Source organism: Balearica regulorum, chromosome 6 (assembly GCF_011004875.1).
Source record: "Balearica regulorum gibbericeps isolate bBalReg1 chromosome 6, bBalReg1.pri, whole genome shotgun sequence".
Lineage (NCBI taxonomy): Eukaryota > Metazoa > Chordata > Aves > Gruiformes > Gruidae > Balearica > Balearica regulorum.
In genome coordinates, this window is record NC_046189.1 from 31,456,114 (window position 1) to 32,548,152 (window position 1,092,039).

Sequence of the window (1,092,039 nt, forward strand, 5' to 3'; positions counted from 1 at the left end):
ACCTCTAGGGGTGATGGAGCAAACCACAGTCCAGGGTCTAATTCTTTCTCTCCCTTCACTCTGTTTCCACTCAACAGCAGTCAACTCAGGAAAATGTGGCCAAGATAAGCAAGTCACAACAAAGCTGTACTCTGCTGCAGCAATGTCAGTTTTATATTTGCAGAGACCTCAATGTTTGTCATTTTGATCCTGAGGTGAATTTTTCAGCCATTGATAGAGGACATGTCTTGCAACCTAAGTATGCTGTACAAGGAGGCTGTGAAAGATGCTGCCTTTTCCTGGTACATTGTTTGTATTACTGAGCACAAGCCTCTACAAAGGATGAGAGCAGTTACCAGTACAAGTCCATGGAAAGTCGTAGCCATCCCTTTTGACTCTTTCTCTCCTAGGCGCAGTACAAAGTGAATGAACTAGGAGGAATTGCCGCTGCCTCTTCAGGAGGAAGTTGTCTGCTGGCAGTGATACTTTTCTTACTCCTAATTCCCTTAGATTGACTACCTGTTAGGAGCACAAGATGTTTTCACTTTTTTAAAGGCTGTAGGACTTTGAAAACAGATAAATAGAGACTTTTTAAAAACCTGAATCACTGAAATGGGAGTCCTGAAGAAAAGTGACTTTATTTCCGACGTTCTGAATACTTCAGTTCTCACTGTCTCTGCTGAAACTGCCTCTTCAGATTTTTTTTTTCTGTGAAGTCACAACAGAGTTTCAAGAAAATTTTAAGAATACCTGTAAAGTAAACCTATGAGTTGGTAGAAATAAATATTAAAGACAGCTATCAGCCAGTTTACTTCACAGGTAATCTGGTGCCAGGTAACACGTACATAGCATTAGCATTCAACTGTACTTACATACTATGTTAATTACATGCAGCTAGGCTGTTACTCCTAGGCTGTTTCCTCCTCAGTGTATGGTGGTGACGTATCCTGGACTGTACAGATGTGTTCCCTTTAGTCCAAAAAAAACCCAAAAAACCCCAAACAAACAAAAAACCCCCACGTACATCTCTGATCTCTGCTGAAATGCATAGTCTGTCTATAGTTGATCCTACTCCCCTTTTCAAATGGCAGTGCATGTGTACTGAATCCACCCATTGGCACATGAGCTCTTAAAAGAAAGGTGCTTATCGTCTGAACATTTTCTTTCTGCAGATAAATGTTTATTTGGCATTAGAATACAGAAAGAACATGAATTCCAAATATACCCACACAGAGGCTGGCACGAGCTCGCTTTCACCTTTTCCATGCCACATGTCTTTGACCTTTTCTGTGAACAAAGTCTATACTGGCAACACTTTTTGGGAAAGAGTTTTCTTCTCAATATTTTTAAGCATTCACTCCAAGAAGATGCTGCTCTGCATCATGCTTATGCTTTTCTTTGCTGATTTCTAACCTAGACTTCATGAAACTCCTTTCTTGTAAATGTTCTCATGTCTTACCAGTTGGGAACTGCTGCGCTAGACAATCTTGTAATAGTATCACTGTCTCTGCTTTCAATTTAAAATGATTGCTCAGGCCTTAAACACTCACAAAAAACAAGGCCCAGCGTTGCCAGTGAACCCACATCTGCCTTCAGCTGAGAGGGAGGAGTAGAAGACACTTGAATTGGGATGAAAGCCACTGAGCTCCATAAGGAGAGCAGACGGTGCCCCTGCTGGGTTTCAAGGGATTGACTCACTCTCAGCAGAGCTCATGTATTTCTCTCTTTTTTCCTGGGGTTTTTTTTTTTTTTTTGATTGCACAAGTCAGATCAAGAACTAAAAAAAAAAAAAAAAAAAAAAAAAAAAAAGAGGGATCTCCCATCCTAGTAGAAGCCAACGTGACAAAACACTTGATGTCCGGTCACAGTTTGTCCCCAGAGTCCTTGCTAGGACCGCTTACCTTCTAAGAGCCCTCTACGATGCTGGAGGTCAATAGTGCCACTTCTTTAGATGCTGATCCTAAATCAGATCAAGCTCAAGATAATGAATGTTCAGATATGACATATAATGAATGCTGCTGGCTAGAATAATCCTGTGCATTCTTAACTGGCTGCTTGAGGTTTTTTTTTAATTGTAAACATCCTTCATGCAGCTGCTCCAGGGACATGTTTAGGAAACAGCGGCTGGCTGTGTTTAAAAGATTTCAACTCATCTTGACCTACATTTAGATTTTTGTAGCTTACGAGCCACGGACTGTAACCAGCAAAACCCTCAGAGAGCTTATATAGCTTCTGTAGGGCAAGGCACAGGAAACAAATGAAGGATGAAGTTACCCAGCTGAAGTGTTTGGAAAAGTGAGTTACTGAAGCTGAACTATAGAGTTCAGATGATTATCAGGTGATTAAGAGCACAAGGAGCAGAGCTGCATAAAGGGAGTAAAGATAACCTCTCCTTTTGCCTTGTGCTTTCTTCCTGATTCATTCTCTCACTTGCAATCTTTCTGTAGAATCTTTTAGGCTCCTTTCACCATAAAGTTCGGAAGGTGCCTAAACACAATCACACTTTTATATGTGCTTCTTTCTCACTCAAACTTCTGCTCCAGAAACTGCTTAAGTATAGGGCTTGCACTTGATACGACCCCTTATTAAGCAGGGAAATGGGTAGAATCAGATGCTTAGGAAGTAACTTTGTTGGGAAGGAACACATTCCATTTCCTAGACCTAGTTCTTTTTTTTTCTCTTTCTGGTATGTGAGTGCCTGTTTTTGCAGCATGTAAGCACTCATTTTAAAAAGCAATGCAGCTTTTAGCCTCTTGAGATTAGAAGATAATCTTCTAAAAGTGAGCCACTATAATAACTTCCCAAATCTGCAGTCAGACTAAATTCTCAACCCCAGTCCTGCTTGTGTCTTTGCTGACCATGAGCACAGAAAGCATTGAGAAGCCTGGGAGTTTCATGCTGCAAATAGAGATTGAGTATCTAGGGAGGGAGGAAGCCAAGAGGTCAGACACAATGTAGTACTAACATTGACATATAATGTTTAGGCCAGCATTTGTTCACTCAGCTTGGGAGCAAGAAAAATGAATTAGATGTGTCAGCAAAAAACCACATAGGCAGTTTATGCATATCTGGTAACACATACAGGTATCTGAGTCTTTACACATTTCGGTTTGTTGGAAAAATGCAACAGGGCTGTAAGCATTTGGCTGTTGGGGAAATCACAGATTTGGAAACTCAGCAGCTGTTTTATCCTCTTGTATTTAGAGGTTGGAATCATGTATAAGCTAGCGACATAAACAAGGAAAAGCTAGCAATTTCATGGATTTTAATAGCAGCTAAACTGTACAACTTGTGTTTCAATCTAACAAACTCTTCAGACTAACAGACCAAATATTCGATTGGACTGCAAAAATTCTGCACCAGCATTTTTCTAAAGCCACTGGTGGTGGCAGAGAACTTCCACGTTGATACATTAAAGCGTTAAAAACACTAACTACTTCTGACTCCTGCTGAACGAAATCCATCGGCAGAGTACGATTGGTTTTCATGTGAGTCAAGTGATGGACAAAGGGAGTGGTTGCTCTGTGTTATGCAAAAAGACATTTAGAAACAGGTACTGACTGAGGCTAGATTGACCCCACAAATGAATGGATGAATAGAAAGCCACTCAACAGAAAGACAATATTGCCACTCTGTATCATGCAGCTAGCTTTATCCTTTTCTTCGTGAAATGGAAACAGATAGTACCTGCACATACAGGGAAGACACAGGTTTTTGTCATGAAGCTCTCACTTCAGCAGAACTAAGTTCAAATCAACAGGGGTTTTCTGAGATGAATCAGAAGCTGGAAAAATTCAGCAAATATGCTTACTACCCACTTCTACCAGAGCATACTTATGTTCTGCTCAAGTACTAGCCCAGAACTAGAGAGCTTCCATTATGTATGCAGTTAGTGCCCGATCCCATTCCATACGGAGACCAGCCAAGCTAGCTACAGAGTATAATTTACTTTTATTACAACCTCCAGTCTTTAATCTCCATTTCTAACCTAAAGAAAGAAGTACTGGTAATGGCTACATGGCTCCAGCATGATTACAGAGACACACAATATTCTTGCCTTTTTATTTATTTATTTATTTATTTATTTAAAATACAAAGCTTATGAGCGTCCATGCAAATAGTCTAACCCTTGGGAATGAAAGGTAAGAACAGTGTGATAAAAACAACTGCCGGTAAGTCTCACATAACACAAATCTGTTACCCTGAAGAAGTAAAGATGATATATTGAAAAGGTACATTTGAAGGTTGCCTAATTCATGGCAATAATGTTGTTATTTGACAAAGCTCAGAGTAGGTAACGTCAACAGTTATAGGAGAGTAACATCGCATTTGTAATTAAAAGGTTTTGCCAGGCAATTCTGTTGCACTTATCAACCAATACTCAAACAGTGGAAATGCGAGAGGACATTAGAGTTATCTGGCAATGCAACACATGCCAGACCATGCTCGAGCGCACGTTTGGGATTGACAACCACCCACAGCAGGAGTTCCACAGAAATAGTTCACCATCTACATTTTGGAAGCCAGCCCCAGTTACACTGTAGATATACCTAGGCTTCTGGATTTATAGCTAGACTTCTGCTGTAGAGCAGGTGAAAACTTGCAACTTGTGGAGGGGAATGCTTCACAACATAGGGTTTCCCAGGCACTTTCAAAACAACTGTATTTGCACATCATTCATATATGGCACAGATGTCTCAAGAGACCATACAGATGTAGCTAGTACAGTTTACAGATCTAGGGAGAGAGAAAATGAATGTTTTCTTTACTTGTCCCCCTTCCTTCTTTTTCCCTGAGAGAGAAAAACATTTATTCTTCCCAAATATGAGAAAAACCAATCCTGCTATATCAGTGCCATAGCTGAGAGTATTGTCAGCAAATTCCATCTAGACTAAAAACTTTAAGTCCCTGTGGTGTGTCAAATTTCTGAGACTTTAAGCTAAAAATGAGTTTGAACAGATTAACTAGCTGGGACTTGAAGATAAAGCTGGCTTCTCTGAAAGAAATGTGTTTTACAGAGTGTTAAGTGTGCTTGGTTCCTCTTTTATTCAAAGAAAGCAAAGGAGTTTTGTGAAAAGAGTCTTCAGTAAGGTCTTTTCCTTTTAAAACTGTGGAAAAGTTCCAGTCAGTCTGTAGCATTGGCTTGAACTTTGTTTTTCTCCAAAGCAAGAACCCTTTAGTTTTCAGTGGCTTCCACATTTTTTCCTCCTCCTTTTGTAAAATGTGCCAGTGAAGTCAAGTGGGTTGTATTAACTTAACATTTTCCCAAACATTCACACTTAGGACCAAAAAAGGGAATATTTAATAAACATAACCAGGAATATGTTGGAATGTTGATCTTCTGATGATCATAAGAATTTTCAGTCATAAGGTCTAATTAAATATCCCAAGTTGGAAAGGCTTCCAGTGACTGTTACGTCTCCTTGTTATCTGGTCAAATATTTTTAAGTGAGCCCAAGTGCCTTCTGTGCCAAAGTGGTATTTTTAATGTGCATAACACACATGCAGAAGACACTGCATTAAAATTCACCTAGTCTACTGACATTTTGGCATCTCAAGTTAAATCTGAAAGCATCGACTTATCTTTATGTACAAGGGGCTAACTGGCAACGAAATAGCTCTGCAGTGGTAATCATGTATGTTTGTTTATATCAAAATTTTTTAGTCTAAGAAAAAAATTGCCTGCATGGGAATTTGGACCACCATTGCTGACATTCTTGAATTTCAATGGAATGGGATTAAAGAGAAATAAAGACATCATGCAAGACATTTTTTCCAAAAGTATCATACGATGTTGTTTTCCAAGAATAAAGCATTTTAACCAAGATTAGATAAAGAAAGCAAAAATGAAACCCAGAGTTAACAAATGACTAATTAGCCATTTCTTCTGATTAGGAGCAATAGAATTCCAGTAGCAACCAGAGCTGCTTTGTATTAACTGATAAAACAAAAAACATTTTAGAGACAATCAGTGCCCTAAGGAGCATCTCATCTAAGTAGACAAGCCAGACAAAGGAATATCATTATTTTAGAATTAGGGAACTGAGGCACAGCATAATTGTCTTGTCTGCAGCCAGTCTGTGGTAGGACAGTAATTGAATGCAGATCTCCTTACCACATGCACATTCTCTATCTATATTCCAACTGGTCAGCTGAAACAGCCTTTCATTACTTCTCTGTCAACATACCAAGAATTACACAAGACCATGAACATTTCATATGTTTGCTTCAAATCCACTTCTCCCACCACAGCATTTAAAACCATGTAGCCACTGAGCAAATACTTACCATAGACACAATAATTTCTCAAACCCAGAGCACAGGTTGGAAGTTTACAGTCCTTCTGGAGACTCCTTCCTCTGCAAAATTCCACTGACTTTCTGTTTTGGACTCCAGCTTCCTTTTGCAGGATCAAGTTTTTCTTTAAAAGATCTTTAAAAACATTTGCAGCTTTTATTCCTATGGCTAGAAGATGAACCTTCATTTACTTTAAGCCAAGGTCTGCCTTCTTAGTGTACTTTTCCTTGTACAGCGAACGGCACTCACCTGTCCAAACACAGTATCATTCATAGAAAGAGTAAGCACCCCTAAAGGCAGTATATACAATTCTCAGCCCTAGCAGCAACCAGCAGAAAGTAGGAATTAATCCTATTCATCAGCGTCAATATAGTCTTTGGAAAAATTAAGCAAGGGAATAACTACAGGAAAGTTTCAGGAGACCGAAGAAAGTTGCAGCCTGGCGACTTATCTGAGCTCATTGACTCCAGATAAAAGAGGCAATTCACAGTGAAACTCTACTTGTAGGCTGTAACACAAGGAGGACACAAGGTGTTCCCCAGCTCCTTCCAAAGCAAAGTCTTTTCTTTTACAGACCTGTGAAAATACCTCGCCCAGTGGGGCTTCACAGGCCTCCTGCAGTAAAAATAACCGATTGCCCAAAGTCAGGCCATTTGCTTTACTAAACGCAACCTTCTCCAAAGCATTTTTATGTTACACAACTGTGTATTTTGTTCATATGCATCTTAACCTACTGGAAATGAGGCGGGGAGAAAGCACTTCGAGAACTAAGTGTGAAGACCTCCATTTGCTCACCGGAAAAACAAGCCGCTATTGAAGAACTTGGGCACATTGGCAGTGATATAAACAGCATTTCAGATGCCTAAAATGAGGAATAGTAATAATAAAAAGTAAAAGCAATAGAGAACATTTTGGTTCCTGCTTGTCTTAGCTTGAAATCTAGAACTTGCTTGATCTTACTCTGCATGACAAGAAGCTTAGTCAGCACAAGGGAAATTTTACCAATCAGGAAACAAATTGATGGCTCCTAAGCAACCTGGGGATGCCAAATCAGTATTTGTTACCCTCACCACCTTTGGCTAATGCTCCAGGTACAAGCTTTAACACAGGGATACTATAGGATATGTCTACATGGCACTATGAAGAAAGAGCTGGGCAGAGAGACTGCCAGCGTAGCTTGGTGCTGACGGTGGTGCAGCCACGTTAGCACAGCGCTGTGCCACCTACCTGGTACTTTCCAGAGTAGCACAACCACCATGGAGTAGGCAACACATAACAGCAAGCACCTACATGGCTTCGCTAAAGAGATGACTTAAGCTTTGAAGTAGAATCACTAATACACTTTTAAAATTAGTTGTATTAATGTTGAAGTCAGTGTTGCTGGTGTCCATGGACATGAAAGAATTCAGATTCTTTTAAGTCATACTAGTTTTCTGATCCCAACATGTCTTGCGGCAGGGAGTTCCATATCCTAGCCTTGTTTTGAGAAAATATACGTTAAACTAATGCTGGTTACTGCCTATCCAATACAACTTAAAAGGAAACAGAGAAGTAATTTGTGCTGGCTTAAATTTTGTTTCTTAGAAAAAACACCCCACCCCTTTCTTCCTTCCTCTCCCCAAGGAAGGTGAAGGCACCCCTAGAACCTGGGTGCGGGGCTGAGAACTCCGCGAGACAAGCTGCTGTTCATTTCGTGCCATTGCAAAGCGATGGGTGAATCACAATGGTCACGTTCCTTATTAGTAAATACACAATTAATATATCCTTCTGCTACCAGCATCTTACACCACCAGAGGAGGTGAGCCGAAAGTATAACTTTAAAAAGTATAATTGTTTGCCAAGCATTAAGACGTTACTAACTCTATAATATTCCTGCAAGGAGACCATGTTTAACAGTGCCCTCTCGTGACTGACGGAATACAAAACCCTCGTTACAAACCAGGTGCAGAGTGCTTTGAAGAAGAAGTAGGGCAGCGTGCAGGTGAGCCTAGTTTTCATTATGGGTAGAAAATGAATTAACAATACCCTACATAAAATCATTCCCCATCTAGACAACTTTCAAAGCAGCAACTGGCTGACAGAAAGGATCAGTGAGCTCCATCTACCAGAAAATAACGATGATCAGAGCTTGCTACATGACAACTATTGCTAGATTGTCAGCAGTTGCAGAGGGCACAGTTGCATTTTTAATGTGACGCCTAGGAAACATCTTGGTTTTTTGGGCTAATGAGCTACTACTGCAAGCCTGGCACACCACCATCAGCATATGCACAGCCGAATTCTTGTTCCTGGCATTAGACCTGCTCCTCCAGCCTCAGAGGAAGGGCTCCCTTCTCTGCTAGAAGCAGAACAGGGCTCCCTGAGGAGAAGGAAAGTAGATGAAAAGCAGCCAACTCTGCCACGTGTTCACCCTTAAGCTAAGTACAGAATGACTTGAGAGTGTCCCTGAACTTTTGGGCTGAAAAAGGGGAGAGACTGAGCACAAAAATGAGTAATGAACAGCCCAGAGATACACATAGTACTGAAAAGAAATGCAACTACTTTTTTCCCTAGATCTTTATCTGTTCGTCTTCCTGGTCCCATCCCACATGTACCATATCTGCTTACGCTCGCTCGCAGCGCTGCTCTTCTAGTACAGTGTCACTATGAATTACAGTTCCAGGGGCAGCTTCTTAATACCAGTCATGCTCTTCCTTTCACCCGTGCTAGGAAAAGTCTTTTAAAAATAGCTTCATTGTCTTCCTTGCAGCAGAGAATCTGCAGACATCAAAGCTGGCATGTCTTTTCTCCACAGCCCTGCAGTGAAACATTGGGTATTGAAGTCACCTCTGATCAAAAGATCTACTTTTGTCACGGGCTGCTTTACGCCCTTGTAGTTCCTAAATTTTTGGCAGCCAAACCCAAGTGAGTACACTTACAGTAAACACTCTGTTTTCACACTGCATTTATGGAGCTTGGTGTCTGTTCCAAGCTGTGCCAGCTCCGCAGGCTGCCCACTCCAGCCCCTGTGGCCGATCCCCAGCCCAGCGTCAGGAGAATCTGATCCCTGTCCCGCTGTAGTGTTAGCTCCTCCTGTGCATCGCAGCGTGCATTGCTGGTTTTCGGCAGATAAACAGGCTAATTCCCTGGGCACCAGACTAAAAAAGCTGGGGTTGCTGTTTATTTGTATTTCTTGTCCAACTGCAATTTCAGATTCTAGGGTTTTTTTCCTGCACAGGGGAAATATATGAGATCTTGACTGTATAGATTCTTTAATCTCGGACTAGATGTGCATTCTTGCAGCAGGCTTTCAGGGCATTTATAGCTTCTATCCGACTTTGAATTTTCACAAAACCTGTAGTAGCTTAATTATCTTGTTCCCTCAATTCTGTCAAATTAGCTTGGAATCAGACAATGAGTTCAAAAGTCGTTAAGGGGACACAGACAGATACCAGGATCATGTAAGCCTCATTGCCCTAATAAACTAAATTAACATTTCAGATGGTGTCTGGTTCTCATTGCTCACAGTCTAGACAAAACAGGCATACACAGGGCAGGCAGGGTATTAGAGCTCAAATTTATCTTTACTCCATTTGCACGGAAAAGAAATTGTAACTTCGCAATAAAGATAATTTTAAGTGATTTTTTGGGGACAGCTCAAGAGAATGGTTACAGAAGTAGCAGCTTTTCATTTCTATGTTTCCAGATTCATTCCAGCATAAGACAATAATGGTCAAAAGTCAGGAGTGTCTAAATTAATTTCTCATTAGATGGATACCTACTGCAGACAGCACTGATTGGTAAAGCCATTTTGATTTTTAGAAGCAATGTCTAAATTGTCTTTTGGGGCTAACCAATCTTCCCACCGCTTCCAGATGATGAGGAAGAAACCAGTACTAAGGTAAATATTAAGGTTAATTATAAGGTAAATAAGGTATATTATAACATTATAAGGTAAATATTATATAAAACATTATAAGGTAAATATATAAATATAAGGTAAATATTATATAAATATAAGGTGAATATTATATAAAAGTTGCAAATAGATCAGTATGTGTATGTGTTGTGGCAGAACATGAGCAGTAACTTGAAAACTAACGCTAGTTTGAAAAGGTAAAAAAAAAAGGGGGGGAGAAAAGCAGACAAAGGAGTAGCTTTGAAGTACACTCCAATGTCACAGCTGAAGGATTCCATCATCAGAAATAAAAAAAGGAACATAGATGGATATTGCTTTATAAGTGCTCATAAAAACTGGATATGCAGTGAGACAGCTATAATAAGCTGAGTGCTGTGAGTTAATCCATACTTTTTTCGCAAGAGCACTGAAGCTAATCCATACTGGCATTAGCTTCGGTAATTACTCTATGCAGGTGCATGCATTCGCTATGCCTGTAGCCAGCTTTGATGCTGCTCCAACACAAGCTGTTAGCTGGGAAAGGCAGGCAGCTGTGGGGAGGTATTTTGTACCTGGCATTCATTAAGCCATCCAGTGCGTATCCCTGCTGGAGGAGCTGGAATTTGACTCTGGTGAAAGTGTGTACTTTGTGGATTTTGTTTCTGGAAGTGCTTCTGATACAGAAAACTGTGACTAATGCTCTGTTATTCCACCATAAGGATTAACAAAATATTAGAGTCTTTTAAAAATAATGTTGTGGCTGTAGGATTATTTTGTCTCTAGATGCATACATATATAAATACATTTATGTGTATGTGGGGGACGACAACTGTTTTTTTAGCACTAAGGCAATATTTAGTCATTAAGCAGAGGACTGAGATCTTTCTAAGCCTTAATCTGGACAAATGGCTGCTAGTTTACCTCCCTGACCTCCAAAACAATCTAGGATGTCATTGCAATGCAGATGCCAACTCTGATTATTATTTTCAAAACCAATTGTTTTGAATGAGCTTGAAGTATTTGAAGATTGAGGGCTGTGACAGCTCAATGGGCTAAATATGTTTTTGGTGAACGATAGAAATAAAGGAGTGGAGCAGAGTGGAGCAGAAATGCTGTAACCAGAAGATTCTTCCAATGAAGGCTATTTTCAAGATTTTCCCAAAGTTTATATGCACCAGCCACAGCTTGCTTACATCCCCAGACCTCTAATGTCATTCCATCAGGACAGATGTTTTTACTCGAGTGTTGCAAAAGAAGAAATAAAACAAGCCCAAAATAAGACAATATTACAGGTGTGAGATCCAGATGAATTGTGGTAATATATGGCTGTTTATCAGCACTCTTGCTGAAACAAATGAGATTCAGTGTTTCTTCCACACTCAGTAGTCTACTTTTACACAGAAAGCTTTATCCATGTCTCTTGGAAGGTACCTTGATAGTTTTATGAAGTGGTGTGTGTGGGGGGGGTTTAAGATCTAGAAGCATTTCTGGTACATCTTAACTATTCTTAAATCGGATTATTGCTCAGACTACTTATCTCACCAGTAGCACTGATTTAGCACTCCCAGAGGCCACCTTCCCAGAAATGGCGAGTGTTTCAATAGGAAGAACACCCTTGCCGGCCACGTACAGTTTCTAGACACAGGTGACAAGCATAGAAGAGGAACGGACATCTCCATACGTGAATAGAAAGTGTCAGTCTCCAGACTTTGCCATTTCCCAATGCTTTTGTAGGCATTAAAAAAAAAAATCAATTGCTTTTTTAACCCTTAATGAAAAAGAGACAGGCTTCCTACCAGCTGTCTGTCTTTAAATACATATAAGTTGGAAAACATGCTCACTCCACTTGAAACATGGCATTTATTTCACCCTGAAACATCCAAAAGGCTGGGGTTAGAAACAACAAAAAAAGACTTCAAAATTAACCCCCAAAATAAACTGCAGAAAAAAACCCCCTCAGCCTATATGTTTTGCTGCCAGAGTTCATTTTCAACTGGAACTGTTTGACATCTTTATATGTTGCACATATTGCCTTTATCCTGGCGTATGAGTTCATTAGTAACATAAATGTGTCTCTCATGTTACCTGAAAATTGGAAATTGGAGGTAGCCTAGTCACATCAAAGTGAAATGTTTTCACCACATCTGTGCAGCTCAAGAAACATTTTAATTTCTTTACCGCAGACTTGCAATGTAATTTGATTTGGGCAGCTTTCTATATCTCAGCTTCTCTGCTTTTAAATGGAGGTTCTAATAATAATTAATTACACATATTCTTTGCCTATTTGTCCTAGACTTTCAGGACTACAAGATTTACGTTGTCTTTTTCTCTATATGTGTCCCTCATCTTCTAAAACCGAGTCTAGTTTGCAGGTTTTTTTAGCCACATATCAATATGAATAATTATGTTGACTTCACAGAAATATGGCCTAAATTAATGAAAAGAATAAGCTAGAGACTCAGACTCAGATCAGACCCCTATTCATCAGTAGAGGCATTCAAGTGCTAAATGATTTGCAACAAATCTTGTAATAAAAGCTTTAACAGTTTCTCCAGTGCAATATATTTTTTTTTTCTCTGAGAACATTTCAAAAGAATTTGTTACATGTCTAAAGAACTGAGCATGTGAATTAATTAGTTTATTCATGGACCTACGGCTTTTAATAAGTTAATCTCATTAAGACAAATGTAATGATAGGTTGAAAACAACAATTAATCAAATAGATCTAAAAACACAGGCTAAGCAAAAAAAAGAAAATCCAACCAAACCTGGTTCATTATATATTGAAACCTGCTGAAGCACTAAGATTGGCTGTTGTAAACACCCCTCTACCTGAGGCGTTAGGATCTCCAGCTGCTGTTGGAAAGCCCATTTTCTCTTTACACACAATCTTTGTCTGGGGCATCAGCTTCGTCCAGAACTCATTTGGCTTCAATAAAGCTGAATAACAAATTTTAGCGTTTTTATGCAAGTAACATCATCTGCTTTTAATGTGGCTATGCATGTGTGCAGTCTAGAGAGAAGGTAATTAAGAAAGGACAGTAGAATTGTGAAATTATGTATGGGACTAAAGAAACCATGTCAAGCTGTCCCGTTATCTTGCCTGCCAGTACAGGACTAAGGAATATCAACTGAAACTTCAAGGCAACGTACTTACAACTGAACGAAATATCACTTTTATCACAGAATATAAATAGCTTCCAAAGTGCTCTGTCTCGTATCATTGAAGCCAAAAGGCTAAAAGAATTAAAAACCCAAACACTTAGCTACCTGTTTGGGTATTAAGTATTTCTCTAGTTTCGTTAAGGATTGTATGAGTGCATACAGGATATAGACTCATGGTTCAGGATTTACTACTTGTTGCATAGGAGCACTGCAGTCAGACTGCAAGTTCTCTAGAAGATAGGTAACAAGCAGTGATGCAGAGCCAAATTTAACTTACTTAGAAAAAAAAAAAAGGAGAAAAAACAGAAAAATAGTTACATCTTAAATTTACAGTACATTGGGAATTGTTGCAAAAATTTAAAAACAAACATAAAAGAAGGAAAATGTAGTTTTGGAAAATATGAATTAATAGATCTAAGAGAAAATAATCTTGTCAAGAAGTAGGAAGGAGCTTGGAATGCCTCACTAGTAGAAAAAGCTTAAAAGCTTTGCTGAACGATGTACTGAACAGCAATGTGGCATCGCAAGAGAAAATAAAAATGCAAAATAAAAAGAGTAGTTTGGAGAAGTACCGACTGTGCGGGTAGGGTGTCACTGCCAAGGAAGTGCTGGTTGCCTGTATGTCTCTGGGATGGCTGCAGCTGGGAGCTCTGTGTTCAGGTCTGGGCACTTCCTTCACCGCTACGGGGCTGACATCGCCAAAGCGTATCCGAGGAAGTTGTGTAGGAGCTGGAACCTGGCTCATGAGCAAAGGGAGTGAATTCCTCAACAGTTTGGGTAAATTACACCTACTGGAGCAGTCAAACAGTCACTAACAATAAATATTTAAATAGTGTTAGATGATGACAATCTAGGGCTTCCTGATGTCACTGGTTACCTCTCCACTTTCTGTCCCTTGCTTGAGGGCATTATTAACATCTGGCTTCTCTGAGTCTTGGAAGGTGATGCCACTAGTCCCCAAAATGACCTTTACAGATTGATGAGAAATTATCCCATCTCCCAGCATCCCAGATATGCCTTGGGTTGCAGGCAGCCAAGGGCATTATATCTGCACTACCGTTTTAATTAGATTTGATGTTTCCGAAGAAACAGCATACCTCATGCCTGCTAGAGCTAACTGGAATCCTTCATAGGACAAGGCATGCTTAAACAGAAAACAAAGGCATTCTAGCAACAATTCTTTGAAAAATAAAATTACAGAGGAGAAGACTAAAATTAATAGAATATAAATTGTGACAACACCTAACTGTGAAGTTGTGCTTCAGGTGTTTCAGTGACTCAGCCATCCTGGAAATGGAAAGACAGATGATCTAACCAGCGAGCTGTCGGCTGGTGTCGAATGTGCAGGATGGTTTTTTTTTCCTTTATCTACAAAATAAATCTTCTCCCTATCTCATCTGATTTTTTCTCTGTCTCTCACTCTGTCTTATCTGGGTTTTTTTTTTGTCCCAGCCTGACTTTCACTGTTGTTCACTGTCACTGTGAAAAGTTGGCCCCAAGCCCTTTCCTTGAGCAATGAGGGAAGAAGTGGTATTCCCAGATGCGTGTACCTAATAAGATAGGCAGCACTATCTTACTTTGCAATGCTTAGAGCATTCATTCATGCTTAAATGACTTTCAGATGATCAGAATGACACTCAGACAAAGATTCAAAAGTCATAACAAAGCAAGTTTTTACTGTGTGTGTGTCTTACAAAACTTTCAGTCTTCACTTTGCCTTGAGCTCTTCAGGAAAATTGCATATGAAATGTAATGATGCAGGCAGCAGGTCCAGCATTAGACCTCAGCAGTGCTTGAGAAAGGCCTTTCCTAGAGCAGCTCCAGCTCTACATGGGAATTTCTTCTGAGAGACCAGGACCATCACAGTCACCAACTCACACCCTCTCCAGATGGCTAGTGCTTAGTTTAAGAAGCTTGTCTTTCTCCAAAACATATAAACTAGTTGAAAAGAAAATAACAAAACTCAAATATTTCTGTTAGTAGTAGAACTAATGAAGCATGATTTCCTACAAATGTGTTTGGTCCATCCAATGCTCAGGGAAAAGATTGCTGGCAGAGTCTTGCTGTCAGACAAACCATAGAATCACGTAAGGAAAAGATGCGCGTGAAAAATCCTGCTGAAACCTGGAGTGTAGCAAGAAATTTAACAAAAATTCCTTGCTCAACCTACTTCGAAAAAGTGGGAATATTCAAGGAACTCCTCAGTACAAGTAATATAAAGCTACCAGGAGCTGTTCCTGCATGCTAACTCCTGGGACCCTATAGATCTATTGGCATTTGCCAGCCAAAAAAGAATGCGGTGAAGCGAAAGTGCTTTGATTTATAGCTGCCTCAACAAATAAACACAAAGTCGGTACTCTAGGCTTTATTTTATTTACTCTTTTGTAGGGCTGGTCAAATTTTTAGCAGAAGAATGAAGGTATAGGGTCCAGAAACTGGTTGCTGTAATTAAACCTTGCTTATGTTTTGTTGGCTTGTTTTACAGATAAGAATTTTATCATTCTTTCAATTACTTGTTCTGTATTTCTTAGGTCTTTGTTTAGTCTCCAAAGACTTTGCTTCATTGAAAATATATACTGCAATGATAACTCTAGTGAAAAGTTGTATATATTCTTACATTACATATAAAGCCTCTTTAGAGGTATAGTAATATTTTTCCATGGCTTAGTTTTGAAATGCATAAGAGGAGACTGTTCATTTTGCTCTCATTGTTAAAATGTATTTAGCTGTATACAGAGCTTATCTCTATCATCAGGGTTAAGGTAGTGACTTGTGTTTGTCTTTAGCGACAGAGTGAGTGGCCCAGAAAGCAAAGCTTTAATCTTAAAACAAAATAAAACAAAACAAACAAACAAAAAAACCCCCAAAACCAGAACTAAAGCTTTCTAGCTTATAGTAGTGATGACACACTGCTGGAGTTATTTTTACAGTATTTCCTTAAAACTGGTTTTCTATTACTAGATACAGGTTATAGCTAGTGCATAACTGAAAAGGGTAAGAAGGACTTTTTTTAATTTAAAAAACATGCCTCAGTTTCATATCTTTTTGGATCGTGAGTAGCTTCACTAGTATCTGTACTTGATCTAACTGGAAGCAGATTTGGAATGGCTGTGCAAAGGCAGCCCCTTAATGTTATAATAAATGACTGATTTGAGTACATTTCTTACTAGAAAACTGCCTCTATTTTTTTTCCAGAAGCATCAAACACACAAAGCTGTATTTATCACAAAGTCTTGATTTAATTTTTTTTTTTTTCATTTGTGTTAATCTTTTTAGTATATGGGAAAGCTCTCCCTTGTAAGAAATGGATCAGGAGATGTGATCTTGGTCCTGATCCCTCGGGGGAAGTGATAATAAAAGAATAACATGGAAATTCTGAATTAACCAGCAGAACACACATATAAGGGTTGCACAGACTGCAGTGTAGTAATTATTGCTGGTTGTGCTCTATCTGTAGATAAAATATTTGCTGCCCTCAGCAAAGAAAGCTAAAGAGTATGGAGTTAAATCTTTCTCCTTAACTATTCTGGGATGACCCTTTAAGTCCTTTCCTGCCTGTGGAAAAGAATAACTATTCATTAAAATCTGGATACCTCTCTAGCAGTAGTCTTAATGTTCTCTAGATCAATGGAAGTCTTTGGTAAATGCATTGGGACTGAAGTATGAGAATATTGCTATTTATTAATGATTATGCATGGAGTAGGAAGGTCAAGACTAACTGTAAGCTTAGTGAAAGCATCCCTTCAGCTATTAGTTTCTCTATTAAATAGCATAAGCACTGAACAGTCTAACAAATACAGGTCCTGAACCCAAAACGGATATCCAGAGTGCCTTCACAGGCTTGGAGCCCAGATACACTGATCTCAAGCACACTAACTTTTATGAGCGTTCTTTGGGGAACTTGGCTTGGAAATAGAGTGTCCCTGGAACTTGGAGCCATAATTTATAATAAACTACCCACAGACATTCAGATGCCATTATGGTAAGAATTTGTTTCCTCCAGTGGGTAACCAAGGAAGACTCTTATCCCAATAAGGGTTGCATTGGACGGAATATGGGAGCAGAACCATGCACAATATGATATTTGCAAGGAGAGAAGTATGGCAGGAAGGAAAGGGAGAGGCTTTAATGTGTAAGCATAAAGCCACACAGATTAGACCAAGAAATGCACGACTGCTCCAGAAAAAATGCAGTGTCTTCTCAGTCTTAATGGAATGATGTTGCAGATTTGATCAACCATCAGTGCAACAATGCACAGAAAGAATGCACAAATAGTAATCTTGATTTAATTGTCAATATTTTCAAGAGGTGGATGGGAACAGCAAGGCTAGTTAATGTCCCCTTAAAATGTCAGAGCAACTCCTTTAGCAACTGAAATCCTGCAAAACCACAAACATGAAATCTTTAATGACTAGGCGTACTACACAGCCAGACTGTCTAGAGCATAGGCTGAGACTGATCAACTCCAAGCTTTGTGACCCAAGTAATGAATCTTCTTTCAAGCCTGTAAAGTAATCTTCAAAAGGAGAAGTTTTTTGGGCTTATTTTTGGAGCCCTGGCTGATATTTCAACCAAACCCAGACACAGTAAAATGACTTTCATTTGCAGTCCTCCCAGGTCTCTGTAAAAGGCATACTAGTCTTTCAGGACATTTAGGCTAGGTATGTTCCTGTTTTAAAGGTGAAGAAGCTGCTGCCCAGTTCCTTCAGCAGAGGGGATCCAGCTGAAGAAGCCAGCTGGGGGAAAATCTCTAGACTTTTAGAAGTGGTCTCCGGATTTTAGAAGCAAAATGTTTCTCATTGTGGCTTCTTCTGTGGGACGAAATGACTGATGAAACAGTGTATTTGGAAGATGTGGCCAAATCCAAAGTAACCACTTTCTGCAGTAGGGCTGGAGGACAACAGCTTTTGTCGTAGCTGGGTAAAGCAGTGTTTTAGAAATGCCCAGAGCTGTTTTCAAAGGAAGAAAATTAAATGAGCATCAGATAACTTTTAGAAATGGCCCCTTTTGTACTGGCATGGGCATGGAATGTAGAAGTCATGCAAGATCATACTTGAAGACCCCTAAGCAAGAAGGGGCTAGTATTGCAAGCACAGGACTACGTCCTATCACTTTTGGAACCTTTGGTGGAAGTTTCTAAGAAGGCTGACAGAGTAGATTTTTAAAAAACATCTCAGTAATTTAAAATATTAATGGTGACCATGTGTTGTAACTGCAGTTAATTAAGCATTGATAAAAGAATCTGAGCGTAAACAATTACACACTCCCTAGAACATTTCCTGAGTGGCACTAACAATAGCAGCGCTTCCGTACATGGCCTGAGACAGTCTGCATGAACGGTGTCTGAGGCTCCTCGGCGGGTTTGTGGTGATGATTCCTGCTCTTGTTTCCACAGCCAGCTGCTAGGAGAGAGGCTCTGCTGTAGTGAACGCGCTCTGAGCCTGGCTCTCGAAGCGATGCTTTCTTGGGGGATGCTCTTAACCCTTTTGTAAGGATTAGGGTCAGGCTATGAGATGGCAGAGACAGAAGTGAGTAACGACGGTGATGGCGTGCGAGGGAGCATTCAGCGTGCATTTACCAAACAGGGTGAATGAGTGGGGCTGGGCTGGGACTCCTTGGTCCATGGCTGCTGCCATTGTCTCATTGACATGGCAGTTGGTGTTGCTGCCTACACTTGCAGACGCAAGGTAGGTATTTATTACTCCTTGAGGTGGGGCATCTCAGAGGCTTCTTAACAGCAGAGCAATGGTTGCAGGACCCTGTTCAGGAACACTCCTAGGAAGAACAGGGCACAACAGGCACATGCCTATATTTGGATTGATGTTGAATAGCCTTTTTTGATAAAAATAGTATGGGCTTTTGAAAGAACTCACTTCAAAATCTGATCTGAGCTTGCCATTCCTTAGTCAATAGCTGCTGTGTAAAAGTAATCACTTGAACTCTAGCTTCATTATGTACAGGGAGGCTCCACCGCTCTCTCGCACAGAGGGCCATGGTATAAAAGCTGGGCTAAGTGGCAACATTCCCGTGTGCTTGGTATTACGGTGGGAAGGTGAAATCGGTAGCCCTTGAATTTCAAGCCCTGGCCCAGGGGCCAGTGTGAGACACAAAAATGCCATGGTGAAAAAATATTTGAACAGGCATGCAAAATTTGGTTGGAGACAACACTAGTGCTGGAGAGAGCCCAACGTCATGGCGAGCTGCTGCATCTCTGCAGATTGGGAGGGAAGGGGGATGACGGCTGAGGGAACATCTACATAGAGCAAAAATTCTGTGTTGTCTGTCTGAAGTCTTGGGGAGCAGAGTTCTTGGCCCTGCTTGGCTTGTGTTTCTTGGAAAGGGGGCGCTGGGGCAAGGCTGATGTTGGGATGATCTTAGTTCCGAGACTAACTATGAAAGAGAACTGGCATTCCCTAGGGGGAATAAAGAGAACCTGAAACTGATGTTAAAGCTATTTGTATTCTATATTATGCCAAGAAAAATATTTTACACTTAGCTTAATATCATAATTGCAAGTCCAAAACCATCACTGCTAGCTTCTAAATACAGAATAGAATCTGGGAGGAGGCAGTAAGAAAATATATGTTTTGGCTGTATGATTGCAGCAGAGAAGTAGCCAGAATTCATCATGGGCTTGGACAAAACCAGAAGTCTTAAAAGAAATAATACTTCTAAGTAGTCTTTAGGCATGCAGATGCTTAAAGGGCCTATAAACCACATAAGGTTAACTGTAGCACAGGCAGCCACTACCCTTTAGCTTGTTTAAGCTGCTCTTTTTCCAGTCAGTAAAGCACCATTTTTACACTGTCTTTAGAGCACAGCGTAAAAACTTCAGTAATGGATGTTCACATGTGTGCAAAAGGAGATTTTCAGAGTGTCTCATTACTGGTGACCTTGCACTACTACCGGTATCACCTCATGACTAGGGGGTTGCTGCGTGGCTGTGCACTGTGACTGTGTGGGGCCAGGACAAGCATTTCAGAGTAAAACTGGAGAACCTATGGGATAATATTCTCTCCACTCTGTGTCCTGATAAACAGAGAATGTCTGCAAAAGCATTTGGTTTTCAGTTCAGCTTGGTGTTTGCTCTTCAAACAGCATGTGAAATCATTCACTGAAGATGCATTTAGGTATGACAACAGCAGTTCACAGTTGACACAGCTTGTTTACATACGATTTCATTCCTGAAAAAGCTCACCATGTAACTGTGGCACTTCTGTCAGGGGTTGGAAGGGAAAGCAGTGCATGACCATGGGGATTGAGTAACCCACATCCACACAAAGATAATCTGATGAATACCGCTCTCCCCACAGCTGCACCATAGTTTACCAGGAAGCCTCCTGAGAACTCCTGAGAACTCCTGACAAGTAGAACCAAAGGTGAGGACTGCTTACGGAGATGTACCTTTCCCTTGCCTACGCTGCAGTTACAGATGAAAAGAGCTAAAGTGAATACACTTACAAAGATTGTTAAAGATTGCAGAAAGAGTCCATTTTCATAGATTAAGAGAAATCTGGAAACTAAACCAGAGAAAACTATTTTCCTCTCTACCAAAAAGATTTCTCAGCGTATGGACTATGTATGTGTGTATATGTATCATACGTGCACAAGTGTGCACCTTAAAAAAAAAGCAAAGAAAGCATAAACTATTCTTATGCTGAAGAAAGACCTGAGCAATTATAATACTAATTGAAGGCTGGGGGGAAGGACAGGTTGTTCTGTTCAGGCTCCTGTCTGGTTACAGCTCAAATCGTAAGAAGAGTCATGGAAGTGACTGTCACTTTTGATTTCACCTTAAAAGCAGATAGGCTAAAGTAAGCTCAGCAATAAGACCTCATCTGCTGTTTGTTTGGCTCGCCTGTACCTAAGGCTCTGGAGGCAAAATCTCTGACTCGCTCATATACCCAGAGACTACGGAATATCCCTGAATCTGGCTGAAGGAAAACTGAGTCTAGGACTTTTTTGTGCAAGGAAAATATTGAAGGAATTCCCTTAATTTTGGGGAAGACAAACACTAATCTTGATCAAGAAACACTCGAGATGGCCTGCCTGACTTTAATAGGAAACAGGTCATTAACGTGGGTAGTCTCATCTACCTAGGATGATTTAGAGCTAAATTTGTGTTTGGCCTCAGTTGTCTGTCATACCCACTTGAATACCCCAAAGGTGACTTTCTCAACTCTTCTTGTAGGTTCTGGTGCAATGGTAGGTGTGCAGTCCTGTCCTGGCTGGCCCATTTAAACTTGAATAGTCCTCTGTCTTATTTGGGGAGATCATTGAAGTGACTAAACCTATGATTTTTTTTTTTCTCCTTAATCTGTTTCTCATCTAATCGGTCAAATTCTAACCAGGGAAATGTTTCTTTCCCTGCTAAGAGAAAATAATAAATCACCCTTGTTAAGGATGCCTACGTAAGTCAATGGCTTAAGTACTTGATGTACTAGTAGCAATCACTGTTATTTTGCAAAATGCACCATGTGCTTTAAAATCTTCTTTCCATACAGACGTGAATGATGTTGCCACTTGACCGCAAGTGGTGTCCCAGGTAGCTGGGACACACAGATGCAACACTGGCTTCACTTCAGCGAATAAGGCGGTTTTTGTTCCTTGTGAAGACTTGGACACAGTAGTAAGGCCAGGATCCTTTCTGGCTGCAGGGAGATATCACCATTCCCTAGTTCTTTGAATGAGATTCATTGCTCAAGAAGTCAGAGCAGGGAATAATATATGGTTAAACTCAGGTAACCCAGATTCTGGAGTATTGCCCGATCTTTTCACTTTTCCATAAGGAAAAGTGTTCATAAAAGGCAAAATGACTGTTAAGAGCCTGAGGAAACATGTTTTGAGTTCCTTTTCTTTGCACATTGCTGGAAAGCACAGATGTCAACTACACAGAATATGCTTTGTAAAAATGAAACTCCTGTTCTTCTCTCTGTGGCTACAAGAAAAATCTAGAGGAGACCACATGATCACTGATGTTGCAGCTGCTGCTTTGTTCCTTGAAAGGTAATCCTTGGAAGAGGAGAGGTGTTTCACAGCAGTTATTACTGAACACAGAACAATGATTTTATGTTCAATATACAAATTTCAGATATTCCATTATATTTGGAGGCTGATACAGTGATGGAAATAATCTGAAAACAACTTTGCTGGCCAAACTGGAAAGTTCTGCTGAGACTTGTTAGGCTATATGATCAGCTAGCTACCTGTGATTAAAACTCCTCGGCCCCACTAGTTGCACTTTTTTCAACCTGGCATTATAAGTTTCAACTGTAAATCTTGTTATGACTGAGAATATACTGTAAAATAACTTATAACAACTAACAATACAGCAGAAGAAAAATCTTAAGCTGTTTTTTCCATAACCACAGTAAAACAGCAGGTGTGGAAAAACAGCTCTTCAGCCATGGAGGAGACTGTTCCTTTTGAACCATCTCTAATACCTCATGGCTATTTCTGCTACTGTTAGCCATTCAAACGTCACCTCCTCGCTACTAAGAAACTAAGGCACCACAGCTGGTTGCCCTTTGTCTGATCCTTCAGCTCAGAGTGAGGTCCATCCTTTTCTGAGACAATAGATCTACCTGAATTTAAATACTATCCATTTTCCCCTAGAAACAACAGCAAAATTCCATGTGCAACACAGAAATTACTTGCATAGTTGACACTGTGGTCCAATTCGTTACTGTGAATACAGTATAATGAATAAGAGAATGATGAATACAGTATAATAAGAGAATTCTTGCCTCTTTCATACTATCTCAAAGTATCCGTAACAAACCGGGAACAGAAACAGAGTTTGAATTCTGTACCCCAAATACACTTTGACTCCTCTACCTGTCATCACTGTCCCTTGTTGGTGGGATACGCCCAAAACCAGAAGTCAACTGAAGATTGTATTGCTCTTATTGGAGTAGTTGACATGAGCGCTGGATTTAGGCAGGTAAAAGTTCTATCCTGCTTCCAAATAGAAAGTTACAGTTTTTGGGAAGTGTAACTGCGGAAGCAAAGTTTGGTGTTGGAATCCAGCCAGGAAGTTCAATGGTTAGATGAGACTGAAAAGTTCTTAGAAGTAGTGGAGAGGAATGTGTCTAAGTCCATGAAAGATACAGGCCTGAGGTCTACCTGCTCGCAACAAAGATGAATCCTAGTAACTCCCAATTTATGCAATGATGACAAGCACATGTCATATCCTGACTGGTGAAGAGCAGCAATATGTGCTGCAGCATGAGCTACCCCAATGTTCCAAGGGTTGGCATTAACAACGGTGAGGCCTTTGGTGCACAGTGATTTCTACCTTGTTACTACAGGAATGAGAAGAAATAACTTTTAAGCTGTTTAAGCACCAAAGATAAATATTTCTTTCCACTCAGTCACTTGGGATCTTATTTACCATGTAGAATATATATTTACTATGCAAATTCGACTGGTCAAAATACGTATGTGACAAAATGTGCAAATTCTAGATTTTTCCCTTATTTTCTGTAGGGATTATTTACTACACACAACACATTGAAAAAAAAAGTTTGTATGACACCTTACCATTATTTGTCTTCTACTGAGCCTATCTGAACACTAGAGTTATGCTGACTTCCTTTCAATGCCCTTGTCACGAGTTGAATGGTGGAAGCCTTTCCCACCTTTTCAAGACTTACATATTTGATCTTGCTGGCTTTCTCTTCCACAACAGTTCCCATTCATAATGCCTGTATATGGGAAATCTTGTATTTCATTTAAAGTTGCTGTAGCTCTGATGGACAAGTCTGCGTACGAAACAAAGAACTGTATTAAAGACGACTCCTTCTTTCTGTTTCTTCTTCTTAGCTTCTTCTCCTTCCAAGAGAATGACACACATTACAAACCTACTCATATCTCATTATCCCCAGAAATGTTTTCCAGTAGCCATCTCATGCTCTGACAGAACTAACTTTGAAATGATGAACAAGACATAAGTAAGATGGTATAATATCTCTTCTGCTGAGATAAAAGTGAATATAAACGCTCTCAATGCAAGAACAACATGCTTGGGCATCTTGACACCACAGCTGCTTTATACAGATTGCAACTAGCTGTGGCCAGGACAAATACCGTCCTTCAAATGGAGTTACAGTCCTAGCTGCAAGAAGAAAGCTCAATTAGTTTGTCTATTAATAAATATTCTTCCAATCTTCTCTCAGCCTTCTCCTGAGTTTTAAAGACTAGAATTTATTGTAGCTTGTCTTTAATCATCGTTTAAATCTTCCTTTGCTTCTACACTGAAACTGTAAATATTTAATTAAAAAGTGTTCACTTTTATACCGTCAACCTTATTTTGAATCTGAGCATGAATAGTGTGGAGAGTAACCAGAAATCCAGGCCAAGCCTTAAAAGCATTCTAAATCACTGAAGTCACTATTTAGTCTAACTTTCCTTTTTTGAAGCAGGAGTGCCAGTTGGCATCTTCCGTAGCATGTGTTGTCTTCATACCTTTCTAGTGCTCAGTTACGAGTAACTAAAATAATCACAGAACTACTCCACAGCACAACGTATGGATAGTGCCCTAACTTTAAAATGTGTTCATTCAAGCAACTAACCATGGAAAAAAATAAAATTCCTCAAAGCGGTAAAACTTGAAACTTTTGTCCTACATGGAAATGTAAAAGAAAAGATCAGCACCAGGAAGCACAGTAATGTTTTCTGGGAAAACAATAAGCAACGCTGCAGAAAAGTCAGTCTTAAATTCAGGTCCTTATACTGCTGTTCCCTTTCCGAAGATACTTTCCCTGAAAGAACATGAGTCATGAAAACCAGCATTCAAGCACCGCTAACCAATTTGGATTAGGAAGCAATGTAGCTGAGTAAGAAGTCCTGTTCACCTGCTTCTTTGATGTTGATGCTACTCCTTGCACACTTCATGGTGAACCAGAACAAGGAGTTAGTTTCTTGAAACACATGGTCATGACCATGCATCTAATGTTGTAACAGTCAAATTATAATGACATAAAAATTCCTCTTTATCACATCTGTAACTGACTTCAAATGCATTCTCTCGATGTTGTTCTTACTACTTTGAAAAAGCACGCAGAAAAAACATGCAAGTGTACTTTATCATTTAATAGAAAATCTCTATTGCTAAAAGCACACTGGTTTCTTAATCAATTACCAAGTGCTGTTCTAAGAATTAATTTTGCAATTAAAGAGTATAAACTCTAAGCGATAATTTAAAAAAGGCATATATACCAGTTATCTCAAGTTGTACACGTCAAGGGAAGCAGCATCATAGCTTAATGAGGAACAAATCCCATCCATAATTTAAACAGCTAGGAACAAGTCATTTTATATGAAACCCACAAATATTCATATCATTACCACACTTATTAGTATACTTCAGAAAAACATAAATAATCCAAACAAGTGCACCCCATTTTGTTTCCTCATACTCATTGTTTCATAATGCTATTTTGCAGAGTTCTTTGTAACCTAGCTATGTTGGCATCCAAGGCTGCTAAGCTGTTCTTAAAGTCCTCTTCATCTCGAGAAGTAAATGTTGAGAAAGAGGATGCGCTCCACTCAGATTTCCCCGATACATCATCAAATGAAATGGAACTAAAATCAACTATTTCGCTGCCTTTTTTCTGAGAAATCTCTTTCAGAAATAGCATTGGTACATGAGGGTATGTACCAGGCTGAGGCTGGTCTGTTTTATCTGTCAAGTCCTTTGCAGCTCCACATGGAGTGCATTTTGGCCTCATTTGGATTTTTTCTCCTTCTGGCTTCACTTTATCCCTTGTAACTTCAAGCGTGTTTTCCAAAGTCTTTTTCACGCTGTACCGAGCACTTAATTTATCCAGAATAGTTGGATCCTTTCCAATCTCGCATCCATTCTGCTGCACAGAGTTTGAGAGCTCACAGTGGTAGTCCAACATCTTACAAGCCCCTCTACTTTGGGGTAGCACACCAGTTCTTTCAGAGATTGGCAACTGTTTTTTAGAGGCACTGCTAGTCAGTGGAATATAAACAGTCTCATCTAACTTGTTTTGGTCATCGAGTAAAGTCCCAGAATCGCTAACCGTTTCTGCATCTTGCTTAGGAGATATCTGTAGTATTCTGGGAGTTGATGTTCCTTCTGAGAAGGTACTATTTATTTTACTTCCTTCAGCAGCCAACTTTTCACAGGCTAGATTTTGCATTTCTAATTGTCCACTTTTATTTGAGAATTGAAACTCTGTATCTGTCAAAATATGATCCATTTCTAATTTTTTAAGGTAAGTCATTACTGAAGTGCTCCCAGGAAATGGATCAGGTTGCATCTGCTTTTCATGGTCTTCTAAAAGAGACTTCGAGAGACCTTTTTCAGGTTTGGGTCTAATGTTGTCTACTGTGAGGTCAGACAGAAGCTTGGCCATACTGCCCTGCAAGGTCCTGTTAAGAGAAGATCAATTAATCAGATTTCAAAATAGTCACTAAAAAAATAGTTTAAAACTTTTATATAACCCCAAAACATTACATTTGTCAGACTGTGGCAAAGTTACAATTCTCTTTTTACATCTTGTCATAAAATGCAGTATAAATGTGAACCCATTCCACATTTCTGTAATTTCTTTCTTCAGCTTAGCTCAAATAAACTAACTAAAATAGCACAACCCAATGAAGTTCTCGAAGTTATTCACGATTTACCTGCTTTGAATACTACAAAATGAAATAAATTGATGTCAAGAAACTGTTACAAAGCATATAAAAGCAGTTATCAAAAAAACAGCGAGAATTTTCTGAATTATTCTTCCCATTGATTCTAAATAAAATATATAATAAAAGAAATAATTCTTCTCATTTTCTGCTTTGTACATCAAAAGAAAAAGAACACTTAAATGCTTACATATATAGCATATACATGTACACATGTAATAAGACATCATTAGACTACCATCTGGTGGTCAGTATCGTAGTCATAGAAGTGTGCAATGTGTCTAAACTTCTACTAAAGATCTGAAGTGTTGCTTAAAAATATTCTGCCATTCCAATCAGTATCAACTATAAACAAGAGACACAACAGTTTAACTTCCTGTGCCCAAACAAATTTTATGTACATACCACTTTGCATGTATAAAAAGCTATTTAAGTCTTCCAGCTTGCCACTATAGTCATCATAAAAGATCACGATGAAATAAATTCACAGTAATAGTTCTAAAAAAATTGTGAGTAACACCACCTTCATTCAGTGATCCAAGAACTCCCATCTTTACCCATAATATCCAGGCATATTCTACTTCAAATGTGTGTACAATTAAATAAAGGACCGCTCGTTCCCACTTGCTGTGGGTCCCAAAGACAGATTTTTCTGTGAGTTGTTCTCAAAATAGACCAGTTTCTGAACCAGTGTAAAGAAAGAAAGAAAGAAAAAAATAATCCCTCCTTAATCCATGTTAAGAGTTAGTTTGCAAATCTACAGCTTCAAGGGAAATATCATTAGGTTTTTAGGTCCATGCACTTCCCATGGAGCTATTTATCAGCAGGTCTGCTATTAAAACTTTGCACAAGTTACGGCATATAGCATTTTACTTTACAACAGAATTCAAGTGATGGAGCATGACAACTCTGTTTTAACAAAATTATAGCACCATTGTAGCAAAATTAACTGCAAAGAGAAGTTTTAGCCTATGTGACCTTCTGCCACCAAGACACTAAGATTACAATAATCCAAAGTATAAAAAAAGAATAGAGGAGAGAGCAGAGGGAGCAACGTCAAGAGGCAAAAAAGTGGCTTAGCCAATAGTACCTGGTCAATTCACGCAGTCTGTTAACTTCTGCATCACGCTGACGTAATGTTATGCCCAAAATTTTATTTTCCTTCTCTGAAGCTTCCAGCTTGAACTGAAGGCTCTTCACATTTGCTAATGCCTCTTCCACTTCTAAAATGCCAAGAAGATTTTACCTTATTATTTAGTTTAAGTTTTAGAACACTAAATGAAGAATAAAAAATTCAAAACATGTACCAATCTTGAGCTTGGTGGAATGAATGTCATAATGCTGTTTGTTTTCAAGTAATTCTTCTTCCTTATCTTGAATACCTTTTGCAAGATGTTTATTTTCTTCTTTCTGACTTTCTATTATTTTAAGTAGTTCTTCATTTTTAGCCTGCAGTGACTCAAGGCCTTTCAGTGATTCTTTCAATTGACTCTGGAGCATCATATTCAAGGACTGCAAAGAAACTACTACCAAAAGTAAAACATAAAAATTTTAAGTGCTTTGTGTAGTACAGCTTGAATTTCTAAATCAAACTAAGTTTTTAAATAATTTTGATAGTATGAATTTTGCTTACAGATAGAAGCATTTTTCTGAAGCAGCAAAATAAAAATCAAGCTTTCTTCTTAATTATCTGTCATCTTCATTTATAGATGCATATAAGGAAAATTAACCTGCTCGGCAGCTGAAGAGCTGAGTCTCACTATGTGGAGTCTAAACAGCCACAACAATCCATGTAAATGCAGCTGCAGGATTAGACCCACAACACTTAGCTCAGATGCAACTAAAGGCCATAATATGTACCGGTATTTTTTATTTATATATCTGTATCTTCATATGTCTGTATCTATTTAAATAAAGCTTCAACAAAAATGCCTCTAACATCATTCTCTATTAGTACTTTACATTCATAGTTGCAGCTCTGTCCAGATGTCTTCTCACTTCTTTCTCGTTCCCCGAGTTGCTGGTTTAATATCCTTAGTCTCCTAAATGTGAATTTGGAAAAAGTACAAAATCAGAAAGTTCAGAATAAATTCAAAACCACTGCAGTTTAAATGAGTTTGGTAAGAAGTTGCTACTGAGAATTATATGTCACAGAATGTTTCAGAAACATAAAAAAGTTTTAATAATGCATTTTTCCTTACATTCCTCTCTTTCTTCAAAAGACCCTTTGCAAGTTCTGGTAAATATCTTTCCCTCTGTTCTGAAGTAAAGTGCTACCCAGTTATGTATTTGAGAGCTCCCCTGAAATGAGCCATTTTTGCATTTGAGAATACACTACAAAAAGAATGTGAGCAGGCTAACTATCTTGATGCTGCAGTTTTCAGAGACACAGATACATTGATCCCACCTAGATGAAGGCCCAGTCATAACATAACTGACATGACTGAAACATCAGTATTAACTGAAGTCTTGCCATGTGATAATTTTTTTTTAAACTATGTAGCCTTACCAACACACTTTCCAAGATATAAATACTGCACAGACAAGAACGAAAGGGCCGTAACACTCACACTGTAACAATGATAAAATACGCAATTTAGAACAGACCAGTTAAAGATGCTTTAGGCACATCTGCAGTAAATACAGAGTCAGTGACAAGTTACTAACCTACGCAGCTGGGCGTTTTCACTTCTGAGAGGCTGTAAAGCTAGCGCTATTTCAGCTTGTATATTCGTGCTTCCCACTACAGCTGGGAGCAATGATACGCAGTCTTCTATTTCACTCATCAACCTTAACATTTCTGAATCATCTGCAAGAGGTGAGGGGAAAAAAAAGATCCCATAAACATACAAACCTGTAATATGACAGTCATACTTTAAATGCAATTAAGCGATCTATGAAGTGATATAATAGTATCTACTTATTTTTTTTCCCCCCAAGAAAACCTCATCTTTATTTTTAACTATATTTATTTAAAATTTTTAAGCTTGCCTATGAAAACTATGTTTTACGTTCTTGATAAATCACAACCCACCATCTCTCCAACCAACCTTGGTGGGACTGCTGTTGCAATCTGTCTACACTGCTCCCTTTCTCAGGGGAAAACACCATATAAGAAATGAGAACAATCTTTATCCTAGCTGTTACTACAATGTTAAAATACTCCAAAAAATAATGTAATGCTTATCCAGAGTGAAACACAAAGCTTATAAAGCTGTGGAAATCCACTCTAAGATGTCACATATCATCTGACACATACAACTTCCAGAAACTGAAGCGCTCACTCATTTAACACAGCTCTTGTGTTATTTGTAATCACTCTACTGCACAATGAAAACATGCTCACCTTGATCTGTTATCAGTGCTCTGAGCTCTCCCAGAAGATATTTTACAGTCTTAACTTTATGGGCTGTTTCTTCTGGACTTTCTTTTCTAGATTTCAAAACCTTCTTCACAAAACTTGTCTTACAGCTTGTATCTCTCACTGCGGCCACGTCAAGTACATTCAATTCCTCTTCTTCACTGACTGTGTCCTCACTGTGTTCTTCAGAAGTATCCTCCTCCTTGTTACTTGAAGCACTATGTTTTGCTGGACAATGATGATGGTGCTTCTGTTCAGTGCTGCCATTCATCATTTCGTGTGATTGTAACAGGGCCAGGTGGGCTTGTATGCATCTTATCAAATCTGCTTCTTTTCTCTGTTGCTCGTGGTTTGGGGTCATCTCTCTGCCAGAAGATGACCGGATGAATGTCGGCACTGCAGAGTTATTTGATACACCTGATGCTATACAAGGGATCACAGTAGGAAGAACAGTGGCAGACTGTATTTGTGCAGCAGTAGTAGGAGCAGCAGAAACTACTGGGCAAACCACAGGTCCTCCCATCTCTGGCACATGCTCATTGCCACTGTCTACAGGAACGTCCTGCATAAAGAATATTCATAGTGAACAAAGTTAACTTTTTTTAAAATCTTAAAAAACACCAAAAAACCCTTTTCTGACTCAATGTAGTCTTGATCATTCTTTGCAAATTATAAAAGCAACGGCAACTCATTAATTGCATAATTTCCCAGTACATTAATTACAGTAATTGAAATGTAAATCTGGTTTAGATTACTTTTATTTTAAAAGTTACTGGCAACATTAAAGCACAGTTCTTTTCCAGCTGTTCTATAAAGAAAAAACCTCAGCAGTGTTTTCATCCTGGTTTTTTGGGTTCGTTTTTTTTTTTTTTTTTGCTTTATGAACAATCAGTCCTTGAATCAAACCAGAACAGGGAAGAAAAAGAAATAAAAGACAACACTGTTACCTTTCAATATTTTAAGTAGATGAATTTCCTAAAAGTCAAGGACAGCACTAGCTATACATGGACTGCCTGCAGATGGAAGGTAAGTCTACAACCTTACAGTTTCAAGGTGCAAGCCCTTTACCACATTTCCCAAGGTGGCAGTTGGTACTCTCCATTAGTTTTATTCTATACCCTGAAACACACAAGTATTTTAAAATGTGGCTCTAAGATAATACACAGTGTCCGAAGAAATAATCAACTTGATCATTGGCAGAGGAAAAAACTACATATGAGATATGATTTCTTTTACCAGGAGTTGGTTGATGATCGTAATGTGCGTTACTGAGAATGTAATTATTAACAGTAATGAATAATTTCCTGCACCTTCCATGTTTGCTGTCCATTACAGAATTCAACATGCAGAAACAAGCAGCCAGCTGAAATGCTTCTAATTTCATTTTTTGGTGTCTATATAAAATGTATTTTAAATAGCAGTATTTTCTCTCATTATTCATTCTGTTCATCACTATAGGTTGAAATATGCAAAGTTTTCCTTTAAGGAAAATTGTTACATAAAAACCAAGAAAACCCACGCACTTAAATGTATAAATAAATAGTCAATGCTAATTTAAAATGTGTATTAATAGTCAGAACCAAACTTTTACTTACTGACTGAGTAGATAAGGTATTAGTTGAATGCTGCAGGGACAGAGCTGATGTGGAGGTAGGTAATCGATAATTAAAAGCTGTAACATTTTGACATCCTAAAAGAAAACAGCCCTCATAGATCAGGACAATTTCAGGCAAAACTCATACAGTGAGATAGCAGGCTCTACATTAATAGTTCCACTAACCGTGATTTGAGGTAGGAAAAGGAGTTACAGTAGGAATTTCATTACTGTTCTGTGGTGGTTGGCCAGTTATCAGAGACATCTGAGTTTGCACATGCTCGCACAGTTTCTGATGCATCACAGGAGAGTGTTGACTGCAAGGCACGTGAATTGGTGGAACCATCTGATTCTGCACTGCACTGGAAAGTTCCTTCTCAGTAGAAGGTGTGGTGGACAAAGCAAGTCTTCTATTTGACATTGGCACTATAGAGAAAGAAAGAACAAAAAAACCCAGCTGAAGTTGTCCATCTTCTCGGTCTACACAAACTCACTGTGTTGTCAGGCAGACTCCGGAAGGTTCCTTTGAAAAAGAAAACCAAAAGACCTTACAGCTTAAGATTCCAGTCAGATTTTTACTCACCAGCAAGTCAATCCATCATTTTTTAGTTCCAGAGCAACCTAACTCAGTTGGACAGACTGCTGTCCTTGAAGGAAGCAGAGAGATGTAATCCTACAGAAGGCCAGTTCTAACATGCAATTCTTGAAATCTCTGCTTAGCTGCTTCCTAAGCTTTTAGGCCATTTGGAATAACCCATACCAAAGCAGTCTCCAAACCTAATTTTCTTATGTCGGGTACAATTAAAACTCCATACTTTTACGGTGCTGGAAAGATATCAGCTAGGTGCTCACCTTCTACAATTCACAAAATAGGCATTCTGCTACATACCTAGTCTACAGGCCCCACTTGTCTACTGGGTTAGAAATCACACGGTGTGGAGAGAGGGAGAAATGCTAATAAAAAGTGAACTATTTCAACTGAGAGAAATTCAGCCTAGAGCACTCCATCTCCCTTTCCATTCAAGTGCTCTGGCCATAAAACCATTTCAGTTCTTGTTATTTATTGCTATACTTTCCTGTTTCCAGAAACTGATCTTTGAGAAAAGCCTGGTTGGACACCTAATTCCGGGACAGTTTATAGCTGTGTATCCCAAACGGAGACGAAGCACTGTAATGCTTCACAGTCCAAGAAAAATGGGGCACGGGTATTATCATTCCCCTCCACAGTTCCTACCAGCTAAACTTGATGATGTTGGCATTTGTAAACGTACTCAACTTGCTTCCCTGTACATGAAGCTCAAACATTTGTCAATTTTAATAACTGTTTAGTAAACATTTAAGTTTTCTAAAAGGCCTAAATCCTTCTGTGGATCCAGTCCTGGATCAACCTATAACAAATGACAACAATTACCTGAAGCCTTGTTAGATCTTCTCAATACGTTGAGGAGTCTCTCAATGTTGTTTGAGAAAAAAGCAAGTCCAAGAAAGTCCACTTACCAATTTCTTTTCGGATGTGGGCAGGAGTAATGGTTTTTTTCAGCCCTTTCTTCTTGGAAGCATTTCCTTTGGTTAGCAAAGGCTTGGAGGTAGTTTTAATGGAAGTTGCTTTCCCAGGTTGTTTATGGATAGTCTCCCTTCCTAGTATAAATCAAAATAAAAAAAAGTCAACAACATAAATCAAGACAGTCTTACAAAAATTAAAAACATAACTTCAAATTTTCAATAGATACAACCTGTAGCCTCATTTTGTAAGATACTCTTCAGTAAAGCCGCACAACGGTCAAGTCCATTATGAATAGTATCAACCTGCACAAAGAATACTGCAGTAAGAAAATGAGTATCACACTTTTCTTTCAGTAAACCAAGAGAGTATTTTAGAGGGGAGTATTCCCCACTGTGTGACGTGAAAAAGAACAACTGATAGCCAGCACAAATATGTAATTTTTCCATGTGTTACTTTGCAATTACGTAGAGGCTTGCAAACATGCAAATTTTGCAAAAAAAAATAAGTGTTGTCGCACACACGTCCATTTGCTGGATTTTATGTTTTGGTAATTGCATGTGTGGAGGTTTTATTCTTATTTCCACGTACAGTTAAGCCATTATCTACAGCCTATTTCTATTTTGGAGATAATTGACTCAGCACTACACAGAAAACAGCACTGCAGCATTGGCTCCACACAACTCGCTCTTTTTGGCACAAAAACCTAATAAATACAGCTATACTTCTGCCAGGGCCAGCTCTAGTCCATAAACAGCACAGTTGCGTTTGCAACATATATCCTGTGCCTTAATGAGACTTGTCAGAGCCAAACTCACTGCACACAAAGCCAACTTGCATGCATCTGCAAGATGCAGTACAAACACTCTTGCTAGCTTTGCAGGAGCTATTTCTAGTCCAGATGTAGTGGTATCTAAATTAACCAGGTTTTCTTCTATTATTCAAGGTATTCCAATTTCCCTTCTCTTCAGGTAACAGAGGTGACTCTATTAAAGGCATTTAAGTACCTGATCATCAGAGTCAGTGGAATAGAGAGAATATCCAGACTCCACATCAGAATGACGTCCTTTTCTTGAGCCAAACCTGAAAAAGTCAAATTCGCTGTTTATACTACCTCCTTAATATGCAGCAAAGCAAAAAAATTACTTTTATTCAATAATATAGCAAGCTAAATTAAATTAATTTTATCAAGAAACAAAATATATTTCTGAAAATTTTGCATTGCTGCAACAAACACGTTTAGCAGATATTAACAGGTTATGTCAAAGGAGAATTCAGTCTTTACTCAGTCTTATGTACAGCTAGTAACTATACAAATTCAAACTTTTATAACTAAATCACACAGTGAGAGTCAATCCTGCATTTCTACAGGCAAAATTTCTATTCGGTTTGTGTCTGTCTATTCACAGGCTTCTCAGAACCCAGCTGCACTGCCTTTCAGCTAAAAATGTTTTCTGATATATACGAAGAATTTTTGCCTAGTTGTGAGGTATGACAAGTATAAGGTTCCCCAACACTCACACACGCGCTCAATCTTAGATAGTATTCATGATAAAGGTCTTACTGTTTTCTTCCATTTGTTAATTTAGCTGCTCCTGTTAGCCTTCCAGAAGACAGTACCTGTTTATTACAGAAATATACTTTGATTTTCATGAAGTACTTTCACAACATAACTGAAGACTACCTTTGCTCACTAATTCCAAGAACTTTTGCTGAGGCGTATCAGTTAAAGGTAACTTACAGCTCCCAGAACAAGGAGGGAGCCCACTGCTGCCATTAGGGCCTGAACCTTCTATTTTTCATTTCACAAAACGTACCTTTACAGCGCAAAGCTTCATTACTCTCCGCAACATTCCACATACATAGTAATTCACTCAATGTCAGGGGCTGACAAACAAACACACGTTCCAGACTGAAACCAAGCTCTATAAATACAGACCTAAACTTTGGGGATTTTAAGACTAAAGTATGGTCACTGCTCAAATCACAGATACACCAAGGTGCAAGAAGAACCCCCGAACAGAAAGCTTGCTGCGGTGCCCCTTACCGACACACATAACCCCGCTGAGCCCCGAGGAAGGGTTGCTGGGCTAAGCCCAGGGAAGCAAAGCCATTCGGTGCCGAAGGCCCCGACTCCCCCTCAGGAGCCGTCACGCTGATCGCCCAGCTCCGCGCTCGGCGGGGACACCCCCTCGCCCCCCCCTCCGAGTAAATCTGGGGCCTAATGAGGCACCGGAGAAAGGGCTGAGACCCGACTGCAGACAAGGAAGGGCTCCGCACACCCCCGCCGCGCTCCCCCCGGTCCCCCCACCCCAACGCACCTTGCAGGGCCGCGGAGCCGCCGGCCCGGCCATGGCTCCAGCCCCGGCCCACACGGGGGCGGGGCCACCCACCGTCCCGCTCTGCCCCCTCCCGCGGGACACGTGCCCCGCGCCGACTAATCCCGAGCCTGCTTGGCTGACGGACGGGACAGCCGTTACGGAGGGGCGGGACTAACGGCCCCCTGACCTGCCCCGCTGGGCGGCTACTCACTGCGCGCCGGCGGCAGCTGCAGCGGGAAGGGGAAGGAGCGGCGTTGCGGAGCGCGGTCGGGGATTGGCGGAGAGTGGGAGCGAGGAGCCAATGGGAGGAGAGAAGGGGAATGGCGGAGCTGATGCGGGCTGTGAAGCACTCTGAGGTGGTGGCTGTTCGGGGGTGGGTTCTTCCCTTCGGGGCTCAGCACTCGCCCCGCTGAGCAGCCCCGGCACCTGCCTCTCCGATAATAAGAAATAAAATCACCTCACATAGCTGGGACTTCCCGTCTCAGTGCTGTCCTCCAACGGCTGTGCCGTCTGGTGCCTTAGGGATCCTTCGGGAGGAGCAGGCCCTGTGGGGCAGGGGCTCTGCTCCCATAAAATACGTGAAAAAATGGGTCTCGCAGCTGGGTGGGCCGCCTTGAAGGAAATCTGACATCTGCGTGAGGGACTCGTCATAAAACTACCTCACGGTGTGTGCATGCCTGTGCAGTGTGTGTGCTTCAGGTCCTCAGGCACAAAAGGTAAAAGCAGGCTGGTAGCAAGTCAAAGGGAACTGTTACGTTTTGTGTACAAGCTAAACCCATCAGTTCTTTGTTCTCCACGCTGGCTTTCAGCTCCTGTTAAATCTCTGGCAATCCCTGAAAATACATGAGTACAGGGATCATAAAGGATGGCGCTTCAGGTTTCACACACACACGGGCATGTTAGTATTCTGCGTATCGTCGCTTTTATTACATGAATAAATAGACCTCCTGAAAACAGTGTTGAAAGCAATTACGTTTACTCAGGCTGAAAATGTGGTTACATTACTATGTTATTAAGAGTACTATAGCAGAAGTGCATATAAATATTCAACATCTGTGCTCTCCCAACGTGTAAATTGTGTTGTTATTAGGTATTACCTAATGTGTTAACATTTGCATTGAAACTATGCTTAACTTGAAGTAAAACTGTATTGTGAAGATACTTACAATATTGTCAAAAAAACCCCCAAAACCAGAAGGCTTTTCAGGCAGGAATTTGGAGACTGCTTCAATTTTTTTCTTTGAAGAATTTAAAATGGGAAGATCACTGTAATAGGAGACCAGCTGAAGGAAGGAATATAAACTCAAAAAATGGAAGAAAATGAAGAGCGCTCAAAAAGATATGTGGCAACTACCAAACCAGTGCCAGAACCATTAGTATACTTTTTTCTTAAGGGAGTTTATGGAAGTTTATAGATAAATTCTCATTGAACTGATAGATGTGAGTGCAGCAATTTAAGTAATTGAGGAAGAATTATCCCAAGTTGTTCTGCAACAAGTAACAGATATAAAGAAAAAAACAATCCCCCCCCCAATCTCATCCTTTGATTTGATGTATTATTTGAAGACACACAGAACACCACTTCATTTTTTCATCAAAAGGAAAATTAATACAGAAGACTATCAAGTTCCATTCTTGTCATCTGAACCACTTTGAAACAATGGATGAAATAGCAAGACTGTCTTATAAATATTTTTTAAAAGTGCAACTTCAAAGATGAAAAAATTGCATAAAGAATTAAAATTCTCATGAAGTCACAGACTTCCAAGTGGTCAGTCTTAATGAAAAGTGCAAGCTGTCGTGAGACGTGATAAAACTACAAGAGTTAGCAGCAGTGTATTCTGAGCATAGAGTTAGCTGTCAGAAGAATTAGATATTTTTTCTGACATTGGCTTTCTTCATTGAAACAATTTGGGGAATCACTGAATACCTCTGGACTAGTCTGCTTGTTATGGTAAAATCGTGATTAAAAAAAGTTTATTCTTTTCTCTTACATACTGAAATGCTTCAATGTCATGTGCTGCATTCATACATAATATTATATTGTTATTTATACTCATGATCAAGCTATGTTTCAGAGAGAAAATTAAATTCCTTGCATTCCATTGCATTTCATTAAACCTATATAATCTTTTCTTCCTGTTTGATAGATAACTAACATTCCCCAAACATTTCCAGGGACATGATTTTTAGATGCGGCCAAGGCTAGGTTTGCTCAGCCTTTGGGAAAGCAGACCGTGCCAATCTTCCAGGTTCCAACACTATTTGGTGTAGAAATAATACTAAAGGCAATTAAAAAAACAACCTGGTAAACGCAACATAAAGAAAAGTATCACGATAAGCAGCATTGTCCTGAATAGATGAAGGGACTTCTTGGATTTCTGTGATTTATCTCGAATTTGATGCTGTGCCATATCTAAAGAATTAGTTTGTGTAAAGAAATAAGGATTTTATTGTTGTTAGTGAGGAAGAATCATAAGTTATTTTTACAAATACTGTACAATGATGTCCAAGTAGTGAAACAGAACAAGGTGTGAAGTGGGATATGATAGCTTAACACAGGTCATCATGCACTGGACCATCTACACAGAAAAAACGTTATAAACTAACTGAAGTGTGACAGAACGCACTCTCCCTACCAGAAAGCAGTTGACAAATTGGACATAATTTAGAGAATAGTGACAGGACCAATGTTAATACAGGGCAAAAATGCATGTGGATGAAAACACTCAAATCATTAACCGGGGAAAAGCTGCCTGAATTGTGAATAGTTAAAACATATATGTGGTTGTATTTGCAATCTTAATGCTTGAGGTACTATCCATGTTGCATGAAGCATCGCTGAAAATAACAAAAAGCTTATTCTTACCTTAAATAATTTATAGTTTAAGTTGAAATACCAGGGTAATACAGCAAACTGTATAGAAGACTGATGTGCTTAATAATCACAAACAAATAAATATATTTAGAATGTAGCTTTTGGGGACCAAAGATTTTTGAGAGGATGATTCTCAGATAAAGTGAAACAAAGGTCTTTCATTTCAGGAAGGAGAGAAAGAAAACAAAACGAAGCTTATAAAGATGAGAGGAGACATTTGTCAAACAATCAAGTTTCATCAGAAAATGGGCCTTTTTCGGTACCTACCTAGGAAAACCAAGTCATGTTCTCATTCAGTGTAAGTTCTGGAAGTCTTCCGCTACAAGTACTGTAAGGTCTAGTGATCTAAGTACTCACCTAAGCACGATCAAGCACTAGCACAAACTATTATTAAGCTTTCTTCTGAATGGGTTACAACCAAAAATTTGTGTGGATCTAACAAGGGAGTATGTCACAAAATTAGGAGCTTTTTATGAGACAAGTACACTGAGAATATGAATGATAACTGGTTATTGTTTAAGAATATTTTGGTAGGTGCCCAAACCCCCATAGATCTATAATTAAGGAATAAAGCTACAACTTGGCTAATGGAAAGAGAATAAACTACTTTTTATGTCTATCCACCTATCCCTCAATGTATGTATACAAACAGAAAAGGGGCGATGAATAGCAATGAATATGTAGTTAAGAATACAGAAAACAGGTACTTCGTTTGTCAAAGACAGGCTTAAGAGATGTCTTGATTACAGTAAAAATACTATTAGAGGAAGCAGAAATTCAGTAAATTAACTTCTCAGTTTCATAGCTAAAGATATAAAGAGAAGGTTAAGCTGGACATTACGGACTCTAGAGCTGTGGTGCAAATTTAAAATAGGTTTGAGAAGAATCTGCAAAGTGTTCTGCTAGATTTTCAGTCAGTGTCAATCAAAGATAGGCTTTAGTTCAACCTTACATATTGAAAGCTTCAGCAGGAGTTGCTGTATCAAAGACACATGATCTGTGTGGTTCAGCAGATCTGTCATCAAATTTTCATTTTGTGATGTCTTTGGAATGAATGGGTGTATAAGCCATTAATTTCTTCTTCCTATTATGTAAATACAGTGGGAAAAATCAAAAGAACCTGGTTTTGGCCTGCCTGCCCACATTTAAGTGAAGTATCCTATGTAAAGCACTTTAAATGCTCTTCGCCTCAAGTTCTCACAAAGACAAGCTCATAAGGGTATTGAGTTATGAATTGTAGGAAATATCACTGTATACAAGTGTATAGAAGGAAACATCACTAAGATTCAAGCTGGTTTGACCTTTATGAGCTGATGACAGTTAAAATAACAACCCAGATTTTGAGAAAGCTGGTGACATCGTGCTGCACAAAGTGCTTGTACATGAGTTTTGAAACCCACAAGATGGCGCCACGTGAACATAAAATAATAAGAACTGCATCTAAACCAAAAAGTGACTCGTCATTTCCTTGAGAGAAATCGATGCACATTTTTGTTTAAGTAACATTAGGACAATTCCAGTAGTATTTCATAGAATTTGTGTCAAAACTTGTCTTTTCAGGCAATCCTACTGGCAGGAATAATGTTTTACTAGTGAAAATGTATGTATGAAAATAGTATTTTTTGGCTAAAACTTTATGGCACTATTTATTTATTGCTCTACTAAATATAAAATCTACTGTGACATCAAAACGATCCCTAAAAATACACATTAGGATATTTTCATAGTATGTAAGTTTAATAGCAGATCTAGAATCTGATGGCTTTAGGGGAGGAACAAACTCTTAACACCAGAAGAATTTCTCAAAACTTTTCTCATTTTCATTCTAAGTTACAAAAAGAAATGAAGCAAGAGAAGAACAGCAAATAAAATATCTAAAGAGGATTGACTTTAATTAGAATTTTTGTCCAAAGTTCCCATGAGGCAGGTTTTGGAATTAGTACAAGAGGTAAGAGAATTGAAGACAAGGGTCAATGAAGTTTGTCCCACCAAGGTTAAATCTGGTAACTCTTGTTGTTTGGGGAGCAGATTCATAGCTAAATAAGTTATAATATCTAAAAGATTTTTAAAATAATATACTTCTATTGCAAATAGCCAATAGAGCTTTATCCACAAATTTGTGCTTGAAGCTTTAACTTCCATTCGAGCTGTACCCGGTAATTCAGATCTCAGGAGGTCCCTTCCAAGCTAAAGGATTCTATGATTCTGCTTCAGAACTTTTTTTCTTCTTTTTTTTTTTTTTTTCAAGTCCACTCTTGATTGCCTCAGTGTAATCTATTGCCTTGCTTACATCCATGGCCTAATCTAATCTGAATTAAAGCTTTCAGCTAGAAGATAAAGTTGGTTATACCAGTATAACAACACTGCTATAACCAGTGCCCTGCTAATCCTCCAAATGGCCCCGCATATGAATTATGGAACTATGCAGTCTTCTGTGTGTAAATGCTTGCCCAACACTGGTATTTGGGATGAGAAAGAGGGCTCCTTTCCTAAGATCTGCAGGTGAATCAATCACACTGATATATCTAACTTGTTATGTCAGCTCAGTAACTCGTTTGTCTTCCAACTGTTAATAGGAAATCACAAATCCATTTTCCTTTCTCTATTAAATGGCTAGAAAAATTGAAGCAGCAACACATTGCAGTGCTGTGAGAAGTATCTATGTACTTTTCTGAATCCATAGTGAGATCTGTGACTGTATTTGCTGGGTTGTCAGCACTAACTGATCGGCATTTACATTCTGGTTTCTTGAGGTTATGCGAGAAGACTGCAATCTGCTTCCCGTACGCATTGACTATCAATTGGCATTAGATCCAGACCCACTATTTGCCCTTTGGTTTTCTTAGTAACTGAAAACACATGTTATGGTACTAAGTTTCCCTCATGTTCTTGGGTTTCTTTGACAGAGATTGTCTGAATATTAGGTAGTGGTGAAAAGATGCTCATCTGTTTCCTTTGACACAAGGAGTTTGCTCGTCGTCTGCAGTAACTACAAAATCAGAGTGAGTGGAGAATAGCAAGACAGAGCCAGGATACTTTTCATCAGTCATATCTGCTGAGAAACAAAGGAACTCTGTTGGGCTTACCCTCACAGCTACAGCATAGTGCTGCAGAAATGGCTTTAGCCAGTTGTTAGATTCAGCTTATAACCTTTGTACCTGTCTCTCCAGCTGTCTTCCCCAATGCTTAATCTGTTGTGAATTGTCTGGAAAGGAAAAAGCTGGAAAAGAGCCTGCTACAAAAGTTCTAGCTCCATTGATACCTGAAAGAATATAAAGTAATTCCCTTATTCCTAAAAAAAAAAAAAAAAAAAAAAAAGATTTCCTTCTGACTTTAAAAAAAGCAGCTGGGCTAGTGCTTAGGTGGTTAAAATGTGGTTACTCAGTCTCGTCTTTCAACACAAACTTTAACTCAAAATCACAATATACAGCATATTCATCCAGGACAACATGAAACTATGAACAAACTACAACTCCAATCAGTCCACATGCCAGGGCTAAAAACTTCAGCCACTCAATTTCTTCAGTAAAACATCCAATGCTTATTACACTTGCAAATACGTCTTCTGGGAGATTCAGTGCCTCCCACGTGTGAGCCAGTCCACCTACGTGCATTCTAGCTCTCCCTTCCACCTGGAGATAAACTCAAATAAAAATACATCACAGGAAAATGTGTGCTATTTTGCCTCCAATCAGAGGAAGACAAAGTTTTCCCTAACTCAATATCATGCCCAAAATACATGAATTGGCCTTGACCTGGGCTTTTCTTTCTGATGTGTGCTGTGATGATTAAGGGGCTAGATATATAGGGAGCATCAGTGGTATCAGAGACTAACTGTGCCTGAAGCACGTTTGGTGGGTACAGTTAAGAAAGATTATAACAAAAACACTCCAGAAGTAAAATGGGAGGAAAAAGTAGAGGCACATAATGATTGCAAGTTATAAAAATACAGGTAAAATTAACAGTGAGAGTACAGGAAATAATTACTTCTGTAACATCTGGAAGGATGTCAATTTTACAGAAGTGTGGCCTGACTATAATTTTAAATTTGTGGACATTAATTCATGCTTATTCTTTCTTTGGCAACAGTGGTATGACTTGGGTGAGCAAATGATCTGAGTATGAAAACTATAAATCTACAGGGCCAAAGGAAGCACAGCTGAAGAAATAATCTACTTTCTACTATGTAGAAACAGCTAATACGTTACTATTCGCCCTCCATTATATTTATATTAACCATATAGAATATTTATAGACATAGAGGTGAAAGCAGATTACCCAATCTGAAAATGTATTTAGTGTAACCATATTGCTGGAATAATAAATATAATAAAAAGCCTATGCATATAAATTATCAATGTCTTATATATTTGTCCCAGAAGTGGGGAAGATATTTCTTGCTCTTTGATCCAGGACCTTTAAGAGCTCTGGTGTGACATCTTTCCATTCTGTCCAAGGCATCCCTTCCTGATAACTGGGGGGAACATCACCACAGACGACTGTGATTCACTTTTTCTCATCGACCTCCAACACAGTCTTTACTTGGAAAGTCTGCCTTTGATCTTCCATTTCATTTCAATATTTCTCAGCTAAAATTCTCAAGCAATCATCTTTACTTCCACTTCTGGAACAGCTATATAAATCCTTCAGTGATATCATCCTCATCATATTTCCTCAAACTTTTGGGCAAATATTTACAAAACCTTTCTCAGGATCTGTGTCATATCTCTTACGGGAAAAAAATTTATAAATAAATCACCTCAAAATCAGTGCCTTCAATTTTGCCCAGCCTGATACTGAAAGTGACTGGCGATCTTTTCCTATCTCATGACTGTTTGTTGTCTTATGAGAAATGAATTTAGTGATCTCACTCTGCTTTCTAGTGAATACGTTAGCATAATTTCTGACTCCCACAGCAAAGGCGGCTGAAAAATAAAGACTTGAAAACAGATTTTTCTTTTTCTAATATGAGTCATCTCAGATTACTGCTGAGGGACATTGTCTGGCTTAGGCCAGGGAAGCTTGAATTCCTGGTGTCTGTGCTTCTCCATATGGAGAGACACAGAGGAGCTATATAGGAGAATTTCTCTAAGGCAATTGCTACGTCCTCTGTCCTTCTCCAACAGCTTAAATTGCCAACATTGAGTTTAAACTCAGACACGTTGTAACACTTGTTATATCATGGGACTGGCTGTCTTGTGAGCTCTGTGAGTCCTGCCTCAGGTGGACAAGGGTCTCCTTCTCAGGGTTGAATTAGGCTAAGGTGACCTGATATCTTGCTCATACAGAGGATGACCTGACATCCAGAGACTGTCCTGGCTTTTGAATAAAACTTACTGGATTTTATTCCCCTATTGGGCTTCTGCCAAGATGTTGGATTTTCTCCCTTTTTTGATTTCCAGAGCTATAACTTATTCACAGCTTCACTTCCAGTTTCAGAGATGGAAGTGGTGGCCTCAGTCTTAGCACCTGTGTCAGAACACATGAAAGAAATTTGTTGACCTAAAATAAGCTGTTTCTGTGCTCATTGTCTCACACTGAATCCCTCACTTTCACTCACAACTCTAAGCCCCATTCCGAGTCCAGTAGTTGTCATCTCCCTTGGTTTATTTTCTCTTTCTTTGCCTTTTTCTTGCACCAAAAGTGTCAACCTTTTTGTTACGGTGGATCTACCTTTACAAGGTTTGGTGCGGGCTTCTTGCTTCCTGTCCCATCTGGTCTCCTCCGGAGAGCAGTGTAACTTACACTATCATGTTGTGACCTTAGTGGGCACTTCAGTATGCAGGGGATAGACCTTCAAAATACTGGCTTCTAAATGTGCTTGAATTGATGTTATGTACCTTAGGCTCAAAATGCAGGCTTTTTCTAAAGATTTCCAGAGCCTGATATTAAAGAAATGTCTTATTTCTTTAACAAAAAAGTCAGGAAGGCAGATCTGACTTTAAATATTTGATTTAGTGTTTGGATTATGTTTCTGCACGAGAACCAGAGAATGAAACTGAAAACAACTGTTTACAGTCTTGAAACTTATTCATCTACTTTTGTTGTTCAAAGTGATTAAAAGTGAAATGAATGAAAAAAAATATTGTAATAATCTACCAAGTGATTACTAACAAACAGACAAAATAGGACTTGGAAAGTGTTAGCTCAAAAAGAGTAAAGGAAAGAACATTTCTGGAGTTGAATTTCTACTGTGCAGAATGCTAATGAAACAGGTGGATCAAGAAATCATGCCAAGAAAATTGTATTCACTTGCTAAAGATTTGTAAGTCACACTGAAAAAATGACAAAAGAAAAGCTGACATCCCAAAAGCTTGAGCTCCTCTGGGCCTTGAACATCTATATTTCCACACTTGAAAAATTACCACCTTGTATGACATTACTACCTGTTTTCTTTGCACTGCTTAGTGGAAGTTCCCGGGTATAAGTCTGGTAATTCCCACCTTGCTGCTGTCAAGTCAGTTAGCTCCTTTTCCTCTACTATTCCACCCGCCTATTCTTGTTTCACTTCCCAACACTTTGCAAGTCCTCATCCTGAAATATGTCCCTGAACTCTTAAGCATACAGTTCGCCACAAAACTGTCCTGCAGCAGATAATTTCCTCGCATTCTGTGACCAATGACCACACAGATATCACACCTCTTCACAATTTTCCCACCTTAACAGCACCCTCTCAGCCACTGTGCTCTGCATAGTAAGTTGTTCCTGCTCCATGCTCATCCTTAGTCCAGTTATCTTCCTCTCTACGTGCCTGCCCATCCGCTGGCCCTCTCTCTCCCCATTTCCAAGCTGTTCCTCATTTTCCATCATTCCCAGAGGCTGAGGTTTTCTCCATGGAGCTTGGCCTGTCTTAAGGAGATGAACCACTGGACCTGTCTCTAGCAGCATGTCTGTGATCCCAGCTGTAGTCTGCAGGTGGGAGCCAGGCTCCACATTCCCTTCATCCCTGGGTGAATCACGAACACCCTGATCCCATCAGCTGTGTGTCTCCCAAGCAGAGGTGAGGCTGCGGAGCTTGGACAGGTCACTGGGGCTCCAGAAAAAAGTTGTTTGCAGTCAGGCTAGAGATCAGCAGAGAAGAGAATGTTTGAACCCTTCAGGGTGGTAACCTCAAAATATTGTTGTGACTCTGGGGATAGGCAAGGAAAAGAAGACTTAACTTTCATTTTGCTTGAGAAGGAGGTGCGGTTTGAAACTAATATGTAGGGTGGGTGGGCAACAGACATGAAAGTAAGTGGAATGGTCCAAATGAGTAAGGGAAAGAGTTGTCTGAGAAGGAGGCTGTGTGCAGTCTACACGGCAGAATGCCTAAAGGTAGCGCCTGGGCTGTATAAATTTAGCAGGGTGACAGGAATGCTGTGTGCAGTTCTTCAGGGAACTTGCAAACAGATTTGTACAAATAGAGTGGCCCTTGGTTCAGGGAGCTCTGTGTCTGGGAGACAAGGGCTCCACTGGGATCAAGGGAATTGGGGGAAAAAGCAAGAACAGCCTGCAAATGTGTTTCTCAGCAAGCACACAAGCACATGTGTGACGGAGGGGACAGCAGCGCAATATGATTTGAAGGTCCAATTGGGGTGTCAGCTTCTAGAATTGTATATTTAAATTAGGGCCTGTTCTATGTTAAAATATATATTCCTAATGTTTGTGTATCCCCCAAATTCCCTGTTTAAAATCATGATTCAAGTGGAATGATTTTAGGCAGACAGCCTAAAAGCAATAACTTCAGAAGGTCATCCAAGCTCTGAAATGTGAAAGCTTTCCAAGGGGAGGCAGGGTCATGGTAAGGTCTGGTTCCTATTCATTTACCCTGAAAGGACACATAATCTTAGTTCCAAACCAACAAACAAGTATGCCACAAGTAACTACCACAGATTGTGTATCACCTTTGTAAATTGTTTGGGTGCTTCAGTCAAAAACCTTCAAATGCAAAACACCTTAAAGGATGAAGAGTTAGAGTCAAGAAGTGCAGTACCTACCTTCTGGATTTTGCCGTCAGTACCTAACATGTCAGACACAAATATATTGATGCAGATATAAACTAAACTAGTAATCTGGCAAAAGAGAGCTGTAAATAATAATAATGTACAAATCTGGAAAAGGGATAATTCAGTGATTAGAGCAGAACAACTACAGAAATTGTACATTTTGGTAATGGTTACAGTAGAAAAACTCAAAAGCTTTTATAGCAGAATGTTATCATTCCTGCAGTCTTCCCTCACGTTTGTGGGAGTCTGGTGCCTTCGTTTCAGGTGACACGAACTGTGCTGTACCCAGACTGCAGTGAGGTTGGTCCAGAGGTGAATCCTATATAATTTCCAGCAGAAGCTGGCAATACTTCTTTATGTGGCTTTAGTCTACAAATGAAATAGAAATGGTTATTTTATTTCTATACATGAAGTTTTTCTCCCTTCCTGATGCTTTTGTCTAAAATTGCATCTTGGCATATCTTTGGAGGTCAGGAAGTGCAGGGGAGATAGCCTGCTGCTTATGGAAGTGAAACAACGTGAATATACAACTCTCTTCTTTCAAGCAGTTCTTTTTTTCCCAGATATAAGAAGCTAAATAATGTTGCTAAATTGTTGTTCACCAAAACGTACTGGTTATTTGGTTTTAGCTAGCTCAAGTCTGTGCTGAACTGGTTGCAGGCTTGCTGAGGATTCTTGATGGAGTTCTCATGCTCAGTTACATGTTCCCCTATGTAACTGTTTCAAGTTGTGAATAGGCTTTATATGTCCCAGAGAGATTTGTTGCTAACCAATTAGCACTAATAATATTACTTTCTCTTTCCTATTGATGTCAGAGTAGGCTTTTGTACTTGAATGTAGTGGGAAGAGGATGGGTATCTTAATTACCGAGGGCTGGATCATGCTGCCTTATAGGAAACTGTGGGAGGAATACAAAATAGACCGAGATTCTTCCATCAGAAAAGAAGTAGTAGAAGGCCAACTTCTCCTTCCCCACTGCACAGAAGGTGCAGGGAACCCTGTCCCTACACTTGTACACAATCTGCAAGAGACACTGGCCTCAGCAGCAGTTGAACTTTTTTCTCTTCAGGTTCATAAAGCACTGCTTAAATAAATTAAAACCTGAAGATTGGTTTTATCTTCTTTGTAGACTCCCCGTAGCACCTGGGAAATGAACAGCTATCTCTGGGCTTCCTCACCTTCAGGATTCTCAGAAATCATTTGAAAGTCATCTGAAAATATTCACCCTGACTGCATATACATAATTATTTTTATCTAGATATACATAATTGTTTTTAAACTTACTGCTGTATAAGCTGGTTTTAACAGGCAGGTAATTTTAAATCATGTTTTGTGTGTTGTAATAAGGCAGAATATAATGACAAAAACATCACGTTTCATTCTGTTTTCCCTTCAAGACATTTTGTGATATAGCATTGCCCCGGGGTTAAAAAAACCCACAGCAATAACCTGCAAGTATTGGGCAAACTGTCAAGGGAGCTTAATAGCATTTATACCACTGTGGAGAGGGTGCAAATGCAATAGAACGTGGTCACAGTAACTTTTTTTCTGCGGACTGCTAAGAGTAGAAACAAAGCTTATGGAGAATGAATTAAATCAACCTGAGAAACTGCAAATATAGACACTTCTTCCTTGAGAAAATTAAGTTAAACAAGTTTTATTGGGGTTTGATTAAATAATCCACATGATTTTTGTTATGATTCATATTTCTGTTTTATTATTCTTTCCCATAATTTCTTACTATGCAGAATAGTTCATAAACCTTATTTAATAGGAATGTATTTAATTAATCTACAGAGAAACATGAATTCTTGATTTACCATAGCACAGTAACGTTATGATAAAAACAAAAGCTTAATAATGATGAGTGGGAGAAGGTGTGCAAAGGAAGTGTCTCTCAGAAAGCTGCTGTGCGGTAACCACATTACTGCTAATGGAAGTAAGTAGTCAGGAGGTTGCTATGGCCATGCACGCTGCTAGTGTTAGGAAAACTCTGCTTACACTCCTTCCTCCCCCAATCTGCCCCTGATGGTTCACCCTTCTTTAATCTATGTTTTGATAAGAAGGTGAGCAGGGAAGAGGGGCTAATCACTCCTTCATGGGTTGGAGCACTGGGATCATTTGATAGAAACAAAATAAAAATGAACTGCCTGGGCAGTGGAGGCATGCTGTGTTTGTATCCTGTCTTTTGGAAAGAACAAATAGTCTGTCAGAGATACAGGAGAATGATAATGCAGAGGAACTTGCTGGTTTTGTATCACCATATCCTTAAATAGAGAGGGGATGCTTATTATTTCCCTATTTGTAGCCATTGCCAAGGGAAACAATAGCCTTGCATACAGCCTTGCATATATTGTTTGCTCGTGGACCTTAGCAGCATGCAATATGTATGTAGGTGGAGGGTTTTGAATACTGAATACATTTTTGAAGCTCAGATGCTCCCATCTTCATCTCAAGGATATATCTTTCAGCAAGCCTGGGAGGTCTAAATCAATTATTTACTGTAAGTTCCCTGCTTGATCTTGTTTTTTTGCCATCCAGTCTGACAATCCAAGGGCAGCAAAATTCACTAGGGTGTCTCCTTCAGGCTGCAAATTTTTCATTCCCGAATTCTCTGGTGCAGGTGGGATGACACAGGGATGGCATGTGGCCATAGCTGAAGCAAAGTGTGCTCTCACTCATCCTAAGTGACCCCTGAGCCTTTCTAGCCACCTGCTGCAATGCTGGCTCCACCGACACTTGGCAGGAAAAGAAAAAAATGGGAGTTATGGCCTGGTTGCTGGATTTTCGTATTTCATGGCCCCTAGGCTTACCTGAGTGCAGGAGGGAGCCTGTTTATCACAGTTCATTTGGATCCCATCAGTTGTTTCTTTCCTCCAGTTCTCCTGAAAACTCCATGCTTCAAAGATAAACAGATAATAAAGCAGCCAGAGCAAGTATTTTCTCTCTCCCCTCTCCATGACCCAGCCAGCATCCAGCAGAGAAGCTGCTATACACCTGCAGCAGGGAAGGGGCATTGGCTCAGATGGCCTCAGGTGTACCCTGCAGCCACTTCCCAGCTTGTTGGGGAGGAGGCAGAAGAGGTACTGTGCAAGGGGTCACCAGCTACAGCGATAATGACTGATCACTGATCCTATCAAAAGTTTCCGTGTTTTCAACTCATCATCAAATACAATTTTTTCTTAAGTCAAATTGGCACCCCAGGGACTACAAGTTGGCAGCAAGGTGAAGGCACAGCACCTCTGCCATGCTGGTGTGCAAACACACATTTCCTTTCTGGCTCTGGCTTCAAAAGTTGGGAGGCAAAGAATGGAGGTCAGTGTGAGATGGAGGAAGATTTAGTGAATAAGCTGTGGCTAAAAGATAACTTTCTGGATATTCACACCAGTTCTGTGCACCCATCTCACAGTCACAGCTGCTCCTTGCCTTTCAGTTTCTCCCTTCTTCTGCCCTTTGTGGAGTCCTCACTCCCCATATCTGTATCCCTCTGTGTCAGGGAAGAGACTGCAGCATCCTACTGCACCTGCCCAAGGTGTTCCTGGGCGCAGAAAAAGAGCAAAACAGCCCAGTGGAACATTTTTCCATAGAAGGGTCTGTGTGTGATGGAGTTATATTGCAGAGTTACAAGGCTGTATGGCAGCTTGGGAGAGGACATTCCTGGGAGGAAATTCAGTTTGAGGACATCTGTGGACCATGTATCACCCCTTCAAAGAATCCACTGAGACTTAGCCACCAAAGTATCTACTGTAACTTCTTGGGCTACTTGGCATGTGATCAGGAGGTGTAAGAGCCCAAGCTAGGAGTGCAGTGAAGCCTCCACAACCACTGCCACAACTGGCAAGAGCACTACCGCACACTGAGCCACAGAAGGTGAGAACACATTGGTCTTCAAAAATCATCTGTGTGCCCATGTGGTATCAGTCTGCACAAACTTGTTCTGGTTGCCCCCCCAGTCCTCTTCTACCACCACAGCTCACATTAAGAAATTATTTACTGACAGCATTACAGGGTTTGTTGATCCTCTGTTGTCAGAAGTTCAGCGAGTACAACAGAGGAGGCCTCAACATTATAAGTAGAACTCAGACATCCATCTGTGTTTTCTCTTTCACAGATGTTTAAGCTAACATGATTCCTCTCATGTTTTCCACAGGTTAAGTGCAAACATGAAGAATTACTTCAGTGTGATTGTTGTGCTGCAACTTATTAAATCACAGCAATTCAGCCATGAATCTTAAGGTAGATAGTGATGTACATCGAGTTGATGTTGACACTAGGATTTAGACCAATCAGTCAGATCCATGATTAGTAACTTAATAACCAAAAAAAAAAAAAAAAAGCCAGCAGAACTTCTACTCCATTAAAAAAGAAAAAGAGGCTGTTTTGAATGTTGCTGAGCACATAATCTTTCTGAGACCAGTATCTTGACTTTAGACATACAGTATGAGCCAGAAAGCCTGTGAAGGTGGTGCTCAGAGACCAGCTCAGACAGCGAAGAATGTGGAGCATGCGAATTCACTGAGGCTGTGCCTTAACAGCTCAGCAACTGAGAGCTGCTGTGAAACCTCTCCAAGGCTTCCCAGCAGATTAGAGATGCTGCTACAATTACCTTAGAGGGCTTACTGCTTGATATAAACCTAAAAACATTTCTCACATATATCTGAGCCTTTGTGTAAGCCTCATAATGTCCAAGCATGCAACCGGTGCCCCAACGAAGGGTTGGACCTTGGTTTGTGATGAGGTCTGCCTGAGCACTGCCTTGTGCAGAGACCTCACTGCAAGATGTCCCTTGAAACTGGCCCAGCAAAGTACACGTGCCGAGCCAGGAAACTCACACAGACAGATGTCTTTGTGCAACTCCAGTGAGCTAAAGGAAGTTAAACGGGTAAAACCGAGGCAGGGAGGATGGGAGCACAGCTACATTTTCTTTGCTGGAAGTTTTAGGGATTTTTTTTCTCTCCTTGCTGTGGGTTTGGTAAAGCTAATTTACCTGTTCTAATCATGATTTCTTGTGTTTTAACTGGGAACTTGGTTGTTGGGGAAATCTTTAAGAACAGGATAGTTTTAGAAGTCCTTTGCTACCAGTAGGTTAGGGGGAACACAAGTCTGGGGAACCCAGTCTCTTTTCCTTCTTTTATAGGAAAAGCTTTCAGCTACTTTTTTATCTACCCCACTCAGAAATTTGAAAACATGAGGGTGAGGTAAAATTCCTCTTCTACTTTTGTAGATCACTCTGTGGGATCACGCTGAATGGTTTGGGTGGCCCACACTGTGGAACCTGTGAGCTGAGTGCAGCGTCTGCCCACACGTGCTGTGTGACAGAGGACATTGACAAACGTTACGTTCCTGACTTTTTGTTCTCCCATTGTGCAGCATGGTCAGCCTCCTGCCTGCCAACAGAAATCTGCCAGTTTGGGTAACCATTTCCTGGTTTGGTCTGCCTTAACTATTTTTTTTATTTTTTTTTATTGCTAATGTAAAGAGACCAGAGAGTTACAAAGAGCAGCACATAATAAAAGATGGAGATGCTGTGTGTATCTCTACATCTATACATAATTTTAGCTAATATCTAAATTAGGAAAATATCTAAAGGATCTAAATTTTGCTTTGCCTTTCAATCCTTTACCATGTAACTGGAACTCTGATCATGGTGCATCAACATACTGTGAAGTGGAAAACCCCAACAACTCTATTTTAATAGAATCCCTACTGAAAATCAGATTAAAGATGATGTTTTTGACTTCTGGGCTTTATCAGGCTCTAGGAAAAATTTTACATTTTCAGCTGAAGAGAAAATAGGAAGCCAGAGCACAAAGACTAAGGAAGATAAAAGCAGTTGAGAAAGATGAGGAGGAGGTGAATAAGGAAAAAAGGGGTGGAGGAAGCCTAAAAGGGTCAGGTGGCTTATTAGGAAGGCAAAAAAAGGATCAAATGGTAGGAAGCCAAGTACTATGAGAAAGAATTGTAATTTTCAGCAGCTGAGGAGAAGACTAGAATAGAAGAGTCTTAATAGTGCACAGTTGGAGAGGGAAATGGAAAGGTACTAAATCAAAAAATGATAGTAAAACAGAACTTGGGGGGGGGGAAACAGCAAAGAGCAAAGAAAAGTAGCTGCTAAATGAAGGAGCATGCTGTCATTTATATCAAGGGATGGTGGCATAAAAACAGTAATGGCTTTAGCTTCAGCTGTTCTGAGAGAAGTGTTGGAAATCCTTTCACAGTGGTGCAAAGAGAAATACACTTTCAATATTATGTTCAGCTGAGGCTCTTCAGCAAACTGGTGGACATAATTAGCACAGCTGATTGCTTTAGCATTCTTTGAATACTGGTCTGCTGGACCTCTTTTTGCCTGACATGATATTTACGAACATTTCTTTCAAACCATTAAGTTACAAATCAAGAAATTAATGAGAAACTCCTGGTAAATATGATCCTGCTTCTAAGGACTTGAGCTTGATGTCAGGGGCTGGATGACAATCTTCAGGTAGGAATGGGTTAACCTTCAGGAAAGTCATCAAGTGGGAATGGGAGAAAATCAGTGACCTTTCTCATTTTCTGACTAGCTTTTTTTCCTGTATCAGCTTTTGTTGCAATCTTTTTCTGTAGGTAGTGGAGAGATTTGGGCTCTTCATCATGGGATCCTGCAGTGGAATCTGTATTTTCCTTAGATTCCTTGCATATTTATGCTGAAAATGATAAGCAAACCCACTTTCTATGCATTAGTTTTGCTTACAACTTTTTTTTTCTACTGTATTTTGCAGAGTTATTTCTGCATTTTCTACTATGTGACAATCTTTTGTGAAGGTTTTATCCCCATATTGTCTCAACAAATGATCAAGATTTTTAGCACCTGTTCTAGATTTGGTCCAAACCAAGAACATGGCAGAGAAAAATAGGGTTATTCTCCCTCTAATTGCTATGATGAAAGTAAGAAAAAAAAAATCCAGAAAAATTAGGCATAGACACAGTGTTTTCTCTGGAGAAAAGAAAGACAGTGCCAAGAGAGAAAAATGTATTGTTTTAAAATAGGCTCTCTTCACTAAATCCTAATTAGTGATGAGATTCCAGCCTGTTTTCAATGAACTGAATAACAATATTAATATTTGCAGTTTCAGTGCCATTAATGTAAATGGCAGAAGGCCTCCATTTCACCCTCCCTCCCCACAGTGTTTTGTCCGCTAACAAGGGAAATATGTCAGGGAAGATACATCAGCAGAGAAACACTGAAATCAGCCTCACTCACAAAATACTGAAAATTTGATGGAATAACTTATCTGGCATGCAGGCTGCAGAAAGGCCTCAGAGGTAGTAAAAAAAAAAAGTCAGTGGTATTGTTAAATTTTGATCCAGATTTTTTAGCCTCTCCACAGGACTTTCTTGTAAGGGTGTGACTCAGTTTTGAACATAACCCAATGTAATGAAATGTCAGCAGAATGTGCTCCGTGGGAATACCTAGTTGCTTGAGATACTTAAAAGAAAACTGATTAAAGTGGAAAAAAAACTAGTGGAGAATCATATATCCTGAAAGGGAAATGGAAATAACAGTCTGACTCCTTGTACTTCGGAAAACCCTCGTACCGTTCTGATGGTAAATATGGGCAATAAGATGGGAGGATTTTATGTGCCTGTGCAGGAGATGTTATTCCCTTCCAGTGATGACTCTAATTATTTTTACCTGGTGGGAATCTCAGCAGAGTAATTTGTAGAAGACCTGTACATGTGTGTTCGCATGTAGCACAAAGGTAGTTGAAGAGAAGAATATCACAAAAATCAAGAACAGACAGACAGTGGTTATTCTCTATCACAAAAAGAATGGGCAGACAAAATATTTAATGGATATACATTGGCAGACTGAAAAAAAAATGGTCATTGCCTTGCAAAGAACCTGCTAATTTTCTCCTTTTGACCCCTGTTTGTGCTCACCTCCAGTTGTCATGTGCCTGTCTCAAATCATGAGGTCTCCTGTGCAGATGCATGAATGTACAAGAACTCCAAAATGGGTCCTGCTTAAACAGCATTAGGAAAACAGAAAGTATATGGAAACTTGTCACATGTTCTAGTGAGCTATTGCATGCTGTAGCAAGCTTCTATAATGTTGCATGTGGCAACTGAGGCTGAGCATCAAAAAGCCAAGGCTTCTGGCCACCTTCTGCCCAGGAGGGAGTAGTAGCTGGGGAGTTTTACAAGGGCTTCCCAAATGGAAGTGGTAACCAAATGGAAGTGCTCTGTAAGTGTAATCTGGGGTTCAATCCTGCTGGTTATAGGCATCGGTGACCCCTTTGGTGCTGTCATCTTCTTACAATCAGGGCTTAAGCTTGGGACCTTGTCCGCGGGTTTTGTATAGTGTGCATGAAAGCCTGTAGGTAGGATATTGTGTTTTCAACTCCCTGCTCTACAGTATCTTTTTCTAAAGTGTCCCTACTGTCCCACATCTTGCCCAGTATGACTCTTTCTTGCCCAGTTTCAAAACTCCTAGAGTTCTACAGCCAAGACAAGAGTTTCTTGCTCTACAATGCTGGGGAGGAAAGATGTTCTGGGACAGTGAAGATGATGACTGGGGTTAAAGTGTCACTTTGTTTGTTTCCCAAATTAGACGCAGGGCTCATTTCAGTAAGTGGCATTGTAAATGATCCAATTAGAATGACCTCATTCTTACCATGTTATTTTAATGTAATTAAGGTTTGGAAAGACTCTGGAGCTTCTCTTCCATAAGCAAGAAGAAATGCAACGCAAATACAAACTTTGTAGTGAAACTAAAATAAAACCTTGCCTTTTCATGACCTTGAGGAGTATTTTAATGAAATTCTTTACCAACTCAGGTACTATGCTAACAAATCCTTTGAGTCCAGAAAGTCTGTCTCCTACCTTTGCCTAAACAAGATGAAATAAAATATAATTCTGTGTAAAGTTTTGTATTAAACCTAAATTACAATTCCCTAGAAGGAAGGTTAGGGGTTGAAGTGGGGCATGGGGAAAGAGGTAGACCAGGGTGGAGCCTGGAATGCAGCAAGTTGCTGCGGGGCCGATGGGAGGTAGATGCAGCGCTGAGAGATGAGCCCTGGGGTACCCTGGTGCTGAGCTGTGTGGTGTGGGAGAAAAAGACCACCCCAGTGGGGCAATTCCTTCACTTTGAAGATGAAGTGGTCAAAGGGGCACAAGCTGGAGTCCTGCCTCAGGTGATCCCTGCTGGCAGAGAAGCATTGACAAAAACAACTTCTGCTTAAAAGCAAGGAGCCAGAAATTTTAGCAATTGCCTTCAGTTGCTAACAAGGGAAAAGGATAGAGTCTAATACTGATACTTAAACAACAGACAAATCTTGCTATATAGCAGTTATTTGCTAGTCAGGAAGGCTACTAAATCACAGCTTTAATTTAGAAAAAGAGCTGATGTATCTGAACACACAGTGAAATTACAGAATCATGTAATTGTGTCATTACAGAACTCAGCCCTTCTTTTGTCTGCCCTGTGCTATTTGCCACTTTTCTCTTCTGGATCATTTGAAAATGAGAGCCTGATTTCTCTTCTGGCACTGGAAAGGCAATTGAACGTACCTGGACAAAGCCCCTTTGTGTGAGCCCGTCCTCACAGGTCTGAGATGTGGTCCTCCCATTGCCTATTGACACTGGCGAAAGGAGCAGTGTCTTCTACTTCTCCTGTAAAGCCACTATCGCTGTACAAATAAGAACATAACGACCACAGGAGGAAATAACTTGGCAGTGGAAATTGGAAGGAAACTATTGTTGATTGAACTAAAAAAAATAATGCCACTGTTGTTCGGAATATTTAGCCTAGCTGCAGCCAGTCTGTTCTTTTCCACCTTTTGCTTTGCAGAAAGTGGTTGGATTTCTTACAGCAAATAGAGGCATTTTTTGTAAAGACAAGTTGTCAGTAGCATAGCTCTGCCCACACTGTGCAAGCACCATATATTATGTATATGGGGGAAAGCTATGAAAACATAAGGAATCTGCATATCCACACTTTATGTTCTGTGGGTTCAGGCTTCATCAAGCTTTAAAGGAGCATCTCCTCAGGGAAAAGCAAGTGAAGCAAGTTTTATGATGCCAATGAGAGATAAATTCTTTACTGACTGAATCAGATTAGCTAATTGAGGTGTACCCAGAGTCCATGAAAAGCTAGTGAAAAGGCAAGCGTTGGATCAGGTTAAGAGAAGGGCTACAAAGCCATGAAAACACAGCCTTGATAAGGCATAGCACGTATGAATTAAAGCAGTTGTAATGACTAAATCAGAGTCCTGAGCTTTGGACATATACCTGATGTGGAGGTTTCTTTTCTTATCACCTCAGAGTTCTTTGTCTCTGGAAATCTTTTAAGATTATTATTTGAGAACTATTTCTGAGTTATGAAAGGATGCCAGTGCCTGCCGAACCTGCTCCTAAGCTAACAAGTGTAGAATTCAGTCTTGCCATAGCATTACAGTGTTGTAGCTGTGATGATCCAACCTAAAGGTATAAACAAGGTAAATGGTGTAGCAAAATGTGCTATGTTTTATTAGGTCAGATGGCATTACTGGGGAAAACCAGACCTGTTTGGGGGAATGTGTACCTCTTTTTAGGGAAAAGTATTGCAAAGGCCTGAAGGAGAACTTACGCACCCAAAGGCATATCTGGTGTTTCCCAATCACATCTGCTGAACTAATAAAAGATATTCCTTGTCTTTATAGACCATATCTCTTTTTGTGATAGCAGTATAATTTAAGATACAGGAGATTTGCATTTTAGTTCTGCTCATCATCTGTGATCTGGAGCAGCTGCAGCAGTCCATTGCTGCCCCACCTTTAATCTACCATGGGAGAAATGTCAGGTGAGTTAATAAATTAGGGTGGGGAAGAGGGGTTTTAGTAGGAACTCACTATTTTCTAGCTGTTTTGTCTCTTGTGATCCAATGGAGAGCAAGGAGTGGAATAGCTGCAAGGTTTTGGTAAAAGCCTGAAGCAGGAGGAGCATTAAGGTAGTGAAAAGCCACTTTGGCATTACATTTCACTTTAATTTTTTCTTGCCTTTAGATAAGGAATAAACAAAGTAGAAGGGAGGTATACATAAAGAATGAATTTTATCTTGCCACCTTGTATTTTAATGTGTGTTTTCTCTTTACTTGAAATAAGTGGGTTTTGTTAATTCAGTCAGTGGTTAAGCATCTAGCTCTTTCAATGCTAACTTAAGACAATAATCTGTGTGTCTAAAGACAAACACACCTCAGTCCCAAATCTTTCTGGCTACATCATGAAGACACTTTAGAAGTAAAAGTTGTCAAATATTTCCATACTTTGCCAAGTCTTTCTTTCACACCAAAACTTCCCTTTATTCTCTGCAGATGCTTTTCACTTTAGTGTGGTCTGAAATACACAACTTTTTCTTTAATTTTATTTTTTACCTTCTTTCTTGATGACTTATTTCCTTCCTCCTCTAAAATGAAAAAAACCGGGTGGAGGAAAAAAATGTGTAATTGTATGTGCTCATTAATCCCTGTGACTCTAATTATATGCAGGGCAGGATAATTGTAGTTTGAACTCAAGGCTGGCTGTACAGGTCTCATTGAATTTTAAAATATGTTTCTGACAAACGGTTTTAATTAGATTCAAGTGATGGTGCAGCTATTTTGGGTATGTAATCTTCACAAGCTATTTGTCTGTGAAGATTCAAAAGAAAAAAAAAATGTTTTTGAACTTTAAAAGAAGTTTTTATCCCTAGAAAAAGCTGTCTTAAGAGTGGCCAGTGACATACTTTAAATATGTAGCTCTATGGTGTTTCTTATTCTCAGTCATGATAATGTCAAATTCAGAAATTCTTAGAAGTGATATTGAACTTGTGTTCTCTTTCACTAGCTCTGAAATCTTAGGCTAATGATTCACATTCATATATTTTAAACTAATGCAGATTTATGGGACTTCAAACACAAAGAGCCATATGCTTCCTCAAGCAGCAGAGCAGGGAGTGAATAAGACACTTGAAACGCACTCCCCAAAGCGCCTGACACATGCTTTCTTGCACAAAAGAAAAAAAAATCTGAATGTTAAAATACCATCACAATTTCAGATCCTTAAAGGCTGCAGAGCGCAAAGATCTGATCCATAGCTCAGTGAAATCAGTGAGGATTTTTCTATTGATTTCAATTGGTGGTAAAACGAGAAGAGGAGCTTTGTCCAAACTGAAGTGGAGAGCGTGTTAAAACAAATCGGCTGAAGAGCCTTATCCTGTGTAATTAAAATTAGTAGAGAATGAGAGTTATCTCATTCCTTCCTGTAAAGAAATATTTTAGAGAAAGGATAAAAGGGCAATTAACTTCCAAATTGCTCTCTAAATAGCTGGGAAATTTGAAGGTGTATGAATCTTCTCTGTTCTGTGAATCTTGGGGATCTTTGTCAAAGATGATGCTGTCTGTGCAAACGCCAGCCAGGACATGGTGATGTTCCCGTGCGTGCCTGCCCTCGGCCCCTTCTTTGCTGGGCTCCCCTGGCTGCTGATTGCTTTGAGCCATAGCAGGGACCGAGACAGAGGGAAGGCAATTTTAAATTACCTCCCAGCAGAATTTTGTACTAAAAATCTAGCGGCTACATTCTCTTTCTCTGTTACTATAATATTGCAGAAAAGATGCAAGAGGCTTTTTTCTTAAATTACAAATCTCTAGTTGCAAAGGAATAAAGCCTCTGAAGAGAGCAATTTGGTGCTGAGGCAACTTCTTTCTGTCCTCTGCTCAATAGTGATCTATTTTTAGATGGTTTGGATAAAATAATGTTCAGCCTCTTTGGTCTTTGACAGAGGATCAGAGTTTGTTTGAAGACTTTCTGTGTAAGCCTGGTACCTCAGCAATGAGCGCGTTTGGTTGCTGAGCTGAGAAATAAGGCGGTTCTGGTAACAGAAGGCTGTAGGTTATTCAATAATCTGCTTTCCCCATGCTCGTAGAGTTCAGCCTGGTAAATCTTGTTATGAATCACCTTCTTGTTTATTTTCCACTCTCCCTGATTAATTCCCTGAATTCCTCAGTGCCAGTGTTCGTAATGGGAGGCTGTTCAGAAGGTCAAAATACCTTTCACTGGGCGCTTATTATTTCTGGTTTCCCTTTGCCACTAGGAAGCAAGAGTGTGATCAGTGGCAGAAAGGTTTGCTCATGTGTTTATTTTCTTAAGGTAGTGAATGCAGCTATCCATTTAACGCTTACCTATGACTGCAGCTAGAATTAAAACCTACAGATACCTTGCTGGTTTTTTATATGTTTGTTTTGTTGTGGTTTGTTTTTTGGTTTTTCTTTTTTTTTTTTTTTTAAGACATCTTACTTCATTGTATATACTTTCCATTGCATTACTAGGGAACATAATAATTTGGTTATGCCATTCTGAAAACATGATTTTTTTTGTTGCCTTTTTTTGATTAGTTGAATTATTTGTAATGACTTGGACTGTACCACCTGTAATAAGAAATAATGAATATTTACAGTAGAGGGAGCAATAGTACCATTACTGCTCTATTTCTCTTTGGCTATCTGTCAGTTGTGTTATAGCTTTCTATAGCATATATATAGAGAAACAATAATTATCTAGATGAAATGAGGTGGTCTTTTCTGTAGTAAAGTTTACCTCCTGATTCATGTTAACTATTAAAGTAATACTTTTATAAGAAGCAGAAAATTTTGCTTAGGGAGTTGTGTTACAGTACGGCTGGATGAGCTGAACAGCAATATTCTTTCTACCTGAAAGATAGTTCCTTTTTCAATTGCTACCTTAAAATTATGCTCTTATCAGGAATTTTAAATTACAATCAGTGTATTTGGCACCTTCCTTTTGAGGCTTGCAGAATGGTTTAAAACCTTTGTGAGTGTTTGTGCTACCTGTGGTTAACAAGACCCTTCTGGTGTTGCCATGGAAATTGTGAGGTTACAGTATGTGCACGCTGGATCCTCTGCACACCTAAATGGGAGTGGGAGAGGTGATGGTGGTTCAGCATCTCTTTGTTCAACCAAATGACCCGTAAGTGGGAGGTGGTCAGAAAAATTAGGAAATTATTTGGGGAAAGGCATCTTAATACAGGATGTGTCTTAAGATTTCTGTTCAGTGCAATGTGCCTTACAGGTTATTTGTAATATGTACATCAGCCTTCCCAGACTGGACTTTAACTGCAGATCGAATAAAAATCAATTCCATTACTGGGCAACCCATTTTCGCTAGTCCTTTGGGTGCTCACTTGAGAAAGATTTCTGTATAGTACAATACATTTCCTTACACAAAAGAACCTCCTGAAGAGGAGGAGGATGTGTTTGGCACTGATGTGTCAGCTGAAGTTTTTGTGGGAGGCTGCAGTGGCTGCACACACCAGTGTAAGGTTCAGGCTGGTGCCTCTCCGGATGCATGGGGCTGAGAACAGAAATGTGCCTAAATGCTGGTCTGAATTGCAGCTTCTGCAGTTCCTCCTATATGGGTTGGGATTTCTGAACAGGTTGGCTGCTGCAGCACAGGGTGGCTTATTTATGGCAGAGATGTGACATATCACGGGATGTAGTTCAGGCTGGAGGAGTAATCTTAGGTGAAAATGGAGAGGTGAGGAATTTGGCCCGAGAGTAAGAAACAAACAAATTTGGATTTTTCCATCACAAAATAGAAGAAAAAAAATCTGGAACTTTCCTATGGGGAAATTTTGAATTTTGGAAGACTATTTTTCCTTAAAATGTAATACTTAGATTGAAACTTCCCATTGAGTTCTGCTGTTGAGGTTGCAAACTCTTTCAAACCAGGGACTGTCTGCATATACAATCTAGATAGTACGTGGCAGGGTAAGGCTCTGTTCTTAGCTTGGTCTCTAGCTATTACAGTAAAAATGAGACATTATAGGCCAAAAAATGCAAGAGTAGAGCTTTTCTCTGGTGGTCACTGACAATAAATATTGATCTCCAGAGTGCTGTCTTTATGAAACCACTCTTCTTACTAGAAATGCACTTTACAATCTCTTTGGAAGGTGATTAAAGGAAGGGATAAAAAAAAAGGCTCATGGCTCAGATGATCCTCTTGCCATTCAAGATGAACTGTCAAAACTTTGTCATTTATTGTAACTGACTCATTTAAAAAGCCGAATCATAAATGCATAAATGGCTCTTGTTCATAACATGATTTAAATGGAATGTCTCTGATTTTGTTTTATTTAATTTGGACATCATGCCATCTTTGCAGAATCGTGTTGGTGACACTTTCATTTTCTTGTTAAAGGTTGCTCATCTACAATTCACAGCATCATCCTTTTATTTCACTGTGATAATTCAGTGTTGCCTCCATACGTGCGCACTGACGTTGTTTCATTCTGGTATCATAACACCACCTCGATAGAACCATGGAAACATTGTTTTGTCTCCGTAACGGTGTTGTAATTACATCATAATGTCTTGAAGCAATTAGTGTTACAGTAATGTGTTACAGAAAGTATATGTGATGTGCGCATAGCAGTCTGTGCTGTAGTGTTTGTTAGGATTGTACTGAAGTTTGTTTGCAGGTCTCCAAAGAGTGGTAGTTTGTAATAAATGTTTACATACTAATTAGTGTTTGGGTACATTTCAGCAAAAAAAAACCCCAACTTCCTACCTTGTCATAAGTAATTTCCTTTTTCTGTGTTAATTCAAAAAGAACTGACTTATTAAAGCTATTTTTAACCTAGAAGATGACCGCAAGGTTGACAATTTATGAACCAATTAACTCTCCACTTTTCTTTAGCACTCCTTGAGCATCTCAGAACACTATAAACTGGAACAAGGGCTCCTTGCCACTCCTGTGAGGCAAGTAAGTATCACTATAACCATCTTACAGAAGTATAAGAGAGGCACAGAACTATGAATTGCTCAAGGTCATTTTGTAAATCCATAGCAGAATTGTTACAAGATTCAGAGATTCCTATGTGTGTGTAAAAATGTTCGTGCATGCACACACATAGAGTCACTCATACACACGCAAATCACTCAGACACTTTATGTATGAAAGTATGGTAGTATTTAAAATCTTAGAAATGGCAAAAAAAAAAAATCTTTGCGCATTCCGTGTGTTCCTTCTGACCAGAGCTGCCCTGTTTCTCCATTGTGGACAGTATAACTGGAAGGCAGAGAAGGGCACAGGACTGGGAGGGAACTTCTAGGTCATTAAGCCCTTCCACCTTCTGCTGACAACTCTGTCACACAGTTGCTGAGTTTTACTGATCAACCAACTTCATATTTTGTTTAGATACTTTGTCTTTCATTAAGATGATACAGAAGATGATGGGAAAATGAGATTTCTAAAAACATGGGTAGAAAACTGCCAATTGCAGGGAAACAGAAAGCATTGCCCTAAAGAATCAGAAACTACAAATGAGACTCAAACCCTGCAGTTCTTCTCTGTTTGAAATCTGGAAGAAGGCCAATGGCAATTTTGCTTTAGCTGAGAGTATTTCCAAAATGACTAAGTGACAGCCCTGCAGCTTGAACTGTCTTTCTGTTGACTTCTATGAAAATTATACTGGGCTCTAAAGAAGTGTGTGTCTGTGGTTGGGAAGTGGACAGAAAGCAATGTCTGTTGGGTTGGCTCAGCTGGAGGTTTCTGAAATCTTTTCATGGATCAATTTCTCAGAGGCTGCAGAAAAGTCTTTTCTAGAGGGAGACTTTGGAGTTGACTCCTGTTAGTTGAAAGTTCAGAGCAGATTCTGAGTCAGTAGCTCCTCTGCCTGATGTTAGTGTCTAAAAATGTCCACCCACACTGTTACGGACAAAACTATAACATAGCAAGGAGGCAGATCCTCGCCTTGGCAAAGTGTGGCAGATATAGTCATTTCTTTAGGGATTTTTGAAATTGTTTTCATGCTCTTTGGGACTTCATTTCTACAGAACTGTAATGGGAGTGGAGTGCCTGACTGCCAGGCTCTTGGCATAATCCCAGTGTGGTGATGCTTTCCTTCCCTCCTCTTTTCACTTATCTCCCTCTCCCCGCCTGGGTTTGCAAGAGATGGCAAGAACTCCTAGAAGGAAGGAGAACATGTCAGTGAGCAGTATCAGGCTCACGGTGCTCTTCCCAGGCACAAGGAGGACTAAAGCAAACACCAGCACCGCTGAAGCAGCAGGGATATTCAGCTCCCTTTCACTGGAGAGGTTGGAAGCACCAGTCTCTCTTTTAAGGGTGTGCTGTTTTGTTAGCATACCATAAACCACAGAAAGTGCTATTGGGCCTGGAAGAAGAAACCACTGAGCCCCTGGCGAGGATGGGAAGTCCATGTAGCTTTTGTTTTCTTTAGGGATGTATTTTTCTAATGCTGTCATGGTTGTGTTTCTTACAGTGCTAAAATTACCACAGCAAAATCCAATTCAATCTTAAGAATAATCACTTTGTGGTGTAGAGAATATACCTTTCAATACACTTCATAATGATCTAGAAGATTAATTGAATAACGGGGTGGTGAAACCAAGCAAGAAAGTATGGAGGAATGGGAGGACGTCCAGGGGGATTTAATAAAACTGGATGATTGGGCAATATGATGGCAAATGAAATTCAGTGAAGATAAACACACGATAATACATTGGGGGGAAATAATTTAAACTGCTTATGTGCACTGATGAATTCTGAATTAGCTGCAACTTTTCAAGTGTAAGAACTTGGTGTTATGTGGATAGAGCAAGGTTTAATAACTGATGCAGAAGCAAGCAGTGGGGGTGATCCTGGAGCACATTAGTACAAGGTGGAAGGATAACTTTCTGAACAATACCCTTTACTAAAAACATATATAATGCAACAAATGTTGATTTTAATTCAAGTAAGAGAAATTGCTCCTGATTAAACTTTCTAAGATTAGTTCCAGTTTCATAACTTAAATGGATGATGAGTTGTGCTGGTTAGTAGTATTTGAACCTGGGATTTTCAGCAATAAAAACATCTTATACTGATCAGACTGAAAAGCATTTGGATGAAATCTGGTCTCCTTGATGTAGAAGGACTTTTGCTTTTAATTTCACCAGGCCTGGGACTTTACTCCAGTTCCACAGTTAAAGTCAATAGTAGACTTATGACACTTATGTACACTACTGACTAAAACTAAATGCTGTTGTTGTGCCAGTGTTGTAGATACAAGGCATAAAAACCGTATATCGTCTGATAAGTTAGACAAGACAATAGCCATTGGTAAATAAAGAAAAATATTTAGTAGACAACTTTAATCTTCATTGCCAAAATTTGTTTTAATTTGGTTCCCCACGCTTTTAAAAAAATTATGTGTGTATATATATAAAATGTGTGTGAAACATCTTTCCATCTACTGGGGGGGAATGAGCCCAAAGATGCATGTATATACCCACGTATATAAAGGGAGCAGGAAGGACAGCCTTGGCAAGAGTTTAAAAATAAAAGGATTAAAATGCCATTACATATAAACAAATATGAATTCATGGATTTCAAATGATATTTGACTGCGTGAATGATAATAATGACTGCAGTGTTTACTTCTGTTGCCTAGGAAAGCCGCATATGTTTACAATATTGACATTTGCATCTTAAATTCATCTGTAATGTTGTGCTGTTCAATTTTATAACTGATGAAGAGATTTATCTTTGAGATAAAAGCTTCTCCTGGCAGAACTTGCAATCGGATATTATTTAGCACCTGCAGAACCTCAGACTTGGAGCAGGGGTTGTGGGTTTTTGGGTGTCACTCCTGTGAGCAAACGGGGACTGCTGTGGCTGTGACCAAGACCGTGCTTGCAGTGCCCCGTGGGAGGAGTAAAAAGAAGCTGGAAGGGGTATGTGTGTCTTTTGGGCACCAAAATATCCTGCTGTAGCTCTACAACACCCACCATAAATGGGAATGTGGAATTCACCTCTGTGCAAAGGATCCACCAAGGCTTCTCATAGGAATATAATTCAGCCTGAAGTAGTATGTCATTCAGCTGTAGATCTAAGAATATTTTGCTGAACCATAATGAATTTAGCCTTTCCCTGAAGGTAAGAGTACACTATAGCCCTGTTTCAGATAGGTTAATTATTATTTAGAGGGGTAATTTTTGTCCGGAAGGTCACAGTTCACAGCACAAAGAAACCTTGGATTTGAATCGAAGAATCCTTACTCCTAATATTTGTTTCTACCTAATATATATTTATTGTTCTGGCTTTGGCACTGGAGTAAAAGTATTTTTTCCTTTGGCTGCATACCAAACTGAATATCACTGAGCATGTACTGCATGTATGTACACAGGTTCAGAGTTTTTCCAGTAGCCATAACTGCTCGAGCTGCACAGGCATGCTGTATTTGTTTCACTTTCAGGATACTTGGCTTGTCTTTAACCACCAACCATTTACAACAAAAGTCTCTGAAGCAAAAAAACCCACACTTTCAGATAGAGAATCAAAATGTCGTATTTTGAAAGAAAAACATTCTGAATTCTTTCTTGCTATTTCTAGCAGAATTGTTTCAGTCAGTTTTACCAAAGCTATGTGTTACAGCAAATTTATTAGATATTAAAAACTGATATTAGCCCAACTCTGCCTTGCACTGAAACAGGAAAGGTTGGCCAGCCTTCTCTTTCTGGGTATTTATTTGGTATCCTGAGCTCCCTGCTGCTGCCCCAGACAGCTCTGCCCAAGAAATGGAATCCTGATGAAGTAAGTTACGCTTTTTCTAATCACTGACAAGACAGTATATGAAGGCCTTTGTAGATTTCTGTCTGCATTATACACCAGGTCTGCTGGTAAAAAACCCTGTTCTACCAGGACAAAAGAGGCTTAGTCCAAACACGCTGGATCGTGGTAGCCAGATGGCCTGTGGCCTATCGCTCGGACTTCTTGCAGCTCTGGAGTGTGAGCTGTCTAGTGCTGTCTGTGCAACAAATTGTGCTAACATAGCATAGCAGGGGTTTGGTCTCTTCCAGATGTTCACCAGAGTACAAGGAAGAGCTGACATGCCATAGTCAAAGAAGGGAAGATAGTTGGTACTTGTGTATAGTTTCTAGATTCCTTATATCAGTCATAACGATACAGAGCTTCCTTTTAGCAGATATCAGTGTTTCTAAACAGATCCAGATGACCACTGAAGGTTCACTCCTTGAAGGAAGGCAGTACTTCAGCTCCAGCAGCTGTGAGGCATTATGTTTTCAAAGATATTCAGAATCATGTGTGGTCCTTAGGAATTTATAGCACAGCTTCCCTGGAGGGCAATTTTGATACCAGACTCTATCAGACTGATAGATGGGGCTGTAGAAATACCTACCTTGAAGGCAGCTCTTCTACTGCAGGAAGTATGTTAGCCTTACCTGCTGTCATATGAATGACCTCCCTTTCAGAGCAAGTGTCCCAGTGGCTAAGAACAATATTGTTTTGCAAATAGTATCTTCAGATACTGTCTTGTCCCTTCTGCAGAGCAGTATCAGCTGTGACTTCCCAACTTGTTCCTAATTTTATCTCCTCCTAAGCTCTTAGCACACCAGATCTTTACTTCTGCGTGAATCTTGGTCCCATCAGCACTGTGACTAAAATACAAATATCAAAGTGGCAATTTGAGCTGAAAACCCAAATTATACAGAGGCTTTTGGGCCTCTCTCTGGTGCTGAGGTTCTTCCGTGAATGTTCTGCCACTGAAGCAGCTCTTGTAGGGTGAAAAACATGCATATCTGCAGTGTCGGAACTGGCACAAACTTCATGAGGAATCTCCAATATACCGTATGTGCATTATCATCTCTGTCTAGGTCTCCTTGTGAACTATGGGAATCCATCCCTGACCTCTTAAAGCATGGGAAGTGTAAGATACCTTGAGGAAGATGTGGTGGCAGTAGAGACCTACTTTTAAAGTTCAGAGTTAAGCTGGGCTTTGAGCTGCGTGAGATCTGAAGTACCACTGCAAGCAGCTAAGTGCCAGGTCTGTAATCATTGTGGAGTGGGGTGGAAGGCTGGCCTTCAGCCCTGGGGTGGAGGCAAGGAGCACAAGGATGTGACTGGTTGAACACATCTTCCTCTTAGCCTAGTTACTAGTCTTTGGTTGCATTCACGTGTGCTTCTCTTGTACTCCCAATATCCCACACCTTCCCTCCTTCACACTTGCCTGTAGCAAGCAATACTGGGAGGAGGCTGGAGCTACTTTCCATCCTCATGAACCTCTGTTTATAGGCAGCAGAGAAAGGAGACCTGCTACTAGGTGGAAAAGAAAAAGCCAAAAGGACAATAAATGAAGGACAACATCTGGAAACTCTCCAGCCATAGCTGTAAGCCAGGCTGAAAAGATATCTGGGGAAAGTGGTAGAAGAGGAGATCTGCTCAGCAAGAGACTTAAAGCTCTCTAGAGAGCAATAGTTACTGGAAAGCAGGGAGATGCTGAATATCCAACCCCTGCTCCTGGTGTCAGGAAGAGTTATGACTGCCCCTGAGATCTAGTGGAAGGAACGGCTGTGTGTGCTTGCAGGAGTGTGGGTGAAAACTCAAAGTCACTGAATGACTCTTGTACATCAGATTTGGCCTCAGTGATTTACTGATTCCTGCCTTCAGTAACACTAATTTGTTTTCAAAAAAAACCGAAAACACAAAATCCAAACTGCCACCAAAAAAAAACAACTGAGGGGTATCTTGTGACAATTCCTCATGTGAGGCTCTGCAGACAAGAGTTATCCAAATTTGTTACATGAGCGATACTGTGATGTTCACTTAAAAACAAAACAAAATTTATTTGATTAACCTTATTCATTTGGGTAATTCAAGAAAAGATATTCTGGTTACTGGGTGGAGTCTGGTGTGAACTTTAGAATATATGTTTTTTGTGTTATAGATATTGTAAAGCACTAAGCAGGATAAAGATCTGCCAGGTACAGGGTCCATAAAGATTGCTGGCAGGATTTGTGTGTATAGTGTAGTTTGTGGTAAGGAGTTCTAGGGGATTTTGAAAGGTTGTCAAAGATGACACCACCTGATTCAGTAAGAATGCATGAATCATTTGATGTCCTAAGGATACTTTTAATGTGTAGCTGATTAATTTTAGGTTTACTAGGGCTTCTTAGGAGAATCCAAAGCCTAAGTAATTTAATGAATTTAGAGATCCAATCATTTAGTTTTCTAACTTTTTATAAAAAAATAATAAACTGAGCTCACATTGTTTTTATTTTTGCATACAACACCACTATTTTTCTTTTATCCCAGGAAGAAACTTTTTTCTCACACTAATTTATACTGGTGAAATGGAAAACAGGTTAGTATTTATGTCCAACCATGTGTGAAATTAGTATCCTACAAGTGCACTGAAATGAATGCTTGTGGTAATAAAGTAGTAGTCACTGTTTAATTTTAATGCATGCTTCACCTTAAAATTGGTTTTCTGAATAGCTACTATGTACATTTACATTCTTCCCAAAACACTTCAATATTTAATACTTCCTTTTTCTGATCTAGTTCTGTAACTCATTCTGCACTGGGCAGAACTTGCTGTGGAGGTTGCATGGAGTTTAGGAGCTCCTGGTAAATAAATGCTGCTCAGTATTGCTAAGAATCTGGCAAAATTGCAGAATCAGGATTAAATGTTTGCAGGAAACTTAGAATAAAATGTTCCAGCTTAACAGTGCTTAAGACTGATGTTCTTTATGTACATAAAAGTACAGCATAGACTTGGCCAACACAAGCTTCTCTTTTCTACCCTGCTGTAGCAAATGGAACCTGGCTGAGGGATACCACCTTTGTGATTAGATTTTTAAATTTTTTTTTTTCATTAGTTAACAGAATTTGTGATCCATTAGCACTTGCAACTTATTTAACAAATGTATCCAAATAGTTACTGGGGAGAAAAGGATTTTCAGTAAGTATTGACTCTTTCCAGATTCATACCTGTAAACTTAGAGAAATACCTGTGTCATCATATTGGATATTCCCACTTCAACTTTGATCCAGATGGGGAGGATAACAATAGCAGGGATGATGCTGGGACAAGGGCTTTGGCATGGGATTAGAGCTTGTTCTGTGCCTGCCCATACAGCTGTTCCACATCTGAGCAAAGGGTAGAGCTAACCTACGTGTGTAAATGTATATGTGGGTGCTGCAAAGCCGACCTTGATGTGCATTTGCTGTCTGCTGAGCGCAGAAATAATCTTTGGCATATTTGTGGGTATTTGAGTCTAAGAATATGAAACATGCCTTCTGCCTCCTCCATCCTGCCCTAGAGGCTTCTCTGCACACCATGTTTCTGGGGACTTGAAGGTTTTCTGTTGCAGCATTCCTGATAGTCTAGAATATGGATGGAAACTTCCACACCACCCCCCGTGCCTAGTCCCATTTAATTTCATAGTAATGCATAGTAATTTCAACTCTAATGCCTAGACATAGGTCTGAACAGGTCTCTGGGTGTGAGAAATTCTTCTCACATACCCCAGAATGTAGCTGCAAATAACTTATTAACAAGGCAGCCTTAGGTGCTTTTAAGACTTATGCTTTCCTGCTCTGCTATTCAGGTTTTCTCTTTGATCCTACCTATTAACAGTCTGTATTTAGACGTTGCTGTGACACAGAAAGGGAGGGATTTTCTGCACAAATAACGGTCTCTGCAGCACCTTGCAGACTGCAGCTCCTCTGCTGAGCCTGGCGGTTTTCCTCCTTGTGCCTTTTTGAATGAGAACCCTTGGTGCATGTACTGTGTTTTGCAGCACTTGACTCCTGATCCTTTGTCCAGGACACCCATGTTGCATGTGCTTTCTTGGAGTCCTGTACTGTTTCTAACAACTGTCCTAGAGCCTTCAAATGCATTTTTCATGTCTTGCATCTGCTGTCTTGGAAAGATGAATTTTACTTATTTCCTCTTCAAATTCTTCGCCCTTCTCCCATCCTATAGTTTGCGAGCTCATGAGATTTGGCTAAAAACCATTTCATCTCAGATGCAACCTATTGTGTTCCCTTTGGAAAACTTGACTATAGCAGAGGTCTTAAATCAAAAACCTGTGTGATAGTTTCTGATCTTTCAGCAGCTTTAGGGGCTGTCACAAATAAAAATATTCGTACCTAAGTTTAACTAAGTTGTTTGGTATGGATTGAGGTATTTGTCAAGTAGAGCCATACAAAAGATTAAAGCAGTGTCTGTCAGTGAAACTAGTGTATTTTGGCTTATATAATTCTACAGGGTTTAGGGGTTTTTTTCTGTTTTGTTTTTCAAGGAAACTGTAGGTACCTTCAGCATTATATCTAAAAAGTGAATTATACATTGCAGAAAGTATTTCATTCTATATTTAACAGCTCTTCTTTGAACAACAAAAACTGTAAACTTGTTGCCGAGACTTGAACTGAAGTCATGGTGGTTCCTAGTTGTTAATGATATTTTACAGTGACAGCCCTGTTCTGCTTGCAATGTTAATAAAAATAGTAGCTCACTCAATGTCTGGGGTTGTGCTAAAATTTACTGATATCTGAATGCGGTACTCCCCATCTTGCATTGCCATGGTGTATGCATATGAGAGGTGTGTGCAAAATGTGACAGCAGGACTGTTGCTTCACTGATAATGCCATGAAAACAGTGAATATATTGTGCAGGGCTTCCCTGGCCAGTGGAGCTGCAAGCACAGAACAACAAACTTGCTGTGCCTCACACAGCAGAGATGGGCAAGAAAAATGCATGGCTAAGTCTTGATATGCCTTAATAAAACTGGATAAAAAAACCTCCAAACACCTTTATACTTTGACAAGTGGAAATTCCCCATTGTTTCAAAGTGTGAGAGATCAGGGACCATTCTTGTTCTAATGAGGTTGTTCTGCGAAGAAAAAAAATTGTTTGTTTTCAAAAGATATCAGTATTTTATATGGTTAAGTATAAGTGCATTAACTGGTTTAATCATTAACCAGGAATCCGTGTAGGTATCAGGATGGCAGGTCAGCTAAATGAACTGCTCTCTAACTCTCAGCATTTTCTAATGTGTTTGATTGCAGGTTATACAGACAAAGATGTTTTCTGTAGCATATATGATTTCTACAACTGATGCTGTAGGCCACGCCTGCAGGGTTCATAATGAAAGGGGAATATAAACTTCTCTGTCATTGACAACATTAATTCCCTTAGGATGATGCTAAACCTTCCCTGCTTAAGGGTAACTCCTGACTAGCTTCTAAGGATGCTCCTGAAGAAGGAATGCTTTGACTCTAAAACCCACCAGACTGTATCAAATTCTGAGCAAGATTCCAAGTGCTTCACAAGGAAGCCACATTCTTCCCAGCTACCGAGGCTTTAGCCTGCACTCACAAATCAACCTGTATGTAAGAGTCTGGGTGAGAATGAGGGTTAAGGAGGGAACCTGGGTCGTGAGTAGGGAATATTCAGAGATGAGATCTTGAGATGGGATTTGAAATGATGCAGATTGCTTAAGCCTGGAAGATGGAAGGCTTTTCTGCATCGTAATATGACGTGAAAGAAGGGGTGAATGGTCACTGAAGGAAGTCTGGTGCTTGAAAGACTGAATGTAATCAGGTGCTTGTACTGTGGTAATGCCCTCCTGCTAGAGTTCCTGGTACAGGGGGTGGTCCTGGCATCCTGGTTGTCCTAAGGAGGAGAGCTCAGAGGCAGCACAGAGCTCTGCCATGAGCTTCGGCAGCCTGGACATAGCTTTTGTGTTGATATTTTCTGCAGATAGTTGTGAAATGACCCTTTTTATCCATAAACATAAAAAAAGTAAATGGCTTCAGTTAAAACCAGTTGGCATTAGGCTTGGGAAATGGGCAGTAGATCAGAGATCAAAAGGGAGGGAATAAGGCAGCCAGAGGGAAACTAAATGCTAGATAGATCTTTATGGGATGTAAATAGATCTCCATAGGATGTTTGCTCCTATTTCTGCAGTCCCTAGGCATGACACATGATTTGCTTCTGAATTCTGTTTCAATTCCAGTAGTAAACAGTAAGGTCAGAGAAGATGTAAGTGGGATCTCTGTGCTCAGCCTGCCTGCTCAGTGCCATTTTGACAGTTCGGTTTCTGCAGGGAAACTTTCAGCCCTTTTATCTAGTCAGTGAGCATACATCCAAATCCAGCTTTCCTCTACACTCCGTTCAGAAGAGATCAGATGGAGGAAACTCATGTTCCTCTGTTGTCTAAAATATTCTGGGCTGAAACAGGAAAGGTTCTCCCACCCTCAGCTGCTAACCTACCTGCCAGATTGAGATCTGATCCAAAGACTGTCACTTACAACCAGTTGGCTCTGAGATTTCTGCTATTTGGAGTATTTTCTTTCTTGAGCTACACTAGACTGATGCTTAGCTCTTTTGAAGTGCTCCAGTGAGTCCCTCTGTGGTGACCAGGTTCCTAGAAATGTTTTGTCCTTGTCTTCTACAGCTGACTTCCTCCTGTGCACCTATAGAGTCCCTTAAACATCAGAGGTTTTCAGTGGCAAAGAGTCATGATTGGGCATTACCCCTGCAGCATAATGACAGAGGACGTGGGAACATGCTGGTTAAAAGACTCTTGTTCTTGAGAGTGGGAGATGCTATTTTGCAGCAAGGATGGGTTGTTCAAGGGAAATACAGCCAGAGGGGTGATTACTCCAACAGTTGCTCTTTCTTTCTAGTGGTAGAGGTAGCAAAGATGAACAACTGTGAGGTGTGAGAGTAACACTCCTGTTTTACAATGTTGTTTTGAATAGGTGGAACAGCAACATTTCTCCTTAAGCAGGCTGCTAGTTTTAGAGCTGTTACGTGATTATAGAAGAATGAAGAGCTGGTGAGACTTCAAATAGGTGAACAGGAAAAGAAAGGAAAGTGCCCAAATAGCAAACATCTGTCTTTCTGTCTATCTCTGCCTGTCTGTGCTTGAAATCTTGATAGCTGGGCACAGGGAATAATATTTAACACAGCTGCTAACAAACTACAAGTATTCCTCACAGCACTCCTTTTGTGACAACAGTTATTGTCCCAAATCACAAATATTGGAGCTATAGCTGAGAAATAAAAATCATTTAGCTAGCTGAATCAATGTCTGAGCTGGGACCTGGATCTTGGCTTTTCAAACTCCTTTTTGGCTCTCTAGTCACCTAGGACTGTAAAGAATAAAACATGAAGGCATACCTGCAACAACATGCAGTTTCACTGATTGTTTCCAAAGCAATCGTGCCCCACAGCTCGTGAACAGCAACCAAAAAAAAAAAAAAAACCAAAAAAAAAAAACCCAAAACGAAACCTAAACCCAAACCACCGAACTCCACAACAAAGAAATGTTTTTCCCTGTAACCACACCGTTGTTCACTTTCTCTCCCCGAGTACCTGCCCAGCTGACAGGCGGGCGCTGCGCCGTGCCCCCGCGGTTATTCATCAGAGGGGAGAGACATGGCAGCGGTGCAGAGCGGTGATGCACATCAATACGGCTGCGGAGCGCACAGGGGTAGGAAATAAAAAAAAAATCCACCTCCCGCTGGGCTGCCCATGCCCGCACCTGTGCCCAGCCCGCCCCGCCGGCAGCAGCTGGACCCCCGCCGCGCTGCTGCGCGGAGCGGCCGCGCCCCGCGGAGGGGCTGCCCCGGCAGCGGGGGGCGCCGCAGCCTCCCCGGCCTGGCTCAGGAAGTGCCGGTAGGGAAGCGGCGGGGGCGGCCGCCGGGGGCCGGGCCGGGTTGTCAGCGCGGTGAGGGGCAGCGGCGGCGGGGGGGAGCGGAGCAGGTCGGAACAATAGCGGGTGGAGGGGAGGGGGCCGGCGGCGGCGGGGCTCGGCACCCCGCCCCGGGCCGCGCCGCACAGCGCAGCTCAGCGCAGCCCGGGGGCAGCGCAGCCCAACCCAGCCCCGGGGCAGCCGCCCCGCAGGCACCGCGGAAGGGATGATCCGGGCGGCGCTCGGCTGGGCTCGCTGCTAAACGCGCCTCCATCCCTCCCTCCTCTTCTCCCTCCCTCTTTCTCTCTCTCTCGGCTCTCCTCCTCCCTAACTCACTGGATATTACCAGCCGCCGCGCTCGCCGCCGCCTCTCCCCCAGCCATGAATCCCGCCGAAGGGGCGGCGGAGGAAGGCGCTGTCCCCGACTCCGAGGTGGATGCTTTCTTCCGAACAGGTAGGGGAGCCGCGGGGAAGGGGCAGGGGCAGCGCCGGGCCCTGCCTCCGCCGCGGGATGCGGGGCTGGCGGCGGCGCGGGCACCGCCGGCAGCGGAGCCGCGGGGAGGGAAGAGGAGTAGAACGGAGGGGGTCCCCGCCTGTCTCCTCGCTTTGTCCGCCGCAGCCCCTCGGCTCGTCCGTGCCCCGGTCCCTCCTCCCGCCCCCGGGAGGATGCTACCGCGGGGCTGCGCTCCCGCCGCCGCCCGCCTCGGGAGGGGACCGGCCGGGCCCCCGCCCCGGACAGGCACAAAAGCCCCGCGGGGATGCTCGGGGAGAGCCGCCGCGCTGCCGCCGCCGCGGGAGGCTGCGCCGGCTGGGCCCCGCGAGCCCCCGCCCCGGGAGGCTGCGGCCGCCGGGGGTACTGGCCGGTATTTGGCAGCGGAGCCGGCTGTCTGCCCTGCCAGCCCCGCTCCGCCCGGGCGCTACCCCTGCCGCTCTCGGGTAGGCAGTGAGGGCAGCGGCGTCCCGGGCAGCGCTCGCCCGCAGCCCCGCTGCCGGCCGGGGATGCTGACCCCGCGGGGACGGGTTCGCAAAGTATCTCAGGGCTGGGCGAGAGCCGTGTATTTCGCTCTCCTGTTTCAGAAGATGCTGAAGTGGAGCAGAAGTGTAGTTGGGCTACAGCAGAGCATGGTGTGGGGCCTTCGCTAACGATGCAGTGGTTAATTAAATTCGCTGGGCAATGGGTACGTGCTGGGGTCTCTGCTGCACCACCCGTTTGTGAAGTGGTGTTTGTGTGGGAGCCCTCGGCTCTGAAACGTGGCTTTGCACAGGATCAGCATCTCAACTGAATCAACTTGTGGTCTGCCTTTCCCCTTCACACCCCCCCCCCCCCCCCAACAAAATCTTAAGAAAGTATTATAGGCTTCTTGGTAGATTTTTAATTAAAAATTGTAAAAGATTAAATGCTTGTTTCATAAGGGGATTGACCCTTTTAGGCTAGGACTGACACTTCTTGCCACAGCTGTTTGTCAAGACTTTGCTTTTCGGCTGTTTTCCTCCTTCTACCTGCTCATTAGCTACACACAGTGCTTTGAGCTCCAGTTACAAAAAACAATTATGTAATCACCAAAAGTTTAAAGAAGTAAAATCCCGAAGGCCTGCAGCACCTCCCTGCTATGGTAGACTGCACCCCATTTATGTGAAAACCCTTTGATCTGGAGGGTAACTATAATAAGGTCTGGCTGCGTGTATCTTGTGATCCATAAGCCATAGGATGTTTGCCTGTTGACAGCCTGCCTGGTTACAAGCTAATTGCTTAAGTCTCAACAATGACAGATTTGTTTAAAAAAAGAAAAATGACCCACCAATTTTCCTTTTAAAAGGCACCTGTTACTTAAGGTTCCCCCACCTTTTCTCTCTCTCCCCTCCTTCACCCAAAGCTGAATCATTTCTCTGTGACACTGCCTTCCTAACATAAGCATGTTAGCAGAATTGAATTTGGAGAGAGCCAAGTCTGTCTAGCTTATATGAAAAAGGCATTCCTAAATGAAGAGAAAGCACAGAGTGCCATGTGACTAGACGTTTCTCCTAATCTGCCTCCTTCACCTGTAATTTCACCTGTAGATCCACTTGTCACCTGCCTTATACATTTAACCTGGAGATTTCAGAAAGTCTCCTAACATTTCTGCTTCCTGAGGAAGCAAAATCACAGGAACCTGGGCCTGGAAGGGATGTCCAAGCCACATCCTTGCACTGAAGCGATGTATGCATAGGCCGTCCCTGATGGGGTTCTCATCTACCTTAAGCTTCATTGAAGGACATGGCAAAATTCTTGTTTCTGCACCATTATGTAGCATCATGTGTCCAAAAAGATGACATGGAAAAAAATCCCACAACCTATTAGTAATTCATTTTGATTGTCAGGTGTTACAATGGCTGGGGAACATCACTAAGAAACGGGGAAAAAGTACGAGAGCAGGCACGACTCGTGAAATCGCGCTGTTGGCTTCCTGCATCGTTTGTGCGCTGTTCAGTTCTGGGGTGCGTGCACTGCTGTTGTGCCTGTCTGAAGTTGGTTTTAATGGATGGCAGAGAGAACAGCCGATGTTGGGCTTAGGAGAACGGCTGTAGACAGGACACAGCTGACTCTCCCGCTCCTCTTTTCAGCTGTCAATGGCAATCTTGCCTGAGTAAGGACTGTGACATAGGGTCTGATTTGTAATAGCTGCAGAGACCTGCATTGACTTAGCATCCTTTTCCCCTTGATGTTAGCTTTTTTCTTTTATTCCTTCTGTCCTGACTTGTATTCTGGATTTGTAAAGCATAACTGTTGTGGCTTACGTGCCCTTGTACGTTCACATCAAATAAAAAATGAATCTATGTGGTTTAAAGATTAGCTACTCCAATAGCACAAGCGTACACTAAACTGCCTAAACTCTTCCCGAGTTCATAGCTACTGCATGGAAAAGCATGAACTCATTATTCTCGGTGAAAAAAATAGAGTCCAAACAACTAATATCTCACTCAGAGGCTTTTAGCAACCAGCTGGGCTTTGCACTGAGCCGGGAGGATCGATAGGCTGCTCCCTGGTACCAGCAGAGGAGGCTGATGCTGGGAATGGCGCCGTGCACAGAGCGCCTCACCCAGCAGCACCCAAACACTGGGAGGTCGCAGTCCCTTATCAGCGATGACAACTGAGATGGCAGCTCTCCGAGCTGCACCTGGAAAGCAAAACTGAAGGAATTAACACAAGGTAATAAAGGAGGCTCTGTTCTGATACTTACACTGAGAACTAGGAGTGACTTTTAAGAAAAGGGTGGATTTAACACCTGTGTGGTTGAAGCTGGCAGTCTGTTAAGCCTTACCCAGAGACTGGCAGGGTAGGGACTATTCTAATTTTTACAATCAGATATATGCAGAGAGTAATTCAGTCGTCTTTTAGAGAATCACTCCCATGTAATTGGGATAAAAATTAACAGGCAGAAGGACTTTAAGGGCAGAAATGACTATTGCAGTCTCCAGCTCTGATTTCTGGGATAACACTGGCTGCTGAATTGAGGCAGTAATTTCTGCATGACATCTATCGCTTCTGTTTGAGTAAGAAACCAAATCTTTGCCTAGGTATGCCTTATTAAGTTTCTTATGTCTGTTTTGGTGACAGATAAAATATGAGCAAGTTCTCTGGAATTCTCAATGGTCTATATTAAATGTGTACCGAGACTTTCATATTGCATGGAACTGAATCCAAATACTTGTTGTTTCAAACATAAAGTCAGTCACTTTGTAAATCATACAAATGACGGATATCCCTTGGATACAGACAAAGAGGGAAAACTTTACCTTTGTGCCTAAGCTGCAGGAATTTCTGCAGTGTGTTTTGGAAACAGAGGTGAAACATATAAGGAATTCTTTTACCAAAATTTTAAATTTTTATAGAGGTCAGTGACAGAACAATTTAGCAAACTACCAATTACTGGCAAGGGTAATCATCAATATTTCTTATCCACTAGCAGGTACAGTTTTCTTTTCTAATTTATTTTTCTGGCACTTAAGTATAACATTGATTATGTCTGATACGAAGATGCTAACTTTGTCATGGATACTTCCTGTGAGTGAGCTGAAAATTGATATTGTTCCATGTCCTTTGACTGCGATGAATTATGCTGTTTGCTTTCTGCTCTCCACCAGCCGGTTATACTTCCAGCATTGTTCATTTGTGCATGAGTGACTGGCAGCTCCATTACTAAATAACTTTAAAATGATTGGCAGTGGCCAGGCTGTTTGATCAATAGATGTGCTTGAAATGATGGCTACAGAGAAGTGCTCCTCGAGGTTGATGGAATCAAGTGTCTCCTCGTAGAGCAGATAAATTGATTCAGTTGAGTTGTCACTGGGGGTGAGGCGTTCATGTGACGCCTGGCTTCCTCACCTTGAGATTTTTTAAGGCCTGGCCTGGTAATGTGTCCTGATAAAGGAGGCTCTGTTGTAGAAAAGACTGTCCAGTTGTGCCTACCACTTGGAAAGCTCCTGTGTTCTTTAGGGTGATGCTATTAATTAAAATCTGTACCACTCTCTGGAGGCTTTGACCTCTGACCCCTTCAGGAATATGAGTTTTGTTCCTTTCTTTCCTTATTGTTTAATGTAGGTGTTTTTTCATGTGATTGACGTGGGGGAGGAGGACAGTTATCTCGCTACATGTGGGGACGCAGATCCTCCCAAGCCTTTATTGCCAGGTAGCTCTGCCCTGCTGTTGTCCCATCTCCTCTTCCTCAGGACTCTTGGAGGAAGCTCTGCTAGTCTGGGAACTGACACATTGACATGGCAAAGGACACATAGGTGGACCAAAAGGTCTTGATGGGAATGCCTGTCCTCTTCCCCCCTCTCGTCCTGCAGGCGCTGCTCAGAAATGGGGCAGAATCTGCTGATTTGTGGGGCCTTGTGACAAAGGGAAGAATCTCTTTTTATCTGATCCTAGAGGGGAACAATTTAAATTGGTGATTTATGTTCAGGAAAGCGTTTCTTTCCTGTACTTCTTCCTTCCTTCTCACTCAGAAGTACATGCAGGGCAACAAGGGTGACATCTGATAGTCATTTACAATGTGTTTCTTCTGGGCGAGACTGCATTGTGTTATAGGCCAGTAGGAAGATATTTATTCTATTTGATATTAATTCAATTAATGCTGAACAGAATTACTTCCAGAGGAAGAGGCCTTTCACACCCAGCTTCTGTTCAGAGCTGGTATATACTGAAGTTCACAATCCTTCATTGCCAGGGCAGGGTGCAATAGGGAACATAGGCTTAGAGCACAGGCGATGCAATAAGGCTTGATACGGCACCTGCAGAAGTTACTGATGGGGGCAAAACCTGTTGTTTAGGGGCTGAAACTCTGAAGAAAGAAAAGTGCTATCCCAAAGTCATCAAACAGGAGCCCTGTACAACCCTCCTAGTGCTTGTGTAGACCATTTTGCATGTGTTAGATGGCTATGCATGTCTTGGGATGATGAGCTACAAGGATACAAGTGAGCATCAAACTTGGCCAGGCAAATATAATTATCACTGTTTCCCAACACCTGCTTCCAATAGTGTGTTTTCAACACCTGCCTCCAATAGTGTATTTTATCAAGTCTCATAATAATAACAACCTGCTGGGAAACATGAGGGTTTAAAAATGGGAGCAACTTTGATGGGTTTGGTGGGGGTTTTTTGAGTTTGATTTCCAAGCACACCCTCATGTTAAGAGCCCGCTGGGGAGTCCTCCGGCCGGACAGGTGCTCTGGGCCTCTTGAAGGTTGGGGATGAAGTATTCTGTTGATTCAGCTGCTGTGACCTTATGGTCCCTAGGAAGGTTGATTATTGATGTATAGCAGCTTTATGGCTCCATGGCGACATGTACTGTACAGTACCCAGTGGTATTTTAAGTACTTCATAGTTATATCAAAGAAAATGCTTACGGAGTATTAGGCCTTATAAACCCATAGCGCTATGCATTTTATGGCTGGAACTTAAAGTTTAAGTCATGAAACAACTTAGAGGTATTTGTGCTTTTGTTTGATTTGGACTGGTATCCTGCTTTTAATATTTCTTTGGATAAACAACTCCTGTTTTACAGCCTTGCATGGCACACGCACCCTGTGTTTAACTGAAGGGACTCTGCCGCTTGGGGAATTTTGCCTAGTGAATCTGGCAACAATAACAGCGAATATTACAATATACGTGTTGCAAAAGAAAGCTGGATACGAAAAGAGAAGTAAAATATGATTGTCTGAATGGAGAAGCCTAAAGCGTGGAGGGCTGTAAAAGAAAGAAGTCATTTTGAATTAGTTTTTTTCTACTCAGTTCTGGGACAGGTTGTGTTACTGGTACGCAGATCCAGAGGACTTCAGAGAAATTGTTTGGGAGTTTTCATGGATGTAACTGAAAACAGAACTTGGCCTAGGCACCTCAATGGCAATCATAAACCCAGGTTCGAGTCAGTCACCTGTGCAATATGTGGACTGCAGTGTGTTGAAATGGGATTTAGAGCATTTCGTGCTAAGAATACTCTAAATTCCAGCAAAATATTTAAGTTTTCATGTTGTATTTCAGATTTGGTTCAGAGTGAGCCCAGTATTTCAATCCAGGGCAAAGACTTTCCACTATTCTAAGTCATTGCGAAAGTCGTTATGTATGTGATTACTGTGGAATAACATTAGTTTCAGTTGCTTTTCATTTATTTTACTTTGAACTATTCCGTGAAGATTCAAAGTCGTATATTAAAATTATGTATGTTCAGTGCTGGAGTGTGAAATACCATGTAAAACATTTATTGAAGTTTAAATAATTTCTGTTTCCTAATCAAGGGCTTAGGAGATAATTCTGTTTCTCCTTTTAAATATAAATATTCATTTTGTTTGCTCATTTTCATTAACTAGTGCCTAGAATAAATTGCGGTTTATTGGGGTTCTTTCTCCCTTATCAACATGTGTGGCTTTGTTACTAAAATCTAGGAGAGTTTTCTGTTTCTTCTGAATTACACAATATAATGACTGAGAACATATAGGTACATAGGCGTAACTTGCCACACTCTCACTGCAAGGCAACAAATTGCCTTTAAAACTAAAAATGAAACTTCTTTTTTTGGTACCCTTAATTATATGAACCAGCATTTCAGTTTCACTGATGGTACAAAACTACCATAATTAGGCAGACTGTAGTTTTTAGCATAAGGTCAAATCATGCTTTGCTGAGAATAATAAGAGGAAATGATCTTCAATTTAACATCTCGGTGACTGGCAGACCAGCTGCTCTGGTCATTTCTGTTAGTGAAGTGGCCTTGGGAAAAAGGGTGAGTGTGTGTTGTTTGTGAGTGAAATTAAATTAACCTTGTCACATAATTGGTACCCATGTAGACTTAGTGAAGTTTTCATGTTTTTTAAACTCTTTTTTTCATCTGTGTGTGTGTAATAAGCTGTGCTGAAGTGGCAGAAGACATGCTTTACCTTTAAAATAAAAAAAAATACAAGGAAAGATTTGACTCCAAGATGTTGCTCTGTTCTTTGCAAGGTGAGTGCTTGGTAAAACAGCAAAGGCAGTAGGTCAGGCATGCTCTGGTGCAGCGGGGATATGAAGAGTGATAGTTGGCCTAGGTTGGTTTCTTACCTGAAATTAGAATGAATATATATAGTGAAAAGAGCTTTGTAAAGGTTCCCTGGTAATATCAGTGCTGCTGGCATGGTTCCTGACTCCTGGAGTGTGTACCCTGGTGCTCCCGCTGCTTTAATGGCAACTGGCAGCCTACACTGGGAGCAGCATCATCAGCTGGAAACAATAGTGTCTGATTCTTGTTTGTCAGCTGGGACAATAGCCCTGCTGATGGGCTGCGGTGGAGGAGAGCGGGCTTCCTTTGTATGGCAGTGCAGGCATGGCAGATGGCTAATTGGACATGATAAACCACGGGGGCAATGGGGGAGAAAAAGGAGATCTGCAGGGATTATCGGCTTGTATCCCCCACGTTAGGCGGGAAAAAAGAAGTCATTTAAAGATGTTATCAACTTTAGCTCTTTGCTGTGAATATATTATTCAACAATGAAGGCGGCAATACTGTAACTAAAGTCTTTCCTTAGCTGATGTGAAGTCCACTTTATTAGCTGGGAGCAAATCATATTACTGTATGGGAAGGTAGGCAAACACATGGCCCCCAGAGACGTTGGCATGGCACTTAGGAAAATTAGCAGTGCATATTTTTCACCAGTCTTGTAAGTGAATGTCAAACTGTTGTGCCAAACAGCATCCAAGCTGAACACAAAGAGCTTTGCAGCAGTGCTTTTCAGGAGTGGAAAGTTATACTCTACCATAGTTTGTCTTGACACAAATAGACGTCCATCAGTGCTGAAGCACTGAAAAGCTAAGCTGATAAATGAAGACAGAATTTATTCATTAGGGATGCCATTCAGAGGGACCTTGACAGGCTTGAGAGGTGGGCCTGTGTGAACCTTATGTAGTTCAACAAGGCCAAGTGCAAGGTCCTGCACATGGGTTGGGGCAATCCCAATCACAACTACAGGCTGGGCGGAGAACGGATTTTGAGCAGCCCTGAGGAGGACGACTTGGGGGTGTTGGTGGATGAGAAGCTCAACATGAGCTGGCAATGTGCGTTTGCAGCCCAGAAAGCCAACCGTATCCTGGGCTGCATCAAAACCAGTGTGGCCAGCAAGTTGAGGGTGGGGATTCTGCCCCTCTACTCCGCTCTTGTGAGACCCCACCTGGAGTACTGCAACCAGTTCTGGGGTCCCCAATATAAGAAGGACATGGAGCTGTTGGAGTGAGTCCAAAGGAGGGCCATGAAGATGATCAGAGGGCTGGAGTACCTCTCCTATGAGGAAAGGCTGAGAGAGTTGGGGTTGTTCGGCCTGGAGAAGAGAAGGCTCCGGGGAGACCTTGTAGCAGCCTTCAAGTATGCGAAGGGGGCTTATAAAAAAGATGGGGACAAACTTTTTAGCAGGGCCTGTAGCGATGGGACAAGAGGTAATGGTTTAAAACTAAAACAGGGTAGATTCAAACTAGATACAAGGAACAATTTTTTTACGATGAGGCAACTGAAACACTGTGAACGGGTTGCCCAGAGAGGTGGTAGATGTCCCATCCCTGGAAATGTTCAAGGTCAGGCTGGACGGGGCTCTGAGTAACCTGATCTAGTTGAAGATGTCCCTGCCCATGGCAGGGGGCTTGGACTAGATGGCCTTTAAAGGTCCCTTCCAACCCAAAGCATTCCATGATTCTAAGGTATGTGTCAATCCCAGGTAGTTTTGGGTATGAGATGTGTAGGCTTAGCTGGTGGCTTAGGTGGCTGTGGGCTGTGAGCCCAAGGCTGTGCCCACAGCCTGGTAGCAGCAGGCAGAAGTTCATCCCATTGGATGCATTTGAATTCCTTTTTTGCTTCCCCTTAGTTAAACAGCAAGAGAAAGCACACCACAACTTTGGGAGTAATTCCACAGTTTTTGTTCTGATTCCCTCTGTCCACAGAGGAGGTGTAAGAAGTAAGGGTGAAAGAGGCTCGTGTATCAGTGGCTGCTGCAGTGATCTGCAATCATGACTGGCTTTAATTCCCTGTTTCGTAAAATGGTATCAAGTGCCTAGAATACTTTGCTATTTTAGTGTCTCTCATAATAATAATGTTATGGCATATAACAGATACGTTTAAATTGCAGTAAAAATAAATCTGCAAGAGGTTAAAAATAATAGCTAGCAAGAAATATGCAGTACTCTGTGGAAGCAGATTTACTTTCTGTGGAAATGTCTGGACTGTGTTTCTTTTCCACTGTTTACTACTGTCTTTTCCCATGGGACAAGTTTAGTGGAAACTCCAGATGAAAAGTTTCAGCAAGTTGCCTTTGGTTTCAGCAGGCCCTTCAAGTGCTCTGTCTGTCAGTCTGCATAGCTTTTGAAGCTAAAGGTGCCAGAGACCATTCAAAGGACTGCGAGTGGATGCAATAAAGCTTCCAATATCCTCCTGTAAGACCTACAATATTGTCATTAAGTTACCATGGTTCTCTACCAGAGTTTATTATTTGTATTATTGTCTCAGTCACTGATTAGTTTCTTCTGAAGCAGATGCTGCGTGAACACTGAACAAGAAGATGATCCCTGCCACCGAGTGCTTTGATACAAAAGCTGTCAAGTGGACTCTCAATTCATTTAACCAAAGACTTGTCTTTGGCTTTGCTTTTAGATGCATCTGAAGGACAGCCAGAGGACTTGCAGAGTCTAGATCTTGGTGTGGAGCAGAGGGAATGGCTGAGAACAAACAGAAAAATAGGGAAGAAATGATAAAACTGTAGGGAAACCTAAGAAGCCCATGGAAGAATGCAACAAAGTTACCTAGCAGAGCACTTCAGATCTGGAGGGCACTCGGCTGAGAGGCGAAATCCAGCCTGCATGCCTGCATCCTCCGTGGAAGGGAAGTGGGTGATGTCAGTGTGGGGAAGGTCAGAAGCCAAGGGAAATCACAGAAATGAGACAGTAAGAGCTTTGATTGGAGCTGTAGCTTTTGGGATGGAAAGCCAAAGGTAGGTTTTCTGACACGTTAGAGAAAAAAATGGCAGACTTTGGTGAAAGGAGGGAACAGGCAAAGCCTATGCATGTACCATGCTCAGAATGGGGAAGGCAGCCATAGGAGGTATGCAAAGCACAGGAAAAATAGGAAGGTTTTCTAGGAGCTGCCCCTCACCATCGAAGACCATTATTATCACCCTGCAGTCTTTTAACAGTGACTGCACCAAATGCCTGTCTTGCTTTGATGCTGCAGAGAGAAGGCATTTCCCTATGAAGCGAAGACACGCAGCCAAAATCCTTGGGTGTTCTGCTTCACGTTTAATGCTTCTTGTTCACAGAAATATGTCATGAAGAGGCAGCCTTCTTGGATCTAACTGCCACTGTGTTCACAGCAATTTAACTTTCCTGCTCTGCTTTTCTGTGCTGAGGTGGAGAGTTCAGGAGTGATGCTAATAGAGTCAGTCTGAAGCATTCAGATAAATTTAGTCCGAAGGAGCAAGTCAGGCCTACCGGGTAAATAGTAATGATCCTGTGTGCTTCGAGGACTTAGATCTATGGTGTGCAAATCTCCCGTTAACAGCTTGCTCCTATTCAACTCAATCCTGCTTGAAAGTTAGCTGGGGTGTTAAATAGGTCAGCTATCTATTACAGATTCTGTTAGTCTGTCATCTGTCTGCTGCTTCAGGTTATTTATCAAATTCCTAATGAGATGGTCTTGAACTATCTGAGGCCAGGAGAAAGTTGTTAACACTGTCTCAATTTAAAACATCTCTGGTGCTAAAACTGAACAGAGGGAAAACCCTGTTGGTTAGATGAGTTCAGATCAATTAAAACTGATCTGCATGGCAATGCAAGATTGTAAAAATGACACTTCCAAGCATGTAAACCCTTCTCATGGGAAAAGATTATTTTTTTTTTTTTTTAAAGAGAAAAAAACCCTGCTTGTCTTCATTGACGAGTTGTGCAGTAAGGTGTAACTGGCAGCTTGGACCTGGTTGCTGTGATTGGGATTGATTTCAGTGTTTGATGCAGCTTCAGGTCTGTTGTGATGTTTGTGCCGGGGAGCCGTACATTGCTCACGTGTAATAGTTCAAAACCAATGGCTGGTAGGTTCTCACTCTGGCAGTCAAAAGACAGGTTTCTACAGCGTCCACCTCAGAAGTCAAGCAGTGCTTGAGATGTGCAGGATGAGCAATAATTGCTCTGCTTGGCTCAGCCATCCTCAGCATCCCTTGCTGTGCAGTATTAATGGAGATAATCGTAATTAGAAATAATACACAGAGTTAGTACAGCATTTCAGAACACTTAAATAGTCACAGTCTTTGCATAGAATAGGGAATTCTCATCAAGCCCATCTATAAAAAGGGGATAATCAGGCACAAAGCTGTAGTAAGTGTTTTTTCTTGAGGTTGTATGGACTTTGTGCACGTGTTCTTGAAAAAACCCATGTCCTGGTGGTGGAGCAAACCCTGACAAAGCGCTGCATGGCTTTTTCTTCTGTTGGCAATGCATGGGCCAGGAAAAGCACACCAATCCCTTTCTACTGTTGGATTGCCAAAAGTCATGACTGAAGTGACAGGTGAAATCAGAGAGATGTGCAAACACTCGGCTCTTCTTAAACCACTCGATATGGGTACCTATATATGGATGCAGGTGACCTACTTCAGACAGGTTGTACGTCTTGGCCTTAGTCCTGGAAATGGGATTAACACACCTTGCCTATGTCCATACCAACCAGTCAAACGGTCTTAAGACTTTTATTACACTGACCCTATTTTTAAATATACGTAGGTCAGAGCCACATCTGGTATAAAAAATGGCCCAATGCCAGTGACAGCAGAGGAGCTCCAGTAATTTACACAGACGGAAATTTTGGCCCATGTTCAGCTGACAGACGCATATGGGGATGGGGCCAAAGAGGACTGGTAGCAGAGTAAGGATATTTCTAATTTAATGTGTTAAGACATCCAGATGATTTTGCTCATCACCGTGGTACCTGAATGCTGACAAAACAAGGCACTTGGGCTCTGGATCCATCCTGCTCTCGATTTGGTAGGGTCCCTTGTGCCTTTTTTTGTAATGAGCGTGCTGCTGTGAAAGTTACATCTATTAAATGCTAAATGTAAGAGAGATTTAATGACATGCTATTAAAAAGTTCCACCTACCTAAAAATGCTTTGCTTTCCAGCCCAGGTTTGCTAATATATTCCATATTTCAGAGAGATCTCTTCACGAAGGGAATGCTGTCAGGAGCCGTTTACAGCTCTGATCCTGCTTTTGTTGTCTTTTACGAGTGCCAGATTCCCTTTGACTGCAGAGCCAACTGCTCTGCCATGAAGTTTATGCTGCGGATGTCTCCCGTGGGCACGTTAGTTACTCGGGGCATGGGAAGGTACCTCCTGACTGGTTCCATACAGCAGAGTTTAACGGAGCTATAACCATAGTATATGATTTCCTTTTCTTGGTCTCATTTTTCCTCATACTTTTTCCTCTTGGAATATATCTAGCAAATGTAAAACCTGTGTGTCGCTATTCCAAATGGGGTTGTTTGCTTAACGTGGCGTTGTCCAGGGCAGTATAAACACCCATGGCCTTCTGAAGAGCACTGAATTGATTGCACATTTATATTTACCAGTAATGTTCCCCAGCTAACATGTCAATGAGAGAACTGCAAAGACTTGTAATTAAGCGCTACCCCAAAGAGTAATTTTCACGCTGACAAGAAATAGAAAGTCATGTTGCATCTTCCCATGGGAATATATAGACGAAGGAAAGCTTCCTCTTTGGAAGTTATCTTTGTATTTCTTTTCTTTAGAGACAGAAGCTGTGGAGATATAGCACAGGCAGTGGACACAAGTTTGTGGACTGCAGAGATTGGTGTGGGAACTCTCTCCCCAGTGCCACCGCCTCTCCACTGCTCCCCAGTCCAGAGTACAGTCCCTACGTTTTGCTGGTCACAGCTCTCCAGCAAAGGCTTCTTTTGGCTTATGTATACCTGGAAGATTCGAGAAGGAGCAAACCTACTCCCTGGCTCTGTTTTCTAGATGCCCCCAATCCAAATGGGCCTCTGTCTTGTTGAACAGAATGAGAGTGTGCTGTGGGGAGCATCTGTCACTCCTTTTCCTCTTGTCCCGCCCTTGGGGTGCACAGTGACCTGTGCTTGCACACAACGTAGCTGAATGTCAAATCGACAAGATAGAAACTTTATACATATTAAACTGAAAATCTTGAAACTAATAGGATAGTGCGGAGGGCAGATTTAGGGTGCCTAACTACTAGGCATGCAAACTGCACAAGCAAAGAAAGCAGGACTAAGCTCTTTTTTTTTTTTTTTTTTTTTTTTTTTTTAAATCTAACATGCAGCTATGTTAACAGCTGCAGCTAATGACTTCTGAAGGGATCTTCTCTCCTGGCTCCCTTTTTGTTCTTCCAATCTATGTATGTATTTTCCCTGAGAGCTGTTCCAGGAACTGAATTAAAACCTCCCTAGTCATTACTTTTCCTTTTGGTGTGCAGACACCCTGCAAACGGTGGCTCGGGCAGCAGCCTGAAGCAGTTAGGTTTCGGAGGAAGCCAACTGTAACAATCTATTTTTAAAAGGTTATTTTGAAGAATTGGATTTTATGACCTGATTTGAACTGATCTTGGGCGCCCACATGTTGTGCTGTCACAGCCTGAACCCACAGGAGCGTCACTCTTTGCTGTTTTGCCATTGCAATCCCATCTGCTTTCTGTATCAGACAGCAACGAATTATTCTCTCCATCCTCAAACCTGCTTGTCCTGTGTTGATAGTGGAGAGTTGCAGATCTTTTACTGGGGGAAAGTAAAACTATGCTTGTCATATTGCAGTTTCTTGGCTGTCCTGTTTCCCTTCAAGGAGTGGGAGTCTGGACCTGGGGCTGTCATCTTTTATGAAACATTATTACATTATTTTTTTTTTATTTTGACTATCTGTAAAAAATTTATTTAAAAATCCTCCATGACCAAATAGTTTATGCAGGAGTTTACATAAGTTTCATCCTTAACTTTGCTATCGAGTTACGGATATAGGCACTACGTAAGACCTTAAAACACCAGTTACAAACACCCACACCTCTCAGCTACAGCAAATGGAACCTGAACAACCTTGATCCAGAAAGCCACGGGCTGTTGCAGCATCAGTCCCTGATGCCTTGTCTGGACACATCCTTGCACAGCTTTTCTTAACATCAGTGGTGCAAGAGCTTTACAGTGGGACTTTGGCGGGCACCGGCCTGGGTTTGTACCTCCTTGTAGGAGGCATTCAGCATGTAGGAGTGAATATAAATCTTGTATTCAGTCTCTTGAAACTGTCTCAATATTTCTATTGTGTAATTCCACACAATATTTCTATTGTGTTGAAGTAACTTGAGTTTATTCTTAATCCAGAAACAAATGGGAAAGCTGTAACGGATTGCTTTGGATTAGGTATTGATGTTCAAGAAGGCTCTTTGTTTCAGAGTCACATTTTTACACATGGATAAATAAATGAATGTGTTATTTTGGAAGTTTAGGACTTGTCATGGTGGTGTTTATCATGCTGTAGTCCTGCTGGGACTCTGCTGATAAATGGGTTTTTTTTAGATAAAAAGCCTCCATGGATGAGTAGGTGCTGATGGCTCTGTTGTTGGCACCCATCCATTTGAGCCCCTAAGAGGCACTTAGATATTAAAACTGCACTTTTTTGAAGTTTAGACTTGAGGTTCACAGTTTTGAAGCTGTTGGTGCAACTAAGGAACCTCCCCAAGCAATTTCTTGAAAGGAAGGCTGCATTCCTAACGTCCTGGCCAGATTCCTCTTGGAATAGCTATATTCTCTCATCTTTCTACATTTCTACTCTGAGGTTATGCTTTGCAAAGCTGGTGTGCATGAATAGTTGCTGAATTTGACTGTATGAATTGCTGCATTTTAGTGTTGAGAAGTAATTTGTATCTGTGACTTTTCCATAGGGTGAAGATCCTGTTATTCTTAGCGCCTCCCCTGTCTTTGCATAACCTCTCTCGCTTTAGGCAAGGTAAACCGAACACAGCCTCTGGCAGCTCTGTGTCAGGAACAGCACACGCAGACGCCACGTCCAGGCACCCCATCCTTCCCGGCTGCTACTGAAGCCATCCGGGAACATGCGGGCTTCCCCTGCGTCACGCCCCAGCCTGTATGTCTGAAGGAAACCACCTTGCATCTTCAGCTCTTCCTGTCCAGCTGCGCACAGGTCCAGCATGTCGCAGCTCATTGTTTAAGATGGCAAAACGCGTTGTGGTCCTGCAGCATGAGAGGGGCTGTAAAATGATGTTGTTAAAGAAATTTATAAGCTGTTAAACACCACATGTTGGTCAGGCAGAGCTTTCCTATTTCCACTGCTTGATAAGAGGCTTGTAAGTGTACACCTGCCATTTGCAAAGAGGAAAGGCTGGTTCTCTCCAGCATCCCAAATCAATGGGTGCTTTTTCTGGTGCTGGCTGGAGCTGAGTTCCCAATATCTCAGCCCTCTTCTGCTTTTTGGTGTGTGGTTTCCATATAGGGTTAAATTAGGGTGCAGCAGCTGAATTGCAAGCTTTTCTGACAGGAGCTCTTTGCTTCTGCATCCATGACTTTCCTACAGCTCCCTTAGGTAAAGCCTCCATGCTTTATCTGACAGACAGCTCAATTGATATTTCTAACAGCTTACTCAGCTGTTGTTGGTGTGTCTAGATGCAGCCAGAAACTTTAATCCTAAAGTTGTAGGTATCCTCAAGTTACATGGACAAGTGGCAATGTTGCAATAGAAATGCCTCAGCAGCTAGGCTGTGATACAGGAATGAGTGTTTCATCCCCATAAGATGGAACATTTGTGCTTTTTGGGGTAGGAACCATAACTTGGATACAGGAATCTTATGTGCTAGAACAGCGTCTTTTACCAGGCTTTTAATTTTATGCATCTTATCTCTTCTGGTCTATGTCAGACCAGAAGGTTCCTCAATTATTCTTGTTCATCTTAAATTTCACAGCAAGGGGATAACTGATGCATTGCAGAACAAGGATTTTTTTTTTTTTTTTTTTGCATTGGAGTAATCCTAAGAGAAAAGATTGCTGCTGTGAAAAGCAAAGCCCTTGGTCTTGTTGTTCTGTGTTCCTCTTGTCATCATTAAAGATCTTTGTGTTAGACCATGAGCAGCCCACATCATCACCAGCTTTCCCTGCTGCTGGAGCCTGCAGTGAGACGGTAATCCTGCGTTTGCCATCACAGTATCTTCCCATATAGTGTGATTTTACAAATGTAATATTGTGCTTTCTCTGCAGGAACAACAGCAGCAACAAGATAGGCTGCAAATAGCAGTGTTAGCAGAAGTAAGCAAGTATCCCATCGTCTGACAGCGCTGCACAAACAGCAAGCTAATTTTCACCTTGTAGTACCAAGGTTGTAGATAAGTTTAGTAAACAATATAAAATTTTGGAGGTGAAGGTCCTACTTCTGCTGCGGCCTCCTGGATGACATTAAGCAAGTAGCATTACTCCATGCCTCAGTTTCCCTCTGAGAATTGGGTAATTGGCTGCTAATGAAAAGCCCTATAAAATAATAACACTTAAAGCAGTGCATATAACAGTTATTTACACAGAAAGCTGTCATCATCTCCACTTTACAAATGTGAGGAACTGAGGCAGAAAATGGTTTGCCAAAAGCTATTGATGTAGTCGGGGCAAGAGTCCTCATTAGACCTCTGGAGCTGGCGGCCGCCTGGCCAGCCTGCAGGCTCCGTGCTGCTCATCACCTCCTGCCCCTGCCTTTGAGTACCACAGCGCTAGTTAAATGCAGAGGACGTTGGTGTGTGGAACAGATTTAGGCTCATTCCTTTCACTGTTCCTGCTGAGTGAATTGGAAAAGTAATAAACAAAATGGTTTTTATCTAGGAAAAAGGTTTTAGAGCCCTCCATTTTTAACAAGCATATGTTAATAGTACAAAGTATATGGGACAGCATTGTCCTAATTAGTTTTCTGTTGAAATTAACAGCCCTTGCGTTCAATAGGAACAGATTTAGGCCAACACAGTGTCTTTGAAAAATTCACAGGAATTTTGCCCTGTGGTTTTGAATATGAGCTTCAACATCATGGAACCTCCTCTGTGCAGAGCTTTTACTCTTCATTTAACATGTTCTCCCTCTTTAAAAGCCAGCTTCTTAGTGTAACTTGAATCCATCTTATTTTAGGGTATATATTTAGTATCCAGCTGATTTTTTCCCTCTAAAGTTCTTGGATAGCAAATCCATTAAGAAATCTCAGTGTTGCCAAACCAGTTTAAGACATTTGGAACTTCAATTACCTGCTGAACTCTTAAAAAGTAATTTGGTAATGAAAGCAGTGAATGCATTCTGCAGTGTTTAAGGGTTGCTTACAGAGATAAAATGGTTTTGGCTGGATGTCAGATAAATACTTTTATGCTGAAACATATGTGCAACCAGTTTTTCTCCTTTTTTTTGAATGAATCTGAAGAGTCTAATCCTTCAGAATATCCCCAAACAAATTCTGGATTACTAGATCCTGTGTTCTTAAATGAAGACAAACATTTAGTATTTTGCACCGAAGGAACATCTTTCATCTCTGGATATTGATGTATTTTACAAAGCCAAATATGTTCAGTCTAACCGAACTTCTGTGAAACAAGAAAATACCGTTTCCAATTTACAGCTGTGTTAGCCAGCAGGAGGACATGAACTGGTGCTAACGTCAGGCTGGCAGCAGAGATTGCTGGAAGATGGTGTGGGATGGTGTGCCTAGGTAAGAAACTTGGGGAACAGATTGTTAGAGTCTCGCTGTTTCTGACATCGAATCGAATGTGATCCTGGGCACGGGTCTGATGCCTCTTGCAGATGAACAAAAGAAGGGTGCAAAACTGTTTCACTCCCACTCTGAGCTGCAGATTATATTTGCATGGGTCCCTCTGCCCATGCCTGCGAAGCCAAGCAAAGGCTCTGGTGTGCGAGACAGTGGCCAGCGCAGGGGGAGAGATAATGCTGAACTGCCTTCCTTACCGTACAGGTAACAGATGGCATTTTGCTTATGGGAGAGAAGCTTCTCAGCTCTTCCAGTGTGCTTCCGTTTTAAAATTCATCTTTCTGGAATTGGGTTGGCTGAAACAAATACACACTTAGCTCCGTTTCAAGAGGTGACTGAAACCATGCCCTGTACTGTGAGATGCCTATCCGTGTGTGGCTACATAGTATAAATAAGCCAATCCTAGATACCGTAAAATGAAGAATTTAGTTGAAAAATTAAGACCATTAGCATCAGCGTATTTTTTTAGTTGTGATAATGGAATCCGAAGCTGAGTGGTGTTTCCCGTGAATCATACCCTAACTTTTTACACTCCATAGTTCATCTGTGACACTGAATGCAACCTCATATGCCATTTTTTTCCTAAACAGTATCTACAGCTGTGTCCAGATGTGCTGTTTGGCTTGCAACTGAGCTGGGTTCAAAGGCTTTGAACCCAAGCCAGGCTCAAAGTGGTTGGGCACTGTCCCTACTGCTGCGGGGTTAGTATCTGCAGGCGTAGCTGCACGTGTGATCCTTCTCTAACCCAAATCAGTCAAAATGATCTGGGTTAAAGAAAAACCTCCATGCTTTTAAATAGTAAGCCAACCTGGATCATTTTGACACAACCGGGTTAGGGAGCGACTGCGTACAGATATAGCGACAGATTGGAGGGGGCGGTAACCCAGCTCTGCCGCAGCCGAGCTGTGAGTTGGACCACAGCCCGAGTAACGCTCACTGTGGGTGCGTTCAGTAAGCTGCTCTGACTTTTGTCATATACAATAGCCTTGTTTTATAGGAAAAAATGTAATAGTCTAAGGGCTAGAAATGCAGCTGATGTTTCCCAGGTTTGGCCTCTGATTATCATTATGCAGTCTGATGCCATCTATAGTAGATGGACTCGTATGTTCCTGCCCAAGGGCCTGGTAGTGGCTGGTTTTTCCCCTACAGGCAATTTAGAGCAACTTCAAGGTTCTTCTAAGCTGCATGTGCTTTCATGGGCTGTAAGGAAGCTGCTACCCAGGCAATATTTTCAGGATAACAGCAGTTTAAGCACATGACTGACATATACATAGTTTTGACATGAGAGATGCTCTGTGGGCTTTCACAGCCTTCTAAACATGCTGATAAGGGGCAGATATAGCAAGGCTTTCTCCAAAAACTGAATGGAAACATTCAAGATTTTAGTTCACAGAGGATAGTATAAAAATCCCTCTAATGCTATCTTGGGCAAGTTTGTAACTGTGTGTGACGCTGGACTTGACAGTGATCTCATTGATTTCTGCTGTGCTGAGACTCAATTACTCTGGTTTAACATCAGTGCGCGTGAGAGCAGTTAGGCCCGCTGACAGGATGGATACTTTTTCTCTCCCCTCGGGGAACTGGTTGGTAGTGGTTATGCAGGTCATGTACACATGCTGTGATCTGTCTGCACAACAAGCCACCGCTCTGTGTGGCTTGTCAGCAGACATTTCTAAGACACCATCAGCTATAAAAGATCATCTTCTCACCCCATCTCCCCTCCCCAGGAGACACGATCCCCTTGTTCCCATAGCATGCACACACTGGATGCTGTGATCCAGCTCCTCACGCGCTGTATTCTGGACAACATGGGACCTCTCTCAGTTTCTGGCGAAGCCAACGGTAGGGAAAACCTGTTTTGCTGTGTAGGCTCATTCAGGAGAGTTGAGCATCCATATAAATAAACGGAGGAAGCTCCGCTGCGGTGAGGTATATGATGCATGGTGGTGAGGAGAGATGCCCGGGCCATTGGACAGGGTGCTCCTGGAAGGCTGGGGTCCATCTCTTTGCCCTCAGTAGTTCCATGCAGTGCATGTTGCAGGAGTGTTGATGATGGCATGTGACAGCTTCACGTCTTCTAGCCCTGAAGCTGATGACAGCCAAAGAGAAATGACTTTCCCTTGTTGGTGTTTATTTCCAAATGCATACACAGCGCTACTCGGTGCTTCCTCTGGCTGAGGCGAAGGCTTGACCTCTCCTTCTTTCAACCTTCTTGACATTTACCTGTAATGAACAGACCTAGATGTTGCAGTATGTTTTTCTGGGTCATCGAATGCATTATATGCTTGTCCTTCACAGAAGAAATACAGTATCTTTCATCTTAGCCCATCAGGTTGTTTTTGTTGGGTTTAATTCTGTTGTAGTTGTTTAAACCCAGTCATTTTGTCAATAGCCATTATTCATATGGGGAGAAATAAATTGATTCATACTTGAAGCACACGCTCATACAGGGCTGTAGCATGAGGCAACAGCCATGAGTCCAACCCAAAGGGCTGACTCTGCTGCTGTGCAACCTGTGGGGTTGTTTACACCTGTGGGGACAGGATGCAAAATCCCACGGCAGTGCTCAGACACCAGTGAGTCTGGCCTCAGCTGGTTGCATGTGGCAAATCTGCAATTTCTCCTGTGTTACGAGCATGTGCTCCCAGTCCAGGTCCTCCTGCTTGCTGGGTTATATGCAGAGACAAGTCTATACGCAACCTATGGGCTGTCTTCATTTTGGAAACCTCTGTGCATGAATGGTTTATCTGCATTTCTGGAAGCGAGCTCGATTGACACAAAAGCACAGGAAAAGCTGCATCCCAGATGCTTTTGCTATGATTTGGTTGTGTTTTCTGGGAATACTTGGCATTTGTAGCACTGTCTGGTCTCCTTCAAATCATATACCTGCCCGGAGGCTAGGACTCTGTGAGCTCATGGCTGGAGCTGGAATTGGCTACCTTCAACCTTAAACACTACTTTTCTGCAACAACTGTCTTTTATTTGTAGAATTTCAGTCCAATTTCATGGTATTCAGGCTGTTTCACTTAGCATTTCTCATGATTTTCTCATGATGTCTCTGCATCTCAGTAGTGCAACGGTCTCCACATCATCTCGTCCCAAAAATTCTGGTAGTAACAATAAAAATGTCCATGTTTATTGATGGTTTCGGGAGCAAACTCTTCAGCTTTCTGCTGAAAAAAAGAAAAAACAGATAACTTGACACGTTTGGACAAAGACACTAGTAACTGAAAAATTTTGTTTGAAAACTTCCCAGAAAATGAACCCACAATTTCTATTCTAATGAGTGGTTTACATTTCCCAACAAAAATACTAAGTTTGGAGAACAAGGGGCACTTTCCTTTGATTATTTTGCTGAGTCAAAGCTGTATTTCATAGTAAGGAGAAAGTTTTGCTGGAAACGCCTTGTTCAGCCCTGCTCCCTCCAACTAGTTGGTTAAGCATCTCCTAAAAAGACATTCTGCTTGCATCACCAGTAAATTACCATGCTTTAATATTTATGTTCAAAATGAGTCTGATATGTATTAAAAAACAAGCAAGCAAGCCTGCGACCTGCACGTGCCGGAGTGAATGGAGCCGTTGGCTCTGTTTGTGCCGTAGTGACTGACAGGCGCTCTGATGGAGTTACCTCTTCCCTCCCTCTGTCTTGTCTGCATGTTAACATCTCCACTCGTTGAATAGTGATGCACTTGAAGACAGATTTGTCTTATTTTTGTTTCTGAGTGCTGGTAGGGTTGGGGCTGTGTTTGTGTTTCTGTGAAGTACCCGGCATGCTTCTGGTCAGCTGGAATAATTATGCAGGAAGAATTTTACCTGGAGATGAGTATGCCCCTACCTTATGGGAACATCAACCAGTGAAACCAGTTGCCATGTTGTATTTCAGTGAATCTACAGATTTGGTACTAGGGTAGATGGGGGTCCATATCTCAGAGCATATGGGATTGCATGGATGTGCGTGGCTATGCCTGGCATTTTGGCATGGTTTCAGCATGACAGATGTGGGTTAGAGGGTATGAGGAGCACACAACGGCCTGTTGGTGGGCTTCTTGCAGGAGTTTCCCCAGGCAGCTTGCAGGGGGAGCTCCCTGTAGAGAGCTGACAGGCAGATCTACGCCTGTGTTGTACTTGTGTCTGCTCCTGAGCCAACTTGTGGGAGGACTGTGTGGACACAACCAGTGGAGTTGTACATAATTCCCTTGTGGATGCACCAGCTGAGGGTATACCTTACATGATGGATGCACTTGGCTTTTACACTTCCTGTATAGGCATCCGAAGCTCATGTAAACCTTCAGAAGCAAAGTTTCTCTCTGTGGATGTGATTCCTTGTAGAAAGACGTTCATAACGCCTTCAAAAGAGCCTAGAGCTTTTCCTTGTCACAGAGATGCTCCAGATCACTATTTATTCACTCCTCTGTGGGATTAGGGCAGGTAGTCTCCATGATGCAACATGCCTCCAGTTTGTCCTACTTGATATTACTCTCTTTAATATAGTTATTTATGCTAGGGCCAGCTCAGCATGTTATTAAATTTACAAGCCCTTGGTTACATCATTAGTAAGAATAAATATTTTAAAAGACAAGGGCAATTTAGAGATCCTGGGTTAGGTGTAGCAATTTAAGCAGCAAAGACAACTGATACTTTGAATAGCATGTACTAAGACAACAATGATTTAACAATGTGGGAAGAAGGGGGCTTCAGGGACCTATGCCACCTGTGTATATGGGATAGTTTCAAAGACTGCAGAATGATGTTAAGATACTTGGATCAACTACTGCCTGTATAATTACAACGTGTGAGGAAGGTATACAAGAAGTAGAAGGAAAAACAAGATTCTCACTAACAAAACATCGTTCCCTGCATCTTTTTATACTTCTTTTTTTTTCTTTTTAAATTTTATTTTATTTTGGGAATCTGGTGGGTCAAAGAGGTCCTGGGGCTGCTGTCTGTGTAGGATACTTGGAAATACTTTCAAGATGGCAATTCCCCCCTCCCTCACTTATTTACTTCAAAGACAAGTGTTGAAATAAAAGAAAATCCCCTGCTCCCATTGAAGTATTGCAGAATATAGCATGAATATATAGTATGTGGGGGGGAAAGCAGCAATTTACCACATGGCTGCAGTCAATTTTCTAGCTATTTGGAAGTCATGAAATATCACGGTTCCAGAAGGACAACAGAGGCTGCAGTTTGCAGTCTCTGCTCCCTCCTGCTCTCCTGCAGTATTTATTCACCAAATGGTGCAAAGTGCTGTTAGCCACCAAGGCAGTTTGGCATTTATCTCCCTTGCTTGCTTTGTTTCACTAAGGGGTATGGAGCTTTCATCCCTTCATCAAGCTACTCTGGAGAGGTTTAGTATTGCGAATATGCCAGTGCATGGTACAGCTGTCATATTCCTGCTGCTCAAGCAGAAATTTATGGCAAGGAAAGGCAGATACATGTGGTGTTGGGTTATGAGACTGACAGATTTGCTGTCATGTCTCATAGCAGTTTAGGTGAGATAAAGCTGGTTTTTATTTATTTTATTTTGTCACGGAGTGCAAGACTTGAGCAGAAATAAGGGATGTTTAACAAGTAAATGGAGCCTAATTTTCCTATTGGTGTGAATTTGGAATTTCCCTACTGAGTACAGATGATTAAAAAAAAAAAAATTAAAGCTCACCTGAATGAATCAGAGGAAGGAGACAAGGTACAAGGCAGTGATAAGCACAACCTCTGGCACGCTGGGGATGGTGTCCCAACCCTCTCTTGGGACAACGTGAGCGGCCCTCATCTGCGATGAGGTTATCGCAACTTTATTGAAATTGTTTTCATGTGTGAATTGTTGTCTTCTTTCCAGCAGCTGTCAAAATCCTGCCTTGGGTAACGTCTGAGAGCAGTCTGATCCTCTGCAGGAGGCCACCCGAGCCTGGTTCCCCTGAGAGTTTGTTACATGTGGCTGATCACACAGAAGGATGTGCTATGCCACGTTAAAATGAAGCAAATAGGGGAAAAAACTGGAAATTGGGTTTTAATCTGAGATTTTTGAATAGTTGGTAACAACTTCTTAAATTTTTTGAGTCTCTCTGGTAGTTCCTAAAAAGGTGTTTAGAAACCAGGGCTAGTCCATGCTGTAGCATCTCTTGTGGTGGTTTTTGGTTAATATTTACGTTCTGAGGCCATATATGCGACTGTGTCAGAAGCTCTTGACTTAAGCAAACCAGGTAATGAAATAAAGGTCACTTTCCTTCTGCTATTCTGTACCTTCACAGTAGGTCTCTGTGCCCATAATCTGTCCACTGAATGTGATTTAGGATGTCTAAGAGGAAAAGGATATTTTACTGTATATATGCGTGAATTTTTGTCTGTGAAGTAAAATGTGAAGAATTAAAAGGCAAAAAAATTCCATTCATTATGTAATTTCCTCTCCCACTTATTGTATTTCCTTTGAAAAATGTAATCCATATGACACTTGGATGTTATAGTGAATTTGTTTTAAAAATCTTACAGGTGATTCCAAATACTTATTACTTCCTTAGTGGAAAATCAGTTTCTAGAGACTTCTTGGCAAATATCTTCCCCCCCCCCCCCCATGATGGTCACACTTTCTTGTCTAATTTATTGTCCAGCTCTTTACAAAAATAAATGAATCTAGGAAGGCTGAGTTTATTTGCTCTGCACCTGGTTTGGGTATCATTCAGCCTTGCTCTGTTTGGATAGTTCCAGCTTTTTAACTTGTCTTCATGTCCTCTTTGTTTCTATGGGGTGGATTGTGTTACGCTCCTCAGTGCTTCTTCATGTGTTTCAGTATTCACACAGCAGGGCTGGTCTGGATAGCACAGCATAAAAGCATGGACAATTACTGGCTTTGCCCTGGCAGGGTGAACAAAAAAAATTAAGACAAATACTGGAGATTGTGCTCTGGAAAAAGCAGCAGTCTGGAGTAGGAGAACAGTAATAGTTGCATGGCTTGCAGAAGATGTGGAATATAAGTCGTCTTTATTCTCCAAGTTTTAGTTTTGCATTTAAAAAATAGATACATTCAGACGTACTTTTTTTTTTTTTTTTTTTTTTGACTTGTCACACTGGCATGACCAGAGCCATAGAAAGAACATTGAACTGGTTGTGGCTTAAAGCATCAGAAAACGTGCTCCATCCTTCAGGCTGGGATGATTCCTTTGGGATTGCTTGGAAGAGCTGGCAATAGTTATAGCCCCATCAACTCCAGACATGACTTACATGTGCATGTTGGAGTGCCTTGGCATTAGTGCAGATTCTGTATTTACCACCTTGCCAGAGTGGCACAGTGTATTGCTACGACCTGTCTTTTGTAGTCTTTGTTCTGTAGGACTTCTGCCAAAAGTATTTTTTTCCCCTTTGTCTTGCATATCTGTCTGTATCCCAACAGAAAAGCTGCTCTGTGTATACATCTCAAATAACAGTGCTTTTCTGATACAGATACTCAGCCCTCTGAAAAAGAGACCACTCTATTTTGGTCCAAGATAGATGTCCTAAAAAGGAAAAAATATAACCTTCATGATTGCTTTGAAAATCTTGACATTCATTGCCATTTTTTAGTGAATGGATATCTTAGATGCCTTTGCCCATAGAAGAATGAGAAATTGAATGTCTGCAATATTTGCTTCTTTTTATTATTTGTATATTTTTGGTACTTCAGGAAGAAATTCTGGTATTGGGGAAAAAGAGCCTGAGATGTGTTTTCCTGCTCATGTGAAGCTCTGTTCTTTAAAACCTGATAGTAAAATGTATTGAACGTCATCTGGTGCCTTTGGTTGCGAATTGGCATCATTTCATATTGTGCCTTGGGCGAGGCACTTTGTTCTTAGCTTTCTGAAGGTTATTTTCTGCTTCACCTGGAGTATTCCCTCAGCTGACGCAGTACTTTATGGTTATCCTTGTTTCTTTAGACCAACAGGAATTGTTGACATCTGAACACCTTGAAGTCAAATATCAAACCTCATTGCTTCATTCACTAGGTTGCTAAAGTATACATATGCTGGCAGATTTGCTATTTACTATGTATTGCCAGTTAAACAAAACCGCAAACAACTCCCCCCCCGCCCCCAGCCTTACTGAGTACCTAAAGTAACCCAATTGTTATAAGCACTAAATTTATGTGAGCAACACATAAAGGTCTCTTCTTCTCTGTCATTGTGAAAATGAGTTTCGATACCAGAGTCTTATGGATGGTTAGGCTAAAAGATTCAGATTGCAGTTCCTAATACTAGACATATAAGTACATTTTGGACTTGTGTTACGAGTTCAGACTGCATTTTGGAAAAGAGCAATAACACAGCTTGCTCTCGCTTCTGCAAATGAAGTCACTTGTTCAAGAATGTGAAATAGGTGTCCAACGTTAAGTAGCCAAGATCTTGACTGTAGCTTCCAGAGTCTATGAGGTGCAGAATAACTTATACTGGTGGTTAGCTGGAGCATCCCTACACCCACCGTGGGGGCAGGACTTGTGAAGAGCAGCAGCCTGTGGTGCTGTGCCGAGTGCTCGTGCAGCACAATGAGGTAGTTTTGTCTGTTCTGAACAAACCGAGAGACACAAATACTTCTGGTCTGATTCATTAATAATGGCATGTTTGAGCTTCCACACCAAATAAGGCTGTGGTAGCAACAAAAGGTCAATTTTCTGTGACTTTTGCTATCCATGGTTGCAGTTATTGCTTAGTTTGGTGATCAGGTGCTGTGAAAGAGCAGTTCGCTTAATGTCTCAGACATGCAGCCTAGGGCAGAGAAAATTTAAGAAGGAAAGATACATTTCTCTATACAGTGCAATCAGGAGCTTAGAATGGCAAGTATTAAACGGTGTGTCTCGGACCCTTTTCTGCCCCAGTTTGCTCTTCATGGGGTGAATTCATAACCGGCTAAAATGTCAGTGTTGTAAAAGGTTAACACCCTTTAAAGAAACAAGAAGCACGGCCTTTGGAGCTTATTAAAATACTAGTTAGAATCCAGGTTCCTGACACCTCTAGTGTAGCTGTGTTCAGTAATCCTCCCAGTGAAGTCGATGAGAGCTTTGCCACTGCCTTCAGTAAGGTTAGATGATTCTGCAGCAGAGAAGAACAGAAAGAGCAGTGATTTACGGAGCCAGCCAGATCTGCTCCAACCACCAAAAATTCCCTTTCCTGTAGTCGCCCGATCCTTTCTTTCATTGCTGTTCTAGCACAGATTAAAAGCAGTAGCGTAGCAGTGATATTGGAGGCTTGGTCAAATTCACATCCGTCTGCTGATTTATCAAAGCTCTACGCCCTGCTATCTGCAAGTTTTCCCCAAATTATGAAGTGTGCACATGCAGAGAGGTTTCTCTCTGTCTCTCCCCAGTGCCATCTGGGCTTTGTTTATCTGTGTGTGAACTGGGGGATTTTATGTGGCCTCCTTGGGTGTAGCCTGGTGAAAGAAGTGGCTTTTGCATCCTGCGACAGAGGCACTAGAGATCGTGATTTGATTTTTTTATCCCTCCCCCCCAGTTTCCATTGCTTGTGACTGAGGGAGCATTGCCTTCATTTGCAGTGGTGCAGTGGGTCAGGGTGTAATCTGGGTTGAAACCAGGCTCAGTGTCCCTTGCTGCTGCACCGTCCTTTTGCATGCGGACTCAGCTAACTCGCACATGAAATAAGCCGGGTGCTGTGAGTCACAGCCCCTCAGCCCTGCAGTTTTCACCAGGAAAGTGAAGGCCCAGTGTGTGCCCATGGGGTTTGGCTCCATCCAGGACCAGCACCAGTCTCAACTGGTGCTGAGCTGCTCTCCAGACCTGGATCTTCTCCATTTTGAGGATGTGGTATGAGCAGTTTGGCGGCTATTGGGAAAGCAGCTGAAATGCTTGAGTTTTTATTTGGTGTTTTGTGCTCCAGTGAGCCTAGATCTACTCCATCTTCCCTCCAGTTCCATCCATTGCAGTTTATTCACAGTTGTCCCCCTACAAAATAGCCTATGCCAATTTACTCAAGCTGAAGAATTCCTCCTGTCTGTAATTTTGCCTTCATACCAAGTCATACAGTGCTTTTAAAATCAATTGAGGACCAAAAAAATAGAACCCAATGTTACAAGAGGTCATTTTCCATGTGTGAAACGAGGGGCTGCCTATCTGTCCCTCTCATCGTATCTGCAGCATTGCCCACCGTCCTGAGTGCCAGGGCTGAAAAGTGTGTTCATGGTCTGCAGTGTTTTCTGCTGCTCTTTACTGGACTGGGAGGCTGCAGTAGGAAAGTTACAATTTAAACTTTAAATCACATTCCTACAAGGTGATGATATGGAAATATGGAAAGTGAACTAAGTATATTTATTTGGTGGTTGTTATTTGTTGACTATGGCCTTTCTATGTTTTGTTGGGGTTTTTTTGTTGTGGTTTGTTTGGGTTTTTTACTATAAATTCCAATTCCAGTTTTTCCAAATTCTTGAATCTCCAGTCACACTTTCTATGAAGCAGAGCATGACCCAAACGGGACTGCAAAGGCTATTCTTGCACAAGTCGCAGGGAAACCACAGGTGGTCACAAACCTGATCTTACTTGAGATCATGTGAGATCTCACTTTACCCCCCACCATCCTGAGCTGTCAGATTTACATTAAAGCTGATAACAGAAATTTATTTCACCGGATTTTCCTGCTTTGGAAGGAGCTGTATATTTTGCTGACATGGTTTGATTTTGCTGAAATTGTGACAAAAGTTGGACCTTTCCTGGGTTCCCCGGTGCAGAGCCAGCCAGCTGTGCAAGCCGCTGTGGGGCTGGCGATGCCCTCCTGGGAGGGAAGGTGGTGCCAGGACAGCCGGGCGTGCAAACCGCCATGTGGCTGAGGATCCTGGCATCACAGGATCTGTGGCTCAGGAGCAGGCTGCCAAGCCACTAGGGCCCCATTTTTCTTTTGGAAGAAACCCAGGTTTTTAAATACTAAAATACTACATTAGGCAACAGCCTTCCTCTTCCTAACTCTAGTTATTCCTGACCCAGAAGGAAGAGGACCATCCCAAATTCCCTTTTCTCAATAGTTCACTGTTCCTTGGATGTTTCCCATTTAAGTATTTGTTTAATGTGCTCCTTAAATCCCAACAGAAGGAGATACAGCCCAGACAGTGTGAGAGAAGTCCATTTAGCCTGAAACAAACTGTATGAAAACTTCCTTGGTCATTCCATGAAAAAGTTCTGCAAAAGCTACCATGACTGCTTTTTACTTTTTAGGGTCTGCTATGGTTATAGAACTGTTGCTGTTTCCCATTTAGGAAGCTGAGTGAAATATTTAAAATAAACATGCACTTTCTGTGTGAAGGGTTATCCAGTACAACTGAAGGATGACGGCTTTGGGCTGGCATCATCTCCCATAGCAGAACTGTGCAGTACCAGTCCAACAGAAGACACAACCGTAAGCAGCAGTGGGTAGCAATACAGCAACACCCTTTAAAACAGGGTGAAAATTATATATTGATTAGAAGTTTTGTCATATCCAAGAATGCGACAGATGGTTGATTTATAGGCAGGGAAAGGTTATTTGCTCTCATTTATTTATTTATTTCAGCCATTAAAACACACTCAGTTGCAAGACCTGGAGAATATGTGCAGTAATTAATAAGCTGCCAGAGAAAAGAGGTGATGTTGTGTATGTCCTGTTAGCTCCTGTCACCAGTACTGAAACACCACTGAGCCCTGGTGAGTTAATTCCTAGAACAGCTGTGAGACGTGAGGGATTATTAGCATCTCTGTTTTACAGATGGCACCGAAGCATGGAGAGGTGGATGAAGCGCTAGGATTTGACAGTGGTGGGGGAACAGAAATGGATCCAATTTTCTTATGCTTAACTGCAGGACCTCCTTTCTCCCACCATAGCCTCTTGTAATAAAAATTAGAGCCTGGCTCTGACGTGGTCCAAGTTTTGCTTGAGCATTTTGTCTGATGCTCTTTGAGTTAGTAGTAAAGGAGTACAGGGAAAGGCTTTCACAGAGCTGGAGCCAGAGCCTCAGAGGGATTGTTGGCCTGTTAATGGGTTGGATTACAACCAAGAAACCAGTGAGAAGCTGGTCGAGCTGGCTGCCTTAAGCTTCGTCTTCCTGTTGCCCCAAGCAAGCAGAAAGCTGCTGGTTGTTTTAGGTGAAATAACCCCTCTGTCACCCGTGTAGTAACGTCAGTCAGGGTCTGGGACAGTAATGGTCAGAAAAGCTGTCTGCATTGCATGGAAGTGAGAATTGAAGGGAATGTATCTGCCTATTTTGGCAGCCTTACATGCACATTTCCAACGAAAAGATGATCTCTCATATATGATACACTGGTGCAGATCACAACAGCCTGAGCCTGCTTTGTTGGATTTCAAAGAAAAAAGCAGAAACATTACAGTGATAATAGCTACCCTTATGAGCATCTGCCAGGCAGTCAAGAAAACCAGGTTTTCAGCACCAAGCCTTTGTACTGCCCCGTCAATGTAAGCGCCGAGACTCCTCCATGAGCTTACTTGCCTCTTTTTCCTCTAAAAGAAGGCAGAACGCCTTGAGACCCTCACTGGTGGTAATGTTGTTACCCTTGTGGTTTCATGGCAAGCAGAGGTACTTGATTTATTTATTTATGGCAAATAATTTGAGGCCTTGGTGAGGTCTGGCTGTATTGGTCATTCAGGTGGTATGTGACAGTCTGCACCAGCAAGTGTTGAGCTCACCAAATGCATGAGATGGGACAGATGAAGGTGAAGAGTTCACATGAGTATGGAGGGAGGAGAAGTTGGGAATAATGATGATGGATCTATGAAATAGTGTACATGGTGGTTCTCTAAATGAATGACAACTTGTAAATAGCAATAATTTAAAAATCTCATCATCTCTGGGAATGCATGGTTTGCTCCATAAGCTTACGTGACTGCCTGGCATCACTATGGTAAGCTATGCTCTGTGGTTGCATTTTTTAATCTTTATTTTAATATAAAAAACAAATTCTTTGGGTGGTGTTTGTGTTTCCTGAGTGCTGGCATTAGCAACACACGGTTCCAAACAGTCATTGCATAAATAGGAGGCAGTGATCTCCAGAGAGCTACATGCTAGTCTTAAGAAACAATAACTTAGCTTTTAGGAATAACATGTTGGATGTCCCTCTAAGCTGGTCTGACTGCAGCATTTGGCATGTATGAGTGAAGTTCTGAGGTTCCACTTAAAGCCATTGTCTTCATCCATCCCTCAATGATGGGACCACTGGGATTCCCCTCTCTTTCCTTTTCTTTGTTGTCTTACAGTGAGTTTCTCTGTATCCTGGGCACATCTGTCTTTTCTAGCACTGACAGTTTTGGAGGGTGATATTTAACAGGTGAAGATCATCTTCATGTCTAAAGAGCTGGTGGATTAAGAGCTGCTCAAAATCTTTTAAAAGGGCTGAAATTCTCAAAGTTCTAGTTTCAGATTTCTCTTTTAGACAAACAGTGATGGATGAGATTTCTTGTTCACCATTGTGCTGGAGCATAATTGTAAAAACAAGGTGAGGGAGGTAACCAGTTTGCTGTTCTTCTATGTGTATGATAAAGTCAATCCCCAGTTTGCCAGATCCGAGCTTCAATTTTATAATTTGGAGTTAGTCAAAATACAGTTTGTTCAGCATCCTCATTAGATATTTGCATTTATAATTGCTGATTTAAACAGATACAGCTTGCAAAGGGCCTCAGAAATCTTCAAAGAGTATTTACCAAAGGTCCAAGACAACAAAGTTCTTCAAATTGTATTCTAAATTCAGTAGGGACATTATGCTGCTAGTTTCATGCTAAAAATATTATTTGTATTCAACAAAAGAGACACTTCCAATTTGCACATCTATCACTTCTTACAGAGCGCAGTTATTTTCACAGGATATTTCTTACCTGCACGCTAATAAATAAATAAACCAGCACAACTTGTAAAATGGGCTGAGAAATAGAATTTCTCTGAAAATACACAGAATGCCAGGTCAGCTTGTGTGTGGGCTAGATGGCGATACTGCATGGTGTAGAGGACTAAATGGTAGTGTATCAGATCCTTTAAAATGACATAAAACAAAGCTACTCTTCTGATCATCATTTTGGAGAGATTGTGTCGCCAAGAGCATAAGTTTTATAGCACTTCTTTAGTGGTAGCTTTTGTCTGTGACACTGTTTTTAGGAAGCTGTAGCTAAAAGTGGGAGAGATATAAAGACTAAAAGTGAAACTCTAACATTCTGGTCTAACTTTAGGTAAGGGGACACATTTTAGTGAATTGAGAAGAATGAGATTTCTTGCTGAGTAAACCCAGGCTCTCTAACACCATGTTTTATTCTATTACAGCATTGCTCATCTACAGTGAATCCATTTTTATCAGTTAAGGTACTGAGTGATATATTAGAGCCAATTTTACTGCTCTGGGGATTAAAATGACATAAAAGTGGAAAGCTGAAAGGAGTACTTGCCTGGTGTACTTTCAATGAGTATGTGTATCTAAGTAGGGCAAAACAGCTTTCTGTCATCCTAGAATTCCTATAAAACAGCTTAGTCACATTGAGGTATCGTTACAAAAAGTACAAAACCAATTTTGAATGCACTTCTTCGTTTGCTCTGTTGGAAAGTATAAAGGTCAAGTTAACCAAAGGATGTCATGAGATGATACTGAAAAGATACAGTAGGAGAAAATAACTGAAAGCGAGTACCCAATTATTTGTTCCCATCCGCTTTGTATGTGGTAAGAGAGGGATGGAGTAATGCTGTCAGTGCACAGTCACTGGGCTGTGACTGAGATCCATCCCTGTACTGTCATGTTGAAGCACATCGGTTAAAAAACAGAACAACAAAAAAACCCCCACCAACTTTGCAGACTGTTAAAGCATATTAATTTATATTAAATGTTTGGGAATTACAGATTTTAGTAACAGAAAGTCCTTACTGTGCTAACTTGTCCTTATTTTGGTGTTACAAGTGAAAATAGAGCTGTTAAGTAGCCCACAAGAAGGACATGACAGAATCACCCAGCTGACTTGCAAACGTAGAGCTGCTTATCAGGTCTTGCATCTCCTGAGCTGAGTAGGAAGGTCTTTATCACATCCAAACGAACATCATAAAGATGCGGTGTTCACCCATCTGTTCACCCAGTAATGATTTGAACCAGACAGTGGGTACTATGAGGAATTATCTTGAACATGAGAATTTTTCCTCCTTTCACTGGGAAAGCTCAGCAAGCTCTTACTGAGTCACTGGTGACAGGTGAAGCAACCATCACGGTGATATCTGCCCTGGGAAAAAAGCAAAGGAAGTTTCAGGGGGTGGCATGCATCTCAGGGAAAGCAGAGCAGCATCTGAAGTGCGTTGCTTGATGATGTCTTTGGCATACTGCTTGCTTGACAGGTCCCAATAGGCATCTTCTGAAAATTGGTCCTTTCAGTAGTTATTTTGTGTAAAGGTATAAACAAGGTTTGCTTGTCAGGATTTTACATGTGTTTCTCATAAACTCCATGTCCAGGTATCTAAGGAACAGTTTACAACTTAGCAATATGTGAGAATGGAAAATATTATCTTTGTTGTAAGTATTACTGGCAGGGTGACTGAAGTTTCTCATAAAGCATCCAGTGCTTCTGAAGTGTCTGTGTCCCTGAGGAGCCTCTGTGCTTGGAAATGGTTGTAACTTGTGGCTCAGGACTCCTGCATCCCACACTTGATAGGAATTTGAAATTTCCATAGGAACTGAAATGCTGTATGTCATTCTAGCTAGACATATTTTGGCCTTTTGAAGGTTTTTGGTGTACACAGGCTGGGTCTGATCCTGCTCTCATTAAGGCTAATGGGAGCTTTGCCATCAACTTAATAGGAGTAGGAAAGAATCTGTCACAAGCTGTGCCTATCCAAGCTATGGATTATTTTGTACAAGTCAAGGTCTTTGCATTAGTTGCTCTTTTTCTCATTGTTAGGTTTTTCATTATTATTTGTATTCTGAGTGTACCTAGAGACCGTGACTGAGCTTTGCTATGCTGTGCACTGTACAAACAGGTACTTGGAGGGGAAACCTGCCCCAAAGAGCTTATAATGTAAGCAGGAAGATAAGGGAAAACTGGCAGGTGAAGGAAGAGGGGTGTGCAGCATTCTGGATCTATTCTGATGGAATTGAGGGAGTTTTCAAACTGATTTCAGTGAGAGCACTATCTGCCCTTTGCTGTCTGAGGGCCGCAGGTGAAGGGAACAGACTCTTGTCTAATGGGGAATTACAGTGCCTCTTTTCACAGGGAATAGAAGCCACTTACGCCATTTCTCTTTGGCTTATCTGGTCCTGTGAGTAACCATTTGCCTTCTCGGAAAAGTTGTCCTGATGCTGAATGGTGCAACGTGCTGTGCAGTAGAGTGCTGATAAGAAAAACACAAATAAATTGAAGTTTTTCCTACCGGCTTTTCAGAAATGCTGAAGATCCATGTTAAAACAGGAGGGAAGGTAAGGCTCCTGGAAACAAAATGCACCATTGTAATTAGTCTTAGATGTTTTCAAGGCGGCTGTCATTTGGGGGTTTCTTTATTCATTAGCTTGTGTTGGAGAGAAGGAAATGTATATTTTCATTTGGTTCATTATTAGTGGAAGTTCCTTAACTTCATCAACTACTGTGAAGTTTATTACTTTCATCCCTGTACTTGTATTTATTTTCTCTACAGCTCTATGGCTTTAAATATCCACAGCTTCTTCAGGAAAGGGGCTGGTTTATTCCCTGGACCAGCCTTCACCTGTTGGAGAAATGAATTAAAAAAGCTTAACAAGTTCTGGGTTTGCCTCAACTAATTCATCTAGTCTCTTCAGGGCAATATCCCAGAGTTTTTCTGACCATAGGGCAAACATAGTATCTGTTTAGCACAGGAGAACATGAATTTCAACTGTGAACAAAGACAACATTGCCCACACAGGTATAGTTATTTTAAATATGTTGGTGTCAGACTTTATGCCAGGATGAAAATCACTTTCTGCTTTCCAAGGTTTAGAAATGGCTGAAAACTCATTTCCCAACTTAATGTTGGGGGACATTTTTGCACTAAATTTCGAGTGAAATTAATTCACTCTTGCAATAAGACAGATTACAAACCAATCTGCTTCTTCCCTGTAGCAAAACTTGCCAACATGTACAACATGACAAGTTGGTATTGCTGTTAGGAGCTTTCTTCAGTATGTGATACTATTTCAGAAATGGAATGCTATGGTGTATTTAAAGGCTGTGTTGTAAAATGCATATGCACGGGGGGTAAAATTAAGGTTGCCTGGGCAACCTTAATTCTGGCATTTCCTGATTTTTGAATGCTATTTTGTGCAACCTTCTCATTGCCTCAGAGTGGTGCTTGCACTGTGTTCTATTTATATGCACACAGTAGAAACTAAAATAAATGTTTTGTGATGTTAGTGTTGGATTTCAGCTAGTTATTTGTTCTTCATTTCCTACTGGAGTTGTTTTGTCTTTTGGGTTTGCTTTTGAACATTTTAAACAGTTAATAGTTGAAGGAAAATGTTACCGAATTTGTCCTTCCTGTACTGAAGACAGCTCTCTTCATTTGAACCTGGTTCTGCAGGGGTAAATCAGGAAAGAATTTGGCTCAAGTGATTTCTATTTCCTTTGGTATTTTTCTCCCCGTTTTGCAGTAGTTCTGTATGCAGCTTTTCAATGAGCAGTATGTTTCTCCTACAGTTTTACTTTACTAGAGAGATCAGGGTGGAAAACATAACATCCAATCAAAGTGATGTAATTGCCAAGGGAAAATTTTCTTCAGCCTGCTATAAGTAGAAATTACGTTTCTTTTTAGCAGGTCTCCTGGATCAAGCAGGGCTTCTAGAACAGAGCCAGTGAATCCAAATGGATTTTCTCCAAAGTAAAATGTTCTCTTTTTTGGCTGTGCTTTTAATAGCAAAAGTTATTTTAACACTCATCAATTTCTAATAAGTCAGAACAGTGAAGTTCACTGAATCATCTGAAAATGTAGCTGATAGGTAATCTTAAAAATTTCACTGAGGAAACAAGGACTGCAGCGTAACCCATGATGTATGGGGAACTCATGGAAGCAAAGATGAATGAAATTAGTTTTATTGAAGGTGGGAGTGGGAAGGAAGCAGGTTGGATAGACCTAGCTCTAGATAAGATAGTTGTAAATATAGTCCAAGTTATTTTTAATATTATGCCACTGTTTCTTCTAATGTTGGGGAAAATATTTTGGTTTCCTGAGGCCTGATGATTGAACAGTGAAACACATGTTGTTCGCAGCCATGACTGATGGTGAAATCAGACTTGCAAGATGACTAATGGAAGAACCAGGTCAGTAATTAATTCATCTTGACTACCAAGCTCAGTAAATCTCATTGCCCTTTTGAACATGACGTGGGTAAACATCTTCCCAAAGGTGTGGAGGGGTGCAGTGCTGGGGTAGCACCTCCATCCACAAGTTCATGGCTTTCAGCAGCCCTGTGTCCAACCCACTAGACCTCCTTCTAAAAATGTTCGCTTGTACTGTGATTTAAAATTAGCATTCCACCCAGTCAGATCATACGATTTTCTAGCAGGGGTAGAGTGAATAACAGTGTTCAGGACACTCCCAATATCAGCTGTTTTAATCTAAGTACGACTAAGGAGGGGTTCGATGTCCTTCAGACCTGCTTTCTAGGCTGGAACATGCTGTTCCTTTCTCCCATCCTGAGCTTTACAACATACTGTGGGCCAAATTGTCTGCTGAAGTAAACAGTCAGAGTACCATTTGAGTTTATACAATCCCAGACAGGTCTTCCTCCTCATGGGGGCTGGGGGAGGGTGGGGAGTATTGTATTGTAATTTCCCCAAATCTAAGCACTGCAAGCACAGGGAGTTTGGAGTTAAGGAGACATTTAAAATAAATCACTATGATATTATAAGAAATGCACAATTAAGTCAATCAAATAATCTACTTTATACTAATGCACCACAATAACACTATGTGATTAAGGCATTTTAGTGGATGTGGTCCTAGAATAGATGTAATAGGTTATAAGGCACATTTGAGTTATTTCTTCTTCTCCTTGTGGTATCTTGTAAGGCAGAGACATTTCCTGCAAGACGGAGGAATTGAATCCTTGATTTAATTTGCAAAATGAAATTCAGCCTAAGTATTGATTTGCTCAGAGTACTGTCATAATAAGAAGATGCAATGACTTGCAGTGTTTTGTGCCAGCTTCTGTTTCCATCAAGATCACTGGGAACTTTGTCACTGACTTCCTTGGGAGCAACTCTGAGCTGTTCACGTGTACTTGTAGTGCTAGCGCTCCCACTTACCAGGGCCTGAGGACAAACTGTTCTTGGCGGTGACGGTTCGTCGCTCAGAAACCCAGTGGGGAGAGATGCCGATTTTTGATGTTAAATTTTCAATCGCTTCACGGACCAGTTGTAGCCTCAATGCCATGTGGTTGTCACCGTTGAGCTCCTATATCCATCACAGCTCTTCTGGCCAAAGGCTCTTGCACTGCTGTACCTCTACCAGCACAGCTGCGCTCATCCTGCCCTGGAAAACACTAGAATAAATCTGACCAGCAGTTTTACTTTTTTTTTATTATTATTTATAATTACTGTGTCCACAGCCCCACCAGCACAGTTGTCCTGGTTTAATTGCATTGATGTGAAACTCTTGCGCTGGCACAGGTCTGTGAGCTGGAGCAAAGACCTCGGTGCATCCCTGATGGACACAGCGTGCAGGCAAAAATACGTGGGCATTTCAACACCTGCTTTGTGCTGCTTTTAGCTTTCACTTTCCTGTTTCCTTTTCTCCAGACCATGACATCCCTAGTGATTAAAATACAGTTCCTTGTGGGAAAAAAAAATGACATGAACTGGTCTTGCTCCAGATGTCTGCTTGCTGCACACAGTGAAAGTCAGATCTTGGAGTCTGCCACTCTGCTCTACAGACCCACCACAACTCTGACCAAAAAAACTTGAAACGTTTCCTAGTTTATACACTATCAGAACTACTGTTATCTGCATTTATCTTGCAAAGCCACCTGTATAAACTCATTGTCTTAAAATTTACAAACTCATTGTCTTCAAATTATGCTCCCAGTGACACGTGTACAACCCCAAAGAAGGAAATAGGGTTGGCCAGATGACACAGAAGACATAATTCACGAGTAATGGATTTACACAGGACTGCACCTTGAAAGGATTTGCATTATTACTGATGATGCACGAGCCAGAAAAAAATTGAACTTGACTTCCAACTCAAGGTGAAGTTCGCAGCAGTGTTGTTTTACTTTTAATCTCAGCATCTTGCCGTAATGGTTCTTAATAGCTGTACAAGCCGTGTGGACCCATTGTGCAGAGTCACGGCGTGGGGCTGAATGACACCGCACAGGAAGACAGCAACGCTGAACAAAAGGAAAGCTCTTCCTAAAGACGCAACAGTCTTTAGGAAGGAAAACAAAGCTTTTTTTTTTTTTTTTTTTTTTTTTAAAAACCATGAAAATATGTGATAGAATCTGAAAGTCAGGAGTTCTTTCTATCTCTTAATTCACAACTTTCAGATCAACATCAGGGTATGTCATTGTTTGGAAAATTAATAGCTTCAAGCTGAGTTTTGTCACAATATCCACAAGTTCTTTACAGCCCAGCAAAAGCACAGACAGGGCTGGTTAAGTTGCTCTCTTAGTCAAGTCTTCTGGTTTATTTACTTCAGCATTAGTTACTAAATGTAATTTTAAGGCCTAAATTTTCACTGTTAACACTTGGGTTTACTCTGTTATAATTCATTTGAATCCAGTGATGCTACATTGTCCTAAGAATGAAGTAAAAGAGAAATCTCTCACTTCAATCTAAAGAGCTATCGAGTGCTAACAGTTACAAGGAGAAAGAGCCAATATTGTCAACGCAGCATCCTAAAAAACTTAGACATTTAAATCCATATATGGACATGTCATTAACACATGCCTACTTTCAGACATACTGAATCTCTGCAGCCCTTGTTGACATAAATGGAAATAAAGATGTTTGTTGCTTATGCTCATGTAAGGCTTTGGGTCTGCTTTACACATGTGCATGCCCAGCACTGGAGCATCTAGGACTTTGAGCCAGATGCTGAGCTCTCAGCTCTCTGGGCTGGGTGGGTTTGCCACTCTCTCTTCCTTTTTGATTGTCTTCCTGTACCAGCCCTCAAAATTTGTGAGCAAATAAACCAGCTTGAAGGCACAGAAGACCATGACAGGGCTTTCTTCAAATCTCATCAGTGCTTTGCCTTACGGTCTAGTTTCTAGCCCACAGACTGTAAGATTGAGGCCAAAGTGGCCTATTGCTGAACAACATGAGATGTACCCTTTTTTGAAATAAGCTGCTTCTGTTGCCTCTTGAGTGCTCTCAGCCTCGGGAGCAGCAGACAAGGACCGTTATTCAGACGTGGCTTGGCACAGAGATGCAGTCACTAAGCTTCCAGGCTGGCTACAAGTTGGTTCAGTTGAGCAATTTTACACAAGGCCAATGCAATTTATACTTTTTTTTTTTTTTTCTTTTAAGAGAAGAAAAAATTCAGATTCTTGGAGCTTGATTGGAAGGAAAATGATCCTTTACTACTGGATTTCCCAAACTGCCATGTAATCCAAATAAGTCTGGATTTGACCGAATTCCTATAAGAGGCTTAGTGATATCTGAGCCATTGTTTTAACTTAATGCTGTCTGATGGGTTGATTATACCTACTGCTGCAATGCTCAGAGTTTTGTTTTGTTTCTTAAATTGTGGATAAAGAAGCTCATTTGAAGTTGAGGTCCTTTTCATCTCTTTCAGAAATTAACACATCCAGTATTTGTTCATTTAAAGAGCCACAGTTTGTGGCATGTCTCACTGCACGAGCTTTTCAGGTTGCTTTCCAAATTTGCATTTCTGATCAAGGATCTATATGATTTTGGTGGAGCTGTGTGCATCAGGCAGGATGATTGTTTGGCTGTTTCAGTTCTTTACGGCAAGCGCCTCTCAATGGGAGTCAAATTCCTCACTTCCACAGCTACAAATTTATTGTAAAAACTCTCCAGTCTAACACATCCTTGCTTCCTTCTTGTCATGGATGAGATTCACTGGCATAGTGTTCCTTGTTTGTTCTTGGCTAGTGGTATGATTTGCTGAATGATTACCTCTAGCTGCCAGATCTGAATTATATGTCTTCTTACACCTTGTGAGGATAAAAACATGACAAAGTATCAATCAAAATGTTGACTCTGAAACTATTGTTAGTAAACTGGAACTGTCAAAGGGCATATTACTAACAGCAGAAGAATAGCTCTGTGCAGATCTTATATTGCATAGTAAGGCAGTTTTTCCCAAGAACTTTACTATTAACTATTGATGTCAGGAGAATATTATAAATTGGCATCATTATAGCTGCAGTGCACGAGTTGTGCTCCCACTCATATTAGATGTAAACGAGCAGAGCAAATTCACAGCAGAATGACAGAGTTATTAAACACTGAACCAGATTGTGTCCTAGTTATTACCATCATGAATGTGTTCTGACAAAGTGGATATTTTGGGAGGAGACGTGCACCTGTCTGGTTGCGTGGCAGGAAAGGCACGTGGCTTGTGCCTGCGCTGGGCTCCCAGGGTTAGCCGCGCATCCTGCCCCGATGCCAGGCCTGTCCTTGAGATGCTGGATGGAAAAGAGAGAGAGTTTTGCATCATGAGAGCTTTGGAGTTCACAGAGCATTTAATTATAACATCACCTGGCCAGGAGACAGTTGGTACCAGTGCAACACATGAAACAAAACCAGAGAGTCTGGAGAAAGAGGTAACGTTGATTTGCCCTTGTGAAGGTATCTTGTGTGGTATTTCAGTGACATTTACAGTGATTAAATAGAGAGGATGTGTAAACTTGTGATTTAAGTTTTTTTAAAAAAATATTTTAAAAAAAAAAAAGTCATTGGGGATTTGGAAGAAAGCCTTTACGATCTCTTTAGTTACCGGTAGGGGAAGAGTTCGTACTACACCAGCTCATGAGAGACTGGCCTCGTGGCCTCTCTTTTCCTGAAGAAATAACTCTTAGCTATCTCAGCTATAATTTGAACTAACCAAAAAATATTGCACACTGGGGAACTGCTCTTTCCAGCCTCACTTCTTTCTGCCATTTGTATGAATAATGCCGTGTCTCTGACAAAAACATGTCATGTGTTAGCGTAATATACTCACCATGTTCTTGCTGTATTTTGAAGCATCGACTTGATCTTTCATTCCCCCCTCCTTGATGGTTTCAGTGCTGTTGCATTCGTGGTGTTTCAGATTGATCCCATATGAGCTAAGGACAGCAGGCAAAGTTATAATTCTGATAATTTTATTTATCATTTGGTGATACTAAAAGCCTCAAGGAGAGTCTAAGGTCTTTCCCAGGTCCTGTACAGGTGACTGCTGCTTGGCATCCAGATTTGAGAAGGTATTTAAGCACCTAACCTTTATTTTAGGTTCCTAGATCCCTACTGAAGTGAGTTAAGAATTTAGGGTCCAGATTCATCAGAATATTTAGATTTTCATTTTCCATTGATTTCAGTAGCTAGAGTCTTTTTATATATAGTTACTAAGAAAGGCAGTGAGCATGAAGTAGGTTGTGTGGATGCAGGTTACGGAGTGAGTGCTGTAGACTTGCAAGTGTTTTGATAACAGTCCATAAGTAAACTCTTAAATTAATGAATCACATGTCAAAATGCCTTTTGAAATCCATGCTTTGCCACATTAACTGCTGCAGCTGAGGCACACGATCCTCTCAATGTGGCCTGGCAGCAGGAGAGACAGCACACCAAGTCGTGCTCATGTTGATTAGGTACCTCCAGAAGTGATAGGTCTTTCCTTGCCAAAATTATAACCTCTACACCTGGACACTAGTGCTGTTATAACTCCAACAGACACATATGGAGCTAGTTTTCCAATTGGCAACAGCAGCTTATTTTTATTTGATGGCACTTGAGTCCTAAGTGGGGAATATGCTATTATTAATGACTTACTGAAAATCTTTTTACCCAATTTATTGCTAATGCAAAATATATTTTTCTTTTTTTGGAATAGTTTCTCTGATTGCTTGTTGCACACTGATGGATCTGGGTGCAATGGCCTATGTAGAAACTTGGGTTTGTGGTAACAATTTCTTCTCTACTGACTTTGAAGCGATTACATTGGAAACTTATTGGTTTCATTTTGTCATTATTATTAATGTAAATCTGAACTGTAACTTCTAGTTATTCACCAGATGTTTCTCATAGGTATGGCAACCAATAGCTAAATTTGGCAGGGAAGGGGTCCTATCCAAAACCCACAGTCAGCAGTGAGGTAGAGATCGCATTGTCACACACAGTGGTGTTGCTGGCATTATGGTATATATGAACAGCCACGTTCAGGGTCCCGTTATCTTAGTGGCTTCTCATCCATGCCTGGAAGAAGAGGTAACCCTCACCTGCCAGACGGAACTTCATGTCTTAATATACAAGGCATACAAATTGTGGGAAGGAGTGATTGTGTTATAAAGCCCTAAAAGCTGGCAGGTGACACTCCTGCTGCCTGTACCTCTCTGAAGCATTTTGTTTAAGACTGAAGGTGACTTCAGGGCAGGATCAGGAGATTTTGGTCACCAGCTAACCTTTGAGGGGAGAGAAAAACCGTTGAAGGACAAAGTGCTTATTTACTCACTGTGCTGTACATCTGCATGCTGCTTCTCAGCAGGTTTTTATTTAAGAGGGGAACATATGGTATCCCTCTGCCCCTATGGTATCTCTCTGAATCTATTCTTTTAAATTCATCTTGCCACAGTCTTCGAGTTCCTGCCCCAATTTCTGTGACACTAGAGTCAGGGCAGCATAGCACGTTGCGTGAATGGGTACCCATGCACCATCAGTAGCGGCTGCCCTTGTTCAGGCATCATGAGGCCTCCGTGACTCACGTTGCAAGGCACAGATCCTCGATGGCATTTGCAAGAGCTCTTTAAGGCACTCAGTGTCCATATCCCTTTATTTTCAGTAAGGTCTCAATGCTGTTTCACCTTCCCCTGGCCCTCTTGGAAATTTCAGCCTGACTCCTTCCTGAGCAGGGTAGAGGAGCTGTGCCCTGCACGCAAAACTGATGTTTCATATCAACAAGGAGGACTGAGGTGCAAACTGAGTTAAGAAACCTTAGCAAATCTCCATTGATGTTTTTCAGTCCTAATAAGCACTTCTAATATAATCTCTCAGGCTGCTGGAGCAAGGCACTGGGATGGAGCTAGTATACAGTCTTACACCTTTGAAGGGAAATAATAAGTAACTGTGCTCAATGAAGTAGGCTGGTACCCAAATGCAGTCGGTTCAGCGGTTAAGAAGGGCTGTTTAGTGGCTTGCTGAATCTGCTCTGTGCTCTGAGGTGTCAATTCACCTGCCTTAGCTCTCAGTTAGGTTCCTGTGCCATCAGGTGCCTCTCAAAGCCTAGTGGTAGTTTCGATGCCATCACAGCAGGGCAGTGGTACCCATGCCAGCGGTGGGCATCTGGCGCAACCGCTTCAAACACGGCCGCAAAATGTGCAGCCCATTCATGCTGGCAGGGGAAAAGGGCTTGTGAGGTCCTGCGTCACTCCTGCAAGCACTAAATTTAGAGGGTCCGTGTGTTGCTACAGATAGATTTGTTGTTTGTAGGCAAAAGAAGTCATTCTGGAGACCTCCCCTTTCCACAGATGTTAGTTTTTCATTAATATCAGAGACTATTTGTGCTTCTCAATTCAAACATGGGGCCAAAGTGGTAACTGCTCTTACTCTTACAAAATACTTCAACCAGAAAGAGAAAATGTCTGAATTTGTATAGTCCAGCTTTGAAAAAAACATTGGCTTCCCCTTTATAAGAAGAAAGATTTTGTGTCGAAGGAGAAACGAAAAACATTCCCAGACCTGGGTAAGGCTCTTACATAAGCTGTCCTTTCTTTTCAGATGCCCAGCAGTAAATGATGCAAATGAAGAAGATACCGTGTGGGGAGTACTGTTTCAGTGTAATCTTCCACCTCACGACTGATGCCTGAATGATTTTATTATAAGAACAACATGATTTGGGAGACGGTGTCAGAAAGTCAGCTCTTGCCTGGAGCATGCATTTAAACGTCAGTAACCCCTCTGCTGCCAATTGTCCAGAGAAATCCCGTTTCCTTATCTTTTGAAACTTTTTCTCTCTCTTTCTGTGCTGAATCCTACCACCGAATTTCTAACACAAACCCACTGAAAAGGGAAGTGCCCTCATGTGGACTGGCTTTGCAGTGGCATTACTGAACACACAGTAACATGTGTGGATAGATTCTTATTAGTGTAAATTAATATTAGGCATCAGTGTTTGTAGTGTGACTAGGTCTTACCAGGTTGTGACCAGAAGGCTTTGCCACTGTCACTTGCTTCAGGAGAAGCCTGCAGGTGCTCTTTGGGATGGTCTGTGTTAGGGAGAAGCACACGAGGTAGGCTCTACCAGTGGTTTGTGGCACTGCAGGCGTGGGCAGGTGAAAAGGTACTGCATGAGTGACTTTGGGGTTCAGCCTTCTCCCAAGAAGGGCTTTTCCTTCAGAAAAACGCATGCTGTGTTGGTACTGTAGGAACAGTTTGCTCACACCAGGGACAAAATACAATCCCAGAGACCATGTGGAGGGGTAAATGAGCATCAGTAAGATTTACCTTCTGTAAACATATACCAGGCAAACTGTCAGTGCTCAGTAGTTTGTGCTGTCCTTCAGGGGCTACGCCAAAGCCTCTTTATTTTGGGAGAAAGACTTCCTGTCTTGACTCATGAGTGCCAGCTCTATGGAGGGATATAATTAATTTTAAGTATGTGGTCACTCCATACCATATCTTACCTTCAGGCCACTGCAGAAGCATTGTGCTGAATTACAGCCTCCCGCTGTAGGAAGTAGCTTGTAGAAGTAACCACCTTCCTAGGACAACATAGGTCCTGTCCACCTGGAACAGCTTTGGTTGCCCTGTACTGCTCCCCGGTTGGGTCGTGGAGATGCTGACACCCAAATTCTCTCAGTCCTTGCTTGTCATCTTATTTCAGACGTTAAGCTCTGTGGAGCGGATGTTGTCTTTACTGCATGTATGGTGGCCAGCTCAGTTTTGGTTGAAAGCTTTAGCTGTTGCTGGAACACAAACAGTAGTGGAAAGGTGCTCCAGCTGCTGCTGGGAGGAACGCAGCCTGTGCCGCTGACCCGGGGCAGCTGTAAGGATCGTGTCAACCCTCGGAGGACAGCAGCCTTCCTCACCCAACAAAGGCGCTGGCCTTTGTTTTCTGGGAATCAAATAAACCCCGAGGTGGCTGGGATGAGAGAAGCAGCAGCGGGAGTACGAGGAGGAGCAGGAAGCAGTTGGCTGGCGTACAAGAAGGGGTTTACGTTGCCTTCAGTAGCATGTGAGGAAGGTTGCAGTTGAGCAACCGCTGCTCAGTGGAGGGGTTTGAGGGCTGGCGAGCTGACGGGTTAAATGATGATTCAGTGGCCAATATTCAGACCTGCTCACCTGGCCACTCTCGCCAATAAAAAAAATTGATGAATCTTTTCTCAGGTGTAATATTTAACTAAAGCATGTTTCCTCCAAAAAATGCTTCCTTTCCACCTTCCTTCTCTGTTCGGTGCCCAGCCCCAGGTAGCGAGTGATTCCCAGAGCTCTAGAGATGAAGTTCTCAGCGCTTTTCAGCTTGTGCACTTTTGAACTTCACATTAAAACCTTTACTCTTGGCTGGCCGTGTAGGGTGCAGCACATTTTGCAAGTGTGAGGGTGTCTTGCACAACAGGGAAGTATTGAAGTGAAGGAAATAGTTTTTCTGTCCAGCACATACATAGGAAATTCATTGTCACAGGACGTTGCAGGGATCGAAATTATAAATGGATTCAGAAAGGAACTAAATGAATTCGTGAAGGAAAAATTACAAAAAAAATTACAAAACAGTTTCATTAGAATCTGTTTCTGAGGAAACTCTTAAACCACTGCTTGCTGGAAGAGCATCCTAGAGAGGGGTCGCTTGTTGGATGTCTGGGTCTTATACCCCCTCCGTGAGGTTCCTCTAGTTTGATCAGTCTCTGCTTTGGTCAGGCTTAGGGCTGAGCAGGTACAGAGCTTCAGCACTGATGGTCTCTAGTATGATGCCTGTTTCTTGGTGACTTAAAAAATATTTTTGTTGCTACGTAAATTATGAGGATAAAAAGCAAAGCTGTTTCCTGGGACCCGTGTGCACACATATCTCATGGATGTGGATGCCCTGTTCCTGCTCTTGGTGCATACTGTGCAAACTGAGCTTTAAAGACAGCACAGAAGCACTATTTCTCTGCCTAAACTCACTGTATGGATATTATTTGGGAAATAATATTAAGCAGCAACACATTTGAGAAAATCTGCAAGGTTTTGTTTCAGCAATCTGTAAACAAATTTAGAGGCTTAATTTGGCAAGCGAATTAGTTACTGTGAAGCTTTTGCTGGCCTCTGATTTTAGACCAGGTAGTGTGATTTTTTTGTAGTTGATATTGCTTATATACATACTTAATGTTATTATGCCTTATTGAACTCTAAATTATGTCACCTGTAGTAATGCGTAAGGAGTCAATGTGTTGGGGTTTTTTATCAAGCATGGGAAAATACTGATGTATAAACATCTTGCAATCTTGATTTCCTTTACAACTTCTTTAAGTGCTTAACAACTGCAAAAATCCAACTTCAAATACTTCCTGCAACTACTTAGGGATTAATTTGAATTAAGATAATTCAAGTGTTGGCATATAACTACGCGTCAGGCTTTAAAAAAAAATAAAAATCTTTGCAAAATGAAAGGATTCAATTTTTTTTCCTAATAAAAACAAACAGCTGTGTCTCCCATATGGTATTCTCTTGTAAAATATTTACATTTGAAAGGCGCCCAGACTCCTTGCAGTAGAATACAATTTAAACAATGAACGTAAGTGAACAAAAATCTATTGTTGTCAGCTCTGATCGCAAAGGTTTTTAGCATGCACCTTCCCCCTCCAGACCCCTCTGTGCTCAGCGTTAGACTATCATCTTAGTGTTGGAAGATTTCCCTTGTCGAGTAACTCGGTGTTTCCCTTTCTGAAGAAATAATAATTTTCATCAAGGCTCAACCTGGTGTAAGTCAAAGGGTGTGTGTGAGAAGGAGGATATTATGAAGGAATTGGGAGGGGAAAAAAAACAATAAAAGAAGGGAATGAACTATTAGTACATGAAGTTTTGTAATGGTTCACTACTCTGAACTGCAGAAAAATTGGCTGTAGGAGAGTCCCCCTGGAAGCACCATCGCTCCTTGGTTAGTGGAAGCAGTTTCCTTGGCTGCGTGGCTGCCAGAGTCTGTCTTTTTTAGCCTACTGCAAGGATAAATGTTAACTTTCCAGCTGGAATTGCTCTGTTTGCTTTCACAGGGAAAACAGAACTAACAATTCTGGTAATGTTATTAAAAAATATTTGTCATGTCAAAAAGTCTTGCTGCCTGTAATTACATTTAAACATCCCAAACTGAATAGCAACATTCAAACTCAGCTAGAGTATTTGATTAGGCTCGGTTAATAGTTACTAATGGGTGTGCAGCTTTTATGTATGGCTCGAGGGAGAGAATGGGGGAATTAATGGCAAGCTTACTTGGAAAGCTGTGAATGACTGAAGAGCTATGAGGTCTTGAACCCTGTCCTGTCCTGTGCATGGGAGAGGGGGGCAAGGCTAGTTCCAGGCCTGTTTCATGAAGCAAAGGGTCTGACTTTATCAGATTAAGGCAAGATCTTAATAGAAAACTCTGCTGGTTTTGGCTGGGGTAGAGTTAATTTTCATTCTAGTAGCTGGTATAGTGCTGTGTTTTGGATTTAGTACGAGAATGATGTTGATAACACCCTGATGTTTTTAGTTGTTGCTAGGTAGTTGTAGTGCTCACAGAGTCTTTTCTGCTTCTCACACCACCCCACCAGCGAGTAGCTGGGGGTGCACAAGAAATTGGGAGGGGACACAGCCAGGACAGCTGACCCCAGCTGACCAAAGGGATATTCCATACCATATGATGTCATGCTCAGCATATAAAGCTGGGGGAAGAAGAAGGAAGGGGGGGACATTGGGAGTGATGGCGTTTGTTTTCCCAAGTAACCGTTATGCCTGATGCAGCCCTCCTTTCCTGGAGATGGCTGAACACCTGCCTGCCGATGGGAAGTGGGGAATGAATTCCTTGGTTTGCTTTGCTTGTGTGTGCGGCTTTTGCTTTACCTATTAAACTGTCTTTATCTCAGCCCACGAGTTTTCTCACTTTTACTCTTCTGATTCTCTCCCCCATCCTGCCGGGAGGGAGGGAGGGAGCGGCTGCGTGGTGCTCAGTTACTGGCTGGAGTTAAACCATGACAAAAACAAAACGGTTTTTATGTCTGATGAATGTGAGGGTGATGGGAGTTTCTTTTTTCTTGTCTTTTTTTTTTTTTTTAATTTAAAAAAAGTTTCTGTTTTGTCTCAAGCTCGCAGAAATCTCTTTGCTGGCTGTGTTTGCTGTTGATGTTATGCTCTGCAGAGCAAAGGGGACCTCAGTCTGTAGCATTTCAGCAACAAACTACGATTACAGGCTCTTTCATGGTACAGGACACATCATCTCCTGACTTTGCCAGATAGACACAGGAGTTTACTGAGGCCTTGCCTCTTGGGGAGTTGTATCGCTAGTAAGACTGCTAGTGCTACTAAAGCAATGCATCGCTCCCTAATGTAGGCACGGTTTGGATAGTTAACGGTGCTTTTCACAGAAGAGGCAGTTCCCCAGGTCAAGGTCTACCTGCATGGATAGAGGTTGAGCACTGCAATCATCCAGTGATGTCCACAGCAGGGCTTAAGCTGGGACAATGTATGTATAACTATATTGGTATAGAATCACATCCCTGGACAGCAACCACGTGTGGAGGAAAACTGGGTGCAGACCTGGCTTTGGTAATTAGAGAAATCCATGCAGTTTCACTACTTGTTTTAAGTCACTTTTGTTTACCAAGGCTCGTTGGCATAAGCGTTGCCAAGCTCCCCTGCAGTGCATGAAGATGCAGAGGTGTATTATGAAGGCAGTTGTTTTACCCTATGCGATGTCATCGTGACATCCGGAAGAATTAGTTTCCAGCACAACTTCATCCTTTCCCCTGGTTTTCCTGTTTTTCCCATTCTGAGTGAGCTGAGTCGTAGTAAAAGAGTATTTCCCTTTTGAATTATTTATCAGCTCCAGCCAGTGCATGTTGCTTCTCAGGAATAAATATGAACTCCTGATAGGAAGATAGTTTTCTGCTTTTTGGCAGTAAGCCACAAGATGGTCCAGAAAAGCTGCATCTTTTTATTATATGTGATGTTTGGACTTTGGGAATGGTTTATATTTGGAAATAATATATTGCCAGTGCCTTGAGAAAAGCCATAAGACTAAAGAATGCTTGTTTTTGTTGCTTAAAAAAGATTGTAAGATAATGTTTATGACACATCTGATGTTCGAGATAAACTTGTTATTGGGGTGTGAAGCAGCATGCTGGTTTACTTGCTGTTTTGAATGGAGGAATTCAAAGTTCTGGGTTTACAAATGCATTTTTTCTTAATTGAAAAAGAGAATCTCAAGAAGTCAGAATACACGAGCAGATTATCTGCATGCTAAACTGTTGCTGTTTTTGAATAAATCCGGATGATGGATTTCTGACACAAGTGCTAGAAACTAGCGACTGTTTTAAAAGAAACACAGGAAAGGCACAGCTATTTTATACTGGAAAGGAAAGCACCTGGCGTGTTTACATTTATTTCAGAGACCTACATCACCCGTCTGTGTTTTTGGACAGGTCTGGAGGAGGTGGCAGGAAGATAATAGCAAGTTCAAGGGGTGCTGCTTATAACACAAAAACCCCAAAGCAACGGTTTTAACCCCTCGCTGGCTGCTGCTTTTCTCTTTCGCCATGTGTTGCCCTGGAACAGCTGTTGGCAGCTCTGAGCACACCAGGCTCAAAGCACACAAAGGCTCGGCGACACGGAGGTTATGACCTAATGTTAATCGCGCTGCCATTTATTGTGTGGCTGCCTTGGGACTTCCCCTGCTTTGTCTAAGGTCCTGCCTAACCTAATATTCTCTTTAAAAGGCTTCCTTGCACAAGTAAGAATTATGAAATCAAACTTTCTCTTTTATTGAAGCAGCTTGTGTTTACTCTTGATGTGCTTGCTCAGAAAAGCTATTTTTGTCACTGCTGGGGAAAAGAGAGTAGGTTCCTGTGCATGCCATTTAATCAGAGTTTCAAATGGTTGTTTTCTAGGGGACAAAAACCAAAAAATCAGGTCAGTAGTCAAGGCATCTTTTTATGTTGATGGTGACGGTTTTTATTCTGCAGGAGTTATAATCTAGCTGAGAGAGGCAAAAATACTTGGGGACAGATATTTGGCTCTGTAGAGTAAAAATGTTAAGTGTTGCTGCAAGGCTGAATGTAAGTCTTTTTCACTTGAGTGCTTTACTGTATTCAGTCAGATAGTGGTGTAATTTTTCACCATAGATTTTTTTCCTTCAAATTTGCCTGTTGTCTGTAAAGTCTATGCACATCTATTTTAAAACTAGCTGTAGTTTGTTGCTTCCTAGCAATCAGATGGTGGGAGGTATATGTTTATTACATGCTTGAGGGTCCCTATTATATTCCCGCAACAACAATGTGAATAAATACAGTAGAACAGCTGTATGATAATAACGATGATAATAATTAAAAAATAGTCCTTAGATATCTAGAAGATATCTATCTATCTATCTAGATACATCTTAGATCTAGATAGATCTATCTTATCTGCAATGGAAGATGAGCCTAATTCCAAAAGGGCAGCAAGGATGGAGCATTGTCCTCCAGTTCCAAACGCACAAGCCCTTTGCTAGCAACATCCATGCAGATTTGTCTGTGGTCATTAACTTATAGCTGACCTGTAGTAGGTATTTGGGCAGTCCTTTTCTATATGGTGAAGGGCAGTAGTGCATATACATGCTGGCCAATTCATTATAATTAGTTTTGCAGACTGGGAAATCTAGAAGAGCAAAGGTTGATTAAGCACAGGATAATCGGCGCTGCAAAATTTGGTAAAATTCTATTAGGTTTTTTACTGTGCCCAAGGGATACCTAGGGGGAAAGCAGATTACAGATACATCATGGTAGAGACAATGGGATATGGTCTAGAATTATTCTTGATGTTTTTAGTCAAGTCTGCAGTTAAACTTTGCCTTTGGTTAGACAGATTTAACTTGAGATTCAAATGCTAGATGAATAACATCTATTTCAAGTTCTTTCTTCTCTTGTCTCTAGCTGGTGCCTAAAACTGCGGTGCCTGAAGTAACCATGTGCTTGTTACAATCTTTGTCAGGTTTTCATTCAGAAAATGATAAATGGATGGGCAGGAACAGGAAATGTTTAAATCCTATGAACATAAAAGCCTCATGTGGCAGCAGAAACAGAATAATGGCTCTTTGCCAAATGCCTGGGACAGACGCAGGGACCTGAGCACCCCCACATACTTGTGATGCCGGCGCTCAGCCACATGGTGAAATTCTAGCTCGCCAACTTTGTTTCATTACTTGGAGAATCTGTTTCAAATTTACTTATTAAAAAAAAATCCCAACCTATTAAATATGGTTCATTACCAAGTTTAAAGGATATCTGTAATGGATATTTCTCAAACTTGCAGGTAATAGAGGCTACCCTTTGGAGAGTTACCTAAAATGACCCTTTCCATGTTTAAACCATTTGCTACCACCACTGCAAAATGAATCATAAGGATATTTTAAAGGAAACGTATTGATTAAAAGATTCCTTTAGCTGTGGTTCAGCTTTGTCACAATGATGCTGCTGTCAGGTGTCTGATGTTTCACAACTGGATGTGGCGTAGGGGGATACTCATGTTTTATATCACCAGAGGTATATGAAAGCCCAGTGTCTCACAGGGGACATTGTTGTGGCCTGTTGTTCAGCATCAACATATCACCTTCTGAAAAAGTTGCTTACCAAAGTTGGTGGCGTGCTTTTTGCAGAGAAAATAATAGAAATTGTGGTCCTCAAGACGTTGTCTACTCTATCCTCTACTTGATGGTGGGGACAGTGACTCTTGTGCTATATCTGGCAGCTCCAGCAAGGAGATGGCACAACCCTTGCAGTGGGGTCTATTCCAGCACTTCACTACACCCTGTTTTCAAATGTTTTTCCTAAAAATTTTTCTTATTTGGAGAAATTTAAGCAGGAATCTGCAAGTTTGAAACTGTCCTTCCACGAATTTGTTTGAAAACCCTTAGTGTGTCTTTTCATAGTCCTCTCTGATGCAATAACCCCAGCTCTTTCAGTCTCTCCAAGGAGCTCGTGTGCTCTGGACCTTTGTGCATTTGCACTTTTCTCTTCTGGCCTCTCTCCAATGTGTCAATATGTCCATCTCTCTCTCTCTCTCTTTTTTTTTTTTTCCCCCTCCCCTCTTTTTCTGGTGAGTGGGGAAGTTAGAAAGTGTTTGAAAACAATTGATTGGGTAAAATAGAAGGCAAAACTGAAGAATTAATATTTCATTATTTAGTTAATTCAGCTTGTTCCAGGTGGCCCAGTGCCAATTTAATGAATTTCTTGTAATTCTGATGCAAGTGATTGGGATGCCTTCATTTCCTGAATGTTGTAATTCACTTATTGTCTCTTTATTCTCTCCTGCTCCATTCTATAGTATTTACTTGCTGCTAGTTTTCAGATGGGATTTTTGAGTAACTGAGAATGGAGCGGAGAGATCCAGCACAAGAAACTGGAAATTTACTGGCTTCTCCGTTCCATCCCATCCGCAGGCTGATTTATCTCTATATTCATCTGCAAACCAGCTGCCCTCTCTACTTTCTAACTCTGATTCAGTCCTCCTTGCTATTGTTGCAGTAGTCTGCAACATAAGGAAACTTCTCTTGTGTTTCCTTGCTACCCTAAGACTGTTGAGGTTGTATCATAGCTTTTCCTTTGTGTCCAAGAACAAACATTTCAGCCACAGAAATAACCTGACCTTAATTTTTCTGTGTTTTGTGAATGTAAGTCTTGGATGGCTGTTTGCTGAGGGCAGCGATCCTTACGGCTATAAATGAGAACAGAATATGGTCTTGCTTGTTTATAGGAAAAAAAAAAAGAAAACCCACATGGTTTGGGCTTTCAGTGATGTTATCTTTTGGTTGCTGATCTGTCCAATGGTTTTCAAATTATGATTTCTAAAAAGTTACTCATAAGGCATCTGCTGAAGGATTTTTGGCCTAAGCCGTTTGGCAAAGTGCTGGTTATATAGGATCTGTATCTGCGATTGCTTCTACTGGCTTATCGTTTCTATGTTGATTTGCAGCTCTGAGTTGTGGTTACCTGCGGTAATAACGTTGGCCCTTTCCACTGAACAAATGGACCAGATTCAGAAGTGGAGTTGCAGAGAGGTTGCAAATCAGGGCCACATGTATAGACTTACTATTTGCAGGAGTATGGATTGAAGGTGCGTTTCTGTCAGGGGAAACACGCCAAACAGGATGGAGTCTCATGGAAGCCAAAAGTTTGGGTTCTGCAGTGAAAATGCTACAGTTGCAGCGATGCTGAGATGACTTGGAAGAACGCCTCTTACCTAAGTTGGCAGCAAGACCACGAAAAAAACATCTCAAAAAGCACAGACCTTTATGAAAGAGAGGCAGCAAGCCTTGCCGTTGTGCAAGCCTCTGAACGAAACAACTCCTGTCATGGCTGCATGTCTCCTTCAAGTATTCCTGGTTTTGTAGCAATATGTGGGAGAAATTCTCATTAATTTAGTATTGTAGAATAAATTTCTGTCTTATCTGCCTGGAGGAAGAAAAGAAAGAAGAAAAAGCACTGAACTTTCCCAAACCTCAGAGCGGTGTCTTGGGATGATGAAATGGATGATGGAGACCTGTGCATGACTGTTCCCTCTTCGGCATGTTTAGTAGCCACAGGGCGCAATGTGGTGACAACAGGCATTTCCTGGCTGGGCTTGTAGTTCTTAGAGTAGAATATTTTTCATGCCTAGAATATGATAAGATCTGAATTTCCTCTTTTTATAACTCAAGAAAACCATCTATCTGACCAATCATTTTGTTCACTTAGTATCTGTGCTCACCACTTTCCAATCCACAGTTGACTAAGTGATAGAGAATAGTTAGATCAGACTTTCAGTCTTGAAAAATGCCATCTTGTGGAAGGGGCCACATGCTGTTTCTGCCTTTGGAGCTCAGGACACTCAGAAATAGTGAGGAACTGTCAGCTGGTACATGCTGCTACATGTGCAGTAGGAAATAGTGTGCAAGAGGGAGTGAATCTGCAGTGAGAGACAGGTGGTGTGGAGGAGCCCGTGTTTGCACACTGTGCGTTTCAGCTGTTGCACTTTTGACTGGGCCTATGGATTCCCAGATCACCCATTTGTGATGGGTATATGTCAGCCATTTGAGCATCATCCAAAAGGATGCACTTTGGATGCCCCAAGACCACTCTGCAGCACAAATCAAAAGCACAGTAAGTGGGGCCAGTTGGGAGATTTTTTCCAAACTGCATTCCTGACCCGTGCTGTGATGCTGAAGTAGCTGCACCTACTCTCACCCTAGTGAGTGTGACTGCCCGCTACCTGTGCACAGTTTATCACTTCTGTTCCTCTAACCAGCGATGATAATTATTGTGGTTCTGAGGGATGAATGCCCCTCCAAAACTTCTCCTCCTTTATGTTCCCCTTCTTCAGTGTAACATGTTTGCCTCTGGCATCATCTCCTCGCAATGCAGCCCCTATCATCTGTCACGTGGGCTGTGCTCTGCCTCCTCAGCCAGGCGAGGTGCAGGCACCCAGCTTCCCCTGCCAGCAGCTCCACCTCCATCTCACGCAGGGACATCCGTGCACACATCAGCACTGCTCCCACTCAAGTGGTTGCTATTTTGGAAAAGAGCAGAGAGGGTATCAGCCCCTGTGTAAAGCGCTTACTGGAAGTGGCTCACTGACTCATAGCAATTACTGGGGGATCTGAGGTTAAGGGAGTGATGAGTAATTGAGGTCTTTTTCACTTCAGGGATGCCAGATCCTGGCTCCTTGTGCACCCTGTGGAGAGGAGTAATTTGCAAGCCTTAAGTAAAGAATTTATAATAGGTGGATTTTTTTTTCCCCCAACAAGACTAGCAGTGTCTCTAAAATGTCCCTTTGCATTGACTGGAGGTGTTAGCGAGGGCAGAGACGATTGCACACTGCATCCTCCATGAGAGGAGTGCAGGGCTGTGTTGTCTACCAGACCTGCAAAAATTGCCCTGAGACCTGACCTTTTCCTGTGTAGCCCCTGGGAAAGGTAATTTTTATATCACATACAACACAGGGTCATGCCTAAAATTTACGTCTGGGTCAGCATCTATGGAACAGGAGCCCAGTGAAACCAGGGAGGATCAGATTCATGTTGATAATCTTCCAAGAATGCTGTGTGCCTCTTTATCAACTGGTGCGCCACATCCTCAGCAGACTAACGATTGATGCCTGATAGCAGACGTTCCTGGGAATAGAAATCCCCACGCTGCCATGTTATGCATTCATAAGGCAATTATCAAAATGGAGGTGATCTTGCTGAGCGTATAATTTGGATGCTGAATAATCTCACTCAAATGTAGTATCAGTGCAGAGTGAGGGAGGTGTTGTTCATGCCTGAATATGTATATCTTAAAGCAGAAAATACAGCCCAGCACATCTGGTAGCTAAAGCTTGTTAGTACTCTGCACCCACAGACAGCATCTATTTACTTCAATTGCCTCACCCATTCTTCCTGAAGCAGGTTATGTTGCAGAAATGCTTAGCAATTTATCTGACACTATATATTCCTGTGATTATTGACTCCACTGATTATTGATGGAATTGCATACAGCAATTCCATCAGATGTACCAGATGGTTGCTCCTCCTTTTCTTTTTAGACTTGACTTTGGGCTTTTCCATGTGTCTATAAAATTCAGAGCAAGTTTGGCTGTCGTTAGTCTCTTGCCTGCCTTCCGTCACCAACTTTCCTTTGTGCCATCTCCTTCTGGAGGATGCCTGCCACAAGGGACTGGAGCTGCAGCCCATACAATTTTAGTTCTCAAACTGAAAATACAGAGATGTCATTCCAGTCACTTCTACCCTGAGGCCAGACTGGCTTGTGGGGATTTTTATCATGTAATGAAATGCTTCCAGTGACACAGTCTAAATGAAGAATAATATCTTATGTGTCTTCTGGAAATAAATTCAAAACTGAAACATAATTAAAATTGCTTTTAAAGGAGGAGAAGTCATACTGAATTAAAAATACAGAAAATTTCTTAACACTCGCTTTTTCTGAAGAATGTTGGGTTTGGGTCTGATTCATTGAAATAATGAGAGGCTTTCAGAGATAAATGTTTGTCTAAAAAAATACTGGCTTCCAGTTATGTAGACCGCATGTAACCTGAGCGGATGAGACCTTTCACTGGAGAACCAGTCTTGGTATCGCTATTTAAAAGCAAGTCAAGCAAAGAAAGCTTTGCTTGAATGAAAACCTTCATCCTAAGCTCTGGGCAGAGTGGATCTGGGACTGAAGAGTGGCTTGGAGGGTCACAGCTTCATCCTTTCTTCTCCTTAGGATCAAGGCAACGTGAGCTGTGGCTGCTCCTGGGTTTTGTTGCTTTATCGGGCTTTATGCATATAGTGTGGGCTGACAAGGCAAACCTCCTCTGGCATCACGCTTCCCAAAACTTTCTGAACTCAGAGACTGTCTTCTATCACACTCATAAGGCTTGAGATCTAAACCCAGCCAAATCAAAGCATTTTTTCCTTGGTGGTACTAAGCTCTGGTTATGCAGGGTGGTTTTCTGACTCTATTTTTTGGGGCTTAAACCAGGACCCACCATGGCTCTTGGGCTTTCCCCATCCTGAGCAGGGAGCAGGGGCACTGACCCTGGGCAGACCCAGCTTTCTGCACCAGTGCCCGTTCAACCACAGTCTGGTAATTGTGCAGCTGATTAGTCTTTGTTGCAAGTGTCTGTGACAAAATACACTTTGTTTTAATAACAATCATTATTTGACAAGCCACTAAAAATTAAAACAGATGCAGCCATTATGTAGCTGCTTACATTTGCGTGGCTCTACCTGCTTTCTTCAGTCATGAGTGAAATTGTAGCTTGTTCAGGGAATATGACAGCCCCCTAAATATGGTGATCAGGCAAAATATTTTCACCCGGCTGCCTTCACACAGAGGAGCTCACACGCGCCTGTGCTCCCAGTGGCTCAGGGTGAGGCAGCGAGCTGACAGATTTCTGAATTCAAAATAAATTCAAGTCAGCCTCAAAGGCAGCGACAGGAGGGAAGCCTGCCTCTCTTTTTCCCCCCTCTTCTCTCGAGTGAGTGTTAGGTCTTGGTGAAACTCCAAATTAAAATATAATATGCAGGTTATAGTTGTATGAGCATTTTTGAGCTTTTGAAAAATATTCTCCCAGGAACTCAATTAAAAAAAAAAAAAAAATTCTTTTCTCCACCTGTAATGGTGGGAATGTGTTTTCTGGTAATAACAGTACCAGCAGTTATTGCTCTTTACACTGTTTAGAGACCATACGTTATTTTCAAGGGAAAAATGCGTGAGAAAAAAATGCATCTCTCTTTGTATGAGAAATACCGTTTGAAAATGTCTAAGTCTTGGTTAAGAGAGCAATGTCTTGTCTCAAAGTCTGTGATTATATTCTTCCATTTTCTTAACATGCTCTTTATCAGATAATGCTGCAGGGGGTCATAGAACAAACACTTATATCTGCCATGAGAAGTAATGGGGATTTGTTGAATGTTTTCACTGTATTGTTGTCTAGTCAATATGAGAGGAAAGGACTTAAACGAAAGAGATGTCTCGGTTTAGTACAAGCCACACTTGTTTTTACCATGTTGGCCCTTATTTCCCAAAGTTCCCTTCCTTTTGGTGCACAGTCCGTGCCATGAGCTCATGTGAACAGCAAGGTCCATATTCTTCATTTGCTAAGGAGGAAAAAAAATGGTATTCTCTTCTTTTTCTAACCTTCATCCTTCACATCCTTCTTCAGAAATCTCTCTTCCTCATCTGTTCTTCTTGCCTCCTTTTTTTCTGACTGTTCCCTGAAGTTCCAGTTCTCAGTAACGACCACTAGTTACAGATGTACGTCATCACAGGCAGCACTGGGTATGTAAAAAGAGAGATAGTCATATCGTGATCTTTGGTTGTTCCCCCTCATTCTCCTTTTCTTGATATTTCCCACTGTATTTGCCATGTATCCAGTACCATCCAATTAATCCAGTACCTGAACATTTCCATTAAAATCCATGGGATGAGTAGTGTCAGCAGCAACTACTCACCCGAGGAAGATCTAAAGCATTACACTGGAATTGCAAGTTAGATCTCCTTAGGGACCTATTGGCTTTCATTTCTATATGCTTAATTTTGTAAGGCATAATAAGTGTTGGTGATATCAGGGAGATGAAGTGAGGAGATAACACTCCCGAGCAAACACGAGTGCTGAATTTGTGGTCTCTGGCAGCAGAACATGGAGGTGGTACGATGGAGTTGGTACGATGGAGTTGGTGCTGGGCGTGTGCCAAGGTCTGCCTGGAAGGGCTCTCAGCATCTCCTGGCAGTGCTGCCCCCGTTCAGGGTCTTATCAATCTTTTGTGCGGGATCTTTGCAGTGGGAAAGAAGATTCTCCATTGTTGTTCCTCTGGATGTCAATGCTAAAAAGATCCTTCAATGACTTTTATTAATTAGAAAAACAAACCCACAACAAAACAATAGAGGAAGAGATGTATACACAGAGTATTTAACTTTAGAATGTTCATTAGGAACTGTAGAAAATCTGTTAAAACTATCTTAGGAGACATTACAAGTGAATCACCCAGACCTTTCATAAAATAATTGATCCTAACCATAGTTTTGTAGTGGAAGTTGCTGAGTAGAAACTTTTTTCACATTTTTCAAGTGATAATCTGGGATGCAGTCATGTTAGTGGGCTCGTCCAAAACGCAGACAGAGTTTCAGAAGGAGATTAAGACAGCAGGAATTCCTGGCTCTTGGCCCTGCGTTCAGACCGTTTGCCCTAACGGAGAAGAGGAAACCACAACACACCAGGCACTTGGAGTACACTCCATTAAAGAGAACATGAGACTTTTAAATTAGACCCTATTTCAGCAAGGTGCTTTCAGCCTGCACTTAATGTTCTGTGATTTATGCAATGACTTCACATGTTTTCCACAGGGTTACTCATGCTTAATGTTATTTGTTTGCTGAATCAGGGCCTAAATCAGATCTTCTTTTAAAACTTCCTAGTTAATTAGCTATCTCATCTTATCTTGTGCCCAGAGCAGTTTCCAAACTGGCATTTTAGAGCCTGTGGGTACAGTTAACTTAACGTAATCAAGATAAATGTTAGATTTGGAATGCTAGTCCTATTCAAATTGCATGTTAACTAAAAATACTGTTTGGATAAGCACTATTGAATGCAAATAACATTAAAGAACTGAACTGGCCTGTGTGTACAATTTAGGAGATGTTAAAGATCAGGAAGATGAGGGAATAAAAAAGAAAGCTGTTGACATATTAAAGAATAAACCACTTATTTCTGTCAGATTTGTGACACGAGGTTTTGTAGTAACTAGGGACCAGTATTTTTTCCCAGCTGTTGTAACTTGGCTTAAACTTAAGGTTAATTTGTCAGTTAAAGTAGAGGCGTAAGATGATGGAGGAAGAGTGGTAATATGTTTATACTACGTGACAGAAAGTCTGTGTTCAGTTCTTGTCCTTGCTATAAATGTCCTGTTGGACCGTGGGCAAATCTCTTAAGCTCTGTGTGCCTCAGCTCTCTGTCTTTTGCTTCAGGTTTCGTTTATCCTTTGGTTGCACATCCAGACTTTGGGCTTTCCAGAACAGAGCCCAGTGTGCATATACAATTTTAGCACAATGGGCAATACATCTGATTAATATAGGTCAGTGTTTCTGAAATGCAAATAATAACACGCAATTTACAATAATCAGACCATAAAATTATATAAACTACAATGTTCTGTCATTTTTATTTGTTTAGAACTATCCAGGACTACAATCTCAGACACAGTGCTCCGTTGTTTTACCTCACCATGAGCCTAATCTAGATCACAGCCCAAACGGTTTATTTTGCTTTACGGTATTCGGTGTGATCAATATGCCATTTTGTCTTGTTCGAAATGCTTTTAAACTTTAAGTGCCAGTGTTATTTAAGGTGAATATTACATGGTAGAAGTAATTACTATCATGTGTGGAGCTGTGAAACATGATTTTTCTTTTGTGTATGCACTGGACAGCATCTTTACATTTCTAAAAGTTCTGCCTTTAGGGAAGGGTTGTTCTTAGGACTCATGTTTGTCCATTGCCATCATTCTTTATATCTAAAATAAGCTTGTTTAGATGGAATATATGTGTTTAGATCTTGGGATATGGAACTATCAGAAGCAGTGTTGAAACTTTTTCAGCTTCCACAAAACCTACATCTGGAAGAACCAATGACACTGAGTTTCCATAGGACATTTAACTTGTACATCTTCTTCCTGGTCCCTGTGTGGCAGGATTGAACAAATGTACTGTGGTTTGGTCTTATTTTGAAATTGAAAGAAAAGTGGCGCCTCATCATTTGTAAGATTGCCCATCTTCATTTTCTTTCAAATTGGTTGCTTGAAGGAGACCTAGCTTATGAAACGAAATAATCCCAATTACACTTTAGAAGCACCACAGAGTAAGTTCAGATGAAATGGTTAAAGAATGAATACCATCTTGTCATCATTTTAATATTTTTGATATAATAGTAAAATTGTGTTTGTTTATTTGCCATCGGTACCGACATAATACTGTTGTGCATTAACTCTGAAAGCATGAGGATGTATTTAAAGTTCATCTTTATCACATAGGGTTTCAATTTCAATGTGATATAGCTTCCAAATCAATTAGGAAGTATGGAAAAATTTACTCACTGGGTACAATCTGTCTATTAATTTGAACTGCAATAGAAGTCTGTGTAGATGATTTTAATCTCCATGTTTCTAGTAGTTCTCTATGGTAGAGTAAGATAACATTTTATGATCTGCCCAAGTTGTTTGCATTTTTGACACAGATACGTGGCATTACTGAGGTTAAGTGAAAGGCACCTGATGGAATTAAGTATGCAAACTTTATTTAAGGCAGAGAGAAAAATGTTCTTAGTGTATATAAAATGAGAGCCACCCATCAATGAAAGTCAGAAACTGCAATAGATGGACTTTTTATTTTCCTAGAGTCCTTGCAAAATAGTACTGGAACTATCTCAGACTGTTCAGGAAATCTCTTTATGGCAAGAAGTATCAAAATGTATTGCAAATCTTGGACCGCTTTTCAAGCTGTCATATTAAGCATTGCTAAGATATAGAGAAGGAATTTCTAAATATCCTCATTGTCAGCCTGCCTCAGCCTCTCTGATTGTTGAAGTTTTACCAATGATATCTGTAGGGAAGCCTGACCAACAAAGAACTCTGAATGCTTCCTTTTCATCTTACACAGACAACCTATAGATGATTTGAGTGCTGTTGGGTCCTGCATATATTCAGCCCCAGGAATACACACAAAAAAACCATTGCATAATGCATAAGGCTCCACATCAGTAGAAGTCTTGAATGCCAATTTAAGCACAAAATATATATTTTTTTTTTACTAGTACATGAATAGACATTTACAGGGGTTGCAGTATTGGGGCTGTAGTTATTTGGCCAGCAGTATGCACCTGCACTAATACAGAACTTAAAGTGTGATTTGCAGCTAGAACTGGAAAAATTAGTCTCTGTCTTTTATACATGTATATTAATCTGAGACATGTAAATACCTCATTTGTAAGTTCATTCAGATATAAAGACAGCTAAATAATCTCTCCAGAAAAAGTCACAAGTGTAAAAAGGTACTTAGCAATATTCCATGAAAATAGAGAAATAAAACAGATGCCTAGCTAATACAGCTTGAAATTGTAGGTCTTCATGGTTTACCTGAAAGTCCATTGAACTTGATGGAAGGATTTTCATCGCATTACCTAGGACTTGCATTTGAGTACAAGTGTACACCAATATTTTAGAACTGTAAAATATGAATAATTGTCAAAGCAGCATATGAAAATACAACAAACAGTCTAAAAAGCTGACGAATGAATTAATTAAGGGGATTCTCCACAGATTCTCTATTTTGTGTTACAGTGCTGGAAGTTTGGAGATTACAATATGTGAGGTATAATTAAAGGATTTTCAATTTAATGCTCCGAAGTTTGAGGTCTGCATGGTAGATTATCAATCACTTAGTGAGGATTTTATTACATGCCCTATGCAGCTCAACAGCTTCTGAAGAATACTAATGTAAATGCTCTGGAATGTAACAATGCGGTATTGATTTGATGTATATCCTATTTGATTTGAAGAGCAATGTTAGCCTCCAGTCTTTTTCCTGGATTCCTGTGGCCAACACATGGTATCTTCCACCCATGAAGCAATCATTGATATCAACAGTTTCATGGGCAGAACAAGCGCAGGGTCTGCGGTGCTGCTCCCCAAGGGCCTTCCTGGCTTTCGGCAGACCAGCGCTCCGTTCTGCCATTTGAGTGAAGACATTATCAGTGGGGAAAAAAAAATCCCATTCTCAGTTAAAATTGCATAAACTAGTTGACATCGCTCAGGCTAAAGGGAATTTAATTGCACAGGGGATTTAACTGCAGGAAGAACTTGGCAAAAATAGGAAAAATATATGGAAAATAATAAGTTTTGAGCTTGGGAAGAACTGATCAGTCCTTGCGAGCATTTGCTGGATAATTTTTATTCATCAGTCCCTTTTTTCTGCTTTCTAAAGATTGGTCATCGTGACTTGTGGATTTTTTTTTTGGTTGGTTGGTTAGAAAGATTTCTTCTGTCAACTGGTTGGTTTGTTGTTTGTTTGTTTTGTTTTTTTGTTTTGATTTAAATCAAACCATGTTGCAAAGGTTCCCTGCAGCAGGGAGTGATAGCGTCCAAATACTCAGAGTAGGTTTTGGACAGTACTTTGCTGAACTGTATGTAGTGGGGATGCTCCCTCATGCAGAAAACGTTCGGATGCGAATGCAATTGTACAGGTGTGAAAAATATATCCGTGTTATAGAAGTGGCTCAAACCAGCTGTTGTTTGATATTTATAGATTCTTCTTTTGCGTTTAATGCCGTATGGTATCACTAAGGAGATGCAAAAGGTTGTTGCCTGAAGTTACAATGGCACTAATGCTCATGGGACTGAGATGATAAATGTTGACTAACGTGAGTAAATGGACTGGATAGTGAAGGGCTTCTCTGTATTTCTGTGTCAGGGGTGCAATAATAATCTGCATTTTATTCTTACTTTGTGGGAAACCTGCAGTTCCTGAGGAAGTATCATTACTGGCACGGGTCTTCTCATGTTGCATCACGAGCTGTTTCTATCAATAGAGTGGGATTTTCAGCATTTCCATTAATGAAGAAGTAGTTTGAAAACTTGTAGAACTTTGCAAGCTATGTTTCACGCTGCCTTGCAGTGTGCCTGCAAATACTCAAAGCAGCCTATAGCAAGTCAACAGGTTTAGGGTGAAATTTTGCGTGATTTACATGAAATAAGATACAGGAGATCTTGAGCAAAGACTTGGTGTTGAATAACAGAAAAGGCTGTGGGAAATGCAGCCAAACAGCTTTAAGGTGCTTTAGGGGAACGGAGGAGGTTGTCAGCAGTTGAAGGAATTGGGAGGTTTTAATCATTTAGAAATGTGGGTGGGACTGTCATCACCAGCCACCGCTGACCGTAAAAGCCGATTCCTGCAGCCCTTAGGCAAGGCTTTACTTGCCTGAAATATTTGTATAATCACACCTAAAATGTCCCATCAGTGTTAATGTCCGGCAGGTCTTTTCACAAAGCAGCTTTTAGTTATAACTATGTAAGCATCTTTGAGCTCCCAATAGTTAAACATTATTATTAGCTGGTGGTTAGCAGCTTGTATCTTGTGTTGCCTGTCCACAGACGAGACCAAATGTATTTACATTTCAGCACGGAGGCAAATTATATTGGGGTGCTTTGGTAAGCATTTATAGATAGGCTAATAGCTCCCATGCCATAAAGAACCACATAAAAAGGCTGTTTCTTGACATGGCCCACACAGTTATGTTTGATGAACCTGAAAATGTTTCGTATGTAGAGACCTTGCAATGTTTTGTCTAATTGTCACAAGATAATAATGATATATCCAAGTTGCTGTTGTTTTACAAAATACAGCAGTAATAATGAATAAGGAATCAAATCTTCCCAGAATCTTGTGGAATGATGTAATATGTTTAAATATGTAAACTGTGTAAGTGGCCCTCCGTATGATTTGAAGGAAGTCTGTAAAAAGAAATTGATCGTTACCCTTGTTTGCTGTGCATTGAGGGGCCTGCTCAGCATTTCGGTGTGCCCGTGGGACGTCCCTGAGTGGGTGCTTGCTGCTACTCTCTCCATTTCTCAGAAGGTTACACTGAGGCAGAGACCATGCCTGCCGCCGGCTCTTGAGTCCCCATCATCCACAGGCTTGCTGAGCTGGTGATTTATGTTGTGAAACGGCAGTTTAGCGCTGGTGAGAGCCCCAAAGGCTGAAGTCATTTATTTATGCAGGGAGCCATCCTGCAGACAGCAGGGTAGTGTCTGGCCCCGCATGAGCAAGCACCCAGGGCTGCCTGCACGGGACCCGGTGGTCCAAGTCATCCTGGTGACTCTGACACGGATGTGTGCCTGGAGGAACCGGCCAAAGGCCACTAACACTTCTCCTGTCCACCCGCAGTTCCCAGGCTGAGCTGGGAGGACATTCACTGGGATGGGTGGTCCCTTGGGATGGGTGACTCACGCAGCCGCCAGCTGTAGCCCTGCTGCCAGCTGCCAAAGCACCTTGTCGGGTCCATGAGTTTTCTGTGTGAGCAATGGCCAGAGCTGGCACACTTGTGAATGGCTTGGGAGGTGTCTCCTAAATGAGAGCAAAAGGGAAAGTGATTTGGGAAGGTCTGAAAAACATGGGTGCTATATACAACCTTAAGGCAGCACAGGGATTTTGCTGCTGGGAAACCTGAAATAGACTTGAACTGGTGGCATGGAAGCGACCATGCACTGCTTCCAATGCCCAGAATTGTCACACTCCGCCTGAGGAATTGCTGTGATATATATTGGCATTTGTCGTAGTTCCCTAAGGCAGGCACAGACTGGCAGAACAGTTAATTTATGTGTTGTTTTTTACTTTGTCCAGTCCATATTCTGCTTCTCACTGGAAACAAAGATCTTTACAGTCGAGCTGGATTACCAAATTGCCACTGATGTTATGAGGAGTGATGATTTAGCATTTATTTATACCCATCCATTAGGAAGTGATGGACAGTGATGCTTCTGGCAATCTGTACCCACTATTATTTAAAGGAGCCAGTCACAATTTCATGCAATCGTAGCTTCTTGTTGTTGTCTCAGAAAGCAATTAAAAGTTTAATTAAAATCAGCACTGTCTTTATTGGCTACAACTGTAAATATCCTAAAATGATCAGACATGTGTCTGCAGCCTTTGGAATTGTGAATAGTGAACGGTTGCCAAACACTGAAATGAAGGAAAGTGTTGGCATGCATTTAAAACCCATATAAATGCTAAATTAAATCCTTTAGATTGGATAATAATCTCCATATTTTTAAAAAACTATTTTAAGTATATCTGTCTCAAAATAAAGCAAGGAGGCAAAGGGAACGACATATACTTTAGACAGAACAACATTACTCATCAAACTTTTAATGTCAGTGATCACAAGGCTTTTAAAAGACTCTCTGTGCAGTACTGTAATGTAGACCATATTTTCAGCCGAATATTTAGGACAAATAGAGTCAGTTGCTACAAGCCAGAATTAAGCCTCCAAGAATAAGCTTTTGAGAGGTGCTGGGACAGCACCGCAGTGGAGAGAAGCTGATTGCTTCTCGTGTAGTTCTCTTCTCCTCCCCATTACACTGGAGTCCCGATTTAAAGCTCAGTAGATTAAGAAGTTAAATTATGTTTACTTTTTTAAACTGTAATAGATTTTTGTTGAATTCATATTTCTTGTATTTTAATTTATGTCTTTAAGAAGGTTTTGGCATATATTATAGGCAAAGAGTCTTGTTCAGGAGAAACGTTGGTTTGAGGAGGAAACTCTATCAGCATGGCCTGGGTCTAAGTGAGTGCAGATGTATAGATTTAAACTAATGTGGATATACGTTAGAAAACTTCGCCTATTTTGCTCATTAAAGGTTAAATCACAGGCTCAGTAGCTAACCTCTCCTTGATTAAAGGAAGCTGTAGAGCCAAGGAATGTCTGCGTTCATGAGGTGCCAGGCTGTCAGCAAAATGGAGGAAGGAATCAGAGACAATGTATTAAAAAAAATATTATTTTTTTTTTATTCATGTCCCTTCTGTTTTGCACCCTTGAGTCTGACGGTCTGACCAGGCCTGCAGGAGAGGAGTGTCCTTCATTTTCAAACAACATCTCAGTGTTACACAACGGATCTCACCCAGGATGTCGTAAAAGCACTTATGGTCCATGTCATGAGATTTAAAGCAGCTTGAGTGTTTGCCTTGTTTGTTGTGGTCTTTTTGCATGCGAAAAGGAAACCTCAGAAATGTGTATAATTACTAATATTAAACAGTCAGCATGCAGTAAAAATAACATTAGATCTTGGTGGAGTTAGAGCCGCAGAGCTGTTCTTGCTGGTAACAGCCGCAGGCTCAGCCGCTCCACCGGATTCTGTCTGCCAAGAGCCCGACTATTCTGCAGTCTATATGTACATAGAGACTGTTGCTGTGGACAGAATTGTTATTAAAAAGGCACAGAAATCATGCTTTCTGTTTTTTCCATCCCACCCCGAAATTGCCCTCCCAGTGCCCATTGCAGGAGTTGGTTGGTGTGAGAAGTCAGAGGCGCAGAAAGGAAAGAGTTTGCATTTTCTTTTCTGTACGTGGGCTAGCAGTTGACTGCAGCACGATAGTGCTGGTTTCTCCATGTTAGAAGATATTAAAAAATATCTTAAGTGTTCTGTGCTTATAGTTGTAAACATATGTACATTGAACCTCTGCTTCTCATCTTCCTATCAGTAAAAAAGTATCACCAGACACAAGGATGCTTAGGTGTGCAAGGTTTCACCTTCCTTTCTAGCATGTGATAGGGATCATTTAATAAACGTAGTTAGCTGGAAACCTTATGCAATGGTGAGAACCTCAGGCTTTCAAAAATTGTGGATTGGGTTCACCGATGACTTAAAAATGAGATTTATGAACGGTATGTGTTTCCTTGCTTTTTGTATATGTATTCCGGACTTTAAACATCTAGGATCTGACCTTTTAAAGTTTACATTGAGAACTAAATTTCAAGAAAAGTTTCAGGAGGCTTGTGGTAGAATCAGGAGCAATCCAATCTCTGCTTTGTAGTATGTTAAGTCCAGTATGAATAGTAATACAGAACTAAAGTTTTACATCTTTTTCACTTATGTGTAATATGTATACTTCCAGATGAGATGCAAATGGGACTTGATATTCATCCAACAAAATGCACTGATCATAATTTAATTGTATGCAGTAATATTTCACAGATTTTATTGAGATAAAATTTTAGAGTTTGGAAACAAATTAGTCTGGCTTATTTGAACACATTCAAATAGACACTCTGGGAACCTGCAGAGTTCTGGGTGTTTTCCATTTCTTGTAAGATCTCCAGGGCCAAATTAGAGCAAAACGCATCATTAAAAGGCCATACAACTGCCACCATTGTCTCTCACCAACCTGTAATTACAAAACGTTCCCACCGATTTGCCCCACTGACCTCCAATGAAGGCAAATGAGCGTTTATTTGGCATTATGTTGCAAATTGTCCTGCGTGTTCTTTGCTGTACATTGAACTTTTTATTCTTTCCGCTTTGTTTCTTTGTTTCTTGGGGAAGCTTGAGTTGGTAGTGTTTGCCTGAAAGTTATAAAGACAGGAGAAAGAAAAATTTAAAACTGAAGAGGGAATGTGTTGGCAGAAAAAATCCGTTTGAAGCCACTGGGGAATTCCTACTGTCACTTGAAATGGCTGTTGTGGGGGAGGATAACACAAAGGCCTGGATTTTTAAATGTGATTAAGATAAACAAGCAGTGTTTCTTATCCTTGAGCTGGTTACAATCTAATCCAAGCAGCTCAGTGTAAAAGTGCATTTTTGGCCTTAATTGATATTTTTACTAATGTCAGTGCACAGTCTGGAACGATCACATTTTGCTTTGACAGCGTAAAGTGTTGTGTAAGTTCTCATCCGTACCACTGAACTATAAACATTGCCTTAGCCGGCCCACCAGAGCTTGAACGTTTGAACTGGGAGCCATCTTGCCACGAGAGCGGGAAGGGAGCTGTTTTTCTTGCCGAGAGCAGAGTTGTCAGTGGTGGCTGGGGGGACATCAGCAGGGGCTGGTTGCAGGAGTTTAATACATGGGTCTGATCCCGTAACCTGCCTGGCCCTGAACTCTGAGAAGAGCAGAAGTAGTTGTGTGTGCGTGAAAGCCGGGTAGGACTAGACTGAGAGATGGTTTAAGGTTAATTGCCTGTTTGTGGTGCAATTTCAATACTAACTGCGAAGAGAGAAATTCTTTAAATACCAATGGATGCTAAAGCTCCTGGGTGATGCCTGTCACAATGTATCCTCCCTGGTTATTTGCTTTAAGAGTGTTAAGTCCATCTCATTTCTTTTTAAGTTTGAGGCTGAATTTTTTGTTGGAATCCCTACCCATGAGCAGTGCCTCCACTACTGGTGGGCTATTCCTCCTGGCCCTGGAGCATGCTCACTTCCAGCCAAACAGGGACTTTTGCCAGAGGGTGTTTCCCTCTTACTCAGAGCCACACTGCCCTCTGCTTAGAGGGGCAACAAAAAAAGAAGGATCTCAAAAGAAAAAGTGAGTCCTTATTTTTTTTATCCATGGTGCAAATCGAGACTTTGCTTATTGCTGTCCCCAGGGTGTGGGGAGCAGATAGTGTTTGGGGAAGCTGCTGTGGGTGCTGGGAGCCATCCAAGCTTCTTCTCTGGGTTTATATGCTCTTGAAAGCTTTTGGTAGCAGAGCGTTGCCCCCAGACTGCTACCCCAGTGCAGTGGACTTCTCTGCTCTGGACCTGGCTAAAATGATGTTGACATAGGTAATAATATATTGTGGGGAGATTTGTAGGCTTTCTGCAGTGATTTCCGTCATTTGAGTTCAGGTCTTCCATTTCAGTACTTTGGCACCTTGGCTTCTACCTTGTCCCCAAACCCTGGAGCACAGAGGGTGAAATCTACAGGAGGGAGAAACTACAACTCTTCCCAGCAGCAGTTATGGTTTGGTTTAGAGTTGACTGAGGGGAAAAACCCCAACAAATGTCACCAAGAAACAATAGAAAACCAAAAGAAATCAAGGCAGAATGCAACAACATTTAAAAAAAAAACAAACAAACAAAACCAGGAAGGGAAGATAAAGTAATTTTTTATTTGATTTTGAATTAAAAAAAAAATAATCAAAATTATTTTGACAGGCCACACCCAGAGGGTGGTGGTAAATAGCTCTGTTTCAAACTGGCAACCTGTGACAAGTGGGGTCCCCCAGGGATTGACACTGGGCCCACTGCTGTTTAATATCTTTACGAGTGATCTGGATGATGGGATCAAGTATACCCTGACAAAGTTTGCTGACGATACCAAACTGAGTGGGGAAGTGGATAGTTTGGAAGGAAGAACCGCCTTGCAGGAAGACCTGAGTAGGCTGGAAGAGTGGGCTAACAAGAACCTTATCAGGTTCAACAAGGACAAGTGTAAGATCTTGCACCTCGGAAAACAATCCAGTAGTGCAGCACAGGCTGGGATCTGCCCAGCTGGGGAGCAGCTCTGTGGAAACGGACCTGGGGGTCCTGGTGGACAAGAAACTCAATATGAGTGAGCAGTGTGCTGTGGCAGTAAAGGAAGCCAACAGGATGCTGGGCTGCATCATCAAGGGCATCACCAGCAGATAAAGAAGTCATTATCCCACTCTACTCGTGCTTGTCAGGCCACACCTGGAATACGTGTTCAGTTTTGGTCCCGCTATGCAAAAAAGATGTGGACAGGCTGGAGAGGGTCCAGAGAAGGGCCAAGATGATGATCAAAGGACTGGGCAGCTTGCCATGTGAGGAAAGGCTGAGAGAACTGGGTTTGTTCAGCCTTGAGAAAAGAAGGCTTAGGAGAGACCTTATCACGTTCCAGTACTTAAAGGGTGGCTACAAAGAAGATGGAGAATCCCTTTTTACAGGGAGTCACATGGAGAAGATGAGGGGTAATGGGTACAAGTTACTCCTGGGGAGATTCCAGTTGGACACAAGAAGAAAATTTTTCACAATGAGAACAATCAGCCATTGAAATAATCTCCCCAGGGAAATGGTGGATTCCCCAACATTGGACACCCCTGGATGGGGTGCTGGGCCTTCTTATCTAGACTGTACCTTTGCCAAGAAAGGTTCCTTACAACTTGGCATTCTATGATTCTATGAAATGTCATAATGCTATAAAACTGTATCAGTTTTATCTTACTCAACCCATTTTGTTTATTTGTAGTAGGAAAACTTTTTCCTTGTATTCACTTACTTAAACTAATTTTTTATTTTGGTGTACTTAGTGTTTATGGGGGTGCAGGACAATGTTGGCGAGAGCCAGGCACTGTATGCAAACATTGCAGGCTCCCCACCCCAGCGTTCAAGTGCGAGGCTCTGACCCATTTAGGACATTTATAACTCCCATGAAGTCATTTAAAGTTCTGCCATCTAGTACCTTCCACCTATATTTTCCTTAAAATCTATTTGCAGTGTATCTGTCTTTGTCCTTTTAAAATAAATTTCTCAATACTTCTGTTTGTTTTCAGAAGCATGAGATCATTGTTTTTGATGGTTAAGAGTTTCAAAAGAAAAAAAACACACTAATTTGCTCCATGTAGTTTGTTTAAAGAAATGAGCAATGGTATTCTTTGTATTATTACTGCTTCATTCTAAATCCATATATCTCTTTTACAGTCTTTGATGGCCTAAAATGATAAATAACATTTTAAAGTTAGTTTGCCTGTGGGAAAAGAAAACCTGAGACAAGCTGGCTGTGCAATCATCAGGCCAAACCTAAAGTGTCAGATGAGAGCTGAGAGCAAGCGCTTGGTGAGCAGAAGGGACACAGTTGGGGTGGGAAGGCATGAAATGGGTTAAGCTTCAAAGCTGCTGCTCATGAGATTAAAGGGGAAATAAGATGTGGAAATGCCCTATCTCTGTGTCTGTAAGAATGCAAATGAAGTTCGTCTTGACCCTAAGAGCTGACATTGACATGGCAGAGCCCATCCACACGTGTCCAAGGCTGGGCTGCGCAGTGGAGAGCACTGGGCTGTTACCAGCTTGTCCCCTTCATCCTCTTATGTGTCTGTGAGAGGAGAGGAGCCATGGTTATGGTTGACCCCACCACGTGAAAACTCAGGGCTCTGAGAGCTGAGCTAGCTGGGATTTTAAGAAAAGGAGTAGCTTAGATAGGTGTGTTTGCATCCAGGGGCTGCTACTGTGCGTGCCCGCCTTTTGCCTCCTTCCAATGCTGTAAAGCACGGGGTTGCTCTGAGTTTCCTCTCGGTTCATCGCCCCTGGTGTACAAGTGTTTCAATTCATTCAAAATATAAAGTCAGGAATCCCTCTGGACCAGTTTCCTCTTGCTCAGTGAGTTATATAGTAAAACAAAGAAAAATTGGTACTACCATGTGAAATACTGTGCTCAGTGTGTCTGTGCTGACTCTGCATCACCAGCCAGCTGGCTCCTCAAGAGGAATTTTAGTCCCCTCTGAAACCTGTGAAACACTTCACAAGTTCACACAGCCTCCGTAGCCAGATCTTGCCAAGGTTGGCTGCGATACACGCCACCTTGCATGTGTGTAGTTTAGCATGCCAGGCTCCTGAGCAGTGTATTTGGAGCTGGTTGATGATTGTGTATTTACCAAACAAACCTTGTCTGATTATATTAATTCACATCCTCTTTGTCTGTCATTATCAATTGACGAATTAATCTCTCCTTAGTTTCCATGGCACCCATCTGCTCTGGGATGGGAGCCCACACAACTGTACACAAACTCAAGGTCTGGTGTCTGGCTAAAGACTGTCTCTTCACATTGTCTTCCTATGTCCATCTTGCTATCTTCCATGCCAGTTAACACCTCTTTCTACTGTCTAATAAAGTCCGTACTGATCCAGTGATCAGTGGCAATGTGTTCATGATTCTGACTGCACAATATCTAATCCATTGCACCAGATCCTGGTTTATTTCTTCACAATTTCCAGATCGTCACGGAGGATTGTTCCCTGAAGGCACTCTGTAAGATATGGCTTTCCAGAGGGCAAGACAACCTGGCCAGCCATCTGAGCAGGAAGTTTATTGGCAAATATGAATAAACTAAAAGTAATACAGGCAATATTCCTGCTTTAGACCTGTCTACTAGCAAGGAAACAAAAAATATTATTACTTCTGTTCTGGGATGGCCAGGGCCAATTTGGGACTTGGAGCTCCTATATGTGCACCAGCCCAGGGATCTTCAAGAAAATCAGAAAGCTCTGACTCAAATGGATTTAACAGCCCTAACACAGTTAAGACATTTGGTTCTTCAACCTTTCATGTTACCCTCTACAGTTTCTTACAATTATGCTCTTAATCACGAATTTAATCTGTCGGAGACAGGGCAAGGCTCTGCACCCTCCATCTCCCCAAATGGATGTCGAATGGCTCTTTGGAAGAGGGAGCTCACATAAATATTCAAGACATCCTTATCATCAGCAGAATAGGTTCAATTAAAAACACTTACCTGGCAAGGTAGGAGAGGATTTTAGTTTGGCTCAGTGACATTTCTGTCTCTATCCAAAGCACAGAGCCAAGGTATTTTGGGCCTGCCAGTGCTGAAGAAGTCAGGCCCCCCAACAAGATCAACAGAAGTCCTATTTTAGAAATGGTCTGGTTTTGCCTTCTGCAGAGATAAGAGTTTAAAATATTTAAGAAAGACACATGCATCTTCCAGGGCTAGTAACTCAATCTTGATGGGGCTTCTGAGACAAATTTTGCAACCGGTGTCATTCTTTCCATTCCACTTATAGGTGAATGGGAGAGCTACAAAGTTTTAACAGCAGGGCTCCTTTCCAGTCTTTATATGCATAGATCACATAGAGGCCTCTGAGGCGCTGATCAAAAGCTATCTTAGAATTCCATCCAAACTGACCAATATAGCCATCAATATTCTTCCCAGAACTTGAAGAAACATGGAAAAGCTGAGCTTATAGGACATTTGAGTACAGTGGACTTTATACAGACCTATATTTTATATCTACTCCTTGGCTTTTTTCACCTTCTGCAAAAATAATAATAAAAACAATAATAATCCTATCTATATCAGCATAAGGTAAACTAAGCCCAGCTCAGCCTGCATTTTGGGGACATCCTCTTTACCAGACAGCTTGTGGCACATGTAGGGCTCAGCTCTGCATGGGCTACTCAGAGGACCAACACTTCCCAGGCTGGGTGTCTTATTCCAAGGGTGCTCATGACTGCAAAGCCCTCGGTCTTTCTGCAGTGGGTTGGTAGAAATACCAACATTTAACGTGGGTACCAAAGCAGCCTCGCTGCAGGAGGGTGGAGTTCCCAACAGGCTTGTTTCTCAGAAAAACATAGGTGAATTCTGAGCAGTCACAGCTTTAATGGTTCTGGTGCTCATACTATCTCATTTGCACTTTAGAAATATTCTGTGACTTCTTTAGGCTGGATACAAGTTTGTAATAATCAGATACAGAAGCAAATGCAATCCTGATGATCCATCACAAGTGTGCAGGTAAGTAACCGTTTAGATTTGTTTTGGTAAATTATCAATTTCATCATTTTCTGTTTGTGGAATGTATGAGTCATGACTGAACTGATCAAAACTATTCACTACTATGTTGAAGTGTCCTCCATCTGATCTTCAGATCATGGTATTGAAATTGTCCTACAAGCAAATGTATTGTAAGTTGTTCATTCCTCAGTGTCCAAATATACCTCTTGCTGGAAACTGCAAAGAAATGAAGACAAGAATTGCTTAAAGTTAAAATATGCCTTTGTGACAGTTCGAATTAATGCTTGTTATGAGTTTGGGGGAAGGGGTTTGGAGTTTTTTACTCAAGCAATGTGTCAGAAGAGCACACTTGCTTACTGCATTTCAACTATAATCTGTGATGAAAATGAAGATTGGTTTCTTAACTCAGGATCAGCTACGGTAAACTTCAACAATGTGTGTGTATGTGCATGACAAAGTGAAAGAAAAAGGAAAAATTAAGAGAATGACTTAATGAGTAGAAAGCCAGGAGCTGTGTTAGTTACAGTGCAGTAACCCTTTTGCTTCAGACAGAAGTGGTGGAGGCTGGTAAAGGGTAGTTGATTGAAGAAAAAGACACTGAAGTTATTGAAAACATCGAGCAAGGGGGTAACTTCTTTGTTCATGGCGATGCATTTCCCTAAATCGGTTTGCTTAGAATGAGTTATCTGACAACAACTTTGCTTGTTGTTGGAATGAGAAGTAGGGATATTTAATTTGTGTAATCAGAGGTTAGATAATGCTAAATCAAGGCGACTGTACTGACAGATGGGAATGCTTAGTTACAACCAGGCGCTCCTGGAGGCCGTAAGTCTATGATCTATCAGTACAAGTACATTTGTTTCCTTACAAATGATAAGGGAACAAGAGAGCCTCTACAGAAGCATTGATTAGGTATTATTTTCTCTCCTGATGCCTTGAAGTTCATCTGATCCTTCGTAAGAACTTGTGTCTACCTATCCTATTTAATGGAATTCTTTAAGCCACTCAAGTTATCCACAGGTAATACAGAAGCACTGATAAAAAGCTGATGTGTCTCCCAGAAGCAAAATTTTCTTATTTTGCTGAGCCTTGGAGGAGAAATAGATGCTGACACTGAGAGAAAACCCTGCTGGTATGCTGGATGCATTCACAACAATTAGTCAAGGAGCTATCAGCAGGAATTCTTCTTTTGTCTGTGGCATCTTGAGAATATCCTTTCCTAAAGTACAGTAAACTTAAGGAGGGAAAGAAAGCTACAAGGAAATTCCAGATATGAAATACAATGTTTCTTCAGTGTTATGGTGAGGAGAATATTGACACTTGTAAGAGTATGGAGACTGCAATACTAGATCAGACCAATAATCCCTTCAGTGAAAATTTCTGGGTGTTTTTTCTGTGCTTTTTAATATTCTTTTGGTTTTTCTGGGTCTTTTTTATTTATTTCATCCCTGCTTATTGAGAAGGAAGTGTGTATTAAACATGTTACAAAAGCAGTGGTGCTATTGTATTTCAGGGTGTTACATGTGTCATATAATTATGAATCTCTTCGTTGGAACAGTTTCACAGCATACTTTGCACCAGCTATTGAGAAATGGAGGTTTCCATCAGCTTGTATGTCCACTTCTTTTCCTTAATGACTGCCACTGAAATTCATTGTAAATCTTAGCAGAAACAGGATTTCACCTAATGTGTGTGTGTATGCAGAAAGATCTAATCATCTAGCCTGATAAGACACACAATGAATACATTGACACGAGGTTAGGATTCATAAGGAATGTCTCATGAAGGCATTGTCAATTTGGGTCAGAATTTGAACTTTTTTGAACTGACATCCTCCCTCCCAAAAGCCACAAGAAAGTTTTCAAGGCCAAATGATTTCTCATGAAAAACTGCATCTGGCTCAGTCTGGGTTCCCCTGAGCTGAGGTTGCTTAGGCGGCCACAACAGCAAAAAAGAAAATATCCTCCATTGCTGGACACTTTGAGGGGAGAAGGAGTGGAAAGGAATTTGTCTCTGGGGAGGGGGAATTTGCTGGGGAAGAGAGGAGGGGAGCAAATGGAGGAATTACAGGGGGGAAAAGGGTTAATTTGTGCACCTTGTGTTCTCTTTTGATGATGTGTTTAGGGGTTCACCACTGTAAAAGCTGTAAAGGGTGTATGGGTACGTGAGTGTCCCTTGGCGTATACACTGGTCGTGGTGTAGCACTGTATCCAGAAGCTCCCAGAGCAAAGAACTTTTCCTTCGTTACTGTCCTCTGAAGACTTTGCTGCTGACTGAGATGGCATTTGGGTTCTTTCCTCAGCATACTCTTTTGCAACCTCAATTAAGAAAAAGTTCAAGCAAAACTGTGTACGCAACGCCATGAAAAAGCCACTGTGGCCTTGAATCTTTCCTCCCTCTTCAGATGTTGCTGGGGATGCATTCTTCCAAATGCTGATATTGTGTTGCTTCCAGACTGAGCCGTTTTAGGATTGTGGTTAAATATCATATTGTTGAAATTACTGCTGTTGATATTAAATTGGCTGGATGGTGACTCTTGCTTGGGGTTAGCACAAGAATAAATTCCTTCTCTAACGATTGCTTTCAGGTTCAGCGCCACTAACATTGTGCAGCAAATCTGTTCTGAATGTGCTTAACTAAACCTCTTGGCATTAACAGATGTGTTGCTTCCACTGGTGTACACAAAACAGATCTTGCAGAATTTCTTTGTTTTGGGAAATCTGGACTCTTGAAATCAAAGAGATGAACTGAATGTTTAGAATAGATTTATATATGTTTTAATTCTTGCCCTGTGGAAATACCGTACTGTCTCTTAGATGAGATGATACCTTTAGATTTACGTCCAGTACCATTGACAAGATGTCTTGTGGCAGTACTGTGCCACATACTGTTTCAATGTGGAATATTTTTCACTCATTTTATATTCATTTAAAACCTACTGGTGCCAGCAAAGAACCCCCTAAAAAGTAGTACTTCTCTGCCAAAGTAGGCTTGGAGATACACAGGGGATAGAGCATGAGAAATGCAATGCTCTACTCTGATTTGCTTGTTAGAAGCAACATTTCCATCTTGGTGGTTCTGTTTGGGTTGTCTGATGTATGTTGATGTTGCTGTGTATTTGTTAAGCACTTGTAATTTTCCCAACACTGTGTGAGATGCAAATATCACAATAATCTCTTCCTTGGGGATTTCACAGCCTAGAAAATGGAAAAACAAAATAAGCACCTGAGTCAGTATGTAGGTAAGTTGCCCAACCTAACTCAAGGGGACAGAGCAGCCCTATAGAAAATTTACATGTGTACGTGAAATGTATATTCTGATCTTGGAAAAGAAATGAGCCTTTTGGAGATGTCAGTATAAATGGGGAACACGAACTCTCTGTACCACGGTTTGGGTGAGGAGGGAACTATTGGATTTTTTGGGGGGGTAGTAGCTGCAGAGCAAGAGGCACGGAGGCAGACTGAGATGGGAGAGGTGGGACCTCTATATGCGGCAGTTTCTCAAGCACATGAAGTGACAGCAAAGGTAGTAGGTGGGCAACCCACAGTAAATGGACTGGTGGGGTATTCTCTTGTGATGCTCAAGGTTGAGCTGTCCTTGAGATGGTGGGTGATGGGGAAGCCATGGCTCAGCTCGAGGACAGGGTGGCTGTGGTCAGCATTGAGTGTCTGCTTTAGGCAGTGTCGTCTTAGCCATTCTGTTTAGCTCAAAGGTCCTTTGAGGGGACTTGCAGCCTTGCAAGAGGCCCTGCCTTCTGAATGGAGGAAGACTGGATTGGAGAAGATCATAAAGCAGAAAGTGGTTTATTTTGATGACGACTTTCTGCCTGGTGTTTACACTACTGATACATAAACTCTCTCCTCTCTCTTTCCTCTCTTTTGTACTATCTCCTGCAATATGCAGCATCCAAGTGACACTAGTTATTTGTTATTTAAACAAATTTTTATATACTGTCTGTCTTACATCTTGCTTCAAGTCTCTGTTTTCTTAATTGAGCCACTCCTAGTCTGACTCCAAAGGGCAAATAATCTTTAGACTTATTCCTGGTGCCTATATGGACAATGCGGGAGTCAGTGTCTTAACAGACCCTTCTGGATTCTAACAAAAATCAATTGCTTGACCAAGGGGGAATCAGCATGTACTCTATATACATAGAGCAATTTTGGGGTGTTCTCTTAGTAGGGGAGATTGCTTCATGACAACGGCTCTGCTAGAGGAGTTCACTGTGCATTAAAAAGTGTCAGATTTTTATTTATGATGTGAAACTGAGTAATTTGCTCCTTTCATTAACCTGTAAAAGTGCAGTTGCCAGAGGTCTAACAAAATCAGCAGAGCTGAGGCCTCCCTAATAATTACAATCAGTTTCCAGCTTTAACATATGAAAAAGAAACACGATAGTATTATGTGCAAAGCCATTATTAACTGCGTAAGTCTTTGTAATTAGTTTTCTGCCTTCTCTTAACAGTCTTTTTGCCTTGGTCATTTGCATTATAAATCTTTCCTGCAATGCCATGGGTTTAAATTTTTAAAATTGAATGTAATTAATGTATACATAAGTCCCTTTGTGTTGTAAACAACACTAGGAATTCTGACTGAATAACTAAACAGATCTTTTAATTCTTCTGTTGTTACAAGACTACCAAACACTGTCAAGAATTTTAACACCATCATCCCTAGTGATGGGTCTGATATAAATTGCTAGACAAAAATCTTCTTAAAGTCTAAGTTTTCAGTTGTTTATATAGTCCTAGTTAGCTATTCACGAAGCATAATCAGCTCAGATAAACTTCTGGCATGTTTAGAAATACCTGGGATGTGCAAACTGTGACATCTCTATACAGAGCAGGAGAAGATGTAGAAAAGGCTTTGCAGAATGGATTGATAAGCAACTGAACAAATCCAGTTTGTTTCTTAGCCCAGTTTCTGAAAGACCAATGCCATTGTGGTGGTGAAGAGATACTGCCAGTTCTCTGGATAGTAATTTTTGAGCCCAGTGGGAAAAGGCTGAATATGAATCAAGTTATATCATTACTAGACCGCAGAGAAGTCCTGTTGTAAAGGGCGGTCCTGAAAGCCTGAGCTGTAGAGAAGGCTTTGGATCGAAATGCTTCTTACACCCCAGGGAACCCCTCCACAAGACAGAAACTCATAAGAAATAGGCATTGTTAATACTAGCGTTGATTGTATTTAATTAGAGCATGAGGCTGGGAAGCAGTAAATCGGTTGGTTGGTTGAGTTTTTTTCTCCTGAGTGTGACCTTGACTTGCTTCAACTGCTTGGGTAATTTTTTTTTTTACCCTCTTGGATAATCTTTAAAGGATTAAAAAGTCTTGCTGTCTGTTCTACTCATGGCAATCACATTACGCTTTACCTAGAGAAATAGCATTTAGCCTTTGCGTCATCCAGACCCACTTTTCAGTACTATGAGTGTGATAGTCTCATTAACGGTGATGTTCCTGGAGAAGGTCTTATTCAGCCAAATGAGAAGGGCAGTGTTACTGAGCTTGGGTACTTACAACTTATTTCACCATACAGGAAGCTTGGTCTAGCATTAGCATAAGGCCCTTTCAGAGGTTGGAAGGGCATTATTTCTGGGGAAGCACAAACACTAAGCCAGTGTTAAGGTTGGGGCAAAATCCTTCTGAGGCAAATCAGTGGAAGCTTTGCCAATTGCTTTGGTAAATCCAAGCTTTTAACATATTGATTAATTAATGAGAGAAAATCCTCACAGGGAAACTCAAGAAGCACACTTGCTACCTTGAATGTTCAAACTCAATTTACACTCTGATGAAGACAAGAGAATGTTAGAAAGTTTGGAAATACCCACTGGAAATCAACAAACCATAAGCCTCTCCCTGACTATGCTTTTCATCCATACTTCAGGCTGTTAACCTAATAAGAACGCATTGATAAGAGCCTTAAAAACCTATTGATAAATTGACGAGAGAAGTTGTGAGAAACAGACGGGCCTGGGAAGACTCCCTTCCCAGCTACACATCAATCTGCAGATACTTTCCAGCCTTCCAAGCAACCAATCTGAAAACCCGTTTACTTTCAGACATATCAGGATGGAGTTCCAGCAGCTGGAGCTGAGTGAATAATTACTTTAATTAAAATGGATTCAGCAAGAGGTCAGTGAATATTTGGTGTAACAACATATATAGTACTTAGCAGCTTAAATGTGTGCAGATTTTTCAGCTATGTATATATACAAAGTGTCACTTTGGGCCGGTTGTGAGAAGCTCAGGATAGCAGCCAGGAGATCTGGTTTTTACAGTCTTGCTGTCCAGTGGCGGTTGTGGTGGGCTGTGGGGCTGGAGGTGCGATGAGGGGTCAGCGGCTGGGGGCGAGGTGCTGCCCTCCCTGGGATGGGACTCAGAAAAAGCTCAGTCACGTTGTCTTGGGGTTGGACTGCAGACTTAGTGACACCCGAGACATGATGTTTGAATGATACTGAGCATGCAGATGGCTTGCCCTCTGTTATTATTATGCAATAACTGCACAAAACTGCTATTAAGCTACACATGAAATTAATTGAAGATAATATGGAACAGACCCATGAACTGTCTCCATGATCTGTCTGAGACTCCATGGTCTGGTATCCACAAATCAGATTTATTTCTAGGTCTTATAACCCATTTTAGTTGTGACAAGTAGTTAAGGTACCTGACAGGATGGTCAGGGAATAGCGTGTCCTAACTCCTCGGTGACCCACTTGTCTTATTTGTGAAGTGGAGATATTAATTCAACCCACCATCCAAAGACCATGAGCACTTTAGATGAAAAATATTATTAATTTGAAAGCATTTTCCTTTCCTCTTTTTTAGCCTTAGTATCCCTGTCTGCAAAATCTTTACTCCTTTCCCTCTTTTTGTCTTTAAAATCAAATGGTTCAAATTCATTCACCAACTGGAGGGCAGAAGGGTGCTGCCCAGGTACGGGGCCCAGACCTGAACTGCAGCAAGTGCGCCAAGTTCTCAGTAAGTCATTGAGGAGTCTGTTGTGTGACAAACGGGATCACACCATTGAGCTTTGCTGCTGTCTGCTGGATTAATTAGGAGACTGTGGGTCAGGATGCATGTGTTGACTTTCATGCTGATTGCACAACTTTTTAAAGGAATAGATTCTACTCAGCCAGGGTCATTAAAGATCTGAGCCTTAGCAGTTCAATTCACTTGGCTTTTTTTTTTTTTTTTTTTTTTTTTAAACCCTGGAACTAAATCCCATTTCATACAAAGATAGCGAGAACTGGAAAATTAACTTAGGTCTTCCTATTGTCAATCATCTGTCCAGTCATGCTCCTTCTTTAGTCTTTCTCATCTGAAGGGGTTGTTTTCATATGTGGCAGGAGTAATGCAGTCAGATGTTTTATTGCTGGTAAACTCTGTAAACTAAGTTTTTCAAGTCTCATTTTCAGATTTTTTTCTGTACCCTGATTTATTTTTTTATGCCAGTTTTCTGCGTCACTATAATTTCAACCTCACCGTAACAATAACGATTATAATCTGAAGTAGTTTTCCAGTTATTCTTCCAGTTCTTCTAATTTTGCAGTCCTCTCTTTGCAGATCTCTGGTAACGTTATTGAATAAAGGACTTGGGTTCAGATGCTGTAGCTCATTAACTTAAATTCCTTCAGAGCTGCTGCCTTCCAGAGACAAGTCCCACTTTCCTGCGCTCTTTCTTTCTTGTATCATTTTTTCTCTTTCTTTGTAAAAATACATGGTTTTGGAATGGATTCCCAAGCAATGCAGATTGTTGCTGTAGACTATCCTGCCTTCATTGCTGCTTGCTGCTTTACCAGACTCTGTATCAGTCAGGCATTATATTAGCAGCAAAGTTGTTTTTACCTCCTGAACACTGATAAAAATATTCTAGGGCTTCAATCATCATAATAGTTCCTGAAGAAACCTCGGCAAACACCCCATCCCTCGCGTGTGATTCCGCACTGATAAATACTTTTGAGATCTGTCAGTTAGCCAGGTCTGAATTCATTTAATGCCTGCTTTATTAGTACTTTATCATGCTAATTTTTAATATGAGTGTTGCACCACACTAAATCAAACATTTTATAAAAAATAAGTGCACTGTATCGATACAACCATATTTCAGCAACCAAATTTGCAACCTCATTAAAGAATGAAGTCGGGTTTGTTTGACAAGGTATTTCAGTGACTGAAGTATGAAGTGCTCTATTGACTGTGTTCATCTTTATCAGCTGCATTTTATATTAACTTTTACATTCATCTGCCTGAGGTTGATGTCAGACTCTATAGTTTATAGTTGTCCTAACTGTCTGTACTTTTTCAATGTTGGCATGGCATTAATTCTCTGCTAAAGATTTTTCCCTAGCATAATAGCTAACTTCTTAGCTAGCCTTTAAGACCTTCGGTTCTTGCTGAGTTATGCTTTTTTTTTTTTCTTTCCCATACATGCTGCCTGACAATGTTTTCAGTTTTTCATAATCTTGAGAGGGGTTCATCATCTTTATCTGATGGGAATTCATTGTCCTACTTCTTTCAGGGCACAGTGCTTTTGTCAATAGTAACAATTCAACTTCTGGTGTCTAGCAAGAAGGGCCTATATAATTGCTAGGATTATAATTGCTGGAGTTTCTTTTTCTGTAGAAGTTTATATCAAAATTTAAAGTGTACAGAATAATTTACTGTAGGAAGTAGATGAGCACTCTGTTCTTACAGAATGCTCATATCTAAAATGAAAGTTCAACTTGGCTTCTGGAGTAGCGTGCTGGGTAGTTTTCCCTTTAAAGACTTTTCCTCCTTTTGCAGTGAAACCTTTTCAAGTAGGGCTTTGCTTCCTTGAGAAGATCTCATGCTGCTTAATGTCAGTAGATACACCCACAGCTAGTCAGGAGGTCGATGTCAGAAAGGCATCCTGCCGGGTTTGGATTCCTGAGGCAAGCCGGGCACCCTGCTCAATGAAAGGAAAGAAGCTGAATGCTGCCTTGTGCAGCAGTCAGTAATTTTCCCTGGTTAAAATCAAGCTTTGAATATAAAGCCCCGTACTCCCTCCCCAACAAGCCTAATTGAAATACTTAGTTCCTTTGTTTAAAAAACATAAATCACTATCATTTCATGTACTTGTGCATGGCATAATCCAAAGCTATCTACTTGCCCATTATAAAGTTACATATTGCGACTTGTATTATATTTGCTTTTTGCTGTTTGAACTTTTAGTTTTTGATGTTATTGTGATCTGTAACAGCATGGTTAGTAACTTGTGTTTCCTTCTGTCCTGTCCTATTATACCCTATCCTGTCCAACATTTGTGTACTGTGCTCATCATATCCAGAGCTGACTGACTTCCACTGGTGCACTAGGCAATCTGAAGAAGAGCTGAAACATATGACAGCATTACCACAGCTTAAGGAATTACTATGATTTAATGAATAACTGACTACTACAAATACACAGTACTTCCAACATCAATATAAGATGCTATTAACAAATATGCAGAAGCCTGGACATCTCTGTTCAAGAAGGGTGCCAAGAAGGGCTACTAGGATGATCAAACAACTGGAAAAGATATATCGAGGGATCTCATGGAAAAGATACTAAAGATGTGGCTTGTTTATTTATCTAGAAGAAGGAAGACTGAGGGTAGATAAGGTTTGTTTTCCTGTAAATACAGGAGGAGATAATCTATTACTCCACCACTAAAAGAGATTGAACTCCATGTTCTTGTCTAATCCAGATTGTCCCAGAATATCAGGTCAAGTTAGATTGGGTTAGTAGCTGTTTTTTGAACTTTTCTACGCGTTTTCCAGGGAACAGGAAGCTTGATCTTGGTCGTCATTTGTGAGAACATTGAGAAGTTCTTCAAAGATCCAGATAGATCCTTTCAAATCATGGCCAGTGTCTAGTGGGCTGGATCAGACATCTTGGGGTAACTTAGTTTCCTGTGGCTTGCAAGCATCTTGTAAATACTGTTAACGATAGACAAAAGGAGAAGATGGAGGGTCCTGTGACCTACCAAGCACTAGGTATGTGTACTGCATGGCTCAAACAGTGCACAGACATGACTCTTGTTTCCGTCAGCCTGTACAGAAAGTGGGAGACTTTGGGAACCGTGGGTGGTTATTACCTAAACGAGAAGCAAATCCTGGGCTGTGGCCAGTCATCATGGATTGGTCTTCCCCTTCCTACGTGGCTGGACCCTGGGCCCAGGAGCTCAGCCTTCAGAGAGCATGGCTGGCATTGCTTTGCAAAGGCTGCAGTTATAGCTAGTCCTCCTGTACCCCTAAATCCCTACAGTTTCTACCACTGCTGGGAACACAGCAAAGCCAGGCACAAAAGTTTACAGTGGTTTTAATTGTCGTCCAGGCAATCGTCTGCCTTCCCCCTCAATGTTTTCTGACTGATTGGTAATTTGATAGATTCAGGATGATCCTGGAAATATGCTTGAATGGCTTTTTTTGTCTTTTGTTTTGTTCAAAGAGAAATAATTAATTCCCCTCCTGCTGAATTCAGTTCTGTTGCAACTTAGTTTTTATACCTCATCTTACCACTTGACAGGCAAATATGTTTGTGTAAGAACTGGCTTATTAAAGTGGGATAGCCCAATAAACCAGAAGTAAACCCATTGAATCCCAGTAATATCCTTGCCTAACAAATGCCAAATCCCATGCAAGTGTCATTGTTTATTGTTCCAGACTACATAAAAGTTGTGCCAGCCAGTGATGGGAAATAAACTCTTATTTTTCTTCTGATATTTGAGTTTGCGGATAGAAGAAAAGAGGAAATATTCAGTGCTCTGAACAGGAATGCCATCTAACCCCAACCCTGAGGTAGAAGCCAGACGTCTGGATGCTGTCTGTGTGCCTGTCCTCGAGGTCTGCGGGAGGGTAATTTCAGGGAAGAAACAATCCAAATGTTGGGTGCCACATAGCTGGATACTGACCACAAATATTGAGCCACATTTGGATGACCGATGTTTGTGTTATTCTGGAGGTAGGTGTTTCTTTTTGTCTTTTCCTACTGCCAGGGCTTTGCCTTTTTATGAACGTCTCTAGTGATGAGGAGGCAGAGTGGTTGAGCGCAGCAGTCCCGCAGCAATTCCGTCATTTGGAGTAGTCTCAAGCTGTTCAGAGAGAATAACCTTCCTTTCTCCTTATTAAATGCTAATACCACGTTGGCTTTTGAAAACCTTTCTCTGCTCAGGTATTTGGCTGGCATCTGCGAATCCTGGTATTGTATGGAGGTGGGCTGAATATTTCAGTAGCTGCAGAGTACTGTGTTCCCATAGCAATGGAGAAACCTTCGTACCTTGCACAGGCATTTGCATGATTCACGGTAAGGAAAGGCAATCAAGGGAAAACAGTGGTAAATCCTACATAATCGTAGTTCTTTGGGCCAGTTTGTCGTGTCTGTTCCTTGCTGAGGGGGAAATGCTGATGTGGCAGTACTTGATGAGTTGATGAAATAGCTGAAGACAAAGGCAGCTGGTATGATTGCACATACTGGGTGATGTGTTTAGTATCCTGGCTGTCCTGTCCACAGCTGACAACAGGTGGGGTTGTCCTATTTGTGTCTGACCACCACACCTTGCCTAAGGAGAAGGAATCTGGGGACAGCACTTTCTCTGTAGTGCCATTCTTTGCTCAACCTTCCTTTTAATCAATGCAGAGTAAAGAAACTATGCATTGCGAATACTGATGCACTGAGCTATTGAGCATACAGCTGCATAATTGTGGATTTGCCAACTTTCAGGAGCAGCCAAGTTTGGGAGAGGGTCTGACACGATGGATTGAGAGAGAGAAGTTTCTGAGTACATTTTCTGTAAAATAGTCTTCTGTTATTTTTATAGTTTCTTTGCTTGATAAAACACAGAACCAGAGAAGTAGGGAAAAAAGGGAATCTGGATTGTATGGCCAGATTGTCTTCTTCTGAACAACGGATCTTAAGCAGGCTGGAAAGCCACCCGCATTTCTGCCTTTGGGAACAGAGGTTACAGCCCTATCTGGGTTTGGTGGCAGAAAGGTTTGCTTGGACAGGGACATCACTGACCGGATGCCGTACGGTACTTGAAAGCAGGTTAGGGCAATTTGCGCCCTATCAGTAACACAGCGGGGTTGTGCCAGGGTGCGTTACTCTGGCTCACCCTACAAAAGCAACCACAGCTTTGCATCTATGAATGTGCAAGAAGGAACTTCAAGGGCTTCTAGACAGCACAACCCTTGAGACCGCTACTGTAGTGACCTTTAAGACCTTTTGTGAAAACAAGGCTCAGAAATGACCCATGAATACTTAAAGAAAAGTATACTATATTAAAGAGTTGTTTAATTAATATGAACAGGCATATTGAGATCCCCTATCTGGAAGCTGAAGTCAGATAAATTGAAAGAGGAAAGATGAGTAACACTTTAGCAATCAGGGTTATAGCATGTGGAGTAGTTTACCAGCGGATGCGGGAAGTTCTTAATTACCTGGAATATTTCAATAAAGATTAAATATCTTTCTGAAGTAAATGATCTAATGTGACCACAGCATGTAGCTTCATTTCTCAAGAAATGCTAGGAAGTTTCTGCAACTTGTCTGAAGTGGAGGATCTAAATTCCTGTGCTTGTGATAGTCTCCTCTTGCTTCAGAACAAAGGTATCTATGCTTTGATTATTTCTGCACATACCTAAGTAGTAAAATTAAATGGGTTAATAAGGCAATTGATTGACACCAATTTCTGGACTTTGTACTTTTAGACCTAAAGAATTCTCAGGATGAATTTCAAAACACTTTGACTGAGGCATATTTATTATATATGTCTTACTGATGAAGAGAAAAAGCATGCTGAAGTAAAGTGCCTTGCTTAACGTCACACAGGAGGGCTGTGACATGACTGAGACTGGAGACGTATCTGGATTTTTTTTTTTTAATATTTTTTATAGCACTTAGGAGAGCCTATAGCATCTGTACTGATAAATTCTCTCCTGTTAAATTAGCTCAGTAATACTGATACCTCTGGAGAATTAGAGTTCTCTGCCCAAGAAATAATGGGGAAAAAAAGCAAGACAAGTCTCATTCATTTTGCAAGTCTCATTCATTTTGCATCCTATTCCTGAGCTGAAAGAAGGGTTAGCTTGTGAATTTAAATCAGTGTTAGCAGATAGTCTTAGCAGGCTGGCTGAAAGAATCTTGACAGAAGTAGTAAAGGCAGATGAGAGATGTTGAATATTTTTCACTACATATAACTTTTGACTATCTATACAGGTCTACCGATAGATTCTGGCAAAGATAGACTAACAGAATCATCATGTTCTTGTTATTTTTGTATTTAATAATATGATATTTCCTCTATCAAATCAGAAGAGGTGAAGTTTGAAACTCTTTCATGAGGCTGCCCATTGTGTTCCTAAACAAAAAAATGCACAATCGTGGCTTTTTACTACATTAATTAATAAACAGCAACAAAATGGGAATACGTATAGCGCCTTTTGTCTCTCAACTTTACAATACTTAACAGAGACAGATAACCTTCTAAATTCATTCAGAGGGAGAAAAATAAACGTGAGAACCACATAACTCAGTGAATCAAACAGTGCTAGAGCTGACAACAAAGTTCCTCAAGTTCAGCTCCACTTACAAGTGGCTGTCAGCTACCAATAATCAACCCATTCAATCATGACTTGTGGCTTCTGTTTTATATGACTAATGACAGTGTAATGCATAAGTTGAGCTCATTTTCAGAGTCTGAGCCATAAACAATTTTAAGAGCAAGTCTTCTTAAATGTCTCTCAACATCACCTGCCATTTTTAAATATTCAGGCCCATTTTCATGTAAATGTTGTTGATCTCTTTGTCTTCTCAGGAAAATAACATGTACTTTTGGGTTGGTTTCAATCTGAGGAAAGCTGAGCTATCACAATCATTCCCTCTAGCAGAAAGAATATGTTGTTAACTGAACTATCAGAGGGATGAAGTTTAGCTTTTCAAAGAATTTAATCTAAATCTAGAAATGTATCAAAGAGCATGGTGAATCAGCAGAGCTTACCTACAACCTTCTAAGAGTTCTCCTTTAATGTTCACTCTACTGAACTTCTGCTTCTGAAGGTATTTGAGAAGTCTGAGAAGTCGCATTCTCCTTTTACAGAAACCTCTTTTGATTTAGCCCATGAGCAACAACTGTGAAGATCAATAGCCCATTGGTGGCAAGGAATAAATTATATTGGCAGGTTTTTTTAGCAAGAAAGAAAAAAAAAAGTGGTTGATAATGCATTTCTGGTGCATTAATATGATTTCCTAAGAGCTTCTGTACAGACAGATTGGTGTAATTCTTAACCCAAGTGGATATTAGAATAAATATTTAATCAAACCACTTATAATGTGAATCATAGAGTGAAACATAAATCTCATGTACAAACTTTCTATTTCTTGTTCTGAATTTTGATGCAATATTTATTGCATAAGATCAAGTTAAATAATTTTGGCTAGCATGGCTGGATTTCCCAGAGTTATATGTACTCTGCTTGTCATTTACCCAGCAATCCACCTATGGACATACATGTTGTTCCTTCAGGAACATTGATGTCGTTCCTTCAGGAACAAATAAAATAATAAATCTCTCACTATTTTTGATTTCTGCATCATGAACTTACAGTGAGTAAAACTAAAAGTAGAGGCAGTGTCAATAGGTTGCTCAGTAACAAAGGGGGAAGAAAGCAAATCCAGCTGTAATTCATTGACATATTTTTTGTCTCAAGTATCTCTTCAGCAGGTTGGTTCTGGTTTTATAGGCTGGTTGTGCTATGAACAGCATTAACACTATAAACAAATGCATACCTGCATTGTTATTAGACCAAGAGGCACTTTCAAAATGAGTGTTTCAGGAGACTGGACTGTCCCAAAGCTGTCTGTTGGAGAAAGTAGGACAGTTTGAGCATCTGATGTCTGCTGATGTAAACTCTTTTTGGTTTTGTAACTCTAGAGGCAGGTACCTGTTCTTCCTCCCAACTCTCTGATACCTGAAGACGTTTCTGTGGCCTGGTGCCTTAGCTCTCTCTTTGGACGTATAAAGTTCCCAGCTGTCTACTGGTCTTGTGGCAATAGAGCATTTGTTTTTCTTTTGGCGGTGGGGGTGGGGGGTACTTGATATCTTTAATTTTAGACTAAAGTGATTGCTTGTAGTCAGTTTCTTGCAGAGGAGATGTTCTGATCTATGTTCAAAGTACTTCTGGTCTGATCCTTCACTTAGTAACTTGAGAGGATACAGAGCCGCTTTCCTGACGTGCTGCTTACAAATAAACATTTTATGCTGCTTCTAAACCAAATCTTGAGACTTCCCTGCACTTATCATTCAGTGCTGTCACCCTAGTGCTACAGGGGAAAGGGTGAAACCTGGTTTTTGGTGTGAGAAACTGAACCTTGAGTAGGAGGCCCCTAAGTGATACGGTGAGCGTGTTTGAGCTCTGGAGTGGAGTGGGGTTTTTTTGTAAGTTGGCCTGGCTCCTTTGCTACTCAGATACTTCAGTGATAAGCATAGTATAAGCATTAGGATCAAGAAGTTAGTCAGAAAAGAAAAAGAAGCAGAAAAAGGAATTTTGAGCACTGTGGATAAAGAAAAAGCTTTTGAAGGATTAAAAAAAAAAAGTGTTTTTGACCCTAGGGATCTCAGATACCAGATTTTGATTGGCAAAGTAAATCTGTGCTTTATGCAGCACAAACATACAGAGCAGCAGTGACCAAACAAAAATGAAATCTATCTCTTGTCATTGAATTATAAATAATATCTAACATATGCATGTAATTATGACCAGGATTATGTATATACAGAGAGCCAAAGAGAGCTGTAAGATCTATGCTTAAAGAACCAGCAAGATCTTTCAGTTCTGTAGGGATTACATGACAGCATGTTCACTTTACAAATATGTTTGTCATCCTAATACGCCAATTTCTGTTCTGTTGAGTTACTTTTGTCTTACCTTTCTTCTTGACAGATGTTTAAGCTGGAGATCCTTAGTTATATTGGCTGGGGGACCTGGAAAACTCAGGAGATAGATAAGGGCTGAACTTCAAGGCCAGGTAGTCCTCAGATGCCATGTGTGCACATAGCCTGCAGAACAAAATACTGACTGTGGCAAGGATTGAGCAAGTGAAAAAAATGGGAGAGAAGAAAACTTGTTAAGAATGTAACCAAAATGGTAGCAAATCTGTGGTTAGTTTTGTAAGTGGTTTCTTCACTTGTGACCACATTATTGTATAGTTCACTGTTATCAAAATGGCAACACCTGCACCACTCTTACAACTCTGCTACTGGCATAAGTATCAGACGTAATGGAGAAAATCCAACTGCCCAACAGAGAGGTAAGGAATGCCTCTCACTTGATAGCAGCTGAGCTGCTATTGCACGTAGTATTACTGATACTTATCCCTTAAAAACCACGTATATCATTTGTTTAATCAGGCAGGGAAAGTCCATTAGTTTTCTCTGGTGCCTCTTGGAATGGAAGAATTCAGTTAGTGCTTGGTTGCTCTTAGGAGAGGTGGTCAGCTTGAAACTCTTCCTGTTAGAAAGGTCTCTCCTTACTTCATGAGTCCAGATACATCCTGCCTGAGAAGTATCTTGCTCTCCCTGACGTCCTGGGCCTCTTGGCAATGCTGCTAGTGTGAGCTGCTGGTCAAGGAACATGAGAGAGGATGGAACCTGCTATTCCTATAGATTTGGAAAACTGGTCAAATCCTTGCATACTTTAAGTCCTGAGTACTTTCGCACCAAACCTGCTAATGTTTGCAGTTGTAATTTTTGAAAATCAGTTATTTGTTTGCATTTCTGGTCATGATCATGCAAAACAGAAAAAAAATAACAATTACCTTAGATTTCCTACCAGGATAAGGCAGTCAATTTTCCCCTGCAGCTTAGTTGTAGCTCCTTAGGGACTAATACAAATTATAATACTGTATCTTGTTTAAATCCTTAAGTAACTTTATCCAGTTTTGTAGAAGAAAATATTGTCAGATTATCTGCCTGCTTTGATGTAGAAACTTTTCCTTGGGTAAAGCTTTTTCCATTGAAATCTTATTCATGTCGCTTTTATTATTTTATTGTTTTCACACGTGGGCCCTATTATCAGCTTAGGGATGAAATAGTACTTCTATATTCCTTTAAATAGAGAGTTCAATGAAAATATTATTAATCTTCCTGGGATATTTACCCAGCATTACGAGTAGCATATCTGTGGCGTCAGTGTTAATGATTTTATGTAGGAAGGAATGACATCTCTCTGTTGACCCTAAAGCACTGTGGGTTTGCCAAGTATTATTTTGTAGCGCAGACATCTACTACTGATTACTCTGGTCCCATGAAAGGGTGTATTAGCTGTAACATTGATTTTTCTTGTGCTCTTACATAGATAGGAAAAAATGTGTTTGCTACAATTCATTTGAAGGGGAATCAAACAGGTTTTTTGTGTTCCCCTAGCCTCAGCTGACAGAAAAGTTTGGGTCCTGCCTTCCTAGGTGATGCTAAGGTCGTAGCGCAAGAAAGGGTAGATTTTTAAATCATGGGATAATGAGCTCCTAGTGAAACGTATTGAGCCTATGCTGCCTTGTTCTACTGGAGACTAGGGTGGAAAAAAGAAAAAGTTGGCCTTCCCCAGGAAAAAGTAAAAGTCAGGCTCCGAAACGGAGGGTGGCAGTGTGAGCTGATGGGGCCTCCTGACCAGGACCTGACCACTGCACATAGTGGAGGATGCCAGAGAAATACTTACAGGCATACTTGTCCTCTGAGCAGATCAATTCTGTAGTTCCACGAGGCGTGATGGGCCCCCAGTGCTGCAATTTAACTCTTGTCATGCTGTCAGGCCAGGATCTTGCTCTCAAGTTTATTTTTAGAAGTGATTTGACAGAAAGAGAAGTGCTGGGACTTGCCCTTTCCCTGTGGAGGGGAGCTCTGGTTATCCCTTTAGCTGCGGCATTCTTGTTTGGCTGTCTCTAATCTAATCTACCTCTGGAGGCATTTCTATCCTGCGCTCATTACTGTGGTATGTGAGCACTTCGTGCAGCGAGCTGAAGAGCAGAAAACCAAAAATCCCCTGGGCAGGATCCTGCACCACGTTCCACTACTGCTTCTCTGTTTTTAGGGAGGTGGTGGGTGGCCGACTGTTGAGTTTGCCATCCCCTTTCTGTACCTTCTGTATCTGGCCCTGGGGTGGCTATTGCTTGCTGTGTTTCCTGTCCCATCACCATGTGCTGGTGGACTTCTTATATGGGGGTTTCCACCAGGACTTATAGGTCCAACTCGCCATGATGACATTGACTGTGGATGGGGCTACTCCACCTCTGCCCAAGTAGTACCCCTGAGCTGCAAACCAGTGATATCCCCCATTAGCAGCAGCATGTTTCCTCCTGTGGACCATTTCAGTGATGGGTGTTTTAAAGTCTTTTTTGTTTCATGTGCTTTGAATTGCTGATTCACCCTCCTTCTCCAGCTTGGACAGCAACATAGCTTCCCGTGACCTGTGACACTTCCCTTACAAACAGGTCTTTATCTTTTTCCCTCTCATGAGCCTGTATGATCCTTTAATTGCAGTGCAGTCTGCCCATGCCTGGGTTTAGTCACAAGGCTTGAATGTGTGTTTGCTTCATAGGCTTAATACCCGGAGGAGAGTGTGTTTTGACCTGTCCCTTGATGAAGATGTGAAATGCTGTCAGATATGCGGAGCGGAGAAGAGCCACGCACAGAAAAGTAGAAACGCAACCAGCTCACACACTTGATGGCAACCTGGCAAGTTAGGGTGACATTTTCCCGCAGCATTCCTGCTGTTATATCCAGTGTGTTAGGAAAAAAAAGAGAGGCTGAAAGGTGCCGGTTTGGCTTGGAGCCTGGGTCTCCAGAAGATGCAGTTCGCTACGCTGACTACCCACCACTGTTCATGGTGCTCGGAGGTGCCTATCTTCTTCCCAGCTACGTCTCCCCATGCAACATTGCAAAGAAATGTACTTGTCTGTGATGGTTCAAATGCTCTGGTAACAGCTGAAGTGTTTCTTTTTTTCCTCTCTTTGGCAAGGGATCCCTGTGAGGTGGAATACTTCTGTTTTCAGCAGTGATGGAGAGAATAAGAGGTACTTGTTTTCCATCTGCTGAGCTCCACTTAAATTGTTAGTCCTTCATGCTTTATCCACCCTTCAAAACATAAAATTGGCAGAAACAAATGAAGCTGTAAAATAACAGCTCTGAATTAATAAAGTGTAATTGTGCCAAGTGCTGTTAAAAAGAGCATTTCCCTCAGTGCGCTCTTAACACTTCAGCTGTTACGGCTGCTAGGAGGAGAGGAAAGTTGTTCATTTTTACCTGCCTGGGTACTGTTGGGTTAATAGACCCCATGCTAGGGCTGTCAGTGTTAAAGTCGTTGTCTGGAACAAGTGGAAATCCTGTGGTAGCAGCTACAAATGCAGTTGAGCAGCACCAGCTAATAGCCTGGCTGTCAATACCCGAATCTACGGATTGTCAGTGAAAACACCCAGAAATGGGCTGGGCACTGCTTAGATGAAAAACCTTAGTAGGAGCATGCACAGTGCTGCTGGGCAAGGGGTGCAATTTTTACTTGAGTCATCAAAGACCGATGTGGGCGTCACATCTTTTGGACGAGACATAAGTGAGCAGTGGAACGCTGAACTATCATGAACATTTGTTTAAATTTTTCCAAGAGACTAACCCAAACCCAGGCAGGCGTCCTGGTGCTTTAGCTGATTGTCAAGTAAAACTGCTTTGTATTCATAAGTAGGTAGCAGCATGTTTGAAAATCTGCTAGATTTTCTATTTAATTATCTGTGAGGGCTGTTTCACCATTAGGGCTGTTTCCTATTTTGTGTTCTCTGAGAAAACGCAAGAACACGCTCCCTCTGCCAGTGACAGGGAAATTCAAGGATGCCAAGGAATAGTGGCTTTGCTCAGCCTGCAACTCTGTTAGGGATGGTCAGAAAAATTTTGGCAGAGTCCACGCGCTGTGCATTGAAGCTGAAATGTTTTGTGGTAACATACTGGTCTCAGGGTTGTTTTCCAAAGGAAAGATTTGGGAACCAATGTAGACCCTGCTTGGTTCTGAAAAGAAGGAGAGAGAACGTCTCCATCAAACCTCTCATCTTTTCTAACTTGAGATAGGTATTTTGACTGTACTGGTTTTCCTGTAAAATTTGGAAAGGTTTTCAGTCCAATGAAATAAAACAAAAGAAAAGAAATTATCCTTGGTTTAGCTCTAGGTTATGTTAGGGCAAGGAGATTCACAGGCCAACACATCTGAGAACCTAAAAGCCCATCCTTGTTTTTTGTCAGTAAAGAGGATGCATTTCCTGTGAAGTACAGGCTGAAAAATCTCTTTAAAGACCCATGCTGATTTTCAGTGAGGTTGAGGTTGTTTTTTTTCTTCCTTTTCCTTTTCCTTTTTCTTGATTATTAATTGTTAGCTTTCTCTGAGGTAAGGAAAACTGGTCACTCAGAGCAATAATCTCAAGCCTGTGCCTGTCAGATCAAGATATGTGATTAATTGGCTGGAGCGAAAGGGTGTCTCATTTACATTATTAGTTTGGTGATACTGTCATGGGGCTACAGGTGAGATAGCTGACCAGCTAAATACAGCCACCTAAACATCCTGCAGCAAGATGGTGTTGCTTATAGGTAGCAGTAGGTCTGGAAGCAGCACTGCACATTTATTTGCATGTCAGGCCTATGTGCTAAACATGATTTATTAGAAGCCTGCTGGAAATATTAAACAATACAATAAAATGAACAGATCTAGTTGCCAGTGTTCTGAGTTTTTTAAATAATTCAAACTGGAGGTCTTGGAGTGCGGTGCTCCCAAGAAGCAGTAACATCCAGGGGATTCGATAAAGAAGAGCTGAACTCAGATTCCAGCTCCACCACTGACATAATGGTAGTGAAAATAATTTTCCTTAATGTTTCTCAAAGGTGCCATGTGCCTAGTTTTCAATGCCAGAGCTAGAAGCTGGTGTAAATGCTTATGGCTTGCCACTGCTGAGAATTTGTCACGACCATCCTCATGTTTGACATGAGGATGTTAAAGAGCCTAAAGTCGTGGATGCCTTTTGAAAACTCTGGCGATGGGCATGTGTAGAACTGGGGTGGCAGGATGTGCCATAGAGGTGCTCCGAGTTATCCTTCAGCATCTTTCAATCCCTCATACAAGTACTGAGAAAAATGGCAGATTAAATGGAGAAAATGGCAGCAAAGATTTTGGTACAGTAAAGCAAGTAGAAAGATGACATTTGCACACTTTATGGTGTTTCAGCTTGAAAGCCTTTGGAAATGAATGGGAGATACAAGATTTAACAACTTAGGCAAACCAAGTTCTTGGTGTTAGTGAGTAAGCCTTGGTTCAAGAAGTATATCTTAAGAATGATTAAGTCAGAAAGGAAAAAATAATCAAGTTTTATGGACATACAGGGAAACTTATGCTGAGAGCAGGTCATGATACAAAAGAGCCCACTACTCTACCCTTTCCCTGCAACTTCATACTAGTAATTGGAAAAATACATTAGTAGATGCTGCACTTTTCTGAGGAGAGTGAAAGATGCCATAATTAAGAGAGGACTGATGTATTATTTACGAGTAATTTGCAATTAGTGTTCCTAAGTGCTGAACTTAGTGCTGAACACTAATTAGTGTTCCTTAGTTTCTTCTCTCTGACTTGATCAAATGCAGTTGGATAATCTGCAAATTAACAATGATGGAAAAATCACTGTGAGCACAACTCTGGCTCTCTGGACTTGAAAGGAGCTGGAAGAGAAATTGGCAGTTTGCTACGCTGGTTACAGAGGGTGGCAGAGCAGTTGCCGTGGGACCCTGGGGCACCATGAGTGTGAGAGATTTATAAGTAAGTTGGTGTCTGGGACTTTTCAGCCAGTCTAACTTGTGACAACAGGGCTGGGAGGGAGGGGATTTGTGCAGAGTTCCTGTGGGACCACATTTCTAGGAAGACTTCCAGGGATGGGATCTCTGCACAGCAGGAAAAGCAGAGCTTTGCTGTCAGACCTCCTGGATGTTTGCTTGAGGAGAAGCCCACCTGTCCCCACGTCTCTCATCCCTGCCTGCGCGGTGTGCTTATGTCACCTGCTCCTTACTTTATATTTGTGAATTCACTGGAGAAGGTCATGATTATGCTTCAAATGCCTAGTGATAACTGGGCAAATGCCCATGGCTTAATTATTTTCCTTAAGTTACTGATGTTGCAAAAATGGATGTCTCTTCCAGTGTCCATGCTTCTCCACTTACATGCTTTGATACCACAGAGAAGTTTTTGGAAGTCTGTTGGAAGCTCTTTCTTCATGTAGACAGGAGGAGGCACATGTCGCCGCTGCCACATAATGGCAAATGAACAAGTTTCTCAATCTCTTTGTCACCTTCTTGCTTTGTCACTTTTTCCTTTCCTTTGGCAAATTTATTCTTGCATTGGCTATGGCCAAGAATAATCAAATATAATTGATTTTTTCAGTCTGTTCCCTACTGTTCGTGGCTTTAATAATGTGGTAGGAATATAAAAGTGTTCAACCTGTAATGTCAGTGCAAGGAATTAAATATTTATCATATGTATAGTATTCCAGGGAGTGATTCAGAAATGATTAACATGTCGATTTGCATACAGGAGTATTAAAAAACCCCACAAAGTGGACCATTCATTTCTAAAAATATATGCAGAAACATGTTTTGTTTTCAAATGTTCAGATATATGTGTTTAAAAGAAACCTAAAGAACTGTGATTGACATGATCCTATAATTCTACTGGCTTCAATGTCTGATTATGCTCCATATCCTGTAGGGCAGCTATCTCAAAAGCTTTTGGTTTATGACTGTCAATCTCGGCTGTTTCTGAATCAGCAGCAGTTTTAATTTGAGCTGGTGTCACTGTGAGCACCTAGTCTTTCAGCTAACAGGGTAATGGTGAATTTGCATGGTTGGAAGCGGTCAAATAGCTGTGGCTTAACAAATTCTAGTTTATCGGGCAAAACATTCTAATCTACTGTTAGTGTGCTCTTAGCTTACTCCAGTCACTAACGAGGTGAGTTTAAACCTCCGTGAAACAGCTGCAGATATCCCCTGAAGCACGTTTTCAGCAAATGTATTTTATTTCAGTATTGAAGTGGGCTTAAAGTGCACACATAGTTATTGCAACTCAGTGGATGGGAAGTAAATTGCTGAGCTGTAACAGCTCAATCATTTTTGGTTATGGGGAACATACCTACGCTTTCTGGTTTTATTAAGAGTTTGATTTTTTGTTATAGGCCAAATTTGACTTGGCAATGGCAAGCTGGAAATGCTTTTGATTCTTTTTTCAAAATCAAGCAGAACAACTTCACTTGCAATATTTTAAAGTGTTTTATATTCGTTGTCACTAGTGCTACCTGGCTATATAAGCAGAGCCTTCTAGGAGCTCATTTCTTCCATCTGGGTGAATGAACTTGCTACCCAAAATAGAAAACCAGGCGGGTTTTAACCCCCTTTTCACTAAAAGGGTATTTAAATTTCTCGTATGTTTAGGCTGGCAGTGAGATACACACCGAGAGTTAAAGACCTGGGTTTTTTTCTCTAAGTTGGGTTTATTGATGCGTTTGACCCTGGTCAGGCTTGTAGAGCTTGTGCTGAATCCTGCTGTGGACCTGGCAGTTCTCCTGCAGAGATCATGTCCCACCGTCCTGTTGGAGGTTACTCCAGATGGGAGATGTGGCTGTTCTGTACCTCTCAGCTATCCTTCCCTCTCCCGAAAGATAGGAAGAGATGTCTTTGATCCCACAAAGCTCTACAGCTTTTAAGGGGAAATACAAAATAGTACTGAGCTAACTTACAGTTATTGCAGTATCTACCTTGCCATCAAGTTTTAACAGAAATCTGTGGCTTTCAGAAAGCCTTTTGCATTTAATGGAAGAACTGCAACTGGCATCCCTCATCATAGCTGTAATTCTAATAATAACAATTTCCAGCATGTTTGCAACAGTAAGAGTGGCTTGAGGTGTTTACAAATCATAACTAGTCAGAATTGATGCAATCTCTTGTATCTAATATTCCCTCCATTTCAAGTTTTTCACCTCCCGGGGCAACAGTGGGTACCTACCAGTGACCAGAGGCCCAGAGAGGCACCTCATATTACCTTATTTCCTGTCTTATGAACTATATTGGTTCTAAGCAATGGCTGCTTTCTTTTTAAAAACTGATTTCCCCTAGAGTTATGAGGGTTATTCGTTACAATAGGCATTTCTTGTGAGAGACTTGTCTTGAATTCCAAGATCTGTAAATGTTTATGCAGAAATGTTTCTGTTTTCTTTCATCTTTTAAGTGTTCAGAGCACCGATGTGATACGATGCTGGGAGTTTGGTTACTAGTAATAGATATAGCAAAGCCAGTCTGAGGATGAAATCAGATTTAAGGTACGGCCAACAATGCTCATTCAGTTTCTGTCTTACATGATTCAGACTAATGAGGAACAAACCTGATAGAGAATTATTATTTGTATGTACTATCTTGTGCATGATGAGGTAGCATGTGGTTGAATCAGCTGTTTTTAGAGCCCAGGTACTAATCCTGTGGTGTCGATGAAATTCCATAAAAAGGAAAAATAAATGGAAAAGAATAAAACCATGAACTAAGAGTTGAAATATTTTATGAAACACATGCTAAATCTCCCTGCTTTAGGACTGGTGGCCTACAATGGAGCAGAGCACCAGGCCAAAAAGAGTAAATTTTACTGTAAATGAGTGAGACAATTTTGCACACAGCATGAATTTAGAAGGGGAGGAAGGGAGGAGGAGGCCATAAGACCAAGAAAAAGCTTAGCCAGAACCAAACGAGGTAGAATATATCTGCGAGAGAATGCAGTTGTAAAAGGAAGGTAAAATTGACACAATATGAACAAAATAAGATGAACTTGCTTTTTTTTTTTCTTCTGTAGCACTTTGTCTTCCACGTCAACGCCTGTTAATACCATTACATCATTCGTGTGCTGAGTACTAAACTGTGCTTTCACTGGGTCATCTGTGGTTCCCAGTAACTTAACTACTAATTCAGATTAGCTTGAGGCTTGATTTTGCACTGCATTGGTGACACTGGGGTTAGTCCTGATTTATATCGTTCTAATTATATAAAAATCACACAGTTCATTGGTAACACTTAGCATTTCTTTAGGATTTATCATTCATTGATCTCAGAGCACTCTGTGATAGTAAATAATGATAATTTCCAACATGTGGCAGATGATTAAAAAGAAAAAAAAAAAAAGCAAAGCACAGAGCACTAGCAAGTTTTGCCTGTGATCACACGGCATGGCAGGGAACACAACCCAGATCTCCTGATGCCTTGCCTATGAGATCATGCTGCCTCCCTAAATAAAATTAAAATGGAGTTCCACAATAAAAAGGAACAACTCTGCTCTGATACCAGTCTCAGTGAGATCAGCAGTGGGCCTCCACTTAATAAGACCGCACTACTGCCGGGTTCACTGGGAACAGTATTAGTCTCCCTCAATAACTGGAGAAGAAAGTGTCTAGGCTTTGGTTCCCATCTGTACACAAAATGCTGTAGCACATCGCAGCAGGAGCACTTAAGCAGGTGAAAAAACAGACAGTCACCTCACGGTTTACGTAGCAAACCAAGTATTTGCTATATGCAACCCATTTATATAGCAGCCCAAAATAAAACCCTGTATTTTTTTTTCCGCTGAGGTGGCAGTACCCCCACATTTATCTGTGACCTTCTGAGGCTCAGCTGTCTTCCATGGGATCCATGTGTATCCCACTACGTCTCTCCCTCTCTTTCTACCCAATTCTGACTGGAAAATGTGTTTTTAATATTGTGAAACAGAGGTTGGTTTCCACGCTACAAGCGCCACAGGAAATTCAGCCCTTACTAATAATAAAAAAAGACTTAGTGATTTCACTTGGAAGGGGGTTCAGGACAAGTGCAGCGTGCATGGGAGCTGGTCTGGTGTCCCATGACAGGGATGCGAGGACGTGGGAGCTGGGCAGCAGTGGCCATTGGCAAGGGCTTTGGCCGCGTGGAAAATACACCGCAATAGAGAAAAGGAAAAGCAACATTGGTGTAAGAAGCAGCCAAGGTGGTTGCCTAGGCCTGTCCCAGTCGATCTGCTCACCTGTTGAGTTGGCACATGTTGCTCCTATATGGGAATGCTTCATGGAGAAATCAAGGTGCTGGGTTCACATTGCTGAAGGACGCTGAGCTGGTAAGTTCCTCGGTCTCAATTATAAATTAGGGTTTCCACACTCTGAGTGATGTATTCCATAAACTAAACTATGTTTGTGCCAGTGTTTCCCATATGAAAAAAAAAAAAGGGAGAGAGAAAAAGAGGTTACTGTTTCACTATTTGTAGGTCTACCATTTATCTGGTTTTCCCTGGAAATACACTCTTTTTTCCTCCTGGATTTTTTTTTTCTCTCAACAAATGCATTATATCAAAAGATCTGGACAAATGGTCATAGCAGATGTTTAGGCCACCTTGGTGTACATGTATTTATTTCTGTGGAACCTGTTGGGCTCTGTGCCGTGTGTGGGCTACAGATCCTGCACACCCTAGGCAGAAATGTTTTGCTTACAGAGAACAGAGAGTCTCTGCTCCACGGTGCAGACAGGATCCCAGTTCTGGTCACTTTTCCTTGTGTGTAGCCCATGCCTAATTGTAGAGGCATGAAGGGGCTCAAGGGTTTGTGTCAAGCAGCCTGACCCCAAGATATCTGCTGGTGACTTCTGCAGTAAAGCTGCCTCATGTCAATGCAAATGGGAGGGTGCCCTGAATTAAGATGCAATTTGCTGGGAAATAATAAACTTAGGGGCAGTGGAGCCTATGTATGTGAACATAAAGTAGTCTGTGATAAATGGCAGGGCAAAGGCATAGTGCTGGTTCACTGAAATGGAGCCTCTGTTTTTATACCTTTAGAAAATACAACTCTGATTCATCTTTGTGGATCAAGGTTTGTGACCCAGTAGAGGAATGTGTAGGAATCTGACCATGAAATATCTTAATATTGCAAAATTGACCTGTAATACTGAATTCCTGTGGTGGCGTGCAGTGACCTATTGCACTTTCACGTGCTTCTTCCCAAGTGTGCCTGGTCGGGGCATCTCTTGAGATACTTCTTTTGTGGTAACATGTTCAATGTGTGACAAACTACGTCTGTAGTGGGCCTCAGGTGCTTTGCAATGACTAACCATGAGGGCTGTGTTTTCTTAAACGGTTTAAAAGACATATTAAATATGTTTGCTTGATGGCAGTAAAATATTTTGATTGCTTTAAGACATCATAATAGGAACAAAGAGCAACTTTGAAGTTGATGTGGACTTCTGGCCTTCCTCTGCTTCAGTACTTCAAGTTTATACAGAAAAGAAATACTAGGTTGCCATGGTAACTGCTTTTTCACAGGTTCACCCTGTGTAACATGCTATAAATCTTTCTTATGTGCTAGATGGATGAAGGAAAGATAAGGCGGTAAAATCTAGGCTCAGAGATCAACGTGTGGAAAGGTAAGTATAAAGTGTGGTCACGTGGTAAGTAATTCCAGCAGTGCAGAGCACACAAACTGTGCCGAACTATCTGTGTACGGCTCTCGGGAATACCTGAGTTCCCCTTATTCGTAGGCCATCCAGTGGAACCGAAATTGTAATGTTACGACTCTGTCATGTGGCTCGTGGTTTTCTTAATAAACATTGCCACCTACTTATTAATGGGATTTGCTCAAAGCAGACTGATAAACAGCGTCCGTGATGACCTCTGTGGGAAATCATTACTGCCTTGCAAGGCAGTTAGTGTCCCATAAATCAGTAAGATTATAACTCCACAAAACCCAGCTCCTGCCGCCTCCTCCTCAGTGGCCCTGCTGGGCTTGCACGTGTGTGCTGGATAATACTGGTGATGGGGTAATCTTCCACTGCAGTAGCAGGTTTCCTGCTAAGTTTTTCAGACCTGTTCAGCATGTAATTTGTACCTAGTGTCTAAATCCTAGCAAGGAAACGCTTTAAAATACCAAAACCCATGTATCATAACTGGTAAACATCTCTTGTTTATTTTTGGTATTGTGGAGCACCATTCTGGCATTAAGCGGTTTCTCTCTTGAAAAACTTCCAGACTAAACAAAGGCAGCAAACAAAAGCTTTAAGGGTAAAGAGAGACATGCAGGGGAGAAAGATGGGGGTGCAGCAACATAGTGGGAGGACAGAGGGGAGCTGAGCCCTTGGTCCATCTGGCTGCAAGGCATCCCCCAGGTCATTTTAACATTGATGTATGTTGCAGGGTGAAGCAGGCTGAAAACTCTAGAGTAAATTTTTTGAGTGAAAAAATATGAAATGGTTTATTAGCTTTTGTCCCAGATTTTGATGACATCCTGGATGCTTACAGCGCAATATGAAAAAAACCTGTCCAAATGTGGTGGTGGGGCTCTTACAGGCATCTGAGAACCTGATATTCATGAGTTTCTCTAGCTCACCTCATCTTCTCACCATTTTTCCTTTATGAGGAATGTGTTCATAGTGACATGCAGCATGGAAGACAGTACATTAAAACATGAATAACTGAGAACATACTGTACTTCTCTGCAACAGGTTGATCAAAACAACCCAGAACCTCCAACAAAAACTTGGCTCCTTTTCTATTTTTACTGGTGGCATGGAAGCCTTGATAGAAAGCCAGCACGTGTAGCTGTTTGGCTTCATCTCTTTCAGATAATGAAAGGCAGTTTTGCTAGAACTCTGAATTCTTGATCTGTGCTTCACCAATTTGGTATAAAGTGAGATGTGACATCTGAAATACTGGTTTCAAAGGCTATCCCACATTTCTCTGATGGTCTGCAGCAATGTGGTCTACAGCACCACATCGGTTTTCACCAGTGAGATTCTTTTTGCCAAGCTGAGGAAATTACCAACATTTCATAATTATGTTAGAAGCATTATGGCAGATTGTAAATATCCATATTGTCTTTAATTATTCTGGACCTTCGGAGCAGCACAGACAAAAACCTAAGATTCAGACTCTACTTAGTGAAGGAAAAAAGTTGGACAGCATCTGATTTTGTTTGTATTGATTGCTTTATCCATTAAGCTTACGTACAGGAAAGCTTTTGTGAATGAATATCAGGGTTTAGGTAGGCAACACAAAAGAGAGCTGCTAGCAGGATGGCTTGCTTATTACCAGACATGCTCTGGATGGGGGCACCAGTTGCCAGGAAAGTATTGAACGGTGAGACAAATGGCTGACCTTGTAATGGGCAGTGTTAGGGACTTGTTGTGGACCATTTCCTCCATGAGTCAGGCACTTTGGCACAGGTCTCATCCCCTGTCAACACCAGAAACAAAACTGCCTGAGAACCAGAGTTGGCCTCGGCCGCCGGGATGTTCCCAGCACAGGGCAGGGCCACTTGCTGAGATTGCTTGGGAGCTTCTGTGTGTAAAGAGAAGGAGCTGCAGCCTTCACCAGACCCCAAAAATCCTTAAATAAGGGTGACAGGTATTAATAATTAAAAAATAATAATAGTGTGCATTCTAGAGAATAAGGTTGCAAAATGACAGAGCAGAGGTGGTTGGGTCATCAAAGACCTTTATAAGCTTCCTGGGTGCTGAGTTTTTTCAACTTTCTATAACAATTTAACTGGTGCCAAAGCAGGCAGGGCTGTGCCTTGCAGTCCTGGTCATTCAATGTGTTAGAGTATAACTTGGGTTTCCTGAGTTACTAAGGTTTTCCTCCAATTGAAAACAGGACCTGGAGAGGAGACAGTGGGACTTAGCACTTGCCCTGACATTAAGTTGGGATGTGGCCAGAGTATACATCCAGAGTAGGAGCTGGGAAAATTTCCCAGACACCATAGTTTAGATGTGCCCATGTAAACACTGTCTGCTTTTCCTGATTTATTTGATGGTGTCACCTGGATAAACTTCTACAATGCTAGGCAGTACCTTTGAAACTCAATCTCCAACAGGGAATACTCGCATCCCAATTTTAGGCATTTGATCCAAGTACTTCAAGGAGCAACTTCAGTGATCTGTATAAACTCACTGGAGTCTCCAGAGGCAATTCAGAGCCTCTAAGCATCAAAATAGAATCCACTTCTAAAGGGTAAGGTTTTTTTACATGCCTTTTTCTAAATCTGAAACAATGCAATAATGCTGTTAACTGCATTGTAGGAATCTTCTAAGAACTCATTCAGTGACTGTTACGAGAGATCTGGGACAAAAAGATAAAAACCATCTTCACTCAGTGCAGCTGACTGTTTTGCAGCCAGATGGACGGTAATTCCAGTTAACTATGTCTCAACAAGAAGAGTATTAGGTTCCTAGGTGGTTTGACGTTAGAGGGAGCAAAGCACAAGGTGACACTAGTATCAGAGATGATGAGGATGTTGACTTTGAACATGCTCAACAGAGTAGAGATTATGATATTTTTCTCGTGGTTGAATAAAGCTTTGTTAGGAGGTGGAAGTGAGGCCTTCTGTCTAGTTTAGGTCACTCAGTTTCTGCATTAAGAGGTGAAATCTTACTCAACTTCTGACCAGCTTGAAAGGTTTCTTGAAGTATTGATTATCTTTTCAGCCTAGGTCTCATACAGTGCATGACATAGTGAAACCCTCATCTGGAAAGGGATCTTGTGTCGTCATTGTGCATGTAATATGTGTGCTTCTTGGCTAAAACTTCTTGGGTTTGTTTGCATTTGATTGAACTTCGTGTAGAAGTTCCAGATGCATCCACAATTTTGTTAGTAAGAGAACTAAAACCAGTCTACAAACAGAAGGCATCCTCTCCTGTTGTCATGGTTCTTTTTAATGCATCAATAAAAGATGATAGAAATTTTTTCTAGAGAATATGTTTTTCATGCACTGAATTTCACTCATACTGTCACTTCTTCAAAAGGAAAAAAAAAAGTTTGGTTTGGTTTTGCTGGGTGCAATCATCAAATCATTAACATAAAAAAGGATAAAGCAGCAATGAAATGGAAATAATTTAAATGAATCATATTTAAAGATTTATCATATATCTGCCTTATTCCTGTTTGTCTGTCTTTTTCTTTTCTAACGCAAATCTATGGAAGATTGCAAAAAATGGGAAACTTTTCTTTTCTCCACCTTCTAGAAATCTGTATGGTAGGCAAAACATACAGGCATATGCACAAAACTGTTAAAGAATTAGCATCCTATTTGATTTTAAAGGCTCCATCAGGAGACAAACCAGAAACAGTCAATTATGAAATTATGTCTTTATATGTAAATTACCTACCAGATTCCCTCAAAAGAAGGTTTAGTACCAATGAAAATTCTTTGCCTGTGTCCCTGTATATCCAAAGCATGTAACATAACCTTTCCTATAAACTTCTCTAGTGATGAAATGTAAGCTCATTGTATTTTTTGAAGTATCCATAATTGATTGAGATTATGGAAGTGTGACAGCAATTCCTCTTTTAGGAAACTATGTTGCTTTGCATTAATCATACTTAGGTGCAGGGAGAAGAGTGGGTGTGACTTTTCAAATTAAGCAGCCACAGAGAAAAACACTTAGTGATTTTGTTCAAGTAAGTTAATGTTTTGAAACTTACTTTAATTTGAAAGCAAACAATCTTGAGATCTGGGTTGGAGAAGGAGGAGCGATGTTTTATTTTTATTCTCGTTTAGTGTTCCAGCCTCTTCCTTGCCATTTTTGTTGCACTGAAAAAATTAATTAACTTAATTGAGTTCATTTGAAATAGTAACAGAAGGATGACAGACGCGTTTGTCGCCCCTCTCCCTAATGAGGGAGCATTGTCTCATTCAGTAGCTGCCCAGCGCCATGCGTGCGTGGAAGAAGTACAGCGGTGGTCCTGCTCCCTCTGACTCTTAATGAGCAGAAAACGCTCCCCCACTTCATCACCAGTCTGTAAATAATAGCAGCAAAGATGGTCCTGCTGGTCCCCCGCTGGGGTGGCAAGGACCGTCTCTCTGGTGCCCGTTCGGGGACTTCGTTCTCTAGGCATCCAGATTGAACAACTTTTAGTAGGACAAAATTCACTTGCAAAAATAACTGAGATGAAAAAATCAAGAAGGACGAGGGGGATGTTTCCAGCTGGAGGCAGGAGGCAGATGCCTCGGTCCTCCTGTGTCCCCACCATCTCTGAGCAGCAGGCAGTTGGCGTCTCTGCTGCGGGCCCCCTCCAGTCGTGCCTTTCTCTAGCTGTGTGTATTTACACAAAAAAACCCCATTTTGTCAGGCTTTTAGTGTTGTGTTTGCACAGTAATGAGCGTGCTGGCTCCTGATTTCTGATGGGCTTCCAGCTGCAACCAGTCTGTGAATAATAATTCTGTACACCTGAGTAAAAAGCATCACCTGTAACAGGAGGTTCACTTGGAGGGATCCATCCAGCATGAAGTTTTTAGTTTACCTGGGAGTCTGATCATGTAGTTGCAGCTGATTAGACAGAAGACTGAAATAACCATTTGGGGATTGAGTCTTTTTACTTACATGGATCATCCTTTTAAAAAATACATAATTTTCCAGTTAATTTCAAAGCTGAAACTGAGGTTTTTTTGGGTTTTTTTCTTCTCTGTTTAAACACAGACATCCAAGGAGACAGCCCAGAAGTCAGGAATGGGCACAGGGGGGTTGAGGGCTGTCTTTTGTGGCACATATGCCCCTGGGGTTCAGGCATCCTCCTCTTCTTCCCCCTGACCGCAGTTGAGTGGCTCAGTTGCCTGCATTGGGGCAGCCGTGCAGGCATGGGCGAAGGCTGCTCCCCTCCCGCATCAGGCCTCGCACAAACCTCCAGAGGTCCAAGTTTGTTTCATCATTTATGGTTTCAGCCTGGATGTTGAAAACATCTGCTAACCTGTCCACAGGCATGAAAAAAGGGGGGATTTATGTATTTTAGTCAACTTGATTTAAAGGGGAAGAGTTATTGCAAGACAAGGAGGTATCAGCTGTTCTTCCTCGTAGAAGGAGAACCACCCCATGGCCACAGTAGACTGTTTTTGGCAAGAACAGCAGAAGTGCAATAATGTGCTTTTTCCTTTGAAACACGGGGGATCAGCCATGAAAAATGCCGAGCAGCTCTGCAGGAGGAAGGCACGCTTGGCTTTCCTCACCACCGAGCCCTGCACCCCTGGCGTGCTTCAGCTCCTGAGAGCCTGGTTTACCGCACCTCCCCTGTGCAGCAAAACACAGACACGCATGCTTGATGTTAAACCTACTCCTAAGTCTTATATAACTAATTAAATACAAGCATATGCATTTAAATGCTCTCCTGAGTGACACCCTCACAGCACGTGCCAGCAAGCACGTATTTAATTTCATGCATTTGGTGAAATGTTGATTTTGTTTTACTTATTTTTGTGTCTGGTGAGAAGGAGAAGTTTTTTTAATTTAATTTTTCTGCAATTTTCTGTATAGGGAGTGTTGAAAAAAAGGGCTCTATACCATGTTAGAAGCTTTGTTACCTACGAAATGTAATTTCTTCCCCCTGCAGTTTTTGAATTGAATGGTGATTTCTAAATTAGTGCGGTATATAATAAATTAGGTTATTTTCATGGCAGCTTGTATCTTTAATATCTGACTACAAGATAAGAAGTGTTAATGATTGGGCATGATGTGTAAAAGAAGATGCATCATTCCCAGTGCCGGGTATATATTTGACAATAAATATGCAGTTACCTTTATGCATTAGGGAAGGAACATGTATTCCTGCAAACGAGATGCTACCACAGAGTCCCACCTCAGCAGAAAACATCCTGGCTTTGCATGATCATGGCTTTACTGGAACAAGGGAGGATTTTGAGGTGATTTCTCGTACACTTCTTCCCAGTTAACACCAGCTTCCCCCTCGCATGAGCTGTGTGCAGTTTCCCTATTTAGATTGGGCTGATCATTACAGATTTAGTTCAGCAAACCTTTTAACTCTGTTCTTAATTTCAGCGTGAAGTTAACGAGCATGCTTTGATGCTTGTGGGTTCATCGCTGTCCTACCTGCCGCTCTGACTTGAAGCCAGGTAAAACAATTGCTGAGGCACGACTAGGGCTACCATGCTTCAGATGTGTCCGGGTCCGACACTTCCAGGGAGTGGGGGATGGACCTGCTCGGCATCTGCTGCCCAGTTGTGCTGCATGTGAACAGCAAATTTGGCATGTCCACAACACCTCTTGATAGTTTTCTGGCCTGGATATCCCACACAGGAGTGTTAGATGGATAAAACTCAACTACTGAAATTTCTGTTCGGCAAATGAATGGCAGTAGGTCCTGTAAGAGCGGAGTAGAAAGCACAGTATCTTAGATCTTACTGCCGGTAGGCAGTCTTTAATATTTCTATCAGTGATGGAGGAAGGAGACTTTGGCCTAATTGCTGGACACTAGGTACGAACTGGCAGCACGCCTGTCACTGGGAGCAAACGTTAAATTTGTATCAAGGATTGGTACAGTTTTAATTAAAGTCATATAAAATTGTGTTAGTCATCAGGCAGCTGAAAAAGACCACTAACCAAAGTCCTTACAGCCTTTAATGAATGTTAGAAACATCACTGTAAAGCATCCAACCCTTCTACTGGGCATCTTGCCCACAGATCTGATGGTATTTTGTAAAGGGTGTGTCAGTGATATGTGAATATGTCGTCTGGTCCTTTAGACTTTTCTCCTAATGTACATTTGAAATAGCTTCAAAACAAGTCAGTGTAGGTGGACTTTGTGAAACTTGCATGAGGGAAAAACTGGGCCACGAAGGAAGGATCTAGAGTAACCTGCAAGGGCTTGAGTATGTGTGGGTTTGGATCTGTGGTGCTTCAATATGCAAGTTCACATGGGATGGAGCCCATTTGTCTGGGATGCTCAGGGAGACTTGGATTTATCATGTCTCTGAAAACCTCTGGGTTTGTGGCATTATCTGCCAGATGTTGGTTTTAATGTAACATAATATATTTTCTTTATAATAATATACTGATATCTAAAAAGATAAGAGGAAGAACAACAAAGGAAAAAAAATGACACACACATTTTTTGCCAGTAAAGCTGTGATAAGAGCTCTTGACTTAATCTAGGTGGGCCAGTTTGTATCAGCGGAGGTTTTGGCATAGGGTCTCCATGGGGAAAGATGAAATGCTTCTGCTTTTCTAAAAGTTGTTTTACTCCCTTAGTGAGATTTTTATCTTTAGCTTTTTAAATAATGTCTGCCAGGTCTGGACAGGAAGCCCCTTTCATCATTCGACGCGAATGTGCGAGCGGTTTGGTGAACTACAAAAAGACTCTTGAACCATGAACGCGGTCTTTCCCCAGAAAGGTTTCTGAGGACCATGAAGTACCAGACAACATATTTTTTAATTCTTTTTTAAATGGTTCAAGAGATGAACCAGAAAACTCTAGGCTAGTTTGTTTAACATCTACTGTTAGGGCAGGAAGCTTCTTGGAAGCTTTCTCAAGTGATGTGGTAAGAAAACACCTGCAAAAGTGTGTAATTTTTTTTTTTGTTCTGGTGCAAAGGTACAAATTGAAGCAACATTAAAACTTTCCTATTTATTTTTGTCTTGCCAAAGCGAGAAATATAAGATGACATCTTACATTCAAAATCTATATTGATACAAATGCATGTAATTGCATGTATTCATCTCTTTTGGACACAGGAGGGAATTCTTCTTGCTTATCTTTAAAGGTCATTGTCCCCAGTCTAACTAATAACAAAATATTAATTAGGGTAACTAGTATAATCCTCTTTTATCCTTGAGAGTCGTCTTAAGCCTGCATAACCTTGCAGGCTTACTGCCAATTTTTAGTGAGTGCAAAAGATCCCTTGGATTTGTGGTTGTGATCATTTCTTGTGCTGTAAGTAAATGAAATGATCAAAATGCACAAGCAGCGTCTGACATTAATTGCATGAAATACAGTTCTGTTGAGAGTTAAACAGAAGAGAAATTCACTGCTGGAGACTCCTTGTCTTTAAGATTGATGATACGTGGGACAACAGCCTTAAAGTTCATTATTTGAAGTTCATTGGAGGCTGCTGACAGGGGAGGCCATCTCGATGAAATGCACTCTTCATGTGGGATTCCCTAGTTTCCCAAACGGGGCTTGGGCTTTAAAGAAAACTGTGTTAATAGAAGTTAGATCTTTTGGGTTTTCCTTATGGTCTCTGTAATCCCCAGTAAATCTGTGCTGCTGCCTCATATTCTTAGATTCAGAAATGAGGTGGTGCAGGTATAGACAGGTGCTTAATGCACTCTATTTTAAAAATGACATTTCCATTCCTGTTTGGAAGCAAAAGCGCTGTGAAGCTTATTAGTGCTCAATTAACATAATATATTGCAGTTATTATTCTCAGAATGATACCAGACATCCCCCTTGGAGGGGGTAAATTGAATCCTGATAACTGGCAGTTAAACAAAACTGGAAACCAGCACTTAATAATAGGCGGTAAAAATACAGAATATCATTGTTCCGCCTCTTCTGAATTCAGTTAAGTCTGGTTGTGGGTGAAGAATTAACCACAGACTTCCATCTTTTGTTAAGGAAAAAGTAAAAACCAAAGAAAACCATAGGCTGAAATAATCATTATACTTCATAACATGGTTTGCTGTCAATACAGAGTTTAGAAGAAGGAAGGTTTTATGGTTGTCAGCTTAGTGCTTGATGGACTTTTACAGACTTTCTCGGACATTTCTTCCCAGGCCTTGCTCTCATTTTTTTAAAAGACAAGGATAATAATTTTTCAGTCTGCTGCAATCTCCTAGACCTCTTAATATGATCCTTTAGTGCTAATACAGAAAGAAAAAAACAAGTGTGTTCCAGCTGAAGCCTTAGGCAGAATCCTCAGTGTCCTCTGCAACATGATGCTGAAAAAGTCCAGTGTTAACATTAATGCCTCAGAAAGAGAAATTCAATGGCGTCTATGTTGTCCACAAATCAATATGATTTTCAGGCTTCTGAACAGAGCTTGGAAATGTTTTGGTGTTGTAATGACCAGTTTATGTGAAAAATCTTTTCCTGTATATATGGGGTTTTTTCCATGATCCCCAAACCGCGTTCTTTTAAACAAAATCATTATTACAGATACAGGAAGTTTTAAGACACAAAAGTGAATTGCATTTAGTCAGTTCTTCCTCATGCCTTAAAGAGAGGTCACCACGGCAAGCTCCCAAAGCCGTGTACATAGATCGGTGTGCTCCGTAGGCTTAGCTTGGTGCCGCAAAAACTCAGGTTGGGAAGGACCCGTTGTTTCCCTTCGAGAGCACTTGGGTGGGAGGTTGTCCCCTTGCTTCACCCAGCCGCACCTCTCTGTTACACGGAATGCTACTCAAGTAAGAACATTCGGCACAGAAAGTTTTGGAGAACTATCCTTGATTTAAAATGTAGTCCCTTCAGGAAAATGTCAGCTGGAAAATTTGTCAGTTGGAAAACTGGAAAGTACACAGGGAAAGAAAGCTGAGTTGCAAGACCTGTTAAAGATGCGGGGATTTATGAAACAGAAAAAATGGTGAAGGGTCTGAAGGTAGTTAGTTATTTTCATCTAAAACGTAACTAAAATAACTTACGAGTTACTTCACGTAATTAGGAAGTAATTATGACAAATAGATGGCAGGGAGGAGCTGCCTTCACAGGCCAGTAGTGACCACTCTCTCCTCTACACCACACTTTTCCCAGGTCCTTGTTCACCACACACATTCAGCAAGATGCTTGAGGCTGTGCTTACATCCACTACAGCACATTTACACATATGATTAAGTACTTTATTAAATAGAAACCTTTGTAGAATTGAGGCGGTCGGTACCAAGTCAGCCTTTACGCCGATTTGCTGCAGTTCACCCCATCTTTGGGGCTGTGTGCCCTCACAGAGCAGGTCCCCTCCGCTCTGCAGCCGCTTCGCAGGGTGTTGAAGGCTTGATTAGTGTTCGTGAAGTGATTTGAAATCTGTGGAAGGAAATTGTCACAGGAAGGCAAAATATTACAAAATATGTCTGTTCTGCTGTACTTGTTAATAGGTTCTGGGATCCCTTGGAGATGGAAAGTGTTACATAAAGTGCAATTTTAATTATTTCATGTAGCATTACTCATGCAAAGGTACTGCAGACCTACTTCTATCTGATTAACATCTGTGCTGTTTAATTTCAAATATGTTTGAATATCTTTATTGGACAAATTGAAACTACAGACAAAACCTAATTTGTTGTTTTATATGGATGGTAAAACACCATTATTATTTTTTATGTAACTTAATAAAGATTATATGCATGTATTAATTATGACTAAAACTGTACATTGGAATGGGTCGTGAGTGTCCAGTATTTCAGCGATTAAAATAACAAAGCGCAGGGGAAAGGACATAAATAAATCGAGACCCATTTTTAATTAATATCAGTCTCTTTTGAAACATGTCATGCAGGTCCAAGAGTGGTGCTGCCGATGTCCATTGCAGTTTAATAGCCTCTTTTGTGTGCTCTCAATTTGCATGAGATTTACTTGGGAATTGATTCTTCTCTAGCCCTGCTAGCTGCTATTTTGGGAAGACAAAAGGGACCAAGTATGGTGCTGTAGCTCAAGCATAGGGCAGGATTTCAAGAGCTGAACCCCGATGGGCTTTGTATGGTTGTCAGGCTGCTTTGTTTTCCTGAGCTGCTCCGATCCAAACGCTGAGTTTGTGAGCTTTCCGTCTTACAGAATAGAAGTAATATTAGTTCAATGATTATTTCTAAAAATAGAAGTAATAGAAACTCCAATTTTCATTGGACCCCAGGCATTTAATAATCTTTTAATGATTTCTGCAAGCTTTGAAGATGGGGAATTGCACCTTTTTTATAGCATGTGAAAGACAAATGAGTGTCTGTATAAGCTCCTTAATCCTGCCCTGGCATCCTGTTCCTGGTGCAAGGAGTGGGGCAGTGCCTGAGCCCCGCTGGGGCAGCTCTTTCCAAACCTGGGAACCAGCTGCCTCCCCAGGGTCCAGTGGGAAGGGAGTGAAGTGTGTCGGATAGGAGGCGAGGACATATAAGGGACATGGATTTGGTAAGGAGGGTGTGACAGTGTATTTGACAAACTGCAGTATGACCATAGCCCACCGGACAGGCTAGAGAAAAGGCTGTAACATTAGGAAATCACCACTGAATTACGGTCATGGCCTTTCCAGCCCCAGGGTGGTGGGATCTGAGGTGAGCAAAGAGGGCTTTGAGCCACCCAAGGTTCCTCTGCCCCATCGTGTCTACTTTATGCTGCAGGCTGTGACATGATATTATGGCAGGTCATCTTATTGAAGTGACTCTTCATGGGCATTGCATTTTATTTCCATAGGGACTGCAGTCTTCTGGGTTTTTTCCTTTATGACGCTGTCTGAAGCCATCTTCTTATGCAGGTGTGAACATGGCTGTATGTGCATGTAACACCAACTTGATATGCCTGTTAAGGGGTACAGGTGTGGTACCAGTCACGTCAAGGGCACCATCCAACAGAAGATCAAAGGTGGGAAGTGCAGTTTACACCATAGCCCTTGACATCTCTGTTGAGTTTGCAGACAATGTTGCCAGGCAGTGCTGGTGCTAAAGCGATTTTTGGGATATAAGACCTAGTTAGCAGCATCAGCATGAAAAGATTACAAATTTGAAGTGTCCGAAGAGGTAAAACCTAAATAAACAGAAAGAAAAGCTCAGCTGAAAAAAATGAGGGTGTTGTGACAGGGTTTCTATACAGTCTTCAAAGCAGAAACAGAACTCTAGCACCATCCGAGTCTCTAGGAGAGGCCAATCCTGCACGGTCCAGATTCTTGTAGGAAGCAAAGCGTCGGTGGGAACTGAGATGACGGAGCTCCTGGCAGGATGAGACCAGGAGCTGGCATGTTTCACAAGTGGCTCTTTTTGCTGTTAGCAACCAGCTCTTCTTTGACGAGTAGCAAAATAAAATGAGTGATGTGCTTTTTTGGTTCAAGGAAGGGTTTTTAAATGTGATGGAGAGCTGCCAGGATAGGAGCAGCACTCCTCCCATGCTTTGCTTTTGATGTGCAGCAAAGATGAAGGCATTGCCTTGAAATAGTCTCCTGCACTGGGCAAATAGAAGAAGATGAAAGAGAAGAAAAGTGAGAAAACAGTCCTGGGTTAGACCATGGCAAAGGCACTGTGCAGAATAGCCTCTGTAAAATGTGTCATGATAGGAAATCAATTTTGAATTACACTATGTGACGCATACTGTATTTTCCATCCTTCATTATAATGAGCTAGCACACCCTTACATAATGATGGCTTTTTAAGAGATTGCCTTTGGCTGAATTTATTGCCAGACAGACCTATCCCATGGCATTTAAACTTCATAATGCTATGAAATGTTGCAAGCTGGCTGAAGTGGTGGGAGGATGCTTGTAAAACTTCATGCCGGTGAGGGCCATCTTTCTTTTGCTCTTACGCCTCATTGATCTCTTGCAATGGGTGAAAAACAACAGAAGTCGATGCCACAGATATCTTGTAGGAGTTGTGTTTCACCTCCCTTTCTCTGTACCGCAGCAGCAGCAAAGGGGTTTTCCTTAGCATTAAGGTCCTACGTCCACATAGCATGTCCTATGTGTCTGTACCAGCAGGGAAGTCTGAATAGCTGGTGTGGCTGAGCATGAAAAGATTGTGACAATTGTTGAAATATCTCTTTGCACAACACTGGGTAGAGAAGCTTGTGCTGTCTGTGTGGAAATCCCCAAACGGTTTGGAAGTGACTTGCCGAAAGCTGTTGGTGTACAATGTCTGCAGTTTCACATTCCTCCTCAAGATGTAGGGGCATATTTGGCCGTGTTATCCCTGTTTTGAAGCACAGAAGTGGCCCTGAGTGAGCCTGTTGGGAGCAAACGGAGGGGGAGACACGCTCATCTTCTGTGCACATTTGCTTCCTCAGCCCTGCAGCTGAAACTGCCAGCAAAGATGCAGGTTGTGATAGTGGCTTTTCGTACATGGGCACCTGTCCCTTCCAAAGCCTGAGAATGGATGGAAATCGTTTCATGGAAGCCAGATACTGCGTGAAGATGATAACTTTCAAAGGCTGGATTTAATCTGACCACCACAGAGGGAGGGCTGTGCTAGTCGGTTCCTGCCTTCCAGCAGCCAAGCAAATGCACTTTTAGATGAAATTGCACTGAATTGTCATCATCGTTTTAGGGTGTATTCATAATTGACATGACAGATGAGATTTTCACGTTTTCTGTATTTTTGTTACTAACTCTTTCTAAAAGTAATATGGTGAAATCCCCCATCTCTTCCTTTCTTTCCAGAAATTGAAGTAATATTTAATGAACTCCCTTTCAGCTTGGGTGACATTTTCAGCAATACTCAAAATGAAGCTCAGTGATTTATTTACTTCTGGAAATTTTAGCTGGAAATTGCTAAACATCCAAAATTCACCCTGGAAATTCAGAATGCTTCTCACTGAATCATGTTAGAACACCACACAGCTCCATGAGATGCTGATTCATTAAAAATAGAAAAACTGAGGACCCAATTCCTGGTTTTATACAGTGGATTAAAAAGATAATTTAAATTAGAAAACAAATGTTTTTGACTTGCCATATTGGAATCTAAACTGGACTCAGTTGGATTATTCACAGTTTTTGCAAATTCTTTGAAAAATGTTGGTATTTGTTCTACACTTGTCCACTGAAATGAGGAAGTATCTCCTGGGTCTGAGATGGATGAGAGGTCCCCAGCATGAAGCCTTGTCCTGACAGGTGTACAGGAGCCCTTCAGCGTAAATATTCTCTGCAGCCCCGCTTCACTGGCTTTTTAAGGGTTACTTCCCTCACGTCGAGAAGGTCAAAACGCCGGGAGGAAATTGAACATAACTTCTTGACATTTGAGATTGTGAATTTTCCTTTCGAATAAGAGCAGTAAATTTGCAAGTTAGTAAGAATAAAACTAAACCCTTCAGATGATGGGGCGGGGGGGAGCTCTAATTAAATCCTCCAGGTCGAGCAGTCCTCGCTCGCCTGGTTTGATTTTGGTGAGCTGCCGGAGTTGGTGTGTACAGAAGCACGCCGCTGTTTGTTTTGTTTCCCAAAGCACAACTGTTACAAATCCCCCAGTGACAACAGCGCACTTGGACATGCTCAGCTGTGGCAGATTGATCCTCTCGGCTTGCCCGTGCGCTACCCTCTGAGTCACTGGCTGTTTGCATAGCGCGTAGGGATGGATATACATCACTTTATCCCTTAGACATGTGGTAAGCTGGAGCTCCCCAGCAATCGAGACTGGGGGATGCTTAAGCGCAGATCTGGTTTGTACCTGAACTTTTCCTGTTCTCGTCATCCTCCCTGTCCCCTCTGCGCCTTTGCCTTGTCTCAGCTGGTCCAGAGGTGTGTAAAGCGGTGGGGGCAGGACTTTGGCTTACTCACCGGAAGGACACGCAGTCTGTGCAAGGCTGCTCTCTCCATCCTAACGTGCACAGGTTTGTGCGCATGATCTCTTGATGGGGAAGGGGAGCCACCACCAGAAGCCAGCATCCCTCTGTGTGTGCGCACATGAGGTGGCAAGGAGAAGTAATTCGCATACCACAGCATAAGGCTAATTAATCACCATCTTACTGAGAAAGCCGCTGAACTTAGGCTTGGGAGTACATCTGGACCATCAAGTTGAACGTGGTTGAGACTGTTCTCTAGCAGTGAAAGCATCTGGCATGGGGCAGCCCAGGTCTGTGCTGATGCCATGGTTTAGTCTCCAAAGCAGAGTGGCTACATGCAAATTGCTCATAGGGAATGGTCCGTGGCCTGTGCTGCCCTGCTTGGAAATTGTTTAGGAAAGTGCTACTCAACCCAAGCCGAAATCCTGCCAGGCACCGTTTATTCAGCAGCAGAGAGCATTAACTTGCAACTTGCATTTAGTTTAGTCATCAAATGTGGCCTGTGTAGTCTGAGTTCAAACAAATGACCGTGTCACTGGCAAACCATCTACTCCAGCTTCTGGAGGAGGCAAGAGGAACTGGCTGCTCCCCAGCTCTTGCAGGCTCCAGGAGGCCAAACTCTCCCAGCATGTCCTGCGAAGTGGGCAGGGAGACTAGAGTTGTCTGGAGAGAAGCACGAGACCTGGGTTTTGACCAGTCTGAATGGGATCGAAAAGTGCCGCACCAATGCAGAATAGCACGGCTATTTTATTAGAATTTTCCCAGGGAAGCATGGAGTGGTCAGTGAGGGTGTCTGGAAGCAGAAATGGGCTCTGTTTGATCCGCTTGTGTAAACAAGTGGTAAATCTAAAGCCAAATTCAGATCTGGTTTGCAGCATATAATCCCACTTGGTTTAACTAGGGTTAATGATGTCTAACCCTGGGCTGGTAATGGTCCCTGAGAGGTTCCTTCTCATCTCTGTAACAGACCATAGATTCTGCCTCGCTCACTGTTAATTATTTTGACAACAGCGTTGGGTCCGGAGCCAGGAGATCTATTTGTTCTTCATAACAGAACAACAATTTATCTATGTGTTTTACATTGCTATTTTGTTAACACTGGACTTACCCACTCAGTCTCTTCCAGTTCCAATTTCTATAGGTATCTGCAGTACAACTGCACTGCAGATACAAATATGGCAGCATTTCTCATACCTCTACTGTCTCCTGTATGGGGTTCCCCCAGATTTTGGGTGGGTTTTGTTATCCCTTCCTACACAGATACGTTCCAGCTCACAGTCACCACTTCATCCCCTTAGCTCTTACAGGAGAGCAAATCCCTTACTGTGTCTGAGCAAAGCAGGGACTCTTCCTGGCTCTTGGTTTAATGTGGGAGCCTAGGAATATTACGCACCTAAATGGAACAAACATTAAGTTACGTATTTTCTAAGAACTACTTCTATCTACTTTCCTGTATAGTGTCACATCTTCCAAGATTTTAATGACTTTTTGTTTTCTTTTCAAGGACAAATATTTCCTATCCTTTTACATGCTTCATGCAGCTTCTCAGAAGCACGCAGGGGAGTTTGAAACACCAGCTGTTTCCTTTCAAAATCTCTTTGAAGGTCCCTGCGCCATGTACTCCTTACTCAGCTCCTGGGTAGCTGCAGGGTCCATGCTCCATGCAGACTGCAAGGGAACAGTTTCCAGCCTCTCAACCTCACCCATGGGTACCTGGGGCTGCCTTGTCTCTGATTTGTGACAACTTTGTCATCCTGGTCCCACCATGGTGGAAGGCAAGTAACATACATTTGACAGTCATTGATAAAAATTCCTGTTTTTCATGCCCTGTGAGATGTGCCTTCATGTTAAAGAGCAGCAAGGCAAAACATTTATTACAGTGAGAAAATGCATTCCCATGCAATTTGCAGTCAGAATTTGGATAAAAATTATATAGGAGAGGTGGAAATTATCACAGCTGGCCTGTCCTAAAGAATGAAGGACTACAGGAGATAAAATGTATTCAGCCTTCAAAAAGTCTAAAGACACCTGCTGAGAACAGCCATTGAGGAAATGTAGGAATGGTAATGCCGGACTTGCTCCTGGAAACGTCCCATTGCAGTCACACAAAGACTGTAAATGGTTGTCAGGATAATGTCCTGATGGGCTCCTGGCACATTTCTGGGCATGCCCTGCATTTGGGGTCATTACTGGGATGCTGGAGCTTCCCCCTCGAACACTACTTCCAGTCCCGTGACAAAGATGTGTTAGGTGTCCCCATTGCATTGATGCTGCCCTTGCCTGGACACAGCCCACCATCCTGGGATGATTGTTCCCGCAGAGGTGGCCATCCATCCCTACCGGCTCAGTGCCAAAATTTTCATACAGCCAAGAGCCTTGAAATGTGTTTGAAGCTGAGAAGAGGCAGGCGGCAACTTGGTCTCTTCATGAAGGAGATGGCATTGCGTGGGTAGGTGATGGGGTCCCTGGCTATGCTGTGAATATTGGCCTCCACAGTCCCACCTAATTCCCTCCATCCATCCCTCTGTCCCACAAAGAGGATTTAAGGTGCTCTGACTACCTCTGTGTGGTTGCAGCTCTGCACCTTGGCCACTGATGCCATCCTGGCAGCAGAGCTCTCTCTGAACTTTGCAGGCACCACAGAGGCATGGGTTGACTGTGTCTGTGCTGGTGCACCCGTCACCACACAGTGCAGGAAGTTTTCCCCTTGAATGATGCTCCATCATTAAGAATATTAGCACCAGCTGTAACTATTAAAGCACAATTATGAAATATTTACTCTAATGATAAATTCCTAGCATTGCTTTTGTTGCTCTCAACAATGGTAATCACTTGGGTCTGTGGAAGACCCTGCAGCTAAGACATAACCATGGCCTTCTACTGCAAATGTGCCGATGGGTAACTTTTTACGCATATGCAGCCTCATTAAGCCATCTGTAGAAAATTAGACTGCTTACTGTGTAATTGTTTGCAGGAACAGGAACTGGGTTCATCGCCTTTCTAACAAAAATTGTATATCTGTCTGGAGAATGATGACTTTATTTTAATTTGCATCAAGGCCATGGTAATGAAGTAGGCTTGATGAAAATGAAAAGCAGGCTATGAGAACCTGGCATCAGTAGTGAACTACTGATAACATAGTCTCATTTGCAGTTCATCCTGAGATTGTGCTGTGCTGGTGCTGGGAAAGGGTCAGCTCCTTACTTGTATCCTGAGAACATCAATCATTTAAAGATCTGCATACCAATACTGATGCTACGTTCTCACTACTTATACTCTTATACACAAGTGCTTTCTTTGTAAAGAAAACATTTATTAGAATTTTCCTTGTTTTTCTTTTCTTTTGGGAAGGAAGGACAGTCCTTTACTTGGAACACTTGACTATGCTGGATTGAAATGGTTTCGCTCCCAGCTTTTCATCTCTCTGATACTACCGTTTGCTCATGGCATAAATAGGATCATGTTCCTTCCCTTCTCCTACTCTGTGTGTATTGCCTTTAGCGATTGTCTTGTCCTTGGAAGCGTCAACTCCAACAGGCTCCCAGCTAATGCAAGCAGAGGTTGCCAGAGGAGGGGCTGGCATATCCCACGTGCCCAGACCTTCATCCCAAGTGCAGCCTGACTCACCTGCAGACAAACCTCGAGATGTGAGGCTGCTGGAAAGCAGAGCTCATTGCTGTGCTGGTGACCACACTGCCAGGCAACGCACATGTGTTAGACACCCAAAGTTTGGCAGCTTAGGTTAGCCAACACAGAGGTTTCAAATATATGGATGGTCGTTATACCATCAGCTTTTCCCTAAACTGTTGAAAATCTTCCTTTGTGACATAGTTAAAAACTCGTGCTGTTTTCCAAAGTGTTCACCCTCTAAATCAGCGTGGTTGTGGTATTGGGCCTAAACATGTTGGTTTGCTACTAATGCCAAAACTCTGGGCAGAGGAAGCTCAAAGACACCCAAGCAGCTCAGCTCTCTGAAGGTGCTGTGGGTGGGACTGATGGATCCCGCTTCAGGCATTTACACCTCTATCTGGGCTAATCAGGAATCTCTTTGTTGTTAATTACGAGATACAGACGCTCTTAGAGAGTGATGCATCTGATTTTTTTTTAGATGTCTCCTTCAATTAGGATGAATTGTCCCCTATATTGCCCCATTTCTCTGTTCTCTCCATTGATTCTATTGTAAGCCATTTGCAGCTGATGAAGGAAAACCACCAAATGTTGGCCTCTCCAGTTGTCTTCCAGCACCCCTCTGCAAAGGGAGCACTGTGGCCCTATGCAAAGTGAAGGCTCAGTAGGAACCGAGGAGTTAGGAACACTCCAAAGTGTTCTTAACTGAAAAAACAATGATCAAAACCCACGACTGAACATATTCCTGAGCCCGCACAGTGCCGTATGGTTTTACTACTTTATGTGCAGTGCACCCTTGCAACCTACTCTATTTCCCTCACTTCTCTCCTGCTTTACTTGATGAAGGAGCATCTTTGACTTTGAAGGAAGCAGTGAGAGACCGCAGTGATCCACACTCTTCCACTCTACGTGCTATTTGCAGCTGAAAGGGAAAAGCTACTTGAGGTGGAAACCTCCTACCTTGCATTTTGCCACAACGCGCAGCCATATATTACAGTCAGGGAAGCAGATACTGCAAATGGGACACTGATTTATTTCATACCATGCTTTTGTGAGGCAACCATGGATTGAAGTGGAAGCGCACAAATAGGCCAGCGCCATTAGAGGGCCTTAATAAATATTAATATAAGCGCATGCTTTCCTGCTAAGAAAGAGTGACTGGTGAGCAGAGTGCATGCTGGCAGCTGTGCACAAATTAAGCTTTTCCATTTGCTGAGCTCATGCGTGGCCGCAGAATTACAGGGGGAGAGGAGATGCACCAAAGTGGGCAGATGCACCTTTAACGTCATCACACCGAGGAGTCCATCTAGTCTCTATAATTAACCTGAGAAGTGTCTTTGTTTTTCATTTTAGCTTTTTGATATTTTTACGAGTGAGGCTTTGTTTGATGTTATTTAGTAAACTTAAGGACACGATGATTTGTCAAAGTACATAATTTACACCTGATCTGGCAGGTTTTGCCAGCAAGAGAATACATTATACACAAATGTAAGTAATTATATAGCTTTAAATTTATTTTTCATATTTTCAACTTTTAGGCTTAAATCACTTAGAAAATAGTGAACAACTTCATTTTATTTACCAGCTTACTTTTAATTCATGATTCATAACAAACTTGCTAAGGATGCAGATTTGATTTAAGTTAAAATGCAGAAAACCTGCACTGTAAAATTGCTTTAGTATTAGTTAAGTAAAGCTACTTTACTTGTGCTGGATGCAAGATATTGTTGTTTTTATTTTACTAATGCAAGTATATTTGTATTTTAAAATGTTTAAAATATTATTTCTAGTTAATAAACTAGACTGATTATTTTTGGTCAACCTGTTCTTCTGAATGATTAGATGCCAGTTCTCCACACCTATTTCTTTTTCATGTATCAGAAGGAGAAAACAAATCTTCCTGGGTTTGGTTTTTTCCTTCCAATACTCAGTCCTTTTCTTAATCCTGGGTGAACTGATTACAGTGACTTTATTGAACTAAATTAACCTAAGTGGATCGTTCCACTGGGACAATAAATGTTTGCAAGGGTGGCAGAATCTGGCGCTAGTGACAGATAAAGCAGTATCAAAAGGAAATATATGTACTAGATTTTAACATTTCCAATACTTGATGATTATTTTCAAAACATTGAAATGTTAAAGTTTTCTGTAAAACTGTATTTAACTGAATGCATAAGTCAGTCATTCCGAGGTCCCTAATGATTAATTGGGTGCTATTTGTTATTAATTCCCAGTGCTGGTTTTCATGGTCCAGATTTTAGAATGGTACATAACACTTTCAAATGAGGTGAAAGGTTTTTTTTATGTCCACTAGGTCCATGTTCACTAAGAGATCTAGACTAAGTGAACAACCATCGTATGATTTCAGAGGTGAATATAAGTGTAAACTGAAAGACTTTATCACTAGCAAAGATAACAGTTAATTTTTAATACAGAATTCTAATTATTTATCTTTAAGGTTTGTAAAGCTAAGAATTGTTTATACATTGGAAGTCAAATACAAAATAAGTATTTTATATGCAAAAGAAAAAAAGACATGTAAATAGATTGAGTTGGATTTAGTTGAGAGAGGTTATTAAATTATTCAGTTCTTCATGTGATATTTAGATAAATAAAGTCTCATTTTCCACTATGCAGCTGATCTCATTAAAGGGGGGAAAAAAACCCTTTAATGTTTAAACCATCCTCTAATTCTGAGCAAATCCCTAAGAATGTTCTAAGGAGACAGAATTCTTAAATCACTGGATTTTGTATCCTAATTAAATCTCCTGACAGCTCTCTGGATTATGAGCAGCAGTGGCTCAGTACTATACAGGAGGTGGAGTTCAGCTTTTCGTAGCTCTCCTTTTATACAAAATAAGGCTTATATTTCCTTTTTATTCTGTGTACTGAGGAGCCCGATTTCCGGGTGATCCAAGTTCAGTTACTCCTTGGAGGTCTATGGTTTTGGGGATTTTTTTCTCAGGTGGGAAAGGGGGACTATCCAGAGGAGGGATGGATGTTGCTAGTAGTGCAACAAATTAGGAGGAGGAGTGGATCCATTTCTGAAGTTGTCTTAAGAATGAAGTATGGGATTTGACTGATAGATTTTTAACTATAAATGGATTAATTAGAGTGTGACTGAGGTCATGTATAAAAAAGGAGCAAGCTAATTAAGTCTGAGCGGTACTCCAAATGCCTTTTGTACTGATGACTGGAGATCAAAGGATAGAGCAAGCTTTTTAAGATTATATTTCTTTAAATGAATAAATGAACCTTACTAAGGGTGGACAGGGTGTTCTTTTCAGAGGAGCACAGACAATTCAGGCATATTTTGTACCTGGTTGACATGCTTAGAAGTGTCTGGGTTTTAACTGATGCTTGGGTATTCAGATATATTATGCTCCCATGCATTGTGGCAGAATAAATTTGTAGTTTTGTATTTTCATGCTTAATTTAAATGCAAGGATTTTTTTCCTATGCCTTGGGCTCAGTTGTCAGAGATTCTGGAAATTGTGTTTATTATGGTTAGATTGTAGCTGCACCAATCCAGGAGTTGCAAGCTGAGAGACTTGCTCGTCCTCCCTTCTTTTGAGGGATGCAGTCAGGTATTCTCCTACACTCTGTCCCATGTCTCTGCTGCGTGCTCTCCTTTCTTTCTGCTGCTACATGAGAGGTGGCTATAAATACACAACCAGATTTGGATTTAGTGGAAGTTTATTGGGGCCAAGGTATAGTCATCTTGTATCTCTTTGTAATTCATTTAGGACAAACTACACCCATGCCTTCTTGTTTTGCACTGGGTTTTTGAAGAGTTATGGATTCAAGGCAATAGTAATGCACAATAACAAGCATCTCCTGTGATGTGCTGAATGGCTGCAATCAGCACTGAAGTCAAGGGAAGCTAAGGGCACGCAGCTCAATACAAAGGAGCCCTGAAGGGTGGCAAGGATTAGGAGCCTAAGTGCCAACTTAGTTTTTCTTTAAAATTCCATTACTGCAATTTAAATAGAAATTACGATTTCCCTAAGCAGAACAAGCCAAACTCAGATACAATCTTGTGGCAGGCCTTGTGCCAGTAGCAAGGCAAGTTTGGGGCAGGACAGTTGTACACCTCACTGAAAACTGCTTCTCTCTGTTAACCGTCACAATGAACCTATTTAGTATAGTTTTCATACGTTATGTTTGGAGATGTTTTTGCACAGTTATTTCTCATTTTTTGATCTGATACAGCATGGTACTTAAATGTTGACTTTTGGATTTCCACACGCATGTAATTTTGATGTAACTTTTCTGTGTTGAGGGAATTTTCTTCTAGAAAAGAAAAAGGCAAAGAGGGGGCTGCTAATTTTTGACAACTCCATTCTAAAATGAGAGCTATTTCCATCTGGAATTTTAAGTGAAAAGAGTAGGGTTTTGCCACTTGTGGGGTGGCATAGACCAAATGATGTCTTGAGGCCCTGTGTTTTGATTTTGCTAAGTATGTCTTAGAAGTGACCTGACCAGAGTTATACCATTTAATTCATGAGGTTTATCCCTTTTCCTGTCCTGTGGTTCAACTACCAAAATTTAAAGGATCATTTCGGACAATGAGAGTCACTGGCTGATGCCCAGGTGGACCTGCAGAGTCTCCTGCTGGGGGTGTTGAAAAGCTGGACAGCAGATGAGGTTTATAAGATATTGCTCCTGGCAATCTCATCGGTAGGATTTAGTCTGATGTGCAAAGACTTGTGAATGGGATTGAAGGAGGATTTATTGTCCTCCTGCCCTGGATGGCCCGAGGTGGAGTGCTGCTCTCCAGTCTATGGATTGTTTGCAACACCCCTGTTGCTTCCCATGCATCACAGTACAAACTGCTCCAGTCTGTAATGCTCTTAGAGCGATGTAACCTTTTGATGACAGTAAACATCACTTGATGGATATTCCAAAAGAGGTTTTATTGACCTTTGTGTCTTTTTATATTTTCTGATTTGTTTCTTTTTCGGAAAATCATGGCTGGGATAATCCATTGTAGAACTATATAGTTTCAGAAATGAGAGTAGCTGCTAGCTGGAGTCTTTAAAGCATCTCCTATTGACAGATTTGACCAGCAACATAGGAAAATAAGAAATAGCTGGTTCCTCAGCATTTTCCTCCTGTGTGCAGAATGAGTTGATGTTTGATGTCTTTCAGTTCTCAGCTTTGGTTTAAGCCGAGAAGCGCTTCCACCTCATTCTTTGCAGATGGGTGCTCTGCAAGCACCACTTTTTTTCTCCACCTCAAAATGGAGCACCCAATAAATGGCTGCAGATGCCAACAGTGGTATTCAGACACCGGTGAGTCCATGGCACAGCCTTCAGGATGGTGTTTTTTAAACCCACTCTAATAGCAGAGGGGCCCTTTGAGTATCCAAATCAATAGCAGAACTCCTAGGCTTGAAAAAAAATCCCAAATACAGCTAAGGACGTATCTGTGTACAAAGAAGTGTAAACATTACCTCGTGTGTCTTGCCAAAGCCACTTAAACAGCCTTCCTATATCTGCAAGCAGTTTTTATTTGGAAGACAGATGACTATCAGCCAGTGCTCAAGCCATATCTGCCTTTCTCAGGGGCTAATTAAATGAAATGATGCCTCCCAAGCATTTTATTTCCAAATAAAAACTGCTAGAAAGCATATTATGGACAAAGGAAGAATTCTGTGGTGAGGGAGATGGGATATATTATGCCTGTTCACAGAAATTTAAACTGGGTTATTCAGAGAGGCACAGCATGCATACAGCTGCCTGCATTATGGAACATTATTACTGTATGTAATAGAAACAAATCCAAGTGCTGTTAGATAAAAATGTTATAATCTCTGTTATTCTAGGACCAATGGCCATTTTGCCCAGTTCAGGTGCTGTGAAACAGCACCGGAGCCACTCTCCAAGCGTATAAAGGCGTTTAGGTGGCAAAAAGCTGTTTGTTGCTCAGTTGCTTATCACATACTGAGGAACAAGTCTGCAGTAAGGTCTTGTATTCAGGTACATAGCATGAGCAAATCTGTTATAAAATTGGGATGGTATTTCCATTCTCTGCAGAGATGTTAAGTGAAAGTGCATTTGGGAGTTTGAAGTTATCAGGAGTTACAGTGGAAAGGACAGTTCATTTCTGGGTAAGAGTACAGCGTTACTCAGCCCCTGGAATCAACTGCGTCACTCACAACATCTTAATCAGCTGGCAGCCACAGAGAGTCATGCCATGGATGCAGCGCGACGTGCTGCTGGACATATAGCATACGCAATCCGGGGAGCCAGAGCAACACACAGTGAGTCTACGTGCTGTAGAAAGCCAGATATCTCACAGATATGGGTGGCAAAGCAAAAAGCCCCTTCCATGCAAAAGCATCTCCAAAAATTGTCTCTCTCAACTACTAGCAGTGTTGCACTTCTTTTATATAGGCTGGTAATTTGACATATTTATACCATGCATACCTATATATACGTGCACACACACACACATATATATAGGTATACATGGTTATACACACATGAATATGCACACACACATGCTCAAAAATTATGTTATTTGATTTTTTTTCTTGTTACCTGGATGAGTTTCTAAGCAGCGCTCTCCCTGCCTTTGCTGAGCCGTGCTGGTGACTACGAGCTTGCTTTAACAAGATACGAGCAGAAATCTGAGTTTGATCTACGTACCAAGTAGTCAAAGCAATTTGAGATTATTGCATGGAAGAGGCAATGGTTAATGCAGAGCACTCAGGTATGGCTTTTGAAGCCCTGAGCCTTTCTGGTGGTTTTGAACCTTCTACATGAATTTAGGGTGCAGAATATTCTCTGGGTCTTTGATTTGCAGCCACACAGAAGAAGCACAAGTATTCAGCCTGGCTCTTCCTTCTCAAGGGCCGGCCCACAAATGGGGGTGCCCTGATTATGCAAGAAGCAAAAATACCCCTGCAAAATGCAATCCTCATCTGAAATCTAGCCCTGTATGAAATGCAAGATGGAAAGGAAATCTGGTTTTGTCAGTGAATTGGGAAAATGTGGAACTTAAGTCAGAGGAACTGCTCTTATATGTGCTGCTGCTGTCCGTCTTTCACAGGAATAAAATTTAACATGAATATGTTTATTATTACCTCATAAAGCCAACCAGCATTTTAGAGTGGAGTAAGTGAATATCTTTGATGGATTGTTTTCCCCCATTGGAATGAAATCCTGGTGAAAACAATAACATGTTTAAGGAGTCCTTTGGGAAGCAGAGGATGATGGGGCTGGAAAGCCGCCTGCTGTTTCACACCGGTCTGTAAATAAGCTCACATCTCTCTTCTGACTCTTCATGTCTCTATCCACCTGGGAAGAGGTTTATTTTTAGGACACTACCTATATTTATATTACTGTCTCTGGAACTAGAAGCAGTTGTGGTACTTACAGGATTTATCTTTGAAACCGTGGACATAAGTTAGAGTTGTCCTTTTTAGAGTTACTTGGATGTGAAAGTCCCAGTGTATTTCTCACCTCCAGCTGCTTGTAGAGCAGAGCAGAATGCACGATGTTCACGTGTCCTCTGTGTGTGCTGGGGGGCGTTTTGCAGCTGAGAGCTGGAAGCACAGGGAGGTGGTGATGGTACTTCTCTAGTTCTCTGCTTGTAAGACTTAGGCATGGACACATCTCTTTGAAGTTTAAAGGGTAACTTCATTGATTTTAATGGACACTGGCTCTTCACTGTCCTTTATCTCTTGAAAACACTTTGACATCTTCAAATGAAAAGTACTGAAAAGGTGAACAGTATTTTTTGACCTGCACGTACTAGAATGACCTGGTTTTTCTGCTTAGTGATTTGAAGGGTTGGTTCTGTACCACTTGGTAGAAGACCATCATAATCTGTTCCTGTCTATACAGAAATATAGGCAATTTGAGTAAAAAACCCACAGCTAACACAAATAACCTTCACTATTAGTTATCAAAGGTATTAGTAAATAGAGCACATAAATTTTATGTTGACTATGTGTCTTAAATATTACAACTCCCACAAGATAAGCTTCACTATAAGGATTGACCTGTCTCTGTGTGCTGGAATTTTTATGGAATTGTAGCAGTGCCCTGAGCAAGGATTACATGGAGAAGCAGTTAAATTACCTGGAGATTTAAAGATTTAAAAAAAAAAAAAAAAGACAAAAGCCAAACTCATTGCCACAAGATTCGGGGGGGGGGGGGGAACCTTTATAAAAGGAGAAAATTTAATTAAAAGATTCGGCTTGGAGGCGGCAGCTGAATCAGATTTATAGTCTGAAGATCTAGGACACCGCTGTATCTCTTCAATCTGGATCACTTGCCTATTTGGAAAGGAATTTTTGTGCTGTAGATGGTTTACTATTACTAAAAACACAGCTAACATTGATAAAGCAACTGAAATGAAAATGCTTTAAAAATAAACAAAGCAAAGAAATACCCCAAAACCAGTTTAGGGCAGTGAGATATCTTGCCCCAGCCCTTGCTGAAGGTCAACTTTGGTTGTGAAGTTTTCATTTGTGTCTTGCTGCACTCTCATAGGAGAGCCCTTTTCTGTTCAGCCTGTCAGAGACATCCCTCTCCTCCCAGCAAATCTCTATAGTGTAGAAGCTAGAGATGAAAGTCTAGGTGGTCCTGTCCTCCATCTGTCCTTTGCAGAGTATTGTTCTTTGGTATAGTTATCATTTGCTACTTCATTATGTTAAAACTGGGTAAGTGGACACACTGCTGGAGATGAAAGTAATTTGAAAGTGCTGTCTTTCAAGGTGTTGAGCATCCTTATGTCCATTAAAGTCAGCGGGAGTTGATAGCACTTAGCACCTCATAGGAGGCATTTAACATCCCAGAGGGTTTGACCTGTACATTACAAAGCCCCTCAGGGAGGGTTCTGTCATGATTTATTTGTCTTTGAATCTCCAAAGTCCCTTATGGTGCTATACAAATAACAACACGCTTCTGGAAATGCCATTTACAGACTTGCATAGCTGACCCACTTATCTTAAAGATCTTAAACTTCTTTACTACTGTTAGGCTTGAGGGTGCAATGTTTATGCTCTAAGTGTGCTGAGCAGGGAGGTGCTGGTGGAGATCTGGGGCACCCAGCCCAGCAGCCCTCTCCTTCAGCATCAGGCTGTGAAGGCCGCATGGGCCCAGGGGCTTCCCCTGCCCCGGGAGCACTCAAGTGCCTCATTAAAAGTTTAGCTGGAAACTAGTTTATCAAAAAGGTGACCTGAAGAACAAAGAATTTTAGGACAGTGTTTCAAACGTCTCAAAGACTGAGCAAGTGGGGGAGATTCACAGGTTGTTTTCTCCCTGTCCTCGTTAACGGGCTCCCAGCTGGTTTGGGTGTCTGGTGCAGGATACACTCTGCTGCATGTGCTGTGGCATCGGCGCAAGCGCTCATCCTCCACCACTGAACATTACTGTGTTTTGCTACTGATTTTGTCAGAGTTTGGTTTAAATGGTATAGCAGACTAGCTCAGCCTTGCCTTGGCATCCTGCTTCCAGCCTGCGGTGGGGTGTCGTCATGACTAAGTGATGATGTTGGCTTTCCCCTGCGAGGTCGGGTCCCTCAGGGTGATCCACACAAGGTGCATCGTTGCTCATTTCCACGAGCCAGATCAAGCAGATGTGTCCCCAGGTGGGAGCCTGTGAGACCCACTGTCTAGACTTGGAGGACAGGAGGAAAAAAAAAAAGATAAAATCTGACATCTGTTCTGTGTCAGATGCCCTTCTTATCCTGCTGCTCAGCACGTCGACTGAATTGCAGATTTACTGCGGAGAATGAAGGCTCCCCCTTTTAACACAGCCTGATTGATGCAGGTTTAGAGGGCTAATTTGCTAGCTCCTTCGGATAGAAAGGTCAAATATTCCTTTGTTCGTAGCAAGTGAGGCCTCAGCGCACAGAAACCCTCAGAGCAGTGCTGCCGGTGCGTTCCGCACTGGGAGCATGCAGGGTGGTGAGGCAGGACACCAGCTCCTGTAGGAACTGATGTGCGTCTTTGCGAAATTGCATGTCATGTGTCTCTTTTTTCAGGGAACGGCAAAGAGTTTGCGTTGACTTCAGTGGGGCAGGGTGGGATTTCAGACTCATCTCTCTGCAGCTTGAGGTGACTGTGTGCTCTTTAGTTAAGCGTGGTAGATCAGTGGTAGATCATGATGCAACCAAGGCACTATAGGCACTGTGTTGTCTCTATGACGGTTATTAGAGCAAATTCGTTTGCTGCTCACCCACCCTCAGCTCAGGATGGGGCTACCCTGTGGCTTGTGGCACAGCAGTGAACACAGCTGCTCAGGAGGGAGTTTTGCACTTGTTTTTGCACGTTTTGCATTCCCCAGTTTAGTTGCCCTGGTCCTTGGTTAATTTATTTTTTTTTTTAAATTTTATATCCTGCTGTTGTTTTCTCAAGGGGTGCATGGAGGCTGAGCAGAAGCATCGTTTTCTTCTAGCCATGCCAGCCCCACCATTTCAGCAATGGCAGGAGCTCCATAAAAGCTTTTATACGTAGAGTACAAGAGGATCACTCCACACTAAAGTGCTTTCTGATCAATGGCTATTGAGGTCAGCTATTACTCTGTAGAAGTTTCAAACCTACTTGTTAAATCAGGAAATATTTTAGGCATGCAATCCTGAAAGTGCTGCAGATCAGGTGTGTACAGTGCTCTGGCAGAAGCAGCTTCCAGTCTAACTCAGAAATGCTTACATCTGTTTTTCAGTTGGTTTACAGCTTTCTTTTTTTCCTCTTTATTACACGTTCATCACCAATTAAAAAAAGGAGAATCTAAAATCCAAAGTTCACTTCTGTGGTCAAATAATTTTTTTGTCTCATGTGGCAGAGTTTTGCTGCTAAATGCGTTATCTGCTGCGGGAGACAGAGCTGACAGGCTCTGGGCTGGGAGTTTGACTGTTAAATCCCACCGACAAGGTTGTTGATGACTTTGACAGATAGCATGGCTTTTATGTTGCGGCTCAGCTTCACATTCAGATTTTCTTAACCTCATAATATCGAGATCTTCTCACAAGGAAATGCTCTGACAAGCTGAAATATTATTTCAGTGATTGCCCACCACACACACCTGCTTATCAAAAATAAATCCTTTCAGCTTTCTCGGTAATTATGCGATGGGATGGAGAGGCCCGCAAGCTGCATGGCAAGGGTCGGGGGCTTGCTTGGGGACATGTCTGTTGATGAACCACTCTCTTGCTGAGTTTTTTTCTGAGGCTTTTCTTTACTGTTACTTTGTGAGGGAAGTCAGGACCACACAGGGGCCGTGGGACACCCTGGGAACAGGATGCATCACAGGCTGATGTGATACCCCACATGTAAGTGCAGAAAGGGGACCCAGAGGTAAACTGTTGTGGGTTGTACACCCTCCTCCTCGTGCTGAAGAGCCCTGAATAGCAGGAGATTTTCTCCCTCTCTTATGCAAAGGGATGGGCTCATCCATGGATTTTGGAGACACTTCTCCCCTGAGAGCCTGGCGGCCTTTCCCTGCACAACTCTTCCTCTCCCCACACAGCCATTTCAGCTCCACGGCTGGTGGCTCTCGCCCTCGGCACAGGAGCAGGCCCTGAGCATCATGCAAACGCCCTCTTCTCTGCTGCGGCACATGCACTGCCACAAACGGGGGTAGGCCGTCCCCCCAGCATTTGAAGGGTACACATCAGAAAAGCAACAGAATGAGACCAAGGAAAACCACCAAAATGTGGGGGTTGGTCTGTGAAAATATATATGAGAACGGTCATGTTGGCTGTCCAGGTTAGTCTTGCACAAAGTACCATCAAGTTCATCTCTGCCTCTGATGTTACTTCCCAAGTAGCTCACAGCCTTGTCTGGTCATTGCTTTGTGCTGGATTTTGGAGAAAAGCAAAAAGGCTGCTTTTTCTCCTTTTTATGTGTAGGGGATTAAAATCTGTAAAGTGCTGAGTTTTATTTAGGACTCACTTGTGCCAGTGAATGAATTAGAGAGTCGCAGTGATGCAGCTAATTTATGTGTTGGATGCTGTAATATAGAAAAATGCACTGGAGTTATCCAGTGCAACGACTGGTGCTTCAAAAGCTCCCACGCAGGGGTTTATCTCCCCACCCAAATGTGGTGCAGGGTTGCACAGCCAGGTAGCAGCTCAATGGAGTCTTTCCTTCCTCTCCTCCCTTTAAAGTGTCAACCCCTTGTGCTGCAAAGCCAGATGGCAGACTCGATGGCTCCGCAGCCTTGCTCCCCTGTGAAACTGTTTCCCTTATGATGTGATATCTCTCATACTGTGGGCCAGATCTTCAGCTGGGACAAATCATAACAGCTCCCTGGGTTTCACTGAAGCGATGTGAAATTACAGCTGCTGACTCCAGCTGCTGAGGATCTGGCCGGTACCAAACAAAGAGCCCAATGAAAACCTTAGCTCATGGAGATGGCTGCCAAAAATTCAGATAAACAGCTGTAGATCCAAAAGCAAATCTGGGCTATGATTTCATTGCTCACCATTGTACCGTTGTACCAGCGCTTTAAAAACTGATGTTGCAATAAATGAAGTAAAAATCTCGGCTACACCTGCACAAATCCCTTTCCAAACGCAGGGCTTCGCAAGTCTGCACAGACGTACCTGAAGTCAAAATCTGGCTCTTGGCTTTCCACCTCGTGCCTTTGCTGCGTACTGTTGGCTTCCTTTGACAGATGCCAGCTGGCCTTTTGCCTTTGGTCTGGCTTGGTTTGGGTGAGCAACACTTTACCCCCATGCTGTAGGTGGACAGCCATTTATGACGTGTTTATTCTTGTTGAACTGGTGAAACACTCCATTGGGAGAAAAGCCTGCAGTCAGTTTGGTACGAACAGGACCGTTTCTTGTGTTGTGCCATTCCTGATGTAAAATCCCCCAGTCTTCTCCCACCTGCAGGAGATGCTCTGGGGTACAACTTCGTGCAGGGTTTTGGAAGATGCCCACCAAGCTCTGAATGAAGGGCTCTGGTGGATTTCAGCACAGCTTTGGTCCCACAGCATCCAGGGTTTCTGGCAGCAGGCTTCTACCAGCATCACACTTTATATATATACATAAATATATATATATATTGGATCTCAGTTGAGAGTGTTTTTCTTTTACAGGAAGGAGGAGATGCACAGAAAGGAAATGTAATGGCTGCATGTAGGAAAAATGTTACTTTCTTTGGCTTCAAAAGTTGAGTCCCTACTAACCTCAGGAATATTCCTCCTCTCACTGGGAGAGTCAGGTTTTGTCTGGGTATCGTGTCATCTGTCCACATTTATTTTGGATCCAGAAGAAATTATTAAAAGTGATTGAAAAATCAGGCTTTGAAACAGTTGGTATAGACGTGTGAGACCTGTCTATCACCTTCCATCAAGGAAGTCTTGGCACCTCTCTCTCCATCTGACAGTTCCCCTCACCCTGCTTCTGTAAAACAGAAATGTTGGCTGCTTTGGTGGGGGAGCACAACCTAGCTGATACCAGCAGACAAGCCATGCTTACCATGTGACCTGTTGGCAAGTAGCCTCATTAGAAAATTAATCCTTTTAAAAGAGAATAAAGGAGACTGGAGGCTACTACTCTTCCCTGCAAAACATATTGGTCTCTGGGATATGGTCCACAGAAAGCTTTTTTCTACTTTTTGTAAAGGAAGTGCTGTCTGTTCTCCATCATTGGCCTGTTTTATTTTTTTTGCTGTAGGCAATGATGCTTTCTTGGTCAACATCCTGTCACCAAGGTAGCTAGGTGTTATCCTTTCAGCTATTTGTTTTCCAGCATTATCCTCCCTCTCTTCTGTTCTCAGAAGTGCGTGATTGACCTATTTTCTCATTTCTTTGTGTGTCTGCATCTAGTCTTCCCCTGTGTTGTTATTATTAGCAAGCTGAAGCGTCACTCACTAATTTAGGAAAACAGCCCTGTCCCAAAGAGGCATAGCCATATGCCCAAGTGCCTTCTCGAGTTTAGACCTAAATCCATGGCCTCCTCCTGCCGTCCCCCGCCCAGAGCAAGCTGCTTCCAAACTAGGACTCATGTCGCAAAGCCGGGGCTGCTGCAGGATCAGTATGCAGAGTTGGTTTGGCAGCCCCAAGCCGTGATTAAGTTAGAGACTGGGATTCGGAGCCGTTAACTGCTCTGCTAAACAGCTCATAGGCAGCTGAGCGGCTGCAAGATGGGAGCAGCAAATTTGGGCTTGGTGCTGACACAGCCTTTCAATAACCAGATGTCATGGGCACAGAACACCTCTGTATACAATAATATATATACAGCTCTATAGACAATAAGGAAAATTAGCCCACATAGGTTACTTTTTTCCCCATCTGATAAGTAACCACAGTCCTACACTGTCTTCACTTGCTGTCATTGATTATAGAGATAGTACTTGCCTGCTGAAAACCAAGTCAGCAAGACTGGCTTTTTCATCCTGGGTCTGTCTTCATTGTCATGTCCCTACAGGAAAAAAAGATAGGTCTGTCCACCTTGACATCCCTCCTGTGAATGCGCATGTCACTCTTTATTCAAGTTACTGCCAGTTACTTTTCCCAGTGCCAAGGCCAGGCTCAGGCAGCCTGATGTTCCCCACTCTCTGTCCTGAATCTGAGCTCGCCCAGTTTCTCTTCTGCTCTTCATGGGGAGTTAAAGGGCTTCCACCATACGAGTTCTTCTTCAGACTATCGCTCCTGCCTTGCTGATCCTCCTGACCCCTTCAGAGCATTGTCTGATTTTAATTGTTCTTATCCCTTTTTTCTTTCATTTCACATACTCGAGTGTTGCCTAGCATTTCATTAATTTTTCATTTTCTGCCCCCGGGAAATTTCTCTCCATTTCTGGCATGTTTCCCTCATTCTCCCCGCAGAACACTGAGTCAAAGAAATCATTTAGTTTCCTAGCAATATCCGCCTCATCTGTCATCGAGAGATAAAATTACTAAAACAATGAACAAAAGGTTAAAAAAAACCTGGATGTCTCCAACTGCCAGATTGTAGGTCCCTGCAGTCAAATACTGGTTGCGTGTGTATTTTCTCTGTATGCCTTCACATTTGCCTCCTGCCCACTCCCTCCCCTGTGCTGATACAGCTTGGTTTGATCAGATCCATCTTTCTTGTCTGGAGAACTGGGTGGAAATCTCTTCTGAAAGCATGATTTTTGCTGATGGGCAGCTGGAAGGTTTTTCTGGGGATGTCTCGCTGTTGACTGTCATTAAAAGGAAGTTTGGAGTGGTTTGTAGCACTAGAAATTTTACTGGGATGCTTGTGAGTGGGAATGGGCAAGCGCCTTTGTCTTCTCTAAGCATGTAGGTAATGCTCAAAATATTAGGCAGACAAAGCTGAACGTTAGGAGGAACAAGTGGGGCTGCTTACTGGAAAAAGAGGAAAATCTTGATTTATTGTTATTCATATGGTAAATGAAAGTGGTTTTCTTGGCCAGCAGATTATACACAGCAGAGTGTTAGTACTGAAGACAAGGATTTCCAAGTGGATATACCTACTGTCTATGGGTTCAGAAACGCCTTTGGATGGCAGTGGTTTACACAGGCATGATGGATGTAGTGAATGACTGATGGCTTCCTCTGGTTTGCCTTCTGGATCTTGAGAAGGCAGTTGTTAAATGCGGAGTGCTGTGAGGTCCTTGTGGAGCTGGGAGTGGGAGGAGAGCACTGGGGCCATGCGCTGCCCGCTCCTGGGTGGGTGCAAACCCAGAGGTCTTGGGGAATTTACACCGGATTGACACCCGTGTAGCTCAGGTGTGCTTTCTTCTAACTGGGAATTGGTTGAAGATCTTTGAACCTTCAGAGATCTTCAGGTCTCTGAAAATTAACTCGCAGGTTTTTCACAAGCAAGTGTTACATCGTAAGTTAGTAAATTTGAACAAAATGTTGTCTGAGTCATCTACAATTGGTATACTGGGGAGATTTTGTTCAACAGAATGAGACTATCTGATAGGTTTCAAACAGCTGTCAGGCTGATGCTTGCTTTATCCCAGATGTGTGAATTTCCAGCAATGTTGTTAGCTGGATTGTTCATCCTCAGTGCTGTATGCAACGCTTTCCTGCTATTGCCATTGAAAGAAACCAATAAGGGAAGAAAAGGCTGTGTGTGGGGGGGTTGCAGGGCGTCTTCTGCTTGCCTAGAGTGATTATAGAATAAAGCTTCTCACAAAGCCAGACTCTCTGCAAGTCAGTGGATATGATTCATATGAAAGGAAAGGAAAAATAGGGGGAAACCCCTCTAATTTTGTGTCAGTTTTGAGAGTTCTGCTTTGGGCTTCCGGTAAATTTGGTGGTTATTTTAAAGGTGGAATCCAGGCAGTGTGGAAGTTTGTGGTGGCTTCGTGGTGTGTTAGTACCAGCCAAAGCCACCGAGTCATCCCTAGTAAATGGGGAAAATGTATTTTTCAAGCCTTGACGGCAAATATCTTTGTGGTTTATGTTTTGTGTTCAAGCTGCAGTTCATTTTGCACTCTTTGAAGATCTTCTCCCATGCGCTTCTCTGGGTTGGGATTTTCTCTTTTAATATGTGACAGGGGATTTTTCCTCATTGAAAAAAGGCCGTGACCGTGTCCTTATAGTCTATTGCTTTCCATATTTTTTAAGCACATGCTTAAATAACCCTATGGAGCAGAGAAGTATTACCAAATCATGACCTTGATTTACAGACAAAGTAAACATTGGTAACCATCAAGTTTATATCATGAAGTCAGAGGACAGACTTGTGTCCAGTCACTGATTCTCCAGAAAGCATGTGTGTGGTCTGTCCTTTACAGCTTGTGGCCATACTCTGTCAGAAATTTGCCAGAAGAATCAGTCTTTTTAAAATTGCATATTTTTCCAAACTGCTATGGGAGCAGTCCTAGACCACTTTCTATTCCATAACTCAGGTTAGTAAACCACTGTAAGTTTGCTTTTCTCATTTTAGCTTGATGACCTGCGATGAACAAAAATTGTGCAAGATATTCCAGTTTATTTCCCATGTGCATTTTAATTCTGCATCTAATGCAGGTTACTCCATCAATTTATATTTTTCTTAAATCAAGAGTTATTTAATTTTTCCAGGTATTTCAGCTGTTTCAGATTTGCTCTTTTAAATGCCCACTGAAGAATCAGGATGACAGCGAGTCAACATTGGAAGTCTGTTTTATGGAAAATTTTGACATTATCAAATTTGTTTTCTTTCAAAATTAGAATAAAAACAACCTTGTTTGAATTTCCGTTTGGAACAGAATTTGCAAAGCTAGAGGTGAAATACCACTTCTTCCACCATAATTAAATCTGGCAGAGGGCTAAAAAAGGCTACGGGAATCAAACCCCATCTATTGGCAGCACAGAGGGAACTCCACTACTTTCTAAAAGACAAGAGGAGCAGAGGGATTGCACAGGAGACCTGACTTTTAAATCCATCTCCATGGTGTGTACCCATTATTGCTATTGCTTTGTTCCATTGAGCTTCAGTGCGCATCAAGGCCCACTCCCCATCCCTGCAAATGTGGCAGATGGGGACAGGGACCTGGAGAACAGCAGGACTCTTGAGCAGATCACCAATTAGGCAGGAGCTAAAAGCACCTTTCAGGAAGACCTGTCCAGACAGTCAACATCCCAAGGGGACAAGGGTTTGTCTTTTTGCCTCCTCTCTCTCTCTCTTTTTTTCTTGTTTTTAAATGGATGACTCCAGTGAACTGTAGTATGCATCACCAGAAGAAAATATGACTCCTTTTATGTTTTTATTCAAAGGAATAGGGATTCTAAGGTGACATTTCTGGTGGTCTCTAATGAGCAGGTTTATAACATGCGTGAGCATATGTATCCTCTAGTATAAAATCTCTACATCATGCTGGGGCACCACATGACTTCACACTGTAAATGTCATTAGTGCCTTGTACGTTAACAACCCTAATTGTTTTCAGTGATCTGTTGTGAATTGTTAACTGAGAACACTAGCTCTTAACAGGAGAAGTTGCACTAATTGCCCAGTTTTCACAGATTGGCTAAAACCTGTTGGCCTTTTGAAGTTTGTGTGTGTGTATATAATCTTTGGTAATGGCATATAGATCACTAATAGAGCATTCAGCTGTGCTAGCATCCTCTGACAGGGACTACAGACCTTAGTGGTTACTACCAGTGAGTTCCTGGGAAGAGACAACCAGATGATAACTTGACTCTGGCTGCACTCTCTTTGTGCTCAGAAGCTCCTGTAAAACAACAACAACAAAAACCAAAACCCATAAAACAAAAAAAAAAGCCAACCCAAAAAAACAAACAAAAAACCCACACACACTACAGGACCTCACAGTTTAGCATTTGTGTGAGCTCTTGTTTAGCTTTGAATTATTTGGGATCTCATTTCTTGGAATCGGGGATCACATTATACAAACACTTCAGCCATAAATTCTGCAGATTTGTAGAAGTGGTTACAAAAACCAATGCTCTGAAGTGGTGAAAGCCCTTCTTTGGTGCTTTAACTGTCTCAGTTATTTGCAGCTGGTGAAATCCATCTATAAAAATTCTTTTTGTAATGAAATGAAATTCTGTAGTAAATAACTCTGACATCCGTAAAACGACCCAGAATAACAGCCATCTTCAAAGTAACGTGACTTACAAATTGCTGGTTACTTGCAGCTCTTTCCTCCTTTTTTTTCTGAGATACGGGATGTAGCAAGCCAAAATAACTTGCTGCTGATCTGACTCGGCAAAATGCAATTTTGCAGTTTCAGGATGAGGGCCATGATGAAAAAGCTATTTCAGCGTGACTCTGATCTTCACCTCTGGCATTTGCTGGCTGTGATGGCTTCAAGTTGCTGTAATAGTTGGGTGCTACTGTACGTGCATGTTTGTTTTCACTTAGGTCATCTGCAAGACTCAGGCAATCGCTGTTGGTTTTCAGATGTTTTTTTGGGGTGGAATTACATGCTTCAGGGACTCGTATAGGAGGTGTTGATCCCTCTGAAGAGCACTCACTATTATCAAACAGCTACTGAGGGCTGGTGGTAATTAAACAAGCCTCTGTGAGTTCATGTCACTTCTTTGAACTTATTACTGCAGGTTTTAGGTAGGTAGGATCCAAAACCAGATGGAAACGGTTGTGCGGTGCACTGATGAAGTATGAGCATTTGTCCTTGAATCACAGGCAGAATTTCTCCATAGGAAGATTGTAGAGATGATCCAGGATGGTAGAGCCATTAGCAGATAAAATTGTGCTGACCAGCTTTCTTATTTCTTGAGTACAGCTGATAGGGGATTTTCTAATCTTCGGCTCCATAAGCTGTGCCATTACTCTGGACCTGTCAGCGTAAAGATCTCGTGAGAGTAATTTAATGGCGAAAGAGGATTTGGACCAGAGGAGCAGGAAAAACAACTTAGGGGACAGAAAGCATTTCTCTTGCTGAGCAGCTTCTAGAGCGGATCCCGCTGCTGCCTGGTTCAGCACTTCCCCACCTGTGGTAATTCAGTCCTGCCGTACCAAACCTGACTGTAAGGTCCCCTGAGCCAGGCTTGTAATGGTGATTTCCCTGTCCACAGCATCCCTCCATGCTCCTCTGCGGTGACAAATAGCAAAGCTGACAGGAGGTGCCTGGACCAGGGAGGTGTGCTTGGCCAGCAGCAAGCCCTCCTCAAACCGCCGTCCTGGGACCAAAGGATACCAAAGGCTGGGATGGGAGCACGGAGGGAAGGAGCCCAGCAGACAGGCATGTTGTACTGGGCAGCAGTCTGCAAACAGCAACCCGATGGTTGCTGGCAGAAAATGAGCCAAGATTTGGGAAAGTCATCTGTTTTTAAAGTAATAGGGGGGAAAAAAAGGGGTTATTTTTTGGGCACAAAACTTGGTTTCCATCAGCCTGTGTCAAAAGAGCAATTGTGACTCCCTCATACGTGTTGCATAGATTTTTTTTCCAAAGAAACCAAAAAAGTAATAGATTCTGAAAATGTAAGACCTTGCAGTGCTTGTGTTTTGATTTATGGCTTCTAATGGTGAAGGAAGCAATACTGTGTGAACAAATTATTCAGGGATCAGAAGAAGTCAGGCGGGAGGGGGAGATGGGGGAAACAAGAGGCCACTAAAGAAATTTGTGTGAAAAGGCACCGAAAGTGATTCCTGTTTCCCAGTGGAGGGCTGGGAGAAAGTGTGCAGCACTGAAATGCAACTGAGCAGGTCCCAGATGTATGTTCAGCAATGCAGAAAGAGGAGGCAGAAATGGAAAGCAGAAATGTTGTTAAATGTGGGAGGAAGGGGGATGTTTGGTGTTTGGGGGGGAGCAGAGGATTTTTTTGTGCGTTACACTGTGCTGCTCTTGCAGCGATGGGAATTATGAGGCTGCCTGGTACCACAGCAGGTCTATTGAGGACTCTAGTCTGAACCAGTACTTTAGCATTCATGATACATAGACTGAACTGCAGACAGTCCATTCAGCAGGGCAAGTGAAAAGGACAAAACTGCCCTGTGTTCTGCTCAGCTGCGCTGCTCTCTGTTTCAGATTAATAGAAAAACTCCCCTCCAACAGTAAAAGGAAACTCACATCCCAGTGTAGGGTCTGATTCTCCCTAGCAGTAGATTCAGCAAGCCTTGGTTGTGTCTGATATTCCAGCTGCTGGAGCGTGGGGTGGGATGCCAGAACGTTATGCTTTCAGAATTGCAGGTTGAAAGAGTTTGTCATTCGATAATCCAATCTATACAATTCTCTTTAATCTCTTTTCCTAGTGGAGTCATTAAGTACATGGGAATGTTTGGCAGAGAAATGATGGAGTGTGATATATCTTATTTTGGGAACTGACTTTGCTTTTTAATAACAATGAACATTTTTTCCGCCTATCACTTTTGTGACTGACACAGGAGATGTAATGAAATTCCTGTTTAGAAGAAGCGTTAGGTCAATCTGCAGCATTTCCTACATGCAGAAACAGCTAACATCACTGTCTGGAAAAACCCCTCAGATTTACAGCCAAGTGCTTGTTTGAACTTCCTAAGCGTGCTGAAAGATTGATTTTAATGGAAACAGGATCTGCTTGCAACACTGACAAAAACACCTATTTGCTTTAGTGGGAGCAGAAGGAGGATGCAAAGGGGATCAGATACAGAAGGCTGTGCCTGATACGACACCAGGGATGAGATTTTGCCAGGGGAAGCAGATGTTTTGAGGGTTTATATTTTCAAGTTACCCTGCTGGAGCCTCCTAACAAGAGGCTAGGTTTAGAGCATGCCCATTGCTTGTCTTCTTGAAATCTCTGCTCCTTAAGAGGTCTCCTGCAGTTGCTAAGAAACTAGGTTCCCCAAATGGACATCCCTTTGAAAATCCTGGTCTATTATCAGAAGCATTTGTGGTATTTCAAAACAGCCACAAAATGCTCAGTAGTGCTTTTTGTTATTTTTGGTTTGCTGCTCTGGGCAAGAACAAAAAGAACCATCGTTTCTCATAGAGACACCTGACAGATGAGAAATTTGGCAGAGGAAAGGATGTCCGTCATTGCTGGGCTTAGGAGGATGGTGCTTCTCTCATAATACAAGGAAATCGATCCATGTACACAGAGCCAATGTAACACAACCCCACCTCACTCAGGTCTCTTTTCCAAGCCTGCATGGCTAATACTGGTGAGGGAGGACTGTCAAGACAGAGCAAGGAGCATCTCCATCCTGAAGCCATAACCAGCTGTTGCTGCTCCAGCTCTGCTTTCTCACTGGCCTGAATATCTCCATTCCAGACCCAAACTCCTGTAGTGAACAGGCTCAAGGAATAATTTCCAGATGGTAGAGTTATTCTTGTGGTTACAGTGGCAAAGAGACCAAGAGATTGGCTCAAATGGGGGTAACTTGAGCACTAGTGACATAGCAGGCTGGAGCAGTCATTTCTTTTGTCTAGAAGACGGGCAATGGCTCTGCCAAGCTTTTTCCTGTGGTAGCTTCTAAAGTCCACTTATAGCTACTTGATTATCTGTACACTCCACTGCTGTTTGACGTGAAGACATCCTCATGTGAGCTGTCCCCAAAATCCTTCTCTGCTTCTCCACTCTGCACCCACAGAAGTGGAAAGACATCATCACCCTTTGTACTAACATGGTTTTGTGTTCTTCCCTGAGAAAACAGCCATCGTTTGAGCCTATCACCAGCCTCTAGCTTGCTCCACTTTTGTTTAGACACATTTTCTTCAAAAAAATAAATGAAGGGCCAACTTCTTCTCTGATTTATACACTCCATGCTACCACCTGGTCCTGAATCTGTAATCACTCCATGTCAAGATTTCCCATCTCTTTCAGAGGGTGTTTCATGCGTGGATTGTATGTATTGACTTGGCCTTGTAATTATATGTTTGCTTGCAGTATGTTATTTAGCTGCTAGTTATCTTTGCATACTGTAGAGAAATTCAGACAAGATTTGCTACTTGGTAAACAGGGAGGCAGGGCCCAAAGCCGTTTTATTCATGTCAACTCCTTTAGGTTTTTTCTTCAACAAATACCTTCTGTTTAAGAAAACAGTGTGTGACAGGAGTAAAATGGGAACAAAATGATCATGAATTTTCAGCTTGGGCAAGAAATTGCATACTGCTTTTATTCCAGAAACTGTATTTGAATATTATCTTGTCTGGAAAGGTTTGATGAGGTTTTACTGCCAAATATCAGCACATTCTTATCAACCCCGCACCCTGTCTTTTGATCACCATGGAAAAATGGATCAGTTGGGCCTATTTTGTGTCCAAAAAGGCAGTTTATAACTTGAGCAAGTTAGCCTGGAATAAAGAATGATGGCTTGGGTGTATATCTTCCTCATCTGCATGAACTTACAACATCCATTTGAACTGGCACTGATTTATAGTCTTTAAAATAGCACAAGGCATTTAACTGAAGAGGACTGACAATATGCAAGGAATAATAGGCTGTGAAGGGAATAATTGGTTATGAGGTTACATTGCTAGAGGTTTTCTTTTTCTTTGTAATTTGCCTGTGAGCCCAAGTTAAATTTCCTTTTCTGTGCATATAAGATAAGCAGTAGTTATTGGTCTTGTTTGAAACGATTTCTTGATTTCATTAAGGGTCAAAATCATCATTCTGCAAAAAAGAGAGGCACAGCCTCTGCACAAGTCACACTGAGCCAAGACTGTTGGTCTGTAATGATGCATTGGCCTCAGACTCCGGTGGATTCCACCCTTGGTTTCCAGATCTCCTTGCTATACTGTTTTCTTCTGTTTAATCCTTTAAGTAACTGACAGGTAGGTTACTAGTCTGTAAGCAGAGAGAAAGGGGAAGAAAAAGAAAGAACACTTGGATTCAACAAATTACTCTGAAGCTTTTTCCCATTGTCTTAATTGTTAGTTCCTCACGATTTCCTTCCATAAGTAATTATGAAGGAGAAAAGTCATAAATTATAACTTAATTTGCCCCAATTAATGTTGAATGATCAGTGCAGTTTGCAGAATTGAGTGATTCAGCTGCACTAATGGATTGTGGTAAAAATGGGTTTCTGTCACGTTATATAATGCTCTGCTATTGTCTTTAGCTCAGCTCATGAGATGCTAGAAAATCTCTTGTTTGTGCTTGCTTGGAAGCTGGAGTCTGTCTCAGTTTGCCAAGGAAATTACGTGGGTTTTCTCTTCAATGCTGTTACCAGGAATCCTGACAAAATCCAAACCAGGAAATAGCTGGATTTCTTATTCAAGGGTTATCTTTATGGCAAAAAACCAGCATGGGCTCATTACAGATAAGTGTTATTTGCTATATCCTTCTCTAAGATCATGATCTTATGTATTAATTTCCAAGACTACCAATTTCCCAACTGTTTGACTGAGATCTGCAAAAGCCATTGGTAAGAGTTTATTTCCTGTCATGGGACCAGACTCTGTTTCCAATTACCATCCTACAGTTTTATGTGCGACAGATTATTGACTATTTAGAAGACAGGATAAGAAAATATGTATAAAAATGCAATTCTTTTAACTTGTGTCACATTCAAATTTTCTTCTTTTGACTTTTATTCATCTAATTTAACAGGATAATATTTTCATTAAAAAGCATGAGTCTCTCTCACTTTCTCTTTTTTGACTCATTGTCTTCATTTTCACTGATTAACTGTCTGTTTTCACCCCAGCTTTCAGCTGGAAAGGCCTGGCAATTCTGAGCTAGCACGCAATCTTGTTCTTTCAGGAAAGTCCTATGTATTCCATTAAATTCCTATAAATTCTGGTTGGGTTAAAGGAACAACATGGGGTAGCCATGGGGATTACCCTGTTGTCGAGCAGTAATATGTATCTGTGGCTTGAATAAAAAAGTGTGCAGCCTGAATAAATGATAAACATCTTCTCCCAGATGACAAAAGTTCCCTAACAGGAACCTCCTATAAACAGATACAGCTCCAGCCTGGAGAGCTCGGAGATGAGCACATCTCTTCATGACTTGCTTGACTGGCTTTCAGCACAAGTTCCCTCACAGTAAAATCTGAGTATTGGCCTAAAAAAGGCCTTGGAAAGGCCTTGGAATTTGGCCTTCTGTTCCAGAAATATATGTGGCTGGGACCTGTTGTAGTAGAGATGTGTCAGAGATCTTGACCACTCCTCCTGTCTGGAAGAACAGATCTGACGGCTAGAAGTAGTCCTGTGCGAGACCTGGTTTCCCTCACAGCAAAGTGGGATGAAGGACAAAGATCATCTAGTCGTTAATACCTTCATATAACATTTCTCTGCTGCCCATTGACATTTTTCCCCATGTTTAGTATGAATTTCCTTTGAATTTCTTTGGCCACATTATTGGGTTTGGTCTAGATATGACTCTGACTGGAAGACTGGGAGCAGGGAGAGTTTTTCTTTTCTGAAGCCATCTTTGGTTTTTAGCCACACGTCAAACACCGCTGACTGCCGGCTTCCTCTCTATGCCCTGCTTAGCATCTCACATAGAGCCATATCGAACGAGCACTTTAAATGAGAGAATTTGGTGTCAGTGCTGCTTCACCCGAGTCTCACCTGAGTAGACACCAACAACCGATTACTCCAGATTTCAGTGTGTAGGTTTTCCTATTGAGGACCAAATCTTCATCTTCATTTCATGAAAATCCTACACAGAGTTGGGGCATATGTCTTAAAAGTTGAAGGTGATAGCTTTGGTGACCAGGTGTTCTCGCTTCTGCAAAAAACTTCTTACAAAAGACTTGTGCTTGTTGCCCCACAATGCAGCTCCTTTCTGCAACTGCATTGGCAGCTTTCAGGCTTGTTGATAGAGAAATTATATGCTCCAGTACCCAGGTGATTAAGTGTGTGGTTTCATGTTTTATTTTCAAATCTGCCAACTTCTGGAGCTGTTATTGCTCAGAAATTTGGTGCAGTCATTGTCAGATGTAAGGAAGGCTTGAGGAGGAAGAGATCTGGGCTAACGCCCACTCTGCGCTTAAATGCCTCTTCCACCACCCAGATTCCATACCATCTGAAGGTCGGTATTTGCTGTGGTGGGAATTTCAGATCTAATGAAATGTTTGAAAGCTCAGAAGATTGAGAATGTGTAAACAAACTCCTGAGACAAGTGCCTTTTTAAAGTGTTTAGTAAAAAACGCCTGTAAACATCTGCAGTGTGGAGGATAAGCAAGTGACTGATCCAGTCCTGGTTTCTGTCAGGGGCGGCAGTGCAGTGCATGGCACAGGGCTCTGCGTGGGGGTGAGGGGCTTATCCTGAGCCTGTGATAACCCCATGCGTGACCTCAACGAGGGACTTGGCTTTCCCATGCCGCTCTTCCTTCACCCACACGTAGATGCATTTTGCCTCCAAGCACACAGTTCTCCATGGCATCTGCTCTGGGACATGAGCGATGCTGCTTATCGATGGACTTGGCTTTCCCATGCCGCTCTTCCTTCACCCACACGTAGATGCATTTTGCCTCCAAGCACACAGTTCTCCATGGCATCTGCTCTGGGACATGAGCGATGCTGCTTATCGATGTGTGTGTTCAAAGCTCAGGGATGATTCAGACAAGGTGGTTTTCTTTCTGGATGTAGTATTCTCCACTCTTATTTCTCATTTTCTCCATTAAAAATTGGCACTAGATGGTGGGTTGCACCTGAAGGTCTTCACTGGGTCAAAACAGGCCAGTGGGGCAGTTGAGAATAGCGCTCTGTGACCACTGTGTGCTAGAAACGTCCTGTGGCTTGGACTGATAGTAAACTAGATTACACCCAGCAAAGTTCAAGCAGTCAGCAGACTAATTGCTCAAGACGTTACTTAGCAGCATTGTTAAATGAGTAGCACTTGAGTATTTTTTCAGTTTTCTAGAGATGGATGTGTTTTCATTCCAGAACAGCTTTATATCTTTTCTTTCTGCCTTTTTCTTTCCCTTTGAGCAAACTGTACAAAGAAAACACCCACTTACCACTGATGGTAAGAAATTTTCTTGGCCAGTGAAAAGACAAGATGCTGCTTCCAGGCTCTGCGGCTGCTCTCGGGAGGTAAGGAAACACGCTGTCCCCAGCATATGGGTGAACCGAGAGGCAGGAAGAGTGAACGATTTGCGTGTGATCACACGTCACGTCTGTGACTGGGATTCAAATGCAAATGTTTCAGGCTAACCCCGGTAACCGTTATCCTTCCTTATCTTGGGACCATCAAGGAAAATGTCAGAGCTTCCTGCAGACCAGAGTTGGCACAGCGAGACCCCAGGCAGAGCCGTATGGAGCTGAGGGAAGGTCTCACATATGGGGCCACAGCTTTTATTATCTTCGCTGTGACATGGGTTACTTCCTTCACAGGCATTCGGAGAGGGTACGCCAAGGAAGAGAAGGCCATTTCCTCCAAGGAATAAAACACAAATGTGGGTTCAGTGTTAATTTCTGGAGAGCGCTCTTGTATGAGTCATGCAAAGTGGTTGGGACCTGCACTGATGTCTGGGCATCTTCACCATCTCTCATTTTTTCAGGACAATAAGTAAAGGAAGGGTTAGAAACATCCTATGTTTATGAGGCTGTTTCCCAGGCTAAATTAATTTATAAGCAGCTTTTGAGTAAGATATGAATCCTGAGGGTTTGAGCCAAGGGATTGTCTATGATGGCTTTATTGCCAGATGAATGTGGTATACCTGCATGATACTCTTAGCAGACAGATATGTGGTCTCCTTTTTCTCATCCTAAAATAATTTAATAACGGAAAGATAAAAAATGAAATGGGCTTTCAATATCAATTTAATCTGCAGTTATCATCAGTAGTACTGCACACTAGCCATAGCTGTGCACTTCTTTCCTGGCATCCCTGAAGGCTCTCTGGAACTTTGCTGGTGTGCCTTAACACTGTTTTTCATACCTGAGCCATCTTGGTTTGCTTTTACATTTAACTCAGCTCCAAATTTTCTGGATTTCTCTTGGTTGTCTGGAATAATTACAACTTCCCACAAAATACTATTTGTACTTTCAGATATCTGAATTTACTCAACCTAAACTCCAATTTAATGTTATTTTTCTTGGGAATCCAGCAGTAAGCATTCAGCTCTGAGTCAGTAACTGTGCAAAGTCCTGTGCTGTAAATGGCAAGGCAAATCCATTTCTTCTTATAAGGAATTAAAATAATTCACAGAGAAACCATGAGGAAAGTCACATAGAAATGTGGAACTGAAGGATGATTTCAGCAGGATAAACCTACAGTTCTGTGAAAACTGTGTAGAGCTGCTCCTCTCTGCACTGACCAAGGACAGGGTTTAATCCAAAGTCTAAAGCCAGTGGTATTGGGAGGGCTCCCTTCTCCCTTCATCCCAGAGTATTTCATTGCCTACCATCCTACCATCCCATCCGTACAAGGTCCCTTCTCCAGGCATCGAACAGCCCCTGGCTCTTCAGGACCCAGCTCAGCTTGAAGCATTGTGAGAGAAGCCGAGCTCTAAGCCTGCAAGCAGAAATGCTGTATTACTGGTTGGGAACTATTTGCATTCTCAGATGAGGATGACTCAAATAGCACGAGCTGTGACTACGTGCTGGGAAAATATCATCCGGAGGATGGAATGAGCCACAAGTACACCCGTTCCTTCTCACTGTGCTTGTTTCAGCATCCCCCTGACAGTTTATGAAGGCAAGTCAGCAGTGACTTGTTTGCAGGAGCAACAACCTGGGCTCGCGTGACTATGAGTTTCTAAAATCTCTAGGCAGATTTCATCATTGCGGGCAAGACCTTGACTGGGACTGGAGTGGGAAAGGATTGGCAATTGCCTGGCACTAAATAGCTCTGTGATTGAAGGTGCCCTGGAAGGAGCTCCTTGGGAGTGAATGTGTCCTAAGCAGCGCAATTAGCATTTGAGGTTGCACTTTCCTTTGCTTTATACCTGAATACGTAATGAGAGCCAGAGAACAGAAATACATCTCTCAGCGCCATAACCACCGTAATTGGCCTGATGTTACATTGATCACAGCGCTCCTTAATGATGAAAACCAGGCTCAGTTCTTTCCAAATCAACAATTTTACATTTAGCTAAAAATGATAACATTTGGATTTAATTAAACACCCTTACTTGTCCTTGATGGAGGGGGATAGGAAAGGGAGGAGAGCCACAGTAAAGCTGCCAGGATGACCTGGCAGGACTGCCCTTGCAAGCAGGCACCTCCACCTTGTGAAACTAGTGTGGAAAGGCTGGGTGTGTAAAACTGGCTAATATTTTGGAAAGTTCCTCCGACTGTAAATGCTAGCCATGTTCCCAGCCCTTATTTTCAGCCCACTTTTCCTGTAAGTTCTTATGCATTATCTCCTTGGTTGCCATCAGATATTGTTATTAACCCCCAAAGGCACAAGGCAGGAGGAGGCAAAGCCCAGACCCAGATGGGGTGGTCAGCATTAACACGGCTGTACCATGGGTCATGGAGGAATGCTTCGTGACAACTGGTTAACAGGACAAACATTCCCTCAGTTTACCCTCAATAAATCTGTGTGTCACCTATAGCTGTTAGCTAAGGCTCCTTCAGATCCTTTGCAAGGCTCAAGGCATCCATCATACTGGGGTCCACAGAGCAGCACTGGGGGCTGGAGCACCTCTCGTGTGAAGACTATGAGACAGTTGGGGTTGTTCAGCCTGGAGAAAAGGTGGCTCTGGGGAGACCATATAGCAGCCTTCCAGTACCTAAAGAGGCCTACAAGAAAGCTGGGGAGGGACTGTTTACAAGGGCGTGTAGCGATAGGACAAGGGGGAATGGCCTTAAGCTGAAGGAGGGGAGATTTCAATTAGATATTAGGAAGAAATTCTTCACTGTGAGGGTGGTGAGGCACTGGAACAGGTTGCCCAGAGAGCTGGTGGATGCCCCTTCCCTGGTAGTGTTCAAGGCCAGGTTGGATGGGGCTTTGGGCAACCTGGTCTAGTGGAGGGTGTCCCTGCCCATAGCAGGGGGTTGGAACTAGATGATCTTTGAGGTTCCTTCCAAGCCAAACCATTCTATGATTCTGTAATAATATATGTTTGACCAGTGGCATCCAAGACCAGTTGGCACAGGAGCCCTGAAGGAAAGAGCTGGATGTATTGAGGGGATGGAATGGGGAGAAGCAAAGGCATGTTTGAAAAGTGTAAGGTTTGCTGTAAGGAACTCATAGGGCATATGACAAAGAGTTGGAGAATCTGTCTGTCAATGTGGTAGGAAGCTAATCCATAGAAAACCAGGTTTCAGGAGTTCCTCTGCCCCTAGAACAGCTTGTTTCTTTCATGTGCGTGATAGTGGGGCTCAGATACCTGATTACGACCTGTAGGAGTTGCCACGAGGGAAACCTGATAACAACTACAACTCTGAGTTTTTATAGACAGACTGCTGGGGAATGTTTAAGTTACATGTACGCACACGTGTCTGTGTAAGCAAGTTGGCGATGTCTGTAATGCAGTAATTTGCAGCTGTCAAATAGTTAATACAAACTCAGCTTGCGGACTCATAAATTTTAGTTTAACATGCAATTCTGCTCCGACAAGTGTCTATATAAAAATAGCACCTTCCTACTGAAATGATCTGCTATCTATGTGTAATCACATGCAAATCTGATTAATTTGCTGACTAAATTAACGGGAACGGTTTTGAAAAATGGGTGCCTAAAGTTAGGTACATACTATTTAGGTACCTAAATATGCAGTAAGATTTTAAGTGGTACTTAAGTCTTTGTCACTTCAGGCTGCCCTTGGAGTAGCTTTTAAAATCAGATTACCTTTCTGGAGCCCTGAAGCACAGGATTAGATAAGTGGGTTTGAAAATATTGTCTTCATTTTTATTCCTTATTATCTCTGTTGAAGCTGGAAATACGCAGCCGCTCCAGGAGTGGGCGAGCAGAATTCGTTTTCGTTCCTTTTGCAATTGTACAAGCCAAAAAGATGACAACTTGACTTCTAGATCCCAGCATGAGTTTGTAGACCTGGTAGTTGGAAAAACAAACCAAACATCTTTTTCACTTGTAAACTGACTGTGTTTAACTGGAAATCATTGAGATGCAATAAACATGAACTCCATGATCCTATTTTTATGGAGTCAGTTTTCCGAGTAGAACCACACTTAACAAAACAATCATTATAATTGAATAGCAGTGCTTGTGAAAAGGGCTGGATAGAAAACACTGATGATAGAAGCCTTCTGTTTATCCCTGGAACAGCAGTGACAGTGGTAGCGTGAGCTATAACACACTGTTTCTTAAACAATTGACACCCAAGGGACTAACTGGTCTTACAGCTTCAAGTGCACCATTTTGCCAGGTACCTGTTTTCCAGCAGTGGTGGGTGCTTCTGAGCTAGAAGTAGTGTAAGTGGTTGCATAGCCACGTTGCTGAGCAGGTGGCGGTGACTTAGGGCACTGCACCTTACTGGCACTTTTGTACCTACACTATTGCTAAACAATTTTTGGAAGCAAAGGGGTGAGGAGGTGGCTTGGTTGCTGTTGCTCTTTTGGTCTCCACACACAAGCCCACTGCTGTTTTGTCAATTACAGCTAGCTGCACAGAGCTTGGACTTTCTTTAACACACCCCCCCCCCCCCCCTTTTCTTTTTATGCTGACATCTGTCCGTTGGACATCAAAGTGCAGTCTTTCAAAGCCACAAAGTCATATGACTTACCGAACGCTCAAGTGATGATCTATACAAATGCGGGCAGGCTCGCTCCTGGAGGAGGCATTCTTCTGGCGTGATGCGTTAAAACAGCTCTTTGTATTTGGGCAATAACAAAGATTCATTTGAAAGTATTAGCTATCATCAGGGCTTGACCTCTTTGGAAAGTATTCTTTAGTGAGGGTTTTAAAGTGGATTTGGAAAGATAATTATTCTTGTCCTCGGGTAGAATCTGGGCAATTTATGTGCTCAGCTGACTTGCCATTTTGGCTTCAATGGATATTTATTCCCATAACGTAGGATTTCTGTGCATGGTCGTGTTGCGGCGGCTGAGGATGATGATAATGGGCAGATTAGATACGTGCAGACAGAGATACTGCTCAGGGTGACACATCCTTAATTGTCAGTAGTCTTATAGCAGGCAGTGTGCTCAGTACTGTAGCTCTTCAGTGCAGGGGAAGAAGAGACTATTTATCTCTTTGTTTTACTCTCAGTATGCAAGTTCACAAAACATTTCCAAAGAAGCATTTCATGGCCGTGAAAAGGTTGTTTATCTGTATCATTTAAGCCAGTATACAACTCAGAAAATTGTATTTTGTACGTTCCTGCATGGTAACTTTCTTTCTGTAATATTTCAATATGCCTTTTTTATGCACAAGCATGTCATTATTGCTTTATCCTGCAGCTTTCATTAGTAGTCATTGTCATGTATCTCGACTTTCTGGAGTTAATGTACACCTTCCTATAAATGGATATTGCAACATTTGATAGGGCTTCCCAGAGAAGTGATAGAGAGGGTAGACATATTTCCACAGGCCGCATTTTCATCAGATCACAAGATTTAAGCAGGCATTACCAAGAGGGTATTTTTCTGGTCCCAGGTAATATCCCTGAACCCTGCTGGTGGGCACTGGGCCAAATCCTGCGCTGGGATCCACCGGATGAGATATAAAGCAGAGATCTGTGGACTCATGAACATTTCCGTGATATGTTCCTCAGGAACAAGAGTTCTGACTGGGAAGTCCTAGCTACTTTTCCAGTGCAGGTTTATAAATGTCAGGTTTAGAAAAGTTTATTATAAATGTCCTGCCTCAAATCCCTGGCCATGACACTTGCGCTTTGCCATCAGTCAGCTGGCATGAAATATGAGAAATGCCATGTTTGGTTGTCTCCAACCATAGCTGGCTCTGGCCATTTTAGGCTCTTTTGGGTAGGAGCTGGTCTCCATGATGTGTTTCTGCTGCCATGTACCCGTGATGCTGACCGGACCCCATAACAAAGCTGCAGTCCGGATGCAGATGTAAGACGGATGGCGAGGGGCATCAGCACAACTGCTATTTCCCCTGACTGACACACGCATGTTGCACCAGCTGGTGGTGGCAGAGGGGTGGAAACACACCTTCTTAATGTGCACCTGCTAATATAAATTAATTATTATAATAATGAAGCCAAAGCATGATGAATCTGTTCTCTGCAGCCCATCTTTCATTCTGTCCTTGCTTTGGAAGCAGACAGGAAAATATCGGTGTATTTCTTTCTTTTCCTTTGTGCAGTTAACTTGCCATTTTTGTTTTGTCATCACTCCTAATGTTTCATTGACTTCTGACTGTGACTTGTCATTTATTCAAAGCTGTATTAGCATGGTAGTGCCTAAGAGTTATTGAACAACTGACATAATGGACAAGTCATTTCAGCAGCAGAGCTGGAGTTTGCAGGAAAAGGTCATGGAAACCCCAGGCTGAGTTGTAGGCTGGAAACATAAATGAAGTCTGTCCTTTTATCAGCCAATCCAGAGCCAAAATATGAGAAGGTGTGTGTGGGTGCATGTTTGTGTTGGAGAGCAGGGATGCCTAGAATGACATGTGTATGCAGGATGGATTCCTGGCTGGGGAAAAATATAAAAATAGGTTATTAAAACTGGTGTGAAGTCTCAACTGTAGTAGGAGTGGTGGGGGAAAGGAGGAGCTGTGTTTTCTCCTCATTCCTAATTTACTGAAGGTAATAAATGTCCTTTTGTTGGCTTAGCTGGGTTTAGATTGGGGTCTGCTCCTCAGTATTGTACTCAAATGAGGCTCGGTGGCTGCCTGTAGCAAGATCCTGGTAAGAAACTGCAGGCTGCAAGAGGTCGTCTGTGATCAATGTATAATTTCAGTATGTTTAGGAGACCTTTCTAATGAACTTTGTGGGCTATTACCACCGCTTTGCATGTGACAGTTCCCTGCTGCCTGGAATTGCTGCTTTTTGCAGACTGTGCCATTCAGTGAAACTGAAATCAGGGAAATCATCAACCAGTAAAATCCCTTCAGAAGAAGGGAAGATGTGCATGGGAGAAGCATTTTGTAATGAAATCTGCAAAATTAAAAAATAATTCCAAATATATAGCACTTCTGTCACTTCTGTTGAAAAAAAATCAGGAAACAATGTCAGGTCTGTGGCTTTTGCATTTGCAACCTGGCAGTGGGCTGGAAAGAGGGTCCCCAAACTATTTCCCTGCGTTTTAGGGATGAGTTGGATGGTCATTTGACTCCAGCTGTCAGGGATCTATAGAGCAGCAGCTTGCACCCTCTGGAGATCAGTCAGATCTCATTAACCTGTAGCCGGTTATTTGTGCAGCTCTGAGCTTCCCCTTAGTGAAAAGAAGCCTATTTACTGAGTTTAGGCGATAATCTTGTTAGATATATTTTAGGCCCTTCAGTAAAGAAAAGTATGTTTGAGATGAAGAACATATTTCTGGTAACTCTGGCGTCCAGTCTCACAATCTAATGGGATATGTGAGATGAGATTAAATGCGTATCCTCTGTCTTTGAAGGCTGCCCAGTGGCTTTGTGTACCTCTACCTTCTGGTGAGTACCATTTCAGCAAATTTAAGGACTGCTTGTCCAGGAAGAGATCCAGACAGCTAGTGAGGCTTTAATCCCAGTCATCTCTTTATATGTGTCTTTAGCTGGAACAAACTCAAGGAAAGCTGCATTTTCAACCCATTGGTGATCGTTTTCTATTCAACATTACACTAACATTGCACGTTTTTGCCACAAAAATGTCAAGCTTCTTACAACAGTAAGTCTTAGGGCTATAAACATTTATACTAGCATGTTAAAGAGATTTGGGCATAAGGGGCTGTACTGGCATTAGGGAGCGGCTGAAAATATGAGTAGGCTAACATTAGATTAAACAGAGGCAGGCAGTAATTTAATTGGCATTTATACATTAGGAGAAGGAAAAAATAGTAAGTTAAAATGTGGCTAGGAAGCTTTTAGAAATCAGGGAGGTAATTTGCTTTCCAAAATGATTCACAGCATCTCGTGTTAGCTAATTAACAAAACAGCAGGTTTGTGAATTTAACAGCAGCGGGGTTAGGACTCGGTGGGCTCGGTTCTCGTCCATGTGTTTGTTAGGGTCTGTTCAGCCCCCTCGGTGCTTTTGCTCTGCTCTTTGGCATCTGGGGGAGCCCGGCCTCTTTTGGGGGCAGAGTTACAAGTGGCTGTGCTCCGAGATAGGAGCCAGATGAGGGTGAAAGGGGCAGGTGGAGAGGCAGGAGATTATGCATTGACTGGCATGACTCAGCCATCCATAAAATGATTTTCATTAATGTTTAATGTGTGTCAAAAATGTCAGCATCCTTAAGAGAGGCAGATAAATTATTTAGTCCTGTAAGCGTCTTGCCTTCCCCCTCCTGCTGATGTATGTAAAATGTTTGCCCTGGTTTTGTTTAGATTTAGGATGTTGTTGGGGAAGTTAAACCGATCACTGTTACACCCAGAGTGTTTCCTTGCGAGACCCTCGGAGGAGCTACTGCCGCCACCGCTTTACAGTTCAGTGCTTCGTTAGAGAGGTCTGGGCAATCTGAACTCAGCTGCAAGTGGGTTATGCACGGTCCCTGTCAGTGGGCTGGGGTTGGTTTTAGATTGGTTTGCAGAGGAGGAGACCCTGGGAAACTGAAACAAGGACAGGAGAGTGGGCTGTGAAGGGAGGTCCTGCTCTCCAGGTAAGGGCTGCGGGGAGCTGCTGTCGGAGCAGCCCAGCATCACATCGCAGCCCTTGAGCCTTCCCTGTGCCCCTGCCAGCACCTGCCGTTAGCTGGCGTGCTTTCTTCTGCCATTCTTGCTGCCTTGGTTTTGCTGTTTTTGTCTGGAGGTCCGTCACCCAGAGACCTGCGACTGCCTAGTCTGGATGATCTGTGTCCCACTCGGGTGGGGACAGCCCCTGCAATCCCGGCAGGGCTTTGGCTGCTCTCCCACGTACCCCTCTGCAGGGATGGTTTCTGCTGGCCTGTCCCATTTCAAGAGCTTAGGGCATGGATCTTGCTTTATCCCTAACCGGGGAATTCGTGCACGGGAAGGGAAACTCCCCTTTGAGTTGCAGGTTTGGGTTTTCGTTTTGTTAATTGTTTTTAAAAATCAGCTTCACAGGATGACACGGTAGCTGCAAGATGAAATCATAAGCCCTAGCAGAAAGAAAGAGGGACTGAAGGGGATGAGCAAAGGAAGAAATGTATCTGATCAGATGGGATTTGAGGCGAGGTGAGACAGAGGGAAATGTAAGCCTAATTAATAGTGAGGTGTTAGTTTGTGAATGTTGGATGAACCACAATCAAAAATGACAAATTTAAAACCCACCCCGCCACTCGCACTAGACACAACCTTCCTTCCTGGACAGGGATCTTTCTGAAGGCAATGGGAGCTTTGTCAGCCTGTGCGTCTGTTCAGACGTTGAACCCTGTCAGAAAAATTAAAAAGAGAACTCTGCATTAGAAGAGAAAATGTACAGATTGTTTTTAAACATGGAGACAAATGTGATTGCTTTGTTTGTTTGGGATTTTTTTTTCTCTTTTTTAGGGAAGTCACAGGCCTTGGGACAAGGATCTCAATTGGCCTCTAATTAAAGTTGCTTTCTTACTGTCTGGCATGAAATCCCCCTGAGAGGCAGATGTTTGCAAAGCACACTTGAGGCACTGGCATATGGTTCCTTTGTAAGCCTGGCGTTTCAGCAAAGTGCCTCCTGAATGTTGTACATAATTAGATATTTTATTTTATTTTTTTTGTCCTAGAGAAGTTACTGGCGGCTGGGGACCTCCAGGGTCCGAGAGGGAGGCTTTCTGAGAGAGGGGTGGGAAGCCCTAAGCACGTCACTGATACGTGGCAGGTGCTGGCAGATGCCCTGCTGCAGCTTTTTGGAAAAAGCCTGTCGACTAAACCAATGCCAGTTAAAGGAAATTATTCTAACCTACAGAATTTAGTAGAGGGTGAGATCCTGGGTACCCAACCTCTATAACTTCACAGAGGACTTGCATCCTTCCTACGGGAATCCGTCAGCTAAACTTTTTACAGGATTATAAAATTCTGAGGAATGTTTCCATAAGGAATCCAATTGTAATTGAGAAGGGAGTGAAATGAAAAGAAAATATTCATGCATGCTAGGCTTAGGTAGAAACCATGGCCATGCTTAAAATGTGACTTCAGATTACAAATGGCCCATAATTCTTTATTAACATCATAAAAGACTGTTGTGTCTGGGTGGTCACTGATGTGTAGTGCAAGACACTTAATGACTAAAAGCTCAAGGTGCTGAACACTCATTTCCCTCTGGGGCAGCACATCCATCCCTTGCACATTTAAGAAATAAAGCACAGGAGTTTGTGTCAGATGACCTAATTTTTCCAATTCTCTTAACATCTCCCTTTCCTGCCCAAAAAGTCCTTACTGTGATCACCAGGGCAAATCTTTCCTACTGTCGGTGCCTCATTTTTGCCTGTCTATAAAAGTACACTGCAACAGTTCGCTGCCTCAGAAAGGTGTTTGGAGACAAAATTAATTCGTGTTTGTAAGGTGCTTTTGAGGTCTGTGGACCTGACTGTTCTTTACTAATGTGGACAGTCATTATTTCTGTTCTGTAGAGAGGAAAACCAAGATCTAGTGCCATTAAAACAGCTTTTTCAGGATCACAAAGCAGTTTAGGAGCAGAACCACAAATAGAGCCAAGTCTTTTGACTAGCAGTCAGATGTGCTATCCACGGGGCTACCTATAATGTCTAATTATTTTTCTAAGGGTAGAAAGTGAAAGATCTCAGCCTGATTCCAAAGTCCTGATGAAAATAAAAAGGAAATGCATAGAAGATTGACTCGCAGTCATTGCATTCTCTTAGCATCTGTATTAGTGTATGTTTAAAATGAAATGAATAAAATCCCCCATGGATGGAGATGAAGCAGAGCCTTCACCGCAGATTGTGCATTAATTTGGTATCCTTCTGATGCTTTGAATGGTTTTGTGCCACGTATGAAAAGGCAAAGCCTGGCTGTTGGCTTAGGTGGGACGCACCGGGTGCAATGTTTTTAGGCTTCAGATGCTGAACACAGCTTATTAGAGGCCACATGTGCACAGAGGCTAATGAATTTGCGTGCTTGCTGCGAGTGGCTGTATCTTTCTTGAAGCCTTGCCTATTCTTTGGCGTGCTTTCAAGCCGAGGCTACTGTTTAAATGTGTGGACATTCAAAGGCTGTGCTGGGAGGCTCGATGCTGCCAAGTACCTCGTGGAAGGAATAACAATCTCAGCAATTAGCAAGCTCCCCCAAACCCCAGCCCTGCCTCTCCCAGTGTCACAGGCAGGGGAGAGAGGGGGGCTGTGCTGGCAGTGGCTGGCCCTTTGCAGGGATTCAGGCAGTGGGAAATCAGAGGGACCGACCGGTCGGTGTAGAGCGGACAGAAAAGCAGCTGGACCTCTGACAAGCACTGGTAAAACTTGGAAGCGGAGGTAGCCTGTAGTATTGCCGCCCGATAGCTGTGCCCAGAAGGATGTTCTAGTGAGCAGTAGTGGTGTATAATTAATAAAAGGAAGGACAGAATAAGGAAACGCAGAGAAAATAATATTAGTCTTGGACTGAGCCTCAGTATTACATTTAAAAACAACATTCACTTTTTCATTTTAGAATAAATGCAGCAATGTAATGAGTGTAACTTTTGTCTTGGCTGGGATAAAGTGCTTGGCGTGTGGCACAGAGGGGTTAGTCTTCTGTGCAGACCATCTATTTGGTGTCCGTGGTTCTTGCAACTTTTGAGGCTATGGCATGGGTCTGTGTGTCAGTCTGCACACTAGATCTGGTGGCATAAAAACACTTACTCCGTACAAGACTAACAGGGGTACTAGATATCAGATTCAGAGCAGATTTATGGTTGGATCCTCTCTGAGGTACCTGTAGCCCACTTTGCATACCTGTATGTCTATAATCCTGTGTTTAAATAGTTACCCATGCAGAAATAAGTAGGCTCCAACCACAAGTTTAAATGCTATGTGGATCTTCAATTATATGGCAGGAAAACCATCGCAAGTCTGAGAAGGTCCCAAGGATTATTTACATTTCCATTGCAGAGCTGAAAGTAAGCTCTAGCCCCGGCTCTGCGTGGGGTGAGAAGCACATCCAGTGCCAGCTGTGCTTCCACGGAAAATATCAGCAATGTCCGTGTTAGCTTTTGCTGGTCTCCCCAGATGAGCGTTGCGTGCTGCGGCCATGCTTACTGCTCAAGGTACCTTGAAAGCAGACAGCCTGGTTGCTGCACTCATTCATTTAGGAAGGGCAGACGTGTCAGGAGCACCAGGTAAGAAGTTCTTGCCTGAGACAGCGAACTGAGGATGGAGGGGGACAGCTACCATCCTTGCCCAGGGCTGTGGTGCTAGTCCAGCCTGCCTTTCACCCTGTCCCTGCCACTCTCTGACCTGCAGGCCTAGTTCTGTAAATGCTTCCTCTGAGGCCGGGTATCACTTTTTATTGATTACTAAGGAGACGAATAACCTGTGTTAGTGAGGTATATAGTTCTGGGTTGGTCTTCAGTAATAGTTGGTAATGATGTTTACAGATTAATTTTGTATTTTTTCTGGCTGGTGCTACCTTTAGATTCAATTCAATTCAATCCCGCCTTCCTTCCTCTGGGAAGTCAAAACCCATCCTCCCGCTGCCCGCAGCGGGGAAGCGTGGCAGGAGAGCCTCGCAGGCTCCTGGGGGGGCTCAGGGCACTGAAATGCTCTTTCTTTTGCATCAAGGAACAGGCTGTTGTCCGCAGAGGAGCGATGGGCAGATGCACAGTGTCCAGCCCCATTTATCTCTGCCAGATGGTGCTAAAATACTAGTCCGGAGCACATGTTGCTTCTATTCAACCAAATGCTTGTGCCATGCTGTGGCCTCTCTGCCTCTCAACCAATGAGCCTCAGCCAGAAAAATCCCAGCGGCAAAGGCCCCGGCAGCCCTCAGTTAAGCCCCTCTCCATCACTTGTAGAAAATCAGAGAAATCAAACCAGGAAGGCTCACAGCCCTGCGGGGACAGACAATAGCGTGCGGGAAAGGGAGGAAGGGGTTAAAAAGGGTTTAGCATACACAAAAAGTAAATATTTGAGGCAGAAATGCAGAAAGAAGGAATAATAGGGAGAGAAGGGCAGGAGGAGGAAGCAAGAGTGTAAAGAGAAGAAAAAGGAGGATTATATTCTGCCAGAAAACAAAGGGATTGTTGTATGAGAGAAGCATTGGGGAAGCATTGGGGAAATGAAGGTTCAGGTCTGCACAAAGTTTCTGGCTGACACTGGACAAGTCAATGTCTCTGTGTCTCCGTTTGCAAAGGCTACAATGGGAATAATAAAGTCTTCTTTGTTCTGCCCCTCTCTGCTCACATCAGACGTCCCTTCTGTTTGTATGTTGTAGAAAGCCAAGATGCTACCGACTGCAAACAAAAATAAAATCCACTGAGACTTCGAGGGGGAAAAAAAAAGAGGTAGGAAAGCAAATAGGCTATGACAAACCTAGGAGATAACTACTCCAAAAACAAGAGTGGGGGGGAAGAAATACAGGAGAGGCGTTTACTGAGGGAGGAAGAAAGAAACAATATGGAGCAGATTAATCCTATTGTTGCCTCTTGGACTCCAGTAGAGTTCCTCGAGCGATGGGTTTAGCCCAAGGAGTTCAGTTTTGTTTGGTTAAAGAAACTTCATGCCAAAGTTTTTAAATAGTCAAATCTGTTCTGAGAAGTATGAGAATGTGGGCTGCCTTTCCTGAAACATTGCATGGGACTTGGGATGAACAACTCCCGCTGAAGGCATCAGGAGCCAAGTGATTAAGCCCCATGCAGTGCTCTGACAGGAGGCCTTCTTGCCTACGCATACTTTTTTTAAGTATAGAAAGTATTTCCATATTTCTAGCAGCTGATCTTTATTTGAAGCCAAGAGCTGCATTTTTCAGATTAGAACTGAAGCTTTTCTAGGAAAAGCCACTCTGGAGCCGACCATTGGTCCATCTAGCCCAAGACGGTGTCTCCAACAGAGGCCCTGCACTCTGCTCAGAGAAAGAAATCCTAAAGCCTGCAGGGCTCTCTCCTGGGATATTTTACATTTCACTCTAAGAGTTAGAGCTTGGCTTTCACTCCAAAGTCTGTAGGCTTATATGCTTTCCAAAAACTCTTGCTTATTTTATTAATCTTTACAGTTCCCTGGAGATGTTTGTTGTTTGCAGATCTCTAACCCGTTTGGGAAGCCCCTTGAGTTGCTGACCTCCGTGTCCCATAGCAGCGGGTTCCCTGGGCCAAGTGGGGCATTTGTGCAGGGAAAAAGGAATTTTATTTTCTCAATTTCAGGTTTGCTGCATTTAATGCAGAAGCATGCCTTAAGCTTCCCGTCTCACCCACCTGGCTTCTCATTACAGCATCTCACCTAAAACTGTGAGCTGCTTCTGCTGCGCAGGGAATCCCTGCTAGGAGACGGGCTGTGCATGTGTGATGCCGCTCTGCCCTGAATTGTGACTCAGCCGTGCTGAGGATCCAGTTTTTTTATTTTTCAGTGCTTCCAAGTTTACAAGAATACATTGTTCTGTCAGCTACCTTTGCAGGCATGGTGTGTTTTCTTCTTGTGTCACTGGGGTAATAAAAGTTTTGTGGATAGTCATAGTGGTCCTGCTATGTGGATAGCACATGAAGCCAGGATGTGATAAAGGTGTGCCTCTCTTTTGGTAAAGAGGTGATTGTGATGCTCAAGCTTCTTTGGAGACCATGGTGAGACTTGCAGGTAGAAGGGCAAGAGGGGCACTGTTGTGTAGTCCTACGCCTATGATGATGGTGAACCAGCAAACAATGGGCAGGATGGCTCAGTGCTCAGCCTGCCCTTCCTTCATCCGTCTGTCCTTCTTTATCCTTCTGCTGCAGAAGGGCTTGGGTCTTACAGGGGTAGGAGAGAGGTGTGGGGCAGGATACAAAGTACAGCCTTCGTCACCGTCTAGGAATGAACTGGCTAGATGGTTGTATACCCGAGGCTCTGCGGCAATAATTAGATGGTGCTATGCAGACATGGCTTCGGATCCAGCACGCAAACAAACAAAACAAATATATTAGAAACAGCTGGAGGATAGGATGAAAATGAGCATTATTAGGGGTATGCTTATAATTTATGAACTGGGGAATGCATCATTGCTGCGCTGGGCCCTCCTGGAGAAAGATTTGCTGTTGCTTTTGGAGCCCTTACTGCAGCCATTGGTTTTCCCATTTATGCATGCCTTTTGCCAGCCCTTGCTGGAAAGCCTGACAGCATGCTCTGAGATGTAGCTGCTAATATGAGGATTTTGTCAAGAGCTGGAGTGACCTCTGAAAGCAGTGGCCATGGCCTCATCTGCAGGTCATGAGCTGGCACTTGGGTGAACATGTACATCACCCAGAATGGGAGCATTGCTTTAGACACTGATCTACCTTCAGGAGTTTCCTCCCTCATCCCGAGGGAAGTTTTGCAGCTCTTGGGAGCTTTTGTTGATTCCCTGGCTGTAGGATGGACTCATGCATATTACCTCTGTGAGATGCAGTCCTTCCTTGTGGGAGAGTGTTTGAAATTGTCCTTCAGCCTTCAGTATAGTGGGCTTTTGCTCAGAAGTCCTTATTGTGTGTTTCACATATACGAATACCACACCTACTGACATTTTTTTGGTAACTTTCACTAAGACTTCAGTTGTATAATGTCTAGTGCCTAAGAATTGACTTTGCTGTTTCCCTGACAAATTTAACAAATATTGGCCAAAACTCAACTTGCACTGACACTGCTCATCGTGCAGCTGGAGAAATTTGGCCCAGTACTCTGCTTCAGTGTCTTCGAGCCATCGTGATGTGTCTAGCACGTTGGCTGTTCTCATTTGCTTCACGGTTGGATGAGATGCTTATATACAAAGCTGCTTAAATTCCAAACGTTGCCTGTGGCTGAATGATTCCTGCCTTTGATGTGAGAGCTAGCCACGGCCTGGTATCTGAGGGGTTATTCCTGTTAAGAGGATAAGTTAATAGCAAAGTATATTTAACACAGAGTGCACAAAGTCCTCCTTACTTGAACATGGAGTTCAGCAACCAGAACTAGTTTCCCTGATCCAAAAAAAAATTTAGGCGAAGTGCTCTTTAGGGATCTCTCAAGACCGTGGTCCAGTGCCTGTTCAAATTGCAGTTACATTGGTCTTGGCCTTGCATTGAATTACCTCACTCCTTTGTGTGCTGATTTTCATGAGCGTAGGCTCAGCTGGTGAGCTTGCTCATCTTCTGGAGCTGAGTGTTGTGGAGGTGAAACCTGAGAGCATGTGGGGACATAAAGAGGTAGTTGTAGCCATTGGTCACTGGTGAGGGATGTATTTGAATGTACAAGACCGTCTTGTTGCACAAGCTGACTCTGAATGGCAAATGCTACCTCATTTGCCATTAACTCAGCCATAATAATAATAATAATAATAATAATAATAATAATAACAATAATGACACTTGTAGGTACACAGGTTCAGTTGCAGGTGAAAATGGCTGTTATGGTCTTCATCCTGTCTGTTCCATGTGTCTGCATGGATCAAACCACTCTACCTTTGCAGGCTGCACAATGCAAGAAATAGATGACAATATATAGGAGGTGCTTTTATCCCCATTCCCCCTTCCAGACCCAGATGGTTAGGTATCATCTGCTGGGTTCAGCAAGGAAGGTGTGATGGCTGGAGCAATGTTGCTCTGTGTCTAGCCAGTCAAGAAATCTGCTTAGTGAGAAGACTTTCTCACCCTGGTACCATCTCAGAAGAATGGTGGTTGCTGCCTGCCTGTGAAAGGCAGAAAGTAAAAGTACAGGGTTTCAAATGTGTTGTACTCTTTGACAAGCTGGTATAGATTTAAGGCCATATTGAAGATCACTTGTTGTGATGGGTATTCACTACCCAGTGATGGATGAGTTATTTTTCAGAGCAACTGCAGAAATGTCCTTCAAACCCACCTTTTGTTTTGTAATAGCACTGATGGAATAGCAGTGTCCAGCCTGCCATGGGGCGATGTGTTACCCTGGTCTTTTGCAAAGCAGAAAAATGCTGCTGGTGGCTGAAACCATCGGCAGTTCTTTTCCTAAGGCTTCCAGGAGAGTAAAAATCTATTTCTTTGGTGAACTTTCAGGAGACATGAAATAATTTGGCACTGCAGGGAAGGCAAATGGCCTGTGCAGGTATATTTAACATGTAATCAAACAGCATGAATTACATGAGGATGAGCTGTGGCTTCAAACCACTCCTTACCCAGGGAAAACTTTGGCTAGCTCATAAGGAGCACGGCCTTCCCCCGAGCGCAGTCCTCACCTTGAGCCGTTCCATCTCCAGCTGTGCTGTGTATAGCAGAATGGGGGGCAGGGGGCAAGACTTTTTAAAGCCAGCCCATGTGCAAATCTGTCTCAAGGGCTGATGCTGAATGGATGTGTATGTTCTGTCATGTTCCCTGGAATTTTGACTGGACTGTGTTCAAAACAGTGAGGGGAGAAGGCTCCTGGCTCGGTGTGCAAGCTGGGCATCTTGCCGGCTCAGTAGTATGGTCTGTGAAAAAGGCAGTGGGGATAAATCTGGTTCCTTGGTGGGAAATTTGTTAGCCTTTCAGAACTTCTAAAGGATAAAGTGATGAGTTGATTCTCTGTATTTTCTTTCTACAAACATATCTCTATTGATGCTAATGCTGTTTGTGTATCAGCCATTAGGGTCTATCTCTTGGTGCTTTTATGTAATTTATAGACTTTCTCCAGTCTGATTTTGAGAAAACACGGAGTGTCTGTGAAGCTGGGAGCAAGGACATGCTCTCCTCTAATGTGGCTTTCCTGTTTTCCTCTGTTTCGCAGGTTCTTTTCGAAATGATGGTTTAAAAGCTGCTGATGTCCTTCCTATACTAAAGGAGAAAGTGGCCTTCGTGTCAGGTGAGTACATCTTTTCTGGATCTTTCCAGCCCAGCATGAGCACTGCCTGTCACATCCTGGTCCTTAGGGGGCTACAGAGCCACGAGGGACCAGTTTCATGTTTGGACTTGGTACTACTTAAATTAGCTCTTCTGCTAAGAAAAGGGCTGTATGTGGAACAGGGCTGTCCAGTAATACTCACAGTGTTAGAAACTGGCCCATGGCGATTTTTGTCATATTCTGAGAAACAGGTAAATGGGCAGCACAGGTGGGATGAAATGCAGCTTCTCGGCTCCAGCCCAGACCTGTGCTGTCTCAGCATTCAGAATGGTTCAGGGATCCTGCTTTGGGTTCAAGGTCAGTGAATAGCATTCATTCCCATTTGTAGGAAGCACTCAGACCTCTAAATCACTGATGTTTCATTTGCAATCCCAATCAACTTGCAGTTAAAAGTACCATTGATGCTGCATTTACATAATAGCTCAGATGCTCAAAGGTCTCCTGCCATCCTGTACAAGGATTTACAGCCTTCATTCAGGAGACAGATCTTGAGGACCTGGGGGTGGATGAGGACAGGACAATATGAAAAAGGCTTTGAGAATGGCTTGGATGATACTGTTTCTGGGGTGAATTACGACTTGTCAGGGAGAGGGGGAAGAGAAAGTCTGAAGCAATCATAATCTCGCATGAAGTCACTCAAATTGGCAGCATAAAAACAGGGTATTTCCAGTGACAGTGTCTCTGATGATTGCAAACCACTCAAGCTGCTTTTGGTGGTCTTCCCTGCTGCAATGAGAAAACCTGCATGGAAAGCAGCTGGCCCCTTGTTTGCAGTCTTCGCTTTTTGTTTCCTTTGTCTCCGCCGTAATGCTGGCTGCAGAGGGGAAGAGAGCAGCAGCGAGGCCGTTAGGTGCCCGGACTCTTCCTCCTCGGCTTCCCCCTGGGTGCTGGAGCAGGGCCCATAAGGAGGAGGCTCGTTACCCTGCTGAGCCATGGAGATGCCTGGCCAGGAAGGAAAATCTTTCACCTTGGCTAATGGTTGGTGTAAGATGCCTTCCCATGTAGCAACAGTTAAATGGTCTAGGGATCACAAATCCAGCAGTGACTTGGGAAAACGATTTGTGGCTCTATAAACCCTAAACTTTCTGACCAACAACATGAAAATCTAGGACTTTGAGGAAAGTTTGTGAGACACCAAAAGCCTTGTGTGAAAACTCAGTTTCCCACGAGTTTTCCCAGCAGTACTCGCATGCACGACTACTTTACCTCACACCGGTGTCTCATTCTGAACATCCTGAAATATTTTACGTGAATGTTTTCTTTCACTGCTCTGAAGAGGGGAGTCATGAAAACACATGGTACCTGCAGACTTGTTTGCGACACAAAGCTGAACCAGGCACTATGGGGAAGGAATTTATGCAGGGACCATACTGGAATTTAGTTCTTGGCTCCTGCTGTTGCTTCACATGGAAATGACTGCAGGATCATTTGGTAATTCATGGAATATTTAATAATGACAACCTGTCTGGATTGTTTATATAGCCCCTTCCACTGACGGTGCCTGTGTTCAGCTGTGAGCCAGAAGGTCTCACACCAAATCATCAGCTCGTTAGATGCTGTCCTGGGCCAAGTTTGCCTTGTGGGGGGGTGTTAAAAGAGCAGCGCCAACATGGTTTCACACCGTGATCTGCTGCAGACAAGGGACAGCTCGCTCCTCATGGATTCACCAGCCTCCAGACTTGTATCTGCTCAAAATGTGCCTGTTCCTGACACAGCTAGCTAGATAGCGGTCCTAGGATTTACACCTCTCCATGGTTTCCAAATGCAACAACTATGGGCGACAATTGTCAGGGGCCTTTGCAGATAAAATGCTCTGAGCTGCTGGTGTCTTACTGCAATAGCCCCAGCGTCACCCTCCAGCCCAGATTTTAAGTACTGTTCAGTCTTCCCCTGGGTTGTTGTAATAAAGCAGATTAAGAAAAAGGATTTGAGCACTTCAACTGATGGCTAGGTTCTTTTTAATGAAAATGGAATAACTTCCTAGAGCATGCTTTGAGCACAGAAGAGAAAATGTTTGCCAAAACAGAAAAATCAAATAGCTGGACTTTGCAAGATTAAAAAAAAAAAGTCATTCTGTAGTTAGCACAGACCCTGGGAGCACATTGCATTTGTAATCAGGCTTCCTTGAGGAAAAGGAGAGTTTTATTGAGTCTTCTTCAGAGTTTTATACTACAGTTAATTTTAATGATAACAGTACAATAAAGTTGTCAAGGGGGTTCTCCTTACACCAGCAGAATTTATCAGCACACACAAAAAAATCTCAGTTACATAGTTTATTTCTTCTCTCATCTGCTGCGGCTCACCAGCTTGTCTTTCAGTTTGTGATTGGACAGGAAAGCTGCAGAGAACAAACAAGCTCCTTCAGGCAGGGGCTGTGCCATACTTTGTGTGTCAGTGCTGTGGATGCTCCACACCTGGACCGTGCAGAGCAGCAGGGCAGAACAGGCAGGGAGCGACACCGGCTGCTGCCTGCTCCAGAGCAGGCACAACAGGACCTGCCCGCACAGCCACGGAATCTCAGAGGAGCACTCAAGCTTTCAGAAGTGCACTTAATTTCAGAGCTGAAATACAGCTCTAACTAGCTGGGCACGGATTCATCCAGCCTAAATGCCGTCTGGGGCTCTGTGCCTGGCGCTTCCCCTTGGCTGGCTCAGCCGGCAGTGAGGAGCAGGCGCAGGGCTCTGCATCCGCATCCCTGTGCCGCGGGAGAGTCGAGGGGCGGATAACGTCGGGATTTTTTCCTGGAACTGGTTCTTGATTTCTTCCAGTGATCTCATGTATGAGCTTGACTGAACCCGAGCAAAGTTCATGAGTGCGTGTGTCTAAACAGCACCTGAAAATCCCATTCCAGCACTCATAAGCAGAGAAATGGCCTGAGCAGTCGGGAGCGCGGTGCATCCCGGCCATCGCTGTCTGATTGCTTCCATCACTGACCTCGTGGAAGCAGATTAAGCAGGGGCTTGGCAGGGGGGAGGCTTTGGCCGCCTGCTTGTTGCCTAAACCCTAATAAAGTCTTGGCTTTGCCTGGGTGGTTCACTGTGTTGCTTCCAGCAACAGAATGGCTTTGGGAACCATTAGGGAACGAGCTACAGGCCAGAGACTGATTTTTGTACTCTGGGAAGGAGATGAGCACAGAAGAAAAGAAATAAAACAGGTTGTACATTATTTTAGGTGGGTTTTTTCAGTGAGAGGTGGTGAAATATTTTGGAAGGTGGGCTTATAGTCTTTCCAAGGAAACACAGATGCTGTTTTAGAAGAGTGGTTTGACTTGGGACGTTGTTCCGCAGTTTCATTATATTTATAGGAGATTTTCTGTTGATCAGTGCAATACGGGAGGCAGTGTGTGAGGCTCTCAGGAGAGGGAGGGGAGCGTGTTACCCTGGTCCCTTCCCACGCGTGGAGCTTTTCATACACTTAGGCTATGAAAAGCTCGTTAGTTGACTAATGCCGCGGGTCTTGCTGGAAGCATTTGCCTTTTCCCCACATCCCACCCAGAAGAGTTTCTCAGGATCCTTCCCGGTACTTCCGATTCCCCGGAGGGCTCAGAAGAGCGGCAGCGCGTGGGCTCCCGCCTGTCACCCAGGTACCATCCACTCATCTGCCGAGGCAGGAGTACAAAGGAGGAGGCTGGCCAGGTTTCTGAGAGGGTGGTTGAGCACGGAGGAATCAACAGCAAAAGGCAGAAGGGTGTAATAAGTCGGTGAGCTGCTGCAGCTGTGACAAACAGAGCTTGTTCGGCAATACAGGAAGGTTTTCCAGGGACTTTGGGCAACAAAAGGCGCAGTGCCGGGAGAAGCGAATGTGGTAACAGCTTGGCCATCTCTGTCCATCAAAAGCCCACTGTCCCCAACGCCACATGTCTTGGGAGCAGCCTTGTGAGCTGGGTCACAGCGACGTCTGAGCCTGGCTGAGAGCCTGAAGGGAAAACAGAGACTTCCCGAAAGGTCTTTCAGTGGAGGAATTTCAGTGTAAATAGATCAGATGAAAGGACAACTTTGCAATTAGGTTTCACTAAATTTAGGCCAGCAGGATGAATCAAAGAGGAAGGCTCAGAGGGGAAGACACTGACCTTCCCAAAAACTTGTCTGAAGACACCGCAGGTCACTCACAGCCATAGGCACATGGGACCACATGTGCAGGAGTGTGTTTTTCTTTTTCTGCAATGGATGCACTTCACTCTTCAGAGGAAGGGTTGAAATCAGATCCCAGGGCCCTCCAGGCACTGGAAGAGTTCAGATCCAGGTTTCAGGGGGTCTCAAACGCTGATTTGTGGACACTGCAATTTGTATTGGGTTGGGAATAGAACTAACCAAAATATTTCATTTTTGAATGAGGTAAACATCTTCTATTTGCACAAAATGTTTTGATTTAAATTAAAAGTCCGCATTCTCCTCTTCCTCTGGAATGGAAATTTCAAATGAAACATCAACAATTCTTCTATATTTTGTTACAGAAAAATGTTTTCCATTTTATACCATTCCCTGATGTAGTTTGAAATCAATGGAAATTCCAAAAAGGGGAAATATGTTATTAGAAAAACACAGCATTGCTTGACTATTGAATTTTCCTAGTGATTTTGGGCCATCATGCTTTCATCTAGTATTTGCTGCTGCATTGATATAGAATTTTCTTTGAAGAAGAAAACAAGGAAGTTTAGACTGTAAAGTTTCCAGGTCTTTTGATGAGGTCTGAGCCTGCTGGGTTTTTGTTGTTGGTTGTTTGTTCCTTTTTGTTTTTCAAGAGTGTTAGGCCATTTTTGAGGATAGAGAAGAGCCTTTACCTATAGGGGCCGTTTAGACTTGGGGACTCTAAGGTTAAAGCAAAAATCAAAATGTTTCTTGGGATTTCTGATTTCATTTACAGGTTGTAAACGTAGTGTGCAGAATCAGTCGCTGTATTTCTTTCCATACGTTTTAACCGTAGCCATGGACTAAATTAAACAATTTCTGTGGAGAATGTCTAGTCACTGCCAGCACTTACTGTCCTGGCGCTCGGACGCTAGCAGCTTGCCAAGATCCACCAATATCTCCGTAGACCAGGGAGATTTCTTCTGTATGCACTTCCTTAATTAGCATGTGTGAGTAGTGATGCAACCTGTGCTGCCTTGTGGAGAGGCAGAAAGGTTCAAATGCCTTACAAAAGTGGGCAAAAAATCAACGCAATCAAAATTTGTTTGCAAAAAGACTCACAAGAACTTGTGGGATGTAAATAACATCTGCGGGTGTCATCCCAACATGCTGGAGTCTGACCGCCTCCTGGTCAATGGGTCCCTGCATCCTGTCGCATAGGTATAGCTTTTCAATTAATGATAGGGACTTTCAAAATAACAATAAGAGGAAGGAACTGAGCCTGTGAAGCAAGAAGGTCTGTATACATCCCATCCTGTTCCAGCTCGCAGGGTTTTCTAGTCCTTAAAGACACAGTTGAGCTCCAGATGTATTTCAGCAAAGGTCTCATCTTCATTTATTTAGGCAATCGAGAGTTGTCCTTATACAGAAATCAAGGCTGGGAGCTTATAAATCAATGTAAGGACCCAGGGATAATTAATACAATAACAACCAACCATTCTGGTCATTTTGCAGTAAGGTGTGCTCTTCTGTCCTGCTAATGAGACTTGTCACCTCTGAAAACTTCCTCATTTCTGTGAAAGTGCTTTGGTGCGTAAGCTTACGGGTTTTTCCCTAATGAATCAATTTTAACTGACAAGAAGCACTGAAATTCACAACTGGATATCCTCTCTGTATTAGCAATGGTTGGGGTTTTTAATATCTTTTTTTTTTTTTGGTGGGAAAATATAGGCTTTTGAAATGGAAATACTTTGCTGGAATGTGCAATTTCAGAAACATTTTCATCTGCCAGTGTTTTCCAGCTCTAAGCTGAATTTCTTCTTAAAACCAGAGGGGAAAAAGACTTCCTAGTAGCAATTATGTAAGTTCAATAGCTTGAACTCTCCCCTGAACTTTCATTAATTTGCAAGATCGTCTATTTGGCTGTAGCTGTTGAGGACTTACCTGCTGGGGATGTGGCAAACCTGAGCAGCCAGTTACATTAAATCAGCTTATTACATATTTCAGTTGGTTGATGAACATTAGAAACTTTGCCATTGCTTTTTCTCTGTGCTCATCTCGAATCAGGAAGACAAACAGTGTACGATCAGGGTAAATATGGCCTCTCTTCTTGTCTCCTTATTCTGTACAGCTTCCAACATTCTGCTCAGTGGCGTGAGTTTGGAGTGCCCGTCAGTACTGCCATCAGCAGCATGACTGGCATCACCGTGTGCTGGTTTGTTCCTTTCCCTTCTGCAGGGACAAGGCGGTGTGCAGTGGCGTGTTTTGTTTTAGAAGATTTTGGGTTTATTTTACCCAGTTTCTCTATTGTTTTTTAAATATATACAGCTATTCCCATACCTCTGTGATAGAGGAGGTGAGATCAAAAAAACTAATGTCACAGAACCATAGAATGGTTTGGGTAGGAAGGGACCTCAAAGACCATCTAGTTCCAACCCCCTGCTATGGGCAGGGACACCCTCCACTAGACCAGGTTGCCCAAAGCCCCATCCAACCTGGCCTTGAACACTTCCAGGGAAGGGGCATCCACCAGCTCTCTGGGCAACCTGTTCCAGTGCCTCACCACCATCATGGTGAAGAATTTCTTCCTAATATCTAGTTGAAATCTACCCTCCTTCAGCTTAAGGCCATTCCCCCTTGTCCTGTCACTCCATGCCCTTGTAAACAGTCCCTCCCCAGCTTTCTTGTAGGCCCCTTCAGGTACTGGAAGGCTGCTGTAATTTGCAGCTGGGGCAAAAGGCAGGGAGGGTTGCATAGGTGTGAGTAGGGGTCAGTGTTGAAGAGGAGGTTACTGGTGCGCCCTTGATACTTCACAGCAAACCAGCTTCTTCCAGAGGAAGAAATGGGCTCCTCTGGACTCCCTCTGGAAGTTTTGCCTTCCTTCGTTTTAACGAGTCTCACTTGTCCTTAGTTTTGCTTTGCTGGGGCAGTAACTTTCTCCATAGGAAATGAGACAATTTTCCCATTGACTTGTTGGCAAGTAAACATATTAAAATTAAAGAAGTATCCCAAAATATTTGCATAAACCAGCGAAGATGTATTATAAACCATGACAGGTGGTCTCTTCAAATCCATACAGTGGCTCTGGGTGATTGTGGAACAAATTTACCTGGTGGGAAATGGATCATTCAGTGGCTGCACTGAGTGTCCCATCTACAGCCTCTGATCTGCTCTGCCAAGAGATCTTCTGGTGGGAACGTACAGCCTTGTTTTTGGAGTCAGTAACCCTAAACATAATGCAAATGTTGGCCATTAGGACTTGATTCAGGCAATTGACTCTGGGATATGGGATGCTGCAAAGAGGAACACACTGGAGGATCAGGCCCTGGTGACTGCATTGCAGCTGTGTTAATTTGCAGGTGGGCTTGTTGCGGGAGCTTAAATTTCCATCACTGGTGCACTAGAATCACCTGCTTTGGAACCAAATGAATTTATGGGTGGTCATACAGATAATCCTACATATGACCCTTACAACAAACTAGTCTGTCTTGAAGCTGGAGGAGTTTAAGTTACAGAGATTGCTCACAGGAGGGCTGGTAGCAAGCAGGCTCTCACAGAGTTCAGCTATGGTAAGGAAAGGACTATTATTTTAAGACTTTGGTTACCAATTCCTTGGTACTTTGCTTTCCTAGGAAGTCTGTCAATTAGATTTAGAAATCCAGAGCATATTGTTTGTCATTTTATTGAGGTGCCTGACATCAGCTGAGCTCATTCTGTCTCCCAGTTGTCTTCATTATCATTCATTTTTTTCCCCACCATATTTTGGACTGAAATACCTTTTGAGGAGTATTTCAGTTCTTCTGGAAACTCACTTATAGTCTCAGAAGAGTCTGCAACATCAAGATTGATCAGCTTATGATCTGCAGGGGTCAGTTGAAGCAGCACATTCATTTGAACTGCAGTAGACATCTGAACAGAAGCCAGAGACATTGTGTACTACTCCTGTCTCCATTGCTGATGTGTTGCAGGACCTTAGACAAGGTACTCAGGAGCCTTTACACGTGTGGACGTTTGTCTGTGTCTATGGTTAATCCTTGTGAATTCATGCTTATAAAGAGAGTGCAAAAGGAAACAGAGGACTTGAATCCCTTAAATTTAGATAAATGCAAGTGGGTGTTATGGTAGAATGGCTGATAGAACTGAAAAGAAGCAGCTTGAAAACAGAGCTTGATAAAATCATTATCTGTTGTACACAAGAAGTCTGCGTTAAAGGAAACTGATAATTTCCTGGCCTAAACAGGATTACACAAAGCTGGAATTTCAGCTTTTTGCCTGTTATCAGGGACGGCTGTGCCTCAGGACTTGAAATTGGGAAAGTCCATTCACAGAGTTCACATTAATAACACTCAGGGCTATCCAACATCTTGACTTAGTTGTAGCTACCGTAGCCAGAAATGTTTGTGCCCACAGCTGAGAGGATTAAGATGTCAGTTCAGGCAGCTACCAGGACGGGCATCTTGTGGCTGGAGTCCCTTTCGTCTTCGTTGCAGGCTTGACCAGAAAAGTGGTCATCAGAAGGTCACTGACTGTGCTACCTGCTTCTATGCAGGTTTTTTTGAGGTTTCTTTAATGTTTTCTTTTAATGTAGTATGCATCACGATGCTTTGTGCCATCCCTGCAATATCCCCTGTATGATTTGTGGAGGAAAAATGATGTAATCCTACTTCTGGGAACAAATGCTGAATTTAGCAATGGTTTCTGTATAGGCCAGAAGAAAGGGAGATGGGAAGAACTGGCAAGCAGACCACTGAAAGGCAAGGACATCAACAAAAGATTTTGTAGGATGAATGCAAGACATATATGGCTAAATATTTGTTCTCAGTCTACTTTGTGCCCTAAAGAACATGTGTTTTTCTGACTCCTTTTTCCAGAGCACTAATAACTAGACCATCTGTTTGCCTCTCTAAATCAGAGCAAAGCCCATGAAAACCCACCTTGAAAAACAATCAGAAATTATCAGCTGTTTGTTGTAGCATTTAATAACTGTAATTAGCAAACCTAATGACATGTTTGATTATTGCATCCCATGTCTGTGAGCCCAGTGGGAGGCAGGAGACTGGATGTATTGATTAGAGCAATTGAGACTCCTTCTTCCATTTTTTATTTTCTTTTAAAACAATATGCTGGGTAGATCTCTGAAGACACTGTGCATGTAAAATTGGTGTTGAGATCATGGCTGACTTGGGGCAAGATTAGTCTCCTTGGGTGGATTACTAACAAGCAAAGACAGTATCTATAATGTTTTTAGTTGCTGACTTTTAGCCTAAGAACTATGAAGCTCTAACACAGACTAAAAGTCAGAAAACCTTATTTCTACTCCTGGTTCTTCAAGTGACTTGCTGTGGGATCTCGGCTGAATTTCTTCCCCTCTCTGTACCTCACTATTCCCCTCAGTAAAAAAGGAGATAATAAAGCAGAGGAAAGGTGTATACTCCTGGTACAGCCATTGCCAAAAGATTTTCTTCTCTTCTAGTTGCTGTTGCTACCCAGCTGGAGACTCTGTTAGAGGAGATGAGTCCTAATATAGGCATATTAGGTGTTCAAAGTTTGATTGTGGTAATATCCTATTTGGTCTGCCTTGAAAAGCTGAGATTTGCAGTTATAAAGTGGAATGGAAAAGCTACATATTATTAGTATTTAAGAGAGTAAAGCACAGTTATTAAACTCTGCAAGTCTGGTGAATTAAACGTACTGTGGTTTGTTCTGGAAGAAACCTGATGTTTCCTCATACAGGCTCTTCATAAGATTGTAAATTATGCAGGCATTCATAAAAATTAGGGATTGCTCATGAATAATTTGGAAACAAGTGAAGGATTTTAATATGTACGATGCACTTGTAATAATAATTTCACCCTACTGCTCAAAGCACAGAGCAGTATTTTTATCACAAATGAGAAACATTTGTTTCTTAACATCACATTTCTTGAGATTTGCCCCATGTCTCCTTGTTCTGTGCCATAGGACTAGAAGAAATTGGTCCAGGCACTTCTCTATCCTTCCATCGTCCAGAAACCTTCAACTGGGTCATCATGTAACCTTTTTCCTCCAGCGAGAATTAACCCATTTTCTCCGCTCTGTCCTGGTAACTTCTGACTCTGCACTAAAGCCTTATTTATCCTGCTCACCTGAGGACAGTTTAGATGAGCTATTGAGGGACAATTTTTATCCTGAACCAAAGACAGGACAGGAATGTTCTGGACCCTGTTTCCTTTATTGTAGCCAAAATCCTTGTGTTACTGTTGGTAAAAGGGTCAAGAATTTTCTGATTTAACTGTTTTAGCCTACCAGAGTTTAGATAACTTTTGATTTTTTTTTTATTTTTTTATTTTTTTTTTTCCCCCAGAGCTCACTTTGGTGGAATTGTAGGTGGGAAAGAGTTCTCTGGCCAGAAACACAATTTCTGGTTTACCAAGCTGAGGTGAATGGGCAGCATCAGAGCAATCGGGGCTGCTGGGCTGTGGGAAGCTCATGGCCCTTCCTGGGTTTCATATCCTGGGAGAGGATTATAACTGTGGGCTTGGATGTCTCCTGATCTCATCTCTCAGCGCTTTTCCACTTTGTAGAACTATTTAAATATTTGGGAATGGAGGAGGAGAGGTAGCCTGACTGAGTAGTGGGTAGTGTGTTCCTCTGGGATGCAATTCAAGTTCAGGTCTCTGCTTCAGTGAATATCTGGAAGCTTTTGAAAGCCTTGGTTATATCTTGATATGACGGGAAATTTTTCAAAACCTTGAAAAGCTTCCTGTGTTGAAAAAATATTTCCCTCCAGCTTTAGTTACTACATTGGTTTGCCATTCTATAGGCTGGTTTGCTTTTCTGTTGGACACATCATGCATGAAATAATGGTTTTGGCATTGTTACAGTATGTGAAATAATCTCAAAGAAGGGAGAATGTGCTTAACATGAGGATTTTTTAATATGTATATAGGTCTGAAAATAAAAATGAGCTTTTTTCTTGTAAATTGAATCCTTGTTACGTTGCACCCCCGTTCTCTTCCTATGTGGTGGAGGCGTGGATCAGCCAAGGTGACACCAAATTCCCACGGACCTTCCTCACCTTCACAGTCTGAAGCCAAAGGCAAACATCAGGCACAGAGATTTGGGTGGAGATTAGGCAGGATGGTTTTTGTACCCCATACATACCCATACCTATATGAGGGCTCGAAATGAAGATGGCATCTCTTGTTTGCCTTTCTGTTTGTACCCCTGCAGAAATCAAACACGACCTGGCTCCAATGGGGAGTTGCATGACGTAGCCCTTCAGGTACACACAGCATCCATTGAAAACTATGGCAATTTCAATGCTGATAAACTGTTTGTTTTTTAAAAATGTATATATAGTAACAACTTTGCTATTTTTAGCTGCTTCTCTGTGACTCTCGTCAAATAGAGAGACACTTTGCGCTAGAAGGTAAGCTTGTACCTAGCGTGGCATCAACTGAGTGGACAGTTTCAGAATAGAATGGATAGAGGATATGTTATCAGATGGGAGCTGCATTGTCAAGTCAATTCTCTGTTCTGTCACCAAGGCCAGCTGGAAGACCTGTGCCTTGGGGGTACACGCGTGTATCTCATTGGTTTGGTTTCTGTTTTGTCCACCTGAAGGAAGTCCTGCCATGCGAGGCACCTCCTTGATTCCTGATCTAAACTCTGCCTTTGTCCTGTGGTGATCCAGGATACTGTTTTTCCAGGTGCACATGTGCTCTCATGCTCATCCTGCTCTTACAACAAGCCTCTTGGGAGTCTTTCTCCTGAATTAGAGTGTTTAGGACCCCTACAGAAGTAATGGCCCCATAGAGTGCGGGTGTCCTGCGTTCTACACAAGAGAATGCAGCGTGGATCAGTGCTGGAGATGTGTGTGCCCTTGTATAGTTTTTTCTTCTTGTTGGCCAGGTAAACTAGTTCAGGGAAGCACGTAATTTTCCTTTCTCAGAAGTGATATTTCTGTTAGAGGGATCATACTTGCTATTGAAAAGCACATTCATCTGCATTTTTACAGCTTGTACGCAAGGTCCTTGCAGTTCTGTGCTAGTTTTTTGAACTGTAGTTTTGCAATGACTTTTTTCTTAGATAGCAATGTAAACATGTGTCTAACAATACACAAGTCCTGAAAAAAATCCTGTGATAATACGTGAAGAAAGAACAAGACATTGAGCGAGGCACTAGATTTCATTTTCAAGCTTATTAAACTTTATTCACAGCAGAGAATAAAATAAGGTGCTTTAGAATAGATTGTATTCACCCCTATATTTGTGATTGTATCCTTCAGGGTAAAGCCATTCTTTTATGCCAAGTCTTTTGACAATTGCTGTAAAACACGAAATGCCAGACACTGGCAGTTTAAAAGGAGTGGATTTTAAGACAGGAAAGCTTCAGGAAAAAAACAAACCAAAATACATCCCTATTGCCAACAACGCTCTCTAAATGGAAAGCATAGGAGGCATGAACTTCTAATCAAAATTTCAATTTCTAATGCATTGCCAGATAGATTAGAACCTTTACTGCATAAACATTAGTGGGATGTATCGCTTCTAACTGGTGGGACACTGTAAACTATCTGGCAATGAATGATGCAACACATTGAGTAATACTGAAAAATACTTTCACTTTCTTGGTGCTGACCAGTTAAAACTACCCCCACAGTAGGATATCATTAGCATTGCCTGCTTGGATTGGCAGTTACATTAGATTTGATGGGATTAGCTGAAAGTCAGAAGAAATGCTAGTAGCGATTTTCCTTTGTGTGGGTGGTGATTATTTTTTTTTTTTATTTGCCCCCTTTGGAGCTCCAGCAAATGCAAGTATGTCTTCCTCAATTAGGCAAGTCTGAAAGCGACAAAGAGTGCACGGGCTCTCGAATGTGCTGTAATTTATGTTTATCAATTCAGCGCACATAGTTTTTTTTGACGTGTGCTTCCTGCCTGATTTTCTAACAATCCTTTATTTTCCACAGGTGGCCGTGATAAACGAGGTGGTCCTGTCTTGACCTTCCCAGCCCGCAGCAATCATGACAGAATAAGGCAGGAAGACCTTCGGAAACTTGTGACTTATTTGGCCAGCGTGCCAAGGTAAAGCTAGAAAGAAAACACTTCAAAGCTTAGGGTGGATGGGTGGGTGGGGAACTTGTTCTTGGCAGTTGCTGATTTCCAAGTATTAACATTTAGTACCTTCAATTCTTGGGACGGAGAAACAAAAGTTTTCCCTTCCTCCTCCTGTGTGTGCTCTGATGGTTTTTATTGCACGCTCGGTAATGCAGGAGCCCCAGAGCGGAGGCAGTGTGAGCAAACCTGGCCTTCAGGCTCACGACAGCAAGGAGCAGGAGCTCTTGTTCCCCGTGTTTCTGTGCGGATCTTCTAGAGGAGTGGAAAGGGAGGAGAGTGCTTAGAGGTCTGCAGTTGTATGTAGCAACCTGGCTGCTGTTGCTTTCCAGTATCTTGTGGGAGGTTCAGGAGAGCTGGGGTAGGGGACTGTAGTTGCTGGGGAGGAGAGCCTTGCTCCATGCAAGGAGGGGGATCTTCCTGCTCCAGCACTTCCCAGAGATTTCTCCAGGCTTGGGAAGGAACATGGGTGGACTGAGGGGGAAGTTTTCAAAGAAGGGCATTTCAAATGGTTCTGCATGTAAACCAACACCTGCATTAGTCTCCATGTCCCTCCTCCGACACATAGGACCCCATCCCTTTCCCTGGGGACATTGGAGGAAAGGTCTGTTGCCAGTGCATATTTATCTTTGCAAGCTTTGGGAGACAGTTTATAGGGCTCAGTGTCCAGGTAGGTATTTCTGAGCCAATGTTTAATGCCTTTGAGAGTATGAGGCTGTGTACGCCCTCATCCAGCTTCCTTTCCCTATTTTCAAGCTTGCCAAATATCCTTACCCAAGAACCACTGCACCAGTTATTGAGGTGAAGGTTATCCCAGGGCAAGTGAGGGGCTGAAGAGGAATGTTCAGGGTTGCAATAACACACCCTGTGCCACCCAGGAGCTCCTTATTTAAACCCAGGTGTTAAACAGTGCTCATTTTTGCAAAGAGTGTGAATTTAACAGCTGGAGGGCAGAGGGGTTGGCTGCATCTGGAAGTCAAGAGGTAAGGGTCTCAGTAACACACTTGATTCCTTAAATGTGGGATGCGCAGAGAACAAAGATCCTGCGTTTGGTACGGGAGAGAGTTGAAGGCTCTTGGGAGATTGATCACTCTGCTCTGACGAGTGGGGGGCAAATGTAGCCGTGTGTGCCAGATCTGCCAGTGCTTGTTTCCTGGACTTCACCAGTCCTCTGGTGATGCATTTTTTGCTGAGTTGGACTGTTGCTTATCAAGATTTTACTAATAAGCTGAATTGCTTTGCCCCCCCCCCCCCCCCCGCCCTTTTTTTTTCCCTGTAGCGAGCTCTATTTTCAACCATATTGTGAGAGAGATTATGGACGTGGTGCGGGGCTGGGAGAGTGCACGTCCCAGGGCTTGGCAGTCCCCCTCCAGCTGCTGCAGTTAATAAAACTGCTCCCTTATATCTTATCATTCTGTGCACGGTCACAAGTACAAAGATATGACATTGCTTGGGGTTGCAGGCAATTGCACAGCAAAAATTACCTTCTAACACGTCAACCTTTTCTATTAATTGCTGCTCCCTCATGGAGGTGCCAGTAATAGCAAGATACATCTCTTCTGTTCCCCACTTTCACACAACTAAACCTATTAGCTCAATCTTTGATGCTGCTTTCAGTTGCCTCACTCTGAATCAGGCCAGCGATGACTTTTCTCTGACGATGCAGAAGCTGGGGGCCAGAGGTGTGTGCTGAAGGAGCTAATACAAGACCCAGCTGCTTGTCTCTCTAGAAACAGTAAAAAAGCATTCCCCTTCCTGGTCCCCACTGCAAAGCCTTGTTCTGCCCTGATGTTTGAAGCCTTTGAAGGACATCTCTCTAGTTATACCAGAGAACATTTCTTCCTCTATGGTACAGCCTCCCATCATAAAAATGTGCCCAGCAGTGCACTTTGACAACTTCCTACAGATCCTTTCGGATTGGTTCTGTGGAGTACTGTTTGGGATATTACACGTTGAGAGGTGTGGAGCAGAAAGCAGCAAGAGTGATCAGAGGTCTAGGAAAAAGTGGCCTGTCATGGAAGGATTAAAGGGTAGAGGTTGCTCAGGCTAGAGAACAGAAGAGAGTGAGAAGGGACTTTGAAAGCATGTTGTGATGCTGCAAAAGGAAAGGGTTTGTAGTGCTAGGGCAAGAAACAAAAGCGTTACGCTGAAGCAGGGGAAGCTTAGGCTGTAGACAAGGAAAAGATGTCTCATGGATTCCCATTAGCACTAGAATAAGTCATCTAATTTCTTCTTAAATTCCCACATACCTCTATAGGCAAACCTCTGGTATGGGTATAAATGTTAGGGAGAGGGGATGATAAATCAGGAGGTGACTTCTTCAGGTTCCTCCTAGCTCTGTTTTGTCTGGTGCCGCAGCTGTGAACTCACTGCTGTCAGAGGGAAACGTGACCACAAACTCTGTGGGTTTGGCATGAGGGATTGGGTAACCTATGTGGTGTGAGAAAACACTGAAAACTCGTTTTCCCTCAACATTTTGTTCACTTTAATAAGGGCAACCAGCAGAGCTTTCAAATTTACTTACTTTTTGGAAACAAATATATGGAAGGAGCAGTTTGAATTCATATCACTGGCTCCCAGTTCATACTTCTTTCAAGATAAGTGCTGTAATGAATAACTGCTTCAGCCATCCACCAAAATAAACAGTTTCATTAGCAGAGACTCTGAACAGAATGTCAGGAGAAACTCTGATGTTCAGAGTGCTGAATAGGGGGAGAGTTTTCTGTGCTAGTTGAAAAACTAGAAATTCTTTAGGAAAAAAGAGAGACTGTAATTTATCATATTGACACCAGTATAATAATTCTTTCTTTATTCCCGGTGCAATGGTTTCTGAGTGAGACAGATTGCTATCCACATTGATAATATCTGTCACTTAACCCTTGTTTTATATCTTAATGGAGGGGACAGAGGGGGCACATTGCTGGGAGCTTTGAGCAGGTATGAGATTGGTGATGAAATACGATGATAGATTAGCGTAAGTGAAACCAGGGTCTTGCTAGCAGTCTTCAAAGTTTTTGATTCAGCTTTCCGCAATTCCTTCTTCAAACCCAGAATAATAATGTGGGTTTTCTGAAAGCAGCAATGTGTGTTTGAGTTAGAGCAGAATAGTGAGTGCTTTCATGCAGCTGCGAGTCGCCGTCAGGCAGGTGCCTGCGGTCAATGAGGTTTCCCGTGTGGCTGAGGGTTACTGCGTGGGGGTTATGACATCAGATCTAGGAACGCGGTTTGTTCATATCCCAAAATGGTAACCTTGCAATCCATAGTACCTGGGGTGATTTGGGGGTCCTGGAAGATTCTCAAAAACCTGATCCTGCAGCCTTGGGTACTCGGAGGAGGTTGCGAGTGGGTGTCTGATGCTGTGGACAAATGTGGTCCTGGTTCGGTGCTGTGACAGTTCTTTCAGGCGTATCACAAGGTCCTTGTCTCCAAACAGTTCCACTATAATTAGTTACTAAGAAATGAAGATGCTGTTTATTAGAAGTAAAGATAATTGCCACAGATTTCTATCACTCTGCCATTTTCTGCTTATTTTACGTTTATGCTAGTGCTTTCTGGATCAGCAAAGCTGTATTTCTTGTGAATCAGGATAGCCCCTATTTACATGCAAGTTTAATTGGGATGTGATGTTTAGAAATTTGGAGGCTGTGACTGAATCTAGGATAACATGGTGTGCATGATCGGGGAGCTGAGGAGGAATTTTCTGGCCTCGCTGAGGATTTTATTTTTTTTAACACCAGTGCAGTGCTATCTATTCCGGTAGACTGAGTTTTGATTTATATGTGTGTAAATGAAACTAGCACCAGGCCAATCTCCTCTGCAAGCCCTTTGGAATTAAGAATTAAGTTATGCATAGGCTATAGGAAGATAAAAAGGAGACAGAATATTATTAGCCTGAGTTATCTCCTTGCATGGCGAAGCAATACGATGAAGGAAATGTTCTCTGTCAGCTATAGTGAATCCTCCGGCTGAACACATCAATCTGTTTGGGAGCCAAGACAAGCAGTCTTCTGTGCTCGCTGCAGTGGGGGAAACCTGAGATGCCTCGGAGGCCTGTATTTTTAAAGACATCTACTTTTTATTTGCCCTCTGTTTAAAAACCTGCTCAAACATTTCCCTGTTCTGGGGGACATCCAGGGCTCCTAACAGCAGCAAAATGTGTCCAGGGCCAGCCCCGTGTGTTTGAGCATCTCCTCAGAGCTGCCTGAGTGCGACGAAGGCTGCTAGGATCAGTAAAACAACTTAAGTGCCTCTAATAATTAGTTCAGTGATTGGGGCTTTATAAAATTAGAAGAACAATACAGGGGATGGCACCATGTAGCAATACTCATCCGCTCTTGGATTTATTTTAAGCTCTTCTCTGACGATCTCTGCTATTGTGTATATTAGCTCCTCTGGCCGGGAGTAGTGTGAAACTAATTTTGTTGATTGATAGGAATTAAACCCTAGAGCTCTAATTTCTGTTACATGATCCTAGCACTGAAGAAGCTTTTGAGGATAACTTTTTTTTTTTCCTGGAGGCTACTGTAGATCTACAAAAATAATCATGTATTTTAAAAATAACACCAGGGACTTCATACTAATTTTAGTAACTAAATATCTGGTGCCATCTATAAGATAATTATTCCACCATACTCTTGTATCAAAATACCACAGTAAAAAATGAACCTAATGAGGCTAATGGAGGTTTAGTATTTTCTTCAGATATAATTTGATTTTTTTTTTAAAAAAATTGTAAGTGTATTTTGGAGAAAGAACCTCATTAGAAGCTGACATGAATGCTAGTGAATTTAAGAGCCTTTTGCCACTCGATAGCCGGTTCAACTTCAGCCTTCATTGTACATGGTATTGGTACGTGATGCTGTCATCACCATCTGTTAGGGATTGGGGGACTTCTGTGGGAATAGTTGGTGGTCTCACCGTGTCCTGTTAAAAGGCTTCTGACCACATCACCTCTGCTTTGCTTCCTGTGTCCCTTTACTGACCACCTCAGGACAAGTTATGTGTTCACCTCTTGTTGGAGATCAGCTCTTCAAAAGAGGATCTCTGATTTCCTTCCAGCTGCTGTAATGACCTGTTGAGACATTTTATTCCTAGGTAAGTGGTCAGTGGCTATAATTGTTGTCGAAACTCTGCAGTAGGTGTCTACAGCTGCCAGCCTGGCAAGCTCCCCTGTTTGCCAGAAGCTGCTAGAAAATGTAGACTTCTCTGAAGTGCAGAAGGGAGCAAGAAGAGCCGTCAGAGCCTGGGGGGCAGGAGCTATAAGAAAAGATTGAAAGTGCTGGGATGCTTAGATTAAAGAGGGTGAAAGTAAAAGTTACGGGATTACAATCCAGTATGTGAGACTGAGCTAAAGAAAACAGTTTGGTCTCAGTGTACATGGTAAATGGGATAAAAAGAAATGGATTAAAATCATAGCCTGGAGAAATGAAGCAGGTTTCTATAGCATCTCCATCTTGGAGACTGTTAGAAGATGTACCAGGAGTGAGCCAGGTATTGTTGCTCCAGTCTTGCAGTACAGGGATGAAAACAAAAGCCTCTCCAGCTCTCATGACACTGTTTTGTATAAATCTGTGGTGGCGTTTTTATTAAATAGGTACAAGATTTTCACTTCCCGTGTTTGTTTATTTTTAATCTTTTTGAAAATTAGCCCAAATCCAAGATAAATGGGAGCTTTTGTTTTCAATTTCCAAATTTATTTCCTGCTTTCATTGCCTGTTGCTGTTTTCCTGGATAGAGTAAGGACTGATCTTGTACAGCTCTGGACCTAAAGCAAATGTCCCTTATTCCTCTGTGGGAGCTGAGCACTCTCAGACTGGTTCTAGCTTGGTTAGCTGCTGAGCCCTGCTCTGCCTTCCAGCTGGATAACAGTGCAAGTGTTTGCAGACTGGTTTTATGATGAACACCGCAAATAGCACGATACAGAGCTTTGTAGTTAATGTACTGTGAATTGCACAGCTCATGTAGCTTTTTTCTTCTAAAGACTAAGAGAAGGCAGGGTAAGCTGGGCTCTGCATGTCACTTCTACCAGCAATCATCAATATCTTTTTTTTTCCTAGCGGAATTCTCTCACATCTCTCTATTGTGAAATAGAAGCAAATGAGAGTAACATAATGGTACTATTGAAACAAACTCATGGAGATTTGATTGTTTTATTTCAGAACATGAATTGGGGACTCAAAGTAAAGGTTGATGTTATTTCAAGACTGAATTCCGTATTTGAAATAAATTCCTTAAAGGACATAGAAAATACATTGCAAATCCTGAAGTTGTCTGTCTTGTATCCAAAAACATTTGCACTATTTTGGAAGACCTGAAAATCTGTTACTGTTTCTTCATGCTAACTTCTTCAATATTTCTATATTCCTAAGTAGTAGCTTGCTCCATTTTATTATATATATTAATTTTATTCCAATAAATAATTGAAATTACTTATTGCCACATGCAGAGAAACTTGCCGTTGTGTTTTTAAGCATTCTGTTCAACACTCAACATCTGCTTAATTTTAGACTATAAATCTGCAATTGAAAACAGTTAATATGAAGGAATCCCTCATTTATTGTGTCTGAATCATTTCCAAGGCAATTGTTCTTTTTTACCGGGTAGGGGAGAGGGTCCAGTTTTCTCTTGCTGCCAACCATACAGACTCATGCTGAGATTTCAAAGTCATATTGGGTTCTTTCTGGTTCATCTACTGTCTCCAACATAAAGATTCTCCAACAGGTTACTCATTTGCAGATTTAGGGCTACAGAGGTAGCCCGACAGGCCAAGTTTAATGTACAAAGAAAATGCAGAGGTCTGGATAAGAAGTTCCTTTTTCCAGCCCAGTGAGAGCTCAGTCATGTCTTTTTCAGCAGATAGGGCTCAACAGGGGGATGCATCTGATGAAATAAAGGTCATTGGTTTACTCTCTGCTCTTTCCAGACAGCAAATCAAACGTTTCTACCTGGTTTGGGCCCAATGCCTTTTGGTTTTACTGATCTGGCCTTTTTTGCTCCAACCCTACCCTCCTGGCTGCCGGCTGTTTCTCCTCGCCACAGGCAGTGTGTTCAGGCTGCGAGTTAGAGCAGCCAGGATGGCAGCAAGTGGAGTCCTCCTCTGCAGCCCCATCTTCCCATGTCCACTGCACAAACCAGGCGGCTGCTGCTGCGTTGTAGCTCCACAGCATCGCTGGACCTGGCTTCTCTCTACCTCCCTGAGAGAGGAGGGACGGGAGGGTTCCTAAAACCCATCGGCACAGCCTCTCAGCAGAGGTAGGGATGCCTGTGGCAGTGCTTCCCACCAAAGGCACGGATGAGGGGGCTGATCTGGAAACAGCGACCTCCTGTGAGGATGGTGACCCCATGCAGCAGTATCGGCTGAGCCTCCTCAAGGTGTTGTGATGGGTTGATGGCGCAGCGGTCTGAGCTTTGTCAAGGTGCTGAGAAAACCCCTGCTGTCTTCGTGGGGGAGATGCTGCTCAGCTCCTTGGCACAGGCTGGGGACTGCTGATCTCTGGCTGTCCCACACAGCCCTGTCAGTTGCTCCCCATGTCACCATATTTTTGTTAGTAATGCTGTAGGTAGTGTCTGACTGCACTTCCAACGTGAGGTTTGGGCTGAGAAGGATTCTGCTCAGATTTCTCCAAATCTGAAGCAAACAGCAAAGCAAACCCCCCTGCCACACGCACTGCCACTACTGGGATGCAGGAGCCACCATGACCGAGTGACACCTGGCAGCACTCGTGGGGTCTGGGCCATGATCCCATCCCCTGAGCTGTCTCATGTAGAGCTGCACTGCCACACTGTGCTTTTTGAGGTCCGTCCAAGCCCTCGATCTGGGGATTAGATCGACATTGTTCCTCCTAGCTCAATGGCTTTTGCATGTTGATTGTACCAGTGTTTGCTGCCTGGAAGAAGGAGCCAAGGTGATGGAAAAAAGGTAGAAACTTGTAAACTAGGATACATCCTGCACCCTTTCCCTGGTGAGGGAGCTGGTGGGTACCGCAGCCTGCTATAAATTTTATGCAGAGCATCATTTTCTCCATCCTCTTCCTTAGCGGCTCACTGACAAGTGGCTTGTGAGTCTCTGCAGCACACTTCACCGTGCTGCCCTCTCTGGCCTTTTCCATGCTAGCGTTGATTTAAAGCTCTTGCCTGCTCCTTGTGGGCTTTTTAACCATCAGATTTGTGGCTCTGCTGTACTCCGAGAGGTCCGGGCAGCAGCGACCTGGAGACTTCTGTGGAGAAGGCAGGTTTGCGCTAATGTGAGCAGTAATTCAGAAGAGTTAAAATTAGGAAAGAGAGACCTTTTGTGGGAGCGGCACACTGGCAGCAGAGTTGGCACCGGCCGTGTGCGGTTCCCTCCTGAAGCTGTCAGCAGCCGTCGGTGGAATATGCAGCGGTTCAGCCAATCCTAACTTATTTTCAGTGATCTCTTTCCTACAGTTTTTGCAGAGACTGTAAAATGGTTTTTGTCTCATTCCAGCATGGGTGCTTGTGTTCCTCATCAGTAACTCCAGTATGTGCTACATCCTTTTTTACTCTTAGAAATTATTATAATTTGGAAGCATCTTATGCCACCCTCTTAATGGATGACATTAGAAACAGGAAAACAACTGCTGTGCTTTGCAGTCTGCTTTGTAATGGGAATACTGTCAAAGGTATCGTAATGTCAATGGAAAGCTCTTCTAAACTCCCATGGAGAATGGATGAGACTTTCACTGTGTGCCAATATGGAACAAATAATGGGACACACAGAAGTGGAGTCATCTCAGTCTAGACTGCCTGGTCCTTATCCTCATTGGATGGATGGAGGAAGTGTGGATGCTGCTCCAAAGTCTGGATTCCCCAGTGCGCAGCTTGGGTAGGACTGAAGATGTGTTTTCAGGAACATATTTTTAGCCTTGTCTCCAAATGACAGAAAGCTTACACAATCGTGCTGTCTGTCAGTCACTGTTTAAACCAAGTCTGTCAGATAAGACTCTCAAGAATATTCAATTCCTATGAATTTAATGAGAATAGACAGCTGTGTCAAGGAAGGGAATTAATTAGTGTCCATAGAGAGGGAGAGGTGGTCTGAACTCACCCCTTCTTAGAGACTGGAGGTAGAGGGGATATCTCCAGAGCATGTGAGGCATATTTGTTATTAAACATTAGAGAATCAATGTGCAAACTACTACCAAGGGTTCGGCAGTTCCCATGCTCATAAAATGCATGCTAGTTTATGGTATTAGAAAATTGGATCATACAAAAATAGAACAATGACCAATTCACGGTAACATATGGTATTGAGCAGGCTGATGCTCTTACAGCATGGAAAGTATGGGTTGGGACTGGCAAAATTTGTCTCAGAGGTGGGGATGCTCAATTCCCTGCTGTTTGCAAAGGGAATTGGTATCCAGGTTTGGTAGACAGTTATAAATCTCATCAAATGGTTTCTTCTCATTTTCCACAAGGTGCTCCTAACCAAGTCAGTCTGTGGTATTTTATGTTTTCCTTGTGGATCCTGTAACGCTGTGTGCAGCAAAACGTAACTGTAACTATGCGGTGTGAGGCTGTTGGGCTACTTAAATTAAGGGGGGGAAAAAAAAAAAAGGAGAGACATACCTTAACACAAAATAAAATCATAAATAAGAAAAATAATTCTAGAATCTCTCCTTCCTCCCTCAAGAAAAGGCAGAAAAGTGTAACTCAAACATGCTTTTGGCTCGGCAGATGTTGTCTGGTCTGCAACATGTGCCACAGTGTACTTTTCTACTGTTAACAAGGGAGCGTTGGTTTCCCTGCCTGTGTACACAGGGCTTTATTTTATGTCTAAGTTTAAAGGGAAACTGTGGTCTCTGCAGAATTTTCCAGCAACGTAGTATTTTAGAAAGTTCCTTTGTGGTACTTCACCAAAAAGTGAAAGCACCGAAACACCTTTCCCTTGTCCTGCAGCTGCATTCCAGGAAATATCCTGCACCTCTTCCACATATCCCCGCTACAGTGCGAACAAGGGAAAGTAGGAACCTGCTGGAGGCTCAGTGCAATATTTACAAGGGACAGCTTTGCTGAACGGTCCTTCTGGTTAAAGTCATTGAATAGAAATTGTAGTAGAACATTGGCTTTGCAGAATAATTGCTTCTCTCTCTGAAAATTGTAGCAGCAGCAGCAGTAGTTCATCTCCAGCCAAATTCAGGCTGCTTTCATATGCCTTTCCTGTGCACTGATCAAGTGTGGATGCGATGTTGAGCTGCTCTCTATCACCCTGTTTCCCATGGGAATACAAGAACTGACAATCTCTAATATCTATCCGGTGTTATTAGCGCTTAGTCTTTTACTAGAAGGATGAGTTAAGTTTGATTGTTAATTTATTTATTTGAGCATCTGGCAAGCCAGATGCTTCTGCTATTGATGTTGTCATTGAGGATCAAATAAATATTACTTTTTCAAATTTAGTTTGAAATTTACTCATTAAAAACTTTTGCTTGGTAAAATTCAGTCCTTCTTTATCCCCCAGACCTAAACCAGGGTCCAGTATCCAAGCAGTTATTAAATGTATCCAATTAAGGAACACAGATAATAAAGATACCATCACAGCGTTAATATGGAGATGGGTGGGATCCTTAGTAGGCACTTTATGGCATTTTAAGATACACATTGTACCCACACATGGGGCTGTGATACCTTGGAACTCCGGGGAGTGATTTCAAATTTTCTCTGCAGGTTAACATTCTGCAATGCACGGTAAACAGCTTTGGTGCTCCTGAGGGATGATCAGCAAAATACTTTGTTTCAGGTCGAGAATGAATGTGATGTTCTGAAGTGCTGTTGCATGGTATTAAGCAGCTCCATGGGCAAATACCAGGTCCCACTAGGATAAACGGGCTTTTTCCCTTAGAAACTTCAAATAGGCTTCCTGTACACATTTCATCTACTGTGCACTTACACTTTGTATGTCACATGAAAAAGGCACACCATCAGTAATAGTGGATGGACACTTTTGTATTCCATATTTTCAAATATTCCTTAATACCATTCCTCTTTATTCACATGTTAATTTAATGCTGATGAAAGATTAGCTGCAAGAAAGGTAGGCTTATGCTACTGATTACTATTCTTTCTTGGCAAAGTACCGACAACATCCCCGGCTAGGATGAGTTAATAGGTTTCTTCTATCTCAATCTTCTGTGATTCAGCAGCTGACCACCCTAGAGGCCAAAGTCCTCTGCTAATGCAGCAATGCAAATTTTTCCTTCCATTGTTTTTCTATCAGGCCTAATTGGAGAATAAAATCGTGTTTCCTTTTCATTAGCCTTAGCAGCTCTGGTTAGACCACCAACTAAGGATCACGTTTATTAGCAGCTCTGCTTGTGTCTTTTGTGATCTTTGTAGATGGTAATCAGATGGGAGCCTCAGGTTTCATTTAGGCCACCCATTTATGTCACATTTGCATTAAGGTAGGTGCCATCCTGGAACATCAGGGATGACACGCAGTCAGAGCTTCCTGAATTTTTGTTCTGGACTCAACATTGAGTTCTATTCCCCCTTGGTTTAACTGTATAACCTGAATTTACCAGTCCATGCAGGAAACACCTCACAAAGGTTTGGGAAATCAAATTAGCTGATATTTTTACATCTTGAAGATAGAAGACCCTAAGTGGTTTTATTACAGTTATGCTGCATGAGGTGGAAATACAGGTCCTTTTAATAGTACGCACTGATTAGACCTCTCATTTCTGGGAAGCAGGGTCTCTAAAGTTGCATTTCCCAGTACTGTCTTGGGAGCACTGCATAAGAAATTGTCCATGTACTGTGTCACCTCCTGACCTTAGAAAATGCACTTGACAAAAGCGTCTCATTACAAATGTACCATTTTGCCATGCAGCGAGTCTAGGGAGTAGAAGAAGAACTTACAGAAGAACTGTAATTCCAAACCACAATGTAAGCAAGCAGGTACCTGAGAAACTTACTGGGCGATCTTACACATAGGGAGAATGGCTGGAAAAGCTGCCTTGTTAATAAACTGTTAGTCTAAGAATTAATCAAATAGGCAATATGTTCTTTTTCTTTAAGACCTCTTTTTCCTCCATTCTCAAGACAGAACTGAACTCTTACAACACTGATTAATCACATCCAATTTTGTGGTTATGTCCCCTTATTTCTCCATTCTTCTGTTTCTACAACATTTGTAATTTAGTTCAGAAACAGCATCTGGAGAAGCAAACATCTCTGGGATCACAGATTAGTTTAGGTTTTGCTTCTCTCACTGGAGATTTGTGGGTAGGAGCTGCAATTCCATTCCAAAATCTAATTAAAAAGCAGGTACATAGGAAAGTAGCGGACAATCTTACCCATAGGAAGAATGTCTGGAAGCTCTCCTTTGTTAATGAACTGTTAGACTAGGAATCAAATACACAAGCAATATGTGTGGGTTTTTTAAGGTTTCTTTCTTCTCCGTTCACAAGGCAGAACTCAACTGTTATATCATTCCACACTTACCAGGCTTACTGGAAATCTCAGTTTCTCCTTAATTTCCACAACAGCCACCCCAATGATTTTGCAGTGTCAGATGGTATATGGTAGGTGACAGGAAAATAGGATCAGCTAAAAAGGTTTCCTGGGATTTTCATTTAGGAATGAATTCTGTAGGACACTTCATCTCTGCAGGTTTATGGACTGTTAAATTGCATCTGTGGTATATTAGCATCGGCAGGACTGTTCTGATGACTTGTTGGGCACTACTAATTATAGAGAAAAGGCATGCGCTTTTGTTAGCTAAAATCAACTCAGTACCTTTGAGAAAGAGGCTACTTGAAGATGCACCTGCTCTAACTTTGACACTACATTTAGAAATATTTGCCTTAGTGAATAAGATGCTAATTGTCTTCATGTTAAAATATATATTTCGTACATTCCTAGTGGCACTTGGAAAATTAAAGCAGACACATTTGAATAAGGTACAGAAAGTGGAGCAACATAAATCAAATGAATGTATTGATGCAGTACCAGCACAAAGTTGTCTTGATCTCCATTTCTAGGCTATTAAAATTGGTGACAAGTCAGTATTTCCAGAAGCTGAAGTCCACCTTGCCAATATTTGCTCACTTTGCCCACTTAGAGGTAGTTGATTTATAATTGTTTTTACAAATGAAAACACATTTTTGCCTTTTTGGTGGGAGGACACAAATGCACAAAAGAACTTTAACTCTGAAAAGATGCCAAAAGTCAGATGTGTAATTAGGGATTCTGTTAAAAGTCTAATTCCTGCACCTGTGAACATTTTTTGGCACATAGCTTTTTAAGTCCTTGCATTTCTTCTCGGATTTCTCATTGTCTTGGCCAAGAATTAAGTTCCTTTTCAAAGGAAATTGTCAAAGATCTTCTGGGATGGATTTTGTTCTTTGTCTAAATCCAATACAAAAAGGCAGTTCCCTCTGCTTTTGTTGTTGAGTGAAATACTCTAAAGCGTAATATTAGACCCTGTTTTATTTAACACCTGATTACTCCTGGCAAAGCTCTTTAAGATCCTTCAGGATGAAAGATGATACAACAGGCTATGACAGCATTCTTATAATGTAGGTTTGTTCTTCCAATGCTAAAAGTAATGTACAGGGCTCTTTATCTTTTGAATCATGTAGATTCAAATATTGGTCAAGTTCTAACAAAGATAATGATAAACTATTCTGGTTAGATGGGGCAGAGAGAAGAGCAAAAAAGTCGTTATCACCAGATGAGGTAACAGGATTTTTTTTTTTTTGGATGGATTTTAAAATAGTTGGAAACAAATTGATATCTCAGGTAATTTTATGAGTGGGTCTGGATTGATTTATCAAATCATTAGTTCTTCCTGCCTTTGATAGGTGCCTCCTGTGAAAATCACAGGATTCATCTGTTGGTTCTTCCAGGCTACAGCTGTCTTCAATAGAATTTGAATGTAGTGGGAATATATATCTGCTCTGCAAACAGAATCAAGCAAGAAATGTCTCTCAACAGACTAGAGAGGATCTGTCTAGGTAGCCATTCACCAAGCCTAGGACTTTTCCACAACTTTTTTATGTCTTATGACACAACAAAGATATTTATTCATTGTGTAAATTGCCAGCAGCATAAGAAGGAAATCATCAAGGTGGAAACATGCATTCATCATATCTGCTCTTAGTCACAAATGAAAGGAGGGTATCAATACTTTTTTACACTAACACATTAACATACTAAAATAAACTTGGAACTTGATGCAAGAGGTCAACTGAAGCAGTAAAAGGTCTGCCTGGCCTGTAGGCTTCTACTTCCCACGTCCTTTTCCTAATTCTTGTTCAAGTACTGTGATCCTCCAGAAAAGCAGTCAAGTGCATATGTAAGTCCATCCATATCCAGCAAGTGTAAACATATGCTTCATGCACCATCTTAATTCCTTAATCAAGCTCCCTATATTGTGAGGCACAACCACACAAATAGGACCAGATGGAAGATGTATTTATCAGACCATGGGATTAAGGAAGCATGGCCATTTAACATTGCTGTCCTTTGGTCATGTAACATTGCTGTCCTTTAAAAGCCCAGTATCAGGGTATGACCGCCTCTATGCAGCATCCCCACAATGTGATAATTCAGGCAGCAACCACTGTCATAAACTCAGACTCGGTCTCACCTCTGTTTTCAGATGTTAACAACCTGTGTGAGCGTGCCTGATGGACATAAACACTCATCGTTACTGATTTTAGGAGAGCTTATAGCAAAGATGGTTGAAACAGTTATTCAAGTTTGGAAGCAGTAATTACAGAAAATGCAGAAAAAAATCAGTTCTTTTTAGAGTAATTTGTTTTGTGGGTATTTTTAGCATTAAAGTACTACAAATTGGTATGGCGTCACTCTCATAAGAGACTAGGGCAGTATTCTTATTATAGTAGTAGGAAAAAGTCTGAGCCTATTTGAGCTGTTTTCTATGCTGTTTGTAAAGCATGTCATAGCAACACAGATTTTAATCTGTTTTCCTTAGTTTTATATCATAAAGCACTTAAAATTATGTATTACGTTAGCGCTCCTGTGGGTTCTACATCAAATCAAAATAATTGTGGTTTTGCAATCTTTTCCGCTATAGGCTTCTAGTATTAGTTGTCTGATTATACTGTGATCAATGCTTTTACTCCACACGTTAAAAAAGGAGCAAAATCCTTGATTACAATTGAAGGTGTATATATTTGGCCAGGTACTTGCTGGGTCCTAATTGACAGCCTGAATTATACAGCATAGTCATCAAAACAGGCAAGAGCTTATGTGAATAATTCAGGGAATTGACAAAGATTTTATCCGCAGGTTTTGTGGCAAAATTAACAGCAATGAAATAGTTAAGAATCCTGGTATTTAGGCAGTCAGAATTGGCTTTTTAGTTAACACTCCAATAAGATGGAGGGTGCAAGTTCACTGTTCTCCTAGTCTCATTGTTTCTTCCCACTGGCTGCAGACTCAGCAAGACAAATGTGCATTAGTTTATATTGTCAAGGCTATCTTTGCAAGCAGATGGGCTGGAAATCTAATTAAAAAACCCAAAAGCTTTGATTCTGGCAAAAAAATAGCAAAATCTGTGGGACGACCCTAAATCCTCTGAATTAAATGGATGTTCTATGTCAATGCAATTCTATTGTCCCACTTTATAAATAAAATATGAAGGGCTCTACTTTCATATAGACTCATAAATGTGCTCATTTATGAGTTTAATAAAGCATGTGTATTCAGTACAATTAGATAAGCATATGTATAGAGCAATAAATGCTCCCTATATAAAATCAGCACACGTGTAACAGAGAATATAGCCCAGCACAGATAAATAAGCACATGCTTAGATTATTAAGTGATCTCTCTTAAGCTTGTGTGAATTAAACATGAAGTGGCCATGACTATTTGCAATTTGTAATTCTCGTGCAATTATGTATCCTACCTGTGTCTGAAAATGTTCTAAATATAATACATTCGTTGGAAGAATGCATTAGCCTCGGTAAAGAAAAGTACAATAACACCCATTTTCCAGATGAAAAAAAAATGGAAGTAGAGTTGGGCTATGACACAGAAATACAACTAGCAACCCAACTAGGATTGCCTCTCAGTCTCATCCCCTGGACTGAAGTGCTCCAGCCAGATGTAGAAAATGAAGAAACTGTGAAGCTCTAATTGAAAGGAAAATGCTTATATTTATTTGTGATATCTCAGTGTCAGGGGGTTATACTTAGTAGGCTTTTCTTATACTGGTTGATGTGTCCAATGTGAGGCTAGAGGTTTGCAGAGCGACTGTGACATGCTTTCTGTTGTTTCTCACCAGTTGTTGTCCAGGGGGGTGACTATGGTGGTTCAACTTGCTCCAGAAACTTGCTGCATTAGGCTCATTTCTACTCAGGATTTTATATTGCATTAGTTTAACTCACAGGTAGGAAAATCATTAGTCTGGTGGAGTATATGTGGCCTGTGATGTATCTTTGTTGCGTCTCTTCCAGATCAAATGAGCCACTCAATATTAGGCCAAATATCCTTAGGTGCAGTGCTCCATGAACCTGCTCTGTGATTTTTATTACCATGGGCTGGCTAATATCTACAATAAATTGTAAGAGTTTTCTGACTAGCAGATTCCTATCATTCCTATCCTGGTGTATGTTAATTTGTCGATGTAATTTCAGGTCTGGCAGCAGAAAAAGCACCACCTGGGGTATGCAGTTCCTGAGATGAATAGGATGATGCACGTTCACATGTGGCACTTGTAGATGGACTTTCCTGTGAAGTTTTATTGTGCTTTTGATTAAGAAGCAATATAGCTAACAGGGGAAAGGGAACAGGCAGTTGAAACCAGGCAATTACTTTTCGGAGCATTTTTCTGAACCTGGCTTTAGTTGATGAAGCAGTTGCTCTAGGTTTTTCCAATTAGTGGTGACTGATGGGAAAAGCTACTGATGGAGAACTGAAATTATTAGTGGTCGTGATGGGAATTCAGGATCATAAGGGAAGCAACCTTAAAACTGTGTTGGCATGACACCAATATGTGAGTTCCCATTAGGGTGGGAAAGTGCCTTAGCATGATGGACTGTCAAACTGAGGGGACTGCACACAGGCATCTAAGGAGCTCAATCTCCTACAAAGGTGAAAGCATCTGAGGCTGCAGAAATACCTCAAATGCTCTTGGGAAGACAGGCAGAGTGTTAGCTCAGACACTCAGTCAAGGTCTACATGGTTATGGCCAGGTTTGGATTCTATTATTCAGCCGTTGGATCTATCTTTGCTCTCCAGAAGATTTTTCCATCCAGCTTTCTCACTCCAGGGGTCAATGGTATATTTTGGCTCTTGTATTCCCTTCAAAATACCAAATTAGCGACTTGTTTGTGCTCAGTCAGCATCAGTGATTTTGATCCATCACACATTTGTGCCTCCATACAAATAATAAGGGATATCTCACGTCAAATAGCTTCATTGGCAAGGCTTAGTCCACCTTGCTGGACAGAGTGAGAGAGCCTGGCCTTGCTAGGAGACAGGTTCAGGAAAAAATCAGATGTGAGCTTCATGTTTTGAAGCTGGATTGTGAATACCGCATCAGTATCCACTGTCTCTTGAGGGCTCAGTAAAAAGGACTTTTTTCTCCTCTCAATGCCATCACGGTAGTTATTGAAAGAGTGAGTAGTGGCTGCTGTATAAAGGAAGAGACAAAAATTGATTTTACAAGGGTATCTTATAACATAGGTTGATTCTGTAGCTTCAGAGCAAGCCCCTCTGGATGTAATACCACAGGCAGTCTTTGGCCAGCCTGGCATGGCAGGAAGTATCTATCTGATAAGTGAACTATTTTGGGTAAATCATTGTGCCTACAAAGACCCACTTTGTTTGTATACGGGTGGAACTCAAAAAAAAAAAAAAAAAAAGAGAGTACCACTGATTTACTAGTCATGGTCAGTCCTCATTGTCCACCCTGGGGAAAATGGAGGCATCGGCTTTTAAATCGTACACTTCTACTAAAGAGAACTCAAATTCTCACATAGTGTCTTAGCAAAACAGACTCATTTCAGGGACCGCCGAGTGTTTCTGGGATGTAGCACTCAACCCTTCCTCCTAACAGATGCACTTGAATGCATCATGTGCCCTTAAATGCAACGAGTGTGGACTCCGGCCAAAATCTTCTAAGCCTCAAAGAATGGTTATATCACTTCTGCTTAGGAGATAAAAAGTGCAAAGCAAATCTCATGCTGAACTCTGCACTGCAAATGGGCAGAAGCTAAAAGTTACTTGTTTGTGGAAGAATCTACTATTTTGAAGTGCAGATTTTTAAATGAGGAAAAATCCAAAAGCTTTAGAAATTTCTCACCAAAAATATCTCTAAAATATTATGTCAATCAAAATATTTAGTTTTGATAACATTCAAAGGTTTTGTTCTTTTATTTTTGTCTGATCAAAAAAGGAACAAAATGAAAAACAGACATTTCACCTGAAAAGGCAGAATAAACAGAATATTTTGCTGTTATAAAAGCCTTTTTTCAGTTTTTAATTCAGTACACACAATCATGAGAACCTACACTCATGAAACATCTTATTTTGAATTAATGTGTAATTTTTCATCTTTTCTCCTTAGTTCCTTATTTTAATTACAGCTCTTCTGTACATGGATGTACATTGCTCTCCTGCACTGGCAGGAGCAGCATATGAGAACTGATGAGTGCTTACTGCAAGAAATGTCAATAGTACTTAGAAAAAGTGATTTTAGCACCTTTGAAGTGTATTTTTTCCTATCCTCATCTATGAGCCCCATTGAGCCCTGGATCAAGCGTGCTAGTCCCAGAGTGGTTATACCTGCTTACATCAGGACTGAATTTGGCACGGTGTCTGCCTCTGGACATATATTGGATTTCACCAGGTGCTGCTGTCTGTTGTCTAAACCTACATTAATCACTCTTTGCATGAGCCGAACATGTTTGCAGGCTTATTTTCTATAAAAGGTTTTTCCACTATGGGTGACTCTGCTTCCCACAAAGCATTTCAACGAAATATATGTATTTGCAATCTGGAGACTTTCCATTCTGGGGTGCCTGTGTTTTACTATGATGACTGGAATTCCTGGAGCTGCTCACTGTGCTCCATTCACTCACTGGTAAAGTCACTGATTCCTTGAACTGATAAATCAGGATCCCGGGTCTAAGAGCCCCAGGCAGTCATTGCCCAGATGAAGTATCCTTTTCCTTACGTGAAAATCTGGCAGTGTTGACTGTAGACTAAACTTTAGAGCGACTGCATGTGAAATGGACTTCATAATCTCCTTGCCTGAACTACAAAAAATGCCTAAAGTGCAGGCAAAAAGATATATTTATTTTTGAAATCTTACTACTTTGACTGTGCTGAGCACAATCATATATATTTCTCACCTGGAATCCAATGGATTTGAATCTCGAAACATACTCTCAATAGCCTCTGCTCATCCAAACCTTTTCAAGAATGGTGTGTTTATATTTCAACGCAACTCTAATATTTATTTTTTGCAGCAGATGTCAATAACATATAATTTTCATTTAGTAAAGCATTTTTGTTTTGTTTCTACTAAATCATCTCAAATACAAGACTTTAAATGCTCGAGAGAGAGCTGAATGGTACTTACTGTTCAAATATTTCTTTGTTGTAGTAACAAATCTTGAAATGTAGCCCTGCTTCAACAAAAACAAAGCCCTGATTAATTTCATCTTTATCTCAGCAGCTGTTTCAGGGAAGACCTGCCAGATATTGATCCAAATATAGTAGACGTGCAACAACAAAAGGGGAAGAGGGTAAATGGGTTTATATGAAGGCATCATTTACCAGCAGAAACTTAATAGGAATGTGAAAAATTATAATATTCGTCCTCCAGATTTGGCTTTAACAGCTGCAATCATGCATTCTTGGACACAGCTGTGTTTTATATCTTTGCTATTTGAATGAAGACAGGAAGCTTCTCAAATAGTGTTTATTTGCTCAATTAAATAGGAGGACGAATGCCTGCAGAGCTCTGGGTCCCAGTTCTGGCCTGGGGTGTAATGATGTAGATCAGGATTTTTACCTGGGTAGAAGACAGGACAACACAACCCTGCTGAATCCTGACAGAGATACCATATGGGACCTGCACCTCTAACAACGACTCTCAGGAGCTCACAGGATCATGGTTACATGTTGGGAAAAGGTTCTCTTATACCTAACCGGTGTCTGAGTTCTTTCTAGCTTATATAATTTTACAACAGTATTGCTTTGACTTCAGAGCCTTTTTTCTTAGAAATAAAAAGAAAATACCGAAATAAGTTACTTGCTTGAGAATAGTAGGAGCACCCGTTCTGGCACCAGTTAGCTTCTGCCAAAATATTTGGGTTTTTTTCTGTCTTTCTGTTCCCTCCTGTTGACACGGGGCCAGAGGAAGGGGTTGAATGTGGACATTGTGCAGCCCACACATCTGCGTTCTTGTGCCATTCGCAATCACACCTCATGTCCCCTAAGAGCAGTGGCTGGAAACCAGAGACAGGAGGTTTGTCTCTGACTGGACCTCACTGGCTCCAAGTCTTTTTACAACATGTCACTGAAATTTCTCTAGATTGCTGCTTTATGTCCAGCTTCAGCCAGTGTGAAACTGGCTTTGATTTCTTTCTTTCTCTTTTTAAAAAAGAAAAGTGAGAATGAGTGATTCCTTTTCAGCGCTGAAAGAGAAGAAACAAATTTAGGTCACAGTAAGGAAGAAAGGATTAATTGGAAATGGAGGCTGGGTGACTGTTTCTCCTCTAATTACAAAAACGCTTTGTGAAACCAAGTTAGAAAATGTAAGAAGGAAAATTTAGGATGAAGTCTGTCTGCCTACAGTCTTTTAGAGCTGAAGTTCTCTGGTGGGAACTTTCTGTGAATTGTTATTCCAGAGTAATGGTGCTCCTAGGATGAGCATCACTAACTTCCTCTGCTGGTCACTGATATACAGGCATGTAAGGGAGATGCGAGGACCAGCAGTCACAGGTGTCCTAGGATCTTGGAGAAGACAAACTGCCTCATCACACCAAACAGCCACAGTTACGAGGGGGTGTGGGTGACAACTCAATCTGACGGTGTGAGAGTTCAGGAACATACCTGCTAACTGTGATAATGAGCAAGATACATTTTGCTGAGAAGTATTAAATGGAGTAAAATATTTTAATAAATAATGCTGATTCAGGAGTGCTTGACAAACAGATCTACTAGAAAGGACTTTATCTGGTCCTCTAAATGTCTTGGAAAGTACGTCATAAATATAGATGACTGACCATTTCTATTGACAAAGTGATCTTCAGGCTCAACATGGAAATGTAGAACCAAAGCATGCAAGTCAGTAAGTGATGCTGATTATAAACCTCCCTATCTAACTTTATTTTCAAACTGAGTAAGCAAACTACAGACAAGACAAATAAAAAATTGCAATTGATCAAAAATATTAAGACGTAAGTTACTGAAGTGATCCTTGGCACATTTTGATATGGAAACTAGGCAGCGGAGTTAGTTTGATCTCAGTATGAAATGTGGCCTTTGGGATAACAGTCTGTGCTTGGAGGCTTTCACATACCCATTTTTCTCCTGTTCCTCTCCCTTTTCCACCCTCAGCTTGTGATTCAATTGGCTAACTACAGCCACATTTGTCAAAGGAATGGTGATCTCAAAAATAATTAAGTTCCTGCAGATTTTGTGCTTACAAATTGATGCTTGTAGAGCTACTTGTTATGCTGAAAGCATCTCCTGACAAGGTTATGCTGACCCTCCTTAAAGGAGATCTTGCTTTCATTGTTAACAAATCATATTTTGAATGAGATGCTATACGTGTCAGATCTGTGTTTTTAGTGGTCCAACAGGCATGCTAAATGTGCTGCTTTGTCATTAACTCATGACTGCAAAAGGGGGATGGAGATATTATGTTATTTCAGCTAATCAAGTGCAGAAGCTTCTAAATGCTAGAAGCTTTGGCCAAACCATAAGGATGAAAAATACACATAATCAATGATAGGTATTTGAAAGATTAATCAGAAAGCATGAAGTCCTTAAACTCATTTGGTACCCAGCAAGCCAGCTCTTGCCAAAGAAAATACAATTTAGAATGTGCCTGAATTAAAGAGGAAATTTGAGAAAATAACCTTATGAAAGTACCCTAGAAACCAAAATAGAGGCATTTATTTTGACAAAATTATCACATCTGCTTCTGAGTTTCAATTTTATGCTTTTTTAAAAAAAAATCTAGATCATAAGTATTGTTTTCACAAATATTCTAGGGTATTTTTATTAAACTTAGAAGCTGGTCTTTGTCTTTGCTTAAAAGTAGTGTAGCAACTGAAATGACATATCAACTATGAAATATTTCGTGCTCACCGTTGCAAATCTAGTCCAGATGATCACAGCCAAAAGGCTGATGGATTGTCCAAATACCTTAATCTGAGTGTTTTCTCCAGTTTCTGGTCAAATATCAATACCGGAAAAAATTAAGCACCACAATCAACATTAATTGCCATCCTAAAATGATTACTTGTGCATAATAGATATGTGGATTGATGTTGCATCTTGGGAGCCAGGGATAAGGCATGTCTTGCTCAGGCAGTGTGGAGGAAGCTTGATTGCTACTGATGCTTTTCCCGATCAATTGCTTAACTGGGAAGGGTTTGAGTTGTTGCTTTTAAACAATAAATTTAATAAGTATGGCTAGACTATTGAAAAGGAACCTAGGGTCATTTCCTCAACACATGTTGAGGTAACTGAAGAAAAACGACTGACTGTCAAAGATGACAAATCTTCACAGATTGCTTTGACTCACCAGACTTTACGGGTGCTTCGTTATGTCTACACAAGGCCAACTTTTTTAAGACTTTATCAATAGCTGTAAGTATTTGGATATTGCAACTTAAATTTTGGCTTTTTAAAGTTTTTTTTTAACTAAATTGCCTATGAGGTATCCCCACATTTATATAAGCCATTTGTACTTTCACATACATGTTCAGTTGTGGTTTTGCAGACTGTTAATTACTCATTATTTTTAATTCTTTGGATTTGCATCTACAGTTTCCTGAAGAGTAATTTTTTTTAATTCATTCTAGACAGCTGAAGACTAGTATAGATACTTGGGGATCTCCACCAAGGCACCTCCTTAGACAAAGACAGCATGGCAGATGGTCCCTGCCCTGGAGAGCTTACAATTGAAATAATTTTCTTATGTCCCTCTTCTTTCTCTGAGGTATTAGTACCTGATTAGTATCCAGCTGCCTGCTTGTATAGTGTAAGTGCTCTCAAAGGCACCCCTCTCTGCAGCATGCTCAGCCACTGAAAGTAGAAATAATGAGCAGACAGCTTTCTGGCTTGCAACAGTTTAAACACTGTTAAATAATAGTTTTTGACAAGCAGGTTTAGAAATCAGGTGCTAATTTTCTGCAAAGAGTCAGAGAAGGATGTGTGGAATTATCACTGTGCCAGGGAGATCCAATTCTGTAGATGAGACTACACACCCACAGGTCTTGTTACAGGTTTGTACCATTGGTATCATTAAAGAAAAAAATTGCAAGCAGAGCCACTTCTGCAAGACTGAGAGAAAGGTTCTTGAAACAGATATGCTTAAAATGATAAATACCAACCATTTGTACATTATCTGCACTTTAATTGGAAAAGGATACCTGTCTTCTCACTTATTTTAGTTCATACAGGAATTTACATGCCTATGTGACCAATTAACTAGGGGAATCCTCTTTGTAATTAAGAGCATTGTATTCAGGTTTGTATTATTAGTGAAATTGTTGTTACTTGTTGATGTATTTTGAACCTAGGACATCTATGATTATTCTCCTTCCTTTCCTCCTTCTCCATCCCTGCATCCTATTGGTTTCATACTTGAAAATGTACTAAGCTTATTGAAAATTTGGTCTAGTTACAAGGAGTGTGGATAGTGCCAGTAGGGAATGACTGCTTATTGCCTCTTCCAGGACCGGAATCAGGAGGCATCTTGACCCCTGCCCATGGGCTGATGTCTCAGCCTGGCCCGCAGGGTCAGTGGCTGTTCTCCTGTGTCCACTAGAAAAAGCTGGGGAATCATTGCCCTTTCTTCTTGCACTGAGAACATACTGTGAAGTCTCCAAAAGCCTGAAAGTTTCTGGGATTTAGGGTGTTGTGGAACATTTTTTCACACATGCATGCTTAGGCATAGTGTGCTGATGGGAATGGGCAGGGTCCGGAGAGGCTATGTAAACACAGAATCCAGCCCATAGTTACATCTCTTAGTTCCCTATCTGGAAATCTATCTTACTGCAGGCTGAACTTCCAGTCATGGTGGTATTTAATCATGAGTGTCAAGATGATATCACACTGGCTATGCTCTGAAGCTGGGGGCAGGGTCTGATTTTGGGTCTGCTTGGGTCTAAGACTTTGGTTCAGGTTCATAAATGGAAGACTTCAGTGCCTCAGGACATTCCTGTTCTGCTTACTGAAACAGGTTTTTCTGTTGTTCATCAGTAAGTATTAAATTAAGTTCTTGTTTTAGATCAGATTTGGTAAGTTGTCAGGTTTGCAGCAGCTGTGGGGAGTTGGAATGAAGTTACTGGCTATGCTTTGCTGTGGTTGCAATGGGGGAGGTGTAGGTATTTATTTATTTAGATCAGAAAAGACAGATTGCACTTACCTGTTACTGTGCCTGCTCTTGGGGCTCTCCATGTGCCCTTATGGCTCCTGGATCTCTTTGTCAAGCATTTGAAGAAAAATCAATCCTTGGAAAAGTCAGTTCATTATAGCAGGGATCGTTGACTTGTCAAAAGTTACTGAAGACCCTATCAAGCTTTGCAAGAAAAAAACCCCAAAACACCAAAACGCCCCCACAAAACCAAAACACAAACCCCGTTCTATTCGTCCCTTTCTGATTTGATTCTTTGTCTCAGCTCTCATTCCAAAGGGCAAGAGGCAGTAGCACCACCAACAAAGCTTCTTTTACAGCCTTTTTTGGCATTAGTTATGGAGGGATCAGATGTCTGACCTTTCAGCAGTAAGTAAAAGGAGAATAGAAAGATCTATATTCCTGACAGTGTTTGGAAGTGCCTGGTCTCCCTAGTTTTTCTTTGCACTGACAGTTGTATGCGGTGTGCTCTAGATGTGCCAATAATGTTAAGGCAGAGGACCAAGCTTGTTGGCTTTGGCTGCTCCTTCCTGGCACTAAGTTGAGACTGTTGAAGTTAGCGAACTCTCTTAACACGGCAAAATCCGCTTTGCCATGGGGTGGTCCATCTGTGCACAAATCTTTCTAAAGGTCACCAAGGACTTTTAAGTTACATATGTTAATCCAGAGTGCCTCCTATGAAGGATATCCCTGTCCTCGTTCCAGCCCAGAAACCTAGTTGTAAGCTTTATAGTTTTCAGTAAGATATATAGGAACTGGATCTTAGTAGCAGAAAGAGTGCTTTAAGAATTCCAAGAGGTACGGTATAGTGAAAATCATTGTGTGTGTTTGTACACTGAGAGTATGTGTGTGGAGGCTAAACAGAGTCTTACAATTTCTGCATTATAACCATATTTAATAATATCATGTACCATGCCAGTAATATTACCGGGGATGGGGAATTTCACATTCTGTGCAAGTGCTTGAGGCCTAAAGCAGATACCATAGCTCTCAAGACTTCAATGCCATGCATGGCAGATATATTAGCTGGCCAGAGGAGTAGACACTTCCTAAATCTCATCAAATGTTGGGTGCTGCAGACGAAGGATGACACTTTTGAGCCATACCTCTTTTTCTGAGGAGCAATACTACGTCCCTGGAAAAGCTATACTGAAAGCTGCCCAGATTTTACTTGAATCAACATATCCTTTTATTCCTTCTCCCCTCTTCTCCCAAGGAAAAAGGGAAGATATGTTTGCAAGCTAATGCTCTGGTGCTTTGAGCCCCCGTGCATTGCCAATGACCAGGCCAGACAACTGTCTTGAACTTTTGAGAAGGGAGGAGCACAGGCTGGCACAGGCCGCTGAGCGAAAAAGATCCTGCAACGTTTGGAAGATGAATCAGGAGGGAAAAGGGCCCCAGTTATAACAGTGCACATGCTGAGTCACAAGGACCTTCCTTTCAGGGAATGATTGCCAGGCACTTTTCTGGAAGTTACACTTTTTAAAAAGCCCTTAAAGGGGCCTCTAAAAACAAAGGCACCCAAATTTACAAGTGGCCAGCAACGTTAAGGCACAGGACCCTGCTTGTTGGCTTTGGCGTGCATTGAGTTCAATATGTTGAAAGCAGAATCCATTGTAGGTACACGTAAATAGCTTCTATACAGATGTATTTGATTCTGTTTTCAATTGTGTGAAAGTATGTATGTTTTCAGTGAAAATTTGAATTTTATGTATTTAGGAAATTAGAGATTAGACTGTGATATATGCACTTGAATTTCATGTAAATTAGATTATGGTAAAATTAATACAGCCTTTCATATAGCCTTTATGCTGTACTATCTTTTGCCTTTTATTTTGAAGTCTATCATTCCTTGCTTTGCTCTGAAGTACTGAACAGTAGCAACAGAAGTTAACTCTCAGTGTGACTGTCCACAATGTTAATTATCTGGATATGCTTTTATTCCTACAGCGAAGATGTTTGTAAACGAGGATTTACTGTTATTATCGATATGCGGGGATCCAAATGGGATTTGATCAAGCCTCTTCTAAAGACCCTTCAAGAAGCCTTCCCTGCTGAGATTCATGTTGCCCTGATTATAAAACCTGATAATTTCTGGCAGAAGCAGAAAACGAACTTCGGCAGTTCCAAGTTCATCTTTGAGGTGAGAGCCCTGTGAGATATGTATGGTAAAACATTATCTCTGATAAGAAATTTCCTTGAGGTAAAAAAAAAAAAATCCAAAGCCCTGTGATTGAGAGAAAACAAGACATCTGAGGACTGTTTGCAGGAGTGGGCATCAGGTTGCCTTCTGAGCACACTGGTGGAACAAGGTGCACGTTTCATCTCAGAGGTTCACATACATAGTTCACTTTGGTGAGGGTTCTTTTGTGGTATTTATTTTTGGTGGTGCTGCATTCAGTCTTTCCTTTGTTTCTCTTAGAAAAAAAAAAAAACACCACCAAATCAGTAAATATACTAAAGACAAAGTTCTGTAGATGCTAATGTATGCATTTGTTAGTTGTTACCCAACTTCAGTGGCTTTGTTTTTATAAAAGAGATTTATACTAAATTTATCTCTATATTGTCACCCCTTTAATTGAGATTTACAATTCAGGGGTAACATTAACAACTCATGTTAATGTAAGGTACCTCAGGCAGGTTAATTGAGAAGTAACCAATATGCAACAACTGCATAATTAAAGGGAATTTTACTAACTTTGTCATTGGTGAAGACAAACCAGTAGTGTTCCCTTAGTGCACTTTAGTTATCTGTGAATTTCAGCTTCTTGCCCAAAGAGAGGCAAAGCTCAGGTCCATGAAGTGCTCATACATCAATCATGCCCAGCCATGAGTTAGTCATGTGTTGGGTTTTTGGGTTTTTTTTTAATTTGCTGAGAAACAATTCTATTGTTGGCTGTCTTTCTTACCAATCCATTAATTTCAGACACTCGGATTTTGCATCTCCAGAACTCAGAAGAGAATGTGGCTATAGTTTTAATGTTGACTGCAATGGAAGAGTATATTTAAGTATATATTTAAGATCTGTTGAAGTCAGTGTGATTTAAATATGTCCTTATTTTCAACCTCTTCTTAAAAGCACTCCTGAATTGTAGTGGGCAGCTAGATTGGTGTGAAGCATTAACAAACTTTTACATTATCACAATTTAAGTATTTGTACATTTTTTCCCTCTGTCTCACAAAAAAACCACTCAACTCATAAATTTTGCTTTGTTTAAATGGCTCCTCACCTTCCTTGGCTACCTATGAGGACTCAGCCATCAAAATAACTTCCACTTGTGCCTTTGAAAGCGAGCCTGACTTCAGTATAGGTTTATGTCACCTCCAGACATGCCTCACACTGAAATCACTGCTCCTGGCAGAAGTGGCTGCCCTTGCAGTGCAATGAGATTGGCAGTTCCCTGTGGGGAATGAGAGGGATCAGGGCAGTGGGAAGGAGAAAAGACATGTATGGATACAGAAGAATGTGGAGCAGGAGAGAGGCTGTGCAGAGGCTTGTAATAGAATAGCTTTTGGGGATGGGGAGCTTCTGTTTAATATATATATGGGCACTAAGGCACAGTCCCGTAATAGCCCAAGAAGAGACACCTTATGCATGTGTATCCAACACTGAATAGTAAACAAAAGCAATGTCTTCCTAAAGCTTCAAAACCTACAAGTAAAGTAACAGAGTTCAAATATAAATTTTAGAATTTTTTTTTTGTTTTTAAAATGAATTGATACTTTCAGGAGGATTGACTTGTATTTTTTTATTGTGTGGAGTTGGTGTGATGATAGTGAAAGTAAACTGTGGTCAAGCTATTCTTCATAGTTACAGCTCTTGAGTCTGTTGTGTTAAAAGCTTGGACTCGTTTGCTGTACATGCTGGCTTGCATTAAGGATATCTGCATTTTGTGTGTGTGCCTTTGAGCCTTTGTCTGCTGGGCTGTTCACATGGGTGTTTGTAAAGGTTCACAAATTTTTGGACTGGAGGAGAAGAGTAAGTGCTTTTGCTGTCGACTGGGCCACCCGCAGACACTCAGAACTGATGAGTCCTTCAATTCTATGATTTTAAATAAATTTCTTAAGCTGTGGTCCACTGTACAGTAGACCCCCTGCAATATACGCATCACAATCCAGGAAATTCTGTTTAAAGGACTCTTGTGGCTGCTGCTGCTTATTGGCAGGCTTGGGCTCTGGGGCAGCTCATCTCTCTCATAAGAACTGTGAGTATCAAATAAGCATCACAGTTCAATATGACTCACATTTATTTGATTTATGTGGGGTAACACAGCGGTACCCTCTCTGCTCTGAACCATCATGGTGATTTCCCACAGCTGTGATCAAACACGAGGTCCTTGGCAGGAACAGACTGCAGTGAGAGGCACTGGAAGTCTCTGCTGAATTACCCCGTCCACAAACTCAGCAGTAACCAGTGGCGGATTTAAGGCCAGATTCTGCTTTTCAGCTTAATGGAAGCATTATGCATGTGCCAGGGCAGTGTATGACCCTTAGTGGAGTCTAATGATCTGCATTTTGTGTTGTGAGATGCTGGCAGAATGATCCTGTGTCATAGTCCAGAGAGTGCAGCATGCCTGCAGATCATCACACAAAGAAAAGAGAAAAAAAAGGGTATGGTTGACATATGTGACTCCAAAGCTTCCTGTCACTTTGAGGAATGGACCAGGCAGCTTAGTTAGCATTAATTTAGAGGTGCCTTCAAGATTATTTTCTTTCTGCTGCTGAAAGGGTTTAAATAGTGGGCAGCACTTTTAAAAGTGATTTCTAAAAGACAGACGGGTGATGCCTGAGAGACTTTATCTCTCAGGTTAAAGCCTGAGAGACTTTATCTTATTACCTACCTACCTACCTAAGGTTGTTTTCATGAGAGTTTCAAGAAATCCTTAAAGAAACAAATCTGAATAAAGAAATTTGCTGCAGAATTTGTGAAATGGAAAGCCTTTCTGCTATATCATCTTGTCATATTCTGCTCATGATAACAGCAGTGCTTGCATTAGCTAGACACACTGCAGGCAGAACGCCCAGGTATTAGCCATGAAGAGGAGTCTTTTCTTGACAGGCAATTAAAGTCTAAATTGAATTATCTTCAAGGGGTCAGTGTCCAGGTCAAGAGGTTTAGAAATCTGAAATCCCTCTGAAGCTACACACTTACCTTCCCATTGTTTGTTGGCTCTTCCCTCTGTCCTCCCCCTTCCCCAAAGCAAGGAACACTGCAAGAAAATTTTAAAATAATCTTTCTGCTGAGCATAAGTTCAATACAACCCCAACTTTAATACATTGCAGAATGCCTGATTTTTTTAGATGGATACAAATTGGAAGAAAAGCCTATTACTAACTTTAAACCAGTGGGCAGCCTGATATTTTGGACATAATTCAGGATAATGGACAGGACTTGAGGTATTTTTCTTTGTAGATGACTTTTACAAGATTGCTGTGATTATTGGGTGCTTCCACTTCTGAAGAGCACAAACTCTGACATTCTTTAGAGGCCTGATCTTTAGGGGATAGATGTGCGGTCACTGATGAACATCACAAGCCTTTAAGGGCTGCCAACTTGGGTGTTAACATGACTGCACTGAAAATCTCTAGTAACATATGAAAGTCTATGCTCATATTTCAGAAAAAAAGTAATTTGTCTAAAATAAATGGGAATCGCCATCAGTTGTTGCGTCCTTAAACTGTAAACTGCTTTCCAGACTCCCAGTGCATTTCTCTATCACTGATTACTGAGTCTGAAAGAATTAAAACCATCTCTCATTGATTGTGTATGATTCATGAGCAGTACTTTCTATTAGCAATAAATTCAAATTGTTAATACTCCAATCGCATTTCACTTTTACATTGATTTTGTCTTAATTACATTAGAAATTACTAATATGAAAGAGATCTGCCTGTGGCAAAAGCCAACTGGAATAATCGAGAAGAAAAAACCAGCATATTCTGTGTTATGGCAGTTTGCAATACCTGCTTCAGTTCACGTGCCTAAAACTTTTGCTGCTGTATAGCCACTAGCCTGAGCGTAACACAAGTAGCAGAATCCCTGTAATACCATATACCTGTTTAGTGAACAACCATGTCCAGATACCCAACAGCTGTAGTAAAAGTCTTCATGTCCAACTGGGTTAAAGCAATCTGTGGCAGAAGCATTCTCGTTATATGTTTTCGATAGGCAGGCCAGCTGAAAAAGACAGACATCATTCCAGTAAATAGCATGTCTTCTAATAAATAAATAAATCAGTGCCGTTAATAGAAAAGTTTTCAATCCAATTAATTAATCAAAATTAAACATAGTCCTCAGCATCTTTTACAATGTTCCCTCAGTTATGTATTGATGAGGAAAATAATCCCTTCATGCTATTTATGGATTGCACTGTTATTTCTGATTAGACAGTCACTGATTCAAACGCTGTCGTTTTCCCTTCCTTAGACAAGCATGGTATCTGTTGAAGGCCTGGCAAAACTTGTAGATCCTTCTCAACTGACGGATGAGTTTGAAGGATCCTTGGATTACAACCACGATGAATGGATAGAGTTGCGCGTCTCCTTGGAAGAGTTTTTCAACAGTGCCATCCATTTACTATCAAGGCTGGAGGATCTCCAGGAAATGTTGGCTAGGAAGGAGTTTCCAGTTGATGTTGAAGGCTCAAGAAGGCTGATTGATGAGCACACACAGCTTAAGAAAAAAGTGATTAAAGCTCCTGTGGAAGAACTGGATCGTGAGGGCCAGAGGTTATTACAATGCATAAGATGCAGTGACGGTTTTTCTGGTAGGAACTGCATTCCTGGAAGTGCAGATTTTCAAAGTCTTGTGCCAAAGATCACCAGCCTTTTAGACAAGCTGCATTCTACCCGGCAACACTTACATCAGATGTGGCATGTCCGCAAGTTGAAACTGGACCAGTGCTTTCAACTCCGTCTTTTTGAGCAAGATGCTGAGAAGGTAGGGAATAATCTGTTCCTTTCATACTTGAACCAAGACTTCATCACAAGGACACTGTGACCATTTTTTCTATAATTAGCAACATGAGGTATTTGTCACAGGTGTAAAACTCATGTTGCCAGCAGATGTACTTTATGTGACTCGTGAACCAAATTCGCTGAACTAATTGTTGGATGTAGCAGGCATAATGATATCCAAGAATAACTTGTCTGTGTCACTTTTGATGAAAGTTAATCTGCTTTTTTATGTCACAATGGGTACATTTGGTAGACATGAGCATGAGAATCAGGCTTTTTTTTTTTCAAGTTTCTTTTACTAAGCTTATGAATATATTTATCTACATGTCACAGCACCTAAAGAAGAATGATTTTAGGGTTTGATTCATGGTGATTGTTGTTTGCACTTCTTGCGAGTCTATGGGAAATTTGTAGTTTAAATCCTCCTAATTGTTATCTCAAACAACATTTTCAGTTTCCCTTTCCTGAGAAATCACAACAGGATTTGCAACTGGTAAAATCTTTAGTGATGGCTTTGTACCAAGCACATGGCCACTTAGTTCCCACAGCACGAGACTGGAGACTGTGTTTAGGTTAAACATATAAACAGGCCATGAGAAGTATTCTGAAATGACAGCAGCATGCAAACCTCAGTGTGGCTGTTTTGCATTAAAAAACACATAAGGATGGCATTTGAATTCATACCTGACTCTCAGTCAGTGTCCAAGATTCCTTTTCATCAGCGCAAGACCTTATGTGAGAAATATTTAGCATTAAATTATTCCATTGCAACTTCATGTGTCCTAGGCGTTTGTAATGTAGCGTATCAGCCTGAAAAGCACTTAGTGTCTCAAAATGAAATACAGTGTACAGAAGTACTTAGAGCAGCAGGCACACAGGTAAGTAACGTGACTTTAGAAAGTTGTAGTTCAACAGGTGTGCAGTGCTGCTGCAGGGTTACATCCCCATTCCCTGCCTCTTCAGAAGATACTCATTCAGGAACCTGTAGTAGATAGGGAAGTCCCCTGCAAGCAAAGCATAGCAGCTTGTCATGTTTGTTGAAAAGACTGGCTAAAAACCAACCAGTGTTCCCTAACCAGGTCTCATACACACCACTGCCTACAAATTTCACTAATACACAATAATGCAGGCTTCTCACTACTTCCAGTATTCCTTTGCTGTTTGCCTCTGGAAGCCTATGCAAGTACTGATTTTGGTGAACTTATTTTAGAAAACTGTGTTGTGCTAGAGTCATGGCAGCCTCACTTTCTTAATGCAGAAGTGGTTGACATCTTGTTAGGTGGTTTTGTGAGAAGTCTTTGCTGCACATTTAAAATTCTAGGCCACAGAAGCAGGGTGTTCTCAGTGGAAGGTACTGAGCTCTTGGACTCATGTTCATCTAGTCTGTACATCCATCAAAACCACCAGTCTCTGAATCTTCTCCACCTAATGTATGATCCAGTTGTTTCACAAATGTGTCTGCCTGGACCCGGGAGGAATAGCAAAAGAAACACAGACCTCATCTGCAGGGTGATATCACTGAAGATGATTTTTTTTTTTTTTTAATCAGCTGCAAATTAATATTATTTTTAAAACATCAGGGAGAAGCACATTGCTAAAACATATAATCTTCAGTAGTGCAGAGCAAGACACAACGCATTGTTTTTCGATGCATGTACTAAATATCTCTAAGGGATGCTAGGACTGAAAGGGCTCCATCATTGTATAATCAACCCTCCTATTGGGAAAACCTTGAATTCAGATGAGTCCCTCTAAAATGAAAGTCACTGCAGCATCACTCAAGAATGCACAAAACCAGAGTTTTTCTTCCAAACACTACAATTTCTTCTTCTTCTCCTTTTTCCTTCTGTGCCATAAGGAGATACTCACTGCTGTCCTTCCCAGCGGTGGCTGTATTTCAGTCAGTGCTTCAGTTTGGATTTTCAGTTTCTTTGGGATTATTCAGATGACCACTGCTTACTAACATCAATTTTTATTTTTATTTATGATTATTGTTTGCTAATATTTTTTGCAAATTATTATTATTCAGCAAATTGCTATATTAATAATAATAATAATTTTATGAGCTGAAAGGCTCTCATATCAAGTCAGTGTCTGAGAAATTCTTGTTGCCAAGCACCGTTCTGTAGTGTTGAAGGAAGTCTCCAATATATTTTTCCTTTCTAACCCTGAACAGGCATAAAAGGATGGTGTGATTCAGTTCTGAGCACTGTGACAGCGAGGTTCTTTGTACGTGTTGTTCTGAGGTTAAGTGTAAGGTTTAGGCAAGTCCACAGATAAATGAAACTTTTGAGGTGAAGGAAGGAGCAGTGAGAATGTGATTCCTGCCTTTTTAACACTGGCTATCTCGAGCAATTCCTGATTGACAAAAATGGCATTTTGATATTCTCAATATCTCTTATTCATCTACCTCACATTAACTAATCACACAGTCTTGCTTTGGCTTCTCTGAGTAGCTCTTCTTGCCTTTCCTCGACTACTACATTTTCCCAAATAATAGAAAATACTTTCTTGTTTTACACTCTCAAATCAGTGTTTTTAATTTTTCAGTTTGTGAGTCCCTAAAATTCTTCCAGGGATGGCTGCAGATCCTTTTACTTACATATCGCACATGTAGCCTGATGTAAAATATTGATGTGCTTATCCTCCTTAGCTGCCTTTTGCAGATCTCTTTGAAGCAGTCTGACCATCTCAGACTGGAAAGTACTTGTCTCATGAAATGTTCAGAGCTAAATCCAATCTGAGCGCTGTCTCCACTGTATAAATAGCCACCACAGTGTGTCTGTGTATTGAATTTTAACTTTTTCTGGTACCTCCATTTGCTCAGTTGCACTTTACCCTCTACAATTAGGCATGGTAGCAGAGCCAGGATGGTCTTCATCTCCTGGGGAGAGGCACAGCTCTTTCCATACAAGCTGGATATGTCATTTAGTGCTAATCAAATGATGACTCTAATACCTTGTGCGAGCTCAAACTCCAACATAAAATTCTGAATATAAATAAGGGTTTAGAGTCTTTTAAAATACCTCTGTATACTCATTGGGTGATATTTTAGGAAACCTGTTCTAATAAGGTGAAAATGGACAAGGACTTTCCATTTTCTGGACACCTCTGATTTTAAAAATTTCAGGTGTCCTCATTGCCTGGAAAGTTCTTAAAGGTGGGAAAGAAAAAAAAAGAGGGGGACACAAGAAGGAAAAACACACAGTATTTTAAAGTAGGTTAATTTTTGAACCCCTTACTATTAAAATACCCAGGATACTCAAAGCAAATCAATTCACTTTTTCCCCTCCTATAGATCGCCTCTGTTGAAACATTTAGAAATGACAGTCACTGCCTGGACACACAAATAATTCAAATTACAGGTATTACAACTTACAGAAGGTCTGTATAGCTGTGCGCTGAGCAACTCATTTTATTGGCAACATAAAGAGGGGATGGCAGTCTCACTCTGGGCTTCTCCCACTCAAATCAGTGGGAGAGAGCAGAGCTGTGTGTGGAGAAGATTTGTCTCCAAGTCAAGCCGTTAGGGTTTTATTTTCCTGTGCCGGAGAGGAAAAGCTGGGCTCTCACATAGACACAAGCAGTGCGGTGAGATTGAATGCCCAGATGGAGACTGGAAGCTCCCTGAAGCTCAAGTCAGGAGGCAGGTCAGTGTGTGGGGAGCTTTGGCAGAGTGGTGCGAGGAAGTTCACATGCTGTGCAGCGCTGCCTGTAACGATCTGCTGATAAATAACACATTTCAGCCGCTGGTGTAGCCCTGACCCTCACTGTTCAACAAATTCATTCCTCACCAACTAATATATACATATGTATGTACATTTGTACATACATATGTAATTTTGAAACTAGAACTGAGGCTTCACTGTGTTTTTACTGGGTGACAGGGAAAATATTTTTAGCCATCATGAAAAAACAAGAAAAAATGTAGCCCAGTCTAAATTGAATGTTGTTTAAAACAAAAAAACCACAATCAGCATTGATCCAACTATTAGAACTGTCTGAGAAATGTTAATTGGTTGGTTGAAATCTGGACAGGGAGAAGAATTCAGGCAAGAGTCTACATGTTTTGCACTCGAATAAATACCAAAAGAGAAAAAATTATCCTTACATTCTGCTCTTTCCAGCTTTTCTGGAAATCATTTGTAACTGGCACCCAACTTGACTTTTGTAGGAATTTCCCCATCATTTTGGGTTGGTTCCAGATCAATTTTACTACCCCGGCATGTATGTGAATGAAAAACAGCTATCATGATGTAATCAGTGTTGTCCACATTAAGTATAAACAATATAGTCATCAGCTGGACTGAACCAAGGATCTCTACTGTAAACTTGTAATACCAGAGCAAAGAAGGAGCAGGCTGCTGTAATATCATCCAGGTCAGCCTCTAACGAGAAGCAGAGGAGACTGCGTGTTCTGTCTGTCCTCACCTCCCCTCCTCCTTCCTGACGCTACAGAGTCCACTACACAAAGGCAAACGCCAAAAGATGGCAATGGTAGTTAGAAAATGCCACGAGTGAATTTCATGGGAAGTTTGCAGTAGGAGAAACATTTTATTTGGATAGGGCCAGCTTTGTAGAAAGTCTAGTGGCAAACCACAGGCCACATCTAGTCTTAAAGCAGCAGCGAAGTAGTGGGCTTGCACTCAAAACCATCTGCCTCATCCATACTAAATCTTCCCTTTGAAAAGCACGGCTCTGCCCGTGATTTTCCCTGTGGAGCAGGCTATGGGAAGCTGCACTGCTGCTGGGGGCTGCCGTGGTTCTGCTGCCCTGTGAGCAGCTGCAGCGAGAGGGAGCAGAGGGCATGGCCTGCAGGTCCTACCCAGAGCAGCTGTTGCTCCCATTTCCCAGGTGATGTGACCAGCCTCGAATGACAGAAAGATTTCAGTGGGTGCAAGAGTGATCGGAATGTGATGACAATGCAAAGGTCATGCGATAGAAGACAAGTTTGGAGGAGGGGGAGTAAGCAAAATGGTTGGGGCGGAATAGGGTGGAATAACGTTGCAGCAATTCTCTTGCATCCCACCTCCTGTGCAGGTGTGGGCGATGAGACCGTGGCACCAAGGAGTACCGACTGCATCCCTCCCTTCTCACACACAGCACTGCTTCAGGCCTCTTCTTGGTCTGGTCTCCTTAAATAAGGGAACTGATGTGTTATTCTACTGGGTAGGTGCTATTAAACTCAGCCCCCATTTAGTGAAATAAATAATGGGGCATTTGGTGTCTGATGGAGGAAAATCACAGATACACCAGCTGTGCAAAACTCCCGGCCAGTGTCCTCTTCCCATTCCTAATGAAAGTATTGGGAAGACTCCTACTGAATTTCAGCAGAAGCATAATATACCCATTAACGCTTATTTTGAAGTGCCAGATGAAATTTAGGAGTTCCTGGTTTAGAATCTAACAACACTATACAGAGTTAGTCTAGAAAAATACAGAGACGTTCTAGCTCCACAGCAAAGTCAGTGGGAGATAAGATTATCCCAGAAGTATATAATCTCAGTATTTGAACCATGCCCACGCTATTATTGGAGTATCACACCTGCCAAAGGTTCACGTTCCTCAGAAAGAAAGAAGGCTCTGCAAGCTACTCTTTGTCAAAAAAGACGTAGGGTGACTTTGATGGAATAAGAGAATTTACTATGTGGTTTAGGGGGGGAAGATCCCTTTAAGAAAGAAACATTGGTATCTTGATGTCTGAGAGAAAGGAAACTATTGGTGCATTTGTGATTCTGTGATACATATCCACTTTAACCATTTCATACATTACTTCCCCTTATACTGCACTTAAAACTTCTGATGCTGTATGTTCTGTAATAAAATGCATTACAAATCTGATGATATGATCCTTCTTGCTAATAGGAAGCAGTTTATTTTATTACAGTCCATTAAGTAGAGCAATTGTAGCTGCTCCTTTAGTCAAGTGATGCTGCGTGGGGAAGCATTTCCTAGAAATGGGTCTTAGCTGACTTTCTGGAAAAGCAGCATAAGAAAGATTTAAAATATCAGCGACATCTTCACTTCCTCCTTCATTTCCCATCACCTCAACATTTTATGCTTCTAGCAGTGTCAAAAGACCCTGGAAGTGATACGTAAGCAGATGATAGAGTTTTCCCATTTACAACATGTCATATTAACCCCTAAGGATTTGTGTAATGCCAAAAGGCATAGCACCTGGGACAGACTCATCTGACTGAGATACAATCCACTTAGTGAAGGACCATTTCCCCTCTCTTATTTCATTGCTGGAAGCACTCGGTTTCTTTGATCTGTTCTACGTGCCATATATACAATTGCCTCCAAGATTTTGTGTGAAATGTTTGCTTAGAAATTACTGTAAGGGGGATGCATCCCAGGGAATGAGACTGGGAAACCAGTGAGGAAAGTACTGAGAAGCTGACAGAGGGAACTGTCGTATGTGAAATGAATACAAAGCGAATGAGTTCTGGGGAGGTGGTTAATTAGGACTGGGGAGGAGGCAGGAAGCATATTAAGAGGGGAAAGAATCAGAATCAGGATTAATAATGAGAGCACATCCTTTGTGTCTTGCACCAAGGAGAAGGATATATATGCCCCCTGTGCTGTTTCACTGCGAAAGGATTTATTACTGAATGAATGGTATTTAACAGTTAACAGTAATAATCATACAGGCATAATAAGTATGGATTAGACATGGATTTTTGTATAGGATTTAGATTTCATTTAAGTTACATGAACACCACATTGGTGTACAGAACTCAGCATGCCCTGGATTTTCCATCTAAGTACTTACACCATGGATATCACAACAGTACAGTAAGTGAGCATCACAGTAAGGAGCTTTCCTGGAGATTTTGAACACAGGGGGTGTTGTTAGGCCTGAGGTAAGCTCTGTGAGACTTCCGCAATAAAAGGAGTCAATAAGCTTAGCGTCTTCTGCAGATACATTTGACTGATGGTCTAAGTGAGGTCTTTGCAGAGAGCTATATAAGAGTGACAAAGAATTTACTGCTAAGTATAAATGAAATCCCTTACCCATAGTCTTAGAAGAAGAGCTCTCAGAGATCCCAAGGGCTCAATTTGTTGTTGGTACCTGCCCCTCTCAGCCCAAAGCAGCTGCTTCTCTCTTCATTGGGTGAAATAGCTCAGTTTCAGGCTAGTTTTAGCTGCATCCCTGGACCTGATTGCATTTCGGTGCTTGACATCTCCCTGAGTTGTCTGCTAAAAAGACAGAGGCCTGGTCCTGTACAGCAGAGAGAGTCTCAGCTTGTACTGAAATTAGTGAAAGACTCACGGTCTCTGTAAGAGTTCCCGCTCACAGATCCTCAGCGAGCCAGTGCTGTTAGAGCCCTGCACCCGGGAGCTGCGTAGCCTCCTTCTCTAGCTACTGTCTCTGGCTCCAGCCTTACTGATGGCGTGGTTAGCAACTCTGTCACCCGCTTACAGAAACGGGACCTTATTTCCAGCTCTCTGTGCTGGGGTGTCCCTCCCTGTCCTCGTGTTCCCCCCTGCCCAGTGTTCCAGTTATGTTAGTACACGTTTGCAACATTGTGGGCAGCCTGTTTTGCCAGGACTTGCAGTAGTCCTAATATAAGAAAAACACGCTTTGAAAACGTTCCTGACACAATTGGTTCTTATCTTTAAGCTACAGAAGAAATACACAGATCTCTACATTTATGGATCTGGACTAGACATTGCTCAAGAGCAACATTTAGTCAAAGCATTTCAAGGTGCTTTAGCATAATTTTCTCTGTCTTTTCTTATGCATATGGACTCTTGCACAGAGCACATAGTGTCTGTTCTCTCCTGAAACCTTGTTTCCATATCTGGCATCTCCTCTCTTATACTGCCAGTGAAAAATGCTTTCTTTTATAATCTGATGTTTCCCTTAGCATATGGTGCCTTTTTTGGTATAAAGATTCTCACTAGATGACTGTTCTTCCCCATTAATAAAATTAGACTTGGGATGCCACTGCTAGTAGGGAAAGTCAGCTATCAGCCTAAATAAGTTGCCATGTGAATAGGAGATGATCATCACATGCCATTCTTTGTACTTAAGTCCACTCAGAAACTAAAACAAGAGAGGACAAGCCCCATGTTCAACATAAAGTGTTTGCTCTGACACAGAATTTCTAATACCAGGCAGAACACAAAAAATGGGTGCACAAATTGTTGAACTGGCAGACACCATCTTAGAATATCAGATCTTAAAATGTCGGAAAGATAATTACATAGATGATGTGGAAAGGAGGCTTAAATTGAGACTGAGGTGGGTGCATAAACAATAGTTAAGTGCATGTTCGTACGGCACCTAGCACAGTAAGGTACTGAGTCAGGCTGGGGTTTTGGCTGTTTCCAGCAAAGAAATGCAGATTTGCAGTTGAAAAACGCCCTTGGAGATGTAAGGGTATGGAAACATTCCTACTAAATAGAGATATGTATTCAGTACCCAACATGACTGGGGTTGCTTTAGTATAGTAGTGGGAATATTCTGCTTCACTTAAGATGTTTTGTGCAAGACCTTTCTAATAGCATCAGTGGAGGACAAAGGATCAACACAGGAAATTCTTACCAAAAGGGGAAACTGTATATCCATTCCTAAAAGTCTGTGTATTTCTCCAAATGAACCTATGCCAGCTCTAATCACTTTTGTTTAATTTCTTTACACATCTTAGAACAAAGGAGGCTCTGATAAAACAGGTGACAATTGAAAGCATGTAGCAGTAACTCTATTGTAACAGCAGTTTTTCATTAATTTTCAGTGCTTATTCAAATGTGTTCTCTGTCGTGTTTCTCTTTTTTTGCATTTTAAAATAATTGAACTCTTGCTACTGAGTACTGCTCCTGCTTTGTCTTGAAGCACATCAGTGCTGTCTGTCATGGATAAGCCGCTATAAGGTGTTCTGATGCAGCGGAATAAACAGTACGATGTTCTGAATGCATCTTTACTGATGATTTCTCTGAAGCTTGGTGGTAGCAAAACACAGCTTAGGCTCATGGATTCCCCAAATTACAGGGTTTACCTGGTCTCAGACTTTTTTTTTTTTTCATTTTTTTTAAAGAAACAAAAGACCAAAGTTTGCCTAGAAGCAGAAACAGTGTTACAACAAGGGGTGGTTGTGCACTGAGTGTGTGTTCACAGTTCCTTGTGATGCTGTGAGCATAGCTGTCATGTGCTAAAGAGATTTCAGAGTGGGATCAGCACCTTCCACTTTGGAAGGCTCTGAGAGTAGCAGCTAAACTGTGTCAAATCTGCAATCCCCCTCACCTAGTCATGGCCACGAAAGAATTATTGGGGAACTGTGGGGTAAATCCTCTTCAGCATCTATGAGGATAAATTACTTGCAAAAACCTTCATTTTAACAGATAGATGAATCCTGCATAGCCTATATCTCTCAGTTCAGGAACCTGCATGCTGGGACTTACAGGCTACAGCTCGGAATTAAAGATGCAGCTAGCTGACATCTGCTCTGTTTAATATGAAGTAGGCTTCTGACAGGTTGCTAATGCCATCCACAATTTGTTGCCCCCAATCTAAAGTGAAGAGTTGCCGGCGTGAGAAGTTATCATGGGGGTCTCTGTTGGAACCGTTCATTACTTTGACCACTGCTGGTCACACTTATTAAGATCCTGTTCTTGCTATCTGTAGGAAAGAACAGATTTTTGCAAGACCAGGAGATCATTATAGAACTTTTTAACTTTCCTCAAAGCACAAACAGAGCCCATTTCTGCTAACTGGATTGTAAAATCAAAATGTCTTCATTATTAGTGATGTTCCAAAGGAGCTCGCAGCTTTTTCACAGTGTGAAGCTTGTATCCTGCTACTTTCTTATTTATCAGTCAAGGCCACAGGGGGTCTTCCCCTTTGTACCAATAGCATTGTGAACATTTGCTTTTCTGCCTTTTCATCCACCAGTAGAAAGCTTGGGGATAAATCTAGTAACAACAGGAGAAATTCACAAGTATGCACCAACTGCTTTGTGCTGCTCCTACAACTGAAAGCGGCTACAAACCCAGTTTTGCCATCTGGTTTGAGGAAGTGTGGGATTGCCTTGCCTGCTGAGCAGAGCAGTACAGGGAACTGGATAAATATATACCAGAAATCCTCTTCCGGGTGGATGTTATTCTAGTGGTGAATGTCACCTACCCTTGTTGCAACCATCATTTCTTTCCCTGTGGAGGAGGGGGCAGGACTCCTTTTGGAGCCTACCAGTGACATTTCTGTTTCTGCTGCAACGAGTCTGTTGCTGGTTTGACAGCTCCGAGGGTATAAACTTCCTCCCATAACATTTCCGTGACCCAAATTCAGGCTCCACAAGCAAAGTGAGTAAGAATCTTCTGAAGGCATTTGTGGTGCTGAATTTTCAGATGTGGACAGTTGTCTGTCAGGAAGGGCAATCGTCTGCCAGAGACGGATTGCTGTTGAGCTGAATTGGCTTTGGAGCAGCAAAATGAAAGTACAAAGGATGCAAAGTTCAAAGCTAAAAATTGGGAATTAAAAACCACAGGGGTTAACTGCCTTGCCTCCTGTCACACAGGAAGCCTGTCCTGCAGTGGGAGTCCTGATCTGATGTGTAAAATAGATACCTCCGTGCTTTCTGTCTTTCTTTAGCAATTCGTTCTGCCCTGTGCTGCCAAATCTGCTTCTTTTTTTTTTTTTTTTTTTTTTTTTCCAGGCAGCTAAATATGTTGCCTCCACAGCACTTGGAATTGAACCTGATCTTTTTGATGAGAACGTAAAAACAATAACAATGCCTCGCTCCAGTGCTGCAGCTAGGGATGAGGAAGACTTGCGCATTTCCTTCATGCGAAGTGTGCCCTATAGCATAGTTACAGCACTCTATGTGATGTGCACTGGATTATCCAACGCACTTGTGACCTTTCAGTGCAAGAGGGCAGAACATGAACCGAGTGATGGCGTAGTTCCTGCTTTATGCTTCCAGACTCTGGCAGCAGCCACCTCACAGTCCGTCCGCTCCTGACTGTAAGGAAACGGCTCTGAAGCCTGCCGCTGCTGAAACTGGAACATGGTGTGCTGTGCTATTTGTAGTTTCCTGCTGCCGACACTGGATACGCAGTTACTATTCCTCTTGCTTCCTCCGTGAACATTAGAATGGGTCCAAAAATAATTGAAGGCAGTATGTTCCGATGGAATATTTTTGCATTTGCACAAATTTCCTCTTTATTTTGCTTGCCAATTTTGATAGGGAGCATTTTGAGGCTGTTTCAGCTTCTCCAACTTGGCACCGCTGGGAGGCACAGGAATGCTCCCCTGATCAGTACAGCAGGAGAAAGAGTTTTGGCATCTGAATACAGCCTTAAAACACATTTTTAAGGATGAATATAGCATATTGTAACCACGAAGTTCTGCTTTAACTAATGAAGACAAGACGACCCAAATGCTCTAAAGGGCAACGAAGCCCACACTTCTAGAAAAAGAGAAGAAAGAGGCCCTCACACATAGAAAAAGAGAAGAAAGCTGCTTTTTTTATCTATTGCTTTGATCCTCAAGAAGGTTAGGTGATAAGAGCCTAGCTGTCAGGAAATAATGTAATTAAACTGTGTATGAGGTTCACAGGCTTATTGTGCAGCATCTTTCAGATGTAGCTATGTGATTATTCCTAAATGAATGTCTTCCTGGCCTGGCTGAAATGCTTTAAATGGCCCACACTTGGCAGAGCTTGGGGTCTTAAAAGTATGGCTTAAATTAGCCTTCATATCTATTTATAGGGAACACAGAAGGGTGGGTATGCAGTTGAGAGATTGCCTCCTCAGGAGCTGGTGATGGTTTAAGAGGTGAAACCAGGAGCATGGTCTGTGGGTCACTTCCAAGAGTATCAGTCTAATTTTAAAGCAGGTCACTCTGGCTTTTCTTATGATTTTACATATCATGCATGTTACATTCAGAAATGTTCCTTGAACCTCCATGTATTGCAAGGCCCCTGTGTATTACCTGGTATTGAAATCCTGGATGCCTTACGTTGTACACAGGTGCTGAAAAGGTGTCACAAGCCAAAGAGTCACGAGTTGAGGTTTTCTGGTCAATTTATTGCTAATGAACACAAATTTCTGATCTCAATTTAGGTGTTGAGAGGAAAAAGTAGGACACACTCCCATAAATACCTATTCTTCCCCAGATTCAATTATTTCCCTGATTTTGTCATGGTTTATACCTAGTCCATCAAAATTCTTCTGGTGAGGTGTCCTGGTTTTGGCTGGGCTAGAGTTAATTTTCTTCATAGGAGCTAGTATGGGGCTATGTTTTGGATTTGTGCTGAAAACGGTGTTGATAATATAGAGATGTTTTTGTTACTACTGAGCAGTGCTTACGTGGAGTCAAGGCCTTTTCTGCTTCTCACACCACCCCACCAGCGAGTAGCTGGCGGTGCACAAGAAATTGGGAGGGGACAGCTGACCCCAGCTGACCAAAGGGATATTCCAGACCATATGATGTCATGCTCAGCATATAAAGCTGGGGGAAGAAGAAGGAAGGGGGGGACATTGGGAGTGATGGCATTTGTCTTCCCAAGTAACCATTATGCGTGATGGAGCCCTCCTTTCCTGGAGATGGCTGAACACCTGCCTGCCGATGGGAAGTGGGGAATGTATTCCTTGGTTTGCTTTGCTTGTGCGCGAGGCTTTTGCTTTACCTATTAAACTGTCTTTATCTCAGCCCACGAGTTTTCTCACTTTTACTCTTCTGATTCTCTCCCCATCCCGCTGGGAGGGAGTGAGCAAGCAGCTGTGTGGTGCTTAGTTGCTGGCCGGGGCTAAAGCACGACATGGGGTGACAGGCAGTGAGGGATGTTGGGGATAATATTTGCATGAGTTTCTGCTGCTGTTACAGCTATTCTCTGATTCACAAATTTTTTCTGCTGCTGTTCCTTAGTGTCCCTGCCCTGGCATAGGCCACCCACCATCCCTCAGGGATGTCTCTGCCCCCTTTGCCATGGAGGACCCCACAGAGTGTCACTGTGAGGAGTGCGTTGGATTTTCAGGTTTTTACCAACAAGACTGTTCACTGAGGTGGGCTCTAAGGCAGCCCCTGAAAACCAGGGGCATTGCCAAGGGGGTGGCAAGGCCCGGTGCCATCTGTAGAGTGCGTGTCCCAGGTGGGGGGGAACATCCCAGCTTGCCAGGTTTGCTAGTGTCCAGGAAAAGCATTGAACCAGTTGGTTCTTGGGATGGGGAAATAGGTGGGGCGCAGGGATACGGAGCAGTGGGAACCCTGAAATCCAGCAGAAAGCTGATGTCCTTGCCTTTCAGTCTGCACAGAGATCCTGGCTCCAGCCTCAAAGTGTCATGATATATCATAGAATCATAGAATGATTTGGGTTGGAAGGGGCCTTAAAGACGTCTAGTTCCGACCCCCCTGCCATGGGCAGGGACGCCCTCCACTAGACCAGGTTGCTGAAGTACCCATCTTAAACCTATGATTACTTCACAGCTGTATCTCTGGGTCTTAGACATGGGGGATTTTGGTAGGGGAAATGCTACACTTCTGATACAAAACAGTAAACATCTGTCTGGTTGTTTTCTTTTTTAATGGCATCTATTTGGAGTCACCGGAATGTTGCACAATAAACCAGGAATAGAACCAGGGTCCACAGTGAAGTCACCAAACTCATGCCAGCATTGTCAATTGAATGAAATTGTATCTCTCAGATTCTGAAAACTGAGAGGAAGATCCCTCATCTGGGGACCCGCTCTGATCTTTTCATAGTTCACACTTTCTTCCATTCACGAGACTGTTGTCTATTTATCTCTTTTAGTATTACATTTCCTATCCAGCCAATGAATTAATTTGCACTTAGACAGCAAGCAGTTCTCTGTAGATGATCTGTGCCCAGGAAAGGCCATTTCCATTTTAAGGATCAGAAAATCCTTTCCCAGAATGCCTGAGTGTTTGATGTCACTAAGTGCAGTGGAAAGGTACAATATTTCAAAAAAGTGAAGCAAACATGGATGCATAAAATACGCCCAGATATCATTAGTCATATTTATGTGTTCAGTATGTATAATTTTCTCCCACCTTCAACAATAAAATTATTGCTTCTCTATAGAGCATTACAGCAATCACATGCCTTTGTGCATGGCTGTGGCTTGATACCTGTCAGGAAAAAAACACAGATCTCTTACTCTGGCATTTAGTAGGAACATTCAGCGTGAGTATGTTGGAAGTGGTGCTCTGATATTAATACAAAGCTATTTGTCACATCACACATCTAGCTAATTTTCTAGTGGGTTGACAGTTGGGCCCATTGTCTGGAATAATTTTATGTGCTGTAGCTTAAACTTACTGTACTCTATGAATCATATACACAGATATTTATAATGGAAAAACTGTGTTCATGCAGCATTGAGGTTACACAAATACAGCTGTGGGTCTGAATCTTCAGCTGGTGTAAATCGGCCTCATTGGAAGGACACCAATTTACCCTAGCTGCGGACCATGCCGAACACATGTGAAAGGGAAAGATCTGGCAGAAGTATTGGCTTGTCCGTCACCATCTGTAAACAAGAGACAAACATAAAAACAAATACAACTTTGTATTTAGGCCCTGGCTTAGCGAAGCATTTAGATGTACGCTGAGTTGTATTTTAAACCTACAAATACTTTGATTTAATTAAGGCTGTATTTATAAAGCAGTGATGGGAATTATAGCAGATTGGGATTTTTTTCTGTCGAAGCAGTGTTCAACAAGTTCGTTGATTCATGGAAAAAATGAAATGTACTATCAAAGTTTTCTTTAAGTCCAATATTTACTCTGAGGCCAGTACACTCCTGTCTGAGAACAGCCATTTCCCTGGTGACCCTTCACGTAACCAGCCCAGTGTCAGGGCCCTGTGGGCACTGATGGGCGTTCATGGCCCTGACCAGCCTCACCTGGGGCCTCCCCAACCTCCACCCATGGGCCAGGAGCCCCACTGCAGCTCAGCCATGGGATATTGGCCTCCAGCTTTGCCACAGCCCAGCCCTGCCTGGCCAGGCACTGATCCATCGGCTGATTTTGCAGCATGACCTGGGACCTCTCTTGTCCCTGTGGGCCTGTGCTGCGATCATGGGGCTGTGTCTGAGCCTGGTTACCCTCACTGGACCTGATCCTGACCTGCTGATTGACCTCCTGGCTTAAGCTTAGAATTGTCACTACAACTTGTCTGATGATCTCTTGATTAAACCTGGCTGCTATCAGCACTCAGAGGCTGTGGGATGGGCTCTGACTAATGAGGCCCATGCCCTGGCTGCTGGGTTTTTGTTCCTGGCTCCTCAGACCCCCTTAGGGAACAGCTAGCCTAGGCAGCCAGCATCAGCTTTCTGTTCTGCTCAATTTAGCTCAGAGGCTTGAGTGGATGGATTTTTCTGTATTCCAGATAAATGTCCTGATTCTTTAGACTGTTGGCTCTTCTCATGTGCTTCTTTGTGGAGGTGTTGCACTTCTGTTGGCCTTTTCCAGATGTATAGGTGACCTAGGTATGGCTGGTTCCAATTAAACTGTAGTTACGATTCCTGTCTGGAGGTACTAGGGGGCTTTCTTGATAGATTGCCTTTTATAAAGGTAGCTGACATGCTAATCTTTCCAGGATCAGGCCCTTGCATATTAGCGTAGGCTGTGTATGTACCACAAGTCCGTTGTATGGTATTATTTTTATTCAAATACTGGCTAAATTCAGTTGCAAGAGATGTAAGGAATATGGCTTGATTTATCTTTAGTTGAATTGCTGTGAATACAACTCACTCAATGAGATAGGAATAGACCTTGTAGCTGGAAACTTAGTAAACCTCAAGAGTGACTCTGGCAGTTACCGTTCTATGTGTGTTATTATTTTGTTTATATTGTGTAAATGTATGAAAATGAACTTGCTCAACTGTAGATGTCCTCGGAGTGAAACTTTCCACTTTCTTTTGTAGATTAGCCAATTTAACACTGGTTGGATAGTTTTGAAAATCCAAAAGGCACATGAACTCTTATATGGACCTCTTTTTAGTAAGCAATGTGTGCTTATCTCCAGTATTTTCCAACCTGTGGATCATCAATATTAAATTCCTTTAGTAGGTGGTAAAGGTATTCGATAGAACAGATTTAACATCGACTTTAATTTGCTATAGGACTTGCCTTGAAAAATTTTACGGAGTCCACAAATTGGAAGAGATTGAAAAGCACTGATCTGACAGGGATTTCATCCGGCATATAATTAGTCATCTGCCCTCTACTCAACTACAGGCAAGACCTTATTTTAGATTAACATGTTTTTTTCTCTTTGTTAGCAGCATATGGAGTCATAGTGGGAGAATACATATATGCCTGCTGCCTTACATGTGAGACTGACTTGTGTTTATTACAAAACCGTGCCTCACATTTTTTCTAAGTGCTCTTGAATTTGTTTTTCTGGAGTTCTGCTTGTCAGAGGAAATCCAGTAAACACTATGGGTCTTTGTCAATATTTATGCAGGAGGCTAGCAAGAGAAAAGATAGTGAGGTAATGCAGAAGGTACTGATGTTGATCCAGTAGCTATCACTCTCTCATTTCTGTATGTTTTTTCCTAAAGTTGATGCCAGAAGCACTGCACAGGTGATCCTAGATGGTGTCAGCTGGAGTATTTCCAGCACAAGAATCAACATTCCACGAAGTGCTGTTAGAGCCTTAGCTTGGATAGAAAGATAACCATGAACTAAAGTTCAGAGAGCAGAGAGAGCTGTGTAGCTTATGAAGAAATACAAGAGCTGGGCTCTAGTAAAACAAACAGCAGGAGAGACAATGAATCCTCCCTGTCCACATCAGAAAAGGTTAAATACCTGGGAAGAGAACTTTTTTAACTTAAAGGACAGTGTTGACCTAAGAGCAAATGTGTATAAATTGGCCATAAGTCTGATTTAGGTCAGAGAGTGTATGAGGAGTTCAGTAATGAGCAGAAAGTTTCTGGAACTGCTTCTCATAGGAGGACCTGAGCTGTAGCACTTAACTAGTTTTCAGGTGAAGCTTCATCCCTTTATGAAAGGAAATTTTACACTGAGGTTAGCTGCCAAAAGCAGTGATTGGGCTTGACCTGAATGTCCCTTTGGGACCGTTTTCTTGATATGTATCCTATATAGTTCTTCAAGATGGTGTGGTTATAACGGTTATCATTCTGCCCTTACTTACCCATATGAGTTTGATATTTATGGCTCAGAACTTACAGAGAGGATGATTTGCTGCAAGCACATTCACAATTAATTCCAGCCCTAGTTATAGTGTTAGATGGATTTGGGATTTATTATTTTTAGCATGTATAAACAATTTCATTAATAAATATATTCAGTTCACTTGCTGCCAAAACCATGAGCGCTGTAACCCTCCCGTCAGTACCACTTGGCATAGGGTGTGCTACCAGCTGTGTGATGGGAACATCATCCTGTGGTGCTCTGCACTGCTGTTTCAGAATCCAATGCTAGAGCTCCTCAGCGAGCTCTGACAAACGCCAGAGAGCAGAGGTTATTATTTGAAATGACGTTACAAATCTCATTTTATCTGAGGTAGGGCTGGACTGCACACAGTCTGCATGCATGCTGTTCCATATCCGTGTGTTTCTTCTCAGTTCTCAAACAGCTGTTCTCACCCTGTACTCACTAGCCTGCCAGATGTTACAAATCCAGGGAAAGTATGGAGTCACACCCTCCCTCCGTAGGACTTGGTCATGACCAGCTTGAGACCTGCTGTTTGGACTAACACTTAACCTGGGTTTTCTTGTAACTCATCAACTATGATGACAAAACATGAGGTTAAGAACTCATTGTTGCCAGCATGACTGATGTTGGAGATACGATCTGATACCCTAACTATCAAGTGAAGTGGCCTCAAGACCACATGTGTAATAATTACCAGTGCAGGTGTGATCATTAATGACAGTTAGGGTAGATGCTTTAGCAAAGTGTTGGGTGGAGGCCCTTTGGATCACTTTTAGTTCTTCTGAATCTTTCATAAGACACTAATTTTCTTAATTAAATGTAGCACTTAACATTCTTCACCATATACATTCACTTTCCTTTATGCGTTGTTAGAAAGAGGGACTATAAGAGAGAACCACATGGAAAGTTTATCTTATTATTGAAAGTATGCTTAACCCATCCCCTAGCTACTCAGTCACTGGAAAACTCTTAACTACTTAATTGCTTTTAAATGGTGAGGCACTAGAACAGGTTGCCCAGAGAAGTTGTGGATGCCCCGTCCCTGGAAGTGTTCAGGGCCAGGTTGGATGGGGCTTTGGGCAACCTGGTCTAGTGGAGGCTGTCCCTGCCCATGGCAGGGGGTTGGAACTAGATGATCTTTGAGGTTCCTTCCAAGCCAAACCATTCCATGATTATCTACAGTGATGAGGAGAAGTGCCAGTCTGAAAGACATTGAGGACAGTTGGTCACATGTTTTAAGTGATACAATGTCCAATCTTAGTTATCTGCGCTCCTCTTTAGTGTGAACTCATGACTGCAGGAATGATTAGCAGACTTAACAGAAGAATTAACTCACTGGCAGTCAGCACGACTCCAACTAAGAAGTAAGTCAAAGCAATAATTAAAGAGCCATTAATTTTATGATAATCACTAGTCTAGGTTCGTTAGAGCAGTCTTTTTCATGAATGGGGTGAGATCAGTTGATACAGTGCTGTATAGCAATGTTCTAATGACACGGAAAATCTCAGCTGAGATGCTGTGTCTGGTTTAAGCTGATCTCACAGAGCACATTCTCCAGACTCTGCTATTTACTGTATTAAAAAAATCATTCCTTTGACAGGGAAACTAACTTATCAAATGATGTTGAACACTTTTCCAGGAGCCCAAGGTAGCCCCTTGAAACCTGGCATACCTCACAAGGTTGAGTAAAATAGCAACTGTTGGACCGTTGCCATGCTCACATCCTTCATGGTCTGCTTTAATTAAGCAAACTAGGCAGCACACTCACTTCAGGAACACAGGAAGCATCAGTGTTTCTCATGTGGAAAACAAGTTTAACTTGAAAGCTTTCTGGAACTATTGCTAGTAATATGGGCCGGGCCAGACAATGTTGACAGACCTTCATATTGAAACCTCCTGGCCACACATTGAAAACTCTCACAGCATCATCATGAGTCGCCCAACATCTGATATTTTCAGAGCTTCAACTTCCAGTCATATTATTATGAGATAATTGTTTAAGTCCATTTATAGACTTGCTGGTCAAAGAGAAAAATTTGAAAACACAATCCATTAGATCTCAAAAGCAAAGAAGACCCCATTTTTAAAATTTATTTATTTATTTTAATCCCATTATTGTTAAGCAAATCTTGTGATCTGTGGGACTGTGTGACACTTATAATTTCCATGCATCCTTTATTAGGACGGTAAAAGTAAAAAAAAAAAGTAAAAAAAAAAAAGTTTCCCATGATGCCAGAGCTGTGCAATAAAGTAAAAAAAAAAAAAAAAGTTTTCCACGATGCCAGAGCTGTGCAATAAAGAAACCCCAATATTATCTTCTGGGTACTTGGGAGAATGTCAACAGTTAAGTAAGCATTAAGCAGAAATGCTTGAGAAGTCTCTGAATGAACCAGCCCTGGAAACAAAAGCAATGTAGACAAATCCAAGTAGCACTGTGCCCAGGCTGTGCTGTTTTGGAGAGTTAGGTTAGTATTTCCACATAGCGCTGGACTGTGCCATGCAGAGGTATCAATTCATCTGGAACTTTTTTGGGTGTCTCAGATACAGTAATGCATTGTGTAAGGTAGACACGTCTGCAGTCTTGCAAAGCCCTGGTTGCTGTGCAAAGCAAGAGTGATTGTAAATACTGCTTATTATTCACTAAGAGCCAAGAGCAATGAAAGTTTTTACAGAGCAAAGTGCACCGTTAACCCTGCTTTAGACCGTAGTGAATCTGCATCTCTCTTCTCTGCACTCCTTCCTAGGAATCTTGATTTTTCTCCCTGCTGCAAACCACATGAAACTCAAAACTCTTCGTTTTCTGGGCTTTCAAGTGGGAGTTGGGGAGAGACCCAGACCATGTTGATGGGCGATAATTTGCTACAGGCATAGGCCAGCTGAAACCAAAGTAATTTTTTATGAAGAATATAATAGAAAGATTCAAAGTCTAAATTGCAATTGAGTCTCTTCCAAAAATCTGCTATTGTCCATGAGTAGAAGTTTAAAAAACATACTGTTTTGGGAGGTGGTACAGATGTCATCATTGAGGTCTGTTGCTCAAAATTCCTGAAGGTCATCTTTTCAACTGCTATTGTGTATTTCAGTTGATTAAACAAAACCAAAACATAAATCATCTTTTAAATTTCCGGTTTTTTTTCCTTGATAGTGTATTATTGCATTTTAAAAGGCAGAAGCATGGTTTAACTTAACCTAGATTCTCATCCAATAATATGTTTATAGATTAGATGGAGGAAATGCTCCCTATCCACAGAATAATAGATCACTAGTTTAAATTACTTGTCTTAAAAAGATCCTGATTCGGCTTTGCTGAGCATAAAATACTAGATTTACTGTTTATTTTTAGTGGATTGCTGCCAGTTTTCTTCTCCATGAGTGTCTTTAGATTGTTTAAAACATTAAAAAATGTTCACATTGAACATATATCTACTTACAAGAAATCTGTGTTGGTTTCTCAGCAGAGATGTAAAAGCTTGTTGTTGGGACATGAACTTTGCTGTTATGGAATTTTCCTTTCTTTATTGGCTTTATGGTTTGTTTGGTTTTTTTCCAAGCTCACAAGTGTGGCAAATTATTTTGCACTTATTTGGCTTATTAAATCTTAATAAAGTGAGAAAAAGGAATCCGATGAGAAAGCTTTAGGTGTCTCTTCAGGTTGTTGCATTCTGTTTAATTGGCAGAAATCCCTGACCTCATCCTTGTAAAAATCTTGTTATTTATACTTTCTGAAAAAATGGTGATAGGTCTGATTTTGATCAGCTCCATGGGTATAAATTAGAAAGTAACGGTGTCAATGGACTTGCATCTTTGTAACTTGAACCAAATTTGGCCTTTAAGACTATTCATCAACACAAAATACAAGCTAGTATAGACATTGTGATTGCAATTGTTTTTTCATAAGTAAAAGATTAAGAAGTCAAGCTCATGTGACAGATTTTTGGGACCAGGTCAGCGTAGTGTGTCTGGTGGCATTGGAGCACTTGCAATGTTTATTTGCATTTTGATGAAAGGGATATTCCATATTATTTCTGCAAATCCCCTGCATAAAGCAGTACACTCCCATGCCAAATTGAGTGCTCAGCACAAAATGCTGAGTTCATTGCAGGAATCTTAGATGACCCATACAAGGTCTTTTCTCTGCTCTTAGGAGCACCGTTTCAACAGGGAACAGGTAACTGACCCTGAGAAACTACAGCAACATACAGAGCCTGAGCGATGGGCTCTGAGTGTTCTTCAGCTGTCACTGGTCAAAAATTGCTATTCAATGCTAAAGAACAAAACAGCTCTTGACTGGAGGACACGTAAATGTCATAACAAAGATCTAGACTGATCCTTTGACTGTAAGGTGGATGCTTAGAAGCTGCATCACTTGCCTTTTTGCCTTAAACCACTTTCTTTAACACCAGGGACTGTATTGACATGACTTCCACTGCTTCTATAATTAATTTTTCTTTCCTTATAATGAATTAATAAATTGAGATTTTTTTTATTATGAAAAGGTCCTTATTAATGAACAGTTTCCCAGCTTTCTGGGACAGAGATGAAGAAACATGATTTGAAGGGATTCTGTAACAAAAATGTTTGCAGAAAAGAAGAAATCTGAGCTTGTAATGCCTGCAGAGCTGTAGACAGGAGTAAAGAATGAAAGGTTCTCACTTTGAATGCATTTAGACTCTAACACAACACAGAACAAGCCGAAACATAAGCACACTACCTCCTAGCTGACTTGTGACAGCTTATAATGAATGAGCGTGCTGCAGATTGAAGTGTCACATTAACGTGCTACAGCATAAGAAGTGAGTTTCATTGGCTTTATTCAATATATTTCTATCTGTGTCTGAAGTACTGAACTATCCATTTTGCTTGGAAATACATTTGGAAGTGGCAGAAGTTGAAATGTGTACTCTTTATAGGTATTAATAAAATCCCTTTTTTTTCTTTTTCTCTCTTCATCCCAAAAATAATAAGTGTAAGGTAGACTGGGTTCTGGCTTTGGAATTGGAAAGATTTCAGAAATATAAGTGTAGGAAGTCAACTGGCTATTTGGAAGTAACATTTGGAAACTTTATGTATAGACGAAAAAGAAAGGGGGGTGAGAAAATCCCATCAATAATATTTATGGAATTTTTGGTCCATTTCTGGATTAAGGGTACTTTATGAACTGCTATATCTTCGGTCAGTGAAGCAACCCCTGATTTTAGGTCCCTCTGCTGCCATCTTTCTATATATGAAATTCCTGTTACTTAAGGGAAAAGACTATGGGATCAGCTTACTGAGGAACATGCTTTATGAATTATGTTTCCTGACCTATCATTGTGTTAATAACGAAATATTGTGATAACTTAAATGCTTCCATTGCTCGACAACAGCTTATTTTCATGAGGAACATAGATGAATGTTTTTTTGTCTGTGTTGCATATACATCTGCCTCAGAACTGTGGATTTTTATATTTTGAACTGTCTCATTTTTTTCATCTCTGTCTAACACTCTTTTTTCCTCTGTCCTGTGTGAATACTTCTAGATGTTTGACTGGATCAGCCACAACAAAGAATTATTCCTGCAGAGTCACACGGAGATTGGCGTGAGCTACCAACATGCCCTTGACCTACAGACGCAGCACAATCACTTTGCCATGAATTCCATGGTGAGTTGAGGGTACAACGGGTCTGTGTGTGTGAGTGGGGAAAGGGCCGGCACGTGAGGCCACCTCCAGTTCAGAGACCACTATGAATTTGTGAGAGGTGAAGTAAGGAAGGTCAGGCTGGGCTCTGGCAGCAGCCCTCTTTCTGAGAAGCAGAGTGTTGGTCTGTCCACTCGGACACTGATACATGATTATTTCCTTGACTTAAGAGCAGCACAGTCCTGTGGAGTTTGTTTACATTTTGAAGAGCAAATACAATATTTTTTAAAGTTTTTGACATTTCTTTGACTGGGAGTTAATGAGAGCTGTAGGTGGCACCTTAAGAATTTATACTCCTTCCCCCACACCCTGCTAAGGTACTTTTCAAAACCTTGAAAAAGAGACACTAAGGAAGCTGTCACTTGTGGCCACAGTGGGACTTTGGCTTTTTTGGTAGTTAATTGGTCAGTCTTTTTGAACACAACTCAATTTACCTTAGCTTTTTTTTTTTTTTTTTTTTTTTTTTTTTTTTAAAAAGAGCATCATTATACATTTATAAATGCTTTGCTCTCTTTCTTATTCTTTCCAGGCATAAGGTATTTGTTCTGGAAACTGCTCTGCTTTCAGCACAGAAATGAGGACAGAATGTATTGATGTTTTGATCGTTGCACTGGGTTAGAAAAATGCGTGCATACCTCCTGCTGCAATTGCACAATGCAGCGCTGAGCCCTCTCTGAGTGCTCTCTGTCATCTACACAAAAGCTTGCCCTGAGTAAACCAACTCCTACAGGTGTACCTCTTCATGCTGTGCATGGTCAGGCTACAGTTGCACTGGGGCTAAGACCTCAAAGGTGGCAGCTGACGTTTAAGGTGGTGGTGTAAGTCAGTAGAGCTCCACACCCTACTTGCCACCTAAGGGCAAGGTACTTGAGAGCAGCCGTCTGAAACATAGAAAGAGGTCCTGGCTACTGGAGGTCGTTAAAGACCACACACTGCTTTCATAAGATTACAGGTGGTATTCTGGCCAAATTCCAGATCAGGTAATTAACTTCTCTGACCTAAATTCCACCCACCATTTCCACTTACCTAGCTATTGCTCACTAAAGCACCGTGCGTCACTAGGGCATTGTGTAACAGTGGAAGATGAGAAATGTTTATAATGTTTGTTAATATTTTTATTGTGATTATAATTGAAAGGAGGACTGAGAAACAGGCTCTAGGCACCTGATTGTTAAGCTTGCAATCACAATGCCATCTAACAGAATGCAAGATAGCATGGCCTCCATATGACACTGCTGCTCACAGAAACCTAACACATAAATGTGTCCTGAAGGTTAGTGCATTAAATTTCTTTTTTTTTTTTTTAAATGCAAGATGCAAAGTCAGTCGTAATTTTTCAGAAAACACCATTAGAAGAATCAAGCTGGAAGACCTCCCTTTATCCATTTTATGGTACTGTTTAGTATTATTTTCTTAGAATAACTGGGAGCTGAACTTGGAAAGAAGTAATTATTGTTAATAGAAAATTAACGAGTGACAGGGACGGTGCCACCTAATGGAAGAAAAATTATTTTCCTCCATTCTTCTTCTGTCTGTCCCCAAGTGAACTTTTGAGAATGAGAAATGCACTGTCTCCAGTATAACTCACACACATGTATAGTCATACAGAAGCCCATACAGTCAGCCTGTATCAATCTACAAAGAAGATTGTCTCCTCCATCTCTTTAGCATAGAGGATCTATGTGGAAGGGCATGAATACTGGGCATCTTTAACTTTCAACCTATAAGTGCGGTGAAAGATGGCACTTAATTCTGCATTAATTAATTGAACTGAATGGACTCAATGGAGGAACCCCACAATATAACAAATATGCCAAATAATATATATGTTTTCAGATAATCCTCTTTATAGGAATATAACTCAGAGACCAGTACACCTGTCTGTCATTTTCCATATACTACTTTTCTTTTAGCTTTAGTTGAATTTTAGATCTAGAATCCACTCTGATGATGGGGTGATGGCTTCCTTTTAGTTTTGGATCAACATCTGTTCATGCAGCAAAAAGGCACAGTTCATTCAACTTAGATTTCTATTTTAAAAAATTCTTGTGATATGCTGTCTCAGTGAGAACTTTTTAAAAAAATTCTTCAACAGATTTTGATTGTCAGAGGTTACATAAGGTGTTGTGGTATATTATTGACAGTATGGCAAAGTCAGGATAAAAAAAAGACTGTAGAAATATTTCAGGATATAGGTGCAACTCAGGGCTATACTTTTCTTTTTTGTTTTCTTTTTTTTTTTTTTTTAATCTAAATGAGGCCTCCATGGTTTTTATCAGAAATATCAAGAGTTTTACTCAGTGCTTGAAATTCTTCATGATCAAATAGGTTTCTTGAGACTTTCCATATTGCTGAGAGGCCTGTATTTGGGCTATATGTCTGCACTATGGCCTTTCTAGAGGTGATTTCAATGCCAGGGTTGCACAGGCTGGCAAATGAGATGAATTTTATAGCCTAGTGAGGTTGCCTTGGGGAATTAAACAGGGCTGCTGCCTTGCAGAGGGCTGGGCATCCTATTTTTGGAATAGCAGACTTGGGGGGTATATCAAACTGAAAGGACATTTGGAAAGTAGTGGGAAAAGGGTAATAACCTTAAGCTGCAGGGTACTTGAACTAACCTGGAGCTGCTGCTCTTATGTTGGTATAGTGCTGCTGTCAGCAGTGGTGCTCTTTTTTTAGGTGGAACAGAGTCTTTGCTAGAAAAATGTGGAATGACTCCTGATGTCCCCAAAAGTCAGTATGGTGAATATGAGAGTGTTAGCATGCAGGAGATAGCAGCTTGCTGCATAGGGCTGTTGAGTTGCATACTAGCCACTCCGTTTGCGGTATAACATGCAGGAGGAGCAAGAAGAGACCGAAACTAAAATGACCCTTTCCTGGCCACAGCCCAGCTCCTGTGGTAGATGGTAGTTTTGTCTCTTGGCACGTACAAGAACTCTATGCAACCCTGTGTGGAGACACTCTGTAGTAAGGATGAAGCCCTGCATTTGTTCAGGGCAAGAGCCAGTGATGGTCAGCAATGGACTCAGGACAGATCGACTTAGTTGAACGAAGCTAAACCAGAGAAAATTGGGAGATGACTCTAGTAAGACATTACATACCCCAAGCCTACACAGCAATCTAAGCCATACTTTGGTTGTCGGGGAAGTGGGGCTAGAAATATGGATCAGGTCTGTTTCATGTGAAGCAACACTTTGGTGAAGGAGACTAAAAGTCAAAAGATTTTTTTTATATAAGTCTTTTGAACTAGATCATACTGTAAACTTTTTCTCTGAGAATTTGCTTTATAATTGTGATGCTAAAAATCTGCTTTATAATTTGGGTAGATCTTTTTTTATGCAACATATTAGTCCCAGCAACAGTTGGATTGAGAATAGTTCAGCTATCATGAATCTGAGCAACGAAATAATGAAAACTTGAAGCACTCTTATTGGGACTTGCGGTTGTTTATGGCTTCGGGGATTGTTTTGTCAATACATTAAAATCAGTATTGAGAGAAGATATGAAGAAGGACAATGTAGCTGAGGATGGCTGTATGTTTTGCAGGGAAAAACCCTAGAAACTTCAGTGGAAGTTGGATCAGATCTTGGATATCTAAGGTGTTTTGTTTTATTTTTTTTTTCTTTACACTATGCCTAGTGTCCTTTAAGCCTGGCATGACTGATAATAGTTAAAATATTCTCTTCAGTTCCTCTAGAAAATACACTTTCCAAATGTTTATTGGGTCATGCCTTTCGTTGCATGCTCTTCCTATACATATCTGTAGGCATGCTGTGACCAAAGCTCCTTCTTGGAAAAACAATTTGTTTCTCTGTTTTTTACAATAATAATTCTTCCTTTCAAATGAACAATGTGGGATGTGGAGAAGTCATGTATTTGAGGTAGTAAACTGTAGTGTGGTATTTTTCTTTCAAATAAGAACCATAGATAGTTTTTTTTCTGTGATTCAAAGCTGTGCTTGTTTTCACTTGTTTCAAAATAAATTATGTTAGGCTTTATCACAGCTGTATAATGTTTATACTAAAGCAATAATACTTTTCACAAAGATGAATATTTAGCTCCAACATTTTTTGTGAGTAATCCCAATAATGTAGTAAATTCACTAGAGAAAAAAATGCAATGTTTCAATATGACACAAAGCATACTGGTTGTTACTGTGCATTTGGATACATGGTGTACGTGCCATTTGTTCTGACAGAAATTATTCGTATTTCCTTTGCCAAGACTTTTTTATACCTGGATCCGTTAACCTCCTTAAAGAGTGAGTTATCACTTTCGGTGGAACATTCATAACAATGGCAGTGTTCAGTGCTGGCATTGCTGCCTATCTTGCTGTCCAGGAGTTAGCTGTCTGATACTAGATGGAGATGCATGTTGTCCTAAGAAAGTCGCAATATATTTCAAACACGTTACAATTATCATGTAAAGGCTAATGATGTCTGTTGAATATTCCCAGTGTTTGTCTTAAATGAATGGTATTTTTCTGTATGTAGGCTGAACTAAAATGCCATCCAATATTATTTTGCAACAGGATACATGTAATTGGCCTTGTAATAGAAAGTTAAAGGTCTTAAAGATATCTCATAAGTTTATTTGGCACTAATACATTCTGCTTTGGATTTATGTGTTAGATTCATTTCACAGATGGTTTCTCTAAACTCAGTAACCCAGTGCAAGCTGGTTATTTATTTTATTTTATTTTAAAGAAGAACTCTTCAACAATCAAATTTCACCTTCAATTAATCTGCAAAACCCTTCTCTTGCAGCCCACCTTCACTGCTTGCCATCACAATATCTCAACTAGTTCTTTAGGAAATGAGATGAGCACAGCCAAGTTCCTTGCAGATTTAATGCTTCTCACTGCTCATTTTTCTTTTGTGAGTGTAAGGTATTCTTTTTATACATGTATTAGGAGAAAGTATTGTTCCTGCTAGAGTTGGAGGGTTGAATTAAGAGGGGAGGTCTCCCAGCATGCTCGCTAGATGATCAGAGCTGAATTAGTGTATTTCCCTGTGGGAGATCATTCCACAATTGAAACTCCACTACTGTCAGTGCTTATTGCTGAGACTGAGGGCTGTTACCCTACCCAGTGTTAGGGACCTTAGCAGTGATTGCTTACACTGGAAGGAACAGCTATGATATAGACATTGATGACCAGAATCAAGGCCTTTTTTAGGTGACAGAAATGGACTACGAATTGGTGGACAAAGAGGGGTATGTGCACTTGCAAGGCATTGCACAAGGCTTTCCTAAACTGTAAAAGAAACTCTTGCGTATCATGATGCTGATGTAGATGTGGGGAATTTTTTTCTTTTGTTTGCCAGTCAAGTGATTTTTAGAAGGCAGAAATCCCCTTTTTTGACTAATGTTTCAAAGTTGATACAAATTCAATGCAAAATTAACTGTAACATGAGGAGTGCTTTTGGAAAGTCTGCAACTGCATGTAAAATAAAGGTTTTCCAATTAAAAAGGATATATATTAGCCAAAACTTGGGTGTATCCTAGTGTCACGACAACACAATGTCAACCGAAGTGCCTTTACCCTTACTTCTAGACATTAATATATTGTTTTCTCATTGTTTGACCTATTGTATTCTTGTATAGCCATAAATCAGTGATCCCTTGCAGTCTTCTTTGGGGACACCTCTCAGTTTTGAAAAATAAAAAATAAAAAAAAAAATGAGGCCTTAGGTTATATTTAAAATGAGACTCTCTATGAACCTGCTAATAGTGGATTTCCCAGCCTAAAGGAGAAATAAAGTCACAGACATTAGTTGCTCGATTTAATTTATTTCCTATTAGGATAAAAAGATCTATGTCGTGACATAGAAAAATCTCAATTAATTCAATTTTTAGAGACAAAAAAACAGAGGGAAAGGATGGTTTAACTTTGAGAAATGTCAACAGTTGAATTTTGGCAGCATAGATTTTTGTTCCATTTTACTCAGAACATTACACATTGGCAGATAAAGATGAAAAAAAGTGGCTTACAATTTTATTCTACTTCAAAGTGGAAAAGAAAAGTCTTACATTTTGTGGATTGTGGTCAATTGAATGTTTTTCTCCTGAAACTAAATTCTGGAGTGCCTTGAAGTCATACTGCATTTTACCTCAATCCACAACAGAGATCCCATCTGTCCCAATAACAGTGACACTGAGTAAAGGTCCTGAGATCGTAAAATGTGTTATGTTTGGTAGGATGTGCTATGCTGAGTTCCAGATATTTAGCCAAGTTTTTGCTCTGTCTTGTTTTACTGTGAGACCTTGGACAAGTCTTATGTGTCCAAGCTCCACTTCAGTGTCTCTGCTTCACTGAGGTGGGACAGATAAAGCTGAGGTAAACAGTGCATGTGTCTGGAAGTAGGTAGTATCTCCATTGCACTACCTGTTGGAGCTATACAGAAGAGCACATCACATGCGATATTGCATTTGAATCCATTTATTGCTCAGAAGGCAACAGGGGAAGCTCAGTAGTATCTGTTTCCTGAGCCAGTTCCACTTGGTGCACTAAGAATGGAGGTGTGAGCAGGTGAATCCCAAACTGCACCTTGCTTTCTGCTGGAAAAGCTATGGAGTTAGTGGGTTGGCTACAGGATGGGTTGGTACTCTTCCATGAAAAATTCTCATCTAGGAAAGTGAAATTTCATCCATAAAAATCCTCATCTCTGTATAAAAATAAAACAAACAGACTTAACAATATATAAATCTCCCTGATTTAAAAAAACAGACTCTAAGAATACCTGCTGTATTTCAACTAATCTTACCTTTACTCTTCTACTAGTTAATACATCTATATACTGTAACTGTAAGGAACCAAGGAATTCACAGTTGTTTTCCTCCGTGCTCATTGCAGTGCAATGGCTGAGATAATTCTGCAAGGAAAAAAATAAGTAAAAGCACGATGGAAGCACCTACTTTTTACATTGAATCAAATAATTTTCAGCAACTTTTCTTTTCCTTCAAACACAGCAAAGTTCCATGTCTTCATCTGGCGCAACTCATCCAAGTTTACCAACTGTAGTGATGTTATACTGCTTTCCACCAGAAGAGCTGACCTGAAATGTTGCAAAATGATCTTGGCTGAGGCTCAGTCATGAAGACTTTCTGGGAGAAAGGCTTAAATATTTAGTCTAAATTCCAGTTTGTATACCCTAGAGGGATACAAAGAAGTGTTTGACTGTGGCTGGTGGTCAAAATTCCAAATCATATCTTTTTTAGTGTACTTTAAACTGCAGAACAATTTTGATCGGTTTCTCTAATTGTACTGAAAAAGATATTTTTATTTCTTTAAAATTAATCTGACAATTTTGAGCCAAATTCAATGTTTAAGAAAAGGCTATGTGATAAGAGGAAAAACAAAACTGGAGGCTGGATATTGCTTTAGATCTGTGTTACTTATGTGACAGCTAGCACTGTCATGGTTCTACCAGGGACAGCAGAGTGGCTGTAAGGGCCGTGTCCCCATCTTTCGTTCCTTTAGCACCTACAGGTATGATGAGTGTACTTTGTAGTTATCCCACCTAATTTGCAGACATACTTTACCCTGCTTTGCTACTTAGTTTGGACCTGTGCCTGCCTGTTGTGTTTCACGTTTGGATTGGCAGATAACTTTCCACATTGTGCTCCTACTCACTATCATGAGATCCTGCTCCATCAAACACTTCCACCTCTGATTTATTATTTGCCCATGAGTAATACTGTTAAAATCATCAGGGCTGTGTCTGTCCTTGTGTGTAAAGGTCTTACAGATTCTACTCTCTGAAATTCCTAAAGCCCTCCTGAAATCCTTCAGTGAGATAAGAAACCAGTGAGCCAACATTAGCTAAACATTTCAAATTTTGGGATGTTCCTTTCCTCTGGTGAGGAGGAAAGAGAAAGGAGAAGTGTTTACATCAAATGACATTCCAGAAAGCTGCAAGACAGCTGTCATTTGTCTTTTGATGGTGCATCTTTGTAAGATATTGTCATGATGGCTGTTAATTTTCAGGTTAACATTCCTATGAAGAATGGGGATATTGTAATGCAATTACATTGCTGTCCACAGTGCAGTTTGAGAAAGAACTATCCTTTTACTGCTTGAAGGCTGAATAAAAGCCATCATGGAAAATTCTTATGAAAGAACAGAAAATATTACCCTTTTAGTAGACTTTTTAAAATTCTTCTAAATTCAGAATGTAGTTAAATGATATCTCTGCTGGAGAATAGCTTAAAATAACCTGCAGAAAAGATAACATTTTAACTGAAGAATATAATTTAATAGACATTTCTATGGAGACTCTTACATTTCTGTAGAATATCCGTATGAGTTCTTTTAAAGTCTATAAGACTCTTCCATTTGTTGACATTGCATGTCTATAAAGGATTTTCAGAGAATTCTCAAAAGACAGAAAGCAAACATTTCACGTACGAATATGTGGATTTAGTGTCCAGAAATATGAAGTAATGCAACAGAAATATCAAAAAATAAGATAGAAGCAATGAGTAGAGCCTAACAGGTGAGTAAATAGGTAAAGTATGGCAAATTAGTTTTACATAAATAATTTCAAGGGGAGAGGGGGAGATAACAGTGTTAGATAATGGCATAAATGTGCAATAAGATTCCTGAGGGATGTATTTTTAGAGAGGAAGGTAGTATGCCTGCTATTCATGCACATTTAAGCGCGTGGTTGATTGCTGTCACTGAACTGCTCAGCTTTACTCCGACTGATGGTGTTTGGAATGTGTAATGAAGGCAGAGGGTGGCCACGGTTCTTCCTTCTCTTTATTTATGTGTGCTTTTTAATTTTCAGAATGCCTATGTCAACATCAATCGGATCATGTCTGTTGCGTCAAGGCTTTCCGAGGCAGGCCATTATGCTTCCCAGCAAATTAAACAAATATCTAGCCAGCTGGATCAAGAGTGGAAGAGTTTTGCTGCAGCTCTGGATGAGCGCAGCACCATCTTAGCCATGTCTGCTGTCTTTCACCAGAAAGCTGAACAGGTGAGCTGCTTTTGTGACTGGCTACTTAGATAATGATGATGCTGCAATATTACCCGATGGCTTTTGGCTTATATGCAGTGTGGTTAAGAGCCTCGTTCCTGCTGGATCAGTGTCTCAAAACCAAATAGTAACGTTTCCCCCCAAAAACTGGCACATGTTCCCTGAGTGGGTAAGAAAATATGTTCATGCCTCAGTGATGAGAAACAATCTGATCATGACTGAAGTGCACTGGTGCAGTAATATGCTGCCTTATTTCTGTTTCCTAATATTTCATCAGTGCTGTGGATAAATTCAGGATTATTACAGCTAGGAAAACAGCATATATCTGCACTCATATGCATATGTGGTATGTGCTATGTGCACAGGAATATTGACACATATGACATAGACCCATACCAGCAGACAATATCTAGGAGCCAAAGCACATTATTGTTAATGAAATTTAAGGAATTCATTGCATCACTTACTCCTGGGGTGCTGTCCATAGCCCCAAACTTCATTAGACCTCACTAAGTAGAGACTTCAGAGCGAGGAACATCCATGAAAATTTTTCATGTCCCTGAACTCTGGTTTGTGTCTTTAACAACTGTTAGAATTGTTTCATAATTTCATAGCTCCAAAACATTTAAAATATGTTAGTGAATAAACCTTCTGCTATTTTTACACCTAAACCAGGTTCACCTAATGGTGATGGTTCAACTTTGATCATACTGATTACATTAATTTTCCAGTGACAAACACTGCTTTGGGGCTCTCTTCAGTATTGTTGTGTGCTTGTTTTTCCAAGTAGTTAATGTCAAAGCTACTGAGTGGGTGTGCTTGATGTTTATAAAATGACCCATTCTTCAAGTGTTTGACAAAGAAATTATAACTGATAAACCAGAAACTGTGCCTCATATTCCAGAATATATGTATGGAACAGTTTAGCTCAAACAGTAAAGATTTTCTTTATTGTTTGTTGCTGACCATAGAATTATAATGGATTTTTCTTTATTTTGTGTTTCCTATTGACAACAGGCCATAGCATAGAGCAATTACTCACCCTACTGGGCACTTACTCATGTCAGCACACTCAGTGGCTCTGATGGACTGATACACCAAGAAGATGTCCAGTACAAGTACTTTGATCTCAGTACAATGGGCACTGTAGTGTTTGGGTGTAGTCTTCATGTTAATAATTGTCAATCATATGTTCATAAAGAAAAATCAAAAAAGAATTTATATGCAGTCACAATGAGAATGTTTAAGGTCTATTAATGAATTAGTTCTTTCTTTTTTGTTTTGGTGTGTTTGGTGTTTGGGTTTTGGGGGTTTTGACCTTATTTTTTTTACCAGTGACCCCCTATTTTTCTGAAGTGACAGTCTTGTTTGCAATTTATGAGGAGTTGCCAAGGTATTGTATAGCATGAAAGGCAATAAAACAGAAAGCTGTATTGAACCGTCTGTCAAGCTAGAAGTGAATTTTTTTTTCTTCCTACCTTTTGAACAGTGTCAGTGGGTATTTTGCCTCAGCCTTAACTTGAAAAAAAGCTACACTAATGTCACTTTCAGCTTTGGGTCTTTTTTTTCTTTAAAATTGGATTGATGGGTCTAAAAAACCCAATCCTGCCTTAGCACCTCTTCATAAGGAACTCAAGTTTATGCTGCCTGACAGAAACCAGTCTCTCACTACTAAGCAGATAGGAGAACTGGCTAATTGTGAACAGGAGTTGCTCCTCACTTGTGGTAAGAGACAATTCAGTGAAAGATAAGTGCTGATGTGAAGTCTGTAAACTCATCTGCAAAAAAGAAATGTGGGAGTCATTGTATCCATTATCCAGGACCAAAATTTCGGCCTTGCTTTAGTAACTCTGCTGGATAAAACAATGACTTGAATGCTAATAATTTAGTGATTTGACCTCTGTACAGTATAAAAAGTGAGGTGTTTGCGATTTGGTCTATAACCTCAGTCTGTTGTCTATCAAACATTCATTCCAAATGTGACATTCTATTGTTTGGCACCAGCCAGGGTTTGTTTTTTGGTTGGTTTTTTTTTAACTTATTTCAGGGCTTCATTATTTTACAATAAATAAGGCTTAAATCTCTGAAGCAAAGATGTAGATAAACCCACTATTTCCTTTGTCCCAGATCAAATCTTTTTTTTGCTCCCTTTGTTCTGTCAGTAAAGGTAGTCTTGTGGCGGATCCAACCATTTCTCCCACAGTGTACCCCTGCTTCCCTCATACCAATCTGATACGCAGATCATCTTTCCTTCTCTAGTGCAATAAGCTGCTACAGTCTTTTTGTTCATTCCTTCCTATTGATTGAAGTTCTCTGTGATGCCAACAGGAAGCAAGTCTATTAGGACTGTAATCTTTCAGCCTTTGGCACACTCCAGCCTGCAAGGAAGTTGTTGGCTTGGGACAAAGATTTATGAAAAGCTGCACGATCTTTATAATATGCAAGCTGAGCAGGAAGCAACTTGTTTTTCAAGGTCTCTTCCTAAAGACCCCACACAGAAAACTGCACAGAATACAATTTGTCTGGCTTGGAAGGATGAAAGGCTGAGTCAACCCTGCTGGGAATTGAACCTCACATCTGTCTTCATGTGCCTCAGAATCACATTGCTTTCCTGGCTCTTATTGCAGATACATGTGGCATGTTGAATGGAGTTCAGCTGAATGAGTTCCTGGATCAAAGCTTTTTTTTTTTTTTAATTTGTTTCTTTCTTTTTGTTCTTTTGTGTGTGTGTGCGCACGTGTGTGTCATCTTTGAATTTTTTTAAACACAGTTTGTACATACTAAACCATCCTCAAGAAAAGGGAAGAAAAGGAAAGAAAGAAAAGCCAAATATTGCCAACGTAGCCTTCAGACAGACTTCCATCAGCACACGTGTATGATCAAAAGCCAGTAAACTAAACTTCAGACAACCACTACATCCAGGTTAAGATGCAACTCAGGATATTCGGTGGAGGTGTTTCCTAAATGTCCCTTAATTCCACCTGCTGCAAATGTTTTGGATTTGTGGAGTTTTTTTCTTCTTTTGTCTTTCTTTTTACCCCTCCCTTTCTCCTGCTAGATGAGATATCTCATGGAGATATTCTAGTGCGAAAGAGAATCTGCTTCTGTACCTTTAGGTATGTCTGAGGCTATTCAAAGTCGCAAGAGAACACAGGGGAACATGCTTTATCTCACTGTGCTGATTTACACCAGATGAGATTCCAGCCCAGTAACTGCCACATGGGGGAAGCCGACACACTGGGTGTCCTCCCTTTCTTGGATGTAATCTCTGAAAGTGTGCTAAAGTATTCATAAGATGCTCACTGTACAGATCCTGTCAGAATGAACAAATTAATGTCTTCAATCAGCTGAGAGGTCTCAACCAATTAATTCTGTGTCAGTCCACCCTCAGAAGCACAAGCAGAATTACTATTTAAAGTAGTAGGTGTTAGGTGTACTTGCTAGACATTTATGCTGATTCTCTGAAAACTGACCCCCTGACGATTTGTTTTATATTACCTTACTCCCCAAGCAGGAAGACTACTGGTCACTGAGGAAAACATTTTCATGGCCTTCTTCCCATTTTTCCTCACGGCCATTCTGGAGCGTGAAATTACGCTAGAGTTTGGTTTTAATTTCTCCAGGGCCTAGGAGAACCACCCTGGTTATCCTGTAGCTTCCACGCAGAGGCCTAGCCAGCAGTAAGCAAGGATTGTGCAAAAAGTGTGGAGAAATATGGACTACAAAATGTCTGAGCTGTGTGTTTTGGAGCAACCACGTGATACAGCAAAGCAGTCCCTGACAAAAGCTAGTAAGAAGTGGTCTGAGAATACATTATTACCTGACCTAATACAGAATTTGCAACTTAAGTTGTGAGTTGGGAGTAAGCGGAGGTCATAACTCTAAAGATTCTTCTGGATTGGATCAGAGGCACAAAGGTACCTTAGGGAAGTTTTTATTTTTTCAGAGAAATTTTTCTTGATCTTTCCTGAAGTCTTGAAAAACATATTTAAGCAGCTTTTATATTCCCAAATGGAGCTATTCTAGTCTATGAGCTAATTAGAAATTTAAGCAATTAATTTAAATGGTATTGAGTATCCAGTGGACAGTATCAGCTCCTGTTCCAACCTAACAGTTAGGAATTTACAATTTTAAATGCATCTTTTTTTCAACCAGATGGTGATTTTGTGATATGAATAGGTTTCTAGCATGAAGGGTTACATTTATTAAAGTTTTTTGTGTCTGCCACACTGTGACAAATAATAAAAATTAACACAGCTGCTTTTTTTTCAAAATACCCACAGAACTTTTCAAAAATTCTTAAAAACCCCCATTTGCTCTCCCTGTGTGAATTTACACACACAGCGCAGACGACCATGCACTGTTTCAGGGTGTCAGAGTAAAACAGTCAGGCTGCATTTCTTAAAGCTTTTTTAAAAAGTTTTGAAAAAGTTTTTAAAACAGATGATGTCAACTGCTCCTGCTAGTGGCAGAAATAAAATTACTGATGTAATTGTTGATGTGACATTGTCTGTATACAATAGATATACAAAAGAAAGATGTGAGACAACAAGGTGGAAATGTGGTTATGTGCATAGGATCTTCTTGAGGCTTCTCCCACCTACTGTGCAAATCATAATCTGGGGATATGGCAGTATATGAGTAACGTAACTATAAGAGCTTGTACTAAAATTGGTAGAATTCGGCAGTTTTGATAAGAGCCATAACAGTGTGATTCCAGCAGCAGCAACACTGGTCTATAAGGTGTAAAGGTCTTTTGTTCACCATTTCGACCAAGAGGTTCATGTAACAGCCCCAAATGGGATTGATCTCAGCTCCATGCTCTTAAAACTGCATAGGAAATGATATGAATTCCACTACCTTGGCACAAAATATGATGACTTCAGCTTTATGCAAGGGTGTGTGGGGATTTCATCTGAAGAGATTCAACAGATCAGGAGTCAAAGCAATGCAAGAGAACCTGCCATCCTTGGCTCCAGTCTTCTAGAAAGCACAGTTCGCACTGGTAGATTTTTACTTTGTAGACATGAACGTTTAGGAATTCATCCTTGTCACTGACTCTTTGTGCACTGAAAAGAAGTGTTTACAATGCAAACACTTTATAGCCTTGATTACACAGCAGCATGGTGAATAGCTTTACACTGCTAATAAGAAAGGATGCTGATGCCAGAGCTGAAGTTGACTTGAAATTCTTTGCTTTGAATCTCACAGCCCTTCATGCTGTGAGTGAGTGCTTTACTAACAAGCCACAGGTGAACACTTCAGGAGTGGATAAAGCTGTGATCCTGAGGGTGGTTTTGTGGCAGTATACATTCACCCTACAGGGCACTGCATCTGTTGTAAAATTAGCTGTTCTTTTTTATAAATAGCCCCAAAGTATGGTAGGCTGGTTTAACAGAAAAATGGAGGAAGACAAAATATTAATGAGAAGTAATGAGGTGGCATTAGGCAGTTAGTATGGACAAAATATGAACATGCGAGCTGTGTCATTGAATTAAGCCCTGCTTAAAAGAAAAACAGGACGGGAACCTTAGAGACTAAATTCCTCCTTTCTTTTACAGAACAGGCAGCACCCAGGAGAGCCTCCCCAATTTGTTCTGCCAAAGTGCATCAGCACTGCTCTGGAGGCCTTTAAGAGTGGAAAAATATTTTTTTCCATCCCTTTGCTCCCCGAAGCTGTTTAGTTTCTGGCTGTCTGTTAAGGCTTCCAACCAAGGTGCTAAACCATATCAATTGCAATGGTGATGATTTTTTTCTCCCTTTTTGTGGATGTCTGCCCACCAGGAACTGGACTGAGACCAGCAGCTCATTTTGCATTGGCTGCTTAGCAGCCGTCAGATGGTAATGGTATCTGATCACTGCTGACCTGGGCCAAAATCAAATGTGTGACCCTGGAGTTTAAAGCCTTGGTATCCTATTAGCAATCCCACTGAGCTGGCCCTGGGTTGGGAACTGCTCGAATACAGGCTGTCTGCCTTTCACTGAAATGAATGTCAGCATTGATTTTAATGGGAGTTTGCTATTGCTCAAATTAGTAGTGTTAAGGACAGGTAAGCGACTAAGGGAAGGTTGACAGCAGAGACACTGCTAAATACAACTGGAGCTGTAACTGTGCCCTTCTGTGCTTCACGCTGATGTTTTTTTCTAAACATGTTGCAGCCTCCCTTTTTGAAATGCAATGTTGTAGCCTCTTAGAATGGGTGTTTTCTGAGCCTGGTTAAAGAAGTTTTTTTTTAATCCAGAAGAAGAAGAAAACATTCCTTTGGATCTAGGTGTTGTTCAAGTACCAAGGAGGTGAGAGGAATGTGACAGGGTCCCCAAAAGGACTCCTTTATAACTGTTACATTTTCTTCAGTCCTTGCTGCAGTTGTATGTGGCACTCTGCAAACAAAGTTTTCTGATATTGATGACATATTGTTCTGTGTCACTGTTGCTCATTGTTCTTGGAATTGTTTCAGTTCCTTTCAGGTGTGGATGCCTGGTGCAAAATGTGCAGTGAAGGAGGCCTCCCCTCAGAAATGCAAGACCTGGAACTGGCCATCCATCATCATCAGACCCTATATGAACAAGTAACACAGGCTTATACAGAGGTATGTGCTTCCCAGAGAAGCATGGGAGTACTTTATCCATTCTGCTCTCTGTTATTCATGTCTCCAGGACTCAAGATTGTTGGGAAGTAATCCAGAGATCACCTGAATTGATCACCTTGGGTTTAGTTGTATTTTTCATTTCCCTGTACTGTGCTGTGCTTGACTGTCTGTCTGGGTATCAAGGGATTTTGCTCCTTGCAGGGTTTTCCAAGCTGGACTGGAGGGCTGTGGACTGTGCTTGCTATACTTAGTAAGTTACCAAGTGAAGACTCCAGAACAGAACATAACAACTCTCCTCCATACTCAGCCCTTGCTCTGGTCATTCTGGTTCTTGGAAGAATCTATAGTATAAAATAGAAGAGAAAAGGATTTGCTAATCTAGACTTGGTGGTAGGCACTCACACATACACAGTGAAGTTGTGCAGATACCTTGATGATAAATGTAAGGAATGTTAGATAGAAATCTCTTATTTTCCGAACACTTGTAAGAATTTGGGAGTTAGTCAATTAGAATGATGAAATCTGGGTTGCAATCACAAAAGGCAATTCCTTATTCAATACTCAAGCTTCTCAGGAACAGCAAGTTGTGTGAGCAAACACAGAATAGTCCTGTTGACCTGTAGTTGCAACTGTGAATTTTATACAAGTGCCTAATCAGGTGAAACTAAGGTTTTTTTGATTCCATTTTAAAATTATTTCTAAAAATTAAGTCAAATTGGGATTAAATAAAAAATAATAATGTTTGAAACTGTCATTTTGTTTATCAGCCCCAATCTTAGTTTTTGTGAAATGAAAATTCATTTAAAAATCATTACCAAAAGCAACCTTTAACATGCATATTGCTTTTGCTGATGCTTCCTCAAAAAGCTATAACTTGTTGCAGACACAGCTGTTTAAAACATTTCTATATTATTACTAATAAGTACATTTTTAAACAGTATGTAGAATTGCCAGAAAGGTTACAGCCTGTTATTTCAAAAACGTTCATCCCTTTTCCCACAGCTACATGGTGCGCTGAAAAGCCTGGATTAGACTTAGGAGTCCTGCCTCCTATACACATGCCTATTTCCCCAATCTAGATAATGCCCCTTGCCCATAGAAAATAATGTTTCTTCCCTCTGAGCTCTCTCTGGTGGGATGAAAATTGTAGCTTTTTCTTTCCTTTCTTTTCCTGCAGAGTCTTTGAAAATCTCTATTTCTATAATTGTAAGAGATTTGGAATAGAATGAACGGTCCTTGGAATAACCATTTAATATGGATATTTAATAGGATATTAATTAACATTTAATAGGATATATGGGCCTACTCTGTTCTTTTACAGAGTAACAAAGCAGTTCAGATTCACTGCAGGAACCTAAGAAAAGATGCCCAAGAATCTTAGGGAGACTTTTTTTTCCATCTTGCCATGGTTGTAGCCATAATTATTTGCCTCCTTTCCTTTATTGCAGTTGAGTGAAGCTCAGAAATAGTGGAGGCAGAGATCATGGGCCTGACATGCAGTCCACAGCTAAGCAATCCTCTCCTGTGCTAAGCTGAGCTGCTGGCACAACAGGCCTTCTTTCTTCTGAGGATCAAGTGGTGCTCTTGCTTTTCCTTTGGGTACAACAGTGCTGGAGGGCGGAGATGCACGTGAGATGTATGCCTTTGGCAGATTCCCCTCTTGAAAAAAGAGTTCTTCTAGATGTCCGTAGCCAGGGTGTGTTTATGTTGCTCCACCAGTGTTTCTAGTGGATGAACAGCAGGAGACAAACTTGGGACACCCCAACTGAGGACTGTACTGATTTGGTAAAGGAGGGAGAAAGAGAGACAGGTTTTCTCCAGTCAGGCTTGAGCCTGGTTGATAGTGAGAGCATCTTGTTCAGTGTGACTTCATTAACTGCACTTTACCATCTGTTCCCAGAGGCATGATATATTTGGTCTAAAGACAATTTTTTTTTTTCTTAGTGCAAATTGTAGCTGTTTCACAGATGGCACCGTTAGTCTAGGCACTTGCAAGGCTTTGGAGTTCTTTCTGACCCACTGTATAGAATATCTACAGATTTTAACTTATTCCCAAGCTATGTATACAGCAACCACGCAGATTATTCCACTAGCACAACAAAATCTATTTTTTGGTTCACCTAAGGTCACATAACTTCTTACAGAAGTATTTGCATACTGCCCATCCTAGCCCTTCTCCTACCACGAATGCAGGAATATCCATATGACAGGAGTGTATGTATGTGTTGTGTCAGGTGGTGAGTTAAACCTTCCCAGAGAGCCCAGCGGCAATTCTGTACTTTTCAAAAGAAGTGAAAAATGGTCAAATTCACTTTGACAAATGCAGCACTGGCACTTACACCTTACAGGGACTGCAAGTCACGCTGCTGCAGGTCCATTCAGTTTAATACTTTTGCAATACCCCTTAAAAATACATCCTAAGTGAGCCGTAAGTGAAGTGGTGCAACTAAGCTGGGTTGTTGGTGCTTGTCTCTTTGCACAGTCCTTGAAAAATTCCGAAGATTCACATGAAAAGAGATTTGGTGATTTATTTTTGCAGTTATAAGGAGAACACATAAATGGCTGAAAGAGCACAGTAGGTAGCGTCTCCATTTGTGAAACTGTTCCTTTCTGAAATCTGTTAAATGGTGAACTCTGAGAGCACAAACCTTCTGTGCCCATTGATTGGGAATGCAGTAATATTCACAACAAAAATATTTTCAGAAAGGAAACTGTTTTAGCCAAAGAACTTCGGAGCTGCAGAAGATATGAAATCCTGGAAATTGTACGTAGTCCTTGCGAATGCTGAGTACCACTGGTTACCTCATTGCTGCTGTGCTGCTTGCCATATATTTATTCCAGCATGACCAGACAAGTATGTAAATTGGAGAGCAGGAGAACACTTCTAATAGCCTCTCATTTGTGTTAATGATTATTAGCAGGACAACAGAAGCACTTGAAGTCTGGCATTTATCTCTGGCTGTGCAGAGAATAACTGGAAGTGTATGTCCATCAGGGGAAAACCATAACTTGTAATCTCTGAGGCTTTTTAGACAGACAACAGGAACAAATTATTGTGTGATAGATGAAAGCCTAAATCCTATAGAATAAAAAGGAATGAAGGAGAATGCAGAAGTGTATTTGGTCTTTACCTCACACTACAGATCTGGGAGAACGTTGTCCTGCCTCCGCTTCGGATAAAGCAGGAGCATATAAACTGTTGTGTTTGAAACATTCCTTTTGCTCTGCATTGCTTCCGCCACTGAGACCTTTTTATTGTAAAGGCCTTGTTGGCTGTATTCACCTGCTAGTCAGCTCTGGAAGAGCACTTTTTTGTAAGATGACTGAATTTAGTCTGGTGTTTTGATTAGTTGTGATTAGCATACAGAATATTTCACCCAAAGATCTGACCCCACAAAATGGTTGAATTGCAGGATTATACCTCCGGGGGGCAAAAACCTGACATGCAGGGCCTGCACTTGGGAGACGGTGTAGGCACGAATAGGTCTATATTATGGCACGAAGTTTCCAGGAAAGTTCTCCTGAGTAAAGCATGTGTCTCAATATTGTCTGTGCAATCACATATTTCTTACTGGTAAACTTTTGAATCTTTATTGTTAATCATGATTCTGCTGTGATTTCTATCAGTGTAAATCAGCAGGGACTATACCGTTCATCGTAACACCACCCAGGGACATATTCACAGGGACATTTTCAGACCAACTGTAAGCCTGAAGGCCAGTAACAGGAACATAGTGAATTCACACAGTGAATTTAGCCAGTGCAAAGAGTGAGTTTCTGGTCTAATAAGCTGCTCTCAAGTGTGTGCATAGCCTTGGTTTCCTGTTCCCAGTGATTAAATTGTTGCTGATTATCTTCCCACAGATAAAATAGGATGTAGTATGCCTTATGTCCTTCCCTGTCTAGAAGCTGCTTCTTCCTGCCTAGCAGCTATTGCCACCTCCATAATGTTGCCAAGGTAACACCTGTGCCACAGTGTTTCCTCCTAAAATCCTCCCTCTTATCGCCAATATCCACGGCTGTTGGCAAGTACAGTCATTCCCTTTGTGACCCCAGCAGGCTCCAGCACGTGCAAATGGTTCCAGCTGGTCTTCAGCAGCAACTGAATTTGAGTATGGAAAGCCACTCCCTACGGACTCTCCGGTTATTTTCTGATTTAATTCCAAATTTCCCTGAATATTTAAAAAATCTCCAAGGACCTACCTAAGCCTACCTAACAGTCATAAATATGATGAGATTTGACTCCCACTTTTGCCAGTATCAGTCTCAAAGGCTCTCTTGATTTCTCTGAAAATGCACCAGATATACACTGCTACAACAGACTGAGACGTGGCATGGCTTGCCAAAAGACACAGGTTTGGGTATTAAAGGATATTTGCTACATTTGAACAAGCAACTTATAATACAGAAATAGATCAGACTTGGAAATCCTTGAGATGTGTTTTAACTTTGGCTGATCATGTTCAAAATTTAAACTGGATGAAAAACATTCATAAAGCCATTTTCTGGCAAGGTTGGTGATTGTGATTGCATAGAAATAAAAACACTTTTCAGAAAATCTTGTCATTTTCCACTGCAGTTTGTTTCAGAGGAAAAAGAGAAAAGTGGGCTGGGAAGAGGAGAGGGATTCCAATAGTGTCCTCAATTACCATTTCTGTTGAACAAAATATTTTATCTTTGCAATCTGCAACATATTTCAAAAAGCCATTTTTAGAGAACCAGTGCACACACGCATTTGTTAATAGCAGTTTGGTTTTTATGGTTCTATTTTTCATTTTGCCCCTGCAATATGAAAATGCTCCAGGACTATTCTAGGAAAAAATCTGGTGTTAAAAAATATGGCATTCTGGGTTTTTTTAATGCCCAAATGCCTTTGCATCTGCAAATGTGTTTTAATATGCTCAAAAAAGGTTACACGTGTGCAGAGGGCTTTGCGTTTGCCAACAAACTTTGTAGCTCATTGAAAACGGAGACTGTAGATCCCTCTGAGCTGTTCCTGGGGAAGAAAAGAATCACTGTCATATAATAATTTATTTTTCACTTGCACTGAATGAACTACAGAGTCAGAATGTGACACTTCTCAACATATATACCTACTTAGTAATCCTACGAAGAAAGGACTCTCCCTTATCATACAGAATATGAATGACTCTGCCATCTGTGGTTTTCTTAAAATGCCACCTCCTCACAAAAATAGGCCCGCTATTGCAAATGCCACCTGTCATCAACTACTATATGTCAAGAATTTTCAGTGCCCGAGTGTCAGAACGTAATATAGGCTTGGGATCTCTGTCTCTATGTGTGCAGTCCCAGCAGTGCGGTATCTGCGCTCCTGCTGAGTGACACAGCAGGCCCACTAGGAAGCAAAGGCAAGTGCTGAATGTGTAAGTACAAGTCAAAAAGAGATGTTATAAGGTCTTTCTTCCTTTTTGGCTAGAGTAAGGAAAACACACAGGGGAAAAAGAATCAGCTAGACTGTTCTCTGTTGACTATTGGATGTTTAAGTATCAGTGCAGTGAAGTAGATGTGTTTCTTCACTCAGGTGAGCCAGGATGGAAAAGCCTTGCTGGATGTCCTCCAGCGTCCCTTGAGCCCTGGGAATTCTGAATCCCTCACTGCTACTGCAAACTACTCCAAGGCTGTTCACCAGGTGCTGGATGTGGTACATGAAGTCCTGCATCACCAGCGGCGCCTAGAGAGCATCTGGCAACACCGAAAGGTCCGGCTACATCAAAGGCTGCAGCTCTGTGTTTTCCAGCAGGATGTTCAACAGGTAATGTAATTACTAAAGGAGATAAAGAATGGCCCCTTCTTTGCAGCCATAAAGATTGTTTGGTGACTTATCTAGAGGATACTGCTATAACCAAGATTTCACACGCAGCGCTACCTATGCTAGAAATATGCTAAAATCCTAATGCACCTTTCAGTACCTCTTGGTTTCATGTTGGAAATCATCAATCAGTCCATTGATTATTGATCAGTCCATTCCCCACAAGAATGTGACACTGTTTTCAAGGGTTAATTTTTCACAAGTGAGCAATTAGCTGTAGGTGCTCTACTGTTCTCGAGAAAGTGATGTTTAATAGAAAAAAGAATTTCAAGTGTAGAAAGCAATTGAACTGTAGTGTATTTCAGGTTCCTATGTGGAAACAGTACAGATACAAACCTTTTGGTGGTGGTATTTAGATAATCTTTGCATTATTACTACTTCTGGAGTCCACGTACCTGTGCTATGAGGTTGCTGGCTCAAATGAACTGTGCACCCCAGTGTGCAGAGCCCACCTCACAGAAATACAGTTTGTATGGTGCAGGCTTACCTCTGAGAACTTGGGCTCCAGGTGAATAACTTTTGTCTCCTGAAGGAATCCACTTGAATACCAGCACAACAGCGTAATTGACAGTAAGTATGAGGTGCCATGTTTGTAGCTGCCAAATTTGCAAGCACAATCAACAGAGGTTACAGGACTCTAGTCATTCAGGATGGTGTGGTTTGTTTAAGGGCCCCATCACAGCCCTAAGCAGATGTTGGTAGCAATATGGTACTTGCTTTAAATGAAGAGGCTGAATGCTCTAATCATTTTAATGAAGCATTCAAATGTCCCTGGGGTTCTTTACGTCATTGCCTTCCTCCAAGTGAAAAATGAGGTGGAGACGGAGCAACAAAGCTGTCACATGTAAAATAGCAAGGATAGGAGACAGGCAACATATTCAACATGCAAATTTGTGATCTTGTTAGTGCCATAGTTGAAGTGGACCAGCACAGATAGAACTGCAGCCGTAGATATTCTTTGCAAATATGTACGACCATTTCTTTGGCAATCTTGAAAAGTTTGCCAGAATTTCTATCTGCTCATTTTTTCCTATAAAACTACACAAATATTCATGCCATATATATAACTAAAACTGGGATTGAATGTAACAGATGCTTAATTTAAGCAACTTCATTTTTGTTATGTATCAGCAAACATACTGCATGGTAATGAAATTCATAAGCTATACATTAAATAGAGCATGTACTTGGAATTCAGTTAGACTACTCTGCAAACTATATGAAGTTAATGCAATTTCAGAGTTAAAATCTCAAAAATCAAGGGTTGTAAATTCTGATGTTGTTATGCGTTTTCCAATTGTGGTATATAATGTCAATAAGAATCCATATTATCTCAGGTATTCTTCATCCCTTAGGGTGATTTACACTTTTGTTCAATCTTTCCAACCCAAAACTTTCTCTCTTACATCCCCTGAAATCCATAGAAGTGTTTATGAGGTTCATTCATTAAACCCATTCAGACTTTTACTTCCCACATAGGCAAGGCGATGAGGCTGTGTCACTGGTTTTCAAAAAGAACAGGTCTTTTGTACACACTGTGACTTTTGGTGAGAGGAAAAGAAACAAGCAGTAAGAGTCACTGGAGTACAATCACTTTAGAAAGCATCACTCCGTGTGAGATCTGTTGGCAGCAATCTTTCAAAATTTTTCTCTTAATGGGTAGTTATTATCTGGGAAGCAACAACTTTATGAAAGACATGTTTCTGTCCTAGCACACGCTTACTGGAGGCATCTCTTTGTCCTACTTAGAAAGTAGAGAGGAAGAGATTAATCATTCTCTTCACTAAACATCTGTACTATTCAAGATAAATGCTTTGTAACTCATAAATGAAATTAACAGCTAAACAGAAATATGAAGTGTAGATTCCATGAAGAGGAGGAAGATATCTGAGTATGTTGATGGGATTATTTTGAAAATAATCACCTCCTATATATCTGTCATGTAATTCCTATTATGCTTCATTAAATGCCTATCAGTTGGCAGGCAAAGCTGTCTACCTGTATGTTGTCACTAATCATAAGTAAAATTTATCTATAATAATTTTTGCCTTGTCAAAATTTAATAACCTTTAACTAAGTTCTTCCTGGTTCAAGTCTAAAGAGAAAAGATGTGGGAGAACAAATCCTGACAGGAGAGCCCTGAGTTTATTAGACTTCGCTGTCTTCTAGACAAGTAATGATACAGTGTAGTTTCTCTTAAGGAAGATGCTCGTCTTCCCTTTCCACCCAGCTCAGAATTAAGCATGTTCTCACAGATGCAGTTTTCCTTGTCAGGATGTCCCATGGCTCACCCTCTCCAGCTGTTGGCCAGTGCAGTAAAAATTGCGGTGAAAGATGATCTCTGCGTCAGAACTTGCACTCCCTCACTTGTTCATCTATACCTTTCTCTTCATGTCAGCTGTTCTGTATCCATCTTGTCTTAAAAGCAGAGGTCTCATGTTCTTAGTATAGACTCCAGGATTATTTAGCATACTCTTACTCTGCCGTTAACAGCATTAATAGCTTTTGGTAAAGACACATCTCCAAGAAGAGATTCTTATGAACCTTGAGAGATCAATTATTTCTCACATAACTACTCTAGTTAGTCTTGCTAGAGGAATCAAGTATTTAGGCATGCAATATCACGTGTTCATAGGGAGGGGTTACAAAGCTGGTTAGCTGGATGAAGGCTTTATGTAGGCCATGTGTGTGCCTTTTGAACTGGATTTAAGGGTTAAGCTGTGTTAAACAGGGCTTGTTCATATCATTCCTGCTGTATTCTGCACCATTTGCAAGGCCAGAGTACATGCTGTATGCATTACTGGCAGGTCACGGCTATGTTCTCAGACAGTTTCACACTGTCAAGAAAATCCTTTTGATTCTAGCTGGGTTTCAGTCTGAACTGCACAAAACCTGAAAACATTGAAAATGACAGATTAAAAGATACAAAAGTATTTTTTATTCTGAGATAGAAAGTCAGGCATCCTTACAGTCATGTCATAACCAAAATACAAGTGTGCTGTAGAAAAAAAAAGTTTAAATAAACCCTGTGGATTGCCAAGTTACAATATTAATGTAAGAAATGTTATGCTATAAAATGTCATTAGAAGTAATCACTACCTCACACCATCAGACATTTTACAAGATTATTTGCTATTACATCTATGTATTAATACAATTACATCAATTTGCACATGTGAACCAAGGTAAATAATGGTGTGCTAAGGACAACAAGTTATTAATATATAGCATTTTAAAGAACAAAATAAAATAAATGGTGTGCAACTGCATTTGCAGCCTTCACAGGAAATGGAGCACCATTCACACAAAAGGGATAGCAGATAAGACAATTTGTGAGCTGTGATGAGGCTCTACACAGGCACAAACTGACAAGGAACTCTTTTAATACCAAAAGTATTTAAGATCATTATAAAAATGTTGGGTTGCCAAGTGTGTAAAAAACTTCATTGCTTCAGTTGTTTTTTAGAAGTTCTCTATCCTTTCAGATAGGGAAGAGCTGTGCTGTTTGATCCTTTTAGAACACAGCTGTGGGAAGAGATGCTGAGATTCTGTCCTCCAAGGGAGGAAGAAAATCCCTTTGACATTCATACTGATATTCTGTAATTGCTGCAGATGCTTCAGCCCATTTTTAGGAGCTTTTCCTTTTTGCCCCTCCCTGCTCCAGGTCTTCCACTTCTGCAGACTATTTACCAGCACATTAATACTATTTCCATTTCTGTTGAGATTTGAAATTGTTCTCATGTTGTCTCCAATTTCCACTGCTTTCCAGTGTTACATCCCAATTTATCCTACCTGCCTCTGCATGCATCTCTCCACTTTAATATGTTCCCTTTGCCCCTGCGAACAGCAACAGCATGAAATAGCAAGGGTAGCATAAGAGTCGTACCATGAGCAGATGTTACCAAGCAGTCTTAGAAATAGCTGAAGAAGTTCTTCACCCCATTGCCTCCCCCATCCCTTTTGTTTCATATGGGCAAGAATTTTGTCTGAATTCTCTCACTCCATAAACTCATTCAAGTGAAGCTGTAAAGTCTGAAGTGTACCTCTTACAGTAGAAAGAAAATGGAGACCCATCAGATGCATTATTGAAATGGTCTGTGCAAGCCTTGAACTCAGTATGTTAAAGCATTTTCGTGGTAGAATAGTTAAACTGCTATTCTTATTCTGCAGGCTTCATTCCTTCTCACAGAAATTCTCAGTCTTTCCATCATTTCCATACCTACACACCAACACGTAGTCTGACATAGGCAGTCTTTTTTTCCACAGATTCACATGATTCTCTTGAGGTCACTGCTGGTTCTGCTTCCTTCTTGCTTCACTTTGGTTGTGATGGTTGCCTGTAAAGGAAGAGCTGGAAAATAGGTGGATGTGTGTGCTGGTGTTGGTTCTTGGCTGTGTACAAAGCCTTGAGTTAGCTGAGGTGGCTCTGCATGGCAAAATGGAACAGGCCACTCATGCCAGATGAAGACCAGTGGTCAACAGCAAGGTGACACTAACAAACATTTACTGGCAAGAGGGTAGGCATGTACTAAGAAAGCTAGGACTGTTGCCATGCCAGCTGTAGTGAGGTCTCAAATCCTCTTTGTGATTGAAAAGGTCAAGCTGGACCAGTGTCAGGTTCACCTGGATGCCTCTAAATTTGTGGATCTGTGTTCTGTTGGCTTCATGCCCAGATACATTAATGGACATAGCTTTGGTTTCCTTGTGTGCTTATCTGCCTCTGGTGATGGATAAAAAGGCCATGTGGCCATACTGATATCATTACATTTACCAGCTGCAATTGTGGTGGGAGACTACAAAGTATTGCAGAGGAAAGGCTGTCTCTCTTCATAACCAAGCACTTTAACTTGTAATGTGTCTGGTTTTTACTGGCCGAGAAAACAGACCAGGGCAGGATCCTGATATCACTTGTATGGAAAAATATCCTGCCAACATCTATCTGTCTCCATACACTATCTGAGAAGACCGAACACTTCATGTGATGCATATGATCTATGTAGTCCATTTGCAGAAGAATGCTAGGATATTTGAGGCAGTTCATGATTCATTTAGCTCTCACACCAGATTTTAGAGGATTAGGTCTGTACATGCCCCCACACATGCACGCATACATGCAGTTGTTTTCATCACTTCAAGGCAATGAAGAGTTCTCCAAAATTCTGTAGTTTTCCAACTTGTCATAGTTTGTTTCAAAGACAGAAAAAAATCAGACTATATATCTCCTTTTATGCTTTGTTTACAATAATACCTTCACTGGGTCTTGTAAAACAAGAGATTTATTTGCAAACAATTGCTAAGAAAAAAGAACATTATAATTAAGCCAAGATTATATTTACTACCATATGACTTCAGCCACAGCACCCTGCAAAAATACATCACATGCTCTGTGCACCATCTGAGCAGATTTAGCCTGTAAATAGCTACCACTGACAGATGAGTAATAAAAACATTACAATTCAAAGCATCCTAGAGAATTTTCACAACCCCTTTGGTAAATTTATCAAGTAATGAGATGCACTTAATGTTTGCACTTAATATGTTTACATTCTCAAAGTATTACTGCTGTACTTTATCTGAGCTTTGAAGATGTGACCTTACCAGCCATAAGGTTGAAGTATTACTTGATAGTGAGTAGAGGTTCTAACTATGGTTGCATTGTCCCCAAAAATTAATGAAGAAGGAACTCAGGAGTCAATACTGATGAAACTACTTGGCAACCTTCTCCCAATGGGATGTAACAGGAGAGAAAACAACCTTTTGTTATCTGTGACTGAAAGAGAAATACTTCTGTTTTCACTAACCCCATCGCTCCAGCAGTTGTTGAGGCCAGAGTGTCCACATGTGGTTTATTATCTGATATAAATATCTCACCACACAATTCTGATTGACCACATCACTTTTTTCTTATTGACCATACAACTTTTACTTACATAGCTCTAATGGACTAACTTAATAAGATATGCATGCATTTCCAAACCAGTGTTATGTCCCTAACAGCTTCATATTTAGTACTTGTCTGCTTTATTATTTATGCAGTAAAGGGTGGTACATTTGTCATAAAAGGATTTTTTGTTTGTTTGTTTCCATCCACTCTTCATCACAGACCATGCAATAAAACATCTTGGCAACTGCTTCTTTAGAGCAATTTTCATTCCATTCCTTTTGTTCCTGCCAAAGGAACTGGCGCATTTTCAGGCGATGTGAGTGCAAGTCCAGGCAATAAAGAGATTTGTGGCCCCACTCATCTCCTGAAGAGGACTAACAAGTAACCAACACTGACACTGATTTGAAAGTAAAGTGATAGTATATTTGTGCTGATTAGCATCCTGCAGATACTATAAAATGAATCAATAATGACATGGATGTTTAAATAACACAAATGTTGCTGAGTGACTTAGTTGCTTATTCTGAACTCTTAAAAAAGGACTGCCGTTCCTTAACGCCACCCCGTGGCATGGGGTTATGCAGGAGTTTCAGATGATTTCTGCTGGCTATATATGTATCTCTAAGCTCTGGTGGCAGCAGAGAGAGTAGTAGAATAAGAGCACCCTGCACAGCTGTACAATCCCAATTACTCAACAACCAGATTGTGTTGGATTTGCTGCACAAGGCAGCCGTGCTAGGAAGGAGAATATTGCCCGCATATTTCTTCAGTATCTGGTGATTTCACACACATGTTTCTCTAGTTCCTTTAGCTTGCAAAGACATGGAGCATTTATGGAGAGTGTGCTTAGGGTTGTCCAAACCAAACAGGACAGGGTTCTTGGAAAAAGAACACAGCTGAAAGAAACAACATGCATTTTTCCTCTTTACCAGTAACTCTGGCATAGAAATCTGCCCTTTGAAGAGCCATAGCATAGCTTTCCAAGTGAGGAGTGCAAATATGTGGCACTTCGATATTTGAGCATGTTCACACAATAGCTGTTGCTGTAGAGCTAGGCTGTGTTTCTGTCCAGGCAGTCACATTTGCACCCTGTAACCAGTGATCAGCGTATGGTATAAGAACAGCTCAGAGATGTCTCAGGCAATCAGCCAAAGAAGTTAATGGCTTTAAATACTTCAAACTCACGTGAGAGAGAGGGAGCTCTGTTCTAAACTTCTGACAATGCTCTTTAAATATAGATAAGTATTATCCTGTATTTTTGGGCCAAAACTCTTCACAAAGAACTATAGATAGATATATATCATTACATAGAATGATATTTATTCTGGAAATTCCTTAAGGGTTGCTGATGAACAATACTCTATCCTCTTCATAATTTGATTTAAAGTATAACTTGAAATTATCTGGAAATAACCTTTGTATCTTTCTTTTTCTGTATAGTTATTAAGCCAAGCAGACAATTGTTCTTTGTGCTTTTAAAGAGTCACTGATTAAAAAATAATAATGATTGCTTTTTAATTTACACACAGAGCAGTGCTAGGGATATCAAACTTCAGGGGCCAGCTTCAGTTACCAACTGAAGTTTACTTAGCATTGATGTACGAGCAGTGCGAGAACACTTTGATGAGCTCCACAGCTGTCTTGGGAAATAGGATCTGAAGAAATCTGAACCAGCCAGCTTGATTTCTGAACCCACTGAAGTGAGAAAAGGAACTGAAAAAAAAATCCTTTGTGCCCCAAAAGGTGTTTTTCTTGTTTAGAAAACTGTCTGTCCTTCAAGACCTAGTCCTTTCAGATGGTCTGTTGTGCTATTTCCTGAACTGCAAATGTTTGGATTCTTACTGAGAGCTTAGGAACTTCTAAGAAGGCCTTCTGAAAACCCTCTGAAATCCTACTGACTCTTTGAGGTTTGGGATCTACCTCACAGTGGATGAAGAGGACATAATTCACAGAATGAAGAAATGGAGAGGGTGATATAAAGATACACTTAGCACTCCGTAGGTAGATGCAATGATGCATGGTCTGGATTTATCCTGCCTGTCTTTAGAAGTGTAACTGAATCATCCAAGTCAGGAGCCTAATGCATAGTCTCCTCTTATAGTCAACGGAGAGACACTGGCATCTTCAGAGAATGACTCAGTCTGTGTAAGATCTGAATCATACCCCGGATATTCCCTCTCTTACTGTTGACTGTCAGGTAAATAATGATAAAGTCGCTCTTCAGACAAGACCTTCAGTTTATTACCTAATGTTGGGTGAGATGTATTAGGATGAAAGAGCTTTGCAGCAAACTGCAAGGAAGTCAGTCCTAGGCAAACTGCTGAAATTTGCTGTTACACTTAAGCAGAATCATCCTCCTTATATAGCATATCCTCATTGTCTATTTCTATCCCAGGATTGTTTACATGTCAGCATCCCTGAAAATATGATGTGTAGTTTATTGTTTCTGAAAGGCATCGTTGGCTCTCATTGTTGTGGCAAAGGAGAAAGAATCAGGCTTGTCTGTTACTGATTAGGCCTACAAAAATAGAAGGGCTGCAGTGGTGAAGGAAGAGAGATAAAGTAGAGTTTTCTCCAGAAATATGTATATTTTTGAAACCAGTTGCTAGAACGAGTAATTGTCACCAAGGACATGGAGAAAAATACGGTCTTTGAACAAAAGTAGGCTGGAATCCCAGAAGTCTTTCTCCTCTGTAACTTTAAGAAGTAACAATAACAGTAGTACTTCTCGCGTATTGTAGTTTCTTTCATCTCAGGATTATAGGTTTTCTAAAAGGTTGATGTTGAGTGACTTGCCAAAGGTCACTGAAAGCTTCACAACTAGAACTGTTCATGTCAGGATGTCTGATTCACAAATCCCTGCTTTAAAACCTCAAAGTCATTGCTACTCCAGCTTTACCTCTTATGAAAAGGTCTTATAGGATTTATTGGGACTATCTAAAAATGAAATAAGGGTCTGTTTTGCTAAGAAATAAATATGCTATTTTAGGCATTGGTTTAGGAGTCCAAAATGGTCACTTTTTTCTATTACGTTTGTTTCCCTTGATCTTTCCTCCCAATTATCTCCTCACATGGCCTCCCAGCTTTTTCATGATCCTGCCTGTCACTCTCTATGATCAATCCTCTTTCATACTACTTTTGACTCATGGCCAACAAAAGGTATTTTCATTAAAGTGAGAAAAAACCTAGCCAGACAACAAAGAAGGTAATGATAGCTAGTTCCTAAACTATAACAATTTCACAGTGTTTTCCTCCTTGGAGCAGCTGCTCAGCCAGCTGGTTACTTCCCCCCTCTGGTGATGAATTGCGCTCATGATTTGAGATTATTATGTCTTTGTGGGTAGCAAGGCCCAATTTAGGTTGAGCTGATCCGGCACGATGACCTGTTCCTGCTAGCTGCTCCTCTCCATGCTAGTCATTCCCACTAGCTCTTCCTCCTCCTCCTCCTAGCAGCTCTACCTTACTCCATGCCACGAACTACTTTTACTAGCTCTGCTCCACACGGCTGTGTTCTGCAGCAGATCTTTGCTCTGTTAGCATCTCCTGTTGGCTGTGCCTTGTTTCAGTAGCTGCCCTACCTAACTTGACTGAAGAGTTCTGGTATTTCTGTCCTTGGAAGAGAGGTTGTGCACTATTTAGGACTAAACACAGTTAGCTCACAGGAGACTTTTAAGCAACTTCTTTTGTTTCATATTCCTCATAGGGAACTCTTACACAAAGCTTCTTGCTTGTTTTTTGAAGTTGTAATCTTTGGATTGTAGTTCTGGAAGCTATTGCCTAGGCTGGGGTGACCCTTCAGGGATATTTAGACAGAGCTGGTTGGCTCCAAGTCCTGTATACTATTACAGCTATAAACTTTCTTTTATGTTACGCTATGGTTCCCTTTTAACAAAAATGTCCTTCAAATGTAAAAATATGCAAACCAAATATATTTCAGGCCTGTGCGTTGGTCTTTTACCTTTCTCCTCCCTTTGTTTTGATAGTTCTTCACTTGTTTCTTTCCTGCCTTTTGGATTTTTTTGGATGCAATGTGTGTTGAGAGATGGAGAAAATTACTTTTCTTTTTGGCTTCAGCAACATAGAAAACATTCTGACCTTGAGACACTTCCCTTCCCAAATAAGGAGGAAAAGTTGGGGGGAGGGAACCAAAAAATTAAACTTTTTTTTTTTAATTTATCTCTCCCTCCAGCAAAAAGTAACTTTAAACAATCAAAATGTATTTTGGGGTATTGTTTCTGCTTGCTTATCTCCTAGGGTTTTCAAAGTGCATGAGGTGTCAGGAAAACAGAAGAGAAGGAAGTTCAGGATGAGGGGATGCCATATTCTGGGAGCTAGGAGAAAAACATAAGAAAGCAAGCAGATTTTTTCACAGAAAATTTCAGTTTTGGGGAAACTGAACTTTTCATTAAAAAAGTGCTCTCAGGGGAAGTCCCCAACCACTTCTGCCCCTCACTGTCACTCATGGGGTCTTTTAGGTGGCTCCTCTTCTCTCTAGAGCTGCTCAGGGTTGTTCCTTACTGAAGGAGATTTTTGTAAGTCTGGTCCTGCTTGCACATATATTCTAGTTTATTATTACATTGTCTCTACCAGTCTGCCAAGGGACTCAAGGCTCAGCATCCATTTGTTTGCCTCCCCACAAACAGCTTCGCATTGCCATTATCCGTGGCCTCTTTTGGTGAATTTGAAAGGTCATTGGTCTTTCACCCTTCAAAACCCCACAGGATCCATTTCTGTGGGGACACGTAGAAGAAATCGGCCTTACAGTTATGGGTAGATTACACAGTGATGCAAACGTCCTGGGCTTTTTATTTCAGCTCGGCTGTATCTTGCATACTGAGTGCCTAGCTCAGCATGGGGTCTGTGTGCTACACGCAAAGCTTCTCACGCACCACAGCAACTTAGCCCTTTCCCCACTTACTTGCAGTACTAAGCTGTGACTTCTCTGCCCTGGGACACCATGTCAAGCGCAGCTGGTTTGCCTGAGCAGTGACTGACAGACAGGCAGTGCAAGCAGCAGAGATGCTGCAGTGGCCCTACAGCAGGAGAAATGCTGTGGTGCAGGTTTGAATCCCTGGGCAGGACCCAGTGGCAGAGGAGCCCTGCCAGCAGGTCAAACACAGCCTTGCGCTGCATTCCTTTCTCCCTGCACACAGCCTGACAGAGTATCTTAAACTGGGAGACAAAATGTTTGAGATATCAGGCTATTTGTTTAACAGACAAAGAACAGATCCTAGAAAAGTCCCTGATGGAGAATAGCCGCTCCTGGCATTCAAAGCACTTCTTTCATCCTTGTTCTCCTACTTCTCTTTCCCCATATGGTTTGCATTCCCATATTTTGCCTCTAGTCTCCAATCAATTCAGAGCCCCATGGGGAAAGGTTATGTTTTCCTAGGGGTTGGCATGACACTCAGCCCCAAGGGGCTCTGACCCTGGCAGGGGTATTTAAGGCTGCTGCAGCGTTGTACCATCCTGGTGAGTTTTTCCTGTTACTGGGATGAGACTATGTAGCAAGACCCTTTTGTCCCAGTTGGGATTTGTTCTCTTACTAAACCTGTCTTTGCTGTGTGCTGTGATTACAAGCCTTGTTAAACCAAGATGATTAAATCATCTGCTCCCAACAGTAACCTAAAGCAGCGCTTTATTTAATATCCTGGTCAATCAGCAGTTTTCTCTGTGGTGAAGCAGACAACTCAAGCACAGTGGGGAGTGCCTATATGGGGCCTGGAGCATAGTGATTGCATTAAAGACTACTCTGTTGTAAAGCTCATCCTTGCTTTATCAGTCATTTCTAATTGTTAATTGCCTTTAAACATCTTGTTTAAACTAGTAACAGTTTAGGTTCGTTGATACTATCAAAATGTAGACAGTACTGTCTTAATTCACATCTAAATTAGGAGAGCAATCTCAGGTTAGCACAGTGGTAGGAGTTCCCGACAGTGACCCAGAGCACTGAAATTAGGAGCCAGCCATGTAGGTTGCTCTTTTCCTACTGAGTAGACAAGGAGTGTATTTCCCAAGGTAGGTGCCCACCCAAGTTACCATTATACTATTATATTTCTGCCTACACTAACACAGTTATGCTCTGGTTACAGCTGGAGCTGGAAAAATGCATTGTAAATGTGTTCAGGGTTTATTTTGTTGGGTTTTGGTTTTTTTTTTCCTGAGTGTTTAGCAGCTACCACTGAATGTTTAATGGTCGCAGTAATGAGATCATTATCTTAGTCTGACATTTATCTATCAGTGGATTTCTTTCTTCGTTTTACAGACAGGGAAACTGAGGCACTGAGAGGGGCCATAAAGCAGATCAGGGTTAGAACTGAGAAGAACAGTACTTTTTTTTACTGGATCTTTATCCACTCTCTATTCCTTTTGTTTTGTTTCCTGTCTTAGAGCCTGTAGGCACATCTGTCACTGGCAAGGTTAAAACCAATTGCTCTATTTACATACTTGAGGATAATGTACTTTTCTAAAGAGTTCGCGTAGCTTCTTTTTTTTCTCCTGTCTACTTGCTGTATTTCTTGAGGACCTTTTACATTTTAAAGACAGTCCCATTGAGAAAAAAATGAAGCAAACACATGGAAGGAAAATACTTGAGAAGCCACAAAGGGCCACACTTTCAAATGCACAAATTTCTCTACAGGATCAGAATGTTTTTCCTCACAAACATAAAAATCACTGTGATGCTGTGTTCACAAACATGAAAATCAGCTGTGATGATAGCTGTCATTACTAACAACAACTTGGAGGTCAACACCTCAAAAGTCTAAATCAAAGCTTCCATTCAGAAATCTATCTGTTAGAAATCACCTGGGTCCTGCAGGTGTCCTTACTTACTATCAGGTCTACAAATGCTGGTTTTCTGTTGGTCTCATGCCAGAGAAGCAAAATAGAGTTACTAGAGGTAGGAGGAAACACAAGATGCTAAATAATTATTTGAGGAATTAAAAAAAGCTGCTAGTACACATGTTCATAGCATAGTCTGAGCACTGTTAACTCAGCATACAAGAGCTTTCTAATAATTAGGGTATTGTTTCATCTGTTGGTGCTTATGAGCTGTAGAGATCCCCTACTTCAGTGCACATGAGGAAGAAGCTAGGCCAGACATTGAGCGTGCTCAGATACTTCTCTTCCTGGGAGCTCCAGAGCATAAGCTACAGTGGTGGAGACAACCATAGTGGAAAATGAAAGGGAGGTTTGCTCGAGCAAAAAATCCAGAGCTTTTTAGGTTGCCTTTGCTTCAGTGCCTACTCTGCCTGGGACAATGCTCTTCCTATCCACTTGAGCTGTGAGACACCTGGCATATTCCTTCAGAAAACTCTGATTATGTCCAAGCAAACAGCCCAGATGGAGGGGAGCCAGACCTAAAACTAGAGCTGGCCCCAGTCCTGGGGCCTGTGACTGATGGGCAGTTGTGCCTTGTAAAACTGATCTGAAATGACAAACATGGGACAAGAAATGGAGGCCTGGGGAAAGTGTATTAGCCTCAGAAGAAGCAAAATCACTGTTCTAACTAGTGCTGTGGACAGCAACAACCATTATCTCCTATATGCCTTAGGTAAGGAAATATTTCTGTATTTCTGAATATTACCATTGATAAGAGACTGATAGATCTGATTAGTTGTATTGCTAATTCATCACACCACAGTTAAGTGTCAGGTATTATTCCTGAGTTTTGGAGAAAAGACTCACAAATAGCGACACCAGCAGCATAACTGCAAAAGAAATAATCTACCTGCCAGCCTTGAGAAGCCTCATGCAGAGCACAGCAGCGTCTTTCTATGCTGATGCTGAGCACATTTTCTGTGTCTTGTACAGAAGGAACATGCACAAATATGGTTATTTATAGCTTCTCTACCCACACACAGCTTGGAAACTTGCTCTGAAAGTTCAGCATTTAAAGAATACAACAGGTTTTTTAACCTGAAGATTATTTTTTTCCTTTTTTTTTTTTTTTAATTTCCTTAATATTCTGGGAACATTAGTAACAATCCAAGCATTAAGGAAGAAACATTAGTTCTTCATTTGTCTGTCTATTGTTCTCTTACTTGGAATGTTTTTAGAGAGGCAGTTGCCAAATTTTATCAAGTAAAACATTTAATCAAGAAAGATAAGTGGAATATATTTGATGAATGGGAAGTTTACCAAAAGAAAGCAATGTTAAGTTGAAAGAAGTTCTTTCTCAGGGTGAGAGAAACATGTGTATTCCCACTCCGTTTTGGGGAGCTTGCATCCTAGATGACAGCATTTAGTGAAGGAGCAGGTAGGGGCTGTGTAATGTCAGCCAATGCCCAGAGGAAATGGGCAAGTACTGCTCTCAAATTGCCCAACCTACACCCAGCCAGCTCTGCCACAGCCCTGAATTGAACGTGCTGTTCCCAAGGGAAGAGGCATGACTAAACTCTGCATCTCCCTAATTACTATGGCTGGGATCAGTTCTTTTCTTTACGTGAAGGTGGATGGGGCCAGAACACAACATATTCTCACTCCAAATGCATGTCAGTTTTAAGCCATCATAATATATTTGTAGATGTGAAGAACTGTACAGGTACATAACAGCCATCTGCAGAAAGCAGACATGAGGTTATTTTTGCCATATAAGCCTGTGAAAAGGGAAGGAGTTAAGTTGGAGCAGCTGTGTGGGAGACTGTGCATACCCCATCATCACATGAAATGAGCAGCCACGCTGCCCATGGGAGGGCGGAATATCTGGGAGCAGGCAAGAGTATTTGTGACTATTGTACAGGTCCACAGTAATGTGGAAGCCCTTGGAGAGGGGTGGGCAATGGAAGAGCAATGCTACTGCAACTAAGGCCTGAATCGACAAGTCACTGTGAACCTCTGAGACTCTGCTAGAAAAGTTGAGAACAGTCTTGTCGGTGCTCAGGCCATTGCCATGGGAGATATTTAGGATGTCTTCACTTAGTTGTACTGTTAACTTCAGAGCCCTTTCATAACTAACTGCTTTTGAATACTTTTGCAACAGAAGCTGCTAAGAAGGAGTTAGCCAGGGGGAGTTGTTTTTCTGTAGTGATTTCCACTGCAGAAGCTGTTGATGAATAAGGATCCTGCTGCAGGGACTGTCTTGTCTGGACAAACTCCTACAGTCCTGTTTCCAGATGGGCTTGTAGGATATCTGTGGGTGCTAGAAGCAGCGAGAAGTCTGAAGAAGACTATATGCATGTATTTTTGTGTATTGAGGACTCTTCTGACGCTCTTCTAAATTGGTGGACCCACAAGTCTCAGTAGATGTGTAATTTACTCAGATGCATTCACTAATACCAGCTTTGTTTTGCAAGGCTGTCCCCACTGCAAGAAAATGAATGTTCTGCTTTTGGCAAACTAGTGGGGTTTTTAACTACCGAGGTTAGATTTTTGTTGTTAAAATGAGAAATGGTGCAGAGGTGAAACTTTCACATAATGTCCAGGAAGCTCATAAAACCACCTACAATCTGATTTCACGGGCACTTCTTTTTTCTTTTTTTTTGGTTGAATGTAGACAAGGGAATAAAGGAAGTTTTTTAAATGTTATAATTGGCTCTGCATTTAATTCTCCTTGTTAATTTAGTTGCACTGTGCAGCAAAATACTGATAGGTCTGTAAGGCTGCTTTTCCCTCTAAGGGTAAAAGAGACTGCATGCTTTTTCTTTTTGAAAAGACCTCTTTAATTATGTGGTAGTATTTGGAATAACTACAATTAGAGGGGAAAAGCAGGGAGTGATTAAAAAATCATACTTAATAGCAGCTGAATTAGTTCTCTGGCTTTTGAAAGAGACCTAGGCATAGCAGAGTGCATACATACCACACGGAGGGGTTGTGGTGAAAAGGAGAGGCAAAATGGAGGTGACAGACTTGTGACAGACTTTTGACTGACTTCAGGGGACGTTGTCCATTGTGGCATTTTAAGAGATCTTCCTTGAAAAAGGATTGAAGTAGTATCAAAATTCATCTTGTCCAGTCCTCAGGCTGTGTTAATGAGTGTAGCTCTGTTCATTCAATTCTACCTCTTCTTTAAAAGAAAAAACAAACAAACAAAAACCCCAAACAACCCTGTAACCTCAGATTGCTTGCTTGGTGATAGTGGGATACACTGATTAGGTCTCAAGCCAATTTGAAAGAAGTGACAATTATGTCTGACCATCTGAGTTGAATGACATATAGAAGAACTTGTTTGGCTGGCTATATTATTTTCTGAAGATGAATTAGTCATTGCCACACGGACAGGATAAGCTGTGGTATTTCAGGATTTATAGCTATATGCTCAGCAATTAGGCATTTATGCCACAGTGAATTTGGAGCAGCTTACACCTTATTTTAAAGCCCTGCCTTACAATGGATTGCCTGCTCACTTTTGTACAGTTGATTAGTATTTATGATATTTCAGTATCTTCACATATTGAAAAAGGTTCCTAGAATCCCCAACCAAATTTGGAGCCACATATTGCTAGAGGCTGTAAAAACTTAAAGGCAGCTTTTACTCCAAATACTTTCTTTGTCGGTCTTGTTTGTTTTGACTGTAAGTGTGGTTAATGTCATTTTAGAAATGCGAAGTTGAGTCATTTGCTGAACTGCAGTGCTGGGCATGGAACCAAATCACTCAAATTCCAGTCTACTTTTGATATGAAGTCCTTGTTGCTTATTTGCTTATTTCTTAAAAGTCTTTCATAATTTGATATGCTTAACCAAAGAGAGTGAACAGAGTAAGGCACTGTTCCCTTCCACTGCTACTGAACTGCATTAGCAGAGCTGTATCTGTATCTGAGTGCACTGATCTGTATTAACCTATGCAGCTTGTAACATGCTGTCCTATGAACCACATTTGATCAGAAGTTGTGTAATGGGAAATAGAATGTTGTGTTCAAGGATGTGTCCAGAGGCTCAGATTCTTCTGGATGCTTAACTAGCCCCTGCCTATTAACTTGACAAACATGGGGCCTTTGATCCATGTTTACTCAAGTCAGTTGAAGCTTTGCGGTGGATTTTGGTGGGTACACAAAGTTTTAGAGTCCGATATAGATGTCTCTGGCTCCCATGACGTTATTTTTAGTGTCAAAGATGATGTTTCTGGTTTAAACATGAGATGTGATTCCCGTCTTCAAAAAAAAAAAGTTTTTAAAAATATTTTACTATGCGACCATCTTAAAATTATAATGAAGAAAGAAGTGAAAAAGGCAGCTCAGTTTTTATTAGGAGGTAAAAACCACAAATGAGAATGGCTGAGTTTTGTTTTGGGTTCTATTATAAACCATTAATAATAGCAGGAAAAGCCAGAGGATAAGTTCCTTTGTATTTTGGTGTATTTTCTCAGCTAGACCTTTACTTGACATTACCCTGCTGTGACAGGGCCAGGGATAGGAGGGAAAAGAAATCTATTTTAAGCAATGATTTGGAATACAACAAAGAAACTATATTTTAATTTAAGTCAGACTTGGTGTGCATTTTATTCATTAAAGAGGATTAGGATTTATTAAGTCTCTTTGAGTTGTTGTGGGTTTGGGGCAGATTTTTTGTTTTGTTTTTCTTCTGATTGTCAGTGTTTGTTCTGTCTTCCCTGGTGCTGTTGCTGACACCAAATTCTCCTGCAGGGCCTGGTAGCAGGCCAGGGGTTGGGCTGCCTACACCAGCCCGCACAGAACGACGATTCCAGGAACAGATGTAATTGTAATGGATAGACACTAGCTACTGCCTCCACCCAGAGATTCAGTGGTCTCCCTGGCAAATGTGCACTCTTTATTGCTCAGTGGCCCTTTCCTTTTACCTCCCAAGAAGGGAGTGATTTGTGGGTATCCTGAGAGCATGCCTACTTTGGATTGTATTGCTCATAAATACATATATGATGTGGAGCTTCTAGTTCTTCTATCGTAAGAAAATCTTCCACCAAGAGATTCTCTGTCTTGTATTTGCAAATTCTAATTCAGCTGGTGTTACAAACTAGGCTTGCACAAGTTTGAAGGGCTTTGACAGAAAAGACCGGATTTTGTTGCTGTGTATAACAAAACATTTACAATAAACTTTGGATGTAAAGTATCTATGAAAGCATGATCTGAAACATGAACCTTGTAACTACACTTCCTGGTTACAAAAAAGCATGGTTGGGAAAGGCAGAGTTCCTGGAATAGGGATTTCAGACGTGCAAGGCCTTGGAGTTACTGAGCATTCATAATAGCAGCTACAGAAAAGGTAAAGATAAGGTTTCATTCCTGTGAGTGGAAATGGTGATGAGACTATAAACACACAAGTTTTGAAGTGCCATATGAATTCCTGGTATCACACCAGAACTCCAGTTAGCCCATAGTATCTCAAGAGCAAGCAATGAAGTGCACATAGTGGCAACTTGATACTGTTTGGCTTCCTTTCACTGGCATAAGCCTAGCAGATTTTTGAGGCTCTATCCATGTGTTTGAAGTTAGGCAATGCTTAGGCACCTATTTGAAATGGGGCCTCATTTAAAGCTGAATAAATTGGGTGTACTTCACTGGAATTGCTCTGGAATTTATTACAACTCTGCTAGAGTTACCAAAGAGTTAATCTATCTCCTTTGAGTTATGCCAGGTTTGTACTGTTTTGAGATCAAGATCTGACTCTTAACTGCGTAAAGTATAAATGGTGTAATTTATTTTCAGTTTTCAGAGTAACATAGTTTTAAGAGTCACTATGGCAACAACAGTGGGTCTTGGAGTAACAAAGATTAATGATTCCCTTGGCCAAGGCGCTTCTTCAGTGGATCATCTTGCTCAGGAGCAATCAAACTCTTCAACACTGGCCTGGGTCAAATGCAGAGGCTGAGGTGCCTCATCACAGCTTGCATAACACACTGCATCTTATTAATGCTGGTTTAATCACCAGCTTACACTTCTTGTCTCCTTCCTATGGGTTGAGGGTGGGGTTCAGTGACTAGTATATTTGAGCAAACCTCTGGGTTCTTCTCCAAGTCATTCTCATTTCATCTTCATTCATTGCTGATAAAAGAAATACAGTTTAAAAGATGTGAAAATGCAGAAGTTTTTCAACTAACTTCAACAACAGATATAGTTCCTTAAAGTAATGGATTTACTACTCCTTTCACATTTTGCATTCATATAAAATTGGAGCAGAGCATGGGGACTTGCTAGGAAAGAGTTGGTTCCCAAGGAGATTTTAAATTAAAGTTAAAGTTATGAGGTGGTGCTTAGTTTTCACATTTACTGATTAGGAAAGATAACAACAGAAAGAGGCTTCATTTTCAAAGATCTACATTTAAAAGTCTGTTCTTCAAAGATGGTGCCCACCGCTTTTTTTATATTTAAAAATGAAATTAACTTTTTAAGCTATTAAAAGAATTGACCTTAACTGCACTAATGCAATCATCTTGCCATATTCCCATCATATAAATTAGCCTAGAGGAAGAGCAATTATCATCCCAGAACATTGCTTAATTATTGCCTGATTGCTGCTTCAACCTTTTTCCTTTAAAACTATTCTTCCATTGCTTTCTTCCCACATTTTCCTGCCTTGTCCCATACAAACTATCACTATTCTCTGCAAATGGACTCTCAAGTACATTTTCCCCTGACCTCACCTGGGCAGTATTTATTTTGCTGGTTTAGGTGTGCCATAGGTTTTAGACTTCTCATAGGCAAGATTTGATCATCAGCAAAAAGGAGTGTGGAGAGGCTTCTGGAAGTGTTTCTCTTCTAAGAATCTTCTTCCTGATGCTGCGCTCAGATGAAATGTGTCTGAATTGCCACTATTATTATTTTTGCAGTTACACAGATCGTTCAAAAGGGACAGTTATGGCTATTCTTCCTCCAGGTAGCATTTTGAATCTTGTGGTTATCCAGCCATATAATGACTGTAATAGCTAGCGCAGTCAGCCTGCTGTAATTGTACTGGAATTTTATTTAATTTTCTTGGTGACCTGGGTTTGCTGCTTATTTTGTTGTGTGGGTAATTGTGCCCCTGAGGAGATAAGAAGACAGGACATGCACATCATGATAGAAAGAAAATAATGCTCCTACCACTTTTGATCTTAAATTAGGTGAAATGAAAAAAGAGATATTAACATCTTTTTAACACATGTGTGTATCCTGCAGCATTCCTGCCAGTAAACGCTGTTGACATCAGAAGTGCTTCTTGAGCATTTGGTTTATGTTCTCCTTCTGTTAACAGGCTCCTAGCAAACGTTTTATGCTTTTGAGCTTGATGCTGTATGAACTTTTACTGTCTGGGAGTTAAATACACAATTATGAATCTCCATCTTCTGGATGGAGATTCATAATTTGCCTCCTAGCCTCACATGTACACTTTCTGGGGTCCCATGCAAGCTACCGTCAGAGTAAACGGAGGAGCTCATTTATTTCCTCCCATGGACATCTCATGGGACTGGGCAGCGAAACAGCAGAAACAGCTACCCCAGTCAACTCACCAATAGCAATTGGGTCAGTAAGGTGTGGGATGGGAATTTCCCACAGGTGAAGGTAAAACACCAAGCCTATCATCCTCCAGTCCTTTCAGAAGATGTCTGTGAGTTATCAAGTTTCATAGGTAATTCCAGGGGCAGCTTCACCCATGCTTGGAGATGTGCCTTGAAGTTTGAACTCAGCTGTGTTTTTATTAATGTACTATTATTTACTGGGCAGCAGCCTGAACTGGAAAATGCTGTTCTACGTGGGGAGTGTGTCCACACAGCGGTTAGCCTGGATGTAAATTGCAGTCAGGCAGGATCAGGGTTTACTGTGCTAGGAGCTGCAAAGCAGGAGGGAGGTCCTGGCCCCTGTCCCAAGCAGCTTTCAAACTACTGGAAGTGCAATAGTAAATGCATACTAGAAAGTGAGTTGCCATATCCTGGAGTTAGAAAATATATTTTCTATGTTTCATGAAACACCTCAGATGATGGATCTATCTGTAGCACAGTATTTACATTCCAAAGAATTCATGACTAGTATTTCTCTAGCTGTTTTAAGAAAAAAAAATAGCTTGGCAAGAAAGGACAATTAGACAATTTGAAGATGTAATTTGGAAAACACTCTTCACTGCATTTTTAACAGCATCTTCAAGCTGTTTATGTTTTTAAGGAGTAATTAAATTATTTGAACTAAGTCACTGTAACTTCAATGGCTGACTATCTCAGGATGTTGATTTTCAGCAGTTAAGTTACACAGTCCATGCTCTCAATTCAAATGTTGTTTATCTTGAATTATTACCCAGTTATGCTACTTCTAAAGACATTTCTTCAGGGTAAGGGAAAATGTCTCCAAGCACGCTGACAGGTAGATGTTTACAGCTGCTGGTGATTTCAGGTTTAATTGTGACCTTTCAGAGTTGTTCCTGCATTTTCCACACACTCATTGCTTAACATTTCTCAGTGTTTTCACTGGGGAGTAAGTGCTTTGTATCCATCCAGATTTATGTTCTTGCTGTTGCTTGGCTTACTCAGTTATTCCGTGCCTCAGCTCCTCATTTAGTGCAAACTTTCTGTGCCTTGTATGATGGAAACAAAGATGCGATATTTCTCCATGTTTGCAAATTATTGTGAGCTTATTAGGTGGCAAATGGTTTATATAAGGAAAACTTATTAGCTGCTTGTATAAATGCAGAGGATTCTTCTGATCGTTAGGGCTATCAGATTATCAGAGCCTCATGCTAACATCCTGGCTTCTGCCAACTTCCTGAGACACCTCAGCAATTCACTTGGTCTCCTAATAGATGTATTACTTCCTCCCCCCCTTCTATGCAAAATGAAATTATAGCATTTATGTATTTCACTGAATGGTAGTGGGGAAAAAAATGCATTGAAGACTCAAGTGATCAAATATGTTAACATGGGCTTCACAGCCACAGAAAATGCTGTTAAGTTGTTATTTAAAAAGTAGAGATTTGTTTCTTGTGGGAATCATGGCAGAAGTAGAGTTTATGGAACGATTTGAACTAGAACTTTTTTGAGAGCAGATAGGGTCTATGAAATCTGAGACATGAAACTCTAAGCAGGGAAAGGGCATAGGAAAGAAGTAGTCAAATAGGGTGTTACAGCCAGTGTCATTAGTGGATGGTTTATAGATTTTTATTTTTTTATCTTGTCTGCTCACGTAGTGTTGATTTATTAAGTGGATATACAATTTGGTCACCTCAAGGTGTATTTTATATCTAATTTTATAAACTAAAGGATTTGGAAACCTAATCAATACCTGCAGAGATGACTTCAGAGGGAAGCTTTCCTGTTAGAGGAAGAGTTTGGTGAATCACCAAGTGGTGCCCTTCTGCGCAGGCAGTATGGAAGAACTACCCAAATGCAACATGAGACTTTGTGCAGGACTTGCCAACTCTTGGATGAGTCCTGGAACAAAGGTTTATTGCCTGTGGATTAATGTTCTAGCAATTTGTTTGTTTGGATTTTTTTGTTGAGAGTGAAGCATCCATGTGTTGACCAGTACTCTGGCCTGGATTCATTGCCTTTGTTTTCATCGGTGTTTAAAGTGGGCATCGCATGTTGTATTGCTTGTTTTGAATTGAAGCATGTAACAAAAAAATTCGTTTATAAAATAAAAGTTGCAATCTCTCTCAAGTCATCTAACAGTGACTAAAGCAGCCCAATATAATATTGTTTGGGATAAAAATTTTATTATTATGTGATTACTACTTGAATGCTATAAGCATGAAAAAGTTATTAGAATAATTTCCTGTAGAATTACACTGAGTGGCTATTAAATATTAATAAATAGAAAGCATATACTGCATACTAACGTCATATGAAACATTCTTTGAATTAAAGCCATTTGCCATTTAAAAAATAATATTTTAAAAATGAGGCCTCATTAGATGAGATTTTTTTTAAAAATTGAGTTTTGATCTGGTTCCATTTTTAAGAGATAAATTGAAAACTCCTGACAAGAGGACGTTAATGGAATTATTTACAGACTGTTAATGACACAAATGCTACCCTCCAATACTTAATGTTATTACAAGTTATATACAGATTCCTTTGTCAAGAATATATTGCAGAAAAGCTCTTAGCAGACAAGCTGTACGTGGCTGTCAAACAGTTTGAAGGAATGTAGGGAGCCTATGAGAAAGCTGGAGAGGGACTGTTTGCAAAGGCATGTAGTGATAGGACAAGGGGTAGTGGCTTTAAGCTGAAGGAGGGGAGATTTATGTGAGATATTAGGAAGAACTTCTTCCCTGTAGGGTTGGTGAGGCACTGGAACAGCTTACCCAGAGAAGCTGTGGATGCCCCATCCCTGGAAGTGTTCAGGGCCAGGTTGGATGGGGCTTTGGGCAACCTGGTCTAGTGGAGGGTGTCCCTGTCTGTGGCAGCAGGTTGGAACTAGATGATCTTTGAGGTCTCTTCCAACCCAAACTATTCAATGGTTCTATGATTTGGGATTCTCTGCCCAGAGCAAATGGGAGACAAACTGATCGGAGAAAGGGAAGCAGGAATCGATGACTGAACTGCCAGCACCTGGTCCTGCTTCCTCCTTCCCATGGTGATACTTACACCAAATATGTGTTGTCCCTGCAGGACGTAAAGTGCTTTGATACCCCGTTTTGCGAAATGATTTGTACTCTGTGGATGAAAAATACCTTTTAAGCACAACATATTAATTAAAAAAAAAAGCTTTTTCCAGCAAAGAAATAGGGTCGGGTAGTAAGTATATGTGTTTAAGGCTTTGTTTGTACTTGGAACTTCTTATAAAAATATGCTTGGGATCTACAGTACAGAAAAGACTCAAAGCCCAGGTGGTTTAGATTCTGTACAATCAAGCCATGAATTAACTTCACTTGCCTGAAATAAAAAAAATAATCACATCTTCCATTTTTCCAGTCTCAGGTTTCTAGGCTTAGTCAGTAATACCTGCTTATTTATCAGCCCCACACAAGACAAGCGGCTTCTTGCACAACAGCTCTCTCCTGCCCCAGTTCTGTGCCCTGGTGCCAGAGCCCTTCTCAGGCCGAGCTGCTACGAGTTGCAGGGCGTCCTGCAGCCCCTGCCCAGCAGCACCGGGGCCCATGCTTACTGCTCGTGCCCCAGCGCCGCGCAAAGCAAGGATGCGGCTCTGAGGCCGTTTGCAGGTGCGGAACTCTGTGGTAGTATAGCTGTCCTGGGGGACGCCTGTGGTGTCTTCTCCCTTCAGCATGACAGAAATACCAGCTACTGTTTGCTAGTCCATTAGCATCAGTAGCAGTGAGTATTTTTTTTTTCCAGCTTGTAGTAGACCTTGAAACAATTATCTAAATTTTAGTGCTAGTGTTACTGTGAGAAGGAGCTCCAAATGGATGGTGCTCATACAATTGATCTATTTCTAAAAGAAAATCCTCTTTAGCTCTCAGAATATCAGATTTGCCACTTTTGCATAAGGTTATATTTGAAAACCTGAAAGACATGGAAGGTGCATGCTGTCAATGTTTTATGGCCTGCAGTGAAGGATTCTTAACCTTTTCATTCTAGTTACCCTGATAATGCTTTTTCCCCATATCAAAATAAATTTTAATTGATTCCTCCGCCATGCTTTTGGACTCATTTAAGATGCTTCACATTGAAATGTGCTGTTTGTGTGAAATCAGCTATCACAGTTTTTCAGGAGCAATTAAGAGGAGGGCTCTTGTTGTAAAAGATTCTCAATTTCTGATTCCGGTTCCCCAAAATTCATTTATGTGAAAGTAAATATTTAATATCTGCCAGGCTCAAATAACTAAGCTACACTTCAAAATAAATTGAATAGTAAATATCCAATAGTCCTAATTTGCCACTAACATCTATAAACATTTATCTTCTATCCAGTTGGAATGGACGTTGACAGATCTGCATGTGTTTAGCCATAGGAGGCACAGAGCAATACTTCCTCAGCTGTTTTATCCTCACCCTGAGAATTTCTCGGTGCTGCTGAGACAAGAGAGGTAATTGGATGTTCTTCTTTTCTGTCAGGTACTGGACTGGATTGAAAATCACGGAGAAGCCTTTCTGAGTAAACATACAGGAGTGGGAAAGTCGCTACACAGAGCACGTGCGCTGCAGAAAAGACATGATGATTTTGAAGAGGTAGCACAGGTAAGAGTCTGAATCAGAGACTTCTACTTCCTGGCTTGATTTTTTTGTTACTCCCCTTCTATACTGAGAAAAAACTGTTGTTGTTTTGGGGGCCTGTATATTCACATCACTCTCTTCAAACATTTGGAGCTGACTGGGATGCTGTCTCGCAGGGTTGAAAGTTTGCATGCGTACTGCAAGAGCATGGTAGCAGCAGGACTTCTAATCAGAAAATCACTGCGTTGAGTCAGAGGGAGGTCTATGAGAAATTACTGGCAGTTTACAGGACAGTAATGCAAAGTGTTGGGACATAGAAAAGGATGGTTATGAATGACAGCAATAGAAAAATCAGTAGTAACTGCTGCAGTGGAAACTGAGGACCTTGAGAATAAGGTGAAAAGCAGCAGTTAGTAAAGAAGCAGGGAAAACACGAGAGTGTGTTTGCAGTAAGAGCAACTACACTTCCGCTGTGTCCGAGAGTGCAGGGTATTACGTGGAAGGGTTTTTTGTTTGTTTGGGAATGAGAGGCAATCATTACAGGTAGACATAATTTTTTACATTTATATTTTTTTCCTCATAACACAGCATAAGCAAGGCTTGTCTTGGAATTTTGGTATGAAGCCAAAAGCTTCCACATAAAAGCTTATAACTTTTCCTCAAAGCATAGTCATAGTAGATGTTTAAACATACATCTTGCCTTCAATTATAAACTTTAAAAGAAAGAGGACCTTTGTTAATTTCTTCAAGGGACTGAACAGCTTCCCTCTTTCCTTCCCCCTCTTTCCTTCCCCCTCTTTCCTTCCCCCTCTTTCCTGCCCCCCCCCCCCCCCCCCAAAAAAAAAAAAGACTCTTATGGCCAGAAATTATCCAGTCTCAGCTCTGGCTGTCAGATCATATTACACCTTTTTGTTTTAGATTTGAAGCATCCTCTATCAGAAATTGATCTTCTGTAAAGGTACTTCTGCTTTGGGTATTTCAGATAAAATCCTGATTGATACATTCTGCTTTACATAGATTAAACGCTTTGTCTTCCTGATGCACGCAAGGCAGGTTATTGCTCAAATATTTCACTATGGCATAAGACAGAAATGTATGAGATTTTATTTTTGCTTTTTCTGTAGTACCCTTTCCATGTGTTGGCCCAGTTTAGTTTAAAATGTTTCCTGCAACAGACACCTATCTCTTTCACTTTGCCTGCAGGGAAACTATTTCACTGCCTGATGGCAGCTACTGTCTTGATACTCTCTTTTTTTTTTTTTTTTTTTTTTTACTCTCTCTTGTATTCAATTTATATTTCTCTGAATCTCCCTCCCCCCACCTTGTTTATATCCTTTTAGTCTTATTTATCTCCCTTAAGGAGATAAATACCAAGGAAGGAGATGAATTAACAACCCTGAAATATCTGTAGAATGTTAGCATGTCTTCTCCTATGCTTCTTAACCATGTTAAACATATTTAATTCTCCTAGCATGTTCTTATCGACCAATGCCTTAAATCTCTTTTGTTACCTATTTCTTTGGACCCATTCACTTTGCCAACATCCTTCTTTTAATTAGATGTTCAGCCCTGGTGAAATACTCTCTTGCTTGGTTCACTAGTGAACTTCAGTGTTACCTTTCAGCTGTGATGGGATGTCTCTGCATACCATTGAAGAATCACACAGCCTGAAAGCAGCAGTTCTAGATTGGTGGGTCCCTAAAATTTCATAGGACCTCCTGTGGATTTGAGTCTTCTGGCAATAGGCTTAAATTTCTAGAGTTACCTTTTGCAAATTTATTAAAATGGACCTTAGGCTGGAGGTTGCAAACCACAGTTGCACAGAGCTTCATCCAAAAGCAGAAGTTAGTGAGAGGTTTCATCCTGAAATCAACATTAGGCGCCTTTCCAGAAGATGTGCTTGGGTCAGCTGTTGTTGGATGTAACGAATGAAAATGAAGATCATGTAACATAAAGGAGCTGAAACTAGATTTAATGTCCTTTTTGGCATTAATATTTTCTGAATCTCCATTCTCTATGTCATGTTAGCTTCATAATTTCTGGATCACAGTTAGCTTTTTTCTTTTTTTACCTCCTCTGAGTAGTACCTCACTAGAGATGTAGGAAACAAACGAAGAACAGGTAAGGAAAGACAGAAAAATAACATGGTCTTGACAACAGAGATGAGAGCAAGCTGTGTAACTGACTGCACATGGAAAGAACAGCTTGCTCCACTGGATGATGCAATTTAGAGATACATTCCCTCATCAGGGTTTAGGAACCTTGCAGGTGTACAGCTTGCCTGTGTAGGTGCTAGGGTCAGTCAGAATAGAATTATTTCACTTAAGACTTTTCTAACCCTGTTGTAGTCCTTATTCTCTACTATATCAGCATGTCTGTTTGTGGATAACTTTAGACACATTTCCATTCATTTCACGAAGCTGAATTCAGAGCAAAGGGTGTATGAATCTAGTTCACTGGGTGACCATATGTGTTCAAATGAAGGTGAGTGTGTGGGAGGAGGATGGAGGAAGAGAAAAGTATAGTTTGCATGGGTATAGAATCTCTTGGGTTCCTCTGAATCTGATTCTTTTACATCTTACGTGATATCATCAATAAGCATCTCATTGCTCTACCTCGACAATTGTGAACAGTCATGATTGGTTCTGCACTCCGAGTATGAAGTTTATGGTGCCTCCTAATTAGAAATAACTGACACAAGTCAAACCTGGTTACTTCCCCTTTGGCTTTGACAGGAATAGTTCCCTCTGGTGCATTCACACCAGAATACCATTGCTAATTTATGAGGCCTGTCTGCAGTGTGACACTGGAATGTGGTGTTGGCAAATGGACATGGGGACATGCGCTGAGGGGAAGTGAAAGGAATCTCAGGCTTTATCCGAGGTCAAGGACTTAAGAATATAATACACTCTGCTTTGGAAAGAGTAATAGTGAGGGTAAGAGGGAAGGCTATAAATTTATCACACCTGGAGTTCTCCTGCAGAAGCTTCTAGTGAGGTCGATTTTGTGGTTGGGGAATAAATCTCCTCCCCACTCTGATTATGATCAGTTTTTATTCTTCCTAATTCCTTCCTTGATGCTTAACTCTTTAGAGTTGGTTCGTAATTAATTAACTCTAACTTAAGTTTAATCATTTGTAATTTTTCTCACTATAATGGATATCTTTGCCATGGCTAGGCTGGTTAACTAGCACTGCTTATTCCCAGAATAGCCATATAATAAAGTACATGTGCTAAGATCCTGAAACTCCTGATGAGTTTGCCCATTTCCCTCATCAGGATGTTAATTACTGGTGTTAATGAGAATAAAAAGAGTTGTGTTTGTTTTGCTTAAAAAATAATAAATGTAGGGCTGACATACCTGGTGGATTGACACTATAAGCAATAGTATTTGCTATTGGCAGTTCTCTGAAAAAAACACTTAGCCTGCCATACAGTATAAATTTATTCTCCAAAATCTACTTTCTTTTGGCTGTGATATATTTGTTCTTATCTCCTACTGTTTCAGGAAGGTATTTGCAGAGGTCAGACTGGAAGCAATTTTCATGAGTTTTCCTGATATTTTCAATAGTGGGCAAAACATTCATGTTTCTGAATGCTGCCTAAGTGCATGTAAAGAAGAGTGGTGTATCTGAGATTGCTGTGCTGAGAAATGCTCTGATTGACTGACCTGCCAAGGCACTAGATTGAGAGGTGGAACGTGCTCCCTCTGTGTCTGATTAGAAACTCCACAGATTTATAAATCTGGATGTAATGATCCAATCAGGCATGGCCCAAATAGATCACATTCCTGCATACAGCTGTGCTTGGAAAATGTCAGTGATTTTAGAAGACTGCATTGTGGGAAATAGGAAATATAATTTGGGGTCCCTTTCTCTCATAACTGCTGTTTAGACAATGCTGTGGCAATTTTTCTGACTGCATTTATTCTACATGGGACACACAGATGGCAAATGTTTGAATTTGGATTAAAAAGCCTGAGCTCCTGGGAGGGAGGTTGTTATCTTGAATATACCTGTGAGTGTTTCTCAGCCAGTGCTGATACTGTTCACAGACTGCCATCCTGAAAATGCCAACCTTAGGCACAGTGCCTCCCACACAGTGAAACAGAGTAGTCAGGCTTATCGATGAGGTAGGTAGGAAGATATCGCCAAAGAAATACCACTCTGTAGATGTAGCCGCGATGTTCCGGCAATGAGAGCCTCTTTGCTTATCTGGAATTACTTTGTGTTAATCAGGTAACCATAGTTCAGCCAGTTATGATTGTAAAAAAAAATCCAAAGATATTCTCACTTTAGACTCTCTAACTTTTCCTTATTCAGGGCTTTTATCCTGAAAACCAGTTGGAAAATTCTGTTAACTGGCTTGCATTCCCAAAAATCTCCCAACACTTTAGCACTAGAGAGTTGAGCTGCACGTGCTGGAAACCCTTCTCCTATTCTCTGTATATGAAGAGGACAGCCACAGATCATTCTCTCTTCTGGCATTCCCAGCAATTGTAGGTTAAGATGGCCTTCTCGACATCTTCCTCTTCTTCACAAAGAGCATCACTGCCTTTGTGCCAGTGCAGAATTAGGAAAGATGCTGGGGAAACTGCTCTGTTAATCCCTTGCACTGTGCTGCAATACCACTCAATATTGAGTGGTTTTGTGCTTTGAATGATCTGAAACAAGCATTTCTGTAGGCTTTCGGCATTATGAGCTTTTTCCATCAGATGTGCTGTTAAGATTTCCTATCGGGCAGGTCTAGCCGCATTTTTGGCGTGCAAATGCCCACCAGTACGTATTTCAGCCTGCAGATGGCACTCGCAATGCGCTGTAGAAGCCTTCAGCTCCGCTAACGGTAAGCAGAGCTGATGTTTCCAATCCAAACTAACCAAACATTGTCTTCGAGTGAAATGAAGCAGAAGTGGAAGCTGGCTCACACGCTGTCCCCTTGGTGTTCTTACACCCCTGCCAAAACCCACGTTGTTCAAGGTCACTCAGAAAAACAACCCTTCAATTTTTTTTTATTTTTTTTTTTTTTTTTTTAAATGCAAAGCTGGGCGGTCCATGCTTTAATGCAAGGTGGTGCTTGTCATCTGTGTTTATGGGATAAGCTGCTCTCGGATCTGTGGAGCTGCTTTCAAGGATCTTGGGCCACGTTATGTTCGCAGCTACAACTGGCTCTTGTATTTAGTACTTGTGTGTTTGCATGCAATAGTTGGTATATTTTTCATGGCAATCCAAAGGCACTGATGTTTACAAGGTAAAATATCCCAACTTCAGCATGCAACAAAGCATGTGTTCTGAACAACCTTGATTCAAAACGTGTGGAGGTGTCTCTCATAACCAAACACAATAAGAAGGTTGACTGGAGGCTGAGCTGTGGCCATCAAAGTTCATGGGAGTTGTCTGTAATTCCAGTGTGGCAGCTCGGTTCAGGCCTTGTGACTAAACCAGTTTTGATTTAGGTACATGGCCGGAGCCCGTATTCCTGACTTTGAAAGTTTTACAGGATCTGTTTTGCCAAGGTATATGTGCAATGCAGTGGACTGTTCTTGAATTATTACAAAGAAGGAGAGCCAGACAAAATGCGAGCAAAAACGCTGAGCTTTGCAGTATGCTGTTTGGGAAACTATTCAGTTTTCTTGTTTCTGGGTATCTATGCTTGCTTTCCTCCAAGACAGCTTTTGGAAGGTGATGATTAAACACCTGAACACTGGCTTAGAACTGTCAAAGTTAACCTTATGTGTACACATATAGTTCCTTTCAGATTCTGCTCTTCCTTTTATTCTTCTCAGGGAAGTAAATGTATTTCGTGCAAGGGAAGGCTTTCAGATGAGACCTTGAAAGCCAAGGGCCTGTATCGTCTACTAGACATCAAAGATCAGGTGATATTCTTCATCTGAGAAGCAATTTGTGCTCCAGTGTGCCTGTCTAGAGTCTTCCCTTCCTCCATTATACTATTCCTAAAATGCCATCAGTGCTGAGTTTTCAAAAAGCTCTTGGAGATAAAAAGAACTTTAAGTGTAAATATGTTGAAAAACATGATTATATTGTTTGTCATGTGAAATATCCAGTGGATTCAGTAAGAAATCCTGCAGGTAAAAATGGTATTCTGTGATCTCTCATAGTCCTACATAGTTTTACTTGAACAGCTTTAAAACTAGGTGAGGTAATGGAATAGTCAAGCCAAAGCTGAATTGCAAACAGCTACTTGTTTGGCTTTCAGGATAAAAACCTAGTGCTTTCCCATACAAATTCCAGCTCTGTTGGATGTCATTGTTCTAAAGTTCGGCATGAAGTTCAGTACTGATGTAAACCAGCTAGGCATAAATTAGGAGCCCACGTTGATAATGAGCACTTAGGGAGTGTTGCCCCAGGGTGGGGTTTTTTTTATTATTTTTTTAAATTATTATTATTACTTTTTAAAATCTTGTGACCTACCTGGTTGTTGAAAGGAATAGCTCACTGGGCATACTAGATTTTTCACTTTGGGTTGGGTGACTGAAATCCAATGTAGGATGAAAAACTAGGCCAAAACAGGGAGAAAGCAGACAATTAAGAAGTTCTGGTAATAACTATGCTAAAAGTTAGCAATAACAACTGTGGTTTCAATAATGCCAGATCTTTTTTAAAATAACAAAACCATGAGACAGGCAACAAAAAATCAGCCCTACGCTTATCTTCATCATCCTTTGCATGGACATTAGCAAGTTCTGAAGCTGTAATCTGCAGTTTCCTGTTAACTTCATTTATTTAAATGTATTCACTTCTACACAAAGAGGAAAAAAATGCCCACTGGCAGCAGATTACACAGGCCTTTGCACCATGGTGCAGGAGCTCTGGGCTCCAGAACTCTTGGTTTCTTCTCCTGGCTGGCAGCAGGCTGCATCTGGCAGTCACAGGCAGCAGAGCAGAATGAAACTGCCTACATATGGGTTGTCTGCGAAGGTTATCTTGGGACTTCTGGATCTAAAAACTTCTAACAGCATAGCTGAAGAGCCAGATAGTTTATCATGGAAGCAATAGTATAACTTTTTGCATGAAGCCTAGCAGCTTCTGGGTGACTCGGGACATATCAGCACTGCAAGGGCAGAGATACTGAAACTGTTCTGCGCAGCCTGAGCCCAGAACCAGAAAGGCTGGGAAGGGCTGAGCAGTGTAGCGGTGTTAAATGGAATGCTATGGGGACTCAACTGCCAGACCCAAGTCAGAAGCAGGTCATGTAAGACATGTTTTCCCTGAGGAACTGTGATACTCTTCAGAGTACGCTGTGGGTACGAGTACCATGCTCCATTGCGTGATCTAGATATGCCCATGGAGACTTCGTTAGCATGGGTTGCTGAAAGTCCGTCTTGGCTAATCTTGCTATCCAAACTTTGGGAACGTAATTGAATTGGTGGCTGTTGGTACTCCATGATCTAGTGGTAATGAGGAACCTGTTTTCAGAGATGACCTATAACAGCACAGAAATCTTCCTGGCAGTTACTTGAAGAGCTGTGCTTATTAAGCCATGTCTCTCAGTTTGCATTTCAGTGTATTTCTCCTCAAGCTAGAGGTGATTTTCTTTCCTATTCTCTTCCAAAATGACATGGCAGCTGGATATTTTCATTAAGCTGCCTGCAGCGTGATTCACAATCTAAATACTCCCTATAAAATCTCACGGCTTGGCAACACAATACATTTTTGACAATTACCAGGAGCTAGCTTCCTATCACTGGTTTATTAGGGTAGGTTTATTTGTGTGTCTTTAAAATATGTTCCTTTAATTTGCCTATAAATGCAAAATGGTGTTCCCATAGCAGACTGGGAGAACAATGAAGCTATTTAAGAAATAGGTATTTTTAATTCTAGAGGTTCTGGAAAATGGAATTTCTATTGTGTGGAGAATTCTGAGGTTTTTTAAATTCATTTCATTTTGAATCAGAAAAGAAAGCCAAGATATCCTAAAGAAAAAAAACCCCTGGAATTTGTTTTTTCAAGTCCATAAATTTCTCAGAGAACGTTGGGAAACTGTAACACTGATGTGTTACATAACATGCATACTAAAAAACTGTTCAGTATTGTACTGATGTTTCAACTGCATAAACTTACAGCTGGAACAAAAGATATTTACCTTTGACAATTTCTGTGAAATAAAAACACTTGGATGAATCACTGCTGTTTTGACTGACCTGTGTCTATTGGTGAAAACCATTGTCATGTAAAGGCTTTTGATCCCCTCTGATCATTTTTCTTTGTGCTCTTCTTATTGGCAGGTCACTGGGTTATCAAACTGTACCTATTGATTCAGAAAGATGAATTGCAGCAATGTCCAAATCTCATTTGCAATGATGGTGTACTAGTACTTCAATTTCGTGTAGCTATTTGTTGTTGGGGGCTCATGGGGAGAAAGCTGATGCTGTGAATCTGATCAGCATTTTTACTTTCTGATTTTGTCATAGAGCAGTAGGAGGAGCTGCCCCTGTGGCTGTGCTACTTCCACCAGGCCAGCCAGCAATGTCTTTAGAACAGCACATTAGCCACAGCAACTGTATTAATGTAGCTTTAAATCACAAATGTGCTGATTTGCAGGTATTTGGTAAAGGAAATATCACGTAGATTAAGCCAGTATCAAAGAGACTGGTATTCAGTAACAGAGCAAAATAATTTTCAAGGATGGGGTTTAGGTATTCATTATCATTGTGGAAATGTTCTGGAAACAGGCTAACTGGGTCCGATTGATCACTCTGCTGCACAAGGTTTAGAACAAAACCACACTTCCAATTTCAGAGAAATTGCTTGTAATTAACTTGTTCTAAAGAGTGGAGAAGCCACTTCTCTGGCTGTATCTGTGCTGCGGAGACGCTGCTTGGCAGTCTGATTGTCCCTCTGTTCTTTTCCTATCACTGGTCCCTAGCTGTCCAGATGAAGGATGTCCTCTTATTCCCACATCAGGTATTTAAATTGTCTAAAAACTACACTTGCATTATGAAACTATTGCAAATGTTTTATACTGATTATATAAATAGAAAGTATTCAATCAACATTTTATTGCATATAAACCTATTTTTAAAATTTATTTCCCTAGGATAGAGCTTGGATCTCAGTTTCTCTTATATAGAAATAGGGCAACATCAGTGGATTTATAGAGGTCTTTTGGAATTACATGTGTGTGAACAGGGACAAAAATCCTCATGTGTGTATAAATAATTCACTTGTTGATTCAGTGCGTGTAATCCAGCCATTAATATTGCCCTCCAAAACTGTGGTCTGTGAGGTCTGGTTTTGCATAACCAAGCCCCAAGAAAGCACTGGTTTGTGTCACTATGGAAATGGCATATGGTTTGAGGCATTTAGGCATCTTTGTTTAGCGTCTGGTTCAGAGCACTACCACATGGAAAAGCTCAGGTTCCTCTCCCTGTACTGCCTCTGCTGAGCTAGGGAGAGAAATTCTAAGATTGATGCGAGAAAAGTAAGCAGAATCAGCCTTCTCATGTCGCTACACTTAAAATGAAGCTTGTTTGGGGAGAAAGAAATTGCAGAATTTGCGAGAAGTCAGGGACTGAGACAGGAGGTGTTTCGAGCTGCCAGTGAAGATGTGCACGTTTGTCTAGCATGGTAGCCTGTATTAGTATGCAGCCAATACGATAGAAACCGCTATGTGCTCCAGTGATGCCATGCCCTATTAACAAGCCGCCCTCGTTATTATTAGAGTGTTTTGTTCGATACATAAGGGTTGTTTTTTTCTGCGCAGCTTAGGTGACTCCTCGTGACATTAGTGAGAGCCACAACTATACAGCAAATGGAGAACAGAGCCTGCTTTTGCCTCCCCCGGAGTAGTATTAGGGCTTGCTGCAGAAGTGTACAGCGTAAAAGGGCGTTTGTGACTCATTAATATCAGGGAATGGAAAGTGCAGCCGTCACGTTAAATGTGTCAACCTGAGAGCTGAAGCAAATGCGTTGAGTGTTTGGTGGGATGAAGGGTGTTTCTGTGTGGAGAGGAGATGGCTGAGAGCACTAGGTTTGGGTGACTGGCTCCTGGTCGTTTTGCCTGTGGCCAGGATTTATATTGACAACCAGAACTTGGAGTGTCAGTGCCCACACGTCAAATTTGAGTGCAAGAGGGACTTAAAACCTGTAGTGCTCCACGGTTTTACTTTGAAATAGGTGTTCTTAAGGGAGGAGAGAGGTCTATTACAAATTCAGTGTTACTTTCTCTTGTCTTCTGGGGTTTGTTTTAGGCTCAAAATGGACCTAGTTGAATCCTTTTTAAAATCAGGGCTAGGTGTTTGTTCCCACCACAGAAGTGGCTCAAACAAATACTGCCCAGCCAGAAATGCATCCACACCATTGCTCCTTTGTAAAAAGTAATCATTGCTGACTTGTTTCACGGGGTGGCAAGCTGTCCCTCCCAGTGCCAGGCCCTTACCCAAAGGATTCATAGTTTTATCTGTGCCAAAGCACAGTTCCTCAGTGCACACCGATTGATGGGCTCCGTTCCCATTCCGCTCCTCTGTCATGAATTGAAAACCAAATGGGAGAGAAGCCGCCTCACAGCACAGCCAGGGCTGTGCAGCCACGCTGAAATATCAGTCAACTCACTAGAGTGTGTCCTCCCCCTTTGGGATTGGCAATTGGGTCACTAGGTCATTTAACCACTGTAAATTTAGTTTTCTTGTAGTTGCATGTAAATGTGGGACAGAAAACAAGATACTTCAGAGCACAGAGCAGAATCTGATTTGTGTGCCAGGATAGGGACACAAAATAAGGAGATTATTTTGGGATGAGGATGGTGAGGGGAGTGTGAATTGCTGCTTCGCCCTGCTGGGCATCCCTCCAGGGGTGGGGGCAGGTGCCCAGATCCTACTGCTTGGGCTTTGGCACAAGACTGGAACTCTAGGATAGCAGGCAGAGAGAGATCAAAAGACAGCTCAAAGAGAATTTCTCTGATCCTTGTTTTTGTCTCATATTATGTCCAGTCTTATCCTTTGGGGGCCTGATTTGGGATTTTTGGAAGAAGGGGGATTGGATAGAGAAGGGGAAGGATTTGGCAACATTAAATAAAGAACACACTACAAAGCTTTCAGGATTTTTTATAGTAAAAAATTTGGCAGATGTTGATTATAGAGTCAGTATCTTATGTGAATGCATGCCAAAAATCAATACATTTTATGGCATGAAGATTTCTGGTGGGAATTCTGTACCACGTCTCTCATTGCAAGTCATTATTAAGATGTATTCATCTCAGATCATGTGTGGCCACCTAATAAGAGCCAGAAATAAAAAAAAGTTATCTTTCTAAATCTTATGATTATGGATAACCTGAATTGAATTGCACACAGTAGAACACATTTTTAAAAGGTGCTCCATACAAATGCTTTCTGACCAGCAAGAAAAATGTTAGTTCCTGTCTGGAACTTTTCTAAAGTATCATGAATAAGTCTGGTGTAAAATAAATAAATAAAATGGTTTATTACTTCCAGGGTATTGAAAACCTCTTTTATTTTTCCTCATTATAAATGTGCAGTACATCTCACTAGCTGTTACATAAGATTTTTATCTTTTTAAGTTTTAGGGAAGGCTAAGTCCTTAGTCCACTTTGCTTTGGTGGCACCTCTGAGGAACTAATTTGATGGGTACTGTACAGACAGTTCGCATGTCGGGTAAATAACAGCGGTGAAAAATTCTTTTATAAACCTGATGAGATACAGAGAATGGTTTCTACTCATTTGAAACAAATTCCAATGTGTAAACTATGACGGAGAGCTGAATTAATGTTGACAGTGAAGAGATTCTGAATCCAAAGGGACCATCTTGCTGACCTGCTCCTAATGATGCTGAGCTGGAACAAAGAGACAAAATAAAAAGTTACTTCAACTTTAATTGATGGTGGGGAGGTTGCTTTATTCTTGTAGATAGCAGAGGGGCGTTTGCCATCAAATTATCTGAGGTTCAGAGAGTAGGGAGGTGGGGATGGGGGTTATCTGAGTGGTGGGCAGTGGGTGTGTTACCATTCCTGTTCACAGGGTATGTTGACAAACCTCCTTCTTCCAAATGGAAATATCCAAATTGTCGACAAAACAGAGGTGTTGGTGTTTTATTCTCAGCATGTGTTTTGTCTCCAGTAGGCAGCGTGAGGTTTTCTCTGGATGGAAAGACCAATTTTTAAGTGAATCTTTGCTACAAGTTAAACTTACACTGGGCAAATAGAAGGGATCCAGGAGAACACCAAGGGACTCTGAGTCTGGAGGGAATATGGCACTAGCTCAGCTGCACCACAAGACATGATATGCCCTTTTCCTGCACCACTCCCACCTGGGTCGGTGCATGGGAGCGGATGCAATGCAGTGTGTCAGGGAGGTAATCTGTGCTTCAGAGGAGCAGCAGCAGAAAGTTCATTAAATCTCTGTATTCTTCCTGAGGTAGCAGCAGTGCACTGACCCTGCTAAAGGGCTGTGGCATATCTTCCTCTGTATCTTTTTTCTGTCAAACATCAGTGTGCTTGTCAGAGGTGGCCTTTAACTTACAGCAAAATAGAGTTCGCTGCAAATCTTGAGGTCCTATGATGCATTTGTGGTAGACTTACCTTTTTGCGGCAGCCTATGCCGCATCTAGTAATATTTTTGTCACATATTACCAGACAGAAATTAAGTATAATTATGTGATGTATATGCAGTACTGCGTTGTGCTCCAGACTGCCTAGTTTCTGTATTTGGCTATATCTGAATTCTTAAGCTGAAAGCTTTGGAGAATTCGGGACAAAATTTTGCTGAATTTTCTGCTGTTAAACGTTATTTCATTCTGTAAACACCCCCATGTCACTCAAAGTGTGCTTCAGGAAAGATGTTATAACGTGTCTCTACATTAATGGAAATAAAGGCATAGCTGAGTTGAGGTCGTGGCTGTGGGAGAAACAGGGAAAGGAAATGCTTTGCTGTCTTATTTAAAGCAGGTTTCATTAAAAACCTAGACACTAGAAACAAAGCCAGGCAGCTTACAGAACTCACATCCTCCTAAGTTTATTTCTGCCTATGTTTTCAGGGCAGCAGTGCCGTCAGTTGTATTTGGTACTGACTTTTCCCAGTGCTGCTGACAGTCCAAAGCCTTTTAATACTGTTGTTGCTGTGTCTTTGAAATCTCCAAACTGTGAGCATGATATTAAACGCAGAATGCCTGAAGTTATTTCAATTCGGGAGACTGGCAGGACTTGATAATGCTGTCATGGTTGTACTCATGTCTGCGGGGCTCGGAAAAGATGCGAGCTGAGCCTTTGGGACAGAAAGCAATACTGTGCTCTCCTAGATTGTTGCTCACCTCTGAGCTGCCACACGTTTCTTTGTTTCTCAATTCACCTTCCCTTTTCCCTCTATCGTAAAGAAGTTGTGGGGCTTTGCTGTGAACTGTCTGGTGTTGTTGATGATATTTATCGTTTGAGAAGCTTTCAAAATGCTGCATTTCACTGACAGTTTGCCTGCTTGTACTCCCTTGTTATCTCTGGGGGGAAAAAAAAAAGCTTTCCTCACCTTTGCTGAGTTTTAAAGGCTCAGTTACCTTACAGTCACTTGAGCAGCTCTCATTCATACAGTGCAAGGAGAAGGGATCAAACTCTTTTTATGGATGTTACCAAGGATCAAATGCTAGGATAAAACTTGGCTAATAATCATAAATTTCAGATATCTTCCCTAATTCTTACACATTGTTATAGAGTCCATAAAATTTTGAAAATATTTAACAGCAATGGAACTATTTCATCATCTCATTTTAATAAACGGTTTAGGTATGCTTCTCCCAGAAGACCAGTAGGATGACAGAAAAAAAACTATTCTGAAGAGCATTAATTGACCTTTACCTGCATAACCCTACCATCGTATTTCCTACTCCTTCCCCCATAAGCACAAACTGAGCCTCCATATTAAGTAGATGCTCTTTCTATTTAGGGTGCTTTAAGGTGCCAGAGTGAGGTATAACTGCTGGCTTTGAAGGGCTGTGAGACCACTTCAGTTAAAAGTGTCAAGTTTTTTCAATGCAGTCTCTGAAAATTGTTTCTTCTGATGGTTCTTCAGTTTGTAAACAGAGTTGTTTGTGTGTCTGACCGAGGGGATGAGCCTTCTTGGGGCAGCACTGCTGTCTCAGCTGGCAACCTGTCTTGCTTCAGGAAAGATGCCAAAGATGGCTTTGTGGGATTAAGACTTCATTCTTGGGTCAAAGAGGTGTTATTCCAGCTCGTATGTGCGGTTTTATAGATCAAAACTTCTTAAATCCCATCTCATAAAGTGTAAAGGTGCATCTGTTTCTGGTAGTTTAAACTGCACCTTCTTCAAGGATGTGTATCAGACTCCAGTGTAATCCTGCAATGCTATGCCCTCGTTAGAACACGAAGTGTGCAGACTACTTCCCTGGAAAGAGTAGCAATATTTACTTATCTCATATAAAGCAAATGCTTAGTAGTTTTTTTAGTAGAGGAGATTGCACATATATACTATTAAAATAGAAAAGATGAAGTTTGCCAGGCTCAGGGTGAAGCCTTTGGTGGGTGTAGTCTTTCTGCCTATGAAAAGAATGAAATCCCTTGTCTTCCCCCTTGCAACAAAAAAAAATCTAAGCATAGGTTTGAAAAGTCTAGATCTTTGCCAAACATGCTTTTGAGCATTCTGTTTAGAAGAAGAAAATAGCTTTGGAGACAGTCAAAGTCAAGTCCTTGCATAGATGGTATTTTTCAGTAGTGATAGAAAAAATCAGTGATAGTTAAGCAGACCACACTGAGCTAAGAAGTTAGCTTGGTCTTTGTGTGTATGTGCTATGTGCATGCATGTTGCATCTATGTGTCTTTGCATACTTACTAATATCGTATATGATGTGTGATATTAGATGGCATTTAAAACATTATTTCACTGTATGTTTCACTGACATTTCATTGAATAATGGTTGTGATCACACTGGAGTTAATTAGCGTGATTGCAGTAATAAGAGTATTCTCTACTTGACGTATGACTGCACTCCTGATTGAGATGAACAGTTGATGTGATAAAATATACCGTAAGCAACATTTTTCTCACCTAAAGTAAGCACTCAAAATGAAATAGCACAAAGAAGAATTCTTTTAACTAATTTATTTCCAGCTGCTAATTCTAAAGTTGCTTATTTATTAGTTTGAAGGTCTAAGGTAACTTTTAAACAATTTATCTGGGGTTTCAGCATTTGACGTAATGTGTAAGTGTAACTCTTTTAAATTCAAATAATAAATTAATCTCAATTTGTATGTGAACCCTGAGGGAAAATCATAAATAAAAGACAATGATATGTGGAAAAATATCTGGTTAGTGAGGATGCTGTGTGATATCCACCTCATCATTCCTGGGAACTTTTTGTCTCATTCATGCTGAAAAATCCCTTATGCTTTGATAATCCACTGAAATCTTGGAATTACTGGAGGTGTGAAGTAATTAGTACCAGCATGGTACTATATCTGGCCTCTTAGCCATCTGAAGTGGGAGCAAACTTCACATTCCCCAAATTTGTGGATGTTCCTGAAATAAGCTAAGCTTCAAATGTCAGTGAGAAAAGAAGTAACAATGGATCAGTAAATACAGATGGTCAGCCAGACAGCATCTGAAGAAAAATCATTTAAAACACTATGAGTGAGCCATAGTCTCACAAAGGGAGATGAGAGGCGTCAGGACCTTTCAACCCCATGTACCAGCTCAAAGATAACTTTTCCAGGAGCTGGGAGAGAGGTTTTCTATGCATTGCTCGTGTGAAGCATAGGTGACATTCCAGGCACTCTGGTTCCTAGACTGCATTCGCAAATAGATGCAGTTTTGAGAGTAGTAGTAATTTCGTTGAAATTGTTAGGTGGTTGATACTTGGACACACACTCACACATGCTCGCAGTCACAAACTTGCCTGAGACCCTCATTTGTTAAACTGTTCAAACAGGTGTGATTCACTCATTTAAAGGTGGGCATGTTCTTACGCGTCCATCAAAAGATGAATATAACAGGCTGTAGTATTTGAAGAGCTCAAACTTCAAGGACAGTGCAAGGAGAACTGGGGCAAAATTATGACAAGAGAAACTTAAGATGAGTCTAAGAGAACAACAGTCTGCAAAAGAAGGTGATGGAAACTTCATTAACCTGGATATTTTTTAAAAAGGTCTGAAGAAGTTTCTGTGCTAGTGTACAGTAGGGAACAATCCTGTACTGATAGAGCAAGTGGCTGCATGACCTCAGAGAGATGTTCTACCTTTAACTTCTGTAACTGTAATTCCTGGTAAGTCTGTTTTGAATTAGAACAATAAAGCACAAGTAAGAATACAGGTCTTGATTTGATTATGTGAAATTCAAACTGAATAAAATCACATCTTACATTAGATCATCATATGCACTTAGCCTTTGCCCTTCTTGAGAGGAGGAATTTTGACAAAGATGGATGCTTCCTTAAACCCCAGATTTATTTATCAAAGAAATGCTTCATTGTGGTCACTCATTTTAGCTTTAGAATATCAAATTACTACAGATATAATTCTCCACAAAACCCCGACTGTGAGATCACTTAACCTAAACAAAAAACTGGAGCTAATTTTAACAAAACGGCTTGAGCAAAGAATCTGATAGCAGTAACTGAACTTCATAATTAAGGATAACAATAGTTTATAACGATTGAGAAGAAATGCAGAATCAGCTCCATACTTATAATTTTGCGAATATGAATTGTGCTGTAGTTTCTGCGGGGAGGAGTGCTACCCGCTGTCTATCTGCAGAACAGGGGTACGAGGCTTCTGGAGTTCTATTTTTAGCCCTTTGCCATTTTTTGTCTCCTCCTGCGATCTCAAGTAAATGGCTAGGAGGCTGACCCAGTTCTCACTGAAGTCAGTAAGATCGTTTTTACTGTTTTCAGTGAGAGATGGATCAGGCTTTGAACTTTGTCTCGACATCCCATCTTCACAGCAGGAGTAATAGTACTGCGATTTCATCTTTGGTGTTGAAGAGTTGAGTCACGACTCTAAAGAACATAAAGGAGAGATCACATCAGAGAAAGCCTAATAAGTCTCCTCAGCTTCAGCCTGCAGGCATAAGATGGGATTCACATCACTAGTCTTTAGTCAAGAAGATCAGATCTAAGCTAGTTGTCTAAGTTCTCTCTCTAGTCAGTACTTACTGGCCTCTAGAGATGCCATTTCTTCTGTGCCTTTTACATGGTAAAAACTAGGTGACAAAGCTCTCTGAATCCATATGAGGAACCTTTGCCTGGAACTGCCTTTCACGGCCCCAGAACTTGATTAACACAGAATAAGGTAAATCAGTGCTGCCTCCTTCCCCTTCAGCATATCTAAACAGGTACTTAGGAAGTGCAGCGTCCAGGGGATGTCATTTGTGTTTAATGGGATGGTGTATCTGATCATCTGCCCCGTTCCCCTACCTCACGTTTCTCCTAATATCTACAACTGACCATCTTTCCCTGGCTGATTGGCATGGTTCACAACACATTGGCGATCTTGGAGACAGTCGCCATGAAAACCTCTCAACTATAATAAACAGCTGTAAAATACTGTGCAAAGGGAGATTGTTCTGCAAAAAAAATTGCCCAGATTTGGGCCACAAACTCTGTCCTGGCCTACCATTAGACATGGCTATTTTCAATGTAATCTGCCAAGAAACGTGCAGCAATAAACTAGTTACAAATGTAGTTGCTAGGAATAGAGGGAAAACTACATGGAACCATTTTCTGAAAATGCACTTTTGTTGAAACGAAAATGCTGCACTGCCTTGATTGATGCCTTAAAAACGTGGGGAGGGATCAGTGAAAAGCACAAATAGATATGATTGGTATGTTTCCTTTTTTTTTTTTTTTCTTTTAATTTAAAAAGGATGTGAAGGTCCTTGAGTGCATCCAGAGGAGCACAACAAAGCTGGTGACAGGGCTGGAAGGCATGTCCTGTGAGGAGCAGCTGAGGACTCTGGGCTTGTACAGTTTGGAGAGAAGGAGGCTGAGGGGTGACCCCATTGCTCTCTGCAGCTTCCTGAGGAGGGGACATGGAGAGGGAGGTGCTGAGCTCTTCTCCCTGGGATCCAGTGACAGGACACGTGGGAATGGTTCAAAGCTGTGCCAGGGAGGTTCAGACTGGACCTTAGGAAGCATTTCTTTACTGAGAGGGTGGTCAAACACTGCAACAGGCTTCCTGGAGAGGTGGTCGATGCCCCAAGCCTGTCAGTGTTTGGACAATGCCCTTAACAACACGCTTCAACTTTTGGTCAGCCCTGAAGCGGTCAGGCAGGGGGACTAGATGACCGTGGTAGGTGCCTTCAAACTGAACTTGTCTATTGCATTCTAATTTGTTTCTAAGTGACTAAGATTTTAGACTTCTTTAGCTTGCAATACGTATCATAAATAAGAAAGGCAAAATATTTCTGTTCCGCTGCCTCTAACCTTATATTGGTCCGAGAATTAACTGATGCATTATTCAGTGTTTTTTCATTTAATTATCTCTTTGCTTTTCATAAGGAAAAAATGCCAAATACTTTCAAACCAGAATTGGGGCCCTTTGGTTGGTTTGTACTGAACATTGCAATGCTATTTTCTGCGTAACAGATGAGGCCAAGCACAAGCTGCATGCAGCCAGTGCTCTCTGATGTTGAGAATCAGTGCAACTCCTACTCTGGGTTAAAAAGATTTGGAGAGAACAGTTGACGAAACACTTCTCTGGCACAAAGATTATGGGCAAAGTAATGTTTATTTCAACTTTAAGGAAATCTCAGGCAGTTTCCTGAAAGAGCTGTGTTTGGATAGTCACTTCCAATGCAGTGATGGCTTCATACCTGTTAAGCTGGAGAGATGGTGGAATCTCAGCTGAGATCTGCTACCTGAATCACGGATGGAAATGGATCCTGACATTTTGGCGCTTGTTGGTATGACATGCAGAGGAAAGCATGACAGGTGTAACAGGCAAAAATTTCACATCAGCTTTTTCATCAACCATTTCTTTCAACTTGCTACAGAATATCAAACTGATAACAGTTAATGAACCAAAGATATGGGAAACCTGTTAGTAAATATTGCCATGGGATAAGACAACAATCACCTCCAATTCTGACTTGTGGTAGGGATTGTTGTATAGGTTTTGTTAGTCTATTTATTTTTCATAATTGTGTTTCTTTTTTGTTATTTGCAAGAAACAGAAGAGATACAAAAGCCTCCTGGTTCTGTCTAAAATGAATTCCAAAAGTATATATTACAGTCATTCTAAAACCTGAACAATTTCCTTTTCTTGTGATTGCAGATTTCATGACTGAAATAGGTGATTATGCAAAGATTGGTTTAGAAAGATTATTAAGAGATTTTAGTTGGAAATTGGTTTTGTGCTTGAAATGGTGCAGAAGTATATGTGAAGCCAGTTAGCAGATCACTAATGGTTTACATATGACAGTTCTCTCAAGGTTTAATGCAACATTAGGAGAAAATACCACACATCCCTAAAGTTTGAGAGACCATATCGTTTTATAACGCGTAGGTTATTTTTTTGTGGAACTTGTGCTATTATCGTTTGACAGGAATTAATTTCTACAGATGTAGAAGAGAGATACTTCATGGGATCTTTCCTCTAGAAGGATTAGCCATTTTTGGTGTCACCTTCCTCAGGATACCACAGAAAACCTTCCATGGGTCTGCAGTTTGCAGAAAAGGGGACAGCCGTGATTGTAGCAAAAATTTCTTCCAAAGTTTTGAATCTTGCTTCCAGTTTGGAGATGTATCTCAATCCTGTGCTCCTGGTAGATCCTCCCAGATTGCAGATGGACTGGGAAACTGAGGTATCCCCTTGTGGCTGGGGGTAGCAGGACAAGGAGGCATTCTATGCTTTTCTTCACCATGAAACTTAATTCTCTCTTGGATTCCCACCCTGCCTGATCCAGGGTTATGTCAGACCAAAAAAGTACAAAGTGCTTCAAACAAATGAAATAAGGGTCTGTACTCTGAAGAGCTGACTAACAGGAGAGTGAGCTCAGGATGAAAATGTACGAAGCAGGCAAGCAGTGCAGCATTATAGTACCAGCTCAGGTTCAATATAGCTTTAGTTCCACACTTGTAGAGAAATAGATGTACGTGGAAGTATTTTATATGCGTAACAACTTCTGATATGTGGTCTCGTGGAGGGAGTCCCTGCCCATAGCAGGGGGGTTGGAACTAGATGATCTTTAAGGTCCCTTCCAACCCAAACCATTCTATGATTCCATATGATTTATGTACACTTGAAGCAAATGAACAGAACAAAAGTAGAGCAAATAACTAATCTCTAGGTTATTTGGCCTGCACTGTGTTTATACCTCAGCTGACAGTAGATGACAATCCTTTCATGAATACATCAAACTCTGAAGTTCAATGAGAGTGTGGATAACTCCCAAATGTGGTTGCTTATCTGAAATGTATCTAACCCTCTTAAATCTGCAACAGCGAGATGGAAATCCCTAAACACCAGACCTTACTTCTAGAATGACAGGGATAAAGCCATTAGTGTTTTTCCTGTCATAAACTGCACCTGTTTAAAACCCAGACACTTAGCTGGGAACTCAGTGGACAAAGATAGAAAAAGAGGTGAACAAAAATTTCACCATAGTTAAAATGTGCTGTGTTCAGGCTTCTTGTGCACGACACATTTAAGCATCACTGTATGCTGTCAGTGCCTGGCACAGCCCAGGGGAAACACAGCATGTCCGTCCTTCCACATCCAGCCAGCTTCCTTGCAGAAAATCCCCTTTCCCTTTGGAGAACCTCGTGTACTACAAAGGGACTGCTGCAGGACCTTTACTGTATGTGCAGTGTGGCCAGGGGCTCTGTTGAGGCCAATCTGCATTCTTTTTTTCCCCAAAGTCTAGGGCTCAGCCTACACCTTTTTCACCATGCAGTGTATTTATACCCGATCATCGTATCGGTGAACTCACCTCATCTAGATGTAGTTAGGTGTGTCACATGTTGGAGTGGTTAAACATGTCATGGGTTTCAGCAGAGATGAACATAAGCGTGTTAGGGACAAATGCAGCAAAGCTGTATTCATACTGTATTTCAGCAAAGGTGTTTGTGTCTCAAATCTGTGCCATAAGCAGAGAGCGAATGCATTTAAAAGTGTACTAAATATTATAAATAAAAGCAGGGGACAGCCTTCTCCCCAGGGAGCTGGACTGGTGTTTGAGCTGTTGTAGTGGTAATGTGTGAAAAACCCTAGAGTGGAGTAGACTGAAAAATAGCGCTAGCTTTGGCGAATACTGTTGGAAGAGGATCATTCAGAAAGGATGCTGTTAAGTGAAACTGGACCCTAATTCAGATCACATTGAATGGAACATTTTTTACAAATTCTCAGCTAAAGAGGCTTCCAAAAAATGATTATTAAAACATAACATTTTGCCACTGTTAACAACCTAACGGTTATAGCAGTGGCCTGAAAGTGAGGGAATAAAAATTTACTATTGGTAACAAAACTGTCTAGAATACGTTTTTCACAGTCCAAAAGGAGAAATGCAAATACTGTATATTTATAGTCAACCCTCAGAAACTGGGAAAATGAACAGTGAATGAGCTGTTTTCTTTCTGCTTTTTATAACTGGAAATATTTTCCCCCATTAAACACTTGGAGGCCAGTGTTCCATCTTCGTATTAAATATTTTCTCCAGCAACAAATATTGACTGCAGGAGGATACTATCTAAGTAAGAACAACATGACTTGGTTCATGGCTTTTATGTTTGACAGTGTTCCTTTAATGCTCAGAAGGACATGTGTATCCACAGTGTTCAAAGGTAGTTTGTGTATATGTATAAAGTTAATGCTTTTTTAAATTGAGGAGGGTTCTCTGTAGGGTTTTGAAAAGGAAAGTCTTACAATTCTGCTTCTATTGATGGGGATGTTAAAATTCCCAGTGGGAGCAGTCTTAGACCAAGGCTGAGCATTTCTGAAGATCTCACTTGATACTTGAAATACCCTTAAGCTGATATCTTTGTCTCTTCTTATTTTTGTTAAGTGACACAGAGCTGTTGGCCTCAACTTGAGTGAAGAAAGCTTTTCTATGACAGCAAGGGTTGGCTATGTTTAGTTAGCTAAACATAGCTGACGAAACTATAGCTCCATGGCTATGGAGAAGATGACTGCACTCCCTTTCCATTTCTGCTGTTATTTATGAGGGTCTCTGGTGTATTGGTTCAGTGGTGTTTTCCAGAAATGTGGAAGAGGGAGAGAAAGGATGGACAGGTAGTTTGAAAGCTGAGATAAATTTGATGGAATTCACCTCTGTTCCTCCACAGTCTGGCATGTCTTGGGTACATCACTTAGCTTCTGCGTTCTTCAGTTCCCTCTCTGTAAAGTAAGGGTAATACAGCTCATATTGCAAAGGCCGTAGCTATGAGAGAAATCTGTTCAGGATGGTGAAGTGTTCAAATTCTTATGCAATGGAGGGCAGGTACATACCTCAGCCAGACTGGAAATGATACCCCTCCAAAGCAATCTGAGCATTAAATATTGGCAGCTGTAAGCTAATCAAATGGACTTTGTTCAGAAATACGATGCAGAACAGTAGATGAGAGAAAAAAATGCAGAAGGAACTTGAAGACGCAGCCTTCTTGAGTTATCTCAGAAAAGGCAGTGAAAGGCAAATGTTTCTTGAGGCTGAGACACCTCTGGCTAACATGATTACATGCTGTAACGTGATAGCTATTGGGAGGCCTTTGCAACAAGCTTGTAGCCGAGTGTCACGTGAGGCACCGTAGGGTTCTGAGGTGGTTAGTCCCGCTTGCTTCATTACATTATCTTTGAGAAATTCCAGGGGACTTGGAAATAAACAAGTGCACAGTCCTGTTGCTGTGCCTGGCAGGGTTGGGCTGGGGTGGTGTGTTTCAAATAAGAAAATATTTCATGTGCGCTCAGGGATTAGTCTATGTGGCTTTATACGTTCTACTTTCACAGATGGCAGTGCCAGTAGGAATTATTACTATTGTTTTAAAACTCTGGTAATCACTTGCTTTCGTGCCTTTGAAAGTATAAACAGCCTGCTTCAGAGGTTTCCTTGCCACAGTTGTATTACTCATACTCCATTTCTTGCTTTGTTTGCTGATAGAATACGTACACCAATGCAGACAAGCTTTTGGAGGCTGCAGAGCAGTTGGCTCAGACTGGGGAATGTGACCCTGAAGAGATCTATAAAGCAGCCCGACATCTGGAAGTACGGATTCAGGACTTTGTCCGGAGGGTGGAACAGAGGAAACTTCTTTTGGACATGTCAGTCTCCTTCCATACCCACACCAAAGAGGTAAGATGTGCATGAAGGAGTTTTTCTGTGTATTGCAGAGTGCTACAAGAGGCTGACTGAAAAATCAGATGACAGAGAAAAGACATCTTCACCGCACAGGGCTGATACCCAGTTCCTCTGATGCATATGACTAACTGTTGTAAAAAGGAAACAAGATGTGAATGATGCAGTGCACTAAAATATAGCGACAACATATCTAGCATACCAAGCGGTGCTTAATTCGCAACTAGAATGTATTGTTATAAAGCAAGAATTCTCTTGTAAGAACATGAGTAGATATTAACATGTTAGGTATAAACATGCTAGCAGTGTGATTCAGAGGGATTCCATCTGAATGTAATGTTAATTAGCGTAGCCATTATTATTAAGTGTTACTGGAAATCTTACATTGTTTAATGAGGCAGACTTCACTTTTCAAAATTACGGTTAAAGAGCAAATAGCCACATACTGATACAGTGAATCAGTGAGGACCTGAATAAATGCTGTTTAGTGTAATTGAAAAATATCCTGAGATAAGGCTGTTTCGCCAGAGACGCAGTGGACAGGACATCAAATGGGAGGCCACTGGGGATGTAATTAAAGCATACTTCACATTTTTCTGCAGACCAAAGGCCATTCGGTGATGAGTGACTTTAAAGATAGGGTTTCTGCTGAGAGAGATGGAATTAGTCAGAATGGTTGTTTTCATGCTCTGCAGCATCTGTTCGTAAAGGCACACTTGATCAGAAAGATGCTCTTAGAAGCTGAATGCTTTGCTTGTGTTTGTTGATTTACATGTTACAAACAAGTTGTGTATGGCAGGCTTCAGCGTGTTGAGGAGCCTCCTTAAATAGAAGGTGTATGCACACGTTCATATATATATACACACATATATATCTGTATATATGGAAGATAGTTGAAGTTACATTGTGTCCACTATAGCTGTTGATACATGAAGATTTTCCTTTTACATCCTGGTTCTGCAGTATAGTAAAATATGGTTGCTTTAAGCTTGTGAATAGCACTATTGTTCCCAGAGCAGCTCAAACACTTGCAGCTATGCTGGTTTGCCGTGGGGGAAACTTTAATTGGTTATTTCCTCAGTCAAAATTATTTCATAACAGTTTCCTACTGTGATTAACCTCGGTTCACCTATGCAGGTGGTGAACAGTACCACAAAGATAGGCATGATTCCAGGAAGTTATCAGTATAATATGTTTTCTGATGATTACTGGTACTGTGGAGCCTAATTTGGGTTTGGGAACTAGAGCTTCCCTCTGTGAAGGGTTTTGGATTGCAATGCACTATACTCACTTCTACCCTTCTTCAAGAAGCAGGGGTTTTGCCTGCTCCACTCATTTGGTTTTAATGAGCCCTGTTTTGCTGTATAGAAATGCCAATGTATAAAAATGCACTTTTTTTTTGGAAACTATTAAAAAAGCAGTCTTTTGTGACAGCATCAATTGTGTTTACTACATATTGAGAGTAAACCTGAAATCTCTGCCTCGTTGACGTTTACCCATGGGACAGATTGGTACTGTGATGCCTTTTTGGAAAGCTCAGTAAGTACTTGCTGTCAGTTTTAGGGAGATCCAGAGTGGACAGACTCTGGGTACCTGTCTCTCCAGAGGGACAGATGAGAGAGCTGTAGCATAAAACTGGGACATCAGCAAAGTCAGAGTGAACCCAGGAATCCACACTTACCAGAACAAATGACAGCCGTTGGGCTGGGTGCGAAGAGGCTGCTAAAGTTATTGCAGCCTCCAGCAGCACCCCAGCGTCAGAGGATGCACAGTAGTTCTGCAAGAGAAAGGAAGTTTTCACTTCCTTACCCTCGTGTTAATTCACTCCTGGGGGGGGCAAACACTCTGGTTTTCTGCAGGTTCACTGAATTCCATTGTGTGTCACTACCTGCCTCCTGCAATGACACCTTTCTGCACTGGTGGGAGTCACACAGCCCAATACCTCATTTTTTTTTTTTGCCAAAAATAATAAGTGAGGAAATTGCTGCGGTGTCAGTATTTGCCTGCCAGCTGTGCGGATCCCCACAAACAGTGAAGTAACCGAAGACTGTGAGGGGGGCCCTGGTGCAAAGGGCAAAGCATTACAAGAGAGCCTGGGCACGTGTTTGGATCTGTATTTGCCTTTTTATGCTATAAATAGATTGGCTTAAGTAGAAATGACTCGTTGCTTGGCCTTGCTTGGCCCTTCATGTATATTGTAAAATGGCAAGTTAGCCAATGTAATTGTCATTCTTCAATATGAATATAAACCAGATAGCTGGATTCCTCAAAAATGAAGAAATACAAATGTCCTTCCTTTGCCACCATACCTATGATAGCTTTATGTCCTTTCTGTGTTTCATACCAACTGATCTCAGTTGGTTCCTCCCTGGGCTCTGACCAGGAAATGTGCTCAGTCCTGGTGAGACCTCCCAGCCTACAGAGCTGGGCTGGACCAAGCGCAGATTCTTGCTCTAGTCGCTCGCCCACTTGTCCAGGTCAGATCCGCACCATCCATGCTCTTTTTATGAAACTGCTTAAAAATAAATTCACTGTATTTCCTGGGATTTCAGCCCCAAACAACAAAGATAACATTAGATTCCAATTTTAAACTCAGGATTTATCAAGCAAAATTCACTTTGAGTCAGTAGCAGTTTTAGAGTTAAAGAGTTCAGAGTCAGATTTAAATCCTAACAGGTGTCAAGGCAAAAAATCCTTTTGCTGCAGCAGTAAAATACAGGGAGACCTGAGATCCATTGCTGCTGTTTTACCAGGAGGCATTCCAGTTACAGTGCTGACACATGCCTCCCTGATTAACCTTGCCCCTCCTACCTGCCATGCTGGGCCTGATGCTGGACCGTACTTTGCCCATCCAAACCCATCACCTGGGACTGTCTTGGGGCGAGGAGAAAGTAGTTTGGTTGGCATGTTAACGTGTTTAACGTGATGTATTTTGTATTATTCTAGAAGGCATTATTAGTTACTTAATAATAACTGTCATTATTCATTTCACCCTTTGTAGTTCTTAAAACCACTTCTTAAACTATTAACAACTGTTTCTCTTATGTCCTTGGAAAAGAATAAACAGTTCCCTTCATGTTTTCTTGGCAATAAGGCAGGAATCTATGGCCTAGATGTATTGTTCATCTAAGTTTCCCAAATTTGCATTATTTCTTGATATATTAATCTACGGAGACAGAACTGTTGAAAAGGAGAATTAAGTAGAAAGTATCAGTCTTACTGACATGTTTTTTATGAAAATATTCTAAATATCTTCCTGCAACTAACATGTCACTTCTGACATTCATCCTAGCCCAGATGAATTGCATTTCTGATGTGATAATTCCCAGGGTGAATGAGTGCATTGATTGTGAACTTCTCACTGCTTCACCTGTACTCTGCCTACCTCTTCATCTCCACCTGTGACTGCTCAGATTCCCAGCACCTGAGAAACTTTAACAGCTCCCATTTTTAAAAGTGATCCTGTCAAAGAAATGTTTCTTTTTGTAATCTGCCTTGCTAGAATTTCTTCAGGACAATATATAGTGTTGAATTAGGGAGTCATTTAAATCCAGATATCCCATGAGCAATGAAAGTTAAGAGTGGCTTTTTTATACTACAGTAGACTTGAATCACTGCTCATTTCATGTGAAAGCATTATAAGAGGATTCCTTCTGCTAAATACTGACTTACGCAGTTGAAGGAATATGGAAAAGACTGTCAATTAAGCATAATAATAATTTTGGGGTTTTTTTTAAGTGGCCTTACTTAAGAATACATGCAATAGGCTGAACTGATGGCTTTCTGGTATGGTAAAACATTTTAGAGGTATAAATGTAGAGCAGTCCCCTAAGTGATTGTTAGTGTCATAACTCATTTGTAATGTAGTTGTCCTATTTCCATGCCTATAAAAGAGATATTGTGTGTCCCACTGTCTTACAGTATTCATTATGCTCTCTTAGTTTATAGTCAATATTTTCATACCCTTTTAGGCCAAGGCATTCCTGACGGTGGGAGTGGAAACCTGGTACCTTGGGAATCAAACCCAATTACCTGTATGGCAGGGTAAAGTTATAAATTATTATCAGTGGGATAAATGCATTCAACAGACTTATACCCAAATAATTTCTCTCAGGATTGAGTGTGATTGAATTCAGATTCTTACTTCGGATCTGAATCAATTATTGGCAGGATTGTCAGATCTTGCAGTTTTATCACAAATCTCATGATAGTTGATGTTTTACTGTGAGCTCTCAACTGCTAGGATCAAGTGATGATACAGGATTCTTGGCTGTCATTTCATTTTGTTTAAAAGAGAATAGTTTTTGAGCCTCCTGGAGAAGAGGTTGCAGATGTGATAAAATCACACCCTGAAGACTCAAAAACCTCAAGGCAAATAATAAAAACATCTTCCAATTCATTGTCTGAATCTTAATGTTTTACATTGGTCTTGCAGTTTTATACTTATGGTTCTAAAGTGTACTTTACAATTCCAAATATAAAAATGTGGAGTACTGTCACAGTTTCTGTATCATTAAAAACTTTTTAAATCCTCTTGGATAATTAAATCATGAATTAGCATCTTGTAAATCTCTTTACTTTCCAAAAAGATTTTCTTCTCTGTTTAGCAGTCATAGTTTTGTTTTGCCTGGCTTAAAGTGGCAGAAAATACTGCTGCCAGCAGTTTCTGATACAGCTTCAGTGCTGGGGGTTTAACAACAGTATAGAAAGGCTTGGGAATTACTTTTGTCAAGTAAGTGTTGAGATGAAGCTACACATAGATAGCTGTGTGTGGGATCTACATGCAAATAAATTCTTGGCTTCCTCAGTGGGATTGTAAGCTTTTAGGATTAATGTAGGTATTTAAGAGCAAGTATATGTACCTCAGTGTATTCTCTATATAGCTGAAGTAAAGGTTTGTTGTGTTACTTGTTTTGGCTGATAATTTAAGAACAAGAAGGAACTTCACTGAATTTAGATCCATTTACAGTATATGGGTCTTACCTGAACTCCAGAGCAGTTCTGCAATTGCTTCATGGCTCTTCGGGGCATGAAAAACATGTTTTACCACCTCTAGGTTTCTCATACCTCAGTGGGTTTCAGATTACCACCTTTGTGTTGCCTTGAGTCCTGCAAGACAGCAGCAAAAAGCAGGAGAGGCAGTAGTGTGGTTTCAGGCCCTATGTGCCCTGCGCTTTGTTGGCCCTCGGTAGGTCAGAAGAGCAGTAGGACGAGGTGCTCAGTGCTTGCAGTTCCATATGGAGCCTGCCAGGTCTACCTGGCCTACGGAATGGGGAGATGAGTACACTCAGGAAATATTTAATGTTGAGAAAAAGTAACTGCCAAAATCTTAACAGGTTCTTACTGAACATGTGCAAACTGGAACTTAGCAGACGTCTTCAGAGAGACCAAATTTGGGCAAATATTCACAGGGATGACATAATGTATATTCTTGACATCAAGGCTAAACCCTGCAAAATTTCAAACCCTTGCTTAAAAGCGTGGAGGGTCTGGAGCATCTCATGTGAGCAGCAATAAGACTCCTTTCCTAACACAGGCAAAGTAAGTCCTTTTTCCCCTTCCTCTTATTCTGGACCTTTTACCTCAAAATTCATCAAGTTCAGCCCTGTGCAGATACCTGGTATGGAAAGTTTCACTCTGAGCAGCTGGTCTGATGAGGCTGTGAAAAACTGAGAGCAAAGTTCTGGACCATTGTCAGGCAGCTTCCTATATATACCTGAATTATTTGTGTTCAGCAGGTCACCGTGGTCACCCCATAGATATCAGTGGGGTTACTCAAGTGAGTAATGGGAGTGGGTTTACCCTGTCAGTTAGGAACAGTCACAGTGTTTTATTGCAGGCACTGCTAACTTAATTTTACTTGATAACCAAGGCCTGTGAAATTAAATTCTCTCTGCTTTGGTTGAATATCATGATTAGGAGATTATTTCAGTGTAGGTCACTAATTTTGACAGGTGTTGGCCCTCACGTTGTGGCAGAGTTGCTGGGAAGCAGGGAGTAGACGGCTCATGGGGCCAAGGTCTGCTGCTGTTGACTCTCGTCAGAAGAGTTGACAGAATGAATCAAAGTTAATCATGAAGCAAAAAAGACAGTGGTTCTGGGATATGTTGTATGATCCAGTCATTCATTGTGAATTGAACCAGGATTCAAAGTTAATGTTACTGAACTTAATAATTTGTTGTTTGACTTTTACTGTTAATATTGACATTTCAGAGCAATGGCCCATTAGATAATAGAGACTTGTGATGAAGGGAATAATCAGTTCAGCCATTCCAGTTGCTGGCAACTTCTAGAAGTCCTGAAAAGGTCTTGGTCTCTGAAGATGTCTACCGCAAAGTATTTGTCTTACACACTTGTACATTACTCCTGTCCTGGACAGTGCTTTTGTTCCTTATCTCATCTTATGGCCGGATTTAAAAAACAACAAAAGCATAAAACACTAAAATGACCCAAACTGGCCCTCTGCACATAAAATATTCACTGACTGGCCATTTCACATCCCAGTGCTTTTCAGGGTTAGAATGAAGCACCATGTACCTTGTTCAAAAGCTAGAAATTTTGTTCCTTCAATGGGATAAAATGAACAGGTGAGATATATACAAAAACAGACTTTTACAATATCCGCCCCTTCTCTCACTGCAGGGCTGTGAAACATCAGACCTTAAATTTATGCCTCTTACAGGTATGAATGTTGTTTTTGCTGGGAGCTGAGTCAGTGTAGTTTGATGGGGGGAATATTATAAGCAGAGTGATCTCAAGACAAAGGGATGAAAAAAACAAATGCTTTTATATGGCATTAAGTAAATGCTGATTTTTAAAAAAAAATAAGTGCTCAGTTCATAAACATTCTGATATTTCCATGAGAAGTGGATTTGCAGGCAGAGTGCAGAGGACGTGGGAGAAGTGAACTGCCAGAGCTGCACACAGAGGTAACGTGTGTGCAGTCCTTTGCCTGGATGGCAGATTCCTTGGGGAGCACAGATGTGTTGCAAGGTTACTGTTATCATTCTGATAATTGGGGCTGTAGAGAGGGCTCTACTGGTATAACAAATGTTATTTTTGTGTGAGCTATGTAAAAGTTCACTCTGGGTTATCAACAATCAATTACCATGAAGCAGCAAAATAAAAGCAAATCCCTCTTCAACTCCAGAGCATAGACTGTGGCTTTGACCAAAATGCAAACATTCACCAGTCATTCATGCTGGTGGTTTCTTTGCCGAGTTGAAGCTTGTCTGTAAAGCTACCAAAGATCTGGAACTGAGGAACCAGGAAAGCTAGGGTGGTGTGGGGTGCCCCTCTTTCCTGTCCATTTGTTGTCTAGAAGCAAGGTTTTTTCGTGAAGGATTAAGAAGCTGGAAATGGAGAGAGCTGTGGTATCCTGGCAGCACATCCCGCTTTTGAGCAGGGGAGTTTGAAGCACGGCCAGACTGCTAGTGAATAAAATTCTGCCATCTGTGATGGTAAAAAATTGTGAGATGGAATCAAGGTAAGAACAACTAAATGTTTGTAAATGCAGCCATATAGACCAAATCTCAGGAAGCCAAACCTGCAGCAGAGCAAGGGCAGGTGCATGGAAAAGTACTTTCCATCATTCTGCCATGTGCTAGCCAAAGGATTCCTATAGACTGCATTTAACTTCACACTTGGCTATCTGCATTTTTCAGGCCATTCACCAGTATTTTGACTGACTGGCTTCACTCAAATATCATCACTGGCTTTTGAGAGCCCTTGCGTGTGTTTTGTGTGTTATGGAGTTGGGTCTCCAGCCTGTATGCCTTGCAGTCCAAATAACAGTGGGTCATGCTGCAGCTAGAAGGGTGTTTTATGAGCACCTTTAAATAGGATGTGCCAACTTTCATAAAGTACCTTTTTATTAGTCATATTACAGCCCATTTTCCTGATTTCCTGAAGCTGAGGAAGATGAGCTTCTCCCAGTTCTAGTGTGTGGGCTTGCAGCTTTCATTGCCCTATACAAAGGCAACAGAGTGGGCAGCCAGTGCCTGTGGCAATTTGTGTACTGAATAAATCTTCAGCAAAGCCATTATAGGGACACTCCTGTAATTCACTCAGCACTCAGAAGACACATTCTGTTGCACCTTAAGCACGACACTGGAGTCTACATAACTAGTTTAAAATGGTTAGTTGATGGATCCAATAAGACTGTTTGGTTAGAGAAAGGTCCCACAGTTTGTTTAGTCCTTAGCAAGTTTCAGAATGATTCAGAGTTGTCACAAGTGATTTATTTCTGAGATTCCGAGGGCAAAGTGCACAAAGTTGCACAAAAGGCTCAAAGCAGCAGATCAGGGTAAGACTGCAAGCAATATAGCCAGTCACTGGAAAAAGCACAGAGGGAAGAGGCGGTGCAACTCCCATTTGAGAAGTAATGAAACATTTAGAAACAGTGAACAATTTAGAGGAAAATGTAATGGTACCTACAATTTATTTAAGTGAATTGCTGAATTTGTAGTGTATATTTTACAGCCAAGGAAAACTCTTCCTGCACCAAATTGTACTGTATTACACTGGTGTAAATCTGAGTAAATCTTTTGATGAAGAAAGAACTTCTCCAAGCCTATTATCAGTATGATCAAGTGCAGAATTTGATTTGCTTAGTACAATTACTGCAGTTAATTACATCCAGATTCATAATTACAAGTAACTTATATTAAAATTATACTAGAAGAGAAACATGTTTTTGCAATTCACAGTGGTAGCAGAAGAAGCACAGAACATGTACATCTGATTCTTCAGTTATAAGCCAACTTTCTCTCCTAGAGTGAATAGTGCCTGAATTACATTTACATGACCTTGGGCTGGGGATCTACACGCTCCCTGATGTAAGCGTAGCTACCCAAATCACGTTTCCCTTGAGAGGAGATTATTTTGTGCTATATCAATCTGGTCCATGCAGGACTTGGAAAAAGCATCAGATGTTTAGGCATTGCAAATCCTTTTGCCATAGGCAAGGTTACTAATTAAAAAGCGTCAGCATACAGAAGCACCAGATGCAGCCCAACCAAGGATGAATGTCAAGAAATTGGCGAGGAAAAGGGAAAAAGCAGGAAAGAGGTTAGGAAGAGATCAGATGGGGTTTTTCACAGAATGTTCCCTTTCTTTGCACTCGCCGTTTCTTCCCAACCAGTTTGGTGGAATCTGACAACATTACTTCTTGCAGCAGGGTGTCTCATCAGCTGTATCTTACAGTGGCAGTCGCATATTGTGGCATTTCATATGTAGTGTCTGGCCATATCCCATCTTGTCACATTTATTAGGTATGCTGTCATTGTGTGACACTTTGCTGGTGGCATGCGGTCATGTTACAGCTCATCATTACATACATTGTTTTCTATGTTTCTGATGACATTTCCTTGAGACCTTGAATATGACTTGTTGTTGAAATGTGCTTCCAATTTATAACAACCTTCAGTTCTTTCAACTGAAACAGCACTGGATGCATTCTAAATGTGAATATATATATCAGCTGATGAAGGTTAATTGTGCTGAAAAGTTTTATTATCTCCACCACGTTGGTGCGGGGAAATCAAGGTAGAAAAGGCAATTTCCTAAAGGCTGCACAGTGAAGCCAAATTCACAATGGCACCTGAACAGATGCTTAACCATAAGCACAGGCTGAAGTCCTGCTGTAAATTAACCTGAACTTGGGGTCTACGTGACTTCCTAATGCGTATTATGAAAAAGCTAGATGTTACTGCTCAGAATATGTTTGTGTAAACCTGACGTTAGTAGCAGAGGAAAAAAGGGTTGGTGGACATCTCTCTCTGGAGTGATTCTGTTTGTGATTGGGTTTTTTTCCTCAACCTGCCCTTGGTTCTCTGCACACTTATGTTACAACACATGGAGTGGAAGCAGTGCAAATCAAGTGGGAAAAGAGGGTCCCCATATTTCACTGAATTCTTCTGCATTCTGCTTTAGCCTTCATTGCTGTGATGGATGTTCACTTTACTGAGTTGGCATGAGCATCCTTTTGGGGCCTGCTCTGCAACACATGACACTTCTCTGACATAGTAAAGGGGTAGAACATGTACCCTGGAAAGTTGCTTGTTTCCATTAACATCCTTGTTTTAAACAACTAGCAAAAATGTTTTACAATGGTAATTCTCATGGATTGAACTCTCTGGTTCTTTGCTTTTCACTGGTCACATTACTCAGTGCTTTTAAATTGGTTTTGAGGGGATTAAAACTCATCTCTGGCATTTGCAAATAGCAGCGTGTATATATACGGGGTGTTTAATAGTTATTCCAAACACGCAGGCAAGATTTTCTTAGCAATCTCTTTAGGTTTTAGATTTTGTTTAAAGTGGTCCCTTGCTCTAAGTCAGAAGCATTAATTTCTAGGTAACAGCCACAGATGTCCTTCAAACCTCCAGTAAGTGGTCTCATTAAGTACTTGAGTAAAATGAAGGGTATGCATCAGATGAAATGGCTGGGAATAAAGAGCTGTATTGTCTCTTGGACGGGAAACTGCCTGTGGTTTATATCCAAGAAAGACACAGAAGTTGTTACAATGCATGAGACGAGCCAGATGCTCCCCCCAAAAAAGGGAGGAGGGGGTCATTCTTCTTTTCCACTGCTCTAATAATTGGAAGAGAATTGTTTTTCTTGGTTCAAGCCATGGTTACCTTGATAAATAAAGCCTCAATTTCAGAGCCTTAATGGACCTTCAGCATAGACGTTTTAGGGCTAGGTATTTCCCTTAGACTTCTGTGTAGCTGACAGCTATAACATTTTTAGGCATAGTTTGTATGAGTGAGATTTGTGGCTGGACCTCTCTGATGGACTTAATTCAGGCTTTACCACTAATGCGTTAGTATTTCCATATCCCAATTAATCACATCAAAGCATAGTTCAATTTGAAGGAAGTACAACAATTATTTTTGTGTTACTTCTTCATTGTTTTCCAGGATTCTGTATCTTTGGTTTAGTACATGTTAAGAAATGCAATGCAGAGAATATCTCTCTTTCTGGATGTGCATCACTGGCAAGCTTAGTAAAAGTCACCACAGCTGGATGTAGCAATATTGTGTTAGTATTTCAAATGTCTGCATGCATCTACATACACTCGCCATACAGGATCCAGTGATACATTAGCAGTAGTTTGGAATATGTATGTGAATGGAACAGATGCTCACAAATTTTTCTCCTGCTAAGAATAAAAGAAGAAAGTCAGTTTCTGCATATATGAGGTAAAAGTTGTCCTGTGTGATATGTCAAATTTCCATGAAAAATTGAAACGGTTCACTCAGTCTAAGCTACCAAGCTGTTTAGGAGTAGGTCACAGCATGAATTAGGAAATGCACAAGGCGTCTGGTGATTTGGGGTTTTAATAGGATTTTTTTACATCAGTTGAATAGTTGCATTGGAATTAGACATCAAGCCCTGATTTTCCTGAGCTGTGACAAATAAGATGTGATTTCTACTTTATGATTAACAGCTCTTCTGACTCTGGTGCTGCAGTGACATGGAGTTCATCTTTTCATTGCTGTGGCATTCACAAGTGGGGCTTGGTAGTAATTGATTTCAGGTGCTGTTAGTTGTAGTACATAACCTAGGAGGTTTTTGAATCGGGTTCCTATTGTAAATCGTTCCTGAAAGATCTTCCTAATCTTATTAATATTGACTGATTCTTTGTATTAGGATTTCCCAGGGATTGGTGGAGTCTAAAGGATTAAAGGCCTCTGAGTCAAGGATGACCTAGATTCTGATAGATTTTATTATGCAAATCCTTACAATCAGAGGTCATTAATGGAAACATCTGAAGCTAATATGAGTTAATATATTTGAGTGCTCTCTGAAATTAATGAGTGTTTCTGTTCCAGGTGAGTACAGTACAGTTTACGTTTAAGTACTTCAAAACTGCTTTGATTTAGAAGTATACTCAAAAAGCGACGTAGGATCTTAAATGTCCAAATCCTTTTGTCTGCTGCTGAAAGTTGGGTTCTGGAGACACTTTTGAAAACAGGGTTTTCCTCTGAAGTCACAGTGAGGGATCAGAAACCTCTTCTGCCCTTTCTAACATGATAATTTCAAGAAAACAGCAGATTCGTAACAATTAAGCAAGTTCTCAATTTAGCTTTCATTTTTGTAAAGGAAATTCCTTTTTTTTTTTGTTAAGTGGAAAAATGAAATATGACAAAGAACATACAGAAATTAAAAAAACACTGGCTTTCCCAACTCAAAACAGAATGATGATTTATACGGATGGCCATTTTTCTCTTCTATATTTACAAAGTGCTCTGTTACTTGAAGATCTGATAAGCAGAGAAAGTAATATTCTCGAACAACCTGGTCCTCGCCAGTTAAACTCCAGCTGTCCCTGCTGTTTGAGTGGGTGCAGGGATCAGATCAAAACCAGGAAGATTGTGAATGTAATATAAAGGCATTAATGTATTTTCCTTTATGGTGGCTTCCCAAAGTTCAACACATGGACTTCAGGCCACAAATGAAAAAGCTCTCTATTTGGTTCTTTAAATATGTTTTCATTCTTTCATTTATTTCACAAGCCTGACTACTTAATTATATTTGTTTCTTTATTAATACTTGCCTTTTTGTATCATGCTTTTCTCCTGAGAATGTGAAAATATGTAAATAACCTGAGCAAAGACATTCCATTTTAGGCCAGTAGTAGGGTAGGCCATTATGATTATGCTATTTCTGAGTAAACAGAGGTGTTTAGCCAAAATGCTCATAACTGACAATCTAACTGAAAAATCTTCAAATTAAGCGTATGTTTTAAAACTTGTTTTCCTAAGTGGCTTATAGTCTGTCGAGCAAGGAGTTGGTAGTGGAGGTGGAGACAGAGCACAGGGAGCTGACCTGTCCCTCTTCTGCTGTCGTGAGCAGTGATGGGACAGGTTCCGATTTTGATTACTTTGGTTTAGAGTGAGGTGGTATCGTTGAAGTCAGTAGCGTGCCTATAGTGTAACATTCGGTGACTGGCCTTAGGTTCAGACCCTAACGGTGGGAAGCCTTGCCAGCTGGCACTTAAAACATGTCCCTCTCCTCCTCTCATTTTACGTGGATGCACGGAATTCTCAGTCTCGGAAGAAATCACGTAGGATGGGGATCCAGTGCGCCTCGTTCTGAACAGAAACGTTTTTACCAGCTCTTTTGCCACCCCTACACAACGTCTGTCGTCTGCTTCATGCGTACCTCTAGCTCCCTTTGAGGCAAATTGCTTTGCAGCTCCCTGGAACGACAGGCAGAAGTGCAGCCCCGCTGCTGCCAGCACCGTGTCCTTTGACATTTCCCAGGGCAGCGATGCAACGTGTTATTTCCTGCTCCTGTACTTCTCTGCTACCTTGCAGAATATACCAGCAGAATGTGGGTTAATGGGGCAGGCATGGCACAGAGAACAGTCTCTCTGGTGGAGTCATTAGGATTTGCTGGCGGATCGCCAGCTCAGTTGGTGCAATTTTACACTCACTTTTCAGAGCAAGCTTAAAGGGGAAACCTCCGTTCACTTTAAGCCTTTACAGCCAACGAGAGCCTGCTGGGGCTTGCCTGCCACTGTCCACATCTCTGATGAACAGCTGGCTGGAAATTCTCATCTAAGCACTTACTCAAATGATTTGTTGTTGTTATTGTTGTTTTGAAATTGGTAGTCAGGACTATTTAATATTAACGGCTCTGCATGGAATTGATTGGTGATATTGCTGTCTCCTATGTTTGGATTTTCCCAAAGTTAAAAAGCAGAGTCTGAGGTGCGATTTGAGGAGAGGGGTAAGTGGCAGAAACCCACAAAAAACCCAAACCCTCCACAAAACCTTCTGCCTGGGAAAGGCATAGCTGAGCAGGCACAGCTAGACTCCAGCCAGTACCTTACATACATACCAAAGATTTTAGGTCTGTTCTGCAACAGGCTTCAGCTGCATGTGAAATTAATAGCAGCTGATAGCACACAGCTCCTGAAAGAGTTAGATTATCACAGCTGTAGGGCATTGTAATTTTGTTACTTGTGTAAAGAGTTAATCAGAATAATATAATTAGATATTGTCATATAATAAACTGAAATGCAAATTAATTTTGGAAAGAATTAACTGATATTATATTTATTTTACTTTGTTGCTTAAAATGGAATTGTATCAACCAGAATCAATAACCAATGTATCTTTGTGTTTTTAGAAACTTTTCATGTGAAACATGCAGTCCTAGTTAATGCTTACTGATCTGGAATTAGAGAGCAAAAGGGTTAAATCTCAATCCCTCTCTGATTTATATTTCCCTCCCCTCCTTCCCAGCTGTGGACATGGATGGAAGATCTGCAGAAGGAGCTTTTAGAGGATGTCTGTGCTGACTCTGTGGATGCGGTTCAGGAGCTTATCAAGCAGTTTCAGCAGCAACAAACAGCCACCTTGGATGCTACTCTCAATGTTATTAAAGAAGGGGAAGATTTAATCCAGCAGCTCAGGTAAGCATCCATCTGGAGGACAGGTGTTGAGAAATATGATGTATGCTGTGGTTTAGGTGTGCATAAATAAGGAAATGTAAATTAGGATTAATTGGGAGAGTTTATTAATTCTTTGCTTATTTATGATTCTTCAAATTCTTTGGGTATTTTAATGAAATCGCAAAGAGTGATTTGTGCGGACTGGTTAGAGTAGTCTGTGTATCAGCATGAGTTCCTGTTTGACAGAAAGATTATTTATAGGCACAGTGAAGTGAATTGAAACAAATGTGTTTCAGGTGAATATTTTTAGTTGGTATTTATAGAAGATTGTTAAATGGTTGTAAGCTGAGGCGTCATGATTTATATGGTTACTCCTGATGTAGAAGTGTATTCCTCTTAATAAAATATACACGTGTCTAACAATCTTCACTCTTTCATTTTGCATGCAGCACCCTTCTATTTATCTTTGTCCATGTGGGGTTGATTCATACTGTCAAAGAGGGTCTTATACTGCCAGTTCTACTTGCTTTGTGTATTTAAACCAGCTCATTTTACCTGATTTAAAATATGTGAAGAGACTAACTCCAAGGAATTGGAGTTTTTTTGCTTTCTCAGTCTGTAAGTGTAATAGAACGAATGTTTGCAGAGTAAACTTACACAAAACTTGTTAGATGTCTCTCACTTGTTCTTGTTTAGAGGGGTTTTCTGTGGCTTTAACTTTGTTGACAGCAGTGGAGTTTTCCTGCCTTTTACTGATGTTACTAGGTCAAATATATCACTGATTGTTTAGATCTTTGTAATGTTACAGATTGCCCTTATCTACATGTACAGAGCGTGTACATTCTGTATACATATATAATATGCAAATCTTCCAGGTCTTATGCATTTCACCAGAGACTGTCCCACAGAGTCGTTATCCTCCTCACCCTGAGCTTTCTAATCTGATGCCTTCAGTTCTCACATAAGAAGTGCAGAAAACCATGAGCCACGATAGGAAAAACCTAAGGTGCTCTAGAGTAGAGTAGATAATGAAATGCCCTGATGGAGCTCTGCCCTTAAAAGCCCTCCTGGAGTCCCTGAGTCTTCTACTACAGCCGTGTGCTGAGCTTTCCTCTATACTTTTTCCTATCACCCTGGATGCAGAGTCTTCCCCACTGGGTTGGGGAGGGGTGGGGAGGAAGACTTGAAAGGGCTTCTCTAGGTTTTGATTGTCATTCACCCCTAGGCAGCCACACAGGAGAGCCTGTGTAAATTCCCAGTCTTGCTGTATGTGGCTTTCCTGCATCACAGCGGGAGAATGAGGGACCCAAGCTGTGGTATTGCTTGCTGAGATCAGAGCTGCAAAGGAAGGATCAGGAGTAGACATAGCTCCATCCATCCATCCTTGCTGCTAAGTAGGAAGGAAACATGCTGTGTTTGGTGAGCTGCCAGAAGGAAGGGGTTTTAGCTAAGAATGTATGTATGGCCAGCCATAACAGGTCAGTCAAAGGTCTCCATCGTAATTTGCCTTTATGTAAAGAAACTTTTTGCAAAGTTTAGGGCATTTCTAGTGAAATTTCTGGACTAAAGATTTTTTTGTTTTTCATCCCACCTGTTGGCATAACGTCATTTCAGCATGAACACCCATGGAGAAAAGCCTGAAAGGGACCCTGTGTAAGCCCATCAGGTGGAGTGTGGGGAGTCCTGGTGCTGTCTGAGGGGCTGGCCTAAAGGCTTTTTGCCTGCACCTGAGTTAGCAGGAAAGCGGCATGAGGAGTTGGAGGGTGGCCAGGGCAATTTGGAGCTGAGAAGTCAGTGGAGCATCAATACACATAACAGTTATTGGAGAAAGGCTGGTGTAGTGGCTGCAAGGTCATGCAGAGGAAGAAGTGAACTGGGAGATGGCGTGAGGGACTTCAGCTTATTTTAATGTAAACTTAGTCAACTCTTAGTTTCAGTCTTTGAAAAGTAAGAGTAGCCACAGGTTTGAGACTTTTTTTGGAATTAGTGTCATGCCTAGACAGGGTTTGTGGCAACTGTATTTAGCGAAGAAACGTTTTTTGGGGGGTCTGGTTTGTATTCTGGGCAGTGAGCAAGGTGGAACAGGGTGAACATATTTCTGCAAAGTGATCACATCGTTCTGATATCGTTAAGACCAAGTACAGAGAGAACAGTTGTCTGAAGGACAGAAGCCCTGAACACACACAAAGATTTGTAGAGCTGAACTGTCAAGACAATCTCCAATTCAAGTGTTGGTTTTGAGCGCTGTGACTAACTGCAAAGCCTGTAATGCGATCCTGGACTCTTTCAAAAAGATTTTGAAAAAGTAAAGCAGAACGGTGTAAGAAAAACATGAAACCACCCTTGTGTGTGCCCACTCTTAACAGCTTTTATGCCTGCTGGCAAAAGTGAAGAACATATAGATAAAGAAAAGGAGGAAAAATTAGAATTGCTGCAGTCTTTCCTTAACACAGCATTGCATTTCACAGTGTGGATCACCTTGTGCCTGCGTGAAGAATAGTTGAAGATTGCAAACACTACAACAACGGAGAGAATGAAGTACACTGCTCTTATCAAGCATGTCATAGCACAGGTTAAAACCAATAAAATTAATGGTGCTTTGAAAAATTTTACATTTCTTGTCCTTATCTCTGAAAGAACAGATACTGGTTTAGAGGAGATCATTTGTGTAACAGCACTCTGTGTCTCCTCCAGATAGCTTAGGAAAAGCTCAGCTGCTTGTACTAGTTAAATACAATGCCTGGGACTGCTCTTCACAGAAGGTCTTCAGTAGCTCTGTGTCAGGAGACCATACCTATCAGGAATAAACCAGGCCTGGCTAGCAACACTGTATGTGTCATGGTTAGCATCGGAAACACTTTTTTCACTCTTCCTTATCAATGTTTTACTGAGATGATCATTGTTCTCAGCAGCCAACACAAAGCCGATCTTTTGAACTGCGTTTCTAGAAGTGCTGCTGGGGGCAATAGTTCTGCGTATCTTGAAAGGCAAAACAATGACTTGCTCCAGTGAGATGTGAAAGAACAGGAATATTAGGGGCAAAAAAAAGACAGTGAAGACTTACGTATCTTGCCTTCTTTACAGGAGTTCAGCATATGAGCTTTTGATAGTGAGTATGTTTCTCTAAGCTTTCTCCCAGTTAAAGCACCGAAAGTGGTTTCAGGAGCACAACGTTCATTCTGAACAAACTCAACAGCAATGCATTAAGCCCAATTTTATGTTCCCCAAAGTTTATTTTGGTTTTTTTTCCCCAATAATTTCCCTGCATTTTATGACTCCAATTGTACACTTTGAGAGACTAGTAAGGATCTTTTACAAATTCTTTCCCAGAATTTCTCATCACCAAACAGAGCAAGAAATCTTATGGTGGAAGCATCCAATCTCAGAAATTTCTTTTTCTGGATGGAGATCTTTCTCAAAGCAGACTATATAGGGATTGTCAAGGCCTTATCTGAGGAGACTGTGAAAAAATATCAGATTATTACACTTAAATTTTTGTATTGCATCAGCTACTGAAATGCAAGTGTGGCTTGATTTGAAGAGTGAAATGTTTAATGAAAAAGAATTTCTAAAACCAAGTGTGTCTTTAGATCCCATGAGAGATTATTCAACACCATTCTTGAATAATTCATTGAGTCATTTAGATAATATATGAATAGTAATAATCCTGCATTTGGATGAAGACATATTTCATGTCCTTTCATAGAAGGCAGGTGCTGACTGAAGGAAACAGAACTTGATTGAATGTGGCCTCGGATTAAGCTGTAGTTTCAAAATATCACCTTGTTATCTTCATTCATCCTTCCTCTGAACAGCCCTAATGTGGAGGCAGAAGGAGACCTTGTGGTCACCAAGAAGGTGAAAACACAAGACTGACAAGAGTGGGGCAGAAACCATATCACCTGGAGAGAGTAATGCTGGTGTAATATTCCCTTATAAACAAGGGAATTTGGTAGTTACTCACTTCAAAATAATGCTGGAGCATCTGAAGTTCAGTGTATCAGACATAGAGTATTTGAGGAAGAAGAGGTGAAATACATCCAAAGAGCAAACTACTGTGCAGTTAATAGTATTCTGTATTATTAATTGTATTCTTAGGCTTCAGATGTTCAGGCAAATGCTTGTTCTGTTCCTTCAAGACACACAACGAAAGCAGAATAACGTGTGTTTTGTTGCCTTAGAACCTCAAAGGTGTGTATTAAACTTACATAAAATGACTCTGTGTGTCCGTGCCTAGTTTCACTTTAAGGCATCTGTAAAAGGTTATACTTTTTTTCCCCTCAATTATGTTCAATTAGCATTTAAGTTGACTGTATGTTGTTTTGATCTGACCCTACGTGATGATAATATGAAAAGAGCAAAGCACAAGCATTTCATTTCAGTCAAGTTCTGTAGAAAACTACAAATGCTTTGCTAGATGTTTATGGAGGCAAAATTCAACGCAGAAAAGGGAAATAAAAAGCTAAATACCCAGCACTCTTCCACAGTGAGGAGACTCTGTGTGCACCTCTACTGAGCAGCCCAAGCTAGGTGGCCAGAAGAATGGTTCCCAGCCACATTTGGTCCCTGTGGGACAATGTGGTGACCTGGCAGCATTACCTGACTTTTCGCTTGTCTTCCAATACTGTCAGCCAGTTTGCTGCACACATGGGAGTTTGTTGGTGCACCTACAGTCCAGTACATGCTGTTGGATTTGTAATCTCCCCCCCCACCTTCTGCAAGGCAGAGCTAAACATTGATAGGAAGTACTGATGATAAGACCTGCTGGCTTACCCACTTCATCCTGTTATCCAACCAGTGCGCAGGTCTTTCCAACATTGTATTTGAGAGGGTTTTCAGTTGGCTTGGTTTAAGTATGCCGAATAATGCAGCTGTTATCACATGCCTTTGAGTGGGATGGACAGAGAAAACCATTGCATCTAAATCTTGTTTTAGCTGAAGTACCAAAGCCAAAATTAAATTATGGCTTCAGTTTCCTTTCTGGTTCTTGTTAAAGTTGGGGGACTTTTTGTGGCACATTCGAGGATAAATTTCAGCTCTTTATGTCTGCAAAGGCTCTTTATCCATAAAACACTCACTGAAAAAAATTTACTGAGGGCATAACAGACTGTAGGTGAGCCTATTAATATATGTGAGAACACACATAGAAAAGAAACTGTCAGGACTGTCCTATGTCCATGCTAAGACTTCTTTCTAGTACAGCAAACTTCCGATTGGTACTAGCCCACCAGTCAAAGGGTGGGCTCCCTTCTGCTGCTGTATATGGAAGATGTAGATGGAGCAGCATCTGACCTGTCACAGGCATGTCTCATTTCATTTACCTTACTGAAAAGACAAGTCAGAGTCTGCCTTACAGTGTTTGAAAGGTGTTTTCCTTCGGTGGATTTTTTTGCACTGTATTCTGCATCTATTAGTGCACTACATAATCTAGAGGAAATCAAGGCATCCCTACTCCTTGGTCTAAAATGTTGGTAATTCTGATGCAGTTAGTCTGTAATTAATAAAGCAAATGCACAAAATTAACTTGTAAAGGTCCAGGTGGCTAAATAGCATCTCTGAGCTTGGTGTGAGTGTAGGCTGGAGCAGGTCACTTTGTAGGATTAAAGGGGATTGCCAGTCAGTCTCCCCAAGAGAGCCCTTGAGATTGATGTGGCATTCTCCTCCCCTCCCTCTTGCAACTGTGTAAGGTCACACACAGTCTCACGGCACAAGAAAGGATGATCCCCTTGTTCAAACTTTGTGCCGAGCTCAGGAGCTGCAGGATTTCAGCGAGTAGAAGAGATGAGAGTTGCATACGCCTTCTGTCAGCCCTTTGTGCTTGGGTTTGCTTCTCAGCAGCATGCAGAATCACAAATATGTAGTTCTTGCTCTTTCGCCTGCCTTAAAGCTCAGTTTTAACCATGCTCTTTGCCTTGCTACAGGGACTCCGCCGTTTCCAACAATAAGACTCCACACAATAGCTCCATCAGCCACATTGAATCTGTCCTTCAGCAGCTCGACGAGGCCCAGGTACAGATGGAAGAGCTCTTCCATGAGAGGAAGATTAAGCTAGACATTTTCCTTCAGCTCCGGATTTTTGAGCAGTACACCATTGAGGTAAGAACTGGCTGCATGACCTGAGAAAGGTAGAACTGTGGGAGAGGGAGTATATGTAAACATACATATACTCAAGGATGCACCTCGAGCTGTTTGGTTGTGCTCAGCTGTCCAGTGAGGAAGAGTTTTACAACCAGGTTTTAAATTCGGCATGTTGAAGCTAAAGAATGCTTTAGGATATCCTGCTAGAATGCACTGAAATAGATTCGTGTCTGCTTAAGTGAGTATGCTGAGAACCTCTCTGCTTTGCCAAGAAGCTTTATAAGATGCCCGTGTTATAAGTCTTTGTTGACACTAGTCACTCAGGGATTTGAACGTTCTCTGTCACTTATTAGTGAGGTTTGTCTCTTCAGATACAAACATAGATGCATACAAACAGATACATGCTTGACTTTAAACCAGTGAATGAAAAAAAATGTGTTATGCGTGAAAGGAAAGGACGTTTAAAAGATGGGTTTTTAAGCATCAGAGTCGATTTATTTAAAAAAGAAAGAAAAAAAAAAAGAGGGAAAGTTAAAGTATATTTTTATGTCCTGGTGCAAAAAAGATCTTTCAGTTTTGTTTTGTACTTGTGTTTTGAAATCAAAAGCACTGGATGAAAAATTCTTCAAAACATTAATAATTGAGGTATTCTTGAACAGAGAAACTTTAAAGAGACTCCAGGCAATCTCATGAATTACTTGCTGTAATTCTGATAGGACATGATGCAAAAAGAACAACAGGTAAATTTTGTGCACAAAATCCATGAAAGCCATGTGTCAGCGCGTGTGTCCCTTCTGGACTGTGTTCCTCCTACTGTATCCCACTGGTGCTCGTTCGGTTCATGGAGCATCTTTAAGTGTTTTATGATGATATATTCCTGAAAATATTGTTTCTAAATGTGTAGGTAATATCAAGGTGGGTATTGTTAATTAATGGGAGCCTTAGAATGCTGTGTTTATACTTTGTGTTTATTTTAAGACATGGCATGATGAATTATACTGGAATAAAAGGCTGGAAACAGAGGGGTTTAGGTTTCTTGATCTGTAATTGGATGCCAGAGATAGAAATCAGGAGTATCTGAGCTTTCCTGTTGTAACTGCATAGTTAGGTATCGTACTGAAGTCTATTCAACAATGCTTGTTATTTATGTAAATTAGAATAGTTTCATTTTACTTACCAGTTATATACAGCCTCCTTGATATTGAGAGACAGTGTTCTTTGTGAGTATGTGTGTATAAGTATAAATGTATGTATTCCATGTCAAATAAGATACTTTGCCTTAAGAATGCTACATTCAAAATTCAGGAGCCTGCAGTAACTGTAGAATCTCTTATGTTTAAACAGAAGATATTTTGATACAATGGTGTGGCAAATGTTGAATAATTGAGACTTTTACTCTAAAGATATAAACGGGGTGTGAATGCATATACTTGTACATACCTATAAATGGCACCTGTGTTTTCAAAAATTAAGCAAAAAAATAAAACCCAGTATGTGCTTCTGAAACACCCAAATGTGTATGTAGGCAGTATATGGTGAACCCATGTGAGCCGTTCATTAACATCTCAGCCTGTTTCACTGCAAATATACATCTGAACCTAGAATTATGCTGATTTAAGTAAAGATCTAAGAAGAAACAAAAAAACCCCCACTGTTTTCAAATTCTTTTTCTTCGTACATAGTCTTTCAATCAAAGATCTCAAAGGCTGCTGCCACCATGGATTGCTTTACTGATGGGGCAATCGAGGCATAAGGAGATGATGTGACTTATCCTAGTCCCCTCCATCTGCGGTGCCAGAGATGGGAGTACTGTGTGCATCCCTCTGTTTTGTTTCTGCATGAATCCTGCTCCTCTGTATTCAGACACATTTGGAGTGGCTGTGATACATTAAGATATTTAAAATTGGAAATGTGCTTCAGAGTCTTCTAAAATCAGATTAGCTAGAAAGGATTTTAAAGAAATCACCACTTAGTTGTCACTGTAGATTTGCTGGTTTTTTATCATAAGAACATCTGAATTCCCTCTGCAAGATTAATATTACAGGGAAATCTGAGAACACATTTCATAGGGAGTCTATGGGCAGATGATTTTATTTAGAAAGCTGTCTCTTTCTGCAAAATATTTTATTTTAGAATAATTATGACATTTAATTTATAACTAAACATGCAACAAAAAATATATCCAGGTCAGTATCTTAAATTTTATTTAGTGCTTAAACAAAAAACCCAGTTTGGTGGATAATAGAAAGGCAATTTGAAATATTAAATGACACGTGTATGCTATGCCATTTCAAACAACAGCTGAATTGACTCAAATTGACACAATAATGATCTTTAGAAGGTAGATTGTAGTCAGTTGCCTCAGCCGTATAATAAAGATTCCAAGTCAGTAGGAAACTCTTGTCAAAATTAACAAAATTCTCTCATGGCATTGTTGAGAAGCAAAAAGATTTTTTCATCACCATAATTAAAAAGCATGCGTATTTCTGATGGTTAACTATTCCAAGCTTTTAAGGGAAAAAGATTTTAAATCAGAAGAAATTTAAACCAGGAAATTAGTAGAGAAAATACTTAAAGACAAGTATCTTGAGTTATGATTAGAAATATATTTGGGTTCTAAATTTCCATAATAGCCTAGATCCTGCATAGATTAAGAAAGGTGAAATAATGTGTACCAGTATGATTGTCAAAAGAATTTCTCTATTTCTGGTCTGGTGAAGCCTCCTTGCATCTCTCCAAAGAACAGTGCCATATTGAACACTTCCCTAATGAAACCCCTCTACCTGCTGCAGCCATGTTAATCTTCCTGCACTCGCACAAACCGTCTGCAAAAAGCGGGCCCTCCACCTCCCAAACATGAACACCTTTGTCCTCTTTGCTGCTTCTGTCTTGTCAAGCATCGAGTTTCCCATTTTTCCCCCTCAAGTCTGTGTTTTCACCCTTGGTTCTTGGGGTTTTGTGCTCTGGGGGAATTCTTTATGATGAGGACCCTTCCCTGGGAACTCTGGTGAGAGGAAAAACTTGCATCTCTCTAGTGGAAGCCAGAGGAATGTAGCTGTGGGAGCCCATCTGCTTCCAACAGCTTTAGGGAAGGCTGCACATTAGAGCCTCGTTCTCAGAGAATAGCTACATCTTGTGTTGTCTCTTTCCATCCAGTTTTGGTACCAAACATTTTTGATTCTGTTAATTTTCCCTACTATCCTCTCTCTCTCTCTCTCTCCTTTGTATTTAATGATGCAAACGAAGTATTAGGAGTTTTTCAAACTCATGAATGGCAACTGAGTGATTGGCCTTTAGTTTTATTTAGAAAGTGTCTGACTGTCATTTGTTCTTTGGAAACTTTCCTGCTTTTACTGTTTTCCAAAGACACTGAAATCCACGCCACAGACTGTGTAGCCCTGTCCTTTGGCGCTCCTTCCTTTACTTGCACTGTGCCCATCTGCTTTGTGGCACTCCTGGTTATCGAGCTTTTCTATAATCTTCTCTTCTTGACAGAGGTTTGGTGTCCAGACAAACTTCAGAATTAATGATTACTGCACAAGTAACACTTAATTCCATCTATTTAGACATCATTGGACCTTTTCTTGTACTTCAGTGAAATCTGCCAACTATTGTTAGATTTTGTCATCCGGAAAAGTATTTTACGTAAAGAGAAGCCACCTGCCTTTTTCTTTGGCAGGGCAGACCAGCTGCGTTCATTTAGGACTTCTAAGGACTTGTAAGCTGCACAGGCAGCTTTTGTGTTCTACTTGAGTCAAGGCAGGTTTGGCAGATATAAATTTGGATACGAACCCACAGGCACATAGTATGTGCTGCCTGTTCTTTCTTGCCTTAATCTCATTATATTGACTGATATTTACACTCTGGATTCTTGGGGTAAAGTATGAAATCCAAACTATGACAACACCTGGAAACAGGCATAACAGAAACATGAGAGAGTCTAGCTATCCCTATGGGAGGCTATTTTGCCTTAGGTTTTAAAACCATAAAATGACAACCTATTCTTTATTTAGGAAACGTTTTGATGCCTGATATGTTTTATTCCTTTACAAAGTCATTGCACATTTCAAGACAAGATGGAATCATTAGGATTAGATGGTTGGGCTTTCAATATGATGCAGATTTCAACTGTGTTCGTGCAGCCAACCAAGTAACTCGGGAGATTTTGTGCAATGTGAATGTGGTAGCTGATCCGCTACAAGGAAATAGGGTGTAAGACTCAAGGGACAATAGCTGGCAGACAGAGGCAGTTCTGGCACCACACTGAGCACGTTGTACATATGAAGCACAGTCTTGTACCAGAGTTATATCCTCAGTAAAATCCGTCAAGTATACTTTGTTCTTACCTTCAGAAATAGTCATATGAAGGCTTATTAGCCATTGTTTGAATGAATACTAATATACAGTAAAATGGTAAATGCATAAGAAATTAATGGTAAAATGCACTGAGTTGCAACCCCTAACAAAATTACTGCTGTCGAGTCTTTCTGCATATTTTTTCTTTATATCTTTTGTAGAGAGATGATCAGATTCACCTGTAGGCCTCTATAAAACTCTGTGACTGGGAACAGGTATGGTATTGGCTAATACCTGTCTGGCAACAGTTGTTGGTTACCTCCAAAGAAACTTCCCTGTCCCTTTCCCAGAGCTGCCCAGCTCCTTCCCTTGCGTGTGTTGTTTTGTTTCCTGCGATGTGCGTGGATCTATGCAATGCTAGACAGAGCCTGTGCACTGTAGTCTTAGAGCAACGTGATTCCTAGGCCAAGACATAGTCCTGCAAGGAAGGGATTATGGGGGTTCCCACTGTACAATCTTGTATGCTGTTTGTTATCTTTCAAAAAGCCCCGTGATCACTAAAATCTTCACCTGCTAGATATCTAATTTTCCACCATTCAATCTCTTTGGCTCCATTTTACCTGCTAATTAATTTTTTCAGCCTTGATTTCACTTGCTGGCTTTCCTGGCTGTTCCCATCCATCCTTGAGCATGAGTTTGGAAAGGAACAGGAGCCAGCTTTCAGACAGTAGTTTACTTCACTGTTATTTATTTACAACTCACTTGAGTTTCCCATTCCAGGTTTGTAACACTAGGAGAATCTTTCAAGTGAATTAGCTGCCTGTGTGAGGGTACAAGATGTTTTATAGCCCCTCACTGACTTATAGCTGACACTCAGGTGTGAACTTCTTTATTAGAAATAAGAGTTACAGAGATCTTGAGATACATTTGAAAGAAAGGGAACGGTAAGAAAAATTTCAGTCTCTTTTGTTGATAAACTGGAATCCTATAATGTCTCACACTCAGTGAGCTTCTGGGGTGTTTTTTCCATATGTACCTAGTTTTCAAACTGCACATCATTTTATGGGAAGGCAGGCACTAAGCTGTCCTGGGCACCCTGTCTCTTGGAGCTGAATTCCATTGTTCCTCTTGACATTTTTGGGATTCAGGACCCAAAAGCACTGAAGCAGAATCATCACTGTGACAGCCTTTTCACACTTCAGTGGCCCAGGTCCCCACTAAGCGAGTGTGGCATTTCTGTCTGTTGTCAAAAAAATGGGTGACAGTATTGTCATACTGCACAGCGTCAGCCTGAACTGAGGCCTGAGAAGGAGGAACAGCAAACTTCCTGCTTACGTGATCTGCAGAAGTGACAGTTCCATTCACCCTTTCCTACCTACATCTCCTCTACCATATACCATTGGTATTTGCTTGTAGATGCAGTTATGCTGTCACAACTAGTCTTCTGCTCTTCCAGCCTGCTCTGAACGCTGAGGCAGAGCAGAGTGCTGTCGCCCCTGGCATCCCTGGTGCCCAATCTCTAGCATGTGCCTTAGAGATCTCATCTCCCTTACTCCATTATAACCCCTTTCTGTTCTTGCAGATGTTGCTTCAGCATCCAGGAGTCAGAATTACCTTTATTGATTCTTTCCTGGACCTCTCATCTCATCCACCCTCACTCTCTATTCATCCCAGATGTATGGGTCCCACCTTTTTGTCTCTTGAAATGAGGTAGATATTCCCTTTTCTTGATTCTGAGCTCTGTGCACATATCTGCCCTGTGCCTGTGTGACTATTCTTCCTGTCCTGCCTCATCCCCATGCTCTACCCACTCTTTTCACCTTTACTCCTCCTCCTACTTGCACCATCATTTCTCTTGCAACCTGCCTCCTACATATGCTTGTTCTTCCCAAGCGTCTTTACTCTTTTTCAGATCCCTCTCACAAGCTCACTCTTGTTGTGTTGGTAGCTTCTGCTCCCAAGATAGAACTTTATTTCCCTCCTCCTCATATGCCCTTCCCCAGCCCATACTTCAAAATATCAGCTCCTATGTGATTCATAACATTTATTTTCTTTTGCTTGATTCCTCATTTCCCCTCTTCACCTCCTTCAATTGGCAAACAAAATTTTCTGGTTGGCATTAAACAAGATGACTTTAGGTGTCAAATGCTGAATTTAGGGCTAAGTAAGCAGCATTCAAGGCTCAGCAGCACTATTTTGTAGAAAATCTCAGCAGCAAAGATACTTAGGATTTAGATATGAAATTATGGCGACGTACAATTGCCTGCACAGCAGCTGCTGCGGCTTGGGTAGGCTCTTTGGCCTAATTCACAAGCAGGCTGCAGTGTAGGCATGAGATGGCTGGACTGCTACTGTTGTTACTACTACTGCTATTACTTTTCAAGTGTGTGCCTCTTTATACCTCTCCTCTTTCTCCAGGACTGAAGATGAACATGTCTCTCTCCCTTCAGTCATGTTATCTGCTGGTGTTGCAACATGATAAATCCAGGAAGCGTCAAATACAGCAGTATTGCAGGAGTGGGAATTTGGGTATATTAAGTTGCTGCTTTAGGAGGATGCCTGCTTAAAGAGTATGTGGTCTAGACTGTGGTCTAGACTGTCTGCATGAAACGCAGACCTGGCTGACATAGTCTGTATATCTGTTAGAGCCTTGTGATAGTACCACGGAGCTCAGCACAAACCCTGTATTTGCTCACGTGCTGAAGTAAACTCTTGTGCTGCCTCTGCTGCTCTGGTAAGGATATTTCAGGTAGCTCTTTTAATCTAGATTAGGTTCACTACCAGCATTAGTTTCCCTGTTATCATGGCTGCAGGAGAATCTGTTTCGGGTGAAGAATGAAGAAACGTCCTGTCTAGGCTCATTGTCAATCAATAGCTTTGTCATGTCTTTCCCATTTGTACTCTGGGGTCACTGTACCTTCCTTTAGTAACATGGAGCTGTTTCTTGGCCACCAACCTTATCTGACCTGCAAGGAAGGAGTGTAGCTCCTTCCACAAAGGCATGTGTGCAGCTTTTCTTTGAACAGTGTGGGCACCTGAGGATAGGTCTGCTGCTTTTGCTGATGCAGACCTGTGCACTGCCACTGTTGCTGCTCTCTTGACCCTTCTGCTTTGGTATGATTTCTCTCTTGTGCCACAGCAGAACAGAGCAGAGTTTGGGGCTTCCCTTCTGGCAGGGTTTCTCTTCTTTCAGGGCGCATGAGGGATGCTAAGGTCTGTTTAGAATCACAAACACTGGGAAGTAAAGTGAATAAACATAAGAAGTGCTGTCAGTTCTTCCCACCAAAAATCTAGCAGATGAACAGAGTAAATTCTAATCAGCCATTCTTTTGAGTCAAAAGGGAATTAAACAAGTTCATGGCCAAGTGAGCCTCATTTATGAGACAATTCCTGACACAGGCCCAGTGCAATTGGCTCTTACCACACCTTAGGAGATCGAACGCTTTAGTCTGATGCAGTCCAAGTTTCACCATACGTGTCAAAGCCTGACCCAATCTGTGAAAGCATCCAAGGTTCTTTTTTAGACTTGAAAAATATACAACTGCAGTTAACAGAGCTGCCTAATTACAGCCTCTTCCTGAAGAAAAATAAATCATTTTCCCTGTACCCAAGTCAAACTAGTTAGGGATTCAAATTCAGACTCTGGGACCATTTCCAAACAGTCCAGTTTGAAGTACAAAAAATGCTGAGATTTTGAGGCATTGGCTGTACAGACAGAAGAGGAAATGTCTTAATGAGATATGCAAGGCAGAATGGTCTCTGGGATGGGGCACCAGATTGGGATTCAGGAAACCTGGGTTGTTCTCACAGCTCTCTATTGCTTCTTTGCCTTCATGTGCTTTAGATTCTCTTCTAGCCATCTGTTTGTCTCAGTTACTCAGCGCAATGTACCCAACCTTCCTGTACGCACTTTGCCTGAGAAATTTTGTGATGTTCCACCTCTCGCTGTGTCTGACTCCTTCCTCTGTTCCCCTCACCCAGCACATGGGATGATTATCACTCCTTCATCAGCCCCCACTCAGAAGCAACTTCCTGCCTGCCTGCCTTCCTTCTCCCGTCCATTGGTGGCTGTGCTCCTGGCCTTGGCAGAGATGGCACTGGGCTAACAAGCTCCACTGGACCTGTCTGACTGTCCAGAGCCACTCAGGTGTAGTCTCAGCGCCTGTTCCTGGTCCTGGTGATATGATGTGGAGCACCACGGGCCAGCCTTGCATCCCACGTTGTTTATCAGCTTGGGTCCTGACTGCCTGTACCGTCCTTTCCTCTTTAATTTAAACCACTGATTTGAACTGCGGAGTGTGAATAATGGAGCATAAACCCTTCAATGCCTCGCAACAGCTAATAGGACAGGTATATATTTAGGTGCAGCTCCTCCTGTGTGGGGAGCCTCGTGAAGGCTGGCTGCCAACGTGAGTGTCAGGAGCACTGGTTGCCTGGGGAGGTAATCCTTTTCTTGAGTGTTTGTAGATGCCTCTCTGCTGAAGACCTGTCTTGGACACTCAGGCCTATGGGGCAAAAAGCAGTACAGTCAGGAACAGCCTTTTTGCTGTGCTTGTGTGGAAATTATTGTATATTTAACAATAAAAGTAATGCTGCTCAGTGCCCTTTCCCCAGCCAAGTGAAAAGGTTATGAAGAGAAACAGCAGCACAGCAGAGAGGTTTACCCAGGCAGTTCTGTAGAAGTACTGGATCTCAGCATACTTGTGGGAGCACCTGTTGATTCCTTCACATGTCCATCTTCAACTCCCCTGAGAGTTCAACCCTCCAAAGGATTTGTATTTTCCTGTCCTGGAGATGATGTCCACAGACATAAATGGGATGGAGAGATTTTGTTCTGATTAGAATCCCCTTGTCATGACTACAAGAGCAAACTGATGCAACACATTTTTCAATTGTTTTAAACTTTTCTATTACTGTCATTTATAAATGCTTTTAGACATCTTCCTGAGTGCACATGCATGGGAATGTTCAGAGGAAATTGGGAAGTACTTTGTGAACCTTGCATAATTTCAAATGATTATGTTTTAGCAGCCTGACAATCAATGCAATGAATTCAAACAGACAATATTTTTAATAGCTCATAAAGAATAAAATTCCTCTGATTCACTTATATCACATGCCTTTCCGTTAACTTCTATGAGCAAAAAAAGCTTTACATTGAATTTTGAGTGTTACTGTCATGACAGTAGGAACCTGCATTTACTCTAAATTCATTCTATTGTTTGTATTTTGAAACAAGGTCAAGACCACCTCAGTTCTGATTACTCTTAGCTGAGGATCTGTCTCGTACTGTAAATGTATCTAGTAAACCCCTTCTCCAGCATCTACTTTGACCATTTCTCCATAACTGTTAAATCTGCCAATAAGTCTCCACAGTCCAGGGACTCCAGCTATGACGTGTGAATGAATCAGAAGCTGCTGGAATCGGGAGTGGGGCCAAAAAGACTGTAGAGATAGCAATTATTTAAAGGTAATTGAGTGGAATGGGCAATGGAACAAGCTGCAGAAAAATAGAAGCCCCTCAGGATGTCCACGCTCTGCAGCTGAGGTCCCAGGTTCTTGGTTGAGTAAATCTGCTTTTCTGCTTCTCTCAAAAAAGAGCCTAAAACCTGCCTATGTCTTCCCTTCTAATACAAAACCATGTACTCCCATCCATGCTAATGAAAGAAGAGCTGAGAGCCAGTCCATTTGGGTTGCCTTCCTGTGCCTGCGTTGGATATAATGTATGCTTTCTGGAAAGAAAACTGAATGGAAAATTTTTAATTTTGGCTACTTGGGAAGTTAGGCATCTCACTGCACACAGGCACTGAAGAGCACTTTTAGTGAGAAACAGAGAACTTTTCATGACATCATATGGTGCACAAGTGTGACTTTAGATACCTAGTTTTAGCTCTCCTGAGGAGTTGACCTAAAAATCAGAATTAAGACATTTATATAATAATTTTGAATTACTTGAAAAAATTGTATTCTGCACAGTACTAGCCCATATCCATGATTTAATTGCCATTTCCCTTGTCCCCCCTCCCTCAATCATTGTCACTAACTATCACGTTCCCTCTTTTTTGTCTGTAGTAGGAGACTCTAGGTTGAGGTGAGACTGTGCTATTTGGGTGAGGCTAGATCTTGCTTTAATTGAACAGGCAAAACCACAGAAGGACTCTGATACCAGTTGGCTACTCGTGGGCTAAAATGTAAAATGCAGAAGATACATAAATGGACTGCTGAAATCATCAGACTGTGTGTTATAATCAGGAAGCAAGGAAAGCAACAGAACATTTTGCATGTTCCCATGAGTTATTGGCAGGTTATATAGGTCTTTGGTTAGAGCCAGCTACAATTCGTGATTCTACTGGTGATTTACCTAGCCCTTGAGCATGATGTTTCTGTGCTGTGCTTTCCCCATCTGTAAAAGTGAATTATTTATATTCATTCCTCAGTGTGAAAGCTTTCAGATCCACAGGAGAGAAAAGTTATACGTGGACTATTTGCAAGTCCACTGAAGGTAACAGAAAGTACCTTATAAAAGACTGTAAGTCCCTGAAAGCACAGCATAGGACTCATTGCACAACTGCAGTCAGTGCTGTGGGGGTTACCTCACAGATTCATAATAAAATATTTAGTCTTATGATGCATTTTCTGTGAACAATGGGTATCTACTGTTCACAATACATTAAATCAATAATAATAATTCTGAAAATGTATTAGTTATTCCTGTTTGGGGACTTAATGGAAGGAGCTTGTAATTTCTCTTCTACGAAGATAGAATAAATAATATTTCTATCTGTAATAGGTAACATACAGTGTGTTGCAAAATGTTTTTAGAAGCATTCAGGCCATTTGGGGATTATGTGGTCATAGGTGTTACAAATTCTTTTGCAGTTCTGTAAGCTTTACTTCTTCATTGAAATTTGAATTTATTCAGAAACATTATCTCTACCATCCATGTGAATACAGTGGGTCTTCTCTTACAGCGCCCTTTGGAATGTGTAAGAGAAAAAGAAGGTGTCAGGTTTCTTGTTGGACTGATAATCTTTCCATGGATCCTTACCTAGGCAAAATGTTGAGCGTGACCATTAAATGGGCAGGATACAGAGTGTACTGAGGCTGTGGTGTGGGGGTTTCTGGATCAGAGTCAAAATGTGAAGTAATTTTGTGATTAAAACACAATTTCAAAGTAAGATTTTTTCATTGATCTTGGGTGAATACAGTGTCTGTCTTCTGCCCATGAAGGTTACAGCAGAGTTAGATGCCTGGAATGAAGATCTGCTGAGACAAATGAACGATTTCAATACCGAAGACCTCACTCTGGCCGAGCAGCGTTTGCAGCGTCACACCGAGCGGAAGTTGGCCATGAACAACATGACCTTTGAAGTCATCCAGCAAGGACAAGATTTACACCAATACATCATGGAGGTCCAGGCTTCAGGTGAGCAGAACATTTTGATCTCTATTTCATATGAGAAGAAAACCCAAAAACCAAGAAAAAACAAAAACCCCAAAAATGCATATCAAGCAAAGATACCCCAGTACATACCAAACACATCAACTTTTATCATAAGTAAGTATGGGTAAATCCTGTCTTTCCACTCCCAGAACTGGTCTACAAGTTTTGGCAATTCTTTGATTCAGGATTACGTGTCAAAAATTGCTGTTTCTTTGAGACTGAAACTCATTGAAGAAAAAAAGCTGACTTTCAAGTTTCATTCAGAAAGTTTCACAACTGCAGGATGGAGTTTGCGATCAATTCCAAAGTGGATGGAGAGGGGAGGGCAAGACAAGTTACACTGGCAGATCCTTGTCGTTGCACCAGCTCAGGACAAGCACTGCAGGGAATCGTGAGTTACAGATACTTTAGCTGGCTGGTCAGACCTCACGTCTGGATGAAATCTAGTCATTCTAGACTCTTAAGCTTGTTAACCTTTCTGCCACTGGACTTTATTGAGAGGCAAACTGACCAGATGTGCTGGCTTCGTTCTCCGCAGACTTGAGTACCTTTTCCCTGTGCCACATTTCAGGGTGCAGACATGCCCAAGGGAGAGATGGAGGAGTGAGGGGAGAAAGAAGCTAGTTATCCAAGAGCTCTCTGGGAAAGAATCCAAATATGAGAGCCTTGAAACCAGTCATGAAAAGGAACTCTTGTTTCCAGCTAGCTCTAATTGGAATTATTTTGTATAAAAAGGGAGTATGATAAACTGTACTGGAATTTTCCTTTTTAGTGTGTGCTTGAAATTTAAAGGTAGCAACTTGGATGTAAAAAAAAAAAAAAGCCTTTGGCATGTGCTCTTAAATGGCAGACTTGATTCATACTGCTAGGGAGTCTGTCTGATACTTTTACTCTGCTTCTCAGCAGTAGGATCCTATTTCTAAGATATTCTATGAATCAGGATTTTTGTATCCTTGCATTTTGCATTTGGAAAAGGAATATCATAATTCAGATTAATCACTGAGTAAAGCGCAGAAGTGAATGTTACTTATGAAGTATTTTAACCTTCAATAACGTCTGGAAAGAGTGCAGAGTAAGAGCAATTCCTGTTCTTTCCCTCCCAATTTGCACTTTCAAAATAAAAAGGATTTTTATGGGTTTGTTCTTTGGCAAACATTTTACCTCTAGGCACCCACCTTTTAAGAAAATCTGGCAGTATTCAGCCTGATTTGGCAAGCTGTGCTCAGCAGAGGCTTAAGGACTGCTACAAGAGTATGTTGTGAACTAGACAATCCGGTGCATTGTGTGAACCATGTGCGTGAGCTTCTATGAGATCTGCCCACGCTACGCCTGGTCCTGTGCTTCAGCTCCCTTGCTTTCTGGGATAGAAAACTTGTCCTAATACATCAGTTAAGATGTTTGTGGGTTTTTTTCCTTGCCCTCATCTTGGAAAAATCTTAATATGAGTAGGAATCCATGGGAGGTAAGGAATATGATCCAGAAGAGAGAACAGTCAGGAGTCTCAGTGACGTATTTTAGGAAAAAAAAAAAAAAAAATCAGTGTTTGTCAAGAAGTCAGAAACAACTTCTTTTGGATTGCAGACAAAAGATCAGCAACTAAACGAAGTGAGTTTTAAAATGTTTTTATAAGATTATCTAAGATCACTTTCTATGAAGCCTACCCAATAAAAAATCCATTGCTCCCAAAGGCAAGGAAGCAGAAGCCTCATAGGGATGTAGAGTAACTGTAGTTAATCAAATGTAATGGTCATGTCTGCCATGCACAGAATGCTAAATGCTGGGAGAATGGCAAAATAAGGGAGAGAGATTGCTCTTGGGAGCCTCCTGTTTCTTATTTCAATAAAGGACAGTTATACTCCATAAAAAATTCATTTAATTTTACTCCCTCTTCCTGAATCCTATGTCATAGTCATTCAGTGCATAAGTTAGAGGATGATTGTTCTAACTGCGGGAGCTGTGAACTTGCAGGGGTTCTGGGAAATCAGCCGCTATTGCTGCTTCCTATTGTGCAATGTCACCACTGCTGCAATCAAAACTCAGCTGTAGCCATAGACGATAAAGCCAGAAAAAATGTGACATTCTACCTAACCAGCCACTCTTAATTGACCAAGTTTCTTTCCTTCCCTATAATTCTCTTTGAGCTTTATTCTTTTTATCATGTCACACAGGAAACTGATTCAATTTTGATTACTCTGGCATTTGGCTTGGAGGTCTTTAAGCTAGTAAGTCTGTCAGATAAAATTACATCCAGGTTTTTCCACGCATGATGTCTTTTTCACTTGGAAATCTTCTGCAGGTGGAAAGAGAAGGTTTTAGACATTCACCCATGATTTTTGCATGCCCGATGCAGATTTGGAGCAGTGATTCTTACCAGGCTGTGGAGTGTCTGGAAATCCCTGTGAACATTGTTGTGTTGGTACAATAAATACAGTAGTCCTGTGATGCATCATATCAGACTCTGTACAGATATTCAGGGCATCCATGCATGCAAGGCATCTATGCAAGTCCGGTATTTCCAAAGCTCCATACAACTCAGAGTCATGTTCCTGTGATTCTTTCCACTACTCCAGCACATGTGGGTGAGCCTGGTTTGGATTAGCCTGCCTTCACCATCAGAATAATTATTCTTCAAATAAATGATTTTTGGTTTTTGGTGGGTTTAGGGTTGGTTTGGTTTGGGGGTTTTTTTATTAGGGTATATGTAAGACCTGGAAGTCAAGTTGTTTTCTGAAATTTTGCTGTACTTTCAAATTGTCTTCACATCTCACTAAAATCTGTGTCCTTCAGGAAATATATTTGCATTTAGAGAATAACAGTATTCGCAAGAAGACTGGACTTTTTAATGAGCCAGTACTTTTTATTTCAATTAACCTATCTTCTATTTTTCCAGTTTGATTGTAGCTCTACTACTGATAGCAAAACGAAATATATGGGCAAATATTCTCAAAAATGGATATTGATTTTTGGGTGTCTAACTTGATATGTTGAAAGGGCCTGGTGTTTCGAAAAGTGGCAGCTCGGACGTTTCTGAGAAATCCATTTCATATGGAAAGCTTAGGATCGTAATTCAACAGTGATTTAACATCTCGGCCCGAGCTGCAGTGATGACATGTTCATGTAATTCATTAGCATATGCACCTTAGTCATTCTGCTTCTTGGTACTGAAAGTAGTTATGCTCTAATAGCTGATTAATTGATTGCACAAATTCATTTGGTTATTAAGGTCCATTTGCATTGTCAGTATCATTGTCATAATGAGCACCACAGTTAGAAGTCGCTCGTGGTTTACACAGCTACCTTTTTATGTCTTAGAAGCAAGTTGTCCAAGTCAAGGCAGAAATACACTGCAAAGCTGATGTTGGGGAAATTTGACCAGTCCCTATGTTATAAGGGAAATTCAAAGCCCTTTTGTTTCCTGGTTGTCAATCTAACATCATTCATGACTTTTCCCAGCATTGCATTGCTTAAAAGGGAAATGCAAATCTATTTCATTTTATTTGTGATGTCATTTATAGTTAGTTATAACTATAGTTTATATTGCAAGGAAGAGGATACTAAACTTTCCCGTCACAGGCTTTTAATAGGTGAACAGGTTCAAAGAACAGGTTTAAGAACACGTTCAAAGCAGTTTCAAAACAGCTTTGTACAGGTCAAAAAGCAATACCCCTTCCTTAAACTGAATAGTATTTCACATTAGTTATATCTGAGCTATTTGCAATGTATCTTTTGTAGGATGCCAGTTAGTATGGCTCAGTACTCTTCTGTAATATTTTTTGAAACATTTTCAATTCTTCATGCTTCACTTATTGTCGGCTGCATTGTTCAAGACGTTAGACGAAAATGGCAACCAAGTTCAGTTTATCAGAAAATCAGCTGTGCTTTTCTATCTATCAAGACACGATGTAAAGATAATATGTATGAAATTATTCTGAAAACAAGGCTTTCTATTTTGCAAACCAATCTTCTCAAAGAGTAGGTGCTCTCACCGTGTGCGCTGGCACTGTAGAATAAATCTGCGTGACATATGACAAGCAAGAAAGGGCAGATCATTCATCATAGGGAGCACAGGCTGCCCTTGGATAGCATCCCAGGCAGTTCACTGGTTGCTGCTGATGAGTTAGCACAATCAAAACCATACCAGCTGAGTGTGCATGAAGGAAAACTATGCATTTAATATCAAATAGGTGTGGTGAAGTCAAGCATATAAAAAGCCATCATGTCCTGAGGATACAGAACCATATGCAGGCTAATTGTAGCAACAATGCCTGGTGTCTGGCAATTGAAAGGAACTTCACTCCCAAGAATAGAAACATATATTAAATTTCTAAATAGGAAGCCAGGGGCCGTTCCACTTTGGTAATGAAGAAACTGTTTTGTTTTGGCTGGGAAAGGGAATAAGCCAATCACTTGCATTCCCATGTGCTTTTTCTGATAAAACCAGAAACCAGGAAAAAGGGGATAGGGTCAATCATAAGGTCATATTTATTTTGTGTACTGTCCTCTGTAGATATCGCTGTGAGAGAAAATGAAAGTCACAAGTCTCTGAGGAGGATAAAGGGGGAAGAAAAGGCATCATTCTAAATGGGTTTTAAAAATAGTGTCCCAGCCTTTTGTACAGCAGCTTCTAATTAATACATTTCTTTTTTTAATATCCTATTATTCCATGAAGTCAAATGGCTTTGGAGAAAAGTGCAGCATTACTGCAATCTGATTATTTTTATATTAGATTCCTGATCCTCCCTGTATTGAGGCCAATGGCAAAATTCCAGTAGACCTCAATAAGGGAAGAGTCAGGTCTTTATTAGTTTATAATCACAGGGATTACAGTAACATGGGATGACACTGTATTTCCTCCAGGCCAAACTTTCACAATTATACTGGTAATGTACGCAGCAATGCTATCACACCAGTGTAAGAAAGAAGGAAGACATGAAGCTTTGCATTGTATTTCATGTAACCACCACATACAAGGCTCATAGGAAAATTCAGGAGATAGGAAGGGACTCAGGAGGTCTCTGTTTCAACCTCCTGATCAAGTCAGGGTCAGCTGTCAAATCAGACCAGGTCATTCAGGGGTTTATCAATTTCATGCAGGATGCAAGGGGTGGGGAATGTGGTATTAAGCCACTTTTTCTCTCTGGTATGTATGTGAGGATTGGATGAAAGTCAGCCTGTGAAATAATTCTGAGTTACTGTAAGAAAGGGAGAGGTTTTCTTCTTTTTTTTTTTTTTTTTAATTCAATGCTCATGGAAGCTTTTGAGCAAGATTGTGGTTAAATCTTGTCCTACTAGCCTGATGCTGATGGGTGAGATGAGCAATGATCACCAGAGAAACAGTACTTTGTAGAAAAATGGAGTGATGCAGAATAGGAAACTGGGAAAGGCAAATATTACATGTGAGAGAGTTTAGTCAGAAAGAATTACTCAGAGAGTTGCAAATCAATGTGTTGGGGGGCAAAAAATTTTGAAGCTTGCATTTGTGTAACAACTGGAATATCAAATAAGTGCAATGATCTCTCTCTCTGCATGTTGCAGGCATTGAGCTGATCTGTGAAAAAGACATTGATCTTGCAACACAGGTTCAAGAACTGCTGGAATTCCTTCATGAGAAACAGCATGAGCTGGAGCTTAACGCTGACCAAACTCACAAGAGGTTAGAGCAGTGCCTACAGCTCCGGCACCTACAGGCAGAAGTCAAGCAGGTGAGAGTTTTTAATCACACACAGGGTCTTAAGTGCTTTTTCAGCCATTACATACATGCGAACTGCTAAACCACCTTCTGCCAAGTCACATACCTTGAGGTGGACAATCTTAATCCCCCTTTCCTTAACAGTACTTGATTTGCTAACAGATTGCAGCGTGACCCTTTACAAATAACGAAGGGCTCTGTTCCCTCTAGTGTGCATATATTTGGCTTCAGGAATAGTTATGGAAAGTCTGCACAGAAATGACCCCATAACTTCTCAACTAGAGAAGCCGCCTCAAACTCCATGCGTTCTGGGAATATAATGATTTGATTTGGGATCCAGACTTAAGCTGTTGTGGAGAATTGGCCCAAAGCAAAGGATAACTGAGCTGCGAGGTGTAAATATGACATTACAATAGTTTCACCTTTTCATTTATCGCTGTACATCTGTTGACCTGCAGGAATCTTTAACATCTTCTGGGTGAGATAAAAAATTCTGTCTGTGGTCTCCAGATCCAAGGGCTTGTTTAGCCATCTTGGTATTGTTACATTGCCTTTCTTCCAGATTTCATCCTAGCGTAGGCAGTTGTGTTCTGCCTTCCTAGGGTTTCCCCTGATATTTAATTTGGATGCCTCACGTTTCTGTGTTTTTCTGTGCTACACAGGATAACACTACACTTCCTGCTTCCTAATCCATGGGGGGCTTCACACTTCAGTGTATGTCTGGATTTCAGTGGAATAGTCTTGGTTTCATTAGGAAAACCAGGAATGTTTTTGCAGACACCTGGCAAAATGGAAACCTGATTATTCCAGTACAAATGGGGGTTTTTGTGAGTTTTTTTCCCAAATACTACAAGATGTTCATGAAAAAGATTTGTGTCTTTGTTTACTGAAAAAAAAATATATATACTGAGTGCTCAGTACACATGATCCATGTTCATAATTATTCTTTCTTCAAATGTGAATATTTGAGTGACGCTATACCTGAACTATTTTATTATTGCTGGTAAAAAAATCCTTCATTCTCAGACAACTCTCGAGGTAGAAGCTGGCAGCACCAACACCAGTGCCTACATTTTCTTTCAAAGTCCACTTTGATGTGGAACCCTAAATGAAAGTAGCACAAACTCTCCTAAATTTTTATTTTGAAAATGTAGTCATTTTGCATTTGTGATAATTAAAGGTCAACTCCTCATGAAGCTCCAAAGCGCTGTAGAGTGCTTTGACTTTCTTCGGGGGGGGGGGGGAGACTCTGTGATATTCATAATTACCACCTTAATGTGATTTTGAAGTGTATCCTTTTTTCCGTAGGTTCCCAAAGGTTTTTACACACAACTTAGCTAAGCTTGGAGTTTTGTACGGTAGATTTATGATGAAGTAGAGCCATTTTAACTTATGATTAAACTTATGATATGATTACGGGCAACCTGGTCTTAGAGGAGGGTGTCCCTGCCCATGGCAGGGGGGTTGGGACTAGATGATCTTTGAGGTCCCTTCCAACCCAAACCATTCTATGATTCTGTGATAGAAAATAGAGAAGAGTAATATGTGAAGCAGAAATGCTAAAAACGCAGGTTATCACTAGCTGCCCAAGTCTCATTAACCCACATGACCCAGATGAAGAGCCAGTTGATCAGCCCTGTGGCTTCTCTTGGAGCCATACAGTGGCAGTGCAGCACTCTGTGCAGGTACCTGATGTTACTTGTCTCATTATCAAGTATCTGCTGGTCCTTAACTGTTTTATAATCCAAAATCTAACCAAAGGAAGTGGTTTTAGGACTGATCTCTTATTGTGAGAGCAGCTGCCTTGAATTAGTATTTCCTTAACAGAGCTTGGGACCATCAGAGCCTTCATTACTATGTGACCTTTCAGCAAACCAGTAGTGAAGAATCATTTTATTTGTTCAGCTGAATTCTAAGGACTCCTTTGCTTATTAACCTATAAGATACCACAACTACAATTTCCCTTAGAAAGAGGCAAGTTTAAATATATCTGTGCCCTATGTATTTGGTTTCCTGTAGATGTGTCATATTCCCGACCATTTAGTGAACTTGGGAAATACATTGATTTTGGCTTGTAATTTATCTCCAGTCTGATCCAGATTTCCTTCACTTTCATTTTAGTGCGTCTGAGACGATGGATGATCTCATTACCAAATTGCTCTCACCCTTGTGAATCAGTTGAGATGTGGTTGCTGCAAAACACCTACTGTAGCTGTGGTTAAGTTCTGCTGACATAGTAAAATTGGTCAAGGCTGCTATGTGTACATGTGTTTGCATTTTGATATAATGGCTCATGGAAATACAAAGTCTTTTAACTGTCTCTATCTATTTAAGTCTCATTTACCAGGGATTTCTGGTTTATATCATACGCACCAAGAGTTCAAATGCCAAGACAATGAATCGAAGTTTGGGGCCATGAAAGCGGAACAATTCCAAATGAGATGTTCTGTGAACTGCTTTAGAGTGGAAATAGTATATATCAGTGATTCACAAACTCTTTGTTATTAAGAAGGATCCTGCCCAAGGCTGATTTCCCCTCATTTGGATCCTGCTTGTTTCTGATAGAAACTGCAGAGCTTGGGTTGCTTACATAAAATAATAGCAGCATAGAGTTGTGGAGATCAGTTTAAAAACCAAATGCTCTAATGCTGTGCTTGCAGCTGTTTGGCTTCCCTCTCCCTTTATTTTAACTTTGCGTGTTTTATTTCTTTTTTTGATAAGTGTTGAACTTGACCTAATTTACTCCCAGATATCCTCACACTGTCCCACTACACTTATTTTCCAGGTCATTTTGAAGTGTATTTATTCCTTTTCATGTGCCTGTTAGCCATCCACTTTCGCTGTTTGGCATTAGATTTGCTTCCAGATGAATCATAGAATCATAGAATGGTTAGGGTTGGAAGGGACCTTAAAGATCATCTAGTTCCAACCCCCCTGCCATGGGCAGGGACACCCTCCACTAGACCAGGTTGCCCAAAGCCTCATCCAACCTGGTCTTAAACACTTCCAGGGATGGGACATCCACAACCTCTCTGGGCAACCTGTTCCAGTGCCTCACCACTCTAACAGTAAAGAATTTCTTTCTAACATCTAATCTAAATCGACCTTCCTTCAGCTTGAACCCATTACCCCTTGTCCTGTCACTACACTCCCTGATAAACAGTCCCTTGCCATCTTTCCTGTAGGCCCCTTCAGGTATTGGTAAGCTGCAATTAGATCTCCCCAAAGCCGCCTTTTCTCCAGGCTGAACAACCCCAACTCTCTCAGCCTGTCCTCATAGGAGAGGTGCTCTATCCCTCTAGTCAGCTTCGTGGCCCTCCTCTGGACTCGCTCCAACAGCTCAATGTCTCTCCTGTACTGGGGCCCGCAGAGCTGGACGCAGTACTCCAGGTGGGTCTCACAAGAGCCGAGTAGAGGAGCAGGATCACCTCCCTCGACCTGCTGGTCACACCTCTTTTGATGCAGCCCAGGACACGGGTGGCTTTCTGGGCTGCAGGCACACACTGCCGGCTCATGTTGAGCTTCTCATCAATCGATACCCCAAGTCCTTCTCCTCGGGGCTGCTTTCAATCCATTCCTCGCCCAGCCTATAGCTGTGCTTGGGATTGCGCTGACCCACGTGCCCAAAGGATGATGGGAAGTAGTTATTTGAAAGACACCACATATATTTGAGGTTTTCCCAGTCTAATGTCACAAAGCTCCTGGAAACCTGATGCAGTTTTGAACATGGCTAAAATTACCAGAAGGTGTCCTTGCTGGTGGTTGTGTCTGTGGTAGTAATGGTCTCTTGAAGCTGCAAAGGGTCCAAAGATGTAAAAGATTCACTTACCTTATTTTGTGTTTTAAATGTAAAAATATTTTCCACGCAACTTGACAGGTATCATTAGCAAGGGTCTAAGTCTTTTTTAGAAACATCAAGGAAGGCATTCTGACTAAACTAAACCAGCAGACAGAAACACTACGTGACACAGAGCTCTGTTCTTAAGGAAGGCTGCACAAGGGGTGCCTCACTTTTTATTTTTCCTGTAGCATCTGATTCTGTGCTTGGTGAAGATGGCAGAGTTTCAGGGTATGAATTTTAGAAGAATTTGGTACTATTATTTAATTACAGAAGAGCCATATACAGAAGTGTAGCCTGTTTTAAGCAAATTGGAGTCAAAGGTGGGAGTTGTTTCAGAGCTGTGGTGGTTGGTGTGTTAGGCAACCCATGCCTTGCAGTGCAGTTGTTCTCCAGTGGCAAGTGGCTTTTATCTATGACGCTGCCAGTGTGTGTCTGCTTCTCCCTCATTAAAAAAAAATGGTTAGGCTTTTTAAGAGAGTCTTTGGAGATTTATTTAACTCCAGAAATATTTAATCACTGCTTCTGCAAAGTTGATAAAATCTGTAATTTGTAGGAAATGTCTGTTTAAAGCCATCTTTTGCTGTTGGCCTGTCTGCACATTGCCAGATAATGGTGAATCTATTAATACAGGAAATGATCAGAGAAGCGTCTTGGTGCTCTATTACCAGCTTCTATACATATTGTAATGAAAAGGTAGTAAGCACCATCTAAGCAGGAGTCAATTTGTGAGCAGGTCTTGTAAACCAGATACAAATGTGTAAATGCTCTCTTCCAACTGTTTTACAGTCTACTCCCAAACCAGAGACACAATGAAAGGCTCTGCAGGTGACTGGATTTTGCACTTACACTTAAGAAGTTTTGGGTGTGCAACTGAAATTGTTTCTTACTGTATGTGAATGACACATGCATAAAAGGAGGAAAAAAACTCTAAGAGGAAAACATTACTATGGAGAAAGAGGATCCCATCCCAGATGAAGCCCTGACATTTAAGCGTTAGACTTTCGGAAGTAGAATGGGGTCATTATTTAAGTTCTTCTAAACAAAATTTGCTAGTGCTTGGGTGCTCGCTGGGCCTGGAAGGGGGGGGGTGTAGGAGCCCCACAGTGAATGCCTGAACCCACACTCTGGGGGAAGGAGAGGGCGACACAACTCAGCTGGCAGCAGCCTTGGCCAAGAAGAGCACTATAAGCTTTGGTGACAAGGTGTAATCCATCAGAGCCTGACCCGAACTGCTTACCCTGAATATTTTTGAGTCAACGAGACAGTTGTACAGAGGGATGCACACCTATCATTAACACCAGAGGAAACCTGGCTGCTTTCAGTTGTATGGTCCCTCTTCCTTCTTACTTGACCTTGCTGCCTATTAGCTTGATGGAGGTTTCTGGTGATTTTGTTGTTTGGGTTTTTTTACTATTCAGAGAGACAGATATTTGTATGAAATCTGCATCAAAATCTGTGGCAGGTTTTGAAAATTTCAGCTCAAATGAAAGCTGTTTCCAAGAGGACCCTGTCATGCCCTGATTTTATTGTTTTAAAAAAATAATAAAATAAATAAAAACCTACTGCATTTCTAGCATACATACCCAGTATTTTATACACTCTAACTGGCCCAAGCCAGGATATATCACGGTATATGAAATGTGAAAGCGTGTCTTGCTTTATGATGTCCTCCCTTTAAGTCTTTCCCAGATACAGCGATCCTTTGGTTAACGTCAGTGTTTGGTACCATGTCGTCGGTGACAATGTAGCTTTCTTGTCTGATGGATTATAGAAAATGCCAGCCAAAAAGATTGCCATATGATAACCTGATTTCTTTTCCTTTAAATCTTTGTTGCATTTCCCACAGGAACAATAACACCTGCTGATGAAAGAGAGAAAGCTGACAAATGAAATCTTCCACACTGTTGTACTGAGCAGAATGTAATTTTCTACAAATTAGGGTCAGCTACACGTGTAGGTGGCTCCCTTTTCTTCTCCTAGGGAAAACTCATTTTCTTACCCTACAGGGAACTGAATGTCTCTAACTAGGGTGGTACATGATGTAGGGATAAAAACCAAAACAACAGAAAATCAGACAATTTAATGGATCACTTGGTGAAAATGATTGCATAAAAGGGAAATTACTATGTAGAATATTGCAGCAAAGTCAATTCGGGAGCTTTGTAAATCACGAGCTAAATATAGGGCAGTGATTGGGCAGTCAGGATTTCCTGTGCATCTGTGAATTGAATTCAGCAACTTTCTGGCTTTATTGGAATAATTTGACACCCACACAGGTAGAAAATAGGCTTTGAGACAACCCTGCAAAGAGCTCGCACGTGTGTTCTGGGTGCTAATTTTCCAAACACGTGTCTTAAAATAGCAGAAAATGTTGCTGCTTAAATGAATAAATACAAGCTTGATAGATTAATTATGTATATTTAGGATTTGATTCTGCAGTTAGTACAGCATGGGTTGCATGTCTACAAATAATCTGAATATCCCTGAAGTAAAGCCTCTTTACTAAATATAAAATCCAAGACCTGGGATTTCTTCCTAGCTCTGTGTGCAGGTGGAAATTCCAACTGCATCTTAACTCCATGTCAGATGAAACCAACTGTGTCTTCTCCCTCCTCACCCCTAAGATCCGACTTTTGTATGAAAGAAGAAATATAGGCAAGTGGAGCAGAAAGGAGTCACAAGGTCCCTGATTCCAGTTGGAAATTTGAAAAAGAAATAAGATCTTTATGTTTAATTTCAAATCTCCCTCATTGTGCTTTGTGGTTTTGCCCTGGGGTATTTGCAAAGGGGAACATTCATTTTTGTGATCAAACCTTGGAAATGAAAGCTCTTTGCTATCCAAACTTCCATATAAATACATTGGGAGTTTAATTTGTCAAGCAATAACTTCTTCAGTAAGATCTTTGCCCTCTAAAAATTTATGTCATTAAGTCCTTATCCTAGGATTTCTTTCTGCTCACTGATTCAGCCTGAGCCCACACTGGGCAAAGTACCTTTTTGTCAGCCAGGCTGAAGCGTTTTCTGAGCGGTGACTGCATAAACCCTTGTACTGAAGCAGCCTTTCCATAAGCACATCCTTTCTTTACAGGTGCTTGGCTGGATCAGGAATGGTGAATCAATGCTGAATGCAAGCCTCGTCAATGCAAGCTCCCTCTCTGAAGCTGAGCAGCTCCAGCGGGAACATGAGCAGTTTCAGCTGGCCATAGAGGTAACACGAATAAGTTAACTTGTTTCTCCTTCCCAGGTGAACATCATACCAAAGGTTCTCTCTTCGGCATCAATTGTTGCTTGCTTGAAGGAATAAAAACTTTAGAAAATCAACTTAATTGTTAAATTTGTAATGCACTCAGAGGTTAATAGTGAAATAAATTATTTATCATCTGCAGCTAGTTCTTCTGCTGTCAGATATCAACCTTTCCATTCATGAAAATGACACTCATGCATCTCCTGATAATTTCTTTGGTAAAAAAATAAGATTAAAATTCACAAAGCTCTCTGAAAGTGGGAAAAATTTGTGAAGTCAGTTTCTTCCCACGTCCACGATTTGCAGATCATTTCACAGCATTTATTTATGAATATCTTTGTTACTGGATTATGCTCTCACATAAAATCTTTGTTTTAGTCAACTCTCCTTTTGTTGACAGCAGAAGAGACATTCATTCAAACCCGCATTTCCAAATAACTTTATTTTTGAAGAAGAGGCAAGAGGGACGATTTTTAAGAGTTGCCTGCTAAACAGAGCTTTTGCCCCTGCTTGCCCTGCAGTATCACATCTTTGACCTGGCCCTTGAAAGCTAACTGTGAGCCAACTCATTTGCCTCACTCACGGGGCCAGGACACAGCAAGAGGAATAGCACCTCCTGTGAGCTGCTTTCCTTTGGATGAGGAAGTAGTGGAGGGATATGGACTCCCCTGAGTAGGGCACTACAGGACTCATAGTTCAGCTCAGTACTTTATATATCTTTGTCATTATGAACCAGCCCTACCCTTGCAGGGTGTGCTCGCTCCGGTTGCAAGAAAGGGGGTCCATTGCTTTCCTCCTGCTCCTGCTTAACAAGATGTATATGCTTCCCAGATTATCTTAGTTGTTACCTTTTTACAGAACAAAGAACAAGTTGGAAAATCCTTTTCTGTGGTTTATATATATTTGAAAATAACCAAAACTAAACCAAACTTTAAACTGTGAAAATAGTATTTCCATAATGGAGATTTGAAGAGATGCCTGATTTAGCAGAGGGGAAGTGTCTTTATGTCTTCTGGCAAACTTTAAATAAGCAACATTATAGTGTTGCTAGTAATTACAGAGTTTAAATCTCGCCTAATGACCTATCTTGGTACAGCTCCACTCACACTAAGGAAGGTGCAGCTGTTGCAGCTCCTACGGGAAAAGGAAGAAGTTTTCTATCAATTCTGTATGAGCTGGCTGGTACTAAGCTGTGCTGACCACATCTTGGCAGACAGACAGCCACCAGACAGCAGTGAGGAACAGGACACCGACCTGCTGTGTTATCACAGCGTGCTGCCATTGGGGAAGTGCTTGTATTTGGTGGTAAATGCAAAGCACAGAGGGAGAAGAGGGTTACGCCACAGTAAGGGGAAAATAAGTTTTCAAAGGGAGAAAACACTAGATTAAACATTTAAAGTGTTTAAGTTTAATATGGGGAAGAGATCAGCAAAGCATACAGGGCAGACTGTTCTCTAAAGGCATTCTAGATGTGGAATTGATTTCAGATGAAATCCTTTAAAGTCTATTTAAAACAAGTATTACGACTCTAACATCAGTAAAGTAGCTGGATATTAAATTTAACCAGTTGTTCTTGAACATCTTCCTAAATGTTTCTGCCAAATATTAATCCTTTTTTTGCTAATAGCTTTCTCTACATTGCATTATTCATCAGTGTATTACCAGATGATTTCAAGCTTCTTTCTAGGTTCAAGGATTAGATCATAAAAGTATCACATGAGAATTTGTCAGCAGCAGTTACAAATGGGATGCAGAACAGAGGAGTCTTTGGGAGATTTTAAGGCTTCTGTTCAGAAGATTAAACTCAAATATTGGACTAAACTGTGCCTGAACAGAGTTACTCTGGAGGCTGTGAAGGGCCAGGGGCTATTTTCCTCTTGGCAACCCACAGAGGAAGGTGTAACCGCCACTTGGTTACTCTGAGAGGAGCTGGTGTCGGCAGGGGAATAGGGCAGATAATGCAGTCCTGTCTATAAAGTGGCTACTGAGTAAATTGGAGAACAGTGGAGAAAATGCCTTGACTCGCCAAGCTCTGTCCTTAAAGGTAGCACAGTGTAGCTCCAATATGAGTGAAATGACTTTCACAAAGGTATCTTGTAGGGGCTGATATTTGTGATATAGTTCATGCCATTTAGTAAAGCATCCTCATGTCTTCTGGGGTTGATGTTTTGTATCCTGCAGACAGGACAATTACACACATAAGTAAAGCTGCTGATGCCAGCAAACTGCCTGGCAAGAGTCAAATTAGGGTGATTAGACCCATAGTTTGCCAACTCTTTGGTGTTTGCTTTTGTATCTGCAGATTGTGTGGGATGCAGGCAGCACTGAGTACGGGCTGGGTGGGAGCTCAGCATGACAGCTGCCTGCACTGGGGTTGTCAAAATGGACCCACTGGGAACCCCACGCTGCGTGGTTGCCCAGGGGGCAGCAGCTGATCGGTGGAGCTGACCCCTCTTAGCCAGTGCTTGCTTGTCCCAAGCTTTAATAACACGTTGCAAATGTGTGTGAATAATTGAAACTAAAATGCTTTGCAGAAGTAATTGTTAGCTGAAGATAACTCTGAAAATGTTTCACTCTCTCACATCTTCATGCTCACACTTCGCTTCACCTTTCTACCATACATCTGGCACATCTATACAACCTCTCTTTCCTCCCCTCATACACAGTCCCTCTTTCATGCCACTTCCTTACAGAAGACACACCAGAGTGCCCTGCAGGTTCAGCAGAAAGCTGAAGTGTTGCTACAGGCTGGGCATTATGACGCCGATGCAATCAGAGAGTGTGCCGAAAAGGTGGCCCTGCACTGGCAGCAGCTGATGCTGAAGATGGAGGACAGGCTCAAACTTGTCAATGCCTCGGTGGCCTTCTATAAAACCTCTGAGCAGGTGAGTATCATATCTGTATCATAGCACAGTGCTACAGCCTGGGATTTGGCTCCCAGCATACAGTGCAAAGGTCTTGCCTCTCCCCAAGATCAGTGGTGCAGTCTCTCCACTCTTCCAGAGTGTTAAACTGTTCCAAATACCTGCTCTGCTAATACCACTAAGCAGCAGTGCTCCTCCTTCTCCCTTTTCCTTGAGTAATCCCAAAAGTAGGAAGAATGTTGCTTCGGTGAGCCCCGCTTGCCCTTCAGAGCTGCCCTTTGTCTTTTTACATATGTTTGCATGTTTCCATCCACACATTAGAGCATAGAAACCTTTGTGTCACCTAAACAGGGCCCGTCTTGAGCCCTGTGGTGACTCCCAGCTGGTAAACACCAATGCGAGTGTACTCCACGATGTAGCAGTACTGGTAGGTGTGGGGTTTCTACTCTGACCCTGAGTGCAGAGGTTCTTCTGCCAGCAAAGGATCTCACAGCAGTGGCAAAATTAACTGAAAGGACATTTGCTCCCTCGTCATAGCAATGCTAATCCGCACATGGAAACCAAAGTTTGAACTAGTCAAAATTGTTTCTCTGACAAGTATTGCAACAAAAAACCCCAAACCAAACGAATAAAAAAGGCATCAGTTTGCAGTAACATTTATCTTAAAGTTTTCTGTGAAGCAGTGTAATTCTTGAAGTTTTGTTTTATTTGTCCCCTTTCCCAATGGTAAGAATTTCTGAAATCCTGCCATTTTAATTTCAAGTTCTCATGATATCAGAGTTAGTTTTCCTTGAGTACTGCTTGCAATTAATTGCATGTTACTTTGTGAGCAGTACTAGCCAGTGTTTTCACTAGTAGTTAAACACCACCATGCCAAAAAAGATGCCACGATATGAAGGGATTTCTCTTAAATCATCTGCAACACAGATAATTACAGCAGTAAGCATTATATGTTGACACAACTTCATTCCAGGTGTCCATGAATTGCAAAACGCGTTCCAGTTGGCTGCTGATACGGTGGGATTATTCATCCCTTACACAAACAGGTGCCATTTGTATTGTAGTTGGTGAGAATTAGCGTCATGGTGTGGATACTCGAATAGCCTTCCCTGATGCAAGGCTGATTACTGCAGCCAGACAGTTCGTGTTAGCATGGACATTGCAGGAACCTGTGGTTTTATACAAAAGGCAGTAGTGATTTCCATTAAATTTTCTATTGTTATTACCACACAGTTAGTTCCTCAATTAGAGAACCAGACATGGGAAGTTTTTTAGCACAAGTAAATATATCATTATGAAAAGAGATTCTTTTTTTCTTAACATTGAGGCTGTTATCCTTGGGCCACTTTTTGGTGTCATTTGTTTAATGCATTTTTAAGATTGTTTAAGATTAATTCATTCCTTATAATGAATGTCTTTCACTGTGAAGAGTTTCAAACAGATTTACAGTCCCTGATGCATTCAAGATTGAAATGAATTACTGCTGGTAGAGGACTGTGAGAAATGAAAACCATTAAGGGATTCATTAACGCTTTAGACAGTCAAATGTGCTGGCCAAAATATGCATAGCCAGTAATTTATCAGTTCAGTCTCTCTTCCTGTTTCCAAGTTATACACAAGCATACTCAGTGCCCACCAGTTCATTCATTAGTTGTGTCTATTCAGCAAATGTTTAGGACAAAGATCATTCAGTCTTCGAATGCTCGTAAACTCACTGCTGAATGTAGTCTGTCGTCTTCTCTTGGGCTGCATGACTGATCTACAGTCCTTAATGGTCTGCTCCCTGACTGGATGACAGTGGATTGAGTAATTTACTGGAACCTGAATTCTACGAGTCTCTAGAAAAAATGGCTAGAAGGGTGGAGAGACTGTCACAACCAGCCAAACTTTTTCATGCCTGTCTTCCCCAAGCATGCTGTTCTTGGTATAACTGGTGGAGCTCTGGCTTTCAGATAGCCCAGTTTCTCTCTGACTTCATTGACAGCCCACTTCATATTAATTTCTCTCATTGTCTTAACAGAGAGATTATATTTGCCTGTGCAGGGACCATCCTTTCTGAAAAGAGATGTGGACCCCAGGCAGTCCATCTACTTTCATTTTTTAAGTCACTAAAGTCCAATAGAGTACCAAAATTTTCAAGAATTAAGAATTAAAATGGAAATGCTTTTCTGTGCCTGAATAACACATGGGGCATTTGCTCTGCAATAAATGTTTGAGGGTGAGTGCTGGTTTGCATCCAAGCAAGAAGATGATTTCCGATTGTCAAATGCATCAAGTCCTTGAACAGCCTGGCAGCAGAGTAAGTTGATCAGTTCACCAGTTTTAAAACTGAGTTTGATGTGTACATGAGTGGAGTTATATGAAAATGGCCTGTGATAGTGGGGAGGATTGGCGGGTGACACTGGCGTTTCTTCCAGACTGTACTCTTGAGCATGTAATGTCCTCTGAATTGTAACTGTGTTCATATAAAAGTTGCAGAAGTGAGCGAGAAAAGGGTGAACATGGTTAGCTGGACCCCCAGCAATAACTGACTGCATCTTGAGTAATCTCAGCAGTGGAGTGTGTAGGAAGAGCCCTCTGAGAGAGAAGAGGAAAGTTCCAAATGGTCCTGAAAACTTTTGCATTTTTTTCAGTGTCTGTAACAGGCCACTAAGAGTCACTCTCTGCACCACAAAAAATTCAGCCTTGTCCGAGGCCACTGCACACACAGTTTCCAGACTGTGTTGATTTATTTATGTCATTCCCATTATTCTACCAAGATAGAAGATACTTCTGTAAGCCCTGTGCAGACAAACACCTGCATCCACCTAGGTTGCAGCACTGATTTAATGTCTATTGGTTTCCATCAGTCTTTACAAAAGCTGTATAGGGAGCAACTAACATACAGCTGAAGAGAATTAGTTCCAGCTTCAGACTTTGTTTCAGGAAAGTTTTTAAACATGTGTTTTTCTTTAAGTATGTGCTAAGTCTCTTGACTTCAGTGGGATTTAAACACATCTAAAGCACCCTTCCACAATAGGGATTGTTTCCTGAATGATCCACTGGGGCCAACACTGACCCCTGCCTTGATTCAACCTTTTGAGCTTCCCCTCGATTATCCATTGGAAGAGAAGAAGGATTTATCACCCTTAAACCAGATTAATTGCATCCCAAACAGTAGAGATCCCTATGGGTAAGAAGAACTGCTAGATCATTCTGTCCAGGGCCTGTTTCATACCCACTTATCATCCATGCCATAACCCACAGTCCAAAACATTTAGATTTGAAAAGTTATTGGTCATAGATTTTACTGAATATGTTACTCCTGATTATGATTGTAGATAACTTAATTGTTGTGCTGTGGGCATGTTTCAGGTGTGCAGCGTATTAGAGAGCTTGGAGCAAGAATACAGACGGGATGAAGACTGGTGTGGAGGTCGAGATAAACTTGGACCAGCAGCTGAGATAGATCACGTCATCCCTCTGATCAGCAAACATCTGGAACAGAAGGAGGCTTTTCTCAAGGTCTCATTTTAGTTCTCTACTAAATCAGGAACACTCCCTGTTAGGTAGTCAATTCAGAGCAGCGTTGGTGAGTTTGCGAGGAGGGTCTGAGGTGTGATTCCAGTTCAGCTGCTGGCTGGCTGTATAAGCCCTAGGCCAGTTTCACGCTGTTTAGTAGGGTTAATAAGCATTATCATCAATGCATATCTCATAAAGATGTCATCAGGACAAATTAGGTGGTATTTGCATTGCACTTGGAGGATGTTAGTTGTTGTGCTGGTTCAAAGTTCAAATTCTCAAAATTGCATATGATGAGCATTATAATTGACAGGTGTTGGCTTATACAAACCATCCAGCATTTCAAATTCTGTCCTCCAAGCCAATAACTGAAGAACTGCTAACAACTGAAGCAATTATGTGTCTGCGAGGCAGCACCAGGATGGGGACAGAGATTTCCTCCTGCCTTCCAGGTGCTGCTTTGTAAGAACTGTGGAGCTGACAGGCTGACAAGTCAATTGCCAGCCACCCTCCCACCTTCCACTAAAGCTGATATACAGCATGAAACTACACTTGCAGGCGAGGCTTTAGAAATTATGCTTCTAGATGGTACATTTTTTGAAACAATGAGTACTTTTCTTGAGAGATGGGTTAGTTCGGTTAGATTGAAAATGTATGATGTACTAGCTCTTTACAACCAGTTGTTTTATTACTGTCATTAATTTGCCTTGATGTATAAAATCAGCCACTATATTCAAAATGACTCGTGTTTAATACACTTATGAGGCTGTTAGTTTATTAGCTGAGTTTATTGACTCTTAGCTGAAGCTCTCATGTTCCCATATGAAAGAGAACTTCTCCCCACAAAATAATGAGAGAACTCCCTTGGGTCCCCTTTGCTTTCTTTGCCCATCTTTACTGATTCTTTTTGGTGGGGGCTGTTTTTCTTAGGCCTGTACGCTGGCAAGAAGGAATGCTGAGGTATTCCTCAAGTACATCCACCGGAACAATGTCAGCATGCCCGGAGTAGCAAGCCATACAAGGGGGCCCGAGCAGCAAGTAAAAGGTTGGTGCCCTGGTGCAGTGAGAGCATTGAATGTTTTGTTAGCTTCCCCTTTTGCTGTGTGGTCATGCTAAAGTTTGTGAACATGCTGAGAAGGCACCTGAAGTTTTGCCATCTGCTGTCACTAAAATCATACATGTGCCTGACGCCTTTAGCAATGGTAGTGAGGTCTCTCAGAAAGTGATCCCTCCTCTGCTAGGCATGAAAAAGGAAAGGAGTTTGAAACATGGGCTCTGTCTGGCTTCTCTTGTCAGGAGAGTCCATGGGAGTGACACTGTGCCATCCCCCATCGTTTGGTTGTCACCTGAGATGATCAGACACTATTTTGCCTTAATATCTAAAAAATGCATAAGCAAATAAGCATATATCAACTACAAGGTCTAGACGCATCCTGTTGCTGCTGAGCACTGGAAGAAACCAAGGCCCAAACTTGTTTGTCCCTAGGATGGATCTGCTCTTTTTTTTTGTCCCTGGAATCCTGTTTGATGTCCTGCCACATCAAACAATCACCAGCAAAAGTATCTGCTTGTAGTTACTTTTCTTTGGTCAAAAGAGCACCATTTACAATCAGATGATACATCTGAGATGTTTGAAATGTTTCCACTCCCCTGCTGCAAGGTACTGATAAGAACGAATAAAGTGATTCTGCAGAAGTAAACCAATTTTCCTTATTATGATTGGCTTTCTTACAAGCTGCAGAAAGATACAGGTTAAAAGCAGTGCAGTCATTATATATGTGAGAGGGATGGGACCTTTGGTTATACACAGAAGGTGAAAATGGTGCTACTGAAGAGATTATTTTCCTTCCTTTCTTTCAATACAAGTTCTGCAATGTTAACATGACTTTGTTCAACTTTCCCCTGCTACTGTGTCAAATGCTTGTTGCTGTTGTTGTTGTGTACTTTTGTTCCCTGCAGTTGAAAATCACGGGAAAATTAATTAAATTCTGACTCGGCAAGCCCTTAAATATGCACCTGATATAAGCTTGTGAGTGTTCCTCACTGAGCTTGTTTGAAATTACTTACATAAAAGTCAGCTTGTATATTAGTCTTTTTCTAAGCCAAAGGTGTAATTCTTATGCTTGCTGAGTCTATTCACATAAAGTCTTTGAAGTGGACACTTTAGTTTAGAATAAAAGCATCATTTAGTGGGATACTTACTGTGCTTCCAAAGCATTCATTAATACAGAACAAAATTAGTTTTATTTGGCATAAACTGTTTGTGCAGAGACCTGACCTAGAGCACCCGTGACAAGCTCCAAGTTCATATTATTCAGACAAAGTTCCCGCAGCAGGGACTGGGCTAGGTTTTGCAATTAACTGAAGTATTACAATTTTTTTTACCGTAATCAGAGTCACAGTAAATGGAGAGGGATACATCCATATCTGTTTGTTGCTGCCGGTCTTGATGCAAAAGTGATGAATATCAGTACATTCAGAAAGGGCATAGGGTGAGAGAGGTTATTAACAGGTGCTGGAAATGATCGTAAGTCACCGTAAGTGGTTGAGAAGCCAGATTGAATGTTTAATATAAAAGAGTATGGCTGCTGCCTGGGCTGTGTGTGCCTAAGCTCCCTCTCGTGGATGCTCCACTCTGCGGATAAGGGCAGGAGGGCCGCCATGCCTCACCTGCTGAGGTAGCTACCAGAGCTCCGTACCCAAACACGGCTGGGAAGAGCCAGGCCGCTGCCGGCTACACATGACTGAGCTCGGTTTAATTAGAAAAGCTCAGGTTTAACTAAGGTTTATGTCAGTTATATAGTGTAAATCTCTTGCACTCTCTCTGTATATAGCATTTTCAGTTAAACCCATGGTACTTTTTAAAGAGTTAAATCGCACCCTTTTATCAAGTTGATTCAGTCTGGCTGAGCACTTGGGTTTTGAAGAAGAACACCTATGTCCTAGACTCCAAGGAGCAGCAGGTCTCCTGCCAGTCTGTTCCTGAACCTGGGTGTTTGTCATATCCCCGTCATACAGAAAACAGTTTTGAAGACCAATACCAAGCCTCAACCCAAAATCCTAGCCCAGCAATAACTGCACAGAGGGTCGTGAGGCAGCACAGCTGTATAAGAAACCTTACCAGGTATGTCAAACGGGGGGCTCAGGTCTGAATTAAATTCAGTCATGACCAGAGCTCTGCATGGGACAGTAAGCTTTGGTGCTATGTGCTGGGTAGCCTGTGGCCGGAGCAACAGACAAGGCAGTAAAATGGCAACTTCTCCTGTGTCAACCAGTAGTAGACTCCTGAAATAAGCAACAGAAGAGAACGAAAGGACTAGAAATCATGTACCCCAGTGTATACTAGGGTAAATCCCAAACTCTGTTCTAGCATCTTCTCCTTTACCAGATAACCCTGCAACTGCAATTTTTTGGTTGTTTGGTTTTGTTGTTTGGTGTTTTTTTTAAGCAGCCCCTTTGAATCAATGCTTGTTTTTAAGAAGTTTAATCTCAGGGGCTCTGCTCCTGGCAGTGCAGTCCAGGTAGAGTGAGTAAATTCATCTTTTTATGGCTTATTTCTGTACGTACTCACAGAATCACTAATCATGCAGATGTTTTCCTTTGCCCTACAGCTATTCTGAGTGAGCTGCTGCAGAGGGAGAACAGAGTTCTTCACTTCTGGACCCTGAAGAAGCGGAGATTAGATCAGTGCCAACAATATGTTGTCTTTGAGCGCAGTGCCAAGCAGGTAGTGTAAAAACCCCACTTTTTCTTTCTGTCCTGGCAGTGTGTAAATATGTCTTTTATCTGTGTAGTACCTCTGTGTGGCGTTCCTGTTGCAATCTCAAGTTGTATTTAAAAATGATAACATTTGAAAACATGGCAAATGTAGATTTTTTTAAAAACAACTTAAGAAAATTCCAAAACCCGACAACAAAACTCAGTATTTTTGCCAGATCAGATTAATTTCTGGATTTGTTCCTTTGTTTCAAAATAAATATAAGAGCAAACTTGTTTTATTGAGCTGTTACTGAATAAGAAAACTGCTTTCCCTGCATGCAGATTTATCTGTATATAGGTAGAATTCCCTACATTCCTTTTTCTCCCAGGAAACGTACAGCACCTTTTGTATCCTCTCCCACCTGCTTTGATTACTGTAGTCTTTTTATGTGTTCCTACAAAGTGTTTTAGTATACACAGTATTAAGTCCCAATGGATTTGATATCCTTTATTTGGCGGATTTTTTTTGTCAGAGGATTAGTTCTTGAAATACAAAGACTGTTTGTTTTGTTTTTCCTTTGGTTGTTTTTGACATTCACAGGCCTTAGACTGGATCCAAGAAACAGGCGAATATTACCTCTCTACTCACAACTCCACAGGGGAATCAGCAGAAGAAACTCAGGAACTCTTGAAGGAATATGGGGAATTCAGAGTACCTGCCAAGGTAAACAGTGACTTTAATCTAATTATGGCATCTGCCTTAGTCTATGTTTATGATCCTGTTTCAATGCCTTAAATCTCTGTAATAGTATTCACTGGATTTTGTATTTTTCTCCTGACATTCCTAGCCCAGAAGATAAATGTCTGTTGAGAACTGTGATCTTTCATTTTTAGCAAGACAGAGGGACAAAAAGGAGGTTTTCTCCCTCTGGGTCTGTACTGGGTAAGGAGCATTTTTGCTCTGATCAGAAGGAAAAGAAAGTCCACTTGCATACAGAGTTCACAACAGCCTAATGAGACATACCCTAATTCCGTCCTTAAACAATCATACAAGAATGGTATAGAGTAACTAATTGATCTGAACATATCCAAGGTCATGTTGGATTCCCTGTCTCTTCTGTCATTAAAACCACAGTTTGTTTCATTAATTCCAGCTGGGTTGATCACAGACGATCATTTATCTCATTAGAAATAATCTGCTGATCCCAACCAAATACTTTAAATAAATGGGTTTGTAAACTCCAGGGTGAACATTTTTTAATACAAAGCTGCGTTACCAAGAATCTATTAATTTATATGGAGCAATTCTGAGAAATCTGGTGGGGTTCACAGAGGAATGGTGATTGGATCTGCTTCAGACAAATTAATTCAAGCCATAGGTAATTCACAGACAGTGAATCCACAGGGGTATTAACAGTCACTGATAAGGATCTAAATTGCAGAGTTGGACTGCAGCAAGACTGTGGCTTTGGTATTATGTAGCTTCATTTCACTGTGTCCTGAAATTGATCTTCTGTAATCCTTAAATTCCTCATTAGGCTGTCCGTACTTGCGTGGGTTTGAATCACGGGCTTTGTGGTGTTGTTCTCCCCTTCCTTTTTCCTTAGCTTACATGTTTGTGAAAACGGGAGATAACTAGTGGTGGATGGAAGTTAATTTAATCAGACAGGACCCGTACAACATTCCTTTAACAGTGCTCCTGGCCACTAACCACCCGTAATCAGTCCACCTGAAATCATGTTTCGGTTTATAATTTAATTTTGATGAGAATAATCCCGATTCATCCTGAAGTTTCCAAACTAATTCTACTCTTGACTTAGACTAGGACTGAGTTTTATACCTTGTTCCTTGTTGACCATTGCCGGCTGTTGCTTACACTGACGGATCTGATCTTGCTCCCTAGGGCTCTAGTAAATCACTTTCCTACTGCTGACCTAGAATATTTTCAATGCCACGTGCAATCTGGTAAATGCATGTCACTCCCAGACGGACGTTATTCTCAAGTTAAGCTGTATGTGAAAACCTTCCCGATCCAAATAACTTTCTGGCCAAACCAATTGTTCGGAAAGCAAAACCACCAGTAGCTTTTGGGAATGAAACACCCTTTAAATACAATAGGAAGTCAGATTTTTACTTCTCCATACCTAGCCTTGCTTAAGTACTCAATTATTTGTTAAGATGATCTCTGATTCAGATATTAGTTTATTTTGCTAGTGAAATTTCTTGAATTGTTTGAAATCTGCTAGCTGTTTTCTGGTCTGACATGCATTTGTCCATTTGTGGCCAGATTGCTGATGATGTCAAGTACCTGATAGCATGTCTCACTGCAGACAGAGTGGAAAGTTCTCCCCATCTCTGAAAAGCAGCTTGCCAGTACTTCTGGGGATAAAACTGATTCTCCTTTTGCTTTTGAGGAGTAACATGCATGTTACAGCTGGAGTGCAGTCTGTACAGTTGATATCTCAGTTTTTATAAGCATTTTGTACTTGAGTTGGCTCGACATAGGGTCCAGGCACCTTCAGTTCCTAGGATAGATTTGGAATACAAGCTAAAATTTAACTAGCTCTTTTGTGCCAGATTTGGACAAAGTTCCTCAACATAGAAAACCATAGTGACTAAGGGGCAGTCAGAGCCCAAGTGGAATAGAAAAGACCTCTGGAAAGTTTGGGGTCTCAGTGTGTGTTTTGGAGTTCAGGCATCTTTTAGTTTTTAATGCACTAACTGGAGCTAAAATACTGATGGGAGATCTTATGTAGACCATGATTTTGCATTTAAATTCTGTTTGTTTCTGAAACAGAGTAATAGTAACTCAAACTCACTTCCTGGACTGAATGTGGTGTATTAATGACCTGTCTACGCAGGTCTGTAGAACCACCTAGGTATGGATTCAGAGTACCTTGGTGTATTTTATGAAGTGTGATTTTTAAATCCTTTCTTCTACTCCAAGGCTTACAAAAAATAAGGTTTTGGTTATGGGAAGGAGGCATGTCTAGCTTCCAATATGTTTTCCTTATGTGTTTGTGTGTGTGTGTGTGGTTTCAAAACATGGACTTTTTCTATCTCCTGCAGCTTCCTAAGTGTCCTTATAAAAATGTCATTCCTTTCATGTTTTACTGGGCAAAGTTTAAAGCATCTGATTCTGTATAAGATGAAGTACAGACACTCTTTAATGATGTACAAAAATTTGTGAGCTGCTTCTGACTGCTGTGTGAATTAAAAGCAAAGGAAATAATAATGCAACATAACCAAGGACCATATTTTGGGCAGCAAACAAAGGAGAAAGTGAAGCTCCTCATCCAGCTGGCTGACAGCTTTGTAGAAAAAGGACATATACACGCCACTGAAATTAGGAAGTGGGTCACCACCGTTGATAAACGCTACCGTGACTTCTCTCTCAGGATGGGGAAATACCGCTACTCCCTGGAAAAAGCCCTTGGAATCAATACAGAGGTACTGTAAGTCCATGTCCTGCTGGGGTTTTATACCAAAGCTGAAAGTCATAGATGGAAGTGAAGGCCGTGGTATGAATGCTGCAGGTTATCGTGTGTCCATTAGAAACATTGAAAACCTAGCCAACCTACCTAGCCAAGCTCAGAACTGTTTCTGAAGAGAAAAAGGATTTTTGTGGCAGATCAGTGATATGAGGAGACAGATGAAGATCAGAAAGACTTTCTAAATGAATGTTTGCACCATTCTTCAGGAGACAATACAGCTACTGGGAAAGAGGGGAAACACATTATTTGAATAAAAGTCTGTGTTCATTTTAGCATAAGCCATAAATCCTGCTCCCACACCGTTATTTTGAAACAAACTCAGTCTTTGGCTGTAAGTTTCCATTCTCTCATCTTTTAACTAACCAAAAAAAAATTATCCCAGCCTTATCTCTGAGCTCTTTTAGGTGATTGAAATGGAGCAACATGAGAGAAACAAAAATTAGAACCTCCTGCTATTCCCTGGCCACAGTATTAAGGGGGAGTGCCCAAGGCAGAAACACTTAAAAACATTTCAGTCAACCATCCTTCAAAATTACATATCAAAGAAAGAGGAACAAATTCCCTCGCATACACCCTCAAGATACCTTAAATGTACTATTCCTTGGTTTACACAAAGTTACTAACCACAGTCTGGAAAGGTATTTCCATGGCATGGTATTTCCTACTTTACCAGACTATTTATGAAGTCCCATACTAAACAACTATTTAGATGTGAAGGAGCAAGGTAAAATTTAGTCATTTGTCATCAGTACCTATTTCTAGGTAGGAGTAAGAGTGAAGACTATTATAAAAACCATAGTTGGCATGTTGGCATTTTTTTAAGACTTCTCCCTCACTTTCCCACCTTCTCCTTCTCACTGCACTTCTTCTAAATCTCCTTTTAGAATTTCCTTCTTTCTGACATTGGTATCTTTATCTTACTTTTGTCCCTTCTTATCCATTTGATCTCATGAACATGCTACATTTTGCACAACAGTAGGGTTACAATGAACTTAAAATCTGTACTGTCACTTTTTCTAGGATAACAAAGACCTAGAACTAGATATTATTCCAGCAAGTCTTTCAGACCGGGAGGTAAAGCTGCGAGATGCAAATCATGAAGCCAACGAAGAAAAAAGAAAGTCGGCCAGAAAGAAAGAGTATGTACCCAAACACTCACAGTCTGTCATCACACATTAAGAGTGATTCTATGATGTTTGCATGACTAGAACTGACCGACAGTCCTATAACTCCTTCCAGCTGCGGAGCACTTGAGTCTGCAGGTTGTGACTTGTAGGCTAGAGAATTCCAGAACATACAGGTTGAATGTCTTTTGGTTTTAATCAGAAGTTACTTTTCAAAAGGGAAAAGAGTGAGTCAAGGACTTCAATTAGACCTTGATGTCATGGAGATACTTATTGTCATGATTTCTTCCTGGCTGTATGTGAAAAGTAAAACGAACAGAAAAATTAAAACCATCTTTATATGTCTAAGTATCCTCTAAACTCCAGTGACATCCAGAGGAGTTAACTGTGTTTCAGTGAGACAGGAGTTCACTTGAAGTTTAGGTTCAAATTTCAGTGGGTGTAGAACTGAGAGAACTGGAAGTGTTTCATATTAAAGGAAATATTTGGAGAGTGCTTGTTGCAGTTAAGTCTAGAAACGGTCTAATTTCACAGTATTTTGTCTTAATTTTTCTGTGAGAATATTCTGGAAAGCATCTATATGTACGATCCTTCTCAGCCCTCTGAAATTGTCACTACAGTGCATAACCTGATGAGAAACTGTTTCTGCTTTAGGGAACAGTGGTTACACTTTGTCTGCCTGTGGCACATTTTCAAAACATTGGGCATTTCTACTTTGAGATGCCCAGCCTCAGGCACTACAGATGTGGTTGTTGGGCTTCCCAGCAGTCTGATTTTCTCCAGTTGAATACCAAGTGGTCCAAGCCTCTTCAAAGTAGTGGTGTCTCCCCAATCCATCTGTATTGCCACTGAAGGTCAAGTTTCAGGGTGACTTCCCGTAGACTGTTAGTGAAGATGCAAATGTTGTCAGTGAATCTTAAGTCCTTACTCCAGGAGAGAAAAAAATCCTGAGAATCAGTTGACTGTTAAGGATGGGCATGTAGATAGTAAATCACAGCAGCTGCAGAAATGCAACTTAATAGAATTTTATGCAGAAAAGATATTTAGAAAATAATCCTACAAGGGACTAGCGTATAAGGTGGTATTTTGTTCATGGAGCTGAAAGGTGCAAAGTGAGGCAACTGAAGGCTTAGGGTGGAAGTACACTGATTCATGAAGACAGCAGGAGGATGTTTTGTTTTCTGTTCATTGTACAAATGCCTATAATGTCCAAAACACCTGAAATACTTTCTTTTTTCAGATTCATTATGGCTGAGCTGCTTCAGACAGAAAAAGCTTATGTCAGGGACTTACACGAATGTTTAGAGGTAAGTTACAGCTTGGGAAGTCTCCAGTATTTTCAGGAAGGACATGGTATCCTTTGTGGTGGTGGTGTTCACTATTCTGCGAAGGCTGATCTTGACAGGAGTCTGTGGGGAGGTACCACCATTGGTGGCTAGCTGCAGAGCTATGTCCTGCTGGTGGTGGGAGCTGGGTGGGTAGCAGAGGGAGCTTGTCTCCCACGGGCAGATCCTTGCCTTGTGCTCGCCGCGCGTGGCTGTAAAGGTCTGCACCTCCAGGGACAACCAGTGTGCCTTTATGTACAAAGCTGCGCTGACCCCTGCAGAGTGAGACCAATGTCCTGAGACTCAGTAAAGACCTGTATATTTGCACATTGACCTGAAATTTCTTGGTTTCTAGTCTGTTTTGAATCATGGAGCATTTTCTTAAGAATTCAAATCTATTCCTTTGGATTACCTCATGCTAGAGAAAAAGCTGTATTTGCACTGTCAAACACCTTGCCTAGCTCTACAGCAGGGTGTTCCTGAAGGGGACTGTGATATTCAGGGCAAAAAGCAGAATGTATTTCAGTGAAGTCTGTCAGTTTTCACATTCCTGCAGTTTGAAAGAGATTTTTATGTATCTAATGCTACTGAAGTGGCAAATCCAGCTTATCTTTCAGCTGTTTCTGCCTGCAGTTTTTGGACACCATCAGTTGGACAGCAAAGACAGGTGGTGTTGGCATGTTTCTGCTTTTTCCTCAGACAGCTTCTGAGTGTCAGCATTTTGAATTTCTCTGGAGAGCTTTCTGTGACACTGGAACATTTTTAAATTTTTTTAAGCTTGTTTGTTTAATCTCAAAGTACCTAGTTTCCTTGTCAGCCTGTGCCTTTGGCAATAAACCAGGGAGATGGATTCTTTTTCACTGCATTTATTCACAAAGCTAAGAATTGCTGGTGTCTTCCAGACTTACCTTTGGGAAATGACAAGTGGAGTGGAAGAAATACCCGCTGGGATCCTTAATAAAGAACACATCATCTTTGGCAATATTCAGGAGATATATGACTTTCATAACAAGTAGGTTTTCCTAACAGTTCTGTTAATGTTTACTGACTAAGGAAACCAAAGGCATGTGTATACCTATACATCTCTATGGTGTCTACAGTGAACACCTACAGAACAACGCACCCAGGAGTGTAAAGAAATTGATCCAGATTTGCAAAATAACGTTTGATTTCTTGTTTTATTTCTTTTACAAAAATGAATTGCATCTTAGTTTAAACTTCACCTTCAGCTGATTAACAATGTTGAAGGCATGTTATTGCAATGCTTTGTAGTCCTATACATGATGTTCATCTCACAGCACTAGATCTAGTCTGGAAGCTTGCCTGTCAAAAGTATGATCTCTTGGAAAACAAGGCGGGGGGAAAGGAATGGTTGGCATGAGCTGGGTTAATAAGTAGCTTTCCTGCCACTTCTTGGAGACTCTCTGTATTTAATCTGTAACTAACAGTAGTCCCTTTTATCAAGAACAGACTGTGTATCAGATCAGCTTAGAGAGCATTGTTTCCCTGCTATAATGTGAATGCAATAGCAGTTATAAACTTAACATTTAGGGGTGCTGGATCACACAAGTTCAGTCTGAATTTCAAAGTCTGTTTTCAAGTTACATATCAAAACCAAAGCAGTTTGAAAAACAAATCAGAAAACCCTTCTCTCTTGAAGTTCTGAGAGACTTCCAGTGCTTCAGCCAGATAAACGTGCCATCACATACATGTAAATATGGTCCAGCAGAGGCTGCCATATGCACGCTTTTGTGCAAGCAGCTTCCAAGCATATTGGGATAGTAGATTCAAACTACACATTACATTAAAAAGCCTTTAATAGATGAGTTGACTTCCAGCCTACAAAAATTGCCCTGTCATACAGTATTATTCTCCTATTTGAAACTATGCTAGGATCACCCAATTGCCTTCCCACTTCCCCTCACTTTGTAGCGCTCTGTCTTCTTTTGAAGACAGACCCTGACTGATGACATCTGATTACTCTCCTTTTTGACTTTCCCTTGCTCCCAGCTAACACCCCTTCAGCCCTCAGTCATGCCCCTCATCTCCCTGCTGCTGTCATTTGTCCTTTCTGTGACCCATCCTCCTCCAGCCTGCTGCTCCTCTATCATCCTTTTCCCACTAAAACTTCTAGCAATGCTAAAATAAATTGCCCCCCACCCTTGCCTCCACCATCATCCTCCACAATCTTCTCCTTTGGCTGGTGATGTAAAGGCATCGCCCAACCTGATACAGTTGCTTCTGCAACTTGTGTTTCACGTTCCTCTTTCCACCTAATCATTGTTCAGGGCTCTATCTGCAAACAGAGATGTCACTCGTAGTACAAGGTGCTGCGAGAGACTTAATTACAAAATCTATATTTTGGGAGTTTACCACTTACCTGTGAAGTATCAAGCTTGTTTAAATTGTTGTCCTTTGCCCCGTGTGCTGAGTTTGGTGATGGAAATCTGGCAGCTTTGGGCTTCTCATTTTGCTCTTCCTCTGAACTACTGCACAAGATCATTTTGAAGATTCATAATCTCGAATATCACTTTGCAGTCCTGAATACACTGACCCCCAGTAGGGATTGCTGCCTTTTCCTTTCTAGTCGAGTCAGTCATGAGTGTGCTCCAAAAGCAAAGCGTACCTTGACAAGGAAACACTTTGCCAGTGGCAGGACACTTGATTAGCCTTATAGTCAAGATACAAGTATTGATCATTAGCAGTGATTAACTCATTGGTCATTCTGCTTCTCCTGGGTATTTGACTGTAACTAATTACATCGTGTGTTCTTTTTTTCAGCATTTTTCTGAAAGAACTAGAGAAATACGAGCAACTGCCTGAGGATGTGGGCCACTGCTTCGTCACCTGGGTAATGAGGCTTCTTCTTTTCATTATTTATTCAAATTAATTCTTCCGGCACAGATGGAAACAAGCTGGGAATAGGTGCAAGAGTTACGTCCTTAGTGATAAGTGAGATTAGGAGCTAATCTGGAAGTATGACTCCTTTGTCCTTCACCTCTCCTGGGGTGAAGGGTTCCCTCCCTTAACTCTTCTCCTGTGCAGTGGTGTGAAGACTTTCCAGAGCCTCTCTCCTTGTCCTGCACTGACCAGCACAGCTTTTACCTCTGGTGGTTCCTGTTTAACAGGGCTTCATCAAAACAAACCTGTGTTTAGGCATGACATTCATTTCTTTGTGAAGGGTCCTGGGAGACTGGACATTTAAAATCTTAATATACCCCCTTAGAGAATTTTAGTCATGCCATAAGACCTCTACAAAGGCATGAACGACATATTTTATCAACACTTTTCTTCAGAAATTAGTGTCAAATTGCTGAGCCACTGTGCTCTCTCGTTCCATTACCCAATGCCAGGATAATTTCCAACAGGACTTTGAAATCTTGATGCTAAGTCTTCATGGGTGTAGGAGGCTCCAGGAATTGGCTACAGTCATTTATCTGCATGAAAGCTGTGCTCTTTTCAAAATATTTACCACACAAATCAGCTATCTTCATGTTTTCTCTGAAGGTTTTATTCATATTTCAAAGCTGGGAATTAGTATTTATATTATAAATAAAAAATAAATAAGTTCATTATGGAGCGTTTTCACTTACCAAAAAAATGAGCATGTTTGGATGATTTCAAATGGGCTTTTAATTTAAAAACATGACACAAATATTGATTAAATGGATTCAGAAATATTGTTTACAAAGAAGATGTTTTATATTTATGAAAGATGAACACATTTACTTATCGTTCTGTGCAAAATCTTCTTAGTACTTTTAAGATACTACCACATCATCTCTGCAATAGTACATGTCCAGAGCTGTGTGTATGGTTACAGACATACATACAAAGCTGCCTGCCCAATTGTAGGGTCATGTTATTTTGATACCTGGTATAAAAAAAATGCAACAGTAATAAAAGGAGGCCATCCTCCTCTTCTGTTTGCCTACCTCTCGCAGAGACCAGAGTTCAGTAAAACGAAACTGCTCTAAGGCAGGAGCGCAGACATGCTTTTAATTTCCTCTTAAATGAATTAGGAAATGAAATGCAAGGCACATTAGGAACATGAAATAGCACAACATAAAGTTTTGAGCCATTAAAGTCTGAATCAAGGCAGGAAAAGCAAATTTGGGCCAGGCGTCACAAATCTGAGCCAATCTCAAGTAAAAAATGTTGGCTCGAGCCAGTTTAAGTGGAATCTTTTGCCCAGAGTTTCTACACTGGCTGTATCTGCAAGTAGGTGATAGACCCAGCATTTCATGACTGGGTTTCAAGACCTGCAGACGTTTGGATACAATCTGTGTAACGTCATTAGAGCTCTTAGAAATTGTTTTATAGCTGGATTAAAGTTTTAGGCCTTCCCTCTGTAACACTTGTTAAAGAAAGCCTCCCATAGCTGTTACACGGTGCACCTCATTCCCCTCAGAACTGCTCAGGTAAGGTATGAATTCTCTGTAAGTCTTCTGTTCTTAATTTGCGATTCTTATGTTGCTTTGAGAGGTGGGGATTTATCACCTGTATTTATCCTGGTAAGCCTTAATGAAAGACTGTGCAAGCAGAGAAATAGCTTATCTTGCTTTTCCCTTGATGTTTGTTTTCACAGGCAGATAAATTTCAGATGTATGTCACCTACTGCAAAAACAAGCCTGACTCCAGCCAGCTCATCCTGGAACATGCAGGGACTTTCTTTGATGTAAGCATCCATTGCCATTTTCCTTCAGCACGCATAGTGCAGTTGAAACACCTTCTCTTTACATCTGAGCAACGGGTTCCTTTCTGTGCTTTGGCATTTGGGTTTTTCATTCCACTGCAGATATCACATGCTGTGAAAACTGATAGGCTGTGATGTGATGTGTGATCTTCATCGGTGTGGCAGGTCATTTTTAATGGAGACACATATTCTTATGGGAACCTTCGTGCATTTTTCAGACCCAATCCTTTCTAAAGATCTGGTTTAGATGTACTCTCTACTTCTAGGTAAAATGAAAAGCAGATCCCATTATATTTTATGACCTGAAATCCCTAAGTCCAAAACAAGATCCTGTCCTCCTGCGAATTTTACCCACCCTATTAAACATTTGCTTCATCATGCTGGTAAGGGACTCCATTGACTGCAATTAGACTATTTCCCTTACAAGCACTACACCTGGTGATAAACATGTGCAGGCTCCAAACCCGATTTTGTAGGCTGAGAAAAATCTTTAGAGTTTTTGAGTACTTTTAAACTAAGCTTTCCCTCTGATTTTCAGAACCTCATCCATTTTTTCATGCTTATCTGCTAGCTTATAGCTTTAATTAGTTGTCTTTCTGAAGAAAAATGCTAAGACCTCTTTTCCAAAGCACTGAAAATCTTTTTACAAATGTAACCACTCAGCTGGATCCAACCTGCCTGACATGAATCAGCTCCTCTGGGTTTCGTATGTGCCAATGGTTATAGCATTTCAATTAAATTCAACACTGAAAATCTCACATGAGCCAAAAGAAAAGTCATGAACACCTTTTTCTTTTGCCTTGTTTTTGCCTTGCTGTGCCAAATGGTCTAAAAGTAGAATTGAACTAAAAGGGATTTTCCAGGAGGTGGCGCTTGAGCCTGTTGAATGGTTTGTACTGGTTGGTGACTCGGGGAGGGTTTGAGCCACCTTAGATGTCTATCAGTGTGGTTCGCACAGGTTAAAAGCGTTTGTTCTGCTAAGCTTTTCCACTCCAGGTCTGTATATGGGCTAGAAACCTGCCTGAAGTTGCTTAATAGAGAATATTCATGTGTCAGCATCTGCTGTTTTGCAAGGGTAGATGTTTTCCTTCCATTGGTGGGAATTGTGCTGGGCTACCCAGTGATGCCTGTGCAAAAAGAGAAAGCTGGCTAACCCCCCCCAAAAAATCCTCCAGGAGTCATTCAGTCTGACTAAGGTAGTGCAAAGTATTTGTAGATCCTTCTTGATTTTGGAGTGGCAGTGGTTAAGTGGCAGGACAGGGGACAGTCTGGCCCAAGGAATATGGGAGAAAGGGCTGGTTCTCTTCTTCCAGGAAGAACCTGGAATTTCCCAAAACACCCTGATGACGAGAGTGAGTTATCTAGAATAACACTCCTTAGTAAGAAGCCTGCTCAAAGATCACAATTGTACAAGCCCTTAAATTGCATAAACTGTCATAGAAAGCCACCTTTGAGAGGAAAACAAGTAGTTCCAGTAATCTGTCTGAACCCTTCAAGTCCATGGAAAATTTGTAGCTTCAGGTGTCATTGCAAGGGCTTCAACTGGTGGAAATCAGCATATTATTGAGGGGATAGAATTGATTTTAGCATTTGTCCTGAGGACCAAAGCTCAGATAACAAAGGCAGACTTTGGTTCAGTCATCTATATGCTTCTGCTATTTTGAATATTTTTTTTCCTTTAAATCTTGGAAAACATCAGTAGTTATATTCAAGAAGCCACAGGGCATCTTTAATTTGCATGACCAGCATTTACAGAGTGGAACACGGTAAAGCTTATTGACTTTGGTAGCATTGTAGAGCATCATGTTTCTGCATGGATGATGGTTCTTGGACAGTGTCTCTGCTGAGCTAGAGTGTCCTTTAAGAAATGGGCAGGGGCACAAGTAGGGTCTCAGTTTCTCCTTAATAATATTTTTTTCTGAAATTGCCTGCAAAAGATTTGTGTCACGCATCACAAAACCTAAATGTTTCATGAGATCTTTAGTGCTGAATCTACTCAGCAAGCCATTGGTCTGTACACTCAGTTCAGAAGGCAGTTTGTCCTCCTACTAAACAACTGTACACAATTAGATGACTTACCTTAATTTGTGAATCTCTTCAGACATTTGATACAAAATCTGGGTACTTTATCACTGCTTCATGGTAAATTCAGCAATTCTTATGGTATGAAATTGTATTGAAGTATTCCTGTCTCCATGTTGTCCATCCAAGAACCTCTGAGTGTCCTGTGCTGGCCTACGCAGAGGATATTTTTGATGTTTTTCTGGGATTCTGTCATTGCATGTAAGCCTACACATTGATCCTGTTCTGCTGCTCACCTGGTGTGCAACACAACTGCCAGCACATGGTGCCTGTCAGATACCTCCATTTCTTCCAGGCCCTTGGGACACATTTCCACCCAAGAAATAACTATATTTGTGTCTAATGGTGAGCCATGGTTCACTATAACGTGATCCAAGCTTGCTTAAAACAAGAAGCAGAGCAAAGTAGAGAGCGCAGAGCCTGGTGGCTAGCTTGCTTCTGAAACCTGCCAGCTGCTTCAAAAGCTAGCTCAGATATCTCTCTGCTTCAGAAAGCACTACCATGCTATACCCTGCACAGACCTCTCCAATTTCCACCTCCACCCACAGCAAGTTCAGACCTCTCCAGTTGTTACAAAGTCAACCCAAGATATGCTCCAGCAGGCTGCCATCTTACTCCAACACTTCAGGCACCAGAGAGAGGAGCTGCAGGGAGAAGGTCCCTTTCCAGCAGTGTATTTGTCCGATTGCCATGTAGCAGTGCTATTGCTTCCCTGCTGCGGGTTCCTGTGCAGCAGGGACAGCTGTCACTCCACCAACCCACTCTGTCTCTGCACAGTCTGACCGGGGAGCATCCTGGCAGAGCAAGGGATGCTTGAAGGGGAGGCACCTTGCTGGGAGCATGCTCTGCTATTCAGAGAGCTGGGAGGAAGGAATAGCGCTAAACTGATTACTTGGATCCTACAAAAACAAGTGTATTTAGCCAGCTCCAGGAAGTTCACAGACATGGCCGAGGTCTTGCTGGCTCCTGCAGTTACTAATTGAGTCTCAGCCATGTGCTCGGCAGACACTGTCCCTGTTTGGAGCCAGCCGTGACTCAGCTTCATGCAAACTCCATTAACCCCCACAATGACTCCCTTCCCTTTTGGGTCTTGTTCATGGCACCAGAGAAATTATTTTCTAAAACAAACTTGCCTAGTAAAAAAAAAAATAAAAATCTGTTGGCACATTGTGTGAAAAGTGGCTATTTTTGCATCCCAGCATAAGGATAAACACTGGAGCTAAAAAAGCTTGTAACCTCCCTAGTACTCAGCAGAAAATCAAACTGTATACAGAAAGAAAATCTCTGTTCTTGGCAGCTCTTCCCCCTTCATCTTGTAACTTCTTCCCTTCAAATTTACCCTCCAGGAGCTGGAGATAAGTCCCATTCTCCCTCCCCATCTTCTCCCTTAGAAACGGAGGATTTCCTGATGGCCAGGAGGCACGCCCAGGGCCTGGCAGAGACAGGAGGAATTCCAACCTGTTCTATTTCAGCAGAGAACCTGCCCCTGTAGGGCATGAGTTTGAAGTCTTTTAGATGGCTAAATATGTGCATTAGGATTTCCAGAGCTCCTAACTCCCACTGGAACTAGCTGGAGGGAGGCAGCTGGGCGCTTTGCAGACCTCACCAGGTGCCCATCTGCAGTGTCTCCCAGATGCCACCTCAGAGCAGCACAGATCTGTCAGGGCTGTGTCAGGCCTGTTGCTCCCATGTGGGTATTTCAGCTACCCCAGGGCTCTCAAATGGTACTAGACACTTATGTTTAGACAGCTAAATTACACCCTACGCGTGCAATTTAATTTAATGTCACTCCATTTTAATTGAATGCTAAGACTCTGCTTTCAGCCTTTGTAGCTAGGAGAAACCAGTTGACGTGACAGATAAGTCATATTTGAGTCAAAGCCTGTGTAGTTTACTCAACATAGCCTTAGCCTGACTTGCATAGGGCCCCTGCAGTTTAAGTGGCCTTAGGGGGACTCTGCACTTTATTGCCAATCTCTCTGAAACCACAGTTATTTGCATGTGAGCTTAGAGAGAGTTAAAAAACTAAACAAAGAAATGCAGAGATCCAGAGCTAAAATTAGTTATGGGTGGTTCTGTCTGGCAGGGGGTTAATAGTTTTTCCTGACTGACTGCTGGTTTTATCTCTTCTAGGAAATTCAGCAAAGACACGGTCTGGCCAACTCTATCTCTTCTTATTTAATCAAGCCTGTCCAGAGGATCACAAAATACCAACTCCTACTGAAGGTACCTTAGTGAGCTGCCCTAATCAGTTCATGCTGAGCAGTTCCTAGATGTGATGAGTTAACTTACTCTTAAGGTTGCTGCTTCATCAGCTGTTCATGACCTGTAAGCAGCTACTGCTGAGCTGCCACTCCTACTTCCCAGGTCTGAGCATTGCAACAAAGTGTGAAATCAGGTTGGGTGTTTTAAAGGAAAAGACTCACAGAAAGGGGAAAAAAAAAAACCCAGTAAAAACCCGGTCACCCATTTCGACTGAGTTAAGTAGCTTAACCATAAAAAGCGAGAACTGGGAAAGGGAAATTGAAGAGATGACAGAACTGTTTACTTTCCTTCTTGCTGTTTGTGACATGTAATAATTTAATTCAGAGCTTTAATGACAGCAGTAATGAACTTTGGGAAATTTCATTGACTTTTAACTGAGATTCTTTCACTGACATTAGATTCTGTTTGGGAGCTGACACTTTTGTGTTTGAAAAACAAGGAAAAGCTTCACATGCAAAGCAAAGGACTTCCAAGTCAAACATTAACATTGCCCATTAAAAAAAAAAAAAACAAACCAAAACAACAACCTTTATTAGTTTGTTGTAAATTGGTTACAGGTTTTTGCAGTATCTTGTGAGTAGGTGAATTTTAGATCTAACTTAATCAGCCACTGTTCACTTCAAAGTAGTAAAGCAGAGAAGAAAAAACATCTGGGGCATAAGGGAAGAGAGAGATTCTGACTTTGAAAAGCTAGGACCAGATATAATGCTTGCATCTCTTTGAAGCTTCCTGTGTATATACCAAAGGAGTGGTATGCTGTACTAGGAAGGTACTTACTGAGCCCATTCAATGGGGTGACAAATCTGTGCTTTGTGCCAGTTTACTAAAACAACACACAGGTTTACCATAGTCTTGTGAGTGCTGTGGGACAGCGAGCCTGCACTGCACAAACGGTCTGCTAAAGGAAAGGCTAAAACACCCCTTCAGGCATTACCCCTTTGACCTCCTCCTCAGGCGAATCTTTCCTGAAGGGACCTCCCCGCCCTGGGCAGAGCCCGCTGCCAGCCCTGCCTGCACCGTGGTACTCACCAGCACTGCGGGAGCAGGCAGGGGTCCCTGCAACCCAGCTGGCGCAGCCGGGCTGACTGATGTCTGCTACATGGGCATAAGTCTTCAGAAATCTTCTGAGTGCATGCTCTCACTCAGGAGCACCTTGTTTGGTCTTGCTTTATAGTCATTCCCCTTTGATCCCCACTCTCTGTGAGCGTCCACAGCGCGTTTAGATGCAGTTCAGCTTTCTCCCGTCACTGTTAGTGAAGTGGTTGCATGTAGCAAGTAACGCAATGGGGTATAAAGCCAGCATGTTGGTCAGAGTTTGTTTATACATGTTCTGCATTGCTTCTTAGGAACTGCTAACCTGCTGCGAGGAGGGCAAAGGAGAACTCAAGGATGGCCTGGAAGTGATGCTCAGTGTCCCAAAGAAGGCCAACGACGCAATGCACGTCAGCATGCTGGAAGGTAGCAGATGGGCAGGAGGTCGGGGCTGGGGAGGGACCCGTTGATAAACGAAGCCTTCTTGTAACTTGTGTAGAAAGTTAGTACAGGTTGACTGTAGCAATACTGTTGATTGATCATAATACTTCCTAGCTCCCTTTTGATATTTCTCCAAAAGTTTTGGAAGAATAAAGCTGGCTGGGAAGTTTTGGGGTTTTATTTAGTTATATCTTATGTGTGTGTATATATGTATTTATATGTGTTTAGGTACATATATATGTGTGTGTATACATATACAATGTATGTATATATTTGGTTAAAACACTCTTAATGAAACAAAACCCCCCCTTCCTGAAACAGTATCAGTTTAGCTGCTGGCAGCTGTAACAATTATTGTATGAAAGCATTTCTAAATACTGTCTCAACATTAAAAAAAAAAAGTTCTGGTTTTCCATGTCAAAACAGCTTGTGTTTCAAAATGTTAGTATAATTATCCCAAAGATTAAAAAAAAGAAAAAAGTGTTATTAAAAAGTATTTCAAACTTACAGAAAATAATATTTTGATTGCCCCAAAGTCTTTTATTGGCTTTTTGATGTGTGGAGTATTTGTAAAATTTAAAAATTTTATTCTGGACAGAGATGCTTTATTGTCTTTCAAACATTTTCTTGGCCTGGGAAAATAATTTCCAGCCTGGCTTGAGTCAGAACTAGGAAACAAAAAGAGTACTAAAACAGGCAAGAAAAGGGAATCGTGCCAGTAGCTAAGCAGCACATTAAACCCAAGTGATTAAAATTGCAGGGGGGCAAACTGACCCAGCATAAGTAGAAACACAATAAAGATGGTTTTAACTGCTGTGTCTGATGAAAAGCAAGGTTTCCCAAAATAATGTCTGGGTAATCTGTCCCCATGAGATGGCCAGCACCATGCAATAATAAAGCAGCAGAGATGACTTTGTTAGGCTAGACAAGCACTTGGGCAGTTGTCTTCTGAATAAAACATTATTCCTGAATAGCTGGAGCAGGGACCAGGGCTGCTTGCTGCTCTCCCAGGGCTGTCTGGCATGAGTAACAGCAGGCTGGGCTGGTGGAGGAGCAGTCCCCAGCCCTGGAGAGGTGTGACCCACAAGCTGCTGAGGCAGGAGCTGCTGAGACAGCAGCTTGGAAGGCACCTTGCACCAGGGACTTCCTTTTCCCTCAAGCCTCCCAGTTATGTGGAGGGAGTCCTGTGATTCTCAGCCATGTGAAGGTTTTTCACCTGCAGCTTGGAAGATGAGAAACTCCTCCTGGAAAGCTTGTTTCAGACACAGTACCAATTTGGTCTCATAGATATAGCTCCCCCATGCCACTGCTGTGGGCTCATGGGCCCTTGGAGGTTGGGTTAGCATGCTTGAAGGCATCAGGGTATGGTGGGGCACTCCCAGCCACCACACGTTATGTTTCTCTGAATTTGCTTGACCTGCATAAGATTCCTTGCATTGCAGTTCTGTGTACAGTAACCACCACTGAAACCTTTATAATATTTATCTTTAAGTAATTACTACTACACTTTAGCAGCAGTCTCATTTAGCACATCTGACATATTTGCCTCTGGTGAAATAAATATATTGTTGCAGTAGGAAAAAAAAAATATCACTGGGGCAATGTATGCCCATTAATGTCCTTTCAGACTATGCATAAAAAAGGAGAAAGACCTTTCTTTTCAAGTCCTTACTGCTCTGGTGTTTCTGGGCATTACTGGTCCAAAGAACAAATACAAACCAATGTATTTTCTGGTTTTAGGGTTTGATGAGAACCTGGATGTCCAAGGAGAGCTGATTCTTCAGGATTCCTTCCAAGTGTGGGATCCCAAGTCTCTCATTCGAAAAGGCCGTGAGAGGCATTTGTTTCTCTTTGAAATCTCTTTGGTGTTTAGCAAAGAGATCAAAGATTCTTCAGGACACACGAAATATGTTTACAAGAACAAGTTACTGGTGGGTGTGGCTGCAAAGAAAATATTCTGGGTGTTGTGTTTCTTGTACGTAGAGCTGGAGTTTGGGGGATGGCTCGCATGTCCGCATGCTGGGTTGGGGATACTCATGCCACCTGGAGGGGCTGGCTCTGGGCCCTGCGGGGCTCACCTGGAAGCCAAGCTTGCAGTGAGTCTGGAGAGGTTTAAGACAGTGAGATGTGAAGAGTGGGTGGGAAAAACAAGGAGGATCACTCAAGCCATTCACTTCCTTGCCATACCCTGGTGGTTTTCTGTTTATCTGTGTGTAGCAAAGCAGAGACAAGATCTCACTCCCCTATCTGTCCTTGCCTCCCCACTTCTCCATACAAATGTAAAGTTTTCTAGACTCATGAGGCTTCATATATATGAAATCTCTCATCATCTATCTCTCCTCCACACTAGACCTCAGAACTGGGTGTGACGGAACATGTTGAAGGAGATCCCTGTAAATTTGCTTTGTGGTCTGGACGAACACCATCCTCAGACAATAAAACAGTGCTGAAAGTAAGTCTTTTCTGCTTGTTTTCTTTGCCTTTAGAGCTACTAGTTGAGGCCTTGGGAGCACTAAATGAAAGGTCAGTGTCTTCCCTCCTTGTATTCGCATGGCTTCCATGTCTGTCAGCAGGATCATCCCTGCATCAGGAGCAATTCAGCTGTAAGGCCTCAGTAAAATCAAGACAGTGCACTTGTGCAGCCTTGCTGAAATTGCATCTCCTCTTGCAGCCTGGGTTGAGCAGCTGCAGACTGACACAGGGCATGTCTCAGGGTGTTTGGCTGGGAGGTGTGATTCTCTTAGTCCTTTGCCACTGGGCTTATCGACAATCAACCTATTCCTCAAACCTCCAGAGATGACAGCCTTTTCTGTCAAGTCAGTTTCTAATGAATTCATGTTCTAGTTATTTTGTCTGAGGAAATCCCAGCTGTGCACTGATGACCTATTTCCCCTCCACAGAGCATGCCGTATTGCTAGCATTAAATATATTTATCCAGAGCTTAGCTGCTTTACTGTTGCTTGCCAAGTAGGTCTGGTAAAAATACCTCAGTTCTCCTGGGGTTACCAGGTACTCCAGCAGCTAAAACAATACAGCAGAGAGGAGAAACAGTTAATCATGCATTTTCATCAGCCAACCACGATTCTTCTGCATAGGAGGTGACATGCTGGGAATATGATAACATGTCTGTCTTTCTGCCTTGTGGAACTTTAGGCATCCAGTATTGAAACAAAACAGGAATGGATCAAAAATATCCGGGAAGTCATTCAAGAAAGGATTATCCACCTGAAAGGAGCTCTGAAAGAGCCAATTCAGCTCCCCAAGACACCAGCAAAGCAGCGAAACAACAGTAGAAGGTAACCTCAGTCATTCCATACAACCTGAAATCACTAGTGTTTTCTTGACCAACAGCAGTGTAGTGTCTGTGGGCTTTTGACTGGATTCACTTACTTTTTCTTACTGTAGTCAAAAGCAGTTTTGATCATCTTTGTTTTATTATATGTTGTCTTGGCAGATGTAGCAAGAAAGCTTTTCTATGCTATACATAAAAAGGTCTTTCATTTTAGTCTCCAAAGTATTGGAGAGAAATGAACAGTAAAAATTCTTGATAGTCCAAGGTTATGTTTCTTTCCCAAGTAGAATTTACTTCTACGTGTTTGAGTATTAACAGATTTTTTTTTTCCCAGTTTGGCATTTTTCAATTGTTTGACGATGAAAATCACAGTTGGTCATGATAATATATTTCTGTGGCGGAGAATCTGTGTTTCATCATCAAATACAAACTCATTTCAGCCTATGAAGTAATATTAAAACTTTTTTGTCAACTTCTTTGAATCCTGGATTAAATAGAAACTATAGAAAATGAATTGTTCTTTTGCTGTCGTGCTGGCATTCCAAAAGCCACCTGTAACTTGAGCGTCTTCATTTCCTCATCAAGTTTTATCACTGTCTTACTTCAGGCTGTGTTATAGAGGCATCCAAAGCATGAGTAACCAAGGTCACCCAGGACATCTGTAGCAAGGCAGAAATCCAGTTGTTTCTTCCTGGGGACGTGAACCAATTCAAGAGTTTTCTAGTAAAGAATGGGGATCTTAATTTTTTTTCTTTGTCCTTAAATATGTATTTTGTATTATTTAAATGTTTATTTTGAAAGACCATTAAAAATTTAGGATAACTATATCTATACAGCAAAAGGGAAGAAAATACCCTCTGTTAGCAGACTCAAAGAGGTAGACTTGTAGAGCTCTACACTGTCTTTATTTATGTTTGTGTGGATATCATTTTTATGGCTTAGTATTAAATTCCTGAAGAAGTGGTTCCTGTGAGACAAGAGAAATACCCCTTCCTTCAGTGTCACAGGTAGCCTGGGCTGAATGGTTTTGATTAAGGGAGAAATCTAATTGAAGGAAAATTTCTGCCTGACACCCTCATTACAGAGATATTTCTGAACACCAGAGTCTTCTGTGCTGTAAATATGCAGGCAATGGCCATCCTGTTTCCAGCAACTAACGTTGTGATTATGTGCTAATCCCAACCCTATGGCTGAGGGTGACATCATTTTAAATTGCAAGCTACATAGCAGCATGGGTTGCATCAGTGAGGTAATTTTAGCACAAAGCCAGCTCTGGCACGCTGACTCGGCACTTCTCAAATCCACCTATAAAGTTGTGCACATTCCAAAGTGGTGTGTTAAGTAAGTGTCGTTGTTTCCCTATTATGTCTTTTGCAGAGATGGAGTAGATGATGCAGACAGCCAAGGAGATGGCAGCAGTCAACCTGACACCATTTCCATTGCATCCAGGACATCACAGAACACAGTGGACAGCGATAAGGTAGGACTGAAATGTGAAAATACACTGCAGCTAATCGCTCCCGGAAAAATGTAACTGAAGAGCAGAATAGAAGGCAAAATAAAGCAACCTGTCTTCTACTGAGTGAGTTGAAACTTGTATTCCCCTATGCTAGGCTATTAAAATCCAGTCTGTTTCTAGGTGCTTGTCAGTACTGTTTTACATGGTAACATCTCTATTGCTGCAACTTCTTTGTGGTTAATATACAGAGGTTGAATTGGCTCTGAAGAAACACAGCCCAGAGCAACCGTTTCTTCCCTAGTAGAACTTGCTCTGTGGGAGCCAGCTTCTGAATCAGCAAACAGTTGGTTATGTTCCATATTTGCCCTCTGAGCTAAAATCAGTAGTTTGTTGGAGGGAATACAGGTGCTTACACACCAATTAATTCAGCAAAATTGGGATCCTGGCTGGTATTTTGAGAGCCTGGGAGACCTACCCTTTCCAGAGACTGTGATTCTGGACCCCTCTCCTCGCGGACATATGGTGGAGCATATGGATGGCCCCGAGACGCGCTAGATTCTGTTGGAATGCTGCACGCTGTCGGCACGTATGTACTTGTCATTTTACTTATCAGACGATCTGAGTCCAGCTGATTCCCAGCTCCACTAGGATGGCTGACTTGAATTTGTCACCCTGATACTTCCAACTGTGGTCTTCAGCTGAATCAGCAGTTGGCGGTACGAGTAAATGGGCTGTTAGTAATAATTTATCTTAGCTACACTGTGGGGGTTTGTCATATCCACTGAGAGAATGACCATATTCTCTTAATGTGTTGTTTTGAAATTGTGTGTAATTTGCAAAAGGATGAATTCTGCATAATGATTATGGATTTGTCAGGGCTTTAATTATGCTGCCGGTTACACAGGGTAGAAGGGTGTCTTCACAAAATCAGAATTCAAGTTTATGGTTGTAATATTCACAAGTAAAGTTCAGTGCAGATGTTATTTTGAAAGCTGGACTCAGAAATAGGAGTTAATTACAAATAAATTACTTTTGTAAGACCACCTGTTGTATTTATCTTAAAGGCATGTTCCCATGCTTTTGCTTTTTTTGACCAGTAGCGTGCATTAAAAAAGCATTTATCCTCACAATCCAAAGGCCACTGTAATGTATGCAAATACTTTGCCTGATGTCAAAGAAGTGTTTTCTCATGTCTTCAATCCACACGGACTTGTGCTGCTTTTCCATGTTTTTCACATTTATCATTCCTGAGAAAGGCCCTGACTTAGTGAGTACTTGAGCTCATGCTTAATTTTAAGCATTCGCATAAGCTTCGCTTGTTTGCCCCAAGCCCATTGACTCAGTTGCATGAATTGTGGTAGAAATGCAAGGTCTACGTAAGATGCTCCATGTTGCATGCTGTAGCTGCATACAAGATCTATAGTGCTGACAGCACAGGAAACGATCAGGCTGTACCCTGAATGACAGCCCATCATAGCAACAGTTGGTTTAAGGATGCAAGAGTGGAAAGGGTTATAGGAGTTTCTATCCAAAAACCTTGTTTGAACTGAATGGCGAATGTGTATGAGATAAATTGAGCGCCAAAATTGTTACCACTGGGAAAAGGCTAAATCAGTTCTAGGGTTGTGTCATGGGGTTTTATTTTTTTAAGGTGGGTAGGTTCACTTGCTTACTTAAGGCTCTCTGTGTGTTCGTATGTCCTTATATACATTTAATGAATAGAAACAAATTCCAGTGTACAGCTAAAGCTTAAATATACATGTGTTTTGTTGAATCTGGGCAACTAGTGTATCATCCTTGGATAGAGAGGCAGTTCCTGCTGAACAGGTTTCTTATTGTCACTGATGCTAATGCCAGACTACTGTGGAGAATTTAGCCCCCTGAGTGCTGCATTACTGTGTCTTTGCTCCAAGGAAAATTAACTCCCCGCATTGCTTTATAGTTCTCTCTCAGTTTTTCTATGCAATGTTACCCAAATTAATGACAGATGGAGCTGACTTGTCTTACTTCCCATTGAAGCGGCATGGTGGCACACCTGCGTTCAGTCTCAGTTCAGACATCAGTTCTGATGCTGTTTGCACAAAGCCCGTAGCACGTGTTAGCGTCTGCTGTGGGGGGACTCTGTGTTAGCAGATCCCAAAGCTGTGCAAGGACAAGACGCAAGACTCGCAGTGGCGATGTTTCACCACATGGGAACAATTCACTGTCAATCCAAGTTATTTTATTCTCCAACTCTGCAATGGGACTTTTTCCTTCAGTGTGTAGTTGTGCTTATCTTCTAGGATGGTCTGAGTGAATCATGTTAGACTGGGAAGATTTATCTTCTCACATAGACTAGTACTGAGTTATCAGCATTGGAAGACTGTACCATATCATGCTCCCTGGCTAAGGTTTCTTGGCACAGGTGGTAGCACTTGGTAGACACTGTAACATAATTAACTCATGTGGTACTGATAACAGCACCGACAGGTAATATGTTCAGCAAACAGTGGTTTCCCTACCTATATAACTTCAGCGTTAGTCAGCAGAGTTATTCGAAGGAGCTCAAATTCAGGCTGAGCTTTTTGACGGCTTTAGCCTCCATGGGTGACCTCTGTGTGCCCCAGTGAGATCTCCATCCAGAGGAGCCAGGAGAAAGAGCTCCTACCTTTAAAAACTCTGGCTGTTCACAGCAGCCTCAGTTACAAACGCAGGCAAAGAGCTATGCAGTGCCAGCAGTGTGCCAGGATGGCAGCAGATGAACCCTGCGCTGGGACCATCTATGTATTAACTCAGTGCCAGAAACAATTCCCAAGTAACATTTAAGAGTTGATATTGCTTTCTGAAGGCAAAAGAATTCAAAGATTTAGCTGACACACTTTGTCCTTTACCTAAATCTTGCTATTACTGCTATTACCGTCTTTTAAATTAAATACCTGTTTAAGTAGTTCCTTAAATCTGGATCTTAGTCCTTAATATCTTTAATTTTCTTGGACTTTTCTCTCAAAAATATAGAAAGCAATTATCCCTGGGCTCAAACATTTCATTTTCATAAAATGCTGTATAGTAGAAACACAGGCTTCAAGTAAGGTCTGTAGGTCTGCACCTTTGTAAAAGAAAAGACAGAATGTACAAAATATTTTTTTTTCCATTTGCAATCTATGACTTTTTCTATATTCAATCTATAATCTAAAATATTTCATACACTGAAAAAGAATTACTCAGATTGTCATTTGGGAAAGTATTATGTAGAGGGAAAAAGTGGGTTCATGAACTGTACGCAGTGCTAAAGAATCGATAGATAATGAATACTGCTACAGTAAGTGTAATTCCCATTGAGCATCCAAGTCAGGTCCTAGGTAACCGACTATGCAAAATTTCTTCATCCTTTTCCAAAAGGCAAACTAGACGGCTTTTGTTCTATACAGTAAGCCCTCTTCAGCATGCTATCCAAAAACCTCTCCTGGGGGAGAAATCCTTGCCCTATTCAATTCACGGCAGACAGGATTTCAGTCTTTATATTTGGATTCGAAGCAGTGGGGAATTGCATAAAGAAAATGCTAGCACGCAGGGCATTCTCATTTGTTAAGCCCATTGATCTACTGGCTTGTGAAACAGCTGTTTCTGGCGATACTGGTCCATCTTCTAATGGCTTTTTTGTGTGTTGGCTTTTGCAGAATGCTGAGGAGAGCAGTTTTCATTTCCTCCTATTGTTTTTGGATGGGGAAAAAAGCTCTGAAATGTGAACCAAAAAATTTTTACTCTCTAAAAATAAATATACACGATATACTTTTATCTTTTCCATTAGATACTGGACTCAGCTCATCTTTCAGCAGTCATGAGACTGAGATCTTGACCTCTTCCACATCGGTGGTATTATATAAAATCTGGAAATAATCATTTTTCTAATTGAAGGTAATTGGTATAAGAAGGAAGATTTTAGAATTAAGACTTGTTGGAACAAGTCACCTGGGGGCGGATTCTCTTTTCTTGAAAGTCTTCTACTCGAGGCAAAATAGCTTTCTCCCTAGTGATGTTGTTACTGAAGCAGAAATAAGCGTCTGAAAGCTTCGGATTCTTCATTAGGAATAATTCTCAGTTCCTTGGAAGTTTCCTTTCCAAGTAACACAGATATGAGAAGTGCCTTGATCCCCCACTTTCTTCCCTGAGGCTACTAATCATTTTGGGCTTGAACTCCATAAAGTTGTGCACCAACATGCTGCATGTTTTTCTAAATAGGTAGTATTTCCCTAAACTATGGCCTAGTGATAATATGTGCTGATTAAAAAAAATTGACTTGAAGAGATTTCTTCCTCCAACCTATGTATTTTACTTTCAGTAAATTAGATTCGATTCAGCAACTATGAGTTTCTAAAGGGCAAAGGAAAGGATTGATTTGGTCTTATTTATGGCAGTGTTGTTGTGGTTATTCTGCACTGGTCCTGTCCAGGTGAGTGATGTGCCAGAATTCAGTAGCGTGTTGTGTGGAGTGCTGCTCTCTTACAGTGACTGATGAATTATGGTACCACAAGTAAAATTAAATTTATGTAATAGAAAATGACTGCTGTTAAGTGAATTTTTCCCGTGAAGATATGATAAAGAAAAGAGGAGTGAATTATGACCCCAGAGGATATATTTCTATTGCTTGGACGCTGCCGAGCATTAGTGCCCTCACCTGTGGAAAAGGGAGAACATGATAGCTAGCAAAGGAAATCCTGACATAAAATATTTTGGCACTTTAATTAGCCTTCTTGAGTGCTCACTAGCTATAGGTTGTTAATTCTTTTCAAGATACTGTCATGTAGTAGCAAAATGTTTATCTTATCAAGGAAATGAATTGTTCAGCCATGAGCTGACCTCTCTCTATCTCTCTAATGGTTGTGTCTTCAAATTTCCTTAGGCTTTGTGAGACTGCCTCTCAATTCTTGCTCTAAATCTTGTCTGGGACCCCTGTAAATTCAACTCTTCCTTGGGAAAATATACAAATATATATATACATATATACAATCTATCTTTTTTTACTGTGAATGGCTCCGTGAAACTGAGGTCATTGAAGTGACACTTGAAGCTGATAAAATAAGATTATCTCTACTGGCAATGCCTTCTTTGACGTGAACTTGCCCTTCTAATCATTCATGCTCAGTAATATTACTGTGGAACTTCCCCCCCACCCCCCCTTTCCTGAGTATAAGTAAGGAATTTCCCTTTGCTTCTGTATTTCTTACCAGGAATGCAGTACTGCCAGCATCATTAAATGTTCCAGCTTTTGAATTGCAGGGCTGTACTTGCTGGTCTCCATTCAAGATTTTTCAGACTTCTGGAGAAAAAAACTTGAGGCTCTTGGCGTGATATATAAGACACTCAAACAGACAAGGTTTAAATTACACCTTTAGATTTCCAAACGAGGCCGTCCCAGGACTGAAGTGCTACACACGCCTTATTTGATTCGTTGTGCAAAGGTGCACAGGCACTCAGAGAAAACTGAACCCCAGATGTGATCCAAATAGTTAAAAATGTCCCTTGCTCAGAGAGTCAAGGCCTGTGCTCTGCCTTGGTATAACTTAATCTCTGTTTTGGAGACTTGGATGATAGGTCTCACATTGCCTTTTTTTGTGTGGATACACTGGTCACTATGACTTGCAGCTTTACAGGAATTTACCTGCCTGTGATCAGCAAGTGGAGTCAGCCGACAGCTCTTTTCTTGGATTTATAATGCATGTAGCACAGGATCTCCAGCTCCTCAGCACAGGTATTAATATTGGCACTGCCTACAACACAAATCTCCCAGGACAGTTCTGGGGGCCTTTGGCCCTTTTTAACTCTGAGAACTTTGAAAAAAATGGACTTTGGTCTTCCCTGGATTGGAACCAGATTTCATAACAAGGGAAAATGTAATTCTTACCAGCCTTGGTTTTCAGCCAGTTTTAATCCTGGCTTGAATTATGTGTGATCTGTCTTTTCCGGCACCCATTTCTAAATCTAACAAGGAGACGATCAAGAGGTTTACTTCTGAGAAGTGATCTGTCAAGGGTGCAAGTGCTGCTGAGAGTAGGGACATTTGTTTTCTGTTGTTGCCAGCAAGTATTTGCTGTAGCTGTGGGTGGAGGCAGTACTAAAGACAGGCTGTCTTGTTTCAAAGAGCTTTCTTAGAAAAGGAGTATATGTTCTTTTGAAAAACAAAGTAAAACATGAGCAGCTGCTTTTAAAACATCACACTTGCTGCAAGCACTTGCAAACTTCATAGTAATTCCTCAGGAACTTTGTCTAAAGTTCTGACTGTGTAGTGGAGCTTTATCCATTTCTTCTTGTATTGCATGCCTGCACAATTCCCCCCATATCTACCTGAGAGATGATGACAGTGGATGAATTTCACCAAAGATCTCCTTTTTTTTTATCTGGTAGTTGAATTTCAGGAAGAAATTTCCCAGAGATTTGACTGTTTCACACAACTCTGGCTTTATCGCTGTGAAAATACAGCGAAGCCAAAACAAAAGAAAAAAGGTGGCACAAGCTTTGCAAGGAGTTCTTTCTTTCTCACCTGAAGACTTTAAAAAGTAATATGGATAGTGTCAGATTTTTAATTCTAAGATATATATATATAAAAAAAATAATCCCAATGTAATTGTTTCTAATGTGCCTAGTGCAGTGTGAAAGAAAAAAAAAAAAACCACAAAAACCACCCCAAAATCAAAACAAAACAACCCCCCCCAAAAAAAGAAGAAAAAAAAAAAACAACAAAAACCACAAACCAACCAAAAACCAAACAAGCTGCCTATGGAGAGTTCCTGCCTGTGGAGAGTTTGCTGACTGTGGAGCAGCCTGTGGTTTCATTTCATGAACAAAAATGAATGAATATCTGGAAATGTGCAATATCTGGAAATGCAGAACATCTGTAGTGGCCATTGGAATAGAAATCATATTGTTCATTGGGTAATATTCCCGGGAAATAACTTCATAAAAGGCACGCATGAAATTTGCCATGCATCTTAATTATCTCAGCTGGGATTTCTGAAAGTGTTATTGAACTTTAGTGGGACGTCTGCTCTCAAAATGCTTGGATGCAATTCTGTCCCTAAAGGAAAGCCATTCCTCTGGTGGTCTGTGAAGGGTAACTGGTCAGCACTCACAGGTTTATTTCCAGAACAGTGCAGAAGCAGCAGATATTTTCTTAGCACCTCTCCCAGCTTTTTATTTGCAGCTATAAATAACTGCAGATAGGAATCCAGATTCAGCTGGGTGATCAGATGCTGAGAAGAGATCCAACTGAAAGTCCCTGAAAGTGCAGTCCTAGGGAAAGAGGTTCTTCAAAGATTTCTTTTCAGCGTTTTCCTGCATGAATAACTGGCAGTTACATCCAAGGCAGAAAAAGTACACTTCACTTCTTTTATAAAGTGCCTTATTTTGTAAGTTTTCCATTCTGTTGTGATCCATTTCATAAAGAGCATTTATTATTGATTTTCATAGATTAAGTTTTTTATTTAGGAAATAAGAATCCCGATTCAGTGTGCTTTCAGTCTTACTCTAAGATCATTTCAATCTAGTGCATCTTTTGGTGGAAAATAAGTAAATCAGTAACATTTGAAAATATAAGTCAAGTCCCTCTACGATAAAACAAGCGTATGGGACTCCTTCAGGCTGAAGGTCTCCTGAGAACGTTGTAGTTATGAATACCAAGGGTCAACAGAGACATGCAAAGGTACTTAAATGTGATTTCTGTGGCAGCCCACTTAATGTATCCTTTCTATTCCTGCAAGCAGTGTGAAACTCAGATTCTGTACTAATGTGCTGACGAACACATTCCCCTCACAGGCACAGAGCATGCAGCTAAAGGTTGTCTTAGCTGATACAACGAGTAACCTCAATTGACAGTAAATGTGGTATCTCTCAATCACAAGACGTTTCTGAAGAATATGTGATCCTGCTGTAATATTAAAGTGTACAGGAATAAGGTGCAGAATGCTGCCCTTGTAAAGATGATTGAAACTCAGCTGTGGACTACACTATGGCATTAAATGACAGGAAATAAATCATGCTCTGTATCAATAAATCTATATTACCAAACAATAAAAAAAAGTTTTGATATCTGCTGCAAAGAAAGAGCATGTTTAAGTTATGGGATGTTTAAGTGAATCAGTTTGATGTAATCAAAACAGAATAGGAAGGAAGGAAATGCAGTAAAATCCCTATCTGTCTTTCAAAGGCACCACCAACCTGAGTTTAGTACATTTTAAAATAGAAGGATTCAAATAAATTATTGATTTGCACAGAAGAATTAAAGGATATTCTGTTTTTCAGCTCTAAAGAGAGACCAGCTGTTGTGTGACTTTTATAAATGTGCTGTGATTTTCAAAGAACCATATGTCAAAGATTTGCTGCCATTTATGTTAGATTAGAAACTGTGTGGGACTTCAAATGGCAGAGGATTTTCTAGATCTGGATTGATCTTTGACTGAATGGGAAACAGTTAATGTTGATTCATGTTAGTCAAAAATAGTATTTTTTTTCCAGCAAGATTCTGTCTGTAATGGTTAGACAAAAATACATATTAAGAGATCAAGTGGCTGAGTTCCTTTTTCCTCTAAATATATGCTAATGAGAGAGCAAGCTGAACTGTAAGTCATTAAAGGCCATTTCCTCATTACTGCTGATCAAAATTAACATTCAGTGACCTGCAAATTATTCACTAATTCCTTCCCTTTCTCCTCATGAAAAATTCCTTTTCACTTTTGTTCATGCAGTTGTTGCACAACTTAGAATGACAATACCAGGCTGTGACACTGGTGGGGGGATTCCTCGGGCTGCCCTCAGACTTACTTCCCTCGTCACGTCTAATGAGGGCACACCGGCACTTGCCGAGTCCTACGGTCTGAAAGGTCCAAGCACCACTTTTCGAACAAGCCTACTCAAGACATGAAATAGATACTCCTGGTTCAGCGTCATGCCATTTTTGCAAATTTGCCTGTTGATAGAAGGGACAAAAAGGTTAATTAAAAGTGAGAAGAATATGTGGTCCCCCCAAATGAGGACATAAAGAGAATAGGAAGCGTCCATCAGTATTTTGGAGTTGTCCGTACCATTCTTGGGGCAGGCTCTAGTCATCTAAAGTGCTAGACTTAGAAAGAAAGGAGTAAACAGGATTCCGAACTTGTTTTAAAGAAGAGGTCTGGAGTTTTTTATTTCATCTCAAATTCTACCTTCCATGTTGTCATTAAGCAAGAAACTGTTCCTCATCTAAACCTGATTATTCTCCTCCTGTTCTTCAAGGAACTTCAGTTCATATTTATTTATCCTGTGCTGTTGTTTTGAGTTGTTTCTGAGGTTTCGTTCTGGTGATTACAGTATGTTTGTTTGGTTTGGCTGTACAATATTAAATATATCCCTCTGGAGGAACAATATGTTTTCTTGTTGGCAAAGATTTTTTTTCCTTTTAGAATTCATCATTTTTGTGTGGTTAATGCTTATTAGCTGTAAAGTGCCGCGTTTGTTCAAGAAACTTAGAAAACCTTGGAACGGCATGGTTCCAGCTATAAAGGGCATATAGGGATAACACAGAACAACTGTCTAGAAAGGAAGAAAAGTTTAAGTGTGATCAGAAATTAGTGTTAAGAACAGGTCTTTGAGCAACACTGTTAGAGTTCATTGATCAAGGATGTTAGAGGACATGGGAGATCATCCAAGTTCAAAGCTAGGATTAGCAAGAGGTTTGATATTGGAAACAAAACTGTGTGTGAAGAAGGGTAGTAAGGGGAAAGAATTGCAAATTCCCTTTTTCTTCATATAGGGGATCAAGTCAGAAAAACACAGATCACAGCCAATATTTACAAGAACACCTTTAATTCAGGAGTGGAGGGTTTTACTGGTGTGCAGTAGCTCTTAGGTGTTCAGAAAGTCTTGGAGCGTCCTTTCAAGTGTATATGTATATTTGCATGCAATCGTCACTACCACCTTGGTTGTAGTCTGAGTTATACAACCAGTTGTTGATGCTAGTGTGTGCTGGTGGCCTTGTCTAGATTTGGATGACTCTTGGTGCACTGAATTTATCAGTTCCTGGGGAAACTTGTCTCCAGAGCTGATCAGTTTTGGGGAAAATTTCACAACCCTCCATTTCAGCTTGTATTTTTCCTCTCTTCAGTTTGCGGTCTGCTGGTAACCATTTCTCCATCCAAAACTGTATATAAAACCTATATAAAACTCATTCACACATTCTCATGTGGAAGAGGCATGGCCTCATAAAAGGTGCAATGCCTTATTATGGCCAAAGGGAGCAGACAGACAATGAGTTAATTGATTTTAACTCTTTGAGCAAGGCCACATCTACCTCAGTCTTTGTGTGTTGCCTGGTCGAGTACAGTTGTGAGCGTGAAGGACCATGAAGCATCACAAGAACTTAGATACTGAACTGGGAGGCAATAGGAGGAGGCAGAGGAACACAGAGGGCAAGCCACAGGGAAGCACAGAGCTGGGCAGGCAGCTGAGGGAGGTTAGAGCTTTCGTGAAAAATGCAGACATTGGATGTGAGGGGACCAGAGGAAGAGATCACACCACACAATGTATCATTATTTTGATTTCTCTTAAACCACATGCGTGCCTTAACTACTGGCAACCTACAGCTGAGATACAGACATCCAAAGCTTCCCCCAAGCCTCGGTTTCCAGAATCACAGTGCTGCTGCTCTCCAGACCAATATTCTTTTTTCTGTTTGGATCTTGCATTAATTTAAAACCCACCAACAATCAAAATCAAACTCACTCTCCTCAAATGTGTGTGGGCGAGAAACAGAGGGGTGTGAAATGTATGGTGCAACTCCACAACCCCTTTTCTCCTTGGGTTCATTTTTCCTGACACTACAGCATCACTTCCTGACCGTACTTGCAAATAAACAATTACTGAAAGAACATGGCTGGACCACACATGCGTATTTTCCACTCGCGTGGACAAAAGCTGTGTGTCGGCTGGTGGTTATTTATTTTCACAAGAGGCGGTTGGGTTTGTTGTCGTGTCTTCAGGGCACCATCTCTCGAGGTGCTGAGCCTTCTCAGCTTGCAGAGGCTGCAGGAAGAATTGAGGGTGGGAACCTGCTGTGCCCCACAGGTCTCAGGCCTCATTTGGCGTTATTACTTCTGAAAGTTTTCCAGTGTTGATATTTACTGCGTGATCTTGAGGAGTCAATAGAAAAGGACAGCAGGGGGTCTACCCAAGGGAAGGAACACTTTCCTTAACCAAACCATGTGATGTTTCTTTAAAATTGGAGTTGGAGTTGTTAAACCATCAGATTGAAGTGTGACATTTATATAGAGAGAAGAAAGTAAATTGAAACGCACATAAAGAAACTTCAGCTTTCTGGCTTGCTACAGATGATGCAGTGAGAGCTGATTTTTGTACAAATTTAACTAATTCTCCTTAGAAAGGTAAAGGGCCACATTCTGCATCTGTTGCTACCTATAAAATGGGAGAAGTGGCAGCCAGCTGGCTGGTCTCTGCCTTCACAGCTAGGCACAGAAGATCCTCCGCTGTGCAGGCTGCCAGCGCGTGCTGGGCCACTTGAAAGGCTGACAGCACCCCGTCTCTGCTACCCCCATAGCTACCCAGCAGCAGACCCACCCCGGGGACACCTTCCCCCAGCTCTGTACTGGCTTAAGCAGCTGCTGGCGGCAGGCTACAGGTTCATGGATCACCTTTTGTTGCTCAGCCATTGTTTTTATTGCAATGGCTGAGCAGAGCATGACTACATCCCCCCTCCCTCTGTGGCCGAAATATAACGGGGGTGTGCACCACGCCTTCAGGGCTGGTTCTTGTGAGTTATCCTTAGAAATCTCTGAGGTTTTGTATTCTTTCAGAGGTCTTGGTCTCAATGCTACATACAGAAACACTCTTCCATCTCTGAAGTTTTGCTGCCTCCCCAGGAACTGAACCTTTGCTACCTTTCACCTTTATGAAACATCTGCCCTTAAAGCTTTCTTGGAGAGAAATTTCAGGACTGAGAAAGGACTTTAAAAATCAAACCTTTCTCGAGCTCATCAAGTTGCTCCTTTATGCCCCTCTCATTGTGTGATGCCTGTGTGTTATTTATGAGTACTTGGTTGCTTATTTCCACAAAAAAGATAACATTGTTGAAGCTGAAATGCAATTAATTATGTGATACTGCAAAGAGGGAGGAAGGGGAAGATAAGAGCTGTTGCACTGGGTTAGGCAGCTGCTAGGTCAGAGATGCAAGGCAGAAAAGATAAGTCATTTAAGGAAGTTGAAAGAAAACAGGATGAAATATAAGTCAGTTTTGTTTCACCAGGTCAAGGAAACCACCTCACTGTGCACCAGATGAATATCTGGCTCTGAGCATCTTGTAGCTCCACATCAGCCCTTCAGGAATTCATTGACTGCTCGGGGTTTTGTTTCAGTAGTAGCAGGATTTGTCTCCAGCCTTTGAACAAAACACTTTCCTTTTGAGAGGGGAGGGACATAAATGAATAAAACTAGTTCAGTAAGAGCTGGGCTAAAGCGGACGTCTTCTAAACAAATACACAACTTATTTTCCATCTGCTGGTTCCCAGTTCTTGGTTGCTGTGAGAGAGAAAGAGCATCAATGCTGTGTTTCAGCAGAACCAGGATGTGCCTCCCAGGGTGCAGATCTGAAAGGCGGCCGCTTACATCCATGAACCCGGCATTTTTGTTGATAGGAGTAATATAGGAACTGCTAAAATTGATCCTAGTGAATGAGGGCTTTCCTTTGCATTTCCTCATGTTATGTCTGATAAATTCCCCAAATAATTCTTCTGGGCATCCCATCCCTATGTAAAGACTAAGCCTAAGTGACTTAATAGGATAAGTGCTCTATAAAGCAGCTCTGTAATATTTTAGTTGTCTTTTTTCATTTCAGTAACAAGCATAAGGGAAGCTAATGTCCCAGTACACAGGGGTTTGCAATCACCATTAATTGAGATAATTCCCCTCATGGAAACAATATAAAATACCATCACAAGAGCTAGAACACTTTTCTAGCTTTTCTTTTTAATCACAACAGATTGGGTGTCTCTTGCTAAATTTCTTTGTGCTATAGAGGAGAAAATAAATCTAGCAAAGAGAAGTGATTTTAAATCCTTAAGATAAACTCTTGATGGGGACAATAAAGGAGCGATTCTGAGTGTCTCATGGCAGCATCTATATGATGGAGGAAAATGAAATAAAATCATGGCAACTTTTAGCAGTTTAGCGAGTATTAAACGAGTCCTGAACAATGGCAGAATTAGGTAGTTTTTACCATTTTCACATTGTCATCACTAACAGGAGAGGTCTCACTTTTCATTCTATTTTGATGGTAAATCCTGATTTAACAAATATGCAGACAAGCTGCAAAAGAGCAACTGACTTCACTTGCATGGCATGTCTATCTTATATTCTGTATTCATAGATCTCAAAGTCTACTGCAAAGCAGTTGGAGTCATTTTATGGCTGAGAAAACCATGTCACAGAGCAGTGATGTGGTTTGCCAGAGCTCACACTGCTGCCCCAGCATGAAGAGAAGTTCTGTTTCAGTCCCACTTTGTGCCGAATCCACTGGGCACCTTTTCTTATGGGAGATCAATGGACAGTATTTGTTCAGAGACACATTTATGGTAGTACAATTCAAAATGTCATTTGTGTGCATCTTGTCTTCTCCACCTTCAGTTTGGCCTGAATTAGTCAGCCAAATTTATCTATTTTCATTATTCAAACTCTAGTTAGGCCAAACCTTCAGAGGCATGGTTCGCATTTCTGTTTTGAGAGACAAATTTGGCCCGTTTCAGGAAGGATCAGATAGCTGCCCCGTCTGGAAACAAATTACCTGCTCGAGGAACGTTAGTGTCCACATATTTAGGACCCATTAAAAGCTAAAGGTGAGCCACAAAATTATATCTGGATCCAAATGCTTATTTTCCCAAGAAAAGTGATTCAGCTTTCCATAACTGGGACTGAGCAGCTATGGAAGCAACTAGCAGCAAGGTTAGCAAGGCAGGAGAAGAGAGCGTTCCTACTGAATCTTGAGCAAGTGATGGGAGGCTTGGCATCCCATACCAGTGACACCGCATGTGACCCATACAGCAAAAATTAGAAATAGATTTTCTATTTTGCATTGTTGGAGGAAGGGCAATGAACAGTGAATCAGGCTGCGTTTAATATAGTCAATGATGGACAATGAACCGTGAGGGGGGCTTTTAAAATCCATGTTGAAGTTTTTCGTCAAGGTAGAATTTCATATGAAATTTCTTGCCTTACTGCTTGAGACAGAGCTGAAGTCATGTGCTTACCTGCGTTTACCTGTGTGACAAGCTGTCAGGTTTGTAGAGGCTGCCAGCCACCATCGATCCACCACGAGGGCTGAGAGAGAATCACTTGCCATGTCCTACTTTTTTTTCCAGGCACTTTATGTTCTTAAGAAAGTGCTGGGCAAGGTTTGGTTTGACACTTTGTAGGTTTATCCAGAAGTCTGTAAGTGTAGCAAGAACCTTGTTTTGTTCCTGGAAGCATTTTTGAGTTGGGGGGGAAAAAAGCCTCTCTGGGGCTGAATGCCAGGTTACAAATGAAATGTGCTGTAAGAATGAGAACATGCAAAGGAAGGAGAAGCCTTTAAAAGGCCACTTTAATGTTATTTCTTCTTTCTTTTCAAAATGCAGAAGCAGCTTGCAGTGCTCAGAAGCTCTTAGAATCTGTTTTTCATGTCTTTAAAACATACAGCAGTGGAGATAAATACATTGGTTTGTTTTTTAATGAAGTGAATCTTGGAACTGGATTTGAAGGTTTGCTACAAACTCTTCTATTTAAATGCTTTCTTATTTATGGCACCATGCTTGGAATGTTATACATAGCATTATCTGACTATTAACTCTTACAACAAGATGGATTTTAGGATTAAATAAATTGTGTGCATTCCTTTTAAATTGCCAGAGCCAAAAGGGTTAGGAGTGTTAGATTATCCAGCGGCAGCCACTCCCCCTGCATAGCCCAGTGGCGTGGTACAGCGGCAGTGGCGGCTGGGCGGGAGGGAAGAAGCCGCTGGAAGCAGCAGTTGGATGTGGAGCTTGAATTGCACATCCTCTACTCACCGCATAGGGTAGGTGGCCTAACTGTTTCCCGAGCAGCAGGCAGAGAGAGGGAACGGTAGCTTTGATTCAGCACAATCCAAGCTCAGTGCTGGGTGTATATTTATTGTCCTTTGCAGACAGTGAGATTTGAACCTTATGTGCTTTGTTTGCTAAGTTGTGGTCAGTATTACAAGTTACTTTTTTGCATTGCCAGGTTATAGCCAGCACTATGAGCTGGTGTAATGTGCTGACCCAAGTGATTATTCCAGGAGCTGTCGGAGGGGCAGCGTGTGTGACTGGTCACACTTGTCTTCTGGGTGCAGAAAAATAGATGTTTTTTCATTCACTGAAATATAGCAAATACAGAACTCACTCATGTAAAAGTGTGGTGTAAAAGTAAACATACAAGCTGTCTTGGATATAGCTGCCCATCACACCTGTGTGCTCCCACTCCCACTTTTGGAAACCAGTTACGAGCCCAGGCCAAACCTTATCCCTTTTAAGCATGCGGGGACTGACTTCAGTGGGACCTGAATTTGCCTCACCGCTCAAGCAGGTTATTGCTTTGAACCTTTATGCTTGAAATTGGAGAGTTTTATGAGCCTGATGCAGGCTTTGAGCCAACGCTAATCTTTTAGTCAAGCAAGGAAGAGTCATGTTTTTAGATGCAAGGATTAAACATTTCCTTCCTGCTGTCCCACCTGTGTCCATTGAAGAGTGTTAATTGCATAAAGAGCTGCTACCATTTACAGTCAGCTGTTCCTTGGAACAGTCATCTTCTGTACACCCCTCTCCAGCTTCCGCTAACGTGTGTTCTTGGGTGATTAAGTCTTACGCAAACAAACTCTTGACTGGGTGATCATTTCCTTACCTGATTTCTCATATTCATGTGTTATTTGCCTGTCTGCTGCATAGTGTGCAGTGGTTCACTCCATCTTCAGGGTTGGTTTTTTTAAGAAACAAGTGAAATTTCCTAGCCTTCATTTCTTCATGCATCTAGGATGTAAGATTCAACCTCTTTGTTGCCAGGAACTTTGTTCACTGATGCCAATTAGTCAATGAAGTGCTTTTATCCCACCATCCTGTTTTAATTTCATCCAGTGTTCTGGCTGGATGAAATAACCGGCATGGTTACTCAGATTGGGATGGCTCGGTTGTACCTGCAGGCAGAGATGGTTTTATCACAAAGTGTAATCAGGCAAAGATACATGATTTATCCTATTTTATTGACTTCAATGTCAATTGAAGTGTCATTGTTGAGTAAGGCTTCTGTTTTAAGGGAAAGGTAAAGGAACAGGAAGAGGGAGGACAGTAAATAATGAGCTGCTCAGTTCCACAGAAATGACAAGAGATGTGAATTTTAATGAGAGAACTAGCAGAAGGAGGAGAAGGTATCAGGTGAACCTCTCTCTTACGTTAGTGAATAAATGAGGTGCATTTCAGAAAAACAGGCAGTGGGAACAAGTGATACTGTGACTTTCTGGTCTGTTCTGTAGACTTGAAGAGTAATGGGACTATTTTGTCTGAGGTTACCTGTAAAATGGAGAGCACGAGGTACTTGTGACAGCCCTTTGGTCTGACCACTGTGGTTGGTACTTTGCAAAGATCAGAAACGCTGTCAGGCAGTGTGACTGGGTAGCAAGAGGTGGGAATGAGGACTCATGCCTAAAGAGGAAATGTCGGGGAGCGGGAGAATGGGAACAGCAGTAAAGCCTAGAGGCTGAGACGGGGAGAAGAGCAGGGAGTGAGGGCATGTGGAACAGCCCCAAACAGCAGATGGGAGTCCCTTGCAGAGCAGAGGGTTGAGCAAAGCCCCACCAGGTCTACAGCCCTCTGGCAGACTGGCTGTGCCCAGGTGGCCCAATGTGTCTTGCTTGCCTGAGAGGAGCCTGGTGAGAGCAACCCGTGGCAAAGGGCCTGCTGACTTGATCGTCCAGGGGCAGCTGAAGAGGAATCTAACACCTCCCAAGGATACCAGGCAGCCTGTTGGCTGAGATTCCTTCTCTAGAAATGAGATGGTATCACTTAAAGATGCATTTTGTGCTGTTGTGCTAATGTCTTTTGCAGAAGAGTAGGAGAAATGGTAGAATACTGTCTTTTGGAGTTGGCTCCTTGCAAGCAAATTACAGACCATGAGTAATGAATGCATTTGACAGCAGAGCTTTTGATTTTACAACACATTCATAACACCTTGGAGCACTTAATACCTTGTTAACCCAATTAGCATATGCTAAAACTGCCAAAGCAATCTGAATAGCTATTAATCACATGCCAAACTGTCCAAGATCATGCTTTGTTATTACTGCAGAGGCAGCCAAGGGTAGATTGGGACAGAAGCATCTTTGAATGTCTAAATGCACATGCAATTGGTTACAGTAAAGCCAAAGAATACAGAATCAGAAATTGATACAATAAAAGAAGCCATCATACCATAGACTGTCTTGCCTCATAGGCAGTGGGAGACCTGTAGTAGTTTAAGTGGAAGTCACTTATCCTGAAGCTGTAAAAAGAACCCTAAATGATTTGAGCTGAGCAATCACTGACAGTACTGTTCCATCCCGTAGGCTGTGCAGGTTTTTTCTGGCATGTCTCAGAAAAAGGAAGCATTAGCTAAACATGATTGCAGCATGCAAGCAAACACACTTGTATCTATGCTTGCACTTACGTACTTGTATTGAGCAACTTCAGATTATACCCATCGTGAGTCATTTTCAGTCTGTAGGCTTCACAGCTAACAGTAAAGAACAGTTCAGCTGTCAGGCACGGGTGATCCTTGACCTCTGTTGCAAGACAGCTTTTAAAGGTGTTAATGTAATGGGACCATTTGGGCCTGTCCAGAAGGAATGAGACAAGGGATGTGTGTCACAAATAGGCTGCTTTACTGTGTCCATTAGGGAGCTGCTTTCTGTTCAAGTCCCTTATGTAGCAGAGTCTCTTATGCTAGAAGGATTGTCTCACAGTAGTGAAAACTGAGGTGGTTTCTAATGACATAGTAATGAGTATCTTTGTTCCTGCATGAGGTATAAATAATACAAAATATCTGAGAAACCTTCAGAAATTGCATTTGACCTAAAAATGAAAACAGCGAGAGGGTTCGTAAGTGTCAAATCATTCCACTTCACCTGTGACTTGATGAAGAGATTGCCATTCTCAAAGTCTGCTACGTCTCATTTTTAGTTAACACAACAGAATTGCAAACCTGGTATATTGACTCCAGGAATAACAATGAAACTACAAATAAAGAGTGTGAGTTAACAATGGATGAAATCAGGTTCATGTAAATAATGCCAGTTAGCACCTGTTTATAGAAAATAAAATTAAACTAGGTTGGTAATTTTTTATGGGGTTATAATTCAGCTAATAGAGGAAATAGTGTCTCAGTGATAGACTTTTGTGAGCATTTGATTTGGGCCACATGATATTTTTACTAATGAAGCAGAAAAATAGAAAATAAACATGGCATGTATTAAATGAATTGAAACATGGCTAGTTGGCAGATATAGATATAAATAGAATTATTAGAGGGCAGGCAGGTTTGTAGAGAAATCCTGAAGAGATTTGTCCTTCCCCTTGTGAAAGGAGAAAGTTTTTAACTTCATTTTCTAAGGAATCAAGGTTTTCTTTCATGTTTTCCACATCTGTTTGTGCTCTGCCCTCTAGTAACTTTTGTACCCATTGGACAAATTGGAGGCAAATTGACAGAAGCATCAGTGTAAGGATAGGGAGAAAGACCCAGAAGCTGCTCTAATTAGGAGAAATGCAGTAGTATAAACACATGTATTTATGGACACACACATTACTACAGAATCCGCATGGCTGAGAGACCTCATAGATGCTTGAGCCTCAGAAAAAGCTTCCACTGTAGCTGGAGACTGACCATACCAGCCCAAATCTGCACGAAGCTGGGCTGCACTGGTTCTTCTCCATGAGGACTACTTATTATCCATGAGAAACTCAAAAATAAAGTATGCCACTAATGCCTGTAGCGGGCTGAGCAGTCAGGAGCAAAGAGAACAGCCTGCTGATGCCAATAGCTTGGTAAGCTTGGTGGCAGTAAACAGGACAAGTCCTAATACACGCAGATCTCATCGTCGTGGAGGGACGCATTTCAGCCACACTTGTAGGCACAGGGGTTAGCAATGGTGTTGAGGAGACTGGTGATGTCACCAAAGTCGTGGTGGCTTTTGCATTGCTAGAAATGTGCTAATCCAAACAATTTTTCTTGCAAAAAAATACCCACTAGTTCAAATGCAAGTTGTACTTGGTCTCATGAAAAGGTGGGAGCACTGTCCCTGTTTCCAAGACACAGAAGGGATATAGGAGAGTGAAGCAATCCAAGTTAAACACTGGACAAGAGGCAGAGTTGGAGTTAAAACCAAGATCATCTATATCCTGGGCAGTGGCCTTCTGCTAGGTTATTTTAGCTTCCATATCTGTATGTTCCCATCTTTAGGCAGCAAACCAATCCATGTGAACATAAAAAAAGCACCTTCCTTATACGAAAGTTCGTAACAGCGTGGGAGACTCAGCACTCTTGAGACATAATTATGCTCTGCTCTCTTGCTAATACTTTAAGATTTTAATTATTTTGAAAACACATCTGTAACAGCACATACAAGAGCAACAGGGTAACAATAACAATGAAGTTGTGTTGTGTTCTTGGTATAAACTCTTTGGTTTGGGGTTTACAATTTATGTGTTCTGGAACCGGATTATTGCCTCATAAAACAATGCAGCTGCCTTTTCTCATTTAGTTAGCCATCCATTTTTATTAGGGTGCTCTATAGAATGCCTGCAATAATATTATAAAGGTGCAGAAGGTTCATTATTTCACAACAAGTGGCTAGCCAAGACCATTATTATTTTTACAACAGCCGGGCTTGCTATTGAAATATAGTTTTGATTATAACCTTTTTTTCCTCCTCCCTCTTTCTCTTTTTTCCTACCGAAAGCAGAGATGTGCAATTGTTCCTTTTCAGATTGCTTTCCACTGCCCCACAAACATGTCATTTTCAGTGAAATGGGGGGATTATAATGGGGACAGATCAGTGATAATGCATTACTGGAATACAGCCATCCCCAAGAGAGCTTATAATAATATCCAGTCTTCCTAAGCTTTAAAATCTGCAGTTTGGACAGCCTATAGCTCTAATATGGAATCTCGTTCTGAATTTTCCCTGCACTCACAATTCTTTGATGCTCAATTATTGTTTGGGTTCTCCCCTCCCCGTCACGTTGCCATGACAACTGCCGTGCATAAAATCCAGCGCTCAGACAATACAGCCACTGCTTTAGAGGGGCTCCAGCCTCATAAAAGTTGAAATTGTTGCTCAAAGAGATTACTGAAGATTAATGATTCTGCTCTGAGCACTGCAGACCAAATTTCTGAAAATCATGGTAATTAAATAAAAAATATATGCAGGCGATGTGTTCTCCAAGTCAGGAGTGTTGACACCTGCTGGGAGCGGCAGAGTTACTGTAAATCTGTGGTAAAAACATCTGTGGGTATTATTCCTGCATATAGGTTCTTCACACTAAATAGCTACGGTGTTTAATTAGCTGTGGTGGTTTTCCTTCGCCTGTTTTGTGGTTGTAAGTTGAAGGTACTGACCCGGGCTTGCCGCTGGGGCTGGAGCAGGTTGGCTTGTCCCGGGTTGGTGCTGCGTGCCGTGCCGGTTCAGCCTAATGGCCCCGTTGATGAGAGCAGCGCTCCGTTTCCTGCCACCAGCCTGTCGTAATTTCATGGGCACGTTGCTGGTCGTAAGGAAGATGGATACAGAGCTGCAAATTGCTCACACTGAATCATAAACCAGGACTTGTTTCAGGAGCCCGTTAAGCACATGCCCGTAATGTTAAACATATGCTGTGCTCTGCTCAGTAGGAACAGAGTTAGCACTGGCTTGATGTCATGTGTGTGTTTTTAAGTCCTGCACTGGTTTGAAGGTCTTAAGAGTTGTGAACCTCACTGGGACAATGAATTAAATACGTTGATTATATTTGTAAAAGTGTTAGCTATCTTCATATTCAGTAATAACATCTTTAATATTACATGCCACATTAGTTGTAACCAGCTGTCATGCAGCAGGATTTAAAATTATTTTAACGGGAGTCGAAGAAAGGCATTTTGTGTTCCCCAAAGACAACAGTACACAGTCGGTTTAGAGTTTGCGTCCCTCTGAAGGTGAGCAGTACTCCTCAGGATAAACTCCAAAATCACATCTGTTCGAGAACGGTGTATTACAACCTTATGTTACTAAAATCAGAAGAAACATATGTACTAGGAAAAGCCTAGCTTAGGAAAAAATCTCATGTATTCTAAAGGGATAAAAATATTAACTCAAACCAGATGCATAAAAGCTAGGGCTGTCTTTTTTCACTACAGCAGATCTTTCAAAATCTGTTTCGTATCGGGGCTGTCTGCCACATAGTATCTCTGTGCGTGCCCATAGAGGAACCTGTGAGTAGGAGGAATTCATGAAAAACTCAATGTGTCCATGCTGCCAAGCAAAGAAGAAATACATGCAGTCCGAAAGGGAACGTTAATTCATTTTGAGATCCAAAACTGTTTTTAAATTAGCTGTTTGTATGTTAACTTCCTCAAATCAGAAGCTTAGCCATCTGTTTCAGTTAATTATTTAGCCTTTGGCTGCAGTTTAATCATTGTAGGAACAAGAGGCAGGGGACTCAGCAGCCCTAGAGGGTTCATGGGGACCATGCCCATGAGACTGAATTTAGCACCAGGCCCCAGTGCTTAGATAAAGGGTGAATTTGCGTTGCTGCGCAGGGTAAAAGCCCTGCCGCGGCCGGTGTGGCAGTGAGGCTGGTGGGGATGCACAGGTGTGGTGAGACTCATTTCATTGCTCCTTGAAGATTCTTGGGTTTGGTTCCCTTATCCAGGATGTGATCCTCTTTGAGGACAGCTGCATTCTCCCTTGACGCAGTGAGAATAGCAATGATAATAATAAATAAATTCGGCCCTGCGAATTTGCTAACCTGGTGTTCGTGGCTGAACTAGCCTGGTCTTGTCCTGCTTGTGGTGAGCTGTAGGCCTGGGGAAAACTGCAGCAAAAACCTAAGAAGCGTTCAGGCAGCTGGGCCAGCCTTTTCCATTGGGGTTATTTCATGTCAATTGCTGCAAATTAGACACACATAAAATTTATAATGTGTGGGTGCCTGTGCACAGAAATTTAACTTCCTCAGTATTTACAGAATATAAAACAGTCCTCCTTGTTTAAGGCTAGGATGAACGTTTCTGTCACATTAGGAAGGAAACCTTATTTCATTCTGCAGCTGCTATTTAAACACTACGAGATCTCTTTTTAATCCTAGGCAAAGTTCAAAACAAGATGTTTCAAACATCTGCTAACTATTATGGGCCATGCCTGCTTAGTAGAGGTAATAAATCATAGCCAAGAAGAGAATCAAATGTCTTAATAGTGTTTTTGTTCGTTGCTTCAAAGTTTGTCCTCTTTCAGTTGTTCTCTTCTCTTTTTCAGCGCGGTAGTCAACATGCCTGCAAAGAACGTTGTGCTGTGGGTGAGGTGGGCGGGATCGCAGTGGGATGAGGGTGACACCCTCTATTTTAAGTTAGGGGAAAAACAACAAACAACTTGGCTTCTTTTTTCCAGAGCAGGGAGAAATCGAAATCAATCACAAAAACGCACCCTCTGTGCTACGTGCCAAAAACAAGATGGGTGGTTCTAGCAGAGTATGGGCGAGAGGGCATTTCAGTTTCCTCTGAAATGGGAGATAAGAGATCAGCTTTCTCATTTGTCATGGAAACCTTTTGTCAACCCAGTAACAATGACGTCAGGGTGGCAGTGGCACGGAGACAGGGTTGGTTAATATAGCACACACCTGTTGCACTGCCAGAGGGGAAGGTATGTCGGCTTTTACATTTTCCATCCCTGATTCTAAAGAACTTTGGTGAAGGTTTAGAAAGTGTTATTCAAGTCCCAGGGCAGTTTTTCTGAGCTGTAGCAGATTCATACTGTGAGCAGGTGGTGCTGGAGCTTTTGCTCATGAAGAAATCCAGCTAGGAAGCATTTGCTCAAGCAATGCCATTCTACAAACCCTCCTATTTGGGGTATCCTTTGGGAGGGTGGTGGGAGCAGACTTGTACCTCAAAAGAAGAGCACCAAATTCCTTCAGTGTGTTTGCTTTGCTTGAGAGTAAAGGTTTTGCTAGTGTTACCAAAAGAGCTTCTTAGAAACACTTCTATAAAACGGGAAAACGGAACGTGTGTTTGTTACGCCACCTCTGTAGCTGTAGATGTATAGCAATAAGCTGTAGCCCATTTTTGGAATGACTGTTGACCTGTCAATTTTTTACTGTAATGCTTTCATGTTTAGGGTTGTTGACTGGCTACGTTTTCTTTTTTAAAGTGATAGTAGATCACTTTCTCACTTCATTCAGTGTTGCTTTTGTGACTGCATTCCCATATTTAGTAATTAAAAAATGCTTTAACAATTCCTTTAAAAATAAGCTTACTTTTTTTGATGAGAAAACTGTTTTAGCAGGGAAAGAATTCCCTTTTTGCTGGACTGTTCATATTTACCAGCAAAATCAGAGATTATGTGTTTGCAGAAGACTTTGAATCAGTTAAAGAATTGCACTGTGTCAGTAGTTGATGCAGTTTATGTTAACATGGCTAAAACATGAATTTACATTAGTTGCATTTCTTGTCTATGGTACCACATGATAATTCTAATAAATTAACGTGTACCCTTGTTATTGCTAAACATATAATATGCATGAAATTGAATGTTTCCTATCGTATAGTTTGTAAGAGGAGAAGAAAAGCCTATGATATGGATGATGATTCAAATTAGACTGGGTTGCAAAGTGGAATTAAGGCTGAGAAAAACAATGGCATAAACTGACATACAGTGATCAGAGAAGGAAAATGGAGTCAGCCAATGTAAATGACATTTACTATACAAATAGAAACCAAATGTATGTAGTGGAGCCAGCGAGTTGCAGAAATCTTTGCAAGAGAGAACCATCTGGGATTGTAATTTTCCAAATAGCCAATGAATTAAGTGCTCAATTGATAACCCATGTCATCCTAATAGAGACGGATGATGTCAAATGGCTGCCAAGTTTCAAGGAGGTAAAAAAAAACCCCAAAAACTGAGTGATAAACATTTTGTTTTCTATGGAAGATTAAATTGTCCTTCATATGAAAGAAATAAGGTTTAGCTACATTAGTACTGCCATTGTAGGGAGTATGCATAAAAACTGTGGAAATATCTATTAAGAACTGTAATTCCCTTTGGCTTCAGTTTGAAAAACATTGTACACTCATCTACATTTTCCTTTTTCTCCTTACTGGTAATTTCAGCCTGGCAGAAGGATACTTTGTGTTACCTAAAGTCTCTGTAGTATCATTTACTTTTATTTGGGGACTTTGTGGCTGGAAGACAAGAAAAAGACTTTATTCTTGAAACAACTTGGGAGTTCTTGCTGCCACTGATAGGGAAACTGATGTGGCAAAATGTATGGTCTAGTTTTGAAGGTGCTCCTTTTGTCTTCACCGTTGATATCTCAGAGACGTGATTGTGGTCTCTACAATGAAGTTCCCGTGTGCTCAGTGTAACACAGAGAGAATAAATAGAGACTGGGGAATGGGACCAAGTCTTTCATTTCTCAGTGACCCACATCCCTCTCTCCAGAAATAAAATAACTTCCCACCCCGTGCAGATACTGCAGAATTATGCGATCAAATGGTCTCACCACCTACTTTAATGCTTCTCCATTTTTACAGACTGCTTCTTAGTTTGTCCTGATTGCAAGTACTCACATCACTCCTGACTCACAAAAGAACACAATTTACAATTTAAGCCCTATTGGTTTTTACTGAGCTTGTGCATACGTGTGGGTGCTCTCCTGAATTAGACCTACAGTGGGTGCCTCTTGCATCAAATTCTGTAAATTCAGGATGGGATGTGAGAGAGACATGTGTTAGGGTGCTGAAATGTCCATTTGCCTCTCTTCTTTTAAGCTTTCTGTGCCAAACTGTCTCTTCAAATCCTGCAATTTCGGGATTTTTTTTAAAAAGGAGAACAATTTTGGCAAAAAAAACCCCATTATCCTGTTGGTTTTTTTTCTCATTCATCTTTTCTTTAAAGCCTATCTAGCTGGAAAGTGGATGGAAAGGCTGTACAGTTCCAGCTGACAGAGCACTCTTCACTTTTTGAGACCAGCAAACTCCAGGAGTTTTATAAAACTTCCATGATGTTGCCATTTGATTGATATTTACCCAATCCAACATTAGGCATCGAAAGCAGGTTACCTGCAATGCCAGGACCGCCGCGTCTCCTGCTCCCCATCCCCAACGGCCGTGTCCCAGCTCTCGGGGCCGGGGAACCGCAGCTGTCCCCTGCTGCCACCACCCTCCCTGGGGAGCAGCCCGGCTTCCCCAGCAGGAGCAGGGCAGTGGGGCAGGCTGTCCCTGGGGAGCCCAGGAGCTTCTCGGCACAGGAGGAGAGGAGATGGCTTGCTGCTGCAGCTGGGCAGTGGTATGGCGGTGGCCAAAAACCTCTGCCAAGAACGGGCCTGCCTCTGAATGCTGTTTCCTCTGAGTTCCTCTGTTCTCAGCTGGGACTTTTCAGACTCTTTTTGCATTTTTCCCATGCCTCAATGGTTCATACTACTGACAGAAATACCTTTGATATAGGAGAGAGGTGAATTCATTCATCTGCACCTTGGATCAATCCAGACATTAGTTATGGTGCAATACGGAGCAGTGTGATAGAGTCCCTTTTTTTGCTGGAGGGACAGAAAGGGGAATCGGAAAGAGAAGGAAACTGCAGGCTGTGATTAAGTTATGTACGTGCTCTTAATAGAGTCGCTACTTGCTTAGGCCTTGCGTGCGAACCCTGAGAAGGAAAGAAAGATGTTTTACATTGTGTTTTCATTGTTTACTTGCAGGAATTTATCACTGAAAGAGCCACCAGCTCTTAATTATAATGTAATGTGTGGTGATGCAACAGTAAAATCCCTTTTCATGCAGTAAAGGCTGAGTTCATTCTCTTTTAGTTCAAGCGAGTTTTCCCTCCACTTAGGACACATTCAGGCAACTGGAGCATTTCAGCAGTTTTTTCTTTAGGTTGGATAGGGGTTAGTGAGATTTGGACAGACAGCTCTGCTACTGTATTGCCTGGGAATTGCTTACTTTTTATCATTATCATTCTTGTCCAAAATATGCTCACATTTTATGAGAGGGAACATCCTTATGCCAAAAATCTTATAGCATAGATGAAGAAATAATGAATTAGTGAAATGGAATTTATTAAGGGAACACAATTCTGCGACTGGAAAAGGAGATATTCAGCCAAGAAAGTGTCTTGTTGGCTATTCAGGTTAGGTAGGTGCAATTAATGTAATGTTAATACTGTACAACCACGTGTATGGAGGATAGGCTGTGGATGTTAAGAGTAATAGTAAGTGGAGTTCAAGAAAGGTGCAACAAAGGTTAATAATTTCTTTCTTCGTTCTACGGCTCTTCAATATGCAGTTTGGGAAACTCATCTCAAAGTGAATCAAGGTTTTGTATGTGAATTGCTTGGTTTCATTACAAGTGCTGATCAGCACTGAGGGCTGATTATCAACCTGCTTAGTTACCACTGCTGGTATTCACCATCTTCCTTTGTCCACCCCCAGGCCCTCGTTTTGTCATCTGCCTTCTGTCTCTGCAGTCCCAGTTCTGCCACAGCCCTGTGCTTTTCCCATGTCTCCACTCCTCTGTGCATGGGCTCCGCTTGTCCCTCTCGTCTGTAGCTAGGATCCCACGAAATCTTTTTCTATTCCAACTGAAACAAAGGTCAGATCCACTGTCAAACTCTATGGATTTGCTGTCTTTCTGCAATAGGGTTTCTTACACAGTTTCTTTCTTTCCCAGTTACTAGCAAAAACCCAAATGTAGTTCCCCTGAGCACATATCTTTATACTTGCCAATTAAGGATAAGATAGAGATTTAGTCTAGGGTTTTCAAAAGAAACCCTAAGAAAGTAAATGTTCAGTTCACACTGAACTTCACAGACTTCAGGCTCTGTCCCTTCTCTGTGCCTCTGAAACCCCCGCAGTAGCTCTCTAATTGAGCTGCCCTGAACATGTCCTCCACATGGCTTTAGAGACTCATTGAATATGGTAATGTCAAACTTGGATCTCATACTGAAAATTTTACACTCGGCTATCAAATTTTTTTGTTTATCCTGGATGCTGTTGCATTTCAGGTTGTCGAATACCCTGAGGATGTTTTAAGCTGAGTTCATATCACCTTCCTCAACATGTGTTGTGTATAAAAGGGAACTGTGGTTTGGGGGAACAAAAGGAACACATGCATGAGTGTTGTGGGTAAACATAGACATCCGTCTTTGAAAATTGAGGCCTTTATTGGTGGAACAGAATCTAGCAAGAACAGAAATGAACATATTCATCCAGGAACCATTTACATGTAACAGCGATTGCACAGGGCAGAGTATTTTATCTGAAGTGTCTTCAGTGAAAGAAATGAAGCAGGAGCTGGGAACGTGCTTATCAATAGACCTTATTATTCTGCTCATCCTTTGATAAATGAACATAGCAAGTTCTTTCAGGGTCCCCTCAATCTTCTACTTGTTTGTGCTGGACTTCATTGATCCACATTTAGCCCTCTGTGATAATGTGACATGACAGCAAATGTAAATGGCAAAGTCAATGAGCATTTCCTTTCAGTTGAAATAAAGCAAGTCAGATTGACTATCAAACTCTTTGAATTTATATTCTTGTTTGAAATAGAATTTATTACCTTGTTAGACACTAAAACAAAACACACAAAAAAAGTGTGCAACCATTTTTTGTTATTGTAGTTAAAGGAGAACAGTTTTATGGGAGGAGTGTCCTCTGGGCATGCTCCAGTCAACTCTATCAAACAGAGAGGCCAAGAATGATAAAATTCAAAACCTGCAGCTTGTGGTTCCTTTGGGAGTTGCATTACAGTAGTGCTAGCAACGGTCTTTCGTTTTAAAGAGGGAAGCATACGACTGCAGCCAAAGGCCTTTCAACGCTATTTTAGGTAAGCTGATCTGCATAAAGTCCATTGTAATCTCTTGTGCTGCTCAGGTTTTAGGCGCTTTTTTTGGTTCATAATGCTGTTTCTGTGTCCACTGAAAACATCTGCTTAGACGTGCCAGGCTCGATCATGTACCCTGTTACATCACTTGGCAAATGAGGTCACCTCAAGTAAATAGCAGTATTATGGAAAGGAGAATGAAGGCCCCAGGATTTAACTGTTAGGACTCAAGCTGCAACCCATCCTGATGGCTGAAAATGATGCAGCAATGCTGAAAAGGCTCTGTGGGTGCAGTGGAGAAGGCAAGCAATAGGGAGGACTCAAACACAAGTTATCATCTCCCTCAAGATCCTTCTCCCACAGCATGAAGCACTGACTGAGGGTATGGGCATGCAACAGTTTTGCAGGCTCTCCTGCTCTGAATGGGCACTGCTTCACGTGGAGTTCATCCATGCAACCTGTTTGCAGCAGCAGCGGTGTGTTTTTACATGGTGATTAATGGGCCCCCTGAGCTGGATGGAACATACTGTTAGGATGAGACTTTAACAACCAGTACGCTACAGGCGTTAGAGGAAACAGTTAGGTAGAGAGGGAGAGGGATCTGTCCTCGGCCATTGCAGGTTCTTTCAGCCTGAAGCCTGCCTGGCACCCAGCGTCGTCTAACAGCCATGTTGGTGACATGCCCTGGTTTTTCTAGTATGTACTAAATCCCTCTGAAAATTCCAGCTCTGCAGTGTGACACCTGCAAGGGGAAAAGGGGCAGGAAAACGTGCCAGCAGGACCACGTCTTCCTGCGGCAGCTTCAAGATGAACACCACTCACTATCGTCATTCCTCCCCATGCTTTCTCTGTCATCTCAAATCTGCATTTGCCTTTATGTTCTATTAGACCAACCTACTACTGAAAATCATTAAAAGCAATTTATCCAAACCCACCTTTGAGTTAATTTTGGGCCTAAGGCCCTGATTTATAGTAGTGGGACCTAGGGACCAACAATAAAAAAGAAAAATAGCATCTATTAAATCTGTAAAAAGGAAAGGACTTGGAAAAGGAGAGGGGTGCCAAGCAAGCCTCTCCAGCAGTGGCAGAGGGGAGTCAGACTAACAGGACCATATGGCTTAAACATAGTTTGAATAATCTCTTCCAATTAAAAATAAAGCCAGTTTTATATAAAACATCTGTTCTGTGAATTCAACAATTTGGGGAAAAAAAACCATCAGGGGATACTTTAAATCCTTCATCATGTTTTCGGTTTCTCTGTTCATCCTTACCCAGCTAATATCCCTGAAGCAGGAGCGTTGTGGTTTCCTACGATGCTACCAAGCGTCAGTGCAGGCTTTTGCATTTTGGCATGCTGGGCTCCCCACCCATGCTGCCTTCAGCTCTCCAGCCTTTATTGCACGTGGCGGGGGGTGTTTTAGGAGAGCCCAGAGCACCTGAGGCAGCTCAGTGAAGATCGGCAGAGGGTCTGCGATGAAGGGGCAGCGCTGGAGCCAGGCTGGGCTGACACGGGAAGGGAGATCCTCCCGTCAGCCCTGCGTGTTGCTCTCCTAACAGCTGGAGACAGCTGGGCATGGCTGTCCATGCAGATACCCGCTGGGGAGGGTATCTAATGTCATCAGGTTTAAACGTCTCTAAACCACAGTGGTACTTTGCCACTAAATCCTGATCTCTGCATGCTCGTAGAGGTAAAGAAGAGAGTTCAAGATTATCCCTTTTCCACCTTCACGCATGCACTTCTTGCAGCAGGACCATAGCAGGAAACCAGCTTTGAAGCAATCTACAAGCTCTTGTCTTGAAAATGTCTGCTTTTTATTTGACAAGGTGGGGAGACCTGTTGCAGGTATTGTTTGAAATTACAACACTTTTCATAACTCCACTAAAAGTGTAACTGTGCAGACAGCAACATACTTGCCTAAAATAATTAGATTATAAAGGAAATATAATCTGGGGATATGTGTATTGAGCAAATTTAATCCAGTGCACAAACAGAGAATCTCTTTGTTCTAAAGCATTGCTAGGGTGATCTTATTGTCCTTTTCCTCTGAGTATCGTTTGCTTCCTTCTCAAGAGGACATCTGTCTAAGGTCTGTCCTCTGGTTGTTGTGAGCCTAGTTCTTCAGGCAACTATTTTTATTTCAGTGTAATTTAAAAGCAGAAGTGGCTAATCAGGGACTAGGTCCTAATTGTTCCCTGATATCATCATCAGGGAAGCCGTAGGTTCTCTGCTGACAAGCAAATAGTGGGGAACATACTCAGCTGGGAGCACAGTGTGGGGGGGGGAACAGGGTTGCTGGAAGATTATTTGATTCCTCCCTTCTCAAAACTCTGGCCAGGGCAGAACACCCTGGTTAGGTAAAGGCAGATGTTCATGGTACCCACCCTTTGCAAGGGCTCATGTGCTTGTCCCTTGTCTTACTAAAGCTTCTGTTGAATTCTCCTTCTCCACTGGTAGCAGGTATGTGATGCCAACAACTGGGTTTCTGTTTTAAACTCATCAGCCATGTAGACTTTTTACTGTGCACGCTTCGCCTGTGCTGTTTGTACCTGGGGATGTTTCACAAAGTTCCTGGCCAGAATACATGATCAGATTTTGTGTACTTGCTGGCAGCACCTTGGGAGTTGCTGTCTGATGAATCATCTGTTGACTGAAACCCTTGACCTCCCAGGTCAAGATTGACTGCTTTGCTCAGACTGTGCTGGACATACAAAAGAAAGCAACTAGTCAGTAGTCCCTGATTTCAGTCTGTTCTTGTGCTTTTATTAACCCTGGGTGAGTTTAGAACATCTTGTGTCTGTGAAAGATGGCAGGTGGGAGTTTACCTTGGAGGGTTTCAGTTATCTGGCTTTCTCACCCTCTGCAAAACCAGTAGCAAAGGGTATTGGAGCCAGGTGCACTGGCTCTGTGTCACTGAGGAAACACAGATGATAGCTGCTCCATTTTGTGCTTCTCCAGGGAAAGGAATGGAATTTGTGTACCAGCTCTCTGAGCCAAATGCCATGAGAAAACCTTCAGTCTTATAGGATCAAACACAGACTGACGCTCTGGTTCAATTTGTTGCGTGAAACAAAGTGAGTCTGGTCGTCTTTATCTTCAAAAGCATTTTTAATAGTTGGATGTGATATTTAATTTGGGTCAACTTTAGTCTTACTTTCTGGAATAAAGGCTCCAGAAATAATGCAGACAGCTCCATTCAAGCTGTTCTGCAGATGTCAGCACATGCTGGAGTCCAACATCCAGCACAGCCAGGATATGGTCGTCTAGTAGGGACTCCAGCAAGAGATGCTGGACAGGAAAGGTATGTGCTATTTGAGACCATAACACCAGATTTCCTTGCCATTAGCATATTTATATATCCCATGTGCCATCTCTGTTGCTTCTTCCTGCTGTGGAATAACATAGTGCATCTTGGTTTATAGAACACTGCACATCCAGATGCCTCTTATCTCCTGGCTAAGAAGAGCAAAGATGGTACATTTGGTCTACAGGATGTCACTATGATCCTAGCCATGTGTTTGACTAATTGCTTAAATATAAAGAGACCTTCCTGTGACGCTCAAGCAGTGATCTTCTTTGTTCGGTCAGACAGAACAGAAATGGTGGAAGCCCCAACTCCATCTTAATAGAAGATGGGTAGAGGGGCCTGAGGACTAAGGAAGACTCAGAGATGAGCCTGGTGTTCTGCACCAAATTTCTGATTCTGAATTCAGTCTGGAGCAATTCTGCTGCCCATAATAGGTTATCTCTAGTTCAGCTCATAGCTCCTGAAATACAGTCCGTCCCCATAGAAACACCTCTGTACCGATACATCGAAGCATTCACCAGAATTGCCAGAGCTCTCAGCTGAGAGCGCTGCAAAGGTTTTAGGGAGAGGAACATGGGTGACTCAGTGTACGCACTCCAAACAGAGCCTGTTACAAAGTAGTAAAACTAAAGCCATTCTCTAGTACTGAAATTCCTCAAAGGCTTCTTCTGAATTTGATCGCTCTCTATAACCTCACAGTAAAAAGAAAATATCTACAAAATTACAGAAATCTTCACAAAGAACCCCACAGGGAATAAGATTTCTCGTGCCTGTCCCCCCAGCTAGAGCGACAGCTCCTGGATCTATTTCAGGGCAGACAGAATCAACATCTAAGCAGTCTTACTCACTTTTTTTAATCTCTTGATAAGAATGCAAATGCCATTCTTGCTCCCACTGCCTCTCTCATCCTCTTGAAATAGGCTGTTTATGGTGACTACATGCTTCTATCCAAAACTGGCTGTCATCCAAAACCAGATGGGCAGAAAGCCTAAGAGCAACAGAAAACTAGCAATTTATATTAGGATACAGTGCCGCACCACACAGAATGCTTTGTTTGAACTAGCAGAGCTCTGTGTCCTATTGAATATATGTAAACCAGCTAGTATGGATTTCTACAATGGTGTCGGCATATTTCAAAATACTAAAATACACTGAGCAGCTCCTCTGACCCTGATAGATTCATTCTCCATTGCTGATTCTTTGAATGAAAATCAGATGTTGGCTTGAGATTTGTACTGCAGAGTAAACAACTTCTTACCTGCCTGAAATATATTGGGTTTTACCTACATCTGTAGATGCTGTGCACTGTTGTTTCTGCTTCTGAATGTGATTTTATGATTGAAAAATATACTGAAGGGGAAATTGAAGCATTTTAGGAACCGAAAAAGGAAAAGGAGTTAAATATGAACAAATGATACAGCAATTTTAATAACAGAGTACACTGGATAATTTAGTATAGTGAGTTGGGCTGGGCACGGTTCTTTATAATCTGTTTTTAAATGGCTTAATATTGCTTGAGAGGATACTCGTGTGTTAAATACTGACAGAGCGTCTTTGGCAGTCGCATAGCCCTTAGGCCAGACAAATGACAGCCTATAGGCTTTGGCAAAGGTATGGCAGCTTGAGCTTACTGTGTTTTCAGGCAGTGTGATACTCAGAAGGACTGGATACGTGACAGATAGGTGTAATGCACGGACATTTATTCTCCTGTTCTCTGTTACTACTCAGTTGTAAGAAGGGCGTGACCAAACTGTAGGTATATTTGGCTATGGGATACCCCCCAGGTATAACTGATCTGTGTACTTCACATGACAGTGAGTGGCAATGACTGGCAGCGAGACTGCCTGAGCTGCGTCATTCCTCAGCATCCAGCCCAGGGATTCAAATACAGCACTGAGCCAAGGGAACCGCTCAGGGACGTGCAGCATCTGCCCCAGGGCTGGCTGCGGGGAGGTGGCAGCATCAAATCCCTGGCTGTGGTCCTGCTCACAGGGACTCCCATGAGCATCAGTGTGATTCCCTGACAGAACATCTCTGATCAGGTCATCTCTGTTATGTGCCCTCACATGTCACAGACCACAAAGTGATTCACAAGCCTCTAACCAATTTAATACCTTAATTATGAAAGGACTGAAACATTAATTATGGCACTGTGCGACAGGAGGGAAGACCAAGCACACCAATATTTTGCACCCTTGTAGAAAGAGACAATTGAAATGCTGCTACATTTGCTGGAGCTGCTGGTATTTATTCACTTATGCTGATACAACCACCACAGTATCGCTATTACCAGTTCTCTGCCTCTCAGGGCTTGGGTTCATGTGTTAGAACCAGTGTGAGATCCATTGCGATTTGCAGGATGAACCATTTAGTTACCCGTTTAAGAAGTGCCCCAGGAATCCTCCTCCAGACACCCATCTCCCAAATTCCTGCCCATACTGTTAGAGAGTTATTCATTCCCACTTTCCTTTCAACCAGAGCAGATTTAGCAGTACTTAAGATCTGTTTTAGAGGGAAGGGAGGACAGCCTGTGACCTAGAATAGAATCATAAAATAGTTTTGGTTAGTAAAGACCTTTAAGATTATCAAGTCCCACGTTTAACCTAGTACTGCCAAGTCCAACCACTGAACCAGGTCCCGAAGTGCCACATCTACACGTCTTTTAAATACCTCCAGGGATGGTGACTCCACCACTTCCCTGGGCAGCCTGTTCCAGTGATTGACAACCCTTTTGGTTGCCAGAGGAAGCGAGGCTGAACACCAGAGGCATATTTATCATACTATCAGGTCTTTTCTATCTGCGGTATGATAAATATGCCTCTGGTGTTCAGCTTTGCTTCCTCTGGCTGCTGCTTTGTAGTTGAAAACTAAACAGATGCAGCAGTGGTCATGCACACACACTGTGACTCAGGAAAGACCATCTGATGGTAATCCTGCACTAGCTGGTACCTGCTGGTCCCTGGAGCTGAGCTTGCTCCTGCACTTGGAGCAAGTGAATGCCCCTGCAGCAGGATGTGACCGTGCCTGGGATCACTTTGGTGGCTTGCATTTCACCCTCCCATAGCTGACAGGCACTCGGGTGTTCCCAGAAGCATGTAAGTCATGACAAAACTCATTCACCAGAGTCAGCGTCTGACATAAACTGCTTGCATCGCTGCCCAGAGGTTAATAACGAGCAATGTCCTCTGGTAGAGAGGGGAGTTTTCAATGGCTGCATGGTTGAGTCCCCACCTGCACTGGTGACACAGGGCAGGGCTCTATTCTAGCTCAGATTTGATCTGCTTTAGAGCATCCTGATGAAAGCACACACTGACTGCACAGTGATGCTTTCTAACCCAGGAACAAGTGAACGCAGAGGATGGGAGATGGTTTGCTGGTGGCAGGCACCATGGAGACAGGCTGGGGCTCCTGCTAGCTTCTCTCAGGACATACAGCATGTTCACTCTGGACTGCTTGGGGCCCTCCTGCTTCCTCATTACATTTTGCTATTTGCTTCTACCATTTCCTTTTCTGCCTGATTTTAAAGTTATTGCTTGCTGTGTAATTCATTAGATTTGTCCCTGCATCAGATCTTTCAGTTATGCCTTGTGCTCTGCAAAGACATGTTGCATTGTTATTTTTATTTTAATGTCTCTCACCGATCTTGTTGTACCATACACAGATTAGACTGCTGTCTGGGTTTTAAATATATCCCATCAGTGGCTTTAACGGTGGTTTCTGTCACAGGAATAATAAAAGTGAATGTGTGTTGTTAAAATATGAAGCCATTTACCTGTGAAGTTCAACCTTAAGGGCGTTCTCTATTTTCTTTCTCTTTCCAAACCAAATGCAATATGTGTGAGAAACCAGCAGCCCATCTGTATTCCAATTTGCGTGCTCCAACATAGACAGAAGCGCGATGTACTTCTCTGAGATTGGAAAATTACTCTCTAAAAACAAATTAAGCAACTAATAGCTTGAGGGATCACTTCATAGGTGAAAGGATTTCTGTCATTGGGAATCAGATGTATTTGCATTATTCCTCAGTGGCTTACAAATTCTCTATGAATTAGTATAATATAAGGTTTCTAGAGAGATTACTTTGCTGTGGGTTAATTTGGTAAGTAAGTGTTCTTTGTGGTGTGGTGGTACGTAAGACACAGAACAGGCATGGTAAATACTTGGAAGTCCTTGGGCAAAAGGAAGGAGCTCCTTTTCTGTTCTTTGTGGCTAGCACCTAAAAGTGATCTGCAAGCTAAAAGGGAACCTGCTTAATTCCTCCTGCCAAAGAGGGGATCTTTCCCTGAAAATGTATTCTTTTAGCACCGGCTCCAACCGGTGAGCTGGTCCATGTTTCCATCCAGGGGATGTTGGAGGAGCAGGTAATGTAAATTCATACAGCTTCCAGGGAGCCAAGGGAGGTTAGTTCCCCCACTCACACATCAAAGGTAGGCTTCTAAAGTCAGGAGGGTGAATATCTCCCCTGCTGAGGAAGAGCTTGATCACACCAGGTGCTCAGCAGTTTCTAGAGGGGATGATTACTTCCAGTTCTCATTATATTAAATAGTTATTTTTAATGAATCAGAGAAAACAGGAGCTCGTGGCTAGATGGTGCCTAAGGGTCGTGGAGCACACCTGCCTTCTCTGGGATAATGTTTACAGGTGTTGCCCTACTTGAAGCATCTGTTTGTATCACAGCTGTTCAGTTATTTGAGAAGGGATTGGCAAAGGCCTGCGATAGAATGATTTTAGGTCAGCTGCCCCTCAGCTCGCAGTACGGAGGGCAGTGTCGCAGGTGGAGAGCTGCTTAGGGCAGCCCTTCCCAGGCTGATGTTCCCTAGGAAGTGCCTTGTTAGTCCCAAACTTTCGCAGTGCTGTCTTCACCAGGCCTTTTCCCCTGGAATATTGCAGGGCTGTTTCACTTTTCCTGCTTAAGCAATAGAAACGACTTAATTTTCAAAAATTAACCCAAACCATCTGAATATTTTTTTAAAATATTCTAGAACATCCTCTGCCCGTATTATTGGAAGTGATGGGTCTTGGGATCCTGTTTGAATCAGGTTCTTCATGCCCAGACACCGCACATCATACTTAGATAAGCAATTTGAAGACAAGCTAGAGTTAATTCTTTATAGCAAATTAGCTTGCTGTGTGATGGCAAACACGGACACCTAGTGGTACTCGAGTGCGGGGCATGTAGATGCTTTAAATTAATCTCTGGGAAAGAAGTATATACAGCAGAGTATTTGTTCACATTTTCCCCTAAAAGGAGGAGAGATTTGATTATCTTCAGAGAAAATATCACAGGTAGCATAATGGAGGGGGATAGAAAATTTATTTAGCAAGGAGTAGTGGAAAAATTAGGGGAAATTCATGCTATGTGGTAAGACTTGTTGGTGTATTTACCAAGAAGTAATCGGGCTTTTTCTTGTGTCTTAAATATCTCATACCATACCCGATCAGATACCGTTTTGGATCAGAAAGATTTTCTACTCCTCAAATTAGTCCATAGCAAAGAAACATCAGCAACTATTATAGCAATATCTTATTATTACCATGCCTGTGAATGTTTCTACTCCAGTTATGGGGAGATTATGTCAGCGTGATGAATGGTGGGTTTGCTGATAAGCTGCATAGCTAGGTGCTAAACTGATGTGTCGCGTGCTTTCACCAACCCACTGAGCTCTTTCTGCCAGGATTAACGCGAGCACTCTTTCTGAATGGCCTCGAACAGCTGCCATGGTTTGTTTTGTTTGTTTTTTCTATTTATTTACAAATAATCTTTCAGAGAAATATTTCCTTCTTCTTCCCCAAATCTAGCATTTCGTCTACGGCAGAGACACAGGACAGGTGAGAACCAGTCCTTGTCCACTGACCCCTTTCTGTAACTGTAAATATCACCCCTGTGAATGGGATTTCTTTCACATCTGCATTGGAATCTCATGTGAATGGGATTTCTTTCACATCTGCATTGGACGCACAAACCCCTACGCCACCGAGTGGGGAGACAGGCTGTTCCCATGGGAGTGTGCATTCAGGGCTGCTTGGGCTAAGATATGGGATTTTGAGATTGTACCAGCCAAAGAGCAGAGTCTGTAGACATGAGTGTGCTCTCCTCAAGGGTCCCCCCATTCAAGTTGATAAGCAGATCCCAGTTCTCATTGATTTCACAGAGCTACTCAGCATCTTACAAGATTTCTCCCAATTCAGTTGTGTTTACAAGTAGTTCCTTTTGAAAACATGTTATAATATGCTTCGGTTTAGCTGCATATGCTAAGAAAGTGAGGTTTATGGTATTACACTGTTTTGAATCAGCTTGTTTACTCTTCATATCTTAATAACTTTTTAATCAGTGGACTAATTTCAATCAAATTTGACACTGGAATAAAGGACCTCAAAGATCCCCGCATGTTCCAGGGATGCAGGCAGCACGTAGAGGAGAAAGACCCAAACGAGGGCCCCTAATGACAGGCAGCCAGCAAGAAATCCTCACTGCAGAGGAGCAGTGAGAAAGATTCCTCGCACCAGAAAAACAGATTTGTGCTCACACCTTTTTAGGCACTAGAGAATCCAACCCCAAGATCCAAATTTGTGCGGTCACTTCTTCTGTTTTGTTCTGCTGTATACACAAGAGCTTATATATCCAGTCTCTGGTTATATGGAGACTATGATTAAACAGAGAGCAGTATTGTTCATCGAGAGTCACAGGGTGTGAGGCTGAAAGAAAGCAGCAGGTTGCCAGCACTCAGTACGGAAGTTAGATGATACATTTATTCTTAGATACAGATCCTGGAAGTCAGCATATAATCAATCACTCTACGTTTATATATTTACACCTCTGTTTTCCATCAGAGAGTGTGGGAGGAGCTTTTCTGATCTGCCTGGTCAGGATTCCCTAGTCTCCCAAGAGGTCCCTAGAGTGAGTTTGGGAAGATGAAGGCATGTTTCTTGTCTTGCAAGAAACTTGTAGCTGTATCCTCACTGCACTGGTGGCATGAGGAATGTGTCTAGCTCATGCTGTAGAGGAGTGAGCTGGAATTCATCCTGCTGCAAGGCACAGCAGCGAGGCAGCCTGGGCTATTGCCAGTCTAGAAAGTCACCCCAGTAACTAAAGCAAGAAAAAAAGCAAGGTTTCTGATGGACACCCACAGCTAGAAAATTCACCCACAGCTAGCATTCAAAAGGTTACTGGGTGGGTAGCTTTGATTTCTCACTTTAACCCAGCAGAATCAGTAAGAAGTAAAGGAAACTAGGGCCACAACATGTTGAACTTTGACAAAAGAAATGATTAACTTGGCTTCTAAGGAATACAAATCCTATCTTTGCCAGTGTAAATATGAAGCAAAGATGATTGCCTTCATCCTACCCTCTCTAACTTCTATTCCTGTGTCTTTTTTTTTTTTTTTCCTGTTGAACCCGGGCAGTTGTCTGGAGGGTGTGAACTAACTGTGGTGCTCCAGGACTTCACAGCGGGCCACAGCAGCGAGCTGAGCATTCAGGTGGGGCAGACGGTGGAGCTGCTGGAGAGGCCAAGCGAAAGGCCAGGCTGGTGCTTGGTCCGGACCACAGAGCGGAGCCCACCTCAGGAGGGTCTGGTCCCCAGCAGCGCGCTCTGCATTTCCCATTCGCGCAGCAGCGTGGAGATGGATTGCTTCTTCCCTTCAGGAAAAGGTAGGCAACAGTCCGACAGGTTTAACACTGTTTCGGATTTCCCCTTTTGTATCATGTAAGTGCAAAGCTGCTTGGGCTGCTCTTGCAGTCGGCATGGGTCAAAGGCTGTCTACTCGTTAGTGAGTTTTGTTACCAGATCTCTGTGAATCGGCACAGCGCTAGCCTAACTCCATTTCCATGAATCAATGTGTGTACGTGTGCGTCTTTTGCTGTGTGGCAATCGTTATTGTCTTGAGACGCTGGATAAAAATAAGAGCTTTAAACAACAAAGGGACTGTTTTCCGTGCCTAAAAGCCTAGAGGGAGGGAAAGTCATGTTGTATAGACACCCAGGATGTCCCAAATTGTGGATATGTTATTTTCTGAGTGCCACAGTGCACACTAGTGCATGGTCTTTTAGTATATCCCTGCTGCCTGTCTATTACTGCAAACAAGCCGCCAGTGAGTACTGGTACACTCCATTGACTCGTGAACTGGAGACATTGTATGTAATGGCACAGCGCAGTGGGGAAAGAATCTTTTACAATTAGCGTGCAATGAAACACATCCCTGATATTATCCTGAGAGCTTGGGCTTCACCTGCAATGAATGGTGAAATATTGTTTGTCTCTGTGGTGTCTGTGGCCCATTTAGTTGATGTTCTGTTCTAAGCAATGTGTGTCCCACGTATCGCATCCATATAACCAGGCATAGGAGACGCTCCAGGCTGATAGACCAGAACTGGTTCAGTTCAGCATGGCCGCAGCAGGTCCCCTTGTGGTTGTGCCCCCACTTTTGGCCACGCACAACACACATAAAGCCCAGGGATAAAAGGCTTCTGTCATGCCACTTCTGACTTCTAGCCTACAACCTGAACTGGCTTTCAAAAAAAAAAAAAAATTCCCTCTGCATTAAGGGTAATAGAATTTGATCTGTTCTTGTTTGAGCATGTTAAGCTTGGTGGTTTTGTTTGTTTTGAGAGAAAACATTGAAACCGGGCTGTAGTCTGTCCTCGCTCCCTGCCTGCGCTCCCACTGGAGAGGCTGGGAGTGGGGCACACTCCCGGGACAGAGCAGCGCGGTAGGGCCAGGGTCTGCAATCAGATTTTCCCTTAAAGAGTGGTCTGATCCAAACCTGGAGGAGGAGAGCTTGGCTTTTCCTCTCAAGCGTGATTCCTTCAGCAGGTCTCTCTTGGTTAGGTGCTTCCCCTTGCCCTGCCTTGTAAGAGGGAGGAGGTGAAGGCAGTGCTGGCTGGCTGTGCTGTCTGCAGTGCAAACTCCAAACCTGTCACACAGTTCTTAGATCCGCTGCCGCCTCTCCTCCCTGCCGTGTGCCCGGAGCCCTGCCCTGCTGCTGCTGCCACAGGAGCCTGTCCTGGTCCTCACCTCTCCTTGAGAAGCACTGCAGTTGCTTACATGCAAATTAAATCTGTGAATAAACAGAAAAGTAAAGCTGAAAATCAGCCTGGTCTGCGTAAGAGCAGTCACTGCCTGGTGTGACTCATTGGAAGCCAGAGACGTGTCTGCTGGGTGCATGGTCCAGCAGTCGGGCTTGGGTCCTCTGCTGAAGGACACTGCGAGACACCACTCAAAGTTCATTTGACTGCGTGAGGTTGTAGAGCTTTTCCTCAAATGAAACAAAACTAAAAATTGCAGGAGTAGGCTGTGGAAAGAGAGGCAGGAAATCCTGAGGAGGATGGAGACAAGGGCTGGCAGGGGCCGTGGGGACTCTGCTCCTGGCACAATTCCGTGAGCTTCAGGCACAATTGCACTGCAGGTACGGTGTGACGGGTGCAGTGCCAGGCTGTGGCTGGTAGACTGGAGCCAGCTGATGCCTGGAAGCCACCAGGCTGTGTCAGCACAGCACCGAGCCTGAGCTAGCACACTTTGCCTGCTTGTGGGGCAGGTTATCTCACGTAACACTCTGTGACCGCTTGCAGGTTGGAGCTGGCTCTTATCCCATCATCTCCAAGCAGGCGCAGTGAGTCTGGGTCTGGCTGGCTCCAGCCGTGTGTTCGTGGCCTTTGTATCCTTATATCTCTGTCCCCCTCGGCCTCAGTTTTCTTCCTGCACATATCAAAGCTGTACCAGGGAGCCTCAGTATTAATGGGATCTCCAGAAGTGCTGCTAGAAATAATATAAATAACCACCCAATCCACAATTTTGGCCGGAGTACAGCAAATAGGTTCTGTGTCTAATCAGTTCTCCCTCTACTAGGAAAACAGGAAATTGTTTAAACTGAATGAACAGATGCTGGGAATAAAGAAAGAGGGGTAAGTTTAAAGTTGAAAGGGGAAAAAGCAGTAGCCACTGGAAGAGCCTGCTGATCTCATGAGACGCTGGAAGGATTAGCATGGTAAATGGCTTCTGACTATTCAGATTCGTGTCCTCTGCTTCCAGTAGCTTTAGGCATGGGTTGGACTCGGAATCCCTTGGTCCAGGCTTGGAAAATTTCTGTCATTTCTCTACAACCCATAATAAAGGCTGGCACATCTTATATCAACATCAAATGGTGTCTCCTGTCTGTCAAGTATGTAAATATATACAGTTGCAGAAGAGTAGGTTAATAGCTGAATTTTGCTTGCAGTTACCAAGACAGATAATTCCTTGCTTTTACAAGCACTGTGATTTCAAGAACAGAAAGTATCTATACTCAAAACTTAACATTTCTAATAATAGCATTTGCCATCTATGATAGAAACATGCAGAGTTTTGACAAGTATTAAAACGTAGTTACATCTGCTTAGTGGGAAATGGCAAATTACTGTGTTTGGCCTTATTATAAGTTATGGTGGACTATAAATGTAAATCTTGTGGCTCCAGAAGCTGCCTACCATCCTTAAAATGAATGAGGAAATAAAGTAATATATCAGCCAACACCTGAACAGATGAAGGCTTGAAAGATATGGTGGGATCACCAGAACATTTTGTAGACCATCAATGCAAGTCCTTGTCAAACAAAAAACTAAGCCTTTTTAAACAGCCTCACTGAAAGCCACTGGAAACGTAAAACCAAACTTCACAACTGAACATGTGCTCTGGCTCTTCCTCACTTTTTTACACTATTCCTTTGAAAATAGGTAATGAATTAACATAAAATATTGCAAAAGGAAAATCGTGGTGTGAATATAAGAACAAACCCGAAAGAGAACACTTCCTACCTTTTGTAATCAAATATCTTTACACATTTCTCTTGTTGACCAGTAAAAGTGCAGAGACTTTAATGACTGGTCTCCCAGTCTTCCGTCTGCCTGCTGGCTGTGTTCCTTTGGAGGATACACATTGGATTTTTTTCATGACTTGACTACAGCTCAGAGCCCAAGTATAGTCCTGCTTGTCCTTCCTTTCCGATGATCTGACAGTGTTTGCAATTACCCTCTGTAAAAAGGCTAACAGGTTTCTGGGATTTACCTTTTGCAAGTGATTTACAGATGGCTGCGTAAAAGGAACTCGTCTGCAGTCTCTGGTACTGTACTTGAGAATTTGTGGAATGGCTTTTTTCCTGACTAGGAAGGAAGAAGAAAGGCCTGTGACACTAGGAATGAAGCTCTGTTTGAACTATCCCACGTGGCTAATTACAGGAAAACTGCAACTTTTATTCCTGTCTCTTTTACCCTATAATTGAGCTCGAAGGTATTAAGCTATAAATTTCAAAGTAAGAGAGAAATCCACATGGACAGAAAGCAACTTAATGACCTAGGCAATATTCATTAAGCACACTGTGACAAGCAGATTCCTGGTGTCAGCCTGTTAGCTTTGACTGTGATTCCAAATTTGAATTTGGCCCATGAAACTTTTAGATGAACTCTTGATCTTAAAACTCTTGTCCTATGACCCCTCACCCAGCATTTGTCCTGGGACATCAAAGTCACAGTGTAATTCGAAGAATACCAAAGGCTAGTTCTTGCAGTAATTTTAAGCAACCTCCATCACTAAAGGAAAAACAAAGGGTTAAAAAAAATTAGGGTTTTATGGCACTTGTTTTGGACTGATGATACGTGACGGGATCCCATTCAGGGCCCCAAACCAGATCCTGCCTGCAGGATACTTGTGTCTGGTACGTAGCTCTGGAGGAGATGAGGAATATATTTTTTTAAGATGCTATGCAAACATCTTGCTGTGCAGGCAGATGGCCACTTAACAGCAGGGCTTTGGTGGCACTGGTGGGTCCTTGTAACAGAGCAAACTGAGAAACAGCTGGGTCTCTTCCAACCGAAGAGGGAATGTAGGTCTCGCAAGGTGTATGGTAGCAGGGTGAGCATCTCGCCTGCACTTCCCAGCTGGGTCACATCGGCCACGGTGACAGCTTGCACATTTAGGGGGTCACCTGTCCAATCCTACAGCCAGAGAGGGCCTGTGGCTGGTAGGTGCGATGGCAGACTGGGCTGTGTGAGAAGGCAGCAGAATAAGGATTTAATGAGGCTGGTGAGAAGAAGAGTGGTATCAATGAAAAGAGAGATCACTCTGAGACCTGCGTTTTTGTGACCACTCCTTGTGGGAAAGAGCAGATCATTTCATGGATTAGTGTGCCAAGCCAGTGAGGCTAAAATGGCTCTTGTTGGGGTTGGAAGTCTCTCTCCTCCACTCTCTGATCTCAGAAGAGTGATCTACATAGGGAAAAGCATAACTGATTCTTCCCATATCTCTGTTTTTAACAACATCTTGGATTTTAGTGGGGGAAGAGAGTCTAGGCTGGTTTTATTGTGTCCCTGTTCCTGTTGAGTATTAAATTGCGATCTGCATTGGCTCATGCACTTTCTCTGTTGTGTTTTAAACAATCTCTGTTGTGAAACATATTCAATGGTAATGATTCCTGATGTCCCGGGGGAGCTGTGTGAGGAGGATTCGGAAGTTTCAGTGCACTGCATTAAACCTTCAGTCGTCCTTGTAGAGGCTGAGAAATTGTTTTTGGTTTTGAAAGTCTTAATGAAGAGCAGGCGATTAAAATATTTGTAAGGCTCTGAACTAAAGGAAACATTTCATTAGGTAACACAGTTAATTTAGCTGGCACATAAACAGGTCATGGTGTTTCAGTTAGGCAAGCAATGTTCAGGCTCCCATTGTCAATATAAATATGCAGTATTTAAATAAAAAAACAAACTCTCACCTCTGTTCCTAATACCGTTCCAACAAGGGTGTTCAGAGTCAAAATTTCATAGTATAGCCTGTCTTTCAAGAGAGGTTATGTGGACCCCTCCTGCTGGCATTTAGTGCCTCATGGCATCCTTGTTACAAGTTCAGGACATGACGTACAGAGAAAAATCACATTGGGGAAGTTTTTGCTGTGTTTTCACTCCTTTTCAATTATGACAGAGCAGCTGGAAACAAGTTTGGCTAACCAGCGTGGTGTAACACGGCAGCTCTCTATGGACTGGCACCCAGGGCTGCCGGGGCCCAGCTTGGGACTACTGCTCTACCTCAATATACAAGAGTGGCTCCATGCAGTGGTGAAAGGAATGGGAATAGAAAGATGAAAAACTACTTTGCTATTTCAATCAGGTCACCCTTTCCCTTGTGTTTTCTCCACTGTGTCTCCCTCCTCTCTCTCATCAAACAATGGCTGTTTGTCTTCACTTTCACAGTCCTTCACAGCTTCTCCCCACCATATTGCTCCTTTCTACCTCAGTGGGCAATGTCTGCCCCGGTGCTGGACAGCTGGTGATGCCTCTAGTGGTATCTTTTGATCCCAGACCTCTGTGCTTTCTCCTACTTCATAGTCACCCTGTGGAAGAACTCAGATACCTATAAAGTGTCCATCCTTGGTGTTTCCATGCTTACACCTTCTCCTGGACTCCGTTACCTGAAAAATAATAAAAAAGAACAAGTATTTAGCAATAGTTGGCAATATGGGTGATGAGATCTGACTTTTGTTGTTTCTAAGAGGTAGGCCAAGTCAAGCCTGAGAGGATGAGCAATACCTGTGTAGGGGTATTGATGTCACTATGACTGTAGCTCTACCAGGGATTTTACCTGTTCGGTACATCAGTACATCAGGAAGACAAAACTATACTGACAAATCCCTGCATAGTCAAGCCCTAGAGGCAGCATCAGTCCAAGCACCACCTGAGTAACTAGATAAGCTGGGCACAGCCTGACCAAGCACAGCAAATACTTGTCCTCCACGGTAAGTCGCAGCACCTGCAAGTCATGGACGCAGATTGTATGCAGGCTGCTGGAGCCATGTTCTGATGGCTTGTGAATACCTGTATTTCTCTGACTTGGTTTTCCTATTTCATTATTTTTTCTTCTTTTCAGTATGGCATCACTAGATATTTAAAGCTAGATTCAGCCATGTGGACTTGTTTAGGATATATCAGGTACCAGTAAAGTCAATTATACTTATTGCTTCAGCTGCTCTGATATCTAATCAAAGCAAAAGGCCTCCAGTGCTCTACCTGGAACTTTATTTTTGTGGAGAAGTACAATTTTGATGAATGCTTTGATAAAACAGGAAAGGCTATTTTGGGGGAAGTTGCTTTGCTTTTGTACGGTGGATTTTTATTATTTTAAACACAGGAGTCTTTGTTTAAAAGAGAGAAGGCCTGCAAATTTTCTTGTTTACTTTGCCTTTGCTTCCCCTTCTGACGGGGTAAAACTTTATCCACCTAGTCCCCTGTCAGCTTAACCCCAAGTTTCACTGTACAATGGCTGTGCTGGTTTTTTTTCTGAAAAAGAAGAAAAAAAAAAGGTGGAGGGAATTTAAAATGCTGTGGCCAACTGAGCTCATCAAGAATGCCAAAGGGTCTGGCAGAGAAACTGGGAGGAAACTCATCAGTGGTGCACAGAGTGCTGTAATCCGCACGAACTGTCATCACAAATGATCCGATCAGGATTAGACCATCAACGCTGTAATGTTTGGATACGTCACAATTTGTTGGGCCTGGTTCCCCTTGTTAATGGATGGTCCCCCCGTCTTACCTGCATGTCCTGCTGCTTCTTCCATCATTTTCGTAGGTCACCCCCTGCGACATCTGTGCCAGGAGCAACTTGGGGAGTACAGCACAGGATAAAACTGGGCAGAATTCAGTAGCTGCTATTGCATAAAGTCACGGCACCTGAGCTGAAGGTCTCTTCTGGCATTACAGTCTCTGACAGCTTTATTATTGTGCAACTCATGCTCAGTTCTCTAATGCGTAGCTTACAGCGCCTTTGGGACCTTTGCTTAATTTGACTGGGAGGCTTTCAGAGAACAGGGTTTCCTGGTAGCAGATATCATATTGATCACCTGTATCTCGTCATTAACATACTGGCACCAGCATCCCAGGCTGTGACTGAATATGGAATAGAATTGCTGCCTTTCAAAATAATAAAGCAGTCTGGTTTTAGCATCAGATTAGTCAAGGCCAGCTAAAAAACAGAGAAAAACTGGCAGAGAAACCCTATTAGTGGTCAAATGGGAAAGATCAGCAAAGTTGTAGTGCAGGATGTTTCCAAACTCTGTGTAGATCTGTAAGAGGATGGAAACATTCACATTGCAGAAGAGCTGAACGCTAGTCTCTGCGGAAGGAAGTGACGGCCATCATGTATCGCTGTTACACAAGCTCCTGTCAGCACTGCGCAGAGTGGTGCTCATGAGATGTCTATTTCCAAAATGAAGAATCTTCTCACTCAAGATAAAGGGTCACTTGTTTCCTTTAGATATGCTTGTCGGTTTGCTGGAGAGGCAGTTTTTGGAAGAGGCTAGTGTTACTTATTGCAGTGCTTCTGTTTTGTGGAGAGATGGTGGTACAGCTGGCTGGGCAGACTGGGTCTTCCTGTGGAGGACTGGAGCTGTAGGAAGGTAGAGAGGGAACACAGCTCTAAAGAGGCATCTTCTTACGGCCTCCCTGGACCTGTTTCCTCTCTTCACTTGCCTTATTTCTGTCTGCCTGAGGTGTTGAAAGTAACATTCAGGGAGACTTGGCTAAGCATTTTAAGATGAGGCAGAGAAGGAGAATTGAGTCACCGAGACATAGCCATGCATGCTTCCAACTCTTTGATGTTTCTCTAAGACTCTCACGTCCTGCTGAAGTTTGCTTGTAAAGTCGTTGTTAGAAGGCATTTTCACGCTTCCCCACAGGAAGAAAAAAAAAAAAAAGTAACACAGAGTCCCTCTCCGCCTTAGGCTCAGGACTGCATTTCTTCCCACAGCTTCTGTGGGAGACCAGGGTCATAAATTCTCCATGCCCTCCTGTCTCTTCTCAGCCTTCTTTCCTAGGTCCAGCGCATGCTTTCCATGGGCAGGTTAAGCCAACCCAGATATTCAGGGCTCTGTGCAATGGGACAGGGTTGTGCTCCTCAGCGCAGGTGTTGAGAAGCCCCAGAGCACCCCTTTCCCTATCCTGCGGAGAAGCAAGAACCTCCTGCCTCGGCTGAAGCTCACTCACAGACAAAGTCCCTGCTGCCAGGACCTAGCTGCTTAGGTGAGGGGTGGGTGGGTGGCCACAGCCCTCTCCTGGCCCCATGAGCCCTCTGAGAGGGGACAGTCTGAGAGGACTTCAGCTGCGCATACCTGGACAAACAAGACTGCACTGGTCCTATTTTCCCAACTTGTCTTCAAAGACATGCTGGAAAAGGAGTCTTTAATTTTTATTGCTCACATATTGATATCCCAACTGTTGGGACATGGCAAAGGCCAAAGACAGTTCTTCTGAGTAAATACTATACTTTTAATTCATTAAGTGAGACAGTTTCCTGGAGTAATGTGGACTGTGCAGCATCCCATACGGCCTGGGGAAGACCAGAGGCATCTTTCATAGAAAGGACCCTAAGCCAAGAAAGGCCTGTCCTGCCCAGTCCCCAGCTCTCCCAGTGATCCCAGCACATGTCCTTTCATAAAATGGCTGAGCTGAGCCTTCCCTTGTGTCAGAGCAGCAAGAGGGGCCTTTGAAGGGACTCCGCAAGAAGTGCTGATTGAGTCTGAGCAATGGTTGTTCTGCTGAGAAAGGACTCGGGCTCCTGCCGTGGTGCTGAGGTTCAAGAGACTAGGTCAGGTATTATCCAAGGTTGTCTACACAGTTGTCCAGGGGAGACACCTAATGAAAATGGTCTGAATATAATGCCTGTTTCTTTTTATTAACTGCATTATAGATGCCTTCTGTTTCTTTTCCTCCTTGGAGCGGTGGTACCTCCATGCATTGCAGACACCAGAGCAAGCAGGCGGAAGACAGAGTTCAGTTTGTAGCATGAGGTTTTATTCTAGCTCTGACCTGAACCCAGGAGCCATAACATCTCCACGCCTCTGCCCCACTAGTGAAAAACAAGCAGCCTGGAGGAAGGGTATAAAAATAGCTCCTTGAGTAAAATCTATTTCCTCTGTATTTAGTCGTGTGTCTTGAAATACATGTAGCGTGGTGGGAAGGGGGGAGTTGTTCTGTAGCGCTTGGCCCATCGAGCTAACAGGAAGGTCATCCTGAAAGAGTGACGGGAGCGTGTGGATGGCTTGCATCTTGTGTTTCCTCAGAGGCCAGACTAAATTTAGCAGATTCACAGATGGACATTGGACCGTAATACATCTGGGACTGCGGGGGGAAGAGTGGGAGCTGGGTTGTTTGCCTAGGCTTTTTGCTGTGTAACCAGCTTCGTTGAGCCACCATTCATTATTATGTTCCTCATGGTTTTCTGCCTTGCTGAATATGCTGTAACTTACTGCCTGATCCTTTTCCCTGAAATGTTTAAAGTTTAAGCATGAAGGAAAAACAAACTGCTGGTTCTGGGTTCTTGCCTAACATCCCTACTAACTTAATGTCAAACTGTGGATGTGCTTTTTAACAGCATCATCACAGAGGTTGGACCTGTAAATGGTACTTGCAAGAATTGCAGTAACATGAATACTGATGATTGATGATTTTGGCTTCCCCAAAATGTTGCCTCCTCACTTTTTCAGCTCCCAGACAGTTAAAGGGACTGATCCTCCAATGCAGTATTTGCACCCTGCAAGGCCTGTACACTGCTGGGCTGGTCCTTCCGTTGCTAATCTTAAACAAATATTTTATGAGTATGTTTTGAAGTGAACTAGCTCTGCTAAAAATCCCATTTCCCTGACCAGTCTGAGCCAGAGATAGGCAAACTGCAATGCAAAGCACATGTGTATTAAATAATGTATTTCAAGTAATTGAAATTATGTTTCTGTATATCTGCTTCAGCACACTGCACAGATTTGATATATTGATCCTGACACAAGAAGCCTGATTTTCCTGTCATTTACGCAAGCATTTTGTCAGAGCAGTTATTCCCAGGTTACACATTTTGCAAAAGAGCCTGAACCAATGTCAACTTTGCTTAGTTCAGATTAATCCCAAATTCTAGAAAGTAGAGTTAATGTTATTGTCACTATGATGGTCTAAAAGTCTAGGGCAGGAGGTTATTTACATAAACACCAGTGTATTTTTTTCCATTCATATTAACTGGTCTCATAAAAGATATTATCTCTTCTTATAAAAGTTGCCTTTTAACTCCAGAATTGCATTTTTCTTTTCTTTAAGGCACAGTCCATATTTTACTATATTTTCTTTAAAGTGATTTAAATAAGTCTCCCACAGTTCAGAACGGCTAAAGAACAGTTCCCTTTTTTATTATAAGAGGTTAAATCACTTTTGTCTTTGGCTGTCCTCAGCATTTATTAAAAGGCTCTATTTCACATATGTAAAATACATATGCATTATCCAGAAGTGCACTGAAGAATTATTGATTCTGCAGAATTGTAATGCAGTAAAATAAGTATTTTCTTTCTTTCTAGAGTTTGCAAAATACAAATTACATTTCTGGCAGTGTTAAAAAAAAAGAAGAGGAATAATCGCTTGCATATTGCAGTAAAGGTTGGGATGGCATTTTTTTCTATTTTCTAGACTAGGGAGGAACACTGAAATCTTTCAACTCAAGATACACTTCTAGAAAGTATTCTTAGGTCTTCATACATTTCAGTTTTACTCCTTCCAGACTGTACCCAGCTCTATTTTCTCTGCAGCTTTCATGTATCTTCGGTTAATAGCTGCATTTTGCCAAAGAATATATACTCAGTTTCCTTAGAAATCTATGGCAATTGCATTCAGGTATCAGAGAACAAATTCTGGCCTTAAGAGCTAAATGGCATTCTTCAGAAAAGCACTGAAGAATTTATTAACTCTGCAGGACTCTTACTCAGTGAAATAAGTACGTTATTCCTTCCACTGACTGCAAAAGTCAAATTAAGTTTCATGCAGTGTGGAGAAATCAGGGTGCTCTTGCTGCAAAGGAAGGCCACTCTAACCCATGAGAAACCTTAGTAAAAGCTTAGTAAAACAAAATGTTTTGTGCATGGAAGGTAGTTCAGGCTTTACACCCCAGCAGTCTTCACGGCCGTTGCACATCTCTTTGGACAAATCTGCTGTAGTTGTGCTATGCACACACAGTGCTGCTCCACGGGACAGCTGCTTTGGACATAGCCTTCCCCTGGGAGGTTCTGCAGTGTTCAGTCTGCTACAGCCTTTCCTTATTTTGAAGATGTGTCTTTCTGCACATAAAGATGCAAAAATGCACATTCCACTCCCCATCAGCTTGCTCGTCGCCATCATCAAACTTGCTACGGGACGTGCAGACACAGGAGAGATCGGCGTGATCTCAGCAGCAGCGGTGGCTGGTGCTTCTCTCTGCTGAGCAGAAGATAGCCGGCCAGATGGAAGGACCCGTTTTGTCTCACATGGGGAGGCTGAAGCTCTCTGAGCATCAGACATGTGTCCTGTGCCTACCCAAGCAGCCAGGATCTACCATAGTGAGTGGGATCACTGAGACCAGGAGATAGTACAACAGTCATATAGCTTGAGGCTTTTGCACTAAAATCTGAACAATAATGACAGGAGAACCAAGGCAGATCAAGGAACCAATCTGGACTAAAATGAACTTCTTTTTTTTTTTTTTTTTTTTCCACCCTAGGTTAATTTTAACCTGGATCCGTTTGTGGATCAGATTCGCTGTGAGGCTGCACAAACATTTCTGTTGGCACAGGGGAAGTGGCAGGAAGGAGCAGGCACCTGGGAGAGACAGAAAAGGCAACAAAGGGTTTTGGCAGGGCTGTTGGCTCTTGACAACTCAAAGTGCTCATGGAACTATCATGTAATGTGGAGCTGTTACATATTGAGAGATGGGCTGAACGTAGGAATTAAAAAATACTCCATGACATCATGTACTTGTCCCTCTCACAGAAAGACAACCGTTTTTTCTGTCTTGCAGTGACTGGAAACGCCAATGTGTAAAAGTCCAGCTTTTGGCAATGTCTGATAGTACCGAGCAGAAGGAGGATTTCTAGAGTATTTGGTGCTAGACTAGCAATCACTCATTGACATTCCCTGGAGCAGCATTTCTGTACAGGACATCAGCAGAAATCCTGCCTGGCAGAGAGCTAGCATCCCAAAAATGCCAGTATTGGTAGTATGTGGACAGTAAAGAATGAAAGCAGGCAGAGGTGCTCCACACTGATAAAAACAGAGGGGTTGTTTTCTAGCCAGTCCTTCCACCAGCTGATAAAAATAGCTTAAAAACTTCTTTTTTTTAATTCACCGCACAGCAGGCTGTCTGTTACATGTGCCCTTGTTATTTATACCTGCCATAAGTTTCAGTAACAGCTTTACAGATTCCTTTATGCTTGTCTTAGATCTGGTATTGTAAATCAGAAAGCTTTGCCATCCTAAACATTGCCTGGTAAGAACTTCTCTGCGTTCTTTTTACCCTAGAAAAAAAGGGAAGTGGAAAATACAGTTAATGCAATAATTTGGCCTAAATGAATAAAAGCTTTTACAATATTGACATTGAATTTTATTTTAATTCCAGTCCAATTCCTCCAGACTGGCCAAACAGAAAATTTTCTCTCTAACTAGCAAATGGTGCGTGCCAGTTTTTTAAATTTTTCTTTTAGCTTGCCTTGAACCATAATTGTGTTGGATAATAGGTGGGGAGTAAGCAATGAACAGAACTTGCAATTTTCTGCAAAACATCTCAGGAAAATAGTCTGAATACTTTTCCATTAAAAAAAAAAAAACCAAACAAAAAAAAACCCCAAAAAACCTCCCAAAAACCCCAGCTAACAACTTTCTCTAAGGAAGCAGAAATGCCATTTAAAGAGAAAATTAGCTGTGGTTTCTACCATCCAAATAGAACAACCTCAGGCAAGTTGAGACAGGTAGGTCAGGAATACTTTTGTTACACTATTAGTTTGTAGCTGCTAAAACAACAACTCAACTTTGTCATGCACAAGTGGATGAGGCTCCTGTTTGTCTTGGAAAGCAGACCACGAGGGGCTGCCATAGGCTCATGATTTCCCCACTGAGGCCCAACACAGTAAGACAGGAGCCAAAACATGTCCAAAAGGCAGCGCTTTAATGCTTTGTGTCTTCCATCACTGGGTATTGCAATAACTCCCAAAGATATGTCTCTGCTCTAATGGAGATAAGTGCTTCAGGAAATGAACACAAAACCTGCTTTAAATTTTGATTTCACTCTTTTCTGCTGAAGGGTTGGGTTTTTTATTCTGACCAGTAGCTTGTTCAGGATGTGTCCACCATCCAGCGTAGTTCTCCAGCAACCAGTTGGTACCGTACTAACATAATGTGGTACGTGGCTCCACTTACTGGGCCTCTTAACGTTAACCTGGTTTGTGACGTGAGGCTCTTTGCTGCAGCCTCATCTGAGCGTAACCCATCTGGTGGTACAGCTGGTGGGTCAGGCAAGTCCCTTCTGCTCACACAAGACCTTGCTGAAGCAGCAGAGGCAGTCCAGGGGCAGGTGAACCTGCACTGAGGTCTTGGAGGAAGGCAGCGGGGCAGGACTGTACAGCTGCTTTTAACTGTTTCCTTAAGCACCTCACTGTCAGCAAATGGTTATTGCTTAGGAAGAGGCTGTAGATACAGAGGAATTGGTCCTGTGCCCAGGAAACCAGAGGAACTGGACAATGTAGGAATCAGAGTTAGGCTGGAGGCTGAAGGGCCGCGGGTGTTCTGCAGGTCTGTTCTGCTCCTGAGAGGGGGTGAAGCTCTCCTAGATCATACCTATGTGAATGTTTTGGGGGCTGCTCTAAGCTCCCTTGGAAACAGACCGAATCACATGGAAGCAAGTGTATGGATCTTGTTCTGCAGTCTGCTCTACAGCCATCCACCTCGTGCTGTTCATCTGATGATCTTTTTAAGATACTTTTGGGGATAATTCTCCAAGCAACTTGTTTTTTTGTTTTTGTGGGCTCTTCCTTCTTTATAGGATACACATAAAGAAAAAAGATGGGTTGTAAATTAGGAAAGAAAGTTAGGCTAGTGTCAGTAGGGGACTTGCAATGTTTGGGAGAGGTGGGTTGTGCAGTACATCAAGGTGAGGTCCATCTCAGCAGAGCAGACAGGTCTGGCTGTGGCCTTTAGGGCTTTATGGTAGAGTTGGTGGGCCAGGATGCTGTTTGGTCGTGGCAGCTCTTCTAAGTTGCCATAAACCCTTCCCGTCCTGATGTCTACAGCAGAGGGATCAGGAATGATATATTCTAACATTTGCTGAACATATGCCGACATTGCAGTTCTGTGTGGAGTGAGTTTGTGCTGGACTGTCTATATTTCTTCTTAAATTGTTTGTTTTAGCTAGTTGAGAATGTTCTTTTTTTACCTACCACTGTGCTGAACCGAGAAGCCAAAAACCTCTCCTTGGAGTTGTGCTCCCTTGCGCCAGGAGGGAATATGACTCTATTTATTTATTTATTTTTAATTTATTTGATCTGTTTTAATACCCAATAACATTGTTGTTTTTTCCAACTGGCATGACAAGGCTCTGGCTATTTTTAAAGAATGTGGTTGATTTGATTTAATCTAATGAATGTTTAGTGCTGTTGAAAATAGCTGGAGCCAGAGCCAAGAATAATGTACTGAAATGTGCTGGTTGAGCAAGGAGTGCTTCACTCTGCCAATCTACTTTCCCTCCAATTGTTCAGATTTACCTGGTTTTTGTAAGTAGCATTTGCAGGCAAGACATATTGATCGAGGTGCTTTTTAATACTAAATCTAAAGGCCAATAATGTCAGAGCCATATTCTGCCACACTCATTTCAAGACACATCAAACAATAACAGCTCTTCTTGCTGTTCAGTGTAGGATGTCTAGTCTCTGTTTCAGACCACTTTGAAGGGAATGTGCAATGCTAATATCCTTTTAGTGCACACAGGAAAATTGAGGCATGAAATGGTCATTTTTTTTCCCCTAAAGTCACTGAGAAAGCAAGTGGGAGAATCAGTAATGAAACTAGTCAGCTAGCATCTACTGGGCTCCTCAAGCTGCTGTGTAACTCTTGATTTCTCTATGAACTGAAACAAGACCATAATCAGAAAACAAGTTCTGCTAATTCCTTGCTCTTGGTGTTTCTCACTGACTGGTTCTTGGGACGTCCGTGTTTACTGTCCTGCCCGCACCATCCAAATTGCTCTCCAGAGGTACCTAACTCTCCCTCTCAACAAAGCTTAAATTTCATGCATGTCCTTGCCCTATCTGAATATGTCTCTGCAAGTCATATCACATATTTAAATGATGTATTTAAAGCTGTACAAATCCATCTTCCTGTTGCCATCCATGAGTTATTTCTGTTAGATAGTTGGTCTCCTATTCCTTCCTAAGAAATGAGTAGCTAATACTTAAGCTTCATTGGATTAAAAAAATAAATCAGCCATAATACATCTTACTCTGTGATAGTGGTGCCCATAGGGATGGATTTTCTGCAGAGATCACTTTACACCCTAAAGCACAATGTAGGATTGACTTGCATAAGTAATGAACAGATGCTCCTGACGGCTATTACATTATTCATCTCTCTATATGTGTTGGGGGGAAGGAAGCATCACCTGTTACTGTGGGAGAAATGTTGTTGCTGCTGTTCTGCATCATAGACCTCCAGGGCAATCTGGGCCAGGCATTTCTGTTGGCCCAAATGAAGCCATGCCAGCTTACATCCACTAGTTATTTAGTCCTGTGTTTCCCTCAGATAGGCCCCTTGGTTTATAACCTAAGAAAATGAAATGGCTGCTGCAGGTATGAGGGAGCACTGGAGACAGTATAAAAAGTTGATGTGTTCCATCCTTCACCCCAAAATTTGCACAAGAGGACTGGGTAAAAGTATTAGAACTTATTTCCCCTCTACAGCAAAAGTAATTTCTACAGACTCTCAGATTTCTTATGCAAGCAACTCATATGCCTGGGGACTTTCTAAAGGTGTATTTAAGAGCAGACGGGACTAATTTCCTCGTCATCCTGACAATAGACTGAGATTACTTCCCTTCCACCGTCTGCATTACACAGGGCAGCACACTTGGCCCGCAGCGCAGGCACACCACTAATAGCCTTAGCTTCAGGTGCACCAGGGCAGGACCCTAAAATTTTCTCAGCCACTCGACTGCACATAACAGCGCTTGTGTTTGGAGCATGGTGCCAGGAGATGTTTCCTCGAAGAATTCCTGTGACTCAGCATAGGTTAGAGCAAGGGAAGGAATGTTTTCTTTGCCAGGGGATGTACAGGTTATTTAGGGACCACAGAGTCGCACATTAATGCACCCTGTCCAATAATAACATGAAAAATAGGATGCGAACATAGGAAGTGAGGTTACGGATCATTTCTGGTGCCAGGCAAGTGCCTCCTCACCTAGGGCTAATGGGCTCTGCAGATTTTTTCCCCCCTCGTGTGATCTCTGCAACACTTCTACTTCCTAAAGGCCAAACTCCCTACTTGAAGCTAAAGGCTCAACCCGGTTGGCAGCATAGTTCCCACTGCTGCTGCTGACAGAAGTCTTCCTCAGCCAGGGCTGAAGCTGAGCTAGACGGTGCCCATAGCATGGCTCCTCTTCTGCTTTATAGGAGCTAATCAATATGATGTGATTATTATGTCTTTCAGTCTTATTTTGTGAAGTATTTATTGCACGTATAATTCATCAGTGAGTATGCATAGATATACATGGGGTTTAAGAGTAACTTTTTTGATATAACCTTCGTAATATTGCTAGAAGTCTAGATTGGGGGGCAGAAGAGGGGGTAGCCAGCTTCCCCCCACAATAATGACTTCGCTTCTGTTTTAATTAAGCAAACAGTTTTTCAGAGCTGAAATTGCACTTTCATTATGTTTTAAAGTTTAGCTGCAATTACGAGACCTACAAACTTCCTTCAAAACCCTCCTGAGAGTCTCAGCCTTCGCTGCCTCAGCACCCTTTCATCGACGCTTCGCCCCCAAGCACTGCTCTACTGCTGCGCCTTTGGCGGAACACGCACCGCCTCGCTCAGGCGCTCCTGGAGCCAGACGAGCCAAGCTCCGCGCTCCCAGCAGCGCGGCCGGGTTCTCCCTCCCTCTCTCCTTGCCTCCCTCCCTGCCTGCGCCCCGCCACGGCAGGCTTTGCCGCTAGATGTCCCCGCCGGTCCCTCCAACCGCCCCGCTCCGGGGCCGCCGGGGCCGCGGCCGGCGCGGGTGGGGTCCCGCACACCCCCGGGCTGCTGCCGCCGAGATGGGACCTCGGAGCGGCCAGCTCTTCCGAGAACGGCGGGAATTTCGGGGCGAAATGCTACTTTTAGGACGTTTTCTAGTTTCTGAAGCAAGCGGTCTTAAAGGTTTTCTTATGATGACTTTTACAACGCACCGAGAGCAGGGCTCCGCTGTGCTGGGTGCTGTGTAGGCACACGACGAGGGGCTGCTCCCACCTCAGAGCCCGTATCGCCCGCCCAGGCAGCCGCAGGGCAGAGGGCACATGAACAGTGAGATGCCACTGAAGACCACATTCATTTTATCCCTTTGTTTGTTTGTTGCTCAAAGCAGGCTGAGTTTTAGGTGGGAGGCAGCTAGCCCATAGGGCAGAAGGTGGGCATGCTGTGAGTAGGTTAGAGAAGAGAGAGATGCGGTGTGAAGCAGAAAGCAGAGAAGTGAAGAGCTGCTTTCTCAAAAGAGCTCTGCCACAAGTCTCCCGAGTCACGCGGAGGCCGTAAGCCCGTAAGCCCGTGCCTTCGTACTGCCTGGCACTGCAGGTAGCCAAACAGCCACCTGAAGAGCTGCTGCCCGGGCTGCCGCAGCAGGGCCAAACGGCCTGTAGGGAAGGGAGACGTGCCGAAGGGTGGGGTGTCCTGGCTGGTTTGTAGTCCACCTCTTCCTTCTCCGGCTGTAGGTGCGGTTTCTGCTTCCAGTGAGACATATTATCTCCCTGCTGCAGGCACAAGAGCTCTGAGTGCACTGCAGAGACATTCCCCCAGATAGGCAAAGCCCCAAGTCAAAGAAAGACATGACACACAGCAAAGGGGAAACAGAGTTATTGTTCCCGTCATTCTCATGTATTGAAAAGCATCTTGGTGCTCAAGGGCATTGGCAGAAAAATTTTACACCAGGCTTGCTATGAGGTTGCCAGCGCTTCCAGTGAGGCTGTAGTCGAAGAACAGTTCCTACAGCGCAGCCAGAAGCGAAGCAGGAAGGTTTCATATTTGCAGCTGCAGCCCTCACCTCCTGCCCAGAAATGGCCCTTGGCCCCATGAAGTGTCACTTGCTCCAAAGCTGTTGCACAGCAAAGCCTTAGACCAGATCACCAGTCAGTGGCATCGGTACAGCCATGCCTGCTCAGGCTGATGTCCTGGCGCGGAGGCACAAAGCACAGCACATCTCCGCTCTGCTGTTCCCTCTCCCTATGTATTTATGCCTCGGAGAAGCAGCTCACTGGGTTTGTTCAGCTTTCCATGCAAGAGTGCAAAACTATGATGCTGCCGCTCTGGAATCCTGCCCGACCTCTTCTACCAGCTGCCTGCAGCAAGGCTCAGGACGTTTTTGGCACCTCCAGTTTTCCATGCTTTAGGTGGGAAATCCTCACACAACAGGCTGGCACCTTCCAAAACAAGCTGTGCTTCTGGATGTCGGGCGTATTGGTCCGTGTGCCAGAAGGGTAAGCATTTACCCTTCAGTGCTTCAGGCAGGTCTCCTACTGCAGAAAGCAGACAGAGCAGTTGGGATCACAACAGGCCGGTTAGCATTTTCAACTAGTTGTAAAAAGTTTTAGCTGTCAGATGCTTAAGCTGAGGAATGGCGCTGGGAAAAGAAAAAGTTATGAACTTTAAAAAAAACCCAAACACACATAAATGGAAGTTTTGCCTTTTAAAGTCGTTGGAGGAACACAACGTATCAGAGCTTCAGCAAACTTCCTCCGAGGCAGTTTTTATTTCTCGCTACCGACTTCGGATGCCGCCGCACGTCGCGGCCGCCTGCCTGAGCGCAGCTACAGCATTTTTTCCCCCTGAAAACTCTCTTTCCTTCCAGACAGAGGCGGGAGCCCCGTCTCGCCGCAGGCCCCCTCCCTCCCCGCCCGGCCGCGGGTGCGGGCGCTGCGCGGCCGCGCAGGGCGCTCCGCCCGCCGCCGCCCCGTTGCATAAGGCGGCGCGGTGGCCGCGGGCCGCGCTCCGCCCCGCTCCGCCCCCGGAGGTGCTCGCCGGGCACGGCGGGGACAGCGGCTGGTGGGCGCCGCGGCCGCTTATCACGGCTATTTTTACATATTTTATTTTGCTTTAGGGCTTTTTTTTTTTTTTTGCTTTTATTTTTTTGTGATTTGTTGTTTTTCCCAAGCGGGCCGGTGGCTTCTTGCCATGAGCAGCCCGAAGGCAGCATGAAAGCGGGCAGGCGCGGCTATCCCGCCCGCTCCGGTGTAGGATGGCTCTTGGCGAAGTGCTGCTGCTGCTGCTCCTGCAAAGGTCGGTGGGGTCCGGGGTGCGTGGAACGGCCCCCCCCGCCCCCGGAGGGCTGGGGCGGGCATTGAGGGGCCGGGAGCCCAGCGGTGCCCTCGGCGGGGCAGCGTCCCCCCGCCCGCTCTGCCCCGGGGGCGAGCGGAGGGAAGGGGCAGGTGAAGGCGGAGAGCGGCCGGGCTCGGCGCACCGCAGCCCGCTCGGCACCGCGGGTACGGCCGGGACCCCCCGGCGCGGCCGGGGCCCCCTCGGCAGGGAGCCGCGGGGCCGCTGCCCGGAGGGGCGGGTGAACCGGCCGCGGGCATCGGGAGGGAGAGGGCCAAAGTTGACAGGATACATTTTATCGTTGCTGGTAGGAAACACCCTGGGACTGTAAGGTCAATAGGGCGGGGAGAAGTATTTGCTTAAATGAGATTTCTTTTTTTTTTTTTTTTTTCTTTTCCCTTTCTAGTCTTTCTTGGGCTTGGATAGGAGCAAAATGCTTTGAGAACATCTGTTTCTCACAGTTCACAAATTTCTGAATGGTCTGGGGAAGCTGGCTGAGCTGAAAAGCTAAGAGATGTGGGAAAGCCATGGCAGCTAGACTGCCTTGTAAAAATAAAATAAAAACCTGGCTTTTTTACAAGGAAAAGTGCAGCTCATGCATTGACTGAAGCCTTTATGCTGTGATATGGCTCTTGAACTTGTTCTGGATAATGTGAGTTTTTTGAAGATGTGTGTGTGGTATTTCAGTGTTTCCTGTTCTCTGAATGGCCAAGGAAAAATGTCCCAAACGAAACTTGCCTTTTCTTTTGTTTTAGGTCCTTTTTTTTAAAGAGCAAAGCTTTTTAGTGCACTTTTTCTGTAATCGTGGAACCCATTTGCACATCCCCAGATAAAGATGATTTGAGGATGGGTGGGTTTACTGATTTCATGAGGTACACATTTGCAATGCAGGAGCCCAGGTTCCCGGTTAGTGAATTAGAGTCACGCTCCTATCACAGCAGCAAACTAGCTGGTGATGGAGTTTGCCATGATTTCATAAGATGCCGACCTTTTCAACCTAGAGAGAACACGCTACTTCATGCCACAGAAGTGACTCTTGAGGTCCATGCAGAAAACCCCACTATTTTGCAGCCTTTCAGAAGGAACGTGTAACCTGGTTGGAGGGGTAGGGCTGCTAACAGGAAAGTTGTGGTACTAAATTACTGTGAAAGCAAAGTCTCTCCGACAGCCTGTGCTTTAATGTGTTGGCCTGTGCAGCAGGTTGGAGCAGTATTCAAGCTCTCTGACATTGCTCTGGTCTTTAAAACGTTGATTCTAACAGATTAAAATCTCTCTGCTGCCTGTCCTGCCTGCAAACTCTAGAAGGGGGAAGGGGAAACAGCTGGCTCTTCTCTCTGCTTTTGAAATGTTAACTGTGTTTGCAGTTCTAGTTTATCGGGTTAGTAACAAAAGGTGTTTTGTGATACTGATTGTTTTACTTCTTTCTTGTCCTTGGTAGTAAACTTTGAGCAAAAAGTTGTAAAAGGCTATCTGTTATGCTGTGTTTATTAAAGAAAACCAGAGCTAGTCACATGGTGGAAATACTCCCTGAACATAAGCAGGTACCAAACCTCATTTGATGAGGGATTCGGGCGCCCCAGACTCCAGCATCAGTGTGCTGTTGTTGGCAGCTTCTGCCATTAAGCTTGGAGATGCTTTAATGTGGCAACCGGACCTCTGAAGCTCTAACTTCATTGCTAGTGATCATCTTTGCTTCTAGGGGGATGCTCTTTGTCCCAGGGCTTCTCACTGATCTCAGACTTGCAGCCCAATAGATGACTAGTTTGTATTTAAGATGGATGTGAAGCACCTTGGAGCTGTTCTCACTGCTGCCCCATAAATGACCTTCCCTTTGCCTTTGGAAATGCAACTCTCCTTTTTCCTGGTGACAGATGCCTGATGTATCTTGATCTTTTGCAATAACTGAGTAGGTTTTGTTGTACCAATAAGAACCGTCCGGTGAGAGAAATTGAGAAGCTGAGCGTGCAGTCTGTGCTTAAACAGAGGTTATGTCAGTACAAGCTGCATCAGTGTTTTTCATGCTGTGGAGTTAGGAAGTGATGTGGATGCTTGATCTCCTAAATAGCAACAATAATGCAGAGCTGAAAAAAACCAAACCCTAGGTCCCCAATGTGTCATGAAATATGTAAAATTTGTGTAACTGGGCATTTCTCTGAAGGATTTTGACAGATAACTCAAACTTTTGCATCAATCTTATCCTGTCTTTTGCAGCAGTAGAGACCTTGATACTGCTTTTTCGCTTGTTTCTCTGGGTGAATTTCTGATCTTGCCAGCTTTGCCCATGTACAAAGCTGTTGGGATCCATCCAGAGAAAGCAACTGACTCTTAGTACCATTTGCAGTTTTGCTCTGACCCCGACAGTCGCTTGCATGAACTAAATAAGGACTCTGTGTATGGAGAGATATGAATCCTAATATAGGAGTGCCTCAGAACAAGAGTCTGTCGCTTGCTTTCAGCCATAAAAAGGGGTAGTTAAGAGCAGTAGACTTGCACATCCAACGGCCTTAATGAACCATGAGTGGGCAAGCAAGGTTTTTTGCATTATTTCCTAAATGCAGGAATGCAGAGTGACCTAGTGTAATGGGATGCTTCTTAGTGCTGCAAAACTGGCCCTGAAAGTAGACTGATAAGAGGGTTCAAATTCTGATGGTCTTCTGATAACTGGAAAGTCATTGAACTCTCCTTAGAAATTAGCCCAGGATTTGCAATTGAATATAGCTTATTTTCTTCCAGCGTGGGGTCCATCTCCTCAGTTGTCTATGTGATTCAGATCAGAGGCTCCTTTAAAAGAGTCACAATGAGGGAAAGGGAAGAAATTGGAGGGATTCCTGCTTTGTGAAACATCTTTTCTAAAGCAAATGGTCAGCTGCATGCCTTGAATGTGACAAGGTCAAAACTTGGTTGCCTTTAAACGCGGAGCAAAGGCCCGTGGGCGTGTGCCATTGCTCTGCGCTACCTTCAGCGCAGAGCTCTGAAGCTCAGCAGTGGGCACATGGAGCTTGGGTCAGGTGGAGACTGAACTCCAGGCTCTGATGCACTGTAAAGAATAGTTAATGACTCAGGCTGAACCTCAAGGTTAAATCCTGCGTGCTGTGTCGTACCCAAGGCCTTATTTAGAGGACATTTCTTTCCAGTAGTCCAGCTCATTCAGTTCTAGCCTAACCTGGAACACACTGGCGTCTCATTGCCCTAAGGGGCACCAGAAGGGTGGAAAGCACTAACAAGGTGTAGGAAATGCTTTTCTTCAAGCACAAGGAGAGGGATGTTCTGATCTACCGGACATGAGGAGCTAGCTATGAGTACATTGGTACAGCCCAAAGAAAAGGGTCTGTGGTTAAAAGTAATCTATTGTCAGCATAACTTTACAGTGCACCACCTTACACCACGTCCCAGGTAATACTGTGTGCCTGCAGAGTGGCTTCGGGTGAGAATATCAAACACTTTTTACTTGAAGGGAGCCGGAAACAGGGAAGATGGATGGATTTAAATGGATGTGCCATATTGGCTTCAATAAAGATCCCTCTGCCTCCTCGAACAGCTGCTCTTCTGAACAGGCTGCCGGTCATATCCAAACTTTGCATTTCAGAACAAAAGAAACTTAATCTGAATGTCAAACCTTTAATCTCAGTGTGTTAAAAATGAAAGATTGAGTGGGTTTGTGTCTGTGCTAAGCTCATGGTAAAGCTCTTATTTAAATTTCCCATCCCTCTGGTTTCTCCTGTCTCCTATCTCCTACAGTTTTGCTCTTCCTTTTGGTTTTTTGTTTGTTTGTTTGTTTGACTGTCCTTTTTTTCTTTCTTTCCTTCCTTTTCCTCTTCTTGCTAGCCTTCCCTGAGTCTGATTTGTGACTGGCTCGGTCCGGTGGACCTCTTTGCTGTAAGATTAACAAAGTAAGCTTCTCTTGACAGAGTGATGGTGACTAATGTGCAGTGAAGGGAGTTCAGCCAGCCACCTTGTACATCTTTGTTAGCGGGTCAGAAACAGAGCCTTAACTGGAAATCGAGCAAACGGGCATCATTACAAGGGCTGTCAACAGCATGTTAATAAAAGTTATTTCTTCATTAGGTAAAAAGTGAGATCTGATGGTGCTTTTTATAGAAGGTGCTGATACTGTGTTGCAGTCAGCTGCAGAGCTTTGCTAAGGAAGCTGGTACCTTTGTGCTGAGTGGTAGCAAGAGAGTGATCTGCAGTAATATATTCAAGCCCATAACATTTCCTAATTTGAACATATTTTATTTAGTGTTTCAGGCTGAGCCATGGTTACACTGTGTAAAGCGTAATGGAATGCATGGCCAAAGCAGTTCTGTCAAAATTGAGACAGAGGAGAAAACAATAGTAAGATGAAGGGTGTCAACCAAAGCTCGCTTAGTTTCCTGGTCCTTACTGAATGAGAAATATGAGGAAACTGTTACCTTCCCCAGATATACTCCTTGGGTGAAGTCCATCTGTTGCTCATTAGTTGCATCTCAGTGAAGTCGAGAGGATCAAGTGTACTGGTCTTCTGTGGGCAGTCTCTCTCATGCCAGAGTTGTGCTCAGCTCTTTCTCCTGGCAGGTTCACAAGCAAATGGCTGTGGTGAGGTTTGGGAGAGTTGTTATTTTCTTGCAGTTCTATTAAGAGAAAACTGGTAAACCCGTGACAGGAACATCTCATCCAAGTCCTGTGTTTTCCCACCTCTGCAGGCTGAGTCAGGAGTCACAGTAGGTCATGGCAGATAGTTATTGGAAGGGACAAAAGAGTTGATGAAAACGGTGCTCAGTTGAGCAAGCAGGATTAGCATGGCAAGGTACTAGCAAAAAAATCGATCCTTTTGTTAGTGTGGAAACGTGCTTTCCCACACTTGCTTTACACCCTCCTGACAGATAGTCCTGAGTTAAGCGTGTCCCAAAAGCGTGCCTGACAGCCCCGTGCCGGTCTTTTGGGGTAAACCAAGACTCACTGGTCTGAACCTGTTAGTATTTGTGTGTGTGGGCATGTCCTCCCTTGAACGTGGTGATGAGACGTAGGAGGATTTCAGCAGGAGAGGTTGCCGATAAGCAACCTCTGACCGTGGACAGTTGAAGGAGAGGCACGGCCACTGCTCTGTTGGCAGGCTGGGGGAACAGCGAGCTCTTTTTAGGATTATTCAGTTTTAAGTGTTGTTAAATCTTACCTTGTTTGCAGGAGGGTTTTCGAGGGTAGAAACCTTGTTCATGGATGCAGCAGGTCAAGTTTTCAGTGAATCTGTGTTACTGCAAAATATAAAGTGTCCAAGAGCACAGGAGGTTTGAGGTTTTTCAAAGTGCTGGTTGCTACACGTGATGTTCTGCTCACTGCTCTCATCTTCCGCCAGCCACTCTCTGTAAATCTGATGTTTATCATATCAGTGCCAGTGTTTGGGATGCTTTAACAACTTTCAGTTCCCAAGATCCGAGTAATACTAGTGTTATTTTTTTTCTTTTTTGAAAGTTACACACATTGCTAGATAACTCTTAACTCTCTCTACACAGGCTAGCCCCTTGTCATCCAGCTTTGTGTCTCCCTTATGCGACTGATCTTGCAGCCTTATATTTTGAGATGTGGTTATATACAGAATATGACAAAAGTTGTACAGAAAATAAAGTCTCAGATCTTAATTCATATGTGTAAAATAGATAGCAAGAACTTCTACAAAGATCAGCTTTCAGTTACTAGTCTGGGAGTGCATGCATGGTGGGGATCCTTATTTGGATTGCTGCATTTTTTTCAATTTTCATAGATTCATCCATCTTTAAAGAAACATGGGGTTTGCTTTTATGCAGGCAGAGCTCCTAGACTTCCCATTCACGCCAAGACACATGTTAAGAATTCACAAGGCTTTATTCATCTTGTCAAAAGCCTGAAAAAGGGAGACTTTATTCTAAGGGAGAGGGAACAGATAATTGTGAAAAATATAGCTTGGGTAATTCCCTGTTCACTGCAAAGAACATGGGGTAGTTAAACATGCTGCTTTCCTATAAAATAAGTGCCAGATGGACGTATTGTTTAGGAATTCAATGCACGGATGCTGAAATAAAATCTATCCATTTTGAAGTGAAACAAAAAGGGCGGTTATTTCACATGACCCCAGAAGGATTTTGAGGTTTTTTTTTCAAACCGTTATGTTGCAGCATACACCTTATTAGAACTTTTGTATGTATTAAGAAAACTAATCTATCATTTTAAAGTTAAAAAACCCCCAAACCTCAAAATGTTTCAGTCTAAAAAATAGCACCAGGGTACTTCTCAAACACAGCAGAACACCGTTACATTTCAGTGTAATTCGTGTCTGTTAACAGGCTTTATGAATACATTTTCATCCTTGGCAAAAGTCACTTTTGGTTTGTTTGTTTTTTCAGAAGAGAAGATTTGGTTGGGCAGTTAGTGATTACAACAGGGATCTGCAGATGTGGTTTTCAATTCAGTAAGGAAATCTAGTTCTCTGCCAGTTTAGCCACTGCATATCAGTTGCTATTGCAGAACAGTTCAATTGCTAATATTGCATCACGCAATTCAATGTCATGTAAAGATACTTTTAAAAACTACTACAGAACCACATCTGGCTGTTTTCTTTAAAAAGATCTGCATATAGTAAGTAGGACTTCAGCACGTGTAAAGAAGTATTAGAAAATACCCAAGGAGATAAGCTCAAAAACGTCTCCCTTGGCTAATGTCTGCCATTAGAAAACCACAAACCAAAAATTAACCTGTTTGGTTTTAGTTCGTAATGTTTGATGTGGCTGATTATACCGAAACACAAACCATTCCTTGCATTAAAGGCAGTTAGTGCATCCCATTGACGTGCCTCTGAATCCATCAGCCTCTGTCCTGGACCAGCCCCGCAATCATCTCCTCGGCAGGCTGTGAACGTGGAAATCACACACGTCACCTAGGCTCCTTTCAGATAATTAGGACAGAATACGAAAATTTCACAAGTAAAGTCTTAATGAGATGAGATATAGAACCTGCAAACTGAATTACAGCAGTTAATAATAGAACAGCCATGGGGGTTTCTTTTCTTTGATGGGGAGATAGCCATTATATATGCTTTGGTTTACGTAGTCTGCTTTTCTGTAACGTAGCGTGCCTAACATCGCATTGCAGAAAGCCCACTACAGCTCTGGCTGGTTTCTTCCTCCATCACCTCCCAGCACTTCACGATGCTTATGGGTCCTCCTCTACTGTACGAGAACTGTGGTTGCTCAGTACATTTGGAAAATGGAAAAAATACATCTCACATTTTGTGCGCTGCCACATGAGGAGTTAGTAATCGCTTTTCTGTTACCTTTATTGCACCCCAGTGCACTTGGTTGTTCCATATGTTGCAGCCATTGCTAGTCCTGGTACAGCTCAACAAATTCGAAATCTTGGATCCCTGCAAAGTTATCTTCCAGGCTGTGCAAGGCTGTAAAGTTGCGTAAAGGGACGAAGCCTGGGAGGCAGACCTGCTGGGAACCCATCAGCAAATGTAATCCTGAGGAACCAGTAGGTGGTTTCTGGTGGAGATTTTTATCTTTTGTATTGGAAGGTTGTAAATTGGACATGGAAATTTAATGTTGCTATATACAGGAAAGCGCAAGGGCAGTCTGTATGGCAGTTTTGAGAAAAGATCCCTTGTTCACTAGCACAAGACAACACCGAAGTAAACATTTGGAAGGAGATGGACTCTTACTGTGGTAAGATGGGACTGGATTTAGCGACCTGGAGGTGTCTCCACTGTTAAGTTTTCTGGGTATTTTTCCATGCTCCTATTTCACATGTAGCAAGTAGCTCCAAGGGGAGCTGGGAGTGACACATCCCCAGCTACAGCTAAATCCACTGAGAACAATTTTTCATGCAGTTTAGGCTTGCTGACAATTACAGCTACAGAGTATAGCAGCTGAGGATGTGCCCTGGTATGTTGTGCTGTGGGTTGGGTTTTTTTTCCCTTCATAATGCACATGCAGCTTTAGGGAACAGAGAGGTTTCTCACATCCCCAAGATGTGCGGTCCAGTCTTAAGCTATCCGAAAACACATTTCAGTTCAGTGAGCGCTCTGAACTTTCTTGAGGTCATGTAGGAAATGGGTAACAAACTGAGCATCAAATACTCAGCAGTTACAGCTTCCAGATTTATATCTGCCAGTTGATTTCAGCCTTTTTATAGGCCTGCATGTCCTAGGAAGCACATCACACACGTACTAGAGATCATCTTGTTCAGCAGCGCCAGTTAACTGTGGCTAAAACAACCTCCGCTGCGCAGCGGGGAGCAGCAGGATTGCATTAGGGGTGAAGGCAGCATCTCGGTGGCTGTGAGGCAGGGAGCATGAACCAGCATGTGTGTTCTTTCTCATCGGCTGGGGTTCGCTGCGGTCCCGAATCAGATTTGCCCATGTTGAGCACCCCTGACGAACAAGGCCCCAGCTGTCTGCTGCTGCAGAAGCGTGCGCCAAGGCAGGCTACGAAAAGTGTTGCACAACCTGGTATAATTTAACCACATGCTGAATAAATACACTTTTGAGAACTCTTTTGAAGAGATGTTGCTTAATTAATCCTGCAGGGGGTATAATATGTATATTTTTGAAATCCAGTTTTAGCATCGTGCAATTAGCTTTTATGGCCTAAGGATTCTGATTTAAGACATTCTTTAGTTACTAATGGTAATCTGTTTTAATTAGAAATGCAAATGTATTTTAGATCCAAATGTTTCTGAGCAGTACAATGTAAAAAGATGATTCACAGTTAATACCATTGAAGTGCCTCAAGTCTGGCATTCTTTGTACCTTCTGTGGTTTGAACCCTGAGGATCAACACGATATTCAAACATCGCTCTCAGCTGAAGTGTGTGGAGGCTGAATAAACTTCTTAGGAAATGGAATAAGTATTAATCAACGGGGATCCTTTCTAGGGCAGCAGAAGGAAAATCATAGCTTTAGGCAAGAAGGAGGCAAACACTTTGAATGTTACAGTAGTAAGTTCAGCTCCGCAATAGCAGAGCACAGCTCCTGCCGGGGCACAGGTGCTGAGCAGACAGCAGCATCTTAGTTGACTTTGTCTTAGTATCGGAGAAATTACTCAGACTTGAACGTCCCGGGCTGCTTGGGGAGGGCTGTAGCTGCTCAGAGCTGTGCTGCCATAAAATTTGACCTGGCAGCATGTCTAAGAAAAACCTCAAGCAAGGCAGGCTCCAGACAAACATCTAAAGGCTAATGCTCGCTGAATATTCACTGCAGTCACTTGTCCTGGGGATACTAAACTATCAGGCAGGTGGATGTCTGTGATCAGACATCGTACACTGTGGTATGAGATTACTCGTTCGACAGAGTCGTTCCAGAATCAAAGAGCTTCTGTTGCTAGACCAGTCCAGCCCTTGCTGTGGTGTTCAAATAAGTGTTTCTTTTTCTTAGATACTTTGAAAGATATGTCCAAAAGAAAGCAGCCACTCAGCAATAGTGAAGATGGCTTTTGTAATGATAAACACTTATTAGACATGTTTCTTGGGCAGTGCATTTTTACAGCTATTTGCAGCTAGGAATGAAGCAGTGCAGTTTATGCAGTACACCTCTCTGCTTCTTTGCTAAGCTGGACGTAGAATTTTTTCCCTGAGGAGGCTGCTGGTAAGGAGCAATGGTGTAGGCACTGTGAAAGCCATGGGAGGCTCCGTGTGGCCTTCCAGAAGTCAAAATCAATGAGTTTCTCCAAGCTAGCCTCATTGGGAGGGCTGGTGTCTGGGTCAAGACGCTTGCACAGCTTCGGAGGGCTGAGACCTCAGCAGGGTGCTGCAGAGAGCTCTCCTGTTCCCATGCAGCAGATGCTCTCCGAGACTTCAAGTTCCCAGCCCATCTTTCTTGCTGACGCAGATAGAGTGTAGTAGTGATTTCGTCACCTGAAATTTGATAAACTCGTTGACCGGCACCACGGGGAATGTACCTCACAGAACTGCTCTGTGCCCTGGAGAGCTGTCAAACAAAACAACCAAGACGTAGATCGCGTGAGCCTGTTATGTGGGGCGGCAAGTGATGTTCTGATTTTCCTACTTAAGCTGAGTGACTGAAAGCTTCCCACAAGTCTAACTGAGAGTCTTGAGTGTGCAGTTAAAAGTCTCCGAGCTGCTTAGCCATTTCCCTGTGCCGTGTTCAAAGACCAAAACATCACAAGCACCAGCAGTTCTTATCTGTGTGTTTTATTTCCAAACCGCTGTTTGCATTTACTTCATTCATTACTTCTTTTAATTCATCCCAACCAGTACCTTTGCTGTGAGCTTGTATTTTTCCGCTAGTATTTCTGGAGGACAAGGGCCTGGAGGAAGCTGCTTTGGGCACCAGCCCTGGAGGCTCCGGCTGCAGTGTGTCTGTTGTCAAACACCCCAACCTCGTTGTTCTTGGTGGTTACATGGTGTCCACTCTCGCCCTGCACCACTCGCAACTTATTCTTCTTCCGTTCTTTTCTTTTCAGGGGCTGTCAGAGCCTGAATAATTTAAGAGTGAACAAATGAGAGACGTTCATGGAGGACTCTGTTCTTACCTAGGCACAATTTGACAAGCATGTAGATTGCCTTGGGTTTCCACTGCACCTACCACAACTTTACTAAGAGAAAAGCCCCCTTTCCTAGACATCTGTGTCACTCTTGCTTAGTAAAGTTATTCAAGATCAGCGCCTTTGGAATTGGTTGATAAATGGACAAAGACTTTCTCTTTGCCCGGAGCTCCTGACAGCCTCCAAGTACCAAAGAGAACTCCACAGCACTAGAAAGCAAGACAGCTGCTGAATGTTGGAAGCTACTGCATTTGGCAAAAGAAGCTGACGCTAAGATGCACACAGTTGTGTTTGTTTGTTCTGCTTGTTTTCTGTGCTTTCTGAGCCCTGTGTGTGCCTGGAAAGTTTAATGACCAATCCCTTCTTTCTCAACATGCAGTTTTTCTTCCTATCCCAAAAAGCTTTGGGTTCTGTTCTTGCTTTTATTTTCCAATTCCAATTTATTTTGTCACCGATACTCTTCTGTTGTTTCCGTGAGGAATTGTTTGGGGACGTAGCCACAGTTTCCTTTGAGGTAGGGAGACATAAATACAATATTCAAATGTCGTCCTCCTGCCCCCCATTCAGCAGAATGGTCCACCTTGTCATGGAGGTTGCTCGCTTCAAGTGTAAGGCAGAGTTGACCTTAGCAATGATGTCATTTAACTGAGATATTACTTCATTGAGTGTGGAAAAATTCTTACAGCAGCTCAATTTGGGAGCTGCTGAATGAAGCTGACCCTTGACACTTCACAAAAGAATAAGCCTTGTGTTGTACTAACAGCTGCTTGGAAACCATGTGTAATAAAGTTTGTTTTTGTGCCTACCACCAGGATAAAAGATGGTATTCGCCGACTCTGGTACCCTTACGCGCCCAGTAGAGCAAAACTGCTTAGATCAAAGTTAAAAAGTCTGCTTCTATGTGGGTGTCTAAGCATTTCACAGTTCCTTATGCTAAAAGTAACAGTGTACTTGCAAAGCCCAGCAAATGCTGCTCTTGTTCAGCTTCAAACATCACATTTTCCCCCTCATCCTCCCATATAGGTTTCCATAAAGGTTCAGGGTTAAAACTTTTTTACGGAACACATATAAGTCTCCTATCAAAATATATCAAGGGGGATTTTCGCTTTGTGTTTGGGGCTTTGTTCTTTTTGCTGCTAGTGACACTTATTCTGGAAACTTCAGGGTTGGGGATTACTTTATTTTTGTCACAGAATGAGGACAGTGTAAATACAAAATGTAAAGTAGAACTTAGAGAAGTGCTTCAACGAGTTGTTTGACTAAATTGAAATAAATGTTGATTTGTTCAAAAAAAAAAAAAAGCGCATGCCCTTTCTGGATCTTGTTAGTCTTGACTTTTTATTTCCTTTCTTTGCTAAAGCAGAATGCATGCCTCGACTTCAGAAATCTGCTCTCCCACATGTGAGGCATTACGGGAAGGCTGCTCCAACATGCGCTCCCAGCAGATGTGTTGGGCTCGTTCTCGCTGTGCTCTGGGCTGGCCCAGGACGTGTGCTGGGCACAAACCCGGGGCAAGAGAATGGGTGAATGAAATCAAGCACGTAGAAATACTGTGTCTGGCCTCAAACTCTGCTGTGTGGAGCAACTGCTCTTTTTCTGAGCTTTTCCACACCCTTTTATTCTGTACAAACTTATTCTGAAATGTTGCTTTGTTGGGGAGATAAACGAGGTTCCCTTGGAGGACTCAAGGCAGGCCAATAAAGTACCTATCTCATAGTATTTAGGGATAGGAGTTTGTTAGGAGTATCTCACTTACCAACTTGTTGGTGGCTTTACTCTGTGGATGTTTGTTCTCTTATTATTCCTGTCATGAACTTGGAGCAGCTTATCTGAGAGGTCGGATGGGACTCTGAAGCAGGATGAATTTGTCAGGCTGATAGATGGAAAGAAAAGGGCTCAAGCCTCCCACCAGAGAAGTCATAGATACTCATCACAGTTGTAAGCTGTTACATGGAAACACGTTTCTGAGCGGGACACCCAGAGAGGAGGACCGCAGATGTTTCGGCTCCCGTTCCAAGTGCTTGGTGCCGTGGGGTTGAGTTGCATGCTTTCCTGAGAGCCTCTTCAGAGGCACAAGGACATGTTCTGCCTTCATGTGCAGCAGTTCCTTGGTCAAATGCTTGTTTGTTGGAAACAAGACCCTGCCCTGTATTCATCTGAGGACTTATCCTCCTCTTTTCCCCATGCCCTCCCTACCTGTGACAATAGCTTTAGGTCCACATGAAGCAGCAGATAGAATAGCGAGGACTTCTGTAGCTGTTCTTCTCACTAGTCACTCTTAGACAGTAAGAGTGTCATGTTTTATTTCAGCAGCCACTCTTGCTGTGCCTTGCCCTTGTGCTGTTTCTCTCCCTGGAGATCCTGCTCACTTATTCAGCATGCTCTCAGGATTTCAGTAACTTTTCTTGCAAGGACTCTTGAGACTGCGCGCCTCTGTGCTGTTTCTCCAGGCTTTTGGTTTTATCTCACTCTTTGAAACTTTCCCAGAACTGCAGTGACTTTTCTCTGACCTCCAGGATCTGGAGCTCTCGAGCCCTGACACTCCGACTGGCACAACCAAGACCTGGAGACTACTTGGGGATGTCAGCTTTCCCAGCACATGCTGGATGAAAGCCGCATCTGAGCAACACCAGCTAAAAATAAAAGCTATTCAACTGAAGCTAATGGCAGGTTGCCATGAGTTATTGCTCATTAAAGTGAATTGTCAGATGCTTAACTTCAGCTAATCATTTCCTGCTGTGAGATCGGCCTGGTATGAAACATACTCAAATGTGGGAAGGGGATTCACAATAACTAAATTTAGCTAAGGACGTAATTTCCTCGGACTCCCTCTGTAGTTAATGGAAAGAGAGGGGCTCCTACTGGGTGCGATTCCCACTCTGCATCACCCTTGGCCAGAAGTGTGCGTAGCTCGACTGCCGAGAGCATGAGGTGAGTTGCTGCCTGCCACAGAAATTAGCTTCTCTGAGTGACAGTGTTTGCCCACCCCAGCTAGGTGAGTGCTTGCTTTCTTTGGCTTAGGTTTCTGCCTGGAAGTAATGATCAGGAAGTTGAATATTAAACCCAACAGATCGGTGACCATTTCCCAAAGGCAAAACTCATACGCAAAATCCCTCAGGAGCATCCCCGGCTTTGCAGTGTAGCTAAAGGGAACTCTGCAGATCATCCTCTATCTCAGAGGAGCTCTTCTTACTCATTTCCAAGAAATATCAGCTATTCAATAAAGAAACAGTGCATTCTGAATGTTGTGTGATTAATTTAGGTTTTAGTCCTTTTTTTTTCTGTTCTTTTTGGAAGTTAGTCTTGTTTGCATGTTTGACAGTGAAACAGAAAGTCAAGTTTTGAGTTTTTACATCACAGTGATTGGAAAGTTTGTTGAATATGTCTGCTTTTAGCAGTGTAGGCTATTTTCCCTATTGGACTAGAAACTTCTGCATAAAATACTTAACTCCATACCACTCTCCTTGATTTTGGACAGAAGTAATTTCATCCACGTAAATGCAGTTGTGAGAATCCTACCAGATTGATTTCTGCCTTTTGATGTTACTTCCAACTTGAAGCTTCATATGATACTCCAAGACACAAACAGAAAATTCAGTTGGACCTTCTCAATTCTGTTCATTTCCATGAGATGATAAAGTTAGGGAGAACATTTGAAGCTCAGAACAAAATTTGCATTCAGATTTCAATGCCATAGTTTGAACGTGTCTTTACCCTCTGGTGTGAAAACATGTCCTACGTGGATTCATCTCATTTTTCTCTTGAGCTGAAGCGTGGGACGGGTCTGTGGTCGGACCCGTGCAGAGCGGCTGAGCAGAGCTGGGAGAGGATGGGGAACTGTGGAGTACTCCAGGATGAGTTTTGCAATTCCATTGTGAAAGTTTAACCTACTTCAAATCTAAAGGGCTTCTCAAGCCAGTTGTCCTCTGTCTTTGTCTGACATGGGCACTGAAAATTTCCTCGTGTTACGAGGAGGACTTATGTTCTTCGCTGGAGCCTTTTTTGGAGGCAGTGCTTGAGGAGACAGTTTATCTGTCAACATTGAAAGTTGTCAGATTCATTATTTACGCTGTTATGAACTAGTGTTTTCACTTGAGGAATAGCTGTAAAGTGACTTTGTATTATCCAAATGTTGTTACCTCCCAAATTTTTGCAAATCCATGCCAGGTTTTACAGGCAGAGTAGGCTCTAACGCTAAACTGGGATTGGTACTGTCATCTGCCTAAGCCACAAAGTTTTGTAACCCTGACTCCTGCCAATAAAAATGTTTCACTGAGTGTGTTTTGGACATTTAATACAAAAGCGCTGAAGAGGCCAAAGAAGCAGTTTTCATACCTTGTTCTGCCATCTTTGCATTTGTTGAGTAGAGCTTTAGCCCTGAAACCGTCGAGCAGATCCGAGGTGGGTCCTCACAGCAATGTTTCCCCAGGGAGAGTATAAAGTCTCAAGGGGCTGGGAGCTGTGAATTGGAGCCTACAGCCTGTATGGTGAAGGATATGCTCTTGGAAAGGGCTAGAGAGGGTGCATTTTGATGGTTTAGATGATTCTTGTTTGTTTAGTGTGAAATACTAATATAGAGGCTTTGTTTGTGCGTAGGGTAGGTCTAGATGACTCCTGCTTTCCAAGATTTTCTGGTACAGAGATTCCCGTTCTTCAGGAAATAACAGCTCAAGTAAAGACTAAGTTAGTCTTTCACCCACATCTGATTCAATTCTGTCTTTGTCAGAAATGTTATTTTACAGGAATCACTAAATATGGAAAATGGGCTCTGTCGAGCACAGCGGAGCTAATTTATGTGCTCGTCGGTCAGAGTGTCGTTATTGGCTTTCATTCATGAGTGGAATTATTTCTGCAAGAAATTTTTTATTTAAATGCACATGCTAATAGGATTACAGAGTTCCCGTTCTGGCTCATCTTCTTTCACTTCTGTGGAAAAATCCTTTTCTCTCAGGCTGTTTTTCTGGGGTGAAAAATGGGGCCATACATAAATCAGAAAAAGGTTCACCTCTTCTCACCTAAAGTAAGATTGTGTCCTGCCAGTCATCTGTCTTCATAGCTATATTCTGTATTAACTTCTAGTAATGGAAGCATATTTCCTTCCTATTGTGTATGATTGGTGGTTAGTATGGATCAAAAAGAGAAGCCTGATGTTTTTTCTTCTGAGTTGCTCTGAGAAGCTTTTCTCTTTCCCCATTAGAGATCTGAGTTCCCGCAGATGAGTCCAGTGCTGCATGAGCCTGATCTGACAGACCTCCCCTCCCATGCATGCTCTGGGGAACAGGGAGGTAAAAATAAAATGCCTTGTATTTATGTTCCAGCAGTAATTCCTGCTGACTCAAACGGGAATGCAATTGTGCCTCTAAAACGTGTCCATGAGATTTTCATTTTTCCTTTCACCCAAGGTTGTACAGAACTGGAACCTTCCATTTTTCAAGTAAAAGAGCTGTGCTTTTATAGACGTCTGTTCATTTGAGCAACAACAACAAAGATTTCATGCCTCCGGCTGTGCAAAAGCCCTGGATGTTAAAGCTTTCAATCTGGCTGAGTATCTGTCACAGTCCTATTGCCAGAAGTTTCTTGGAGGTTTGCTTGGGGGTGTTTTGGAAACCATCATTTCTTCTGTCTGAATGAATGGTTTGGCCAGGAAATCAATCTAGCCACACTAGTCTGCTGACCTCCCTGCACCCATTTTGCTTCACCAAATACCTTTTTTTAGATGCATGTGTTCCAGAACATTGGTGGCAGGACAACTGCTCGCTGCAGCTCTCTGCCGGGCCCCAGCATTCCTGCAGACCCGCTGCGGCGCGAGGGCAACTGGTGTTTTGCTGGTCCTTGCGGGCAGCGGCGGCTGCCTGAATTACCGCGCAATGTGCCGCTGCGTCTTTTGCAAAGTGCTCTCTGGCTTTTCTTAAGCAAACTGTTTCCAAACAGCTCTACCAATACAGTTTGCAGAGCACATATGTGCTAGTGCTTTGCAAGAAGAGTATGGTAACATGTCTTTCTCTTCCGCTTGATCCACCTGGTGTCTGGATCTCATGCTAGTATCACATGTCATGATTAATGTGTTTGTAGCCGTACGTGCCGCGGAAGCAGTGCAGCTTACACAAGCACGGCTTAGGAGGTTGTCTCCAAAGTCTTTCCTGGCAGATTTTTTGTGTAGCTTGCTTTTGTCTCTCATTTCGTGAGCTCTGCTCTTGCTTGAGCTCTGCTCCTGCCTCCGTGACCATGTTGAGGTGACCTGCTTTATGTGCAAAGGCAGTCATTCTCAGCAGGGTAGGTAAAGTGTGACTTGCTCACAAATGTGTCCATATTTGCAGTTCCTTTAAAAAAGAAAAGCAAAAAAAGGTCATTAATACTGCATGTGGACTCTTGGTCTGGTTTTTGGATAGTGCATGTTTGGCTATGGTGGGAAGTGGGACGAAGAGATGGGAGGACTTTGTGCATGTGTAGAGTGCTGGGTAGAGCAAACTCACCCCACTTCGAGGGGCTGTCATGGTGGCTGGGGAGCAGGGAGATTTATATCAGCCTTTCTCTTCCACGTTCCCCCCATCCTCCAGCCAGCAGAGACTACGTTGCCATGTAAAGGCAAGATAAGGCCATGTTTCCAGTCTTGGGCCACATGGGCCAAGTAAAACCCAGGCTCTGTCCCAGATGCCTTACGGTGCTCAGCCAGGGCACTTCAGCAGACAAGGAGAAAGAAGGTGACTTCGTATCTGCCAGGGCTGTGTGCAGCATGGCATGACTGACATTTAGTAACCCCTTGGTAAATAACCTTTTTCATCACCAAAGCCATGACCTTGAGTGGGAAAATCCGCAGCCTCGTTCAAGTGGGAGTGTTGCATGGTGTAACACACCTCCCTGTGGAAACCTTTGGGTTGGCTTTCATCATAGCTTGTGGCTCTGGAGGCCTAATGTTCGGTCTGCAGAGGTTTCCTGGCTCTAGGTTAAACTTGGGACAAAATTCCTGCAAGCAGGCAGAGTAGGCTGTGGCCAGCCCAGGACTTGGGCTGTATCTGCCTACCTGCTGCCTTCACCAGGACGACAGGGGGCAATGGCTGGCTGTTGCTTCCCCAGGACGGCTAAGCATGTGGTGGTGTGAGGGGTGCTGTGTGTCTGTTTGTGGCTGGGCTGCCTGGGAAGGGGAAGGAAGCGCAAGGCTGGAGCCTGGCCCTGCTTGTAAAACCAGAGGTGTTTTCTGGTGGGAAGGGAGGTCCCTGCCCCTTCTGTCGTGAACTTCAGGGTTCCTGGGTTTGGCCCGCCGGGCTGAGGTGGAATTGCGCAGCTCAGTAATGAATCCTTGGGGCAAATGGGGTTGTCAAAGGCTCCATTTAGGCTCCTACCAGCTCCCCTCCTTTACTAAAAGGTAAATTGCAAGGTGCTGTCGACTGGAGGTAGGGGTTTGGACTGTGTTACTTCCAAGCTGTAGTAAAAACCTCTCTGTACATTAATCAACTGGGAGATCAGCTTGTCCTCGGTTCTCCTCATCCTCCCCCCGAGATCAGTCCCCAGCAAAGGCAGTGAGTCCATGATACGGCTCCTTGCCCCAAGTCATCTCTGACAGTGGCAGCCTCCACAGAGTGATTGCTTCCAGCATTTCTCCTTCTGTGACTGCAGCCTGGCTCCTTTGCATCAGAAATTCCCAAAGTTACTCCTCCTGCAGCAGCAGTGGGAGTGTGGGCACCTGAGGGCTCCACGCTCCACATCGCCCCTTGGTGAGGAGCCCTCCAGCTTTCCCTGCCACCTGCGGGGCCTTCAGTGCTGCTGAGGGCACGGAGGAGCGGGGGCACTTGCAGAATCAAAATCACCATCACAAAATCCTGAATTTTGCTGATGCAAGGTGCGCTGATAAACTCCCAGAGCATCACGTGAAGCCTGCGAGGGGAGACTATCTAAAGCCTATTGAGTGGAAGATAAGCTGGCCACTGACAAATATTATCTTGTGCTAGTTGATTTAACGCCACTTTGAGTGCATGAAATAACATCAACAGGAGCTGGCTAAACCCAGGCCTTTTTGAGATAAGACTGCTACTTTGCCCTTACAGAGGAATGTCAGGAAAACCCCAGCAGCTCCACCTGGGATCTGTCCTCCTCCCAGCCCCTCTCACGCTCACTTCTCCTGTGTCAGAAGACAGATGATTTGGATTTTCTTCCTGTCTGGCAAATGAACTTTGACTTCCTCTAGCTTGTTACAATTATTTCCGTATGTTCTAAAAACCTAACTTTTGACCTCAGGTATGTAATAAATTATTGATTCAACTTCTGACTCAGGCTGTCTATGGTTATAAAATATTGTAAAATATTGTAACTCTCATGATCTGCATTTTAGAAGCTGGCAGACAAGGCAGGCTGCAATCTCTGCTCGGTGCATAGCTCTGCCCAGCGAGGTAGGAGATCTGCACACAGGTAGCAGGAACTGGCTTCTAAAAACAATATAGGTAGTGATTCTCTGGGAGAGTAGCTCTCCCTCAGCATGTGTACTACCCAGTATCTCTAAGGATATTTATTGCTGAATTGAGAATATCTGGATGCACCAGGCTATTTTCATGTGTTGTAACTTATGTTTTTGTTTTCTGCTGGGGTGGATAAAAGATTCAGAGATAACCATCTAAAAATGTTTAATAACATCAGCTGACTGCTTTCTGATGTACAGTCTGAGATGTGTCTTCCAGGAGTGCGACAATTTCTGAATTCCGTAAAAAAAATTAAAATTTCTTCTTAAACTGTGTGGGATTAAACGTCTCAGTCGCTGATTGCTCCTGGGAAGGGAGTTGCCTTGCTGTGGTTTCAGAAAGCTGAAAGCAGGGCACTTGTTCCTAAAGGGCAATTGAGAAATCTTCGAGCAACTTTGCTTTGGTTTTAAAGACTTATTGACATTGGCACATCTTCGGTCTGTTGCTTTGAGGGGGAGTAAGGGAGGTTGCACCCATGTCTAAGGTGCTAGTCTGAACATGTGTATTGATAATTGCAGTTGATTACAGTTCAGCAGAATCTCCTGCTCGGATATAATGGAAATCTGTTTGATTTTAAGCCTGCCTTGTAGCTTCTTCTTGGGAGTTTCCTTCGGTTTGAACAATTTGTAATCTTTTGCAGTTTCTTAGTTCTAGGCAAGGTGTGAAGTCTTCTGACAAATTGCTTTCAGGGGCAAAGGAGATAATTTTAAGGTGCTTCAAATAACCTTCAAAAGTTAATAAGTAGTCTAACTAACAGTAATGTCACTGGGGTCTGGAAACGGCTGAAAATCATTTATGGAATCAGAACCTGACAAAGCATTGGTGGCTGTCAGGTCTCCTGTAGTAATCTGCTTTTTGTGCTTATTTTCTCCTTGGCAATTCACAATGAAATCTGTGGGAAGAAGCTGAGAAGTTCAGCACTAAGCATAAAATTCAGGCTTTCATCAAAAACTAGATAACTCTGCTGTCTGCGATCTTCCATAAGGACAGAGACGGTGGTAGGAAATGAAAGAAGCGTGTAAGATTGTGAAAAATGCCCGTTGCAGGGCATATTCCTCTCTCTGCTGTGCAATAAGGTTTACACAATGTCCATAGGTCACAAAATGTTTCATCGAGGCAGCTTGTATTTTCATGCTTAGGACAGCCAAGCGCTTGATGTGCACTAGGAAACAGAGGAGGTGCTGGTATGATCTCTCACCTCATTGTTTTCTTCCAGATGCATATTCAGTCTCTTCCAATGACAACGGGGGCAAGTCTGATTCAGTTGCCAACTTACAACCTCAGCCATCCCTCAACTCCATCCAGAGCTCTCCTGGCCCCAAGCGCTCGACCAACACACTGAAGAAATGGTTGACTAGTCCTGTGCGTCGACTGAACAGCGGGAAGACCGAGAGCAACATCAAGAAACAAAAGAAAGTGCGAGATGGCAGGAAGAGTTTTGATCTCGGCTCACCAAAGACTGGAGATGAAACCACTCCTCAAGGAGACAGCGCAGATGAGGTGTGTGTTGGTGTTTGTTGCAGGAAAGACCATATCTCTGATAGTCCCTTCTGTGGTGTGTGATTCATGCTTGAGTAAACGCAGTTCCCTTAGGGTCTAGAGGGAGCAGCGAATCGTATATAAAATTGAATTGATTGAAGCTGTGTTGCAAACAGCATTGTCATCCAAAGAGCAATGGAATATATAGGGAACAGCATTTCAAAGTCTGCATATATTATTGTCCTTTGACCAGATAATTTTTTTAATAGCCTCTTAGAAAGCTGCCAAGGATAGAAATGAAGTTATTCTTGAGCAGCTATTACCACTTTTTGCTGAGGTTCATATCACCTTTATCCTACCATGGCAGTGTAACTCCTTATTGAAAGAAAACGCTCAGAGAAATAGCCATGTTTCTGTTAAATCTGCTATGTTTTTGTAGCTGCAGTTTCTCTGGAGGCACGTTCTTTGCCAGAATAGCTCTTCCCTGAAAAAGTGAATAAGGAATTACAAACCGAAAATGGAGAAGATACTAACTGAACGCAAATAGAGGAACACATTTTAAAAATTGTACATTGAGCTGTTCTCATTTAAATTAAAAAATACTTTTCCATCAGCACAGAGACAGCTGTAACTGCCTTAGCTGCTTGGGTGACCTATAAATTGTATTTCTGTAACTCGCAGAATGCACCGAGATTAACAGACAAAACTTTACATCTTTATTGCTTCTCTTTCAGGATGCTTAGCATTACTTGCAATTCTCTCCACCCAATGCAATATTGAGCCAGTATTAGTATTCCTAACAGGCTCCAAGTCTGGTAGTAGGGCTCAGATATCTAAAAAGATAGAAGAAACCCGTCTCTGCCTCTAATTATATTTCACTTTTCTTCAGAAGAGCAAGAAGGGTTGGGGAGAAGATGAACCAGATGAAGAGTCTCACACACCTCTTCCTCCTCCTATGAAGATTTTTGACAATGATCCAACCCAAGATGAAATGGTAAGGCCTCCCCTACTATACCAGTTTGCTGTTTAAGTGCATTTCTCACATAGCCATCTCACAGTGGTTTCGTAGTGGTCTTCTAGTGTCCAGGGCCTAGACTTATGGTTATAAGAGACACCTATGTGCAAATCGTATTCTAATGCCTTTCACCAATTGGATTTACAAATAGTTCCAGGTAAGCAATTTAGCCCTTGCATCCCATTTCACAACAGGTCAATCGTGTGCTTGTGTTATGTGTGGTCAGAAATCACACTCAGGCTGATAACGCGTGTTCTCCATGTCTGTTTTAAAAGTGCTGTTGGTGTCTGGCAGTGGCAGCAGAAATAGTATTTGGTGGCAGTCTTGGCCCGAGGAGTAAGACAGATGCTGGAGTCTGCTTGAATCCAGAAATCTCACCTTTACCAAGCGTTAGATAGCTCGGGCTCTCCACTCGGGCTTTATATGTGATTGGGGTCAGGAATGTTGTCAGTCTGTGCCCCACTGTCCACTCTCCATTTTGAAGTGCTTTAAAACTTACAGATGGAAAAGCGAACCCAGAGCTATTGTTTGGCATTTCTGGGGTATGTGGCTGATCATCACTGAATGGTCCATCAGCTCTAGTTAGTTCAGAAGCCACAAGGTGTCTGAAGTCCCTCTCAGGAGGGTGGGAAAGGCTTTGGTCTGCCCATCTTTGTGCACCATGTTGGTGATGGTAGTTCTCTGCTGTTAGCTAGGGTGTCTTGAATGTAAAGTTAGAATTTGCTGTGGTAGCTGGTGCAGTGGCTTGCAGAGTCCTTCAGTTGCTCTCTTGGATTTGGGGTGAGAATCTGTGAATACGGCTATGGCAGTGGTTTGTGTTCACAGTCAGTGCAGGTCCTGTCTGCCCATGTCGTCCCCCACCCTTTCCTGGTGCTGTCATCTCCCTTGTAGAAATCCATCCTCCTGTTTAGCTGTTTCCTGCTGGCATCTGTTTTTAGCACTGCCACTTCTGTATCTCTACCCTCTGATTGTAATTACTGCATGCGAAGAAGCAAGGATAGGGGAGATTAATAAATTGTCAGAAAAAGAAAACAACCCAGAATGTTCTTGGGGAAGGTTCAGGCAGGAGTTTGGAAACAGAGAGAGAGAGAAGGGCGCAAATATTTCTGGGACTCAAGGAGCAGAGTGATGGAGGAAAGGATTCGGGGGCTTGCTGCTAATCTGTCAGGAAATGTTATGACATTGTGGTGGCAGCAAGACCAGAAGAAAGCAGCTGGAGTCGTGGACTCTTGCCCTTTGAGTGCTGCATGTGCTCCTGGCTGTCTGGCGAGGGGCAGAGGCGAAAGGTCGGTGAAGCAGAGCCACGGTGGATCCATGCCCAGCACAATAGCAGTTGCTCCTGGCTTGTTCCCCATGGTGTTTAGCTAAATGTTTTGGGGTTAGTTTGCTTTTTTTGTTTGTTTGTTTGTTTGTTTTTTAAAGAAAACCAAATCTGCTTTAGCTTGGGTCACTAGTCTCAATTTTTAACATGCCACGTGATTTCAGTATTTCTTAAACACATTTCTGACAGCGCCAATGTTGTGGAACTAAACTGTTTTCCTCTCCAGATGTCTGAGCTTTATAGAGCGTTTTGGCATCCTGTTTTTTCACCCGCTCCTAAAAGAGAAGATTTTTTCTCTGAAACCCTTTTTCTCTCTCTTTTTCTTCCCCTACTCACTTTTTGTCACAAGGGAAAAAAATCTTAAGCTCGCAAACATGGTTTCTGAATTCCCTGGCACTGGAGCACCACATGAGCAATGTTTGAGCCATGCTGGAGCCAAAAGCTCTTTAATGGTGTTAATTTGGGCACAGCTCTCTGCTCGTGTGCTACTGCTGCTTACAGGCACAGGCTTAGATTGGACCAGCAGCAGCGTGGGGAAGTAGCAGTGGTAGGTGAGAGATGTCTGCATGGTTTTGGGGGTGGCACCTTTCCCTGAGCCCATCTGCAAGGCAGCAATAATCATGCCTCGCTGCTCCTGGAGGCTCTTATAAAGACAAATTGCAAGATGTCTTCATATTAGAAACTAATGATTTACTTCCTGAGAAATAGATATACCACTTTTTCGATTTGCCCCACACAAACCAGATTCTCTTGTCAGTCACAGAAGAGTTTTATTTTACCCTGAAAGACTTGTAGGCAGCAAATGTTTCCATGCTCCCTTCAAAATCCTGCAGTTATTGAGAGATATTGAGCAATTTCAGTTAGAAGTGAGAGCAACAGCTGTTTAGTGCCTCCAAAAATTGGACGCCTCCTGCTAGAATGGTTATGTTTGACAGTTATTGTCTATGTATTTGTCCAGTATCTCTTCAAAGTCCCTATTTTCAGTCTTTTTTTTCACTAGACACGTCTGTCCGCATTGCAGGTGAAACAAGCTGTCTGAGCTTTTACATTTGTATGAGATTCCTGCATTACCAGCCTAATTCCTCAATTACCAGCCTGATTACCTGTAGTTTTTGTTGTTGCTGTGATTAGAACTGTTGATTAGATGTATTATTTGTGAAAGAGGAGACAAGGAGTGGCAGGCTGTTCAGGCTTCTGCTCCATCACAAGGCTTCTGCTTGGGATTGGTTTCCTTTGCCTTTTTTTTTCTCCTCCTGGGGCTGTGTTACTCAACATGAGCAACCTCCCCAAAGGGCTGCTCAAAAAGGTGGCCAGCTGCCTAATTCCTGCCATCACATTTCCACGTCTCACTCCTCAGCACTATTTAATCTCAGATGCATGTTCATTGGCACCTGTGTGGTGACTTCGCTGAAATAGCTGCTTTCCAGAAGACCTTTATTAAGCAGCGGAGAGATGAATAAGCTTTTTAATAATTTTAATGCAGAATTTATAAAAAATTATCCATGCTTAGTCCATGTCAGCCTGCCAAAAGCAGATTATCAGAGGGCTTATAGTTTTAGTCAGTGCTTGCATTTTGTTCAGAAGAAATGTACATACAGGTGAGCTAGTAATTACCAATTCCCATAGCTATTGCATGAGTTTGGGTTTTCAAAGTGAGGTGTCTTAGGACAAAGACTAAGGGGTGAAGAGCCCCATATAGAGCAGAAACCTTAAACTAAAGCTGAATATTTCACAGAGGCCAGTCTTCGCAGCGCCATGGGGGATGCTTGGGTAGCACATTGATGAGGTCCTTGTAACAACCAGCAGCTATTAGCTGTGGCTGCCTGAATGTGGAGACATCCAAAGACATTACATCATGTCAGGCACCTAAAATCAAATACCTGAGACCAACAGACAGGCATAGAGAAATGAGACTGAAAATATTCTGACTAATGTCAATAGGGAAAAGCGGGCATCTCCAAGGAGTGTTTTCTGCCCTCCTGTGCCAGGTACCTAGGATAGATGAGATACGTAGGGGTGTTTTCTCTCCACTGATTGCTGAGAGGGGAGACAAGATACACATTTTAAATGGCTGAAGTTGCATGAATGTTGGTGTCATCTGAGTTCATTTGGAGTTGCAATTGATCTGTGGGGAAGGGAGGGGGAATGATTCGTTCTCCCCTGCCTGCCTCCCCTATTGCCTGTAACTCCATATGTACCTTGTACTTACTGCATTTATTAAATACGTACATATGGGGGAGGGGGTAATTTCTTACATCTGCAGTAAGAAGATCGATTTTCTGGAGCCAGTAAGATCATAGATGTCCTTGGAAGGAGAAACCAACAGACATTAAGAGTATTGTAGCCTGGTTGCAAATGGACTTCAGTTCTTTGACACTGCTCCCTGGTTCCCAGCCTTGGAACTGCTGCAGGGGGATGTGCAGCCAGAAGCGGACAGCAATTCTGTGCTTGTCTGATAGAGCAACACTCACTCACCTTCCATGCATGTGATCCTCTAACCCTCCTGGTCCCCCTTCACATTCGTTCTCCTGTCTCAGAAGCTGCTTCACTGACCGCTGGTTTCCTGCCCCCTTCTCATGCTGTTAACTTGCTTTTCCTTTGCAACCTGGTGTCTTGCAGTCCTCTTCTTTGCTAGCTGCTCGACAGAGCTCCTCCGATGTCCCAACTGCTGCGGACCTTGTCAGTGCAATAGAAAAGTTGGTCAAAAGTAAGCTGGTAAGTTTAGTGTTGTGAAAACTGTGTACACAACAGGCCTAATATGACTCTAGGGAAGTCTACCTCTTGTTTCTGGTTTCCTTGCTTTCCACCTTCATCTGCTGTGCTTTTATTAACCCTATGTGCTCTGCTTCTCAGTAGAATATCTAATATTTTTGCTCCCCACGTGAGGTGAAGCCTACATCTCACGTTGCCATGTAGGCTCTGTGCTGCAAAGTTGAAAGGTGCTTTGGGAGCAGGCTTTGCAGGGTATGAGCTACTGTACTGTACTCTTTCTGGGGTCTTGTTGGTATTCTTTCAAATATTTTATGCAGTGGAATGTTTTGTTTTGTTTTAGAGCTTGTTCTGAGGCACAGAAGTTTTACTACCCAACATGTGAATTTGCTTGGTATTGTGGCTTCCCTGAAAAGACCCTCTAAAGAGTAGAGCTGCTTGAAGTATCGCAGCTGTGCTTTAATTTTACAAAGATTCATGTGTCGCTTTTAATCTGCCTTGTTAACTCTTTCTGACAGGGAGTGGAATAAGCAATAAAAGTGCTCTAGGTTTAATTTGTTCAAAAATTTCAGTATCACGCACTCTCCCTGTCTGATCCCATGTCTGTTGGACAAGAAGTAAATCCTGTTTCATATCTTGGCTTCTCTTAAGTTTTCCCTGAATGAACTTCAAAATGTTAATACCAAACCCGAACCTTTTTCTACATGTCCCAGGACCTCTAAAATTAGGTAAATGCTTGCTTTGAGCAATTTGAACTTAATTAACAAGTCAGGATTAAAGCAGTGTTATGATGAGCCCTATAAAGGTTCATTTCCTTACATATACTGGAAGGATGAAAAGAGTAAAAACAAAACAAAAAAACCTGCAGTGATCATTAAATTACTGTAACTGTGCAAGCAGCTTTATCTAGCGAATCATTTCAGAGGGTTTTGGTATTTTCTCAGTTTGAGATGTTGGTACGTGAAGGTAGTCTGCATTCATAGGATTCTTGATAAAGGAGTAAGTTGTGAACGAGCTCTGTGTGACATGGGAAACAGAGATGGACATTCCCAGAAAATTTACTCAAAATAGTTTTATTCCATTGAGGGACTAACAAATTGAAAAGTATTTCATTAATCCAGTCAGATGTATTTTCAGAGGGTATTTTATTGTCTCTCCCCCACATGCAGGCTGTTAGGTCAATTGCAATTACTTTCCAGGGATTTGGGGGAAACTTTAATTATTGTGGAATGTTACTATGTATCCATCTATTTCTGTTTGATTTTGTGTTTTATTTTACTACCAAGAATCTCCATTCAGTCTTTGGCAGAGAAACACTGACCACGTGTAGCCTAACACTGGTTCTGTCTGAGGCACTGGGATATTTTCAGGTTGTTTTGAAATAATTTGGAAGTGTTTTCTCATCCTGGGGCTACTAGAACTTCTTTTTCCACCTTCTAGCAAAAGGACATCTTATTCGGTTTAATGGATTTTTTTTGGTGGGGGTCTCATATCAACTTAAAACTAGTTTGGTTGTGTTTCACTAAGTCCTGCAGGAAAGTATTGCTGAATACTCTGCTTGGTTGTAGACTGCAGTGTTGATTGCAGAACTGACTTGAAACAGAAGATAACACTGATGCTGGAGTTCAAGGATAATGTTTATTCTATTGTTCTTTGGGGTTTTTTTAGACCCTTGAAGGAGGATCTTACCGAGGAAGCTTAAAAGATGCCACCGGCTGCTTAAATGAAGGAATGACGCCTTCAACTCCCCCACGAAACCTTGAAGAGGAACAAAAAGCCAAAGCAATGAGAGGCAGGATGTAAGTTGGCTTGCTGGTTCTTCTTTCTGAAACATGCACCCAAGGAGGGCACGTAGCTGCACTGAAAAAATACTTTGTAGTCAGTGAATGAGCACAGAACAGGGAGTGAAACTGTGTTCTGCTTGCTTCTGGTTTTTCTTAACCTGTAAAAATACTTTATAAAAACACTTGCACACCAAGGAAGGTCATCGTCACTCTTTGAAATGTACAGCTTTTACCCCAGATAGTAAATATCTGTTGCTGTAAAAGCTTCTGAACAGCTGGACAAGTATTACTGAGATGTTTGCCTTGGTAATTATGGTGTTGCCAGAGGTGAAATCAGCTCTCAAATGGGGATATGTGGTTGACCTTGTTAGCTACCTTCACAGAAAAGAACAGAGAATCCCACTAGGATTTTTTGAATGAGAGAGTAATTTTTTGCCTTAGTTGTTAGCAAAGGAAGGGGCAGAATTCAGACGAATTTGTGGTGGAAACATGCCACTGAAGAGCAAGTTTCATTTGGGAAACCCTCATGTTCATGGTAACGGGAGAGGAAATGGTGGCAGGTCATGAAAGTTGTTTTTTTCAAAATTATCTGTACACTCCCTTAAATGCAACAAAAACAACACTTGTGCCTTCAAAGCTTATCATGATTCAAGCATTTCTTAAATGGATCATTCAACTGAAGGACACAGAGAATTGGAGAAACAGAATCAAGAGTTATATGAAAGAGATCTGAGGTAGCTGTTTTCTTTATGCTGCCTCTTACACTAACAACAGTAACTGCAGTGATCTAACCAAATGGTAGATTGAGGGGAAAAGTAATGGTCCATACAGGTCTCATTGAAGTGTGGTAAGGTGAGAGGTGCAAGAGCAGCAGCCCATTTGGGAAAGATGCCAACCAGGGAAGGAAACCAAGTCGGGGAGGGCAAGGACATAGCTAAGAGCAGAAGAGGAAGTGGAAGCAAAGTGTCACAGGTCTGTGAAAGCCATCATTTGCTCCTGCAGTTTGTTGTAGGAAGCCAGAGAAGTGATACAGTGAAGGACTGGATCACGTCCCAGCAGCAGGCAGGGACATGACACTCTTGGATATGTTTCTGAATGGGAGAAGTTTTCTGCTAGAGGGCCGTCAGCCTTCCTGCAGGGAACATCTCTGCCCATGCTCGTCTCCTAAAAGCTCCTCAATATTGCAAGTTCTTGTGTTTCTCTGGTAGCAATTCATTAATTAAATAACTGCAGGTTGCAGTTTTAGTGCAGAGACCTTTGCCACTGTAAGCATAGATACAGTAACGCTTTTTAGCATGTGATGCTTCTGGCAGGGGAACTGGCAGCATGTTACACGTAATTAGTGGCTGCCTCCGTTCAGATTTCCTAAACACCGGGATGTTCAGGAGCACCTGCTAGTGGCTCTCAGCACAAGACATCTGTCTTCCCTCCAGCTCCTTTGTGTCTTTGTTCTGTATCTCTGCGGCGTGCTGTGTTTAATTCCATAGCCATATGAGACAGCTGAGCTCCAAACTAGAGCTGTGACCCCCTGTTCCCCACAAACCAGCAGTTGAATCCTTGCACAGGCATGGACAGCAATTTCCTGTGTCTGGCAGCACATGCATGCCAGCCGTTAGCCTTGGTGTTAGGAAACTTCTCTTCCATCAGGCTTGATTGCTGCATTTCTATGAGCAATAAGGCAATAGTCTCATCGAGTACCGTGGTTCAGTATAGATTTAATACAGAGTTACCGAGATATCCAGATATTTAGACTTATTCAGAAGTGAGGAGGCTCTAGCCTTGTTCCACTTCATGCTATTTTAAATACAGCTATGTAGTCAGTACCTGCTGGTAACCGGGGCAGGCACTTTCCAAGCAACTGCCTGCCCTTGCTCCATGTTATCAGATGAGGAGATGAGTGAACTTGAATTTTTGGCAGCGTGTATCTTAGAAACCTTAAATATGGGAGTACCTCTAAGGTCCTGTGTCAGGGTAGGCTTCAGAGAACTAATAGAGAGGGTCAAGGTTGATTTTTCTGCTTGCTAGGAAGCAGGGAGCTGGAGGAATGCTGGTGTTGAGTTTAAGGTAAGCAGTGGAGGTGCAAACCCTGGTTCCTAATAGAGGTCTAAATTTGCAGGTTTAGTCTGTTCACCTGATGATAGACACCTGGTTGCTGCACCGATTTTTAATTCACGCCTGCCTGCCTGCATGCGCTGCAGCATTACGTGCTACAAGTACCCACTGCTTCATTTTTAGAGCAGGGTTTGGCCAGATGTGTCTTAGCAGTAACTCAAACCAAAGGAGTCTGGCTGTGGGAGATGCAAATTGGAGAGGTTCTCCTTATCTTTCCAGCAGCGCTCTCTGTTCGCGGGGAGCAATGCAGGCAGAGGTGGTACGATCAGAAAAGTAACCTCCCAGCACACATCCCCACGTGCGAGGACACATGCAAGGCTTTCGCAAGGGCACGGTAGGTCAGCCAGCGAGAGGGGACTGTACAGCATACGCTTGTTCAGGCCACATGCCGCTGCTTTGTGAAAGAGCAGCCTTTTGCCCCGTGCGTGTTTACTATCCAGGCACACAACTTGGCAGGGCCCTTCAGAGAGCACAAGCATCTGGCATCGCCGCTGCCAGCCCTGCCTTCTGCCAAGGGGGCTGGATTTCACTCTCAAATGAACAAGAAGCTGTTTGACCTCTTCCTGCCACGTGTCTTCAGAATCTTCTCTGCTCTGTCTGAGCAAGAGACATGTTGGGAGTGCAGCGGGACCAGAATTTATTTTCTCAGTAGCCTTTCATAACTGAGTCTCTCCTTGCAACACCAGTCTACTTTTTTTTTCCCCCCCTAGATATTTTCAACGAGGCTTTTATCTCAGCACTGTTTGCCCTCAGCCCTATCATTTCAAGTGGGTCAGTCTGCTGATTGTTGTGAATGGAGCAATATCAGACGTGAAAGCACCCCTCTATCTTGTTAGCCTTGTTACTGCCGTGGTGAACTTGAGCACAGATGGAGTTTATTTGTCATGTGCCAAATCTATGTATTGGTGTAGCTGAGAGGCAAACTGTCTGCAGCAAGCTGTAACTTTTTGAAATTGTCCTCAAAAGAACATTTTGTGATTAGTTGGTTTGAATTACAAAGGAGGGGCATTTTTTAGCTTGCTGTTGTTTGCATGCATCGGGCCTTCATTAGATGATTCTCCTACCCAGGATTATTAGCTCTGGAATCAGTGTAAAGCAGTTGACACCCACACATAGATTACCTAGTCTGAAAGATTAAGCTCTTGGTTACAACGGGAGGGGGGATTTGTTTTTCAAGTGTTTGAAAATTCCAGATTAAAACTAACTTGCTGAATCTTGGGCAAAGCCAGAGGGACTGGGGCAAGAAATCCTCTCCTACATGATGCAAAAAGGGTCAGGACACACTTCCATCACTACTGTCAGGAGCGCTCCCTGGGGGTGGAGGAGAGTGAGGAGGGGTAGTTCAAGGTACAGGTGTCTGGTTATGCTGGTGCTCTTGCACCGTCCTGGGATGTGTGGGGGGGAAGATGGGTAGGAGGAAAGACTGGTTAAGAGAATTGAAACTACCCTGACCTGAAACGTGACAGCTTTGTCATTTACATTCCACTGAGCTGTGAGTGAGTCAAGAGTAATTCGTGTTATGTGACCTGGAATGACGGTGGGGTAATATGTGGTAAGAGGAACAAACAGTAACATCAAGGAATATGGTCAAATATGTGTGTGTTCTGTTTTAATTTAGGTTTGTCTTAAATGAGCTGGTACAGACTGAAAAAGACTACGTCAAAGACTTGGGAACTGTTGTGGAGGTGAGCTGAAGCAAACCCTGCTATGCAAACTGTTTTCCCACTAAAAAGCACCATGCTGACAAGTGACAACAACGAAAAATACAGCATGAGAAACAAACTGCTTTATTTTGCACTCTGCTTCCATGGTCCCCTTCTCATGTTGACAGAAACAAGAAGAAATGCCTTTGGAAACTATTTTTGTTTCCATCTAACAAATGTTGTATTTTAGGTTTCAACTCCAGCATGCAAAGATTTTTCTTGGCTACCCTGCTTGTGACAAACTTTCTGCTCTAATGCAGCCTTGAGGGCAGTGGTGGAGAATAACTTATGCTCCTGTCACTTATTTCATGCTTTTCTTGCTGTCGTATTGAGTAATGGGAACACATACTTTACTTGAGTTTGCACCTGGACTACAATCCCGTGTCTGAGTACCTTTCCAGAAGCTGGGCTTGGAGCTGTGCTGAGGTGCAAGTGTGTGGCCCATGGATTATTCTTTTGCAAAAAAAACCCTTGAGATAAAATAGAGTTTTGGGGTTTTTTTCTGTTAGGAAAACAGTCATAGTTTTTGAAGCTTCAACTTGTAAAGACCTGACTGATCCCTGGGGATCACCTGTCAGAGCCACCTCACATGCAGGGTCCAGGTTTTTTTCCCAGCAAGGTCTCAGAACTGGAGGCACTTGATTGAAGTGGGCTTTCAGCAATGCTTTTGACATTCACTAGTCCAAGGAGAATTATCAGCCCATCTAACAATGATCTTCAACAGCTTCCAGACTTAAAGACCTTTGAGTTATCTTCTGCTTACATCATGCTCCACTGGCAAACCTGACAGGGCTGCAGTGCTTCAAAGACTTATAAAGAAACTCTCAGAAGGTGTGAGAAATCTGATTCATGTGACTCTTAAAACTTACTGCTTGGCTTTATGCTCTCACAAAATACTCATGGTGATGAATGGCAGAACTCTGTACAGAGTCTGGCTTCTTCCTCTTACCAGAGAAGCCAAGAGCTTGATAAACTACTTTTGTTTAACTTTTATCTTCTAATTGCACTTGTCACTTCAATGACATCTAATAGCGGTTTGTGTAAGTATAGTAGATATTCAGAATAAATCCTGTAAAGCTTTCTCTTAAGCAAACTGTGTAATTTAAAGTATCTAGATGGGTTTCTGGTTTTAAATTGTACAAAAGGTATTTTAAGCATTTTCAGTGTAAAAAATCCTGACATTGAACTTTTGCTTCTTTGGAAAAAAAAAAAAAGGGTGTAATTATGGTCCCCCCTTCAAATGAACTGTTTGCTAATCACTGATCATTAATCCTAAAGGGCTTCATGAAGAGGATAGAAGAAAAAGGAGTTTCTGAAGATATGAAAGGGAAAGACAAGATAGTGTTTGGCAATATTCACCAGATCTATGACTGGCACAAAGAGTAAGTTTTTGGTTTAGTTCCTTTTTAAGCACCTTTCTAACCACTTGTCCATAAAGGATTGGGGTATATGGTGTCTGTACGTCTAAGCTGCTTTTAATTGAACATCAGCAGGTCATTCAGGGCTGAGCTTCCAAAGGACGTTGCCTCACTATAAATGGTCTCTGTTGGTTTGTAAGTTCTGCTTAATATTTTCACAAATCATGGCTACCTTGAATCCTGAGAATATGTTCTAATTCATGTGCTTTTAGCCACAGTTTCACAATACACTAGATCCTGATATAGGCCTTTGTCTACCCAGCCAAAACTGGCACAACTGCATGATGCAAAGCATTGGTCATACATAAAATCATTTTTCCCAGTGATAAAAAAAACATTTGGTGGGCTATAGCTTTGCATTGCCTGGCTTCATGGGAGGGTGTTTGTCATGCTGTCTGATCACAGATACAGCTTTATGCTGGCTCAAACGCCACGCCAGAAGTGCTGGTCAGTGTGACAGAAATGTTGCACACGAGAGAGTCTGCTCTGTGTCAGTGTTGTGCTGCCACTTCTTTGCGGGGAAGCCACAACAAGAGGCTCAGTGGGAGATACCACTGCGGCCCATCCACAGCTCCTGAGCTACTGCTCATAAGCAGGCCCAGCATGACTCCCAGAGAGCTGCTGCTTGCGGTGTACTTGCTGGATCCTCAGAAAAGCTACTGAGGCTGCCATAATTGTGTTTCTTGGGTCACAGTTATAGGCTCAAGTCATTCCACTGATGAGCAGTAGCAATGCTGGAAAGTCATGGTTTCCTTCCTATGTGGTGTGGTTCTCAGCAACATGAGCATCTCCACGTGCAGCTGATGATAGGATCACGAAGGCTGACCATACCAGGAGTATTTGGCTAGTAGAGTGATAAAATGTAAATACCTTCAAGATTCTTCTCACATGAAAGCTCTGAAAGGCTTTGGCCTAGTTAGTGCTTTTGACTCTGCTGTTCCTTGAAAATCTTACTCAAACAAGCAGCTTTTGAAAAGCTGCTGGAAACACAAGGCTTATTTCAAACCCTGGGCCATTTCTGCTGTGACTTTTATGAACAGCGATGTCTTGCTTATGGACAATATGGTCGTTATTTCAATTCTGCCACTCAGAAATACTCTACAGCTCCAGCTAACTAGAATTTGAGCGCGCATGTGCAGACTTAAGCAATGACATCGGGATGAATCTGCCTTCAGCTCTGGATGTTTGCCTCACCCAAGAAACACGGTGTCCTTCCCATCATGTGTTCCACAGGTGCTTATCTCATGGCCTAAGCCTGTCCTTATGTTCTGACAGATGCCCTTGTGAGCACAAGAAAAAAAAATATTCAGAAAAAGCTTTACCATGTTTTAAGTTGATACCAGCAATGGAGTGTTTTTACCAGTGCCATTCATTGCTTAAGTGTGATGACAAGAGTTTTCTGTAACACACAGGGAGAGATTCCCTATTTTTAATTCATCCTATCTGGGTCAAGAACTCCATTTAAATGCAGATGAATGTGACATTTATAGAGGATTGAGTTATGGAAGTAGCTGTATCTGATGGTAGTGATAGGGATGTTTAGTTGGGACAGCTGTCCAATGTGCATCTTTTTTTGAGATTCTGGGATTTCTTGGGACCAGACCATTGCAGGCATGTCCTCTCACCAAATCTGGCTACTGTAGCAAATCCATGGAGGCATGTCAGACAGAAATCCTGCAGTGAAAAAGAGGAAGATGATGGAAAGGGAGATTGTCAGGATTTGCCTACCAGTTAGAAAAGACTACCAGTATTTCTAAAGTTTAGTTTAGCTGCTTTTACCTCACTTTTAGGCATTCCAGTATATTCTTGGTAAGGGCGTTCAAGCTAGAACTAATGACCTCCCCAAAGCTGCAGGTCAAGATAGAGACGGTGTTTACAAATTGCTATTACTATTATGAATTGCAGTATATTTCTAAGAGTAATGTAGTGAAAAACAGTACATAACCAAAACTCCACCAGCAAAACCGTGTTGATTTGTTTATTCAAGTGGAAACTTCCACATCTCTTTCACGTTGACCAGTACTCCAGATCTGCTCATGCAACTGAACTCCTGATAAAGCTTCAGTTGAGTTTTCATAAATGTTTTGGTATATGGAAGAGTTTTACTTTGGGAGTTCTCAGTGAAGGAAAACAATTCTTGCAATTAGATAGTAATGGGCACTTCTTAAAAATTGAAACCACTGTAATAGTAAAGAAGAGCAGATACATTGCAAGACAAGACCTCCATATTTCACAGCTGTCATCTAATCTTTTAGAAATGCTACCACTGAGGGCTGAAGCCAAGCTGACATTTTCATTTGTTATTGAATGCTATAGCTAAAATTGCACCGATGTATCTGAAGGACGACTAGTTTGCTGCTGGTAAACCTAAAGAAATATTCTGAAATGTCGATATGCTTTCTTTCAGCTTTTTCCTGGCTGAACTGGAAAAATGTCTTCAAGAACCTGACCGTTTAGCACAGCTTTTTATTAAGCATGTAAGTTTTATTTTGTTACCTATCTCTAATATAATTGTCATTTAAGTTGTGATGACTCCTTTCCAAAAGCATCTGCTTGTGTCAACTTGATACTTTTACATGTCTAAACTTAATTTAAATATAAAGTAGCCCTATAGTTATGCATCTTCAGTGAGCAGCTGGATTGAACTAAAGCATTAATTGTTGCCTTCTTGTAGACTTCTTATTTTGGGGGCAACATTGATGTGGCCAAGGACGTCTGCCAAAAAGTAATTATGGCAGGTACTTGCCAACTGCTATGATTGACATGTTCATGTGATATTAGCCAGAGCACGACTCTACAGCAAATTTCAGACCTACTAGTGTGGGGACGACATCTCTTAACTGGCTACCCCCCATGGAAACCTCCTCTTGCCTAAGGTGCAGAAGTGAAGAACAGAACCAGTTGTCAATTTACTTTCCTACTTCAGCAAACTAAATCTTTAATTAAACAAAAAATAAGGAAGACCTAGCCGAACATCTTAGCAACTTTCTGCCAGCTTTTAATAGCAGAACAGAATGGTAGCCAATATCTCACCAGGCTGCTGTGCATCTTGCTTTCACAGGAGCGGCGATTACACATGTACGTGGTATATTGCCAAAACAAGCCGCGATCTGAATATATAGTAGCTGAGTATGAGGCATACTTTGAGGTAAGCATTGCTTATTATACATTACTGCTACTTAAAGCTGTGGGTGCTAGTCAAGTAGACTATTCAGTAACCTGTGGGATTTATCTAAAACAAACTCTAGAAGATTGTGATACTGCACATGCTGCTAAAGTCTCTGCTACAGGAGAAAAAAGTTATTTCATTTATTTCAAATTCTCATGTTGTTAAATTCTAATAAATACTTAATCCAGTACTGACTGCCGTGGTCCTCAGAATGCCACAGCTGCATTGATTTCTGTCTAAAATAAAAGAGACTTTTTAATCCATAGTCTACAAACAGGGCAAGAGGTAAAAGTCATTGGAGCTGGGTGGTGCCTCTCATAAATTCCCAATAAATTTGTCTGTTTCAAGAAATTGTTGGGACTAGACACATTTAGATATTAATGTGAAAGAAGCTTGTTTAACAAGGGAAAGATGTTTCATTTCACCCAAGGGCATGAGGCATGCTAGGCAGGACTTGGTTGCGAGCTAATCCCCGCTGCAGTGGAAAGAGCAGTATCCAGACCTTGCAGTCCTGCTTGGTCAGCTCAAAGCAGGAAGGGAGCCTGTGCTTTCCAACGCTTTCCGGCTCGGTCATGACTTTTACCCAGTCCTTGCCTAAATAGGATATGCCAGATTTTTAAATCCTCTAAAATTCCCTCTTGCAAACAAAAGATTAAGAACAGACTAACTTTCTGTGGAAATACGTCTCTGCTGAGACATTTTATCACGTTCTCTGTCTTACTCTGTGATTGTTTGCAATTGTTTTTAATCCTCAATTTTTAGGAGGTTCAACAGGAAATAAGCCAACGGTTAACCATCAGTGACTTTCTGATCAAACCCATTCAAAGAATAACTAAATATCAACTTCTTCTCAAGGTGAGTGGAAAAATGCAGTTTGGACTAAACTGTAGTCTGCATCTTGCATTACGTGATGTTGTTTTAAAGCAGCCTTAGCTTTAACTGAGGAATAAGTTCATCAAATTAAGAGGAAAGAGGAGTCTGCTTATACATGGGCATACAATGGTAGAGTCCTATGGAAAATGTCCAGAGAGCAGGAGGGCCACATCTGTAGTTTGCAATTTAGGATAATAAAAAGATTTTTTTATTATTATTTTCTGTTGGATTTTTTTATAGAAGAGTAAACTTCAAATAGGAATTTTCTTCCTCTGAAGTTTCAGAACAAACTTTCATTCATGTTTTTTAAATTGCAATAAAGATGACCAAATGTGTTGTTAAAGCCTGTCTTTGGTGCCGAATGGCATGCTTCTAATAAATGTTACAGCCTCCATTTCTGAATATCTCTCTTCAAATTAGCACAAGAAACTTATTTCCAGAATGTTCTGATGTCGTAAAATTTGAGGAGCCCACGGCAATTTTTTTCCCAAGGAGTCTGACCACTCTGGCTTCTGCTGACTTTATCTACAATGCCAATTACTCAGGACTTCAGAAAATTCATCCCTAGGGGTCTCAAGCTAATATCTAAAATCAGGCATGTCTGAGCCCTCCCCTGTAATCTCCAGCAGTACTGGGGCTCTGAGCTGGTTTCTTCTCTTGTTTAACTAGTCTTGACCAGACTGCCATCAGCCCACGGTTTGGTAATTGCACACTAGCAGAGAGACATCAGCGTGTTCCCTGAAATGCCAAAAGGAAAAGAAAAATCTTCAAATGTGTGTGGTTTTGTGGCTTAAGACAGGGAACAAGTCAGCATTCCCAAGGGCTAATCCCAGCTTTGTATTCTTTCTGTGATGTCTTCAGCAACCATCCACACCACTTTTCCGTATCTATAAAGTGGTTACAATGTTCAGCAACCTCTGAAGGTGAATTTATTAATATTAGCAAGTGCCTTCTCAGAAAATCACATGCTGAATATGCTTTTTCCTTTTCAAACTGTCATCTTTTGTTTTCTCTTTCTGAAGTGCCTTAATGCAAGCCTTTCTGCTCTCTCCAGGATTTCCTGAGGTACAGTGAAAAAGCTGGTCTGGAGTGCTCTGATATAGAGGTATGTTTTCATGTCCTGGACAATAGTGCTACGTTATCTAATGGCACTTTATATGGAGGAATGAAAACCCCAGTATTCCTTTGACAATAGTTGAAGATCCCGCTGGTATTCTAAATGTGGTATTTCTCTTAGCTTAAGTCAGAAGCAAAAGATGAAGGCGCAGTGCTGCGTTGTAGGTGCACCATCCACTTTTAGACATTACCGTACATCTTCAGTGCATGAGGGCCTCACCATGAATAACTGCTAGCAGCGATCATGCTATTGAAGTTCATTATTCGACACTTTCCTTTTAGGAACCCTTTGATTCTCTTGTAATAATGCAACATCCTTTTTCCTTAACAGAAAGCAGTTGAATTAATGTGCCTTGTACCGAAACGTTGCAATGATATGATGAACCTGGGTCGCCTACAAGGCTTTGAGGTATGCATTTGCATTCTGCTTATAATACCAACTAGGCAAGGAAAAGTATTGTATCTTTCTATGATTGTCTCTACAATCTGCCCTACTCCAGGCTGTTTCTGTAGTGCTTGTTCTTCTCCAGTGCTGAGCTGCATGCTTTGGTGATGTTTCAAAGGTGGGGGTGATATACCCCTCACTCTAAACTTGTGACAAGCTATTGTTTCCTCAAAATGTGAGGTCTGTAAAAGCTTTTGCAAGTTTGAATTACACTTCTTACACAGATTGCCAGAGCAAAATAAGTGGTGAACCAGACTGCTCTGCCTGTTAGTAAGGTCTCCTAACATTAACATGTTAACAGCTCCCTCTGACTTTGGCAACATCCAGGACAGGGTTTGTGAGTTATAACCCCACAGGTTACAGCTTGTGGTTTGTAACTAAGCCAGTGTAGACTTTGGCAGTCCTGGTGAGATGTCTTATCTCCAAAATGAAGTCAAGTTTGTCTTACTGTCTTACGCATCGTAGCATTCCTGAAAACAGGTAGGTCCTGGTTTTTTGCACCTTCAGAGGTGTTGTCACTGCCTACTGGCTTAAGGGATGATGGAGAGCTCATGACTAGAGGGAATCCAAGGCACTACAATAATAAGCTACATAATGGGAACAGCGTTTGAAATTAAGTACAAAACAGTCTATCTGAGACCTCTTGCTTTTGGTGTTATGTGCACAATCAGTGGCAATGAGAACAAAGAAAACCTATGTTGTTTTCCTGAAACTGAGCTCTTGATTTACAAGATTGCTGCTTTGATAACTTAGAGGGATATGTCTCACATGAATTCACGCTGCTTGTAGAACTTGGACTGCACGAAACACAGCAGATATTGTCTCGTGGGATCATGGTGGGTCGGGGTTTGTAATGTTGGTGCCTTGTCTGCTTCTCAGGGCAAGCTGACAGCTCAAGGCAAGCTGCTGCAGCAGGACACCTTCTACGTGACCGAGCAGGATTCTGGAGTTCAGTCTCGACCGAAGGAGCGTAGGGTGTTTCTCTTTGAGCAAATAGTTATCTTCAGTGAACTCCTTAGAAAAGGATCTTTAACGCCAGGCTACATGTTCAAGAAAAGCATAAAGGTAAGAAATAGAGAAGGAAATGTTTTCTGTTTGCAGAAAACATTTGCATTTACCTTTCAGTGGATCAGAAGCCGTTTAAGACCGTCTCTAAATAAACCACTGGGTGTCTAAATTTATTGGGTAATTTTTACAAGGTTCATAGCCAGGACAGGTCCTCTGTCATCCATAGCTCTGAGCAAGCAAATATTGCTACAAAGCCTGCAGTAGTCCCAGGAAGTATACAACAGTTGCTTTTAAGTATGATCATAAAAGGTGGGGGAAGGTGTAGTATCCAAAACAGTCATTTTGGGCCAAGCTGTAAATCAATATTGCTGTGACATTACTGGAAATACTCTAATAGGGGGAGGACTCTCAGTACAAATGTGAATGTTGCAAGAACTATTTCAAAAACAAATAAAAACACAGTTCTAAAAAATGTAGCTATGAGGAATTACAAAAAAAAAAAAAAAAAACCAAACAGCTGAACTATAAAGAAAGCTTTAAGAATTTAATTTTGGTTTTAAACAATCTTTCCAGATGATGGGGCTGGGACTAAAAGTAAAAACTGAAAGTAACCAGGGAAAATATTTATTTGTTTGTTTAAGGGGTTTTATACTTTTTTAACAAATGCGAAGTTAACCTCCGAAACGCTAAGTGAAGGTGAATGAATGCTACACCTCTCCTGGTAGAACAGCCTTTGCTGTGCCTGCAGAAAGAACAAAGTAACTGATACATTTGAACATCTTGAGTGTTCAAAGCTGAGAAACCAGTCTGGGTCGATTTCCTTTTCAAAGATACAGGTTAAAAAGAGATGTGGGAGACTACATTTTGTTTGCTCTAAATTTTAAATGGTGCATTAATATGAAATAGAAGAGAAAACATCAGATGAAATAATGCATATTAACCATATATAACTAAACAAATCTATGATAAACAGCATATTTACTGAAATGGAGTCATCTTCTTGGCTGACAGAAACTGCAGCATTTACTGAAAAGCCTATATCCATTTGCAAGTCAGTATATTTCATAGTTTCCAACCAAATAATAAGCTATAAATGAAAAACCTAAAGTGTACAAATAAAAAATCATCTTGATTTAGATGATCAGCTTTGATTTTATCTTATTGCTGATTTAGATCATTATTAAAGTTGGAGATGGAAAAAACATGAATCATTTTTACTTCAGTTTATTTTATATGTAACAATGAGGCTTTTATCTGCAGGAAACAATTCCTGAATTGTATATTGTAGATAAAGAGAGAAAAAATAAATCTCTTCTAATGTCAATAAAATTAGCTTGCCTCAAGGGTATGAGGTGCTTTTCTAGTTAAACAGCCTATGAAAGTAATGCTGTTCCCACTGCCTGAGTTTAAAAATTGTGTGTGATAATTTTCCAGTCCCTCTTTTCTTCCATTTGGCAAACAGCTCATTCTCCTGTTGAGTGCCTACAGTGAGTGTGGGATCCCCCGTGGCTCCGTGTGCATTTCCCCAGCTGCAGTGTGGATTCTGTATGCTGGCACCTCTCACATCCTGCCTCCCAGCCCCTGCTTTTGCATTTCTCTCGTGCTTTCCCACAGAGATGAGCCATGTCCCACAGTGGAGCAGGACCATTCCCTGCCTCCCTGTGCCACAGGCATCTTCACCTTGCAGTGGAGCCTCAACCTGAGCTGGGTGATTCCCTGGCGAGAGGCACTTTGTCCAAAGGTGTCACATAACCAGACTACCTCATCACCTGTCTTTCATAACCCTGCCCTGAATGTGGGCGTCCAGAAATTGCGTCTGATCTGAGTTTCTGAGCCAGAGTTTGAAGAGGTTTTACACTGTCAGCTAGGACCAAGTTTCTTTGACCTTGGTTTGAGTGCTGACAAGATCCTGCTGGGCTGGTTAAACCCATCTTCACAGCAGTTATCAGGACTGACCAGCCATCTTTGGCTAGCTTTGATACCATCTGCAGTCATGGTTGTCCAGTTCTCTGGGAGACACTCCCTGAGAGATGTAGGCTGTTTCCTTGCTGGTCACATCCTCCCACACAGCAGAACGACCTAGCCAGCACCAGAAGTCCCATTTCTTTCCTTAGTCTCACAGCCACTGCTGAGCACTGAGGTCTCTCCATTACAGTAAGTGCATATGACTTCAAATGCAGCCATTCTGGTCTGTCAGGGAGATGAAGCTCCCAAATATTGTTCTCCAAGGTCTGTCACACTCATACTGTGAAGTTCATCATGATGTCCTACATTAAGGAAGAACGCTTCTTTTTGCAGTGAGGTAATTAGCATTCAGAAATTACACATCCCTTCTTGGATGCTTCTCAGCTGGATACCTTTCAGACTCTCAAAATACCTAAGTGGGTAGCCTTGGCAAATGCATCTCCCTGAGACACAAATAGGAGCTTAGGCACTCTGACTTACAAGTCTTTTTCCTGGAGTCATACCAGGATTGACTTGTTTGCTTTGGCTATCAACCAGAGGAGCAAGAGCTCAGAACAAGAGGAAGAGCACTGTCCACGCTCACTGTCTGTCCCTTTCCTTGTCCCCATGCCAGACGAGTTCCTGCCTGTCCCTCTAACTTCACAGGGACTCCCAGAAGAGAGGGAAGAGGCTCTTTCTATCTTGCAGTTTGAACGCTGGGCAGTATTCAAATGTGGAGTGGATCTCTCCATACCTTGACAAATATTCAGAGCAATTGGAGACAGACTTCTAGAGGGACATTAGTGCCTTAGCCTTCAGAGCTGTCTGCTTTTGACATGAAGACTCTCTCTCTCTTTTTTTGAAAGGCTTTGCCAACCTGTTCTTGTTTACTGCCATAGATATAAGTAGCTCAGGAAAAGTTAAAGTTACAGGTACACTTAAACAGAAGCCTCACAAGGGCAGGACGGCAGCCAAAATTGCCATCCATGAGATTTCCAGAAAGGGTATCTGTGACTACAGTCAAGTGAAGTGATTGCTCACAGATGACAGTGTAATCTGCTAGAAATAAAAAGATCTGTTGGAGTATCAGGGGAGAATTGCTCTTTTTTTTTTTTTTTTTTTTTTTGGTATATCCCTGTGCACAGTCCTTTCCATTTTTAAAATACTCTAATAACTGAGACTTTCTTTCCCGTGGAGGATAAGAAATGTAAACACTAACTTAAATTGGAGGAACGGTAGATTTTAACAACGTCTTAATGGGAACATTTTAACTCTATTTACAGGTTACAGTAAATTTTTAGCACATCAGTCAGGTCTATGTTACCTTAAAATAGAAGTTGTAATTCAAGACAAGGAGGCGGATGTCTGGTACATCTGTCAGAGCTTTATTAAGCATCATATTTAAGCTTAAGATTTATCTGTCTAAATCTAGATGAGACAAATTCTTCTGATTATGATCTGACAGTCTGTTATCTGTTATTGGACTCTATTATTTTCAGGAACTTTTCACAACAATTTTATTCTGATTCTTGAGTAATGTTAACTCATGCTCCATGTAACACATGCTTACTTTGGCTTGTTTCAGATGAACTACCTTATCATTGAAGAAAACGTGGACAATGATCCCTGCAAGTTTGCTCTAATGAGCCGGGAAACATCAGAGAGAGTAATTTTACAGGCAGCTAATCCAGAAATTCAGCAAGCTTGGGTACAGGACATCAACCAAGTCCTGGACACACAAAGAGATTTCCTAAATGGTACGTACATGGTCTTTGATTTGTTTCCTAAACTGCAATACTAAATGGGATTTAGAATCTTTGTGTCTTTGTTCCCTCTACGAGAAAAACATTCAGCATAAGGAAAATCCCAAGGAGAAAACAGGAGCCCAGTCTGCCGGTGATTAAGTACTGGGTCAGGCAGTATCCACAGAGTGTGTGGAAAGGAGTCCTCCTAATTTACAGCTGGTCTTTGAAAAGAGACCACCTCAGTGCCACTGTACCGAGCTCTCTGTCCTGCATGCCAGGCCTGCCTGCTGGTACTTGTCCCTTTTGGCAATGACATGCCTTTGGTGATATCCTTTAAAAATGCTGGGGTTTGCAGGACTGTATCACCTGGTGCTTTCCATTCTACAGGGAGATTTTAAATCTAATACCTTCCTAAGGCCATGTTGAAGCCAGGTTGCCATTTTATCGGCCACTTAGAGCAAGCCTTATCCCCAGAAACCTCCTATTCAACATCTCCATGTGCTACAAGCTGAGGGCATGAGGTGGGATGAAGGCTGCCTCACCATCCACCCCCTTGCAGGTCCAAACTTGGTGGGGCAGCAGCTGCTTTCAACAAAAAACAAGGGGGCAAGGAAACATCTGGGCATGTTTCTCCTAGGAACCATGGGAGCTGTGCATGAACAGGGGCCTTTCCAAAATGTCAGCTTTGCTTTAGGAATAGGTTCGGGGTGGTTTGAAATAATATTTCAAATTAAAGCTGTGTTTCTTAAAAAAAAAAAAAAAACCACCAAAAAAACCCCCCAAAAAAACAAAAAACACACACAATGAACAAAAGCGTGGATTTTGAAAATACGCAGAAATCAAATTTAGTTAACAATTTTAGTTTGATCTTGCTCTTGATTGGGTGAGGGAAAGAGGAGGAAGCAGGACTAGAGGAAAAAATTAAAAATAGTATCTCTTTGTTAGTTTGGAAGCAACAAAGTGGGAATCATTACTTTGGAAGCTTCCAAAATTGGTTTGTACTATTCATTTCAAACCAGCTTTTTTAATGGAGCTTATATTAGTAAAGAGTTCTATATTTAAAAACTTAAAACACGTTCAATAATGAAATTTATTTGCTTGAATCAAACCGTTTTGGCTTGGCACAATCTGTTGGCTTTTTTGATTTTTGGGTGTTGGTGTTTGGTTTTGTGGATTGTTTTATTGCAAAATCTGAAGAGGCTCTTCTAGTTCACATCAAAACAAAGGTTCCCTTTTCTTCAACATGGAAGTTTTGTAGTCCTTTTAAAATTTTAATTTAGCTTAGTTTTACTTTTCACAAGTTAACTGGAAGAGGGTTACATGCAAAAGCTGTTTGTGACAGTTCGAAAACTGTGGCTGAGCTGAGAAAGGAAATAGTGTTTCACTCATGATTCCAAAACTTGATATTAGGTTTCCGTGATTTGGAATAGAAAGGGCCTCAATACAACCACTGTAAAGCAATTCCTGAAATACATTGGTGAGATGAGCAAACTGGAGAACTCAGACCAGTTGGTAGCAAAACTTGCTGGTTTTGTGTCAGTGCAGTTGGCTTTGAAAGAGGGCTTATTGTAATAAAAATAAATTCTACTAATGGTTAGCTACAGAATTTTTTTAAAAAACTTGTGAGAACCCCACAGACACTACTGCAGTGGTTTTGTGTCCCTTCCACATCTTTCTTACTCTTTGTTTTATTTTTCATATGTTCCCTCCTATCCTCCCAGGACTTACTGCCCTGTGAGCCCCTTTTTCTACTGAAGCATCTTCACGGCCCCTATTTAGTCTGTCTTCTGTGAGGCTAGCAAGGAATTTGGTGGGTTAGGAACATAATCATCAGTATCTCTAAAGCTAGAAGTAAAAAATAAATTTATATTAAAACACAGGCTTAAGGATTTACTTTAAACCTATAAATAAGATCCAAGAAAATTATATTGTATCCAGTAGATCCTGTCCAGCCCAGGACAATTTAAGTGGCTTTTAGGATGTAATCTTATTGAGGCTGACTAATCTTTAAATACGTTCTTTAGCTTTGCATTTCATTAAAGCGGATGTTTTCTGTCTTTAAAATCATACTAAATCCACACTGAGCCAATGCTGCGTAAACTTAATAACAAAATATTCCCTGTGAGTTCTTGCCCAAGCTGTCTCTGATTTTCTCCGTTCAACTGGGAAGCACTAAAGAGTAAGGGGCTATGTACAAAGCATAGTATTGGCATCCACAGTTCATAAATGTAAACCTTGCTGTATGACACTGTAATATTCAAGCTTTTCATATTTTTCCTTGGAAAAGCAAAAACTGCTAAGCTTGAGAAACAGGCTGTGCACCAAACAGTCTATAGTGACAGTCTATAGTGGCTATAGTGACTGTTCTCTCTTTGTCCTTTAAGAAGCAAGGTGTAAAGAAAATATGTCACTGGTAGATGTACTGCATAAGGAGAATGCTATTGATCTGGACCTTTTTTTTTTTTAATTATGTTTTGAGAGGGGGGGTTGAGAGAGAAAGAGAGAACATGCAAGTATGCAGACACTGATTTTTGCCAGAAGCCCATAAGAATACTAACAGATGTTGAACAGGACGCTGGAAGCCAGGCCGCTGTGATAGTTAACGGAGGAATTAGTAGTCACAGTGGACACTCAGCTAAATACCCTTTAAAAGCACTGAGTAGGATAGATTGTTTCAAGATAGATAAGTATTCATTTGGGTCTTACGGCTAAAGACCTTGCAGCTTAATCTACTGTATATACTAGAAAAATGTCACCGACCCTGTCAAAATCACAGTCAAAGTTCTCCCCAGCCTTCCTTCTCCTCAATGGCTGATCTGCAGGAGGACCAAACCATTTTCAGGTGCAGCTGAGGTAAGCGAGTGAAACTTGTAGTCACTGTAGCATAAATCATAGAACCACAGAGTGGTTTGGGTTGGAAGGGACCTTAAAGATCATCTAGTTCCAACCTCCTGCCATGGGCAGGGACACCCTCCACTAGACCAGGTTGCCCAAAGCCCCATCCAACCTGACCTTGAACACTTCCAGGGATGGGGCATCCACAACCTCTCTGGGCAACCTGTTCCAGTGCCTCACGACCCTCATAGTGAAGAATTTCTTCCTAATATCTAATCGAAATCTACCCTCCTTCAGTTTTAATCCATTATTAATCAGTTCTGTGACAAGAGTCACTGTGTAGGTTTTGGAGCCAAGTAATCTTCCAGATTGTATTAGATCTAGTTTTGTCCTTTTGGAGAAAATGGTGATGTGGCATCCTCCTTTTTTTTTTTTTTTTTTAATCTCTTGTTCCTTAGAATTAGGTAATTTCTTGTTGAAGTAGCCCTGCCTTTCTCTGGAAGGGGAATGCTAGAGAGTATGCTGTGTGGTGCTGAGCCTTTCTGTTTTTCTTTCTTTTTCCTCTTGTTGGGAAAGACATTTGTTTTGTTGTGGTTCCCTGGTTGGGCTGATGCTGTGACATTATGTCCTCTGTCTGCCTCTTGCTAGACTAGTCTCTCTGCATTCCAGTAGGTTTAGTCTGGTGCATGTACACAGTATTAACTCACTATAAATCATCCATTAAAGCCACATGACATGCAAAAACCAAACCCATAGGTCTGGGGATGGTAGTCTGAGCCTAGCAAATCTGTTCCTTTCCCATTCGCTGTGAGTCCCAGCCCTGATCCCTTCTCCAAACACAACAAATTCTTTATTTCTTTACCATCTGGCATTTTTATCTTTCCTTTTCCCACTGTAAGCTCTCTCCATGACTATGAAATGTACACTCTCACAAGCAGACTCTTTTTTTTTTTTTTTAAGGCGTGTGAAGCTGTTTTATGTTGCTTGTGGGTATTTTCTGCAGAGGTCTGGGCTGCTGGGATTAATGTCTTTATGCCATCTATACTTCCTCACTTGCTGGTCATTTCCCGTGGTATCCTTGAACCAAAGTAGTTAATATAGAAAGCACATAGAGAGCCAAGTTGCAGTGCATCATGTCTGAAGAGTATTTAGTAGTCACACTCTTGGGAATACGCAAATGAGACGTAGGGGTCTTGACCTGTGTTTTCTTATGATAGCAAAATTTGCTGTAATTGAGCTGTGCATCTCTTATTCAGGCTTTCATTTATTTTGACTACAGGATGTGATTAATTTGTGTGATTTCAAAGACAATTAATGCAATTATGTATGCTACAAATGGCAAATATTTTAGCCCACTGTGTTGGTTAGAGCAGCTGTTCTTTGCAGTAGCATGGAGTGCTGTGTTCAGTTCATGAGCAGCACAACATAAAACGCGTGTGTCCTGTCTAGCCATGAACGTGCCGTGTGCTTCCATGGGTGGCACCTCCTGTTCCTGTGTGATTTGCAACTTACGTGTCTGTTCCGATTGAATCCCACTCTGCATCCCTTTGCAATGTCGTTGAAAGCGTATAGCTAATTCTTGTCCTCTTTTGCAGCGCTGCAGTCTCCCATAGAGTACCAACGCAAAGAAAGTAGCTCAGCAGTGCTGAGGCCCCAGACCGGTAGGGTTCCTCAGCCCAACAGCAGACCCTATTCTTCTGTTCCAGTAGGGTCTGAGAAGCCTTTGAAGGCTACAAGCCGTAACCCATCTCTCCCACCCCTGAAGATATCTACCTCCAATGGCAGCACAGGGTATGAACACTCACAGCCCGGAGACAAGTATGAACAAAGCAAGGTACTGAGCTCATCTGATAAAACATGATCTCATAGCCCGTTCCGTACACTGGAGATGATCTGTGAACTTAGCTTTAATTATCAGCTAACCAGGTCAACAGGAATCAACATACTGAAGCAATGGTGTAAAATGTGATTTAGGATTAAACAGAGACTGTGAAAGCTCTTGCATCCAGACGGGTGGCACTTCAGCTGGGAAATGGAGACAGAGCCTGACCCTGGAGCCCGGAGGGCTGAACCCAGCATTTTTTCGGGCACTGTGTTCACAGACCTGGTGAACTGAATTTCCACTTGCAGTACTGGCAACAGCAATATTCAGGCTTCTCTAATATCCATTAACTACCCATTCCTGAAGAGGTCTACTCTGATGGTATAGAAGAGTTTAGACCTTTTCCCACGTAACAGTTCGCAGGGTGCCAGTTGAAGGTTATAATTTGTGTGCATGTGCACTGCACACAAACCACCAAAGAGTCAGTAACCATCAGCAGTGTTTGGACCCTGCTGCTGGCTGCGGTTGACCAAAGTCACTTTCCAATATAACCTTTATTTAAGATCATGAGATATGTGATTATTCATTTGGCTTCTAATGTGCACCTGCATCGGTCTTTCCCCACATTTGGCTCAGCACAGATCATTCATCTGTAACACCATACGAATGAGAACATGGCTGGGGCACCATGACTGGCAGCTGTGAAATCTAATATGAAATAGGAGACTGGTTTGTATCAGATCACTGCTGCCTTTCAGATCCTTAAAATCCTTTTCTACCAATGTGAACCTTTAGTGTTTTATATCTTTTTCTCTGCTACAGTTAGGCTGGAAATGAAGTGGTGGGATTGCTGCCGGAAAAGGCAGGTTCCTCAGTGCTGCCTGCTCACCGGTTTCTGTTGTGTCCATTTTCACAGACTGATTTGGGAGGGTGCAATGGGACCTCTTCCATGGTGGTGATTAAAGATTACTACGCACTGAAGGAGGATGAGATCTGTGTGAATCAAGGAGAGGTGGTTCAGATCCTTGCTATCAACCAGCAGAACATGTTCCTGGTGTACCAGCCTGCAAATGACCACTCTCCGGCTGCTGAAGGATGGATCCCCGGCAATATCTTGGCTCCCCTCACTAAGTCTGCTACAGATAATAGCGACGGAAGCATCAAGTAAGTGCCATGTTGGCTTCGCTGGGAGCACTATGTGGATTTTTTGAGGAAATAAAAAATAAAAAATTAACCCAAATGGTAGGGAATTCCTGCTGATTTTTATCTACAGTGCCATTGGAACAAGCTGAGTGGTCAATCCGCAGCATCGGGCAGCCATGGTGGATAGCTCGGGTTTTACTTATTTTCATTTTGTGGGGTTTTGTTTATACTTTGGAGAGAAATAAAACTGTAGACGGTTAAAGACATGTTTTATGTTACACCAACATGGACCTGCTTGGACTGGACTTATATTTATGTTGTATTAAGTTACTAATCTATATATTGGTTATAACACCATCTAGCAAAAAAAAACCCCACAAAAAATCCAGGCCCCGTGTTGGACTGAGGTTCGCTTCTCAAGGAGGAGAGATTTTGTTGTCTATGGCAATTTCCTTGTACAGCTTGTATCTTTTTTATTTTGGTTTGGGTTTTTTTTTTCTGTTCGTAGTAACTTTTGTAATATATTTTTTGTTTGCAAGACCCCCCATCCAAGTACATTCCTGTATAAAGTATTTTGCACTATTTAAAAAAAAAAAGAAAAGAAACAAACTCATATTGATGAAGTCAGGTTGTGCAATATAATGAATAGTCGCAATGTTCATCATTGTACCTGTAATGTAACTAATTTTAAATGTACTATTTTAAATATGTAAAATAAATTTTCACCATGAGCATGTTTTAATGAGGTAAAAGAACTAGTTTGACCCTTTTTTGGTTTTGTTTTGGTTTGGTTTTTTTTGTTTATAACATTTAGTTGCTTATTTAACAAATGTGTGGATATATATTTTTCTTTTCTGATTTTTAGAAATTTGTCAGTCTGAAATGACTAATGCAAGAAAGTGGTTTTTTGGTATTAAATACAGAAGGTACAACCCTCTTTTCAGTAATACCTGTTGATTTCTTTTAACATCTAAAATGACTAGATGGTAATGCATGATGTATGCTACAAATTGTGTTACCTTACATGAGAACCTCAAGGCGCAGAATTGAACACGAGGAAAGATTTTGTGACAGATTCACTAAAAATAGTAATTCGATCTCTGCTGCAGTTTCAGATAAGAGAAATGATGCCTTTAGCTGTCAGTCAGTAATGAATGCTACCACGAATTGCATGTTAAGCCAAAGGAATTGCTTAGCACGTCTCTTGCACATCCGCCACGGCCATTCCCGGGTTCCTCTCTAACCACGATATGCAACCACGTGCCCCTACATTCAGCCACAGCACCAGGCTCCTGGTGAAGACTGATTTCATAGCAGCTGTACAGTCAAATTCTGCATCAAATTATGTAGTTGTATGAATTGTGGCCAGGAAGGTGTAACAAAATTGAAAGACGCATGCATTGCACTTCTCTCTCTCTCACTGCAGTGAGATTTAAAGTCTTAAATCACATTTTCAGACTCAAACAGCTAAAACAACCCTGAAACCAAAAAAATGCTTGAATAATAGAAGTCCTATGGGTAAAAAATGACCTGGAGCAGGTGTTATCTTCAGCCCTGTCTAGTCTGCGAGATCATATTGACTAATTAGTATAAGTAATAAAACTGTTTCTTCTGTTGACAAGTACTGTACACAAAATATGTGGTCAATCCTGTAGTTTTGGCACCATGTATTATTCACCGATAGGTCAGGGACTCCATCAGCCATGTCCTTGACTCTTACCGTATCTTAAAGGAAAATGTAACAGTCCTGAAGTGCTGGATGGTAACTCCCCCTGCTCTGCACATCTCATTTGGACCTCTTCCAGAAACACCCAAATATCGGACAGCACTTACTGTCCAGCTGAGATGTGCAGGGTGCACCGGTGCTCCTTGTGCTCAAACATGACTGCCCGTGCCAGCTGTTGGCAGTGGAGACACTAACCCTAGTTGCAAAAACAGTCGAATCGACCCAGTTCAGCCTTGTGTCAGTGGCAGCCAGCTGTTGGGAAGCTGTTAGTTTACTCTTTTTTTTTTTTTTTTTTTTTTTTTAATTTGAGCTATTGTACAGCTGAATTATAACCAAAAAATGCTTAGGAATCAGAACGCAGTGTTCACGGGGGAGCGTCGGCTGTGTGGGGCATCCTTTGAGTCCTACCTTGCTAACATACTGCGTTTTATTGGCATCGCAGGTGATCGTTGGATTACATGCAACTTGCTTTGTAAAATGTATCAAGGTACTGTAGACATATGTGCCAAACATTGGGCTTAAACATGCAAATCAAATTTGCATGACTTAAAGGTGGGCAGATGCTTTGAACCTGGATCCCAGCTCATCACACTGCTGTTTTGAGAGCTTTCTGCTTTGGACAACATACCTCTTCCCAACACCCCCCCCCAACCTGTCCACTATTTAAACCAAATGAAATCCATATTAAGAACTGGTTTGGGTTGGGTTTTTTTATTTTTTTATGTCTGCTTTGATATGCAATTTCTGTTGTCAACACGGCATTGCTCTTACAAAGGGTGGCGTGGTCTATTGTTTTTTTTTTCCAAGAGTAAGGTCACAGAAGCAGTAATGAGGGCTGAAAAATGTACTGGAAATCGTGGCTGCTGTGATGCTAGCCAAAAACCATGGACTGACTGATGTTCTCTCTAACTGGATTGGCAAAACCAAATGGGAAATTCTTGGTCTTGAGAGGCACAGCGTTCTAGGAAATTACTTATCTCTTGGAAAGTTAATGAAGTAGCTCCTATTTGTTGAGCTATTCATGTTCTGAGCAACACGTAGGGAGCAACACCTTGAATTTCTTAATTTTTTTTCATTTGCTCTACTGAGTAATGTATTAAGACCGTTCTTCTGTATTTACATTTATTTCACTGCTTTTAACCAACATGACTGAGGACCAAATTGATCTTTCAACAATAGCAAAAGTAAAATAAATTTTAATTTGTGGCAATGCAAGACAAAGTCCCCAAAACCAGATGACCAAGTTCTAGTCACCTGCTTCCATCCTGGGCATTTTTTTCCCGCTCCATGCATTTAAACAGCAAGTGTGGCACAACATCTGCTTCGCAGAACTGTTTGGGTTGGTTTTTAACTTCAACTCTCATTGCTCAGACTGAGATAGGCATATTGCCAGTGGCTTTCACCTTCTAGGGAACTGCAGTAATCGCAAATGTGGATGCTGGTTCCCCTTTCCAAATCCTTCCTTTCTGCTATGATTTGCCATTTGATTGCTGCGTTTTTTGGTACAACAGGAAGTCATGTTCATGGCATACCCTGCGCATGAGAAAGCGGGCGGAAAAGGAGAGCAGTGGCAAAAATGAAGCCAATGGGCCACGTAAATCCAAGGATATTCTGGGGAACAAAGTCTCTGTTAAAGTGAGTAAGGCCATCTGAAAGCTGTGTGCTGCTCTCCTGCTTCCCATCCTTTTCACCCCCTATAGCATCCTCTCCTGAGAGAGGGAGGGGGCGGCAATTTTGGGTTTGTTTTTTGGTTTTTGGTTTCGTTTGGTTTTTTCCACTTTAGTTATCTTTTTTTTTTCTTTTTTTGTAGTATCCGTTTTAGCAGGATTTTTGCATGCAAGATAAAATGCAGCCTTTGTTTTTTGTTTTCTTTTTCCTGGCATCCCACATGCAAGTAAGTAATCTTCATTTTAAAAAAAAAACAAAACTATATATAAGGTTAAATAACTGTTCTTAAAATTGGGACAACAGTGATTTACTGACCTCTGAGCTAGCCTGGTCTGCAGCTCCATCAGAGCAGCTGCAGCGGTGAGAAAGCCACTGGGTGAACCAATGGCCTTACTGAAGTGGATGAGTTTTCTTTAGGCCAGTATTTCACCACACCTTAAGAGAAGAGGTTCTCAACCTTGAGATGCTTAAGATTTTCAGTCTGGGGAGATGGTCTCAATGACCTTTTTCTTTCCATATTATCAGACAGGGAAGAGATGCTGACTCGGTCTTGCCAGGAGAGGGTTTCGTGTGTGTCCGTGTGTGTGTGTGTCTGTGTGTCTGTGTGTGTCTGTCTCTCTCTCTCTGAGATCTCCCAGTATGGAAAAGGTTGAGAACTGTGGGGTTAAACTCCATCTCCTGCTCTGGGTGCCTGACCACTGTGCTCCAATTCAGAGGATCCATCCCTATAAACGGACCATGAGACCTGCTCACGACTAATCTGGGGCTTTCCCTCCCAGCCGAGGCAAGCAAACACTTGTGATTTTGACACAACCAAAGCCCAGCCTTGATTCAGGAAAGCACTTGAGCATGTCCTTTGGATCCACCCCTCTCCAGGAGAGCCCGTGATAGTGTGTTCCTTTGCGGAGGCTTTCCATCTTGTAAGCCCGGTGAAATAGCCATGGCATGTGCAAAGGGAGGAACCCTGCCGCTGCTACACGGGCACCCCTCGCACCCACCGCACAGCCGCCCTGCAGCCGGCCAGGCCCGAGGGCAGCGGTTGCTCCAGCATGGTGGCCACAGTTCTTCCTCCTGTTGCTTCCTCGCTGTTTTTACTACCTGAACGACTGCCTCTTCTTTGGCAAAAGCATGTCTTTGCCTTTGCTTCCCCTGTTTTGTTGTTGGTTTGGGTTTTGTTTGGGGTTTTTTGGAGCATTTTCTGTACTGTTACCCATTTCCATGCTGCTCACAACTCCTGTGCTGCTCTGCCCTGTCTAACCAATCTCTCTTCTAATCTCTTGTTCTTTTTCTTCCTCTTCATGCTGCCAAACAAGGAGACAAACAGCTCAGAGGAATCAGAGTGTGATGACCTTGACCCCAATACTAGCATGGAGGTAGAGACAATCATCCTTGTGATTATTTTTTTTTCCAGTAACGTGCCCATTTTGAAATGCCTTTGCTGGAAGGGGAGCTGGTGGGTCTGTATCACTCACGGACCTTTGTGCCAATTAAGTGTGAGTCACGCAAAGCGCCAAGTCTGGTTTTGCCAAGCAGTGAACTGGAGTTTGGGCTGCCGTTGTGATGGGATCAGTGGAGGAAGCTGAGGAACAAGCTCCTGCTGAGCTGGGTGCTCACGTAGCCACCCTCAGTCGCTCTGTCCCACCTGGGACATCATTCAATGAAACGATAATGCATGCATGTCAACTGCCGATAAATGTGGCAGCTTTCTATATTAAAAACACCTCTCGCCCTGGCAATACATGCTGAGCTGCTAGTCAGGCTTGTGTTATAGATCACTGGAGCAAATGTTGTTGCATCACAACTAGTGCTTTAAATTACCTAGAAGGTCAGAAAAGACAATGTCTCTTTTTTTCTCCTAGCAGTTGATGTCTCTTAAATAGTGGGAAATCACATTTCTGTAAAGGTACTGAAGGAGAATGGTAAAACCGGTTGCATTAAGGTACCCGTATGATCGACAAGGCTGATGCAGATAGGTGGACCCAACTCGTGACACATTACAGTACTCTTTTTTTTCCAGCATGAAGCCACTAATTCTAGTGGAGTGACCAAGACATGTCTTTTTGAAAGAGCCAGAGTGAGCTTAAAATCAGAGTTACCTGTGTGGTTCTTCTCAATTAATACCTTGCAGGGCCCATTTTTTCTGTGTATGGTGATCACACCAAGCATTTGTATACATTGTACCAAGGCTGAAAGAGCTTCCTGCTGAAACAGGCAAGGACAAGGTTTAGAGAGACCTAAGTGATTTTTTAGAGTTGATGGGGCCAGGTCACTGGAGAACAGGGCTATCTGTGTGTCCTAGGAGATCTCCAGGATGCTGTTAGCCGGGCTGCACTATAACAATCCTGCAAAAGAAAGCTGATTTTCCTTCTGGAGAAACAAAAGAAAACAAACAAAAAAAAAAACCAACAAAAAAAGAGATGTACCACCTCAGCTATTATCCTGTAGGCTCTCTTTTATTTTAATTGTGCTGGAATCAGTAAACACATCTTTGAGAAGAAGATGTGTACTAAAGCAAAGCTTTTGACCCAGCCGACATCCTGGAGACTGAATGGTGCTCACCACTAAAGCTGCATTATTCTCAGGAGTGTGTTCGCATTTTCAGAGAGCATTTTGCCAATCACAGGTAACAACTAGATGTATTTGTTACAAGGCAGTGCCCAGTTACCGCACGTAAGCCTGTAAACTTGAGATCATTGGAAATTGCCCTGTGGAGTAAAAGGTGGCTGGGACACAGGTGTAATGTGCGGAGCTGGGTCAGGGTCACCGTTCTTTTTGCAGAGGATTTCTGTGTTTTGACTTTGCTCGATAGGAGGAAAACCAGATGTTTTAAAATTGCCAGCGGAGCCCTTACACTGTTGGCATTTCTAGTCAGCTCTGGCATGTTCCATGTGGGTCTTTTTGTTTGTTTGATTTCGGTTTTTTTCCCATGGTACAGTCTACTGTTCTTGCCTGCTCCTCAGTTCAGGAGGTAAGATCCTTTCTATTTAAACCAAAAGACACTAATTTGAAGTCTTGGCTGTGGTATGAATCTGCTATTGGAGGAGTAATTATGTGCCTGGTATGTGACTTGATTTACACTCAGAAACCCCGTCCTGCATCTCCTAGGTCACTTACTGGAGGTGACAGTGTCACTGTGCCGCACTGCAGTCCCCAGGAGCCACAATGTTCCTCATGGCTTGGAAAGCTCCAGTCTGCTTCTGAGCAAAACTCCTTGGGACTGAGCAAATATTTAAAATGGCAGAGGGAGAGCAAATGAGTGCAATTCTGGGGGAGACTTACGCCAACCTAAGGTGACATTGCCCTGCAAGGAGCAGCATAGCCCTCGCTTTGTGCTGGTTTTAGTACATCTGCAGCCTGGGCTGAGTGCGGTCAGCTCGTTGGTTTGGCTAAGAAATATTGTGGGAGAGGATTGCTGGTACGCAGTATAAACTAAACAAAATCATCCAGAGGGAGCAGAGCGAGGGCAGGTTGCTAAAATGCTCGTGAGGGAAACAGCCCTAGAATCAGCCATGGGGAAGTCTACTCTGTAAAGGTCTGAGGTATTCCCTGGAAGCCAGAGCTGTTCTCCCTTTCCCTTTATTATCAATGTTTTAATGCTCCTTTTTCATGTTGAGAAATGAACTCTATTAAGGCCTTGGGAGCAAAAGTCTTTTCTCATTAAAGCAGAGGCAAGGGAAGCTACTTCACCACCAGAGCCTGGTTCAAGGCTTCATCGGCTCTTTACGCTTTGTTTCCTAGGTTTAAATAATTGTTAAACAGCTGTGCTACCCCTCCACCCCAACCTGCGTGTGCACAGAAAATCAGTATCTCGTCTGGTTTTCCTTTCCCTACTCCATGGTACGTCCCAGGGGAGCTGCTGGTGAGCTCCCAGGTGAGCTGGAGACAGCGTGACTGGCTGCCCGAGGAGGGGGAAGACCTTGTCCTCGCACCTGGCTCAGCTCGTGATGGAATTCATAGATACTGGGAGTATCTATGAGTGCAGTAGGAAAGCAGTGTCCTGGCCATCAACATTCAGAGGTGCACGAGGCCCCCCCCGTGTCATTAAGGTGGAGTTGTTGGTAGCTATTATTACAGCCAGGTAATAACAGGGCAAGTCACCTGGCTTCTCCTACAGGACTGTCACCCCTGACATCCCTCTTCCTCCCATCGTGCATGAGAACGTGCACCCAGTGCTGGGATAGAGCGAGCAGTCTCTAAATGCAAAGCTGCCATACTAATTATTTGGAAATGGTGCAATTTACCTCCAGCCTACTCACTGTGCAAGAAGTCAGTAAGCTGGTCATAGTATCCATGATGTCCCACAGATACTGTGGTCTTTCCGATCTAGCTGTGCTTCCTGTTTATAAAATACCACCTATCTGTTCAGTAGATTCCAGATTTCTGAAGCATTTCGCCTTCGTTTCAAGGGGAAACAGACAAAAAGAAATGTGGAGAACAAATACAGCAAGAGCAGGAAACTGAAATACTGGGTGACTGTTTTAAAAGAGCTAAAACGCCATTACTGTGATTTTGCCCACAGAGGACATCCTGGAGAACTTTCCATTCATTCTAACTTTGACTAGAAATAGTATCTCTTTGTGGCTCTTTCTTTTCTCTTTGTTTATCAATATGTAATGAAAATGCATAAGCATGGAAACGAAGTTTCCCACCCACCACCCCCCCAGTTTTCTGCTTTGCACTGTTGTTTCACAAAACAGAAGGTGCAAACTCACCTGTTAGGCATGTGAACGTAGGAGCAGGCACTTAAGGAGCATGTGTAGCCACGTGATGGAGAGGAGTAACCTATATTTAAGAAAGATTGGAGACTCCCTTTCTACATGTCTTTAGATAATTGCACAGGCACAGGCAGCTCCAATTCTGGGAAGAAGGTGTATGCCCTTGTGAATCAGTAAATATTGTCCACACCTAAGTCTGAGGTCCTGGACAATGATGCAACTAATTGTCCTACGATTCTGTGTCGTAATGTCTCATGGGGTTTCAATATTGCTGAAGGGGTCATAAGTCAACTGTGCAAATCCCATCGGGCTACCTCTCTTGTCTAAGTGAATGTCCTCCCAGCAGTCAGAAGACCTGACTGAGCTAAACCTGACTAAATTCAGCAGCAGTTCTTCCAGGCTTTGGGGTGGACATCACATGTAGGGACCTGACATGGGTCCAGACGTCTTGTTTCGCACAGCATGACTCCAACTGCAGTGCATTGTATGTAATCCTGATCAACACACAACTGTCACCGAGTGTCTCGTGTTTGCTCCACTTTCTTAGCTGTGCGAAGAAGAGATGGAGTCCAGGCCCACCCCAAGTCAGTGGAAGTGCCATCATTAGATTAGTGAGCTGGGCTACTGCCAAGGAATGTAAGTTGGGCTTCATAATCTATTTTTTTTCAGTTACGACATTTTAGCATGCTAAGAACTACTCAGAGACACTTAGAGCAAGATAAGCACTAGGAAACATCCTGTAGGGAAGAATATTGTGCTAGCACCCCCACAGTCCACGTGATTGAGTAAGTAATGGTTTGGTGGCTACAGCATTGGCTCCAAGTCAACACTCAGCTCAGGCCAAGAATTCTCAAGTGCTTTGGGCAAACGCCTTCACCCCCTGCCTTGAGTTGTCCATCTCCAGAGCAGATCTAGCATACTTTCTTTGCGAGATCTCCCACAATGCTGGTAAGAAAGCCTGTTCTGGCCTGTTGTCATGGTATGGGCGAGTACGATCCTGAGAACCTACTGTGTTTCCCTGGGGTGGCCTCCATGGGCGACACTGCGGTCCTGCTGCCCTGAGTGGGCAGGGATTGCTGAGACTGACCAGGAAGGTGGCTCATCAGGTGTGACGTACCCTGAGCTGGCAGCGCAGGTGCTGTGGTTTAGCTTTCGGAAGAGGAAGAAGTGACCTACTTCATCTGCAGGAAGGGGGTAGAGTGCTACAACACGGTGCTTGGAGTACCAGAGACATCCCACTGCTACAGCCACGGAACCACACCAGCTATTAGGGCCTCGCAGCAAGGGCGTGACGAGGGCACGAGGACTTCTGCTTTGCATGGATGCATGTACAACAGTCAGCATCCCTTGTGGCTTCTCCATCAATCTCAAAGACAGATGAGCCCATCCATGCTGGGTGCCAGAAGGCATTCCCCATCCCCACCAAGACACTGGGACATTTCATCAGATACCATTCCCTCATTTTAAATTACATTTTCCCTTTGACAGATCTATCCACATGTAGCGGGCTACTTAGTTGCATCTTTTATCAAGAAATTTCTCTTGTTAATTTATGTTTTTTAGGAGAGGATGGAGGGAACACTGTGAACTTGTCCCCCCAAAAGTCTCAAATTTGGCCTAGTCAGAGACAGACCGATAGATCATTTCCTAAAAATTAGAGTTGGCTTAATTCCTCTGTAACTCATTCTGGTTTTTTTCTGAGAATCATTACTTTTTTTTTTTTTTTTTTGAGTGAGGGACCAAAGAACATGCTGCTGACTCTGCTACCAGCATGTTCAAATGCGTCAATATTTTATTTTAACTTGTTGAACAACAAGTGCCATGAAGTGTTTACAAAATGCTGAGCTGCTTCTCATGGAGTAAACATGCCCTCTACTGTTTAGATAAAGCATGGATCTTATTACAGAGGGCTTGGTTTGCAGCCTAGCCTTATAGAATCATAGAATCATAGAATCATAGAATGGTTTGGGTTGGAAGGGACCTTAAAGATCATCTAGTTCCAACCCCCCAGCTGCGGGCAGGGGCACTCTCCACTAGACCAGGTTGCCCAAAGCCTCATCCAACCTGGTCTTAAACACTTCCAGGGATGGGGCATCCACTAGCTCTCTGGGCAACCTGTTCCAGTGCCTCACCACCCTCACAGTGATGAATTTCTTTCTAACATCTAATCTAAATCGACCCTCCTTCAGCTTAAACCCATTACCCCTTGTCCTGTCACTACACTCCCTGATAAACAGTCCCTCACCATCTTTCCTGTAGGTCCCCTTCAGGTACTGGAAAGCTGCAATTAGATCTCCCCAGCGCTGCCTTTTCTCCAGGCTGAACAGCCCCAACTCTCTCAGCCATATCCTTTGGGGAAAAAGCATTCTCGCTCCTGTTTTTTGATGCGCTTCCTTAAAGTGGGCCTGAAATGCGGCATTGGAAAAATCCAGGTATCCACCGGGCCCTTCTGTGCATCGCGTGTGTCTGGGCTGGGCTCGCGCCTCCGCCAGGGAGGTGAGTTAGGCATGGCGAGGGTGTCTGCGACGCAGAGGCAAACCCTGGGAAAGGTGAGAAGCCCTCGCACACAGCCGAGCTGCGCTTGCAGAGCGTTTCAGCCGGCCCTTGGCACTGCAGAATGGTTTCTCGCTCCGCACCAGGCGCAGCGTGCATGCACAAATGAAAGCTAAGCTCTTGCTAAGAATTAGGGCGGTCGGAGTCACTTTGCAAGTGGACTTTGCTGATACTACTGCAGATGCCTTTCTATCTTTGTAATGTGAGCTTAACAAAAGAGAAAAAAAAGTGGCCCAGTACTGCAAAATAATGAGTTGCTGGATGCAGCACCTGTGCTGCTCTTCCAAAGCCTGGCTGTTACGCTAAGTTACGCTTAAGTCACTTAGATCTAAGTCACGTAGATCCCTGCAGGTCCCCATGGCATTCCAGTACCACCTCGTGTATCTTTCCTGGTTTGAGCCCTGAAACAGCGGAGGCTGGAGGAGGGAGAAGCAAAGGCTATTTCTGGCTTTTTTATTGAATAATCCTGAGCCATCTTCCCATTTCTTTATCTCACCCCCCCCCCTCCCTCCGGCTCCCTGTCTTTGCCTGGTTTGCATTAGACCCCACATCACTTGAGCAGAGGCTGTTTCATGGTCTGCCTTTGTCACCCTGTGCGGGGTTTCCGTTTTTAGCCATCATTGTACTGGAAACAGAAACTCTCCTGGCTACGGAGAGAGCGTTACAAGTTTTCACCCACCCTGGACCAAACTACGGGTATTTCATCCAATGGAAAAAAAAATAATCTATTCTCATCCTGTCATTTGACCCCCTCCTTCAAAGTAGATCAAATCCTGTTCCCTAATTAAGTGATGTATTAAATCACTTTGGTGGCACTTAAACATTCTCTTGCAAACAGGCTTTTATTTTTGCCTAACCTTACAGTAGGCAAAAGCTGCAACGTGGCTGAGGGACTGTTGTTAGGTAACATTTTATTAATTAACAGATGAAGTTTCAGCAAAGGAAATGTGAATTTTACCCATAGACTTTTCCACATTATCTAGCAGCGGTAATTTTCTTAATGATATTCCCATGGTGAGGCAAGGAAAAAAAACATTGGTAAGGCAATTATTATAAATGATTGTGCCTTGAAAGTCATTAGAAATGTAGCATTATTTATTTATAGATATATCCATTACATTCATTATTGTAGCTGCATCTTCTAATGAATCCTTTGGAGTTATAAAATTAATATAAAGTGTTAGGAGCGTTTCTTGCTCCTGATCTCTAATCCTACAGGGACAGAAATCAGTGAATAATAAGTGAATTTAGTGCATGCTGCAGGGAAGGAAGGGGAGAGCTTCAGAGGACAGATGTGTGAGCCAAAAACTACAAAAATGAAGATGTATGTGCAAATGAGCTGATGCCTGGGGTTACTCAGCTGATAAGTGGATGGTGTCACTGAGTGAAAGTGATGGTTATCCTCAGAACAGTTTTTTCTTCCTTTGCTGTGTTGTGTGAGCCATACAGCTTAATCACGAAGATCATCTCTCCTTTTCCACATGCACAGGTAGGAGAGAAGATGTTCTTCTTCATCCAGTGCCCTCTTGTGCCCCGATTTCTCCCTGCTCGCAGGATCCAGGGGGTGGTGTGTGGGTCCTGGACCCTGTGGAGCAGCAATCGCTGTCTTTGAGCCCCTCACCCTCTTGGAGGTTCCCGGGTGGCTGGCTGGAGGTCCACATCCTGGCATCGGTGCCCAGCTGAATCCTTCAGATGGGGCTTTGTGCTTCCCAAGCAAAACCAGGGCCAGGAGGTGCAGCTGGGAAGAGTGAGACAACGTGGCACCCAAAGAGCCCAGCTGGTTCCCTCACCCGCCCAGGCTCCTGCCTGCCGAGTCCAGTCATCTCATCACAGGGGTGGCACGCTCTCCTGCCCCCTCCCCACTGCAGAGGTGCCTCCCAACATGGCTTTAAAAAAAAAAAAAAAGCCGCCCTAAATATAGTAATAGTCCTCAGAGAGTCCTCTCCAGGGATGTAAGCAGAGGTTGGCTCCTTCCAGGATGCTGGGAATGAAGCGTTTGAAATCTCAGCACCCTCGCGAGCATCTGAGAGCCCAAACCATCATGCTTTTGCCCACCAGGTACAGACCTTTAGGACTGACTGACTACGTGGTAGAAACTGAAACCTGCTTTGCCCACAAGCAGCAGCCCCTACTTGTTTCTGAAGCACAGAGTGTAAAGCACTGGCATTGACCAGCTGTTTGAGCCACCACCATGAACGTTGGGTTCTCTGTAGATGTGTCCTGAAGGATCAAATTCTGCCTGTTGGTAGGACAAAGGATAGTCTCTGTCTCAGACGGCGAGGAATTTGTTGATGTAAGGTTTGTTTCTATGGGGAAAAATTGAACCTTTGTGAGTGGCGAGTCCATGTTACGCCTGGTTCGTTTGGGCTTTCTGGTAGTGGTAGGGTAAAGCAGCCCGAGGGCTCAGTGTTGGTACCAGAGTTTTGCCTGAGGCTATAAAGAAGGGCTATGAAACCAAAATCAACCTGAATATGCTCAAGTGCCTCCCTGAATGGCACCCAGAGTCATTCACCTTGGAAAACTATTTATAAAGCCAAAATATAAATAGAAATCTTGAAGATGTATCTATGTTATTTTGAAGGATTATTGCTTCTGCTTTGTGGCCTGGTTTCTGAGCCACTGCAAAAACTCCGATCAGCTTTGGCAGACCACGAATTAGGTCACTGCTTCATTAGCATCTTTCAAAATAGCTCTGAAATAGATAGTAACAAAGATATTTAAGGCCAGATAAACCACACTGATGTTTATGGTGCTTGATATCAAATTATTAGTTTGAATATGGATAACAAGGCCTTATGAGATTATTAAAACAGTTAATGAGGCTAAAACCTCTATACCATTGTACACCACTATGTAGTTAAGGTTGATGCTGCGTGTAAGAACTTATTGGTGTTGTCTTGACTATTCTCAACTTTGCTTCCAGGGTTACCTGAGGTAATTGGCATATATAGGCCACGGAGAGACAGAAGCTTTTCAAGTCTTTGCTAACTTGCTCAATGAACTAGTTAGATAAAATAATTCTTGGTTATCCAAACCTAGTTTCAAGTTGGAAAGTTTCCAGCAGTCCAATGAAATGAATGAAATTTTACTCATTGTGATAGACCAAGAGTTGTTGCAGGACTGATACTTGCCAGTAGGCAAAAAGAAGGCAGTACTTTTGGTTTACTGCTTTACCTTTTTTCCCTGAAGCTGAGCAGAAATTGAAAGAAGTCTTCCCAAAGCTGGTTAATGGCCAGAGACACCCCAGGTGTGAGGTGACTGCAGGCGCTGTGTGACTTAGATCCGGAGCTGGGCACAGGAGGGCACAAACCAACTCTGGGAAGAAGAGTTAATGGCTTGAGCATTATCACCCAAGCAAAGAGAAAGCATGTCCACCCTCCTCAGCCGTAGTGTCGTGCCTGTTACCTGTGAAGCCTTATCGGAGTTCAAGAAGCCGTAGCTTTCATTTACTTTCCCAGCTGTGCACGGGCTTGTTCAGTGGTCACAGGGCTTGCTGCATGTGCCGGTTTTTAGAGGGTGCTGGTAGCCACTGGTCAGTGCTTCTGCAGTTCTGGTCAGGTTCACCACGGCACCTTGTGAAACCAGATGTCTCTTTGTCACTGTTCAGAAAAATAAATGCTTTTATTTCTTTGTATTTTTCAGATAATCAACCCCAATTTCATTCAAGAAGGTGAGTTAAGGACAGCTGTGCAGTGACTGGCACAGAGGGTGAAACAGCACGCTCTGTACCCACCAGGGTTTACAGCAAAGGCCGCTGTCTGCTGCTCGGTCCCCAGGGAAAGCGGTCTCAGTTCAGACAGCCCAAGGACCGTGGGCGAGGTTGAAACCCCCAAACCTGCCTTCACAAAGTCTCGCCTTCTTGCCAGAGCACAGGCCTGGGGACAGACAGTCCCTGCTACACCCTTTGCCGAGCCATCAACAGCTGGCTTTTAGTAAAGGGGGAGTTTGGTAACACAATCCCAGGACCCCTAGTTCTTTGGGACCTGGACCCCATAGTTGGTCCTATAATGTATTCTCTAGGCTTTTATGGGAAACATCCTCACCTGTAGATTAAAAGAACGTGTCGTGTGTGTGTGTGTGTGTGTCCATGTTTTTTTCCAGTGGCTCCAGAGTTTCTTGTGCCGTTAGTGGACATCACCTGCCTGCTCGGCGACACAGTGATGCTGCAGTGCAAAGTCTGTGGGCGGCCCAAGCCAACAATAACCTGGAAAGGACCAGATCAAAACATTCTTGACAATGACAACAGCACAGCTACTTACACAGTGTCATCCTGGTAAGGTCCTGTCTTTGGATACTAGCATAGCTGGTCATGATGGTCATGGTGCCCTCAAATATGGCACCAGCCAGGCTACGAGGCTCATCAGAAATGCAGTTAATCGAGTCTAGCATGGTGTATTGGCACATCGCTGCACCACACATCAGCTAGAAAGGGTCAGACTTTGGTGCTCAGGTAGCTCTATATTTTCCCAAGCTGCTGTAGGGTATTTCCACAGAGTGTTGCTGGCAGATGTGAGTTTCCTCTGATTGATCTCCTGAGCCAACTGCAAGCCAGAAGCAACTAATGTTTCCAATATATTAGTTTGACTAATATTGCCTCCGTGTTGCTGGGGCTTCTCTGCTTGAGTTTGATGCCATTGCTCACCTTTGGGAGGAACAGGAGTTGAGCAGCACAAACCATCACCGGCTTGCAATGCCCATATCTCATTGGGGTTTTCTCATTTCACGGGCAGAGGTGGCAACTCCTGCAGTTTTGCTAAGCCTTTCCTCAGCTGTTCCTAAAAACCCTACATGTGCTCCTGGGAAGGCTACATATGGCTGCGCTTGGACAGAAAGATGCTGGTCATGATGTTCCCGGCCTGGCTAGCAGGGCAGGAAAACTATCTTTACAACAAACACAGGGAAGATCCAAAAAGATCTGGAGTTGAATTCAGGTCAGATAACAGCCTGCTGCTGGATGCTCATCTGCAGTTTATGTAAGCGATTTGGGCCGAGCTGCAGTGGAAATCTCCGGGAGGCAATCTTTCACACGAACTTTTCAGCACTTCTGGTGCAGACTGAGATGAATCCAGGGAATACAAAGTCACTGAAAGTGAAAAATGAACACTAGGAGAGAAGGGATTTTACACGTTCAATAAAAATATTACATCTGATCAAGAGCGTCCTTCAGAGACCATTGGCTTGTGCTGCTGCCCCAGAGCACCCAAAATTGTCTTTTTTAGCCATTACTCAGTAGATCACTAGTGCCTTATCTTCAGGCTTCTGGCTAGGGTTGGGCTTGGAAGATATTTCCGTACAGGGTTCTGCTTTCCATCACAGCCTTTTGCCTGTGCGTTGGCTCTCTGTGCACTATCAGCACTTGTATTTTCTTGTTACTCATATTTATTTTTCAGTGAAGACACTGCCTGCCAAGGAGAGGCCCAGCAGATCAGCGGCTGTCTTTCTTACAAATCTTGCTGGCATGAGTGTCCGGATTGCGGGGGAAGGGGATATTTCTGTCCTGTTGTAAACCAGCATAGTCAGGCCAGCAGAAGCCACAGTGTCCAGGCAGTTATACTGGCAACCATGTCCTTCTGCAGTTTCCGATAGATTACGCATTCAAGAACTAGTCTAGTTTTGCCAACAAGGGAATTTATTGTTGGCTTTAAGCTGGGTCTCCAGCACAGCTAAAGCAGTTACACAAGCACAATCCTTTAATTCAGGTCAACTCCCTTAAATTGCATTTTGAAGACTGCAATGTGCAAACCGAAGTGACTATGTACAGACCTGCTGTAAATTCACTAGACTCCGCAGAGCTGTTTATTTGCTCAGACTGGCCCAAAGATTGAGTGTCCCTCACAAACTCAGCGCTGGCGTTCTTCATCCTTAGCTGTTGTGAGATCTCCAGCCTTCTGACCGGGGGCCTGGCAACCTCGTTAGATCATCGGCACATGCTCCAGGGCTCTGAAGCTTCCCAGAAATGTCAGGCACCCTGAGCTGTGTGACTGCCTTCTGCATCTGTGGGAAGCCCAATTTGTCCGGCTGTGTTGGACTTAACTGCAAAGGCACAGCAGCTCAGCATCTCCTGAGATAGGAAAGATGTGCCTGGGGAAGTCTTTCCAGATATACCAGCTCTGGACAGGCACAGCATGTTCAGCTCTTGGACTTTGCTTGCTGCTTGAGTGGTCCTTCCTCCTCTCCTCTGAGGCCACAGCAGAGAAGTAGATTTGCCTGGCAGGCAATTTGGACCATTCTGCTCGAAGGTTTCATTCACAGCCTAATCCTGACAAACGGAGGGGTTGTACTTGGGTACCAGGTTGCTGGGGGAAAGCTCCTTCAAATGAGTTGACAGGATTTGCATGCACGTGTGTTCGTAATGAGGCAGGACAGGGACTGGTGTGGAAAGCATTAGCGAGTGAAACAGCGTTTTATAATCTGGGCTTCCTGCATCCACAGTGACTCCGGGGAGCTCACCTTGAAGATCTGCAACCTGATGCCTCAGGACAGCGGCATTTACACCTGCGTGGCAACCAATGAACACGGAACCGCATCAACCTCTGCGACCATCAAAGTACAAGGTAGGGCATCGGACCTTAACACCAAGCGTTCTTTCCTTGGTGGGGGCTGGGAGCACACAGGAGTAGCCGGTACAAAGGCAGCCAGACGTGGAGCTGTGCCAGGTGAATTGAGACGTTAAAATCACACAACCGTTCCTCAGCCAAGACTCCCACTGATGGCCGAAGGCATCGCAGACTCTTTGTGCTTGATTAAGTCGTCTGATCATAAGCATCACATCTGGGAAATGAAAATGGTTTGGCACTGGTTCAGCTCCTGCATCCTGCTCGCAGCGCTGCTTCCCAGGGGCTCGGTAAGGTCGGCTGGGGGGATGACGCCCCGGCTGCCTGCAGGGAGCTCTGGGCTTTAGAGCCTGCCTGGAGCAGGGGCACCTGGGAATCCAGATTTTCAGCCTTCTCTTCTCTGTAGGGGGCAGAGGAGGCAAAAGTAGGGTTTTGGCCTGGGTGAACTGTTCTGCAGGGGCTCAACTCAGAGACACGTCTCCGAGCCTGAATTCTCAGCGCTGTAATTAGTGACCTGTCTACTTGTAATGAATATGAAACGGTGGGTTGATGCTCATGACCTCCAGCTCTGGGAAGGGATCTGTTAGCATGAGAGATGAAGGGTACCTGCTACGTTGAAGGGGATGGCACAGAGACGAATGTCTAACTGGTGACTAACAGATGTGGGACTGTCACAAGCATTTAGAAGTCAATTTGTTTGGTCTCACAAGCTGCCCTAGAGGTGTAATTTCCCCAATTTATCCAAGCAAGTTAGTGGCTGCACTAATTCCTCCTGTGCTGAAGGGAGCCCTGAGCAAAACACAGAAGAATTACTGGCCATTTGTCAATCTGCTGCCAAACATACCAAGCGCCATACGCACAGAAGCACTCTGAATGCCTTCCTTGTGTCCTTTTTGGACGGTTCAAGGGTAACTGCCTCCCCACCTCCAGAACCTCACTCACTGCTTGGTGAAGTCCATGGGAATATTTGTTTTCCTCAGTTCCATAGGCTTTCATCAGGTCTTGAGCTGGAGCAAAAATGAGCAGCAGAAGGTGGCAGGTAAAGAGGCTCTGCCTTTACAGCAGCTGAGCTCAGACAGATCCTCTGCACCCAACGGGTGATTCTCCCAGCCTGTCTCGCAGGGAGCTCCCTGGGGTGTCACAGTGCAGTTGACCACTAGCTGTGAGCTAGAAGAAATTCCCCCTGTACTGTAGTACTGTGAGACCATGTCAAGGCTGCAGGGCTTGCAAGCAGCACGGTTCTCTCCTAGCTGCTAGTATGGAGGTGTCAGACCCACGGCAGTAGGTGAATGGGACCGTGACACTGCCTTGCCCGAGGTTGTGCTGGTAACCCAGTGTAAACCAGAGCGGTCCCTCTGCAAGGCTCAGCTGCCACATAGTGACCTGATGTACCTGATACCCGACCTTCGGAATAAAGCACTAGCGCTTGTTGACGGGATGCTGGACTTGGTGCTTGTTTCCTCTTCCCAAGGTGTCCCAGCTGCCCCAAATCGCCCCATTGCTCAGGAGAGAAGCTGCACCTCTGTGATCCTACGCTGGCTACCCCCATCCAGTACAGGCAATTGCACCATTTCAGGCTACACTGTGGAGTACAGAGAAGAAGGTAAGTGGTTTGAGCTGTGCTCGCTGGCTCAGACAATGAGAACAAAGTCTCCTTTATGGCTCAACAGGTCCCAAAAGCATCCTTGCCACCAGTGGAGTGTCACTAGCTGTTGCTCACAGATCCCAAAGTCTAAGGCCAAAAGAAGCCCTTCTATCATCCAGTCCAACTTCTCATATATTACAGACTTTTCTGTTTTCTCCAGTCACTTATGGCATGTAAAGTGTGCTAAGCTAAAACATATCCATCACCAAGGCATCCTTTCATCATTTGTATTCTGCCACCATGGTATCCATCCTTTCTGGTGGATGTTTCCTGGGAATGCAAAAACAAAGCAGCCTCATTATTTTTTTGATCTGGATAGAGTTGCAGATCCCTGCATACTTGTCAAGCTCAGCTCTGAAATCCATTTGTTCTTAAATCCAACCATCCTTTTCCTCTGAAGAATTACATAGATGTTAAATGCACTGTTTTCCCAATATGCACAGGCATGTGCTCTTGAAAAGGGCATTTGAAATGATTCACATCCCTTTTTGCATTCTTCCTGCAAAGGTCCCTGGGCCGTAAACCTTGCCTTAGGTATGTGGTCTCTGTTTTTTCCCCTTCATTGTTCAAAAATGTTAGTAAATGTGCAAACTTAATCACTCCATCACATTAGTACCTTCTCTTAGCAAATACTCTGCCTTGATCCTCACTGTGCCATCAGTGTGACTGGCATTTTTGTGAAAGAATAAAAGCTCTTCTATTAACAACAACCACCAAAAGAAACTGCAAAAAAGCAGCAGGGTTTTCAGTTTTCAGTATTCCTCCCCCTCCAAAGGAATCTCTGTAAAACCAACCTTGACCTTGTGAGACCTGGCAATCAGAATTTGCCCACAGCGCACACAAAATATATGGGTCATGGTAAATAACGTAAAGGTAAAAAGCCCTGAACTTACTAAAATAAGATAAAATTTTATATATTCTTGACAGAAATCATAGGCTGTGAAAGGGCTCAGTGTCCCAGAGGTCCTTTTCTGTTCTGTGACCCTATGCAGATGAATAAAGTATGGCTCCTTTGGGCGCCACAGGTTAGGCAATAGTTAGGTTTGTTTCTGTTAGAAACAGAAACACATGGCAGAGTCACACATTTCTTTGCTGCAATCTTGCTCATCTGCAAAAAGCCAGTACTAAGCCTCAGAAAGCTGGTTCTCCTCCTGCAGCTCCAGCGTTCACTGTACTCACCATGTCTTCTGAAAGACTTCATCTGCAAAAGGACTTTGATTGCACTGATGCCCCATCTCAGGTTCACCTAGGACTCCCTTGTCCATATTTTTTTTTTTTGCAGCATTTCTGCTACCGATTCAGCAGAGCTGTCATCAAATCAGCTCTCCACTCCTGTCTTATCACACTGCCCCGAGACATCACTTGTAGTACACAGCCACGGCTAGACTGCTGGAGAGATCAGCTTGTCCCTGGGCTCCCATTTTTCCATTGCTATCAGTCAAGTGAGGGGCATTTCCTTCTTCCCTCATTTAGCCAGACTGGAAGGTGGCTGCAACACAACATAGCTTCCTATGGTCCGGTTTGGGTTTAACAGAAATACATCAGCCTGCCATAACGCTGCCTTTTAAAAACCCTGTGGATTTTAACCTCCCAGGGTACTGCATGAGTTGGGCAGAGAAAGCTTCTGCTCTGAGTTCACATATTGAGACTGTTTCCTTCAGCTTTCCTTCCCTCCCACCATAAAACACAGGCTCGCAGATCTGGCAGCAGTCGGTAGCCTCAACTTTGGACACGTACCTTGTCATTGAGGACCTGGCCCCAGGCTGTCAGTATCAGTTTCGAGTCAGTGCCAGCAACCCCTGGGGGATCAGCTTGCCCAGCGACCCATCCGAATTTGTGAGGCTCCCAGAGTATGGTGAGTGGGCATGGCGAGGAGGGGCTGATGTGCGCGGGTGTCCACTGTGTGGTCTGCGTGGTGTGCTTTGATGGATCCTGATAAACACATTGATCCTGGACTTGGTAGGAATACAAGAAATAGCCTGGGAGATGCTCAGAGCCCAGCTCCTGCCACTAGAAAGACTTTTCATGTCTGCTCCTCCCGTAGGGCTCACAGCCCCCCTCTTGTCACAGAAGCTATTGCAGTTCCCAGCAGGACCCTGCTTTCTATTTCAAAACCATTTCTTGTCTTTATCTCTGGGCAACAGGCTCCGTGTCCTGCCTGGTGCCCCCTGCCCCCGGCCTTTCCACAATGCCAGCAGCACCAGCGGCTTCTGCTGACCAGCCCGGCTGGGGTCTGCAAGTCAGCTTGCAAAACGTACCCCCACAAGCAATGCAGCCGGCACAGGAAGGCTGTGAAGGAGGCAAACCCCCAGCATGGTGCTGCAACAATTCAGGGCAGAGCTGACCCACGACAGTACTGTGAGCAGAACCCACATTTCGCCATGTTTTAGTAGCTCCAGTCCATAACTAGGTCTGTGACTGGCTTGGATAGCCTGTGCTGCATGAAACGAGAGCTCACGTGACATAGCTCTACCTCCAGTGACACCCAGACATGCCCTTGGACTGTCTGGCCCTTTTCAGCCCAAAAGTGCAAGGACAGATTTGAATCCACCTTATCCATACCTTCCCCTGCAGGGCTCTGGCTTTTAGTGGTGCAACACATTGGAGCTGTGCCTGAGCAGTATGAAACTGGACTCCCAGTGGTAATGTTTGCTGGTTTAAGAAATATAATCTCCCATAATTTTAAAATATGCAGTTTATAGTCTACACAAAACTGTCATTCACTTTGTGCTTTCTTGAATGTGCTTTGTTCTCCCAAAGACTCTGCTGCTGATGGTGCCACTATTTCGTGGAAGGAAAACTTTGACCTCGCTTATGCAGAGCTGCATGAAATTGGGAGGTAATATTAACCATGCTTATCACTCCAATTAAACACCGAAACAGTGGCTTGAAGTATTTTCCTTGAAAGAAAGTTTAGATTGCTCTTTGTAGTTAACTTGAAAACTGCTGCTCCTTTCAAAGAGCATTACACATTATGTATTGATTAAAATACAGACTGGTTAAAATTCTGAATACTTTTTGTTTTTTCAAGATCAGTTGTGATTTGAGGATCTCTGACAACCACTGCTAGTTCTCGCTGGTATCTCCTTTGTCATCTCTGATTTGATGTGAACTTTTGACGTCATGACAATTTGCTGGTTCTGGATAAGCTTAACCTCAAAGACCAAGTTTGCTGAAACACTTAGGCATGTGACTGACTTAAATCACATGCCGAGGTGCTTTGCTGATTGGGACGGTCAGTCGAACAGGAGCCTAAATAGGGGCTGCGTACATTGTCAGCCCTCAGCGCTCTGCGCAGGCAACAGATAAGGGGCACGCAAACAGTTCAGGTTGGTTAGGTTCAGTTAGTTCTGCAACTTAGAGATTAGAGGGGAGTAATTCTGGGGCTGAAAGGACAGGAGTCTCTGGTTCTGTAGAAGGAAGAGTGATGTATTAATGAGAGGCCAAATTCAGCACATGGTTTCACTGAGTAGTTTTACTTTCAGGAATGGTACTAGGCACTAGTCTGAATTTCCTACATGCTTTCACGCCAGCTTTTTTTCATAATTTCTTACTGTGTGCCTGAAACAGGGAGCCAAAATGATAGGTTAGCGATGATTTAACAAGGCTTTCCTTTTAGTTGTCTGAGAAAGACGGGGCTCTTTAATAAAGCAACTGAAGAAGGGAGACCCACAGCTAAAAAAAAGAGATAGAACCTGTAAAAGTAGCAGCAAATTGAACCCAGGGGAGATTGTTAGAGGACATCAGTATGGCTGCACAAAGCAAAGTGACACCGTTTGCTCTCAGTGTTTGCTAATCCCCAAAGAATCTCTACATCCAGGGTAAGAGACAGAAGCTCTTTGTTGGAAAAGGTTATGAACAACTAGTTAAGTCTGATTCCTTGTGAAATATTAATGCGCCGAATCAAATAACACTTTGAAAATCAGTGTGTTATTGCACTGAAAACCAAGTGTGATTTATTCATGAGGACCCTTCATTATTCTGTGTTTTGTTTTTTTTTCAGGGGACGATTCTCCATAGTAAAGAAATGCGTTCACAAAGCCACCCGGAAAGATGTTGCTGTAAAATTCATTAGTAAAAAAATGAAAAAGAAAGAGCAGGCAGCACATGAAGCAGCTTTGTTACAGCACTTACAGCATCCTCAGTACATCACTATCCACGATACCTATGAGTCTCCTACTTCTTACATCCTAGTTTTGGAACTGTAAGTATGTGGAGCTTGAATTCAAGTGTCTGGGTAGGAATTATTACCTATTAAAGCCAAGGACAAAATTCACCCTGACTTCAGCAGGGCAAAGATTTTGTCATCTGTTTTTTATTGATTGTGACATCAAATGCAATAGCCATTTTCTGTAGAGCTTCCACTGCCTTTTCTTTACAGTAAATAAGGTTCAGAGGGACAAATAAAACTGCTTTCTGCTCTGGTGAAGCTTGGGTAATTGTATGAGCAGTTAGTTTGTCCCATTGAATAGCACCAGATTTATTTGGGCATTTTTGTCCACTTTTTATATTCGAATAAATGTATTTCAGCTAGATTGAAGCCTACATTGTCCTTATACTTCTTGGTGAAAAAACCTGGGTAACAACTATGCTTGCCCCTATAAGGAGAAGTAGCAACCAAGATCCAAAATCCTTTTTTGTTGCAGTACATCCAACAAAATATATTTGGGCTATTTGCTTGTTTATTTATACAGATAAATAAAACTAGGTGGAAAACTTTTATTGGGTTAGTTTTCCCACAGAACATATTACTGGCTGAAAATGTCAGTGATTTTTTTTTTTTTTGGCATTATGCAACCAGCTCTATAAATAAATAGATGAATCCAAATAATTAAGAAGATCCGTTTTCAAAGGAATTGCTTCCGTCTGTTGAATCCATCCTTAAGCAAATTAGTTTACTTTGAGACTGTTGCTAAATTTTTCAAGGACGGGAGATAACAATTGAGGATTAATCATTCTACCACTTCCATGGCCTGCAGTATCTTGAGATATCATTAAATACTCATCAGATCTTGCATTTTAGTTTCGTCCACTTTTAGGTCACGAAGTTTCCATTGCAATTTTGTTTTCAAATATTAACTGTTCCTAGAGATACTGTGTGATCTTTCATGTGCAGGGTTTGATTTGTTTGTAGGATGGATGATGGTCGTCTCTTAGATTATCTAATGAACCATGATGAACTTATGGAGGAAAAAGTCGCTTTCTATATAAGAGACACAATGGAAGCCTTGCAGTATCTTCACAATTGCAGAGTGGCTCACTTAGACATAAAGGTAAGAAGAAAAGAGAATGATGGTATTATTCCGTCCGCTGGTACAGAGTTCCTGGGTGCAGAGACAGGGAGGAGGTGCAGCCTGTACCCCAAAGGGATGATCACTAAATGGACAAGCACGATCTTTCAGATCTATTGACCAGAGAAAGGACTTACAGACCTGCAGCACAAGGTCTTTTTCTTCCTTCAGACGAATGATGCACCTGTTGCCTTGATTCACTCATTTGTTCTCAAAGGCTTTCTGGATTTAGTGAAGGAGAAGGAGGATGTCTGAGACACAAGTGAGATGTCACTAGCACCTGACTGAGGGGGAATTATAAGATTAATCCACAGGGAATGGTTTGGGCTCACACCTGTACCAACTTAGCTCGGTTACCAAGGTTCCTGAGCAGAGCTGGCTTGTGCCCAGGCAGCTTGGGGCAGGCCAGAAGGAGCATGTGTCTCCTACATCCACAGCGGTGCCCTGCAGAGCCCAAAGCAAAGAGAGAGTGCAGGGAGCAGGAGGTGGGGAGGGCTGGCAGGGACAAAGGAAAGCAGCACGTTGCATTGTGCTGCAGAGCCTGAGAGGGGAACCAGGTGGGAAATACACCCAGGGAGAGGTTCAGAGGAAGAACAAGCTGCATTGTGGAGAAGAAATTCAGGCAGTCTCTAATGTCATGCTCAGTTAGATTAGCACAGCTCGTACCTCCTTTTGTTAGCGCACATGGCAGGAGGCACTGTACTGTCCTGGATTCAGCATCGAACTGCTGTCCTCACCAACATCCCAGTTATCTTGGATGACAGATAATTAGCGATTGAAGTTATGATCAAGTGTTTTGAGTGTTGTGATCTGCAACCTTGATTCAGGTTGCCAGGGATATCAGATAATCTATAACTTTTTTCAAACTTAAATGCCAATTAAAAATGGAGAACGAGAGATGAATTTGACTTTACTGTATAGTGGACAATGCAGCTCCAAGGAGGTCTCTTCTCAACTCTCCAGCCCCCAGGCATGTCAGATGAAGTGATGCTTTCATTCTTTTGCTGCCTACTACCACTACAAAAAAAAAAAAAAAAAAAAAAAAAAAAGATTCCTTTTGTACAGTGCCTTATGTGAGCATTAGTCCCAAAAGGCTAAATCATCCTGGTTTCTTTCAGTAAGATTGTTTGTATTTTCTGCTGTATTTATAGGACCTGTCAAAAAGTAGGTATCACTTGGAGGTAAGAAACTGCACTGAATTCTCTATTTGATCATAAGATACTTCCCAGAAACAAGATGGGAAGCCAATTTTCTGTGACCTATTTACAGTCCTCCTGAATGAAGGATGCTAATTAAAGCACCTTCTGTTGCTAAGTGGGAAGCAGGAGATGCACTGGTAGTCACAGCAGAGCTAGCCGTGGACTCTCTTGTCCCAAGATTCTGCTCAAGAGCATGTTGATTTTGTCATGCAGACTGCACAAGAGAAGAGCAAGCAGAGAGATTTGAACAGCAGTGTAGTGAACTTTGCTTTATATATATATATAGCCATAAGGCAGCAGTAAAATATGCATGAGGATGAGGGCCTATAGGACAGAAAAGTGAGTCTAGAGAGGGTGCAAGAAGTAAATTCAGAAATCATCTCAGAGCCAACAAAGGAAGCAAAATCCATTCTAAGTCCCCAGGGCAGAGCGTATAGACAATGCTCAGCATCTCCCACTGACAAAGAGAGATCTTAAATACTGAAAGAGTTGGTAAAACAGAGGGAAAACCAGCTGGGATGAAATATAATTGCACTCTGGCTCAGAAGGCATGATTGTGTCCTGGTGTTTATAAGGGAACACTGGCAGCTCCATCCATTTCAACTGACAGCAACAGTAATGGCATGCACTGCTGTCCGTCCCAGCATACGTGGGACTTTGAGCAAAGTTGAACGTTTACTTCATGAAGAGTATTTCTGCTACAAGTTATGCACATTTATGTAGCCATGTAAACAAGTGGAATCTAAACAAATTGATCAGATACACAGGTCTTGTCTCAAAAATTAAATAGTCTGTCAGTGCTCTTAATCTGTAGAGATTAGTTTGGGAAAATAAACTGTATTTGGGGCAACATGCAAAATCCCAGTGTGTCGCCCTAGTGCAAAATGAGGATGTTGCCATTGCAACTTCAGCACTGATCTGAATTTACAGCAGTGTAAGCAGCAGCTGAGCTGGTTCCTTGTCATTCACTCTCCTGATCTGTACCTCCCACATCTGAATAAATGTGACTTTTGACTGACTATTAAACCTAAAAACCAAAGCTAAATATTTGGATAGAGGCTTATCTAGAATGAAATCTACACACAAATATGATATAATTAAGTTTCTGTCATTATCTTTTCAACAGCCAGAAAATCTGCTCATTGATTTAAGGATCCCAGTTCCTCGTGTCAAGATCATTGATTTGGAAGATGCAGTTCAGATCACAGGTCATTACCATGTCCATCACCTCCTCGGAAACCCGGAGTTCGCAGCTCCTGAAGTTATCCAAGGCCTTCCTGTCTCCCTGAGCACAGATATCTGGAGCATTGGGGTCCTCACCTACGTCATGTTAAGTGGTGTCTCTCCGTTCCTGGATGAGAGCAAAGAGGAGACTTGTATCAATGTGTGCAGAGTAGATTTCAGCTTCCCACCTGAGTACTTCTCCGACGTGAGCCATGCCGCCAGGGATTTCATCAACGTTATCCTCCAGGAAGACTTCAGGAGAAGGCCAACGGCAGCCACTTGTTTACAGCATCCATGGCTGCAACCACACAATGGCAGCTATTCCAAGATCCCACTGGATACCTCCCGCTTGGCTTCCTTCATTGAGCGCCGCAGGCACCAGTACGACGTGCACCCAGTCCCCAGCGTCAAGAGTTTCCTGATGAGCAGGCTGAACCCAGGCACGTAATGCCTCCATCCCTGGGGTCCTACACGGCTGGTCCTGAGGCAAGGCGCAGGCAGCGAGCAGGCACAGAGCAGATCTGTCTGTACATAGTCCTGTATCCGGCGATTGCATTTCACGTGGCTTCCTTAACCGCAGGGTATGAATCATTCCGGAGGTGGCAGCACCTGCCCAGTTCCTTGGGATGAAAGCAAAGGGGGGTAATGGCAGCAGGTACCCGCTCCCTGCCCTTGGGACACGTACTGTTGTCGCATCCACCACCAAAAAAGGACTGCAGGAAGTAAACACCAACTGGAAACGAGAGTCAAAATTGCAGTTGCCTTAATCTTTGTGAGGCAGCCTTATAAGAAATCCTCTTGATCTTGCTGAACTAATTTCAAAACGTATGAGAGATTAGGAGTAGGATAGTGGTGGGGAGTGAGACTAGGCTGACATTAGCGTGTACTGCAGAACTGGGCCAAAGTCAGTTTTTGCTGAAATCATTGCAAGCCTGCTCCAGGTTAACAGACGGATTCTGCATACCCTGCATGCCCAGGTCTGCCATGATTTCAGTGGGGACTTTGCCTGTGTAGGACATGCAAGATCAGGCCCTAGTCACTGCCGGATCGTCTTCCGTGGCGGCACAGCTTAGATACACTCTTGTTGCGTGTAGTGCTCAGACCAAAATCCCCCGTTAATCCTTGGGCTTTCTGCTGTGTCAAGTCAACATGCAGTACCTTTCAGAGCTATGATTAAGGCAACAAATTCACTGGAGCATACAGCTGGTTTTGACTAAGCACAATGGGACTACGATGGGTTTTTTTAAAAGCATTTTATAAACACTGTACAGAAATCTTTTGCAAAACCTGTGCATTGAGAAAAGGCTGTGTCCAATTTTTGCAGTATCTGTAAACTAGATGATGATAACGAAGACAATTTTTTCTGTCACAGGTTTTCAGTATACATATATTGTATCATATATATAAATATATATATATATAAAAAGGATCCTGTTCCATTTCTAGCTTCAGAATTGCTTGGCCCAAAGTCCATCTAAGCCTTTCAGAGTGCAGTAGGAGTGGTGAGTTCATCCTTGTGCTTACAGCTTGAAAATTGTTTTCAGTGTTTAAAGTCATTTGTTTCATTTCCAAACTTGTAAATATCTCTTAGCTGCCGTTAGCACCTCATCACCAAAGCATTCGTGAGGATATTTTTATGTCCAAAGCCTAATTTGTAATAAAATAAAAAGTATTCACAATTAAAACATTTCTCTCTTGCAAGCCAAGTTGCAACATCATCATATTGATGTTACAGTGACGGAGCCAGCCTTAAGTTTAACCAATGCAGGGAGTCTGCAGTGACAAATCAGCATTTTGTAGGCTGGCCAAACCTTCCTCTCCAGCAGTGGGACTGGCAGAAAAACACATCCCTGGCTGGGGCTTCCCCATCCTGCTGCCGCACCATAAAACTCTACAGCCTTGTAGAGTGATGATGAAAGATTTTTATTTTGTTTTTCCCCTGGCATGCGAGGACTTTGTCTCGGTGCTGAGTACCATTGCTGTGCCTGCAGTGGGAAATGTCAGTTCTTACCAAAGGTTTTCCTAAGGAAAAGGGCTCGATCTGATCATGTGTGCTCAGTATAGACTCTCTTGTAAGGGCAAGAGTAAAATTTCATTCACCATCCAACTAACTGCACTGTGAGCCTGCAATGTATTTGCAGGAGCAAAAGCTGTCTCTGCCAGCAGGTGGTGGAGATACTCTGCAAGTACTGTTAAATTCTCAGGGCTCTGCTAGCCCTTTTTTTGATCCACCTCCACGCTCAGTTTCACGGCAGGTAGGAGACCTGGCCCTTCTCTTTGAGCTTGCTCTATCAGTACGCTGGAGTGGTCAGTATTTTGCTAGTGGAGAAGAAAGGAGGCACAGCAAAATCCCCCAACGTTCAGCATGGCGTGCATGCGATACAAGAACAGACCTTAATGTCGGGGAGCCACGGTCAGAAGGGTGAGCTCAGGTGCCTGAGCAGAGTCAGAAGCAGCATACGAGGCTGTGTGGCCGATGAAGAGAGATCTAATACAGGGGGAAGATGGGGAAAGGCTTGAAAGAGATGGTGCTCACAGAAGGCTAAACCTTCTGGGTCAGCTAGAACCTATCTCAGCTTCGCTCTGCAGTGCAGCAGCTAATTTTCTAAGCAGTCCAGTAGTGCCTCTTAGACAAAGACCAGACTCTCATCCTGAGCTAGAGTGCGAAGTATGCGATTTCTAAGCAACTGAAACTTCTTCAGACAGCAGTCATCAAGGGGTATCTTTAATTAGCACCAGCCTCAGGTACTTTGTCGCTACAGGACTGTTTGTACTTCTTCCTATTTGTCAAAGCTGGCTCTTTGTGCTGTGATTATGCTGCCCTTAAAAAAATGTTTATGGAAGTGTGGTTTATAAAACCCACAGCTTTTATTAGGCCTGTGGGTACAGTTTAAGCCACAGCCTTTCTGCTTGGCATTAACACAAACAAATTCTCATGTATCACATGAAATCTGGAGTTATTTATCATTTTATTTTCCTACCTCCTGCATTCACATCTCAAACTGCGACAGCAGACAGTTTGGACGCATGGGGGGAAAAAGCTGGATTGTTTAAGGGAATATTTAAGCCTCCGATTGCTATCAAATAACAGACAAAACCCCCAAAAGGCTGAAAGAGGATACATGTTTTGGTATTGGTGCTTAGATTCAGAAAAGAGATTCCTCTTCAAGGGAGAGCTGGAGGTGCTGAACTCTGAAGATTTTTGAACGTTATGGGGTTGCTTTCCGTTATGGTTCTGCCTTCTCTGTATTTGTGTTAGAGAACTACTCTTCTCGGGCATTGCTCTTCTTACAGCCCGTTCAGGAAAACTGAAGCCTGTTACTACTTCCAGGTATGTTTGTGATTATGAACCATTCTTGCATTTTTATCTCACATATTTCTTTTGCCTGAATAATACGAAGTTGACATGAAATGCTGCCGTATGATAAATACAGAGGAAGTATTCTGACCTTGCTCTCTGAAGGGCTTTTTCAGCCAACGTGTGGCCTCTCTGCAGATCCAACAGGTCCTGTAACTGTGTTGTAACTCTGTTGTAAAGAGATTACAGAAGCTCAGTAAATAGGCCTGGAGCGAGCCCACAGAGTAAGAAGCACCACAGCCAACCCCCTTTGCAGCATTCTCCACTACTGGATTTTTTTTGTCCATGAAATATGGACAAAACATGAGGAAACGCAGTTTCTCATAAAGCTCCATTAGGCCTTTACAAAGCTCCCCAGAGAGCAGCTGACTCCCAGGGGAAGAGTTCCACCCGCAGCTTTACCACTCAGGGTGTTCCCAAGACGGCTGAGTGAAGGCATGATGGCAGCTTCAGACCAGCTAGAATGACCGACAGTAATGCTAGCAACAGAGCAGCGCAAGCTTGGTGCAGATTGGCCCTACACACACAGCCGCTGCCTCCAGATGTCCTCATGGTGCTCTTACCCTGCACTGACATCAAAGCACACTTGCTCACAGCATCGCCCTGGCACTGTGCTGGGTGACAGACCTGCAGGAAGGCAGCAACAAGGGCAAAACAGAGCCGGGAGGGCACAGTGACATGCGGTACTCGTTATTTAAGATGGCCACATTTAATGAACATGCATGGCAACGAGAAACTAACTCGCCTTTCTCTCCCTGCTCCAGTTGGAGCAGCCAGGCCAGGCCATTTCACTCAGCCATGGACAGGAAATCTGATTGCCCCCGTAGCACTGCCAGCTCCCATCCGCTGCCCACAGCACTCGCTGCCCTGTGGGTGATCCCCACGTCCCCAGCAAGCTGCCAAGCCCCCCACGCATGTTACTACAGGGGTGACACACAGCCAGTCTAGGGTTTTAGACTTTTAATATTTTAAAGCAATCCAGGCTTTAAAACTTGTAAAATTTCTCTCTTCCTACTTGTACCAACAAGTCTTGTTTGGTCTTACTGCCCTTTTATTTTAAAGGACTCTATTTTTTTCGGTACCATTTATCTTTAAAAGCATTTTACTTTTGAACTAAGTTAATGCTGAGACAAAGTCTGTGCCCTCAACTGGCCTGTACAAGTTCTGTTGCTTCGGTGGAGTTCATTAGCATTTCCGAGGATGCTACTAGGCCTTTGTTATGAATACTGTGAATCGAGTCTAAATGCGCAACCACATGCTATGACCTGACTATATATAAAAATATTTTAATACTCTTGCAATGAGGGGACTGCATCAAGTGACCTGGGATAATACAAACTTCAGAGACAGATGTAAAGGCCAGTCTGTATATACAAAGGTCTTACAGATAATTGACATGCACAGGGGCTAACCACCTGGTTTTGTTTCTGTTCCTTTCACTGCAGAGGTAGATTCTCCTCTAACGCAGGGCTTGGATTTATTTTCCAGCTCATTCTTTCAAGTCCCATCAGAAAATGGTGCTTTCCCAAGGAAACAAATTAAAATCCCATTTTACTAGGCTGACTGCACACTGCCATCAAGTGATGAATTCTCCTTCTGGGAACTGTATAGTGGTGAGTGTTACCATAGCGTCAGGATGCTGAATATTCGCTGTAACTGTAGTCTTCATTATGGAGCTAGTGAAAAACCAACATCTTCTCTACTCAAGCCATATTTCACCTTCATGTCCAACTTCTGATGCTGGTGCTTTTACTTCTCTTTCTACCAAACTGTTCAGTGTTGCTCTGCCACTGAAGACAATTTGCTGATAACTTTTGGAAGGCAAATGCAATAGAAAGTGCAAACCCACCCCCCCCCCCCTTATATCTCAGACTTACTCACTGAGATGAGAGCAAACAGTTGGAATGTATTGATGCTTTTCAATCTTTGCAACAATCAGCTGAAGGAGGAAAAAAGAAACAGTATTGCTAACAGCTCAGCATTTTCAAGGTGCAAAGTAATTCCACAGCCTTAATTATTTCAGTGTATTGCTGGTCTGCCTTAAATGTATCTTCAGTTTTATCGCAGATTTCATTTTGTATGCACACGATGTTGTTTTGTAAAGGTTTGTAAATATTTCCTTTGTAAGTCTAATCACTCATGTGTACTGTTGTGAGGTGGTTATTTGCTGTCCCATGTTGTTATTACTATACTGCAGTATATAAGATCATCTACAGATGTAGCTTCAAACTGTACATCTTCTGTCCTTGCATTCCTATAAATAGAGTATACTAATGATGCAGTTTCTGGGCTTTTTTGATTAAATACAATTGTTCAGAGAAGACCGGGTCGGTTTTATTTCACACGTACTCCATCGTTCTGAGGCCTTGGAAGACTCAGAGCTCGCTGATCGCTTTGTTCAGCTCACCTTTTCAGGAAGGAGAGCAAGGGACTATCACTCCAGCCAACTCTTAGCCTTGCACACATCAACACGGAAACCCAGCCGCCTTTTGGGAGCCACCCTGACAGCCGAACCCATCCCTGCCTGCGGCAGCGGCTTCTGCTTCCCTGGGGAAAGAGATGCCGCCTAGGGGGGACGGGGACAAACGCTGAGCGCTCCCCCCCGCTGCGCCGGGACCCGCACCGCCCGCGGAGGGGTCCCCTGCTGTGGGGTGGGGATCGTGAGAGGCCGGGCCCTCCGCCGTGCGGGGCTGGGCCCCACAGCGCGGGAAGGGACCCCGTGTGGCCGTGGGGCCGTGCCCCGCCGGGACCGGTGCCGCCGCGGGCCGGGTGTCCCCTCACGCCGCCCTCACCCCCGGGCACAGCCCGCCGCCTCCCCCCCGCGCATGCGCACACCGCGCACCACCCCCCCCTCCCCGCGCTGCTCCGTCATCTCCCCGCGCCGGGGCGGCGTGCGGCACGCGGGCAGGATGGAGGCGGCGGTGGGGCGCGGGGCGGCGGCGCTGCGCGAGGCGGGCGCTCTGCGCTTCGGCGACTTCGTGCTGAAGAGCGGCCTGGCCTCGCCCGTCTACATCGACCTGCGCGGCCTCGTCTCCCACCCGCTCCTCCTCCGGCAGGTGCGGGGGCGAGGGGCCGGGCCGGGCCGGGCCGGGCTGTGCCATGCCGTGCCGTGCCGGCGCGCCGGAGGCCTCGGGTGACCTGTCCGCCTCCCGCGGGGGGCGGGGGGGAAGGGTCCGTTTGAGCTAACGGAGGGCAAGAGGCGCGGGAACGCTGCCGGGGCCGCCCCAGACAGCCCGTCCTGCGGCTGGGGTCGGACGTCGGGCTGTCGGCGCTGTCGGCCCTGTCGGGACAGCGGCTGTCAGGTGGTGTAAAGCAGAGAGCTCTTCAGGCGTTGGCAGCGTGTCCCTTGGTAACGCGTGTGTCCGGTCACGGTCCCTCCGGTCGGGCTTAAAAACCATCGGGTTTGCCTTTGCAGGTTGCAGATCTTCTGTTTCAAAGGGCCAAAGAGGCTGGTCTGAAGTATGACAGCGTGTGCGGTGTTCCTTACACGGCACTGCCCTTGGCCACGATCATCTGCTCTGAAAATCAGATTCCAATGCTTATACGGAGGAAGGAAGCAAAAGACTATGGTAAAACCTTCAAGTTAAGAACTTGTGTCTACCTGTTGTCTTGTTTGTGAAATGACTTCATGTATTTGTGGTTTGTTTGTAAAGTGCATCATCTCTGTTCCAGTTTAAGGCTACCACGCCGATTCAAAAAGCAGCCCCTTTTCCCCCTAAACGTGCTTCCCGCAGCATCCCAATCTGGTCAGGCTCTCCCAGCTGGTTGCTGATTAAAGTGCAGCTTGAATCCTCCTGCAGTAGGTTTGGAGACCCTTGAGGGGGGGAGTTTGGTTTCTTTTTTGGCTTCAGCAGTGTCTTTTTTTCCTTGGCACTGTTACCATGGTTCAGGGTTATTGGCCTCTTCCAGAAACTGAGATTTATAACTCAGTTTCTCTAATATGCTGATGCTAGTGCCACGTTTTACCCCCAGACAGGACTTTTTGCATATCAACTCTAAGAGGAACCTTTCTAGTCTCATCTTCATTTACTTCTCAAACCTCTTTTTCTTTCATATCCTGTCATCAGTGGGCAAGGTGGACCAGGTGAGCAGCAGTCAGTTCTCTACCCATTGAACCTATTGTTGGATTTTGGCGAGGCGAGGGGGAGAGAAGGCTGAAGCATTAACCTACCGTAACAGTTGGGTTTCAGCATATGATAAAAGCTATCCTCTTCCAACGATATTCAATTAGGAAGGATGCATGTCACAACAAATCATTACTCCTATGTCAGTCAGTGTGCCAGGCATGAAAATGTTTGCAGTTCCTTCCTGTGAAGGACAAGTTAATTGTGACAGCAATTAACTGCCTGGCACAAGGTTTCCAGTGTCATGTGGATTGCAAAGCTCTACGTGCGCTCCTTCTCTAGGCTGTCATGGTCTGAGCACCGCGCTGGCTGCATAATGTTCCCCCACTGCTCGCTACTTCCTGGGAAAGCTAGGCATCCTTTGTTGGTGCCCCCGGGAGGGCTTTCATGGACGTGTGCCTGTTGTTGGTTAGGGCAAAGGCTTCTGGGGGCTTTGCTCCTTCTAACTGTTCTAACAGGCATCTTAAGCACTGAATAATGCCTGTGGATAATAAGAAGTATGCTGAGGAGTTCCAGTGACTTGCCTGCTTTAAAGATGTTTTAAATAAGTGGAGAAAATAGTTTTGTGATTCCGAGCATTCAGTTTATGGCAATAACAAACTTGTGTAGTCATCTTACCATTTGTGCAGTTAACAATATGTCAGTTTTGTTAATGGAACATAATTTCTGGAAACATGAGGTATTTTATTCACTTGGAGAAGTAACAGTCTTTATGAGCTGAATTACAAGTCAGTGACTGAGCTGTGGTAAGAAGTATGGTAACTGGTGCCAGGTAATAACTAAACAAATTACCTCTCCATACTGACAGTGAATGTGAAATTCCTGTTCTCTTGAAGTCCAGGTCCATTTGACTTCAGTATATGCTGCAGTATATGCTTGTATGTGGAACAAATATGATCTTAATATTAGCATAGCAAGTTAAAGTTTAGATACTTAAATTTTTGGGGGGTCTTTTAAACTTTTTTCACTTAGTGGAAAGTTTTCCTTTTATTTTTAAGGTACTAAGCGGCTAGTGGAAGGCACCATTAATCCAGGAGAAACATGCTTGATCATTGAAGATGTAGTAACAAGTGGATCTAGTGTACTGGAAACTGCGGAAGTTCTTCGGAAAGAAGGATTAAAAGTCACGGATGCTATAGTGCTGTTGGACAGGGAGCAGGGTGGGAAGGCCAGGTTAGAGGAACGTGGAATTCGCCTGCACTCTGTGTGCACGTTGTCTGGGGTGTTGGAGATTCTCCAGCAACAGGGAGAAGTGGCCGCTGAGATGGTTGAAAAGGTGAAGAAATTCATTCAAGCAAATGTGTTTGAGCCAGTGGCTCAGAATGGCCCTACTCCTGTGAAGAGACTGTGTGAAGAGCTGAGCTTCGGCGCTCGTGCTAAGCTGCCGGGGGTACATCCTATTGCAGCCAGGCTTCTCAGGCTTATGGAAAAGAAGCAAACAAACTTGTGCCTTTCTGCTGATGTCACCAGCTCCAAAGAGCTGCTGCAGTTAGCTGCCATCTTGGGCCCCAGCATTTGTGTCCTGAAGACTCATATAGACATCCTGGATGATTTTAGCCAAGAGGTAGTAAAGGAGTTGAGAGTGCTTGCAGATCGACATGAATTCTTGATTTTTGAAGACAGGAAATTTGCGGACATTGGGAACACCGTGAAACATCAGTATGAAGGTGATTATCATCAACCTCAATTTACTGTAACGTTGCTGCTGGTGTGTGTAACTGCAGCACGGGCGCAGGTTGCCAGGAGAGATTGTGGAATCTCCAGCCTTGGAGAAGACTCAAGGGGACAACACCCTGAGCAACCTGATCTAGCTTTGAAGTTAACCCTGCTCAGAGGGCATGACCTCCAGAGGTCCCTTCCAACCTTGATCTTTTCATGAATCTGTGGTTGTGCTCAGTAAGTACTTCTGAGTAGTTGTTTGCTGTGAGAGAACGCAGCGTGGCTTCTTAAGGCAGCCTGCTCTTACACACTTGGGTGCTCGTTACAGCTTTCATTTGATACTGCATCTGCAACTGTAGAACTGGGTTTTTTCTGATCCATACATCCCGTATGATCTATATGCTGTATTGAAAGGTAGCACCTGTGACAGATTTTTAGGTTACCATAAATGCCTCAATGAATATTAAGGTGAGATACTAAGAGATGTTTGTGAAAAGTGAGACTGAGAGACCATGCTTTGTGGTTAGACAGCTATCAGCACTGTCTGATGAGACTGAACTTGTAACTGTCAAGTTTCAGTAGTAAAACTGCCTTTTAACATGTGAATGATTTAGTGTGCAGCTTGTTTTGTTTAACTCATGTTTCCTGTTTAATACATTTCTAGTAACACTTTGCCTATGTCTTCCTATCCGTGTTCTCAGGTGGCGTGTTCAAAATAGCATCCTGGTCGGACATGGTTAATGCCCATGTGGTTCCAGGATCTGGAGCTGTGAAAGGTCTGAAGGAAGTAGGTCTTCCTCTCCAGCGCGGCTGTCTTCTGATTGCCGAGATGAGTTCCCAAGGGTCACTTGCAACGGGTGAATACACAAAAGCCGCGGTAAGTAGGCAATCTTGTTTTGGGTTAAAGCTTGTGAAGTGTTGTGACAGGGAGGTTTCGTGCGCTTCTAATATTTGCACTTCCAGAAGTCTCTCCAGCTCTATTACAGTTGTGTTTTTCCTGTGGAGACTCAGGAATCTGACAGCGTGGTGTTTAAAGGTTGCAGCTGTAGGCAGTGGTGTAAAGTGGTCAGAGTTCACACTGTGAATTCTAGTACACATGCCAAGTTTGCTATTCCTCCCCCCTTTTTTTTCTTAAGCAATAAATTTCTACTTAGTTTAAGTACATTCATTGCATTATTTATAACATAGAAAGAAACATAACATTCATGTTCCTGGATCAGTGAGGGGCGAGTCAGCTCTGGGTGACTTTATATTGGTAAAGCAAGAACAGGGTTTCATACGCCTGCCTTGCACAGCTTAATGTGTCAAAGGGTGGGTGAAAAACAGATTGCTAGTCAGACTTAACTTTAGGTATATCACTTGTAACTGTTTACTGATCTTCTTCAGGTACAGATGGCTGAAGACAACTCTGATTTTGTTTTTGGATTCATCTCTGGATCTAGAGTTAGTAATAAACCGGAATTTCTTCACTTAACTCCAGGGGTACAGCTGCAAGCTGAAGGTAACTTCTGAAATACTTACAGGCTTGTTTGTAAATACAGTAAGTGATCTAGCCTTCAGTGAAAAAGTGACTTCTGAAGAGGGTTTGGTTGCCAGTTCCCTGGTGGGAGGAGTCTGTGTTTGCCATTATGAGCTGCCTTCTGTATTTCTGGGTACGCTGATCCCTTTTCTGGGAGCTCTGAAAGGCAACCCACAGGCTATGCAGCTTTGCTCGTGTGTTGAGGTCTGTGCATACCATAAAGCACAGTCCTTAAAACGTGTGAAATGTCTTCAGGTAGGTGTTGGGGTAAATCTACAACTACTCAGTAGGAGTAGAAAAAAAGGTTTTTAGCAAATACAGACGTGTAACTGTAACACTGATACTGATATAGACACAGTATCAATGGATTGGAAGTCTTACACTGACTAAACAGGTTATTGCTGAACCAGGTAAAGGAGATGTGCTTCTCTACAGTACTTAATTCTTATAAAACCCGAAGTGAAATCACAAGCTTTTACATGAATGTTTGGGGGTTTTGCCTGTTCTAAGAAGGCTAAGACTTATTTCAATAATTCTGATCGGTGCTTCTTTGTGTAAGTGTTCCATCTATTGTGATTGGTAAATCATGAAAAAGGAGGGTGTGCTCTGTCAAATTTGATTGAGGTAATAGGGGGTTTGTTACTTGGAGACACAGTTTTGATATGTTTGTGGATTGTTAGGGTGAGAGCTGGAACACCATATCTGTTCTCTGTTCCAGTACCTCTTTGAAGTTTTTTATTAGATAGTTTCGTACACACTAAAAAAAAAAGCTGTCTCTATTTCAGGTGATAACCTTGGACAGAAGTACCTAAGCCCCAAGGAAGTTATTAGCGGAAAAGGTTCAGATATCATTATTGTGGGACGTGGCATCTTGTCAGCTTCAGACCGTCTTCAAGAAGCAGAGAAGTACAGGAAGGCAGCTTGGGAGAGCTACCTGAGCAGACTTGGTGTTTGTGCAGGAGACTGAAAGCAGGCCACTTCCAAGTCAATAAGCAAAGCTGATCATTGTTAAATACATAGACATTTCAGTCAGTAGGAAACTGCTCCTTTGGAGAACAATCTGTTACTAACTAAATTATTTTTAATCTCACACACAGAGATCAAGTTGTACATGCCATAATTGTTTTTTTAATATTTGAATGTATGAAACCAAAACTTTACGCCCAGTTTTTAGCCTTAATAGCTTTTCTCTGGTGAAAAAAAAGTCTTGCTTGGAACACTCCCAGGGTATTTGGTTGACTTTTGTTGCTTTTGTTTCTCCTCCTAACCCTCAAATTCCTTGTGGCTGTGGAAACAGCATTTTGCTGTTCTCAATGAACTTCACCTGCAGACCTGACTTGCTCCCCCACTCTCACAGGCTTACTCAGTTCTGCTCTTTCCAAGGAGCAAGTATGGGTCTTAATCCCACACTGTGAAACTGAATAATGTCTTGTTTAATAAATACTTTTTCTACTGTTTTCCTTTCATTGGATCTGTAAGTCTTCCTTCTGTGGCAGTGTGAAATTCTGTTTCTAAAACCCCATTATTCTAAGAAGTCATTCTAGTGTGTTTGTGACTGCAGGAATTACTCATGATTCTGCTTAAAGGAGCTACAAAGAATCTCATATCAACTAGTTGTTGTGTGCTTAATTACAGTGGAGCTGTTGATTCCTCTAATGAGAAACAAAAATGTATGTTCTGTTTCTTGAGGTTTTGTGACAATAGCTGGAATACTTCCAGGAATTACTTCCTACTCTTCAAAAGATATTTCTACTTCTCCTTATTCATTGTATGACTGGTTTTGATTAGAAAGGATGGAATAACCTTTAAATATCTAGTTTATGTGTGGTGGAAATTGGTTTGAATTTTCATTGCTATCAAGAAGGCAAAGAAATGGTGATGCAGTTCTAGACTGTTGTGGTTCCTGCGCTGATGCAAAGCACACAGGGAAATCTGGGTCTCTTTGGTAATGCACTTACTTGTAGTCTAAGAAAACTCTGTCTAGTGAGAAGAGTTTTTTTGGCATTGGTACTGGAGTTTTTACTGAGCCTTTCACAAAAGAGGAGATTGGAGTTATGCTGAAGTTCAAAAGGAGAGGTTTTTTGGGGGGTGATGGCCTTACCCTTTCACACTCCACATGCCCTGGAAGTGTGCTTCCCCTTGATGAAGGGGCTTTTTATGGGGCTTAGAAGTCGATTACTGTGGGGAGAATAATAGAATCTACTCAGGTGGTGTGTTTTGTTTTCCTTGGGGTTATTGGGTTCATGAGTCTTCCTACACACCATAACTTACATGTGGAGAACTCCATCAAGGGAAGATGAAGGCTCCCTTGGCCACCTTCCACAGCTGGAACTGGAATGTGTTGTGTTGTGCAGCTGCCCTGCAACAGCCTGTGAGTCATGAGGTTTCACATCAACTTCTAAGACGTTCCAGTCCTTCTAAGTGAACAGAGGACTTGGGATTTGTTTACTGTCTCATCTTAATTATCTCATGGCCTTGAGGCTTGTTGCAGAAACAAGACTTTCTCACTTAAACTGTTTTGTAGAAAATTACTTTTTCCACCAGAGGGAGCTGAGATTCTATTTTTCAGGATAGTCGACGCCCTAGCTCTTCTACAACTAATAGTTTCCAATGATGATACAAACTCTAGACATGCTTAAAATTATAATCTGGTTTTCAACAAATTACACCCTTTCTGATGCCATCATTTAAAACAGAGTTTACCAGAAAGCAGCCTTTGGCTGGAGTTCAGCACTGTATGTTGTTGTAGGCTCACTTACAGCATAGGCAGAATTTTGTGAGTTCACTGTTTTCCACTAACTCTGCTGAATCGTGTTAAGCGGGTGACTGACATCTATGCAGCTAAATCCCTGAGCGGGGTCTGCTGAGACCTAGTTTATCAGGCCTCTAGCTGAAAAAAAAAAGCGACCGGATTTGGAGAGATTGATATAATCTAATCTCCAGTCACTTTTAGAGGATATTTGCAATTCATTTTCTTTACAAAACAAGTTCTGAGGGACCAGATCGATTGGGAAAACTTCATTTCACAGTCCTCATTGTGCACTCAGTAAATCATCCAGAAATAGCTGTATTCTGGTGCTTTGTTTGACACCAATGTCGTAAACATTTCAATTAGTAAAACAAAACCATGTTACCTCCTATATACATTCTTCTGTCAGAATGATTATAGTAAACAAGTGTGTGCACTTTCTTTGAGGCACCTGGAAGTGATTAAAAATCCATTTCAAATTAAGAACAAATGTTAATTTCCTTGCTTGCCCCCGCTGCTCACATTCATTGCATAGTTCCTGCTGTTGGTCCCAACTGTTCCTAACATGGGAACTAGGTCACAATTTACAAAACTCATTTGCATCATAATATATGAATCTGAAAGTCTTGCAGTTCATTATCTGATTGAGTCTGGGGTAGAGGCATGGGGCTATATTTAAATTGCGGGGTTATCACATGATTATCTGGCAAGTAGGCATTTATATGAAACTGATCCTGGAGTATGGTTTATAACAGAATTAAAGGATATTGCGCTTTTCATAATGAAATAAAACTGTAATCAAGTGTTGTCAGTGCTTGCAGCAGAAAGAAGGCTGACTTGCTGCTATTTCTGAGCAGCATAGCGGGGACTGCATGAGAGACCAGCACAAGCTGGAACCATTAAGGAATTGTTATGTAGCTTTTGATATTTGTATGTAAAGTTCACTCTGTCTCTCTGAGGTTGTGGGTATCTCAGGCTAGCATGAGGAGTGCTGTGTCAAGAGAACTCAGCCTGGGCACTTTCATCGGTCTAACTGCATAAGTACAGTGCTTTACTCAGACTTAAAATTCCTGCAAAATCTTGATAAACCCAGTACTGAATTAAAACCAGACAAGTTAAAATTTCTGTCCTTAAAAGTATGATTTGTATGTCACAGTATTGACATTGCTTTATTAACCAGGTCATGTTATAGTTTCCGTAGCCTATTCTATGAAAATTTATTTAAGACTTAATATGAGAAAAATGACTGAATCACTTCCCTTTAAATTTACTTGGAAAGCCTGTTGCTGTGGATTTTTTTAGCAAGCGACACAAACATTGCATTTAGGGAACAGGACCAAAGGAATGTGAAACACCCAGAGGAAGTTTGTTTCCAGATCTGAGTTTTGGAGGTCACTGTCTCAGGGAAATGTCTGTTTTGGAAGACTTGTAACAGGACTGCGGGCTAGACAGGCTGGATGTTTTGTTTGTTTGTAATCACTCTGTCGATTCTTGGTCTGTACCACAGTGACAAGTACAGCTTCGTGTTCGAACGCTGCAGCAAATTAAAACAGCCCGGTCCCTGCCCCAGCTTCTGGTTTTCCTCTAACTCTTTTGGCAGGCTGGGAGCGGTGACCCTACCTGCATGTCTGGGTTGGCTTTGTCCTCAGTCTTGCTTCTCTGCTTCTGCGTGACTCCTGTCCTCTGAACTTTTTCTCATAAGTTGATGCTATCTACGGTCAGGCTGTGAAAATGCAGGGCTGTAGGTGGAGGCTGGCCAGTACAGAGAAGAGAGGGAAGCCTGAGCAAGGCTGTAACTGCAAAATTCTTGCTTAGAGCATGACGTCCTGAGCAGAAGTGTGATGGTATGCCATAGGTTGTGTTTAGCCCAAACAGGTATTGCAGGAGAAGCTAAGCTAGTGCAGTTGCTTTTGATCTATTCCTGAACAACTATAGTAGCTATATAAAAGATATTTTCACACAGGGAAATTCTGCAGTGTTCCCAGCAGCTGATCATTTCTGCTTTGCTGAGGGGTATCATTTTAGGCTGATGATAGGAGCAGCCTTAAAGGTGACCTGGCTATAAAGTAGAAAATATTGCACAGAAGACGACCTCTGCTCAAATACTGACAGAGAAAATGCCTGCCAGCCTGGGAACTGCGCCTGGGAACCACAAGCATCCTTGAGGAGTGCAGCTGGCATCTTTGAAGTGCAGCTGGATACCGAGAAACTAGAGACAGCCCTAGATACCATTGATAAGTGCAAAAACAAAGAACTGTAACAGCACGTTATCATCTGGAAAGGTGCAAAAGAAGTCTGGAAAAGGAGGAAAACATCCTGAGAAAGTAAGCATCAGTAACTGCCATTGGCTGTTCTAACACAGAGAACAGAAAAACAGTCTGATAAAACAAAAACTGGTCTGAAAGAATAGAAAACATCACTGGTTATTGGCTGTGCCAGGTGAAAAACAGAAATTAGCAGCATCTATTGGCTGCTCCAGGTGGTGGTGTCCTACACCCCTTTATGTCTCTGTGATATAAAAAGGACTCACTTTTTACCCAAAATGAAGCCTCTTTCCTGCACACAGACCCCTTTTCCCTGCAAGATTTCCTGGGCAGAGCAGACCCTTGCTGGGGACACCTGGCTGACTCTGGGCTCCGTGACGCGGATCATCGTCCAAGCGAGACTTCCTCCATTGTCGACTGGCCTCACTTCTGGCGTGGGTTTGATTGGTCCTGCTGCTGCGATCGGTTTGATGAACGCTCGCTACCGGTAATATTTTTAAATATATATATATATATAAAGGCACACATGTAAGTAATCACTGATAAGTATATTTTCTGTTTTACTAGTGATAATTCTGCAGTAACTTGTAGTATTGAAGTACAGACTTGCTGCTAATATTGATTGCTGCTTCTGTGAAAATATATGTTTGCTTTCTGGTAGTAATTTGTAGTACCTTGTAGTATAGACATACTTGTTTTGCCAGTCGTAACTATACTTGCCTTGATAGGGATGACTTGTAGTAAACTGTAATGAGGTAAAGAAACGTAGGTCATAAATCCTCCGTGTCCTTGTGCATGACAGAGTCCTGTGAACCCGCGGTTGCAATCTTTGCACACCCGCAGGCCAGGTAACGCTTCTGGGTCGTGGCATTAATTGGTGTCAGAAGCGGAGTTCTGTGATACACAGGTCATGGACGCTTGGGAGAAGGCAGTAGAAGAGCAACGAAAATGGCAAGAGGCTAAGGGGTGGAAAACCCCTCAGTGGGACAGGGATTGGGTGTCTGAGAACTGGTTGAACTGGGAAACGCTGCGAGCGGAATTTCAGAAGTGGCAGGACAGTCACAAATGCAAAGCAGAGGATTGCAAGGGGGCCTTCATTGGGCTCCTCACAGAGGCGTTGACAGCCGCAGGTGCTTTGTTTAACACTGCTAGGCAGGAACTGGAAGCTTTGCAGCAAGCTAAGGATGCAGAAGCACGAGCAGTTGCCTTTGAATCCCATAGTTTCCTTACGAACCAATTACTTCGACAATTAGAAATGAACCACAGACCTCTGGCTGTACGACAGCTAGAGCAAGAGCCTTCATGCCTGGTCTCAGAGAGTGAGGTCCTTGAAAAGATACACATACTGAAAATGGATAATGAGGAGGAGGGCTTTGATTCTGGCAGCGGGTCTTCCACCCCCGCTTCGTTACCCGAGCATCATCCAGATAACGCAGCCTCCTCATACCCCAGCATTAAAACTTCCCCGGCACAACTCCCAGCTCCTGCCGGAGAGGAAGGTGCTCCCCCACCGCCTGGGGTCATGATGACCGCTATGAATTTTAATGCTGAACAGCTACGGCAGCTGTCCTTGCAGTACGGCAAAAAGCCCCATGAAGACTGGGTGGGATGGGTGGCACGGTGCTACCAGCTGGGGGCTGGAACCGTGGTCCTTAATCAGGCTGAGGCCGGGCAAATATTCCTGGGAGGAAGGATATTTCTCTTAAACCCCGATGCAGGGGCCAGCCTGAATACCTTCTCCCTGTTATCTTCCATAATACATGCCGTCAGAAAAATGCCGGGACCGCGGGGATATCTCCCTCCCCCTCCCTGGAGTACTCCCGATGGGTTTTCTGGATGGACGATCAGACTGGCTGCTCGGGATGTCCTTAAGGGACAAGGGGATATACCCCGGGACATGATGGCTGTGCCAGCAACAGCAGCAGGGAAACTAAAACTCTTGAGAAATGCAGCACCCGGGGGGCCGAAGAACCTGGCCTTAATGTTATGTCATGAAACCTGGGACTGGAATACCATAATGGCCCAAGGGCTGCAGAATTGGACAGCCCTTATGGGGAGGCAACGGAGACGGGGAAGCACCCCTGAAATGGTAGTCTGTAAAAGGGAAGGTCGGGTCAGGGTCGTCCAGATGCTAAAGGGAGGTCAGAGGAATAAGAATAAGGGACGAAATGCTGAAATTAATCATTCCGACACAAAACGACCCCCTGGAAAACAGGAGCGTGATCTGGAACGGAGACGCTTATGGGATCTCCTGCGAGGAATAGGATTCACAGCAGGCCAGTTAGAGGGGATGCCCATGTTTGTCTTGCAGAGGCTGTGGGATAACCGTGATGGGGCTGGCATCAGCAGCCCGGCGGCAGGGAAGGGGCCGGACAGTGTTAGTCCCTCTGCTTCCCCCATCCCAGACAACCTTGGTCTGTCTGATCCTCCAACCCCGCTACCCGAAAATGAATAGAGGAGCTCCCAACATTGGTCCAGGAAGACCCAACGACAACTCCCAGGTGGCCAAGATTTTTTGAATTAATATTAGCACCCTTGTATACCATTAATAGTGAATAGCAAATACTCTGTCTCTTCTCTTATGGGTGGAGGAGCCTCAATATCAATGACTAAAGCTGAGGATGCCCCTGGGTTAATTCAGAGACCTCCAGAAAGGATTTCAATAGTAGTGATCACCAGGAAAAGATGAGAGCTCCCCATGGCCAGGATAAAATTGCCTCTGCCTGGTGGAAGGGCACTGGGACCTATAGTGGCAGTAGGGCTTTCAAGTATTTTGAGAATGCATATATTCTAATCCCAGATTATTAATACCCCATTAGGGTCTCAAACCCTAAGACCCACAACTCTGTAATTTCTATCGATAAAATACCTGCTGTGGAGGCTATTGCTTCTCTGTTAGAGGCAACACTGAAGTTACCTAAAAGTCCCTTCACCCACATATGACAGTACAGTACTGTATTAGCCCTGAAGCCTCACAAGGCGTAACTGTTCTCATCCAGGATTTAGGGCAATGGGGTGTTATTCAGAAAACTCATTCACCCTATAGCTCCCCCATATGGCCTGTCTGTAAGTCTAACAGCACCTGGTGTTTGATGGTAGACTGTCATAAATTGAATGAAAATACTGGACCCTTACACGCTGCTGTCCCCTCTATTACAAATCTTATTTTTCTGTAGAGCAAGCAGCCCAGCCTTGGATATCAAAGAGATGTTTTCCACAGTCCTGTTACAACCAGGATTGAGAGAGATTCCCTTCACCTGGGGCAGAAAACAGTTTGGTTTTACCAGATTACTGTAGGATTCTGGCAAGCATATTTTCCAAAGTTTGGTATAATTCCTTGGCCCTTACATGCCTTGTTAAAGAGCTGTGCTACCTGGGCATGGGCAGTTACTCATGAAGAAGCATTTCATTTATTAATATGCAGTGTTAAGAATATCAGGCTATGGGCCCTGTACTTCCAAGACCCTGCATATAGAACATAAAGAGAGAGAATATCAATGGAGATTGTAGCAACGAGTTCCTGATAAAGCCCAATTAACTCCTATACCACTCGGATGAAAGAGGTGGCAAGGTTCCCAGTTGAGGCATTTGCCTTGGGAAAAATCCTGGCTGACTACTGGTACAGCCCTGTTAGATACAGAGCCCATCACTTGGGGCGCACCTTTAGAAATACGAATCTTGTTTTCTGTTCCTAAAAGCAGCAGAGAGCCTGCTCCCGTCCCCTAGGAGGTAGAATGGAATAGCTCAGTTGGAAGGGACCTACAATGATCATCTAGTCCCACTGCCTGACCACTTCAGGGCTGACCAAAAGTTGAAGCACGTTGTTAAGGGCATTGTCCAAACACTGACAGGCTTGGGGCATCGACCACCTCTCTAGGAAGCCTGTTGCAGTGTTTGACCACCCTCTCGGTAAAGAAATGCTTCCTAATGTCCAGTCTGAACCTCCCTGGCACAGCTTTGAACCATTCCCACGTGTCCTGTCACTGGATCCCAGGGAGAAGAGCTCAGCACCTCCCTGGTGGGGGAGAAGAGCTCAGCACCTCAGCACCTCTCCCTCCTCAGGAAGTTGCAGAGAGCAATGGGGTCACCCCTCAGCCTCCTTCTCTCCAAACTGTACAAGCCCTGAGTCCTCAGCTGCTCCTCACAGGACATGCCTTCCAGCCCTGTCACCAGCTTTGTTGTGCTCCTCTGGATGCACTCAAGGACCTTCACATCCTTTTTAAATTGTGAGCCCCAGCACTTCACACAACACTCCAGGTGAGGCCACACCAATGCTGAACGCAATCGGGTAATCACCTCTTTGGAGGTGATGGTGGTCATGTTGTGTTTGCTGCACCCAGGGCATGCTGCTGGTTCGTATTGAGCTGCTGTCAACCAGCACGCCCAGATCTTTTTCTGCAGGGCTGCTCTCCAGCCACTCCTCTCCCAATTTATAATTGGTGTTACAATCACAATCCCTAGTCCTTGTTCTCGTGGCAGACTTCAATTTACCGGACATCTGCTGGAAATACAACACAGCAGAGAGGAAACAGTCTAGGAGGTTCCTGGAGTGTGTGGAAGAGAACTTCCTGACACAGCTGCTAAGTAAGACTAGCAGGGGAGGTGCCTCGCTTGACATGCTGTGTATAAACAGAGGAGGACTGGTGGGAGATGTGGTGGTCAGAGGTCGTCTTGGGCTTAGCGACCATGAAATGATAGAGTTCTCAGTTCTTGGCGAAGTAAGGGGGGGGGGTCAGCAAAACCCCTACCATGGACTTCCAGAGGGCAGGCTTTGGCCTACTCAGGACACTGGTTGAGAGTCCCTTGGGAGACAGTCCTGAAGTGCAAAGGGGCCCAGGAAGGCTGGGCATTCTTCAAGAAGGAAGTCTTAAAGGTGCAGGAGCAGGCTGTCCCCATGTGCCGTTAAGACGAACTGGTGGGGAAAATGACCGGCCTGGCTGAACAGGGAGCTTTTGCTGGGACTCATGGAAAAAAAGAGTTTACCACTTTTGGAAGAAGGGGCAGGCAACTCAGGAAGAGTACAGGGATCTTGTTAGGTCATGCAGAGAGAAAATTAGAAAGGCAAAAACCCAGCTGAAACTCAATTTGGCCACTGTTGTAAGAGAGAGCAAAAATGTTTTTACAAATACGTTAACAACAGTCATGGTTTAGGCCCAGCCGGCAGCAGGGTACCACGCGGCCGCTCACTCACCCCCTCCCACAGCATGATGGGGAGGAGAAGTATAACAAAAGGCTTGGGTCGAGATAAGGACAGGGAGAGATCACTCACTAATTATCCTCACAAGCAAAACAGACTGAACTTAGAAAGGAGATTCATCTAATTTATTACTAAACAAAACAGAGTAGAGCAATGAAAAATAACATCAAGTCTTAAAACACCTCCCCCCTCACCCCTCCCATCTTCAACCTCCTCTCCCCTCAGCGGCACAGGGGGACGGGGAATGGGGGCTACGGTCAGTTCAGCGCACGTTGTTTCTGCCACTTCTTTGTCCTCAGGGGGAGGACTCCTCTCATCGTTCCCCTGCTCCAACATGGAGTCTCTCCCACGGGCTACAGTCCTTCATGAACTGCTCCATCGTGGTCTCTTCTATGGGGTGCAGACCTTCAGGAGCAAACTGCTCCAGCGTGGGTCCCCCATGGGGTCACAAGTCCTGCCAGCAAACCTGCCCTGACGTGAGCCCCCCTCTCCACCAGTCTACTGGTCTGGCTAGGGACTTGCTCCAGCCTGGGCTTCCCACAGGGTCACAGCCTCCTTCAGGTGCCTCCACCTGCTCCGGCGTGGGGTCCTCCTCGGGCTGCAGGTGGAATCTCTACACTCCCTCAGCCTTCCTCCATGGGCTGCAGGGGAACAGCCTGCTTCACCATGGTCTTCACCACGGGCTGCAGGGGGATCTCTGCTCCGGCACCTGGAACACCTCCTCCACACTCCTGCACTGACCTTGGTGTCTGCAAAGTTTCTTACATCTTCTCACTCCTCTCTCCAGCTGCAAAAGCTTCCCCCAACTGTTTTTTTTTCCCCCTTCTTAAATATATTATCACAGAGGCGCTGATTGGCTCGGCCTTGGCCAGGGGTGGGCCCGTCTTGGAGCCGGCTGGCATTGGCTCTATCAGACACAATGGAAGCTTCTAGCAGCTCCTCACAGAAGCCACCCCTATAGCTCCCACCCGCTACCAAAACCTTGCCACGCAAACCCAACACAACAACAAAAAAAGGGCCAAGGAGAATCTCCATCCTTTATTGGATGCAGGAGGGAGCATGGTCACCAAGGATGAGGAAAAGGCTGAGGTACTTAATGCCTTCTTTGCCTCAGTCTTTAATAGTCAGACCAGTTGTCCCCAGGCCTTTCAGCCCCCTGAGCTGGAAGACAGGGATGGAGAGCAGAATAAACCCCCCATGATCCAGGAGGAAGCAGTTAATGACCTGCTACACCACCTGGACATTCACAGGTCTATGGGGCTGGATGGTATCCACCTGAGAGTACTGAGGGAGCTGGCGGAGGAACTTGCCAAGCTGCTCTCCATCATTTGTCAGCAGCCCTGGTTAACAGGGGAGGTCCCAGCCAACTGGAGCCTTGCCAATGTGACGCCCATCTACAAGAAGGGCCGGAACGAGGATCTAGGGAACTACAGGCCTGTCAGCCTGACCTCGGCACCGGGGAAGATTATGGAGTGGTTCATCTTGAGTGCACTCACCAGGCAGGTGCAGGACAAGCAGGGGATCAGACCCAGCCAGCATGAGTTCATGAAAAGCAGGTCCTGCTTGACCAACCTGATCTCCTTCTATGACCAGGTGACCTGCCTAGTGGATGAGGGGAATGCTGTGGATGTTATCTACCTGGACTTTAGTAAAGCCTTTCACACTGTCTCCCACAGCATTCTCCTAGAGAAGCTAGCTCACGGCATGGACAGATATACTCTTCGCTGGGTAAAGTCTGGCTAGATGGCTGAGCCCAGAGAGTTGTGGTGAACGGAGTTAAATCCAGCTGGCAGCCGGTCACAAGCTCAGGGGCTGGGGCCAGTCCAGGGCTCCTGTGGCTGGGGCCAGTCTTGTTTAATATCTTTATCAATGATCTGGATGAGGGGATTGAGTGCACCCTCAGTAAGTTGGCAGACAACACCAAGTTGGGCGGGAGCGTTAATCTGCTTGAGGGTAGGAAGGCTCTGCAGAGGGATGTGGACAGGCTGGATTGATGGGCCAAGGCCAACAGTATGAGGTTCAACAAGGCTCAGTGCCGGGTCCTGCACTTGGGTCACAACAACCCCAGGCAACGCTACAGGCTTGGGGCAGAGTGGCTGGAAAGCTGCCCCGCGGAAAAGGACCTGGGGGTGCTGGTTGACAACTGGCTGAACATGAGCCAGCAGTGTGCCCAGGTGGCCAAGAAGGCCAACAGCATCCTGGCTTGTATCAGACATAGTGTGGCCAGCAGGACTAGGACAGTGATCGTGCCCCTGTACTCGGCACTGGTGAGGCCGCACCTCGAGTACTGTGTTCAGTTTTGGGCCCCTCACTACAAGAAAGATATTGAGGTGCTGCAGCGTGTCCAGAGAAGGGCAACGAAGCTGGTGAAGGGTCTGGAGCACAAGTCTGATGAGGAGCAGCTGAGGGAACTGGGGTTGTTTAGTCTGGAGAGGAGGAGGCTGAGGGGAGACTTTATTGCTCTCAACAACTGCCTGAAAGGAGGTTGTGGTGAGGTGGGTGTTGGTCTCTTCTCCCATGTGATAAGTGATAGGACAAGAGGAAACAGCCTCAAGTTGTGTCAGGGGCGGTTTAGATTGGATATTAGGAAAAATTTCTTCACCAAAAGAGTGGTCAAGCATTGGAACATGGTGCCCAGAGAGGTGATGGAGTCACCATCCCTGGAGGTGTTCAAAAAACGTGTAGACGTGGCACTTTGGGACATGGTTTAGTAAGCACGATGGTGTTGGGTTGACGGTTGGACTTGATGATCTTAGAGGTCTTTTCCAACTTCAATGATTCTATGATTCTATGATTACTCGGTCCTAGGTGCAGAAGCTGGCATTTGCTCGTTGAATTTCATGTCATTAACAGTTGCCCAATCTACCAATCTCTCTAGATCCCTCTGCAATTCAACTCCTGCATCCAGATCATTGATAAATATATTGAACAGGACTGGCCACAGAATCCAGCCCTGGGGAACACTGCTGGTGGCCAGATGTAGCCCCATTCACTACAACACTTTGAGCACTGCCCTTCAGCAAGTTCTTCACCCAGTGCACCATGAACCTGCTCATCTCACAGTTGGACAGCTTGTCCAGAAGGATGCTGTGAGGGACATCCTTACTATAATCCAGAAAAACTACATCCACCACCTTCCTTTCATCCACTAGCTGGGTGACCTTATCATAGAAGGATATCAAATTAGTTAAACAGGACTTTCCCTATGTGAACCCATGTTGACTGTGCCTGATGATTGCATTGTTCTTTAAATGCCTTTCAATAGTACCCAGTATAATTTTCTCCATAATTTTTCCAGGAACTGAGGTTAGACTAACTGGTCTGCAGTTCCCTCGGTCTTCCCTCACACACTTTTTGTAGATTGGAATAAGATTGCCTAGCTTCCAGTTAGAGGGGACCTCCCCAGACTCCCAAAATCTTTGGTAGATAATCAAGAGGGGTCCTGCCATAACATCCACCAGCTCCTTCAGTACTCTGGGATTAATCCCATCAGGCCCCATGGGCTTGTGAACATTCAGCTGATACAGCTGGTCCCTGCCAATTTCAGTGTCCACAAATGGAAAGTCACTGTTCCTGTGCTCATGGTCCTCTGACTCAGAGAATTGGGCAGCCCAAGGTCTATCAGTATTATTAAAGATTGAGGCAAAAAAAAAAAAAATTGAATGCCTGTTTTTTCTTCATCCCTATTAGTCAGGTGACCATCTTCAACAAGTATCAGTCCAATGTTTTCTTTAGATCTCCTCTTCCTATTAACGTACTTTAAAAAGCCCTTCTTGTTGTCTAACACAACACTGGCCAGTTTCAACTCTAACTGAGCTTTGGCCTTTCATCTCTTCTCCCTGCATATATGAACTGCAGCTCTGTACAATTCTTGCAAAGCCTGACCTTGCTTCCAGAGATCATACAATTTATTTTTCCTCTTGAGCTCCACGAGGAGTTCCCTGTTCAACCAAGCTGGTCTTCTACCCTGCTTGCTTGACTTTCGATGCACTGGAATTGACTGCTCCTGTGCTTCTAAAAGGTGTCTTAAAAATTGACCAGCGCTCATGGACTCTTAAGCCCTCAAAAGCAGATTCCCAGGGGACACTGCTAAGTAGCTCCCTGAATATCTTAAAGTTTGCTCTCCTGAAATCCAGGGTAGCAACTCTGCTGTCCTTTTTTCTCATTACACTGAAAATTTTGAACTCAGACATTTCATGATCACTGTGGCCAAGACATCCACCTACCATTACATCTCCCATGAGTCCTTTTCTTTTCACAAATAGCAAATCTAGGAGGGCACCTTTCCTAGTTGGCTCACTGAGTAATTGTGAGAAGAAGTTATTTTCCACAAACTTCAAGAATTTCCAAGACTTGCTTGTCACATCAGTATGGTATTCCCAGTTGATGTCTGGGAAGTTGAAATCTCCCATAAGGACCAGGGCTAGTGATCCTCACCTAATCCTCACCTAGAGGCTCTCAAACACATCACTAACTGTAAGGGCTGTACAATCAAAACTCTCCCTTACATACAGTGCAACTCTGCCCAACTTGCCTGGTCTGCCCATCCCTCCTGAACAGCCTATGGCCCTCCATCCCAGCACTCCACTCCTGGGACTCATTCCACCAAGTCTCCCCAATACCAATGATATCTCAGCTCTGGGGACTGACCAATGCTTCCAGTTCATCCTGCTTGTTTCTTATATTGCATGTGTTGGTGTACAAGAACTTCAGATGTGCTCCTGAGCCCTCTGTGCTCCCTGGAGCAGCATAAATGTTCCCACTAGCATCATTATCCCCAGGTGGTGCCATGCCAACCCTTGGCTTACCTTCAGCTCTCCTGTTGGTATTCAGTTCCCCCATCGATTCTAGCTGAAAGCCCTCTCAATCAGTCCTGCCAGCTTACAACCAAAGACACATTTTCCCCATCAAGACAGGTGGATACCTTGTGTGCTGAAGACTCTTTCATGGTTATAAACACCAAAGTTTTGGTAGGGGCACCAGTCCTGGAGCCAGGTATTGATATCTTGGGCTCACCTGTTTCTTCTAAAGTCTCTCCCCATTACTGGGAGGATCAAGGAAATCACTGCTTGTGCGCCTGAGTTTTTTGCATTCTTCCTAAGGTACTGAAATCTCCTTTGATCAACCTTAGACTTTTTTGTTGCAATATCATTATTACCCACATAAAAATCATAGAATCATAGAATGGTTTGGGTTGGAAGGAACCTCAAAGATCATCTAGTTCCAACCCCCCTGCCATGGGCAGGGACACCCTCCACTAGACCAGGTTGCCCAAAGCCTCATCCAACCTGGCCTTAAACACTTCCAAGGATGGGGCATCCACAACCTCTCTGGGCAACCTGTTCCAGTACCTCACCACTCTAACAGTAAAGAATTTCTTTCTAACATCTAATCTAAATCGACCTTCCTTCAGCTTGAACCCATTACCCCTTGTCCTGTCACTACACTCCCTGATAAACAGTCCCTTGCCATCTTTCCTGTAGGCCCCTTCAGGTATTGGTAAGCTGCAATTAGATCTCCCCAAAGCCGCCTTTTCTCCAGGCTGAACAACCCCAACTCTCTCAGCCTGTCCTCATAGGAGAGGTGCTCTATCCCTCTAGTCAGCTTCGTGGCCCTCCTCTGGACTCGCTCCAACAGCTCAATGTCTCTCCTGTACTGGGGCCCGCAGAGCTGGACGCAGTACTCCAGGTGGGTCTCACAAGAGCCGAGTAGAGGAGCAGGATCACCTCCCTCGACCTGCTGGTCATGCCTCTTTTGATGCAGCCCAGGACACGGTTGGCTTTCTGGGCTGCAAGTGCACACTGCCGGCTCATGTTGAGCTTCTCATCAATCAATACCCCAAGTCCTTCTCCTCAGGGCTGCTTTCAATCCATTCCTCGCCCAGCCTATAGCTGTGATTGGGATTGCGCTGACCCATGTGCAGGACCTTGCACTTGGCCTTGTTGAACTTCATACGGTTCGCACGGGCCCACCTCTCCAGCCTGTCAAGGTCCCTCTGGATGGCATCCCTTCCCCCCAGCGTGTCAACCACACCACACAGCTTGGTGTCATCAGCAAACTTGCTGAGGGTGCACTCGATCCCACTGTCCATGTTGCCGACAAAGATGTTGAACAGTGCCAGTCCCAGTACCAACCCCTGAGGAATGCCACTCGTCACCGTTCTCCACTTGGACATTGAGCTGTTGACCACAACTCTTTGAGTGCGACCATCCAGCCAATTCCTTATCCACCGAGTGGTCCATCCATCGAATCCATGTGTCTCCAATTTAGACACAAGGATGTCGTGCGGTACAGTGTCAAATGCCTTGCTCAAGTCCAGGTGGATGACATCAGCTGCCCTTCCCTTATCCACCGATGCTGTAATCCCATCACAGAATGCCACCAAGTTTGTCAGGCACGATTTGCCCTTACTGAAGCTGTGTTGGCTGCCACCAATTGCCTCCTTATCTTCCATGTTGCCTGAGCATAGTCTCCAGGAGGGTCTGCTCCATAATCTTGCCAGGCACGGAGGTGAGACTGACCGGCCTGTAGTTCCATGGGTCTTCCTTGTGTCCCTTCTTAAAAATGGGGGTAATGATGTTCCCTCTCTTCCAGTCAGTGGGAACTTCGCCGGACTGCCAGGACTTCTCAAATATGATGGAGAGTGGCCTGGCCACTTCATCTGCCAATTCCCTCGAGACCCGCAGATGCAACTCATCAGGTCCCATGGACTTGTGCACCTTCAGGTTCCTTAGATATTCTTGAACCTGATCTTCTCCTACAGTGGGCGGTTCTGCATTCTCCCAGTCCCTGCCTTCTGTGACCTGGGCAGTGTGGCTCAAGCATTTGCCAGTGAAGACTGAGGCAAAGACGTCATTGAGTACCTCAGCCTTCTCCATATCCTGGGTAACCAGTTCACCCATTTCATTCTGGAGGGGACCCACATTTTCCCTCATCCTCCTTTTATCACTAACATACCTATAGAAGCATTTCTTGTTGTCCTTGACATCCCTGGGCAGACTAATTTCTATCAGGGCTTTGGCTTTCCTAACCTGCTCCCTGGCTGCTCGGACAGTTTCTCTGTATTCTTCCCAGGCTACCTGCCCTTGCTTCCACCCTCTGTAGGCTTCCTTTTTTTGTTTGACTTTGCCCAGGAGCTCCTTGTTCATCCACGGGGGCCTCTTGGTGGTTTTGCTTGACTTCCTCTTTGCTGGGATGCATCGTTCCTGAGCTTGGAGGAGGTGACTCTTGAATATTAGCCAGCTGTCTTGGGCCCCTCTTCCTTCCAGGGCTTTGTCCCATGGTATTCTACCAAGCAGACCCCTGAAGAGGCCAGAGTCTGCTCTCCTGAATTCCAGGGTAGTGAGCTTGCTGCACGCCCTCCTCGCTGCCCTGAGAATCCTGAATTCCACCATTTCATGGTCACTGCAGCCAAGGCTGCCCTTGAGCTTGATGTCCCCTACCAGGCCCTCCTTATTGGTGAGAATAAGGTCCAGCATGGCACCTCCCCTCGTGGGCTCCTCTATCACTTGGAGAAGAAAGTTGTCATCGACACATTCCAGGAACTTCCTGGATTGCTTGCACTCAGCTGCGTTGTCCCTCCAGCAGCTGTCAGGGTGGTTGAAGTCCCCCATAAGGACCAGGGCTTGTGAGTGTGAGGCTGCTCCTATCTGCCTATAGAGGGCTTCATGTGCTCGGTCCCCCTGGTCAGATGGCCTGTAGCAGACCCCCGCTATGACGTCCCCTGCCCCAGCCCTCCCTTTAATCCTGACTCATAGGCACTCGGTCAGCTCCTCATCTATCCCCAGGTGGAGCTCCATGCACTCCAGCTGGTTATTGACATAGAGGGTGATACCCCCTCCTCGCCTGCCCTGCCTGTCCTTCCTAAAGACCCTGTACCTTTCCATCCCAACACTCGTCATAGAAGAGTCACATGAAAGAGCAGGAGTGGATAATAGTCCGAAAGCTGTACTAAGCTCTTCAGTTTGGTGACATCCCTAATTCTGACCCCAGGGAGGCAGCAAACTTTCCTGAAAAGAGGGTCTGGTCTGCAAATGGGTGCTTCTGTTCCGCACAGAAGGGAGTCACCGATGACCACAACTCACTGTAATTTCTTCTTGGGACTGGTCTTAATGTAGGAGTTGTTGCAAGGGTTTGGTCTGACCTTGATGATACTGCTTGCATAGGTTCCTCCTCTTCCATCTCATTATATGCTTCGTCTACCACACCCAGGGCCTCGTACCTATTCTGTAAGGGTATCTGAGAGGGTAAGGAGTTTCTTTCACAGCTGTGCAGTAACTGTGTTCCACCCCTCCCTATCCCTTGTAATGCTGCCTTTCTCCTGGTAAAAAACAGATCTTGGACCTGCTTCTGTAGTGGCCACCCTGAGTTGGCTTGCATGCATCAGAGATGACAGAGCACAGCTCCACTGGTCAATCTCCTTCATGGACTCTCAGATGCTCTCAGTCTGCTCACCTCCTCCTGCTGCTCAGCCACCACGCAGATCAGTTCATGTGCCTGGTCATACCTCCCACTGGCTCGGTTGCTATCAACCTCCATCCCCAAGAATCTTGTTTTAGCCTGTTTAAATCACTCCCAGTTGCTCAGGGAATGCCCCCTGTTCAGCTGTAATCTTTGTCCTTGTGTATCCCTCATGTGTCCCTTGCTGCTGGCAGCCCTGCTGCCGGTGCTCCTCAGACTGTCCACCATCCATTGCCTGCTCAGTGCAACCCAGGAGATGGTGATGCACAGAGCATATCACGGCTGGATCAAAGGGATTCGACATCATAATATGTAAAAGCCAGGGGAGCCCAGTGCTGATGCAATAGATATAATGATTGGAAAACTGCTAGATGGAAAATTAAAGGAAGGTGCTTGATCACCAGGGTGATGAGCATCTCATTTCTAAACAATGGATATCCAAATTACCTAATATCCAAAAGGAATGAAGCGGTTTTGTTTTTCTTTCAGGTCACCCTAACTGCAACATTACCAACTGGAAACTCAGATTATTCTCCCTGGATTTTGGTCCTACCTTATTCATCGTACTGATTTGGCAAGCTGGCATGAAACGAAATGACATCATGAGCACTTTTCTTTTTTACAATTGTTATATTATATACACAGTGATTGGATCATATCTAGTAATTACAATATTGCTTGCTCCCTTATCTCAAGGATGGAATAGCAATCGCTTTGTTCAATTTATTAATATAGTTTCTCAAGCGGGCAGCGAATTGGATTGCCGGTATTACTTACACGACCCTCAATCATTAGATGCCACGTTTTGGTGGTTAGCAGAACCTGTGCCTGAAGCATCTTGATATCAACCTAATTTGGCATACTTATTCCCTAATACACCAAATTATCGACAACAACCTGTCAAAGCACATTCATATGTTAAGACCTCATGGTGCATTACAAAGCCTCAGGACACAAATTCAATTTGGGTGGGGAAGACAAGCAATTGTAATTGCACTTTGTATTACAATCACACCCAAGGATAGTTTCAATGTCAATGTGACAGAGCACAAGCTTGTATTGATTCTGGAAACCTCATGAACCTGAAATAATGAATCAGCAATTACAAACAAAGGTGTTTTTAATGGACTCTGGCATCTTACATGGAACATTAATAACACAAATTGTCAAAGATACTATAGTCTCACCAGTCTTAATTCTACATGCTGTTGTCTACAGAGTAATGGTTGGCTTAATACTAATGACAAATGGGACATACGTGGCCCAAGCAACATATCTGGCTGTATAGATCGTAACCCCTTTTGGACACTTCAATTAATGTGCTTAACGAAATGGAATTGTTTTTCTAATCCATGGTGTTCATTCTGCAATCATGGCAATGACTCTGGGCAAAGCTGGTGGCTGACATTTTAACACTTGGATGGTTCTGGCTTTGCAGCACTAATGCCTCTAAGAGTCTACCACCACACTTGTACCATAGCACGTCTTGCGCCTTCGGCATTTCAATCTCAAAATTTGACATTTAACTTCCAACACAACCATTACCCTATAGGTAATCAGGCCAGAGCGTCTAACCTCACAGTAATGAGACCATCTAAGTGTCCTAAGTTTGTACGTGCACTGTTTCCAAACTTGTGTGTCACTGAATTAGAACAAGCTATTGTTCATATTTCTGCTACGCTTGAAATTACCCAAAATCCTGCTATGGATGCTTTAAAGAACCTACAGACAGAGATTAACTCGCTCTCAGAATTGGCTACTGTCACAGGTGAATTATTAAGACAAGTCATCATTGTGGGGTTATCTAAAAGTGTTTTATTAATGATTAAATGATGATCAAATGGTAATTAATTCATGACTGAATGAAAATCAAACAGTGATTAAGCAATAATCGAATGTTAATTAAACAGTGATTTAACAATGATCTGACAGTGATTTAAAAGATGATTTAAATGATAATTTAGACAGTGATTAGACAGTGGTAAAACACTCTAGTACTTCCTGCACGCTAATAATTAAGTAGAGATGGATATATAAATGTTGCTAGCATACGATACACCTTTAGGCCTAATGTAAAACGTCACTTACCTCATTACAGACATCAGATGCCAGGTAAGGGGTCTCTCAATGTCGAGGAGTAACCTTGAGAGGCATCCCTGCCCAAGGGGAGATCACGTCTCTGCAGCCTGCTGCTGTGCAGGACAGCTCAATGGGCTTGGAAGGGCTACAGATATCTATAGCATGTGCTCGAGGGGGCTACAGGTATCTATAGCATGGCCTTGGGGGGGGGCTACACACATCTATAGCATAAAGTATATATATAAACTGCTGCAGCAGTTTTAGTCCCTGCTTGGGCTGGTACTGTTAGTCCTGATAAGTCATGGCTTAGAATTCTCAGTCCCTGAGGAGATGTGGCCTAGCACAGTTCTCATGGTTTGCACAGCCTGGGGCCAACCATGGCTATCGACTTTCCTGCCAGACCCCAGAGCATGGGCACGACGCAGCTCAGTGACATTAGCTCTTGTCCTAGCTGTAGGATTCGTGCTTTTCTGTAGTGCATCTCGTACCAAAGCACCATCTGTATCACTTTTATCCAAACTGGTATTGTATACTCATGCCTCAACCACCAAACCCTCTCAGAAGTTGCAACAACATTGGGCCCAACAGGACCATGAGTCTCCTCCGCCTCACGCATTAGGAGGCAAGAGAGACGCACCAGACAGGGTGTAGTCTCACTCCTAGTGACCCATCAGCGGTTGTCTGCCAAGGGGTGGAGTGATGGGAGCAGCCCTAAAGGCGACCTGGTTATAAGGGGGAAAATATTGCACAGAAGAAGATGTCTGCTCAATTACTGACAGAGAAAATGCCTGCCAGCCTGGGAACCACAAGCATCCTTGCGGAACGCAGCTGGCATCTTTGAAGTACTGAGAAACCAGAGACCTCCTGAGATAGATACCTTCAATGAAAAGCGCAAAAACAAGAAAACGTAACAGCAAGTTATCATCTGGAAAGGAGAAAAAAGTCTGAAAAAGGGGGAAAACATCTTGACAAAATAAAAGTCAGTAACTGCCATTGGCTGTTCTAACTGACAGAACAGAAGAAGAGTCTGAAAATACAAAAGTTGGTGTGAGAGAATAGAAAACATCATCTATTACTGGCTGTGCCAGGTGAAAACCAGAAATTCACAGCATCTGTTGGCTGGCCTGGGTGGTGGTGTCCTTCAAACTCTTATGTCTCTGTGATGTAAAAAGGACTTACTTTACACCCAAAATGGAGCATCTTTCTCTGAGAAGTGCCTGTGCATGAACTCCTTTTCCCCGTGACGTTTCCTCAGCAGAGCAGACCCTCGCCAGGGACGCCTGGCTGACTCTGGGCTCCGTGACGCGGATCATCATCCAAGTGAGACTTTGTCCAATTGGCCCCACTTCTGGGATGGGTTTGATGAGCATTTGGTACTGGTAACTGTGTATATATATATATACACACACACATGGATATAAGTAATTACTGATAAGTATATTTGCTGATTTACTGGTGGTAGTTCTGTAGTAACTTGTAATATTGAAATATAGACTTGCTACTAATATTGATTGTGCTGGCTGTTGAAATATATATTTGCTTTCTGGTAGTAATTTGTAGTATTGATATACTAGTCATAAGTGTACTTGCCTTGACAGTGATGACCTGTAGCAAAATGCAATAAAGTAATTGAGGAAATTAATCCTCCCTGTCCTTGTGTATCACAGAGTCCTGCGAACCCATGGTTGCAACCTTTGCCCACCCGCAGGCTGGGTAACCCTTCTGGGTCAGGACAGTTGAACGGAGGAGTTTCTGTTGGGCCACATCCAGTGGATGCCAGCACTAACTAGTGGGCATGGAGAAAGGGACAGGATGAAATCAAACCCTGTATCTCTATTGTGTTGTATTGTACTGGCTTTTTGCAGGCTGGCAATGAAGAGGAGGTAGAGGAACAACAGTCGATTCAAGTTCAAAGTGTGTTCAAATACAGAGACGATGCTGGAATATAAGGGTCAGGAGATGCTGCTGGGCTGCAGGTGTAGTCAGTTATCTCACCTTGGTGTTTCTTTCCAGGAATCTGAGTGACCCTTTCCTCAATACATTAGCTCCTTCACTTTCCACATGGCTGGAGAAATGCAAGGTTGAACAGGCTGAAGAGTGTGAGGCATTCATCTTCCAGAGCTTGGGCTCATCCTCCAGCTGTTGAGGATCTTCTCACTCCACTGTATGGGGCAAAGAGGATGCAAAGTGGGCATGCCTCACTCGGGCTTGTGTTACAGCAGAGGGTTACGGTGCAGCTCCACAATTAACAAAGCAAATAATGCTGCCATTGGCCTTGACTTTTCTCAGGTCATGATAGGATACTCTCTCCCCCAGAAACACCAGCAGCACAGGGAGAACACGCTGGTGAGCCCCAGTGGCCCTGCAGCAGCAGCCGCCAGCTGTGCCTGGGGAAACAGGAGGAGCCGATGTTGCAACGGCATCCGGATTCCAGCGTGGCCAGACAAGCGCTGACATTTTTCCATCACATGTGACCTGTTGATGCCTTCTGCTGGAGTTTTCATTCAGGAATGCTAGCTGTGGTCAGGCTGCCTGTATTTACAGACACAAATAAACTGCTGCTGACTGAAATACACCATTCCCATGACTGTGCTTGGCACTAGCCTTACAAGGGTAAAGGCAGCTCTGCTTTCACAGTAAAGCAAAGCTTTCTTGCTCACAGCATCACTTCCTTTTTTCTTTAGATGCAACCTTGTGAAGAAGCTAAATCTGGGGGCCGCTCTGCACTGCCTGGTCCAGCACCACGGGCAGCAGGATGCTCTTCACTGACAGCTTCAACCCTATTCCCTTCTTTTTGTACTCTGGCTTGAGTGCCTGGCCTGTGGCACCCTTCCCTCACCTACTCGCTCCCCACATTACTCCCTGGCTACTCTGCAGACCAGTTTGCTTTACAGCTGAGTCTCCCCTTGCAGGGGAAGGACACTTGCAGTCCTGTCCCCAGGCCTTTGCTCTCCTCTGTTCCACTCTCCCTGCCCAAACCACCCCTTAGCAATGAGTCAAACCTCAGTTCCCTGTGGCTGCCTTGATTGTCCGGTCTCTCGGCACTAACCCAGCATGCTGGGAAATGCCACAGGGTAAAGGTAATCACCAAGGGAAAGGGTGGCAGGGAGGCAGCCTGTGCCTTTCCTTTTGGAGTGCAAAGGAAGAAAGCAAAGGGGTGGGTTTGTTTTTAACCTGCCCAGTCCCTCACGAATTAACGGCGGCAGAGCTGTAGTCACAGTGTTTCCTGCTTTGTGTGGCAAAGCTGGTTTAAAACATTCCTGCCCTTCCTTTCCCTCCACTTCCCTTCCTGCTCCCCCTTTCTGTGCCTGGGGCAGTACAGCTTGTCTGAGGCAGTTGCATGAACCCAGCTAAAACTCGCTCTACTTGTGATGATTATTTTTTGACTGTTTGCTAATTTTTTCTTTTGTGATAGTGATGAAATCTATCCTGCCAGCTTGGCACTAGGCAGTGGGATGGTCATGAAACCCAAATTTGCCCCATGGATTCCAGGCAGCAGCGTTAGTCCCAGGTATTCAATATGCGACATCTCAGCCTGCAAACTTTGGCTTTGGACTTCAGTATTGTGCAGGAAACATGGAGCTCTGAAGAGCTGCCCCTCTGCAGCACCCAGGCCTCTCCGATCGCTTGTGGCACTGCGGGGAGGAGGCAGCGCAGCCCCCAGCCCACGCGCGGCTGGGTTACATGAAGGCAGTACCAGTGTTTAACCAGAGCCTGCCCTTGCACTTGTTTTCAGGATGTATAGAATCATAGAATCATAGAATCTTTAAGGTTGGAAAAGACCTCTAGGATCGTCAAGTCCAACTGTCAACCCAACACCACCATGTCTACTAGACCACGTCCTGAAGTGTCATGTCTACAGGCTTTTTGAACACCTCCAGGGATGGTGACTCCACCACCTCTCTGGGCAGCCTGTTCCAATGTCTGACCACCCTTTCAGTGAGGAAATTTTTCCTAATATCCAACCTAAACCTCCCCTGGAGCAATTTGAGGCCGTTTCCTCTTGTCCTATCACTTGTTGCTTTGGAGAAGAGACCAACACCCACAAAGGGTGCACCCTCCTCCCCTGCTAGGGCAGCTTTAGTGGAATCAAGTGGGAAGACAGGGTACAGATTTCATTTATTTGGGGTTGTGAGTTTTTCAGCCCATCTGATCAGCGCCGTTGCTGCCAATGTGTCACTTGCTGCACTCCTAAAAATACCTGTTTCAAGCTATTTTTAGCGTGGTCTGCTGCATTTCTTCAGTACTGCTGGTAGGAGGAGGAGGGACCATAAACTTCTTGAAGGAGAGCTGTTTATACTGCACAAGTAAGAGCTTCTGTTTATAGAGGCAAAAACAAATAATAATAAAAAAAATCCAGAAGGATAGGCCCATGGCCCTTTTCCAATGAGAAGAGCAAGTCAAAACAATGAACACCATTTGGTTTTGCTTTTCCCTGGCAAGCTTCCTTCAGCTGACTATTGCATGATCTGTTCAGGGTGAAGAAACAAGACAAAAAGAAAAGAAAAAAAAACAAAAAACCAGGCAGTAGCAATTGCTCCAGTTTCCTGCGGGCGGTTGCAGCCCTGCTGCAGTCTGCGTGGGTTTAAAGCTGCAGCTGTCAGACGGGGTAACCCAAACCCCAGCTCCAGAAGAAAACAGATGGGGCTGGGGGAGCCATTTGGGGGGGCAAAAAAACCCAAACCCAAATCAAAATGTATGTTGTGAAGCAAAGACACTGGGTTTTACCCAGCTCCCTTTCCAGCCAAAAGCTCAGGGCTCCCCTGCTTTTCCAGCCAGGCTCTGCTGTACCCCACAGCTCTAGTCCTCTGGTAAAAAGCCAGAGGTGTGGCTAAGCTGCTGTGTGCTCCCAGCTGCCCTCCTGCAGGCACCCAGGCTGGATGTCTCCTTGCACACCCCAAGGAATGGGTGTTTAATTTAGTTTCCTCAGACTAAACTCCCATTTACCTCGGGCTCCCACCAGTTTCCCATCTGTTTAACAACACCGGTACAGGGTGGGAGCTCCTCGGGGCACTCCTCGTCCTGGGTCAACACCAGGGTATTAAATCAACATACCTTCTGCGGCAGTCACTGCGGCTCCAGCTCCTATTTTTATAGCCATGCTTTGACCGATAAGACTCTATTAATAAATCAACCAGGCAGCACCACTGTTGCTTGCAGGAGCAAGCCCAAATTTTGGAGGGGGCTCAGCCAGGAAACAATGAACTCTACTCACAGCATCATATATGCGCAATAGTTTTATTTTTTTTTTTAATATAAAAAAAAGTCCTAAAGACTGCAGAATTCTTGTATCCTAATTTCTTACACAAATGCTTCCAACACCCTCTTCTTTTTAAGCTAATTCCCCCCCCTAACAACTTGCAATGGCATGGGTTCCCCTGATTTTGACCTAGTCATCCTTTCTAACAGGATATGTCTAAAGCTGCAATATGGCACTCGGTTGACTTAGTTGGCAGGTTTAATATATCCAGAAAGCTGGGGTATGGAGTCTCACAGGGCTCGGAGTCCATCAGCACAGGTGGGGAGCCTGCCTTTGCGTCCGTGCCTCCAGAATGAACCAGACTTTTCTCCTTACTGTGCAAATAACAGGCTTTGGTCATCGACCAGTCCTGTCGTAAGGGATTCTCGCCCCTGAAGAGGATCCCATCTTCAAGTGGGGAAGCAGCACATACAGTCAAGCAATTGTCCACAGCAGTCTCAGGCGCTGAGACCCCATCAGTCAACTGTACCGTTGTAAGACTTGTTGAGCTTGTTGAACGTGAACTCTACGTTATGCGTGGAAATAGGCTTTCGGTAGAGAGGATTGGATGCCTTTGGAGAAATGAGCGGACAAAAAGAACAAAGGTGAGGAACAAAGTCTGTGTGATGATGAAAACGTGTATAATTCCCCCTTCCTGTGCCAATTAATTTGGAGATAGCGCTCCCTTTGGCTTTCACTGAAATGTGCATTCAGATGCAAAAGCAGTGCTGTTTCTCCATGGTTTGTCCATCAGACCCATCTTCCGGCCAGTCTGCAGGCACAGGTGATGCCATCAAGTACTGGGCAACGCCACCTAAAGCTTCCCAGAAGGTGTCCCTCATAGACCTGACTGACCTGGTATCTTGCCACAGTCAGAGCTTGGTCCCCGCTCCCCCACCTCCTTCAGCCCTCCAGCACTGATCGGAAATACATAATGAAACCAAATTTTGCAGAATATTTGTAACTTGCCAGGGGAAGGACAGTGCAAATGTGCCGGTCCCTGAAGCCCTGCTGCGTGGCACCGCAGGGCACGGGCATCTGCATTCCTTGCACCTGCCACCCTTCTCCATCGCTGCAGAGCTGTTTGCTGCAGGCATGTCCTGAGAGCCCTCCCGTACCCCAGCAGCACCTCCACCCCGGGCTCACCATTTCATATCTGGCCCGGGAGCGTTCGCTCTGGAATCGGTCAAATTCCCGTCTGTCGTGAATGGTGACGAGCAGCTTCCAGAGCCCCAGCAGGATGATGCCGATCAGCACGACGCTGCCGATCACTGCCAGAACGATCGTCACAGCACTAGGGGCTGAGCTGCATGCTGGTAATGAGGGGCAGAAGGTAATTAGCTCTGGTGCGGGTCTATCCCAGATCAGGATACTGCGATGTAACAACCTGGACTGCAGCCACTGAGCAAGTGACCTTAGGGCAGCGCTAGCAGCAATGACTAAATTAAAAAAAAGCAACAGTCCTCTCTCGAACCAAAGGGATTTTATTTTAATTAAATGAATTCCTGGCTAGAGGCAGGTCAAAGGCACAGCTCTCATGGACGTCACTGGGGACAGAACGTCACGTAGTGCTTCAGAGGAAGAGCAGTGCTGCAGTGCCACCGTCCAAGAATGACACCTGGTTTTAATGCCGGGTGACCCATGTGGGATGGAGAGGGTTAAGGTGCCTCTGGCAAAAGCCAGCTCAGCTTCTGGCCCACGTGGAAGCAGGTGAACACTAGACACTTTAAATAAGTACATTAACTGTCAGCTAATCAACTGGTCTTTCAATTAAGTGCAAGCTGCTACACAAATGAAATAAAATGTGTGGTATCTCAGTCTTTCCCATACTGGCCTGTGTCTCAGAGGACCAAAGAAAATTGTGAAAAGCTACTGCTGGGTTCTCGTCAGCTCATCCTGCAACACCACGTGGGGTTTTCTTTGAGAAACTGCATTACACATGATTAAAATAATGCTGGGAATCACAGCTGTCTGCGGCAGCCCCGGGGAGGGGAGCAGGGACACACAGCCCTTACACTGCCTGGACCAGAGCTAGCTCTTCAGAAATGCAGAAATCCATGGCTGGTGGGGGCTTTCCTAACATCCTGACTTAACCAGCAGCAGCACCAGGTGTTCCCTTCTGATGTTTTTGCTCCCAGTGGCTGTATCTCCAAATCCGTACATGGCATACTTTTTGCTACGTAAATAGGCTGGGTTTAATTTCAGCATCCCAAGCTGGCAGAAAGTCCTTCAGCCACTTGCTAGCAATGCTGGCAGCTCAAGGTACATGTTTCACTCCCAGAGTCCTATTTTACTGAGTTGGGAGCATTTGGAGCTGGGTTTCAGCACTGTAAACCACTTTATTTTTTTAAATCATCCCAGTTCACCTGCTCATGCATGCCCTCATGCAGGCAGTGAAACCAGCCTTTCCGCAACCCACCAGGCTCCCATCACCTCTCGTGAGGCAGCCAGTGCTATTAAAAGGAAACCCAAGGGAGGGCCAACCTGGCTCTTTGAGGACGGTGAGGTTGGATTTCCCACTGGCAAGCTCTGAGTAGGTGAACTTCATGACGCAGTTGTTCACCGGATAGGCGCAGAGGATCGCGTTCGGGTCATCCGTTTCTGGAATGAGATGCAGAGTTGCAGAGTTTTATATATTGTTTTTTATATTAAAAAAAAATCCTAAAGACTGCAGAACTCTTGTATCCTAATTTCTTACACAAATGCTTCCAACACCCTCTTCTTATTAAGCTAATTCCCCCCTAACAACTTGCAATGGAGTGGGTTCCCCTGATTTTTGACCAGGTCACCCTTTCTAATGGGATATGTCTAAAGCTGCAATATGGCACTTGGTTGACTGACTTAGTTGGCAGGTTTAATATTAGGAATTATCACAATTCTCCCCTGCAAGCTGCGCAGGGCCTCCCACGGGCACCTGTGAGCGGAGGAATGGGGAGCAAGCCCGGAAATCAGCACAGTTTGATCACGATTCGTGCAAATTGTAACTGAGCGGTGTCCAGACTTACTGCTCGAGAAAATGTAGCACTTGGGAAACTTTGCATGGCAAACTGATGCAACCTCACACATACACATGTTCTTCCTTCGCGCAAGTCAGCTTTGGCGATAAATGCCATTTTTTTCTTAATTTGCTGAATTTCTTGAAGTGTGGAAGCTGAAGAGAAAGCAAGGGGCACAGACTCAGCCTGCCAGGACACGGACGGGGCCATCAGCGGCAGCAGCCCATGGCTGGCTCGTGCTCCAGCTGCGCTGAACGGCTCCAGCTCCGGAAACGGTTGAGAAGTTTGTTTTTAAAGGGTGAGATAGAGAAGGAAAATGGGGAGGGGAGGAGGGAGGGAGGGGGAAGGGAGGAGCTGGTTAGAGGGGAAGATGTGGAGATGGAGGAGCTGCAAGAAATGAGACTACTTGATTCCCACGAACATATGGATGCTGTTTGTTTGCCTGCTTAACATACCGTAGCACCAGGCAGAGCCTGTCACTGTTCTGGTCACTATGAGATGATTCCTGAGGATGGCTGCTTCACCACAGCTCTCCTCCTCACGCCGTACCTGTCTGTCATGCTGAAAAATGATCACGTTAATGATCACTGCTATTCCAGCCCTTATCTCTCTATTGTCTGTCTGTCTTTTCAATGCCTTTGACCTGCTTTTGGTCAAAAGATTAATACCCTTCATTTCAACAGCTCTGAGCCCACATGCAGCTGCCCCTCTGGTGAGTCCTGGAGGGGTTCCTGGTGTGCACAAACCTCAGCTGTTCCTACCTCAGGACAGGAGAACCTGCTCTACCTACACAGTGGTATCAAAGGCAGGGCTGGAGAAATGCTGATTGTTACGAAGCAAAGTACTAATTAGATTAATATTGATAAAACTGCCATGCTTCTTGACTAATGCCCTTCTGAGTTGAGCAGCTAATCTTAGTTCCTCCAGACCCAGCTGCTTTCAATCCCATCCTTGCATCATTATTCTGCTAAAACAGACTGTGAATAAAGTCTTGATCTCTTGTTACATTTCAGAGATCACACCTCCACAGAGAGAGGCATGATGGCTACATCGAGCTTACTGGTCCATTGATGTGTGCTGTTGGCAGGTTCAGCCCAGCACTGGACCTGTCATGCTCCTCTCCATGTTGAAAGCCCCTCTTTAGAACCATCAGGAATGGAAATGCAATATTGCAGAAGTGAAGGTGATCCTGCAGAATCCTATGCAAGTCATATAAGACTCCCAAAAGGCTGATCGTTTTGGCTCATCAGTCCAATGATAGATGCCTCTGCTCTACAAAGCTTTGAAGCACTGGCTGGTTCATACCCAGAGCCAACAGGCACATTGGATCTCCCAGGGTGTGTTCATTGCAACTCAATAGTTAATCCTCCACTGCCAGGACAATGCAGACCTCTGTCTTCTGTGACAAATACCAGCATTTGGCCTCTCAGCGGGGACTTTTAACACCTGCTACATAACACAAAAGCACTTGAACACCAGGATTTGGCTGTCTGCCTGTAAAGAAGTCCATAGTCTCCAAGCACTTTCTCTAGGAATATTTTGCTTTACCTCTTTCTCTAGTAGCCCAGATCTCCAAGCCACAGAGTGCCCTGAGCTACCAAGAGCTCAGCACCACCTGCAATCTGACTGCAGCAGTTCAACAGAAGAATAAGAGTAATTCTCCAAAATGTCTTAAAACAGAAATTTGGCTGTGTTGTTCTCTGAAAGCCATGTGGGGGGGTTGGCAAACCACAGCCCAGCCTCAGGGTGCAGTCAGGACAAAAGCTGGCTTTGGCATGGTGCAACACCCAGGCGGGAGAGTTGAGCTTTAATCCCTAGTATTTGCTGGCTCCTAAGAAACACAGGCCAGCCAGGCATCAGGAAGGAGCTTTGTGTGGTTTGGAAGTGCCTTGTAACCTCTCACAGTGTGCTGGTCTAGGTGCACTCCCCGGTAAACTGCAGGGAGGATGGAGAGAACACGAGCAAGTCTCCCAAAGGAAAAGTTAGGAAACCCCCCTGGTTGTGATTTAAAAGCTAGACACTGGATGTGAGAGGAGTCAATGGGAAAAAACATCACCTGCAGGCAGCTCGGGAGGAAGGGAGAGAAAGAGCAAGCAAGGTAGAGCACTTCTACCTCTATAAACTATGGGAAAAGGAGGAAATGTCAGATGTGGAATGCAACTTATCCCTACTTGATCTAGAAACACCAGCTTCTCCATCCCTCCCTCCAAGGGGTACTGCTAAAGCCAGGGTCAGGACTGCAATTAAAGCTATCACAGTTTGGGTTCCCTCTATCCCCCCCAAATAGCAACCAGAATAGATCTTGAAAAGAAGGAGCAGAAAGTCATCTGATGAGGGATGCATGTGTGGGGTGATGTCTAGAAGAGGACATAAAGGGCAGCAGAGGAGCAGTCCATCCCACCAAAGCAGAACTTATCATCTCCAAAACAGCTTTGCTTTCTCTCACAAGCTCACTTCATCCAAGATGAATTCTCGGAAGATTAGAGAATGCCTTTTTTGAGTGATACTTTGTCCTTTTGCACTCTCTCACGGCTCTTCTAATCTTCTGTCTGATCTGATCTCATCCCACTGTGCTCCTTGCACGGGCAGTAGAGGTCCTCACACATCTTGATTTTCAGACGTTATTTAAAATCAAAGGATTTTTTTACTTCAATATAGATTACAGCCCCGAGAGAAGGTCACACATACCCCATATACACATATACATACTACATACACACATAGATTCCTAAATAACAGGTGTTCCCTGAGGCTTTCCTTACAGATATGTTTTGCTCTGGTTAAGAGGAGTTCAACGCCACAGTCACTGGCTCCCACCGTGTGCAGTCCTTGCTGCTGCCTACTTACCGAGAACATCCACAGTGGTGATGATCTCGTCCTTGCAGTGCTTTTGGCAGGTTTGGTTATCAGCCAGTCTTCCTGAGTTAAAGAGCTTGCATTCAATGCAGTCCCTGCAGAAGGACACACGGAGGAGAAGATTGAACAACCATCAGAAACCACATGAAGCAGCTCTGCCTGGGATACTCTCAGGTTGCTTAGCATAGGCTCTGAGCAGCAGCAGGCTTGCCTAGGGCTAATCAACCCTGTTTAATGAAGCGGGTGTAATTCCTTAGCTGAAAAGTCTCCCAGGAACCAAAGAGCTGCCCATCCTACCAGGGAGAAGTCCCTCCTGACCCCCCTACCGTGAGTACCTTTTAGTGCTACAGATGCCTGGGCAGGTGGGACACTTCTCACACGTCTCTCCAAAAGCCCCCGGCTCGGTGCACTGACACTTCCCACAGACGCAGGCGCCTCTGCCGCTGCAAATCTGCCCGTCGCTGGAAACACAGCTGTCCGTCTCGGTGGAGCAGTTGCAGTTGTCCCCGATGTAACCGGCATGACACTTGCACTCCCCGCAGTGACACTCTCCGTGGCCTGAAGGTGAGAGCAGGGGGGAGGCGTCAGCAGCATCCCGGGCCAGCGCTGGGTGCTGCAGCTGCCCCCATGCAGGAGGGACCAGCAGCCCAGCAGGAAAAGCTGCCAGAGAGACCATACTTGGCAGAGTATCAAACAGATGGCGATGGGAAACACCTAGATATCAAATAATTATCTATATTTAGCAGCAAAAAAATACCTACTCGCAGCTCCTCCAGCTTCCCTCTATAGTCACTCAAGATGAACGGGCACCTCTCCCTTCCTAGGTGGGACCAGGTGGCCAAGACAGGGACACCAACTGCCTTTGGGAGGTGCCAGCAGTGATGGTGACCATGGGGAGAACAAGGCAACTCCTTTCGAGCAGACACAGCCTGCAGCTGGGGGAGGTGACTTCTACCCCAAGTTCCCCTAGGACCCCCACGCAGCATAGCACTGTCATCCTTCTGCAGGTGGAGGGTGGTAAAATGAGTGGGTCCACGTGAGGAACAACCACCTACTATTGCAGAGCCCAAACAGGATTAGGCTTTGGGCAGCCTGGTCTAGTGGAGGGTGTCCCTGCCCATGGCAGGGGCGTTGGAACTAGATGATCTTTGAGGTCCTTTCCAACCCAAACCATTCTATGATTCTATGAGTCTATCTAGGAGAGACCACATGCTCCAGTCAAACTTGCTACCCTCTTATTTTCCTCTCTCTGGATGGGGGTTCCCAAGTATCCCCCCCTCTTTTCAGAGTGCCCTTTTGCACCCTCCTGGTTTGCCCCCATTCAGTGCTTGACACCACCACACAAACATTAACACCTGAGAGCACGTTTTGGTAGCATGTTGTCACGAGCCTTTTTTACCCACAGAGTTGAATATTCCCCACCTCTGCCTCCTGGTGCCCAGCAATGTGTAACTGGGCTTTGCAGAGTGCTACACCTCCCACCGCCGCAGAGGTTGAGCAGCATCTCTGTCGCTCCGTCCCCAACGCATCCTAGGCATTGCTCAGCTTCACTCGTGTGCCCACCTGAAGGCTCTGGCTAAGCTAGAAGGGTTATGTTTAGTTTAGTTTACTTTAGTATGTTTCACATTTAGTACCGTGATTTCCATTGCTACTGGAGTAGCAAAAATATTCAGGTTGACAAAGAGTCTCTGGCAGCAGCTTTTGAAATATTGCTTCTCAAACCAGATGTGTCCATCTCAGAGGCATAGCACTGAGGGGACAAATACTTCAGGACACCAAAGGATGTGGCAGAGTTGATGCGATCCGGCTGCTCAGCACATGAGCCAGACAGGAGGCAGCACAGCCAGACAGTGGGCAGTTTTCTGCTTGGTCTTGCTATGGCATCGGATTTTGCTAGCAGAGCTGCTGTGCCAGTAAACGAGAGGGCCCAAGCCACACTTCTAGCCTAGCCTTCTCCAGGCCACACCGCTCAGCAAGAAGTTTTCTCCTCCTCCACGCTTCCCTGCCCACTATGGGCCATGAGTTCTGGAGATCAGTATTTCTGCTGGGCCCTCAAAATGGTGTAAAAGATGGGGCTCCTGCAAAGGCTTCCATGTTACCTGGGCTGGTTGGTGTTTTGTATGAAAGAATCTCTTCTTTCTCTGTCTACATCAAGAGAAATGAAGATGGGAATGGAGCAGTGCTTCCTTGATGGTTTTGAACCCAAGGTTTAGCAGCAGAAAGCCTAGCAGGTCAACCATTTCAGAAGGTCTTTCCTACCCTGCCTTCCTAACAGTTTTACTGAATAAGTACTCCCCAAACTCCTAAAACTCCTTAAAGAAAATTAAATCAACAAGCATCATCTCCTCTGTCCAAGCGAGACCTCTATGCCCCCAGCCAGCTCCATGAAGGTTGCTGAGACCAGCTGAACCTCCCCCAGGGAGTAGCTCAGGGCAGCTCACAGCAGAGATGGATGAAGAAACTGATCCAGTAAGGGTTCTCCTCTATCAAAGCAGCCCCTGGCAGCTATGGGGTTTAGCCACGGACTGAGAAAGTCAACAGGCTTAAAGGCTTTTGGTGACAGTAAGCGGAGTGGCTGCCTGCCGAGCATCTGGTTTCAGAAAGGCATCCATCAGCTCTCTGGAAACACTGCTTGAATTCCTCCTTCGTCAGTCCCTAGGAGAAGGGATGCCTTTGAAGGCATAGTTTACAGAGCTGAAGGGTTTGTATACGAGGCTCATCAACAACCTAATTACAGCTCAGCTTTCCCACTGGAAACAGCCTCAAGCGCCTCAGACAAGATAAATTATATACACGCTCCTTTCATCGGCACAAAGCCACTGATCTCCCTGCCTCTCCCATCACTCCAAGATTACCAGAGAGGCTGTGGATTGTCAAGCTATATCCCTTGCCAAAAGTCATGGTAACACCTTCAGTTCTACTAGGCATCTCATGTGTCCCAGCGCATCGCAAGATGCCCTCCTACAGCCTCTTTTGCACTCCCAATGTTTGCTTTGGATCCAGCTTGCATACTCAAACATTACTAGACAGAGGAGGTTATGTTTACAAGATCTCTAGTGGTGACCTCCTTCCCTGCCTACATCTGAAGAAGATTAAAAATCCCTCCCTCTGCCTTCGTGATGACAGCCTTGCCCTTTCCCCAGATACAACTGTAGAGGCAGGCTCAGTTTGCCTCTTTCCTACCAAGCTCTGGTTTTGAGCCTATGGGACACAGCTACATCCACCACCACTGCTGCTTGGGGCGCAACTGCAGAGCAGAGACCCCCTGCACCCTCTGCTTCACAACCAAACCGAATGGAGTGGCTGGCTTTTATTCACAATTAATTCAGGTGACCAGGGTCTGGCACACAGCAAGTCTGGTGCCTCCATGGCAATGCATATGTCAAAGTTAGCTATAAATCACAGTTTTCTTAAATGGGCGCTATTTCAAAGAGTCCAAAGCAGCTTGCATTGGGAACCTGTGTATATGGCATTTAGTAAACACACTCGTGCTTGAATTTGAGCTGCGAGGGCCAAGAGAAGCAAGCTGATTGCATTCACACCACCCCATGGTCCTCACCTGGGTGGAAGCCACCCCTCTGCTCTCAGGCAGAGCCCTTGCATCATCAGCCTTGTCTGAGTCCCCCTTGGACACCACAGAGCCCAGCAGAAGATGCGAATCCGTTAGAAATCCATCTCTGGAAGTGTTATTGCTCATGATATGGTTCAGTTTTTAAACCCATCAGTTGCCAGGACAACGTAGGAAGCTAGAAAGCCTGCATGTCCCTTCCAGCTCCTGGCACGCTGGGGACGAAGCCTGGAATGACTGTCCCAGGGCAGGGAAACAGCCAGTTCCAAATAATGCATCCTATTAAACCATTGCCACTGGAAAATTTAAGAAACAGCATCTTAAACCAAGCAGGTTTGTTTATTGAAGAGGATGAAGAAAAAGTCCTTCTATATGAGGGTGATTAAGTGTGGGGTATGAGCTTGAAATATAAAAACATGTTGAAATGTGTTTTCTGCCTTGGTCACACTGGCTCAAGATGCAAGAAGTCACTGGCTGAAGCTCATCATGGGGAATGTGCCAAGAGTGGGAATTTCCATGTTGACCTTTAATGGGAAAGATGTTACAATCTTTGCTGCCTGCAGCAGCTTGAAAGAGTGGCCACTCCTGCAAGCACCGTGAGCTCCACTTCTGGTGCTCTCCATCCATCTCCCACACACGGAGAAATGTGGTGAGTAGGATACATTTATTTCTCACGTGGGCATGACAAGAGTTGTCCCACTTCTCAGCATCTACCTGGATCACCGGAGATGGGAATCCACTCTGTTCTCTTGCTCAGGACACAACCTGAGAGGAGCCCCAAGGCAACGTGGCAGCCAGTCTTTTGGTAATGGTGCCCCAGTGCTAAGGTTTGCAGCATGCAGAGTGCTACCTGGTACTCGTATTCTACAGCAAAATGTGCTGCACATTTCCAGTCTCAGCCATCCTATGGTCACACGCAGTGCTGATGTGGTTAATCAGTTTCTATGCCATGTAAGATCATGCCTGTGGGAAGCCTCCACCACTATGCCGATGATGAACCTAGTTTCACTTCCCAGTTTCATTTCCAAGATGAAAATGTGTCCTCAAGGAGGGTGTGTTTCAAGATACCTCTGCACCAGCTGAAGTCTCATGGTGCAGGACACTACCCTGGACTTTAACCCCCTTGAACCCTTTGAGTTTACATGTTCTCTATTAAACCTGGTTTGTGAAGCCAAAAGACATTAATTACATTCTCCAAACATAACAAAAGATGTTTTCTTCTGTTCCCATCCTTGAAATGAGACGAGCTTAGATGTTTAAAAGAGCCAGATCTAATTGGGAAGTGAAATGCTCCCTCTGAATTTGATAACATACTTTCCAGCCAGCTCTTGATTGTTGGGGGGCCTAACATGAAACACATGTCAGGGAGGCTGCTGAAACAAGCTGGGAGGGTGCAGCAAGGAAAGCAGTGCTGCTGGGGAGGGAGAGCAGTCCCCAGACGAAGTTTGGACTAGTCTGGGATCCAGCAGGGTAGGTGCCACGGGGTGCACTGCTGCTTGGAGGCACCCTCTTCCAAGCAGGCCACCAAGGTGGACGGACACCTGCAGCCCAGCTGATCCCTCCGTCTCTCTCCCTGCCCTGAAATACATCCCCATCCCACTGCCGTGCCCCGGCAGGGCTGCACCTCGCATTGTCATTCAGGCAGCTTTTGGCAGGACGTCCAACTGTCCTCATTTCACCCCAGCCGCCTCTGCCTCTCCCCCTCAGCTGCCCACCAGGATGACAGCCGCAGACCAAATCCCCTCTGCTCTCACCCCGGCACCGCGCAAACCCGGCTTGGCAGCCCGACACCAGTGCTGCGGAACGCTGCTCCGGTCCCCGAGCGGGGTCGTTGCCGGTGAGCTGCAATCGGGATAGCAGCTGCCGGCAGAAACTTCCAGCCTCTGACCCCGATTTCATCCCAGGCTTCCTGATAGCAGGCTGCAAAGTGGGACCCCGTGGTGGCTGAGTGCTCGTCGGGACAGCCCTTCTGCCCTCCGCGATAACCGAGTTTACCTTTTAGGAAGTGCACCGACCGTTGCTGCACCAAGAGATCTGAAACTCAATGCACTTAGAAAGTGTTTTTTGTAAAGTCCCCTACTTCTGGCGACTATAAAATTATGCAAAAATGCTAGCTTTCTTTTGAGAGAAATAACAAGTGATCCCAGATTTTATGAAGGGGGAGAAAGGGTTTGAAAACACGCCCCTCCAACACTCCTTTTTTCCCCACCATCTTGAAGATTAAATTGATGTGCCTACCATACAAGGAAAAAATAATCCTCATCATTTTTAAGCCAGTTCCTTGGCTTCTGAGCACTCAGGAGGGGAAAGATCATACTGCATTTTGTTCCCATTAAATCAAGCCACTTATTTTTGTGCCTCTGTGCTCACATCCAGGCTTTGGGTCAGGACCTTCAAAATGCTGTGCTTTTGTCATTTTTGGTTACTTGAATAACTAGTTTGAAAAAAAACCCACAAAAACCCCACAGGAAAAACGATTGAGAGAAATAAGTTATGGCAAGCAATTTCCAGATTCCCTGGTGCCATCCCTTTAATGAGCCCTGGCCGCTGTGTCCGTGACCCGGAGAGCCCCAATGCCACATGTTGTTTGTACTCCCAAGGGGCGGATGCTCCAAAAACATCTGCTTATCGGAGAAGTCAAACCCTACTGCCATGGGGCACTGCTTGAGCATCATTTCTGTACCAGACCTGCCAATGTCTCAGCAAAATTGCCCGATGTCTCCAGGAGAGGCTCCGGGAACAGCACATTTTGAGTGGGAGGAGGAAGGGCAGCGGAAGAGGCTTTGAATGCTTGGAAAACGTAGACCTTTCCATTTGGGAAAAGGCTATGGTAAGGCACAGTGCATGCTAAGGCAAATAAATCATTGACTTCCCCACTAATCTCTTTCCATGACTCAAAGCAGCTGGTGCTGCACATCAAGAGGCCAGGCAAGGCAGGGCAGCCTGCCCGCAGCACGGCTCAGGTTCACGGCACCGTCCCGCTGCCAGATGGCTGGCACCGGTAGGAAGCCAGGGAGAACTCAGGAAATTTTAAGTAGTGGGGATGGGCTTAGGATCCATGCTCTGGGTCGCACCAGTCTGACAGGGAAAAAAGGGGCAGCAGGCTGGCAGGAGCATCCCCAACTCCTGGAGCCCACGGAGCATAACAATCTCCTTGTGAAAAGGAGATTACTATGTAAACAAAGACAGGCAAACATCACGGGTCCAAGGTTTCCGTGTGAACTGAAATGCATCCACTGACCGCCTCCATTCACACCAGAAGAGAGCTTGCTCACGCTCATTTATCCACAATGCAGTACAAACAACAAAACAACACTACGAGGTTAGTAATAAGTAAATAGTGCTTTTCTGTATGTTATTTACACCAGACACCATGGATTTGTGCATGTTCCATTGCATTACTTTCAATGGATATTTATATCTCAAAGTATACAGGTTTGGTCAAGAATCAGCTTTAAATAAGCCTTTATTTCAATCCTAGTGCTGGCTTAGCTCACCAATCGTCAAAAATAGCATCAGAGATGCAGACTAATGAAACCAAAGGTGAAGGAATAACTGCATGCTTGAGCTGCTAATTCAGCTTTTGGGTACCACAAGCCCCATCACCAGCTCCACATTACTGCCAGCATCCCCCATGTTGCAGCACTACCATTACAAAAAAAATCCCTCAGCTCCCCAGTTTCCCACTCACTTGGGAACGTCTGGGTTAAATGAGAACTGGGCAGGGAAAACAGGGCTTTGGAAACTGCTGTCTCATGAAGGCAGCTGAAAGCGATCCGGGGCAGGCGGATTTCCTGCGGCAGCCCTGGCCAGCCTTTCCTCATTTTCCTTCTCTCCACTACAGAAGGGGAGCTGAAACGCAATCACGAGATACGGCTGATGATCCATCAGAAAGTCAAAACGGGCAGCGAGGAGTCATTTCCTGAAGGAGATCTAAAGCTGCATTTCTTAAAATAAATCCTTCCTTTTTTTTTTTCCTTCCTTTTTTTTTTTTTTTTTTTTTAAAGCTCAGCACTCCACAAATCTCTCGACTTTTGCTTACATTAGCACCTCAGCTGAGCCTGCCACACGTGGCCTTTTGGACAGAGACCCAGAGCTGGGAATTGGAGCTTTTAGGTCCTGCTGCCGACTTTGCTACTGATGCAGGGTGTGATACGGGGCCAGGGCTGCTGCCAGACCCTCCCAGAGAAGCAGCACTTCATCCCAAATGGGGGCGATCAGATGGGTGTGCTGGTTCCCTTTGAGCCATGGGCCCAAATACCACCCTACCAAACTGGGCACATGCCCAACCATGGCTTCATCACCCCTTAAGCACCTGACATGGAAGGCACTGCAAAAGCTGCTACAAATTTATATTATTCCATAAGGCAGGAATAATGGGGGGAACTCTCTGGGTTTTCCTCCTCTTGTGTTTCCCTCCAATCCTGTAACTCAAAAAGGGCTCTGTCCTGCTGTCCTTTTCCACCAACCTCAAACCTGTCTGATGCAGGTGTTCACTGGGTCTCCCATGGGATGCACCAACACCTCTCTCACCATGGTGCTCCTCTCTCCAGCCCGGCAGGGACGATATAGAATTTCATCTGCAAACCCTAACAGACGGATTAGAGCCCACAAAGCCCCCTTACTGCAGCTCCCACCATTTGTTTTCCTTCACCCCAAAAAGCCTGACAAAGAAAACCGCTTGTCAAAAAGCCATTTACACTTGGGTATCCCAACCCTGCCCAGATACCACCAACACCCATGGGTCCAGAATCAGGAGCCTCCCCCACCTATATACTTTTTGGCCCATCCCTTAGCTCAGGTCTGCTTACAAAACTCTACATTTAGCCTTCAGCTTTTGTTGCCGTGAAGGGTCTGGAAGATTTAGAAGTATGAGGGGACATACGGCGACCATGTGTTAGATGAAGTGCAGAAAAGCTATAGTGCTGCAACCCTTCCACCAACGCATGGTGCCTCCGGATGAGCGTCGTCTTCCTGCTCTGGTGCCCGAGCAGGCTCCTACTACCTTCTACCACCCAAAAAGCTCCGGATTTGTTCTTAAAATAAAACTTGGCTCCAAATCAAAGTTGCACAATCCCAAATGCCTGAACTCCAGGGCCAAATTCTACAGTTCAGGCCCATCCTTCAAATGAAAAGCAGGCTAATTCCCACCCTGCCGAAGCCCAAATGGGCTGAATGTCCTTTCAGCTGGGCCTCGTTAAGAGGAGTGGGCTCTGGAGCAGAGATTTTCTTTCTCTGCACAATCCACTGCCGTGGGAGCCTTGCCCAGCTCTGTGTTTGGATGCAAACACATAATCTGGTGCAAGTTCACTGAAGGTCCATGGTTTTGGAATGGATTTCTCCCTTCCCCAACAAGCTGGAAGAAGTTAGAATTTCACTTAAAATAAGATGAAAAAAAGGAGAAAGAACAAACCCACAGGCTGTGCTGCACTTCCCTTTCAGGTCAATTGTTTAAATTCAATTTTTTAAACCAAACTGAGCAAAATTCATGGGTTGTCAGTGCATGTCAAGAAGAAATGCAGAGACCCAGAATTTCACTCACCTGCTGGTTTGAGGCTTTCATCTGCCTCTAAACCCCAAATACAGCATTCATTTCCAAATGTTTATTTCTGTTAATTACTATAATCAGAAGGACCAAATGCAAACGCCAAACTCAGTGGGATGCTGGCCATAAAGGCAGAGCATTTAAGCAAGTGCGTTCTAAGACCATCTCTCTTTGGGGAGCGAGTAGGCACTACACTATGTTTTCAAAGATCATCTTGTTTTTCTTTTGGAGCTTTCTACTCTCTGAAATAGGAGGTTTCTGGCTGTGGGAGGGGGCGGCTGCAGCAGGACGGGGGGGTTTGGGTATGTGCACGCACCATCAGATGACACCTCCGGTTACAACCCACACGCTGTGCCGCTTTAAGACCGGAGACCCACAGACAGAGCTTTGGCTCCAGTAAAGATGTCGAAGACGTCACTTCTTTATTCTTTAATTCTGCCCTGGCATTTAATGCCTCATTAGCATGCATTAATGCTTGCAAAAGGTCCGCTCAAGGACAAGGAGAAACCCCAGTGAAAAGAGGCAGGAACAGCAGCGCTCTGTGAGGTTTGGTCCTCCAAGGAGCTGCTGCCAGATCTGGGGAGAGCTGCAAGACTTTGACAGCATCGAGGGCCTGGGCAGGGGGAAGGGAGGGGTAAGAAAAGAGACAGCCTTGCCCTTTCATGCCAGGAATGGAAACAATGGCAAAGTTTCCGCTGGGGAAAGAAAGTCCAACTCAATTGCTGTTTCGGTGTGAACAACCAACGCAAACCCTTGGCATGAGCAAGGCAAGGCAGGTAGGGTATACCTGCTGCCAGAAACACAAAGGAAGACGAAGAGTAAACACAGCACTGAGCAGAAATGTGAATGGAGGTATCATTTGTGTTCCTGTGAGAAATCCATGCAAAGGTCATCAAATATCTCGAGTTCGAAGGGCCCCATAAGGATCATCGAGTCCAACTCCCAAATAATCAGTATTTAATAGGCAACAATGTAATGGTAATGCCTGGTGGTGTAATACCTAACACTACATTTATTTATTGTGAAAAAAATCCAGAGTAGCATATACATCAAGCACAGAGCATTACAGCTAAGAACCATCTACCTGCACTGAAATGCAGCCACCACTGACCTGAAACACAGCAGCTGTGCTGAGCGTCACGGGAGGTCATTAGTAGAGCAATCAGAGGGGCGAGCCGGGCATTTTTACACACTGCAGCTACAAGCACTGGCCACGCTTTTGCAGGTCACAGTCGGGAGGCGAGGGTCACCCCATGCCGTTTGCCCCAGCCCAGAGGCCATTTGAACCTCTTGAGATCTTCAGCATTTTGAACGGGCATGGAGCAGGATGGGGAGGTGCACACTCTCGGAGGAGAGCGGCACTTGTCTCAGGATAAAATTGGAAAGAGAACAGAAACCAGGTTAAAGGGGAAAAAATAAATTCAGAGAGGAAGCAGAAGAGAGAGATTGGGGAAGGGTGGAAATGATGAGCTGGTGGGGAGCAGCAGGGAGGCTTCAGGAGCCTCCCAGGGACTGGAGATGTGAGGAAACACTGAGTCACCCCCATGCTCCTCCAAAATGCCGCTGAGGGTTTGTATGCCAGGGAAGTAGAGACTTCATGAAGATGAAGTCAAGAGATGCAAACACCTCCCACCCAGCTCTCAGCCCCCCTCTGCACCAGGGCTACAAGCCATGGCTTCTGGAGATGAGCACACCTGGAACCATGTATGGCACACTGCTGGACTTGGTACCTTAAGGCAGAGACACCTCAAAGCCACCTGTAAAGACTGAAGGAGCTTCTCTGCCCTTACAAATTATCTGGGAGCCCAGGGCTGGGTGTCCCTGCTTCCCATCACAGAAGGTGCCACCCCGGTGCGGGGCTGGATGCAAGCGCGGGGCACCGCAGGCTGCCCACAGCAGGTAAGCATGTCCCATACAGGTCCATGTGGTTTCTCATCCTCTTCACACTGTGTAAAGAGCGGAGAGTTTCTCTGTTACATTCCTCATTAAAGGCTGAGAGGTTTCGAGTGTTGCTCTCAGAGCTCGCTGCCCCCGGGCTAAGGCCCGGCCTTTCGGGAAGCAGCCCGGGATGACCGCAGGGTTTGGCCACTAGTTCCCGTCACCCGAGCGAGATCTAAAAGCCAACATCCCACATGTGACGGCAGCATTGGGCTGCCCCACAATTCCTTCCCCGCCTGTGGAAACGTTTTCCAAATCACCGCTTCAGCAATCATGCTCTGCCTCACCAACATGTTGCAAAGGCATGGCAGCCCCCACACTCTGCAGGAGGTCAAGCAGGAATGCAGGAATATCAACATCTGACATCAGAAAAGATCTGGTTTATACAATCATGCTTCAGAAAAAAAGAAGAAAAAAAAAGGGGATTTTTTCCTGATTTGGGCTCAGATGTTGTCATGCAGACAAAGGACATTGGACACACGGCCAACAGCATCCGCAGGGAGCTTGTACACAGGGTGAGAATGGCATCAGTCTGAGCAGGATGAAGGTGAATTCAGTTCTTCCAGTTACATCACAGCCCTCAGCCCTGCCTGCCCCAGCTGACCTGGACCTTACATTTTTTTTAGGCTGACTCACAGGATGGGAGTAAATGGAACCGACCTAAACCTTACATTTCTTTACACTAATTCACATTATGAGAGCAAGTAGAACATGCTCAGCTTCACAGTTTAACCCCAAAAAAGGAAGAGGACCGCAGAGGTCCCCCGTTTGATTAGTTTCTTGTTAAATGCTTGCAGTCTATATAAATTCTTGCTGGAGCCAAAACGTTTCACAGGTGGAGGGGGGAAGTAAGCTGGAGAGGGGATGCCCACCCAGCAGCGATGCCAGGCACGGGCACTCCGCCCTTAGTTCATTGCTGCTACAGGACACAAAGTGAGAGGTTTATTTTTTCCTCTTATTCAGGAGGATCTTTTTGGTTTACGTGTTTCTTCCCAGGTATTCAGGCATTTCAGGGTAAGGACTTCTGCTGAGCAGCTTCTGCAGGTGATAAGAGCCAAGGCCAAACAGGAATGCACCAGGGAGAAAGGAAGCTCTAGGACAAACGTGCAGCCCGAGTGACTCTTGACCACATCTTAAAAGAGAGATGCTACCACAGTGCCATCTCCTCGCTACTTATTCTGGCTATAAGGTCCCTCTGGGCTATGCAGTGGCTCTGTAGGCAGGAGAACTCAAGATGCTTGAAACCAGGTTTGCTGGCTGCCAAGGGATGATGGCCACCCTGTGCCCTGTGACGACACATGCACACCTCTCTGCTTTCTAGCCCAACCTCATCTGGTTTTTAGCTCCCTGTCCCATACCCTGCTCTTTGGTGGGGAAAAAGAGACACTCGTGCTCCTATAACCCACTCTAGTGTGAAAGGGTTTCAGCTCAGCAGACTTTACTAAGTTCAGCTCACCCCAAATCACCCTCTCATGCCCTCCAGCCCCGACAGCACACGCAGCCGCTGCCTGCCCCCCCCCCCCGCGAGCCCCCCACCTGCTGCTAATAACTGGGACCACTAACGAAGCAACCGGCACTGTGAGGTTGCACCGCGGTGACCCAAGCTGACACTGCATCCTCTGTCACCAAAATAAGCCTCAAAAAGGCTGGTGGACGTGTGCTCCCCCATCCTCCTCCAGCCTGGGGAGCAGAGCAGGATCGACCTGCAAGGCAGCCGCCCCAGAGGCAGAGCCGCATCTCCTCCGCAGATGCATGGCTCACGGCTGCACGAGCACTTAGCAACAACTAAAGGATTATTTTTAGCTTCCATGTCTTATACAGTCCTTTTGCCTCTGCCCTTCAGATCCCGCTTTACTAGGCAGTGCTCAGATTCCACCTTTTTACACAAACTAAATAAAAAAAACCCCAAAATCCCCCAAATAAAAACCCTAGAGGTAATAAGATTTGACATGACTAAAAAGAAAACATTGCAGATGTGGTTTAGGCTCCATTCCCTCACCTCTTTCTGCTGCAGGCCACCCTCTTCCCTTCTGGCAGGGGCTACATTTGCTTAATGCCACCCCCCACCCCCCTTGGCACCGCTGCAGGCAGCGGGCACAGGCCAGCCCCCCTTCCTCCCCAAACCACGCTCAACCCATCACCTGCACTTGGAGGTTAATAAATCAAATACTACCCATTTATTTCTTAACAGCAGCTTCTGGTAAAAGCTTTGACACTAGGAAAGAAGAGAATTAGGACAAGAAACATTTGTTAAAGCTGAATCACCGTTATTCTCACATCAGATGCACACCAGTATCCTCCATCCCGGCACAACAACAGGGCAGGTGAATAACAGCTACAAAAGTAAGTGTGGAAAAAGGTCTGCTTCCATAAGATGTGTCCATGGGCACAATGATTTGTATGGTAACAGACCCCACCAGAAACCCCAGGGTGGGGATACCAGCAGTGCCATCAAACCTGAGCACTGCGCTCAAAGCGCAGGGCTCCGTCGCGCAACCAGCGACTGCCACGCTGGCACCACAGAGCCATCGTCCCACCAGACCTCCTGCAAACACAGTGCTGTTAAACGCTGTTACAGCGCTTGGGACGGGGAACGCCAAAAAACAAATTGCAGAAGCAGGAGCGAGATTTTGAATTTGACGCTATATTAAAAGAAACAATAAAAACCTGATCTCGCTGCGCCTTAGGACAGGCTAAAACTCACAGTGCTTCCCCTTTTAATGAAATCAAGAAAGGGAAGCATTCAGAAATAAATACTGAGGACTTGTACATCCTCAGCAGTTTTTGAAGTGGTTTCTGCACGGCAACTGGAGTCACATCGCACATCAGCCTGGCTATTCTATGTAAAATAAGCCACAGATTTTCAATGAGCTGACACTTAGAATCATAGAATGGTTTGGGTTGGAAGGGACCTTAGAGATCATCTAGTTCCAACCCCCCTGCTGCAGGCAGGGACACCCTCCACTAGACCATGTTGCCCAAAGTCTTATCTGAAACTTTCTAAATCCCGCTTCAGAAGTGATCCTGACACTTGCATGTATCTGCAAATTTGCCACCTGATGCTTTACTGCTGGCCTGAGCTTTTTGTGTCAGTGGAAGCATCGTACTGGCAAGCGAGGCCAGACTCCCAGGTCCTGCGCTCCGAGCATCGCTATCTCACTGTGCTTCGGCCAGCCATGATCTTTAGCCACCTTAACCAGTTAAGATGCTTTCAGCTGCTTAAGAGCTAGAGAGAAGTTGCAGAGCTTGATTTACAATTGCAAAGCATTTCTAAATCTGATTGTCTAATTCTATAAAAATGAGGAAGAGAAGCCACAAAAGACCTGATCCCACAAAGCTGCACAAACACCAGCGGTTGCCGTGTTGCTCAGGCAGCATGGATTTTTGTGTTTTAGGGGGAGAAACAGCTCGCAGCGTGGCAAGTGCTCTTTCCTCGTGCTTCGGTAGCATTCAGCGGCTGTGATCTTCCTGCACAGCCTCAACACAACCACAGCCCTGGGCTGAAGAGCACACAAATGACACCCACACGGGGAGCTGGGTAACAGTGGTGATGGTTAAAGGGAAATTTCTCTAGAGACACCAAAGTAAAGACGATGCCATACAACCCTGCATCTCCCCCCCTCCAAAATAGGTCTGTAGCACTGAAGCTAATGAAGCTTGGCCTCTGGCGAGCCAGTCTCTCTTCATTAGAGGCAAACGTGTGATGCCCTCGCTGGGGCCTCTTCTCCCTCTTGCCACCTAGTTGCATGGGACCTTCAGGAATGCAATTAGCGCCGAGATGTTTCCTCCTTTGTCAAACTGCCTGGCAGGCAGCCAAGGGGTTCAAAAGCTGCTGGGCCGTGCAGCCAGCTGCCCCTTCCCGAGCCCGGCTGCAGGCAGGAGGGCAGGCTGCAGGCAGGAGGGCTCTCTTCCCCTCTTCCGCAGCCACTCATATTTCGGAGTAGAGGCCAGAGCAGTGTGCTGAAGGTCTCAATGCAAGAGGGCAACTTCTCCATCCAGAGAAAAACTGGGAGTGAAGCTTTCAGGGATTTAGGAAGCGACTGCCTGCTTTATCGGAGCACGATGCTGTGGATAACCCAGTTGCATCTCTTTTGGAGTACTGAGCACTTCTGCAAGCCATCCCCAATGGCCCTTCCAGGAACTGGATTAATGGTTTGAAACAGCTACTCTGGAGCTGTTAAGAGGACTCAGGGAGCAGCAGAACAAATGCCACTTATTAGTGACTAAGCAGCATTGACTAAGAGTTGTATGCAACTTGAAGCAACATTTACGACGTTATAAATGACTCCTTTTCCTGCCCATCCCACAGATGCAGGAGGCATGTTAAACTTGCCACTAACAACAATCAAATTCTTGCTTCTCCTTTCTCGCACCCAAAATCTGCTTCTCCACTTCATGAAGGGGCTGCAAAAGGACAGGAGCCATACGCAGCACTGTCTGCGGTCATCTCTCCTCTCAAACCTTGACAAAATGAGGTGCCAATATTTATAAATGGACCTGGGAATGAAAATGATTTTGCTGGACAAAGGTAGCATAAGACAAGAAGCTCAAAGTTCATTTTAGACTATTTCATACTCTGTGACTTTCACCGGAATGCCTGAGTGCAATCTGCTACCCAGTCCAGTGGGTGGTTGGTGATGGGCTCATGGCGCCCATGGCTCAAGGCATGTAAAAAACACGGCCACGTACGTGCAAAACAGTTTGCATGTGTGGATTTTTACTTCTCAGCTTGAAAAACTGTGTGCTCCTCTTTGTGCTCCCCCATACCTTGGGTCAGGTTGGACTGGCTGCTTTCCCACCTGCTCTGGCCAGGACGGGCACTCAGAGGTTCATGATACGGTCTCATTCAACGGCTTGGGCAGGTGTAAGTGCATTTAACGGGGGACACCACAACCCATGTGCTAAAACTGAGGTTGAGTTCCTTTGAGGTGAAAACACTGTTCAAAATACGGTCATCAGAAATGCACTGAGAGGCACTAAGCACTTTCTACAGTACCAAAAGATTCATACAATCTAAATAAAGCTCTTGACAACAGTGATGATTTCCCCTCACAGGTCCACACCAAGCAACTTCCAAGCAAGGATGGAGACAACAACGATCTGCAACAAAACAACAGCTCCCTACATGCTGCTTTTTTGGTTTCTGCATAAAAAGGTTTTCTTGCTAAAACCTGTCAGTCTCACGGTGGGATTCCGCCTGCAAGAGTGGTGGGCACTGGGATGCCAGGGCCTTTCAGGGACAGATGTTGTGCCCAGGAAAAGACAGAGGGAGGGTAGGGTGTCATTTCTCCCCCTTGCAGGAACAAAAGCAGTAACCAGACACCATGCAACTACCTCAGGGGACATCCTGCACCCAAGGGGTGACCCAAACTCCCCTGGCTGCCAAGTCTACATGTGGTGGTAGACTGAGATGTTCAGTGCCGAGCTAAACGCATGGTCTTTTTCAAGAAAGCCCCAGCTGTAGGGAAGAGAGAACACACGTCTGCTGGAAACCACCGGAGATGCTTGTGTAGCAGAGGGCTGTTTGTTAGGGGCAGCTTTGGGCACAGCCCCGCTGTGCAAGCTCAGTCACTTTTGGTGGGCTGGAGAAGTCCCAAGCCTCTTGGGCTGATAACAACACCTCAAAATGTTATGTCATTGGCACAGCACTTGCTACAGCTCAGATTTAGCATCGTAACTGCTGGAATTTAAAAAAAATTAAAAAGGAGCCAATAAAACAACAGCAATGGCATAGGAAGAACCACCCCACCCGCCATCCCACCCCCGGAGCAAAGAGGAGGCCACTTGGCCTCAGCATAGCCTTTGTTTTCTTCCATAGCTATAAAAAGGACTTTAAAATTACTTTAAAAAAAACTCTGGCAAATCCCAGACCAGCTATGCTGCTTTTCACAGCACCAGAAGCCCTCCACAGGGACAGAAGAAAGCAGGTGCAGCAGAAGACATGCAGCTTGTTTTCCTGTGGAGTGGCAGAGCTCTGGCTCTGGCTCTCCTGATGAAATGGAAATTTGAGCGAAGAGGTATCCTTCTCTTGCAGTACCAACTGCTACACCGGTAACTTCCAACCTCTCTTGATAGCATCACTGCCCTGCTTGCTAACAAATACATTCTTTTTGGGTGGGATGATATTACCAAATCAATATGGTCATATGGAGAACACCCATGCAGTATTGCTATTAATTACTTCCACAGCTGACTTTATTTCCCTCCCCCTTTACCTTAAAATATACCTTTTTCCTGCTTCCTCACCCCTCTTTCTATTCCTGCATCAGCAGGGAGAGCTCCAGCCCTCCCAGTCCGGGACAGTCGCTGTGGGAGGTTGCACTGGCCTTTCTCACTGCTCTGCAATGGGGAGCCCCAGGGCAATGCCAAAACCCGGGGTATCGCCTGCCCCACCTTCAACAGTGTCAAAACATCGCTAGCCAGGCTACAGGAAAATGAGCACGAATGTCCTCTACCCGCCTAACACCACGATCATCCCAAACAGCCAGAAACTTGCAACCAAAAGGTGCCCCATCACTTACTGCCCAGCTCAGAAACATGCAGGGCAAGATAAACAGCAGGGAAAAACCCACCACTTCCCAGAGAAAATGTGGAAAATAGGTATTTTTCTAAGCTTAGGCTTGTTTTGGAAATTTTATCTAAGATTTTCAGTTAAGGAAATATTTTACTTGCTTGAAAGCAGACAAGTTCTAAAGAATAATCTTTTGCCCAGCTCCAGCTGAGAGAATTATGTCCGAGAACTAATCCAGGCAATTACATGCAAGGTAAATTATGTGACCTTAGACTGACAAGGAATTAAAGCCATTTTAGCAAACACAGCTAAATAACTCCTCTACCTTTGCTTAAGCAAAGCTGACAGGCTACATCTTTCCCAGCGAATGATTTGTTTTCATAGTGGGCAGAAAAATCTATACATAAAAAAACCTTTAGGGATCTTCAACACAGATTTTCTCTAGTAAGTAACAGTCTGAAACACAACCTTTCCTTTCACCTGTGCTGCACCAGTGGATTACTTCAAATCCTTCATCGTTAAAAAAAGATTGTTTCTGCCTATGCAGGGAAGGATGGCACAAGCAGAAGAAATCCAACCTAAGACGACACCAAAAAGCTTCAGAGGATTCAAGCCTGTGCTGGTTTACTCTTTCCTAGGGATATACTTCAGCGTGTAAGAGATGCACATGGTTGCATCAAAGTAACACCACCAAAGCCAAGACTCTGGTCATCTCCATGGGACCCAGGCAGAGGACAAGCCTGCCAGGAGAGAGCTTTACACTCTAATGCTGGAAACCCAGTTCTGATGGAGTCAATGCACTTTTTGCTCATTAGTGTAGATGCACTTAAACCTCTGCCTCCCTTTTCCCATAAGGAAAGGGAGTGCGGACCCCTCCAGACATGGGGCAGATTTTGGCAGGAGGGGCAGGCGCAGCCCCTTGCACACGCTGCACACACGACCCCAGCAGCCTTCCCCATTTCGGGGTGGTTTCCCCATCCCCGCAAAGCGGAGGGTGTGAGGGAGGAAAGGCTCCTACCTGAGCAGAGGACTCCCTTGTACCTGGCGCAGGAGAAGTCGTCGCACTCGCAGAAGGGCCCATAGATGTTTCCGAACTCGCTCTCGTGGCAGAGGCACTGGTTGCAGCTGCACTCCCCTCTCCCGCTGCAGAGGGGTTTGCCCTCTGCCTCCCGGCACATGGCGTGGTGCATGTCCGCGCTGGCACCCTCCTCGCACTCGCACCTGGCCCCCAGGTAGCCGGCGTCGCACTCGCACAGCCCGCAGGCGTAGGTCCCGTTGCCGCTGCACTTGCCGCTGGCCGGCGCGGCATGGCCGGTGCAGCCACAGAGGCAGTTGTAGGTCACCGCCACCTCCAGCGTGTCCCGAAAGCCGGCGGGCTTGATGGTGAAGGCATGGGAGGTGTCCTCAGCGGGGCAGCTCCGTGCCTCCACAGCCACCTCGAAGGAAACCTAGGGGGGCAGGTTGAGATGTAAATTAACATCTACAGCCCCAAAACGGCTGCCAAGGGTGTCCTGGGAAGGAGGGAAGGGCAAATGTCACGAGGAAAAGCCATGGAGGGACTCCTTGGAGCAAGGCCACACTCAGCGCATTGAGCTTCACTCCCAGGTGTGCAAAAAACCCCAAAACAATTGCACGTCTAGCGAGGGTGTCTGCAGCTCAGTGCACCGACATCTGTCAGTCCCACGAGGGGTTTGGCATCCTTAACGTTTTAAAACTCTTTACCGTCAGCCAACAGTCACACAGCCTCAAGCTTCCAGCACTGCTAATGGGCCATTTTTGATGGACGCTCCTGTTAAGACTGGCTTCAGAAGGGTTACACATTGTTATATGCTTACACGTTACCCCCCTACTTGTTTTCTCTTGCTACAAACTGGTGTCAGGGATTTTTCTCCCTGGGAAAACCAAGAGCGTCCAAGAGCCACTGGCTTGGCCCCTGATTTAATCCTGCTGTTTGGTGGGGGTCTCAGGCTGGACGGAGCTGCCCAGAGCTGCTGGTTAGTAAAGAGGATCAACCTTATTCCAAGGAAATGAGACCCTCTCCTAGGCATCAGGAGGGAATGATTTTTCTCTGGAGACATTTGGGGTCACCTCGAGCTCTCACTGCCTGCACCATCCCACGTGCTAAGGGGTGACGTGCAGCAGCCACCTCCAGCCGGGAGAGCTGCACCCCAGGAATCCTCCCTTGACCCCCTCCCATTCCCAAGGCCTGAAGCAATTAGGCAACAAGCTCAAATTACAGAGGAGAAGGAGATCAGAAAGCAAGCTAAGGGGATCAGGGTAATCCTGCTCCCTTTCACCCACTGACACCATGCCCCAGGACTAAACCCCAACAGATTAGGAGCCAGTGCCAGTGTTATCTTCTTGGGGAAACTTTCTTAGCAGGAGTCAAATCTTGAATCACATGGAAGTCATGAGGCTGAGAGCAGCTGAACAAGAGGGGACAAAGGGATGGGACCCCTGTGATCTTGTGGCATGTCTGCCTGGGCAGGCACCTCAATACTCCGGTGCACCAAAAATGGGAGAGGTACAGTGCCTGGGCAGAAGGTACCCCCAGTTCATTTGGATCGGGAGAGCCAGTTGTTCCCGCTCACGCCACCAGCCTCTGCAGATATGGGCACGCACGCACCCGCTGCCAAAGCCCTTCACTGCACCAGCTGCAGCGGCTGGAGAGACCCCCCCGCCTGTGCCAAAGCCCAGGATCAACCACCAGATTAACTCTGCTACCTCGGGGGCTCAGGCTTTGCTGTGGGAACAAGGAGGGCACGTGCCTAGCGTGGCAATGCTCCAGGGATTGCTTTTACCCGCCCATCAGAGATCCAGTAAAGTCAGTTAAAAAAGGGGAGGCCATCTCCATTTTTAACACTTTGCATGATCCTTATTTGGCAGGGTAAAAATCCTGCTACTGTTGACTCTTTCAAACTATTTTTATATGCCTCAGTGCTTAGAGCTCTGGTATGTTTGCAGAGCCGCTCTTCTCAAATAAGGCAATCGGGCTGCTAATGAACCTGCACCTGCATCCTCGCAGATGGCAAAAGCCTGGAGAAGGGTAGGGGGTTCCCCGCTGGTCTGAGCCTCCTGCCCCAGCCCTGCAGCCCAACAACTCATTGATCTGTATCAGTATTAAATTTTAACAAGCAAAGCTTAGCTTCTCTGCTTTTTTATAAAAAAAAGCACAGGATGGATTATGCTCTGTATACTGTTAACATTAAGGGGCAAACTATATTTTTAGTCTGTACTGCCATCCAATAACCCTAGGAACTGAACACATGAGAGAAGGGTTGCTGCCTTTCTCAGCACCCTGTCTTTTTTTTGCAGTATCTCCAAAGTTAATCATGACCTCTTTACTCTGGGAAAGGCAGGTTTAGATTAGAATCATAGAATCATTTATGTTGGAAAAGACTCTTAAGATCATCGAATCCAACCATAAACCTAGCGCTGCCAAGTCTACCACTAAACCCCGTCCCTAAGCACCACGTCAACACATCCTTTAAATACCTTCGGGGTGGTGACTCAACCACTTCCCTGGGCAGCCTGTTCCAGTGCTTGACAACCCTTTCGGTGAAGAAATTGTTCTTAATATCTAATCTAAACCTTCCCTGACGCAACTGGAGGCCGTTTCCTCTTGTCCTATCACTTATCACATGGGAGAAGAGACCAACACCCACCTCACCACAACCTCCTTTCAGGCAGTTGTTGAGAGCAATAAGGTCTCCCCTCAGCCTCCTCCTCTCCAGACTAAACAACCCCAGTTCCCTCAGCTGCTCCTCATCAGACTTGTGCTCCAGACCCTTCAGCAGCTTCGTTGCCCTTCTCTGGACATGCTCCAGCACCTCAATGTCTTTCTTGTAGTGAGGGGCCCAAAACTGAACACAGTACTCGAGGTGCGGCCTCACCAGAGCTGAGTACAAGGGCACAATCACTGTCCTAGTCCTGCTGGCCACACTATGTCTGATATAAGCCAGGACGATAATACAAGCCAGGATTCTCAAACAGTAACAAGAAACCTTGACTATTTAACAGACCAGGAAAAGACCAGCAGACCACAGCAATAAAGATTTCACGGGTGAGAGCATGACACAAATATCTGGGATTACAGGAGGAAAAAAGCTCATTCTTGATTATTGCATCCTGCTGACTGATCAAGACCTCTTGGCTCAGGGTGCTGTAGACAAGACGTCTGTATTCTGTCTTTCCTCATAGCTGACCTTGGGCTGCTCTATACCACTCAGAGCCACTTCCAGGAGGGCTGCTGTCCATGGGTTTCTATATTAACATGGCATGGCATGAAGAGAGCAGAGGAAGATGAGCAAAGCTGTATTTCATTGCCTGGGACCACTCATGGAGAGAGGTAATCGGCTGTACAGGGCATGAAACAGCCTTTCCAGGGGATGGACTGAAAGGCAGACTCACCGTATCTCCTATTTTGAGATCCCCGCACTTCCTGAGCCCAGGATAGGACAACCCATCCTGGCACGTGGCAGTGAAGGTCAAGCCAATGTCCTCAGGGCTGTCCCAGACTGTGAGCTCCACCTTGGACCGAATACTCTAGAAACACAATGGGAAAGCAAACAGTCAGGTTCCCAAAGGCGGGTGGATTTCCTCTGCGTTAGTACCTTCTCCTGATGTTTTCAGAGGGTGGCTAGGATGTCTCTGCACCTACATGCAAAAAAAAAAAAATCACCCGTGCACACACAATGACATTTGGGTTTGACTTAACCAGTTCAGGAGACTAGGCAGCTAGACTCATGGGGAACTGCCTACAACCCCTGCGGGTGGCTTATGCCCTCTAGAACAGTCATGATGACCACTGTAGCCAGCATGGAAAGATATGGATGCACAAGAAAAAGAAAGAAGAAAACATTCTCAACCACAAATGGAGCATCTCTGAGCTGAAGGTCAGAGCCTCGTGCGCACATCTGCACCTCCTCCTCCCCATAAACCTGCCCCTTAGCGAAGTGCAAAGCCCGATTCTCCACTGGCAGTTGTCCTGGAACGTCTGTCATACAGCACAGAGAAGGTGTAAAACTGCACTAACTCTGTCCTGCTTTCTTGATTTCACCCAACTGGTCAGAAAAATGTATTGTCCCTCTTAGGAGAAAATGGCAAACAAAAAGTACTCTTTCAGATGCGTCAGCTGGGAACACCACCATGGGGAAAAAAAAAAAAAAATCTCTTTGTTTGTGAAACTTCAAAGTGAAAAGTGAGGTTTTGGTATGCTCCATCCCCCTTTCTTCTGCTTCTCATCTCTCTGCCCTGCTGCGCACACAGACTTTTTAAGTCAAAACAAAATGAAGTTTTTAAGTATTAATTTGGAATGAGGTTGTTTTGTTTCATTCTTCCAATGGCTGGAACTGATTTTTTTACAAGTGGTGTCCAAAAAAGACAAAGGTTTTCAAAATGGAGCTTTTTTCTACAAATACATTCATTTTCCAAAGCCAGCTTGCAGCTCCATCTCTCTCTTCCTCGTCCTCAATCCTCACCAAAGTGGCCAGATTAAGGAAAAAGGCTAATTCAGACCTTTTGCAAGTCCATGTGATAACAAAACCACGGTTCACATGCCAGCAAAGAGCTAACGCTTTTGGAAACAGGCAGGAAATAAATGAGTTTTGGCCCAGCGAATCTAAACAGCCCTTCAGGAAAAAAGGGAATAATTTCCCATCTCTCTGCTATAATGGAGGAGCTGTTCATGGGGTGGCAATTTGGATGACACGGAGTATGCATCGCCTGCAGGATGAATACCACATGTGCCAGTAAAGCTGAACATACTGCCCTGCCCAAAATTATCCCATAGAAATTAGCTGTGATACTGATGCAGTCTCCAGTCTTCCTTCCCAGAGCATCTCATCTGGGGCACGGCGGAAGACAGGACACAAGGTCAGACCTCGCTATGACCTTGCGTGGGCCGTTCCTATGTTCTTATGTAGATGGCAAGATTTCTTGTTAGCCCTGTATAGTAATGCTATTAGCTTAATTGTAATGCTATTATTATTGGCCACTTTGCCGCGTTACAGAGCAATACCTTCTCACAGCACCGCAGCCACCGCTAAGGGTGACTGTGGGATTTTGCTGCTGTGTTCTTTGGTGGCCCTCAAGCCTGGTGTACCTTCAGGGATGAGCAGAGGATGCTGGAGAGACCTAGAGGAAGGACCTGGTGCTGAGAGGGAGCAATGTCTCTGCCTGAAATAAAGCGGTCTGCTATAGCCCAGGGGAAATTCAAAGGATGGATCATTTCAGTGTAAAACCAAGGAAACTCTGAACCGGCAGCGGTTCCAGGGATGGCTGATGTGAAAGCTACCCTCTGCCTGCCCTCGGTGGTGTGACGAGAAACACATCCGAGACCTGCCTGTATTGGGTTTAGGAAAGCAGTTTTTAAACCAGCATCCCGTTTGCTCCCTTCGGTCCAAACCCAGCCTGTGTACCCGGGCAGAGACCCCCCCAGTGCCGCACCACCCCAGGCACAGCCCCCCAGGAGCCTCTCCATCTCCCAGGCATGTAGAGATCTGGGGAAAATGGGGTTTTTTCTTAGTAAGGGCAGAAAAAAAAGCTGTTCCTGTTCTCTTTTGTTTCACACCCCTCTGGATGAGGGAGAGGTGACGGCACACGGGGCAGAAGAAAAAGGGAGACAGAAGATGAAGAGACGGGGTAAAGGGATCTTGGGGGGTAACATAAGCCCTGAGCAAGTCTGATGTATGCATCAGCAGAGGGAAGCAGACAAGAGAGGACCAGAGATGGCCAAAGCACTGAAGGGGAGAGGCTGAGCCCACGCCAAGGGCACCAGCCACTGCCACCCCACAGGAGAAGATGGTCCCTGCTGCAGATGGTTTCTCCAGGCTCAGAGTTTCCTTTCTGTGAGGAATAAAAAAAGTTTCATTCCCATTTGGGAAACAGAATTTTTAGCCTTCTCCCTCAGTAAGAACTTCCTCTGTCATTTCAGGAAAAAACAAAGCTACCAAGAAGAGACAGGCTGGGCGGGCGCCAGGTTTCCTGTGGCCCCAGGCTGCCCGTGGCACAGGCAAGAGCTGCCAGCTCCCGGCAGCACACCTGGGGGTCCCAGCCCATGCCCACCACCCAGCTGAACAGGCAAGAAACCAGCCCTGGTCTCAGCAGCAGTTCATCCCGCACTGCTCCTTCACGGGGCACCTTGCGCTCAGCGTCCTGGTGGTTTCCAGCCAGCTGCACTGGAAAGCTCACAAGCAAAGAGAGGGAGAGAGCAGGGGTGGGGGCATCAGATCCTCAACGGTTTTCATCAGCTTATATCAGCACAGGCTCCAGGGGTGGTGAAATGGAGGCACGGATGCACGTTACAGCTGGAAAAACGAGGCAAAGGGAGGCTTTCATGCGATGGCACTGAGACCACATGCAAAGTCAACACCGAGTGAATGTTCATTTCTTTCTCCCCAGCCAAGCATCTTAGCCACAAGACCCTCCTTCCTCAAGGGGACAAACTGAGACAAATGGATTTTTGTTTTGCAGTATCTCCAGAGCCTCGTTAACAGCATTAGCTGTTCATTTCCTTTCCTTAGAGAGTACAGCTTTGGGAAGCGCTCTTCCCAAGGGCATAACCAAATGCTGCTTTAACTGCAGGGAGCTGTGGGGGGAAGGAGAGATGAACATCACAGGTCATGCAAAGCACAGCACAATCCTACATGACATCTGGACGTGTAAACTCCTCCAAAAAAAAATCCTTACTCACTCCCTTGCACTAATGAGCATAGTACCAAGCAGAAGGGCTTGCAGGCATCAAAAGTTGTGTTCACAAGTCCCATGCATGAAGAACCCTACCTGAAGGCTGACACATTCTGGGGTCAGATCTCCATGCCCAGCACCTAAACAGCAATATCCTTCCAGGAGCATGAAGAGCCGGCCCATAAGAATTCAGGGAGAAGTCAATAGAAATGTTGACAACTAACTACCCAACGAAGGTGCAATTTAGCTGCTTCTAATTGATCTGCTCCCCTGATCTCCATGGAGATGGACAACATCAGGTCAGCGGTACAACTGCAGGTCCTTTGCTGTCCCCCATGGACGGGGGACAATGGCAATGCCATGTAGGCAGGGCTCCGTTGGGACCCAAGAGACATGGTGATGCTCATGGGTTGCTGAGGACAAACTTGCACTGGATAGAGACCAATGAAAGGATGCGACCTTAGCCAGAGCCTGCTCATGTCCTTGGGAGGCCTCTGGACATCAAATAGCAAAGAAGTGATCTGTTTTATCTACTCGTGGGGTGCTCTGTGAGAGAACTCTTTCAGATCAGGGCTATATTTTGAGGGTAATTCTGCACACGAGAGACATGGGGTGAAATCTCTGCTTCGCCACAGGCTCCCATGGGCATCCCCTGCTCCTTCCCACCTCACACACCTTGTTCCCCTCCCCAGGGTGGGTTCCCCAGCATCAGCGGTGCACAGAGGACCGGGGAGGGAGGCAGCCAAGACAAGTGGAACACGCCAGGGAGAGGCAAGCCGGCCGAGCTCCTGGCGCCGCTGCGCACAACAGCAGCTGCGGTATTAAAATGCACTTACGTTGTAGGCCTTGACAATCAGCTCGATGATATTCTTGGAGTCTTTGTGCAAAATCTCCACTGTTGTCCCAGGAATCAAAGCGGTGAAGTTCTTGGGGAGGAAAAAAAAAAAAAAAAAAAAGCAAATTAAAGACAGTGCTGAGATGCAGAGAGGAGAGCAGAGGGTGAGGAGGGACTGACCCCATGTCGGGGACACCGGCCACTCACCCTGCCCTGTCGCCTGGTGGTGTACACGGCATGGCTTGGCTCCCCTTAACCCGGAGCCTTTGGCAGCAAAGCATTGCCAACATGGCACGTCAAATGCTAAACAAAGCTCGTGGCCAAGGAACGGGGACTAACGGACCCAGGTCTGACGCCGAAGGGGGCAAGAGCCAGCCGCTGTGCACTCGGGAGAGCCGGCACCGTGGGGAGGGAAGTGCGGCCGCCCCGTCTCGCCTCACAACCCGTGAGCGTCCCCAGGAGAGCGGGTGGAGAATGAGCTCAGCCCTCCCGATCTCTGCAGGCAGCAGCAGCATCTCGACCGTAGCAACACGGCTGCTTGTTGTTTTTGCTCGAGCCTCGAGAACCGGAGCAGAGGCTTCCGAAAGCGACCTCGTCTGAAACACCTCCCTGCATCCGCAGAGACGCAGGCCGGCCCTCACAGCTCGGGTCACCTTTTCCTTTCGAGGGAGTTCAAACCGTATGTGGTGCGTCGGGGCCCTGGACTCCGTGATGGAAAAACACAGCTGGGCAGAAACGCTGCGTGCGATTAGGTAATGGGATTAAGTCACTGCAGAATGGGTTGAACAGGTTTCTGCTCTCTCGCATGCTGCATGGCTGGCAGCCATCCGAACATCAAGATTAAGCTGGAGTCTATTTTAGGTGTTCACATGCTCGCTGACATGTATATCTGTTTGCTCTAAGAAGCTTTAGTGCTTTTTGCTGAAAGGACTAAGCGGGGAGGGACGGCGGGCTGAGCCTCGCCTGCCTGCATCTGCCTGCCCCTGCCAGCCCCGCGGGCAGCGCGTGGCCACGTGCACGCACGCTTACGGCTGCACACGTGCACACTTGCGGCTGCCTCCGTCCCACGGTGCCGGCAGGAAGATGCTTTCAGGAGGCATTCAAACCTCCCCCAGCCCAGGCGGCTCGGCAGCGCTTACCTTGTACAGGACATAATGACTTTTTGTAACAGCGAAAATCAGGTGGATGTTGTTTTCAGCGAGTTTCTCCCCAAGAAGTGCCAGTGAAGGATAATCCTAGGGGCACAAAAAGACTGATGGATAACACAGAAACAAAGAATAATTTCATTGTTCTTCTCCTCCCAACAGCAAAATTCATTCCAGAAACGTGGCATGTTTCACTGCCGGATGAAGTCCCTTATGTACCAGCACAATCCCAGCTCAAATAGTAGAAACTCTGTCATCCCTTAAATATTTCTGCTACACCCTTCACTACAATATATGACTGACAAGACCATTAGCTACAGCAACACCTGAAACACTGGATTTCTTTCTTTCCCTCTTTCTGCTTTCCCATCAGCAGACACGTGTGTAACAAGCTGGCTGCTGTCTCCAGGGATGCAAGGCAGGGAGATCTAGAGCTGCAGGAAGTGGAGACGTATGATTTTTCTCCCAAAGCAGAAACATCCACTGCCTGTTTTTTCTGCATACTGGAACCATAAAGCGATAACAATAAGCTCTTTAATTCTGCAGACTTCCTAGACAGAGAGGATGGTAGGAAGATACTGCTCTAGCTACCCAGAAGCAACAAAATAATGAACCAGGGCTCACTTTCAAGAGATCAGCTTGAGTTTAAAACCCCTGGCTGCTTCTGAAGTGCTGTCCTCAGAAAAAAATACCTCGTTTACTTGCAGACCGGAGGGCCGATTGAGAGCCTCCAAGTCTCAAACACGGAAATACCAAGGCAGCATCCCCACGTCAGCTCCCCAGCATAACTCCACCTCAGTACAGGGGCTGTACTCCGGTACACATACGCTTGCTAGGATTGCACAGGCAGGCGGAAAAAGAGTTTCTCCAAGGATTCTAGCTTCCATCCAGAAACACCTCCTGTTCCGAGGTGACATCCCTGCAGTAACAAAAATCCTAAGTAGTGTTTGTGATCTGCTGAACAAAGCACCCTTCTGCAGAAGGATGTGATAACGAGGTGCCAGGCAAGTGCTCGTTCACCCCAGGAGCTTCCTCCACTGAGTTTATATTAAAAAAAAAGGGCCAGTTTGTTTCTGACTAAGAACTACATTAGTGTTGTGCTCAAAGGCTGTGAATAAGAGGAGCGCCCTGCTGTGCTTGGTAGCGTAGCCACATCAAGGTAGACTCAGCCTCCCCTGGGAGAAGCTGACAGTCCACTGGACATTTTAGAAAAAGGATGACATATTTTATCTTTATACTTTGCAGGCAAATCCGATGCACTCCAGGACACCAAGTTACTTTTCTTTCCCTTGCAAAGAACCCTGAAGGAACTCACTACGCTCCTAACCCATTTTTGAGCATCACAGAAGCATTCGCTGCAGGGGGATACCCAAGGGGAACAGCAAATTTTATTTGCAAACTGCAGGCCTGGGGGAAACCATGCTGGTCAGGGGCTGTGCTTGCCAAAAGCTGCTGCAGTCTGGTGTGGCTGGTCTCCAGAAAGATCCACCAACACCCTGAGGTCCCCCATGTTCCCCCTCACCAGCTGGCTGGATGCGCTGTACTCATTGACTTCATTCAGGTGGCACTGGCCGTCATGGGGCTGCACCAGCCCCCCCAGCTTCCCATCCAGGGCTATGTGGGGCACATCATCCGTCGTGAAGACCAGCAGGTGAGACGCCTCCTTACGCCAGCCGATCTTCTCCTGGGGGAAAACAAATTCCGTGAGACAGCTGGTCTGCCCCTGCCAAGCCCATGCTTCGCCCCTCACCCTGCACATGGTCTCAGCCACACGCCTGTCCAGCAGCAGACCCTAGCACTAACTTGAAGAGTACCACGCTCCTGTCCACCCATCCCTGGTAAGAAATGTCAGGGGCCCATCTAGCATTTCCCAGCATCTCCTTCCAACACACTTACTTAAAAAGGCATGAGGAGGTATGTGGACTGTCCACCAGACCTTCTCTACCCAGATCCAAGAATAAGAATTTCAACTGCTTTTACAGCCAAAGGAGACCTGCCAAATTCCTCCACACACATTTAATCTGACCTTGTTTCCTCAGCTCTGCAGAGCGGCCAAGGCAACAGCAAGAGCTGCAATATCCCTGCTCAGCAGTTCCATTACTGCCCGCTCGCAAAGGCTGTTTCTGAGCTGTGACACACAGTGAGGTCCCTGCCCGAGGGCGCTGGCTTTGGTGCACCCATGTGCATGCACAGCCACTCTGTGCAAGGACCAGACATTGTCATCATCTTTGCATGGAGAGAGAAGAAGGGATAGATTTTTAATTATTTTTTTTTCACATAAAGGGATAACATAAATGTTGATGAGCGTTTCCCTCCCAAGGAGCTTCCCCAGGTTTCTGGCTTTGCACCATCCCGAGAAGCAGATGTGTGCCTACAACAGCACACTGAAGCTGTTTGCTGCAATGGAAGCACAGGGAAACAAAGAAGCCCAAAGGAAATTTTTTGGAAACCATAGCACTGCAGCACACTCCCCTGCGCTCGCTGGCTGCTCCCACTGCCAGCTCATGCCAAGCCGGGCAGGCTGAAGTCCTGCCTGCCAACCATGGCAGGGACATCCTGCCACAGCAGAGACCAGAGCCAGAAAGCCCCATCTCTCAGAGCTTCCCCTTGGGCTGGCCACTCTGCCCGTCTGGTGGCAAAGACGCAGCCTCACACCTTCCCTCCCCACACACATCCAGCATCCCCCTCCCTCCAGCCCCCCGGCTCAGAGCAACACAGCACAAATCCCTTGGGAAGGGATGAGGGAAAAGCTGGTAAAAGCTTACTGACGGGAACGCAGTGGAGATGAGTACACCCAAAATCTCCAGAGCTTACTGCTCAGCTTATTTAGCAAAATCTGACATCTGCCTTGGTTTACGGTAAGATGCTAACCTATGAACTGCCGCAGCCCGGCTGTAAAGACACTTCCTAGGAAAAGCACTGGCATGGACAGGGCAAAAGGGCAGAGCAGGCAGAAGGATGCAGAGTCACAGCTGTCAGCGCAATGTTCGCCTGCAAATGTGAGTCATAGCCCAAAGCCTATTGATCTTTCCAACAAATACAACTCTTGCTTCACAGACACTATTTCAGAGTAGATTTCTTTTTCCTCCCTATTGCAGAAGGTATTTTTTTCTTTAATGGTATTGTAAAGACCCTCACAATGCAAATAAGGCCATAGGAAGAAACGTTTGGCAACACACACCCTTTGCCATGTACCAGCATGTTACAGTCCAGCTCAGTACACAACGAGGACTTTTTTGCTCTGGGAAGCAGGAGTTATTCCACTGAAATGGCCCCACCGGACAAAAGGCACAATCTTCAGGCCAAAATGTAATTTCTTAAGAGCTCAACCCAAAAGTTGACTACAAAAGACTACAACTCTAAAAATGCAAGAAGCAGTTGTCGGTCTGCTCAGCCACCAGACAGAAGCCCATCCAGTTCACTTTCCTTTGCATATCCAAAGCTGATTTCTTTTCTTTTTAAACAATTGAGGCCACAAAATTCCCAAAGAGATTAAAAGGATTAATTAGAGTTTCATTTCCTTAGAAATGTGGTATGCACAAAGAAAACGAGCTGCATTCAAGCAGCAGCTACAAAGCAACTTCAGGGACGATGCTTCTTTTCACCTGCCTGCTAAGCCCACCTTTAAATCACAGGGTAAGCATCCCTCTACAGACAAACTCACCATGTCTCCGACATACACTTTCCCACGTAAACAACATCAGAAACGCTTTGGTCGCTCTGTTCAGGAACTCATTTCCAAAAAGCAACAAACACCCACAGTGTCGGTGCCAGTATCCAGGCATTTGATGCCTTAGAGCATCGGACCAGGGTGTCTCAGGTGGGGTGGCTGAGCTGGTGCCAATGCTGCACCAAAAGAGCTGGAGACCTATGGAAAAAGCACCCGGGGAGGGCGGCACGACGAGGAGCCGACGCATCTCACGCTGCCTCTGCCAGCGGCTTCCAGGCGCTGGAAAATACAGCTCTTCAGCACGCAATTTCCACCGTGAAACCCAGAGCAGCACTCTGCTCTGCTTAAAACAAATAACCAAAGAGACTTTCATTTATTTTTACTGGACTGGGATTGTTGAACAAAAAATCCTGCACTGAAGTCTGCCCCCTCATCTGGTTTTTGATCCCCATGGGATAGAAAGGATTTTGAAAGCAGGGGTGGGACCTGACCCAAAGCAGAGTGAAGTGGGAAGACATGTCTCCACAGGGCTGGGCACGCTACGGAGCCTGCCCCTACTCCTACGACCAGCTGCAGTTGCTTCCCATACCCTGAAAGACCAGCTTCTCACTCCTTACAGCCAACAGCGACTGGCGAAACTGCCACAGCTGTCTCAGCACAGCACAGCCCTCCAAATCTTACTGGAAAGGCTGCAAAACCTGGCATCAGTATTTCCAAGCCTGAAATATCTAAATTTATGCTTTGGGCGCTGAATAAAAAGGGTTTAATTGCCAAGGCACAAACTGCCAGGAGACCCCACTTGGATTCATCAATATGTCTAAAACCCTGCCAGTTTCTCAGGTGCAGTCGTTTTGGAAGAAAGAAACAGATACAGGTGCAAGACAAGTATGCCTTAGAGATTAAAAGTCAAAACCTCCTTCATTTTGCGTAGCTCTGAAAGGCATCTCAGTGTCTCCCAGATGTCTTGGCTATCTCCATGTACCAGTGTCTAGCAAGCACCAATCAAAACTATCTCAAAAGACACTTTATTTTCTAATCCAGCATTATCTGCTTGCTGCATCTTAGTGTATGAGATCTGAAACTTATACATACCACCAAGCTATATGATGCTTGTACTTAAAGAATGGCAGAAAACCAAAATACTGCAAATGGAAAATGTAATTACAGAAGGTTGATTAATATTCCTGGCTTAACATTTTAGCATCAGGATAAAGGCTTATTGTCTCTGGCTCTTTCATTGCCTCCAGAATAACATTTACCATATCTTCATCTTGCAGAAAGGAGCCAAACCCTGGGCCTGCTCATTAGTCTGTATTAGCTGTACAAACTTTCCCCACTCCTTGGGTTGCAAACCAGGCCAAAAAAATGACTTGAGCATTACAGAGCTCTTAGACAGCTCATGCAGAAGAAATGCTCGATATGAATTACAGTGTAAAAATACCTAGTCAACAGAGTAGGTATTGTTTCTGATACCTCAGAGCTTGAAGGGGAGGAGAAGACCGCACTCAGACACCATGGCTTGGAAACAGCGAGGCTCTGCCATGCCATGCCCAGCTCTCTCTGGGACATGTCCCTTGATGGCACAAACTGCTGCTGAGCACAAAGTACTTCATGGTCAACATGCTGCATGACCCTAAAGATAGGGGACTTTCTAAGGTCATAACTGCCCTAAATTTGGGGGTTTTAATATGGTAAAGAGAGTGAAAGCTGGAAAAAGCTGGAGCATGCCAGAGAGACGCAATAGGGTACCACAGTAGTGATGAGGAAACCCCCCTCAGAAGGCACCAAGGTATCTGTATGCTGGCTCCCTGCACTGGGGTAAAATAGATCCTGAGTTACTAGAAACTACTGTCTGTGCAGGGTTTAGTCCTCACAATACTTCATTAATCACCACTGAACGCAAAGCGCCATTCATTGCAGCAAAGAGCATCCTCATCAGGAATCAGCGCTTCACTGCCAGCCCAGTTGTCTGCCACCTTCACCCACCTTGACGGTGGTGAGCCCCACCACAACCCACAGCCACTGATCAATCTGGGCCATCACTCGGCTGCTGTGAGGGAAATTAATCACTAAGGCCCCATTTTGGCTACGGGGCTTAACGAGGTCAATCAGCTGGCCCGAAATTTTGTCTATTCTACCTCTGCATGGATGGAGCCGTTGCTGCTCATGTCTGTGATCAGCAGGCAGCTGCTCCACCCACAGCAAGGGGCTGCCAAGGCAGTGCGAGTTATGGCACAGCTGGTTCTCCTGCCTTGCACACCAGTCCCATGGACTTTCCTTCCCACCAGAAATTAGCTCCAGTAATTAATTAACCACTGTGGCTGCAGACATTCTTCTGTCATGACCTGCCACATCACACCAAGAGCCACACAAGTGCACACACTCACCTCTGCTCACCCTTCCTAGAGGATGCTCAGTCCTGAATTTAGATGACATCAGCATCTACATTCATTTTCTGAACTTAGAAGGGACCAGGCTGTGCATTCAAGAAGCACAGTGAAAGATTTTGGACGTTACCAACAGTTTGAGACTAGCACAAACATACAGAAAGTATCTTGCCTGTCTCCTGCCTTCCAGCAACACTTCCAAATCGAGCCCTGGTGATACACACCGCAGTATTTCTGCACCGTAGGGAAATGTCGTTCCACTTTTGCAGTAACATGGTGGAAGGGACTGAAAAAAACCACATGGTGGGCGGCACAACTGCATCACTATCCTGAGATGTCTCTGCTCTAACCATGATAGCCACCTCTCCAAAACTGAGACGCACTTTACGCCCAGACCAGCACTGTAGTTGTGCCAATAACAATATCTGTGCCAGGCTGGGAGAAGAAAGATGACTGTTGGGTGGCATCAGATCCAACGGGGCAGGCTCAGTCCTGCCAAGAGCATGAAGCGTAAATGAAGCCAACCCAGGCGAGGGAAGATCTGGTTTCCCACAAGCCTATGTCCCATCCCTCCCACAGACGATGCCTATCTCCTGACTTCCAAAATCCAGACCCAGAAGAACACATGCCCAGCCAAAAAGGACTATGGAAGGCTGGAGTGAACAAAACCCAAACTGTATGTCAAGAGGGGAAAAAGCAAACGGAGCCATCCCTGGCGAGCAGGGCAGCTCAGCCACACGGCAGAGAGGAGCAAGCACTTCCATCCCTGACACGCAAAGGGATATGGAGCAACCCACCTACTTGTTCCAGAAAGATCTTCGAGCAAACATCTTCAAAACCCCTACGGACATGGGTAACATGGCACCAAGCTGATGAAATCCATCTTTAATTACTGCTCACAGCTCCAGTTTTGCTGACAAAGAGGGAGAGTAGGCTATCAGCGCCCGGAGGTGGGATCATCCAGCCCCAGACACAAAGGGGGCAGGTACGAGCAATAGGAACCAGCTCCAACTCCTAACACGGGTCAACCACTGCAAGATGTGTTGTTAAGAAACGCGTTAAGACGACGCACAATGCTGCTGCACACAAGCATACATGAATCTTAAAGGAGCTCGTCCCAGGTGCTCAGGGATCAGCACCTACAAGTCTAATCGTGTGATGAAATCTCAGCCCTGAATTTGCATTTGCAGAAGGTCCATTTTTACCCCTTTAAACTAGAAAAGATATTAACCTTTTTTCTTTGCCTGTTCATGTACAAAAGCACATGAAAACAATTGCCTCTACTTTTCAAGGCATCTTTCACGGTTTTTGCAATAAAAATTTAGTAGCTACTTCCAAGAAATCCTTACCTTGGTCCAAGAACAAAGCAGAAGAAACCTCCTTCTCTTTTTTGCCTTAAAACCCCAGAAGCCAAAGCAACTCACCTTGCAGACGGCAGCCTGCAAAATTGCATCAAAACCACCCTCTGGAGCATCTCTGTTGCGGGAAACCTTCTGTTTTTGAACTTCTTCGTTGAAACGGTCGACTTTATCCGTTAGGGACAAGAGGTGGCGGAAGCCAAAGGACGGGACACAGCTGGGGAACAGCTTGTAACTGCAGGAGGAACAGAGGAGTGGTCAGCTGGGAGGAACTGCAATAGCAGCAAAGAGCTGCAGAAGCTCCCAGCTCTACCAGGCTGGTCTCCAAATCTTTGTTCAGAGGGATGAAATACTTCCACAAGGCTTCATGTTTTGGACATTTTGATTTCTGGCTGTTTACCTACAAAACTCTACAGTGGAGCCCATGGTTTTGGTTCCCTCCCTGGGGCTTTGAGCAGCTGAAGTTTCCAGAGATCTCACCAGGACCAAACATATCTCTCCACGTAAGGTCTGAGTGGAGACACCAAGCACTGGGCCATGCAGCTCTGGAGTTTCAGCACCCATAAAGTGGTTTTCACACTGGAATCCCGCAGTGCAGGATGCAACCCGCAGTGATGCGTAGGGCATGTTTTGGCAGGAGGGCCAGAGCCACCCTTCCCAGGGCATCAAAGGGCACCACGCAGGAGTGTCACTGCCAACAGCTACTTTTCCCCTCTTTTTCAATATGTATTTTCACTCTGTCATCCAGTTTTCTTGGCAGTACGTGCCACCCTGCACCCACTGCAGGTCACCGGGCACCTGGCAACTGCACACCACGAGGTGCATTAGTAACTAACACCAGCCATGCATCCTCCCACTCTCCTTGCAAGCTGATGAGCAAACAGCACTTTTGCTTTCCAGAGCGCCGCTGGAGCAGAAAGGTAGGAGTGGCACCCTAAGGCAGAGAAATGCCTTGGCAGGCTACCAGGAAAACTTCTTTTTCCGTATAAAACAGGAGGCAGCTTTGGTGCTCACCGCGTGGCCGGAAGAGCTCAGCAGAGCAGCTCCTGCAGCGTGGGAAATCAGTGTGTGCAGGGGAGAGGGACGAGAAGGGTTAAGAAGAAAATGTGTTTAAAAAGGAGTTGGGCTGACACTAACTCACTCTTATCTTCAAAGATAAAACCCGAGAACAATTAAAGACCTCTGCTGACACATGACCCACTATGGGTAAGTTGTAAGTAGCTTTTTACACAAAGGAGTATTTAGCATTTACCACTGCTGGGAACTCAAATCCCTCACAAGGGACCCCAGAGCAGGGATTTCCACCCGCACAGCCATGCACACACCTAAACATGGGGCAGGTCCCACAGCTGGCGATTAGAGCCATCCCTGGCCATCAGCCCCATGTTCAGACTTGCATCCTGCTCACATCTAGGGCCAAGGTGAGGACTGTGCGATGTCTGAAACCTCTGCACTGCAGGGTCTCAGCGGGGTCTCTCAGTACCCATATGATACATCTGGGTGCTTGGTTTGCCAAAGTCCTGGTCCAGAAAGAAAACACTGACACAGTATAGGGTCCCACCTCTTAGGGTCTCATCCCATGTCTACTTTCTACAATCCCAAGGCTATCATTTAGAATATAATATTATGTATGATTTAATCCTTGTTTTGTTTGTTTTACACTCCAGGTTTGCTGGCAGAAGCTGCAGGCAGCAGCAGGACAGACAACGAATATCTGAGTGACTACGCAAGGGCGCACAGCAGTGCGGGTCAGTTATCTCAGGTTGTAACCTCCCTGAGTCTCATCACAGATAGATGGGCAATTGAGTGTTCAGTAAAACCCTCTGCCTTCCTTATCTTTTTAAATTTAGTGTTTGTTTCCTTCCTGTTATCTCTGTTGAATGACACCATGGCTGTCCTCCCTGGGAGGTCCCAGCCAGGATGCTGAGCCAGGAGCAGGCTGGGAGGGAGGAGGCAGGGATCCCAGCCAGATCCTGCATGAAAACAGGGCCTCACCCCACCCAGACCTGCAGGATGGCCATCGCTGTGAGGAGGAGGAGAGAGTCTGAACCGGGGGCAAAAAATACCCATCACAGCTCATGTTTACTTGCAGCTTTTTTTTTAGATGAGAGCAGGCCACTGGACAAAGTCTGCTTTGACACTAAAAATAGCTGCAAACGAAACCACACCTGACAGCCCACCTCGCTGCCACAGCAACAAGCCACCCAGCAGCAGCGACAGCCCGCACGCAGAGCAGGCAGGGGAAGGCAACACCATCAGAGAACAACAGGGAGCCAGCACCCCTGGTTTGGATGAAGAGGAGACAGATGACAACTGGAAGGGAGCACCCACCAGACCAGCTGCCTTGGGCAATCCTTCCTAAATGGTTTCCCAAGACCAGCCTGGCTTAATGTAACCCATAAACAGAAAAGCAAACACCTGGATAAAACCAAAAGGACATGCAGATAGTCTGATCGCGGTGGGAAAAGCTGAGGCAACAGCTCTGGATGACTTCGATGAAAGCAGGTCGGCAGTTTCAGGCATGCCTTGCTGCAGAGTTGTCCAGCTCCACCCTCTCCTTCTCTCCCAGCCCTCCCTTCCTGCTCATTTCACCCTACTGCACTCAGCAAAAGCCGCGTCACTTCAATTAAATCACGCACCAGCCAAATAAAGTTTCTGATATTTCCCCAGCTGGAGTGAAACCTTGTCCCCAGTCCCTGAGCACCATGATGGAGACTGAGGACAACTGAGATGACTGAGTACATCCCTCTGAGGCCATGCCAAATTTCTGGGGGAAAGAGCTATGAAGAGTGTGGCGTATGGTGCCGTGGCAGCAGAGAGCCACCTCCCTGACTCAGTCAGCGTGGTCACTTTTGGCTACGCTTCATATAATTTTGTCTGGTCAATGGTCAATGTCCAATGAGATCCAAATGCTTGGTCAATGCCAAAATGTGCCTAGAAACCCATAGCTGATGTAAGTTTTCTTTAATCTGCCTCTCATATGGAAAAGTTAAATGATGAGTGCTCACAGAGCTTGGCACCCATTTGGCGGTGATCTTACAATGTAAGTATCCATGAATAGCTCATATAAAAGTGCAAATCTTACTGTCCTTACATGACTAGAAAGCACCCCAACCATGGATGAGGTAAAGATGGGGACCACGAAGGTAAGTGTCAATGGTGACATAGTCCCAGGAGGGCACTTGCTGCTGTATTCATCCTTTTGTGCCAACATCCAAACCCATCTGAGCCTGGACACCCTCCACTACACCCAGTTTTACTCTGGCATAATCTCCAATTCAATGGACTTGATCTGGACTCCAGCAGTTAAAGGCAAACAAAAAGACTCTAGTAAAGACACTAACAAGAAAAAGAAAAAAAAATAAAAAAGGAGGAAGGCTCTGCTATCACCGCAAAGCAAACCACATCATGTGTGCTTTTGCAACTGCCAGTTTGCTTTCCTTCTACAGCAATAAAGAAGAAAAAATCTGCTTGACATCTTCAAAACACTTTACCAGAACTAATTAATCAGTACTACAGGCCATCACAAATCTCACTTCCCCCAGACACTTCTGTTGGGAAGGACTTACATTGCCTTGGTCTCCTTATCTGTAAAATGCAGACAAAGAGCTTATTTGATTTACTCAAGGCCAAACTATGACTCAGAGCTAGGACCAGAAATCAGGAATTTCTGGCTCTTGCTCCTTTTCCTTAAAGCCCATAAAAAAGCCTGCTATGCCTGCATTCTCTTCAGGTACATAAAAAATAGCTTCAGGCTCCCGATACAACAGTTTCCCATCTCTGGATGCGGAAATCGCCCAACAACCGCTGCAAAATTGGAAGTTGTCCTATTTTGAATTGCTCTGGAGCATCACAGTGACACCCACAGCTAATCAGCATTCCCAAAAGCCGGGGCTTAAGTGTGGCTCATTATCTAAAGCAGGAATGGGAAGAGAAGACTGCAGCCAGGCTCTGTGCAAACACAGGGCTTGTCCCTTCAGGGTACACCCACCACTTACCCAATGCAGGGATTGTTTTGGTATCTCGGAGCTGTGTAGGAAAAAGGAGAAATGTTTTTGTCCACGAAAGAGCCAAACCCCAGCCGGAAATTGCTAGTGAGCTTTCGCATCTCTTCAGCCAGCTTGGTCCCCAGATTGCGAATATTATCTAGGTCGTCGTTCATGGACAGGGAGAGATCCATCAGGTAGTAGAGGTCCACAGGATAGTCCTCCACTTGCCGAACCTGAACTCGGAAGGAGGTCTGGTCACCTGCACACACACACAGGAGTTGAGAGTGGTGAAAAGGAAACTTGTAGCACACATAAAATCCAGACCGCAGGCTTTTTCCTCCCACCCTGCAGAGCAGATAGATCACTTCCAAAGAAGAGGGTGAGGGGAATAAGCTTTTCCAAATCCATCCCTTAGGAGACTAACAGGAAAGCAGGTAATGACTTTGGGTCCTTTTAAGCTATGTAGGATACTGGCTACAAGAAAAAAAGACACATCTATAAACTGCATGTCTCTATTTTACTTTGGAGATATGAGAAAGGGTCTTTCCACCTCAGCTGAGAGAACATCTAGGGTGGGGATACATGAAAAATGCTGCTGCCACAGACTGTACACAGTCCAGGGGTGTTTTCCTGGAAAACTGGGAAGAAAAGCAAGCAAAAGAACTTGAAAGGGATGTTTCATGGACTACTGAAAGACGGACCCTGCACACGCTTACTTGGGTATGTCCTCAAAGCAAACCAGGAGCAGTCCAAGAAGTCCTGCACAAAAGTGAGAAGGAGGTGGAGCAGGAGAAGGAAGAGGGTCAGGAGAAAGCAGCCAGCATGACCTGAATGCAAGATGTTCTCTGAGCTGTGCAGGGAAGTCAAGTCGAAGCAGACACAGAAGAAACACCTTTTAAAAGGGTATCTCCCCCAAAAAAGAGCCATGCCACCATCATTCTGGAGAAAGGGCAAAAGGGAAGTGAACTGGAAAAAGAAGGTTGTTATGGTCACCCGGGGAAGCACCAAAGCAGAGATGAAGCTTCCTGAAGTGATGAACAGAAGGGAAGGACCTGACAAGGCTGAGTCACAGGCCGTGCAAACACGAAGAAGAGCAGAGGAAAGCCTTTCCCCTGACCTTCCCCTTTGCCAAACCGCTTTCACCAGAGATGCCCTCCAGAAGGGTTGCCCGGGAGGGGAGGCCACCACCGGCACTGCCCACACCTCAAAAAAAGGTGAAGTGGCTTCAAAATGAACTCAACGTCACACCAGATGGACCTCGGTGGAGCCAGAGAGGAGGTGGCAAATGTTTGCCTTACGCTTTGCTGAGAGAGGGGTCTGAATGGAAACCCCAGGCTGGTTTGGAGATCCCCCATTCCCAGCTGCCACCTCAGCCCCCCTTCCAGCTCAGTGGGGTCTCAGACCCAGCAACTCAGATCCTCTCAGGACCAAGCTCCCCCTCCTGCCCACCTCTCCCAGCTCTTCATGGCTGAGGCTGAACTTTGGGCACTGGCAGGTTCTGCAAAACACTCATGGCTTCCCCTCTTCTTCCCCAGAGAAGAAACACACATTTTTTAAGTATTGTGAAAACATTTCCCTAACCATTTTATTGTTCTCCTCGTTGTGCGCAGCAGCACAGCTGCTCCCACTTACTTCCAGCCCAACAACATGCAGCAGCAGCATCCCAAAACTGCCGTGCTGGCAAGACGTGGCACCACGGGCTTCGCAGCCCGGCAGGCAGGAGCCCCGCGTGGCACCTTGGGGTCACGCTACGCCGAGTTGCACGCAGAGCCCAACGCCCCACCAAATCAGGTGGGCCTGACGCTGTACCTGGCATGCATTTTGTGGGGGAACAAAGGAGAACACCATTTATAGAGTGCAAAACCTGTTAGCAGGGATTGCAGGGTAACAAACCGTGATTGCAAGCTTGGGTTTAAACGCATTCTTGCAGCACTGAATTAACTTCGGGAAAATTCATTCCTATGCCTAATTTTTTTTTCATTCCTACATATTTTTCCCACTGGAATACCCAGACCTTTCAGGAAAAGAGGATGTGTCCTTCTGCATTTCCCGTTTCCAAAACACTGTTCTTCCTGAGCAGGTCCTAAGATGGGAATTCCTGTGCCAGAAAGGGTATTTAGGATGCTCTGATCAAACCTTCTTCTCTTAATAGTTACAAATTTATTAGTCCCTGAGAAGCACCAAAAATAACAGGATCTTGGGCCTGGTTCTTTCATTCGTAACTGTGCAAATCAATTATCTCAGAGAAAATATAGCTAATGTATGTAGATGTAAGTGCAAAAGAATTTATTATTCTCTGTGCACAGTATTACTCTCACACTTCTAGGGATAATCCAGCCCCCTCCTTCCCCATGTACTGTCACCACCATCCTCTCGTTAGGGCTTATGCTGAGAAATTTTAAACTCAAAACCGAATTCAGAAATGTTTCTTGGACACTGTCACACAGAGGCAGTGCAGAAACTGGAAAAACTGCTTTTGGCCAATTTAGGAACACAAATTCAACAATCACTTATCCAAGAAAAGCTCTTTTTTCTGCTTGGTGAGGCTCACAGCTTGATGAGCAACACAACTTGCATCTATTCATTTTTTTAATTCCTTTTACACTATTCAAATTTTTCATTTAACCAGGACACACTACTTTATAGCTGGACCCAAGATTAAAAAGCAATATTATAAAAACTAAATGCTTGACCTGAAAGCTACCCTATAAGAAAATCAATTTAAGGCCTTTGGAAATTAGCTGTGAGCACAGAGATTTGGGGATGTGACTTCTGCCACAGGACGATTAGATCAAACTGCCTGGGTGGGAACGACAAACAATTGACAATTTGTTCCCTTCTGCTTCTGCTTAGCGGTCTAAGAATAAAAGATCACCATTGCCACAGACCGCGCGTGAATTCATCTTTGAAATAGTACACTCTTCATGCCCAAAATTAAATCAACATTGTCTCCTCTTTGTCTTGGGTTCACAGGGTGAGACCCATTCTCAAGCTCAGGGATTAGATAATTTAAACTGGGGATGCTCATACAAGGGTTTAGGAAGTCATCAGCCCTAAGACGGAGTGCTGCCAGGTATCAAAAAGAGAGAAAAAAAAGGGAGATACTGTTACAAACATCTACAAACATCTAGGTGTGTCCCTCCTCCTGCAAGGACTCGGATGCTCTGCAGCAGGCGCAGAGGGAGGGGATCTCCCTGGCTCAGTACGGGAATCGCTGCGGGGGCCCTGGGGCTGGTTCCTGCAGCTCAGCCCAGACCTGGAGGGCTTCTCTGCTGTCCAAGGAGAGCTGAAGGTGGCCACAAGCGTGGTCCTCGGTGAGGGCTGGCAGGAACAGCACACCAGCCCTGTGCAGCCCGAAGCATCTAACAGCGCGGTCCCTGGGAAGCCACAGGGAGACGGACCCCACGTCCTGCTGCAGACCGGAGCAGGGGTATCCGCACCTCTGGCTGGGCAAAACTTCCAACCCAAACCATTCCACGATTCTGTGAAAACTGCTGGGGACTGGGAAAGGGGAATTTACTGAGCACTGGGGAAGGGTCTGCAGGAGGCGAGACGTGGAAGCTGAGCCAGCCCTTTCTGCCAGGAGTTGCCTCAAGAACCAGGAGGAGTAACAGCTTCCTTTTTTTAGGGGAGCAAACCTGTTTCATCAGCAACATTCAGTTGCAGAAGCCGTGCATCTAGCCATGCATCCAGTGGTAACTACTCTCAAGGCTTCGAAGCAAAATTTCTTTACATTTGAGGGTCTGACTGATGACAGCAGTCATACTGCTGAGGAAGGGTTAATTAAGAGACATGATGACTATCCAACCCATAGTATTAAAACAACAAATCCTGCAGCAACTAGTAGGCTCTGGGAGAGCACTGGTAGTATGAGCACCAACTCAAACTCCTGTTTTTCTTGGGCAAAACATCATATTTCATTTTTCTGTATGCTCATGAGAGCTGTCAAAAAACTGTAAGCCTTAGAAACCCACACCAATTGCTTATAATGAATCGAGCTTTTATATTTGCTTCTTAACTTTGCAATAAAGAGCTTTTTTTTCCCCTTTAGAAATATCATCTGCCAAATTTTTGCAAGAATTCTGAACCCACATTAAAGCCTCCCCCCACCATGCAAAAACTTTTGATAACAAGCATGCTCGCATGGTTTAGTCCAGCCGTTCACTTCTAATTTTTTAATTAAAAGGAAGAGATTGAAGAAAAGTGATGGCTCAGGGGAATGAAACAGGGATCTGGCCACAGTCCAAGGCCTGAGTCACAAGTTCAAGTCTCCATCTTCAGCCTTGATCCCACGGCTCTTTTGCATACCGACAGAAAACAGATATGCGTTTTTGTTTCCAATTTATTGAAGGAGCTGTCTCAGTTTAGAGTCAAGCACTGTCAGCTTGGTGGAGGATCCAAAGTTATGTTAACTCCTTCCATCCAGGGATTAGATTTTTAAGCTGAGCAGGTTCCTTCTAAACACATGCAGGGGTTAAGACTAGTATTGGTAACAGTTGTGGGTGGGCTTTGACTGACTTTGCATAACAGCGGTATCCTCTCACGGAGGACACACACCTCAGCCCCAAACCTGTTCGTGATGCACCACCAAAGTTCACAGGCTGCGGAGGGGGTCAGCAGCCACCTGCTTTAGTGGGCTACAAGGTCACGAGCTATAACACGCTCTCGGCACGTCCCAGCCACGCTTTCTCACCCCCACACCCCCCAGCATACGGATCACAGCCGCTGGGGACTCACCAGGACGAAGATTCAAGGCGACCTTCTGAGGCGTGATCTGCGTGACGTCCAGGTGGGTCTGGCCGGAGCCCTTGCTGCTCAGAGGGACGTTCTTCACCACGCTGATGCTGCTGCTGGGGTTTTCGATGGCTCCCGCACAACCGTTTGCAATCAGGTTCTGCAGGAAGTCACACCGCGATGTGATGGACTTTGTGCTGCCAAACTCCTGGGGGGTGAAAAACGGACAAAAGGGAAGGGGAGGAGAGACATCAATCCCACAGCAGGGGCTTTGTTTTGACATGCTGGTATCTGTAGCAAACAGGAGATGACAAGGAGAAGCTGGTGTCATTTGTGGTGGCTGTACTCAAAAGCAGCCTGCACTGAACTTTGAGCCTGTCAAAGGGATCTACCAAAAAAGAAATCAGTTTGAAAACTGAATTTGCTCTCAGACGACCACAGCAGAAAGCTAAGTGTGGGTTTTCACCCCAGCCACAGCAGCAGTGCTTCCTCCCAGCCCTGTGAAAGCATGGCAAAGTGTTTGGTTTGCTGCCCGGATAGCCAATTGCCATCTCTTTGAGGGGACAAGGTAAGAAGCTGTTATTTTTCACACGTGCATTGCCTGGAAGGAGCTTTGCAAAAGAGAGAAGAGAGGACAAGGAGGTGGCACCGCAGGAAGCAGAACAAACCCACCAACCCAGAGAGCCAAGTCAAGATGTGCAGCTGGAGACAGAGGCTGGGAGGCTCCAGGCACCTGCGCCCTCTTCCCCGGGCAAGAGACCCCACATGTCCCCACGCAAGCACCGCGTGTGCCCCCTCCCTCACACCTCTGCGACACCATCGCATGGAAACAAAAAGCGACCGCAGGCAGTGGTCCCTGAAGCGGAGCACAGCCGGAGCGGTTTGACGTGGGCAGGCTGGCCTGGGCAGCTGCGCCAGAGGATAAGGGAGGTGGGGGACCCTGCACGGGAGGTGGTCAAAAGGCAGCCCGTGCCCGCCGCGGGCAGCGAGGTGTGGGCAGCGAGGCGTGGGCAGCGGCTCACCCCCAGAGGATGGGCTGCCATGGCAGGGAGTGTCCCAGCGCCCGTGCCCAGAGCTCCAGCCCTCGCTGTGAGCCCCGTGTGTGGTGCACAATGCAGCCTTGTGCGGGGCGGCGGTCAGGAACAGCCGGCTACACAATGCAGCCTTTTGCAAAGAGCCCATTTGTTAGAATGACTTTTCTTTTTTTAATTTTTTTTTTCCCCCCAAAAGAGCCAAAGGGAGCAAGTCGCATGCCCCAAACTTACTGAATTTCCAACAGCTGATTCCTACTTATTTCTGCACTGTAACAATAGAGACAACTGTGTTCTGCTCCAGGGCTCATCAACTAAAATGACGTGAAATAATGCAGAAAAGATGCTTGCAGCCACGCCAGCCCCTCCGTCAGCCACACAGCCAAAAACTGTGAGTGGGGCTGAATAAACCCCACTTTTTGCTGATGCTCCGGCATGGCAGAAGACAGGGGAGATATCAAGGAGGGAGAGGTTTTCCAACAGATCTCACCTTCACACCCATCAGGGTGCTCCGGGGATCCCCTGAGGACAGCCTCGGCCGCAGGGCCTGAGGACACAGGCAGAGGCTCTCTGCTGCATTTTCTCACTACGAGGTCCCAACACTATTTGAAAAATGTGAGATTTGCATTCCAGCATCCAGTGGCGGGGTCCAGCCAAGGAGACGGCACATTGGATCGATGCAAACATGAATTTCTTGGAACACGTCGCGTAAACAGATGAACTTCCAGAAAGGAGGACTGGGAGTATTTAAATCATCTCCAGTATGAAAAAATAAAAATCAGAATCCCTCATAAAACCGAAAACAACGCCTAGCCTTTCAGAGCAGCACGTTTAGAGCAGCCTTGGAGAAAAGTTTATCTTGGATGTGGTTTGACTTAAAGTCAGTGAAAAGCCAGTGGGTCCAGGGGCTCTCCCAGGCTGGTCCACCCTGCAGCAGCACACCCGTGGGGAGATGCTCTCCTGGTGCCTGGACAATGGCTCCAAGTGAGCACCTCCGCCAGCTCATTTCTGCTGGCCACCTATTAGAAAGGACATTCTAGTTGTGCAAAAAGCAACACAAACAGCACCAGGAGTGCAGCTGGGAACCTTCTGTTATTCCCCGGGAATTAAGACTGGAGAGAAGTATCCACGTGGGACAGTATTTAGGGCTGCTTGTGCAACTGCAGCCTTTATCAGGCATTTGCAATCCTCCCCGGGGTCTGCTCCAAAGCCTCTTGACATGAACGGAAAGACTTTACTTCAAAGGGCTTTGAATGAGGGCGTAATTTTCTGACTGGGGTAGCACAACAAGAGCTAGGAGGGGTGGGCAGCCCAGGGAGACAAGGATGGTGGCTTCCTCACCCAGCTGCTATTCTTTAGCAGTGGAGCTCGGAGCACCACGAGAGACGGCGCTGGGTATGGTACTGGTTATATCGATGTCCATCATCCCAGCCAGGGGCGTACACGAAAGCAGCATCCGCTCGCTGAGGACAAGACAGTGCTGGCACGAGGGGCGAGGCGCAGCACACCCGTGTGGGACCTGCCGGGAGCTTTTTTGGGGCAGGGCACCCGTGCATGTGCAAGCCTGTCTGTTTGCACAGTGGTGAGGAACAGTTACTGCTGCAATGTGTTTTTCTGCAGCATCCGTGACAAAAGTTCTCCAAAGGAAACCCAGGAGGTTGGGGGGAAGCCTCTACATAACTCCTGATGGTGATGCACAGACCTCTCCGGTCAGCAGCACCTCTGCACAGGTCCCCCTCGCTTGACCCAATTATTTTCTCAAACTTTCTTCTAAAATAGGTCCTGAGGACTTGCCACAGGACAAGCTACAGCTCAGATCAAATCCAGGCCCTTTCTTGTTCCGTGAAACGCTGCATTACCTGGGGTGGAGGGAAATACACCCCCTCAGGGGTGCACACACCTCAGGGAAGGGGGTGCAGCTCAGCACCCAGGGGCTGCAGGACCGACCCCTACTTCTGCTTCAGTTTCTAACCCAGGCAGGGTGACACCGAGCAAGGGAGTGACAGTGGCCTCGGGAGAGCCCCAGCACCCTGCAAACACCCCTCGCATGCACCCACAGGTCCAAACCCAAAGCCAAACCTGTGGCTGCCAGGTACCGTCCAGCTCAGCGCAGTTTTCTGTGACCAAAAAAATTGAGGCTCCCAGAGGTTAAACGAAAGGAAAAAAAGGATGAGAAGATTTGAGGAGTAAGGGGTGTCACGCAGGTCCAAATAATTCATGACCAACCAAGCCGAAAGGCGGCCCCGCACCGTCTCAGACACACCAGTTCAAACCCCAATTTCCCCTGAGCAGAGGACACCTCGCAGTTAGTTAAGCAATTCGGTGTGCCCAAATACCTGCCGACCATCTGCGGGCAGGCCTGCTTCAGCGAGAAACGCAGCAGGTACCCCACAGCCAGCAGGAACTGCCCCAAGCATTGCTTCACACCACAGAAAAGCATCGGTTCGGGAAGATCCCACCTAGTCCTGGTTAGTAACGCTGGCTGCTCACAGCCCGGTGGGTGCTTTGCGGTCCGGCCTCTGCACTAACAAGCTCACAAAAGCAAATGGACGCAAGCGGCCAGAAGTGAATGGAGACAACACTGTGACAATTACATGCTCATCAGTTTGACAGTTTTAAGACAAATCGCTTGGTTCATGCCATAAAAATGGAAATAGCACTGACTGTATCAAACTGACCATACCTAACTCCTGACTAGACATGTCCCTACCATTTTTTGCTTTAATCAGTCCAGTTCTGCATTAATTCAGTCTGAAATATGCCTGTTTTCTCCATTTAAATAAAATTGACGTGTTCCCTCTAGGAACAGCCTTGATTTTCTTTCCACATTCTCCAGGCACACATTCCTGAGATGGGAGAGGATGAGGTACAAGCAACCTGGTGAAAAACAGCGGGTGCCATTGGGGAAAATTTCAGTGCCATTAATCAAAAAGGAAATTTCAGTTTAAATAACGTAATTAATGAGCATCTCTGACATGTACGCATACAAATGCATCCACATAGGTAACGCATGGACGAACACACAGTGTACACTCACCTAACAAAGAAGAGGAGCCTCTGCACATCAGTATGCTGCTCCCCAAAGCAATGAACAGAAGATAACAGCAACGTAATGACACCACTTCCCTCCCCACACCGGTACTCCCGAAGGCTCTTTTGGAAAGCTTCCCTCCTGCAGTCACTCCAGGTTGATTTATCCCCTGTCTATCACACCCCACCAGGCAGCTCAGAGGACGGCGCTGAAGCCGCTTCCAGAGCTCCCCGCTCTCCGCAGCAAGCCCGACGCGCCCCGCTGAGCCTGGGCAACCTAACGGCACTGCAAAAAAATCAACAAGCATCCCCCTCTCCCACCCATGAAATCCAGGCTGCCGCAGGGATCACAACAACCCCATGGGCCAGCTTGCAGTTTCCAGCCAGAGTCTTTCACCAGCAGCAGGTCAGCAATTTCTAGTCATTGCCAGCTTCTTCTGGAGCTTGTGGGAGAAGTTGAGGAATCTTCTCAGATTCCAGCACGGATGGAAAGGCTGCAGCAATCTCCGTCACCCAAGAGTCATGTATTTCCCTCAGACAGCCCTGTTTCAAGGCATGCTCAGGTGATGGTTAAGGCCACACATATATACCTCCTCTTTTAAGTGCCATTTAAACAGATGACCCCATTTCAGTCCTGCCTTTCAAGGTATTCTTCCATGAGCCAACAGAATTGATGTCTGCTTCCACATTTCCAACAGCCCAAAGACTTGTGGTTAGCTCAGCAGCCCTTGGAGGCTCCGGGGCTGCCGGAATACCAGAAGCTGCTGTCATCAACTCATCCATCATCACCCTTTCTGATGGGAGCAGAGATGCTGAACGCAAGCAGAAGTGAATAGACACGGATTCAAGCCAAGGGGACATGATGCACCCTGCACTAACAGGTTAGGAGGAGGTAGTTACAGATTTATAGCATGTTGACTACTCTGCTGTGAGTGTCTACCTATATGCATGCTCTTACCCTCACAACTCAAGGCAATGTAAATACAAAGAACCTTATCCTACTTGGAAAGCCATGGGGATAGGGCTCCTTGTATCTGCAGAATTGCTTTCACACACTCCTAACCCCTAATTACAGTCACATGGAGCCTGGATCTGGGAGTGCAGAGGGTGATGGAGGAGGTTGTGCGAACCGTGGTCATCTCTGGGAAACAGCACGGCTGACCTGCTCATAGTGCTCCTCTCCACAGCTGGCGTGTCCCTCACAGCGTCGGCACTGCCGGGCACCCAGGAGCACAACGAACAAACAGGTACGACGGCACTGCCAAGTGATATTATTCCCCAGAGGGAGGAATATTGTATATAAGACGGTATAATTTTATATAGGCAGGAAGGTATAATAATATATATATTTCGTGTATATATATTATACATATTATATACATCTCTACACTCCCTGTATATAACATTTATATTATAATACATATACGTATATGCAGAATTATATTATATGTACCTATAGACTTTTATTATATATACTTCCTGACAAAATTACTAATTGTTGCCTGCAAAGATGACAACAGCTGACCCAATTTGCTCCCAAACCCATTCAGTAACTGCAAAGGAAGCAGAAAATACACACTAATCAGCTGATCATGTTTCTGCCACAACATAACTAGTGTCTGGGGAAACCCCTCCAATACCTTCGTCTTGATACTTAAACGGCAGCAGACCTATAGAATTTGACTGGCACATACGCTCCCAGGCAACATACACAGTGAATGACAGCTAATGGAAATAGAGAAGGAAAACAGACTAAAAGCAATTTAATAAGCATTCCTGACTAGACTGCGGCAGAGGGAAGGGAAATAAGGTGGTGAAATGAGTACGCAAAGAAAGCAGATATTAAGAGTTTACAGTATTACTTTAAAAATTCTGAAGTCGAAAACCTTAGTTATCTTTCGCAATCCCATTACCTCACCTGATGATCTCAGTTAAAGAGAAATAATTAGAGTTTCAAACAGTAAAGTTACAGAATTAGAATAAGAACTCACTAAGTTTTTGCACGCAGCATGTAATTGGGACAGCAGCTTTTAAAAACGTAGCTCTTGGCATGAAACACCTTGAAATGTATTTTTAAATAGCTAAAGGCTAAAGGTCAGGAAGTATTACAGCACTTCCCTGTAAAGACTCATTTTCCTTTTTGGCCCCTTCATTCCATTTAGGAATATTTTTTTTTGGTAACTGTCCTGTTTGCAAGATAAGAGTCAGGCTGCCAGTCCCATGGACAGGTATACAATTAGTGGTCACAGCGACCACCAGACAAACATTTCTACTGGCAGCATTTTGCAAAAAAAGTTGTATTTTAAAGCCAGGAATTAAAAAAAAAAAACCAAAACCAACAAAAAAACCCAACAACTAAGCTATTGGGTACCCATAGCTTAATAGCCAGCGTTCCTGGATCCAATCTCACCACCGCAGATTAGCTGGCTGAAGAGGAGCTCTTACAGCTGTTTACAAGATGTCTCAAAAGTGAGATCTATTGCTTTACCCTTTCCCTTCTGCACACCATTCGCCTTGCTGGAAAAAAACCCATGAAAGCTATTACGCTGTCAGGGAGCATGGTGTTAGGAGCATTAGGAGGTTTTCTTTGGAGAGCTGTGGCTGTGCCTACCAGTAAGTGAAAACCCAGGAAAGTAGACGTGGAGAACCAAAAGCCAGGGTACCTCCAGAGACACAGACGAACCGTGGGGCTCAGGAGCCTCCCTCACCCCATCCCCATCTCCGTCCCCATCCTCATCTTCCGCCCCGTGGGGCGGCAGCCGCCCCAGGCAGAGCTGGCAGGAGGAGGGACGGGAGCAGCCGCGGAGCACACGGGCAGCACCTGCATCCTCAGCTCAGCATCACCAGCTATAGCTGGAAGGTGAAGTGTGTGCTCAACCCCACAGCTTGCCTCCCCCAAAACGGGACCAGCATGGCCACGCTAAAGGAAAAAGGGTCAGCAGGGAACAGGAGAGCATCATTCCTGGCCGCACCCATCAAGAGGTTCAAGGTCATGCACCGCTCTGGGGCTTCTCACAGCCCAAAGCTGGTCCCTGGCACAGCAGCTGTGCCTGCAAGAAGGCAGGGTCTTCCCCTGCATCTGTAAGCATCCTTATTTCTCTCTTAAACACTTAGGACAGATGCAGGCACTAAGCAGACAACAGCTATCTATGCATCCGACATTAACAGGTCTTTGACACACCTTGTTCTCTAGAAAGCGTAAGTCTATATGATAAAATGTGTATTTGATAAGATATATTTATATCTAAACTCATAAGCAGTCCTCAGGGAGCAGGCAAAGATATTTGCAATTTCTCACAAACCAAGGAGACCCAATTAAATTATGGGCAAGGATCTTCAGCAGCAACAGAAGGATGCGTTTTCACCCCGAAGCACACAGTTAAGCTGTGTAACTCATCGCTTACGGATGGTGCGGATGCCAGAAGCATGGGTCGGCTCCCAAAATGACACAATAGATTCAGAAAGGAGAATCATTTTTGTTACAGACAAAGAGCCTGTGCCATGCCAGGCCACGCAGCGAGGGACACGTAGCAGGACACCAGCTGGGGGCTTGGGGCTTTTTAGGGAGAGCACTTTCAAGCAAGGCTCCCTGCAACACAGAGCCCATGCAGGGACCCAGCACCCACCGAAAACAAGAAGGTAACTGAAGGGACAGAAGGAACAGTGCTGCTCTGTTGAGGGTACGCAGAAGCCAGCAGGGTCGGAGACTTATTTCCTACAGTGTCGAAGAGCTGGAGAGTCACATATACCCAAAATACGCTTGGCATGGGAGCCCTCGCTATCCTCACCCACCCCTTTGGCACAGGACGGTGTCAGGAACAGGCGAGGGGGTGGAATAGCTCCCTTTCTGTGTCACAAAAAGCACGCAAGACAACCGAGGTCTGCCCACCTACCTCCTTGGAGCACCAGGCACACTTGGGATGGATGAGGAGACACTCTTCGCAGGACGTGGCGCTTCCGCTCGTGCACAGATTGAGACCTTCAGCAAGAGAGAACGACAGAGAGCGGGATGAGCTGAATCGTTACTTCACTCCTGAACGGTGCTGAGGGGTTTCCTGAGATATTCTTAACGTTAAACATACTCTAAGCTCAAACAGTGTCAAGAACAAAGAATCTCCCAGGACCTTAAAAGGCTGCAGAAGGAACAAACCTGTAAGGAGCTCTTGTTTCCTTCTCCTTCCCCAAGAAAAATGAAAAGGTCAGAAACTGGTTTTGGGGGGCTGAGAACCACCAAAATAAGACTCCAGTGATTTTTCTTCCCTCTTTTTCAGTGGTTTCAAAGAGTTAATCAAGGAGTTTATCTATTCACCTTCCTAATGAAATACTTCCATCACTGTGGACAGGAGGCAATAGCTGTTTGACCGGCCTGAAATACAGGGGTGGCTGTCCAAACCCCCCCCGCCCCATAATTCGGACTCTTAAAGTCACACCAGGCACATCTTCTGAATTTTTCCAGTCAAATATATGGGGACTCGCTCCCTAAAATTTTCATCTTAAAGCAGCCTTGGAAGACACTCATTTTTCCCTTCCACACGGGTGAATTCCATAGTGGATTCATGTCACACTAAATTACTTTAATTTATTACGGGATTCATTTCCACAGGATATCCAGGTTAGGGCGGGCAGTGTGTTTGCACTGGGGCACATCCAAGGCTGGCCAGGGTGGAAGACCTCGGCCACAGCCGAGGGCTCTCCCTGCCCACGACACCGGCAGGGGCTCTGCACCCACCGAGGCAACAGCAGCCAGAGTAGCGGTGATGCCCTCTGCTCCTGGACCGCCAGGGTTTAGCAGCGCAAGGGGTACCGAGAGAGTTTTGCTTGCAAAATCTACGATTTAGGCTTTGGGTTTTAACTATAAAGTGGAACCACACAAGTTAAGCTGAAGCAAACATCAATGGTATGGGCTCTGAATGCAGCAGCTTGTTTAAGCATGCCTGTGGCTATGAATGTGCCCTTCAATCCCACCGATGCCCCAGCTCCCCCGGGTGCAGCTATTAACCTCTACTGTCAATAACTGATTAAACAAATCTTCAACCAAGGATTCAGCACAGAGGCTGCACACTCCAAACGAAACGCCTCAGGCCCAAACTCTGAATTTACTATTTTTTCCATCCCAAATGTCAATAAAAGCATTGTCAGGCCTCTATTTTCAGCCAGTTGCATCTGGAGATGCCATTGCACCATGCCTCTGCTGGGTATAATCTGCAGACACCATTGCACCACGCCGCTGCCGGGTATAATCTGCAGATTGCACAGACTTGCCGATTGCTGCTGAAGAGCCACACCAAGTTGTCTCCTGTCCCAAGATTTTTCTGTCCCAAGAGCTTTGGAAAAAGGATTTTTGCTGTACCCCATATGAATATTTCACCGAGAAATGAAAAGCGGTGGCTGCCTGGGTCGCTCCTGTACAGGGCTGGGCTGGGAGTGCAGGAAGCAGTGAATCAAGCTGGACAGCTGGAGGAAAACTTAGCGCGCCCTAGGCTAAAAGCAAAGAGAGGATAAGTAGGTCCTGTCAGTAGTTCTCGGCCGTCGCCGAGGCATGACCGTGTCAGAGCCCTGCGCTGACGGGTCTCTGCTTCCCGCAAGGTGGTTAACTCTAACCCGGGAGCACGAAGCCCCGGACTTTCTCTATGGCTTTCATTCAGACAGGCTGCTTGGGCTCATTCATACTGAACAAGAGCCTTCTTAAGTTGGTTTTTTTTTTTTTTTTTTCCACTGGCCATTACCACATACCCAGGCGTTTCATTCCTTGTTCACATTCAGAAGTTATATTCTAGCTCCTGGACACTGCAAGAGCTCAGAACATAAATATGTAATATAAAGTAAAATGTAGCTTGTTCCACTGAGTTACAACTTACACAGAGATTAACACTTGCATTTCCAAACCCTACAACACAGCTGAAAGCTTTTCCTCAAGAGCTGCTGCTCTGGTAGCGGTGCGCTGGGTAACACAGCAAAACTAATGGGCTTTATAAAGCAAACACTTGCATTCGTATCCTGGCTACCCAGCCCTGGCTCTCCCACGGCTTCACTCGCCCGTCTGCATGGAAATAGGATAATATTTACCTCCATTCCTGACTGCTGGATTTTTGAGAGTTTACTTAGTAATGGTAATATCTGAATGAAAAAACAAGGTCTCCTCCTTCCACCGGGTGCCATGACCAAAGCGGTCCATGCTCCTGCGGCCAGCCATGGGGTGACTTTCCTCCCGGTGGCAACTTTTGAAGTTTTCAAGTATGTTTTTCTTTCCACTTTGGAGCAAAACCAAACCATTTCCAACATTGTCGTGAAAACAGAGCTTTGTGAAGCCCTCTGATTTTGGACTGAAACCCGAGCTTTTTGAATTGGAGTGAAAACACGCAGGATTTTCCAGATGCAAGTCTTTGCTGTGCTTGATTCAGTGCAGCCTTTTCTGAAATGGGCAAAGGAAGGACCTGAAGATGCTCATGCTAGTCCAGATCCTTCCAGATGCTGGGGCAAGTCACCAGGTAAGACTGGAAGAAACTCAGTCTGCTACTTGATTCTGATATATTTAATGAAACCACTCCTAAACTTCAACTAAAGTTTTTATAATGGGGGAAATTCCATCCAGGATTTAGTTGGGATTACTCTGGAGGAAAATAATCCACCTCCCCTGGACCGCTGAGTTCCACACCCCACGTATGGTCCTTCACGCTAACTCCTAAGCCCTGCACCTTACTTCATTTTACAGAGCAGTGTCCAGCAGGCACGAAGAGCATCTCCAAATGACATCCTTCCCTTGGGCTGAGCTGCAGGAGAGCCCAAAAAAGCAGAGGAAGACAGTGCATCCCACTAGACATCTGAGATCAACCTACTGATGCAAAGCAAGATAGGAAACTCTCAGGAAAGGTACTCAACAAATTTACTCATAAAGATGCTCCGGGCAATTAGACCTCATTTTAAACCTGTTCTGCAAGAAATCCTAGTTTGGGTAGCTCCTCAAACTGAGATGAATGTACTGGCTTGCTCAGGAAAAGAAAAAAAAAATTGAAAAAAAAAAAAAAGTACTTTATTCTTTATCCAGCTAAGGGTGAAAACAGATCGTTTTATTTATGCTTGCAATAAGCATTCTAACAGTCTCATCCCTGAGACAGTCTGCTGCGCTATTAAATCATCAATTCTAAGGATCAGACCCACTAAATAAATAAAGAAAGCTAAGAAAACCTCTTCAGCATTTTTGCAGTCGCGTGCCACGCCACTCTGTAAGATGAGCCTCTTGTTAAGACAACTCTTTACAACATTCAGGACTGAGAATAAGTACCAGAACGGTGGACTCGGGCATTTTGTGGGCTCCCTTTCTATAAAAAGTTTTGCCGAGTGCTCAGAGAGGAGAGAAACCCCATTTCCAGGGCCACTGGAGCAGAGTCACACGCTGCACCGTGGTCTCCAAGTGTGTCCAGGAGCCAGGAGAACATCCCTGCTGGGGACAAGGACCACTGCCCGGGCACAACGTATACGTGAGGGAGCGATATAAGGTGAGAGCGTGGAGATTGGTCACTGGCAGAGCAAACGCTGGTGGTTTTATGCTGCTGTTCTTCATCCAACCAATTCGTACACACTGCTCAGGCAAACATCCCAGCGAAGTGCTTTTCCCTGAGTATCAGTAGTTATAGCTGGTTCCATCAAAGCGTATGTACATATAGAGAGAGGGGTATATGTAGCAGTTCCACCCTTTGGAACGTGAAGGTGTAAAATCCCGCACGGCAAAGCCCAAGGATGCGCTCCGTGCCCAACAGCGCTGCTGGAGCGCGGCTCCCCACCGCCCCGCAACCGGGGGGGGGGACGCGGGGCGCAGACCCCAGTGCGGCTCGGGGACGCCCCGGGGCTGGAGGGGGAAGCGCAGAGAGCCCCGGCACCGGCGGCCCCCCCCACACCCCCGGGGGTGGGGGGCAGGGACCCGCGTCCCGCCGGCACCGGGGCTGGAGGGGGAACGGGCGCACAGGCAAAATACGGCGCAAGGCGCCGGCGGGGAGATGGGAGCGGGGCTGAGGCAGCCGGAAAGGGGGAGGGAGAGGAGGAAAAAATAAAAATCTCAACAAAAGTGCACCGAAGCGGGTCTGGGGGATAAGCCGCCTTCCGGGGCGGCGTTTGCAGGGCCCGGAGCGGCGGGGAGCGGAGCGGCCCTTACCTCTGCCGGGCTGCAGCGGGGCGGCCAGGAGGAGGAGGCGGAGGAGGAGGAGCGGGGGGGGCCGGCGGGCGGCGGCGGGGGCCGGCAGCCCCCCTCGGCGGGGCATGGTGCGGGCGGCCGGGGCGGCCGGGCAGCCCTTCCCGGCCGGGCCCTCCCCGCCGCCTTTTGTGCGGCCGCGGCGGCGGCGGCGGCGGAGGAGGAGGCGGGGGCGGTGCCGCGGAGCTGCCCCGGGGGCGGCGGGAGCCGCGCTCCGCTCCGCGCGTCGCGGCGGGACGGGGCGGGACGGGCGGCGTGAGCGTGTCGGTGTGTCGGTGTGCCGGTGTGCCGGTGTGTCTGTCCCGCTCCCGAGGGTGCGCTGCCACTTCCCCGCCCCGCCGCGCAGGGAGGCGTAACCCTGTCCCCCGCGGGCGCGGAGCCGGCACACGCGGGCACGTGTGGATGCGTGTGCACAAGGACACACACACACACACACACACACACACACACACACTCTCTGCATCTGCACACACGCCCACATTCGTACCCACACGCACACGTGTATGTGCATGCCCGTGTGTGTGTGCTCACATCACGTGTACATTGCACGCGCATTTCACACACGCACATGCATACACCCACCTGCATATGCTTACATACGTGCGTAAACCTGCACATGGATGCATGCACACTTGCACCGACAGAGATGCATATATACAGGCACACCCAGACACATACGTACAGGCAGACGTGCACAGTGTGCACAGTGTGCACAGACGCGCGCACTCACGTACCCACAGGCACACAAATGATGCCCGCCCTCCTCTCCTGGCTCGCAGCAGGGCTTGCACCGATGTCCCCACGGGTCAGTGACCGCTCTTACGTGGCATTTTCTCTGCGCAAACAAACTGTGTCCGTCTGTTACAGGGCTCCCGAGGCAGGGGCACCCGGGCAGCGATGCCCTGCCTGCCGGCTTTTTGGCACTGTCCACACACCCACCGCCTGTCCCTGGCGCGATGGGACATCAACATTTCAGATCTAAAGGAAACAGCAGGTTTATGTGTTTGGGTTGCTGGGAAGCTTTCTGTTTTCTTCCATTTTTAGAAGAAATCATAAATCAACCGTAGAGCTGATCGCTGATTTTTAAAGGCAATTTATAGTAACAGTTAATACCCGCGGCTTGCAGTCCTTTGTGCCACTTACAACGTCTACTAGATCTCACCATTAGATTTTGCTTAAAACGCACACCCTGAATCCAATATGTTGCATTGCCGTTCTCAGGAAGACGTGATTAGCCGTAATGCCACCTGCCAAAATTTCCCCTTATTTGCACTGATTTCTGATGCTGCTTTCATAAACCTCCCTGGTTTCATCAGCCTCTCCATACCCCAGGAAGACACCAGGTTTGTGTTTAAAGTGACTATTTGTTGTCTTAGGAAATACCTGCCTACACAAGTTGTAACATTTTAACTGCTCTGGTACTGCTCAATCAGAGTAACTCCTGGTGTGGCTGTAGGAGCATCCCAGCCGGTAACCAGCGCAAAAACATCACTAAACGTCTCACCAAAAACTGCTGCTGTGGTAGGAACGGGGTGCGTGGGCCAGGCTGTGACCTACAGGTCGCCCTCGAGCTGTTGGCTGTGTGTGGACAAGGGGCAGTGTCTGTGATCCCTGTTATCCCAAGAGTGCAATAAGGTGCATGCCGTCACCCTTTATTAGTAATAAAATTAACACCGGCCACGTTGTGACTGACCTGCAAATGGAAGATGTGGTGCGTGGGGACTTCAAGCGGGTTATTCTGCTGTGGTGTATTTTTGGCATTTCTGTGAAGAGAAAGAAAATTAAATGCAGATCCTACGTTTGCATGAGATAAAACACCTGATGTGAGCCTTAGTGCCCAGAAAAGTCTCACGTAGACCTGAAGTCCCTTCTCAGATTTTCTGGCCATGCCCAAGTACCCTGAGACACAACCACATGTGCAAACGTACATAGATATACTTGTGTCTGAGAGCTATAATTATCTTGGTTGTAGGAGCAGGGAGACCCTCGTCCCTCATCTCTAGTCCCTTGTCCCTGTGTCCTGCCATGCCACCCAGGCAGCTCTGGGGGTAAGGAGCATTTGCACAAGGGCAAGCGGTGAATGAACAAGAGGGAGAAAGGAAAAGCAGGGTCACAGGAGGAGGAAACTTCTCAGAGGGAAGAAAACCACCTAGTGAGACTCAACTGTGGCGTCTCAAGTAGCAGAGAAGAGGATTTGAGGAAGAGGGGGACGGGATGGCATTCAGAAGGAGTGTATTGCCACAGGACCGGAGCCAGGCGAGGCGTAGGAGCTCACCAGTCACCAGTTATATTCAGCCGGGCTCCGCCGAGGTTGAGTGCCTGCCCTTGCTTTCCATGGGCCCTGTGGCGTTGCCACAAGCACCTGCTGCTCGCCATGCCTAGGCTGACCTCGCCACGCAGCCCCCGTGAGAAACCCCTGAGAGAAGGGAGAAGGTAAGGAGCTGCTGCTACACATTTTTTGAGCCATGGGCTGTTGTCGGTGCTCAACATCTGCTATCAGTCCTGTACCCTTATCATCATGTTTTTCAAGACAAACCCTTGTGAAGGTGCCACATTCACAGGTCACGTATCTCATCCCAGTAGACCACTGCTGACCCACAGACCATGCTGTGGGCCCAGGGCTCTACAGGCAAAGACCCTGCAGAGCTTCAGGGGAGGAAGTGCCACAGCTGCCCTGATGAGAACAACATTAATAGCCTTCTCCAAAGCCAGCGTTGCGCTCTTTCCCCCACACGCAGCAGCAAAAGGGGATGTAATTGCAGGAAAGACCAAGTGAGCAGCTGTAACCTCAAACGGGGGACTTTGCAGTGGTTGAACATGGTTGAATGTGGTGAATGCACCCACCTCAGAGCGGGCAGCTCAGCTCTGGAGCAAGCAGGCAGCCTTGCATCCCCAAGGTCAGGTGCGGACCAAGAAATGAAGCGTCACCAGAGGCGATGTGTGGCCTGAAATGAGGTCCTCAGAGATGCTGTTTGTATTAATCCTTCTGCTTAACCATGATGAGGGTGCTGGACTGATGTGTGCTGTCTGCTTTTCTGGAGTCAGGAACAGGGTGACAGTAGATGCCCGAAAAGAAGATTGCCTCCACACACAATACCAGATAAACCCTTCTTCTTCCTCCTGGGATTCAGTCTCTGAATAAGGGACTGAGAAAAAAAGCTTTTAGTGCCCATATGTTAACAAGATTATTGAGGACAAAGGGATCATACCAACCAACGGAAGGTGAGTTTGAGGCAGCACCATGATTTTGGGATGGGAACCCAAAAAGGGCCCTATCACCTGGGGATTGGGAAAGGATGACCTGCAAGAAAGTCACTCTTGATCTCCAGGAACAGCCATCACTGCTGCCTGTGTCTTTTCTCACTTGAACATCATGTCTCCTGTCTACAGAATGCCATTCTTGAGGATCACTTAGTCCATGGGACTGAGATCCCTCAGGTTCCTCCAAGTATTTAAGTGCTACAGAGGCCCTTGAACTTGGGTTTTGAGTACCATTGCACAGTTCTGCTGGAACAGAGAGAGGAAAACCCCCGGGCTGGAAAGACCAGATCTTTGTCCCTGCTTTATTATCGCTTGCATTTTAAAGCTATGGTCAAAGCACGACATAAACCCGGTGTATCTGACCTAGGTATGCATTTGCAAGTGATGCAATTTAAATTAGATCTTTGGCTCTTTTATTATCAGTCAAAACAAATAAAACGCTTTATCAGAGATACTCTAGCTATTTTAAAGATAGGTTTTCATTGTCATGTCTTCCTCGTGGCAGGAAGGGTGGATAAAAGCATCTGAGTCATATCTAGATGTCTGCCATGGCACTGAAAGAGATCTAAATTTTCAGTGATGACTCCTCTTTCTGCACCAGTCCAAGCCATATGCCTGTCCCAGAGCACCAGCCCACGGCCACAGCCAGTTTCAGGGTGACACTCCACCTCTGCCTTGATGTTTCACAAACTATTGCCTTGATCCTGCAGTAAAATCCCAGGACATCTGTGACTTTCTCCTGTTTCTAGACTCTGTGGCATAAGTCTAGGGTTGCCACTTACTAGCAGCCATAGCTGGAAGAGACGTAACTCATTATAACCTCGTTATTGGATATAACTCATTCAACTGCCATATCTGCAGTGAGTTCAGAAGCCATAGGATTTCAAGCACAGCTTTATCCTGTGCCAGAAAGACCAGCTAAGACAGGTGAGATTACCTATTTCCAGAAGTCCCAGTGAAGCCAGTGATGGCTGGAAGGGGAATTCAGATGCAGCCTGGCCTTGGGCACTGCCGGCACGCAGCAGGTCCTGAACGTCCCTCGGTCCTTTGGTCCAAGCAGCTCTTCATACAACGAAAGATGGGCAAAACAGGAAATTAGATGATGATCAAGGTGGCCTGATTCATGGTTTTAATAAAAAGGAGTTTTGGTGGGAGCTGGGGTCGAGCAGAGGGGTAGGGTCAGGGATAAAAAAATAGAAGCAAACTTGTTTGAACCTTGGGGACCTCCACCATGTTACAAACAGTTCTTGTATTAGGAAAACACTTTCTCTTCCTTTCCAGTTCCTCACCGTGCTGTTTGCTGTGTGGGAAGTGGGAGCACAGAGACACACACCGTGGGCACCGTGTGGCTTCGCTGTCCCCACACTGCCCCCCCGCCCAAGCCAGCCCACAGGCCTGGCCGCTGGGGCTTTCACAACCATGGAAAAAGTTTGTGCCCTGCTTTTTCCATGGAAGCTACAAACAAATTCCAAGTCACACAAAATCCGTGTCAGTAATAAGCAACAATCGCATGCCAAAAAATTACAATCATGAATTTCATCATTTCTTAAACAGTACGTGCTATTCTCTGGCTAAAGATGCAGCTCATATTGCTGCTGCCTGCTATAAAAATAGATATAAAAATATCTATTTTTACCATCTAAGCACCAACCTCTGTTCTCAGCTACTTAAGAGCAACGCTACCACTCCCTACCTGCTGAAGGGAAGCATTGCAATAATGCTGGGAAGCAGAGAAGGGCGCCTAAAATCTTCTTGCCAAGTTTTGTCCCTCTCCTGCATGAAAAAAGGCAGGGTTCAGCATAAATCTCTGTGCAAGTCCATGCCTAGAGCTGCTGGGCTGGAAAGCAAGGGAGGTACACGGGGGAGACTTTCCTCATGCCCCTAAGGTGCATAAAACCCAAGTCCTTCAAACAGTGGCAATGGAGCCAGACCCAAACTGGCAAGTTTTGGTGTTCATACAGCTCCCGGCTGTATGTATCAACTGGGGGGCACTCAGCTGCCTGAGCGGCTGTTTTCAGGAGGGGCTCACTGGTGCGCTGATCTGAAACGGATGACGGATGACTCCAGCCATGGGCCACCCCGAAAAATATGCCCTGATCCCTGGAGTTAAGTAGTGTGCCATCAAAGGGATGGGCATGGGGATGCACAAGGCTGTGACCTTGTTACAGGAGAGGGTTAAAAATTAGCAGCTCACTGGAAACCTGCCTCTGGTTTCTGTTGATGGTTAACCCCAAGTAAAACGTGCTCATCAAACGGTTTTGCCTTTCGTGTGGCTTGTTCTGCAACTGTAAAGAGCCAGCTCCATCTTGTGGCCAGGGACTCTGTCAAGAGAGGAAGGAGCGGGAGGAGGGTTTGCTAGCCTGAAGGGTCCGTCCATACTGCCTTGCATGGCGTATTAAGAAATATTCTCTCTTGCTGCACATCTTGCCTCAAATAAACTGGATCCGTTTTGATTGAAAGCCACAAAAGCCAGGAGTATTTACCAGGTGCATCTAGCAGATGGTTTCTTATAAAACCCAAGTGAAACAGAAAGCCCAAAGAGATTCCCTTTATATCAGTGCATGTGGGGAAGCATCATTTGATATGATTTAATATGTCAGCAGGTAGAGCCAGCTAGGCTCAGCTCCACTCAAATCTCCAGCAAAATTCCCAGTGAATGGAGTAAAAGCCCAGGTCCCAAGCACCCGGGCAAGGAGAGTGTTCAGGAGGTACAAACGGCTTTCCAAGAAATTCACCCTGGATCTGTGTGGTTTGGGCCTCCCAATGCCTCATGCAGCTTTTTCAAATCTCGGTTGACACTTGGCTATTTAATCACTATTTGAAATAAATCACTGAACTCTGTTTTTTTTGCTTATTTTTCTGGCAAACGGTTTCTGCCCAGCATGGGCTTGCTGCAGAATCTGTTCACACCAACCTTGGAAGGACAAAACAGCTGAGAAATGATGAAAAGTCTACAAGGAAAGACCTTGCTTTGACAAGAATAATAACGTACACATGTGCAACACAAGCCCTGTTTCATTTGTAGGAATGATATATAGGCCCAGGTCCACAATTCCTCCCCAGGGACCCTTATTCCCATTAATGTCGGTACAAGTTTGGCACTGAAATACCTGCCTGGACTTGACCCCTGATTCCCACCAGTTTAAACATTCCTCTACTTGAGAGGGAATTAGGTGCCTTAGCACTATAATAACATCTTGAATTTGATGACTGTCCTGGATATTAAACATTTTTAAAAAGCTTTTGGCTGATTTACCCTATGAAAGGATCTCTATGGATAAAAGACTTCAGAGAAAGCTTTTTTCCCAAAGTCTCATTTATGTGGCAGACTTTCTTTCCCAGCTACACCCAGAGATCCATGACTAAAGGAGAGGCAGAGATTCCCTAATGTTTACCCAGGGTCACGTCAGTGGGCACAGCGCAGGCAGCAACGACACCGGCGAGGGTCTAGGGGAACCATCTCAGGAGGGCTGAGAGCTTTCCTTACCCTCCCCACCCCACCAAGAAGTGACAGACACTACTCTGGGAAGCTGTTAATGTCTCTTTAGAAAACTGACTGCAAAAGCAATGACCAAACTGGGAAAACAGCTGGGACAAATGTCCCTCAGGGTGCTTCTGGAGGTATTAATGGTGTAGACCAGACAAAGAGCACAGAAGATGCGTGGTTGTCACAGATGCCCACCAAAGGCAGTATTAGACCCTCCACAGCCCTCTCTGGAGTCTTGGGCAAAATTTCTTATTCCTCTCAGTGCCCTGTTTTCCCTTTTCTACCTTATCTGGCTCTGCAAGTCTCCCAGCTCCCCTGGGGAAATTTCTGCCATGTTTGGGCCAGCAGCTGGGCAGATATTTTCTCTCTGCTCCTCTTGATGTCACCCACTTTGGTGGGTGCCATGGGGGGACACTGCCTGGGGTTTGGGGATGGACAGAAGCAGGTGAAGCACAGCTCCTTGACAAGCTGTTTTGCTTCCACTGGGAGAGGGATGGTGGGAACTGTTGGTCCTGGTTTGTTTTTTATGGAGAGGAGAGGAACAGTTTGCTCTCCAGAGCTTGCTCTTTGGAGCTCGTGTGTAAAAGGCAGCACCTTTTGGGCTTGAAAGCAGGAAGCATTTTGCATTTCTTGAGTTATCCGCTGGCAAAAATTTCCCCTTGTTTTTTTTACGAGGCTGTTTTTAAATAACCAGTACAGAGTGCAGTGTACAGCACCTTACCCTGCCTCTTCACAGTTTATGAACAGCCAGGGCATAATTAGGGCATACAAGATGGGTTATATACACACACTGCAGGCATCACCTTTCAGCCTGTGCTGCTGTTGAATAAAGCAGATGAGTGAGTTCAGAAGGTGAGAAATGTCCCCCTGGCCCAGGCTGTCCATCCAGCCCCAGGCTCTGCTCAGGGGCTGCAACACAAGGGGCTATCTTGGGGGCCTGGCTCCTTTTACAGCCCCTTCCTCCAGCACCCCCACTTTCTCATTGTCTTGTTAGAGGGTACATCTCTGTCATGCATTTGCATCCCTGAATTTGCCTAATCTCTTTTTGAACCTGCAGACACAACGTCCGCAACCCCCTGTGGCAGCAAGTTCACCACCTGCACAGTATTTTTTTTCTGTCTGCTTTATGCTGACCTCCTTTAGCTTTGTGTAACCCCAAACTCTGGTGGGTGTTTGGCTGCCACGTGGAGTCAATGGCTTTGGAGACTCATCAATGATGGCTCAGGGTGTCCCAGTGAGTCTACAGGGTGCGATGGGCTGGCTGTGCCTGGGAACACGGCTGGGTACCGCAGCACCCCCGTACCGCTGGGCTGCATCGCTCCATTGGGTCCTCTGGATCAGTGCCAGCTGTTCCTGGTCACTTATTAACAACCACTTTATCTATTTGACCTTAACTCCTGTTATCTAGTTACTTCACTTACTTTCCTTTACTCCTGCCACCTCTTTACTCCATGTTACCTTTTCACTTTCAATTGCTCTGGCTCCTCTGGCTGATCCACTGCAGAGTGTGACAGATGTGCGGAGCTCCCCAACAGCTTCAGCTGTAAAAACAACCACAAAGAAATCACTGAGCTTCTCTGCTACATCTTCATCATCCCCGTTTGCCCCTTTTATACCCTTGTCATCAGCATTCCCACCAATTTCCTAGCTGCCTTTGTGGCTTTGATATATTTAAAGAGCCTTTTATCAGCAGTTAGAGCATCCTTTGCAAGGCAATTTATAGATTCTTACTTTTAGCCCTATTTATTTCCTGTTTAATTGTCACCTAACATGTTTTATGGGTTTCCCTGTTCTTGGACCTCTTTGGCTTTTAGGGTTGGGTTTGGGGATTTTTTTTGACTAGTTGCTGCAAAATTCAGTATCTTCAGCTCACACCCCAAAACCTAGGAGAAGTCAATTTAATCCTCCTGCAAACCCTTAATAAGCAAAGCTGCTCTGTCTGCAAACACCAGACACAAGGCTTTGAAAGAGGAAGCATTACTGGGCTAAAAAAAAAAAAAAAAAAAAAAAAAAAAAAAAAGGTGAAGGGTGGGAAACTGCAAAAAAATAGCAGTTGCCAAACTTGACAAATGACAGTCGTCCTCTCACAGCAGTGCTAGGCTTGCCTCGCTTGCCTTTCTGTGGTTTGTAGCCCTGGGCTAATGAACCCCAAATTTCAAGGAAGGTCCAGTCACCCTCCTGAGGCTGGGATGAAGCCAAGGTGGTCTCCCCAAAACCAGCTCAGGACAGTGATGTTCACCAGGCCAGCTGCCTGAATCCCTTCAGCCCTCACCTGAGGTTCCCTGCAAGCTCTCCATACTGGGGGTTTCTGTTGGGGAAGCCATTCCTAGCGAGGAGGGGAGCACTTCTTGCTGGAGGAGAGGCTCCTTTTCCCTTACACCGTTGGACGGAATGCTGTCATTCACCTTGAAAACAAGAAGCCATCGAAGTCAAAGGAAGTACACCAGAAGTGAAAAGTCAAGCCCCTGGGTCTGCAATGGTGTTTTACCTTCATTGCTCGCTCTTACTTGTTTATGCCTCCAGCCTGGCACATCACATGCAGGATCTATGTCAAAACAGTCTCCTAAAGGAAACAAGGAGTGGTTTTCACCAGCTGGTAACCAGAAAAATGCAAAATGTTTCCTGCCTTCAGGCCTGAAAATGCTGCCTTTCATGTGCAGGTTTAGATGCTGGGCTTTGCTGGGGAGTGTTCGGATGCAGGGTTTTGTGTCTCATTTTCGAGGCTGGTTTCAGGCATAAACAGTGCGAACAGCACAAGACCCATCAGGCCTGACCAAGCCCATCCTTACTCCTCCGTCCTATCACGTTACTGTGTGACAGCTCCTCTAAGGCAGCTGCCCAGACCCAGTCTCTTACACCACAGCCATCCACTGCACCATACCCCTCCCCTACCACGCCGCATCGCTTGAATATGCTCAGCTGTATCCAGGTAAATGAAGAACAGCATGTGATGTGAGCGATCCCAATATCCCCATACATGTGTGTGTGAGAACCATGCAAACCTCTGCCCCTGACTCATTTAGCATTTTTTAGTACACCCTGTGCAGATGTCCCAAGCAATCTCTCTGGTGTAATTTTTGGTCAGGACAAAAGTAGGCGGCAGACTGGAGTGGCACCGTCTTCCCACATCCTCTGCGGGTTACGTGCCAGCAGGACACCCTGTATTTCCGGGGAGCAGATCGACGGGAGATCTGGGAATGCGAAACGAGTTATGGCAGTTCCCTGCAGCCTCTCACCCTGCCTGCAGGCAGGTCCTCTCTCCCACCGACAGGTGACAGTCGCACTCAGTTCCCTTTCCCATGCCCAGTTGGATTTTGAAGGATGGCAGCTGAAACAATGCATAAGCCAAGTGGCAACAGCCATAAAACACCACAAAGAGCTATTTTCCATCATCATATTTCCCAACAGAATCACGCATTGCTAATAGCCCAACAGAAGTGAAATATCTGAGACTTTGCCCTTTCAGTACAGAATTCCAGTCCAGATAAAATAGCTGGAGCAGCCTTTGAAATGCTAAAGAGCAACAGACTTACAGTACTATCTGATAGCCCCTCCCCAGCACAGGCTAAATGAGAACTGGTTGCAGTTGCAGAAATTAGCTTTGAACTAGAGCAATGAAAATTCCTCTGCAGTTAAATGACGCAAACACCTGACTATTTTTGCTGCTTTTATTATCAATGACAGCACATGCCTAGATATCACTCCCTCAATAAAGTTTTACTGCATTATAGTTTTGTTTATCGTTCAGCTTTCAGCTGTGTTTCCAACCCCTATTGCTTTGTGAAAGAATAAGAGATAACACTTAAAAGCCTTTTCATGTGCCCCTGTAGCAGGTTACTGTTACATGTATTTTAAGGATCCTCTGCACTAAGCTGATGGAACCAGGCAATCCACCTCAATGAAAGATCGCGATGCAGGGGCTGTTACTATCGATACAGAGAAATCTTTTTATTAGACTCCACGTAACCCCAAGTTTCAGTCTGCCATACAAAGAAGGAGAGGAGGGAGTATCCAAGAAAAAAGCAGCCAGCAGAATGAAGTAGAAGTCTACACTGAGCTTCATGACCTTTTGTCATTTCTTCTGACTGTATTCCACTCATTTTTCAGTGTCTCAAGCTGTGCAAACTCCCTGGACTGTTCTGCTGGCAGCAGAACCTTTTCTTGCTGGTGAAAAATCAGGAAAAAGGGGAAGAGGAAAGGACTTAGCAGAGGGATTAGAAGCAGGGAGCATCTCCTTCATCCAGGGAGTGGGGGGGACGACACAGGGCTCAAAGAGAAAGCAGGGGGCAGCAGGCATGGGGGGACATATATTAATGAAACTGTTGGGAGAGGGAGCTGGTCCCCCTTGTAGGGCTTTTCTAGCTGGAGGAAGGACGGGGCCTCTCTGCCTCTTGTGCTAAGGGTAGCCACCATGCCTTGTTTTCCTCCTCATGGGTGAGTACTCTCAGAGGGAAAGTCAAGAAAGTAAGACCAAATCTCTACCATCCTTTCAATAACGTATCACAAATAGCTAAATCTGGCTAGCCCTGCTTGCATGGAGTAAAGGTTGCCTTGTGCATGTTGAGATGCGCACAGCCAGCGGAGGGTGGCTAAGGCCACCAGGATCTGGGCTCCTACAGACACCTGCCAACACAGGTGCTCTGCAACCAGGTGACTGCAGCAACGGGGACAGGGGTCAATTGGTAGAAAGAAACAGTGAAAACCCAGGAAAACAACAGAGAGAAAATGGCACCTTTTCTCACCAGGCTACTTCTGAACTACTGTTCCTTGCAGGCAGTTCAGAGAAAGCAGGGTCTGTCCTCTTTGCTAGAGAAGCCACAGGAGAAAGATCAGGACTGTTTCGTTCCCAATTTTCAACCACATAACTTGCAAGTGGGAGCTGATTTTGATCATCGAGAGCACTGGAACAACCCGTCTGCATGCACATCCTGGTAACCTCTACAGCCACATACAGTGCTTTCTACCACTGGCCCCCAAACTTGTCATTCAATCTGAAACACACTTCTTTTTTTAGCTGTGTGACATTAGCAGACCCATACGCACAAAGTTGCCATCACAGAGAGCAGCCCGTCCAGCATTTTCAAAGGAGACCCAGCTGCACTAACTACCCCGTTCCCACTGAAAGCAATCACAGAAAATTGGTGCCAACCTTACAACAATAAACATTTTAGCTTCATTAATATTTAATAAGATTTCTGATCAGAACCTCTGAGTGAAAGCTGGTTGCTTATTCAGTCTGTACACACTTGCATCTAAATTCTGCACAAGTTTTAACATAAAATAGTCCCTGTAATTGTAAAAAACCCCTGCTTACACCACTAGACAGCAACAAAAGAAAGCCTTAGTACTGAGGAACAATAATGTTTAATAGGAAAAGTAAATCTGCATATATAAAAACTAAACACAAAATATAACATGAACTTAAATGATGCTTTAAATGAACTTACCCTATAAATATATGTACATATTTGAGCATATATATATATATTTTATATATATAAGGAAATGTTAATGCTAATCAATAGATAATGCACACTCAGTAAAGTATGGTAAAATGTGGATTCTTTTACAGACAGATTTATTGAGTGTATGTAAGAAATGAAAACAAACAAACAAAGATCATTCAATCAAAACATAAAGAGTGCAAGAAAAAAAAAAGAGCTAACACTTTCCACAGGAGCTGAGAATGTAAAATCAATGTAGTTGTGCAAGATGGAGAACATTAGTGTTTGTTTTAAGATATTGTTTCTTGTCATTTTATTGGGAAGGAAGCCTGTATAAAAGGTCAGACAAGTACCATTGTGTCACACAACACATGTCAGCAGAGATCTGAACTGAATGTTTTCAGACAGGAAATATTGGGGGGTTGAGGAGGGGAAAAAACTGTACCTGATACAGTAAAGATAAACAGGTTAGGTTCTCATGAAGAAGAGTTTTGGTCTGCCCAAAGCCATGCAGGCTGTCCGTAGCTGAAATGAACACAAATACAGGCAAAGCTCTGGGTGCTGACATTTTTCAACGTCATACATATTGCCTGGATCGTTTTCCAGAAGAACTGAAAAAAACCAGGGTTAAAATCATGGTATCTCACTCTCTTGCCAATGTATGGCCTCCTGAAAGAAGCTGAAGGTTTATTGGAGCCCGGTAGTTCTTTTAAAAGTCCTCTTCTTCTCCCTACCCTCTGCTTCATTTTTCCCTTATTTCAGAGAGTTGTCCATGATCTCTTTCAAGCAAGGGTCTTCCTTTAGAAAATCTTCAGAGAATCTGGGATTACGGACATTGTCATCTCTTCTGCTGAAGTAACTGCATTGGTGAGAGGCTGTGAAAGTCTTTGGTCTGACCCATTGTTGCGGTGGTCATCCATCCTTCTGGTCACTTAGTATCTCCTCTGCATCCTAAAGCCCTCAGGCTCCCGTGATATTTCGTACTACAGAGAAGTTGGACAAGGAAAGACAAGAAAAGAGAAGAAAAGAAATCAAGAGTAGCTCTGGCTCAGAAAGCTTTCTCAGAATAGTTCAGCGTGTAGCACACCACACATGATAGCCCTCTCCCTGTGACACACCAGCCCTCAAGGAAAACCCAACAGGCAGACGTTCATCAGTGAAAAGTTAACATCTTTGGAAAGTTAGAAATGCCAAAATCCATGTGAATCTGATCAATCAACTAACTAAATACATGTTTTTCTTCTCTTAATTGGCAGCTTTTTAAAAGTGGGGGTGGGGTGGGTGTGGGTGTTTAAACATCAGGTTTCTGTGTTGCTTCTATCCTGGTTTAGGCCTCAGTTCTGCAAAACATGTAAATGTATTACAGTTAAACAGGTTTTCTTCACTAAACAGAGGTAGTTTCTTGCACATAGAGGAGGAGATAAAATATCATTTAAATGAGATTTTAATAGACAATGTGCTTCCTATTTACTCGATGCATGCAGAACCCAGCAAATCAATCACATCACAGTGTAGTACTTCTCAAGCCCCTGCTCCCTCCGCAGCTCCCTTGCAGAGTTCCAGGATAAAACAGGCAGTTTTTTTCAGAGCACACCTTCCAGCTAATAACCCATCCCTGCTGAACAGACTCCCCTGGGCTACATCAATGCAAAAGCTCTGCTAGCTTTTTCATGGCACTTTACGCTTTATCCCTTCGCAATGCTGCAGCAACTGCAGAGTCTCTTGCTGTGAACTAGTCAGTGGCAGAGCGGGTGAGAGGACACCGACCCTCTGGGCAGCTGTGCCAGCTTAAGCTGACTGTGAATCTTGCACGAGGCTGCAGCTGTGAAGCGCCACTGCAGCACCTATCGACACTACAACTGACTTAAAAGCAGCACAGGTTGTAACAGCCTGTGATGTTTGCATGTCCGGCTGTGCTGAAGGATGTGTTCAGTCAATGCAAACAAATGTCCTACGACACGGCAGACCACTGGGCAGCCAAACTGTTGCTTTGACCCTTGGTTTTCACGTGTGCCTCAAGGATAACAACTGGGGCTTTAGAAAGGTCTCCATCTCCCTGTTAAGGGATTTTTTTTTCAGTGCAGCTACAGTTGGTTTGTTGCCTTTATACACCTTTGGTCTTCTAGATCAAGGGAGGATGGACAGAGTGGAGTTTAGGTTCCAACAATGTCGGTAGCCCACAACATTACAGTTCAGGAATGTAATTCCCATAGGCCTGTGTGAAACGCTTACCAAATCATCATAATCTCTCTCCGGAAAACGACCTCTATTTGAGGAACGCATCTCATATGGGTTGTTTGGCTGATATCCTGGGTTCGCATGGCCAGAAGTGGTCTGGACTCTGGGGAACATCGTGGTCTGTCTGTCATCAGAGGTATTTGGGTTGGAATATCCTGACCTTATCAGGCTCTTCTTCTCTGGATCTTGTTTGTGTTTGGCTCTTCAGAAGAAATGAAAGAACAAAGGAGGTTTTAAGACCTTTTAGTGTTCCTTACTTATTGAGTAAGTCCAAGTTACTGAGTTGTCCATTCCCATTTTATTTTGAATGCTCAGTCCTGTTCTGAAACACGCAACCGATTTTTTAGCATATCTATTGTAAAACCCTTGTTATCAATGACAGAGTGCAAAGTTTGGCATCTCTTGTCATAGATGCGACTAAGCTTCTAGGGGAGACAGAGGGGGACTTTGGCCTCTTTCAACTAGTTCCTAGAGTGAAGGAGTTTCCTTGATCACCACTAACTCTGACTGTTCAGAGGAAGAAATGAGGTGTTCATTAGGCTGAGTTAAGAAAAGTTGCCCTCGTGTCTGCAGTCAATGCTGTGCACTCAAACAATGCATTTGAATTGCCTGTGATCACAAGTCCATACATCGCACACACACTCAGCCCCAGCTTGTGCATCCGCTGGTGAGCTATGCCTGCTATGGGTGGTCTTGTAGGCATCTTTACCTGGGCAGCGCTGAGAGCAAAGGCAGAGGAGCTGCTTGAGTATTCCTATATTTATTGTGTGGAGAGAAGTGAGGAGGTGCAACTGCAATTGGGAATTTGCCAGTACACCAGGAGTAGCAAGCTTTAAGGAGATGCTTGGCTGGAAATGCCACCTGTATTGAGCTGAAAGGGGCATGCCAGGCCTTGAGCTGACGTGCTAGCAGGGAAACCTGCAGAGGGTCTGAATTTGAGATACACACAGTCTTCTGATATCAGCATCCTTCTTCAGTCTCATCCAGATGCCTTACCAGTACTGGCCAGGGCAGGATTAGGATTAATGGGTCAGGTATGTATTTTGAAGACTTGGCAGAAGCTTTTGTAGTCAAATTCACAGCAGGAGAATAAATATTTCTGGGAAGAGCACACAGGCAAAACTAAATTCTAATGGCTACATGACTTAAATGAACTTGTCTGCCCAACTAGACGTGCAACCACATTTGCAGTCCTGCCCCTCTCTAAATTTCTGCTTAATTCTCTATGAACATGCATGAATGCAGCTTCTATTCAATTATAAGAAATACTCTTACCTTACTGAAACAATAGAGACTGCTATCACTAAACTCAGGATAATGGCTCCAAACACTGTACCCACTATTATAAGGATGAGTTTGCTATCTGGAAAAAAAAAAAAATCAAACAAGAAACATCAATTGAAAACTCATGGTAAATAATTGAAAACCAAGTCCTGTCCCTCTCCTCAAAGAAAGAAAGAAAGAAAATGAAAGATGTTATTTTCTTCCCTGTGAGGGTGGTAAGGCACTGGAACAGGTTGCTCAGAGAAGCTGTGGATGCCCCATCCCTGGAAGTGTTCAAGGTCAGGTTGGATGGGGCTTTGGACAACCTGGTTTAGTGGAGGGTGCCCCTGCCCATGGCAGGGGGTTGGAACTAGATGATCTTTAAGGCCCCTTCCAACCCAAACCATTCTATGATTCTATGATTCCCAGGCTCCTGGTGCTGTCTCAGTAAAATTGTCTGTGGACACAGAAAGATGTAAATTAAGGAACTGACCTTCTCTTCTGGATGGCTATTTTGATCCCAGCTCAAGTTCCTAATCCCATGCACTGAATGGCTTCATACACAGTTATAGCTGAGGGACAGGAACAACTGGGAGGGTGTAGGGGTTGCTTAAGCTTGTATTGCTGCTAAAATATGTAGTTAGGTGTCAAATAGGCTCTACCCATGCCCTAGGCACATAAGGCACACTGATTTGAGGTATCTATTATGTGGCACTATGAACACTGCATAAATATCCCACCTCTGAATAAATGTTTGGCAAGGAAAATTAATTTTTACTGATCTTGCTGCAAAACCAGCATGACTAAGCGAGGAAGAGATGGATTCTGTAAATCTTCCTTCAGCTGTGAATGGAATTGCTACTAAAACCTCATCTTAAATCTGCATAGCCATGGTAAGGGAAAAGGCTATACCTTTTTCTAAAATAAAGCCAAAGGAGTTGTGAGAAGTAAAGAACCATAACTGTTTTTCAACCTGTCTTTAACTGTATTAGATGTTTTGAGTTTAGGCACCAGAAGACATGAAGAGTGTCCTCTCCTAATCTATATGATGGTGGAAACTGGAGAATGTGCAGTGAACAGCTGCAAAACTGACTCAGAAAAGCGAAGAAGCTCTGGAAGGCCAGTCTGGTGAGCTTGTCCAGATGTTTAGCCTGGGGAGGAGGCTGAGGGGAGACCTTATTGCTCTTTACAACTACCTGAAAGGAGGTTGTAGCCAGGTGGGGCTCAGACACTTCTCCCAAGTAACAAGCGATGGGACAAGAGGAAATGTGCTAGAGGAGGTTTAGACTGGATATAGGAACAATTTCTTCACCAAAAGGGTTGTCAAGCACTGGAACAGGCTGCCCAGGGAAGTGGTTGAGTCGCCATCCCTGGAGGTATTTAAAAGACATGTAGATGTGGCACTTAGGGACAGGGTTTAGTGGTGGACTTGGCAATGCTACATTATGGTTGGACTTGATGATCTTAAAGGTCTTTTCCAACCTAAACAATTCTATGATTACAATTCTGGGATGACACAGATGGGGCCATCATGTCTTCACCAGAATAGAATGCTAGATAACTACGCAGTGCGTGCAAGGTACAGCACAAACAAGAACCAGTGGTTAGATATTAAAGCAGAAACATTTCAAATGAGAGTAATCCACTGACGTTTTAATAGAAGGAATGATTAATTACAGGAGAAACTAATCCATTAGTGGTGCTGAGTTCAGCATTGCTTGTCTTTAGATGAGGATTAAATGCTTTTCTATCACATAACCTGTGTTTAGCTAAAAACTACTGGGCTTAATGCAGAGGTCATTAGAGGAAATGCTACTGTCTGTCTGAACATGAGTTTCAAGAGGGATTTTTCCTTCCAGGAAACAGTGGAATTTTACTAATTTTTTCTAACATTTTCCTCCTATCAGTTCAGGATGGTGGCACCCCTAAAGGCTACTACTTGTTATTTTTGTTATCTTAGGCAGATTAAACATTACCTAGTATTTTTCCATGCTATAATTAAAAATCAGAAATTATTCTACTTACCATTCTTGCAGTTCTCCCCAGAGTAGCCCACTGGACAACTACATAAAAGAAAAAAGAAAAAAGGGGAAGGGAAGAAAGAGAAGAAAGATAATGTCATTAAGTAGATGATCACAAAACAATAGTATATTTCCAACTTCTATCAGCAATTTCTCTGCAAGGCATGTTTATGACAGGTTACCTCTTTAATGTTATCTTATACTAGTGAAATCTTTAGTTTCATTGTTAGAGTAAAACAATCTGAGATTTTCAGAGTGATTGGTGAGCTGGGCACTCAAAGTTTCAGGTTCTCAGCCTGAAAAATGTTGAAAGGGCCTAATTTCTCCAAAGAACTAAGTCTGACACCTCTGAGCCACTTGGAATTGCTACCCTTCATCTTTACCAAAAGCCCCAATACAAGGTCTGTAATGACTGGCAGCTCTTTATCTTCCTCCCATACTAGTTTCTTATATTTAAAATATATTGACTTTATGGAAAGAAGTGTTCGGTGTGTAGCAGCAATAACTACAAAAAGAGCTGAATTAATGCATATGGGGAGTAAGGTCCCTCTGCTTATCCACGGGAGCAGAGCACAACCACTCAGCTTCACCAGCAAACACCACTGCTCTGTTCTGATCCTGAGCTGACAGAAATACCCACAGAGGGAAAATCAAGATGAAATAACATAGGTATGAAAGTTATCAGGAAACAGTCTCTCCACTGATAGCAGTGGAAACTTTCTAGGGATTTGAGGCAAGTCATACCAGTTCCCATCGCTGAATTACTCTGAGGGAATAGTTTATGTTTATGTGGGCAACCCATAAAATAAGCGTGAAATAGTTTATTCTCTTCACTGACTCACAGATGATCTTGAATCTCCTTGATTTTCCTCTGAGGTATTATAAGTGCACACCAACAGCTGATGTCAAGCAGTGAAAATGCCATCACTTATGACACCATGGGAATTTGTCCACCTGCTAACCACGTTAGGCATAGCTGCAGGCTGTTCTTCTAGATTAGGGGTGAGCCCACGTTAGATGTTCTTCTCCCCTATCCTTGCCTGAACACAGGAACACAAGAAAAAGCTGAATACTCACGATACGCATTTTCCATTCTTCTGTTCAAAGTCAGGCATGCACTTGCATGTTGGAATCCCTTTTTCTTTTGCACAGTACTCATTTTCTTCTGCAGAACAGTCTTTACTGCAATCTGTATTTTCAGAGGGAAGAAACAGAGTGAATTGAAGATAGCCTGAAAAAAAAGCAACATGGGAGAAAATTCTGCTCCCTCTATCTTTTTATTGTGCTGTAAACACACACAACTTTGTTGTGGTTCAAAGCACCAGAATGGCTTTTTTTAGGCCTATATCTATGTAGAACAGAAACTGAAATACACAAGCACAAAATTAAAAGCAAATGGTCTTTTTTTAAACCATCCAGCTTCATCAGAATGGAAATCTGGCTAGGCTGCATCTTACATAGACAAGCAATGACCTGCAGTTTGATCTCACAGCAGATGATTGCAGTATTGCAACTGATCTAAAACTAGGTAAGACTTAGACACATTGGGGGCTACAAAGGCCCACACTGGATCAGATCTCACTGGCTTTTATTGTAGCCAGCTTTCATGATTTTATCATGAATGTTTGCAATATTTGCTGTTTTTCTTAAAACCTGATAGCTTAGATTTTCTTTCTGTAGTGTGAAAATTTTTAGTTTTCATAAGAAGAAAAGAAGGTACATGTCAGGGCTGTGGAGAATAGCTAAAAATATAAACAGAGTACTCATTAAAAGATTCAAAACCAACAAACAAATAAAACCCCAACAACTAACAGTTCCTAAAAATCACATAAATCATTCTTCCCACAAAAACCTGTCTAAACACAGGTAATGCAATCCTAGAACTACCAACAAGGGACAAAGCTTTAACAGATCGTTGTAGTGGATCATGAGACTTTCAGTTCTTTCAGTGTTCCCATAGCTGCTCCAGGTAGCATGTAGAATTTATTCCCAAAATATGTCCTAGCAGAGAAGGCTGTGAATATAGGATTCAATTTGTTCCATCCTTTACCTATTTAGGTTTCAATTCTTAGCAAGAGTCAACAATGCATTTAAAGAGTTGCCCACTCACTGATTTCAGTGATAAGTTTCTCAGGCTTTAGTGGTTTATTCTGCTGGGATTAGGGATGTGTTAAAAGTGAAACGTGAGAATGTGTTTCTATGGCTTTCTTAATATGACACACATTCCCTGATTTTTAGAGGTCGGCACATTTGCAGAGCGCCCTTTTCAAAAGGGGACTGAGACACGGAATAACCAGGTCAGCCATTCAGGGATAGATAAAGTAGCAAGATTCTTACCTGAACAAGAACGATCATCCCATTCTGTCATTGAGAAATTATTTTTGCATATGCATTTTGGAAACATACTTTCTTCACAGTCTGTGGTTTGGGCATCACACTTAAAAGCAGCACAATAGGTTGTAGCTTTAAAAGAGAAACAGTCAGGAAGCAAACTGAGTACTAATAATATTATTTCATAGAAAGCAGTGCAGTTGCTCAGTAAATCATAAACCAATTATTTAGCATTCTGAAAAAATGTCTTTTTTGGGGGACATCACTACTGCAGGCATTTGGACCAGCCCTTTCTTTTCCATTGCTCTTTACCAGTTAAGGCTCTGTTTCCATCCCATTTTCTGACCTTCTGTTTCTCAGCCTCCTACCACTGCCTTCAAACCTTCCTGCCCCCCCAGTCCATGAAGAGGGAATTTCCACCCAGAAGTTCATGTTCTGAACACTGACTTCCTGACTCCCCTTAAAAAAAATATAGAAAAACCCCAGCACTATTCCCTTATTTTTTTCTACAACTGAATTGTGAGGTCATACAGTTCTACATAGACATAAATGTTTATGAGCATGGAGCTTATTTCATGAGCAATATTAGTATGCTGTTTGCCCAGCATGTTGATCTTTAGATCCATGTCCCAGCAGTGGCAAAGGTTTAGAAAGCTCAGTGGGTGGCATGCAGTGGAGGGAGGGATTGCACTGGTGCTTTGTGAGCTCTCAGATTTTTTCTACTTCCCTTCGCCTTTAGGACTAGCACACAGGAAATGTCATGGTTGAGGTGGATACAGTCACCTTTAGAGACCAAATTCAGGCTATAAGCCATGAAATGGAATCCTTTAATTATTAGCTATACCTTTTGCAAAAGCTGATTTCAAAATAGGAGCATATTTTTAAAAAAAGAGAAAAAAAATCTGTATTTTATTTAGAAAATCATTCTCCAGGTAATACACTTTTACTAAAGCAAGAGTTTACTGGTTTAGACCAATGAATCACTTAGCTCAGTAATTAGTCAGTGAGTCCTCATTTAAATTACCCTGGTCAGTTATGGAAGAAGTCTAAAGAGAGTTTCATCCTATTTTGCCAGTAAAATACTGGCTTTTTCTCAGAAGCACAATATGTGTCTGTATATATTTTGTCTTGATTTTTCCAGTCACATAACACTCAGTAGGTTAAAATCAACATGCTACTGTTTACTTAGGAATAAGCATTTTCCTTCTCTTCTTTACATAGGAAGTCGAAAGCCTTAATAAGACAAAAAAGCCCAGCACTGAATGGTTGAATCTTCAAAATTACCTAAGATTGAACATACAGCTCCTTAAAATCAACAAGGCTTATGGTCTGATGGGCTTTGCTGATACAGAAATGTTCTAACCAGATAGGAACCTCTGTTTCTACTGATTATTTACTTCCACAGTAAGGAATTACATACCTGCGTAATTAGAAACAAGGGATGAATTTATTGTTGCATTATTTATTGCAGAACTAACTTTTTCATAGTCTATGTCTGCATCCTTTGTGAAGAGGTTTGTCACTGTTACAGTTGTTAGAAGAGCAGCTCTGCTTTCTTTCTGAGGTCTGAAAAGTACAGACAGCATAATTTTAAAGTCTCATATAATCCATATGGATAGCAAGCTAGATGCAAAGACAAAACAAGATTTCTGCCAAACCTCCCTCTCTCCCCCAGCTTCTTTCATCCTTCAATGTAGGTAGTTGCTACGGCACCTGAAAATGAGTTCAATTCTTGCTTAGGAATCCATTAATGGACATCTTTCCAGTAGATCCAGATGTAAATAGGTAGCTGATAAGCAAAGGCTGTTGGATTTAATGCTAACAACATCACTCCTTTGTGTGCTGTTGGCATGCAACTGATATTTTTTTTGCTGGGCTAACCTCAAGCCAGCTGCAGTGTGGAGGACCTCATCTGTTAGACCAACTTTTACATGCTCACATCAGCCTGTGGTGTCATCCAGGCATGACGTGGAGAACCCATCCTGAAGCATGGTGAGGATAATGCAGGGTATGACCACAATGAATTCAGAAGGGTCTGTTTGCATTATCTATGCTTACTTTGTGCTGGCTGGGTTGAGTTCAGCGGGACAGCAATCTCCCTGGGGTGAGGTGGAGAACAGCAGCGACTACCCTGTTCTTCAGCTGAAATTTATGCTGCTGGGATATGCACACAAATACCTTTAAGGGGTAGATTGCTGCAGGGCCTTAGAGATGCTACTGTGCCCCATGTGTTTGTCACAACTGCTCCGCTGGACATTACTGCCCTCACAACTCTGCTAGAACAACAGTCTGCTTAACTGCTTAATCCATGGGGTTCACTGAAAGGGTTTACACTGCTGTGTGTGCTAGCATGCCATGTTTTGCTTGATGTGGCTTAGGAAGCACTCACAGAGAAGCTGGCAGAGCTCTGGGGACAGTAACCTGGAACAGTTGGGGATGGGAAGAGAGGGACATCTTACAGCGTCCACCTAGATCAGCAAAGGACCTATGCCCACAGCTACAGTCGCCACAGCCCCTTCAATAACATCTTTGCTCAGTCTGCCATCAGGAGAGACCAGCAAATGCACAGCGAGATGCAGTGAGCTTCTGTAATGAGGGTGTTTCTTAAATTAAACTGGGACTCCAAGTTGGACCTGGTCATAGGAACTTCAGAGTTAACCATTATGATTTCAGAGACATGTCAGATATCACAAGGACTGACAGGTATAGCACAGTGCTATATCCTACATGGTGCTCAAAGTGGGAGATCCACTGTGGAGCTGTCTCAGCCAGCCTACTTCACAGACATATTGGAAATCCATGAGGCCAGTGTCCCAGAAACTTTAAAAATACAGAAAGAATTCTGTCATTTAACAGGAGAAATACTGAACTGAACTCATACCATACTCTTGAACTGAGTACTCCATGGGAAAGAGATTAAAATGAGATGTGTGGGAAGCATGCACTGTGCAAAAACCAAACTGGCAAACTTACTGAATTTCCACAATGACAGTCTGTTTAAAAAGTGAACTGTTGAAGGCATCCTTAAACTGTAAAAGATAAATGAATTGGAGTTAAAGGCAAGCAAAAGCATAGACCAAAATCACATGAAGCACTGAGGCTTCAGCTGTAAAGTTTTAACCCATAACATGCTACTACAGGCACAAATAAAGCAAGCTGATCTGTCACATCCACCATGTAAGGTATTGCAGAAGAGGAGTGGTGGGGTGGTGCTGTAAAACAGGGAATATAGGAGAGCAGTGGAGGGATGGAGAGATACAAGTCAAATGAATGTCAGGCAGTGCATTAGGGTTGTCTGCCTGGATAGCTACAGATACTCCCTTGCAGACTCATGGCTTAGAAGGGTGTATCTGAGGTACCAACCTACATGCAGGTAAAGGGAAGATGGAGAAGTAGGCATCCTTACAGATGACGCGTGTCCCTAAGATGCAGTGACTGTCAGGGGCTGCTCTTGTGGGGAGAAGCACAGCACTGGGGCTTGTATGGGGTCTCCCTCACCCTGTGTGAGGCAGGGAACAAGTGGTGGAGGCAGCTGCCTCCAACTGCCACACATGCAGAAGGCACCATGAGAAAAGGATAAGATGTCTAAGATAACAGAAATGAAACATAAACTATCCTTCTTTGTACTAAAATAAAAGTTATTTTCTATGTTATTTTCACTTTTGCATACTACTACATTATCTATTCTAGTGCTGCATATCATGCACTTCTGTAGCCATGTCATGAAAAAATGTTAGACAAAAAATTAAGGAAAATATTTTTTAACATTCTAGAGGGACAATTTTTTGTTACTTTCTGATAAAACATTCATAGGAAGCAATATAATAGCATGAATAATTGTGCAACCATTTTTGAGGAATTCTGATTAATATGTGATGAATATTTTTTGATCAGCTGTCTGTTAGAGTTGTGTACCTCTTCTTCCTTTCTTCCAGGAAGCAACATAAGCAAATACACTTGTTTCAATGCAGTATAAATTAAATTGATCATCTTATTTCTCCAGGAAATCCATTACAAGATTTTATCTATAATCATAGAATGCTCAAAATGTGTGTAATAACCATTTCACTAATAGCATTAAAACACTAATACTAGTATGCTTATGGAAGACACTTGTTATTTAGGTATTTAAATACAGTTGGACAGTCATTCTGAAAAGTTCATGCTGTGTGGAAACAATAGCTTTCTTAAAAAAAAAAAAAAAAAAATGTTCATTTTCACTCATACCACTGAGCCCTCAACAAACAGTGGAGATCTGAAACTAAATGGCCTGTAAAACTTTGCTTAGCCCCATGGTTTCTAAAGAGGGAATGATGAAAGATACAGAGCAATTTATGTGAGAACTTCTCAGAATACAAGAGGCACTAAAACCGCAGATATTACCGATTTCAGGTACATCACTTCTGCAAGAGCCATGTATGTACTCATCTGAGGGCAAAATTCAAGTATGGATAGATCTAAAGTAGTGTGAAGCATTCTTTCAGAGAAGTCGATTTCTCAAGTGAAACTATCCCAGGCTCCACACTAAAGGCAGCATGCATGCCCTTGCATGACATTCAGGATAGCATTAAATATACAGAAAAAAGCCCCAAACATCGTCACTCACAAACATTGTTAAACGTTGGAACAGGTCTTCATACTCCACAGAATTTACAATTTGAACACTATCATCGTAAGCTACTTTCAGTGTAATGATCCCTGGGAATATTTTCCCTGGAATGAGAACAGAGAATATTAATTAATTAGAAAGCATTCATGTAAATTGGGTTTCACCTTAGAGTTCTCCAGCCTTCAGAGGTGGAGAAATACAATGCAGAAATCAATCAGTGCTATTTTTCATATACTGGAGGAATCAGTAGGGGACAAATGTTTGCTCAATCAATTCAGCCATCATGGGGGACATACTCTGGCTACCTGGGAAGAAGGCAGGATCCTGGGCACAACCAAACTGGCCAGACTATGAAACTGAATAACATTAAAGTGTAAGCATGGTCTGAAGCTAACAAAAGACTCCATCTGAGGTGTTACAGCATTTAGGGAAAAAATACCTGTATTAAGGACTCCAAATTTGCAGCCACTAAGCAGCTAACATGGTTCATCATATCTGGAAAGCGATTCAGTGTCTACCTGCTTCTTTAGGCTCACAAGTAAATTTGAGAATCTTGCCTGCTAGCACTTAAATAAGAAGCCCCATTTGCTCACACGCTTGGCCTTCAGCAGCATCTCATAGATGCATTTCAACAGGAGTGTGATGAGTGTTTAGCAATAGGAAAAATGAAGCTGGCTGTTCAGAGACCTTGATGGGTTTGGGCCTTTTTAAATTCTGGCCATTAATACCAATGTCAGGTTTGCATTTGCATTTTTTCCTGCTTTTCACTCATTTTAATCTCCAGCACCCTTGACAGAGAACTCGCCTTCTTGTCCGAGCACATTAACCTCTTTGGCTGTTACTGTTTTGTGAGATAACAATCTAGGTCATTGTAGCAGTGCCTATCTGCAAAGCAAGGCATTATTCAGCAGTCACTTTCCCAGACTGATTACGTTTTCAGTTATAACATGAGAACAAGGGATATGGGAAGAAAATTCACCTGAGCAGTTATCTGTGAAGTAACTAAAAATATAGATTGCCCTTCTGCAACTCACCTCTGTGACAATCTTCTTCGCTATAGTAGAATCCATATTGACACAGGCAGGTAAAATTGCTCTTTAAAGCAACACATTTAGCCAAATTGTTTCCACAAGGATTTGGCTTGCAGAAGTCCACTACAAAGATGAAAGATATTGATGTGAGGATTTCTTTGAAATTGCAATAGCCGGTTCATATATAAAGTGGTTCATAAATTAAAGAGTTCATATATACTTCTACTAAAGGAAACTACCAGGTATGTTTTATAAAGTATAGATGCAATTAAAGAGCACATGGCTATGTCTTGCTTGATTAATGTCTGTATAGTAACTGTTTTCTCTACACAATCCAACAGGATACCACAGTGAGGACACAGAGTAAGGCTGAAATTCATTATCTGTGTGCTGGTTTTGACTGGGCTAGAGTTAATTTTCTTCATAGTAGCTAGTATGGGGCTATGTTTCGGATTTGTGCTGAAAACAGTGTTGATAACACTGGGATGTTTTCATTACTGCTGAGCAGTGCTTACATGGAGTCAAGACCTTTTCTGCTTCTCACACCACCCCACCAGCGAGTAGCTGGGGGTGCACAAGAAATTGGAAGGGGGGACAGCCGGGACAGTTGACCCCAACTGACCAAAGGGATATTCCATACCATATGATGTCATGCTTAGCATATAAAGCTGGGGGAAGAAGAAGGAAGAGGGGGACATTGGGAGCAATGGTGTTTGTCTTCCAAGTAACTGTTATGCGTGATGGAGCCCTCCTTTCCTGGAGATGGCTGAACACCTGCCTGCCGATGGGAAGTGGGGAATTAATTCCTTGGTTTGCTTTGCTTGTGCGTGCGGCTTTTGCTTTACCTATTAAACTGTCTTTATCTCAGCCCACGAGTTTTCTCTTTTACTCTTCTGATTCTCTCCCCATCCCGATGGGGGGGAAGTGAGCAAGTGGCTGCATGGTTCTCAGTTGCCGGTGGGGTTAAACCATGACAATCTGTCATACTGAGCTTTCACAATCTAACTCTACTTAATATAACTACAAGCAAAACAAACAAATGAAAAGTATAATAAGGATTACCAAAATCAGTGACTAAGTTAGAAAAAGGCAGGCTACAATTGCCTGTGCATTCTAAAAACTGCACTGGTATGTACTCGCCTTATTATAACCCAGTGTCATAGTAGGGTCCTTTACTGCAGACACGTTAATGAAATGAAGGCTCCAAAGTTAATCATCATAGTATACATACCTCAATAGATATCAGAGTATGCTGCTAAGGAATTTGTTGCAGGCCTTACAGCTGTCACCGTAATATGACTAACTATATTAACTGGCCACTATATCATACTTCTACAGCAGAAAAACTTCATGGATTTGTGCTGACTGCTGCCTTCTACTTACTTGCTGGAATTGTTGCTGAAGATGATGTGTCCGTTCCTGGAAAAGGGAAAATAATATGTCAGCCCTGTTGGTGCATTGGTTATGCTGAGGCCATCGCAGGCAGCATGGTATGATGCCTCAAAACCATTCTCAATCCTGCTTCTACCTCACCCTGTGCTCTAGCCAGTGCCTTGTCCTTATTTCCTGCAACCTTTGCTCAGTGTGATTGACCCTGCATGCCTGCCTGTGATGTCTCCTCTCTGGCAACCTCTCTCTCAACTTAATTTGCTCTCCTCATGCAAACTTTCTCTGTCCAAAAGCTCTGTGGGCTCCTCACATCTCTCTGTCCCCCCAATGCCAAGCTTGTCATTGCTACCCCAAGTCCAGGGCAAGATTCTTGTTTCTGCCCTCACAGCATCTTCAGTGTATCCCGTGGCTTATGCCTCTGCCCTGAGCGAACCCAGGTCCTCTTCAACTCCAACATGTTTAAACACTTGGAAGACTAGCAGTACTACAGCAAAATTTCCAGCTAATCCTTCCTTGAAAATCATCCTGTAAGGGGCTAGCCTGGAAACATGCACAGCAAAAAGAAAGAGAAAACTCTTAGAAAGATGTGATAGCAAATCCAACAGAAGAAGTAAATTTATGGAGCAGTAGGACATTAGAATAATCTCAAATGTATTTTAAATTTAATTTTTATAGATTATGCTCTTTGCCTAAAATGGTTACAGTTATACTTTCTCTAAGTAATTATATATTCTGTGACGATATTAAAGTATGTACTTCAAACCTATACCTAATTTATTAGTTTATAAGTAATTAAAAGTTATATTTCAATATATGTTATATATAGAACGGTAATTCCAGTTCTCTTCCAAGTCACCAAATTCTGCTTTTCACCCTGCCTGGTTTCTTTCACTTAACTCCATAGGTATGTTCTGATAAATGAGGTAGACATTTTCTGTGCAATGGGGAAAAATACAGTACTCATCCCAAAAAAAGTGAAAACAAAAACATTTAATAAAGTTTCATTGGTCAGAGGACTCATCTCCAGACACTGTGATTCCAGAACTCCTAGTGAAGCCAAATTCTTTTTCCAGAGACAGAGACCCCAAGTAGAAAGCAATAAAGCTTGTGAAATCATTCCCAACACTTTCCCCTTGCAGCAAAAACCAGTAGGGAAGAGTGGAGGCAACACACAGCATTGACTGCAGGATCTTTGTCTCCCATGGAACATCCCACTGGGACAGGGGCCTTGGCGGGGCATGGAGGACTCCTGGCAGGGACCACTCTGTGGTGCCTGGACACAGACCCCGGCACTCAGCCCCAGGCTGGTGTGTGCCCTGGCTCCCTCCCTGACCGTGCTCCAAGCAGCCCCAGGAAAAACTCCCTGCAGGGCCTGGTCACAGGATTGCCCTGGGCACCTCGTCTGCAGGGATCCTCTTGCACCCAGGACTGGTGCGGGAGGCAAAGGCACCAAATAGGAAAATAGCAGCCTCTTCAAATCTTCCCCAACACCTTCCCCTCGCAGTAAAGGCCAGCAAGAAAAGAGGGAAGAGGAGAGAGGATTCAGCAACTTCTTCTAGGGACCTTTGTCTCCCCTGGGAGAGGAACTTGGGGAAACCCAGGCAGGGCAACTCGTCCCTGACCGTTGGGGCTGAAGAGCTCCCTGAGACTGAGTTACTCCAACCTGTCCTCATAAGGGGCTGCCTGACCTGTAGCTCCTTACCTGTAGCTGTTGGTGTCGTGTCAGACGATGTTTCATTGCTTGCTCCTGAAGAAGGGAAAAGGAGAGAGATGGTAGCACTGCTTAGTGTTGAGTGGAAGAAAGGTCTTGGGGAACTCTGTGTGTGCGGAACGACCGCTGAGCTCCTTACCAGTAGCTGTTGGTGTCGTGTCAGGAGATGTTTCATTGCTTGCTGCTGATGAAGGGAGAAGAAGAGAGATGGTAGCACTGCTTAGTGTTGAGTGGAAGAAAGGTCTTGGGGAACTCTGCGTGTGCAGGACAAGCTCTGAGCTCCTTACCTGTAGTTGTTGGCGTCGTGTCAGGAGATGTTTCGTTGCTTGCTGCTGATGAAGGGAGAAGAAGAGAGATGGTAGCACTGCTTAGTGTTGAGTGGAGGAAAGGTCTTGGGGAACTCTGTGTGTGCAGGACAAGCTCTGAGCTCCTTACCTGTAGTTGTTGGCGTCGTGTCAGGAGATGTTTCGTTGCTTGCTGCTGATGAAGGGAGAAGAAGAGAGATGGTAGCACTGCTTAGTGTTGAGTGGAAGAAAGGTCTTGGGGAACTCTGCGTGTGCAGGACAAGCTCTGAGCTCCTTACCTGTAGTTGTTGGCGTCGTGTCAGGAGATGTTTCGTTGCTTGCTGCTGATGAAGGGAGAAGAAGAGAGATGGTAGCACTGCTTAGTGTTGAGTGGAGGAAAGGTCTTGGGGAACTCTGCGTGTGCAGGACAAGCTCTGAGCTCCTTACCTGTAGTTGTTGGCGTCGTGTCAGGAGATGTTTCGTTGCTTGCTGCTGATGAAGGGAGAAGAAGAGAGATGGTAGCACTGCTTAGTGTTGAGTGGAGGAAAGGTCTTGGGGAACTCTGTGTGTGCAGGACAAGCTCTGAACTCCTTACCTGTAGTTGTTGGTGTCGTGTCAGGAGATGTTTCGTTGCTTGCTGCTGATGAAGGGAGAAGAAGAGAGATGGTAGCACTGCTTAGTGTTGAGTGGAGAAAAGGTCTTGGGGAACTCTGTGTGTGCAGGACAAGCTCTGAACTCCTTACCTGTAGTTGTTGGCGTCGTGTCAGGAGATGTTTCATTGCTTGCTGCTGATGAAGGGAGAAGAAGAGAGATGGTAGCACTGCTTAGTGTTGAGTGGAGGAAAAGTTTTGGGGAACTCTGCGTGCAGGACAAGCTCTGAGCTCCTTACCTGCAGTTGTTGGCGTCGTGTCAGGAGATGTTTCGTTGCTTGCTGCTGATGAAGGGAGAAGAGAGATGGTAGCACTGCTTAGTGTTGAGTGGAGGAAAAGTTTTGGGGAACTCTGCATGTGCAGGACAAGCTCTGAGCTCCTTACCTGTAGTTGTTGGCGTCGTGTCAGGAGATGTTTCATTGCTTGCTGCTGATGAAGGGAGAAGAAGAGAGATGGTAGCACTGCTTAGTGTTGAGTGGAGGAAAAGTTTTGGGGAACTCTGCATGTGCAGGACAAGCTCTGAACTCCTTACCTGTAGTTGTTGGTGTCGTGTCAGGAGATGTTTCATTGCTTGCTGCTGCTGAAGGGAGAAGAAGAGAGATGGTAGCACTGCTTAGTGTTGAGTGGAGGAAAGGTCTTGGGGAACTCTGTGTGTGCAGGACAACCTCTGAGCAGATAAGTGGGGGATCTGTGTGGGGCTGGGCAGCCACAGCCCTGGGCAGCCTTCCCTGCCTTCAGGCTGTCCACAGGCCCAATGCCTCATGGGTGTCATGTTTGTCCTTGTAGTCCTTCTCTCACAACCTAGCTTTTGACTCCTTCCCACCAACAGAGTTTTGTAGCCTTTCTGCCTTTCTCCTCTATGCGACCGTGGCATGCTGAGTCACTTGCACATGCATGTCTCCACACAGGAAAGCTACCTCTTCATTCCCAAGGCAGCACCACGCGGCCAGTACTTGCTGCCAGAGCAAGGTTAAGGGCATTCCATATGCTACCACACATGCTCCAGCCTGAGAGCTTGCAGAGCTTTGGTCTGACCTAGTGCCAGTGCTGCCACCTTCTCTTGCTATGTCAAGTTGCTTTTCTCATTCCTTAAACAAGCAGTGCTTTCGCCATTGTGCATCTTCAGTAGTTGCACTGTTTTTAATTATATTTACATGATATTGCACTCCAAAGTTTACATTTTCACAGTGACTCTTCAGATTCTCCCCTGAACCACAGCTAAATCCACAAAAAATACATTCGCTGCAAGATATGTATGTATAGATATTTTGCAACTATGTAAGATGGTGTCAGGAGAAGCACCCTTAAAATTCTACATTGCCTCTTTCAGAGCAGTGGTGGAAGAATGACCACGTTTGCTAACACCTTCACCTATGCTGAAACAAATTCAAGTGGACATTGAAAGCAGAGTATTTTTATTCAAAGAATGCATATTCTGCTAAATTATCATCAGTGGTATCAAGACCCTCTTTCCAGAACTACACTACCATCCAGTTATGATAGTATACATCACTTTTTTTTCACTCTTTTCCTTCCTTGTTTTAACTTTTTTTCTAAATAAAGAGAAACCTGGATGATACCAGGTTAGGATGTTTATTTTATACTTAAACTGTGTCATTCTTAACTTTTGATATACGGAATGTTTTGGGTTCTTTTTGTCTAGCAGTGAGGAGAACAAATAATAAAACAGCCTTGCTGATAAATGTGTGATACTGACAAATGGCCAGTTTGGATCATGTGATCTAACTTTAATCTGAATTAGTTAATATATGAGTTAGAAATAAACATATTTACTCTGAGTTAATGCCGCTGCAATCATAATTTAACCTAAGTCATTAACAGCACGCAGTTGGAAGACTAATGTATTTGTGCCTAAAATCCTCAGCACTAAGGCTCTCTATAGCTGGTGTATTAAAAATAATACTGCAAATCTCAACAGACATTTGAAAAATAGACTCCTTTTTTCAAGAGCTTTGTAGGGCTTTTAAAACATGAAGTAAGGCAAATTTTATAAACTTTTTTCTTCTGATCAATAAAGCTGATGTAGAAAAGGCCCATCAAAAAGACAACATCAAAAAGACTAGTCTCCTCTAGTCGAAAGGGAAACACAAGGAATTGTGCCAGTTCTCTGCCAAGTCTCCTGCCTCCACTGGCCACTGAGTCCTATAGGCAGCGTTATTTGTTCCCCATTCAACATAAAGACATGTACATTTTTCCTATAACCATGATTATATGAATCTAAGCTGGCCATAGGCCATGGTTTTGGAGCATCATTTAGACTGCCTTCTCAAAATGGATGTTGGGGCAGTAACCTCTTACAGCACTAGTCCTTAGTCTACAACAACTCTTAGCCTTGTAGAGGCTGTGGCTAACAGTTGTCCAGGAGTACCCTTTGGAGCCAGGAAGAATCACATCCATGGTGACTGCACAGCATGAACTGCAATTGAACCTTCCTGATGGCCTTGTCAAAGGTAACCTGAGCAAAGGTGGCTATTTTATGGCTCTGCCTAGACCCAACCTTCTATGTAAGGAAACAGGATGTGTTAATAGACTTAGACATTTACTGTGGAGATAAAGAAATGGATGTTACAACTGAGGTTATGGAATAACAGAGACATCTGGCTGCTGAGCAGGGGAAGGCCTTGCCTGTATTATTCAAATGGGTACATCCTGCAAAGGTTTTACAATGTTTGCTTAGAATGAAAAAGGTTTCTGGGCAGGCCCATCCTGACGCAAAGTCTGTTCAAGTGAAAGACTCACATTGCTTTCAGTAGCTCTTGGGTCAAGATTTTTCACATCCTGCTGTTACCCCCAAGCCTCCAAACAAAAAATCAACCAACCGACAACCTTGAAGACTTCTATGCTTAAAATGTATAGCTAAAAATTGGCCTGTAGCATGTGGTAGATGTTGCTGGAAATACATATATTCCCTCACAGTAATCAATAGAGGCCCATGACCATCTTTCACCAGTTGCAAGCTTAACAGCATCAGTGCAGGTCTTAATTTGGCTCATATCTCTGTACCTTTATCTCCATATTAGCCAGGAGTTCCTGTCCTCTCACAGCTTCAAGTCACCACAAAACTCTTCACGTAGTTGCCTTAACTCTACTTGTGCTAATACCTTCGCTCCCTCATATCTGTCACTGAATATCGGGGACAGGCAAGTTTGGGCAGAGGGTCTGGCCCACAACTGCCACGTTTGTCACAATGCCAGAAGTAGTAGTAAGTGGCTTAAGGAATGATCCCTGCCCTTCCGTTTGAATAGACCACGGTGCAACCCTCTGCCACCCAAGTTGGTGGTGAAGTTCCCATTAATTAATTTTGACAGGAGGGAATTAATGCTCTGTGAGCAAGGTCAGGTGGTGCTGCTTTCCAGACTGATTGTTTAAGGAGCCTCTGACCGGAAGGCCAGTGGCAGCACTCCTTTCCCTGGGTACAGTGGTGGAACAGTCACACCTTTTGTTATGACTGTAATAGAGCTTGAATTACCTGGGTTTAGTGGGCAGGTCCTGAAAACTGCTCTTGGAGTAGGCTAAATTAGGTTAACCACAAGCACCAGTGCTTTTGCATTGTTCTGTGAACAAGGAAAACTGTTGGCTTGCAGCGACATTTTTCATCGTTAATTAATCAAAATCTAGACATGCTGAATTACGTATTGCCACTGACTTCCAGACTCTCAACAGCTGCTGAAAGTACTAAGCAATCCATTCACTGCCACAGAATAGCTGCCTGATAAATTCCAAAACAGAAGATAGTGTTTCTTACCTTTTGAAAGGCTCAACACCAGGCTGAGCAGCACAGCGAGGAATACACAGCATCTCATTGCCGCTTCTGTTGCTGCTGCTACTTGCTGCTAAACCTAAGAGAAAGTGTTTTTCTCTTCTGGCGTCAGCTCATTTAAGGTCCCAGGCACAGGTAGAGAGTTCAGCCCCAAGCTGACGTCATGGTGGCAAATGGCAAATGATAGATCTTAGCTGTGTTTTTCTTCCTTCTCAGGCTGGGAGGAGATTTCTGGACCCACAGTGTTCTTCCTTTAAGTCATAAATGCTTGAGACCTGTTGACACAAGGAAGTTACTGCTAAATAAGCTGATGTGGGAACTGACAGCACACCATCTATCCCCTGCCAGCTCTCCATACAGACACCTTCAGTGCAAATTGAATGGAGAGTGCTGTATAATTTGTTCTTAAAGTGGAAGAAGCTATCCCATCCCAAGGCATGCTAATTATGCACTTGGACCAGAGTACTCGGGATCCACATGCTCACTTCCTTTGCAATAAATTACCAGTAAAGACAAACCTTATGCCTCAGACCCCAATTGTTCTTTCCTTATAAGCAAAACTTTATGCCAAAGCACTTTTTACTATTCAATGGAGTAAAAACCAACAGACAACACCTGCATCTTTGATATCAAACAGGACTGCCCTTGGCCCTTCTGGCAGTGATTGCCACTGGTTTGTTTGCTGACATCCTATATATATTACGGGCTCACTAAAGCGGTGTGGCAAGAGAAGGGGGAGCAGGCAGGACAGCCAGCAGGTGTTTGACTTTATCTGGGTGACAGCCTTCCTTTCTTAAGGGGAAGAATGTTTGTGCCAGCAAGACCTTTGGAAGATGGTCAGGCTGGAGTAGGGAGCTTGCAGCAGATCTAGAAATGAGAAATAGCCCAGAAGGCCATGGAGCAGGTAACACAGCTGTGGCTCAGGGAAAACAGGTGGGAGACAGAGACTTTTTGATGTTGCATCTCAGGAAGCCTCTGAAAATTGCTAGATAGAGACAAAGATGGGAAAAAAGGTCTTTGTGGGCAGGATCTGGTTTTCCCAAACCCTCTTGGTTTTAGCTGCCCCACCTGCCCGAGTTCTTTAGCTGAACAGTGTGTTTGTTCTGCTTTGTGCTCCAGTAAAACGCACTGCTTGAGACCATTAGAAATTGGATGGCCCACAGTGGTTTCCAGTTCCTCTTTTTCAGGCAAAGGTGTCATTTCTCTCACTTCGAAGGCCTGGGTGATCCTGGATCCTGCCATAACTGCCAGTAAAGTCTTTCTGTGAAACAAACACAGGTTATCCTGTCATTATCAGGCATGGACAAGAAGGAAGAGCAACCCATCGGTGTAGCCCCCACAAAGCCACCTTTAATGGCTGTGGAGCTGGTCTCCTCTGGCAAACTCCACTGCCAGCAACACTGGCAGGTTATAAACACATTTCTGAATGCAAAGTAACAGCTCGTGTGTGTTAAACGCCTCTCCCCTTCCTTCACCTGGTTTTGTTTGATCTGCTGTTTTAAGAACAAGACATGCAGTCTCGTGTATTCAGAGGGTGGCTCTCCTGGTATGTAGGAGGGTGGGAGAGAGACCAGAAGTACTACTGAAGTCATTCCTGAGCTTAGGGTTGTTCTAAACTTTTAACTTGCACTGAACCAGGAAACATTGGTGGCTTATGGACAGCAGAAATGGTTGGGGTGCCTCTCTGCTGGCACAGAAAATGAGCAACCTTGTCCCTCTGCACCCTGCCATGTGGACCTGCTCAGGGCGCCGAGCCTGAACCATGGCATGTTTTGTCTGCATCCTCTTTTGCCCCTCCAGCCCCGAAGCCCCTCCAGTGCAGCCTGCTTCCCGCACCTACCCCCACTCTCCACAGTGACCCCCTGGCAGCGCCTGCCCTGCCCCATGGCAGCCTGGGACTGGCCCACAGCTCCTGAGGGACACCCTACATGGTCACCAGGGTGGTTATTTGGGGTGGGGAAAATCCCAGGCTCTGAGGGGAGGCCGGTACTGGGGTCTCAGTGTGCTCCCCCCACCAGGGGTTCAGTGCCAGGCCCAGGGCCCAGTCATGTGGGCTGCCCCCAGCCTTCCCTGGGGCGGTGGCCTGCCCAGGGCAGGGTACAGCACTAGGGGGGATCAGGCCAGGCTATGGGGTCTCTCAGGAGCCACCGCTGGCGGGGAGCCCTGGGCTTGAGGCAGCCCACGGTCCCTGTCAGGGAGCTGCAGGGCCAAGGGCAGTGGGGGACCAGGAGCTGCTGGGGCCCAACCCACTGCCCCCAGCCTGCCAGGGTGGCCAGGGTCAGGTCAGCCCTGGGGCAGCCTGGGGCGTGCTTGGGGCCCTTGCAGCACCCCTCTCCCTCCGGCCACCCCTCCAGGCCATGCTGGATCCAGCTCCCGCTGCTGCTCGCTCCCATGCCAGTTGCCCAGCCCAGCCCATTCGGTTCCTCCAGGACCCTCCTTAAAACTCCCATTCGCCACGGAGCTGACGGAAACAGGGAAGGAAATGCCGAGGAAGCGTTTGGCACTGGGGTGCCGTGCCTCCCTGCTCGGGCAGCGTCTGACCTCCACCCAGTCCACCACCGCCCTTCCAGCTTTGCCTCAGGAGCACCCGAAAACTAACCCCAAAGTGTCGTTGGAATAAAGCATTTCAGTCCTGAGCAGAGTGTGCTGTGAGCCCCCAGGGAGACCCAACAACCCTGGACACCAGCCATTTGGGGAGCCACAGCATGTGCTCCAGCTGGAAATCGGTGTGCAGAGGGGAACAAACCTGGCTGTGGGGGGTGTTTGGCAGAGCTGTATTCCACCAGTCCTCTGGCGATGTCCATCTCCCATATCTAGACTCTTCGGTCCCCACGATACATCCCGATTTTCCAATGCTGCCTCAAGATGCAACAAGGTCTTAAAATCTCCCTGTCGGCTGTGAAGCGAGCGTGTAGCACCAAGAGAACTTCCCAGAGCACTATTGACAATGAGGGTCAGGTCTTCAGCATGTGTAAATGGTGCAGCTCTGCTGGCTACACTGGTATCTGCTGGTTGAGTGTGTAGTCCTGCACATTAAAACTGCTCCCTACAGTGAATACAGATCAGGACCTGGTATATTACCTATACTTTTTAGAGTTCCCTTCCATTCTCACCTGGTTGTTCCTTTGGGAAGTGTGAATCATTTTCAATGCAAAAGGCACCAGTTCCTCCAGGAAATAATGCACTGAACAGACATACATCTTCACGTACCTGATCTTTTTGTCTCTGCTTGCCCTCCCCTGTCCATTTTATGACACACCGGTGGTCACAACAGGATCTCCCCAGAGAGAAGTGGGGGTCACAGGCTGTGTGTGCCCCATTGCTTGCCAATTTGTGTGGGAATTTGTAGCAGAAATTTGATGGTTTGGGAGAACAGACACAGAGAATTACCATAACAGGAGAACTGAGAGAACTGATGTCAGTGAAACATCAGGAGCTTGAATGCAATTATTAATGAAGTTATTAAGCACAGATTTAGACAATAGATAGTTGACTGTTAGTTTAGACAGACTCGCACAGCCACAGCAGTTGTGATGTCCTGTAATGAATTACAGAGAAAACTATCTTTGCAGAAATAATTAAATAACTTTCCAGAAGCTGTAAAACGAAACTGTTGTGTGTCAAAGCTCAGATATGGCAATCAAGAACACTGATAAATTATTATTATGGACTAAAAAGTGTGCTATATTTAGTAACAAACATGGCAGTTGTTCTTATCTTTATCTTTGTTTATGTCAGGAAAAAGATCAAAGGTAAAAGGCCTTGTTTAGCTATTAGAAGGTGCATAGTCCTGCGCAACCTCATTATTTAACTGTAAAAGTTGCATGTAATCAAGAGGCAATCATGCTGCCAGAAGACATATATTAAAGTGGGAGCAAGTGCCTTCCATAGCTCTTCATGTACACCAGCTGGATACTTTCTTCCTGGGTATTTTTTCAATCCTATTCCTTACTAGATTCCTATACATTTTGCTATCTTATGTAAATTTGGTTCATCCAGTATATATTACATATGCAAGTAGAAATATATGTTGTAATTAGCTAAAAGTTAAAAAAAAACCCTCCAGAAAGTCCAAATGAAAGTGCTATACATACCTATTCACCCATAATCAGGGGAAGCAGGTTGTCCTAGTTTTGGCTGGGACAGTGTTAATTTTCTTTCTAGTAGCAGGTATAGTGCAGTGGTTTAGATTTGGGATGAGAATGGTGTTGATGACACTCTGATGTTTTGGTTGTTGCTAGGCGATGGTTACAACAAGTCAAGGACTTTTCAACTTCTCGTACTGCTCCACCAGCGAGGAGGCTGGGAGTGCACGAGAAGCTGGGAGGGGACATAGCCAGGACAGCTGACCCAAACTCAGTGAACAGGTGCTGAGCACTTGCATTCTGCATCACTTGTTTTGTATATTCTTATTATCATTATTATCATTTTCTCTCCCTTTGCTGCCCTATTAAGCTTTCTTTATCTCAGCCCATGAGGTTTACTTTTTTTTTGATTATCCTCCCCATCCTACTGTGAGGGGAGGGAAGAGTGAGCAAGCGGCTGTGTGGTGCTTAGCTGCCAGCTGGGCACAACACAAATGCACTTTGATTTCTTTTCAGGTGGTTCCCAAGATGGTTGAAGGCAGACACTATGAATGCATTTGATCGACTCAGAGGCACTGATATGCAAAACTGCAGTGGGCAGGACTGTTAAATCATGTGCTTGTTCATAGCTGCAAAGGTCTCGTACCTAGTCTCACGGCAATGTTGTGTCCTTTTGCACTGCCAACTTCCTTAAAAGATGCCAATGTCACACAGCAAATAGAATGACTTGGAATAGTACTGGTAGTAAAACTGAGGCACTGTAACAGTCCTTTTCTTGCAAGTGAACAGAACCTCAGGATTTAATCGGGTTACTCTCTCCTTTATTTTTCCACCAGAGTCTTACTAGACAAGGAGCAGGCATATAATACAATTCTGTACTATATCACCACAGACAGTAGACTAAAGTTTCAGGATGTAGCAAGAAGTATGTTCTAGACTCACCGTTTCTCTGTGAGTGGCACTGACTTCATCTAGGGCTGCTGTCTAGCGTGGGGTCTTGTGACACTGCTCACAAGGGTGAGGGATATCTCACCATGGGCTGAGCTACCCTCTGCGGGTGTTTGTCTCTTTTCATGGCTACTGGAGAAGCCAGATGGTGGCTTCAAACTGGCCACCTAACTTTTAGTAGAGGAGATGAATCCCACCTTACTCCCATCCAATTGCTATCACAGTTGAGTGTTGTACTCCTCTGGAGCAATATAGGAAAAGATTGTCTCAGATGAACATACCTGCCATTACTCCAGATGCTCTTCCACATCACACCTCTTCCCAGCAGCCTGACCTGGACACTGTGTTCATCTGGATTCAAGGTAACCTCCTTCTTCCTCTAAGAGACACTCGGCCATATATTCTTCACAGTCCCTGTGGCACTTGATGAGGTAGGACCAATCTCACTGCGGTCAGGTCCAGTGCCTTGCCCTTGCAAACAGCCCTGTTGCACCAACCGCTCCTGAGGTTTTCCTCCCCTCCAACATGCGCTCACACACGCAAACACACAGCTTCACCAATTCTCTTGCATTTCCAGCAGGATGAAAAATTAAATTGAGGAAAACTTTAAAATTCAACTTTGAGTTGCTTAGTTCTAGTGAAATAAATATCAGAACAGAACTTGTGTTTCAGCTGAGCAGAAGTTCATTTAGCACAACTAACAGAACATACCCATTTCCTCTTTGCTTTTCATTTGAGTTCTTCAATCACCAAGCACCACCAAGAGAACAAAAGAACAATTAAATTTCTTATTTTATAGATTAGATTTCTAATTATTAGGAAAACAATCTAAAATTGCATATGCATTTTTCCACAAGGAAAGCTAAAGACAATAAAAAAGCTGAGACATAGTAATATTCATAGTTTTATTGTATCCTTTTATAATACTGACTAGAACGCCAGATTTAATAATATTGGATGCAGATATAAAAATAATCCAATCCTTAAAAATTATATTTTGCTACTACAGTACTGTATAATTAGTGGAGACTGAAAATATGATACAACTTTAAATAATACTGGTTTGGAAAATGTCCTCAGAACCCCAGCGACTTGGAAGCAAACATTCAGAGATACAGGGAAGGAAACAGGGCAATGTCAAGAACATAAAGCAGGTTTACATTCAAGTTGATAAAAGAAGCACAAACAAATGCTGAAAATTTACCTTTTGAAATAGAGCTCACAAGCTTTACTACTGCAATTCTGAAAGCTGCTCAAATAAACCCTTATGATTTTACACACCAAGTTTGACCTTCTGTTAGGAGAAAGTCCTGTAGAATTTAACAGGGCTTAAACAAAATGACTGAATTTAACAGAATTTCCTTTCTTTAAAAAGAAACTATTAAATATTTATTCTGTTGTGTGGGGTTTTTTTTTTCTTTAAAGTAAATCCATCCTAGTAGATTTTATTGGAAACCTTTTATGTCAGGTGAATTATATAGCATTGTTCAATGGAAGTGATCAGTTTTTACTATATTCCACAGGACTTTTCCATCTAGGATTTTGCAGATATGGGGGACGACTGCTGCGGTCATTAACCCAAGCAAGACTCCGTTCTAGCATATTACCAGAATAAAGACCAGAGAACTTAGCATTTATATACTACTTTTGGTGAGCATCAGGCACCCTCTCTAGTTTTTCCCTCAACAAGGATACCAAACTCATGGATTTCTGTCCTGCTTTTCAATTTCAGCAGTTCAAAGGAACAAAGAGTTAAATACACATTGCAAAGCTCCCAAAACCTTACAAGCACACAGTGTATACCCCGTTTGAAACCAGGAGATCTTGCTTCATTTCTGAAGGGACAAGTAAGAGTGAACCGACAAGTAGTTCTTATCTGTGACTGCAGAAAGCACCTCTGCGTCCCTACAAGATCTTACACGATAGGAAACAGGTTGGCTTATCAGTAAAACAGCTTCGCAAAATTCACATTCATTCTCTTCTCAGGAAGGTGTTTCAGATCTTGAACCTGTTTTGTTCAATCTCATGTAATACAGGTCCTGCTACAGTAATAAGCATACTTTTAAAAAATAAATACAACATGGAAAGGCAGCAACAGTATCACAGAAATAGGCAGAACACAAAGCCACGGGAAAGCGTGTACTACACATAGGTGACCCTGGTGATGGAGTAATTCAGGCCTAAAAAAACCTTCATGACAGTCCATGGGAGAGTTACCCCGATCACTAGAATGGATGCTGGATTAGGTCCTTTGTGTGTAAAGAGGAAAAAACATTAGTCAGCATAGGAAGAGCATTTAAGTAAAATGCATCCGTTCTTGTTAATTTAAGGAAGAAAACTAAAGATTAAACATCACTATGAGGGAATGAGAAGTCCAGCTGGATTTGGAACAGACACGGCCATTGACCAGCATTAGAGACAAGCTCTGAGGAAGCACTTGGCGTGTCTGCAGCGATGTCCAAACCCGCTCTGCTGCTCACTCAGGTCCCGGCAAACCACCTTCACAATTATTGGCACAAACAATTCCACAAACACCTCTCTCTAACTGCAATTTATTGCTATTTTTAAAGCCTTTTACTACTGCTCAGTGTGGAGGCAAATGCCTTTTAGGCGGCTGGTCGCAAGGAGTGACTCAGTACATGACCACGACAGTGCAACTTATGGGAAATGCCGCAAGAGCAATGAAATTCATTGCTGCTCTGTTACCTAACGCTTTATATGTGGAGGGCAAAGGGCATCAAAATGCCCCTGTCCTGTTTTTATCTCATATAGCCCAATTCAGTGCTGTGAGGTTTCACCAGTATGCAAAAGGCCCTGGATTTTTCCAGTGCACCTGGTCAGGGCAAGCAGTGGTGCATGGCCAGGACACAGGAGGGTTATGCATACGAGCCTCCCTTTAAATGATCCCTCAAATCTGCATTTTGCTGCTCTGTTCACTGGAGCTGCCTCTCCTAGGCTGGCTGCTGGGGGTATTTCTGTGGGTGAGGGGTTTTTGTCAGTGTGATTGGAAGTGCGCCATAGCAGCAAATGCGTGCCTCCCACATCTTTTCCTGTCAAGCAATAGAATTAGCATTTTTTCCAAAGTTAATCAAAAATACACCCACACAACTGCCCGTGGACCCTTGCTGACTGCTCCCCTAGCTTTCCACAGCAGCCAGGGGCAAGAGCAGATTTCTGTGCAGTGTTGGTGTAGATTTTCTTCCTTTCCCCACATCTGGCTGAACCACTTGCATCCTCCTTACAAGAAACACGCCACTTCTATCTTACCCTCTTGGACAGTACAGAGCAATTCCCACTGGCAAAAACATCCAGTTTGCTCAAAATTTGCAATTTGGGGTAGCTAAAAGTAATCTAAATAGTCTGAAAAATAAGTTGCATTTATTTAGACATCCGACAGGGAGTTAGGTACTGAACAGAGAGCCATCTGCATTTGAAAGTGAGCTTGAGGGCCTGTGAAGACCCCTCTCACGTCCGACAGGAGCAATGAACCCCGCTTCACTGCCAGAGGGTGTTTAGTTTATGGCAGAGATGGAAGCAGACAGAGAGGATCCTGGTGGCAGCTTTAACAGAAGCAACCTGCACAAAAACAGGTCACATCCCTGCCACGGCCAGGCAATCCCATTGCTTCTGGGATGTGGTAGTAAATAATTGCAGTAAAACAACTGTCGTAAACTATGGCAAAACACAGTGCACTGCACCCACCCCTTCTGCCCTAGTGGAGCTGGGCACCGGTGGGGCTTGGATGAAGATGGAAGCATCGCAGCACGGGGAGCAGCTGGGCTGGTGGAGAGCCAGGGACTGAATCACCCCGGAGCTGCATCTGCCAGCTCTGCAAAGACTTCCTGGATCACTGGGTGGGAAAGCACCTGCACCCACCCCGGTGCTGATACCTGCCTAAATCCTCTCCTGCCTGCTGAGCAGGGCCTCCTAGGACACCCAGAGAAGGAGGTGCAGGTCAGGAGAGACCCTTTTCCTCCTCCTGTGGACTATGCATTGGCTCTGTGACTCTTTTTTTACCAACGCTAAAAAGAAGGTCAGGCTGCAATGGGAGATTTCTTATGACAATGTAGCCAATGTTTACCTGCTCTGGCAGAAAGAAAAATTTCAGTGCAATAAAGTTCTCTCTTTTGGAAAAGGCCAAGTCTTGCAGTCCTCACTCAGAAAATCCTGCTGGGTTTACTGAGACCCTTTCACTCCAGACACAGCATTAAGAAGAATTTGAAGATCATTAAGAAATTAAAATTAATTACTTGCAAACTTTTGTGTGATCTCAATTAGGAACGGTCCTATTTAATTTCCACTCAAATCCCTTGCAACTTGTAATTTGCTGTGAGATACAGACCAGGAAGTTTGTTCATATAGTCCATGTTACTCTTTATATAGGATTGATCTGCAATTGTGAGATGATATTTCCTACTTTGTCCCTTGTACTTGGCACACACAGGAACATTTCCCAGTCTTTGAACTAACCAAACAATTAAATATGTTTGCCTATAAGCATGTGCCTAAACTCTTCCCTATCTGACAAAATGCTGGCACGTGGTTAAATCCTACCATCATTGCTGGGACAATCTTCCTTTTTGCTAAGCTGCTTTACTAAACAGGGACAGAGCCGAGCGCTCGTCTGTATGCTTTGGATTTAGATTTAGCATGAATCCCAGCTTCCCCCTTTCTTTTATAACACAGACAAAACCTTCCTGCATACCATGGGAAAGGCAGTTCTTTCTGTCCTAGGCACTCTCAAAACCAGAGGCCAGTCACCCGCATGGAAACGACCCTGCCAATGTCCGCTTTGAAGGATCACACAGCACAGCAGAGTTGAGCCCTGAGTTCACATCACCCAATGGATCCTGAGCAATTAAGCTGCTAATGAAAGGGAGAAGAACATCATTCATGGACTGGAAACACTGATCAGCGTGTCAGAGAACAGCCAGTTCCTGTGCTTTACCTGTTAGACTATTTTGGATACTGTAACTAGAGTTTTCCTTAAATATAGCTCCTTGGGCAGCTGTACTTCCCATGAGCATCCATTCATTTCCTCCTTACAGTTGAGGGGAGGAAGGCTGATTATGGATCAGACAGACACAAAGTTGCTTGCATCATCATTATAAGATCATGTAAGTGCAAAGGATACTTCCCGAGGCATCCATAAAGTTCTGTTTTTCTGCAAGCCCATGCTGCTGTTTCTACATAGTAGATAAGGAGCGAGGCATAAAAAGACACTGCGTTTGCACCAGACTGTGTGTTCTCAAGCACATTTGTGGCACCTTTCCTGGCCAGAAACCTCTCAGCCCACACAGCTGATGACTGCCTAGTGCTAGCTGCCCTTCCTCTGGGTAGCTGTTCCTCACTTTTCATAGGGACTACAACAGCCTTCGAAGTGCTGGGAAAGGATCTGGGGACTCGCAGCATCTATAGGACACAAGGACTACTAGCTGCTCCCTGATGGAGGGTTCCTCATCACCCCAGGTTTGCCTCTGATGAGCAACTACACAACACATCAGCATCTGAACTGCCATTCTCACTTGGAGTTAGGCACTTTGGGAGACGCATCCCATGGTCCTTAGTGCTTCAGTGAGCTGAGCTACGTATGAACTTACTTGTAGGTACTGTGTCTATTCAAGCCCTGCAGGGGAGAAGGGAATATCAGAGGGTATGTGCCCCTCGGTGAAATTAGCTTATGTGTGCGCTACAGAGATGGTGGGTTAATGGCTAAGGAATTGTGCTATTTGTTACCCTCATACAAGCAGCCACCTTGAATTAAAAGCACAGTCACATTCAGGGGAAGGATCCGTATCTGGACCCTGTATCTGGACAGGGTTTGGATGACTCAGGTTAACACTGCAGTAAAGATAAGCAGTAAATAAATTCATTTATAAGATCTCTCTCTCAACACCCAGCTCAGGTCAGAATACAGTTCATGAGCTTTCAAGCTGATCTTTGGTGAGAAATGTAATAACTTGCATTCATCAGCTTTTGCCGAGGTGATTAATATGAATTAACATATCTAAGTGAGGAAACCTGCCTAGTCTGAATCACTTGAAACTGGGATGGAAGAAAGCAAAACACTTCAAATAGGTGAACTTTGTTCACTAGGATTGAAAACATCATGGTTTTCTCTCCTTTAAATGCAACTGACTGCAGTGAGCCTTGTTTTCCAATGTACTGAAAGCCTCCACAGCTCCTACTGAAGTCAAGGTGGGCTGTGGAGGCTTGAAAACTCTGTCCCACTTGCAGTGCCCAAAATTCACGTTCCACCTGCCCAGCCAGGGCTATAGCATTATTGCTCCTTCCCACATTCCTTGTAAGGAAGCTGAATTCCTAGCTCATGTTTTTCTTCCCTGTGAGTGACTATCTAACATTACATTGCTGTTTCTACAGGAGTTTAAATCCCTGCAGGGAAACAGAGCCCTAAAAGATTCTATACGGAAGCGCTATGATGACGTGTAGTGGCATCACTTCTGAACAATGCTGATTGACAAAGCAACATACTCGGGCTCTTCCCCATATAGAGGAAGCTTTCAAATTGGCTCATAGGATCAACTGTTTTGTTTTTTTTCAGTTAGAACTGCAACAGTATGACTAATTTTCCCGTACTCCTTGGAGACAATCAGCCCATGAATTCAGCCAATGTTGCTGGGCACCAGGCTTCAGCAAGGACCCAGCCATCTGCAGAACTTCTACCAGTAAGGTGAGGGCCAGAGAACCAGCCGGCTTCCCTGTTGTGTACAAAGCAGAAAGCAATGCAGCAATGGAAAAAGGAGTGGACAAACTTGCCATACCAAAAGCCGTTTCACAGTGAATCTTTGCATGAAGGTTGGCTAAGATGACAAGCACAGTCAACAGTGAACAAGATCTGTAAACAAAACACTCCCTAATTGTATTCAATGCAGAGTGCTGGGCACAGTTCATCTGCCTGTACTGATCCATGCTTGCCATGTAGCGTAAAGAGTGAAGAAGCAGCACAGAACAAGCCTGGAGTACATGTGTTAACTTCCGTCTGGGTCTTTTAGTGATGTGCACTTTCAGCCATTCCCTCCTCCTCCTCCTTCTCTCTGCTGCTGAGCAAGTGTAACCGTTCCTCAGGACAGCAATGCTCGGCATGGAGTTCAAAGTCCTTCCTGTTAAATGGGAAGAGTAAGATTGATGTGGGCTGAACTGCCCAGGAGACAGATTGTACCTGGGGATCAAGGGCCACAAAACTGTGTCAATCTTCCACTCCCTCTCCACTCCCCGCTAAAAGTAGTCTCTTCTTCTGGTTTCATCACTAATGAAGGATGGATTGTATTGTCCCGGGTAGATGCATGAATGTCGAGATCCAGGCAAACCAGTGTAGGGAGGATAAAGTCCATTTCTTTCCAGTTCAGGATTTCTCAGTCCAGTTGGCTGTATTAGCAAAAAAAATTAAATAAAAAGGGTCTTATTTTCACACTCAAATCCTCCTTCAGACACAACCCTACCACCTTTCCCAGCATTTTTTTCAGTAGCTAGAAGGAACAACAGGATCGCTAATGATCTCTATAACCTAGAATGATTTTTACTATGGGACTTATGCATTGCCTGAAGGGATTATTCTGATGTAATCTAGTTTCGACATCTTGCCAATTAACAGACTTGAAGTTTACCTGACTCCACCAAGTGCAGTCTAAGTATACAGTTAATTTTTAATCCAAGAGAACCGTGCTGATGAGCTTGGGCATTGAAACAACCCTCACGAAAAGGATATTGTCTCAGAGCCACCCTCAAAGGAAACACTTCTAGAAAATCAAAGTTAGTCTCCTGCTTTGAGTATTACCTGGCAGCACTTCTCTCCCCATTAACCATAGGTACCTACTCTCCCAACACAGGCACTTGAATTATACATCAAATACAAACTGATCTGACCTTCCTTTCTCTTCCCTTCTCTTACTTAAGTAAATCTCCTGGGGACACTCAGCTGAGGAACTTTGATGTCTAAGACCAAGACTGTACAACCCTTTCACTCACTAAATAACATCACACCACCTGGAGCAGATCCATGCAAAGCCCTCATTGCCTACTCCTTGCTATAAAGCTCCCCTTTCTCGTTGCCAGCATCATTAAAGTCTTAAAAAATATTTAGGAAATGCATTTTAATTTCCAAATCTCTCATTCTTACTGGAAGTAGGAAGGAGGATTATTTCCCTTCATGTGCAAACCAATAAACATGCTGACTGGAAAACTTAAAAATACAAGCCAGAAAAAAAATATTGCTCACTGCTTTCCACTCTGGAAAGGAGGAGTCCAGAATGTGTGATTTGGGTGAAATCCTGCAACCTTCATTCACGTGAGTAACTCCCACACACCTCAAGTACATCCAGTACGTTGCTGTAGATTAGTGACAGATGATATGGCATCACAGCTCTGGATACAGACATTAGCAGATGTACCAACAGCAGGTCTTGTGCTTGTGTCTTCCTCTGCCCTACACAGCCCTTTACTCCTCCACCACTTCCTCCCTACCACTTGTTCCTCCAGAGCTGGAGGGATGCTCCTTATGCACCCTTCCTGCTGCAGGAAGGGGCCTCTACCCAGGAGAGTGGGAGGAGTGGAAGAAAAGAGGGGTCCTCAGTGACCAGCATCTTCCCATCTTGGGGTGAAGTTTCCCAGACAGAGGTCTCAACCTTCCAGCATCATCAGTGAGGATGGAAGGGAGAAAACTACCCACCAGAATTCCTAGCAGCCTGTTCAAAACCTTTAACTCTCCTTCTCTGCACTAGGATTGGGCTTTTTTAGACATCTACCAAAATGTTCCTAGACATTCCCCTAGCACTCTTCCTAATGACATCTCTCTGTGATATTCATCATGTGTAACAGCTAGAGTTCATAGGACTACCAATGCCCTGTTCTCTACGGAAGCCATTTATTTGCTCTCTTATTTTGCAGAAAAGGGATCTGTCCTTCCAAAAATAAAGAAACATGCCTTTGCTGTATCAGGCACAAAGGGTTAATAGTTAAGCTACGGATAGATACCGAATAATACACATCTGTCATCTGCAACAGGTTCTTGGTGCTTCCGTTCTCTTGCATCTCGATGGTCTCTCTGCCCCACTCCTGTGTCCGGGGGTTCTTGGGATATTCAGCATACGGTGACATCTGGAAATCTCCACTCTTGAAAATGAGTTTACTTATGTCATTTTTATTCTTTCTGTTTATAAAAGAGTAAAGGAAAGTGAAAACATACAACTTGTCTTGGTGTCTTAGATGCATTTCTGGCGTGATCTCAGGAGATTTACTTCATGTTATGAACCTTCACTAGGAACACAGATCACCTTGAAGGGCTCTAGTCCAATCTTCAGCTCCCAGACAAAATCAGATATGAGGTCAGATCATGCTACTCAGGGCATTATCTGGTGGGATGTGAAATCTCCAAAGCTGGAAATGACATAACCTCTCTGACTAACCTGTTCTACTGCCTTACTGTCTTCTTGGTGAAAGACCTTTTCCCTACATTCAGTTTGAACCTCTCCTTTTTGAACTTCTGCCTGTTTTCTTTTAAAAATGTGTGTGTTCACCTGAGTCAATGAAAAAGTCATGGAAATCCAGGAAGAAAGAAGAATGTATGGGCGCTCCCATGCTATTCAAGTCTCCAAGTGCTTAACTATAGCACTTCCAGGGTATTAATTAATAGACTCTGTTAATTCCTAAGAAGGAAAGCCTTCACGTTGCCAGTCTGAATGACACCAATGCCCCTACATGAGTACCATGTCGTATAAGTGGACTTTGGTGACACTTTCAGTTCAAAGCAGAGTATTCTCCTGGAAGTCACATAACCTGCCAAAGGCCAGGACTCATGAGATCAGTCCATCCCTGCGGAGATCTGCACTCTGGGGCATGGAGGTGTACTGGCCATCACATCTCCTGGCTGGGGCTTGCTGTCATCCCCCTGACTCAAAACATGTGGGAACAAGTGCACACCACTGTGCCAACCAAACCACTGCCACATCTATGTTACTGATAAATCCAGCTGCTGATTTTAATCAGCTTTGAAATCCTAGATTTGGGGGATGGAACAGGGCAGGGGAGAGAGTGTTAGTGCATGGCAGCCCTTTTCATGTCGTATAAATCATGAAGCAGAGCTTCCTCGGCAAGTACGTCTTGCCTCCAGTCTGAGGCTACCTGTTGGTACAGGAACTATGAGTGTACATGTGTGTGTGCATCTGAGAGGGAGAGACACACAGAGAGCACATGCAGGACTTCATAGAATAGAATTGTTTTGGTTGGAAAAGACCTTTAAGATCATCAAGTTCAACCATTAATGTAGCATTGCCAAATCCACCACTAAACCCTGTCCCTAAGTGCCACATCTACATGTCTTTTAAATACCTCCAGGGATGGCGACTCAACCACTTCCCTGGGCTGCCTGTTCCAGTGCTTGACAACCCTTTTGGTGAAGAAATTGTTCCTAATATCCAATCTAAAGCTTCCCTGGCACAAGTTGAGGCCATTTCCTCTTGTCCCATCACTTGTTACTTGGGAGAAGTGTCTGACCCCCACCTGGCTACAACCTCCTTTCAGGTAGTTGTAGAGACCGGTAAGGTCTCCCCTCAGCCTTCTTTTCTCCACACTAAACAATCCCAGTTCCCTCAGCTGCTCCTCATAGGATTCATCCATAAAGGAAAATGAAAATAGCCTTAAATACACTTAAACACCACTTCAGCATGGCCAGTAACCCCGCCTGTTGCCTAAATTCCTCCTTTCTACTTAACTTGCACTTTTGGAGACTGGTCCCTGGCTGCCTTACAGTTCTGAGTGGGAAGGACTCCTTTGTCTCTCCATCCTTAGAGGACATGATTGCCAGGTGCATCCTTAAGAGACACTGAGTTGCACTTTTTAGCCTCGTTGCTGGAAAAAACCAAAAAAAATGCTCCAAATGACAGCACAACGTAACACTTCAGTATCTCTGATCAACCCACTTGCTTAGCTATCCTATGTTTTGGTCCGTCAGGGTTCATGTGTGGAGCACTGTGTGGTGTAACCCACGAAGAGGATGCCACATGAGCCAGGGCCAGCGGTGGTACCTACCGGCAGCAGGTGACAATCAGTGCTACGCCCATGATAAGCAGAAGTCCTCCTCCTGCAGCCGCGATCACCACGGTGATGAGCTGATAGGCTACAGACGGAAAAGACAGAGACTCACTTAGAAACAGCAACGTGGTTGTAAATACTAATGTGAACATATCAGCAGTCCTCATGCAAGGAGATTGACTGTTTATTTCCCATTTTCCCTCCATCTTTAAGCAATATTGCCTTAAACTTTCAAGTGAAATGGACAGAGTTGGGGATCTCCCGCTGAAGGAAGAACAAGCTCTTGTTTCCCTAGGGTATGGATTCCCCCCACTGATAGATCAGAATAATTTAAACGATATTTCATGGATTCACCTCCGAATATCTTGCTTCAAGAGTGCCCGCTATATGTGTTATCATGACAGAGTATCCAGCGAACGGAGATCTCCTTTCATTAGGAGATAACATTAAGTCAACTTTGTCAAAGAAAGTCAACAAAATAATTTTCAACAAAAAATGAAGAAACAAAAAACACTGACAAGAGTAGTGTGTACCTACTGAATTTTAGACTTAATCATTTGCAATTACTTGTTTCAAATTTCCCATGTCTGACACTGTGGAAATTAAAAGAAACAAAACTCAGTACTTACGGTTTCCACAGTTGAATCCCCCTAAGCCAAACGGGCAGCTGGTAACAGAAAACAACAGGGAGTTTCAGCGCCTTAGTTGTGCTGACAGGTCACCAAAGCAATATTAAGAAGGATGGTGGGGTAGGAGGAGGGCAGAACGGTTACCATACCTCACACAGGTCTCGTTTTCCAGCTTATATCCATCTTCACAGGCTAAAAACAGAAAAGAGAGAAGGGCCGTGAGCACCGCGCAGTGGTGCAGGGGAGGCATTTCCCATCGCCGCTTCCCACGGCAGCCTCACCCCAAATAACCTTGGGGTCTGACAAGCCGGTCTGTGCTGCTGGCACAGCAGGAATGCGATGCACTCTGATGTGATGCAACATCTCTGGTTTGGGCAAAACACCGTGCACTTAAATTCACCTCCTGCTGGCTTTGACAGGACCGTTTCAGGGCTTCCCGGCAGAGCTAGCCCGGAGCCTGGCACAGTAACGTAATTCCCAGCAGAACCTCTTCTTGCCCAAATAGAAACTCACTGCAGACTTGTACTGCTTCCCACAAAATAGCAGTGTAAAAAAATCTGCAAGTGCCTCCAGTTTTTGTTTTGAAACCTCATTTGAACTGTGCTACTTTAGCATTGATACTTTTAAATGATAGTACCGCACAAAATGTTATGCAAAAACAATTGGGGTAACCCAAACAGGTATGTTATGTTTTGCCTCATGTCACCTCTTTTTTCTTTTCTTTCCAATTTGGAGCTAAATCAAATTTTAAAATATCATATTTTTCTATAGGATAGAAATTAAATTTACCAGGTCTAAATAACCCAGAAAACTGCTATGTACAAAATGTTGGTGATATAAACTGAAATCATCGCTTCAAAATAAAATAATTTCTGTGCTTATGGACAGCTATCTCATCGCCTGAATTATCTGAGAAAATTATACTACCCTTCTGATGAACAGCAAAGGTGTTAGACATACAATTACATTGGACACACAATTCTTCAGAGTACTGATAAAATCACGGCTTTTCTCAGCAATAGTCCCACCAGAGCTCCTGCAGATCCACTGCCTTTCGCAGAGGCAGCGAAGGTGGTCGCTCAAGGACCTGAGTAGGAATGACACAGATGAGTCGCTTTGGGCAGAGGGACAAGTCAGGGCCAGCAAGTCCAGCAGCACTTGAGGGTCTGCAAGACACAGGGGTCTGGGAAACCCCTGCAGCCCACTCCACAGGGAATAAAACCAGATTAAGTGAAAACAAAAACACTCATGGATTTTTTTTTTTTTTCCCTGTCTCAAACACTATATGCTTAAAACTGGTGAGGCAGCAGGTCTCAAGACCTCTTCCCTCTGCCTTGCTGTCTAACTGTAGGGATAACCCACAGCTGAAAGCTCAGGCGCTCTCTAACCCCAGCAAGCCTGAGGAAATCTGTGGGGAGAAGAGAGAGCTTCCAGCAGAGGTCCCAGCTAAGCCACAGCAAAGCCCTCACCTCCTCCTCTGCTGCTCCCAGCGCACCAGATGCCTCTTCCCCTCCGGCACAACCTGCCACTGTATTTTCGGAAACACTTAGCACAGGAGGGGAGGAAGGAAGAAAAGATGAACAAATGTGTAATGTCCACTAGGATGGGCTGGCAATATTGTAGTAAATCAAGAGAGAGCACTGGTATTCTGGCCGGATTCAGAAGTTTATGGCTCTTCCAGCACCGATAACAAGTGATATTGATGCCAGCAGGGAGCAATGTGACTGTGACCTTCCCCTCATAATACAGGTCACAGAAATTCCCTAAATTTAATTCCAGTTTCAAATCAAATAGTTTAACTGGAACTACATTTTAGAGAACCATCCAAGACTGATTTTATTCTTTTCAGTGATGGACAATCAACCACAACCCTGGGTCAGATGCTCATGAAGTTAATTTCCCCAGCCATTAAAAACATTCACCTTTTTTCTGGTCTGAATTATCCCAGTATCAAATTCCAGCCTTTGGATGTTTTCTTGCTAGGCTGGGAAAGGTTATATGATCACAGTTCTCCTCACCATTAAATCACTCCTTTGCCTTTAATAAAGCCAAGTGCACTGAGATTTTTGAGTCTCCGTGATTATTGCAGGTTTTGTCTGAATGCTCACAGGTTCTCTTTGGCCCTTTCGATTTCTCGTTCCCAGAAATAGATGTCACAAGCCCAGGGATAAGAAAACTTCCCCTCTTCTGCCTGCCTGTGCCCCCTAAATGCACCTAGGGACCATATTAGTCTTACAAGCTAGACCTGGGGACCTCTTCTTTACCTGCCAGGCTCTCTTCACAGCTCTGCTCAAGTCTCTGCTTTCCAGGACACGCAACCTGCAGTGTGCCTGGCACTCTGCTCCTGGATGCCTGGCCTTGCTTGTGGTCATATTGAAATACTATTTGCTTATATACCATTTACTAAGCATCTCATGTCACTAAGCATGCCATTTTCCCTGCAGGGTGTGTGGACACAGATGGGTGATGCACTCGCATCGTGAATACTGCAGCTCTAGGCACAGATGTGCCATAGCAACTGGCACCAACAATAGTGGGGAGGCTGATGTCCATGATAGCTGGTCTTGCACCCCTTTCTCTGCCCTATATAGCTCCACTACTCCTTCACTACCTCTTTCACTCCATTTATTCCCCCAGAGCTGGGGATGGGGAGGGTGAGGCTCTTTATGTAGCCCCCCTGCTACATCTCATCATGATACTTTTTGCACTGGATTTATTTTTCTCTAAGATGGTTTCTTTGAAGTCAAGGAAGAGACCAGAGGTAACTGGACAAGAGTTAAGAGCCTCAGTCAACCACCAGCCAGGGCAAGAGTAGTAAATCCCAAAGGATCCTTGCCTGGATCATTCATAACACCGAGGCATTAGCAAAATGAGACTGGATGTGTTGCTCCTTTCACTCACTAACAAAAGCAGACTGAAAACATTATGGAGCAAATGTTCTACCAAAACGAGCCACAAGATCAGGCAGTAATGAAACCTGCAGTGAAGGGGAGGGAGGCATCACCTCGACAGCTAGCTGGAGTTACCTTCTCGAATGAGCGCAGCAGCCCCGTGTACCCCAGTGTCAGCCCCAGCCCGCCACTTGCATGTTGGAACGGCCTGGAAGAGCCCACCGGCAGATACTGGAGCCCAGCCGGATCTCGCCCTTGGCCCTAGCCAAGTCATGTGTGTAGGGCACGTACACCTTGAGCGGTCTCAAAGCTGGAGCCGTGCCTTGGGCAGGAGCAGCCCTTGGGACCCCACGGGCACACAGCCAGGAGCCATATAGCCAGGAGGCTATAGGGCAGTAAGGAGGAAAAGCAAGATCCTGAACATGCATCTCTCTGTCTTAACTTAAACGCTCGGTGCTTATGTCTTTTCCTCTCCTCACCCAGCCTTTTCCTGCCACTTTGCTTTCTCCTCTGGCATCTTTCCTGCTCCTTTGAACACGCTCCCAGGAGGGCTTATGCTGTCACACTCACTCGGCAAGCTTTCAAACATGAGCAGAGAACAGAGGAAAGGCTTAAGTGTCAGGGGCCAAGGAAAGTTATCGAGTTGTGCTTTTCTACTCGGGATTCCTTTGCCTTCGCATTCCTGAAAGAGACTTGGGGGGGTCTCTTTGGAAACCTGCTTTACTTCTCCTTGCTTAGCTCTGGAAACACTCTGTACTATTAAAAATAGCATCCCTTGGAAAAGTTGGCACATTGGGTTTGTCACTTTGTTGCTAAAAGAGCCCTGAAGATACTGGTGAAGGTTGAAAACCAGCAAGAACCCAGAGACCACCAAACTGCACACCAAGTGGTACCACGGCCAGCATGTCGAAACTCCTGTGGCTCAGAGACCCAACCCTTCCTTGGTCCACGGGATGCTTTTTCGAGCATGCCCCAGGGGACAGACACCGTAAGGCAGGACAGAACATTCCCTGGGGGTCGGGGCGGCCGATCCCCCGACCCCGGCGGCTCTCCCAGCCGCACCCGCCTTCCCACGGGGGAGACCGGACAGGGCAGCACAATAGCCATTTCCCTCTTTGCAAATACTATAATTGGAGTTACTGTGCCACATTTTCACGACCCACAATGAGGGTCGGATGCTCGGGAGACCTCAGTTCCTGTTTAGTCACTAAAAGGGCAGAGATTTTCAAAGAGGCTGGCATATTGTATGCTATATTTATCAGAAAGAATGGCCCTAAATATCAAATGAGGGCCATAGCTTGGCTTTTGAAAAAAAAACCCTTTAAAAATCCCGACCACCCTGCATGAGAATAGAGTGATGCTGAAAATCTGGTATCTTGCTGGAGCATAGCACCATGCAGTTGCTGCTACCCTCATGCCACTGCACTACAGCCTAAATTCCACATCAACCGTGTCCCTCAGACACTCTCAAGCTGGTCGATAAGATGTTTCCTGCTGAGAGCAGCAAGCTGAAGGTGGAGTTGAGGCCTCACTGTGTGCAGGAAGGGTTTTTAATATTTTGCACAGCAAACAAGACCTGTAAGTAGGGAGTATCCACATGTACAAGATGTTAGATTTCTTAGCCCTCTGTAACCATCACACCCAAGTGCCTCACAGCCTTTCAGGTATTTATCTTCACAACACTGGGACATGGACAAGAAAAATGGAGTAACTTGTCCTGGGTCCCCACCGTCAGTGGTGGAGCAGGAGTTGGGCAAAAGCCTCCCAGGTTTCAGCTCAGCTCCCTGCTCACTGTGTGAGCCCTTCTCTGCCTCTCAAGTGTAGGTGGAGACAGTATTTCCTAATAAAAATCCTTCCCCCCAACATACAAGACGAAGGGAGAGAAGGAAAACACAAAGGAGAAAGATTTTGCCTGGAGCTGCAGAGCAGAGGCAGGACCATGACCTGGGACCAAGAGATGCCCACCTCTGAGATGTCCATCCCCAGAGCCTGCAGCACATGAGTTATTTCCAGACACATTTTTCTTGCTCTGATCAGATTTGGAATTAACAAAGCATCTCCTCCTATTTTAACAGCAACCCAGCAGACACTGCCAGGAACAATATATAACCACTATTGCAATTCTTATTGATATGTCACCAGAAAATTTCATTTCTTAAGAAGCCCTACAACGACCGCTGGAACTAGGGAATGGACACCCTGATCCTACAGAAGTCACTTTGACCACTGGCACTTGGACAAAGACCTTGTTTAAAATGTAGCAAAACCAGATTTCATGATCTGAGGAATAGCTAAAAACTAATTTAACTCTTAAGCTCAAAATGTCTATTAGGAACCCAGATGAAAAATAAATTCATAATCCTTTTCAGATACTTATATTAAAAATATTGATGATGTATTAGTATAAGCTTGTAAGTTTAAAGCACTTCTCCTAAGTTCGCTGAGAGTTCAGACAAAATGAAAACAGGCAGAGCTGCACGTCATCTCTGCTCTGTGCCACTGAACTGGAGCCCAAAGCAGCCGGGCCCCTTTCTACTTCTCAATCACTGTGACTCACAGCGTGCTCCAGAAAGAGATAATATTATTCCTAGAGAGAGACTGTATCTTCAGTGTCTGCTCAAAAGTCCCCTAACTAAATAAAAGAAACTTGAGCTGCTAATATTTATTCATAATACTGAGCTTCTTGCATGCACAGCGATACACACATTCATTTCCACTGGAACAAAAAGTTTAAGCAAAATTCAGGCAAAATACGCCACATAAAGAGCAATACCTCTGCAGGAGTGGTCCATCTTGTTGTATTTGAAGTACCCACTTTTGCACTGGCAGAGCGCGACCCCATCGAAGTCGGTGCATTCAGAAGTTTCCTTGTCGCATTCGGGGTCTTTCTGCTTGCACAAGCTGCCAACTGTTGGGAAGAGGCAGCCAACATTAGCTGCTTTCATCTCTTTTTTTATAAAATAATACTTGGTCCATTAGGAGACAACATTACGCTATGTCACCATTTCTTGCATATCTACTGTTGTTTGTACATGTAAATAGAGGGGGCGGATAATAAAAGTTTCAGCTCGGGGGCAGAAGGGGAAATGAAAAAGAAAAAATTACTTTGGCTCAAGCTGAAACACATTCACCCCCTGAGACAGTTCAACAAATCCATTTTTAAGTTTATATCAAACAAAACATTTTGCTCAGCCTAAACCAATTTTTTTCGATTTCAATAGTAAGCACTGGATTTTTTTCATTTTTCAATCGAAGAATTTGTCCTTTCATTTACATTACTTTGAAGCAGTGTTTTACTTTAGAAAGTCAGATTTGTTACAATGAGCATTCAGCAAAACTGTGGGTAAACGATGGAAATTGTGTCACTGAATTCACATTTTTTGCTGGGAGGTCAGACTAAATGGAATGAACAAATGAAAAAATATTCATAAGAAATAGGATTTTATGGAAAACATGTCACTCGTTTGGCACTCACCTTTCATAAACCTCTCCCTGCTAGATCCATCATCTTTTTTTTTTTTTGTTGTTCTGACATCTTTTCTTTTAAGTACTTACACAAGAACATAATTTGTTTCTTATTCTGCTTATTTCAAGTTAGAAGTAGACTTTACCAGAAGCATTGTATCAGAGGTAACGGCTAGATATAATCTGAGTAAGTCTACCAAAATAATTTAATTCAATCCGTGGTGGAGTATGGCTTTAAAATACGGTACATTAAAATAAAAGCACACGCTAAATTTCTCATCTTTATGTTTACTTTGCCAAAATGATCCGAGGGGTTTCCCACTACACCAGGCTAAGCGCTGCTGCCCTTCATCCTCAAAGCCAAACCTCAAAGCCTTGAACCCCAAAGTCACAGAGCTCCACGTGCAGAAGTTTCCTTGCAGGAGCCCATCTTTCCAGCGTGCTCGCTCCCTGCAACCTGCCGGCACCTCTCACGGCTAAATTTCCTCTATGGCTCCTGCGGAAAGTGAGGACCGGGAGGTGCAGGGCACGGGGCCACCACCACCGACGGGGTCCACCTGGAGAAGGTCCTGCACAACACCAACGTGCTTCTCCAGGTCTCTGTGCTGCACCCGTGTTCCTCTTTGGTGGGTAGAGGATTCTGTACAGAAATCGAAAGCTCTTAATTGGGAACCTTTTTTAAATCCTGCAACACTGAAATTGGGCAGGCAGGAGAGCGCAGCTCCCCATGTAGCCTCCAGCAGCTCTAATCGACTTCACTGGGGGGGGTCTTCTCTCTTGGCTTTCATCCCGTTTCCCCGGTTCCCGGCCACGTGGGTGGAATTAAGACTTATAGGTTTTTGATCTGGCCGCGGCCTGGTGTCACATCCTGGAGATGAAAGCCTGCCCAACAATGCCTCTAATCCTGCGCTGTGCGGTGTTTTCGCAGAGAGGCAGATTTCTCACACATGTGGCAAAGATAAGGCTCGATATCTGCATCCTTTTTATACTGCGAGGCTCTTAAGATGACTCCCATTTAAATAAGATAAAAAAGATTCAGAGGGGTTTTTCCAAACGCCAAAATCTTCCCCCTGCCCCTTATAAAAGAAGCCAAATAAAACATCCCTTTCCCCTCCCGTCACAGTTCCTCCAGATGCTATTTACCTCTGTGGAGCGGTTTCAGGCTGGAGATGAACTGGCAGGCTTCTGTGGGGGCTTTGCAAGCTCGAATGTAGCTTTTCACACTGCTGACAACATCGTAGAAAGTCACGTTGGATGCTAAAGAGAACGTGGATTGCACTGAAACATGCACAAAATTTGCATCCCTAACAGAAAACAAAACAAAACAGCCCTGAGTACCACGAGTGAGTCTGATGTCATCATTAGCACCTTATACATAGGACTCTTATTAACACAAGCAATGCTTATCACAGACACAATATTGTATACATACTGAAACAGCCATGCATTGTAACAGATCTTAAAAACAGGACAAACTTTTACACAGAGACATAAATTTGGGGTGAGAGGAGTGCTGGTAGCTCACTTTGAAACCAGCCATAAACCCCTCCTGGGCAGCTCACAAGCCTGTCCCCAAGCTGCTCAGGCCTGGAGGAGGGCACCGGGAGAGCCAGGCAAGGTGGTCAGACCTGCACTACCACCGGGCCGGATTGCATCAAGCCCATCACTGACTCAAAATGGAGAAGGTGCATCTCAAGTTGAATATCCCGAACGCTCGAGTTTCTCACTCTTCCCCTGGTAGCCTTCCTTACCTGGTTGCCTTAACTGTGGAGTGGTGGTACCCCGGCAAGCCTGACAGTGATGCATCAAGCTGCAAGGAAGGAGAGAGCAGCTTTTAGTGCCCTGGGGGATGATGGAGGGAGGCAGCCTGGTGGGACGCAGCACGGGACGGCCCTCATGGGTCACTGACACCACCCCCTGCGTTCACCAGAGCTGCCTGCTGAGGCCGAGGGGGCTCTGAGCATCCCAGCAGTTCATCTGCTCAGTAAGAAAGATGCACTGTCTGCTGCCAGCAAGGGGTGGCTGAAATCTCCATTGCACAGCCTTGGACAGGAACGAAGACCTGGGGGTTTTGACACGAGCATCTGTCTGGGGCTCCACTGTGCAATGACTGCAAAGGCCAAGGACGAGCCAGAAGCCAGCAGGGAGAGAGCCCCGTGCGAGGCCAAGCTCCAAGCACACCCTGGAGACCGCACATCTTCCAAGGAGCCTCCCTCCCCCTGGATCCGCACATTTTTTTGTGTTCACTCCCCAGCACAAGCCGTGCAGGCAGCATCAAGGTGACTCATCCAGCTCCCCCCTCATTTGGCAGCAGCTCCAAATCACCTACTCCAAAAAGAGCTGGGATAAACTGCAACCAGCCCAGGAACTTCTAACAGTACAATCTCATGCATGCAATGATCTGGCTAAGAAATGCACAGAGATGTACCTATCCCCAGTCCAGGGGTCTTTTTGGAGCAACTGATGGCACAGCATACAGGGGAGCCACCAGGTCCCCCAGTGCTCGCTCTCAACTGACCGAGAGCTGCATGGTTGTGATAGCATGGCTGGGAGATTCCACCGAGAGGAAGAATGGTGGGTGCTGCTGCTGTGCTTCACCCCATGGGGTCTGGCTAAGAGCAAGGTGGCACCAGCTGCAGTCCAACCCACCGCAGCACCTGTGAGATTTACTGAATGATGAAACCCAGAGTTACTGGTTTAATGTTTGACCTTGGAGGAGCACTAATACACTTCTGACGTCTGGAAAAGGAAATGCAGCCAGAAGACACTAAGAAAGGATGGAGGCTACAGAAACGTATTTACACCAGACCAAGATGGTTCAATGACTAAAAAGGCTAAATCCACGCTACAAAGTCTCGTGGCTTCCCATGACAACTGTAAGAGGAGCAAAGGGGACCTGTCCCATCAGCATCGCCAAAGTCCCAGCAATGACACTCACCATCCCCAGGATTTCACCCTCGACGTGGAGGAGCTCTGTGTACTTCCCATGGGTAATATTAAGTTTCAGGGGGACCTGGCCGATAAATATTCTTACTAAAAAGGAGAATAAGACAAGTTAGTCAAAACACGTGTCTCTGTGCTATGTGTAGCTGTGGTTTCATCCGCCTTACATGAGAGACTGTCTGCATGGAAAATCCCTTCAGGCAGTGGACAGAAAACTCGATTTGGAGTCACTGCCCCAATAATGCAAAGTCCCAGCCTTGAGATTTTTCCCAAGGGTTGCTGCGATGTTCCCACAGCCCCAGTCAAATTCCAGAGCCTGATGCTGCCGAACAGACAGCATTTCACCGCAGTGTTCATACATTTCATATAGAAACACAGACTAATTTAAAAGAACCCCTGAACACAGAGAGAGCTGGGTAAATTTAGTAACAAGACAGTTTCAGGTACCAAAGCTATTTATAATGATTTGGGGTAAACATGTCAAATCTCTTACCCCTCCCTGCAATGCAAGGAAAGCAAATCAGCAAGTCAAAATAAAGCGCTGTAGAAAGGAGACTTTCATTTTTCAAATTGTTGGACAGAATGAGCAATGACATTTGAAAAGAGGTCCAAAAGATGCATTTTTCCATGCTTAGATTCATATTTGATTCATGGCAGCAGAATGCAATAATCCAAGTCGTCCAGACTCAGAAAGATAATATGCCTAGATCTTGTATTAAGTGTCATGAGATACTTGGTGGAAATGAGAACTCAGAGCTCCAGTTTTATGTTCCACCAGAAAAACAAATAAGGTTGCAGATAACATTATAAAGCCTCCAATTCTTTCCCATTTTTTCCCATTCACAGAGCCTATCTTCACCACAAATGTTATATCAGACAGCTCTAATGTAACAACTCTGGGTAAAAATAAGAGGAGAATCACCTTCACAGTATTTATATAATCTGCCTGTTCAAGGCATAACCAAAACAACTCTCTAAATTAGAAACTGACACATTCCAACTCAAAGATATGTTTCAAAACACCCTTCAGGGACACCTCACTCATGTTTCCTTAGCAAAATTTCCATGGCTCTAATCCTCACTGATTAAAGGTCAGAAGAAACTCCAGCGAAACAAATTCCCCTTTACAATGGGACATTGTAAGTCCTTGAGATTGAGAGTCATCTAATAAAAAGGAGGGGGTCAGAACCTGAGTTCCAACTAATAACTGTGCTGCATGAAAAATGCTAAAGGTACGAAACAAGACCTTAATCTTACAAAGACTTTCATGGCTGCTTAATTTTCCACACATGGCTGATCCCACTGAAGCCAGGTTACACTCACTTCTCCCAAGCCAAGCGCTGTTGCCCGGGTTTGCAGAGCTGGGAGCTAAGATAAGCTGCTGAACAATTTTTAGGGGTTGTAAAACACAGTAGGAACAGAAGGAGCACATCTGTCTTTACTAACGAGCCTGAGCCCACCACTCCGTTGCTGCGTTTTTAAGAAATGCTCAGCTATCACTGTGCCTGCTCCCCGGGGCACCCCAACAAAACAGGCGCTTGTATAAATAGTAAAAGGCTCTTCTTAAAAGTGGTGGTTGGAAAAATATTAAGCTCCTGAACTAGCCTGAGCCTGGGTTAATTTATTTTAGAAGAGTACAGATAATTATTTCCATCTTATTCTCCCCTGGCTTTTCACCTTTGTTTTCTTACCTAAATTGCACTTTCCTTTTTCCAGCTCATATCCAAGAGGACACTGACAGATATAGGAACCACGGGTATTGTTGCAGGTGGCCAGTGCAGGACAAGGGTTGGAAAGACATTTATCCACATCTACAAAAGAAAAAAAAAACCAACAAACCAGGCTATAGTTACAGAATCACAAAAATCTTCAACTGTTGGGCTAAAAGAGATCAACTTGGCTCCTCTTCTGTGACTCCCTGAGCATTATCACATGCTTCATTGCATCATTTGCACTTACTATTTATCCTGTTCTTAATTATTCTGTTGGAAGTGAAAGAACAAATACAAACCACTTTCACTTGAATATTCATTTGAAAGCCCTTGGGAACCAGTGTTGATCCATGTTAATATGAACACCCAGCTTGCCTACAGCACTGCTCATCTGTAGATCTCAGGGTGCTTTTCAAAGACAAACAGCCCTATAGTTATGGCTGGAGAGACCAAAGAAGGGACCTCAACAGCTGGAGCTAGACACAGGAGCACCAAAGTCCTGCCCTTTTCATCCAAGCCCTGTGAAATACAGGGTATCGGGGGATCTGTAGTCTCAGATGCTTCATGGATTAGCCAACTCAAACTGCATATTCTGGAGAAGATATCCAATACTTCCCTTTGAAAAAAATATCCTGGTCAAAAATGCTCCTCTTGCTGTGCATATGACTCACACGAGCACAAACGCACATCACACACGTGTGCAAGAGCAGACTGTTGGCAGGACTGTGGACTTGTCAACAACAAGACACTACAAGATGAGCAAGACAGCTTACACACCACTCGTACCTATCTTGTGGCTGCTGCTGAGCACTGCAGCAGAGGCAGGAAGGATGAGCTTTGTGGTTAAAGTACAAAGCACGAGAGCCAAACCCGTGCGTGTACTTCTGACAGCGCTGCCATACCCCAGGGCATCGCACAGGCTGTGCGGACCAGACAGTCCCGAGCCGACCCCCGTGTCACGACACACCATTTGACGCAATATCCATGTCTCGACTAGCCTGGCACAGCTACCTCAGCATCAGCAAGAAGCAGACTTGGTGTCTGTGATCTAAGCAGCCAGAAATGAGCGGGCATATTTTAAAATGTTGACTTTCACTTTACCATCCTTCAGCTTGTGCTTTGTACAGTGGAGACCAGGGCAGCTTCTCTCGTGGCAGTGAGTGCCCACGTACAAAGCACCATGTCCAAGGCAGCAGCAGGATTTTTGCATTCTGGTGAATGGCAAAACTCGGTATTTAAAGGAAAGAGTAACTCAGCAGAAGTGTGAATCAGTTGGTAAAAAGGATATGTTACCTTAACTTTTCAATAAAAAAAATCCATTCCCCTACAGTGAATTTTTTTGCATGAAACCATAGCTATAATTAAAACCAATTAGCCTGAGAAATAACCTTTAAATACATAATTATTGGATGGAATATATACTATTGCCAGTATTTCACTGAGATTAATGTCATTAACACACACTATAGCCTACAGTAGCATGAGGGCCGGGCTCCTGAACTTTAAACACACAATTGATCCCATTCATATAAAACTTTGGTCAATGCGTTTACTTTTGAAGATAAGGAACCTGGCAGTGGTAATAAAAGATTATAATAACATACGCAGCAAGACTACGGTACAGAGCCTACCTGGAGAAGCAACAGGCCTTTGTGTAGGAGATTTAGTGAGGTGGGGAGAAAATGACTGGATGTAATAACAGAAGTTCCAACATAAATATCAAGTGCTGGCCAAACACCTTTTCTCATAAATAAGACAGATATTGATCAATATTGTCCACCTATTGACAAATATAAAATGCATCCTATGCTTACCTGGAATGCCAGTCAGCTTTATTTTCTTAAAATTCTCAAATTTCAGCTTAACATTTCTATCAGAAATGTTCACCAAAATGCTCACCCTTTTTCAGCAGTTCAGCTTGATTGCTAAACCCTTAGCTTAAGAATACCAACATGGAAGCCAAGTTCTTATCCTCAAACCCTGCTGAAAACAGACTTATACATACATACATACATACATACCCCTTCACAGACCCTTAAAGTGGGACCCAGGCATTCCTGGCCCACTCGTCCCTGGCCCCACCACTGCTGAGCACCATTAGACACATTACCTGTTGCCGGAGATGACATCTTCAGCCCAGTTGTGCTACTCGACAGAGGAACAGTGGTTGGTTTGGTAGCAGCCAAAGTAGTTGCAATGCTCACAGTGGTCTTGCTGGTTGGAGGGGCTTCAGAAGGACTTGTAACAGGGATGTTTTCCTCAGTGACTCTACCAGGCCTTGCAGTGGTGGGATCCACAGCTTCTCTGCTTTCACCAGTGGTATATACATGCTTAGTGGCAGTGGACGTTTGAGCTCTGTGGGCTTTCATGGTGCTAGCATCACCTGGGGTTGGCCAGTGACTGGCTGGTGTTGTCAGCACAGGAGGTTTCACTGTGGTCAGTGCCACTGCAGGGATGATGATGCTGTGGTTTGTTGCACTTGGTGAAGGACTAAGAGGTGCATCTGTTGGTCTAGTCTGTGGGGAGTCGCTGGCCATGGTGAGCAGTGGCGTTGCCTTCCCAAAGCTGCCCTCCTGGGTGGTGGCTGCACTTGGCGAGGCAGTCTCCGTTACTGTCATGGCAGCAGACATGGACACGACGCGTTCACCAAGCTGCTCCATGGGCCCCGTAGGGAGAGGAGACCCGGTGGAGGTGAAGGTGGTGCTGTGATGGGGCTGATGCGTGACACTGTGCTTGTTGGTCTCTCTGGGCGAGCTCTCAGCCACGGCGGCTGTGGAGGGCACCCGCCTGACCACAGTTGTAGCTGTAGAGGTGCTTGCTTGATCACTATCGTTGGACTGTGAGACAGATGATGGTGATGAAAACAGAGGCAATAAAGATGCTAATGAATAAGATGGGGAAAGCAATGAGGAAGTGGGCAAGGAGGACGACAAAGCCTGCAGAGGAGGTGAAGATGCCATCACAGAGGATGAGAGTGGCTCAGATGATTCTGATGATGTAAACAGGTAAGTTGGTGGTGGTGTTGATGACAGCGAGTGATGCAGCGATGACAGTGAGGAAGAGGCTGGAAATGCTGATGATAGAGATGATCTGCCAGTGGTCAACAACTCAGAGTCAGTGTTGAAGAGAGTTGTATTTTGTACGCTGCCTGCAGAAGCAGAAGTCAACAGCTTGGAAGAGTGTACCAGCAACGGCTCCGTAGATGGTTCAACAAAACCACCATCACTAGATACATTGCTCCTCCTATCCTGTGCCACAGAAGATTTGGATGAATCAGAAGGATTGGAAATTTCGGAAAAAAAGGTAGAACTTTCTGAGGAGTCAGCAGAGGTGCTGCTATTCGAGATAGACAGGAGGGTCCTTTCTCCTCCTCTGGTATATGTAGTTGAAATGTATGTGCCGTCTGTATGAGAAACTGAGGTCCTTTTCTCAGCATCAATGCTACTGACTGGCTGATGGCTACTTGAAAAGCCTGGAGTAAAAGGTAAAAATATATTGGAAAGACAGAGTAATATGAAAGTATTTTGATGTCATATTAAAATCACTTGCTAAATACATAAATACACTTGTCTGTGAACTGGCCCACGCTCTTCTAAAAATTTATAGCACCATCCAAGCATGAGTATTGAATTAGGAGTCTTCGGCACTCCTTAATTGATTGTAAAATGGTGAACTCGGACAGACACAAGGCTCCCGTGAAATGCGTAGGTTTCTAAAACACTGTTCTTCTAGTATTGCTTTTCTAATGTGATTGAGCACTTATCATTCCATGATATTTTGTGGCAAGCTAAGGAAGAAAACCCATCTGTTCTCTTTATCACTCATAATTTATAAAACTCGTATCCTCTCCCTCTTATCCTCCATTCCCAACTGAAGAATATCTATCTTCAGTCAGTTTGTTTTTACACACAGTGAACTTCATGCCTCTGCAGGATGAAATTATTACATTATGTTAATTTGCAGCTTATCATGAAGTCATTGATTGAAAACTTTGCAGTCAGGAAATCCTAAATGAGTAGCACATCAGTCTTCAAAAAATTCAGATTATTTAACATAAAAGGTGCAGTCAATCCTATAATACAAATTTCAGGATGTACAGCTAAGTTCAGCAATCTCTAAAAATAAAAAATAGTGTATTGAAAATTTGGTTTAATGCCACAATTGACTTAGGTCATAATGAAACAATTCTGAAAGAATCACACAAAAAAACCCAGTTAGGATGCAAAAAATGTAACATGGCCATCAAAACACAAGAGTTTCCCTGCTTGGGTTCATGGCTTCACTTCTGGAATGATTCCCCAGCTAGGTGGGATCTGTCTTTGAGTCCTTTGATGAAAACCATCCAGAGGGACCTTGACAGGCTTGAGAGGTGGGCTCTTGCGAACCTCATGAAGTTCAACAAGGCCAAGTACAAGGTCCTGCACATGGGTCGGGGCAATCCCAATCACAGCTACAGGCTGGGTGAAGAAGGGATTGAGAGCAGCCCTGAGGAGAAGGATTTGGGTGTGTTGGCTGATGAGAAGCTCAACATGACCCAGAAATGTGCTCTTGCAGCCCAGAAAGCCAACCGTATCCTGGGCTGCATCAAAAGAAGCGTGACCAGCAGGTCAAGGGAGGGGACTCTCCCCCTCTACTCCACTCTCATGAGACCCCACCTGGAGTACCGCATCCAGCTCTGGGGTCCCCAGTACAAGAAAGACATGGAGCTGTTGGAGCAAGTTCAGAGGAGGCCACGAAGATGATCAGAGGGCTGGAGCACCTCTCCTATAAAGACAGGCTGAGAGAGTTGGGGTTGTTCAGCCTGAAGGAGAGAAGGTTCCAGGGGGACCTAATTGTGGCCTTGCAGTACCTGAAGGGGCCTACAAGAAATCTGGAGAGGGACTGTTTACAAGGGTATGTAGTGATAGGACAAGGGGTAATGGCCTTAAGCTGAAGGAGGGGAGATTTAGATTAGATGTTAGAAAGAAATTCTTTACTGTTAGAGTGGTGAGGTACTGGAACAGGTTGCCCAGAGAAGTTGTGGATGCCCCATCCTTGGAAGTGTTCAAGGCCAGGTTGGATGGGGCTTTGGGCAACCTGGTCTAGTGGTGGGTGTCACTGCCCATGGCAGGGGGTTTGAACTAGATGATCTTTAAGGTCACTTCCAACCAAATCATTCTATGGTTCTACGAAAACATCCCCCTGACTGAACCCACAGGTGGAATTGCATATACGAACGAATGAGAACTTTGTACACAACACAGATAAATGCAGGACAATGTGAACTGCTCCGCCCAAATGTACACTGGTAGACACTAACTTACTTGTGAGATCGTTTTGGAAAGACGAGTAAGTGGGTGTCTTGGAAGAACGTGTGAAGAGTGTCTCTGTCACAAAGCCTGCAAAGCCACTGCCGCCGGCCGAGACATTGGCTGTCCCACTTTGCTCCACCGACACCGGCTGAGCCGGCTCTGGAGAGCTGGTGATTTCGGCATAGGAAGCGGAAGTCTCCATGCCACCGGCCAGCGCACCACCTGTGACCATCCTCCCTCCATCGCCAGCAGACATGGATGAACTGTAGGCAGGATCACTGATGGGGCTGGACATCCTCTCCTCGGCACTTGAGCTGCTTAGGGAGTGATGGCTGCTGCCCACAGCTGGAATAGGATCAAAAAGTAGGCATCTGATTTTATCATCTCAGAGCAGAGAGCACTTGTGAGTTCTACAATAATTCTGTTTGGAAATGCAGATTAATAAAATTGCACGGATAAACACAGATTAAATACAGATTAAGTAGATCCCACATATCTATCACCTTAAATGTGGATTTAACATACAAAGCCTACTCCAAAGAAACAGGACTGTCCAAATACAGAGGGACAGTCAGTGCCATTAGTCATAATGGCATGTTTATGTTATTTATAATTATCACCCCAACCCAGGCAGGTAGTAGATGCGTCCTACAGCAAGAAGCTACACATCTCATTCCTGAGAGTTTTTTGTTAAGCATCAACAGCTGCAGATATACAGCACCAAGGAGCAGAATCACCACCGCTTGTAAATCCTGCCCATGACACCCGCCACAGATCTGACACGTGTTGGTGGTCATATCAACCCCATGGAAGAGGGGAAGGGAGAGGCAGTGGGTTTTTTCCTAATTCAAATGCCATCCCAGAGTTCAGAAAAACTCACTGGCAGGTTCACTGGCGGCTGAGAAATAGGTGGAGACCCTGGATGAAAGAGTGACCTTGGGCTCTGGGTACCCTGCTCGACCAGACGAGATGTGTCCTGATCCAGGCCATGTCGTGGGGGACAGCAGAGGACCAGTGCGGGGCTCCCCAGCTGTGTCCAGGTGAGACGTGGGGCTTTCTGCTGCTGTGCTCCACATGCCACGGTTAGCTGCAGCCTGCGATGTCCTCTCTTTGTGGCTGGAGAGTGTGGTTGAGACGTACGTGGTCTCAGTAGGAGCACCAGAAACTCTTCTTCCTCTCTCTGTAATTGCAAAGCCAAGATACACACACATATATATGTAAATATATAGAGAGAGAGTATATTAATAATACCTCTACAGGGACTAAAATCTGAATGTTTCAATTCCCAAAGCGGAGGTGGCACTTGGTGACCAACATCACTTATTTGCTAGGTGGGGTTCCCAGGTGATCTGTACTTTTCCCCTTTACACTGGAAAAATAAAACAGATTGGGAGTGCATGGCATTTCTGAAGAACAGTGGCAGGGAGGGAGGACCTGGTTTTGAACATTCTGCAGAAAATTCCCTTGGGTGGATCAGTGGGTTTCAAACCAGCTCTGGTGGTCCAGAAGCAGAGCTGGGGCTGAAACAGATGATAACTGGGATATAAGGAAGGGCAAAAAGTCTACCAATCCCTCGCCTCATCTCATGCCAGATTCTCCCAGTTTGAGGGTTGATCACCTTCACACACGGCCCAGAAGAGCTGCCTGGCCATCTAGTTCCTGACACAAGAAGGGCTGCCCCAAGGCAGAGGGTGCCATGAGGTGAATAATTTGCTGACCGTGCAGGGCTCAGCCTCCCTTCCCTATAAACCAGGCTTGTTAAAAAGGCAAATCTAGTTTAAAGCTAGAAAAAGGAAGGTGGGAGGTTGGGACAGGGGCGAGGAGAACAGATGCCCTCCATGGCAAACTGGGAAACCACAAGACCCACCTGAAGCAGTTGGTGAAGGCAAAGGCACTGAAACACCAGGAGGAAACGCAGGCAGTGGCTTAGTTGCAAGCTCATCGAGTCCAGCACTGCTCTGCGAAACATTGCTCTGCCTCCCAGGCTCTGTTGACGATGAGGATGGCAGAATGACCACGTCCATGGACCTGGTGTGGGGTGAAGCAGGAGTGGAGCTCCCTGCTGTGTTGGATGCTGCACGGGTGTCTGAAACAGGCACCGTGATCCTCTCCCCACCGCTGGTGGCCGTCACCGAGCTAGGTGTACTGGTGAGAGGAGCATCGGGCAGGCGTCCTCCCGTAGCCAAGGTCCCTTCTGCTGAGAAAGGACAAAGCAGAATGGATTTATGCACACTGAGCTATAAACAGGTGGGTGCGTTCTCTTCCATCAACACCCTTAGGCTGACGGCACAGATATAACGTGGCAGAAGATCTAAACTTGGAGAAAACTGTGAAGACACAACCCTTTCCTGTGCAAGAGAGTGCTGCTCACAGAAGGACACCCCGAAGAGGGCATTAGGAACAAGTCATGGGAGCACGGTTGAGTTTGCTTCCCTTCAGTGCTGCTCCCAGTGCCAGTCCAGCCGTGGGTGCCGCGCCTGCACCACCACCACAGCACCCAGGGCGAGTGAGGTGGGGTTACAGTGGCACCTAATTCCCTGATACTCGAAACAAAGCTCGACAGGGCCATGCGGGGTCAGTATATGCTGCATTTGCATCCCGGGGTGGGAGTCAGGAATGACTGGTGTTGCCTCCTGCTTGTATAAACACAGCCAACAAGGTGGTCTTGAAATGGTGCTGCCTCAGAAAACACAACAAGCGTCAGGGCCAGGCTTCTCTTGCAGTAAGGTTGGGTTCTTCTGGTGACTAAATGCAAAAAACAGCTAATGCATGAAATTTTCCTCCATAATGCCCGATGCCATTGTATAGAATCTTCTAGCGGGCCCTCACTCCACACAGAGTGGATGTTTGTGGTCTACAGAAAGAAGCCCTATGGGGATGGTCAGAGCTCACCTGGGGAAGCACTTTCCAAAGCAGACGGTGAGCCTGTGAGCAACAGGTCCATGGACGACGCTGTGGCACCTCGGCCACCACCAGCCTGGGCTCCCAAAGATGACCAGGTATGGTCTGGAGAGCTGATGGTTTCAGTACCAGTGGCAGAAATCTCTGTTGTTTGGGTCAGCCTGGTGCTGGCTGGCAGAGACCTTAACGTCCTCCCTCCACCCTTGGTGGCTGTTGTGGAAACAGAGGCGCTGGTGGTGGGGAAATCGGTTCTTCCCTCTGTCGACAGGATGCTGAGTGACACATGGCTGCTTCCAGTAGCTAAGATGTGATAAAGAAACAATTCACACTTTTACACATGTGAAACTATAAATAAACAGATGAGCTTTCTTCCAGTAACACCCAGAGGCAGTAAGTACATGCACAACTAGAAAATATGAGAAGATGTCAATCCAGAGAAAATAGGAAATTTCCAAAGATGTGAATCCTTCCTACAGAAATTGGTCTTCTAAAAAACATTGCTTGATGCTGAGAAAAGTGCTATTATATAAAAACTGTTGAATTACTAACACTGTGCACTTGATTTCACCATTATGTGCCTGAGTGCACTCCATGCTGCTAGAACAAACAAATACCATAACAACTTTGAAAAGCCTGGAAATCAGTTCAGACGAGGCACAACGCTGAGCAGTGTGAAGGTCCTAAGGAAACCTGAAGAAATGGGATCAGGGGGATCAGACCCCTTCAGCACCACAGTGGGGTCTAGGACCAAACAGCAGCATGAAGGACCTCAGAGACCAGATTCAAAGTCACCTTAAATTTGTTGAGCTGGTTCAATTTCTGGGAAGCAGCATGGTCTAAGGGGTAGGACAGAGGGCAGGAACTGAAGTCCAGCCCCTGGGACTGCAGGGACATGATCTAATCCTCGATTGTTTAGTTCTCTTGCCTATAAAATGGAGATAGCAACTGGAGATAGTAAAAAAAAGAATCGTGATTTGAATGTTAATTATTTTTCTTGGTGTAATGAAACTTCCCACACATGCGCCCTTTCTGTAAAAAACCCAAACCACATTTTTTGATCAAGCAACAGCTGAAATATTTCAGACACAAAATCACACTGCATCCTTCCAAACAATATATTCTGCATAGCAGAAGAGAGTCAGGCAAGTCTAAGATACAGTAACAGCCCTCCTTTTACTTACAAGAAAAATGGTATTTCACTTCTAACTTGAGCTCACCTGGGGAAGGACCTTCTGAAGGAGAGTGAGAACGTGTTAGTGAAGGGTCTGCCACCCGCTTGGTGAAATCTGTGATTTCTCTGAACCCACGAACTCCGTAGGTGTCTCTCACAGAAGACGCAGACGAGGATCGGATCGTGCCCAAGGTCCCGTACATGCCACCACTGGACGTGGAGACTTCTGCTGCCCATCGGCTGCTGCCCATGGCAGTCCTTGGGGACCTCCCGCCGCTGCTGCTGGCCGTGGCTGAAATGAAAGCGCTGGTGGGAGAGGAAGCAAGGGGGATTTTCTCTGTTGTTGAGCTGTTAACTGGTCGGTGGCTGCTCCTGACACCTAAGATGCAATAAAACCAAGTTTTATTTATGCATATAGAGCTATGCATTTCGGGGATTGTTTGTACAGCATACATTTCTATACTGTTCATTGAGAAATTGAATAGACCAAGTCCTCAAACTGGAAAAGGTGCTCCTCTGGGAAGAGGTGAATCCTTTATGTTCAAGCACACACGGCTTACAAAAAGCCATGAAAAATGACACCTTAAAACCATGGTTTTTCACTGCACGCTGTGCACAATACCTGCTTTACACATTTAAGCTGCCTTCAAGCCTGTTTATATCAGGAGTACACACCTCGAATTTCAAACCAAATCTAGAGGACGAGCTAAACCAGGTCTGGTTTAGGTTTTCTAGTGACAGTCCAGAGACCCAAGCTGCAGCCTCAGTGCCGGGCTGACAGCACGGCCATGGGGCTGAGCCCCCCACAGCACCAGGCACAGCCTCACCCGTAAGATGCTCAGAAACACCCCGGTGCCCCAGCCTGGTGTTCGACCCAGCCTGATTTACGCCATGTCTAGCAGGCGTGCTGCCCCAGGGCTCTCCCAAACTGCAGCGCTGGGGACGCCGATATTTCACCAGCTCACCAGGAGCAGGAGCTGCACTATGACTCGCAGAATGATGGGCTTAATTGTGAATTAATGGTGAATGATGGGGCAGAGCTCACTTGGGACCACTCCCAAGGGCAGGGGACGAGTCAGTACTTGCTGTGGGGACCCCCAAAACATCGCCTCTCTTACAGACCAGCCTGCACGGCAGACACTACGCTGGGCGACGGCTGCAAATCCTCAGCCAAAGTGTCTCCGGCAGGGAAAAAGCACATGCACATATTTCTAAACCACGGCTGCTTTTCCCAGCACGGGAGTTTCATTAGCAATGAGGACATTGATGTTTTTCGCTTTTTCACCCAAAAGCTGAGATCCACTCCCACCCTTCCCCTCAGCCCCGCTGCCAGCCCAATGCAGCCAGCAATAAAAACACCCACGTATCCAATAGTGACTGATGGCCATATCTAAAGACAAACAGCACAGGGATGTGAAATCCCATCCAACCCCAAAGCAGCCAACTTTCAGACTTAGAAATTTACCTCTGGAAGTACTTTCGGAGGCAGAGAGGGAGCTTGGGAGCAAAGGCTCCCCAGGAGGCGCTGGGAGGTCGGTGGCTTCCCGTGAGCCATTAGGATGGTGTGTCCCGGTCCCCAAGGAAGAGGATGTCCCCCCCAAAGTGCTGGTGGGATCAGTGCTGGTGGCAGAGCCCCCTGTCACCTCAGCTGTGTGGCCATTTGGGGGGGACCCCGGTGCCCCCGCTGCCACGCTGGGCTTGTCAGCACCATGGGCGTCCGAGTGCAGCGTCGCTTCTTCTGCAGCTGGGATGCTCTTGGGTTCGTAATTGCTGCTAAAGGCTAAAAAAAATAAGAAGAGAAATACAAAACTGCATACACGTAAATGAAAACAGCTGGGTAGGTTTCATCCCGCTATCAGTAGATGCAGACAATGTATATGTGAATATTCAATACGGAAATATTTAATACTGGGAAATCATTAAGACAGAGAAAAAAAATTGTCTCTCTATAGGAACTCTAAAGTTATTGCTTGCAAAATTCAGCTGAAAGTTTTCAAGGAAAATCTGTCCTCCTCTTCCAACAAGAATAATATTTATCCATACTTTCATTTCTGTAAAATGTTTTTAAACGTACAGAATGTGCCAAATACAATATTATTCCTCCTTTCTTTAAAATAAAAAGGATGTATTTTGTTTATAAAGAGTCTTTAAATAATGTTCTGAGTTATACAGCTAGCTATCAAAACTCACTCATGGAAGCACTTTCCGAAGCAGACGGCGAGCCCGTGAGCAACAGGTCTGCGGCACCTCTGCCACCACCCTGGGCTGCCACAGACATCTCAGGAGACCGGGTCTGGTCTGAAGAACTGGTGATTTCGGTACCAGAGGTGGAAATCTCTGTTGTTTGGGTCAGCCTGGTGCTGTCTGGCAGAGACCTTAACGTCCTCCCTCCACCCTTGGTGGCTGTTGTGGAAACGGAGGTGCTGGTGGTGGGGAAATCCGAAACTCTGCTCTCCGTGGACAAGACGTTGGATGGCTGGTAGCTGCTTCCAATGGCTACGGCACAGTAAAAAAACCCCCTAGATTTATACTTATGAAATTATAAACAGATGGATCCATTTTCTTCCCAGATGCTTACAGCGCACATACGGATATTAAGCATAGGAAGTTTTCAATCTGGACAAAGTGCTCTTTTGGAAAGGCATGAATCCCCTCGCTGCAGGAAGACCTTGCACAAAACCTGGGGCTCACTGCCAGGGCAGCACGGCTTCGCGAGAGCTGGAGTGGCTTGGCCAGAGGGAAACCCCTCGGGACAAGGACAGCAGGGACTTGTCTTTAAATCCCACCTCTGCTCTAAGACTGGTGGAAATTGGCCCAGGCTCTCTTAGGTTTTTGGGGTTTTTTTGGTAGGTTGAACACAGCATCAAACAGCAGAGGAAACCTGAGCGTGGCCACATACCCAGGTGAGTCGACAGCTCACTACACATCCCAGGACTTAACGGGACACAGGGAAAAATCCTTAAGGAAGCACAAAATAGGGTAAAACAACAAACTGTAGACTAACTGAGCTCACCTGTGGCAGTGCTTTCCAAAGCCAGGCGAGAAGGGGTGAGCTGGTGCTCCGTGGAGAGCCCGGGGAAACGTCCCTGTGCCGGGGCCACTGAGGAGGGTGCTGAGGCCAGGGGCTGAGCCACGGAGCCAGGTGCTGTTTTTTGGATACCGGACCTCGGGTTTTTTGCAGCTCTGATGCTGCTCTCAGTAGCTGTAACAGGGGGAAGGGATGTGTCAGTGTGAGAACCCTGAAGATGTGTTTGCTCCTGGCAAGCCCCAGGCACAGGACAAGGATTCAGCAACGCCAAGGTTTTCAGTAAGTTCATGTGGAGTGGGGCAAAGTCTCCGTTTCTGAGAGCTCCAGAAATTAGCTGCTTGCAAAGCAAGCGAGGGGAAGCTGCGGAGCCCAGGGATCTCAGGTTTGTTGTCCTGTACGGGTTGTTGAAGCACAGGCGTCTCACCCTGTCTAGCCGAGAGCAAACCCACCCGGCATGGCTGTGAGCGTGGGCTACCAACCTCACGCCCCACCACAGCACCACTCAGGTGGGACACACAGCTCAGACGGGGCTGGGACCTTGCCTTTGCTCTGCAGCTGGCACTGAACAAGCCGAGATATTTTGCAGCTGCAGATACCCACCCTGCCGAAAACACAGTGATAAGGTCCAAAGACTTTTCTTCTTTTTTTTTTTTTTTTAAAAAGTGGAAAGTGTTGGGGGTTTTTTGGACCAAATTATTTTTTTCCATTGCTTTTTTCTACTTTTGGCAGGGAATTTCAGCTAACCATCCAAATAATAACAAACAGAGCACATCATACAAAATACAGCATTTTCTCTGTTTCAAGAAAGCAAAAGCTATATAAAGGCTTTTTAAAGCTATAAAACAAATCCGTGGGCCAGCAAAGCTCACCTCCAAAAGCACTGTCTGTGGCAGGCAATACTGTGAGCGAAGGGCTTGTGGAGTCCCCCGTGACATCCCTGGGGTGTAGCACGATGCGGTTTGCACCAGTCTGGGTACTGGAGGCTTGGGGGGAAGACTGGGACTGCCCCGGAGAGCCAGGGAGGGGGGTGGTGGGGAGGAGCCGCAGCGTCCCCCCGATGCTCCCCGAGGAGCTGGGTGAAGTGGCTGCAGTGCCCGTGGGAGGGCTGCCAGGCGGCTCCGTGCCCACCCAGCCACTCGCCGGTCGAGAGGGGCCGCCGGTGTCTGCAAGGCAACAGGGGAAAGTAAATGAGAGCACAGAGACGGGCTGCGCTGCCCACCCAGCATCCTCCGCTGTCACCTTCCACCTTCCCCCGCAGCCCGCAGTCCCCTTGCCTGTATTCTGCCTACAGCAAATTCGTGTTTGGGAGCTGCACCGAGTAATTCATAATTTTCAAGGCCAGGAGAAGCCGCACAGATCCTTCTCTCCACCCTCGTGCATGAAGCAAGCCAGAAAACCGCGCTGAGCGCATGGTGAGGATGGAGGGCTGGATCCAGCACACAAAGCTCTAGCAAGGCAGGGGAGCCAGGCTTAACCGATGCCCAGGTTCTCCAGGGAACAGCATCCACCTTGTTCCCAGGCTGAACTGGGATGGCTCACCCAGGTGACGAGTCTCCACAGATGAAGGCAGCAGCACTGTCCTCGTCTCGTTGTCAAACCCCACCATGTCCCAGGCCCCACGGCTCCCGTTCAGCATCCTCTCGGTCGAACTGGTGCTGACGGCTGCCCAAACTGGCGGCATGCTCTCGGCAGTTGCAGGGGTGCTGGGAGAAGCCAGAGCCCTCTTGCCTCTCTCCTGGCTGCCCGCAGCATGGTGATGGCTTCCAGCGGCTGGAAAGCAATGCAGGGAGTGTCATGTTCCCCCTGGATGAGTTAATTTGTCTCGGCTGCGGTGGCAGCAGCATCACTCGCAGTGGTACCCAGCCCTCCCATAAGCAATAGGTAGGGTCCCATCTGCATCCCTCATGTCTCCTCTGTTTAACACAGAGCACAGTGCAAGAGGGACTGCTGGCAACAGAGGGTTTCTGTCACCAAAAAAAATCGGTATTTCAAAACTTGTCTTCATTTGTGCATGGCAAAAGAAACACAGATTTTTTTAAAAAAATAAACATTACAAATGCAGAAGGCAGTAAGGAGCTTACACCAGGATAGGCAGCAGCTGGCAGCCTGGACAGGCCAGCTCCACACTCTAGTCCCGAAGCAGGAAAAAAAAATGAGGAATTAAAAAATTAAAAACTTCTATGCTCATCTCAGCAAGACACTTATGTCATCCGGGGATAGTAAGAAAAAAAACTGAGGTGGGTACAGGGCAATCAGCACAGTGTGAGAACCAGGCTTTGATTTAGTGCATTCTTAAAAAAATACATTGGTTTACTCATGACCAAATGTGGTGAAGATTACGAACAAGCCCAAAGGTAAATGTTGCACAATTCCCATGTGAGGACCTCAGCTACAAATCATGATGCAGATGGTCAGATATTTTTAACTTAGGCAGTTAAAATCTAGGTTGGGTTTGTGTTGGGGTTCAGCTCCTCCTGGGAGGAGGTGTGGGGATGCCGGGGGGTCTCCGCTTTGCGTGCAGCCTTCAAGCTCTGTGGATGGGCAGGACTCCCTGGGGTGCTGCTGGGTGGTGAGTAACAACAGCAGCAGCTCCCAAGAATCACCTTCATTGTAATGTTAAAAGAAAAAAAAAAAATCAGCTTTCCTGGGACTGGATTTCTTCCAAAAATCTGAATTTCTAGCAGCGATGTGGGAATAATTCCTGACCCACTGGCTATGCTCGGTCCATGGGCTGGGTACAGAAAATGGGGACTCTCGCATTGATGAAACTCACCGGGAGGATGGTGACGGGTGGGCAGGTGGGTTGCCGTCCTGGCAGACGGGCTGTCTGGGGGTCCTGCTTCTGGTGGGGTGACATCCCCACTGCCGGTGGGGGAACCAACATGTCCCATGACGCCGCTCACCGCGGGCACCGCACCGTGCCTGGCAGGTAGCGATGCCCCCTCCCTGCTCCCAGCCAGCGTCATCACCAGCTCCACGGTGTCCATGAGAGGACCAGAAGTCCTTATCTCCGTATCTGAACTTCTTCTCACCTGATGGCTGCTTTCAATGACTGAAAGGAAAAACAAGATTAAAATCCCATCAATACTGAATATGCAGGCATGGCTTGTTGCAGTAACACCGAGGCTAAGCTCTGATCTCATTTACAATAGAAAAAAATTGCATAATCAAAACATAGATATGAAATTTATTTTTGGGTTCACACCAGTGGAAATTAGATTGGTCTGTGGGGCCAAATGGCGAAACCCATCTTTCTGTGCAAGGTTAATTCAATTCAGTACCCCCCATGCTTTTTTGTGTGTGTTACGAGAAATAAATCTTTAAAGGAGCAAAAAGAAAGTCTTAAACAAATAACCGATGGAGATACGTGCAGTGTGGAGTCCATGGGAGGAGTGTGTAGGTCCTGCTCCATCCTAAACGTGTTTGGGTTTGCTCTCTTGCTCCTGCTGGAAGCTGCTCCAAACTCTCACCTTTCCTATCATCCAGAATCATTTTCGCATTTCATTAGAAAATGAATAAACACATTTATGGAATAAATGCTGGTTCCCAAGCTAGCATTACCCTTTAGCTTCACTAGCTTTTCCTCTCCATCCACTCACTACCCACCATGCTGATGTGCAACAACAGCAATCTCATCCCCTCTTTGCACAAGTTGCTTCTGCATTTCTACCATCTGCTGTACCTCATGGACCCAGAAACTACTTCTACCAGGGACATCAACAGGCATTACACGCTTTAGGGGATCTCCAAAAGCACACAGATGGCTGTGTGCATCTCTAGAATATAAACATGTTCCCAAATTGGGCCTCAAGCGAAGAGGGAAGACGTTACTCAGTAGCCAACTTCTCGGCTCAATCATTAATGCTGACTGCCGGCGGCAGCAGCAGGACTCGGTGCAGTAGCTGTAGCTTCAGCCTTGGAGCTGCCATCCAGCCTGGTACCGCCTGGAGCACAGCATCTAGTGACAGCTGCCGTGAGCAGTTCCAGTGGGATTTGCCGGGGGAATTGGGGTTTCCAGCCTGCGCTACCAACCAGGGCTGCGTGAGGATTTCCCTGCACATCACTCATGTGAAAACCAGCAGCAACCGTCCCTGCTCTGCTCCAGCCCCGAGGCTTTGCAGGCACTGCAGCCTCAGGTGCTCTTCAAAGCCCACAACAAGTCAAAGCGAGTCCAAATCGCAGCTGCATCATCTGAAACAGCAAGATCCCAGTTTTGTCATTATCTTCCTTATGACCAAGATGCAATCTCTGGGCTGGAGTAGCCCAACGCACGCTCGCCTTGCTGAGCGGGCAGAATGGGAGCCTGGCTAGGGAAACTCCAGTGTAGGGTGACAGGCTCTGAAACCTCCCAAGAAATTGAGAAAAGTGACATATTTTGGGAGGGGAACTCTCCCCACTTTGCAGCTTGGAGATCCACCAGGCTATGGGACATGTCCTGCCTGTCACGCACATGGCATCTCAAAACCGGGCTGCAGATGATACACAGGCAGGAGCTAAAGACACCGCTCAGGCCCTGCCCAAAAGCTCTGATGTTGAATGTTAAGCCTTGCACATCTGTCCTTGGCCTCCAAGCACCTTCTGTAAGAAATCTGTGCCTTGGAGAAACACCCACGGGACACCTACTCCTCCTTGCCTTGCGCATCTCCTTCGGGGTTGCTGTACCACCCACGGCAGCGGTGGCAATTCCAGGAGCGGTCTCCTCTCTCCATCTGCAATAGCTTCGGTGGGAACTCACCAAGAAAAAAAAGAGGTATCTGGGTAGGACAGTCTGCGTTTCATCCTGGGAGTCTGAGCACCACGAGGCCCACGAAGACAAGAGCTGCAGTGGAGCAGAGCCCTTCGGGTGCCTTTACTGAGAGCCCTAGCCACGGCTGCAACGCCCACCTCGCGAGCAGCCGCTGCCGCCTGGAGCCTGCTGTGAGCCACCTCCTGTCCCGTGTAACAAGCTGCTTCTTGTCGTCATTTGGACGAGGGGATGCGAAGTCGAAAGGGACGCTTGCTACGCTCGTTTGCAAGCCAATACCCAGCCTGTAATTGTAGCCCTCAAGTCCATTTATAGCAGCCCCAACGCTGAAAAATTTGGGTGTGCTGGAGGGCGGCGCACTGAATTTCTCTCCTTTCCCCCCTCGCTAAAAGCTTTCAGCTGTGCAGCCCATGCTCACTGTGCCCCAGCAGCTGGCTTTCCTGCACAGAAAAAAGGCAAAGCAGCAGATGCTTAAAGAAACCCTTAGGGGATGAGCACAGACAGAGGGAAATTTGCTTTCTCAGGTTGCCAAGTCATTTGTCAACAAGGGCTCCAGCCAGGCACGCTAAAATATATAGCGGGGCACTGCAGCAGGCATTTAATTGCCACTTCTTAAAAATAACCCTGGAAATGCCAGCAAGCAGTACCTACAGCTACAACCCTTGATTGAATGCAACCAGTTCAAAAGTAAAATGCTGGTGGTTGCTTGTCTGGTTGTTGTTTGCCCTGCAAATTCACCTGGAAGTTTTCTCTATCCTCTTTTGGCTCTGCAGAGCTGCTGGGAATAAAAGGAGGCAAAACCCTTCCCCTTACCATGGGCACCAGCAAACCTGGCTGTGAGTGCAGCCAGGGAGTGGTCGGGCTGAATAAGAAGGTATTATTTACACAGGCTCTTTTAGAATCATCTGGCATTTTTAACTCTGTCCTGCAAGGTATGCCAGGCCCTGGTGCAGGGAGGAAAACCTTGTGCCAGCATGGGCTCAGCTGCCCAGTTTGGTGGGTACAGAGCATGAGCCATGCTGGAAAAAGCAACCCACAGCATGTAGTAAGGAAACTCGAAAAAATCAGGCTGCTCAACAAAATAGACATGAAGTCTTAGCTCATCACAGAGCCATCAAACCTGCCACAAGTGTAAGACAACCGCAAACTCCTCTTTGACTTGCCTACAGAAGTTAGCCTTCAAAATGACCCTCCGCGGGAGCGGATGGACCAGATGCAAACTTCTTCCAAAAAAATACGTGCAGGACCATCTGGCCTCCCCTGATGCATTAAAGGCTTAAAGGAGAGCAGCCCTTTAGCTCAGGTACCGATTTGTCACTAACAATTTCGTCACATCCTAAGCTGCCAACTGCTTTCTGTGGCTTAACTCCACGCGACCGCAGCCGTCAAGAGAAATATTTGACTTCCAGCGCAAACCCCTCCTGCCACCCGCCAGACCGGTGTTTTCCTTCCCAGTTAAAACTAGCAGTGATGCTCACCAGACAGGTCGAGGCTCGGAGTTACTTTTTCTTCGCAAGCATAACAAGTCTGCAGCTTGCTGGGAGCTGGGTTATAACGTGGCCAGGACAAACAGATCAAGTTCCAGCTGATTTCTCGAGGCTTTAGGTTTGCCCCTGGCAGCCCAGCTGGATGTCTACCTTGTGAGACTCCTGAAAAATCCCTTTTGGACCAGCAATTTTCTGTCTCCATCCCTGAGTGCAGCACGGGCATTGCCCTGGACACGAGGCGGCTGCTGCTGCAGCAACGTCATGGTGATGCTCAAGACTCAACCACGGGACAGCACAACACCAAAAAGCACAAGACTGCAAGTTTTTAGCAGCGGCTGTGATTGCTCACGGACATTTTAGGGCAGGGAGTGAGGAGGGATGTATCCTGCTAACGCCAGAGGAGCAGGATCCCCACAGACAGCATTTGGCAGGAGCATCGCAGCCAGCCAAGGCGCACCATGACCTATCCCAGTCCTGCTGCTTTCCTGCAGAAAGGATTTTTTTCCTCTCAAAGGGCAGAAAAATACTCCCTTGACCAAGGAACGCAGATTTAATCTGTGTTTGCACACAAGGAAAGCCAAGAGCGGTTGCTTAGCTGCCCAGAGCAGCCCTTCACCCCAGAGCAGTCCCTCCTCACGGTGAGGGAGGGTGGCGATTCCCTGGGGACCGTTCCCGGTATGGCCACCCATGCAGCGGCTCTTTTGCCAGGGCTACGGCCACCCCGGGAGCATCCCATGCTGAGCCGAGCGTGCGTGAAGCTAAAGCAGGCTCCTCCCGAGGACAGGCAGCTATAATTATAAAGCCCACATCTGTTAAGGTTGCATAATCTTAACATCATCTGAGGCTCGCAGAGGGAAAAAAAATAAAACTCATCTCAACTTAGAAAACTCCTTGCCTGCTATAGGAAAAGGTTAGGAAGAAAGGCAGGCTGCGAGGGAGGAGAAGCGGGAAGCGAAGCCGGGGCTGTCGGCCCCGCAGCGGGTGGCACGGGTGGCTGCCGGTCCCCGCCGGGGCCGGGCTCTGTGCTGTGTTTTGAACGGCTGCTGCGGATGTCGGGATCATGGGCGGAGGCCGGTTAGAAGCCAAGTGAGTTTGTGCGAACAAAAGCTACAGCCCTAAATCTGGACTGTCCAGGGCTCTCTGGGATTTTCAATTTCCTTCCTTGTTCTTGCCCTGAAAGAAGCATTTTGAGGCGGGGGGGTGCAAAGGGGGGGGCTGAAATGGAGCTTAAAAAAAATTTTTGTACTCAAGAGGGGTCAGCGGAGCGTAAACACACTGATAATATTGCTTGGGGAAGGTCCCTCGTGTGCGCTAAGCACGGGAAGAATGCAAGAGGTTTTTAACCACATGCGGTCAACCCTTTTTTGCTAATTTGATATTACTAAAAGGAATTACTCAGGCTGGATGAAGAAAGGTGGGAAGAGAGGGTGGGTGGGGAAGAGAAGAGGTGCAGGAAAGCCCTGCCAGCGCTTCCCCTCCTGCTGCGGGGGTTGGTTTGGATGGGGTAACCTATGGACACATCCCCTGGCCGTGCCTTGCCCTGGTCCTCATGCTCCTCGCCCCCTCCCCACCAGGTTCCAGGCAGAGCAGGACAGAAATTTGCAGGACTTTTTAAATAATTTTAACTGTAATGTAAAGGATTTATCCAACCACCAAAGGTGACTGGAGCTTTAGTATGTCAGCTTGAAAAAAGGTGATGGGGGCTTGATGCCAGCAGCAGACCGTGCAGGCTCTGACAAGGTCCAGGTGGTTAATGCCTACTGAGCCCCTACGGGTGATGGGTCTCCACGGGGCAAGGGACATCGGCATCGTCCTCAGCCCTTCCTACACCAGGCCACGGCGCTTTGGTTGCAGTGCTGCTCTATGAGACAAAACCACACTCCACTTCCACACCACTTCCCCTCTGGGACCTGTAAAACCACGGAGGATGCTAAAGGCCATTTTTGCTTCCTACCCTTTTTTTCATGATCCCAGAGCCTGATGCTCAGAGATGCCATAACAAAAAAAACCCCAAAACAAACCAAAAAAAGATGCAATTATTGCTCTTAAGAGCAGTACCCTAAAGCAGAGAAACAAGTACTCCAAACCATTTAGCGTTTCCAAAAGCATGGGGTGCATGCATACGGCCTGCCTGCAACCAAGGATAAAACCTGCACATACAGGGACAGGATATTGTCCTGCTTATCCAGTGGTTTCCAGCCTCTTAATTTTGGCATCCTAAACATTTCCCTGGGGAGGTGCAGGCTCCCAGATCACCAGCTCAAGCCTGTGAAACCCTGAGCTTCTTACTCATCTTTCCAGGACAGTTTGGGTTCAATCCACAGATCCCTGGGACCACATGGACCCACGCTGCCTGAAAACCACCACCCCAGGGCTCAGAGCAGCGCCATAAACCTCTTTTCATGAGCTTTTGTTTTTAAATAGCTTTTGGCAACTGAATTAAAAAAAGAGTCCTGTTTTATTGTCAAGTCTTTGGAAAACATGTTAAAATACAAGTTCACTTCCAACAGGGATAAGCTGTCTCATGACTGCCCATTCTCCTAAAAAACCCATAATCATGCCAAAACCCCAGTAAAATCCCAGTCCAGCCAGCCAGCAAAGAGGGGACCGAGCCTGAGGCTCCACAGGGCTCTGGGACCAGTGTCCTTTCTCCCTTTGCTGCGCAGAAAGTCCAAATTAGCTGTATTTGCTTGCCTGTCGGCTCGTGTATTTTCTACCTCAGAAGCATTCCCCCCCGCCATGGCGATGTCTCCCGGTGTTAATGTGGGAAAAGCCCCTGCAGCCCCAGGGGGTGGAAGGCAGCTCTGCCCCAGCACCAGCTGATGGGGCCCAGGAGCACTTACCAAAGGGATTTCTTTCTCACTGTTTTCATTAAACATTAATAAAAATAAGCCAAAAAATATCTCCCAAACGGCACAGCTCTCTGAGCACTCGCACCTCCTCTCTGTCCCCTCTCCCGCCGCCCCGCGATGCTGAAATGTCTCCAAACCACCCTGCCTGCACCGCGGATCCCAAATGCTCAATCCCAGCACCACCTAACTCATTTCTAAAACCCTCCAGGCTTTTCCATAACATCCTGCAGAAACGTTACAGAAAATATCACCCACACAGCGCTTCTCCTTCCTTTTTCCAGGGTTTTTAATGTCCCCTGGAAGCTTTGCTCGGCGGGAAGGCAGCAGCACCCTCGCCGGCACTCGCGAGGGCAGAGCAAAAGCCGTGCAGGGACGCAGCCCGGTGTCACTTTAACTTCTGCTCCCATCCGAGGGCAGTGCGCTGGAGACTGTCAGACGGCTTGGGGAGGAAGTCTCCTGGCAGGCCTCCACCAAAGTGGAGTTGCTAGGTCACTGGAACAATAAAAAGGCAAGAAAAAACATCCTGGCTGCAAAAAAGAAAGGGGGGGTTGGGGGGGGGAGGAGGAAAAAAAGCCACGGCAGTGTGTACAGTGTTGGTTAAGTGGAAAGAAACAGAGCTGGAGAGAGCAGGATGATGCCGCTGCTGACTTTTGTAAGCACGTGACAATTTCTAACACGGACCTTTCTCCAGAGGTCTCACACAAATAGTTTCAGAAATCTGAAATTTGTCTGCAAGGTTTGCAATTGGTAAAAGAAATCTCACGTGGGCAACCTGGAGGGTGTCCCTGCCGGTGTCAAGGGGGTGGAACTAGAAGATCTTCGAGGTCCCTTCCAACCCAAACCATTCTATGATTCTACGATTTCCAGGGAAGCTATCCCATTGCTGCTACGGACAAATTAATCACCCTTTGCATGTTAACCAGGGCATCACAATCCATTGTATGACTTTCTTGCACCATCGCATGCCCCCAGCAGCTGCCCACATTCATTTAAACTGGCAATATAAGAAAAATGCCTCCAAGCAGGGCTGTATTTCAGCGATAAGGGGGTGAGCAGCCCCACAAGGTGCAGAGCACTGCGCAGCGCTGGGGCCCAGGCTCCTCCGTATGGAAAGGTGCTAGCAGCTTAGAAGCTGCAGGATAAAATTTTGCTTTCTGAAAAGTTTGATTTCAAAGCCAGAAGGGAGCATTAGCTCATTCTGTCTGACCTCATGTAGAACCAGAGTCATTCCATGTAGCTTATTTACTCCCAGTATAAGCTCAGTGACTTGTATTTGACTTAAACGGATCTTGCAGGGGAAAAAAAAACCCAAACTATTGTTATTTGTGGTTATTTGTGCTTAAAACCACGGGAACTATGGGCTGAAGCACAGATTTTTCTGCACAAAAGCTCAACGCACATCAAAAAGCGATGCCCGGCAGTGTGAAGCATACATGCAGCAGGAGCCATCTGCCCAGGAACCAGTAACTCCGTCCCTTTGCAGACCCAGGAGAAAACAAGGCGGTATTTTCATGTCAGAGACTGAAATAAAACCACAGGTCTCTGCTCCAAAGTGGTCTGAGCCCAGGAGCTGCTTCCCACAGCAATGGGGGACAATAAATACTGGGAAGGTGGAGGAGGCACTAGGAAAAGGGGTGTTGCCATGCTGAGATGCCATGCCAGGAGCTGCCATGGGTCCCTGGGGTCTAAATGATGCTGCCCACCACTGCACGGTGGTCCAAGTGTCTTGACCAAAGCCTCGCTCCAGCAATGCACTTAAGAAGAGCTCCCTGGGGAACTATTCTCCGTGCTTAACGCTAAGCACACACCAAAGAGCTTTGCTGGCCGACAGCCACACCAGCGATGATGACCAACCTGGGGACTGAGCAACTTCTCAAGGATGTGGTGGGGACAAGAGGGATGAAGGGCCCTCTCGGATGCAGGAGGATCACAAGGCCACCAAGGGGTGGATGAAGTTTGGTGACTTACAGATACAAGGCTTGCTAGACTCTTCCCTCCATGTAGACTAGCAAAATCCAACCCCATCCCAGGGTAAAACTGATGGCAGCCCAAGCCTTACACCCAGCTCTTGCCTCCCAGCTGAAGGTGGGATGCAGGGCACGGTGTTGTGGCAGTGGCAACCATGGATGCTCTTGTGGCTCCTACTCTTCCAGCAAGGGACAGTGAGACTTGGGACGGGATGGAGAAAAAGCAAACAGGCAAAAAAATAAAGCAGCTCAAAGAGAAATTAATCCCCAGAAGAGATAAGGGCCCCCACCTCCCTTCCCCCATCTGCTGCAAAAGGATGATGATCTAAATCGCATTTCCTAGATGACACCGCACCGATCTGCTGCCGGAAGCGGCAGTGGCAGGGCTCAGGATGGCGCCGGACCTCCTTCTTGCAGGGGACAAGCCAGGTCCTTCCCTGCTGGCACTCGCTAGACAGTCACCACCGCCTCAGAGGAGCAGCGTGCCCTGGGGCGGCTGGAGCAGGCGTCCCTCCCGCTGTCCCCCACTGCTCTCCCACTGCCTCTGCAGTCACATGTTTCCTTTCTGAGAACCGGAGGGGAAGGGATTTACCATTTCCAGTGCCTTTCTGCACAGGTTTCGGAGAGGCTCAAAACAAAACACATTCATGTGGCTGCGTGCAGGTCTCTGCTCTGCAGCAGACAGCCCCACGACTGAGCCCCGTGGAAATGGGTGATGGAGAAAGGCAGGATTGGGCTGTGACCCTCCGAGCTGTCCCTGAGGACTCAGAGGGAGTCAGGGTCAGGTCACAGCCTACCTCGGTGCATACGGGCACTGTGTGCTGACCAAGGCAGTGCAGAGGATCAAGAGGCCAGAAATCTGCACCCAAACCCCGTCTTCCCACACGCTGACCCATGTCACCCAGCACAGAGCCGCTTCACACCAACTGCCTTGGCATGCTCTTGCCATCAAGTGACCATCAGCTTCAGTCTTAACCCAGCATGTGACACAGCTTACCCAGCACTGTAGGATCTCCAGGCATACCAGAAATTTGCAGGACAGGATTATGAGGATCTCCATCTGCATGGTATGGACCATTCTCAAGGCCACAAAATTGCTGGTACTCCCATTCCCCAGGTCAGAAGCCTCCTGGTCCTCATTTGGATTTCTTCACGCATTGTATTTGCTCCATGTCCCTCAGAAAAGATCGTCTTCACAATTATTCTGCACTCTCTGATCAAGTTTCCCTCCTAAGAAACATCCTTTCAAAGGGTTTTTATCTGCAGGGTTGGCTGCCAGTCTAATACTGCAGCCCCATTCTGCATTTGCTGAAAGAGCTGATAATGTCCTAAAAAGAATTAACATTTAGATGTTAGTCCTGTAACCAAATCTGAATCAAACAATGATGACTGTTCAAATGCCTAAAGCTACTCAGGGGTATTTTCCTTTGAGCTCTTCCAAGCTTGTACCAGGGGTAAGGAGCTTTCTAAAGATGCCTTTGTGAGCACCAGCTACTGAAACCTTCTCCTTGTCCCTCCAGACACAGATACAATTATGCCCAGCTCCGGCACAAAGATAAAGGCTGAATTACAAGAGCAGCATTATGCTCCACAATCAGGGTCCTTGATTCCAACTGACAAGGAAAGCAAATCATGCACAGTTGTTTTGCTGATGTCTCCACTCCTGGAAATTGATTCCCATCACAGGGGAAGAAATCAGTTCAATACACAGGGTTACCTTTTACGTTACCTCCCCAGATTGTTAAATTACCTTAACTTGTCAGTTCATAAGATCTTACAAGTTATGCAGGGTCAAACCTGGCCACCACTTGTACGGGATATCTTTCTTTGCAGAAGGTTTAACTACCAGCTGCTAGAGTTTCCCTGATAAGAAAGTGTTTTCTTACCTATAATGGCATGGATGTAGTGGGACAGCTATTCAGAGAAGCTGTGACACCTTTCTCTGGAGTGAATTTTTAAAAACGTGTTAGATAACCACCTTCTGGGGTGATCCTACAAGGGGAGATGTCTTGAGACCCCTTGGGAGATAGCTTGAGATCTCTTCCAGACCTGCCTTTTGCTTTTCTAGAGCAGTCAAAAACCAAACCCAAACCAAAAACTCCTCAAATATCCAAACTCCAACCTCCACCCCTCAACTTATGCACACTCCACCCCCCAAGACATGTCCTGCCACCCTGGGTGGGCTGCAGTACCCTGCTGCTAGACTGTCACAGAAAGTATCTTTCCAATAATATATTGAAGCCAAATCTTCAACTTAGTGTGATTCATCCCTGCTTCAGCAAAGTTCAACAGAGCGTGACGTTTCACGCTGGTCCTCAGGGCTTAAGAGATTTTCCACAAGAGGAAGGGTGTTAACACCAGCGTCCTAACAAGCGGTGACGTGGATAATTGTGCTCTATAGATCCAAATTCCTCTTGTCACTCCAGATGCAGAACTGCCTTTTAGCATGCTCTTCAGGAAAAAAAAGAGCCCTCCTTTGCTACTGGTCACCCAAAGGAGCCTGTCTGTCAGCCCAAAACTCCTGCATAGAGTTTCTTCCATCATCTGGAGATCCCTGAGGGAATCTGAGGGTGGTTCTGGTAGCAGAACTTACAATGATGTCCGCCTTGTTATAGAGGCAAGAGGTCAGGCTGATTCCTGTAATGGCCTTTTAAACCTCTACCATCACACCACACTGAAAAATGCTGAGAAAAACGCCCTAAATGAGTGTGTGCAACATGATGTCTGCTGGGAGATGCAGCCTAGGCTGCACCCCCGGGACAACCATTAACCCTGCCCAGTTAACCCTTCATCTATCAGACCATTGACGATTCCTCCTCAGTCCTTTCCCAGCTGATTTCATCCCAGAGCTAAATCAGCCCAGGGTTAAAAAGAAAAGGGTATTTTTTTTCCCCGAACTTCAGCTGCAAGATCCTCATTGCCATCTAACCACTGTGCAAAAGGTCCCTCATACATCTCCGTGTTTCCCTTGGTGAAAGAACTGCAAAGGTCACGCTGTTTCCCGGGGAAAGTGCTGACTTGGGAGTCCAAAACTGGCTGCTCACGCAGAAGGGCCAAGGGAAGGACCTGCAGCATCTGGTTGCATTGCGAGTGACACGGTCACTCTCAAACAGCTTAAATCGGCCAGACCACAGTCAGGATGCTGTGAAGGCAGTTTTAAAAGTCCTCCTAGCTTCACATCCTTGCAAAGAATGAAAAGGCAGATGGAGCTTGCTTCTCCCAGTGGAGAGTAGATCTGCCAAGGTCAAGGTGCTTGCACAAGGTATTTAGAGAGCTGGGCAGAAAACCACCCAATTGTCCTGCTGGATTGCCCAGCACCTCTTTGCACACCCTCTCTTTTTCTAGCAGAGCAGGACAATTAAGACGGTGGAGCTTCATTTGCACTTCTCCTGCAGACACACAGGCAGAGCCCTGCCAAGCAGGAGTGTCTGAAACAGCCCCTCTGTCTGCACTCAAAAGCCTCTGGAGATCAGCTTTGAACTAGCAGTATTTTTAAATACAGCCAGCCTGGACTCCTTGTGTGTCTCCTGGATTTGCTGCTCACGTTTTCGGGGGGGGAGGTTATCTACCACCTCAACAGCCAGAAGCTCTTTTTCTCCCGCTCTAAGCGATTCTCCTGTAACGACAACTCCAGGAGTTGGGGTTTTAAGGAAAGACAGCCAAACCTTAGGAGGCTCTCGACACAGATCCTGACTTTTGGCAGCAGCGCTCCCTCGCCCACAGCTGAGATGCTGACTGCAGCTCGGGAGATGCTTAAGTAACCAACTGCAAAACTATTTATCAAATGATTCAAAGTCAAGGGCACGGCGGATGCAGAAGCAGCTATAAACCTGCTCAACAGCCCTGCCTGCGCGGAGGACAGGCAACAGGGAATACCTTCATCCAAAGCCACGGGAGGGACTGGGGCAGCAGCACAGGAGCGGCGACAGCTTGTAGGATAAGCATCCTGCTTATAGGAAATAGGTTGGGGTTTGCATTTCAAGCACTTTTCAAAAGACTTCGGTTTGTTGATTTGTTTTTTTTTTATCTCACGCATTTTATACTGGTTTCTGAAGAGATGAAGCTCCTGAGAGTGCATGGTCTTGTCCTCCTGTCTGCCTCACCCAGTACCTTGAAGCAAATTAGCTCGGAAGGCTGAGACCTCCAGGACAGCAAGTTCATGAAGATGGGCACTTTACTCAAGAAGACTCCAGTGAGTTTCCGGCTTGGGGAGCTGCTGCACCCAGACCAAGGAGGGTCCCTGTGGTTCGGTTCATGCCCTGGCCGTGGGACACGTACACACTCAGCACCCATGGAGCCCAGAATAAACCAACCACGGCACATGATAACATCACCCACCCTGTACCGAGCAGAAGAGAGCAAACCACAGGTACTGCTCACGGAGTGACTTTATCACATATCTTTCTCTTGCATGGGTTTGCTCAAACAGTGACAGCTCTAAAAAAGAGACTCTTTCTCCCCGGGTTTTACACAAGCAGACCCCAGCACCCCAGTCAGTGGAAACCTTGCAGTAGTTTTACCTGCCTCCAGCTGATCCCTCCACTCACCCCGACTCTGCCTGCCCCTTCTCCAACCTCTTCAGGACCAGGGGTGACCATCACCCCATCCAGCACCCGATGGAGATAAAAAGCAAATTAACAGCAAAGAAGGGATGTGACCCAAGATCCTCAAATCTGCTTTATAAATCTCAGAGTATTCAGATCCTACAAGAGGTCCTCATTTTAGGCACGGACTGGTTCTTATTCCCTTTTCCCCCTGTTCTCTCCTGAGCACTTCAGTAGACTGGGTTTGACAGCAGCATTACTATAACACAAGCAACAGCTACACTAACAGCTTGGAGGAGCTGAAGTTTGCAGAGCTTTCTTTACTCGAGGGAACCGCATTTTTCTAAGATTATATTATTTCTTGGGCTGGTCGCTCAGTAATGCAACATCATTTCCCTTTTGGGTGGGAAAGTTCTCTCCTCATCCTCGGATGCGAATGATTTCAGCCTGAAAGGATGAATGCGAATTCTATGCATAATCAAAGAGCCGTAAGCGAACCATGACCCTTGCTGAAGCAGCAGGATGTTATGGTATAACACCTGGGCATTAAAAATATATAGTGATGGGTGTACACGCATCAGCTGTATGTATGCGGAAAAGGGTAAGAGGTAAGGGTGGTCAGAGGTGCCAAAACCATTTTCTCCTGATAGGCATCTACAGACTTCATTCTTTCACTGAGCCTGTGCCTGTAGCCCTCTTGCATCTGCTCTGGATGAATATCCCAGCAAATGAACCTCTAATATTTATGGAAACAGCAAATCACAATGCAAATGTTGCAAAACTGCTCCGAGAAATAAAAATTTGAATTTGTAATCAGGTCTACTGCCACTGAAAATTGGATTCTGCCTTTTATGCTCAGCCGTTCAGGAAAGAGAAAAAACATATCGTATGACCTACATCTTCAATCGAATGTAAATAACAGGGCCTGTGGTTGGGGTATTAAGGCCTCATGACGAGCTTGCTCACGAGCTACAGACTATGGATTTTGTACCGGACGTTATCAGGGAAATATTACAAATGACCAACCTTTCATTCACTTGGAGCACCTTCTGACCTTCTGGCTGGTCAAACTGCCCCGAAAGCTTCTTTACATGATCGCAACAGCAGAAAGACACCATAACAGGTGCCAGGATCTGGCCATGCCTCTTTCCAGAGGAGCTCTGTGCGTGTCCGAGTGGATCAGCCCGAGCGTGAGTGATGCCGTTAGTGTGCACAGAGACACCCCGACCCGCCAGACCCTCCTCACCTCCCATACCCGAGAAACTGTCTTGAAACTACGTGGGGAAGCAAAACCAGAATCCAGAGGGTTTACACTGTCTGTGATCCATCCAGCTCCAGATCACTCCCCCAGGGTATTTAGGAGGTTGCAGCCCTGAGCACCCCACACACAGCAGGGGCAGCCGGTTTGGGTGCAGCACGCCGTGCCCCCTCCTGCCTCCCTGCAGCAGCACAGACAGAGGCAGGAAGACAGCGTTTGGGGCACCCGGCTCAGCCATAGCTAAGCCCTACCACTCTGTACCAATACTTATTTTGGAAATGGTGCGTAGCTACCGTTGATGGGGAACCACAGACTTCGGTGGTGCTTAGTATCTACACCACAGCACAGAAACACTATTGCTACACTGACAGGTTTTATTGGCTTGATTAACATGTTAATTGAAATAGTTCCTTATTCTGTGCTTTTTTTTTTTATTAGCTTGGATGAATGCTCCATAAATAAAACTATCACGACCCGAGTGATGCTACAAAGGCCTCAGTCCGCTTCTGTCAAGCCGTAAGAACAGTGAGCAGGGCCAGCAGCAGCTCCCGCAGCAGCCGTGCACGGCCCCGCAGCCCAGGCTGGCTGGTGGCAGCACCCAAGCAGGCAGCCAGCACGCACCTACAGTCGGCCAGGCTTTGGTCTCCGCTTTCGCCCAAGGGATGGCTCACAGGACAGAGCAATCCCCTATTGCTCAGACAGCTCCCGAAAACCCTTTTGCAGGATGGCCTGAAACACTGCAGCTTTGAAGATGCGGCTTTACGTTTCAGACGCACAGGCACAGCTCCAGCCGCCGCGGTGCCTGTTCCCGTTTCCCATTGCAACCACACCAAGACCAACTGCCTTTCTAGCCTGGTACCTCTCTGTGCCTCACACCCCCTCTGCTAAATGAGCACAAGCCTCTGCCACCTCCTCGGGATGTGACAGTAATGGAGCAATTACCCTCCGCACCGCGCTCACCTGCCGTCACCTGCCCCCTGTAGACACATGGGACGGGGAGGATGGAGGCAGCACGCAGAACAGCTTGGGAGCTCAATCACAGAGGGTTTCTGACTGCCAGCCCAAAAACTGGGATCTGTAAGAGCAGGTGAAGGAAGCAACTTGTCCCAGAAACCCCACGCTCCTCTAAACTCATCAGTATCTGCAACTTTTGATACTGAAAACAATATTCCCTGAGGAAGGCACCCCTGCATCAGCAAGGCTGGCATCAGCCTCCACAGCTGAGACATGGCAGCAACCACCCGTCTTCCCAGCCACAAGAGAAAATTAAAGCAAATTAAATTATCCCTCTGAAGTGACGCTGGCTGCTGTGAACGCCTGCTGAACGGGTGCGAGCTGGCTCTGGCGGTTTGCTACCGGGAAATGAAACTTTGCGGAGAGCCCAGTAACAGGCTTTAGCGACAGCAGCTGTCCCCTTACCTGCTGTGCCCTGGTCACAGCTTAGCGCTCGCATTCGCTGTGTACGGAGGTGTAAATCAATATGCATCGCTATGTGCTCCCTGGCAGGTGGGTTACACAATTATCTCTCGGATCGTATTCATTTACCACTTAAATATCATGCAAAGTGCCTTTACAGACTGATGTAACCCAGCCAGTCAGTGCACGACACTTGTTACCTTCAGGGTCTCGGGATGGGGAATGGGCAGGGAAGCCAATCTCTTATCTCTCTCCTTTTCTGAAACTTTTTTTTCCTTCTCTTTTCTTTTTTGCTTTTAATTATGTACCCTGAAGGAGCAGAGCTAAATCCATACAGCTCCAGGGACTTCACGTTTGCAGCACACCAACCAAATCCGCTTACAGCTTACAGAGAGGAGCAGCAAAGATGCCCAAGAAAAGAAAACCCTGCAGCCTACGGGTCTTTCGATAGCAGTGCAGAGGCACGGGAGGCGATCCTTCCTTGTCCCCATGCCGCAGGGGGAGGAAGCATCCTTCCTGCACCACCAGCAGTCACCTGAAATCCTATCAAAGCTAAACAGCAGCATCTTACACCTCTCTGCACAGAGAGCTGGGCTTCTGCCCCCAGCAGCCACAAAATACGTACTGTGACATTTGAGGCAGGTTTGGAGGCAATACCATACTTGTGCGCAAACAGGCATCCTCATAATCTTCCTCCCTCACTCCTAAACTTGCTTCTTCTGCACACAGAAAGTTTCAGAGATAGAAAGTTTAAAAAAATACATAAATAAGTGAAGACTTCTGTGCCTCAGAGAGTTGGGAAGTTTCTCCTAGCAGCCAGCCTAAATCTCTGCTGCAAGCTAAGCTGATTCCTTCTCGGGTGATTTCACACCTCACTCCCAGGGCTCCCACCAGGGATGCTGCAAAGAAAGGTGGCAGCTGGCACCGGAGAGAGGGAGAAAGGACGGGAGGAAGGACACAGATGGCACAAAAGCAGATCAACTTCTCAGGGCGAGCCCACTGCCAGCAGCCCTGTGCTGCGCTGGCATCAGTGCGGGCCAGATGTAAAGGGAAAAGGGATGTTGTAGCTACAAACAGGGGGAGATCCCAGCCATAGTGACTTTGTCAGAGGCTTGGTGCCACCTCCGCTGCCCCCATGGTGTCACTGAAATTATTCCCATTTTACAGATGGGAAATCTGAAATAAGGAAGACAGAGCTTGGAACCAAATCCCCGCCCGACCCAGGCTGGCAGCTGATGGTGCCCCTCAGCTCGCCCAGCACCCATGCAAAACAGCTGCCAGGAGGAATTTCACAGAGGGGTTTGACGATGCTTTAATTCGTTCTCACCAGCTTGCTTCCTTCCTGCTTCACCTATTTTTTTTTCCTATGTTCCTCTCCCCGGATTCAGCCTGTACTTTAAACAACAAGCGAACACCATCTGTCCTCATTTCTTTACCAGACAAGCCCGTGGTGGGGTTGGCAGGGAGGGACAGCAGATGTGGTTCGAGGCGTAGGCAGGCCGGGAAAGGCAGCAAGGCTCCCCAGGGCAGCCCGGAGCCTGCCCCACTCCCTTGCTCCACACTTTGTGAGAGACTCAAAAGCCCCATTTCTTACACCCACTGCCTCACCATCTGCTTGCTAAGCCCTGCCTGAGAAAGGGCTTTCACTGCCTAACCTCAGACTCGTTTCAAATGGAGATGTAATCTTCATTTCAACGTAGCGCCAGGGTGATGGGTTCCCAAGAAATGCTCCCCCCCCGCCCTGCTTCAAGCAGGCGTTTTCAAAGATGAAAAACATCTCAGAGGGGTATAAGCAGCAGTGAGACAGAGAACAGGGATTTCTCAAGCGTCTACAGCTCAACCTGAGAGTGATTCAGGAGAGCCCACGAGCCCGCTCCCATAACACCAAACAATTCCCTTGACTGACAAGCATAGAGCTGTAGCTAACAGCAAGTGAATCGCAGCTGTCAGGACCCAGCGTAATTCATGATGCCGTTTGCTAGGGAGCGAGCTACTGCCGCGTTATTTATCATTCCTTCACGATGCATCCCCTGTTCCTTCTGGATGGGGCTGACATAATTCACGAGCACCTGTAGCTGCCGAGCACAGGCTACACGGAGCAAAGCCTCCGCTGCTGAGCTGGGCGGCCAGACGCTGGTAGCCAGACAAATGGCTTTTCCAGCACGTGGACAGATAGTTTGAGTTTTTCAGACGCCTAACAAAGGAAATGCATTCCTCTGCTGACTCTCAGGAGTCATCAAGGTCACAGGAAAAGATGCCAGATTGAAAGCTGAGATGAAATTAAATACTTTTTTCTGTCCACCAAGGAATTTGCGCAGCTCTCATCAAATAATAGGCAAGCACTTTGCTGGCAAGTTGCAGATTTTATCTTCACAAGGTTGGTAGCAGGTAAGACAAAGTTATTCTCTCCTGGTTTGGAAGGCAAACTGACACTTGGAGCGGCACAAAGAAGTGGCTGAGCTGGGAACAGACCCAAATCTCCTTCATTTCAGTGCAGTATCCTAGTCACCAGGCTGCTCTCACACAAACACTGTTAGTTAGGAACTTTCTAATCCATTGCAGGGTACATTCCAGTCGATATCCCCAACTATACATTTGGTCTAGTGTGGATACATCTCACAAAAGCACGCCTTGGGTTTGTGAAGAAAATTAAAATGTTATAAACATAGTTTTGTCACATCTTCTGAAATTGTATAGCTCTATGAAAGTAACCTTAACCCCAAGTACCAAAGCATGATATTCTCTCCACATCATAAATTAAAAGATGAAAATTGATGATCCAGCTCAGGCAGGCGATCAATCCTAAAACCTACTTAAAACCTACACAGGACTAATTTGACATATTGGATTTCCTCATACCACCTGCAGACACCCAGCACTTTCCAAACTCATCAAGAATTAGTCATCCTTAGAGCTATGCGTCTTCTTCAGCAAGTAAGTGAAACAATTTAGTGGGTGACACTTGAAATGAGCCCTGCTTGTTCTGGGAAAAATATGGTTTATCCTGTGCTGAAACCAAATTCAGTGTCATTTGTAAAGCCCCAAACTAGTCATTGCTCCTGATAACGACACTGCCGATGTGGCATGCAAGGAAAAATGTGACTTTATACGTGACTAATCCGACAGTCTGTAGGCGACGCAGAGAGAGAAAGAGGGTATTTATAGAGAGCTGATGACATCTGTCCCCACACCTGGATATGGGTCAGCACCTAAGATGAGGGCATGTCTGGAGATGAACGGTAGGTGACTCAGGTCCCAAAGACCACCCATGGGTGCCACTGATTTCCCACCTGGAAAACATTTTGGTGGGTGGATGCACTGGCTGTGCCCCTGGTACCCACAAAAGCCTTCCTCAAGTTCCCCTGTGAAGTTTTCACCTCTCGCTTTCGAGTCAGTCTACGCAACTACAACGTGTTTTCAGTTTCCCACCCACGATTCCCATCCCAAACCTTCACCCACGGAAGCGCTTGCCAGTACCACGATGGGCTGGGCAAGGTTAAAAAGAGAGAGGGATTTGGGGGGGGGGGGGGGGGGGGGGGTGTCGCACTTCACAGCGGATGCAGCTGTGGGTGATGCCGGGATGCTCAGCAACCCTCGGTCGCGGGTGCGGCGGAGAGTACGCGGGGTCCCACGACGCGCGGGGGACCCCGCGCGTCGTGGGACCCCGCGTACTCTCCGCCGCACCCGCGACCGCTGCCGGGACCAAATCCCATCCCCATCCCCATCAAACCCACGGCGGAGCGGGGCACTCACCCGGGCTGCCGGCGTGTCCCCCGGCGGGAGGCGAGCAGGGGTGGCTGAGACAGCTTCGGGACGGAGGAGGAGGAGGAGGAGGAGGAGGAAGACGCCGTGGGGAAGCGAGGGGCAGCGACCCGGCCGGCGGGACCAGTCCCAGCCCCAGCAGCAGCAGCAGCAGCAGGGTGCAAGCTGCCGGCATGGCGCTGGGGGTGGATGGGGAGGGGGGGGGGGTTGTTGAGGGGGGGGGGGTGGTTGTTCACATGCCCGCAGCGGGGCAATGAATAACCACGGAAATAGCGATTTTTAATTAATTCACTGTGCCCCCCCCCCCGGGGCGGCGCAGAGGGCGGCCGCCCCGGCTTTAAAAGTACGGGGTGCCCATAGCGGAGGGGATGGGGGGGGGGGGCGGCCAGCAGCGGCAGCAGGCTGCGGCCAAGTGCCGGCGCCCGAAAGTAAAAGGGCAGGCGGCGGAGGCTCCTCCTCGAGCCTGACATCACCCAGCCGCGGCTCGGCTCGGCTCGGCACGGCTCAGCACGGCCCCCCCGGCCCGGCCCGGCCCGGCCCCGAGCGGCCGCCTCCTCCCGCCCCGCGCAACCGTCGGGCCGCCCGCTCCCCCACCCGGCTGCGTGCAGCATTATTATCATTATCATAAATTTTAAAAATATTTTTACTTTTACTTTATTTTTTCCTGAAGCATCTCCCAGCCGCGCCGGGCGAGCAGGAAACCCCCTTGCCCACCGCCCCCAGCCGCAAGCCGCCGAGGAGATGCGCTGGTGCCGCAGCGTTATCGCTACCGCGCTTCAATGCGGACAGCGCGCAAGTCCCGCGACCCGCGCAGCGGCCCCCGGCGGGGTGCGGCGGCCCCGCTCCCGGTGCAGCCACCCCCCGTTCGCTCCCGGTACAGCCACCCCCCCGTTCTCTCCCGGTACAGCCACCCCCCGTTCGCTCCCGGTGCAGCCACCCCCCGTTCGCTCCCGGTGCAGCCACCCCCCGTTCGCTCCCGGTACAGCCACCCCCCCCGTTCTCTCCCGGTACAGCCACCCCCCGTTCGCTCCCGGTACAGCCACCCCCCATTCTCTCCCGGCAGTGCCGTTCCCCGCACATCGCCCCGCGGCACCAGCTGCCGCACGAAGGCGTTTCGCTACCAAGGGCAGCACTACCCCGTTTCGTTTTCCAGGCCCCACGCGCGATGGAGGTCAGGGGGAGCAGGCCAAAACAACCCGGCTGCAGTAAGGGCATCCCGCACGCCACCTCGCCCTGCCCTGCCAGCGTCCCGCACACCGCTATGGGGAAGTGGGCTCCGTTACGCTCCCGCGCTCGTTTTTGAGCTACGGGGAAACAAAGCCAGCGATCGATCGATCGAGTCCAGTGTCACGTCCCTGGCTGCGACCAATACGGCCTCTGAAGCAGATGAAAACCTGGGCAGCTGTGCGCTGCTCTGCAAGATTGGAAAGTTTCTTTCCAGATGAGCGTGGTGAGCATTAGATAGCCCCAAACTTAATTCCCATCAAAAGCAAGTCCTTGCCAAATAACTTTACATCTTTTATTGGTTATAAAGTCAACCCGCTCTCTTTTAAATGCCAGCAGCAGCGTTTGAGGCTGCAGCTTCTTGCGGTGGTGAATTTCCCAGGCTGGGCTGTACGAGAGGCAAAGGATTTCCCTTTATTGTTCTGAAATTCCCTTTCACAACTTCATGCTCCTGGTTCTGTGAGAGAGCACGCCACGGAGCAGCAGGTTGGGCTTTGCCGAGGCTGCTGGCATCCCCATGCACCGGGTGTCCCTGCTGAACTGTCCCTCCCCAGGGACAGAAACCCACTGTGGGCAGCCTCTCTCTGCTGAGCTGCTCCTGGGCCCTTCGCTTTTCTCTCAAGCTATTTCAGAATCAGGCTTAATTTCCACAAGCCAAGCAGAATCCGCCATTTCAAAAGGGGGTGACAAGTGACAACACACCACATCCTGGTATCTGCAGCCTCAGACAAAACCTAGATCTGGTCCCACAGCCCCCAGCTCCGTGTTTCTCCCTTCACCAAAACCAGAAGCAAGTAATCGGTGGCCGACAAACGCAAACTCTCCTGAAAGCCTCTTTCCACCCAAAAGGTGGCACTGATGAGCCCACACCAGCATGTTAATGACCTTGGCTTTACCCGGACACAGGGCTCTCTCTCCCCTGCTCCTCTGCTTTTCTCTCAAGGTGCGGGTGCCCTCTGCACCGTCCCACACAGCTCAGCTAACCACCAGCGCCTTTGCAGTGGAGCACGCTTGCAAATCTCCACTCCGATGCTTGCGTAATCATAGATGAAACCACTGGAAAAGGCAGCTCTTTGAGCACCCCTCTGTCAACCCATTCTCTATTATATTCCCTACAACTTTCGACATCATCTTGCTTCAAATTTGCTTAAACTCAAGGAACGAGCCAAGATAGTGTCAGTTTGGGAAGTACTGCATGTTAGGAAATGAAGCACAAACAAATCATGATGAATTATACAAGTAAACATCCCAGCCCTGACAAAGGGGGATGTTTGAGTGACACAGAAACCACAGGCAATTACCACCAAGGTGCATGATCCACACAGGACATCTTTAGGCTCCTTCAGCCTATGTCAATGTACTTATACCTTCATTATGGAATAGGTTGTGTAAAAAAAGCTTCCTCATCGATAAAGTGGAGAGACCAATACACAACTAAGTAATGTGCCGTCATGACATTGAGTTAAAGCTCAGGTGAAGAGCTGTGAAGCATTTTGATAGTTTGGGAGATGGTGCAGGGAGCATAGAGCAGCAGCTCAGATAGTTGGGGATATCTTTATACATGAAATGCAGGACTATACATTACTGATTCCTAAGATAATAAGTAATATCAGTAATAATTATGATTCTTCAGAAAGTTTTGTTAGTCCCTGGAATGAAAGTCTTGCCAACAAGCATATCGACACTTTCCTACATCCTTTAACTATAAGATACAGGTGAGGCAGCAGGAGCAGAGAAACCTCTCCGAGGTCAACAATATGCCATCAGGGCTGCGTGGGGCAAATCAAAGCCAAACCCAGCCCTGACATGAAATGGACACTCTTGTGTCCACTCACTCTCAAACTTGAGGGCCCTAACAGTGAGCTTAGAGCCCTCATCCCTCTCCCCCCTACCTTTCCCAAGAGACTTCCCCAACATCTGAGCCACGCAACAGCTCCCTGCTCTCACTGCATCCTCCCAAGCTGTAAATCCAACCAGCAGGAAGCATGGTATTGAATGCTTTTCCAAACAAATCTCAATAAATTCTTCCTACTCTTTTACTCAACACGCGCATCGAGAGCAGAGGCAGGCAAATGCAAGACAAACGTTGCTGAAAGAACAACCGATGTCCGTATGGAACAGCTCCGTCTCCCCACACCCCTGTGGTGTGGCTGTAGCACGACCCACCAAGCGGTGAAGACCTGGATTAACCCCCTCCAGGGGGGACCCAAATTGCCATTAAACCTGCCCAAGCTGCTGTAACACTGCATTTCTGAACCATACAAGACATTTGTGACCATGACGGGGGTGACCACGAGGACCGTACGCACTGCCAGCACCAGGAAACACCAGCCAGAGGGGCCTGTGCTGCCCTTGATCCGACTGCATCCTGGAGGAGCTTAATATAGGTGGGAAAACACAGCGCCGCGCCAGCCGGAGGGGCCGGGGATTGCCCGCTGCAGCCCCCAACACACGTGGCAGCGGTGAGGCTGCTGCCTTCGCCAGCCCCAGCAAAAGCCGCGCCGTGTGAACCCGTGAGTTTAAACCGGTATTTACCATCAGAAAATAATTTCTCTCCTCTCTCCATCATGGTTCCAGTCACGAGCAGCACGCTATTCACAAGCACCTGGAAAGGAAACACCAATATCCAGGCAGTTTGAGACTTCCCAAATGCAATCCCTCCCCCTCACGCTGCAGGTGCCTGATTTGCCGAGGCAAATTTAAAGCTGCAAATTTAAAGCTACTGTGTTTTGCTGCCATGTGATTTTATTCCTACCTTCACTGCTTCATAAGGAATATCCCTGCACCGAAGTCGTCAATGTACGACTGATATTTTTAAGCTCCAGTTCCAACAGCCACATGAAAACATAGGGAAAAAGTCTCACTTTTTTTTTTCTTTCTTTAAAGTGGATATTTTTTTATCCATTGGAGCTTCAGAGGGTAGTGTGGTGGGGGTACCACCCCTGCCACCCATGTGCCACAGTCGACACCCTCCTGCAAGGCCGAGGAAGAAGCACCGGCAGCAAGAGGAGGATGTGCTGCAGCAGGATGAATGTGACTGCGTGGAGCGCGAGAGCTCAGCAAAGGCCACCGGCACTTGGCTTTTCCTCACATGGTCCTGGAGTTGTTTATCCCCGTGGCACAACTGCACGCTCCGCTGCTGCATCCTGCTAATAACCATTACAGGGCAGCTCCAGGCTGAGGGCTGCTCCCCTCCCTCCTTCCGAGCACAAAACTAATAGGAGATTTAAATGCATGAAATCGTGCCTGAGGAGTTGGATGGGCCAGGCAAACCCTGATGTAAAATAATGCCACCGCATCCTCCTGAAAGAGGCTGTGACCTCAAATGTCTCTCCAAATTATGTATAAAATGTATTTAACGCTTCCATCTGAAAGCAACGAGCACGTTCTTCACTGCAGTCACTGTTGATGGGTTTGACCAGAGACAAAGCCAGAACATGGCTGATAATGTGTCCTTCGGTGTGAGTGACAGGCAAATTGCCTCCCTTTCTTTTGCGGTCTTATAACCCTTTGGTATCACAAGTTCATTTCTGTACAGTGGAAGGGCTTGGCAAGACAGGTTGGTGGTCACCCACACATACCTCTGAGTTTTTGATCTAGGTAGTCAGATTTCTCTCAAGGTACAGATGAAACTTTGGGGACATAGGTTCGATGCCCATAATGTTCAAGATAATATTCTGAAATATATTTGGAAACACCCTAATGAAGATGGATAGATGCACTTAGGGACATGGCTTATTGGTAGTGTTAGGTTAACGGCTGGACTTGATCTTAAGGGTCTTTTCCAACCTAAATGATTCTAGATTCGATGACTCTATGATTCAACACACAAAGGAGTTAAAAACAAACAAAAAAAATTACAAATCCAAACATCAACACAGGAAGTCTCAAACATAACTATATAAGACATGATTGATATCCTACACTGATTAATTGGATCCCACCCATCACCTTGTTTTGGGGGAGAAAAGACATAGTGTGATGTTTTTTCACCTTGATTTCCACTCCCCAGATTGAGGGGCTGGAGACACGTGACCAAATTTACACAGTTCTGCATTGTTTCAGTCTGAAATCACCAAAAAACCCACAGGAGTCTCTACAGAAGAGGCATCTCTGTAGCACTTTGTCAGGATTACATTGACCAGTCCCTTCTCCCCGGTTCTATAGGAGCCTTCCACAGCCACGGCCAACGTCATGAAACTCCTGCAGCTCCCTTGAAACTCAGCCCAGATCTGTCCAAAACTTGGATCAGGCTCATAAACCTCAGACAAGTTTTAAGCTGATGATGAATTAAGGTACAAAGTGAATATTTTCTACTCCTGGAATTTGTTATTAAAAGTCCTGAGTTTCCGAAGTGGACAGATAGTTCCTAACTGAGTAATTAATTACCTTCCCCATCAACTCTTGATGCCATAAAGCCATCCATTAATGGATTCCAATCATCCAAAAGGCACTCAGTACCTGACCATTTTTCTTGAAATTTTGGGAGTGGTGGTATTTTATTGATTTATTTTTACAAGAACTGCTTGCCTTGTACCTTCACTGGAAGCAGCTTGTTCCAGACACTTGACATTTGGAGGTCAGGATGGATACCGGTCTTGTGATCTCTTCTCATCCCTCACAGAAAAATGCACAACACATTAAAATGACATTGCATTTTGAATCCTGTCACTGGAAACAAATCCTGTATTTTCTGGGAAAACAAAAATAAATCACCCATTTAAATCTAGCTGGGAAGAAGCAATTCTAAATTTCTGATTTATTTCTTTTAGGACCCTTTTCAGCCAGCTCTGGTTTGGAGCGCATCAAGAAAAACCCGGCCATTTCGGAGCTGAGCAAAACACTGCACAGCAGCACCCTTAAAATCCAGAAAGAAGCCCCTGCCAAAGTTTACGAGCAACATTTGGATCCAATAAAGTTACAGGTGCGCTCCTTGACCGCTGCATTTCTGGGAGTGCACTCGTGCTTCCATTTGCTCTCGCACGAGGGGAGCAAATCCCAGGTATTGGGCGGCATGTACATGAAAGGTGTGTGAAAAAAAGCCACGAGGAGCAGAAGGCAGAAAGGGAAGGAGCTTCTCCTGTGCCATGCGGGCTTTAAAGCTATTTCCAGCCTGTGGTTTGCTGCTACAGCCTCTCGTCCAAAGCCTTTAGGCTGTTACTGCCGAGGTCTCATCTTGTCTCAGGTTTAAGTGATGCTATGCCAAATCTGGGTCTCAGCAACACACCACTGCAGAATATAAAAAAGTCCATAATATACCTCTTCTATATGGATTTACCAAATTTATAGGTAGTCTACAAAGTTTTTGCTCTTCGATCACCAGTAATTGCCTTTTTTAAAATTCACCAGGGAATGGCAGTAATTCAAATAACCTCGGTTTCCCACTAACCTGAATGTTAATCCTAGGCTGGCTCCTGTGATCCAACAAATCTCTTCCAACCTTGCAGGCTATGATGATGCTTAAGAAACTCTGCCAGTCTGAACCAGAGGTGCATGGGCAAGAGCTACCAGCTCACGGGGCACAGAGAGCCCCTCATCCCTAAATTCAGCCATGCACAGATGCATCGTTTCATTTTTTGTCATCACTCTTTGCTGCTTCAACACTGGTCACGACTATCTGCTATGAATAAGTGACCATGGCAGGTGTGTGATTTTTTTTTTGGCCACCGTATACAACAAAGACCATCCAAGGAAACTCAAAGCTGGTCAACAGAGTGCCAAGAAGGCAGAAAAAAAAGGTGGATTTGAGCTAAGCTATGGATTTAAGGAGCTTGGTTATCCCCATGCAGACTCCTAACAGGACACACAGGCAGATCCAGGAGAATTATGACAATTTCTACCAACTGAGAAGCTGTCTCTTAATGCCAATACCACAATAAAACTTCACTGTTCTCCTGTCCATTCTTAGTCTTGACTATTTGTGCTGCAAGACTTTTGAGGCAGAAGATTCTGATTACCGGACCCGGTTAGTATTGTGGGATCACAAATGCAGCATGAGCTTCCAGGCAACACTGCAAGGCAAGTAATAAAATATTTATCTTCCACTGCCTTCTCTGCAAAGGAAGCCATCAAAACTAGAGCCACCAATTTACAGTTGGAGTCTTCAAAAAGAAACAAAACCAGAGTTTTTACATCCACATCTCTCTTGAAAACAAGTGTTTTCACACCCTGATCCATTGCAAAACCTTCTCATTTCTTACATAATAATAATTTAAAAATCAAATTTCCAACCAAAAGGAAAATAATTATAGATGCTAACAAAGCTTACATGGCTTAGAAGATAGGAGGGCCTTTCCATAATGACATTAGCCAAGCTGCAACCTACATGGGACCTATGATGCTCAGAGCTGGGTCCCAAACCCACCTTCAGGGAAACTGAAGCTTCATGAAAGCTGCAGCATCTGGAGTCACAGCCTGGTTCCCAGGGGGGTGAAAGCAGCACATGTCCACTCACAGCAGCAATCCTCACCCATATTTCTTGCCTTCAACCACTAAACATGAAGCTGATGAATTCCTACCCCTAATTTCACCCATTTTTTTTAGAGTGCTACAGAAACTACAGACGTTTTTGACACGATAGCCCGATCTTTGGCAATGCAACTGCTCTTGCTTTCTCGCTGGAAAAGTTTCCTTGATGTGCAAAGCCCTGCATACCCGTACGGCCAGAACCCATTGAGTCTCCAATGTTACCCAGTCCGTGGGGTTATCAGTGCTAAAACAAGGCTTCCCTCCACTCCTGCTGAAAGATCAGCACGTCCCTTCTCAAGCATTAAACAGGAAAGTTGCTTTACTCATAACCTGTGACAGCAGCAAGGAAGACGGCCCTGTGTGATGCCTTCCTCCCTTGCAGATACGAGGCGGGGAAAGGACCGAGTGCCTGTACTTACCGGGTGGTGGAGGGAGCTGGTACTTGCTGTGCCGGTGGTGCCCGTGGAGGAGGTGGAAGAGTTTCTCCAGCAGCAGCACGTGGAGCCCAAAGACCAGAAATCCCCAGCACGACATGCTCTGCAGAGCATCTCCTCCACTGCCATGTCCCGATAGCAGCTATGGCCATCTGGCGCTGAAGCCAGCCCCGCCACTGCCTTTTTCCAGAAATCCCAAGGCATGACCCATCCCTGCACCCCAGAGTCCTCCGGACAGCCTTTCCTCTGCACAGTGTGGTGCCTTTCTCTGGCAGCTGGCGGAGGCTTTGCCAGTGGGCAAACACAACTGAAATAGTTCAGATGCAAAGGGCTGCTGGAGCTAAAGGTGCAGGACCGGTGGTGGCAGGGGACGGGGACAGCAGCTGCAGACTTAGCTGGCTGCAAGCAAAGCTGTGAGGCACCTTCCCAGCAGTGCCAGCCCAAGAGAGCAGCTGCTTGTATTTCTGGCACATCACATCCCAGTTTGGGGACGAGCAGGGACCACAGTGTCGGAGAGGCAAATGCTTCGCACCAAGGCAAGGTACACAGCCAAGGAACCTTCCCTCTCCTCCCTCTCTGGATCTCGACTGCTGCCTTATTTTAAGAAGGAAACTAAATCTTTTAGGAGCTAACAAAGAGGTTAACCCAGTAATTTCTGCCCATGAATCACTTTCATGCCGTGCTCTGGGGTTTTCTTTTGTTCAAACTACAGAGAAACACGGGGCTGGGCACTGCCTGTCTGGGGAGGGAAGGCACCCCGCAATATTTTGATGGGACAGGACTTTAGGAAATACAAGATTTTACAGTAATGACACGATGGTTGTGTATCAGACTGTAACAGGGGATAACACAGCACCACGCAGCTTGGATCAAGGAGCGTCTGGAGTTTGCACAACAGTGGTAGCTGCCCAGGTCAAGGATGCTACGAGCACAGGAAGGGCTCTCTGGAGCTGCTGGTCCCAGGAAACCCAGGGGAAGCTTCAGCATGGAGCCACATCACCACAACAGATCCAGACTCTTTGGAAACCAAAGGCAAAAGGCAATGGAAGAAAAGAACCCTGGAAGGGGTGTTTCCAACACAGAACGACTGACTCGAGGTGGCTCAGAGCTGGCCACACAAGCATAACTTCCCTCTTGCCTCTGTTGAGATAATTAAGGTTAAAAACACTTACTAAAAGACCTGCAACCTTGAAAAATGAATACACTTTCTGCAGCGTGGCAGGATTGCTCTCTTCTTCACCTCAGTAGAAAGCCTCCTTTGCTTCTCTCTGTAAGAAAACTGGAAGAGCCAAAGCTGCAGCTGGTCAGACCGTGAGATGGGACGGCGAGTCCCCCCACGGCTGGTAACATCGGGGCGCCAAGCGCTGGCAAGCAGAACGGTGGTCAAAGGCATCGAGCGTGTCCACAGCAAGCACAGGTAGGAGATCTTCGTGTCTCAAGATTTTATTGCACAGAAGGAGAAATAAATAATCTACAGGCTGAAATGATCAGAGATGAGAGGAAGTGAAAGGCAGTGATTTCCCTCTCCTTTTAGCATCAGAACAGTTTGTGCTGCTGGGGCTTGCCCCCAATCCAGAGCCCTCCCTCGCACCTCCCTGGGTCTCTGCCAGGACCACTGCCTGGAAGCAGGACAGTGCTCAGCAGAGAGGTTTTTCCCTGGGGAGCAGAAGCGATGGTGACAGAGACATCCATGTAACACCTCACCCCACCCCACCCCACAGCCGCTGCCCACCAACCCTAAGGTCTGCGTGAGAAACCCTGCAGCATTCCCCGCTGAACCTCCTGCATCCCAAATCATGGCAGCAGGAGAAATGGCTCCTTGTGGGAGCTCACTATGGGATGGGCTTTAAGTAAAATTAGCAAAGATGAGGCTAAATGTATTTTGTTAAGGCATTTCTGAACCATCTGTCCCTTCAGCCAGGAGATGCTCTATTTGGACCCACCTTTGTTGTTGGGTCCCAGGTGCCACATCAGAAAGGATGTAGGAAATCACTATGAACAGCTGCTAAGACATCATTTTACAGTTTCACAGTAGAGGTCATTATATTGCATTACTGCATTTAAATGTGCGATTCCAGTTGTGAATATATTTCATAATCTTCTTGCACTTGCCACTGATTACGGCCTATTGTCTAATGCCTTAAAGTACTTTCTAAGACCTTGGAAATTGAAATGCTGAGGTAGAAAATTACTGTATTACGAGCAGGCAAATTCATGCTGAGAGGAGAAGTGAATCGACCTGGAAGGTCGCATCCATCCGTGGCACAGCTGGGAGCGGGGCACTGGCTCCTGCTGCCGAGGTCACCGCTCCCAGGCACAAAGCGTCCCTAGTCACCCAGAGAACGTTTGAAATGGGGTGTTGTAAGCTTTTATAGTGGTGATGGTCTTTAGAGCTCAATAGTGCTTATAATTGAATTCTCTAAAAGGATTATACTGTCCTCAGTAACTCATCACTTCCCTGGACTGGCCCTTTCATTTGCACTTTTTACCCCATTTTGGATAAGATTTGAAACCCAGCAATGTTGTAGTTTGCATAAACAAACAACCCTCAAATATAAAAATAACCCGTCGCATCCTTTTCGTATATATTCAAGTATTTCACAAGGCACCGTGGCAGTCATTAGCATTTCTAAATGCTTTTTGAAGTGACAGCTTGATTATTATTTTTTTTTTGTCCTTTACTGGAATTGATTCAGGAACTCCTCTCTGCTGATAAGCGAGGACTGGTGATAGCGGTCCCGCGAGGCGAAGTCTGCGTTCTCCTCTGTGAGCTGCGTGGTCTCCATGCCAACTGTTGCAAAGGATGGTGTCACCACGATCTGCTCTTTGGGAGATGGCCTTCTCCTGCAAACAGAGAAGCAGAGGCACCTGCATCACCCCTTGTTTGCCATCCATTAGCGGCTGTGCAAACAAAACCAGCCAAACCGCTGCTGTGAAGAGGCTAAATCCTTCTCGGTGCCCTTGGGAGGCATAGAGCTAATCTGAAAATATTTTTCCTTGAAGGCACACAAAAAAATATACTCCCTTCCCCACTGGAAAATATACATTTTTCTTAACAAGTAAGTTTCCTCTTTGGAGGCTGGCTATGGCAAACACTTTCCACACTGTGCAGGAAAAGAAGGAGCTCAAGCAATTTCTAATGAAAAATATCCTTAGAGTTTCCTAAGTTTTAGTGTACATTTCAATTATTTTGTAACTCCTTTAAATGAAAGAGGAAATATTCTTGGAAACTCTTTATTGCAGAGGCTGATTTTTAAGAAAATGTTTTTGCACACCTGCAAATCAAAACGGCAAGAGCTTATAGCATGGGCTCAGACCTCACTGAGCACAAGAGCCTTAGAGGTGTCAAGGATCCTTGGTTGCCTCCAACTCTCTTGCACTCTAATGGGATTTCTTCTTTACTTTCAGTTCATTAAAATATCTTGCCTGGATTTCAAGGAAACAAAGCTTAGGAAAAAATGCAAATCACTTCAACGCAATTTCTTGCTGTGCAGCAAGAAAAAACCGGCCCACCAAGCAGAGCAGAAATTGGTTTTGTGCCAGCATAGCAGGAGCCTTGGCATTAGGGTAAGGCGACCAAGCTGGCTGGCTGACCCAGAGATTGCACTCTTTGAGGAGGGAGAAATAGGATCAGTCTCTGCCTTGAGCACTCTCCAGCTCCCCTCAGACCTCCTCGGCAGGGTCTTTGCTCATCGCTTGCACTGATCAAAGCACTAAGGACAGGACCAGTCTGGTAACGCGCAGGAGAAAAAACCCCTGCGACAATGGCACCTCTACCCACGAGAAGCGGGGCTGCCTCTCCGGGAAGAGTAGTTTCTCCTTTCCACACATGGTAACTCTCCATGAAGACTTGCATCTCAACCAGCCTCCAGTGGGGAACCTCCGACAATGGGCTGGAGACAGGGCTGAGAAGCACCGAGGGACAACGGGGAGGAAAGTGCTGCTCTATCATAGCTGCATCGAGCTCAAATGACCTGCCACAAATCCGCCTGGATGCTGAGGTGGAACCAGACAAACAAGTGTCCGGGATACGAAGCAGTGGGGTCTGACTCACTGTGCCATGAGTAATTCTGGCAGTGCTTCAGCATGGCCCCACGCGCCCTGTTCCATCCTCATCTCCTCACCCTTGGCTTGGGCTCATGTCACCAGTCCAGCAGACGTGAAAAGGGCAGGGAACAACCCCTTACTCCAAATGAGATACGCAGAAAACACAGTGCACACCCTCTGCACCCCCTCACTCTTCTGAATAGTCCGTCTATGTACAGACTTACACAACTGCCATGAGAGTCAGCAGTAGCTGTGTGAACAAAGCTACTCATGGCAAGAGGCGTGCAGGACAGGTGGGTCTTCAGGGACCTGGTCCCATACTCAGAGACATCCACTGGTCTGGTAGAGAGAGCGATGGATGTGAGGCAGGAGAACTAACTGGTCTCTTCCTGGCCATGCCACAGACCTGCTGTGGGGACCTAAGAGAGGTCCCATCACCCCTGGCTTCTCTCCCAAACCACCTCTGCTACCAAAGGCATGTGGCCATGTTATAGGGACTGTGGGCAGACGCAGGAGCTGGCAAGACAGGCATGAGTGTGTGCCAATATGCTTAAATGCCTGGATTATTTTAAAGAAGCCACCAAATTTGCACACATAATGCATGGCAGCTCATGTTGTGCAGTCCTCACCACAGTGTTCACCCACCACAACACAAATGCAACCCAACAGACTGAGAACCCAAAATCCCACTGCACCGTACAGTGGCAGAGATGGTCACTACCCTCTGTGGGAAACCCAAATGTGATGGAATTAATAATTAATAGGATCAAAACAGATTAACAAAATTAGTTAATAACCAACCAGACAAAACCCTGAAGTTCTTCTGCGAAGGAAAACCCCAATTCAAGGCTACTGCAGTCCCATGCAAATTCAATGCTGAACGGTTCCTTCACTGCAGACCTTGTTTACTGTATTTTCCCTGTAGCTATGGTGGCTCCCCCCCAGATTTCCTCTCTGAAACTCAAGCACAGCTGCCACGTGTGCCTGTTCCACCACCACTGTAGTAATTTGCTTTCAATGGATGGTGGGTGGAAGAGATGGAGTCTCCTGTTCCTCACTTCCAGATTTTCCAGTTCAACCTGAGCCACCAAGGTTGAGCACAGACCTTTGGGGTACGATAAAGCTTCAGGCGCTGAGATATGGCTATCAGCTGACACGTCCACACGTAAGGCAGAGGAAACCAGCTCTCCCACTTATGTGGGTCAGCCATATGCCAGGCTGACGGGAGCAAACAGTTATTTTTGCCATTGAGAATAACTTTGTGTATGCAAGAAGGGACTGCTTAAGGTAATAGGCAAGTCAACTCTGCCACCCCTCTCTGAACGTTAGTGGGTCACGGGAACAAGGAGCACTGCCTCGTCACTGCCAAGTGACTGGTACCAACCTGCACGAGGTGAGCAAAACCGACTTAATCCAGCTGAAGAAACTGAAATTCGCTGCTGCTCCTACAGAGAAAAGGCACGAGAAGTCAGTACACTGCTAATTCTCTCATAATAGCATTACACCATTGAATTTTTGCATAAAATCTCAAACCATCATGCTTGTTATTAGCCTTCAGTACACAAAGATTTCACGATGGTGAGAACTCTCCTGCAGCCTTCCCACACGCTGCAGCTTTTAATTGATTGTCAAGAAATGAACCCAAATTTCCCATGGAGAACAGCTATCCCTTCCCAGACCGATAGCTTTTTAAACCCCAGTAAAGCCCTGAGAGAAAAAGGATGTGTCAAAATCCCAGAGCATTTCTGCTCCCAAGGTCTTCATCTAGTCCTTAATCCAGAGCATCTCTCAAGCCAGTGTCTCCCAAAAGCTTTCTAGACAGAAAGGTCGTTCAGTCCTTTGAAGAACAAATTCACAGATCGTTGGATGCCACGTGACCACAAAATAACGTTCACTCACAGTCAAATAACAATCAGTGTTCATTCCTAACTTTTTCTTGCTGTGCCTTGTTTTACTGTTTTCGTGGGAATGCATGTGCAAAAGAAACCAAGAAAAAAAAAGGTCTAATCGTGCTGCTGTTTCTCAGATCACCTTCCAAAATCCTCTATACACTGAGAAATTATTTTCAAAGTAATTTTTGGTAAATATTTCAAAAGCAGATAACAGAGATATAATAACTGAATGTACAAAGGCAAAGAAAACTCCAAAGCCTGAAAACATTGTGTTGTATTTCAAAAAATATAAATTAGCAAGTACTATCCACAGTCTCAGCCCTTTTCTACTATCACATACAGATAAACAGAAAAGAAGTCAGAGTAGAAAGAGAAGCACTGGTGAGCGAAGTTGTGATGTTTACTGAGTGACAACTATTTTTTGGTTTCTCATCATTTGGGTTTCTGAAATCTAGTAGCTCCCTACCTAATGTCTAATAATCTTTCATCTAAATAAACCTGGGTAGCTAGTTCTGCATTGCCTGTAAGACATATGGACTCAGGCTCTTTTGACTTTTCTCTTCTTGGACAAAAAATTGCACATCCCCGCGTGCAGGTACTTACGTATGCATGCACCTACGTATGTATGAACGCAGAAGTAGGTGCGTACGTGTGTACTGTGTGCATATCACCTTCTCCCTTCAGAGACACAGACCAAGGCAAACCCCTCCTGCGGCCGTGCCAAGGAGCTGTAGGCTCTCGTGAGCTGCTTTCTGAATGTGCTTCACTGTTTAATTTTGAATTTGTTTAAGCCGATCACATGCGCAGACCTTTGTAATGCCCTCTGCCTAAGGGTATTTTCCCAGATTACATTCCCAACACATTCAACCTGGTTAGTTCTGGCATCAAAAGGCTCTCTTGTTCCACAGTTATGAATGCTGAGCATTAATGAGATACTTGTCATAATTACCATTTTCTTTAAAGTTTTCCCAGGTGGGTTTAGATTGATTAATTAAGTTTATTAAAACATATTTATGGCAGATTTTTCTCATTGCTGTGATATATTTACAATCATCTGCCACGCCGGTAATTCTTAGTATTAGTATCTGGTTTTGCCAATTGAAATACAATATAATAAAGCAATAAGCACAATGTTCAAACTATCAAACCAATGCTAGTTACAGTTAGAATCCAATATAAAACTAAAGAGTCAGAGAGAAAACGTATTAAAACTAGCAATGAAACAAAACCTCATCCTTCACTGTGTCATGTGCATATTAAACACAAGAGTCTCAATTCCTCATTAAGGTAAATTAAAGCTTAATGAATTTTTAAGCAGATTTAATAATACAGAAAAAAACCCCAAACTCACCAAGGGGGAGTCCTGGGCTCACTTGGCCAATGTAGAAATACAGAATAACCGCTGCACCCAGGCTGACCAGGGTATAGATCCACTGAATGACAAACATTATGATGAGGGACACGATCGCCTGTTGGAAAGACACCGTGTGGGGTTACCCCAGAATCCGTAAGATAATACGATGATGACAATCTGACAGTCCCTTTTCTGCAAAGCCCAGCGGCTCTGCTGACCTCCTGCTCCGGCCCTGCGGGAGAGCTGGCAGCGCAGAGCCCGGGGAGGACCGCTCACCCACAGACACAGCCTGACACCGGGTCAGCAGTTTGCTCCTCAACCTGGCAAGATGAGCTAGCATTGCAGCTCTAACGGAAACTCCTTGATAACCGAGGCAGTGCTGGGGCTTTAAGCTCTTATGAGAGCATCAGTAAATGCTTTTTCCCAGAAATGCTGCATCTTGGTTTTAAATGCATGCAAAACCAGTGCTTTGAAGGCATCTCTGCACCTCTGACTTTCTCAGGGTCTTCTTGGGAACATTGTGCAAGAGACACGCACAGTCAGGATCCAGGACGCAGCCAGAATTATCCTGATGAGCGTCTGCTTTTAGGTGCCTCCCTCCTAATGACGTTATGGGATGGGGACACAACAGAGGATCTCCTTGCACAAGACCTGCTGCACAGCCCACGTCCTGCCCATGGGAGGAATGATGCCAGCTGCAACCACATGGGTGGATGGATGCTCTTGGGCGTTGGTGGCTGAGGCCGGTGGGATAGCAGGACCCCTGGGAAACCACATCATCTCCTGCCTGCAACACTCCATGGTGCTTGGCTTTTGGCCACACGTAGAGCATTTCCTTAGCTGAAAAGATCTGGGTAGGGCATGGCTGAGGTTTCTTGGTAGTGAGGTTCCCGTGTTATAGGGAGCCTTGTTAGGTCTCACTGTCAAAAGGAGGGACGGTACAGGTTTACAGTGTCATCTTCAGTGGCATGGAGGTAGCTTTCGGTGAACTACCCTGAGTCCTAGAGGCAGCGTGGACCTCAGGTCTCTGCTTGGGCTACTCCAAGAGGAGTATCCAGAGGCTCACCAGCTCAGGAGGTAGATTTGGCTCAACGGGATGTGAAAGAGGGCAGGGGTAGCATCTTCACAGGTGAGGTGAGAAACAGCAAGGGGCGGCACACAAAGAAAGATCTAAATGAGTCCAGACTGACACGACTGGTGAAGCTCAAAGAGAGAGGGCAGAGGGGAAAGGAGCCAGGATGAATAAATGCATCTGATTTTTCCTTCTGTGATTTTATTTTGCATCGTTGATCCCTTCTCAGCTCTGCTGAAACCTCCTCCCAACCCTGATTACTGACAGGAAACCAAATCTGCTTTAATGAACATGTCAGTCATCTCCGTAAGCAAATTCCCCCCGAAGGCAGAGAGCTGACCGCTCCGCGATGACACGCGCTTGGGAGCCACGTTAGTCACCGAGCCCAGAGACAGCATCAGTGCGCAACCTCCTGAAGATGTCATTGCTAGAGAGGAGCCTCCGCATCCATCCCACCCCTGGCACTGCAGTCTGGCGGGACCCCTCACCGGGAGCTGGCTTCTAGCAGTGAATTTGAAAAGAGGATTAAACTGAAAGCGTTTGGTGTGTTGTTCAAGTGGGTTTGTTACATTTTACGCACAGCTATGAAATCCCCATCCATGCAGCAAAGCCATATGGTTCATTCATTATGCATATCTGACCCTTTCCCTGTCATCTGCCCATTAATCCATCTTCCCAAGATGAATTTAAATGTCTTAAACTCCTCAGTGGCTCGAGACAGAAGCTATTTAAAAGTTATTTATTCTTTAAACTAACGTGCTGGAGGAATGCTCCACTTTCCTCCCTCAAAAGATGGAATTTCACAGCCAGGCTGCTGGTAGCAGGAGGTCAGTGCTAATGAAACCCTACCCCGAGCTTGCAGAAACTGGCTTATAAATAAATGCAACGCAGCTTTGAAGCTGATGTCTCTATCCCAAGGCAAAAAAAAGCAGGCTGGCACACAGTGCAAAGAGGGACACTGATTTCCTCCCCCCCCCCCAGCCAGCCAGCCATGCATCTCTGAAGTCCCAAGATGCCAGACTTTGAATTTGTATCTTTTTGGGTTGGGTTGTTTGGTTTTTTGTTTTGTTTTGTTTGTTGGAGTGTTGGGTTGGGGTTTTTTTTGGGGGGGTGGGGGGGTGGTGGTGGTTGCTGTTGTTGTTTTAACTAATATGCCATCTGGCTTTCTCTGAATTTGAACTGCTGGGTGCATGGTACCTTGCGTACTTAATTCAGGTGACCTGGAATACTAGAAACTAGAAATTTTAAAGTACTCCAGTGTATTTACACTCCAGTGTATTTACACTCCAGTAAGTGATGAATTTCTTTCTGTTTTCCACAATCACAAACCAGTGCTCAAAATAAAAGAAAATTACTTACACCAGCAAAGGAAACCCAGTGATTGCAGAATTTGGAGTAGAAGGATTCTGGTATTTGCTGAATTCCCAGGTCTGGATTTTGTTGCTTTATAGATGATTCTACAGAGAAAGAAAAAAATAAATAAAAAAAAAGAAAAGAGACATTAGAAAGGAGCTATAATGTGGGGTTTTTTCTCCTATTTTAGATTACCAGATTCCAGAAAACCAAAGCAGAAATTCTAGCTGACAGCTGGGTATGGCAGAGTTAAACCAAAACCTCTAAAATGAAAACAGAAAAGAAGTGCAAGAAAAAAAAAATTGCCAACTCTGGTACTGAGTCCATTTGAAGGCCACATCTGCCTACCTCTGCCTCAGTTTCTCTATTTGGGAAAAAAAGAGAAAGAATAATTTTCTCCCTCAGAGGGGTTTACAAAGCTTAATTGACTAATGCTGATAAAACACCACAGCACTGAGATGACAAACTCCAGGCAAACACATGGTATCCAATACCCACATCGCCAACAACACAAATTCAGACTCTTAGCTGTGGATGTTGAATTACAGGCTCCACCTGCGGCAAGGGGACCACTGCGTTTTGAGAGCCTGAGTCAGACTCGCACAGCTCCATCCTTCCTGCCCTGCACCAGGATGAATTAAACCCCAGGATACACTCAAAACCTTTTAAATGTACAGCATTAAGCGTGCATGTGTAGAATAATGAGTATACAGTAAACAGCCCTACACTAAATATAGTCCTGCCTGCCTTCCTGTGATTAATCTTCCATAGGAAATTGCATTGGAACTTCTCCTGTGATGCATTGCGATGAACTCGACCCTCACCTGGAATAAATGATATTATTGCTATGAATCACCGAATGACAGCCCCGTATAAAGCTAGTTTCATGCCTGCCTTCAGGAAAGCACCGGGAGCACCAAGGTTATAAACCATTCCCCGTGAGCACGGAGATGTCCATCTCCTACAGCCCTTACCTCTCCTCTCCGGCACCTCGCTGCAGAGCTGCTCCCCCCGCTCCAGCAGCCCGGGTGTCTGTTGGGCATCCGCAGCAGGTGATGAGCATGGACCCATGTCATGCTGATGGACCTGCTCAGCCAGGTCCTGCTGGCTCTTGCTGCAGGGCTCTGTGGTCTCATCCCAGCCGTACTGAGCCAGGGGAGCATCGTGATGGAGATCCAGGAGAAAGCTGTCTTGTAACGTCTGCTTGGCTGGCTTCTTTGCCTTCTTCTGTTTGACATTTTGGGTTGAATTCTCGGCTCCTCCTTTTTTGCAAGTACTTGGCTCACTATGAAATGGTTTAAAAAGCTGGTCCATGTCTTTTGTGAATTCCAACAAGGTGCCGTTTGACCTGCTTTGAATTACTCCATCTGCTGCACGGCTGGAGGGCTTGTTGAAAATTAAAGGCTGGGAAGAGTGAGCAGGCCTAGTGGTTTCCATCTGGGTCTCGTCAGGCTTCTGCTGAATGTTGTAGCTCAAGGAGACTGAGAAATAGGAATAGTCTACAGCAATATACGTCAGCATGAAGTTGATGGTGACTATGGGAGCAAGAACATTCACTTGCCCAATGAAGACGAAAGCCATGGTGATGAGACTCGTTAAGCAAATCGCAGCCACTGGAGTCTTGTTGGGTCCTTTCTAGTTCATAAGTAAAACAAACTTACATTTAAATTAACAACCCTGAGCCTCACCGTGAGGATTCCCCGCTTGCTCAGCTGTCATGAGCAGTCTGCAGGACCCTCTTAGTCATGAAATACATGCATGCATGTGCAAGCAGAGACTGACCAGCTTAATAAATTAAAGAACAGGCTGGAAGCCAAAAGCTGCTGAGCTCCCACCTCACCTCTGAGCCTTACTCAAGCTTTGTCTTTGGAAAATTCATCCACTCTCACTCCATATCTCTGTGGTAAAACAATGTCATTAAAGCAGCAATAAACCTTCAGAGATTTGTGGGGCTTATGGGAAGTCCAGCAATAAAACGTGTTAATTAGAGTTAACCGTTCATCTCTAATTTCCCTACAGGACTCCACATCGCTGCCTACTCAAAAGGCTCCTGCACGCTGCCGCTGGAAAGGCTTCAACTTCCAGAGAGACTCAAGGAAGCTCTGCCTGCGTGGAGCAGTGCCACCTTCACATCAGCAGCTTCTGGCCCTGCCCTGACACGAGGCTGAGCTAAATCCACGGTCTGCTGAGCCTCTGCGCTTGGGCTTTCCCTCCTTTCTTCCAGCCAAGCCACGTCTGCCCAGCAGCAGGAGGAAAGCAGCAGAGAGGTCAGGCAGGCGAGGATGCTGGGGGGCGGCAGGCAGCCAGGAGAAACACCGCCTGCTCTTCTCCTTTGGGCTGGGGTGAAGGCAGGGAGAGGAGGAGAAAAAGGGAGACAAAGCAAAGGGCATCAGGGGGTGGAAGGGCTTTAGCCATCAGCTCGTGAACTTTAATCCCAGGTCTAACGTGTCCTTCCTTGTACCAGGCACTGTCTCGCTGTTTCAGTAGCCCAGAAGCCTGTGCAGGCTGTGTAAAGACCTCGCTGGAAAATATCTTACAAGATATCTTACAAAATATCTTAGGTTTTCACTTATTGCACGTGCTTCTTTACTAAACACACAGCTCAAATGGAAACTATTTCTATTTTATTAATAGAAAAGGGGACCAGTTCTGGATCTTATGCCTTTTCACAGTGAAACAGAAATATGCCTCAGGGATAACGGAACGCGGTTCTCAGAAAGCATCTTTGGTATCAGAAAGACGTACTGAGATGGGGAACAGATGGTACCATCTCGGGATGCCTCTGGCTTGGGTTTAACTCTACAGAAAACAATCGTGTCCTTCCCATCAGCGGGGGTTATGGTGACTACAACACTTTTTTCAACCATGGAAAAGAAGAACTGATGTGGAACTGATTGTTAAGAGCAAATTAAATTTGTAAACTCTCCATAAACCAAATCTAGACAACTTTCAAGGTGGCAGAGAGAAGGACAGGGGGAAAGTGATCTGCCTTTGATTCCTCACCTCTTTTTGGGCCCTTCCCACTGTGGCATTCTGCCCGGACAGAGTTCAGAGCAGAAAATCTAACAGGAAGACAGAAAACTATCAGAGAAGAGAGGGAATCAGCTTTGCAGTCAAATTTGCTAAATCACTGAGAATTTGCAAAGGATTGCCAAGCAGAGAACAGCCTGTTCGGGGATCGCCTGACAACTGCTTTCAGGAGCTGGAAGTTTTTGCTGTCATTATTGTTCCTGCTTCACTTACAATCATTACTATTTATTATTAATATTGCTATTATTGTGGCTTTAATTTTAGAAAATTACTTTGAGAAACATAAACCAAAGCATATACCTATAAAACATTTAAAGATTTTAAAACATTCATAAATACCAATACTGTAAAATATTTACAAGCTGCTCTGAAGGAGCAAAATGTCGTAAGATATCGTAAGATTTTTCCAGCCTTTGCTACAGACAGTTAGGTGCTGCAGGTTATTGAGAGCGAGGGAATTATTTTGTCCCTGTTTAGAAGAAGAGAAAGACATAAAAAATAGTTTGCTGTGGATGTATAGCCCAAGCCTACAGACTCCTTAGTGACTGGTACTTTGACTGATCTCGGGGAACGACGATTCATGTGAACAGGAATTACTTATGAGGACAAGGAAAAAGCCTCTTGTCATATTCAAAGCAAGGCTTTGTTTCAAAGCATATCTAAAGCTTATCAGCCCCCTAACTTAACCTTTCAAATCTATTCTTTGTTTTTATTTTGTGGTGTTCAAAAGGCACCTTATCTTACAAAGAAGCATCCTCTCCTCCGGTGCACGCAGACTGAATCTACTGCACCGTGACTAGTCACATACTCAGCGATGAGGTTACCAAAGAGGATAGGAAGAGCTCAAAGAAAAAGTGAAGCAAAGAAAGAAAAAAAAAAAAAAAAGTAAAAAGAAAAAGGATAAAGAGGCAGTTATTCTCCATTTCCACAAGTGCTTGGGCAAAAGCTACAGGCCTCTGCCCTGGACAGGAGGGCAGAAAAAAGCTAGGTACCAGTACCTCCATCAGTCCAGCGTAGATAAGGTGTTTCAAAAAAAAAAAACAAACAACCCACAGGTAAAGTTGTATCATAAGCAGTTGTGTTACTAGGGGCATCCTGAAAGCAGTGGGTTGGCGGGAGGAGCAGGAAGGGCTCTGTGTGTGGGGGGGTACAGGACAGATAGCCCCGGGGGCCAGGGTGCAGAGGTGGGTGAGCAAGATGCTGGGCGAAGCAGTGCTGGTCCTCTGCGGTGCTGAGCCCCGTGGGAGGGCTCAGGGCAGAGGCGGTGCAGCATGGGCGGCAGGCAGGGAAAGGACCAGAGCAGCCAGGCTCTTGGGTTTGGTTTTTTTTATAAAACCACCCATTTCCTGGCTTTTCTGCCTACTGTAGGGTACCAGATGCCAAACCCTCCCCTTCTCAATTTTCATACATCCCCCATCTCACCCTACAGACACCCAGAAACCCTGGCTTCTTAAATCACCAGTTTTCCTTCAGGTGAAGGCTTGAGAGCAATCTCAGAGAAAAGACGACTAACCCCACGTCCCAGGAAGGCGAGCATGGGGATCACGTTCTCCTGGGCGATGCATTGCAGGATCCTGGGTGCTCCGTACAGCCCTCCCATGCAGGAGGCCAGGGACGAGATGTACAGCCCTAGCAAAAACAAGAAACCCACCAAGGATACCTGGAGGAAGCACAGAGAATGCAAAGTTGATTATATTGCTCTTTAAAGACCCCCGAGCAGTCTTAAATACATGTATTTTAAGAGAGCACATATATTTTGTAACATTGCTAAAATGAACAGAACGAGCCCTGGGAAAGCAGCAATTTAACTGGTCTGTGGTATAAAGTGCAAGCAATTAATACAGGAAAATTATCCCATAAAAGTAATTTAATACTGAACATCCTGTACCGACAGAGCCATTTGACAAGCTCATATCCAAGAAATTCTTTGTCACTTGGAGCAATTGCGGCAAAGCAGCAGCTATTAGGTTCCCCTTAAGTAACTGGAAGTGAGTTTATTTCAGGAGAGATCACTTATATACAGAGCACATCATACAGGAAAAGCTGCCCAGGCTTCCAACCATCCAAAACAGGAAGACAAACCCCTGCGTCCCAGAGGGGAAAACCAATCCTGAAAGAAAATCCACAGTAAAACCAAATCAAAATTGCCACTTAAATGGCAACTCAAAAAATATGCTCTGAAGGATATAATACAATGACCTTATTTTCCTGTCTTCAATGAGAAAAGAATTTCCTTTGGCCGACATGAAACTTTTAAAAAACAAATAAAAAAATCTTTAAAGCCACAGTGCTAACAAGGCCGGGTTTATTACCGGTTTCTAGTGAGCACTCTTTCAAAAAGGGAGCATCTCCTGCAGACGTGGAGGGAAAGGAGGGCAGCTCGTGGTCTGTCACACAGAAGCAAGGTCTGGGGTCACCACTGTCAGGTGCTGCAAGCACAGGCAGCATCTCTAAAAAAATACCCATCCAAACACACAAACCCCCACAATATGAACACTGGGCAAGAAAGCTTTGAATTGGGAGTGCTCCTGGTACCGTGGTGTGAGGACATGGGCGGACACAGCCAAGGAGACTAAGGTCACCTGAGCCATCCCCACGTCCTGCAAGACCACCTGAGTCTGACAGCCAGCAGCCAGCCACAGAGAAAGGCAAATCAAGGTAGGGGGTAACACCAGCACAGAGGCCAGGCAGGGAGAAAAAAAAAAAAAAAATCCAAATTTTGGTCATCCTGCCCATACTCCACTGAAGCGAGCTGCTGGAGGTGCCCGCAGACATCCGTGGCGGGGGATGGCACTGAATGCAGGTCCCCCATGAGCCGCATGTCCTTCACTCCCACCTCTCCTTTCGTGGGAAAAAAAGGTCTAAATGCACATGGGTCCTCCCGGCTTCTGCCCCTGTTGATGTCAGGTGGTGCATGCTTTATTAGAAGGAATTACAAAAATTTACATGTCTAAAGATGACTCAAGCTACATCTGCCTTTTCCTCATCTGTGAAACCCACACGTGGTGAAAAGGAGGTTGGGTATGTAAAATTGATGTCGTGGTCCAGAACCGTACAAACCTCCTACCACAACATTTCTTTTCCCCACGAAAATCCACTCGGCCTTGTGAATTTTATCTTGTGGGACAGAAGAAACTTGAGAGAAAGATGAGCAGATATCAGCTTCCATTAGACCAATGGACATACACTGAATGGGGCATCTTCCCTTCCCTCTCTAATCTCGCCCTGCTCTGAGAAATACTTGGAAGAAACAATTAGTTGTGCCAGACATCATATATTATTTTAGCTGCCAAAAATGCTTGCATTTAAATGTACTACTTGACATTCAAATCAGGGTTAGAGGGGAAGAGTCCTTTTCACTGAGGCTGATAAAAGGGTTTGCTGGTGGCTTTGAGCACAGAGAGTGTGAATACTTTGTAAGAAATTGGCACTTTGAGCTCATTAGAAGTGAAATCACTGAATCTCATTTTTATGTTTACAAAGGCAAACAAGTACTGTAAGGGAGAAAAGCAGCCAAGCTCACCTGTGAGTGACAGAAAGGGAGACTTTGCATGTTGGATGCGTAATGGTTTCTCCTCCTCCCCTCCCTCTCTCCAAAGTCATTAAAATCGAAAGTGGCTTGCAATAACTCAAAGAAGCAACATGACTATTGGGATTGCACCATTGTTTTGTACCATACTAGGGAAAAGAAAATTCAATTTGCTTTTTTGGGGGGTGGGGGTGTTGGGCGGGGTTTTTTAGTTTTGTTTTTTTATATTTAACACTATTAAATATCTTCACATTCTTTACTGGGACATTTTCCCTCCAGAGGGTTTTAAAGTTAAAACACAGCTTTTTTAAACGATCTTTTTCTTGTCAGGTGATTCATTCAAAGGTGCATTTTAGTTACTGTACTTTTCGCCCACTTAGTCTGTCACATTGACATACAAAGAAGGTAGGCTCATTCTTTTTTCCCCTGAAACAAATGATTTTTTACCTTAGAGGAAGTGGCAGGCACCCCACCAATAACTTGGAATTTATTTTGGGGACTAGAGGAAGTCTAGAGTTACAATTACTTAGAGAGAAAATGAAGCCAGAGTTTCAAAATTATATTTTAGATTAAAACCACATTACAATCAAATAAGTGACAAACATGTCAATTTTAAATTAATCACAAAAAACAGTGTCAAATATGATGAACCCATGATTTTGGATAATGCTGAATAATAGAAAATTATATCCCATAACCCATTTAAAGTAAGACAGTGACACACATGGAAACCTTTTGCTCTCTTTTTAAGGGCCCGCAATGACAACGTTCATTGCCTGTAGCGCTACAAACCTCCCTCATGGTACATACACCCATGTGGAATGCCTCGAGTTTAATAATCCTATTGCTCACCCTGCAATTACAGCCCGCTAGATACGGAAATGTAAGCCTCGCTTGACTTAGTAAAGATAAGCAGGGGGGTTCTTTAGAGATTTCAATTTGGTCTAAGCTTTCACCACTGAGAAAGGATACATTGAATAAAATACAGCATTTATCATTAGACCACATTAGCATATTTTAGCTCTTAAAGCTATTGCCGGGTGATTATGCCAAGATTCAGCATTACTGGATATGCTGGTGAATGCAAAGCTATTCAAATCAATTGTATGCTGCGATTTGCAATGGGAAAATCCCCCTGAATGTCAATGAGGGATGGGTACCCAAATTCCTCAGGCTTCTGGAGAAGTTCAAGCGTTCAATAAAGCAGATGGCAACCTGAAAGCACCGTTATATAAAACCACACTGGGTTATTCGAACAAGTTACCTTCTCTGCTATCATGAAGTCATAGCGGAGGGACTGACGGGTACAAATGGCTCCCAGCAAAAAAACAAAGACCATGTACAGAAACCACCTGCAAACAATAAAAATAAACTATTATTTTTCCAGCAAGAGAAGACCATTGAGAATTCTACCCATTAGCAGAGCCAGGAGAAGGTTAAATACCTGCAAGTTGGGTCTTCAATCACCCTGCATGGGCTGTTCCTGCATGATTTAGCCTCAGGGCTAAATTTAAGACCGGTCCACATTACTTACCCACTATAGTGCACCAGGGACAGCTGCAGCGTGGCCGTACGACACCCCCGAGGGGAAGCTACCTGCAAACTTGATGTGAGCATGGGGGGCATAACCCAGTCCTGGGGACAGACTTTTTAATAGCACCTGTAGCGATAGGACAAGGGGTAATGGTTCTAAACTAAAAGAGGGTAGATCAGACTAGACAGAAGGAAGAATTTTTTTTTTACAATGAGGGTGGTGAAACACTGTCACAGGTTGCCCAGAGAGGTGGTAGATGCTCCATCCCTGGAAACATTCAAGGTCAGGTTGGACAGGGCTCTGAGCAACCTCATCTAGTTGAAGATGGACGTCCCTGCCCATGACATGGGGGTTGGACTAGATGGCCTTTAAAGGTCCCTTCCAACCCAAACCTTTCTATGTTTCTACAGTTCTGCAGGTACACAGGTCCCCTCGTCTGGCAGTAACGTTAAACACCGCAGCCAGCTTGCTCTACAGCCTCAGTCATGATCCTCCTCTGGTGCCTCTGGCCTCTCCAGTACTCAGGTGGAGGGATAAGCTAGTCTGTCTGCAAAGCCCAGACAGCAGAGATGTGAATGACCACAGTCCACCCATCGGTGATACTTCTGTGTCCTGTGCAATCCCCTCACTTAAAACAAGCACTAATTTCAACAGGAATCCCTCTAAATTCTGAAGATCCTTCCTCTCTGTCTGAATCTTGGTACACAATTAAAAGTAGTAATTTCAAAAGCAATTTAGGTGGCAATGAAAGCAGGCAGGAAAATCTACTGAGGTGTTTGGTTTTTTTTTAATATGTAACAGTATTTTACTCCTGGAAAGCAGCATTCCCCAGGGGAGAGCACTGCTCAGAGATGCAGGGCTCCTGTGTTCCCCTAGCCTTGCAGGTGGGTAGGTCATCTCACCTGTCTCAGCCCTATTTTCCCAATAATAAAAATTATATTTTTTTATATCTTACATTTGTTATCTTTATGATTTACATAGAAAAAGAAAGCACTTTGAAATCAACAGTGATAAGTGACAAACTCACGCACCCCAAGCCTTCGAGAACTTTGCATCCCGCTCCGGGATAGCTGGGCTGCAGCGGCACAACCGCTCTCACACCAACACACATCCCACCCGGCAGAGGAAGAACTGATTATATCTGCATTAGTGAACCTCTTCTCTAACCCACCCAGAGTAGGTGGTGATAATGGATGATAATTTGAACGAGAGCCAGAATTTAATTTTCCAGATGGCTAAGTAATAAAAGGTTGATGGGAATTTGAAATGGAGTGGTCACATCCAGGGCAGTCTCCAAAGAGTAAATTTTCCCCAATTTATGACTTACGAGGTGCCAATAGCAGCCAGAGACCCCAGGGGGATGTTGGTAGCAGGCTTCTGGAGATCTCCACTCATATTGAACCCAGCCATCACACCTGTATTTTGTAGATATCAATGCAATTTAGAGTTAATTTAAGTTACAGCATATTTAATACATAATAGGTAATATAATTTAATCGATCAGTTAATCGATTGCTTTAGAACAGTAACGATATAATTTCATTGCACTTAACATACATGAATACTGTCTCCCTTTGATTGTTTGTTAAGAAATTATTCATGTCCTTAATAGAAGCAAGCCACCACTAACATGTCCACAAAGAACCATTTGTCCAGCTTGAACAATGCTGGGGGGAAGGGGGGAAAAAAAAAAAAAAAAAGCAGAAATCTGAACAAAGCCCATCTTATCTTAATGCAAACCTCACAGAAGACAGTGCTGTCCAATTGTTGAAAAGAGAAATGCTACCGTTCATCAGAGCAGCACATTCAGGGGGTGGTACTACCTCCCCCCAGCCCAGACCAGATCCATTACGGGTCCCTGCATTCACAGGGGACAACCACCATTACAAAACGGCCTGTCCGGTCCGCGTTTAATGACGGTCACATGCACATTTAGCAGAAGGAATAACAGTGCTCAGCACGTAGGTGGCACCTTCCAGCCAAGGGATTTGCTTTGGAAGTAGGCATTATCGCTACTTTGCAGATAGGAAAACAGAAGCGCTGAGAGGGTAAGCGATTGTCCCAGCGTCATGCACAAAACACATGGTAGGACTAAGAATAAAGTACTGAACTGTTATTTTAGGCCAGAGTACAGGGTATTGTACAATCAGGGACAGTCATTAGCCTAAAAAATTATCATCTAAAGACACAAGAAAGGGAAACAGGATGGAGCAAAGAATCTCCACGTTGAGGCTAGGAACCTGAGGTACCAATGGGTTATAAGACTTTGCCCACCGTTGAAGAAGGAGTCATACCAGACTTGGCAAGAAAACACAACTTTTTTCATCAAATTATCCCAAAACATTTCCCAGAAAACTTCATATATCTGTTATAAAAATAAATAAATAATCTGTGATTTAGAATCTTGATGAGAATTTGGACACTTTGAAGACAAGGTAGAAGACTCTCTTTAAGACACTAACTTCTGCCCATCACTGTCCCACCACCCCTTGGATGTCTGAGAAACGTCTTCATAAGGACGTGTGGGCCAGGTGCCAGCCAGCAGTGCTCACAGGAAGGTCCCTGGGAGCTGGGATGAGATCACCACAGAACAACAATGAGGAGGAAGATGCCAACGCCACGGTGCTTGCAGCATCTGCCAGCCCTGGCAGCAGGGGACCGACCGCACATCGGTCTGCCACTCAGCTGCCAAGTCCAGCAGTCATTCCTCATTTTCAGAGAGCACAAGAATGACAAAGTCAGTCTCCGAGGCTGCAAATCTGAGTGACTACAGCTCTACATCAGCGACAGCCCATTGCATTTTAAAGCTCAAACACTGTCTGCTGCTGAGGAGGATTTTCTCCCAAGACAAAGGGTAGACAGGAGCTGTGGGACAAATCCCAGGGTAAATGGGACAAACCCAGCTCAGCTCGATGGGTGCCTTCCCTACAGACCTTGCACAGCCACCGACAGACTGCGAACAGAGAGTAACGGTTGAGTTGCTCATCGGGAACAGGGACTCATCTCCCTGCGCCGTCCCAGGCTTTGCTGTGCGTCTTCATGGCTCCATCTCCCCATCTGCTAGACGGCAATCGTAACACTTCCTCTCCTCACTGTGCTGCTGTGATGATAGCACGTTAATGAGCACAAGGCACTCACATGTTGCCAAACATATTGGCTAAGCATCCAGGGCTTTATTTATTTATTATTAATTTTCCTTGATCATCTTTTTTTTTTTTTCCCCTTGATCATCCCACCCAGCAGCCATTTTTTTCTGTCCTCCTCTCCACCACAGAGCCAGAGCCCCAACGGTCCCCATGGGCTCCTGGCATTCCTCAGCTCCTGGAAGAGCTCTCTTCCAGATTCAGACCAGATTTGAATCCTTGACACCATACTGAAAACATTACAAATCAAAATCAGTTCTTAATTTTCTCCTGGAAGACTATTCCATGGAGATACTTCTGAACAGCACTGCTAAAAGCCTGTCAACTGGTGCATTTCTCCCCAGATAAAGCTTCCAAGCACTGTTAAAGCACTGCTCCTTTTAAACAGCTACACAATAGGCTTAGCTGGAGGTGAGAAAAGTTAGGAAGGCAGAGGTCCATGGAAATGGTCACAAACATCATGCTAAATGAAGCTGCGATTAAGCACTCTTTGGTGACTTTGCAATTCAGGAGCAAAGCAGAAAGCTGAGAATACTCTGAATTTTTCTTCTAAAGGGAGCAAACTATAGTCAGAAGGACAGCTGTTAATCTCATGTGCCTCTTGGCCAAGTTTCCCAAACATCTGGCACCACCTCTAAATCTCCCAGCTTGAGCTTGACTCACCTCTTCCTCATCCAAACTCCTACCTCAGCAAAGCACTGGGGAAACACCAAAATGGCATTTGCTGGACTGAATATGAAAAAGTTGAAGATATGTGAGTCATCTGTGCAGCAATGACTGTACAGCCCAGGCCGCCTCATTGCCTCCCTCTCACAGACCCATGCGTATTGAGGAGCAGCCAGGAGATGATCTGCCAGAGCCCACATAAATGGGATCTTGAGATCGATGACTGACCTCCTGCCTGGCAGTGACTAGGGGTCAGACCCAGGTCAGTGCACACCATTAGTCGCTGTCAGGACCCCCAGGAGGTCACTAGAGTCTCATGGCTTCCACTGCCAAAGGCCAAGGCCACCACAGAAGGAACCAATATAGATATTCTCAGCCACTGAGGCAAAAGCCATCTCCTCCATGTTGCAGCTATGCCTCAGTCCTGACTAGTACAGGAGGATGGACAATCTTGTAGTATAGAAGTATGGACAATGCTAAAGTCACCTCTCCACCACCACTCAAAAAGTAATTTTCCAGTCAGGATGACAACTGCCAAAGAGCAATACTGAGAAAGTCTTTTGTGAGCAGCAGACTAACCATCCCAATTTTCAATGGAAGGACAACCTGATTAATTTTCAAAAGAAACTAAACAATCTCCACCATCCATAGTGTTGGTCACCCTCTGCCAGAGAACTGGTCTGACTTGTGAGTAGCCACAAACAGCCTTTCCAGAGACTCTAGCTACTCAAGAAAAGAAAAACCCTACACTTGCATGCAAAATTCAGTGACGTAGAGAAGTTGGGACGTTCCTTCCTCCAGACACCGACCTGTCCCTAGGGAAATGGCCAATCCCTTCTAAACGCAAGCAGTCGTATCTGCAGATTGTCCATGGAGAAAATTATCCACCTCTGTTTCAGCAAGATAGCAGGCTGGATTTTCCACACTGGCTATTATCTCAGAGAGCAGCAGATAATGACAAAGCTTCTGGAGAAGGAAGCATGAAAACACAGTCAACTCAGCCAGGAAATTATGGCTGAGACAGTCTGTACATTGCTGCTATTCCCAGCATAAGTCTGTCCTGGGCATCATCCAGGCCGTGGATACGTGCACGAGGGGACCACCTACATTGTACGTTAGACACAACCATCAGCTCTACCAGCTCCAGCTTCTAACTCTACCAGCTATGGTTTATAACTGTAGATACGACTGCCTGCAAACACCTATTGCATTTTCCAACAAATTTACTGTAAAATATAAAAGGGTGGGTTTTTTTCCTTCACCCAAGAGATGAAGAATGGAAAATCTTAGATAAGAATTGTAGCTGATTTTTTAAAAGGGCCAAATTCTCCACTGATGTAAGCTGGCACCTCTCCATAGACTTCAGTGGAGTTGTGCCAGTTTACATCATCTGATAACTTAGCCCAAAACGTCTAAATCTATTTGCTGTCATTTTGCAAGTGCCAAATATGGTTTATTTCAGAACTGGTTTCAGCACAATGATATTTTCCACTAACACCACTTCAAACGCCATCTTACTTTCTTCTATCACATGACAACACACTTCTTTCATTAGATAGAAAACCTTGGGGATTTAGTAGAAAAAGGAAAACATTCTCTGCACCACAGAAACAATATTTAACTGCATTTTAAAGCTGCACTGATGGTTGCGTGGCTGCTGCTACTGTCGCGGTGCAGTCCTAGGAGTGGAACTCGGGCAGGCAGCTCCCAAGACTCCTTCCCTGTGCAAAGCCCTGGTTAGATGGGTAGCTGGGTGTTTGCATACCACAACGTGGCAGCAAAACACGTGCATGAAGAAGGTATTTACAAAAATGCCGAAAAACATCTGGTTAATGCAGAGAATCTCTATAGGGGTATGCTCACATCTTCCGTAGCGAGTATATTAGTCTTTTTGATTGAAGCTGAGTCTTCCGTGCCCATGCACTCCCATTTAGGCCAGCTCTAGATGTATGTTTTGGATCACTCGGCTACGCCTCTATTATTAAATGACAAACTTTGGTGAATAAAGCCAGCTGCACTGCACATCCATCTGAAATGCTTTAAACAGCTATTAGCCAGGAAGCAAACAGACCAGCCTCTGCTTACCACCATTCAACCATAAAACCGGGATAACTTAATTCACGTTGCTGGAGTTGTACTGATAAAATACAGAGAAACAGAGAAGACAACCCAACTTGGAGCAAAATGGTCCAAGGAGGATGCTCATAGGAGGCAGCATGTTGCTACCTGTTTACAGGAGGCTAGGACAATCATCTCATCCCCTCCAGCCAAAGCATGAACCCGGCTGCTCCTCCTGCCCGTCTGGTCCCAGGCAAGGGTCTCCCCACTGGTCCTGCTCCCCTTTCCCAAAGTGGCTGCCCCTCTTTCCTTTCACAGCTACCAGCCAGTATTTCTGAAGTTTCTGTTTCACTGCTACTTCTGGTGGAAATGGGCAACTTAAACCCACTTTTCAGTACATCCCAGAGACCAAACTTTAACCAGTTGAAATCAAATAACCATTTCAGAGCGAGAGGAAAGAGCTTATCCCGAAGAGATCAAAATAGTTTCACTTCAAAGAGGAACATTTCGTCTCAGAAAGGCCCAAACATCTTGCTTCACAATTTCCTAAACATTTTTTTAAAAAACTTTGTTATCAAAACAGCGTCTTAGATTGTAAACTAGCATATGCTAAAAATTAAAAAGAGTATACACAACATTTAATAATTAAAGATAAACACAACATTGCTTTGGGTCAAAGAAATGCTTCAAACTGTCTCAAAGTAACCCCTCAAAACTAAACAACATATTGTTTCACTAAAACTCTCCCCAAATTTCTGTTGCACATTAACACAAAGGATTTTACTTCCAGTGCTTCTGCCAGGTCACTGCAGGGGTCTCAGCAGAGGTGGGTACCACTTGGGGATGGCTCTGGGCAGGAGCAGGAGCACAGGCGGGAGATGACAACCTGGGAGCGATGTTCACATGTCCCTGCCACTGCTTTTCATGTGGAGGTGCTGGGGGCTGACACTGCCGCTCGCTTGCAATCTGCATCGTGCTGCCTGCCGTGCATCAGAGGTGCTGGCAATCCTATTGCTTCTCTCCAGCCTGCTATTAATGCCGCTGCCAAACCCATCCCTGAAATGTCATCTCCAATCTCGCAGACCGCCTGTCCTGCTGGCAGGCTCGGGCTGCATCCAGGCAGCGCCCACAATGCGGTGAGAAGCAGCTCTGCTCCAGCACGTGGGACCCCAAGAAACCCGGGGTCCCCTCTGCAGCCCTAGCATCACACCCCCATTGTGGGGGAGGTGAGCTAAGCCAGCGTGGGTCAGGTGGGATGTGGGGTACCACAGCCCTCACTCACTGCCCCAGCCCTAGGAGATGTGAGCTTCACTCCCAGCACTTCTGAAGTTGCACTGGGCTCCCCATTTGTGATCTGCAGCACAGAAGTCTTGACCCCCACCCTAAAAAATTCTTAATCAGCTCAGAAGTTCTTCCATGTAGAGCACCGAACACAACCCTATGTTTTATGAGGCTCCTGAACTCCGCAGTGCTACAAACAGCAATAACAGAAGCAATAGCGATGTTATATGGTACCACTGGCACTGCTACTCTGAAGGGATAATTTAAATACTGTAAATAACCAAGCAATTAAACAGAACGCATGAAAAAGCTGTGCAGCAACCAAAGTAATTTTACATCAGCCCAAAATGTGTTTTCAGAGAATGTTTAACATTACTACGGGTATTACTACTGCTAACTAACAAAGCAACAGGCTGCCAAGGCTTTAAATAAATTATATCTATTAGCTTTGGCATCACTCCTAGCAGCCAAGCATTAGCAGTGGTGAAGAACCATTTAATATGGCTAATCATGGTAATTTTCTGCACAGCTTTGTCATAACTATTCCTTCTTCTATAACCAGGGCTTCCTGCATCAGAGGCAGGGCTCACGAGGAAGGTCTCTTTCTTTGGCTGGGGGACTCGCTTGGGCCAGGTAGAAATGACAAAAAAAGAGGGCAGAAGCCAACTTCTCCATGGTGCCGATAGTTCAGGCAGGTGAGTTTTCCAGGAGGAAGTCTACACAGAGGCAACAGCCAGCCTGAGAAGCTGGGAGAGAGGATTTCAAAGGAAAATTTGAAGTCCTGCACTAGGTGCACCTGACAAAGTGACTTCTGCTACCAGACTATTTCCCCAGACCCATCCATTTCACAAAACCCTTTAGTTTGTTTCCCTGTACTGCAGCAATTCTGCAAACAACTTTCAGTGAGTTGCTTAGAGCTAATCCTCTGAAAATTCATTCTGTAATCCAAGGATTCATCGCTATGGAAACTGCTTATAATCGGTACTTTTTATAGCATAAAAACCCCAGCATCAACAAAAGGTATTGTAACTCCAACTGATAGCTATTTCATTCCCACTGGAGACTGCCAGCTTTGGAAAGGGGACATGGATCTTCCTGGTAATGTAAGGGAATGAATAATATGAAAGCATCCAGTTAAGCTCATAAACGTGAGCTCTGCTGACACACAAAAACACATCCATGACACCATGCAGAGTGTGGTGGGTCAGCATCATGAGCGATGGCATCAGCCATCGCCCACAGTAAGGATGGAGGGAAAGCCCTCCTGTGTTCTTCCCACCCTCCCAGTGCAATCAAATCATAAAGCTTATCTAATAAGATAAATCATGACTGGCACTTTTAAAAAGGCTTGAAACCTTGTGGCCTGACAGCATCGACCAAGATCAGTGCCTGAGCCTTGTTGCACCACCATGTCAACCCACGGAGTTGACCAGCAGTTTCTGACTACAGAGAGACAGAAGAGCACCTGTTCACTTCAACTGAACAGGAGTGCACAAAATTTGAGATGCTGGAGGAAAGCCTGAACATTTCGAATCGACTGCATGAGTCTGCTACAGCCAAGTATGGTCCCGCTTGCCTCGCCTTGCAGCCCAGAGGAACTCCCTTTGCTTCTGCTCATCTCTGAGATGTGACTGTGGAGGGAAAGAGGAGGACGATAAAACTTACGGCACCTGTGGCAGCTGGGAAAAACACTCCAAAAACGGTGAAGAAGGACTCCCCCTGGCTGTAGTCTGGCAGCGTGTTGTTGAACATAAGCTCTTCGGAGTAGCCGACGAAGCCATGCTCTGCGAAGACACAGAGGGCGAGAGGAGAACCTCAGAAACCACAGGGACTGCAGAAGACCCTCCAGCCTGCTCTTGGTGACCACCCATCCTCTAAACATGTGCAACAGCAGCGGCTGTTTCCAGGGATAGTTTGAGAGGATGAATGTCAACTTATTTGGGTGGGGGAAGAAGGCAGAGAAGAGGTCAGTGTGGTTACAAGGGTGCAAATGCCAGGGAAAGGTGCAGCGGTACACACCAGCACGTCGAGAGGCACCACCAGGCTGGGCGGCTCTCGCCAAGCCAGAACACGGATTGTATCGAGTGCTGTCTGCAAGCAAGATATCTTCCTGTAAAACCTGTCCATGGAGGAAAACTGGCTGCAGGAATCAGCTAATATTTATACTTATTTATCCATGCCACTTTAATTCTCTTTCCAAATAGAGCAAAATTATGCTTCTATAAGACAACTGCATCCCTGAGCAAGCCCTCACACCATATCCCAATTCTGTGTTTCTGCCAGCAAGCTCCTGCACAGACAAGATCTGAGATGTGCCCATGCTGTGAAGCTGCTACCAACACACCCAGGTCATACACTGGTTGTCAATGAGCCCAGAGTCAATAAACCCAGTTTGTCGCAGGCTGGACCTGCCCTACAAGACGGGTTTCCCAGTGGAGAAGGAATAAGTTACTCTAAAACTGCCCACTGCTCTCTGATGCCACCATGTGCACTTACCTTCCTAATGCCATTGCTCTCCTGTTGCTGTGTTACCTCTAAACCAGGGCTAAACATGAGGCTCTGCATCATGCCCAGCTGCCCCCCTCCCAAATCTTCTGTAGATGTTTATCACTTGCCCAACAAGGAGCAAATGCCGAGACCTTGGGCTGTGCCCCGCTCCCCACGCTGACTTCTGCTGAGTTTTTCCAAGGTCATGCACACACAAGTTTTACTTTCCAAACAAAAAGTTTTATAGAAGATGGGAGAGAGGGGAAAGTAATGGGCAGGGTATCAACACCACGCAACTGGTCTGCTGGGTATGTAATGGAGGATCCTGCTCCCTCACTTCACATTGGAAGGACAGGTCAAATTCTTCCACAAAATCGGATTTGTTAGGAATAGTTGAGCCCAACTGCTGACATGCTGACAGGGCATTTCTTAGGAAAGGTTTTAGATTCCTATAGGCAGAAAAGATAAGTCATGAAAAGCAGGTTAATGAATTAACGCTGTGTCTATGAAATGAATAATTTCATTTTCAACAGGCAAGACTGCTTTTTAATGGAGTATCTTCATCTGTGGAAACTTCTCCTCCCTGTCAGTAATCCAAATGCTTGTGCCAGCTGCGGTGGGAGGTGAGCAAAGTCGGTTCCTTTTTTCCTCCTGCCACTACAATCTATTTCCACAAGACATGTGACTGCAATAACGAATTTTCTCATTAGCAGGCAGGATGTTGTTTATGGCTGCACAGGGTGATGGCCAGAAATTAAAAAAAGACTCCATGAAAGCTGTCCCATGCCTCAAAGACAACACTAATGACATTTGGACAATAGATTAAACCGGAAAATTAAATCAGAGCTCTGAACGCAAGACATATCCATTTAAAGTCTCAGAATATAACTAACCACAGAGCTTTGAAGTTGCCACAGAAAAATCCTATAGATAATCAAAAGTTTCCTACTACATCTGCATTCATTGTGTTGCCCAAACATGGATAGAAACACACTGATAGAAAAGGTCTCCTGCTGCTAGGCTTTTTAAAAGCACCAGCTATCTTCACTAGGAACAAGTCCCAGACAAGATTTAAAGAGAATAAGCTCAGCGCAGCACACTGACCTCTGGACCCCATCGATGTCTGCAGAAAGCACAGCTTCTGGAGAAATAAAGGAGGGATTTGCATAGGCTGTACGTTCCTGTAAGACCAGACCTGAGCTCCTTCAACGGGAATTCGTGCCCACGACGGCACAGCACGCAGGCTGGCTGCAAAACTCCCACCAAACTGCTCGAGGAAAATTTTGGTCCCTGGCCAAGGACTTTTTCACAAAGTATATGCTCCTTATAGAAACGTTAATGTTTCATTGGTAAAACAAAAACGAGTAGGCAAAATAGCCATCTCACCCCAAGGAGATCTGCAGACCTTCTCCAACCTGTGCTTTGCAGCTGCAGCATCAAATATATCTATGTCACTCTTGACGAAAGTTTGCCCCACTGATTGTTAAACATCTCCTTCAAAGCAGACTCTAGCCTCTCTTGATGGTTTACTCTCATATTTTCCTGTCTTTATCATTTCGGTTTCTCTTCTAACCCTGTTAGAAGCTCATGATGCTATTTCTTGCCTGATCCATAAGTTATTTTTTAATAGCATCCTTCCACCTACTGGAAACAGTCCCCATCCTGCACCGGCACAGTTGACAGTTTCTGCCAGTCTGTAAAACTTTATGTTTGTCTTCCTCAAACCACAAGTTGTCCTTTTCACACCACTCCCCCAGCTTGTACAAGGTCATCTGGAAGCCTGACCCTCTCAGCCAGGCCACTGCGAGCCCTTCCCAGCTAGGGGTCAACTGCAAATTCAATCTGCATATTCTCTTTTCCATCATCCAAGCAGTTAAGGAAAATACCAAATAACACCAAACCAAACCAGACCCTTGCAGAACCTCACCAGAAACAGCCTCCTGCTTTGCAAATGAACCATCTTCAACTGGGGTCTTCCAACCATGTTTTGGAGCTATGTAATTCAACGATGGGCTGATCCAGGCACTTTGGGCACCTCATGTCTTCTTTCTCATACAAAAGGCCAAGTACACAACCAGACTACGTTTCCTGTGATACCATTTTGACCATACCATGGCCAAAGAGAGACCATGAGACCCATGAGTCCAACGGCTGACCTGCACCTGCGTACATCTGACCCCTACTAATTTTAAGAAGCTAAACAATCCCTCGTGCTCCATCCATTCGTCTGCTGTTCCCTTTCCTACTTTATTCCCCTAAGTGTGAATCCTGGGTGGAAGCGACAAAGCCCAGAACGATGGCAGATGTTACTGGAACCACAGAAAATGACAGCCGTGGATTTGTTGAAAGAGCCACAGGATGCGCCTAAAACTCCATCCCACTTCTGCTTCCTTTCCTCACGGCGCTGGCGGGCGAGAGGAAGCCCAGCCATTCCACATTTCCCCTTTACACAGAACCAGGAGCTTTCTTGTCTAATTAAAGAAAAGTTCATCCAAATGTTACTTGTTATTGCAACCTCATTTCTCAGTCAATCACTCTCCTGTGAAGCAAATCTCACATCCCTTTTGATCAGTTTTATGCCAGGATTTGCAATCACCATCAATTTAAGCAAGCTATCGGCACGCGACTGCGGAGCTGAGAGCAACTCGCTGCGAGCATCTCCTGGCTGCCCTCGTGCCTGTGACCGGAGCAAGTCATCTGTGACCTTTCAGCTGTCATATTAATGGGACTAATTGTAGCTGACGGGGCAATTGGGCTGAAAATCATCCAAAACAAAACAGGAATCAGCAACTGAGACCAATCGGTTAAACCAACAGAGCACTCGCTCGGTTGTTCACAGAGTCAATTATCCACATCCCATTGAAAGTGCACTTCAAAAGAACGAGCTTCGGAAGGAGGAGGGAAGGAAACACAACAGGTCTATATTTGGCTCTCCGATCTCCAAACAAGGCAAGATCATTTTATTCTTTTTTTTTTTTTTTGTAAGAGGATCTTTTCCTCCAGCTAACTGTTGGGTACATGAGATCCAAGCCAGATTCCTCCCTCCTCACTCATTACAAAATGTTTGACAAATTTTGCTCTCAATTAATTTATGCAACCCCATAGCCTCTAAATCCTGCCTTTAACGATCCTGCTCTCAGTTGGCTTGCAGAGGGCTGGAGCTGAAGTGCTATAAACAATCTTCCCAGTGTCATGCTAGAAGGAAAAGAATCTGGTTCCTTCTCTGTGCCATGTCAGCCTTATGGGAAATGCACAATAAAGAGCAGTAACAATTTATTTTCATCATTAGATACTCAGTAAGAAGCAGAAAAATAATGGATGTCTCAAGTGGTTGAGCTGAAGTAAATAAGCAACAGGGGAAAAAATTGACTTAGAGCAACATCTGAATTATTTCTGTGATTTCTGACAAATTAAATCCTTCCAGTTGCCCTTATTAAAATGAAGTAATAAACAACAAAAACCACCTAGCAAGTTTCAAATGGAAGAGCTTCCAGGACGAGCATCCTCCATTCACACGCGAAGAGGGACCACAAGGGGCTGCACGTCAGCCTGATGCAGGTGGAGGAAGACGAGGACGAAGGTGGCCAGGATTCTCATGTCCCCTTGCTCACCACAGATGCCTGAGAGGGGGTACCAGCCTTCACCTGGTTGCCTTCGCTGCATCCCTCCTACACCCCAGCTGGTTTCCACATTTGAGCTTTTCTTGCCACACTCTCTCACCGCTTGCCCCATGGAGGAGGGTGAAAGCAGCTGAGGCGGTTTTTGGCACTTGGGACCCACCTTAGCAGGGCAGCCCTTCCATGAAGCCCGGGGTTTCAGGACTTGTGGAGGTTGGAGAAGGGGTGCGAGGTGAAGATGTGGTTATGCGGGGTCAGGCCATTATGCAACAGCACAGAGAATGACGGCGCTGCCAAATTCCAGGCAACCTGGAGCTCATTACAGATTAGTCAAGTCTTGGCCAAATTCAATAAGCCTGTTCACAAGCTTAAGGTTGAGTAAACCCTGGCACCGAGGCAGGGGCTAAATAATGCAAAAATGGAAAACCACCTTAAGAAACAGCTCCCAGAAGATGGTCACGTATTGTGCTCTGCTTGTGATTAGAGATTTTAATTATGAAGGTGAATGCTGAAGGCTCGAAGTAGTGAGATTTTTTCCTTTTCCTAAATAAGTAAGCCCACACGTTCCTGCCTGGAAGGTACTTGCTGAGATTTGCTTTCAGAGGAACAGCTGGAAGTGTTTGTCTTGCAGCCCATTTCCCAGGTCTGACCCCAGCGTTTTCAGGATCCTGTGTGATGTAAGACATGGAGAGCTAAAGAGTAATTATATATGCTTGGCATAATTATCTCCTCTCTCTCTCTCTCCCCCCCCCATTTCTTTGTCCATCTCTAAACCCTCCTCGCATAAACTCTGAAATCCAGTCATTCCCCTTGGACACCAGTCCAAGTACACACCCGGAGAGAGGTTCTGGGGTGGGTGCTGGAGATACCTGGGCATGCTGGTGCGGACAAAACAGGAATGGCCCTCACAGCCTGGTCCCACAGCTGGCATCCTCACCTGAACACACGCCTCTGCAGTAAGATAAAGTTTCGCTGCTCACCAGCCACATGCTTGCATTTTCCTGCTCCAAACTCTTAGCCAAGGGCAAAGTACAAGCCCAGGACTTCTGACCTGTTAACTCCCCGGTGGGTAAGTCAAGCCCCGTCAGGTTGGTAATTCTCAGTTGTGTTCTATCAGATGACTGTTGGGTGGCCTAAACCAAATTAACTTCTACATAGGCCAAAATGCTCTACAGCAGGGAAGGAGTGAAATTCTCCTTCCAAAAGCCCTTGCAATACTAATTCTTCCCCCATCTGCAGAAGTTGTTCATCCACAGATGGTATGGTGGTCACCAAACTCACCAAAACGTACTTACTACCCATAGCCTATCACACAAGAATGGCATCTTCACTTGCCAAGGAAAAGTCAGGTGTGCCTGGCTTTAATGAAGCAACATTTTGATGCCAAACCACCATCAGCAAGAGGTTTTTCAGTATCTCAGCATGCAATTGCAAATACAGAGGATTAACCATGCACATAGAAACTGTGGATGTGAAGAGATGGATACAAAGCCATGACTGTTGTCCAAACCTCACGGTCTTTTTATCTTTGTGTTCCCCATGCACTATGCAAAGGCTGAAATTTAACGTGAGGCAAGAAGCAGCACAGGATCCTCCGACACAACAGCTCTGAATGATGCTCTGTGCCGACACAGCCACGCTCCGATGGCTCTGGGCTTCCCCAGCAAAGGGGGTACTCGCACGTGCCAGAGAACAACGTGGGTCCGGCTGACCGCAACCACAGCTCAGCAACACCAGGCAGCACACCCAAGGAAGGTCACTGAAAACGGTGCACCTCTCCAGCGGATAGGCATCATCAAAGAGGCATTAAGAGGGCACCGGGGTCAGGAATAATGCTTGAATCACCTTTCCCAACAGAATAAAAAATAAATCAAAGCAGTGCAGTGGCAAGCCCCATCCCTCCACACCCCTCCGTGCACACACTTGGCTTCCTGTGTTTGGGCTTGTTCAACACCAACATTGACAATCACACTTCCAACGTTCTTCCAAGGGTGGGCTGCTTCTGCAGCCGTGCCTTTGCAACCGCCCAGCTCCAGCTCCTGAGGTCCTCCCAATACTCTCTTCCAGGCAAGTCCAACACTACTATCACTACTCCCAGGCGTTGTCCTGCTGCTGCCAGCCTGGTACTGGGCAGGTGGAGGCAGAGATGTATGAGAAAAACGTGGAAAGGTTGGGAAGGAAAACAGCGAGAGGGGAAGCAGCACTGGAGGTGGACAAAGGACAGTATGGTGTTTTTTCTGTGCTACCAGTCCAATGCTCAACTTACTGTGGGCTGACATTCGGCCTGTGAGATGTGTGAACAGATTTTCACCAGAAAGTCCTAGTCCTCCAAGAGATAGGGAACTGGTAAGTCATGACATCAAAGTGCGTTAAGGAGGCAGAGCTGCGCTGGCAGCTACAGAGAATAAACATGACCTTTGCTGAGCTCGTACGGGGATACAAAAATGTTTTACATCTTCCAGGACATCTCCTGCTTCACCTTTGGCTATACAAGTTTTGGCTGGAAGACTGGGAAGAAACAGAAGGAAAGAGAAGAGCTGCAGGGGAGCAGAGCCGGAGGAGGATGGGATAGACTGAAGAGGTCGATGCTCCTGTCTCCTGACAGCTACCGCTGGACTCATCTACCCAGGGGACCACAGTCACCAAACCCAGGTTGCCCCTTTCCCAGTGCATGTCCCAGTGCATGCGAGTCAGCGTGGATCAGCGCACACTTCCTATGAACCAAGAGCACGCCTGCTCCGTGCAGGACTTGTGGGCAGCAGCACAGCTCCGTAGCTGGAGGTGGGGCACGTGCAGCCCAGCCCAGACGGAGAAGAGCAAACACAAGACTTCTGATACCTGTCCCTGCAGATTCACCCTCCGTATGTCACAAATGATGTCATGCCTTGGGTTCGTCTCACTCCTCGGGGCCACCTCCTACCTGCTGACAGCTCTCACAGCCTCTCACAGTATTTCTGCTTTGAGAGTCTTAAACTAGGCGAGGGAAAAAATAGAGAGGAATTTTTGTGTTGAATACATACAGGTCAATGATTATGCAGCGATAAAAACGCAGCTATTACGCAATTAACACGACAGCATGTGGCTGACAGATCAGTGCAGAAAGATTGCAGAGCATCTGCTCGAGCTGCCAGGGCACTGAGAGATGGGGGATGCGGGACCTCCGCGGCTCCTGCTCTAACCCACCCCAACCCGTGCCGCTGCTGGCAACCCTAAGCACAAAGCACTGGGAAGAAGAGGAGGTAAGAATGGGAAGGGACTAACTTCCCTCTGTAGTTTCATCCCTAAATCCCAGTTAAACACAGTTACTACCAAAAGAGCTCAGAGCGATCACAGACCCCGAGCTGCAGGCAGCGGGAGCGAAAGCAGCAGCTCTGCCGCTGCCGTCTCCCCACGTGGCAGGACGGTGCCAGCTGAAAATTAAGCGCTGGGTGCCATAGCCGGCATCTCCCCACGCCACAGCAAGCGGCATCCTCAAAAATTCCAAACCAAAGCTGAGCAGCAAGAGGCAGCCCAGGGCAGGGACAGGAGTCCATTGCTGGTTTTCCACTTGCGGTGAACAAATAAGCTCCTATTTCATCATTAGAACTAGGGAGATGGTTTCATAAATTAGGGCAAACGGCGCACTTACGTTTCGAATTCATCAGAGCTGCAAGTAGCAAGAAATAGACAGGTTTTAGCGGAAAAAAACCAGTATTTGGCAAGGGACGGGGTGGGGGCAGAAGGATCAGAGAAATTTTAAAGAAAGGAGGAGAGGAGTTTCCTTGCCCAACTCTTTCTCTGCACCCATAATAAGCCCGGCAAACCCAAAATGAGAGATTATGTAAAGTCTGTAATTGAAGGAGCGAAAGCCACAGTTAAAACAATCTAAAAAGGCCAAGCCCTGAGAAAGGCAACTCGAATCCCTTATCTTTTCATGGAAAAGAATGTGCTCCCTGAGATTAATGACGTGTTTACCCAAAAGGAAATCACCGCCCTTCTGAAGCAGCGAGTGTTTGTTCCTCCCGAGCCCCTGTTTTCTGCTCCAGAGCTGATCTCCCAAACCTCCCGTTTAAAGTACACACAATACGGCTTCCTGCCGCCACGGGCTCCGAGGGATCCCACCATTAACCCTCTCCTGAAAACCACCCTCCACCGCACCTGTCCGTCCTGGCCACGGCCGGCAGGGATGAACCCGGCGTGTTTAGATCACGCTACGAGCACCGGCACGGAGACGGGCGTCACGCAGACAGCTGCCCCCAACCTTGCTGCAGGGTGATGAATCACCCCTGTGCACAAATATTTCTCAGTTGAGCAAATTAGCAAGCGTGGAGACTGACAGTGCTGTCAAGGGGAAGCTTCACTCTCTATTTTCCCATCTTGCTCGTCTCCGAAGTCTCCGGACGCAGCAGGCTACCTTCTCAAGCTCCTCGGGGTTTCGGCAGCACGCCCTTCCGCCTGGCCTGCCACAGGACACTCGCGGAAACAGGCTTAACATTGGCAGCACAACGTTCGGCCGTGGTACGGGAGGCATGGAGGAGCACAGGATTTGTGCACTGAAAACCCTCAAGTGAGCAAGAAAGCTTTGAGCAGAAGTGCTGGGGGGTAATCTGTTTGAGGAAACCTGCAAAAAACACGCTGAGGGACCGTCAAGTCCTTTGCACACGTGACAAACCCGAGTACACGCATCCTCCCCCTCTGGTAAATGCCCCCCCGGTAAATGCACTCACACTCCATGCCCGATCTCCTCGTGGAGCATCCCGGCCACGAGAGCCATCAGGTCATGAGCATCCTCCTCTCCCTAAAGCCAACAGACCTGCAATAATGGGTGCTGGCAAACAGCTAAAAATAGCACAAAAGGCAGAATAAAGAAAGGGACCTGCTTAAATCTGTCTCTAACACTCGTATTTAGCTAATGGGGCAATTTTCATTTGCGGGATGCCGTCACCTCTCTCAGATTGTGATGCAGCCTACGCTCCCCCCCCCGCCCCGCGAGCTCTCCCCAGCCACATCACATCTCCTGCGGGACCGGGCTGGGAGAGAGGAAATGCTAATTTCTGCCCAACTCCCCTTGCGCCTGCTTTATCTCCATCTCGGCTTCTCAGAAGGACGAAGAAGTGGAAAACCATCGGCGTACACAAGAGCACACACAGACCGAAAGCGCCCACATGGGCAGCTCCTCATCACGAAATCCCAGTGTCTCAGCACCACTGAAATAAAGGAAAACTCAGGAAGGTGCCTGTGGAAGTAGCTAGTAGAGCTGTTTGGCACTGATTCTGTCTCTACAGGTCAGTAGGGCTTAATTATTTTTTGCAAAAAAAAGCCAAAAAATTGGTATTTTCTGTAGATGGAAAATCTGAAATTTTGCTTAGGAGAAAAAAGGAAGAGATTTTAACATGGGTATTTCAACTTCATAAAGTCCACTTATGTTTTATATTATTTAATGCTAAGCACCAGACTTGCTGTAATATATAAAATCCTTCCATTACTATTTTATTTTTTTGATGTGGTATCCTCTACCTGGCTTGTTCAGCCACATTCAAACCAGCCAGCGGAAATGGTTTTATTCATTACAAAGAGGACAAGAACATCCCTTGCTTCACCCTTTTTTCTAGGAAAATAGTTTGCATCAATGGGATATTATTATTAATTATAGAGTAGTACTTCTTGGAAGTCATGCCCAGAGTCCCTGGTTGTGGGAGGCTCTGCAGAACTTCTCCAATGAAAAACCCCAGCTTTGAGAAATCAGAATTTAGGCTGAGTCAAGAGACAACAATTGGAGGAAAATGAACGGCATTTGAGCAGCAGCAGCGATGACACACATCCTTTGGGCTCGTTGGAGTGACCTCCTTTCTAACTTGGAGCTACTATGTGTACTGCTTGGGACAAAGCCCAATACATGGTAATCAAAACCCCATCTTTCAAAAGAAAGCAGTTAACTAAAATGTAACATAATCCACTGGGCCCAGCCATGGTCTACAGAGCCTTCTGCCATGGTCATGACTAGAGCATCCTGTACTTCCAAGTTATGGATATATTATCCAGATGACAATGGTATTTCAAAAGAAAACTATTCTGTTTGTCGATTTTTTTTGATTCTCTGTCCAAAATTATAGTTTGATTTCAAGTTTAGTTTCAGACTGCAAATCAAACTGGAAATCAAACAGTGCTTGATTTTGGAAAGGTTGAGCAAGATGTTGTCACCTAAAAGGACGGAGTTTTGTGTGTTTGAAACTACTAACTAAATTCAGTTTAAATCAGAAAACACATTTTCCCTACCAAAATCACATTTTTCAAGGAATGCATTTCCCCGTTGAGTACAAAAGAAAACCAGCAAGAACCATCAGGCCATCATCCAGGCCAGTGAAGGTACGACCAGGCTAAAATCTCTTATCTGCAGCCAAGAAAGGCCAAAAATTGTTAACACAAGCCAGCAGAGATGATGATGAGCAGTCGGTAAGGACCCATGTCCCACGCAAAGTTTTCTCTTTAGCCCAGGAGACGAATGTGAACTAGAAGTGAAGCGGCTGAAGAAAGAGACTAATATCTAGAAATTATCTTCATAGATTACATCCCAAAATAAGGAAAGCTGATTCAGGGCAAAGCTGAACTGTGACTGAAATTAAACACCAGGGGAATGAAAAAAGAGGAGGTAAAACATCTCCATCATTTGAAAACAATTACGCAGTGGCACTAAAAAAAAGAGGGGAAGAAAAGAAATCAATGCAATTAAATAAAGCTGTCCCATTTAAACACAGCAATGAGGAGAGATGGAGAGATCATGGGATGATATAGATCTTCCTCAAGCCAGTTGGTTTATTAGGCCTCTAAACAAGTTGCTGCTGAACAGAGAGCCTGCACAGGAGGTTTTATGGGGGGAGCGGGTGGGGAAAGCCCACGTGAAGGCAATGTCTAACAGAGGACAAAGCCAGCCAAGGTTTTCCAGGATTTATTTACAAGCTCTAGGAAGGTGAGTTTAGCATTGCCTCGCAGGGAAATAGCAAAGAAATTAAAGGTTAAATCAACCATGTACAAAATCTGTATAAATCAGGAGCAATATTACCTATCAAGCCAGTTTTAACCTGTAACAACCTCAGCAAACCCTCTCCTGCTCCAGGGATGGACCTGGGCCAGCTCAGCCCTGACGGCACCATGCAGCGGCACATTTCAGGGTGTCAGATGAGGCCAGGACCCTCCTCCTCCTCGGCAGCACGCGGCAGAGGGAAGCTCACTCCCAAGCCCCGCATGGCCGCTCGGATGGCACAGCCTGGACAAGACCGAAGAGGAGCACAAGAGGTCTTCCAAGCAAAGTGCTTTAATGCAGAAAGGAAGAACATCAGCTGGTCCCCAGGTCCTCAAGAGACCCAAAGCGGTGGGTTTTGGCTGCAGGAAGGAGGGGTCAGCCTGAGATAGCTCGAGCAGGTTCCCCAAGGATGTGGCAGAGGATCCATCACTGGACATTTTTAAGAGCAGGTTAGGTGCACATGGCATCCCCAGCACAGCTGGGTGGGTGCAGGAGGGCAGGGACCCGCGGGCCCTGAGCTCTCCTCCCCCCTCCGCTCCCCACCTCCTGGGAGATGCTTCAGGGCGGTGGGCTCAGACATCCCGCCCGGCCTCAGCGCAGCAGGGGCACAGGGATGCCAGCCCCGGCCCCCGGCGAGCAGCTGCTGTACCCACCTCCAGCATCCGCTGGCAGGCGAGACCACTGCTCCTCAACTGAGTCCTACTGCCAGGTGTCCTCCTGCGGGGAAACACCGTGAAAACCTACCTACAAACAGGGCAGCAGAGTGGAACCACGCAGCAAAGTTACGTCTCAACCTATTATTTGTTTAAATTTTTTTAAATAAACTGCTTTAAATACCTACTTCAGAGAGCCTGGACAGAGCGGCGTAGCTTTCCTCTCACTATCTAAATAAGGCCCCTAACAATGTTATCACTTTTCAAAACACATCTGTCCCGCAGCTCCTAGCCCAGACAATTGGCAGGTAACCAGTTAATAAATGTCTTCGCCAGACTGTTGAATAGGCTGGCCCCGGCTCAAGAGTGATGTCAGGGCCATTCAATGCACTATAATTGGAAAAACCTGGGGAAAGCAATCCCATGTTTTTTAATAAATAAAGAGCGTATTAGCAGCCTCCTGCTTTTATTCACCACGGTGTCTACCTTGTTCGGAAGCAAAGTGGGATTTTTTTTTCTGCTGCCGCTCGTTCAGTGATTTCTACTTGGAATTTGATGCCAGTTTCCAGATGTGTCTCGGGCCAGGAAGTCAGCAATCAGCCTGGATAAAGCCTCTGGGATTAGCTGCAGATCATCTTTTGACACACACATCCTTCCTGCACCCTCTCTTATGAAACAGGGGCACACCCCTCGTGCCCAAAAATAAAACAAAACAACCCAGAGCCAAGCAAAAGCCTCTGATTAGGATGCTTTGATTACTTTCATCTTAAATATGTGGGAATATATTTAATTTATTCAATCCATCAAAGCCCCTGAGGCACCATTTGAGGGATCTTTACAACACCAGAGCGTTTATATACATAAATCATTTAACAATTGCAGGTTCCCTGTCTGCTGGAGCAGTCCCAGGCGAAGCTCATCTCCCAGAGCTCCTCACCAGTGGTACCTACAGGAGAGCATCAGCTCCCCGGGCTTGGCTGCACAATGCCCGAGAGGGATGAATCCTCCAAAGGACTCACCCTTGGAGGAAGAAGTGAGGATGATAAATGAGTTTTCTGGGCTCTGTGAACAACTTTGGGAAGCTAAAACCCAAGCGGGTGACATGAAGGATGTGGTTTGCATGGAAAATAATCCCAGCACTCTGACAGCAACGCATCTTTCAAACCTCCCTGCATCCCTGAGAAACGAACCACCCCGGTTTCCCAGCCGGGAGGAGAGGGGCTCAGCCCCACGCAGCCGGGCTCCACACTTGTCCCAGCCACGTGGTACCGTCTGCTGCAGTTCCGCAGGGATCCCAGCCCAAGGGGACCCAATTATCGAATTCCCAACAAAATATTATTTTTCCCCCGCCAAGGCATTTCAGAGTCTGTTGTCAGGCCCCTTTCGCTCCTTTCATCTCCCCAACAAAGCCCAACCAAATTACCACCAGCCCTCCCGCAACGACCGCCCCCCCCATGCGCTCCCACAGCCACTCTGCTTTAACAGGGCACCTGAGAGCCGCTGCCAAAACAGGAAAGCAGGCGCCTAATTGAAAGGGAGTATTTGGGAGTCACCCTACACAAAAATTAGCAGAGATATGCTAGGAAAATAAAAGAGTGGGCATTAACGGCGGGCTTATCTTCTTTTTCCGTGACTCTAATGTTCGGGATGTGAAGAGGCCAAAAAGTTTCACGTACTGTTCTGAGGAGCTGGTTGTGGAGAGGAGCATCCTCTCCTTTACGTTCACTGCTCTCCCCAAAATAACTCAGGCTGATTTTGAGGTGTGGACCTCCAGAATTAAAATGCAAACGTACGCAAGCCAAGAAAACCCTGCGTTGCTACTATGCAATCGTGTAGCAAGTGCTGGGTCTTGGTTATGGGTTGAGAAGTCAAGCGCTGCCTGATTTCAACCCACCCGTGTTAGGTTTGGTAAAAACAGTAAGCTGTGCCTAGGGAGAAAGAGAACGTGGATGTTTTCCGTCCCGAGGAAGGAGCATGGAGGTCTCCGCTTCTGGAGGTGGGACTGAACTGTAAGGTGAGTGGCCAGAGAGAGCTCGACGAGGCTGGTTTTCATACAGCACAGGGAGCCCCCCCGCTCGCTACCCACCCCTGGCCAAGATCTCAGCCTGGGACCGTGACCCGTCCCCAGGGGAAGCGCCAGCCAGCGCCAAGGGGAGGATTTAGGATTAACTCCAAAGAATCGGCCGGTCCCACCCCACCCTGCAGGCAGCCTGCAGAAAGGAGCAGAAGCCCTCTGGGCCAGGCAGAGGGATGCGCAGGGAGCTCCTGGCAGGGAGCAGGCAGGCCTGCCTGCACTCTCAGCGGGGTTGGCAGCATCTGACCCAGCGCCCCAGAGCACCCCTGCCCGCTGGAACTGCTCAGCACCTCCAGCCCCAGCTCCGGGCTGCAGGAGCCTGGCTGGCTCTCAGAGCGGGAGCAAGTCACGGCAATAGAGAGGGGAAAAAAAAAAAAAAAGAAGAAAAAAAAAGAAAGGGAGAAAAAGCAGCGGGAAGCCCTGCTGAGAAGCCCCCTTTTGTGTAAACATGCTCCGTCCTCAGGCTAAAAATAAAGGCAAACCACAGGAAGGGAGTGAGTGCTTGGACAACATCCGATTTGATGTGTGCCTGGGTGTGAGCTGAGGGAACGGGGAGAAGAGCAGGGGACTCCACCCAGCGCAACCACACAAAGGCAGACGTTTAAGACCTTCAAGATGGACAGGCATTCCTGGAGATTATTTAAATCCAAATAACTGCTGCTTGGCAGATGCGCAGCCCTTTGGTATGCGCGCAGCACTTGGAAATGTTACGTGTGGGACAAGGCTGCCACGGCAAGAGCACAAGGCCCATTTTACAGGTTCGGAGACAGAGACCTGAGGCTGTGAACTGAAACCCCGTAAACCTGTCACAAAACAAAGAAGCAACCCAGACGTCAGATGAAATCTTTCCAGCTCACAGGTCCATCCTCAAAAATTACCTCTCCCTGCACGTTGCCCTTCACATCTCAGTCACCGCTGCAGCCGAAGAGCCAAACCCAAAACTGCACACACGTGAAGGCTGCAGAGAGCTGATCAGTTGCCTGTCCATCCCAAAAGGCTCTCAAATGCTTCCCCAGGTGCTGGGCTCAGACGCACTGCACTCCGCCATTGCCATCAGCCGCCTCTGGAGGATGGAGCTTCACTGACACCTGCACATCCCACCCGCAGCTTTCTTGCCGGAGGGATGCTTTGCTGACATTTGCAATCGCACCCAAGAGACAAGCATCCATCCATGCCACGCAGAAAGCGTGCAAGACAGCGTGAGGAGGCTTCTTGAAGCCCAGCGCTCACCGTTGGTGCTGACACACCACTCAGAGGCCTTCTGGGGAAATGCAGGACTTGGGAGGAACCAACCATTCAGCCTGGCTGAGCCAGTTCTCTCATACGGAAGCAGTCTGCAAAAGCAGAGAAACCCACAGCTCTCCCCAGCCAGCCTTACGGCCGCAGGTCCCACCATACGGGCGGCGCTGCTCTGGGGTACTGGTGTTTGGGGCTTGGATCTGGCCATCATCAGCCCGATGTTCTTCCACGCGCTGGAAACCCTCCTCTCTCTAGCCTGCCCCAGCTAAACTGCAGCATCTGCAATGCTCAAACGCCTCGTTTCCCTTTCTTTCTCTATTTTCTATCAGAAGAAATGACACAGTGCTCGGCAATGGAGGAAAGCAAAGACGACTACGTTGACCTCAGCTTGGGCACGTTTCCTGCTGACGTTTGTATTTCTCTAATTCTCTCCTCCTGCTGTCAGGTCTTACCCCAAGTATTTGTCTTCTCTCTACTATTAGAAAGGTCTCTAGGTCTGCATCGAAGGTCTCCTCCGAGCACAACCAAAGTGCAACCCCCCGTTTCCTTTAGAAAACAACTTCCTATGAAACGCAGCTGTTTGGAGCAGGTCAGTTGCTTTCTCTGCAAAACACACCACATGGAGCACAACCCACCTCGCTTCGTTCTCATTTGCAAGTGTCTGCTGAGACTTTTACCGGCTTCCATTTGGGGCATTTCTTATACACTAAATATAAAATGCAAATGCCTTTCCACAAGGCTCTCTTGGAGAAGGGGAGCAGCTGCTGGTGCAGCAGCTCCTGCCCCCACCCCACCGTCCTCGCACACTGTACCGGCAGCACAAAATAATACAGCAGCGTGAAAAGACAGCCACACCGCCGGCACTACGAACATCTACGGGACTCACCTCTTGCCGCCCCACTCAGCAGCTGAATCCTAACTAAATCAAAACCGAAGATCTTTCCTTTAAACTGACTTTAGCGTGTCGCTTGTAACCCCCTAAGGTGCTGCTGGACACAGAGGAAGGCAAGAAAAAGGTGACACCTTCTGTTTACTCAGCTAATTACACTTCATTATTGCTGGAGTGGCCGCTGTTGCACTCATGGACCCCTTCCACCACAACTCCCCGTGTCTTGAGATGCGTTTCCCTGCAAACATCTCTCAGCGATGAGGATGGAGGGAGGGGAAGGGGGCTTGGGGTGCAAGTAGGGCTGCAGGTGGGAGCCCCGAACCCCTGCCTTGCCCAAACTGGAGCCACCGCTGCAGGCTGAAGTCAGGCTGGGGAAGGTTAATGAGAGAAACTTGTACCTGCGGCTCCTTGCAGCCCCAGCAGCCGCCTGCCCCAGCCCACCCAGCTCCCTCCTCAGCTCCCCAACGTGGCCCTGGGCAGCAAATCCAGCGGTGTGCAGCCTGGGGCCAGCGCTGGCGGCACAACCCACCACAGCCAGGGTCTACGTGACCTCAGGGGTCTCTGGGGAGAAGATCTCCTTAACGCAAAGTCACAATCCCCCATTTTCGTGGGCACTATGCTTAACACAGAGTTAGACAGCAGAAGGCTACAAGGAGCGACTGCAAACACAGCCGCTCTCTGTTGTTAGAAAAGCTCCGAGTGCAGTACAAGTGTAACAAGCACACACACCGAGAGCTCGATTCCTGAGGTTAAACACCTTGATTAATAAGAAATCTTCAGTCATTCTCTGCAAATACTTATTCCTTGCAAAATTACACGTTGTCTCCACAAGATTGGTACCAAAGGATAGGGGACACATCTGGAAGCACTGAACTCTACATCTGCCCAGATGTGCAACTTCACAAAGACACCTAAGGAGGAAACCCCGGGGGATTAACACCTCCTGACCCCGATGTGATCAAACCCCAGTTTTACCTGGATCAAGGTGTGTAAAGGACCCGATGACAAAGTCCAGCGTCGAGACAGCCAGCAGGAAGAGCAGCAGGAGCTGGAGCCTGATGATCCACTTCACCCCAGCCAGGTTGATCCCCAGCAGGCCCAGCAGGACAGCCAAGGAGATCCCGCGCACTGCCCAGATGTTGCTGAGGCTCAGGACATCTGCGATGGACTCCGCAAAGCCAGTGATGTACATGGCACCTGCAACGCACTGAAGGACAGAGCTCTGTGAGTGCCCCGTGGGAGAACAAGGGATCCCCGTCCACAGCCCCCATGCCGGGCTGGGGGGGGGGTCTCTGTTCAGACAGACAGACAGACGTTTGCTGTCACAATACAATCTTTAACGTTACTCTGGCCTACAGGGACTGAACCTTATCGCTGTAAGTCAGCACACTGCCAGGGCAGCATATCTCCTGCCTGGGTAAACAGAGCAGGCTGGGTGCTAGGGCCAGCAGCCCAGCAACCTTCCACTGGCTTTAAAATCTACCCTCCATTAATGCTCCAGGAGAAACCACACTGGCTTCTCCGAAGGAGAGAAGAATGAGTCAACCTCTAAGTTTCTTCCCTTCTTCTCTTTCTCTGAAGGAAAGGGTCCCGGTTCAACACCTGCCTGAAGAACGGCAGTTTGTTTCCCCCTTCGTTGCCTCCCAGGGGTTATTTTTAACTCCGTGTTTAGCTTGGATGTAATGTCTGATGTTTCACCAGCTCCCCATCTCGTTGCTGGAACGGAGCCTGCACTTTTGAGGAGAGCACATTGTGCAAGCCGTGCCCCCTGAGCTCCTGGGAAAGCTGCTTGTTTGTCTTGCTGCAGGGCAGGACACGCGTTCTGCCCTGGGCGGCTGAGCGTCTGCAGGACGGGACATCTGCGGCACAGATTCAGGGCTCAGACCCCACTGCGGAGCAGCAATCCTCCACGCCAGGACACTTCCCTCCAGAGGTTCCCACTAGCTGACATTTCAGCAACAACCCTTGAGTCCTGCCACCCCACTACCCCCATCCAGGAACGATGGATGTGCAGAACAGCTCCCACACAACTGGAAGGGAGAAAACCCCCACCCATGCCAGCAAGAGTCAGAGCAGACCCCTCCTTCGCTGCAGATCCCCCTTGGGCCGACCCAGCACTGCTCCACTGAGGGTGTTCAGGACAACCCGACCCATACCCAGGTGCAGCGGGTTCACGCGCAGTTTTTGGCAAGCAGGGTGCATGGGATTCACCTGTTCAGAGTCAGAGACCTACAGCTTGGAGATCCTGGAGAAGTTTTCGCTTCCATCACAGACAGACACCTAGCACAGATCGGGTGAACTACACCCTGAAAGTCTCTCTCCTCGCTGGTAGCCCCATCATGAATGTCTCCACCAGAAAAGTCTCAGACTCTCCAAGGTAGTCCCCAAATAAGTAGATATATTCTTGTTTACTCGTGTTTAGCATGGTCTACACTACCACTGAGTGGGCCACGCACATCCTACAAGGGTGCTCTCTCTGGAAAACAGGTCTCTCCTGACCTAGCAGAGGACAACACCCCAAACCGGCACAACTCCACTTGGGGCACCCACAAAAACTGCACTTGAGCCCTGGAGTCAAAAACCCCAAACAGAATCTAACTCCAGTAAACACATTAAAATGAGGTGCAGTTCTTGCCTCTCACATGAAGAAAAGCCCTGGAGACAGAAATCAGTATCACCTAACCCCAACTCCCTGTACCTGACCAACACCAGTTTTTGAAGGAGTTAGGCTTTCTTAACTAAATAAGTTTTCTTTCCTTTCACGCCAAGGACAACAACATGCAGGAAGGACACTCTGAAGGGAGCAGAGCAGAGCGAGCCTCTGACAGCCTCAGCACCACAAGCCTCCTTGCAGCCTTTCCTCTGACGAACCAAGAGCAGCAGCAGCAGCAGCACGGAGGAGCTGGGTGCCCACAGACATCCCACTGCTTCACACACAGCAACGGCCAGGGCGCAGCAGCACCGCAGCACAGGCTGGTTCCTCACGAACCACCCATCCTGGAATGAGAACTGAGCTCTAGGCTGACATTTGCAGAAATCAGTCCAATTTCTGCACACTTTGCAGGGTGAGGAAGACAAATGCTTTTCAACACCCAGACAAGTGCGGTCGCTGTCTTTCCTTTCATGATTTTAGGGCTGGACCCTGGAAAACCTCTGCTTGCACAGACAGGTCTTACTGTGAACCACTCCAGCAAAGGAGACTGCAGTGAAGAGCACCAAACCCCAGCCTCATGGCTAGAGCTGTGGTGACCAAACACCCATCGGTCTCCGTAGGGCCTGGTAGATGTGTGCTGGATTATTTAGGGCAATCCAATTAAGCCTCTGCTCTGGAGCATCCTAGGACAGCAAAGCCCAGCCAGATCTCAGCTCACCTTGGCTGATGCAGCAGGAGCCCATCTCTCTCTGCAGCAGCCCCAGGGCACTGGGCAACCTCTTGTCTCCCAAGGCATCAGCAGCATGCAGCCGGTCATCCCCCACTTGTCCCAGTCAGACCAGGGAATGGGGAAGACCCCCCATTATTTCTGGCTGGACTCGCCTTGTGACAGAGGTTACAGCGCTCCGTGAGCATCTTGTAGCCGGGGAGCAGCGTGCAGCTGGTGCAAAGCACGTCGGGCAGAAAACACGGCCAAAGAGAAGGGAAAGGCATCAGCTTTCAGGAGCAGGCAAAGCGTTCCTAAACGAGCTGCCAGCTCCCAACCCCGCAGCCCCCCGTGCAGACGGGGTTCCTAGGCAGGGGCCGGGGCTGCCGCAGACCAAATTTTACGACCCTCAGGACAGGCTGCAACCTGATTGCTTTCCCAGACAGGGTCCGCTCGGAGAGTGAGAGTGGAAAATATGACAGGAAGGATTCTCATGTGTGGCCCATTTCCATATCTTGGCTTGTAACTGTGTTCAGTTTGTATTTTATGGACACTTGCTTTTAATCTGGAGTGAAAGGAGAAGAGGGGATTATTTTTGGTTTGGGGTTTTTTTAAGGGTTTTCGGAGATTGCTGCAAGCCAGTCAGTTAAAAACAAACCTCAATAAAAATGCTTCTCTGCTCGCCACATTTTATACTGTTCATAACATCTTTATGGGGGGAGGGCGTTAAGTTACTGCAGGTTTAAGAGATTACTTTCCATTCTTTATGTTTACTACTTGTGCATTTCAGTGCTTCACCACAACTGCTCCTCAGGGCCTCTCAGAAAACACAGAACTGTGAATTTTGGATCTCAAGAAGTCAATTAGCAGTGGCCCTTACCGCTGCCCAGCTCTCCTCCCATACCAGCTCCACCTCTGCTGGCTCCGATGGAGAAGCAGCCAAGGCTTGCCCGGTCCCTAAGGGCACGGGGAGCACGCCAAGGCCAACCTGTTGGCCAACAGCCCCTCGCTCTGCTTTAGGTGGCCACCCTGGCCTCTCCTGCTTCGGTTTAATTTCAGTCTTTCGCCAGCAAGAGCATGTCCTGGCAGTGGGAGTAATTTGGGATGGGAGGGCATGTCCTGCACGGTTCACTTGTTCAGACACCCAGTTACTCCACCGCTGTGACCCGTGCCAGACGGTGTATTGCCATGCACAAGCTTGCTCTTGGGGAGCAGAGCAGGGCTGAATGCTCCCCGTGGTCTCTCCCATGCTGTCCAGCATACTGGAGCATTACTCAGATTTTACTGGGAGCATTACTTCCTGCGGCAGGAAAGCACAAGATTAATATCTGCATTGCAAAGTTTCTAAGTTTTCTTTAAATAACTTTTTTTTTTTTAATTACCTGGCCAAAAATATAAAGGAGGCCAATGGTCCCCCCTACTTGACCTCCAAGGACAGTAGAAATCATGGAGTATACTCCTCCACTTCCGATGCTGCACTTCTCACACACTCCAATTCCAGATAAGACCGTCACCAGAGCAACCAGGATGACAAAGGACACCAGAAACATGCCCATTACAATACCAGTGTTTCCCTGGAATAAAAAAAAAAAATAACAATAATCAAATAAAGATCAACTCACATCAACTCTGCTGAGACAGAAAAAGGACCCATCCTCTTCTAGTCACTAGTGACCACTGAATCTGGAGTCATTACAGATCAAAAGAAAACACACAACACACACACCTACTTACATAATTAACGTAACTGATTGCCAAATTTACAGCTCCTATTAGCGCCCCTTTGAAGACCATCCTTGTCCTGGGGCTGCACAGACCTTTGCATGAGCAGGTTCTGCTCCATCACCGGGCTCACTGAATCACTGATTTTGTCCTCTGGTTTAAAAAGAATGAGGTCAAACAACGATTTGGCCACCATGGGCAGGGGATGACCATCTATTTGCATGCTTCAGAATGACATGCTTCAAAAAAAACCCCAAACCCAAAAAAACCACTTTCATTAAAAAAAGTAGTTTCAAAATTGAACCTCTGGGATTTGCAACACATGATTTATTAACAGCATCAAGCTCTCATTTTAATTTTTCAGAACATTTACCTTTAAAAGCTCTGATCCCCTCAAACAATCAGATACCAAAGAACAAAACCCCAAGGGCAGCACGGCGTGGAAGATAAATAACTCTCGTGCACCAGCGCACGCTGGGCCTTATCTGTGGGACGTACGCCGAGTGACGGGTGGCCGTCGCTCTCCCGGGACTCGGGGGAGTTTTGTGCAGAGGATTAAAACCCCTCGTGCTGCTCGGGGCAGAGGGAGGGTCTGGCAGGAGCTGCTGCACCAGCAATGGTCTCACTGGGGGGGTGAAGAGCAAAAGCCTCTGAACAAACCCAGCTGCAGGTCCCTGTTGGCACCTTTAAGAGCCAGCGTCACCTCTATTTTTGGGACTTCAGTTTGTCCATTTAGTTCAGATTTTCAGAAAGAGAAGGCGCTTAGTACCTCCAAAAACATTCAAGCACCTCTTCTGAGCTTGTGACCTTCCAACCCTCTCACACGTGGCTATAATTTATTTTCCAGGGTCAAAAGTTTTCCCTTGTGCTCCAGCCCACCTTCCCCTGCTGACAAATCGCTCAGCCCAGCACACCATGATTCCAACTGCGCGATCAGAAATCTCCTCCAGTGCCCAGTGCTTCGTTAACATCTGGCTTGGCTTCCCTTCCCCTGCCTTTACTCATATTACAGGCCATGTCCACATCCCTCCTTTCCAACCTTGCTCCTGCTCCTGCAATGCTCGTTTCTGAGGTCATGCTAGCCTTCATGGGGCTTGTTTAGCATCAGCACTAAAAAGCTGCTTCTCAGCTTTGGGGTTGGTTGAAATCCCAGATTATTTTTTTTTTCTTTTCTCTTTTTTTGTGAAACAACAGAAACATATCCAGGATGTTGCTATCATCGTAAAATCCTATTTTGGTTCAGCATCCCGCTGCCTTTGACAAGGGCTTTATCTGGTCAGTGGGGAACGGAGCCAAGGTTTGCTATAAACGCAGCTGCTGGCGGGGTCAGCACTACAGCCCACTACAACCTGATACTCCTTTTTAAAAGGACAATTGTTCTTTTTCTTCAACAGCTTACCCTCAGGTTAAAAGGGTTAATAAATCTGACATAGTTCAGTTAAAAAAAAAAAGGCAAGAAAAAAGCACACGTGCACAAACATACACAGAGCCTTGGGCTTCTCCAGGATCTGCTGGTGGCACCAGGCTATGGCAGCAGCTAGTTAACGGGCAATCCAACGGTTCCCCCAGAAGAAAGGGTTAACACAAAGCCCAGGGAGAAAGGCTGGACCCGCAGCAACAACAGCAAGCAGAGAAAGTGGGAAGAAAAAGCCCCCATTAAACACTGATGCCTATTTATGCATGCGTGCTGGAAGGAGGTTACAATAGGTTGTGGAACATTTCAGCAAGGTTAGGGTCCCCTGGCATGGCTTCACCAGCCCCGGCTCTGGAAATTTATAGTGAAAGCCTGACTCTACAAACGGCTCATCATCTGACTGTCCTCTGCCAGGGGAGCTCTCTGCCAACCCCACTTCGCCTCCCTTCCTTTAACGCTAGCTCCCAGCTGTTTCAGTTTTTCTTTTATTTACTGGCTTTATTTTTATTTGCGTTCATTCCAGCAGTAACTTGCTTTCAAAGGAAATGTGGAGGAAATAAGATCAGGAGGAAAAGGGAGCTAAGAAAATCATCCTGACTCTTCCACCATGACTGTAGCTCCCCTCAAAGCCTCCAGTGAAGCTTTTTTCAATACAGAGTGCAAGTGTCTTCCTGCTCCTTTTGGAAGATGTCCACCGTGCCTGTGACACGAACGCGTGCCTATGACACAAACTCTGTCCAAAGCTCAAATTCCACCCGTCCCTGGAGGAGCTTTCCTTTTTCTAAGGGGAAATTTTAAGGGACAATACAGTGTTTTGCATCAGGAGGGGAGCAGACACACTCTTCCAGGCTCTGATCCTTGGTGAGATACGATTCTGGATTCCCAAGTGGAAGTCCCTTTGATAGCGATGACGATTTCACCTGACTGAGGATTGCCATTCAAGACATCAGGGACTCCAATATCGACATGTTTGGAAGAGGTCTGCTTCAGTGGTGTTGGGAAGATGGACGAGTAGCTGTAACTTTACCTGAAAAGCGGTTATTTCATCTCAACAGTACAACACAAGGGTGTCCCTGGTCATTGTCAACGCTGGTTGTTGTGTTTTCCTTTTTGTTTCCTAAAGCTAAAATAGGAAATCACTTACAAAGACCACTTCAGCTTGCCATTTTAATGGAGCTTTTTGAAATGCTGCAAAATACCAGAGGACGTGACCAGCTCACTGCCTACAATGAGCAGCACAGAATCCAAATCACCTGGGTGATTTGATAGTGAGATACAAGGTAAGGAGGTGAGGAGGAAAACGCCTATTCCCATGTTCAACCAAGTCAGCGCTTACTCACCACGAGCCATCCCGTCCTCAGGAAAAGAACCACTCCAAAAATGTTGATCATGCAGGAGGTGAAGACGCCATCCCATGTTCCAAAAAGCACCGGCTCCCACACAAACAGCTGGATCTTCCACCAGGGCTTGGTCTGTATCTGAGATACCTAGAGGAAAGCAAAGCCTTCAGTTTTACCTCTTGTGCTTTACAGGCAGGCTGCAGAAGTGGTGCAACAGCCAGCCACCAACAGCGGGATGGCCACCGACAATGGCTAAGACACCACTTTGCTGCAAGCCATCTCTAAGATGAGGGGGCAGGAGAGCTGTTGGGATCCCTGGGCCCTGGAAGAGAGGGTTCCCTGTAATACCCTGTTTATATTCTTGTAGGATAAGCAGCAACAGAATCCTGGTCAGCCTCAGCAAATTAACCCCATTGATGATGTTACATGAACCAAAAACCATTCAAGAGGTCCCTTACAGAACCTGCTGCTATACATTGTGCTTCTCCTTCTGTTGCTGCCAAGCACCCCACCAAGACAAGCAAGGTCCTCAGTGCACTGGAGAAGTCTCTTAGACAAGATGACAAACCAGGCTGGACCAACTGGGACTGACAGAGTAGGTTAAGATGGTTTTCCCATCACACACAGTCACCCCTGATCAGGACACTACATTTCTAGAGGAGACAGAGGACTCTGGTACTTGTGGCACTGGTGAATTTCAGAGCTGCTGGAACTGAGACCTGAAACTCCCCAGAACCTGCAGGTTTCCTACTGCGACTGCTCCCTCCTGCCCTCTGGAAACCAAGCCCCCTCTTTCTCTTTCTAAATAATATACCTCAGGTTTCCATAGCAAGAAGAAGGGCAGTTTTGTTACTTCAGTCCTGTTCACCTGCCACAGAGGTGACCAGGAGGAGGTGAAGAGACCACAGAGATGGAAACTTGGGCTATGAAGGGAAATGGCTCTCAGACATACCTGCTGTGCTTCCTCGTGGAACAGCTCTTGGACATATCCTTCACTTCTGGCACCATTCAGGCTGAACATCTTATCCTTTGCCTTGCCTCCACCTGCCCAACGCGCAGCTTGAACACTACAACAGGCAAGGCTGATCTGAGCAGAAGGTCAGCTATTCTCCTCGGTCAAATTCCCACAGTGCTGGATCCCCCGTTGTAGGAGATTCATGATTTTATTGCACTTCCTGTGAAAGCAGGAAAGAGAAGATGCTGCTGTTGCTCAGTCTGCAGCAGCACAAGGCTGTTACCTAGACGGAGCTGACAGCAGCTTGTAGCAGATGCTGAGCTGAGTGACACCAGAGCAAGCAGAGAGCAATACTCCCCTCACACCTTCCCCGAGCCCGCCCGCGGTACAGGCTCTATCGCCACAGTCCTACGTTTAACGGCCCTTGGTGGCCTTTTCTGAATCTATCCACACCCCTGGCGTCCCCAGCGTCCTGCAGCACTAGCTCCACAGCTTCAGCCTGTGCTGTCTGGGAAAAGTATTTCCTTTCATTGGGTTTAAATCTGATGCCTGGAAATTTCATTGCATGCCTCCGTGCTCCGGTGACATGGGACACATGAACTATTTACTTCCCAGCATCACTAATCACTTCACAGCCTTGATCACATCCCCTTCGGCTGCACCTTTGGCAAACTAGAGTCCTGCAGATGTAACCCCTCCCTGACAAGCAATCTCATCACTCCACTCTGCCCCTCTTCCAGTATGACGGAGAGATGGAACTAGAGCAGCTGGAGGTGTCCACCACCACAGACCCACACTCTGCATCCCTGATGCTCTCAGCCACATCCCCTGCACCGATGTACAGGAGCCTTTCTTCATGGTCATCCCCACCCTTGGTGGTACAGTTGTCTTGTCTGCAGTGGCCCGACTTCAGATTTGTACCTGCCACAGGCAGACTCTGGCAGTGGGTCAGGCTTAATTCAACACCATGTATATACCAAGGAAGCACCATCAGGCTTTATTTCAAGGATAACCTAACACATCTTTACAGAAGGGGAAAGCTAGCACAAGCATTCCTCTGCCTCTCCTCCTTGGGTTGGTTTTCTTAGGAAGATCTCCCTCTAATTGTGGACAGCTGCTTTTATACACGTTCCTCCAACTTCCCCCAAATGGTCTTGTGGTGGCCATCAACCCGTTGCCCACAGCCTCCCACACCATCAGCAGAGCCTTTCTGGCTGTTTCTCAGCACAGCTACACCATGCCTAGGTAACGTGGAGGGCTGCAGCCAGAGGGGAGCAAGGCATGCTCTCCAGGGCTGCGGAGAGGGCAGTTTGTCTGGATCATTGGCTCTCCTGGGGCCAGTGGAGTTTCCTGACCAGTTGAGCTCACACGCTTACAAGAACCAACCATGATCACACCGAGGTGGTACCAACGGCTGGACACCTTCCCTGAGACCCAGACCCAATTTACCAGGGCACAGTGTAGGACTCTCCGACTCCTCAAGCTTGCAAGCTATGGAGACAAGAAAACCAACAGAAACGTGCTTTTCCTACTTCACAGGGACAGAGACATACAGAAACTACTTTGGGTCACTCAGAATTTCTCCATCACCATCTGAATCCCAGCTCCCAGATCAGCACTTTCACCATCCTGCCTTTATTATTCTACTTTTACATACTCTATAATAAATAAGCAATGCTGCTGCTGCTCCACCACGGTGTTTCAGCTGCAGAAGGTCTCCTGCAGCTGGGGTACAATGGCCAGCACGGGAGGTTTTTCTTCGTCCTGTCCACGTGGCCGGCTAAGCAGCACCAAAGCCATAAGAGTTCATTGATTCCCTGCTGCTCCCTCCCCTCTTTTTGAAGCAAATAACCTTTCACAATATCACAAATGGCTGCTGCTACGGGGAGATTGGGGCTTCAAGCAGGGCAAAAGCAGCAGGAGCAGATGAACTCTAAAGAAACAAAACTCATGTCTTTATGCAAATAGCCGTAGTAATAAAAAAAGGAAAAAAATACACAACGTGAAACTAGATTACAATTGAATAGCCATATTCTCCTAAGATTCCCCAATGCAGCCCTTCCTCGCCAGAGATTTCACTCAGCAAAGGAGTCACTGCGGTCATCCAAACTCCTGTCCTCCCCGGCAGTTCCAGCTGGATGCAGAAAGAGCAGGGCTGCTGCAGCCCTGCGGCCCCCGGCTCTCCTAATCCACTCCACCGAGGGAGCCCAGAAGGAGGTGGCCCTGGCCACCACCCCTTGCAGCAGCTCAGGGTGGCCGAAGCCGCTCGTTCGGCGTGCCCTGCGCGTGACAGCACAGGCAGGTTTGAGGCACCCGTATTACCGACCTGAAACTCGCCAAATACAGAGAGAAGGGCTCCACGCATGGATTTCAGACCTGGAGCTTACCTTACAGGAAACGTTACCCTCCTAGACATTTAAACCCCTTTATCTCACAATTCCCCTCCTTTTTCTCAGCGTTAAAACCCCCCTCTTGCCCTGTGCTCTTCCCGCTTAGCCCTGCTCCCGCTCGCCTCGGTGTAAGAGCCTTCTCCTCCGCAGTCGCAGGAAATTGCCTCTCCACTATCGCTCTTCTGCTGCGTTTCCAACCCCCAATGCCTTATTACTCAGTTCTGCAATCGTTTACATCCCTCCTCAACGTATGGATCCATCCAGCCCTACAAGGTAACCAAAGTAAACACAGGAGAGGATATAAAGCGCAGAAGCAAGAGCTGAACAAACATGCCAGGACAGACGCCGCACGCGCAGTGACGCCCCGATCTGCGCGACGTGTGCGTGTTATTAGGCAATTTAGGGTCTGAAAGTGGGAAGCCCCCGGGGCAGGAGCCTTCCTCTCGCCCCGTGCCGCAGGCTACCAGCGCAGCGTGGTTTCCCAGTTGCTGCACAGCACAGGGATGTTTTGTGGCAGCATTATCTATCTAGGTCACCAATCCAGCGGAAGCTTTTTCTGCTGTACAGGCTAGCCTGCCAAAAAAACCAAACAGGCACAATTTTCCTCTAATATAAGCAAGCCTCTAACTTGAAAGTTAATTGATATTACTTTTCCTAAAGTTTCTGCCAAAGACACTAACCAGTCTATAAATTAAAGAAGAACGGTTGTTTTAATCTTTCCATACCATTTAGCACTCGAGAGAGCAGAAAAGCATTAGAAAACCTCCTCGCAGATACGTTACAAAGGCTCATCTCCTTTTCCCAAGACACTTCTACGTTTAATTACAAAACCAGATTCCTACAGATGAAATTTCCGTGCCCTCCACATCCTTTTCAAAGCAATAATATTTTATTAATTGTCACATTAAAGCCATTCCTGAGCTAAGCGTCGCTGTTCTGAGCTACTCAACAGCTCGCTGATTTTCAAGAGGAGAGGCGAACGCCTTCCCAAGCACAACTGCGTGTGGTCCCACGACCTCTGAAGTCTCGGTCCCTGCCAGAGGAGGTTCTTCCAATCCTCCCTCCCTCAAGGGACCCAGCAGCCAGCAGCACTTTAGTTTTAATAAATCCCCTCAACTCCTCTCCAGGTCAAGTTCGTAAGAACACCTAATTTAGGGGACCCTGAGGAAGACAGGAATTAAAGGGAAAGAAAGTGGCCGTCAGTGCAACGAAGGTACCGTCACGCACAGGAGCGCTTGGTCCTGTTCAAGCCCTCCCGGTTATTCATTTACTGCAACGGCCAGGACAATTAACCGATTCTCTTTGTTTTCACATCTCTCTCCACCGTAACTAACGCTGGGGAACACGAGAGGTGGGAAACAAGCCCGGGCTCACCCCAGCAGCTTTAATTTCCCGGTGCGGTCAGGCGGCTTCGGTTTTGCAGAGGCCGCGGCGCTGCCAACACCTCCGTGCCTCCGCCCGCGGGGCCGGGGCCGGGCGCTGGTCCCGCTCGGGGCTGCCGGCTCGGCCCGGCCCGGTCCGGTCCGGTCCGCGGGCGCACCGGGCTGTGCCCACCCCTTCGCGGAAAACGCTGCAACTACCTGCTCGCTCTTCCTTCTTCCTCCCCCCCTTTTTTTTCTTTTCATCCTTTTTTTCGTGCTTTTTTTTTTTTTTGCTATTTTTTTGGGGGGGGGGGGGAGGTTGCCTTTTTTTTTTCTTTTCCTCTTTGCTTTTTTTTTTTCTATTTGCCTTTTTTTTTTTTTCCTTTTCCCCTCCCTCGTTTTTTATTTTTTAGCTTTTCTTTCCCCCGTTTCCGCTCCCCCCACCCTCGCCTCTGACCGAGCTACTGCAACGCCCCAGCCGGCGGGAGCAGCGGGCAAAGCGAAGCAGGTGCCACCTGCCCGGCCCCCGGGCTGCCCCCCGCCGCTTGGGCTCGGCGTGTGTCCCCCCGGCTCAGCCCCGGTGGGGGGGGGGGGGGGGCCGGGTGCCCCCCCGCGGTCCCCGCTGCCCCGGCCCCACTCACCTGCGGCGCCCGGGCGGGCCCTCCCTCCTTCCCCGCCGGCCACCGCCCCCGGCCCGCTCTCCCGCGGCGCCGCCTCCCGCGCAGGGCCGGCCCCGGGCGGCTGCCACGTCTGCCCGGGCAGCGCTGCCCCCTCCCGCCGGGCCGTGCTGCGGCCGCGGGGAACCCCCTGCCCAGCTCCTGAGGGTTAGCTACCGCCGTGTTACAGTTTCCACGCGCGCTCGGGGAACACGCAGGTTATTTCTTCCACGGGGGGGTGTGTGTGTGTGTGTGTGTGTGTGTGAGACGCTGCAGTGCCAAAGGGATCGGCAGCGGCACACGCATCGCTGAACGTAGGAAACTGAACTAAGTAGGGTTTAGGAGCAGACTTCCACTAAATCTGAAATTCTCTGGAGTCTGACAAAAAAAAAATAAATATAAAAACTCCATGGGTACTCGGTTTCAGCGGGAGGGAAAGCTGCCAACCGCAGGGAAACGGGACTCCGATTCCGCATAGGAGCGGCTGCAACCTGGTTTCAATACGAACTCACTTCAGCGTAACTGCCCTGTGCAGGGCTGCCAAGAAACCCTGTGGCCCTGCGTAGACAAAGCTCCATCTGAATTCAACGCACGAATTTTGGATAGTCTGAATGTAAATAGGATTAAATCTAAAGCTAGACACCCTTTCCTTAGAGCTTGAATAGCATCCACTGACTTATTTTACTTCCAAAACGAGCTGGGGCCATTTTAATTTTCAATACAGTATCCGCACTAGACATCCATGTAATCTAACAGCCCGCTTTGATCTTCCAGAGTGTCCCGCAGCAGCAAAGCGTAAACAAGCCTTTACTCTTGGACAGAAACAGCAGGGACAAGTGAGTGGCCGAAAAGGAAAGCAAGAGTTCAGAGAAGACAGATGACTTCCCAAAGGAGGATGAAGCCTAACTAAGGAAATCTGCAGATATCTCCCCAAGATATCCCATTCCTGGAATATTTCGGAAGCTCTCCTCTGGCTCCCCTCCCTTTATACTCTCTACATCTACCAGGGAACAGGTTCAGCCAGATTCTCTCACCTTGAGGGCCAGTGCAAAATCTGACATAAGGATCTTTGATTCGTTGCAGAACTGGTGAAGAGTCACTAATTCACCAAGTCCTGTGCCTTGCCTGCAGGCACAGCTGCCCCTACATACACATGTGCACGCGAAGCACGAGCTAAACGAGTTTCTTGGGGCAGCTCCCACTGCCACCCCCACTGCTGACCACTCCATTAGGAAATCCTGCCTCCCCGCTGGAAATAACGGGGGCACAAGTCCAGCAAAAGGACGGCATCGACACGTTGAAATCACCAAGCACTGCTGTTAAAAAGCACTTTGAAGAGTGCTCGGCTCGGCTCCTATTTAAGTCATGGCAATTTTCAGCATTTTCCTTCTTGGCAAGAGAATCCAATCGGCAGCACTCCTCCAGCGGGGCTGCGTGCGTTTCCGAGGAGCACGCTGCTTTTCCATCCTCAGCACATGAGCAAAACCTGACACAGACTGTCACTTCTCCAAGGGCACTCAAGCGGCAGTCACGTGCAAAGCGGTTTGCTTTCTTTAAAGAACAGGCTTTGCAAATAAAGAGGTAACCCAAATGCAAGAAAAGCAGCTCTAACTTCGATTACTCATAACAAACGTGCGATGATGTGGAATGGTATCAATTCCCCCAGCGCACGCTCGTGACTCACAGCTGGCTCAGCCACCAGTGTTCCTGTGAGCCTTCCTCCGCACCGCTCCCAGGTCTACACCAGCTTCCAGGAAATCCATCGCAAGCTATTTGAGAAAGTTTTTTTAAAAGGCTTAATTTAAAATTATCTCTCTTTATGCTGAGTACCTTAGCTAGCTCTACTGGGAGGAAAAGGGGGGGAAAATGTAACTAAAAGCTAAAATTGTTTTATCAAAGTCCAATTCTTGGGTGCTTTTAGGGCTAGCAAAAATGCTGCGAGTTCCAGAGGCCAGCAGGAATCCTTCCCCTCAAGTCACGCAGGTCCTCGGGACTGTCAGATGGAGCAGCCAAAGCCTGGCAGACCTGAACATCAGGCATCCTGAGCTGTCACTTGAGATGACTTTCGATAGTCCATATGGTGTCACTTGGCGAAAACTGCTCCAAGGGACGGAGTCCAGAGATGGATTTAAGAGAGTGAGGGAGGTGACAAAAGGTTATGTGGGATAAAACAGGTAAAGGGAAAAATACGGGGGTGTGCAAAGATACAAGCGTGGCCCCCAGAAGCAGGGAAAGTAGCAGCGCAGAGGTCGGTCAGCAAGAGACGTGAATTTGAAACATCCCCAGGGCTGAGCAATCCCGTCAAGCGTGGAAAGGAGTGAGTCTCAGCAGAACGCACGGCAATTATCACATACCTCATCACGGTCATCTTCAGTTGCCAGACATACCTGTCTTGCCTAACGCAGCAACGCACAAGCTGATCTCCATGTACGCACACAGCACGAACTGCGGATAAGCTACACGATTTAGCTAATCACATCGCTTAATGACCTACAGACAAACCCCAGATCACCAGTAAAACGGGCTGTTACACATAGAGTGTGTTCCTAGACAAAATGAAGAGCCAGCCTTTTTCTATTCAAGCTCATAAACTGTAAAATACTTTGCTTTTAAAATGCACTTTTACATGATTTTGTTCAGTGCATAACAGCAGTTAGTTATCGATATAGTACCGAGCATCACCACAAACAACATTCTTGTTTCAATTCCTTAAAACGGACTTTCAGGCAACAAGAACGACTCTGTGAGAGCCAACACTGCCAACACGCGTTTCCATACCCGACGGGGGGACTCGCGCTCTCCATACGGATCATTTCAAGCAGCGGCAACATCCACCGCTCTAGCTACATGCAGGGGACTGATCATCCTGCTTGCTTTGATTTGATGCTTTCCTTTAAGCTAACAAATACCGTCTTAGAGAAAACTCTGCTTTCTGACTCCTGTTTTGGAGGAAAAGATCGCTTTGGCACACCGGTACCCTTGCACTTGCTTATCCATCTTTGAGCTGTAACTTTTTTAGGTTGTTCTGATCTGTCTATAATTAGATTTATAGCAAAGATGATTTCAGGAACTGGCAAGACAAATGGAAGAAAACACAGGATTTGAGAGAAAACAAAACATCATCCTTTGAGGTTCCGAAGACATCCTCTACTTTGTTCTTACGCATTACTGCAGGGTTGAGATTATCTTGCAATCACCCTGACCACGTTCCCAGCACTTGTAGTGGTTGCTCTATCACCTCTCATGACTCACTTTATCTTGTGACAAGACAGACTGATTATGGCAGTGCTGCTCCTTGAAGAGGTTTCAGAGTGTAAAAATTATACACCTTGAACAGTTGTTACTCACACTACAACACAGAAATATTTTGTGATAAGTTACACCGCTAAAATAATGGAATCGCCTTGGTTTCGCTTAGGCCAGGCTAGCGCTTTTGATCTAACAGGGGTTACAAAAGCTGTTACTTCTGCCTCTCTGAAACGGCACTAATGATCACATCTGACCACGAGGAAAAAAAAAACGTATATGCAAATAAAAGTGAAAACTAAGGTGTGTTCAGCGGCACAGCTTGCCCTTCTGTAGCTGGGCCAGCTTACCCCTCTCAGGCTGCGCAGCTGAGCCGGTGTTACCTCCTCTAAACGCAGGCAGCCACGTACAAGTTACTGCCAGCGCACTGACCTGCGTCAAAAGACAGCAGCACAAAGCTTGGTTCGGGACTAGGCACCCACATTTCCAGCTGAGCAGCCTGAAAGGTGCAGCCGCCGGCAAAACAAAAGCCCAGCCGCTCTGCTACCAGCGTGCGACGATCACGCAGCAACACGCCTTGGCTCCCCTGGGTACGGCAGGGGATGGACTCCGAGTGGAAAGACCAGCAGTTACTTGTACACCCAGCAAACATCCAGAAGTAAGTACAAATAATGGAGGGAGGAACCGGACGCCGTGCTTTTTTGCATGATGCGAGTGGCTGCCGACATAGCAAAAGCACGGTAGTTTGCTGGGCTGCAGAAGAGGCGCACACACACATTTTAAGATGGAACCTCACCAAATCATCGTATTTAATTTCTACCAGTGACTTGTATGTATATGCATCTGACTGCCTTTGAAATTCCAAAGCTAGAGCAGATGCTGCAGCAGGGATGTCATGAACCTGAAGACCAGCTCTGATGTAGAAGGGGACAGACGCCGTGGAGGAGGCAGCTTACCTGAGCGACCGGGGCAGGGCTGCTGGCTCCTGGAACGACACCACACACGGGCTCCGTTTTAACCCCGTTCCGGTGGAAAGCTCTCTTCTTTAAGCTCCGTATCTTGCCAACTAAAGCAGACAAAAGAGCAAACAATATTCTATGGGAAACTATCTTCTGTTGTTTTGGCAAGTGCAATGCAGAAGGTAACCAAACAAACTGGACGCTCTTCCAGACTACCTCCCTAAAGCAACCCACCTCCAAACCTCCCTACTTGGGCAAACTGCTGCCTATCCTGGAGCTCCAAAATACTTTATCCTGTGCAGTGCAAGAAAAATATTCAGACAGAGGTTTGGGGTTTTTTTTCAGCTGTTTAAATAAACAAATAACCAATCATTTTAACAGAAAACTGTTTCCTTCTCCTAGCAAAAAGTAAAGCTAATTTAATGGATTATTTTTCTCACTCCACACAAAATGTTGGTTCTGGCAATTCTTTTTAACATCAAATTATTGAAAAACGTATTCTTTTCACTATCACTTTACTATTTGACAATTTTAATCATGAAATTCAATAAGCAGAAACTATTAGTTTTATTTCCACCACATAATTAAAAGAAATAAAAAAATCAAGTATAACTAATGCAAGCAAACATAACAGAACTAAAGACGAGCAGGGCGGCTGAGCACGCAGACACCGCTTACTCAGGCAAACTGCAGAGCGCACCCACAATCGATAAGTTATTTTAAAACCAATACCGAACCACGCACGCTAGAGTAATACTGAAACAAAGTCGTATTGTCACGTTGCCGTATTCACTTCCGAAGTACGTAAAGGCACAAGGAGACAGCAATGCCTCTGGCCTCCCACAGCTAAGAGGGACAGAAGGGCAGCCTTCCGAAGGCCAAGTTCGGTCAGTCCCGGCAGAAACGTCTGCGCTGGTGTAATCTGTTACTGCCTTGTCTCTGCTCGGGCTGCTGGCCCCTGGGTAAGACACCAGAGCAAATCTCACGAGCGCCCTTTCTCTGCGACCGTGCAAATTCAGTACAACGGGGTTAGACATCCTCAAGAAGGGGTTTAGGCTACGGCCAGGTGAAAAGCATCCTCTCTGCCCCAGGGGGTTCCCCCCAAGGTGGGTGGTGGTGGGGACTCCGCGGGCTCCAGGACCGGGGCTGTAAGGCACTGGCATCCCAGACCCGCACTGCTCATCTGATCACGGCTCAAGTCTTAACACAGAACTTCATTAGATTTAGGTTTTGTGCGACTTTTAACATTCTCTTATGCAAAACTTGCTCTTACACAAGGTAAAATCAACAGAGCCACGCATTTCACAAAAATGACGTCTTTATCAGAAGGGACCCTACCAAAAGATTCAGGGAAAACAATGCCTTCAACACATGAATAAAGGTGAGAAAACACAATTATCAGCAATTAATGCCATGGGGCACATTTCGGGTTCTCTGAGTGCATAAATGCTCCGATCTTCAATATTTTTTAAGTATTTGCTTCAATGATAGAAAAATCTATGCAACAAATACTCTGTATACTGCACGCCACAAAAGGCTGTAGTGCACACAAGGCATGCTGTTACCACTAAAAACTTGAGTAATCAAGTTCACCTTTTTTACAGCTGAGATTAAAACAAAGTCCTGATTCTCATTTGCACAAAGAGTTGCTGGCACTGAATAAATTCCCTCTAGTGCAAACAAAAACCACAAAAGGAAAGCCAGTCTAATACTAGGTGCTTCTATTAAAGTGCTTCCTGTGCAATCGTCTAAAATGACCAGGATTAAAATTAAGGTCAGATATTCTGTTTTGTATAACCAGAGGAGGCAAGAAGGAGATTCAAAGGGGGAGAAAACCCAAATATGTTTTGTATGTCACAAATGAAATAAATATTTCATTTAATTGTTGAGAGTATCCACTTCGGTTCTTGCACAATGATACGTATCTTTACATGCCTTCATCTGTCTCATTAAGAAAGCAGATTTTGTTTGAAATTATCTAACATGAAAAATACTGCTAAGTCTATTCATAAAACAGTATTCTATATTTTTATTTTTCAAACAGCAAGTGACCACATTTAAAATGCATCATTTGCAAATATAAATTATCAAACTATTAGTTCAATTAAAAATAAAGCAAAAACAGAACTTCCCTTAGTATCACAATACACAGAAGGGTATTATAAACCCAAAGACTAAGTTAACCATAAGAAAACAATAATGTCAAAAGTGATGAAACTCATTAAGTCACTTAATGAATAAATCAATCCTAAGAATACAATACCATTCACCATGATTATGTAAAAAAAAAAAAGCAATCTTTCATTGTATTATACAGATAAAACAATCCAATCCTTCATGCCACATTTTGTAAACCATGATATAAATTACACTCACAGTCAAATGAACAGGAAGAGTAACTCCCAAAATATTTTAAGTTGCTTTTAGGGCAGAAATAAAGGCAGAAATAGAATCATTTAAAATATATATCAAGTTTAACCAAAAAAAATCCATTTGGTCAAGCCTGCTATCCAAATAGTTTTGTTTCCTGCAAAACTATTTTTGTCTTTTTTTGAATTATGAAATTTAAATGTTTCTTTTACATATTAAATGTAAGTCATGTGTTGAGCTACATTAAATCCTTTTATACTTGTATCATTTTTGCCATGAGACCCAAACACCTTTCATGTACACACACACACACGCGCGCACGCACACACACACTCTTGATATCAGGAAATTCCTCATTTCACAGGAATAAAGAAAGACTCATGTACTGATTTCTGTCAGAAACATAAGGAATATACAAATTCATACTTTTCAGGTTCCTACAAAACCATCTCTCACCTATATACATACTTTTACTGATGTAATTCAGGTTATGGTCTTTTGTCTGATAATAAAGGGACGGAATAGATGTCATAGGATAAAGAAATACTGTATAATCATTGAAATAAACCTATTATCCTAAATTTATCTATATGGATTATTTTTTTTTATTATTTGAAATACAAAGAAGGCATATGGACTTCAGGAAAATAACACTATATCAGAAAATGCACTGTAACAGTGTTCCACTATATATATCATCAGTTTTTTCATAACACAATTTCTTCTGTACACTAGATTTTGTACTAATTTCTCTGTCTTCAAATTCATCATATTTCCAGATCCAATTCAGCACTACATAGTATGCCTTCAAAATAAAAGGAGGTCACTTGCTTTATTGACTACTAAGTTCCCTTCCAAACAGCATTAAAAGAAAAGACAAGACTACACAGACAAAGTCCAGTATAATTCATTTCTGACAACAAAAATTTCAACCCCTCATACTGTTGCAAAATTCCTCCTACTGAAATGCTTTACTACAATAATATTAATAATAATAATAATAATAAAAAGCATACATTACATATAAAAGATACCAGTGTACTAAAAGTGACAGAAGTGGACTAGCAAATCCTTCAAAGCACATATTATATAAATGACTAGCATTTAAAAACATTTTTTTTCCTATAAAATGTAGGTCATATACATTTATAAATTGGGGGGGGGGGTCTAAAGCAGTGATGACTGTTCAAATAGTTATGCTGCTCTGTACAGTCTAATACCTATTCAATTCAAACTATAAGTTTGACATTTAGTTTATCAGAATAAACCCATCTCATCGTCTCATAGCTCCTAATTTGAAAAATATGCAACTCAAATGAAGAGGTGACTTGTAAGTTCACTGTTTATCTGCATATGAAACAAGAAGAGAACTACTCCTTTCTACTGGAGGCCCAAGTCTCATCAGTTCAATATCAGGACTTAAAGACTCCACATTTAAGCAGAGGAATTGTCAGGAATCGGCTTCAGCAGAAGCAGAATAGTATCTCTCATCCTTTAGAGACACAGCTATTCAACTTTTGCAGTCTTCCTCATCTTGCAGAAGTGCAGCCAAGCCATTCATTTCTTACTCAAAGTGTATGGATGAAGCCATAGATCTAAAGACTGTCCCCTCTGTGACTGAAATTGTGCTGTGTAAACAATGTCATATACTCCAGCAGGAGGACATTTTAATTTATTTATAAAAAAATGATTAAGAATATTCATTAACTCAAACAAGGCTATTAACTCCCAAAGGTATTTTTGGAACTTTCTCTTATGCTACTCGTAAAGTTAGCACTGTCATGTATTATTGCTTACAAACAGTACATCATCATATGCCTTCTAACAGAGCGGTACTGTGATCAGTTCGTAGGTATTTACAGGCTTTTTTGTTTGTTTTTTAAACAAGCTATAAAAACATTACATACTTTACAGACAATACAAATACTCAAGTCAAACAAATGGAATGCATAACAATAAGAAACGTCATAAAGGAAGACTGACATAAGTCCTTGATTGTCAAGACACATTTATATTTATATATAAACTCTAGCTGTGCAGAATCAAAGATTCAATCATAGGTACATCCTTATTTGATAAATCATATTTACAGCATGATATTGCATAAAAAAATAAAATAATGTTGTTTACACAATATTACCTTTCCATCCATTGGATTAAGGAAAGCAAGAAACAACTCTTAGAAATGTTTGCTTGCCTCAGTTTGTGTTTCCTACCAAAAGATGTAACTTTAAAAAGGAAACATAATGTTTTATATGCCGAGTAGAGCAAAAGCGACTATCAATTTATTTCCCTGACACAAAGCAAATTAAAACTGAACAGAACTTTAAATTTTAACTTAAAGACATGTCTTTTCTTTAGCAGTAATACTTTCTTAGTACTTGTCCTCTGCAAAGTGAGTTTTAGCTAAATGCATTACATGCCTAACGTAAACATGCATCACCGTAAGTCGAATGAACTTTCAAAGTTACAAGGCTTCGTTTCAGTAAAACATTTAACACTAGGAAACTGTAACATTATTCATTTGCTTCAGTACCAACCATGTAATTTGAAAGTTCACATGTGTACTGGTACCGACTGCAGAAGCGTATTTCCACCTATTAAAATTTCCAAACGGATTCCCAGGAGCATTAGGATTTTCCCTGCGATTTGTAATGGTATTAAAACAAGCAAACAGAGAAGAATAAAAATCAAAGCTCTCAAAGCCAAGAAAATTTAGTTAGCAAATATACATACATAAAGTAATCCAATGCTGCAAAATTCAGAGTGGATTCATCCAAATATTCTGGTTTGTTTCAAATCGTTACTACATATGATACAAATACTATAAAAATATTCTGAACAAGCATGGAATATAATGTATTTGTCCAGGTGGAAAGTTTTCATAGGAGAACATGAATACTTTAGAATAAACTCCAAAAGTTACAGTAGAACCCCAATAATTCGCAGCAATGCCTTAGAAACCCTTTATAAATGACAATTTTGAAAATAGTGAAGAAGCAGGCAATAAAAGCAAGGATGTCACATCACAAAATGTACTTTGTTCATTTATTTTGACAACTGTAGTTTAGCTTTCAATACTTCTTCTACCTCCCAGTATACTAATATAGATTCTGTAGTATACTTGGGGGAAGCAGTACAGTATTACTGATATGAGACCTCGCCACAGTACTTTTTAGACCATTGCAGAGAGGTGGGGAAGAGACCATCAGGGATGTATAAACCTATCGGATGCTCTGATTAGCGGTCAGCGAATTAGCAAGATTTTACTGTACTTCTCAATGAACAATGAAAAGCTCCCGTCATCCAAAAAATTGACAAGTACAATATAAAAAGAATACAAGTGTTATTTCACATGAATACTTTCTTGACCTATTTTCTTCTTGAAACACAATTTTCCTAAAGACAACACTAGAAGACACAAGATCATAAACATAGTTCTTTTATCATCCAATTTAAATTGTTTATGCTGTTATTCGTAAACCAACATACAGCCATACACATGGTTAATCCTTCTCCCCAAACCTTGTCATTTATGATTAATTCATTCTCAAATCAAATGAAGAAAATGTAAATGCCTATTAGTATACCATTACAAGCTGATTCCTTCATTGTTTGTTATATTAATGGTAAAACATATCAAAGGATTCATGCTAAAAGGGACACTGTCAAGTAATTTAGGACCAAAATATGGCCTATTAATATGTGCATATATACACACACACACACATATTGTGTATATATATATATAGTTTGGTAATAAACGTCATCAATTTCCTCCTTTTTAAAATCATCATTGCTCTATCACTAGGAGATATCCCCAAAACATTCCACCTTACACACACACACACACATATATTCAAGTGCTTGCATGACCTTTAAGTAAGAACGTCTGTTGTTAGCTCTGTGGAACGCTGACTGACTGAACAGTATCCGACAAGAACAGAACAGAAAACCAAAGTCACTTTTTTCCAGACATACACAGAAAACTAACAAAAATGAACACTGACCAGATCAAAATGAAGAGCATGCATCTGCAGCAGATTAAAAGCAGCAAAACATGAGCAGTGGAAAATGCTGTTAAATAATGTAATTATTCAACAAACAAGAGCTTTTTACATAGTTAAACCTTCCAGAACTACATCCACGCTTACTCCAGAATAAAAGGGCAAGTACTCAGAAAATCATAGCAGTGTATTTGGTTAACTCCTCCAGTACAGAAAGCTTCAAGCATCAGCAGATCAACTACTCATGCCGCCGCTTTAATTGTACATGCGGAAGAACCCTGCGAATGGGGATTTCACAACCTGTCCTAAGGCACAGAGTAGAGCTGCAACGGCTCAGCAGCAGGCTAGGCAATGAGCTGCGACATAAGGAATAACAGTTACTTGTCTGATTCCCACTTTGCTCCAGGGAAGAGCAAGTTCCTTCACTCTGTACAACAGCTTGCTCACTCACGCATCCAAGCAGCGATTCCCAAGTGTGAAGATGGCACGGAGCGAGAGCTACTCCCTTCTACTCCTCACTTTCTCACAGCAGAGTATCAATGCAATAACTGTTTAAAATAAAGCTGAGTCAATCTCCTTTGGAGAAGCAGCCTTTATTTCTCTTACCTCCCTATGGTGCCAGAGAAGTGCAGAAATAAACTAGCCCTTTTATTTTATTTTGGCTTTTGCTGCTTATTGTATTTAACAAATAGTACTATTAATGGTCATCTACTTGCAACATCAGGACATTAGAACAAAGATGTCAACACAGTATTATTCAGGCAGCAGAAGCCAGGATGTCATGGAATGAAACACTGAAAACGAAAGATGCATTACAATAGGTAACGGGATATAGGGGCCAGAAGTCGTATGTCTGTGCAAACCAGAATGGAAAGTTAAAAAAACAAACTGACCATAAAGGAAGAAAAACAGACACACATGCATCTGTTTAAAAACATTCTTTCAAAGAAATTTGTTTACATGTATCATTAATAATCCATAAGGAATTTACTGCTCTCCTTTGATGCTCATTCTTAACTCGGGGCCAAATATTCAGACAAAATTACTGGCAAGTCATAGCATGCTGAAATACCCTCCCATATTATGCATTAATCAAAACTGAGCCTGTTTCCTTATACAAAAAGTAGTAAGAAAGTCGTTTACATAAATTGTATTTCTTCTCAAAATGTACTTTCTCCCTCAACTGTACCAAGTGAAGTTAGTGCTGTAATAGTGATACTGTAAGGGAAAAAACACAGAGTGGGATCAGTTTCCTAGTAGTGAAAATTAAGAAAAATGTTGCTACTGCTGTGGGAAGAGGTGGGACCTATTGTATGTCCTGCTCAAGTCCTCTCTTAAAAGCCAGGATATATTTTAGCCCCTTAAGACACAGTCTTTTCTCCTAGATGATGACTTTATCTGAGATACCAGCTAGCAACAGCGCTGTAAAAGGATGTACGTAATCCTATTTTAAAAAAAATCAAAACATACAAAACATATACATACATACCTATATCTATACGTGTGTGTGTATGCGTGTGTGTTTTTCCCTGGTTAATCAGCCTACATTAGGCTTAAACTGCCTTAAACTACCAGACAGTGTCCCTTTAGGGAAGGTGCAATAGAATGAACATACAGTTCAAAAATCTGTAACTTGTTAACTTAAACTACACAATAATTATGCTACTCAAATCTTACCACCTTAAAAATGCACACAGAACTACTTATCGTACCATACTGCATACTTCAAGACAAAGTACTATTCAAAAAAACATATTCATGGTACAGGGATAAACTTTTGTCGTTTATTTATACTGTGAAATGCAACAAAACCTTCTGATCACTCATCTAGGCTGGAAAAAGAAAACCTGTTCACTAGCATTGTTCAGCCGTTTTGGTTGATAAAATTGTAATGACTTTCACTAAGAAAACATTAAAAAGATAGGGAATTTGAATGCCCACTTCTTCAGCTTTCGGGGATGCTTCAATAAATTTAATGATCCGAATTGTCAAAATTCTAGACAGAGAATTAAAACAGTTTTCAGAGAAGCTAAGAATACCCAGTCTCAAGGTATATTGAAAAGAATAATTGCAGCTGTATGAGATGAAAATGATGCAACCATATCAAAGCTAAAAATCTAAAAATGGTTTTATTTTTTGAGAAATCAAAAACTATGAAGTTGACTAAGTGCTCTATGTTAATTCATTATGAGTATGTAGGGTAAGGTACAATTAAGCTTTTAAATCTTGGAATACACAGTTTGTGTAAGCATTATGCAATTGGGAATGTCATCTACCGAGTATTTTAACTAAAACTTCAAAATCTTGATATCTGCGTATGAAAAAGTCATTAAAAAGTTACATCTAGATTCAGCTGTACAAAGAAATACACATTACTTCAGGAATGAAGTAAAGGCTTTAGCAGTTAGGCATTTTGCTTAAAAAAGTGTTTAAAGTATTTTAAATTAATTAGACTTTTAAATAGTAGAGTTAATCTATCAGAGTTAATTTTTCCTCCAAACACAACTCAAGGTAATGCAAAGCAGAAATAAAGGGCACATGGTCTAAAATTATTTCTGAGAAAATGGCAGAAAGATTATCTTTCTAGAAAATGCCATCTTTTAAAGCCATATTTGCTTGACTTTGAAACTTACTGTTTATTCTGTGTTTAGTACATGTTGATTCCCTGCTGAAGAGCAATGACTATGCTGACAAGCTTAGAAATGACAATGTGAATAGTATCAGACAATAAACTGTCCTCCCAAAGCATACAAGGAAACCAGTAAGGAAACAATCGGGGGGAAAGTCTTACCTGGGGATTTTGTTTATTTTAAATTTCATAGAAGGGAAAATATTTTCTGGATTCAAACAAGTGAATAATAAACTGCCTTTGATAGGGGCACCAACATCAGGCAGTTCAATGACTGGTGACTAACCGGGGAAAAAAAAAAAAAAAAAGAAAAAAAAAGAAAGAAGCAGTTATTGGTCTTGCTAATATCAGCTTACTTTTGTTTTAACATAGCGCTCTTAAAAGCTGTACAGAACTCCATCTTACACAGAGCAACCCCCTTTTGACAAATGTGTTCTAAAGTGCCAGTATTATTTACAAAGATTTCTTAGCCAAAAGTCTGGCCCGTTGTGGCATCAGGTGAAGAAGTCATCCCAGCTCTGCTATCATTTACATTCACCAAGGGAAATTCTGGGAAATCAGCACTTGTCCCTGGTCCCCGAAGGTTCACCTGTCCATTGGCAGTGCTAAACTGAGATGATATTCCAGCTCTTGCCCCATGGTACTGAGCTCTAAAGGGCTGCTCAAAGGAGCTAATTTGATATGCTTGATGAACAGGCTGCGCCTCTGCTTTCTTCTGAGAAGTTACTTGATCCAAGAAGTCCTGTGTAGAGGAGGAGGAAGAATGATTTGCCTCATCACCTGAAAAGGGAAAAGGGTGCTGCGAATCACCAACCATTAGTCCAAAATGAGTCTTGTCTGGAGTTGTTCTTAATGGAGAGTTCATTCCCGATCGAAAGCTATTGACGGGTATAGACGTGTAGACCTTCTCCATGGAAGGAAATGCTGGTTGGGTTGTAAGAGTCTGGTTATCAGTCACAAAATTAAGGCTCGGGTTGTTCAAATAGGCATCATTTTGGCTAGTTCTGTCCAAAGCTTGTTGTAAAAACTTTGAATATTCCTGTAACATACTAGCTTTATCTGATGAGGAAGCTTGAGAGCTTGTTCCAACTGTCTCAGATTGGGTGACCTCAGATACTTCAGAAGAATTGATTGATATACTGGAGGTCACCTCAGTGTCAGCCACACTGAAGGATATCTCATGTTGTCCATTAGCCTTGTGTGAATAATGATCTAACAGAGTTTGCAGTACCTCATCTGGAATGACATTTTTGTCATGGCTACCTTTAATTTCAACATTCAGTGTCTGTGTGTCTAATATTGAGGCTGTAGCAGTTTCATCAATGACGCTGGCCACAGCTGCCTGTGTTACTGAAGGTTGAGATGCTATGGTACTTACATTCAAGGCATATTCTCTACTGTTATTACTAGCTGCTTGTAGATACCTCTTTTTCTTTAAAAACTGCATTGCATCATCATAATTAGTGCTGCTGTGTACAGGTTTACTGGGCCCTTCCTGTAATGTGTCAACTTGATCAATGTCAGCATTACCTTCAGAGTCCAGTAAACTTTGCTTATCCACAAGATCAAAGGCATACTTTGAAACCTTGTTGTCTTCAAATGTGGATAAAGGTGAAATGGTTTGACTTTGCTCAAGTGGCTGTTTCAGACTCCTCTTGCTGTTAACTTTTTTGAGAACAAGCTTAGGTGGGTGTATTTCTCCAGAATTTGCTTCCTCTAAGTGTGTCCCACTGACCGAAGAATGTGGCATCTCCACAGCGTATTCCGCTACCATATATTCATCTTTTACTTTAGTACTAGAAGAGTACAAAGGCAAATAGTCATTTTTGTCCTTCTTCTGTTCTGATTTATCTGTACTTTCCTTATCCATAGATTTTATTTTCTCTGTTTTCTGCCTTTTCTTCTTTGGCAAGGAGTTGTCTTTCATAGGCGTAGAGAAACCAGAATCTTCCTCCGATGGCAAAAAGCCAACTTTGGTGGCACTTCTGTTCGGTTTCTTGTCACGGTTCTCATGGCACATACGTTTATGTTTCAGCACACGATCAGTCCTGGAGAAATACTGCAAAAGATTTTTAGTAGTAGTATTATTATAGAAAAATAAATATATTAGTAGAAAGAAAAGAAATCTTTCATTCTAACAAATTTACTTGACAATTCATTCACTTTACTGACTTCTAATGAATTGTCAAACAACAGTATGTAATCAACAAAATCAAGAGCAGACAGTTGTGACTGCTCCACTGGTGCACCAAGACCGCCTGCCTTAACAGAAAAAGCATGCTTTATATATTTATTTGTACACACATGACTAAAACACCATGAGAAAGTCCTATCTGCACTACTTGGGAATTGACTGGTTTTTTGGTTTTTAATTGCAAAAGATTTCACTAAGCCATCTTACCTGCAAACAATATTCACACTGGTAAGGCTTCTCTCCACTGTGAGTTCTTTTGTGCCTTTCCATGTGATATTTCTGAATAAACCTCATACCACACTCATCACAACGAAATGGCTTCTCACCTGATAAAAAACACATAGCAATATTAATCTAAAAAAATAAATCCATGTTCTTCCATACAATTACCAGGTCAAATACTACATTCTCTATTAGAAGTAATAAAGAAGAAGACTTAGTCTGTTGCTATTGAAAAATAACATAGGGCTTGCTCACATCACTATTTTCCCAGGACTCAGTAACTGATGCTTCAAAATTATTATAAGCTTTTATACTAAAAACCTTTAAAACCAGATTCTCTCCCCCTCTTTCTAATGTAGGTGCAGATATCTGTCTTAAACCTAAAAAAAGAAGAAATACAAAGATAGCCTTCCTGAACTGCTGCTATATAATTTACTTTTAGGGCAGGAGATTATATAAAAATGCCTCAATTCTCTCACCAACTCATTTAACTCAAACCCATCCCTTCTAGAAAAGAATTAGGCATTTCCAAGCTTTTAATTTAAATTTTGGTAGGGTATTCTGCATTTTCCATATTATTTTTTCCCCTAATCTGTATTTATAACTGGTCTGAAAAAAATTCTAAACTTTTGGCTGGAACCCAAATTTATTTGTTTTATTTTAGGTGGGTTTTTTAATAGTTAAGTATATAAAAATATTTTATTTTAAAAATTAAGCTGAAAACAAGAAACTTCTGTAGCTGAACTGACACTGGCAAACTCACAGGTTTTTCTGTTTGGCTGTTTTGGATTTTTACTTTCATGAAATATTTGTTCAGACAATATTCATTGCCCTGAATTCATCTTCAGTTGTCCCCTTATATTTCCTTACAAAGAAGCCCTGCAATGATCCTTTCAGAACATCTAGTAACTCTGTATTTCTTTTAACTTTGCCTTACATCTTCCCTCTGATAATTTTATTTTCTAGGTTTCTCTGACAAAACCTAAAAATTCAAAATGCACTGAAAAGTTAGGTTTGCTTTTACAAAAGTTCACTGTTATTTACTAGAACTCACCGTGAACAACAGTCATCTTTCCCCATAATATTTACTATGAAAACTTTTGAATTGACATAGAGTTCAGGGATTGTCTTGGCAGCATCTGTCAACATCCTTTTCATTCTGGATACTGTACTGCACTGATTTTTGGGATATAAACCATCTATCTTTTGTTTCCAAAAATATGCAGACTATTTCTATTTTTATGAGTTAGTTTTATTCTTTAAAATTATTTTATTAACTAATTTCATTAAATTATTACTAATAGGTAATTATTAAAATGTTAATTTATTTTATTTTACTATTAAATGTTGTTAGAGTACATATTTTCCATTTAGAATACAGATATTGAGCCATATCCTTCTACAAATGGAAATATGGTACCTTAAAATAAGATGCCAGTGACTATAGAAACTAGAATGGAAAATATCTGTATCACCCACACATTTGCTCCTAGTTGGATCATTAATGCCCAGAATTTCAACCATCTCAATTCTAAACAATTTCTAAATCTCCTTCTTTGTAAGCCTATGCCCTATTTCCAATTATTAATTCTTACCTCTCCATGTGGCTTCTCAGCCAATCCCTTTCTTGGATTAAATTATTCCAATTTATTCTCTCTTAAACCAAATTATCTCCTCTCCTAAGATCTCTCAGCTTCCATCAGTTTTTCTTCTACAGGCTTACAACCTCAGCATCCTAACTCTTCTTTCACATTTAGTCAGAGACTAACTTTTACTGTTTCTTGCTTATTAATAACCACCACAAAATTTTGGTTTTTTCAGCATCCTTCATGAATTATAACACCTATCATATAATCCTCTCTCGTACTGTCTCTAAGCAAATCCTCTTCTCTGGCCTATTTCTTAACTTTCAAACTCCAGTTTCTTCATTTGTTAGGCACCCCTACCACTATGGTGTTTTACTTGCACCAAGCCTGTTGAGACTTTCTGAATCAAATTCCAATCCCTGCCGCCACTTTTAAAGAAAATGAGGTAAGAGGTTTAGGTCTTGTTGTTCTAGTTTAATACACAGGAACCCTTCCATTCCCAAAGACAACTACTTAATCCTTGTTACTTGCTGTTTTCTTTCCCTTTGCTCCACTGTTCTACTTTGTGTTCCTTTTAAGTCGCCCCTTTGAACAACTCTCCCTACATTGTTGGGAAGTTTACTTTCACATCTGAAACTTTTTTAGAGAAAGGAGCAGCTGTTTGGGATAAAAACTATCCTAAGCCTTACAGCAGCCAAACCAAGTCAGAGAAGCAAGACAGCTCAGTCCTGTTCTAGCTTTGAAGAGCCCCCTAAGGAGCTATCCTGCTATCCCAGGAAGGCTCAAATGCAGAACGCTTCGCTGATCCACTTACCTTCCACCTTACACCCATTCCTGTACGTGAACGGTCACAGAGTTCCTTAACATTTGTCTGCTCAAGGTGGCTATTTACCGACAGGAGGCTCTCCCAGCTATCTATTCCCTTTTGAAGGCTAAAATAGGGCCAAACAGGGCTCCTGAGGTTTTTTGTTGTAGGGTATTACCACCACCAGCTATTCTGGAGACTTTGAAAATACATATGAAGGCATTGCTGGCCATGCCTCAACAGGAAGAAAGGTTTGGGGACACTGCCCTTAAATTACTCAGTACAACTCAGAAAATAATACTTTCCAGTAGAATTCCAGAACATTCTGGAAGTAAGATTAAGAAACACTTTATGAAACTGATGCTATACTTAATTCTTGCTTTAATCTTCATAAGGAAGATAGTATTAGAAAAAGATTAAAAATTAATATGAAGATATGCTTCCTATAATAATTTCTTCCTAGCAGAAGCCTGGAACTTCAGATGCCTTCTGAAATTTTTGTTGTACTTTTCAAACAGGATCCATCACAAATGGAGGAGATCATTAATAATAACCCTTTGCTAATGTAGGGAGAATCCAGGACACATATTTCTGAAATGGCTTGAGGAGTGGGAAAGAATCAGATGTAGAAAAAAGATTTTAAAAAAAGCAAAGTTTAAAAATACAATACAATAATTATATGCATTATTTAGGAAAACAGCCTATGTTTTGTGTCTGTGTTGGAAATCTATTAAAACTGAGCAATAAGAACCATTTATAAAGTATAATACAAATATTATGTGTGTGAAGGCTGTAACAATTATAAACCCTCGGGCATTATAAAATCTAACCAGACAAAATACAAACTATAAAATACCAAAGAAGGCAATAAAAAAGCAGCATGACTGAATAATAAGGCGCTGGAATTGTTAGCCCCAATGTTGCTTTATTTTTTTAAAAATGTAATCTCATTTTTTTGTGTTTACAATGGAAAGTAGGGTGGGTTACAGAATTAGGACACAAGAATGCGTGAGTGGGTAAGGTGTATAGAAACATCGCTGAGCTAAAAGAAAGCAGACATTTCTGGAAAAAAAACCCATTCAGCATCTTTGTGAGCCTACTAAACTCAAAATATGAAAATATTTGTGTACCAAGACTCTTCCCTCTCTTACAATTGAAATGGCAAGCGACAAGTTTAGCAGCAGGGCTCTAGCGCTGCTGCCCTCTTCTACATACAATTATTTCTAGTAAGTGAATTTGGTATTAATGCAATGTCTGCTTTTAGATGCAACTATTTAATTATTTACACAGAATAAGGCTGTTCATTGATTGCTTCCTAACTCCTCCATAACATTTCATTTGAAAGAGTGGTTCAGCGAACTGAATTCAAATCACAGTGGAACTAGCTGGAGCACCTGTAAATTCAGGGTCTTGTAACAGGCATAAAATGGGGCTTCTAAGTGTTACCACTGTCTTCAAGTGGCTTAAAATAAACTGGAAAAATTGATAAACACCTTTGAAAGGTAAGAAACATCCTGTTCTTCATTAGTGTTTCGAACACTATACAAAAGCTGGTGCCAAAAGTGGTCAGAGAGATAAAAATGCAAAATAAAAAGAAAAAAAATACAATATTAAATTTATAGAATAAATTTAAATAAATAATATAGAGTAAATGTAAAGAATATTTTTTTAAAGAGTATGAATAACACAAAGAGAGCTTTACTTTACTTCCATCAAAGTGAAACACAGACTCACTGTTCACCTTCCGGTGAGAGAAGCAAGCTGAAAATTCAGCTTTTCTGGGTGGGTTCAGTTATGCAGTCCTGAACAACAGAGTAATGCTACACAAACAGCTAAAGCCCAGTAGCGAATATTGTCATACAGAAGTGAAAGCACAGGCAGGTATATAGACTATCAATTAGCTATACTATAACTGGGCCAAGCCAAAAATTAAGCAGTAGTCAAAAACCTGCTAACTAAATGGACTTCAAAAAAAGTTTTTTCCGTTCCTGGAAGCTGGGTCTTACATGTTTTCTCCTAACCATCTACTAGTTGTCACCTAGGAAAACACCTGTAATTCAACGATTTAAAAAGAAACACCACCTTCAATTTTCTGAGAAACAACCAAACTACCTCAGGATGCTGAGGAAAGGAGGAAAACAGTTATCTAAAAAAGTCAGATAAGAATATGGTTAATTTGTTAAATGGCAGTTTTTCCTCTGCTAAACAAAGACTAGTGTATGTAAGAGCTAGTAAAAAACCCTGCAACCCCACCACCACCACACCCTCCCTCCAAAGCTTACAATCACAGAATTCTCATTAGAGCTAGAAGTTGAATTTTAAAAGATAATTAAATCCACTTATAAAATATTTGCAGTTAGGTGTTATATTGCCCAGACTCTCATTTTCAAAGCCATGTACATGGAATAATCCTCATTTAAAAAAAAAAAAAAAAAAAAAAAATTCTGAAAAATGTGAAGACTGCACTTAAATTTTTGCTTTTGGGGGGGGGGTGAGCTGATAGATGGAAGAGAGTGAATGAGCATTCTTTTCAAGAATAGTATCTACACAAAGTGAAGGCAACATGGTTCACCAATTCAGAGCCAGAGGAAAGACTAGGAGCAGAACAAAGACACTGGACAGAAGAATGGAGGACTCTTCTGTGGCTGACTGGCTGAAGGAAACGTACTTAGTCTGGACTCATGGCAACCCAGGATACAAAAATCCCATAAACAACAGGGCATTTGTGCATGTAACTCCCTGTACACTGCTCTGAAAATGCATTTTGCAGAGGTTTTTTCCTCCCTCTCAACTCTTACACATGCACACACTGCACTGCGTGTTAGTAGCTTTCATATCCATTTAAATGCTACAGCCAAGAAACACTGTGCACATTCACCAGCTCTGCTTTTCTAAAAAAGAGGCTGAGAAATTGGCATCTAGTCCAAAGGGACCATATTACAAAATATTTAAAGAGGGATTGAAAGGCCATGCACCAAAATGCCAAAAACCCAATGAAGCCAAACCTGTTAAAGAATGTGGTTTTGTGCGGTGCAAGAAGATTAAAAAATAAACATGTATAAACTTTAACTCTCTTTGGCTTAAAACTTTGGTCCTTATTTGACCTATATTGCATATTTTTAAACTAAGGCTCTTATTTTTAGAACAGTTCTGAATTAAACCTTTCAAAAAAAAAAAAAAGTGAAAAGTAAAGCTGATACTAATACCTTTGGGGTTAGGCATTTTGGCCATTTTAGTCCTGGCACTTTTCCATCAAATTCCAAAATAAATAAATAAATCTACTAAAATGTAATTTGGAAGTCCCCATTGTCTGAAGTAACTTGATACAACAGAAGATAGAACTGCTTAACAAACCTTGACTTCTATGAATGCACAAACTTCAGGATTTGGTACTCTGGGGTTATTTACAGAATACTACTTTCAGATTTGCTTACTAGAGTTTATACTCACTTTACAGCCAAAGAAAAGTGGAGCAAGTTGAAAGTACAAAACTAATTTATTTTTTAAAGTTTTATAACATCTGTTAAGTTAAAACAAACTACAACAGGGTTTTAGGCTGCATACTTCTTATCAGAAACCTTGCCTGAGTGGGGAAACAGTTTTTAAGCACGCCAGGAAAGATACTCAAGGCACTATACTCACCAGTATGAATCTTCTCATGCCTCTGTAGCAGGTACTTCTGTATGAAACGCATGTCGCACTGACTGCACTGAAATGGTTTTTCACCTTGAACAATATAATTCCACATCCATAAGTTAATAACTACACACTGTTGTTTCTGATAACTACTTTTGAGGAATATTAAAATGTCTATTAAAAAAACCAGCATCTGAGCGAATTCCAAAAATACTCTAATATCAAAAAACATTAGCCTTACTAAGTATATGAACTGCAGAATACTTTCCATGATCCTATGAGTCACATTAAGACTAGCACGGAAGAGTGATCTGAAATGGCTGTAATTTCCTCATGAACAAGATCAATCACGATGCTGGCATAAGACTGCATTCAGGATACTGGCAAGCTATTATAATGGTAAGTACCTTTTTCAGTTCTCCGAACCAGAGAGATACCTCATCAGGCAAATAAGCAGCCGAAGCACATTTTACAAAGGGGTCAATTTTGGCATTTAGGCTACAAGTCAACCCATTACTTTCTGATAAAGAAAGAAAAGAAACCTTGTAAACAGTTAGGTCTTCAGTTTATTAAACATATGTTGATTTTTTTTTTTTCCCCTGGTATTCTTTTGACACTTTGGTGCATGGAATCTCTAAGCTTAGATGCCAAGTTAGCTACACTCTTAAAACTGAAATTCGCATAGAGCTGAAAACATTTTTAACATAAGTAAACAACTCTTTATATAGTAGAAAAGACAAATTTGAAGTCAAGCAGTACCTGTATGAATGAAGACATGTCTCTGTAAATGGTAGTTGGTTCTAAAGGCAGCATTGCAATGCTCACAAACATGAGATTTGTGGGTTTTCAGACCAAGTGATCCATCCTCATTTATTGTAAGGATCTATTTTAAAAAGAGTAAAATTTGTTCTCACACTACCCTCTAAAGATGTCTTATTAACTACAAAAAAAAAAAACCATTAATCTTTTTCGATGCAGAAAATTTAAATATTTCAGGTAAAACAATGCTAATTTCTACAAAGCTATGTGTTAGGCTTTTAGTATACATTTCCAATTGCAGTCCAATCCAACTTGTGTCTCGTTGTGTATTAAGAGGTATTTCAACAGGACGGAGACAAAAGCAGCTCATGGAAAATCAGCTTAGAGCTCCCCTATTCACAGCTGAGTCACTTTATATGCTACTGTTTACTTTGTCCGTCTGTTGGAAAGGATGCAAAGTAACCAAACCACCTCTGGGCACTGAACCACGGATAATCATATTTTAAAGCAAAAGTAAAAAGTTATATTCTTTTTTTCAAATCACGATCGTTAATGTTTGCTAAAAGGCATTAAAACTTATCCAGAATAGTCATACAAATTATCTATATCTACATAATACCAGTAGTCTTGGAGACAAAATTATATTTTAAAAACCGAAACCCCAAAGTCAAACAACCAAGAAAATAGTATTATTCTTCTCCCCTTTCAAGTTTTTCACTCAATAAAATATCGCTCACTCAATATACATATTAGAGCATCTCTGTGACGAATTCAACTTGCCACATTCAATTGCTTTGCTGTCAAACAAAGCCGCTATTCTCATATAACGTTGAAAAAACTTAAATGAAAAAAAATTGCACCACATCTACCTTATTCAATAAGGCTCATCACAGCTTTTCTCTTAATTTGTCAAAAAGGAAGACAAAAACCCCAAACAAACCCCAAACTCTCTACTATCTCTGGCAAGAGAATATGAAAACCAGTAAACAAATTACATTTCCAAAAGTCTTACTTAACTGGAAACACAACTATAAAGAAAAGCTTAAGTAACCTTAAGTAAAACAGTTTAGTCCCTTGTTATTAGCAAAAAATAAAAGTCTGCTGGGGAAGCGCATCTGCAATTTGATTAGCTATGATGTTTTAAGGTTTTATGATAATGACAGTGATGAGAAAGAGAGAGTCAATAACTGAAATAGTATCTCTGCAATAGTAGCAAATACTGTAGGATCTACTTAAACAATTTTAATTCTGCTACATCACAACTCGGCAAGAGTGAAAGTCTCGAGCTAACAAATTCTTGTGCATTCACTCTGAAGGACAAGCACATTCATACGTTTGTAAGACTGGGATGTTACAGCTCCAGTAAGTCACAGATACAGACAATTATAAAAACTCTGTTCTGTAACAACATACAGCTAATGAAACACTGACTGGTTATTTAAAATAAATTTAAATACATGTTATGAAATGTTTTTCATAGAGCATATTGAAATTTTAAAATAACTGTCCAGAAAATACAGTTAATTTCACAGTTATCCTAAACCTGGGCTCTTCTACTGCATCCATTCATCGTACTACCTCTTAAATGAAGAAAGCTAACTTTGTCAATGCAGTTTTCCTTATAAAAGCAACAAAAAAGCTTGTGCATGTGTGTGTGCGCATGAGTGTGTGTGTATGTGTGTGCACATGTGTTTGTGTGCATGGAAGAGGGAAAAGGAGCCAGGATTCATAAAAGCTATTGACTTTTTATTTATATGATGACTACATTAATATAAAATTAAATTTAAAGAATGTTAATTGACTTCCATTTGTAAAAGTCCCAGCTGCAGTTTGGATGGAAAAATCAATGCTGTTACTCTGGGAATACTAAGTTAACCTGCAGTAGGCTCTCACCTATGTCAGCCCTTCAGCTTCTTTCTGCCTTTCTACTCTGACAAGTTTGACAAAAGGGGAAGAGAGACTGGAAAAGAACCTGTTTAATGATTCTCCTGATCATTTTTCAATCTTTTGTCATCTCCAAAGACTAACACTGACGGATTGGGAGATAAAAAGGAAGCATGCAAGTAGATGTCTGTAGAAAGGGGGACACATGCCTCTCCTATCTTGCCATGTTTCCATGGAAGTGATCTGTGGAGGTACCCAACCTAGATCTCCTTTTTCTATCAAAGCGAGAAGTATCTTGATGCAAAGGATTTGGAACTTGCTTCCACACCCAATCTGAAACAATTTCTCAACTTTCCAAGGATGCAACCGAATTTGACAGTGCTTTGAGGAGGACCAAGGGGTCCCACTCCCAGGCCAACAAAAGGGAGGTTTTGGAGTTTTTCTTGGTGTTGAGGTAGGTTTCCCTTCGGTGTATATACAGTCTGGGTTGATTTCAGAGTAGGCTTATTTTAATGCTGCTGTGTGATCGTATATAATTGATTTTTGCCTATCAGAGCAGCCTGTATATGTTCTATTTTAAGTCTAAAGATTAATACTGATTTGGGGAAGTACTAGAAGATATAACACTGCTACCTCATGAGGTGAAATGATTCTGGTTTTATCTGAAGTGCGTCTCAATAGAAGAAAATTGTTTTCAGACATACAGGGATACATACTCTTCATGAATGGATCTACAAAACAAATTTTGAAGTAACAAACCAGCAGCTATGGTAAGAATCTTGATATAAATAAATACATATATGAAGATGATTATGACCACAGGAATATTCCCTACTGGTAAATTATTTTATATTAGTAAACTTTTTAGAATTTTCAAAACTACCATTTTAGATTTCTTTTTAAAAACTTTTCACTACTATGCATGAAGCATATAAAATTATCAGGCTCACAGAAAAGCACAACTATTATTAGATAGATACAGAGCAATGATTTATAAATCGTCTACAAAGCTACTGACTCATAATTTAAAAAAAAAAATTTGGAGAGAGAACTGCCTGGAGCGACAGATGTTAAAATATGTCAAGGGTTCATGTTGCTAAAGAGTTCAAAGAAAAACACTGTTATATCAGGTTTTGTTTTGGGTCTCTGGTGAACCTCAGAACTGCATCTTTACTGAGCAAACAAACAATTTCCAGCCTAACTACTTCAAATGCTAATGAAATTAGTCATAGTCAACCAAATCTTCAGGTTCTTTTAATCTTGGTTTTGCCAAATCAATATCTTACTTTTGCTGGTGAACGCTGTTTTCTTTTCTTCTTTTTCTGCAAATCTACTGGCTCTCGTATTTGTTTTTTGTCTCGTTTCTGTTGTTCAGATGCATCAGTAAAGGTAATTTCTTGCTTTACACTGATCTGTTAAGATACCAAGTGCCAGTTTCAGGTAAGGTTCTCACTACAGAAAAGCAATTTTTCAATTTTAGAAGATGACAAACTGCTGAAACAGAAAACGTTTTTCTAAGGGAATTATCTTGTGGCTTCATTCTTTCAGAAATTTAAGTGAAAGGAATAGTAAGTATGTTAAATAAAAAGGGCATAGTTAATTTCTTCAGTGACATTTTGATGTATCCTTTCATTCATCTCCCAAAGTCTTTTTTCCTTCTGACCTGTGGTGATTTTGAGATCAGTTCTTGTATTAAAATCACTTCCATCTGTAAAACCATTCAGTTTTTCACACCTATTTTACTTTAGTCCGTGTGTTGTCAATGCAAGATTTAACGGAATAGTTTATTATATATTTAAGACAGAAGTATTTTTTAAGAAAACAAGAATAGTGCTACTGAAGCTTTTTCCAAAAAATAATCTGATGTATAATAGAGCATGATAGTCTTACATTTTTCTAACTCCTGAATCACCTGATCTACAGCTAACAGAGTAGTGTTTTAACAATGCTACCTTTCTAAGGATTATTCTTTGTATATAAGGCTATCTACTTTTAAAGTCCTGGTAGTTATCCTTTATGTTGGAAGGGTAACAGTGATGATGTGCTGCATTACAGACAGATGTTTTCAAAAAGGAAGTCATCTATATTCTCTCTGGGAAAGCTGAGGCACACCTTCTATGAGATACTGAGGAGGGGCATATTTATGGTCATGTATGAAGTGTCACAGTCCAACCTGCAGTGTGAATGCAATTGCTAAGCGTCCGCATACTTTGAAAACATACAAGATGCTTCCTATAGCAAAAGAAACTAAATAGTACTATGACCAGCATAAACAGTATGCACCTTTTAATAACGCTATTTATTCTGGTTTCTAGTTACCCTTGAACATTAAATATATTTAAAAGAGCACATTTTAACACGTTAATTCTATGGTAACAGCCTGCTTATAAAATATTTATAAAACAGATACTTAAAGATTATACTTAATTGGAAAAAATTATCCATAGCCAGAGGCAAATGACATTTTCATAAATAGCATCCATTCATAAATATTTTGATAATCAAAATCCAAACAAGCAATTAATAGATTCTTGCCAGAGTAGAATTAGACTACCACATCAAGCTTCCTAGTAATTTCTCCAATATTTCACAAAGAAATTGCTTACAGGGACATTAACAGCATACTGCAGCCCTTGAGGAAGTCTATCTTGCGTATCCATGTCATCATCATTTTTTACCGTCTCCTCATGGACCATGAGTTCATCATGTGAAATCATCTCCTGCTGTCGAAGTTCACTTTCCTGTAACACTTCGTCTGTTGCAAGAATTTCTTGGTGCGCCATAGTCCGATCTTGAAGCACTGCCTCTTGCCGTTCTCCCGATACTCCAGACTGGTCAGATACCGCACCCATCCCTACCATAGACCTGGATGACTGCATCTGGTCTATGCCACCACATTTAAGAAATAATCCTCCCAGCTTGTCTTCAATGTTCATTCTTAAATGCAATAACCTACAAAGAAAGTTTTAATAGTAAACATCTACAATTGGTGCTCTTGCTTAAAATTTTTTTTATTTAAAAACATTTTATAAGAACTCAGTCAGTACTCAACATACACACATACACTCCTAAAACCGATCTCCGAATAAAAGCAAAAAGTTGGATATCTTGGTTCAATATGAAAAGATACTCCTTTCACACATGCACGTATACACAATTGAACACTTTCAAATAAAAGTTTCAAATCAAAGTGCCTTTTGATTACTGGCAAAATTCTGGTAATTAAGTGATAGTTAATCCCTCCTTCTCATTCCTTAGAAAACTGGAGATTTTTTCTGTGCCCTTTTTACTCTGTTCCCTTTTTCCGTTTTGACTGTCTTTTACAAATGCCTCTTTCATGTTGGTCCTGTTCTCCCTACTTCCTTGTCCTTTAAGTGCCCTTTCACCGCCGCTGCCCCAGGGCATAGTGTAGATGCTGGAACATCTTAATATCCACACATGAGAGAAACCTGGGCTGCATCAAAGAAATCGTGGCCAGCAGGTCGAGGGATGAAGACAGGCTGAGAGAGCTAGAGTTATTCAGCCTGGAGAAGAGAAGGCTCCAGGGAGATCTTACTGCAGCCTTTCAGTAGCTAGAGGGGGCTTGTAAGAAAGATGGGGACAAACTTTTTAGCAGGGCCTATTGCAATAAGACAAGGGGTAATGGATTTAAACTAAAAGTGGGTAGACTCAGAATAGATATAAGGAAGAAATTTTTTATGATGAGGGTGGTGAGGCACTGGAACAGGTTGCCCAGAGAGGTGGTAGATGCCCTATCCTTGGAAACATTCAAGGTCAGTTGGACAGGGCTCTGAGCAACCTGATCTAGTTGAAGACGTCCCTTCTCATTGCAGGGGGCTTGGACTAGATGGCCTTTAAAGGACCCTTCCAACCCAAACCACTCTATGATTCTATGAAAACACAACTTTCTGGCTATGTGAAATAAAGACTATAGAGAGGTCAAATCTGTTTATAAAGAAGGCATTCGCTTTCATATCCACTAAGCAGGAGCATTACTCAGGAAATATGAATTCCAGTCATGAATAGCAATACCATTACATGTACTTATGGTACACAGATAGATATAAAATCAAAGTATTCCAACAAGTGTCATGACATTATTGGTTTTTTTTAACACAGAGCGGCAGGCTTTTGCGAAGCTGGAGGTGGCGCCATCTTCTTATTCTACTTCTTATTATATATGCAAGACAGCCCTAAGACTCTTCTTCTCCTTGGCGTACTGGATGTCCAGTCACGCAGTCAGCCTCCTTCACCCTATTCCCCAGGCCCGTAATTCCTACCCACTCCACAATGGTCTGGTTCACCCCTTCGGACAGACAGACATTCTTCCTCCGTCCCTCTATCATCCCACAGCTGGAGGGCAAAGGCTATACACAGGCTACAGCAGACACAGGGATGGGAACAGAGCTGGACAATACACAGCAGGCCCAGCCAGAGCACAAGACCGGTGTCTTGCCTACGTTGGGGTAGACAGCATCAGCACCTTTGATTTTGATGCATTCAGAATTACAATAGAAATGTGATGTTGGTATACTGCTAGTGATCAGCTTCAAATTCTGTCCCCCTAAGGGTGCAGCATGATGAGAGGTTCCATCTCCACTCAAGTTCTAAGTCTGAGGCTATGCTTCTTTCCCTGCTTCTCTCGATGACAACTCATAACCAAAGAAATAACCTAGAACTGGCAGGGCCATCACTCTGCAGAACTGCACCACTATAACCCCCTGCCAACATGCAAAATGACTGGATGAAACAAATGTACATGAAATGTTTACATTTCAATTTTCAGTTTGATCCATTTGATCACTTTCCAAATAATTTTCTTCTCCAGGAAAGTCTTTTGAAATTTCTCAATGTATCTTATACATTTGTGAAGATTTGTTTATACCAAACTACACTGAGTTTACAAAATAAACAGTGGTCTTTTTTTCAGGTGAGATCCTAGAGTACTTGGTAGGAATGCAAGCCACCAGCAGACACAGCTGAAAAATCTCAAAGTTTTGCTACATTATACTTTTAGTTCTTAAAGTAACATGCACTCAATTTCTTAAAAAAACAAACAAACAAAGAAACAAACCAACCCACCACACACCCCAACACATAAAAAAGCAGCTCAGTAACATCTTCCGGTAGCAACTCATGTCAGATAACTCGAAAGTGAAAGAACATTTGTCCCTATTCTCTATCATGAGAGGTTCTAAATTTATGAATATATCATAGGAAGACTGATGGACAGGATGGTCTGACTTCTTCAAGTTTCAAATATTTAAGGGGCACGCCAAAGAAAGAAGCTTTTCAGTCAATTGGATTTTTTTTTTAGTAAGCCTTCCTCTGCTGGAAGTTAGGAGGACAGAGTCACCAACTCAATCTGTTTATATATGACAATGTCATCAAAATTTTTAATATTCTTCCTTCCTACATAAAAACCACATTATAGGGACCCAAAAAAAGCCTGTGACAGGGAGAGAACACAGGGAAAATGTCTGTTCAGAACATTTATGTTTTCAATATATCCTTTTTTGTTCTTCTGCAATTCTAACGTAAAGAAGTCTGAAATCTTACTCTTGATTTTCACAGCACCTGTCTTCAAATACGGATAACAATTCCCTAATGCCTTAGGTAGTAAGGTCAGGTAGTGCCAGGTGACAAGTTTACTCCCATGTTAATTCACTTTATAGTAAGAGAATGAGATTTCACAGGTCTTCAAGGGAAAACACACGTCCGGTATGCCACACAGCCACCTGCAGACATTGTATCATCCATGAAGTATTTTTTTGGAGGTAACTGGGAAACCATACTGATAGTTTCTCAGCAATAACAAAAACAAACAAATAAATAGCAAGCTTGGCACAGCACTAAGGCTGTATTTTTTCCACCAATGTGGATGTCCCAGAGAGATCTTGCAACAACAGACCTTAGTGCTCCTAAAAGAAGAAAATGAGGATGAATTTATCATCTTATTAGCGTGGATTATCCTGTGGCAACTAAGAAATGTGAGAAAGAACTGAAGTTCTTAAGAATCTGTCTTCCACGGACCAATTATTTGATAAAAGATGGCAAAAGATCTAAGGTTGAGACTGGTTTCTTAGGCAGGGCATTTTAAATATATGGCATGAAAGATAGACTCCCAGGAAAACAAGCAGATATATTTACTCATTTCAGCCTTTATCCCAAGTTAATCCATACTCAGGGTACATCTTACAGAAGATCGTCATTCACCATGCACACTACAGAAATGTGACAGCATAAGCTCCTGCAGATTCTTGAGAGGAATGACGTGGACAGGTACTAGAATACAAGACCTCAAGATGATGAAATACATTCCAGGGAGAACAAACAGCATTGAGTTGTGAGAACACAGTGGCCCTAATCTGTCTGCTCGAGCCACTGAGGAAAACAGCACAGAAGGCTGTTCCACATGGAGGATACTGCCATATCACTCTGAAATTAGGTATGAATTGCAGAAATCCTGGATTTAAAGCTATTTCCTGGCAGGAAGGTAGGCAGGCAAATGCAAATAGAGAGACTGAGTGTTTAAGAGTGCAGAAGAGCCTGTAACTCTCATCAACAGAGGCAGGAAGACTCATGACATGCGGAATCTTAGGACAGCTGGCAAGATACAGCAGCTGCCCAGAAGAGAGGCTGACAGTGTACTGGTTTTTATTGGTCTCGTTAGTTCTCTCAACTGGCAAGGATATGGAAACTTTTTCTTTCTCACCCTGACTAGTAGGCTCAGTAGAGTCGTGCAACCGAAAGCACTCGAGTTGTTTTCCAGTCATGATCTTGAGTCATATCAGAAGCTGGTACAGTGAGTGTACTGCTTATTCAATCAGGCTTTCAAACATCTGGGCTTTCACAGAAAAATAATGAGAACTCATAGCGTTAGGCGGCATATTCTAAGTGATGAAACGCAATGTAAGTTATGTGACACGCAGGCACTGTTTTAAAATAAAGAACTACAAACAAAAATAAGCTATTAATCCAAACAACAAGTATCCCAATTGCAATCAATTCAGTAAAACGTGTAATTTGTCAACTGACACCTTTTGACTCACATAAAAGGAATCCTATCATTTAAATTGAAGATGAGGAGATGTGTTCTTGGAAGAATGACAATGTGATAAAGAAAATGTAAGTTAAAAGCATTCACACAAGCTCACTTTACCAAGCCTGCAAAGATTAAATAAATATTTTAAGTGCAAGATGCATCTGTGAAATAAAGATCAACTTATTTTGAGATTATCTTGAAGGAAGCTACAATAATACAAACCACATACTAACACACACAAGCACATTTCTTGGCATAAACCACTGTTGTCCTTATCGCAGAGATGTTTTCCATGGAATATCAGAACTTTTCTTAAGCTTCCAAATAATCATATGATTTTTCTTTCACTACATAGTTTCTCTATACACCGAGAGGAAAAAAAGCTGTCAACAAAATCTTTAAAGTAGCCATTTGGCTTGGTAGAGGTTCTCCAAACCTTTACTCTAGGCAAAGCATTTCACAAGAGGCAGCTACAGGCAGAGCTTCCTGGGTGTGCACACATTCCGGGGGAGGAACCACACAGAAAAGGTCTCCCAGATCATCCCAGCACCTTCTCTTTTCACACAGTGCTCCACAGCTGCTTGCAGAACATCCACAGCCACTGAACCATGTTGCTTCATTTCAAAAACCGCTGCTATGCCAAACCCTACGGCAGCGCTTCAGAACTATCCATTTCAGTAACCCTGACATCAGTTTTTCCAAAGATTACTGGTGCAGTAAGTTGGAGAGCTAAGTGGTAAAGACAATATTCCTAATTAAAGAAACAGCTATTTAAACAAAAACATACTAAATGAAAAGTGTGATGACCTTTCCAATTCAGAATCAAAAGTTAAAATACAATCAAAAGAAAACTTTAATGGATTTTAAGAAGTCTGCTGGGATGGTGGCTGCTATGAAGTAAAGCTGAACAGAGACCCTGAAGGAAAGAGGCAAAACCTGTTAGCTACAAAAGTACAACATATGGTCCAGCTCTTTTTCTCCACTTTGACTGGTGGTAGGTAAGGGTTATGCTATTTTGTCTCTTCTTTTCTTAAAGAAATGGTAAAGCATTATTTAATTTAATGAGCAAGTACCCAGAGATACTAATTGGGTCCACTTTAAAAATAAAATTCTGTCCTGGTTTAACCCCAGCAGGTAACTAAGCACCACACAGCTGCTCACTCGCTCCCCTCCCTCAGTGGGATGGGGAAGAGAATGGGAAAAAAACCCTCATGGCTTGAGATAAAGATAGTTTAATAGGATAACAAGGGAAGACAATAATAGTAATTAGAGATATATATAAAAATATATATAAAACAAGTGATGCACAAATGCGACTGCTCACCACCTGCAGAGGGGAAAAAACCCACAAACAATGCCCAGTCTGTTTCCCAACACCAAATCTGCCTCCCAGCTAGCTTCCTCAGTTATATACGGAGCATGATGTCATATGGTATGGAATATCCCTTTGGTCAGTTGGGGTCAGCTGCCCCGGCTGTGTCCCCTCCCAACTTCTTGTGCACTCCCAACTACTCACTGGTGGGCGGTGGTGTGAGAAGCAGAAAAGGCCTTGACTCTGTGTAAGCACTGCTCAGCAGTAACGAAAACACCCCTGCATTATCAACACAAAGCCAAAACACAGCCCCATACTGCCTACTATGAAGAAAATTAACTCCCAGCCAAAACCAGCACAAATTCATATGTGCAGTACTGGGTTGTGTTTCTGTAGTTAGGATTTAAAAGCTCATTTATGAGATGAAAAAAGAAAATATGCTTAAGGAATAGTAACAGACAAAATACGAAAATTATCTGCATTTTAATATCTGTGTAAACAACTTCCTGCAAGTCTTTGTTGTTTTAAGACTTCTAGGTGTTTTTTTTTAAGCATAAAAAGCAGGACTTGCTACTTTCTACATCCATATCCCACCCCACTTCTTTCCTGTATTAACTTCTTCCTGTTTTTCCAAAGCAAAATAGAATGAAGGAAGGTTGAGGGAGACAGGAAAATAAAGTTTGTTAAAATTTAATTCTTTTTCTGGGTTAAACCTTAGGTCCTTCTGAAGGATTCTAAGAAAGACTTGAGATAGAAATATTATTTCCATATACAGCCATAAACTCCCTTTGACTGTATTTTCTAAGATTCAACAACCCAAACACAAGAGCCAGGATGCACAAGAGCAATTCTAACATGCATTTACCAACTCAATACCGTTCTGATGAAAACATCTACCTCTGAGATTTCCCTGACAAAAGCTGAGACTGAGCTCTACTCAAGGTATTAAATGGTTTCGGGGTAACCTTACACTGGAAGTAGCCTGATGACATTTTAGCTCCACATTTTTCAAAGTGTGTTTTTGTTTAAGGTAAGACAAGGCAAACTCCCTAAGGAACAAATACTTGAAGCTACAGAAGTACCTGAGCACATCCTCACCACATCCTTTCTTCCACAACAGCCTTTGGAAGAATGAGTGCACGCTGGGCCCAAACAACAAACTGTATAAAGGCTACTAGTGCAAAATGTACATAGAATAAACTTTTTAAATGGCAATCTGTGGAAACCTCTAAGCATATTTTGCTTCTTAGGGCTCATCTCTATGGTCATACTACAATGATTTGTGCTAAACTGTAAACTTAAATGAATATAGCATATATAAATCTACAAAACTCCCTAAGTGAATATTCTTATTCTAGTACAGAATTGACTCTTTTCCCTTCCCTATTTAGTGTAATTCACTTTGGAAAGGTTTAAGCTAAATTTAAAAAGTCAATCATTATATAATATCAGAGCAGTTTTACTGCTAATAAAAACTTCGAAGTAGACAAACTCCTATAAAAAGCAACTACAACTGAGACCCCACTAGATTGCTACCATGTGCATGATGATCAGAGGGCTGGAGCACCTCTCCTATGAAGACAGGCTGAGAGAGTTGAGGTTGTTCAGCCTGAAGAAGAGTTGGCTCCCGGGAGACCTTAGAGCAGCCTTCCAGTAGGTAAAGAAAGCTGGAGAGTGACCATTTAAGAGGGCAGATAGTGATAGGACAAGGGGAAATGGCCTTAAGCTGAAGGAGGGGAGATTTAGATGTCAGGAAGAAATTCATCACTGTGAGGGTGGTGAGGCACTGGAACAGGTTGCCCAGAGAAGCTGTGGATGCCCCATCCCTGGAAGTGTTTAAGGCCAGGTTGGATGGGGCTTTGGGCAACCTGGTCTAGTGGAGGGTGTCCCTGTCTGTGGCAGCGGGTTGGAACTAGATGATCTTTGAGGTCCCTTCCAACCCAAAACCATTCTATGGTTCTATAATTATTCTATCAGAAAGTGAAGATTAAAATAAATCAGATAGGGAAACAAACAACCAAAAGGCCATTCCAATGAAACATTTGGTGTATTTTCTTATTTAGAAAAAAATCAACCTAACTCTCAGTGATAGAGCTGCAAGAAACAAATCTGATACATGGGCTACCTGCCCACAGGGGTAGTGCCCTGCACCCCTCCTCCAGTTAGACCTTCTCGTTGCCTTCACTGGGTTGAGGACAACTAGGAGGTTGCACTAAAACGTACCCACCAGAAAAGCCATTAGCTTTCCTTTGGATCAGTAGGACCGTGCAGGCAGGGCGTACAGGAGATGGACAAGTAAAGAAGCAGGGAGGAGAGAAAAGGACCACTTCCTTTAGCAGTAGTCAGCGGTTAGATTAGATTAAAGCTATTGTGACACTGCTCCACAAATGCAATGTTACACACCCAAGTGAACAAGCAACAGTTGCCATGCCGATACACCTAACAGCTATGCCAAATTTAAATCAGGGGAAAAATGTGTATCTACATTCTCAAAGCTTTCTTCCTAAAAGAAAGTATAAAAGTCACAAATACTTCTGCAATTCCTAATGCTAATGAAGAAAGAAATAGGAACATGGCCTAATAGCATATTTAAAACAACTTATGTTTAAGCATTACCATGAATAAAACTGCCATCAGTGCAGTCCTCTCCAAAAGAAAGAAAAAAAACGGAACTTGACAGGTTCCTAATGTCCACTTAAAAACCTTATTAGACCATGAAACATGTTGAGTATTTTCACATCAAAGATATTTGTTTGCACTATTAAAATATGGATACAGTCCAATATAAAAGGAAACACAGCTAGCTTTCACAGTATCAAAAAGTTCAATCTTTAACATAGTGCAGAAGCCTAGAAAGCAAAAAATAATATCTTAATGGTTCTAAATAAAGAGCATTAAATAAAATTATCTCTTCTCCCTACTCAAAAAAATAAGTCATAGATAAAAGAAAGATTTTTAAATTAACACACAAATGTTTGTAAGAATGAATTAAAATGTCTTGACTTGCAAAAAGAAAGTAATCAAACATAAATCATTGTGAAAAGGTTCATAGATCATTAACACATTCTAAAATGTAACATATGATACAAACACTCTTAAGACTCATTGCAGTTATTTCTAAATGCTCCATGTTGCTGAACACATGCCAGTACAGGGTCTGATCCCACAAAGATTTACACTCATAGCAAGCTGTGAATAGTCCTATTACAATCACCAGGATTATTCACAGAAAATCTACTTATCGTGCATAAAATTATCCATGAGTGAAAATCTTTGCCACCTTGCTTATCCTAAAATCAATATCAGATCATCACCAGCATAACTGTAATCTAGTATTAAACATGTGTATTGGAAACCTTTTGATACTACATTAACAAAGCTACAGTAACATGTCAAAATCCACAGGGATGTCACCAGTGTGGCAAACATACTTTAAATATTCCAAAAATCACGGGCTATGTTACTTTTTATCTGGAAAAAAAAGCCCACTGATTTTGTGGTACTAAATTATAAACTACTAGAAAATAGTTAATTTTGAGAATTTATATGGGAATTTCTATCACTGTACAGTTAACCCCAAAAGAACAATGCAGAATTTCTGCCCTTACGCTATGCAACTCCGGCACTCAAAAGACTCCACACTCCAGAGACTTCCGATGACATTTATATGCAGGAAAGAAAGCACTACACATAACTAAGGCTAGTCAGCATCTTCCAAGCACTGTTACTAGTTTATACTTCAGTTCAACTGATTAAAATTTTGTGAAATTTCATGTATCACATGCATGCCTCAAGCTGAAGTGTTCTAAAAATATTTCAGATCATGTATCAAATGTTTTTTCCATTTGATTTTGATAACAGGGCAGTTATATGACATAGCTGATCCAATCTAACAGCTGTCATTGAAAGGGACAATCCTGCTCCCTCCTCCTAACTGTGAGAGTCCATCCTATCTTTTGTGCCTACTCTGATGCTCATATAAAGACATACTGGTACATGCAGTCCACCAGCCTGGCAAGTTTGGGTTTTTTTTGTTTTTCAGTACTTAACATTTTCTGCCAGGTTAACCCACTGACTCAGTTTACCATGAAGAGAGTGTGTCAGAAGCAGCTCAAATCACAGTGGGGGAGTGAGCCCTTCCCTGTTCAGCATTCACAGCCTAACTTTCTCAGCTCACCTCATATAATTTAATTTGAAAATAAACAGAAAAGAAAAATATGATGGTTTTTAAAAACTTTGGTTTTTTTTTTTTTTTAACAAGCTCTTAAATTCCTTGGAGAAATTCCTGGGTCTCACTACTCGATTACTATCTGGAAGTATCTGTGAAGCATCTCTTCTCATCACTTGCACTGGGCTAGTGTTGCTTTACAGAAGACGACAACCTGCTGTTGCTATCAGTTACCCTACTGGCAAAGGTCTGTATATATGTATGTATAACAGAATTTCTGGTGTTTCTTTCCAGATTGCTTTTTAAAAATCCTTGAAACGTTATATACTAAAAGCCCTGGAAGAATACAAGAAGTTGCATATAAACGTACAGAAGTTTCAGGGACTACCACAATTAAAGTACCTTGGTTCACCATGATTTGCCTCATTGGCACTATGATTTTATTTTTTTTTAAATTAAAAGATTGTATATATACACACACACATGTGTATATACATTTTTTTCTACAAAGCATTGTTTCCTTCAGCATACTGGATGGAACTGCTCCATGGAAATAGACTAACCTAGTGATATAGTTTGTTGCATTTGTTGCAACGGCTGAAACGTGTAAACAAGACAGGGACAGCAGGAAAAGAAAGTCATGACCATTTAAGTAGGTGAATGCTATCTTACAAAACAGGATCCTACCCTTGATCCTGCCAGAGATCTTACACAAGTCTATACAAGTCATTTCTACCAAATTTTTTTGTAAAAATAGGTGATCAATAATTACACTTTCCTCATTTTCTGGATGCTTACCCTGACACATTTGGGTCAGATTTACCCTAAATGCTGAGTACTCAAGGCTGCAATCAAATCAATGACAGCAATACTTTGAAAATACAAAGATGGTTGTAAAGCTATATATGTTGTGTTTTTTTTTTTAAAGCCCCCCCCGCAAAACCCCACCAAACTCTTTACAAGTTCAATGGACATCCACACCAAATGCAAATTTTCGTCTTGTTCCCAGGCATCAATTCTCCAACCATAAAATAAGAAATGTCCACTTCTTTTCCCTGAGGCATAGCAAAATACTAGTAAGAATAAGCAAGGTCCAATATAGGTCACAAGGGTGAACCAATCCATTTACAGTGCTCTTGCTCCTGTGGCCATCACAGCTCCTGAGGGGAGAAGGTGGCACACGTAAGATGGAAAGGTAAGCCCACATCAGTTACTTAGGTAACTTGGAGAAGATGGGCAATAAGGGTCTGGCCTCTCCTGGGACCTAACCACTGATCAAAAAACACAACCAGCAGGTTTCCAGCTAACATAGAGTAGCCACCTTGGTGGAGAATCACTAAAGGAACGGGTGCACACAGATGCAGGATGGTCATCAAGAAAAGGTAAGCACAACAGCAAGACTGAAGAGAGAAACACTGGTTACCACCATGATGCTGTAACAGAACTGTAAGAGATTTGGCTTCTTTCCTCAGCTCTGCCATTGCTGTTGGGCAAACTGTTCTCTTGGCAAATCATTCCCTGCTCCATAGTACCACTTCCTTGTCTCCAAAACAGGGGCAATGATCCAGTAGGATTTAGGTGTGGAAAGAGCAGTAGGAACTCACAAACCTACTGATAACTGTTACAGAAATTTCACAAAGAAACATATTCATTCTGCCTTCAGAGCAGGATTAAGCAGAGCACAGTAAGAGAACACACATTATGCAATGAGAAGAAAGCAAATTACAGAGCAGCTGCTTATTCAATGAGCAGCATGTATCCTGTCCATTCAAAAAGGTAGGGGCTTCTGGGAGGGGAAATACTGTGTTCACGTACCACGAAAGACTGCAGTAGAACATTAAGGTACAATATATTAGCAATATAGTGATGTACATACATACACTTAGGAGGGCAAATTTAAGGTGGTATAGGGAAAGCTCTATGCTGCAATTTTCATGTTTGCATGCTTGACTTCTACCTAAAACTGTTCTTTTAAGAGTGTGCTTTTCTCGCCTGTAATATCTTTACTTCAGCTTCATTGTTTTCTAAAAGGTCATGTACATGCATTAAAGAAAAATAGTAATTACAGAAAAAATCAAGCCAATTACTTAATACATCCACACAGACTAAATAACATTGGACAATAAGCTAACAGAAGTATAATCAAGAAGGTTTTGATCCAAAATATTTGAAGTTTGCAGTGAAAGGGGTCTCAGATTCTGGAAGACATCCCTCATTTACATACATGACAGCATAAGGAAAACTTTCAGGAAAATACCAACAGTAATCTAAACCACAGATGAGAAGGACATAGATAATGGATACAAAACAGATATTACTGAGCACAGGCAATATTTCTAGATCTTACTTCAGTATTTGAAAGCATTATTTCAACACAAGCTCTCAGGCTGTGAGGGCAATGCAAGTGTTTTACAATACAGGAACCATTCTCCTAAGTTGCAATTTCAATTTTAGGACATCAGCATGCACTAAGTACACATCTTTTTTCCCCTAATTTCATTATGGTAAACTTATTCAGGGTAAGATTACATTCTGTGTAACATCTAGAAACATGTTCTGAGAAATATCCTTGGCTCTCTGTAGACTAACTTTTCACATGGTGGCACTAGCCAGGAACATGTTCCCATTTAAACCTGCTGAGGAGGCAGTGTCATATCCCAGCGTAACTTTATTTTTAATGTATATTTATTGCATTTCAGCTGTGTTTCAAACATATCCTTCACCTACACATGGAAAGATAACTTCAAAAAATCCAATTATTCCGAAACATGATAGAATGAATACTTTAGTAAAGGATTCACTGCAGGCAGACCAAGCAAATTCTATGCTTTCTATATTGTTTTTCAAACACCACAGTGTTATCTTCAGTGGCCATTTTTCAAAGCCACCAGTGGTCAGGGCCAGAAGATCTGAAAGAGCCCTTCCTAAAGCTCAAAGACGTAGACCTTGGTTGACTACTTCACTCCACTCCTCAAAAACCACAGGTATACCCTACCTACAATAAAAATAAAGGCCTTTCAGGGACCTATTCCACGAGGCTAATACACCTAGAAACTAAAAATTACAAAACTAAACATGAAACATAGAAAAATAAACTACTTCAAGCACATAAACATCTACTTCACTTTGCTAACACAAACATAAGGCCACACACACATAACACAGTCAATTGAAAAAAACAAGCCCATATAATAATCCCCTAAGAAAAAGAATCGCAGCTGACAGTTACTAATCATACTGCACAAGACATTTCCATAAGGTGTTTGGACCCTTCAGAGATGGCAGCTGTAAAAGAATATAAAAACAGTGAAGTGACAATGATTTAGATATCATTAGAAGCAGTATCTCGGACAGTATGTTCTGGTGGTATCTCTTTGTTTCCTTTAATGCATGAGGAAAAACAAGGAGCAGAACAAACAAACAAACAAAAAAAAAACCCAAAAAAACACCAAAACAAATATCTACCACTGTTCTTCAAAGTATTCAACCAGTTATGTACTGGGCACCAAGGAGCGATTTTCATCAGTGGAATCAGGGATTGTTGTGGCCTAACCAGCACTCTGTTGCAACAGCATCAGAACAGTATCAAGCATCTTCATCAAGAATAAGCAGAAGAGTCAACACATAAACAGACACATGTTAGTATTTAAAGACAGTATGAAATCAGCCAGAGGGAGAAGGAGTAGAAAAACTCTAAATTCATGGAAGTGAGCAACTAGGTCACTTTCTCAAAACCCCTCTTGGAACACAAGCATGTTGCAGACTATGTAAATTTGCCAAAACAACAAAGAAGTTGTTGGGGTTTTTTTAAGAGTACACTTCTGTACAGTTAGGATTTTTCTTCCACATTGTTGCAACAAATCCACCACCTCCCTACTGATAACCAACATTTCTGGTCAGATTAAATCAACTAAGAACTATTTCTATCCTGCTTACATAAAATTCCAGAATTGTAAATCAGCCTCTTTTAATCTGGCTGATCCTTACTCCAAAGGAAAAAAAAAAAGTAAAATCAAGTAAGTACTAAATCCAGTGTCCTTCTGCAGTGTATCCTCTTCAAAAGACTGTCCATAACCCCAGCAAGAACTTGCAGGTAGCTCTTCACCTTGATACTCCGAGAACAGTGTGAAAAGGAATCCCGCTGACTTCTATCACATACCCCAAGGTGAGTACTCCTCATTACAGTTTTACATTTCTCAAACTATTTTAAAGCACTTAAGCCCATTTTCAGATCAAGGCAAGCCAAAACATGAGAAGTCTAGAAGTAATTTTATAAGAGCAATAGCACCACAGATATCCTGTCCCATTAACTAACATTGAAAATAATCCAAAAAACAAAACTCGGACTTCTCAGGATTGTGCCCTCTTGAATAAAAAGATTGTGGAAATTGGATTCTACCTCAATGACTTTGGTACCCTGCAGCTAATTCTCGCTAATTAAGTGCTAGAATACACTAAAACAGAAATTCAGATTGATCAAAAGATATGATTCATGTTTATAATAACTCCTATAATTATTAAGAACAAAAATCCTGAGGGTTCTTGATGCCATTAACTCACAGGCCAACCACTAAGACCTACCATCCCAAATAGATCTGAAATTTCTGAGAACCCAGTCAAATAACTTGATGAAGCCAAGTCTGAGTGAAATACATTCAATACAATCCATATTACGTAGCAAGCAGGAAACCAGGCCGTAAAGTAAGAAAATACTCTTACAGGATTCTGGTAAAAGAAAAAACCAGCATGTCCTGTGTTTATGGACTGCTTTCCAGATACTGTCTTCTCATCCAACCAAGTTAAGCATCTCAAGTTCTCAAGCCATCAACCAGTTGATGCAGCTGCATTCACCCACGTTCCCTCAACGCACAGACGTGTCCCATAGGTTTCAGGTACCCAAGATGCAATTGCTTGAGCCAAGACTGCTTCGCTGAGCTTGTGCCCAACCAACGATGGGAAATGAAGAGCTGCCCAATTTTACAGCAAATTTTAGGCACGTAACACGTAGCTACAACAGATCCCGTGCTTTCTGGATATGCTAAACCACATCAGCAGCCATACTCTCATCACCACCCCAACTGTAAAAAGTCTGTCCTGTGACCTATAAGGCATGTAAGCCAGGGGCAACACAAAGACTAACTAGCCAGTATACTGCAAGGTCATGCAAAGAATTAAGAGATTAGGTTTTCTGTCAATTTGTACTTTTACACTGCTGTTCTTTGAAAAGTGACAGTAATCTCACACTTAAAGCTGCCTTATATTTGATCCAATATGGTGTATGTAACACTGAGTATAGGTTCCTAACAGGTACCAGAAAAGCCTGAACACACCTGGTTTGCATGATCTACTTTTAACTGTCAGATTAAGACAACAAGCCCGCTGCTTTTGTCTACAAATTGCTACTTACTCCACATACTCAAGCAATATACTATGACAACTGGATGATCATCTTCTGCATGCTTCTTTTCTATAAACTCTATTTTATTCCCCCTCCCAACCCCTTAATTTGACATCGGGTATAAATAATTGGTGATCATAAAAAACACATTTTAAATACATAAAAATTCTTTTCTACGAGTCATTTAGAAAGAAAAACTTCATAATCTCTACAAGGAAAAAGCCACATAGCTTTCCCTTACTTCCTTACATCCCCCAACAAGACAAGCATTCCCAGTCCCCAGAAGACAATCACGTAACTTTCACATCTTTTTGCGGACTCAGATGAAAATTCATCACAGAGTACAACTGTCAGGTTCACCAGTGACAGAGGAAGCTCCTGAGAACAGCAGCCTAATAAAGCGTTCCTCCTCGAGGGATGACAGCAGTCTTTCTCCCATATGAATGATTCATTTTTGATACTGTTAAAGCAATATTCACGCAGGGCACCTTCACACTAGATTTTACCCCCAAAAAATGGCCATAAGCTCAAAACATAAGTTGAAAACCAATATTCCATGGACACTTTTAGAAAATCTGCAAGTAATTGTGGTCTAAAAATAATTGTATCACATCTTGGTACCCTAAGGATCGACCACCTCCCTTTGCAGTTGATCTACTCAGGTCATTACAAAAATTTTCTTTAAGGTAAGAAGTGTAAAATTAGTCTAGCAAAAAGGGAGTTGGTTGAGTTTACCAATCTTTCATGAAGAACTTCTTTGTTAAAAGAAACTTTAAGGACATAAAATGAAAAGATTTCTTAAGTTTATTTATATAGTTACTGCTGTATCTAGAAACACTCAGTGCTATAAACAACCTGACTTAAAAGTCTGACAACTATCATCCTTCTCACATATGTTTCATCTGACACAGACTCACATGTAACAATGACCTTGTGGTGGTGTTGACCCAGGCTGGAGGCCAGGTGCCTCCAAAGCTGCTCTATCGCTCCCGCTCCTCAGCTGGGCAGAGGAGAGAAAATGTAACAAAAGGCTCCTGGGTCGAGATAAGGACAGAGAGAGATCACTCACCAATTACTGTCATGGGCCAAACAGACACAACTCAGGGAAAACTAACTTAATTTATTGCCATTCAAAATCAGAGTACAATAATGAGAAAGAAAAACTAAATCTTAAAACACCTTCTCCCCACCTCTCCCTTCTTCCCAGGCTCAACTTCACTCTCCCTCCTCCCCACAGTGGCACAGGGGGACAGGCAATGGGGGTTGTGGTCAGTTCATCACACGTTGTCTCTGCCGCTCCTTCCTCTCCAGGGGAAGACTCCTCACACTCTTCCCCTGCTCCAGTGTGGGGTCCCTCCCACAGGAGACAGTCCTCCATTAACTCCTCCAATGTGAGTCCTTCCCACGGGCTGCAGTTCTTCACCAACTGCTCCAGTGTGGGTCCCCCACGGGGTCACAAGTCCTGCCAGCAAACCTGCTCCAGTGTGGGCTCCTCTCTCCACAGGTCCTGCCAGGAGCCTGCTCCAGTACAGGCTTCCCACGGGGTCACAGCCTCCCTCAGGTGCCTCCACCTGCTCCAGTGTGGGGTCCTCAATGGGCTGCAGGTGGGTATCTGCTCTACTATTAACATCCATGGGCTACAAGGCACAGCCTGCCTCACCATGGTCTTCTCAAGGGGCTGCAGGGGAATCTCTGCTCCAGCACCTGGAGCACCTCCTGCCCCTCCTTCTTCACTGATGTGGGCATCTGCAGAGCTGTTCCTCTCACATATTCCCACTCCTCTGGCCACAGCTGCTGTTGCGCTGGTTTGTTTCCCCCATACACACATCTCTTCTTAACTCTGCTATCCCAGAGGCTCTACACCATCACTGATGGGCTCAGCCTTGGCCAGCAGCAGGTCCATCTTGGAGCTGCCTGGCATTGGCTCTGTCAGACATGGGGGAAGTTCCTCACAGCTTCTCACAGAAGCCACCCCTGTAGCCCTCCACTACCAAAACCTGGCCATGCAAACCAAATACAGACCTATGTCAGGAACCACTGTGTATGTGCTCAAAAACAGGGGAGAATCATACTTCAGGAGGTCAGCAACAGAAATGATGATTTTCTTTAGAGTACTTTTATTTGAAAAACTCTGAAATCATCCACTGCATCTGGAAATGCTGACTGTTATAATGCTTACAGACTAAAACTTCATCCATGGATCCTATGAAATGTACTCATTTCTTGGCTTTAATATTCATTTTGTTCCTTCTCCCCTTCCTTTACAAAACTGAAGAATGTATGCAATGCAATACTACAGATTTGCTTGCTGAAAGCAAGAATAAATAGTTTTCACTACCAAAGGAAGCCTGCAGAAAGGCAGTGAATTTATAAGGTGCTTACTTGCTTTGCCCCTTCCCAGTGAACTACAAAACATAACTACATCCCAAGCAGCTAACCCGCATAACATGCTGCTTACTGTTTGGCAAAATAAACTTCACTTTATACTGAACACTTCTCATAGTCGACGATTAAAGCTTTAGGACAGAGATCATCATAAATACCTGCTAGAAGTGCTTTACATATACATACATACATATGCACTCATACCTTTTTGGAGCATATCACCACTTTCTTGTTTCAAATCTAATCCCAACAATAGAAAAAAAGAAATCTGACAAATTCTCAGGGCAATCACATAGCGGTTAAAATTCAGAGAGTGTAAAAAGACATTTGTTTCTCCTTTCTTAAACACTGCTAGTGAACAACGTCAAATCTGCCCAGCATTGGTATTTCTCAATTCACCTGTTGCACTAAGGTAACATGACCTGATCATGACGGCACTGTAAACCCTTCTAATGATGTCTTTTATATCCATTTTGGGGTACATAAGTAGTAAAAGTTAATACAGACTTTATGGGAAATTATTACAAAAACATTAAGATACTTGTTGAAAATATTATGAATGGACATCTTTTTACCTTATGAATGTAGCCACCATTTGAAACAATTTTAGAGCAGAAGGCTCATCAGCCTTGTACCTGAGCTCACTTACACAGACATCACAACAGATTTATCCATTAGTAATATCACGTGTTACATCAAGAAATTATTTTGTTTTATAGACATTTTACAGGCACCTTGATTTTTGGTTTGGTTTTTTTCCAGTGCAAGAGATCTAGACAGTTTATATTTGATAGGCTGTTCATAAATTATACCCTACTGTTTGCAGGTTGGAACTTCTTCCCACACAGATTTCATTTTATCATCAGACTGTTTAATTCTGCGCTTATAAAAATGTCATCCTAGTCATAAGGGAAGAATTAGACAGTACTGCCTTAAAGTTTTCTGCTCAAACTGTGACAAGATGCAGATACTGTAATACTAATGGCCAGTAGAGTATATCAAGTGCAGGATCAGGCCAATATACATACCCTATTAAAGAGCTACGTCTTACTGTTTTCCAAAGTGCAATGAAATCATGAAGTAATATAAATTAGTAATACATTAACTATATTACAGTATTCGCACTGTTATCTCTTGATATCATAGCCTTGAATACATTAACACACTGATAATATAAGTACACTAAAAATTATTTCTGAGGAACAGCAATATTGGTCTCCATATTATCTCCCAAAATAAATTCTGACAGTATGAAAGAAGTTGTCAGGAGATTCCGACCCTTCTCCATATTGTGCTTTCCTCAGTCTTTCTAAAAGACACTGAATTTCCCCTTAGGACACACGATTATAATCAAGTTCTGTGAGAACGTATTATGGATTTTTCCAGATATTTTGTCCAGCGTGCTGCATATCTGAATGATATATGAAAAATATCTCTATATGCAATATCTCTATATCCCTATTGTCAGAGGAAGACAATTTAATCACTTATAATATTGGAATACTCACATATGTTATTGTATTTTAATTTGTATGACAATTTGTAATTTAAATAGGTTAAATCTATGCCATTTGCATAATTTACAGCATTACTGCTGACGTATAAAATATTCTGTTCTATGTAGCTGATGAAAAAAATTGTATACTAAAATGTATATAGACTACTAATGAGCTAAACAGATGGAATTGTGTTTTTAACTTCACTGCAAATTACTGAAATAAAGTAACTAACAACATTTGTGTAAATGAAGATAAATCTCACGTAAACCTGAACGGATTGTCTTTTGTTAGACAGAAGCATGTGCTTGGCATAGCTATGTATTATAGCCAATAGCTGTGTTTTGCTGACATGTCCCATCAATAACTATGTCTCAGCTCTTAAAAACCAGGAGGTTAAACATATAAACTCAATGCTAGTTCAAGGGTTTCTGCATGAAGAGAAGAGAAGAGATTTCATGACTCTCGGGTACTCCAGGAAATACTATTTTCCCAAAAGTATTTCTGTCAAAAAAACAAATAAATTAAAATGCAAGTTAATCACAGTACTGATCCTTCACATAAGCCCTGCAACCTGATAAAAGCAGACACCCATCTCTACTTACATCCATGGAGACTTTGTTGGGACTTCATTTGTCTTTAAACACTCAGTTATGCAGATGTCCTGGTTTCAGCTGGGATAGAGTTAATTTTCTTCCTAGTAGCTGGTGTAGTGCTGTGTTTTGGATTTAGTATGAGACACACTGATGTTTTAGTTGTTGCTAAGTAGTGCTTACACTAAGTCAAAGACTTTTCAGCTTTTCATGCTCTGCCAGCAAGAAGGCTGGAGATGACAACAAGTGGGGAGGGGATATAGCCAGAACAGTTGACCTAAACTGGCCACAGGGATATTCCATACCATATGACATCATGCTCAGTATATAGCTAGGGGAAGTTGGCCGGGTGGGGGATCACTGCTCAGGGATGGGCTGAGCATCAGTCAGCAGGTGGTGTGCAACTGCACTGTGCATCAATTGTTTTGTATATTTTATTATTATTATTATTATTTTCTATTCCTTTGCTGTCCTGTTAAACTGTCTTTACCTCAACCCATGAGTTTTACTTTTTTTCTCCCTTGATTCTCTCCCCTATCCCACTGGGGTAAGGGGAGTCAGTGAATGGCTGCGTGGTGTTGAACTGCCTGCTGGGTTAAACGGCAGCAGCAGATCAGACTGCAAGCTGAAGGCTTGAATCTATTTCATCATAAATTATGCTGGTTAGAAAGGCAACTATCATTCAACTGCCAGGGAAAGGGACAAAAAGTACTTATTTTAAATAAAACATATCTATTTCTTTGTTAGATTCACTTAAGAGTCTTCAAAGCAAAAAATATTTCCAATGGTATTTACTTTTCCTTCCTTGTCCCATTCATTTAATATAAAAGATATCATTAAGTTTGGACAAGACAGTTGGACATCTCAGTTTCATGCTTAAGGTCTCCAGAACAATAGCAGTATGTTTATTTATCAAAGACGTTATACCAACGTTACTATTTCTTATTTAAGTTTGGTTACGTAGCACAGAAAGATGTGTTTTATATTAGAGCCAAAATGAAACCAAACATAATCCCAAATAATTAAAGTAGTTTTCATAGATTAAGACCTACTCCATCAAGCTGCTCTACACAGAAAGGTCTCAATTTGTAATATTTACAACAGGACAATAGCCCCCATAGCGGTTCTCGCTAGAGGAAGACTCTACAAAGACTGTAGTCACAGAAAGCATCACAAATTTCTAGCAGCAGATACAGAAGACAATCCCACTCTGCTTTTCCCTAAAATACTAGAATACAACAAACCCTGCCTCCCCATTAGTAACTTTTAAAATGTTTTACTTAAATCCATACACTAACAACCGATACCCTGAACTTCACTACTTGCAAATTTACATTATCAAACCTGTGGTGCAAAGAACCCATTTAGAAGTGAGCTAAACTCATTTAGATGTACTGTCACCATATTTCACTAGAGTAATATATTCTTAGTATTCTTGTAGTTCAACTCTAACATCACAGAAGTTCTCAGCTGGAAGTAAGAACTTCCAACCTCAGTGGTTTTACAATGCCAGCTCTCTCTAGAATACACGCATGCTCCACAGAGCTTTAAATCCTAATACCAATAAACTTGTATACACTTAACTGAGAGGAAAACTCATCTTTTGAGAAGCTACATAATAATATTACAGAAGTATGTGTTCCTTCCAGCAAACAATTTAGCCTGCAATATAACTTTTCACACATTCCGAGTAATTTTTCTTCCAATTTTTTAACAATTGTGGTTCTTCGGGTAGTTATTTACCTACTTATGATTTGATTTCAGAATCCATTATATTAGGGATTTTCCATAAATAGAATATGTTTGCAATACAGTAGAAATTAAACACATATGGACAAGAAGGACAACAACAGAAACATAGATTACATATACATCTGTTCTCTCAGGCCTTAGCCTGAGGAGTGAAGACAGAAAAAGTGTATGTGCACATGGCAGCTAAATACAAGAGGTCAGCCTCATCTTTTTTAGCTTTATTCAGTTATATGAGCTCACTAACTACATCAATATTTGGGGAAGAGGGGCATGCAAACATCCAGAAACAACTACGAAGAAAATACTTTTGGAAACTGAATACACACATACATTCAGCTGAACATTCATCAAGAAGGGCCATGACAACTGTTTTCAGGAAATCATGCGACTGAAAAATTAATTTGGTAGAGGTTTCCTTAATCACCACAACAAGAGCAGAGTTTGCCTGCCTCTGCTATGAATCTGACTATACCCTGTTCCAGGAGTCTGCAGATCCCATGAGATCCACAGGAAAGCAGGCCTCGTGAGCTCTGGAGCTTCCCAGCACAGCCAAAGCTTCTGCAGATGACAGCTGTCACTGGACACATGCACAAATCCCGAACACTGGAAGTGGAACACTGAGAAACTAACACTGCCCAAAGGTATGCAAACTTTTTACATAGCAGGATAGATTTTAAGTCCATATTGGACCATGAGTTTATCTAGACTGATTCCGAGTACAGCGTAAGAATGCCTACAAAAAATTGATACAGGTTAGCACTATTTTTCCACCTCTTTCCTTCACAAGGCATGCTTCACCAAACTCGTGGAGAATGACTGCAAAAGTTGTATCACTTACAAGGACGAAATCTGATATGGGCACTCCAAAATGTTTAAGTATGACAGGCCCAGGTACATATTCCTAGCAAGCTTGTAAAGCATTACTGAAATCTGTGAATAAGTACAGCAAATAAACAAAACAAGTGAGATCCTATTCAAGAGAAAAAACATAGTCCTCTGTCATTTGTCTTGTACCAGTGGCAAAGATGCTGCTATCAGAAATAAGACATCTCTCCCATCTAAAACTTCTTGGACCAGAATGTCGCATGGGTGCAGACAGAGATCATGCTTGAGGTAGGCTTTAAAAGCAAGACTAATGCCGTGATCACTGGATTCCACGTACCTACTTTTTTATCATTGTGCAAAAGCCCTCACAGCTGCTCTGAACAGTTTAGGAAAACAAAGTGATCAGAGAGATGATTTACGTTTGCAACATAAATGTCTTCCCTTTTTATGAGCCAGCTGAATACAGACATTGCTGCACTCATCCCAGCTGAGGTCTGGCAGGAATTGGGAGAGGAAAGATGAAGAGTGGAAGTGTTTAAAGCCCAACTAATTTCTCCTCAACTCCTACTGGTCCCCCCTGCCCTCCTAACCACTTCCAGCCTGGCACTTGTTAGCAGCTCCCGACGCTGCAGACAGGTCCCTTGCAAAAGCTTTCCCTGAGCAGCTGAGAGGAGACTCGGAGAAGGTTATTCAAAAAATAAAATCAAATTAAATAAGTCTTCACAAGTCGGCACACTTCACCTATCTTACACCAGGAACAATAGAGGCGCGGGCAGCGGGAGGATACGGCCGCCCGGGAGGACGGGGCCGGGGGGGACGACACTCCGCCTGTCCGTCCGTCCGTCCGCAGCTCCCCCGGCTCTTTGTCTGTCCGTCTGTCAGACGGCCCCGCTGGCAGCGCCGGCCCCATCCCCACCTCCCCGGCGAGGCCTGCTTGGCCCCGCAGCGGCACCGCGGTCCCGGCCCGCCGCGCTGGGGGCCGGCTCCGCCGGGGAAGCCCCGCCGCCGGCCGGGGGGAGCGGAAGGGAGCTCCCGGCGCGCCCCCCCCCCCCCGCCCTGCGCGGCGGGGAGCCGGGGACAAGGGCGCCCGTCGCCTCTCTCCTCATCCCCCGCTCGCCGGCCTCTCCGCCAGCGGGGCCAAGCGCGGCCCATGCGGGCGGGACGCGCCGGGCCGGGCCGCGCCGAGCCGCGGCCGCCCCCCTTCCCTACCCTCTCCTCCTCCCTCCCTCCCTCCGCGCACCTCCCGCCGCGGCAGCGACGGGCGGGCGGGCCCAGCCGGACCCGGCCAGCTCCCGCTCCCGCCCGCCGGCACTTACCGGCCGCAGAGCTGCGAAGAGAAGGCGGGCCGGGCCGGGGCGCGGCGGCGGCGGCTCAGAGTGCCCGTGCCGCGGCCCCGGGCATGGCGGGGCGGCGGCGGGGCGCGGGGGAGGGGAGGCGGTGGCGGCGGGGGAGGGGAGGCCGAGGGGAAGTTGGCGGCGGCGGCTTCTTCCTGCTCCGGCGGGGCGAGCGGCGCCTTCCCTCAGCCTCCTCCTGGCGGTGACAGCGACAGCCCGGCCAGAGCGCCGCCGCGCCGCGGTGCAGCATGGGAAACACGCCCGGAGGACCGGCGGGCACCCGGGCGCGGCGGGCCGGCGGCGCGGCGAAGCGAGGAGGAGGAGGAGAAGAAAGAGGGAGAAGAAGAAGAAGAGGGAGAGGAAGAAGAAGGGAGCCGGGCCGGGCCGGGCCGGGCCTCCTTCCGGGGCCGAGGCGGGCGGTGCCGGCGGCCCGGGTTATGCGCGGGTCAGGAGGCCGGCGCGGCCGTGGGAAGCCCCGTGCCGGCCCTGAGGGGAGGTGGGGCGGGAAAGGCTCTTCGGTCGTGCGGGGTGGCCCGGCCTCGGGCGCTGCCGGAGGGGCTGGGGGGATGTGCCGGGGGTGCCCCCCTGGTTTGGTTCCGGCGGCTTCAAGCCCAGTAGGGGCTCTGCGAGGAGAGGGGGCCGGCACGGCCGCGGTCGGTGCCAGGGAGGAAGCTGAACTAAACTCCCATCCTCCCTCCGAGCCCGGTTCCCCTCTCCCAACGCACCCCGCTTCTCCCGGGCGAGGCCGGGCCTGCTGAGGCAGAGGGATGCGGGCCCGATGCCGGAGGCCGCGGGAGCCCCCAGACCACCGGTGTGCTCACGGAGGTGGTGGCTGTGGGACTCCGGGGGGCTCCAAAGCCACCAAAAAGTCCTGCGATGGGTTTTCTGCCCTGTAGTCTCCACGATCGTGATGTTCTCCGTGACCCCACACAGTAAACAATTTGGAGAATTGCTAGACGCCAGATCTTCTTAAAGCCCGTGCGTTCCTTGGAATAGCTGTCCTCCCAAACTCTGCACCTGTACAGCTTTGGCCATGTCTTGGTCTCTCTTGCACCTCTCAACTTCATCTCTTTTAGAGGCTACCGACATTTCTACGTTTCTCTAAATAAAGTCTTTAGCCCAGCCACGCACTTAAAACGTGCTTAACTCAATTGCTTTATGTCACTTGCTTATAATTAAGCATGTGCTTAAGTGCTCTGTTGGATTGAAGCCAAAATCTGCATAAGCTCTATTGGGTAAAATTTACCAGCTTTATCAGGCTTAGCTTTGTGAGTCATTCCATCAGCAACAGCCCAAAGCTTTTTGCTACAAGCTTAGTTATTCCCAGGTTGTCCTACAGGATCGCCCTGTCTCCACAACAAGGCTCATGCCCTTCGTTCAGGTCCTGTTAGAAGTAAGGTGCATCTGGCTGGTGAGTCAGCTTCATGTAGGGTTTCTAGTTCCCTTAATGAGATGCATTAATAAGGTTCTGCATCCTTACGCAGGTCATAGATTGTGCCATCCAGTTACAGTGTAATAAATTGCATTAAGAAGAAAATATTAATGACATTAAGACCCAGTTTGAAGGTCTGCCCTGACTTCATGCAATGCTTATATTTCAAAGTAATTGTGTCTAGTATGCCATCTGTACAGAGGAAGGAGTTAATAAAATGTGGCTATGTTTCATGCAGTTTTACATAAATATAAAAAGTGTCATTAACCTGCTTGCTGAATAAAATGGGAAACTTTTTAATTTCCAAAAATAGAGTTTTAAAAACTGAGGGAAGATGTACATTTATGCGGCTTTGATTTTTTTTTTCCTTCAAAGACAATTAATTTGGTGACTCTATTCATTTTTACCTGTCAAAAAAAAAAAAATCTTTTGAATTTCATTAAGTCTGAGTCAGGAAGCTCAGCACTAAAACCTTATTTTAAAATACACTGAGGAATTAAAGCTTTCTGCAGGGTGAGCACAAGTCTTTCTCCAAGGACACATCAATTGGAACCTGCTTTTCAAAAAATTTTGTTTGGCAATTAACAGTGTAATATGAAGAAGAAAGACTGACTTGTATTTAAAGCAGAGAAGTAAGACTCAGCATATTTGAGTTCTGTTCATTACTCTCCTACCATTCTATGACCTTAATCAAGATGTGCTCCAGTTTTCAAATGTCAGTTTGGGTTAGGGTGAAGTTTTCTGTTGTTGTTTTAAGAGGAACTGAGCACCTACAAATGGTCGAATTCAGTGAGACTCTTACAGTGCTTTGTTCATCTGGAAGTCCCCTCCATCAAGGCAGGAGCAGTAAGGGGACATGTCAGACCTTGGACCTTTACCTCTTTGCCACCATATTCTCAAAGGATGGTAATTCCTCACCAAGTCACAGAGCTGCAGCACTGTCGTCGTTTGTATTAGCATCTTGACACACATTTGATACTGCAGTAGTTATTAATATTAGTGTTTTGACATAACAAAATACAAAAGGCATATATAAAGCCAGTAGCTCGAGAAGCTTAAAGAAGCACTTGCATTTTGACCAATTTTTTTTTTCTTACGCTGCTCTGTAAATAGCAGACAAACTCTGCTTTCCCCTGGAGAAAAATTTAATAGTCTTTAATATAGTCTTCTCTCTCCCTTCTGAATTCCAGAAGTTGCCCACCCATGAAAAACCCTCTAAAAGGCAATGTGTGCGCAGCGTGGAGCAGAGTACATTTCAGTTTCCTTTTTTCAGGAGGACTAAATAATGTAAAGAGGTACTTTTTTTTTTCCCCTCCTCCATTTTCTGCATAAATCCAGAAACCAAGAAAAATAGGAAGCACAAATAGGCTATATATTAAAAAGAGTGGCTTTGGGGAATTGTTGGAGAATATATGTGTGTTTTAAGAGGCCTTAAACAGGAACTGGCTTCAAAAATAACTGTGTAGCACAAGCAGAACACTCTCATTTGACCTCCTGCATGACAAACCGAAATACGTCATTCAGGAATTTCTGCATCAGGCACTGGTTAGGTAGGCTTTCGAGATGGCCACTTAGCCTAACAAAGTTATGCCTTTGTATTTGTCTGAATTCATCTAGCCTGACCTTAATAGTCTCATTCCTTCAAATACACACAATTGGCTCTTCTAGAGTTTAAAAAAAAAAAGCCATTGAACTATTCATGTCTGTATGTGGTTACAGGATCACGCCAAAGGAAATGTGAAAAGCAAGCTGCATGTCAAGTATCAATATTTTTACTGAGTATTTTATAACCATGCTAAATCTCAAAAGAAATAGGCTTTAAGGCTATCAGTGAAGAATTCATGCTGGTAATTTATAGATAGAGAATACTGCCTGAAAAATCTTTACGTTCTCTAAAAAAGGTATTTGCAAACAGAGAGTTCAAAACCGAGGTATATCCAAGAGAAAGCATGAGGCATTAAGGTGTGGAAACACACAATTCATCATCCCGAACAATGCTAACCAGCCTTTTCTGTGCTTGTGCAATCATCAAACAATTGAAGTTAATAACTTTGGTGCAGGATGAGATTAACTTGACTTTCAGAGATAACCACCCACTTGTGTTATTCTTTCAATGTGAAAGTTAGTTTAAGCTTTAGTGTCTGTCTGTCTCACCAGTCTACATGCTGGGCATCACCTGCAGTTTTGGTCAGAAGGAGAGGGTGCATGAAAGTCACCTGGCTCTTTTTCAAAATCTTTTCTGCTTCCAAATCTATTTAGAGGAGAACACTGTTCAGCTTCCACCTGAGCCCTGAAGAAGTCTTTGTACCAGATTAGTTCTAATGCCACAAACACGCCTGACTTGACTCATTCATTTATTTTACAATAATACAGTGGCTTGAAGTACTTTAAAACTTGAGCTGAAGACATCGCAAAAATCCCAGAGAAAATGAAAAGTAATGGTTTGATATGAGATATACCGGTCTGAAGAAAAAAAAAAAAGATAGCAAGTCAATGTCAGTCAAGATGGGTTTGTGTAGACACAAGGCATTCAGATATCTGTAATCTGTTTGACTCGGTCCCACACGGCATTCCTGTAAAATTTGCATTATAAATCTCCAGATTAAAAGAAAAGAGGATGTTTAATGTCCCATGCTGAGATGCCTATTAGGCAGAAAAAGCAAAAAAAAAAAAATGACGATAATGTAGTACTCTGCCTAACATAAATTGTCAAATGACACAATAAGGCAGAATTTAGAGAACCAATTCTCTGCCTTAAAACACAAGCTATAAGGAGAGCAGAAAACCATCCACTCTTAACTTAGATTGGCTGTCTACCTAAGACATTTAAGTTGAATTAACTGCAGATGGGAAAGTAAGACGGCCTTAAACCCCAGCATGAACATTTTAGAATTAAGCCTTTCAGAATTAAATGTAAAGGAAACTAGGGATATTTTATCTGTAAAAGAGAGAGCATCCACACAGGGATTTGGTGGGCTTTAACTAATGCAAGTTAATGTCACACCTTTACTTAATTCATCTTAATCTTTCCCAAGTGTCCCACTGCAGCTGAGTTCTTTAGTTTGAAGTATTACAGTGGATCTAATTCGAAAGCTAGCATTAGCTGAACCATTAGCTAAAGGCTTGTCCGTACAGGGAGGTTACTCAGTGCAGAGTAACCAGCTACTTCATACCTACTTTGTGTTGATACTTTTCATTTCCATCAAAGTGCTGCAGGCTGCATCACACCACCTAATGTGCACTGAGACGTTGTGTGAAGCCACTGCTGCATTTTAAATTCAGTTTCACACTTCTTCACGAGTCTAATATTTGCCCGGTTAAAGGTGAAACTCAAACTTTCGAAGAGCAGGTAGGATACCAAACTGTGATGCACTGGTAATGAGGGGAGATTGATACTTATTAACCAAAAGTCCAAACTAAAAACAAACAAAAAAAAATAATTACGCCTTTTGGAGATGACATGGATACTGCTGAAAACAACAAAGCCCAAGAGGATATACATTCCCAGGGTGACAAGGATCAAGCCATTATGCTAAATGAGACATTTCCATACATTATTTGAGCCAATGGGAGAGCCAATAGAGTAGAGAAATCTGTGTCTATGAAAAGCAGTAAAAAGGAAAATCTCAAATTTCAATTGGCAGTGAAGAAAGGGAAAATGAGAAGGGCACAAACGGACCCTGAGGACCAAACGGGGAGAGATTCTTGAAGTGAAGAAAGAAAAGCGCCTTAAAAGGCTGGAATTGGAATTCTGTAAGTTAATTGCTCAATACAGCAAAAAAGGAAGGGTTTAGGGTTTTGCGGTCTCATAATAAAAAACATCATAGAGTTGCCCTCGCTTTACTGATCTCCTCTGGTAGTAGTCTCAAAAATTGCATCAGAATAATAAGAAAGTGTTGGAACAAGACAGGCTGTTAAGCATTCTCCAAATCACACAGAGCTTGTCTACAACTGTCAGAAGCTGCAACAACTAAGCTGCCAGCAAAACTGTGCAGCCACACATCTTTACCTGCAAATTGGCCAGAATGGTCTGTCAAAACATTCAAAAGATCATGTTAAGGCAAGTAAGGTTGTAAGTGAAAAATCTCACTAAGCTCTTAGAATTATTGATTGTATCAGTAAGGTAAGGAATAAGGAAAAACATAAATTTATTTTGTCTTCCAAAATATATTTGACAGTTTCTGATGTCAGAATTTGTCCAGGAGATGGAAAGCAGAGAGGAGCATTAGGTGGTCACTCTTCATCAGGGCATCAGGCAAAGGCCTCAGCTTTCCATCCTAAATACATTTTGTGTTTGTTACAGTGCAGATTAGGAAAAGATGAAGGCTAAATACATGATATGTGATAGATATAAATAGAAAACATAGGTGTTAATTTATTAAGTTAACCAGGCCCCAGAGAGGACTAAAGGAAACCTCAGAGACTTTCAAAAAAGCTCAGTGAATGGACAACATAATGGCCAAGGAAGTTCATTGTAGCTGCATGAAGTTATGCATTTAAGAGAAAAGACAAACTGCTCAGATAGCCACTTGTCCTTTGCAAGGTAAGGTACAGCTTCAGGTGGGGGGTTCTTGGCAGGAAAAGGCAAGAAGGTAAAGCTCATGGTAAGTAATTTTCTCACATACCTCATTTTTCTCATAAAATGAAAAGCAAAGTAGATGAAATTTCTCTAAGGCCAATGCAAAGCTAATTAGTAAACCTTTCTTGAAAGTAGTTATGATTGATTTTCTTTCAAAGTGTAAGGATGCATTGAATGGAATTCGTCAGGACTTGTACCAGACTATTCAGTGCTTCAGCTGGAGGATGAAGACTGCTAAATTTTCAGATTGCACCAAGCTGGAGATGGCTGCAAGAATGGCCGGGGTCCAGGTCCAGGTCCAACCTCCCCTTGATAATCTAGGACTAAGCTGGAGAAGGTGGTGCTCACCTCAGCAGGGGCAGAGGAAAGGACCTGTGCTGAATCTATGGCTGAGCTACAGGACAGCAACATTTCAGAAGATGGTTTCATAGGGCAGTACAGTTGTTACCAAGCTGGACATGAACTGATATCATGCAGTCACAAAAAAGAAGTGCACATCATGCTGCTATGTATGAACTGGCTTATACCTTGTAAGACACAAAGGAATAATTTCTGTTCAGTCTACACTACATCAGTAAGATTTCAGCTAGAAGAATTGTGTCTGGTTTGGGAAAGACATGGCCCAGTCAAAGAGGACGGTGAGAATGATAAGAGATCTAGAAAACATGACCAAAAAGACCTGAATGAACTGCACTTGTTCCTGAGGTGAATGCCAAACGGGAAACATGATGAGCCTTCAAATATGTAAGAGGCCATTGTGCAGACAAGTGGAAAAAACTGTTTTCCCTGCCCATGGGAGGTGTAGAAGATGTAAATTGCAGCAAGGAAGCTTTAGGTGAGGTATTTTTCTGCCTTTCTAATAGCAAAGGTCACAAAACACTGGGATGGCCTGTAGGGCTGTGGAGTCACCGGAGGTCTTTAGGAACAGATGGAACAAATATGCAAGGAACGCTTTAGGAAGTTACCTAGATCGTTGCCTTTGCCCCCACGTGCCACCCAGCCTTGTTTTCTGTTGTGTGACAGAAAGCTCAAAAACTCCATCCTTTCAATGTGCAGATAAAATAAGCAGATAAAATAGGATGAAGAACAATAAAAAGATAGAATATCTTGATATAGATCTGTGGTACGACCTCAAGCAGACTCTTGTAGTCCAGCCATCTCCAAGAGACTGGGAACTTCAGAGGATTCAAAAGAAGAGCAACAAGTAGGATCAAGGGCATAGCAATTCATGAAAGATTGAAAAGATTGGGATTATTATCTTCAGAGAAAAACAAGGGAGACAGAATAAAAGTACATGAAGTAACGTCTGCTACAGACTGATCAGGAACTTCTGTTCTTCCTGTCTCATACTGTAGAAAAAAGGGATCTTCTTTGAACATCAAGTTGGTGGTAGGATATTCAAAACTAAAAGAAAAAAGACAAACCCAAAAAACCAAAACAAAAACCTAAAAAAGAAACAAAGGAAGTACACAACAAGAGATTAAAATGGGGAACTTCTCTGCTGTGGCATATCAAAAGCATTGATGCTAAAACCAAAACAATTCAGAAAGAAAATGGCTTACCAACATAGGTATGAGACACTTTAAAATCTACGAAAAAAAGTCCACTTCAGCTTGCCTGACACCAGCCCTTCGCATCACCCTCTACTGTCCCCCACGGGCCCTTTACGGCTGCTCTCCATCCTTCCAGAGCTGTTCCTTAGCAAAACAACACGAGTCACCAAAGGAAGGACACATGGCCTTCTGCCACCAGCCACGGTGCTCCCGCCAGCACAAGGACTGAGGCAAGAGCCACCAAACCCATCCCGGCCGGCAGCCCCCTGCACCACGGGGAAGTCGCACTGCAAACCCAGGTAGCTGCTGGCAGGCGCAGAGCGGGCGTGCCATGGGGGAAAGCAGCCAAAAAGCCTAAGTTTCAGATATTACTCTTTTAAAAGACAGAAAAGGGGCAAAAAAGAAGGGCTGCTTGTTTTTAAGAGGACACTATTCCTCCCAGTAGGCTGGGGACTGGCTGGTTGTACTTGCACATCGCTGAAAGAACAGAGGACACGTCTGATCCAAGATACATCGTGTGTCCTGAGCCAAAAAGACTGCTTTGCCCCAAAGCACTAACCTGAACAGACTTTGCAAAGTTGTGGCCTTGTTATCATCCCAAGAAAACTGAGTGTATGTATCGAGGAGGTGTATCTAGCTGTTTCTGTGTGTCCAGTTTACCCAATAATGACCAAACAGTGACAAATGATCTCCATCCCAGATGACAACATTGACAGGACCTATAAACAAAAAGGGCAAAGTCTTACCCAAAGTTAACCTAACAAGCCTATTTATTGCTGAATAACTCCAACTGTTCAATTTTCAATTATTTATACATTTCAGCTAGTGCCTATGAAGAACTGAATTTGAAGGGAGATCAGTTTAAGGTCACATCTCAGAGACTTAACAGAAATTTGTTCAAAATACAAAACAAGCATCAAGAGACCAATTTCTGGGAAGGAATGTGGTGCCGTGTGTGGGCATTAAGAAACGTGACCTTTGTAATGCTGATAGATCACAGTGTTTCACACAAGGAGAGAGGCCCCTCCTCAGCTTCTCTCTGTGAGTTTGCTTTGGTAAAGAAAGGATGCTGTACATGAAATGGTCTCTCCATAGATGATCTCATAAGTGGCAGGAGTTGTTTTTTAACATGAGAGCTAGTGATGTAACCACACCAGACTATTTTCAGCTAATGGCACTGATGCAATTTTCAAACCGTACACACCTTCCAGCTAGCTTGATGGAAGAGTACCATCTCTTCTGTCTCCTAGAGCCAACAGGGTCTAAAGCATCACACCCGATGTGGCATTTGTGAAGTCCTGGCGTAAGCCTCTGGAAGGCTTTGGTGAGGAAAAAGGAGGATTAACTGCATTCTGCAGGCGAGACCCTGGAGAAGGACAGTGCACCCTCACGTTTTGTGCCCAGGAAGATTCATAAAGCCTCGGAAGTCGGTCAGGAGGCTGCTCCATGTAATGCCAGCTCAGAAAGCCTCTGGAATACCAATTACCACCTGCTTGGGAAATCCAGGGAGCCGGGCTGAGCCTTAGGGACAACGTAAAATGAAAGTGCTCAGAAGAACATCAAAACGGTTTGATTGTGGGCTGGGGATATCCCAGACAATAAAGGCAAGTGCTGCTTTCCATCTGCAAAGTAGATGAGGGTTCAATGCTGAGGATAGTTTAAAAGTCAAATAAGTAATTTTAAATGGCTTGTAATAAATAAAAACATATTTCTTTGTAAAGGGAACTGGCCTTGTTCGCTGGCTGGATGTGTGCACACCAAACCAGACAAGCAGATGAAGAAAAACCAGTCCCTGGGTGGCAGGAGGGACTCTGGCCCAGCCTGAGAGGAGCTGCTGGAAATGGTGGAAGAAAACATCCCACCAGCGCTTCAAAGAGCAGGTGGAAAAGGAGCTGGTGAGGGGATGAAAGCACATACCTGGAGAGGACAAATATTGCCTGTAAACTGCAAGGCACTGGATTTTTTTCCTAACCTGGGTCAAATCTGTGGGGAAAAGCCTTGTCCCAAGACAAGAGGTGACTTTCCTTTCCCACCGCCCCTCCGGTGGGCTGACAAGTCTTGCAGAGCTGCTGGCAGTTCTGCAGTTGCTCCTAAATGCCAAAGTTAACTCTCAATTTTCAGAAGCCAGAGGCACAGAGAAAATAGACCCTGATAAAATATCTAGCTGATAACCTTGCCAAAATGGAAAAAAAAAATAAAAGGAAATAACAAAGGAGCAGCAGATTCTAGGTCACTCATTGAATACAAAAGGGCAAACCCAACAAGGTGACCCAAAATCCATACATCTCCAAGGAAAAAAAAAAAGCTTTATTAAAAAAAAAAATCAATGTATTATCAAAGATTCCTTATCAACACCAGTAGATGCAAGCTGACAGGCTGAAATCAATGCCAGCTATTGGAACATGAAAGCATGATAAAAAGCTACGTCTCCCTTTGAAAAAAATGTGTATTTAAATGTAGATCAAGGATACTTTCATTTTGTCAGCTTGGCCATTTTTCATCCAGTCACTTAACATATTTAATTAAAGATATGGTAGTCGAGCTCATTCCTAATTGCATGCAAAGTGGCAATATTTTGCAGATTGGTTTCCGCTTGGGAAAAGTGTCTGTTTGTAGTACAGCCCACTTATGTACTAAAATGGCTGCTTTTTCCCCACAGTTTACAGAGAAGTTTACAAAGCTGGAGCTGTCAAAAAATAAAACATCCTGTGCTATAGCTGTGCATACTAATAGGTAGTCTTAATGCTGGTGAATTTTTCATGTAGAAATCAGTAAGTCAATGTCCTTAAAAAGGAAGAAAACCAGGTTTTATTTAGTGCCAAAGCACAGAAATAACATCATTTGGGGGGAGGGTGGTGAAAAAACACAAAACAAGTTCAAAACATCATTTTTTCTTTTAAATAGAATGTGCTATCAAAGTAAACTTCTGTATTACCAACAGAATTATCTGAATCACAAATAAAAGAACTAGAAGAGTCAGGTGTAGCATTGGGTGAGACAACGTTAAAATATTGAATGCAAAAATAACAAACGGGCTGGGTTAAAACAGAAAGAGGATGTCGCTGCATCTTCACCACAGAAATGCTGATCATAGGCATATAAAATGGTTAATGTTGCAGGTTCAAAGTTTAGTCTAGTGAAAGATGGTTTTCATAATACTTTGGAGCTGTAAGGAGATGTCCTTTGAAGCTCAAATAGAAAAAGGCAAAGGTATAATAACTTCACTTGACCTTGCAGGAGCGGTATCCTGATGCAGAAGACGAACACCAGCTGCTCACAGTTGCACCAGACCCAGATTCCTACAGGTAGCGGCGCGGGACGGTACGACCCTTTAAAACAACACAGCGCAAACCACCACGGGTGCTGCTCGCTGTTGGAAATGGTTAGTAGTCTCAACTTACCAAATCTTTTAATACATCAAATCTTTTCTAAGTAATTGGTATTGTGGTACCACCTAAGAAGTCCTGCTGGAACTGAAGACCTGCTTGTGCTGGACACAACTGTCCAAAGAAAGAGATATCTGTCCGTCCTCAAATCTGTTACAATACATAAAGGCACAACCGCCCACAGGAATCTAATGTTCTCCATCTCTCGTTGCTGAATTTGTACAGCCTCTTGCTAGTCCCTATAAGATGTCTATTTTTTAGACCTAGAACTACATTAACGAATGAAGGAACGTTAACCTTAAATCATCCACCCTAGCTGGGGGATCCGGGGAGGAGAGAGGGAGAGCAGGGAGCTCTGCGACCCTCCCCTGTGATGTGCCTGACCCCGGTCAGCAGCTGCTGGTAAAAGCACCACCTTGCACAGTCAGGCCGTCCCTTCGTGTTTGCATAGTTTCTAACGAGGGTCATGGCTTTGGCGTCCAAGAAAAAAATAAATCTTCTTTACATGGATGAAGTTTTTTCAGGCCTACAGTAAAACCTGTAGCAGCAAAACAGCAGCAGCACAGAGCGCACACCTAAGTGAATTAGCAAGGTTTTGTGATTCATCTTAGATTAATCGTTCCCTTTCTCCTCTTAGTAGATCTTAAGTTTAAAGAAATTTGCATCAGAGTGTGAAGAAGAAATCTCAATTGCCCACTAGAAATGAGATACTGGTCATTAAACACTGCACTCTATTTAATTGTCATCACGTTGTGAGTAAGAGCAGTCACGCTGGCACAAATTGCAGTTTAATTGTTCGCAAAATACTCAAACTACACAACATGCCCCCATTTGATCCCAGAGCCACTGATGCAGCAGCCAGGGCCCGAAATGCGCTCACAAGCCCTGTTTGAGGAGTGGTATGTCTGGAGCCGGCTTCGGAACGCCGTGGCGGCCGTTATCCCCCGCACGCTGCTGGCTGCGCTGTGCCCAGGTCCCGCATCCCCCCGTGTCGTCTCGTCCCCCCACCCACAGCTCTCCCACCAGACGGGAGCGGGTCCCCTCCGATGCTGCGCTTCCCCGTAGCCTCCAGGCAGACAGGGACTCCCTGCACAGATGGCCGCTGCCTGTCCCCAGCTTCCCCCCAACACCTTAAACCCCTTAGATCACTCCTTAAACCGCTTCCTCTCACAGGGACGTTTCAGGCCACATCACAGCCCACCAGAAGCTACCAGCGACCCAGATTTGTTCTCTAGGGATGACTTCTGGGAAGGATGCTGTCCTCTGTCACACCACTAAGCACACTAACCTGCAGCTGGGTTTTATTCTAGACCTCTTAAAAGATTCCCCGGCTTCACAATTAGCAAAGAATACAGAATAGCCGGGCTACGGCAAAGATAGCACCAGGGACACGGGGCCACACCAGCTGCAGCACGCGCTTTGTGGTGCGAAATAAAGGATTTCTGAAGCTGAGTACGAAGAGGAGGAGGCCGCAGCCAGGAGCTACACCTGGAGAAGCAAAGCACACGGGGTTTTGCAAGGAACAAGAAGAGGCAGTAAGAAAAGCAGAGGAACCGAGGGAGAGCAAAGCGGGGGCCAGCTAGCAGGCACCTCTTTGGAGATACCTCCATTGAGCAGCTGTGCCCCAGCCGGGTACAGCGTTCTCCCGGCCAGGGGTGACAGTCCCCGCTCCCCAGCAGCTCGGCAGAGCCACAGCAAGCAGCGGGAGAGCAACGGACAGCTGGGGGAAGAAGCAGCCCCCGGGGCCATGGCTGCACTGGACCGTGCTCACCAGAAAGGAGGGTCCCATGGCAGCTGGCGTGTTTTCTGAGCAGTCACACGTTTACCCTGGGAATTACCATAGCTGCTACTGGAGAGCACTGGTTAAACTGCTGGAGGGCTCTGGGAGGAAGAGGTTACGAGTAATTGGCATCTGCAGCACGGCAGCAGTCACAGAGCAGGGCAATCCACCCGGAGAGGAAAATAGAGGCGGTCTCAACCCAAAAGAGCCTTACCAGCCATCTCGTTAATTGCAAGCTAGCCACATGCTTTGTTGCACAACCTAGAGTAGCATCCCACGGCAGTTTTTTCCTCCAGATTCACAGCACTGGGCACCAGGCACTAAGCTGGTGTGAAATGCAAGTTTAGGGGACCATGGTATGAAGAGGGAACTTACCTTAAGCTTTTTTCATAAAGCATGGAGGCTGTGGTGGCCAGTGTCAGGCAGTTCATCTTTCCGTTTCCCCTTCTCCTCCTGTGACTTTTGCAGCCACCTGGCAGGGACAGGCAGGATTGCACCTCCCTGGCCCCGAGGGATGCTCCAGTGCATCCCCTAGTGAAAGATACCCAAGGAGCAGCCACTCCAACCTTTGGGTACAGTCCTTACCCTGTGGAGAAAGACTGTCCCCAAGGGATGGAAAATTTGCCTCAGTCAGCTTTGTTGGCAGCACAGTGGGACGTAAATCTGAGCCCCTCTTAAAACAGCATTCAGGGATGCCAACAAGTCCCAGCATATCTCATATTGGCACCAACTTGCAACCATAAAATACTCAGATGCAATCAAAAGACCATAGAGGCTGCCCGTGTCCCATCCAGGGGCTGGGCAGAGGAGGCACAGCCCTGGGCGTGCGTGGGACCAACGTGGCTGTGCAACTCCACAGGCAGTACAGCCACGATGGGTCCCGCTCTCACCCGTCTGCCTCGCCCCTGAGCACAGAGAACCCCAAAAGCTGGGGACAGCCTTTGTGGAAGCCCATCCAGCACTTCATTAAGTGAACTGCCAGCGACAGAATCCATCTCTCTCCTTTTTCTGCTTTGTGCTGTAGACGCCCAAAGTGGAGGATGGAGGTGGCTGACTAGCACGTCCCTGTCTTTCTACAAGTATTTCTGATTCATCTGCCTTTAACGTGCATCTTGGCAGCCCAACCCAACAGAAATTATTTGCATTAAGCAGCCCCACGAGTGCGTGGCTGTCACAAGACAAGCTCCAGAATCTCAGGGTTTATGGCCACATGCGTGCCACCAGGGCCATGGCTGGGATGGCAGGGACTCACCTGCAACTTAGCTCCTTTACCTGCTCTGAAAAATGGCAGAAGTAATAAGGATGAGGCAAAGGGCACGTCACAAGGAGATAAATTATCACATAATTGGAGGAAAAAAATTACAAAACTGAAGAAAACGAGGGCCTGATTGTTGCTGATTTCAAGCAAGAAGGGGAAAGGAAAAAGCATCTCCAACGAGGCTGGAAGAAGTCAGCACAGAAGAGGACTGCAGGAGAGAGGAGGACCTTGACTGCATGCTCTCCACCCTAGGGTGTTTTGTTTGTTTTTTCTAAAGAGAAGGTACAAGCCCAGGCTCTGCTCCCAAAGTTCCTGTTGGAGATGGTTCTCAGCCAAGTGGGAGATCCAAAACACCTCTCAGAGCAGCTGAAACAAAGCTTTGCATCTGGAGCCATGTACGACAGAAAAGCTCACATCTGTCTGCTCCAAACGTTGAGGAAGTTTGGATGGGGCTGGAAATGTGATGGCCAAGATCTGCCTCTCCTCTGGCAGGTTAGCCATAAGCAAAGAAGTTATTTCTCTCATTATAACTCTCTGGGCCCAGAAATGGAAATGGTTTCTCCCACAGACATTGTCCAGTAGGAAAAACTTGAGCTGAAGGATTTTATTTTCATGGTTATAGCAAAGACAATGTGTCAGCTTGCAAGGCAAGGCCATCAGAGAGTGTGTATTAGATAGCTTTTCTTAGGTTTTTAGATGACTTTATTTTTTTAGATTACTTTGGTGGTTTGTTGTTGTTGTTTTACGTTTCTTTCACAAACCAGTGAAAACAAGCCAGTGATGCTAGCAAGATCTAGGAAGCATCACTTCCCTGTGAGTGCTGGTGAGTGGCAGAGGTGGCTTCTCCTCCCCTGCATTCCCCACCACACCGATTGCAATGGAACAGCTGCCATTTGCAAATACTCGTCCCTTAACAGCAACTGCTGCACAGCAGGCAAAGATTTATTTCAGTTCTCCAAATTCATGATGAGTAGTCTGATTTTCAGAGAAAAGCTAAGGGCTAGCTAAGAAAGCCAAAAATAAGAAATCCCGAAACAAATATTCACCTTTTGAAAAGCACACCTTATATCTTTCTCCTCTTTTTTTTTTTTTTTTTTGCTTTGTTTAGTCTAGTTTTGGATTTCTCCACTGAAGCCTGCTGGATCAAAAGGCACTTGTTTGAACAAGGCACACAGCGTGGGTTTGCTTCATGCGCTCCCTCTCCGTGCCATGTGCACGGTCGCTGAAGCCATGCCCAGGGCTCGCCCACCATGGGAGCGGCACACGTGTGACACTGACATCAATAAGCATTTATGCTAAAATGCTGAGATTTGAAAGAATTCACAAGTGTGCTTGCAAATACCTGGGAGACAAACAAACGACAACGTGGCTGCGAATTACATGCTTGCAAGGACAGGTGGAGAGCAGCAGTTAGCCAACAGCGCTGCGGACACGATGGGGCAGGTGAGACCTGACGAGCGCACAAGCGGAAAGAGATCACACTGCACAACCACGTATGGGCTGTCGCTTTATCCTAGTGTCTTCACACGCATGCACTGACTCCCCCAGCTGCAGTCCACTTGTATAGGATCCTCCGACCCAAGGAGCGACGTTGACTTGGAGCCAGGCAAGAAAGGTGGCCGGTGGTGCCGGGAGCCCGCGAGCCGTCCCCGGGCCAGGCTGACGGCAATGCTGCAATTTGGCTCTGGCACGAGCAAACGAGCACAGGTACAGACAAGATTTATTTTTCCTGTTGGAACACATTTCTCCGCAGATTAGCGGCTGCTCTGCACACACCGACTCTAGATACCACCAGTTAACTCTTCTCTGCCAGCCCGCAGCCATCCCGCTAGGCAAAGCGGCACACCTACACACCAACAGCACCCAGCTCTCCAGACAGTAGCTGGTTCCTTTGGAATTAGCATCCTGCGCTTCAAGCACATAAACCCAAGTGCCAGAGGCACATTGATCCGCAAATTTATACTGGGTTTTGGGTTTTTTTTATTTTTGAAGGAAAGAGACATCTATAAGACAGGGGTTCACTTTCTTAGAGAACAGCAAAGCTGGTGTTTCTGGACCAAATCCAAGAAGGCTCTATAAAATTCCCAGGTTCTAAATTTTATACACAAAATGAGGCCAAAATCTTCAGCAACATATCTGCAGCAATCCACTACGGCTTCTCTTCGTTATTTAGGGTAGACTACATCTGAAATCTAATTATCTCTTTGCAACTCCCTGTGCAGTCGAGGCAGACAGATAAGGATCTCCAGGGAGCAATTCCTTCAACCTGCCTTAAACACCTACCTTGGGGACGTGACTGACTCCCTCTCACACCCAGCACCAAGGGATGCTACGCAGAAATAGCTCCAGATCCCGTCTTCTGCAATGCGTGGGTCAGACTGCACCTTTACACTTGGCAGAGCAGCTTGTCCTTCCAAATATTAGCCACTTCAAACCACTCCAAGCCATTTGGAGGTGATGGAACATCTTTGGTGAATGTTGGCCCAAGGGACTATCGGCAATGGTGAGATCAGTCAGCCAGAAGAGGCAATTTCACGGTTTGTGCTTTATTTTCCTTTCTTCCCCCAGATTATGACAATCTAATAACTGGATTCAGAGTTCCCATACAGCCACGCAATAGTTTGCTCTTCCATTCATTGGATCCAGAAACGTCCCTTGTTCAGGGACGGCTGCCGAGACATCAGGAGACCACGACACTCTTACAGCCAGCTGGAGAAGTGCACCTCTTGCCTGCTGTGGCATGCCACATCTCTGACCTGCAGCAGAGGAGGTTTCCTCTGTGAGGAGTGAACACTGGTCACTGTGCCACAAGAAAATCGGTGGTTTGGAATGCAAACGTTGGCACAGCATTTGGACAACTCTTGGGCAACCAAGCTGGAGAGGACTTGCCACTCACTCTGTAAGGAAGATGGGGAAAAAAGAAAAGCATCTGCTAGGGACATGGTTCATACCAAAGCTAGGCAGGAGTCTCTGTAGGTTTTAAACATGAGACAAAAGGACAAAGCACCGTTGGCTGGAGACAGCAGAGGAAAGGGCAGAAAGACAAGTGGTGAGAGGAGAAGCACTACTGCACGTGGCTGCTCAGCCCAACCTGAAAGGCAATCCATGCTGCCTACAGAGACCTCTTCAGTCACTGCAAGAAAACACTTCCTTCTGGATAACAGAAGAATATTCTTCAAGATACACAGTTCCTGCCTCTCTAGATCCAATACATAAAATGTAATTAAGCTTAAATTTCTAGGGGCAGCTGGTTATGGAGCCACCTGTGAAGAAGCTGTGCCATCAATGCCAAGGTACATCCCAGGAGACTGGGTGCATCAGTGAGGACTGTAGAGGACTGTGCACAACATGAAGCAGCAGATCTCAGCAACATTTCTCGAGACCCTTCCCATCCTTCATCAATGAAGTTGCATTGTAAAGTGAGAGATTAAGGTTTTGTGGCACGCTGTTCCAGCGGGAGGGGAGGCTGTGTACCATGGATGGCCACCGTATCAGTAGAAGCCATCCCAATTTTTTGAACAGCTGACTCAAGCAGACCAAACAATTCAAAAGACATGGAACTAGCACGAGGGGAGGATGGAAGGGAGCAGCCATCAAAACAAAAGCGATGAAGGAAACAGGCTGGTTGCCTACGCAGCAGTGCCACAGCGCCGGTAACACACAAAAATCACCTTAACACACATTTTCAGGCACAAACTTGGCACAGTGGCGTTACCAACACCTGGTGGAACAATTCACGTGCCAAAGCATTAACACCACTGGAAGGCAGAAAGGCAGGTGGCAAGAGAGGAGGGGAAGGGGCACCCTCTAGCAAAGATGATAGGAACCAACAACTGTGTCTACCCAGGCAGCTCAGCCTGCCCAGGACACCAAAACGTGCCTTCTCACCCCAAACTGGCCACTCTAACCTGAGGCGCCAAACCCCGCTCTGTCTCTCAGAGCCAGAGCGCCTCCATCCCATGCTCCTCAGATGGGAAAAGTAACCCCAGCTCAGCTCCTGAGCAAGGTCATCTCTCAACTACGGCACATTCACGTGAAAGTCAGTCCTGGAAGCCAAATTTATAAACAAACTCTTCCACTAGCTGAGCTTGTGTTTGCCAAACCTGACCTTACCCAAACTTCCAGCTGGGCTTGCAGAGCTCTGTGGTTTCTTTCCCCATGCTTATCTCCAACCCTGCTCCTATTAACAACTAATTTCCCCTCTATATCCTTCTCTGCCTACCCAAAGTGGGATCTTGCAATGCAGATGTTATCAGCTCCCAAAGCTGCCTCCTCGCAGCTGGGCTCCTACAGCACCTCACCACTCCACTCACGTGAGACCAGACAAATCCTGCCAACACCCCTAAACCAAGAACCTGCTGCCCCGTGACCCTCCAGGAAAATCTCCATTAGACCCGACTACCCGATTCCTGCATGGTTGCCAGGGATATCCGGTACCACAGTGCAAAAGCCATCCCGCTCCGGTAACGGGACATAGGGAGGAAGAAGCAGCTTCACCTGAATCAGGTCAAAAATTCTCCAGGACCACCAGCCAAGGACCACCACTGAGGCGTCTGCCCTGCCACTCATGCATTTGCTGGCAATACGGCCCCGCTCCCTGGCTTCCCATCTTTTTTATTTATCTCCAGCACAGGAAACTCTATAGTGGACGTCAACATGGGAGAGAAAAAAGAAGTGTTTTCAAATTTAAAAGTAACATGAAACCGAGCAACCACTAAATTGCCTTGTAATCGCAATCATTATATTTGTTGGAAGGAAACAGAAAAAGACCCAGCTAAGCACTACGTATTTAGCATTTTAAAGCTAAAAATAGCAGTGACTACATCAGCAGGGAAGAGTCTGAACAGAAAGTGAATGATCACAAGCAATTATCTCAGAATATTTTAAGCAAGCACCCTGGAACTGGAAAAAGCAACACATGTAAAAATCCCTATCCTGGCTTAGATGAGAAATAGAAACAGGTGAAGTGTTATGGCGGGGGGAGGAAGGCTAAAGCCAACCATAAAGTGATGTTAGAAGTTAGGAAAGATCGATTATCTATAAGGAAACAAGATGTACTTAGGGAAGACTTAACACTGAGAAGGATTTTAGATTTTGAAGGGAGGATTCCTCATCTCCTCTAATGGTTTGGCTTCCCAGACCAAATGGTGTCTTCTGGTCCACAAACGAAACACCTCTACCAGCAAATATTCCTGACACTTCACATGGTTCGAAGGTTAATTCAGCACTTCAGTTCTGAGATGTTGGAAAGTTTGGTCATACTTGAGCAACAGCATAGAGTTATAATGTAATAACACGTTAAACTACAAAAGGATATTCTTTTCATTTCATTTAGGAGGATGCTAAAACCAAATCATACTCCGTGTGCACTCTTCATCAACCATAGCTGTGCATTAGCTCCATCACAAGGAGATCATTTCTCCTGAGTCCCACCCAGGATGCAGCATTAGAGATCAGCTTCTTAAATTCATGCCTGTATCTGCAGATCCATATAGCTTCTTCTCAAGCTTATACAAGTCGCAGCACAAGAGATCTATGAACCACGAACATGGGTTTTCAGCAAGGCTTGAATTTCAGGAGAAATTCCACAAAGGTGGAAGGCAGCTAATATTTTGCCTATATATATAAATATGTAATTGGAGAGAGTGTATTATTATAGGTCTGTTAGTCCAAAAGTAATCCCTGGGAAAATAATAGCTGATACAGAGTTAAAAGAGATTAATGCCAATCAACATGTTCATGCAAAACAGATCTTGTCAAATTGATTCTCATTTTAATAGATTACGGTTTCCTCGACAGAGTGCTAGCATTCATGCAGCAATCCACCATACTGCAGCTTTCTCACTCAGATTTGGCCGGTTCTCCTCTGAATAAGAAAGCAAAGAGCCAGCCTAGTGTTCCTTAAAATAAACTGAAATCTGGCCAAAGGCTTCAGAATGTAACTGGAAGGAGGAACCCTTTGGGGTAGGGGGTTCCCGCTGGGGTCTTGCGTTGGGTCTGTGCTGGTTAGTGTCTTTACTAAGAGCCTGGGCAGTAAGAGCATTACTGAGACCAGAGGTGATGAAGATGAAGAGATGAAGGAGCGGCTAGAGGAAGAGGAGGCTACACTGCTGAGAAGCAGTGACAAGAGTCACCTGATGGAAGCAAACAGGCAAACACAGCTTCATCCAGCCCCAGCACGGTCGAGCTGGGAGAAGAGCTGCTCTGAAAGACAGCAGGGACACCAGGTGTGGCTCGAAATGAGCCGTGACAGCCCCAGGGGCTGATGTGATCCACGGTGGAGAGCAGGGAACGTCGCACAGGAGTGGGAACACTGCTGTGGCTATCGCAATGCCCATTCCAGCTTGGGAAACGTGGCATGAGAGGGATGCATGGCTCTGCTGTGTGGCCTGGCAGGGATCATGGCACTGCATGAGGAAGGAGCCTGTGGTCCTTCCCTGCTGCTCCCTGAGCACCCAGTGGCTGCAGGGCTGCCAGAGATGAGCAGGCAGGAGCCTACTGACACTTCGCCTGGAAGGTAAAGCAGACAAATGAGACTGGAAAGCCCCTGGGACAAGCATTGTGAGATTTGGCCTCCCTGTCACCAGAGAGTTTCAAAGTTTCAGAGAGTACACACTTCAGAAAAAGCTAATTCAAAGCAGCTGCACTGGGAAAGGGTGACATTCCCATCTCTTATACAGGAGCGCAGCTTACCTGGTCACAGATCATTCCTTCTGACCATGCAGCCAGCACTGCTTCCAAGCAGTTATTAAAAAACAATAATAAAATACTGCTAGCTCAGAAACCCCAAGTTCAACTCACAGCAGTGTTTGCCCAATGTGAAAGGTGCCTGACAAACCGGACCACAAGCCGCAAATCACAGTGCAATACATTGTGTAATTAATAGCAATCTACAGCAATACATGAATCCATCACTAAACCCTGCGTGGAAACCCGTTGCAGTATAACCAACCCCTTTGTATTTAGACACCCATTACGCTATGGCTACTGCGATGGCCCTCGCACCTCTGAGCGGCAGGAGGAGAGTAGGTGGCATTTGCCTCTCTCCTGCCGCAGGTTTATTCCGGCCCCTGTGAGCCCGAGCTGGAGACCCACAAGAGGGCGGTCGGGGTTATGTTTTCCCTTCCACTACATCATTTTCCACCTTAGCATCCCGGGGAAGCTCACCACAAAGTTGCTTTTCATCTTCCGTGGCCACTTGGAGCTACTTTCCAAAGAGAATGTAACTGGTGTTATCATATGCCATGATACATACAGATAACAGAAAAAGTTTACTGCAAATGAAGCAGCTTTTTATTAATTGTAGTTCCTGGGATGTCTGTGGCATAGGCGGCAGCCCATTTTGGAGCTGCATCCACCAGCAGGCCCCCAGATCACATGGCTGGTGATGCTGGTGTTTGTAGGATCAGGGTATCCACATCTATGCTAGGCTTTTAAAGACTGGGGATTCTTCTCCTACTTTATCTATTTGGAAAATCCAAAGAAATCATATTAAAAATAGATATAAAATGTTAGACAAAATTAAATCTCTCCTCCTGAGCAAGAGAAATGTTATACCATTATCAGTGTTAAATTCATCTTTAAGACCACCACCACAAGTTTCATTCAGACCTACATACTAGTATTATACTATCATTAGTAGTATATATTTGTGTCTTTGACAGCTCTTGAAACTTCCTTATCTCCTGTTTCCACCTCCTTCACTTTGTTTTACTGCTTCAAAACAACGGCCATGCAGTGCTGCTTTCCCCTTCTCCTGCACAGCCCAGCCCGCAGGTGCAGAAGCTTTCCATCTGTTCTCCTCTCCAGTTCCTCCACCCAGCCCATCTCTGCTCTCCCTCCTGCCTGTTCACCTTCTGTTCTCCTTATCTCCTCACCCTTTTGCACATCTCTCCTCAAAACCCCATCTTCCCTCACGTCCATACAGCTTAACCCTCCCTTGCCTCTTCTAGCACGGCGCCATCTCCCCTTACCTCCAAATACTCTGCACTTTCACTGTCTGCAGTCAGTTTCCTCCAAATCCACCCAAGATCCTTTCCAATTTGGCTTTGTTTTGTGGTTTAGATACCCTCTACAACTACTCAAAGCAAAAAAGATTTTTTTGGAAAGAACATACAGCATTGGGAAGGCCAGTCTATGTAAGCCATTAAAAAGCAACTACAAGGCAGCAAAAAAAGGTTTCTCCTCTGCAGTTGACCCCACGGAAGTCACAGTTGCAAAATCCTTTTGATAACAACGTACCGAGAATCATCAGAAAATGACAGCCAAAGAGTCACAACCCTTTGCTTGCGCAGGAACTCGAGGCCCTCTGGACCTGCCTACGGCAGGAGGTCCTCACCGCAGCGGGGAGACACGTAAAACCTCTGCGTTCCAGCTGGGGGCACACGGAAGCCTCTGCCATTTCGAGGCATTTCGCCATCCCAGCGAGCACCCTACCCTTCCCCGGTGGCCACCCACTAGAGGGAAGCAGCTCACGCAAATTACTCTCCTGCAGTGCCAAGGTCTCTACAGGAGCTGGATGAGGAGTGAGCGTCCTTTGCAAGACGCCCTGCCCTGGGAAACCCCAGGTCTGCCGGGGGAGCGGGAGGGAACCCGCCGGGCAGGAGCACTCAAACTGCAGAGCTTGGAGCAGACATTAACTTTGTGGCAGCAGCAAAGTGACTGCTTACAAATGCGACTGCTTTTGCTGGCAATACGTGAGCATGCTGTATTTTGGTTTGGCACAGAAGCCTGTGCTCCCATCTCACTAGCTCTCATTCCGCCTGCTTCCGTTCTTTGCATTATTTCTACGGCAGCCCGGTACAAGGATTTTCATTACACAGACAGCACCTCCGCACAGAGCAGATACAAGACAGAGGCACCAGAGACAAGCAGAACAGGGGGGCATAAGGAAACATCATTTAGAGCCCTGCCTTGCCCTTGCGTGACATGTGGTGGGAATTAAGACTTTCTTCCCTGCACTCCTTTAGGGGACATGAGAAAGCATTTCTCATTTCTTCAACTAAAGCGCACAAAATTTAAGTTGTAGGGGGAGTCATACAGGGAAATATGGTCTCTCCTAGGATGCAGTGATCACAGCCCAGCCAGCCGCTCCGGGACCTCAGCCATGCTGCGCCGGCTCTGCGGTGAGTTGGGCTACAGCTGCTGCCTTCCTTTGGCTCACCTGCATAGAGCAAGCTCCTTGGCGGGGACTCGAGCTCCAAGATCTGCTCTGCGCTTGCCAAGGTGGTCCCCGCACACAGCTGCTAGGTTCACTCCACTTTGGCTGACATGCCAGATTCTGAAATAATACAACATTAAAAATAATAATAATAATAATAATGAGAGTTCAGAAAAATACTTTTCTCTTCTCATTTCAGCTGGCTCCCTCACCCTAGCTGCATTTCAGGAGCAGACAACAGTAGCAACTAAAATGTACTGACAAGTCAAGGTCCCGCTAGTAATGGGGAAGGTCAAGGATGGCACGAGCGGTGATAATCCATCCAAAGCTGCCTGGCACAGAAATGACAGCCCCATCAGCAAAACAGATGATCCATGCCAGTAAACTCTGTCATATACAAGCATTTTGTCGAGATTAAGTTACAATGACCTACCTGCCTGCTATTATTCTCAAGGCCTTCCACCAGTTTTTGATGTTTACTGGATAACTGAAGGAAGCTCATCGAGGCAAAGTGGATAGAGTTACAGAATTTAAATCTGCACTGTAACTGGGAAAACGCATGCTTCACAAGTGTGGCTTTGTCATGTGGTCTCTATTTACCACACAGAAAGTAACTAGGTGGCTTCCCCTTAAAAAGTTAAAAAGCAGAAAGAGAGGGAGCAACCTTCACTGTCTGCTAAGATCCACAAGTGCACGGACCGCATGCAATGCTTTTCTGCAAACAGAAGTAAAAGAAATAAAGTTATTGCAAGTTATCCTTAAGCCACCTTTCACCCAATTTCTGTCAAACAATGCAAACCCTTTTCAAATGCACCTTCTCTTACCTAGATGAAGACACACAGGAAATTCAGACAGCTGGTTCCGTTTGGGCAAACCCAAAGCACAGATCAAAGCTGGCTTGTACCAAGCATCTAATTTGGGCCTTAGCACTACGGTCTTCACCTACAAGGCCAATCAGCTAGTTGTGCCCAATTTCTTACTTCAATTTTAAACCCAAGTTTGGAGGCTGCTTGAGAGCTAAGATGGATGAGAACCACTTTCAAGAAATTGAACAGCAGTTGTCAGAATTGGGAAGACAGCATTTTTACAAAAAAACCCAACATAACAAAAATATCAAAGAGCAATTTTATTTAGCTTATTTGGCACAAAACTTACAAGAACCGTTTTGTTCCCTTCTTAAATTTAGTACTACTAGCAAGGAAAAAAGAGGCATACTAATACATTTAATAAGCTGTACAGCAAGTGAAATGTGGAAAGAGGCACCAGAAAGATTTACCAAAAATCAAAGTGCATGAAAAATACCTACTCTGAGCGCCTCACGGTATTGTATTAAGGCACCGCTCCTTTAGAAGGTTTACTGAATACATCAAGTGTGCAACTTCTTGGTTTGGAATGTAAGAGTCCTTCAGCCTGTATCGAAACTGGATACCGCAACTCTGAACAGAACAACGCTTCTCCTTGTACATGTTAAATGGAGAGACCTCTTTCTGCCCAACATCATCTCTCAGCCAGGAGTGTCACGGTCATATGCTTTGAAAAAGCCAACATACATTATCGGAGTGACCGGCGTTTTACTTCAGAGTTTTAAACTGTAGTGTACACCAGGCCTATGAATTCTTTACAACAGTTTTATAGAAAAGAAATGCTGCAGAGACAAAAGTAACATGGGACATATCTGTAACTACGTTATAATTTACCAAAATAACTTTTAAGGACTTCCTGGAATATCTCTTTTAAAAAAAAAAAAAAAAATCAAAATCTGAGTAGTGTTATAATCCAGAATAATTAAATACATTTTTTAACAGAATATTACAAAGCTTCTTTTAGAACTAGCAATCAAGTCTGACAAATTCCACAAGACTTCAAGAACTTTATGTAGAAAAAGCCCAATATTAGACAGTGGTAAGTGTTTTTCATAATTGGAAACATCTAACACAAGTACCTGTAATCGCAAATCATGGTATACTGGTGCGTGTATACATATACACACACCCCCCCACACAAACACACTGAAACATCATTACAAGAGCCAAACAGACACCTTGGTTCATTGTGGGTTCTGCACATAGCTGCTCTTAAGTACTACAGAAGTTGCACCTGGTTTTTTATTTCAGCATCTTCATTAAGAACTATTCTTTCAAGAACCAAACCGCTTCAGTTACAAGAAGAGGTACCACAGGCCAGATTCACATCTGGTGTAAACAGGTTCCAAACAACCAAACAGAAGTTGCATCCACTTCTTACCAGCTTTGACTTTGGTTTTGCTGCTCAGCTGGATCACCAGTCTCCTTTACTTGCAGGAAGAAGTTCGATAAGAAATCAATGCCCATATCAAAACTGAAGTGGGAACCAGTAAATGCAGGATATTGTATCAAACCATTGTACAACACCTCTACTGTAGAGAGTTTCAAACATCTCAGGAGCTTGAGACTGCTTAACCTGAACTCTGGAAAAGCACACTTCTCTATGGACATGCAAAGGCATTTAAATACGAACCCTAGGCGTTGCAATATTTCATTTTTTTGTCTCTTACGGTGTAGACCTCAAGAACACAACTGTGTGTCCCATTATAAAACCAAAGCACCCTTGAGCATTACAAATTCTAAACAGCAAGGGCTGAAAAGAAGGGCATCTGGAAGTGATCTACACTTTACAGAGCATGGTGTTTCACAAGTCTCAGAACAGTTCAGTTCATCCTTTCTGGGATAACTTGCTCTATACCTTTGCCCCAATACAGAGCTGTAGTTTTCAGTAACTCTTTTACCCCTGAATTATTTGCTACCACATATAAAAAAATGCCACAGATGTGGCAGTCAGGGCTAAACATTTAATAACATGTCCTTTTTGTCCTTTATTAACAGTTACAATCAGCAGAAAGAAAAACTATTCACTCAACTCATTTATTTCATGATTTATATGTAAGTCATGTAGCAACTTAACATTGGTGTTACACATTTGTGCTTCCGTTCTCTGGCACTTGGAGGAGGAATTCATTTCCAGATAATCACATCTTGCTGAAGCATTCCTTTGCATTTGTCCAAACTTGAATTCCCTTTAAAAAAAAGTTAAAAATATGTGGAAATACACTTTGTATGCAAACCTCATCAACATACTTTCTTCCACACAAGACTCTACAAAAAAGTCCCACAGAACTTCACACAAAAATAAGTCAGAGACCGCACTGGAATTGGACCACACCAACATTAACATGTGACTGAGTTAGAGCAGGACGGAATATGTGGGAGGTTTTACACTAGTGACTTCCAACCTTCTGTGACTGCAATGTTTCTAGTTATTGAAAGTTTGCATCTGATCCCCTACTGACACGATAAATACACTGCCCTGGCCTTTCACAAGCTAAACATACCTTTTTACACATGCTAATCTGCATAACAGCATAGCTTATGAGCGCCTCCTTCAAATCGTGATTCTTTTGTTCTTTAAATCGTTCAATGTCAGCCCAGGCACTTTTCACAAAGTCTCTGGAATTAAAAGCAATATTTCTGTTAGTAAGAGTTTTACATGTTCCATCCTCAGCTCATCTTCCCTCCTTCAGAGGAGCTATGTATGACAAAGCACTCCATCTTTCAGTCAGTAAACCAAGTTCTGTAGTTATTATGCGTCCCACGGTGTCCTCGTTTTTTAAGTGGCACTACTACCTAATTCTCCAACTTCTTCTTAAGGTTTTTAATCTAGGATGTGTTGCGTTGGTTGTTTTGGGTCCCCCCCCCGCCCCCAGTAAGCATCACTGTCATAGAACCAGCATGATTCAAGAATGTACTTTTCTCCTCAGATTCTGTTGGGGGAACTAAGCATCTTTATGCTAACATTCAGCACATGAAATTGCACATTTTTTGTCAATTGTCAAGTCAGAATCTTGGTCTTTCCAAGGTGAAAACTCACTTGTCATAAGGATTTGAGACACTCGAGTACAACAAACATTTACAATGCAAATTTGACTTGGACAATTCACTTCAGGAATTAATTTTGTTGGTTTGGTGATGTGTCTTCAGGTCTCCTTAACTAAAATGGAGGTAGATGTCTGTAATTCATAGCTTTCATTTGTGCTGGACTCTACATACAAGGCAAGTATTCACTTGAAAATTGCTTCCAGAGCTACAAAAGCAGATCCCCAGTACTTCTGTCAAAATGATTAAGAAATTGCATTTACTGAGTGTCTTGTTGTTTTGAACTATTCATGAACTAGCCTTATCTTTCCAGCTCTAAGCCTGACATATTAGGAGATACTACATTTACCCCTTGTGTTACACAGTGAACGTGTTCTGACACAATTGCATTAGGAATGTTAGTTCCTATTTTTCATGTTTCCATTCCTGAAGAGAATTTCATTAGAGCACTGAGCAGCAGTTACTCAAACACAACTCTCTAGAACTTCTAATCTCTTTCAAACAGGAGTCAGTCTCCCCCATATGAGAAGTTGCAGAATATGAGCTCAGGACCCAACACATAAACCAAACTAAATGCTGTATTTGAAGCAAATCAGCTTTTGAGTCTTAGGCTACTCAGCTGCAGACCTACAAGCCCACCTGCTAAACATATTACCAGCTGAACATAAAAGCATGCAAGTTAGCCATTAGAGTGGGCTCAGTAACTGGGAAAGTCATCAGGTTTTACATAAGCCATACACTCAGACCAGAAGCTAACTGCATGTACTGTACTTTATTTCACAACTTGCAGCTGACAGGAGCTTTTATAGACAGCTCATAAACACCAAGAATATATTAAAAACACTTATAAAATGCAAACACCTTCAAGAGCATCCAGTCAAGGACTTTTGCTAAGACAAGCCCTGTGTTTTCTTTGAAAAAGTCAAGCCCATTTACCTGCCCTCCAGATTTTTAGACTTAAGTTGTTCTTCTCCTTCCTGTATCTGCTCTTCTAGAACTTTTATCTTGGCTTCCCTCTGCTCAGGGGTTTCCTGCCCGAACAGCTTGCTGGTCATCCCTTTCAGGGAGAATGTTCTCACAGTCTACAAAAAACAAAGACACTCTAGGTTTGGGATTCCTGAGCACAACCACAAGACGTTATGTGATTTTTACCAGCATTTGGGCTTATTATTCAGCTGATTTTTTTTTTTTTTTTGCTTCAACTTTCATTTCGTGAAAGAAGTTTGCATGAATTGATAGGTAACTATGGGAGGTATGGTGCCTCACATTAGACCAAGCAAAGTGGGGAGGAAGTAATTTGATGTTTGAACTCTTTAAGGCTGGTCTGTGGATTGGACCACAAGTGAGTCATTGCACTGATAAGGGTAACCTTTCAGAGCAGTTTTCCTACTGAAGTAGGAAAGAAACTAAGTCTTGTGCTCTGCATGAGAAGGAAAAGCCATAAAGCAGTTCTGTATAGAACGTCAATAGAGCCAACAGCAACATTAAGAATTCTAAACACTTTAAGTTACCACTTTCAGACAATATTTTAACATTATCTTCCACATAAAAGGAATTAACACCATGTATCAGTAACATCCACCTTTCAAAAGGCAGAGGAAGCCTTTCAGGATTCCCAATGTTTTGATCTTTAGGATAGAATTGTTTATGTTACTCTGCTCAGGTCATACTTCCTGGAACCCTTCACTCCCTTAGTATTCAATAAAAGAAGTTTGGTCCAAACAGCTTATGCCACCAAGAACCAAGTTACTTTAAACCTCAGATGCCTACAGCTCGTATGATACCGGTTCTCATAAGCGTCAGCCAGCACATTAGTGCCATTTAAATGTCATTCTAAGTAACTTGGCTCAAATAAAAAATAAATTAAAATAAAGAGGCATCTTGGAGAAGAAATTGGAAAAAGACTCACTCCTGTTGCCAGCTCCTCACACTGCTGTTTCTTAGATGTTAAGTCCTGTGCAGCCATTTCCAAGTCATACTGCATTAGTTCGTGTTTCCTGCAAACTGCCCTGAAAAGTAATGAAAGATCTGTCACGTAATACTTTGTTTTGCTATGTTTCCTCCATTTAAACTTTACAAATGGCATCATGCTTTTTTTTTTTGGCAGGCAGCACATTCAGTTATTTATCTAGCTCAAATTCAACTGCCTTATCACAGAATGCATAACTCTGAAAATGCTGTAGTTAAGCAAGCTTGGATCAAAGCATAAAGTTCTTAGTAGCAGCATTCTGCTCCTCTTTTTAGAGTCATTCCAAGACACTCTGAGCCACACAAACCTTATCACCTACTTAAGGGCACCACTGTAAAATAGTTTTATTCAAAACACATTACAGAAAAATCACAATTATGACAAAAGGTACCTGGAGATGGTACCTGTCACAGCAGCAATGTAGCAGTCAATCAAGATTCTTCACATTTTATTTTTTAAAAGCAACTCTGCTCCTAGATTCATATAGTGCCTTTCATCTGGAAAAGAGGAGAGTTTCCTCTGACCACCTGCAGCAAGTCCCAGTCCTGTGTGGGCTGACGATGCTACATCCATACTCCACTGCCGGATGCACATTTGTCTCCCAAGAGAGGCTGCTAGTGCTCTGGGTTCCCACACAGCAGCCATCACACTTGCCAGCCTGATGCTCCACACTATTACTGGACCTCTCCAAGAGGTTCAGAGCCAGCCCATGGAGAGCACAACAGCTTTAGGAGCAATCTTACAGCATAAAGTAATTTGCTTTTGTATCCACGCTTGGAAGGGAGGACTGCCCTATAAAGGCTAATGTAAAAAAAAAAAACCACAAAAAACAAACAGATCACCCAACCAAAAAACACACCCCCACAAGAATTCAGTATTTAGATGCACAATACTGTACAGCAGATGAAAGTTATATAGGACACTTTGAAACCTGCTGGAATTTGTGATGGCTGTAGCACCTCTGTTTGGCCTATCTCATTTGAAAGCTGAAGATTTTGGCATATTGGGGCACTGTTATACCATAAGCCAAGGAAATAGGGTAACCAGAGGAATAAACAGCATTACCTTCCACAGTATCCTGATTTTAACATTTCCGTCACTTCACTATTGATCAGCTCAGTTGTAATTTTTATTGCCACCCACATGGCAATCAAATAGGATTAAGAAAAATAAGAGGTGAGAACATGGAGATTCCACAACATTGAAATTTCCACTTCTTGGAGAACAGAAGAGGACACCAAGCTAAATTCAACATCACAGTATTAGAGAAAAGGACTACAGCCTCCCTGTGAGCTACACACTTCTGTACATACCGTAGTGCTTCTGCATAGAAGAGATATTCTTTCAGCTGATCTGCATAATGTTCCTCTTCTTCCAGTATGTCATCAATAGAAGCTGCATATCTGGTGAAAAAATAGCCATGGCTAAACATAATGTTCCTTAATTTAATCTTTAAGGACTACACATACAGTAACAAGGGAGGACACCAGTTTGACAGAAACACCAGTCACAAAGCAAAACAGTGAAAAGCACTTCTAAGAAGGGTTTTTCCTTTGTTTTTCATTAAACACTGAATTGGCTTATATAAACACTCCTGCAGGCCTATTTCTTTAGTTGTTACTACAGTTAATCTTCTGACAAGTACAAGATCTATCATAAGTTTCCTGCTGAAGATGAGGCAATTTTTCTTACAGGAAAGAAAAACAATTTATTTTTTTTCTTCAGCGGACTGTCAATAGGCAACATCAAGACAAAAACAACACGGTGCAGAAGAAATCCTGCAAAGCTTAAAGCATTAAGGCATAGGAATGTGAACATCAAACCTTCTGAAAAGCAAAGAGGTAGTATTTAAAAGGCTGCTTTCATTGTTCGTTATTCAGCCCGAGTATGACAGAACTCACAGTGGTGCTTTGAACACCACGACATTAAGTCTTTCAGCTCCTTGAAAGTGTGTTGCTTTGTCTGCTGCATCAATTCACGGCAACGAGTTTAAACCTGCCTTTTAGGGAGCAATATGAAGTACAAGGGCTTGGACCAACTCTGCAGCTTTTGCACTTGGCATGAGTTTTGTCATTTAGGCTGATGTCTCCTAAAAATGGCAAAAAAGTGCTTTTTCTAGTTTACATTACTTATTTGACAGTATTTAATAGGTTCTCACTAACCAAGATGACTTTGCTTGGACACATTTGCAGGGACAAGCCTACAGCTAATAGGTAACTGCACATCTCACTTGGCACAGTGACCGAAACAGGATGCCACTTTAGCCAGCAATACAGGGAATGTGCCGCTGGAGATAACCAGAATGAATGAGATCGCTTCTCAAATGCCTTCATCTATTCTGCCAACTCAGTCTGGATTCTCAAGTATGTGGCAATCCCTTGCACAGCTGCAGGCTCTCTGAAGCAAGCATTTGTCTATGCTTATCTAGTGACCAGCACAATGTGACCCAAGTGTTAATTACAGCACTTCTTGGCCTTAAAACTTTAGTAAAAAGTCTGAGGTTTTCCCCTTTCTTCCTGTGCCTCTCCAGAACGGAACAAGCTGCAAGAGTCTCAAGCTGAAAGGGAACTGGTAATGTGACTTGGGAGAGAACAAGAAACGCCTCCATGCAAGCTTTAAAAGAAACAGCAACATCACTTGGACACCTGGGAATCTAAGGAAGGTATCTGAGGGAAACACTCCTGCTGAAAGTTAACATCATCCTCAGGCCTGCTCGGTAGGGGATATGAAATAAGGCTCTTCAAAGAGGGAACGGCTACTTGCAGAATAACCAGAAGAATGGGGAGGCTGAGGAAGAGTTGAGACATGCCCATCTGCTCAAGTACGAATTTTACAAGTATGCACGCAAGATTAGGTGATTTCATGCTCTGTGAAATCAAAGACAGGGCACATCCAGGAAAGGCCCTACCAAGGCTATTTAGCATAAATAAGCGTAACATATGAAGTGACCCAGCATCCGCAGATCAGTTTAAGTAGAAGGGATAAAAGAACAGGCAGAACAAGAATTCACAGTATGAATCAAAGTAAAGAAGTCCAAACTGTTGAAAAACAGACTTACACTGAAAAAATCCTGCAGCCACATAGGTCATAAGTAGCTTACCCCTCTCTATTTTTAAGTTCTGAAGTGCAATAATTTTAGCATAGTGGTTAGATTTTTCAGGGCAGCAGATGGGCCACACTTCGGTTTCAAGTATGTTCTAAGTTTAGAGCAGTGCTAGAGCTCATCTGTGGCAGAACAACTCCCCCCCCAAAAACAAACAAAAAAATCCCCACCAGACAAAAACTCACCTTATCTACATAGGGTTTTCATAATGACCTTTAAGTTTGATTTGGAAAAAAAAAAAAAAGAAAAAAATTGTAAGACAAGCTACAGTTCTGACTGCCTAAGCTGAAGTTTACAGACTGGTTTGTCCTAAGCAAGTAGGCAAACCAGGGAAAGTCTGAAGGAGAAACACTGCATTGAGTTCTAAAGGTACCTAGTATGTTCCCACTCTTCATGGGAATCATCAACTAAACCCCTGGTTTAGTTTAGACTGCTTCCACCTGTAATGACAGTCTAGTTGATACAGAGATAAAGGGTCACTCACTAAGAGCATAAAGGATAGAAGTCAAAGGTCTGGCATTTTTTTTTCTCTCATCTTTTAAATGATAGAATTACAGCCATTCACTCGAGCTTTATCAGCTTACTCTGTGGTTTTCTATCACTTTAGCAAGCCTCATCCTGTTATACAACATACATCCAGAGGTGCTTTGGGATGTCTCCTCCAAATATTAAGCAGTTTTTGATCACACTAAACAATAACAACTCAAAAGTTTAAACAAACATCTAGTAAAGACTACAGCATATGGGGTAGATAGAGAATAATTAAATTAGCCTTGAAGTTTAACGTCTATATTAGGCAACCTCCTTAAGTAGCTTTCTGTTGCTATAAACTCCTGTCTAATGTTATGGGAATAGTAACTGGACTGGTAAGTTATACTTTCAAGAGATCATAGATACGATCCTTACTGGTAGGAGACCACATGGGTCACTGAGTGAGTTCCTGCATCTCACAGCTGCTGCTTTGTGCTTGTCACCAAGAGATTATTGTTGTACAGGAGTGCCAGAGCAGAAGAGATGGCAGGCAATGAAAGCTACCTCAGACTTCATGCAGTGATTAAAAAGTTACCCAGGAACTAACTGCCATTACTTTGGATCTTTAACTGTGTTACAGACAGAAACATTAAACATCTCATATGTGTGGAAAGGGTTCAGCCTCCTGACTGACAAGTGAGACCCACTTCCTTCAGTTGGTTACACATTTCTAGGTGTTTGACATCTAGTGTGGTGTATCTGAATCACTGAAAACCTACTTGTGCCTCCTTAACTCCTCTATATTATACCATGTTTTCATAATCTCTTCAACTTCTGCATACTGTAGTAGCTGCTTAACATTGTATTTCACCTTTACTTCAATTATTTTCTTCTGAAAGCAGAATGCATTCTCCATTTCTTTATTCTCACCAGAGCCCTCTGCCTAAAAAATATTATAGCTTTTTTTGGGTGCAAACCACCATGTCACCCAAAACACCGTACGTGTGAATAAATTATTCAGAGGGGTTAAAATTCTTAAAGATCTGATAAAGCCCAGAATTGTTCTGAAGAAGCTGAGGGCAGAGTTTGGCATGGCTCTTCAAACCCTTCCACTTGATAAGGCATAACACCAATTACAACCAGGCAGTAGTACATATGTAAATCTGCACTGTAAACTAAAACTGATAGCTTTCACACAAATTACACTTTATCAATAAAATTATTGTATGAAGAAATGTCAAACAGCTTCCCTCTCTTGCTGGAGTTGTTACTTATCTGTACTGTGGGATTACAGATGAGGAATCAGAGTGATGAGAAGTTATACTGTCTCACTTACTATATATGACTACCTGAGAAGCGGAAAGCATCAGCCTAGAACACCACTTCTGTGAGTGCTCTGAAGTGCTAGGCTCTTATTTTGAAGGCTGTGTTTTGCATACGCTGCCAACCGACTCTGAAGATGCAAAGAGGGAGGATTCTCTACTTTATTACATCCAGTCAGTATTTGTTTCAAGAATCCATTAGAGTTTTGGTGCTGATTAATTAAATTTCTTAACTTGCTGTAATTAAGTCCAAATCTGCGTACCATCTACTGTACGGTACGAAACACTGCTATCAAAACCAAATGGATCTCATCAGGTCTGCAGTACATTAAAGTTGTATTCCACCAGTTTCTGGCATAGTAGCTTAAAAGAAAAACTGGAAGAATCCCAAACACTTCTACAATTTCAAAATAATAATAAAAAAAGAAACCCCTCTGGTTCTCCTGAGACCTTTTGAGCTACTTAATACAGCGCGTGGATGCTAAAATTGCGCCTGCATCCAAGTCACAGAAACACTGTATACCTAAAAACAACGCACCCCCAACTTTCTCAGCACACTACTTGTATGTGCTTCGCGGTTGAGGGAAAAGAAAGGAAAGAGGGAGAGTTCTACATCTGGCTTACATCAAACTATCAGATATTCAGTCAGTACTTACACATCCATATGGTGGCCAGCACTCTGCAACCCATCCCCCATCTCCTTTTCTATTGCACTCCACTCACTGTAGGAAAAACAAATGAGAAACAACATCGCACATGAAGGGTAAGGGAAGTTAATAAGCTGCATCCTGTATATAGTTTCTTTCCAGGCGACACCTGAATAGAAACTGCCTCAAAGTTAGGCTTGGCCAAACTGTGTTCTTCCTCTAAGCAGCAACACTGACAATGTGGCAAGGCTATTTGTGGCACTCTGTTAAACAATTGTCCCCGACACCTAAACTCATCCTCACAAGTATAATTAGTTTGGGATTGGTTTTGAGCAGAGTCAGTCTTGTGTAAGTAGCTCAAACGCAATTAAAAAAAATATTATACTAGCACTTAAAATAAAGGGGGGGGGGGGGGGAAGAGGAACTTTCTAAAACAGAATTTGGTCTAACATGCTCATCAAGAAACTAAGCTTTTGAGACTTGCAACACATCAGATAGAAGCCTCTCATTCCAAAAAACAGAAGGTGGGATTTGACATTTGCAAGCATTTTACTGCTCCTGAAACTGTTTGCTGTATGTTGTTTTCCATTTTCATAGCAAAGTGCTGTTTGGTTCTCTTCATTTAAAAAAAAAAAAAAAAAAAAGTATCGATTTACAACCATCTCATTACTGCAACTACCTATTCACATTAGGGAGATCATTTAGATAAAGAAGGAAACAGAACTACAATAAAGATAGCAAGAGACTTGTTCTAGATGCCCAAGTACGTACACTGCAATTTTAATTGTGTTCTCAGCTTTGTGAAACCTTATGAGATTTCTTAGTTACAAGAATTACATCCACAACTCTTTTTACAACAAAAAAGGAGGGGGTCCCCTTATATTTCACATAAATTATGTCTAATGCATCTATTCCGTCCTTCACTTTTTCATAAACATTCCACTCTGCTGATGTTGACATTTGTTTGTCTTTGTGTTATTACAGAACTACACCTAATTTCACTTTAAAACCCCCAATGAGAAAGACATCTGCAATCCATTAACTGAGAGAATTAAATTTAGCACTTGAACAGTATGTAGAAGCAGGAGGTTTCCCTTAACCAGAAGTTTAGATTCTTTAATTCTCCAGTGAGATGGAAAACTTGAGCATGCAATTCACTCATATAAATCAAAAAACGATTGGCAAATTCACTTTAAAAAGGTACTAAAATTGAATAGATGAAATTGTTGATTTTTAAACCCTTAAAAGGGTCTAGAAGCTTTTCAGAGACACCTACATGAAAATAGGTAATAAGTTATTTTCTGAAGAAACAGAACACCAATGCAACAACAAAAGCCCCAAAAGGTCTGGAATACAAAACAAAAAGCTAAAGTCTTCCACTAGAAACGAAGCTCAGCAGATCCAGAGATCACTATATCCAACACAGAAATCTCGTTATACAATATTTCTTTGCAATACAAAGTTTTTCAAGACAGACACTGAAGTGTTTCAGATATACTTTTCAAAAGCATAAGAACAAAACCAACAAATTCTCCCTCTCTCTCCAGATATCTATGTATATATTTAAAATCAGGATGAACTCTTACCTGAATACTCTTCCGTAGTTGCCATGGACTTTATAGACACCGTACAGCCGGTCTGCTACCCTCTAAAACATTTTAGAGTCAGGATTTGGTCATCAACATTAAGTGCAATTGCTTTGTGAAAACTCAAATACAAACTTCAAGCTAAAGCCTTAAAGTTTTTACAGAGGTAAACAAGATTAGGCCTAAATCTAATCTAAGCCACTACTGAAGGAAAATTCAACAGCATTAAATCTTTGAAGACCGAAGCCACAATCAAGGCTCTATTGAAAAGTAACATTTCAAGTATTTCTTTGGGAGCATTCGTGTATAGGATATGCCTAAGGAAGCCACAAATCATCAAGTTACCTTCAGTTTTTGATACCCAGATGTAAGGCATAGCCTCCTTTACCTGACTAATGCCAAGCTTATATACATACTTGCTTATTTAACATAAAAATGGCAGGACAAAAGTCCACCCTGTCATCAAGACTGCAGGGAAAGCTTCAGTAAAATTCTAACAAGTGACTTGATTTTTCCATCCAGCTCAGTGAAACAAAGGAAAGGAAGTGAGCTATCCATCGCAGAAGTTCTTGCTAAAGCTAGATAAGTCATTTCAGCTCTTTGGAGTGTCAGTACCTGCTGCAGCCAGTACTACAATGCTAGCAACAACCTCAGAAAAAAAGGCCACACGTACATTCTGAAGCACGACTTGTAATCCAGATAACGTCCTTGTAATTGTGATGTACTAATGAACGAGACTGAAGTTTGGTAAGAGTTACCATTATTGGTCTGTCCAAGCAGTAAAAAAGAAACGTAAGCAAATTGCCCAACAGATCTCATACACACAGCCCTGAGAAAAAGGCACTGTCAGTAGAACACCAGTGATTAATCCTCTCAAGAACCTCAGCTCAACAGGGCAATTACCATCCTCACTGCTGCACAGTTTCCATCAAAAATAAAATTTTTGTTGGACATACTAAAAAGCAGTATCATGCTCCTCATTACTGGAATTTTAATTTCCTATTTCCTTTTTGCAGTTTAAAAGAAATAAAAAAATCTTCTATTCTCAACTCACAGAGTGTCTTGATGCATGACATAATTGTTCTTATATTAGAAAGAACATTATTCATTACGGATTGAAAAACAAGCCTAAAAATGAAAGTGTGCTGGGAAGCATACACAATTCATACTACAAGCTCTGGAAAACAAAGTATTATATGTCTGACCAGAAAACTGTGTTTTGGGGCCTTCCCCAGCCCAGACATCCAGCAAAAGCAATTTGTCTGCTGAGTAGAGAGAAGCAGACATCTCAATTGTCTTTAAAACACCTCCCTCTGATACGTGACCATCAGGGGAGAGGGCAGATTAGCAACCTGAGCATGTTTGCTCCTCCAAATTCAACCATCATATTTGGAACTCTTTCCCCCCCCCAAATCTGTGCAAAGTCAGCACCCCCCATTGCTATCTCCTGCCCCACACTCCAGAGCCACAGTCTCTCAGGCAAAACTGCCCTTATCCTAGAACATATATACCACCAGTTCTCTTGACTAAACAAGAAATACTGCCTTATAAATAAATTATACTATTTGTCATGACACACATGGGAAATACTTACAGCTCTGACTCGCAGAAGGTGTGATATGACAGACTGCAGTTCATCGCTATAGTGTTTTAGCTCAGTAAATCTCCTGGGAGCAGGAAACAGATAGTACATCATTAGCCATCATGAAAGCAAGCTTTCACAGAATGCAAGATAGAGCCACAGTGCTACAGCCAGCGAGACGGAGCCTGGATTATGTTGAGGTGGAATTAGCTGAAGACTCCTAAAGAAGTGACTGCAGAGTTTAATTTCCCTAAAGCCCAATACTTGCATGACTGCTTTTTTTTTTTATATGCAAATGTTGAAGGTTCAGATAAATTTAAGAGAAAGTTCTATGAAATAAAAGTAGTTAACTGAAATTACATCATTTTGTTGTGTTTTTTAAAATGGGATTTATAAAAGCAAGCATTGGTGAATAGGAAAGCTTCAAATAAGTACAAAGCCAAACTCCGCTGAAGCATACTTCTTAATAAAAAGATGTTTGTGTTTCTGACCTGACAAAAGATACTTTAATTCAAGCTGCCATCTAGCCAGTTTTGAGTATAGCCTTTCAGGAGTTCAAGGAAACATTCACAATTATCACAATTCCTCCAAGGCTAAGCCATACGGTAACTCTAACTAGTTATATATGAAATAACCAGTTATATATGAAACCCTACTGAGACCTGTACCTGCACAGGTGGCACACACGGCTAGAAGCCATCAAACCACTCCACCTTAACAAGGTACCAGTCAGGTAACCCACTGCAAATGGCCACGTGCACACTGCTGGCCTGCCACTACTGAAGGGAAAAGGCATTTTATCAGTCACCCCAGTTAAGCCTTGTTGGTATTTTCAGGTGATAATATTTAGCTCATGCTAATGCCAAAGCTGAATCAGTTGCCACAGCTTTGCTAGTGACAGGTAACCAATTAAGCCACAGCAACAGCCACTTCTGTACCAGTAAACCCTCCCTACTTCACACAAGTAACTCATGACCTACTTTGGTACACAAGAATGTGTTTCATCCAGATGGCAAGTCAGAAACAGCTTTACCTAAATTACTAAACAATGATCTGAAAATAAACAAACACAGAACAACACAACTAGAATTAAGGATCAGGAGACTAAGATTAGTGTTCCAGGTTGATGTTCAAGCATAAAAAAAAACCCAAAAAAAAACCCCTTCATCCCTCCTCCCACCACACGCACACAGTCAGGCTTTGTATTTCAGAATAGCTTGTACCCAAGAGGTCTTACTGAAATGAGTCAGGTCGCTTGTTTTGGGTGACCAAGTATGCAATTCCAGGGTTTTTCATTTAACACTTCTTCCCCTGCCAGGAAGTCTTCCCCTAAAATATTCTCCTCCTTACATTCAGGAAGTAGGAGCTTTATTACCATTTCTAATATTTTTGATCTCCAAGGAGCATCTTTTATAAGATTATGACACACACAGGGTTAAAGTACATAAAAAGATTTAAAAGCCGGCAGAGAAACTGTATGGGAAAAATACATACAGTCATTGATCTGCACAGTGGGGTTTAGAGAGCAATCTTTTCAGTTTACACTTTATAAAATATGCACCAGGGCTGCACATTGGACAGCTGCAGACACGTATAGTGAAGATACTTGAAATAATTGAACTAAAAACAAATGATTAAAAAGCATGCCTTCAGCTCAGGCAGACTCTCCTTTCCACTCCAGAAATTTATAATGAAAAGTTTTATTTATTCTATTTAGTGGCAAGAAAGCTTTTAGGAATGCCGTACTCCCTGAAGGCAAAAGTCAGAAACCTAAGAGGACTTTCAGTATCCCGGACTCCAGCAGCAAAATATGTTCTCCCATGCCAGTTCCTCCTCCATTAAAAAATACAATACCACCAAAAAAAAAAAAAAAAAAACAAACTACTTCAAAACCAAGCTGTCTTCTTTTTATTGTCTCAGAAAAGCATAAGCCAAAGTGACACTACTTTTGCCCAGTCTTCTGTAAAGGTTGAAAATTTCAGAAATACAGTTTTTCAGGAAAAACTGTTTTGAAGTGACTGGCAGTGTTGCAGATTAAAGGTTTATTTCTCATGTATTTAAGTCCTACTCATTGCTCACATAAAAAAATTTACATAATTATAAAATAATTTCGAAACTGAGTTTGATGAGGCACACAAAGGGATGTTTACCTTCCAGTGCATCGTAACAGCAGAAGCGTGAAACAAGAAATAGTTTTGGCACTCGGTAACTGAGGCTTTTTTTAAATGGCGCTTTTCACTTGGTTTTACTTGTTCTGCAACATTACCAACAGTCTAGATATTTAATTGAGCTGTTAAGTAGAACTTCAGACGTAAACGAAGAACAGATCAGGTCACATTTCTGTAGGAACACCACCAGGTTTCTTCTCAAAAGTATCTTTTACGATAATGGCAAAGAAGAAAATTTCATTTTCAGTAGCCAGTATTTCAATATAAGTTATTTACTTTGTGCATTGTACTTGGCAATACTCCTCCCTACCTCAGGGAGGGCAGTGCCATTTTCCCGCTTTGTGAAGGAAGATACAAGAACACAACTGTTCACTAAAGAACAAGACACTTGTCCAACTAACCAGACAAAAAGAGGAGAGTTACTCTTTTAAAAAAGAAAAAAAAATCTGCCTTAGGAAAGGATTTAGTGTTTTCTAAAGAAACCTTTCACCAAGAAGAAAGCTATTGTTTTGATTAAAGCACAGAAAAAGAACAAGAGGATGAGTGCCATGAGGCCAAATTAGAGAGGTCTGCAGTAGATACAGATTTAACTCTGTGTATCAGAATACCATGTTTTTATCACCTTATAATTCCATCATTAAAGATATTAATTGCTTCCCACAGGAGGAGGTTTAGTTTCCAGTCTACATTTTAAGTCCTAGAGTAGCTGCATCGTTTCAGCTGTTTAAAGCTCCTCACATTGCTCTAAGCTGAAGGGTGCATGAGGCAATCTGGACTGGGAGCTGCAGCTATTCTTCACCTGAACTCTTCCTGGCCCAGGAACCCAAAAGCCTACACTCCACATGGCAGTCAGATCTTTTGTTTCAGCAAGGCAAGCTTGCTGAACCCACCTTACCACCCAGTCACACAAGCACCAAAAGGTAGAGGGTAAGGTGTCAGATTCCAGGCAAATCACGTATAAGTGTGTGAGGCTGAGTAAGGCACTATTCCTCCTCTTAGAGCTGCACATGCTATACTAAAAAGCTCTCTCTGAATTAAAAAAAAACCCTACAAGTTATGCTCATCTGAATTAAAAAAAAAAATACAAGTTATGCTCATCAGTTTTTTATTAAACAACTTGTATCCCAAAGTTCAATTTGGAAGCTATGTAGCTGGCAGAACACAACAGAAAGCATGTGCCATATCTCTCAAGTGCTGTGAAGTCTCTATTGACTCAGATATTCAGGGACTGGTTTTGTTACAAGCCCTTCCTCATGTTCTCCTTGTTTTAACTCTTTTCCTGCTTTTTACCAAGCCACTTCTCACAACAGCTTTGCTTTCCAAAACATTAAGTTACCTTGACAGATACCAGTATCTCAGCCTTAACCAGGCTTGCCCACCTATGCCTACAGGCAGACTACTGGCAAAGTTTCCCTGCCATGAAAGCAGGAAAAGCTAACTCCTACTAGCCACAGACAAAGATGATGGAGGGTGAAACATTCAAACAAGGGGCCAATTTCACCTGTAGCTACCAAGAGAACTGCTCTTTTGACCTCCTTCATGAATGTTATCTTTTATATTAAACTCTAGCTAAAAGCTTCTTTGCTGCCACAGAAGGCTGCAAAAGCAAACACAATAAAAAAAAAAAAAAGGAGGAATTGCATCAATTCACAGACCAGTCTATGAAGAGGTTTAGAAAGGTACATACCCTCTAATGTCTTTAATACAAACCCATAGATGCTAGGGAAGTACAAAGGAAACAGACAAAGCAGTCAGGCACGTGGGCTCTCCCCAAATAGCATCTCTTATTGCCACTATCAGACAGCAGCTGAACCCAGAAGGGCACTTCGTACGGGGCTCTACTGCATGTTCATGGCAAACAGCAATATCTCTTGACCCTGCTGCTGCACACTAATGTTTCTAACTACTGCAGAAGTAGAAACTCTTAATTTTACTCTCGCATCACCTAGGGTTCAATGAACGTCCCACTACATACCCTGACAATTCTGACCGGTTTGCAGATGGCTCTAGTGCCTGTCCCAGAGCTTCCTAAACTGCAACAGAGCTGAACCAGCCTCCGGACTTCCAAAAGCATCTGTGAAAATTGGCAGCTTGAAGAGAACTATGAACCGCAACACCAGGGTGCGTGCATCCAGAATTGTACTCTAGCAGATTTTTGGAAAGACCTACTATCAATCTGTATTCTGTTCATGCTTGGAAAGATTTCTTTGCAAACAAATATTAAGAGGTTCTTTTTCTGGGTCTGGGGCTTTTTTTGTTCCTTCCTTTTAATCTAGCTAAAATGAAAGACTCACTTTGCATAAAGTGATGGCGTTTTTCTGAACGTTTCCTGCTCTTAGAAACAGGATTTATCAAACCTTTTCACACTACCTCCTTACTGGGCTTCTGTTAAGATTTGAAGTGCAGAAAGATAATTTTTCTTTTCTGAATTTATTCTAAGGAGATAAAATATTCTGTCATCTGAAGTTATAGTTGTAACTGAAAAAGAGAAAGGGAGGGAAGAAGGATGTGAAATCTTACTTGTCTGGGTTTTTCACTCTGAATGTTGCATTAAGAGCTTTTAATCTGGAATCTGCCTGAAAAAAGGGGAAAAAAAGCTTTGTTAATTTAATGCAATTAAATTTCAGTGACAAAAAATCTCAGCCTTCTGGCAGCACCATTAGGAAAAAAATCCTACCTTCTTGGCATATTTAAATCTTCAAACATTGAACAAGTTGACACTAGCTGCCCTGTATGTCAGATTTTTTATTAAAAAGTCAAAAAACTAAGCTATTTTTGTGAACTAGGATGTAAACAGTATCCACTAAAATTAAGCTGGTATAATCCAAATCCCACAAAAATAGTCCCTTCTTAAAATGTTACACAAATCATGGAGTTAAGATACACAACCCTACATTCTTTTTAGATGAAGCAATTAGGTAACATAAGACCATATGGACAAACTATTTTATATTTTTCAAACCAAATAAAACCGGTGGTAGAGTGACCTCTATATGCTCTTTATTACTAGGATCAGTTCCCCAGTGAAATCAAAATCTTATATATGGTGTTCTCTTATTTTATGACTGGCTTCACAGAAAATATGTAATTTGTCCATGAGAAGAGAGTCATTTTTAATGCAATGTTCTTTTCTATAATAGAGCATACATAAATCTCTACAGAAGAAAGTTCAGTACCTAATTAAAAAGGTAATTGGCTACTTTACTTTTTGAGACATTGGTTTACAAACCACTGCAACAGCAGTATGGAATCTCTCTGAGGAGGGTTCTTTCCTTCCGCGCCCCCCCCCCCCCAGTTTAACTGAACATTAAACTATGCAATAAGTATTTACTCTTCATAAGATACCAACAGACATGAGATATCCCAGCCTCATCCAAAGAGGTCCCACATCACCACAACTTTTCATTGCTATACAGCATTTTACATACAGTTCACTCGGGGCTCATCTATACTGGGAACACAGTGTTCTCCCAAACCAAGAACAGAGCCCTTCCTTTAGGGTCCTTTCAGCAACTTCGACAAATGAAGACAGGCGCAGTTTGAGACTGTTCCACCTCCCACTGCATTGAGGCTGAGCAGAAGATATCTGTATTTGAGTATCACTGCAGGTTCCTTTCACCTGGAACCACCTCCATAACTGGAGGACACTTAGGACAGCATCCAAGTTGAGGGAAAATCATTTTCTTTCTTCAAACTAGGATGAGAGGTACTGGTGGAAATCATGCTAACTTTAGCTGTCCTTTTTCCAGTCACCAAACAACCAACACAAAACACAGTCCACAAACTGAAAGGTAAGTGAAGGAAACCTGCAAGACTATGACTGATGTTGGAAGAAAACAGGTTCATTGTCACCACCACGTGCAGTGCTCCTCTAAGAACATCTTGCAAGTGGGAAGACAAAGGCAGCATGGGGAAGCATGTTCAAGCCAGCACAAGGAACACAAAACATTGCAGCAACTCCAACTCCCAGCCCAGGCTTTATGTTTACTCAGAGTGCTCCACGGGCTTGTATGGCCTTGGACCTCCACAGCTGTATCCCCACAAATCATTACACATGCCAGTCAGACTCACCTATGTATTCTCCTCACACATCTTCTAACAGTAGAAACACTACCTAGGTACACTGATGTTATCAGAATCCTTCCCTCTAACTGGCCATTTCACAAAATGCTGTCTTTATGTTCAAACAGCAGGCACCAAAGCCATTTGAGTTATTGGGACAGCATGCACATTCAACAGGTTTACGCTTGAAAAGGATCACTTCCTACATTACAGTTACAGTGCAAGTTTCTGCCTTTTGTTACAGACAGGTAGCGCTTTGAAGGAAGAGTTCAGTAAGTACACAAGCACTGTCAGGCAGGAACCAAGATCCTGCCAATGCTCAACTAAGTAGGGTTATTTCCTTCTTGCCATTAACAGCACAGTAATTCCCACACTCCACTTTTGAGCATTTTCACCACACAGGGTTACGCTGTTAGAAAAATGTCTGTCCAGTCTTAAACTTGATTTAAGACTAATATGCACAAGCATTCTAGAGATGAATTCCCCATCAAATGAGGTATAGCCAAGGAGTTTTCAGACAGTTAATTTCTACTACGATCCTATAATCATTTAAGTAAACTAAAGAGAGAGGGTGTTTTCTCCTTCCTAAAGGAAGGGTTAAAACCCCAAGTGACAAATCCCTTAAAGAATAAAATTGAGTGCTGGGGGTAGGAGGGAAGAAAGGCATGATTTAATGATACAGTTGGCAGAGTAAACAGAGTCTCCAAAATCAACATTCAGCTATAACATGCTACACTGCATTAATGCCTAATTTAAAGTTTAGTTAGCCTGGTTCAAATCCTTTGGGACAAAAGACACATCCTGCTTTAATGCATCAGCAGCAGAGACAGCAGCAGCACGTAAACCAGTGGTGTGATTCTAGTCTAAGACATGTAATGAATAGAGGTTTGTATTCCAGTGTAGTGCTAAATAACTTCCAATCTTGAGGGGTTTATACTTCAGATGTTGAATAAAGGAAAGATGTTTTCCCCCAGGATTTGCAAAAAGTTATTTTTCTTTCCTATGGGAACAGGAACTGTGAAAGGGAAACTATACACACAATCAAATCCAGAAGGATCCACAAGACTTGCTTATCTCTCATTTAATCTACAATATGGTTTCAGGTAGGCAAATATTCTCAGCATTCTGCTATGAGTTTTCTTTCATACACACACCATTGTGTGCAGTCCTGAACATACCCTGCCAGCACAAACTTTCTGAATTCCTACCAGTATAAGTTGAAATAAAGATGTGTTGACTAGGGAAACACAACTTGAAAGCATTACATTTTTTGCATTATGAATATTAGCAAAAATCTCTACCATGATGGAAAAGAACGATTGTCAAGTTCTGGAGTAATTCTTCCTAATCCACCTAGTTTTCAGTTGTGCTTTCATGAGAGTTGATCATGTTACACTGAAACAAAAGCTCAATATTTGTCCCCATATAGTAACTTTTCCAGGCACAGCCCAGCAATCTATCAGCTTCTCACAGATACTTGTCTTGTACAGACATGTGACCTTTGATCATTTCTTTCTGCAAGTCTTCCACCAGTTTATCCAGCCAACTCACTGATGTCAATGGGGATAGTACTACTTCAAGACACTGATAAACAGTTAAGGGGCACCACATCCATGTGTCTTAGTCCCTTTCAGCAACTTATTCTTGTAGAGAAGTCCTACAATTCAGACTCCTTTGATTTTTTTATTTTTTTTTTGACACCTTGCACCTCTTACCAGGCTAAATCTGACACCTATCTTTAAAATGATGCTCAACTAGATTGACAACATACAAAAGCACTGCTATGGGGTCAAGTTCGTTAGTTTAATGCTTATAAGGAACATAATTCTACATTATTAGCAGAATTACAAGATTAGGCATTGAACATAGGCACATACTAACAACCCTGCTACAGAATTTAACAGCTGAAGTCTTACCTATTACATGTTAAGAACACCATTGGTTTTTGTAGTTACAAATACATAAAGCAATGCCTTTAACTCAATCTAACAGTAGATAGCCTTTCATAAGCAGCCCAAAACATGTTTGCTGGAGTATTTGCGTGTCACAGCAGTCATGAGAGACAATTGCAGTAATTACCTTTAACTGAAATCCAGTCTCATTCACCATTTCTTTCCATCCACTTTCCTAAAAATACAGGAAAAGAACATTCAGTTAGAGTGACTTAAGAGTGCCACAGCATTTGCAAGCCCCTGTATCAGAAGAGCTTCTCCAGTAGCCTAGGTTCTGCTTCAGCTACCCTGCCCATCTCTTTTCAAGTATCTGGGTTAAGAATAACATGTCATTATATTGTGCTTACTTACTAACCGCCCCCAAAAAACTCTCTTCCCTTCTCAATTACCTCATTCTATTAACTGGGGGCAGGAGCCACACACAGCTCTGTCTGAAGTAGCAGCTCAGCTTTTTAGAAAGGAGGGTAGTTATCATCCATTGCTTATTAGATTACCAGCAGCTCAAGGCAGAGAGCATACAGAGAACGTACAGGTGACAACTGTTTACAGTGCCCAAGCAGTCACCTTGCTCCTGTGTAGTGGTTGCACAGGAACTGAAAGCAGTGGACAACCACTGGTTCATCTACATAACACACTGTACTACGGTAAACATATCTGCTCAGTCCACTATTTGGGAATCTCTCATGAAAGCATAGGAAAAAAACCACCCAACATCTCCTAAAGTTGAAAACTGCAGGATGCAGTGCTTTAGCTGACAATTGGATCACAACTTCTGCGACAGCATATTGTACTGGTTTTGGACCACAACACATATGAATGGATCATGATTCAAACCACAAAGCTAAAGAAACCATGGATATCCAAAAAGTGAATTGGAAGCCAGCTCTGTCTCCGCAGCCAGCATTGTAGCATGCTAACTATTTCAGGTTTAGTCCTAGGGAAGTTTTCCCAACCAACACATGTTAAGCCCCAATAAGCTCTTCCAAAGAGATGGAAATTCTCTCTTAGGAGTCTTAAAACTAGACTGGGAAAAAAAGTCATAAGGTACATTAGAAGGCCAATTGTACAACTGCAGTGGGCTGTTAAAGCTTTTACATGGACAAGCCTTTTCCACCACATGTTTATTCCTGTTGTCTATCCTTCATCTAGACACAGGACAAGCTACAGGTCAATGGCAGGGAAAAAGAGCAAAAGGACATTATCTTAAATAATCACTAAAGAATGTATTTAGAAAGCACATCCCTTCACTTTACCTGTGTTAAAAATGAGTAAAAAATTTTGTCTTGGCAAAGAACAGGATGTGAAGCCACACGTAACAAGAAGTTTTCCAAACCAATTCTTCTTCTTTCCACAAAATCTGGATCCATATTATCTGCCGATAGCTTATGCCAAACAAAGTCAGCCTATTTAAACAGAAGAGTGTTAGTAGTAATAAATAACAAACAATACAAAGCAAGCTGCAGCCTCAGCTTCCTTACCCTTTTTTCTGGCAAAGGTGGAACAACAATATGTGGATAGGTAACTGACAAATAGTTCCTCAACAACTCAAATTCACTGTAACGTCGCCACAGGGAGTCCACTGGGGCGCACTGTCCCTCACTCTGGGACTCCACAGCTCTGAAAGATAAAATAGCAAATTTGAGCATTACTAAGCTATCATCTTCTCCTTCGTACCATCAGTACAATTGTAGCAAAGGCCCTAAAAATAGTTACCCAGTAATAATTACTGTATAACTTGCCCATAATCTAAACTAACCTTACTTAATTTCAGGTCTACAAACTTCATCTAAAAATATTTATAAATTTCTGCCTGATAACACTCAAATTTTCTGCACGTGCCAGAAACATAGGAAAAATCAATGCATTTTCATCACACCACAAACAAACAGGTAGGTCACAGTCGAGTAAACAGTCACAAAAGTGACTTAGTTCACATCACTACAGAATTAGATATATTTCCCTCGGAACAGCGTTAGGCTCCAAGCCAGCACGATTTCATGAGCAGCTGAAAGATACAGATTATTACAAGAAGAAATTTGCTATTCAGTGGGAAAGTCTTCACTTCAAAGGATAAAAATTGTCTTGTCTGCAACAGCTAGAATAATTAAAAATATAACTTTAAAAATGTTAAGAATTTTTAAAGGATATTTTTAGAAAAACATAGCAAATTTCAAAGAACTTCAATTTGGTTTTTTTTCAAAGTAATATCTTTTTATATTTAAGGACTAAGTTCTAACAAACCAGCTAAAGATAGGGCAAGCAGGTACAAAATTGATGCATCTGAAAAATTTGTTGAAAACTTAAAGCCAACATCACCTAGCAAGGGCTTAAAGGATTTTGTGTTACTATAAAAGGAGAAATCATGGAATATTATAGGATTGAAAAGTAACATAAAAACTTGAAAAAAAAATCATCCTTCACAGGAGACATTTAAAGCAACAGAAATACTTTGCAATACCATAAAATAAGCATCAAGTCAGTAACCCTTCTTGGCAGTTAGCACATGACAGAACAGAGAGACACTTCAGACAAGGCACTTAACAGAAACCAGTGATGTCTATGTCTACCTTTGTGACTAATTAGCACACAAAGCACTGGCATAAGCCTACATGAAACAATATTAACTATATTATGAGATTGTCAAAGAATAGTTGAGGTTGCAAGGGACTCCGCACATCTGTAGTCCAATTCCCTTGCTCAAAGCAGGTTTTCTCAGAGCTACATCCAGTTGGGTTTTGAGTATCTCCAAGGACAAAGACTCTACCACCACAATGGGCAACCCACTCCCATGTTTGACTACCCTCGCAGTAAAGAGGTTTTCTTACATTTAAATCAAATTTCCTATATTTGAATTTGTGGCCGCTGCCTCTTGTCCTCTCTCTGTGCATCACAGAAAGAGTCTGACTCCATCCTCTTTACCTCCCCAACCAGGTATTGACACACACTGCTAAGATCCCCTGAGCTGTCGCTTCCCGAGGCTGCACAACCCCATCTCTGAGCTTCTCCCCGCACGTCAGATGCTCCAAGCCCTGAACCATTTTCACGGCCCTTCACTGGACTTGCTTCAGTATGTCCTCGTCCTTCTTGTGCTGGGGAGCACTCGGCACAGGAAGTTATGAACTACAAGTACTTTTATGGTACTCAGTAGAATAGGGTACTACATTACTTCTTCCAGCAGAATTCAGTCTATACAGTTCTTGAATTCATAAGAATTCAAGGAATAAAGTTTTAAAAACATCTAAATAGCACACAAATTACTGCTTTTTTTAAGGTATTCTTAAGCTACAAGGTTGGATTTCTAATGACCTTACTGAAAAACAATCCTGCCCTGCAGCAGTCCCATATATTCAATACACTTAAAATACAAGAAGCTTTTGTCATCCATTTCTGAACTCTCGTTAGAGAGGAACAGCCTTGCTATATCCTCTTGTGTAAAAAAAAAAAAAAAAAAGGCATGATTACATCTTGAGGTTGAAGTAACGTATTAAAGAATTATGCAAAAGAATTTTTTTTAATGAGTAAAGGATGTTTATTCCAGGTGACTGAATTTGTAGGGAAAAAAAAAATTGCAAGGAGGAAGAAAGAAGTATGTATTCATAAGCACTCAACACAAACTGCTGCAGATTAAAACTGTTTGAGGCTAACTTAAGAACAAAAAGGCGAGCACACTGCTGACAACCACTAAATCTCACTGCAAACATCCAACGGAATCTTCCCTATTAGAGTACTTCAATTCAACGAAGTTGCAACTGCAACCGCAGAGTTTTGAAGAGCTTAGTGCTGGGCTGATGAGCTGTGCAGCATTCCTCCCTACGTGAACACTGCACAATTTAAACATTTCAATAACACTCCAGCTAAAAGCAGGTGTCTAGTGATTGTACTACTGCTGAGTTGGAGGTAAATTTAAATAAAGAATTAAGCTACTATGTCTCGGAAGATTAGTTGTTAGTTGACAGTTGAAGACATAAATTTGATTTTCCTAGAGGAGAAACTCCCAGCGGGGTCTGGTAAACAATCTGGCCATTCAAGACACTCACATAAAAGTACTTCAGAATCAGAGATCCTTTTAATCTCCAGCAGCTATTAACCAGTTGCACTGACTTACACCATGGGTTTCAAGAGCACTACTTCTGCATGGGTTATTATCAACCCTTAAGCAAGACTGCCATCATCAATAAATACATCACAGGATTATGCAGACCCTGTCTGAGAGCATACTGCACAAGCAAACATGAATAGGGAGACAAGAAAAACAGAGGCTGGGACTGCCCTGAGAACCCAGCCGCATCCCAGAAGGGCCCATCTGTGCTGCAGACAGAGGTGCTGCTGTGCCAGCAGGAAGACCTCAGAGACTCACCTGGAGCTAGGCAGACACATTGCACAGAGTGAAGCAGACTGTGGCCACCCTGACTCTAAAGGCAGGAAGACTACAGATCCAGATCTCAGATCTGGAACAAGTAGTTCTCCATAATATAATGGATGCTCTATCAGCCAAGGTGGGGGGGAAACCCCAAACCTGCAGATGCATTTGGTCCATTGCTATTAATGTCTCTGTCACTCCTGTGCATAACCATTTCCTGGCCATAGCAAATGCAACCCCAGGATTGGCACAGGAGTCATGCTTAACTAGCTCTTCTTTCCAGTTTTGATTTTTCTGTAACAGGAGAGTTTCCTTATTCATGTCTTTTAAAATTTAACTGAAGTTTAAGACTGACTGCATCACCTCATAACTAGAAGTAGGCTAGGGGCGCACACACTACTGACAGTTTATGGCAGCCTAACACATTTCAGACACACAGTAGAGTTACAGAGGCTTACGAAGTACCACCAAAGGTAAACTGCAAGAAGAACAGTTCACTTTATTTTTTAAATATCATTCTTATTTTTCTTGTCAATATGAGCCCCTAAGGAAAAGTACTGCTAGCCACAATTATTTTTCATCTCCACTTAACTTATTCTATGGGTTTGCACTGCCATGGGCAACTTCAAATATAAAGTTTTCCACCTCTTGAATATGAAGTATTTAGAAAAGTTCATTTGGCTGTTTCATTTCAATACAGCGTGTACTTAAGTGTTGCCTTCTGCCTCTAACCCAATTATTTCCCAATGCAGTGCAAGTCTGATCTTGTATTTATCACTTTCCAAATAACCTATAACATCAATGAAGCCAGCACAGAGAAGAATGAAAAGGAATTTATCTTTCAAGGAAGTTTCTGGTCCAGACATTCCTACTCTGTTTTCAAGAGTTTCTGTAGAAATACAACTTCACAAGATGTTAGAAAAGAACTATACCGAATTTTGGTAGTATACATTTGTAAGTGGCCTCAATATAGCACTCTCATACCAAATGCAATTACAGTAATATAAATCAGTAGTATAAAGTCAAGTAGCTTGTCTTCCTTGGTTAATTTGCCTTAACTCATCCTGCTCTGGCTTGCCATTCCCCCACATACTCATTTTTGCCAACTCAGCTTGATCATGTAAAAGTTGATCTGTATTTTTCTTAGAACTCCCAATTCCTGCAGCCAAGAGAGTCACATTATCATTTAATAAGTTTCAATAGTTTTAACACCGCAAGTGTGAGAAAAGAGCTAGAGAACAGTGTTCTTCTACAAACTAAAAGGAGAAATAGAAATTAAATTTTTAAAGACACTCTTCTTGATTTAAAAGTTACTTCAAAGATTCAAGTCTGTTTAGGGAACTACATATACTCTACTTCTGTAGTACAGATTACAGGTTAGAAGAGAACACACTTACATTTCACTTTTCTATCCTACAAATATTGAAGGAAGATAAATACTCCAATAGGATCATCACATATTTTAATAGTGTAGCAGTCCATTTATCATTTGTTAGGGTTCAGGTCAACACACCATCAGTAAGCTGTCATTGTAAGAGATCACAGCCTTCTGACAAGAGAACGTTCCAGTGTAAATTAGTCTTACTCCTTCATGACTGTTTTACATAATTAATTACAAACTAGAAGCAGCAAAGACCATGTGGAGCCTTAACTGTGCAAAAAACTTCTCAACATGCCCACTATATCAGCTTTGTATTTGTCAGAATTAATAAGAACACATCAGTTACGCAAAAAAACCAAAACCCGCAATAATCAGAGTAGTAACATCTCAGTCCACATACACACAAATATCAAGCAGAAAATTAAATAGGAACCAAAATTTTTAAAAGGTCATCTAGAAGAATAGCACTTCCGCAGGGAAGGACCACAGCTTTATAGAGAAGCTAGTCTTACATCAGAACAAACCACTATAACCCACAACGGAGATGCAGGCACCCTGTCACTTGAAGTTTTCTGTCTACAAGGGGCCTCAAGGACTCGGGGAGGAAGGAAGCAGACAGCCAGACCAGATCATGCCACTCACCACATCTTCCCTGCCTACACCAAAGAAACTAAGGATATTTACTAGATGTAAAGCCTACTGTCAATTTATTCTGACAAAGCAGATCTGTGGACAACAGGCTAGGCTTCCCTAAGACTAAGTTAATCAAGCTTTACAACCCTTCTGACGGACACACAAGCCTCACATTACATCCTGTGGAAAAAGATTAAGCTACTACTAGAGAACCTTGAAGGTCAAAACTGCCCACATAGTTTGTTCTTTTTTACATAGATGGCATCTGATATAACCTCCTTAGTGTAGTCTGTGCTAAGCAGCCTGACATTATTTCTCTTCTCAGATCATACTTACTTCCTTTATTCTAACATGCATTTATTCTCACAGTCTTAGAGGTGCAAATGCTGCCATTCCTGGTTGTAGTTGTTGCTTTTATCTTTATATAACACAGCTCTTGTTTTGGGTGAAAAGCAATTAAGAGACAACAGGTAAAGCAAGCAAGTGTGGCAGCAAAATAGGTAGACAGACATTTGTCCGGAGAAACATCTGGATGTTGTTTTTTTGCCCAACATCCCACTGCGAAAAGCTGCACCCTAACAGTTGCACCTCAGCAAGTGTCTGCCACCACACTGCCCCATCTCTGCCCCTAGCAACACCCACTCTAGTTGTGGGGTATTTTTCTCAACAGGCTGTGAAACGTCAGTTTAGTGATTTTTAGTGACTGGAAGGGGAAGACAACATTTCAGGAGGGCAGCTGAGTAGCACCCAACAAAGAAGCAATGCTTTTTAAGTTAATCCATTTAAGTAAATTTAAGACACATTTTGAAATTATTGATACTAGTTTAAGATTCCCCCTTCCACTCAGGCTTTGATAAAGTAAAACCAGCCAAATTCTGCTCTCCAGAGAGAGCAAAGCTGTGGTGGAAAAGTACAGCCCTCAATTATGAGCCTGCATCCACATCACTGCCTTTTAAGCGAGGTAGTGTGTGTTTGAAACTGCATGGATGGATTTGGGACAGGCAAGCAAGATGAGAGAAATCATTTTTAATCACACCAAAAATTTCTCCACCTGGTTACATATGAGACTATAAAATATCACCAATTACAAGAGCATTTCTCCCCAGGAACCCGGTTCCAGAAAGGAAGTAGAAATCCACAAAGGTACTCATTACACTTAATACCTTCATTACCATCTAATTTTTTTGACCACATTATGAACTCCACCATTAAATGCAGGTACTGCAAACCAGTTTCAATTAAGATTATAATCACTTGTTGACATTCAGTCAAACTTCTCAATTTGTTTTGGTTTTAAAAACACAATATAATACTTGTACAGTCTTCAGGCAGGAAAACCATATGTTTCCCCTCTAAGTACAGTTTTAACAATGCACGTTATTCATTGAATGAATCAATCTGCCTAAAAAAAATAAAAGACAAAATTGAAACCTTCAGCTTTTACGTGCATAACTGATGTTATCATAAGCAATTAGAAGATTACATTACTCCAAAAGTCAAGTTCATTTGCCTTAATTCAAAGCACCAATGTGAAAACTTTAGTCCATCTAATTAACCTCTTCCCATTTAAAACTAATTATCTTAAATGAGCCATCAAACAATTCTGAACGCAATAAGAGGCGGAATGACTGCAAAATATTAAATCAGGCAAGAAGGAAATAGATCTGTTTATTTCCTTGTAAAAGCAATCACCTCTTCAATTGCAGAAGCAGTAACTTTGCTTTCAGCCTTTGACCTTCCAGTGTAGAAGTGACACTTCCACTCCCCTACAGCGGACAAGGTTCAATCTCTATGTTGAAGAATATCATTTTAGAAAGCTGGGCAATGTTTTTCATTAGCTATTTAGAAATGGTCTCTGTATTTAAGCCTCTCAACAGTCACAAGAGCAATCACTACAGATCAACTACGGACTTTGTAAGCCACCAGAAGTTACCTGGCAAGCTGTAATACAAAGAGGCAGTTCTCTTGTCGGAAGATTTTCACAGCCAGGTGATTTTTTTTTTTTTAATATACTATCACCTAAACAGTTTGCTGTATTTAATCAAAAATATGTATCTACTAGGCAAGTTAATGATTCGTAGTATCAACTAAGTAAAAATCAGCAGTAAACTAAGTTTTTGACTCCTCCATCTTCTTTCATCTCCTGACTCTTCCCTATTTAAAGCTCATGCTGAATTCACACTTTCATCCTTTTTTCCTAACACCTCCTCTGGAGGGAGCAGACAAGTCTTCCTGACTCTCACTAGCCAAAATCTGCATTTTCTTATTTTGTCAGAAGACAACATACCTCTGGGGGGGATTTGTTCTGTGCCTCTCCCCAGGAAATACATACCTGGACTCTTCACCTAACCCAACATGAAACAGGAGACTTTGGGAAAGGAACTCAAACAATACATAACAAAGGAAAAACTCCTGAAGTCTCACAGTGCAGCACTGCTACTGCTGAACTGTGACCTGGCTGGCTACTGATTTCCCAGTTCTTTTCTCTCACAGAAACTTTCTTGAGAAGTCCTTACATTTCAGATGGGCAATCCAAGGCGCTAAGGGAAAAGCAAGTATCACTCGTGTCATAATTTAACTGAGTAAATCGGAAAACTATCCAAATACTGAAAGCAGAAATAAGATTAGCAGCTTCCTCAGCCATACTGGGGGAATAACAAGGAAATACAGTGAATTACCCTGTCAAATTACTTCAAAAGGAAGTAAAGGCTAATTAATAGGGCTGGAAACCAGGGATTCTGCTATTAAGTAGTCAGCTACCAGGCTGCACAAAGTTGCGTTAATTTTTCTAAAGCCACATTTAAAAAAACCCACAAACCCAAAACACGCTCTAGTCATCATCTTACATGACCAGGAGGACTAGGCTAGAGATCTGAAAGTCTGCAACGACAGAAGCAAAGTGAACTAAATGGAAGTGTCCTAGTACTACAAAAGTAATTGTTTACTTTAAAGGAGAACAGAAAAAAAGGCTTCCCTGTACGTATTATAATTCAAAGTCCATCAATTGATTCCAGCTCTGTCATGAAAAACAAAGGGTACAAGACCAGGAGTCAAATTCTGGGTTTTATGCTATCTCAGTTCTTGTAGTTTCATGCAGATTCTGGTCTGCATGACCAGACACAGCTGCCTAAACTTCTAACAAGCAAGTCTGAATTTAAGTGAGGTCCTGGATGTTTGCAATTCCCTTACAGAAAGCAACTGATATGCTGAGCGCCTGCAAGAAGGAATATTTAGCTACATATCTTAATTATAAGAATTTGTTCTTGCCTTAATGCTATTTCCCACAAAGAGGTAGAGGTGTCCCTCTGTTCTCACAGGGAGAATATAAAACTAAGTTATTTTAAAATAACTGTATAGTTTAAAGGAAGTTGTGAAACAAACTGACTTCAAGACTAATTGAACGGAAATAGCTCACCACAAAAGTCTGCTTAGCTAATGCAGAAAGGTGTAAACCAAGAATAAAGGGGATGCTTTCAGGAAGCATGACCTTTGGAATTTGTGGAGGCTTTGCAGTCTACAACAGTGAAGTTTGTTTTGTCTCAAAGAAACAGATCTACATCGAGGTATAATATCACTTTAAAAAAAAAATCAACAAAAGTCACATGAAAATGTGAGACTACTAATAACTCTTTTCATTTTGAAAAGAAAGAGGAAGCAACACCATCACTTGCATTTTGAAAACAGTTTCATCAGCACTAGTGAAACTAACATGTTAAAAGTTTAGGTACTCAGCTCCTGTTCTGTAACAAATATACAGTGGTTGTAATTGCATCCATCTCATGTCTCTTATTTGCCCAGATGCATACAATTCTTCAATTCAAATTGAAATTAAATCCTAGATAGCAGTAACGGCGGAACCCCAGTTCACATAAATGTAACGCAACTATTAAGTGGTCTTCCTTTTATATTGCTATAAACTGAGTTTTATTCTTCAGCTACAAAATATCCTATTACCCACAGACAAATTGCTGTGAAGCCCACCTACAGCTACAGGCTCAGCAGGAAGCACATTTAATAGCCAGCAATTATATTTATGCAAGAAATTTTGCCTTCTCAGCAAAAGGAATAGAGAACCTATTTTATTAGAGATGTGACAAACCCACATTTTCAATACTTCTGCGACAAACATGTAATTGGTCTTGGTATTTGCTGACCACAGAATAAAATAAATTTTAATGAAAGAAAGCAATCTGGGCAGCAAAATACAGTTTTGCCACTATGAAAGAACCACTGGGAAACACTAGCAGGAGCGAGTCTAAAGTAATGTAAGGATGACTGGGAAAGAAGATGTAGTCAGCATGTTCTGGGGCTGCATAAAGATGCCCCCAGAGTACACTTCACATCACAGTTAGACACCAATGATCTTGATTTTCTTCTCTTTTCCTTCAGAAATATCATTAGAAGAAAAATAACATTACTTATGTGAGAAGATGTGATCTTTAATATCAATAAACTGTAAAAAGTGGGGTTTTTTAAAGACATCTGAGCAACTGCCAAAGAGCTACAATATTTGAAAAATATAATGTACATCTATTTTGGATTTCATTCTTCAAGTTTAGCAAAATATAGTAAATGTATCCCAGTAGGTCTGCAGTTAGCGTGACTGGTGTGTCCCTTCATCAGTTAAACACGTTAAGCAGCTTTTTAACTAGTAACTAGAAGACTTATAGCATTACAATTTGAACTCTTCAGAGCCTTTGCAAAATGCAACTGCTTTGCCTCAGAAGGTTTTATCTGTACAGCAGATCATTCCTGAGGTAAGGCCCAAAGGTTAGAACTGTTAATATAAAAAAAGAGAGACACAAAACTCCTAATAAAGTCTAATTTTGAAATTCTTGCCTTCAGCTGAGTAACATGATCCTGCATAATAGGAGTCATCTGTGACTGTTTAGGAAGTAACTATAAGTTAGAAGGGATTTTAAAGCTTTGCTCACTACTCAATACTTAAAATTGCAAGTTGTCTTTGCAGTACTGAGCACATTTACCATACTTGTATTATTAATCTTGCTAACACAAGCAGATTGAAAGCAGTAAGATCTCCAGTGAGAGTTCAAGCTAGTATGAAGGAAGGAAACAGTTAATTAACCCTAACCCTTAGACCGTCTACAAGGAGTATGTAGTGATCAGATCAAGCAAAACACTTCAAATATTAGTGGAGCAGTAACTTCTGACCACATAAGAAAATAAAGAAGCCTCATGACTTGTGATCTCAAACAAGCCTAACCATTACTTCAGACCAAAACGCACAACCTTTCTCACACACAACCTCGTATATACCTATAGAAAATCATCCAACCCATGTCTAAAAAATAACCAAGCAGTTGTTGACACCATACTAAAGCAACATCTTTCAAGCACACATTTGTCCACCTAGCTCCAAATGAAGAATTACAGTATGCAGTTACCCAACAGTGTTAGTACTGAACTGGATATCAGATGCCAAGTTTTCACAGGAAAAGACCCTCCAGAGTAAGGAGATAATCGCATAATAAGTCATAAACCAACTAAATCCGTTCATCCTGAAAATTTTTAGGCGTGGAAGCAGGGAGAATCTGTCTAGAGTGGAACATCCACCTACCCCAAGAGCGAGGTCTCATCACCCACCTTGTCTCAATGAGGTAAGCAGTGTATGTTTCTTGCATGTTCACGGCATTCCTCCCAGTCCGTTTTTCAGCTTCTGAAACAGTGATTTCCATTTTTTTTGCCAAACAGTCTTCCATCTTTTTAGAGGAAGAAAATAAAGACTCATGTAACATCAGCCATGCAAGACAAAGGCTACTAACCCTGCCTCCCCTTTTCCCACACCACATTTGTTCAAATAAGACAGGTCTCTATAGGATAAAGGCTTTGGCAGGGCTTCATTTTATACCTGTATTCTGTATCACATTTGCAAATGAAAACAGAAAACCTGCTGGGGGGGGGGGGGGGGATAAAGTTAACAAATAGACAACTTCAGACACCAAAAGCTGTCATGAGCTGGGAAAATACAGAAAGAAATATTTTTCTTTACAGGTAACAAAGTAACTTTTTTAAAACAAACAAATAAACCAACCCCTGCACTTCCTACCCAAACATTTCCTCAGGGCACCTAGGACACACATAACCACCTCTCCCCTTTCACAGGAAACAGAATACATCCGGACTGAGATGTTTTTCTTCTAATCTCTCAGAGAATGATCGTTATCTTTTACACATTGGCAGGCAGAAGTCAGTCAGGACCACACGCCCACTCTGGAAAAGCAGAGCTCTGGAACATCCAGCTGAATTCAGCAGGGAGGGGCATTTATTTGTGAAACTGGCAAGGGGCAACAAATTAAGAAAATAAAACTAGAAACAATAAATAATAATTGATAATAATAATAAGGCACAAGGGATGAGGGCAGACGGCACACAAAGCCCTCCAACAGTGGCCAGAGACTAGAACGAGGAGAACCCCGCTGCTGGTAGGGACGGGCGGCACAGCTCAGCCCCGGGCTCCCCCGGGCAGAAACTCGGCCCCGCACAGGCAAGGGGAGAACTCGTCCCACCTGTAGCCTCCTCCCGCTACCGCCCGGCCCCGCTTTCCCTGCGCCGGCTGAGCCCCGCACCCCTCCCCGCCCGCCCGGGCCGGCAGCGCGGCGGCCGGGCAGCGCGCTCAGGCAAGCCCGGTGCTCAACCCCGGCGAAGTAGGCCGTGTCGAGGCCGGCGCGCCCGCGGGGGGACACAGCGCCCCGCCGCCGCCGCCACCCTCCGCACCCTCACCGTGGCCGCCGCGGCTACAGGCTGCTCCGGAGACGGGAGGCCACTACCGGGCACGGCACCGTCCTCCTCCGAGCGGCTACCGCTCGTCTCGGCCTCGGTGCTCTCCATGGGGATAAGGGGTTCGGCCGCCTCCCTCCGCGCAGGCGCTGAGGCCGGCTCCAGCGGGCAAACTCATCGCAGGTCCTAGAGAGAGCGGCCGCGCCGGGGGTGTGTGGCCGCTCGGGGGCCGGCCCTGCCCGCAGCCGCCGCCGCCGCCGCGGCGCTGGGTGAGGCGGGCTGAGGCGAGGCGGACCGAGGCGAGGCGGACCCCGCCGGCCCCCGGCCTTCCCCGGCCTTCCGCTGCCGCCCGCCTCGGCCTGTGCTCGTCGATTGACTTGATCTAAGCCCTTTCCGGGCTGCTGGCGTCCTGACCACCTTTGGGCCAAAAATTGCCCCGTTAGGGACCCGGCGGTGGGCACCCTTCGCGAACACCGGGGGGAAGGACACCCGTCGTTCTTATAATGTTCCGCTCTCCCGAAGCCAGGCAGCGTGAGCCGCCTGTCTGGGAGAGGGACAGACCTTCCCTATCCCCTGGGCGCTCATCCTCGCTCACATAGTTGTGTATGTTTATTTGTAAGATTTATTTTTTTTGTTGTTGTTCTTCTCAGCCTTCAGGTCACTGACGAGTTTCTGGTGCACCCACGCTGTGTCTTAGCTTCCCTCCGAGGCAGGACAACTTGTCATTTTGCTTTGTAGACTCCCTTTCAGCAACTCTTAACTTTCCCACATCAGGCGGCTCTGGTTATTTTTTCAAATAACCACCAGCCCGTTATTTCTCTGCTCTCATTCCCTTACAGGCAGCGAACAACTCGGTCGTGCTGTGTTCACTCTTTCTTACCCTCAGGTCTGCCCTGCCTTCTCCATCCGCTCGCTCCCAGTGGTGGAGCGACATCCAGGCCAGTGTTCTCCTGCCTGCCGAAGTGTGTCCTGTCCCACCACGCTTCCCCAGGAGGTACCCGAGTAGTTAAAATCCCCCAAGTTCAGCTCTGGGGAAGCCTCTGTCGTTTATTTAATAAATGCCCCAGCTATCTCTTTTCTTCTCATTGAGCAGGAACAAAACCTTGCTGTGCTTTCCTGGGATTCCTTGTTCTGTTTTTTTGGAGAGTCATTCAGCAAGTCTCCCCTACAGCTCCTACTGAACATCAGAGTCAGTTAATATATCATACACTACATATATATATATATATACACACACACCCCCCTTCATTATTGCACCCTTTGGGTTCATTCCCTCACAACCCCGTGGCACCCACGTGGCCCTTGTTGGGCCGGCAAACTGGATGGAGAGGTTCTTCCTATTTATTCCTCATACTCCAAACATCAGTTTGGACACTCGGGAGCAGCCCCATCATTCTCTGGTTTACATACCACATCGCTCCCTTGAGATTTCCCATTTTTGCACCAGATTCATGTCCTTTGATTCAAGCACTACCTTTTTTTATTGTTCTCATGTAGCTTTTTTTCTTTTCCTGCCCTTTTCAAACCTAGGTTAAAGGCAACCTCAGGGGACTGAAGAGTTGATATTATGGGTTTCTTTGCTTTGCTTTTTTTCTGCTTTCAGTAGGAAATATTTTTTTACTCTTGACCAGAGCTGAATTTGCATACATTTTTCATCCAAAAATTAATCTTTTTCTTTCAACAACAATTAAAATAAATCTCTAAATCCCCTTTGAAGACCCCATGAATTAATATTTGGCGTCTGGTTTCTATTCTGTTGTCTTCAATGTTTATTCAACTTTTTCCTCAGATTGTTTGAACTGATACCTCAATCCCTCCTTTCCCACCCCTCCACCACTGTAGCTGGATGGAGTTTCCCAAGCCTTTCCACAAAAGGCTTTCCTAGAACAAAAGTTTTTTACAAGTATGTGAACTGTGATTTGTCCTCTGAATAGGACTGATTTAAGATTTGTTTTCTAAACCCAAAGTCCAGCTTAGATGTAAAAGCATGATTGCACATTGTAAGACAAAGTCTGTTTTCCATTAGGGTATGGTTTTCTTATGTTTACTCAAGATGTACATTAAGATACATACCTTGTATCAATTACACTTGCATTTGCAGGATGTGCATACTGAAATTTTTCTGATCAGTATCAGCGATATAATGGAAATATTTATGTGAAGCTTATACAGGATATCATACTTTGTATTAAATATTTTTATTATGGAAACAGCATTATCAATAAAGTACAGTAATATTTTGCAGGTCTAACATGCAGTCATTTCAAAAACTATTTTCAGCTTTTAATTTTCTTAATACTATTAAGACATGTGGAGAAGGCTTACAACACTGGGTATGTAGAAGGAAGCTAATGATAGAAGTGCCCAAATCAAGATGACCAACAGCCTGGGTAGCCCTCACGTACATTATAGCCTGGGGAGCTTTAGAGGAGAGCGTGAAATGTCCTGACAAAGTAGTGTGCAACGAAGAGGTCTTCAGTAAGCACCAAAGACTCCAACAAAGTGCTCTTCCTGAGCCACATTTCCCCACCTCAGGCTGCAAAGTGGGCTAGCGGTATTTTCTCACAGATAAATGGTCCCAGGACAGTACTGCTTTCAGGAGTACTTCCAGGGCTTGCACTACTTGGGTCAAAATAAGCTTTAGTGCCCCCGCCGCCCCCCCCCCCAGCTAGGCACAACCACTAGTGCAGTCAGGCTCTCTTTGAATGCCCTCTTCACAGGATGTGATGCTGATTTCCTGCAGGTTACTCTAACCAGGGCACCATCCTGCTCTTCAGCATCTTCACTAGGCAGCACGTGCCTTGTTCTTCAACCATAAGAAGGCAAGCTCAACTCAACTACAAGTTCTAACTACAAGTCCCTTCAGACTCAGAAGCTATCATCAGGTAGGTTTTCTCAAAAACAAGCTTTTCCCATCAAAGCACTATTGACTTCCTTACCAGAGAGTTACACATCTCACAGGAAAGAAAGCAATACCCCAAGTTCACCAAACACAGATGCTCCTTTTCACAAATTTTAATTTGCAAGTTTTAGTATGCCTTCTCTAAGCCATGACACCATATGGGTAGAAGCAGAGTGCCTCATTGCCCTCCTTCCTGACTCCCTGCATGGTCTCTGGCAAACAGGGACCCCATCTTTTTCTGGGCTGTAAGTAAGTCCATCCTTTTCATCCTACTCTTACTCTGGATAAACTGGTGGTTTTTTTACTGAAGAAAGCTAAGCAAGGTATATATACCTTACGGCTAGCTCCTTGATGCTTTTTGTAAGGTTACGTGTGTTACCTTTCCTGCTTCGTTCTTTTGACAGCCTGTTTTGTTCTAGCAAATAACACACCTTAAACAAAAAATATATGCCATATTAATGGGAAAGATTTCAGATAATTACCCCTTTGTCACAACACTAATTTTCCGTAACTTTATTTAGAGTTCCTCACCCCTTCAACTTCTTAGAAGTCGTTAGAATTAAATGATAATACGACCACCAACAGCAACCATCACTTTCCTACTGAGAACTTAAAAGAAAACAGCTAAAACACTGCTGTGCTTTGCACCTATCCCCCAGCACCCGTGGCCTTTCAGTAACTCAGGAAGACAGAGTTAACCGGCCAATATTCCTGCTGACGGGAGGCGCGTATCTATGTGCCTGTGCGGTGTCTGGCTCTGCCGGTGCTCGCAAGCAGTGAGGTACAGTATGAGTAGATTCTTGGAGCAGCACAGCTGGAGCTGAGGACCCACCAACCACACCACACATATTTTAGGGAATATATTTAGGGTGCCTCTAGCCTGCTCCTGGGGACTGACCACCCTTCACACCTTCCAGTTGAGCTGCTGCTGATAAAAGTCCAGCGTGTCACCTGCCCTAAGGCTCGCAGCACAAGCCAAAGTGAGATGGCCAGGAGTTTCCCTTCTAAAGCATGTTCCTCATCTGCGGTTCAGGTTCCTGGATCCTATCATAATTTTACTACCAGTAATAATAATACAAATAAAAAGTTCATGAGTCAGGCTGTCAAACTGCCTGTGCCTCTCTCTGCAGGCTAATTCCTCTCAGACCCAAAGGTGCTTGCTAACCAGAGGCGACCGGCAGCCGAAGAGATGCCAACTTGTGCTTTTGGTCTTCAAAGGTTGATCCTCACTGGCGTCTGTCTGCATGTGGTGTCATTGCTATGATGGATAGAGCAGAAAACAGCCCTTGCTTAGGTTCCCTAAGAAAACACAGTGGAGGAATGAATGTCAAGGAACTGTTGGTAAAATGCATGAGTAGCTGCTTCAGCGTGGAAGAGTGCAGGGGGGGAAACAGGTTCAAAAAGAATAAATGGGGAATTCTCTCCTCACATTAGTCTAGGGTCCTCATAGACATATTTCTATCATCTAAATGGTTGTGTGAAATGGCCATTAAACAGTAGAAAAATCCATATCTTGTTAATTATTCAGGGAAAGAAAAAATCATGGAAAGATTTAGTGGAGAGTGGATAAGAGATCTAGGTATCTTTCAGGGGGAGAAAAAAGCACCCGGTCCCACTCCAACTGAAATTGGTAGCAGTGGTTTCCATTCATTTTGGCCATGGCTGATCTGGATCCATGAATACAAAGCAAGCCAAAACCATTCCACATTTTTGAAAGAATCTGTACAAGCACATCAATGGTACGAATGAAAGTTTACTGAAAATGGCTCTAAAGGCAGCACAAAGCAAGCAGTGAGAAAAACTCAAAACTTCATAGGGAGAAAGCAAGAAGATTTGGGACAGAATTGAACAGAAAGGAAACAAAAACTCCAACTCAATAACATTGTAAATGGTAGAGATGGACAAATCAGGCCTTCGCTTAATCTTGATGCAGCTTTGGTCAAGGAGCCTGTTGCACGCAGTCTAAGAGACATTAGAAGTTAGGCCAGTGTTTCTGGACTACATTAAGATTCCAATAAAAGTCAGGCATCACTTAGGAAGTGCGTTTGTCCTGCGTGGCTACCAAAACGGGCGTTACCTGGGACGCAGGAGCATGGGGAAGTTGGCAGGGCTAAGGAGAAGTGGTTGTGGCAGTGCAGACAGGGCGACCTGTGCCCGGAGGAGGTATAGCTGTGTCCCATCACTGGCTTTGATTGCACTCCTCATGCTATCTGACCATCAGAGGTTACCACACCATCGCTGGGACAAGCTGCAGCAAGAGAATGGAAAATGCCAAAGGTCAGGTCCCGTAGGTGGTAGCAGGGAGCACAAACCATAGCACCACGTACATGAGCTCAAACACAAAAACACTATGAAACTGCGACAGCGGGAAGGTAATGAGAACTTGTCCCAGAGAGTGATGGGCAGCCTCAGCGCCCACCAGGCAATGGTGTCTGGATTTATTCAACCCTTCCAGGACTGGAGCCAGTGTCCTTGTGAGTGCGGGGTGGAGATGCCGGCTGGATCGGATCCGCAGTGCAGGGTACACATCCTTCTCGGGCAGCTGTTGCTGATGGCACGGTGAAATCAAGGCTATGTTTATAAGATGCAGAAGAGATGCCACTGCAATTCCTGGGGTTTAATTAGCTGCCAGGACAACTTGCAATGTTTCAATACAACCACACAATATGGGCACATAAATTAAGAGTATGGATTTCTGCTCACTAACAGAAGCAAAGTTCCTGAGCCTATCAGGTAGCCATTTTCCTTAGACCTGCCTTTTAAAACTTTGATTTATAACAAATCCTCTTCACAACAGAAACACTCATGGACCATATCGGAAGCCCAACATCACTGCTGATATCAACAGCTTGAAAAAGAATGAAGCAGATGCAACAGATATTAGACCAGTCATGTAACATGCAAGCAATCAAGAGGGCCAAGGGAACATCTTCCAATGCAGAAGTGAAACCAACACCTTTTTTTGTGGTCACTCATTTTAAACTCAATGCCCCTGCTATGTTCTCTGGGGTCTAGTGGGCACAGAGGAGGTCCAGGGAAGCTCAGGAGCCTTGGTCCTTGCATTAGCACTGTCCAGTGAGATACACACTTCTGCATCATGGGGCATGGCTACATGGCTCCCTTCTTCCCCTTCTCTCCCTTCACATCCCCTGTCACATGAAGGTGGTCTTTGCCCCTGGGAAGAATTAGAGGTTTGACTCACCTGGGTCTGGCACAAGTCTACCATGATGTTGCCCTGCTCAAGGGTGTTGAGTGCATACGTTGGGAGCTTCAAATCTATTGATTGCAGTCTTGCCTCCAGCAGTGGAAACTCAGGTTGTTTGAAACCTTTTAAATATATGCTATATTGTTTCAGGTGGCCAAAGTTTTACTTTACTTCTCTAGTAAATATCTTCCAGCTCCTAAATGAGAACTTTGGGAAAACCGCTCCCACAATGCAACTTAAAAATCACCCTGCAGAGACCTTACGTTCCTCAGCCTAAATCCAGCCTTCAGTGTGTCTTGAGTTATGAGGTTGTCCAGACCACTAATAGAGGAGCAAGGGAATTTACACCAAAAGGCATAAACAAGTCAACAATAAAAATAACCATTTATCTCTTCTTCCTCCCCAGTGTCTCACTCCAAAGGTCACTGTGTTCTCTTGAGGAAGTGAAGCTCTATAGTGTGAGTTTAGACACTTTAGGCTAAATCCCAGGGTTCTTACTCACTTTTCCCCAAGTAACTTTGGTGGATTGTTAGTTTGCATTTTTTCCTTGGATAAGGTGTAAGAAACAAATAGGGTCTCCAGACTGGAGCTGTTGGTCAGAGGAAAGCTGAGGTGAGCAGGACACGTGCTGCGTGGCTCCCTGCTCTACCCACAGTGACTCACGCCATAGCGTTATGAAAGAAACAAACTCCTAGCCTCACATTCTTCCTATTTTGCAGATGAGGTTTGCTTACAATAGCATCAGCTCAGTAGACAGAAAATGCAGGTTACGGGAGGGTACATCTAGCTCTGTGCAATCTTAGATGTAGCAAGGGCTGAACAGATGGGCTCCCTCTGCGCAGAAAGCAGCCTGCAGAGCCCAGCGGCCAGTTTATCAAAGCAAACCTTCCCCCATGTCACCACAACATCATGTTTTGCCAAGCAGCAGGTCTAACACCATCTAGAAATAAGTACAGCTGTTTAGGAAGAGCAGGACAAACATCGCTCCCCAAAAGCTTCCCCTTGCAGAGCTTCTTGTAGAAACCCAACTGCCTTGTAAAGATGCCAATGCATGGGATAGCTACTGCCTTTCCTCTCATTTCAGTGAGCTCTGATCCCAAGTCTCTCCCTAAGATCATTCTGCAGGCAGGACGAAGCATTTTACAGGGTTCGGTTTGGCCCAGAAGTTGCTTGGGATTGCGCAGGTTTTTGGAAAAGGCAGCTCCCGCGGCTCGAGGTGCCTGGCTGCAGGGACGTTGTGCAGGCTTCCTGCCACCTTCCCAGGTTCTGCTGCTAAAAAAATAATATCCCTTGCTTCCCTTACACTTCCAAATTTTACAGCGTGTTTTGTCAATGTCCACCACTGTTTAAAGCCCCTCTGGGCTCCTGCTGGGGACATTATTTCTCTCCAAGATTCTCTAGGCAGCGGGGGATTCTTCCTGATTTTAAAGAGGGCTCCCATGGATCATGAATAATCTGCGACATTCCTAACACAAGCCTTATCCAGCTACCTTGTAACACACAGAAGGGCTCATGTCTGAGAATCCAACTGGCAGTCTGAGCCATCTGCGGGCATTTTGAAATGCTCTGAATCAGAAAGAGGAAAGTTGGCACCCAAACAAACCACCATGCAAACAGCAGCTTCAATATGCCGACTGGAAAATAATGTCTTTCTGAAAGCCTGCTAAACATTTGCTTGTCCCTAGCCCTGAGACACCGTACCTCAGCTGTTGTAACTCAGGCCAACCCATCTCTTCTAGAAGAATGCTACACAGCACACAGAAAGGCGCCCAGTTTGACGTAAAGACAGCCAAGCGAAGGAGACCAATGTTGCACCTTGCCTAGGACTTGAGCCATGTCCTCCAGGGCTGGAGCAAGAGGGAGCTCTCCTGGTCAGACAAACATTTCTAGATTCCTTCTTCCAGATAAACGGTCTCTGTGTACCCCAGGTGGTATCTTCCCTTAGGGCATCCACCTAGCTTTCTGCTCTGTCCTCCCAGGGACACACACGGCCATTTCTCTGTGGAGGACGGGCTGAGCTGGCTCACATCTGGGCACCCTGGAGCAAGTGGGAGCAGACCAAGCAACTCTCTGCAGAGGCAAGCTGGTGTAGCCATGGCATAGGAGAGATGCTTTATAGGTATCAGCTCTGTCTGTACCTCATCCAACACCTCCCCTTCTTCCTTTTTAAATACAGAAGAAGGGAAAAGAGATACCATTATTTAACTCCCTAACAGCATAATTTATATAAATACTTTACAAAACAAGCGGGTGCAGGTTATTGGAAAGATTCATTCAAAGAAAGGATCTTCAAGTCCAACGGAGCAAAACGCTCGCTGGTCATGATCACACATACACACAAGCATATACAGATACACCACATATCCACCACACCACATACTGATTAATGAAGTAAAAGATGAATTGTAAAATGGGTAAATAAAAAGTTGGAGACTCACTGAATTAGAAGGCTGTGTATGCATTAAAAAGTGATCGTTGTATTTATCAATAACTATATAAAATCAGCCTCATGTTAGGGCAGGCATTTTGGCTGCAAAAAAACTTAATAACAACATCTCTTTCTCTGCCATGCTCGATTACATTGATCATTATTTTAACACATTCTGAAGGATTGGGGTAGATCATAGGGCAAGAGTTTGAGGCTTTTACTCCTACTTTTGCCACTGATGGATTGTGTTAACAACGAAGGCAAGTCAGATTTCTGCTACGTTTCACAGTTTCCCTTTTGTAAGTGGGGATAATATTTCTTACAAGTTTTTGTAAAGCAGTTTGAGATCGTGGGGAGAAAGCAGCTATTTAAATGCTCTATGTTATTATTTTAGGCCCTGATTCAGGAAAACATATAAGTATATGTTTTAAACCTGCTGCTTTAATGGGTCGAAAGCGCCTGCTTTAGGCTAAACTCATATTGATGTGGTCTTTCTGAAAAAGCTGCCCTAAAACTTCCAATTATCCCTATTAAAAATATAGCCTGTTGAAGCTTACTTAAAAGATAGAGTTAATTTCTAAAAGGGGGGGGGAAAGTAGCAAATTAATGGCAGCTCAGCATAGCGAAGCGTTACCTTCCGTGTTTTATTCAGCTGAAAGAGGCATGCAGGAGCACCCATGCCTTTTTTATTAGATGCGTGCCCTAGACATTAGGTCCCCTTCAAAGATCCTTGGGCCACGACGGAGCCGGGAGCAGCTCTGCGTTGTCATCAGGGAAAGAAAAAAAAAAAAAATCAAACTCTTTTTCTCGGAGCCAGGCTTCTTCCCCCTGCTCTCCCCCTCCCATATTTGTATATATTTCGAGAGGAGAGTCAGGCTTAGTTTGTTCATAAACTGCAGTTCCTGGGCGGACCCCACACACAGCTGGGCTTTAGCGGCTGGATCCGCCTTCCCGGCAAGCCTAGCCGGGAGCCTCGGAAACTCGGGGCTCGGGGCTTGACAGCAGAAACGCAGGAGACCGGCCGCACCGAGGGAAGATGAATTGGTCAACGCCGTGAAGCCGGGCTTCTGGTTGCTGGCGGGATCCAGAAAATGGGTTACTGGAGGAGACTGGGTCTGCTTTCCTTACTGCTGCTCTCCTTCTGTGAGTAGAAAAATGTTTCTGGTTAGACAACGTTAAGCAACATACTCCGAGAGGTCGTTTATTTTTCCTTCCTCCAGCAAAATAGCTAATCTTTGATTTCTCCCCTGACAGCAATTAGCCGGAGGATTGGAAATAGCTGAGAATTTAGTAGAATACGCTGCTACAACTGCATCAGCTGTGTATTTCTCATACGGCGAAGGGCGAGCATTCGCCTTGGTGGAAAGCGCTGCGTGCTCGCTTGGAGCAGCTTGCAGATGTCAGTGTTTACAGCGCAAAAATACATATAGGTCAGCATTACTTGTTGGAAGTTTTTATTTTAATGAGGGAGATTAAAAGCAACTGAAGTGCACTGCTGAATGATCTGGCTTCAACAGTGTCCAGATGTGGAGAAGTTTGCGGCTGAGAACTTTTATCAGCCCCGGTTTATGCACAGAATTAATCGAACTATTAAAGTAGGAAAGAAGTGGGGAGAGGGGGAGGAGAAGTGTCTTTGCAACAACATCTGGTTATTCAGCAAACTTTTCCAGCACTTACGTAAAGATTTCTTTGTAATAAGTGCCCTGTTTAGGTTTTGGTAGCACTTCTTCAATACTGTAGATAAAACCCTCCAGCAGCACTTGAAAATGTGCCCATCCATGGTTTAACTTCTCTTGTTTATATCTTGATGATTGTTTCATAACAGGGAATAGATTTGTATATAAGTGAGTGTTATATACACATCTCCTAAGTATGTGTGTGTGTCTTTCTGTATATACAGTGCCTATGTATGTGTATACATACATATATCCCTATGTAGTATGTATTTATATATTTGCATGGACAATGACACTTTCTACAGAGAACTCTTTTAGAAACACAGACCTGTTCCCCTCGCTATAGAAATTTCAATGCAACTAAAATTGCTTTTTGCTCAAAGCAGTGAAGTAGGAAGATTACAATTCCAGTATTTTTGCATCCAAATGAAATAACTGGGGGCAGGGATCTATATTGGCATTCACTTTACATAGGTCCCCCTATCTACAGGAATAGGGAATGAAAGAATATGAGTGGTCGGTAATTTGTGTGTAGGCAAATACAACCCTTGGTGCAACTGTTGAAGCAGAGAGACCCGAATGGGGGAATTTAGGACATAAGGTCTGGTTGCTTTTTCAAACAGTTGCAGAGATATATAGTGTTCATTACTGTAGATAATACCCTAAAGTGTGGTTTGAAATGTAGGATGCTACACTGAAAACATCCTGCTAAATTAATCACATTTGGAGCAGAACTGAAGGAATTACTACAAGGTATTATTTAAAGCACAGTCTTGGGTTGGTTTTGGTAAGAAAGAAGACCACTAATTATCCTTCAGAAATACCTAATTTTGGAGTTATTTAACTTATGGTTTCCTTTTTCTAAAAGGCAGGGGTTTAATCTGAAAGAAGCCAACCCAAAACATATCCTGATTACTAAGTTCATCTGAAAGGTTACGTGAATGATATGATGACAACATTTGCCTCTGTATGGGGAAAAAAAAATAAGCCAAGGCGCGCTCTGTCTGATTCAGCTCAACAATGATATATGTTTTCTGGAGCTACATCCACTTCCCTTGCGTATCGTGTTAAGAGTGACCCTACAGTCATTCTGAGACTGTTAAAGTACCCTGGGAGCCCGCTTTGCATTCACATTGAGAGACAGGAACAGCAAGTTCCCCAAAATGACAGAAAATACACATTCAATTGTTCTTCAAGCAACAAATCCCACCACTCATCCAGTCTCTCTTTAAAGAGTAACAGCTCTAGCTTGGTGACAGCAGCAAAGTCGCTCCTCTTAGCAGAGAGATTTAAGACTTGCTGTAGAGAAAAAGGCCCAGATTGCATCTCGGGTATCCCAGAGAAACTCCAGCTGAGCATCTTTAGGGCCTTTGCTGCTCTCCCTAAGAGTTTACACCGGGGCAGCAGAGACCCCAATTTGTGCTCCATGCCGCCTGTCTCAGTCCCTTTAATCACCAACATGGTTGAGTGGTCATCAGGCAGCACATCTGACTGCTTTCGTCCATACGTGATGGAAAAAAGGACTGTAATCTGACAAACCGCTGAAATTTCAGCTACTGCATTTCCCTAACTCTCCCTGGCCAGCCCTAGAAAGGCTTCAAAATATCTATCCTTAAAGTTCTCCCCAGTGGCAGTGGTTGCTGGAGGACAGCATTTTTGCATGCCTTTCTCAGCAGAAGGTGAAGACAGCAGCTAATGTAAATCCTGACCAGGGAGCAGGGAATCCTTCCAGGGCAGAGAGCTGGTGCGGTTCTGGATTTACCTAGCCCAGGACAAAAAAGTACGAAGATCATTCAGGACTGGAAAACCTGTCTTAGACTTGGGGGGTGAAGGCTATCAGTGTCTAGTTTGGCCAGGAGAGAGCTGAGAGGTGAGCTAGTCAACATCTATAACCAGGTCCCAGAGAGATGCTTTCTGGCTGAGGGCTTCCTCTTCTATGGGATGGAGGAAAAACAAGATTTACACGCTGGAAGCTGAAACCGGGCGTTTTTGTGTTAGAGAACAACACAGTAAAATTGTTCCAGCAGGTAATTACTCAGGCTCAGGATGTGGTGGATTTTTGTTGCTCAAAAACCTTCAATGACTGCAAGACTATCTGCTCAGTAGACTATAACCTAGAAGTTACAGACATGATATAGGGATTACCGTATTGTGCATACGGAAACAGCCTTAAAGTTTATAATTAGGAGTTTTCCTGCCCTGTTTTCCATCAGAATCAGGAAAGTCTCCCTCGTGCTCTGTCAGGAATAGGGCTCAGGTCAGGCCACGTAAGCATGGGGCTGAGCAAAATCTCATCTCACGGAGAGGAGAGGAAAGCACCACAACTTTCCGAGCTGTTGAGACAACCTCAAAAAACGTGAGCTAAGTGTCACTGGTGTGATGACAGCTCTCACGGCGAGAAGAGCCCCGGGAGCCCAGCAGAGTGCCTTTGGGCACCCAACCTCCAAAAGAGGATGTGAAACTCAAAATCTGCCAGGGCACGTAGGACTTACCGAGAGAGCTGTACCCCATGGGATCTGCTGAAGCTCCATGGAAAGAAAAAGACAATTTGTGAAACAAGGGAATGTTGCAAGTCTGCTGCCCCGAGTCCAGAGTCACCAGCTTGTGGGGTTTGGGTCTGCTTCCCCATAACTCGGTCTCCCATTAAAACGCTGGCCCATTAAAATATCCTGACATTTTTTGCCGTGAGTCTCCTGGGCTCTGTCTGCAATGGTCCCTCAAGGCACTTTGATGGCTCCGCAGAGAGTGCATTCAAGGGGGTATCTCTTGGTAGATGGTGGCTCTCTGAAGCCACATGCTCTTTCCTGCTTGCACAAACCAGCCCCTGTTCCCCCAGTGAGCCTCTTCAGCTAAACATATAGAGCGTATATAATCCATAAATCATGACAGGGAGCTCCAGGGCTGTCAGAAAAACATCTCTGGCTTTTGATCTGCTCAAGAAATCCCTGACCTATCCCAGGCTCCTCAGGCAGCTTGTTCAAGAAGCTGGCCTCTTATTTCTAAGGTCACCAGAGCTAAAACCAGGGGCTGTGCTGCCACCGAAACGCCATTCGGCTCCTTGGGCAGGGGTGCCACCAGGATTGCACCCCAACACCGACACATGCACAATTCAGAGGCAAGAAGACGGAGTGAAACCTGAGCTGGGGAGAGGACGAGGGAAGGAAGAGGACGAAGGAAGAGTCACCCTCCATTTCACAGGCAGATACATCCATTTGCAGAGCGGGGCTTTGCAGGTCTGAGGCTGAGCTGGAGCAGTGGAGCAGACCTCTCCTCCCAGGCTACGCGGCGCATGGAGGTGGGTGCTGCCTGCCCCAGGACACATGGCTGTGGGGTCGGTTACAACAATTCTTTGCAAGAAGCACCGCATTTTGCTTTGCTGTTGTTTTAAGATAGCCAAAACGCCAAGGAGAAATTATCACCCTCAAAATAAACCCAAAAGGCTGCAAGGCCCCCACATTGGCTGTGTGTAGATAGCTGGGTTGGGCGCAGGCACAGCATCCCGCTTTCTCCCGAAGGAGGAACTTGTGCATCCTACGAGAAGGCTAAATAAGAATAAAGTTGCAACAAATTCTTCACTAAAGAAATTTAATGGGAAAGCAGAAGAAAAACCCTGAGTATGCAAAACCGGAGTCCTCTGCAGTGTTGTAAGTGGCATGAGACTTAGCAAGGCAAGTGATGGATTATTCCGAATTCATCTTTACACTTTGCCAAACCCGATACTACAGTTTCAGCCCTTGGTGTAAGTTAGACTAGCTGAAGGCTAAGAAAGCGGGCAGTGTACTGCTATGTCAGATTATGAAAGTGGGCAATTCCTCTGCCCTTGCATCTTCAGATTTGCTCAGTCTTGAGGCAGGCTGAGGGGGGTTTGTGGAGGAAAGTTGGTTTTAAAATATAATTCCATGGAACTTGACATTAAAACCCATAATTTTCTTAAAAAAAACAAAAGCTAATTTTTGCTGTTAGTGTTGTTAATCAGTATTTGATGATGGTCACAAAGATGTGTTTGTGTACTAGTAGTAAAAAAGTTCAGCCAGCTGCAATCATACTTGTAACTCCCATTAGAGATGGAGTCCTGAACAGATGTATCCCATATATTCACTGAATATGCAGAAAGCAAACATTGGCATTAAAAACAGGTGACCGGGGGCTTTTATTCTGAGAAAGTATTCAAATCTACTGCCTGTCCTCCACAGCTTTATATCGTTCCATGTTTTGCTCCGTTGAGTTTATTTCCTCGGGACGTTATTTTCCTCTCCCCTGAGTGATAACTCTTTGCAATAACATTTGCTTTCGGCCAGGCTCCGCAGTGTTGCAACTTGCCATAAACTAATGAACTCTCCCATGGATTGTCGTGTTTTCAAGGAAGCGCAACATCTGATCTTTTTATTAAAAAAAAAAACAGTCCCTACCAAGGAGACAAAATCAGCAGCTCCCACACACTTTGCTCGTTTCACATCCAGTGTTCAGCGCTGTGTGCCAAGTGAAAGCCTTGCGCTGGAAGGGGCCTCCGTGTAAAGGGGAGATAACGCCACTGACGGCTGCCTGCCTTATCAAACCTGTGGATTACAGCTACATTATCTCTGTGCTGGACCCCAACCGTGGGATAACATTTCCTTAGGGACCTTCAGGGGGGAAATGAAGGGGTGGCTGAAAGCTGTCTTGGCCCTGCTCGCGTGCACATCCCTGAATTCAGAGATGACCGTTGTGATCCTGCCTCCGGAAGGGATCTGGTAAGGTCCATCAGAGTCGTATTTCTTGTTCGTCAATTGGTTCATCTTTTCGTTATAGCCTGTGTAGGGCTGAAAGTCTCCTGCCAGCTGCTGGTAGCTGTCAAGATTTTAGGAGAAGCGGGAGAGCCTGCTTATCGTGCAATCCCCTCTGCAGCCCATGCTCCCACCAATTACGCCACTCCAGGACTTACCCTTTCAAGGAGCTGTTCCACTGCAGTGTTTTGCTTACCATTGATAAGCCAGGAACACGCCTGACGAATGACAGCTGATTTCTACTACAGCAAATGCATCTCGGCATTGGGGCAATTAGTGTGGCCAGCTGTACACCGCAGCCTGCCGTCTGCATTGGATGGAGGGCTGTCGCCCACTTGGGTTCTAGCAGCTCCGAGGATGTACCTCAACCCAAGACTAGACAAGATTATTTACAGCTGGAGTCAAGATTAAAATAATAAGATTTTTTTTTAAAAAAAAAAAGAAACGTTTTCAACATTTCCACTGTGCAATTTGCAGCTATCAGCAGAAGCAAGCTGTCATGAGGAGCTGATGTGTGGCTCCAGTGGTGGCAGCTGCTGGGTGTCACTTTGCAAAGTCCCATGCTCCAGTCCAACCCACACCTTGGCCATGACTCTGGAAGTGGTTGAAGCAGCTTCGCACTGGACATGGTCTGCCTGGTTGCATGGCAAACCCTCTCACCTTCCCATGCTGTGGATGGAGATGTTCCCTTCAGCTCCATGTTGTTTACTCTCCACCAAGTCCAAAACTCCAGCCTTTCTGGGTAAGCAGAAGTCCAAAGAAAGCCATCCCCAGCAGCTTCCACCCCAGCTCCAGAGTCAGTGCAGATGAGGCCTGAAGATGTCTGAAGGAAACACCTGCTCGCCTTCACTCAGCCTCCAAAGAGCTGTTGTCCTCCCCTTGCAACATATGATGGCAAGTCCTCTGACCATGCCTGGGAGCTGGAGAGTCCGTGCCTCCAGGACCATCACACCGTGCCTGCAAAGCAGTGCTGATGAGTTCGTGCCAGCAGCTATGGCAGTCAGCAAAGAGGGCTGGCTTATTGCCCTGGTCCAGAGTCCAGGCCGGGCTGAGCCCTGAAGCAGTCACCTGAAGTGACACCAACTGATGTGATCTGATCATTGATAAGGCATCTCCTTGCCACAACATCTGAGCGTCTCCTAATCCTTTCAGTTCCCCCAACACCCCTGTGAAGATGTTCCCTCTGGGAACGACACACTTTTATATGTTTGCTTCTGGGAGGGCCAAAGACATCTGCTGAAGTTCCTATCCTGCTGGTTGTTCCACCACTAAAAGGGCCCTTTTCCTTAGATTAACAATGCAAAACCCTGAGATTTTGATACTGATCCCTTCTCACTTCAGCTGTTCCAGGCCAGAAGGCTTGACTGTGTCCTGCACTGCCTTGGTACACCGTGCACCCCATCAGAAAGACGACACTGCCAATGTGAATTCATACCGTGCCTGGCACTGGAAATCCAGAGAAGAATTTCTTCTCTTTTCCTACAAAATCAGGAACTCAGATCTCTTCCCAGGAATGGTTCTTGGAAGTGCCATGACTACAAGTGCTTTTGGGGTCTGTACAACTAGTTCTGATATGGATATTTCTATAAAAGATCCATTGCTGTTTTCAGGTGGTCATTTGATAAAATGCTACTTGTGCAGAATGAATGCCCGTGTCCCCTGACAAGTGTTTGAAAGAGCAGGTCACCAGTCAGCCCAGCTGGAATGCAATGAGGGACATCTGTCTGATGTTGCTTGATAAAACTTCCTGCCTGGGAGACTCTGAACACCAGCATCCAGTGTGGAAGAAACTGAATCAGCCGTTGTCTTGCTGCGTAAAGCATTTTTTCCATGCTAGATCTATCCCAAAATTAGCCCCAACCAGTCCACGATAGCAAACAAGACCCTTCTTCTTACAATGGGAAGTGACACACAGAGCTATAAGCAACGAGCAGTTGAATGAATCATCCTTCTTCAAATAGACCCAGGGTACAAGCGTCCACAGAAATAAGACCAATGGATCCCCTGGGAGCTCAGTTCCTGCCATGTCTTTAATATGTCAAAAGGCACTCAGTGGTGGTAGAAAATGGTCGCAGATGTTCCCACCAGAGGCACGGAATATTTGCTTGGGGGTGAGATCTCCCCAGCACACGTTTACTCTCATTTTGTATATTTGCCCTGTGCTCACCTGTTTGTAAAAGAGCAGCACAAGCTTTTCTTCCACGCTCGCCGGGGCTATCACCTCTGCAAAGGCTGCGGCTTGGAAGGCAGCTCTCGGGCAGGAGTATTGCTCAGCGATATTCAGACCGCAGCATGTTTCAGGAGGTATCCTGGGGCAGGACACTGAGTTGAAAAGGCTATGCGCTACTGCAAAATGATTAGATCTCAGAGTGGGAGATGGTGAATGGAGAACATTCCCCTCTTTGCCCATTCCTCCGTGCTGGATGAGCAACTTTGCGCCCCGCACCTTGTCCCCTCGAGCCGCCGAGGCTCCCTGGAGCTGTGCTGCAGGTCTGCCCAGGGGCTGGGATGCGCGGGACCCCTCTCCTTGTCCTGCAAGAGGGGTCTCTGGAGAGGCATCGTGCAGACACGCAAGCTCCCATTACTTTCGTGTGCGGTGAAAAAGCACTTCAGGCCCTGTCAACAGGACTCTTGGTCCCATTCCTGCAAAAATTCTTTTCCAAAAACCTCCCTCTGCCCTCCTGCCATAGCTCTCTTCTGCTTTAGGAAAATGGAAAATAATCAAGTGGAATTCAACCCCATAAAGCAGTGCTTTTTGGTGGGTTGCAACACAAGCTCCTTAAAAGACGTTTTTTAAGAGATCAAGACAGAAATGAAAGAGAAGAACACGCCATCTATTTATGCGTTAAATGTGGGATGCTTTAGAAAAAGCAAGAAAGTTTTTAGCGCCTGTAATCCAGGCTAGCCTCAAGTTCAAGTTCCTTCTGACAGCACAAATTACTTAATTACTGTTAGATCCGGTCTAAATGGGGGCAAAACTCGACTCTACGTAATAATTTCAACAGACATAAAGAACAAGCAGTGCTGGAACAACTTGATGACAGCACACTGATGGAGAATTAACAGAGCATCTCTGCCCCAGCAGCTCGTCGCAGCGTCCCGTGCAAGCCTTGCCTCTCCTCGGAAATCAAAATAATATAAACACAAAAAAATACAAACTAGTCAATCACAAAAGTCCACCCGGGATGTGAAGAGCAGCTCCAGTCTAATGTCTCTTTGTGGGCTCATCAAAGTCCTGCTAGCAGATGGTAAATCGAACGTGTGCCAGGAATTTCAAACACTCCTCAGGAAGTTCATCTAAATCATCAGTAAACCGTTTGCACTTAAAACAGAGTGAACCCTGTTGCCCAAATGTGACCCAGATAATGTTTCTGACATGTTTACCTATTTGGACGATGTCTTTAAATTTCACTTCCATCTATTCACGGGGATCCAGGATTCCTGCAGAGCCTGAAAAATATACATAAAACTGACTTCCAAAGTATAATATGATGATAATAGTAAAAAAAACCAAAAACCAACCTAACCAAAAAAACCCAGCTGTGCAGTAGTTTTACTTGGATTGCAGTAGTTAAGACAGAGCAACATCTGCAGCTGACTTGCAGCTCACTTGCTTTTGCTGTTAGGTTGATCACTGCTGCTTTTTCTGTGTAGAGAGAGGGACTCATCTCTGTTGCATCTTCCTGAGAATGAGATGCAGAAGCTGCAGTTAAATAAACCACATACAAGATTTATTGTTGGTGGCTCCAGAGAAACAAGAGCAACAAAAATGATGACGATGGTATTGTGGAGTTGGTTGACTCTTACCTTCTGCTGTTCAGCTCCCAGACCTGCAAGTGCTGTTAAATCCTCAGCAATTTCTGCGATGACTTGCGACAAGATGACTTCAAACCACCCGTGCGTGGCCAGGCTGTGACTCCTTCTCCCAAGCAGCATGGGAGGGGGGAAGACAGACTCATTTTTAAGACCAGGACTTAGCCAAAACTGGATCACTGCAAAGCGTTCTTCAAAGGGCTGAAATGTCAGAGCCCTCTGAAAACGTTGTGTGTGAATCCCCAGTCATCAGAAGGCACTTTCCACGGGGGATGTGCTAGCTTAGCCTTAGCAAACCCCACCGGCAGCCTACACACACCATGCTACGCCATATGCTAATGCACCGCTTTACCCTGCAAAGTCCCAGATAAGCAGAGGCGCCGGCAGAGCTGCTAAAATTGCTTATGAACGTTGTACTCAGCAGTTTTCCTCCCTCCTCATATCTTGAATAAATTGCTGTGCTTTCCATCCGCTGGGAGAAATGGCACGTTCCCCTTGCGCGCCGTCTGGGCTGGTGGGAATTGCTGCGGCTGTGGGGCCGGGGTGTGATGCTGGTGGAGGTAAACACACGGGACTGGGTGTATATATGTTTTTTTCTTGGGTGTCTATTTTTTTTCCTTGGGCTGACCTCTGGCTGTAGGATTAGTTTTTTCCCTCCCAGCCCCCAAATGTGTTGAGGCCGCGCTGCCGGCTTGGCTCGCTCGCTCAGGGTTTTTGCAATGCCACGCGTGGGTAGGAGGGACAGTAAAAGATATGAACGGAGTAGGGGCACAGTAGGTGCAGTGAAAGGGACTTGTTGCCAGCCGAGATCTTGTGTTGCACTTTCAGACACAGGATGGCCGTGAGCCTTGGTTGGCACCATAGCCCCTCGCGTCTGACTTTCAGAGCCCAGTACTTCACCAGCGGCTGCCAAATGTCTAATGGAGTAAGTACAGTTATTACCGGGCAAAGTCACCGCTGCTTTTGGCTGCTGGGGCAGTTTTTGCCTGACATGGTGACGGCTCTGGAGGTACCAGCCGGAATTACACAGCAACCCACAGCAGCCAGCACACAGTTGGTACTTAGGGAGTGAAAAAACCCTGTGTTAAGCTGTCATCCTGTGTGACTTCAGGGACTCTGTGCTAACCTTCAACCACTCCTTGGGCCACCTTTTTGATGAAGGCTGTGGGGCATCAAGTGCTCCTGCAGACCTCGTCCCTGCTCATGTCCTGAGGGGATAAGCGAGCCTCCAGAACAGTGGACAAACCTCTAACTTGTGGGTTCCCACCTGTTTTTAGGATAACTTTGCTCATCTAGCAAGTGAGCACAAGGCTGGGTGCAGTGGTGACACCCATGTGGAGCTGTGAACGTGCTCACCAGCATTGCTTTTAGGGTCATCCTGTCCTGCCCCATCACCACCCATCGTCTGTCCCTGGGATCACAGCTTGGTTCCATCTTTATGTTCAAACTGCAGCCTGGCAAGTGGCAAACGCCGTTACATGATCCATCAACCCAGCCAGGTCTAATTCAGCAATTCAGCTTAACTTGGACTTAGCTACTTGCCTGGGTGAAGCACGTGCTTGGGTGCTTTAGGGGCTTACTGAAAAATAATGCAACCAACATGCAACCGGGTATCCCCCAGCCACCAACTTTACTGACGTTTCAGTGAAGCGCATTGGTAAAATGGATTCAGAAATACACACAACGTTTTCAGACACTGCCGAATGTTTCACAGACGCTGAGAAAACCAAATGAAATAGTGCAGGGCCACTAGTGTTTTAGCCATTCCATGTTCCTCCATCTCAACATCTCTGGTTGCAAACTGGTGTTAATGGGAAGGATGTTGTCTGTAACACCAGAAAGAAGAGTGCTCCTGAAAGAGCTCAGAGTCTAATGGGGGTTTAGTTTTTGCCTCACCTGGTAGTTATAGTCCTTCCAAAGCTGAGCAAGGGCAGAACATCCTCCCCATCATGCTGGGCTGGGTCCCGCCGGGTTTCAGGACCGCAGGACTGCAGAGCTGGCTTGCTTTGTTTTTCAAATTTTAATGCCAAACTTTCTTTGACGAGTAATTCCCATCTTTGAAAGAATTCTCTGACTAAAAGAAAAACAATATGCCAGCCTAACACGTTTCAAGGAGCAGCAGAAGTCCACAAAGATGCCTAAAAATAATTAAATTAAATAAACTTTATCTTCATCATTTCATGTGGAAAGTAAACAGAGAGGATTTGCTTGTAACGCCCCGTCATGTACAACATGCGATTTTTCCGTAACTCTTTTCTAATGGTTTGCATGAGAGCCCGGATGCAAAGTAGCTCCGTGGAGATGGGGAAGATCCTCCAGGAATTGCTTTGCATGTGGAAATGAATTTCAGTTCGGCCACTTCAGAACATTTTTTTTGTTTACTTTCCACTGACATGAAATCAGCCGCGATTGCGTCGCATGCGGGATTGGTTAGCCGGTTACATAATGCTGAATAAATCCAAGAGAAATAATATAAAACACATCACCCAGTCCGGGAAGAGTAACAGTATCTCAGCCGGTGTCACTAACTCGCCCGGCCCAGGCATCGGCGAAGCATCTGAGCTGATGCTGAGGGCATGTGGGGCTGTGCCGCTGCGTGATAAATGCGATTGGGAAAAATGCTTGTGGCATGTTCATAAGCCTTGAAGACAGACAGATTGCCCAGGCAGACCGCGTGTAATGGTGTATCGAAAAGCAGAGCGCTCGCGCCCGCGGGAGGGCAGCTCGCCCCGTGCCGCAGCGCAAGGCAGGCACGTGCTCACGCGCCCAGCTCCAGCTGTGTCTGCTCCTCGTGTAAGGTATTTCTTCACCCTATTAGTTGTCCTCTGGGTACTTCGTAAAATCATAATGGCCCTGTAAACAGAAAGAGCAAGATTTGGCAGTTAAATTATTTACCACAGATTATTTCTGCAGTGGCGATGTGGAGGAGAGAGGACATCGTGCTGAGATGTCAGCGCTGGTGGTTCCTGGGGAGCGAGAACGAAGGGAGGTGACCCAGGATGGGGCTGCCAGGCTAAACATGGAACAATGGTGCTGAATTGTACCCCAAAAAATGGGGTGTGCAGGAAAAGTGCAGGTACCTCCGACACTGCAGGGCCAGCGCCCCAGCTCTCCCAGGAAAGCTGTCCAACCCACGGATGCATTGCCCCAAGCACCCTCCACTGCTTTGCACGGACCAGCTCTTCTCCTTTCCCGCGTTTCCCTGCCCGCTCTGCTCCCCCACTGTGGTTAAAGACCCTGTGGTTAAATACCAACAGAGGAAAAGCTGGGGACGAAGGGGTTAATTACTACAGGCTCAGCGCAAGCCAAGTCTGTAAGTGACTCCCTATTGCTGTTTCGAAAAGAGGCTGCCTGGAAAGGGAAAGGTAAAAAAAAAAAAAAAAAAAAAAGAGAGGTTTACTTTACAACCATCATTATTTCATCTGCAGAGTTTATACAATGGAAAATAAAAGCCAGCATATGTGAAGTCAAATCATTTCTGTTTCATTAATGGTATGGAAATCGTTTTGTTTTTATAGGGGAAAAACAAATGTGAACTTGATGTGTGTGTGTGTGCGCGCGCGTATGCAAGTCCCTTCATTGCAAAGGGCAGAGCAGTGAAATCCAGAAATAAAAAATGACTCAGAGGCTGTAGGATCTATGAGTCAGTTGAGCTGTTGTTGTTTTTAAACACAAGGAGAGCACAATATGGCAGATAATTGCCCATGCAGCCCTCCCGTCGCACGTGTCCCTGCCAGCCCAGCCGTCCTGCGGCGGCACGCCTGCTCCCCACTAGCCTGCGCCGGCTGGACCCTGCACCAGCACCCAGACCTGCGGGACAACCAAGGGCCCAGAGGGATGGAGCTCAGAGCAGGAGCAGCTTTCGGGGACAGAAAGAGAAATCTGGGGCAGGAAACTTGAGATCTGCTGGAGGGGAAGCATCTTGCTGTGGGTGGAGGAGAAGGGTCCCTGGTGTTACCTAATTTCAGTGCCCTGGGCATGAGCAAGATGGGATGTTGTAGTGGATGGAGGAGATGAGATGAGCGGCTCCAAGGGCAGACAGAGGAGCATGGGATCAGGCGTGCTTCCCCTGTCCTTGCCCGCAGGCACAGACATCAACTGACCAAAATCAAAGAGAAACCGCTCTGGCCAAATCCTCCCTGCAGAGCACTGGGCATCCAGCTCACCCGGACGGTGCCGGCTTTGTTGGGGCATGACCCTGGGGTACCTCTGTATGAAACGTCCCAACGTCCCGAAAGCAGAGTCACTGTGCCGACACACAGGCAACTTGTGAAAGGTGCCCAAGAAATACCGGAGATTACCAAAGCAGAAGGACGGACAATATTCTGCAGAGCTCGTCTCTCCCCGGGGTGAAGTTAGATCATGATGTAATTTAAGCATCTGAAAGAGATTGGAGAAGTCTGCTGGTACAATCCATACCCAATTTACTTTGTAATGGGACTAAGCAGTATTTGCTAAACACTTAATTTAAAGGGATATTTTCACAAAGGAAAAATAAGTGGTGGAATAAGTCAGTTACCAGCCTGTTTGAAGAAGGTCCAAGCAAACCAGAAACGTATACTGCATGTCTTTCTGGCACCAGGAAACACTGATGTCTAACGCAATCAAAATCAGCCCCTTTTTATTCACCAGGAAACTTTACTGGCTCATTCCTTGCTCCATACTGTACTCTGCCAAGTACAGTATTTATTATGCAGGACGACGTGGGACCACATAGCTGAGGGCAGAGCCTGGTCCTGTGCAGCGTGAGCACTGCTGGGTTTCCTGCGGGAGCCAGGGGCTTGTGCCTCGTAGGGGCAAAAAATGCGATAATAAGTTTTTTCAGCTCCACTCCGTCTACCTTACCTCTCCTACGAAGAAAGCGTTTGTAAAACCTCTTTGGTTCAGCAGCTGAAAGTAGCACCAGATCCCACCACTGGAGAACAGAACTGTGCTGGAGGAAACCAAACTGCACCTGAAATAAAAGTACAACCGCTTGAGGTGTAGTTCCGGGGAGATCCTGCAGCACTGCGGGGTGCCGCAGCAAGACCGGGCAGTTTCCAACAGATCGGATCTAGCTCAAGCCAGAGCTGACTGTGGGAAATCTGGGACCTCTGTTACACAGGTCATGCAGGAGAATTGCAATGGGGACTCCTGACCGACCTGGCATAGGATGTCCTGGAAATAAGGGATGTAGGAATTACCCTGACGTAGCCCATCCGTGGCACTGATGGTTGCTTTGTGAAGGAGGCAGCTCAGGAGTAACCTGCCGATGGAGAACACCAAGGTCCTGGTGTTCTCACGTGGGTCAGCAAGAGAGCGGAGCCCATCAGGCCTGCTGTTGTTTTAATCTTAAAAACAAGTACTCTATATAATAGGGAAGGAATTTGTTTGTTCTCGTAATAATTTTATGAGAGGCTCTGTTACTGTGTAGTCATGTCATTAGCCATGGATGACAGCCCAAGGCAAAGCCGAACCCTGAACTCGGCAGCGGATGAAGGACTCGCCACTGAGCCCAGGCTCACCCAGGTGGGAAAGCCGGTCCCAGCGCAGGTTGGGTTTCCATCAGGGCACCTACCTACCCGGGGCTTCCCAGGAGCAACGTGGCTGCAGGGCTGAGATACAGGTGCTCCCCGATCCTGCGTTTAAGCAGTGATGCAGTGGCTGAGTTAGCATCAGCCCCACTCTGGGGTGCTTAGATATACACAGAAAAGAGAGGGTAGACCTCAAGGTAAAGCATTTATGACCTAAAAATGATCAATTATCTTTCTCCTTGTAAAATGAAAGCAATTCAAGGGCAAATTACCCTTAAAAGGTCCCCTTCCACCTTGGGAGGGAGAGAGCTGGAGGGGTGCAAGTGCCTGAGCATCTCACACCAAACGCTTTTCCTTAAGCCCATCTGGTGTTTAGTTGTCACAAAACAGCATGCCAGAGAGAATATTTGAGAACTAAAACTGCTCATTCTGCCCCGCAGCAAAAATGAATTGCCTGCACGTGACATCACTTTCTCCTTTGCTCTAACAAGTGCACCGTGCCTCCACCTCCGTGCACCCCAGGCTTGCTCCTTACTGATTCATCCTCCCTGCAGCGTGCAGAAAACTGGAGCCAAAGTTAGGTGGTAGTTGACCTGCCTGCTATCTGGGGCTGCATTGGTAGAGACAAGCTAATTAGAGCCCTATTTATCCCACCGGGTACTTACAGCTGCAGTCACCGTTGGCAGCTGAGCACCTGGCACGCAAGCAAAAAGCTCATCTGTTGGGAGCTGACTGCTTCCGTGGCTGCAATGGTGGGACTGGTATGAAATTCTCTTGGAGAGCTGTTTTAGATGACTCTTTTATGGGGGAAGACTATGGTCTTGGGCCTTGCAGGTGGCCAAGTGGAGAGCATGGATGTCCTGAGGGCAATGAGAGTCTGGAGGGCTGCCCCAACGTGCATGAAAAAACATCCCGATTTCCTTGGGTGGTGGTACCACCCCTGCTGCTCTTGCAGGAGAGACTCAGACACTTTTGGTGTAGTTTTTTCCTTTACTCCTCTGCTTGAAAATCATCTCATATTCCCTCAATAACCTCTCTGGGGTCCCAGTTATAGATACCAGAAGGCTTGATCCCATTCTCGTGCACAAGAGAACAAGCCTTCCTATTGATAGGAAGCCAAGCCCACTGTGAGCCCACCTATCGGTGACTTCAAACTGTCTCCCCAACTGTCGTTCCACAATAACTTTGACTAACTGTACTATTTATTGGCTCACATCACATCCTTATGGCTTCAATTTATTTTTGGAAAACTCAACCCACATTTAATTAGTTTATAGTTTGTTCCAAGTTTTGCTTATCCAGCTTTTTTTTGTCCTTTTTTTTTTTTTTTGAAGTTTGTATTTTGATGTTTAGCATTTGCCTTGGCAACATCTGGAACCCCTTTATGGAAGTGTATTGTTACTTTTACTGCTCGTGCAGCTTTATTAAATCATCTGAGTATTAATATTGAAAGTGTTCATCTGGGTCTAATCAGGGCCAAGATGAGTGATGTGGCAGTTAAATTGTACCTACGAGTTAATGGTTCAAGGACACAAAGTCCTGAAGAAACTTGCAGTGGGCTTTGTGCTCTTCTTCTTAGCTTCCTAGGAGAAGAAGGAGGGGGAAAAAAAAAAAAAAAAAGAGATATTCCTGCTCTGACCTTTCTTGCAGAGCAGATAACAGAATCACAGCCTGAGCTAGTTTAGAACAATTTGTCTCCAAAGAATTTTGTCCGGTTACTGCTATATTTCTGGATCTCGTTTCCATATTTAACTCTTTCATCTGCCCAGGCTTCTCCGCTCCTGCAGTGCAAACAACTGCCAAGTCAAGATCCCCACCACGCGTGCCAGTACAAAACTGCTGGGGCTGATGTTTTGCTTCAGGAAAACCCTCAATATAAATAAGTAAATAACATACCTGGTGGGTATAAATGCATAAATAACAAACTCCATCATTATTCTGCATCAGCGACATCTACAAACTGGGATTTGCCTGTTTGCTTCTCCTCCACAAGGCCCCCAAATGTCCCTGGGATGATGGTGCTAAGCCCACCGTCCTGCGCGGGCATGCTGCGAGCACAGCACCAGCCAGGGCATGGACGGGTTGAGCTGAAGGTGTGAAAGAAGAAATATGGCAGCAACATCACCAGAGCACAGCTCTGGGTGTGGTAGGGCTGGGGTTTGGGGGGGAGAAACCAATTTACCTTCAATTCTCTGTTCCCACGTAATAACACCAATGGAGTTTGTAGAGTGCGGCAGCTGTTGCTGTAGATCGAAAGCCCCACACAAATGCCAGGCTTAATTTCTGATCCACATCCAAAAACTCTCATCCCTGAGAGGAGTTTTGCCTGGGATCCTGTGAGTCCTGCCCCGGTAGAGCGAGGCAGGGAGGCGAGGGTGGCTGGCGCTGGCTGCAGGTGCTTCAAATCCTGGCTAAATGCATGATTTCAGTAGGTAACCCCTGGATGGGTGTGGGGTGTTGTTGAGGTCACCAACAAAATCCCCAGGTGCCTCAGCAGGGCCAGAGCAGCCCCAGGGATGGGGTGGGTGCTGAGCAAGAGGTTGTGTGCAGCATCCTCACCTGCTCTGCTCCCGGCTCCCTGACGCCTTGCACAACACAATCCCTGCTGAGCCACATTTTAAGCCTCGTATGGGTCGTTTAACCCAAAATTTCCTCCTTCCAGCCTTCAGATGCAACAGACTTTTTTTTCTACAGCCAGGTTTACCCTCCGCCGTTAACCTTGGCCCTACATATGAGGCCATGGGAGCTTGTAAATGGTTTATTTCTGTGCGGGAGCCTTCCAGCAGCACCTTTATGGCTGTCGCATGGAGGGGGGTCTGGGCCGGCGAGGGAAGCAGAGCAAGCACATGAGATGCTGTCAGAGCAGGCTGCACACCCCAGATTTGGGAAGCAGATAAGTTAAAAAATCCCTTTTTGCTGTTGGGACAGAATATGCTTTACAAAGGAAAGGGACCGTAGGCTCGGCCGTTGGCCATGGGCCGGTCACAGATGTGACCACCAAGAATGCAGGAAGGGCCTGCAGGTTGCCCACAGCCCCGGGGTGCCCGTGGGCGTGCTCCTCTATCAGCAGGGCCATGCTTGCAGGGGCTGAGGCTTCACAAGCCACAGTTGAGGATTTTGCAATTTGTTTCTTGTTGGAACTAGCAGCTGGTGATGGAAAACCCCTGTGACGGCTGCTGCAGCGCAGGGAGCCACGACTGCCCTTTTCATAGGGGCTGGGAGCACCCAGCGCTGCCAGGCAGCTTGGAGAAGCATGGATGGCCCAAACCTTCAAAAAATCAGCTGCTGTATTTCAGGTTCCTACCTGAACACTCTGGAGTGTATTTATGAAATAAAAATTTATAAATACATATTTCTACATAAGCCACTTAGTGGCTTCTTTTTTTTTTTTTTCCTAAAAAAAAAAGGACATTTAGCAGCCTTAAAACAGGAAGTTTAAATTTAGCTGGGATTTATCCCTTAACCAAGCATAGTTCATTCACCCTTTGTACAAAAATAGAGATAATTTTATGCCCATGAGATACACGCAGAGCAGCTCACATGGGCAGCAGTTATTCCTGCCGCTGCGGCCGGATCCGGCGTGCCAGGGGCAGGAGAGCAGCTGGTGCGGGGCCGGGGCAGAGCTGGCAGCGGAGGGAGCAGCTCCCGTTGCCCTAGAGCTCGGGAAGTCTCAGCCCATCGTTTCTTGTGGAAAAGACAGATGCTTGGGGAGCGGATGGCAAACACATTTCCTGGCTTGGGCTTGTTGAATGGGCAGAGGGAGGATGAGGAGGCAGCAGGAGGGGAAGAAGCTGCCCCAGCCTGGCGGTGCATCCCTCCCCAACACCTCTCTCCCCCCAGGGAGGGGAATAAATAAAGTCTTTAGGCATGCAGAGCCCTGGAGATGTCCCTTTTCAGACACTGCATGCACTCAGGATGAGGGGAGATGCTGATTTGAGCCTAGGTTGTAGAGGAAGAAATAAACTTCCCCTTGATGAAAAACGGTACAGGAAACGCGGAGGGAAAACGAGGTTCTTTGCAGCTTCCCATGCTCTACAAAGCTCTTGTCCGTCAGGACCTGCCTCCGTGCCGCCGACATCCCTCCATCATCTCTAGGCTTTGGCATAATCTAAAGCACATTTGGCCAAGCAATGGAACAAAATGAAAGCCGTAAACAAATGCATGGAGAAATAGGGTCAAATCGGTCTCCTCCACTGGTTGTGCGAATCGCTGCGAATTGTTAGTGGTTATTTTCCCTCACCCCCACTGCCTCTCTGCCCCACAGCCTGCTGTGCCAGTGCCCGCCGCAGCCTAAAGACCAACCTCTGCAAGTGGTGCGACTCCACGCCGCCGGCTTGCGAGGAGAAGGTGTGCTACAGCAACTGCAACCTCAACTCCTACTGCGAGGACCCCTATGAGATCTGCGTGGCCATATGGTAAGCAGCAATCCCCTCGTCAAGGGGGGCCGCGCGGTGAAAAGGGGTTTGCGGGGCAGCAGCTCATGGGAATGCACATGTATGTACCTCTGCACTTGAATTATTGCCCATTAAAATAATTCAGGAGTTTCTCTTCCTTCCCTTTTGACTCTATTATAATTGAAATTGCAATTTGCAGTAAAAAATTATTTGGTCTGCCCTATAATTAGTACCGGTTTATTTTCTAAATAAATTAAGCATTTAAGTGCCTCACACAAAGTGTAGCAAGTTTGCCATGGGACCTCTAAACCCCCATAAACCCCTGAATTTAGCTTTACAGGCTGAACCCACTGGGTAACACCAGCAGCCCTGACCCCCAAACCCGTAATGTCCCACCGCATCAGGCTGGTGAAACCCTGGTTCACGTGTGGGGGCGCAGCCGAGGTCTGTCCCCATCCAGCGCATGGATGTCTGACCTGGTTCCGAACTGGGGTTTAACCCGCTGGGTTTGACTCGCCTCCTTCCCATCCCCTGGGAACAGCCCTTTTCTCTTTCTCCTGGAGGTGCCTGGAAGGGAAACGCAATCTTGCATTTCAGGCCAAGCATATGCTGCATCATTTGCCCGGAAGAGTGCCTCCCCCAGCTTTTTTGGTCCCCATGAGCAAAACTAAAAAAAAAAAACCCATCCATTTTGGGTCTACCCAGAGTGATTTTCTCCTCTTTCCCTTTTAATTTAGCTGCCAAAGTGAAAGCCAGCCAAGCACTTATCACTAGGCTTTATCTCAACCTGCTAATTAGTGTGAATGGCTGCACGCCCCGCATTCAGTAGGAGTTTGCCTCAGCATAATTGTTGCATTATGGTCTTGAAAAAAACAAAACACAAAACCAAAAGAAACCCAAATAAATAGACAAACAAAATCCACCCCTGCTCCAAATTCCCCTACATGCACATGGGGAAGCCGCCTTAAATCCTGGGTAGGCAACCCAGCATCTTGCTGGGTTTTCCTCTTGAGAGCCTACATGTACAGGAAAAAGCAAGATCCCTGCAGCATAAATCCCCAACACCAGGAAAACAATCCCACAGCACAGGATGGGGCTGCACCCTGCATCATGTATTGGATGGGGTGAGGCAGCTGCGGGGTCACAAATAACCTTCTGGCCCCACAGCCTCCTCCCAGCATCTCCCACCCCATCCTGAGATTAAGATCACTTCAGGCAGGGCTCACCTCCAAGCCAGCTTCACTGCCCGTTGCTCACTTGCAGAGGCATATTTGAATCATCTGAACTTGTTCTGTGTGGGTATCACAGTCACAGCAGCAGCTTTGGCTCCATGCTCATGAGCAATGTGCTCACGTCCTCCAACATGCCCAGCCTGGGCAGCCCATGGAGGAGAGATCACACCCTCCTGGGACTCTTCAGCTGGAAGCTCTTCTGACAAGTTACCTGGGAACCCCAAGAAAATGTGGGGAGCACTGAAACTGGCGGACTTCACCAGAAAGAGGATGACAAATTTGGGTTCTTCCCCCCGCGCTTTCATGGCTGACTTCCCAGCTGACCTTGAAGGCATCATGAAACCTCTCCATACCATCACCGTCCTGCTCTGCACAGCTAGGTTGGGAAGCAGAGGCTGTCCCTGGAAAAGTAATTAATAGTTGTAATTTCCTTTGAACACCCCCAGGAGCAGCTGCAATGCTCACCAGCCGCTCGTAGCCTTTGCAGGGCTGGTCATTCCCCACCACTCGCCCTCGCCATGGGGCTGCCCTGCAAACCCGACCAGTGCCAGGTTATCCTGCCTCCTCTGGGGAAGGCTTCAGAAACGAGGGTCAAACCCTGGCACTCTGCTCTCAGTTCTTAATTAGGTCTTAATTACGCACTGGCTCTACAAGGCAGGTGCTGGTGCTGATCCTCCCCGAAGGAGAAGGGCTGCATCGCAGGTTGTGTTTCCCCAGTGATGCCATCCGGTCCCGAGCTGCCCGGCGTGTCTTGCGTGCCATGCCAGCAGACTGAATTAGCTCTGCTCTGGCTGTCCAAGGGCGAGAGGCTCCATGGCCACCCCAACAGCTGCCTCCTAATCCCATCTCCAAGATCCAGCTCCTTTCAGCTGCCACCATCTGCCCCACACAGGGACATAACCCAGTTCATGCTTGGCCATTCCTAAATCCACCTGAGCACCCCAGATTTTGATGATCTCTACCAGTTGCTCCCCAAACCTCTTCCCTCACCCAGCCTGGTAGACAGCAGGTGGAGATGAAGCCATGGGTCCAACAAGGATGACTCCACCACTCACCAAAAGACAGGAGCTCCCACGCACGGGGACACAGCTGTGCCAGACCCTGTAGCCAAGCCCCCTCACGCTGAGCCAACGCTGCCCAAATCCCTTGGGAGAGCTGAGGTTTTCCAGCAAAACGAGGATCCTGTGCTTGAGGAGTCAGATGAACAACCAGAGCCAAACCCATCCTTTTGCTCCACGTGTGACACTTTTCCGTGGCTTTAATGGGAGCCCAATCTAGGTGCCACTGAACAAAAAATGTGGCATGTGAGAAAGACCTAACCTGGCTGCTGAGCATTGGTGTTTAAATTTTGGTTAAAAAAAGCTCTAAGGACATTGGCAGTATGGAGCCTGGTGCTACGAGCCACATTTCAGTGAGTAACTGGAGTTTCATGAATGACACGTTTTGGTAATAGGCCTTGAAATATTTCACCTGTTCTCACTGTGCTTGCTGAATGCTGTGCACAGTTAAACGCAGCATGGGTGCTGGGATATTTTTCATCTTCGCTCCAGAAGGGGAAAAATCTCTTGGGAAGCCTTCACCCCATCTCTCAGCCAGTGGGAGGGACATCTCGGTCTCCCCTGGCTGATATTGTGACCATCTTTGATGCGAGGGGTGTTACACAGAGCTGAAGAAACACGCAGTGATTGAAGGAAAAAAAAAAAAAAAAAAAGCAAGTCTGTCCTTTCTTTTTGAAACAAAGACCAAATTCCCTAGAAATGCCAAGAAATTATGCTTCTACCTCCCTCTTAATTATCTAAAAGGAAATAAGGAGGAGTTAGGACTTATTTGCCATCGCATCCCTGGCTGTGCTGAGCCCCAGTGCTCCTCTGCCCCAGCCCCGATGAGGACCGGGACATCACCGGGTGGCACGGCAGGCTTCATTTGTAGTTGCTCGGTGTCTGAAGCTGTGGTACAAATGCAGACACGGCCCCACAGTCCAGGAGTTGTATCACCTTCACGTTATAATTTGGCAGCTCCAAAGGTCAAGCCACTTCTAGAAATAGCCCCGACCAGCGACCGAAGGGCTCTACTGCCGCAGGTCACCGGAGGTGGGAGCAAACGGCCCCGCAAGGACAGGGCACGACAACCAGCAATTAGCACAGAGAGAGCCCAGGGGATGAGACGGTGCTCACGGGCCGCACCTGCATGTGCAAGTGAGAGGAGCAGGGAGGGGGGCACAAGCCAAGCAGTTGCTGGTGAGCAGGTGTTTCAGCCCCCCCACACCTCTCCCCTGCACAGGTGAAATTTGGGCAGCAGAGACCCAAGCCCCTGCTGAGGCAGAGATGCTACGATTTGTGTCGCAGCAGAAGTGACGTGCGAGGTGGGACCCTCATTTTCAAGGGTTTCCTTAGGACCTTACAGCCCCCAAACCTGCTGGGCTGTGGTAAAGGAGGGATTTTGCCCCAAATCCCGCTCAGGGCACTCAGCCTTAGGGTTGGGACTACCTGATCCAAGGCATGATTATGAACTGGTGAATTATCTACTGGAAACAAACAGAGTCTCTGGCTCACATCCTACTACTGGTGCGTGCTAAACATTTCTCTTTTCATTACTTGGAAGAGACAAAGGGCTTTACAAAGCCCCTCCAAAGCACATATAATTGGAATTATACCAGAGCCACTGCAAATATATAATTCCTTACACGGATTAAAACTATTAATCTTAAAACCAGGTTTAAAGTGACACAGAGGTGACACAAAGGATGAGCTGCTAGACTAACACTTTGTCGGTTCATTTGGCATGTGCAGGAGACAGGACAACGAGAGCATCAGGATCAGCACGCTCTGCCATAACCCCCACCGCCCCATCGAAAACCTCATGGTCCCCAACTACAACACCTCACGCTGCATCATGACCCATCAGCCCAGCGAGGACGGGATCATCTACATCTGCGGCTGTGTGGACGAGCAGGAGTGCAATGATAAACTGATCTTTGAAAACCACACCAATGGTGAGTGCTTTTGTTAATGTTATTTACAGGAGGAGAAGCACCAATGCTAACGACAAATAACTTGTATTTCCAACAGAGTAGGAGATGTAATGCCAGAAGGAGCTCTTTCAGCATCTTCTTTGACCTTCCTATAAAAGTTAGGCAAAATTTGCACTCTGTTACTAAGCCCAATATTTTGTCTGTGGCTAAACCATCCCTCCCAGAAATGCCTCCAGCCTTGCTCTGGAAACATAGAATCGTTTAGGTTGGAAAAAACCTTTAAGATTATCAAGTCCCACTGTTAACCTAGCACTGCCAAGTCCACCACTAAACCATGTCCCTAAGCGCCACATCTACAAGTCTTTTAAATACCTCCAGGGACGGTGACTCCACCACTTCCCCAGAGCAGCCTGTTCCAGTGCTTGACAACCCTTTCGGTGAAGAAATTGTTCTTAATATCTAATCTAAACCTCCCCTGATGCAACTGGAGGCCGTTTCCTCTTGTCCTATCACTTATCACATGGGAGAAGTGTCCAACACCCACCTCACCACAACCTCCTTTCAGGCAGTTGTTGAGAGCAATAAGGTCTCCCCTGAGCCTCCTCCTCTCCAGACTAAACAACCCCAGTTCCCTCAGCTGCTCCTCATCAGACTTGTGCTCCAGACCCTTCACCAGCTTCGTTGCCCTTCTCTGGACACGCTGCAGCACCTCAATGTCCTTCTTGTAGTGAGGGGCCCAAAACTGAACACAGTACTCAAGGTGTGGCCTCACCAGTGCCGGGTACAAGGGCACAATCACTGTCCTAGTCCTGCTGGCCACACTATGTCTGATACAAGCCAGGATGCTGTTGGCCTCCTTGGCCCCCTGGGCACACTGCTGGCTCATGTTCAGCCAGTTGTCAACCAGCACCCCCAGGTCCTTTTCCGCGGGGCAGCTTTCCAGCCACTCTGCCCCAAGCCTGTAGCGTTGCCTGGGGTTGTTGTGACCCAAGAGCAGGACCCGGCACTGAGCCTTGTTGAACCTCATACTGTTGGCCTTGGCCCATCGATCCAGCCTGTCCACATCCCTCTGCAGAGCCTTCCTACCCTCGAGCAGATCAACACTCCTGCCCAACTTGGTGTTGTCTGCCAGCTTACTGAGGGTGCACTCAATCCCCTCGTCCAGATCATTGATAAAGACATTAAAGAGAACTGGCCCCAGCACTGAGCCCTGGGGAACACTGCTTGTGACTGGCCGCCAGCTGGATTTAACTCCATTCACCACAAATCTTCGGGCCCAGCCATCCAGGCCCTTTTTTACCCTGCAAAGAGTACATCTGTCCAAGCTGTGAGCAGCCATTTTCTCCAGGAGAGTGCCGTGGGAAACAGTGCCGATGGCTTTACTAAAGTCCAGGTAGATAACATCCACAGCCTGTCCCTCATCCACTAAGGCAATGGAAAATCCACCATATCTCTTGATAGGCTCTGCTCTTCAGCACAGGGCGAATCAACCAGGGAACCCAGAAGATGATGTAACCCAACATGAGTCAATGCTCTGAAAGCTTTAAATAAATCGCACCAGAGTAAATCCTGCCCCGGCACACCCACAGGAACCGCTGGCATCCACCACGGCTGCAACCCAGAAAGGTGCCGGGGCGCGGGGCTCAGCACGCAACGGTGCCTGCCCTGCAGCTCCCTGGGGGTTTCTGCAGCGGCATTTCCCCTGGGCAGGAATGGCCAGAGCCACCCCGGTGCTGTGCACATATGTGAGCATGGCTCGGCACGGCTGTAGATGCTTCTGCAGATAGCTGGAGATCCAACAGGAGCTGTAAATCCACAGGAGGGAAAACCAAGAGGCAGCTCATTTCTGAATCTTGGGAGGGTCGTGTACTTTGGAAACGCTTCCAGCTAGATCCTGAGCCTGTGGGGGTTTGTCCAAACCTCCCTAACTCCAAATGGACCAGGTTTATCCAAGTGCCCATCAAGAATCTGACACATAACAAAAGCAAAGCGAAACCACTCTGATTTTCCATAATTACAGAGCAATGAGATGCTGAAAATGAGCCTAAGCATAACCTGCAAGTCAGCAGCATAACTTCTCCCACAATATGAAGAAAAATTAAAAAAAAAAAAAAAATCACATAAAATGCAAATTCTCAGAACAAACAACCCACTTTTAATGAAGGCAAATGAAGCTAAATTTGGCAGTACTTTGCTGCTTCCTGAGCCAAGCATAACAGGTACACACACTTCTAGGGAGAGATAGTCAAATCCCAAAGCCGATGCTGGGATATGTAATTTCACACAAAAATGACAACTGGCTCATTGGAAATGCCACCCCCACCAAAGACTTCCACAAACAGCCTCCTCCTGCCAGCCGGCACGGAAAGCGCTGAAACTCAGAGCAAGAGCAGGGCGGGCCTTAAACAACTATCTCCTCTCTGATTTGGTTGGTGGGACCAGCTTGGGAAGCCCCAGACTCAGAGACCCCATTGTTTACATCCTTTTCTTCTGCTTTAAAGGATTGTTTGCATTTTAAACGTTAACTTAAGATCATCTTCAATGGTATAGACAAACACCAACCAGAGAAATACCTATTAGAGATGAGCATTCCTCCTGCAGCTGAAGCAGGTGGATTTTTTTTTCCCATTTCTTGATGAGCCTTAAGTCTTGCTTTCAGGTCTGGGCTGCTAGGTGGTACTTGCCATAGCCGCAGGGGACCCCATCAGAGCTCAGAGATGACCCTGATGAACACATGGAGGCATCATTTCATGAAGCCGTGTGAGCAAGAGCCCAGCAGACACCTTGGGAAGATACCTGATAGGGTTGAGCATGCAGAATCCTCTCCAGCCCTGTGCTGGCCGAGCCTGGCCGTGGAGGTCCACCTCCCCCTGGCAGGGATGGAAAGACCCACGCAGCGATACTCAGCAAGGCACGGGTTTACAGACCCACGGTTATTGCTAGAGCAGCTACATTTGCTCTCCGTGGAAGGGGTCTAAGCTGTGCTACAACCCTTCCATATCCAAGGACTTGCATCGGGAAGGGGCATCCTCACAAAGGAATTTGCTAAAGTTGTGTTGACTTCCCCTTTTCAGGACTCATGCATGCAACTCCCTTAAAAATATCTTCTCTTTCTTCAGAGTTTCAAAGATGGGATCTTAAGCATCGGGTAAATCCATTAAAGCAGTAGGTGATATCCAGGCCTAACGCTTTCCAAAATAAACATATTCCTGAGTTAGTTATTGATTTATATCAGTTTAGGTTGATCTTGTGGTTTGAACCTGATGCCTATTTTAGAAACGCTTTCACAGCCTTGCAGAAATTAGCTGCAGCACATTTTTTTGAAATTTGCCAAGGAAAATAGCTAAGCGCTCTGTTTTTCCAGAACCTGAATTATGATCTGCACACACTGAGGTCAAGCAGCGAGAGTTTTGCTTATGGAATGATTCTTATCCCTCTTCCCCTGGGTTATTATACTTGGCAGAAAAACCTCTGAGTAAGATTTTACTTGAATATCTCTACTGAAGTCAGCATGTTTATTCCAGGAATCGCAAACATCAAAGGATCAGACAATTATATGTTGTGTGAGGGTTAGGGCTTTTTGTGTGCTCCCCCCTGCCGATGATCTGAAGGCTGACAGGAGTTTAAAAGAAATAAAACAAAAGCGGCCATGCCTGCTCAGTTGACGGGTTTGGTGTTGTAACGCGGCAAGGAAGGAGATGCCAACACTGGCAGACAGCACAGAAACGATGCTCCTTTATCCTAATTATTATGCAAAGCATCCTGGTGTTCCCCTGGGATGCACAGTCCTGCACGCTGCCCCCCCCCCCCAGCATCCTTCCTGGCTCTCCGGCGCCGCAGGGCTCCGGCAAAGCCTCAAACCCCCTCAGAGATTTGCTCTGTTCAAGCTTTGCCTCAGCTTTATCGCTGTTATTTCTGTCCGGGCTCCCCTCGCCGTGAGCACAAGCAGCTCTCGGGAGCTGCCAAAGGGCGGCCGAGCCGTTTTGGAGGCAGCGGCAGGGGCTCACACGCTGCACCACGCCGCCCAATTGACACGGGCCAGCATCCTGAACTCTCACTTGATAAATGGAGCTAAATTCGAGCAGCCCCCTTAATAACTGCCTCCATCTGGGTTCTTTGCCGGGACGGGGTTTGTGTGCAGCGCGCATCGTGGCCCCACAAAAGGCTGCGCTTCATTAGCGGCTTCGTGTATTTCCCTCCTCCGTGTGATGAAAACAAGCTGTTGCAGACCCGCGGCGGCAGCGCCCACGCCTTTGCTTTCCTCCCCGCAGGCTACTCCATGCTGCAGAGCAAAGAGGTCATCCCGGTGGCCGCCATCAGCCTCCTGCCCCCGCTGTTGGTGGCGGTGATGATCACGGTGATATTTTACCTCTGCCGCACGCAGAAGCGGCGCAAGAGAGCCAAGGCGTGGGGCGGAAAGCCAGGGCAGCCCCCGGCGCTGCCGGAGCCAGGGAGGTCCGCCGAGCGGGAGGAGAAGTTGTCTGTCCTGATGGATGAGAGCCCGGCCGGTGCCAGCACCACCTGCGCCAGCAGCCGCCCCGCTGAGCTGCTGCCCATCGAGCTGGACGAGATGGTGGGCAAAGGGCAGTTCGCGGAGGTGTGGAGGGCCAAGCTGAGCCATAGCCGCTCGGGGCAGTATGAGACGGTGGCCGTGAAGATCTTCCCCTGTGAGGAGTACTCCTCCTGGAAGAACGAGAGCCAGATCTTCACCGATGCCAGCCTGAAGCACGACAGCGTCCTGAAGTTCCTCACTGCCGAGGACCGGGGCGCAGGGCCCCGCCGGGAGTACTGGCTCATCACCGCCTACCACAGCCGGGGCAACCTCAAGGACTACCTCTCCCGCCACATCCTGAGCTGGATGGACCTGCAGAAGATGGCGGGCTCCCTGGTGAGCGGGGTGGCCCACCTCCACAGTGACTACACCGCCTGCGGTAGGCCGAAAATCCCCATCGCCCACCGGGACATCAAAAGCACCAACGTCCTGGTGAAGAACGAGCAGGAGTGTGTGCTCTGCGACTTCGGCATCGCCATACGCCTCGACCCTTCCCTGACGGTGGACGACTTTGCCAACAGCGGGCAGGCAAGTATGACCCACCGGCCCTCCTCGGAGGGGAGACCCTTTGCAAACCACCTGCAGCCGAAGTCCTAGCCCACCCCTGCTAATGCCTCTCTCCTCTTTGCGGGCAGGTGGGCACCGCCAGGTACATGGCCCCAGAGGTTCTGGAGTCCAGGGTGAACCTGGAAGACCTGGAGTCTTTCAAGCAGATGGATGTCTACTCCATGGCCCTCGTTTTGTGGGAAATGGCCTCCAGATGTGAAGTGGTAGGAGGTAGGAGCATTGCAATGGGGTTGCCACGCGCCTTTTTCTCCCTTCCTCCCCGTATGAGGACGTGGCTCACCTCGTGTCTCCAGCGGTGATACGGGACCTGATTTGGGGTAGCCCGGGGCTCTGTAGGGCTGCTAAGAGCCGGCGGCAGATCCTCCCCCATGGCTGCCTGCCCTGCGTGCCACGAGGCTGGCTCAGTGGCTGAGGAGCAGGACGGGATCCCAGGGGGTCATCTGGTCCAGCCCCCGCTCAAAGCCAGCCAAGTCACATCCGAGTCACTGCTGGCGATGCAAAGCAAACCAAGCAGGAAGAGCTGAAGCTGCCTCCCCCTCCCCAGCCACAGGCACTGGTTTTTTTCAGACAACACCAAAGAGTTTATGTTGCAACAGGGACTTGCAAACTCCAGCCTCCAACAGAGCCACGTCCTCCCTCCCTTCCCAGAGCCACATCCTGGCATCCAAAATTGTGCGTAGCAAAACACTTAATTAACTGCCCTGGTGTTAGCCCCTGCCTGCCCTGCTGCCTGCTCCCCTCTTCCCTTTTTAACGCTCTCTGGTTCCTTCCCTTTCCCACCTACTCGCAATACAAGCCCACAGAGCTGCCCGAAGCTCCAACCCTCAGCAAGAAAGTTGCCCCAACTGCCTCGTGTGCCCCTTGCTCAGCAGTGGGAGACCCTTGCCTGGCTCAGATGCCCTATGCATCCTTCGTTCCCAAGGCAGCGTCCCAGACCATCCTTCCCCTGCCACATTTCATCTGAATTTGCATTTGGGCAGGAGCTGGCAGAAACTAGGGTGGCCTCTCGTCTGCACAATACAGAATTTCTCCTTGGCCTCCCACAACACGGGGTTGCTCTTCTGGAAGGGTCATTCCTTCTCTAGCCTGTAGCAGGAATCCGGATGCTGGTACCGTAGTCACCTCTCCCATCTTTCACCAGCACAACACATTTTACCTGCTCAAAGTATATCTCATCTAAAGACAGACCAAGTCCTTTGTAGTGCATCTCCTGAGTTCAGGAAGGTGGTCAGATGGTTCCCAAGTCGTGTTTCTGAAAACAGCCCCTAGAGAAACATAGTACTGGGTTTTCATGTGTTCAAATTCTAAATTGTTTCCAGATCCATTTATTTTTGCAGACTGATAAAAACAAATCTATTCTCATCCGGTGGACCATACCAAAGCAAAGCAGCGAATGCATGAAAAACATCCTGTAATGCTGCTGTTGCTTCCTTGCAGAGGTAAAGAATTATGAGCTGCCTTTTGGGTCAAAAGTCCAGGAGCAGCCCTGCGTGGATACCATGCGGGACATCGTGCTGCACGGCAGAGGACGCCCCGAGATCCCAAGCAGCTGGCTGGTGCATCAGGTAAGTTGGGAGTAGCTGGTTCAGAAAAGAGCAACCCATGTTGTCCCACTTCACTCACCCAGCCTAAAAATCATTACAGCTGTAATTAAAGCAAAAGCAAGGAGAACTCCTGGGCCCTACTTACAGCTCCTTCTCGGCTAGCCGAGCCCACATAAGCTCCACGAGACCCAGTTCCCTGGTGTTTAGAAGCCACCAGCCAGGGGTACAGCAAAATTTAATGATGAATAAATTGCCCTGATCAGGAAGCGTTATGAATGCCAAGTGATGGTATTCAGTTATCTCGTGGATAACACCAGAATGGAGCATTTCAGTGCAAGCTATTCTCATGAAACAGTAAGTCATTTCAGCCCACCCCATTTCTCCCGTAACCACCACATCCAGAAAGCTCTAGTTCAGGAAACACACAGTCCCTCGCACACAGCCATCTCACAGCAGGGACAGAGGGGAGGACCGTGCATCCAGCCTCCTGCCCGCTCGGTTGTGGCGATTTCAAGCTCAAAATTACCTCTGACATGAGAGGTCATGCCTTGGCATGTGAGAAGGACTTCTGCAAGGAAAGCCAAAACGGGAAGTTTCTCCCTCAAGTGAAACAATTGGGAAACACGTGTGAAGCTGAGAGCAGGGAACCTGCGAGGCTCGAGTCTTGTCAAGGGGAAGCCTTTCACCAGTCTTCAGCTCAGAGGGTCTGAAAGCACAGCGTTTCAGTACACAAAGCATAATGCAGCGCTACAGAATAGAAATACTTCAGCGATGATGAGATGTGCTCTGTTAAAACCATCCCCAAGCGTACCCAGGCCAACCAGCTCCAGAAACACAGCTACCTCCTGGCCTTCCAGGGTCCTCTCTCCCCCAGGTCCAGTACTTACTTCCACACACTGAGGACACAAGGGCTAACAGGCACGCTCACCGTGATTTTCAAATCTTGCCTGCCTTTGGCACTTCTTAAATTTCACGTGACACATAGAAAAACACTACCCACCGATTGACAGTTCAGTTCATCTGAAAAACAAGGTGAAACATTGAGCCCGCTGGTTCACGGCGCCTTGCAGTGGTCAGTGCAAGCAAGCGGGATCTACCCATGAAACACACTGCTACTGCTTCCACTCTGCCTGGATGGCACATAAAGCCAGGCTTTTCAAGAGGAAAGATGTAATTTCAAGGTCTTACGCAGCCATGTGTTCCCTACAATATCTCCTCTCAAAACCATGTTTGTCCAAAGACTCACAACCAACCAAAGCTCAAATAGCATCAAATGAATCCGTGGTTTCTGCTGGACCATCAGTGAGTTTATCAGTCGGCAAGTCCATTTCTGAAGTTCATCCAGCCTTTTTCCTTGATGAAGGCAAATACTGGAACTTCAATCAGCACTGCTACATATTTGAAACCTTTGAGTATTCATTGTGGACATTCACCTCCCAGGGTCTCTGGTGAACTTTGAAACCACAGAAAAAAAAAACCATACGGGCTTGGGTTGTCAAAAAATCACACTCTGATAGATCCTGCTCATAACTGCGCTGTTTGCTGAGCTGAGGAAGGGCTGACTGCGATCACCTCCGAGAAATGCTGTTGCTGTAGTTGGGTTGGTCTAGTACATAAACAGAGCAAGGCTTATGACGTAGTGACTTTAATTAGACTACCTGATATTCACTGGGGAAGAGGAACAGAAAAGCCGTGTTGTATTCCTGAAAGTTTGTCTCCAACTAATCTTAGCTGATCCGATAACCAACTCCTTACAAGCCTGGCTTTACATGATTTTCTGGGCATTTTGCAACCAGCCTCCCCAGGATGCAGCATAGGGCAGCACCATCTGCTGGGAAGCAGCAGAAAGCCACCGGTTTGTGCCACTCCTGGGATCAAGGGCTGCCTGCAGGAGGAAGCATTGGGTGACACCAAGAGAAGGTGACAAATTGCTCACCTGAACAGGAAGCACCCATAGATGTTCCCACCAGCAGAAATAAGTTTGATGCAGAGCTCCAGATGCTACTTCCATGTTTCAGCCATCAGGATCCCTTAGTCGAGTGAGGACCTACATCGTTGGCCATGGTTTAAGATTTTCAGCAGACATAAGCATTCATTTCCCTGACAGAGCCGACTCACCCAGCGTGCTGCCCATCAGCAGCCCCAAGGCAACTGTTTGCAAGGCTGCGCAATAAAGCCCCTTGAAGAAATTTATCCCCAAAGTTTCCCAGATAACTTACAAACACCTTAAACCCGTGCTTCTACCTCGTTTCACACCCCACCACATTAAAAAAAAAAATTAAAAAGTTATTTAGGCCAGATCCATCCAATTCCTGGATCTGGTTCATGAAGCAGCTGAGCAGACTGTTGTGCTGGCACAACGAAAGGGCTGGTGCAGGACAGGAAGGAGCAGTGGGAGCTTAAGTCAATATTGCCACTAAAAATATACTTGTAAAACTCAGCATCCTCTGGAAATCTGGTATCAAATATAAAACCCAAACTAAGTCCATTTTGTGAGTGTAACAAGATCTTCCAGTTGTACGATTAAAAAGAGCATCATCACTACTAACAAGGCAAGCTGCGAATACATGTCATGATTTCAGGGCAAAATAAGCACAGAAAATCTAATGACTGAACCATATGACAGTGCCATGTTCTGTTTGAGAAAAGGCTTATTTTAAAAGCTTCAGCTAAGCTAGCTCATTTTTGCATGTTAATCAATTATCCTCAAATCCTTTCAACTAAGCTAATAAATGAGTGACGTAAGAGGTACTGAAATGCACCATCTGTCATTTTTACTGCACAATCCTGTTCTAATCTGTGTCCATTATGGAAGATTTAGTAGAATGAACCTTAGCAGTGAGTTCAGAGTAAGGTGCGGACGGGCAGATGATGCTGATAGTACATCTTCGTCGGATTTCCTCTTGTGTTGGTCCATACGAGACTTTTGGGTTCTTTTAATTGCAAATTAAGAAATACACAAAAACCCACTGAAAAACCATGAGGTTTTATTTAGAATAATGATTTTTCCACTGTGTTGCAACCTGGGTTGACAATGATGCAGAAAGCAATAGCACATGACAGGAATTATATGTGCAAAGGAAGGTTCAACGTAGCTTCTGGTGCTAGCTGTGTTGCTAGCTTAAGAGGGAGGAAAAATACCAGCTGAATACTGCCATTTTGTTTCCAAGCCCAAAATTTTGGGACTCTTCAGAGCACTACGCAATTGGGAGGAAAAAATATATTACTGAGAGGCATAACCATTGTACCTGAGAAGTACCCAAACCCACCTAAATCAAGACACTCTTGTGGTGAGAAAGCAAAGTTCAGCCCTGCACTGCAATGACTATTTGGCACAGTGCACTCTCTCAGAAAACTGCTAAAACGAGAAGTCATATTTAAGGAGTTTAATTCCAAACTTGCCTTTGAACACCCCCTCCGCCCTCCCCCTCCATACAGGGTAACAGCCAGGACACAGGCTTGAAACCCAGAATCTGGGCTCAGCTGCCAGCCCGCAGGTCACCACCTGCGCCTCTCTTGTCCCTCCCGATTTGAGGATGCTCCAATCTGAACGGGCAAGGCTGAGACAGGAGATGGAGGGTCTATTTCCTTCCCATCCCTATTTAAATCCCACAGTCAACTCAAACCAACTTCCAGGGAAGATTTCCAGTGAGCGTGGAAAATGCTTGGGACCAGATCCCAGGTGAGCCAAGGCTGCTGCTCCAACACAAGCAGCGCCAGTAGCGGTGCAAGCATTGGCACTTGCTGCTACTTACCGAGGCTGTTTCCTCCTGTGCTTAAGTTTGGCCAAAAAAAAAAAATGCGTTTCTGCAGGAAGCTGCCAAAAGTATGGTAAAACACTGCAATCGCATTAGATTGGCTTCTCGCTCCTCTTCCTCCTGCCTTCAGATCTTAATTTCAGCCCTTCTGACTGCAGGGGATGCGTTTTCTGTGCGACACCATCACGGAGTGCTGGGACCACGACCCCGAGGCTCGCCTCACTGCCCACTGCGTGGCCGAGCGCTTCAACCTGATGGCGCAGATGGATTGCGATGACATCCTCAACAACAACACGGACAACGAGGCCAGCAAAACAGCTTCTCCAGGCGGGGAGCACCAGGACAGTGATGGGAGCAGAAATACGCAGTGACACAGCAGGCAAAAAGCCTCACCACGACAAGCGAGAGGATAAGTGAGAAGCATTTAGCTCATGGGAAAAACCCTCACTCCGTTTTTCAAAATGGAACTAAGATCTAGTACATAACTTATTTATAAGATCTGTTTCCTCCCACAGACACAGTGAACTGTGGAATCAATACTTTGGTTAAAGTGCAACAGTATATATGAACTGATTTTGTACTTACTTTAAATGTATAATGATGCAAAGCATTCCTTTTATTATTTTTAAAAATAATAATGTTTAATCTTTTATTAATAAGCACCTGAATTCCATGTCTATCTTTTGAAGTCCTTCCATATTGTCATCATGAATTTCTCTTCTAACCACTTATTCTGCAGAAATCAAGACGATTTTCAATTTTCCTTTTTTAACAGCCTACACACACACACACACAAAATATCTGTTGTAGCAGCAGAAAAAACATCTTGAGGTGTAGCACACCCTCAGTGGAAGAAGTGCTGGCACCCAAGAAAATTACTCATTGATCAGACCATCTTTAACACAGTGTAAAGATACCTGATAATCCAATTTGCAAAAGCCTGATTTGCTGCAACTCCAACACACCTTTTTTCACTGGGGAATTCCTGGGTGAACCTGATAGTTCAGGTGGGTGCGTGAAGTTTCTTCAACAGAAAAAAAAGTCACCAGTGTAGACACTGCTGGTTCACTCTAAGAAGTCTCCGTACAGGATATCTGGACAACTCTTCCCCGTATCAGTCCAGTTTCCAGCCACCTCTAGCCAACAGGTTTGTGCCACAGTAATAGTGTCAACACAAACGTGCTGGCTAATTCTTCTTGCAACTCTTTCGCACCCCTCTACTGTGTTACTCAACCTGAAGAAACATGATCAGACAGCACCGGGACCTTTACTCCTGTAACCACCAGGCCAAGCCAGGCTGCCTCTGCAGTGGAAAGGCAGTGAAGGAAAGGTAAGTCATACCTTGCTCTGAACCCTGGCACTGTGCAAGTCTTAATCCTTCCACCCTTGGGAGCAAAAGGTAATAAAAACCTCAGCTGCTACTAGGAAGCCCAGCAAGCCCTTACCTGACAGTCACCTACACAGAGGTGTATCTTTCAGGATAGCATTGGAGAGGAATACTGTGCTTGCCGGCACACGGCCCCATCCCTGGAAGTGTTCAGGGCCAGGCTGGACGGGGCTTTGGGCAACCTGGTCTAGTGGAGGGTGTCCCTGCCCATGGCAGGGGTGTTAGGACTAGATGATCTTTGAGGTCCCTTCCAACCCAAACCATTCTACGGTTCTATGGATCAACCCCTACCTGCAAAAGAGGGGAAGGGAGAAAAATCTTACAACAGCCATGAACCTTCTACAGCCAAGGCTCCCTGATGCGAAGCAGGGAAGCAGATCTGCAGGGCTGCTTTGGTTGTCTAAAATGCACAGCTATAACAGCACAAGCCCATACAAAAAGCTTTTCTTCTCTCACTATTGTTTCCAGAGCTCCTAAATTAAAAGACTGGAATGAAAACGTCTCTAATCCCTTCGAAGAAGAATGGAAGGGGAATGAATTAGGTTGTATCAAATCTAAATAACAAAAACTTAACTTCAGCTACCATTTGTAAGTCTCCACCTGCAACTGTGACCATACCTTTAATTTTAGGGACATGGTTTAGTGGTAGACTTTGCAGTGTTAGGTTTACTGTTGGACTCTATCTTAAAGGTCTTTTCCAACCTAAACGATTCTAGGATTCTCCCCAATTCCCACCTGGCTGCTGCCTCCTGTTATCTTATGATTTTTTCCAAGCTAACCTCCTTCTCTTGAAGCATATCACCATAAACACACCCTTTCCACCCACCTGACTTCAGTCTCATTTCTTTAATATATTAACCACTGCTCTACTGTACCTATGCCAAAGAGAAATAGAGCACAGGGCAGCTTTTCTGACAGGGGGATAAGAAACTACAGGAACACACCAAACTCCCCCCCATGCTGTCCAATCTTTCCTTCCCGTAATACTCAGTGCAGTATTTCCCCTACTAAGTTTTGCACCAAGTTGTTCGGATACAACGCTGATGAATACGTTTCCTTGTTCATCCAAGTTTGGTTCAAAAGGTTTTAAAAGAGATGCTGACCTGTTCTTCCCACAGGAGCCTGGGACAGAGGGGGATCAGCCCATGGAAACTAGACATCAAAGGCTGCATCTCTGATTCTGATGGCTGAAATCCAAGTTCTCCCATGGAAACAGAGACTTAATCCTTGGCTTGACAGTTTATACCGTAAATATGCTGAAAAACTTCACAATCTATTCCCCTCCCCATGCCTAAAATCTTGAATGCTCTGATTTACATATTGCCTTCCCCGCCGCCCCCCCCCCCCCCCCCCGCCATGAAAACCAAGTCCAGAATCAAGCTTTCAGGATTATACACCTGAATACCTGCGCTAAATAGGAGTGACTTGTGACACTGTTTTCCATGAGCAGCAGGGTATGTACACCGCACCTCTGAAGAGAGACACTTATTTAAGCTCCAAGATTTGTTTATAACTCAGGGAGCCCAAAACCACCAAGATCAGTAGGAATTTTGCTTTTAACTTCAGCGGAGCCCAATCAAGCCAAAGCGACAGAAAGGAACATAAGCCAAAATCCTACATTTTGCCACGCTCACCGTTGAACACACTGTGGTTCTAGCAAGCATCTGCACAGGAAGCAGCAAAGAGCCCTTCCCTTTGCTCCAGAAGGTACAAGATAGAAACAACAACAGTTATGCAAGAGAATCCTATCTGGTCAGAGTTAAAAATACATCCATTAGTCCACAGGGTGCTTGCAACTCTCAGAAGAATCACATAATGCCTTACAATTTAAGCAATGGCTAGATTTTATTTTTTTTTTTTTAACTGGTTTCAACTACGTCCTTTGTTTCTAGAAGGAACTAGAAATTCGCATCATAACTAAATCCACATCAGGAAGCCATTCCAGTTCTTGTGATCATCTGAGCAAAGGAAGGCTTTACCTTTTTTTTTTTCTCCCTAGCAGTACTCAAATGTTAAAAGAAATAGTTTCATGTATTTGAAGACTGCTTCAGCGTTGGGTCTATTTTTACACAACAAAATTAGTAACAGCTTTCTTAGTGTGAAACCACAAGCATACCAGATGAGGGTGGAAGAGAAATAACTTGACTAATAATATTATATAAGGAACACAAATGGGTTTATGGTCAACATGGGAGCTTTTCAGTCTGTTTTACAGCCATCACCTTGACAAATTCTCAAATCAAAATTTTAAGCAGAGCTCAGTGACTGAGTCATAAGTCTGTATTTTAATAAGCACAAGTTTGATCCCTGGAGTCTGAAGGTTTGTTTTCTGCTCTGATCAATGCAATATTAAAAGCTGGACCTTGCACCACAGCCCTTGCTGTTTAAAGCAAGTCTGCCATGTGACACAAAAAACAACTATGAAACTTATACAGTGTTGTCAATTTATTTTCTGTCCCTCTACCACCCCCAGTTTGGTGCAGGTACTAATGAACCACGAAAGTTCACACGTCATCATGATTCCTACCCCAAATCCTGGAATTGGCCAAGGAGCACACCCCAAATGTGCTGCAGACCAAGAAACAAGGAGGAACTAGTCCCACTGTTTTCATTTTTATTTTTATTCCTGGTTAAACATGAAAATGCCCAATGGATATCCAAAACTAACACAACAGGATGGTTTTATAGAATATCACAAACAAGACAGCAGGGCCTAAAACATTCTTCTGTTGGAGAATATAGTTATTATTCAAGTGCACAGTGCCAGAATATCCCACTTTAAGGGCCAGACAGATCTCCAGCATAAAAGATAACAACCTACTCTTCCTAGTCACCCAATCTCTAGGAAAGGAGACAGAACAAATTAATCATTTTGTAGTTTTATTATCCCCACCCCTACTTCTCACAAATGGACTATGACTCGCATTGAGATCTCAGTGCATTTCACAGCAAAAAAAAAAAAAAAAAAAATGTACAAGAGGATCAAAATAGTTGTGCATAAACCCAACTTTTTTTTTTTTTTTGCACAATTTACAGTTTATGTTGAAAGTTAACATGGTTATTTAAACCTTCTGATGTATTCTTACACTTTTATCTTCTCCATGGAAAACATCTTACCAGATCACACAGTGGTGAGTTCTCACGATGCTGGATCAGGTCCAGCCATTGCCATGGCTGGGAAGTGGCAGATAATGTTTATGTACACTGATTGGAAGACTACATCAGAAGAAAAAACAGATTAAGGCACCACTGTTGGAAAAATTAAGGTAGCTTGTAGTTACAACAATAACGAAAGCCATAATAAGTACTATTCTTAATTGCCAGCAATTCTTAGACTTCAATAAAATAGTTATAAAAAAAAAGAATGCTTGTACCTGAATACAGTTTCCTGATATCTGATTGTGTTTCAAATCAATACCCAGTCCTCAGCATAATCAGCTGGTTTTTTTTTTTTATGGTAAGATGAAAACCCAGGACCTACAGTCCATGTATTCACAGGTCACATTTCACTGCTTTGTTCTGAATAACACCACAGGAAAAAAACCAAAACAATCCAAAGGACAGTTTGTAACACTGATACGTCACCTCTGAGATGATTAGATGGGCAGAGAAATTTAAATACAAAACTGTACGTTTTCTGTTCATTTTGAAAGCCTTAGTCCTCAGGAAGGGAAGGTGGAGGAGGAAAAAAAGGCCAAACCTCATTACATTATAACATGAGAAAAATCAAAGTCACTCAAAGAGATTTAATAAAATTAGGAGTTGAAAAGTGTTCAAATTACTTTTCCAATTCAAGTCAATTATTTCAAGTATATTAAAACGTTTCAGAGGAAAAATTTCTCCATGGTTACAATTCTAATTGCTTTTATAAATCCATAAAAAAGAAAGGTAGTCTCTACATATATCCCATATTCTTCCGATGCATGCACGTATTCTCTCTGAAGAAAGCAAGTCATCACGATCCAGTTGTTTCTTAACACTGATTTCAGGCTCATCTTCCAAACACCCCTCTGGTTTTCACCAAAAAGGTTAATCACTGGGCATAAAAGCAGCAATTTTTTGTTGCTGTTGTCTACATGGGTACTGAGCAGGTTTCAGTTATGAAAGAGCTTGACGTAGATTCTGAAAAAAGTTCCCATGTACTCCAAAATCCAACAGTTCCTTCTTCTCTTAGGCAGCTTTTGCAATCAGATCTATTTAGAAGAATCTTACACAATTCAGATAAAATCTCTTGGATCATACAAAAAACAGCTTGGTTGAATGTACCTGGAAAGTTTGTCTCTACAACTTTGATTTCTTTAATAGCTTTAAAGTGCCCTAGTATATTTATTTCTTTATGCTCACTTAAACTTCCACAATTACATAAAAAGGGGACACTCAGTGTGATTACTGTGTTTTGAGAGACAGAGGAAAAGGATAGGAAAATCAGAAAACTCATCTTAAAGCAGCTTTTCTAGTTAGTGTCCATTTGCTGAGTTTGCACAGCAGAGACTGTTTTCCAGAGGGGTTTATGATAAACCCAGCCATCTCCCTGCAATTTAAAGAGAAAATATGCTTATTATAAAGACACTGAGAATTCCTTTCACACAGCTATTAGACTGATAGCTGTGAAAACCAGAGGGACATAGCTTATACCTTTAACTCCCACAGATAAAGACAGAGAGATCAACACTGCAGGCTTCTGAGACTACTTCAGAACACGTACGGACTCTTGCCGAGCCACAGCACTCTCTGGGAATCGACTGCACTTGCAATTAACCCAGATGGAAAGTCAGTCTTCTCAACTCCATGATCCAGATTACTTTAAAAGGCCAAACAAGAAGCCAGCAGAGAAGCACCTATCCAGAATTACCAGCTCTAACACAGCCCAACTGCTTACCTGGAAATGAAGTAGCTCAGGATTACATTTAAACATTCTCTGAGTAGATCTGTATCTCAGATTAGCAACAGAATTTCACCTCTTCTAAATCTAGATACTAACCATACAAATATCTAGATCTGAGCTGATCATACTAACATAGCTTTAGAGAACAAAAAACTTTATTGGAGCTAACGGATAGTCCTGAACTTTAAAAAACAAAACTGGAAGAAACCCAAGAAAAAAATCCCCCCTGGTTTAGTCTATGCTTTAAACCCTTGCTAGACCACAGGTATGGGAAGAAGAAGAGGGAGTTACAATACTGCAGTTTAACAGATTCTCACTACAAAGAGAATCTAAACCACTACAGCATCAATTGTAGTTGAGTCCTCCCCTCTCACAAAAAGCTCAGCAAAGCTCTCTACACAAGCAGGGTCTCATCATCTGGATCACAAGGAAAGCCTATTTCAAAGTTATCATACCAGCAGCCCCCCAGTCTTCCTGGGCAGGCTGCAGTTCACCTTGTTAAAAGTCTTACTGTATTGTTATTACTACCATTATTGAAATACAGGTTAAGCCATTGAACAAGTAAGCTCCATCTGAAATGTAACATACAAGAACAAAAAAAAGTTCTAAGCTGAGAATGATTTCATGTTCCCTCTTGCTAACAGTAATATCTTGGGTTCATACACACACAATAAGCAAAATTAGTACTGCTGATTATTTTCTTTGGGTATTTACTGTTACAGCGTACTTACACATGCACATGGAAAGCTGTTTTCCATGTGTCACAAGGAAGCGCTTGATAAGAGAAACCAAACCACAAAACAGGCACACATTTTGTTGCAAGGGAATCACAAAACCAAAGTGTTTGTGAAGTGAAGGGTAAAGTCACACCTTAACATGCTTGGGAGTGCTTATGCCACCTTACTCCTATGGATCCCGTGGAGCTAAAGTGTAAGATCTAAGGCCAAATGCTGTATTCTGACAGGACTCGGACCCATATGTGCACTTGCTTTCATTGTAGCTCTGCCTTCATCAACAGCTAACCACTCGAGAACTTACTTCTTTAAGGAAGTATTTAGTACACCAAGGTGTTTCTGTTTCAGCACGAAGCCTCTCTTCATTCCTCTGTCGTTCTTCAAGGGCTCGCTTGTGCTCCGTAGCCTTATCAATGTCTCCATCCCGCAGAGACTCTGTTACATGCTGCCACAGCCTCCTATAAAAGAGAAAGTGTTAGCTTCAGTTTTCAAGTTCTCAGCCTGGCACCTCAAACTACAGGATTGCTGCATGCAGTTCTTTCAAACAGCAGCACACCCTCCACTTATACATGACAAACCAACCCCGGTCGGAGCATGATGGTGCAGTGCAGGTGGAGGAGCTCGCAGCTGAGTCTTATAGCTATGCTAGCAATTAGGAGCAGATAGGAATGGCTCCAGGGTTTTGGCTGTGCCAATCTAATGTCTGTATACCCTTTAAAGTTGCTATGGAAGTGTAACTCAAGTAGTTTCTTGTGAGGATCTCCCTTGTCAGGAGCTGCCCTGCTGCGTAGCTGATGGTTAAAAACAGAACAAGAAAGAAGGCTCTGTTCTAGCAGGCAGTTCATGAACTTGTGAGGCAACTCTGTCCACAAATAAAAGTGACAAGAAAACAACCATGTGACTGAGCTTGGTTTTTACACTTTTTATTATGCGCTTGTTTTTTGTTTCTAAAAAAAAATTAGAAATTAAGATCACTGCTTCTAAGCACTATCCACAAATAGTATCTACATTTGTAGGTTAAGACATTCACCAGACTGCTTAGGACAAAAAGGGTTGGACAATAGCAAACACATACTCTACCTAGATTCAAACGGTCCTTGTCTCTCAAGGGGCCGCACTCGTTTTCTTGTCACAGACAGCTTTGTCAAGTCCACGTATTTTGTCTCCCCATTGCTGTAGGTGAACTCAAGCACACTGTTCCACTCCCCTTGCACTCTGCACACCACTGTGTTTGTTGTGTTCTGCTTCACTTCACCTGTGACTCTAGGAAAGCAATTTGTTTTTAAAAGGCCACGGCTGAAGACACCTGAGGACTATTCCTTGCATAATCACTTAATTCCAAATGAGTTTGCAAACTTGTCACACTGTCTTGAAAAATGTTAGTTACTTGAACTGCATTTGCATGGAGAAGCTCAGAGAGCAAAGCACCTTTCACTCGTTCTCTTCATGTTACCCAGGAAACTCCATTTTTGGCTTCAGCTTAAAACTTGTTTCAAACCTTTTAACAGAATTAAAAACGAAAAAGAAACCAACACAGGCTGGTTCACACATAACAAGCAGGTGATCATTTCCACTTGAAATATCACATCAGACTTAAAAATTAAACTTTCTACCAAGAATGGATCTCACTACCTGCTGGCACTTTATCTCACATCTTTACATCTCAATGTTCTCCATATGTAGGTGGTCTCATTTTTATGTTGCTCACAGAAGCAGCAGACACACAAAGGCAGAAAGCAAGGTAGGAAACTAGGAATCAGAACTGTTTTTTTTTCTCCTGTCTCTTCCACAAAAACCTCTGCCAATAACAAGATATTAAAAATGTCTAATATGCAATATTTCATTCAAAGTGTTGCACAGATGCTCAAGTATCACCATAACTACACACACTGATGCATGTTTTTCTTCTCAACACCAAGACCTGTCCAAAGACCTCCTGACACTCACTCCATCCTGAATCGAGGAGTGGAAGCTTACTGAGCATTGCTAGGCAGATTACCACCCTCTAACAGAACTTTTCTCCTAGAAAGAAGAAACAAAAGAGTCTGCACACTATGCAAAGAAGACTCAAGACAGTCTCACTTGTAAGGTGCTGCAGGATTCACAAAGAACACTATCTCCTGCTCCAATTAAACTGCAGTTACCTGTACACAAGCTCCCTACAACACACCATTCTCCAGCTCCCCTTCCTGCACTTCATCAGCGCTCGCACATCTCCTTTCACACTTACATTACGTGCAGCTCATTCTAGCTAACTTGCACTTGGTTTGCTGTTACTTCCTTTGACCAGCTGCATGCAGAAGAGCGGAAAGTATCTCTTCTGTGCTCCCATCTTGCCCATGCTGGCTGCGTGGTGCCACACTCAGAGGAAGAAGGCAGCACAGGACACACAGATGCCACTTGCCTTCTTCCACATGCCCTGGCCACTTCCACCTGCATCTACCTGTCTCCCCTCAAGTCTGGCAGATAAATTAATTTCTCAGGCAACAAAATGCATATCTACAGGCCAGACCTTCCAGCACAGAGATACTGGATGCCAGGGAAATGCAGGGAAACCGCAGGGCAAGTGGGGAAAGCTCGCAGCCAGCTCAGAGCAGGAGGGCTACTGCCACATCTTGCACATGCAGGAGGCAGCTGGAGCCACATCATGGTCCAGCAGCTCAAATCTAATTTAACTACATTAGAAAGATCTTCCAAAAAACCCAAACTCATAAAGTATGTGCTGCTCACACACAGTTTTCTATTGCAAAAATTTAAGATTCACTCAAGAAAACAGGGCAGAGTTGAAGCAACATGAGCAGTAAAAGCACATTTACATTAAACTATTAAGCTTTTTTTTTTTGTGGAAGTTAACAAGCACTAACAATTTCTGAAAACAACTGAAAGAGTAGGCGACAAGCAAGTAACCTTCATTTTGTGCTGCTTTTTCATCCTGTGACTTCCACACCTCACCGAAGCTATTACACATGGTGAAGTCCCTGTCCTCCTCTCAGGAGATCTCTGAACAGACTGAATCCACAGGATGCCAGAGATCAGCCTATTCAGACTTTGCAGTTCCATCTTCACAACTTTAAGAGCTTAATTTTTCCAAGCACTGTATGGTTACAACACAATACTGACATCTAGTATTTTAATATCAATCACAAAATTACTGTTTCTGCTCAGTTAGAAGTAAACAAAGTTATATCACTCACTACTAAGGTGCAGTATTGAGCTGCTACATTAAACTCTCATTGCAACCTCTATTTCTTCAAGTTGCATTGCTCTGTGACACACAGCCATGCCCAGCATTACAGATCATAGTATCTGCCTGAACTAATACTAGTGATAAAAATCTGCTAGCACTGCTTTGTAAGCTTGGCATGATTGATATATGCCTGGCTGTTCCTTATCATCATCCTCTATTTCATCAAGCTAAAAAGGTACAGGACCGAGGAGCCAATATCCAGCTGAGGTCTAACAACAAGGGTCACTACCAAAAAAATCTATAATATTGCCATAGCAACTCACTTGCGCTCTGCGTAACCATGACAACAGTGCTGCTTCCCCATCAAGAGATTCTTTTGGCAATGTCCAATCATCACCATGTCAAATTTTCAATAGTTACAGTACCTTGAACAGATCTGTCTTTAAAAAGTCTCTACATCTGTGACTAATTTCAGAGACAAATAACAAAACAGTTTCCAAAATTTAATCATTGAAGGAAAATTGCATCCTATTTCTTATTTTTTATGGTGCAACAGGAGATACTGCAATGTGGAAGATACGTTGTAAGAAATGGAGGGAAAAAAATAATAATAATGACGCATCACTTTAAAATTGTCACAAGCAAAACAGAGCTACATGTAAGCTTCAGCTTTCCAGATGCCACTGGGACGAGAAGCTATGTTTGCAAGTTAAATTCAAAGCATGTAGGGGAATTTATGGGGCAAAGCACTTCAAGACAGAGGTTTTGGTGTTGGGGGTTTTTTTTGTTTTCCTTTAAGCAATAAATACGGCTTTACCCTACTGATTCAGGAACAATGATTTAGAGAAGACTGCTGATTTTTTGCAACCTATGAGAGCAATCCATGTGTAGGAAATTCTGGTGTTCTAGGCTGTTACAAATTTCATTACCTCTAACACATTTAATCTAAGAAAGGTTTAAACAAGCACTGTCCAGTAAACGGCTGAATGCAAAATGCTCTGGAATCAGATATTCTTTGTGTGACTACTACTTAATCTTCTCCTTCCTCAATTAATTGTCTCTATATTAGCACAAGGCTAATCTGCAGCAGTATTACTATAAAGTGTCAAAAAATACTTATGTTTGTGAGTGTCACAAGCTTTTGCACCAAGTGTGCAGACACTTCCTAGAATCTGCTAGAAGTAATCCCAAGTGAACTTTCCCTGGATCTTCCTTCTTTCATCTGCTACTTTTTAAACATGCATACGCATGAAGATTTACCACTACAAAGATTACCACTTTTGTCTTTTTAAAAAAAAAAAAAAAAAAAGGTATTTCTACCTAGAGATTTTCTATAAGTTGCTTAAACTTGATAGGACTTCTGTATAAGAAACATAAGACTAAGACCAACAAGTAACAGAAGACTATTTACTAAAGATCCCTGCAGTGCAACGACAATGCATGCTGCAAACAACGTGCAACCCTTTAAGACAGCAAGGTCAACATCACTTCAGGCAAAGAGCAAATCGAAAAATAGGAAACACTAACCAGCTTTAACAGAACTAAGAGAATCTGTGGCAGCCAGGAGCTCTGTTTTCCCAGTGGTTTGAACACAGACTCAGACAACACGGAATTTCCTTACTGTCTTTAAAGGCAACCTGATTTTTCCTTGAGAATCGCATGAGATGCAGTTGTTTAGCTGCAATATTGTTTAAGAGTACAGTAATACCTTCAAGTGTTTACGAGCAGGAAAAACTACGTTTTCTCAGACTATCAAATGAGTATTATTCAGCACACAGAACAAGGGAGTTACATAGCTGCTACAGTTCTAGAGTGTGGATTACGTGGAAAAATAGAAAAAAGTGTTCTCACCGATGCAATTTGCCACCGTAGAAGGGCTTGGTGTGAAAGTTAATACTTGCAGAATACCCAGTCTTCACACAGTTAATGTTGACTTTTCCTCCCAGTTCTACCCAGGGAACAGTTAAAATTGACCGAGCGTATGCACAGGGCAGAGAGAACGTGTATTCTTCCCCATGTTCCAAGAGACTTAAGAGACCTGTGTGAAGAAATACAAGAATCCCTAAATCAGCATCATTTTAGGAAAGACCAAACATGTTACTGAAATAGATGCCCAATACTACATCTGACAACTTTTCCTCATAGCCCCTCACACCAAAAAGTAAAACAAGCAAAACCCAAAAAAAACCCAAAACCACAAACAAAAAAACCCCAAACCACACACAGCCCATAAAAGTGACATTTGTTACAGATTCTAGATATAAACAGTTTCCTGAAAGTACTAACCTGACTAGCATGCATTTATGTTTCTTTTGGGAAAAGACATTCATCCTAATAATACTGCTCCATAAAGTACAATATTATGCTGTGGAACATACTTTTCAGTAGTATGTAAAAGGGCTGCTTACTCTCTTATTGATGGTTCTGGAGCACGACAACATAAGACTTATGCTGCCAAAAGCAAATGAAAATCCTGAACTGCAGATCCTGAAGAAAGCCAATATTCCTGTTCTGCTTTCCCTCTCTGTAATACAACCTGCCCTATCTGAAGGCAGGTAGCAGAGACAATCCTCCTCTCTGCCAAGATAAACACAACTCTTTCCCGACAGTAGCTTTTGCAATGAATGTCAAGAATCTCGTAAAAACTAGCATTTTTCTATGGGTTTTAAGATGTGTAGGTTTGTTTGACTCCTATTAAAAAAAAAAACAAACAAAAAACCAAAACCACAAACACAAGATCTATCTCTTGCCATTACAAGAGCATAGCATGACAACTGACTGGTGCCTGCATCAACCCATGCCTCTGTAGTGTATTAGCACTGTGAGTCTGATGTTACTTTTCAGAAATTCTCATGGTTTTCACACCCATGACACAATTTGAGAAATGCCCTAGGGGAGAAACTAACTTCAGCAATTATCTAGTACAGGCAAAGCACCAAGATGTGCCTCCCACATGCCCTGCCATGCTCATTCCCCTGCCAGACACGCAGTTTACATGCAAGTGCTCGGAGCGCCCAGAAGCTGAGCAATATACGCAGGGGACACACAATGGGAGACGCCGTCTCATCTCTTGCAGTAAAGACTAGTACTAAAGGGAAATGACAGTTTAAGGGCAATCAACCTTCTCTGTCCCTAAAGGATCCAATTTCTCTAGCTAAAAAAAAATTAAAACTTGCATAGTAAGATACATAAGTGCAATACATGCAAATGCAACAACGCTTCTATTTAATACGTCTGATGCAAATTAATTTATCCAATGCTTTAGAAGCATTCACAGTATCAGTTTACATTACAGGAACTGCCTTTTGGTTTAAAAGTAAAAATGTTATTTCCAAACATATTCCTGATTTTTGGCAAAGCATAAACCTATCTAGTTTTCTCCACGTACAAAAACGTGCTGTTTATAATGACTTGTAGTATCTTCTGTACTTTGTAAACTGTAAAAATAAAGTAAGAAATCACTGAATGACTGTACATTAAGGCTTGCAGACCACAAACCTTAGAGGAAAAATAAAAGAGTACATGAAAAAATCTGAAAACACACAATAGCAGCTGACATCTCTGCAAGCAAATTTTTTTGCAGAGTCTTTGAAAGAAAACTACTGACCAGTATTCATCTGTATTTCTGCCAGAGGCATAAAATATCAAATTTCCTCTCGAACTAATATTTGAATAGCTTAATAAAATTTATAAAGGCCATAAGTTACACTTACCCTCACCAACCATTGTAACTCCTATTGACATTCCTAAGAATTTACTTTTTGTCCAGACATGGGCATTGACACACATCTTTCTCTCTACACATTCAGCGTAAAACCCTGAGACAGGAGGATGGTGGGACACTTGCTCGGCTACAAATTTTACTGTATAGTAGTCCAGCTCTGTTTGGCCTTCTAGATCTTTAGACAGAGTTACTTGCTCTGAGGGGGAGTGAGCAGAGAAGTTACTGCCAGTATCGGTGGCTACATCGCTCTTCGGCATCCTCCAGGAGCAGTGAAATGTTTCCCCAATGATTGGATTATATGGTTTCTTTGCAATCGCTCCTTTGCGACCTTCGTGAAACGAAGTGAGATAATACTCGACAAAGCGGATCATCCTCTCCTCAGGGGTAGTGCCGTTTGTGATTGCAATGAAGAGATCTGGATGGGACATGAAGTCTGCGTACATCTCCAACAACGATCGCTTCTCTAAAATAAAAGTGGGAAGAACCACCTGAAATCAAAGAAAACCCAGAAAGGTCCAGTAAGTAAAACAAAGAGACAGGCATTTATATAAGGGAAGCTCTCAGCTGGAAGATTCTGTCCCATTTGGGACACTACATTTTCAGACTGAACTTTCTTGTCCCTCTTGTAAAACGTGAGCAAAATACAGCGATCAGAGGTCCCAGATAAGCAACTGACAAGGAGAAAAAAGCCCAGTAAGTACTATTAGGGCTAAACAGGTTGAAAGGGACTGAGCATCCCTCAAAAAATGTAAGAGCTGCAAAGAGATAATGTGTCCCATACCCTTTTTTTTTTGCCTGAATTGTGAGACATAAGCTCCACAATACAAGTGTTTCTCGTGGCCAAGTAGCTAGTGCTCAAAAAAACCCATAGCTTGAAAAGAAATAATTATAACCCTTAATTCCAAGAAAGACAGTTCTTTCTCATTCCACGCCATTGTAAAATCCATTTTTTTCTTTAAAAGTGTCTAGTGCTTATCATAAAAAGTCTTTACAGGAGTGAATTGAACATAAGCTGGTAGCAGCCCAATCTTCCAGATCTGCTGCCCAAGTCACCTAGTAGCAACTGAGCGTTTAATTTTCAAAGTTGCCTGCTTTTGAGATCTGCACTGAAGTGTCAAACCCACTACTCTATAGTATAATTTTGTTCCTGCTTGCTATAGCTGCAAGCAAACAGAAATGAGAATAGAACAAAGAAGCATAAACAAATGTCTGAGACTAGATAATGGGAACCAAACGAAAACTTCTTTCAGAAGCAGCATGAATACAGGTGTAGGGTTATGCCAGTTGTGTGTAAAAGCATTATCAAGTGAGAAAAAAGATCATGGAAGGAAAGCAGAAAGACAAAAATACGAGAAGGTTGGAGAAAACAGCATGGAAAGAGTAAGGTGCAAACACAGAAAAAAAACCAGGCTATTATAGGAAAGCCAAAAAAAAACCATAGTAGAAAACACAAAGAGAATGTAATAGAAAAGAAATGGCCAGTTGCATTAAAGAAAACCCACTCCCTCAGCACGTTTCACGTAAAACCTGCCTCACACTGGGGCATCAGATCTTGGGACCTGAAATTGCTACGGGCCACAATTTCATATTAAACTCAATATTGTTCAACACAGGAGTTGAGTTTAAAATGGCACTTCACTTTTACTACAGCCAGTCTTCACACCTCAGTTACTTACTCTTGTTAAGTCCATGCCAAGTTTCAGCTGAGACAAGAGATGCAAGATAACACTGCGCTGTTCTTCCACCGCTCCTAGATCATCTTCTTTATCATCACAGATATCCTCCACCTCCTCATCTGGATTTATTTCTTCATGTTCCTGGGATAAGAGCCATAAACATCAGCTCAAAGATGTGACTGGTCAGACAACATCCGAGAAGGACTTCGTACTGTGTTTAACCGTCCGTGTATGGAAAAAGAAGACTAAGTGAACCCCTGCAGAGAGCAACACAATGATCTACCCCCAAGATAAACAACAGTTGAAGGATTTAAAAGGACATTAAGATAATTCAGTGCAGATTTCATCTAGAGGATTCAGGCTAAGATTTCTCAAAATCTCTCACATGGGTCAGAGGAAAGAAAAAGGCTGAAAAGCAAATATGACCGGTTTTCTTTTAATGTTTGTGAGCTAAGAGAATGGAAAGCATCTAACATACATAAAAATAGCAAAGCAAAAACTAACAGAAATTCCAACCACCTCAATAATACCCTTCCACCTCCACACAACTTCAGGCTTTCCTGTGTTGCCATCATTACTCCAAAGGCTGTAGCAAATGGTAGTTCCTAGTTACTTGCTTACCGTCACACCCCATGACAAGCAATAACATATCTACAGGCTAGACCATCAATGCTGCTGCTAGTGCCAATATGTAACAGTAAAGAAAAAAAGAGTAATTTGGAATAGTTTTATAAAAACACACCACATAGGTACACCACACACGCTGGCTGGCTGTCTGTTGGTATAACTAAAGCACCCAGGCAGACTAGCAGAAATTATATCAGCACTGTTTTAACAACCATCACCCCACAAGCAGAAAGTCAAACGTTTCGGGTAGAAGGGACGGTGGCATTCCCAGGGCTCTGAGCAGCATCTTCCTGGGACAAACAGCTGGAAGGAGGCAGATGCAGAAGGGAGAGGGACCAAACATCACAGGAGGGCAGCAATATCCTCTGCCTGAGCAAAGCCCTTGTCCTGGACCAGCTGCCCTAGCTCAAGGCAAATTTGTGAACACTCAACTACCAAACACAGGGGGCCAAGCCCTCACATAAAGCTCAAACCCTAATGAAAACTGCAGTATCACACAGGTGACTCCTTTCCAAGGATGCAACACTGTTCTGCTATCATAAATAAGGGAAATGAAAATAGCTAAGGGGAGCGATAAGACTAGTCATATCCCAAATAAAGACAGTGACACACATTAAGCACTTGAACTGCAAGTCGGTTAATTATTGGAAAGAATTAAGTGATTTATTTGAAAGTTCCTGGTTTGTTCTTTTTTTTTTTTTACTTTAGTAGCAACTACTCTGATTCATTTAAAATATCTATAAACTGTAGACTGAAAAAAATCTTTTGTTTTGATTTTGCTATAAGATAGCACAGTGCTGTTGCAGAGACATACAGCCGCACATTGTCTTTTCACAATGATACAGTCCCATCTAAACAACTGTGTGAAACCAACCAGTATAAGAAGAAACTAATTATGATTTTCTAGCTTAGTTAGGAAAACACGTTCTTTATCATAATCCCTACTGGTTTTTTACTTTCGTATTTTGCACTTCAAATCAATTTTGACAAGTATAATGATACAGACTGTAGCTGTATTTCAAATACATTAAGCCATCCTGAAGCCAAGTGATGAGAGTTGCTCAGATTAAGAAAAACAGACACAGCAAGAGCTAGAAAAGACAGACTGGGGGATTTAATAGCTGGAAACCAGTAATTTTGTGTCTCATCTATCTAAGTGGCACTTCTTTGGCCCATTTTGGGACCATTATGAATTCCAGTTAGGCTTTTTGCACTTCAGTTTCCAGTTGTTTTAGATTAAAATGCAAGGGACTACTGCTGTTGCACTACTGTCCCAACTGGCTCCCTCCACTTGATGGCTAGTTACAGAAAGCAGCAACATTTATTGAAAAAGCAAGGTAGAAGGTTTCATTTACTGCAACCCCACTCACTCTTCCTTGCACACAGCTAATCAAAAAGTGTGAGAAGACCTGTCATTAAATCATTTTCACATAATATGACTGAAATATTTACAGATATTCCTCAAAATAATTCCACACAGAAATGGGATGTTCACATTACCTTACCCTTGTTAGCTGGCAGGGCTCTGCAACGGACTGCTCTTCTCTGACAGATGCTGGCTTGTTTATCTCTGCCGGGAAATTCTGAGCCGCTCCATTTTTGAAGTGGTTTGCCAGAGATATCTTTGGTTCCAACCAACTGATCGTCGTTCCTGAAGCAAAAGAAAGTTTGCGCTGAAACTTGCTCATCCTCTGGAAGGCCAGTAAATAGCAGTTTTTACAAAAGACCTATTTTTTTAAGGAATAAACTGAAAGCAGCCAATTCCTCCTGCAGCCAATCCCTTCAGCAGCCACTAAACAAAGGTGGTGCAATGAGACACCACCTTCAGTGATCATTAGCACAAACACTGCGATTGGCGAGCTGTAATACATGCAACTTGGACTGGAGAAACTAGTTGGTGTCATGAAAGGTGTAATCAGACACTAGAGAAAGAACCCAGTATCACCGAAATGTTAAGTAACCCTTAATTTTCTTTAACTGGTACCAAAATAAAAAAGCCCACCACCTCTCAGATTCTCAAACCCAGCTCAGTTCTAGACTAAAAAGAGCTAAAGCAGAAAAATTTTTGTTGCCAGTGTTTTCTCTGAAGAGGGTACTTGTCTTTTCTCAGCTGCAAAGGCGGCAAGCACGCACTGTTGAATAAATAATAGTTGCTAAAAAAAAAAAAAGCTGCAGGGCTTGGAAAGCTATTACCCACTTGATTCCAGCATCTCTAGTTACTCCCAGCTAATTTATCAGAACAGATCAGGTTCCTCATTAATAATACAAATGTTCCATTCTTTTTTCAAAGGCTAATAAACGTACAGGTGACTCCGATCAGTTTTTTGCTGAAGAATACACAAACTGACAAAATATCTTGGCTGGGTTGCAAACACAGAAATTAGGAAAACTGAATTTCTACCATCACACAGCAGCTTCCTGTGCTCAGGAACCTACACTGAGGTGTCTGTTGCCTCTTTCTATACACAATCCTTTATTCCCAGACCTCCGTTACCTGGAACTAGGTCACATCCTCAACCACAACAGGCAGAATAAGCTTAATTCAGACAAACACCAGTATTTCCACCGGGAAAATACTAGGGCAGGAAAAAAAGTCCAGCTTCACTAATAGGACAAGACAACTTTTTCCGCAGCAAGATAGACTTGATGAAAATAAACTATTACTCATGAATCCATTACATAGCAAGAAACAAGAATCCCTCAGCAGTTAAAGCTATTTAAACAGAAGTTTCAAAGAAGTAAAAAATAAGATTCTCAGAATGTCACAGTCACACCTTTTTGAAAAGGTTTTAGTCATCTTTAAAACCTCTTCATGATACCTTTCTGAGCTGTAACTTTCAACACTGTAATCGCTAATCGTATGTTCTAGCTGCATTTAATCCATGCTCACTGCCTTTATATTAGCTTGAATCTAACAAGTAGCCTCGCTTTTATGCCCTATACTTCTAAAATAACGATATTTATTATTAAGTTCTGTTTAATTTTTGCTGTTAAATTCTAAGGAGTTTTGTTTGTGGGTTGTGGTTTGTTGTTTTTTTTCCTTTTTAAGTGATTTGAGCTACCAGTTGTGTTTTAATCTTTGTGAGTGGACAGGATACCACCTTAATACTTCTCTTCCACTGGAAGATCATATTAAAATCTGCTCTCAACTACGTTGGGTAGGCACAAGCTATTTTCTTTACTTGTGATCTCCTCCTCCCCTAAAAGTCTTCACCCCATTTTTTTTAAATGGTTGTCAGCACTTCCCCTCTGCTACAACAGTCTTTACCTTCAACATTTTTCTTCAAGAGTTGCAAACTGTTGTTGCAATTCACTTTTATGATCATGAAGTACTTTTTTTTTAATCCAGTACATTTCACCATTTTTGACTTGAATATAGCAAAAGTTAATAGTTGCAACTTTCCTGTTCATCTTTAAGTTTGTGATTTATGGTACACCTTGATGCAGTTGGGGCAGTATTTTCACTCCTCTGTCATTCTTTTTTGTCTTCTAACAATTTATAGTAAACTGGCACTCTTACGTAATTTCTAATCCTTGTATTAAGCCAGACAAGCACTTGCCCAACACATTCTTTGCAGTCAAGTGCCACTTTAACAGACCCAAAAATACTTTTTTTCCCACTTCATGTTTAAATTTATGTTCTGCTAGACAAGTCTCCTCTTCATAATCACTTCTTGCGGCACCTCATTTGTATTTAGCTGAAGTATCTTTTATTAGATAGAACAGTCTGTATTCAAGATTTTTTTCCTGCATCATTTTATATTTTCCTACACTTAAATATAGAAATGTCTCCTGCAGCATTTGAATTAAGCCACAACCCTTTTCCTCTCTATATGAACTTCTGCAGCCTACCAGAAAGACTCGACCAGTTGTACCAGAAGACAAAGTATCCCTCCTGAGTCAGGAGGAGAAATCTAAGCTAAATGGATTTAAAAAAAAAAAAAAAAAAAAGTTCTTTGCAATCCTTAAAAGGGACAAACAACAAACGTGTTTCAGTGTCTCTAGAAAGACCACACATGTGGGAGAGTAGAAGGCTGCAGAAAGGCGCATGCATTCTTTTAATGGTCTGCTTTTAACTCTTGCCCCAGTAATGTATCATCCAATCTGCTGTTCCTCCTCTCTCCATTCATCTCTCTACAATATCACCAGAAATATTCAAGATTTGGACATCTTCAAGCAATGTTTTTAGATTTGGCCATTAACAGGCAGATACCAACTGAATAGCAGTCAGATGAATTGAGCTTTCCCTGCATAGTTTAAAAAATAAAAAAAACAACAAAAACACTCATCAAAAAACCCCACCCTATCATATTCATAGGTTATTACGGTGGTGCTCATTGGACCCTTCCTATTTCCCCAGATAAAGTAATGGGTCAAAAAAAACCCACCTTAGCAGCGCACATGCGAAAATGTCAAAACAAAAAGACTTCTGGTGCGCACTTCCCACAGTTATGCATCAATACTTAAAAAAATTCACAGGGAACAGGAAGACTTCTTTTAGTGTGAGTAACTTTGGAGTTCAGACAAAGATTTGGAGAGGTGCCATCCAGTTTTTCATTTTTAAAATGAAATTTTGAACTGAAAGACAGCAAAAAAGTTAATTCATCCTATTCACATATTCTCTTTTAATGCCTGTGGTGATTTAAGAATCACAAACTTTTATATAGTTTTAATACTTTTATACAACATATTTTTTCATCTTAGAAGCTAAACTAATTACAGCTCTGAAATAATATGCACTGGCAAAGCAAGTACCACAAATATGATAGGAATACGGGACAGATAAGGTAAGAGACAACTTATGAGAGTACTTTGTTACATACTTGACATATTTACTGTATCTGTTGAGTAAGAAAAGCATCTGAGAATCTTCAAAAGCTTTTTGCTCACAAAACCCCACAAAGTAAACACATGGAAAAAAAATCACAATAAGTTGCAAAGGAATTTACAAACAGGAAAGAACACATTCAGTTCCATACACCACACACAAATTAGGTGGAATGATTCCGGTAAGCACCTACTTGCGTAGAAGTGATTGATTGCGCAGACATAGCAGCGTATTTGTCTGCTGTCTGTTATTCCACACCCATTAGCAGTAGGATTGGGGGGCTATTTGTTGAGGGGATTGGTTGTTTATGAAAAGAAATTTACTTTTTTTTTTTAACCTTTAACCAATTTGCATTTGCTTACAAGTCTCTTCTGGCCTCAGAATGGAATGTGACAGCCCATGTCTTAGACTAGGATGGTAACTCAAAATAAGAATACTGATGTATAAACAGTATTAACTTGTGCAAATGTAGAGCTTTGTACTTTAATGCTTAACTAGAAATAGAAACTGCACACACGTATAATAGGTATTTAGTGTGTAAAAAAAGTGTGTCAAATGTCATGTAAAAGCATGATATTTGACAGAGCTGTACTGGACACCACATCCTAGAACCTGCAATCTCATAAAATTCCTCTCTACTATTACTGCTCCTGAGCAGCCAGTTACATCCCAAAGGCAGACTTCTTCTTGTGGTGCCTTATGTACTTCATTCTGTTGTGAGATGCTTCACAACAATTAGATGTTACATTTATGCAACTGCTGCCACAGACTTCTTGATAGAATAAATGATTAAAAAAAATATACAATATGCATGGAGTTCTACCCAACATCAGCAAGTCAGACTCTGGAAAAACTCACAAGAAACCAGGCAGTCAGCAGTTTTCTCTGCCCGTATGAAACTGGATTTAGTGGAACAAGTATTTTTGCAAGAAGGACAGGTTTTATATTTATTATAGAGTTCTGCTCTTTGTGAGCATCTATACCCACCTGCTGGTAAGGATCCCTTTTGTTGAGAAGCATGTTGTAACTGGAGAATATGGAAACAGTCATTTAAGCAGTTCATGGTTGCCATGGAAGTTGCTTTGAGCATTAATAGGTCTTGATCCAAGGATGTAAGGTGACCGGAGACAGGAAGGCATTCTATGCTCCTGATCAAGTCTCTCTGCTGGCCCTCAGCCTGAGACATCATCTGTCAAACAAAAGAGTCATTTATCAGGTGATGGAAGTGTGTTGTGTGAGACATGTTTAGCTGTGCACACAGAGGATCCCAAATGATTTTATGATGATAATAAAACTATAAGGTAATAAATGTATGTAAAGCCAACTGCACTTACTACTTTTCTTGATGCAGCTACTAAAGAGTATAACATTGCCGCGGCAATACATGGCACCTTATTAACAAGCAAAAGAATATCAAAGTGACTTAAAAAAAAAAAGCAGAGAGGAGTTTGAACCTGATACTTGCTGCAGTAAATATCAAAAACTTTCATGTCTGGTTGATGCGGCGGAGGGCGGAACCCCATATACACTCTGTACGAGGAGTAATTACACTCTGTACTCTGCATAGCCTGGAAGAGGATCTATCAGTTACTATCTATGGGTATCAAGATCTTTTCACTCCCTCTAGAAGAGGAATCCCTCTACAAGAGGGGGTCCAGCACTTTAAAGGAAGAGACCTGTATCACTCAGTTTGGCTCAAACCATACAGGATTCTCATTTGTTGTCTACACTGCCACCACACTTAGGATCACTATCTCACTGCTTACTCTGCAGAGGGGAAGAAAAAAAAATCAGCAAGATTTTCACCTTTATTTATATGTTCAAACTACAGCTTTCCTGGTAACGTTGTCCCCCTTGCTCTCCTCCAAGCTCCTTTCCTCCTTCACACAGATCTATGCACCCCTACATCACAGAACCCGCAACGGCACGTTGCCCGCAAGAGGTAGAGCGGCAAAGCACACCAGTCATCAAGCAGCACATTGTGGTCTTCCAAAAACCTACTTACTTTTCCCTTTGTACTCACAGAAGGAAAAATATTGCCTGATTTTGAATCATGGGGGTGAAAGCAAACTTCCATATGTGTTTGTCTCTTTTCTGAGGAGGTACAAACAGCATTAATGTAACCAGACAGCACTCCTCTGTGATCATTATGTGTTCTGGCAGTTAAAAAAAAAACCAAACAGATTGATGTAGCAGAGCGGCAGAATAATTTCTTTAAAGAATCTGAGATGCATTCATGTGTTTAACTGCTATGGCACTATTTAGGTTTTTAATTCACTAATCCTAGCAGTATCTCACTGAATTTTTTTTTTTTTTTTTTTTTTTTTGAGTACCTTTGCCTGCAATCCCTTCCAGGAACCACTCAAAGTTTTATGCACTAAACACTTAAGCAATACGTACTCATCCAACTTCACGGTATGTGACATTTGGAACATTTTAGGGCTTGGCTCCATAGCATGCTACGGTGTGAATTTACAGAGCATTGGCTCTTTGGAAGTGGAGTTAACTGTGCACAGTCAGCCTTAGCATGTCCTAAGAGCAACAGGGCAGAAAGCTAGTAAAATGCTTAGCTATACAGCCTTGCCTATGCAAACACAGCAGCTGCTGTCAGAGCATGTGTCTTATTTTCTTCCAGTTGTGAATGTGATACAAGTCTGTGTGTGCAAGGTTTTTTCCCAATACTTTGAAAAACTCTTCTGGATTGGAAAAAAAAAAAAAAAAGGGACAGAAAATTAGTTGACAAATCACTACAATCCTTCTGGTGATTTTTGCTCCTAGGAATTTACTATGTGGTAGCACCCAAGCACCTCGTTCCAGGATCAGTCCAGACAATAGGACAAGCCACGCTACACCCAGCACTGAAGTTCCAATAGGCATGTCTCCCTTTTAAAAGGACACACTTGGAAGGTCTTAAGTTATTCTTGTGGCCTTCCAGTACCTGAAGGGGGCCTACAGGAAAGATGGGAAGGGACTGTTTATCAAGGAGTGTAGTGACAGGACTAATGGACAGGTAATGGGTTTAAGCTGAAGGAGGGTCGATTTAGATTAGACATTAGAAAGAAATTCTTTACTGTTAGAGTGGTGAGGCACTGGAACAGGTTGCCCAGAGAGGTTGTGGATGCCCCATCCTTGGAAGTGTTTAAGACCAGGTTGGATGGGGCTTTGGGCAACCTGGTCTAGTGGAGGGTGTCCCTGCCCATGGCAGGGGGTTGGAACTAGATGATCTTTGAGGTCCCTTCCTACCCAAACCATTCTATGATTCTTCCTGCTTATATACTCAGATTTGTAAAAAACCAAAAAAACCAAAACAACAACAACAAAACCACAAAAACCACCACAACCCACCCCCCAAAAAACCCACCAACCACAAAATCATGCCGGGGAGGAAAAAGCACTGTGATTAAAAATTCAAAATCCATCAGAAATGCACAGGCTATAGTTCTCACTTTGCAAACACACACACCTGCATCTGCATTTAGTGCAAGTCAGCATAAAGATCCTCTTAGATCTCCTGTTTTGCAAGGTATCCAAGTCAGCAGCGTGACATGTATTCGGCCAAGAACAAGGGGAAGTAGAAGGGAAAGGGACCAACAGAAGACCTGGCTATAGTGCAATTCATGGGAAAATCGAAAAAGGTCATCGTGCAGCAGATTCTTTGAAGGAGAAGCTGTTCTTTGCACAGCTTCTCAAACTGAATTTGTAAGTATTCAAGCTGTATCATGCTCTAAGAGGCATGCACCAACCCTTTAAGTATTTTAACTATATCGAAACAAAAAAAATAGGCATTGTATCTAACAAGCATTTTAGCTTCAAAAAGGTAAGCAAACTCTGACATTCAAAAAAGCTACCATTACTGAGGATTCTTCATCGCTACAGGTCAAAACATTTCAAATTGATAAATAATGATGCTGTGTCACCAAACTCAGTAACAGCCACAAGAGAACATCAATAGTTTTCTGTGCTCTTTGCAATGCTAAGAAAAATCATTCCACTTCCCATCCAGCGAGAATCCCAATTAGAGGATACAAGCCACTGCTTCGGTGCTTCAGCTCACACACTCTCCTCTTTCCTCCCTCAAATTTTGAATGTCATATTGCCATTTGAAAAGTCAAAAAGTTAAAAAGCCATTTCTGAAACATTACCTTACTTAAAGGTAGCTTATCAAACATCAAAATACAGTAACAGATCAAAGAAGAAAAAAAACCTAAGAGAGCTATTAGCATGAATTCTGTAAATATTAATGCCATATTCTGTATCGTTGCTGTTTTCATAGGTAGGAAAGTGCAAACACCATTTAAGTTTACCATATGTTGTAATTGTTGTACCACTCTAGTAAGAAGTTTATCACAAGAGGCAATTTGATGAATCAAACTGAAAAGCAACTACCTGTAAAGCTTCAGTTTTAAAATTAGTTCTGAAGACAAACTTCTCTTTCAGAAGATAAAGTAGATGAACAGCTCATTAAAAACAGAAGCCACAGGAATGCCAGCTGAAGTTTTCCAGGGTACCTGACAGGACTTTCGCATGTTTTTTGCATTAGCACTATAGGAGAGTTTACTGCTATTAGAGGATATGAACAGGATGGCAGCAGTTACCCTTTTGCAAGAACAGTCTGCTGTGGGCAGAGATTCTGAGGTCTGAAGAGGCAGTCACCTTGTCTAGCCTACTGAATAACTATGCCACAGCACTTGATTTAAATCAAGGAACAACGACAGCACACCATACCACAGAATGTATTTTCAATACCCAATTACAGCTTCCACTGATGAACTTACCACAACGCTCAGGCACATATTTTAAGGGTAATGATGCTCCCAATACAGAGCACTCCTTTGTCCCAGTTTGTCTAAGTATTTCTAACTATTCACACTTCTAGATCCTTGTCTGCTAAATTAAAAAGCTCTTCATTAGAAGCTTATTTTTTCCAAGAAATGTATTACACTACACTAATTACACTGCTAATGCTAAAATACTCATTAATATCAATACTACTCCTAAGTAAAACAGGTTTACAATTCAGAAAAATTTTGTTTTAGTATTATCTTTAGAGTTGCACGATCTACCCTGTAAATATTCACAAGTTGAATAGTGGTCAGTGCATTCTGTCAGTCAAGATGGAAAGGTAATTATTTCTGTTTTTTTCCAAAATACACTGTATCTGGATGTGTAGTGAAAAAAACATGCCTCTGAATTGCTCATTTTATTTTGCCCTCAGTCACATCCATCCATAGACAATCTGTCCACATGAATTAGCATACCAGAAAGTGGTATTAGTATTCTTAATCATTCATGACCAATTTCTCCTTAGTCACAGGAGATGAAAGTACAGCTCAGTCAATTCTTCTGTAGCTTGACACGGGAAGAAAACAGGGTATGATACAATAGTATCATAGTATGTGATGTTACACTTCCTTAAGGATATTCCCTTGTCACCTGCAGTGCTAGGACTTGCAAGGATGAGAACATGCAAAGTTCTACCTTGAGCATCAGCATATTGTTGCAGAGTACAAAAGTCACAGAATACACACCACACACTTCTACAATTAGCGAAGGCAAGTTACTTATCCTCACACAGCTAGGCAATAATAGTGCGGGACACGCTATTGACAATACATCCAACAAAGAACAGCAGGTTTCTCCGCACTCCTACAATAATAATTCAAAAGATTACAAGATAATTGAAGGCATACAAACCTCTCTAACATCTACAAGGTGATCTGGCTGCATAATAGGAACTCTTTTTCCAGTTGGCAATCTGTGATGTCCAACATTGAAAAAGGAAACTGCATTTTGACTGGGTCTTCTTTGCACACCAGGAGAGTTGGCACTTCCTTGGGATGCAAGAGAGAAGCTGCGAGATTTCAGAGGAGGGTTGTTCTAGTGAATAAATAAGCATATTGAGAAACATTTGCAATTAATTGCTAATAACCAGAAAATATTCTAATTTGAAAGATACAGCAGAACAGTTTCATGCTTAATTTTTTATAGAGCAAAGATAGGTGACAAAGCCCTAATAATGTGTTAGTAACTAAATAAATTTTGCACTATCTGCTGACAGTTGCCCTGTTTTATAGTCTAATTATGAACAATTTGTGACATGAGGTATTGATCAATACGTATCACTTCAGCTTGAAAATTAGTCCTTGATCTGCAACAGTACCAGAAAATGACTCCTAACAGATCCTGCAAGAATTGAGCTCATATTTAAGAGAATGGGATTTCATTTAGAACTAGTCATTGAACTCTTCTCTAGCAACAAAGCTAGCTACAAGATGTTGATCTTATCTTAAAAGCAAGGTTTTGTTCACGTATCAGAACAGATGTTATGGTAATGAAGAGGTTCTATAAAATACTCTGTATTCACAACCATCACACAGTTAGCAAATGGAAGCAACAACCCTCAGATATAGTGTTGAGGACTTGCTTCTCAAACATGGGAATTCATTCTACATGTATTTGTGAGCTCTTGAGTGGGTTAAAAAAAAGGTTAAAAAAAAAAGCAAAGCTCCCAAAAATGGAAAGGCTTCAATAACACTGAAGACTTGTTTCCTCATCCATTAAAAAAATGCCAAACCACTGGAAAATACTGGGCTAACACTCTGACCTTTCAGCTCCGCCTCCTGTTCAAACACCAACTCGCCAGTACCTGCTCAGGGATGACCATTCAGCTCTTCAGAGACAAATGGACTTCACTGATTCATTCCTAAAGCATATTTCTATTACAAGTCAGCTATTACCCAGAAAAACATTTCTTGATTAAAGTTTCAAGCCCAACCACACGCCCTTTTGTAGTATTTGCCTTATCTAACAGCATAGTTGTATTTGCAACTACTTCTACCACCAGGCTAAAATATTTTTGCTCAGGAAAATATCAGTTATACAATACCTTTCCAATAGCTTCTGTGTGATGCTGTGTGCATATCTGTAGCCTGCTAACCCAGTGTTGCCGTTCTTTAGCATCAGTAGCTAATAAAAGCAAACCAAAAGGATTATGTAAATTAAGACATTTCAAAGTATGGGAAACAAAGACTGCTTAATTCTTTAAAACAGTCACAAGACTTTAAAAAAATTACTTTGCGCTGTTAAATCTAAAACTTGTTCAGCTCACCTGTAATTAACTATAACATTAAATCAAGTTCAACATAAATAGCATGTACTTTTTCTTTTCTTTTTTTTTAATTTTGTAACACAAAAATAACTTCAACAAACAATAACTTCGCTCACACATATTTTAATCTAACAACATGATACATTTTCCTGAATTAGAAAATGGCAGCAAGTCTTCAAGGGAAGAAATACTAAAAGATATTAGCCCAGATTTCCATAGCCTACAAAATCAGAGAATGGGATTCTATAGCCACCACAAGGCAGCTAACAAACTAATTAGGAATAATGTAGTTGTCTGCAAGCATCAACACAGTACTGTTAGCTACAGTGATTTAGAAAACTTTGAATTAGTACAATTTAAGGACACTATACATGAAGATTAAACCACAGTCTACACATCTGAAGTTCATAGTCTTCTGAAAGTCACCAAACGCAAAGAGTATGGGACTATCCTTAAAGAGGGACAGTTTCCACCTGAAGAGTGGGATGAAAGTTTTACATATAATTCTTATTGCAGCAGTCTGCCCAACACATTCGCTCTCTTTGACCATGTGGTCAAGCCCAGCACAGCAGCCACAGGAGTGTCCTCTAGCGGAAGAATCCCCTGCCCAAGAATCCAGGTCCTACCTCTTAGTTTATACTGCTCCCCGCTGGCAGCATTGACTGTAAAGGTATGAGAGTCTTCATCACTGGGTGAAATCACTGCTCCAGCTAGCTGCAGGGTACCCCTGGGCTTTAGATGTCTAGACTGCTCATTCACAAAGTACTCCAGCAGGCCAGCATCATTGTTTAAAACAAAAAATCTGCAATGATAACAAAGCAAACACACTAAATAAAACCAGCTCATTCTTTCCTCCCACCTCTTTTTTTTTTTTTTCTTTTTGGGGTGGTGGTGGTACTGGAGGAAGTCAAGACTTTCATCACAAGTCGGCACAGATAGGGTTGGGACTTAAAGACTTGAGTCAGTATAATCCCAAACATATGAATTATGTCCCCAACAAGACTGCACAAAAATTAAGTTCTTACCATCTTTTTTTCCTCAGAGACCAGGGATTGCACAACCCCAGAGCGCTATTCCAAGATTTTGGGAGTCAAAAGAATATCCTGAATCTCTAAGGCTTAATACCTCCTTAAACTACATAAATTAAGGGTAAAACAGCTCCAGATACAAAACAGTTGAGAGATAAAACTGTGAAGCTGAAGCAAATCCAGATTTTAAAAAAAAAAATTAAAGTGGTCGTTATGCATTTCAACTATTTGATTGAGTTTAAGGATAAGTTTATTGACACAAGTCACTGAATGCCAGTGGTAGCGCAGGAATTTGGCAAGTGTGGAATGCTAAGGACTTATCTCTCCAATTTAATTTGGTTGCACTGTGCTGCTCTAGGAACAGCATCAAGCAGGAAGCCTGACCAGACAGTTTCACCTGTCAAAAAAAAAAAGGCAAGTTATTCTAGGGGAGACAGACATCCTGGGGAACTAAAGGGAAAAGCTACTGAAAATTCAAACTCAAGCAAAAGTAGGGTTTTTTGGTTTTTTTTAAAGAATGTCATGATTTGGCATAAAGCTGAAGACTCAGCAGAAAAAAAACCAACAATATTTTTAATGGAAAAGGAGAAAAAAAATGATGCTGTACATGCTTTTTACACATACAAGTATAGTTATAAGCCACCAAATGAATTAACTGCTTCATACTTCCTATGTATTTTTTTCTTATTCATGTCTTAATATAAATATTCATCTACATATTAGCTTAACCTATATGGAGAAAAGCATAAGACTCTTCCATAAAGTTTGCCTAATGAAAAAGGGAAATCCAAGTAGTATTAAAAAGATCTGAAACATGACCCTTGAGATGGATTAAAAAACCCACAAAAAAGCAGCATAAAAGACTTACCGATATTGCCAACCAGTGACGAGATTGGTGTATTTCATTAAGTATCCATAAATATTTTCCATGTGATCACTATTAAAAAAAAAGAGAAAAGCAATCAGACAATACCAAACAAATTTTGTATCTTCCTAGCTTTTGATCATCATTATCTATTCTCAGAAAATGAATTTGCATCTTCATTTTTAGAATGGCACTACCATTTAAAAAAAATACCAACACTTAACAGATTTTCCAGCCTCATCTGTAAAATAATTTCATAAGACAGTTTATCCAGACTTACTGAGCTCTAAATAATTTTGAGGCATAATTAGTTTCACCAATACTTGAGTTTTATTCATCAGGCACTTATGGACACATTTGCACTAGTTTCAGGTAATTAAAGACTTAGTATCCATGCTGCTTCTGTTTCTTGCTCCCTCTTCTAAGCAAGCTTTGTACTTTTGGACTCCTGAACAAAATTAACCTTCACTAGCTCATTAACAGAAACTTGATCATGGTGACTAACTAAAAACAGTCCCTAGGTACTCCTACGCCAATGTGGTTATATTTACCCTTAATGTCCAGAACCCTTCCCAACTACAATCATGCTCTTGAACAGATGTTCTACAGAACACAACATGCGGGTACAGGTCACATCATATTCTGAAATGTAAAACAAGAGCTGAAACATCTCTTCCTCCGGCCTGGCAGGAAAATCAGGTAGTTTCTCTTTTGAAGCCTCAACTTGCAACATCCACCAAAAATGAAAACCTATCGAAACCATTCAGCACAGAGTTTAATATCACTACAGGCAAAATACGTTGCCACTTCTGAAAATCAGTAGTCCTATATAAGGCTTACAAGTCTTAGGTCTTTATACTGTGGTTTTAAGATTATTAGTTCATAGCCCTATTTTATATTGTACATTCCCATAATTCTAGAAATCTGACCTCACTGCCCTTGCCTCTTACAGTAGGGCACAGTCTTATATTGAAGAACACACTCTCGATAGACAATTCAGATCCAGCATGAGAAAAATTTCTATTATTCCAATGAAAAATTGAAACAATGACCCAAATATCAGATACTGACTATTTGCTTTTTAAAAGCAGTTTATATTTAAGCCATCTTATGTAGATTTTAAATTAAAATTTCTGTAGCTTGTAGTATGTTGAAGATCAAATGAAAATTATTCGGAGTCCATTGGAGCAGCAGCCTGTCCTGGTTGTTAAGAGGCTGAAGTAGCCCCATATCAGCAGAAGTGGAAAGGGGAGGAAAAACAGGACTACTAGAGCCAAGGGATCACCTTCATTAATGGATTTTGGTTGCAAACACAGATCAAGTATTGAGGTAAATTTCAAATACTAGCTGAAGCTGCTGTCTACACTTCATTTATAAACAGTGTCAGTATCATCAGATTAGTTAGATACCTGGAAATTCAATAAATATAATGTAAATAAGTTTCATTCTAAAGGAAGCTATTTAGGATGCCACTAATGAAGATAATCTCAGAGTAAACCACCGCCATATGAATCGATGCCATATCGCTGCCATTCAGTAATACTATTCAAAGAAGAGATGCAAGAATGTACGTTTTTGAAGAAAAACCAAGTTGCTGATTTTTAATGTTACATTTAAAACAAAAAAGATGTGTTCTACCTATTAGTGCAGCAATCAGTATTACAGTAATATCCTGCAATGGAAACCAGCCAGTGGGGCCGTCTAGGAATTTAATGTCTAATAGCTCATTAAGTGGTACTACAGATAAAAATAAAACCAAGGAGAGCAGAGGGTATCCAGGCTATCATATATTTTAAATGCACAAAAATGCTGCAGGAGACATAACCAAACTCATCCTCTGCAGACGCCTCTCATTTGTTATTATTGGCATACAAGGAAAGTACAGTTTAGACTTGCTCACTGTCTTAATTTAGCTGGAAATTATGAGATTGCACAGTAATAAAACTGTCTAAGCTTGGTTTATAATCATCTGAAAACTGTCCCTAGTCACAGCTAATTGTTTTTTCAGTTTTAGTGAATGCAAGCTTCGCCCTTGTTTTTCAGTTAGACATCATAAAGAGCCCTGCACACTCGGGCTAGAGCTGTTGTACTCTTCCATTAACTAATGTGCCTAAATCACGGACGGGTATGTTTAGCAGAACCCAAGAAAAATCAGAAAAGTAACTTCAGACTGTAATGAATACAGCAGGACTATATGTATGGCCTTGGAAGTCCATTCATGTGACAAGGATAAAAAAAGTCTTCGATTAAAATCACTTGACAACTTTTTTTTTTTTTTAGTGTGACAGATGCGATAGCTGATTTTGTCAGTCTTTAGAAAAAGGGAAAAGTCACCATAGAAGGGAATGCAGCCCTTTTGGTGACGTACTTTCACATCGAATGAGCACTTGCCTACATTTTGCCTTCATCCACGTATTCTTCCCCACTTGGATTTTCACTTTGTTGAGACTCGAACTTCTCCAAATGCCTACTCTTCAATAATTCTTATCTCTAGCCTCAGCAGTCCCCAAATTTGATGGTTTAACTGAAAAACTTGGAAAACAGCCCGCCCCTCCCCGAGAAGTCTGCGAAAGTGACTGAGGACGAGTCAGTCAGCCACTCCAGCACTGTGGACGCTGTCAATCTGGAAGGAGCATGTTGCAGCAAATGAACATGAGCGCCAAGCGTGTGATGTTAAATTCACTAACCACCTGTGTTTCAGAATCCCTAACTTTCATGCAGGGGGTCCCCAAACCCCATATGTCACACAAAAGAGCTATAAACGCAATGTATAAGGTAAAGCTCAGAAGTACATTTAGCAGGTATCTCCCACTCACAAGCAAAAAGGCTCCATCCACTTGCACAAGATCATAGAAGCATACTAAGCACCAATGGCCAAACCTCAGCATAGAAGACCCCAACAAGTAGCGGTGAATCTCCAGACACACAACAGTCAGCTGCCAGGGGATTCACAGATTGGTAGGGGTTGGAAGGGACCTCTAGAGATCATCTAGTCCAACCCTCCTGCTAGAGCAGGATCACTTAGAGCATGTTGCACAGGATTGCGTCCAGGCGGGTTTTGAATATCTCCAGAGAAGGATTCTCTACAACCTCTCTGGGCGGCCTGTTCCAGTGCTTGGTCACCCTCAGAGCAAAGAAGTTTTTCCTCACATGCAGATGGAACTTCCTGTGACCCAGTTTGGTCCCATTGCCCCTTGTCCTGTCACTGGGCACCATTGAGAAGAGTCTGGCCCCTTCCTCTAGACATCCACCCTTTAGATATTTATAAGCACTGATCAGATCCCCTCTCAGTCTTCTCCAGGCTGAAAACAGACCCAGCTCTCTCAGCTTTTCCTCATACGAGAGATGCTCAAGTCCCTTAATCGTCTTTGTAGCCCTCCGCTGAACTCTCTCCAGTAGTTCCCTGTCTGTCTTGAACTGGGGAGCCCAGAGCTGGACACACCATTCCAGATGTGGCCTCACCAGGGCAGAGTAGAGGGGGAAGATAACCTCCCTCGACCTGCTGGTCACACTCTTCTTAACACAGCCCAAGATACCATTGGCCTTCTTGGCCACGAGGGCGCATTGATGGCTCATGGAGAGCTTGTGGTCCACCAGGACTTCCAGGTCCTTCTCCGCAGTGCTGCTTCCCAGCAGGTCAACCCCTAACCTACACTGGTGTCTGGGGTTGTTTTTCCCTAGGGGCCCTAGGGCCCTACACTTGCCCTTACTGAATTTCATATGGTTCCTCTCTGCCCAGTTCTCTAGTCTGTCCTTATGGACTGACCTCTGCTGCAGGGAAGAATATAACATACCGACTGCCAGGGATGAGAGACTGAGCTGTGGCTTGCTTCTGGGACATCAGAGAACATTAAACAGCCAAAGTCCAAAGAGATGGAGCACGAACAGAGGTCCCTCCTCAATGAGCCACCTGACAATACTGATTATTTTCCTCCTTAATTGTGTTCATGCATCTGCAATAGAACTGCACAAAGCCAAAAGACTATATTTAGTTTTCACCCCATCAAAGGCTGGGCAAACTTTTAGCACCCATGCAAGTAACGGAGTAGCCTGCCTGAAGGGCACGAAAAACTTGGTTGATATTTAAAACATTTACCTTGACAGTGTAAGGATCTAGAGGCAAACAAATAAGCAAATAAAAGAGTAAAAGCACAGACCTCACAGGCGCTAATCATACTCTCCCAGCACAAATTCCCACACCAGGGAATTTTCAACATTTGAACTAAGGCTTCCTTTTAAGTAAGTAAAAATTTTATACACTAAAAAAAAAGAGATTTAAATCCAGTCTGGAAATCGTAATTCACAAAAGGTAGATTCTATAACTGGGTACACAAACCCATTACAGAACTACAATTAACTTCCTAATCTGCTTCTGGGTAAGCACCGGTACTTTCCTATGAATACAGAAAAACATTCTCTGTATTATTTATGAACAACAAGGCCATGGAATTATAACTACAGCATTTCTTCAATGATTTTAAGATTAGTGCCTCCACAGCAAGAGTTAAACTGAAATATTTGTTGTTGCTAAAGCAGTGTTGTAAGGCAGTTAACACTAGGGGGAAAAAAAACCCACAAATACCCAGTAATATTTCACTAGTATGGAATCAAGAGTAAAGCTCTTCAGAGCACTGCAGAAGGCTTTTAAGATGTTAGACTGAGAACAAGACGTTGATTTTCATGCACTAGCTTTGCTCACAGATAACCACAGTACATTGAATATGAGTAAGATCTTCCTTAAAGCACTTACCAGCATTGTTTCTAATGAAACAACAGTAAAAACCTGTTTCAAAGTCACCTGTGTACTTCAGAAGCCTCCGCAATTCCCTACATTGGGGTTTCTGACTCCTAGAAAACAGATTTCAGAAGTGATTTTGACACAAAACACTAAGTGACTTATCTCAGCATTGACAGTGAGGCCTGGCTGCACCAGGATCCTTCCCAACTTTAAGAATACCCTTGCATTCACGCAGCTGCCTACGTGCATGTACACGTACCTATGGGTGCGTGTATCTTTTCACAGCCAAGATGCTGTTGTTGCTATTCAAAATGCTCACAGCAATCTCAGATTGCCAAAGGAACAGCAACAGCTCAGCAACGATGAGTCAACAACCTCTAAAGTCCATATTTCTGTAGACATTTATGTGTCCTTCTGTCAAAGAAGGACAAAAAAAAAAGTTGAAGTGTTGCAACAGGCCTGTCATAGTTTTAAACACATAGAAAAAACTTCATTTTAACTTTTGCTAGACTACTTTAAGTGAGGATACTGTGCAAACCACAATCCATGAAAAATCAGTGCAGGAACTTGTGGTACAACATCTGAACTCCAGCCCAGCATGTTAACCATCCCCCAAAGCCCAAAGGCTGAACACCAGTGAACTTGGCTGCCCATTTATCACACTTTTTTAGTTTATAAATATTGTGAGATGGACTGAAACTGTCCCTGTAAGCAAATGACTGAAGTCTATGAAAAATTACAAATCAGTTCATATTCTTTCCACAAAACTACCCCTCCCCAACTTCAAACATGTGTACCACAAGCCAGATTTCTACATATCTAAGTGCTACTAAAATACAATAGGAATAAAACATTCAAAAGCATTATTGTTACTTTACTTATCCTTTTCTAGTTTTGTTTTTCCTTTTCTAATATGCCTCTTAAGTTGCAGCAGCTGTCAGTGCCTTTCAGGCTGGTCTCCTGTCCTGAGGGAGGAATAAGGTCATGATAGTCAGGCCAAATTCCCCCCGTATCCTGTTTACGTGCAGCACCCAAGTCTTGAACGCAGATGCTGAGGAACAGCAGTCCCAGAACGATGTCTTTCAGGAGCTTCAGCCAAGACACCCAAGTGCACACCTGCCAAGCGCTGGGCCAACATTTTCTCCAAGAAGAAACACCAACACAGAAGGCCTCCCCAGCGTTTTTTTCATACCCCTCATGGTGCAGCTCTCTGCAAAAGCCCCACACAAACAAATCACCACTAGCAATGGCACAAAATTACACCCATCTGGAAAGCAATTACAGAAAACATCCAAGACTGCCCTTCTGATGATTTTAATTTTGCTAGGGATACTTTTGAGCAGTCAGGTCTCTGAAGACCCAACAGCTGCTTGAAGAGCAAACACAGCGGTCAAAGGTCTCCCCATGGACTTGCATAAGGCTTGGCTTCAAGTGGTAGCTGAGTATGTGTGGATTTGCTTCCAGCAGGAAGGACAACGAGGAGCTTGGAGCCCATGCAGATGTTGGGGAGGGCTCCTGAAGGGGGATCCAGCCTCCATAGCTGCCACCACCACGGTTATGACAGTGCCTTCAGGCCCTGGCCAAGGGAAGAGGCTCCTTCCTACTGAGCTCACAGCAAGAGGCAAAACCCTGGTGAAAGAGACTGCCTTCAGATTAACAGCTAGCAAAGCATAAAGAAAAGGAAAGAAAGAAATCAGGATCGTAACAGTGCAAACCAATGAGTCGTTTTGACTACTTAGCTTGAAAAAAAAGCAGTAACCATTTTCACTGAACTTGTTCATTTCTATCTGCCCATGGGCTTGCCATCTGCAAGAGCTTGCTTCTTCCTCACTGACCACTGCAAAGTGCTTATCTACAACGCACTGATTCCCCTTTTTGTTACACAGAGGGGAAGGGCGGGAGAGAAGAGAAAAAAAAACCCCAACCTATGTCAGCAACAGAAACTTTGGACTTATCTTCTGCAACTACAAAGATCACTTGCTCCCAAGAAACAACCACCACGTTAAGCACGCTCCAGTCCCATGGCTTGTTGGTGCAAGTGTGGGCTCCCCAGTACACCCAGCAAGGTAAAGCAGAAACCTCCATGTTGCTTACAGAGTACCTACATCAGTAAGTTAGCTCTGCTTTTCCAAATGGCTTTTGGAAGAAAGAAAAAGCTAACCTTGCCATGCAATTCACCAGCACTGCCTGACAGTCAATTGTAAAGTGGCAGCAAAGCAGCAGCAAAGCTCCTGCTCTTCAGCTCATGTGTTTGACTATTCAATTCTAAGTTTGGAAACCAACCACAAGTGCAAGGAAAAAAGGTCCAACAATACAACAAGAACATTGACCGTAGACCCTGGGGATGCTTCAGAATACCACTTAGCGTGCTAGCAACATACACATCCTCACTAGATATAAAAACATCTCTTAAGATGTACTCCTGTAAACCCATGAGACCACAGACATGCCTTGGAGGAGAAGCGCAGGCTTGCCATGAAGGAAGAGCGCAACAAAGCCGAAATGAGCCGTCAGCTGTCCATAAGCCCAGCATGATGCAGCCCAGGCTTCCTATCCCAGGGGTGAGGGGCTCTCCCACCACCCAGCCTCCCCAGCTATCAACACAGCAGTTGCATTTGCAGCTAAAGTTTCTATCAATACTAGCTCTCAAGGGGAACGATAAGTCAAGCCTACAGGTTTTTTTTAAAACCATCCTAATTAAACTTGCATTCGATTATCTGCTTTTGTGCATTAATGCCACAGGTCAATTATACACAAGTGAAACTACTGTAAAGCTTCTGCAGGGTAGCAACAGACAAAAAGGAAAGATATAATATTTAATTAGTAAGTGGCAAAACACTGCTCTTGACCACTGTAAAGCTGATTATTTAACTACTTTATCATTTAGAGAGCTCTTTAGCTCTCAAAATACACCTGCCTGCAAAAAAACTGCAGTGAGTTTCAGCTAAGAAATTTCTCTCGCATGTACATGAACACGTCAAGTCAGCAAGAACTCCACTCATACAATTTATTTGTGGATTTGCATCAGCATAACACAACTGAAGCTGGACCCAAGAGTCAGTAGCCAACCCTGCAGATTTTTCTGCAACGATAACTACTACTCGAGCTATTGCTGGAAAAAATAACTGTAGGTTTAGCCAACAACATTTTAGATCTGGAGCATATAAAAAATAGGTACCTCAAAAGGTCTGAACTCTCCACTTCATACCTCTGGAGAACGATTGTTGCCTGCAGCTTTGCTACCATTTATGTTAGCAGTTTACATTAGCGCACCATGATGCACAGTTTCACATGTTATTGTTATCAAACCTCAAAACTTTCCCTTGAAGTCTAGTTTCAGAAAGCTCAAGCAGTAACATTAAAGTTACTCTGCTCAGTGAACAGTACCAGCATAAGCAAGACAAACACACTGACGGATGAGTATCTTTGCAATTTTGGACTATCTGCTACCTACAACACCTCACAAAGCACTGGACCCTGGTAAGCACTATTCACAGAAACCTCTGCGTCACTTACTCTAAGCACAGTCCAACAGTCCAACGTGGTTTAGCTTACTACACATTCCATCCCAAGGCACTTCGGTCTGCTTCTAGTCTAGTAGCTCTTATCGTATCAGAAATATAAACACATGCCCTTCCAGTTTTAAGATGCATTGTGATTATGACTTTAAAAATATTGTATTGACAATTACACATTGCCATTCTGGACTTTGCAGCAATAAAACACTGGCTATTCAATGGAAGGTAAATATACTGATCAGCTACTTCAGATAAGCCTCTTGCCTTTTTAAGTATTTTTGAACCGTCTTTGAGACATTTCAGATTCAATACAGCATAACAATCATTACCACCTTCCAAGCAAGCAAGAACACACTTAACTGACTATGTTACCTAAATACGCAGAAAGACCGTAAGCCTAGAGTATAACACAGGCAAAAAAATGTGTGGATCACCAGGCTCAAGAAGCAACTGCCAATAACTTCAAGTCTAACTAGCGAACAGTTAGAAGTGGTGCACTTCAGGGGTCACTACCACTAAATGCCTCCAAGCTGGCTGATGGATCAGCATACACCCTCTGCAACCTCTCAGGTGAGACCAAACCTAGGGGAGCAGTCAGGATGCAGTAGGGTGGGCTGCCTTTCCAGGGGAACAGGCTGTACAAGATCACCTGAACTTTGACAAAAGCAATGCACAGCCTTGCACCTGGGGTGGACTAACCCATGGATCTGTGCAAGCTAGGTATGTTATGCCAGACAGGAAAAACCCGAGGGACCTGCATCTGTTCAGCCTCCTTCAGAAGCAGGGAAGGCTTAATGGGGATCTCGCCGCTGTCTCCCCTACATATGGAGAAGACAGAGACAGACTCTTTTCAGAGAGGCACAGCAGAAGGGCAAGTGGCAATGGTCTCAAGTTGTAGCATAATAAATTCCGTGTCTGAGACAAGGAAAAATTCTTCACGATGATAGGGGGTAAGCCCTGGGCCAGGAGCCCAGAGAGGCTGTGGCACCTCCATTCTTGGAGCCATCCAAAACTCAACCAGCAGCCCTGAACAACTTCTTCTAACTCTGAAGCTGACTCTGAGCAGGAGGCTGGATTAGAGACTTCCCAGAGGTCCCTCCCAACCCAAATTATTCTATAATTCTTGGATATAGAGAAATTAAACAAAAATATTCCTACATTAAAATTGAGGCATAAGGTACTTAGATGGTTTAAACTTTTAATTAACAAAGCACATGTTAACTTAACGACCTATGATTATGACAATACATAAAAAGAGCAGGACTACTTTCTTGTTCAGTGCTTTAAGTGGACAGTGATTCTCACAGAATTATTCAAAACTGCACCTTTTCATTGTGCAATGAGCATCAGGTATTATTCATTTGGCACTCACGTGCTAATAATGAGTTTTCTTACGGTTTTCTTCTCTTATGCTCATCATCAACAATTATGAAGCAGTCGTGTACCGAAAAATGAAGGGACAAGGACATTATCCCATTTTACATATAGGGAACTGAGGCACAATGAATTTTCAGCCTCTCTAACTTTGAGCTAGTTGTGGCCCAATTTTCATACATTCAAATCACAGCTTCTGCTGATTTCAGCTGCAGCTGTGACCCTGCAAAAGTTTTGCAAAATCAGAGCCAACTGTTCCAAACAAAAAGAGGAACACACAGCTAGTGATTACAGGGGAAAATCAGTTTAAACAATATGACTATTACCACAGAGGAAGTCGGACCCAGGGTCAGAAACCAGCTCCTTAATATAGCTTCCTGCAGTTCTGCCCAGTAGATCTCATGCTTTCTGTCACATCTCCACTGCAACGAATGAAACCAACTTCCCAGTGCAAGCTGGGCTCTTCAGGAAACTGATCTGCCAATGCCTAAACATTAATCAAGATTTTATAGATTTCCAGCCTCCTTGAAGACTCAGGAACTTACACCTGGAAGGAAAAGGGGAAAAAAAAAATGTATACCCTTAGCAAAAAGCCTTCCCCCAACACTGACATTCCTGCTCCAAAGCAGGTTGTCAAATATAAGACTGTCAGCTTAACACACACAAAGAAACAGCATTTCTCCTACCCCACTTCAGCCTGCCCTCCCCTCTCATTTCAGCATTAGACAGGCAGTACAGAAAATCTGAAACGGTAGCACTACCAGCAGGCAGCGATCCCCTTACAAGATTTCATGAGCACTAGCAGGTGATCAGAGTGCATGTTACAGCAACGTCCTTAAGTAAACGGGGGTCCATTGCACACATGCCCTGATTTTCGTGGTACAATGAGTACAGCAAAAGAACCTACCTAGAATAACCTAACAGCAGCAGCTGGCACTTTCTGCTTCTGCATTAAGCAATGTGATTAGGTCAGCCACATGCAGTTTGTTTTTCATCTTCTCTCTGGGGAGAGACCGTGTGTGGCAGAGCAGGATGTTAATGTTGTAGGCAATTTTAATTAACTTGCTACTACATAATTACATTAGAAAAGGTGAAGTTGAAAAATACCCTTTGTGCTTAGTGAATGATAGACATTTGTAATGGCCATTAACTCCTGCAGACATCTATTCCACAGGAAGCACAAATTATGTGATATTTAGAAGCTATTCAAAAGTTTGTGCTTCTTCAGTTTAGCTTAATTTGAACTCTAAATGAATATCCCAGTAATCATAGAAGTATCCTGCGATGCCAGGACCAACTCTCACACTTGTGACCCCTGTCCCAGTGAGCGTTACAGCCTGCCCATTTAACACAGGGATGCTCTGAGGAGCAAGAAAGGGACATGCTCTTGATAGCCACTCACTGAGGAGCCTCAGGGCTAGAGAAGGGAACCCAGACCTTGCTAATCTGGTTCAGGAATTGGATTCAGGTTCCCTACTAGAACATCAGGCATCATGAAGCTCCTGTTTAAATTACCCAAACCTGTTTCCCCAACTCTATCCACTTACTACCCCTCACACAGAGATTTACAACACATCTGAGCTTCTGTCTGCTCCAACCCCATTCTTCCAGGTTGTAAAGACATGTGTGAACATGAATGGCTCACCTGCCTTTTGAGAAGTGCCTGGGGCTTCAGCAACTGCTAAAATCAGCCTGATAAAAGATGACCTTAACATTTTAATAACACAGAATGGATCCTGAGGTGGATATAACCAGCTGAGCATTTTAAATACGGGTTTCTTGTCTATTCTAATGAGCAAATTATGTGAAGTGCAACATTTCTAAGTTAGTGTTATGAATATGGTATACTCTTTAAGGAAAGACTCAAATGAGGATAAAGAAATTCAGGCGCCAAGTTTTTCAGCCACCTCCCTCCAACATATCTAACAAATGTGACAGCCATCCTAATCTGATTTTTAGTAAAATAAAAAAAACCCACACAAAATTGCAAAAATAAATTCTGAATTTCACAGCAATCACTTGAGAAACTCCCTTTCAGCACCAAGTTCATCACACCTCAAAAGGCCAGCAACAAGTCTGAAAGTGAGAAGCTAGGGCTTTCAGAAAAAGCCACACAGTGGTGAGGCATCTCCACAGATCACCAGAAGCAAGGAAGATCAGGGCTCACTTTGACACAAGCTTTACATCAGAGCCATCGGCCAACCCAAAAGCTGCCAGCACAAGCGTAACAGCAGGAGCAGAGGAAACCCCATCCCCATTGGTGGCCAGTGCCTCGATGTCACAATGCCAGCAGGTTCTTATGACAGCAGGAAACCCAGAAATTGGGTTGGGCTGTAAGAGTAGGGGAAAGTTGAAGCAGAGACAGCCCTCGCCAGACCTCCCAGGTAACACCACAAAATTACGGCCTCTCTCTGCCTTTGAGGTTGCGTGCAAAGAAGGGGTCATCGATTACTTTGAATATAGAAAAATTTCACATATGATCCCAAAGAATTTTGTTTTAAGCAGAGTAAAGGAAGAACCCAGAAAAGGGAAATGGATAATAAAAAGGAAGTACCAGGAGTACCAGCATTAAAGAGAACTGTCCTAGAACGACACTAACAGTTACATGAATGTTTGGGAAGTTTCTTCTACTTATCAAGTGCTAGGGACTTTAACTTAAATTCTGGCCCGCTCTCAGGAGTCCAGAGTTAATTAGGTCAGCTAACACACTCTGCTGCAGCCTAAGCAAGAATTCATAATGCTTACATTAATACTACGATGAGAAACGTTAAGTTCAGAGACAAGAACGGAGGACCAGCAAGGGAGAGGTTTGCAACACGAAGCACTGTTAAACACTGTGCTGGCATTACCTCCTGTATGTGTTTCTACAAAGCTGGTTTCAGCTTTAAAGGCCAAACAGATGACATTTATCCTCCTGAGAGAAAACATTCTTGGAATGTGACTAGAAATGCATAGAAACTAGAAAAACTCTATACATTTTCTTGCAAGACTGACATCAATGCCACCCTCAATAAAAAGGATTCTTATTGACACCCACTCAAGATTGTATCAGTTTCAAGACACTTGCCTTTATTACTACTAATTAGACCTTTTTTTCACAAGATAGCATGAATAAAAATCATAAACATTTCCACAGTCTAGCTCAGTCTCACACTTTTTGCTTCCATGTGTTTGAAGTGCAAAGGATTGTCAGTCACCCTCCAAGTTAACTGGGATCAAGCTCAGAAATAAGCATTTCCTTTAAAACACGTTATATTAAGAGTTCACGATAATCTTGAAATGCAGAATTAAAATTTATTCATCCGTTTCAGCTACCAGTTCTTCAGTTATCACACGCTGACCTGCTTAAACACCTAAGACTGAATTAAGGTCAGTAATTGTTTATTCCCTTTTCTTAGTATTTATGCAGAGTGCTTACATAGTGTCAACTGCAAAATAGGCAGACCCCTTAAAAGAAAACTGGGACCATTTCAGTTTAAATTTGTTATCCTTTTGCAGTGGATACAATGTTTCCTTTTTTGCCAAAACTCTCTGCTGTTTGCATTTCTGTTTGCTTTCCCCTCAGCCTCTCTTACTCCAGCCCAAAGCCACATGAGTAATTCTGCAACAGAATCTGCCTTAAATTGATAACCTAATGACAAGCAGAAGCCACGCAGCATGAGGAACCCTCTTATCTGCCATTGTCACCCCTAGGAAAAAAAATAGAAAAGAAAAAAAAAATTTAAAAGTAATATTAGCCTAGCAAGTTGACTCCTTTCCTTAGAAGCTACTTTCATCCACACGTTTTTCTATATTAATTCACAACTGTGAATAACCCTGCAGCACTTAAATAAACTTTCAGGAACAGCTAACTAAAGTTAACTTGCTTCCTTAAAAAGATGAGCAAAAGACATATAATCTGTACCATTTTATAAATATATATGGCTAAATCCACAGTGAGCAGATGCTAAAACCATTTCACAAATAAGGAACAAAAGCAGTTATCTACAAAAATACAAGCAGAACTGAAAAGGAAATAGGTTTTGAAATATAACTTGTAAGCTTAAAAATCAGCGATCGCTTGGGAAATTCATGAACATTTTACATGTATTTCTACCAGCTAGGGAAGAAATGCTGGGAATCCTTTTAATAGTGGCTGAATTAATTTATATATCTGAGAGCAGAACCACTAAGAAAAACATAAGAGGATGGCACATTAGCATGTCTCCAGCTGGGAAAGACAATCTTGTTTCTCTAGTCAACCACAGAGCTTTGAACTTTTGATTTTGTGGATAAATGAGAACCAGTTATTGCAAGTCATTTCTCTCAAAATTATCTGAAAGCCCCTTGAGCCAGGCTGAAATGACTTGTTATACTTCCCTGGCATGTATTCTGACCAACTCTATTTAGCTCATGGACACAGATTCTGCTTTCTGGTTATGAAATGTTGATATTACTTGAATGACTATGATTCACATATCACAGAAGTGCCTGCCAAAGCTGCCTCTCACTGCTTTGAAACTACTCTCTTCCTTTAACCTAGAACAAGGCAAAAACCAAACAAGGATGGTCAAGAGTAAAAGCAGAACTGTTGAATGCAAGTAATTCTTTATAGGTGCAACACTACACTTACTTCCTAGCTTGATTACTGCTGAAAATAAAGCAGCTGTTTGGAAAATGTTAGAAAAATCTGAAATTACTTTATCAACTAGTCTTTTAATAATTTGAAGCTATTCAGAAATCTCATCTCATGCTTTTCTAAATGAAAACAGGGATAAAGAGTTCAGTGCGCAGCACAGCCTCGCAGGCTCTCTTTCTCAATTGCCAGTTAACATTCACGCTATTCCTGACCCCAGTGAGGAAAATGCAGCCAAGGGTTGGCTGCTCTCAGACACACTCTGACCCTGATGATATATTCATAACTAAACAAGATCATTTCCTGTCAGATGTCTAAAGGAGCAGTTTCTCAAGAACTCTTAACTTCTATTAAGTCAAAAAAAAAAAAAATGTATCTTCCTGCCCTCTGAAGAAACTGAGCCCTTAAAAATTTCAAAGGAGGCACTGCTGTACTGGCTGCCTGAACTCATCACACACAGGCTACAAGCAGAAAGTCTGCAAAGAGGATCAGCTGTACCTCCACATCATCTGAAGTGTCCGGCAGCCTCTGCTTGTCAATATCTTCCTCATTATGATACATGTTTGGTCTAACTCTATCAGAGCTATTTAAAAATCTCCCTATTATTCCCCTACAAAAACATAAAGTTAGACTTTCTGATTCATATTTTATTTTCTAGACATGCACTTTACCCCAAGGATGTGTGACTTTCCACCTCTTTGAGAGTTCAATTTTAATCCTTTCAGGTTCCAGCAGTGATGGCAATTTGGTTTTTATATTCCATAGTCATAATTCCCCATTTGGAGCATTGCAGTATCAAGTACCTGTTGTCTCATTTGTCTGACAACCAGCTACACGCTACAGCTGTTTTGACAAGATGCTTCACCAAATACGGAGCTATAATTTTGCACCGATGCAGTCTATGCTGAGCGAGTACTTCAGGACTCTACTTCTGCCAACCTGTGTAACCACGTGTTGTTCACACTCTGTGCTAGAGAAGTTGAAAGACCAAACTTCCACCAGAAGCTCCCAGCAAATCTGTTTCTAAACCCTATATTTTAGACACTGATTTATTATTAGAAAGGTCTTTTTTTTTTTTTCAAATACATTTTAGAATAGAAGTAATCCCCAAAGTGAAAGTTAAGTTACACTATCCCATTGAGGAGAACTTCCTAGGGAGGCAGGGGGGAAAAGGTGATATTTTGTGGGTAATTAGATATAGAGACAAACATAGGGGTAAATAATTGATTTCCAACAGAGCACAGATTAACAGTGAGGTACCTCAAGTGTCCACAACAATACACTTAGTATGGTAAACTTGTCCCAATGATCTAGAAAGAACAACAACAAAAAAGACAGAATAATTGGCACTCGAGTATTAGAGTAAATTAAACCAGATATTGATAGCTGCAAGGAATAATGCGGATAGTTCCCACTTAAAGCTGTCAGGCCACCAAACTGGCTGTCACTCAGAGAGTCAGTTCGACTTTTGCCCTACAAGCCACAGCACTGAAAAAAAGAAACAAAACACTTGAATGGATAATTTTAAAAAGTGGAATTTCACTGTATGGCACTGACCTGTGACCACTATCTCAAATTTACTATATCAAAAAGTTCAGGCAAATTAGGTATCTCATCCCTTCCACTGCCTCCAATTTCACATAAAAATATAAAATACTTCCATTTTGATTGCTAATTTCTGTGTTTCATGTGTGAAACACATGGACAGTACATGCTTGGGCACAATAATATCAATTTTCATTAGAAAATTCACAGTCATACTGAATCCACAGTTTAAAAAAAAAAGTTTAAAAGCAACTGGAAACAGCGGCTTGGACAACCAATAACTGAATCTGACAAGAAGTTTTCCCCATTTCCAGCCTGAAATATTGGCCCTGAAATCACCACTTTTCTCTCTGGTGCTAGTCACCAGAGAGGTAAATGACTCGTGACCCAGATTCTCAGCGACGATCGAGCTGTTCGTTCCCCATTAAAACCATCAGGCACTCAGTGCCTGCACAGCCCAGGTGCTCATTTCTCTAAGCCATCTTATGGCCCTCCATCCCGTGCAGCTCACACAGATCTACCACACTCTCGTTTTGCTGTCTCTGCACGCAGGAAACAGAAAGCCAGTCCATCTGGGCTGGCAGATGACAGCTTTGGAGAGTCTCCATTTGAAGGAGAAGTGTGCAAACTTCACATAACAGCAGTATTTTCAACAGCAACATGGCAGAACTCCAGTCAAGGATGAGAGACCTAAAAGCAGAGATTCAGAAATCTCAACTAATGCCTTGAAGAGCCCGCTATCAGTATGTGAGTGGAAACTCTTTAAACCAGAAACCACATCAGAAAAAAGTACATGAAAACTACCAAATCTCTGGAACACACAGGCAGGACATTCAAAGTTTGAATTTCAGTTTGACATTTCAGTTTGAATTCATTTCAAACTAATGCTGCCTGCTCAGCTTCTCCCGCTTTCTCCACTTGGTTCTGCCGTATTTGCTGTACCTGAGTAATCACCCCAATTCATGCTAAGTGCAGCCATTCTTGAAATAAGTCAAAGTGTGCACAGAGTTTTTTGTCTCATCTGAGTTTTGCTATCAGCAACAAACAGAAAGCACCAATAAAAAAAAAAAAAAGACTGCCATTCAGCTCTTAAAGAAGACAGAGTAAACTAAAATTTGGCACAAAGTTCATCTTTTTGGCAAGGCTGGAAAGCACCGGCGCACCTTCAGCAACTTTAAACTGGTCTCCACGTTCTGCGAGGGGCACATCAGATCTCAAAGGAAGGCGCAAAGGCACAATCCCCGGCAGCACACGCAGCCCGGACGCGGGGCTTTGTGCTAACACACAGGCACACGAACGCTGGAGCCGACTGACAGCCAGCCCATGTGCCGCCCGCCACGCCGAAAGGGCATGAGAAGGGGAGGGCGAGCGGCCGGGTTTAGCTCGGAGCCGGAGGAAGTGTCTGTCCGTCCCCCCCACCCGGTGTCCCGCGGCGGGTCTGCCCGCCGAGGGCGTCTGACGCCGGGGCAGCCGCGCCGACGACCCACGCTCACAGGGCAGACAGGGCGTGGGCAGCCCTGCGAGGGGGACACGGGCGTTTCCAGCGCCCCACGCCCGCCCCAGGCCGGGCTCCGCAGCACCGGCGGCTCCCGGGCCCGCAGCCCCTCACCTCACCCCACCGTCTCCGGCCCGGCCCGCCGCGCCCACCTGTACTGCCAGCCCTTGGCGCCGCGGGCCCCGCCGCTCTTGCCGCCGCTCTGTCCCGCCGGCGGCGGCGGCTGCTGCTGCTGCTGCTGCTCCGGCTTGCCCTCGCCCTCCGGCCCCTTCATGGCCGCCGCGGGGTCCGCGCACTGCATGGCGCCGAGGCTCCCCACCCCCTCAGGGGCGCCCCCGGCCCAGGGCGGGCCGCCTGCCGGGGAGGGAGCCCGCCCCAGCGGCCCGCCGGCCCCGCTCAGGCCGCGCCGGGGCCCGGCCGCGCCCGCCCCATGCAGGCTGCGATGGCAGCGGCTGCCGGCACCCCCGCTCCCCGCTCCGCTGGGCTCGGCTCCCCACACGGCCGCGGCGGGCTAGGGAAACCCGCCCTCCCGCTCCCTCACCCCGCGGCCCGGCCCAGCCGCCCCTTCCGGGTCAGCGCCGCCGCCATCTTTAGTGCGGGCAGCAGTGCCCACGCTAGGCCGCTGTCTGCTACTACCGCTCTTAAAGTGATAGCAGACCTTTACAATAATTTTAAACTCACGCCTACGAGCATTCTCCACTCTCAAAAAAAAAGAGAGGAACGAAAAGAGTGAGGGATCCAAGCTATGTTCTCTACAGATTGTTACGAGCAGGGACACGAAAGCCCTCGGCTGGGGTCTCACCGAGCGGTGTCAGACATGTGAGGCAGGGCCAAATGCAGCAGCTCAGCCACCGAGCAAAGCCACGGCACATCCTGGCCAGGAGAGGAAATACATTGTTCCTCCAATTTTTCCTCCTATTACTGCATATGGGCAACAGCTGAGCAGGCTTTGCTCCTTCGCAGAATGACAGCAGAGCTAACTGTGAGAGACTGGTTCGGTTGCGCGTGGTCTGTCGGGCCAGGCTTGGCTTTTGCATCGCCAAAGTGTAAGACTGCGGCTGCATTATTTCTTAAAATCAGGGGAAGAGGATCCTTGTTCTGGCTTTAATCAACCGGCACATGAAGAAGAGGAGGGCAGAATCAGACGTGGCCATGGTTAACAAGGTTGCAGTTCTGCATCACATCCTGTCTTATCCAAACTCCTTCCTCCTCCTCTCTCCAGCTCTTTTATTACACACCTATAATATTGTTAACAACCGTTATAGAAAAGATGTTTAAAATGCCCTATGTGAGAATCTACATAGCAGCAAAAATGTAAAGGAAAATGTATTTCAGACAAGTAGTTTATTTACCCAGAGCATCCCCCCTGGTAGCAGCTTTGTACTCCATGAAGGCTGCCCTGGCTTTCCCATCTCCTACCAGCACATTCCCACTTTTCCAGTGGCATTCAAAACATCTTTGCCTTTGGCCATCAAATGAGGATACCATCACGTCTTTAAAATATATTTATAAGCTTTCATCTGGCTCTAAATTAGCCCATATCCATCCCTCCTTGCCAAGCGCACACACACATAATCTCAGCTAACAGACCCCCAGCAAGGACTGCCTGTTGCACCTACACCCATAATCTCTCTTACAGAGACATAATATATTACCACTGTACAGGCATAATATCCCCCACTTCTGGATTTTTAGAAGCGCGCTTGTCACTGCGGGAAACAAAAGGGCTTTTTCAGCTGCATTTCTCTCCTGTGGAACCTCAAGAGGACAGATCAGCAGAGTGAAGGTTGTCCATTGAAGAAAATTTTGGCCAGAACTGCATTCCTTTGCCCTCCAAATATGTTAGTTCCTCCTCTGCCGATCACTTGACATTTTAATTGAAGATATAATTGCATTGTATTGGAATGCATGCCAACATCACCAAAATTTTCCTGGGAAAATTTGAAGCAAAAGCAGCTCGAGTAAGAATCTTACTTCTGTGTTATTTGTCCCCAGCTTGAGGACAACCTGTCGCAACAGAGACATAGCTTCACCCGTGCTGGACCTTTCGTAACCATCACAGATGGGCTGTAGGACATTCCCCCCACCAAGGACTTCTCCAATACCCAAGACAGGACAGCACTCTTTCCTGCATGTTTCTGCAGCCCTTCACTGTCTGGTTCCTGAGCACAGGGCAGTAAACTCAGATTCGCTTGCCCTGTGCATTTGCTTTTTTCTCTTAAAAATGGTGTTGCACTCGCAGTACCACAGGCTGTCGTAAGATGGCATTGACAAAACGCTTAATAGCATAGAAAGACTAACAACCACATTTGCTAAGGATTTACTGTTCAAGCTGCCTTTTATCTTTAATTTATGGTTGCTACTTATTATAACTTGTGTGCAGCTTCACTGCTCACAGTCTCCTTCTTCAGTTATAATTTAGTGGCTCAAAATGACCAAAATCCCAACCTGGGCCTTGCAAGCACGGCAGAAGGAGAGCGCTGAGGTCCCACAGCAGTTCCCTGCCTCTAGAGCTGGAGTCTTGCCACTTGCTGTGATTTCTAGGTCCAGAGGAAGAACTGAGGAGCAGATTTGAGGAGGAAAGTCTGAAAAGGATAACATACGTTTATCAACATTTGTCAGATCAAATCCTTATAGGCCCAATTACGGCTACTAGCTGAAGTGGATCGTATTTTTATTATGTTAAAACAAATTTGCCAAATTTGCCATAATTTATCATTCCGTTAATTTTAGGAAATTGTCCAGGGTCTGATCAAAAACATGTACCACATGCTGATTTCTTCCAAAGCTTCTAGTCTGACTATACATGCTTAGTATCTCTTGAGGTCAGCATAATTTCTTCACAGCAGCAAGATCTATCCACGTTCAAAGAGTAAAGCTCTAAAATCTAACATATTTTTCACCACCTGTGTGGTTAAAAAAAAAATAAAAATTAAATAGAAATTAAGATAACCAGTGTTCTATCACTCCCTTGTTGGTCAGACAGGATATTTTTCCTGACCTAATAAGTATCTTTGGATGAGACCAAGTTTAACATAGTTTTAAATCTGTGTCTTCCTCTGGTAGCTGGTCCACAGAAGATAAACAGTTGCAGCTCCTCTTTGCTAAGGGAACCACATCGTCTACAGGCATGCGGAGGAATGACATCAAACCTGGGAAAGGAAAGCCAGAAGTGCAGCCTGCCTTTATTGCACGACGAGTGTGATTTTTCATCATCGTTGCTGAACTAGGGGAGCTGCTGGCTAATGAGAAAATGACCAGCAAAGTAACGTTGCTAATAGTGCTTCACATCTGTATTTGTTAATCGTACAATCAGTGCTTCTTAGGGTTAGATTCTTTCTCAAGGTGACTGATACTTGAGTTTATTAATAGTCTGGGAAACACTTAATGTTTTCTGGGCTCTTCTAGATAATGAACAAGAACGAACTTCCTATTCTTAGGAAGAATAATATATACCTGCCTTTAGATGCCATGATACAAGAACACAAATTTGTTTAAAAAACAGCCTTTCTCCTTCAACATACCGAGCACATGGCTGTGTTTTCCTGATCATAGGTGAAAATGGCTAGTAAGGTCAGGTAAATGTAATACAAATTATTTCAGCCTCCAGAGGATTTTACACTGTAGCAATCATTCGACAGAATGCCTTGATTTTGGAACTTTACAGGTATCACTGAGCTACTGGGTCTATGGCTTTGCTATGACTTGACATGCACATGGAACTGCTCTGTTTGACATGCAGGATCTCCAGCGCATGCTTTTAATGGTTATTCATCAGTTCTTCTGTAGTCTTACGAGTCAAAAGTTTTTTTCATTTGGGCTTTTCAGTCACTGTCAGTTATCTCCTAATTTCCTTGCTCTTCTCTACCAATCCCTGTGCATTGTATTCTGCTGGAATGCAGGTCCAGGTGAAAGCACCAGACTCACAGGCAGCAGCAGCTCACACATTGCCTACAGTTTCCCTTGCCATGCACAGCCCATTCATGTCCTTCACACTCACATTTGGCACCATTTCCTGTTGCACGCGGTGTGACTTTGCATTGAGTCATGCTCCGGGGTCCAGCATTACATCACCCCAACACAATCCAGATGAGGAAATATAAATTGGGGCAGCAGCAAAGGCTCGGTCAGGCTGGAAGCTGGGAGTGTAATCCCAGTAGCTTCCCTCCTGTGAGGCACCCTCTGAGGAACGGACTGTGCCATGGGAGAAGAACAAGACTGAAGAACCTTGTGTCTGCCTCTGAAGCATGCTGCCTGTGTACAGCTATTTTTCTTTAATGCTTCTGCGTGGACAGAGGCTTCCCACAGCCTGGAGCTGTCGTCCTTGTCATGCAGCCACGGGGGTTCAAAACTAGCAGAAGTGACACTGCTCTGCAGTCACCGCACGAGAGCGGAGACCACGGCAACCCCATCCCTCTCCACACTGGTGTGTTGCAATCAGCACACTCGCGTTGCCTTTTATGTTTTAGACCTCAACAACCTACAGTTCTGCCTACTGTCCAGCCCCATGGCCTGGGAACACTTACAGTGCTTGCACCCAGTCTTGGCAGGGACTTCCAAGTCCTTGAACCCACCAAAGGCTGTCCAGAGAGGCAGCTCACCACCACCAGCAGGAGATAACCATGTTATGACCAAAGTTTGAGACATTTCTGTGGCCACAGCACCGACAAGCACTTCAGCTCAATCCCTTTGCCTGCGTTTGCACAGCTGCCCAGCATGGTTTCTGGCATCAGGCATGGCTTTAATCTGGCAGTCCGATGGAGCCGCTGCTGACAGCTGGATGTGCATCCCGGGTCTTCCCCAAGCGCCAGCCCTCTGCTTGCTCAAGTCACGCAGGGATGCCTCCCTGCCCTTTTCTCTCCAACTTGGGCAGGCAGAGAGCTCAGGGTATTGCCTCACTGCCCGCTGCAGCAGAGTGCAGGCTGTTCCAGCACAAAGGGCGATGGCTGGAGCCCGTCACCTCTGTCTGCTCCTGCTGCACCATGGCAGGGCTCGCCTTCTGCCTTGCCTCAACAGTCCCCAGGGGGCTCTGCTCCCTGAGCTCAAGGGGGATCTTTTCTGCCATGTGACTCACCCCAACAGAGAATGAAACAGAAACTCCTCCAGATAGCCCCCTACTCAAGCTCTTTGTGTGAGGAATTCAAAAACATGCTTTCATTTGCTTAAGACCTGACTCCATCTTCAATAAATGCAGCCACATGTGAGTCCGTCACTGAGGAGTCAGCTCTGCAGGACCACCCAACAGGTTCTTCGCATGGGGAAAGTGAGTGGGTACCAAATGAGCAAGGTTGGATCCCCCCCCCCGAGCACATATGGACCTGCTGCAGGGAGAGAAGAGGAGGCGAAGGAGAGCACATCCCCTTACCACCAGCCTGGGTCCCGTGTGTGCTCAGCCGATGCGAGGGGAGCATGCGCTGTGGTTGTGGTCGAGGGGCTTCCCAGCTTCTTCATCTGGCTCATGACCATCTCTGGCCTTTCTCTAAAGACTTTTTCTGCCCTACCCTATGGCACAACATGTCATTGCTGCCTTCAGCTGTTCTGCAGCTCAGCATTAGGACTCCTTTCCTCCATGACTCTCAATGTCCTGAAAAGCTAGTGTGTTTTTATTCATGTCTCAACTAACCTTAACAGCTGCTGAGTGAATTCAGTTCTTCAGTCACTAGCCCCTTCTCTGAGAAGCCTTTTTGTGCCATGCTTTACTCCTACACACTTTTTCTGCATGGTTCCTATGGCAACAAGAGTATCTCTCCATCTGCTGTAGATCCCCATTATCATGTTTAGCTGCTTGTTATCTCAGTCAAATGCCATTTCCAGGTGTATCATGGTAACAAGATCGGTTTGGAAACCAAGCCAAAGCACTCGGTAATTTTTGTGCACAAACCTGTCCTTCAAAATTTGACTGCTATGTTTTTATATAAGCTCTGCTTGTGGGATACTGATACTGAGTAATCTCCTCATTACCAGGTCTCCTACTTGTATCTGCACACCCTAACCAATCCAGCATCCACTTCGTAATTTCCAAATGACATCCTTCCATCTCATTGCAGCCTGTACTGCCTACAGAGTAGGTATATTTGGATTCTGGAAAGTCTTTGTAGATCTGTTGCCTGGGGTTTGACTTCTATTTTATAGAAAACTAACTCTAAGTTACCAGTACTTTCTTCCGGCAAATGCATTTTTCAGTTCTGCTATAGTCCTGTTGCTTCTCCTGAAAACCTTCTCCGTTGGCTTACAGAAAGCCCTAAAGTGTACAGATGGTTTACAATTGGCCTCTCAGTCTGTTCTGCTTGAATTCCTTAAATTACTTGGAATTACTTAGATTTCTATAGGGCTAAAATCCAGTCGCATTTTCTGCTAAGTACCATTTAGGAGAACTAATTTAAGTGTGAAAAAAATCTTCCTCCTATGTAATCCGAACAGAACCTGCAGCAGAAAACTCAACTAAATAAAATTAATGGAGTAAAAACTTCACTGTTGATTTGTTTTCTAGATCCCATGAGTCAGTAAAACTAGACTGCAAGAAGTCTATGTGGAAGCTGTAAAGCTGTAAGTAATTTGGACTGTCAGCTCTTAGGGACATAAACTGACATTATTTATTTGTATCTAACATCCTGGTAGAGCTGCTTTGAGATATTGCATGCTACCTCAGTATAAATGGTTATTATTTACTACCTATAATTAAGAGTAATTAAGCATACAATAACATAGTGTTTGTATATATACATTTAAAACCATGCAAATGCTCCATTTAGAATATAATTCAGGGAAAGCTTATGTGCAAAAATGTTCTGGTAGAAAGCGAGTAATTTTGATGCTAATGCCATCTACCAGGCTGGCTGGTGTAAGGTGAGGGCCAGGTGCGGTGCTCACAGTTTGGGCAGAGGTGAAGTGGTAGGTTTTTAATGGTCTGCAGAAGGAGCAGGGAGTAATATGCAGAGGAAACTATCCTTCAAACATCCAAAATTAAAGTACAGCTTTAAACCAAATGAGACCAGCGCAGGGAAGGAAAACAAGAACAAAAGGGTTTTAGCTGCATGATTGCAAAGAAAACAAAGGAAAGGATCACCAACAGTGACAGCCAGGTAGATTCCTAAAAGCTAAAGGAATATGTTCCTTCTGTGTCCATAAGGAAGAAAACGTAACCCCAGAGGGCAGAGGCAGCACACTTAATGGCCTAGAGGGCATGGGTGTGGAAATCACTGCATGCAAACTCTTTAGCCTTCACTTCTGAAGACTGAATAATCTTCATCACTGAAATCTATAGACTTTTTAGCACAAAATCTATAGGCTTTTTAGAGAAAATATTAGCCATGAGTAACAAAAGACACGGAGGGAAGCAGAAAATGGGTTAAAGTGCAAGCTAGGCATGTTATACGTAGACTGACCCAATATCTTTCTTTGATAAGATAATTGCATTTGAGGACAAAGGAAAACTAATGAATCTTATCAACCTGGACTTTGATAAAGCATTTGATTTTATATTACCTGGAAAATTATTAGTTACACTCAAGAAGATGAGGATTAACATAAGCACTATACAACGCCGAAGGAATCTAGTATTGGGGGTGAAAACTGCTGATGGGGCTGAGAGCAAAATCATGGGACTGGAGGAATTGGTCTTACCGAATAATTTCATTAGTTAGCTTGGCACAAAAAAGGAAGAGTGGGATAATGAAATTTACTAACAACAAAGTTGGGAGACATTTTCAATAGAGAGGAAATCCTACAGGAGGAATTGGATGATTGTTACATCCTAGAAACAGACATGGGATGAAATGTAACAGCATAAAATGCAGGGACATGCACTGAGAGATTGATAACATTTGTGCTGTAAATTAAAATTTATCTGCTATGAACAACAGAAAAGGAAGAGCCACGTGCCTGATGTATTAAAAAGGTAAATGCAGTCTTACATGTAGCAAGCCATGTATTTCCAGGAACAATGAGTAAATATGTACAAGGCACCGGGTAAAATTCCGCTGAGATTTTAGGGCATCATTCAGGTTATCGGTGTTCAGCAAGCCTGAATTCATGCTGGAACAGGTACAGAGAAATGCCATCTGGATAATCAGAGGAATAGGAAAAAGGAGATAAAAGAGCGTGTCTTGCTGAGCTTGGCAAAATGAAGCAATCCGATTCCTCTTTGTTATATATTTGGGATTTAAGGCAGGCAGAGGGGGAGAAGAATAAGCACCAGGGGAGAAGAATCATTCACATTTATACCCAACGCTTGTGCTAGAGCAGATAGCCGTAAGTTGGATATGGGCATGAATTGGGTATGGAATGAGGAGAAGGGCTCTCACTGTGAGAGGAGTAACGGTCTCAAACAGCTTCTCAGTAGGAGAAGAGGGGGCAAAAAAACCTGACCAGTTTTAAGATGGAGCATGATAAGGCTGTGAGCTGGCAGCAGCAACTGGGCAGTGTCCTTCCAGGCCCAGCTCTGCCTCGCCCAGGGACAGAAATCAGAGGACTGGCCCTATCCCGTACTCACCCGGTTTACCCTACGCACCCCATAGTAATGGGTGCCTAAACATCACCAACCGGTGGCCAAGGAAGCAAAGCATGCAATGGCTATATCCATACCATAGGGCAGGGCGTACTGCCCTTTACCTTGCCCTCAGGTCCCTCTCTACAGAGCACCTGGCCCCACCTTTCCTCCCTGCCCCTCCCTGACTGCTGCCTACAGAGTTTGGCATTTCCCAGTCACATTTTTCAGGGTCTGCAAAGACCGCATTGCCACCATAGAAAGAGCCTTAGAAAAAAACGCCCGGCAGCTGCCCTGGCTTTGCAGCACTGACAATGAGGGGTTTTTTTTGTTTGCAGTAGCTGCTAGACAGAGGAAAACTGTTTGGCTGTGTGCTCTCCAGCTGCTGACACCTGCATGACCCATTAGGTGCAGAATATCAGGTGAGCTTGGGTGGGGGTGGCCTTGAGAGGGTTGTCTTTATCCTCCCTGGTAAGTGGACTGAGCCCTTATGTCTGTTATGTAGTAATGACTCACACTTAAGAGGTAGCACTTATGTGAAAAACAAACATTGTGCCTTTGTGGGAAAGAACAGATCCTTCTGCTTGCCTGATAAAACAACAGTCGTCAGCATCCGCTGGTGTGTGCTATATGGCTCCGGAATCTGCCAAAGGACCCATTTTTGTGGCCCACACAACTCTGCCACTGAGACAGCCTTGGCATCCAAACCTGCCATGTAGAACTGCCTGCAAATCGCCTGGAACAATCCTTTGTGCATGAACGCTCTACTGTCCATCTCCATGGAGCAGTGGCTGCACAAATCCAGAGGACAGTTCAGCAGCAGCACAAGTTATCTACTTCCACGGCCAATTAGTGTCACAGATGTATAAGCTAATGCGTGTACTCACTGTCCCAGGCTGCGTCCTCTGCTCTTCACCAGTGCTGCTGCATCCATCTGCCCACTCAGCCCCTGCCAGTCTCACCCCTGCCAGCTTCTGTGCACCGACCAAATGGTCAGTGCAACGTGAATGTGGAGGGCGTGTAAATCCTTCAGTCCACAGGCCACCGAACTCATACAGTTCCCCTTTGTAATTAAAAGCTTCCACATTAATTTAGATGAAACCGTTACAATTTGTAATACTTATGTACTGTCTAGACTAGGCACATCTTCTGTTGTGTGCACTAGCTGCAGAAGCCAGTGCTTCAGTGAGCGTGTCCTGCCCTTAGGGCCTAGGCACTCACCAGCACAGAAGAGCTTGAAACAAGCAGAGAAGTCTTGGGGCCTGACAGGGCAAGACAGAAGACGGCTCCTCCTCAACTCCACAGCTGATCTTCTTCACATGGGGGAATAAGTTAAAGGGCGAAGAGAGCCAAGAGGGACAGAGGAGCTCTACAGCCAGGGAAAGGGCAAATCATGGTGAACAAGCAGGAGACCGGAGGAAATGCACCTGGAACTGGAGGAAGGCTCTTGTGCCTTGGCTGTGCTCAAACTGTGCATGTGGGTAAACGCCTCTTCTTGCAGAGTTCCCCATCAGGCTTCACACATGCCCAGGGTCCCAGTTACACTTTTCAGGAACATGTCCTGGTCATTTTCTCAAGATATTTTGCAGGATTTTGCTCTAGTTTGTTTGTCATGTCCCCAAACACACTCACCGCTGTCAGGAAGCGCCAAATAGCTGAGCTGACAAAGCTGACAGCAGACGAGCTGAGCATATGTGTACCTCCAGAAACACCCACGGGCTTCTGAAACCCTGGCGGCCAGCCTCCCTCTGTGAATCACGGGGTCAGGCCTCCTCATCACACAGAGTCCGAAACCCACCAAGCCGTGCCCCGGTGCGAGGGCAGCAGATGCAGTCACCACTGAGCCTCAGCCCCCCGTGGGGAAGGGAGCCTGGGCACGGCAGGACGAGGGGAAGCAGGAGTGGAAGTGCAGGGAAGGTGGCAAATGCAGCTCTGGCTCAAAACTGAGAGAGAAGGCTGCTTTGCAGAGGAGAGAGGGTGTAGTGTAGGGTTGAGAGGTAAAATGTGGGCATTTGTAGGGCATTATGCGTGGTTAGCCCACATAGGGGTAAAGGAACAACACTCCATTTCATCCTTCCTTGCAGATAACTTTTATGTGCTGTCCCATATTAAGAACTGTGATATAGTCCATGATTTATCAGCTGAATTTGGCTCTGCAGATGCACTCATAACCTTCCTCTGGTGTGGTCCTCATCTGTCGGAGAATTTAAGCTGTAATGTGTCTGTCTGGCAGGACAGGTGGGACCGTGAGATGTTTCTCACTGCCCCTAAGGGCCCAGCCTGTATCCCTCCCACACCTCACCACCTTACCCACCCTGCAGAAACCCTCGGGGCTGCCGATGGGCAGGAAGATCCCACACCACAAGCAGTGCCGGCCCCCCCCTTCCCCACGCAGGTTCTCATCCCCGTGAATTTCGGAGAAGGCATCATTTTTCCCATGCCCCCCTCCAGGGCACTGAATCCCCCCCCGCTCTCAGTCGACCCTCGTAGGGCAGCCCCTCGAGGCAAGGACCGACCCGGACAGAAAAGCCGCCGGTGCTGCAGGCGGAGCCGGGGGGGGCTGGCACTGCCGCCGGGGCCGCCGCCCGCTCACGCCCGTTTCTCCCGCAGGCGCCGGGGGCCGGGCCGGGAGGGGCGGTGCTGGCAGGCGGGCCGCGCCAGGCCGGGCCGGGCCGAGCAAGAGCCGCGCCGAGCAGAACCGCGCCGAGCCGAGCCGCCGGCAGCAGCGCCGGGCGGGAGGGCAGCCCGCAGCATGTCGCCGCTCCGCGTCTGCATCGTCGGCTCGGGGAACTGGTGAGTGCCGCAGCGCGGGGCCCCCCCCCCATCCTCCCTCCTCTCCTCTGCCCTCCTCCTTTCCCTTTTTTCCCCATTTCTTTCCTTTTTTCCTCCCCTTTTCCTGTTCCTCCTTCCCCCCCCCCCCCCACCCCCGCCGCGGGCGGCACACCGGTACTGCCGTGCCGTGCCGTGCCGTGTCGTGCCGTGCCGTGCCGTGCCCCGGGCCGGCTCCCCCCCGGCCGCTGCCGAGGTCTTCGCAACAGGTCCGGCGGGCGGCCGAGGGTCTCCATGGTCCTGAACCCACGGTCGCCGTCCCGATCTGCTCCTGCCTCAGCCTGGTGCGCTCCTTGGGCAGGGACCCTCGTCCCGGAGAGATGCGCCAGCCAGCGAGCGCTGGAAAAGCACGGCTCCTCATCGCTGGGGTGTGTGAACCGTGTAAAGCCTGGTGACAGGACAGCGAGATTCCGGGGAGCACCAGAGCTGTGCCTCTGTGCGCCTGTGGCAGGGCCCCGGCAGCTCAGATGTAAGCTTGGAGTAGTGAGGAGAGCCGTGGTGCCCTTTGTATTCCTTTGAAGGAACTGGGGCACAGGCTTCATTTAAAGCCATGATTTATTGGCACCTTTCACTTCCAGCCTCCTCAGCATGTCGGCTTGCATCTTGGTGCAGATGCAACCTTCTACAAGCATTGTGGTCAAGTCCCTCGTTTATCCTTATCCCCATTCATAAGAATATATCTGCTACTGCTCAGTCCCTTCTAGCCTGGACAAAAGCGCGGCTCTCCAGAGCTCCAGACCCCACTGAAGTCAGTAAACTGGACTTCGCATCTTACTTTTCGTACCGTTTATGTAAGCTGAGCACAAACAGAACGAGATGTATGTGCATGCATTTGGGATTAGCAAACCCAGCCTCCAGGTAGTTCTGTGGGTTGTTTTCGTACAAGGAGAGCAAACTCCTTAAGATTTTTAAAATATCTGACAGCTAAGTGGAAGCGAATTCCAAAAAAAATCAATAGGTGAGGGAGTGGTTGCTTGTGAGCTGCTGACAACACGCATAGTTAAAGTATGGCTCTTTGCCTTCTTGCCTTGCAAAACCTGTCCGCTGCTTTCTGAGCCCCCACACGTGCCCTCTTTCCAGATCACAGGCTCCTTGGGCATGACATCTCTCAGATACAGCCTTTCGCATGTAACTGCACAGCTAAGTCTTCTCTGGGAACTCATCACCACACATCTGGCTTTCTCTGGCCCTGACAGACGCAGCCCTGCTCCGTCATTTGTGCACCAGCATTTCCCCAACTGCCGCTTTCACCGTGTCATTCCAGGGCTTGTGTCCCTCCCTTGCCACCCTCTTCTCCCTCACCCTAACCACAGGTATCCAAGCCTGTGCGGACAGCTCGTTGTCACTTCCAAGCCTCTCAACAGCCGTGGCTGCACGTCTGGGAGTCAGCTTTTATCTTTGGTCAGCCCATGGTGACAGCCTTCATCATTCTCTTGCTGCACCCTCAAGCAAGCATCTCCTGCCTTTCTCAGGTTGTCCCCTTGCCATAAGGCATTCTCCAAAGCCACTTAGCTGTCTTCCTTCAGATCTGTACTTTAAGGACTTTTCTTTTTTCACAATGTGTACCTACAAACTTAGAGTTATGCCATGGGGATACAGAGACCCCAGCTCATTCAATACCATCTACTTACTCATACCACCTGTCTGCCTAGGCCCATCTCTTGCTTCCCACCATATACGTAGACTGTAAAATCTTTGGGGAAGAGATAAACATTGTGCTCTGATGTTTAGATCACATCTATTCCTAGGCTCTGTGGCAGGGCAGGTTGTCTTAGCATAACATAGAAATATAATGTTTATCTTTGCCAAACATTTTTTTCTTATGTTCCTCCTGAATATTTGGGTGACAGTTCAGACTGCAGCTCAGAAACACGGTTGACATGTGACACAGCATGTTGCAATAGCTCGTGTCAGCTGCAGAAGTTCAGCAGGTCACAGGGACTCACTAAGTCAACACTGCCAGGAGGCTCATGAGTGATGTGGTTAAGCGAAGCAAGTGCTGCTCCACATTTTGTGGTTGCCAGCCAGGTGCAGGAGGGTTTGTGTTTACGTTAATCATGGTTCAGTTATCTGTTTTTAAAAATAGAGGTTTAATTCACTACCTGACCCTTCAGAATCCAAAAGCTCTCCCAATCTTCTTAGATTCATTTGGACTCCAAAGTCCTCAACGAAGATCCAAGCTGAAGTAGGTTCTCGTCTTCAACATGGACAGATGGCCAGGCTTTTTATGGAGGTGCACGGAAGGAAAACAAGAGCCAGTGGTCATAAACTGAACCATAGGATGGTCTCACTCAAAATATAAAGACAGGAGGGGAAAAAACCCCCACAATCCTATGAGAATAATAAAGCATCGGGGCAGGTTGCCCAAAGAGGAGGTGGTCCTTGGAGGGTTTTCAAGACTCAACTGAACAAAGGCCTGAGCAACCCATCTGAACTCAGTGTTCTTCCTGCTTTGGAGACCTCTCATGGTCCCTTCCAACCTGACCGATACTATAATTTAAAAACTTGGGATGGTTGGCTAAGAAAGAGACTGGAAGAAGACATGATCATCTTTGCCTCAGTCTTTAATAGCAAGACCAGCTGTGCTCTGCGTACCCAGCCCCCTGAGCTGGAAGACAGGGACAGGGAGCAGATTGAAGCCCCCATAATCCGAGGGGAAATGGTTAACAATCTGCTACACCACTTGGACACACCCAAGTCTATTGGGCCAATGGGATCTAACCAAGGGTACTGAGGGAGCTGGTGGAAGTGCTCACCAAGCCACTTTCCATCATTTATCAGCTGTCCTGGCTAACCGGGGAGGTCCCAGTTGAATGAAAGTTAGCAAATGTGATGCCCATCTGCAAGAAGGGTGGAAAGAGGATCTGGGGAACTACAGGCCTGTCAGTCTGACCTCAGTGCTGGGGAAGGTTATGGAGCAGATCATCTTGAGTGCCATCATGTGGCACGTACAGAACAACCAGGTGATCAGGCCCAGTCACCATGGGTTTATGAAAGGCAAGACCTGCTTGACTAACCTGATCTCATTCTATGACAAGGTGATCCACTTAGTGGATGAGGGACAGGCTGTGGATGTTGTCTACCTGGACTTTAGTAAAGCTTTTGACACTGTTTCCCCTAACATTCTCCTTCAGAAACTGCCTGCTCACAGCTTGGACAGATGTACTCTTTGCAGGGTAAAAAAGGGCCTGGATGGCCATGCCCAAAGATTTGTGGTGAATGGAGTTAAATCCAGTTGGTGGCCAGTCACAAGCAGTGTTCCCCAGGGCTCAGTGCTGGGGCCAGTTCTCTTTAATGTCTTTATCAATGATCTGGACGAGGGGATTGAGTGCACCCTCAGTAAGCTGGCAGACAACACCAAGTTGGGCAGGAGTGTTGATCTGCTCGAGGGTAGGAAGGCTCTGCAGAGGGATCTCGACAGGCTGGATCGATGGGCCAAGGCCAACAGTATGAGGTTCAACAAGGCTCAGTGCCGGGTCCTGCTCTTGGGTCACAACAACCCCAGGCAACGCTACAGGCTTGGGGCAGAGTGGCTGGAAAGCTGCCCAGTGCAAAAGGACCCAGAGGTATCAGTTGATAGCCTGCTGAACATGAGCCAGCAGTGTGCCCAGGGGGCCGAGGAGGCCAACAGCATCCTGGCTTGTATCAGACATAGTGTGGCCAGCAGGACTAGGACAGTGATTGTGCCCTTGTACTCAGCTCTGGTGAGGCCGCACCTCGAGTACTGTGTTCCGTTTTGGGCCCCTCACTACAAGAAAGACATTGAGGTGCTGCAGCGTGTCCAGAGAAGGGCAACGAAGCTGCTGAAGGGTCTGGAGCACAAGTCTGATGAGGAGCAGCTGAGGGAACTGGGGTTGTTTAGTCTGGAGAGGAGGAGGCTGAGGGGAGACCTTATCGCTCTCAACAACTGCCTGAAAGGAGGTTGTGGTGAGGTGGGTGTTGGTCTCTTCTCCCATGTGATAAGTGATAGGACAAGAGGAAACGGCCTCCAGTTGCGTCAGGGGAGGTTTAGATTAGATATTAGGAACAATTTCTTCACTGAAAGGGTTGTCAAGCATTGGAACAGGCTGCCCCGGGGAAGTGGTGGAGTCACCGTCCCTGGAGGTATTTAAAAGACCTGTAGATGTGGTGCTTAGGGACATGGTTTAGTGGTTTGATTTGGCAGTGCTAGGTTGACAGTAGGACTGACAGTAATGATCTTAAAGGTCTTTTCCAACCTAAACGATTCTATGATTCTATCTTCAAGCATCTAAAGGAGAAAAACAATATTCCACCCTTCTAGAATAGAAATGGGGTTAAACTGCAGTAAGAAAGACTTAGGTTAAATGTGAGGATGATCTTTCTAATGCTAATGATAGGAAAGTCCTGGGATGGGCTGGCTGGGGAAGGGAAGAGACCTGCCACTGCTGAGGTCTTCAGGACCTCCTCAGGAAAACTATTAGGAGCAACATAAGTATATTTGACTGCCCTTTGTATAGGGAAGGGACTAGCTGGGGTCTGTTAAGCTCTATTTTTTCCACCAGATCTGATGTATGTCACAAACACTTTCATATTCACATACGTAAATAATAGGTCTTATTTGAGTTAGTCTACATCAAAGCTTTCTCATTGTACTGATAGAAAAACTCCAGATAAAAGCTTTCTTTTTCTTAGCAATATGTAAATCACTTCGAACATGAATTAACATAATTGGGGAAAAAAAACCCTGATTGGCAGTTTTCACTTACTTCTAAAAATTATCTAAAAAGAGTGGATCTCTTCTATTATTCTTCACTAAATTGAATTTTGGAGAAACTAAAACCATGGCAAAGTCTTTATACATGAGCGTCCTCAGTTTTGTTTGCATGAGCAGCCCTCTTCTGCCAAGCCTGTGTAGTCTGCCGCACTCTGCCTTCACAGACAAAGCAATTCCTCTTCTTCCCAAGGCTGATCAGCGGAGACTGAATTTCAAATGGACGAAATAAAACAGAGGCTGTATCCTCTGATCGGAGTCTCCAGCGTAACCTGGACAATGAATTTAGGTCTCAGGTTTATCCATAAAAATAACTTTTCTTCTTAATACACATTTCTTGTGTTGAGCCACAATTCATCCTCAGCTCAGGCCTTGATTGTGCTCTCTGTTGATAGCAGGGTAAGAGAACCAGAATGTAAGTAATTTTAAAGATCATATGAACACATCATAGGACTATGCCTTTCTTTCAAAAAAGTAGAACTCTTATGGTAAAGGTTCACCCCTAAAACATTTCCCTAAATATTTTAAAGGCCCAAACTCAATCATCCCTTTAAAAAAGAAACAAAAACAAACCCCCAAAACCCCAACCTAAACAAAAAAAACCCACCCCAAAAGCATTACAGCAATTCAGGTTATAGCATATAGTCAACACTGAGCAAAGTGAAACCTGATCTCAGTAGGATTTCTTTATCATTAAAGATTAAGATGAAGCCCTTAGTCTTTTATTACTTATTGAGCAATTCAGCCTTGTGCAAACCTGTTACATTAAAAATGTGATTGAGCCAAGGGGAGCCAGTTACCACGTGGTTTCCCTTTGAACCACTGACAACACACACCTACCCGGACTTCGTCTCGGATGTACTCGAGACCTTTATCAGTTCCAGAAAACAGACGACGGCTGAATCCTGCTCACGCTCGGCATTGCAAGTGTGCTACAAGTGGGTTAGAGGATAAGAGTGTTGCAACTGGAGCTCCTCTTTCAGTTGTCTTAGCAAAATGGCCAGTACTTGGAAGATTAAAGTAGCATTAAAATGGAAAGAGGGAGCAGAGGAGTAAAAATAATCACCCCTCCTCCTCCTCATGTAATTTAAAGAGCATTAAGCAATGCTTCCAGTATTTTCTGCAAGGTTTTTAATTCTCTGTTGCTGAGAAAAATAAGTGAATGTTTGCAAGGCTGCAGTGGTGATGGGGAAATAAAATTGTCTGAACTGAGATTAAAAAATGCTCAGCATGACTGAAGTAAACTGGATGGTTAAAATATCCTCAGGCTGTAACTATTACAAATCCTGTTATAGTGATAATTAGAACAACAAATAAAGAGAAAACATCAGGTTGAAGATTTTTTTTTTTTGCTTTAAAGAAAAGAACAATTTCTGAGGATTTAGCTCGTACATAAAATCCTTATTGCAACTGTTTGGTTATTGGTAGGAAAGTGGGATGCATCCATTTTAGATGAGATGTGCAAAATCTGTCACAGCAAGATCCTTCAGCTCTGCTTTACTGCCTGGATTATTTTACATTTGTTGGTCTTCAGAAAAAAAGAATTATCTGAGGAGCAAGAGAAATTTTAATCCCAGATACTGTATTTTTAGTACTGTTGATGGCTCATCATGCTCCCACTTTATAATCTTTGATATGACTTCAGATCCCTTATTACAGTTACGTTTTTTCTGGTTCTACTTTCTGTGTTTTTAAACTGAGGGGGGTTTGGTGGATGGTAGTGGATAAAGCTTTCTAAGAAATGTAGCAAGCACACTTGAACAGCTTTATAGCACAGGCCTTTTTTCAGTTATTATGTTGAAAGTAGTTTGTGTTTCCAATTGACAATAAAACTATTTGTTTCCTATTAATGATCTCAATTTTTGTTTTTTTAAAGGGGATCAGCCATAGCAAGAATCATTGGCAAAAATGTCCAGAAGTCCAACAGATTTGATCCTACTGTCAAGATGTGGGTATTTGAAGAGATCATCAATGGAAGGAAACTCTCAGAAATAATCAACGAGGAACACGAAAATGTTAAATATCTGCCTGGATACAAGATACCCAAAAATGTGGTAAGTTAAAAAAAAAAAAAAAAGAAATCACTGAAATATAAAAAATAAAAATAAGGGAGACAACATCTGGCAAAATTAAAGTGAGGAAATAATTCACTGCTTCCTTCTGGTTTTCCACCTAACTCACTCCATCATTGACAGATAAATCACTGGAACATAACTCACTTCTGTGACTTCTGTTTGTCTTCTATGTCACACGCAACTTCAAATACCCAACTGTGTTGGGTGCTGGTAATGCAGCATCCTCCTCTCTGGCAGGAATCAGCATAACTCTAGAAATGGCAGGCAGAAATCTGTCTACACAGAGCTGAGATATTTCAAACCCACAACATCATCTGGGAAAAAAGAGAGAAAGCTACTGCTCTCCTTTCTTCTAAAAAATAAATCAACAGCACAGCTAACAGCTGTGGCTTACAAGGAGATGAATAATGAGCTCTCGGCTCATGGGTGATTTCAGGATAGCAACACACTGCTATAATTAATAATGCTGTAAATTCCACCAAAAATATAAGGTATTTAATTTTCATGAACATTTAAAATACCAAGTTATGCATCTCTACTTAAATTAATCAGCTTAGATAATTTACTGCTACTGAAGCAAGCAAGGTGACAGTTTTGGGATGTTTGAGATTTTGCCAAATGCCACTAGTTTGTGAATTAAAGAAAGTAGCACTGCATTTCTACAACGGTTGCAGTTGTAAAAGGAAGTTAAGACACTGCACGTGGTGGGTCTCCTTGCTTGGAGAGTGGTTATATTTAGTACTCCATTTAGTGCTGCAATTGCATATTTGCACTCCCGTGGTTTGAACTTGGCACACAGTTCTCCTGGGTTACAACTGACTTGTGACTGTTGTTTTTACAACCCTCTAGCAGATCAACAGGCTTGTCATCACTTGAGATCAGTCTCATCCTGTCTATAGCAAAGTCTGAGGCTTTACCAGCAGAAATCAGCTGGTTGCAGTAAAGCCTGGAGGGACCCTCACACCTTCATGTCTGACTGAGGAAAAAAACCCATCAAACCAATCTAATTTTTTCCTTGCGTTGCTCTGCGACATTTTGGAGAGACAGGAGCACTGCCTGTACAGCATTGCCAGCCTCTGCCCCGCTCCCACTTTGCTGTTTTCCCAGAGAAGCTGCATTGCTGGCAGCAGTTCTGGTTCTCCCACCAGGAATCCCACTTTCTCTAAGGCAGTGTGCTCCAAGGGCGATGTTTGATCTGTGTGTAAACTGCTTGTGGTAGCAGGCTCAAAGTCACCTGCCGCTGCCTGTGCGGCCTGGCTGGAATTGTTCTGAGTAACACTAGCATTTGGAGGAAGATACGGCTTGCTAGTTAGTAAGCATGTTGGGTAAATTTCTCTAACTAATGGTCAAGTTACTATGTATTTAAACCAAACAACCCATCCCACCCCAAATATGATAAAAATCTCTGCCTTTTGATATAGTCTATTCCTCAGTAGCTCTCGGCTGGTGACCTATGGGAACTAAAGACTGCCAGAAGCAGCTCTGTCTCACCACCCTGCTTTGTTCCCATGCTCCCTGGTGCTACCACTCATTCCAGCAGGACCATGGGGTTACTCATGGGCTGGGCTGGGAAGCGAGTTAAAAGCAAAATTATAAAAAATTCAAACCTAAAATAGTTAGTCTACTTTGGATATTTCAGAAGAGAGCTGCCATTGCTTGCATGAAGAGCTAGCACTTTGGTATCTTGCAAGGTGTGAGGATTCCTACCTGGCATGAGGGGGCTCATTTCAGTTATCACTCTTGTCCCAGGTGGCTGTACCAGACGTGGTGGAAGCAGCAAACGGGGCAGACATTTTAGTGTTTGTTCTGCCACATCAATTTGTTGGACGAATCTGTGAGCAGATCGCAGGCCAGATAAAACCCGGGACATTTGGGATTTCCCTGATCAAGGTAAGTTGTCATCTCCATCTGTACGGAGTAAATAGCTAGCTTTAACTTAAGGGTAGGAGCTCCAGTCCTCAGCTGCGTGCTCTGCATAAACATGAGCATTTCCTTCTGCAAGAGTTAAAACTTAGCCAGCCTTCTGCTGCTCGTGTGGCCACAGAGCGAAAAGGATGGGGCAACCCAGCCGGGCAAAGAATAACTGTCTTTGCCAACCATCTTTAGCCTGGATCAGTTCCCACTTGGACCAGCCCAGAAGTGAAAACGGGCAGAGGAAGGGCTGCGTAAGCTGGCGCTGCTGCCAGAAAAAATACTCATCAGACTACAGCCTCAATTAACTCTTAACTGGAACAAAGGCTGGATTAAAGTGCATCTTCCAAGTACACGCTAAAGCTGTCCTTGGCAGCATTAAAGCGGCACAGTAACACTAATGATTTTGCAGAACTGAAGTAATTTCAATCCAGCATGAATTGAGGAATCTCTTTTTAAGGTTAGAGGTACCAGATTATGATAAATCTTAAGAGGAATTAATATTTTAAGAGAATCTTAAACTTAAAGCCAGCAGCAAGGCATAAGAATATAGTCTACTGCTTCTTCTATTGCTTGCATTACAGGAAATATCCAATTTAAAATTGTAATGAAAGAAATGTAATTAAAATTTTCAGACCGCAATACCAGCTCTTCCCCTTTTTTTCCCCCTATAGAAATTATCTCACAAGCAGCAGTATACAGCAGAGAGGAAGGAAATTCCTGCAAATTTACTTCTTTCTGTAGTTTAAAAAAACCCCCGAGACAGTTCAGTATACTCCTTAATACCAATGAAGCACTCAGATTAATACTTAGATCTTGCAAAAAAGCCACTGCTTATAGGCTTAATTTAACAGTCTGGTTCTGTACTAGAGGAGTTTAACACAAAGGAAAAATACAGCATCAAAGAAAGCCTCGGGACAGCAGCTCTGGGTGTGAGGCCTCTTGCAGGGTTACCTTGACTGTCGCTACCTTCTCCCAGAATTTGCCTTAAATTTGCAGTTACCAAAGTACAAACCCAGTGCATTTGTATTAATGGCTAATGCTAGTGAATATAAGACCCAAATCCTTCCAATTAAAACCAGAGAGCTGCAGGCAATAGGACAGTTTCTGCTTTACCAGTGCTCTGCTGCTGTCTTTTCTATTCCAATAACTTGGTTTTGACTATCATCTTTTATTCAGGGGATTGATGAGGGTCCTGACGGCCTGAAGCTCATATCTGACCTCATTCGAGAGAAACTGAAAATAGAAATCAGTGTGCTTATGGGGGCCAACATTGCCAAAGAAGTGGCTGATGAGAAGTTCTGTGAAACCACCATTGGTAACTATTGCAAAGAGCAAATTAGAGCCGCTCGCTGTAGTTTAACTTCACCTGTGGCTGGGCAAAAAGACAACCTCTGGAGGCAGCACGGGTCCCAGGTGGTTCCTGAGTGGCGCAGTGCTCGCTGAGCTCAGTCAAGGAGGCAGCATGATTTCCAGGGAATTTGGCGCTGGCAGGATTGGATCCAAACTGATAGTGGGTTTCAGTGCTGAGGGATAATTGAAACCATTAAAAAATTACAGCTTAACCCTGTTTCTGTAGGAGCTGGCGAGAGCCACCTTTTATGTCTCTAAAGCTCAACACTGAGTACAGCTGATACGCTATACAGCCTAGATAGAGAAGTGTAATCAGAAGCTCGTACGTGCTCATGCTCCTGAGGTGTATTTCTCCATCTTCAAATTTCTTTGTTTCAAAAACAAGAAACCAAACCCAAACAACAACAACAAAACCCCAATAACACTCTGTTCCTCCCTCTCACTCAGCCTGCTTGCCAAGACGCAGCCTCAGATCCTCCTAGAACTAGGTCTGACTTGACTTGGAAAGTTCATCCAGTAGTTTTTTAAAACCCATTGATTTTTTAAGTCAGCAGAAATTCCATAGCTAGGGAAGGAAAAAAAAAATTGTTGTTGCAATACTGTTCCTTACAAATGTTACAGTAACAGTGAACACCGCACCAGCTGGACATTTCTTGCTGGCAGAGCAACTAGGCACAAATAGGACTAGACACCATGAGGAGAGTTGAGCAATATTGATTTTCTTGGGGGGGGGGAATTTAACTTCTGCTGGCCCAGTTTGAAGCCATGCTGTGATGATAGCACTGCAAAGAGCTTTGCCTCTTGCTTTTGTCCTCATGGAAAGCCACGCAGCCCAGAAACAGCCACCTCAAAGAGACTGGGTATCCCCCAACATCAATTATTGTTAAGAGCAAGAAGCAAACCCAAAGTTTCTTGTGAGATGGGGCAGAAACTCCAGAGGTACCAGAGCATGGTGCCTCAGGCTAGTAAAACACACTGCCGAGCTCTCCCTGAAGGAAACCAAGCTACCTCGTATAAAAATTAAGTGAAACTCCATTCAAAAGTCTCTGCGCAGCTGGGCAGGGGCTCTCTGGATAAAGGCAAACCTCAGCCCCTTTATCACTGAGGGCTCTCTACCCTCCTCCCAATACCTAGGGCTAGCGCTGTAATGACATGATACATCACCTCAATAGAATTGGTAACAAAAATGTTCCAGCAGTGCCAACATTCAACTTCATCATCTGTGGATCTTCCTGTAATTGGGAATTAATTGGACATTAATCATTTGCACCCCATAATAATACTTAGCAATTACACTGCTTTACATTTTCAAAGCGGCAATTATACCATTGTGCTGTACAAAACGATTTGTGATTATTATCTTTAGCAAGGTTTGTGGTTACACAAGCTTTCTCAGGCAGAAAGATGTGTTAGGGGCTATCTACTTTCAAGCTCTTTAAAGAGATATTAAGCAATGCTTAATGCCCTGGGACTCGCACACATTTAACACTGGCTTCCAGCAGCAGGAACTGATACTACACAATCTCTTTTTTAGCACCACCAAGTCAGGTTTTGGGGTCACAGTAAAGTAGTCCCTAGGACCTTATTTCAGGTTTCAGTTAATTGTGCCTACTCTGAAACACTATGAAAATGCTTTAACTTCCAACCTTCCTTCCCACAGGGTGCAAAGATGAAAAACAAGGGGAGATCTTTAAAGAATTAATGCAGACTCCCAATTTCAGGATTACCGTGGTGCTTGACTCTGATACAGTGGAGATTTGTGGAGCCTTAAAAGTGAGTGATTTCAAACTAAAATGTTTTTATTAGGGCCAAATTCTACCCTCACCTGGGTCTTCTGTAAGCCACAGGGTCTCACATGAGTCCTGCCACCGTATGAGTGAGCACAGACGAGACGTTCGTTTTCCAATCTGTTAAAACGGGAAAATTTATTTAAAAATGTAAGTGCTGGCAAAGCAGTTGAAAATATTTGTATTTTTGTCTTTATTTAACCAGAGGCACCTCTGCTTCTGAGGTCAGACTTTAGTCCACGGTATTTTCTTGTCTGCGTATTGTAAGCAAATGGAACAAAGACTCTTACTACATACAGTAGCTCCCACTAATAACTTATTTTCATAGTTCAAGTAGTAACCTGCTAGAAAGTGTGCATCAGAAGCCATGCTCTGTGTTGGCAGCATGTCTGTATGGTGTTCAGCGATCCCAGGCTGGATCAGAGCAATACCGAAATCACCAAGTTTCCAATGAGGGGGCACTGAGTGAGATTTGGAGTTTGTTACTTGTCCTGGAAGTGACTCCAGCCTGTGATCCATTGTACTTTTTTATACATTTAATCATTAGTACTTCACTAATTTACCTTTCCTTGGATGAGGGAGGATTACTGGCTAGGAAAGAATTGGTCCTGTTTAACCTTACGTACCAAAAAAAAAAAAAAAAGAAAAAAAAAAGAAAAAAAAAGAAAAAAAAAAGAAAAAAAAAAAAAAAAAAGAAAAAAGAAAAAAACAAAAAAAAGAAAAAAGGAAAAAAAGAAAAAAAGAAAAAAAAAAAAAAAAAGAAAAAAAAGAAAAAAAAAGAAAAAAAAAGAAAGAGTTTCTTTACACACAAAACCAAATACCCCCTAGATTTTGCTTTTGGCCGCAGACTGGAACTGGGGACAGGCACAGAGGGGAGAGAGGTTTTTTCTGCTTTGTGGGCAGTCTTTGATCTTCTTGAAATCATTGCTTTGGCATTGCCTTTGCTAAAAAAATCCCCAAACATCTGCACTGGGGCGCGTACATGTCTGGAGCAAACACTTCAGCGGCAGTACCAGGTGACATATTGCTCATATACAGGAAACTACGCTTATTTAGGGACTTTAGGGGAGGTGGGAGGAGAGGTGTGCAGGACAACGGTGAGGAGTTGTGAAGATGTTTAGGATCCCAAGAGATTTGTTTTACTATTAAATTAGATTATTAAATTAGAAGCCCAAAGAGAAAACCTAGAAAGGCATGACTCCATGTGGGATATTTTAAATAGTTAAAACAGAAAGGTCAGTGAGTCCCAACTTGGAACTAGCAGTTCCAAGGAACATTAATTGCATGCACACTACGTGACTGCAATATTACTATATTAAACAAGTTGCTTTGATTTTTGCCCACTAGAATAACAGCGAATACTTTATAATAATCTTCTAGAAGCCCAGCTACTTTTGTTCGACAGTAATTAGCTGTACACCTTCTTCATAATGTGAACTCATGGCCATTTGAAATTGAACCTTCTTGTGAATGGGGTGAAGACAAATGTGTAGGACTTTCTTAAGCTGAGTGCACGCTGATAAACTGCATGTCTCACCTGACCGTTTCCTTTCCTCCTCTGTTATTTCACACTAAACTGTTTTTAGAACATTGTAGCAGTGGGAGCTGGCTTCTGCGATGGACTGGATTTTGGCGATAACACAAAGGCAGCAGTTATACGCTTGGGCCTTATGGAAATGGTGGCCTTTGCCAAGATGTTCTGCAAGGGACCAGTATCAATAGCCACTTTTCTGGAAAGCTGTGGTGTCGCTGATCTAATCACAACCTGCTACGGTGGACGCAACAGAAAAGTAGCGGAAGCCTTTGCTCGCACAGGAAAAGTAAGGAGGATTTTGAAATATTTTACACTAACGCAACACGAAGTCCTCTGTGTTTTACAAAGGCATCACTAGCTGTTTACCTTCTCGATAACTGCTGGTATCGCAGCAGTATCCCCTCTGATCCAAGTAATCAGTCTCCTCTCTTCTAGTCCATTGAGGAACTGGAAAATGAGATGCTGAACGGACAAAAGCTGCAAGGTCCTCAGACCTCAGCCGAAGTCTACAAGATTCTGAAACAGAAAAATCTGTTTGATAAGTAAGTGCTTTGATTTTAAAAAAAACAACTGAATCAACAACAAATTCTGAGTGATTCATAACCTCCTTAATGGTACTTATGTTTAATTATCTTGTTCATTTCTGCAACAACTGCTTTCTACATCTTGGGCCACCGTTAGAGCTCAGCTTCACCTGACTCCTCATTGCCATGCTCAGTAGAATGGGATGAAGGCTAAACAGCGTTAGAAGAAACAAGCCACAGACATATAGGAAACAAAGAAATAATCCAAAGGAGCTACCCAGACATCCCCGTCCCCCTAAACAGGATTGAAGGGCATACGCAAAGTCAGCTTGCAAACATGGTCTGTGGGTCAAAGGGCTTCTTGTTCTCAGTATATCACCATCACAGCTTGCAGCAATACTGCTCTCAGTGCAAATGTTAACTAGCTTATCTCAGTATAAAATTCAGGACCATACTCCTAAACAAAAAATTTTTATATGCATTGAATAGGTAATATGTGCTGATATCAATGTTTCAGTGCCACAAATGATGCTGAGATAAAAATTACTTCTAATTGTTTGGGATGATGTAAGATTATTTATAATTTGAAACCTTTGTCTCAGCTTACACAATAGAAAAGCTGAACTTCCCTCCATCCCATTCCCTCTCATACATTAGCAATACTGAGAGGTCAAACACCGCTAAATGAATGCTTACAACCCCCCCCCCCCCCCAAAACTATTAGAATTAATAGATACGGAACATTTGAGTGGCGTTATCTTTCAAAAATGAGAAAGGAAAAGAAAAGCTCGTTTTGACAGGATGTGAACTTTAAATTAAAACTTGATCTAATAAGTATCCCTATAATTGTGCTTAGTTACACACTCAGCTCCAAGTCATTCAGTGGACTCATTTTTTACCACATAATGACTAAGATAGCTTGTGAGAGGGAAAGAACCCTTTAAGCCAGGAAAAGAAAATCATTAGACATTTTCATTCTTTTTAGTCTTTTAGATATCAGTAACGAATGCAAATAATATATGCATTTTGAACACAGGAGGAAAAACAGAATATGCAATTCAAGATTTTTTGTAAATAAAAGACACCAAATAAGAATTTTGTCTCCAAAACAGCTTTTCTCTGCTGTCACGCCCAAGAATTGCCCCTAGCTCCTCTTAATCACTCTGTAGAGTTTTCCAGTAAAGGCACCTCCAAGTTAAAATTACATTGTAGAGAGCGATAAAAGTTTTCCACTTTTAATGTAACAAATAAGAAAAGATTTTTTTCCCCATTATAAATGGAATGGAATTGTTTATATAAACTTTTAAAATTATTTTCATTGCTACGTGCTTCTTTTAGGTTTCCATTATTTACAACCATCTACAAGATCTGCTATGAGGGTCAGTCGATCCAGGATTTCATCGCGTGCCTGCAGAACCACCCAGAGCACATTTAGAGATCCCCTCTCCTCACCTGGTTGCATCCTCATCTTCCCCGGACTTCTGTCCACTCCATGGCAAATAAAGTAGAGAAACAGGTTGTGTGACAATGCTTGCTGTAAAAGCAACAAAGAATGTATTTCAGTATCCTCATTGTGAGGGTAAAAAAAAAAAAAAAGCCTTTAATTTCAACATTATACCCAAGGAATAGGAAATGAATGTACAATTTAAGAGTATTTGATTTGAGTTAGTAATGTGAGCATTTCCCTAAAATTACTTTCTTGTGGTTTGAAAACAGTTCCCCTTGTAATTTCCGGAACAAGAGCTCTATCTAGCTCATGTGAACCTCAACATTTTGCCGACTAATATTACTTACAAAACAGCACAAGATGCTGAAAAACTGAAGAACACATCCAAACAGAAAAATTTATAGTAAAAATAAAAAAAAGGACAGACAGCAATAAGATGCAATCACGTGGGCAAATGTTGGGTTTCCATAATTCAAACACAAGTAACATTTTGAATTTTGTGACATTTAGTCCTTCCTTGATTTTGTGTCCCAGTGTAAGCTTCTTTGGAAAACTAGGTGTTGTTACTGTGCTCAGACACACATCAATGTTCAGCAGATGTATAAATCAAAGAGTTTGAGAGGCGAGGGAAAGGAGAAAGAAGGGGTTTTGGGGGGGTGGGGTTTGATTCAGATTCAGGACACTAGGAATCCTCAGTAGTTGTCTGACCTGTGTTAAACTTACCATATTCTGTTGAAATACAGAAAAAAAAAAATTGGAATAACCACATACATTTATGTCAGCATCAGGATTTCTCAGCAAGTCACAGTCATTAATTGGCACTAGCTGAGAGGGGGGGACCGGAGGTTGACAAGGAGGGGTGTGCGTGACCCAGCTTGCAGTTTCTGCAATGCTGTTATTTTGAGGACGTAACAAGTAACAGTAAAAACCCTCTGTGATACTTGACTTTTTTTTATATACACATGAAAATGACCGCTAGAGACGCACAGAAGTCCTGTAAAATTGCATTTGAAACTGGGTTGCATTTTAACTCCACCAGGAAACTCCACTGGGCTGACACCAGTGCAGCTCCCCAGCTCTTTCCAGACTGTGGACGAACACCCCGGTCCTGCTGTAGCTTAAGCAACGCATCTTACGCTCTGGGAGAGAGATCTCTCTCTCCACTTCTGAATTTTAAACACAAACTGGTTCATATACCAGGTTGTTTTTTTTTTTATTTTGCTACTAATGGCATTGATTTTAGAAACAGAAAAGTTTTTAAACCTTACAGCTGTACTTGGGTAACTTTACATACCTGATGTTTTTCAGAGTTAAAGCCATCTATGAAATGAACAGGGGCACATTTTATAAGCTTTAATACCCTTTTGAGAGACTCCTATTTTGAGACAAGGCAAACAAAAAAGAAGAGTAACCTACTTTTGCTTTGCTTTATCTGATTTTCCAAAATAGCAGAGAGGAAGGCAAGTGGTTCTTTTTAATCTCTCTATATATTCACTGACCTATTGCTTAGGCAGGAAAAACAAAACAAAACAAAAAACCCCCAAAAAACCTAATTATATAATCATCTCCACTCTGCATTTTAGAGGAATGTTGTTATGTCTTTGACATTTATCAGAGTAATATATATATATATATATGAATGTATTACTTGTAATTATAAATATAATGTAAAAAAATCTCAGTCTTACAGCTAGCTGGGGTACCAGCAGCATCACTGATCCCCGCTGAACAGCAGTGAAGGTAGCTCAGCTCCTCCAGCTCCGAGTCCGGTCACAGCCAACAGCTCGGGGCTCAGCAGGGCAACGCCAACATTCCTTCCGCTGAAACGGGAATCATGAGGGCAAATCCTTTACACGAAACAGGGAATTATGATCTTCCATGTCAAGTGGAAAAAAAAAAAAAAGACTTAAATATTGCATAATTTTTCAGTATCAAATATGTGAGGATTGGATAGAGAATTTAGGAACCTCCTGACTTCAGCAGGCTGAACTTCTGGTAAGTCACGTATGAGCTAATAACATAGAACATTTTACCTTTGAAGTGTATCAAACAACAGTTTAATAAAGTGATGAATATGCAGACAATGTAATTTCAGTTTTCAAAATTCTCACAAAATAAATAACTTGTAATGGTGGTCCTTTATTGCGCTTACTCTTGCAATTAATAACTGTCAGCTCTCAAAGAAAAAGACAACAAAGTCAATTTTCTAGACATTTTATTGATTTTTTTCTTCTTTTGTATGACTTTTTTTTTTTTTTTTTACACAGTAAAATAAGGAAAATTTTACTCCATAAATAACAAAAATTAGCCCTTATATCTCAATCCAGTCAAAATCTATGTAAAATAGTTTATTCTCTATTTACATTCTGTACCAAAATAGGAAACACATGTTCAAGGTCAGCCAGTTCTCTCAAAACAGTTGTCTTATCTCCAAGGTAAGCTTCACATTAAAAAGGCAACATTTGCACTTTGGAAGTCTGGTGGTGTAAGATCACGTTAGTTAGTATACAAATAGACCCAAATCCTGAGGAGTGATATGTTCAGCCAAGGGAAAGCAGCCTGGTAAATCTCGCAGGGGAGAGACCTAGAGGCTGACAGCCACTCCTAGGAAACGTGTGGAAGGAAGGACATACGCCTCCCTCTCTACTGGAATATATTCAAGCAGAAAGATTTGCAGGACAGGGAGATGTAAAGATCTAAAAATGTAAAAAGATTTAAAAACAACTGGCCCTTGTAAGGGACTGTGGATATGTCTGCTCTTAAGTGACATCGGTCTTCCTAATTTATTAGTGCACAGCAGAAAGAATGAGCTGCACTGGACCGACAGTAAATTAACAGAGGTCAAAATTCTCTTTCAGTAATTAACCTACATCCAAGCCCACGACAGCCTCCCAAGACCTCAACTCATTTCCAGAGGAATGAATTGCCTGCTTTTCACTGTGATTTTACTTGCTGCATACTCCAGCCAAAAGCTATCCTTCCTCCTCGTAATTGTCTGAAAAACTAGAAAAATGTGTTCCTGAAATATGACTTGCCTCAACTTCTAATTGAAGTGTTATAGATTTGGAAAAAAAAAAAAAAAAAAAAAAAGACCGCAAGACTAATTTACTTCCGTAAGCCAACACAGAATGTTTTTAAAAAATTAAAACTGTAGACATTATATGCTGAAAATGTTTCTGCTACAGTCAAGCTAACTCATTTATCTCTTGGCGCTATTTCCAGGGCTACCGCTGCCCTGTCTACTCTGCTGAAAACACAAAGGATTATTTGGGCTATATTTCAAAGTTTTCACGTGTTAAGAGATGCAATAGGATGGACTTGCCACAATATGGTCAGGACAACTAAAGCAGCTGCCTGCAAACTTTGTATTTATTTAAAGCCATTACCAACCTTTACTGGGGAAACTACACTTAAGGCTACATAACCAATTGGCTTAAGCTACAATTTTAGCTGTGTTCTACACTCAAAAATGGCTTATGCTTCCTACTGTATTTATTTTGCTCTTAAAATCCCAAGACATGTTTTTACTTAATTCATCTTAAGATTTGGAAGTTCACAGCATGCCAGAAGCTTAACTCAAATAGAACTGAGGTAGTCAGTTTTACTGAAATATTCTCTCTGACAGACACCAATTAATTCTCACTTTAAATTGAGCTTGACACAATTCTCGGCAATTCCAACACGACTACAGCTGCTAACGCACTGACAGGATATAACACGTTGGATTTTGACCGCCTAAAGTACTTTCCCTCCCCGACTACCCAAAGTCACATCCAGTTCTGCAGCTCACAGCTGGCTGAAGGGCTGCATGTCAAAGAAATTACGACTAAAATCTCAGATTATTAAGGCAGTAAGAGCTTTACTTCACTGGATTCACTGATGCAGCTACTCAGCAGGTATGGGTGAATCTGACCACAAGAGCTCTGACAGGCAAATAGATTTTTTTCCCTGTAGGTACAATGCACTACAGCCTCTTTCTTTAATTAATGCGTACAATTCAGAAGTAGGTAAGCATTGACTTTTTAAGCCATCTTTCAGTTTTCGGTAAATTCTCAGGAAGAGAGAATAAAAGAAGAAAAGCCCTCAAGATAAACAACTGTGTAGAAGATAAAAATACTCACTTAAATATGACAAATTTCACACTTACAGAGACAGGAGACTAGCATATCAAATACGGAGCACAATAAATTAACATCAGTAAAAAAGTTTAACAATTATAAAGTTAACCAGAAAGTTCAGACAGTGCAAATATTTCACAGTAAGAAAAAATAACTGATAATTTCTTTTCAAGTATCAAAAGCATTGTTGTTGAGTGATACCATTTAAACTGTATTATTGCACAACAGACAAAAAATACAATATCAGCCTCTGGGACCTAAGATGTATTCTCAAACTTTCATGTTTTCAAGAAATCAATTTACGCTGACTGTTGATTGTGCATATATTAAAATAATCAGCGTTCACTTATTAATTGGAGTGTTTCTTAATTCAAACTTGTACACATTTAAAGCATTTGATTCCTAATTTGTATTGCTTCTCAGAAACACCTACTTAAGGCTAGCCTAGGCCTTGTACAATTCGAAGCAAACTTAACCTGCAGTTAAGAAGGGGAACTAGCCCAGTGCAAGGCGTGCTCTCAACCACAATGCCTTCAGAAGGTTTAGGTTGCAGTTTACCCACCTCAGCAGTATCATAAGAGTTTCTTTAAATAAATAAATAAATAAACCCAAGTCCAGTAGGCACAAAGATTTTTTTACAATTACAATGGAAGTCCCATCATTAAACAACTTTAATTGTAGCTATAGGAGTTTTACTCCCTATCCCTTTCAGCCCCCTACTTTTCATTTTAGAAAGGGATCTAGTCACTGACAATTCTAACATCACAGCACATTTCTCCATATATTTGCATTTTTTGGTGCACTGGGCACATCTGCTCCCACAAGTTCAACACTTTGCAAGAATGAAAATTATCCTAACAGGACAGACAATGGATCGGACCATGTGTTTCTTTTACTCCGAACAGGATTATTTGTAACACGTTATAGACTCAGAAACAAATAAAAACATCCTTACAAGTGTCCTATAAACCAGCTGTCCTTAGTTAGACAGATTTTGCTCATTTCCTTCCTCTTCTATATTTTGACCATCAAGTGATTAATTTTGTACCAAATTGTGCCCTCGTGTGGTTCAAAACGTCTGATTCTCAACTTATAAATACTATGGATTATTTGAGTAATATGTCCAAGAAAAAGTGGAGAAAAAAAAAAGACAGATTAGACTTTTCTGTGCACATTCAATATAGGTTTTGGTCTAGAGAAGTCAATATGGTCCTGTAAGATTATAGCTGCCATTGCTACTGGCTTGCCCTTCAACAAAAAGTGAGAACAGCTGTGTTTATGTTCATACTATTTAAAAAAAAAAAAGCCATTATTTAAGAAACAAATCAAAGTTAAAAATAATTGGAAAAACTACCCCAATTTTACAGACTGGGTGTCAGTACTGAAGTGCATTTGACTAGCAAATTACTCTGAGAATATTCAAAGATTTGATGTATTAAATTTCACAGTAGAACTGGCACATGCTAAATAATAATGGGATTTCTAGACAGTTGTCTCGGTTACCAGCCTGAAATTCCACTTCATGCATGTAGGAAGGTTTAAGTGAACCCCGAGAATTAGCCGCTTTACCACAAACTAATATGAATTCTGAGAAGCCTCAAAGATGCAGAATCCAGGTGTGGAGACAACTGCCAACCACTGGTCCATCCCATTAAATTATTTCTTTCCCCCATAAATTGTAAGAATTGACAAAACAAAGATTCCCACACCTGTTTAGGCCTGGGTTGTTAGCAGTGATCACAACTGATTTTTACATGGCTTTTGAGTAAACCACTGAGGTATACTTCCAGTTTGAGGATGCTTTGCTACCAGTCACACAGAGGACATAATAGAAAAACAACCCTCAGTTCTATTACAGAAGAGTTCTCATTTCAAATTGTGACCGAGTTGCCAGGTAGTCTAACACAGTTGGCATAATGGATCTTGTTACTGCGTCAAAAAAAAGAAAAAAAAAGTTGCAATTCAGAAAAATACTGGCACTTATTGAGAGGACAAGGTAAATTTCTCTTCTCAAACTCTGGCTGCTTTTGTCAGTACCTCCCTGACTACTGTCTGCACCGATACTTGCCAGGAGAGATGAGGTTCAGCAGAAGACAGCTGCCTGCAGAGACAAAAAACCTCAGTGCTCCACAATAAGGAGTGCAACATGATGGTATATCATCTTGGAACATCTTCTTGCCCCGTGCTTAACTCTATGCGCAGAGAAATAATCCTGTTAGCAGGGGAATTAAGTTAGCCATCAATAGCCAAAGGGTTACAACCAGGCTAGATGAGCAGGAGCATAAGTCTAAAATAAAAAACAAAACACCATAAAGCTTATAAATTTTCTGTTTAAAGAAAAGATAAAATAACAAATAGAACACTAAAAAAAACCCCAAAGAGCAGTAATCTGCACTGATTTATTCTAGCTTTCAAGGCTAGGAATTCAAACCAAACAAATAACAAGATTATTCCCTTTATAATTAAACAAATATCTGCATTCCTTCACTAATAGCAATCAGGAGAACAAATGAGAAAAATGTATTGATATTGCAAGAAAAAAGCAGGAAGTTTCCTATGGCATGACTGGGGAGAAGCAGCATTTCAAAACCAAAGACTCTCAAAAGACTGTTTTATGAATACTTTTGATCTGTATGGCTATAAATCATACAAAAACCCAAGCCACAAAACACCAAGCTGAAGAGAAAAGAAAGAAAAAAGGGGAAAGGGGAAAAAAAGGGAGGGGGAAAACCTAATACATGCATCAGGGAGTTTGTCTGTATGGTAAGTAAGCACACAGCCATGAGGCTTATGAAAACCACAGACACAAATGTAACCTTGCACACATTAAAACCTTTGTCTATACATACACACACAGAGATATATATGCTTATCTGTGAGAAAGCATGAATACAAATAGATGCTAGATGATGTGAATGTCCTAGGTTACAGCTTTCTTATGCTAAAGTCTAACGTATAGGAGTCATTCCACCAGCAACATTTCAGTGGTTATCTGAGACAAAACTAAACTATTTGAAATGGTACACACAAACCCAAGTGCACCACTTTGAAAAAAAGAATCGAGCGTGCAGGTAAACTAGGTTTATTCTTTTCCTTGAAAGCTGCAGTAGAGACAGCACATCCAACAATTAAAGAATTAGTTAACGGTTTAAAAATAAGCCACTAGTGCAAAATACTACAAAGACCATTCTCTTTCATCAAATGGCTTTTTTGAAAGCCTTCTGTTCTTGACAAAACACTAACTGGTAGTCAGAGAATTAAGCTTTTTTCCTCCCTCAGAAAGCAAACTGACACCTATTTTTCATGTTCTGGATTACAGCATTAACATTGTCAACGGGAAGTTATACAAGTGAGAACTGACTTTCCACCAAGGTGATGATTTTGGAGGTTATAAAAATGATACGGCCTTCAAAACACAGACCAGATTTTCTGGTAAGTTGCAAGGCTAAAGCTAGATTTCTGGGATGATTACCAGAAGGATACATGACATGAAGTACTTCTTTCCTGTTCCCCAGCAGTCAGAGTCGACACAAACCTTTAGTGTTTTCAGACATTTTATATTAAGTTTCACTTCAGCAAATCATAAGGCAACCTACCAATCGGTGCAGCTCTTGTTAAGTTAGAAGCTGGAGGATCCCGCTCTGGAGGACAGGAGTCACAGAAGTCCAAACAGGCTGGGCAAATCAGATTCCCAACATGTATCCAGCCATTCATTTGAATGCTCACAGTTAATACCTGACCTGAACGGCTGCACAAGTACGCAGTGTCCATGACCCAAACATGCAGCCCTTGAGGAGAACAAGAAACCTTAAAATAAAAGAATAAAAGTCAAGTCTGTATGATGATTTACCACAAATACGTTTTGGGGTTTGGAGGTTCTTTCAGTAAGTAAATACTACATTCAGTAAGCAGCCAGTGTTACAGCACAGATCAGCTGCAAGTATTTTAATGCACTCAGAGCAACTATTTGGTTCAAGAATGCTTTAAAGCACTGACTGTACTCTTTTGGTGCAATTATGTAGATCATCAACTGAGAACGAGTAGAATTTGGCTTCTGCCAATGACTCCTTTCTTAGAGTTGTGTTGTTGTTGGAAGTGACACCTTTAGTGGGGTAGTCCCAAGGAGGATAATGAAATCTAAGTGACATGTGCACAGTGCTTTCCACCTTTGAAAAAAATCAGAGTGACTAATTAACGTTAAGCTTCAACAACAGAAGATTCCAATATACGTATTCCAACTTAGCTATGGAGAAAGTGTCACAAAGGCAAGATGGCTGAAGTCCCTAGCAAGCCTGGAAGTAACACCCAAGCCATCCCAGTGGTCACACGCTTAACTCGATGCGTGATCTGAACTACAGGCTTATGGTTGGAAGATATTTATTTTCAAAGCATGTCATATAATCTAGTGATTTAAGGCAAAGAAGATCATGTACAGTGTCCAGGTGAAGAGTTCTAACAGTCAGAGCCTACATTTTTATGCCTGACTTTTCCCTTTAGTGTTATTTTAAAAAAATAAAGACAAAAACCCCACACATACTTACTTGATAACATCCACTACCCCAGTCAGGGTAACTGAGTTTCCTCCTGCACTGTTCCATGACAAAAGCAGATTTCTGAATAAGACATACAGAGTTTGGTCCGTATTTCTCTGCACCATAGTTTTTGGTAGGATCTAAGGTAGAAAGAACATACTGAACTGAAACTTACTGGGGGGAAAGAAAGTCCACATGAACTTAATATGCTACAATTAGTCAATATCTCCACACACAATTCAAGGTGTACTTTTGAAATCCTTCAGATCATTAATCATTATCAATTTGGGAATTATACTGCCTTGAATATAACCTGGGAAGAAACCCAAGATTTAAAAACAACAACAAAAAAAAGCAAGCACTTTCCATCAGAACTATGTGGATGTGTTTGCCCCCGGGGAGTGCCGGCTGCAATTGCTGACTTGAGGGCAAAGGGTGTTTGTTTGTTTTTGATACAACTGCACAGACAGGTAATATCCTACAGCACTCTGGAGCTCCACAATATTGAACATTCATGCACTGCCCTGGGAGAGAGCCCATGTTCTGGTAATTCACAAAGCTCGTTGCCTTGAACAAAAAATCTACAAAGGTGGAAAGTGGAATAATTTTTCGCAGACTCAAAAACAACCAACCAACCCACCCCTACCCTTTGTCTTATATTTGGATCATTTGGGGTTAATTTCTGTTCAGTTATTATGCAATTCTTGTATTAGATGTGACTGTTTGCTGACTCAGTGTACAAGGTAGTTGTGCTGCGCTTCTCACCCCAGCACAGCTTTTTCACAGCTAGTAGTGCAAAACTAATTTCACATCCAATTCATTTGAATATATAGCAAGTCCATTCCAGATTATAGCCTCTTAAATACCATACTGAAGTCCTGAAAACTGACCTGGTTGGTTTTCAATTATTCTACAGTCTGAGCTGCGTTGAAATTCACCACTTAAATGCCAACTGAACTCTTGGCTAAAGGGACAATAGTCAGCAATTTCTACTGAGCCACCATAATAAGGCAATTCTTCTGATGGTACTCCATTAAGATTGTCAAAATACTGAAAAACAAAATAGGTAGTGAAGCACTTTGTGCAAAGACAAGCGTACAACTGTTTTTTAAATACAACCAATCGCTACAGCTGTAAGAACATCAGCTATTACTACTCAGGAATGCTTTTAACAGCAACTTAAAATATCCATGAACCAGATGAGCCAGAAGTATTTAAGAATACTTAAATAATGCAGAGATTCACATTTGCAGGTATCACTCCCCATCCCTTCCCCTGCCCCTCCTTTGCAATCATAGCATTCTCTGGGTTGAAACAGAACCAGTTTCTTAGCATGCAGTGACAGAAGGCAGCTGCCTGGGTAAAGAAATACCTCAAACAAAACATTCTGGGGGACTTCTGTTCTACAGCAATGTTTCCATCTGATATTTGGTTAGATGGCCAAGCGCCATCTTTATTGTTTTATTAAGATCACAAGGCTTTTTTTCAGCCTCTAAATACCTTATAATAAACTAAGCAGATATTTTTCACAATATCTACTCTTGTCTACTAGTTCAGAAGAAAAAGAATGCAAATAAATATAATCACCTGGCTGCAAAGCACAAAAATGAAAACATGCAGTTATTTGGTAAAGTAAGATCCATTATACCTGATATTCCTGAGGTAACTGCTTTGGAAACTTCTGCAAGTTGCACACTGCTACTGCTCTTTGGTCCTGTCTGCAGGTTAACTGCAAAGGATTACTCCTCAAAGTGTCACAGTATGGACTGATTAATTGTCTCCTTAAAAAAAAAAAAAGTCATCACATTAGATCACTTTAACTGCTTTTCATAATTTAACTAAGCAGTCTGTCAAGACTGTCTGTTCCCACTCTCCCCCCCAGTCAGTCAATCACACAAAGAAGCACCAACAGCTTCTCTGGAGGCTAATTATTATTATTTGTCTGGTTATGACCTCTCTAATTTAAAGAATATTATGCCAGCAAACAAAGTTACAATGTGCTCACCTGTTTAGTGTTAATGACATTGCTTTGTAAACTTTAAAGAAAAAAAACATACAAGCAAAACAGGCCCACTGTGCAGCTGTGCCCTAGAAATTTATGAGTATTGCAACAAACTAACAAGGAAGGCTTTGTTTTGAAGATGGCTATCATCTCCTCCTGTTGCTTAAAGGAGAATCCAGTAACGCAATATGATACTGGTTGCATTTCCAATTAAAAGGGACAAACTAAGAAAGCAAACACTTTTCGATTAAGTTCCTCCCCTCCTCTCTAAAGCCTTCTTATAGCATAAATACATTCTACACTCTAAGATGTCTGGCTCTGTATTTATCTGTGGGATGCTTCTGTTCTCAATACATCTGGTGTGCTCCTCCTTGGGTGCATTGTGAAGGTACTTTGGACAGCATTCCTTGTTAATCTGTATCTACCTCTTTTTACTGAGTTGCATATGAAGGACAAATGTAAACAAGCATCAGGGTTTCCTCTTTATTTTTTAAAAAACTTGTATTCTTACTTTAGTCTCTTTTGGTCGATCCAGAATTTACAGCTCTTCATTACAAAGTCACAGCCTTTATTGCGTCCCCAATCTAATTTCTCTGCCATGCTGTAATTTGCTTTATACCAGCTGTAAAGGTATTTTGAAATGAGAATATAGTTACTTCAAAAATTAGTGTTCTGATAAGACAGCAGTTCATAGAACTTCATATTATGCCTTAAGGTCTTCAAATGATTAGAAAAAGGGAAACTGCATCCCTTTCCGCCTGTAACAAAATATATTACAATTCCACTATTTTCAAGTCACAATGAACTAAAAGAAATTGTATTGCTTATTTGTTCAACAGCAATGCATCATGATTTGCAAAGGAACAACACATACAGAAAGATGGCATTTCAGGACAACTTTGCTTTTCCTCCATGTATACTTTCTATCTGCAAGAAGAGCTGAAAAAATAATCAATATGTACTGCATGCAACTGAGAGAAGACTCATATTAAGTAAAAAAGTATACAGACACTACAAATAGTACTATGCATTACAATGCGTGTTTTTTTAAGGCTAGATTAAGAATGGATGGGTTTTGAAATACATGAAAAATCAACATAGTAGGTATAACTCCTTGTCTAATGTAATGCTAATTATGTCAGTTATTTACTGTGTCACAGATGGATAAGCACAAGTGTTTCAATTCCAAATAAAATCAAGTACAATGAAAACCAAACACAAATGAACAAAAAACCCCCCATTCTTACTAATTCTTACCCCGTGTCTTCCATTAACGCTAAGGTGATCCTGGAAAAGACTCGATTCTGTGTATGGGATCCAGTCATTGCTTCATTCTGAAAGTTACCAGTTACTATTAGCAAGCCACTGAAAATCATTACTGTAAGAAAATGCTTCCTATGAAAAAGCATTTTACTTCCAGTCCCTTCTTACTATTGACAATCAAATCCCAACCTCTTTCATAAAAGGGATCAAAAGTGCAACTCCCTTCTCCGCTCCACCCTACAAAGCTTCAGAATTCTAGGAGTCAGAAACCTCATTCCAAATTCTAGCTAAACTTTACTCATGACCAATATGTACTCTTTTTTTCTTTAGGTAAAATAAACCTCTTCCTTCTTCTAGCATATTTATTAGTAGCAATCACACCACATCTTCTGTCTCCTTTTGGTAAGATAAAAGTGAAACTCATTTAATTTTCTGTGCAAGATTGATTTTTAATTTTCATAGAACTTCTAGTAGTCCTTTTCAGGAGTGAGGTGCACAGGATACCTGACTGAAGGAACAGAGCACTCCAAAGGAAGCTTTATTAGTGTGGCAGTGGAATCTTCCCTATCATTTAAAAAGTTCACACCATCCTCAAAGAGCAACTGCAGTCACCTTGAAGTTTCCTAATCATCTTATAACCGGCAATTGTAACACCTGTGTCTTTTTCTTCCTCAGTCATTTCCAACCAATAAACTTTAGGCTTACAGCAAAAGTCACTTGCCCTCAATTACACAACTCTGGGATTTCTATTACTGAACTTCATCTCATTTCTATTATTTCTTCAAAACATGTAATTTTCCAGCCTTTCCTCTCCACTAGTGTGGTTAGGAGGAGTTACCACCAGCAGACTTATTAGTGTCAAATTTGCTACCACTGCAATACTTAATGAAAGGTGGATCAAGACCAAAATCAAACTATATGGGTTACTTTCCAGATACACACTTTCTCTGGAAAGGTGTAAAGGATACTAGTAATTATCTCCTTTTCACTAATCCTATTCCATCCTTAGAATTGTCCTCATTCTAATGGCAGTCTTTTCAGTTGGCTTTAAACTACTGTTCCACACCAAAAGTCACTGAAAAGCAGGAAAAGCTAACAATTTCGGACTCAAGAAATACACATTTTTCAAGATCACTTCCACAAAGAAGTCTGTCCTGAAGCATTTTCCTTCTTGTTTACCTCACTGCATACAACAGTAACTACAAAGAGTATCTCTGCCCAAAATATCACACAATGCAAAGTTATAAATAAAAATAAGCTTAAATGTCAGGAAGGAAATACACGTTTCCTTGATCATACAACATTCTGGCAAAACTGAGATGGCAAAAACTAACCCCAGGGCACATGAACTCAAGATAATGAATAGGCAGAACGATCAAATATTTGCTGTATAAGAGGCAGAGGGTGACAAAGCTGAATTGCCTCAAAGGAATATCCCCTTTCCCCTAAAAAGGGAACATACCTTCTCAAAACGGTAAATGGCAGAAAAAAGTAAGAGAGGTAGTTTTTTAGTAATGAACTTGTCTCAAACTTGTACTCTGAGACTTAGCAATAAGGTAAAAAGACAGATTTAGCTAGAACTTGGATGTTTAAGTATTTGTAGTTTAGTACTGTTCGTGATACATTTCAGTGAGGTTTGATACATCTGCATTTTCAAGGCTCCAGTATAAACTTAAAAATAAAGGTGGGGGGAGCAGACATTCCCACATCACCCTCCATTCCTAATATCAAGACCAACCTCCAACAATCTCTTCTCCCAGTGATTGAGCTCAGTACCCATGCCACCTTGATTTTCAAGTTCCATTCCCTCTAGAATTGGACAATTAAAATGTTTTCGAGCTTCTTCCTAGAAAGAAATCATTTCAACACAACTCTCAGAATATTGAGATGGATACCTGCATGCAGTCCTAATCTTCTAGAATTATCTTTTAAAAGTATTTCAGCATTCCTTTTTCTATGGTCTTGTTTTCCCCCGAATGTAAAACACTTCTACTCAGAGGCTAAGTCAACAAGTACCTCAACACCAAGCCTCACAATCTGTCTACTTATCTCCTGGAAATCAACGATGGAAGTTTGCAAGAATAAAACAGCAGCAGAATTAGCTGAGAATAGCATGCACACACTAAAGACCATATAAAAAAAACCCAGCTAAAACCCCCAATGTAGGAACACTACAACGCTGCTTCTGTCAAATGTTTCAGAGAAAAATCACTTTTGTATTAAGAAGCTGTATGTGTCAACTAGTTTTGCGTAGGGAAGTGTTTTCTGCAAAACATTTGGAAGTCTTAAGAGGCATCGCAACTGCTGTGGTCTTATGGCCAGGAGCCCAGCCTTTCCCAGTGCGGCACTACCCAGAAGCACCTTTATCGCTCTGAACAGTTGGACCAGCATGGCCAATTTTCAAAACAGGGGTAATTAAACCAAGTTTGCTCTATATATTGTGTTAGATTTAAAACAAACAAAAAGGTTATTTGTGGCCAAATATGATTAACTCTGTAACTGATTTCCGATACCAATTTATTACACTTAAGCATATGTTCTGTTGGGGGTAGGGGGAAGAATCAGAGGCACAGGAAGCAAGAAAGATTTCCAAGAGTACTGGAGGAATTACTTTTTAAACATGACAAAAGGTTAACTGCATTATTTTGTAATCCATAAAATTAGAAAAAGATTAAAACAACGCTTTTAAAGAGAAAAATAGAAAACAGGATAAACTTATAAGTGAGAAAAGCAGTGACAACACTATCTGTCAAGGCAACGGGAGTACTGAGTGTCTAAGTCTGTGGGAAAACATCTAAAAAGTAGGATTAAGGAATCTATCCAGTATCAATTTTGCTTAAACTTTTGTAATTTCCTTCCAAGTCCCTTCATTGTCTCTTACTATGTCAATTTATTTATTTCATACTGTCTCTGCCAACCATTTTCTACTTTAATTTGGATACACCCTCTCAACTAATTAGACTGCCTTAATTGCATAGTCTTTGGGGCATACTTTCAGGAAAAGGGTTAGGTATTACTCGAATAAGAAATATTTATGTTAGGTTATTAATATTTGTGTTAGGTTATTAAATATAAATACTTATGTTAGGTTATTACTCAAATAAGAAATATTTATGACTGAAGAATGTGATGGCAACCTATGCATACAAGGTGTAAAAGTTTAAGTTAATCCACACTTACAACTACACGAGGTGTTATCAGAAGGTAAACAGCATGGCGCAGCATTTTGCCACCACGTATGTCCCATAATCTCACTGCTTTATGAACGACTTTATTGCTCCACTGATATAAACCTAGACTGCAAGAAGAACGTTTTGGTTACAAATCTTTCCTACAAATACATGCTACTGTGAAAAGATTTATCTCTGTAAGAAACAGAATCATGAATAATGTCTATACTTCCTCATGCTTTCTGAGGTTTAAATTTAATTATCCAACATTTCTCCTTCATAAGATATGCATTCACTATATACACAACTCCAATATAATGAGCCAAAGTAAAATTATTAAAAAGATGTCTGTAGACTCAAGATATATTTTCTACTTTTTTACCAAAAGTGTAAGAATTGAAATAAAAATCCTGAGAATGCCTATTATAAAAAGGAAGGCGAACAAAATCTAAAGCTCTCTACCCTTCTACCTCCAAAAAAATCTGAGAAGAGCATTTCTACTAACAACTAAATGAAGAAAAAAGAAAAAAAAAAATCAAACTGTTCATTTCATAACAGGTCAGAAAAATCACACAGCAAACTACACACGCAGCAGACTACACACATTGTCAGTTCTGCATAAACCTCGAATGATATATGTCTTAAAAATGAACTGCACTGACATTAGATAGACTACAGAAATTTGGTAAGGTGTTCAGAAAGCATCGAAATTTAAGCACAGGTAGTTTTAATACTTAAGTTCAAGCCTCCTGATAAATAAAATCCTGCCTTATTTTGTAACTGTGGATTAAAAAAGTGCTTAATGCCAATGTAAAGAAAGACTGAAAAAAAAACCCCAAACAAAAACCCCCACACACCAACATTTGAACATAATAAAGGCAAAGCATTCCAATAAAGGAATCAAGCTGGATTTTCAACAGGCTGGCAGTAAGAATACATTCTAAAAATGCAACGTGAAAACATCATTCAATGGGAGTACTGAGAGGGAGTACTGAGAGGTCCAAAAAAATAAAATACCTTTCATTAAAAGGAGGGAATCCGTCTGCATATCTTGTTGTCAAAGGTTTACCATCATCATCACGGTAAAATGCAAACAGTCCAGCAGAGAAACCCTTCAAGTTAAAAACCAAGCACAGGGAAACCTTTGTTAAGACATTCATATACCAAGTCAAATGTCGTGAGTAAGTTATCACACCCACATCAGATACACTGGAAGTACTGCACCTCAAAGCAGTTAACACACAAACTGAAGGAGGCAAAAGCAAGAGCTTTCCTGCACCAAACATCCTTCTCTTGCAGCAAGCTAAAAGTAAGCAAGGAAGCAGGCACAAATTTCAGGGAAACACATTTTATAACATCAACCCTTACCAGTGCATGGATAATCTCATGTTTCACTGTAGACAACATGCCAACAAATTCCTGAGCTTGCGTTGAAATCATGTTTGGACACAAGTTAGCATATCCTGCTATTGGCCTGGAAGACAGTTTTAGAATTAAATTATTTTCAGTAAAATACTAGCAAGTTCAAATCATATTCACTTGAAGAGGCAGAATATTTAAAAGAAAATGGAGTCTAATGTAAAAATAAGTGCTTCCAAACAACTTCCCCAATCATTAATAGTCTGTTAACAACACAGTGACTAGTTTACCGCTGAAATGGGGAGAGATGGGATCAATCTCTGTATTCAGTATCCTGCATAGGTGTTGGTGACAACAGTATAGGAGATCTCAATTTTGAGTGAGACACTACAGAAGTACAAAGTCTCTGTTACAATGATTACAATCAAACTAGAAACAAAAGCCACATAAGTAAGGCCCATTTGCATCCTTCTTTAAATTCATGCAAGCATGACGTTCACTTCAACAGAAGCAGGGTCTTGAGATAAAGTTTAGGCAATGACAGTGGAGGATTAGCTTTGACTTAACTGCCTCAGCTTTGCAAGTTAAACACGATTTGATGTTTTTGTGGTTTTACATACATATAGTGCTTGTCTATTTCAATAACGACTTCTACTTCGCTATACAAGACAGGCAAACAATTAAACTCCACATCTAAACAATTAAAAAACTCAAAAATTTAATTAAAAAAAAGAGTTTGTACCAGAGCAAATACTTGCCTGTCCATTTCAGCTTCCAGTTGGCAGTAGGCTGCATATGCGATGATATTTTCATGGCCGCACCTTTCAGTAGTGAGAGCGCTAACGTAAAGTACAAAGTCAGCATCTCGAACCCCTTCTTGGTCAGGTAAGCCAGTGGGTCCACAGTGCCATTCATTCTCTTTGTACACCCTGCATTGCTTTGACAATGTTCAAATGGAACAAGTAAAATACATTAGCTGTGACAGAAATTTTGTGTGACAAAACTCAATTAGCCTGAAGCCAAGAATAAATCCCATTGTAAGACAGAGGAAGATGAGAAAATTCCCTATGAAGACAGTAAAAAAAAACCAGAGCCAAGGAATAACTTTCAAATGACTAGCTCTTTTGATTTGTTAGGCACCAGGAAGGTGGCAGCTTTTGAAAAAAGAGCTAGATATCCCAAAATTAGCGCCCTTTATTTCCTACAAATTAAAAAAAAATTTGGCTCACAGAAATAGTATACGTAAGTAGCAATTGCATTTCACACACAATCTCGTGTTTTTTTAATACTGTAGTTGAAACTTCAAGCTAAGAGAAAGAAAGAAATCTACAGATCACATACTGTAATTGAATGAAAAATTCATGCAAGAAAAAAAGTTAGAAGCATTTCCTGCACCGTGCACCTGGTTCAGCAGACAACTTCTTCAATTAAGTTTGTTGGGTTTTTTTTAAGATCTTATTATTAATTCTGTGAGACTCTGACTCATTGATCAAGGTGAATAATGAAGTGACTAGTAGCAATTTAACAAGCTTTGAATCTCATCCTCTCTGTACAGTTCATTATAACATAGGCTTACAGAACAGTAAACAGTTTTACTTGACTTTTGGTTCAATGGTATTAACTAAAGAAACTCCCAGTAACTCAAGTTGTTCTGTTCTGTCAGTTGAACTTAGTTATCTCCCACAAACAGGTCACTGATGCACAGTTAGCGATATTAACTTCCTTATTCATTTCCACAAACAATAATGTTTCAAAGGGGTGCCTTAGCTTACCTGGAGGTGATTCTCAGGAACTATAACTGGCCCACATCTTGTATGGTCTGCGCAGGCTCCTTGGCAGTATCTGTGAGGGTCAGCTTTCCTCCTTAAATATTGGTTTGTTGCACACTGCCTTCAATCAAACACGAAAGACAGTCAACACTGTTTTGTAATTAAAAAGAAACTGTAGAATAGTCTTACAGCACCCAACAACCCTGTATTACAGATATTTAATGTAACTTCCATGGTGAGAAATGTTATTTATCCTGCTCTGGAAGACACAAGGCTTCCGGTTGTTAATGGAGCATCAACAGGTTCAAACAGAGATTAAGAACAGGTTCATAAATGGGGGTACATGTAAAAGGAAACCAGCAGCATGTATATCCTTTAAAATCTCTGACATAACAAATATAGATGTTGATTGTGGAACGTGGCAGATTTGTGTATTCCTCCTAAATAGTATCTGTTACCACCACTGGGTCAGATGGGTCACTGGTCTGATTCAGGAGGGCATCTCTTACACTTTTATTCTATTCTTATTTTAAAGGCTATACAACACAACGTTAAATATCAAATATAGCAAGTGATCTTCAACAAACTTTCACATACCTGCTTAGTAATATAGTACCCGTGGCTTTGCGCACTTGAAATGTCTTCTCCAAATAAGATATAGCTTGTGGAAAAAGTTTGTTCTGAATAGAACAAAAATAAAAGTCACCCAGTAGCAGTACAGACATAACTCATCTTAAAAGCATTAACTACCAAGTCACACGAAACTTGCTAAATGTTGTGGTATAGCAGAAGAGCAGAAATCCAGACTCCAACAAGTTTGTCATCAAACCAAAATATTTCCTAAATATATTGGTATTCTCATATTTTATTATTGAAATGACAGAATGAGAAGGGAGCCAGTATTAACTTGAACATACAGCTTCAGAGAGGCTTTAAAAATGATATACATATTGCTTACTGAAACCTTTTCACCTTGGAAAAGAGCAAACACCTGTCAAACAACATTCAATAGAACACTGGAAGTATTTGGAATGGAGGCATAATCCATACACAAAGCCTTGGTTTCCCAGACTACAAGATATGAAATTGCTGGTATTCAAAGCCTTTAATTAAACTTGCCTTAAACTTAACTTCATCCAAGTAATAAAATACAGACAAACAAAAAGGGGTTGCAAATATGACATACCTTTATAAGGTGTCTTTTCTCAGGTAGCAAACTATATTTAAAAAAAAAAAAACAACCGAAAACAAACAAGCTTTAGTTAATAGGATTTCCATTCTCAGATATGGAGAAAAAAAAAAGTTGCTACATTATACTCACTCTTCAACACTTCTGTCATATATAATCTTAATTCTTAGCTGTTGATCCACATTTCTCTTCAAGACATGATTTTCCTTCAGAGGAACTTGATAGACAACCTGGCAGGGAGAGGAACAAGCCGCTGGATTAGGCGGCTCACCCGGACAGCCACACCAACGAGCGCTCCCAACCCTTCACTCCTTCGCGGCTGCGACAGCCTCTTTTTGTCCATTTTCAAGCAAAGCCCCTTCCCGCCCTTCTCCTCACGCACCGCCGTGACGGTCTGTCAGAAGCCGCCCCGCACCCCGCCCGCCGCCACGGACCACACCCCGGGGGGGACCGCGGGGCCAGACCCGGCCGGCTCGGCCCGGGTCAGCCATGAGGGGACAGACCGACGCTCCCCCGCATGACGGGAGCGGGAAACGGGGGATCCCTCGCCCCCCACCGCCGTCTGAGGACCCCCCCGCGGCGGCCCCACCTCCTCGTCGCTGGGCGCGCGGTGGTGACAGGACAAGGAAGAGGAGAGAAAAACGGCGGTGGCGCGGCCGCAGCCCAGCAGCAGCAGCGCGGCGGTAAAAGCGGCGAGCAGCGGCCGGTCACAGCCATAAAGCCAGGGGCGCCCGCCGCCCGGCTCGGCGGCCATCTTCGACTACCCTTCCGCCGCGTCGCCATGGAGGCAGCGCCGTTGGTAGGGGTCCCCGCCAATAGGCGAGCGAGGAGAACGAGAGAGGGTGGGGCGGAGACGACGAACGCTTCTGATTGGGCGAGACTCACAGAGGAGTGAGGGGTGGGGCAGGGGGCGGGGAGGTGAGGTGAAGGTGACGGAAGGCGTGCGTGACGCCGCGTAAGGCAGCGCCCTGCTGCGTAATGCAGCGCAGGGTTCTGCAAGGCGAGGCAGTGCCGTGCAGTGGAGCCTACTGCACAGTGGTGCAGGGCAATAGCGTAGTGCACTCGGCAGCACCGGGCAGGGCAGCGCAGGGCGATGCAGTACTGCGTGGAGCGATGCTTTATACGTGCGTCTGTGCCGAGAACGCAGGGCACATAGCGCAACCCAGCACCGCGCAGAGAAACGCAGTGTCCGCAGGGTAACGCAGCACTGCGCAGTGCTTAAGAGTGCTGGGCAACGGGAGGCGGGGGGGGGGGGGGGAGAAGGCAGCGCGGCACTGTGCAGGGCGATGCAGTGCCGCAGGGCGCAATGCAGCGCGGTCCGGTTAGGTGCAGCGTGACACAATGCAGTGCCGTGCAGCACGGGGCAATCCACGTAAGTGCAGCGCAGCGTGCTGCCATCCAGTTAAGCCCACGCAGTGCAGCGGCGAGCTGCGCGTCACCTGGCTGCACGAGATCAGCGCACCCCCCAGGGCTCTGGTTGCCTTGCTGCTGTTAAAGCCAGTTTCGGGTTGGGGTACCAGGTCCCCAGCACAGCAAGACCCCTCATTCTCTCCCCCAGACCAAGCTCCTTGTCCCTGGCAGTCCTGAAATCTGCCTCGAAGCAAAGTTCCCCTTCGGCCGGTCCGCTGCGGCCGACCCAACCCAGGGCTCGAGTCGGGGCCTGCGATTTCATCTTTCACATCCAACACGGCTTTTTTTTCAGCTTCTCAGTCCACGAAGACCGTACAACAGAGTATCCTCAAGTTTCTAGTACAGAAATGAGGAGAGAAACTTCTACCACCACCACCGGGGATAAAAATTGTCTGGGTTTTTCTAGTGCTTCATCTTGCAGCTCCTGCTGCTTTCCAAGGCGCTCAATTATAACGAAGGCCCTGGAAATCGAAAGCGGTGTGTCCCAACTCACCCGGCAGCTCGGTGACAGCAGGGGGAGAAGCTGGTGGATGCCTGGTGCCACCAGCGAGACACAGTCGCTCTGGCTGCTGCAGCATTTCCACACCACAGAAAAGCATCCTCACCTTTTCACAGGGAGCAAAATCCATTAAAGCAGGAGCAGGTTAAATCCTGTCTTGCTCTAATTGGGAATTTAGGCAGGACATTCATCTGAAGT

General features: G+C 43.4%; 13 protein-coding genes and 2 long non-coding RNA genes across 42 annotated transcripts; 4 read left to right on the forward strand and 11 right to left on the reverse strand.

The window, feature by feature from the left end:
- Positions 1–25,392: 25,392 nt before the first annotated feature.
- On the reverse strand, positions 25,393–35,839 carry CCDC14 (coiled-coil domain containing 14). Of its 3 annotated transcripts, XM_075757080.1 has the most exons (13): positions 35,761–35,839; positions 35,004–35,059; positions 34,447–34,522; positions 33,672–33,744; positions 33,436–33,576; positions 32,125–32,364; positions 31,940–32,034; positions 30,330–30,906; positions 29,651–29,792; positions 28,946–29,025; positions 28,291–28,509; positions 28,074–28,206; positions 25,393–26,719 (listed from the first exon to the last, which is right to left on the reverse strand). In XM_075757080.1, exons 1-13 carry the CDS (start codon positions 35,791–35,793, stop codon positions 25,738–25,740), a joined length of 2,847 nt encoding a protein of 948 aa, XP_075613195.1. In that variant the 5' UTR covers positions 35,794–35,839; the 3' UTR covers positions 25,393–25,737. The 3 variants fall into 3 exon arrangements, with proteins under 3 accessions (XP_075613195.1, XP_075613196.1, XP_075613198.1); XM_075757081.1 differs by lacking the exon at positions 35,004–35,059 and having other exon boundaries at positions 35,761–35,803; XM_075757083.1 differs by lacking the exons at positions 33,672–33,744; positions 34,447–34,522; positions 35,004–35,059; positions 35,761–35,839 and having other exon boundaries at positions 32,125–32,461; positions 33,436–33,561.
- Positions 35,840–74,247: 38,408 nt separating this feature from the next.
- Positions 74,248–589,351, forward strand: KALRN (kalirin RhoGEF kinase). Of its 11 annotated transcripts, XM_075757095.1 has the most exons (61): positions 74,249–74,591; positions 238,213–238,287; positions 251,347–251,461; positions 278,034–278,226; positions 282,511–283,023; positions 305,707–305,829; positions 314,655–314,846; positions 321,305–321,436; positions 326,979–327,209; positions 352,046–352,168; positions 375,203–375,394; positions 389,656–389,825; positions 395,726–395,900; positions 407,409–407,604; positions 413,158–413,324; positions 420,241–420,360; positions 423,063–423,281; positions 426,615–426,764; positions 427,692–427,806; positions 430,373–430,488; positions 431,062–431,184; positions 433,728–433,910; positions 434,975–435,093; positions 436,319–436,385; positions 437,306–437,415; positions 439,185–439,254; positions 440,992–441,081; positions 445,315–445,407; positions 446,793–446,904; positions 448,660–448,850; positions 449,270–449,371; positions 450,073–450,215; positions 451,589–451,691; positions 488,864–488,893; positions 490,468–490,714; positions 530,574–530,857; positions 531,726–531,830; positions 535,792–535,887; positions 537,550–537,680; positions 541,396–541,462; positions 542,759–542,862; positions 545,306–545,375; positions 545,960–546,046; positions 546,830–546,922; positions 547,995–548,045; positions 548,388–548,465; positions 549,381–549,566; positions 553,039–553,210; positions 557,629–557,867; positions 558,772–559,019; positions 562,236–562,359; positions 563,706–563,765; positions 573,303–573,330; positions 573,762–573,933; positions 576,093–576,214; positions 577,686–577,817; positions 579,550–579,714; positions 580,620–580,698; positions 581,863–582,063; positions 582,994–583,132; positions 585,476–589,351. In XM_075757095.1, the coding sequence occupies exons 1-61, from the start codon at positions 74,519–74,521 to the stop codon at positions 586,019–586,021; spliced, it is 8,952 nt and encodes a 2,983-aa protein (XP_075613210.1). In that variant the 5' UTR covers positions 74,249–74,518; the 3' UTR covers positions 586,022–589,351. The 11 variants fall into 11 exon arrangements, with proteins under 11 accessions (XP_075613204.1, XP_075613210.1, XP_075613202.1 ...); XM_075757087.1 differs by lacking the exon at positions 535,792–535,887 and having other exon boundaries at positions 557,740–557,867; XM_075757084.1 differs by lacking the exon at positions 535,792–535,887 and having other exon boundaries at positions 531,729–531,830.
- A 2,451-nt stretch (positions 589,352–591,802) lies between these two features.
- UMPS (uridine monophosphate synthetase) lies at positions 591,803–597,699 on the forward strand. Its single transcript, XM_075757097.1, has 6 exons — positions 591,803–591,987; positions 592,347–592,500; positions 594,054–594,722; positions 595,416–595,591; positions 596,101–596,215; positions 597,019–597,699. The coding sequence occupies exons 1-6, from the start codon at positions 591,841–591,843 to the stop codon at positions 597,198–597,200; spliced, it is 1,443 nt and encodes a 480-aa protein (XP_075613212.1). The 5' UTR covers positions 591,803–591,840; the 3' UTR covers positions 597,201–597,699.
- Positions 597,700–622,201: 24,502 nt separating this feature from the next.
- On the reverse strand, positions 622,202–683,850 carry ITGB5 (integrin subunit beta 5). Its single transcript, XM_075757096.1, has 15 exons — positions 683,650–683,850; positions 679,394–679,479; positions 671,443–671,647; positions 666,715–666,964; positions 662,783–662,951; positions 656,824–656,985; positions 655,296–655,391; positions 654,158–654,247; positions 650,046–650,180; positions 646,654–647,083; positions 628,409–628,631; positions 628,065–628,168; positions 624,706–624,822; positions 623,368–623,534; positions 622,202–622,793 (listed from the first exon to the last, which is right to left on the reverse strand). The coding sequence occupies exons 1-15, from the start codon at positions 683,753–683,755 to the stop codon at positions 622,698–622,700; spliced, it is 2,436 nt and encodes an 811-aa protein (XP_075613211.1). The 5' UTR covers positions 683,756–683,850; the 3' UTR covers positions 622,202–622,697.
- A 12,004-nt stretch (positions 683,851–695,854) lies between these two features.
- MUC13 (mucin 13, cell surface associated) lies at positions 695,855–721,379 on the reverse strand. Its single transcript, XM_075755778.1, has 13 exons — positions 721,280–721,379; positions 718,254–718,446; positions 717,171–717,460; positions 709,374–709,493; positions 708,337–708,443; positions 706,704–706,759; positions 705,151–705,296; positions 703,737–703,862; positions 702,477–702,588; positions 701,404–701,441; positions 699,391–699,478; positions 698,110–698,317; positions 695,855–696,860 (listed from the first exon to the last, which is right to left on the reverse strand). Exons 3-13 carry the CDS (start codon positions 717,226–717,228, stop codon positions 696,810–696,812), a joined length of 1,110 nt encoding a protein of 369 aa, XP_075611893.1. The 5' UTR covers positions 717,229–717,460; positions 718,254–718,446; positions 721,280–721,379; the 3' UTR covers positions 695,855–696,809.
- Positions 721,380–723,109: 1,730 nt separating this feature from the next.
- HEG1 (heart development protein with EGF like domains 1) lies at positions 723,110–779,755 on the reverse strand. 9 transcript variants are annotated; one of them, XR_012836169.1, is made up of 24 exons: positions 779,317–779,755; positions 760,069–760,347; positions 758,835–759,065; positions 758,165–758,458; positions 757,281–757,469; positions 756,458–756,763; positions 755,733–756,047; positions 754,314–754,646; positions 753,088–753,396; positions 752,063–752,392; positions 751,076–751,375; positions 750,208–750,540; positions 747,015–748,376; positions 744,884–745,003; positions 743,188–743,282; positions 742,001–742,059; positions 741,393–741,553; positions 739,558–739,692; positions 734,043–734,085; positions 733,894–733,931; positions 733,262–733,349; positions 731,210–731,384; positions 730,455–730,564; positions 729,487–729,604 (listed from the first exon to the last, which is right to left on the reverse strand). XR_012836169.1 is itself a non-coding variant. In XM_075757098.1 (23 exons), the coding sequence occupies exons 1-23, from the start codon at positions 779,498–779,500 to the stop codon at positions 729,455–729,457; spliced, it is 5,829 nt and encodes a 1,942-aa protein (XP_075613213.1). In that variant the 5' UTR covers positions 779,501–779,755; the 3' UTR covers positions 723,110–729,454. The 9 variants fall into 9 exon arrangements, 7 of the variants coding, with proteins under 7 accessions (XP_075613213.1, XP_075613215.1, XP_075613214.1 ...); XM_075757098.1 differs by lacking the exon at positions 730,455–730,564 and having other exon boundaries at positions 723,110–729,604; XM_075757100.1 differs by lacking the exon at positions 730,455–730,564 and having other exon boundaries at positions 723,110–729,604; positions 754,314–754,559; positions 779,317–779,626.
- Positions 779,756–788,889: 9,134 nt separating this feature from the next.
- On the reverse strand, positions 788,890–848,257 carry SLC12A8 (solute carrier family 12 member 8). 4 transcript variants are annotated; one of them, XM_075757106.1, is made up of 14 exons: positions 847,769–848,257; positions 839,157–839,379; positions 838,205–838,351; positions 835,111–835,302; positions 831,345–831,576; positions 814,081–814,194; positions 806,590–806,677; positions 804,993–805,080; positions 801,713–801,859; positions 798,144–798,804; positions 797,176–797,273; positions 794,742–794,859; positions 792,883–792,943; positions 788,890–790,295 (listed from the first exon to the last, which is right to left on the reverse strand). In XM_075757106.1, the coding sequence occupies exons 2-14, from the start codon at positions 839,223–839,225 to the stop codon at positions 790,130–790,132; spliced, it is 2,181 nt and encodes a 726-aa protein (XP_075613221.1). In that variant the 5' UTR covers positions 839,226–839,379; positions 847,769–848,257; the 3' UTR covers positions 788,890–790,129. The 4 variants fall into 4 exon arrangements, with proteins under 4 accessions (XP_075613221.1, XP_075613223.1, XP_075613222.1 ...); XM_075757108.1 differs by lacking the exon at positions 847,769–848,257 and adding an exon at positions 843,552–843,658 and having other exon boundaries at positions 839,157–839,375; XM_075757107.1 differs by lacking the exon at positions 847,769–848,257 and adding an exon at positions 843,552–843,579.
- A 3,541-nt stretch (positions 848,258–851,798) lies between these two features.
- Positions 851,799–894,580, reverse strand: ZNF148 (zinc finger protein 148). 2 transcript variants are annotated; one of them, XM_075757110.1, is made up of 7 exons: positions 894,154–894,580; positions 870,470–870,815; positions 869,150–869,275; positions 865,980–866,103; positions 865,227–865,310; positions 859,179–859,297; positions 851,799–858,836 (listed from the first exon to the last, which is right to left on the reverse strand). In XM_075757110.1, exons 2-7 carry the CDS (start codon positions 870,797–870,799, stop codon positions 857,244–857,246), a joined length of 2,376 nt encoding a protein of 791 aa, XP_075613225.1. In that variant the 5' UTR covers positions 870,800–870,815; positions 894,154–894,580; the 3' UTR covers positions 851,799–857,243. The 2 variants fall into 2 exon arrangements, with proteins under 2 accessions (XP_075613225.1, XP_075613226.1); XM_075757111.1 differs by lacking the exon at positions 869,150–869,275 and having other exon boundaries at positions 894,154–894,579.
- A 23,852-nt stretch (positions 894,581–918,432) lies between these two features.
- Positions 918,433–953,497, reverse strand: SNX4 (sorting nexin 4). Its single transcript, XM_075757112.1, is given in 15 exon segments — positions 918,433–920,371; positions 920,687–920,801; positions 922,164–922,309; positions 923,137–923,236; positions 924,510–924,599; positions 928,749–928,814; positions 930,326–930,387; positions 931,920–931,992; positions 936,596–936,651; positions 940,217–940,264; positions 941,343–941,492; positions 941,568–941,706; positions 952,068–952,183; positions 953,205–953,330; positions 953,332–953,497. Coding segments are annotated over 15 exon segments (1,383 nt in total). The 5' UTR covers positions 953,380–953,497; the 3' UTR covers positions 918,433–920,323.
- Positions 953,498–955,388: 1,891 nt separating this feature from the next.
- LOC142602385 (uncharacterized) lies at positions 955,389–962,707 on the reverse strand. 3 transcript variants are annotated; one of them, XR_012836172.1, is made up of 3 exons: positions 962,371–962,707; positions 959,306–959,430; positions 955,389–958,351 (listed from the first exon to the last, which is right to left on the reverse strand). It is a non-coding gene; the product is annotated as an uncharacterized LOC142602385 (long non-coding RNA). The 3 variants fall into 3 exon arrangements; XR_012836173.1 differs by having other exon boundaries at positions 959,306–959,629; XR_012836171.1 differs by lacking the exon at positions 962,371–962,707 and having other exon boundaries at positions 955,389–957,361; positions 958,181–958,351; positions 959,306–961,360.
- Positions 962,708–962,738: 31 nt separating this feature from the next.
- Positions 962,739–997,187, forward strand: LOC104643406 (TGF-beta receptor type-2-like). Its single transcript, XM_075757113.1, has 7 exons — positions 962,739–962,879; positions 981,766–981,916; positions 985,917–986,119; positions 990,370–991,178; positions 991,286–991,427; positions 992,655–992,782; positions 996,678–997,187. Exons 1-7 carry the CDS (start codon positions 962,828–962,830, stop codon positions 996,888–996,890), a joined length of 1,698 nt encoding a protein of 565 aa, XP_075613228.1. The 5' UTR covers positions 962,739–962,827; the 3' UTR covers positions 996,891–997,187.
- A 3,311-nt stretch (positions 997,188–1,000,498) lies between these two features.
- On the reverse strand, positions 1,000,499–1,044,398 carry OSBPL11 (oxysterol binding protein like 11). 2 transcript variants are annotated; one of them, XM_075757116.1, is made up of 14 exons: positions 1,044,006–1,044,133; positions 1,031,319–1,031,416; positions 1,026,572–1,026,640; positions 1,025,302–1,025,477; positions 1,024,454–1,024,533; positions 1,023,262–1,023,444; positions 1,018,555–1,018,756; positions 1,014,245–1,014,390; positions 1,012,113–1,012,253; positions 1,010,426–1,010,924; positions 1,008,564–1,008,750; positions 1,004,606–1,004,788; positions 1,003,830–1,003,983; positions 1,000,499–1,002,437 (listed from the first exon to the last, which is right to left on the reverse strand). In XM_075757116.1, exons 3-14 carry the CDS (start codon positions 1,026,631–1,026,633, stop codon positions 1,002,360–1,002,362), a joined length of 2,091 nt encoding a protein of 696 aa, XP_075613231.1. In that variant the 5' UTR covers positions 1,026,634–1,026,640; positions 1,031,319–1,031,416; positions 1,044,006–1,044,133; the 3' UTR covers positions 1,000,499–1,002,359. The 2 variants fall into 2 exon arrangements, with proteins under 2 accessions (XP_075613231.1, XP_075613230.1); XM_075757115.1 differs by lacking the exon at positions 1,031,319–1,031,416 and having other exon boundaries at positions 1,044,006–1,044,398.
- A 10,550-nt stretch (positions 1,044,399–1,054,948) lies between these two features.
- LOC104629245 (glycerol-3-phosphate dehydrogenase [NAD(+)], cytoplasmic) lies at positions 1,054,949–1,072,672 on the forward strand. The gene is made up of 8 exons (XM_075757118.1): positions 1,054,949–1,055,131; positions 1,061,776–1,061,953; positions 1,063,724–1,063,864; positions 1,065,065–1,065,203; positions 1,066,899–1,067,011; positions 1,068,612–1,068,845; positions 1,068,995–1,069,101; positions 1,070,422–1,072,672. Exons 1-8 carry the CDS (start codon positions 1,055,091–1,055,093, stop codon positions 1,070,516–1,070,518), a joined length of 1,050 nt encoding a protein of 349 aa, XP_075613233.1. The 5' UTR covers positions 1,054,949–1,055,090; the 3' UTR covers positions 1,070,519–1,072,672.
- LOC142602386 (uncharacterized) lies at positions 1,065,303–1,069,046 on the reverse strand. Its single transcript, XR_012836174.1, has 3 exons — positions 1,068,926–1,069,046; positions 1,066,403–1,066,470; positions 1,065,303–1,065,411 (listed from the first exon to the last, which is right to left on the reverse strand). It is a non-coding gene; the product is annotated as an uncharacterized LOC142602386 (long non-coding RNA).
- A 2,137-nt stretch (positions 1,072,673–1,074,809) lies between the features above and the next one.
- LMLN (leishmanolysin like peptidase) lies at positions 1,074,810–1,090,692 on the reverse strand. Its single transcript, XM_075757117.1, has 18 exons — positions 1,090,522–1,090,692; positions 1,090,065–1,090,162; positions 1,089,930–1,089,960; positions 1,089,341–1,089,423; positions 1,088,747–1,088,864; positions 1,087,733–1,087,911; positions 1,086,984–1,087,089; positions 1,086,633–1,086,727; positions 1,085,626–1,085,743; positions 1,084,184–1,084,291; positions 1,082,440–1,082,516; positions 1,081,694–1,081,804; positions 1,080,829–1,080,961; positions 1,080,071–1,080,230; positions 1,079,190–1,079,320; positions 1,078,245–1,078,455; positions 1,076,717–1,076,935; positions 1,074,810–1,076,577 (listed from the first exon to the last, which is right to left on the reverse strand). Exons 1-17 carry the CDS (start codon positions 1,090,684–1,090,686, stop codon positions 1,076,841–1,076,843), a joined length of 2,019 nt encoding a protein of 672 aa, XP_075613232.1. The 5' UTR covers positions 1,090,687–1,090,692; the 3' UTR covers positions 1,074,810–1,076,577; positions 1,076,717–1,076,840.
- Positions 1,090,693–1,092,039: the final 1,347 nt, after the last annotated feature.

Coding starts and splice junctions, on each gene's coding strand:
- LOC104629245 (XM_075757118.1), top strand. CDS start 1,055,091: ATGTCGCCGCTCCGCGTCTGCATCGTCGGCTCGGGGAACTG. Junction 1,063,865..1,065,064: donor TTGGGATTTCCCTGATCAAG/GTAAGTTGTCAT, acceptor TCTTTTATTCAG/GGGATTGATGAGGGTCCTGA. Junction 1,065,204..1,066,898: donor GTTCTGTGAAACCACCATTG/GTAACTATTGCA, acceptor TCCTTCCCACAG/GGTGCAAAGATGAAAAACAA.
- ZNF148 (XM_075757110.1), bottom strand. CDS start 870,799: ATGAACATTGAAGACAAGCTGGGAGGATTATTTCTTAAATGTGGTGGC. Junction 866,104..869,149: donor AACAGCGTTCACCAGCAAAA/GTAAGATATTGA, acceptor TTTTTAAAATAG/ATCCTTACAATAAATGAGGA. Junction 858,837..859,178: donor AGTGTGAATATTGTTTGCAG/GTAAGATGGCTT, acceptor AATCTTTTGCAG/TATTTCTCCAGGACTGATCG.
- SLC12A8 (XM_075757106.1), bottom strand. CDS start 839,225: ATGTTCAGCCTGAATGGTGCCAGAAGTGAAGGATATGTCCAAGAGCTG. Junction 814,195..831,344: donor CTTTACACACCTTGATCCAG/GTAAAACTGGGG, acceptor GTGTCTTCGCAG/AGCATGGCTTCGTCGGCTAC. Junction 790,296..792,882: donor GTTTTGCTCACCTCGTGCAG/GTTGGTACCAGT, acceptor CTCTGTTTGCAG/GAGAAGGCCATCTCCCAAAG.
- ITGB5 (XM_075757096.1), bottom strand. CDS start 683,755: ATGCCCCGCCGAGGGGGGCTGCCGGCCCCCGCCGCCGCCCGCCGGCCC. Junction 679,480..683,649: donor CCCGCTGCAGCCCGGCAGAG/GTAAGGGCCGCT, acceptor CTCTTGCTGAAG/GTCTCAATCTGTGCACGAGC. Junction 628,169..628,408: donor GGCATCTGTAGCACTAAAAG/GTACTCACGGTA, acceptor GTCCTTCTGCAG/GGACTGCATTGAATGCAAGC.
- HEG1 (XM_075757098.1), bottom strand. CDS start 779,500: ATGCCGGCAGCTTGCACCCTGCTGCTGCTGCTGCTGCTGGGGCTGGGA. Junction 753,397..754,313: donor TTCAGAAGGTCCTTCCCCAG/GTGAGCTCAAGT, acceptor ATCACATCTTAG/CTACTGGAAGCAGCCATGTG. Junction 752,393..753,087: donor TTTGGAAAGTGCTTCCCCAG/GTGAGCTCTGAC, acceptor GTCCTTTCTCAG/CAGAAGGGACCTTGGCTACG.
- MUC13 (XM_075755778.1), bottom strand. CDS start 717,228: ATGAGATGCTGTGTATTCCTCGCTGTGCTGCTCAGCCTGGTGTTGAGC. Junction 699,479..701,403: donor TGGGGAGAACTGCAAGAATG/GTAAGTAGAATA, acceptor TTTTTTTTCCAG/ATAGCAAACTCATCCTTATA. Junction 696,861..698,109: donor AGAGAGATTATGATGATTTG/GTAAGCGTTTCA, acceptor ACTTCTCTGTAG/TACGAAATATCACGGGAGCC.
- KALRN (XM_075757095.1), top strand. CDS start 74,519: ATGAATCCCGCCGAAGGGGCGGCGGAGGAAGGCGCTGTCCCCGACTCC. Junction 427,807..430,372: donor GCCCGAGCAGCAAGTAAAAG/GTTGGTGCCCTG, acceptor TTTGCCCTACAG/CTATTCTGAGTGAGCTGCTG. Junction 577,818..579,549: donor TGTGGAGTACAGAGAAGAAG/GTAAGTGGTTTG, acceptor CATAAAACACAG/GCTCGCAGATCTGGCAGCAG.
- OSBPL11 (XM_075757115.1), bottom strand. CDS start 1,044,154: ATGCAGTGCGCGGACCCCGCGGCGGCCATGAAGGGGCCGGAGGGCGAG. Junction 1,010,925..1,012,112: donor TTGGCATGGACTTAACAAGA/GTAAGTAACTGA, acceptor CTTTGATTTCAG/GTGGTTCTTCCCACTTTTAT. Junction 1,003,984..1,004,605: donor CAAGGACCGTTTGAATCTAG/GTAGAGTATGTG, acceptor TCTCTTTTATAG/GAGGCTGTGGCAGCATGTAA.
- UMPS (XM_075757097.1), top strand. CDS start 591,841: ATGGAGGCGGCGGTGGGGCGCGGGGCGGCGGCGCTGCGCGAGGCGGGC. Junction 592,501..594,053: donor GAAGGAAGCAAAAGACTATG/GTAAAACCTTCA, acceptor TTTATTTTTAAG/GTACTAAGCGGCTAGTGGAA. Junction 594,723..595,415: donor CGTGAAACATCAGTATGAAG/GTGATTATCATC, acceptor CCGTGTTCTCAG/GTGGCGTGTTCAAAATAGCA.
- LMLN (XM_075757117.1), bottom strand. CDS start 1,090,686: ATGGCCGCCGAGCCGGGCGGCGGGCGCCCCTGGCTTTATGGCTGTGAC. Junction 1,078,456..1,079,189: donor GGGGTAGTGGATGTTATCAA/GTAAGTATGTGT, acceptor TTTTATTTTAAG/GTTTCTTGTTCTCCTCAAGG. Junction 1,076,936..1,078,244: donor AACAAGAGCTGCACCGATTG/GTAGGTTGCCTT, acceptor TTTTTATTTTAG/ACTTATGCTCCTGCTCATCT.
- CCDC14 (XM_075757080.1), bottom strand. CDS start 35,793: ATGGCCGGGCCGGCGGCTCCGCGGCCCTGCAAG. Junction 34,523..35,003: donor TTAACAAATGGAAGAAAACA/GTAAGACCTTTA, acceptor TGACTTTTTCAG/GTTTGGCTCAAGAAAAGGAC. Junction 28,207..28,290: donor TTCCACCAAGCTCAAGATTG/GTACATGTTTTG, acceptor TTGGCATTTTAG/AAGTGGAAGAGGCATTAGCA.
- LOC104643406 (XM_075757113.1), top strand. CDS start 962,828: ATGGGTTACTGGAGGAGACTGGGTCTGCTTTCCTTACTGCTGCTCTCC. Junction 981,917..985,916: donor GAGATCTGCGTGGCCATATG/GTAAGCAGCAAT, acceptor TGGCATGTGCAG/GAGACAGGACAACGAGAGCA. Junction 991,179..991,285: donor ACTTTGCCAACAGCGGGCAG/GCAAGTATGACC, acceptor CTTTGCGGGCAG/GTGGGCACCGCCAGGTACAT.